Here is a 1,153,433-nt window from a genome sequence, read left to right as displayed (position 1 = left end):
ATTTCTGGATTATTTTCATTCTATAATTAAACAGCACCACCTTCAACGAGGACAAAGACAATTGTCACAGTGTCCCAGCGGTCTCCTTCTCTGGCTGTACAATTGCACACTCACTCTTTCACAGAACTGCAAATTCACCCACAGACCAGGCTGACTGTGTGACATGGACCAACATTGCTGCTGTCACTGCCAATCTCTATGGGATTCTTCTGCCCTGCCCTCCCCAACCCCTGCTCTGAATGGCCCACATAGTTCTCTCAGTTACCAAGAAAAACCTGGAAGAATTTACCTGGGAAACTAGTATATATTTATGTATGGCTGCTTTCTTCATCTTTTAAATGGAAATTTGTCTTATTCGATTTTTTTTTTTTTTTTTTTTGAGACAGAGTCTCGCTTTTTTTGTCGTTGCCCAGGCTGAAGTGCAGTGGCACGATCTCGGCTCACTGCAACCTCCACTTCCTGGGTTCAAGCGATTTTCCTGCCTCAGCCTCCTGGGTAGCTGGGATTACAGGCATAAGCCACCACGCCCAGGCAATTTTTGTATTTTTAGTAGAAGCAGGGTTTCGCCATGTTGGCCAGGCTGGTCTTGAACTCCTGACCTCAGGTGATCCGCCCACCTTGGCCTCCCAATTGCTGGGATTACAGGCATGAGCCACTGTGCCCAGCCAATTTTTTTTTTCCAAAGTTAACGAGTCTATGTAACACATTTTCCTTGAAAGTTATTTATTTTATCAAAGTTACAAATTTATCTATGTAGAGTTGACCAAGCTAGTCTCACGGTTCTGTAAAGTTTCTCTGTATCTGCAGTTTTCTCATTAAAAATTTTTTATGTGTACGTGTGCTTAATATTCTTGACTAGTTAGCTACAATTTTGGAAAATTATTTTTTTAAAAAAAACAGCTCTCAGATTTATTTCTACCACTTTCTGTCTCCCAAATCATTTATTTCTGCTCTTAGCCTTAAAATGATAACATCAACATTATTTAAATTGTTAAAAGATCATGGAAAAAAGAAGCAGAGCTTTCACATTCTTTTATGAAGTCAGTATAACATTGATTTAAAATCTAACAAAAATAAAACACCCCAACTATGCAGAAAAATCTCACCCATAAATATCAATGCAAAAACCCTAAGTCAAATGTTAGCCAATAGAACTTAGTAGCAATTTTTTAAAATACACCATGTCGGCTGGGCATGGTGGCTCATGCCTGTAATCTCAGCACTTTGGGAGGCCAAGGCTGGTGGATCACGAGGACAGGAGTTCAAGACCAGCCTGGCTAAAATGATGAAACTCTGTCTCTACTAAAACTACAAAAAAAAAAAAAAAAATTAGCCAGGCATGCTGGTGGGCGCCTGTAATCCCAGCTACTCGGGAGGCTGAGGCAGAGAATTGCTTGAACCCAGGAAGTGGAGATTGCAGTGAGCCGAGATCGTGCCACTGCACTCCAGCCTGGGTGACAGAGCAAGACTCCATCTCAAAAAAACAACAAAAAAAATACACTATGTCTAAGTTTTCGTATAAATTTTACAAAGATGGTACGTTCACTGGATATGTATTAAAACATTTATTATTATTACATAAGAAAAAAATCACAGACATCTCTTTAAATGCTAAGGGCTTTGATATAATATTCAACATCAATTTTATAATTTTTTAAGTAAAAAAGAAATTGATGGTTACTTCTTAGATGTGGTCTTATATTGTTGTGGTCTGAATGTCTTCCCAAAATTCACATGTTGGAACCTAATACCCAATGTGACAGTATTAAGAGATAAGGCCTTTGGGCAGTGATGAAGTCAGTGGGCTCCATTCTCCAGAATGGCCTTAGCGCCCTCCTAAAAGAGGCTCCAGGGAGTTCCCTTCCCGTCTCTGCCATGTGCTGGCCCAGGAACAAGGTGCCATCTATGAGTCCCACACCAGACACTAATCTGCCAGCACCTTGACGGTGAACTTCCTAGCCTCCAGTACTGTCAGCAACAAATAAATTTCTGTCTATTTTTTAAAAAGAAAGAAAAGAAACTCCGGAGGCCAAAAGAGAATCCATAGAGATTGCTCTTGCACAAACAGTTCATCGCCCAATTCTTTCAAGCTTGAAGTAAATTTTCAAGTTATCCGTCAATGCATTTCGTATGAAAATTATCTAATTAGCCAGATCCAGATAACATACTTCTCCCTGTGTAGTAGATCCAGAGCTCCGTCTGTGGTGTTTCTGGTTGATAGAAGTAGAGGATGCTAATTATACAAGTTTGGGCAGTGGCCAAATCTCTATCAAAGGCTGGAAAATAATCAGCTCTGTTATTTGCAAGGAAAGCAGGGTTTTGTCACAGCCTCCAGAGGTCAAAGGCTTCCGATTTTACTGGCTGTATCACAGGAATGTCACTGTTTGGACAAGGAGCTGCCAAGAACTCGATTCCCTTGCTTCACAGAAGTGCCCGAAACAGCTGTTTTAAAGAGCTCCTCTGGAACGGCAGGTGCCGGTGAACTATCCACCTGCCTCGCGGCTGCTGGGAGCCTCCAGGCACCCTGGAATTGAGAAAGCTGTAAAAATGAGTACATATGTACGTAGTTATTCCCTTGGACATCTGGTTTTCTGTTTGTGTATCTGTGTTTTGTTTTGTTTCAAGGTCCAGACAAAATAAAAGTTATTTGGTAATATGTATTTATTGTGGGAGAATTCTGATATGTTATGCGTAGACTGCCCATTTTCCCCCTGGTTCAACCACCCAGAACGACACATGCTTCTCTGGGAGTGGAGGACAGGGCTCCTGAGCACAGGGAGTGGCTGTTTCCTTGCCTGCTGTGCTTCAATTTCTCTCAGACGGGTTCTCGCTCTGTCACCCAGACTCATTGCAGTCTTGAACTCCTGACTTCAAGTGATCCTCCCGCCTCAGCCTCCCAAAGCGCTGGGGTTAAAGGTGTTCACCACAGTGCAGACCCTTCTCTGCTGTTTCTCCTCATCTCCTGCTGTGCCCCCACCGCTTGCCTCTGGCTGCAGCCCTGCACCCCACCTTGTGATCCCCAGAGACCTTGCTCTCTATTCTTCATCCTTCTAACGGCTTCCCCTTGATATCGCCTCTGGTATTTGCTCTCTCTTAACCACATCTCAAAAATACATAGAAAACCATTAAGAAAAAATTCTCATAGGGAAAATAAGAAATTTGATATATTTCTATCTAGTTACATAGTACTATTATCAGCAGAAAAAAACAGTAAATAAATATAAATATTTATAATATCAGTAAATATATTCATCTCTGGATTCAAGGGGATGATTTCCTAGAGGACCAGAGGACATGGTCCTGACAGTGGTTCAGAGGAGCCATGTCTCCCTGCAGGCACAGGGCCAGCGGCTGTTCTTCCCTGGTGGCTGTTCTGTCCTGGTCTGTGCAGGGGAGGCTGAGAGGCAGGAAGGGGGGAAGCACACTTGCTTTGCTCTAACAGGCTGATCAGAAAGAACTCGTACCAGGTTCATAGCCCATGACACCTCAAAAGCTCTTTATCGCCCAGAGTTACTCACAGATGCCAACGGGAACCTGCTTCCCAAGCTATTTGGGAATGATTTCTGTTGAAGGCCCATGAACAGCTCATTAACTCCCAACCCTCCCTAATCATAAAAGACATGGAAAGAAGTATTGGGGGCTGGTGTTGGAAGTCATGTTTGATAGTTTTTTTTCCTGCCAGAAAATTTTCAGGGCAGGGGAAAGAATATGGGTGATCATAGTTCTACCCAGTTGGCCATTTGGCTAGACTTGTAGTCCTAGTTATGTCAACAGCCAGGTGGAGAGGGATGCAATTCCACACTTTGCATCTATTTCTCCACTAAATTGTCACATTCCCCCAATTGATACATGAGGAATCGGAGGCTGAGAATGACCATGTAACTTGGTAGCTATGAGTAAATGTCAGAGCTAGGATTTTTAACCTAGGATTTATTGCTCCCAAAGGCCATGCTCTTCCCAGAAACTGTCTGAGGCCCAACATGTCAAGAATCCAAGTCCTTGACCCCAGGCCACAATGCGTGAGAGCTGGGCTGCCCTAAGGGTTTCAGGTCAGTCCAGTAGAAGGGTTTGCAGGAGCCTGTCCTGACAGTGACTCAGAGGAGCCATCTCACACCTGGCAGACAGAAATGAAAGAGCTGGGGTGACCGTCCTCTACTCGCCAACAGTGCAGACATGGGGGACCACAGGGAAGCCCCAGCCTCACGCTGGGGAGCAGTGGCCAGGCAGCAGTGAAGGCCCAGGCCAGCCAGACCTCATCATTTGGTTTTAAGTATCCAGAATGTTTGATAAGAGCTGCTGAAACTGACAATAAAACCTTGCAGATTTTTAAATAGTAGCTCATTGTCACAACTGGTCTTCTCAGCAGTTGAGAAGTTTTGGTGTTATTGTTGTTGAAATAATGCATTTAACTCAAATAAAAAATCCAGTGAGGAGTTCTGCTACTTCCTATAACCTCACTCCCCACCCAATACTCAGGTATCTTGAATGAACCCAGTTACACTGGAGGATATAGGGAATCTTCAGGTCCCTGTTCCCGCTAGACTTAACATGGTCCTCAGAGGGGAGCTTGGTGTGGTCTCTGGAACAGTGCTTGATTTTAGTGCTGTAGTGCCAGGATGAGGGTCTTCTTGTTAAGCAGAGGTTTCTGAGTTTTGAATGGGTCATCCTGGAATCTTGAGAAGGGCCAGGAACAAAAGAAGCACAACATTAGGTTGTCCCTGGATCTGCTTTACAAAGTGGGTGTCCCAGCTATGGATAGGCTAAGACTGAATAGTCATACAGTGCAGTAGGCACATTGAGGACATCATTATCATTCCCTTTTATCCATTTATTGATTAGATACTTAAAACTTTCAATGTTATCTTGAAGTTATCCAGTGATTCAGTGATATTTTATGTTGGAGGAAGGAAAATGTCAGAGGGTTTCTAATTTATTTTTGATTTTATTTTGTTATTATTATTATTTTTTAAATTTAGAGACAGAGTCTCACTCTGTCACTCAGGATGGAATGTGGTGGCATGATCATAGCTCACTGTAACTTCTAACTCCTGGGCTCAAGCAATCCTCCTGCCTCAGCCTCCCAAGTAGCTTGGACTAAAGGTGTGTGCCACCACACCCAGGTAATTTTTAAGTTTTTTGTAGAGACGGGGTCTCACCAGATTGCCCAAGCTGGTCTCGAACTTCTGGGGTCAAGCAATCCTCCCACCTCTGCCTACCAAAGTGCTGGGATTACTGGCATGAGCAACCGCACCTGGCCTAAGGTTTCTAATTTTGTTTTGCTTTGTTTTTGAAATGGAGTCTTGCCCTGTCACCCAGGCTGGAGTGCAATGGTGCAATCTCGGCTCACTGCAACCTCTGTCTCCCGGATTCAAGTGATTCTCCTGCCTCAGCCTCCCGAGTAGCTGGGAATACAGGCATGTGCCACCATGCCTGGCTAATTTTTTATATCTTTAGTAGAGACGGGGTTTCACCATGTTGGCCAGGCTGGTCTCGAACTCCTGACCTCATGATCTACCCGCCTCAGCCTCCCAAAGTGCTGGGACTACAGGCATGAGCCATGGTACCCAGCCTTTTTTTTTGAGATGGAGTCTAGCTCTGTTGCCCAGGCTAGAGTGCAGTGGTGTAATCTTGGCTTGCTGCAACCTCTGCCTCTGGGTTCAAGAGATTCTCCTGTCTCAGCCTCCCAAGTAGCTGGGACTACAGGCATGTGCCACCATGCCCTGCTATTTTTTTTTATAGTTTTAGTAGAGATGGGGTTTCACCATTTTGGCCAGGCTGGTCTCGAACTCCTGACCTCCAGTGATCCGCCCACCTTGGCCTCCCAAAGTGCTGTGATTACAAGCATGAGCCACTGCGCCTGGCCTAAGATTTCTAATTTAAAAGGTCACCTGGCTAGCAGCTCCTGATTCAGTCTCCCTCAATGCCCATTTATAAGAAAAGAATATATTCGGAACTCTCAAAACTAGGACTGACAGCCAATCTCTTACCAGAGTTTGGGAAGACCTTCCACAAGCTGTAGAGCTAATGTCACTCAGTGGACAATGCAGGTCTGGCCTCAGGAATGGGTCAACTGGCTTCCGTCCCTCTCCATGCTCCACACCGGGTCAGAGCCTCATCAACTGTAAAACCAGAACATGTCATGCCTCGACTCTCTAGGTGCTACTTTTTGACACAGTCAGATTCGTCCTCCCCAGATAGCTACTTCTGCTGTTAGATTGAGCTAGATAATTCTGGAGCCTCTGGAGGAGGCTCGTTCTGGGGAGTGTAGTGGCCCAAATAAAGCACTATGAATGGGGACAGAGTCCGGAAGAGCCTTGGCGTCTAGGCAGCTGCAAGGCTGTTATTTCTGAGATCCTCAAATTTTACAAAGGGTCAGAAGGTCAGACAGCAAAGACAGGAAAAGCTCCCTTCATAGATTAGCAAAGACATTCCAGCAGCAGGCTTCCTAGTGACAGAAAAGTTGTGTGTGTCCCCCAGCTCTTCCTGGGACAGCCACTTGGGAAGGGTGGGGGTGGGGACACACAGTGTGCTTGTTCTCTTGTGCTGGGTAGAGTTCTGCCTTCTTGGACAAGGAAACAAGAAAAAGGAGAAGTCTGAAAAAATCGTATGGGCCTGATAAAGTCAGCCTCGTGCTAAAATTCCACTGGAAACAATGTTTTTCTAAAAAAAAAAAAAACCTAAAACATTTTGGGAAACAATGATCATCCTTAGATAAAAAATCAAATTGCCTTTTTGAAATGGAACAAAATGACAAAGGGAGAATAGACTGATATGGAAGCAGCCCAGATAAAGAAAATCGAGATAAGTAAAATAAGAAAGTATTAAAGGAAAAGAGAAATTCAATGCTGAATTAATCCATGTGGGGATGGTAAATCAGAAATGACACCTTGGAAAATCTGATCCTTAGTGAGGGAGACAAACCTGAGACTCTCTCTGAGAATGGAGAGGAAAGGAAATCACGTGGAAATGGTGGGATGGGCAGAAAAAAAGAAAATACAGCATTGGGGTGAAAGGGCATGAGATTCGGTGTCTCACGCAAACTTGAAGCTCAACCCCAGCACTTACAACATGTGCGGACCTGGGCAAGGCTTCCATCTGCAGTACTGGGATAACAATATCTCCTCAGAGTACCACAGTTGGGACAGCAACAAATATATATGGGAATTCAGCATGACATATGGCATCTGGTGAACAGTGAACACGCATAAAAGGAGGAACAGAGACAGAAAGAAGTTAGGGCTGTTCCCCAGGAAGAAAGTCAAGTAGAACAGATGGATGGAATGGTCACCAAAGACATCATGGTGGGAGGGTGAGGGTGAGGTGGATATGGGGGTGGTTGGGCCTTTCCTGAGCCTAGGCTGAAAAAACGACCTGAGTGCAATTAGAAGGAGGTTACCAGGATGAGACATCAATGACACGAGAAGTGGTTATATTTTTGAATTCTGAGGATCAAGAAAACAAGACCCAGGCCAGGCGCGGTGGCTCACGCCTGTAATCCCAGCCCTTTGGGAGGCCAAGGCAGGCGGATCACGAGGTCAGGAGATCGAGACCATCCTGGCTAACATGGTGAAACCCCGTATCTACTAAAAATACAAAAAATTAGCCGGGCTTAGTGGTGGGCGCCTGTAGTCCCAGCTACTCGGGAGGCTGAGGCAGGAGAATGGCTTGAACCCAAGAGGCGGAACTTGCAGTGAGCTGAGATCGCGCCACTGCACTCCAGCCTGGGGGACAGAGAGAGACTCCGTCTCAAAAAAAAAAAAAAAAAGAAAAGAAAAGAAAACCCAAAACCCAACAAGCATTCAGGCAGCAAAAATAGGTTACCTACAGAAGTTCAGAAATTAGGACGGCCTCAGGGAATCATTAAATACCAGAATCTGATGAAGGAACATTTGCTGTTTTGAAGGAAAATAGTTGCAAGCCCAAAATATATGCCCAGTTGAGTTATTTTTCACGTGAAGGCTACAGAAAGATATTTTTGAATATGCAAGGTTCAAGAAATAGGCACGAATGTGCTATTCTGGTAAAAATTGTTTTAGATGACCTAGAGCCAACTAAGCAATTAACCACTGTTAACAAATGGATAATTTTTATGTAAAAGGACTAATAGTGAATAATGAAATCTACTAAATATATCATAAAACCTATTCTGTTATAAATTTAGTTTTAAAATGTACTGACAATCTCAAATTCAATATAGAATTATATTTAATAGAAAAATGGTAATTTAGTAAGAACAAACTGGTCTCAAACTCCAGATTTTATTAATAAAGTCTGGGATATGGGAGGTGATGTTGAATTAAAGCAATGCTAACCCCATCTTATGTGGGGTGCACAGTGGTTACCATGTCATGATTTTATTCTGGTACTTAGAGAAACATATGTCTGGTAGTGTTCTTATAGCTTAGAAGTAACTTAATGGCCAGGCAAGGTGGTTCATGCCTGTAATCCCAGCACTTTGGGAAGCCGATGGGGGCAGATCATGAGGTCAGGAGATCAAGACCATCCTGGCCAACATGGTGAAACACTGTCTCTACTAAAAATACAAAAATTAGCTGGGCATGGCCCCGTGCACCTGTGGTCCCAGTTACTCGGGCGGCTGAGGCGGGAGAATTGCTTGAACCCGGGAGCTGGAGGCTGCAGTGAGCCAAGATTGCGCCACTGCACTCCAGCCTGGACAACGAGTGGGACTCTGTCTTAAAAAAAAAAAAAAAAAAGTAACTTATTGGCCCTGCGAGGTGGCTCACGCCTGTATTCCCAGCACTTTGGGAGGCAGAGGGGGGCGGATCACCTGAGGAGTTCAAGGCCAGCCTGGCCAACATGACAAAACTCCATCTCTACTAAAAATACAAAAATTAGCCGGGCATGGTAGTGCATGCCTCTAATCCCAGCTACTAGGGAGGCTGAGACAGGAGAATCACTTGAACCCGGGAGGCGGAGTTTGCAGTGAGCTGAGATTGTGCCACTGCACTCCAGCCTGGGCAACAGAGCGAGACTCCATCTCAAATAAAAAAAAGTAACTTATTGTTAGACTTAAAATAGGACATGACTTCCAAATCTTTGGAAAATATTTAAGCAGGTAAAATCTAGTGTGTTAACAGAAAACTGAAAACACGGACTTAGGGAAGAGCCATAAAAGCTGTACATTTTAAGGACAAGGGGAAATGTGCATAACTTAACCCATATGCACAGCACGGTTCTGATGTTAATACGTGCGCATGTGCACGCATGTGTGCATGGATGCTAGGAAAAAGAATGAAAGGAAGTGGGCCAAAATATGCTGTTTTTTATAAGAACGTATGTTATTATATGTAGAGAAAACAGACAACATAACGACCACAGAAGATGGCGGAAGCGCCAGATGTGCAGACAGATAATGCAGGATATCGCCGAGGCAAGTCCCAGGTACCACTGTGGGAAGGGGAGGGGTCTGCAGTGTCTCCCCAAAGAGCTGGATCAGCAGGACCCTCCCCAAGATCAGCCTGTGTTCCCCAGCATCCCTGCCTTCATCAGAGAACACAGACACGGATGTCTGCTCTTGTCAATTTAAATGGCATATAAAATACTAACCTAAGGTCAATTCTTCTAATGCTATTTTACCTTAATGGGCATATGATTTGAATGCGTAACTTTCTAGCAGTTGAAATTGAGAAAGTGGAGAGCATACACGTGTGTCGGGCACACTGCCTAGCCCCAGGCATCGGGGCCGACAGCAGGCACAGGGCCCAGGTCCCACAATACTTTTAAGTGCCCATGAAAATGTTTAAATTATAATTTATTTTAATATCAGAAGAGAAATGAATAGGATAATAATGAATATATAAGAGTGAATCTAGCTTGTTTTTTGTTAATCTTTATACCAACACAGTTGTACAATATCATTTTTAATACTTGCTATGGAGAAAGTCACACAAAGGCAAAAATACCTAGGGTTCATACAAGCTATAATGTGGCCCTCACATGAGCTCATAACACCTTGAACTCATTGTGCCCCTGAACTCATAGTATCCCTAAGTTCATAACATCACGGAGCTCGTAGTTGTCCAAAATCATAGCACCCCTAGACTCATAGCACCCTTCAGCTGGTACTTCTAAACTCATTGTACCCCTAAACTCATAGCACTCCTGAATTCATAGCACCCCTGAGCTCAAGATACCCCTAAATTCAGCATTTCTGATCTCTTTGTACTGCTGATGTCATAGCACCTCTGCACTCATAACACTTCTGAGTTCACAGCACCCTTGAACTCATAGTGATCTACTCTGCCCTGTCCTGCCTGAATTACCAATTAAAGAAGGCCTCAGTCATGAATTATTTAAATATCTAATCAATGGCAGAAAATGTCATTTTTACGAGTAAGCCGATGTTAATGGTCTATACAAACAACAGTGTTCTATTTTTTTGTGAGAAAAGACTTCAACACTTTTTATTGTTATTGTTTTATATAATAAAAAGTGTCCATGTGGATGATCATATTCATAGAAAAGCTTAGATATGGGACTCAGAAAAGTTTGACCCAGGATCTAACATTGATTCAAGGTTAAATTTTAGGTGTATTACTAAGCTGGTCTAAGTCTCCATTTTCTTATCTGCAAAATGCAGATATTATTTATTTTTAGAGTTTTTATGCAGTTAAAATTGAACATATGCAAAGTGCTGGCCCTTGCCTGGCTTACAGTATTCACTCGGTAAATGGTTGCACAGTAGATCACTTACCATAAATGTCCGGGACCTGACCTGTTTCAAATTAATGATATTTCTGCAGTTTATATATCTTAATGTGAAATGACTGCAATGACTACAAAGGAAAAGATGGTTGCCCAAGGGATGTGTTTAATAATGTGAGACACATAATTTGGTAGGAAATGAATGAATTAGGAAGATATATACGGCTTACAAAATGTTTCATTTTTATAAATGTGTTATGCATAACAATTAAAGTACCTACTAAATTTTAATAATTGTTTTGCATAAATCAGAAACATCTGGGTTTATACGAAATAAAAAAGTTACCCAGTATAAAAAAACTAAAATATGTATTGACATAGATTTGTTCAATCATCATTCCGGCATCAACGAATAATTATTGAACACTTACCTTATTTCCCATCACTGAGGACTCAGCACAAAATGACACAAAATCTCTTCTCTCATGGACCTTGTGTTCTCCCAGGAGAGAAAGAAAACCAATAAGGAAGAAATGCGTAATAGTGGTGTGTTACATTATTTTGCTTTATAAACAATCATATATTACTTCAGATCGTATTTACTGCTATGGGGAGAAATAAATCAGGGTGAATGGTATAGTTAGTAATATGGGATGGAGAGATTGCAGAAGGAGGCAGTTTTTGACAATGTACCCAGAGGAGGAAAGACCACATCTTAGCCACTCTTTCTCCCCCATGTTGCTGATGAGGAGCACAAAGTCAGGTACCGTAGGCTCTCCATATAATTTTGCTAAGTCAAAATGTTATCATTGTTACAAAAATATCTATTATGACTGACATGCTTTGATTTTCTTAAATATTTTTTGAGATTTTACCTTAAGATATATTTCTCTTGCCCAGAAAGCCTTCAATTATTATTGAAGTGAAAATGTTATATCCACAAAGGAACTAATTTGATTTGATTTGCCCCCTCTTGCAATGAGCTGTAAGCACACTTGAAGAGGAATGCTGGTCAATTGATATCCTTGCTGACAGTGAGTCACCAAATGTCACATTTGGCAATGTGGATGTTCAATTTTCGAATATTAGAACACAAGAAAATAGACTTGACACTAAAATTTCACTGAATGTAATCCAATCATTGATGATTCAGAAGCACCTTAAGCTCCTGTGGTGTCTTGCTGTGAATATCACTTGATTCTGCTTATGTGTCAATCAATAGAGACTCATGAATTTTATGGTAGATAGAGAGAGATGGCATGAGTACATGTGGGCTATATGTATATATATATATATTTAATTGGTGGTATATATATATATATATATTTTTAATTGGTGGTAGGACAGCAGGTAAATCACATACCTACCACAAAGTTGTTGCATTCATCCATTTTGTGTTGCTATAAAGGAATACCCAAGGATGGGTAATTTATAAAGAAAAGAGGTTTATTTGGCTCACAGTTCTTTCTGCAGACTGTACAAGAAATGTGGTACCAGCTTCTGCTTCTGGTGAGGCCTCAGGAAGCTTTTACTCATGGCAGAAGATGGGAGTGGGCGTGTCACATAGTGAGAGAGGGAGCAAGACAGAGAGAGGGGAGGGAGGTTCCAGTATCCCTTTAACAACTAGCTGTCACGCGAGCTAATAGAGTGAGAACTCACTCATCACCACGGGGATGGCAACCAGCCATTCACTGGGGATCTGCCCCCCATGAGCCAAACACCTCCAACAAGACCCACCTCCAACATTAGAGATAACATTTCAACATGAGATCTGGAGAAGAAAAATGTCCAAACAATGTCAATACTGAATAAGTTCCACATGAAATAAATATAAAGCAGTAAAAAGTTGAAAAGAAAACTTAACAGACAATGATCCTATACTTTGGAGACCATGGTATTATGTTATCCTGGAGAGTCTATGTATTATTGGTTTGTAAGCAAGACTGTGGCTTTCACAGACCCCTCCTCACACTCTCCCAGGCCAGGCAGCAGAAGAGCTGAGTTGGCAGGAAAGCGAAGTCATGTTCCAGCGTCCCACGGCATGTATCTGAGATCAGCCATGGTGATCACGTCATGGCCAGGAGGACTCTGTCAAGCGCCGCTCCAGCCTTTTGTGTTTCCTTTGGCCTTTGGAATAAATCCCCACCCCCGATTCCTTTTCAGGTTTTCATCTCTAGCTCACCCAGGCCAGACAGTCCTCACACACATGCACCACTTCAAAACTTGTTTCAGGAAGTCATTTAATTGCAAACCCTTTGCTCTTTGGAGTTACACAAATGAGTCTATGTTTTTTTCTGTTCTGTGGCATATTTGCATTTTAGTCCTCATTTAATTTTGTCTAGAAATACTACATTTTTTATTGGGGGTTTCGGAAACTGACTGGGAAATGTGTCTCACCTCCCCTCAGGGAGGGGGCTAACAAGCACTATTTATTATCGCCATCATCATCATCCTCATCATCACCAGTAGTTTCAAAGCTCTTACATGGGACCATCCTTTCCAATACCCTAAAATGGCAACTACAAACTGTCAACCACTGCCCTCATTCATAAGATTCATGGTCACTATCCACAATATCAAAGACATGGAATCAAGCCAGATGGTCATTCACAATGGATAGGATTTAAAAAAATGTGGAATGTGTACATATACACTGTGGAATACTATATAGCCATAAAGAGAACAAAATCATGTCCTTTGTAGCAACATGGATGCAGCTGGAGGCCATTATCCTAAGCAAATTAATGCAGAAACAGGGAAGCAAATACCACATGTTCTCACTTATAAGTGGGAGCCAAGGCCAGGCGCGGTGGCTCACGCCTGCAATCCCAGCATTTTGGGAGGCTGAGGCAGGTGGATCACTTGAGGTCAGGAGTTCGAGATCAGCCTGGCCAACACAGTGAAACCCCATCTCTACTAAAAATACATACATTAACTGGGTGTGGTGGTGGGCGCCTGTAGTCCCAGCTACTCAGGAGGTTGAGGCAGGATAATCGCTTAAAATCGGGAGGTAGAGGTTGCAGTGAGCTATGGGTCCATTGCACTCCAGCTTGGGTGACAGAGTGACACTCAGTCTCAAAAAAAAAAAATAATAATAAGTGGGAGCCAAACATTGAGTACTCACGGACATAAAGAAGGGAACAGTCAACACTGGGGACTGCAAGAGTGGGGAGGGACAGAAGGGGGTAATGACTGAGAAACTACCTAATGGGCACTGTGCTCAGTCCCTGGGTAATGGGATCATTCATACTCCAAACCTCAGCATCACACAATATACCCAGGTAACAAACCTGCACTTGTACCCCTTGCGTATAAAATAAAGGTTGAAATTATTTTGAAAAATAAGGCTCACTATGGCTTTCTCACAAAGAATATTCGAAGGCTTCCTTCTGGCTCTACCACACTATGGTTCCCTGGCACAGGTTCTTTAATCTACTTATTGTATCTAATCCAAAGCCATAATCACTTATTTCCACACATGAACTGTGCCGTTTCAGTTTCATCTGCCAAGAGTTTTGTCAGAAAGCAGGGATACTCCAGATGTTCCACGGAGGCACTTTTTTTTTCTTTTTTTTCCGGAGTCTTGCTCTGTTGCCCTGGCTGGAGTGCAGTGGTGCGATCTCGGCTCACTGCAGCCTCTGCCTCCTGGGTTCCAGCGATTCTCCTGCCTCAGCCTCCTGGGTAGCTGGGATTACAGGCGCCTGCCACGACGCCGGCTAATTTTTTGTATTTTTAGTAGAGACGGGGTTTCACCATTTTAGACAGGATGGTCTCGATCTCCTGACCTCGTGATCCACACGTCTCGGCCTCCCAAAGTGCTGGGATTATAGGCGTGAGCCATCGTGCCTGGCCTTTTTTTTTTTTCTTTCAGAGTCTTGCTCTGTCGCCCTGGCTGGAGTGCAGTGGTGCGATCTTGGCTCACTGCAGCCTCTGCCTCCTGGATTCCAGTGATTCTCCTGCCTCAGCCTCCTGGGTAGCTGGGATTACAGGCGCACCCCACGATGCCGGCTAATTTTTGTATTTTTAGTAGAGTCAGTGTTTCACCATGTTGGCCAGGCTGGTCTCCCACTCCTGATCTCAGGTGATCCGCCCGCCTGGGCCTCCCAAAGTGCTGGGATTACAGGCGTGAGCCACCGGGCCCGGCCTCACAGAGGCACTTTTACAGAGGAGTGCCTGGTGCTGGACAGGTAACAAGTCCACATACTCTGGGCAGGGCCAAACACCCTGTGGAAACTACATGGCCACGGCAGTCACGCCTAGAATCCTTTGTGAGGTGTTCACATAGAATGCTTTGGGCCCCATTGTGCCACTCAGGGCACCTGCCTTGAAATACCCGCGATGTTCGGGTCGGAGTCTGACGATGGTCAGCAGGTGGCACTCTCGTTTTAGGATTCCAGCTCCTAAGTAAGTAACAAGGGAAAATTTCAGGCCCATATAAAAATTTATTTATATATTTTTTTCTCTGCCAAGCCAGAAATGTACTCCATTTTCTTTAATCAGGTTCATTTACTTCCTACTGTGGGACTTCAATTGGGTAATAGTCAACCAGACTTCTCCCCCGGCTACTTTCTTTCCTAGAGCAGGGTATTTACGTTTGAGATTTGCCGGAGTTTGGGAGCTGTATGTGAAGGCCTGGCAGAAACAACAGAAACGCTGTGTTTTACACGCAGAGCTCGACTGGCCCTCCCCGTTAGCTCCAAGTGGCCTCGTGCAGACACAAGGGCGCATCTGGCCGGGGCTATGTTTACCCTGGGGTGCCCAGACTGTGTCTGCTGCCCTGTCTGAGACCAGCAGAGCCCACAGGAGGGAGCCCCAAAGCTGGATGAAAGTCGCGGCAACAAGGCGAGGGAGGCTGAGTCTGAGGCTGAGGGCTCTAAGCTGCGCCTTGGTTTCCTCCTGCGAGGTGCAAAGGGCATGGACAGCTACAGACAGCAGTGGGAGCACTGGCTCACTCACTCCTTCACTCACTCATTCATTCAGCAAATACTCATGCAAAGCCTCCACTATTCCAAAAACTCCATTTTGTTTATGGTATCAGCCAGCGTTCAGCCAGGGAACAGAAGCCACACCAGTTATCTGAAGAGAGACAATGTAATAATAAAGAATTGTAAACCATGCATTCGGTTGAAGCTGGGGAACTAAAAAAACAAAAGGATAATGGTGGATGCCAGGGAGGAGGTAACAGCAGGGAGCGGCTGCCACCCCTGAGGCTGGAGACACCAGGACCTAAAAGCTCAGGGGCCCGCAGAGCTGCTCAGCTGCTGCTGGTCTCCGGGTGTGTGTGATGAGGTTGGTTCTGTGAGTGTTAGGAACACTGCAAACTGGATTCAGCTGCTGCTATGGTGAGGGACTGACACGGCTGGGAGGGAGTGTGAACACTCAAGAATGGGGAATGGACAGGAAAATCAAGTCCCTCCTTGCTCCCCTCCTTACCAGTTCCTTCTAGCACCTTCCACTGGCACAGCCTGACAGGAAGCTGGAGGCACAGCAAGGATGTGGCTCACAGTTCAACCCCACCCTCAGAGGGCAGAGCGCGGACGGGATTTGGAGCCCTGAGACAATAGTTGAGTCCCTGGCACACTCACAGAACCGCATTCTCACCCCCCTGGGCTGCGACCCAGCCTAGCAGTGGCGGGAGAGGGAGCGAGTGGGACTGGAGTATTGGTCCTCAGCACATGGCTCCCAGCCTAGACGGGAGAAGGGAGTCGGTTGACTCATTTCCTTTTATTGCTCAAATGTGACATAAAATTTCACTAAAGGTCACACCATAGCACAGCTTATTTCCTCTCTTTTGCCAGAAGTTCCTTATAAAATTTCCTCACTCTATCTAGTCACAGCCCCCGCACCCATGACATCCTCATGGTCTCTTAGTATGGTTTTACTTTTCATACAAATTGGATCCAAGGGGAGGGAAGCATGTCAGAATGCCACTGTGGGTCTTTTGTTGCATGAAAATGTACATGTTGCGTTGAATTAATGCACTTTTAAACTAGACCTAGCTACTATGCTTTTCAACAGCTTTCATCATGATGGTAACATCTTCCTTGTTAAATCTAATCAATTTCATAGGTATTGGCATTTCCATTCTTTGATAGGATGTTTACTTATGCATTTTTTTCTTTTCTTTTTCTTTCTTTCTTTTTTTTGAGACAGTCTTTCTCTGTCACCTAGGCTGGAGTGCAGTGGCATAATCTTGGCTCACTGCAGCCTCCGCCTCCTGGGTGCCTCAGCCTCCCAAGTAGCTGGGATTACAGGCCTGTGCCACCATCCCCAACTAATTTTTGTATTTTTAGTAGAGACGGAGTTTCGCCATGTTTGCCAGGCTGGTCTTGAACTCCTGACCTCAGGTGATCCACCCACCTCAGCCTCCCAAAGTGCTGGGATTACAGGCGTGAGCCACCGAGGCTGGCCTGCATTTTTTCTTTATTTTTTTGAGATGGAATCTCACTCTGTTGCCCAGGGTGGAGTGCAATGGCACAATCTCGGCTCACTGCAACCTCCGCCTCCTGGGTTCAAGCGATTCCCCTGCCTCAGCCTGGGATTACAGGTGCCCACCACCACGCCCAGCTAATTTTTGTATTTTTAGTAGAGACAGGGTTTCCTAGCTAATTTTTGTATATTTAGTTGAGACAGGGTTTCACCATGTTGGCCAGGCTGGTCTCGAACTCCTGACCTCAGGTGATCCAACCGCCTTGACCTCCCAAGTTGCTAGGATTACAAGCGTAAGCCACCACACCTGGCCTGCATTTTTTCTAAATTTGGGGAAAGTAGAGGTAGAAGGGATTGGGAAGGTTGAGGTCCAAAGGAGAGAAAACGGAAGTGAATGGGAAATTATTCTGAAGACTACGTGGCCACTGCCTTTTATCTAGGAAACGCATTGGACAACAAGCAACAATGGGCAAGACCAACCTGAAGCCTACAGTGGCTGAGAGAGACAGGAAGGTGGGTGGTTGGTGAAGGAAAGATACCAGACCAGAATTTTTTTTTTTTGAGACAGAGTCTCCCTCTGTCTTCCAGGCTGGAGTGCAGTGGCACCATCTTGGCTCACTGCAAGCTCCGCCTTCCAGGTTCACACCACTCTCCTGCCTCAGCCTCCCAAGTAGCTGGGACTACAGGTGCCCGCCACCACGCCCAGCTAATTTTTTGTATTTTTAGTAGAGACAGAGTTTCACCATGGTGTCGATCTCCTGACCTCGTGATCCTCCCACCTCGGCCTCCCAAAGTGCTGAGATTACAGGCGTGAGCCACCGCGCCTGGCCACCAGACCAGAAATATTTAAGACGAAGGTTATGTCTGGTTTATCTTTGGCAATATATTGCCTTCTGCTTTTTCTTATGCTTCACAGCCCAGAAGCTTGAAAACGACATTTCCCCTTCTCCCTTGCTACAGGTGCTTTGCATACATCTTTAATCCTATCAATGAGATAAACTCACTTGATATTTGGAAAGTGGAAGCGTGACAGAAGCCTTGTTTTGTCTCTTTCTCTGGAAGTTATGGTCATGCTCTCGCCAGACGAGTTATTCAGCAGCCTCAGCCTCGACATCTTGTTTATGTCATGTCTACAGAGGGTCTGTGAACTCTGTAGCAATTGTCTCTAGTTTCATCCACTCTAGGCAACATCAACTCTTAACTCTAACAGCAAACCTGAATGTCATCGTGGCCCCTAGATTGTTGCTCCTTTAGACTTCCAATAGTGTGATAAGCACCCAGGCCCCTCCATGAAATCCCTTCCTGCTTGACCTAACTAGAATGGTCTTTGTTTTCCTGAGCAAACCCATATTCATTCTGAGGATGGGAGGAAATATAGACAAAAAGGCATACCCCACCATAAAGTCACTTTATTCAACAGGGTTAGTCTTATTTTACCACATTTACTAGGTAGACAAGTTTTAAGAAGCTCAGGAGACCATATTCTATACATTTCTTGATGACCAAAGTTAGATTTAGATAAATATTGAGAGATGAGAGATGCAGAGACCTCTTTGCCCTGCCAGAGTTTAAAATATCCTTATAGTGTCTTTAGTATACAAGGGACAGCTGAGGTGAAAATGAGGAGAAAATGGCTTTTTTTTTTTTTGCCAATATGATCCAGGCAATGCAAATAAGAAACAAGTGGAGGGTCCCCTCTTTCATTGCAGATGACAATAACTGAGAGTCACTTTTCATGTAGTAGATCTGGCTCAAGACTTTTATGAAATGTGAAATTTAATATTCATTCCTGAAATGAGGATTCATCTCTTTAAAAGCTGTTCACTATTTCACTCCAGATGTAAGTACCCACATGGGATGGATTGAGGTGGCCACATCAATTCTGTCTTCCCAGGGGTTCCTGATAATGTAGGGAAAGAATTTAGTCCCTGAGACTTTAAATTGTTTTGAAGAGTGCTTGCCACAGATATGCTTTTTCTCTCTGCTCTATTTCCCCCTCTTTATCTTTTTAAAAAAGTTTTAATCTGTTTTTAAGATGCATTATCTTGTGAGTTTGTAAATATAAAAGTTTTATACATTGGAGAGAGTTAAGCAAATGCTTTATTATAGTGTCTCATTTATGATTTCTTGCATAAGTTCTTTCAGAGTAAATACTGAAAAGTCAAAGGACCTGTCAGGATCATCGGCCATGACAGTGGCTGGATGGAGGCCACCTCATCCATCTGGTCCTGGCATTTCTGAGAAAGGGCCATGCTGAACCATGCAGAGCAAATTTGCAAGGTTATAATTCTTTGATTTGGGTAAAGTGTCTGGTGTTGGAGCTGAGAGGCATCAATGGATAATACTTTTTATGCTATTTGCTCTTCTTTAGTGCTCTCTCATGGACTGCCTCATTGGTTGTCACAATAATACTGTGAGGTAGGTAGAACAAGTATCAGCATCCCCCGTTTGACCTCATGGGAAGCACACACAATTTTTTTTTTTTTTTTATGATGGAGTCTCACTCTGTCACCCAGGCTGGAGTGCAGTGGCACAATCTCGGCTCACTGCAACCTCCATATCCCTGGTTCAAGCAATTCCCCTGCCTCAGCCCCCTGAGTAGCTGGGATTACAGGCACCTGCCACCACACCTGGCTACCTTTTTTGCATTTTTTGTAGAGACGGGGTTTCACCATGTTGGTCAGGCTGGTCTTGAACTCCTGACCTCGTGATCCACCCACCTTGGCCTCCCAAAGTGCTGGGATTACAGGCGTGAGCCACTGCTCCCGGCCGCAGACACACTTTTCTCTACAGTGTGAGACAGAGGTGCCCTGTTTGGCCAAAACCAGGAGTAGCACAGAGTCTGCCCTGCACTTTTGGTGTCACCCTAGTAATCCTTGGGAAAATTACAGAGTAAGACAAAAAGAAGAACCTTCAAGAAAAGTAGGAATCAAACACTGCGAGCTATTCTAATTCTAAAGGGTCAAGAGAATAATAGCTTTATCTTGTCACCTAAACAGTTGGGATTCCATTTGAGAACCAACTCTAGTCAGCCTTCAGGCTGGTCCATGATCAAGGACCTACAAGACGAAGTGACAGTCCAGTGACTCTACAAGTTCACCTGTCCCTCATCTCCACAGCCCTGCAGCATCAATGGGCATGCTGCAAATGCTGGAGGACTGACCAGCATGCCCCGATTGTTCTCTATTACTTGGAGTGTTAAGTCTTATCTCCTTGGCTAGATTGAAAGAATCGGGAATAGAAGCTATATGCTAGAAAGCCATGCACAGCCAGCCACTGTGGCTGTCCTACCTGGTAGCCCAGCTCACATGAGACTGACCCAGGACACCACGGGACCACTCCAGACCCCTGTTAACCTTTCCTGGCACATCCAAGCAAAGGGCTGATACTCACTGCAAGGCAGTGCCCCACCTTTCCACAGCCCATCACCACCACCACCCTCTTCTCCAGAATCTAGCTCTTTAGGCTAATATGGAAATGACGAAAAGAGGATTTGTCCACGCATGTGACTGAGGAGATAGTTGGAGAGATGGTCTTAGGGAAAGGTGGGTGCGGTGATGCAAATAATGTCACCGTTCTCTCTCTCTCTCTCTCTCCCAGTCTATCTTTGCTTATCTTCGTAAATTGGCTTCTTTCCCCCACCCTAATCCAAACAGATTAGATCTATTTGTCATGGGGTACTGCTAAAACCAGGCTTATGTCCTGTCAAGAGTAGCAACCCCAGAGGAAAGAGCCCCTCACTCCTGCTTCAGTATAGAGAATTCCCAGGGCCAATTCTCATTGGCCCAGCTTGGGTGACATTTCCCTACTTTGACCTGTCATCAGGTGTGAGGCTGGTGTTAGGATTTTGCAGGGCGGTTAGTCGGGTGTTCAGGAATATGATTGGAATCCCCACCACAAACCCAGAATCAACAGGAGCTGGGGCAAATCAACAGGAGCTGGGGCAAATCAGCAGGAACTGGGGCAAGGCAGTCTTCCAAAGGAAGGGACTATTGTTGATGCAGGCACCAACTGTCTACCATGATGGTTTGTTCTGAAGAGTAACATATGATTTGTGCAGCAGAATTCCTCATAATAATAAAGAAAACAATGAGAGATCATGAATGTTTGACCCCATATATACACACACGTCTGCACAACTACCTACTGGCAAATTCTCCTGGGGTGAGCAGTGGAATTCAGTTCAGAAGTGATCTTCTTTGGCAGAAACAAGCCAGGAGGAATTCTACGTGACCACCATCGGCCCTTGGTGTTATGCCTGGCTCAAGCCAGCATTATCTGTCATTCAGTTTCAGGAGCATCTGACACACCTTTTCATGCTGAGAGCTAATTGCCCTATTTTCAAACCTGGACCTGTCCCTCCAGTGATATTTTTCCAATTGCAGTGATATATTTGTGTAGCCAGCAAGCACTGCCAAAGCTATAGCTATTCTGGAGTGTCGTTGGGGTAGGGAGCAGGGGAATTATGCAGCAATACAGTAAACAAAAGTAAAGCCTCTCTGAATAAAAAGTTACAAAGCAATGGTATGCTTTCCTTAATAACTCATATAATAAAAATAGTTTGCTATCCATTTTTCTAATCTTCATGATATGAGTACACTCTGTCATGGAAGTTATACAGGAACTGCTTACTTCAAATAATGCAATGACTATATTACAAAAGTAATTAAGTGAGAACCCAAGCAGAGAAGAGCAGTATTTTAACACTTCTTCACAACCAATACAAACCAAAACAATCCATAGGTAAGATATAGGAGATAGATAAATAAAAAACCAAGACAATAGGTAGATAAAAATAAATAAGAACCATTGTAGAATATAGAGCTGGATCCCACATTTCAATATCTTCCAAAATATCATTTGTGTTGTCTTGGAAGGAGGGAATAATAGATACTCATTTTAACCTGTACTTTGGTTTTATTAATTTGTTACCAATAGTTACGGATCCCTTGCAATGTATAAAACATTCTAGCAAGAAGTAGAGAGAATACAAAAAGAAAAAAAGTATAAAATATTCATTTCTGTCCTCCAGGTGATTACAGTCTAGTTGATGAATTATTCCCAGAGTGTTCATAACAATAAAATTAGGCAAAGTGGATTATATGCCCTGTGAGTGAAATACATATTATTGTCCTCTGTAATTTAGAAGAAAAATAAATTGTGGCAAGGCTTTTTGGAGGTGTCATTTGGTCCTGGCCTTGAAATGTGGACAGAATTCCATCAATGGGGATGCGGAGGGGTGGCGGGGACGGGAAGTGCACAGAAGAAGCAGAGATGAATATGAAAGAAGCAGAAAGTTGCCGGGCGCGGCGGCTCACGCCTGTAATCCCAGCACTTTGGGAGGCCGAGGCGGGCGGATCACGAGGTCAGGAGATCGAGACCATCCTGGCTAATACAGTGAAACCCCGTCTCTACTAAAAATACAAAAAATTAGCTGGGTGTGGTGGTGGGTGCCTGTAGTCACAGCTACTCGGGAGGCTGAGGCAGGAGAATGGTGTAAACCCAGGAGGCGGAGCTTGCAGTGAGCTGAGATCGCACCACTGCACTCCAGCCTGGGCGACAGAGTGAGACTCCGTCTCAAAAAATAAAAAAAAGATAAAATAAAATAAAGAAGCAGAAAGTTCAGGTAGGATGTTAAAGAATCTGATTCTGGAAAGGACAATGGTAGCAAAATTGTGGGCACCTTAAATGTCAGGATGAAGCACTTCAAACTTATGCAGGTAAGAAGGGTGCCATTGGAACTTTTTGAGAAGGGGAATCACATGGTTAACATGGCAACTTGGGAAAATTATTCTTGTCCTTGGTCATGCAGAAGGACATTGTCATTGGAAGGGAAGGAACTGGGAGCATAACAAATGGCTAGTCAGCTAATTAGGTGTACTAGAGGGCTAGGGCTGCCCTAACAAAGTACCACAGACTGAGTGGCTTAAATGACAGAAATTTACTATTGCACAGTTTTAGAGGCTGGAAGTCTGAGGTCAAGGCGTTGGCAGGATTGGCGTCTTCTGAGGCCTCTCTCCTTGGCTTGTAGACGGCCGCCTTCTTACTGTTTCCTCACATGGTCTTCTCTCTGTGCATGTCTGTGTCCTAATCTCCTCTTTTTATAAGGACATCAGTTATACCAGTTGGGGGCTGGCCTGTATGACCTCATTTTACCTTAATTATCTCTTTAAAGACCTGTCTCCAAATATAGTCACATTCTGAAATACTGGGGTTAGGATTTCAACATATGAATTTGGGGGAGACACAACTTAGCCCATAACAGAGGTAATAAAGGCTTGTATTAGGATGGTTTTCTGGGGCATGAAGGAGAAATCAATCTAAAGGAACAAAAGTGGGCTGACAACTCTTGGGGAGAGACTGGATATATGGGGAAGGGAGAAGGATGCTTGGTGAGGCTGCAGGTAGAGACTGCTTTTTTCTAAACAGCAAGGAAAGAAAAGGAAGGAAGCAAAAGGGTAAGGCTAGTGGCCACAGATAAAAGCTTTGTTTGTTAGTATAGGGCAGAGGTCAACACATTGTAGACAAAGAGGAAGGAGGCAGGAGACAAGACAAAAAGATGACCTAAGGAAGGATACAGGAGGGATTAACATGGGCAAACTTATTAGCTTTAGGTGGGAGTTGGGGGTGATCTTTCCATTCAGTTAAGATGAGAGAAAAAGGAAAGAGTGCAGATGATTGTGAGGATACATCAAAATGTAGAAGATGGAAAATAAGGGAACTCAACATGGTGGTCCCAATTTTTTTTGGTAAAGCACAAGGCAAGATATGGTGGAGGCATCTGGATTCATTCATAAGATTGAGTTTTAAGTTTGTGAGTCAGGAAAGCCCGTTAGATCCCTTTTCTGCTGTGAGACCCTTAGTACTACATGTGAGCTTCCATGACCTGCTTGCTGCTCTCTGGAACAGGGACCTACTTATCCTGAGCACAAATGAGATAATGCATGTAAAAGCACTTTACAAACTGTAAAGAACCCTAAAACCATTGGCTATTATTATTATTTTATTGCTTTATCATGTGAGTGTGAAGATTACCCACAGCTAAAGCAGACCCTTCAGATCATTCTGGATCCAAATGGATCTCAACCTTCAGAGGTTCTAGGGCCCCTTCCTTGGACAAGATTGGACTGAAAAAGACCTAATCTCTATATATGTCAAGACCAGGCTGTGCAGATCTCTTCCCAAGACCTGGGCCAGCGCTTGCTTCCTGCTGTTGGAGCCTGAACCTGGTACTTTCATAACACAATGCAGTAAAGCTTCTCACCAAAGCCTCCAAAGTAATTTTAAGCCCACGCAGTGAGAGGGGATGTGAAGCTAGCTGCCAGCACTTCATAAATTACTTCAGTTTCTTGCATTTTTAAATCAGAGTGTCACATTCCCTTCAATTCTAATATATCACTTCAGGACACAATGTCATTTTAAATTTTTGAAATATTGTAAAAAATATTCTTCACTTCTTTGGTACATATCAATGACTCTTATTACTCAAAAATTACCACTGTTACTCTCCAATTGATGAACAGGTTGGTTTCCAAAAGTTTATTTGAAGTCAACTGTTTTTCCCAAGAGGAAAATGTTCTACTGTAAAAATGATATACATGGCCGGGCGCGGTGGCTCACGCCTGTAATCCCAGCACTTTGGGAGGCCGAGGGCGGGCGGATCATGAAGTCAGGAGATCAAGACCATCCTGGCTACTACGGTGAAACTCAGTCTCTACTAAAAATACAAAAAATTACCCAGGTATGGTGACAGGTGCCTGTAATCCCAGCTACTCAGGAAGCTGAGGCAGGGGAATCGCTTGAACCCAGGAGGCAGAGGTTGCATTGAGTCAAGATCATGCCACTGCACCACTGCACTCCAGCCTGTGTGACAGAGCAAGACTCAAAAAAAAAAAATAGATATACACGTTGGTTAGGCTTCCAGATCAACCTGCAAAATTTCATGTCACCTAAAATAGGATGGGACATCACAGCCTTACCCTATGCTGTCCAAAGCTAATTTTCCTTCCACTGGGTTTCTCAGAAGCAGAGAGGAGATTCTTTCTCAGACATACCAATCTCATTGTCCCCACATTGGGTCATATGTCCATTTTTAAACACTTTCTCTAGGATGGGATGTGCTCATTGACTTAAGCCAATCAGGAAATGGGGAAGGTATACACTCTCCCTGAAGCTCCTGGACTGTATAGGAAATGGTCAATGCCTGAATGAAAAAGAAAAAGCAAGAGAGGATAAATGCTGGACAGCCAATGCAGCAATCTCATTTGCCACACCTGTGCTAGAGAAAGAAGCAAGAGGGAGATGTGTTTTCTCTCCTTTTTCTTGCTTAAGGCCAGCTTGAAAACCTCCAATTTCCCCACCCTTCCTCTTTGCAGCACATCTATGCTTTTACTGAGGCCAAAGTTGTCCACATCAAAACTCCTATTTTGAAGACTTAGTCCCAAATAACCCATCCAATTCCCCAGAGTATTTCATGCCATCTGTTCCTCTCTTCCACTCTCCCTGTCTTAGTCCATTTTGCATTGCTATAAAAGAATACCTGAGACTGGGTAATTTATAACAGAAAGAGGTTTATTTAGCTCTTGGTTCTGCAGGCTGAAAAATTCAAGGGTACAGCCCTGGCTTTTTGCGAGAACTTTTATGCTGTGTCACAACATGGCGGAGAAGATAGACACATGCAAATATGGGAAAAACTGAGGGGCATCCAGGCTTTATAACAACCCATTCTCACAGGAAATAATCTGTTTCTCTGAGAACTAATCCAGTCTCCCAAGGGCAAGAACTCATTACCGTGAGGACAGCATCAAGCCATTCATAAGGGATTCACACCCAACACCTCCCACGAGGCCCCACCTCCTAACACCACCACAATGGGGATCAAATTTAGTCAAACAAGCTAGATCCCAAACCATAGTACTACCCCATTGATGTTGTTGATTTCAGTTGATGTAAGAAGAACAGAGTAAGACACATTAAGGTTGAGAAATCACTAACTCTGATATTTGTGTTTTTAAAGAAGATCATTATTTCAATCCCAAAGTTTCAATACATCACAGGTTGGTGAAATTTCAGGCAGTATAAACACAAATAAATAATAAAGGGAGGTTAAAATGGAAGTAGAAATGACAAGCAAACCAGCTATGCCTGGATTCAACTGTGCCTGGACATCTCCCCCTGAATGCCTTCCTCACTGTTCCTTCCATTTATGCGGTTTCTCTTTCCCCACTTTTGAGTCCACTGATGTCCTACAACCTCTCAGGGGACACCTAAGAACATGCATGGCAGTAGCACCAGGAGGAAGGAAGGGCATAAAGGACTCTCCCTTTTTTTTTTTTTTTTTTTGAGACGAAGTTTCGCTCTTGTTGCCCAGGCTGGAGTGCAATGGTGTGATCTTGGCTCACCACAACCTCCACCTCCCAGGTTCAAGCGATTCTCCTGCCTCAGCCTCCCAAGTAGCTGGGATTACAGGCATGAGCTACCAAGCCTGGCTACTTTTGTATTTTTAGTAGAAATGGTGTTTCTCCATGTTGATCGGGCCGGTCTCGAACTCCCAACCTCAGGTGATCCGCCCACCTCAGCCTCCCAAAGTGCTGGGATTACAGGCATGGGCTACCGCGCCTGGCCAGGACTGTCCCATTTTAATGAAAGTTATGGACACCTTCCACATTCATTCATCATGCAAAGGCCACTGCATAGATTAATTTCTAGATAAGCATATGATAAATGATAGATGTAAACACACCATATTTCATCAGCTTTAAGTCACCATTGATTGTAAGATACACCATTATTTTATATAACATTAAGATGGGGAAACCGTGCTGCCAGTTATAAGGGCCATCAGTCGAAAATGCATCCCAATTTTAGGGTTAAAAATGAAAGAAAAAAACCATGTATTTTGAATTGATGGACTTTCTATCCAAAAAATAGATCATTTTCTAACTAATTTACTGATGTTTGAGACAAATAGGTGGGAGTGATAATGTGCCAGGAAGATTTCGAAGGAAGCCCTCACTGCAATTCAGGACTAGCCTTGCTGATGAAGATTTGAGCCGTTGGTTTTCCTTTTTTTTAAACGAAAAATCCAAGCAGATTCTTTCAATCCCAGGCTTTTTAGACTCTTCATTTAAAAATCCATTAATGGTATATGAGCACATGTTATATTCAAGGCACTGTGCTAAACTCTGTGTAAGGAACAGAGAAATATAAACTATGGTAGCAACACTTAAGGTGTTTATAAGTTAGTTGAGAAGAGGAATCATATTGGATGAAAATAAGCACTTAAGAAACAGCATGAGCAGTCACATCATGGTCTGAATGGTGCTGGAAGGATCGCTATGGCCTGGCACATAGGGGAGGTTTTGGAATTGAACTGGATCTTGAAGAATGAGGAGGATTTGGATACTAGTGATGGATGCTCTATGCTTTGCACTTTGGGGGTCTCATTTTAGAGCATACCTAGCAGGAGGAAGAGCAAAGTATGCTGGTAACAACTCATCAGACACCTCCATGGAGCCAGCCAATTGTTTAACGCCTTCTATCTCATCTTTGTAGAGAATTCAGCTAGACAGTCCAAGGGACAGTGAGTAGTAGATGGGATTAGTTTCCTCTGTGTAAACCAAATTACTTCTCTTTGGCTGGCGAATTTAAGTGAGATTCCTCTAATTCAATTTTTTAGCCATGCATCCTGGTTGATTCAATTCTCTTCCCACCTCCCTCCCACAATCTATTTCTTCATGGGACCTGTTGGTAGAGCTGTTAGATAATGAGATAGAAAGTACCAGGAAGTATTTTGAGAGAGTTTGATAAAGGAGTCAGGAGTGTCCATACTAAACCCTTGATCACAGCCCCCTCCTGTGTCTCTGAGGGACAGTAATGAGCAAAATCAAAGGCTAAGGATTGTTTGAATTGCCTATGGCTTTATCCCAAATCTCAAAGCAGAACTCCACTATGCGGGGCTGGAGCTGGTTCTGGCAAACACTCATTTGTCCAGGCCTGGGATCTAAGTAGCTGCTTTTCTCTCCCTGCAAGAAACTAAATTTCAGATTATTCTGCTCCACCAAGAAAGACCAAATATATATATTCCAGAATACATAAGAACTAGACCAGAGAGTTCTTATTTCCTAGGAAAAACGTATGTGTAGCTCCAAGCTCAACCCACGTGAAAATGTGGCTTTTTCTGGTGCTCCAGCATGTGGGCCAATGTGGGCAGTGATGGTGGAGTCAAGGGGACAGAGACAACTCCTCTTTCCTAGGGAGTCACAGGAGTGACTCTCATTTCTGACCCCAAAATTAGAATACACCGACTGTCAAGGAATACAATCTGCCAATCTAAAAGAAAGAAATTGAGGCAAAAGTAATATAAGTAGAGAGTTTATATGGGCCAGACTTGAGAATCACAACCCTGGAGCCTAGATTCAAGTTGCCCTGAATATACACTCTTATTAGTGGTAGTTACAAGTGGATTTTCAAAGGAGAAGAGGAGGAAATTATTTAGTTGTTTTCCAGAAATTTCACTAAAATAGCATAAGCTATTGATTGGCAATACATTGTTCTTTGTATCACAAATTCCAGGAACACGAAGATAATGGGCTAGGCAGTTAGTTGGGAACAAAATGACTTTAAACAATTGCCCCTGGACATGGGCATGACTGAAGCCACATACTCATTTCTCTCTGGGCCTGCAAATGTCACAGAGCTCAGACTGCCCAGAGCTGTTTTTCTTTTCTCAAACTTAAATCACATATGATTCTCTTTCTAATGAATATCATTATTGAAAAGAATAAAGTATGTGAAAATCTACACCACAGAGCCAAGGAAAGTGTGTTAGTGTTCTCCAAAAAACAGAACCAGTAGGATAGATGGATGGACGGATAGATAGATAGATAGATAGATAGATAGATAGATAGATAGATAGATGATAGATAGACAGACAGACAGACAGACAGATAAAAGAAGATTTATTGTGGAAATTTGCTCACATGATTATGAAGGCTGAGAAGTCCCAATATGAGAATATGAGAAGTAACAATATGTCATCTGCAAGCTGGTATGCCAGGAAGGCTGATGATGTGATTCAGTCAGGCCAAAGGCCCAAGAACAGGGATTGGAGTCAGGCACTGTTGTAAGTCCCTGAGTCTGAAGGCCCTGAGAATCAGGAGCCCCAATGTCTGAGGACAGGAAAAGAGGGCTGACTCTGCTCAAGAGGAGAGAGCACAAATCGCCCTTCATCTTTTTATTTGATCTGGGTCCTGCATAGATTGGATGAGGCCCATTCACACTGGTGAGGGCGGATCTGCTTTACTCAGTCCACTGATTCAAATCCTCATCTCTTCCAGAAACACCCTCACAGACACACCCTGAAGCAATGTGTTACCAGCTATCTGAGCATCCCTTAACCCAGCCAAGTTGACACAAAAAATTAACCATTACAGAAAGAGATGAAATATTCTGTGAATTTTTATAATCAAGTTTCAGACTAAAACAAAAGAAAAAATATTCTCTTCAAAGACAAGCTGGGGAGGAGAACAATGAAGATCTCCTGAAATATCAGAGTTGCTGCGACAGCTCTGTACTTGCTTCATTCTTTGGGCTATGCAGACATGAACAACTGGGTCGGCTCCTAGCTCGAAATTTCTGCTGTCTTCCCTTCCTACCCTTGCTTTCGCTTACAGCCGTCAGGGAGCACCGTCATGACCCGGCAACTCTGGCTTCATCTAAAATGTTAAATAGTCAAAGGTCCTAGCCGGTTCTTTACTTACCCATTGTTTTAAATCTATCAGCCAATTGTAGAACATAAGGCTGCAAGTCACGTCATTCCATTGGGGCAAAAAATTATGGATCCTTAGTCTTAAAAAAAGATTCTAGTCAAAGATTCACCTTCCCGTTACATTAAAAAATAATGTGGCCAGTGAGAGACTCCCGTTTCTCAGCACGAGCTTGTGTAGAGCTCCAAGCTCCATCCTCTGGAAAATGAGACCAGCTCTCCCACCTAGAATGTGATTACCCGGTCGGCACCCTGACTTCTTGAGGGTGAGAGAAGGTAGGGGCATGGCTTCTTTTCCTGAAAGGCAGAAGTCACGCCATCTGGGAAACTTCTAGATTCCCAACACTGTTCATCCCCTGCCTCCTCCAGACCCTTAAGCCTGATCCTGATGGTTCTTGCCTCAGCTGGTGGCTCCCTAGAATACTTATGTCCACCACGGTCAGGTCACAGGAGTCATGAAAAAATTACATATGATTACACACACCTAAATGCGTATACATGCACACACACACATACACATGGACACATACACTTTTGCACACCCAAGTGCACACACATGTGCATGCACATGCACATAATGAACACACCCCCCACAAATGCTCCCATGCACACACACATATGTGCACACACGTACATGCTTGCACATACATATACACACATACCATTAAAAATGCATTAGAATGCTTCCTTTCAGAAGCAAAATCCTGGCTCTTCCTCCTAGCATTTCCTGTGTGAGTTTGCAGTTACAGACGGTGTTGCAGTCAGTCCAATGCTGTAAATAATACTCTCCAACCAAATGACACCTGCTAGAAAGTTACTTCTTTATGGGTTTCAGAATACAGGGTTGGAGTAGGGGGAAGAATGAGAGATAGATTTGAGCTCTTCAAACATCACTCTATTGATTTATGTAGGAAAAAGTCTGGAATCTGTCAAAGCACACAGCACTATGTTAAATGTAAAATGTAATACCAGCTGTGGTAGCCCCTGCTGCCAATACATATATTTCAGGAACTCAATTTACTTTTAAATGGAATTTTAACTTCAGTGAAAGGAGTCACAGTGAATCCCTTATTTATATGAAAACTGTCTTCAGCAGAGAACAATGCATGTGCTCTCCCAGTCTCTAGAAATAGGAAATTAGACAAACTTCAGGAGAAAATGTGTTTTCTCAATTATTTATTTACACCCCAGGATGGGGTCAGGGAGAGGTGGGGAGGTTGGATTACGTGGGGTGGGGCTGTCAGCTTTCCAATTTCTGGTTCCATCCTGGGTGCTTTGTGCTGGAGCTTCTTTCTTCAGTGGAATGTGAGAAGCACCCTCCTCAGGACTTGGGGCTGCCTGTAGGTGACCTGGATGGGGAGAGACCCATTGCTGGTTCTCAGACACTTCTCGCATCTACGTAAGCAGGAGCCTCAGAGGTCCTGAGCCGGTGCGTACTAACGACTCTGGTGAATTGGTGACATCTGCATGCTCAATTAGCTGAGACACTGGTTTGTTTTGGCATAAGGGTATTTGGTCTAACACCTTGAAAAAAAGTGTACCATAGCCACCCTGTCACTGGGATGAAGATGACCTAAGTCAACAGCAATTCTGATCACTGCACATTTTTAGCACCGAGAAAGGATCCTCTCTTTTGGCAGAAACAGCAAGTCCTGACTCTCCCCTACCTGTGCACAAAGTAACCTCTTCAAGAAAATAAATTCCTGGGATGACGGGGTGGTAAGGGGACTCAGGGACATCTGTTCAGCCACCATCGGAAGCCTGAGTCCTTTCCCTAGAATCCTGTGATCTTTGGTGACTTTTGGTGAGGGTTCCCATGCTGTGTGCATCAGCCGCAGACCTGTCCTCGGGCCCCAGAGACTGGGAACTCCCAGGGGAAAGTCATTCAATCCAATCACCCACTTAGGTTCTCTGTCCAGAAATGACACAGGAAAAAGAGTTTTATTAATATTATAATGTACTGGCTGGGCGCGGTGGCTGAAGCCTGTAATCCCAGCACTATGGGAGGCGAAGGCAGGTGGATCACCTGAGGTCAGGATTTCGAGACCAGCTTGCCCAACATGGTGAAACCCCCTCTCTACTAAAAACACAAAAATGAGTCGGGCATGGTGGCACATGTCTGTAATCCCAGCTACTCCGGTGGCTGAGGCAGGAGAATTGCTTGAACCCAGGAGACAGAGGTTGCAGTGAGCTGAGATTGCACCATTGCACTCCAGCCTGAGCGACAAGAGCGAAACTCCGTCTAAAAAAAAAAATTATAATGTACAAGATAATCCGTGTGAGTTAACAAGAATCCACAGGGCTCAGATTGGCTCTAATTAGAATCTGAAAATAAATTCTCCACTGTGAAATCTGTATCATTTAATCATCAAATTACATATCCCATTCACATTAGTCTTCATATTGTGAGGCTTTTAATATAAATGTAAGTATAGAATGGATTACATGCTTTTAGTTTGATAACATGAACACTGATACATGCTTTTGAAAAGATTATAAAGAAATCACTTAGGCACCACAGATCTGCCCCAGCCCCTGACACAATGTCCATGGTAGCTTTGGGGAAATGCACACAAGAGCACGGAGAAGCTGCCACCCCCCAACCCACAACAACCCAAAACAGCTTTGAACAGGCCTAGTTTCTCCCAGCAAAACACACACCCAAAGCATTCCTTTTCAAAAATACACATCTATCAGAATCATGAGAGATTTAAGGTCTGATTTATCCCTGGATTTGTTTCCTTTCTTTTAGGCTGCAGGTGCCTCAGTATATATTATATTATAAGCTGATTAATTTTCTCCATTTTGGCTACAAAAGACATTTGATTCTACTTGTTTTAGATTTCAAAGCTCAGTCTTTCTGGATGGGCAAGCACTTTGAGTGTTCAAAACAGACTTACAGGCTATTATTCTCTGTCCTTAATCTCAGTGAAACAATACCTGGATTTGCTGCCCTTCCCTCTTCAGCCTGTCTCGTCTAGACTCCTCCCAAATCCAGAGCTTGCAGCTGGCAAGTACAAGACAGAGACTTAAAAATCTAATCGAGCAAGGACCCAGAGATATGCCTGGTGCTGCCATTGTTTCAAGTGCATCTTCCTCCTGTTACTCTTAAGCCAGGGTGAAGGAGAGCTGCCAAGACCTCTTGGTTGCAGGCCCCCAGCAGAGTCTTCTCTCTGAGTAGCACTTGGTCTGTATATCCCAGCTCTGCACCTACTAGTTGAGAGAACCAGGGTAACTAACTTCCACTTCCCCAGCTTCAGTTTTCTCATCTCCAATGGTGACATAATTGTACCTGTCCTATGGGTTGTTTTGGGAATTAAATGAGGAATCCTTGAATTGTGCCTAACACCATACCAGGCACATGGTGAGCATCCTTATGTCATCCTTTAGGGAATTGCAATCATGCTCATATCTGCATCTCTTGCCTCTATTGATTCCCATCCATTGCCCTGTGGCCTCCAGGGGCCAACAAAATGCTATTTCCTTTCCTCTCTACGCATATTATTACAGGTGTAGGGGGCCATTTCTTAAAGACACCTCTCACCCTTCTCACACATGAGGGCTCTGGCTGTCCTTAAGACACCCATAATTCAGCCAGCTCAGAACCTGTGACTGTTTCTCCCCTGTCCCCAGGAACCCAGTGGATATTTTAGACCCCCCAGCTGGCACTCAGCTGCTCAGGAAGTCTCTGCAAGTTTTGCTTCCTGCCCTCTGCTCAAACCCTCCGCTCTGGTCTGGGATCTCCATCCCACACTCTAGTGCTTGTCTGGGCACTGCTCACCCTGCTCCTTCCATTAGCCCAGACCCCAAATCCCTACCCAAGCCCATGGCCCCAGAACCCCGAGTTTGCTGTGGAGGTAGGGAGGAGCTAGACAACCAGAATGGGCATTATTGTCAGACTTCCTTCACAGAGAAACCCACTTCTGCTCACAGAGGCTGCGAGGGCTTCCTGAGTTCTCCCAGATGGTGACCACACTGGTCAACTCATTCCAAAAACAATCTGAGCATTAAGTAGTCCAAAGAATCATTGTTTCTAAGTTTGTGAGAAAGGATGTTGATAGTTTGATAGGAACAATGGTGAATCTGTAGATTGCTTTGGGCAGTATGGTCATTTTCACAATATTGATTCTTATAATCCTTGAGCATGGGATGTATTTCCTTTGTCTGTGTCAGCTGTGATTTCTTTCAGCAGTGTTTGTTAATTCTCCTTGTAGAGATCTTCCACCTCCTTGGTTAGATGTATTCCTAGGTATTTTATTTTAATTTTTATTATTTTATTATTATTATTTTTTGAGACAGAGTCTTGCTCCGTCGCCCAGGCTGGAGTGCAGTGGCGCGATCTTGGCTCACTGCAAGCTCCACCTCCCAGGTTCACACCATTCTCCTGCCTCAGCCTCCTGAGTAGGTGGGCTTACAGGCGCCCACCACCACGCCTGGCTAGTTTTTTGTATTTTTAGTAGAGATGGGGTTTCACCGTGTTAGCCAGGATGGTCTCGATCTCCTGACCTCGAGATCTGCCTGCCTCAGCCTCCCAAAGTGCTGGGATTACAGGCTTGAGCCACCACACTCTGCCAGTAATTTATTTTTTTATTATTTTATTATTTTTTATTTATTTATTTTTTTGAGACAGAGTCTCCCTCTGTCTCCCAGGCTGGAATGCAGTGGCGCAATCTTGGCTCACTGCAAGCTCCACCTCCCAGGTTCATGCCATTCTCCTGCCTCAGCCTCCCCAGTAGCTGGGACTTCAGGCACCCTCCACCATGCCTGGCTGATTTCTTTTTGTATGTTTAGTAGAGACGGGGTTTCACTGTGTTAGCCAGGATGGTCTCGATCTCCTGACCTGTGATCCACCTGCCTTGGCCTCCCAAAGTGCTAGGATTACAGGCGTGAGCCAGCACGCCCAGCCAGTATTTTATTTTTTTTATGGCTATTGTAAATGGGACTGCATTCTTGATTTGGCACTTTGCTTGAACATTATTGGTAGAAATGCTACTGATTTTTGTACATCGATTTTGTATCCTGAAACTTTACTGATGTTATTTATTATTTCCAAGAGTCTTTTGGTGGTTTCTTCAGGGTTTTCTAGGTATAGAATCATATGGTCAGTAAAAAGATAGTTTGACTTATTTTCCTATTTAAATGCCTTTTATTTCTTTCTCTTGCCTAATTGCTCTGGCTAGGACTTCTAGTACTATGTTAAATAGGACTGGTGAGAGTGGGCAACCTTGTCTTGTTCCAGTTCTTAAAGGGAATGGCTCCAGTTTTTGCCCATTTAGTATAATGTTGACTATGTGTTTGTCAAGGATGGCTCTTATTATTTTGAGGTATGTTCCTTTGATGCCTAGTTTCTTGAGGGTTTTTATCATGAAGGGATGTTGAATTTTACCAAAACTTTTCCATGTCTATTAAGATAATCATACAGTTTTTGTTTGTAATTCTGTTTATGTGGTGAATCACATTTATTGATTCATATACATTGAACCAATCTTGGATCCCAGGAATGAAGCCTACTTGATCATGGTGAATTAATTGTTTGATGTGCCACTGGATTTGGTTTGCCAATATTTCATTGAGGATTTTTGCGTCTATATTCATCAGGGATATTGTCCTATAGTTTTATTTTTTTGTGACGTCTTTGCCAGGTTTTGTTAGCAGGCTGAGCAAAAAACAACCCCATTAAAAATGGCCAAAAGACATAAATAAACACTTAAAAGAAAACATAGAAGTGGCCAAAAAACATGAAGAAATACTCCACATCACTAATCATCAGAGAAATGCAAATCAAAACCATAATGAGATACCATCCCACACCAGTCAGAATACTTATTGTTAAAAAATCAAAAAACAAGTGATGTTGGTGAGGTGACACAAAAAAAAGAAACACTTATACACTATTGGTGGGAATGTAAATTAGTTCAGCCACTTGGAAAGCTCCAAGTGGAAAGCAGCTTGGAGATTTCTCAAAGAAATTAGAACAGAACTACCATTCAACCCAGCAATCTCTTTACTGGGTTTATATTCAAAAGAAAATAAAATGTTCTACCAAGAAGACACATGCATTCATATGTTCATTGCAGCACTATTCATAATAGCAAAGATATGGAATCAATCTAGGTGCCCATCAATGGTGGGTTGGATAAAGAAAATGTGGTACATATACACCATAGAATACTACACAGCCATAAAAATGAATGAAATCACATCTCTTGCAGCAACATAGATGCAGGTGGAGGCCACTATCCCAAGCAAATTAACTCAGGAACAGAAAACCCAATACTGCATGTTCTCACTTATATGTGGAAACTAAACACTGGGTACTCATGGTCATAAATATAGGAATGATAAACACCAGGGACTACTGTGAGGGCAGGCAAGGGAGAAAAGCTAACTATTGGATACTATGCTGAGTACCTGGGTGACAGGATCAATCATACCTCAAATCTCAGCATCACACAATATGCCTATGTAACAAATTTGTACCTGTGCCCCCTGAATCTAAAATAAAAGTGTTTTTAATAATAAAAAATAAATAATATAAAAGCCATTCATGTCTTCCAAAATTACTATTCACTGTGCTATGCTAGTCACTGTATAAGGGGCTGGTGACTCAGAAATAAAGGTAGAGAAGTGGCTTAACAATTACAATCCATTAGAACAAGTGAGATGGAGAAGCACATTATGCTAGGGGCGGGAATTGTGTGTTAAGCCTGGGGAAAGTGAAAAAGAGAATTAGAAGATGAGCCTTGCACTGGATATCCTATTTTTTTAAAGTATATATAATAGGCTTATTGTGCTGTAATTTACATATCAAAAATCAGCTTATTTTTTTTTTTGAGACAGAGTGTCACTCTGTCGCCCAGGCTGGAGTGCAATGGCGTATTCTCAGCTCACTGCAACTTCCACCCCCTGGGTTCTAGTGATTCTCCTGCCTCAGCCTCCCGAGTAGCTGGGATTACAGGCACCTGCCACCACGCCCGACTCATTTTTGTATTTTTAGTAGAGATAGGGTTTCACCATGTTGGCCAGGCTGGTCTTGAACTTCTGACCCCAGGTGATCTGCCTGCCTCGTCCTCCCAAAGTACTGGGATTACAGGCGTGAGCCACCGCACCTGGCCAAAATCAACAATTTTTAAGTGTCTGACTCAGTAATTTTAGCATAATCATTACCACTATCTAGTCCCAAAACAATTTTATCACCCCCTCCTAAAATGCGTAGGCACTAGCTGTCACTCCTCATTCTGCACACCCCATACCACTCACTAATCTGTGTCTGTTTCTATGTCTTTACCTATTGTGGACATTTCATACTTGCTATACTCTATCTTTTTTTATTCTAGCAATTCTAGTGGGTCTGAAATGGTATCTCACTGTGTTTTTGATTTGCATTTCCCTAATGATTCATGGTATTGAGCATCTTTTCTTTTCCTGTGCTTGTTGGCCATTTTATATCTTCTTTGGAGAAATGTCTATTCAAATCCTTTGCCTATTTTTAATTCGATTATCTATACATATATATTTTTTTGAGATGAAGTCTCGCTCTGTCACCCAGGCTGGAGTGCAGGGGCGCGATCTCTGCTCAATGCAAGCTCCGCCTCCCAGGTTCACGCCATTCTCCTGCCTCAGCCTCCTGAGTAGCTGGGACTACAGGTGCCCGCCACCATGCCCGGCTAATTTTTCATATTTTTAGTAGAGATGGGGTTTCACCGTGTTAGCTAGGGTGGTCTTGACCTCCTGACCTCGTGATCCGCCTGCCTCGGCCTCCCAAAGTGCTGGGATTACAGGCGTGAGCCACCGCGCCCGGCCGATTATCTGTTATTTTCATGTTTGAGTGTGAGAGTTTTTTTATATACACAAGTCCCTTATTAGATACATGATTTGCAGATATTTTGTCACATTCTTTGGGTTGTCTTTTCATTTTCTTGATGGTGTCATTTGAAGCCAAAAATTTTTATTTTAATGATGTTCCATTGATCTATTTTTTTTTCTTCTATTGGGTATGCTTTTGGTGTGATAGCTAAGAACCTATTGACTAGTCCATGTTTACAAAGATTTATGCCTATGTTTACTTTTAAGGGTTTTACAGTTTTAGGCCTTACATTTAGGTCTATTATGCATTTCAGGTTAATTTTTGTGTATGGTGGGAGATGCAGATAGTGGTACAACTTAATTCTTTTGTATTTTTTGAGCTTTCTTGAAAATCAATTTACCCTAAATATGTGGGTTTATTTCTGGACTCTCAATTGTGTTGCAATTATCTATATGTCTATCTATCTTTGTGCCAATATCTCATATCTCGATTGCTGTAACTTTACAGTAAGTTTGAAATTGAGAAGTATGAGTCCTCTAATTTTGTCGTTCTTTTTTGAGATTGTTTTGGTTATTCTGGGTTCTGTGGATTTCCACATGAATTTTAGGACCATCTTGTCTATTTCTTCAAGAAGGCAATTGGAATTTTGTTTGGGATTGCATTAAATTTGTAGGTCATTTGGGAGATTATTGACATCAATATTAAGCCTACCAATTCATAAACATGTGATTTCTTTCCATTTATTTCAGTATTGTTAAATGTCTTCAGATTATGTCTTATAGTTTTCAGTATTCAAGTCTTGCACTTTGTTAGTTAAATGTATTCCTTTTGATGCTATGGTAAATGGAATTGATTTCTTAATTTCACTTTTGATTTGCTTTTTGCTAGTATATAGAAATACAGTTAAATTTTGTGTATTGAGTTTGTATCCTGCAGCCTTGCTGAATATATTCTATTGGTTCTAATAGATTTTCTCATGGATTCTTTAGGATTTCCAATATACAAGTTCACATCATCTGTGAATAGAGATAGTTTTCCAATCTTGAGGCTTATTTCTCTTTCTCATCTTCTCTCCCTGGCTGGAACTTAAGTACAACTTTGAATAGAAGGGGTGAGAGTGGACATTCCTATCTTGTTCCTAATCTGGGGATGGGGGACAGCATTCAGTCTTTCATAATTATGATGTTAGCTGTGCGTTTTATCAAGTTGAGTAAGTTTACTTTTATTCTCAATTGGTTAATGCTTTTAATGTGAAAGGCTGTTGGATTTTTAAAAGTGCTTTTACATCCATTGAGATGATCATGTGTTTTTTGTCTTTTATTCTATTAATATGATGCATTACACTGATTAATTTTGTATTTTGAACCAACCTGTATTACTAGAATAAATCCCACTTGGTGATGTTGCATAATCCTTTTTATATATTGCTATATTAAACTTGCTAGTATTTTGTTAAGGATTTCTGCATCTATTTCATAAGCTATATTGTCTACAGTTTCCTTTATTATGTATGTGTCTGAATATCAGGGTTAAAACTGGGATCCCGTCATGAATTGGGAAGTTTCACTCCTATTTTTTGGGAAAGTTTGTTAAGGATTGGTGTTTTAAACATTTGATAAAATTCTTCTTTAAACATTTGATAAAATTCAACAATGAAGACATCTGGCCTGGCATTTTCTTTATGGACGATTTTTCATTACTAATTTAATCTTTTTTCTTGTTATAGGTATATTCAGATGTGTTTCTTCTTGGGTCAGTTTCGGTAGATTTTGTGTTTAGAGGAATTTTTCCATTTCATGTTGGTTGTTTAATTTACTGGCATACTCTTGCTCATAGTATTCCCTTATAGCCATGTTTTTTTTTTTTTTTTGAGACAGAGTCTCGCTCCCTCTCCCAGGCTGGAGTGCAGTGGCGTGATCTCGGCTCACTGCAAGCTCCACCTCCTGGGTTCACACCATTCTCCTGCCTCAGCCTCCCAAGTAGCTGGGACTACAAACGCCCGCCACCATGCCCGGCTAATTTTTTGTATTTTTAGTAGAGACGGGGTTTCACCTTGTTAGCCAGGATGGTCTCGATCTCCTGACCTCGTGATCCGCCCGCCTCGGCCTCCCAAAGTGCTGGGATTACAGGCGTGAGCCACTGCGCCTGGCCTATAGCCGTTTTTTATTTCTGTAAGGTTGGTAGTAACATTCCCTTTCACTCCTGCTTTTAGTAATTTGAGTCTTCTCTCTCATTTTCTGTTACTCTAGCTAAAAGTTTGTCAATTTTGTTAAGTTTTCCAAAGAATCAACTTTTGGCTTCATTTTATTGTTTTTCTAGTCTCAATTTCATTCATCTCCACTCTAATCTTTATGTTTCCCTCCTTTCCGCTTGCTTTGGGTTTAGTTTTCTCTTCTTTTTCTCGTTTTTAAGGTAGAAGTTTCACTTAAAGATTTGAAATCTCTCCTCTTTTTTAATATAGTCCTTTACAGCTATAAATCTACCTCTTAGCACTGTTTTCACTGCATTCCATAAACGTTGGTATGCTGTTTTCATTTTCATCCATCTCAAAGTATTTTCTCATTTCCCTTATGATTTCTTCTTTGACCTATTATTATTAGAATTTTGTTATTTAATTTCCACATATTAGTAAATTTTCTAAATTTCCTTCTATTAAATGACCTAATTTCATTCCACTGCAATTAGAAAACATACTTTATTATTTCAATATTTTAAATTTATTGAGACTGGTTGAACAGCCTACCATATTGTCTACCCTTGAGAATGTTTCACTTGACAAAAATGTGAATTTTGCTATAGTTGGGTGGAGTGTTCCACAAATGTCTGCATAGGCTAGTTGGTTTATACTGTTTTCAAGTCTTCTATTTCCTTGTTCATCTTATCCCTAATCATTCTATCAAGTATTGAAAATGAAATATTAGAGTTTTGGAGTATTAATGTTGAATCATCTATTTCTCCCTTCAATTCTGTCAGTTTTTGCTTCATCTGTTTTGGGGGCTCCCTTGTTAGGTGTGTGCATGTTTATAAATGTTACATATTCCTGATGAATTGACTCATTATTTTAAAACCTCCTCCTTTTTCTCTAGTAAAACTTGTCTTAAAGTATGTTTTGTCTGATATTAGCTCCACTCTGGCTCTCTCTTTAGTACTGTTTTATGGAATATATTTTCTAGCCTTTTACTTCCAACCTGTTTGTGATTTTATTCTAAAGCATATCTCTTGTAGACAGCATATAGTTGTATCAGGTGTTTTTTATTTCCATTTTGCCAACCTCTGTCTTTTGATTGGAATACTTATTTCATTTACATTTAATGTAATTATTATAAAATAGGATTTATGCCTGCCATTGGGCTATTTGCTTTCTGTATATCTTATGTCTTTTTGTTCTTCTACTACAGACTTCTTTAAATTAAATAGATATTTTCTAGTATAGCATCTTTATTCCCTTATTGCTTCTTTTCCTACATGCTTTTGAATTATTTTCTTAGTGGTTGCTCTGGGGATTACAGTTAATGTTATAACTTGCTACTATCTAGCTCAGATTAATACCAATTTAATTTCAATAGTATCCAAAATTTGCTCCAATATAGCTCCACTATCTTTCTCCTTATTTCTCATTATGATTTCAAACAAATTATATCCTTGTACCTTATAAGCACATTCACACAGTTTTAAAATTATTGCTTTATACAGTTATCTTTTAAATTAGATAGGAGTAAAAAGAGTTACAAAAACTATATTTATACCACCTTTTACAGTTACCTATGTGTTTATCTTTACCAGTGCTTTTTATTTCTTTATGTAGACTTCAGTCTCTCTCTAGTGCCCTTCAATTCCAATCAAAAGAATTCCTTTTAAGTATTCTGTGTAGAACACACCTACTAGTGAACAAATTCTCTCATTTTTGTTTTTTTGGGCATGTCTTAATTTCTCATTTTTGTTTAAAATATAGTCTTGCTGAATATGGAATTTTTAGTTGACAGTTTTTTCCAGTACTTATATATATTATCCCATTGCTTTTTGGTTTCTATGGTTTCTTATAAGAAGTCACTTATAAACTTTCATGTTGTGAATAACTTCTCTCTGGCTACATTTAAGATTCATTCTTTGTCTTTGTTTTTGTTTCTGGTAAAATATACATAACATAAAATTTATCATTTAACCATTTTAAGTGTACAATTCTGTGGCATTCACATTAAGCACACATGTATTTCAAATTAAGTAAATTCACATGGCTGTTCAGTCATCACTACCATCTGATGTGATTTGCATATTCATCCTCTCCAAATCTCATGTTGAAATGATGTAATTTCCCTTGTTGGAGGTAGGGTCTGGTGGGAGGTATTTGGGTTGTGGGGGTGGATCCTTCATGAATGGCTTGGTGCCCTCCACATAGTAATAAGTGAGTTCTGTAGTTCATGCAAGAGATAATCGTTTAAAGGAGACTGGCACCTCTCTTCCTCTCTCTGGCTCCCTTTCTTGCCATGTGACATACCAGCTCCCCTTCCCTTCTGCTATGAGTAAAAGTTTCCTGAGGCCTCACTAGGAGCTGAGCAGATGCAGGTTCCATACTTGTACAGCCTACAGACCTGTGAGACAAATACACCTCTTTTCTTTATAAATTACCCAGTCTCAGGTATTCCTTTACAGTAATGCAAAATGGACTAACACACAATCCATCCCCAGAAATTTTTCATCCTCCCAAACTAAAATTCAGCACCTATTAAACAATTACTCCCAAATCTCCCATCTTCCCAATGCCTGGAAACCTGAATTCTACTCTTTGTCTCTATACATTTGGCTGTTTTAGGTGCCTCATATAAGTGGAATTATACAACATCTGTCTTTTTGTGCCTGGCTTATTTCATTAAGGAAAATATCTTCAAGATTCATTACGCTATAGTATGTGTGAGAATTTTCATCCTTTCATAGCTAAATAATATTCCATGGTATGGATATACCACATTTTATTTGTCTATTCATCTGCCAATGGACATTTGAGAAATTTACACCTTGTGGCTATTGTGAAGAATGCTGATATATGAGCATTGGTGTCCTATTTATGGCTTCTGAGAGCTTGATTATGATGTGTCTACATGTAGATCTCTTTGGATTTATTCTATTGGGAATTCTTTAAGATTCTTTTTTTTTTTTTTTTTTTTTTTTTGAGATGGACTCTTGCTCTGTCACCCAGGCTGGAGTGCAATGATACGATTTTGGCTCACTGCAACCCGTCTCCCAGGTTCAAGCAATTCTCCTGCTTCAGCCTCCCAAGTAGCTGGAATTACAAGCACCCACCACCACACCCAACTAATTTTTTTATTTTTAGTAGAGATGGAGTTTCACCATGTTGGCCAGGCTGGTCTTGAACTCTTGACCTCAGATGATCCTCCCGCCTTGGCCTCCCAAAGTGCTAGGATTACAGGCGTGAGCCACTGTGCCCAGCTGGAATTCATTAAGATTCTTGAATGTGTAGATTGATTTTTTAAATCAAATTTGTGTAGTTTTCAGTTTATTTCTTTAAATATTCTTTCTTCTCCTTTTGTCTCTCCTCTCCTTCTGTGACTTCCATTTTACCTGTATTGGTACACTTGATGATGTCCTATAGGTATACGAGACTGTTTATTTTCCTTCATTCTTTTTTCCTTTTATTTTTCAAACTAGGTAATCTCAAATGACCTGTCTTAAAGTTCACTGATTCTTTCTTTTATGAGCTCAAATCTACTTTGAATATGATGATAATTTTTCATATTTTGATTATTTTCATTTTCAACTCCAGGATTTCTACTTGGTTCTTTTTAAATAATTTTCTTCTCTTTATTGATATTGTCTATTTGGTGAAACCATTCTCATACATATCTTTAATTATTTGAATGTAGTTTCTTTTAGTTTTTGAGCCTATTTATAGCACCTAATTTAAAGTCTTTGTCTAGTAAGTCTGTTGTCTATGCTTCCTCAGGGAAAGTTTGTATTTACTGTGTTCCCCCAGTGTGTCCAAGGCATGAACCAGGCATGGGCACAGACAAAAGGCCAAGCTGAAATAAACAAGGGGTTGCTTTGTCCCTGGCTGATATGAGATGAATGTCACAGCCAGATGCCACTCTACCCAGGTCAGAGGCATTGACTGCTTTTCTACCTGTGTATGAGTCATACATTCCAATTTTTGTCTGTTTCATTTTGTTGTTGTTGAAAACTGGGCATTTAAAATAATAGAATGTGGCAACTATGGATATCAGATTACCCACCCTTCCCCAGGTTTTCTTGTTGCAGGTATTGTTGTTTGTTTGCCTAGTTACTTTCTTTTTTCATTTTTCTTAGATGGAGTCTCACTCTGTTTGTCCAGGCTGGAGGGCAGTGATGCAATCTTGGCTCACTGCAACCTCCACCTCCTGGATTGAAACGATTCTCCTGCCTCAGCTTCCTGAGTAGCTGGGATTATAGGCATGCACTATGCACTACCATGCCCAGCTAACTTTTGTTTTTGTTTTTTCTTTTCTGTTCTTTTTTTTTGAGACAGAGTCTCGTTCTGTCGCCCAGGCTGGAGTGCAGTGGTATGATCTTGGCTCACTGCAAGCTCCGCCTCCCAGGTTCACGCCATTCTCCTGCCTCAGCCTCCTGAGTAGCTGGGACTACAGGCGCCTGCCACCATGTCTGGCTAATTTTTTGTATTTTTAGTGGAGACAGGGTTTCAGCGTGTTAGCCAGGTTGGTCTCCATCTCCTGACCTTATGATCCACCTGCCTTGGCCTCCCAAAGTGCTGGGATTTACCGGCATGAGCCACTGCGCCAGGCCAAACTTTTTATTTTTTGTATCTCTAAAAATGTGGCCAGGCGTGGTGGCTCACGCCTGTAATCCCAGCACTTTGGGGGGCCGAGGTGGGCAGATCACGAGGTCAGGAGATTGAGACCATCCTGGCTGACATGGCGAAACCCCATCTCCACTAAAAATACAAAAAAATTAGCCGGGCTTGGTGGCGGGTGCCTGTAGTCCCAGCTACTCAGGAGGCTGAGGCAGGAGAATGGTGTGAACCCGGGAGGCGGAGCTTGCAGTGAGCCTAGATGGCATCACTGCACTCCAGCCTGGGCAACAGAAGGAGACTCCATCTCAAAAATAAATAAATAAATAAAAAATTGTGGGCTTAGATGTATTTTTTAATTAAATTTTATTATTTTTTATTTATTATTATTATTTTTTTTGAGACAGAGTCTCACTCTGTCGCCCAGGCTGGAGTGCAGTGGCGCAATCTCAGCTCGCTGCAAGCTCTGCCTCTCGGGTTCACGCCATTCACCTGCCTCAGATTCCCGAGTAGCTGGGACAACAGGCATCCGCCACCACACCCAGCTAATTTTTTTTTTTAATTTTTATTTTTAGTAGAGATGGGGTTTCACTGTGTTTGCCAGATGGTCTTGATCTCCTGACCTCATGATCTGCCTGCCTCGGCCTCCCAAAGTGTGGGGATTACAGGCATGAGCCACCACTCCTAGCCTAAATTTTATTTTTAATAGAAAAATAATTATACATATTCATGGGGGTACATAGTGATGTTTTGATATGTATATAACGTGATAATGTGTAGTAATCAGATCAGGATAATTATCCTTTTAAGCTTTTTGTCAGCATCTTGTTAGTCCTAACTGCTAACATTGCCACAGGAATCTCCAATATTAAACAATTGTTGCTGATTGTTTTCTGCAAATTACCTAGAGGTAGAACTGTTCACAGAGATGGAACTCGGAGTCAGGTGAAATAAAGGCAAGTCTTGAAAAACTGAGTTTTTCAGTGACTTTCCAGACAGGTCAAATAGTGACAGTTCTCTAAGGATGGGGCTTTAGGGGAACTCCAGCCCTGAGCTGTCTCCTCTAGTGGCTGCTGGTTTTCAAGAGGGGCATGGGATTAGGGCAAGTAAAGATGCCACAAACCTGTTCTGACGAGATTCTGCTGTTTTTCTTGAATAAACCCTCCTCAGATTGTTGCAAGCCTTTAGTTAATTTCCAGAATTCCAACAAAATTGATTTTGGCAGTTCTTGGTAGTGTTTTTATTTCTTTTATAGGAGAGTAGATATACAAAAGGCTTTGCTGTTCTGGAAAACTGAATCTTGCAATGCAAGTAAAAGTCAAGCATGCAGAGAAGGCAATAAAGAGCATCCCAGGAAGTGGGGCTAGCAGAGTAGAGGTAGAAGCCTCAGAGAGGGTGGCTCATGAAGTGTGGCTCAGTGTGGCTGAGACGGAGGGTTCCCTTGGGAATGCACACAGAAGATAAAGATGGGGATTTAAGCAGTGACAAAACCCAAGGGGCCTTTATTCCAGGTTATTTTTCTCTGGCTTTTAACATTTAAGATTTTAGATCATAATAGGGAAAATCTGTGGTTCCAGGATAGTTCTTTCATTTGTCACCTATTTGCCTCCAGTTGCATCACACCACCTAGCTCCTAGGCTCTGTAGAACACAATCTGCCACCTATCCTCTCTTCTCCTCTCCAGGAATGAGAAAACACCAGCAGAACTGGGCCCACTGCCTCATGCTGACTGCTGGGAAGAATCTGGCACTTAGCCCTTGCCTCAGAATGTCCTTTCCTCCCTAAAGCCCATAGAATCAGAATGCGCTTTCTCGGGGTGAATGTACAGATGATTTGTTAGGTAAATTGGCAGAAACCTTAAGATTACAAGCAGAAAGATAGAGGGTCATCAGACTGTGCTTGCAGAGCTGGAAGAAGCTGTCTTCCACATTACAGGTTTTCCCCTCCTATTTTCCCTTACGCTAACCCTGAAAACCTTCTTAATTTGGTAGCATGCCCAACCCACAATCTGCCTTTCACCCTTACAGATTTATGGCAAGCTGTATTTCACCTAAGAAATGTAAGCTGTGAAGAGATTATTGTGTGGGGATCCGATCTGGTCCAAATCCTTCTGATCCACCACTATGGACAAGTTGCTCCTAACCTTCCTCACTGTTATCTCGTCTCCTCTTCTGTCAGATGACAATGATAATCCCCACCCCTTGCTGACCTAATACAGTCTAATACAGACTTTAGGAAAGTGACTTGAAATCAGAAAACTATAAGCTCCTTGACCAAAAGTTCCCACTTAAAGACAGGCTTTCTCCTTATCCTTACAAGGATGATTTCCGGCTTAACACGGATTTACAAATACCATGAGTTCCAGTTCTGAACTGTGTAGCTCTGCCCCTGAACATCCACAGGGGAAGCAATGCTTATTATTGTCGGGATTTCAGTCCAGATGAGAGAGTGCTAACTGCAGCAAGTGAGAAGGGCGGCGAGTGGGGAGGAGACCACGGGCCTGCTCCCAGCTGCACCCCTCACTCATCCCAAACAGACCAGGCATTGTGTTCCAAACCAGATTCTGCCCATTAGATCCATGTGGGAGAAGGGAGCTCTGCTTTTTTTTTTTTTTCGTTTAAACATAAGTAGTTTCACAAATAAAGTTCTTGCTTAAACTTTATTTAGCTATCATCCAAGTAAGCTTTCTGGGAAAAACACCCATGAGCCCTGCTGCTGCAAGCCCCTCGTGCCTCTGTGTGGGGTGAGTGAGCAGGTCTGAATTTTTTTGTTTGCTTGTTTGTTTTTGAGACAGAGTCTCACTCTGTCACCCAGGCTGAAGTGCAGTGGCATGATCTCGGCTCACTGCAACCTCTGCATCCCAGGTTCAAGCGATTCTCCTGCCTCAGCCTCCTAAGTAGCTGGGATTACAGGCACCCACCACCATATCCAGCTAATTTTTTTATTTTTAGTAGAGACAGGGTTTCACCATGTTAGCCAGGATGGTCTCGATCTCCTGACCTCATGATCCACCCACCTCGGCTTCCCAAAGTGCTGGGATTACAGGCGTGAGCCACCACGCCCGGCCAGGTCTGAGTTTTACATTGTGCCCAGGTAGTGATGTGGAGGAGCTTTGAGGGGAGCAGGCCCCACACCAGGGAGTTCACACGGGATGCTGCTAGATCCACCTGGCTGGGAGTATAGGAACAGAGGGAAGGAACAAACTCCAAAATCTTTAGGAGATTCAGTCAACCAATTTCATGACTTCTGGGTTGGGACAGAGTGGGAGAGGAAAGAGCTGGGATAGGCCTCGGGTTCTGGTTTGAATCCCATCCACCAAAACAGTGAATGAGCCAGAGAAGGAAGAGGACCTTGGTTTAGAACGTGTCAAAGCTGGGTGTTTCTGGGATGGTCAAGCGACTGGATTCCATAGGCAGATAGACATAGAAAGGGTTAAAGGCTGTTTTTGTTGTTTTGCTTTATTTTTTAGAATAATCATCATTGTAACACCAATCCTTATTAATTCAGGTCATCTTCACAACAAGATACAGATTCTATTATCCTGCTGATAGGCTGTGGGAAAACTGCTGGTAGAGAGGAAGAAGCTGGCAATGGGCGTGCCAGCTGATGATGAGTGGAACAAAGTCCACGAGGAGTGGGAGGTGGAAGCTCGGACGGAGCAGGTGGCAAGGAGAACTCATCCACTGAGACATTAGGAAAGAAGACGTTAGTGTGTTCACATGCGGGGCCTAGCCTGGTGGTTGGATGTTCTTGTCAAAAGAGAAATAATGAAGTGGATGGACTTGGGCAGGGGCCTTGAGGGCAACAGTGAGGTGTGGGACAGCCTCTGAAGGCAGTGATTGAGGGGCCAGGCAGGAGCCCGTGCATTTGCTGTGGCTGTTCTATGCTGCAGACTGGGAGGGAGGAGAGCAGAGATGGCTGGCCGCCTAGCCCAGCTCCACCCACCCTCTTTCTTTCCTTCTGTTTGGAGAGGCGATGCGACCAGCCCAAACTTCTACATGTCTCAGCCTCTCTTGCATCCAGGGATGGCCTGTGTCAGAGTTCTGGCCAATGGGGTGGACACAGAAGTCCTTAGCTTGTCTTTCCAGAAAAGATTTTCTTTTAAATTGGTTTGTGTTTTGTTTGTGGGAATGCTCAGCTGGCACATGCCCTTTGCCCTTTACCCTTCCTTCCCCTTTCCTGCCTGGAATGCAGATGCAGTGCTGGAGGTGAAGCAGCCACATGGTGACCAGGAGGCAACAAGCATGAAGACAAAAGCCACATGCTAACAAAGACTGAATGAAGAGAAAGAGCCTGTTGGGAGCATTCTATGTGTACTTATTAGCCCTGTAGATTTCTTTTATGGGGGAATAAAATAAAACCTCCATTTAATGAAGCCACTGATGTCAGCTTTTATTACACACAGCCAATTGTAGGGTCAACTGATATGGAAGGGAAAACAGATTGTGGTGATGCTCTAGGACTAGGGGTCTGCAAGACAGGGCAAAAGGGGGTGGAGTGTCTTGGTGAAATAGAGGATTTATAATCAACTGTGGGGCCTAGACAGATTAGGGAAGAACAAGAGGCCTACAGAAAGCTAGGAAGCTGGAGGCATGGGGGTAAACTGCACATAGAAGTCTGTAAGCTTATTGTGGGAAGATCTGGGTGCTATGAGAGGGCAGGAACTTGGAACTTGGAACTTGGAACTTGGAACTGGCTGTTGATTCTGGTGTGGCCTATGACAGGTGTGACAAGACCTAGGATGGATGCAAGAGACATGCAGGTCACTGTGAAGCCATGGAAGCCAGAACTTACTCCAAGTAGGGCTCACAATGGGCAACCTTCTTGCGGATGCCTGAGACAGCTCAGTCAATGTCAAAGCCAATTGCCCCTCCTTTCAAACCATGGCGGGCTTGTCGTAACTTCCTCAGTCCCACTGGGCGTCCTTTGGCTCTGTTCTTAGCCTGGCTTACCCTTCTCTTCTCTCCCCATCAAAGATAATTCCCACGGCAAGAGCATTAGCGGATGTTTTTCAGAAACTGGCAAGGCTCTGTCAGTAATGTTTCCCTAGGACTGCAAATTTAAGCCAGTCTCCAAAACTCAGTAACCTGGTAGTAAATCATTATACTCTATTTTCCAAAGAAAATGTCACTTCTAGGATGGATATCCACTTTTGGCTCTTCATAAAATGACCAATGACCCCATAATAAGACAACCACTATAGAAACCAAGCCAAATCTGGATGAGTAACAGAGGGAGATATTAGTGGAGTGTGTACATTAAGGGCCTGGCTGTGCCCACTCTTGCCCACAGCCCCTAATCAGCCAGTTGGCCCCTGAGAGCACCTAGGCCCTGCGCTGGTTTGATGGAAGCACTCCTTCTCTCTCGTCCTCTGTGCCATTAGTCCTCTCCTTGTTTCTAACTTGTAACCAAAACAGTAATGTCCTCACAGCAGCTCCCTGTGTTCCTGCCAGCAAGGGCTCTACAGCAGTCTCGAGAATCTTCTGAAATCTCTCTTCAGACCCATTAGCTGGAGAGTGATAAAGCTCCAAGCTGTAAGACTGGGTGATTTGTTACCCGAGAAACATTTCATTTTAATTCTTTAAGAAATTGCTCAGAGTGATTCTTGGGGAAAAAGAAAAAAACAAAAAAATCCCATAGTTGAATCTTTTCATAGTCAAAACCACTTGCTGTTAAAATCATTGACTACATTTTTTCTGGAATGCTTGACTGATTACACTCGCCCTTCTCCAGAAATATTGACGGTTTCTCAGGCTATGTTGGTTCCCCAAGCACACATAACACAATCCTTGGCAAAATCACTAAAGGAATCATTTATATGGGCTAGAAGACTGCAGCTCTGCCTGGAGAATTGCATTATTTCTTATCTCAACTATAGTGCTGTCACCCTCCAAGGGGGCCTGCTGCACGGCTCCCTGGAGACCCCCACCGCAGGGCCAGAAGCTGCTGGCTGCAGCTGCCTCCTGCCAAGGGCTGTGTATTAGGCATGAGACAGGGGAGTAGAGGTCCTGGTCACTCCTTTCGCTCCAGAGGGTGGGTCCACGCTGTCCCAGGGGACACTGGAGGCTGCATGGGCTTCGATAGGATACTGAGTGACAAAGAAATGGTTCACAGTGCCGGTTCAGGACCGGGACATGCCTGGCCTTGCCTAGTTAGCCAGCATCTGCCTAACCCTCACTTCCTCATCTAGAATATTGTTCCCCACCTCATTTGATTCTTTAGGGGACTGCTATGGACTGAATGTTGGTGTCTCTCCCAGACTCACATGTGGAAATCCTAATCCCTCATGTGATAGTATTAGCAAGTGCAGCCTGCAGAAAGTAATAAGGGCACGAGGCTGGAGCCCTCATGAATGGGATTAGTGCCTTTGTCAAAGGGGTCCCAGAGAGCTCTCTGGCACTCTTTCCACCAGGTGAGGACGCAATGAAAAGACAGCAGTCTGCAGCCCGAAAGAAAAAACCTGACCATGGGGGCACCTGATCTTGGACTTCCAGGCTCCAGAACTGTGGGAAATAGATTTCCGTTCTAAGCCACCCTGTCCATGGCACTTTGTTACAGCAGCCCGAACTGACTAAGGATGAAATCAGATTAGGGCCTGGCACAGTGGCTCACGCCTATAGTCCCAGCACTTTGGGAAGCCAAGGCAGGCAGATCACAAGGCCAGGAGTTCAAGACCAGCCTGACCAACATGGTGAAACCCCATCTCTACTAAAAATACAAAAATTAGCTGGGCATGGTGGCACACACCTGTAATCCCAGCTACTCAGGAGGCTGAGGCAGGAGAATCATTTGAACCCGGGAGGCGGAGTTTGCAGTGAGCCGAGATTGCGCCACTGCACTGCAGGCTGGGTGACAGAGCCGGACTCCACCTCAAAAAAAAAAAAAGAAATCAGATAAAACAGTTAAAGAGCTACACACAGTGCCACTGCCTGGCGTTCTGTAAGCTGTCCATAAAGGGTCACTGACATTCTTGCACTCGATGGCAATGTTCTCTGGGAGGCTAAGGCAATTTTGATCCTGAACCAAACTGGAAAATAACATTACTCCTAAAATGCACGCAAACATATGCTTGCTTGAAAATTAGTGGTTCTTAACCCAATTATGTATCTGGAGCATGGAAGGGAAAGAGAGTGCTGGGGACGTCTATTAGATTTATAATGCAAACAACCCAAAGTAAACATCGAAGAAAACTTCTTGGCTCCTGGTTGAATGTGCAGGAGACACAGTGGTTCCTAGGAAGGGCCCAAACCCGTGGGGGATGCCAGACATTTCCTAAAGATGGGCTGTGCTGGCAGATTTCTATAGTAATTAAAGGAAGCCTGGGTTTGAAGTTTGAGAAACACTAACTAATACATATGTTGAAATATTTTATAGCGCATTGCTCTATATTTTTATTGTTTTCAGTAAATATTCATGAAACATCCAATTAGCCTCTGAATGCCCTTCAGAATAGGGAAGAAATACCCCAAGCTTCCTGTATTCTCTCATGCCCTGGTCCACAGGAAGCACCAGGCAGAATCCTCTATCCACCAAGGAATGTTTATTTAGGAAAAAACCCAACAAATATTTATTGAGCACCTACTACATGCTAGTCACTGTTTCAGTGTGGGGGATAGAGTGTCGCCTGTTCAGTGGTGAACAGGAGAAAGTGTCTACCCTTATGGAGTTTACATCTAGTCAGGTAGATAAACACTGAATAAACAACAAATAATATAATTTAACATGATGATAGGCGCTGTGCTAGTCGGGGTTCTCCAGAGAGACAGAAACAGTAGTGTGGATGGATAAGTAGGTAGGTAGATAGAGAGATAGATTTATAGGTAGATGAGAGGGAATTTATTAGGGGAATTGGTTCACACAACTATGGAGGCTGGGAAATCTTACGACAGGTTATCTTCTGCAAGTTGGAGACCCTAGGATGCCAGTAGTGTGGCTCAGTCTAACTCCAAAGCCTCAGAATCAGGGATGCTGATTCTGCAATCACAGAGTTACAAGGACATAACTCTCAGTGAGAGGCTGAAGGCCTATGAACCTGGGGGCCACTGATATAAATGCTGGAATCCCAAAGCCAGAGAGCCTGGAGTTCTGATGTCCAAGGGTAGGAGGTGGGGCATGTTTCAGCTTCAGGAGAGAGAAGGAGAACATCCTTTTCTCTCCGTTTTTTGTTTTATCTGGGTCCCCAGCTGGTTGGATGGTGCTGTTCATGCTGAGGCAGATCTTCCCCACTCAGTTTACTGACCAGTCTCCTCTGGAAACACCCTCATGGACGCACCCAAGGTAATGCTTTAGCAGTTCTCTAGGTATTCCTTAATCCAGTCCAGTTGACACCTAAAATTAACCATCACAGGCACTAAGAAAGACATAAAAAGAAGTCCCAGGGCAATTTGTATCAGGGGCAGGGGCTGCTGTTTTAAATAAGACAGAGATAGCCTAACTGAAAAGGGGAATTCTGAATCATGATAATAAGTGGATCATGGGAAGGCAGAGAGAAAAGCAGCAAACACTTTAGATGCTTTTGGTTATAAGCAAAAATCTCTACTGAAGAAAAATAATGCCTTTAACAATAAGGACATTTATCATCTCAAATAACAGGAAGTTCAGAAATATGACCACCATCAGGGTTGGTTGATTTAGCAGCTTAGCAATATGATGTGGTCTGTCTTTCTACTTGGCCGTTTTCATCATGGATACCCACTCTTGGTATCCAGCAGGATGGGGCACCTCTATGAGACCCTCTCCCCACCCCTTAGCAGTGAGGAAGCTCTTCCTAGATGCTCCCCTGCTGAATTCACCTTCCTTCTCGCCAGCCCAGCTCGGTTTAGGCTTGTCCACTTCTGAGCCAATGACTGACCAGGGAAGTGGAATTATACTTGACCCTTGAACAACTTGGGGGCTAGGGACGCCGACATCCTGCACAGCCAAAAATTCAATAACTTTTTACTCCTCCCAAACTTCACTACTAATAGTCTACTCTTGACAGGAAGCCTAAATAGTCAATTGATACGTTTCGTATTTTATGTGTATTATATACTGTATTCTTACAATAAAGTTAGCTAGAGAAAGAGTGTTATTAAGAAAATCATAAGGAAGAGAAAATATATTTATTATTCATCAAGTGGAAACGGACCATTATAAAGGTCTTCATCCTCATCGTCTTCATGTTAAGTAGGCTGAGGAGGAGGAAGAGGAGAGGTTGGTCTTGCTGTCTCAGGGATGGCAGAGTTGGAGCACTTAGAAGAGATGGAAGGTGAGGCAGGAAAGGCAGGCACACTCGGCATAACTTTATGGAAATAACATTGTCATTTCTATCTTTTTTGCTTTTTTATTTATCTAAAAATGTTTCAGTATGATACCAATCCTTATTCCATTGTTTGCTTTAGTTTCAGTGCCCATATCATGGAAGGATCTGTGTTGTAAGATAAGTCAAAAGGAGTCTTGAATAATCAAAACCCTTCTGCCAGATTGTCTCATGTCAATTTTTTTCTGGCACCATTTCTCCTAAACCATCTTCCTCATAGCTTAGCGCTGGTTTGGAGGCACTCATCTCCGTTAAGTTGCCTTGTGTTCATTCCTCTGGTGTTGTATCTATTAGCACTTGAATTTCTCCAAGATCCACATGGGGAAACCCTTTCTCTGCTACTTTTTTTCGCCATACCCACAATCTCTTTCATGATTTCCTTGATTGACTTTCTCAAAAATCCTATGAAAGCATGCACAACATCTGGAAACAGTTTTCTCCAACAGGAATTAATTGTTTTGGGCTTGATGGCGTTCATGCTTTTTCTACAACAACGACACCTTCAGTGGTGTAATCCTTCCAGACTTGCATTTTCCTCCATAGCGTTGACATCCTTTCCATGAAGTGCCATGTGTAATAAGTTTTAAAGGTCCTCGTGGCTCCCTGATTTAGAGTCTGGCATGAGATGTTGCATTTGGGGGCAAGTAGACCACTTCAATGCCTTCAGGGTTGAACTTATGGGGTTCTGGGTGGCCAGGGGCATTGTCCAATATAAAAAAAAACTTTAAAAGGCAATCTCTTACTAGCAAAATACTTTCTGACTTCAGAGACAAAGTATTCATGAAACCAATCCAGATTCTTGTTGTCCAGGCCTTCTTTTTGTACAGCCAAAGACTAGCAGGTGGTGTTTATCTTTTCCCTTCAAGGCTCTGCGGTTAGCTTCCTTATAGATAAGGTCAGTCCTGATCATAAAACCAACTGCATTTGCAAAGAGCAGTAGAGTTAGCCTATCCCTTCCTGCCTGAATCCTGGTGCGGGATTATCTTCCTTACTAATAAATGTCCTTTGTTGCATTTTTGTCCCCAGAATAGGGCATTTTTGTCTGCATTAAAAACCTGTTCAAGCAGGTATCTTTTCTCCTCAATGATAATTGCATCCGGGAACTCATCTGCTGCCTCTTGGTCAGCAAAAACTGCTTCTCCTGTTATCCTGACATTTTTAAAAAGCCAAATCTCTTTCTAAAATTATCAAACCATCCTTTGCTGGCATTCAATCCTCCAGCTTTAGATCCTTCACCTTCCTTTTTCTTTAAGTTATCATATAATGACTTCTCTTTTTCTCAAATCATATTAGAATCTATGGGAATGCCTTTCTTACAGCAATCCTGTACCCATATAAAAGCTGCATTTTCAATACAAGATAAAAAGGTATTTCACCAAAAGTGCAAAGTTTTCATGCCTGCTGGCAGAGCTGCAACAGTAGCTTCAGGAATTTCCTTTTCTTTTTTTTACAGCGGTCCTTATTCTGGATTCATTTATCTTGAAATGGCGGGCAACTGCAGCTGCAGACCTCAATCTACAGTGCATATCAAGCAATTCAATTTTTTCTGACAATGTTATGACTTTTCTCTGCTTCATGGGGCACTTCCAGCATCACTACTGGCACTTTATTTGGGTCCCATGGTGTTACACAAGGTTTTTGGTATTGCACTAAACATGATGAAAAATACACAAGAGCTGCAAGAGGTCTTTTTACTACAATAAGCAATTTACTGGATGGATGAACTGTTCACATGGAGATGGTTACTGTCACACAGCATTTTAAGCGGGTACCCACAGCACTTGAGCTCACCGGAACAGCAACAAGACATGACTACTGATTTATCACAGCCATACAGTGTGTACTACATTGAGTTTTATGCAATTATGATTGAATACTGCATCTTTACATTTGTGTACATTTCTCTTGACTGTGAATGGTTCCATGTACAGTTTGTGTTTGTGTGTGTAAGTTTTGATAAATTTTAACTTTTTATAATAGATGTACATTTTATGATAGTAAATGCTAAACTAGTATCTACATATATTATATGAACTCATGACATACCCAGTTTTTCCTTTTTTTTTTTGTTATTTCTAGGCCATGCAGTTTATCTACCTGTGAGTTTTTTTCAAATTGTCACAAATCTCCAAAATTTTTTCAATATATTTATTGAAAAAAATCCGAGTATAAGTAAGTAGACCCATGTAATTCCAACCCATGTTGTTGAAGGGTCAACTTTACTTGGAATGGCCTGGAATAATCACCTGCACTATGTATGTAAGACAATCCACACGATCTCTGCTCTAGGCAAGTGCAGGCTTGGCAAGTTCAAGTTCAAGAAAGCCTCCTGTGGCCAGAATAAAATGAGCACAGGGCAAGAGAGGTGAATTTAGCATAGCAGCTTGTGTGTCTTGATAAGGAATAGGGGAAGCCATGCCAGGGAATGATTCAATCTGATTTGCATTTTTAAAAGAGGACATTTAACACTCCTCAGATTGGGATAGAACCGGAGCAGCCTGGGGGTGGGAATGGGGGACAGGATCAGAGGTCACATGGTATTTCTCTATTAGGTGTTGTAAAAGATGGGGCTAACATTCACGTCAGCCAGCCCGGTGGCTCACACCTGTAATCCCAGCATTTTGGGAGGCCGAGGCAGGAAGATCCCTTAAGCTCAGGAGTTCAAAACCAGCCAGGGCAACATAGTGAGACCTCATTGCTACAAAAATAAAATAAAAAATTAGCCAGGCATGGGCCAGGCACGGTGGCTCACCCCTGTAATCCCAGCACTTTGGGAGGCCGAGGTGGGCGGATCACCTGAGGTCTGGAATTCGAGACCAGCCTGACCAATATGGAGAAACCCCATCTCTACTAAAAATACAAAAAAAAAAAAAAAAAAAAATAGCTAGGAGTGGTGGTGCATGCCTGTAATCCCAGCTACTCGGGAGGCTGAGGCAGGAGAATTGCTTGAACCTGGGAGGCGGAGGTTGCAGGGAGCCGAGATCACGCCATTGCACTCCAGCCTGCACAACAAGAGCAAAAATCCATCTCAAAAAAAAAAAAAAAATTAGCCAGGCATGATAGTCCACACCTGTAGTTTCAGCTACTTGAGAGGCTGTGCAGGAGGAAGGCTTGAGCCAAATAAGTTGAGGCTGAAGTGACCTGTGATCACGCCACTGCATTCCAGCCTGGGTGAAAAAGCAAGACCCTGTCTTCAGAAAGAAACACACACCTTAAATATGAGAGAACCTCCCAGCTTCTCCAAGGAGAGTGGAACTATTGAGGTAAAGGATGACAACATAATTCCTAAATTATGCAACCTTTAGCCATAAGCCATAATGCAGAGTAACTCAACCTCTAGTTTATGCCAAAGTAGTGTGGCTACAATTATTCTTGGTGGACAACTAGCCCATGATATTGTTCTAGAAAAAGACAACAGTTAAATCAAAGAATGGGCCAGGCACGTTGGCTCAAGCCTGTAATCCCAGCACTTTGGGAGGCCGAGATGGGTAGATCACGAGGTCAGGAGATCGAGACCATCCTGGCTAACACGGTGAAACCCCATCTCTACTAAAAATACAAAAAATTAGCTGGGTGTGGTGGTGGGCACCTGTATTCCCAGCTACTGGGGAGGCTGAAGCAAGAGAATGGCCTGAACCCAGGAGGCAGAGCTTGCAGAGAGCTGAGATGGCGCCACTGCACTCCAGCCTGGGTGACTGAGCGAGACTCCGTCTCAAAAAAAGAAACAAACAAACACACAAACAAAAAAAAAACCTCAAAGAATGTTGGTGTGTGATGTGAAGTTGATGAGAGCCTGTACCAAAACGCCCTCAGTTTAGACTGGAAAAAGCCATAAAATCCATCTGAAAGGACAACCAGTGCCCTCCTCCAAGCCAGTGAGAACTTGGGTGCTCTTTCCATTATTCCATGTCTACATAGTCCTTCTATGTCCTACGTGGGCTTCATTATGTTGGTTCACACACCTGACTGAGCATCAGAAACTCCTGGGGCAATTGATCAAAATCCAGCTTCCTAGGCTGGACCCAGACCTGGAAAATCCAGATCTTCACAGGTAGGCTCATGAATCTTTAATAAGATCCCGAAGTGCCTCTGCTGGTCAGTCAGGGGTGGGAGCCCCTGCACCATAAGGGAATATTCCAGACCAAGAAGAGGTCTGGACGGGAAGATCATCAGGGCTGGAAAGAGCTGAGTGCTGCCCTGTGCTATCCTTCAACTCCTCTGCGCCTGTTTCTCACTGTGAATAGGAGACTGATGAAATAATCTCCAATATTCCTTCTAGCTTGAAATCCTATGACTGTGTAATTCATCTTTACATTACTATATCCATGATGGACGACCAGTAAGTGCTTCATGTTAGAATAAAAAAGTGGTCGGGCACGGTGGCTCACGCCTGTAATCCCAGCACTTTGGGAGGCTGAGGCGGGCAGACTACTTGAGGTCAGGAGTTCAAGACCAGCCTGGCTAACACAGTGAAACCCTGTCTGTACGAAAAATACAAAAATTAGCCGGCTGTAGTGGCACATGCCTGCAATCCCAGCTACTCGGGAGGCTGAGGCAGGAGAATGGCTTGAACCCAGGAGGTAGCGGTTGCGGTGAGCTGAGATTGCGCCACTGCACTCCAGCCTGGGTAATAGCACAAGACTCCATCAAAAATAAAGAAAGAAAGAACAAGAAAGCACCAAGGAGTTTTGTGCCTGTGGTCAAAAAAGGAGAGAAGAAAGTTAGAGAGGCTGGTTTCAGGCACTATATCCATGGTCAAAATGTTACATGAAAGCTCTTGTGTATTGAGCCCACAGAGGAAGGTTTCCCTTGCATTTTTGAAGCCATACAAATGTTCAACATGGATTTACTTGCCAAGTCACTTCCCTTTAAACCTAATAGTAATAGCTAGAGTATAGGGAACATCTACCAGCACTGTCCTGGGAGCTTTGCGTGTGTTATCTAAATCCTTATCATAATCCTATGAGGTAGGATTATCCCCATTTCACAGAGAAGAAAGCTGAGGCCCCTAAAGGTTAGCTTTGGCCCAAAGTCACACAGCTGAGGGGGATTCAAACAGTTGGCTCTATCCTTTAACCCCTGACCCCACAGGGCCCAGGGCTACGGGGTGAAGGGAGAGCAGTCTACTGAACTAGCTGCATATCTAGGGATTCGATTCTGGTGGCATTGGGACATCCCTCTGACCCTGGGGACTGTCGGGAGAGACTCCCATGCATTCCCTGGAGTACTCCCCCTGGATGTGGTGTTGGCTATTTTCCCTTTGCTCTTAGGATGCCCTTTCCACCTTCCCCATCCTGCTCTGAGCTCTGGGAGCCACCAGCATGGGCCATCTCAACCTCTCAACCAGTTGCTTTTTCCTCTGGGGCCAGCTGGGTTGGACCAATGGATGGCAGCGGCAAGAGCTCAGAGGGTGGGAGAGTGAGGTCAGGGGGATTTCTTCCTTGCTTCTGCCAAAGCCCCAGCTCCTGTGGGTCAGCCCTCTCCCACAGCCAGCAGTCCCTCCTGCGCCCCCACAGACCTGAGGATGGCATCCTGCTCTGCTATGACTTAGCCCTGTGTGCTCCAGCTTGTCTTCCTGGCTTTCCTACATTGGGCCCCTGCTGTTGTAAGCAGTCCTGTTATAAAAGGCCCCTCAGTCACCCATTAAGGTGTGTCTCTTTCCTAGCAAAATCTCAACAAATACCTATCTTCTGGGATGCCCTCCGGGGGATGCTCCCCACTCCCAGAGGACCCCTTCCCTGCCTCAGCAACGCAGTGCAGTCTGGTGTGGAGGGGCTGGGTTTGAGCATGTGTGTGCAAGTGTGTGTGCAAGCAGGTACATGAGTGTGTGCATGTGTGTGCATGTGTATGAGCATGCACAAGTTTATGTACAAGCACGTGTGAGTGTGTAAGGGCCTGTGTCTGTGTGTGAGTGCAAGTAACAGTGTTAGTGTGAAAGTGAGTGTATGTGGGTGAGCATGTACAAGTGTCCACAGACTCCCACAGCAGTCCATGGGCCCAGGTGCAGCTTCATCAGCTGCCCGAGACCACATCCAGGTAACACCCTCCAGCTCCTCTCCAGCGACAAACACCGACCCCCAGCTCCCAGGAGATCCCCAGCAGCAGCATCCCTAGGCCGGCCCCTGCCCCTTGAATAAGCTACCAGTCCTGGAGTGACTCCTCTGCACTGGGCAATACGCCTGGGTTCTTTCTGTACACGTGTATTCTACTCGGACCATGATGCGGTGAGGTGACACGGTGACTCAAGTCTTTGCTGACTCACCACACCTCCCCCACATCCTTCCATGGGAGAATTTGGGCCCATTAAATTATGCCACAGCCCTGTCCAGTGCTTGATTCAGGGATGGGATTGGGGCCGCAGCCAACCCAATCAGAGCCCCGCTGTGGGCACTTTCTGGCTGGCCCTGGAGGGAACACGCCCCTTCTGTCTCCTAGGCCCACAGTTGCCTGGATGTGAGTTCCCTGTGGCCTTGGCCTCAGTGATGTGCATGACACAGTCAGAGAGAATGAGGCAACATGATGAGGAGGAAGACAGGACAGATTCACACCCGAGGTGCGTGTGCCCTAAGCTCCACCCCTGCCCTTGTAGTATAGGAGCCAATGCCCCATTTCTGGTTAAGCAATTTTGAGTAGATTCTCTGTCTCTTGTAACAAAAAAAGGCCTGAGTACCAGCAAGATATTATTATTTTCCTCATTTGACACATGAAGACACTTAGGTTCAGAGAGGCTAAATGACATGCCCAGGGTCCTACATGGATATAGGTCAGAGCTGCGACTGGATCCATGTCTTTGTTCATAGTCCCTGCTTTCAACACTATAGCCCTATGGTCAGACTCTCTGGGGACAACTTCCAGTGCTTCCTCTGTCCCATCAAATCCCATTTGTTCTGCAGGAAAATGACACCACCCTGGAAAATGGTGAATAAAAGGAACAGAGGTCCACAGGGGATGGGGAGTGGGGATGATTGTGGGAAAAACAACCTGCTAGGACTGAGGATGTCAGATGACATGGATGGCCTGGCTCTTTAAAAGTTCCTGCAAAGCCTTTCTCTAAGCAGGGCTGCACTGGAGCTTCTGTGTCTCTGCAGAAGCAGGCTTGAGAAAGGCGGGCCCAGGTCTTGGCCTTTTAGGAGCACACTAGGCACTGTCACCCACCCAAGATCCAAAGGTAGGGCTCAGCTATCTGCTATGTTCACGTGTGTGTCACACCCTAGAAGCACAAAGCGAACTCGTACAACAAAAAGAAGCTGGGTTTCAGACCTATGAGCCCATGAAAAGGAAACAAAAAGATTTAGGTTGTTTTTATTTTCTCAAAAATAAAAAAAAGTCACCCCTGCTGTTTAAACTGCATGCAAAGGTGTTTCCAAATCAATCCCTCAGCAGCTGTAAAAATCCACGTTGATCCACTCCAGCAACACTGAAGGAGGATCAAACCTCCTGAGAGAAGGACTGATTGGCTCGCTCTCTAAATAGACTATTTGCTCTGTCATTCAACACCCGCAAATGTTTCTACTGCTGAACATTGCTAAGGTCAAATTGGATAAAACATATTAAGATATGATCAGATTTTGTTTTGTATTCAAAACGCCTTACAGGAGCAACACGGCCCGATGTCCTGTGGCTGCAGACTTCTAGGGAAATGCAGTGGGCACAGATTTGTGGCTTTACTTTGCATGCATGCTGCGTAGAGGGGAACTGGCTGCGGGTTTATGTTGTCCTGACTTTCTGGCGATGTGCAAACATCCAGGAGAATCTGCACAAAGACTGCTTAAGCAAACAGTCAGGCAGAAAAGGACTCTTGCTCTCTCTTGTTTCTAACCACTCCCCTCCCAGCATCGTCTATTTCCCCATCATCACAGTGACCCAGCAGCCTGTAGCTTCCCCATCTCTTTCCTTTGGCTTTTCTTAACGGATGTTGCTTGACTGCATCAATCCCAGATAGGAGCTAATGTGATGGGCAGGGTTTGGGAGCTGGGGTAGAAGGGTGCTGTGCTATTAGTGTCCAACTTACTCATCCTCTTTGTGCCTTGGTTTCTCCATCTATAAAGTAATGAAAATGAAAATGTCCAATTCCCAAGCCTTCTGTGAAGATAATTGAGATTACCGAGACAGAGCAATGGGCATTGTGCTCTGGGTATGGTGAACGCCCAGTGGAGGTAGGTGACAAGATTATTTTCATTATTGCCCACGTTTGCTTCAAAAACTTACCCTGGTCACTTATCTTCGGTTTAGTATTCCAAGCTCCATCGCTGTCTGTAGGTCTCCCCAACCTAATTTTTCACTTCTGCCCTAAAAGCTGACTTACATCCAGAACTACTCATGTCCAGTTGCCTTCATCCAACATTGGTAGAAATCCTATTAGGTCCCAGGCGCTGTGCTGGGTGAGGGCAAATAAAATGGGGGGGCACTCCTCTTATCTCCGTGGGAGGAAACAAAGCTCTCCTGCACTCCCTCACTTTACCATAAGTCGCTGGTGGTCTCCGTTACTCAAGTTTTTTTTTTTTTTTTTTGAGATGGAGTCTCGCTCTGTCACCCAGACTGGAGTGCCATGGCACGATCTTGGCTCACTGCAACCTCCGCCTCCTGGGATCAAGTGATTCTCAGCTTCCCGAGTAGCTGGGATTACAGGCACCGTCTGCCACCACACCCAGCTAATTTTTGTATTTTTAGTAGAGACGGGGTTTTTGGCCATGCTGGCCAGACTTGTCTCAAACTCCTGACCTCGGATGATCTCCCCACCTCGGCCTCCCAAAGTGCTGGGATTACAGGCAAGAGCCACCGCGCCTGGCCCATTCCTCATTTTTTTAATTGATATAATGGTTTAGGGATGCCACTACCCACTGTGGAGAGAGGTGGGCTGTTGAAAACAACATTGATAATGGTGGAAAAGTACGTGAATTGATAGAAGAACTATAGGAACGTAGTTGAATGGCTAGTTTATTCTGTATGTATATGCTTGTTTCTCCTCTCAAAATGGCCAAGGAATGCAACATAGGAGTTCTGGTACAGAAGTCTAATTTGTGATTTAACTGGGGTTTACAAAGAAGCAACAGTTCTTAGAGGCAGCTCGATGGCAAGTCTAGGCGGTGGCCTGAGTCTTACCATCAATCTGCTGAAGGATAGGCATGGACAACCTACAGTGCCTTCGTCTGTGCTCCCAAACAGCCCTCAGCACACTGCCGTAACCATCTGTTTGTGTGTTCATCTCCCTGATAAACCTCCAAGCTCCATGAATGCTGAGGCATTGTCCTATTGCCTATAATGTGTCCAGTTCCTGTTAAACTGAACTTATGAGGACAAAGAGGTTGATCACCCCATACATTTCAAGAAAACACTCTCTGCTCACATGAAAGGACAAGGGAAATATCACTTTCCAACAAAGAGTCCAGGAGAAAATAGAAGTATTTATTTCCTAGAACTCCTCAAGTGTAGAATATGTGATTTGCTACTCATGCAAGCAGGCAGCAAAAAGTAACATCAAACTCAGGGCCTCTAGGGTGAAATGTGTACCTCCAAGATACACAATATGATCATTAGGGTGAGGGCAGAAAATATTAGGACTTTCCATTTATTTTAAAGTCATCCTTCAAACATTTGTGATTTATGTATGCTTTATGATTTGTATAACATATTAGCATTTATATACGTATACATCTAAATATGTAGAATTTTTTTTTTTGATGGAATCCCGCTCTGTCGCCCAGGCTGGAGCACAGTGGTGCGATCTCAGCTCACTGCAAGCTCCGCTTCCCTGGTTCACACCATTCTCCTGCCTCAGCCTCCCGAGTAGCTGGGACTACAGGCACCGGCCACCATGCCTAGCTAATTTTTTTGTATTTGTTTTTAGTAGAGACGGGGTTTCACCATGTTAGTCAGGATGGTCTCAATCTCCTGACCTCGTGATCCCCTCACCTCAGTCTCCCAAAGTGCTGGGATTACAGGCGTGAGCCACCGCTCCTGGCCGAATGTATTTTTATATATCGAGGATGCTTAACATTTTTTATTGATTACGCATACAATACAAATGTTTGGAACATTGATTCCATTGAACATCTTGATCTGAATATTTATTATATAACATCTGAACTGTATATAACTCCTTATGAGTTTTAATAAATATTTAAATATGTATGTGATGTCAGTTGTGATTTACCAAATGTCTTCCTTGTCTCAGGGCAATTTCCACTTCCTAAGATGGGTAAAAATGAGTTTCACAGGTGAACAGGTAGATGAATAAATGGGAGAATGGGTGGGTGGGTGGATGGATGGATGGATGGGTGGATGGGTAGATGGATGGCTGGATGGATGGATGGAAGAATTGAGTGGATGGGATAATGGATAGGAGGATGGGTAGATGGATGGATGGATGGACAGTTGGATGAATGGATGGGTGGGAGGATGGAGAGATGGATGGATGGATGGATAGTTGGATGAATGGATGGGTGGGAGGATAGATAGGAGGTTGGATGGGGCATGGATGGATGGATGGATGGATGGATAGATGGATGGATAGATGGTCAGATGAACAGTACTCACTTATATTTATTTTAACCTGGGGTTCAGACAAAGGTGTCAGGGATTCTGAGAACTCCCTGAAATTGCACACAACATATCCCAAGGAGGATCATGCCATTGCAGGGCAATTGGAACAGAAAAGTCCCCTGCTGCAGATTTTTATATGGGAAAGAAGGGAAAGGTTGTGACAGTAGAAGCAATATGAACATGATTCTGGAATTGAGTTTTCTCCTTGTCATAGATTCAATTAAATCCTGAAGCAGGGGTTGTAATTTTTAATACCAATGAGCAATACTGATAAACATGCTATTTAGCTTTGAAAACCGTATCAGAAGATGAGGGCTTTCAATTTATTTATGCATTTGGTGTAACAAATAAAGTCTAGGTCCTAGCAGAGTTCCTCACTCAAAATAGGTTATTGAAAAATATTTGTCCCATTGAATTCTTTCGCCTTCCCCAAACTTAAGGAGCACTTGAAGATGGAACACTTACAGCACGAGAGTGATTTTCATTCTTTGACACAAGTGTGGGTCGAGGGACCAGGAATCTTCCACTCTGTCCAGAATGTCTTGTCTTCCTCCCTGTTAAAATTTCAGCAGCAAAAAAAACCCAAACCAAAACATAACACACACCATGATAAAGCCATCATGATGATGAACAGTGGCCTTAATTGGTATTAAAGGATATTTATGTCTGTATGACTAAGTTAAAACCCCTAATTGATTGGAGACACTTGAGTAATAGAATCCATGGAGTCCCATTAGTATTGCATTGACATATTAGCATATCTTCTCCTTGATGGCAAACGGATACGGTTGGGAGCTTCACACTGTAGCACATCCAGGGTAAGATTTCTGACCTTAGATCCTTAGATTTATGTTATCTAAAGCAACAAACCCAGCTGCCTACTTCGTGGTCTGAATTACAGATTTTCCATTTAGCCGGACACCATGAATCTGCTGCTACAATTATGTCTACAATTACAACCCCCTTGAGTGCATATGGCATTCTAATGCAGTTGTTTACTTTATACTCTGGCCTTTCCTTTGAGTAAAAGTGCATCGGCAGCCCCAGCTCCCTCTGCCCTGGAAGGTGCTGCACGTTGTTACTTGGTAGAGCTGTCAACTAGACAGATGCCGGCAGTATTCTCAGGAGCTGACTTCCTCCTGCTGTTCTGTTCATTGCTGCCTTTCTCTCTTCAAAGGAGATCTCCTTTTCATCAGAGCTTTCCAGTCTAGGAAATAATGAACTCAATTCTCCCCTCTGTTCAGGGAATGCACATTCCCAGGGCAGAGTAGTGGGGAGCTTTTTAAATTTAGTAAGTATTAGCTGAGTCCAGCACTGCACTGGGCACTAAAACCCCCTCCCCAGCAGTGTGTTCTGGGTAAACAGAAATGTGACAGGTCCAAGGTTTTCTCCCAGAATGCCCCCAGCTGATGTGCTCTGGTCCACATCCTATGTCCAGGATCCAACTCCGATGCTCTTCTTTTTCCTTGCTTTTTTAAAAAACAAAAATGTGATGATATTATACATGGCATTTTCTGACCTGCTTTTAGAAAATGTCAAACATTTTAACTGCAATAGTGACTCACTCTTATTTGGAAAATTTACACATTACCTAAGTATATAAAGTTAAGTCTTTGCAGGAAGAGCTACTATTTCCAGATCTCTTTCAGTGCATATACAAACACAAGCATATACATAAAAATATGCACCTAAAATCGAAATGAGATTTTAATATAAATCTTTTCCTAAATATTACTATTTATTTGTGGCTAGCACATTTGGATAGTCTCAGCATCAACAAATTACATTTATATTATTACAGCCACCTAAATGCATGGATCAGATGCAGGCTTTTTTATTTAATTTATCCCTTATTGTTAGATATTTTGAATACTTCCTGTATTTCATGATTATAAACAACCAGAGGATGAGCATTTTTTTAGCTGCATCTCCTTTCCCTTTTTCTTTTTATTATGAAAAATTCTGAACATCCACAAAATAAAGAGAATAGTGTAATGAATCCTCACAGCTCCATTATCTAGATTCAAAGTCATCAACATTTTGTCAATCTTGTTTCATCTAAGTCCCTTCCCCAGCACACACACACACACACACACACTTTTTTTTTCCCCTGGAGTATTTGAAAGGAAATCTGACATAAGACACAGGAAGAGAAGTATAAGAAAAGGCCAGCAGATAAGGCCTACTCCCTTCCTCTCCTTGTCTAACATGACTCCCTCCTAGGGATGCTGTGTGGGGGTGAGTTAAGCCCTCTCTTCCTGCTTTTCCTATGAACTTGGAGTGCCAGACACATTAAACCTACTTTAAGAGGTGCCAGTAGCAGGAAGTTTAGAATCAGAAAGATGTATGTTGTGCCCTTGGTTTTCTCACTAGCTTCCAAATTTTATCTAGTTACTTAAACATTCCAAGCTTGAGTTGGAATCGTCATCACCAGCTCATGGCTGCACTGAGGAGTGCGTGAGTTCTTGCAGTGGTCACAGCTCTAAGCAGCTCGAGCAGAGGCGTTTTGCACCTGAGCTCAGCAGCCAAGGCCTTGACCCTGAGGAAACTGGCTTGGCTCACAGCAGCACTGCACGTGTGTCCTGATTTGTCACCAAGCCACAAAATACATGCCCTATTGCATGTCTCTGTAGCCAAACCATACCAGACAGCGTGAATTATGGCATCATGAATCCAAGCAAACATGAAGAAATTAACTATGAATGAATCCAAAGGCAGATTGTCTAACCAAGCTACTGTTGGTTAAATTGAGTCACCCATGACCAATATCCTTGCATTTCCTTGGAGCGCTGGATTAGGAAGCCCCACGGGGTTCTCACTCCTGCTGTGGATCCTGTGACTCTAGGCAAGTCAGTTACATCTCTGGGTCACTGTCCTCACCTGTAGAATGAAGACAGTATATTCCACCATCGCCAGGGGCATTCCAAAGAGGGGTGCACCTTTAGACCTTGAAAACACCTGACCTCCGAGTCAGCCTGAACTCAATCATGCAATTGAATGTGCACATGTGCCTGCATTTTTGGCTGTGTGGTTGAAAGAGCCCAGACTTTGCAGCCAGCAGACCCGCCTCCAGGACTCAGCTGTATTATCCACTAGCTCTGTGACTCAGGGAAAGTCGTGCCCTCCCTAAGTTTCTACTTCCTCAGCTAGAATGTAGACATTCATTTGCTCATTCATGCTTCTAATTTTATTCAGCGCCTACTATGTACTGTACCATTCTAGTGCCCACAGTCTAGTGGGGATGTGATTGGAGGTGGAGGAGAAGTAAACAAAAATAAATTGTAAAATGAGCAGTAAGTTAGATGGAGATTGATGCTAAGGCAAAAATAAAGTAGGTGGGGGAGTTGGGGAGCATCAAAGGAGCTGTGGGGGAGGGGCAGTGTTGCAGTACTAGAGAGACATCCAGCTAAACCTCACTGAACAGGTGACGTCTGAGTAAAATCCTGAAATGAGATGAGGGAGCCAGCCAAGAAGATACCAAAGGGAAAGTGTACTAGGCTGAGGGAACAGAAGGTGCAAGGATCCTGAGGCAGGAGCATGCCCAGAATGTCCGAGGGCCCACAGGGTGGCCACTGTGCCAGGGACAGAGGAAGGGAGGGCACTGGCCATGCGGGTTCTTGAAGCCCACTGTCAGGACACTGGCTGTTATTCATCCTATGTCTGGAAGCCTTTGCAGGGTTTTGAGTGGAAGTGTGATGTGCTCTACCCCAGCATTGTTCAAAGCATGATCGGGTGACTCCTGGAGCCCCCGACACTTTTTCAGAGATCCCCATGAGGTCAAAATTATTTTCATAGTAATATAAGACATGATTTTCCCTTTTTGTTCTCATTCTCTCTTAACTACACAGTTGAGTTTTCTAGAGGCTACACGACATATACTGCAACAGATTCAAAGTAGAAAATGGAGAATTCATCTATTAATCCAGACATTAAAGAGACTTACAAAATGTACTCTCCAAAAATATATACTGCTACTTTTCTCAGTTTTTTTTTGTTTGTTTTGGAAAATAGTGTTTTTTTGTTTTTGTTTTTTGTTTTTTGTTTTTCTTTTTGAGACAGAGTCTCACTCTGTCGCCCAGGCTGGAGTGCAGTGGCACGATCTTGGCTCACTGTAAGCTCCGCCTCCTGGGTTCAAGCGATTCTCCAGCCTCAGCCTCCTGAGAGGTGCCTGCCACCATGCCTGGCTAATTTTTTGTATTTTTAGTAGAGACGGGGTTTCACCGTGTTAGCCAGGGTGGTCTCGAATTCCTGACCTTGTGATCCACCCGCCTTGGCCTGCCAAAGTGCTGGGATTACAAGCGTGAGCCACCACTCCCAGCTGAGTTATTTTTTATAAATTTGTTTTACTTATGTTAACATGCAATAGGTTTATTATTATTATTTAAAATGAATTATTTTTTAAACTTCATCTTTAATTTCTTACACTTGATCTTAGCCAAAAGGCCAAGAAGCGATTAGCTTTAATTTCTAATACAGCAATATCAATAAATATAATCCACATAGGCAAGAGCTTTTAGGGGTCTCCAATCACTCACTTCTAAGGGAAGAAAGTATTCTGAGACCAAATGTGTGAGGACCACAGGTCTAAAGCGAGTTTGAACCCCCTTTCAAACCCACCTCTTGCGTTGAGATGGGAGGGGGCAATGTCAATGGCGGGATGGTGGGCTCACCAGGATGGTGGCAGTGCAGAAAGTGAGAAGTGTTCAGATTTTGGATAAAATTTGAAGATAAAACTGATAGAAATTGCCAATGGATCTCATGTATTAATAGATTACGGGAGAGAGTCAAGAATTGCTCATTGGTGTTTGGCTTGATCAATCAGCAGGATAGAATTGCAATTCACTCAGGTGACAAAGTAGAGAGGCGGGTTTGAAGTGGTGGGGTAGGTGGGCGGGGGAGAGCAGGAGCTCTGCTTGAGACATTTTCTTTTCTTTTTTTTTCTCTCTCTCTTTTTTTTTTTTTTGTTTTTGGAGACGAGTCTCGCTCAGTCGCCCAGGCTGGAGTGCAGTGGCAGGATCTCGGCTCACTGCAAGCCCCGCCTCCTGGGTTCACGCCATTCCCCTGCCTCAGCCTCCCCGAGTAGCTGGGACTACAGGCGCCCGCCGCCACACCTGGCTAATTTTTTTGTATTTTTAGTAGAGACGGGGGTTTCACCGTGTTAGTCAGGATGGTCTCGATCTCCTGACCTTGTGATCCGGCCGTCTCGGCCTCCAAAAGTGTTGGGATTACAGGCGTAAGCCACCGCACCCGGCGAAGCATTTTCATTTCAGATGTCTGTAGGCATCCAGATGGAGATTCCAAGCAGGTAGATGTGTACTGAAGTCTGAAGTCCAGGCTGGAGACATAAATTTGGGGTGTTACCAGTAAGTAGGAGCATTTGAAGTCAAAAAACTAGCTGAGCTCTCCAAGAGACAGCAAGAGCACATCCAAAGACTCTGCCATATGCAGAGGTGGGAGAAAAAGGGAAATGGCCAGGAGACCGAGGCAGAATGGGAGGAAGAGAAGAGACTGTGGGATTCTGGATTCCAAGTGGAGAGAGAGTGTCAGGAAGAAGGGAGTGATGTTCGAGACTGGGCAGTGGGTGCTGACTCTGGGGCTTAGCAACTGTGGATTCCTGGTGCCTTTGCTCACAAAGCTGACCAGGCAAGTTGATGAAAGAACAGAGAAGGCAATACTAAGCAACCCTGCTGAGGGGTTTCTCCCTCCCTGAGGAGGGAGAGAAAGCAAGTGGTAGTGGAGGGAAGACAAAGTCCATAGAGGGTTTTTTCCCCCTTTGATATGGAAGAAAATAAATCTTATTTACTCTTCTGATGTGGAAAAAACAATAAAAAGACTGACAAGACAGGAAAGAGTGAATTTACTTCCAGGAGAATTAATTGCATGAAAGAATTCTTTTTTTTTTTTTTTTTTTTGAGATGGAGTCTCGCTCTGTCACCCGGGTTGGAGTGCAGTGGCACGATCTCGGCTCACTGCAAGCTCCGCCTCCCAGGTTCAAGTGATTCTCCTGCCTCAGTCTCCTAAGTAGCTGGGCACTCACCACCACACCTGGCTAATTTTTGTATTTTTGGTAGAGACGACGTTTCACCATGTTGGCCAGGCTGGTCTTGAACTCCTGATCTCAAGTGATCCACCCGCCTCGGCCTCCCAAAGTGCTGGGATTACAGGCGTTAACCACCACCACGCCCATCCATTTGCATGAAGGAATTCTTAAGGAGGAGAAGAGATGGGTCTGATGAGGATGGGTCTAGTCTTGCTGGGAACCTGGGCAGTTCCTCCAGATACCAGGAGAGAGACAAGGAACACAGGCACAGGCAGATGGAGCTTGTGTGAGCTCTGTTCTCACCGCTTCTATTTTCCCAGTGAAATTGGAAGCAAGCTCATCACTGTGAGGAAGGATAGGGTAGGAGGTGTGGAGGGTTAAAGAAAGATAGTTATCTTGGTAATTATAAGACCACGTGAGGTAGGCTGCTCAGTGCTGGATAAATGCTCGATGCTGTTTATTCTTAAATATAGGTGTGGGAAGGCAGTGCTATTTTTCACTGTCTTACTGTGTCCCCAGTATAAACGGAATGATTGTTCTCTATAGGTCAAATACATACATTTAGTAACATTCGGCTTCATATTGACACACCTTCCCAGATTTCTCATTGTAATCCACAGGTCTGTAGAGATGCGGAAGAGATGCTGCTTTATAATATGTATTTCAATGTAGTTTTGATGACTGATGATGAGAAATGGATTTTTTAAGTTCCATACCTATGATCTGTATTTATCCATCCAAAAGCCCGGTGGAATGAGATCCATGAAGGGCCCCTGTGCAGTGTCATGTGGCTTATGGAGCCCTGCCTGGAAACTGCTGCTTTGTATGTATCACCAGAGCAGTGGTACCTGCAGACAGAGGAGTGCCAAGCGAGGAGGGCAGGAGGATATTAAGCCATGTGTTCTCTTTCCAGTCAATTTCTCCACTGGGCCCCAGGGCCTTCCTCCAGCCAGGCAGCTAGCAATGATTCATCACTGTCTTAGGGGGAAGTTATCCTCGCAGAACCAGAGAACAAAGACAGTAGATTCTTGGCTTTTAAGCTCAAGATCCTTTCCTTTCCCCCTCCCTCCTCCAAGCTTGCAAAGATGGAAGGTAAGGAGGCGAAGATGAAACAAGAGAAGTAGACACTGGCTGCCTCCCCTCTAGCTATATGGGAGGTGGTGACAAGAAGCCCAGCTCCCTCCTGACTGATGTCACAACACTGTGCAAATGGCCCAGGACTCAAGGAGAAACCCTGAAATGAATTGGTCAAATCCAATCCTGAAGATGACCAAGTCTATCCATTATATGGATTGTATTTCTGCCATCAGGAAGCTTAAAGTAGAGATTCATTGGGCTGCAGAAAAATCAAGAAATTGACATTTCTGCGGGCCTGCGTGGCTTCTTCTTAGTTCCACTTGCAAAAGGGAAAGATTCATTGAAGAAATAACATATTAAGTCGCTACACCTTCGTATTAATGAGCTTATCACAGTGGTTTTCAAATGGGAGATTTTGCTCCCAGGGACAACGGGCAATGTCCGGAGACATTTTTTATTGTCGCAGCTGTGGAAGGAGGGTTGCTACTGGCACCTGGTGGGTGGAGGCCAGGGAGGCTGCTGAACATCTTATGATGTTCAAATAAAAGAAAAAGAATGTTTCGGCCCCGAGTGTCCATAGTTCCTAGGTTGAGAAATCCTCGATTTCTGTCCTGAATCAAAAGATAGGTTCAGCATAAAAGGATCAAGCTCCTCAAGGAGCAAGGAGGAAGAATATAAAATGAACTGAAAGAGAAAAATCATTTCTAACCTATTCTACATTTTGGAATACCAGTAGTTCCAGCAGAGTAACTTATTACTTCTAACAAGAGAAAAGAGGAACTTTACAGCTATTGCATTTCCTAGAGTCTGCAAAACAAGTACTCAAAACAGTAGCAGGCACACAGTGTAATAAAAACACTCAGGTTTTAACTCATCACCACCTGGAAGGCACAACAAACACCTCCTACGCAGGTTTGGTGAGAGTCTTAGCTTTTCTCCTGCCGGGTTCTCATGACACTGTTACTTTGTTTTCTCCACCTCCAGCTGAACCTTCCCTCTGGGTCTCCTGACCTCCTCTTCTTCTGCTGTTTCCATGTTTGTTTCCGTTCCTATCATTTGCTTCACTCTCCAGCCTGCCATGACAACTCAGAACTCAGCCCCTCGGCCTTGGCCACCTCTTTTTGGCCGGTAGGCCCCCAGTCCTCATCTCTGAATCCTTGCCCCAGGGCAAGGCCGGAGTTTTCAGCTGTTTCCTGACCACATGACACTCTCTGCACAGTCTCATCACCTATCCAAGGAGGATAGCAGTACCATTTCATAAGGTGACAGCGAAGAGTGAAGGAGTCAGTACTGTGCTTGGCACAGAGTAAGCACTCAAACGATGGCCATTTGTATTATTGTCACCTTTTTCCATCAGAAGCCCAAACAGGACCTCAAAATTAATATAGCCACAACCAGACTGTTTTTCCTCCAAAATCTGTTTCTTTTTCACTGCTGCTCCCTTGCGCTTAGCCAACTCAGTGTCACCTTTAACTAGAGTTAAAGAGAGCATTATTAATCATAAGACCAGAGCAACAGGCACAAGCCGGGGCAACTCCTGGCAACCTGGAGAGACGTGTGGTCCTGCTGCTTTAACCCTTTTCTCTCTCCTCGCTAATGGAACCATAGTCCAACCACCATCCTGTCTCATTTGGATGAGTGCAGTATTCTCTCCACAGAGCCCCTTCTCTCTGCCTTCCCCCCTCTTCTATTCCTACATGTCTTTTCCTGCTGCAAAACACCCTGTCTCCTAATGACTTAGGAATAGGGCATGCATTATTTGTTCTAGAGTTCAAAGCTTTCTTTTTTTTTTTTTTTTTTTTTGAGATGGAGTCTCGCTCTGTCACCCAGGCTGGAGTGCAGTGGCACAATCTCGGCTCACTGCAAGCTCCGCCTCCCGGGTTCACGACATTCTCCTGCCTCAACCTCCCAAGTAGCTGGGACTACAGGCACCCACCACCACGACCGGCTAATTTTTGTATTTTTAGTAGAGACGGGGTTTCACTGTGTTAGCCAGGATGGTCTCCATCTCCTGACCTCTTGGTCTGCCCACCTCGGCCTCCCAAAGTGCTGGGATTACAGGCGTGAGCCACCATGTCTGGCCGAGTTCAAGGCTTTCTAAGATCTCAGCCAGCATTTTTAACCTCGTTGCTCAGGACCAGGCCCTTCTTTTTTGTTTGTTTGTTTGTTTTTGAGATGGAGTTTCACTCTTGTCGCCCAGGCTGGAGTGCAATGGTGTAATCTCGGCTCACTGCAACCTCTGCCTCCTGGGTTCAAGTGATTCTCCTGCCTCAGCCTCCTGAGTAGCTGGGATTACAGGTACCCACCACCATGCCTGGCTAATTTTTGTATTTTTTAGTAGAGACGGGGTTTCACCATGTTCGTCAGGCTGGTCTCGAACTCCTGACCTCAGGTGATCCACCCACCTCAGCCTCCCAAAGTGCTGGGATTACAGGCATGAGCCACCATGCCCGGCCAGGACCAGGCCCTTCTAATGGCACCATCCACTGCCATGGGTATCCCCTGGACTTCCTTTTCTCCCACCATGCCTCTCCTCTGGAATGACCCCCTCCCCTTCCTCCACACCCCACCCTTACCTTCATAGATCCACATCCTACCTTCCCTCAGAGCTCATCCCTCACGCCCCCTTCTCCACAAAGCCATCCCTACCACGAGGATTTATGGTGTCAGGGTGGCCTGATCCCTGGCTACAAGTAACTTCCTCTCCTTTGAGCTCTTATGGTTTTTGTTTTTTTGTTTGTTTGTTTGTTTTTGAGACGGAGTCTTGCTCTGTCACCCAGCCTGGAGTGCAGTGGTGTGATCTCGGCTCACTGCAAGCTCCACCTCCTGGGTTCATGCCATTCTCCCACCTCAGCCTCCCGAGTAGCTGGGACTACAGGTGCCCGCCACCATGCCCGGCTAATTTTGTTTCTGTATTTTTAGTAGAGACGGGTTTCACCATGTTAGCCAGGATGGTCTCGATCTCCTGACCTCGTGATCCACCCATCTCGGCCTCCCAAAGTGCTGGGATTACAGGCGTGAGCCACAGCGCCCGGCTGCTCTTATGGTATTTAATTTGTATCTCTTTTGTGGCACTTACCCCCTCTAACCTTGAACGAGAGTGACTTGGATTGGTGCTTTTATCTCCACATAATACACTGTACATTCCTCCAGAAGGAACCTATTAATTCAATTTATCCAAGGGACCTTAGCACATGGTAGAGGCCCAGCAGACATTTGTTGACTCTATGATGCTTCCACAGGCTTTTATGAATATTTTTTTATTGGCTGAATTTAAATGTATATTGACTGAGTCATCCTATCCTGGTTTTGTCATCAGATAGTCTCAGCCTACACACAGCACCAGAGACTAGTTAAAACTCTCATTTTTCCCTTTTTTTCTTGGGGGAGATGGGGACATGGTGTGAGGGATACTTAGCAAGAGCTGGAAAGAGAGTGTCAAGCTCACTAATATTCATACTAGGTAAATTGTCACAAGGCGGTGACATCTCAGTGTCCAGATGCGCAAACTGAGGCCTGGGAAATAGAATTTCATTTGACACCACTGTCCTGACCAATGCCAGGGAGAATTAGAGTGGGGGCTGTCCTGAAAGATCGTGTCCTGCACCCCTCTCCTTTTACCTCCAGAGAAAATCATGAATCAGAGCAGAGAGAGGTGACTTCCCCAGGTCACAGAGAGGGTGTGGCAGGGGGAACCCCTTCCTTCTGGCCTGCAAGGTTGGTGTCTTAAAAGACTTGTATTCATGTCAAAGAAATACGTCCCTGATTTGAATCTGCATGAAGCAGAAAGCAAACATTTAGAAACTGTATAATCTCAGTAAATGCATAACCACTTCCCATGTGTGTAAAATGTGTGCCGTGGAGAATGCTACAGTCCCTACCAGAAGCCAGGGACAGCCTGGGACTGGAAGGGCCGGAGGGCAGAGCAGGGCTGCCTGGGCTTCTGTGAAGGTGGATAAAGCTCAGGATGGTGACCTGACTATGCTGGCCATTTCCTGTGTGGTCATAGGCCTGGTGACACACCGCAATCCTCCACCGTGATCCCCTGCATGGCCCTTGAGTCTGAGGGAGTCCAGGCTGGAGAGGAGCTGCAGAAGCCGGGGGAGTGGCATTCTGGGCTTTCATGTGGTGCCACTGCAAGGTTGATGGCAGGGGCTCCCTGGTGCTTTTTCCTGAGTCTCTCTCAGTCTCGCCAGGGCCCCTCCATGTCTCAAGTGCCTGGCTTCGTCCTGGGCAGGGGAGCAAGTGGGGGAGACCCCACTTGGTGAGAAGAGGGGAGAAAGGGTGATTTTGGTTCCTATGTTTATTTTTTCTCATATCAAACCCCAAACACTTTCTTTCTGATTTGCCCAACAGCCTGGAGGCTGGGAGGGCTTTAAGGGAAGACTGTCAGGGAACTGCTTACCACATGCCAGGTGCAGAGCGGGGCGTGAGGCCGGGGTCCTCTCATCCTCACACACCTTCCAAACTCAGGCAGCTGCAGGGCAGGGAGCTGGGATTAGAACCCAGGGAGGTACCTGTGATAACCATTATGCCACATGTGGTACAAAGGTAAAGAGGAGAGGGCAGAGGGGCAGGGACCACACATACACCTAGGCCCCTACAGGAGCAGAGCGTAGCTGGGTAACGTGGCCGCATAGTTCCCGCTGAGGTGCACTGACGCACGGCACGCTTCTTCCGGAAGCCTCTTCCCTTTCCTCACAATATGTCACCTGTCTGCACACATATGAAGACAAGAGATGCCAGCAAGATGTAAAACTGTAACACCCCCGACATCATTTCTATCCCCTCTCTTCTTTCAATAACATCTCGTTCTGACCCACGCCAGGTGACCATTGTTCTCCTGCATTGTAAAGTCTCTGGTGTCACACAATTCGCAATTGGAAAAATGTGGAATCAACCCAAATGCCCATCAATTAACAAGTGGATAAAGAAACTGTGATATATATATATGTTTATATATACACACACACACACATACACATACATAAACACACACACATATATACACACACACATATATACACACACACATACACACACACACACACGGAATACTACTCAGCCATAAAAAGGAGTGAATTAATGGCATTTACAGCAACCTGGATGGGACTGGAGACCACTGTTCTAAGTGAAGTAACTCAGGAATGGAAAACCAAACACTGTATGTTCTCACTCATAATTGAGAGCTAAGCTATGAGGATGCAAAGGCATAAGAATGACACAGTGGACTTTGGGGACTTAGGGGGAAAGGGTGGGAGGGGGCGAGGGATAAAAGAAGACAAATTGGGTTCAGTGTTTACTGCTTGAGTGATGGGTGCACCACAATCTCACAAATCGCCACTAAAGAACCTACTCATGTAACCAAACACCACAAACACCACCTGTTCCCCAAAAACCTATGGAAATAAAAAAATTTTAAAAAAGAGAAAAGTCTCTAGTGTCACAGCTCTTAAGATCTCATATCATTTTATGCTGTTTGCCTGAAATATACTCACATTTTGTGTACCCTTTCCTGGGTATTGGCGTATTTGAGCTTTCTTACTGTCCTAGCAGGATGAGTGGTGTGGCTACCCTGAAATGAGTTTTAGGCAGCATCCAGGCCTTAGGAGAGATATTTGAGAGACCATGGAGCCTTCTAGTTGTCCCTAAAATTATTCTTTTCCCAAGGATTGCCCTGAAGGTAAACCTGCTTTCCTTGTTGCCTCATGCCTGAGGCCAGGGCTGGGGCCTGAGGAATGTGGCCACCTCCCTGCACCCTTAAAGCTGAGCAGCCACAGATTCCTCAGCAGAGGGGAAAATCCAGGGCAAAGGCCAGGTGTCTGCACTTGCACCTCTACGTTGCTTTTGTCTATTATTATTACACAATAGTAGCAATAATAGTAATAGACCAATGACTTCATTTATCAAGAACCTGCTATATGTCAGGCACTATGCTAAGTCCTTTATATACTTTATCTCTAAAGCTGTCATGGTTGAGTGTTTGAATCTGGGTTCCAGGTTACCACACTATTTAACTTTGAAGGTTTGCTATGAGCGGAAGTGAAAAAAAAAACTATGTAAATATTTAGCACAGGGACTAGTATATTAGAAGTATTCTAGAAATGTTAGCCATTAATTAACCTTTAAGGATAGGTATCATTATATCCACTTTACAGATTTGGAAAACAAGGCTCAGAGAAGTCAAATAAAGTATTCAAGATTCTATTGCTAGAAAGTGGTGACGTTAGGATCTGAACCCAGATCTTTCTGATTTTCTCCACTACTGATATTCTGCATTGCTATTTGAGTGATTTCAAAAGCACCAGGGACATTAAATTGAGTGGCTTACTTGGTTTTTGGAAATATAACACTCCTGATTCAGTATGTTAGGTTTGCCTCCATTCATTTAACTAAACAGATCTGTGTACAATCTCAAGTGAGTGATTTCTATTCTGTTATGACAAGGCAATATGGTAGCTGTTTTGCAATAAGCAACTTTTATTTTTGGAATACAAGTTTTACTTTTTAAAATCATGAGATCATATTTCAAAGACCACTTACACACAAAAGTGGAGTCATGGACCTTTTCACTCCCAAATCAAGGCTCCTGCATATGGTAGGAGTTCAAGGAATGAGAGGTGATGGATGGATTTGTGGGTAGTTGTCCCATATGGTTTTCAATGTCCCATGTGATGTCCAGTCTTTTGGCTTCATTAGGCCACACTGGGAGAGGAATTGTCCCGGGCCACATGTAAAATACATAAACACTAACAATAGCTGATGAACTAAAAAAAAAAAAATCTCATAATATTTTAAAATTTACAAATTTGTGTTGGGCCGCGTTCAAAGTCGTCCTGGGCTCCATGTGGCCTGCAGGCTGTGGGTTAGACAAGCTTGGTCTATATGTTTATGCACAATAATCTATAAATTGTTGAGGCCGGGCACGGTGGCTCACGCCTGTAATCCCAGCGCTTTGGGAGGCTGCGGCGGGTGGATCACAAGGTCAGGAGATGGAGACCATCCTGGCTAACATGGTGAAACCCCGTCTCTACTAAAAATACAAAAAAAAAATTAGCTGGGCATGGTGGCGGGCGCCTGTAGTCCCAGCTACTCGGGAGGCTGAGGCAGGAGAATGGTATGAACCTGGGAGGTGGAGCTTGCAGTGAGCCAAGATTGTGCCACTGCACTCCAGCCTGGGCGACAGAGCGAGACTCAAACAAACAAACAAATCTATAAATTGTCAAGACAAGCCTACCTTAAATCCCATCCAAAGGGCTATAAAAGTGATTACAGCTCCTACAGCCTGAAATGTCTTGTGCAGACTTGCTGGAAGGCATTCTCATTACCCCAAACCAAGGACAAAGTAAAGTCAGCCCCCCGCAAGTGTCTATTCCACTTCAGGTGAAAGCAACAGCTGTACTCTCTCCATTTTTATTAGTAAAGTGCTGGAAATGGCTAACTACTTCTGTTCTAACTCGTTTATCAACATCCCACAATCCCAAATAATGACTCTTAGGTTTCTTTTCTGTTGTTTTCTCACCAAAAAGCCCAAAGTGAAGGTCCTAGGTCTGGGGCACTCTTGTTATCTGAGCCAGGAAATTAATTCACTGTGATTTACTCTAATGCACCCAAATGTGCAACTGTGGCTGGTGATTGTAGAATAATGTGACTTTTCACAGTTAACTCGTGACCCTCTCAGTAGGCACATGTTCAAAATGAGTATAAGTGCAGCTATGTTATTTACAGCTTACATGGCTTTGATAACGCTTTGTTCATCTTATTCTGTAGATCGCATTTAACTCTGCAACGCATAGTAGCACCTCCAGAGGAAAATGCGAGGGATCTTAAATCTCCTTTTCTAACACAGTTGCAAAGGCATATTAGAGCTCATGTTATCTCCCCTAGAACATATTCAGCTCAAGATAGTATTTTGTAAGGTTTGAGCAGAAAGATTTCTGGAATGATCCAAAGCAGTGCTTCGAGAAATATCTGTGGGAAAGACGAATTGTTTTTGTTTTGCTTTGCTTTTTTACAATCTATAATCCATTGCACATTGAAACTTAAACATAATAAAAATGAGTTATGAGAGAAATTTAATGAAAGAGGGCATAAAAATATAAGCCCCAAATTTTAAATATTAGATACAGCAGACATCATAAAATTACTCTGTCAAGTTGCCATCAGAGTTTCTAAATGCTTACTGTCAATTTCTGGACTCATTCCCTCAAAGACCAGAACTAAATTACAGATAGACACCTTCCTCAGATCACAGTTTAAGTATACTGTTATAGGTTGAGCTTCCCTAATCTGAAAATCCAAAATTCAAAATGCTCCAAAATCTGAAACTTTCTGAATGTCCACACCTCACCTCATGTACACAAACTTTGCTTCATGCACAAAATTATTAAAAATATTCTACACAGGGCCGGGCGTGGTGGCTCACACCTGTAATCCCAGCGCTTTGGGAGGCTGAGGCGGGAGGATCACGAGGTCAGCAGATGGAGACCATCCTGGCTAACACGGTGAAACCCCTGTCTACTAAAAATACAAAAAAAAATTAGCCAGGCGTGGTGTCGGGCACCTGTAGTTCCAGCTACTTGGGAGGCTGAAGCAGGAGAATGGCATGAACCCGGGAGGCGGAGCTTGCAGTGAGCCAAGATTGCGCCACTGCACTCCTGCCTGGGCGACAGAGCGAGACTGTGTCTCAAAAAAAAAAAAAAAAGGTAATATTGTACACAATGGAAATGCAAAACTTTTTTTTAATATTCTGTATAATTATCTTCAGGCTATGTGTATAAGGTGTAGATGAACAATAAGTGAATTTCATGTTTAGGGTTGGATCTCTTCCCCAAGATATCTCATTATGTATATGCAAAGATTCCAAAATCCCCCAAAAAATCAAAAATCCAAAATTACTCTAGTCCCAAGCATTTTGAGTAAGAGATATTCAACCTGTATGTGTTGAGAACAGACAAGGACAGACTCTAAGGATCACCCAGCTCTGATATGCAATAGCTCTGTGTCTATCTTAAGACCTGGTCAGGGCCGGGCACAGTGGCTCATGCCTGTAATCCCAGCACTTTGGGAGGCTGAGGCGGGTGGATCACCTGAGGTTGGGAGTTCGAGACCAGCCTGACCAACATGGAGAAACCCCGTCTCTACTAAATATACAAAAATTAGCCGGGTGTGGTGGTGCATGCCTGTAATCCCAGCTACTTGGGAGGCTGAGGCAAGAGAATTGCTTGAACCTGGGAGGCGGAGGTTGTGGTGAGCTGAGATCTGGCCATTGCACTCCAGTCTGGGCGACAAGAGCGAAACTCCATCTCAAAAAAAAAGAAAAAAAAAAACCTGGTCAGAGCATGATTTTTATGAATTGAATGTTTGTGTCCCCATAAAATGTATATGTTGAAGCCTTAGCCCCTAGTGTGATAATATTTGGAGATGGGGTCTTTGGGAGATGTACAGGCTTAGATGAGGTCATAGGTGGGTGGGAAATGATAGGACTATCGACCTTATAATAAGAGAAAGAGAGACCAGAGCTCTCTCTCTCTCTCTGCCTTGTGAGGATATAGCAAGAAGGAGGCCATCTGTAATCCAGGAAGAGAGCCCTCACTAGGAACCAAATCTGCTGACACCTTGATACTGAACTTTCCAGCCTTCAGAACTATGAGCAATAAATGTCTGTCATGTAAGCCAGGCATTTTGTTGTTATGGCAGCCCAAGCTGACTAATACAATAGTGTAACACTGCCTCATGTTGAACAGAGCTGCCAAGGCCGAGAGTTCCTTTTGTGGGCTGAACATCCTTCGACCCTTAAATTATGACCCCAATTGTATCAGTATCTGGTTCAAGAGCACAGCTGACTGTATCTACTCTGTTGATGAGCACACAAATCACAGCTTTCCTATCTGGTCCCTGAAGAATGGATGCCTTGCTGCTCTGATTAATTATGCATCAGTTAATTAATTTGTTGGCTTTAGTGAATTGAATCAATTACTTTAAATGGCTTTTAATTGTTAATATATGCATTATAACAGAAGACAAAAGCTGTTAATAGAATTCAACATGAAAACCTCCCAGGACAGAGGATGGCCTTGTAAAATAAATTATTTAAAGTTTCCCAAAGAGTCCTTGTGACTTCCAAAAAGCCAATAGTATTTAAGGCAATATGGAATTCTGTTTGAGAGTTCTTTTTGGAGTAATTCTAAACAAATACAGATGGATAAGGTGTGAGGATTTATTGAGAGGCGATTGTCACCCACATAATCAGTCTCTAAGCTCCTGCATGTAGATATCCTGGGAAAGCTAGAAGGCCCCATGAGAGCAGGATTACTGCTGATGGAAGTGTAAACCTCATCTAGAACCCTGATTTATAGGTGAGGAAGCACTAAATGATTGTCAACAACTCTGATGAGTGGCGTAGAGGGTTCTCTGTGTGTTGCTGCTAGATTCTCTTTCATTTCAGGGAGGAAGCCAACTAAGCAGTGGGGTCTGGGAAACAGTGGGCTGGGGCGGGGGCAGGGGGACCCTCCAAGTCTTACTATCTCTTCTCACCCAGTCTGGAAACCCAGAACCCAGAACCCAGTGGCAGAAAATGACATCCACACAGCTCTGCATCTGCATGGGCAGCTCTGGTTGGGGTGGGGGTGACACACATTCCCTCCCACTTCTGCTCTGGGATTTACTCCATGCGCTGTGAGAGGAAGAGGGCAGAGAGCAAATTAGACGCTGGTGTCAGAACAGTGAGCAAATTCCTCCCCTAGGTACCTTAATCAGCAGCCACAGAGAAGATCTTCAATCATGAGCCAAAGTAGCTCCTTGGCTAAACTTGGTAGATGGTAATATTTTTACGCGAAGATCAGACCTAGTCTGTAAGCAAACCTCAGTTTCAAGACTGATTCCTGTGGTGGTTAATTGGTGCAAAAAATAGAAAGAATGAATAAGACCCACTATTTGATAGCACACTTGGATGATGGTAGTCAATAATAATTCAAGTGAATATTTTAAAATAACTTAAAGAATGTAATTGAATTGTGTGTAACTCAAAGGATAAATGCTTGAGGGGATCAATACCCTGTTCTTCATGATGTGATTATTTTACATTGCATGCCTGTATCAAAACATCTCATGTACCCCATAAATATATACAACTACTATTTACCCACAAAATTTCTTATAAATAATGAAAAACATTTTAAAAAAAGACTGATTTCTGCTTCTAAAAACCCTGTTGCTGATGTCCAAAAGAGGGTTGTTGGCAATCCGGAGAATAAAATTGGGAGAATATCATTTTTTTTTTTTTTGAGACAGAGTCTCTCTCTGTTGCCCAGGCTGGAGTGCAGTGGCATGATCTCAGCTCACTGCAACCTCCGCCTCTCAGGTTCAAGCGATTCTCCTGCCTCAGCCTCCAGAGTAGCTTGGATTACAGGTGCCCACCACTATACCCGGCTAATTTTTATATTTTTAATTGAGACGGGGTTTCACCATATTGGCCAGGCTGGTCTCAAACTCCTGACCTTGTGAACCACCTGCCTTGGCCTTCCAAAGAGCTGGGATTACAGGCGTGAGCCACCGATGGGAGAATATATTTTTAAGCAATTGTTTGACTAACTCATTTACTGTCCAAACATTTGAGAGCCCCCTACACACCAGGCCATGTGTTAGGTGCTGTGTCTGTAACTCTCAACAAGATGAATCTCTGGAAATAGACATTTGGAGCATCATGTAATAAATGCTACAAAAAAGACATATACCGGGGGCTATAATAACACATTGGGATGACACTTAACCTAGGGTAGCAGAATCATGGAGGTTTCATAAAGGAGATGAGTCTGGAAAGACAAGGTAAGAGGAGTTAGCTAAGCAAAAAGTCAGGTCCAAGGGGGAAGGTATCCGACGGATAAATAAACAGATGGCATGTGAAAGCCTAGCACCAACTCCACATAGTTCTTCAGGGCCAGAGTTCAGCTAGGATGGAGGTCCAGATTGTGAATCCCACAAGTGATGAGATGCTCTTGAATGGTTTTGAGGAGAAGAATGGCATGATTATATCTAGATTTACAAAGATTATCACAACAGTAGTGTGGAAAATGGATTAAAGAATGCTGGAGACAGTAAGCAGAGAGACAAGCTAGGACCCTGTTGCAGCAATTCAGGAAAGAAGTAAGGGGAACTGCAAATAACTGGTGAGGCTGGGATGGAGACTTGAGGATGGTCATGATGTGCACACCACAACATGCCATTCAGATGCCTATCAGTGAAGGACTTGTTGCCCCAGTTACTGAGAAGGCTATGAGCAGGCAGTCTTCAGCTGCCAGTCCCATCAGGGATTGCTCGAGTTGCACACAGCTGCTTGCCTGAGGTCACTTCCCATCCCAAAGCCCAATGACAGTGATGTGAGGGCATGAAGGCTTGGTCAACTTGGTCCAATTCAGGGCCACTCTGAAGGACCATCTAACTCCAGTCCTCCCTGTGAAACCCCACAAGGCTGCCATTGTGTCCACATGAGCCCCACTTCTCCCTCTGTCTAATCCTGCCTCAATTCCCTCCCTTACACAGGGCTGATCCTAGAAGCACATCCTAATAAGCCTGCTGCACACTAACTCCATCTGTGTCAGCTTCTTGGGAATTCCAAGCTGCAAGAGTAACCAACTTGATTAATAGGTAAGAAGGAGAAAAATAATCAAGAATAATTCCAATATTTCTAGCTTAGTTTATTAAGATAGGAAATAAAGGAAGAACAACTTTGGGAGGGGAGTGATGTATCCAGGTCCGAGCACTGTTACTTTTTTGATGACACCACAACTTTTAGGTCTCCTTAGCTGGAAACCCTACAATCATCTTGACCCTTCCTTCCCTTCAAGCCCAACTCGCAATAAGTCCTATCAATTATTTTCTTCATATGGTTGTGGGATTCATCTTTCATTTTATTCCCACTTCTTACTTCTATGTATTCCAAATCTTACCATTTTATGCCTGAATTGCCACAATAGTCTCAGCTTTGGATTGGACCTTCTTGGCCTCTGTCCCTAACTTGTGGTTCTGGTCAGTGTTTTAAAATCATCATTACCTATATTGTGCCACTACCACCTTAGCATATCTCAACATTTAGTGCTACGTGATAGATATTAGTCAATTTACTGTTCTACACTATTTAATTCGATTCCACTCAAGAAACCACATTTAAGCTACTACTGTCATTTGGGCATGATATGAGAAGCTTGGAGGACCCAATATGAATGAGATATTTTCTGCTTTCCAGAAATTCTCAATTTATAGAGGAGACTAGCACTTAAATAATAGTGAAACAATGTGAAGAGAGCTCAACTGGGACACAGGTGTTTATAGAAAACAGAGAGTAGAATGGAATTATTTCTGTCCCAACTCTTTCTGAGGGCTCTCAACTCTTTCTTGTGCACTGTTTCCTGGCTTCATGCTGTCTGCCCAATCTAATTCTCACTCTCTGAGTTGGTGTATTTACTATGTGTGTGTGGTGACCAGCCTCCAGTGATTCTTGTTTTCAGATATTTATTTATTTGGGTAATATCTCCTCAGTAATATCTCCTCTCCAATCAGTAGAATATGGTAGAAATAACAAAATGTGGCTGGGCACAGTGGCTCAAGCCTGTCATTCCAGCACTTTGGGAGGCCGAGGCAGGTGGATCATGAGGTCAGGAGATCAAGACCATCCTGGCTAACATGGTAAAATCCCATCTCTACTAAAAATACAAAAAAATTAGCTGGGAGTGGTGGTTGGTGCCTGTAGTCCCAGCTACTCGGGAGGTTGAGGTGGGAGAATGGCATGAACCCGGGAAGCAGAGCTTGCAGTGAGCAGAGATTGCACCACTGCACTCCAGCCTGGGCGACAGAGCGAGATTCCATCTCAAAAAAAAAAAAAGAAAGAAAAAGAAAGAAAGATATAACAAAGGTGACATCCGAGGCTAGGTCATAAAAGACATACTTTCTGTGAATAAAGTATATAACATACTGTTTTTCAAGACACCGGACATCAGTCATGAAGGACAGTGTTTGCTTGGAGATAGGAAGCAAATGATGTGAGCCCTTTAACTACTTGAGTTTACTGCCTGATCACAGCTCCCAGGCCATAGCACAGGAAGAGGGATACCAGCAGGAGCAGACTCTGGATTGAGAAGACAGGGTTGAAAGTCCAGGGAGAAGAAGGTGGCTGGACTTTGCAGGCCAGAATATTAGAGGGGAAAGAGAGACACTATGAGAGAGATCCCAGTGATCTGCAGAAAGTTCTTCAGTGTTCAGCTGGGTACCGATCAGTGCATGTCTGGGCAGAATAAAACAAAAGATGGGGAAACATCCTTACTTATCTTAAAGGATAAGAAGGAATAGTACCCAATGCTCACAGGGCCAAGAATAGTACCTGTTCCCACGAGCCAGGCACCGAGCACTGGGTAAAGCATTCATAACGGTCTTGTCTCAGTAATGGATGAAAATTAGCCCTTCTCTTGTCCTACCTAACAAATCTTAAGTGAAAGATTCAACGGATCAAACTATTTACAAGTAACTTAATTATGTCCCAGAACAACGTTCAAGAATACTTATAGCAATTCAAAACCATCCAGTAGCCGAAAAGGCAATATCTCGCATCCAGTAAAAAATTAGCAGAAGAGGCAGGAATGTGACTCATAATAAAGAGAAAAATCATTCAGTTGAAACTGACCCAGAACTAACACAGATGTTAGAATTAACAAACAATGGCATTAAAACATTATTATTATAAATTTATTCCATGTGTTCAAAAAGTTAAGTGAGACCTAGAAGTACAAAATGACCAAATGCAACTTCTGGAGATAAAAACTAAAATGTCCACAATGAAAATTGAATGGGATTAATGAGAGGTTGGACATTGCAGAAGAAAAGATCAGTGACCCTGAAGACACAGCAATAGAAACTATCCACACTAAAACATAAATAAGGATTTTTAAAACTAAAAACATGGGCAGTGAGCTATGAGACAATTTTGAGCACCTTAACGTGACACTGAAGTCTCCAAAAGAGAGCAGGGAAGAAAAAAATATTGAAAGAAATAATGGCCAACAATTTTCCAAAATTGATGAAGACAATAAACTCAGTGTCACAAGTAGTTCAATGAGCTCCAAGGCATAAAACTACACAAAGGCAAACCAAACTGAAGTTGCTCAAACTAGTGATAAAGAAAATTTAAAAATCAGCCAGAGAAAAAAGACATACATAAGAGGCACATAGTTAAGAATGACAGCTGGTTTCTTGACAAAGGCAATAAAAATGAAAAGACAAGAGAAATAGTTTTAAAAGAAAAAAGTCATTCAGAATTCTATACCCAATAAAAATATCTTTCAAAAGTGAAGGCAAAATGTAGATATTTTTAGACACACAAAAGCTATAAGAATTCATTATTCCAGCATAACCATACTATTAAAACATCTTAAAGGAAGTCCTTCAGACAGAAGGAAAATGATGCCAGATGGAAATTTGGATCTATACAAAGAAATCGGCCGGGAGGGGTGGCTCAGGCCTGTAATCCCAGCACTTAGGGACGCTGAGACGGGCGGATCACGAGGTCACGAGATCAAGACCATCTTGGCTAACACAGTGAAACCCCGTCTCTACAAAAATACAAATAATTAGCCAATTGTGGTGGTGGGCACCTGTGGTCCCAGCTACTCGGGAGGCTGAGGCAGGAGAATGGCATGAACCCGGGAGGCAGAGCTTGCAGTGAGCCAAGATCAGGCCACCGCACTCCAGCCTGGGTGACAGAGCGAGACTCCATCTAAAAAAAATAAAAAATAAAAATAAATAAAAATAAGTGGCCGGGCGTGGTGGCTCACACCTGTAATCCCAGCACTTTGGGAGGCCGAGGCAGGCGGATCATGAGGTCAGGAGATCGAGACCATCCTGGCTAACACGGTGAAACCCCGTCTCTACTAACAATACAAAAAAATTAGCTGGGCGCGGTGGCAGGTGCCTGTAGTCCCAGCTACTCCGGAGGCTGAGGCAGGAGAATGGCCTGAACCTGGGAGGCGGAGCTTGCAGTGAGCCGAGATGGCACCACTGCACTCCAGCCTGGGTGACAGAGGGAGACTCCGTCTCAAAAAAGTAAATAAATAAATAAACAAAAATAAAAATAAATAAAAAAAAGAAATCAGGAGTGCCAGAAATAATAACTAATGATTACATAGATGATTGCTTTTTCTTATTAAATAAGTTTAAAAGATAATTGACTATTTAAACAAACATAACAATTATGTATTGTGGAGTCTCTAACATGTGGAAAGGTAAAATATATGACAGCAGTAGCACAAAGGCTGGCAGAGGGAAATGGGATATACTATTTTATATTCATTTGTAATATATATGAAGTGGTGTCATATCACCTGAAAGTTAACCAGAACAAGTTAGTGATGCATTGTAAAAATCCTAAGAGAATCACCCAAGTACAAAACAAGGAGTTAAAGCTCATAATTCAACTAAGGCAATAAAATGAAATAGTAAAATGTATTTAGTTAATCCAAGAGAAAGCAGAATAAGAAGAAAAAGAAAACAAAGGGAGAAATAGAAAATAAATAGGAAGAGAGTACATTTAAACCTAAGCATATCCATGCTCACAGTAAATGTTAATAGACTAAAAATTCCAACCAGAAGTTTGAAATTGTCATATTGGACCAAAAGGCAAGACTACGCTGCCTATAAAAATACAATTTTTTAAAAATTTTTCCTTAGGTTATTGGGGTACAGGTAGTGTTTGGTTACATGAGTAAGGTCTTTAGTGGTGCTTTGTGAGATTTTGGTTCACACATCACCCAAACGGTATACACTGCACCCTATTTATAGTCTTTTATCCCTCGCCCCCTCCCACTCTTCCCCCCAAATCCCCAGAGTCCATTGTATCATTCTTATGCCTTTGTGTCCTCATAGCTTAGCTCCCACATATCAGTGAGAACATACGATGTTTGGTTTTCCATTCCTGAGTTACTTCACTTAGAATCATAGTCTCCAATCTTATCCTGGTCACTACAAGTGCAGTTAATTTATTCTTTTTTATGGCTGAGTAGTATTCCATCATATATATATATATGTATATGTATATGTGTGTGTGTATATATATGTGTGTGTATATACATATATATATATGTATATACACACACACACACACCAAGTTTCTTTATCCACTCGTTGATTGATGGGCATTTGGGTTGGTTCCATGATTTTGCAATTGTGAACGGTGCTGCTATAAACATGCAAAAAACACAGTTTAAATATAAAGACACAGATTAAAAATATATTCCACACTAACATGAATCAAAGAAAGTTGTAGTGGGTAGGCCGGGCGCAGTGGCTCACGCCTGTAATCCCAACACTTTGGGAGGCTGAGGCGGGCAGATCACTTGGTCAGGAAATCAAGATCATCCTGGCTAACACGGTGAAACCCCGTCTCTACTAAAAATACGGAAACAAAATTAGCTGGGCGTGGTGGCGGGCTCCTGTAGTCCTAGCTCCTCGGGAGGCTGAGGTGGGAGAATGGCGTGAACCCATGAGGCAGAGCTTGCAGTGAGCCGAGATCGCGCCACTGCACTCCAGCCTGGGCTACAGAGCGAGACTCCGTCTCAAAAAAAGAGAAAGTTGCAGTGGTTATATCAATCTCAAGCAAGGTAGATTTCAGAGCAAAGAATATTACCAAGAATAAAGAAGGTCAGTTCTTAATGATAAAGAGGTAAATTCATCAGCAAGATATAACAATCCTCAATATGCATCTAATAATAGAGCTTCAAAAGTACATGAAGCAACAACTGATAGAAGCGCAGGGGAAGATAAACAAATCCATAAATATAGTCCAAGATTTCAAGAACCCGCCCTCAATAATTGACAGCACAATTAGACAGAAAATCAGTAGGGTATAAAAGACCTGAATACAACTATGAACCAAATTGGCCCAATTGATATTAATTCAAAAGAGATCATATGTCTAAATGTAAAACCTAAAGCTATACAACTTCTCAAAGAAAAGATAGGAGAAAAACTGTAAACTTAGGTTAGGCAAAGATTTCTTAAATATGACACCAAAAGCATGCGCCATAACAGAACAAATTGGCTAATTAGACTTCATTAAACTTTGAAATCTGCTCTTTACACTGTTTAGAGAATAAAAAGTCAAGCCATAGACTGAGAGAAAATGTTTGCAAAGCATATGTCTGATAAAGTATTTGCATCCAGAAAAAAACCCAAACATAATAATAAGAAAACCAGCAACCCATAAAAAGTCAGCTAAAGATTTGAACAAACATTTCATCAATAGCCATTAGACAAATGCAAATTAAAACCACAATGATACACCACTACACACCTATTAAAATGACTAAAATTAGAAAAGACTGAACATATGGATGAGGATGTGAAAGAACTAGAAATCTCTTGCGCTTGTGGTAGGAATACAAAATGATATAGCTGCTTCAGAAAACAGTTTGCAGTTTCTTGAAAAGGTGTACATACGGCCGGGTGCAGTGGCTCACGCCTGTAATCCCAGCACTTTGGGAGGCCAAGGCGGACGGATCACGAGATCAGGAGATTGAGACTATCCTGGCTAACAGGGTGAAACCCTGTCTCTACTAAAAAATACAAAAAATTAGCTGGGCGTGGTGGTGGGCGCCTGTAGTCCCAGCTACTCGGGAGGCTGAGGCAGGAGAATGGTGTGAATCCAGGAGGTGGAGCTTGCAGTGAGCTGCAATAGCTCCACTGCACTCCAGCCTGGGCAACAGAGCAAGACTCTTTCTCAAAAAAAAAAAAAAAAAAAGATGTACGTATACCCACCATTCGATCCAATCATTCCATTCCTAGGTGTTCACCCAAGAGAAAAGAAAGCAGAGATCCATGCAAAGACCTGTACACAAATGTTCATAACCACTTTATTTGCAAAAGCCCAGAAAGGACACAATCCATGTGTCTATCAACAGGTGACTGCATAAGAAAAGTGCAGCATATTTATATAGTGGAATACCACTTAGCAACAAAAAGAGAGGAAGCTTGAATACACAGCAGCAACCTGGGTGAATCTCAAAATAATGTAAAAAGCCAGCTAACTGATAGTGACAGAAAGCAGATCGGTGGTTGCCTGCAGGTGCGGAGGAAGGACAGGAAAAAGGGATCACTAAGGGACAGGAGGAGAATTTGGGGGATGATGGCTATGTTTACTGCCTTGTGGTGTAACACATCAAATTTTACCATTGAAATATGTCTATTTTACTGTATATCAATTATACCTGAAGAAGTGGTTTTACAAAAGAGAGAAACTATGAAGCTCATTACTGACATTGTAATTGCAAAGAAATCTGGCCTAGCTATGAAAGCAGCTTCCCTGCAGAGCATAAGTGACGATTCCAGTTCTCTGCTAGAGAGCGTGGCCAGGTAGATGGGTCGGCATCAGCACTTTTCCCGTTAGACTACACAACATGCCCCGGCCATAATTTCACCAGCAGAGCTGGACTTTGCTTGCAACCTTTTAACCTCAAGCCCAGCGTGAATGTTTTGCTCAGACAGAGCCATCTTTCTCTGGATGTTGCAGGTCAGTGCTGGGTGACCGCAGAACTTCTCTAGTAAACCCACATCATCCCAAGAGTGGCCTCCTGTCCAGAGAGGTGCTCATCTGCCTGCTCTGCAGACGGACAATCGCTCTGTTTTGTTTCAATGCTCAACCTGACCAGCCTCCAGCCACCACTCTATCTATCTTTCTAATGATGCCAAGCGCCATGTTGGACCATTTCCAGATACTCTAAGCTCCTCAAGGAAGCATTACAATCTGTTTGCCATCCATCTTGTGCTCCCAGCACCAAACGCAGTTCCTGACTGGGAGTTGCCAGTGAATACATGTTTATTTTATGAACGAATGAATGAACAGATGAATGTTTAATGTAAAGAAGAGAAGGTTCAAGTTAATCCTGATACCTAAAAGTGCCCACATTATGACCAGATTGTGATCTAAATCTTAATTCACAAGGAAGTTATTTAGAAATAGCAGCTTATTGTGTTATATAATACGGGTCGCTAAAATTACTTGAGCGCTTACTATGCTAGGCACTATTCCAAGCATGTAACATGCATTGTCTCATGGGATCTTCAAAGGTACCAGCAGTAGTCTGCTAGGAACGCCATAGCAAAGCACCACAACAGTGCATTTTCTCACAATTTTAAAGGCTGGAAGTCTCTGATCAAGGTGTTGGTTTCTCCTGAAGCCTTTCTCCTTGTGGGTGGCCTCTTCTCCTTGTGTCCTCACATGGTCTTCCTTCTGTATGTGTCCGAGTCCTAATCTCCTCTTCTTATAAGGACACTAGGCATATTGAATGAGGGCGCACCCTAATGGCCAGAGGTAATTTTAACTCAATTGCCTCCGTCATTAAAGGCCCTATTTCCAAATATAGACACATTCTGAGGTAGTGGGGATGAAGACTTCAACATATGAATTTTGAGGGGACACATTCAGCCCATAATAGTACCAATAAAGTTGGTTGTAACTATTGTTCTCATTTTACAGGGGAGGAAACTGAGGCAAAGAGCAGCCACATTGTCCAAGGTCATGCCCTTAATACATGTCAGAATCTGGACACCAAGAATGGTAGTCTGCCTGTTCCAGAACCCCATTCTTAATTATCATTCTATACTGACTTGCAATTGATCCACATATTCTCAGTGGAGGTCAGATTCTCAGGCTAGCCCCAAAAGCCTAATTCATCATAACACAGTTGGGATGCTACTAAGGGTATTCCAAAACCTGGGTTCTTGAAGACTTAGGGATAAAGAGAAGAAGTTGAACTTAAAAACTAACAGTGGGGGCTCCATGAGCAATGGCTCTGGGGCGCTGGCGGAGTGAGAGGCAGCCGGGACCCTTGGTACTGGTCACTCCTGTAGCGTGATAAGGGGACAGGGGTCAGTGGCCATTTCTACACAAGGGCCACCTATTAGTCAAGTGGCATAATTCTGAGACTGTTTCTATTTACAAAAACAAAAAGATGATAAATAGAGTAGAAGGCATGATTAATACGCCACAGGGATCTTTAAAAATTATGTAAATTATTTTAAGGCTTTTAATTTACTTTACCTTTTTAATGTGCTGTAATATACTATATAGATACATGCAATATAATTTTAAATCCCCAGAGGCCTTCTTTTTGGATAGTAAGTAATTTCATAGCACAGCAATATTTCTTAGACTGAATATCTCAGGCAGAATTCAGTACTGATTCCTTTCTTCTTCCACTTCAAAAGCACACAGGAACCCATCTATTTCTCTAAATATTTTTTTTCTGGCCAATCTGTGTCTTAAGCAATGTCCAGGTTTGTCAACCCCATCATTTTTATCTGTGTTATGAAGGAATGCATGTTTAAAAATGCATTTCGAAAAGAAATAAAAGCGGTCATGTCAATGGATACCTCCCTGTCCATGGGATTTCATTCTAATATTTAGGCACTATTCTAGGTGTTGGAAATGTAGCTGCATAAAAAAGCCCTTCCTGTGGTGGAGATCAAATTTTCTTCCTTTTTGGCAGGTGAAGGCTCAGGCACTTGTGAGGACAGGCCTCTGACCTAATTCATCTGCATGCTGTACTCTTGCCCACTCGGGGAATGTTGTCCCAGTTGAGGAAATGCCTGTACACAAAGAAGCCTGAGGGAAGAGTCTAGAATATGTGAAATCGTGGGGTGCTGCAGAGCTCTCTGGTTATAGTTGTCTTAGCACCTGGCCCTCTAAGCCCAATGGTCCTGGGATGGCAGCTTTCAGCCTTTGTGGATGTGCAGCCCAAAACCCGGAAGCAGAAAGAATGCAGGCTTATTTCTCCTCCACCAAAGAGAGAGGAATAACATTTCATATGTGTCACCCAAATGAAGCTGAACTTTCAAGTTCTCCGAACAGCATCACATTCAAAAGAAACATCATTAAGATATCAAATGAAGCGATTAAAAGCAATTTTAAAATATTAATGAAATTTCAAAAAGGACCAAGAAGGAATTTCATTCATAAAACTGAGCTAAGTTGTTAAAATTCTTCTTACCATGTTTCTTCTCAAAGCTCCACTCATTATAGCTCAGCAGCTGCCCCAGTTGGTTCTCAGGTTCTAACAGAGATGGGGACAGAGAGTTGCACTTGAATGTCTTTTTTTTTTTTTTGAGACGGAGTCTCGCTCTGTCTCCCAGGCTCGAGTGCAGTGTCTCGATCTCGGCTCACTGTAAGCTCCGCCTCCCGGGTTCACGCCATTCTCCTGCCTCAGCCTCCCGCGTACCTGGGACTACAGGCGCCCGCTACCACGCCCGGCTAATTTTTTTGTATTGTTAGTAGAGACGGGGTTTCGCCGCGTTACCCAGGACGGTCTCGATCTCCTGACCTCGTGATCTGCCCACCTCGGCCTCCCAAAGTGCTGGGATTTCAGGCGTGAGCCACCGCGCCCGGCCAGAGTTGCACTTTAACCTCTTACCAGTGCTGAGGTTTGAACGGACATGTTCTTCCAACATTCTTAGGTTGGAACTTAAACCCGAAGGTGATGGTGTTAAGAGATGGGACCTTCAGGAGGTGATGAGGTGGTGAGGGCTCTGCCCTCATGAAGGGATTAGTGCCTTTATGAAATGGCTCCAGGGAACTAGCTAGTCCCTTTCTGCCCTTCTAATATGTGAGGACACAGCAACAAGGGGCCATCCTGGTAACAGACAGAACCCTCACCAGAGACTGAATCTGCTGGTACCTTGATCTTGGATTTCCCAGCCTCCAGGATGGTAAGAAATAAATTTCCATTCTTTATAAATAAGCCAGTCTCAGTTTATTTTGTTATAGCAGCACAAATGGACAAAGACACCAAATTTAGGGGGTGCCCTCTGATGCAGGCTGGCTTGATACAAAACAAGAGCCTTATGACTTCTATGCCCTCTTCCTGCTCTGGAGAATCTCTGTCTGGTGTCCAACCTGAGCCCTGCAGAGGTGCTGGCCCTGCCCTGTGCTCCAGGCCATCCTTGCTACGGACCTGTAATGCACTGCTGTTCTCTCCCAGCAGAGTTCTTGTCAAGGGGATGATCGCCTGGTACGTGGCCAGAAATGCTTTGGTTCATATTTCCCATGTGTCCCCTGCCCCCATCCCATACACACCCCCAGGAGGTACACTCAATAGGTAAACCCAAAGGTAAGCCTCAACTCCCTTTGGCTCACATATCCATCTTTTCAGGGGGCTCTCACTTCTCCACTTTGGGAAATATAGGGGCAGGCAGGTGAACCTCCCACTCCCTTCTTTCCTTCCTCTATTCCTCCTTCTTCCATTAGGTTCATCTCTTCCTTCCTCCCTTCATTCCTTAGAGAATAATAAGTTTTGCTTAATTGGAAGTTGACTTTTCCTTTCAATTACCTGTTTCTAATGTCTAATACAATCCCAGTAGGCCATGATGCATGCTGAGTTTTTCCCTGGGATATTGGCATTCCAATGTTAGAGTTGGGCTTCTGTTGCACTATTTATAGTGACGTCTGAGTGCATCTCATGGCTTCCTTGTGGATTTATTTGTCTTTTTGGTGCTCAACATCCTTTGTCTCTGTGGTTTTGAAGTTATTTTGCTCTCACTCTTGGATGACAATTTGGCTGTATGTGGAATTCAGGGTTGACAGTGTTTTCCATCAGCATATGGATGATGATACTCCATTCTCCTCTGGTCCCTGTTGTTCCAGATGAAAGTTGTGCTCTCAATCTAACTGTTATCCCTTTGTGGATAATCTGGGTTTCTTTTGAGCACCTTTTTCTTTTTTCTTGGTGACCTACAGTTACTTTGAACATGTGTTACCTTGTGTAGAACTTGATGTACGCTTTCAGTCTCAGGACTTGCATCCTTTATTCTGAAAATTCTCAGCCATTCTCTCTTTAAATGCCTGACCACCATTTCTTCTCCCCTCTACTGCTGAAAATACTCACAGATGGATGTATGATAGAATCTGTCTTTCTTCCATGTCTCTCAATATTTTCCATTTTTGTTTCTTCTCTTGACCTCTGAGTGTTATATTCTGGATGAATTCTTCACTATTTCATTCACTTTACTACATCTTCTGTTTGATTGTGTCTTGTATAGATTTGACAGCATTGGTGGAGTTACTCTTTTTTATTCCAATAACTATATTTTTTACTTCCAGGCTCTTAACTGGTACTTTTTCATAGCTACACATTACTAATTAATGTCTGCCAATTTTGTAATTTTTTAAAAAAAGTTTTTCCTTTATTTACCCTTTCGAAAAATATTACCATACTTATTGTAAATCCTTTCAGATTGTTCCATTATTTTCATTTCTTCAGGAATGAATTCTCACCTGTTGAATTTTTTTGGCTATCTTTTACGACACTAACCTTTCTATGTGTTTTGAAATTTTGAGTGTGAGTTGTCTCCCACCCCCTCTTCTTATGTACAACTTTTCTGTCTGATCTTTTGAGGTTGTCACCTCCCAGCACTGCAGAGTCCCTAGTTATAATCAAGCTTTATGCTGACAGCTTAAACCCTTACATGCAAACCCAGTCCCTGTGCCAGTACATAGTTAGGCCTGGTTTCAGGCTACCAAGAAATCTCTGTTCTTTTCTTCCACCCAAGCAAGAAGCTGACTTTCTACCCCAGCTTTTGTTAGTAGTTGTAGCTAATTTTAGTCTACGTTCTTTTGCAGGGAGCCCAGAGCATCCCCATCTGGATGTATATGGGGAACTTTCCATCCCCTTTCTCTCTGAGTAGAACTCCTGTCCACCACTCCCTCTCTTTGACCCCAGTTTTCAGCAGGCCTAGTCCCTGCTTCCTGTTTTGTGTTCTCAGTTTATCTCTTGTCCATGTGGATGATTCTGTTGAAAACTGAGGATTTTATTGTCTATAAATTTTTGAACAAATGTATATATTAAAAATATTCTTGACTGGGCACAGTGGCTCATTCCTGTAATTCCAACACTTCAGGAGGCTGAGGCAGGAGGATCATTTGAGACCGGGAGTTCGAGACCAGCATGGGTCAAAAAGTGAGACCTCTGTTAACATTAAATTCGCTGTGTGTGGTCATGCACAACTGTAGTCCTAGCTATTTGGGAGGTTAAGGCAGGAGAATTGCTTGTGCTCAGAAGTTCAAGGTTACATTGAGCTATAATTGCACCACTGCACTCCAGCCTGGGAAATAAAGCAAGACTCTATATCTAAAAAAGTTTTTAAATTTTTAATTCTCATAGCCTTGTGTTTGAAGTGGGATGTGGGTATTTCTGCAGGACCTTGCCTCACATTGTTGACCACCTTCCCCACCGCTCCACACCCTTCCATCTGTTCTCCAAAAAGACTCTTACAATGCATGGATTATAATTTGACTCAGTGTCATCCTCACAAAGTGTATATCTTTTCATTTACATTCATGTCTACTCCTCTTAACCTTACTTGTGGAATGGAGGGCTTTGCCCAAAGCTAAGGCAAATCTGGCCCATGGGGATATGACATGGAGCAGCGTGGGTGTCAGGGCTTTGGCTTGCCCTGATGCCACATGACATCTACACCCAGCCTTGGATGCCACTGTCTTGCAGGCTTCCTAGGGTACCCTCCAGTGCTGAGCCAGTGGGAGCAGGAGGATGTTGCTGAAGGTCTATCTGCTCCTCCCATTCTCACCCCATCCCCTGCAGCTTTCCTGCCACGGATTCATTATTTTGGAGGATTCAGACTTTCTTCTCCCTGTGTTCTTTCTCTTCCAAGCCACCAATCCCTATTTAGATCTTCCTAGCACCCCTAAATCTACAATCCATAACTTGGTAAGCAAAGATGGCTTTTGAGTAGAAGGTAATCCTCCCCCCACCCTCCTCGGGACACACAGGGAACTAGCCAGGCTGGGAAGTTTCCTTGAAAACCTTAGTTTCTTAGCAAGTAGAAGTGATATTATGCATACGAAGAACAAATATTCTATGATTCATTGTATTAGGAAAAAAATGTTCACTTGATGCGGATTATAGATATTTGAAATGAACAAGCTAAGAAAAGAAGAAACTACAGTTTGGGTTTGTTTTGTTTGGGGCTTCTCAGCACTTACGCCCAAGGACTGCATAGCACAGTAATCACCATATATCTCATTGACTATGCCAAATTAACTTTGTTATAAAGTTTCATTTCATTACAAAAGAAAATAAAGCAGTATATAACAGAGAGAGCTCTAAGTCAATACATTTCTACAATATTGAAGTACATGTCTACACTCCATGTACATATATTTGTTGTAATCTGTTCTAAATGCATTTTGGGTCTCTGCTATTGCTTTTGTATCTTCTCAAAACTATTAAAGATGACAAGAACAGGAGTTTTTTAATGGCTACTCAATAGTTAATCTGATAAACTAATTAAGCAATGGCTGTGATAGTTAATAATGTCTCAGAGCTTACCACACCCAGAGAATATGCTGCATTTTAACAAATTCCTTGAACATTTTATCCAAAGATAGAGAAGAGGAAGAAATTTAATTACTTATATAGTATTAGGTTAATTTGGAGATATTTTGAATAGATTTTTTGGTACTTTATAATAAATCATACATTTAGAAGGTAGATGTATTTCCCTCTCTAGATGAAACTGGTTCTTGTCCTAAGGAAAACAATTTATTATATAATAGCATCCACAGAAACTTGTGATAAACAGGTGTGCTCTTAATTTTTTTTAATCTTTTGCGATTTGATGGATGAAAAATGAAAATAGGACCTTAATCCTTTTGTCTTGCATATCTTTGAGGATTAATAGAATTGAATTTAAGATATCTTTGGTTATCTATTTTGTTTTGTAAATTGTCCTCTTTCCTTTTAGTGTTTTTACCTTCTCTTGGATTTATATAAGCTCTCTTTATAGTGAAAGCTATTATAATATTATAATCAATAAAATGTCCAAAGAAATAAATGAAAGGGGCTTATTTTTCTTACTTTTTAATAACTCAAGTTTCTAATTTTGTAAATTTGCAAGAATAGGGACTAGCTACAGTCGAATGCAATACCTCTCTCTGTTCATCCAGCATTCTGGCCTCTGTTGTTGAATTAGCTGTCTCCCCTAAAGGACTGCACATGGCATTTTTCTTTCTCTTTTTTGACATTTAAAATATTTCTAATTTGGCCAAGTTAAAAAGGCTAGAAAAGAAAACATATCAGTTTCCTATAATGAATCACAAGAGATTTTTCTACTGTGTGACTGGCATATTTGCCAAAAGTGAGAGGTTAAGACATATGAAGGTTTGATTCATCAGCAGAAACAGTTGCTAAATGTCACATTTAAGCTGTCATTACTGTTAGTCAAATATGCAAGACAGTGGGACCCCACACTGGACAATCCTTTCTAAGGGAATCTTAGAATCCCTTTACATTCATTTTCCAGACTGTTTCCTCTTTATTGCCTACCTCTCTCTTATTTGTTAGGAAGTATTTCAGACATCAAAACATGTAGAGAATAATCTAGCAAATACCAATTTGCCCCTACCCAGCTTAATCACAAAAGCAGTGGAAACTTCCTGAATTATTCTCCATCCCAAACATCCTGTTCCCTCCCCATCTAGAGGTAAACACAATCCTAGATTTAGTTGCATTGATCCCATGCATGATGTTATCCTTGTGTTGCATGTAAATGTACCTCTTAGCAATATATAGGACTGACTGGTTTGCATGTTTTTTTTTAAGTTTCTGTAAATGATATAGCATGTGACTTTTGCTTGACATTGTATTTTACAGATTTATCCATGTGGCTACTTGAAGCTGTAGTTCATTTATTTTTCATTGCTATATAATATTCCATTGTATGACTTCCCACTTAACTTGTTCTTCTTGAAATTCATCTCCCTTGGCCTGGCTCAGTGGCTCACACCTGTAATCCCAGCACTTTGGGAGGCCGAGACAGGCGGGTCACGAGGTCAGGAGTTTGAGACCAGCCTGGCCAACATAGTGAAACCCCGTCTCTACTAAAAATACAAAAAATTAGCTGGGCGCAGGGGCGGGCGCCTATAATCCCAGCTACTCGGTAGGCTGAGGCAGGAGAATCGCTTGAAGCCAGGAGGTGCAGGTTGCTGTGAGCCGAGATCGTGCCACTGCACTCCAGCCCCGGCAACAATGTGAGACTCCATCTCAAAAAAAAATAAAAAGAAATCTCCCACATTTCTTTTCCTGGATGAGGTACTTTCTTAAATGTTAATCTCTCAAAATATTATTCAGTGTGTGTTGCTTTTGTTGCTGTGTGTGTGTGTGTGTGTGTATATATATATATATATATTTTTTTTTTTTTGAAATGGAGTCGCACCCTGTCGCCCAGGCTGGAGTGCAGTGGCACAATCTCGGCTCACTGAAACCTCCACCTCCTGGGTTCAAGCAATTCTCCTGCCTCAGCCTCCCGAGTAGCTGGGACTACAGGTGCATGCCACCATGCCTGGCTAATTTTTTGTATTTTTAGTAGAGATGGGGTTTCACCATGTTAGCCAGGAAGGTCTCCATCTCCTGTCCTCGTGATCCACCCCCCTCAGCCTCCCAAAGTGCTGGGATTATAGGCGTGAGGCCACCGTGCCCAGCCATATTATCTTTTTTTAATCTGCTATTTCTTCTTCTCATTCTGTGCCACTCTATACATAGATATAGAATGAAATGGAAATGGTTTGCTCTGGAAGGTCTGACTCATTATTGTTTGCTGATTTGCATTCAGTTCAGGGTTTACCTGCTAGCAGGGCTGCTAAGGTCCCAGGCTGGTTAATGCTTTATTCCCACACCATCATAATACCTGCACTGACCTTCTGACTTATTACTACCTGCCACAAACTTATGAAATGAGTGAAGTGTGTCACCAGAAACACAGGCTTTCCTGATTTTTGAACTCTCACACAAAATCTAATGGAGCTTTAGGATGGGCTCAGTGGCTCACATCTGTAATCCCAGCACTTTGGGAGGCTGAGGTGAGAGGATCACTTGAGCCCAGGAGTTCGAGACCAGCCTGGGCAATGCAGTGAGACCCCATCTGTACCAAGAAAAAAAAAAAAGCTGAGCATGGTGGCACAGGCCTATAGTCTCAGCTAATTTGGAAGCTGACGCAGGAGGATTGCTTAAGCTCAGGAGTTTGAAGCTCCAGTGAGCTGTAATCAGGCTACTGCATTCCAGGCTGGGTGACAGAGTGAGACCCCATCTTAGAAATAAAGAAAGAAATTGGGCCGGGCATGGTGGCTCACGCCTGTAATCCCAGCGCTTTGGGAGGCTGAGGTGGGTGGATCACTTAAGGTCAGGAGTTCAAGACCAGCCTGACCAACATGGTGAAATCCCATCTCTACTAAAAATACAAAAATTAGCCAGGTGAGGTGGCGTGTGCCTGTAATCCCAGCTACTCGGGAGGCTGAGGCAGGAGAATCACTTGAACCCTGGAAGTGGAGGTTGCAGTGAGCTGAGATCGTGCCACTGCACTCCAGTCGGAGCAACACACAGTGGGACTCTGTCTCAAAAAATAAATAAATAAAAAATAAAGAAATAAAGGAGTTTTGCTTTTTAACACGAACAAAAGCCTTTCGTGTTTAAGTTTCTATCATAGAACTTTAGACATCTGCAAATGGGAGTGGGGACCAGAAGGGGTGTCTTTGGCCTGGCAACATTGTACAGTGAAAAGTGCAGGAATGTGGGAATCAGACTAAGCCAGCCCCTGACCCAGCTCTGCTGCATGCTGGTGATAAGACAGTGGCCAGTTACCCCTTCTCCACCTAAATCTCCTCGTTTATGAAGTAAACTGCCTTCCAGGATCTTACAGATCCTGCATATTACATATGCAGAGAGCAGACCCCTAGGACAGAGTAGATACTAAATGCGTGTTAGTTTCCTTGTTTCCTTTCTTCCCCTGATTGCTCTTCGTGGGAGTCTGGTTCCCACACAGATAAGACTGATTGCTTCCCCACCCCAGCATCTGGGAGGGGCTGAGAGGAGTGCTTGATAGCATCCTAACAACTATCTTCAGAAAGGACATCCTGGGTTTTAAACAATTGACTACAAAAATCAGAATAAAAAGTAAATTAAGATTAATGCACTGCATAGATTTAGTTTCATAGGCTAGAAATCTCCCACATTATACCTTCTGCCTGGCAGGACATAGAAAATAATCATTCCAATGCCAAGCTCCTTGAGTCACCTATAACTGCTCAAATTTGAGACTTCCATGGGCATCCCCTCAGCCACCTCTCCCTAAATGTCTGCAGAGTCCCTAGAGAGCCACAGTGTCCAGTCTTCCAGCTCCTAATCCTACCGTAGCTGCTGGCAAACATCCAGCCCGAGTCTATTTCCAGCCATCTCGAGTGGCTCCAGCTTCTCTCCTGTTCACAGCAGCACACCTGCTTGGTCCTTCTCTAGATGCCAAAGCTGCATTTCTCCAGGAGGATTTTATAGATAGGAGTTCATCAGATTTTTTTTTTATTTGCAAGTGAAGGAAACTTGATTCAAACCAGCTCCGGGATAAACCAGTAGGAGGTTTACTGGGTCTGGTAGCTCTGAGGGCCAAGGTTGGGCTGGATCAGATATGGTTGGATCCAGACTCCCAACCTCTGCCTCCTCCACCGCCCAGTGTGTGTGCACATGCATCTGTCTGTCTTAGCTCTGCCTCCCTTTGCCCATTGTCCTTTATTGTCTCCCACCATGTACAGGCTAACTCCATGGAGAGAGAAAGTGACCCTTGTCAGCTCAAACCCCTCTCCTTTCTGTTCATAACTTTTTTTTTCTTTTTTGATGGAGTCTCACTCTGTCGCCCAGGCTGGAGTGCAGTGGTGTGATCTTGACTCACTGCAACCTCCGCCTTCTGGGTTCAAGCAATTCTCCTGCCTCAGCCTCCTGAGTAGCTGGGATTACAGACGCCCGCCCCCACGCCCATCTAATTTTTGTATTTTTAGTAGAGATGGGGTTTTACCATGTTGGCCAGGCTGGTCTTGAACTCCTGATCTCAGGTGATCCACCCACCTCGACCTCCCAAAGTGCTGGGATTACAGGCGTGAGCCACCGCACCCAGCCCTCTGTTCATAATCTTATAGAAACTGCCACCTGCCCTCCCTTAGAAGCCAAAGGGGCTTTGCATTTTACATAAATGCCAATACATAGATAGTTCTATCAGTATTATAGGAAGTGAGAGCAAGTCGGGGAGTCTGGAACAAAAAGAAGAGTTCTGGGTGGATGAAGAATATCAGATATCCTAGTGAGAGGTAACAACGTGCTGGCAGCCCTGGGTCACTCTCAGCACCTCCTCGGCCTGGGCTTCTGCTCTGGCCATGCTTGAGGAGCCCTTCAGGCTGCCGCTGCACTGTGGGAGACCCTCTCTCGGCTGGCAGAGGCTGGAGTTGGCTCCCTTTGCTTGCGGGGAGGTGTGGAGGGAGAATCGGGGGCGGGAACCGGGGCTGAGCATGGAGTTCCGGGTGGGTGTGGACTCAGCAGGCCCCATGCTCGGAGCGGCACCGGCCCCAGCAGTGAGGGGCTTAGCATCTGGGCCAGCAGCTGCAGAGGGTGCGCCGGGTCCCCCAACACTGCCTGCCTGCCCGTGCAGCGCTCGAATTCTCATCGGGCCTCAGCCTCCTCCCCGAGGGGCAGGGCTCGGGACCTGCAGCCTACCATGCCCGAACCCCCCTGCGGTGGGCTCCCGCACGGCTGGAGCCTCCCCAACGGGCACCACCCCCTGCTTCTCAGCACGGGGTCCCATCGACTGCCCAAGGGCTGGGGGATTGCAGGCACGCAGCACGGGACTGGCAGGCAGCACCACCCAAGACCCCAGGGTGGGATCTACTAGCTGAAGCCAGCTGGGCTCCTGAGTTGGGTGGGGACTTAGAGGACTTTTATGTTTAGCTTGGGGATTTTATATACACCAATCAGCACTCTGTGTCTAGCTTGGGGTTTGTGGATGCACCAATCAGCACTTTGTATCTAGCTAATCTGGTGGGGACTTGGAGAACTTTTAAGTCTAGCTGGAGGATTGTGAATGCACCAATCAGCACTCTGTGTGTAGCTCAAGGTTTGTGAACGCACCAATCAGCACTCTGTGTCTAGCTCAAGGTTTGTAAACGCACCAGTCAGTGTTCTGTGTCTAGCTAATCTAGTGGGTGACTTGGAGAACTTTTATGTCCAGCTAAAGGATTGTAAATACACCAATCAGCATTCTGTGTCTAGCTCAAAGTTTGTAAATGCACCAATCAGCACTCTGTATCTAGCTAATCTGGTGACGACTTGGAGAATTTTACGTCTAGCTAAAGGTTTGTAAATACACCAGTCATCACTCTGTGTCCAGCTCAAGGTTTGTAAACACACCAATCAGCACCCTGTGTCTAGCTCAAGGTTTGTAAATGCACCAATCAGCACCCTGTGTCTAGCTCAAGGTTTGTAAACACACCAATCAGCACCCTGTGTCTAGCTCAAGGTTTGTAAATGCACCAATCAGCACCCTGTGTCTAGCTCAAGGTTTGTAAACACACCAATCAGCACTCTGTATCTAGCTAATCTGGTGAGGACTTGGAGAACTTTTATGTCTAGCTAGAGGATTGTAAATGCACCAATCAGCACTCTGTGTCTAGCTCAGGGATTGTAAATGCACCAATTAGCACCCCGTCAAAACAGACGAATCAGTTCTCTGTAAAACGGACCAATCAGCTCTCTGTAAAATGGACCAATCAGCTCTCTGTAAAATGGACCAATCAGCAGGATGTGGGTGGGGCCAGATAAGGGAATGAAAGCAGGCTGCCCAAGCTGGCAGCAGCAATTCTCTCGGGTCCGGTTTTACACAGTGGAAGCTTTGTTCTTTTGCTGTTTGCAATAAATCTTGCTGTTGTTCACTCTTTGGGACAGCACTGCCTTTATGAGCTGTAACATTCATCGTGAAGGTCTGCAGTTTCACTCCTGAGGCCAGCGAGACCACGAACCTACCAGGAGGAATGAACAACTCTGGACAGGAGGAAGGAGCAACTCCAGCGACACCTTAAGAGCTGTAGCACTCACCGCAAAGGTCTGCAGCTTAACTTCTGAAGCCAGCGAGACCACAAACCCAGCAGAAGGAAGAAACTCCTAACACGTCTGAACATCAGAAGGAACGAACTCAGGACGCACCATCTTTAAGAACTGTAACACTCACTGCAACACTCACCGCGAGGGTCCGCAGCTTCATTCTTGAAATCAGTGAGACCAAGAACCACCAATTCCAGACACACTAGGGCCCAAAGGACTTTCAAGGTCCTGTATTCTGGAGAAAAAAAAAAAAAAAAGTAATAGAAATAAAAAAAACACTGTAGGTGACTGGCTGAGATTGAGCCTGACCTGCATTCACAGGCCTCATTTTTCAGTCACTGCAGAGGTAGGAGTCCTTGACTCCTATCTAATGAGATGTTAATGCTCACCAAGGTTTCTCCTGCCCTTCCTGGGTGTCTGGAAGATCACGTTTGCTGCCTGTTGAATGAGCTGTGTTCAAGTGGCTTCCTTTGAGCAATGATGTATGAGCAGAAGTAATGTGGGTCACGTCAGGGTGGAGGCTTTTGAGGGTCATTGTGCAACTCTGCACGCTCTTCTCCCCAAGCCAAGCCACAACCGTGAAGTTTTTTTTTTTTTTTTTTTTTAAGACGAAGTCTCACCCTGTTGCCAGGCTGGAGGGCAATGACGCGATCTCGGCTCACTGCAACCTCTGCCTCCCAGATTCTAGCAATTCTCCTGCATCCACCTCCTGAGTAGCTGGGATTACAGGTACGCACCACCCTGCCCAGCTAATTTTTGTGTTTTTAGTAGAGACGGGGTTTCACCAGGTTGACCCAGATGGTCTTGATTTTTTGACCAAAGAGATTCTTATGATGAGAAATTCTTATGGTGGAGCTAAACAAAGCAGCATGCAATGAGGAGCCAGCTCATGGTAGGATTTGAAATGAGGAATTAACATTTGCATCTTAAGCCACTGTGATTTGGAGGTTGTTGCTGTAGCATTAATTCCCTAGCTGGTCCTGATTGATACAATTGGGCATTGGAAAAACTATATAGTTCTACTTTGTCAATAAAGTCTGTGAAATTGAACATGTGCTTTAATTTCTCTGAGCATAAATTTGCCTTTGCATGTTGCTTGGTATTATTGCAGAGAAGAGCATTAGGTAACCATTAGCAGAAGAGAATTTTTTTTTTTTTTTTAATACGAATGGTGTCAGAGACTGGCCAGATGCTCACCAGTACCAGTACTCACTGGTCCTGCACTTAAGAAAACTACATTTCCCAGCCTGCCTTACAGTTGAGTTGGGACCATGTGACTGACTGCTGGCTGGATGTGGGCAGAATCATATCCTCGCCTTCTGGGCCAGTTGTGAAACACTCCATGTGCGAGCTTTCTTGTTTCCTCTTTTTGTGATTTGTGAAGTTAAAAGCAAAGAACTCAGTGATGATGGGCATACAATAACAGGAGCCCAATCCTTGAATTAGCATTGTAGGATAAACCTGGAGGATTCCTGTCCCTGAAAATCATACACAGCATAGCCTCATCTACTCTAAATAGTATTCTACGTAAGAAATGTGTCAAGACAGTGGTCCCAGAGTTCAGAGAAGGTAGGATGGGTGGTTCTGTGATTTAATGAGGAGCATGGAGCCACCACCATAGCCTAAGGGCCTGACACCTATAACCAATATTCCAAGCTTCTGGCTGTTACTTAAATTGATGATGACTAAACTCAACTGAGTGGGTACCAAGTTTGAGCAAGCCACTCCAAGATGGAGAATCTTCACAAACCACTTCCAAGTTCATTTCTGTGTGCCTGCTGTGTCTTGTGTTTGAGGAGCATCTCTGCTTCTCTGGTCTGCGCCCTGAGGGCTGTGAGACACTGTGCTCCTGGAGAGGGGTTTTTCCATCATCAACACCAAGCTGAAACAGCAGGGGGTCTGGGGCCCTCCCTCCTGGCCACCGTACAGCCCCCATCCTACATATGCAATCCCCTTTTGCTTCTCCGTGTTGTGTCTGGACACAGTGGTTAACAATAATAATGAACGGTATTGAAATAATAGTATTAAAATATAAAATAAAAATAATAGTATTAACATTTTTTTTTTGAGATGGAATTTTGCTCTTGTCACCCAAGCTGGAGTGCAATGGCATGCTCTCGGTTCACTGCAATCTCTGCCTCCCCGGTTCAAGCGATTCTCCTGCCTCAGCCTCCCTAGTAGATGGGATTACAGGCACCCACCACCACGGTTATATTTTTAGTTAGAGACGGGGTTTCACCATGTTGGCCAGGTTGGTCTCACACTCCTGACATTACGTGATCCGCCCACCTTGGCCTCCCAAAGTGCTGGGATTGCAGGTTTGAGCCACTGTGCCACCCATATTAAACAATATTTTTAAAGGCCATCGTCTTTCATAATGTTCTAGATTTATCCTTAAATATCCTTGGGTTGGGGGTGATGCCTGTTATGAAGTAAATTTTAAATACTTTAATTTGGGTTTTGAAATTCAAACTCAAGATGTGTCTGGAATTGGTTCCTTCCGGTGGGTTCTTGGTTTTGCTGACTTCAAGAATGAAGCCGTGGACCCTCGCCATGAGTGTTATAGCTCTTAGAGATAGTGTGTCTGGAGTTTGTTCCTTCAGATGTTCAAATGTGTCCGGAGTTTCTTCCTTCTAATGAGTTTGTGGTCTTGCTGATTTCAGGAGTGAAGCTGCAGACCTTCGCAGTGAGTGTTACAGCTCTTAAAGGTGGCGTGTCCAGAGTTGTTTGTTCCTCCCAGTGGGTTTGTGATCTCGCTGACTTTAGAAATGAAGCCGCACACACTCCTGGTGAGTGTTACAGCTCATAATGGTAGTGGGGACCCAAAGAGTGAGCAGCAGCAAGACTTATTGTGAAGAGGGAAAGAACAAAGCTTCCACCTGGCATGGAAGGGAAACCCAGTGGGTTGCCACTGCTGGCTCGCATGGCCAGCTTTTATTCCCTTATTTGGCCCCACCCATGTCCTGCTGATTAGTCCATTTTACAGAGCGCTGATTGGTCCATTTTACAGAGTGCTGATTGGTCTGTTTTACAGAGTGCTGATTGGTTTGTTTACAAACCTTTAGCTAGACACAGAGCACTGATTGGTGCGTTTTTACAGAGTGCTGATTGGTGCGTTTACAATCCTTTAGCTAGACACAGAGCACTGATTGGTGCATTTACAATCCTCTAGCTAGACAGAAAAGTTCTCCGTGTCCCCACTCAACCCAGGAAGTCCAGCTGGCTTCACCTCTCAAAGACATGCTGGATATGTTCTGTCTGAGATTTCAATCACATGTGTCTAAATTCAAAGCCTTTTTTAGTTCCAATATTCCATGCTTTAGTTGGAAGAGGACTCTCCTTTTAGCTTAATAGGTGCCGGACATTGTGGTAGGAGCTTTATACAGTGAAATAGATATTGCTAACCCCAAAAAAACTCCTTTCCAAGAGGCATAGTCAATCTTTGAACGTTAGCCTGAATTCGGAGTTTGATTTTAACTATTTTGTACTACTATCTGCTTTTCTATCGTCCTGATTTTACACTCTTTAGAGGGTTGATGTAAACTACCCAGACTGGGGGGGTTACCTCCTTCTACAAACTGACCCCTGTCTCCACAGGACAGGAGGTGTCAGCATCCAAGATAAAGCAAGATGCTGAGAGGGAGGGAAGGAATGAAAGGATGAATGAAATAGACAAGCAACCCAGAAGTGCTTGAATCCACATTTATTATACTTTTGCTAGAGTAGAACTTAAGAATAATGAAGCATCTCATCAGGTTTATTGTAGAATAAGTAATTTAGTAAACACAAAATAAAGCTGCTGAAAGATGACTTTAAAGCCGTTTGTTTCATGGAGCATAAAGGGTGATTTCGGTGCAAGCATTAAAACAGTTATTCTGAAGCAATTATAGATGTAAGTGACCTCAGAGAGACTCTAAGTTGGCAATGGACCTTGCCCCAGAAGCTTGAGGTGGGGAAGGGGCACAGGCTATTCTTTATTTCAACAATGCCTCTTTTGCCCGTTACATAGTAGAGGAGAAAGAAATGCTTCCAGGGCTACTTCTCACAACTGTGGCTCTATTTACATGCTTGCAATTGTGGGTGCTATTAAAGCAGACAATAGAGTGATACTACACAGTTGCAGTGTGTGGGAAAGAGCTCCATGTTGACTTCCTTTGCAGGAAGGATACTGAGTGAAAGATCTAATAATTCTAACCTCTACCAAGTATTGCCTCCATCTCCCCACCAGCCCTGGACAGAGTGCTTCCCAGGCTTCATTTCATGCAAGGCTCACAACCACCCTCTACAGTGGTTTCATTTTCCTAAGTGCTTTCATTTTCCCTATCCTACAAGTGAGACACGGTAAGGAGCTCACCTAAAGGCTCATAGTTAATAAGTGGCAGAGCCAGGATTTGAACCAACACCATTTGGCTCCTGAGCCTGCACACAGAACCACAGCACTGCCCACCTGGAACTGTGCACCGACAGCCTGAGCTGCACAGACTCTAAGCTGCCGCCCCCTCTGGCTTATCCCAGCAGCCTGTCTGCCGCCAAGCTTAGCCTCCATGTGTCATTTGTATCCCCATGGGAAGATCAGGGTAGCCACCAACAGGGTAGTTCCTGGCAGCAACTCAAGAAAGGTGCAGGAGCTAACAGGCTGTGGCGACCAGCAGGCCCCATCCCATGCCCCTCGGCCCCTGTTCCAGCTGCTGCTGTGGATGGCACGACTTGCCATGCTGCCAGTGGTGCCACTCCAAGTGCCCTCTGCATCTTTTACTCCTTTTAGCCCCAGGTCTTTCTTCAACGCCCCCAGAGCTCACTCAGCCAAACAAGACAACCCTGAAGTGGGGAGAGAGAAGGAGAGGGAGCCATCCACCAGAAAGGGTTGGGAGTCAGTGACTAGACGGAAATAGAAGGAAACCCAGAGGCGTATCTATAATTTCCTTAGCGGGACCCCAATGGAGACTGAGCCCCAGTTAGCCAAGGGTCAGGCAGTTCAGCAACACCTGGCCACCATGTGAAGTTCGCCATCCCCCCTTTCTCTCCCGACTTCTTTCTCTTGCTTCCTGGAGTTACCTAACAAATAAACTACCCGTGCACAAGCTCTTGTTTCCTGTGGAGGAAACCAAACTCAGGTCTGCAGTCACTCCCAGGCAATAGCAGTACTGGAAGAAATAACCAAGTCACTAGAATGGGCTCCGAGCGGCTCCCTGAGTGCCTGCATCCACTCAGACACCTCGATGTCCCTGCTTGCCCCTCTGCTAGATGGTGGTTGGGTTCTCTGAAAGTAGAAGCTACTTTGGAGTTTGGAGGACAGGATGGGCTTTACAGATGGGCACCTGTTTTCAAAAGGAGAGGACAAAGCAGGATTGGGTAGAAAAAGTCCAAATGCAACTCAGGCCCTACCAAGCCAGCAGGGGGGGTCTGGAGCACAAATCACCCTCAGTGTTATCCTGGGTGGGGCCAAAATGGCCAAATAGCTGGGCCTTTATACCCTCTCCTTGCTGGGTAACTGACTGCAAGTTGCCCAGGAAGGGTGAGACCCTGGTAAGATGGCTCTCTGCAAGCTCTTCCCTGAGGGGACCTGGGAGGTGCACTGTGTCTGGTGCACTGTAAGACAATGCTGTTTGCTGGTGGACACGTCTGTGCCCTGCTCTCCCGCTGAGGGCGGAGACCTGATGTTTTGTCTTCAACAACTGGAACATCCCCTAGCATGAGTGGACAGCCAATAGGGGTCAAATGATTTAATAGCTAGTATTAACTATGGAAAAGCCCAGCCAGGCGCGGTGGCTCACGCCTGTAATCCCAGCACTTTGGGAGGCTGAGGCGGGTAGATCATGAGGTCAGGAGTTCAAGATCAGCCTGACCAAGATAGTGAAACCATGTCTCTAGTAAAAATAGAAAAAATTAGCCGGGCATGATGGTGGGCACCTGTAATCCCAGCTACTCGGGAGGCTGAGGCAGAGAATTGCTTGAACCCAGGAGGCGGAGGTTGCAGTGAGCCGGGATTGCGCCACTGCACTCCAGCCTGGGTGACAGTCTCAAAAAAAAAGAATAATAATAATAATGGAAAAGCTCCCAAAACAAGCTTCATTTTACAGGAAGAAAATATTGGAGCCCAGAGGGATTAAGGAACCCGCCTGAGGTCACACAGCTAGGAAGGGCAATGCAGCATCTAAAGCACTTCTTTGACCCCCAAGTCCTTAATCCTTCCTCTGCTCTTAGAAACCTGAACCAACAGTATTAAACATTTTCTCATTTTGATTCTCTGCTGGATACCTGCAGCCTGCCAGATTTCCAGCCATATTAAAAATAATAATGAAAAAAAATATCCAGACCCATTAATCAGCTCTGTTCCCCAGGGCTTGGAAGGACACAGTTTCAATGCTCTGCACCCAGTCAGGAGGGAGGAGGCTGAGCTGTCACCATGCAACTTTCAAGAACTGTGGTAACTGGAGGGAGCCAATCACCATAGTTCTTGAAAGTTGATCCCAAGCTCTGGTTTTAAAAAAGACTGTTTAGACCAAGTTCACATGCTTATGCCTCTGGGTTGATGAAATGATCAGCCCATACCATTTCTAAGCAACTCTCCCAACTCTGGGGAGTCACATTCAAAGGCAGGAAGGTCCTTTGGAACAAAACTATAGTAGAGCTGGGGACACCCAAGGAACAAAAAGGGTTACATATTTATCTACCTGCAGTGCTCCATTGTGGGTTCCAAGAGGTCTGCTCTTTTTCTTGCCAAGACCAGAGGGATGTGCCATGTTACCTTGACCATTTAGAGATGGAAACCACACTGCGATTAGAGACCTGGTCTCTCACAGATTCTATCCAGCCCCAACCCCAAACACTGACAGATCAAGCCACCAGCTGCCATTCCAGGGGAATCAGATGACGAGTTCCTAAGTTTGGCCATCTGCAGGATGTAAGAAGAATAGAAGGAAGCTGGGCTTTGGCAGCCTGTGTTTATAATTAGCAGTGTAATGGTTTTCAGTGTGCTCGCTGAACGGAGCGTGCGTATTCCTGCTGCACCGCTGTATTGTGATCAGGGCGCCTGATTATTACAGATGTGTGTACGGAGCCAAGCACCCATTCCTATGAGGAAAGCTAAATAGGTGCCCTATTTAGGTCATGGCTATCAGGCTTAGTGGAGTTACCATGATGGGCAGGCGGAAAAGCCCGTAAGTCCAAGGCATGCAGGGGCCTGGGTGCATTTACAGCACTCACATCGTAGGTCTCTTATTATTAATATTTACTCTGTGCCACTGTTTGGACCCCATTTCCCTGAAATATTTCTAAATCAATGAAAAAAAAAAGTTAGAGCACAGCTGGGTTCTTTGACCTCCCTGGAAAGCAACTCCCAGAAAAGACTTCACCCTCTCCCATTCCAGTGTGCAGGAGCCATTCCAGTGGACAGGACCCTACACACAGGTGCTGAGGAAGATGCGACTATAAACAAGGCTGCTACCCTCAAAGTGAGGAGGGTCCCCCACTGCAGCAAGCCATGGCCCCTTATCTGCCTGGCTGATCCTGTGCTCCTTCTCACGTGTGTGGTTTCTCAGATGGATTTTGCAGACAGTGTGGGGTATGGGTTCCACCGGAGGAGCACAGTGGCTACTGAGAACACCTTTTCAGGAAGCATCCATCTAGGTGTGGGGACAGAGGGCATGAGGGCCGCAGGCAAACACGGGCTTGCACACAAATGCAGGTTGCCTTCTTCTTTTATCTGCAAGACACAAGGAAATGATCAGGAAGGTCAGAGGGCTCTGGGGGCTCAGGATACTGAGGATGGGCAAGAAACAAAAGGACGATGCTGAAAGGAACTCACTATTTAAGACCCATCCACTTTCCCTCCCCGGCCAGGTGTCTGACTCGCTCCAGACTCACAACCTGAGGACCTGGCCCCAGTCCACACTCTGCCCTGAGCTGCTCTCCTCCCTCTCCTCTTCCCCTGTCACAGCTTCCCCCACCATCCCTCCCTCCCTGGCCTTATTAATGACATGTAAATATCACTCTGATGACTTTGCTGGTGTAATCGGTTACCAGCATATTCTGCAAAGGATTCAATTAAAATGGAACCAGAGATCAGAGAGGCCTGGGAAGATGGGGGGCTATTGCCAAATTCTTCTGACTGGGGGAAAGCAGCACTCCCCACCTGTGCCACCCAGAAATGGTGGCCGGCCTGGTGACAGCAGCCAGGGCAGCTTAAGCAGGACACAGCAACCACCCTCAGAAACCCCCCGGGGCTGAAACCCCCCGGGGCTGCTGCTGGTGGGAGAGTGTCCTGAGAAGAGCAGGAAAGTCATCTGCTTTCAGGAGAAGACGTCATTTTTTCCCAGCTGCTGATGGGAGGGGGCGGGGTAGGGACTCATAAAGGCAGGCACAGCCAGATATGGCCAGCGTTTTGAACAAACATCTTATGCCTTGTTTAAATCAGAGACAGTGCAGATAAAGATGTGTTTCGTCCAACTCTTTGCTCAGGCTTTAGCCCTAATTCTATCGCAAACAATGTTCATTGTTTAATGTCTTTATATTCAGAAGTTGTTCCCATGCATATCTGCAAGGGAAGAAGCAGAATGCTGATAGCATTTGTGAGCCGTGCTGGCCCGGCAGGTTTCGGGAAGAAGAATGAGATCAACGCTGGAGTGGGAGGGCCCCACTCAGGGACCGGATTCTGTGCAGAGGCCAGACCTCAAATGACATGGACAGCTCCACGCTGCCTGCTCCAAGGTCCCACAGAGCAGAGACGGAGCAGCTAGGACCACAGAGGCCTTTTCCGGAGCCAAGTCCTGGCAAGGAGGCCAGGTGGAGGAAGAGGAAGGGGCGCGGCTTCCTGTCTGTGTATGACTCCTCCAAAGTAGGGCCCTGGCCTGGGCAGGAAAAAGATGGCCTTCTCTGATACGAATGCTATTTAATTGTTGGAAACAATAGATCAGGGTCTTGGTAAAGGCATTATTTGAACTCAAATGTTTTGCCGAGTTATGAAAAAGGTTATTATGTGATCTTGATCTGATTAGGGTGGAACGGAGCTAAATGATGGATGAAGCAATTGCTTTTTTGAAATACCAAAATTACAACAAGGTTGGGCTTAATCTTTGCAGCTATTCACTGAGATTTCTGAAACAGTTCAGGGTAGAGTGCAAATAGTATATTAAGAAGAAAAGAATAAAATATATTTGCAGTGGAACCTTATTGCTACCTATCCCAGACGGGGTGCGCTTAGGAGGCCCTTGGGCAGCTGGCCCGGGTGTGAGAGAGAGAAGCATGGCCCGTGGGTGAAGCGCAGAGTAGAGCAATGGAGGCGAATGTGGGAGACAGAATGTGACACTGGATGTGGCCCAGGAATCAGGCCTCTCCTTAAGTCTCCAGACGAGGAAACAGAGGTAAAGCATCTTGCTGCAAGGCCGTCGATATATTGATGGCACCACCAGTCGCAGGCCCAGTTCTTCTAACTCCTAGTACAGGGATCACAGAGAATTGGGCAGAGCACCGGGGGCTCCTGGAGGGGGCTCCATTCCCAGGGTGGTGCCAGGTGGGTGAGGCCTAGCTTGGAGAGAGAGAGAGAAAGACAGAAACTGAATTGGTGATGAAATTCAAAAGGTTAGATTGGTGATAAAAGAAGATAGAATGCAAGAATGCAGGGAGGAAGGAAGGAAGATAGGTGAGGTCAGAGAGAGTGCAGGGCTAGAAGACACGTGCTGGCAGCATGAGGGTTCAGGATGGGTCCCTAGGGTGACAGTCACAGGTCCTAGATGCTCTCCCACCAGGGTATGGCCACAGTGATGCCACTGTACCCCTTAGAAATTTGAAAGTAAGGCCGGGTGCGGAGGTTCATGCCTGTAATCCCAGCACTTTGGGAGGCTGAGGCGGGTAGATCACCTGAGGTCAGGAGTTTGAGACCAGCCTGGACAACATGGTGAAACCCCATCTGTACTAAGAATACAAAAATTAGCCAGGCATGGTGGTGCATTCCTATATTCCCAGCTACTAGGGAGGCTGAGGCAGGAGAATCGCTTGAACCTGGGAGGTGGAGGTTGCAGTGAGCCAAGATCGTGCCACTGCACTCCAGCCTGGGTGACAGAATGTGAGACTCTGTATCAGAAAAAAAAAAGAAAAATTCTAAAGTGGAACACCCTCACTTAACTTCCTTTAAAAGTCTTTTAGGAACATGAAGGAAATCCAGTTATTAAAGTAGAAAAAACTGAATTAACATGCCTTAGTATACATTGCACACCTCTTTGCAGGGCACCTGCAGGGCTCGGGAACTCATCTGCATATCTCTGAGGTGGAGAAAGGTTAGGGAGGGCTGGAGAGGGCTCCTCTTTCCCCAGGAAAAAAGGTTTGGCCAACAGAAACCAGCTGAATGTGTGTGTGCACTACGAACACTCCTGATGGGTAAGTGCTGGTTGAGATAGGTGTGTGACATCAATCTCTAGCAATTACAGAACTCTAAGGTAGGAGGTCCCAGACTCACAACCTGTGGGTCCAGGCCAGAAAGTAATAAGTACAATAAAGGACTATTGCATAATGGAGTCTGTTTGGATTATCAATTGCTGCATGACAAACTATGCCCATTCTTAAAGACTGCAAACAGCAGTTTATTATGATGGCTCGTGTTTCATGGGTTGACTGGACTCAAATGGGACCTCACCCTAGAAGTTCCAGAGTGTTACTTTCACAACTCATTGATCAAGCAAGTCACTAATGTCAGCACAGATTCAAATGTCTTTGTTTTCTACTCTACATTCTTGTACCTGGTCTTCTTACTTTTATCTGCCCTATTGAATTCAAACACCAATTCAGTTTCTCTTTCTTTCTCTCTCTCTTTCCTCCTCCACAAACTTCCCTTACCCACCAGGCACCACCCTAGGAATGGCATCAGCTTCCAGGACCCCCTATTGCTCAGCCTACTGTCTTGTGAGCACTGTGCTGGGAATAAGAGGACTTGGGCCTGTACCTGGCGGCCTCTGAGCAAGACACCTTGCCTCTCTTTCCTACCTGTGAGCCCACTTTGCCTCTGTTTCCTGCCTGTCACTGAGGGGCAGTTGGTCACATCACCGCAGAGCATGTGGAGTGAGAGGCATCTTTGGAAAGACAGTCTACCATGGTGCCTTAAATTGTATTCTTTCCAAATGAATTTACTTTGCTTTGCATATTAATTGCATAGATACAGCCTTTAAAAATCATAACTATACTGTCTCCATTTCATTTCAAAATATGCAATTTTTCCAGGTCTATTTTTTATTTTCCTGTTTTTGATAGAGACATAGTACAATAAATATCCCACTTCCCTTTTTACACATCTATGAGAAAAGTGACAAAGCAAACATGATGACAAATGGCAGCTGATGTACAGGGAGGTTCCGGGACACGCAAGGGACTGCCGTGCAACGGAGTGTGTGCACCCGTCTAACGGAGGCGGCTGCCTCTCACTGCAACTGATTATTGTCACGTGAGAAAGACTGTTGATTATATGGCCTACAATTTACTTTAAAACACTTCAGCATATTCAGTGTGATACATATGTGGATATAATTTAATTTTAATCTACTCCCTAGATGCAGTTAACATTTGAAGTACTATTCAAATTAGAAATCCATACTCCAGGGATGGTTAGTCATCATTTGAAAGACCCTAATCAGAAGGCTGCATTCCAGATGCAAACACTTCAAACATTGCTATCTGAATCTGCTATAAATGGTTCATCAATAATCCTAAGAAGGGAGGCTATACTCCTGGTGCCTCTGGTTAACACCTGCCATGCACAGTAGGTGTACCCACCTTGTCTTCAGGTGAGTGCTACCACTTAATCACTGCAACTACAGCTTCCCATCAGCCCCATTGTAATCAGGAGACCATTGGGATAGCCAAATCTTCTACAGTCATACCTGGCCTACCACAGAGAGAAACCACAGAGTTTCTACGAATTCAGGTTGTATTAGTCCATTTTCACACTGCTGATAAAGACATACCCAAGACTGGGTAATTTACAAAGAAAAAGAGGTTAAATGAACTCATAGTTCCACGTGGCTGGGGAAGCTTCACAATCATGGTGGAAGGTGAAAGGCACGTCTTACATGGCAGCAGACAAGAGAGACATGAGAACCAAGCAAAAGGGGTTTCCCCTATAAAACTATCAGACCTCGTGAGACTTAGTCACTACCACAAGAACAGTATGGGGGAAACCGCCCCCATGATTCAATTAACTCCCACTGGGTCCCTCCCACAACACATGGGAATTATGGAAGCTACAATTCTAGATGAGATTTGGGTGGAGACACAGCCAAACCATAGTACAGGTGTTCCCCTCATTAATGTATTTCTCAATGCCTTAGTAAAGAAAGGGTCTACAGGGCTCGGCATAGTGGCTCACACCTGTAATTCCAGCACTTTGGGAGGCTGAGGTGGGTGGATCACCTGAAGTCAGGAGTTCAAGACCAGCCTGGCAAACGTGGTGAAACCCCATTTCTACTAAAAATACAAAAATTAGCCAGGTGTGGTGGTATACCTAGAATCACAGCTACTTGGGAGGCCGAGGCAGGAGAATTGCTTGAACCCTGGAGGCGGAGATTGCAGTGAGCCACGATTGCACCCCTGCACTCCTGCACTCCAGCCTGGGTGACAGAGTGAGACTCTGTCTCAAAACAACAACAACAACAAAAAGGGTCTACAGGACCTTCTTGTGGTAGTTGTGGGGTGAGGAGTGTGCAGGTCGCACATTAAAAATCCAGTTCCAAAGTCCTGTCTCCTTAAATCCTTGGATTCTCTTCTCTACATTGTGCCAGGGAAACTCAGGCATCTCAGCATCATTAAATGTAGGCCACTGTGGAGTCCCAGTTTTAGTCAAGCAAACAAGTAAACTGTTAGAGCCACCTCCAATGGCACAAGCTCACATACAAAATCCAGAATCTTTAGTAAATGCTGATCCATTAATTTGGCCCATCTACTGCTTTCTCCCTCCATCCCCAGGTTGGCATCCCTAGAAACTGCTCCCACAAATGCTTCTCAGGTTTCTAAGTATATACATTAGCAAAGGCTTGTAATCCTTTTAGTGTGCAACTTATTTCTTTCTGGGCCATAAGGTATACCTGTACCCCTGAGATTGAGCCTAGTTATGAGGCTAGGAGGAGCATGGGGTGGTTATGGAGGGTCGTGAAGATAATAGTCACCTGTTTTCAAAGTATCTGCCCCAGGTGAGGTTATCAGAGAGTTTTCAAGCAAACAAGCCTAGGTTCCTGAGACACTGGAGGGCAAGCCAATTCTACTAGTAATTGAGACTCGGATGTTAGTTTCATCTGACAATCCATCCAACCAGATGTTCCCATTCTGTTTCAGGAGCCTATTTCCCCCCAATCGATGCCCTGGCTTCTACATAAGAAACTTGGAAAGATTGTGAGTTCAACTGTTGTAATTGAGCAACCAACACAAATTAAATTTTGTGTTTAATTTTCAGCAATGTGAGCACTATGGCAAAAAGAAATATAAGATTCTTCTAGGGCTGGCAGGGAGGCTTTCCAGTTTTTAGCCCGTGGCTTGGGCTAAAGGTTAAATGACCTGGGCTTGTCATTTTCTTTCTGTATGTGCTAAAATGCATTCAAAAGAATCCATCTCACACCACAGGTCTTATAGTAATTATTATTACCAGAATGGACAAGTGAAGCAGACCCTTGGGCTCCCAAAGCACATGCCTAAATTGATGCTTCATCTAAATTTCCCACAGGTAATGGCTAGATTAATTGTGATACACACCATGGCTTACTAGTGTCCTATTTTCTGTTCTTGGCATTGGGCTCAAACCAAAGCGCACCACCAAACCAATTCCCAGGTCCCATCTTTGCAAGTCTATGTCCTGGGGCCGCTCCAGGTACCAACTGTGTATCAGTCAGGGTCCAATCAGACCACAGAGAATACACAGTAAATTGTATAGGCAAAGTTTAATATAAAGAATTAGTCATAGAAGACTGCGCGTGGTGGCTCACACCTGTAATCCTAGCACCTTGGGAGGCCGAGGCAGGCGGATCACAAGTACAGGAGATTGAGACCATCATGGCTAACATGGTGAAACCCCATCTCTACTAAAAATATAAAAAATTAGCCTGGCGTGGTGGTGGGCACCTGTAGTCCCAGCTACTCGAGAGGCTGAGGCAGGAGAATCGCTTGAACCCGGGAGGCAGAGCTTGCAGTGAGCCGAGATCACACCATTGCACTCCAGCCTGGGCAACAGAGCAAGACTCCATCCCCGCCCCATCAAAAAAAAAAGGCCAGGCACAGTGGCTCACGCCAGTAATCCCAGCACTTTGGGAGGCTGAGGAAGGCAGATCACAAGGTCAGGCTATCGAGTCCATCCTGGCTAACACGGTGAAACTCCGTCTCTACTAACAATACAAAAAATTAGCCTGGCGTGGTTGCAGGCACCTGTAGTCCCAGCTACTCAGGAGGCTGAGGAAGGAGAATGGCGTGAACATGGGAGGCAGAGCTTGCAGTGAACTGAGATTGTGCCACTGCACACCAGCCTGGGTGAAAGAGCAAGACTCTGTCTCAAAAAAACAAAAGAGAATTAATCATAGGAGATGAAAATAATGGGGAAATTGGTGAGCGTTAAAGAGAATTCTAAAGAATTACAGAATTGCAGATATAAGGAGCAGCCCTGGTCCCTAAGGCTGAAATAGCCCAGGGACAAGACTGAATCAGGCTTAAATTCTAGGCCTTTTGGAGAGGGCTCAGCTGTGGCTCACCAGATGGCACAGAAATCCTTTGTTGTAGTGCTGTGCGGGTGGAGGAAGCTGTCCACAAGGCGGTACTGAGCCTCAGAACTTTGCTGTAAAGCCACAAGTGGGCATCCAGGAAAAGCCATTCACAGAAAGGTGTCCCCTTGGTGCTCTCAGTGGCAAAGCTGCTCAAGGGGGTCCTGGGAGAAGCTGCTGGCTTCTGGGCATTGCCAGCCCTCATGTACGTTCAGAAGCAAGTGCCAGAGAAACCACATGCTGACAAAGCCTGGAGAGGAGCACAGAATTAGGAAGAGAAACTCCTTCCTCCTCCCATGTCCCTCCAACATCCTCTCCTGAAAAAGCATCACCACATTCCAGCTGGCAAAGGAGGAAGACTCACAGGGCTCATCTGTATTGTAGCAGAGCAGGCAATGAAGGGTACATTTGAAGATGAGATGCAATAAACTGGGAAGTTGAACACCTACTTTTACACTTACAAGTGTCCTAGTTTAGACAGTGAACTATATAGTTTCCCTGATCATAAGAGTTCTTAAAAATAATTTATTAGTATAATGAGTAAGTGTTACTCATGTACTTTCACTCTTGCATGAATGGCATTTGGGAATCTTGCAAGCCCAGTAGGCCAACATCTTGGGAGTAGCACCTTTGGTCTGAAGCCTTGTTTGCTTTTTTTGTCTCACCATTTATTGGATTATAATATTGCCTAATTCCACCAAAAGAGGAGTTGACTCTGCTATTAAAACGCTGCCTCATTTTCATCTCAGAGTGAATCTTTCATATACATTGTTTTTCAGAGTGCCTGTAGAGACAAGAGTGAGGACCTCACAGGTTGTATGACTTTTTATGCATGCTTGTCAATAAATGTTTATATTTTACAGCTTAGTTCTGCTTGGCACAGAGCCCAGTGTCAGACCTTCCAGTTTTTAAAGAAACAACACAAATGTGGATTTTCATACACAGTCTTACAATTTGTAAATGTTGGCAAATAAATTTGGCCGATGTTGAAGGCGAAATACAAACCACATCTCTGTAACCTTGGGCAGGTTCCTGAACCTCTCTGTGCTTCCACTTCCTTATCCATCAAAGAGAAATCATGATAGTAATAGTACTTCATAGGGTTGTTATGGGCTAAACTGAATATATAGAGACTGGACACAGAAGTACTGTGTGTACTGATCATTTAAAAATAAATAAGTAAATTTCTGCCAGCCATCTGCCCACGGGCTGCCTACTTTTGACATCTGCCTGCCAGGATTCATGTTGCCCATTTGCATGTGCTATTAGCCTCCCTGGCTCATCTATGGAGGGGGAAGAAGTAATACTTACAATAAAAGTACACCAAAGGAAGCAGCTTCGCCTATAAGCTGTAAAAGTGGCCATACTGGAAGAAATCTTCCAGACACATGTCTCAACAAGAGTGCCTTCTCTTCCCTTCTGTTGTGCTGCTGTCACTAGGCTAGAGGCAAACATATGTATCCCTGCTGCCAAACACTCACAGTTGATTCAGTCGAGTTCTGGGCACAGGGTAGGTGCTCAGTAAAGTTGTTGACTTATCTGGACATAGTAAACACATATGCTCGTGTGTGCTTAGATGCCAGATGCCTCATTTGGAAGCCATCTTTCCCTGGTAGAAATATTGGCCCCACACTTTGGCATTTAAAGCTCCAGAAATCAGTCCAGTGGTTTCTGTTTAAGTCAGGCCCACTGACTAAAATTTTGAAATTCCAATCAAGACTTTTAATCTTTCCTCCAGAGCAGTCAGAGTTGTTACCTTGGGAGTTGGGAGGTCTGAACCTTGAGCACAGACAGAATGTTGTATGTTGTGGCTTCGTGGGTTCTTTTTTTTTTTTTTTTTTTTTTGGAGACAGATTCTTACTCTGTTGCCTTGCCCAGGCTGGAGTGCAATGGCACCATCTTAGCTCACTGCAACCTCCGTCTCTCAGGTTCAAGTGATTCTTGTGCCTCAGCCTCCTGAGTAGCTGGGATTACAGGTGTGCACCACCACGCCCAGCTAATTTTTGAATTTTTAGTAGAGACACATTTTTGCCATATTGGCCAGGCTGGTCTCGAACTCCTGACCTCAGGTGATCCTCCTGCCTCAGCCTCCCAAAATGCTGGGATTGGATTGCAGGTGTGAGCCACCACACTCAGCCTGGTTGTGGCTTCTTTAGGAAGCCTGCTTGCTTTCCTCACACCTCATGTCTCTGAGCACCAAAGAAATGAAGAGGGAGGAAGAAAGAAAAGTAGCTTGGTATCGGCGAAGGAAGGGATTGTTAGAGAAGGCAGGATATCTCCACACCAGGCTTTCAGCTCACAGGCAGATGGCCAGGCAGCAGGACTCCCCAGCAATCCCCAGGTGGAAGCCACGTGGGGAGTGCTCCCACTTGGGAGTGACCTGCTCAGCTCCTCTGTACCCTCACACGAGTGTGGCTGTGATGTGGGCTGTGGTAGCCAGAGGACTGGACTCACTGTGACGCCTTCTCCATCCTCCCATGCAGTCACCCACCCCTGGTACCCCTGGTCTCTGAGTGTTTCAGGCAGTTTTTCTTGCGGTACTGTCTCACACCGCAACTTATGCTTAACATGTTGAGCTAATGCCTTTCTCTCCCACGTTTGGTGGTAAGCAGATAAATTCTCACTTCTATCTTCATACCCAATAAACTATACTTAGAATACTTACACAGTACTCCTGGACTAGGGATAAAGCCCATTGGAAGGGTTGCGGCTAGAAAGAGTGAGAGCCCTGTACAAATGAAGACTTTCCACTCTGGCGGACACCCACCCTGGATGCGCCTGAGAAGTCTTTGTTTATGGGAGGCACCTGGCTCTCCAGTTCTTGAGTCCTTGGAGGAAAGTGAAAATTTCCCTAAGAGGGAGAAATCCCTGAAACCCAGTGCGTCCTATATGTTGTTAATAACACAGGTCCAGTGGGACTATTTGATTGTCACTAGAAAAATTTCCCAGGAGGAAACATTCACAACATCATATTTCAGCTCAATTTCAACTCAGCAAAACAGAGCTTATTGATTAAAAGTCTGATTCTAAAGTCAGTCTGCCTGGGCTTGCATCCTAACTCTACCACTTCCTAATTATTGAACAAACTTCACTCAACTATACCTTGGTTAACCTTATCTTTGAAATCAGGGCATTAATAGAACCTCCTCCATAGGATTCTGGTGATAATTAAGTGAACCAACACATGTAAGCTTAGGACACTGGACGGCATACAGCAAGTGCTCAACAAATATTGACTATCACTGTTGTTAATACTACTGCGCCAACTGCATTAGCAACTTACTTTCTTGTTGAGTAAGGTGAATCACAGTTTTGTGCAGGGTACAAAACTGGGGGTCTATGCAGATGCATTGACTTGAACAGCAAAATACTGTGTTTAGAATAACACAGGAGAAATAGAGGAAGGGAAACAATACTGTTGAAAACCATTGAACTGGGTGTAAAAATACTCATGTATGTTTTTATAAAACAAGCAAGGGAATACTGACTAGTTGCTTGAAATTTTATGTTGAGAATAAAATAACAGTGTCTACTACTCTCAAGAAGGTCATCATCCTGGCTGGGAGACCCACAAGTCAATAGGCAGTCCCAGCACAGCACAGCACAGCACAGCACAGCACAGCACAGCACAGCACAACACAACACAGCACAGCACAGCTGTGTGGGGTAAAGCATGAGGTGTCATGGGAGTGTAATGGAGGGGCATTTTGCTCAATCTTTGGGAAAAATTAACTTCCTGAAGGAGGTAGCACCTAAGCCAAGAAGTGAATGCTGAATTAGAATTAAGGATAGAGAGAGGGAAGTTATTCTGAATAGAAAGAGAAACATACACAATGGCTCATAAGAGAGAGTGGTCTGGGAACTGCAAGTAATTCAAAATGGCACATGGCTGGTGCACTGGTGCTTACAGGAGAAAGCAGCAGGAAACAGACCACAAAGTTCCTTCTAGATCATGCAATCCAGTCTGACCCTTGTTTGAAGATGATGGGGAGCAAATGAAGGCGGTATTATGCCTAAGTGCCATTATTTATTGCACAAGGTAAATGGATAGGGGGTCCAGGTTAGAGACAAGCATACCCTCTAGAGGGCTTTTGTAGTAATCCAGGTTAGGAGAAAATCATAGCCTGAGATGGGATGATGGCAACTGGAACAGAGAACAGCAGAAGGATTTGAGAGGAGATTTGTAAGTCAGAATCCAAATGCCTTGGTGATTTAATGGATGTGAGCTGAAGAAAAGGGGAGAAGAGGATGTGAGACAAACATCAATATTTCTGGTTTGGACAAGTGAGCATATCGTTTTCTGAAAAAAGGGAAAGGAAGAACAGATTTGAAGGAAAACAACATGGAATGGGTTTTGAGGTTGTTGTGCTGCTGGTGCCTATGGACGCTCCAGTAGGGAGGAGGGGTAGGCCGTTGGATACATGGCAGAAAAGAGCTCTGGCTGAGAAATCTCACACACAGGCAAACACACGTGCACACATATGCACTCACATGTGCACACATGCATGTGCACACACCTACACATGTCCACACCTGCACAGGCAGGTGCACACACCCATACACACATGCACGCATGCACACAAGTTCATATACATACACATGCGGACACCGGCGCACACACATGCACAGGCACACTTGTCTTGGCCCTATCCCCGTGATTCTATGAAATATCATTATTAAGAATATTGGGAGTAATCAGTCAGGATTTTGATTACTCAGTGAGTACCTCATCCTTCCAAAACTGCCCCTTCAAATGACTGACATAGTACTAAGGATCAAATCAACTTCACTCAGGAATCCAGTCTTTGATCCCCACACCTTGCCTGACACTACTCTGACCAAGAGCCCAATGAAGCCCTCGCACCACAGCTGGTCACCACTCTACACAGAGACCTGCCTCCCTGGGACAGGAAGAGGATGTGTCTATCGCTCAGCAGGTGATGGGCGCTGACAGTGGCTTTGTGGGGTGTTGGTGTGTGCACCCCACTGCCCATGCACTGGGCCCCTGTTGGCTTTGGGGTTTGTCTTTGCAGCCCCGTCATTGTTCTTGGAGAATAGATGCGCAGAAACAGCCTGCAGAAAACGGCACAGAAACCCCGTGCAGCAGGGCTCCCCTTCCGCCCCCTATAAGGCACAGGCAGGGATGATTACCTTCCTCAGCCAACATCAAAGCATGTTAAATGTTGGAGAGAATGCTCTCTTTGGTGCTTAAAAGTCACTCCCCCCAAACACTCAACAGGGCATCCAGGGGAAAAATAAGCCCCTTGCCATCTACCAGATGTGTTTATTGTGGGGAAAAAAAAGCCTAAGCAAATCTCCCCAATAGGTCAGAATCTTAACAAGGATAGTAACTCCCTTAACATTCAGATGCAGCATTAACCACATTCATAAACTAAATCTACAAACAGCAGAAATAATAATAAAAAAGATATTTATGGAGGCAATGTACTAGAGGTAATAGTAAAGAGACTCCCTTCCCGTCGTTGTCAGCCCCTGAGCTCTATGATTCTGAATAGCTGACAGCCTTCCAACCTCATAAATTCCAAGAACTGCAGCCACTGGGAGCAGCACAGCCTCCGGCCCCTCTGTCCCTTGGGTTTCTTACAGAAAGGTAAAATGACCAGCATGCATACATTGTAATGGGACATAAGGTGAAGGAGGTTTTCTGCTTTCATTCTAAAGCAGAAAGTGTCCCAGTATTTATGGGAAATCACGATTTCTGTGTGTGTTTTCAAGTTTTCATGTATTAATGAGCGAAATTATCAGTGCAGCTAACTGGGCTGTCTCCATACTATATGGACAGTCTCCTTCTCAGACACTGGAAGCCGGAGGCTGAGCCATGTGGGTGTTGTCAGACAGCAGCAACAGTTTCCGAAGGAAAACCTGGAGAAGACTCTATAGCAGAGAACAATAGAGTACTGGCAGAAGTAGATGCAAAATACTAACAATGCTTTATGTTCAAATTATCCCTTTTGTTCTTGATTTCAAAGCCCTGAACACAGAAATTCAATCTCAAATATTTATCTGTGGTCAGCATCCTTGCCCCATTTCACAGATTGGGAGACAGGTCCAGAGAGTGAAAAGAGCAGCCCACACCAGCAGCAGGGTTATGAAGAGAACCTTTTTGCTCCCACCCAGGCTGTGGCCCATCCTTCTGAGTTGGAGTCACAGCAAAGCCTCCGACTGGAACAGAAACAAAATCAACTCAGCCTTTCCTCTTTCAGAGGGAGTCAGGGCTAATCTCCAGCTGCTGGAAGTGAGAGGCCTTTGGAGGAAGAACTCTGAGAAGCAAGGCTCCCATCTGCTCTTTGTGGACATTTAATATCTCAGGGCGATTTCTGCAGAGCAAAGTTTATCCCAGGCTCTGGGCTGGATGTTTCCTCCCTCACAGGCATGCAGGGGCTGTGAGCTATTGGTGTCCCTGGCCATTACGCTTCCACCCCTGAAGAGACTCGAATCAGAAGCAGATCAAGTGGTTTCTGTATGATTATGGCTTAGACATGATGAGCGGCGGTAGAAACATGAGATAGGATCATCATCTTTAATCCTGCACCAGCGCCAGCAAGTTGGTCATTTGCTTGTATGGAACGTCAGTTTCAGAGGGGGCGATTGCATTTAAGAAGGATGTGGTGTTTTCCCATCAGGCAGATGAAATTGACTTCCGTTGATGATAGGATGCCTGCATATTTGAAAACAGGAAAGCATTTGCTTTGCCCCAGTTCACTTTTTGGTTAAATAATATTCAAAGAGGTAGGGTGATAAAACTCCTTTGTCACTTGTCAGCCCTGAGGGAAAAAGCGGGGGGTGGGGTAGCAAAATATAGAAAAGAAAGCAATTATAAAATAGAACTCAAATAAATGCTAATCTTGACTACCTCTTTTTTTTTTTTTTTTTTTTTGAGATGGAGTCTTACTCCATTGCTTAGGCTGGAGTGCAGTGGTGCAATCTCGGCTTACTGCAACCTCCACCTCCCGGGTTCACGTGATTCTCCTGCCTCAGCCTCCTGAGAAGCTGGAATTACAGGTGCCCACGAACAAGCCCGGGTATTTTTTGTGTTTTTAGTAGAGACATGGTTTCACCATTTTGGCCAGGCTGGTCTCGAACTCCTGACCTCAGGTGATTCACCCACCTTGGCATCCCAATGTGCTGGGATTACAGGCACGGGCTACTGTGCCCGGCCAGCTACCTCTCATTTTCTAAGGAAACTTCAAGCAGCCACTTAATAAACCCAGAGTTGAAACAGTCTCTAACTTTGACATTATCAACGTGTGTGAAATGTGATAAGAAACAAAAGCCATCATGCAGCTATGAGGGCAGTAATTATTATAAAACTTGAAATGCGATAAGAAACAAAAGCCATCGTGCAGCTATGAGGGCAGTAATTATTGTAACACTTGAAATGCCCTGGGGATGAAGCATGAGACTCCACACAGAGTCTTGGACTGCCATCCATTCTGCTTTGGGGGAAATTTGAATGTCCATACTTTTTCCTCTTTCCCTTTTGTTTTCCAAACACAGAGGCCAAATACAGAAGAGCAAAGCAGACAGAAAACTAGTTTGGTTGTGGTTTGTTTTGGGTTTTTTGGTCCTATCTCCTGCTCGTCTCTCTCCTCCTCCTTCGTCGACTTTCCTCCAACCCTCTGCAAACTTTGCCTCCCGCTAACCCTTCAATCATTTCTGTCTTCAGATGCCTGCCTTCTTCCTTTATTTAACTGATGTTAACACAGTACACCTCAGTTTTTCTCTAGACTGACACCATTCTGGTTAAAAAATATATCAATGTGTCCTGGAATATTTCAATGTCGCTCCTTAAACCCAGCAGAATTTTTCCCCATCACAGAAGATGTGTAGACATGTAGGGAGAGATGTGTCCTCAGACCACTGGCATCTCCGGGAAGGTAACCTCAAGACTGATCTCATCTGTGGGCAAATCACAAAACAATGACACTCTTAATGATTTTGCCTCCCAAGCTATTATAACCTGAAGACCAAGGGCATTAAAAACAAACCCACTGAAAACCTTCATAATCAGACCACCCTGGACTCTAAAAACAGTTTATCAAGAATCAAATTCAGAATCTCAGCACCTTGGGGGGCCGAAGCAGGCAGATCACTTGAGGTCAGGAGTTTGAGACCAGCCTGGCCAACATGGTGAAACCCCGTCTCTACTAAAAATACAAAAATTAGCTGGGCACGGTGGCAGGTGCCTGTAATCCCAGCTACTTGGGAGGCTAAGGCAGGAGAATCGCTTAAACCCGGGAAGCAGAGGTTGCAGTGAGCCGAGATTGTGCCACTGCACTTAAAGGATGAAATGAGTTAATAGACACAGGAAAGCCAAGTTTTGGTGGGAGTCACTGAGAATGAAAGCTTCGAAAAGGCAAATCTACATCTGCTTAGGGTTCTTGGTCTTTGTTTAAAGTAAGACACGATGCTTTCTGCAAGAATGACAAGGTCTTTCATGGAACAGAACTGCCTGTGATGCCCACGTGCATGAATAGGGCTGATGCAAACAGCACAAAACCCCATCAAGCTGCTAGAATACGAATAGTCAGACTGTGCCCCAAGTCTTAGTTTGGGTGCTCCAGAAAGAATCCCCAGGACTAGGATTTAAGTGCAATTAGTTTATTTGATATGAGATCCAGAGAGCACTTGTAGCACAGTAAGCAAGACAGAAACAGAATGACAGACAAGAAAGGGTTCCTTGTCAAGTGAGTTACAACTATGGGTACCCGCAGCTCTAACCTGCTGTGGAAATCCAGGAGCCAGCATAGCAGATGCACTTCCGAGGGTCCCGCCATCTGTAATTGGCTGAGTCGTCCCAGGAGTCATGGATCCCATGGCAGCCAGAGAGCACTTATGGGAGAAGAAATGTACATGCTGGCAGCTGGAAATCCAGGGCTCCAAAGTGGGGAGGGGAGAAAGATATGGATGGGGCACTGACAGCCCCAGCACAGGCTCCCAGGATCCCTTGCAGCCTCTTATTTCCATATTACAACAGCATATTAAACAACACTCAGAAGCATGTAGCTCTTTGGTTAGTGATGATTGTAAAGGGTGGCCCTGAGTTGTGTCAATTGGGAGTACTAATGGTTTAGATAAATTAGTAGCTGAGTGCCCTATGGAGGTGTGAGCCCTGCCTGAGAGTAGTTTGGAGCAAAAGTATTTCTAGGCAGTATTCCTATAAATCCTACAGCAAAAAAATTGCATATACCCATTGCACGTTTATTCTTCCACAGGCAGAGAAGCAGGAGATGGCAGCTCCTTAACCCACCAGCTGGAGAATCCTCTACAGCAGTGTTCTCTGCAGCAGTGTTCTTGGGCATCCCTGTACCCTCAACATACCTTGACCCAGCATGTGACGCATAGTAAATGTGCCCAATAAATGTGTGACCAATGAATCAGTGGATGGATGAATGGATGATGAGTGCTATGGTTTGGATACAGTTTGGCCCTACCAAGTCTCATGTTGAAATGCAATCCCCTGTGGTGGAGATGGGGCCTGGTGGAGGGGTTTTCATCATGGGGCAAATCCCACATGAACATCTTGGTGCTGTCCTCCCAGTAGTGAGTGAGTTCTCACTCTAATAGTTCCTATGAAAATTGATTGTTTTAAAAAAGCCTGGTACCTCCTCCCTTTTGTCTCTTCCTTCTTCTCTTGCCTTGTGATGCCTGATCTCCTTCCCCTTCTGTTCATGGAAGCTTCTGAAGCCCTCACCAGAAGTAGATGCTGGTGCCATGCTTCTTGTATAGTTTGTAAAACTGTGTATCAAATAAACCTCTTTTCCTTACAAATTGTCCAGCTGCAGGTAATCCTTACAAATTGTCCAGCTGCAGGTAATCCCTTATAGCAACACAAAAACGGACTAAGACAATGAGTCACATTTGTAATGAAAAGTGTAGTCTTTGAAAATTTGGCGTGACTTACCTGGAGGTTTGTAATAATTTGATCTACACAGGGTGACACAGGACAGCAACCATCTGTATAGCATTGGGCTATTATATCCATCAGACTTGAGGATAATCTTCTGAGGGCAGGGACAGTGTCCATTTCCTGCCATTGAGTTTCCAGTGCTCACAACAAAGATGCGTCGATGGGTCGGGCGTGGTGGCTCACGCCTGTAATCCCAGCACTTTGGGAGGCTGAGGTGGGCGGATCACGAGGTCAGCAGTTTGAGACCAGCCTGGCCAACATGGTGAAACCCCATCTCTTCTAAAAATACAAAAAAAAAAAAAAAAAAATTAGGCGTGGTGGCACGTGACTGTAGTCCCAGCTACTTGGGAGGCTGAGGCAGAAGAATCTCTTGAACCTGGGAAGCAGAAGTTGCAGTGAGCCGAGATCACACCATTGCACTACAGCCTGGGTGACAGAGCAAGACTCGGTCTCCAAAAAAAAAAAAAGATTCGTTGGATGAATGAATGAATAAACAACCAATGTAAAAGCAGAGGATGGTATAGTTGTTAAGAGCATCACTTGGGAGCTATGTTTCTTAGGTTCAGATGCAAGCTCCACAACCTTGAGCAAGTTATTTAAACCCTCTGTGCCTCAGTTTCCTCATCTATAAAATGAGGATCATGATAGTGTCTATCTCATAGCTCTGTTGTGAGGATTACATGAGAACTCATTTAAAAAACTTAGAACAGTCCCTACAGAATAGTAAGCCATATAGAAACGTTTGCTCTTATTATGGAATCTCAGAGTATCCTCAATATAACAGAAATTATTTTTCCAAAAAAACGGAAATACAGCCACTGTGAGAGGTGAGGCCAGCTGGACTTCTTGGGTCCAGTGGGAACTTGGGCAACTTTTCTGTCTTACAAGAGGATTGTAAAACGCACCAGTCAGCGCTCTGTAAAATGCACTAATCAGTGCTCTGTAAAACGCACCAATCAGCAGGATTCTAAAAGTAGCCAATCATGGGGAGGACTGAAAAAAGGCTCTCTGATAGGACAGAAATAGAACATGGGAGGGGACAGCAGGGGAATAAAAGCTGGCCACTCCAGCCAGCAGAGGCAACCCTCTCAGGTCCCCATCCGCAGTGGAAACTTTGTCCTTTAGCTCTTCACAACAAACCTTGCTACTGCTCAGTCTCTGGGTCCGTGCCATCTTTAAGAGCTGTAGTAATCACCACGAAGGTCCGTGGCTTCTTTCTTGAAGACAGCGAGACCATGACCCACCAGCAGGAACCAACTCTGGACACAATTGGACCAAAATGGCCTTTTAAGTAAGTTCTGAGTCCCACGTTCATTATCTGCAGAACTTTGGGATTTCAGGACATAATTCCAGGCAAATGAGTTTCTACAGCCTCAGTATATTTGGGGGAAAAAAAGTTCAGTCAATGAAAATCTAGACCAGGGATCAAGAAATTTGGGTTCCTGTCCTGATTCTGGCTAATGCATGTCTTAGCTTGACTTACTTAAAAGGTAAAGAGAAGTAACATTAGAGAAGCATTTAGAGCATTTTTAAAAGGGAGGTATTGTTAATAAAGAAAGACCATTGGCATAATTGCATTGTTGAAACACTGTACTATGGAAACACACCTTTTTCCCTGAAAAATCTTACGCAAAAACAGATGACAGAAAAGCAATCCAGTCAGCTCAGATTAACACTCTAATAGAAGAAAGAGGGCAAATCTGAAAAAATGCAGTCATTTACTTAAAAGCAATTTCTAAAGCAAAAAAAATTAATAATAACTAAATCTGTGATACAGACTTCATTTGCTATTAGGAATGAATTTGGCTGGGTCTTGGAGCCTTACACCATGCATCAAAACTAATTTGAGCTTGGATGATTTTCTTTTTCATATGGTATATTTAACTCTTATCAGATGGATATACGGACAAATAAGTAATGACATGTGCACAGTAAATTAAGCTAAAGCCATTTTTCTCCTTTAGGGACTTAACATGGGGAAAGCATTATTCAGGGATGATTTCTTCAGACACCCGCCCCTGTAAGAGCCTGTCATGGACCTGAGTTATTAACGTAGTATAAAAGAAGAAATTTGGTGCTGTTGCCCACGTGTTCTTCCTGAGCCCTGCTAAACTGGACTCCACTGTGCCCTGCACGATGGGCTTGTTGCTAGGTAACAGTCACAGGAACCCCGGAAAGCCTTTCCTCAGGGCTGCAGATATTTTCTAGTAAAGCCCTGGCTTCTGCAGTCTGGAAACTGTGTTTCCATTGCTCATTGTCTCTGTTGCTCTTCCTCCCATTTGTTTTTGTTTACAGATCCCAATTTAACAAATGAGTTCATCCATCTCATGCGGTTAAACAGCTGTGTAAAATAGAGACCCCACTTTAATGGTATTGATTTACTGCAACAGGTAATTTAATGGAGAGCATTCGACCACTGGTGTTTGTCTCTACTTTGTACAAAGAGAAGCGTTAGGAAAAGCATGCAACCATATTAAGATGCTTCACAACAGGATGCTCTTTAAAATATAGGTTTAACTGAGACGAAATCTGTTTCAAACCACAACAGTTTTAGAGACAAGTGGAGGTATTTGAAAATGAACTAGATACTAAATGACATTAAGAAATATGTTAAAATGTCAGATGTGGAAATCGCATGGTGGTTATGGAAGAGAATGTACTCATTCTTTGAAATAATGCTAAGGGTACAGTGTCATAATATCTGAAATTACTTTAAAAGGTTTCAGCTAAAAATATGACAAAATATTAATATTACTAGATCTGGATGGTGTGCTCTGTGAGTATTCATTGTTCTACTCATATTTTTATATGTTGAAATTTTTCATAATAAAAAGTAATTCATAATTTAAAAACACTAAAAAACCAACTACCATCTTCAGAGGAAGATCTTGTAACATGGAAGGCCCATTTATTCTGCTCCTAAAAAGAATGAGAATTTTAAAGGGGGGTGGAGTAGCAATCGAGAAAGGAGATTGGGGAGGCAGAGAGAGAAAAAGTGTGTAGGGTTGAGGACCCTGTAGAGGGAAGTGGCCATTTAGAAACCCCCCAGTGGTAAGTGGATGCAGAATAATGACTTGTAGTGCTCAATTTGAAATCATTGCGTCTCTGCAGTATAAAGTCCTTCTCTATGAAACAAAAGTATTCAGTAAGTTGTGCTATACTTAAAAGGGTTCGTGAGAGTGAAAAATGAATCAGGTGTCAACTTCAATGTTGTAGAAAGAGTCAAAAGGCACACGATGGTAAAACCATCCACAGACTTAGCCATTTCCATGGAAGCTGCAGTTGATGGTGACCATGAGACTCAGGTCCTTGGGAATTCGTGGAAAGCTTTGGAACGGGGTTGAACGTCTAAGCAAGAATGAAATTAGACTTGAAACAATCTCATCTTGATCTCAAGGGCTCAGGTTACATCGGGATAATAAATTTTAGTCTTTCTTCAAGTCTAATAAGATTGAAATAAAGTATATATCTTATTTGTAACAAAGTAGGGCATGCATTTATCAATTAATCAGATCACAAAATAGATACATTTACTATGAAAGTCGTCCGATAAATGTTTATTCAGCATGTACAGTGTTCCAGGTACATTTTTATGAGCTGAAGACTGACATAGCAACAGTGGGTTATATTTTGGCATGGCATTGTAAAAGAAGGATGGGTCCTAGACATCACTTGAAGGCAGAGCAAAAAAAAAAAAAAAAAAAAATTGCCGATGGCTTCGAGGTACAGGAGAACGAGTAAATGAGGACATCCTTATTTTTTACTGAGCAACAGGAAAAATTGAGTTTTCATTAAGCGACATGGGAAAGACTGCAGGAAGAGCAGGTTTGGCGGGAACAGTGGAAGATCAGGGACTGGATATGTTAAGTTTGAGATACTACTTGACATCTAGTGGAGATGTTCTGCAGGCAGATGGATATATGCATCAGGAGTGTACTGAAGTCTGGGACAGAAACATAAGTTTAAAGTGTGTATTATGTGTGTATTGTTTTAAGGTTACCTGGGATTTGTTTTAATCAGTCATGGTAAGACACACAGACGTGCATAGGACTGCCATGAAGGAAGAAGTGTATTATATTCACAGATCCCTAGAAACAGGTGGCATGGCAGGCCAAGCAGGGCCACACGGGGAAGCACCAAAGTGAAATGGGAGGGCAGAGCAGAGAGAGAGGGAAATTGTAGGCAAGAGCCTTCACTGTGGTTTCCCTGATAAAGAATGGGTGAGGCAGTGTGGGCATTTCAGATTGGCTAGTTAGTATAATTTCAGTGGGCTCTGGGTGTGGGTGCTGTCCCTTGTTGTCTGGTATCTGGTCCTGGGGTGGTTAAAGCAGATGGACGGTGGCCTAGGGTGTGAAAGTTCAGATGAGGAAATGGTGGAGAATAAGGGCTCTGGCTTGGTTTGGTTTGCATTTGAGAGAGTTGTTTACTACTTCTAGGAATTGGCTAACCCTGGGAGAAGCAGTCCCTCCAGGGTCAGCCAGGCCCCAGATGTCAAAGCATCAGCATTTAGAAAATAAAAAACACCACAGTTAATACAATAATATTCAAAATTATGACCATGGATGAGATCATCAGGGGTTGGAGCTATGGGCACGCCAAGCAAGAGGTCAGCAAGATGAGATGGATACAGCAAATAAAACAGATTAAAGGGGGGAAAGCAGCAGAGAAAACCAGGAGAATGTGGTACCCCCAAAGTCAAGCGAATAGTTTCCCAGAGGCAGGGGTGAGAAACTGCCAAATGCTACCCATAGGTCAAGTAAACAACATGGGGGTCATTGGTGACATTTGCAAGAGTAATTCCGGTGAAGTTTTGGGATCAAAAGCTCACATGAATCATATTTAACAGAACAGAAGGCAGGATTTGGGAAGACTACTAACTCCTCTTTTGAAATGTTTTGCAATAAAGGGAGCACAGAAATGAAGTAAAACCCAGAGTGGGGTCAATCTAATTTTTTTTTAAGATGGAAGGAAAAACTGAGCAAAGGAATGGCACAAGGAGGAGCCTGGAGAGGTGCCCGTGAGTAGCCAAGCAGGACCCAAGAGGAGGGTCCAGCCTTGCATAGGGGTATGGACACTTCAGCCATAGCGTCATGGTCTGAATGTTGGTTCAAATTCAAATGTTGAAATCTAATCCCCAGGATGATACTATCAGAAAGTGGGGGCTGGCCAGGTGCAGTGGCTCGTGCCTATAATCCCAGCACTTCGGGAGGCCGAGGCGGGAAGATCACAAGGTCAGCAGTTGAAGACCAGCCTGGCCAACATGGTGAAACCCCATCTCTACTAACAATACAAAAAAAATTAGCCGGGCGTGGTGGTGGGCATCTGTAATCCCAGCTACTCCAGAGGCTGAGGCAGGAGAATTGCTTGAACCCGGGAGCCGGAGCTTGCAGTGAGCCGAGACTGTGCCATTGCACTCCAGCCTGGGCGCAGAGCGAGATTCCATCTCAAAAATAAATAAATAAATAAAAGAAAGTGGAGATTTGGGAGGTGATTAGGCCATAAATGGGATTCAGGCCCTTATAAAAGAGATGCCAGAGAGCTAGGTATTCCCTTCCACCACGTGAAGACACAGCAAAAATGTACCATCAATGAACCAGAAAGCAAACCCTCACTAGACATGGAATCTGCTGGTGCCTTGATATTGGACTTCCCAGCCTGTAGAACTGTAAGAAATAAATAGCTGCTGTTTGTAAGCTACCCTGTCTGTTTTTTTTGTTACAGCAGCCCAAACAGGCTAAGACATAGTGATGGGCGGGGAACAGGCACAGGTGCTGGTCTTCATGAGGATAGGGTGGTGAGTGTAGTGGAAGTGCATTCATGGCTTTGGTTTTCTCGGTGCAGTGCTGTTTTTAGCTTGAAGCCTGTTCTTTTATCTGATGCTGACTTTGATGGTATTGACTGGATAGGATACAACAATCTGATTCATGTGAAGTGAAAGAGACTCCCCCATCTCCTTTTTTATTTTGGCGTGGCATTGTAAAAGAAGGAAATTGAAAGAAAGAATGCTCATCTAAAAATACAGTCACATAAACAGGAGGTGTATGATCCTGATTAAACTGCTCACACCATCTTGGGAACAAGTGGATGTGGGAAGAGAAAGAACTGAATGTGATAACAGTAAATATTTTGATGCCACTTCCAAGAAGCAAAAAGTTAGTTCCTTCCCAGAGTATCCCAAAGGTAAGAGAAGAAGAAAAATAAAACCTCACCTACACAAAATGTGAATTCAGCATTTGACTGCATCAGGAAAGGCTTGATAGCCTCTGAGGGAGTCCCTAAGAAAATGGTTTAGGAGAGAGATGCGCAGGCACACACACCCCGCTATACACTTAACACTCTTAACCTCTCAAATCCCTGACAGATCGCAGCCCTGGGAGTTATGCTCCTGGGACTGGGACGCCTGCATTCAAGCAGCTTATTCTTTTGACCTTGCGGTTGTTATGTGCCAGTTGCAATGACATGTCCCCTGCTCTCCTCTTATAAATAAAGGCAATTTACTCATCACTGTCAAACAGTGCCCTAAAGACACATTTTTTTTTTCATGTTCGTAACAATCCTCTAGGTGGGTGGGGTAGCCTTCGTGGAAGTGATGGGGCTCTGAGCCTGATGAGAAATCGTAAAGTGCTCCCACTGCACAGAAAAGGTCATCTCTGACATTCAGTCGGGCTGGACTTTGAGCTGCCAGTCCAGTCCTAAAACAGGCTTGTCCTCTCCACAGAGCTGGCCCTGCCTCCCCTGTAGGTGTGGCCGGCAGTGTGTCCTGGGCACCAGGGTCCACAGCATTGCCAGCTGAGTCTCCCAGACACCTTCCCAGGGGCTGGGCCCCCTCTGTGTAGCAATGCAACTCACCCAACCGAGGGCATAAAGGCACAGCCAGGAGCAATGGGTTTCCGGCCTCCCTGAATGAGTTCCTCCTACCCCGTCCAAGGAGCTGTATGCTTTCTCGGATGCCCTGCGAGCCTTTATTCACTTCCCTTGGGTGTGCATTTGGTGTGTTTAGATTCTAGCTGACTCACTCTGGGCCTTAAAAACCATTTTACCTTTAATTCACCCATCTGCTGTCCAGGAGGGAATCATTTTCAAGCCAAAGTTTCTCACCTGGGTCATGCCTATCTCTTGCAGAGATAAATCACAGTTCGCCCTCTCACTAGAAAAGATCCAGCAGACAGAAGGTTTTCATTTGTACCAAGGCCCCCGTGTTATCTTTTATGCTAGTCACAATTCCTTTCCCAGCCTTTCTTCTCCATCATGAAAATGTATCACAGTTAAGGAAAAGAAAGCTCCCGCATCTAGGGTCCTCTGAGGTCCTAACTGATTTAAACCACAGGCTGATTTTCTGTTTGCCCTTTCTTCCCATGGAAACAGAATTCACACTGCACGGCCTGTGTTCAGGGAAGGGAATGACTGGCATTTGCCGTAGGGATAGCCAGTGCTGCTTCCCAATTCTCATTTTCCTGGGTATGGGTTACAAAGTCATCTTTATTCAGGCTCAGAAACTCTTGATTTATGTCACTAATAAGTATGTGCTTTGTGTTCCAGCCAGTGTGAACTGCTCAGAATACGTGACGTGCTGGTTATAAATTGATAACCATCTATTGTAGATCACAGGGAGCTCAGAAGGAGACAGTCATGTGCATCAATTCACAGTATATGGGCCTGGCCCCAGTGTGCACATCCCAGCCTGCGTGACCAGAGCATCTTAGCCTAACCCAAACTACCCTGCACGGCATCTACAGCCATTTCTCAATTTCACTAAGAACACGGAGATCCTCTTTCAACTCGGTCATGTGTCTGGGTTATGAATCTAACTCTCCACTAAGAAGCCTGATCTCCCAAGTGAATATCTGCTCTGTTAACTGTCTGCCTTATGAGGAAATGAAGGTCCCACAGCAGTGAGAGGTAAATTTCAAACACAACAGGAATAAACTTGGACTCTGTGCAGAAGGGTGCAACTCCCAGGATTTTCACAGAAAAGCGAATCATTTCCACCTAAGAAGCAACAAGGATAACAGAAGTTTAGTAAAACCCAGCCACGCAGACACTGTCCTTCTCACCCAGTCTCCTCTCCTACCTCCCTTGCTTTCACCAATAAAGACTTAAAAGAAATATGTGAAGTTCAAGCTTCAGTTTTGTTAATTGCTTAACCAAATTGCTTTTCGGAAAGCATCTGTAATAGTCCTTGAAACTGATCCCAATGAATAGGAATTCACAAAAAACATTAGTAAGGTTGAGATGCTTTTGTATTCATTTTGGGATGCTCAGGCCCCCTGGAACTGCATTTAGTCCAGGCGGGAAGGTAACTGAACTTTGCACAAGTAATGGTATAAGATGGGCACTTCTGGGCTCTGACAAGGGATGCTGTAAAAAGGAAAATCCTTGGATTGGTTATACCCTAAAAAATATGTAGGATTGTAAAGTGCTGTAATCCCAGCACTTTAGGAGGCCAAGGCGGGTGGATCACCTGAGGTCAGGAGTTAGAGACCAGCCTGGCCAACATGTTGAAACACCATCTCTACTAAAAATAAGAAAATTAGCTGGGTGTGGTGGCCTGCACCTGTAGTCTTAGCTACTCAGGAGGCTGAGGCAGGAGAATCACTTGAACCCGGGAGGCGGAGGTTGAAATGAGCCAAGTCGCACCACTGCACTCCAGCCTGTGCAACAGAGTGACACTCCATCTCAAAAAAAAAAAAAAATGTGCATGATTGTTAGAGTCCTCTGGGAGCAATTTTTAAAGTTTGTATCCATAATTGTTTTCTCTAGAAAAATTAGGACATTGAAAACCTAGTTATCTTTTTACATTGCACACCATGTAGAGACGATGATACTTTCTCTAAGTTCTGAATCATGACATTAAATAGGACAAGAAAATAAAAGCATGGCACTCCACCAGGACTGTCAGCTGAGATAGAAAACCTGATTAACAGCAAATTTGGCACCTGAGACTTCTGCAAATGGAATGAATTGCCAAAGGCGTGTCTCACTGAGAGAACATTGCCTTTCCTTTCAGTTTTAGTGGAAAGTGTGTGTTATTCAATATGGTGCATTAATTGTTTTCTTAGGAAGCTGCGATCTAAATACAATTTTTAATACGTGCATTTGTAAGAAGTGTTTTATGTAGCTGGATCTATATATCATAGTTGACTATTTTATTAAGTGCTTTAACTTTTAAAAAAATTGTGCCATATTTACAAATTATCTATACTAGCAAAAAACCTTATAGGGCAAGCTTAGGTTAATTACAGCCAGAATGATTTTGGAGGTCTTGACATGTTTTCAATTTTGGTAAGAAAAACTCAGCATTGCTAAGAGTGTTATGCCAATAACTAATTCCTATAGATGAAAATATATTGCTGTATAAAACTCAGCTGTCAAGATAGAAGCTATAATGACACAGCTTAGGAAAGTGGGAATTTTAATTGAAAAGTTCCAGAAGAAACAGAAAAGGTCAGCTCATTCATTCTCCTGCCTCTGTTAATCACCACAGCAACTGCGTTTCAAACATTTATGTTTCTCATTTCCAATTAAGCCAAGGTGATTACCACATCTGGTGAAGGGTAAGGATGGAGTTTAGGACAATTAAACGTTTAGCATTGAATATATTTGATAGAGCATTTTTGTTACGGTTTTTTCAAATAGATATGATTTTCAAAGCGCATGCCCAGAGCCTCGGTCTGCTAGAGATGCGACAAGGACCATTATAGGGAAACACTGGGGCAAACAGATCATCACCCGCTTTCTGCTCTCCACTCTATAAGCAGCTCCTCCTTTCTCTCTCTCATAATACCAGGGCTTAAGAAAGAGGTGTTCTGTTACTTAAAGAAGTTGAAATAGCATTGTTTTAATCTATCTAATACCCATAAGACATGAAAGCTTATTGTAGAATATTTAAACAGGGAAACCTGCTCATGACCTGTTACTAAATTTTAAATGTGGTAACAAAGAAGTATGAACATTATAAGCCCTTTTTGTAAATATACTCAGACACAAGAAGAAAAAGATGAATGAATGTTTAACAAATAATATTGAGAGCTGAATACTAGGGAGTACAGATAATTTTTATTTTATTATTTTTGCTTCTCAGCATATTTTGGTTTTGTTTTAAAATGATTCTAGATTAACAGAAAATTGTAAAAATAGTGTGAAGAGGTCCTACTTTCCTTTCACCCAATTCCTCCAATGGTAACATCAATAGTAACACAATCATAGCACAATATCCAAAGCAAAAAATTAGCATTCGTACAAATCACAGATTTTATTCAGTCCTCCCATTTCACATGCTCTTATGTGTGTGTTTATGTGTGTGTGCATGCATGTGCACATAGTTCTATGCAATGTTATCATATGTTGATTGTGCAACCACCACCACAATTCCATCACCACAAAGATCCCCTACGCTAGTATCTTTTTTTTTTGGTGGGGGGGGACGGAGCCTCGCTCTATCGCCAGATTGGAGTGCAGTGGCACGATCTGGGCTCACTGCATCCTCCACCTCCCAGGTTCAAGCGATTTTCCTGCCTCAGCCTCCTGAGTAGCTGGGACTACAGGCGTGCACCACCATGCCCAGCTAATTTTTGTATTTTTTTTAGTAGAGACAGAGTTTCACCATGTTGGCCAGGATGGTCTCAATTCTTGACCTCTTGATCCACCTGCCTTGGTCTCCCAATGTGCTGGGATTACAGGCATGAGCTACTGCGCCCAGCCTACGTTGGTATCTTTATGAATTGCTCCCTTTTATTGCTGGTGGGTGTTCCATGGTGTGGCCATAGCACAGTTCATTTGGCCATTTACTCAATGTAGAACATTTGGATTATTTCCAAATTTTGACTATTACAAATAAAGCTGCTATGAACTTTCATGCACACATTTTTGTGTGGATGTAAGTTTTCATTTCTCTGGGATAAATGCTCAGGAGTGTGATTGCTGGTACATATGGTAAGTGTGGTTCGTTTTTTAAAAAGTTTGCCAAACTGTTTTCTAGAGTGGCTGTGCCATTTCACATTCCTGCCAGCAATGAGTGAGAGATCCAGTTTCTCTGCACCCTCCTCAGCATTTGGGATTGTTGCTATTTTCATTTTAGCTGTTCTAGTAGGTACTGTATATAGTGATGTCTCATCATGGTTTTAATTTGCATTTCCCTAGTGGTTAATGATGTTGAACATAACTCCACGTGCATATTTGCCATATGGATATTCTCTACGGTGAAGTCTCTGATCATATATATTGCCCATTTTCTAACTGGACTGTGATTTTTTTTTACTGTTAAGTTTTGGGGTCAGGGACCCACTTGACCCCGAGCAGTCTAACTGGGAGGCACCCCCCAGCAGGGGCACACTGACACCTCACACGGCAGGGTACTCCAACAGACCTGCAGCTGAGGGTCCTGTCTGTTAAAAGGAAAACTAACAAACAGAAAGGACATCCACACCAAAACCCCATCTGTACATCACCATCATCAAAGACCAAAAGTAGATAAAACCACGAAGATGGGGAAAAAACGGAACAGAAAAACTGGAAACTCTAAAAAGCAGAGTGCCTCTCCTCCTCCAAAGGAACGCAGTTCCTCACCAGCAACGGAACAAAGCTGGACGGAGAACGACTTTGACGAGTTGAGAGAAGAAGGCTTCAGACAATCAAATTACTCTGAGCTACGGGAGGACATTCAAACCAAAGGCAAAGAAGTTGAAAACTTTGAAAAAAATTTAGAAGAATGTATAACTAGAATAACCAATACAGAGAAGTGCTTAAAGGAGCTGATGGAGCTGAAAACCAAGGCTCGAGAACTACGTGAAGAATGCAGAAGCCTCAGGAGCCGATGCGATCAACTGGAAGAAAGGGTGTCAGCAATGGAAGATGAAATGAATGAAATGAAGCGAGAAGGGAAGTTTAGAGAAAAAAGAATAGAAAGAAATGAGCAAAGCCTCCAAGAAATGTGGGACTATGTGAAAAGACCAAATCTACGTCTGATTGGTGTACCTGAAAGTGACGGGGAGAATGGAACCAAGTTGGAAAACACTCTGCAGGATATTATCCATGAGAACTTCCCCAATCTAACAAGGCAGGCCAACATTCAGATTCAGGAAATACAGAGAACGCCACAAAGATACTGCTCGAGAAGAGCAACTCCAAGACACACAATTGTCAGATTCACCAAAGTTGAAATGAAGGAAAAAATGTTAAGGGCAGCCAGAGAGAAAGGTCGGGTTACCCTCAAAGGGAAGCCCATCAGACTAACAGCGGATCTTTCGGCAGAAACCCTACAAGCCAGAAGAGAGTGGGGGCCAATATTCAACATTCTTAAAGAAAAGAATTTTCAACCCAGAATTTCATATCCAGCCAAACTAAGCTTCATAAGTGAAGGAGAAATAAAATCCTTTACAGACAAGCAAATGCTGAGAGATTTTGTCACCACCAGGCCTGCCCTAAAAGAGCTCCTGAAGGAAGCACTAAACATGGAAAGGAACAACCGGTACCAGCCACTGCAAAATCATGCCAAAATGTAAAGACCATTGACACTAGGAAGAAACTGCATCAACTAACGAGCAAAATAACCAGCTAACATCATAATGACAGGATCAAATTCACACATAACAATATTAACTTTAAATGTAAATGGACTAAATGCTCCAATTAAAAGACACAGACTGGTAAATTGGATAAAGAGTCAAGACCCATCAGTGTGCTGTATTCAGGAAACCCATCTCACGTGCAGAGACACACATAGGCTCAAAATAAAAGGATGGAGGAAGATCTACCAAGCAAATGGAAAACAAAAAAAGGCAGGGGTTGCAATCCTAGTCTCTGATAAAACAGACTTTAAACCAGCAAAGATCAAAAGAGACAAAGAAGGCCATTACATAATGGTAAAGGGATCAATTCAACAAGAAGAGCTAACTATCCGAAATATATATGCACCCAATACAGGAGCACCCAGATTCATAAAGCAAGTCCTTAGAGACCTACAAAGAGACTTAGACTCCCACACATTAATAATGGGAGACTTTAACACCCCACTGTCAACATTAGACAGATCAACGAGACAGAAAGTCAACAAGGATACCCAGGAATTGAACTCAGCTCTGCACCAAGCGGACCTAATAGACATCTACAGAACTCTCCACCCCAAATCAACAAAATATACATTTTTTCAGCACCACACCACACCTATTCCAAAATTGACCACATACTTGGAAGTAAAGCTCTCCTCAGCAAATGTAAAAGAACGCAAATTATAACAAACTATCTCTCAGACCACAGTGCAATCAAACTAGAACTCAGGATTAAGAATCTCACTCAAAACTGCTCAACTACATGGAAACTGAACAACCTGCTCCTGAATGACTACTGGGTACATAACGAAATGAAGGCAGAAATAAAGATGTTCTTTGAAACCAACGAGAACAAAGACACAACATACCAGAATCTCTGGGACACATTCAAAGCAGTGTGTAGAGGGAAATTTATAGCACTAAATGCCCACAAGAGAAAGCAGGAAAGATCCAAAATTGACACCCTAACATCACAATTAAAAGAACTAGAAAAGCAAGAGCAAACACATTCAAAAGCTAGCAGAAGGCAAGAAATAACTAAAATCAGAGCAGAACTGAAGGAAATAGAGGCACAAAAAACCCTTCAAAAAATTAATGAATCCAGGAGCTGGTTTTTTGAAAGGATCAACAAAATTGATAGACCACTAGCAAGACTAATAAAGAAAAAAAGAGAGAAGAATCAAATAGATGCAATAAAAAATGATAAAGGGGATATCACCACTGATCCCACAGAAATACAAACTAAGATCAGAGAATACTACAAACACCTCTACGCAAATAAACTAGAAAATCTAGAAGAAATGGATAAATTCCTCGACACATACACTCTCCCAAGACTAAACCAGGAGGAAGTTGAATCTCTGAATAGAACAATAACAGGATCTGAAATTGTGGCAATAATCAATAGCTTACCAACCAAAAAGAGTCCAGGACCAGATGGATTCACAGCCAAATTCTACCAGAGGTACAAGGAGGAACTGGTACCATTCCTTCTGAAACTATTCCAATCAATAGAAAAAGAGGGAATCCTCCCTAACTCATTTTATGAGGCCAGCATCATTCTGATACCAAAGCCAGGCAGAGACACAACCAAAAAAGAGAATTTTAGACCAATATCCTTGATGAACATTGATGCAAAAATCCTCAATAAAATACTGGCAAAACGAATCCAGCAGCACATCAAAAAGCTTATCCACCATGATCAAGTGGGCTTCATCCCTGGGATGCAAGGCTGGTTCAATATACGCAAATCAATAAATGTAATCCAGCATATAAACAGAACCAAAGACAAAAACCACATGATTATCTCAATAGATGCAGAAAAAGCCTTTGACAAAATTCAACAACCCTTCATGCTAAAAACTCTCAATAAATTAGGTATTGATGGGACATATTTCAAAATAATAAGAGCTATCTATGACAAACCCACAGCCAATATCATACTGAATGGGCAAAAACTAGAAGCATTCCCTTTGAAAACTGGCAGAAGACAGGGATGCCCTCTCTCACCACTCCTATTCAACATAGTGTTGGAAGTTCTGGCCAGGGCAATTAGGCAGGAGAAAGAAATAAAGGGTATTCAATTAGGAAAAGAGGAAGTCAAATTGTCCCTGTTTGCAGACGACATGATTGTATATCTAGAAAACCCCATTGTCTCAGCCCAAAATCTCCTTAAGCTGATAAGCAACTTCAGCAAAGTCTCAGGATACAAAATCAATGTACAAAAATCACAAGCATTCTTATACACCAACAACAGACAAACAGAGAGCCAAATCATGAGTGAACTCCCATTCACAATTGCTTCAAAGAGAATAAAATACCTAGGAATCCAACTTACAAGGGATGTGAAGGACCTCTTCAAGGAGAACTGCAAACCACTGCTCAAGGAAATAAAAGAGGATACAAACAAATGGAAGAACATTCCATGCTCATGGGTAGGAAGAATCAATATCGTGAAAATGGCCATACTGCCCAAGGTAATTTACAGATTCAATGCCATCCCCATCAAGCTACCAATGCCTTTCTTCACAGAATTGGAACAAACTATTTCAAAGTTCATACGGAACCAAAAAAGAGCCCGCATCACCAAGTCAATCCTAAGCCAAAAGAACAAAGCTGGAGGCATCACACTACCTGACTTCAAACTATACTACAAGACTACAGTAAACAAAACAGCATGGTACTGGTACCAAAACAGAGATATAGATCAATGGAACAGAACAGAGCCCTCAGAAATAATGCCGCATATCTACAACTATCTGATCTTTGACAAACCTGAGAAAAACAAGCAATGGGGAAAGAATTCCCTATTTAATAAATGGTGCTGGGAAAACTGGCTAGCCATATGTAGAAAGCTGAAACTGGATCCCTTCCTTACACCTTATACAAAAATCAATTCAAGATGGATTAAAGACTTAAACGTTAGACCTAAAACCATAAAAACCCTAGAAGAAAACCTAGGCAATACCATTCAGGACATAGGCATGGGCAAGGACTTCATGTCTAAAACACCAAAAGCAATGGCAACAAAAGACAAAATTGACAAATGGGATCTAATTAAACTAAAGAGCTTCTGTACAGCAAAAGAAACTACCATCAGAGTGAACAGGCAACCTACAAAATGGGAGAAAATTTTCGCAACCTACTCATCTGACAAAGGGCTAATATCAAGAATCTACAATGAACTCAAACAAATTTACAAGAAAAAAACAAACAACCCCATCAAAAAGTGGGCAAAGGACATGAACAGACACTTCTCAAAAGAAGACATTTATGCAGCCAAAAAACACATGAAAAAATGCTCATCATCACTGGCCATCAGAGAAATGCAAATCAAAACCACAATGAGATACCATCTCACACCAGTTAGAATGGCAATCATTAAAAAGTCAGGAAACAACAGGTGCTGGAGAGGATGTGGAGAAATAGGAAGACTTTGACACTGTTGGTGGGACTGTAAACTAGTTCAACCATTGTGGAAGTCAGTGTGGCGATTCCTCAGGGATCTAGAACTAGAAATGCCATTTGACCCAGCCATCCCATTACTGGGTATATACCCAAAGGACTATAAATCATGCTGCTATAAAGACACATGCACATGTATGTTTATTGTGGCATTATTCACAATAGCAAAGACTTGGAACCAACCCAGATGTCCAACAATGATAGACTGGATTAAGAAAATGTGGCACATATACACCATGGAATACTATGCAGCCATAAAAAATGATGAGTTCATGTCCTTTGTAGGGACGTGGATGAAATTGGAAATCATCATTCTCAGTAAACTATCGCAAGAACAAAAAACCAAACACCGCATATTCTCACTCATAGTTGGGAATTGAACAATGAGATCACATGGACACAGGAAGGGGAACATCACACTCTGGGGACTGTGGTGGGGTGGGGCAGGGGGAGGGATAGCATTGGGAAATATACCTAATGCTAGATGACGATTTAGTGGGTGCAGCGCACCAGCATGGCACATGTATACATATGTAACTAACCTGCACAATGTGCACATGTACCCTAAAACTTAAAAGTACAATAATAAAAGAAAAAAAGAAAAAATAAAATAAAATAAAATAAAGTTAAATTAAATTAAAAAAAAGTTTTGAGCGTTCTTTATATATTCTATGTACATGTCCTTTGTCAGATTATGGTTTCCAAATGTTTTCTCCAGGTCTGTAGCTTATTCTTTTATCCACTTAGCAAAGTTTTTCACTGAGCAAGTTTTTATTTTGGTGAAATCCGATTGATCATTTCTTAAAAACAGATCATGCTTGGCCAGGCGCGGTGGCTCACGCCTGTAATCCCAGCACTTTGGGAGGCCGAGGTGGGTGGATCACAAGGTCAGGAGTTCAAGACCAGCCTGGCCCAAATGGTGAAACCCTGTCTCTACTAAATATACAAAAATTAGCCGGGTGTGATGGCAGGCGCATGTAATCCCAGCTACTCGGGAGGCTGAGGCAGGAGAATCGCTTGAACCCGGGAGGTGGAGGTTGTGGTGAGCTGATATCATGCCACTGCACTCCTGCCTGGGTGACAGAATAAGACTCCATTTCAAAAAAAAAAAAAAATCAGATCATGGTTTTGGCGTCATGTCTAAGAAGTCTACCAAACCTTAAGCCCCAGAGATTTTCTATGTTATCTTCTAAAAGTGCTCTGGTTTTACATTTTATACTTACATCTATGATCCATGTTGAGTTAAATTTTGTGTAAGGCTTAGGTCAAGGTGATGATGATGATAATGATGATGATGATGATGATGACTGCCTTTGGGTGTCCAACTGCTCCAGCACCATTTGTTGAAAAAACAGTCCTTCCTCCATTGAATTGCTCTTGTGCCTTTGCCAAAATCAGCTGGCAGTACTTGTGAGTCTATTTCTGGGTTCTCTATTCTACTCCAGTGACCTACATATATCTGTCCCTTCACCAATACCACACGGTATTGATTACTGTGACTATATATTAATGGTAAGTTATATAATCAAATAGAGTGATTCCTACCACTTCATTCTTCTTTTTCAAAATTGTTTTTGGTATTTTAATTCCATTGATTTTCTATATATACTTTAGAATAAGTTGAACTATACTGCAAAAAACATTGCTGTGATTTTGATATGAATTGCATTAAACCTATAGATTAATTAGAGAGAAATGTTAACTCCATTTTACTGAATATTCCAACCCTTTATAAACATGGTGCATGTCTTTATTTATGTAGATCTTTGGTTTCTTTTATCAGTATTTTGTAGGTTTTTTTTTTTTTTTTTTTTTTTTGATGTGGAGTCCCACTCTGTCGCCCAGGCTAGAGTGCAGTGGCACTATCTCGGCTCACTGCAACCTTCGCCTCCGGGGTTCAAGCAATTCTCCTGCCTCAACTTCCTAAGTAGCTGGGACTACAGGTGCCCACCACCGAGCCCAGCTAATTTTTGCATTATTTAGTAGAGATGGGGTTTCACCATATTGGCCAGGCTGGTCTCAAACTCCTGACCTCGTGATCTGCCCGCCTCGGCCTCCCAAAGTGCTGGGATTACAGGTGTAAGCCACCACACACAGCCTATTTTGTAGTTTTCTACATAAAATTTCTGTACATGTTTTCTTAGATTCATACCTGCTGCTTTCTTCTCTTTTTCTTTCTCCTTTATTTTTATTATTTATTTAATTATTTCTTTATTTATGAGGTGGAATCTCACTCTGTCGCGCAGGCTGGAGTGCAGTGGTACAATCTCGGCTCACCACAACCTTTGCCTCTCATGTTCTAGCAATTCTATTGCATCAGCCTCCCAAGTAGCTGGGATTATAGGTGCCTACCATCATGCCTGGCTCATTTTTTTTTATTTTTTTTTATTTTTAGTAGAAATGGGGTTTCGCCATTTTGGCCAGGTTGGTCTCGAACTCCTAACCTTAGGTGATCTGCCTGCATCGGCCTCCCAAAGTGCTGAGATTACAGGTGTGAGTCACCATGCCCAGTCTCTTTTTCTTTTAGCTACTGTAAATGGTATTGCTTTGTATTGTTTTCCATGTGTTCACTGCTTGTATATGGAAATGCACTTGATTTTTGTATATTGATCCTGTCTCCTGTGACCTTACTAAACTCGTTCATTACTTCCAGATTTTTGTTTTGTTTGTATTTTTAATTCTTTGGGATTTTCTATGTAGATTATCCTGTCATCTGCAAATAGGAAAAGTTTTCTCTTTTCTGTTTTAATCTGTATGTCTTTTATTTCATTTTCTTACTATATTGTGCTGGCTTGGGCTTCTAGTATTACATTGAATGAGAGCGGTGAGAGCAGCCATTGTTACCTTGTTCCCAATTTTAGGAAGAAAGCATTTGGTCTTTTACCATTAGGTACTGTGCTAGTGGTACGTTTTTTGTTGATGATCTTTATCGTGTTGAGGAAATTCTCATCTACTCTTAGTTTGCTGAGAGCCTTTATCGTAAACAGGTGTTGAATTTTGTCAAATTATTTTTTGTCTCAACTGATATTTTCTTTTTTCTTTTTTCTTTTTTTTTTTTGAGATGGAGTTTCACTCTTGTTGCCCAGGCTGGAGTGCAGTGGTGCGATCTCAGCTCACTGCAACCTCTGCCTCCCGAGTTCAAGTGATTCTCCTGCCTCAGCCTCCCAAGTAGCTGGGATTACAGGCATGCACCACCACACCTGGCTAATTTTTGTATTTTTAGTAGAGATGGGGTTCTACCATGTTGATCAGGCTGGTCTTGAACTCCTGACCTCAGCTGATCTACCTGCCTCAGCCTCCCGAAGTGCTGGGATTACAGGGGTGAACCACCGCGCCAGGCCTTCAATTGATATTTTCATGTGATCTTTTCTCTTTGGCCTGTTAATATGGTGGATTACACTCATTAATTTTCAAATATTGCAATAGACTTGCAGCCCTGAAATAAATCCCACTCGGTCATGGTATATGATTCTTCCTATGTACTGTTAAATTCTACTTGCTAATATATTGCTGGGGATTTTTTACCTATATTGATGTAAGGTACTGATTTGTAGTTTTCCTTTTTTATATTGTTTATGTCAGGTTTGGGTATAAGAATGACACCTCCTTCATAAGATGAGTGGAAATGTGTTCTCTTTTCTGAAAGAGATTGTGTAGAATTGGTGACATTTCTTCCGTTTTTGTTTTCGTTTTTGTTTTTGAGACAGAGTCTCACTCTGTCACCCAGGCTGGAGTGCAGTGGCACTATCTCAGCTCACTGCAACTGCCATCTCCCAGGTTCATGTGATTCTCCTGCCTCAGCCTCCTGAGTAGCTGGGATTACAGGCGCACACCACCACGCCCAGCTAATTTTTGTATTTTTAGTAAAGATGGGTTTTCGCCGTGTTGGTCAGGCTGGTCTCGAACTCCTGACCTCATTATCTGCCCGCCTCGGCCTCCCAAAGTGCTGGAATTACAGGCATGAGCCACTGCACCCGGCCGGTGACATTTCTTCTTAATCATTGGTAAAATTCTCCAGTGAAGCCATCTTTTCTTGAGTTTTTCAAGAAAATTGAACTTTTTAAATAGTTAAAAGGATATGTAAAGTATCTATTTCATATTGTATGAATTTTGGTAGCTTGTGCTTTGAAGGAATGGTCCACTTTATCTCAGTTGTTCAATGTATTTGTGTAGAATGTTTTTAGCTTTCCCTTACCATTCTTCTGTTCGTGGAGACTATAATAATATTACCCATTTTTATTCGTGATATTATTAGTAGTTTGTGTCTTTTCTCTTATTTATTTTTAATTGACAAAAATTGTGTATATTTATCATGTACAACATGATGTTTTGAAATATGTATACATTGCAGAACAGATAAATCAAGCTAATTAACGTATGAATTCCCTCACATACTTATTTTTTGTGGGGACAACACTTAAAATCTATTATTGGTGATTTTTTTTTATTATACTTTAAGTTTTAGGGTACATATGCACAATGTGCAGGTTTGTTACATATATATATACATGTGCCATGTTGGTGTGCTGCACCCATTAACTCATCATTTAACATTAGGTATATCTCTTAATGCTATCCCTCCCCCCTCCCCCCACCCCACAACAGGCCCCAGTGTGTGATGTTCCCCTTCCTGTGTCCATGTGTTCTCATTGTTCAATTCCTACCTATGAGTAAGAACATGCAGTGTTTGGTTTCTTGTCCTTGCGATAGTTTGCTGAGAATGATGGTTTCCAGCTTCATCCATGTCCCTACAAAGGACATGAACTCATCATTTTTTATGGCTGCATAGTATTCCATGGTGTATATGTGCCACATTTTCTTAATCCAGTCTATCATTGTTGGACATCTGGGTTGGTTCCAAGTCTTTGATATTGTGAATAGTGCCGCAATAAACATACATGTGCATGTGTCTTTATAGCAGCATGATTTATAGTCCTTTGGGTATATACCCAGTAATGGGATGGCTAGCTCAAATGGTATTTCTAGTTCTAGATCCCTGAGGAATCGCCACACTGACTTCCACAATGGTTGAACTAGTTTACAGTCCCACCAACAGTGTAAAAGTGTTCCTATTTCTCCACATCCTCTCCAGCACCTGTTGTTTCCTGACTTTTTAATGATTGCCATTCTAACTGGTGTGAGATGGTTTTGAGACGGAGTCTTGCTCTGTCTACCAGGCTGGAGTGCAGTGGCGTGATCTTGGCTCACTGCAAGCTCTGCCTCCCAGGTTCACGCCATTCTCCTGCCTCAGCCTCCCCAGTAGCTGGGACTACAGGCACCCGCCACCGCGCCCAGCTAATTTTTTGTATTTTCAGTAGAGATGGGGTTTCACCGTGGTCTCGATCTCCTGACCTCGTGATCCGCCCACCTCGGCCTCCCAAAGTGCTGGGATTACAGGCGTGAGCCACCACACCCAGCTATTCTTGGTGATTTTCAAGAATACAATACATTTTAATTAACTATTCAGTCACCATGTTGTATAATGGATTTCTTGAACTTATTCCTCCTGTTGAACTGAAATTTTGTATCCTTTGATCAACATGTCCAATTCCTGCAGCCCGCCTCCAACCCCTACATCCAGCCTCTGGTAACCACCGTTCTACTCTGTTTCTATGAGTTCAGCTTTTTCAGATTCCACATATAAGTGAGAAGTTACATTATTTGTCTTTCTGTGCCCAGTTTATTTCACTTAGTATAGTGTCCTCTGGGTTCATCCATATTATCGCAAGTGACAGATTTTCTTCTTTTTAAAAGCTGAATACTACTCCATTGTGGATCATACTACATTTTTAAAGATCCATTCATTCCCTGGTGGACACGTAAGTTGATTCCACATCTTGGCTTTTGTGAATGATGCGGTTGTGAACATGGGAGTGCAGATATCTCTTTGACATGCTGATTGGAGCTGCTGGATCATATGGAAGTTCTATTTTTAATATTTTGAGGGACATCCCTACTATGTTCCATAAGAGCTGTACTAATTTACAGTCCTACTAACAGTATATAAGGGTTCCATTTTCTCCACATCCTGGCCAACACTTGCTATCCTTTGTCTTTTTGGTAACAGCAATTCTAACAGGTGTGAGGTGATAGCTCATTAGTTTTTTTTGTTTTTTTTTTTTTTGAGACAGAGTCTCGCTTTGTCGCCCAGGCTGGAGTGCAGTGGCGCAATCTTGGCTCACTGCAAGCTCCGCCTCCTGGGTTCACACCATTCTCCTGCCTCAGCCTCCCGAGTAGCTGGGACTACAGGCGCCTGCCACCATGCCCGCCTATTTTTTTTGTATATTTAGTAGAGAAGGGTTTTCACCATGTTGGTCAGGCTGGTCTCGAACTCCTGACCTCAGGTAATCTGCCCACTTCGGCCTCCCAAAGTGCTGGGATTACAGGCCTGAGCCACTGTGCCCAGCCAGCTCATTAGTTTTGATTTGCATTTCCCTGATCATTAGTGACACTGAGCATTTTTTCATTTTCCTGTTGGCCATTTGTATGCCTTATTCTGAAAAATGTCTGTTCAGGTCCTTTGCCTATTTTTAAAATTGGGTTATTTGTTTTCCTGCAATTGCATTTGTTTGAATTCCTTATATTTTTTGGACATTAATGATTTATCAGATATCAATTTTGCGAGTATTTTCTCCTATTGTGTAAATTGTCTCTTTATTCTGTTTGTTTTTTCTCTGCTGGGCAGAAGTTTTTTAAGTGTGATGTAATTCCCATTTGTCTATTTTGGGTTTTATGGTCATCTTTTTTTCTTTGTCAATATAACTACAGAATTTTCAATTTTATTAATCTTTTCAAATAAATAGCTTTTGTTTCATTGATTTTCTCTATTGCTTTTCTGTTTTCAATTTCATTGATTTCCGTTCTTACCTTTATAATTTCCTTCCTCCTGCTTGGTTTGGGTTTAAGTTGCTCTACTTTTTTCTAGTTTCTTTAGGTAGAAACGAAATGATTGATTTAGAATCTTTCCTCTTTTCTAATGTAAGCAATTAGTGCTATAAATGTCCCTCTTGGCAGCATTTTAGCTGCATCCCACAAATTTCAGTAAGTTGCTTTTTAAATTTTCATTTGGTTCAATTTTTTTTTTTTTTTTTTTTTTTTTTTTTAAGAGACGGAGTCGGCCAGGTGTGGTGGCTCACGCCTGTAATCCCAGCACTTTGGGAGGCCGAAGCGGGCAGATTACCTGAGGTCAGAAGTTCGAGACCAGCCTGGCCAACATGGTGAAACCTTGTCTCTATTAAAAATACAAAAATTAGCCAGGCGTGGTGACACACGCCTGTAATCCGAGCTACTCAGGAGGCTGAGGCAGGAGAATTGCTTGAGCCTGGGAGGCGGAGGTTGCAGTGAGCTGAGATCATGCCACTGCACTCCAGCCTGGCTGACAGAGTGAGACTCTGTCTCAAAAAAAAAAAAAAAAAAAGACAGAGTCTCACTCTGTCACTCATGCTGGAGTGCAGCAGCATGATTATAGCTCACTGCAGCCTCGAACTCTTAGACTTAAGGGGTCCTCCCACATCAGTGTCCCCAGTAACTGGGACTGTAGGCAGCACCACCACACCTGGCTAATTTTTTGTAGAGATAAGGTCTTCCTTTGTTGCCCAGGCTAGTCTCTAACTCCTGGGGTCAAGTGATCCTCCTCCCTTGACCTCCCAAAACAGTGGGAGCTTAAGCTACTGTGTACAGCCTCAATCAGCTCAATGTATTTTTTTTTTTTTTTTTTTTTTTTGAGACGGAGTCTTGCTCTGTCCCCCAGGCTGGAGTACAGTGGCGCAATCTTGGCTCACTGGAAGCTCCGCCTCCCGGGTTCACGCCATTCTCCTGCCTCAACCTCCCGAGTAGCTGGGACTACAGGCACCCACCACCACGCCCAGCTAATTTTTTGTATTTTTAGTAGAGACGGGGTTTCACCGTGTTAGCCAGGATGGTCTCGATCTCCTGACCTCGTGATCCGCCCACCTCAGCCTCCCGAAGTGCTGGGATTACAGGCGTGAGCCCCCGTGCCTGGTCAGCTCAGTGTATTTTTTAAAATTTGCCTTAAGGCATCTTCTTTGATACACGGATTATTGAGAATTATGCTAATTTCCAAGTGTTTAGAGATTTTCTTGTTGTCTGTTTTTGATTTCTAGTTTGATTCATTTGTACTCAGAGAACACATTTTTGTTTAATTTCAATTATTTATAATTTGTTGGAGTTTACTTTATGACCCAGGATATGGTCTATCTAAATGAATATTCCTTGACTGAAAATAATATATATGCTGTTGTTGATGCAGTGTTCTATAAAGGCCAATTAGATCCTGTTGGGTGTGGTTAAATTCCTCTATATCCTTGCTGTACATCTGTCTAGTAGTTCTATCAATTGTTGATAAAAGGGTGTTTAAGTCTCCAACTAGAATTGCGGATTTGTCTCTTTCTGTCACTTCTTGTTGTTTTTGTTTGTTTGTTTTTTTGAGACAGAGTTGCGCTCTGTCACCCAGGCTGAAGTGCAGTGGCACGATCTCGGCTCACTGCAACCTCTGCCTCCTGGGTTCAAGCGATTCTCCTGCCTCAGCCTCCTGAGTAGCTGAGATTACAGCCACTCACCACCATACCCGGCTAATTTTTGTGTTTTTAGTAGAAACAGGGTTTCACCATGTGGTCAGGCTGGTCTCAAACACCTGACGTTGTGATCCACCCACTTCAGCCTCCCAAAGTGCTGGGATTGCAGGTGTGAGCCACCGTACCTGGCCTCTTTCTGTCACTTCTAACAGTTTTTTTTTTTTTTTTTTTTTAAGACGGAGTCTCGCTCTGTTGCCCAGGCTGGAGTGCAGTGGCACGATCTTGGCTCACTGCAAGCTCACCTCCCGAGTTCTTGCCATTCTCCTGCCTCAGCCTCCCCAGTAGCTGGGACTACAGGCGCCCGCCACCACACACGGCTAATTTTTTGTATTTTTAGTAGAGATGGGGTTTCACCGTGTTAGCCAGGGTGGTCTCAATCTCTTGACCTCGTGATCCGCCTGCCTCAGCCTCCCGAAGTGCTAGGATTACAGGCGTAAGCCACTGCGCCCAGCCTTTTTTTTTTTTTGAGACGGAGTTTCGCTCTTGTTGCCCAGACTGGAGTGCAATGGCGCATTCTCGGCTCACTGCAACCTCCTCCTCCTGGGGTTCAAGCGATTCTCCTGCCTCAGCCTCCTGAGTAGCTGGGATTACAGGCATCCACCACCACACCCAGCTAATTTTGTATTTTCAGTAGAGATGGGTTTCTCCATGTTGTTCAGGCTTGTCTCAAACTCCTGACCTCAGGTAATCTGCCTGCGTCGGCCTCCTAAAGTGCTGGAATTACAGGCGTGAGCCACCGCGCCCGGCCTTTTCTAACAATTTTTGCTCTTTGTGTTTTGAAGACCTGTTGTTGGATGCACAGACATTTCAGATTACCATGGTTTCTTGGTTTGTTATTTCTTTTATTATTACGTAATGTCTTTCTTAGTCCCATGTAATTTTCTTTGCTCTATAGTCTGTTTTATTTTATGATGCTAATATAGTGGTTTCTAATTTCTTTTGATTCATGTTACATAATATGTAATTTTTCATATCTTTAATTTCAACCTACCTATACTTGAATATATCAGATATGTTATAATGAATATATTATATTTGGTGAGTTTATTTTAGTCAATGTGTAGTTGGACCAATTTTTTTTTTTTTTTTTTTTTTTTTTTTTTGAGATGGAGTTTCGCTCTTTTTGACCAGGCTGGAGTGCAGTGGCACGATCTTGGCTCACTGCAACCCCCGCCTCCCAGGTTCAAGTGATTCTCCTGCCTCAGCCTCCCAAGTAGCTGGGATTAGAAGCACCCACCACCACGCCCAGCTAATTTTTTTTTTTTTTTTTTTTGTATTTTTAGTAGAGACAGTGTTTCACCATGTTGGCCAGGCTGGTCTCAAACTCCAGACCTCATGATCCGCCTGCCTCGGCATCCCAAAGTGCTGGGATTACAGGTGTGAGCCACTGCACCTGGCCATATCTGTTTTTTAATTGGTGTATTTAGAGCAATTAAATTTACATTTAATGTATTAATATGTTAAGGCTTAATTCTGCCATTTTACTATCTGTCTTTCGTTTGTCCTCATTTTCTGTTCCTTTGTTTCACTTTTCCTGCCTTTCTGAGGTTACCTGAACATTTTTTAGAATTTCATTCTGATGTATGTAAATTTCTGAGGATATATTTTTGTGTAGATATTTCTGTGGTTGCTCTAGGTCTTACACTTTACGTATATAAATTTTCACTGCCCATTAGTGTCAACATTTTATGTCTGAGTAAAGTATAGAATCCTTTCCTCCATTTAAGTTACATTTTCCCTCCCCTACTTTATAGTATAATTAGCTTAAATATTTTCTGTACATATACTGAGAACCAGATCAGACAATGTTATACTTTTTGTTTCAATCATCTAACATAATTTAGAGCATTCAAGAGGATAGTCTATTATATTTATCTTTTTTTTTTTGAGACAGAGTCTCACTCTGTCTCCCAGGCTGAGTGCAATGGTGTGATCTCGGCTCACTGCAAACTCTGCCTCCTGGGTTCACGCCATTCTCCTGCCTCAGCCTCCTGAGTAGCTGGGACTACAGGCGCCCGTCATCATGCCCGGCTAATTTTTTTTTGTATTTTTAGTACAGACTGGGTTTCACCATGTTAGCCAGGATGGTCTCGATCTCCTGACCTCGTGATCCACCTGCCTCGGCCTCCCAAAGTGCTGGGATTACAGGCGTCAGCCACCGCGCCTGGCCTATTTATCCTTATTTTTTTATTGTTCTTTCTTCATTTCTAATACTCCATATTTCCTTCTTTTATTATTTCCTTTGTGTTTGTTTGTCTCCAAGAGGCATTCAGTACATTTCTGGACGTACAACAGGGCTACGCCTGGATAAACCCATTGAAGTTTGAAAATACTGGAAGTTGAAAATGTACTTTTTGACTTACAATATTTTCAACTGACTATATACAATATATAGTCATACTGTATACACTATATGTATAGTTTTATAGATACATAGTTTTATAGACATGCATATAATCTACACTGAATTGCAAATTATAATGATTTTTATTTTGTGGATTTTATTTTTTAAGAATTTTATTTATTATCCAAATGTATTATTATTTTTTAACTTGACAAGTAAAAATTGTATATACTTATGGTGTATGACACACTGTCTTGGTATATGTATACACTGTGGAATCGCTAAATCTGGCTATTTAACATATGCATTACCTCACGTACCGTTTTTGTGGTGAGAACACTTCAAATCTGCTGTCCTAACAGTAGTCAAGTGTACAATATGTTGTTATTCGCTGTAGTCATCCTGATGTACGTTGAATGTCTTGAACTTACTCCTCCTGTCTAACTGAAATTGTGTGTCCTTTGACCAACGTCTCCCCAGTCCACTCCCTGCCCCAGCCATTCTACTCTCCTCCGGTGAGTCCAGTTTTTTTTTGGTTCCACATATAGTGAGATCATGCAGTGTTTGTCTTGCTGTGCCTGTCTTATTTCTCTCAGCATAATATCCCAAAACACTCTTGATGCCTATTTTGTACCCAGCACTGGGATGAATGCTAGAGCTACTGCCATACTTGCTAGTCAGAGGAGGTCCTGGAGCTGCATTCAGGTTCATCCTTTGCAGTAAGAAGACAGCATAACAGGGCACAGTGATCTGAGCAAAACAAACTGGTGACCTGGCAGAGCACAGGGAGGAGGGGGCTGCTCTAGACTGAGGGATCCAGGCAGGCCTCACTGAACTCTAAGGAGGTGACTGTTAGCCAGGACCTAGCAGATGACAGGAAGTTGGTCTTATGATGAGAATTCCAAGCAAAGGGAACAGCATGTGCCAAGGTTCTGAATTGCAAAAGAACAGAGAGAAGCCAGAGAAGCGGGTGGGAGAAGCAGGCACAAGCCAGAGTCTCACAGCCTTCCAGGCCACCGGCAGACAATCCAGATTCACAGCAACACTCTCAACAAATGAACTCCAGGGGCAGAATAAAACTGTACATTACTGCAAAATTGGTAGTGTATGAATTTAAAATGGCCCTGCTTTTTGCTGCCACTGGTAAGGTGCTTCAACCTAGAGAATGTGCAGAGAAAGACAAGAAGGAAAGAAAAGAGAATAACAAAGACAAGAAGGAAAGGAAAGAGAATAACAAAGAAAAGGAGGAGGACAGAAGATGGCCAGAGAAGTGGGAAGTGAAAAAGAAATGGAAGCCCCCACATGCTGGAGCCTGCTCTCTTGAGCCACAACTTCAGGACCCCAGACAATTGTCTGCTTTCCGTGGGGAAGTACCTGCTGGCATCCTGGAGCTGCTACTTAAGCTAGGGTTACCCAAGGGCCCCCAAGGGGATGGGGGAAACCTCAAAAGTATTCTAGTGTTTCCTGGCCTAAACCAGATCAAGACCAAACAAAGGACTTCCTCTTCAGGGGCGGTGTCAGTATTAAAGCCAAAGATAACCCTCTCTGCAAAAAGGACAGCTCAGAAACAGGCCAGATGCTTCACCCAGGAGGCAGCCAAGTGGTGGGAGGGGGATGGAACTTTATTAGGATAAGAAGATCCAAGTTCAGCTCCCTTTCTGAAGCAATGAGTGATCTTGTGTAAGTTACTTTATCTCTTTGAGTCTGAGTCTGCATCTTTCCTTTTTTTTTTTTTTTTTTTTTAAGAAACTGGATCTCACTCTATTGTCCAGGCTGGAGGGCAGTGGTGTGATCTCAGCTCACTGTACCCTCGAACTCCAGGGCTCAATTGAACCTCTCACCTGAGCTTTGCAAGTAGCTGGGACTATAGGCATGCACCATCATGCCGGGCTAATTTTTGTATTCTTTGTAGAGATGGGATTTCAGCCTTGTTGCCCAGCCTGGCCCCAAATTCCTGGGCTCAAGCGATCTACCTGCCTCCCACAGTGCTGGAATTACAGGCCTGAGCCACTATGCCTGGCCTGCATCTTCCCATCATTAAAATGGAAACAATAGTACCTGTTTACAGGCTTGCTGTGAGCTCAGCCTGGTCAATACTCCCGGGGCCTAATTTCTGTATCTGTAAAATTGAGTTAATAATGCCCACCTTTCCTAACTCACAGGCCTCTTGTGAGCCCGAAACACTTTGGACTTTAGAACAAACGCTTGACAAAGGAGGAATGGCATTATGATCTTCACTTTCCATGCTAACTCAAAGGTCAAGGGAGTCAGAGTCCTGAAATTATCATTGTCCAGATCAGGTTCAGCAGACTATTCCTGTAAGGGACCAGAGGATAAATATTTTAGCCTTTGAGAGCCATACAAACTCTGTCACAATTATGCAGCTCTGCCGTGGCATGAAAGCAGCCACAGACAATGAATAAATAAACGAATGTGGCTGAATTCCAATAGAACTTAATATGCTCACTGAAATTTGAATTTCATACAATTTTCACATCAAAAATGTTATTTTTTCCTGGCTAACACAGTGAAACCCCATCTCTACTAAAAATACAAAAAATTAGCCAGGCGTGGTGGCGGGCGCCTGTTGTCCCAGCTACTTGGGAGGCTGAGGCAGGAGAATGGCATGAACCCTGGAGGCAGAGTTTGCAATGAGCCGAGATTGTGCCACTGCCCTCCAGCCTGGGCGACAGAGCAAGACTCTGTCTCAAAACAAAACAAAACAACAACAAAAAAAGTTATTTTTTTTCCGAACATTTAAAACTGCAAAAAGAAAAACATTTCAACTGGTGGACCATAGAAAAACAAGCAGCAAAGTAGAGTAACCCATGGGCCGTAATTTGCCAAATACCTGTTGTAGAAGAATTCCACCATTACTGGCCATTACTGGCCACATCTCTAGTACAGCAAAAACTCCCTGGAGATTCATTTAGTGATACAGACGTGAAAATCGAGAATTCAATCATTTCATGGGAAGAACAGTTTTAGAATTTGTCCAATAGGGTCACCTTCAGTGAGCGGGTATGCAGGCTACCATTAATTCAACATTTGAAGATATCGACCTATCAGCACACCTAGATCCAAGCGTAATGATGAGGGAAGAATGTTCACTGAAAATCCCATCTGTCTGAAAATAGAGACTTGAGACCTCACCAGTTGCTTTAAGGGAAAAAGTATCTGTGGGCAGGAACCTCAAGTAAGTCACTAGGAGCATGGTTGTATGCATTGTTAAGACACACTGCTATCAAATTGGTTCATAGCCACCTTGATTATTTTGGTTAAGAACACTAACCACCGGCCAGAATCTCTTCTATGCCTGCACCTTTGATAAGTGTTTTCTTGATTTACAGCCACTGCTGAACTTACTCTGCTACAGTTCTCAACAAAATCCTTGGACTTGGGGGCTCCTATTAAAGAGACTTTGTTAAGAAAAAAACAGCGGGAGGCTAAAGCGGGCAGATCATGAGGTCAAGAGATCAAGACCATCCTGGCCAACGTGGTGAAACCGTGTCTCTACTAAAAATACAAAACTTAGCTGGGCGTGGTGGCTCATGCTTGTAGTCCCAGCTACTCAGGAGGCTGAGGCAGGAGAATCGCTTAAACCTGGGAGGCAGAGGTTGCAGTGAGCTGAGATCGTTCCACTGCACTCCAGCCTGGCGACAGAGTGAGACTCTTTAAAAAAAAAAAAAAAAAGCATCTTATACAAAAAAATCTGTAGTTGTATCTCCCCAGATTTTAATCATTAATTTATTTTTTATTTATTTTTGTCAAAAGGTAGTCGCAATATAGACCATATCTGTTAGTAAATTACCTGAAGACTCTCTGTCTCTGCTCTGGACTTGTTTTTGTCAGTGGTCCATCTTTTTGATATACATCTTTGTGAGGTGACATTTACAAAGCTTGCCAAGGTCCCCGATGACCTCCACACTAATAAATCCAGGGATGTTTAGAGTCCTCAGTTCACTTGGCCTGTCACCTGCATTTTCCAATCTGGACCGTTCCATCTCCCCTTTGGCCCTCATGATACCACACTTTTTTCTGGGTCTCCTTGCACGCTTGCCTTCCTCCACCCAAGTGTTCACGCAGGAGTTTCTTGGGCTAAGCTCCTCCTCGTGTCACTTTATCTCCTGAACAATCTCTCCCATACTTTGGGCTCCAGTCTAGGGCAAGAGGAGTGGTCTGGCCTGGGGATACACGACTGTGACTCACTTCAGCAACTGTGCACCAGTGACTCACAATTGTGTATCCCCAGGCCAGACCACTCCTCTTGCCCTAGACGTAGGTATCTCATCTTTTAGTCTGTGTCTCTTTTTGGAGGCCTCAAAAGCACCTGAAATTCAATGTGTCCAAAACTGCTATCCCCAAGTTTATCTTCTTGCAATTGCCTCTGCCAGTAAATAACACGGCCCCCCCATCCACTTATGAGGAGACCAGAAACTTAGGAGTCATCTTTGACATCTCCTTTTCTCCTGTTTCCCCATAGCTAATCTAATGTGGACTAATACTAACTTTACATTTGAAATATCACTCAAACCCCTCATCTCCTCTCCATTTCCACTATGATCAACCCAGACCAAACCACCGGGACCCTTATCACGGACCTCAGACTGGCCTCTCACCCCCACACTTGCTCTTCCCTAATTCCTTCCCCTATGCAGCAGTAAGAGTGATCTTTAAAAATACAGACCTGATCCAATCAACCCCCCGTCCCCAAATAAAACCCTTTGGTAGTTTCTTGTCGCTCTTAGCATTGCACCAAAATCCTTAATGTGGCCTCAGAATCCTGCATGACCTGCCTGCTGCCTGCCTTCCCAGGTTCTTTTCAGCAGCCATGGCCCTCACCTCCTCTCGCCTCCTCTTGCCCGAGTCCTTCTCACTTGCTGGGGTCTCGGCCTACGGGGCTCTTCCCCGCTGCTTTTTTTTGTTTTTTGTTTTTTCTTTTTCTTTTTGTTTTTGTTTTTGAGACGGAGTCTTGCTCTGTCGCCCAGGCTAGAGTGCAGTGGTGAAATCTCAGCTCACTGCAGCCTCCGCCTCCTGGGTTCAAGCAGTTCTTCTGCCTCAGCCTCCCGAGTAGCTGGGATTACAGGCACCCGCCACCACGCCCAGCTAATTTTTGTATTTTTAGTAAAGAAGGGATTTCACCATCTTGACCAGGGTGGTCTTGAACTTCTGACCTCGTGATCCACCTGCCTCGGCCTCCCAAAGTGCTGGGATTACAGGCGTGAGCCACTGCACCCAACCCCCTACTGCTTTCTTTACCTACATGATTCCTCCTCGTTTTTTTTTTTTTTTTTTTTTTTTTTTTTTTTTTGAGATGGAGTCTCACTCTATCGCCCAGGCTGGAGTGCAGTGACGTGATCTCAGCTCTCTGCAAGCTCCGCCTCCCGGGTTCACGCCATTCTCCTGCCTCAGCCTCCCGAGTAGCTGGGACTACAGGCGCCCGCCACCACGCCCGGCTAATTTTTTGTATTTTTAGTAGAGACGGGGTTTCACCACATTAGCCAGGATTGTCTCGATCTCCTGACCTCGTGATCTGCCCGCCTCGGCCTCCCAAAGTGCTGGGATTACAGGCGCGCACCACCGCACCCAGCCGATTCCTCCCCATTTTTATGGTCTTACTTCAAACAGCAGCATCGCAGGAAAACCTCCGCAGATTCCCCAGTTTGGGTCTTCTACAGCTCTCTGTATCTCTTCTTTCAGCAGTTGTCATGTTTGTGGTTACATTTTAATTTGTGTGATCATTTGGTTAATTTATGTTCCTTCGTTAGACTGGAAGCTCCATTACACCCTAGCACAGGGCAGGGCCAGCAGGAGGCACTTCGTAAATACCTGCTGAAGAGAAGGAGGGACAAAAGGAGAAAGGGAGAGTGGTGGCAGGGCATGGGTGGGGGCAAAGGAACTGAGGGAAAAAAGGAGAAAAAGATAGAACAGAGCAGAATAAAGAGGGAAGAAGCATCTATCCCTAGAAATGGTACCTGGGAAATTACAAAATCACCCACACCCAATATGAAGTATCTTCTTTATATTACAAAAACGGGTTTCAACACACGCCCACATGCCTGCTATGAAAACACTCCCCATCTGAAGCCAAGGGCCTGGAGAGGTTTGTCTCTTTCATCGTGTAATGCCCTCAGAGATCCAACTACTAGAATCGTGCTCATGGCATTTCTGAGCTCTTTTCATTGTGTCACTTTTGGTTGAGACAGAAAGTGCAAGCTACACACCCCTTTACAGAAAACCTGGTGTTCCTGAGACTCTGGAAACACGGAAGATGAATAGACATGTCATGGGGTCCCACCACGAGAGTCATCCGGAGGCCTAAGGGAAGTTCTCATTAGAAAATGTCAGACAGCAGAGAGAAGGAGTGATTTACAGTACAGGAAAAATGCTGAGGAAATCCTCAGACAAGAGGCTTCACAAAGATTACTTAGAATTGGAAGGTAGAAAATACATATTTTCTGGTGTGGAGGAGATCATTTTATCGTGCCTAGTAAACAAAGTTTGCTGTTGTGCTTGGATGGTATGATAGGTAGCCCACTTTCCTTGAAGGTTTGCTGTAAACTGTAGACCCGCATATATGCATGAAGCCAGGGACCTTGCGGGGCTGAGCACAGCCTTCCCTTTTTGTCTTGATCAGTTTTTCAGATTCAGAGTTGAAAAATTGAATTCATTTTCTGGCCTCATGCATATTGCGATGCTGTTTTTAAATAGAACCTGAGACCTCCTTCATCCTCACCCTTCCATTGGCTTTATGCATTTTCTACATTCAGCTACTGCCCCTGTTTTCTTCCATAAAGACTAGGAAGGACATCCAAACAGGGGTACAAAAGTTTACCAATGAAGAGCTTCTAGGAAAAAAAGAAATGAGCTTAAAGGTTAGATTATCTCCGGCTGAGCATGGTGGCTCACACCTGTAATCCCACCACTTTGGGAGGCCAAGGCGGGCAGATCACCTGAGGTCAGGAGTTCGAGACCAGTCTGGCCAACATGTTGAAGCTCTGTCTCTATTAAAAAAAAAAAGACAAAAATTACAGGCATGGTGGTGCATCCCTGTAATCCCAGCTACTCGAGAGGCTGAGGATGAGGCAGGAGAATCACTTGAACTTGAGAGGCGGAGGTTGCAGTGAGCTGAGATCGTACCACTGCACTCCAGCCTAGGCAACAGAGCAAGACTGTCTCAAAAACAAAACAAAACCAAAACAAAACCAAAAGGTTAGATGATCTCACAAGAGTAGTATAAAAACCTGAGTGTGCAGCTTTGAGACACTTAGGGAGAAACAGGGGCCAAAAGAAGCTGAGAGGGAGGCTGAAATTGCCAGAATGAAGGGATAGCTGAAATAGCCGCTGCTTAGGAGACCACCAAGCCAGACAGGACAGGCATGGCAGGGGAGGCAGCTGGAGAGGGACTCTTCACCAGCCTTGCTTAGGTTTGTTACCTTTTCAAATCAAAACTGGAGCCTCATAATAGATATCACAGAATAACTGGTCCACTAATTAATTAATAATGAATTTAACTTAGTTTTCCTTCTACAGAAATATATCTCTAAGATAATTCTTTCTTTTTGTGATGGTGAAACATAAAGCAATATGACCCTAAACAACTCACTATTTTGCTACCTGAATTTTCCAATAAAACATCTGTATTTGGAAAAGCGAGGCATACCAAGTGGCCTTTTTCATTTAGGATGAACATGTCTTTGCTCTTACCGTCTTACTCGAAACTCTATAATTGCCAACAACTGCATCTAAATCCCCAAGTGGATTTCATCTCATTTCTTAATCTATGTTGTAAAGCTGCAATATTCAGCTTTTGCTGCCAACCATGTTTTATGTCTTCAGAATTGCCTGAAATGTAAAATTAAACTTAGTCCATGCTATTCTGAACCTCCTTCCATGGAATTTGGTCTGTGGTTAGTTTGCTTTAATAGTTAATTTAATAGGCCGGGCACTGTGGCTCACGCCTGTAATCCCAGCACTTTAGGAGGCCGAGGCGGGCGGATCACGAGGTCAGGAGATCAAGACCATCTTGGCTGACACGGTGAAACCCCGTCTCTACTAAAAATACAAAAAAAATTAGCCAGGTGAAGTGGCGGGTGCCTGTAGTCCCAGCTACTCGGGAGACTGAGGCAGGAGAATGGCGTGAACCCAGGAGGTGGAGCTTGCAGTGAGCTGAGATTGCGCCACTGCACTCCAGACTGGGCAACAGAGCGAGACTCCGTCTTAATAATAATAATAATAAATTTAATAAACCAGAGCCACTGGAAGCAAGACTGAATTGCACCTGTTGTGCTGATTTGGTGACTGTTATTCATAGGATTAAACAAAGATATTAATTTCCTTTTAAAACTCATAATTAGTCAAATGAACTTCATTCCTGAAGTCCTGAAATGCAAACATGTTCAATATAATAAAACTATTAATACAATTTCCCATGTTATTTAGTAAAAAATGAATAATGATTATTTTAATACATGACAAAAAACCATCTTCTAAATTCTTTATCATTTGTGAAAAATTATTGTTTTGTTTTGTTTTTTTAGAGACAGGGTCTTGCTCTGTTGCCCAGACTGGAGTGCAGTGGCACCAACACAGCTCACTGCAGCCTTGAACTCCTGGGCTCAAGCAGTCCTCCCACCTGAGCCTCCCAAGTAGTTGGGACCACAGGCACATACCACCACACTTGGTTACATTTTTATATTTTTGTAGACACAGGGTCTCACTATGTTGCCCAAGCTAGTCTTGAACTCCTGGCCTCAAGCGATCTTCCTGCCTCAGCCTCTAAAGCACTGGGACTACAGGTGTGAGCCACTGCACCCAGCCTCTTTTCTGAAAAACTATTGTTATATAATATAATTTAGAAACAGCAAGTGAAATGGTAAAAACAAGACAAAACCAAAAGGCTTTGAATTAATGTTACAGTCAGTTTAAGTTTCATTTAGCATGACTTAACATTAATGTGGACATGCTGATATAGAATTAACAAAAAAAAAGAAATAAGAGGTTTCAATACCGAAATGAATGAAACAAAGTTATTATTATTTTCTGATGGCATGATTTTACTTATTGAAAACCCAGGAATAACAAATAAATGAACAAAAATCAGGAACAATAAGAAAGCTTATAAGGTGGCCAATTATAAAATAAATATTGAAAAAGAAGATATTGAGAGAAAAAATATCATTTTTCCCTAAATTAACTTGTAAATTCAATGATTTCTGTATAATTCCCAACCAAATGACCTTACTGAACAAAATGATTCCATATTTTATCTGAAAGAACAGACATTAGAATAACCATAAAATTTCTGAAAATAAAAGACAATGTTAGGGACACACTATTTGGTATTAAAATATGTTATAAAACTATAATAATTAAAACAATGTGGTGATGAATTGGGAATAAATAGAATGAAAGGCTTAAATGTAAACCCAGGATATAACAAATGTATATACAAATGTCAAGTTGACATTTCTACCAGCTGAAGAAAACTTGATTATACAATAGAGAACAATGAATATCCAATAAATATGTTTTAAAAGTTCAAACTCAATACTAATTGAAGAAATACAAATAAAAACAGTTGGTGAGAGTGTAAATTGATAATGTTTCTTTTTTTTTTTTTTTTTTTTGAGATGGAGTCACCCTCTGTCACCCATGCTGGGAGTACAGTGGCATGATCTCAGCTCACCACAACCTCCGCCTCCCAGGTTCAAGGGATTCTCCTGCCTCAGCCTCCCGAGTAGCTGGGATTACAGGCATGCACTACCGCTCCCGGCTAATTTTGTATTTTTAGTAGAGACGGGGTTTCTCCATGTTGGTCAAACTGGTCTCGAACTCCTGACCTCAGGTGATCCACCCGCCTTGGCCTCCCAAAGTGCTGGGATTACAAGCATAAGCCACCGTGCCTGGCCAATTGATGTTTCTAAAGGACTCTTCAACAACATAACCTAAATTATTTTTTGTTATCTCAATAGCTTTTGGGGTACAAGTGGTTTTTGGTGACATGGAAGTATTACATCGTAGTGAATTCTGAGATTTTTAGCGCACCCATCACTTGCACATTGTAACTAATATATAGTTTTTTATCCCCGTAAGTAACCTGAAGATTTTAAGGGACCATACTTTAACTGGACCATACTTTTTAGAAGCTACATCCATGAGAAGTACACTGTCACATCAGCCTGGCATAGTCCCTGACTCCTCACTGTCTCTCTTGCCACATATTATTTCATCACCCAGGTATTAAGCCCAGTACCCAGTAGCTATCTTTTCTTTTCTTCTCCCTTCTCCCACCCTCTCCCGTCAAGTAGACCCAGTGTCTGTTGCTTCCTTCTTTGTGTTCATAAGTTCTTATCATTTAGCTCCCACTTATAAGGCAGAACATGTGGTATTTGGTCTTCTGCTCCTGCATTAGTCTGCTAAGGATAATATCCTCCCGCTTCATCCATGTTCCCGGACAAGACGTGATCTCATTCTTTTTTATGGCTGCATAGTATTCCATGGTGTATATGTACCACATTTTCTTTATCCAATCTGTCATTGATGGACATTTAGGTTGATTCCATGGCTTTTCTATTGTGAATACTGTTGCAATGAACATTTGTGTGCATGTGTCTTTATGGTAGAACGATTTACATTTCTCTGGGTATATACCCATTAATGGGGGTGCTGGGTGGAATGGTAGTTCTGCTTTTAGCTCTTTGAGGAATCACCATACTATTTTCCACAATGGTTGAACTAATTTACAGTCCCACCAACAGTGTATAAGCATTCCCTTTCTTCTGCAACCTTGACAGCAGCTGTTATTTTTTGACTTTTTAATAATACCCATTTTGACTAGTGTGAGATGGTATCTCGTTGTGATGTTGATTTGCATTTCTCTAGTTATCAGTGATACTGAGCTTTTCTTGATATGCTTGTTCACTGCATCTATGTCTTCTTTTGAGAAGTGTCTGTTCATGTCCTTTGCCCACTTTAAAAAACAAAAAAACAAAAAAATTGTTTGTTTTTTTCTTGTAAATTTGTTTAAGTTCCTTATAGATGCTGGGTATTAGACCTTTGTCAGATGCATAGTTTGCAAATATTTTCTCCCATTCTGTTTACCCTGTTGATAGTTTATTTTTCTGTGCAGCTCTCTTAAGTTTAATTAAATCCCACTTGCCAATGTTTGCTTTTGTTGTGATTACTTTTGGTGTCTTTGTTGTGAAATCTTTGCCCATTTTTATGTCTGGGATGGTATTGCCTAGGTTGTCTTCCTGAGTTTTTATGGTTTTGGGTTTTACATTTAAGTCTTTAATCCATCTTGAGTTGGTTTTTGTGTATGGTGTAAGGAAGGGGTTCAGCTTCAGTCTTCTGCATATGGCCAGCCAATTATCCCAGCACCATTTATTGAATAGGGAATCTTTTCCCCCTTGGTTGTTTTTGCCAGCTTTGTGGAAGATCAGATAGTTGTAGATGTGTGGCCCTATTCCTGGACTCTCTATTCTGTTCCATTGGTCTATGTGCCTGTTTTTGTACCAGTACCATGTTGTTTTGGTTACTGTAGCCTTGTAGTATAGTTAGAATTCAGGTAACATGATGCCTCCAGCTTAGTTATTTTTGCTTAGGATTGCCTTGGCTATTTGGGCTCTTTTTTGGTTCCATATGAATTTTAAAATAGCTTTTTTTCTGGTTCTGTGAAGAATGTCATTGGTAGTTTGATAGGAATAGCATTGAATCTGTAAATTGCTTTGGGCAGTATAGCCACTTTAATGATATTGATTCTTCCTATCCATAAGCATGGGATGTTTTTCCATTTGTTTGTGCCATCTCTGATTTCTCTGAGCAGTATTTTGCAATCTCCTTATAGAGATCTTTCACCTCTCTGGTTAGCCATATCCCTAGATATTTTATCTTTATGTGGCTATTGTGAATGGGATTGCCTTTCTGATTTGGCTCTCGGCTTGGCTATTGCTGGTGTATAGGACTCAGGAGGCTGAGGCAGGAGAACCGCTTGAATCCAGGAGGCCGGGGTTGCAGTGAGCTGAGATCATGCCGCAGCACTCCAGCCTGGGCGACAGAGCGAGAGTCTGTCAAAAAATAAATAAATAAAAGGAATACTGGTGATTTTTATACATTGATTTTGTATCCTGCAACTTTGCTGAAGTTGTTTATCAACTGGAGGAGCTTTTTGGCTGAGACTATGGGTTTTTCTAGATATAGAATCATGTTGTCTGCAAACAGAGATAGCTGACTTCCTCTCTTCCTATTTGGATGCTCTTATTTCTCTTGCCTGATTGCTGCGGCTAGGACATGGCAGAGATTTTTTTCTGTTTCATCCATATATGGCTGGGGCCTAGCATGCAGGCAGCCACCAGTAATGTATATTGAATGAATTTCTGAGCAATATTTGCCATACACTTTCCTGCCTGATAATATTTAAGTAAAGCATCAGAATGATAAAATGGAACTCAAAGAGGCATGGTGCTACCTGCCATGAGACTCTTTGAAAAGCTAGGAAAGGCACTAAGAAAATTATTGGTGTTTTTATATTCAGTCCTAATGGTGGTCTGCTACTTCTTCCAGAAAAGTCACTAGCTGATAATAGACTTACACCAAACTCCTAAGCACAATAATAATAATTGAGGCAATAATAACTGTAATAATGAAAGTAGTCCCTTACATTTGTATACAATTTCACAATACATAAGTACTTACCTATTAATTATCTTATTGAATCCTCGTGAAGATCCCATAAGTTTGGGAGACAGGTAGCTATCACCTATTTGATGGATTCAAAACACTACTTTTTGCTGTGGGAGGCTACTTCTTAAAAAAGGATTTTCGTTTAGATTTTCTGAACTTCCCTCAGCATGGAAAGTTAAAGTTAAAAGATCAATTTAGTTATTTTTCTTTCTGAGTCTAATGTGTTAGTAAAATAATCTCAAGAGCTGTTAGTTTATGATTACGGCCATGGGATAGCAAAAACAGGTGTCTCAAAATGGATCATGTTCTGTGTGCTCACAACTTTTAAACTTATTTTCACAACCTTCGTAAGATTACTTCCATAAGTAATCATTATCACCATGATAAACAACTTCTACATTTTATTTTAGTCCTTTCATTTTAGCCATCTAAACATTGGAGCCTAATTGGTGCATTGGTTTTTCTGGGTCACCACATAGCCTGCTTTCACCCTAGACAGGAACAGTGTGCGTCATGGCTGCACATCATCTGTACATTGCGATCTAACATATTTTGATGGCAATGGGCAAGTGGTAAGTAGAAGCGACTTTGTTTGTTTGTTTGTTTGAGACAGAGTCTCGCTCTGTCGCCCAGGCTGGAGTGCAATGGCGCGATCTGGGCTCACTGCAAGCTCCGCCTCCCGGGTTCACGCTATTCTCCTGCCTCAGCCTCCCAGTAGCTGGGACTACAGGCGCCCGCCACCACACCCTGCTAATTTTTTTTTGTATTTTTAGTAGAGACGGGGTTTCACCATGTTAGCCAGGATGGTCCCGATCTCCTGACCTCGTGATGCGCCCGCCTCGGCTTCCCAAAGTGCTGGGATTACAGGCGTCAGCTGACGCACCGGAAATGAGCTATGATTTTAAGAAACATTTGAAGTGACAAACTTGGGAGGAAATTATCCTCTTTAGGGTCTAATATGTAAAATGCCAATGTTGCACTTGTGTGTGTGTGTACATGTCTGTGTATGTGTGTGTGTCTCTGTGATTGTGAGTTTGAGGGTCTTATCTAGGCAAATGTGGCTACTAAGTCTTTTACTTGACTAACCTTCAGAATCAGCTGATTAATCACAAATGATCTGTTGGGAACCTCTGAGCAAAATATTTGCTATTAATTATACATACTTAACATTTACTAAAACTCTCAAGCTAACTGCATTTAATTTTAGAGAAACAAATGTAGCTAAATTCCTACCAATGAATTGAATAATGGTTGTGTGTGTGTCTCTGTGGCCCACCCCAACGTGGAGCCGGCTGGGGACATGGCCACACCATGCCCTGACCATTTTCAGCTTAGAATGCAGTTCACTCACAGAGTGTTCACAGGTTCACAAAACACAGTGCCAGAGGCCCTCCAAGCATCCAGAATGTTGACCTAGCAGAAAAATGAGACTTTGCATAAAACAAGAACATAGAGGGTCCCTGCTGGAGAGGGACAGGCAGCGTTGAAGGACACAGATGAGGGTAGTAAGGAAAGCAAGCAATCAACATTTTGCAGTGCATATTCACGAAGCCAGATCTTCAGGAAGCCAGACACGGAGCCGAGGGAGATAGGGAAACGTATAAGCTTACACAAAGCATGAGGGCACTAAGACAAGGAAGGGGCCACTTCCAAGGTAGAGTTTCGTGGAGCCGAGGTGCCTTGGGCACACAGAAGCATGGGGGAACTTAGGTGGGACCACAGAAGTGACCCCGAAGTCCCAGAAACCTTACAACCCCTCCCTGAGATGTCTCCACAGAAGCAGGACTCCAAGGAACTCAGTTTGAAATCCTCTCTGAAAGTTCCTTCTGGCTGTCTGCACACCCGTGAAAATTTAAATATTACTCTCTAACTGTTCGATATAGTTATTAAGTATCTTAAAAGGAACAACATCTAAATGAATGAATAGTATGGCCCTTTCTACCTCTCATGCCTTTCCATAAAATATAAAAACCTAGGCTTGATTGACTCACCTGGTTGTCTGCCTAATGGCTATCAAAACACAAGCCAGATGATAAAAACCAAATACTGTTTAGACTTTGCATCTTGGAGGCAGTAAAACAAAAATATTTTGTGTGCTCACAGCTTTTAAACTTATTTTCATAGCCTTCGTAGTATTACTTCCATACGTAATCGTTATCACCATGGTAAACAACTCCTACATTTGGTGTCTCCCTTAATCCTCCAGTGGCTGTCTGAGGAAGGTCACGGCACGTTTCCCATGTCACAGATGCTGAGTGTGAGGCACTGGAGAGTGGAGTCACTTGCTCCAGGGCTGCAGCTGGAAGGGGCTGGAGTTGAACACTGAGGTCCTCTGACCCTGCTGCCTGGGACCATCTTGCTGCCCCATACCACTCCTTGGGTCACAGTCTTATTTCTCAAGTTCAAAAGTGTTTCCCGAGTCCAGAAATCTTTAACCTAGACAAGCAAACATTGTTTACAACAAATCTCTTGTTGAGCTGACTTCCGCCCAAAATCATGAGAGCTTTAAGATAAGAAGAGGCCATTTCCAAGATAGTTTGTTATGGGGCCTGAGGTGTTTGGGGCACGCAGAAGGATGGGGAAAGAGATGGAAACACAGCAGTGACACTGAAGTCCCAGAGACCCAACAGCCCTCCCTGAGACGTCTCCACATGACCAGGACTCAAAGGAACCCAGTTTGAAATGCCCCCGCTTAGATTCTCTCTGACAGTTGTTTCTGGCTGTTACTGTATTTTATAAGTAGTATTATCTGATTATTAAACATAGTTCTCAAATACGTTAAAATGTAAAAAGAAACAGCATCTAAGTGAATGACATGGCCCTTTCCACCTCTAATGTTTTCCTGTAAAGCGTGTAGATTAAGCTTGACTGACTCACTTGGTTATTTGCCTAATGGTGATCAAAATTCAAGCCAGAAGATTAAAAACCAACTATTCATTAGTGTTTTGCATCTTGGAAGCAGTAAAACCAAAAGATTCTATGGGGTCACAGATTTCTCCTAGAGTCGTATTTTTCAACAAATGAGAACCATAACCTTCCAATGTTTGGGGCCCTCTGGATAAATAAATGATGGATCTTCAAGAACATTTACACGATGCCTACCACGTACCACATGCTGTTTTAGAGTCTGGGTCTACAAGGATGATTTACTTCCGCCCTTGAAGAATTTAGCTGAGGAGACGGTGGCTGAACAGGCCAGGTGATGTCAGCACGACATAGCAGGTGCTATGGTAAGGTGCTCTGGGCTCATAAAAAGAAATGCCAAGCCCACATGATGAGAGGACGAGAGGGGGAAACTAGTGGAAGGTTTTCTGAGGAGGTGACACTTGTCTGGAGTATAGGCAGGAATAGGTCAGATACAGAAGGAAACACTAGAATGCGGCAGTGTGGGTGAGTCGAGGAGGTTCTAGACCAAGGGAACGCAGTGAACAAAAGGACCCAGGCAGGAAACACCGTGCCCTTTTCCAGGAATTATGAATACATGGATGTTGCTGGAGGTTAAAGGTTTTTCAAATGTCATCTCAAATGTTACTTTTTCAGAGGAGCCTTTCCAGACCACCAGGCAGGCTAAATTAGGTTCTCCTCCTATTTGATCTCAGCACTCTGGTGTTTGGCTTCATAGCAGTTACCACTGTTGATGATGATGTGCATATTGCTGTGTGCTGTGTGTTGGTGTAGCTCCCTCCCACTGGACTGAAAAACTCTGATGGCAGAGACAAGGTCCTTTTTGTGCGCCACTGGAGGCCCGTGCCTGCCTGCCCTGACACCTGCAAACAGCAGGCATTTGCTAAGGACTGAGCAGTACCATGGCTGGAAATGCATTTGAAGAGGTTGGCAGGCAGAAAATGCTTTCAGTCTGTGGGGTTAGCATGAACAAAGGCACAGAGATTGATGCAATGGGAGTTTGAGGGAGAAAAGCAACCTAATCAGGGTGACTTGAACATGGGGTATGACCCAGTGGGGATAGACTGGCAGCTCTATTGCTGTCTGATTATAGAGTCCTCAAACACTGAGCTGGGGAGGTTGGTCTTCCCTGAGATGATGGAATGTCTTTGTCTGCTCAGCCATTTTTAAAGTAGCACTAGCTGAGGTCAAAGTACAGGTGCAGTCTTGAGTTTGGCAGAGTGCCCCTGCAACCACTGCCCTTGAAGAGCTTGTGACCCCCGAGAACAAATCAAAATAATGTGCCAACATAGCACCAATGCATTGGATGTCAAAGTCCCAAACAAGAATCTCTCCATCTTGAGCTTAATGTTAGCAAAATGAGTATCTTTGTGGAAAGCAAATCTGGAACACATGTAACTGTTCAAAAATGAATTAAAACATTTAATTTGGGCCAGGCATGGTGGCTTACACCTGTAATCCCAGCACTTTGGGAGTTCCAGGTGAGAGGATCATGTGAGACCAAGAGTTCAAGACCAGCCTGGGCAACATAGTGAAACCTTGTCTCTACAAAAAATAATTAGTCAGACATAGGGGTGCATGCCTGTAGTCCCAGCCACTTGGGATGCTGAGGTGGGAGGATTGCTGGAGCACAGAGGTTCAAGGCTGCAGTGAGCTATGATTGCACCACTGCATTACAGCCTGGGCAACAAAGTGAGACTGTGTCTCAAAAAAACTTAATTTGAAGGAAGAACTTATAAAATCTGCCAAGTGAGTGGTGGAGCACATAGAGGAATCCTCTTATCTGGAGTGAGAAACTCTGAAGTCCTCGTTCCTCATACCCTCTGTGTGACACTGGGCAAATTCTGTCACCTGCTAGCCTCATTTTCTCATCTGTGAATCAAGAAATAAGTTCACCTGAACTTTCAGGCCCTTTCTAGGTGTAATAAAGACCGTGCACTGATGCCAGATTTTCTAGCATTGTGCTTTTGAGCTTACAGTCTTTTCATTAAACATCATAATCTGAGATCACATCATTTGGTAATATTATGTGAAATTTATAGTTGCAATTCTGCTGAAATACAGCATGTGCACAGAAGCAACACTCTTGTGTTAGAGCTAGTTTGTCTTTTATTAAACACTAAATTCTACATCTTTACACTCTTAGCCATCTCATAGAATCATTGGTAAAATGCAGTTAAAACTCAGAAATACAAGTCTGAGCTTATAAAATAACCCATAAAATATGGTCCTGAAATAATTCCAAAAGGAAATACAAAATTGCCACCTAATGACTCAGAAAAGTAAGGCCCCCAATCCTAACCTATTGAAATATCGCATTTTTCAATTACATGTTTCTCTCCATCCACATCTGTAAGGCCCACCATACACGACAGGAAGATGGAAACTTTCCTCTGTGACCTTGAACCGGTTCCTTCCTGATTCTGTTGGAAGCATCCCACCCTCTCTCCCTGATGTATCTTCTTCTCTGTCTGCCTAACCATTTCTTTAACTCAATCTGTAAGTATCTCCAACACTCATTTTCTGAATGTGCTGTATTTCATCAATTCTAAGACACATATTTTTCATATTTAGCATCTCTGAAACCAGCATTTTTTTTTACAACGAAGGCCCCTTACCATTCTATTGCAAGGGTTTTTTCTCTAGGTACATAACAGTAGTGTGCCTTACAGCTCATGGAATATTAGTTTTGGCACAATGCAATGCAAAGTCCTCTTTGTCCCCTCATACCATCTGCCTTGAGTTAAGCTCTTTGAGAGGGTTGGAAAAGGAGGATACCTTTTATATATTTAGTTAATAATCTAATACATAATATGAGACTTCACAGACAGACAGGAAATGCTCTCAGCAGCTCTCAGGCAGGCCAAGGAGAACTGGAAGGTGGCAGCTCCTTGGTGACTAGCTGGAGCTCTGATGATCCAACCCAGCTCTGATGACCCGAGAGCAAGTCTGGTGCCAGCTCAGGCTCAGCTGCCCATCTCTCCTTCTGCAAAGTCAGCCTCACACTCAAGATCCCCCAAAGGAAAGATCAAGTTTGTTTGGCTGGTCACCCCCGTGCCATCAGCAAGACCCTCCTGCCAGGCACTGACTGCTTCTGTAGACTAGACTCCAGCCCATTCAAGATCAAATTAGCTGTGGCCAGAGCTGGGATAAACATGGCCACGTGCTGGTAAAGGCCCACTAGGAAGAGGCTGTGGTGTAGCAGGTCTTCATAACAGAATAGATTTTTCTTTACATGTCCCTCTAGCAGACACCTTATTTTTTTAGCTTCCCCTTTCCATCCAAGTTTGCTGGAAGAGTGGTCTAAACTTGCTGTCTGCACCTGTATTATTCAACCTAACTCCATGACCCTTCCATCCTTCCACCTTGGCAGACACTGCTCTGACGGTACTCGCCTCGGCATGACTGCAGATGTGATGGCTCCGATGACCACTTTCCAGTCCCTATCTTAGCAGTCTTAGCAGCAAATGTCATTATCACACTGTGATGCCACAGGAAACCCCTTTATCAGATGGTACCCCATCCTCCAGGTGTTTCCCGAATGGGCTGCCGAGGACCCTTCTCCAGAGAATTGCCTCAGCTGATGGGAACTCTCTCAGTGGAACACTGGAGGGTGGATCTGCTCACCCTGGAGCTGCTGCAGGCAAGGCTTAGATGGTGAGGGTGCCATCAGACCTGACACCCCTTCTTGTGTGTGTGGAGACTCAATAAATGTTCACTGCATGTGTTTATTATTAGTCTCTCAGAACCACTTGTATTTCTTTTATAACTTTAATTTTGAATCATTTTAGATTTGAAGAAAAATTGCAAAAACAGTACAAAGAATTCCCTTATATTCTTCATACCATTTTTCCTAATGTTAGCATATTTCATAATCTCAGTATAATTATCAAGGTTAGCAAATTAATAGTGGTACAATATTATTAACTCAACTATAGACTTTCTTCAATTGTTACACCAGTTTTTCTCCCAGTATCTTCTCTGTCCCAGAACCTCACATTGCTTTCAGAAGTTATTTCTCCTTAGTCTCCACTAACCTGAAACATTTCAGTCTTGCCTTATCTTTCATGACAGCAAGTATTTCATAATGCTCCCTTTACTACACTGAAGTGAAATCCATAGATAATATTAGTGCCTTCTACGAGGCTCATTTGCTGAAACTGTAGATATACACGTACGCATATGTAAATGTCAAATAAAATTTGAACGTAAACTATAATTTCATCAGTTCATTATTATGGTTCAGAAAATACTTTTAAATTTGAAAATGGAAAAGCGAATTAGGAAGAAAGAATAATATAGTAGTGAAGAAGGTAAGCTCTGGAATCATACTGCTAGGGTTACAATAGCTGTGTGACCTTGTGTAGGTTACCTAAGCTCTCTGTGCTTCAATTTCCTCATTGGCCGACTTGATAATGCTGTCATAAGGATTAAATTTTTTAAAGAATTCATGTATGAGCTCAGTGTCTGGCATGTAGTGAGTTTTAACTTATGTTTTTAAGACAATACATCATATTTTCTTTTGTTCTGACATGGGCTGACAAACTTTTCCTTCAGAGGGGCCAGATAGTAATTATTTTAGGCTTTTCAGCCATATACAGTCTCTGTCATATATTCTTCTTCTTTCTATTTATTTATTTATTTAATCCTTTAAAAACATAAAAACTGTTTTTGGCTTGTGAGCCTTAGTTTGCCAGCCCAGTTTTAGCTTGAGACCATAGGCAGGTTAATATGTAGCGTTAAGAAAAGGTTCACATTTCCCCCTTTTTGGTCTTTTTAAAAACTAAAACATATAAACACACAAAAAAAGTACAGAGTGTGCCATAATACCCATGTACCATTCATCCAGCTTCAAAAAATTTTACATTTTGCATATTTCCTTTAGCTTTCCTTTTTTCCCCCAGACTACACGTGGCAACTATCCAGAAGTTCATGTGCATCCTCTTTGTGCATCCCCTCAAAACCCTGTGAGTTCACCAAGATCAGTGACCTTTCTTCTTGAGCAGGAGGTTAAAAAACAGTTCCCAGTCTTCCATGCAGTCAGGTGGGGCTGCGTCACTGCATGCTGGCCACGGGAACCTGGATGGGGGTGATAACGTCCTTCTCTGGACAAGTAGTGATGAAGAAGACATGCTTGTCCCTTGTCCTTCTCCCCAGTTGCCCCTGGGGAGCAAAAGACCCCACGAGGGAATTAGCCAGAGTTCATGGGTTTCCACGTGGAGCCAGAAACATCCATTAGGCTGTGATACAAATGAGAATAAATAAGCATTTTTGTGTTAAAGCTATTAAAATTTCAGGGCTTATCTGGTAGAGCAGCTGGTGTTATATAAATTTCAACATCCTCCATGGTTTTATAATTTTACTAAATGTGTATTTATCCATATATAATATATAGTACCACTTTATATTTCAGACATTTGAACAAATGGCAAAAAAATGGTACATGGCATCCCACGACTTGCTTTTTTTTTTTTTTTTCTCAACAGTATGTTTTTGCGATCCAGCTACATTGGTAAATATTCACACTTTTTTTTGTTTTTTTTTTTTGAGACGGAGTCTCGTTCTGTCGCCCAGGCTGGAGTGCAGTGGCTCGATCTCGGGTCACTGCAAGCTCCGCCTCCCGGGTTCACGCCATTCTCCTGCCTCAGCCTCCCGAGTAGCTGGGACTACAGGCGCCCACCACCACGCCTGGCTTATTTTTGTATTTTTAGTAGAGACGGGGTTTCACCGTGGTCTCGATCTCCTGACCTCGTGATCCGCCCACCTCGGCCTCCCAAAGTGCTGGGATTACAGGCGTGAGCCACCATGCCCGGCCAACTGTTCACACTTTAGCAGTGTTAGTTACTTGTTTCATTAGGCCCATAAAATATACTAAATATGTATATATACTTAATATATACATATATTTTTGAGAGGGAGTCTTGCTCTGTTGTCCAGGCTGGAGTGCAGTGGCACGATCTTGGCTCACTGCAACCTCTGCCTTCCAGGATCAAGTAATTCTCCTGCCTCAGCCTCCTGAGTAGCTGGGATTACAGGTGCCCATCAACACGCCCAACTAATTTTTGTATTTTCAGTAGAGACGGAGTTTCACCATGTTGGCCAGGCTAGTCTTGAACTCCTGACCTCAGGTGATCTGCTCGCCTCAGCCTCCCAAAGTGCTGGGATTACAGGCATGAGCCACCGCACCCAGCAATTATTTTAATTAATATTTAAATATGATAATATTGTCCAATCTCCAAAAGGTTTAAAATTGTTTTTGGTTGGCTGGGCACAGTGGCTCATGCCTGTAATCCCAGCACTTTGGGAGGCCGAAGCGGGTGGATCACGCGGTCAGGAGATCATGACCATCCTGGCTAACAGGGTGAAACCCCATCTCTACTGAAAATACAAAAAATTAGCTGGGCATGGTGGCGGGCGCCTGTAGTCCCAGCTACTTGGAGACTGAGGTAGGAGAATGGTGTGAACCTGGGAGGCAGAGCTTGCAGTGAGCCGAGATCGCGCCACTGCACTCCAGCCTTGGCGACAGAGCGAGACTCCGTCTCAAAAAAAAAAAAAAATTGTTTTCTGTTAGCACATAATTAGCATTTAGTCAGCTCAATGATACATATTGGTAAGGTAGCTTATGTTTTACATTACATTTTCACTTATCTCCTTCTATTTGACCCTCACCGAAAACCCTGTGAGTTAGAAAGGACTGGCATTATCATCTCTGGTTTGGCAATGAGCTCAAATCCCAAACACTTTCTAGTTGTGTGATTTCGGGGGAATTATTGGCCACTCTGTCACTCAAACATATTCCCTTCTAAAATGGGAATAAAACTTGAACTCATATCTTGAGTTCTCATGAGGATTAAATGAGCTTTTGCTTTGTCCAGTGCAGATCACACAGTAAGCAATCAATAACTGTTAACTAACAGCAGAAAGACATGACTGTATGATATGTGGTTAATCTAAAACTGCAGCCCTTAGTGCCACAGGCTCCTGGAAGGAAACCATGCTCCTTCTCCTGCGTGGCTGTTTCCTGAGTCCACCACATGTGTCTCTCCCTTGTTCATTGTTCTGTGATCACTGGGACTGTTCGCAACCACAAAGTGTTGTTGGGTTTAGTTTTTCTATTGTGAAGCAAAATTTTAAACTTCCAAACTTTCAGCCAATTTGCTAATTTTTTTTCTAGTGAATAAGAAAAAAGTCTCTCATTAGTCAATTTCACCAGTTGTGCCACTGGGCCCAGCTCCACAGGCCTCCCCCTTGTCCTGCTCAACCACACACCTTTCTGCCCTCTGACGAATCCTTGTCAACTTACCCCAATTTTTTATTACAAATGCCTCACACACCGTCACTTTTCTTTATCAATGATGAACATTTTTCTACTTCTTTTTTTCTCCTCTCCTTAAATCTCTGATGTTCTCCCATGACATTTTCATCCCTCTTTACACTTTCAGATGGGAGCTTCTGATTCTAATTTGTTGTCGGGTGGGATGTCAAAGAATAATAAACAGCTGTGCTTGTTTGGTTCAGCATTAGTGGTTCCTTAAAACCTGTACATCAAAATTCTGGCTTTTTACCTAGAGGGTTTGGAACACTTTGTTTTTTTTTTTTTTTTTTTTTTGAGACAGAGTCTGGTTCTATCGCCCAGGCTGGAATGCAGCGGCATGATCTCTGCTCATTGTAACCTGTGCCTCCTGGGTTCAAGTGATTCTTATGCCTCAGCCTCCAAAGTAGCTGGGATTACAGGCGCCCACCCCCACAATTGGCTAATTTTTGTATTTTTTTAGTAGAGATGGGGTTTGGCCATGTTGTCCAGGCTGGTCTTGAACTTCTGGCCTCAAGTGATCTGCCCACCTCAGCCTCCTAAAGTGCTGGGATTACAGGTGTGAGCCACTGCACCCAGGCAGGAACACATAATGTTATTCATTTTAATTTTATTCATTTAGTTTTCTTGAGAGTAAAGTATCACTCTGTCACTCAGGCTGGAGTAGAGTTGTGCAATCATAGCTCACTGCAACCTCTAACTCCTGGGTTCAAGTGATCCTCCCACCTCAGCCTCCAAGTAGCTGGGACTTTAGGCATGTGCCGCCCCCCACACAGCTAATTTTCTTATTTTTTTCTAAAGATGGGGTCTTGAACTGGATTTAAGTGATCTTCCTGCCTTAGCAATTTTATTATTAAAATCAAAACAAAACAAAGCTAAGCCTTTTCTTTTCTAGGTCACATTGCTAATATGGTGAGGTGTTTGTTTTGTTTTGTTTTGTTTTGTTTTGTTTGCCATAACCAGGTCTTTTGACTCCAAATCTGGGCTGTTTCCTCCAGGTTGCAACGCCTCCCTTAAATAATAATTTGCATGTCCCACAAGGGGCATTCGCTCCTGTCCACAGAATGATATAGTGATTCCCTCAATAAAAGGAGAAACTCTTTTTCAAACTAGCATATTCATGGAATTTGAAAGTGGAAAGTGACTGCAGAAGTTGTGTTCTGAAATGTCAACCCAGTTAGTTTCCTGTTAATTATATTCTTACTTCATTGTGTATTGACTATGAGCTTTACATGCCTTATATTTTGCAAGGGAGGTATCATTCCTCCCTACAGATGAGGAGAAAGTTTTAGTAAAGTCACCGCGTATGCCCAAGGTCACTCAGTTCAATTCACATCCCTGCAAGTCTGACTTCAGTGTCCACATGCTTCTCTCAGCATAATTCTGCCTCTCTTAAACACTAGCATCAAAAAAGAAAGCTGGGTGATGACGTTTGCCATGATTTGTACGTTTGCCCAGTTTCTGATCTCCATTCCACCCTCAGGCACATCCCTACTTACTTTCGTTCTTTACGCACGGAGATGAAATATGTATCTTTAGGGAAAAAAACTGCAGAAAACATTGCCTTATTTTATAGAAATATACCAGATCAAAGAGAGAAAATTACACAAAGAATCAATGATAACCCTAGAAGAAGGGCTTCAGAGAGAGAGAAATCTAGCTTATTTTCCTAATTTCTGGTCATTAAATTACTGACCGTCCTGAATTCTCCTGAGTTATACTGGTAAACAGCAGAGCTTCTAACGGAGAAGAAAAGAGGCCAGCAAGGAGAGGAGGAAAGAAGGCTCAGACCAGCAGATAAGCTGAGGAAGCCAGGGCCAGGGTACCGGAACTCAGGCGGCAGTGCCAGGGAGCGAGGCCGTCTTCCCTGCTCTTCTGGAGCCGTGACTTCGCACAGACAGTATCTTCTGCAGAGGGCATTCTGCTCCGTTATTTAAAGACCCAACAGCATTGGCAAAGTACGTAATAGATTTTACTTACTATTTGCTATGCAATATTCGCCCCATTTAACGTATTAAGCCTGTGATGCTTTCATTTTCTATCACAGGAGCAGAGAAACACCATACACCAAGAGAGAGGCCCTCTTTCCATTGGATTACATGAGAAGTATTTAGGCCTTTTCCACTGCCTTCCACATTAAGCCCAACCCCAAGATCCAAGAGATAGTATCAGGTTTAAGAGCATTAGGTTGCATGAAAATAGGCCACTGCATTTAGACATCCTCCCTAGAGACTCAGGGAGAGGCCGTTTGAAATGGTATGCTTAAAGATAGAAGCTAACTGGTGGACTTAAGATAGTTGACCAGAGCTGTAGATTAATGATCTGCTGTCCTGGAGATAGGGAGGCTACTGCATGGCTCTATATTTTTAGATATCAAGTCAAATGGAAAATAAGCAGAGGAAAGTAGTAAACTTTTACAAAAGCATTTCTTTGTCACCTGTGGACTGAGGTAGGCACTCCGGTCAGCAAAGAGTTAAAAAGATAGGGCCTCTTGCCTCTCACATCCAGGAAGATCAGTTTCCAGTCCTTTCCTGAGTAGGAGAGGGAAGTCTTGAGTTAAATTCACCTTTTTCTTACACAGTCTTATATTTAAAAATGTACCTGATGGCCAGGCATGGTGGCTCACGCCTGTAATCCCAGTGCTTTGGGAGGCCGAGGCAGGCAGATCACAAGGTTAGGAGATCGAGACCTTCCTGGCTAACACGGTGAAACCCCGTCTCTACTAAAAATACAAAAAATTAGCCGGGCGTGGTGGCCGGCACCTGTAGTCCCAGCTACTTGGGAGGCTGAGACAGGAGAATGGCATGAACCCAGGAGGGGGAGCTTGCAGTGAGCCGAGATCACGCCACTGCACTCCAGCCTGGGCGACAGAGCGAGACTCTGTCTCAAAAAAAAAAAAAAAAAAAACTACCTGACACTCAGAAACTTTTCACTACCAATATCACATAGGTAGGTGATTTTGCTTTCTTAAAAGTACCATAGGATACTATTATTAAAACCATAAAATATTAATAAAACAGTCTATTTTATTCATAACAAGAGAAATAATAATTGAGAAGCTTTTATCATTAGATTCCCATTGTGTCAATTCCCGATAGTTTTCTTTTTGATCTCTCAGGCTCAATTGATCCTCCCACCTCAGCCTCCTGAGTAGCTGGGACCACAGGTGCCCACCACCATGCCTGGCTTATTTATTTATTTACTTATTTATTTTGTAGAGATGGGGGTCTCGCCATGTTGCCCAGACTGGTCTTGAACTCCCAGACTCAAGCAATCCTCCCGCCTCGGCCTCCCAAAGTGTTAAGATTACAGGCGTGAGCCACCACTCCCAGTCGAGTTTTCTTAAAACTCAATTTTACTGGGAAATTACTTACGTTCAAAAACTGAATCCATTTAAAGTGTGCAATTCCATGAGTTCTGACGATTATAGCTGCCTGAGAAAGCACCACCACCCGAAGATGCAGCACATTCCTGTCACCCCAGAAAGACCCCTGCCCTCTGCAGTTCAGCCCACCTTCCACCGCTGCCAGAGACAGCCCCTCACCTGTTGCCCCTTGAGGTTTGTTTTGTTGTTGTTGTCGTCTTTTTGTTTTTTGGTTTGGGGTTTGTTTTGTTTTGTTTTGTTTTGTTTTTTTGCCAGAAATGTGTTTGTTTCCACTTCTGGCGAGTAGTAAAAGATGGCTACCAGAGTGTAAAGAACTCTTAGGGTTACATTGAAAGACCCTCCAGTCCCTATGTCATTCACAATTTTATAGTAATTTACCAAAGCTTCGGGGAGAGCTCCAGGTGCTTTGCCTCTTTCATACTCCCACCGCCAGGTAGGGTCAGGGAGGGCTGAAGGCCGGTGGGTAGCTCTGAGCATTTGAGAAAAAGCATGTGTAGGGGAGGCGAGGCACACACTCCCTCTTCTCTGACACATTGGACAAAACTCATTGCCCATGTTCAAGTTAATGCAAATGTGATACCTAAACATGTATGTGGTGGCATGTACAGCAGGGTGTGTGTTGGGGGCGGGGAGAACACTGGGCTAAGTCAGGAGGCTTCTACTTGTACAATTTCAAGTAAAGATTCCGCTTCCCCAGGCTCTCTCTCTTCACTGTAAAGGGAGATAGAGATAGGACCGAATCTTCTCTAAAGCCCTTTGCAGTCTATAAATCCATGTTCAACTGTCAAGATCTATAAAACACCAGTGACTATGGTTATTATAAGTCAGAAGGCAAATTGGAATGAAAACAGAGAACTGAAAATTTTTCAGAGAAATACTTCATGACTCTCAATCTCTCGCAGAAATGACCCATTCACCTGGGTTGACTGGTTCAAGCATCAGTTCAATTGTTTTTCTTGGCTCTTCCTAACCTTTATGTTAATGGCTCTGTCACTGTGATCTTACTTTGAAAATTAAGACAAATACGTAAAAAGTAAACAACATTAATGTCTCCATTTCTTGCTGAAAAATACTGTTTTCCTTGAGGACATATTGTGTTTACTTTAAAAAAAAAGACTGCAATATTTTAACTTAGCTGCTGAGTCACTTTTACTTAAAGAGGCTTTTGAAACCAACTAATGCAAAAAAATTAAAATTTTATCAGACTTATTTCAGCAACTAGAAAAAAAACAAAATGATTTGAGCCCTTTCAGGATATCCTATTCCAAACAGATTACCCATACAGGCAATTGTAACACCGTCTCAAGTTGGGTTATAACTAAGGTATGCCTGAGGTTATAACACGTTCTTTCTTTCAATTAAAAAAATATTCAGGGGAGGGAAAGTCAAACCTCAGAAGCACTTTTCTGCCTTTTCAGAGCTAGTTCTATGTGTTCTAATTTTCACACAGCTTCTAACTTAGGAGACATGGATCTTGCAAACAGCCAACTCTCAGCTATTCGGGGGCTTCTAATCTGGTCTGTGGATTATATCACTTTTTTTTCTCTGTCTTTATGATTACCTTCAGGTATCTCAAGTAAAAACTCAAATGAGTCTACTTTATTACTTATTATTAGCCTGGTAAAATGTCTGATGGGAGAAAACTTAAATCCGTTAATTATAATGAAATGTGTGTATTTTGGAAACAACTTTAATGGAAACAAAGTAAGTCACATTAGTTTTTCAGAGCCCCAGTCTAAACTAAATGATGTAATTTTAAACCTTAATCCATTCAATAGTCCAAGGACTTTTTGAATATACACACTTGTTAAGAGAATATATTTTAGCTGCAAACAAATGGAAATATTTTCTAACACCAATTTGGAAGATAAAAATAATTTCTGAACCTGTACCAAACTGATAAATTATTTGATTTACATTTCAACTCTATCGATCTATAGATTTTATATATTCATTATCTCATTTAAAAGTCATCACAATACATCATCCTCAAAAGCTAACCATATACCTTTTTTTTTTTTTAAGATACAGATGAGGTCGCTATGTTGCCCAAGCTGGTCTTGAACTTGTAGCTTCAAGTGATCCTCCCACCTCAGCTTTCCAAAGTGCTAGGATTACAGGTGTGAGCCACCACACCCAGCCTAGATTTTTATTTTTAAAGGTGGTTCATGTTAATATAGATTGTGCTTATGGAGCAAAACTGTATATCATTTCAGTAACTCACACAGCTATGTATATATATTTATATGTATATATGGATATTACATATTATACTATATATAATACCCATATATAATATATTATATCATGTATAATATCCATATATAACATATATGTATTTTATAATTATGTAATGTTGCCACCTTAAAGGTAGCTTAAAAACTGTCTCCCATACAAAGGTATTTTAACCAGAACACAATTTTTTTTACCAGTTCTTTTGGGTAGGCACAACTATTCCTCCAAAGGCTGTGGAATGTATTCTATATTTTTAGTTAAGTTCTTACTTGTCCTTTCATTCATTTTATCATTTCAGATCAGTTCAATTGCCTTCAAATCCTGAGCTTATAAGCCTCTGCTAATTGGCATAGCTGGGCATGCAACCTTAAGTGTGGAAAAGATTAACAGGAGTGAATTGAAACATACCGGAAGAGGGATCAGCCACTTAGGTTGGTCCATTACCCATGGGACAAGGGAGGGCACTATCTCAGGTGTCAGATCCCTTTAACTAACACCCCTAACCTCTGCGATTGTTGGAGACAGACACTGGGGTGAGCCAGCATCAGCCAGGCTGCAGCGAATCAGACAAGCACAAGCACCAACAAAGCCTTCATTCACTGCTTCCGGACACTAAGTAGGGGCGAGGGCACACGAAAGGGCAAAAGGGACTGTGGCTATCAAGACAGCCGGGCTCCAGTGTCACACTGAAGCCAAAAAACTTGTACCTGGCACAACTGTAAGGACCAGGGAGGATTACCCACTGGGCAGATGCTGGCTGGGCATCTGTCCCCCACAGAGAGGCCACTGTGCTGAGAGGCACCCCTGAAGGGCCTTGGGGGCTATTAGGTTCCATGCATGATCTCTGCTTACTATGGCTGCTCAGTTCGGGTCTCCAGTTCCTTGGCCACTGGTGATGCCATATTTTAAGAAATATTTTAAATGTCAAGGAGGAAGAAAAGAGGCTCATTAGAAAGTCAGGGAAGTTGTCCTGAGGTGGTCACATTCTCTGAGCAACGTGCCCGGGTAGACAGGATCTAGTCTTCCTGAAATGCATGCTCCCTTCATGATGAAAAAATCCATCAGATTTTTCTCAGCACTAATAATCACTCACATTTCTCCATTAGTGTTTGTGACTTTTTTGTATATGACTTTTGACTCTTTAAGGGTCCATCACTGTACCCTAAATACCACAAGCAGCACCTGGCCCATAGTTTGCACTCAATCAATACTTGTTGATGAATGATTGTTTCAAGCGTTGCCATAGGCTCTAATACTTTACAGATGTTACTTCACTCAAATCTCAACAACTCGAATAACACAAATACTGTGCACACCCTAGTTTACAGATGAGAAAACTAACCAGAGAGAAGTTAAATAATACGCCCTGGATCACACATCCAGAGATGGAAGACTCAGAATTCCAACCTGAGTCATCTGTTTACACTGTATGGATTCCTGATCAATTGTACACTGACTCTCATTATCTTAGAGGGTCAATAGTTTACATTTACTGTACACCAAAACATAACCAACCTTATTTTGTTCCAAATATTTTGTGACCAGACTGATTTCCCTGCTTCTAGATTGTTCACTGTAAATGTCCTGAAACATTGAAAAGATTACCTTTAAGATTTGCAGTTCTCTGGCCACCCTTTCAGCTGTCTGTGTCTAAGTCCACCAGCAAAGTTTGAGTTGACCCATCTGAAAAAGTTAGCCGGCAAAATGCAGCTAGTGACACATCTCAGGATATGGCTATGTTTTCCGTGCTGTGGGGAGTCCTTACTTTCATCTGGATGACCGGCTTGCACTCATAGAGGATGTGTTGTTTCTCTTTCAGTGTCTTTGAATGAGTTTGGCTCTGAAGACAGATGTTCTATCACTACCTCCAGAGAAATAAGTCTCTTCTGTTTGTGCTTACAAGTGGGCCATGTAGCTAGGGCCTCATGGCTTACCTTCTACACTATGTCACAGCTAATAAGCCAAAACCTGACCCTGAAGTACTCACTCAAAGAAAGGGAGAATAGGCCGGCTGCTGTGAGTGCTCCCTCCTGAGCCGATGATGGCTGACAATAGCTCTTGTAACACGGGCACTTGAATTAGGGGCTGGACTGAGACGGTACACGCAGCGGAGTGGCTGTAAAACAATGTGATTACTTTCGGCGATGATAGAATTGGACCACATGAGCTGTAGGTTATAAACTCTGTAACCCATTAGTGCTTCCCGGCTTTATCCATTTTCCTTATGAGGGTTGGGTTAGCTTGTTCATTTTTTTCCTAACGGATTACCTTCACCTTAAGGTTGTCTGTTTTAAGGTTTTATAACTATCTCATTTGCAGTAAACTTCATTTATGTTCCAGGAAGGAGGCTTGGACTTCGAGCAAAATAATCCAGAATAATATTAAAAATAAGGATTATAATCTACCTCCAGGTCTTTCTTACTTGTCAGATACAGACAAAGAGGAACAGGTTATTTTCACCCACAGAATTCATGCACCTCTGAAAACAATATGAACTGAGTATTAACACCAGCAATAACTATTTGTATTTTGGACATGTTCAATGCATAGAAATTAGAGAAGAGAAATGTATTACAATGAAACAGTCTATAGCCATTAAAATAAAGCATTCTGTCTAAAAGTTGGCCCGAACTATTCTCCTCTAGTCTTTTTGCAGCAACTGCCAAAACATCTAGGAGGATAATTTAGAAAGTGAAGCCAGAGATGGGCTAGAGTTGATTCAAGACCTTATGAAATAAACTTCACAGAATAGAGAGAAAGAAACACTTGCACGCTCTAATCAAGATGTAGTTATTTGTATATCACAGAGAATGTGAACTCTCGCCATCTTAAAAAGAAAAATATATGATAGACTGGATTAAGAAAATGTGGCACATATACACCATGGAATACTATGCAACCATAAAAAATGATGAGTTCATGTCCTTTGTAGGGACATGGATGAAATTGGAAAACATCATTCTCAGTAAACTATCGCAAGAACAAAAAACCAAACACCGCATATTCTCACTCATAGGTGGGAATTGAACAATGAGATCACATGGACACAGGAAGGGGAATATCACACTCTGGGGACTGTTGTGGGGTGGGGGGAGGGGGGAGGGATAGCACTGGGAGATATACCTAATGCTAGATGACGAGTTAGTGGGTGCAGTGCACCAGCATGGCACATGTATACATACGTAACTAACCAGCACAATGTGCACAGGTACCCTAAAACTTAAAGTATAATAAAAAAAAAAAGAAAGAAAAATATTAGGTGTGTTTGGGGCACAGGAACAGTTCTCTGAGGAGGGCTTTATAACTTCATCAGATTTACGTAGATGGTTATAATGTGAAGAGTTTATATATAAATAATTGCTGTAGCAGAGGATTGAATCTTTCGCACATTGACATCTGCCTGCTATTCCTTTAGCCAGGATGCCTGAATGGAATGTTTAGATTCCAGCAGGGCTTCCGACTTCTGGTGAACCAGGAAGACCTGGATCTGAGGTGAATAAGCTACATACCCTGTAGGAGAAACATAACCTCAAATGAGACAACATAAATAAACTTCTCAGGGTATTGTCAAGTACACAGAAGAAATATATTTAATCGTAGCCTACTGTTGCCCTAAAAAATTTATTTCCCTCACCTGGCAAGTAGGTCACTGTCAGCGATACTCCCAAGCCTCATTCTGAATTATTCTTTTTTTTTTTTTTTTTTTTTTTTGAGATGGAGTCTCGCTCTGTCACCCGGGCTGGAGTGCAGTGGCACGATCTCAGCTCACTGCAACCTCCGCCTTCCAGGTTCAAGCAATTCTCCTGCCTCAGCCTCCGGAGTAGCTGGTACTACAGGCGCACACCACTATGCCCGGCTAATTTTTTTTTTTTTTTTTTTTTGAGACAGAGTTTTGCTCTGTTGCCCAGGCTGGAGTGCAGTGGCGTGATCTCAGCTCACTGCAACCTCTGCCTCCCAGGTTCAAGCAATTCTCTGCCTCAGCCTCCCGAGTAGCTGGGATTACAGTTGCCCACTACCACGCCCGGCTAATTTTTTGTATTTTTAGTAGAGATGGGGTTTCACCATCTTGACCAGGCTTGTCTTGAACTTCTGACCTTGTGATCCACCCGCCTCGGCCTCCCAAAGTGCAGGGATTACAGGTGTGAGCCACCACACCTGGCCAATTCTGAATTATTCTGGCTGTCTCTGGACAAGGTACACCAGAATTGGGAGTGGAAATCATTTTTGTCTCCCAGTGCTACCTTGGCTCTGCCTGGTGGCCCATCATCTGCTAGATTCTTCCAGTGCATCTTCCTTTATTATGCTCATTACTTAGTGAAGGGCAATACATCATATTTTATTTATATGATATGTCATTCCTCCTCCTCCAAAGGATTTGAAGATGCAAACCTTTGTGTAAGCAGTGGTTTCACTGGGCTTAAAGACAGAGCTAGAGCAAGGATCATAGCTATTTTGAAACTACAAATATCTATGAGAATCAATTGATGGTCATGAACCCTTGCTGCAGAACAATGCACACTTGCCTCAAGTAGACTGTGTAATTACTGAAGGTGGGTTTCTAGATTTTCATGGCCCATCGATGTGTTCATTGACCTCATGTTCTGAATCCCTGCTCTAGACGAGAGATTCTCAACCTTGGTACTATGGGCATTTGGGGTTGGAAAACTTTGTTATGGGGCTATCCTATCCATTCTAGTACATTGAGCTGCATCCCTGGCCTCTACCTAGCAGATGCCTGTTGCAACCTCCCACCTCATTTGTGATAACCCAAAGCCTCTTCAGACATTGAGACATTTCCTTTCCCCAGTTGAGAACAACTGAGCTTCAGACACCACAGTGGAACTTTATGAAATCACTTCCGAAGTAGAAGGAGGTTCTCATATGCCCCCAGTGTGACCAGGCTGTCTAGATTGGAAAGCAGAACAGAAGTCCATATTTGGGTGACATTTTCATATTCATGTCCTCACTGTAGCTTCACAACAACCCAGTAAAATAAGTGACCACAAATGCAGTGAGTAGTGTCTTAGTCTGTTTGTGCTGCTATAATAAAATACCTGAGACTAGGTGGCTTACAAAGAACAGAAACTTATTGCTCACAGTTCTGGAGTCTGGGAAGTCCAAGATCAAGGGGCCAGCAGGCTCTGTATCTGGCTGAGGGCCTTCTTGCTACATTCTCACACATTAGAGGGATGAATGCTGTGCCCTCACATGGTAGAAGGCAGAAGGGCAGAAAGGGCTTAAGCTAGCTCCCTCCAGCCCTTTTAACAGCCACTAATCCATTCATGAAGGCAGAGCCTTCATGACTTAATCTCTTCTCCCAAAAGGGCCCCACCTCTTAATACCACTGCAATGGGGTTTAAGTTTCAACATGAATTTTGGAGGGGACACACATTCAAGACATAACAAGTAGCAAATCCAGGTTTACAGGCAAATCTGATTCCAAATCCAATGTGCTTTCTAGGAAGTATGATAAGGTGATTGGACTATAACTGGAAGAGCTCAAGTTTTAGTTAGGGTTCTGGCCCTTAAGCAGTCACACAAGCACTTAAACTGTCTATGACTCAGCTCTGTGTTGCTCAGCAGGAGCAATGTCTCTGTATGGCAGGAAAAATGCCTCTGCCCGTTTCACAGGAACCTTACAGGAACAGATGAGAGACTGATGAGTGACAGCACTTTAAAGACTACCAAAGCCATTTCAAATGTAAGGTGTTACTACATTGAAAAGTATCCATTAGCCTATAAAAATTACATGGACATCAGCACTCTAAAATTGTCTTTATGAATAGAATCTTGAGAAAGTATGACACTTGTGGAATATTAAAAACTGAAATGGCTCAGGGATTAGCTGTCACACTTAACATTAATTTCCTCTGAATAGTCCGGTAGAGCAAGCCTATCCAAGATCAGTGATAAGTGTTCCAAAAAGAAGTCACTCTAAGAAGAAATAAAGTAAGTTAACAATAGCTGACTCTTCCCTTTTGGCAAGCCCCAAGCCCTTCGTTGGATTTTGAGTACAACGATGATGCTGTTCAAATAGAATAAAAATACCCTGACATGGATCAATAAAGAAATATGGATGAGTTACATCTTGCTTGTGCTTAAAAACGAAAAGCCCACATGACTGTGTAAAATGGGTTTACACCCAGGTGAACCAGTAGTAGTAGTGAGTTTTGCCTCCTAAGATGGCTGGTTACTGAGCATGCCAATGACAGTCACATCATTGTAAAGGTAATTGGTTATTTCTACAAAACCTTTGGGTGGGAGTCAGATGCTATCACATCTATTGTGAGCTTCCAGGGGTGAAGTGGCATGAAGGCCATCATCAGCCATCCAGGCATCAGATGTCATCTTCTGCTCCCTCTTCCTAAGGCTGTGGTCTCTCCAGAACGATAATTGGTATCATTTTTCTTCAATTGCTATTTGGAGCCCACGAGGACAGGAAGATTATGCTGTGCCCCAGAGGTCACTTGCTTGGCTAATTTTTCGCTAATTATGTCTTAATTGTATTGTGTTAGGATAGAGGAAAAAAACATTCTCTTCCAGAGTTTTATGAGGAAGGTCATGGGACTTCACAAAAGTGCAGGGTTGCCAGGACTGAGGCTCTTGACAGTGGTCAGCATGGGTGCGTCCTACTGGAATCAGTCAAGTAGCAGCACAGCTAAAATCTAATTTTGCAAAAGATGAAACCTTTTAGTGAGGAGGAAGAACAGCAGATAAGGAGATGCTAAATGAATGAGAATAGGTGTGTCACAGCGTGATGGACGTGCATCACGTTTTCTGACATGTATAGAAGACAGTACTATGGCACCAGCTTTGGGGAAAAGAAAAAGCTTTATTGCAAGTCAACTGGCAAGCATGCAAACGTGTAACTGTGAGGGAGACAGGAAGATGCAAGGAGGCATGATTTGATGAGATCATGCAAAGAGGCGGTGACGGGTGCTTGGCTAAGTCCGCACTGCAACGAAAACAGGGCTTCTCTGCTTCTTAATTCCATCCCTGCTCCTTGATCCAAGTTCTTAGGCTTCAACTGTGGTTGACCTTTTGTTTCCAGCCAGCACTGAGGTCACAGATTGGGCATACTTGGTTCATCTGGGCAGGCGCAGGTTATCTGACTTGCAACCTGGGATCCCTTACACAGAAAAACAACTCATTATTTTATTACATTTTGTTACTGACAAAGTCGAACCAGATTGAACTGGTTCTACAGTAACAGGTGGACTTGACCCACAGATGGCTACAAAAGTTACAGAAATAATAACAAAACAACCCTGGGTGAGACAAGATTATGAGGCTTATTGAAATGCCACTGGATAGAGACTAAAAAGGAACCAGTCTGAGCATTGTACAGCCAAGGTTGGCTGGGCTGTTACTTAAGACTTAATGACCCCGACTTTGACGCCTGTCCTTCTATCAGAGTAGTTTGAATGTATTGTCAGAGCCATGGAGTCAGAACAAAGGCTGGGGGAGTGAGGTAGCACAGGAGGGTGTAGAGTTTCCACTGAAAGGAACCAATGGTCTCACCATCATTTGTCCTGAAAAAGGGCTCTGTACTGGGGCAGAAAATGAGGATTGGGAAAGGAGGACACATTAGGAGGGGAAATGGAGCCTGGAGTTAGTTTGATTTTCTGGTGAGGCATGAGGATGCTGGGGTGGTGGTACGGTACTAGAGTCAATGGCTCAGGATAACTTGGGGTTGGATGGAAGTTATTCTCTCCATTGTTATTCTTCACTGCTATTTTTGAAGCTTCAGTAAAATCTGATCAAATATGTGGCAAGTTAAAATTCTGAGAAAATAAGAACTTTCCCCCCGCCACATTATCTTTTGTTGTATTTACCCTCTACCCATTAAAGCAATGATCCCCACTGCTTCAGGGAAGGGCAGACACGCCAAGAATAAAGATGTCAATTGAATGTGTGAGTGTCATTTTTTAAACTGATAACTGAGATGCCGAAAGCTGAAGATGTGTCTTCTGAGACAGAGGTTTTTTGAGGCATAGGATGGTTTGTGAGCACCAAAGACTGGGACAACTCATGGCCTAGGTAGACCATTAGGTGTGAGGAATGCAGGATGACATCTCAGCTATGTTCCTGCCCAGAAGAAGAAAAAGTTCAAGCAGCCGATGCAAAGAAAAATTCTAGGGGGCAGGCGCGGTGGCTCACGCTTCTAATCCTAGCACTTTGGGAGGCCGAGGAGGGCAGATCACCTGAGGTCAGGAGTTCGAGATCAGTCTGGCCAACATGGTGAAAACCCATCTCTACTAAAATACAAAAAGTAGCTGGGTGTGGTGGCGGGCGCCCGTAATCCCAGCTGCTCAGGAGGCTGAGGCAGGAGAATCACTTGAACCCAGGAGGCGGAGGTTGCAGTAAGCCGAGATATGCCACTGCATTCCAGACAGAGCAAGACTCCATCTCAAAAAAAAAAAAAGAAAAGAAAAAGAAAAGAAAAGAAAAATTCTAGGGGGAACATGAGCAGGGCACATACACTAGTGAGTGTCTAAGAAAGGACCCTGCCTTCTGACACCCCTGGATGATGCGCCAGGGAAGAGAGAATAGCTAACGCCTGGAACTGGGGGGGATCACGGAGGTAAAACCTGAGAAGGCAGCTCATCTTGAAATAAAGGGCATCCCCCAGCCAACCTGCTAACCAAGTGTGGCCTGTAGAAACAACAGCATGGTGTTTTTAGAAGAAAGGAACTGAATGTCTACCTCCTCTGTGCTCTGAGTCGCTCCCAACTCCTGAATGGTAAGAGTATGGCCGAGTGTATTATTTGCTCAAAATGTTTCCTTCCTATGGAAGCTGTTCCTTTTCCCTAGATCCCGGTGATAAGAGCTTCGAGCACACCCACAGCTGATGTGTGGCTGAAGGATAAACCTTTATTATTGTAAGCCATTGAGGTTTTAGCAGGGAGGTTTATGTTGCCTTAGAATAACCTAGAAAAAAAAAGGTAATATGCTAAGCCCTCCAAAAGCTTGCCAAGCCCCCATGAAGGACAGCAAGGGACGGAGGGCTTGAGGACACATTCTGGTTATGGACAGAGAGGGCTAAGTGGAAACAGAGTGACCTGGGTAGACCTGAAAACCAAAATGCAGCAGGAACACAGAACTTTCACTAGGTGAAGCACCGTGGCATTCAGTGAAAAAAACTCACAAGTGGATGTTACGTCAGCAAAGGCTGCAATTCCTAACTGAGCTACATAATGGATAAATAGATGCTCCTTCCGCCGAATGCCTAGTTGATTCTTAGATTACCCATGGGGAGAGGTCATGAGCAGGGAAAGGAAAACATCCTGAACTTTTTACCCAGAGTAGAGTGAGAAATACTTAGTAACATCGTTTATACTCAATTGGCAGTAACAAGTTTTCTGCCATCAGCAGAAATGGGGGCTCAAGAACTAAGTGCAGTTATAAAGTTTCATTTTTACACACTTGATTTTGTGACTATAAAATTCACATCCTCTGGCAGGTGCTGTGCTGTGGGGGATGAAAAGGCGGGGCCTGCCCATGGCTAACAGAAAGAAACTGAGAGAAGGGGGCCTCCCTCCCTCCTTCCCCCCTCCCCTTAGGCCAGCCAGGGGTTGAAGCAGGGATTCTGTGGGAGGAGGGATGCTCGGCTCACCGCAACATGGGGAGCACGAGTTGCGGAAGCAACAGCACCAGGTGGAGCCTACGGCAAGTCCCCAGGGATCCCTCATCCCTGCAGAACACTTTGAGAGACCAATTCCTAGCAATCAAGCTGATAGAGCTGGGGCCACAGTCATTCGGTTTACATGGTAATGCTCGCGGTAATTCATCCAGGGTCTAGCAAGTACTGCGCACTTTGAATATGTAGAAGGTTTGACTTTTCTTGCCATTTACTCGAGTCTTTTAAGACATTATAGCACATTTTATTTTTCTAGAACTCAACGTGCATTTCAAGCCCCATACTACTTGATGGCAGAAAATGTAGTCTTAGGCAATTATGGTTTTCTCCATCATTTCAGGCCTGAAATAACATTTCCTCTGGGCCCACTTTCCCTTTGGGGTGTCACATGGCCACAGACATCCCTCCAGGTTGAACCCTCTCTGATAATCCCACCAGGCCCTCCACCACAGGATTTCAGCAAGCCCAATGCCCTCTCTTGGCCTATCCCTCTCTGGGGCAGGAGAAGTGTTCCAATGATCCACCTTTCTTAAGGCACAGAAGACTCAGGGCTGTCCCTGTTCCCTGCAACCAGAGCTGCCCGGCCACAATCTGAACTCTACAGCTCCCCCGGTGGCGCCCATGCAGAAGTGCAGAGAGAGCTAGAGCCGGGACCACTTCCTCCCCCCTCCTCCACACAGGGTGCCCAAGGATTCCCAAATAGTACATTCTATTATTGCCACCCCCATCCGCGTTGGCTCAGTGGGCCACCAGCGCATCACCAAGTCCCTTGTTTCTTTCCCGATGCTTCCCCCACCGCTTCAGAGGAGTTTTATTTGGTGGTGAGAGGATGCACAGTAATGTTCTTCTAGAAACTTTCTGTCTTCACCCCACAATACTTGTTTTTAACTTAAAGGCCAAGAATTGGATGTTGTTGTTCTCTAGTTCCACTCCTTCCAGCAAATGGCACTAGAGGCTTTATATCAGGAGCCCGAATGAATGAAATGGGTGAGGGTTATTGTTTAATAGGGACTATATGTTTTGGGCAAAACATCAATGAATACTTCAAACCATCACAAATGTTCTTCCTAGTGAATATTCCTCACCCTAAAGAGGAACAAAGGATCGCGTTTCTCTCTTTCACCCCCCCCCCAGCCCTGCAGGAGATCTGGAGACTGGGTGATGCTTCTCTTCCCTGCACTGGGAGTGGATACCATGCTGGCTCTCGTCTCCTTTCCCCACCCCAGGTGGTTAAACGGCACAGGAGCAGGCAGTCTCCACCAGCGAACTCTAATAGGCCTGGCAAAGTCTCCATCAGAGGCTCTCAACCCTGACTGCACAGCAGGATCAACTAGAGAGCTTTAAAAACGTATGCGTCCCACCTTAGAAAAATTCATCAGAATTGCAGAGGACCCAGCCCGTACATTTTAGTAAAGCTCCTCCGCATACATGATTCTGACATACAACTAAGGTTGAGAATCACTGACCAGGAGCAGAGTTCTTTATGTTGGCACTATTACAATTTTGAATCTGGTGATTCCTTGTTGGAGGGGAGGGGCCTGTCCTGTGCATGGCAGGATATTGGGCAGTGTCCCTGGCCTCTACCCAGCTGATGCCATAAGAGCCCCCTAGTCATGACAATCAAAAATGTCTCCCGATATTGCCAAATGCTCCCTTGAGTGTTTCCTGCCCTCCAACTAGGCAGGAAGCCCTAGTTGAGAAAGCGAAAAGCTGGCATTGGCTAAAGAAGTAAATGATACTCTCTCAGATGTCACTTGGCCTGTGGGCTTCAAGAGGAGAGATATTTGTTCCCTGAGCCTAAGTTCCTACTGGACCAATGCACCCTCTTGGTTCCTATGTGCCCCTAAGCCTGCCCTACTTCTGTAGTGCAGTGTACAGGGCAGGTTCAGGCCAGAGCTGGGAGGTATCCCATATTCTAGCTCTGATCTCTCCATTCAAAGCAGTCTTTTTACAAATCCTTGATAGTTCTGAAATCCACCCTGACTTCTGGCCAAATCCACTTTCTTTTTGCACACACAGTTTCTCTCAGAGGGTCTAGACCTTACCCCTCGATCACCAGACTCTAATTCCAATTCTAGGACTTTGAACTGGTCTACAGGGCAGACATGCACTGCAGAATGATTCTTTAAAACCCCAGTAGAGCTCCCGCATGTTCTCACCCTCGGCACTATTGATGTTTTGGACCAGATAATTCCTTCATGTGCAGTTTGCATAAAGAGTTGTGGGCTGTTTAGCAGTTTCCCTGGCCTCTATCCACAAGAAGCCAGGAGCAATTCACACTCTTCTCCCTACAGGTCGTGAAAACCAAAACTATCTCCGGACATTGCCAAATGTCCCTTGGAGGGCAAAAGTCCCTCCTGACAGAGGACAACTGATGTAGCGTATACACATGTTCAAGGCATAGGCTCAGGTATTCAGAAAAATGTCATTTTTCCTTCTCTATATTTCAACCTAAGCTTCCTTTGAAGCCACCATTCTATGTGATAGCTGAAAACAGTCATTTTTAGGCCTTTTCAGTTATGTCAGGTAAAGTCAGGAAATTCAATGCTTCCCCCTTCCCAGTTCACATCTTAATAGTTTCTTCTAGGGCCTGGGGTCTGGAGGGAGGGGCGAGGCTGAGGGGCAGCCTTCCCTCTGTGATGGCAAACCCTGGGCTGCATCTCTCCTGTTCACACCTTATCACAGGGCCCATGGGCTCTGCAGCACCTCCTCAATGTGGCCACAGCATGTCCCCATCCCGTCCCCAAGCTCTCTGTTGGTCCTCCTCCGAAAGTTTCCCAACAGAGCCTGGGAACTTTGGGTTGTCCTTGCTGCCCAAGGCCACAGACACTCAGCTGACTGTAACTGGCCTTTCCAACCTGGATTCTCCCTGACGCCATCTGCTCACTGCTACCTCCACCTCGGCTGGTACAGGTAAAGATGTCTGGGACCCTGGTTGCCTTCCCAGAAGCAAACACAGAGCCCCTCTGTCCTGAAATCATGGGGCCTCTCTGGCTATTCTTTCAGGGCTCTCCCTTCAAGACACCCCATGGGCTAATCTCAGGAGGGAGGGCAAGACACCATGGGGTTGCAGTGGACGTGTCAGGGGGCTTTTTGCTTTTGTGTGTCACCCAGAGTCCAAGCCTCCTTCCTATGTGACAACGCTGGCCATTTGGGGAGCTGGTGGAAAGCAGGCCCCCCACCTACCTTGGAATCCTGAGAGGTTAGACGCCTGGGAGTCGCCAGCTGGTGGGCCATGACCCTCAGGACCTTCCTTCTGCAGCCAGAGTCACAAAATGTCAGTTCCTCCTGCAGCACCTTTCAGTGACATCCCCCGTCCACCTCCGGTAGCGGGGATACCAGGGGCAAGTTCCTGCAGCCTTGGCGGCCTCGTTCTAACCAGGTGACTCTGGGAGGGCACCTTGGCGGGGCTCTCACTACCAGAGTCTCTTGACTGCTCTCCATCTTCCAAATCTGTTTCCAGCCTTCCTAATATCCCTCTAATACATGCATTTTCTCTTTAGGTTAGCCAGACTTCGTGTTTGTTATTTGCAGTCGGGCCCTGATCATGGCAAGCCCCTGTGTCCCACCTTCTCCCTTCCTCTCAGGCGGGGGTCTCTTCAGCAACTCGTGCCAGGGGGGTCTCTGCAGCCATCTGGGAGGGGCTGTGGGAGAGCCACGCAGCTCTGACGAAACAGATGTGCTTCCCAAGTGTTCCCGTCTTACCCCTCCGTGAGGGTTATTTGTTTTGCTTTTCATTTAAAGCCGAGAATTTTATGTATTTCTTTTTGTCTGATTCAACTTTCATTTACTAAGATGGACCTGCTAAAAGACCTAAATATTAGTAAATCATATAAAGCATGGATGAGATAACAGGGTGTGGGTGTGTGTATGGGGGTGTGCAAGTGTGTGCGTGAGTGTGTGTGTGAATTTAGGGGTACATCAATTAATACCTCTCAAAATAAGCTTTCCATATATCATTTAATCCTCACCAAAAGCCCCAAAAGAAAACATTATTACCCTAATAATACAGAAGGTAAACTGAGGCTCCAAGATACTAAATAACATGCCACAGATCACAAAGGTGGTAGACACGGTATCCAGGGCCCAGGCTCTGACAGTCAGATTCCAGAGCCTGTGGATTTTCTGCCACAGCACATTCCACTGGCTCGCCAGACCCGGACCTTTTCCCTCCAGAAACACCGTCCAGGGAGTGTGTTGGCATCTCTACTGTCTCTTCCCATCACCATCTGCATCACCAGCCTATAGATCTCACATTCATCCAAGCACTCACTACTGACACCACAGGAATGGCCAACCCTTGACATCCAGGGAGCAGCTTGGACCACACGGGTGAAGCAGTGGGGTCGGGCTCCACAGGGATCCGATGGTCTTCTCTGCTTAGTACCTACAGCCAATTCTATAGACGTAGCTTTCAAGGCCCATGCATCAGTTTGCAGGATCACGCGCCCATTTTGTAGCTGGAATAATGTCCTAGCTCCCGTCAGCAACTGATGGCACACACAGAGAGGTATGACTAAACCCGGCAGCCATTCGTTGTTTAGTCTACCCATTTGGCAACATTTTCTCCTGCAAGAGCAAAAAGACCATCTTAGGTGTGTGTTCAAGTCACTGACACTGAGAAAAATCGTCCCTGTGAAAGCTCTGGGGCGCCCTGAGATTCCACCCATCTGGAGCAAAAGCACCGCATTTGCAGATGCCTGTGGTTTGCCTAATTACATTTTCACAAACCCTTGGAAAGCAATGAGTGCTTCAGCTGCACCATGCGTGTGGCTTAATGAGGTTTCGGAACCCTATATTATGAAATTGTCACAGGTTATTTGTCAGAAGGCAGCTGCCTTGGAATATAGCAGACTTAAAATTTGGGGTCCCCACATTTTCATAACAATTCTTTGTTAATTACAAAAATACTACATAATTCCAATTACATGCAACAAGTATTTTCAGAGCATTCATTTCAAACACACCTGAGTTTTCAGATTTTTGTGGAAATCTGAGCATTTGTTGTTCCTCTGAGCATCCTTGAGGGGTTGAAAAGTGACAAAAAGAAATAATGGTTTCCTAATAAACGAGAGACCTTGAAATGAATTAATCTATATTGATTTCTTTTCCTTGTAGCTGTATTAACTACTCTATACTCTAATGCTTACCCTTCTCACAAATTGTTTTTATCCTACTCTTTGCATTGATTATTTTTAAAGTGTATTTAATGTAAGCACTATCATCACTTGGTTATTATGGGATTGATAATGTCATGAGTGGATTATTCTTGCCCTTTCCTGGTAGGTTATTTCCCCTCCCTTATTTCTCTTTCTGGCTCCTTGCTTTATAATCCCGCTGTTGCTAATTATGAATTCTCTACACCAACTGGAGCATAACCACAGCCCCTGCAGTCCCCACTTAGGCCTAATAACACCCCTCTTGCCGAGTGGGCCTCCAGTCACCTGGAGCCACCAGGTCTCATTTAGAGCCTGGGCTCAGCCTCTCCAGGTGTCAGGAACTCTCACCCGTAGCAAGTGAGGCCCAGAAAGCAACTTCTATCATGCTGTGTCCAAAGGCCAAATGGCCCGGGGGTTAGCGAATGCTCATTATTTAGAGAGCTTCTCGATCTTTGGGGGAGGGGTATGTGAGTTTTCCAAATTCCTTCTTTGTCCTGCCCTAGGGAGAACACAGCCTGCACGCTAGAAAACAATGAAATTAATTTATTATTCATGTGCACTGTACAGAATTTGGAAAATGCAGAAAAATAAACACATACACAAAATATTTGTAACGACATGAACGAGAGATAACCCCAGGCTTTAACCTCTGTGTATATGTCTATGTATACTTAATGAAAAAGGATTATATCATTATACTGTTTTGTTGGCTGATTTTTAAAGTTAACAACATATTATTAATATTTTCACATGCCATGGAACATTATGCCAGATGACTGCTAAATAGTACACTGTATAACTATATCATTATATGTAATACTTAACCAATCTAACATGGCCTCTTTAGGATGATTTTTTTTTACTGCAAATTATGTGTAATATAAAAACATTTCCAAGGATACTTGTGCATATTTAGTTATTTCCTTATTTATCATATAAATATTTTATAGATCATATTTATACGATAATTTTCCAGAATTGGAATTGCTGCATCAGAAAGTAAGTTTTAAAGTGAGGGCTCTCTTCTTGACCTGGTTCTACCAGTTCTGCTCCTGGTGGCTAGGTTCTCCTAGTGCTATTTTCTGCTACTCACACCACGTTGAGCAGAGTTGTATGGAGGTGCCTTTAGAAACGCAGGTTCTGGGCCGCTCACCCCCATTTCTGGAGCTGCAGCCAAAAGGTCTGCATAGTTATCTCCACGGCAATGCTTAGGAGCAGGGAAGTTCATGAACCACCCAAGCTTTCATGGTCCATAACCCTGTTGAGTTAAATATGTACCTGGGGTTTGTTTTAGTGTCAGGTATGGTAAGACGGCAGACGCAGAAATGACGGCTGTGAGGAAGTTTGCACTCACAGATCCCCACAGGCACGGGGCATTTTAAGCCCCACCATGCCAGAAAGACCAGGGATGGTCAGGAAACAAGAGGATGTGGGCACCGTGTGGCTGGGACCTTTACTGGGATTTACGAGGGAAGGAATGAGCCAGGCAGGGTAAGTAAGCTGAGTAGACTTAGTATTGGATACTTTAAATTATTCGAGCGGCCCAGTGCTATAAAGGTGGTCTCTAGTTGGCAGGTCCCTGGCCCTGGGGTGACATAGGGCAGGGGGAGTATTGGTTTGGTGAGTGAGAGTTTGATGAAAGGGTTGGTTGAGGGTGTGAGCTCTAGACTGGTTGGTTTATCAAAAGCATGCTCACAGGGGAATTGTTTGCTATTTCTAGGAATTAGGTAGCCCTGGAAGGGACAGTCTCTCCAGCATCAAAGCCCCAAATGCCAGAGTATCAATAATACAGAAAATAAGAAAATAGAGTTTAACCCTCTATCTACACTGAGCCTCTGCTCAGAACTCCCAAGGCCACTGCACCATTTCCTCTTTTGATGACAGCTTCCTTTGGAAATAGGTATTCCCTAGAATTGAATTAGAATTTTGCCAGCCTCTCCTGCCTGATTACAGCTCCTCACTCCCAGAACTCCTAGCAGCTGGCACTAGACTCAGCTGCCTGTAACTCGCCCCTGAAGCCTCCTGACACCCAGAATGAGTTCCTATCAGAGTCAGCCTACAGCTTACACAGAAGAATAGCTATGACTGCTGAATTTGCTTCTGTGTTGGTTCACCTAACACTAGGCACAAAAAAGCTAAAACACCCAAGATCAAAACAGGTTTCCTTACTTGCAGCACCCTCTATGTACAGGTCACCTGGGGGAGAGGCTGAAATTCTTGGCAAGATCCTATTTATGAATTAGCTGTGGATCTCAAATGCCCCTGCATCCATATAACTTCATTAGTATGGAATCAAAAATTGCTTCTAATTATGGAATGAATGTTTTTTAAACGAGAGAAGAAAATGAGTTTTTATCACAATCCTTGTTTTTTCTCTTTTGTAGGGAAAATCTAAAATTGGATCAAAAAGAAACAGAACTGTGAGCTTCCGACAGTTCTTCTTGTGATTGGATTACTAAATATTATTATTTCTATTCATAGTTTACATTGCTGCTGATAGAGCTGTTATTACCGGAAAACAAAAACACAACAAAAACCCTTTGAAATCTTCTTCGGCAAATTCTCTCAATAGGTAGGCGTCTTCCTATCTACTCTCAATTCTTTTCTGAGAGGTCGGCTAATTTTACCTTTTAAAATCATTGATATTTAAATCCACTGTTTTTTTTTTTAATGTTTATCTACTTGCCAAGAATTGTCCCATCTTTTCTTGAGCACATCAGTAAAAATGGTCTTCTCTATTGTTGAGGCAGCAACTGTTCTCTGTAGTTGGAAATTACCCCACTGGGGAGATAGGGGCACCCTCCCCTTCATGGGCAGCCCCTGCGTTTTATCTTTCTGTTTGTGAGCTGTGTTTGTTCCCGCATCACCTGACTCCCCTCCCATCTGTGTGCTGGAGCTCAAAGTTCCCTGTGTAATCAGCCTTCCCAAGTGACCCCGTGCCCTTCCCAAGCACGGCAGCCCCCGACCTGGGGGAGACGTCAGTACCATGGCTCCAGGGAGCGTGCTGCTCATCAACCCTCTCGGAGCTGGCAACTCAACCACTTGCCCCTTTGTGAACAGGCAACAGGTGACCAGGCCCCAGCAGCCCGTGGGGCCTTGATAGAGCTCTTCTCACTGTTCACTGATGTCTCACTGCGTGCCAGGCTGTCCTGGAGTTTCGTTGACGTATACCACATAGGCACCGTTTGTCTTTCCAAGGCCCTAGAAATCTGCTTGTTCTGTTCCAGCCCTGCGGGCCAGGCGCTGGGCTGGAGCCATCTCTGTGGCTCCCTTCCCACCACTGCATATAAATCAGGGCATCCAAGGAGCAACAGAGACCGTTTTAAGCAGTCTCTGGAAGCTGGGTTTTGATGTAGTAATGTCCTCGTCAGAGATCAGCTTCTCTTGTCCTTTTGTACACAGGTGAAAAATTCTAAGAACAGTAGCCCCAAGAAAGCTTTTCTTTCTCCCTGCCCCTGCCAATATTCTCCCTGGATCGCTGGTGTTTCTTCTGAGCCCGACGCCGCACACTGGGGCCGCCCCTGCCGGCTTGCTCTATTCCTTTGATGGCCACATGAATGCAGATTCCTGTCTATTTCAGCTGAGCTCTCTCTACAGACTTTTCTAAAATGTTAAATGCTGAACTCTAGCCAGCATGATGCCGTTTCATTTTGCTTCAGCCCAGACCCAAAATACTAAAGCTCCTACAAAGACATTCAGACTGTGTTTCAGAAAGGAGAAAAATAAATACAAGTTTTAGAACACTTTGCAGAAGTGAAAGTTAGATCTTTGCAAAGTCAGTATTGACCTGTGTTTAGAATGGGTTGAAAGATAATACAAACTGGATTCAACTACTGAAAATGTTACAAAAAGTCTCAGACATGCCATTATTCAGAGTTTCTAAAACGGCACGGATAGGGCTTTTATTAGGATTTCTCCCCACTTAACAAAACGTGTGTGGTCATGCCAGAAGGAAAAACGTGAGAGCAGGATCACATCTTCTATCCGATGCGACCGTCTCTTTCTTTACAATTATCTTCATATTTGGCTCTGTGAACACCGACAGCAATCATGTCAGCTGCTTGTTCTGCAGTGAAAAATGTTCTGCATGGGTTTCAGTTGTAAACAGGTCATCCATCTCCCACGTGGTCAGAAGGGGGTGTTCTCCCAAATTTGTACAAGGCTTGTTTCTCTGTTTCCTCTGAAAGAATTTACATGCTCAGAGAAATCTCTCTGGCTCATCTGCTGCATGTATGGAAATGCGTGCACATGGAAACAGAACATATATTATCCAAGCAGATTGTGCTAAAACTAAGTGATATTCGGGGACCTGTGCCCAGGCAGGAAGGGAGTAGAACGCCCTTCATGGGGTTGAGGGTTTGTTGTAACATTTTGTTTCCTATTCTATGGTTTGGGAAAAAGAATGGGCAAAAACGGATTACAGGACGAAGCCTGCTTTTCTGGAGCTCACTTGTTTGTTGCCTTGCAATGCAGAATAACTTTCGTTTGTTTGGGGAAGTGGGAACCAAAGGCTGGAAACCTGGATTTTGCAGGCCCCTTTTGAAACGTGGAAGGGCTCTTCAACTTCTGAAGGTTTAGGAGGGGGCATTCTTGTCTTTACCACCCAACCAGGCTGGCCTGTAGGTGTTTTTTGATCTGACATCCTTATTTCTTTATATTTTGTTTGGACTCTGGGCTCAGTAGTGCTCTGCTGAGGACATTCGTATCCATGTATCCAGGAAGTAGAGCAGTTGCATTTTGAACAAAGGGCTTGAATACAAAACAAAACACCTATTTTTGGACAGGTAAGGTGGCTCACACCTGTAATCTCAGCACTTTGAGAGACAGAGGCAGGAGGATCCCTTCACCCCAAGAGTTTGAGACTAGCCTGGGCAAAAAATTTTAAAACATTAGCCAGTTGTGATGGCGCATGCCTTGTAGTACCAGCTACTTGGGAGGCTGAGGTGGGAGGATTGGTTTAGGAGGATTGGGAGGTTGAGGCTGCAGTCCCAGCTACTTGGGAGGCTGAGGTGGGAGGATTGGTTTAGGAGGATTGGGAGGTTGAGGCTGCAGTGAGCTGCGATTGCACCACTGCACTCCAGCCAGGGTGACAGAACGAGACTCTGTTTCAAACACCCCAAAACCACGTATTTTCTAAAACTATGGCTGTGATAACCTATCTTATTATAGCATATTCCATTTTTTCTTTTTTCTATATATTATACCAATAAGAAATGTGTTGAATAATGATGTTTTTTTTATGATTTGTTTAAAAATTTTCAAATTCAACAAATCATTAATATTTAAATAATACACTAAAATTGATGAGATATACTTCATCAGATGCTTCACATGTGACTACATAAATTTTGTTTTCTCTAGGCATTGAGTGAAGTGCATCATTGCTACTTGGGGAATCACAGTGATTAGTGATTCACACTCTGTGGGAATACCCTTGAGTAGAGGTCCCTCTCTGGCCAGGACATATACAGTGTGCCCCGTTAGGGCCATGGCTCACACGCTGAGCTTGGAAATGACCACTCGCTGGGGAGAATGGCAGCTTTGCCTGGCTGAGTACTGAGACCCCGTCAGGAAGCCGAAGGCAGCCGAAGGAAGGCAGGGGCTCACGTGTGACTGATGCACAATTTTTAAAGAAGGGTTAAAGAGTTTCAAAATGTTCAGTAACAGATAGGATAGACTATTTCTTTTACAAACTTCCTCATATCCCCCCATCTCCTTTTCATGTTTCCTGATTCGGTCTAAATTTGGAATGGTATAAAGACAAAAGAGGGAAAGCAAGTATGTCTAATACTTGGATTGTATTTTGACAGATACCTGGGCTGTCTGTCTGGCTGATACTTGGCTTCACTTCACAATATCCTCTGAAGAGTGACTCACCAAGACCATCATTTTAAAAGATAAAATAGAATGTCTTCTTACATCGGAAGAAGGAAATGTGTGTCTCTCAAAGTTGCTTTCTATACGGGCAAAGTAGCTACATCTAGTGTTTGAAGTATCAGACAGGATTAGGAAATTAATAACTTTTTATCCATACAAGAGAGAATGTGATTGTGAACAGCTTCACGATGCTTGATTTTCAGCAGTTTAAATGGAATCTAAATTACATGCAATAAATCAGTGACATCTTTGATTCATTATAGATAATCAAGAGGAACCTCTTCTGTTTATTGGTGCCAACAGATTCAGATCAAACACCATAATCTATCAAAAGAAGGGAATGGCCGCTAGTTGAGGAGGAGACAGCTTTAGGTAATGGGTCATTGCCACCATATGCCGGGTGCTACTGGGTGCCAGGAACTTCATTACTTGTTTCACAAGACCCCCATGTGATGGATAATACAGTCCTCCAAAACGCAGACACGAGGCAGAACAACTAGGTTTGAGGCATGTGACATGGGAAGTAATTTACCTTCTCTGTGCTTTGGTTCCCCATCTGTAAAACGAAGATGATAGTAATACATCCATGCTAGGCTTTAATAGGACCTATCTCATTTAGAATAGGACCTGGCACATAGTTCTCACAATAAGTTACCTGTCGCCACTGCAGAAAAACAAACTGAGGTTCAGAGAGATTAAATAACTTGCCAAGAACTACTGAGGCAGCAGGTAGCAGAGTTCAGATCCGAAGCCCAGCATCATGAACTGTGTGACCCATGCTTGCTCCCTAAGGGCTCTGGCGCCTTTCCCATTCTCCCTTGTGAAAGCATGCAATGGGAACCCATGGACACAGAGTCCAGGGATTTTACTTTGGGGGTTTGGGGGAGTTTATTGGTTGGGGGTTGGCTTTTTTTTTTTTCCAAAAGATGTTCTAAATTATTATGAGTGGCATTGGACTGTCTTTTCTGCATAGAAATCTTGGTTTGGTTTGGTTTGGTTTGTTTTGACCAATGCCGGGCATTGACTAAAGAGTGAGCCATCATCTTGTCCAGGTCTTGGTGTTTGATGAGAGCAGATGGTGCCCTGTATTGGAAAGGCTGTGGAGAAAGTCATTCAGGTTGGCATTCTCTGGGAGTGGGACTGGAACCTGGGAACAGCCCCACCTTTTCCACTAGTCTACCAAAACCTGCCCTTTACTCTTCCTGCCCTTGACTATAAGCACCACTGGTTCTGACCACAGAGAAGCAAGGTCTCCAAGGCAACCATTACAATGCCCATGACATTAACAGAGGTGTTTCCATTCCTTCCCTTTGCAGGTCAGTCTCATTAATTTATTTATTCAGCAAATATTTACTGGGCACTTCAGTGGCCAGCCAGATGCTACGTTCTGTGAAGAAAGATACAAGAAAGGTGCAAAGAAAATATCAATTCAGTTCAACACACTCATACTGAACACCTGCTCTGCTCAGAGCAATAAGCAGAAGACAGGGGCATCAGAGTGAGTGAGCTCTGGAGGAACTCACATTAATGTGCCAGAGGAGCTATATCTGGAAGCAGGGCTAAGTCCTGTAAGAAATATTTTTCCAAAATGTTGCATGACTTTATAAGAGGGAGAGATCATTTCTTATTGGAGAGATAATAGGGAGCAGGAACTGGAAATATAGTAGGTTCCTGGAGGAAGTAAAATGTGAGCTGGACCCCATGGACCCAACCAGCTAACTGTGATATTGTGGGTATTTGACAGCCAACATAGGCCCCAGGCAACAGTGCAGAACAAACACTGGCCAAAAACCAGCAGTGCATATATCTGTCCTGCACTTCATCAGTCAACCAATTTTTTGGCCACCTGCAATGTGCCAACATTCTTAGTTACTCAGGAGACAGCACTAAACAATATGCATTCCTTGACCTCATAAAGTTTCTTGAAACATAATCAGAGTTAACATTGCCTGAGTGCTTAAGAGTCAAGCACTGCCTAACCATTGCTGTCCAATAGAAATACAGTGTAAGCCACATGTATAATTTTCAGTTTTCTTTCTTTCTTTTTTTTTTTTTGTGACAGAGTCTTGCTCTGTCATCCAGGCTGGAGGGCAATGGCACGATCTCAGCTCACTGCAAGCTCTGCCTCCTGGGTTCACACCATTCTCCTGCCTCAGCCTCCCGAGTAGCTGGGACTGCAGGCGCCTGCCACCATGCCCGGCTAATTTTTTGTATTTTTAGTAGAGACGGGGTTTCACCGTGTTAGCCAGGATGGTCTCGATCTCCTGACCTCGTGATCTGCCCGCCTCGGCCTCCCAAAGTGCTGGGATTACAGGCGTGAGCCAACATGCCCGGCCATATAATTTTCAGTTTTCTAATAGGCGCATTAAGTAACAGGTGAAATTAATTTTAATCATATTTTTATTTAACTCTATTTATCTAAAATATTATCACTTCAGCATAAATCTTTGCAATCTGGTCCAAGCAACTGTGCACCCAAGTTCCACAGACACACATGGAGTTCTCTAGAGCAGTGATCCCAGACTTTTTGGGACCAGGGATTGGTTTGGTGGAATATATTTTTTCCACAGATGGGGGGAGGGTTGTGGGAGGGGATGGTTTTGGGGATGAAACTGTTCATCAGGCATTAGTTAGATTCTCATGAGGAGCACGCAACCTAGATCCCTTGCATGCGCAGTTCACAATAGTGTTCGAGCTGCTATGAGAATCTGATGCAACGGCTGATCTGACAGGAGGCAGAGCTCAGAGGGTAATGCTCATTGGCTCACTGTTCACCTCCTGCTGTGCAGCCTGGTTCTTAACAGGCCCCAGACTGGTACTGGTCTACTTACTCTTCAGAGCCCTTCTCAGGTGTTATTTCTTCCATAAACCTTCTTTGACCCCCATGGAGTCAGGGATGCCCGTGACCTTTCTACTGTTAAAATAGACAGATGATCCTGGAATCATGTGTTTACTTGTTTGCCTCATCCATTAGAGACTAGAGTGTCTGATTTACTCTGAATTATTGGCATCCAGCATGGGATTTTGTACAGAGTAGATTCTTAACCAAAATGTATTGAATTGTTGTTTCCTGTTTGGGGAAATGTCTCCTTAAGAAACTTACAATGTGTTTGGAGTTTATTCCCTTTAGCAGTTACCACCTCGCCCCTTGAGTGAGAGAAGACCAGGTAAGTAAATTTCAGATGAAAGCTTGGGCAACAGCTGCAGGAGGAACCACGAGAGCTGAGCATCTGGGACCAGACAGGCAGGCAGACAGACTTGAGCAGAGAAGACCACCAAGATACGAGTGGGTGAAGGAGCACTTGAGGGTGCCTTCCTGGGAAGAAAGCTCAAAGGAAGCATGTGTTCTAACCATTTACCTGTAACTCCACTCGCGACCTTGGAAAAAGTGACAAATCCTTCCGTCTCCCTTTGGCAGCAGGATGCTTGCTTGCACAAGTCCTTAGCGGGGGCAGAAATCACAGGGCAGGCGCAGTCCTATCTAGAAATCAGGAAACTGAGCTCTCATCCTGCTCTGCTACTGTTTTAAGTTAATGTTTAAAATTAGCGCAGGACTACAGAAAAAAAACTAGGGCATTTAGAAATTCAAGGCCATGGTCTAGGATAAAAAAGAGGTTTTTGGGAAACATAATTCCAGTATAACCAGGTCTGTTCAATACAAACAGCACTCCTAATGCAGCCTTTGACCACCCTGGGCCATATCCTTTTCTGAAGCTTTGTCTTCTAGATTTGGATTTATAAACAACATGTAACCTGTTTTTTTCTTCTTTTTGTCTAGCGGAAATTGAATACATTCACAGTGATTATGACTATATATTTAGAGGCGTTGCTACCATTTTATTTTGTGCATTCTGTTTGTCTCAATTTTCTAATTGCTAATTCAAAAAAATGCCTTTTTTTTTTTCTTTCTGGCCTTTTGCATTGTTTGAGAGTATTCTCCCTCCCCCACATTTTATTTTTGTCTCTCTATTACTTTGGTAATTACACATCCTAATTTCTATTCAGCTTTATCAGTCCTGAGAAAGCCTCAGTCATTAATTTTTCATGTATTGCCTCTCCCCCATTTCTCCCTTATCTGCTTCTGGAACTCCATTGAGACAGTAGTTAGACTTGGTACTCACCCCTCGTGTCTCTTGACTGGGACCTAGAGCCCCCACGTGCTAAATACTAGTCATTACTCTCCCCGGGTAACGGCTTTCTCTCCATGTCTTTAGACTCCTGCTCTCCCCATACAAGCATGAGTGCAAACGAATTTAACTTTACAGAAGGAAGCTCATCAGGATTCTAGATGCCGTGGCAAGCCACTGAGGGAAGACAGGCCACCCCTGAGTTAGTGATACTGCTGCCATATGAGATGACTTCCCCTCACCTGTAGCGCTCTGCCTGTAGGTGGGGGACAGAAGCTGAGGGGTCTTTCCCACTGCTCCCTGCTACACTTTGAATGTGTCTCTCAAAGCTCATGTGTTGGAAACTTAATCCCCAGTGCAGCAGCATAGGCAGCTGGGACCTTTAAGAGGTGGTTAGGTCACGAGGGTTCTGTCCTCGTGAATAGATTAATGCCATTTTGGGAGTGGGCTCCTGACAAAAGGTTGAGTTTGGATGTTCCCTCCTTCTCCCTCCTCTGCTCCTCCCTCCGCATCCCCATTCTCTCTCCCCCTTCTGCCATTAGATGATGCGGGTCTCACCAAATGTGGGCCTTGAACTTTTGGGACTCCCCTCCAGAACTGGGAGAAATAAATCTCCGTTCTTTATAAATTACCCAGTCTCAGGTATTCTGTTAGAGCAGCACAACACGAACTAAGACACTCCCCCTCAGTAACGCTGAGTCCTAGGAAGCCAGTGCTCCTGGCCTGACTCCGTTACTATCATCATCCACTCACTCAGGTTTATTCAAACACTGGAAAGTTCATCTCTACGGCTCCTCCTTTATCAGAGCGGGGCCAGTTTGTGGTCATCCTCCTGTCACGTGGGCATCAGTGAGTCACGTGGGCATCACTGAGGTTGGATGTACATGGAGGCTCAAATTACAAAGTCTGCATCTGCCTTCCAGCAAGGATCCCAGTCTCTCCTGGGGTAGGGAGTCACTTCACCTACACATTTCCAAGGTTCTCAAAGGTGCGGCCTCATACCTCTGTCCAGGAGGCACCGCTCTAAGCTTAACATGAAGATTCCACCCCTCCTCTTCCTACTCCCAACCCCAGGGACCCTGACACGCCTCTTGCCATCTCACTGACAGCAGCAGAGCTGGGAGCAGCAGCTGCAAGATGCCCACCTGCCTGGGCATGTGGCGATCTCCTGCCCTGCCAGCCCTCACGCAGGATGGTGGAGAGAAACCCATGGCACTGCCATGCGCTCCTTCAGATCAACGTGTCCCCAGCCCAGCGTTATAGCCCTTTGTTTCCACACACACTTATCAGGTACCCCAGACCCTGTGCCAACCCTCCGGCCTTCTTGGGGTGTGTCCTGAGACTCTTGCATCCCCCTCTGGGTTCTTTCCCAGGGCGCCTGTGAACTTTTCCTGAAATATGACTTTTCCTGAAATGTGGCTTTTCCTGAAATGTGACTTTTCCTGAGATTTTTATTTTATCTTTAAAAGTTCAGTGCTGTGCTAAAGTTCCAGTCCATTTTTTCCCAGGAGGTTTCACAGAATAGTACAATTTTTCATCAATTCCAAAATATATTTTCATTTCCTATTTTCACTTGCTCGTGTCTCTGAAACCAGCATGCCTTAGTGTTGACAGTTTTTTACAATTGGAATTGACAGGAACTTTTAAAATTACCAGTACATACAATAATGGCACCTTCTAGAATTGGTGGCATCTTGGAGTTAATAAAATACAGCAACTTTGTAGATGGACAGAAGTGCCTGGGCTAACCGCAGCACCCGGTATCACCAGTTCACAGAATCCGGACCCCAAAGGCACCCCAGCAAACATCCCCCTGCTCTGTCTGCCAGTGCCTGCCCCACTCACCGAGGACACTTGGGACTCCTAACCACCACCAGTGTTTCCTCTTATTGCCGGAGGAAGTGTGAGTACATGAGAGAAAGGACGACCACAGTCATCATCACATCTAGGGGAAGGCTGCTTTCTAGATGATTACTATAGACTGTATTACTGGTTTTTGGTTTTTTTGTTTTTGAGACAGTCTGCTCTGTCGCCCAGGCTGGAGTGCAGTGGTGCGATCTCAGCTGACTGCAACCTCTGCCTCCCAGATTCAAGCGATTCTCCTGTCTCAGCCTCCCGAATAGCTGGGATTATAGGTGCCCACCACCACGCTCGGCTAATTTTTGTATTTTTAGTAGAGACAGGATTTCACCATGTTGGCCAGGCTGGTCTCAAACTCCTGACCTCGGGTTTACTATAGACTGTGTTACTGTTATTATTAAAGGCATTGAAGTGCCTGGATTATAGAAAGGAGCAAAGGGACTCATATATGCCCAAAGCCCTGTCCCCATAAAGTCCCCAGCCAATGCCTCCCTGCTCTGTATGGCATCTCTTCCAGCCTTTGAGGAGTGCTGGTAAAAGAAGCTGTTCATCTAACCTATAGACAGTATTTCTGTAGTTAGTCCAATCCACAGACAGTATTTCTTTAGTAAGCCCTTTTTAGTAGGCTCTCAAGTTTATTTTTCTCTAAGGTCAATTAAGATCTTGAACTACCGGCAGGGTGTGGTGGCTCAGGCCTGTAATCCCAGCACTTTGGAAGACTGAGGTGAGAAGATTGCTTGAGGCCAGGGGTTCCAGACCAGCCTGGGCAACATGGTGAGATGCTGTCTATACAATAAAAATTTTAAAATTAGCCAGGTGTGGCGGCGAATGTCTGTAGCCCCTGCTACTCAGTAGGTGTAGGCAGGAGGATTGCTTAAGCCAAGAGGTCGAGCTGGGATCATACCACTGCACTCCAGCCTAGACAACAGAATGAGATCCTGTAAAAAACAAAAACAAAAACAAAAAACCCTTCAACTGTCTATGCAAGCCAGCATGGCAGGCTGACACCCACAAAGAACTTGCCAAGGTTCTAGTACATTTGTGCAATGGTCAACGAATCTTACATAGTTTCCCCTTTTATATTTTAACAAGCATAACATATGGTTCACACTCAGATCTGCACTGAACAAAGAACAATAATTGAAAAACAACCATAAGATTGTGGCAGTGCATATAAACACTGCACACTGTTTTAAAAATAATTTGGCCTCTAAAATGTTCTATTTAGCCACCTTTAATCATACTTACCAACAGATTTGCTCTTCTTACTCACATCCATTTCCTTTTACTGCTTCCCTGAACTTGAAAAAATACCTCCCTTCACGGGCAGGATTGAGGATTGGATTTGGTCTGGGAGACCTCAGAACGGAGTTGTTCTCCATATAGCACTTGACTCATTCCAGCCATGATATCCCCACCCCAGTGGCAGCTGCAACCTGCTGTGTCCCACGTGCAGCTAAGGCCATCCTCATCTTCCCTGGACCACAGCCAATCTAAAAAGCTATGTAAGTCCATCTTAGGGGGCTGCACACTAATAATACTCCTGCCATGGTGCTCTGGTTCTAATAGTTGGCACTCCATTTTACTCTCCTACCCCCATTTCCAGGGCTTGAGGCTTTGTTTCCTGAGCCCCAGCTCAGTGGCTGGGACTGCACCGTCACCACAGACCTGCCTAGTGCCACTGGCTTTCCTGTTTTGCCTTCTTGAGTATTCCTCACTGTGTATTACACTGCTGCTATTCTTCTCCTGGCTCATGGGACTCCTTTCCTGGGTCACTTACATCATCTAAATCTGCACTGCCCACACCTGGGCACCATGTGCTTTGATTGCCACTGAATGTGCAGCTCCTTCTTGGATGCATGCTAGCCTGCTACAGCAGTGCTTTTTTTGGTAGCAGCTGGAACTGGGTTTGTCCCTTTGGTACCTGTTCCTGGCCTTCTCTTTTGGCTTTACAAGTAACTTACCATGCCCTGTTCATTCCAGAGGAATGTCCCTGTTCCTAATGGTATTTCTTTGGCCTGGAATGCCCTCTCATCGCTCCTACACTTCTCCATCCCTCAAGCTCAGCTCAAAATTTATTTCTTCTGTGAGTATTTCTTGCTCATTTCAGTCTTCACAACTTTCAGTAGGAATTAAACAAATATTTGTTGAACAGATAGAGGTACAGTATGGGATAGACAAAGGGCAGCCAGGATACACTAAAGGCAAAAGGAGGGGCCAGGTGCTATGGCTCATGCCTGTTATCCCAGCACCTTGGGAGGCCGAGGTGGGCAGATCACCTGAAGTCAGGAGTTCAAGACCACCCTGGCTAACACGGTGAAACCCTGTCTCTACTAAAGATACAAAAACTCAGCCGGGTGTGGTGGTGGGCGCCTGTAATTCCAGCTACTCGGGAGGCTGAGGCAGGAGAATCACTTGAACCTGGGAGGCGGAAGTTGCAGTGAGCTGAGATTGTGCCACTGCACTCCAGTCTAGGCAACAGAGTGAGACTCCATCTCAAAAAAAAAAAAAAAAGAGGAAGCCAAGCAGGTGGGTAAGTGCTATCTGGAGTAGGTGACAGGAGGTCTGGGTGGATGGTCAGGCAAAGTAGGACTGGAGTACTGAGGGCACCCAGTATCTCAAGTAGAGGGTTGGAGTGACCATAAAATCAGGAGAACTAATTACTGGAAAGAAGGGCACAGGGTTCTGATCATTTACTCAGAATCTTAGCAAGAAATCAGGCATACAAACCAAGATATCAGGTCAAAAACGGACCAACAGCTCAACTAAGTTAACTCTCAACCTCATGAGTTCTTGGGCAAGGCCTTCTTACACTATGTTATCAGAATGAGGCAGTATTTGTCCTAAGAACTTAGAAAGTGTATATTTGAAATATTGTGCATGGTTTTGCTCCTATAGTGCTATAAACTAGCGTTCTCACATTTTACTCTAAAGAATAGTAGCTTCCTAAGATGACCCATATCATCTTAGGAAGCTACTGTTTAATGATTAATTAATCAATTAATTTATCCTAAATTAATTGAGTTCCATGATTGAAAGACGTTTGAGAAATCTCACATGCTTAACAAATGGTTGGTGTTTGGGTGGACAGCCTGACTGATTCTGATATTATCTGGTGGTTAAACAAAATGGCATTTAAGGTGCCTCTCAAAGATGAGGGTGCTTAGAGTCTGTAATTTAATGGTTTCTAGAATCTGGAATTTGGTTCCCATTCATGTCTTATGAGTTTTCAATGTCAGATATCAATTTGTGATCCAAAATGTTAGAAAAACTTAAAAGTTTTATTACTTTGCTTGATTTTCAACTTCATGTGGTTCTTACTCTGTTTTTGAGAGTGCAAATTGATACAACCTCTCGGGAAAGCAATTTGGCAGTATCCAATAAAGCTGAAAATTCCCATAGCATGTTGCTATGGACTGAATTGTGCCCCTGCCACACACTCACACACACTCTCTCACACACACACACTCTCTGTCACACACACACACACACACACACACACACACACACACACAGTCATATGTTGAAGCCCTAAGCCCCTATGTGACTATATTTGGAGATGGGAACTTTAGGAGGTAATTAAGGTTAAATGAACTCATAAGGGTGGAACTCTAATCTGATAGACTGTGACCTTATAAGAAAAAAAGAAGACCAAGTGCTGGGCTCACAACTGTGATTCTAGCACTTTAGGAGGCCAAGGCAGGAGGATTTCTTGAGCCCAGGAGTTCCAGACAACCCTGAGCAACACATCTCTACACCCCATCTCTACAGAAAATTTAAAAATTAGCTGGGTGTGGTGGCGCATGCCTATGGTCCTAGCTACTCAGGAGGCTGAGGTGGGAGGATCACTTGAGCCCAGGAGGTCAAGGCTGCAGTGAGTAATGATCGCACCACCACACTCCAGCCTGGGTGACAGAGTGAGACCCTATCTCAGAATAAATAAATAAATGGAAAAGAGATCTCTCTCTCTGTCTCTCTCTGTATTTCCCTCTTTCCCCCTACTATGTGAGGACGCAGCCAGAAGGCAGCAGTCTGCAAGCCAGGCGTAGGACCTCCATCAGCCATGCTGACACTCTTACCTCAGAATTCCAGCCTCTAGAATTGTGAAAAAATAAATTTCTGTTGTTTAAGCTATTATAGCTGTCTATGGTATTTTTAAATGGCAGCTCCAGATGTTTAAGACACCTATAAGCTAAGATATCGGAAGATCAACTTTGGCCGGGTGCAGTGGCTCACGCCTGTAATCCCAAGACTTTGGGAAGCAGAGGAGGATGGATCACAAGGTCAGGAGTTCAAGACCAGCCTGGTCAACATGGTGAAACCCTTTCTCTACTGAAAATACAAAAATTAGCTGGGCATGGTGGCGCGTGTCTCTCATCTCAGCTACTTGGGAGGCTGAGGCAGGAGAATCGCTTGAACCAGGGAGTCGGAGGTTGCGGTGAGCCAAGATCACGTCGCTGCACTCCAGCCTGGAGACAGAACGAGTCTCCATGTCAAAAAAAAAAAAAAAAAAACTTCAACTTTTAGGTATTTGAACAAAAGAAACTCTGAACATAAGTCTAAGGAGCTATGTACAACAAAAGTTGAAACTCACCTAAATATTCATAAATAGGAGAATAAAGAAATAAATTGTCCTACACTGATACAGTGAATACTATAAAACAGTTAAAAACAAATGACTCATCTACTAATCTGCAGCTGCCAATATCTCAAAATTTTAATATGGGGTGGAAAAGGCCAAGTTGCATGTTGATGTGTCAAATATGACAGCATTTGTATAAACTTGCAAACACAAAGCATTTGAATTCTGTAAATATGCATGTGACGTAAAAGTATTAAAATGTGTTGGAAAGAATATTCACCACCTCCAAAATAGTGGTTGACTCTGGATGGGAGGGAAAAAAGAAGAGTGGGGGTATAAAAAGGACCCTCAATTGTATTTTGTTTGCTACCTGTAGGTGAGTTAGTCCATCTCCATTTTTCCTGTCATTCACTCTGAGCTCAGTGCAGTCTGTATTTTGCCCCAACAACAACACCAAAGCATATCTTGCCAAGACACCAACAACTTCCACAGTGACACTACACTGTCCATATTTTACTTGACTTCAGCAGGATTAGCCCTTCCTTTCTTCTCGATATTATCCCCTTACTTGTCTTCTGAAGACACCTGGCTCCTTTTCAGGTTTCTGTGTTACCTCCTTCTAGGTCAATAACAGAATGAATGCCCAGTGATTATTCCTGGGCATCCTACATTCTGGCATCTCTCTCCTGGTATTATCATCCCATCTAGATATTAATAACTCCCAAATTCAAATCTCTAGCACCGATTCCTTTCCTTGAGCTCTTGGCTCATATCTAAATGTCAACTTGACATTTGGACTTGGATGTCTACTAATTATCGCAGACATAATATGTTCCAAACTGAACTTCATGATCTCTTCCCATCCCTAAACATTCTTATGTGCTAGTCTTCATTATAAGTGGCTCTACATTCATTCAATTTCTCAAGTCCACATTCTAGGAGTCATACCTAATTCCTCTCTTTAACTCCCTCTGCATCAATTATCACCAAGTCCTGTTGGTGCTACCCTGAAGTTACCCCATCTCCACAATTTCTTGCCTGTATTGATGTATTTGCCAATCCTCCATTTGCTATCTCTGCTTTCACTCTCTCTTGCCATTTTCCACAAGTAGCTTAAAGGATCTTTTTTCTTTGTATCTGTTTTTTGTATCTGAAGGTTTCATAATAATATGTTGTATGTAAAAATAACAACCAAAAAAAAATCCCAGTCTATACCCATATACCCACTATATGCAACTTAATTAAAACAACATTGCAAACATTGGTGAAAGCTCGCAATATGTCTCCCTAGTTAGGTCCCCTTTCTTCCCCATGAAAGGTAAGCATTAATCTGTATTTTGGTTTGTCATTTTCACGCATTTCTATACATTTTTATCCTTGTTCTTGATTTCTAAGCAATACATACAATGCTTGGGAGTTTTAAATTATGTTTATGGGTATCATACTAGGTGTTTTTTCTACAACTTTCTTTCATTCCACAGTATGCTTGTGAAATTGATCTACTTTGATACCTCTGACTCTTATTCATCAATTTCTCACTGCTGTATAGTATCCTAAATATAGAAAATAATTTATTTTCCCATTGATACTTTGTTTCTTTTTTGTTATTACAAACAATGCTATTATGAACATATTTGAGGTGTTTCCTTGCATACGTATACAGTACTTTATTTAAGATATGTATTCAGTGGTAGGATTTCTGGGTGAAAAGAATAAGCATCTTCAACTTTTCTTGGTATTTTATACCACTCTCCACAATATCGTTTACCACTCTAACCCCCACCAGCAGTGTGTAAGTACCGATTTCTCTACATCTTTTCCAGCATGTTATACAGTAGGTCTATTGACTTTTACCAATCTGATGGGAATGAAAGAGTATCTTTTGGCTTTTAAAATCTGCATGTCCCTGAACAACAGTCCCCTTGAGCATCTTTTTCATGTGAATTGACTTCCATTTTCCTATTGATATATTTAACCCACTTTTCTATTGAATTTTTTCCTTCTTCTTGATTTGTAGGAATTTTTAAATATATTCTAGATACTAACCATTGGTTGGTTTTATGATTGCTTGTCTCTTCCCTTTTTAAATCTTATTTTTTGGTAGAAGTTTTTAACAATAAAAAGTATGATTTATGAATCTTCTCCTTTGCAGTTTGCTTTCTATGTCTTGTTTAAGAAATCTTGCCCTACTCTGACCTTCCAGCAATGTAAATCAGACAACATCCGTGTTCTGCTTAAAATCCTCCAATGACTACCTTTGCCTGAAAATAAAATCCAATTTCCTTCCTTGCCTGCGTCTCTGACCTCACGGTGACACTGCCTCCCTCGCTTGCTATGTGCCCACCTTCTCTTCATTCCTCAAACACACCAAGCTCATTCCCAGTGCTCAGGGTCTCCCTGTTTCCTGCTGCCTCGATTGATCTCTGCAGATTAGGCGCATGGCTGGTGTCGTCTTGTCACTTTGGTCTCAGCTCGAAGATCACCTCAGAGCGACCTCCTTTGACCTAAGTATCCCAAGCTCCTCCCTCCATCATTTTCTAGAACGTCACCCCCACTTTCTATTCTCTGCAACCCCATGGCTGTATGGGATTCTCGTGTGTGTTCATCTGCTCTCACTCTATCATCGCTACTGATGTGCAAGCGTCTTCGAAGCAAGGGCCCTCACCTTCCTGCTCCCTCTGTACCTTCAGCTGTGGAGCAGTCATTAATGCACAAAAATGCACACAATCGCTATCTGTTGAATGAATAAATAGAGAGCACGTATGGGGACCTCGTCCCAAGATGATGAGAAGGCAGCTGTCTGCCAAAGTCTGTAAAGATCACAGAGGTGAGATACTGAGCAAGAGACCCAAGACATGTGTCCTTCTTGTTTCTAAAGAGAATACCAGAATAAAATGGAACCAAAACAATCAAAAATATAATAGATTTTTAAAGAAAAAGTGTTTCTGAAGGAAAGCTGAGTCTTCCCTCAACCTAATCTATTCTTAACACAGCTATCAGAATGTTCCTTTCACAGCACAAGTCAGATCAGGTTTCTTGTCTGCTCAAAACCTTGCAGTGGCTCCCAGGTCACTCAGAAAGAAAGCTGAAGCCTCCATCATGGTCAAAGGGCTCTACTGGACCCAGCCCCCTGCACTCCCTGACCTCCCCCTGCTCTCCCCTCTCGTCTCCTCTGCAGTTCGCTTCTCGCTGCTTCCCTCAGCTGTGGCTCCCTCTACATGAACCTCCCATCCTTCAGGATGTGCACTTGGCTTCAACCCTCACCTCCTTCATCTTGGGCTCAAATGTCACCTTCCAAGAGAGAGCTACCCAAAACCACCCTACTGAAAATTGCATCCCACCTCTATCCAGCAGGTCCCTATCCCTTTCCAAACACTATGTAATTTACTCTTTTTTTCTTCTTTTTTAGACAGAGTCTGGCTCTGTTGCCCAGCCTGCAGTGCAGTGGCACAATCTCAGCTCACTGCAGCCTCCACCTCCCAGGTTCCAGCGATTCTCCTGCCCTGCCCTCCCGAGTAGCTAGGACTACAGGCGCATGCCACCACGCCAGACTAAATTTTTGTATTTTTAGTAGAGACAGGGTTTCACCATGTTGACCAGGCTGGTCTCGAACTCCTAACCTCCAGTGATCCACCTGCCTCAGCTTCCCAAAGTGCTGGGATTACAGGCATGAGCCAGCGCACCTGGCCTGTAATTTACTCTTTATGTTGTGTTTCCTAACCATCTCTCTCCATGAAAATAAAATCTGTGTGCTGGTGTTGATACAGAATCAACACCAAGTCACATTTGGGTAAATTTACAGAACCTCCATTTCAAAGGAATCCAGGCAGAGGAAGAGAATACCTCATGGGGTCAGGGAGGAGGGCGGAACCAGGCTAGCAATGATTTTTCCTTGACTGTTTGTGCCAGAACACAGTAGGGCAATGCCTGCGGCATTCTGAAGGAGAAAGCACATAACACAGAACTGCATAAGAGGCCTGGTTGTCCTCCATGTGTACATGTCTTTCATGTATAAAGGCAATAGATATTCTCAGCCATGCAAGAACCCAAGGAAATTAGAACTGCCCAACTACCACTTTCTGAACCAGTTTGTTGGGAATTGCATGAAGTAAGGTGAGGCCACGGTGTTTGCTGTGTGCTGTTTCTGTTCCCCGGGAGTGGTAATGACATAATTTCAGCTGTGGACCACAGGGCTGTCATTTGTTGAGTGACTAAGTACCACTGACCAGGGCTTTTCACCTCTCACGTATGAAAACCACGCAACTTCATTTATGAGACAAATACTTTTAGCCCATTTTACAGGAGCTGCAAAGCAGAGCAAAGGTAAACAACTTCCTAGAGTATTCAGTTGCAGAACCAGGGTTCAAATCCAGGTTTGCCTAGCAACAAGGCTTGTACTACATCGATTATAAAGATTAACCTGGCACCTGCCAAACAATCATGTGAACAGTCCCTACAGGCCATGTCACAAAGTTGAGATTTTCATTGTATAAAAATATTTTCCAAATCTGGATTTCTATGTTCCAATTGTTCAAGAATATGTCAGGGAGCAAAATCCCCACCCAGAAATGATACAGAAAGGACTGAGACTTTCCATCTAGAAAAGGAAATAGGAATAAAGAACTTCATGAATATAGTCTTTAATACCGTGAGTTTCATGAATACAGTTGATGCACTTTGAAGCTTGAGAACAAATAAGAAATAAGAGGAAGGCCCTTAACAGTCTGTAAGCAACCTGTGTAACCTACCCCAAAATGTGAGAGTGGCAGGAAATGTAACTAGATTCAAACCGCTTGGACACTTGGAAATCTGGTACCCTAAGAATCTATTTCCCATGTGAGAGTGTGGCCATCAGAAGGGAGACATGGTATCAGGAAGATCTGAGCCTGAATCTTATTCCTCCACTTATTAAACAAGCTATTTCAACACTGTGCAGCTCAGCTTCTTTAGCTATAAAAAGTGTCTAACTCACTGAATTGGTTTAAACAATTAGTGATAGAACATAAGTAAAATATTTAGTGTATCATCTGGTTCATTATAAGGTCTCAGTATGTGTTTACGATTATCAACGATAATGACAGTAGTTATAACACCCTCATGAAGCCTTTGGGAGCTTGATGCTAGCATGTTAGCAACAGGACTCCATGCAATATTGCAAGTTTTTTGTTGTTGTTTTTTGTTTTGTTTTGTGGATGGAATCTCACTCTGTTACCCAGACTTGAGTGCAGTGGCATGATCTCACCTCACTACAACCTCCGCCTCCCCAGTTCAAGTGATTCTCCTGCCTCAGCCTCCTGAGTAGCTGGGACTACAGGCGTGTGCCATCATGCCTGGCTAATTTTTGTATTTTTAGTAGAGATGGGGTTTTGCCATGTTGGCCAGGCTGGTCTCGAACTCCTGACCTCAGGTGATCCACCGGTTTCAGCCTCCCAAAGTGCTGGGATTACTATTGCAGTTTCTTTACATTTGTTCCTATTGACTCTCCTCTGTCATCTATTTTGACCTTTCCTTTTTGACCTTGGCTTCTCTTTGTCAGAGGGGAGATAAAAATGGTCCTATCAACATCCACATTAGCTTCCACCGAGGCCTAAGGAATCATCATGTAACTTTCCCTTACCTATCCCCTTCCTCATTCTCATGGGCTAAAATATGAGCCTTTTGCTTCTGACCTTTGAAGGCTGAATATGCCACATTAATGTGGTGTGCAAATGTGTGCCAAGCATCCAAGAGTAAAGTACACTTAATATTCAAGGGATATTTAATACATCTTTTTACTTATCCCATAGACTTGCTGTTAGAAGAAAGCAATAACTTGTTTCACCCAACTCTTATGACTGGCTTCATTTAATTTTTAAGGAATTATTTATTTACATCATTTCTGTTGCTACTTGATAAAGAAATATTGCATTTTTAGAGATAATGGCTGGAAGCTCAGAAAACAAAACAATAAAGTGAGGAGAAAAATAGCAGAAGTGAAATAGGAGTAATTAGACTTGAATCTGACATCACTTTCTATAGCTAATGCAATATATTAGTGCAAGAGAGAGTAATTGTTTTCCATTTACCCTAGTATTTATGATCATTATGAAAAATCACAATCATATTTAGGGAAGTTCTTGGTGTAAGCCAGTGTATAGAAGCTTTTTACTTGAACTGCATTACACTGACCCATTTCCGAGCAAGTGATTTTTTTCTGCACACACACAAAAAATTTTTCAAAAAAAATAAAATGTTGCCAGCATCATTCTTTTTATATCAAATTTACATATGTTCAAATAACGAATGCAATATCTGCTATTGTTCCAAAACATTCCCTTATTATTTCTGTATCACCAAAGTGTATCCTTTTGGGGGTTAAAATTTCAGCAATTACTGGAACACGCTGGAACATCTTGTCTTATTACCCTTTAAAAACATTTTGCTGTTGAGTAAGACACCGTGGAATCTGGTTTATATTTACTTTCCTTAACTGGACCTGTGTTGTGAAATGAGGTTTGCTTCTTATTATTGTATTCTTTTTTAAAAACTTTTTTCTACTTTAAACTTATGAATTGCAGTCTAAGCAATGTGACAAAAATGAATTCATGACATTGTTGCTCATCGGCAATGTGGGTCCCCGGCTGGGGGCCCTCTACACCCTGGGGTTCTCATGCCTGAGAACAGCAAAAGGAGATAAACACACCACTGAGCCTGAACTTGTCACCAGAGCCGCCACTGTAAACCCCGGCCTGAGCTGCACATCACCCGTCCCCAGATGTGGCCATCAAGATGAATACAGAGACTTCTGACTGCTGTCAATGACCCTGTGACTGCTGTAGGCTTTGGGCCCAGTTTGGGCATCTCACTCATGTGCCCAGCCTTTGTCCTGCTCCATCATCCCTGACTGAGGCCATTACCAGTTCATGCTCTCAGAACTACCATCCAGACAGATGCAATGTCTAGCTCTTCTCCTCTACACCAGGCCTGGCCAAGAGAAGCCCCCAGCAGCACAGGAGGCCCAGAGTGAGAGCAGGGGTACATTGAATTGTCTACTTCATGGTGCTCAGGAGCCTCCTGTTTGATAAGGTAGCCACTAGCCACATGTGGATTTTCAAATTTCTTTTTTTGTTTGTTTTTGTTTTTGTTTTTTGAGACGGAGTCTTGCTCTGTTGCCCAGGCTGGAGTGCAGTGGCATGACCTCGGCTAACTGCAAGCTCCGCCTCCTGGGATCAAGCGATTATCCTGCCTCAGCCGCCCGAGTAGCTGCAATTACAGGTGCCCATAACTGTACCCGGCTAATTTTTGTATTTTTAGTAGAGATGGGGTTTCGCCATGTTGGCCAGACTGGTCTCAAACTCCTGACCTTAGGTGATCCACCCTCCTCCGCCTCCCAAAGTGCTAGGATTACCGGCTTGAGCCATCGTGCCTGGCCTCAAATTTCAGTTCATTAAGTGCAAAGAAAACTTGAGCTCAGTTTCTCAGCCTCAATATTTCATATGCTGAACAGTCACAAGTGTCTAGTAGCTATGGAAGTGGACAGCAAAGAGTATGGAAGGTTCCCGTCACTGCAGAACATTCCCATGGACAACACTGCCCTGGAAGGTATCACACGTCCTGCAGCTGACGATTGTTAGCCCAGGAGTTCCGCTAGCTCAGTCTGAATGGAAAGGAGCCCTGTCTTTTTCTGACTATGTCACCTGTTGCGGATTGGGGTAAGTCAGCTCTTTTTAGGGTTTTATGTCTCTTCCTGAGAGGGCTCCCTGGAATTAGATTTCAGTCCATGGTGGAAGGAGGGCAGGACTCACATGGTCATGGGTCCTAGGTTACTTGCCTGTGCTTTGACCTTTCGTAGAATGGCTTTTATTGAATTGTGGTTTTGCACTGTCTTCTACTTATGGGAGGACAGTCATAGATAATTCAGTATTACAAATTTAGTGTAGGGATCTTTTGAACTTTAGAAAAATTATATTACATAGTTTTCTTTTTATAAGACCCAAGGGAAGAAATTTTTCTCAGATCCTGGGGCCAGGACAAAATGTCCTCCTCATAAGCAATTCATGGGTATTTAGATTTTAAAACAAGGTCAATATTGTAACTAATTTCATTTTCCTCTTTGTTTGCACTATGAGGAGGCTCAGAGCAACAACATTTGAAGCAGTTGGGCTGAATCTTGTGGTTGTCATTTTTCTTTCTTGGTTGTATCTCTAATAAAAGCTTTTTGAAAGCCACCAAAATATTTTTGAAAGAAAACTGGAATTGGAATAAATTACTTTATCAATAGAAGGAAATATATCTGCAGAACCTCCAAATGCATATATCATGAAAATACTTAATCTAAAATCCAGGCTAAGAAAATCCATCTGTTGAGAAGATATTCTTACAAAGGTGCGTTCTCAAGAGACTTGACCCTCCATTGAGAAATCTGGTAAACAGGTATTTGTGGAGTACAACAAAAGACTAAAAGAACTTAATGTGCCTGAAGTTATAAACACAAATGCAAATGTTCTAAGGATTAAATTTTTTTTTTTAATTTATCACTTTGTTTTTAAGCAAAGGGTTTTTGTTGCTGTTGTTAAAAAAAAAGTTGAAAGTTTCTAAAACTGTCACATTGACAGAGTTCTCACCATTCCCACACTAAGCATGATCTCTATCATTGAAAACTATCTCTTGACTGAGGAATAAATTAGTAAAAGTAAAAGCATCTCACTCCTCAAAACACTTACTTTAGCATTGTCAAAATGTAGTTTGTTTTGTTAAAGGGTACTTTAAATTTTAAAAAAATTTCCTAGAAAGCTATAAATAAGGCAACTTCCCACTGAGAATTATATTGTCATGGTATCATACTCAACAAAGAAAGAAAAATAAATGTTTTGGAATTAAAATTTGAAGATTCTGACTAGAGTAGACCCAGATATAGTACATGAGAGCTGTCTGGAAAGTACTGAATTGTTGCTTAGTTGAAGTAACAGAACCCAAAAACATCTCCTACACAAAGGCAGCCATAGAGTTTCAGCCCAAACATGTGCTCTATAGTGATCATCTGACATGCTGCTTTCAGGAAGAAGATACTACTCATCCCTGTGTTGAGTCATATAAAACAGTGCAGAGCATTCTTTTTGTTAAATATCTTAGTCTCTTTCATATTTGTAACACAAACACATGATCAACAATATAATTATGTCTTCTCAATCATTTGGTCAAATAAAGGGCAAGAAAAGAGAAAATTATTTAAATAATAATAAATTATGGTGTTTGAGAATTTATTGAGTGCTTTGCACGCTGGCCAGTGTTCTAGATGGATTCTCTTATTAATGATTTAACAAACTATGGGGTAGGTACTGCTCCTAATTTCATTATATAAAAGAGGGAACTTGGGGCCTAATTTTTCCAAGGTCCACAGCCCCTCCTCAGTGATAGATGGGACTGTAATCCAAGACTGAGTGCTTGACCACCGCTCTGTAAACCCTGTAAAGAGGATAAACGTCCTGACTGCAAGTCAGTGGTAGAGCTGAGAAAAAAAAAGGAAGAGGAACCCAGATCTCACCAACCCCACACTGCAAGAGCCCTCCTAAGCTCCGTCTCCACTGCTTAGAATGAATGGGAGCAAGCCATGCCATTAGAACGAGTAGGCACACACAAAGACTGGATGGATGGCTCTCCAAATAACTGGGAGAAAACAATTCTGCCTTGGCTCTTATTATCTGATGTCAAACTGTTTCATTCTGCATCTCTGTGAAGAGAGAACAAATGTGTTTTCACTTTTACAAAATTAATTTGCCTATAGTGTATTTAAAGTAATAATCATTCTAATTATCCATCTATTCTGACACCAGATAGTTGTGACCCTGAGTAAGCTTGGCTCTCCTATCTCCCTGCTCCCAATTCCATTAAACAAGGATGGATAAAGGGCTTTCTTATCAAAATACCTTAGTATTTGATGATGAGTGCAACAAACAAATGCTGAGCTGCCTTTGTATCTAGCCTGAAAGACCAGGCATTTTCCAGTGCAGCTTCTATCCACATTTAAAGGCCTAATCCAAATACAGTTTCTATTTGAAATAATAAAGAAATCATTTGGGCCAACATTTTAACATGCAAAAAATAATTTAATACTAACAGCTGGCTGGGCATCTGTCTACACATTGTGGCCCACTTCATCTTCCAAATACCTAGGCTATCCCTAGAATGAACCTGCATTGGCCCTATGCCCCTTTCCAGATTGAGTAGAAGTGTTCAGGGAAGCGGGAGAGAGGGTCAACCCTTCCCATTACTTCAGTCTTTGGGAACTGGTATGTCTCAGCTTGAAGGCTTGTGGCTGGTGGCCCTGCATATCCACCTCAAGGGTGTGGCCGAGAGGGCCGTGTGGCCTCCTTGAGAAGGGGATGGCATCTGAGCTCTTCCAGCCCCTGGGTGCTGCCAGCTTCCTCCTAAAATAGGAAGCCTCTTACCAGCCCGCAGGACGGCTGGGTAAGCAGACCTGAAGGAGCAATAATTCAAGCATTTTTATGATATATTTCAGCCGTCTTGGGATTCTCCCCCACTGCATCTAAACTTTGGCATTTATAACTCATTCCATGTGAAAGTAAGGGACTTCCTGGATCTGGGTCTAAGACTGCAGTTGCTGTTTATAAGTTTTATTAATCCAGCATCGTCTGTTTTTATAAAATAGCTTATTTAGATATATTTGATTAGCATTTGTTGGGCTCCTTTATACCTGTTTGTTCTCTCCTGAAGGTGAAGGAAAATACCATTCCTTACCAATCTTTCTTCTTTCCCTTGCTCTGGTCCAAAGGGGAAATTAACTTGGCTCTAGCTGACCAGCTACTGGCCACCTCCCATCTTCACCCTTACGTGAGGCCTGGGAACTTGGCAGGGGGTGCAGGGATGTAAGTCCTGATGTCCATATGCGGGAGAAGACAGATGCCCCAGCTCAAACAGAGAGGATAAATTCACCTTTCCTCTACCTTTTTTGTTCTATTCGGGCCCTCAAGGGATTGGATAGTGCCTATCTGCAATGGTGAGGGCAATCTTCTTTATTCAGCCCCCAGCTCAAATGCTAATCTCTTCTGGAAACACTCTCACAGACACACCCAGAAGTAATGTTTACCACTATCTGGGCATCCTTTAGCCCAGTCAAGTTGACACATAAAATTAACATCACAGCTGATGTGGGTCCTGAGTGGGCCTCCTCGGAGGGTTTGCTGTAGAAGGGCCCTCTGCAGATTTGAATAGCTCTTTCCAAGCAAACAGGCAGATCAAAAGTGAAATGATCAAAGAGAGTCTAACAAAGACATCGCGCCTGAGTGAGGTGAAGCGTGAATTGTGGAAGCTCTGTTTATGTTCCGATTCCTTGGGGAGCTGGGTACAAAGGCAAATTTTATTGCAGTAATGAAAAAAATCCATTGATTTACATGGTTCTGAAAATGCATCTAGCCAGATGAAAGAACACAAACAAAACAAGAATTAACATGATTCTCCTCCTGTCTCCTCCCTCCTCCTCCCTTCATGAATGTGGGTTTTGGGAGAAAATATGACTTGTGGATGAGGCAGAAAGCAGGGGCAAACTTCAGATGCTGCCTGGTTCCACCACGTGGACTTGTCTCGCCAGCCATCCAGATGGGCAGAGTGACAGGAGGAAGGCTTCCTGCCAGCTCCTAGCTGTCCCCATCCTGAGTTCCTATTTGACATGTTAAACAATTACTCAGATAAAGACATAAAAGGCATGGAGAGTATCAATTCTCCCCCCGACCTCTCTCATCTGAACCTTCTTCTTGTGTTTGGAGAATTGCTTACATAATAAGCCCTGATGGGAAGCAGAGCTTACCTCCAAAAATAGATTCTGAAAGTGTCAGACACTGGTTGGGTGCGGTGGCTCACGCCTGTAATCCCAACACTTTGGGAGGCCAAGGGGGGCAGATCACAAGGTCAGGAGATTGTGACGTTGATGAAACCCCGTCTCTACTAAAAATACAAAAATTAGCTGGGCATGGTGGTGCGTGCCTGTAATCCCAGATACTCGGGAGGCTGAGGCAGGAGAATCGCTTGAACCAGGGAGTCGGAGGTTGCAATGAGCTGAGATCGTGCCACTGCACTCCAGCCTGGCAACAGAGTGACATTCCATCTCAAAAAAAAAAAAAGTGCCAGATATTTGGGTCCCAGGCCTCCGTGCAGCTGGAGTGTGGATAGGTGACCCCAGCACAGCCACTCAGACTCACCGCCCTCCACCCACTTTGAACAGAGGATAGGAACTCAGAATAGTGACTGAGACAAATTCCTTCTGGTGGCAGAAGCTCTGGGTTTCCAGGTCAGCACTGGCACCACTGTAGCATCTATGTCCATGGTCCAGGGCCAGACACTGAGCAGGCAATGCCATCCAGGCGCCAGGAGCAGCAACATCCTCTGCAGCTGGGCTCTGTCGAGTGGTTTGTGATGCCATCCCTTCTGCTGCTCAGGCTACCTTCTCCCTGTTCCACCCAAAGTTCTGTGACCTTTCCAGTGCACCAATGAACTACTCAAAATATTTGCAATCAATTTCTTCTCTGCTTATAGCAGCGAGAGTTGGCTTTGTTGCTTCCGACTAAGAACCGTTGACTGGCAGCATGCTTTTCAAACTTTACCAAAGCCATGAGGCTGGAAGGAAAGCAATCTACTGGATGGCGTAACAGGATACAAAAGACTATCAGTAGTTGGAACCTAAGAAGAGGATGTCAAACAGAAAAATGGGTGTGCCCAAAGTGAGCCCAAAATCCAGCACCATGAGACCAGGCTTGAGCAATACTTCTCCAACCTGAGCTGGAAAATTCAGACACTTTTACAAAACAAAGGGACACTCTCAGCATTGATTTTAAATATTATTTTTATCACATTGCTACTCAAATAAAAGAAATGTAAAATTAAGTATAAGCACCTTATGATCATGGCTCATTTACAGTTATAAAACCAAAACAAATTTACAAATTAATTACCAGCAGAACTACAAAAGCAATAACATCCAAATTAATGTCATTAATTTAATGTGAGAGATGATAATGTTTTGCTGAAACGGGATCATTGCTCGCCACATGACTCTGGCAGCGACTGCTAAGGCACGCGGGGTTTCTGAGAGGGGCTGGCCTGTCTACACCCCCCAAGCTAGGAATCCACTGAGCCCTGTAAACCCTCCCATCCATCACATTTCAGCTTCCCCCTAATTTTTTTTGTTGCTGTTGTTGTTGTTCCTTTCATCCTTTCCTCCCTGCTCCTCTTAATTTTTATCAGAGTCTTGTCTCCAGCTAGCTGGGCTTTTGTCTTGGTGCCCTGACTTGCATCAGATTTTCTTCTTTCTGTAAATCAGTCCTTCCTAACTGAGTCCTAACACCCTGGGATTGAAGTCATTGGCCCAGTTGAAGCCCGGGGTGACCTCTGGTCAAACTAACTGAGGCCAGAAGGCAAGATCAAGTGGTGCTCATATGATGGCTCCCACAGCACCTTGGCATTAATGAAGATGCGGAGGGACAGTTCACAGCACAGTGATGTGGGACAGCCACCTCAGAGTAGTACAACATGGCTAAGTCATGTGTGACGCAGCTCCTCCACCCTGGTGCAAATGTCATGAAAGGTCTTAGGCATGTCCATCAGGGGACATATGTGAAGATGTTCATGGAAGCATTGTTTGTGGTGGCAAGGGGTGACCTGGTTTCCATCACTGGGAAAGTAATCCATGGCAGATAGATGCCGTGGCATACCATGCAGCAATGCAGCAATTAGAACCCATGGCAGTTCACATACCAACACGTGGTAGGAACTAGAATGAGACTTAAAATCCTATTGCAAAAGTAAAGATACCCACAAAAAAACTACGCATTTTGCAAAAAGCCATGCAAATATAAAGTGCATATCAAATTTAAATGTTTGCATGTAATAGTGAGCAGGAAGGGTAATGAAATGTGTTGATAAAAGACTAATATAAAAACAAACTCACTAACAAACAAGAGAAGAGCTTTATGTGAATGAATGAAAATAGTTTCTATGAATGTTAATGTTTAATGAATGCTTAAGTCGACCCTCTATGCCCAAAGCAAAAGAGAGAAAGAGAAGAGGAGAAAGAAGGGGAGGGAGAGAGGAAGAAATGAAGTGTTGAATACTACAGGTATCTGTCACACATGCAAATTACCAAGATTTTTTTTAAATCTTACATGATAAGAAAAAGTATTTTGAAAGTTGCAATTAGAAAATCACACTTCAAAAGGCAATAGGAAAATTAGCCGGGCCTGGGGGCATGCGCCTGTAGTGCCAGCTACTCAGGAGGCTGAGGTGGGAGAATTGCTTGAACCCAGAAAGTGGAGGTTACAGTGAGCCGCGATTGTGCCACTGCACTCCAGCCTGGGCAACAGAGCCATTACCCTGACTTTGATTTATCCAAATGCAAGTCTACCAAGCATGGTTGGAACATAATGAACATGAAGCTATTCTCTATTGCATAATAAGTTTGCACACAGCTTTATCTTTACAAGCTAGAATAATCTGTGCTATTTCAGTTACATTTGAGTGAAATACCCTAGTCAGGATTCACGAAAACATTTTATTAACTGATTATAGATCTTGTCGCTTTGGCAGGGAGACTAAGAAGTGCACTTCTGACCTAAAAATCCTTCGGCAGAGATTGAATGACATACCAAGTGTTACAATTCCCCATTCAATTGCCAGTAAGAGATGCTAGGAAAATGACATTTCTTTCTAACATGCATCAGCCATATATTAAATAAGATGATGATTTTCATAGTTATCTTGGAATATGTGAAAATCTTTTAAGACTTTGCAGATAAGTTTTAAAAATAGTTGCTTTGTGTACACAAGAATCAACACCAGTTGATTCTTAACTCCAAGGCATAAAATGAAGCTTGTTATGGTTTGGCATTGAATTGAACTTTCACCTTAAATTAAATCACAGTAAGAAGACATACAAACAAATTATATGACATCTCTCAGCTGCAGGAAACATCATACAGCTTAAAATGTATTTACTTTCCAGTCCATTCTAGGTAACTACCAGTTTGTGTAAATATCTGAGTTATTCATGATGTAAATATTTTGCTTGATAGCCATGCGCCCTCCCATTCCTCAGCTCCATTACAGATAGGTGGAACCATGTGAATGGGGATGGGAATCATGAATGTCACATGATGGGAATCATGAGTGTCATATCTGATTTGAGGTTTTAAAACCCGAAGTCAGCGCTCCACCCTCCCACCTTCCCACCTGCCGTGACCACAGAGTGCCCATATGAGGTGCTATAGCACCTCTCAGCCTGGGTCTTTGAGAGACTGTGAGATACAAGCTCCCTGCCTATTTGCACTGGGTAAGTGGCACAAATGAGAAAGAAACCTTTGTTCTATTTAAGCCACTGAGATCTGGGGGTTGTTTGGTTACTACAGCATAAACTAGTCTATTGTGACTAATATTCATATTGAATGACTTGGTTAACAAATAACCCAATTGATTACCACAGGGAAGGAACAAAACCAGATTAAAAGATAATTGGCACCGGAAATAAAGGGCATCGAAATTGGAAAGGAGGAAGTCAGATTTTCCCTGTTTGCTAATGACATGATCGTGTATATAGAAAACCCTATACAGATTCCACCAGAAAACAGTTAGTATTAATAAACAAATCCAGTAAAGTGGCAGGATACAAAATCAACACTGAAAAAAATCAGTAGTGCTGCTACATGCCAACAGTCTACCAAAAAAAGTGATCTATAGATTCAATGCAATTCCTATTAGAAATACCAATTACATTTTTTCACAGAAATAGAAAAAGCAGTCCCAAAATTTGTGAAGAATCCCAAAAGATCAAGATTTCTTTGGCTACATGTGATCTTTTGTGACCTCAAATAGCCAAAGCAATCTTGAGCAAAAAGAATAAAGCTGGAGGCATCACACTACCTGACTTCAAAATATACTAGAAAGGAATAGTAACCAAAACATCCTGGTACAGACACACAGACCAATGGAACAAAATAGAGAATCCAGAAATAAATTCATGTACTTACAGCCAACTGATTTTCAACAAAGGCACCAAGAACACACATTAAGAAAAAGACATAATTAGCTGGGTGTGGTGGTGGGTGCCTGTAATCCCAGCTACTTGAGAGGCTGAGACAGGAGAATTGCTTGAACCTGGGAGGCGTAGGTTGCAGTGAGCCAAGACTGCGCCACTGCACTCCAGCCTGGGCAACAGAGTGAGACTCCATCTCAAAAAAAAAAAAAAAAAAAAAGAAAGAAAAGAAATGAAAAGAAAAAGAAAAAGACAGTTTTTTCAATAAGTGGTGCTGGGGAAACTGGATATCCACATGCAGGACAATGAAACTAGACCTCATTTCTTACCATTTCAAAAATTAAAATGAATTAAAGACATAAATGCAAGACCCAAAACTCAAAAACTGCAAGAAGAAAACATAGAAGAGACACTTCATGAAATTGGTCTGAGCAAGGATTTTTTGGATAAGACCTCAAAAGCAAAGCCAATAAAAACAAATTAGACAAATGGGATTATATCAAGCTAAAAACCTTCTGCACAGCAAAGGAAAAAAGGAACAAAGAGATAACTAACAGAATGAGAGAAAATATTTGCAAACTAGGCATCTGACCAAAGGTTAATATCCAGAGTATATAAAAAACTCAAACAACTCAATAGCAAAAAAGGAAAAAAATATATATAACTCGATTTAAAAATAAACAAAAGATCTGAATAAACATTTCTCAAAAGAAGACATGCAAATGGCCAACAGATATATTTTAAAAATGCCCAACATCACTAATCATCACAGAATGCAAATCAAAATAACCACGAGACACCATCTCACCCCACGCTGGTGAGGATATGGAAAAAGGGGAATTCATACTCTGTTGGTGGGAATGTAAATTAATACAGTCATTATGGACAACAATTTGTGGAGGTTCCTCGAAAAATTAAAGATAGAACTACCATATGATCCAACAATCCCACCACTGCATAGGATTGAAATCAATATGTTGAAAAGATATTTGCACTCCCTTATTTATTGCAGCACTGTTTATAATAGCCAAGATATGGAGTCAACCTAAGTCAATGGATCAATGGATTTTTAAAATGTGGTATATATACACAATAGAATACTATAAACAACATGTATGAACCTAGAGGACATTATGTTAAGTGAAATAAGCCAAGAACAGAAGGATAAATACTGCATGAGCTCACTCATATGTGGAATCTTAAAAGCTGATCTCGTAGAAGTAAAGAGTAGAACAGTGGTTTGCAGAGGCTGGGGAGGAGGGGAGGATGGGGAGAGGTTGGTGAATGGGTACGAAGTTACAGTTAGATGGGAGGAATAAGTTATTGTGTTCTATTTCACAGTAGGGTGACTGTAGTTAACAATAATGTATTATATATTTCAAAATAGCTGAAAGAGAAGATTTTAAAAGTTCTCATTACAAAGAAATGAGAAGTCTTTGAGGTGATGGATGTGCTAATTACCCTCATTTGATCATTGTGCAATGTATACATTGGAAAAGTCAAGCAACGATATTTGAAAATATAGAACAGTTCCTTCTGGCTGTGTCATCTGATTAGGTAAAAAGTAAGTGATACAGATAGGAAGGGCTTCCATTTCAGAGGGCTATCAGTGAGCTGCAGGGCTGTAGTAAGGACTAACAAAAGAAGGTGGACTTTGAGCTAAGCTTTATAATTTAGGCCCAATTTGGAGAGGCTATGGCAAGAATATGAGTAAGGATCTGTAATGAAGAATGGGCCTGGAACAGTCCAAAGACAGTGGAAAGAGAGGTTCATTTAAGAGAAAAATGGGAAATAAAGCTTGAAATATTTTAACACCATAACATGAAGTCTATTCAATATCAAATAAAGGAGTTTGTACTTATATTAAAGTCAAAAGGGGATGGGTATGTTGTCTCACACCTGTAAGCCCAGCACTTTGGGAAGCCAAGGTGGGTGGATCACTTGAGCCTAGGAGTTCAAGACCAGCCTGATAATCATGGGAAAACCCTGTATCTACAAAAAAAAAAAAAAAAAAAAAAATAGCTAGGTGTTGTGCCATGTACCTGCAGTCCCAGCTACTTGGGAAGCTGAGGCAAGAGGATCACCTGAGCCTGGAGGTCAAGGGTGCGGTGAGCTGTGATCACACCACTGCATTCCAGCCTGGGCCACAGAATGAGACCCTGTCTAAAAAAAAAAAAAAAGAGTCAATAGGGAGTAACTGGGCTTTTCAAATATTAGATTTCACTATAGAGAGTGCAATCAGCTTTAGGTGAAAGTGGTTTTAGGACTATTAACAATATCAGTGTTCAGGGTCCATTTGAGAGATAGACTGAGTAGAAACCAAAGACTGGAGATCCCTCTCCAGGTGGGAGGTTCACTACTCCAGGTGGGAGGTCCACTAAGGTTGTGGTCATGAAAATGAAAGGAAGAGAGAGATATGAATGGCCTTTTGAAGAATCTACAGATACTTGTCACTGAATAGATGCACAAAGCACAGGGGGATAACTACCAAGTCCCTCACTCATTCCTTCATTCTTTCATTCAGCAAATACATCTTAAGCACCCACCACCTACCAGACACTATTCTACATTCCTGGAATACAGCTGTCCCTGCTTTACTGGAACTTAAATGCTAGTGGAGGGGAGACAAACAATAAGCAAATACGACACCATAAATTATATCAGGTGAAGAAAAGAGAACTAGATAAGGGGATAAAGAGGAACAGAGACTGGGGGAATAGTCATTACTATTTCAGTTACACTGAGCAGAAGGCCACATTGGTAAGGTAACAGTCAAGCAAAATCTGAATAAAATGAAGAAGCAAACCATGTGAACATCTAGGGAAGAGCATTTAGGAAGCAGAACAGTAACTGCAAACACAAGAGGTAGGAGTGTGCCAGAAGTGTCCTTTCCAGCAAGGGATTCATTGGGGCTGGAGTTGAATGAGCAAGGGTCGGCATACAGAGGATGAAGTGGTAGAGGTACCAAGGGGACAAGCCATATTGGTCCTCCTGTACCATGTAAATATGGGAACTTAATTATGGGTGAGGTGACGAAGTTGTGGGTGCATTCTATGTCTAGAAGTGTCATTTAAAAGTATTTATTCTAGCTCTTATGTGAGGCATAGACTAGGGAAGGAAGAATGAAAGCTGAGAGACCAGAGAAGTTTGTTTCAGGAAGCCAAGAAAGAATGATAGTAGCAGAGATATGGCCATATTTGAAGTGTGTTTTGGAGGTCAAGCTGGCAAAATTTACTAATAAATTTTATTTTAGCTGTGAGGGGGAAGATGGGTATCCAAAAATGATCACAAGTTTTCTGAGCAACTTGAAAAAATGAGTTGTGGATTACTCTGGAAGAAGCAGGTTTTGGGGGAAGTACACTAAGGGTTCTTTCTGGGACATGTAAAGTTGAAGATGCCTGTTAAACATCCAAGTGGAGATGTCAGGTAGGAAGTTGGATATAGCATCTAGAGTTCAGGGAGATGGTATAGGTTGAAGATATAAATGGGGGAGTCGTCAGTTGCTACGATCTCCCCAAAATTTATATGTTGGAACTTACTCTCCAATATGATAGTATTGACAGGTGGGGCCTTTAGGAGGCGATTAAGTCATGAGGGCTCCACCTTCATGAATGGGATTAGTGCCCTTATAAAAGGGCCCAAGGGGGCTTGTTTGCCTTTTCCGCTATATGAGGATTCAGTGAGAGGACACCATCTATGAGCCAGAATGAACCTTCACCAGGAGCAGCATCTGCTGGTGGTATGATCTTGGACTTCCCAGTCTCCAGAACAGTGAGTAATAAATTTCTATTATTTATAAGTTACTCAGCCTAAAGTATTTTGTTATAGCAACCTGGATGTATTCTGACACCCACCTATAGTATTTAAAGCCACGGAAGTGAACAAGACCACTCAGGGAGTGAATCTATGAAGAAAGGGGTCTGACTTCAAATGGAGCCCCAGGGCAGTCTACCACTTAGAGGTCAAGAAGATGAGGAGGAATGCCAAGTAAAGAAACTTGAGAAGAAGTGGTGGGAGAAGACCCAAGAATGTGGTTTCCTGGAGGCCAAGTGAAGAATATGATTCAAGCAGGATGGAGTGATCACTGTGTCATGTTTCCAAAAGGTCAAACAAATGAGGACTGAGAACAGATCATTGGGCTTCGCACTGGGAGGACATTGGTGACCCTTATCAGAATGGTCCCCAAGGAGCAGGGAGACCTGTTGAGACCAGGTTGAAGAGAGAAGTCTATCAAGGTGTTTTGCTGTAAAGAAAAGAAGAGAAAAGGGTCATTTCCCGGAAAAGAAGGGGGCAGGGTTCAAGGTGCTTTTTGTAGTGGGAGAAATTGTAGCATGCTTTTATGCTGACGAGAATGATCTAAAACAGAAGGAAAACCAACAATGGAAGAGAGAGAATAATTACCATTACAGGAAAAGACTCCCTGAATAGGCAGGAGGAAGTAGAATCCAGAGAATCATGGGAGGGTGTGTTAAGTAAATCAATTATGTCTTATAATTTGACAGATTATTTAGGTTTTGCTTCTTTTCATGTTTCAAGTTAACAGTGGAGTCTCTGGATGTTATCTATACCTTATCCCTATTTTTAACTAAATCGGATTTGTATCTAATGCTTCTTGTTGCAAATTATGGTGAAAAAAATTCATACTTTACGTACTTTAAAATGCCTGTTTGAGGGTAAGGGGTAGGGGGTTATGTGGGAGAGTGGAGAAGACTAATACATTGCAGGGGTGTAAATGTGGTTTAATTGGTTTTATAAGGGAATTGGATGGCTTATCTAGAGGTCTAATGGGATGGTTTTGAGGGCCCTAAATCATTGCTTTACACATACCACACCACCTTCAAAAGCCTTCCATAACTCTTACTGTGTAGTGAGGTTGTTTTAATCATGGACTTGATATTGTAGTCCTCAGTCTATCTCTGGAATCCTCCTGTACAACCTTGGACATATTCCAATTTCCTCATTTGTAAAATGGGGATGGTAATGCCTACTTGTCATGTTTGTTGTCATGATTAAATAATACAATGTGTGTAAACTGTTAAGCTAACATTGGGCCAACAGGATGTGCTCAGTAAACTTTAGCGAATACTATAACAGCTATTACTGACTTAGAGGACATTGTGGCAGCCTCTCCAGCATTTACCAAAACCCCCGTGGTTTTGGTGGTACTGATTCTACTTCTAATTCCTGGGATAAACCCTGAAAGAATATCTTCACTATTTGGTTCAAGTAAGAAAAGTCTCTTTTTTCATGACTAATAGAAGGGCCCCCTACTCCTTGGGGAGATATATTATATTAATATAATTAATAGAAAGGCCCCCCACTCCAGCAGAGATATATATTGTCCTGTAAGCATCTGGAAGCTATATTGCAACATGATTGGTGTCCACTCTAAGATGAAGTTGACATTTTGAAAGGCAGAGAAGAAATGGAAAGAAGCCAGCTCCATGATGAGTTTGAGTTACTAGTTTAAGCCAACATTTAAGTCAGTTATATGAGTTAACTAATGGTCCTAATATTTAAGCCAGCGTGTGTTGAGTTTTCTATCACCTATTGTTGTAGTCCATTTTGTGCTGCTATACCACAATACCTGAGGCTGGGTAATTTATAATCAACATACATTTATTGGCTCATAGTTCTGGAGGCTGGGAAGTACAACATCAAGGTGCTGGCATCTTGTGTGGGGCAACTTGCTGTTGGAAGGTTGGAAGGGCAAGAGCACAAGAGAGCAAACCCACTCTGGCCATCCTTTTTAATAATGCCATTAATCTATTCATAAGGGCTGAGCCCTCAAAACCAAAACACCTTCCATTACGCCTCACCTCCCAACATTGTCACAATGGGGATTAAGTTTCCAACACATGAACTCCAGGAAGCACATTTAAAGCATAACACCTATGTGTTGGAAAAAAAAAAAAAAAAAAAAAGAACACAGACTTAAAGTTTAAGGTAAGATCCAGCTATTTACTAACAGCTAAATACTGGAGGGAAGGGGGAGCATTCACCATTCAGAAGCAAGGAGACTATTTAACTCCATTTCTTTGACTGGCTGCTAGGTTCAAAGTTTAGATCCACAAAATGGGAATGTGGGGAAGGGAAGAGAGTAGTGATAAAGGCAATGGATTTTAAAAAAATATTTTTAACTTTTATTTTAGATTCGGGGGTACATATGTAGGTTTGCTACATGGATGTATTGCAGGATACTGAGGTTTGGGGTTCAACTGATCCCGTCACTCTAGTGTTAAACATAGTACCCAACAGTTAGTTTTTCAACACTTGCCTCCCTTCTTCCCTCCCCCTACTAGTAGTTCCCAGTGTCTATTGTTGCCATCTTTACATCCATGAGTAACCAATGTTTAGCTCCCACTTAACAGTAAGAACATGAGGTATTTGGTTTTCCATTCCCGCATTAATTCACTTAGAATAGTGGCCTCCAGCTACATTCATGTTGCGCAAAGGGCATGATTTTGTTATTTTTTATGGCTGCATAGTGTTCCATGGAGCATATGTACCACATTTTCTTTATCCAATCCACTGTTGATGGGCACCTAGGTTGATTCCATATCTTGCTATTGTGCCTAGTGCTGCGATAAGCATACAAGTGCATGTGTCTTTTTTGTAGAATGATTTATTTTCTTTTGAATATATACCCAGTAATAGGATTGCTGGGTCAAATGGTGGTTCTGTTTTAAGTTCTTCAAGAAATCTCCAAATGGCTTTCCACAGTGGCTGAACTAACTTACATTCCCACCAATGGTATATAAGTGTTTGCTTTTCAATGCAGCCTTGCCAGCATCAGTTGTTTTTCTGATGATGATGATTATTATTATTTTTGAGATGCAGTCTCACTCTGCTGCCCAGGCTGGAGTGCAGTGGCATGATCTCCACTCACTACAGCCTCTACCTCCTGAGTTCAAGTGATTCTCCTGCCTCAGCCTCCCTAGTAGTGGGGACTACAGGCGTGCACCACTATGCCTGGCTAATTTTTGTACTTTTAGTAGAGATGGGGTCTCACCATGTTGGTCAGGCTGGTCTCGAACTCCTGACCTCAAATGATCCTCCCACCTTGGCCTCCCAGCGTGCTGGGATTACAGACATGAGCAACTATGCCCGGCCTCTTTTTCTGATTTTTAAGTAGTAGCCATTCTGACTGATGTGAGACAGTTTCTCGCTGTGGTTCTGATTTGCATTTCTGTGATGATTAGTGATGTGGAAAGTTTTATTTGTGTTTGTCATCCACTTGTATCTCTTCTTTTGAGAGATGTCTATTCATGTTCCTTGCCCACTTTTTAATGGGGTTAGTTGTTTTCTGCTAGTTGAATTAAGTTCCTTGTAGATTCTATCCAGAATCTATAAGAATCTATAAGCATATTAGACCTTTGTCAGATGCATAGTTTGCACATATTTTCTTCCATTCTGCAGGTTGTCTGTTTACTCTGTTTATAGTTGCTTTTGCTGTGCAGAAGCGCTTTAGTTTAATTAGGTCTCGCTTGCCAATTTTTGATTTTGTTGCAATTGCTTTTGGGGACTTAGTCATAAATTATTTGCCAAGGCTGATGTCCAAAATGGTGGCCTCCAGGTTTTCTTCTAGGATTCTTATAGCATGAAGACTTATATTAAAATTTTTAATTCATCTTGAGTTGACTTTTGTACATTGTGAAAGATAGGGGTCCAATTCCAATCTTCTGCATATGGCTATCCAGTTATCCTTGCATCATTTATTGAATAGGGAGTTCTTTCCCCATTGCTTATTTTTGTTAACTTTGTTGAAGACTAGGTGTGCACTGGTGTAGGTGTGCAGCTTTATTTCTGGGTTCTCTATTCTGTTGGCAATGGATTTTTTTTTTTTTTGAGACAGGGTTTCACCCTGTCACCCAGGCTGGAGTTCAGGGTGTGTTCATGGCTCACTACAGCCTTGACTCCCCTGGCTAAGGTGACCCTACCACCTCAGCCTCCTGAGTAGCTGGGACCACAGGCACATGCCACCACACCTGGCTAATTTTTTTTTTTTTAATAAACGATATTTCACCATATTGTTCAGGCTGGTCTTGAACTCCTGGGCTCAAGTAATCCACTGGCCTCGGCCTCCCAAAGTGCTGTGATTACAGGTGTGAGCCACTGCACCCAGCCTGCAATGGATTTTTTTAATCATAGTAACTCCTAAGAATATCTCGTCATAGCAAGGGGTTACAATACTGCAAAGCATTCTGTGGTGTTGAATATAGTTGTCAACTTAGAAAGCTAGTTTCAAGAGTGCTGAGAAACCCACTTGTCAACAAAGCCATAGTATTTGTCCAAGGAGAGTCAAACTCAAGGTTTCTAATGGGCTCAGACTCTAGCCTTTTCTCAAACTATGTGACATGTAACTGTCTATTATGGGGATGACTTCTTCTGCACCTGCAACCAAAAGAGCCTTCATGGATACAGAGGATAAAGTTGAAACTCTCATCCATCTGTCTAGACCTGTCGTAGCCCCTGGGACAGGTGCAGGAATAAGATGACCAACAAAATCACAATGCTCTGCCCTCATGGAGCTCATGATCTACTGGAAAAGATGGATATTTCAATTCTAGGTCTCACAAATCAAGGGATCATACACACAAGTGAAAATGTTAAACCAGTGATAAGTGCCATGGGAGAAAGTCATGTGTTGCAATAGGAGCACATAAAGGAGTCCTGGTCTCTTGTGTATGAGTGTGTTAGTGGAGTGTCACCAACCTTTTGTCCCTCATCCTTCTCCATCTAGCTGGGTAACTTGCTACTGAAGATTTCATTAGCTATTAACATCATTACTGAGTTGTCAGTAGAAACCTTGAGGCAAATCATTAGTAAGTCAATTTCACTACTTGTGAGCAGCTCTGTTGGTTTGTTTGTTTACATCTAGTTGGGAAGGCTAATGTCTAATAGAACTTGATGTATATTGGTTTATTCAGTGGTTCAAATATAAAAGTATTGCGAAAAGTGTGGGGAAACTGGCATACTTATGCAAATTTGGGGAAGAGAGAATCTTACACAATTAATTTGGAAGATTATTTGGCAATAACAAAACCGTGTGTGTGTCTGTGTGTGTGTATATAGGCAGGTACTTAGTTTCTCCCATTTTCTATTTGTAAAGTGGAGGTGCTGCTCACCGTGCCCACCTGGTAGGGATAAATAAATCTACATGTGTAAAGGAAGTGCTCACAACAGTCCTCTTATAACTTTATCTTAGCTGGTTTTCTTACATCATTATTCTGAAAAAAAATTTTTGTCTCATGTTGTAATTTTCCTTAGGAAATTATTTTTTTGAATAGGTATTACATGAACATGGCAGAAAAGTCAAAAGTTACAATAGAGTATACAGTGGAAAGTAAATCTTCCTCCCTCCCCAGCAACCACCCAGTTCCCCCTCCTCGAGGCAACCAATATACATGGATAAATGGACAAATGGATAGATGAACAGATGGATGGAAGGATAAATACACACATATATAATTTTTTGCTTATATTATTTTTCCAATAGAATTAAAAAAATATTCTCATCTCCTCATGAAGAACAAGAAGGGAGGAAGAGGAGAAGGAGAATAGGAGGAGGAAGAAGAGGAGAAAGGAGGAGGAGAAGGAAGAGGAGGAGGAAGAGGAGAAAGGAGGAAGAGGAGGAGGAGGAGAAAGAAGAGGAGGAAGAGGAGAAGGAGGAAGAGGAGGAGGAGGAAGAGGAGGAGGAGGAGAAAGAAGAGGAGGAAGAGGAAGAGGAGAAGGAGGAAGAGGAGGAGGAGAAAGAAGAGGAGGAAGAGGAGAAGAAGGAAGAGAGGGAGGAGGAAGAGGAAGAAGAACAGGAGGAAGAGGAAGAGGAGAAGAAGGAAGAGGAGAAGAAGGAAGGGGGAGGAGGAAGAGGAGGAGAGGGAGGAAGAGGAGGAAGAGGGGGAGGAAGAGGAGGAGAAGGGGATGATGGTGGTAATACCTGGCCAGATCTTTCCTTTTCCCGGCTCATGGAGTCTCTGAGAAATGGAGGAGTGATCTCTGGCTTTCCAAGGCATACCCTATAAAGGTTGGGGGCTCACTCTTGTGTAGAGCCTTCCCATCCTGTCTAGTTACCTCATGACTTGGGGAAGATGGTTATACAGAATCCTCAAAATCTCTCTCAAGACAGGATTTCAGTGTGGCACAGCTAGTGAGTTCCCCTGTCCTGGAAAGGTTCAAGGTTCTGAATCAATATTTTTAAATCCATAACATGAAGTTTCTTTCTTATTACAAAAATAATAGGTGCACATTACCTTTTTTAAAAGTCAGAAAACATATAAAAGTATAAAAGAAAAAAATTTATCCATAATCCTATGATTTATATAGTTTAATCCTTAAATATTACTATGGCTACTGAACTAATAATTTAAAATAAACTAAAGCAAATTAAACAGGAAAGTTAATATCACATCTAAAAATCACAATACAAAAAAAGGATTGGAAAATGTCTCAAATGAATACAGGCATTATTCTAAATAGTTTCTAGGCCAGGCGCGGTGGCTCACACCTGTAATCCCAGCACTTTGGGAAGCCAAGGCAGGAAGGTCACGAGGTCAGGAGATCAAGACCATCCTGGCTAACATGGTGAAACCCGTCTCTACTAAAAATACAAAAAAATTAGCTGGGCATGGTGGCTGATGCCTGTAGTCCCAGCTACTCGGGAGGCTGAGGGAGGAGAATGGTGTGAACCCAAGAGGTGGAGCTTGCAGTGAGCCAAGATCACGCCACTGCACTCCAGCCTGGGCGACAGAGCGAGACTCCATCTCAAAAAATAAATAAATAAATAAATAAATAAAATAATAATTTCTAACATTTTTAAAGGTGGGATTTCAATATGATATTTGGATTAACTTAAGTTTCCTTTATCCTGTAGCTTTTCTTGACCTGGACATAAACATTTGGAAAGTGATAACTATATTCCTTGAGGGATGAATTTTAAAGCAAATCACCTATGCCAAATAATTTATCGTGTGTGAAAACTAGTCTCAGTATTTAATTGCTGGCATTTTGGTTTGTTGCTCTCGTTGCATAAGTTATGCACAGTGTTTGCTCCGGTTCCTTTGTCTCTGCCTCTTTTAATTCGACAGTCAGAAACTAAGATTGTCACTTCACAGGGAAAAAGAAGACAAGGAAGTAAAACCACAGTAGTACAGAGTCCATTATTTGAAAAATGTGATTAAGTGTAGACAGGGGTTGATTTTCTTCAACAAGTCAGTTTTCTTTTACTGTTAGTATGAATTAAAAGCTTAATCAACATAAAATGCTTAAAATATTTATAAAAGCAAGCTTGCCTTACATATTTTTGGAGTCATATAACTTGTTTGTTCATTAAAAAACAACCATTTTTTAATCCTAGTTGTGCTATGCATAATATTTACCTTCAGATATTAAAATCATTTAAAATAAAATCCTTTGTTTTTTTCTCTGAACTAGTCCAAAATAGTAAGATGTTACTGTATTAAGCTTTCCAGGATATTATTGACTGGAAATACTTCTTTTTTTTCTTTATAGCTTTCGTATCTACCTTTTTTCTTTTAATCACACAAAAATATGTGTCTTTGGGTGTGGAGGCACAGATGTGTAGTCCCAACTACTCAGGAGGCCGAGGCAGGGGGATCACTTGAGCCCAGGAGTTCAAGTCCAGCCTGAGCAACATAGTGAGACCCCACCATCTCAAAAAAAAGCGTCCACTATTTTTAAAGTTAAAATTATAACTAAGTTTTAAAACATTTAAAAGATGTGAAGATCTGAACTTGAACCATAGGTGTGTGACAAAGTAGAGATATTTATAAGGAATATCCCTTTTAAATTTCAATTTATTTTCCAGGATTTAGGCAGTTAAAACACACAGATTTATCTCCAAATTTATTTTATTTTAAAATGATTGCACGTTGACTGTGACTACCAAAGTCGCTATTAGTTTTCCTCTCTGTAACCAAATAGAAATAACTAATTCAACCCGCAAGCTGAACTATTCCTAATTAGTCAGAAACAAGTGCTTTTTAATTCCATTTGTAAAATGTCCAAGGGAAAAGAGTCCCAGTTTGCCTGAATAATCTGTTACTAAATTTCCTCCCTGCTCTTAATAGCTCTACCATAAAGAAGCCCTTCATTACAGTTCATTCAAATCTCTTAAGCCATAACTTAACCCCGTTTCTTCTCCCGGGATTGGTTGTGTTGAATTTATTGCCTTTGATTTTCACTTCTATCAAGACATGTGGATTGATTTATAGGTTGCTTTAGCTTCTTCCTGTATGATAGCAATCATCAACCCGTGCTTATTTGTTCGGTAGGGACAATTATTTGAGCTCCATACATGCCATACACATTCACAAATTCCACTTTTAAACTCAGTTTCTAAAATGGTTACGACCAGTAGGCCTACTTTTCTGGTAAAAATTCATAAACCCTTGTAAAAATTATACAAGAAATGCTCAAATACATTCTTACTGTAAAAGATTCAAAAATATAAAGTGTGTAGAATAAAACACTAGAGCATCCTTTCCTCTCCCCCACCACATTTCATTTCCAATCCTTTCACTACGTACATTTTCTGTCCAATTCCTAGACATTCTGTCAGCGTGTTTTGAATTTTTTCCTCCCCAGACTTGATTAGGCCTTATTTTCTCTGTGTAGCACTGGAAGAAATGCAGATTCATAGACTCAAACAGACAGTTAAGCATCCGTCAAAAAATACTCTTACATCTTCCTATGGAGGCTGGGCACTCGGGTCTAGCAGCTGCTTTTTTTTTTTTTTTTTTTTGTGGATGCAGAGTCTCGCTCTGTAACCCAGGCTGTAGTGCAGTGGCGCGATCTCAGCTCACTGCAGTCTCTGCCTCCCTGGTTCAAGCGATTCTCCTGCCTCAGCCTCCCCAGTAGGTGGGATTACAGAGGCCTGCCACCACGACCGGCTGATTTCTGTATTTTTAGTAGAGAAGCAGTTTTGCCATGTTGGCCAGGCTGGTCTCGAACTCCTGACCTCAGGTGATCCACCCGCCTAGGCCTCCCAAATTACTGGGATTACAGGCGTGAGCTACTGTGCCCAGCCAAGTAGCTGCTATTTGATCCAGACTTTGTGTCATACCTAAAAATAACATAAAAACATAAGAAACAACATCTCGAGTCATATCGCTGCTTCATTGCATTCGGTGTCCAGCCTGTGGTAACTGGACTAGGACTCACTCATACAGAAAGGCATGATAGCCGTCCTCAGGGAAGCCCCACCGCCCTCCCCAAAAGATCCTTGCTCAGCTTCCATTATCCTTGACATACTTGTTCCACTGAAATGCTCTTTGGTATCGTTGAGTGACCTTGGGAACTTCACATAACCTCAGGGGCCTCATTTTTATCAGGTATAAATCAGATTTCCTAAATCTCCTCCATGCTTCTACATGTTCTTATAATCCTTATGTTCCTCAAGTGAAAGGTTAAAATATGACAATGATATTATTAATAGTAAGAATATTCAAAAACACACATTCAAAAACACAGTATTTTCCCCTGGGAAATTTTTTGCCTTGTTTTCGTATTTAAAATATTAATCAAGAGACCTCGACACCAATGGCTATCTGACATTTGAAATCCACAGCCTAGAATTGAATTCCTATTCTGGGGCTGGAGAGAACCGAGGAGTCTGCGCTAGGCTGTAAAGCCTCAGCCAGGGACTGCAACAACCAAGGGGAGAGGCTGGATCCTAGCGGAGGAGGAAAGCAAAAGGTCAAAGTTAAGAAAAAATAATCAACCGACCAGGCGCAGTGGCTCACGCCTGTAATCCCAGCACTTTGGAAGGCCGAGGTGGGCGGATTGCCTGAGCTCAGGAGTTCGCGACCAGCCTGAGCAACACGGTGAACCCCCATCTCTACTAAAATACAAAAATTAGCCGGGCGTGGCGGCGTGGGCCTGTAGTCCCAGCTACTCGGGAGGCTGAGACAGGAGAATTGCTTGAACCTGGGAGGCGGAGGTTGCAGTGAGGGGAGATCACACCACTGCACTCCAGCTTAGGCGACAGAGCCAGACTCCGTCTCAAAAAAAAAAAAAAAAAGAAAAGAAAATCAGCTAAGTCCCACAGCTGAGGCAGGGTCTTAAAAGAGAAAGAAAATCACACCTCAAAAAAGACCAGAAACAAACTGGGCATGGTGGCTCATGCCTGTAATCTCAGAGCTTTGGGAGGCCAAGGCAGGAGGATGGCTTCAGACCAGCAGTTTGAGACCAGGCTGGTCAAGATGTTGAGACACCCATCTCAATAGCAAAATTCTTAAAATTTGCCAGCTGTTGTGGCATGCATCTGTCGTTCAAGCTGTGTGGGAGGCTAAGGCAGGAGGATTGCTTGAGCCCGCCCAGGAGTTCAAGGCTGCAGTGAGCCTCAAAAAACCAAAAAAAAAAAAAAAAAAAAAAAAATTAGATACAGACTGGGGATATCAGACCAAGGAAGAAAGATAGTGCCCCAGTAAACAATACCAGACTGGCTGAGGTCTGTGTTGGTTATCTATTGCTGTATAACAAATTACTGCAAAATTAGCTGCTTAAAGGAGCAAATATTTATTTTCTTATATGCTGTCTGCGGGTTGGGAATCTGCGATGACCCGGCTGGATGGTCTGGGCCAGGGTTTCTCAGGCTGTTGGCTGGGGCCATACTCTCTGAATTCTTGACATCAGGCTGGAGGATCTACTTGCAAGCTCACTTGCAAGGGGTTGGCAGGAGGCTTCCTCTCCACACGGCCCCCTCTGTTGGTTTGCTCACAACATGGTTTCCCCAAGCAGAGACATCTGAGCACGAGACTGCTAGACGGAGACCAAAATGAAAGCAACAGTGTCTTTATAATGGAATCTCAGGAATGACAATCACTCTCTCTAAATTCTTCTGGTCACAAACACCAACCTTAACACACTGGGGCCATCTTAAGGGCTGGCTACCACGAGTCCCGGGTTGCAGCCTATCTGTTTGGGAACAGCTTTATTGACATTAAGAAAAGGAAAACTCAGTGTGGACTTACAATATGAACAAAAGCTCCACAGAGTGTGAGGAGCTGAGCTCAGGCTTAAAGGTAACTGGTGCTGGGGGCGGCAAACATGAGGAAGCAGATGGGATTATCTGCCTGAAAAAAATCAACAGAACAGAGCAGGAGTTGTCAAACTTCTTCTGTAAAGGACTAGATCATATGCTTAAGGCTTTTTGAGCCGTATGGTCCCTGTTGCAATTGCCCAACTCGGCATTGCAGTATGTAAGCAGCCATAGACAAAATATAAATGGATATGCTGGCTGTGTTCCATTACAACTTTCATTTGGCTGGGTGCGGTGGCTCATGCCTGTCATCCCAGCACTTTGGGAGGCCGAGGTGGGTGGATCACAAAGTCAGGAGTTCGAGACCAGCCTGGCCAATATGGTGAAACCCCGTCTCTACTAAAAATACAAAAATTAGCTGGGCATGGTGGCAGGCACCTTTAGTCCCAGCTATTTGGGAGGCTGAGGCAGAAGAATCACTTGAACCTGGGAGGCGGAGGCTGCAGTGAGCCGAGATTGTGCCACTGCACTCCAGCCTGGGCAACAGAGCGAGATTCCATTTCAAAAAAAAAAAACAAAAAACAAAAAAAAATTTTTTATTTATGGACACCGAAATGTGAATTTTATATAATTGTCATATATCACAAAATAGTATTTACTGGATTCTTTTATACCATTTAAAAATGTGAAAGTTATTCTTAGCTTACATGCCATACAAAAATAGACTGTGGCCAGATATGGCCTGTGGGCTGTAGTCTATGGATTCTGGAAGCAGAATGAATGTGGATGGCCAAAGCTAAAAAAGACCTGATTGAAACAGGAGCCGTATAGCAAAGTGCTGTTTTTCAAGATAAGTTATAATCATAACAATATGGAGAATATTTGATGCTGTTCATCAAGTAATCAATCAAAATATGTAAAGTCTCCTAAAATCGTTTATAAGCAACTTTAGGGGTGTTTCAGGAAATGGAACCAGACCAGATATGAGGTTTAATCAAAAATTGTATCATCTTCTAAAAACAAAAATCCAGAGGTTTTTTTTAATGAAAATGCTATTGAATATTTCATTTGATCATATTTACTTGTTGAAGAGTTTTTATTTTTTAAAAAAATAATTAAAAACTAAATCGACATATAGAGTAGTGCCCTCTTATCTGTGATTTTGCTTTCTGTAGCTTCAGTTACCTGAGGTCAACCACGGTTGGAAAATCTTAAGATACTTTGAGAGAGAGAAAGGGAGAAAGAGAGAAAAACCACACTCACATAACTTTTATTACAGTATATTGTTATAATTGTTATATTTTATTATTATCGTTGTCAATCTCTCATTATGCCTAATTTATAAGTTAAATTTTATCATAGGTATGCATGTATAGGAAAAAAACAGTATATATAGGGTACCATACTATCCAAGGTTTCAGGCATCCACAGGGAAGGGTCTTGGAACATATGTATCCCTGAGGATAAGGGGGAATGGGATTACTGTCATTAGGAGAATGTATGTAATTTGGCTAAAACAAAGAAAGCCACAGGATTTGAGATTAAGGATAAATATTTAAAAGGCTGAAGTTTTGAGACCAGTGTGATTCCCCAACAATAAAGACTTTGAATTCCTGCATCAACCTTAGTAGAATTCTAAGTAACAAAATGGCAAAAGGATTCACTGATACAAGTTGTTGTGATGGCTTGGGCAGAAAGTTAGTGATATCTGAACTCCTGCTCTTATGAATTTTGTTTTATCCGTTAAAAAGATGAGAAATACAATAGAGAAAACATGCATATTATTTGTATTTCCCAAATTGGAAAAAAAGTAAATCAGTTTCTTTTAATGATGTCCTATAATTCATTTCCAGAGCATATTGAATGTAAGTCTTTTCAATATCATCTCAGGGCAGTAACCAAACTCCTGTGTAGTATTGAAATGGGAGAGTTCCCTGACCTCCCTCACAGGACATGCGATGGGTGTGGCTTTCTTTGGCCACTGTGCACTCAACCCCTTATGAGAGGGGGAGCACGCAGACGGGCAGGTGCAAGAGCCGAGGGGAGCACTTTTGGGCTCTGGCCCCACTGTAGCATCTAGGGGTGGATGCCTGCAACTCCCAAAGCCCCAGTGGATGTATTACAGTGCTCTTTTAGCTCTGCCATCCACAGATGGCTTAAGTATTAACCAACTCAGTGCCCTCTTGGTATCCAGGTCCTTGTCTGGCATCCAAGAAGAATTAGGTCACACAGACAAATTGAAGGAGGGCAAATGTGGGGGATTTTAATGCCAGATGGAGGTGGCTCTAAGCAGGATGGATGGGGAGCTGGAAAGGGGATGGAGTGGGAAGATGATCTGCCCCTGGAGTTTGGTTGCCCCATGGACAATCTCCTCTCCAACCGTCCCCAGCCAAATTACTCTCAGCTTTCAGATGCTCCTTCTCTTCTCTCCTTCTCTGCTGTGCTGCTCTTCTGCTCCTCCGCTCTTCTGCTCATGGAGCCTGGGGTTTGGGGTTTATATGGGTGCAGGATAGGGCAGGTCAAAAGGCAGCATATGGATGCACAAACAGGAATGCCTGCTCCCATTTAGGGCTGAGGGTTTCCAGTGTGGGGGGTGGGGCCTTTCCCAGGGAACCACCCTCTTCTACCCAGTATTTCCTTGCCTCCTGTCCATAGCAGTATCTTCCTTAACTGCTGATGGTCTCAAAGTACAAAGTTCTCCAAGTCATTCTCAGAGTAGACTGAGAAGTATTCCTAACTGGCGAAGTCACCACACACTGATGCCACCCCATTTCTCAGTCTGGATCCATCCTGATTGATTAATTTATCCATTCAAACATCTACTATTGAGTTTTTGTTATTTTCCCAGCCCTGGGCTCAGCAGATACGATTTTGTAAGAGCTTAGACATTTGAACAAGGAAAAAAAAGAAAATTTGAACAAGGAAATGAGACATAAATGCATAAACTGTTAAATAATACAAAATAGCAAATGATTAAGTGCTAGAACAGATACTAGGGACAACAATTGTTTAAATGTTCAGAGAAAGAGAATACTGAATGAAGTTATCTGGATATGGTTTAGGGGAAGATGAGACTTGCACCGGGCTCTAAAATATGAGTAAGGCAAATTCTGTGATTTAATTTGCTGTGACAGAGAGGTGAGAGCCTTCTATGCTGGAGGAAGATGCTTCTCTCATCTTCCTCTCTCTTCTTCTGGGGTGAGAGCATCTATCCAGGGCAAATAGGATCTCATCTCAGCAAGGCTAATCTCAGCAAGAGCCCCTCATCCCACGTAAGGTTTTCCTCAGTTGTACAGCCTGAGAAACTCAATTCATCAGTGTGCTTTGACATTAACACAAATAAAATACAGTGTATTTTTTCATTGCCTTAATCTTTGTGGTTTTTAAATGTAACTAACAGCCAAAGCCAAGAAAAGCCCAATAGCACATCCTTCTACTGATTAATAAATGAACCCCATGTTTGTTTTATAGATATGTCTGCTAAGTAATAAATCTGTGTCATTAAATTAGGGGGAAAACAGAATTTGGAAAAGTACTTTTAATGGTTGTTGTTTAATTACCCCAATCAGGGTGTTGCATTATAAGGAAAATACATTTCTCATAGCTGTGCAACATTCTTAATTCAGATAATCTGTGCTCACAGGTGGACAAAAGGACTGTTTAGATGTGAAGCCTGGTGTTGTTCTCCCTTTTGACATCCAGCAACCTGCCATGATATCTCAAAGACGTGAGATGAAGAGCTGAGCCAGAGCAGAGGACTCTGATCAGAAAACTGCATGATCCTTGTCAGTTATCAGAAGCTGTTTTAGTTGGAGAGGCTATTGGAATACCCTGGGGAAAATCCTCTGATTCTTTATTAATTTCATTTCGATCAGAGGACACCCTGCTCTATAAACCAGTTTCCTTCTTATGATGGAGCACAATTAGGAAGAAAATAAATGTACTCTTTGAAAGGAAGATCATGAGAAGGGACACTCCCTTGCGTGAACTGCTAACAAATCCATTAGAGAGCTGATAAAAGCTGGCACTTTTTTATGATATCTGAGCTGGGATGAAGTATGGCAAGATGGGCACTTCTATGTCATCATGGTATACGACGCTCTCAATTTTCCCACTCCAGCCTGTGAAGCCATTAGCCAAATATCCTCCATCTCATTCCTCTTTCTGCCATGTTTTGACCTCTGGGAAATTAGGTCTGTTAAGACTTTCAGACATTTGTCAAAATGATAGTTCTGAACTGATTTAGATCAGGAAAGATGCATATAATTTTAAAGGATTTCTTTTCATGTGTGATGAATTTACCCATAATCTAACTCAATGGACAGAAGGAGCACTCATCCTCAAATAAAGAAAGAAACAATTTCACCTGTGGCATAAAATTTCTCTCTCTCTCTCTCTCTCTCTCTCTCTATATATATATATAATGCATCTAACTGCATAGCAAAGAAGCTTATACAAACTTAGTTCCTCTTTTAGGAGATGCCCATTCTGAGTGGAAACCATATAAATGAAACAGGAACTTTAGCATAAAAGTAATAAAACAATACATGAATATGCGCTGCCTTATTTGCATCAAATTCAAGTTAAAAATGATTTAAAGATAGCGATATCTTTATCTTTAAATCACTTTTGACTTGACCATATGGGGTAGGACTAGGAAAGTTGGGGGGTGCAATTTCAATTCTAGTCGGGAAGAAGTCTTACATTTTTTCTAATCGATGCAGATTTTCACTGAACTGCATACCTAAAACAACAAGTTATCATTTGAAATGACCCTTTGTGGATAGGGCATTTCTTAGAAATAAAGAAGACATTGGGATTTAGAAGGAGTCAGAGCCCTGGGCTCTGTTGTCCATGGAAGCCCTAGGCTTGCCCCAGGGACTCCTGGGAGCTGTGCTGCAGACTCGTTAGACTTCAGGACTTCCTCTGTCAGTGAAGGTCCACACAGCACAGGCCAGGGGAGACTAGCGCCTAAGCTGGATTTGGGTGGTGATCCCGAGAGGCAGAAGTTAAGGAGGGAAAGTTTGAGGAACGGAAGGAATAAAAGCCAAAGCCAATGCAATGTATGTTATTGAGTTGTTTGCTGCTCTGGGCACCTGAGGCTCATGTCCCACTAGAAAACCCTTGAGGACCCATGCAGAAAAGTATCCCACCAAAACATAGAAGCCTGGACATTCTCTATCATTCCCATCACCTCTTGCTCTCGGGTTGCTTCTGAAGACATTAAATCCCTTTACTTTCCCAACCACATGTCCTCAGCTGAGTGAGCCAGTGCAACCTCAGAGAAAGTTCTGAGGCAGAAGGCACTGGAGGTCACATACTGCCACATACACAAGAACTGTCTGCCATACCTGCCGCTGAAATCAGGGTGGGTGGCAGGGCATGATGTGGGGCACCACCCATGTCTGCTGGCCAATCTCTTGCAGATCTCAGGTCTACTTATGTCCACATTGGGTCGACTTTTTCACAGATTCACCCATCCTGGAGCACTTATGAGATGCCCCCATGAATTCCCTGGGTTCCAGATATGGTCCTCCAGGTTGCATAGTAGCAGGAACAATAAGTAGCTGTTCATGATAATAGAATTGATTTCCCATGTTCATATAGAAACTTCTTTTGCCTGCTGTTATCTCCTCTTGAAGAGACCAAATTGTCCAGGCTTCAGACTTGCTTTAGTTTCCATGGACATCTTACTGTGCCCAGGTTGAAGCAATGTTCTGCTGAGAACAAGAATTTTCTATCCATTGGAGCTTAGACTTGCAAGATTGGTGAGTCACTGTGAGTGATGTTGAAAGGGCCAATCCTTCTTTTACCCCTTAATTCTTGGACCCATGAAGTCTGACTGTCAGAGACACAACACTCCATATCAGCCAGTAGCTCAGTGCATAGACTCCATCCTGAAAGACAGCATCCCCAAGCTCACACCCTTTTGGAACCTTTACTATGTCATTCCAACATTCTTACTGCTTCCAGGTAATGGGAAGTATAAGGAGAACCACTGTATCTCCTACTTCCTTTGCCATAAATGGGTCCTCTGAGGCAATACCGTGGAATCTGGGATCTGATGCCTATAAATGAAGCACTCAGCACTCAAGCAGTAACGCTTGCAGATGTGCTGCAGGTGTGGAATGCAAACCCAAATCTGGTATAGATGGCAGTTCCATTAAAGATGAATCACTCCTCCTTCCAGGGTTGAGTGTACGTAGCATAACTTATCTGCCATCAAATGGCTGGCAGCTCAAATGTATCCAAAACAGGGCCCCTGATATTCTCCCTCAATCTTCCCCACCTCAGATAATGGCAACTCCATCCTTCCAGTTGTTCAGCACAAAAATCTGAGATAAACCTTGACTCCTCATTTTTCCTCATGTTCTACATCCAACCTGTAACAAATCACGTTGGCCCGGCTTTCAAAATATATTCAGAACATGGCTTCTCCTTCTCCATGGCCACCACCCCAAACTTACCCTCATCCACTTTCACCTGGATAGCATCTTAGTTGATCCTGTGCTTTTGTCCTCAGCCTGTGGGAGTCTATTTCCATTTGTTTCCTGTTAAAACAAATCACAGCATGTAATTCCTTGGTTCAAAGTCTTCCAATGGCTCCCAGTCTCAGAGAAAAAGCCAAAGTCCTTACAAGGGCATATATCCCTAGGTGATGAGTCCTTGTGGAAGACAGACTGTAAGGTGGCCTCATGATCCTCTCTCCTGGTGTTCATGCTGCTGTGTGATCCCCTTCCTTGAGTGTGGGTGGAATCCATGGCTGCCTTCTAACCAATAGAATACAGCAAAATGATGGTGGTTACTCTTTTGATTACATTATCTACCATTACCTCTTGCTAGCAGACTCTCTCCCTCTCTTGCTGGCCTTAAGAAAGCAAGCTGCCATGTTTTGATCTGCCTATGGAGTGGGCCATGTGGCAGGAAATTCTGTGCAGCCTCTAGAAGCTGAAGGTGGCCTCTGGCTGACACCCAGTAAAACAATCTTAAAGCTCTCAATTCTATAGCTGCAAGCAAGTGAATTCTGCCAACAACATGAATGAACTTAGAAGACAACCTTCCCTGGTTGAATCTCCAGTGAGACTGCAGCCCACTCTACATCTTGATTGCAGCCTTGTGAGACCTGAGCCAAGGGCCCTGTGATGAATCCCTGACCCATGGAAACTAAGACCATAATCAATGGGTATTGTTTTGAGCCTCCCAGTTTGTGGTAACTGATTATGCAGTGATAAATAACTACTGCAGTCCTACTACTTCTCTGATCACATCTCCTTCCACTCTACCCTTTCATCCACTCTGCTTGAGCCCAGAGGTCTCTTTGCTGTGTCTCAAAAGAGCCAGGCACATGCCCATCACAAGGCCTTTACATTCTTGTGTTCTCTCAGCTTGGAATGCTCTTCCCTCAGATGTACACATGGTTTTGTACTCACTGATTTCTTGTTTTCGCCCAAAAGCTATCTTATCAGCAAGCCTTCCCTGGCCACCTTATCTAAAATTTCCCATCTCCCTCTCTTTTCATTACTTTCTTCCCTCCTTTATTTTTTTGCCTTTAGCATTTATCGTCCTCTAACTTAATATATATTTTAATGATTTCTCTTGCTTATCGTCTATTTTTCTCTCACTAGAATGATAGCTCCACCAGAATGGGGATTTCAGTCTGTTATGCTCCCTGTTGTATTTTGTGCCCAGTGAGTCCAGTCAGTGTGGTTGTGTGAGTCTTTGCTGCCACACTGAATTGCTCTGCAGCAGGTACAGATTTAGAGGATATCTAGGCTTAGCCAGGGTCAGAATATGATAAGGAGATTGAAAAGGCAAGAGGGCGCTGCATGTTTTCCAGGGAGTGGTTATGGTGCTGGATCATCAAGCCCAGGAGAGAAATGAGGATGTGAAGGAAGCAGGGCATGACAGAGAGGTAGGGGCCAGTGGCTCGGAGGTCTCATTAAATTCAGGGAACTCGTAAGGTAGGCTGACTGGATGTGCTGAAGGATAGGAGGTAATTGCTGGAAATAAGATGTTTGCACTCATAATATCGGGAATGTGCTTGGTGATAACAAGGTCTAGGGCATGCTTTGTGAGTGGGTGGTTGAGGTGAGATGGAATAAGAGATTATTGGCTCTAAAAGATAAGGAACTGAATGACCAGGGTGTTAGATGGAACATTTATTAAATTCTGAAATCTCCAAGAATGATGGTAGAGTTGAAAACGAAGTGATTCAAGTGTTCAATTCAGCAAAAAATGAGAGGAGATAACAAAGAGATTGGTAATGGATAGCTCAGATCTAGGAAGTTTCTAAGGGGGAAAAACAACCTTCACCTGAACATTGTGGGAAGCACAATCCTTGGGGTGTAGACAGGTTTCCCTCAGAACAGGCATCAAGAAACCAACACTCCTGGGCCAAGTGTGGCCCACCCCCAGGTTTTGTAAATAACATTTTATTGTAACACAGGCACACTCATTTGTTCACATATTTTCCATGGCTGCTTTTGTGCTAGAATAACAAAATTAACTAATTGTGTCGGGGCATTAGAACCAGAATGACTCAATCTTGAATTAGACCTCGGTAAAATAAGGCTGAGACCTACTGGGCTGCGTTCGCAGGAGGTTAGGCATTCTTGGTCACAGGATGAGATAGGAGGTCGGCATAAGATACAGGTCACACAAGATACGGGTCACACAGACCCTGCCAATAAAACAGGAGGCAGTAAAGAAGCTGGCCAAAACCCACCAAATCCAAGATGGTGACAAGAGTGCTCATTATACACTAATTATAATACATTCACATGCTAAAAGACACTCCCATCAGCACCATGACAGTTTACAGATGCCATGGCAACACCCGGAAATTATTCTATATGGTCTGAAAAGGGGAGGAACCCTCAGTTCCTGGGAAAATCCCACCTCTTTCCCAGAAAACTCATGAATAATCCACCCCTTGTTTAGCATATGATCAAGAAATAACCATAAAAATAACCAACCAGCAGCCCTAGGGGCTGCTCTGCCTATAGAGTAGCCATTCTTTTGTGTTCTTTACTTTTCCAATAAACTTGCTTTCACTTTACAGACTCACCCTGAATTCCTTCCTGCACAAGATACAAGCATCCTCTCTTGGTGTCTGGATTGGGACCCCTTTCAAGTAACAATGACAATGGAGATGATGTGGCCTGCAAAGCCTAAAATATTTACTATCTGGCCCATTACAAAAAATGTTTTCCAACTCCCGAGTTAGAGCAAGAAGCGGAATGGAATATTTAGGTGAGAGGTTGAAGATACACTGGGACTTTATTGATGATGAACTATGAATTGCAAAGGGACATTTTGGAATAATTTGGGAGGATGGAGATGGGTGGGAATGAGGTTAGATTAGAGAATATTCAGAACAATCCAGCCAGTGGTGGTGATATTCAGACATGGACTCTGATGGTGACTGAGGCAGCTGGGTAGGTGGAAGGCTTGATGGGCTGAACTCCAAGGTGGGAGGACTTTGCTTTGAGGGAGGTGCTAAGGCAGCCAAGGAGCCTGCACAACTCAAAGCCTTAGAGAGGTTGACTTGCCCTCAGCTGATGCCCGGGATCATGCAGCTGGGAACATCTCTGGGGTCCTGCGGCTCCTGGGAACGCTGGCAGGGTTCCTAGATGATAGAGGAAGAGAAGGAAAGAGAGAGAGAGAAGCAGGCAAGCAAACAGGCAAGCAATATAAATAAAAGCAAAAATGACAACGCTGTGTTCATATACATTAGTTCAAGAAATTCATAAACCATATAAAATATTAGCATGCCTTTCATATTTAAAAGCCTCTTTATGACCTTTGATGATCAAAGAAATAAATATTATCAGTGCTAAGGCCTATTCTGGGTCCTAAAAATCTGTGGTTCGGTGACAGCCAGATACATGGCTGTCTTATTCCCTTTCAATGTATTGTCACTGTAATTAACTACCCACATCCTAAACAGGGCTTAGAGTGCTTCTTTCAAACTTGCCGGAGCTGGCATCAAAACTCTTGCAGAGTAAATGAGTAACACATGGCCGCTGGCTAACCCTGGCAGGCAGAACTGCTCTCCCTGTTTCTGCCACAGGCAGCTTTTCCCCATCTTCCATCAGAATGATGCCGGGAAGGCATTTCTTTTCCTTCTTTCCACTCTGCTAAGATCCGTGCTCCACTGCTCTAAGTCCTCCTCTCTTCTTGCTTCCCATGAGGATGTACAATTTTGTTATACCCCCAGAGAAACTTAACCCAAAATCTCAGTAGGTAACTGCCAATTCTAGAATACTCCACTAGTTAATGACTGCATTTTAATGCATTTCCTTTTTTTAAGGGTAGAACAAACCCCCTCCCTTCTCTTTCAGTTGGGGAGCTGCCTGCTGAATTTGCATACTGTTAAATATTTCTCATAGCTGCTGCCTTTAGCAAAGGTTTTTGCCTTATTCATTTCTTTACACCAAATGGCCACCCCAACCAGGAAAAATAAAAACAACATTCTGAAAAGGAAATTTAATAACAATTTTGAGCACAGTTGATATGGTTTCATCATAGAACCCCTGACATTCCACAGGGAAGAAACCTAATTTAAGATTTAAGTAACTCTGATAGCCAAAAGTTCTGAGAGCCAAAAATGACATCTAAAAATAATATTTGTAAATGTACCCAGAGGCTATTGCATGATGGGCACCCATACGGGAGCAGGGCTCTAGGCATCTGCCTGTGCCTCAGGCTGCTTATGTTGATTGGGCGAAAATAGCAATGGCATTCTTTCACCTAAGGCTTCTACCATCATTCCCCCCAGCTACAAATATAACTCCCAACCTAAGGATCAGACTGACTCTCTCACAAAGGATGTCTTCCATCCCCTTTGTGGGTAAGCCCACCCTTTGCTGCAGTGCACTGTCCCTTCTTTTTGGGGCCATTGAATTTCTGCCATCATTCTTCTAGCTGCTGTCTCTTGTGTTATTAAATGTATTTTTCTTTATTTCCTCATTTCTGTGGGTTTTCTCTACCTTTCCTGCCTCCATTACTTTGGGCTTTGGAACCCCAGAGGAAGAGCAGTTAATTCTAGTGTGGGAGCTCTTGGGAAAACTTACATCCAGGGAAAGTCAACAGTGAAGTCAAAGTCACAGAGAGAGTGCACTTGGCATGTTCTGAGACCTATAAGCAGTTTATTGGGACTAAAGCAAAGGATATATATCACGGATCAGGTCAGCCTTTACCCTAGAGGCAGTGGTCAACTGTGAAAGAGTTTATGTCAGTGATACAGCTAAATTTATGCTGTGGAAAAAATTATCTTTCTATTATGGAGATCTGTAATTGTTATCTATGGCTGCATAACAAATTATCCCAATATTTAGAGACTTGAAACAACAAAAATTTACTATCTTAAGTTTCTGTGGGTTAGAAATCCAGCACAGGTAAGCTGGATGTCTCTCTTCAAAGTCTCTCCCAAGGCTGCAATTAAAGTTTCAGCCAGGATCAGAGTTCTCTCAAGGCTTGATGAGGGGAAGATCCAGTTCAACATAACTCAAATGGTGGTTGGTAGGATTCAGTTCTTACAAGGCTTGGACTGATGGCCTTAGTTCCTCACTGGCTGTAGCCGGGAGGCTACCTGGGTTCCTTGACACTATGGGTTTCTCCGTATAGAAGCTCACAATATGGCACCTAGCTCTACCAAGAGTGTGCAGGTAAGAAAGCAAGAGACGGCAAGTAAGACAGAAGCCAGTCTTTTTGCTACCTGCTCTTCACGAGGGACAGTCTATTGTTTTTGGTGTATTCTGTCCATTTGAAGCAAGTCACTACCAGCCCACACTCAAGGGGAAGGGATTACACAAGGACATGAATACCAGGAAGTAGAAATCATTGGAAGTTGTTAAAAAATAATAGGAGGAGAACCAAGAGAGAATGATGTCTACAGGCCAAGGAAGAAGAGGATTTCAAGGAGTGGAAAGTTGTATATGGCACAGAGGTGGCAGTGCCCTCCAGCCAAAGGCTACCAGGAAGACACTTAGAGTTGAACAAGTTGGGCTTATCTCTTGTTGCAGGCAGGGAAGACATACACCAGCGTAATTATGGCGTGTCTCAGTAAGATGTGTGACAACCTATTATAAGATCTGGGCTTTGGTTGGGTGATTTAGGAGGTGTCGAAGGAAGCAGGGGCATACCCTGAATTGGGTACTTTCAGGAGTACAACAATTCTGTGATTGGGTATCTCAATAAATCTTATGTGTAGAGAGGGACAATTAGAAAGAGGATAAGGCCGGGCGCGGTGGCTCACGCCTGTAATCCCAGCACTTTGGGAGGCCGAGGCGGGCGGATCACGAGGTCAGGAGATCGAGACCATCCTGGCTAACACGGTGAAACCCCGTCTTTACTAAAAATACAAAAATTAGCCGGGCGTGGTAGCGGGCGCCTGTAGTCCCAGCTACTCGGGAGGCTGAGGCAGGAGAATGGTGTGAACCCGGGAGGCGGAGCTTGCAGTGAGCCGAGATCGCGCCACTGCACTCCAGCCTGGGCGACAGAGCGAGACTCCGTCTCAAAAAAAAAAAAAAAAAAAAAAAAAGAAAGAGGATAAAATTGTAATTGGTAAAGTAGCAGTCACTCGTTTTGGCTGGGAGAGGGGGTGTTTGGTATTTTGTGGGTGACACAGCGACCTTGCTTTTATCTCTTCTTAGACAAAATGACAAACTGGCCTTGCTTTGACTCATTTTACCACAGTCTCAGGGTAGGCTTGTTTGAGGTTGGTATTCTGTGACGTTGTTTATGTCTAATAGGAAATTAACACATCCTAGCTGTGGGATATGATGAGGTTTCTCTTCAAATAGCCTGACCAATCCTTTATTCTTTAATTCATAGTAATCCCCCCCCCCACCCCTTTTCCTTTTTTTCTCTTTTCTGCCTTTGTTACATGCCGGGACACGCCACAGTACCAGGCTTATCAGTACCAGCTCACATTCCTTTCCTTATTTGGAAAGAAAACTAGCTCTCTAGCTCATTGCAGACACCCCTTCCTCTTCTTCTTTTCCCTCTCTCCCTTACGTGCCCACCTGATCTAAAAAAAGTTCAAATGTCTAGCCAACCGTGATTAGTTCAGATTGTGTGACCCGACCCCGGCCAATGGGGAAAGCATACAGGGGCAGGACTTGTGTCAGGAGTAAAGGCTCTCATGCCCCTTTGTTCAGGTGTGCTCTCATGGAGACTGGCCAAGGGGAAGCACCCCTCTGCGTAGAAGTAAAATTGCTTTGCTAAGAATCCTTTGTTTGAGTGTTCAGTCTCCCTAGGATTTTGAGTGTTATTCCCAACAGTAGCTATGAGTGCCAGGCCAGCTTCGGAATGTCAGGGGTTGCTCTTTTTTTTTCCATTCTCAGTGGTCAAATAAAAAGAGGCCATTGATAGGGCAATTAAGACAAGTAGTGGTTAAGAACATGACTCTGGAGCCAGCGTTGAGATTACAATAGTATCTATCTTATTGTCTGTTAAGAGGATTCATGAGTTAAAATATATGTAAAGTATTTAGAACAAAGTTGGCACATAAGTACTGTAGAAATGCTGATGATCAGTATCATATATGATCCTTGAAGGAGCAATTTCATTAGAGTGGGAGAACGGAGAAGGCAGACCGCACTGATCAGAGATAAATAGAGGTTGATGAAGTAAGGTCGGCATGTGCCCAAGACCCCTTCAAGAGGAATCTTGACAGGGAAATCTGGAAACCAAGCAGAAGAGGAAGGGAAATGGTTTATCAAGGTCAGCATAGAGCAATGCTTCCCAATGTGTGTTAGAAATGCAAAATCTCAAGCCTCACCCCAAATTTGCATAATCAGAAACACTAAGTTATAAAAAGCCTTAGAGGTGATTCCTTTTTTTTCCCCGAACAGCTTTGTTGTAGTATACTTGACATAAATTGCACCTATTTAAAACACACGATTTGGAAGTTTTACCACATGCACACACCATAAACCATCACCACAGTCAAGATAATGAACATATTTTTCACCCCTTGGTAGCCCCTCAGTCCTGTCTGCCTAGCCCCACCCTCCCCACATGATTCTGATACTAGTATGTGAGGATCAAAATTAATTGTCATTAAGAAGTCCTAGAGTCACAGCTCAAAAACCAGTAATAAAGATGAAATCCTAACAGCGAGGAAAGGAAGGAAATAGGAGATAAGCAGCAAGATCAGTGTCTGCAAAAGGCAGCCTGGCCTTACAGAGCGGGTGCTCCCATTCTTTCTCCAGGTGGCCCGTTCAGGAAGTAGTGGGGGCCACCACTCACACACTTCTGCCAGGAAAGTGTTTCAACTCCATGTCTCTGATTATGATATTTTCTGTCTCAAAAAACCTTTCATGGTTTCCCTTTGCTATAACATGTAGTAAAAAACAAAAATGGAGACAAACAGCAACAAAACTTTCTTAGCCTGGCTTTTTGACGTCATGCAATCTGGCTTCATTTGCCCTTCCAATGTAACCTCTCATCCTTTCCACTCCAGATTGTTTGCTCTGATCCTGTACCATGGGTTTGCCCCGGTTCTGCATAATGAATTGCCTCTCCGGTTTCTCTTTCCTAGCTGTGCCTTACCTTAACCCTCTTCTCAGTGCTCCCCACTCCTCGATGTGATTCATACCTGTCTATTTAAATGCTGCTATTTCTTGGTGCTCCCTGATCGCACATCTGGGAATCATCTGGCTTTGCTCTGAATGTTCATATCAGATATGATGTCATTCTTGATGAAAGTGGCAGATTCTTAAAGGCACGGATTGTGAGTATCTCATCTTTGCATCTTAGTACCTAACACACTGGAAAATAGGGGAAATTCACTAAATGTTTGCGAATGAGTGAATGGATGATCATGCGAATTTGACTGGAACTATTTGTCTTTCATTTACACGACCGTATTAGGAGACCAGGGTTTCTCAACCTTGGCACTTTTGACATTTTAGGCTGGATCAACCTTTCTTTTGAAAGCTGTCCCCTGCATTATTGGATATTGAGCAGCTTCTCTGCCATCTGCACACCAGATGCCAGTAGCACTGCCTTCCCAGTATGACAAGCAAAAATGTTTCAGGCATTGTCAAATTTACCCTGTTGTGTGTCTGTGTCTGTGTGATCAATTGGGGACAGGGGAGGAGTGTGCAGGGAATGGCCCTGGCCCTGGTTGAGAATTTTTTTTGTTTTTTTGAGACGGAGTTTCACTCTGTCTCCCAGGCTGGAGTGCAGTAGTGCGATCTTGGCTCACTGAAACCTCTGCCTCTGGGATTCAAGCAATTATCTGCCTTAGTCTCCCGAGTAGCTGGGATTACAGGTGCCCATACCACGCCCAGCTAATTTTTTAAAGATTTTTAGTAGAGATGGAGTTTCGCCATCTTGGCCAGACTGGTCTCAAACTCCTGACCTCATGATCCACCCGCCTCGGCCTCCCAAAGTGCTGGGATTACAGGTGTGAACCACCACGCCTGGCCGAGAATCTTGAACATAACGGTTTTCCTATAGAATATTAAGAGAAGGAAAGTGACAACAATCTATTCAGGTTAAGGAAAGAAGGAAAATATTTAACACCTGGAACCCTTCCTCAGCCCTAGGAAACTCTATACTTTTCTAAGTGGATTCCTCCCATTTTCCCTTCTCCCTCCCCTTCCCTGCTGCATAGTACTTTATTCTAATAGACTGTCAATCAATCCCTGCTAACATCAAAGGAAAACACATCACAAACTAGAGTAGCAAAGCTTTAAGAATGGAATGACTTTAGGTAAGTGGGTATTTTGAAATAAGGTATCCTGTAATATTCCTCAAACTGAGCTATGCAAGGTACCGCTTACTTTATCTCCTGATAATGCCTGCTGTGTATGATATATGACCATCTGTCCTCAGCAACTGAAGATGGTAAATCACTTCCCCGCATTTGTTATGAGATAAGACGTTTACCATCTTGACTTCATGTGGACAAGTTCTGAAAGTGACAAAGTCAGAAAACACTGATTCATGCTCCATTTTTCTGAACGATCTAGATCTTCACAATCTTAAGTATTTCCTCTTTCATCTTGTGGATCCAGTCTTCATTTAAATACATTCATTTTCTTCCTCATTACAATATGATATATGGTGTTCATTTGGCAAGTCTAATTCAATGAACGATTTATTCGATGGACTATTAAAATAAAATAACGGCCTGTTACCCTCAGCCTCTCTTAGACCACTCGATGTCCTCAGCGTACCACCCTCTGACCCCACGTTCCACCCTCCTCTACTATAGATAGGGTGCTCCTCTCGCCTTTATAGCCTCTTCTGCCCACTTCTCTCTTTTCATTTTCAATCTATTTTTCACTGACATTTTCCTTTGATCCCTTTATGCTTTACAGACCCTTTGTCTCCGTTGTCATACCTAGCTTCTCTCTGTTATGTGCTTCAATTTCAAATCACTGGGAACACAAGCTGTATATCACTGTTTCCCTCCTTAAGTCACAAAAGCAAAGGGAAAAGAAAAAGGAAATTGTCATTCAGCCTGAGTGAAACGTTATTCATGCAGTTAGTCAGTGGGTTCGTTGTTTAAAACCAGCTGGAGTGAACACTGGACATGATCATGTCAATGAGAGAACTTCTGATGCAAATGAAAAGCATATGCTTGGGGGAAATGCCTGGAAAAATATGGTAAGATGCCCATCAGTAGGAAAACAAAACTGGTACTCTCATTGTTTTGAAATCATAACAATACTTAGCTTTCCACAGAATAGTAGAGTGTTTCCTTCACATAATGACTTTGGATTTATGTATTAATTCTGAATGTGTCTCAAACATCTGGGAAGTATCTTTGATTTTGGTCATTAATGAGTGATAAGGGATTCAGCTAGCTGAAGTCAGAGTGCCTCTAGAAAGTCGGACCCCATGTGAAGGATTCTGCCATTTCATGTGGTCACTTGTGTCTTTATCCATCTGTTTCTTTCTCTCCTCATTAGGAGGAGTATCTATCACTGGAAATGGCACAAACCCTATGATATGCAGAAATGGACATATAACCAGAAATGTGGATTTGAATGTATACATGATAACAGTCTAGCAAATGTTACAAACCAGTTCTGGGAGCAGTGATCCACTATTCATCCCTAAAAAAGCATGAAGCTCTCTCCCAGTGGCCCTCTATTCTTTGAACTCTCTTATTGCCTTGTCACCTTCCCTGATTACATATGCAGCCTGCAGAACCTAGAAGGAAAGAGATTCCAGGTTCTTACTCCTGACCAGAAAGTCTTTTCATGACAAAACAAAAAAACACTTATTTATCTCTTCTAACCCCAGGGAAGCTGAGAGCTTGACAGACGAGCAAGTTTAGAAAGGCAAATATGCTTTGCCTAAGACTGAAAGGTGATGGCAACTTTTGCAAATATGGAATGAATTGCACACTAGAGCTGATCAGAGAACCAGAGGGAAAATAGGGAGACTTTATGAATTTCTCCTGAGTAGATCTTCACAAGGGCCTCAGCATCTCACTCACTATGAATTCCCTGAATAGCAAATACACACAAATTCATCCTGCAGTCCAAAATTCATTTTCCAAAACCAAATAGGAATAATTTTGAATATCTATAACTCTATCATCTACCAATAAAAGTGAAGATATTTTTGGACATTTTTTAAACTAGGCTGATTTCTTAAAATTTATAATTTCATAATATAATATAGAAAGGGGCATATATCTATAAAAAATAACCTCATCTTTATTATGACATTGACATTTCTCTTCATGAAGAGGAGGAAGATAATGCGAATAGTATTTTAGCCTTTCTCCCTTATGAACTCTGAATTCATAAAGATAAATGTCATAAACAGAGATCAGCAATCATGGGGCATATATTACAAGGGATTTCATTTTGATCTGGCAGGAAGTATTGCTTTGTGATATTTTAGAAATTATTATAAAATTTTGGAGATTTTTTGCTTTTAATGTTAACTTTTCAGCAGATGTAGTATTTTCTTTCTCTATTCTCACATGATCCTTGTTCCTCTCCTTTTTCTTTCTTTGAATCAGATTTGTTTTGTGAGGCCATATTTCTATCAGGTGCTTATAAATATTCTATTTTCTACCTCTTTCCTCATTTTCAGTCATAATGGATCCGTGAATTGCAACCCTGTGGGAAGCAAGATTCCTGGTCCATAATCTCTGGTAGTCTTTCTGATATTCTGAGGTAAAAATTATTACCTCAGAATTATTAGATTATTATTAAATTAAATAATTATTAAATTAATTAAATTATTAAATTAATTAAATTATTAAGCTATTATTAAATTATTAAAATTATTACCTGGTGAATTATTAGATCTGGAAGTAAGACAGGTAATGCAGCTACCTGGTTTGAGCTCTTGTAGACTTTGAAGTCCTTTTTTGGAACCCAGAGAAGCCCTGAACACAGCATGGGTAATTTGGCACGTGCTGCTCTATTGTTTAGAGTCATGGCTGATCAATCCAGTGGTTATGCAGAGAGCAGAGATGAGGACAGGTGTGTGACCAGGACTTAAAACCACTAAATCAGAGTGCAGGGAAATTGTATCAGCAACTCGAATGCACAAAAGTGTAACTTTGAGACGTTGGTATAATGTCAACAAACCGCTGAACGGTGAGGAAGGAGTTGTGCTAATTGTACTGTTGTAAAGGAAACTGACAGTAGTGGAGTAGGCAAAAGATGCTTACAGAAAGCTGTTATGGTTCATAAAGATTCTTCAGAATTTGCCATTCTGAATAAATAACCAAATGTCATGGCTCCTGAGAAAGCCCAGGAGCACTGAGTCATTATTTATTTGGAAATACACTGAGGAGCTGGGTGAAACAGAAAGACTTAGAGGGCTGTGAAGGTTCTGAACTGTGGGAAAGAGAAGGTATTAAACCTACTTCCTCACCATCTGTTGTAGTGTTCTGTGACTCTACCTGCTATACAGAAAAAAAGCTGATCCGTAAGTCCATCAAAACAAAAAATAGGGTATGATCAAAGAAGTCTTTCTAGGGCAGTGAATGATTATGAAACACTAAAATAACAATTGTTAGCTAGAAGTGACTTTAGAGATCCTTTCAGCCTTTTGTGAGGAAACAAAGGTGCAGGGAAGTTAACTAACATTTATCAAATGCATGCCATTAAAAGACAACCATTTAAAGCCTCTGAAAAAGTTCTGAAGAAAAAGAGCAAGTAGAGGAAGAAAAAGAGCAAGTAGAGAAACATCTATTTAAGAGAAATCTATGAAAATTTGGTAAGAAAGGTGAGTCTGTGGTATGTGTGCCAAGGCCGTTCTCTCTTCCCTCCTCCCTGCTCAGTAATGTGGAAACTCCACTCCACATCGCTGCAGCCAAGAACACAGGGTTCTCTTTCCCTCCAGCTCCCCGTAGGTGGATTTTCTTCCCAGAAAGAGGACATCAGCTTGTCTCATCTTCCCCCTAGCTGCTTGCTGATGAGGCTTGGTCCTGGGCAAGTGTCCTCAAGAGGTGGGGGCTCCCCTCTTCTACCCAGCCCTGACTCCCAGATGAGGCTTCACCTCAGACACAGCTCGCTGAAAAAACTAGGGCCCTGAAAACCCTTGCTCCACCTCTTGAGGCAGTGGTCCTGTACTAAGGGAGTAAGCTGAGAAAATCTCAGCTGCTTCCCCGGTTCCTCCCCTACCCCCAGTCCAGCAAGCACTCAGCTCCTAGAGCAGGGGGACTAGAGGTTGCATTATTCCCACCCCAGTTCCAGAGCCCTGACTTAGAGATTTTCCTTGGAAGAAGAAGCATGTTATAAAAAGGATAGCTCTTAATCTCTTCCCAATTTGCAGCAGAGCATGAAGAAGTTTAAACCTAAGTGTGCTTTCAAGAACAGTAGAGGCTATGTTGAGGCAACTGAGAGGAGATTCAAGATACAGACTAACTTCTTATGCCCCCGGGGGATTGTTGAAAACAATAGAGCAGGCCGGCATGGCGGCTCACGCCTGTAATCCCAGCACTTTGGGAGGCTGAGGCGGGTGGATCACGAGGTCAGGAGATAGAGACCATCCTGGCTAACACGTGAAACCCCGTCTCTACTAAAAATACAAAAAATTAGCCGGGCGTGGTGGCGGGCACCTGTAGTCCCAGCTACTTGGGAGGCTGAGGCAGGAGAATGGCGTGAACCCGGGAGGCGGAGCTTGCAGTGAGCCGAGATCGTGCCACTGCACTCCAGCCTGGAAGACACAACAAGACTCCGTCTCAAAAAAAAAAAAAAAAAAAAAAAAAGAAAGAAAGAAAAGAAAAGAAAAAGAAAAAAAGAAATAAGGAAACTGGGCCAGGGGCGGTGGCTTACGGCTGTAATCCCAGCATTTTGCGGGGTCGAGGTGGGAAGGTCACTTGAAGTCAGGAGTTCGACACAAGCCTGCCCAACATGGTGAAACCCCATTTCTACTAAAAATACAAAAAAATTTGCCAGGCTGGGTGGTGCTTGCCTGTAGTCCCACCTACAAGTCCTACAAGGGGGGCTGAGGCATCAGAATTGCTTGAACCTGGGAGGTGGAGGTTGCAGTGGGCCGAGATCGTGCCACTGCACTCCAGCCTGGGTGACTGAGCGAGACCCTGTCTCAAAAAAAAAAAAAAAAAAAAAAAAAAGAAATAAGGAAACTGATATTCACAGAAACTATGTAAACTAGCAAAGTTTTGCTGTTCTTTTTACTGAGAGTGTGGTGCTATTCCAGCTTCCCATAGATAAAGGTCACATACCTCAACAATGGTTAACAGAAAGTAGCCCAGACCCAAGTACATAGATTCCTTTAGTGTAATATTCATATTAAATGGAAACTTTTAACGATATGCAAAAGAAGGAATACCTTCAAGTCTAGGGAAAAAATACATCTTCAAGTGAAACAATGTTCTCAATGTATTACTTCAATTTATTTATGATTCTTGGTCCCAGCTTAGTAGACTACAGAAAGGCAAAGAACACCCTTCTAAAAGCTGAAATTTTCAAAGCACTAATTTAATTCCTGTGAAGAGTAATGTGTTTTGAGCCTGCCCTTCTTCACTACTTATTTATTTAGCTGAATTGCAGATCAGCTTAAAAAGTCCATTAATGGTGAAATAACCTCTTTCAGAAGGGCAATTGTAAAAAATGTGTCAGAACTTTTATAAAGAATAAAATGCCTAGCAAGAAGATTTGCCTTGGAGATTTCTGAAATTCAGGCTGATAGCAGCAACATGCATCTGCTGGTGGGATCCAACAGGTCAGCTCCCTCACAGCTTTCTATGGTTTTCTTAAGAATGACTCAAAGGGCAATAGGCAGGCCCTAAGGCAAGGGCAATAGGCAGGCCCTAAGGCAAGGGGCATAAGGGAGCTGAGGGAAGTGGAACACTGCTTTTTTGGATGGAATGAGGGTCACCCAGAGGGGCCTTCCCTATCTGATTGTGCTGTCTCCTCCCTCCCCATCCTGGGAAATGAACAAAGAGTCACACAGAGCATCATTGTCAGGGAAGAGAACAGAGCCTGCACCTAAGAGCAGAGAAGCTGTGAATTCGACTTGGTTCTTCCTAAAGTAGGTCTTGGGCAGGAACTCTTATTGTCCCAGGCTAGTGTTCAAGGTGTAAAGCACTGGTTTCTGTTTAAAGACAAAATATCATGTTTTAAGACAAAATATCATGTATCATAAGTATAAGAACTATATTTAAGGGCCACCTGTCAGAAGTATCTTTTTGTGAAACCATGGGTGGCCTGCAAGAGTGGATTTCATGGGAGCAGCTCTCCCTGTAGGCAAAATACTTTTTTACATCACAGCTTGAACAACATGGCTATTCTTTTTAAGATTCTTGGAATGCTGAATGTCATGCAGTCCTGCAAAAACGGAAGCAAAACCTGGGGAGACCTGATGAAATACCTATGGGAGTATTTGTCTGAGAGATTCAGGCATTTGGCATTTTCCCAGGAAAGTCTGTCCTCCAACTGCTGCTTGGTCAGGTTTCCAACCTAACACTATCCCTGAATTCTAACTTATGCAAGTATAAAAAATCTTTAAGAAGGTGTTCAGAAAAAAAATTCACAGCCATTTAAAGTTAACCAAAACCCAAATGCCTGCATTATTTGCCGTTCTCAGTGTGTTGGTAATAGAAGCAGGATGTTTAATAAAATAGAGACAATGCTTCTTGTGGTGAAAACGCCTCATTGATGTTCTCTGCTTCACAGGATCACACCAAGTGCCCTTTACTAGTACATCTTTTGTTGGCTTCAGCTTCAGCCAAAATTTTGAACACCTTTGAGAGAAAATAAGGGCTAGGAAGCATTTTGGGTGTCTATTACTCTGAGACAAAACAGGAACCATTCTTGTTAGGAAAGAAATGCCTGCAAGTTCTAATAGTGAAAGAGAAAGCTACTTGGCTCATCCCCTCTCCCTCCCCCAGCTCTGTCTCAGATTTTTGGAAATGTCTGAACATCGTTTATCTAGAGAGCAGCTGACACAGGCCAATGATTCACTTTGGGTTGGCAAAGTGATTTCTTGGGGATAATAGTCTCTTTAGCCTGTGATTGTAGAATTTTTACCCACTCTTTCCGTAATACCAAAAAAAATCAACTTAGAAACAAACATATATGAAAGTTGTCTGTAATAAACTTGTAAGGCAGTTTCTTTTATTTTTCATTTTAGGTGGATAAACTTGACGCTACAGTGATATAACTTCCAGCTAATTGCCATCGTCCTCCTGAATTGTCATAGCTTTGGATTTCCTGTTTTGGGGTTGGACAGTGATTAGTGTGAGAGGAAGATTAAATTTCTGGGCTGTTTTTCCACATTTTCTGAAATTCTTTGACCTTATGATCCCATGAAGGGCTTTCCATCAAAGGAAGACTCCTGGCCTCTCTCATTTCCACCCCATTTCCTCCTTCCTGTAAAGAGTTGTCACATCCTCCTGGAGATGGGGCAGGTCTTTCTGGGCACCTCCTCAAGGTCTGCCTGCTCAGAGAGGGGTCTGACTCCACCCAAGCTTCCAGCAGCCTGGGTGGGAGAGGCAGATGGGATGGGAGGAATCTGTGGTTGGCAAGTAGTCGAGTGAACTTAATTCTGAAGAGTTATTTAGAGCTAAGAAGCTTATTGTGTCCACACATCTAAGCTTTGTCCTCCAGTCCAGCATTTATTTGTGATAATGCTGATTTTTAAAAATCTCCTTCTCTCATAGTTAAATTCTTAAAGACAGAAAGTAGGATGGTGGTTGCCAGGGAGTAGGGGCAGGGAGAAATAGGAAGTTATTATCAAATGAGTATATAGTTTCAGATGTGCAGTATGAAAAGAGCTCTGGAGATGAATGGTGGTGATGGTTGCACAACAAAATAAATGTACTTAACAGCACTGAGCTATATATATATATATATTTTTGAGACGGGGTCTTGCTCTGTCGCCCAGGCTGGAGGGCAGTGGCAGGATCTCAGCTCACTGCAAGCTCTACCTCCCGGGTTCACGCCATTCTCCTGCCTCAGCCTCCCGAGTAGCTGGGACTACAGGCACCCACCACCACACCCGGCTAATTTTTTGTATTTTTAGTAGAGATGGGGTTTCATCGTGTTAGCCAGGATGATCTCGATCTCCTGACCTCGTGGTTCGTCCACCTCGGCCTCCCAAAGTGCTGGGATTACAGGCATGAGCCACCGCGCCTGGCCTGAACTATATAGTTAAGAATGGTGGCCGGGTGCAGTGCCTCACTCTTGTAATCCCAGCACTTTGGGAGTCCAAGGCGGGTGGATCACTTGAGGCCAGGAGTTCGAGACCAGCCTGGCCAACATGGTGAAACCCTGTCTCTAATAAAAATACAAAAAGTTAGCTGGGTGTGGTGGTGCATGCCAGTAATTCCAGCTACTTGGGAGGCTGAGGCAGGAGAATCATTTGAACCCTAGAGGCAAAGGTTGCAGTGAGTGGAGATCATGCCACCACACTCCAGCCTGAATGACAGGCTCTGTCTCAAAAAAAGAAAGAATGGTTAAGATGGTGGTGAATTTTATGGTACATATATTTATATTTTACCACAATTTAAAAAATGGAGAAAAAACTTCTCTGTTTAATTCTTTTCCTGTATTCCCCAATGTTGAGCAGTTTCTGTTTGATTATATATTCAACTACTCGTTTCCATGATTTAAAAGAGCCAAAATCTGGGAATGTTATAAAGGAGGATTCATCCTATGCTCTCTTGTTCCATGAGGGGGCTTCCCCTCAGAATAATTTTTCCAGCCACTCTCCACCTTCTCACTAACTCCTCCCCTTGAGAGGAAGAAACGTGGCTGCCTGCTAGGGGAGCTCTTGCTTGTTCTCTCCACACCACAGATGAGGTCTGGGGCTGTCCACGTCTGCCAGGAGGGGATGGATGAGTTTAATTCTGGAGTAAATTATTAGGAAGTCAATTAGATTTTACAGTAAGCTGTGTTCTTCAATCCAGTTTTTTTTTTTTTAGATGGAATTTCACTCTGGCGCGATCTTGGCTCACTGCAACCTCTGCGTCCCAGATTCAAACAATTCTCCTGCCTCAGCCTCCTGAGTAGCTGGGATTACAGGTGCCTGCCACCACACGTGGCTAAGTTTTTGTATTTTTAGTAGAGATGGGGTTTCACCACATTGGCCAGGCTGGTCTTGAACTCTTGACCGCAAATGATCCACCCGCCTCGGCCTACCAAAGTGCTGGGATTACAGGTGTGAGCCACCGCGCGCCCAGCCCAATCCAACTTTTACTCATTCGTTCATCCACCAAATATTTATTAAGTACCTATTATGTTCCAGGCACTGTTCTAAGCACTTGGGACAGAGTAATAAAGCTTTTTCTTTTCATCTCCATTTGCCCAGTGTCTGGGTTTTAATTCTTCACTGGTGAAGACAAAAACTAGGAAAGGAAAGAAAAAAGTATTATGCATTGACCCCCTCAAGTCTCTACAGTTCATATATTTTTATTCTAATTAGCTCAATATGGAATACATATCAAATTCTCAGTATATCCCAAATGGGATTCAACGCTACCCCATCACCTTCCTTTTAAATTCTAGAAGATGCCAGAAAGATGAAAATTTAGAAAGGAAGGCTAAGGAATAGCAACAACAAAAATGTATAAGCTAAAATCAGGACAATCCGATATTGCCATGCTTAGGGGTTAGCGCTAACAGAAATCAACATAAAATGGGTAAGATTAGCCATCTGCAGAAATCATCCCAGGAAATAAGCCACCCAAGAGATGATTCACAAGCATATTGCTAGCAATTTGAGGGTGCTTTCTAAGTCTCACCAAGGGGTCTAGTATGCTTCCTTAAAAGGGAAGTCGTCAATTTAAAATGTAACTAGTCGAAGATTAGCAGTAATTTAAGAAATTGCAAACTGTCATAAGGAAATGACAGAGGTTTGGGATGACAGATAAAGAATATAGAAAATGAATGGTACAGTAGAATTTGTCAGTATGTACTCACACTCTAGCAGAGGAAATGCTCTGATTCTAAAGACTTTTACGTATCTTAGAAATATTCTTAGGACCAAGAACAGCAAATTCATCTTATTCTATAGTTGGACAGCCCCTAATTACAGCCAATCATCTGTCTGCTCTTATTCTATATTCACTGATGAACCACCTCATTTAACCATTGGCCAAGCACCAGCTCCCATCTGGGTGGCCCAGTGGTCACCACTAATAGTCATCCTGTTAGTTACAATCCCCAGGGTACACTAATGAATGGATATGCTCATTTCCAAACCATTCTTAGTGAGCTGGATCAGGGGAATTGCTCCTCCAGAGCCTGCTTTTCTTAAATCCCTAATAAAATTAATGTGCATTCCATAGTGTTGTATTGCTCAGTGTGCTGCTGTCACCCAGGTTCAGTAGTGCACCTAGTTTGTCACTCTCTCATTCTTGTTTTATCCCTCAATGTCATTCATTTCCCATTCACTCAGGCTCAAAATCTTGAAAACGTTCTTCAAATTCTCTATCTCTATCTTACTTTTAATATTCCATTCAAGTCCAATGGATTTTTCCTTCTTATTTTTTTGTCTCCCTAGTCTAGGCCCTGAGGACATCATTATTATGTGGCAAAAAAGTATTTCAAAATACCCATGCCTGCTCCTATGCTGACCTAAATCGTTCATTTTTTTTCCTAAGACCCTTCCCCCAATTAGAGAGGGAGACCGGAGACACCCATGGTCCCCGCAGAAGCCACAAAAGGCAGCAAAGGCAACCGATGCCTGATCCTTAAATTCAAAACTCTCTGGTCTTGGGGTAATACTGAAAGATTTGGATCCACAGGAAAGACTCTCTTAGCTAGACTAGAAAAAGAAGAATCTCTAAGCTGGAAAAGAGGAAAATGAGGGGAGGGTTTAGCAAGGAAAAAGAGAGAGAGTTAAATGTGTGTGTGGGGAGCATGTGCCCTGCCTTCTGCTTCCTCAGGATGAGCCCTAAGAGGGGACAGAATAGATCCCCTTAGTTAAGTTTGGAGACCCATGGAAAGAAAGTTCTTCTGATGCAGTGGGACTGGAAGACAGCAGACAGTGAAACGTGCAGAGAAACCTGCACCGGCCGCCCTGCAGTCATGGAGAAGCAGCTGCGGGAAAAAATGGCAGTGTGGCTCTCACTTGTGTGTCAGCTGGAGACAATTTGCCTAGTGCCCATGGGCTGGAGTGGTGCTGACGGAGTGTAAAAGTTCCCGTGGCCCTCCGAGAGGGAACCCAGGTTATTTAAGAGAGGGACCTACAAAGTGTCTTCCAGCCATCGTGAGGGAACCTCTCCTAAGGAGGATTCTGTGTAGGCTGCCTTTGCTCCCATGACCTCCAGCCTGGGTCTGAGGGGCCTCTCATGTGTCCTACACAAAGGACAAACAAGATGGGGACTCTGGAAACAGGCTCCACCATAGTGTTAGGGCTGAAACAAATGTCTCTCACTCCTACCTTCCTACCCTCTCCACACCCTCTTGAATTGATGGAGTTCAAAACCCTGAGAAAATGCAGAATTGGACTCATTTTACCTGGAAGTGACTAAATTTTCTGCAGCAATTCGAATGGAAACAGCGCTGGAGAAATGAATTATAGGACAGTTATGGGTTTTATTTATGTTGTTGTTGGATACTTGAGTAGGGCCTTTAAATTTTGTACCTGCTATCCTCATATTACCAAAATATCTTTTTAATAAGCTCCCTGCATCCATTTTACATATTGCTGCCAAATTAATTTCCCTAAATGCCCACTTTAACAATGCATTCCGATGGCCCCCTGTTGTTTTCAGGATGAAGTCCAAACTCTTCATCCCTGAGGCATTGGGAAAGGTCCTACACCATCTGCTCCTCAACTCCTTTTTAACATTTTACTTTCTGCCATTTTCAATAGGAACCCTCTTTTTCCATAAAGCCAGCCTCTGACTTCCAGCCTCTCTGCCTTTGTTCATCATCTCTAATCGTCTTCACCATGTCTAAAATGTTCTCTCTGCTTCTTTCTTTTATATAAATCTAAACTTACCTCAGTCATTCAACAACTGGTTTTCTCAAAGTCCATCCTTGCAGTTTCCTAAACACACCTATCCAGTTTCATGTTTCTGTGTCATAAGAAAAGTAGCAATGAATGGCTATGGGAAATGAGAGAAAGAACAGATTACCTAAGGATGGGCAGCCAGGGAAGCCTTCCTAGAAAGTGTGTGCATGTGCTGGGCCATAGAAGTTGAAAAGATTTAAACATACAGAGACAGAAAAGATGAGAGAAGAGGCGTTTACAGAGAAGAAATACAGTTATAAGCAAGAAAACCACCCATGTGTTTGGGGATTATTGAATGGTTGAATTAAGGACAAACTGAGTTCCCCATTTTATTAACTCCTGAAATATTTATTACCTATACCACTAACTCTTATTTGTAATTGATATTTATATCCATACCATATCATCTCACCATATATGCAATTTTACATAAATTATCTAACAACCTGAGTAGTAAAACAGTTCATGGAAAATGAACTGTAGAAAAATGTTACATGGATGTGGGTGGTGTGTCTTAAAGATCACAGATAATTTCTAACTGAGTAGCATTACCTTTATTAATAACAACACATGAAAAGTTAAGGAAACTTCAGTTCTGGATCTGAGCACTGACTTCTCTGTGAAGCTAAGTGCCATTTATCTCTCAATTAGAGCTTTTAGGAGAATAAATATCTAAGATGACAGATGGAAAGATTTAACAATAATAATTAGAAAATCTGGATATAGTAAAAGCAACTGGAGAGAAGGCGGTAGACATGGAAGAGAGAACAAGATGACCCAACATAAGGATAACAGGCATTCCTGATACAGAGAACTAAAAACAAGACAAAAAGGTGGTCAAACATATGATTTTTAAAAATACAGGACTGTCTCCTCCATGTTTCAGTTGTCTCTGATCCTTAATGTCACCGCTAAAGGACTAGTTCTTGGCAGGACGTTGCGGCTCTAACACTACAAGTTGGAAAACTGAATTTATTTTGCCATAGAAAATACGTGTTTAAATATAGTTAAATTCCTTTATTATCAGTTCAAGTAAATTTTGAGTTAAATGGGCTTTTGTGGGCTGGTTTATTTACAGAGTCAATGTTTTTAGTATGGCCTGTATGTGAAAACATGTTCTAAGTGAGAAACTTCTAACTTGGAGATAAACCTTCTGGAACATAAACCAGTTTTTAATTTGGGACATATCTGCATTTCTTTTGTAATAGCTCCTTCAGAACCTAGCAGAAAACTACACTCAGAGCAGTTTAGTAAATGTCTGTTGGGAAAAAATTTAATGTATGCAGGTGATTATTTCTGAATTCACCGGTTAAGAACAGTAATAGTTTGTGTGCCGGATGTGAAGTGTTCACATTCTTCAAATGATAATCATGGGAAATCAAAGCACAAAACAGTCACTGAACACTATAATAAATATTCTCACAGCAGGAGAGATGGTGGCTACCTCATGTTATCGTCTCCTTCAGAAGCTGTAGATGGAACAAAACTGACATGAATCAGCAAAGTGAAACAATATATTCTAAGGACCTTCAGGATTAACTGTACTTATGATTCCACTGGGTCTTTTGGGAAGGAATATAATAATTTCCACTCTGAAATCACCTTTAATTCATTTGTTCATGCATTTACTTAATTTATAATTTATCATTTATTTATTCAGTAAATGTAAGAATTTCCTACCACTGTGGCAACTGATACAACAAATTTAGAAGCCTAAACAACACAAATGTATTGCCTCAGTTATATAGGTCAGAAGTACAGGTGGAAATCAAGGTATCAGCTGGCTGGTCTCTTATCTGGAGGCTCTGGAAAGAATCCACTTGGAAGCCATTCAAGCTGTTGGCAAAATCCAGTTCCTTACGGTTGTAGGACTGAAGTCCTCATATCCTTTCTGGCTGCCAGCTGGCGGCTTCACTGAGTTCCTAGGTGTCTCTCTGGTCCTTGCATGTGGGCATCCACATACAAGAGCCAACAACAGGGCATTAACCATTCTCACTCTCAGACCTCTCTGATCTCCCCTCATCTGGATAATTCAGAATAGGGCCCACCCTCTTTTAAGGTCTCTAGCCTTAATTTTATCCACAAAATGTCTTTTGCCATTTAATATAGCATGCTCACAGGATCCAGAACTCTGAGTGTGAACTTCTTTGGGGGGCCATTCTGCACACCACAGTCAACAATTATTATTATTACAGACTTAAAAAAATTCTGCACTCAATGAATAGCAGAAAAAAAAAGCGGGTCATTAACCTGTTGAAGCTCTGCCAAGAAGTGATCTCTTAGTCACATGTTTCATGAATAATCTTATTTTTTAGCTTTAAAAGAATCATTTCAACCCTTAGCTATATGAGTGGTTCTCCAGTGATTACAAATTATCAAAACATATTTTTTATTTTGGAGTCATGAACAGCATATGGACATTGTGTGCAAATATATAGCAACACTATGCCCTGTGTAACTAATTTATTGCCAAATCTATGGTGTGGGGATGTAAGAATTCTTATCCATTGTTGCTGAGAGGTAATTTGTTACATTTCTGGAGGGTGATTTGGCAAAATATAGAAAAGACTAAAAACATGCATATTCTTTGACACATAAATTGCCCTTCTAGGAATTTCTGTTAATAATGGATATGGATAAACCTTTCATTACAAAGATATTCAAGACCACATAATATATGATGATAAAGGATTAATGTAATCTAAATATACAAGAGAATGGTTAAATAAATTATACTTCTTTCATACAATAAAATAATTATGATAATACTCCTAGACTGGTTTAGAGATCTGACATCATAAGGGACTTGTGTCCCCAAACCTGTGTCCAGTCAGAACCAAAGCTGGAAGAACGGAAAGGTCTCAGATTTTCTCCATGCCCAATAAATGCAGAAGTAGAAGAGACATCTGGATGGGGAATCCAGGCCACATTCCTGATGGTCCAGCAGCAGTAGAGAGCACGATTTCCCCATCCCCAAGAATAGCACAGTTGTGGTGAAAGAATGTAGACTCTAAGAGTTTTCCATAACTCCAGAGCAACACGATCAACATGTCCAAGGTTCCTGAGAGATAATCAGACCTGGAGAGACCATGTGGTCAGGATTCCTGCATAGATCAGAAGCTGAGAAGCAGGCGGGTAGGAATGTAAAGCCATGCAAGCTCCTTGGAAGTTTTAGATGCAAGCCTAGGCCTGGGGGGAAACCATGAATTGGCTGAGATTTGTTTTTGCTACCCGTAGACTAAGAGTTAGAATAAAAATTAAGCTGAATGCTGGAAAATAAAATTATATCTGATATTTCTACATACAACATATAAGTAGGGAGAGAAGTAGATACTTTATAATAATAATAATGGCTATCTCTCTAGATGTTATTATGAGTGATCTTAATTTTATTATCTGAGATTTCCTATATTTTCACATGTTAAAATAATGAAGTAGGTATGAGTCTCAAATGTAGGAGGAATATTGTAATTCTTTATTTTCTGCTGTTACTCAGCCTAATATAGCCTCTAAGCACCAGCCCTGTCCAGCAGGTAATTCTACCTAAATTACTGTGTCAAGGTGTGTAAGTGTGTGTGGATAAGAGGAGGATCCCTCTTGTCAGTAATTATCTGTTCATACTGGTTCCCACTGGGTCATCTATTGTCAGCCACCCCATGGTTCCTTTGGCATACAGTTCTTCATTAGTATTTCCTTAAAATCCTTTTTTATTTCTATAAGAAGAGTAGTGATGCCCCCTATTTCACTACTGGTTTTAGCACTTTGAGTCTTCTCTCTCTGTTGCTCCCTATTTCTCTCTGTCTCTGTCTCTCTCTCTGTCTCTCTCTCTCTTTCTCTCAGTCTGCCTTTTAAAAATCCTGGTCAGTCTAGCTAAAGATTTGCCAATTTTGTTGATCTTTTCAAAGAGCCAGCTTTTGGTTTTGTTGATGTCTCTATTGTTTTTCTATTCCCTATTTCATTCATTTGTGCTTTAATCTTTATTATTTTCTTTCTTCTACTTGCATTGGGTTTAGTTTTCTCTTTTCCTGTTTTCTTAAGGTGAATATTAAAGTTATTGACTAGAGATCTTTCTTTTGTTTTAAATTTACGTGTTTATAGCTATAAATTTCCCTTTATGCATTGCACTGTCTTAACTGCATGCTATGTAAGTTTTGGATGTTGTGTTTAATTTTCATTCAAATAATTTTTGAATTGAATGAAAAATTTAATTTCTTCCATGTGAAAATTAATTTCCCAGTGATTTCTTCTTCGACCCATTGATTATTTAAAAATGTATTATTAGGCCAGTGGTGGTGGCTCACACCTGTAATCTCAGCACTTTGGGAGGCCAAGACAGAAGGATCACTTGAATCCAATAGTTCAAGACCAGCCTGGGCAACATAGCAAGACCCTATCTCTACAAAAAATAAAAAAATTAGCCAGGCGTGATGGCACACATCAGTAGTCCCAGCTATTTAGGAGGCTGAGGTAGGAAGATCACTTGAGTCTGGGAGTTGGAGGTTGCAATGAGCCATGATCATGCCACAGCATTTAGCCTGGGTAACAGAGCAAGACCCTGTCTCAAAGAAAAGGAGGGTATTTAATTTTCACACATTTGTGAATTTCTCAGATTTCCTTCTGTTATTGATTTTGGATATAACTCTATTATCATTGGAAAATATTTTATGTATGATTTCAATCCTTTACATTTATTGAGGCTTCTTTTATGGCCTAACACATAGTCTATCTTGGAGAATCCTATAATTACACTTGAAAAGAATGTGTACCCCTCTGTAGTTGGGTGGAATATCCTATCAATGGCTTTTTTTCTTTTCTTTTCTTTCTTTTTTTTTTTTTGAGACAGAATCTCGCTCTGTTGTCCAGTATGGAGGGCAGTGGCGTGATCTCGGCTCACTGCAACTCCGCCTCTTGGTTCAAGCGATTCCCCTGCCTCAGCCTCTCAAGTAGCTGGGACTACAGGCATGTGCCACCACGCCCGGCTAATTTTTTGTATTTTAGTAGAGATGGGGCTTCACCATGTTGGTCAGAATGGCCTCGATCTCCTGACCTCATGATCTGCCTGCCTGGGCCTCCCAAAGTGCTGAGATTATAGGTGTGAGCCACCGCGCCTGGCCCCTACCAATGTCTTTTAAGTCTAGTTGGCTTACAATATTGCTCGAGTCTTTGATTTCCTTTTAATCTTCTGCCAAATTGTTCTATCCATTATCAAAAATGGGATATTGAAGTCTCCAATTATGCCAGATTTTGCTTCTCCTAGAAGCAGAAGGCATGGCACCCCACATAGGGCCACGGTGGGAAGCAGAATGTTGGTCAGGAGACAGAGGAAGTGAGGACAGAACATGGGCAAGAGCATTTATTATTTATTGTTATTTCTGTGGGAAGGAACAAGCAAGGCAGGGTAAGCACGTCAAGAATTTTCTAGTTTGAACAATTTCAGGGCTCTGGGGCACAAAGTTTGCCACCAGTTGTCTTGTACCTGGCCTTGGGGTGATTAGGAAAGGGGAATAGTGAGCCAGAGTATAAGATTCCAGAAAGGAGGTGCCTAGGGGGTATAGACTCCAGATTGGATGGTTGGTGTACTAGTCACGGTTCTTTAAAGGGACAGAACTAACAGGACAGATGTATATATGAAGGGAAGTTTATTAGGAGAATTGACTCACACGATCATGAGATGAACTCCCACAGTAGGCCCTCTGCAAGACAAGGAGCCAGGAAGCCAGTTCAAGTCCCAAAACCTCAAAAGTAGGGAAGCTGATAGTGCAGCCTTCGGTCTGTGGCCAAAGGCCTGAGAGGCCCTGGTAAATCACTGGTGTAAGTCTGAGAGTCCAAAAGCTGAAGAACTTGGAGTCTTCAGCTTTTGCTCGAGGGTACAATGTTCGAGGGTATGATGCATCCAACACAGGAGAAAGATGGAGGCCAGAAGACTTAGCTAGTCTAGTCCTTCCACATTCCTCTGCCTGCTTTTATCCTAGCCATGCTGGCAGCTGATTAGATGGTGCCCGCCTAGATTGTGGGTGGATCTGCCTTTCCTAGTCCACTAGCTCAAATGTTAATCTTCTTCAGCAACACCCTGGCAGACACACCCAGGAACAATACTTTGCTTCTTCAATCCAGTCAAGTTGACACTTAGTATTAACCATCACAAGTCCACCCCTTGTCAACTTGAACTCATACATATTTTCTGAAATCATACATAATCTTCAAATAAAGGCAATAATAAGGTCATAATTATGCCTAACATAATACAGCTATCCTTTGCACAACTGGAAATGCACCAATCCCCAACCCAAGTGCTACTACATAAAGTTAACAATACTTAAATGCTGATATGAAGTCAATAAATATCTATGTCACATGATAAAGGAAAAAGAAAGGAAATAAAATGAAGATGTTTTCTTAGTACAAGTGTATACATGCACAAACATGTTCTTAAAATAAGGAGGAAACAGTCATGACAATTACAGTCCTTGTTTCTGCAACTGGTCATATGGTCGTAGCTGGTATTGATGACCACCTTCTTCTACCACCCATTCTGTATTCCCTTTGCCTTCAGCAAGCACCTTGGCAGGTCATGGTTTTTTACCTGGTGAAGTGACCCAAACCTTCATTCCTGAAGGGTCTGGGCCAATTGTAGTCTTCCTGGATTGAGCTGTTGTACCTTCCCATTGACCTTAATCACAGGGCATGGTAATACTAAGAAGTGCTCTTAGGGTGTCCTATATTCCACGCCTATTCTTCCTTACTTCCAGAGTGGAGTAGTAGACTGATTTCATCTTGATATTCTGGGTCAATCACCCCAGCCAACACTGTAACTCCCTTTTTAGCCCACTGACTTAGAGATAGGAGGAGCTCAAAGTGGCTAGGTGGCAATCTTAACTGCCGGTTTAATGGAATCATTGTTATGTCTCCTGGTGGCAGCATCCCTCCCTCTGAAACTAAGACCTCTAGGCCAGCAGAATGTAATGTCACAGGAACGGGAAGCAAAAATTTTGCTAGTGGGTCACTAGGGGTGATGGTAAGTGGTGCCACTTCCACTTCCACCCCTTGATTCCTGGACCCATGAATCCTGGCTATGGGAGAAACAGTACCGCATATGGGACACTGATACACAGCATACACAGCCTTCTGGAGAAATTTGCTCCCAGCCCTGTAAAGTACTGTCACCTAGTTGGTGGTGTAACTGTGACCCATTCTACCATTTTGTCAACCCAGCTGCTTCAGGATGATAGGGAACAGTTGGCATATGAAAGATATGCTTGCAGGTGAGTCATTTACTATCTTTAGGAATTGGCTAGCCCTGGGAGAGTCAGTCCCTGCAGGGTCAGTTTATTAGTCTGTTTTCACACTGCTATAAAGAACTTCCCTGAGACTGGGTAATTTATAAAGGAAGGGGTTTAATTGACTTACAGTTCTGCATGGCTGGAGAGGCCTCAGGAAACTTACAATAATGGTGGAAGGGGAAGCAGGCACCTTCTTCACAAGGCAGCAGGAGAGAGAAGAACGAAGGAGGAACTTCTAAACACTTATAAAACCATCAGATCAGCCAGTTGTGGTGGCTCACACCTGTAATGCCAGCACTTTGGGAGGCCAAGGCAGTTGGATCACCTGAGGTCAGGAGTTTGAGACCAGCCTAGTCAACACGGTGAAACCCCATCTCTACTAAAAATACAAAAAATTAGCCAGGCATGGTGGTGGACGCCTATAATCCCAGCTACTCAGGAGGCTGAGGCAGGAGAATTGCTTGAACCTGGGAGGCGGAGGTTGCAGTCAGCAGAGATTACACCATTGCACTCCAGCCTGGGCAACAAAAGTGAAACTCTGTCTCAAAAAAACAAAAAAACAAAAAAACAAAAAACAAAAAACAACCCATCAGATCTCATGAGAACTCACTCACTATTATGAGAACAGCATAAAGGAAACCGCCCCCATGATCCAATCACCTCCCTCCCTCAACATGTGGGAATTACACGTGAGATGAGATTTGGGTGGGGACACAGAGCCAAACCATATCATTCTGTCCCTGGCCCCTCCCAAATCTCAAGTCTTTTCACATTTCAAAACTTATCATGCCTTCCCAACAGTCCCCCGAAGTCTTAACTCATTTTAGCATTAACCCAAAGTCCACAGTCCAAAGTCTCATTTGAGACAACGCAGTTTCCTTTTGCCTATCTGCCTGTAAAATCAAAAGAAAGTTAGTTACTTCCAAGACGCAATGGAGTACAGGCATTGGATAAATGCTTTCATTCCAAATGGGAGAAATTGGCCAAAACAAAGGGAATGCATGCCCTATGCAAGTCTGAAACCCAGCTGTCATTAAATCTTAAAGCTGCAAAATGATCTCCTTTGACTCCATGTCTCACATCTGGGGCATGCTGAAGCAAGGGGTGGCTCCCACAGCCTTGAGCAGCTCCTTCATGGGTTGGCATTGAGTGCCTGCCACTTTTTCAGGCACATGGTGCAAGCTGTTGAGGGATCTACAATTCTGGGGTCTGGAGGATGGTAGCCCTCTCCTCACAGCTCCACTAGGCAGTGGCCCAGTGGGGACTCCGTGTGGGGGCTCCAACCCTACATTTCCCTTCTGCACTGACCTGGCACAGGTTCTCCATAAGGACTCCACCTGTGCAGCACACTTCTGCCTGGAAATCCAGATGTTCCCAGTCAGCAAGGCCTCAAGATGTCAAATAATTAAAAATATAGATTTAAAAGACATGGTTAATACACACTGTATAATCTACCACATAGAAGATATACCATATAGCTTCTCTGGAATTCTGTCACCTCCCCAGGGAGTCCCAGGGCATAGGAAGAAGGTCCTCTTTGCCCTGGAAACCCTGAGCGTGTGTGCCCTCCCAGTTAGGGAGTGCCCAATCCCTCTTTAGAGCACGGGCTTTTCGCTCTAATCCAATCCTGCCTGGTGAGCTTTCACAGCATATCTGGTGGCTCACTGTCTGAAGAGCCTGAATCATTGGCAATCCCTGAAACTAGTGACCCTTTCCTCGAGATCAGGGAGGGTTTAATCTGCCATGAGAGGAGGAAAATTTTTTCGTTTCATTCCTCTAGTGCAGCAAAATAGGGAAGATAAAAACAGAACAGTTAAGATTTTACATTTGAACAGTTCAGATTTTACATTTAAAATCTGACTATATTCCGTCACACATATACACATATATGTTGTATATATGTAATGTTGACATCAGAGAATACAAAGATAAATAGTAATGTAAATATCCCTAACCATTCTTTAAGGCCTACCTCAATTGCCACGCTTTGGCTTTCTCATTTATTCTGTCCTCCTTCCAGTAATGTTAACTTCTTCCTCTTTTTGTTCAATAGTGCTTGGTCATGCCTCTTTTAGATCACTTTTCATTCTGAATTACTGTTATTTCTATGTATATATGTGTCTTCTGCTACAATGGTCATCTTTATGTGAAAACCCAATATTTAGACAGAGAGTAGGAACTTTTAAAAAGAAAGGATGAAATGGATGTGATTTCCTCCAAAAAGTAATAACATTAAATAATAAAAGAGAAATCCTCTGATTTTGCCTTTCATTTGATGATTTCAAAGTTTTAATGAAAATAAAGTTCTGTCTCCCTGAAGAAATTAAACGATTAAAAAAGAGTGGCCTGGCCTGGTGGCTCACACCTGTAATCCCAGCACTTTGGGAGGCTGAGGTGGGTGGATCACCTGAGGTCAGGAGTTTGAGACCAGCCTGGCCAACATGGCAAAACCCCGTCTCTACTAAAAATACAGAAATTACCTGGGCATGAGGGTGTGCCCCTGTAATCCCAGCTACTTGGGAGGCTGAGGAGGGAGAATTGCTTGAACCCTGGAGGCAGAGGTTGCAATGAGCCAAGATCGTGCCACTGCACTCCAGCCTGGGTGACAGAGTGAGGTTCTGTCTTTAAAAAAATAAATAAATAAATAAAATTAAATTAAATTAAGTAAAAATAAAAAATAGTCATCACTTACTTAGGGGAGAGTCAGTCACAAGCACTCCCAGCAACGAAGACTAATTCTAGCTATGCCTGTGAGGTAAAAACTGATTCAGAGCCACGTGGATGAGGAGAGAAAAGAGAAGGTAAGGGACTGTGGACAACAGACTAGAGAAAAACTGAAGTGTGAGGAAGCAGATGTACTCAGTGGTAGATTTGTGAGCTTCTCTGTTACTCATCCCTGAAACAGGCCTTGAAGATGTTTCTGTCCATCTGTAGCTGGAAGCCCCTATATGAGTTCCAGACTCTGTCCCTAGGAAGAAATAAAGATCCTCCCTAGGACCAGTTCTGTAATTCTGGACCTATTTCAGTAATAAAGAATATGACCTAAAGTCATAAAAGATAAGTTAATATGGAAGTGTGTCTTCTTTTTTTTGTGGGGGGGAAGAGTCTCACTCTGTCACCCAGGTTGGAGTGCAGTGGCACTATATGGGCTCACTGCAAACTCCGCCTCCGGGGTTCAAGTGATTCTCCCACCTCAGCCTCCTGAGAACCTGGGATTACAGGCGCTTATCACCACACCTGGCTAACTTTTGTATTTTGAGTAGAGACAGGGTTTCGCCAGGTTGGTCTTGAACTCCTGACCTCAAGTGATCTGTCTTGGCCTCCCAAAGTGCTGGGATTACAGCCATGAACCACTGTGCCTGGCCTGGAAATGCGGATTTTATAGATGTGGTAGATGGGGAAGCCAAGTTTAATATCCTTTAATATTTAAACTAAATAGAAGCTTCTCTTTGGAACTATGGCCAAATGGAGATTTTTCTTCATGTTACTATGAACTTTTATGTCACATCCAATGTCTTCTGGCTTGCAGCTCTGATGAAGTAGCATAGATTCTGAGTTGGTAGAAAGGTTGTAAGAACAATGTAAAGAGTAGCCAGAGTGGGTTAAAAATTCTGTGCCATTCTCTCTAAGCCTGAGTCTTTTAGTTTTGATTAAAAAGAGCACAGTGAATGAATTACTTAGATCCCTTCCTAAGGGGCTTGCTGGCTTAGAGACCACACTGATAAAACAAGAAAGATTAACTACACTCCATTTCTGATATGTGGCCCAGACTCTCTTTGGGTGAATGACGAGGCCTAGTTTTGGTTACACAGACGACTGAGTAGATTTTTCAGGTGAGAACAAGTGGAAAAGGCAAGAATACAGTATATGATGTATCTAATTGTAATTTTTATGTATATTATCTAAAAATAATGGCATAAATGGGCATGCCTATCTTTAGTTTCTTGGTATAAAAATGGGATAAAATAAGGGTCTGAGTGCGGTGGCTCATGCCTATAATCCCAGCACTTTGGGAGGCCAAGGCAGGTGGATCATGAGGTCAGGAGATCGAGACCATCCTGGCTAACACAGCGAAACCCTGTCTCTACTAAAAAATACAAAAAATTAGCCAGGCTTGGTGGCGGGCACCTGTAGTCCCAGCTACTTGGGAGGCTGAGGCAGGAGAATGGCGTGAACCCGGGAGGTGGAGCTTGCAGTGAGCCAAGATTGAGCCACTGCAATCCAGCCTGAGCGACAGAGCAAGATTCTGTCTCAAAAAAACAAAAAACAAAAAAAACCACAAAGGGATAAAATATCAGAAACATTAAAAAATATCTATACTAAAGCAAAGTAAAATTTATAAACATTAAACTTTGACTGTCATCAGTACTTTTAATATAACTTTAATTTTTACATTGGGGCTAAGTAGAAAATAAATATTCCATTAAGTATTGGTTCCATTTATGCTCTGTAACTTTTCAATTCTGCTCACTCATTATTTGTAGTGTTTGAAGACTTAAGGAGATAGGGTATAAACATTTGTCACTTTGGTCTATTCTGCCTTCAAGTAGCAAAGCCTACATTATCTGCAAACTTTAATCACCGTGGCTAGGTCTTTATCTGTGCCTTGCAACTGGCTGATTCTGTCCCTCTAGTCATGGTCCTGGATTCCTACCACATTGGATAACTTCTTTCCTAGAGCAGGGCATTCCTCTACCCAGCCACCAGGACAACAACCTGAGGAGAACCCTCGGTGGAGGCAGAGCTCTCCTTTTCATCAGGTTGATCACTTGGTGATCGCCATGAGGTGACCACATGAGTGCGTCACTCATTCATGAGAAATGGACTTAACCTTCGGAACTGCTTTGGTAAATCTTTTTTTTTTTTTTTTTTTTTTTTGAGACGGAGTCTTGCTCTGTCGCCCAGGCTGGAATGCAGTGGCACGATCTCTGCTCACTGCAAGCTCCGCCTCTTGGGTTCACGCCATTCTCCTGCCTCAGCCTCCGGAGTAGCTGGGACTACAGGCGCCTGCCACCACGCCTGGCTAATTTTTTGTATTTTTAGTGGAGACGGGGTTTCACCGTGTTAGCCAGGATGGTCTCGATCTCCTGACCTTGTGATCTGCCCGCCTCGGCCTCCCAAAGTGCTGGGATTACAGGCGTGAGCCACCGCCGGTCATCTTGAGTTCCCACATTTTACAATCATTCACAGTGCTTGATACAATCACTTTTTGTCCTGAAGGAGTTTTGCCTGCTCTTTTATTAGAACCATATTTTTATTATCCAACCTCAGAGATAAAATACTTGCAGAAATTCTACCCTATCATGTTCACATCAATTTGCGAATTCCAGATACTTCTGGATATATACAATATTAATTCCACACCATTTAAAGGACCCTTTCATCTAAGTCTCAAGTTGGCTGTTTGTAGTAATGTCAGACTTTCAGAAGAGGCCCCTGATAATGTAAATTGGTGTTCTTTTAATTAACATCATTCTTGCTTCTCATAATGTGAGCCTTCCATCTGGGTTCTAGATGGAAAGTACTAGTTTTTGGTGAAGATTGGAATTGAATCAAATGGATTGTTTGTTGACCAAACGATGAAAAAACAAGATAATCAGAAAAATTTGTGTAAATTTTTAAAGTGTGTTTCCTCCCTCCCCCCAAAGTGAATGCAAATACTTATTAAGTAAGGGATCATTGCATTCTACTCATACCCATGTATGAGACTTTAATTAAACAATTTTCTGCTATTAGATATGTTTCCAGCTTTAACCTATAAAGACTAACATTATGCTGCATATTCATGATTGCTGTTTCTGTTTAAAGTTAATTTTTTTAAAGCATTAATCAAAATACTTAATGTTATGCTATTTCTGTTTTAAAGTTCTTATTTTTTTAAAGCATTAATCAAAATATTTCATGTTATGAACATAACATTTATTAAATGTAGAATTTTAAGGAAATGTGCCTAGGAAAAAAGAAGAAATGAAAAGTTGTTCATAATACCACTACTTCTAATGCTTTCGGGTTTTAGTATACCTATTTCCAGAATGCAAAGTATTCCTGTAGGATGAGTGAGATCTTGTGATACGCAACAAGCTATAAATTATATATGCAAAGTGGATAAAATTCCTCATTAAATAGTAAGCTTCCATTATTTAAATTTTAGCAAACATTTAAATTATATCTATAAAAGTCATCTCTCTATATTTCATCGCTATTTCTCCCCAAGCCCCTGAAGCCCAGTAAAATTTATTTTAGATGTGGTTTATAATGTTTGGAATGACAGCTACCCTGAAATATAAGCAGATATTCATTAAAGAACAAAGGCTAGCAATCAAACGATTTTGAGAGCCCTGCAACTGAATTCTAAAATTTCCTGGGCAAAGATGAAGTAATACAAACCCCCCAAACCTGTCCAACCTGGCCAGAGATTTCCCAAATGTCCCTCGGAACTCAGAGCTGTTGCTGCGTTGCCGACTAGTCCAGAGGCAGATCACTGGCTCACAGGAACAAGAGACAAGGCTGATGTGTCCCCATCTGGGCATTGCTCTTCCGTATGCATCAAGGGATGCTCGCTTCCCCCTCCAGCAAAATGTCCAAAAGGGAGATTATGCCTGACTTATCTACTACAGCTTTTTAGAGTAAATAATGAAAAAGCTGAGAAATAACTGATAGATCCTATTAATTTGAATCTTCAAAATAAAGTCTGACAGTTTCACAACAAAGGCAAATGAGCTATTTCAGGTTGGGGAGGTGGGCTGTGATACCTGGTCATATTAAAGAAATCTTATTAGCATCTAAAACAGTTTTGGAATAAATAAGCAGGTTTAGTCCTGCATGACTCAGAACTGACACTGATCTTATTTTACATTTTACAAAGGTTTGAAAAGGGAGAGAACATGCTAAGACATCCAGCGCACACCTGACATCAGGCTCCTCTGTGCACCAACATGCTGAGCCAAGTGGAAGCTACAAGCAGATCTTTTAAAGCAGAAATGAGCCATTGAAAGAGCTTCAGTGTTGGTAAGCATAAGCAGACAAATGTAGGGAATAATGAGGTAAACTGTGCTTATTGGATTATGGATTCACAATAGAGTATTTCTAGCATCTTACTTTGTGCTGGGCACCCTGTTAGATGCTGTCACACATCTATTTTTTTAAACATAATCCTCAAAACAAATGCTGCAAAGTCATTTATACTCATTTTACATATAAAGAATCTGACATTGGAAAGTGTAAGTTACCCAAGGCCAAAGCCCGCACAAGAGGAAGAGCCATCCTGGAGCACAGCCTTCATGGGCCACAGAGTTAGAATCCAAGGAGAGGTGTGGAAAGGGCTATAGACTTCACTCCATAAACTCTGGCATAGCTTTTACTGTAGCAAACACTGTTAATACATTATTTTAGACATAATTATGAAAAATGTTAGAAAATAAATACAAATTATCACCCTAGCCTAATAACACAGTACTTTTTTTATATTTAGAATTATATGTGTGATCTTAACATACAACTTTTCCAAAAAGAGATGTGTCAGACTTGGAGAAGTTCCAGTGATCAGCAATAAAAACAAATCTGCTCTTAGCAAGTGGTCCCTGATTAACTCAGTGCATCCTGATAATATGCTGCTCGACAATATCATCACAGCTACACAAAAGCTCAAGTTCCATAACACTATAATATTCTTGCATATAAATGTTAACTTTGAACTTTTCTGTTTTCTCTGAAACAGGAAATGAATATCTGCTGGTTTTTTTTTTTTTTTTTTTTGTCCCCTCGTCCTACCTGCGTCTATTTCCAGTTATGCCTTCCTTTTGGGGAACCTCTCCGCCTGCTGTAACCCAGTCCCACCTTGTCAGTATGCAGCGATTGGCTCAGAAGTAGCCCTGTGACTCAGGTTTGTCAAATCAGCACCATTCACATTACCTGGTGTATTAATTTCCTGTGGCTGCTGCAACAAATTACCACAAACTTGGTGGCATAAAGTAACTGAAATTATTCCCTTGCATTTCTGGAGGCCAGGAGTCTGGAATCTGTTTTAAGGAGACAAAATCAAGTTGTCAGAGGGCCACGCTCCCTCCAGGGGCTCTAGGGGAGAGTCTGTTCCTTGCTAATTCTGTTGGCTGCAGGCATTCCTTTACTTGTGGCCCCATCACTCCTATCTCTGCCTCAATAGTCACACTGCCTCCTCCTGTTCTGTGTGTGGGGTCTCCCTCTGCCTCTCTCTTATAAAGACATTTGTGATTGCATTTGGGGGACATCTGCAATATTCAGATTAAATCTCCCATGTCAAGAATCTTAAAGTAATCACATCTTTGAAGACTGCTTTTTCCTCATACGGTAGCATTTGCTTGTTCCAGGATTAGAACTTGATATCTTTGGGCGACTGTTATTCAACTAATTATACTTAGGCAGAATTAATGAGAGGAAATATTGTTTCTTTTATTCTGGATGTGGGCTCTGACTGCGTGAGTCTGCAGATATATTGCTATTAACAGGAGAGTACCTACCAGCAAATAGGATCAGCAGAGGGAGAAAGTAGATAAGCAAGACAGAGAGAAACAGGGGCCTGATGACATCATTGTAGGATTCAAGCCGACCGAAGTGAGGCCAATGTCTGGACTACAAATTACGTAAGCCAGTAAATTCCCTTTCTTGCTTAAGACGTTTTTTGTTTTTCTTTCTGCCAACAGAAAGCCTAATATAAGTTACATCTTCACTATTAGACTAAAACTTCTGGAAAAGTACTCACATTAGGTCCATTCATAATCTTAGGGATTCTGGAAATTTTGTATTTAAACCCAATGCTCTGGAATACCCACATGTGCATTTTATGAACAGTTACTTTGAGTCGAAGATAGAGTCAAGGTCTTCCTGAGAATTCTTGTGAGGTTTATTTTTCCTTTTTCCATTGTCCAAAGATGTTCCTTATTCCTGGCCTTTCATGTTGTTTTTCTTTTAGCATCGCCTGACTCCCACTCCATTTCTCTTTTTTTCTCACCTCAAAGGTCTCCTAATTGAAATGTGCTGAAGCAATTGAAATGTGGTACCTTGGCAAATTACTGTCAGACACTGTGGCCTTTGGACCAGCTAGAAGCTTGTCACGAAAGGTGACAGTGTATGTTGGTGGAAATTTAGAAAAAAGAATCTCATAAGAAATTTTACTTTGGTAAAGCTGTTTCTATGAAAAGAAAATTTTAAGAAGAGATAGGTTGTGAAATGGGGAAATGCATCTATTGACAGCTAAATTTTTCACATGAAATATTCTGAGCATATAAAATAAAATATACCTTGCAGATACAGAGATTTGGGGTAATGTAAAATAACGTAGGTTTCAAGATTTAATTTCAAGGAAGGCAGCTTTACAAGCCTTTCTTATGGAGTTTCTATTAACAAGATGGGGAAGCCTGGGCTGAATGGTTAGACATGTGGCAGGTGTGTGGCCAGGTGAAAACTCGATTGAAGAGGGCAACAACTATTGTTCATGCAGAAAGGGGTCTTTAGGGATGTGCCTACACCTCTCTTTCCTTTAATGTGTTTCTTAATAACTTCAGTAAGGCCAGAAGTGGCTTGTTTACAAATCCAAGCATGACACTAGCTGGGGGAGACACAGATTAATATATTAAAAGATTAAATCCAAAATGAACCTGAAAACCTGGATCCTGAACTAAATCTAATAAGACCAACCTTAAGTGGCCTCTGCCCTAGGTTAACATTCAAATTCACAAACAAAAGATGGGGAAACTATGGCTTAACAATACTTTCAAAACAAACAAACAAAACCCAACATTTTTGGTTAACTGCTTGCTAGATCAATATCAGCCAAAAATGTAAAAACATTGCCAACTACTTAACTGGATCTTGGTGCTCTGGTAGACCACAGTCCAGAATCTGGGGAAAGATGCCACCTCTCAACTCCACACCTGCCTCTGTGCTTTCAGTGAGAAACAGGCAGACAGATTTGTTCAAAGGACAGTGATCAGATGATCAATGGCAGGAAGCCACACCATCCAAGGAAGCACTGAAAGAACAAGGACTCTTGGGAAGAAAAATTAGTATTCCCACATGAGTCATGGTATGTGTTTTCAAAATTTTAAACCATACGGAGTCCTAGGGCCCCTCTCTGAAATTTAGATTCAGTAGTTAGGGAGGAGATTTTCGTAAATGATCCTTCCACAAATCTCCCCAGATGATTATGATGATCAAACAGATTATTTTTTTAAAAACCTAGATTATATGACTTCTAGAGTGGCTTCCAACTCTTCTGTGCTCCTAAAAATTTTCATTTTCCAAATAACTGTGTGTGTGTGCACACACACGCGCGTCATGTGTGTGTGTTTTATATGTATCTCACATTGGGTCTATTAACAATCTTAGGGACTTTTAATATTTTTTATTTAAACTCAATGCTCTGGAATACCCATATGTGCATTTTATTACTATGAATATTTACTTTTAGTCAAAGGTAGAGTCAAGTTGTTCCTGAGAATTTTCAGGAATATATATGTCTATATTATATATAATATACATATTTATGTATATATAATGTATAATGTATATATAAAAATATATTTTATAATCCTTAAAATTGTTTTGTCCTCAAATACGTATTATATGCTTACTTTTTGCTGAATACTGAGTTAAATATTACAGGGTAGTGCTACTGCTTCTCAAACCCTGCTCACACCCCAGCCCCCAATCTCATGAAGGTCTTTAGGAAATGCACTGCCAACTCCCAGCCTCAGAGACTCTGTAAACATAGGGCAGGGCCTGGGAATCCATCATTTCTAAAAAGCTTCAGTGATAAAAGGCTTTCCAAGTTTGAAATCACTCTGATGCAGGGAACAAACTAGGGAAAGAAAATGGGATCAGTTCCTATCCTGGCACCGGAAAAGCTTTTCTCGTGTCTAAGTGTGAGGCTTTTCATTTACTAAAGAATTTTGTCTCTTATAAATTGACAAGTTTGATTTCAGGGGCTTCAAGGGAGGAAATGATGCCGGTAGAAGCAACGGTTAGAAAGACTGACTGACATCAGTGGGTTAGTCAGTTACGGTTCTGCCTCACCAGGTGTGGTGGGTGTCAACATGTGACACAGGAGGCTCGGGGACCAGATCTGTCATTTGTGCTCCTTAATTGTTTCTCGGGGTTTCATATGCGTCACGGCCATTACCGCTAATGGAAGTTGTGTGCACTCAGCGAGGGACGGGACCCCTGATAATTGTAGGATTCTGTGTTTGAAAAGTAAAGGCACATTTAATGTTTTACACTTTCGATAAGTCTTCCTGTCAGCCTTATTAATTTGCTCTTATTTTGGTAGTCACTGTTCTTTCATATGAGTAGTTATTTTAAAATGAGAAAGGAATCTAAATTAGCATTATACATTTTAAGATGTACATTTGCATCCATCATAAACTTTAATTTATACTTTGGACAAATAATTGTAACAGTTGCTATAAAATCAGTTATTTAATAATAGTTTTTACCACTATATTGAATGCAGCAGGAGACAGGCTTAATGGCCTCGTGTCCACAACAAATTTCCAGCTATTATTGGAACATCCATGCCTTTGAAAACTCCACAGGCCAGCCAAATTCCTACTGATTGCATTATTCGAATCTTGCTAAAGACTAGTTCATCACGTGCACACAGTAGTTTTTTATTGAATACATCTGTTTCTCCAACCTCAATTTATTTCGCTTTCTCAGATTTATATCACTATAAAAACTACTGTTATTTTCAATAGAATAATTTTCCATAATCATATTTGTGCCCCTTCATGGGACATCTGCAATTCAGTTTTAAATTCAGTTCAATTCGGTGGGTAAATGAAATACACTTAATATTTGCATTTGTAGTAGTTAACATAAGATTTCAAGGGGGGAAAAAAAAGCAAATTTTAGACATATGCCAAGATAGTTAAGTAAGAAAATTTCAATTGGACTATGTGAGAGAAAATGTAAAATAAAAAATACCAAAGTATGGCTGGGAGCCGGGGCTCACGCCTGTAATCCCAGCACTTTAGGAGGCTGAGGTGGGTGGATCACAAGGTCAGGAGTTTGAGACCAGCCTGGCCAGCATGGTGAAACCCCGTCTCTACTAAAAATACAAAACTTGGCCAGGCGTGGTGGTGGGTGCCTGTAGTCCCAGCTACTCAGGAGGCTAAGGCAGGAGAATCGCTTGAATCCAGGAGGCAGAGGTTGCAGTGAGCCAAGAGAGCACCACTGCAATCTAGCCTGGGGGACAGAGCGAGACTCCGTCTCAAAAACAAAACAAAACAAAACAAAGTACAACTTGATCTCTCGTTTTGGCAACTTGCTTTTTAAAATTATGTTCCATTTTCTTAAAAGTATGAATATAGCTTCGAGTTCCTAAACGTAAGATAACTTTGATTATCTGAATTTAAGAAACTCTGAAATTATTAAATCCAATTAAGTGAAATACTCAAATCATCTAATTTATTTTTGTATTTTCTGTAATACCCAGTGTAGCACTTTGCACATGGAAATAGAAGGCAACATGTGAGTGGATAAATGTAAGGATTTTTTTCAGGAAATTATTAAATCTTCTTGAACTTGAATCATTGGTTTAGTGGCATCAATTTTTGACAAATCAAATGGTTCTCAATCTTTAAAAATTTGCAATACCTAAAAATAGTATGCAGAAGTAAATGAAGACCAACCAAATGAGAACAAGCAAAAGATATTTATACAGAGCCTGTTATAGGAAGGGAGTCGGCCACCATCACTTGTATTTTGCCAAGACTCAAAGGCAGGGAGAGGAGTGGGAAGACTTTATAGTGGAGAAAAGGCAGGCTCCAGGTGTGCTCTGATTGGAGGCCACTGGCCAGGGAAATTGGAGGCTGCTCACTGGGAGCAGAGCATCCTATGTGATTGGTTTGGGTTGTATATTTGGCTTTCTCTGATTGACCCTAAGTTGGAAGGAGGGACAAAAATTAGGAAAGCTGTCAGTTATTAATCAAGTTCTGGACTTTTGGGGCTGAATGCTACAGACGTTATTTTTTAATTTCCTGTACCGGTTGCTAGAGAGAGTAGTCCGATTTCCTATAGGTCAGAGTTACAGCAGGCTGCTTTCACGGACTGGTTAACATAGAAAACTATTTGGCTTCCCCAGCTGGTTGCAGGAGATTGTGCATCAAAGTTATATTTTTATATATATTCTGGCCACTGTTCATTTGTAGATTCAGTACCTTGAGTGCTTAGAAATGGGGCAAGTTGTATAATCCAATGAACAAAGAAAAAATTCAAGGTGAGAACTTATAATTTTGTCCCTTGTGCCAAAAATGTAGTTTGGCAATTTAGTTGACTTTTTAGGAAATTTAGTTTATAGTTGTATTAAAGTTACATATGTACAAAATCTCTAGTAATGAATGCAGTATCCACAACCCAAACACACACATATGCATTTCCCCTTCTGAGAGATAGTCACCTTCAACTTTGTTGGCCATTTACGTTGGTATTGACCTTCATATCTCTAACTGTCATGTTTATACTGTTAATTTAGGACTTTGCCATTGACTCCCACCTTGGGAGATGAGAATTCAGCTCTTTATTTTTCTACCACCCCTCACCACAACCACTCCCATACTGCAGAAACACCACACTTCTGTCCTCTCAATAGAGTTGTATGATACTTTTGGTCAGAGAAATATTCATTGTTAACATTATTATGACAACTAATGCTGTTCACAGCTGAGATACTATTGTATAAGGCGATAACATTTCCTTTCCTTCCTAACATTTTAGGTTAATAATAGACTTGTTTTTTGCTGGCTTAAGTTGCTAAGCATCTAATTTCTACCACCAATTCATTCTGAATTCTACCCACAAATATTTATATCTCCTCATAGTATGTCTAGTGTATTAAGTATTCTGTCAATTTCATCTTCGTGATGACGTCTCTCGTGGATCCTCTGATCCTATCCAGTTTTCACTAACTTTTCTGCACAGCTCTCACCCGTATATTATAATACCTGAGAACTTTTTTTGCCTCTATTATGTTGAATCTCTTGTATCCCAAATTCTATACTTTTTTTGAGACAGGGTCTCTCTCTGTCACCAAGGCTGGAGTGCTGTGATACAATCACGATTCACTGCAACCTAGACCTCCTTGGCTCAGATCATCCCACCTCAGCCTCCTGAGTAGCTAAGACCACAGGCATATGCCATCGCCGCTGGCCAATTAAAAAAAAATCTTTTTTAGAGATGGAGGTCTCACTGTGTAGGCCAGCCTGCTCTCAAACTCGTGGGCTCAAGTGATCCTTCTGCCTCGGGCTCCCAAAGTGCTGGGATTACAGATGTGAGCCACTGCACCTGGCCATATTTATTTTTTATTAGGGATTTTCCTCAGTTTTCTTGTGGGGGCAGGGTCTCTGGTTTTCTACTCATATTTAAAAGTGGGCATTATTTTATTTTATTTTTTTCATCAAATTTTATTTTAAGTTCTGGGGTACCTGTGCAGGATGTGCAGGTTTGTTACATAAGTAAACATGTGCCATGGTGACTTGCTGCACAGATCAACCCATCACCTAGGTATTAAGCCCAGGATCCATTAGCTATTCTTTCTGATCCTCTCTCTCCCCGCAACCCCCTGACAGGCCCCAGGGTGTGTTGTGCCCTACCATGTGTCCATGTGCTCTCATCATTCGGCTCCCACTTATAAGTGACACCATGTGGTATTTGGTTTTCAGTTCCTGCATTAGTTTGCTGAGGGTAACGGCTTCCAGCTCCATCCATGTCCCTGCAAATAATATGATGTCATTTCTTTCTTTCTTTTTTTTTTTTTTGAGACAGAGTCTCGCTCTGTCGCCCAAGCTGGAGTGCAGTGGTGTGATCTTGGCTCACTGCAACTTCTGCCTCCCAGTTTCAAGAGATTCTCCTGCCTCAGCCTCCCGAGTAGCTAGGATTATATGTGCGGTACCACCACGCATGGCTAATTTTTTGTATTTTTAGTAGAGACAGGGTTTCACCATGTTAGCCAGGATGGTCTCGATCTCCTGACCTCGTGATCTGCTCACCTCGGCCTCCCAAAGTGCTGGGATTACAGGCGTGAGCCACTGCGCCTGGCTGATGTTGTTTCTTTTTATTGCTGCATAGTATTCCGTGGGGTATACGTAGCACATTTTCTTTATGCAGTCTGTCATTGATAGGCATTTGGGTTGATTCTATGTCTTTGCTATCGTGAATAGTGCTGCAATGAACACATATGTGTTCATTCTTTATAATAGAATGATTTATATTCCTTTGGTTATATACCCACTAATGGGATTGCTGGGTCAAATGGTATTTCTGCTTCTTGATTTTTGATGTATGTGGAGGGGAAAAGGCTGACTGTCAGCATTCTTTTCTTTTTTTATTATTATTATACTTTAAGTTCTAGGGTATATGTGCACAACGTGCAGGTTTGTTGCATATGTATACATGTGCCATGATGGTGTGCTGCCCCCATTAACTCATCATTTACGTTAGGTATATCTCCTAATGCTATCCCTCCCCATTCCCCGCACCCCATGACAGGCCCTGGTGTGTGATGTTCCCCTTCCTGTGTGCAAGTATTCTCATTGTTCAGTTCCCACCTATGAGTGAGAACATGCAGTGTTTGGTTTTCTGTCCTTGTGATAGTTTGCTGAGAATGATGGTTTCCAGCTTCATCCATGTCCCTACAAAGGACATGAACTCATCCTTTTTTATGGATGCATAGTATTCCATGGTGTATCTGTGCCACATTTTCTTAATCCAGTCTATAATTGATGGGCATTTGGGTTGGTTCGAAGTCTTTGCTATTGTGAATAGTGCCGCAATAAACATACATGTGCATGTGTCTTTATAGCAGCATGATTTATACTCCTTTGGGTATGTACTCAGTAATGGGATGGCTGGGTCAAATGGTATTTCTAGTTCTAGATCCTTGAGGAATCACCACACTGTCTTCCACAATGGTTGAACTAGTTTACGGTCCCACCAACAGTGTAAAAGTGTTCCTATTTCTCCACATCCTCTCTAGCACCTGTTGTTTCCTGACTTTATAATGACTGCCATTCTAACTGGTGTGAGATGATATTTCACTGTGGTTTTGATTTGCATTTCTCTGATGGCCAGTGATGATGAGCATTTTTTCATGTGTCTGTTGGCTGCATAAATGTCTTCTTTTGAGAAGTGTCTGTTCATATCCTTTGCCCACTTTTTGATGGGGTTGTTTTTTTCTTGTAAATTTGTTTAAGTTCTTTGTAGATTCTGGGTATTAGCCCTTTGTCAGATGGGTAGATTGCAAAAATTTTCTCCCATTCTGTAGGTTGCCTGTTCACTCTGATGGTAGTTTCTTTTGCTGTGCAGAAGCTCTTTAGTTTAATTAGATCCCATTTGTCAATTTTGGCCTTTGTTGCCATTGCTTTTGGTGTTTTAGACATGAAGTCCTTGCCCATGCCTATGTCCTGAATGGTATTGCCTAGGTTTTCTTCTAGGGTTTTTATGGTTTTAGGTCCAACATTTAAGTCTTTAATCCATCTTGAATTAATTTTTGTATAAGGTGTAAGGAAGGGGTCCAGTTTCAGCTTTCTACACGTGGCTAGCCAGTTTTCCCAGCACCATTTATTAAATAGGGAATCCTTTCTCCATTTCTTGTTTTTGTCAGGTTTGTCAAAGATCAGCTGGTTGTAGATGTGTGGTATTATTTCTGAGGGCTCTGTTCTGTTCCACTGGTCTATATCTCTGTTTTGGTACCAGTACCATGCTGTTTTGGTTACTGTAGCCTCATAGTATAGTTTGAAGTCAGGTAGCATGATGCCTCCAGCTTTGTTCTTTTGGCTTAGGATTGTCTTGGCTATGTGGGCTCTTTTTTAGTTCCATATGAACTTTAAAGTAGTTTTTTCCAATTCCGTGAAGCAAGTCATTGGTAGCTTGATGGAGATGGCATTGAATCTATAAATTACCTTCACCAAAGTTGAAATGAAGGAAAAAATGTTAAGGCAGCCAGAGAGAAAGGTCGGGTTATCCACAAAGGGAAGCCCCACAGACTAACAGCTGATCTCTCAGCAGAAACTCTACAAGCCAGAAGAGAGTGGGGGCCAATATTCAACATTCTTAAAGAAAAGAATTTTCAACCCAAAATTTCATATCCAGCCAAACTAAGCTTCATAAGTGAAGGAGAAATAAAATCCTTTACAGACAAGCAAATGCTGAGAGATTTTTTGTCACCACCAGGCCTGCCTTACAAGAGATCCTGAAGGAAGCACTAAACATGGAAAGGAACAACCAGTACCAGCCACTGTAAAAACATGCCAAATTGTAAAGACCATCGAGGCTAGGAAGAAACTGCATCAACTAATGAGGAAAATAACTAGCTAACATCATAATGACAGGATCAAATTCACACATAACAATATTAACCTTAAATGTGAATGGGCTAAATGCTCCAATTAAAAGACACAGACTGGCAAATTGGATAAAGAGTCAAGACCCATCAGTGTGCTGTATTCAGGAGACCCATCTCACGTTCAGAGACACACATAGGCTCAAAATAAAGGGATGGAGGAAGATCTACCAAGCAAATGGAAAACAAAAAAAGGCAGGGGTTGCAATCCTAGTCTCTGATAAAACAGACTTTACACCAACAAAGATCAAAAGAGACAAAGAAGGCCATTACATAATGGTAAAGGGATCAATTCAACAAGAAGAGCTAACTATCCTAAATATATATGCACCCAATACAGGAGCACCCAGATTCATAAAGCAAGTCCTTAGAGACCTGCAAAGAGACTTAGACTCCCACACAATAATAATGGGCGACTTTAACACCCCACTGTCAACATTAGACAGATCAATGAGACAGAAAGTTAACAAGGATATCCAGGAATTGAACTTAGCTCTGCAACAAGTGGACCTAATAGACATCTACAGAACTCTCCACCCCAAATCAACAGAATATACATTCTTCTCAGCACCACATCACACTTATTCCAAAATTGACCACATAGTTGGAAGTAAGGCTGACTGTCAGCGTTCTGAGAGGTGAGTGAAAGGAAGGGTTGAGATATTTCAATATCCATCACTTGCGCTGTCACATAAACTTATTTTCAACAGGGCATGCCCAACCTCAGTTGTGGCAGAGTCTCCACAAGTGGGAACACCTTCTGTTAAAACTTTGTCAGAGAATTAACCTCTCATCTTCAGTCAGAGTGGATAAGAGGCCTCAACTCGCCTCAGCTAAGTGGACAAAGGATGATTTGGGGGAAGGGCAGTTCACTACATTAAAAAAAAATTAACCAGTCCTCCTGGTTGCAGCCTACTTTAAGCTCCAATTCCTGAGGCCGCTGGCACTTCTTGTGTACAGATCAGAGCACTTCTTGGGTCTCCCAAATGCTGGCTGGCTATGGATCTGTTTTTCCTTGCTCTGTTGAGTCAGTTGCCACTCTTTTTTTTCCTGCTTTTCGACTCTCAAAAGTTTGTTGCTCTTGCCTTCTCTTGCATTCTTTGCCTTCATGGCTTAATTACATTTCCCCTTATCCTTCTATTGTTATTATTTTAAGCTTTCAGGAGGAGGCAAAGGTAAAAGTGTGAGTTCAGTCTGCCATCTTTAACCCAAAGCCCTGATAAATTATTTGACTTTTCTGCTCTCAGTATCTTTTCCTATAAAAAGGGCCCAAAACAGAGGCTAATGGTAATAATCATAAGACATAATTTTCATCCACATAGCACCTAACAGCATACTAAGTGTTTCACATACATCTCATTTCATCCTTCTGATTCTTTCACAAGTCAGCAAGCACAGGTATTGTTAGTCCCTTTAACCTGAGTGGAAACTGCATCAGAGAGGTTCCTGTGTGTCCCACGGTCACACTGATAGCAAGGGGTGGAATCAGGACTGTGAATTCCCAAAAGAAGCATCTATGAGTCACGTGGCCTAATGGAGCTATCTGAACATACAGAGGACAATTAGAACAAGAGGGCACTAGGGCTGATTCTGGTTGCCGATTGAATACTGTGAAATTTGACAAAAATGACACTATTATGCAGGAATACGACATCTACATTTCTACCAAGCAAATATTTTTGTTTAAAAAATCCAAGTAAATCTTTTGGTAGGGAAACAAAATGAAACCTAAATGTTCAATCAAGATTTCAAGACACCAGCTTAGTTCCCTGGTAAGGATGTGTATGATACAAGTCATGATTTAAGCATGAAACCCTATTGCTTAGGGTTAAATACTGATTTTTTAAATCTCAGAAGTTCCCTGGGAATCTTATTACCTTCAAGGCTATTCTTCTATCCTAAAGTAGCACTGAAACACAGAAGTGAGCAGGCAGTATTTGCCTGTAACATCTGCTGGTATCTCTCTTTTTCTGCTGAGCTCTAAGTCTCACTCTGAAGAAAAATGCAGGCAACCTTGGGACTTATACTCCTTCGCTTCTTCCTGATTCTGTTATTTTAATGTTCATCCTCATTTTCAATCAATTAACACACACCCATGAAGTGCCTCAGTGAGAGGCCCCAAAGGGGATGCAAAGAAGAAAAAGACTGTCTCCGCCTTAAAGTGGTCATCATCTTTCCAGGGAAGCAAAACATCACATTGTAGCTATATTGTAGTGAGGCCAAGATCCCAGTTCCCATCAAAATAGTCACATCCCATCAAAATGATCTTTCAGAATAATTCATTCATTCATTCATTCAACATCTAGCTACTGCCCTGTACAGCTATGGAATTACTATGCCTGACCTAGTTAAAATAGTGCCATGTTGAACTTGGGATTTCTTTGAGCACTCTGCCATCTTCTCAGACTATTCTGTAGAGGTGGGCCATGAATCCTGATATTCTTGGACAGATCTGCATTGATGCCTGACCCCTTAGCTCTAATTTCATTTCCTTTTTTTTTGAGATGGCATCTCGTTCTGTTGCCAGGCTGGAGTACAGTGGCAAGATCTCAGCTCACTGCAACCTCTGACTCCCTGGTTCAAGTGATTCTCCTGCCTCAGCCTCCTGAGTAGGTGGGCCTAACAGGTGTGTGCCACCACGCCCAGCTAATTTTTGTATTTTTAGTAGAAACGGTTTCATCATGTTGGCCAGGATGGTCTCAATCTCTTGACCTCGTGATCTGCCCAGCTTGGCCCACCTTGGCCTCCCAAAGTGCTGGGATTACAGGCGTGAGCCACCGCGCCCAGCTCATTTCCTTTATTCTTTCAGTTATCTACTGCAGTAGGAAGGGGATGGTTTTCCACGTCCTCTCTGATGTGAGCTTCCACAGCATATCCTCCTTCCTGAGGTGACAGTACCCTGCCCTCTTACTAGGGCCATAGTTGTATACCTTGGGCAGGGAGAAAGCCCTGCTTATCAGAAATACAGCAGATATTCTCTCTCTCACTCTGAAAATTGAATTAAGCATTATAAAGGAAATAAACAGAGTGCTAATTAAGAGAGTAAGAGGAGGGATATATATTCAATGGGTGGCTAGAGAATCCCTTTCAGAGGAGAAGACATTAACTGGAATCTGAAGGTTGAGAAGAAACCAACTATGCAAAAGTATTGTTCCTAGGCAGAAAGAACCAAAAATTAGTGCCAAAGAATATGGCATAGGTAATGTTGATAATTGGGAAAGACAAGTAGGTGGGGTTTGAGCTGGGCCTGCTGGGCGGTACTGAAGGTCAGTTCACTCAACCCCCATTCCCAGTCCCATTCTCCCCTGCCTTCCTCCACTGGAGAGGAAAATGAAGGACTAAACTTCCCCCCTCCACTGAAGCAAGCATGACCATAGGACATCATTGTGGCTAATGAGCTGTAGGAGAAACCCTTTGGGAGGCCTTCCCTTCTGGAATAAAAGCCAAAGGCCACTGGAATAAGTCATTTTTGTTCCTTGCCTTTCCTCTTTCTTCTGTCTGGAATGCCAAAGGAGGTACTTACATTTTACATCCCAGAGAATGAAACTGACATGCAGGAAATGTCCAAGCAGGGAGACAGAAGGAGCCTAGTTCCTTCCTGGCTTTGTGATGTGGCTGCACCACCTGGACTGCCTACCTCTGATTTTTTTTTTAATGTGAGAAACTAAATCCGTTTATTGGTTTAAATAATGACAACAGCAAATATTTCTAGCACTTTCTAGGTAGTTTACATGAATTCATATTTAATCCTCATATGAACCTTAAACAGTGACTACCATTGTTATCCCAATCCTTAGATAAGGAAGCTGAGGCATGGAAAGGTTGAATAATTTACCCAAGTAACTCAGCAAGTCGACAGGCTGGACTTTGAGAACAGGCAGTGTGCCCTTAACCAATGTTCTACCCCAGTGTTGGCCGGGTTTTCTGTTATGCACAGATTATCAGTCCTAACTTATACATCTTTGATGGATGAATACAATTTAGATGGGAGCTTTTAGATCATTATCTAACTAGATCAGTGTAGCATGTGGCCAGTGGATGGCAAGTTAGACAACAATTTGATGGTGAGTTTACAGTAGGAAAAGTGACAAAGATGGAGATGGAAAATACAGCAGAATGGGTAAGAAAGGGAGCTCTGGAAATTAGAATATTTGCCTATAAATCACAGCTCTACCAGTTACTACTAGCTCAGTGACCGTGGCCTAATTATGCTGCCTTATCTTTATAACATTTAAGTCTCTAGCTTTAAGCCTCAGTCTCCTCATCTCTAAAATGGGCATCAAAACTGTACATGACTTTCAGAGGTTTAATGCCCTAGCAAAATGCTTCGTTCACAGTAAGAGCTCAGTAAATGTTAGCTTAAAAAACATACTGAGATAAGTTTGAATGTTTTCCTCTACAGCTTGTCTCATCTTGACAGTAATGACTGTCTAGAAATTGTCAATTCCAACCACAACATTTGGAAACTTTAAAATATCAAAGACGAAGAGAGACTAAAGATGATGTTTTCTTTGATGTTAGTATTGAAATGTTTTTATTTTTTTCATATTCTGTTGGAAACCCAGCCTTATTACAGATCACAGGACCTAGGACACCATTGTTGCAATAATTTAATCTGAGGTAGGAAAGACATTGTTAGCGTAACGTTTCTTAATAGTATTAGTCAAGCTGAGTTTTAAGAAACATACCTATCAACTTCAAAGGATTTGTTTTAAAGAAAGTAAAATAAAAAGGAACTACAAATCCATGGGAACATGATAAAGTACTATAATTTCCACCCTGAGTTTTAGAAAATCTGACGAACCTCCAAAATGTGTTCTGAGGAAAACAGTTGTCTCAAAGGCACAAGAACTAATATGAAATGTTAGTTCAAAGGCTCTGGGCAAAAAGAGGGACACACAGACAGACGCTCTCTCCTTTAATGAACCCTCACGTGGAAAGTAGCTGCTACTTGGTGAGCTGCCGCCTGTGCCTTTGAACATACTATGATTCAAACAGTGAAGTGTTATTTCACACTCTCTGAGTTAGCCAGCAGATCTCTAAAACTTCCCAGCTCAAAAAAGTTTGCAGAAACCATTTTCTTCTAGTACTTCTTGGAGACTTAAACAAAAGTAGAGAGACTGTACAGTGACCTCCAGAGGGCTCTGATAAAATCTTCATAAATTGGCTTTTTGCTTTTTCTATAGATGATTAACCAGCCTGAAAACCATTGCCAATATGTGTGTGGGCAAGTGTTTACTATGTCTATACAGTGGCTGCAGCCGCTGGTCTTGTAGATGGAACCCTGCTTCCGGACAGGAAAAAGCCTGATCCGGGCTCTCCTGTCCCCAAGGGACAGGGCAGTTGGACTATTCTGGTCAGAAGACTGCTTTTGTGTAGGGAGTTGTTTCCCCTAGTTCAGGATGCAGGAGTGGAAGGAGAGGGTACAGCGTGACCTGTTGCCCCAGGTGGCCTCGGTGTCAGGCAGCCCTGGTGTTCTGCCCGCACTTGGATCAAGGAAGTCACCAGGAGACCTGGGCTGTCCCCAGCAGAGTATACAAAGCAACTCTCAGAGGGGATCTGACTGGTGCCAGGGACCTTCCAGCAGGTCATTTCCTGGGTCTCCTGGTTCCTAGGAACACAGGCTCAGACATGGCTGTAATACTCATATTTTCTGGTACTGTATATTGAGATTGCCTTGTAAGATCTGCCCTGCTACTGATCCCATGACTAAAAGGAGAATTTTTAGAGATTATCAACCTACCTAGTCATTTTACCTAAAATAGCAAATAGGTAAAAGTTCCAATCAGAAAAAGATTTTTATAAAAATATGACCTATGTGTAAATTGTGAACTTTCAGTCCTATTTGATAAAATTAATTAAAAGAGCTTCATGAGAAACTCTGTCATAGATCTTAGATCATCCTTACTCATCAATCAAAGTCTAGTAATTGAGGGCCCAGTATACTACCTTCCATGTGCATAGGCTTTCCCTGTTTCTAAAGAACTTTCATGCACACTGTCATTGGCTCTTCTACAACAGAGTGAAGGTAGACAGCACAGGAGTCATTCCCATTTTGTAGATGGAGAAACACTAAGGGCCTGCCATGATAAACCAGGCAGTTTTACTGGTCTGGTGCTGAGTCTGGCAGCTGATATTAACTCATTATGCCCAGAAAGAAGAGTGTGATGAGAAAGGACAGGAACATCTATTGGAAAGTCTTCCCATCTAAATGGTAACTGGGCCCAGTTAGATATTTCCAACCCATCTGCACACATATAGAACCCCAGCATGGAGTTTGTGCATGGTCGGTTCTCTCTAGTATTTAATTTAAAAATCAATGGTTAACATCATCAACAACAACAACTTTTACATCACTAATGATGTGCTAGGAACTGATGTTTTTTTTGAGACAAGGTATTGCTCTGTCGCCCAGGCTGAAGTGCAGTGGTGCAATCATGGCTCACTGTAGCTGTGACTCCAGGGCTCAAGTGATCCTTCCACCTCAGCCTTCAAAGTAGCTGGAACCACAGGTGTGTGCCACCATGCCCCGCTAATTATTTATTTATTTTGTATAGAGACAGGGTCTCACTATGTTGCCCAGGCTGGTCACAAACTCCTGGGCTCAAGTGACCCTCTTGCCTTGGCCTCTCAAAGTGCTGCGATTATAGACATGAGCCACTGCACCCAGCCAGGAACTACTGTTTTATTACAATACTTATCACATTATTATTTAATCCTCACAACAACTTCGTGAAGTGTGGACAATGATTATCTTTGTTTTACACATAAGGAAACTGAAACACAGAGAGGTTAAGTGAATTTCCCAGTGTCACACAGTGTGAGAGGCTGATAACATCTTCATAACATAAAAAAGAATATGCAATACACTGCCTCAGTACCAACAATGCAGAGATTAATTTATATTCTGAGGGTAATGTGAGCAAAGCAAAGAACTAAAACCTATTACCTCTCTGCTTTTAATCAGGCCACGAGAAGGAATTCCTGGGGCATCTAAAAAATTCATCCTAGTAGTTTAAGCCTTTATACAAAAGTGGCTTTGAACTATGCTTGGATGAGCTTTGCCTTTTGTCAGTGACAGGTTCTGACCTTAGGTAGGATACGAACAGCCACAAAAAAGGGCACCTGCTCCCTTTTTGTCATTTGTTCAGGTGAAACAGGGCTTCGCTGGTGACAGTTGAAATGACCTGGTTTCTTCTGACCCCTGTGAAAAACTAATGATGTGTTTTTCATTTTCATTCCATTTTCCCTGGTTTCATGTATACACATTCAAAAGGTGAGGGAAGCTGTGAAGTGAAGTCAGTCCTGGGTGAAAAGTTCTATTTGCTCCTCTCATGCCTGAAGCTAAGTAAAGTCGACACAAATCGTGCGTGTGCACAAGGACAGGGATCTGCATATCACGTGGCCGAGGCCCCACTGCTGTGCATGCCTGCACTGTCCTCTGAGGGAAAGAATAATGGGGGCGAGATGGGTGGGGAGTGGGATGAGGCACTACTCACTCCCAGCTTTGCTTAATCAGAGATCAACATAATAAATAATCAAGTTTGCTCAGCGCCTCAGAGTTGACACAGAGCTTTCACATGTAATTCCATTTCTACAAGTCAGGAAGTGGAAATGAACTCATTTAACTCACACAGTTGGGATTCAAATGAAGTTGGACTCTAGATAGTGCTAGCTCTCTCTTTTATCCCTTCTTTCCTTCTTCCCTTCCCTCCTTCCCTCCCTTCTTCCCTTCCTTTCATCCTCCTACCTTCTCTTCCTACAACTTGCCATCCTTGAATATGTCATTTTGGAAATCTATACAAGAATGCTTATTTACATTTCCCATTTCTCTCAAACCACACTTTCATAATCCCAACATGCATCTAAAAGTGGGAAGTAATCATTTCAGCAAGGCCTAGATAAGAAAACATGAGCAATGGAAACAATGACAATCTTTTCTTTTCCTTTTCCATCGGTTACAATTGAGTGACCTTGGGAGGTATCTAAATGATCATTTTGTCCATGCTTCTTGGCAAATACTTCAGCTAGCTTAGGAACTTGCCGCATGGGGTTAACCTCCTAATTCGACATAACGTTTTGGATAGGTAGGGATGGGTTATGGTCAGATCAGTTTTCATTGTTATATTTACATTTTGACTTTAATGGGGTTTGGACAAATCTCAAGAGCAGAGTTACTATTGCCAGGCCCCAGCACTGCACAAGTACAGCCAGCAATTCGGCCCACTGACTGGCAGGATGGGCTCCTGCCCTGGGCATCACACACCTATAAAAATAAATTTATTAAGGAACATACAGCCACTTCTGTCAGTAGGGGTCTGGTGCTCAGTGTTAAAGACTGCATAAAACATTACCCTAAACTTTTGCTTTCAAAACCAACACCATTCGGGCCCCAGAGAAACACTTCTCCCCTATAGTCCCTTGTCCTTGAAACAAAGGTGAGTGCATCCCACAACCTGAAGATTTGCAGGGTGTGCTGCTGCTGACATGGAAGATGGACACTCCTAAACGTGTGGATGATGTATAGTGGAGGCGCTTGATTAAAAGAAAAGTCAAATGAATTAAACTGTCAAAACCTTCCTTTTAGATAGCAAGCATATCATACAGTCTTAAATAATGAGGGTTTCCTAGCAATGCCAAACATTCATTTTCTTGCTTCTCTTTTTGTTCCAATTCATGGTTCTGGCAGAAGTCATACAGCAGTATAGCATTTGCATGCGGTTGAACATGGTGATTGGCCAATATTTTGCAAAATTAACTAATTAATGTTACTGTTAAAATGGTAGATATGAAGTTATAACACATGAAACATAATACTGATTATTTATGTTAGCAACCAGGTGGACAATGAATGCTAGAATTGCTAAGAAGTTTATGTTTTATTTACACATTAATAAGGTGTAATTAAATTTCCAAATATTAAATAAAATGTTTATGCTTAAAAAAAATAACTTTTATTTCAGTGTTTATATTCATTGTCATAATTTGTATTTTGCATTTTAATTCTAATAGATAACTTTAAATCATTTGAAAGAAAACTTTTAACAACTATAGAAAAGTAATTCTAATTTTCTGAAATAAAAAAAAGGAATTTACATTTGTGGTGTAAGTACAAACGTTTTGTATGATTTGACTACATTGATCCTTTATTTATTTATTTTTTAGAATTGGGATTTCATTCTTTACCCAGATGGAGTGTAGCGTGCACAGCTCATTGCAACCTCAAACTCCTAGGGTCAAATGATCCTCCAGCCTCAGCCTCCTGAGTAGGTAGGACTACAGGGATAAACCACCATGTTTGACTATTTAAAAAATTGTTTTGTAGTGACAGGATCTTGCCATGTTGTCCAAGCTGGTCTAGAAATCCTGGCCTCAAGTGATCCTCTGGCCTCTGCCTCTTGAGTCTCTGGGATTACAGGTGTGAGCCACCACATGGGGCCTGAATAGATGAATCTTTTAGATCAACATTGTTCAATAGTGCTTTCTATGATGATGGACTTGTTTTCTCTCCATGTTGTACAATACAGTAGCTCTAGCCACATGAAGCTACTGAGCATTTGAAATGTAGCTAGTGTCACTGAGGAACAGAACACCTGAAATGCTGTTAGGTGCTACCATACAGAACAGCAAAGCTGTCAATCACTGCTGTCCATGGAACACAAATTAAGTGAAAATCTCGATTATAACAACACAGTGATTTTACTAAAGAGAAATATCAATTTTATAGAATATATATGAGTCATGTATCTTTATGACTTATCCATATAGCCTATCAAAGAAAATCTAGATATGTATAATGTCTAGCAGATATGCATAATTCAGTTGCTGATATTTTGCTTTTTGTCATATAAAATCTGTAGGTTTTATCTTTCAATTTTATTGTTATATGTGTCAAGGTAGGAATATACATAGTAGTTTGCTAGCTTAATTAATAACTTTGAAATATTAGGCATATGGTAAGTGGCTATGCATTTGTACTCTTGCCCAAGCCTACCAGTGTCAGGGGCTGGCCTGACAGCACCCCTAACTCTGAGCAGCCATTCTGCAAATGTCACTATTGTCCTCAGGGAGTCAGGAGTGAAATGTGGTTAAAACTAAATCTCTACTGCTGAAAAAACAAGTCAAAGCAAATGTCCCACTGGGAGGATTCCTACAGCATCCCTTCCTTAGAGGAAGCCCAATCCATCCATTTCAGCAGAGGACTTCCATTTAGGCTCAAAGGCTGCTCTGACCAGTTACCTGTAAGAGGGAGTAAACTAACAGTAGTTGTCATGAATTGAGAGGGCAGAAGCTGCTGGCAAAAATCCCACCACCCTTTGAAATGTGGATGGAAGGCTGCAAAGGGTAGAGTCAACTTAACATTGTAAAGATAGAGAACAGGGGTAATAGAAATTTACAGACCCTCCCACTAAGCTTTAAGTAACAGGCGGAAGGGACAGGGTTTGTAGAGGTTCCCAAGAGGAGTCCTGTGGCAGCAGCAGTTGGAGTACTGGCAGGGATTTCTGTCTAATGCCTCAGTGGCAGGTCCGTAGAGTGGCCCTTTCCTCTTCCATCCCACTCCTCATCGTCCCCCCACCGGGGGATTGAGTTTCCCTTGCCCATAGTGGTAACCTGCTCATTGACACATCTCGTATCGATGTCTGCTTTTTTTTTTCTTCTCTGTCTTGCTGTCTCACCTTGCTTATGGTGCTTTCTGGGATCACTTCCCCAATTCAAAACCACTTATAGTTAAATCCTAACCTCCAGGTCTGTTTCTGAGGGAGCCCAGCCTAAGACAACCTCCAGTACTTAGCACAGTGCCTGACATATGGTATTGACTCAGTAGATATTTGCTGAAAGAATAAAATACTTTGCAAATGAAATCCTACCCTAATATTAACTTCACCTAATTTAAAGAAGTTACTCTGAAGCAAAGTGATTAGATCAACTTTTATCTCCCTAGCTTCCACCTCTGTCCTCCCACTAGCAGAAAAACTCCATTAGAAAGCCTATTACTATTTTTTTTTAAAAGCAAATTTGAACTGCAGTATAGAACACAAGTACATCAAAATGGAAAGCCCAGGTTGCAGATTTGACCATCCTCACTAGCTGATCTTGAAGACATTGCTTCCTTTCTGAGATTTCAATGTTCATTTCACAATTAAAGATAAGGTTCCATAAGCACATAGTTGGGAGAAGTGGCAGGACAATGTAAGCTCATATTAACAAGTAAATGATTAATATAGAGACTTCTAAAGAGCAGGTCTGGTAAGTATGTAGTAAGTGCACTTCCTGAAGTAAGAGGAGTGTTGGTTGCTACACTAAAGGCAAGTCTTCTAGTCCCCAAATTTGCCTTGGGAGGATGACAGCTGTATCTTTCTTGGTTCTGGTGTACAGTGGAGAACAGGGTCAAGATGAGTGTGGAATCCATTAATTTTTTACGTGTTTATAAGCACTAGAAAGCAGTGAGCACTAAGCAGAGGACCCCTCTTGTGGAAAAAATGCAGGAGAGCTCCTGGGTGCCTCTGTATCACCGGTTTGCCTTCTAGCCAGAATCATTGCTAGAACCCTGTCACTCAGTTATTTTGGTTCCTAATTTAACCTCTTCCCAAGCCTTCTATTGCGTTCAGTTAGCTAGGCCAGGAGCTTACAGCTGTCTGGTTGGTGCTGGCTCAATGTGCTTATTCCCTGGAAGATAGAAGGATCACTTACAAAAAAATTTACAATTAAAATAAAAAAATTATTTTTTGCTGAAGCATTGTAAGGTTTAATTCACTCAGACCCAAAATCGTAAAACTAAAATATTTCAAGACATTACTCGATTCCCCACTTCTCTTTCTCCCCTGTTTCTCGGCACTTTGCACCAGATACAGAAACCACGGGTTATGTCCAAACCCTGGTTTTGGTGTGACCACCGCCTTCCGTGTACTGCCTGCGGCTCGCTTCGGGCCCACACGGGACACCGAGGCATGATGAGGAGGCAGAACAGCAGAAGCGCGCCCTGCTTCCCGGGCGCCAGTGCTCGGGGCCAGCGGCGTGTACCCGGCGGGCCCGGCCGGGAGCGGGCTGGCGATCGCGGGGCTCGGCGCTCCCGGCTCCTGCGCCATCTCCCGGCGCCCGCCAACTTCGCTCCGCCCGCGGCGTAGAGAAGCTCGCAGCCCTCCGGAGCCTCAGCGATCTCCTGGCTCGCTTTTCCCGCAGCCGCCGAGCAGCGCAGGCCCGGCGACTCCGGGTGCAGCTGGCCCTGTGCGGTGACATCGCCGTCCGGCGCCAGGCTCGAAGCCGCCTGGCCGCGCCCGCGGGGTCGCAGGCCGCTGGTCCCGCCCGGCCGCGCTCACAAACTACTCGCGGCTCGTGACCCGGGACAAACTTCTGGCGGCGGCGCAGCCTCTTCCACAGTCACCCTCCCCAGAGCCAGCTACCAAAATAGAAGACGCGGCCGGGGCGAGGAGGTGGGCGGGGGGAGCCCGGTGGCCGCTCCTCCCCGCGCGGCTGACGCCCGCTTCGGCGGCGGTAGTGGCGGTGGCCGCGGGGCCGCCCCCAGCCGAGCTCCCGGAGGCGCTCGGGCGCGGGCCGGCGGGGCGCGGGCGCTCACGCCCTCTAGCGGGCCGCGGCGGCGGCCGTGACGTGAGCGCTCCCTTCAGCCGGCCTGCGGGGCACCGCCAGTCAGTCGGGGAGCAAGAGCCCCGCGCGCAGCCGGCGCGGGCTCGGTCATCGGCGCGCCGCCGCCCGGGGCTGGGCTTGGGGCTGCCTGTGGAGAGGCGGCGGGCGGGACGCGCGCGGCCACGGCCACGGCCACCGCCACGGCCACGGCCGGCAGCTCGGGTCCCGGGTCCCGGGCAGGGGAAGGCGAGAGGCGGCGAGCTCAGCCACCGGAACCGAGGGAAGATTTTGGCTCCGCGGGCTCGCCCTCCGCTCCCTCTGACAGCGGCGCCAGACGCCGAGTGGGGCCAGGGACGGGGGAGGAGGACCCAGGACCCTGTGCCCGCGCCCCTGGAGCCGCTGGAGTTCGGACTTCTGCAACTGTTGGCACTTTGGGGGCTTGGCTTAGCGCTCTGCTGTTTACTCGTCTCTCCTCGCTGCCTCGGAACCAAACCTCCCGGCCCCCTCCGCCCTCGCGCGCCCACCCACCGCCGCCGGGGAGCGGCCCGGCGCGCACTCAGCACCATGAGGAGACTTGGGACTTGCCTGGCGACTTTGGCCGGACTTTTGCTAACTGCGGCGGGCGAGACGTTCTCAGGTAAGCGGGACCGCCTCTGCCGCCCCCGAGGCGCGCGGGCCGGCGCGGGACGCCCGGGACGCCGACAGCTCCCTGGTGGTAGAGCCCTAAGGCTGGCGTCGGGGCCGGGCGGGGGGCGCGGCGGGCCGGACACCGCTTCTGCCTGTGAGCCGGGCGCTGGGCGAGGGGCCGTGGGGCTGGCAGGCACCCAGTCCTCGGGCGGGCGGAGCGGACGGACCCCGAGGGCGAGCTCCCCAGCCGGGACTGCCAGCTCGGCCGCCGTCCCTCCGCGGCCTGGGCTAGTGCTCAAGGTTGGGCGGCTTGCACTCTTGAGTCCCTGGCCGGCTGCAAAAGGAACAGCAGAAAACTTTGCTTGAAGTTCCCAGTTGCAGCCGCCGGGCCGCCTGGCGTAGGCGCTGCGCGGTCCCCGCCGACCCCGAGCAGCGGCCGGGCCCAGGCCGCCGGTGTTCGGCTGCGCCCGCAGCGATCGCCGGGACCTGGCGGCCGCTCCGGCGGCGGCGATCTCCCGGTGCCCTGCCCTCCCTGTCGCCCCCTGCCCGGCGCGGCTGGCGACCCTGGTAGGTCCCCGCGGTCGTGCAGCGTCTGCGGAGAGGCCGGGGGGAGTTCCTCGCCGGTCCCAGCGGTAGGGCTTGGCGGCCGCGGAGGGAAGCGGGCAGGTCCCCAGGCCCTGGCCACGGCCCTGCGCCCCGCTGGGCTCCCCCTCCCCACCCTCGGCCCCCTAGCGGAGCGCCGCGGCCAGCTGCAACTTGTTCATCCAGCCCGGCTGCCCGGGGGTCCCAGGTGGGAAGGAGAGGCACTGGCGGTGTGCGAGCAAGCGTGTGAGTGTGTGCGCGTGTGTGCCTGCACGCGCGCGCGGGGGCGTTCTAAGCCCAGAGGAACCCCTCACGGAGAGCATCTGTGGATCGGAGTCGGGGGTCCGGCGTGGGGCCGAACCCGGCACGCTGTCACAGGGGTTTACAACCAGGATCACCTTTATTACCTGGGTGACACAGGTGGATAGACGGCAAATGCTGGCCCATTTGCACACCTTTCTAGTGTTTATTAGATTAGTTTCATTAAGGTCCACATGCAGTGGGGGCGGTGGGCTTTCTTTTTCTTTAAGAAAAAAGCCTGCTCTTTGGTCTTAAACTTGGTTTTTGCAAAATAGGTCTCTGCGTTTGGGAACAAGTGAGTTGAATGAGTAAGTTGGGCTTTTTAAGAATTTAATGAAGGGGACTTTCATAAACAGTAAAGAGCATATTTTAAGCAGTAAAAACCTTTGGTCCTCCGGTGCGTGGAAACCTTTTTATTTTCTTGGGGTCCAGGACCAGTGGCTGCTGGAGCTCTGGACTCACAGGCACATTAGTTGTGTCTTGTGTGTTGCTGATCTGCAGGACCCTTGATCACAGTTGGCTTCAGAGAAGGAGTGGAACGTGTAGGTTTTGAAACCCAAAGCATCAACTTCAATACAGAAATATCCTTTCTCCAAGTTTTGTGTTTCCCTAACTGCCTGGTAATTGTACGTGCTCCAGAGGATTTAACACAATGATGCACTGTCGTCTGATTATAAAACTGATGCAGAATTTGGTCTGTGTTCTTATTAGTGAATAATAGAGTAGAATTTGAGAGCCTTGTAACTCATTAGTATTAGAAGCCAAGTATGAGAGCCCTAGTGATGGTTTTCTCTTTATTAAGATCCATGACTCCCTTCTTGGGATTTGTTTAAAGTTAAGCTGTGTCAATATCATTTGGATGGATTTTTAAATTGTGTGCAAGGGAGTGGAAACAAATATTTATATTGCTTATTTAAACCATGGGTTCCTCATCACCAAAAAGGATTTCAGCCTCAGGTGTACTGACCCATGTCCTTGTTAAGGCTGATGTAAATGATCAGTCAAGCCAAAATAGACTTCTACTAAAATTTAGCCTGATTTTTCGTTTGGAAGAAATATATCTATTTGTTTGAGTTAATCATACCATTAAGTGAAATGTGTTTTCTTTTCTATCTAGAAAGCCAGAGTTATCCTGGCATGCTAGTGGGTAAAGGGCAGCATCCAAGCCATGCCTCAGAAACGCTGAACTTTAAAAAATGTGAAATTGGATTAGCTGGGTGTGGTGGCATGTGTCTGTAGTCCCAGCTGCTCTAGAGGCAGAGGCAGGAGGATCGCTTGAGCCCAGGAGTTCGAGGTTGCAGTGAGCTATGATTGCACCACTGCACCCCAGCCTGGGTGACAGAGTGAGAATCCGTCTCAAAAAAAAAAGTGAAAAGTGAAGTTGGCAAATTTCATTTGTGCAAGGATCAGATATGTTTCACTTCATTATTTATTTTTCTCTCCATATTGCGTTTAGGTAGTACAGGTGTGAATCAGGGTTTTGTTTTTTGTTTTCGTATGTTGAGGAAGTTAATTCTGAATGCTAGGAGTGGCATTGACACATTTCTTTTTTATGTTTCTTCCAGAAATTGTAGTAATTGGCTGCTTTTCACTTGACATGGGAATAAATTTTAGACCTAGAAGAGCTAGATTGTAAGCTCCCTGAGGGCAAAGCCAATTTTCGTTTTCTTCTGACTTTCTCACAAAACATTTCTCATAGATCCTTAGATGTCACAGGCATTACTATTTGTTGAATAAATCACTAATGAGAATCTTGATCATTTGCACATATTCAAATTGTGTGTGAATGGACCAATATATAATAAAATGGAGGGAGGGAAGTGATTGTTAAAAGTTAGACTTGGCTTGCCTTTTCCACACTGGGTTCTCTTTAGGCCAATGGACTAATCATGACGGTTTATAAATATAATCAGTCAAGGGTTTTTGTATAACTCAGACATTATCTACACAAGGCACTCTGCCCTTTGCTTTCTGCAGTGCTCTCCTGTCCTCTTTTGGAATGGGTTTGGAATTGTTAAGATTGTTAATTAACCATTTCTGGAGGTGGACTACATGTGATTTGGTTACCAGACATCAGAAATAGAATGCTAAACTTACTGGAAAAGTATTAGGATTTGGGCCTGTGATGACATTGCTTACTTACAATGATGCATTTCATTACAAAATTGTGGGTTTTTTTTTTTTTTTTTTTTTTTGAGATGGAGTCTTGCTCTGTCGCCAGGCTGGAGTACAGTGGCACGATCTTGGCTCACTGCAACCTCCGCCTCCCGGGTTCGAGCGATTCTCCTGCCTCAGCCTCCCGAGTAGCTGGAACTACAGGTGCGCACCACCACCACTGCCAGCTAATTTTTGTATTTTTAGTAGAGACGGGTTTTCACCATGTTGGCCAGGATGGTCTCAATCTCTTGACCTTGTGATCTGCCTGCCTTGGCCTCCCAAAGTGCTGGGATTACAGGCATGAGCCATCGTGCCCGGGCTGAAAAATTGTTTTTTATCATTACCGTTTCTAATTTGGAGGTTCACTTTATATCTTCTAGGCCTTTAGTGTTCACTAAAAATAACTGGTAAGATGGTATATAAGTAAGACATGAGAAAGAAAGTTAAATTATTTTACTTTTGTTGGAAATTCCCTTTTGCATGGTGAGAAGCCAACGAGTTGGCAAGTTATTCCTCTTTGACCCAATTTCTTAAAAGCCAAGTTGCAACATATATTATATAATACAATGAAGTGTTTAGTTCTACCTTATAATGGTTTTGATGTGTTAAGTTCTGCTAAGCAAGCTTTGGTTTGCAGAAATAGAAATACAGACTTAGCTCTTTGTTTCAGCTACAGTGGTATTTGAAATATATTAAATGTTAACATAACCTTGTGAATTTGGGACTCATGGAGAAATTAATTTTTAAAAATATTTTAAGGATGTTTGTGGGAAAACTGCTGAAATCTGAATAAAGCCTGTAATTTAGTTAGTAGTGTGGTACCAATGTTAATTTCTTAGCTTTGGTAATTCTGCTCTGTGTATGTAAGATGTTAACATTAGGGGGAAGCTGGGTGAAGGGTGTACTTGCACAGTTTGTATTGTTTTTGCAAGCCTTCTATAAATCTGAAATTTTTTCAAAATACAGAATTTTAAAGCACCCTTTGCAAAGAGTGGTAATATGTTTGTTTAGCAGTTAAGTTTATTTTTTCTTTTTCAGATAACTATAGTCATAGCATTTTACATTTTCAAGGTGCTTTCGCTAGATTGAAAATTGATAATGAAGAAAATACTTCAAATTTAAATCAGTGGGCATGAAAGAAATATGCTAAGAAATTACTATAACATTCTTAGTGTTCTGTATATGTAAAGAAGAATTGCTTGAGCATAATAAATTGTTCCGATCTAGAAAATTATAGGTTTTAGTCTCTCATGTTTTCAAAGGGTTATTTTTACAGATTTTAAGAAAAGAATCTATTGACATACAGTGATATATGGATAAGTGTGTATATAATTTTGGTAATTCAAAATGAATTTTCTTTAATGAACAAGTAATTTGAATTATGTCTTCAGATTATATAAATTCTTTATAAATGAAGCATAGCCTAGCCTTTAGATTTGGTAAAAGTTGGTTTCAGAATTTAAGCAATTCTGTGACAATTCTAGAAAAGTCAATACCTTTATTTAAATTTTTCATAATTCTCTAAGGATTGTAATATATTCTAGGAATTGTGAGGCTGTATACAGTAGAGGAACTATGTATTAGATTAAATATTGTTTTCTTTCAATTTTTGTTTTAGATTTCATTAAGTTTTCTAGAATGAGCATGTATTATCTAAATATCCCAAGGCTTAGTTTTCATTTAGGGAATCAGGCATTTTAATGAGTTTTATGCTTTTCAACAGTGAAACATTTTTCTTAGGGGTTACGTCCACCATGCATTTTACTTTAATTCTGAGATTCTTCTCTTTGAAAACCAACTTTCCTATAGTTTCACTTTTTAGTGTGCTTACTATCTTTATGAATATAACATGCATGTTAATAGGCTTATTTTATAAGTGAGGGAAGGTTTAATTATTAATGTCTTTCCAACTCACAAACATTCTAAAGAGGTACAAAATAATGTAAATCTTGCATTATAAGAGGATGTTGCTTTTTTGCTTCCTAAAATACCGCGGTGGTTTTCAGTTTAGTCATCAGAAAGCCTGAGTTGACACTGTAGCTCTGAAAAACCCAGCAGAGAAAAATAAGTTGGGCTGCCTTGGGTGGAGAGGAGGAAAGATTTAGTCACCAAGCTTCCTAGTCTGTAGTGCCCCCATCATTGGTGAGGAGGCTGGCAAGGCCAGGGCATAATTAAGGGTCTGGGAGTATGTGAGAGAAAAAGACAAAAACAGGATGAGAAGAGAAGTGTTGTGTACTCAGGTGTGGGATGTGACAAGCTCTAGAGATCTTAGCAAGGGAGGGTCACTCCCCTTGTGCCCTCTTAGCTATGAAGGAGAAACACATGGAAAGTTGAAGGAGGGCCATGAAGAGTGGCAGTTGTGCAGGTAGATCACAGTGACATCCTGCCTCAGTGACGTTAGGTGGCTCTGGGGAGGGCCTGGGAAACTGCACCAGTGTTGATGGTGAGCTAGGTTTTAATCTGTGCTTCTCAAAACCTGCTGTCCACGGGGAGCATCTGGAGGCCTCCTTTTAAAGGCTGCTTCCTGGGGCCCAGCTGTGGTGATTCTGATGTCCACGACAGAGGTCCCCCAGCATCTCTGGGTGGTCAGGGTTTGTAGCCACAGTTGAAGAAACGCTGTCCTGAAAGAGGAGGTTTTTTTTGTTTGTTTGTTTGTTTGTTTTTTTTTTGAGACAAAGTCTCACTCTTGTCCCCCAGGCTAGAGTGCAACTGAGCGATACTGGCTCACTACAACCTCTGCCTCCCGGGTTCAAGCGATTCTCCTGCCTCAGCCTCCCGAGTGGCTGGAATTACAGGTGCCTGCCACCACGCCTGGCTAATTTTTGTATTTTTAGTAGAGATGGGGTTTCACCATGTTGGCCATGGCTGGTCTTGAACTCCTGACCTCAGGTGATCCTCCTGCTTCCGCCTCCCAAAGTGCTGGGATTACAGGCATGAGCCACCACGCCTGGCCCTGAAAGAGGAGTTTTTAAAGTGTTGTCCTTGAGCCAGCAGCATCAGCATTACATTGAAAGTTGTTAGACTTGCAACCCTCTGATCCTGAATCCGCAACCCTGGGGATGAGGCCCGGCAATCTGTGTTAGAACAAGCCCCCCATGGGATTCTGATGTGACCTGAGATTGGAGAACCCTTGTTCTAAAAGAACTGAGATCTTCTGCCTGCCCTATCAGCCTCCCTTGACAAGAGCTGAAAGAGAACTGGGGGTAAAAATATCACGTCCATTCATTCACTGCTTAGCCTCTTGATTAATACGGCTGGTATTACCAACATGGTGATGTGATCGTGTTGTCTCTGGCCAGACACTGGGGAAGAGACTAAATCCAGCCAGTTGTAAAACTCAAATGAATAAAAAAGTTTCCTATGTTTTTACTTACCACGATGTAACAATTAAATTTTGTTGTAATGGTTAGCCATTGGAAATTTCCCTGGGTTGATATTTTGTATAGGAGATATTTGTTGGCTTGTTATAATAAGCATGTAGCCCAGTGTGCTTATTAGAATATTTAATAGTGCTTATTAATAATTCTTATTGAAATATTTAATTCAAATAAATATTTATTGAGCACTTACATTTGTACGGCCCCTTTGTGGATGGTAATGGGCAAGGATAAAGCAGGTATAGTTACCACACTTTGAGAAGTTATTCATTTATTAAAATTTCAAAATCTACTAAAATGGAAAGAAACAGGGACTTTCTCAGGAGAGAACTGGAAGTTAGTAGATGTAAGATTTGGAATTGTAATGTGGAAATGTGAAACTTTGCCTTTGGCAATAAACTCAAATTCCAAATAGAAAGAAAATAAAGGTTTTTCGGCCAGGCGCGGTGGCTGACGCCTGTAATCCCAATACTTTGGGAGGCCGAGGCAGGTGGATCACGAGGTCAGGAGACCGAGACCATCCTGGCTAACATGGTGAAACCCCGTTTCTACTAAAAATACAAAGAAATTAGCCGGGCGTGGTGGCGGGCGCCTGTAGTCCCAGCTACTCCGGAGGCTGAGGCAGGAGAATGGCGTGAACCCGGGAGGCCAAGCTTGCAGTGAGCCGAGATCGCGCCACTGCACTCCAGTCTGGGCGACAGAGCGAGACTCCGTCTCAAAAAACAGAAAAAAATAATAAAGATTTTTCTTGGACATTTATTTAAAGTACTGACAATGTGTATCCTAAAATTAAGCCTAATTTTTCTCTGAACCCTCAAAGACAACCATTGCATCTCTGTCATTTAACACTCCAGGTAAATAAAAATAATCATGATGTCTTTTAACAGATTGATCCTGAGCACTTTGTAGCCGGCCTTTCTGAGAAACAGCTGAAGAGTGCTTCCCTGCTGCCGGTTGCTCCTGCTGCGATCCGCAGCTGATCACTAGGTGTAGCTGCGTCCCTTAACCCACCTGCCTGAGCCAAGCAAGGTCCAGCCCCATCCATAGATGGCTTCCTGGACAGCTAAAGAAAGGCACGAGAGCGAACTTTCATCCGCTTACGTGTGCATCTCTAAGTCTTTATTGTAAAATTGAGTTCTTTAGTGGGAGTTGTAGTTCCACTGCTACTTGTAGTGTAGTTTGTTGAAATTCAGCACTGATCCAGAGACAACTTTAGATTCACCTGCTACAGTCTTACTCAATTTTTTCTTTTCTTTTTCTGCTGTGTCATATGTTGCTGCTAATCTACATGTAGTGGTGAAACTGGAAGAAGTAGTATATATTTGCCAACTAAGTAAAGCATTCATGTTAACCTTTGGGGCCTTCTTGTAGTAGACCAGAAAAAGCAGTGGTGTGGATGGCTCTGTGTAGGTGTGTAACATCTTTAGGACATGGCTTGTCTGTACTTTTCTTACGTCTGCAAGGAGTGACTTCTACAGCACTGAGGGTTTAGGTATGTAATTCAAGAAGTCCTGAAAATCTGCCTGGAAATCTGATTCAGCCATTTTTCCTGCTTAAAACTCAGAAGACTAATGAGTCATCAAAAACTTTATATGAAATGCAAGTGTTGGGCTTTGGGTTAGAAGTCAGGGCAGGGTGGAGAATCTGATTGAAGATGGCTGTGTGGCTTCCTTTCGAAACTGGGGCTAGCAGGGGTTGGAAATGACCTTTCAAGCTAAAAGAGCAAGGATTGCAGGACATACAGGAGAGATGAATGAGAGGAGAGGAGTCAGAGACTTGTCAAAACTGATAAGGTTTTAGCATCTCCCTCTGAAGAAAAGGCCACTGTTTAACAGAATGATTTATTTCAACATGCACCAGCCAAAGCAGAAGCAAAGCATTTACTTTTTATGGGCTGCAAAGCATAAAAGCTTATAGAGCATCAGTTTTTCAGATGGGTGAATATTCATTTTAATCTCTCTTTCTATTCAATATGCAGAAAGCAGATTTATTGCATACAATGAGAAGAGTGCATATTAGTGTGGGTTACTCTGGGAGTCTGAGGCCCCATTACTTCTCCCTGGCTTCTAGCTATGGAATCAAAATGGGCTCACAGGTAACAGGTAGGCTTTGACAGAGGGTGAGAAGGAATTGGACCACACCCTTTGTATGGTCTGTGTTTTTTTTATTTTTTTTTCTCAAGGAGTCTTGCTCTGTCATCCAGGCTGGAGTGCAGTGGCAGGATCACTGATCATGGCTCAATGCAGCTTTGACTTCCTGGGCTCAAGCAGTCCTCCCACCTCCTCCTGAGCAGCTGGGTCCATAGGCACAAGCCACCATGCACGGCTAATTAAAGAAAAAAATTGATAGAGATGGGGTTTTGGTACATTGCCCAGGCTGGTCTTAAACTTCTGGGCTCAAGTAGTCTTCAGCCTCCCAAAGTGCTGGGTTTACAGATGTCAGCCACTGTGCCTGGCCCAGCCTGTTTTTGATGGATACTATTTGTTCTCTCTTCTCTGTTTGAGTAGCTTGAGGTACTTTACATCATGTAATAAGCACATGCTTAAAATGAACTTAAAATGGACTCAGTGTAATGTTCCATCTAGATATACAATTATAAGGTGGTTTAAAGAATTCCTTTTAACATACTCATAATGTGTAAAACCAGATTACTTAACAATTTTAGCATGTAGTAGTCACTCAATAAATATTTGTTGAATGAATGAAGAAACAATTTAAAGAAGCTCCCTTGGAGAAGAAAAAAATCAAATAACTTATGCTTAAGGCTGTTTTTTTTTTTTTTTCCTACTTCCTATCAAGTTTGACTTAGGTATCTCCAATAACCTTAACAATAGAACCAGGCTGTGTGTTTAGTGCCTGGTGCCATTAGCAATTTATAGGTGTATAGAGACACAGTTGCTAAATTTAAAGGAAAAAGTATTACCTTTTGTTAATTAAATATATAAAAGTAAGACTGTAGTTTTATTGTGTGTAATAAAAATGTATAAATCAGTTATTGCTATAAAGTAGCATTTTGATATAATACTGATCACTAAAAAATGAAATTTACTATGCAGTAGATTTATCATGACTGTACTCTAGGGGGATTTGATTTAGTCACTGGTATATTAAAGGAACCATGGTATCACCAGAAAGAAGATTCCATGACAGGGAATAATATATATTATCTCTGCTGCCTTTTATTTCTGATATAGAATGAAATGAATTATACCTACACAGAGCTCAGACTGCATCATGATAACATCAGGCTCATCTTCATTACAGCAGGCATGTTCTCGTTCCTTTTTCATTCAGTGTATCATACTCTCAAGTGATAAAACTTAATAAAAAGAGGCTACTTTGACAACAACCTCATAAACTGTGTTTTCCACTTCCTCGACTTCTGAAGTGTTGAACACCAAATGTGGTGTAAAATTTCCACAATGGGTTCAGGTCATTGGCTCTCATTGGCATTGTGTTCTGTGTGTGTGTGTGAGGGAGGTTCTCCCTCGTCTCTCTGTCTGTCATCATTTTCATCCCATATGTGTGACTTTTTAAAGAGCCTCTGCTTTTCTTTCTAATCTTGCTCAGTAGGCAGGGGGCCCCTGTGAGAAAGCTGGTTGAGAACCCTTGGTATGTTTGGAGTGCAGCATGCTTTGTCAGAGAGGGACGGGACACAGTGGGGGTCTGAGGCTGTGACATCAGCCATGGGGGTCCCTGAGCTGTTGAAAGAAGGGCAGTAGTAGCCTCTGGTTGGATCAGGTCTTCCTGGCATTGAGTTCTCCTTCTACCTCTAAGTAGCCATGAGACCTTGGGTGTGTTATTTCATTTTAAAATACCCTGCAGGATGATGATGATGATGATGATGATGATGATGATGATGATGATAATGATGATTTTTAGACAGGGTCTCACTCTTGTCACCCAGGCTGTAGTGCAAGTGGCATGATCATAGCTCACCGCAGCCTTGAACTCCTGGGCTCAAGCCATCCTCCCACCTCAGCCTCCTGAGTAGTTGGGAGCATAGGTGCATCACCATGCCTGGCTAATTAATTTTTTTTTTTTTTTTTTTGAGACGGAGTCTTGCTCTGTCGCCCAGGCTGGAGTACAATGGCGTGATCTTGGCTCACTGCAAGCTCCACCTCCCAGGTTCATGCCATTCTCCTGCCTCAGCCTCCCGAGTAGCTGGGGCTATAGGCGCCCGCCACCATGCCCGGCTAATTTTTTGTATTTTTAGTAGAGATGGGGTTTCACTGTGTTAGCCAGGATGGTCTTGATCTCCTGACCTCGTGATCCGCCCACCTTGGCCTCCCAAAGTGCTGGGATTACAGGCGTGAGCCACAGCGCCTGGCCAATTTTTTTTTTTTTTTTAAGAGACAGAGGTCTTGCTTTGTTGCCTTGGCTGGTCTCAAAACACCTGGGTTCAAGTGATCCTCCCACCTCAGCCTCCCAAAGTGCTGCGATTACAGGCGTGAGCTGCTAATGCCCAGCCTCCTTGCAGAATTATTGCAAAGACTAAATCAGAGAACCAATGCTGTGATGTCAGGGGCCCCTGGGGTGATAGGGCTTCATGTGTAATTAGTGGTCAGGATAAGACGGGTCCATCAGTCTGTTCCCCCATCCTCATGCAGATTACAGATTTAAGCATAGGAACCCTGTGCTTTCATAAGTGAAAAAGTGTTGAATATTGGCAATTTCACATGATTCAGACTAACACATCCCCTTTCTGGGTCCAAGGCTTTGATAGTTGTGGTGCTGGGAGGTTGTATAAGTGACATAGAAGTATGTGTATGTGGTTATGTATGTCTAGATTTTATAAACAGGGCCAACATTATGTTTGAAAAGAAAAAAGCCCCCTGAAATTAGCAAAATAATCACCTTAAAATTGGCATCATGAAAAGCCAGCACTGCTCAGTGCCATGGAAGGCCCTGCATCCTGGAGACCTGCATTACAGTCACCTGAAGCACTTGTTAAAAATGCAGATTCCTGGCCCCACCAGACCTACAGAGTCAGAAACTGGAAAGAAATACCTCATATGATTTTCATCTTCTTTAAAGTTGAAGAGCTACTGGAAGGAAAGTAACAGTGACTCAGAGACCCTGCCTTTGTATTGAATTTATCACATCTACTATGAGGAGTGTTAAGAAAGCATCTGAGGATTACTATTAATACATGAATTTTTACATAGCAAACTATAATTGGCCAGAGAGCATTTCTTTTATAAAGCAGGGGCTTTTCAGCATTAGAAGAGAAAATGAGTTATGAAACAATTACATTATAGAAACTTATCTGCTTCGTATATATCTTGCAACTTGGTGACCTCTAGTAAATGTGGCATCACTCTGGAATGTTTAGAATATAGTGAAAGAATAAAGACATTTTGGGGTAATCAGAACACAGATGATTTTAGATCTCTAAATTTGCCAATTTGAGCTGCATTTTGAGATGACTCATTCAGGGAAGATCATGAGACAAGATGATCTGCAAAGTATTTTGGGAAGATTATTTTCCAGCACTTAGTCCTTTACTTCATGTTCATTGAAACATGTGAACGTTGTGGAATGATTTGTCTTAGGTGCCCCATAAGGATGGACCAAAAGCTTGGTGCTTTGATTGCAGTAGTTTTAAAAAGTCTCACAAACCTCAAAATGAGCATATTGGTCTGTTAAAGCACTTGAAATTTCCACTAGCTCATCATTTTGGCCAAGGAAGAAAGGTCTTTGTCAAAATGTAGTCTCTAGGAGAGGTGGCTCATTAAGTTATCTTAAATATGACATCTCTAACTAGCTGTCACCTTGATAAGTTGACATCTTTAGATTCTCCCTTGTAAAATGACATTTGATTCAAGGATCTCTCCAATATCTTAAAGAGTATGAGGATTGTCATCAGCTTATATCTTAGTTCAGATTAGTTTGTCAGATGGCACAGCATAAGAGAATGAGACTTGGATCATTGGGTCATTTTTGATAGGTGAGCATAGGAGACATGTCTAGAGCACTGGGTCCCATCTGAGAGAGTGCCTGATACAGCATGAGGTTGCTTGCTAACAAGAAGTGGGTGTTGAAGGGCTGTCTGCAAGATTTTAGATGCTTTGAACATTTGCCATAGGCTTCATCTGCTAAGCTATGCACTTAGCATAAGCGAAGTTCACTCTTTCTCTCTGTACTTGAGAATGTAGCTACCATTCACAGGTGACACCAAAGGCTCTTCAGCAACTAGACTGTTAAGGCCTGTGGCTTTCTTCTTAAATATTGACAATATAGGTAAGCCTTATTTCAGGGGCTTAGCATTGATAGTCATAAGTGATAACCATATATTGAGCACTAAGTATGTGCTAAATAGTGTGCTGAGAGGGTATGATATTCTCAAACTTATTGCCCCCCATTTACAAATAAAAGCTTGGCTGAGAGAATCAATGGAGACTTTGGGAGGTAAAGTCGTCTCCACTCCCAACCCAACCATGTCATCCGAACATGGGGTACATGTACCATATTATGTCTCCCTCCCCATACATACACAGAGTAGTGTTTTCCTGATTTATGTTTACTTTGATGCCATCCTCCTGTATTGAAGTGTGCTCTAAGAAAAAGCGTTTCAAATGTAGTGTTGTGGCTGCTAGGAAGATATTAAGTGATGTTGTATTATGTCATATAAAATCCGTATGATGACCTTCTGGAGAGATTTCTTTCCGGTTCAGGGAAAGGTGTGATTTTCCTGTGCAGTCAGATTCTTATCGTGGACACAGTGAGCAATATAACCCATCAACTTTCTTTTTTCTGTTGGCTGTTAGAAAGCCAGATTCAAATGCATGTTTTGTAGTAGTTGGAACTTTTATATTGAACTGAAAACCTCAGTCAAAGCTGGCCTGCATCAAACAGGGAATTTGTTGGCTCTTGTAACATGTAACAGAGAAGGCCAAAGGTGGGCACGGGATTCCAAGTCTTCCTTGCTAAGCATCTTTTCTCTCTATGTGATGTTTCTAAGGAGTTACAGGCTAAATCCCTCTGGCTCCAAGCCTAGTGAAAAGAGAAATTCTCTTCCCTCATGGTACAACTCACTCCTGTGATTGGGCTCCAAGAAAAAAATAAAAATAAATAGGTTCTGTTACCAGTTGAAGAGTAGATAGTACCTGGACGAAAAGCAGCAAACTGCCAGAGCATTCATCTATGGAGTCGATGCTTGTTTCTGGGTCTTTTTGCTGGCCTGATTCTTAGTCACTTCTCACATCATTTTAATTTATTTTGCTGTATTTTATGTATCATTATAAATGCATTAAACCTTTTTGGGTGGTGGCAGAAAGTAAATTAGTTTCAAATCTCATCATTTGCGTCAGTGCTCCAAATGTACCTTTTGTGTGTGCATGTTTCATTTACTTTTTTTTTTTTTTTTTTTTTTGAGACAAGGTCTTGCTCTGTCACCCCAGCTAGAGTGCAGTGGTACGATTATAGTTCATTGCAGCCTTGACATCTCAGGCTCAAGTGATCCACCTCAGCCTCCAGAGTAGCTGGGACTCCCAAGCAGCATGCGGCACTATTCCTGGCTACTTCACAAAATTTTTTTTGAAGAGATGACTTCTCATTATGTTGCCCAGACTAGTCTCAAGCTCCTCGCCTCAAGCCATCCTCCTGCCTCAGCCTCCCAAAGTGTTGGGGTTACAGGCATGGGATACCCCACCTGGCATAAAATTTATTTTTTTAAAGCATCAAAATCTTTTGGCTAAGCAAATTTTACATAGGTAGAAATGTGTACAAATCTTTTGGTTAAATAAAGTTTTATGTGAACATATTTTTAAAAAGGCTATCCAAATTGGCAAACAAGGTATATTGGTTAGCTATTGCTGTGTAACAAAGCACCTCAAGACTTAGTGACCTAAAACAACCACTATTTACTAAAACTTAGTGACCTAAAACAACCACCATTTACTATTCTTCATGTTCTATGGGTGCCTCTGCTGACCTAAGTTGGGCTCGGTATACTTTGTGTATATGTGTCTCTCCTCGGTGATCTTGGCTGAGCTTTCTTGAAATTTTGCTGCTGTCCTTCTGTAGGCTGGTCTAGGATGTCCTCAGCTGGGACAGTTGGACTCTCCTACATGTGATCTCTCATTCCAAAGAGAGAGCAGAAGTGAACCAAGACTTCTGGGCTAATACTTGGGAAGAGTACATTGTCACTTCCACCTCTTCTCCTGGCCAAAGCCAGTTACAAGGCCAGCCTAGAATCAAGGGTGGGGAAATAGTCCTCACTCCTTGGTATGTGAGGCTGCAGGGTCACATGGTAAAGAATACGGATACAAAAAGAGGTGGGAAATTGGGACTTACAGAGGGGTCTGCTAGGACCCAGCACATATGACCTAAATGCCTCAGCTTCTCAGAACAGTTGGGAAATCATGGGCAGCATGGAAAAAAGAAAAGTTTAGGGTTGAAAGAACTGCATTCAAGGGCCAACACTGCTGCTTACTGTCATCTGAAGGGTGAAGTTGTTAACTTCAGTGAACTCACTTCCTTATCTGCAAATAGGGTCAATCGGTGGCATTCTCATTCATGGGTTTACTTCAGAGATCAAATAATATGAATTTTTTTCAATCCCTGTGTCCCTAGGTGAGTTCTGAAGGTTATAATAGCCTCATTAAACTTGAGTTCTCAAGGTGGCTGTGCTATTTCCTCACTGTGAGAATCACATAGCTTCTCTAGTCCTTCATCTGTGAAAAGGGTATGAATTCTACTTCCTTGGTCATCCTGTGTAAAACACAGTGCCCAGTCCAGAATAGCTGCTGTTATTCTTGGAGCCCTATGACTACAGAATAGCCTTGAGCAATAACCTTGCCTTGTATTTTTCCTTTATGTCTACAAACCCCAAAGGGTATGGTTTTCCTCAGCCCCAGTTTTTCTTCCATTTGTGATCTTGATTCATAAATTTGCTACCATTTCTCCTGGTTTCCTAGAAATAAGGAAAAAGGAAATGTGACAATTGCATGCCACCTAGGTGCTAGGTCCTTTACATATCATTTATATACTTGTCCAATGTGATCCTATTAGGTGAAGATGACAGCAATGGTATTTTAGGGTTTATGGAACTGAGGCCTCAACACATTTCAGGATGTCCAATGGACAGTGGCTACAGCTGGTTTTAGATCCAAAAGTGCTCATTTCCCTCTGGCTCTTGGGCCCAAAGCCTGTTTTCTTGTCCCTGCCTGTTGGGTCCAAAGCACATGTTATAATTTTCAAGTATGGCTTAAGAATTTGGTACAGTTTCTCATTTTGATGTTAAAACAATTGTAAGATTGGCACAGCCCAGAAGTGCAGTGTACTTACTGCTATTTTACAGCCCTCTGAAATAGTAAATTAAAAGGAAAAATACTTAGCTTCTTAGTAACTTGACTGAAATTAATTGGTTAGAGAATTACTTATATTTTTCATGAGCAGAGGAGGGCAGAATGTTGTCTTTTCTCTGGTTACAAATCCCGTAGATAGAACTGTGTTTTTGTAATTTCTTGTGTTTTCCATCCGAATATCTGTTTAACGTGAAAGGTGCAGAATCCTTTGTAAATCTCTAGTCTGTATGCCTGAGTGGTCTTAGGGAGAAAATGCCACTAAGGTAAGCAATAATTTAAGACCTTTGACTTCAAGTGGAGGTGGCAGGCCCTAGGAGACTGATGTTAATCACCTTCTTTGGAACAAATTTCATTGCCTTTTGAGGCTTGACAAAGTAAAGAAAACATGTAGATCTGTATTTGAAGGATTTAAAATAATCTAGTGAGTAAAGTCTTACTTTATCCGCCATGGGAAAGAACTGTTTGGTATATAGTACTCTACAGTGGTTATCTACTTTGCTTATTTAAATAACATTCTTGCAGTGTCATTAGGGAGAATTACATCAAAATAAACTGCATTAACAAAAGTAGAATAAGTGAGTATCGAGAATATTAGCATTTTTCAGAGTGACTTTAAAAAATTATGCAATTATGAATTCAGACATTTTATCAAAATGATTTATGAAGTAATGGTCATTGTCAACAGATGCAAGTTTATAAGTAAGTACTGATTTTGGAAAGATTCCTGGGCAGATAGAGATAAAATGAGGTGTTTGTCGTCGATTGTTAGGGATGAGAAAGACCTCAGGACTGGGCTTTAGGAGATCTGAGCTCTGATGTCTGGTTCTGCTGCCATGTAGCATGTGATTTGGGTCAAAATCTCTTCATGGTAACTCAAGGCCCAGAAAAGTAAAATTGATACTCTAATAATACTTTTTGGCTACCTAAAATAAAGACGAAGATCAGTGAGAAATTGTGATTGTGTTGGCATTTTTTTTTCTCTTGGGATGCTTTCTGAATACATATTGTTTATTAGATTCTGGGTACCCCCACCCCAAGATTATTCTCTCACGCCTCAGTTTTATAAATGGAAACTAAACACAGTGGTGAGAAGTCCTCCATGGCTGGAAGAATATTCAAGAGTTGTTTGCAAGGCATATTCTTTTCCAAATACAATGCTTACCTAGCACTGAGAGTGAAATGAGGTAGAATAATATCCCCCTGCTGGACGAGGTATCTGTGCCTTCTGTGGGTGAGTACCCATTTATAAGTCCTGTGCTGAGGCCCTGGGAGCCAGGCCTGTGCTGAGCCTTGAAGATATAAAGGTTTCCAAGATGAGGGTTTGCCGTTAAGGAGCTCATAGAAAAACTGAAGGGATATCCAAGCAAGTCGAGCCCTCTATTTCTCAACTGACATAGACAGCGTGGAAATTAGGGAGGGAGAGAGGAGGTTGCTCCTTCCCCAGGCTGGCCTTGGCAAGGGAGCTTGAGGCCAAGTGTGCAGGAGGAAAGATCCATGGGAAAACTGCAGGGAAAGCTCTCCTGTGGTCAGCTAGGTAACTAGGAGGTTTGCAGTTAGACAATAGACACGGGAGCTGCCCATGAGGCCTTTAGGCACTATTCAGGTTGATGCAGAGGGAAGGGAGAGAATAAACTTTTACATAGTCCTTTGAAATGGTTTTTAAATTTTTTTTCTCTTAAAACGGGATGTCTTCTAAGCAAGTGAGTTTTCGAAGGCTATGGTTATCTTAGAGTAGATGCAGAAAGGAGAACATCTGGGAAATTGCAGAGAGGATTGGAAATTGCAGAGAGGAACAAAGTTTGAATAGTTTTTGTTTTTGAACTTGGTGGCTTGGCAGTCTTCCCTTCTGTCCCATGCAGATCATATTTGGTGCTGTATTTAAGGGATGGATTTGTGCGGGATTGGAATTTGGCCAGAGGTTGGAAAAGTGTTGAGTATTGGGGAAGATTCATGACTCAAAATATTGGCTACTGTTCTATTCCCATGCCTGATATCAAGGTCCAAGGCTTTCTCTCTTTTTTTTCCTCTTCTTCTTTTCCCTCATCTATCTCCCTCTCATGTGATAGATGGGTTTTGAAAGGAAGTGGTAAACCAAACAGGTATCTGTATCCCACTTAACCATGGCCACTCCTCTTGTAGTGGCATTATCAGTGGCCAGGCCGCTTGTCATCGTATTTCTCCTCTGCAGATGTGGACAGGACAGAGTGTTCATTCACATAGAGTGAATTGGTAAGTGAAAGCATAACCAGTACCATGCCTGGTGAGGCACTGGGTGGTGCCTTATCTACTTTATATCTAATCAGCACTGAAGTTCTTGTGTGTAAATGTGTAATAATACCACAAAAGAACAGCTGATACTCATAGAATACTTAAAATTTCTAGGCATTGTCTTAAGCGCTTTTTAATTATGTATTATCTGGTTTAATACTCATAACAACCTAAATTACCCTCAGTTTACAGGCCTGGAAATCAACTGAAGCAAAGTGGCCAAGATCAGGCAAATTGTAAGGGTAGAGCTGAGATTTGAACATTATCAGCTTGATCCTTTCAGCCACTAACCTACAGTTAGTAGTTCTTTGTCTACATCAGACAGGCTTACAATCACGCTGCATACATCGTGGGCTTAACCTGCTTCTGTTTCAATATCCGGGATCTTTTTGTATGCTTCTCTGTTGGTTGGTCAGTCAGGAGTCCACTACGGGTGGATGAATGGTTCAGGTATTGTAAGTGCACTGGCAATGAGGTGGCAGGACTAAGGACCTGGGGGAAAGAACATCAGTCCTTAGGCACTTAATCAGGTTGATATCTTTAGTTTGGAGGGTGACTTTTAGAACAAAGTCAACAGATAGGTTTGCTTATTTTGGAGATTATATTATAATATAAACCAGCCAAACTGTTAGGGTTGGGAGCAAAACCAGGGCTAGATACTGCGTGATGAAACCTTGCCAGTGAAATGGCTTTCTGAGCAGGGAGCTGATACTGCTCAGTTCCAAGGTCTGTGGGGCATTGGCATCTGACTTAAAAGCCTTTATATTCAATAAAAGAATGTTTAATAAAACAGCAACTCAAAGCACTATAAAAATTTTAAAACAGAATTTTTAAATACTGGGCATTCCTTGCACATTGATAAGTTCACATCTGAAATTTGCATGACATAAACATACAGTTGAGAAGGAGAGAATGTATGCCCTATGGTAAATATTGACATTTTAAAATACAACTTGTACAAACATCTTTTAAAGGTATCCATTGTAAAGACCCAAGTACCAAAGGGATTCGATACCCTCCATTGTCCATTTAAAAATATATGAACAAACTTTTATTTAATTGAGAGAAACTTTACCTCTTTAATTTTTCTCCTTAAACTGGTACTCCCATTTTCTTTCCCTATAGAATCATATCCTATTATAACACATTTGTGCTTGAAAGTCTGTGATTACTTATCAGGCTTCTCTGTAACAAAAATATGTAAAAAGTTGAAATTTTAATTCTATATTTAATTTTATAGGAGTATAAACCTTTAAGTGTTAGATTTTTATCTAGTTGAATTATCACTAGTATGTAATCGAATCATTGTTAAAATTTATTGGAAAAATTGTTTCAGAAATCAACTGGGCTTTCGATGAAATAGTTCATTTATCTGTGGGTAGATATTACTTACTGGTAGAGTTAAACTGGGTTAAACATCAATTCTATTTCCATTTTTCATTTTTATAAATAGGTACTGAGAATCTTTGTTCATATAAATAGATGGATAGGATTAGCCACTTCTTTGAATTTCTTTTTCAAGTTTCATGCCAAGATTCACATCATTATCTAGTATCAGTAATTATTTTTAATGACCTGTTAGCTGACAGTTTGATTAAGCTTATTCTCAAAATTGTTGAAAGCAAAAATTGGGAAACCAAGTAGTCTCAAAAGGATTTGTTGCCCAGTTATGCACCCTCTCATTTGCTGGGAAGTAGACCAAGAGGCTTTGCAAAGATTCCTCAATGACTGTTAATTTCACCTGTTGTTTTTTAACTTAAAGGCATCTTGTTTAACCCAGAAATATGAAGAAGTCATTGGGAAAACAAAAATAATATTAGTTTCAATATACTTTAGCCAATACATGCTTCAAATATATTTATATAAATAAATACACACCCAAACCCACATATGTATAGTTAAACCTTAGAGGTGAAGATTTAGGCTAATCAATAAGTGAACAATATATGATTCCGTCGCAAAGCAGTTCTCATCAAGCTGTCGGTAAAATCAGACGTGCTTTCTATCAGATAAAGTCTAACATAGTTTTTAATTTCAAATAAGTTTTAATTTGCATTTTGAGGAAAAAATTTTTAAATGGTAAAAAGAAATGATATGACAGATTACTAAAAGCAGTTTAGTCAATTTTGAAGCACTGTAGATTTAATAGAATTAATCATATTTTGTAATAAGTTATAAAACCATAATGAATCTACTTTGTTTCTTATTAGTCTATAGGAATGCCATATAATGGACACCTAAAATTATGAGCTATTATAAAGTGAGGATTCTGATTAAAAACATGCTGTTTTTCTGGTAAATGTGTATGACTGTTTATACTGAACTCTGGCATTTGACTTCTGAGAATAATTAAACAGTAATTATATATATACTTTCAGAAATAACTACATTAATTTCCAAAGACTTCAGGGTCCAACTTTGTATTTAATTCTTACATATTTAATCAAATGGAGGTATATGCTACTAAAAATAAATTGTTATAGCAGCTAGCATATTTTTGTTAAGAGGTAGAAAATACTAACTTATGAGGATTGACTGTCATTGGAAAAATCACTACATAAATATCTGATAAAATAGATTTTAATGATCTTACTTTATAATGCACACCGAATCTAACTAAATCTCATTTTTGTGAGTTTTTATTGTATAATTAGAAAAATTTGGAAAGCATTGCAATTATACTTAAAAGAATCAGTGTCAGGAATCTTCACACTTTTGGTTGTTTGAAGATTCTTTTCTTGACAGCTAATGTGATGTTTGAGTGTGATCATAAATGCTCACAAAAACAAATTGTTAATGATTATATTTGGAAACACCAGAAGTAATTTTTTGTGTTTAATATTTACCAGTGTCATCTTTGCCTTAATGTCACCAGTTCCTCTGCTCTGAAATGTATCCTTTAACCGTGGTCACTTGAAGGAAGATGTGTGGTTGTTAAATTGTATATCTAATTTTATAACACCTCACAGGGAGGAAAACCCTCAATCTCTAGTACATTGTTTTACTTTTGCTCTGTTGCCTAGGCTGGAGTGCAATGGTGGGATCAGGACTCACTGCAACCTCAACCTACTGGTCTCCAGTGATCCTCCTGCCTCAGCCTCTTGAGTAGGTGGGACCACAGGTGCATACCACCATGCTTGACTGATTTTTAAATTTTGGAGAGATGGTGTTTCACTGTGTTCTCCAGGCTGGTCTTGAGCTCCTGGACTCCAGTGATCTTCCAGACTCAGCCTCCCAAAGTATGGGGATTACAGGTGTGAGCTGCTCCATCCATCCCATTGTTTTACTCTTAAATGAAATATGGATTTGACAGTGAAAGACAAGAAGCCCTCCAGCGAATGTCTGTTGTTTGAAAGCTTCCTTGAAAGCAGCAGGTCACGTGGTTCCTTTGGTGGCTGCATGGGAGTGTTTACAGGTGAGGGGTATGGCTTTCTTTTGGCAGCTATGAGGTCTGTTGAGAAACAGCAAATGGGAAAGGAGAATCTACTTGATCCTAGCACAGAAACGGGTGCCCTTTGGCCTGTCGGTGTTCTGTACCCCTGAGTTTCCATAGCCACGGAGTGTGGCTCTGCTGGGACTCTCATACTCATGGTAGGAATGCTGGAGCTGGGCCCTGTGGCCCAACTTTAATCTTTCTAGATAGAGACCTGAACACTTGAAAGTGTGACATCCTCCCCTGCAACCCCCCCCAAGAGGCAGAAATCAAGCTGGTGAATTCTGGTTTACAATATAGTAACTCAATTCTGGTCTTATGTGACTTTGGCAAATACTGTATGTCTCTCTGCTCCTGAAATCAAAACAAGTAATTCTGACATAATATAATGTAGATATTAAGACTTTATTAGTCATTAATAATTAAATGAACACTAAACAAAGGCATATACTCCTCATTTAACCTGAAATAATCTTGCAAAACCATTAGTTTCCCATGCTATAACTAAATGTTTTGGACAGTGGGTAGTTTCCAGCTGAATTCGCACCTTATTCCAGGAAGCAGAACTTTGAGAGAACAAGAAGCAGATAGAGCTGTAGAGATGCTTAACACGTGCTGCATGTCATCAAGCCACTTATTACGTGACATTCACCTTTACACTTGGGTGATCTTTCCAACTTGTCTCTAATGGGAAGCAGGTGGGTGTTGTTATCTTATTACATGGATCTGGAAACAATGGTTAAATTGTTGGTTCAGGCCCTAGCGGAAGCGAGAGCATGGGTTTCCCCTGAGTGAGTTCTACAGAGTGGTGGCAAAGCTTTTGTAACGCACCACCGAGGAAAATGACGAAGCACAGGGAATGGATGCTTATCCCTTTTACTAATATTAAGTCAAGTTTCTCCTTAATTTTTCTTCAGGAAATATAACACTGGCATCTTAATCTTTGTATATAAGGATATTTATAATGTGCTTTGAACGGGACTGAAGAAGATAGTAAGGTGTGGGGGATTATCTGAGGTCAATTCATTGATCAGTGGCTGTTCCCAGGGTGATGGGTCATCCAAAACAGAGGTCTCCAGAGTGTGCACACCTGGAGGGTGGAAAGATGGTCCCTTGGATACCTAAAGAAAATAGTGGAACTTTTTCCAAATATGATAAATGTCTCCTGAGGAAATAAGAGTGGATATATACAAAGAATCCCTGAAGGCGTATTCATTAAGGCATTATTTGGAGAAGTAAAAAAATTGGGAACAACCTAAATATCCGACAATAGAGAGTGGATTAAATCCTGGTATATTCATGTAATAGAATGCCATATAGCCACTAAGAATGATGACAAGAATATTTAAGGGTGTGAGATAATCACAAGATAGTGATGTGGGACAAAAACTAGTGACAAAATCATTGGTATAGGATTATGCTGGTACTACTTAATTATTTAACATGTTTATTGAAAAATCTATGGAAATGTATGGAATACAAGCTAAAATATTAATCACAGTTATTTATAGATAGTGGATTTATTGGTATTTTACTTTCAATTTTTCTGGATCTACCAGGCTTTCTTGAACATGTTTATATATCCATCTTATGATGAGAGAAAGTTACTTAAAATAGCTATTATGTGAATTTTGAATCCATGAGTGTTTAACTCAGCAAAGAAGGAACTGTGATGATTTTGTGAGTATGTATGAACTGGCTGGCAAAGAGTGACGCTCATTTCCTGCTTCTAGAAACCAAAAAGTGAAAGAGGAAGATTTCCAGATGACAAAACTTATCTCCATTTTTCTTTGCTTTCTATGTGTAAAACACAAAACATACAAAATGTAGGTGTGAAAATGCATCCCCGTGTGTTTTTTAAAACAGATTGTATCCTTAGCCAGTTGTCTTCTAATCCTCATTTGGCTGTCTTTTCCTCTGGAATTGTTTCTTTGCTGAAGTGTTAATGGATTGGTTAATTTGTGAGCAACACTCCTAATTGTATTAAATCTCTACAACCTTATTAAGCATTTGTGCAGAATTAGATCAGAGAGCTTGGAGAAGCAGCTTGCCAGTGGTCAGAGGAAGGGAGTGGGGAGAGCCAGGCTAACAAGTGAGTCTGGGCCACTAATTGATATCCCTAAGTCCCCCACTCCCCAAAATAAAACAACAAACTGGAAACCCCACCACTACAAGTTCAGAAGTATTCTAAAGCACATACAACAGCTTCTGTGCTGTATGTTTAAATGCCATTAAAGAGAGAGAATATGCAAGCCAACTTATTCTTTTTACTTTTATTTGAGGGAAAATAAATGATAATTAACATAAAGAACTAACGAAAATCTCCAGAGTGCTAGGTTTTTAATTCTAGTTGCTTGTGTTTATATTTAGACACCAGGCTACAGGTATTCTGTGCTTAAAGAGAGGGAAACAATTTCAGGAAATATAATTGAACCGTGTTTATTTTGAAAACGAAAGATAATAAATAGTCTGAAATATACTGACTTTTATGAACCGTGATTGACAGCTGCCTTCTGCATGTAAGGGAGGTGAATTCAGCACCTGAAGATGCTGGCTGTGCAATTGAGAAGTGGGGAAGGGGAGAATGCATGATGAGAGATTAATACCAACCTCAGGGGGCTCTCCCTATGTGTCCCGTTGCTTATACCTGCCTGCTGATAATTCTGTTCCCAAAAAACTTTGAAGTTTATTTCCCAGCATTATCACAACAGTAATGGAACTCCCAGTAAAAATTTTAGTGACCCGTTGTTTGATTTAAATTATTTATTGTATTACATATTTTAGCATTTTTGAAGTAAGAGATACTGTAGTTCTGTTAAGGATGAAAACCAATTCAAACCCATAAGCAGTCAGACTTGTTTTAAATTGGATGGTACCAGAGGTTTTTAAGAGCCACCTGAAAAAATAGAAAAATAAAGACACGAAATGGTTTTTGAGGTTTTACATAATCCATGTTTCTACAGGCGACATGGGAGCTAGGAGAGTAAAAATAGGGCAAATAGAACAAAATGTAAAGAGAAGAGTAGGCAATTTTGCCTTTTCAGTGCTTTGGGAGCTGTAACTCATCATATATTCCACTCAACAGGTCAGGAGAGCCATGGGGATGCCCCAAGGGTGTCATCAAATGCTTTCTTGCCCTCTGCCACTCTCTCAGGACTTGCCTGGTCCTAAGCAGAGCTGTCAGGCCTCTGCCCACCTGCAGGGGGAAAATCACTCCTGTCTCCTGACGCTACCCCCAGTTATGTGGTACAGAGCTCCCTGGTGCTATCTCAGAAACATAAGAGGAAGAGGCTCCTCAGTTAACTCTTCCCTTGCCCAGGGGCTATTATGGGGTCCATGTAATCTTTATAGTCAGCAGGGTCCTAGAATTGGGAGGGTAAAAATTGGAGTGTGTGCTATAAAAAAGGGGTGATGTTGATAAAGTTGTCAAGAAAGAGCAACATTCCCAGGGTTTGATTGATAAATACAAAGGCAGGTGTGTGTGTGCACATTCAAGTGTGTTAGCTGGGGAAATGTTGCTGAACCGAGACAGAACATAGCCCTTTGCCTTGGAGGTCTTCCACAGTGGGCTGAAGGGAGACTCGGAGGTTCTGTCCATATCTATGAGAGGTGAAAAGGAAAATGGCTTCTATTACAACCTGGATTAGAAAAATTCCTAGACATGGTGGCAGGTTTCTTCTGTTCCTTTCAGATTTTCTGAGTCCTTGTAACAATTGAAACACATTTCAGTCAGTTAAATATATAGGATATTTTCTGCAATAAAATCGGTGGCAAGGAAAGTGTGCAAACTGCTTAGTTAATAATTGCTGGTGTGGAGCATCTCTTACTTTGCTTTTTCCCCCTTAATTGGTTGAGTATTAATAAACTCATGGTTTGTTTCAAGGGCACTGCTAGTTTTTAATGGTCTTACCGAAATTTCAGGAAGAAAGCTAAAGAATTAACATAATAAATAATTATTGCTTCCAGGGTTTTTTGTCGTTAAGATAATAAAATGTTAAAAAGCAAGCCACTTCAGCGGAAAGTAATTGCCCTGATAAGCACCACACAGGCAGCATTCACAATAAAGCAGCCCTTCCCTCAATGTCAGCCAGATTTGCATCCCACATAAATGCTTCCTCACATTATGGAAATGTACTTTTTCTATCAACAGAGTAGAATGAAACTCCAGGCTTCTAATTAATCTTGGCTGACGTTTGATTTCATACCCAAGTTAAAGGCAAGAGGCGGTGGAGCTTCCCCCATGTACATGGCCACAGGCAAATCTCTCCATTAATGTCAAATTGCATCTGTGCATCTTATTGTCACTGCCACATGTCAGTCATTAATGCATTAGCAATCACTTACGTCCACTTTCTACCTGCTGGTTCCCTGCTTGAGGAAATGGGCATTGCAGGAATTTTACTTTGCAAGCCTTTAACCTTGAACCTCCGGATTAATGACATAAAGAGCTTACTCAGATATAATGCTTTACAGATTTCAGCTTGCCTTTGCCTACCCTGCACATTGTAAATCTCAACAGCTTGGTGAAGAAGACCAGACACCCACAGTTTACAAATGTGGAGACCAAGACTTAGAAAACCTACATGGCTTATCTGAGGTTTCATGGAAGGTAAATGGTAGAGCTGGGATTTGAACCCAGAACTTCTTAGGTCCGATGTAATATTATTTTCTCTAAATGGATTAGAGAGCTCCTTGAGGGTAGAATTAAGTAGCTTTGTCACTCTATACGACCCTCTCCGTTCTTCCCCAGTCAAGTTTCTGTTGATGTTAAGGAAGCAGTACACATTTTTTATTGGAAAAAGTAACAAATTCAAATTTATAGACAAAATAGTAAAGTCAGTTCCATTTAAATTATTTGAAGTGGGTCATAAAAAGAGAAGAAAATTGTCCAGGCGTGGTGGCTCATGCCTGTACTCCTAGCACTTTGGGAGACCAAGGTGGGTGGATCACCTGAAGTCAGGAGTTCAAGACCAGCCTGGCCAACATGGTGAAACCCTGTCTCTACAAAAATATAAAAATTAGCTGGGCATGATGGCAGGTGCCTGTAATCCTAGCTACTGGGGAGGCTGAGGTGGGAGAATCGCTTGAGCCCTGGAGGCAGAGGTTGCATTGAGCCGAGATTGTGCCATTGCACTCTAGCCCAGGTGACAGAGCGAGACTCTGTCTCAAAAACGAAAAAAAAAAAAAAAAAACAACAAAAAAAAAGAAGGATAAGAAAATTACTCACATCAGGGTGAAAAAGTAAGGTGTGTATATCGCTCATTAGATGTTGGTTTTAAGCTCCCCTGCTGTCCTGCAGAAGGAAATGCAGAAAGCCTTTGTCTCAGAGAGAAACCATTTTCCTTGTTGCTACTCTGAGGTTTCCACACAGGGTTTTATGTCAGAAAGTTGGACAACAGAATGGGTGATGCTCTTCTCATTAACAATTTTCTTGTCAATATGGCAGAATAATGCGTGCTTTTTAAAAATCTGGTCTCCAAATTAAAGGAATAACTTGAAAACAATTGAGTGAAGGTAGTTCTATGGGAAGCAAAGATGATGTATAACTGATTTGATTTAGAAACAAATCAGCCTACCTCACAGGGTAAAAAATAGCTTCTTTTAAATGATCATCCTCAAAGCCCACTTCTCGGGACTGAGTTTTGACAGTGGGGACAACAGTAGTATTCTTGAAGTGTCTTGGAGTTCTGGGGTCTTTCTGGCTAAGGGTGTTGTAGAATCACCTTGGCAGCCAATGTGCCACTCGTTGAATAGCTCCTTCAGTGACTTGCTAGGCCTGATGTTGACAGAAGACAAGCCATTCTCTTAAGGCCCAGAAAGGGCTTGGTTGTGATCCTAGAGCTGCTGCTGTTGATGAAGGCAGGGATGGCTTTTGCTGGACTATTTTAATTTCCATTTACCTTGAAGCCAGCATGAGAAGCATGCCTGGAGTATTTTGGAACAGGTATTGTGTGGGGAGCCATTATGACTATAGGAGAACTTTAGGAAGGTGCCCATGAAGTATCAGAATCTAAGCAACATTGATGCTTTCCTGATGTGCCTCTGAGGAGGAATTGGCTGCAAAATGCACCTCTAGGTAATGAGGCAGATTGACCTGAGGATGGAATGGCTTTTTTATTAGCTATGTAAGTGTTGGGGAATGTCTGTCAAACAGTGATTTTGTTCTGGCATAGTTAATGTTGAGCCTTTTAGGGGGACAATAATGAGATGAAGGTTGTTTGGTAACATTGCTCTATGATAATGTCATCCTAGGAGACTTAGCATTGTAAGGGAGGCCCAGCATGTCAAATGCATTTTAGTCTACAGTGAAGTCTCAGGTGGCTACATTAAAAGCAGAAAGTCGTGGCACAGACTTCAATAGTAATGTTACTCTATCTGCATTTTAACATGTTTACTATCAGCAATAGATGATGATCTTCATATTGATATTATTAAGACTATTTCTTGTGTAATTTTTGCATCTTTGCCCCACTCTGCTGTTCATCTGAGAATATTTGAATTTGTGCACAGCTGAAGCCATTTGAGGCTTGCCTGTCTGATTATTTACGTAGAACAAATCACCCTAGATATATTAGCGGATCTCTGCCAAACTGCCTTCCAGGAAAATTGTACCCATTTATATTCACACCCCTGAAAGATGCACCTGAATCATTTGAATCTTTTCCCACTTGTTTGACAAAATATGGTTTTCTTGGAAAAACATTGAAAAAGTATTGGTAAGGTGTTTTAGGCATTTGTGTATAGTAGTACCCCCTTATCTGCAGTTGTGCTTTCTGAGGTTTCAGTTACCCACAATCAACCCCAGTCTGAAGCTACTACATCTCCACCCTTGTGCTTTGGGGCCCTTATGAAGTGAAATATATGAGTGACTTGAGCACAGGCACTGTCATACAGTGACAGTTGACCAGAGAACGGAGTCAGCTACTAAGTGACCACTGGGCAGGGAGTGTAGACAGTGTGGATCCTCTGGACATAGGGAGGAGTCATGTCCTGGGTGGGACTGAGTGAGATTTCATCACGCTACTCAGAACAGTGAGCACTTTACCACTTATGAATCGTTTACTTCTGGAATTTTCCATTTACGTCACAATGCCTTGTATTTCACCTGACTTCATCTTATCCCATGGGCATTTCATCATCTCACATCATCACAAGATGCAGGGTGAGTACAGTACAGTAAGGTATTTGGAGAGAGAGAGACCACATCCACATACTTTTATTACAGTATATTGTTGTAATTGTTCTATTTTATTATTAGTTGTTAATCTTTTACTGCGCCTAATTTATAAACTTCATCATAGGTATGTGCATATAGGAAAAAACATGGTATATATAGGGTTTGGTACTGTCTGCAGTGTCAGGGATCCACCAAATAGGTCTTGGAACCTATTTTTGGGGTACAAGGGGGGACTGCTGTATGTTTATTGCCTTTTCCTTTGCTTTTTTCCTACTGGAGTCATTATCTGATTTGTTTGTTAAAACTCTTTGTAGAAATGCCACTCACTCCTTTCCTTCTCTTCAAAGTATTTTCCCTTACTTTCTTCATTTATCTTTTTTTTTTTTCCTTTATTTTCTTTTTTTTTAGGCAGTTTCTCTGTCACCCAGGCTGGAGTGCATTGGCACAATTTCGGCTCACTGCAACCTCCGCCTCCCAGGCTCAAGCGATTCTCGTGCTTCAGCCTCCCCGGTAGCTAGAATTACAGGCACATGCTACCCTACCCGAAAAATGTTTGTATTTTTTAGTAGAGACTAGGTTTTGCCACGTTGGCTAGGCTGGAATCGAACTCCTGACCTCAAGTGATCCACCCTCCTTGTCCTTCTAAAGTGCTGGGATTGTTGAGCCACTGTGCCAGCCTTCGTTTATCTTTTAATTCATAGCGTTTTTGTACCATAGAGAAACTTAACTGTGTGCACATGTGTGGTAAAGGGGGAATGATTGACTACTTTTATGAGCAGCAGTAGAGGCCTTGGTTCATGGAAGACCTCCAGAGGCCTTGAGGTGTGAAGTGGGGCTGGTGAGAGAATGCTGTTCTCTCTGTGTTCTCTTCTGGTCCCTTTGCTGGGTCTCAGACTTGGATGCTAATCGTTTCTTTACCTTTCGGATCAATATTGTCATGGGAGGTAATTTTCCCCCAAGTGGACAGATTCTTGACTTACTAGAGTCAGTTTTGTTACTCTCTTTGGCATGGGAATTTAATTACGTATTTTAGTGGGAAGGTGTGAGCAGGATGAAATTAGACACAGATAGGTAGTCACTGCCACAACCTGAGGTCAGCTGCAGTTTTCTTAAAAAGTCACTTTTTGCTAATAAAGTTTCCGTCCCTCCTTCTCCATTCATGTATTCCACTCATCTACACTAAGCTGGGTAGGCAGGAATCATGAAGTGGATTATGGTATGTCCAGTGGGTCTGGATACATAGCTCGCATATCCATTAATAGCCTGCATTACAGATTTTATGTAAAGTGTTAGTTTTAATTATGTAAACATTAGATTTCCTGTAAAGATTTCAGAAACCACACTATTTGAAAGAGAGTATAAATTTGCAAAGAGAATACACATATAGTGGATAGGTGAAAAGCTTACTCCCTAAAACTATCCAGATATGGACAATTCAGGGTCATCTGTCAGGCCATTTATAAATAACTCATATTAGCATTAATCAATAGTGCAGCATTCCAGGCCTGAAACAATGCATTTAAAAAATGGGATATTTTGCCTTTAAAAAAAATTGTTAATATAGACAGTCCTCTTGAAATTAGTGGGGTTTAGGTATAAATTTAGATCATATTTGTGAATGAAACCAAGGCCAATTTAAAAAGCTATGTATTTAAAACTACAACAAAGTAAAATTCTTTTTATCTTAATCCAAATATATATTGGTCAGTATTTCTTATTCCAGAGCTCAGAATTACCCAGGAAATCTTTGGTTTCCTAAAACTCAAAATGTTTATTGCCAATAGCTAAGTAATATCTTCTCATAAACAGTGTGGCTCAAAATTATGATCCTATGTTTATGAAACTGAAATCTGACTTAAGTGCTTGTGATTGTGTTTCTAGTTATACAAACTTTCATAGGAATGAAAGCAAAGCATAATTCTGAGGTTAAGACAAACATGTTTGGTATTCATTAAACTCTACTGAGCACGTCTACGTGTGTTTATTGATCATCTACTGCAGGCTTAGTTCTATGCTCAGTTCTTTGGGATGCAGGGACAGAAATTAGGTACTCAGAAATTTCTAGAACCAAGTAACATTATTTTTAAAATAGTGCAAGTCTGGGTATCCTTTTATAACAGGGTTTCTAACCATAGTTCAGCTTTGCTGTATTAATAGTATTGTTGATGTCAGCACTTTCTTGGAAGAAATGTTTTTTGCTTATTCAACTTTTGCCTCATGTTAGATTTTTTTTTCTGCTAAACATTGCTGTTATCTTAGTGTTTGTTTTTTGTTGACTGGCTGTTTGGCCTGAGAATTTAGTTCTGAATTCCTTTTTTTTTTTTTTTTTTAAGGCAACAGAATAAACAAGCAACTGTGTGTCCCTTGGCGCGGTAGCCAATTTAAGGTGATTCATACCCAGTTACTTAATAGTAAAGTCTCATTCCTAAAGGATATAAACTCTATATTTCTTGCAAGGATGCTTAAAGAGCTGAGCAAATCTTAAAGCATTATTATCACATTTTAGACTAAATAAAGATATTTTCATTCATTCTAATTTTTGTCATTCCCAAACACACTGTGGCCTTTTGTGGCATGAGTAGTTTAATCAAGTGTTTAGAATTTCTTGGCCTCAACCAGATTAGAGGAATTTAACTCAGCTGTTGTTGAGAAGAAGTAATTCTTCAGTCACTACTGAGGTTTTGTAAGTGTTATTGTTAAAAAAAAGAAAAGGAACTTTGAAGTCTTTATTAGAAAATAAGGTGAACTCATTGTGTTTTATGTATGTTCTGAGATAGAGTTAAAATATTTCAAAATTACTACGGGGCAATTTTCAAGCTTAAAATAAAAAATGGCTCACTACCCCTGGACAGGTTGAATTTGTAATTCATAGCTGAACCGCTAAAGTTAGCATGCAGATTACACTATGAGAGTTCATGCAGGTCTAAATAGTCTCAAATAATTCTTTAATTTGTCTCTACAAGTGTAAGTTTACTAAAAGTACTATATGGAAATTCCACTATCCCAGCTTTTGCTGGGACCCTTGCTATAACCCCTGACTCAGTTCCTTGCTTTCAGTGAGAGCTCCCAACAGCTCTCATCATTTCTTTCTGTGGCTTAAGTCTGTGCATGCTCCCAGTTGCCACAGCAGAGTTTCTGCAACCTGGGGTTCACAGGATCATCTGGGGGTGCTTATTCAAATGCAGCACCCTGCTACATTTTTCATTCCAGAGGCTGACACAGGGCCCAGGAGAATCTGCCATTTAAAAAAGCCTCCCATGTGATAGAAAGCCCTCTTGAGGGAAAGCAAAGGCCTGTTTGTGATGAGAGCTGTTCTTGGCCTCCCTTCTTGTGGCACCCTCCCGAGCTGGGGACTGTGCACTGTGCATTTGCTACTCTTGAAGCACACTTGACCTTCACCTTTCACCCTAGTTCTTTTGCTTAGGTGCTGGGTGGGATCCATCCACCTTGCTCCTGGGATCTTCTACATGCCTTTTACCATCTATCTACATGTCACTGCCATTGCACCCTTCTCCTGTAATGCACCCTGCTTTGGTGTAAAGTCAGTTGCTCTCTTAGCTGTTCTCATAATGCTTGACCCTGCTTTCTTTTCACACTTACTGCAGAGGTTAGGAGCAGGACTCTGGGGCCCACCAATCTGGATTTGAAACCTAGCTCCTCCTGGTCTAGCTGTTTGCTGAAGGGTAAGTTATTTTATCTTTCTGAGCCTGAGATGCCTCATGTGTAGAGCGGGGAGAATAGTGACTACCTCACAGTCTGTTGCGAGGACCAAATGAGGTAATAAACATCCGGGGCTGAGAACAGTGACTGTCAAGTAGTTAGCATGCCTCGAAGGCCAGCCATTGCCATCATTGTGATTTCTAACATCGGCTTTTTCATACTCATCCTGCAGAGCTCTGCGCAGCCAGAAATCTGGAGGCAGCAATCTTGTCTCCCCTTTCAAATCCAGCACATAACACACCACTTGCTCCCCACACCAACCCACAAGTGTTGACTGAATTGCACTGACTTTACTTGCAAATGCATTTCCTGACTTCAGTGTCACCAGACCTCATCAGTCTGTGGCTATCAAATACATTCTGTTGACTTCAGTAACTCAAAAGTCCATGTCCTTGTGACCACCACCTTGTGCGTTGTCTCTACCCGTTCCCCTCCCTGAAGGACTTGGTTCCCTTGCTCATTCAGCAGTCTCTCCACTCCAGGCCCTGCCCTTCCCCTGCTTCCTCACTAGCTGCAGGAGGGAGTAACCTGCTGCTGCTGGCTGTGCCACTGTGTGCTCTTGCTGCCTGCACCGGTAAGCTTGCTTGATGCACACCAGGCTGTGGCCCAAGAGGTGCCTAGAGGAAGACGCTGCGCCCCTCAGTTCCCCTCTGCTGCACTTGTGTCTACCTGGGCCTCTAGGTGCTGTCAGGGTTTCAGAGGAAACTGCTCCTGCATCTGCAGGGAGCTCTGCTGGACTGAGAACAGGCTCACCTCCTGAGAAACACAGAACCTGAATTCATGCTTGGAGAAGACAACAATTCTCCAAAGGCTGCGAGCCTGTGAAGACCTCCCCTGTGTGACCGAGCCCCGGAGCCCCTCTGTTGGTTCAAGATCCTGCGTTGGGGCTGCAGAAGCGGCTGGCCCAGTGGCGTGGCTTTCCTAGGACAGAAGGATTGCTCCACCCTACAGGGGAACAAATGTCCACCTTTTAGGAGACAGAAAACTGGCTGTTGTATCCAAATTACCGTTTTTCTAGCCCGCGGTTTCTGAACAGTTTCGTGGATCTTAAGTCTGAGTTTCAGTTAGGCTTTCCTCCCCACTGGCATATCTGCAGGAAGGACAGTCCTAGCTCTGGATATTTCTCTGCCCCCTTTTATTTCTTGCTGTATGAGTCACTACTCTCCCCCGGTGCATTAGTTTCCTGGGGCTGCTATAACAAATGACCACAAACTTGCCAGCTTACAACCACAGAAATTTCTTCTCTCACAGTTCTGGAGGCCAGGTCTGGAGTCAAGGTGTGAGCGGCTACGCTCCTTCCTAAGGCTCTGGAGACACCCCGTTCCGGGCCTCTCTCCTGGTTCCTGGTGGCTGTTGCGAGCCTTGGCTCATAGCTGCATCACTCCAATCTCTGCCTCCGTCTTCACATCACCTTCTCCTCTGGGTTTATTCTCTTCTGTGTGTCTCTTTTAAGGATCTTTGTCATTGGATTTGGGGTCTACCTGAATAATCCAGGATTATCTCCACATTGTAGGATCATTGATCATATTTTGAAAGACCGCTTTATCAAGTAAGGTAGCATTTTACAAGTTTCAGGAGTTAAGACTTGATGACTTGGGGTGTTCATTATTCAACCTGCTACACCCGGGTAACAGTAATCTACATTCTCATACATCAGTTGCATTGTACCCATTTCATAAATTAATCTTGTGCCATTTAATTTGGTAATCTGGTTAGTGCTAGGAATTTTTCATATTTAGGGGAGAGAGAATAATAATAACTACAGAAACAGTATATAGTTCCTTGAGCCCCTAGGCATGCTAGGCACTGTGACACACAAATGCTTACACTGGCCTGGGAGAAAGGTGCCACCATTATTTGCATTTTACTGATGAGGGGACTTAAACCTGGAGCACTTAAGTAACTTGCTACGGTCTGCTTAGCAAGTCGGTGACAGAATCAGCAATGAATTGGCCGTCTCCTTCAAAGTCTGTGCTCTTTAAAGTGGTCAGGACTGCAGGAGGTGACCTCAAGTCAGAGCTGGGTGGGGACCTTGGTGTAGTAGTTTCTACCACTAAGTTGGTGGTAAGATCTTGGGCAAGTTATCCACTTCTATGAACTTGACTCCATCTAGCACAGTAAAAGGACTGTGAAGGAGGAATTAATAGGGAGGCACAAATTAAAAGAAGACCAGTGAGAAGCTTTGGGTTTGGTTGGATTCAGTTGAATTTAACATTAGATATTTGGGTTATCTGGGAAGTTTGATTGTGGCAATTTTTTTTTTTTTTTTTTGAGACAGGGTCTTGCTCTGTAGCCCATGTTGGAGTGCAGTGGTGTCTTCATAGCTCACTGTAACCTTGAACTCCTGGGCTAAAGGGATCCTCCCACCTCAGCCTCCCTAGTTGCTGCAACTATAGGCACATGCCGTCTTGCCTGGCTAATATTTTATTTTTTGTAGGCTTGGGGTCTTCCCATGTTTTCAAGACTGTGGCAATGCTTTTTTTTTTAAAGCATAGTATTTACTATAGAGCTTTATAGAAATGTTAAATAGGACTATTGTTTAGTTAGTCCCATTTCTCCTTGCACTGTGAACGTGGAGCCTTAAAAATAAAAGTGTTGGCATTTAAAAAAGGCTTGACAATGCTTCAGTGAATTTAAATATATATAATATATATATTTCAATGCTTGACATTAAAAATATTAAGAGAAAATATGAGTTATTATGAAAATATCTAAGAACGATGTATTTGGAATTATTATTATTATTATTATTATTATTTGAGGCGGAGTCTCACTCTCTCGCCCAGGCTGGAGTACAGTGTTGTGATCTCGGCTCGCTACAAGCTCCACCTCCTGGGTTCACGCCATTCTCCTGCCTCAGTCTCCTGAGTAGCTGGGACTACAGGTGCCCGCCACCACGCCTGGCTAATTTTTTTGTATTTTTAGTAGAGATGGGGTTTCACCATGTTAGCTGGGATGGTCTCGATCTCCTGACCTCGTGATCTGCGTGCCTTGGCCTCCCAAAGTGCTGGGATTACAGGTGTGAGCCACCGTGCCCGGCCTGGAATTATTTTAATAATCTTTGGTCATGCTGTCAGTTAACTTTATGGTAAATAAGTAATTGGAGTTTTAACTGTAGAATTTGTTTTGTTGAGATTCATTGCAAAACTGTGAGACTACTTTGCAACTCCGTCTTGGGAGATTGGTGTTGAATCTTTCTGGTAAATGTTTGATTTGGATGTTAAGCTAACGTTTGCAGGGCCCCTGCCTGTTAACAGCTACCTGGGCTTTGCCTGTTTGGCCTTGACTCTTCTTCCTAACCTGGGGTGAGGTCTGCAGGATCCATGTGAGGCCAGATGTGCTCCATGGGGACAGTCTGGTGGGCAGATCCTGAGTGATGGACTTCCCATTTCTCTCTCCTTCTCTGCTTTGCTGTCAGGAGTATCTGTTTGTCTGAAGCCTGCTGATTCTTTCTGTTCCTCCAACTTCCTTTCTGTAATGCCAGTTGGTAGCTTTGGCTTTAAAATGGGCAAACCTCCTGCTCTCCTGGTTCAGAATTAGTGATTTTTATCATTGCAGGGATTGTGCTGTGGAACACACAGCAGCCTGTGGAGTCTGCTAAGCCCGATTCACAATGGAGCATTGATCCCTGCTGCTGCGTGGCACCCTGGCCTCTGCAGCATACACATGCTTGGGCCAGGATGAATTTTCAGTGGGTTTTAGGTCTGACACACTGGCTTTAGTTTATAGTAACATCGGGGGCTTGTGTCTCCCTAACCCCATCCTTTATAAAGTGGGGATCAATGCCTTACAGATTTTGATGCCAACATAATTATTTATAAAATCATCACATTACATAAGATGTGCTGTTTTTCTTTTTTCACACAAGAAATGATTTTCATTTGATGTATTGATCAGTGTAGTTACTGGGAATTGAGCCCAATACATTTATTCTTTTATTTGAGATCTGCTAAAATTGTCTCTTCCTTCGGAAGACTGAAAAATGATCCAGGTTGTGAATGAGTTGTTCCAATTCTTTTCATGCCGAGCAGGGCTTTACACTAAATTTGGGACCTGAGGGGCCAGATTTAGGATCTGGAGGGTTAAGAGTGAGACACAGCGGCTGCCCGGCCACATGCCAGATGCAGGAGGTAAGGCTGGAGGTTCGTGACCAGTTTGGACATAGCTGCTGCTCTGGTAAAACACAAACATCAACAACGAAAACTTGATTCCTGTGGAATATGTGCTATAATCTAGGAAACAGAGATTCTCTGGTATGGGAAATCCTTGAAGTCTTGGCATTAGTGACAGCACCTGGAAATACTCATTCCAATTCAAATGAGTCTGAAGTGGGCCCTGGAGGGGCTGCATGGGGAAATTTGCAAGTGGTGTTTGTGCCGGGAATGTTAAGTATTGATGGTGATGCTGAATTTATGAATATGGAAAGAATGCGTGTACTCAGAAGGAGGATGCAAACAGATTTTAAATTTTATTTTGACATTACCTTCCAGTGCAGTGCATGGTTAGCAGTAACTGTATACAGAAAGGGCCACAGAGGCTTTGGTTCCTGAAAGATGTCTGGGAGCTGCCCTGTTCACCTGGTGCCATACTTCCTCAGAAATACAGAAAGAGCACGCAGCAGCCAGCAAAGGTGTACTTCAGCTGGTGTCCCTATTTCTTCTAATTTAGTGTTGGATGGAATGATAAAATAGTTCTAATATGCTCATATTTGTCTGTGGTAGTACACAGTAATTTTCAGTTTATTTGATATAGCTGCTATATATAGGTCCTCAAAATAGAGTTTTGGATTTTCTTTCTTGGTGCTGACAAATTGATACCATTTGGAATACAGAGAAAAAGTTTCAGTGCAACACAGGTGAATTTTTTAATAGGATATACTAAGTAAGTTTAATCTCTGGCAGGGATGTCCGATCTTTTGGCATCCCTGGGCCGTGTTGGAAGAAGAGTTGTCTTGGGCCACACATAAAATACACTAACACTAATGATAACTGATGAGCTTTAAAAAATCGCCAAAAAAACTCATGTTTTAAGAAAGTTAACAAATTTGTTTTGGGCCACATTCAAAGCCTTCCTGGGCTGCATGTGTCCTGTGGGCCATGGGTTGGACAAGCTTGCTGGAGTATTAATAAATATTGTGAAGCAGAAAGGCTGTGCTTATATAAAATTTTGATGATAAATTCTTAGAAATTAGCTGTATTTATCACACTCATTTTCTTTTAAGAAATCAGCAAAAATTTCCCCCCCCCCCCCGCTTCCGTTCTAGTACCATACTTTGTAGCAAAGAGTTTTTGGAAAGAAAAGAGATTCTTGTTCATAGCACATCAACATTCTTTTCTCCTATAGATGTATAAGGGAGGCAAGGTGAAAATGAGCTCATCTTTTTAAGCTCTTGTCGTGAATCGAACCAAATCTCTTTGGTTATTTTAAGGATTATTTCCTTGGTTATTTTGCAGAGTTCCAGTTGTGTGGGATGAGTTAATGTTAACCATACACTACTTATTTGCAATGTTACCTGTTGTGGACAGCTCTGGTTTTGCTTAAGCGTGTGAGGTTCAGGCCCTCATTCTGCAGTCTGAGGCTGTGGTAGTGATTTGGGAGAGGTCTGCCGTGTTGTCAGCCCAGCCCTCCCAGTCCAGCTCTACCAGGCAAGTCCTCCTCTCCTACTTAAGCACAGACCAAGAGCTGACATGGGATTAGGTGGTATGTGGGGCCTGGTTCCTGCCATTGCAGAGCATGACAGACAGGGAGAGGGTGTGGCTTGAAACCTGGGAACCTTGTTTCTGGGGATGAGCAGGATGTAGGAAGTCAGGAAGGCAGGGAGCTTTTCTGGAGTCCCTCTCAAAGCAGCCACTCCCTTTACTGGTCTGCAGGACCAGGCAGAGTGGGAAGTGGGAGGTGGCTGCTCAGCACTTTGCTACCTGTTGTCTTTCTGAACTGAAGACTCAGACCATCTTTGAAAGTCCTGCGGATCTAGTGGCCTGCACTGGGTGTTTGGAGGAAGACTCCTCTCGTGAATAGTTTAAAGCTAGAGAATCAAGTGGTTGCCACTCCTTGTTCCCTGGGACTGGTAATTTAGGGGACCCTTAGGATCTGCACAGGTCCAGAAAGAAGAGGCATCTTACTGTGGTTGCTTCTGTGGAAGAAGAGGCATCTTACCGTAGTGGCTTCCATGGCTGTGATCTTGGATGGGCGGGGCCAGATGGGGAGGAGACAGCAGGGATTTGGCTTCTTTTTCTCCCCTTCCCAGACCTGTGCGGTTGGAGAGCTTCTTATCCCAGTTAGCAGAGAAGGTAAAATCTGAAGTTAGCAGAGAAGGTAAAATCTGAAGTTAGCAGAGAAGGTAAAAATCATTTTTGATTTTTTTTTCATGTCTGACTTTGAATTGTTGAATTCATCCAAAGATAAATATTCCTCTGTATACCACACTAGCCGTAAGCACACAGTCACATATACTGCACATTAGATAGAGCATGGTGGTGACTTACAGGTCCTGCTTAATGGAGGTGAGCGAGGTGGTTTTATGTTATTTGGCTAATCTGTATTTGTTTAAAGGATAACTAGGCTGTTTCCCTTGCCCTTCATTATCTTTCTAGTTCGTAACCTTTTTCTCCAGGCACAGACCTTGGCTTTGGTTGAGTGGGGAGGGAGGATGTCTTGTTTTCTTTAGTCTGCCTTACAGATGCTGGAGGAAGCTCCGTTGTTACTTTCAGGTCCCTGAATTCCCCAAAAAGCAGATTTTAAAAATCTTGGCCATGGATTTTCTACCTTGTTTTGGTGGAAACTACTCTATTGGAAGTTGCCTGACTCCACCCAGCTCATCTGGGGGCTCCCAGAATTTTACTTGTAACCCATCAGATTTGCTCTTCTGCTTGTGGACACTCAGGTGCCTAACCTGGGAGGTTTTCATGGGAACTTCGCAAATGCCTTCAGAAAGGTGGAGAAGGAATTGCCGTTTATTTAGTACTCAGTGTGTGCCAGGCCCTGGGTGCAAAGTTGCCAGTGTTACTGCATCAAACATTCTCACCAGCTCCTTAAGGGAGCTTAAATTAACACAATTTTAATGATGCAGAAACTGAGATCTGGAGCTGCGAGGAATAGAGATAGCTTAAGCATGTTTATTACAGAAATTCTCACTGCAACCAGTTGCTGGTTCTTTTCTTCACTCATTGGCATGTGGAAAAAGCCTGTTGATAAATTGTGATAAGAACGACTGATGTGCTGAGGTGTGCCGAGTTGTCCCTTCTGCACATCTCTCTCCTAGTGAGGGAGGCAGCTAGCCTAGCCTAGGATTAGGCTGGAGCTTGCACTCGGGAGCCATATTTCTGGGTTCAGATCTTGACACCATAGGCCTTCTTGTGTGACCTCAGATAAATTACTTAACCTCTTTGTGCTTCACAATTAGTGATGTTTGTTAAATAAATTAAGCAGTTGAGTACAGTTCTAGTGATCTCTTACCACTGAAGGGGTAAAGATTTCTCCTGCATGTGCCAGCTTGATCTGGCAGAGGACAGGGTTGTGAGGCCCTCTCTATGATATGTGCTAGGCTGCTGAGTGCTAAGATGTCACTTTCCTAAAATAAGTGTCCTGGATGCCGTAGGTAAGCCGCTCATTCCTCGCTCTGCCTTCCTCGGAGCACTGCTCATCCTCTCTTCGTATATCAAAGCCCCCCACACTGAACACGATTTCCTTTTGCCCCGCTGTCTGATATTTAATCCCGAATGGTGTGGGGGGGGTGAAGAGAATGGAGTGAGGCAGTAGCCAGCTTATTACAGCTCCAGCCTTACCAGCTGCCTGTGTGGTGGCCTTTTAGGGCCATTGGGCCCTCCTGCTCTACAGGATCTCTCTCCCACCTGTTGCAGTAATGAGTGAAACCCTAAAGCCTTTCATTCCCCGGTCAGACAAGATGCTGGGAAGGCAGCGTTCCTGGGAGAGGCATCAGGCTGACTGATATTCACATCAAAGGAACGAACAACTCCTTTCTTTCTGAGTAGGCTGTTTTAGAGACGACAGGATAGACATACCTTGAGAGTACTGAGATGACTTGGGAAAAAGAGGCATGGATAGTCTGGAGATACAAAGAATACTTTTTTCTGATTCAGGTTTTATTTGGGGCCAGCATGCTTCTGCACACTCCTGACTTCACACAGATTCAAATACAGCTTGTCCAGAACAAAGACGGTTTCTACTAATTTTTTACATTCCATTTTTATGAAACATTCTCAGAGTTCCAAGGAAAAGAGAATCCTGTTGTTCTGTGAGATTACATTAAGAACCACTATATTGGTTATCTGATTTTCTTTTTCTTTCCTTTGAAGCTCTACATTGATCTCTGGAATTAATGTCAGTGAGCTTTTGAGGTCTCTAAAATGAGAATGGGAAGCACCTGGCTCCCTTTCAACCCTGAGAAGTTGAATGAAATTGGTGTGGGGATATCTGTGGAGTCAGATTTCCTTTGGATTTTTCATTTAACCCCTTGAGCCTTGAGCTAAAGGCACTGATTTTGTTCATGAGGGGCCTGCTCCCATTCTTGGGTCCCATTCTTGGGTCCCATTCTTGAGCCATGCTGACTGGAGATGACCGGTGACAACCACATCCAACTGCCCACAACTGTCTTTGGGAAGCTGGAGAATTAGAATAGTATTGTCTGCTCTGAAACAGCCTGGAGAATTTTAGAGCTCTCTGGGAGCAGGGTGGGGTATGGGATAAGGGAAGATGTGATGAAAGAGCAGCCTTTCCCAGTTAGAACAGATGTAGGAAGCAAGCAACCCCAGAAACATCTGGAAAACTCTTAAAGTGCAGGCTAGTCCCTGTGCACCCCGTAAGGTCGACTGATTAGAGGCATTGGAGGCAGATGTCAGGGTCAGCTATCTGGGATGCCCTTCATAATTCCTGTTTTCTTCCCCAGGGTATGTTTGTGCTATTATTAAATGATTACACATGCTTGTTCATTCCTTCCTAGTGTATACTTTCTAGCTAATGTCATTTGAAGCTAAAAATAAGTCTGGTCCTTAGTTAGAGTTCCTGAGATTTTTCTGCCCAGCCGTCTGTCTTTCTCCTGAGATTTGGGTCTTCTCACATCATAGTGAAGTTTATCCTCCTAGTCTGTCTTTGCATAGCTGTAAATGATGGGAGATTCTGGATGATGAGACAAAGTTCCCAGCTCACTACCCAGCTATGACCTGCATAGGGGGACAGCAGCATAGGTAGTCCTGTGGCGAAGCGTTGGCCTGGAGGACAGGCCTAGGTGCTCACTGCCTGGTGCTTTTGGGCGCCATTTCCCCTTTCGGAGAACCAGAGTCCTCTTGCATAGAATGAGATCATGAAATAGCAGTGCATTCTAGAAACTGCCCGTCTCCCTTTTTTTTTTTTTTTTTTTTTTTTTTTTTAAAGGCAAGCCCTGTCTTCAAACAATTTTGTATGGAATCTCAGTTTAAGAAGATATTTACTGTCCGTGGAACTGACAACCATTGCACCCCCTCTTCTCTTCATTTGCTGGTGTGGTTCCCAGGCATGCCTGCAGTTGAGGGCAAGACAGTTTCCGATCTACTGCCATTGGAGGATCTCCCAAACCCTGTGAGCTCTTGAGTGTCTGATTACTGCCCAGGGATGACCATTAGCCTTGAGTTAGGGAGAGTCTTTCCACAGAGGTGAGAAGGTAGTTCCCATGGATTCCTAAAGGTTTAGGAGGAACTGGCCTCACCAGATGGTGAGAATTTTACTAATGATGGCTGCTAATGAGGGACACTTCCCATGTTCCTGGTAATAAGAGTTGTGGCAATTTTGTTTCCTTGGGAACGTCCTAAACAAATGACTTACACTATTCTGTTAGTAGTGGGAATTGGAAGGCATTTTCATGACAGTGATAATTATATTACAAACATCAACAGGGAGACCCATCAGATAAAGTGGGATAGGAAAGAACAAGACAACACCTATTGGGCATTTTGAAAAGCTGATAAGATAAATGGTCATTTTAAGAAAGGTCTCAAAGACTCCTTCAACTAGAAAACTTCTTATGCTGACCTTGAAATTAGGGCAAACTGACAAGAGCAACTTATTTGATAGGAATTGCTGGGTTTTGCACAGTCGTTCTAAGTGAGGTTCTCAGACTTGGGTCCCTGTGATTATTCTCAGCCAACATGAATTTCATGTAATTTTTAAACTTTAAAATCTGGGTGTCTTAAAGTGTTTTCTATCATTTATGAAAGTCCGTTTTATAATTTTTTTTTCTAGTATTAAGTCAGTGTTTCTCCAACCAGTGTCCTCCAGAACCCTTTAAGAAGACATTGTTTGGGTCCTTGAAAATTATTTTTCTTCAAAAATTTTCTGAACTTTATTCAAGTTTGAGAAATACAGACTAGGAGACAGGCTGGGGTATAATCATGTGCCACATAGCATTGTTTTGGTCAACAGTGGACCACATGTATGAGGACACATATAATCCCATACAATTATAATGGAGCTGAAAACTTCCTATTGCCCAATGACATCATAGTCTTCAGAAGATTGTAGCACAACGCATTATTTGTGTTTGTGGTGATGCTGGTGTAAACAAACCTACTGTGTTGTCAGTCATATAAAAGTATTACACAATTCTGTTCAGCACATGATTCTTGATAATAAATGACTATGTTATAGGGTTATGTGTACCTCTAAATTATTATTTTAGAGTGTACTGCTTCTTCTAATTAAATAAAAAGTAACCTGTAAAAGCAGCCTCAGGCAGGTCCTTCAGGAGGTATCTAGAAGAAGGCGTTGTTATCCTGGGAGATGACAGCTCCATGTGTGTTATTATTGCCCCTGAAGACCTTCCAGTGGGACAGGATGTAGAGGTGGAAGACAGTGATGTGGATGGTCCTGACCCTGTGTAGGCCTAGGCTAATGTGTGTGCCTGTGTCTTAGTTTTTAACAAACAAAGAAAGAAAAACATATATAAAAGAGCTTAGAAAATAAGGATATAAAGAAAGAAAATATTTTTGTAAGCTGTACAATGTGTTTGTATTTTAAGCTAAGTATTATTACAAAAGTCAAAAAGTTAAAAAAAATTAAAAGTTTATAAAGCAAAAATGCCACAGTAAGCTAAGGTTAACTTATTAAAGAAATAAAAATATGCTTAAAAAAGTAAATTTAGTGTAGCCTAAGTGCACAGTGTTTATAAAGTCTATCGCAGTGTGCAGTAATGTCGTAGGCCTTCCCATTCACTTACCACTCACTGACCCATCCAGAGCAACTTGCAGTCCTGCGAGCTCCATTCATGGTAACTGCCCTATACAGGTGTACAATTTTTATCTTCTGTACCATATTTTTCTATGTTTAGATAGACAAATATTTGCCATTGTCTTACAGTTACCTACAGTATTCAGTGTAGTCACATGCTGTACAGGTGTATAGTCTAGGAGCAATAGGCCATACCAGCCTAGGGGTATAGTAGGCTTGATATGGTTAGGCTGTGTCCCCACCCAAATCTCATCTTGAATTCCCACGTGTTGTGGGAGGAACCTGGTGGGAGGTAATTGAATCATGGGGGCAGGTCTTTCCCATGCTGTTCTCATGATAGTGAATAAGTCTCATGAGACCTAATGGTCTTATGAGGGAGAGTTTCCTTGCACAAGCTCTCTTTGCCTGCTGCCATCCACATAAGATGAGACTTGCTCCTCCTTGCCTTCTGCCATGATTGTGAGACCTCCCCAACTGTGTGGAACTATAAGTCCATTAAACCCTCTTTCTTTTGTAAATTGCCCAGTCTTGGGTATGTCTTTATCAGCAGCTTGAAAGCAGACTGATACAAGGCTCTACCATCTAGGTTTGTGTAAGTGTACTTTGTGATGTTCACACAATGACAAAATTGTCTAACTATACGTTTCTCAGAACGTGTCCCTGTCATTGACACATGACTGTAACTAAGACCACAGGTTACATGAATTCCTTTCATATGTGTTTGGAATAACATGTTTTTTTGCTTTGTCTCATTTTTCAGAAGGGAGAGAAAGTAAAGTGAACTAATTTGCATTGTGTATGTGCTCTCTCTGTGTGTGTGTGTGTGTGTGTGTGTGGTGTGTGCATGTATGACAGGCAATCTACTGTTATGCTACAGTTTACTTTTGCTCTCTTTTCTGAATAAATGTGCAAAATGTATATGGAACCTGTTGTGAAGGTGCTGGCCACATTTTCTGATGCTTTAAGGACAAGTGATCCTTATTCTGCTTGAGAAATCTTCACGGCCTCATTTTTCACTGCATCAGATAATTTAAGTCTACGTTCTGGGCCTTCCTCATGCCGATTTCTTCTTACAGATTTATCGCACTTTCTATGATTCCCAACATCTCTTGACCAGGCTGGTCAGACCTGTCTCTCAATTGTTCCACGATTCACTTTGATTTTATCAGCCTCGGACCCTTGCTTCATATTAGACCTCTTATTTAAAATGTCTTACCTTCCATTTATCTAAATCCCAACTTAATGTTTGGACTAAGTCATAGCTCTTCAGTGAATGGGAGTGAAGCTGTACGAAATCATTGCATTCTATCCAGGTCCTCCAAAATTGGATATGTGAGAAAGAGAAGCTGAAATGCCCTTCTCTGTAAGGTTCTCACTCATTTCTGTTGTTTCTTTCATTTTGGCTTCAGGGAAGGTGTAATTTCTTTTAGCATTGTGTAGGTGAGGCCAGTCACTGCAAGAAGGCTTTGTAAAATAACATGTAACTAATTGGGCTTACAAAGTGGAATGTACCTAGCTCCCATCGAGTAGAAGGGAGGGTTGCCTTCATGTGTTTCTGCCACTCATGCTCCCAGCTCCTATTCTGCTTCCATCTCTCTCCATGAACAGTTTATAGGCAGGACGGCAGGACCTGGAGGGTAACAGAAATCGCCCTCTTACCTGGCTCAGGAAACCAGCGTCCCATCTGTGATTCAGTTGCCACTGTAGTGTTTATCCACTTGAGGGCAGATATCACCCCGTGTGCCTGGGAAGATGGGTTTGCTTATGACCTCAAAGGACAATTGGAGGGCTCTCAAACTTGGGTACCTGTGGTAATTCAGATACAACACCAAGCATCCAACAATCCTGTAAGGATGTTGCATGGAGATTTTGAAGACTGTTCATTTAAAAACTCCCCCAGTCATTCTCTTCTCTCAGCTACTCCATACAATTTAATCCTTAATTATATTTTGTCATGTTCCCCTTTTTCATACAGTAGACGCTCAATAATGATTTTAGTCATATTGTTTCTTGAAATAAATTGAAAATACCGGCCAGGCACGGCGGCTCACGCCTGTAATCCCAGCAGTTTGGGAGGCCTAGGCGGATGGATCATGAGGTCAGGAGATCGAGACCATCCTGGCCAAAATGGTGAAACCTGATCTCTACTAAAAATACAAAAATTAGCCAGGCATGGTGGCATGTACCTGTAGTCTGAGCTACTCAGGAGACTGAGGCAGGAGAATCAGTTGAATCCAGGAGGCGGAGGTTGCAGTGAGCCAAGATTATGCCACTGCACTCCAGCCTGGGTGACAGAGCGAGACTCCGTCTCAAAAAAAAAAAAATACCCTGAGAGCTGGGACCATGTTGCCTATGCAGTTATCCATCAGTAAATAAACACTTGGTTGATTTCAGTGCAAGGAAAAGGTTGACCCAGTTTGATTAACCTTCTGGGGTCAGCAGATTACTTTTGTCCCTTCCAATTGGTTTAATTCATAATGATTTTTATTTGTATCAGGTAGATAAATTATAATGTTGCATAGATGGAAAATGCTCTGTTGAATGGAAATCTGAATTTTCCTTATAAGGCTTAACATTTATAGTCTTACTGGGCTGCTAGATAGTTATTGGAAAAAAGAGAATGACACGTTCATGACTTAGTGGGGGGATTGCTGATTTGACTCATTTAACAATGGGGTCTGCCGATGGTGCATACATCACAGATAGGAAAAATATTTTTCTTCCACCCTCTCCAGAATAGTTTAGGGTAAGGAGAACCAGAGAACATGGTGTTAAATGAATCCAAATCAAACCAACTAGTTATACAAATGATTTAAGCGTTATTGTGGAAATTTACATAAAACTCAGACTCAGCATAAAACAGTACAAACACCAAGGCCAAATGAGTTACCATAGTAATAAAGTACACACAGGGCAACGTGCCTGTGATATAGGGACGGCTGTCTTTAAAGTACTTCTGGAATGTCAGTTTCAGAAACTGAAAAAGATGCTAGAAGTTTGATTTTGTGTGATCAAACATCATTTAGAAGCTAAGGAACAGAAGGAATATTAAGGTACCCAAAGAATATTAAGGAACCTAGGAATGTTTGTGTTTGGGGTGATTAGAGCTTCTTGCAAGCTTAGAAGTAGGAAGCTAATGATAAGGGATCATAAAAAGAACAAAATAGATTGTTTTAACTCTGAAGGATTGTCTTTTTCTTTAGAGAAAATTGGATCACTTATAGGCAGCCGATCTGTTTAATAATCTGACTTTTATCATCCCCAACCAAAACATCCAGATGCATTTTGTTGCCTTCCCCTGTCTAATGTGAAATAGTGGTTCAGTATACTGTTCATTTTTCATTAAGAAATTGTCAGCTGCTGTTGACAAACAGGTAATGAGTTTGACACAGAATCGATGTGCTGTCAGTCTTGAGCACAGGCATGTGTTTATCTTGTAATGTGGCTTCTTGCATGGGCTTAAAGAGTTGTTTTTGACTCCAGGGAACCTATAAATAAACTTCATTCTAATAACGATTTTACAAGTTTTGTCAAGTTTTTAAGAGAGATGATCAGTTTTTTGAACCGTTTTACTTTTTAGAGGGAGTTTGGAGTTGAGAATTAAACTTTGATACTTCCTGTTGTCCATCCCCTAGCCAACACACACATTATTATAATAACATTTACCAAGTGGCTTTTTTCTGTATGTTAACATTTACATTGATGTTCCCATAGATTACAATTGAGAATTTTTAGGAAGGTTCTTCAAAATCGTTTGTTGCTTAACTCTGATAATTTTTCAGTTTGGGCAGCTGGTTTGATTTTGCCTAAAACAAAAACCTCATCATTTAAATACAGTTACTTTAAACAATTAATGTAACAATAAACAAAATTCGGGAACTGTAACAGGAAAAAAAATCACCCATGATCTTATTATCAGTAAAGCACTGTCATCATTTCTATATTTTTCATTCTCTTTTTTTCAAGGATCATGCTTAGTTTCGCATACACACATGGAAGGGCAGGCTGTAGCAGGAAGAGAGACGGGATCACTCGCCCCTTTCTCTTTGGTGGTTGAGGCTCTCTAGCTGAGTGTAGCTGGCTCTCCGAAAGGCCCTGTGTCATGCTACAGAGACTAGGTCCATTCCCCAGTACCTCTCCAGCCTAGTCTCTGAGGAGCCATTCCTGTCATCTGGGAGGCCTCTGCCTTCCTTCTCTGGTACATGGAAGCAGCAGAAGGAACAGGTGCCCTTCTGTCTTCTCTTGAGAAGTCCTCCCCTCCCTTCCTGTAAAGTGGCAGGCCTCAACATTTTTGGCACCGGAGACTAGTTTCATGGAAGACAATTTTTCCACAGATGGGGTGGGGTGGGGATGGTTTGCAGGATGATTCAAGTGCATTACATTTATTGTGCCCTTTATTCCTATTATTACATTGTAATATATAATGAAACAAATATATAACTCACCATAATGCAGAATCAGTGGGAGCCCTGAGCTGGTTTTCCTGCAACTAGACGGTCCCATCTTGGGGTGATAGGAGACAGTGACAGATCATCAGGGATTAGATTCTCATTAGGAGCATGCAACCTAGATCCCCTGCATACACAGTTCACAATAGGGTGTGCACTCCTATGAGAATCTGACACTGCTGCTGATCTGACAGGAGGTGGAGCTCAGGCAGTAATGCTCGCTAGCCGCCACTCATTTCCTGCTGTGCCGCTAGGTTCCTGACAGGCCGTGACTGGTAGCAGTCCATGGCCTGTGGGTTGTGGACCCCTGATTTAAGGGACATCAGGAAAGTCCAGCTGGGTTCCTGTTAGGATGCTGGTTTTTTAGACAGGGTCTCACTCTGTTGCCAAGGCTGGAGTGTGGTGGTGCCATCACTGCTCACTGCGGCCTTGACCTCTTGGTCAAGGCTGTGATCTTCCTGCCTCAGCCTCCTGAGTACATGGGACTACAGGCATAGTGCCACCACATCCTGCTAATTTTTAAAATTTTTGTTGAGTTGGGGGTCTCACAGTGTTGCCCTTGGGGTCTTGAACTTCTGGGCCCAAGGGATGCTCCTGCCTCAGCCTCCCAGAGTGCACCCAAACGTGGTGTTTCAGACATGCCACAATGCTCCACTGCAGATCTCACTCCACACCTGACCGGGGGAGCAGCCCAAGGTCTTGGGATCACTCACCCCTTTCTCTTTGGTGGTTGTGGCTCTCTAGCTGAGTGTAGCTGGTTCTCAGAAAGGCCCAGTGTTGTGCGGCAGAGACTGGGTCCATTCCCCACTACCAGCCCGGGCACCCCTCACTCGTGGGCCCGCCTCTTTCCTCTTTGTCTCCCATCCCTGGCTTGGTTTCCTGGAGGAATGCCTTGAGAGAAGCTGCAGCCAGTTTGTGCTGGTGAGGAAAGCATAGTTTTCAGAAGCTTGTCCTCTGGTCCCCATCCTGCCTGTCTTCCCACTTGGGGTGGGAGGCCTGGGGAGATCTGCCTGTTCTCACTCGCATGGCCAAGCTGATCCTGGTGTCTGTTGTTTGTCTGGCCTGCTCTCCTGGCCAGCGCCCAGGATGTGCTTCCTTAGTGCTTCCACATGTGAGTGGCTGGGCTGGGGTGGGTTAGTCGAGGTTGTTCTCACTGTCAGCACCTCTCTGATCAAACAGAAGTACAGAGAGGGAGGTTCTGCATTCACAAAAAATCAGAAGGGTATTAAACATAATATGTTTGAGTAGATGCCTTAGAAATAGAATTCACAGCAGAATGCCCTCTTTCCAGTAGAGAATAATTCAGGACCCCATACTGTAGCATGGTGGAGCATGTTTGGAAGTCACCCATCCCCATTATCAGTGGAAGTGCCGAGATCATTATTCTGAGCACAGGATCTTTTTCTAAGAGGATTTTATGGTTTTAAAGGGAGTTTGGAAAACGGACATTTGGGAAGCTTGAAGTGATGGGACAGAAATATCGATTTGTAGGTTGAATAATTAGACTCCTCCTCGATGTTCAGGTCTTGCTTCAGTGTCCCCTGCTTGATGATTTTCTAGTGGCTGCAATATATGACCATTATACATTGCAGAAGTTATAGTTATTTGTTTAAACACCTTTCTCCTCTGTTAATCTGTAAGCTCTTTAAAGGCATAACCTCCCCTTTTTCTTTTATTTCCCTGGAGCAACTATTATACATACAATAAAGATTTATTGAAATGAGTCAGATAGTGTCTTCTTATTTTTGGGAAAAAACATAGTTTTCCAGAGTAAATTTAGAAGTTATTTGCTTAATTGAAAAAATATAATCCTTAATCAAAAAACTTAATTTTAAAGAGGGTTTGCACCAAGCTTAAACACTGGTGTGTGTGTGTAAATATACATTTTTAAATGTAATATACGTGTTTCTTTCTCCTTTCCGCTGGTATAAGCATTTCGTGAGAAGAGGATAATCATCAACCGCATGAGTTAATCTGGGGGAATGTCTGGGAAGTGGGAGGTTGAGGAATGCCGCATTGTTGAATACATTGAGAGCATTTCTGGTTTCAATTTGGTTTACCTACTCTTGGTCTGGGAGATCTGGAATGCTGCCCTGGACTTTCGGTTTTGTGTGAATTGGCTCTGAGGAAAAGGATTGCTAGAATTAGCTGTTGGAATGAGGAGCGGCAGAGACTGGGCTCTTGAGAAGCGAGTGGACTGGAATCTGTTCTCTGAGATGTTGCCTTGAATCTGACTTGGTGATGACAGACCCATATTGGAAATATTATTCCACTGTTAATAAGAACATTTTATTTTCACATGCAACTTGTTAAATATGTAGCCAAAAATCCTGAAACAAAACAAACCCCCTCTCCACTCAGAAAACTTTTCTGGAAGTGGTTACTTAATAGTGCACATTTCAATAGACAGTTGAATGAAACACTAAGATAAAGAAAATGTTCCCTGAGGGAAGAGTCCTGGGTTAACGGCTTAGAAAGGTGTTGTAATCAACTAAGTTTTCATGCCTCTTTCTTCTTCTCATTACTGCCATTTCCCTTATTCTGATTTACTGATTATTTTCTTGAATAATACATTTTAAAAGAGTATTTGTTTCTCTCACTTTAACTCAGATTTATCACAGTTTGAAACTTCTATTTAGTATATTAATAAAATTAGTTTTAGTAGGAGTAGTAAATCGAGGATGTGACAAGCGAATAAATTACTGAAGGCTCAAAACAAAAAGCAATACAAAAAACCTGAAAGGAAAAAAACGCAAAAATAAATCCCCAAACCTGTTTGCCCACATCTACTATCTTTCAGAACCAAATAAGAATCTCAGTTCTGCAGCACCTTTCCTCGTTCTTCTTTTCATAGTTTGTACCCTTTGATTTGTGATGCCTTTTACTTCACCCCAAACCCCCGTGACATTTAAGATGCATGCTATACAAAATACGGTTCCTGGCTAACCAGCTCCATAACCCTTGTTAAGCTTTTTCTATTCTGCAGAGGCAATAGCTCTGAAATATAGAAGTGATTGCATTAAATCCTTGGCTGGCAATTTTGTGTGGGATTGGGTATTGAAATGCAGCAAAGCAAATAATGAAGGCATATGTTTACCTATAATTCTTTTTACCTTGGGAGAAGGATTAAATAGGAACAGTTTGGTTGTTGTCAAATTCTTAACAGTTGCTTTCAAGCATGAAACAGTCCCCGGGCTCTCGGAGGATTTACTTAGCAGTTTGAATAGAGAGGTCTTTACTGCTAATGGAACTGAGATGGCAGGCTTAAGCAATGGGGTGCTTTATAGCCTCTTTAGCCACTTGAGAAGATGCAACATCAAATAGCTGAAACCATCCTGATCTCCATTGGTGTTTAGGAAGTTGTGCAAAGATTGGTGAATAAATAATTCAGGGTTGTATGAATGTCTGGATGCCAGGAGTGTTGAGAGTATCTAAAAGCTTGATTCACAGAGGATTTAGTTCTGGGAGAAACTCTGGAGCCCCTCCTTGAGCTTGGCACCAGGGAACATTTACAGATGATGACATTTTCTAAGAAAGAAAGAACTTTCACTTGGGATTGACTGGGCTTTGTAAAGCAACATTTCACTGGGGACTCCAGTCCCGGAAAAGTCTTATTCATAAAATAAAGAATATTTTCAGTACAGATGGTTGGCAGTTGCTGCTGTGTGTGTGTGAATGTGTGTGTGTTTAAAATACAGGATGGTGATGATTATTTAGGGTTTTAAATAACCATTTAAGTTCTGTACTATTTAATGGTTAAGCTTTAAGAAATCACTTGTTGAAGACACAGGGGAGAAGTAGTCACAGTTTGTCTGTTGAAGCTTCTGCTTCACGCTCTCGTCATCTGTTTCAGACCTTAGTAAAGACGTCCCGAATGTGTTGTCCAATGAACAGGTGGGCAGCAGGTGTTGGGGACCCACTGGATATATGAATATTCACAAATATTCGGACTCTCCTCCTGCGCATAGAGTAGATAGCAGTTCCCTGTTCATTTGGACATAGGCGTGACCATATGACTTGCTTTGGCCAATTAAATGTCACTTCTGAGCAGAAGCAGGAAAGCTCGTGCTTGTTTCACCACATCCTGTGCCATGGAAACTTGCAATTGATTCTTCAGCCCCAGGGTGAGGATGACTTGGAAAAGAGCTCCCAGCTGATGGCCAGTGGGCATGGAGGGTGCACAAGAAGTGATATGTTCCTTGATATTTTGTGATTGTTACTGCAGCATGACTTAGCCTGCCCCGATGCATACAACCTATAAAGTACTAGATTTTTCTCTAGGAGAAAACCACTCAGGCGGTCCGTGGGTGTTTCCCTACCTTAGGCTGAATAGAGAACTTCCCATGGTGATGTGGTGGACAGGAGTTAGGGCAGAGAAACCGCTGGCTGCTACACAGGAACCACTGTACCAGGCATTGGCCTTTCTCCTTCGTTTCTTGTTGTCTGTTTCCCATAGGTTGCTACAACATTCTTTCTCTTCCTGCTTCTACCCGCTAAGTCTGTTTCTATCCTTTGCATGGTATCTTGGTGGGAATTCTCAATTTTATGCTAACCAAACATGGAAAGCAACTTCTGTTCTTCCATTACATGACTCGGAATGCCTGGACCCCCGACCCCTCTTCTCTGCCACAGATGAGGACAACTCTGTGTCCTAGAGTGGGTGAAAGTGCTTGTAATTGCCAAGTGAGGGAGATTCACATGCTTTCATCAAGCCAGAGCTGGGCGGCTGGGGAATCGGATTCTAGACCTATTATCCTTAGGTGCATTGCAGTGCTTGAGAGAATCTGCTTTTCACAAATGTTTTCCACTCTTCACAAAACTCTTGGGAATTGGAAATATAATGCACACTTTATAGCTGGGAAGTTGAGGCTCACAGAAGGTAAGTACTATGCTCAGATCATCACATGGACATGATATCACTGAAGCAGCTCCAAGGAGTCTCTCATTCCAAGATGTACACTCTTTCTACTGCTGTATTATACACTTCTGAGTGTGATTAAATAGGCATAGTTGAAAGAGGCAGAAATATTTGAACCTATCAAAAGCCAGTTCAAATAGATCATAACAGTAATACAGCAACAATAAAATAATAATAGGCTGGGTGCAGTGGCTCACACCTATAACCCCAGTGATTTGGGAGGCTCAGGAGGATTGCTTGAGGCCAGGAGTTTGAGACCAGTCGGCAACCTAGTGAGACCCCGTGTCTACTAAATAAATAAATAAATAAGTAAACAAAACTTTATAAAATAATAGCAGCTAAAACTTACACAGTGCTTATTGTATGCTGCAATATTCTAAGGCCTTTAAATTTATTAATGCATTTAATCCTCATAACACTGTGAGTAGATATTCATATGAGGCAGTAGAGGCACAGAGAGGTTAAGAAACTTGCCCAAGGTCACATAGCTAATAATTGGTAAACTGGGATTTGAACCCAGACTCTAGAATCCTTGATCTAAAGAACAAATGTTTGAAACTCTGTTAAATTAAGACTAAAAGAGTATTTTTTAAAGAAGAGCAGTTTTATGTTCACAGCAGATTTGAGAAGGTGCTAGAGTTCCCATATAGCCCTGCCCCCACACATGCATAGCCCCCCATTATCAACAGCTCCCACAGAGTGGTGCATTGTTAAAGCTGATGAACCCACATTGACATGCCGTTATCACCCAGAGCCACAGTTTACATTAGTGGGCCACATTTGATGTTGAACATTCTGTGGGTTTGGACAAATATGTAATGACATATATCTGCCATTATAGTATCCTACAGGGTATTTTTACTGCCCTAAAAATCCTCTGTGCTCCATCTATACATCCATCACCTGATTCCAACCCCTGACAACGACTGATCTTTTTGCTTTCTCCATAGTTTTGCCCTTTCCAGAATGTCGTATAGTTGGAATCCCAAAATATGTAGCTTTTTCAGATTGTCTTCTTTCACTTAATAATATGCATTTAAATTCCCTCCATGTCTTTTTGTGGCTTGATAGCTCATTTCTATTTAGTGCTGAATAATACTCTTATCATCTGTATGTACCACAATTTATCCATTCACCTACTGAAGGATATCTTGGTTGCTTCCAATTTGGCAAATTCTGTATAAAGCTGCCATAAATATCCATGTACAGGTTTTTGTGTGGACATAAGTTTTCAACTCCATTGGATAACTATCAAGAACTGTGATTGCTGGATCATATGGTAAGAATGTGGTTAATTTTGTAAAAAACTGCCCAACTGTCTTCTAAGTGGCTAGACCATTTCTCATTCTAGTGATGAATGAGGGTTCCTGCTGCTCCATATCCTAGCCAGAATTTGGTGGTGTCAGTGTTCTAGATTTTGACCATTCTAATAGATGTGTGAGAAGAATATTCTAAAAATTGAATTTTTATAAATAATAACATGGCTTGCAATTTCTGAAATATGTAGTGTATTTGTTCTTTGTTTTTTTTTGGTTTAAGAATCCTAAAATATGTACGGTGTATATGCATTATTCCTTTATCGATCAAGCTTCTAGCTACTTCCTCTACCCTCTCACACCCTCCTTACCATAGCAGCCATGGTTCATGGTCAGGCCTCTCATATGCTGCTATGAGAGGAATTGATACTGGGCTCCCAGGGGTCTATACTGGGTTTTCTGTGGTCTGTGCTGGACTCCCTTATTTACCTGTTTTGTCCTTTCAAAAAGGCTACTAACAGGGCTCTTGTCTGTAGGATGTAAACAATTAGAAGGAAGGACACCCTAGATAAATACCTTGGGATGGTGCTGAAATTTGTTAGTCATCAAGAGATGCTGTCCTGTGGAACCCTAGGGAGTCAGGGTGGTTACAGAATGGCAAGCCCCAAGTCAGGCCTGCTGCCCTCCTGCAGGGCTGGAGAGGACAGTGAGACGGGCACAGGAGAAAATGACGTCCCTGCTCAAGTCAGTTTCAGCATCAGGCAGCAGGTACATGGTGCTGCTAGGGGAGTAGGGGAAGGTAGATTCTTGTATTTTTCTTTTAATCTGAGAGTTGAGAGTGAAATACTTCACTAGGCCCAGCTTTGTATATGTGTCTGTTGAGGAGAGAGAAAGAGAATAAAAATTGGGCTTGTTGAAACAAGCCAAAGTTCAGCCAAGTTCTCATCTGAACCTCTAATCCCTCCAAGATTTTTTTTCCAGGCATAAGAAGAAAAATCATTTTCTAAAACTTTCCATTTCTGATTTTTCTGTGATTCTGGGCAGTCAAACTTGTGTAAAATTTTTATGATACCTTTTTATTTTATAAATTCCAGCATGTTAAACTTGCTTATTTTAGTTTGAATTTTTGGAAATTATAATTTTTCTATTACTCTTCTTGGCATAAGGTAATTTCTTGTTGGGGTGATATTTTACAATTTAGTTACTTAAAAGGATTTTGCTTTTAGTGTAAATCTTACCTTTTTTTGGAAAAATATGTTTTGGGTGTCAGAATCACTTTGTTTTTAACCCTTTTTCTGATTATGAGTCTAATATTGTTATTGTAGGAAAAACTAGGAAACACCAGAAAGTATTAAAAGGGAGATAAAACATACTACCTACTCAAAGTAGCACTACTAACAATTTGTTGTATTTTTCCAGATTTCCATGCACGTATATATGTATTATACATGTGTACTTACTGTTGTGTATAATAGTGAATACAGCTATATAGGCAGTTTTTACAGCCTGCCTGTTTCAGTGGTCGAGATCATCATGATTTTTCCATGCTTGGAAATAGTCTTAGAAAATATGATTTTTAATAGCTGCATATGACTTTAATACTATTCCATAATTTATATATTCTTATTTTTTGGGTTGTTGGTATTTAGGCTCCTAACAGTTTTTCATTATTAATAATGTTACCTTGAGTGTCTTTGCTTGCATTTTTTATGAGGCTTAACAGTTCAGGTAAGAGGCCTAGAATATTAAAAATAACTCTTATTCACAAGCTCCTCCCATGTGACAGGTGTTTGACACTTTACTTACCCCCAGAACAAGCATGTGAGGTAGGTGGCATTGTTCCTCCTAAAAAAACAAACTGGTGGCTGCAAGCTGGTCAGCCATGGAGGTGGACACAGGACTTTCTGGACCAACCCCAGCTCTTTCTTGCTGCACTGTTCTGCCTTGGGCACACTTGGAGTGAACTGTGAGACCAAATTATGAGAGAAGGACTATAGAAAATCATGCAGGGGGTGGGGGTAACTATTATGATGAAACATACTGGCCAGTACTGGTGGATCTGAAACTGGATCAGGCAGGTGTATACTGGAAACTATTATACAGATCCTCTTTCCCCTGCCTCTGGGATTTTACATTTTAAAAATAAGGTCTCCTGAAGCAAAGTGATTTGCCTGAGGCCATACAACTAACTATTTATAGCAGTGAATGGGACCTTAACTCCCAGCAACTGCTTTTCCCAGCAACTGCTCTTCCATGTTCTTTCCACTGTGCTTGACTCTACAGGCTTCCCAAAGGATGAAGGCTAGAGGTCTGAACTCTGTATTCATAATAAGGTCAGAGTACATCCTTAAAGGGACATCTCCCCTAGTTATCTAGTTTGAAATCAGTTAGCCTCTACTGAACTATGAGGATGGCAGTACTGTAGACTGACTGACTGGATTTTGATCCTAGTTCTACCTTTTTCTTGTCGTGTATCCTGGGCAAGTTTCTTAACCTCTTTGTGCCTCAGATTCTGCTTTTTTTTTTGGGACAGGGTATCACTCTGTTGTCCAGGCTGGAGTGCAGTGGCGTCATCATGGCTTACTGCAGCCTTGACTTCCTGGGTTCAAGTGATCCTCCTCCCAAGTAGCTGGGACTGTAGGTGCGTGCTGCCACATTCAGCTAATTTTTGTATTTCTGGGTAGAGATGGGGTTTTGCTACGTTGCTCAGGCTGATCTTGAATTCCTGAGCTCAAGCAAGCAGCCCGCCTTGGCCTACCAAAGTGCTGGGATTACAGGCGTGAGCTACCGCACTCGCCATCAGATTCTGCTTTTATTAAATAGAGACAGCAGTAGTATCTACTGCATGAGATTGTTGCGAAGGCTGCATGAATGCACTGTGCCCAGCTCCTAGAACAGTGCTGGGTGTGTAGCGAGCCTGGTGTAGGTGTAGTGAGCCTGGTGTGTGTGTAGCGAGCCTAATGTGTGTATCAGCTGCTACTGCTGAGTAACCAGGCACATTCCCTCTGCTGTTCCTCCATTAGCTACCATTTTGAAGGAACTCAAAATGATCACTTTTTGCCTCTAACAGAATTTACAGAAACTCTACAAGGGCTTGAAATGCACCTATAGTGGTCAGGGAGCGTATATATTTAGGGAGAGTAATAAGATAAAATCTTTCATGAAAAAAGCTTTTAGAAGACTAAGAAAACATAAAGGTCTTTTTAAGCAGGCATCAGAATGTCATCTCGAATCTGTTTCCTTTGTTTCTTTATAGGAAAGTAGTTAAAACAACTTAATAGCTTATCAATAAATCAGAAGTTTCCAGATTTCCTGATTTGCTTTTGCTTGCTAGTAATTTTCCCGACTCTTATCAAATTGGATACAAATAGATGTTTTTAAAAGTCAAGTTGCCCACACTATTTGATTCTGTTTGCTATTTTTGGCTTAAAAATGAAGAAGAAATATGGCCTAATTCTTGCCCTGTGGTGAAATTATATTGCAAGGTAAGAGAATAGAAAATAAAGCTTTTCATTATCACCTCTCCATGACCTCTTGAATGAAAAGGTTGGGAGTTTGAGAGGTTCTTTTTTTTTGAGACAGAGTCTCGCTCTGTCACCCAGACTGGAGTGCAGTGGCGTGATCTCGGCTCACTGCAACCTCCGCCTCACGGGTCCAAGCGATTCTCCTGCCTCAGCCTCCTGAGTAGCTGGGATTACAGGCATCTGCCATGATGCCCGGTTAATTTTTGTATTTTTAATAAAGACTGGGTTTTGCCAAGTTGGCCAGGCTGGTCTTGAACTCCTGACGTCAGATGATCCGCCCGCCTCGGCCTCCCAAAGTGCTGGGATTACAGGCGTGAGCCACAGCACCTGGCCAAGGGGGTTTGTTCATCAAGATAGACTTCCTCTGTCTCTATCAGTAACTGGCAAAGTTGCAGTGAGACCAGTTACTAGTGGTCAGTGTGTGACATTGGGGCCCATGAGCCTGGGTTTGAAACCCAGGTCCTCGGCATCCAGCTGAAACAGCCGTTTCAGCCTCTCAGCTTCATTTTCCTGTAATATAGAGAAAATACTTCCTACTGTGAGGCTAAAATGCCTTAACATTCATAAAAGCATCTAATGCTAGGCTCTTGTAATTTTAGCACCTTTTCCTCTGATGACATTCACTGGGAAAAGGAAAGGCTCTGTAGCCCCGTCTTCAGAACTAAATTCTCCAAAGCAGGACTTCATTCTAGGCTTGCTTTTAAACAAGATTATTTCCATATGCCATCCAATCAGGTAATATGACATAGGAAATGCCCTTTCCCTCTGTGAGACATGCACTCGCGTTTGGCAAAGACTGTGGTCACCACCTTCATTTAAAAGTGTTTAATGATCTTTGGACTTTAGCAGACTCCATAGAGTACAGCCCTGATGGACAGAGTTTAGGCAGAGAGAATATTTTCCATTTCATAATCTCATACACAGGGACCTAAATTCCACTATCAGGGACTTCTTTAATGACTCCAACAGTCAGCCTGGACATGAGTGACCTGAAGAACCTGTATGGAGAGTGGAAGGGGCATACAGATGACTTCTGCTGGTATGACCCTCTCCCCTCTCCCAGCCACACAGCTGGTGGCTTCACAAAGAGCTAGGTTAGCAGTGAGGTTGTCCTGTGTACAATTTCAGTGCCCCTTGCTCGGGGTCTAAGCCTGACCCATGTTGCTGCAGATTGTACACTGGGGTTATCTGGGTTATTTATTTATTTTTAGAGACAGGATCTCACTCTGTCGTCCAGGCTGGAGTGCAGTGGTGCAATAGCTCACTGTAACCTTGAACTCCAGGGCTCAAATAATCCCCCCAATTTGGCCTCCTGACTAGCTGGGACTGCTCCTGAGTATCTGGAACTCCTGTGTAAACATTTTAAAAATTTAAAATTTTTGTAGACACAAGGTCTCGCTCTGTTGCTGGGGCTGGAGTCGGGAGATTTTTGACACAATTCCATGGTTTATCCAATCCATGCCTGCACCCGGGAGTGCATCACACTCAGCTCACTCTCCCCTCGGCACTATCCCCCTCTGCAGGTGGCTTAGTGTCCTTCCTCCAAGCAGAGGGACTTCCCTGGTCTCCTTCCTCTTCTCGAGGTTCTGGGATGACTCACACTGAAATATTGGTGGAATGAGGATCCCCTGTGGAAGTTGTTGTTTCCATCCCTGCCATTTCTACTCACCTCCTGACCTCACTGACTTGCACAACCAGCCGCCCTGTCATTACTTTGGGTGGGACAATTTCCCTTTTCAATTTTTGGTTATCAGATGTTACCATCCTTTTGGGCCTCCGGATATGGGCCTTTTCCTTTGCAGGGTTATAGCTGTCTCCCTCAAAGGCTTGGTTTAGTCCAGCAGCCAGGCGGGGAAGCATTTTATTCCTCTCTGTCCTGAGGCATATGTCCTGAAACCATTCTGTTCTTGGCCTCCTCTGCCCTTGTATGAGATCCTGTCTTCCCAGAGAACTGGCCCTTCCCAGTGACCACCCATCTTTGGGGTAAAGGTCTTTATCCTCATGTTTCAGGACCTGACTCTGGGCCTTAGGGTACATGGAAGGAGGGAGATTTGGGGACACAGAATGCCCAGTAACCTGCGGTGAGGCTCGGTTCATTCTAGGAAGTATTTAGGAAGTATTTTGCAGGCCTTGTGCTAAGGGAATGTGGAGATGAGAAAATTCGGTGGGCACCAGAGGCATGGGAGTTGAGTACTTGGCCTTGCCAATGTTAAATGCCTCCTTCAACATTTCAGACAGGGAATTTTTGTAGTGGAGAGTAGAGCTGAACTTTAACTCGGTGATTTTTCCTGACAGAATGTCCTCTCTAAGGACAGCAAGGAAATCAACAGTAGCAGTTAGTTAGGAAATGGGGTGTTGTGCGGTGCTACAGTGACTAGAGTCAGAAGGAGTTCCATTGATTCCAAATAAGAGGCCCTGCACAAATGGAGATTCTGATGTATGCAGCTCTCTACCTGTATCTATTTGAAAACAAAAAGCCACCTTATTTTGTCTAAAATAATTTGAAGAATTTTTAGATGGCCACGTGAAAAAGATACCATTTCAATAAGTAATATAAAAAATATATGGTGTGAACCTGGGAGGTGGAGCTTGCAGTGAGCCGAGATTGCACCACTGAACTCCAACCTGGGTGACAGAGTGAGACTCCATCACACACACACACAAACACACACACACGCATGCACACACACACAAAACAGGATATGTATTCTGTGAACCACTATTCATTTCTGTATACCAGACTGAATTTTTAAAAGCATTTGAAGCATTCACTATTTTTCACATTAATATCAAAGCAGTAAAATAATCCAGAAACAAAAAAAGATAAGTAGCTTAATGATTCTACTTAAAATTAATGCAACTAATGTATTTCTGTTATTCCCTAGTGTATTGTTGTTGCAAAGTAGTTACTGTCTTTCAAATGAAAGTTTAAAACGATAACTTTCTGAAAATTGCAGCTATCATACAAAAACGTGATTGTAAATCGTTTGTCTTATGCCATTTTTCTTAAAAGAATTAGATATTTAAAAGATCATATAATCTGTTAAAACCATTAGTTGGCATTTTAAGAGTCACTTCAAGAATGTGCTTTAATTTAAAGGAAAACTAAGCTTGAATTCATTTTCATCTTTTTTTTACTATATTGAAAATTTTAACATTTCAATTCTAGTTTTGTCCATGACTGTTAATAATTCAGTCGTTCAGCAGATAATTGAGGGCCCACCCTGTCAGGCACTGTTCTAAATGCTGCTGCTGCCCAACAAAATAGACACAAAATGCTGGCTTCATGGAGCTCACATTCCATTTGTGTACATTTCTATGGAACAGGCACTGTGTACTTTCCGTGCATGCTTGAGCAATTTTAATTCTTCTATCAGCCCAAAGAAGGCACTATTACTATCCCAGTTTAACAATGAGGAAGCTGAGGTTGGCGAGGTTCGCAGTTTCCAGCTCATCTCCATCTACGTGATGCTGGTTTCATGACCAGTGTGCAGTCACTTGCTTTAGAGTGGTTTGAACCATTGAGTTAGCTTCACTGAGAAGTATCATGGAACCACTTACACTGATATTACGAAGTATGCTTCAAAATGATGGTACACTCATGGAAGCAGCCTCAGAGGAAAGCCATTAAGATGGCGGGGGTGCCAATCATGTCATATGAGGGCAATTGTAAGATATTATTGAACTAAGATCAATGGGTACAGGGTTTGGGAGGAAGGATTCAGGTCAATGTAAGGAAGAACCATCTAACCTGTCCACAGAAGGGATGGATTGCCTAATTAAATGCTGAGATTAGAGAATTTAGCCTCGTGGATGTGGTCAAGAGGATTCAAGCATTAGGTTGATGATCATTTAGATCAGCTTCCCACACCTGCTCATCAGAATGATCCAGCCACTTGTTGAAAGGATGTGTTCTGGTTACCCTGAGATGTTTTCATTCATTAGATTTAGGGTGGGGCCTGAACATCTGAATTTTTAATCAACACAATAGGGGACCTGTTGCTGGGTAGAGGGTGGTGGGGTATAACAGAGGTCACAAATGTACAAAAGCCCTTTTTGGAGGAGCATGTATGAAATGTTTTAGGAACTGAAAGGTCAGCTTTGTGGTTGTACTCAAGAGAGTGAAGGGCAAGTTGTATTAGAAAAAAGTAGACATATAGGTGTGAGCCAGAAATTGGAGGTTTTGCAGAACCACATTAAAGATTTTAAGCACAACTGAAACCATTTTAGCCTAGAGTAACATAGGGTAACCAGATTTTGTGTGTGTGTAGTGTGTGTGTGTGAATGTGCAGACCCACACACTCAAAATACACATCATATTTTTAAATATCTCTCAGACTGTGAAGAGAATGGACTTAAAAATGTTCATGGAGGAGGTAGAGTGGGTGGCAGTGGACTGGTTAATAGATGATTGAAGTATTCCAGGTGAATGACAAGGGGACATGAGGAGGTTTTTTTGGGAGCTAAAATCAGCTGGCCTGGATGGTAGACCAGATCATGGGGATAAGGGCAAGAGGGTATTCAGGGTGGAGAGGGATGCCATTTACTCACCCAGGGAATAGGTTTGTGGGAATTTTTTGAACGAATGGAAATTGAGGTGCCTGAGATGGCCACTCTGACATGTCTAATGGGTGGTTGGGTATGTGGGGTTAGAGCTCAGAAGGAGAGGTCAGATGGTTGAAGCCAAAGGGGTGGATGAAATTGTCGAGGGAGCAGGAAGAGTGTTAGAAGAGGGCTCCAGACATCTAATGTCTGGTGGTGGAGAGGAGGAAAACCAGGATTCGGCCGTCACCAGGGAAGCCCCTGAAGAGGGAGGAGGGTGTTTCCCAAAGGTGATATAGTCAAGAGAGGAGGAGAGATGAGACCCGAGAAGAACAGCCTTGGATTCCTTGGCCTGGATGTCCCTGTGCCTTCAGCAAGAGCCATTTAGGTGCCACACTGGAGGCTGCAGGGAGTTGGAGTGAGGACCAGAGAGAGTGATTATGGAGACTTGTCTCCTGAGAGATGTGGTTATGAGGAGGAGCAGAGACCTAGGACAGTCACTTACGCGCAACGTGGAAGGGAGGTTTTTAAACATTTTTAAAAGATGGAGTAGCCTTTTGGGCTATTTTGCTGGTTTATTTTAGAATTAAAAGTGGGGGAATTAAAGAAAAAAGTTTGGAGTAATGCTTTTAAAGTTTCATCTTTGTTATTTTAAAATGTTTTCTATCATGAACTCTGAAGAAATCTTTGAGAGGATGATGGATTTACATTGTCAGTCTCTTATACAAGTGAGCCCTTGTGAAGTAATTTTTTCAAAACTAAAGCTTTGTTTTTCTCTCCTTGAGATAAGATAAACACAGACACCATTAATAGCACATTTTGCCTTGTTATCTATGAAGGGGGATGGTTGCAGGCATATAGTGTAGTGTCACGTGAGCCAGTGGTAATTTACATGGGGACCCTTAGGTTGGGTTGGCTTATGTGCCATGTGAAAGTGAGAGCATGTGCCCGGGATCTGATTTCCTCTTTAATTGAGTATCAAATTAAATTCAGAGACCCCGGGGACTACCGGCCAGAAACATTTTCCCTCATCCTGATTTGCTTTTCTGTTCTACACTTCTGTGTCCTGTTTTATTTAAAACAAATGTAAGACTTTAATTAAGAAGGTTTTAAAATCATGAGATTACAAAGTAATCTTGAATCCAATCCTCTGTAATTTTAACCAAATCACTCAGTATCTTTAAGCTCAAAATGTCCTGTCAGCTTTAAATTGAAACTGAATCCCACTGAGAAAATATTACGCAGTCTCATCAAAACCTGTGCTAATTTCTTTTTTGTTTTTACCCATCCTTTCTTAAAGAATCAGTAAGCTTGCTTTTCTATAATAGTGATTCTCAATGTTGATAACTGTGATAAGATATATTTCTTTCCATTAACTTTGCTGTAATAACACATTTACGTTCAGAACTACAAGGCTGTTTTTTTTTTTTTTTTTTGTAATTTCACGATATGCCGGGGGATTAATTGGTGGGTGCTGTGCTCTTGAGGATTAAAGAGTCCAATTTGGGAGATAGATAATTGTCTAGAGCAAGGTTGTCCAGCCCGCGGCCCAGGATGGCTTTGAATGTGGCCCAACACAAATTTGTAAAATTTCTTAAAACATTATGATTTTTTTTGCAATTTTTAAGAAGTTCATCAGCTATTGTTAGTGTTGGTATGTTTTATGTGTGGCCCAAGACAATTATTCTTCTTCCAGTGTGGCCCAGGAAAGCCAAAAGACCGGGCACCCCTGGTCTAGAGATACAGACTATTTCCCAGATAGATGGGTAGGTTCCCTGTTACTGCCCTCTCTCTTGAATCTGGGGTATTTTTTGCAATTATTCTAGCACTACAGATCTGTCAAGGATAATAATGCATAGTTATTAACACTAAGTATGAATGTTATGAAATTTGATTGTCAATATATCTTGTGCTGATTGTACTCATTCAAGTTAAAATCACAGGGTGCAGATATATAAAAATCTCAAATGCTAGTTTATCACTTTACAGATAGAACTGTGATATAGTGTTCTATGCTAGGCACATTGTGCTCAGAACTAAATAGCCTAAGTAGGAAGCCAAGTTAGAAGGTTGGTCCAGTATGGAATCAGCACAAGGGGAGTTGATCGGATGATGTCAGAGGCCAATTGTCATGAAGCTGTTTGCCTAGCATATCCATTTCACTGTAGTGACATACCTATGATGAGAACCAGACCATGGTGTTTTTCTGGATCAATGGCTGTGCTGTGTTTCTAGCAGTGCTCTACTCTAGACATTTTATATGTAAAGAAATGATGTTATATGCTCATTTTAGAGAAGAGGAAAGTGAGGCTCAGAGATGTTGCGTAATTGGCCTAAAAGTTGCACAGATAGTAAGGGTAGAATTAGAATTGGAACTTGCGTTTAATTCCAAAGTCTGTGTTTCTACTCTTTGTTTCATTGCTAAGATTTGGGCAATCCATAGGTCTTCAGTGATGCAAATCACCTCCAAGAAACCCCAGTGCCTTAGCACTTGGTGTCGTTTCCATGAACAGAGCTTTTGGTTTCCTTTGCTCAGACACTGTCCAAGTTGGGGCGGCTGAAAAAGGCTCCCTGAGCTGGCCACATCTGTTTTAATTAGGGATGTGTAAAATTCCAGCCATCAACTGTGCCAGAAGTCTGGATAGGCTGCATGTTACAGCTGATAAATGATCTAGGGCAAATTATCTGGATTTAGGGATGGTATTTGGGATGAAATAATGGAGAGTTAGAATGGTCTCTCAGCAAAGCTACGTGCTGTTTACTGTAGGAATTAGCATGCCTGATTAGTACAGCTCTGAGAAGGGATGAAAATGTCTAAAAAAATTCAGCAATTGCCTCAGTGCCCTAAATAGTCTTATGTCAGCAATTAGCAGTAACAGTCTTTCATTAATCCATCAGATTTCTGATGCTGCACATCCTAATGCAGGAGATAATAGAGAATCCTCAGGATTAGCCACTGATGCATCACACCACGGTATGTCATTACAGCAGCAGTGTTGAGACAGCATATTGAAGCAGAAAAACGGTAGAGCAACAATTCTCTGAAAGCAGGAAAGTGCTCCTTTTCTTCATTCATTTCAGAGCGCCATGTACAATGAGCCATGACCAGGCAGCAGTCTGTATCACCAACTCTTTGGAGGTGTGTAAGTCGGCTTTTTAGTCGTATTAATGAGATGTTGCAAAAATAAGAGAGTCCAAGGAAAGAAACATATTGCTGGTAAATTCAAAGGGGTTCAGATTTTGCAACCATTCCTTGATGAAATGGACTCTCTTTCATGTATTCTGTGGTCATGTTACCTAATCTTAGGAGGAGTCACCATGTTTTTGCTCTTCCCCAAATTCATCTTTAGATGGCTGTGTCTCAGAATCATTCAGCAAATATTTCACATCCTTTCTGGTTTCTTCAAGTCTCCAAATGCCTTCCCTTCCCCTCATTCCTGGCAGGGAGTCTTGCCTTGTACTTGACTTCCATCTTCTTAGCATCATGTGAACTCTCCCACCTTCCCTTCACTCCTCTTGGAATCCCCATGTTGTCACCTGTGTGTGTAGTGTGTGGTTGCCACACTTTGACAGATCTAATTTCAAATCTGACCTGCTCTCTGTATCTGGCAGGGTGACCAGGCACTACTCACTTGGAACCTTTGATCCCCTCCTTTCTTTCCAAATGCTCTTCCTGCATCCTCCGCATTGCAGGAAAGGACAGCATCTTTTGTCTGGTTCTTAAGCTGAGAAACTTGGAGTCATCCTGATTCCTGTTTCTCTCATGCCTACATTCAACCAGTCAGCAGATCCTGTTGATTCTACCTTCACAGTATTTCCAACCACCATCCCGGCCCTCCTGCAGGTCTTTGCTGGCGTGATTCTTCCCTAGGACTTTCCCCTTTTCAGCATTGCCCCATGATGGTCTAGTCTGACCATTCCAAAATATGAATCTGATCACAGAGCCTCCAAAGTCTTCCATTTTCACCTGGGAAAACACAGAATCTTTTCCAAGGCCCGCTGGGTATGGTGTGATTTGCTTCTAGCACTTCTCTTTGTTCATCTCCTACAGCTTCATCCCATCTCCTGCCATGGGCCCTGATGCTCCTCAAACACTCAAGCATATGTCCTCCTTGTAGCTCCTTTCTGTTTTTTCTTGTTGCTGTTTTTGTTTTAGTTGGCTGTATCCTCCATGAGAATGTTCATTCCGTAAAGAACAGGATTTTTTTTTCCATTTTGTTCACTGCCATCTCCAGCCTCTCGATTCCCATTGTACTGTTGCCTCTGTTCAATTTGAGAAATGCAGACCTATAGAATGAAGTTCAGGCTCTTTATCATAGTATTTGGTCTTCTCCACAATGCCCAGTTCCCTGTCTTTGGGCCATTACTGTTTGTATACTCACAGGAACCCTAGCTACACCCAGTTATACCATGGCTATGTCTTTGTCCCCATGGCTGTGAAGGTAGGACATGCTGAAAAGCTCTTTCCTCATTTTTACTTGTTAAAGGTCTATTCTTTATCTTTAATGCCCAAATGGATTGAACAATATTTTAGATTTCTCCCAATAAACATTTATCCTCCTTTCCTCTGAAATTTGCTGCCACTTGTATAGCATTTATCACATTTCGCCTTTGTAAGTAATTTGTGAACATCTTTCTCTTTTGTTATTCTTGTAAAATCCTTGATGATGGATTTCTTTTCATTTCAGCTCTATTATTGCATCCCTAGTTATCACCTTTTACACAGTGTTTAGCCAACTTATTTACAAATAGAAACAGCCTTAAGTTCATATTTCAAATGATCTCAATTAGTGTAGAAAGCTTTTATTATTTCCTCTTGTGTGAATTATTTACATGAACAAGAAATAACATGCATATGACAACAAATTAGGATATGTTATTTTCATATGAAATGTCCCTAAGATAATAAGCAATGAATTATTAATGTATCACACAGGCATATCTTTTATTTTGTTTTTTGTTTTTTCAAATGTAAAAACAAAACTAAATTTGTCCTACCAGAAGCTCATAGGGTATGTTTAGGCTTTCAGGGAAAATAATTATTTTTACTTAGAGATCAGTAGCTAAATATAAAAAAGAACTTAAAATTTGCATTGTGCCCCCCAAAATTATGCCATGTATTTGGAATGTTTATTTCATGTATGTTGGAGTTTAAAATATTTTTCCAGCAGTATAGAAAAACAGAAGAAAATGGACTTACATTTATTGTTAAAGCAACGTGTATTTTATATTTTTATATTTAAAATGCTTTTGATTATAATAGCTAAGGCAATTTTATAATGCAGGGCCCAAGTCTCATTTCCTTTCTGTTCTTCCACCAGGTAAGTAGTACTTCTTGATTTAATGCACTGATATTTTCTATAAAGTGCTTAGCATAGTACTATGTGCTTAATAGGTAGTTAGCACCCAATAAATATTAGCTTCTATTATTCCTAAAGAAGTGACCTTCTCTTTTCAGAGTCCTTCTTGGCCTGTCATTTATCATATTATTGCCTTGTATTATTTTTATGTCTTTTCCAGCTAAGTGTCCTTTAATATTGTAGATAATTTTGTACATTGTAAAGGATTAATAAATTATTTATTCACTGAATAAATAATGAACTTGTGAACATTCTTTTAAAATTTAAGTAGCTCTGAAGTTTGCTAATACTGAGCCCAAACATGGCGGAAACTTCTGAGCATAGACAAGTTAATGCCATAAATAATCCCAGAAAAGCCACTGGACACAGAACGAGTCTCTGGGGATGAACCAGAAGTCACATTTGCCTGCCTACATTTTCCTTGCGGAGGCAGTTCTACTAAATTAACAGGGGATATATTAGCATGTTCAGAGACCTCTAAGGTACAGTAAAATCCATAGAATGCCCATTTCCACTACATTTGATAGAGTTACCCATTGGGTTAAGATTAGTTACTCAGTTTATTTATGTTGTAAATGACTTATTTGGCCATTTGTTTGGGAAAGGTAGGAAGAGCAGTGGAGAGAATGAGAGACTGCAGGGCAGACAAACGCTTCTGTTTTCTGACTGTGCACTCACATGAGAGAAAGAGAGCCTTTCAAAAAGCATTTGCTTGGGTGCTTCACATGGAAGATGTGAGCTGCTGAACTCTGGGAGCTGGCAGCCAGCCTGAATATGTCCTTTAAAGTGTACCTGTTAACCACTGCAGTGCTTGGAATCTAGTAGGTATTCAAGGAAACTTGGATGTATAGATGACAAACTGGAAGTGACAATGTTCCAGGTAGAGGAGATAGCTTGCTTTTTATGGATGGCTCAGTTGCAGGCCTCCATTGGGTTCTCCCAAGGCTCAGTGTTTTGCCTGGAAGTTAAGCCATTTTCAGATCTATGAGTGCATAGGTAATGTAACCATTACATTATTATTGTTCTATTTCATTTACTTCCAAGTAAACCCCAGTCTTCCTTGTCATGATTATATTGATTGTATTCATTCCCACAATGATTCAAAAATACTGTGTGTCTCAGAATTGCATGGCCCTCCATTGGACAAGTGGGGCTAAAATGTAAGCAAGGTGGGCTTCCTAGAGAAGCCTACAGCCTAAGGGGGAGATGAGACCTGCTTACACGGCTGTCAGTACAGGACAGAGGAGGCGCGTGCTACACAGTAAAGGACTTCAGAGGAGGGAAATAGTCTGTACAGTCTGGAGGATGCCAAAGCACTTCAGAGAAGAAGTTGCATTTTAAGCAAGACTTTGAAGGAGATGTTGGATTTAAACAAAGGGACTGGGTTGGAGGTTTAGAGTGAGGACATTGAAGAGAAAGCAACAGGCATAGTAATTGGTAACTTTACAGTCATATCAATTAATTTATGTTAATTAAAAGTGTAATTCAGGCTGGGTGTGATGGCTCACTCCTGTAATCCCAGAACTTTGGGAGGCCTAGGCTGGCAGATGACATGAGGCCAGGAGTTTGAGACCAGCTTGGCCAACATGGTGAAACCCCATCTCTACTAAAAATGCAAAAATTAACCAGGCAAGGTGGTGCATGTCTGTAATCCCAGCTACTTGGGAGGCTGAGGCACAAGAATCACTTGAACCCAGGAGGTGGAGGTTGCAGTGAGCTGAGACTGCACCACTGCACTTTAGCCTGGGTGACAGAGCAAGACCCTGACTCAAAAAAAAAAAAAAAAACAGTGTAATTCATTTGCACATGTGTATTTGGCTAAGTAAAATGTTGTATATTGTCAAGTTTAAGATAAATTTTATTTCCCTTTATATCCTGTAGGACATCACAATAAAATTTTGTTTGGTCAGGCTTTTCTTATACTGTTTTATTTCTTTTAAGCATTGGGATTCTTCATACTCAAGATAAAAAAGGAAGTCATAATTGCATGTTGTGATATTCTTTGAAGTTATGTTGGACAGCGTCCACAGTAGAAAAGGTTAAGTTCATTTCTTAATGTGTACACACTGCCTCTTACCCACTAGCATTGGGGCCACCTCATTCGTTTCCTCATTCAACAAATATTTATTAGGCATCTACTGTGTGCCAGGCAGTGTCTAGTGTCTTTCAATTGTGTTTGCATTCCTCATGGTATGTTTTATATTCTTTTTCTTTCTCCTATTCTATGAACATTTCTTTGGGGGATATAGTAGGTTCTTAATAATCATTGAATTAATGCACATTGAAAAATCTCACAAAGGAATTCAGGCATGAATAAGCAAGATGGACTTGTTGAAAGTTCCACTGCAGTTTTGGACTTGAGTACAAATATTGAATACTATGTTTCATAGGGTTTCATTAGAACAGAATGCGTTTACAACTTTTGAAAATTTTCTGGTGCTTTTCCTTAATTTAACAAATAATCCCACACATGAATCACATCACTGTTCAAAAATGTAACTTTGTATTTTGACTAACCTTACCTAATGGGGTTTTGGTATTAATTTAAGCATGAAGAACTATTCTTGGCTTTTGCCAGGAAACAGGTAGTTAAAGTTCTCTATACTTTTATTAATCATAACATTTCTTTAGGCCATTTCAGCTCTTATATGACTTGAGGGTGAATGAAAAACCATTCAGTTAACCAAACAGAGAAAACTGAAGACTGATTAGTTGAAGTCTCACAGAGTATATGCCCCTTCTACTCTACCCTAAACACTGAGATAGTCACATTTCCTAGAAAGACCCAGCGAAACCAGATTAGTAGAAAGAGGTCCAGAATAAAGTATCTGAGAAAGCATGATATCTGTAAGAGGAGAGTGTTTTACAGAAGATGAAGACTAATAATTTCAACTTCATGTGATAAATCCAGTTTGTTTTATTTTTAAATTTATGCTTCCTAATAAAGTAATTTATTCTAGGGCTCAAGGTTTTATAAATGGAGAAAGACAGTGCATATGATTAAGATTTCAAACTCTGTCATAAAAAGAATTATCCATGTTTCTGCCTGCCCCATGTTGTATAAATTTCTCTGTGACTTATAATTTCTTAGACATATTTATCTAATGACGTGTGTTTGAAAGCATCCACATTTTGTGTCTGCCCTAGTTTTTAAAATGATTTTAAGTTCATTTTTAATGGTTGAAACTGTTATGTAGACCATCTTCTGAGGCAAAATCATGAAGTACTACATCACAATATTAAGTTCTTCAAATTAGAATTACAGTTTTAGTGCATTTGTTATTTAAGTATTATTAGGTTAGTTCTTATGCTAATTTTAGATTTATTAACAGATAGGCTGGAGCCTGCCAATTAATACTTTTTACTCTTGATTCAGCAATAATTTGGGTAGTCAGAAATGCAGATGCATTTCTTATGGTCTTTTAGAAAATTATTTTCTTTTGATTTAATTACTTGGTGCAGGACATATTTCATTACAACACTTCTAAATCCAATTAAATATTTTTCTACAGGCAATAATTATTCTAAACTCTTTTCCTCACAGTGGAAAAGTTGATCATCTTGAATAATCTTAACCATGTTTATTTCTCCAAAACTGTAGTGTTTTACCTTGTAAATTTTCTTGATTTCCAGGTGAATTTAAACTAGATATCTCATTTCCATTTTTCAGCATTTTCTCCAATTTGATTGACTTGTACTAATTGCTCTGTTGCCCAGGCTGGAGTGCAGTGGGGCGATCTCTGCTCACTGCAAGCTCCACCTCCAGGGTTCACGCCATTCTCCTGCCTCAGCCTCTCGAGTAGCTGGGGCTAAAGATGCCTGCCACCACACCTGGCTAACTTTATTTTTAGTAGAGATGGGGTTTCACCGTGTTAGCCAGGATCGTCTCGATCTCCTGACCTCGTGATCCGCCTGCCTTGGCCTCCCAAAGTGCTGGGATTACAGGCGTGAGCCACCGCACCCAGCCTGACTTGTACTATTCTATATGCGCTTTTTTTTTTTTTTTTTTTTTTTTTGAGATGAAGTCTCGCTCTTGTCCCCCAGGCTGGAGTGCAATGGCATGATCTTGGCTCACTGTAACCTCTGCCTCTTGAGTTTAAGTGATTCTCCTGCCTAAGCCTCCTGAATAGCTGGGATTACAGGCATCTGCCACCACGCCCGGCTGATTTTTGTATTTTTAGTAGAGATGGGGTTTCACCGTGTTAGCTGGGCTGGTCTGGTCTCGAACTCCTGACCTCAGGTGACCCACCCGCCTTGGCCTCCCAAAGTGCTGGGATTACAGGCGTGAGCCACCGCTCTCGGCCTCTATATGCTTTTATATTCATATTCCACATGCTGTTTACATTTATATGGTGAGCAAGCAGATATCATCCTGATATTGTAGAGCACATGATTTCTTGCTGTATTTTCACTGGCTTTTTTCCAGTGAGCAAATAGAATGTTTTTTACATTAGTTTTCACTTCTAGTTAGAATATATCTGTACTTGAAAATTTACCCAAAGAGTATTGCCACATCTTAACAAGTAGATTACTAAAGAAGGAAATAGCCTTGTTATCATGTTTTATTTTACTTGTAACAAATTCCAGTTTCTAAATCATTCAAAGGAAGTGCATAACTAGTGTTTTCCAGATAACTTGTTTGGTAGGGGTTTTAGGGGTGGAGATGGTCTATAATCAAAAATAAATGGCAGCATGGATGGATGATTGGCAGTGACAGATACTGAGCATTGAGGGGGAAATCATACTTAAAATGAATTTCCTATATCTTAGAATGTTAATAAAATATTATATAATTTATTATGCTGATGATTAGCCTGTGGGGTTTCTCTCCTGTTTCAGTACAGGTAGGCAGAACTTGCTACAGAAAGAAACTTCCAGTGTCCAGTTGAATGAATTAATTATATATATGTCATTCCAAATTATCTGATAGTTATATAATTTGAAACAAATAATTATATGAAAGGAGCTTTAGAGATCATCTTACTGCAATTTTGTGATAATGAGGAAAGTGAGGTCCGAGGAATTTTACTTTTCACAGGTCATTGTGTATTAGGATGCTTTTGGTTGCAAGTGTCAGAGTCCCCAGTTGAAACTAGTTTAAGTAAACTAAAATATATATATATGACTGGGAAATCTAGGAGTAGATTTGGAGTCAGAAGTGCAGCAGCCAGTTGGTGTGGTTAGGAGTTGGGTATTATAACTTTAGGTCATGTCCTTATTCCTAAGGATGTGGTAGGGAGACAGGTGATTGGCAGCTCCACTAGAAACATGGGGAAAGGGAGGAGCCAGTCTCTGAAAAAGGAAATAAACTCACCTAGTTTAGTGGAAGAATTGCTGCTGGAATCTGGCCTTTAGATTCCCAAGTTAATGCCATCTACATCAAAACCTTAATACGTAGTAGGATAGTTGGATTAATTAAGAGGGTGCTTAACTCTTAGTTGAGTAGATTGTCTACTTAGTTTTCATTTTAGAGCACCCTGAAGTTGGGGTTCTAAAGCCTTGTTTTAAAGCCAATAGAGCCTTTGGCTACAGTCTTTTGGAAGTTAGGGTTTTTATAAAACAAATGCATTGTTGGTGACATGATAAATGCAGATGAGAATAGAGCACAAATCTGCTAAAAATTTAGAATGTTTAAAAACGATAATGGAAATAACTCCCAAGAACATATAAACTATGATCTGTTCAACATGCAGGTCTTCTCAGCTTTTCTTTCTCTTTGTCCCGGAGCTAAAGCTTGATTCAGGACCTGGCTGTGTGTCCTACTTGGAGCTGCTGAAAGGTCCCCACACATTCCAATCAACCTATATCTTCCTTCTCCAGGGACCTTGTCATCTCAGCCAGTAGATTTAATTTGTCTTTAATATTAAATATGTTCAGTAAGTATGTGTGTATGTACGTGTGTGTGTTTAAATTTTACATTTGATTTTTCCTAATTATCCTTAGTGAATTCTTAGAAATGTGATCAGAAATACCCATAATATTAAGAAAAGGAGAAAGAGAGACAGGAAAGGACTTAGTTAATTCAAAAACTGCATAATATATCAAGATATGATTGCTATCACATACTAACAGAATATTTAAGTTCTCTCACTCATGAAAAAAAAACACATCTTCCAGATAAAAAGGTAACACAAATGTGTGTACCTTAATCATACCCATATGTAAAACTAGAGCAGTGGCATGAATCGCAGGAAGTGGGCGGTTGCCCACAGCTGTACTTCTGTCTCAGATGGATAACTGCAATCACTAACCTTTTTTGAAGAATTTGATATGATACTGAGAAAATAGTGATTAATCAAAGCCCCTTTTAAAATGGAAGACTTTCATTTATAGGCATTAACTTTTTATGATCAGAGAAAAAAGCAGTAAAGAATAGGTGAAACATTTATTGTATACTTACTTTCGGTCCAGCATTATGCTTTACATACTTAAATTTCTAATTCATCTTATCTGTGAAGTGAGTACTATTGCAAATATGAATTCACTTTACAGATGAGGAAACTGAGGCCTGGAGAGGTTAAGTAAATGATCTAAGGCGAATCCAGGTCAGAATGTGTGCTCTTGAGGGCTATGAGGGATGTGGAGGATTAGTATAGGAGCACTGTCTGGTTGTAAATGGCAGGGCAGAAACCTGACCTTTGAACCACTCTGTGTTCTACCTGCTTCCATGGCAGACCTTGTCCCAAATATTTCAGGATTGATCAAGCAAGTAACAATACTAGGTTATTGACTCACGGTTCTGTGAAGGAAAGAAAATTGAATATTTCTGAGAAAAATTGTACCAAAATAGAGAGTGCCCTTAAATTGTATCAACTTGTGAGAAGTGTTTTAGGCAAGAAGTTTCCAGTTTTTTTCCTGGGAAATGCTGTACAGCAGTGGGCCCTGGGAGGAACGGCATATACATTAACCTCCTTCCAGAGAACTATTTGTTCTCTTTTAGGGACAAGATTTGTTCTTAAAAGTTGGGCAGACTTCACATCCAATTCTTCTACTGTCGTTACAATTTCCTACACTAATCCTAAACTCCGTGGAGGTTTTATTACATTGGTTGGTGGCATTAGCCTGTCAACAGCTGGATGAGACAGAAGTTAGAAAATGGACTTTTTGAGGTCAGGAAGCTAAGCAACCAGAAGAACCAATTTGTCAACTTAAATCATCTGGGGAATGGAAAAAATTATTCCACAATGTGGGAAATAAAAGACTGCCTGGAGCTACTGGTTTTTGTTTTTATTTTCTTTTTGTTATTCCTCTTTGCACTTCCTTTTTCCGAGCAGCATTATGTGTGGGTTATAGAAAGCTTACATGTTGACTTTGTTATGTGGTCATTTGATGTGGTCGCGCTAACGTTTATTGTAAATACTGTGAGTATTTTTCACCCTTCTGGCTTAATTACCTGTGGCCACATCAACCTGAATGTATTTGAGAGGTAAAGGGGCCCAAGACTTCAGTAAGAGCCTTTACTTAAAAAAAAAAAAAAAAAAGAAATAATTTTCATCTTTGTGTTGTTTATCTTTTAATAATGGGGCATTCATGCATTTTCCATATTTGGGGTGATAGTATTTGGGAAGGTGAACTTCATTTGCAGGTTTTATAAAACTTATTTCTTCACAATACTTAGGAATATATTTAGTATAATATTTTATAAAATTTAAATACTGTCTTATTCCCTTAAAAAGGATATTCCTTATGCTCTGGTACAAGAAAAAAGACATAAGATTCTTTTGTGAAACCATGAGATGATGATGTTCATGACTGAAAACACATGTCCTCCCATGGGTATTGGCTGGGTGCTCTCTTTCAATTACTTTTGCTTAGTTTTTCCCTAGTATAATGCTTTATAAAATAAAAGTTTATGTACTGACATGGCCCAAAATAAAACCCATTATTGGAAAAACCTATGTTTCTTAGGGCCAAAAGGTACATTCCTTTATTTTTTATTTTTATTTTTATTTATTTATTTTGAGACGGAGTCTCGCTCTGTTGCCCAGGCTGGAGTGCAGTGGTGTGATCTTGGCTTACTGCAAGCTCCCCCGCCCAGGTTCATGCCATTCTTCTGTCTCAGCATCCCGAGTAGCTGGGACTACAGGTGCCAGCCACCATGCCTGGCTAATTTTTTTGTATTTTTATTAGAGACGGGATTTCACCATGACCTTGTGATCTGCCCGCTTTGGCCTCCCAAAGTGCTGGGATTACAGGCATGAGCCACTGTGCCCGGCCTTCATTCCTTTATTTTTTGTGTGAATTTCTTCTCTGTTTTTTAGGGTGATTTCAATGGACCATGAAATCCAAGTTACTGTTTCTTTAAATAGTGAAGCAAATACACAATTTAAAATAATCTGAGCTTTTTTCTTAGCAGCCCGAAGAAAAGTGGTTAATTTTTACTCAGATTGTCTCTTTTTCTTTTGACCATTGTGCTTTTACATATGAGCACAATTCATGAATGGATAATCTTAGTCATTAATTTCAAAACATTCTATTATGAAAACAATTTAATGTTGATGAAATCAAGTTTTAAAAAAAGGTTAAAAGGGGAGAAAACTTGTAATAACCAGACAGCACATATTTAAATATAATAGTGTAATGGGAATGTTTTCTCTTTTCAAATGAATTTCCTTGTCTGCTAGTATTACTTATTAAAATAAGAGTATTTTTCTCTTAAAAGGTCCAATGAATTGAATTGAAATGAGTTTAAATGCCATAAATAGAATATTTTATAATACTTTGGAGGTTTCTACTTACAAAAGGTGCTCTGAGATTCTTTTGCAAAATGAGAAATGAGTTTTCAAAATAAACACCCTGTTATTTGTGTTTATAATAGATTGTTAGATACTATATTACCTTTACTTAAAGAGAAAGATGCTCGTATTTATGTTATTTTCAAATTAGAAAATCTTTCTATACTGTGGAAACATTTTTAACTAATACACTTGACTAATAATTCTCTATTACCTCCGTAGAACATGTAAACTGATGCCCACCCATGCTAAACACAGTAGAATTGTACGTCAGTTCTACTATGTAGAAGAGTCAGTTTTATGTCAATTCATCTATGTAGAAGGGTCAGTTGTATATATCTCAACTGTCTTTATGCCAAATCTATTTGTAATTTAATTAATTTACAAGATTACTCTATCAAGAAAATTGAAGAAATATGAGTAGGGGAATAGAAACAGAGTTATTCCATAAAAACTCAGATGAGTCCTTTGGAAAGACTAAAAGTGAGCTATTAAAAAAATGCTATTGCACTAGGGTAAGCAAGCCAGCTGAAAAAAAATTGGAAAATAAGTAGAGGAAATCTAAGTAGGAAATCAGACAAAGTATAAATGGTTGAGGTTTATGCAAGACAAATGAGTGGGTATTCTAATTAGCACACCTATGCTCTGAAAAGACTATGGCCATACAGTAGAAGATGATATATGCTTATATCAGTTAAGTTCAAAATGAATTATTTATTTTGCAATTTTCATTTTGAAACGATGATCTTTCCAATTACCTAAACAATCATTTCTAAAGGTTGAACAAAAGACCTTCTGTGCTAATGCTTACTATTAAGTATTCAATATATGTTTGCTTCATAGATTTCATTTCAGTTAATATGTCTACATAAAACTTCTGTCATCTATTTGAAACAGTTATGCATTTTCTGTCATATTAAAGTAGTTAACTAGAAAAATAAAGTGTTTTTCCCTAAAACTGTACAAAATTTGTATGATTAGACTTTGGAGTAGTTTTCTGGTTTTTAAAGTGAAACCCAGCAAATAATTAAATATTAAATAATTAATGTAAAAGCCGCCTTTTAATTTATATGAAAGCTAATTTTAAGTAACAAATCTCATTTGGCACTATTTATTAGGGGAGTAGTTCAGAATCGGGCACATTTTCATGCCTGTGGTTTAATCATCTTTCCATTTTACTTATGTAACCATTTCAACAATTCCAGGAAAATCCTTAGTGTTTAGAAATGAATTTGATTCATGACCCACCTATTTTGTCGAAATGGTAAAGCTTTAGTTTTTTTTGTTTGGGTGACTTCCTAATCATTAAAAAATAAAGACATTTTGAGAAGGCTTATAAAAATAAAAAAAGTCATTTCAGTTGTAGGCTGCTGAAATGGGCCTTGGTTGTTGCAAAGTATTAAAAGCACAAATGCTAATATAAACTGTGTAGCCTCAGAAGCAATATATGTGTGAGCTGTCTTTTCTGCCACTGTGGAATGCTACTCATTTTGGCTGTGAGACCAATAATAATTCAATATATAACACAGATAAAGACCAGCGATGGTGCCATTCTCTTCTGAATTTATAACACCTGGGAAATTAGAAGTCCATCCAGGGAGTGACATTGTAGAAGAATAGACCATGTAGCAACCCTGATAATCTCCTCAGAGGGTGCCATCTCCTCAGGAGTTTGCAAGGATCTTAGAATCCAGAGTCTGTCCCTTGCTCTTTTGAGAGACAGTAGCCAGGGTTTTGTCAGTCTGCCAGGATTGGGTCTCTGCCAAAACAGGTCATGTTGGTATTTTATTAATTTATAATGAGAAAATAAGACAAGCCTGGGGAAACTGTGTACCCACAACCTTTAGCCAGCCAGGACTATTCTTTCTGGCAAGCTCTGTGGGGAATGACTATTCTTTCTGGCAAGCTCTGTGGGGAACCCATTAAAATCCGGTTTTTCTTGGTGAGCCTGGAAGCAGGGATTGGAATCCATTGGAAGACATCAGGTTTCTTTTGTAAACATATGCCCAGGATTTGAAGTGAGCTGTGTCAATACTCACAAAAACCCCTTCTCCTCCCTTGCCTGTGTCCTGCCTATACAGATAAGGGGTGCAGGTCGGATTACTGTCTCCAGAGTTTGCACCTGGGATCTTTGTTAGCATGGCCTTAGGCAGTCATTGCAGAGTCACACACACCTGTGTCCCCCAGGTCCAGCCCTTGGGCAGGGGCATCCTCATTGCCTCTGGGCTTTGATGGACATTGCTGGTGGTGGTAGACCACCATTGATGACAAGATGATAACGGTGGATAAACATGGCTTTTACTTTGATGTGTCTTTTGTAAATGTTACTTGCATACCTTTGTTGTGATTATAGTCCATTCCAGGCTCTTCCCATCTTGTTCCAGCTGTGTTTCTGACTTATCTCCCATATACTGGAGGACTCGCTCTTCCCACAGGAAGCTGGGAACCTCAGTATTTGTGTGATTTTTATTACCTGGCTTTGCATTTCATTATACCCATTTCTCTGCTCCAGAGCCTTCCTCTGCTCTCCTGTGCTGAAATCCGAGCTTTCCATTAAGGCCTAGCACCTGTCTTACCTGAGCAGGGACTGCTTGCACATCCTGTGGTGTGCTCAGAGCGCTTTGTTAGTGATTCTAGGTGGTACTGGCCGCTCTTCTATACTGTGACAGTTATTTGAGTAACCTATGCAAGATTGAGAGCCCTTCTTGAGTGAGTGGCTTGTGTTCACATCATCCTTGTTTCCTCCAAGTTGGAATTGTCTAGGGAGTTCTCTGTATTTTTAGGGGGAGGTGGGGGATGGTTGGAGGGGAGAATGGCACGGACAAGGAGAAACGGGTTTCTGCTCTAGCATTTTGCATGCTTTACTATTTTTTGCCATGTGTCTTAGCACATTCGGAGGCCACCACAGGCCCTGTTTATCTTAAACAACATGTTCCTGAGACACGTAACAGTGATACCGGGGTGGGTGAAATGAATTCAGGGTACCATTTTCTTATGTATTTAGCTATTGAATGAGCAATAATTTTAAGATGCGCACTGAGGGTAAACTCTTACTCATAAAGCAGCCAGGCAAAACTCTGATGAAATGTGAATCAATAGTCTCCTGTCAAGTGCAAGAATTCCATTGAAAAACTGAATCTCACAAGGGCAAATTCAGATTATTTCTGTGATGTATTGAAATAAAATCTGGTATAAAAATCTTGAGTTAGATTTTTTGACATTATCTCTCACTAATATATTTCTGGGCTTCTCCCTTAATTCTTACAAAGGTTAGAGTGAGAAAGTTATTAGGTAAGTTATTATGACCCAGGCAGCCATCCAGATAAAGGTTCATTCTAGACAAGGTATGTGTTTCATGGGCAGTGAGAGGGAATATATGAAGATACAGTTTCCTACAAGATGGTGAAATTTTGGTTCTACTTTAATTGCAGCATAATAAAGAAATATGATATAGTCAGAACTGCTCTACATTTGTAAGGTTACGCTGGTGTGTCCTGGTCATGCCCATAGCCAGCTCTCTTTGAGCCTGTCTCTGAACAGATTGGAATCTGGCAAGTGGTGATTAACAACACTTGCTCCCTTGACTTCAGGGGTTGTTGACTTGGTCATGTAGGTCAGTGATTCACAGCCCTTACAGTGCATCAGAATCACCTGCCAGGAGGACTTGTGAAAACACAGATTGCTGGGCCCCAGCTCCAAAGTTGGGGTCGGGCCTAATAATTTGCATTTTTAACGTATTCTCAGGTGATGCACATGCTGCTGGTCTTTGGACCACCCTTGGAAAACTGTTGGTATACAGGCTTACCTCGTTTTATTGTGCTTTGCTTTATTGCGTTTCATAGATATTATACTTTTTTACAAATTGAAGGTTTGTGGCAATCTTTCATCTAGCAAATCTATTGGCACTTTTTTTCCAACAGCATATTTGGAAAATAGGCCCACTTTGTATTTCTTTTTCAGATTCTGATAATTCTCACAGTATTTTAAACTTTTTCATTAGTATTGTATCTGTTACGGTGATCTGTGGTTAGTGATCATTGATGTTACTATTGTAATTGTTTTGGGATGCCATGAACCGTGCCCATATAAGACTGTCAACTTAATTGATAAATGTGTGCTTTTCACTCCTCTGCTGCTGGGCTGGCTATTACCCCATCTCTCTGCCTTTCCTTGGGCCTCCCTATTTCCTGAGACTCAACAATATTAAAATTAGGACAATTAATAACCCCGCAGTGGCCTCTAAGTGTTTAAGAGAAAGGAAGAGTCACATCTCTCACTTTAAATCAAAAGCTAGAAATGATTTTGCTTAGTGAGGAAAGCATGTTGAAAGCTGAGATAGGCAGAAAGCTAGGTCTCTTGTGCCAGTTAACCCAACTGTGATTGCAGAGGAAAAGTTCTTGAAGGAGATTGAAAGTGCCACTACAGTGAACGAATGATAAGAAAGTGAAACAGCTTTATTGCTGATATGGAGAATGTTTGAGTGGTCTGAATAGAAGATTAAATCAGGACAAAGCCTAATCCGGACCAAGGCCCTAACTCTCTTCAATTCTGTGAAGGTTGAGAGAGGTGAGGAAGCTGCAGAATAAAAGCTGGAAGCTAGCAGAGTTTGGTTCATAAGGTTTAAGGAAAGAGGCTGTTTCCAGAACATAAAAGTGCAAGGTGAAGCAGCAAGTGCAGATGCAGAATCTGCAGCCTGTTATGCAGAAGATCTGGCTGAGATAATTGATGAAGGTGGCTACACTAAACAACAGATTTTCGGTGAAGATAAATTAGCCTTCTATTAGAAGAAGATGCCATCTAAGTCTTTCATAAGTTGAGAGGAGAAGTCAATGCCTGGCTTCAAGGAGAGGCCAACTCTCTTGTTAGGGACTAATGCAGCTGGTGACTTTAAGTTGAAGCCAATGCTTATTGACCATTTTGAAAAATCCTAGGGCCCTTAAGAATGAGGCTAAGACTACTCTGCCTGTGCTCTGTAAAGGGAACAACAAAGCCTGGATGACAGCACATCTGTTTACAGTATGGCTTACTGAATATTTTAAGCCTGCTGTTGAGACCTACTGCTCAGACAAAAAGATTCCTTTCAAAATATTACTGCTCATTGACAATGCACCTGGTCACACAAGAGCTCTGCTGGAGATGTACAAGGAGATTAATGTTGCTTTCATGCCTGCTAACACAGCATCCATTTTGTAGCCTACGGATCAAGGAATAATTTGTACTTCCAAGTCTTATTGTTTAATAAATATATTTTGTAAGGTTATAGCTATCATAGATAGTTATTTCTCTGATTGATCTGGGCAAAGTAAATGGAAAACCTCCTGGAAAGTGTTCACTGTTCTAGATGTCATTAAAAACATTTGTGATTCATGGGAGGAGGTGAACATATCAGCAGGAGTGTAATATTAACAGGAGTTTGGAAGAAGTTGATTCCAACCCTCGTGAATGACTTTGATGAGTTCAAGACTTCAGTGGAGAAAGTAACTACAGATGGTGTAGTTACCCGGGAGGCGGACGTTGCAGTGAGCTCAGATGGCACCACTGCATTCCAGCCTGGGCAACAGAGTGAGACTCCATCTTAAAATAATACTAATAATAAAGAAAAAGAAAAAGAAAAAAAATGAAATTGCCACAGCCACTCCAACCTTCAGCAGCCATTAACCTCATCAGCCAGCAGCCATCCACATCAAGGCAAGACCTTCCACCACAAAAAAAATTATGACTAGCCATAGGCTCAGATAATGATTAGCATTTTTTTAGCAATAACATATTTTTAAATTAAGGTATGTACATTTTTTAAAGACATAATGCTATTACATACTTAATAAAATACAGTATAGTGTAAACATAACTTTTATATGCACTGGGAAACAAAACAAAATTATGTGACTCAGTTTATTGCTATATTTGCCTTGTTGAGGTTGTCAGACCCACAGTATCTGTGCGGATTACTGGTACAGTATTCAGGGGATGCAGAGCTCTTAGATGTGGAGGGCTGACTTTTTGTATTAATGGGTTCTGCAGGGTGTACTACAGGACTTCGGCATTCATAGGTTTTCATATCTTCAAGGGGCCCTGGAACCAATCCTTGCAGATACTAAGGGCCAACTGCATTCTTGGGATAAAAGATAGATTTTAACCAGCCCTATATTTGTTTAAGGAAAGGATAAAAAGTCTTTAAAACAAATAATTTACTGTGTCTGAAGCCAATGATCATTTTGCTTGATTCTGAAATTCTTAATGAGAAAACTCATTTGTATATTATATCCCTCTTGGAAACAATATACAACTTTCAAATCCCCCCCCACCATAATTTATTGTGGTTTTTGGCAAAAAGACTTAAAAATAATAAAACTCTGATATCTTAGTTTACAAATATTTAAATTTTCACATTAAAGAGCCTTAAAAGTTTATTTGAAGCATGTAACAGTATTTTTCTTTACCCTGATCTGTGACCAACCCTATACATTCTTATTCCTAGAAGGAAGACTCCTATAGGCACTATCACAGTGATATAGAGATTCATGATGCAGACTGTACCGAACCACCTTACAGTATGCCGTTTGTTTATTAGACACTTGTCAGCAGAAATGGTTGAAGAAGCATTATAAAACACACATGGGTCCTTTCAACAAATGATGTCAGTTCAACATCTACATGAAAAAAAAAATGAATCTAGACACTGACCTTACACCTTCTACAAAAACCAACTCTAAATGGATCATAAACTCAATGTAAAATGCAAAGTTATAAAATTAGACAATAAGATAAGAGAAATATCTTTTTTTTTTTTTGAGACAGTGTCTTGCACTGTTGCCCAGGCTGGAGTGCAGTGGTGTGATCTTGGCTCACTGCAAACTCTGCCTCTCAGGTTCAAGTGATTTTCCTGCCTCAGCCTCCCGAGTAGCTGGCATTACAGGCTCCTGACATGACAGCTGGCTAATTTTTGTATTTTTAGTAGAGATGGAGTTTCACCAGGCTGGTCTCAAACTCCTGACCTCAGGTGATTCGCCTGCCTCAGCCTCCCAAAATGCTAGAATTACAGGTGTTAGCCACCGCGCCTGACCAAGATGAGAGGAAGCCCATGTGACCGGGCTTCACAATACATTTTTAGATACAACAAAAGCTTGACTGATGAAAGAAAACATTGCTAAACTGGACTTCATTAAAATTAAAAACTGCTCTTCAAAAGACACCCTTAAGAGAATAAAAAGCCACAGACTAGGGGAAAGTGTTCATAAAACATAAAAAGGGTTCATACCCACCAAAAAAGAGCCCGCATCGCCAAGTCAATCCTAAGCCAAAAGAACAAAGCTGGAGGCATCATGCTACCTGACTTCAAACTATACTGCAAGGCTACAGTAACCAAAACAGCATGGTACTGGTACCAAAACAGAGATATAGATCAATGGAACAGAACAGAGCCCTCAGAAATAATGCTGCATATCTACAACTATCTGATCTTTGACAAACCTGAGAAAAACAAGCAATGGGGAAAGGATTCCCTATTTAATAAATGGTGCTGGGAAAACTGGCTAGCCATATGTAGAAAGCTGAAACTGGATCCCTTCCTTACACCTTATACAAAAATCAATTCAAGATAGATTAAAGACTTAAACGTTAGACCTAAAACCATAAAAACCCTAGAAGAAAACCTAGGCATTACCATTCAGGACATAGGCATGGGCAAGGACTTCATGTCTAAAACACCAAAAGCAATGGCAACAAAAGCCAAAATTGACAAATGGGATCTAATTAAACTAAAGAGCTTCTGCACAGCAAAAGAAACTACCATCAGAGTGAACAGGCAACCCACAAAATGGGAGAAAATTTTCGCAACCTACTCTTCTGACAAAGGGCTAATATCCAGAATCTACAATGAACTCAAACAAATTTACAAGGAAAAAACAAACAACCCCATCTAAAAGTGGGTGAAGGACATGAACAGACACTTCTCAAAAGAAGACATTTATGCAGCTAAAAAACACATGAAAAAATGCTCACCATCATTGGCCATCAGAGAAATGCAAATCAAAACCACAATGAGATATCATCTCACACCAGTTAGAATGGCAGTCATTAAAAAGTCAGGAAACAACAGGTGCTGGAGAGGATGTGGAGAAATAGGAACACTTTTACACTGTTGGTGGGACTGTAAACTAGTTCAACCATTGTGGAAGTCAGTGTGGCGATTCCTCAGGGATCTAGAACTAGAAATACCATTTGACCCAGCCATCCCATTACTGGGTATACACCCAAAGGACTATAAATCATGCTGCTATAAAGACACATGCACATCTATGTTTATTGCGGCACTATTCACAATAGCAAAGACTTGGAACCAACCCAAATGTCCAACAATGATAGACTGGATTAAGAAAATGTGGCACATATACACCATGGAATACTATGCAGCCATAAAAAATGATGAGTTCATGTCCTTTGTAGGGACATGGATGAAGTTGGAAATCATCATTCTCAGTAAACTATCACAAGAACAAAAAACCAAACACCGCATGTTCTCACTCATAGGTGGGAATTGAACAATGAGAACACATGGACACAGGAAGGGGAACATCACACTCTGGGGACTGTTGTGGGGTGGGGGGAGCGGGGAGGGATAGCATTGGGAGATATACCTAATGTTAAATGACGAGTTAATGGGTGCAGCACACCAGCATGGCACATGTATACATATGTAACTAACCTGCACATTGTGCACATGTACCCTAAAACTTAAAGTATACTACTACTACTACTACTAATAATAAAGGGTTCATGCCCCAAATATACGATTCTTAAAATTCAACAATAAGAAAACAAATAACCCAGTTAAAAAATAGGCAAAAGATCTGAACAGATACCTCATCAAAGAAAATGGCAAATAAGCTTATGAAAAAAATGTCTGAGCAATACATGTCATTAGGGAATTGGAAATTAAAACAGAGATGCCACTATGTACTTTATTATTATTATTATTATCATTATTGTTTTAAGACAGGGTCTCACTCTGTTGCCCAGGCGGGAGTGCAGTGGCATGAACATGGCTCACTGCTTTCTCGACCTCCTGAGCTCATGTGATCCTCTGAGGTCAGCCTCCCAAGTAGCTGGGACCACAGGCATGTACCACCACACCTGGCTAATTTTGTTTTAAAATTTAACTTTTAAGTTCTAGGGTACATGTATAGCTTTGTTATATAGGTAAACTATGTCATGAAGGTTTGTTGTACAGATTGTTTCATCACCCATGTATTAAGCTTAGTACCCATTAGTTTTCCTGATCCTCTCCCTCCTCCCACCCTCTGCCCTCTTTCCCATAGACCACAGTGTGTGTTGTTCCCCTCTTTGTGTCCATGAGTTCCCATCATTTAGCTCCCCCTATCAGTGAGAACATGTTTTACTTGGTTTTCTGTTCCTGTGTTGTTTGCTAAGGATAATGGTGTCCAGCTCCATCCACATTCCTGCAAAGGACAATCTTGTTCTTTTTATGGCTGCATGGTATTCTATGGTGTATATATACTACATTTTCTTTATCCTATCTGTCATTGATGGGCATTTATGTTGATTCCATGTCCTTGCTGTTGCGAATAGTGCTGCAGTGAACATACACATGCATGTGTCTTTATGGTAGAATGATTTATATTCCTCTGGGTATATACCCAGTAATGGGGTTGCTGGGTTGAATGGGATTTCTGTTTTTAGGTCTTTGAGGGATCATCACAGTGCTTTCCACAATGGCTGAACTGATTTACACTCCCACCACCAGTGTATAAGTGTTCTCTTTTCTCTGCAACCTCACAGGCAGTTGTTATTTTTTGACTTTTTAATAATAGTCATTCCAACTGGTGTGAGATGATATCTCACTGTGGTTTTGATTTGCATTTCTCTAATGATCGGTGATGTTGAACTTTTTTTCATATGCTTGTTGGCCATGTGTATGTCTTCTTTTGAAAATTATCTCTGTTCTTGTCTTTTGCCCACTTTTTAAGGCAGTTGTTCATTTTTTTATTGTAAATTTAAGTTCCTTAGAGATGCTGGATATTAGACTTTTGTCAGATAATATAGCTTGCAAAATTTTTCTCCCATTTGGTAGGTTGTTCATTCTTTTGTTAGTTTCTTGCTGTACAGAAGATCTTCAGTTTAACCCACTTGTGCTGGAGGTTACAAATTTTTTTGTGTGAAAAATTAGACTTTGGCGATGACCTTGAGTAGCAGGATATAAAAAACTCCCACAAGCTTAGTGTTCCAATAATGGAACACTAGGCATAAATAGGTTAATTAGATCCCGTTTGTCAATTTTTGCTTCTGTTGCAGTTGCTTTGCTTTTGGCATCTTTGTCATGAAATCTTTGCCTTTTCCTATGTCCAGAATAGTATTGCCTAAGTTGTCTTCCAGGGTTTTTATGGTTTTGAGTTTTACATTTAAAGTCTTTAATCCATCTTAATTTTAGTATAGTATGTAAAGAAGGGGTCAAGTTTCAATCTTCTGCATATGGCTAGCCAGTTACACCAGTGCCTTTTATTGAATAGGGAGTCCTTTCCCCATTGCTTGCTTTTGTTAGCTTTGTCAAAGATCAGATAGTTGTAGGTGTGTGGCCTTATTTCTGGTTTGTCTGTTCTGTTCCATTGGTATATGTGTCTGGTTTTGTACCAGTACCATGCTGTCTTGTTTACTGTAGCCCTGTAGTATAGTTTGAAGTCAGGTAGCATGATGCCTCTAGATTTTGTTCTTTTTGCTTAGGATTGCATTGGCTATTCAGGCTCTTTTTTTGTTCCATATGAATTTTAAATAGATTTTTCTAGTTCTGTGAAGAATGTCAGTGGTAGTTTACTAAGAATAGCATTGAATCTATATAAATTGCTCTGAGCAGTATGGCCATTTTAATGATATTGATTCTTCATATTCAGGAGCATGGAATTTTTTCCAGTTGTTCATGTCTCTGATTTCTTTGAGCAGTGTTTTGTAGTTCTTGAATAGGTCCTTTACTTACCTTGTTTGTTAGCTATATTCCTAGTTTTTTTTTCTTTCTTTCTTTCTTTTTTTTTTTTTTCACACCGGCTAATTTAAAACATTCTAGAGATGGGATCTCACCATGTTGCCCAGGCTGGTCTCAAACTCCTGGGCTTAAGTGATGGTCCTCCTGCCTCAGCCTCCCAAAGTGCTATGATTACAGGCATGAGCCACCACGCCCCACCTACACACATATTAGAATGGCTAAAATCTAAAACACTTACAATGCCAAATGCTGGCAAGGATATGGAACAAGAAGGACCTTCATTCATTGCTGGTGGGAATGCAAAATAGAACAGCTGCTTCAGAAAGCAGTCTGGCAGTTTCTTACAAAGGTAATCATAGTCTTAGATATGATCCAGCAATTCTGCTCCTAAGTTTTAGTCAAAAACATATGTTCACATAAAAATCTGCACACATGGTTATAGCAGCTTTATTCATTTTTGCCAAAAGTTGGAATCAACCAAGGTGTCTTTTACCAGGTGACTGGATAAACTGGTACATTGAGACAATGGAATATTACTCAATGCTAAGAAGAAATGAGTTTTCAAGCCCCCAAAAGACATTGAGGAATCTTAAATACATATTATTAAGTGAAAGAAGTCAGTTTGAATAAGTCTGTATGTTTTATGGTTCCAGTTATCTCACATTTTCGAAAAGGCAAAACTATGTACATAGGAAAAAGATAAGTATTATCTCACATCCATTAGGAGCAAAAGAACAAGGAAAAGAAATGAAAAAGGAAACTAATGACTATTAGTGAGGATGCAGAGAAAGCAGAACCCTTATGCACAGTTGATAGGACTGTAAATGGTTCAACCACTGTGGAAAACAGTATGGCAGTTCCTCAAAAAACTAAAAAGAGAATGATCCAACATTGGATGCAACATTCCACTTCAGTATATATACCCAAAATAATTAAAATCAAAGTCTCTAAAAGAAATTTGCACACACATGTTCATTGCAGCATTATACACGATAACTAAAAGGTAGAAGAAACCCCAGCTGTTCATCAGTGAATGAATGGGATAAACAAAATGAAGTATATTCCTTTGATGTAATATTATTCAGCTTTAAAAGGGACACATGCTACAACACAAATGAACCTTGAGGACGTTGTGCTGAGTGAAATAAGCTGATCACAGAAGACAAATTCTAAATAATTTCACTTTTATGAGGCATCAAGAGTAGTCAGATTTGGAAACAGAAAGTAGAATTGTGGTTCCCCGGGGTGAGGGGAGGGCAGTTGAGATAGGAGAGAAGGGAATGGGGAGTTATGTAATGGGGATGGTGTTTCCGTTTTGCAGGGATGAAAAGAGTTCTGGTGGCGATGGTTGCTTAACAATGTAAATGCACTTAAGACTGTGAATTTTATGTTATTTGTATTTTCCTATAATTTAAAGAAGAAAAGATCAATGGTTGCCAGAAAAGTTCAGTGGTTGGGGATGGTGGAGAGGGATATAAGGTAGAACAGAAGGGGTTTTTAGGGTAGTGAAACCCTTCTGTATGATGTTGTAATGGTGAATGTGTGATGTGCATTTGACAAAACCCATATGGTGGAACTATGGAACTAGGAAAAGTTTTCATTGTTTTCCCTATTCATGGTGGGAATTCATTCATGCTAATTGTTTTATCTTCTCTCCATCCTCAAAATTTGTCCTCCTCCTCCTGAGAACAGGTAGCCAGCTTGCAGTAGTAGCAGCTTTATCTTGTGCAGTCATCTGGTTGTCTTATTTTCATCTTCCTTCCCCAGTTCTTTCCCCCTTTCACTGCTGTAAGGCCAAGGTGGATGTGTAGGAAGCAGAGGTATCTCCATTTTCCTTTGGAAACTTTCTGCTTCTTACCAGCTCTACACTTTCCGACATACAATGACCCTTTTTGCTAAAATTTGGATTCTCAGTTGAACAAAAGATTGAGAGAAAATAGTTGTGTCCCTGTCTCTTGACTCTTCCTTTAAAAGATGTTTCCAATCACCATACTTACCCTCTGAGTTTAGATTTTGCCAAATTGTTGGCAGGGTTTGAAGGCCAGGACGTTTTGTGCGCTGCTATTTCTGGATCTGCCATTGACAGCAACCAGATTACAGTGAAGCCCGTGAACTGACAGTCCAGGGCAAGTGTGCTGTTGCCGTGGGCAGTCCACGATGGGGGCCTCTCCATCCTTCCGAGTTAGGACAGTCATTCCTCCCGAGGTGGCTTGTCCTTTCTGATGATAGATTGAGGGAGACAAGCAGCACATGAGTAGACACACACCTTGCCCGAGCAGTTGGTGCCATTTAACAGTTTCTTCCCACTCTTGACATTTTCATTTTCCTCCTTCACCTCGCTCATCACTAGTTGTTTGCATCTTATTTTCTATACACAGCCGTAATGCAGAATGACAGAACACACACACAAGCTCCATTACTCATTTTCTATGCTGTATTCTACTCAAATTACACAGTGATTTTGCATGAGCTGAGCCATGAAAGGGGCATACGATTTTAATTGTACACTGGCCTTGTGCAGGGCATCATTCAAGATGGACTGAAATTTTCATGAAGCATCGCTGCTTAAAAAAGCAGCAGTGAAATGAAAAGGTGTTGCATTTTTGTTTCGCTCATGCTGGCTTGCACTTGCCTTGTTTATCAAGAAGTCTCTTTCCCAGGGAACAATGAGGATTTTAAAATCACATTTCTGGGGGAAGAACATTGTGTTGTCACCCTTTCATTCTCCCTCCCCTCCGCCAGTTTTACTGAGGTATAACTAGCAAATAAAAATTGTGTATATTTAAGGTGTATATCATGATGTTTTGATACATATATACATTGTGAAATGATTACCACCCCTCACCTCACATAGTTACCTTTTATTATTTGTGGTAAGGAAAGTTAAGATTTACTCTCTCAGCAGATTGCAAGGATACAATACAGTATTATCAGCTGTAGTCACCATGCTGTACATTACATCCCCAGAATTTGTTTATCTTGCACAACTGAAGCTTCATGCCCTTTGACCAACCTCTCTTGGTCCGTTCATTCTTAAATGCTGTTCTGGGCTCTGGGGTGACTCAATTGTAGAAGCTATACAGCATTTGTCTCTTTTTCTCCAGCATGATCCCTAGAAAGCCTGAGAATCTATTAAAAACATTGTGGTTTCCTAAAATTAAAGTAAATATATATATATATATACACACACACACACACACTATAAAAATGAACAACTTTAGTACAAGAGGTAGCAGAATGGTCGGTCACTGATGCAGATGTTTCTCAAGGATTTTAGCTTCAGACTTACATGGAATCAACCAGCCTCTCTACTTCCTTATTTCCATTATACTTAAGTCACCAGCTGTGTTAGGGGTTGCATGTCTGATGCCTTTGATTTTGAGTGCTGCGTTCCCCTCCTTGTAAAGATGTTTTATTCAAGGATGGAAGGTTGGCTCTGAAGCCTAACATAACTTACAGAACAAGTGCCACACACAGTGTCTTAACTCAGATAGGTCCTGGGTTTAATGTTTGACGTAGTAAACAGCTGAGGACTTGAGAACATGCTGGGACATGAGAATGGGCTGTTTTTCTCACATGAAGTTTTCCTAGTGAATGGACTGAATGGTGAATGTTAGGAGAAACCACTTCTTTTGGCCGCTTGTTTTGGTTTCTGGCAGTGCTTTTGTGCTGGTCACTGCTCTTACCTCATTCATTCCCCAGTTCTTGTTATCTTTGCTTTAGTCACATTGATGAGATGTCCAACCTTTTAGCTCACCAACCTTGCTTCTGCCTCAGGGCCTTTGCCCTTTCTGTCCATCTGCCTGAAGCTCTCCCCAGTTCTGCAGACAGCTACCATTTCCATATCCAGGTCTTCAGTCAAATTGTCCTTGGTTGCTAATGCGTTCTTATTTGATGACCATATTTAAAATTGCAGGTATACACATGCACATGTATGCACACACACACACACACACACACACACACAAACACAATCTCCCTTCTCTGCTTTATTTTTTTCACAGACTGTTCTCCATCTTACATACTAAATATTTTCCTATTTTCGTTTGTCTCCTGCTACTAGTATGTGAGTCCATGAATTCAGGAATCCCTCTGCTCTGTATTCTCTGAATTCATTTCTGTGTTCCCAGTCTCCGGAACAATGTCTGGCACTTAGGATATCAATAACTATCTATTGAATAAGTGAATGAATGGTGGCCAGCCTGCCCACACTGTCTACGGCATCACCACAATTCATTTTCCACCTAGGCACTTACCTGCAGTCTAAAGTTATCTTGTTTATTAATGTGTTTCCTTAATTATCACCTGTGTCTCCTTTCCTGAAGTGAAAGGAAGCTTCAAGTGAGGACAGGCCTGGCTTACCTTGCTTAACTGACATTCCAGCACCTACTACAGTGCTTGACAGATAGTAAATGCTCAGTAAACAGCAGTTGGATCAGTGAAGGGCTTGTTCTTCCTGCTTCCCGTCTTCCTAATACAGCAGTTTTATGTCATTCTTCATAGCACTAGCTCCACTGAATATATCTTTTTTATATTCGTGACACATGTTTTCTTTGACCTTTGGGATGCCCCTGGCAATGAAGACTCAAGTGTCAATGGGTTGATGGGAATCCTGGTGCCAAAAGAAATGGCCCAGTCTGTAGACTTGCTTAATCTAGTGCAGAAGCCTTAGGTCTTTCCTAGAAAGTCAGTGATTTTGACTTTCTTGCCTCATTTCAAAGTCATCTGTCATGTGTTCCCACTCTGTTGGGTTCAGAGGGCTCTGTGGACAGTTTGGCTTGAAGATTTCCTCTCCATCCAGCCTTCTGGAGGGTGAAAGTGGACGTGCTACACTTGCTTACAAAAAGGAAAGATGACCATAATGTAGCATTTTCTGGCTGGGTGCAGTGGCTCACACCTGTAATCCCAGCACTTTGGGAGGCTGAGATAGGTAGATCACTTGAGGTCAGTAGTTCAAGACCAGCCTGGCCAACATGACGAAAGCCCATCTCTACTAAAAATAAAAAAATCAGCTGGCATGGTGGTGCATGCCTGTAGTCCCAGCTACTTGGGAGGCCAAGACAGCAGAATCGCTTCAACCTTGGAGGCTGAGGTTACAGTGAGTCGAGATCATGCCACTGCATTCCAGCCTGGGTGAGAAAGAGAGACAATTTCTCAAAAAAAAAAAAAAAATAAAATAAGTAAAGCAAGCAGTAGAAGTGGGTTTGGTCGATTTATGCTTCAAGAGGTTTTTGTATGGTGGCCCAGGCTGAGAAGCTGAGTGTGATTAAAAATTTTCTTTTGGGGACCCCTTCCCAAAGTAGGGAAGACAGAGATCTGGAATGTTCCTGTTACCCCTATGGATCTATTCTAGATTCTTTCCTCAGCCTCCAGGAGTCTGCTGGATTGGGGCCAGTGGGCCATACTCCTAGTTGAGATCAGAAGGTATGTCCTGCTCATGTTTTCCCTGAGTTTCTTCTCTTGGGCCTTAGCAGTGTCCACACAAAACCTCTAGAATGGGCTCTCTTGAGACCATCACAGCCTCCAGAGCTACAGTGTGCTGGTTTAGCATGGCCTTGGCTGCAGTCAGATGTGGAATTTCTGTTTTGCCTTTTACACACCTACACATGATGAAACCTTGTCTCTACCAAAAAATACAAAAATTAACTGGGCACGGTGGCGTGTGCCTGTAGTCCCAGCTACTCAGGAGGCTGATGCAGGAGAATCGCTTGAACCTGGGAGATGGAGGTTGCAGTGATACGAGATCACGCCATTGCACTCCAGCCTAGGTGACAGAGCAAGACTCCATCTCAAAAAAGAAAGAAAGGAAAAAAAAAGCAAAGAAAAGAAAGAACATAGCATTTTCTAACATGACAATGTCAGCTTAGTGACAGGATGAATCACTTGAGGCTACAGCAGAAATATGTTTTGAAGAATAGGACTATCTTTGCACAGGGCAAAATGATGAAGAGGCAAAGCAAAAGATCTGTTCAAGTTACAGATTTTTTTTAAAGCTGTTTTTCTTTTCATAAGGAATGATCTTTAGGATCTTCATTGGTCTTTCTAACACTCAGAATATTCATATTACCAGCTAATGTGGCACTGATGTGGCTTTTAGAAGCTCCCCTTACAGATGTGGTTAAATTTCTGAATTCCATTAAGAAGACCTGAGATCTCCCATTGGTTTTGTTTCTTGTGTCAGCTGCGTCTGCAGAGCATATAAACTGCTCATGTGGGATTCTTGCCAGTGCAGTTTGCTGTTGTAAAGACTTTAGCCCTGACTGAATTCTCCATAGGAAATGGTTGGGATGAGTCCTTGGGAAGGCAGTGACAATGGATGTGCCAAGAAGAGGGAGACAACTGTCTCTTGCCAATTTCCAGGCTAGTAAATGGAAATATAATCTGCACCAAGTCAGAAAAATGTCTTTCACCCAATCATTCATAAAAATGAAGTCATGGATAAAAACCATCCAGGGGGATCAAGAAGACCCAGTAATCCTGTGGAGAGGTGAGCATGTTTCTGCTACAAACATGCAACTCCTGCCACATGCAAAATCATTTGCACTGCCAGAATATAATACTTCTAATAGACTCCTGGTATATACCTTCTTTGTCCTGAGTGGGTAAGTATTGAATGGCATCTGATGGTGAGGAGCAATGTGGGATCATGGGGTGAAGACTGGAGTAAGCCTGAATAATAATTGTTATTGCCATTCTGATCTTATTTTTAATGGCAATATAGTTTGGCAGGTGTGCTCATGTATATGATTTTTTTTTGAGACAGGATCTTGCTCTGTTGCCCAGACTGGAATGCAGTGGTACAATCACAGCTCACTGCAGCCTTGAGTTCCTGGAGTCAGGTGATCCTCTCATCTCAGTCTTCTGAATAGTGGGGACCACAGGCGGGTGCCATCGGTGGGTGCCACCATGCCTGGCTAATTTTTTTTTTGTATTTTTTGTAGAGATGAGGTTTCTTCATGTTGCCCAGGCTGGTCTCAAACTCCTGGGCTCAAGCAATCTGTTCACCTTGGCCTTCCAAAATGCTAGGGTTACAGGCATGAGCCACTATATCCAGACCGTATATATGATCTTGATAGAAGATTATGCTGAGATGCAGCACTATTCACAATAGCCAAGATTGGGAAGCAATCTAAGTGCCTATCAAGAGATGAATGGATAAAGAAAATATGGTATGTATACCCAGTGGAGTATTGTTCAGCCATAAAAAAGAATGAGATCATGTCATTTGCAACAATATGGATGGAACTGGAGGTCATTATGGTAAGTGAAATAAGCCAGGCACAAAAAGACAAACTTAACATGCTCTCACTTATTTGTAGGAGCTAAAAATTAAAACAGTTGAATTCATGGAAATAGAGAGTAGGATGATGGTTACCAGAGCCTGGGAATGGTAGTGGTAGTGGGGAAAGAGGGAGGGTTAAAGAGTACCAAAAAAAATAGAAAGAATGAATAAGATCTAGTATTTGATAACACAACAGTGTGACTATAATCAATAATAATTTAATTGTACATTTAAAAATAACAAGTAAAATTGAATTGTTTGTAACACAAAGGATAAATACTTCACGTGATGGATACCCCGTTTACCCTGATGTGATTATTACACATTGTATGCCTGCATCAGAATATCTCATGTATCCCGTAAATATATACACCTATCATTATGGATACCTATTATAATGTATCCACAAAAAAATTAAGAATTAAAAAAGAGATATACATTTTAATAACAGATTATGCTGAGGACCATGTCTTCATCATGTTTGCACCTCCTTCACTTGCCTGGAATACTTGCTTAGGACAGAATAAGTGTTCTGAACTTGTTTTTGAAATAGATGTATCATCCCCTCTGCTCTTCTTGGCAGGCCTGTGTGGCAGCACATTGGTCATGGGCCAGGATGTGGACTCTGAGGGCTAAGTGACTGCTCAGGAGCAAGGAAGGCAAGTCCTGCTTGCACAGTCCTAACTTGGTGCCCTCTCCCCAGAACCCCCAGGCCATGGACATAAGGAAAGGTCACGCACTCACTAAGCACACTGGCAGTCAGCAGCATCATTGCACACTTTCCAACTGTTTACTGCCAGTATTTTAAACTAGTTAAAAACTTAACTCTACTGGTGACCACCTAAAGATCAAGTTTCAGCAAAGTGGGACTTCATTCCTTTATTGGGCAACTGAGAGGGGTGGGGCAGTGTTCTAGGCACTGGGAATACAGCAGTGAACAAAACACCCTCAAAATCACTGCCTTCATGGAGCTTCAGTCAAACTTGAACAGGGGTTGGAAAAGAAACTGCAAAGTAAGTGTTCTTGATATTTTGTTGCACAATCAGCCACCCCAGACTCAGTGACTTAAAGGAATATAGCAGCCATTTCTGTTGCTTACAGATCTGCAGTCTGGGCAGGGTTCCGTGAGGAAGGCTTGTCTCAGCTTCACAGGGTGTCAGCTGAATGCTGGAGCAGGGCTCATGTACCATGAAGAGGACAAGGGCCTTTTGTTTGAAAAGCAGGGTAAAAGTGCCATTAAACATACTGAAATAGAAAACATTTTTCCTTTCTCTTGTGGTCTCTTTCTGGACATGTCGTGGTGTTTTTATTTGCCTCATATTGATGGGTTCCCTCAGGGCTGAGGATAATTGCTGGGCAGTGCAGACCGTCATAGGCACCTGGGGGTCCTGCCTCAGTGCCCCCACAGGACTAGCTGCCAGGTCCCTCTGCCCCCCTCCAGCCCCAGGACAGATGACACATGCCTCAGCTCTGAGTGGGGATGTCAAGCCAGACTTTTCACTTTCGCTTGGGCCCGCCACCTCAACCCACAGTGGACTGGTGACCCTTGAGGGATTGCAGCCTCCGTGCTGGATGTGCTTGGTAGCTAGATTGGGAAAGGGTAAGGGCTCACTCATACAGAGTCACCTGTCATACATGTCAGGGTTCTGCTAGCCCAGGATGGGACAGCCGCAACATCCCACACTCTGAAACATCATAGGCATGTGTACCCAGCCCTCTTTGTGTCTCTCTGCCGGGGGCAGATGAGGCAGCCCTCACTGTGTGGAGGAGCCAGGGTGGGGCCAGGGTGCCAAGAGAGTGGGTAGTGAGTGGCTGAGGACCTGTCCTGGGGATGTGGGATTACGCAGGAGCTAAGGATCCAGGTCCACAGCTCATGCGCCATTGTTCCACCTAAAGAACACACATTCACAGATAAAATAAGACTGTGACCACAGAGCATTAAACATTGAGCATAAGCCCTTGTGAGCACAGGGCCCTGGAGCCTGCGCTGTTCTCATATCCACGGCCCTAAGCTGGAGGAGATGCTTCCAGGTGACTGTCTCCCAAGGCCAGTGGGCTGGTGCTGGCTGTTTTCTAGGAGCGCATCCCAGGCCTTGGGAGGATAGAGTTTTCTCCATATGGGCCTCTTCATGCTACTCTTCATGTGGCTGGGCTTTCCTTGCAGCGTGGTGGCTGGGTTCCAGGAACCAGTCCTGGGAGAGCCAGGCAGAGCTGCATTGCATTTTTAGGGTCTAGCTATGGGAACCACAGAGTCACTTCTGACATAACTCTTTTGTTGAGGGAATCACAAGGACCCAGCCAGGTTCAAGGGGAGAAGATACAGATGTCTGGATATATTATTGGGGCTGTATTTTTAGAAAATACTATCTGCCACCGTAAGATGGTATGTGAGATGGGGATGAGATAGGATGTGAGATGTCATTAACTGTGATGTAGAAGTTTGTGGGGGAAAACAGGTTTGGGGTGTGATGGGGAAAATCAGAAGTTTGGCTTGGACATTTTAAATTTGAGATGTCACTACCTTAGTGGAGACGAGAAGTATGTATTGGACCTGTGGGCTGGTGTCCATGGAAGAGAAGTCTGGGTTGGAGGTGAAAATGTAGGAGTTGTCATAAAATTACTAAGTGTGAATGTATTTCCTGGTAGGGGACCCCTCAGGGATTGCAATTAATTTGCTATTGAAGGTGACCTATTCATTTTATGTTTAGACTGATGATTTAGAAGGTTTTATTGTCAAATCTTTTCAACTTATGTATTTCGATAGAAATGACAGTCAGCCAAGCAATTTTCCTTATGAGGGCTCTGTGTGTGTGTGTGCATGTGTGTTTACCTGCACATATGTGTAAGTACTGCATTCTAGAAATCTCAGCCTTGAACTTTTCTTTATGATGTTGTACGGTCTATGGTTTTTAGTTTATCTGTATTTTGAGATATTCAAATTTTCATTTACATAGATATATGCATTTTATTTATTACCTCGTAAATTTTTCCAGGCATACTATGTAAGATCAGGTTCTAGTTTAAATAGTGCTTCAAAGATTGGGAGGCAAAATTATTCTTTCTTCTGTCTTCTGGTGATTTTGTTTTGCTTGAAGTTATAATTTAGAAGAGCAGTTAAATTAGGATATTTGGAATTATTCTTTGGACCTTACCTATACTTGAATCAGGGTTTAATAGAATATATTGGACAGGCGCAGTGGCTCACACCTGTAATCCCAGCACTTTTGGAGGCCGAGGGTGGGGGGGGGGGGTGGATCATGAGGTCAGGAGATCGAGACCATCCTGGCCAATGTGGTGAAACCCCATCTCCACTAAAAATACAAAAATCAGCTGGGTGTGGTGGTGCATGCCTATAGTCTCAGATGCTCAGGAGGCTGAGGCAGGAGAATCGCTTGAACCTGGGAGGCGGAGATTGCAGTGAGTTGGGATCGCGCCACTGCACTCCAGCCTGGTGACAGAGCAAGACTCTGTCTCAAAAAAAATAGAATATATTTAACTTTTATTAATATTCTATGAATCATAAGTAGCAAATTTCCTCTCAAACAGTGAGATAAATTGACTGATGGCAAATGATGGGATGTGTTTTGATCTTAGGAGAAAGACATGCCATCATAAAATATTTTAAAGACATATCGTTAGAATACATTTCATTTAATAAAGAATGTTTCCATAAAAGACTTAAGAGGCAAAGCTATTGAAGTTTTGTTTAAAAAGCATTTTATTCCTCCTTCCATGAACATTTTCCCCTTTAATCTTCTGTGCTTTCCTTTCTTTCCCTCTTTTTCTGTTCCCTTTATTTTCTCTTCTCTTTCTGTTCCCTTCCTTTGTCTTCTCTTCCCAGAACAAAGACCTGGATTCTTGCTTGCAAGGGAGAGATTGAAATGCAAATGGAAAGGAAAACATGAATGATATCACTAATAACACTCCTGTCCATGTTACTCCCGCCTTTCACTGTAACTGAACCTGAAGAGGGAGCAGGTATCAGGGTGCTTTTGCTAGCATAAACACTGGGGCACCCTTATGTCTTAGCTAACTGTTCTCTTTGAGTTATTTAATAGAAAGACACCAGCGTCTGACGAGTCTTCACAGTACTTTGTCCCAACACTAGGGGCAATTATATAGATTTAATTCCACCTCCCACAGTTCTAGGCTGTCTTCTGGAAACCCAACACATTGTCCTATCCTGATCTTTCCAGTTCTTAGTATATCAGGAATACAATCTTCAGACTAAGGCCCTGCTGTTTTTGTCTAAGCATTTTTGTTTTTATTTATCCCCTTCAAGCAACATTTTTCCCACTATATCCAACGTAAACAATTTGCATAGCAGTTTACAAAAGGGTTGTAAACCTTATTTTACTTGGAGGTTCCAAGAAAATCAGCAGACTTCTTGAGAGAACTAGGGATTTGGCAGGGGGTAGGTGGGAGGTATTAAGAGGAAGTCAAAAGCAGGGACTGATGATCTTATTTTAGGGCTGGCCTGGGAGGATGCTGGGAGTGTGCCACTCCAGGCCATGTTTCAGGTGCACAGTAATTGTTTTGTATTGCAGCAGATTTTCAGTAAACAATACTAGGGACCAACTCTGCCCAGCTGAGAGGAAATTAAGCACAGTTACTTGACTGATAATGATGCCAAACAGTTTCAGGTGTTAGGATTTCATTACGACTGTGTGTTGTCTCTGGCTGTACATTTACATTTTGTGTCAGGTATTTCAAATTAATCATGTGCATAATTAATAGTTGTAGTAATTAGATTACCATTTTATGATGATATCATGTAACAGAATATGAAGCAGCAGGAAAAATGCAGAGGACCACTCAGGTCTAGATAGAATCAGTGTTCTGTGAGACTTATCAAAACAGGTCAGCTCTAAGAATTAATGTATTGATGCTTCATTACACAGCAGCTTCTTATTACAACAGGTGCAAATGAAGACAATTTTAATATGAAATGGAACCCCCTAGGGCCTATAGGTCCCAAAGCACTAACACAGAATTATTTTATGAGGATAATATTTTAACAGGCATTCTAGTTGAATTATAGGTTATTTGATAACTGTGAAGAAGCCAGAAAGCAATGTATGGTTTTACATTTCTTAAAAGCTAAATTGAGTTAAGGATCAGTGTGCGTAATAAGCTAAGAAAAAAGGGAGTTTGGCTTTTTAGAACTTTAATGAATTATCGAACATATTTCAGAAAGAGGATCTTTAAACAGCTTTTCGAATAGCTCTTGTTAACCTAAAGAGACACTTAGTAAACTATCCATAGGCTGATAGAAAAAGGACATTTGCATGGAAGTCACTTTTTTTTTTCCGCCATGGTTTGCCTCGGAAAGATTTCAAATGATTGTATAATGAGGGCAGAAAGTTGCAAGGCTACATATAAACTGCATGCTACTTAATAAATTATTCATGTTAGCCCAAAGGTATAATTATTCAGTGAAATGAGAACTCAGAAAATTAGTTCTGTATTAATGTTTATTTATACTGATCATTTTTTTTCTTTACATGCTCACATTTTCCTGCTCAGAGAGGTAATCGAAGGGCAGTCCACCTACGTGCCACAAGTTCTGAGTAAATGTGGAATCAGGTTGGAAGTCCCAGGGTTCATAGTGTCCCCCGTTTTTTATTTTTATGGTGGTGGTTGTAATGTATTTGCTTTTAGAGAAATGGTTTCTTTCGTATGAAAGGGAAAGTCAAGCTCTTATTATTTAGCAGTCCTTCTTCAAAGGGTGTGCATGGTGAGGAGCTGCACCACAGTGGTGCCCGCAGACGCTGCTTCGTGTCCCCCATGACAGCTCTGGTGTGAATAGTCACAGTGCCACCATTTTGGGTCCTGGTAATGGTGGTTTTCCCCACTTCTGTCACTTACCACCCACAGCCTTTTCTCTCTCAGCCCAGATCAGACACCATTATTCTTATCTTTGTCTTGTTTGTTATTATGTAGCTCTCAGCTGCAACGGTATTTAACACGTTTTACACATTTTTGTTGGATATTCCCTGCTTGGCCCCTTGACTCCTGGAGAAGAATCCTCAGAACATTAGGCAGGTGCTCCTTTCGAGACAGACACAAGGCAGAGTGAATCATTCCTCTGCCATTCCAGAGGCTGCAGTCCTCACAGTGGCCTCTGAGTCCTGCATGGCCTGGCCCCATCACCTCTGTGACCTTCTGTCTCTCTGCCCCTCATGCAGCTGCCTCCTGCCAGTGGGGCCTCTGCTGCCTCAGCTCCCTCCCTGGAGGCTGGAATGGCTGCTTTCTCACCTTCTTAGGTCCTAGTGTCAACTTCTCAGCAAGGCTCACCCTGGCCACTGCCACAGAACTGCCATTCCTGCACCCAGAGGCCTAGAACTTCCTTACCCTGAGCTGTTTTTATTTCTGCTTAGTACTCACCACCTTCTAGAATACTATATAATTTGTCTTTTTATTATCTTTGTTGTTTATTGCCTGCCTCTCTGCTTGAACAGGGGATCTTTGTCTCTTTTCCTCAATGACGTGTGTCAGATGCCTTAGACCAGTGCCTGGCACATAGTAGGAGCTCTATAAACATTTGTTGAATGAGTGAATGACTGAGTTTCCTGAAATTCTTCCTGGAAACACTAAATCTGCTGCCCGAGGGTCTGTTAGAGAGTGCTGGACTGCCATGCTATGAATGCTCAATGACCAATGTGGGTTTCCAGTTATCCTTGAAACCTAGGAAAGAAAGGGCAGGAAGATGTGAAACCACTGAAGCAGTGGGGAGCTTTCGGAGGCTCAGGGGAGGATTCAGCAGGGGGATCCTGCTGGTCACAACACCGAATCCATTCCTCCGTTGCTTCTTGGTTACCAGTCCTTTGGAAAGTACACCTCTGCCTGGTAGGAGTGACAATACTACGAGAGCCACACATGTGGCTTGGGTGTTGAGCAGGGATGGCCACATGTGTGTTGAAGCCCTGCTTGTGTTTAACTGAGAGGGTTTTGTGAACTCCTACAGGTGTCTGTCCATTTGCATGCCTATTGGGCACCCAGTTTCTAGAGCAGCATTGATTGCCATAGCTCAGCTGATTTATAAAGCATGTGCTTGCCTGGGAGATTGGGGTCACGGTTTGCTTGGAAACTTTTTGCAGCAGGAAGCAGTGGAGCAGAAGAAATTTTTGGAAGAGTTAAATGTCAGGGATAAGGCTAAAGGCAATGAGCTGAATCTTTTGTTTCAGTAAACTTCCTGATGGATAGCTTTGCCGTTCCCTCCCCATGCAAGGCACATGTGGTGAGAGGGTTAGGGAGAGAATGCATGCTATCTTTTACTTTATTTTTTTTTCTTATACTGTCACTTCATTATAATGAGTGGTTGAACTGCCTCATAAGACTGTTTCAAAATTAGTCTATAAAACCACACTGTCCAATAGAAGTAAAATGTGAGACACAATTTTTTTTTTTTGACTCGGAGTTTTGCTCTTGTTGCCCAGGCTGGAGTGCAGTGGCGCGATCTTGGTTTACTGCAACCTCCACCTCCTGGGTTCAAGAGATTCTCCTGCCTTAGCTTCGTGAATAGCTGGGATTACAAGCACCTTCCACCAAGCCCGGCTAATTTTTCTTTTTCTTTTTTTCTTTTTTGTATTTTTAGTAGAGAAAGGGTTTCACAATATTGGCCAGGCTGGTCTTGAACTCCTGACCTCAGATGATCCGCCTGCCTCGGACTCCCAAAGTGCTGGGATTACAGGTGTGAGCCACCATGCCTGGCCAGCCACAATTTTAAGTTAACATTTTCTAGTAGCCACATTTAAAAAAGTAAAGTTTAAATATATTTTATTTAACTTAATATGTTTGTTATTATTTTAATCTGTCATTAATATAAAATTTACTAATGAAATATTTTACCTTTTTTTCCACGAAGCTTTCAAAATTTGCAGTGCATTTTATGCTTACACCTCAATTTGGACTAGCCACGTTTCAAGTATTCAGTAGCCACATGTGGCTGATAAATTGGACAGTGAAGCTATAGAGAGTTCCTTGATAACATAAAAAGCTTATCTCTTTGTTATACTTTTTACTTATATAGATTCTATCTTTCTTTTCAAAAAAGTTTGATTTAAAGTATGTTTTCAGCCTATAAATTATGTTGTAGCATGCTTGATGTTATGAAGTCAGACTGTGGAACACAGAAAGAAAATGTGTATTACTCTATAGATGATCCTGAATATGTTTAATAGATGAAACCATTATATTTCTCCCCATTTAATAATTGATGAGTCAAGAAATCTTAAAGATATATCCAGTAGAAGCAGAGAACATAGGAACTGAGAGATATATAAATATCTGATACATGATTTTATTTTGCTTAAGTGACACTTTATAGAGGTCTGGTGTAAGAATTCATATACTGTCGCTCTTTTGTATGTTGCAAAATTATTATCATTTCAAAACTGGGCTGGAACTTATATATAGGAGTTATATCTTAGACTTTCTCCAGTGAATTTTGGCTACCAAACACCTCAAATGAATTCTGCAGATAGTATTTCAAGGATGCTTATGGTATGGTAAGTGTAACTTGATTAACTACAGAAGATGATTAGAAGTTGTAATAGACACTGAGAATCCTGTAGTGGTCTTTGATACCCATGATAGATAAGATGATGAAGGTAACTCTTAAAATTAGGAATAAATATTATAACATTACATTTTTGTCTTTAAATTTCTGAGCAAAACAAAGTTGATGACCTTTAGATTTAAAACAAGAAATTGTTGTTTAAAGATGTTAAAGATAAACATTTTTATCGTTGAATGAGTCCCTGAGTTTCAGCTCTCTTTCACATCAGGTCTTTAGTTTATTGCTTTCTTTAAACATCATGCACCTCCTTGTGCTGTTTTTCATTCCCCACCCCCGATTCAGAGAGACAGGTAATTATATACACACCAGCTAAATGTCTGGTAAAATCTCCAGGCAAAACTGAGTTGACTTGTGTGGAACTGAATTTAAAAATGCTTGACGGAATATTGCTCCAGTCTCTGAATACTTGTCAGGTTGCATTTACTGCAATTGCCTCCATTACCAGGATGTGTGCTTTGGTCCTGAGAGAGACACTTTTCCCTGCCTCTCCCCCTTTTCTTCCTTTTCACTATATAGCTCTGGCTTCTGAGGGGTCACAGTCCAGCAGTTATTCATTTTGTCCCTCTGAATTAGAAAAGAAGTATAATAATTTAACTGAAATCAGGTTTGTTTTAAACCTAGGCAACTGTCTTTTTATGAAGAAAACATTTACAGTATAAAATAGGAGAATGTCACATGAGCTGTATAAATGGAATATATAATAGTGTGGACGTATAATGATTATCATTTGTAAGGCATTCTTTCAAAAGTAAGTAACTGGATTTAGAGAAAATTAACCTTTCATTTGTAAGCGAATTAAATAAAGAATTGGATATTGCCAGGTGGGGGCAGAGAAAGCCAGAGTTTTTAAATTAAAAAAATAAGCAAATAAAATCTTTAAACATAAATGGAGATAAGATTTGAATTGTATCATATATGGTAACCTCTTTTTTGGCTGGTGTACCGAAGTCTAAAAATGTACAAGTGGTAGAGTTTATAAAAACTCATTCCTACTTGGCAAGGGTAAGAAAGGAAGGTGGTCATCTAGAATCAACATTTATTAACTTTTAAACGTCGTTTCATAGGGAAGAATCTCCCTCCTCAAAGCATTCAGCCTGAGTTTATTTAGGATTCAGTTAATTGAAAGATAATCTGTGGCATCGATAGGAATCATCATTTTCCAAACATCTTATTTTTAGAAATGGGCTTCACAAGCTCTTTACAAACATTGGAATCCATAGTCATTGAAATGGGTGGCGTGTTTTTTCATGGGGATTGTGAATCAGTCTAAAGCAAAATATGTGTTTATGATTTGCATGTAAGGTAACTGAAATTTAGCAAAAACAATAATTTGTCATTTAGAAATGATCCCAGTCTTTGGAAATATTTAGAATAATAAATTTCAGGTTAAGTTTTTTTTTTCACGGTTTAATCAAGTTAAGATTTTTGGGATACTTAGTATTTGGTTGGCTTTACTAAAAGAAAAATATTTATTGGCATTACATTAAACTGCTTAAAAATTAAATGAAGACCTAGTTAAAAGATGCTGGCATTAAGACATGGTTTTACTCAATTTTTATACCTGGAACCCCAAAAGGAACAAAAAGAATGAGAAACAAAGAAGAAGATGCTATGCTCTGTTAAATAGCTACAACTTCAAACCACACTTTAAAGAATACCTGCCAAATAGAGTGACATTTGGACCAAAGGAGAGAGGATGCTGTGAGCTTACATAGTCCTCTAATTTGAGGCAGGGTATAGTTTTCTCAAGGAGTCAGGCCTGTAGAAATTAAATGGCTTCACTAAAATAATAAGAGAATAGAGGGGCGACTCTCTCTGTGCAACTTAGTTGTGCACCACAGAAAACTGGAGGACTTGGAGGTGAGGGAGGAAAAGAGCTTCTGTGTAGAGTTGGGCAGGTTGTGACTTAAACAGCTCTAGGGATCCCAGGAACATAAAAGTCTAGTGAGTGGAGGCCCCTGACGTTGGAGCCCAATCTGCACGCACACCTGCGTGCACACCTAGGCCACCATCGTGACTGAGTGCCATCTTAATGTCTAGGGCAGCTTCCTGAGAGTGGGAGACTTCTCAAAGTGAGACTGAAAGAAGGCTCAGGAAGGTGGTGTTCAGGAGCCTGTGACATGAGGGGCTTCTTTCTAACCTATATCAATGCTGCTAAAGTTTTACACTTGAGTGTAAAATACTCCCAGGGTACAGGACTTGACCATAGTGGAGAGAACTGGAGATTAATGCTGGACTTGAAGCTGGCTGCTCTTCCTATGAACTGACAGGTTGTCTCCATTGCAGCATGAATGCCTTCTAGTTCTGCCTGCCACACCTTGGCATAAGCAGGCAAGTTTATAGAATAATGGAACACAGACAAAGCTAGATGTGGAATATACATCAGAAGACAAATTATCTCACCAACAAAAGAAGAATTCAGAATCTTAGTATTTCGTGGCCTTAAAGGAATAATGAAAACTGGGTTTTCTCAAAGTTTAAAGGAAAGATATGTGGTTAAAGAAAATAAGAAATATAGGAGATAGAAAGTGAGCTGATTAATCTGCGTGAAGGAGAAAAACCATTAGGAAGAGGGAAGTCACATTGGAAGCCACCAAATATAACAAACACAAATGAAAACACAGGAATCAACAGACTTGAGAAACTTCTACAAAACAAAGTGAAAAAGATGAGAGAAAAAGGATTTCTCTGAAGATGATACATAGGAGAGACAAAGGCTTATTCATCACATATTACTTGTTTTTCCAAAGGAAGAGAATAAAAATGGAAACAAAAACATTCAAAGGTATAATAGGATAAAGCCTTGCTTATAAAAAAAGAAAGATGTATATGTGTTTGCAGGTCAGAAGGCCACACTATTTACTAGGAAAGAAACTAGAAACAAATCCCAAGAAATGTGCTGCTGAGCGGTCAAGGACATTGGGAACAACAGGACTGAGGGACACTGGGGTGAGCCACATGGCCTTTGGTAGCCTGGTGAAAGCAGTGCCAGGAGACAGCACAGCAAGTTGCAAGGCACTGGGTGGAGCAGAGTGGAGGTGAGGAAGGGGAGAAGAGTACACGCAGCTCTTCTGAGAAGTTTCATCATGAAGAAGCTGAGGGAGATGTGGATGGACCTGAAGGGGGAGATGGGACTAAGGGAGCCTGTGCTTTTTAAGATGGGAAAGACCTGCACATATTTAAATACCCCTAGTGAATGTGAAGAAAGAGAAGGGGGTTCTTAACCTTGCCTGCACATTGGAGCCACTTGGAGTGTTTAAAAAAAACACTGACGGTGGGTCCCACTCAGAAGGATTCCTATGTCATCGGTGTTGGGGATGGCTGGCGTTGAGATTTTTAAAACTGCCCAGGTGATTCTAAAAGGGAGCTGAATTTGAAAACCATCCTTGTAAAAGATGAAACAAAGCTTCAAGAGTTGGGTTTCCTCTTCCACTGTAGCTAGAGGAAGCGAAGGAAGTACTTTGAGATAGGTAGGTTTGTGAGAGGGGAGCTGAAGGAGTTTTACTGCTTATGGCTTCTGCGTTCTCTTGAAGGGCTGGTGGTGTGAGGGGGAAGCATGTTGGGAGGAAGATGGGCAGGCACTGAGAGGAGAGGAGTGAATTTGCAGCACTCTTTCATGGAGAAGGAGGGAGAACACCAAAGAGGTGTTGAACCAAAGGGTGGGCAGGCAGTGCTGAGAGGGCTGAAGTTTGAGATGATAATTTTATGGAGGCAGCTCTTTCTTCATCCTAGGTAGAGATTGGGCAGCCCATAATGTGTGGAGAAGTAAGTTTTCTAGTGAAGACTAGAGAAGTTAGTTACTTGGGAGATTTTCTTATTTTGCCCATAACATAGAGAATCAGACACTGGTAGAAATAAAATCAATTAGTTAATACACATAGTGCATTCTGTTAAATCCTGTCTAGCTCTGCCTTGGTAGGCTCTTAATCGTATTTCTGTAGATACATAGAAATGAAGCTGAACACTATGATTTTGCTTATAGGGAAAAACATGACTTTCAGTCCCAGTGTTTCAAACGCATCAGTAGGAAGGGCTAATTTAGGCGCCGACTCTTTCCTTAAAGTGAAGCTTTTGTCATATTAATAGATCTAGCCTGTGATTCTTGTAAAGAGTGTTGTAAGTTGACATGGTAATAACTAAGATTTGAAACAATGTGCTTACCCAAGCTGTATCTTGAAATACAGTTTGAATCAACTTGGAAGAAAACCTAAACTAAATTGAGTTTTAGTAAAATAATCCTGCTTCGTAAATATTACAAAGAAAATGTTATCAGTCTTTTCGGGTATTGTTGGCGGAGTCCTTAGATCAGAGATTTTTGTTTTCGTTAGGGCCTTCCTTCTTTAATGTTTTAAAAACATTATTTCAGCTGTGCAGGTAGTTTGCATTTTAAATCATCTCACACAACTTGCTGGAAACTGAAATGGATGCTGAGGACATGGTGACTTTTTAAGGGAAAGATGAATAACATCCGCTGTGCGAGAGCCCTTGTTCCAGAGCACACCACATGAACACCAGGGCTTAAACTCACCAGGAGCCCACTGAGAGCCCATGTATTTAGATGGAAACAAAAATGGACATAAAAATTAAGTCTGAAACAGGTAGTCTAAAACATCACCGGGAGTTCACTAATGTCAGGACAGAATAAACATTGACTACTCAGGACAAGTTTTCAGAAGTTCCCCAAGCCCCTTCTCACTTGGTTGGGTTCTGCTGACGCTGGTTTACTCTGCATCTCACCCCTTTGCACACAGTAACCTTTGGAGATATTCGGCATCGTAGTAAACTTGGTGGTGGTTGGGGAAATTTTTGTTTGCTTTTTCATTCAGCATTTTTTTGTTTTTGAGACAGAGTCCCACTCTGTTGCCCAGGCTAGAGTGCAATGGCATGGTCTCGGCTCACTGCAACCTCTGCCTCCCGGGTTCAAGCAATCCTCCTGCCTCAGCCTCCTAAGTTGCTGAGATAACAGGTGCCTGCCACCACACTTAGCTAATCTTTTTGTATTTTTAGTAGAGACGAAGTTTCACTGTGTTGGCCAGGTTGGTCTTGAACTCCTGACCTCAGGTGATCTGCCCGCCTCAGTCTCCCAAAGTGCTCGGATTACAGGTGTGAGCCACTGTGCCCGGCCTTTCAGCATTTTTTTAACATTGTGAAATGGATGTATGGGTGGTACTGTGCTAGGCACCAAGGCATGAAGACATAATTCAGACTTGGCTCTTATTCTCAAGAAGTGGACTCTAGACTTTTAGAAGCCCAGGGAAGCAAAGACATTTTTCTTGGCTTACTCTTTTAAGTGTTTCCACAGTATTCTTAGCTATTAGAAAATAAAAATTATTTATTGTTGCAATTGTTAGAAAAAGTCATTCGTCTCCTGTCTCTTGGCCACTGTGGAGCCCTGGCATTAAGAAAAAAAAGTTTGGTGGCTGGCGATCAGCTATAATTGTGGGTGTAACTGTCTCTTCTTCTAGGGTGTTGGTGAGCTTTAGCCTCCTGTCCGTCTTGTCCTTTGGCCTGACTTATACTGTGTTCAGCTTGCAAAGGACAGCTGTAAAGGAGTAGCATGAAGCCAAAATCAATAATAGTGATGTTTTTAGCTCAGCTGTCATCTCCCTACCCCCAAACCTCACCAAAATTTTATGTCTCAGACAGTTTGTCGAGGACAAATGGTTGGTCCATGTCCCACCAGGGCAGGTTTTCTGTCAGCCAGGAGATTCTAGCTCTGTGTGTGTGTGTGTGTGTGTGTGTGTGTGCGTGTGTGCACGCGTGCGTGGATTAGGTGTTAGGACACCCAAGTCTAAAGATTTAATTGTACAAATCTTACTGACAAATGTTTTACTGATTTGAATGTGCCAGATTATTTAAAAACTGGAACAATATAACAGATGTTTTTTAAGTTCTGTGAATATGAAAATATTTTAAAAAGGTAAGTATGTTTTTAGTTCTTTGACAGGGGCTTATATGTCTCTGAACTGATATTAATTGTCTATGCTTTGCTGTTTTGCCAGTGAAGTCACTGATAAGCCAAGACTAGGTCCAGCGATAAAAATTATTTGGGAATTTAGTTCAGGATTTAAAGAGTGGCATTTCCTCTGACCTTTTTTTAGAGCTGACACTTTGTGGCAGGCCAAGTGTAATATTCTATTCCTTCTAAATACCCTTCTCTTTTTCTCATCTTAAAATCTTTCTCTTTCAAAGCTGATGCAACAGTGGTGTAAAACCACGTTATTTCTAGAATTGCTCTGGGCCACCTGATGGTATACATATTTCTTACAGTTTTCGAAGTCCTACCAGATTCTTCTCTGAATATGACCATGGGGAATTGTTTGGACATTAACAAGTGCATTGTGTAAGGGAAGTATTTTACTTTTCAGCAGTAATATTAGATGTTTGTGACCAAAGCTGACGAGTGATTACTGGTTTAACGGCCTTATGTTTAAACAGATACAGCATAACTATAATGTTTAAATATCTGCAGTGATGGCCACCAGAACTGAAGTTTCTTTCTCCTCTTACCTTGAACAAGAGAAGCAGAAGGGCCACTGTTTACAGGGAGTTGATGAGACCACCTTCCTTAGAAGGCCCTTATTTCTCTGGTTGATGAATGTCATACTGATTGCACCCAAGACTGAGTTCTTGGTACACGTGGCTGGGCAAGTTCTTGGAACAGGTGGCTGGGCTCATTTCCCTGAGTGGCATGGAGAGCCTTCTTCCATGATCAGGCCTGCAACTTCCCTCCTACTCACTTCTGGGCATCACGCTCCCCCTCTGGAGCCCGTTCCTGCTATTTCTCCTGCCTGAAATGCTCTGTGCCCCTTTCCTTCCATCTCTGTCTAAATGCTGCCTTATCAGAGAAGCCCACACGCCATGTAAAGAGCAGTACCCACTCCCTTGTCCTGTTCCCTATGTCCCCTACCCTGCCCTGGGTTGCTGTGTGGGACTTATCACCTATCCTATTAGATATCTGTTTATTTATTTATCATCTCTGCCCCAGGTGGAATGTTAGGTCCACAGAGACAGGATCTCTGTACTCCTCACTGTCGTACTCTGGGCACCTGAGTGTATGGCAGGCACTTGGTTATTGAATGAAGGACTGAATGAAGGAGTCATAGGGGCTCTGTGTGTATTTGTGGAATGAAAGAGGGGGGAAGGAAGGACTTGACACTTAGAGCACCTAAGTATGGAAGGACTTAGGACATTGTCCCTTGGAAAGTGGGTGGTGATTGTCCCGGATAAAGGAAAACACCCCTCCCCACAAAGGGGTTGCCTTGAGGAAGTGGGTAGTTAGGAAGTCCTGGCTTCACGCTCAGGGGTAGAGTGGCTGTATGTCTCCTTTTCCATGGGATAGGGCTCCTGTTGACACCTGTTTCTCCAGCTAATGTTTCAAAGCACCCTCTTCCATTCTTAAAAGTTTCCCAATCTGGGTGATAAATACATGGTCACCCACTTAAGGGATTTGATTGCATCAGGGGTGGAGTTCTGTATATGAGAACTACATGCAGGGAGCACTGAGAGGAGCGACTCTGGGAGCGCAGGCATTTTGTACCCTTGCCTGGACGGGGCCCTGAGGGAACGGGAGGCCGGCCTTCAGAGGACCACTGGGTGTGTGCAGTTAACGGTTTGGTTTGTGTTTTTCTCCATGTTTCTCTGTATACAGAGGTATATAAATTTAAATATGTGCATACATATGAAGTCCACCCCTGTTTTATTTTTACAGAAATGGTATTATGTCATACCCAGTACTTACCAAAGTCTTTTTTATTTCGTATTTCAGAATATCTTTGCTGGTATGTACCTATTGATCTCCTTCGTTACCATTACTTTTAATTGCAGCATAATATTCTATAGATGGATATATCTGACTTATGCAGTCGTGCCCTTGTTGATGTGCTTTCAGACTATTTTCATATTCTACTGTTAAAAATACTTTTTTTTTAACAAAAGATATCTGTATGCATCTATCCTTATGCTGAGAGTGGGACTGCTGAGTCAAAGTGAATGTGCGTTTTTAAACAGTCATCACCAGATGCTTTCCCCAAAGGAAGTACAGTTCTTCCTGCCTGCAGCAATGTTAGGCGTGCCCTTTCCTCACATCTTGCCCAGCAGTGGATGCTCAGATCTTTTAATGTTTTTCTAATCTATCAGGTAAAAAATGAGATTATCTTTTCCTTTGGCTGTACATTTTTGAGCCTTTATCATAGAGTCAAGTGTTGTAATGCATTCTGTAACTCCAAGACATGTAGCATTTACTAACTGCAGTCATTCATTAAGTAAAACTTAGACCATTAGGAAGATATACTGTTTAAGTATTTAAATAACTGAACACATCTTCCTGTGTTTTATCACTTTTTTTCATAACTGGGGCATTTCACATGTTTCCAGGTTTGGTTCCTAGGTATGGCTATTAAAGAACTTTCAGATCAAGGTTGATAATTGGGCATACTGGGCTGGGCGCAGTGGCTTACACCTGTAATCCCAGCACTTTGGGAGGCCAAGGCAAGTGGATCACTTGAGGTCATGAGTTCGAGACTAGCCTTGCCTACATGGTAAAACCCCGACTTTACTAAAGATAAAGAAATTAGCTGGGTATGGTGGCATGTGCCTGTAATCCCAGCTCTTCCGGAGGCCAAGGCACGAGAATCACTTGAACCCGGGAGGCAGAGGTTACAGTGAGCTGAGATCGCGCCACTGCAGTCCAGCCTCGGCGACAGAGTGAGACTCTGTCTCAAAAACAAATAAATAATAAATAAATACATAATTGGGCATACTGTAATATTCTCAGAGATTTATATGTAAAATTTGTATAGTCATAGTTTTATGGTGGGTTATAATTGTCTCTAGTAGATTCTGTGAGTCTAAAACAATATGGAAGACTGTGCTCCATTAGCTTGTCATGCAATTTTTAACTTTGACAATAGGCTTTTTTTGAAAAAAAAAATTTTATTTTTTGCGACAAGATCTCACCTGGTCACTCAGGCTGGAGTGCAGTGGCATGATCACAGCTCACCACAGCCTCAAACTCCTGGAGTCAGGTCATTCTCCCACCTCAGTCTCCCAAGTAGCTGTGACCACAGGTAAGTGCCACCACACCTGGCTGTTGTTTTTGGATTTTGTAGAGACAGGGTTTCACCATGTTGCCCAGGCTGGTCTTGAACTCCTGGACTCAAGCAATATACCTACCTCAGCCTCCCAAAGTGCTGAGACTACAGGCATGAGCCACTACGCCTGGCTGACAATAGGCTTTATTTACTCATTTATTGAGATACAATTGACGGAAGCTATAAATGCTAAATATTTCAAATGTGAAGGGATGAAATGTGATGGAGGGGCAGGCAAAGGAGCAGTGGCGCCAGGTGTGGATTCTGTGTAGTGTGTGAATGGCGTCTTTGTCCCTTAAGCCCAAGGCAACAATGTGAATAGCCACTTGCGTACAGCAGCCTGCCATATTCAACTTGGCAGGTTTCCATCCCCAAGGGCCTTAGTGCGTTGTAAAAACTTTATTGATTGATGTTCAATACACTGCAGCACAATATAAGAATATATTGTCATCATATAGTGATGAGGGGAATTGTGTTGTGGTGCCTCATGTTTGTAAGGGATGACATTTCGGGTAGACCTAGGAAAACCGTTTCACATGCTACAATTGTTGTATATTTCCTCTGTCCAATTGCACATGGGCCAGAGACTTATGTGTATGGGAAATGTTTCTTTGCTGCTTTACCAGGATGTCGGTCATTTTGCTCGGATAGGGAAAACTGGAAAAAGAAAAAGAAAAAGATGTGCCCAGATACTTACTGGTTTTCGGCTTCCTGGTGAAAGTACTTTATGAACATAATGAAATGTGTCATTCTTTCTAATCCTTAAATCTGCACAGGCCATGCCCATAAGGGGCTATCTAAGTGTGGGCTATGGGGTGGGAGTGTTGCTCTTCCTTCCCCCACCCTTGTTCACGCCTGTCTTAGCATGTGACTCTTGATAGTGAACTTGCCCAGATGCTTCAAGGTCACCATTTCCCATATTCTCTGGCAGCTGAAGAGCTGTTTGGATCTTGGAATATGGAGTGGGATGTTTGATATTGTCAAGAGAAATGTGGGTGAACAGTGCGTAGGTCATCCTTGAGCCCCTGGGAAAGGCTTGACACCGCAATTTAGAAACCGTTAACTTTCTTAAGGTTAACATCTGAAGAAAAGAAGTAATTTGTTCTGAGGATTTTTTTTCGCTTTTGTGATGTAGTTCATATTTTAATATGAATCTCGGAACTGCCTGAATAATAATAATAATAATGGATAAACTTAATGAGCCCATTTTATCAACTGTTATGCATTATCTCATTTAATCCTTTGGTAACTTTGAGAAGGTACTGATGTTATCCTTTTTGTTGTTGAAGAAATTAAATAGCTTGCCAAGATCAAGCATGACTAGAGAGTAGCCCACACTTTATAGGACTTGGCTGAAAGCACTTTTTCTTAATGAGCAAATGTGTAATTGTTGGTTTACAGGCAAGTGGAGCCTGATTAATGTCGGGGCTGTTACACGGACCATCAAGTTCTCTCCTCATGATGATGTTTTTAGCATCAATTTGTTGATGTGTATCTCTGCTCAGTGCTCTTTCACTTCCTGTGTTTTGGAATTAAAGAGGTGTTAAATTCCTTAAAAAAAAAAACCCTTATTTTTGTTTGGAAATGGTTCCCAAATGCACTGCTGGTGTAATTACCAAATGCTGACTTCTAGATAGATAGCTATAGTCACTGCATAAGCCACATTGCTCGCTCAATTCTCAATTGCATTTCTTTTAATAATAACTCCGAAGTTCTAACATTAATTTTTTTCATTTCTGTATCAAAAATGTGGTCCTCTCATACCTATGGCTGGAGATAAGTATGTTTGTGGTTTAATTGAGTGGATATAAGGAGAGGGGCCCCTGGAAGTCCCCAGAGGTCTCTCCTGGATGCTTCTCATGCACTGACAGTGCTGTCATGAGAGTTTGTGAGTATAACAGAGCCAAACACTCATGAGGGCTGATAATTATAACTAAGTCTGGCACATAGGAGCACTATATCAGTGCTAGGTGTATGTTTATTCATTTTACCTCTACAACCCTGTGGGGTAGGTATGATTATGATTTTCATTTTCCAGAAGAAGCAGCTGAGATTATATGTTGGTCTCAAGACTGCACAGCTAGTAAGTTGCAGAGCTGGGATTCCATTCAGTTGGTCAGATTCTTTAACCAGTTCTTAACCTGCAGGCTTGATTTTAGCCTTATCCTGGTTCACATGTATTTAAATATTCTGGCTGGAGGATACCCCACTAAGTATAAAATAGCTTTGAAATAAAGCTATTTCAAGGGAATGTCTAAGAAGTTATCTGAAGCATCTAAATGAAGAAACTAGCATTAGAAAACGTACTAACTGGCAATTTTATTTAGAATCATGTGGCTGTGCATTCCATTTCTTAAAGATAGTAAATTTTCTTAAGAAAAAGAATAAAGAAGAAAGCCTCTAGCATCTTAAGTTTCACTCATTTCTGCTCCCTGACTTTTATTAGGTTACACCTGATTTATTTTAGCTTTCTCAGGGTATGGGACAATTGTTTATAGGATTGGTATGGTGTCTACTTAGTCTGCATTTGACAGGAGAAAGTATTTAAACTGCTCTTTTTGTTAGAGATGACAAAGAAAAAGACCCATTGTGTTGTAACCATAGGGTTGATGAAATTTATGACCTCTTTGAGTTAGTTTTAAAATGTAGCTTAAAAATTAGACATTATTTATTTGTAAGAAATCACAAACATTTGAGGTTCACAAATAATTTGCTGAAGTGGCTTGGAGGAAGTCGTTTATGATTTTTTATTTTAAATGGGACTCTGATGCTGCCTCTTTCCTCTCTGTCTTGGGCATTAGGGGGGTGCAAGTTATGCTGGCCAGAGGGCCCTGAGACTGAAGCCTACTCTGGATACTTTTTTAGTGTTCATGTGGCTTAGCATCCTGCAGTGGTTTTGGGGTGAGTGCAAATTTAAGAGTAAAAAGCCAGTTTATAAGAGAGAAGCTTGTTCCTTGTTTGCTTTTCACCTGCTGCTGTGTAATGTTTAGCCTCTATTTGAGGTCATGTCCATGAGGCTTAGTGTCTCTGAGTAATCAATGAGGAAGAACAGTCTCATGTCAGGCTTGCCATGCACATTTAATGAAGACTGCCCATGAAATCCCTGGCACTGGATTGGCTTGCGATTTTTTTTTTTTTTTTTTTTTTTGAGATGGGGTCTTGCTCTGTCGCCTAGACTAGAGTACAGTGGTGCAATCATGCCTTACTGCAGCCTCGAACTCCTGGGCTCAAGCCATCCATCCTCCCACCTCAGCCTCTCGAGTAGCTAGGACTACCAGTGTGTGCCACCGTGCCTGGCTAATTAAAAAAAATGTTTTTATAGAGACAGGGCCTTGCTTTGTTGTCCAGGCTGGTATCAAACTCCTGGCTGGAAGGGATCCTCCCACCTCAGCCTCCGAAAGCCCTGGGATTATAGGCGTGAGCCACTGTGCCCAGCTTGAATCACCACTCTTAACTGTAACCATCCTTTCCTTTCTTTCTTCATCTTCAGTGACAAGTAAAGTATCTTATTGGATGTGGGAGATTGGCATAGGAAGTTAGAGAATGACTTCCCAAAGTCACTCTTTTCTGTGGGAAGAGACCTAGAAATCCTGGTGTGAGAAGTAATTTGAGTGGATCAAGAACTTCTTGATTAAAGGATGGATTTGTTTTCTTTTGTTGCATAATAAATTGCTACAAATTTAGAAAATTAAAACAACACTCATTTATTAGCTCTCAGTTCTGCAAGGCTGAAGTGAGCTGGCTTGCTATGCTCAGGGTATCAGGAAGCCCAGATCAAGGTGTCTCCTGACTCAGCCTTTACCTGGAGGCTCTGGGGAAGAATGCACCCCCAGGCTCATTCAGGTTGTTGGGGGAATCCAGTTGCTTGTAGTTGTCAGTGTGAGGTTCCTGTTTTCTCCCTGATATCAGCAGGGGATTGCTCGCAGCTTTTCAAGGCTATCTGCCTGCCTTTTCCTGTGGCTCCCTCCCTCTTCAGGCCTGCAGTGGTTTATCCAGTGGAAGCTCTCTGACTTTTCCCTGGACACCAGTCTAAGAAAGCGCTCCACTGAGAACAGCCCCAGTGATTAGGTCAGACTCAGAAATTAGAATCTCCTATTCTGTTTTTTCAATTATGGTAGCCTGGTGTGGTGGTACATGCCTGTAGTCCTAGCTATTCGGGAGACTGAGGCAGGAGGATTCCTTGAGCCCAGGGGTTAAAGGTTGCAGGGAGCTATACACCACTGCACTCTAGCCTGGGTGACAGAGGGAGACCTCATCTAAAAAAAATAAATAAATAAAATAAATGAATGAATAAAATAAATAACGTGGTAAGAACACGTAACATGGGATCATAAGATCTACTCTTTGAGCATATTTTTGAGTGTACCATATGTTATTGTTGATTATGGTACAATATAGTACAGCAGATCTCTAGAACTTATCTTGGAGAACTGAAACTTTATACCTGCTGATTAGGAACTCCCCATTTCCCTCTCCCCGAGCCCTGGCAACCGTAATTCTATTCTACGCCTCCATGAGTTTGAATGTTTTAGATGCTTTGTATAAATAGAATCATACGCTATTTGTCCTTTCGTGTTGGCTTATTTCACTTAACGAAATGTCCCCAAGGTTCATCCATGTTATCGCACATTGCAGAATTTCCTTCTCTTTAAAGGTGAATAATAATACATTGTATGTATATGACACAGTTTCTTTATCCATTAATCTGTCCATGGACATTTTGGTCTTTTTTACATCCTGGTTGTTGTTAATAGTCCTGAAATAAATTTGTGAGTACTAATAGCTCTTCAGGATCCTGATTTCAATTTCTTTTTTGGATAAATACACCTAAGTGGGATTGCTGGATCATATGATGTTTCTGTTTTTAATTTTTTTGAGGAAACTCTATACTGTTTTCCATAATAGCAAAACCAATTTACATTCCCAACAACTGTGTACAAGGGTTTCAGTGAGACTCTCCCACTCTTAAGGCCAACTGTACCATCTAACAACATGGCAAAATCATGTTATGATCATTATTATGCTTATGATGATAGGCACACGATTATAAACGTAATCACAGTAGTGGCACATCATCATAGTCATGAGTTCTACAGGATGTGGGATCTGGGGTGGGTAAGTGCATTTTTAAAATTCCACCCACGACCAGGGTCATCTCTGAATGCCTCCAAGTCCCCCTGCCCCTGTCTGAACCCTGCTGGAACAAGCCCAAGCTTGTAACGTTATTTGCTGGCCTGACGAACATCCTATTTCAGTAGTGATGGCTAATTTCATTTCATATTAAGGGATTTGTGGGCAGAAATTTTAACTAAAGTATGATCATTGTATCTTGATGCCATGAAGGGTGTGAGAGATTCTTAAAGATGATAGTAAATGTATTAGAAAAGGAGCAATTACTGTTCTAGCTTTGTAGAACTATTTATATCCAGACTCTTAATGTGTATTACAGGTGAGACAAAGATATAATATGGATTAGTTCATTGCTTATTTTATTGTGAGAAGAAGTCTATGGAACTGGGTCACTGGAATTTTTACAAATATAATTGAGATTATGGGTCATAAGTTAGAAGGTTGATTGTATGAATGGGCAAATGTAGCATTACCATGTTGATAGTTACCAAGTCCTAGGGCTACACAGCAAAAGCAAAACCATTAGAAGTAGTTTTCCTAAGGCTATTTTTGTTTGTTTGTTTGTTTGTTTTTAGTTTACCTCCTAAGGACTCCTCAGAGCCACTAGGCAAGGTCAGGCTGTAATTCATCTCTAGAAAGAGCACCTGATGGTTAAAATGGAGTCAATATCCATTACTTTATCATAGAGATGATCTCACAAAAGGGCACCTGCATCATTTAGGGTGCTTTGAGTGACTGCAGTTCACTTAAAGCAGAAAAGGAATTTATTATAAGGACATGAGGAAGCTCACAGACTCTAGTGGCAGGCCAGAAAACTGGGCTCAGAATAAAGATTGAGAGAGGTAGAGGGTAGTTTTAGGGAGCAGGATCTACTATCTAACTACTGCCCTGTCTTTTCAGGGCATGTTGTAAAAAATGAAATAGAATCATGTCTCTGTCCTTGCACCATCCCAGTCAAGACCCAGAGTCCTTTGGAGAAAGGTCCATGGGACAAGGATCCCCCAGGTCTGCTCCTGATGGAGGGATAAATCCCTCAAAATGACTCAGGATGCTATTACTAACCAAAGAGAGAATGAATAGATGCTGGGGGGAAAACTCTAAAGCAAAAACCTGATGTTTACTGTAGAATCTCTTGTTACTTAAAATGCTTTCTCAAAAAGTACTCAAAAAATGCATTGAGTGGTAATTTAAAAAACACTTTTGCCTTAAACAATAGTCTTTTATTACTACACAACCACTGTCTTAAATCATAGAAACCCCAAAGCACTCCTCCCAGTTAAGTTAGAATATTTCAGGCATATTCTTATTTGCATAATATCAATGAAATCCTTTGACTAGTGTATAAGAAGGGTCCATTTAGCATATCATGATGAAAACGGATTGCCAAAAAAAAAAAAAAAAACTGCAAGCAAATACAGAGGAGCCAAAAATCATTGTCTGTTATCCCGGAGTCATGTTCACTGATTATTTATTTGTAAGGTGAATATAAACTACAAAAATAATCCTCATTCTATTTGTTGCATGATAATGGCTTTTAAAATGAACATTTGTGTCTAACATGAAAAAAACCTCTGTATCTAACAGTTTATGGGTAAGTGATCATGTTCTAATAGCATTGTATCAAAAGCTGCTTTTCTTTATAAATCCTTATATTTAATCCCTCCAACCAGCCAACAAGCCACAAGCTTCCCAGGGAATTAATTTAAGATTGAAGATAAAAAAGAGGCCAAAGTTAATGACATCAAAGAGAAAGCTCCTGAAAGAAGTAATAGTTTCAAAAAGATTTTGACTGTTTTATAAGACAAATATAAGCTGTCGTAGAAAGAATTGTTATAAAATAAGGTTATTGCTTCTGGCTTATTCAAAATGATTTTTTTCTAGTTTATAACCTCAACTAATCTTGTAATAACATTTTAAAGTAAAATTTTAATGTTTACCTTGGGAATGACACTGACCAGTTTTACTATTAGATTGCAAAAAATGTTTTAAATATTGATAATGTAATTTTGTCAAGAGCAGATCATCACTTTTGATAGCACAGAATTCTATACCTAAAATATGAGATTTCTAAATTCACAGCAAAAAGGATTTTGTTGTGAATGAGATAAAATTTAAGATTTAATTGTGGTCTGGCAAGGAAATAATAGCATAAAACCACCAGGGAAATTCAAATATGATAATTTTGGTGAATGTTCTCAATTTTAAATAAAAATTTTTTAATGTAATGACTTTACCTATGGTGGGATTGAAGCAATACATTATTTACACATTTAATCTTATTTTGATTTACTCTAATTTATTTGATATCAGCAGCCTGTTAGATGATAATTTAAAAATCTGCTGCTACCATAGTTGCTTTAGGAAACCTTCCTGATGATAATTTTATTCACTAGAATAATTTAAGTTTCCATTTAAAATGCGTATTTAAACATTATAATGTGTTGGCAACAGAAGATGTTTATATCATGTAGAATGATGATTTCCTTAATGGACAGCAATACTGTACCTCATATTTTATGGTAAAGGAGATGGATTAAAATTACTTTTTACTACATGTACCTTCTATGTTTGCATGGAGCATAAACAAGGAGCTATAAGATTTTTTTTTTTTTTTAAGACGGAGTCTCACTGTGTCACCAGACTGGAGTGCAGTGGTGCAATCTCGGCTCACTGCAACCTCCGCCTCCCGGGTTCAAGTGATTCTCCTGCTTCAGCCTCCCGAAGAGCCAGGACTGCAGGCACGTGCCACCACGCCCAGCTAATTTTTGTATTTTTAGTAGAGACAGGGTTTCACCATGTTGGCCAGGATGGTCTCGATCTCTTGACTTTGTGATCCGCCCGCCTCGGCTTCCCAAAGTGCTGGATTACAGGCGTGAGCCACCGTGCCTGGTCAAGATTTTTTTAAAAATTAAAAACATTCTCTAGTCGTGCCTTCATGGAGGCATACTGAGCATATGGCGTCATATTTTGTCACACTCTCACGTATCTGCTAGTGTAAGCTACTTCCCAGCCTGGTAGCACTTTTGAAAGACTTACATTGGGCTTTTTGTGGCGGAAATGGGGAGCAGGATTTGTTCTTTGTCTTTCTGAACCTGTTTTAGTGCCGCACACTGTCTCCTGATAGTGCCTGTGGCTTCTCTAAGGGAGCTTTATTCCTCAGAGAAGAAACCTCTGCTAGAAGAAAGGAAAGAGAATAATGGAGAAGGAAAGATTCTGTGGGGGAAATACACAAGATGGTCCTTCCAGAAAAGCTGCTCAAACATCTGAAGCTTTTGTCTATGAGTATTGTTGGCCAATTGTTGGAGGACTGAGGCTTCTACCTTTTTTCCTGCGAAGGTCGAGGACAGGTTAGGTGTTGGGTAAAACTAAACCCCAGATGATGGCCTTCAGGAGTATTCCAAGGTCAGCATGTGATGGAGAGAGAAGAGTTGTGGAAGAAGACTTTATGCCCAAGACTTTGGGAAGAGAGTAGTCCAGGCCCTTTCCAGGGATTTGCTGTAAGGTGACACCTGTTCCCCCTCTGGCATCTCTCATCCCGTGCGTTTGACTTTTGTTGGAACATCCAGCACGGTTGGTTGTGGCCAACTTGTCAGGAATAAATTTATTCCTGGTATTTGATTTTGTCAGCCAGGGAAGATTTATGAGATAGAGCTGCTGTCTGGATATCCCTTAGAAGGGGACAGTGCTCCTGGTGGCCTGGGTGGCTTCTTGCCTCTCTAGTGCTGGAAGAAACCCTCAGCTCTGGTGACTGTGAGGGAGGTTTCAGCAACTAAATGCAAAATAGCATACTGATCTAGCTTTAAGAATTTCAGGAGTTATTCATTTAGTTTTTATTTTGTGCCTGTAGTCCAAACAGGATCTCAGCTAGGAATATGGCATGTCCTGTTCTTAAGGATCTGATTATAATATGGAAGGAAATAGGATAGGTATGTAGGTAATTCAAGTATAAATGCCACATAAATGAGATATACGGTAACTGGGATTCATGGAAGAAAGAACTACATCCTGGTTGACGAGATTTGAAAAAAGTTTGTATCAATCAATCAAAAACTTTGTGTCAATGCAGAGAAGATAAGTTAAAGAAGAAGGAGCAGCTGTAGAAGTCCCTGAGTTCTAGGCAGTGTCATCTCAGACTGTTCAGGATTGGACTCAAAGGGCTGGAAAGGTCTCATGCACATCAGGTGCACGGACCCTTGGAGCCACAGTAGCAATGCCCTCCCTTGGCCCACCCCATGTCTCTTTGAGGTGGCTTTTGGATTTTCTCCTCACCAAGGAAAGATGTTGATCTCCTCATACTTAGGAAATACTCCACAAATGCTTTTAAAATTCCAATGACATCTACGCTAGGGTTACAGTTAAGCCCTATGGCCTCCTGCTCATTTTTTAATCAACTTGATCTCAGGCCTGAAAGTAACCAGAATGTTCATGTGTACTGTTCTTCCATGAGGTAATTAATTGAATGAGCAGGATGAATGGGAACTTGAAATTAACAATGAGCTATTGAAAAAATAAGCAACAAGTAATAATTGCTCCATTAATGGACTTTCCTTGTCTGTTGACATGACTGCCTTTATTCTTATTTATTGCACTCGTTAAGATGGTAATAAGTATTATCTTTTAATTTTTTAAAAATAATATTCTTAATTCATATTGGTGGTTTACACTCAGTGTTTTTACTGAATAATGTGCCTTCCTACAAAGAGCTTAACATGAAGGTGATAAATCATTATCCTTTATCACTCATTGCTCTATTTACATTATCTTTTACATTCAGGTGCCTTAGGCATTTATACTGTATAAAGAAACTACTGTATGGACACTTTGTTTTTTTAAAAAGTATCATCAGAAATCAAAGGAGGGATCCATTTGCCAAATGGGCACCATCAAGACCTTTTAATAACAGCTACAGAAATCAATCTCATTCAGCAGCAAATCCTGAATTGTGATAGATGATCTGTATATCATCGAAGCTACAGAAAGCTAGACTTCTCTGTTACCATTCCTGTCTAGAAGAGCACATGTAAATACACATAGATTCACAATGGCCCTCTTGCTAGTCACAGGTGGTCACCAGTGTGCAGTGGAAGCTGCATTTCTGTAAGGTAATTTGTTAGTTGCTTGGAATGGTTTTCTTAAAAGAAATTATGTTTTAAACTGTAGTTAGGTTCTGAGGTCAGCTCTCAAGGTACATATTTAACCATTGTGTATTCTTCCATTGTTCTACTTTATATGTTATTTACATTATTATACATATCACATTATTTTATACTTTCTTTTATTTGTTGGAATGGCTTACTGGGCTGAGAGTACCTTATAAACAGGGACAGTGTGTCTTAAAAAGTGCTCAGGCCTATTCTTGGCAAATATGATTTGTTAGGTATTTTTTAAGTGAATGAAAGTTGACATTTAATAGGTTCTAGAGAACTATATGTCTGATAAGTGTTTTCAAGAGAGAAGTTTATTCAGAATTTCAAGTCTGAAAGCCAGGAAATATTCCTGGCATATATAAATTGAAGAATGTCTGCAAGTGATATAGTTCAGTACTTTAAAATTATGGTTGTTACCTAAAGTTCATTAACTCTTATTGCCTTGATAAAGCTCTTCAGGGAAAGCCTAACATTTCTTCAGCTACATAGTTATCAGAAATAAAGAGTTAGTACCGAGCTTCAGGGCAGGCCTTCTTCAAGTGTATACTTCTTTTCTGATTCAAAGAGAAATTAAATTATGATTATATGTATGTTGAGTTCTTTGGGTTTTTTTGGAATTTTAATGGAATGTGAAACATGCCATTACAATAGATTTCAAAAGCTTAGTTCTATAACACAGAAAAATATTTACCTTTTTTTCACTATGGAGGTGAGTGTATTTCTGAGATGCCACATCTCGACTAAGTAATTTTTAAAAGAGAATTATTCAGTAAATGTTTTGATTTTACTTTTTTGTATTTTTAAGATCTTGCATTATTCTAACCAACTTCTTTATAGGGAAATATATGTAAATCAGAGTGCTTTTGCGTTTGGAAATATTGGAAGCAAAAATTCCAAAATGTTTTATGTTGAACATATGGGAACAGCATGGAAATTTGTGAGCAGTGCTTTAAATAAAAACCTGAATCATATTATATGTCTATATTTTGAGATTTAAATCTCTGTTAAACTAGCCCCATTCTGACTACCAGGCATTTGAGGAGACATCATGTCTTAATTTTCTCTTATCTCAAGTGACACTCACAGAGCCTGGTACATAATAGAGCTACCGATGTTCGTGGGAGGAGTGGAGTATGAAAACTGACTTTGGCATGTTGAAAACCAAATTCGGTATTTCAGTGCCTTTTCTTTCTGGGATATTGTATCTCATATATTCCTAACTGCATATTAAAATCGGTGATGGTACCTTTGATCAAGCCTGAGGATATTAAATAGCTTTAAGAAGTCAGAGCGTGAGGCTAGGCACCATAGTTCACACCTGTAATCCCAGCACTTTGGTACTTTGGGAGGTTGAGGCAGGAGGTTCTCTTGAGTCCAGGAGTTCGAGACTGGCCTGGGCAACATAGTGAGACCCTGTTTCTGAAACAGAAAAAACAAAAAACAACAAAAACAAAAAAACAATTGGTCATGGTGGCGCATGCTTATAGTCCAAGCTACTCAGGTGGCTGAGGTGGGAGGATGGCTAGATCCCAGGAGGTTAAGGCTATAGTGAGCCAAGTCACAGCACTGCTCTCCAGCCTGGGTGACAGTATGAAACCTTTCTTAAAAAACTGGGTATTAGAGTGTGGATAGCAGAACATTTTAATGGGATTAAAAAATGTATTCCTTTAATGGTATTATTAAGGGGCCACCAACATTTTTATTTTGAATGATTATGTGAAACAGTTGGATAATTAGAAATTTTTCAGTGATTTGTGAAGCCAACCATGCTTATTCTTGAGTTCCTTGGATGACTGCTACTATAGTCACAAAGTCCTATCTTCCTCTGTTTTCACTGGTTTAAATCAAATCATTGTTTTTCTAATGATAACAGCAACATGCCATACCTCGTGTCCACCACAATGTATGGATTACCTGATGATTGGAGAGAAATACAGTGACTCTGGAAATGGCATTATTGTGATGTATGTATGCATGAGAGATTTGGGTGAGAGATGGTACATTTATCCTTCCTTAATTAACTTGCCAATGAGAAAGAGAGAGTTCAAGAACAAAACCTTGGAAGTTATGGAAGAATCTGAAAATGATGTCCTGGAATTAGTTTGCTTATATTTTGGGAGTAATTTTTCAGGGGTACTGAATTTCACATGAGCATCTTACCAAATGCTTACGTGTTGTGTAGCACTAATGTAAACACTGTAAATGGTCACTCTCTGAAGATCAATTATGATGACTGTGGCTAGCAGGCCGAGTTGGACTGCAGACCAGCCTGCCTTGACATTGCTTATTTTATTCTTAAGTGAGGGAGACTGATCTACATGAATGTGTTTTTATACAAAGATTAACAGGTGACATTGGAGGGGTACTACTTGATGAACACTCCACATGCAGGATCTTATTCTTCTTACCATCCTTATGAAGGTAAGAGCTGTTCTCATCCACTGTTACATAGGGCTCATTTGATGTAACTTGTCCACAGTCTCACAGTCAGTATGTGGCAGAATAGGATTGGAAACCAGACCATTCGATCCCAAAGACCTACCTTCCTACCGTTTAATAATGCCCTCCTGTTCCAGAAATATGCAAAAGCCGATGACAAGACATAAACAGGAACATATGGTAAATTGGTAACCAGTAACATATGCCTAATATTTGAAAACTTTTAAGGTAATTCACTCCTTCTGCCAAAAAGATGTATTGACTACCTACCATGTGAAATGCTGTGTGGAGTGTATACAAGTCCCACTTAGGTTCTTGGTTCAGGGACTGAGTTGGGTGTAATAGAAGCAATCTGTAATATCAATGAAGAACTCTCCTACAAAGTGGGAGATTGCTGCTATTAAAGGACTGAAGAAGAGAGTAAATACACTTAAGGAAAATCTGGGAAGACATCATGGAGGAAGCTGGATTTGCACTGGGCTTGGGAAGGCCAGGAAGTTACCTGAGATGCAGACACAGGGTGGGGTTGGGGCACTGGGGTGAAGGAAGGTGGGACAGCTATGAACAGGAGTAGGGAAAGGAAGAGATAGGACTGGCGTTTTCAAAAATGGGAACAGTAGTGTGAATGAATCGTAATGGAGCAATTCTGTGGTGCCGTATCTGAGCAAGCCTTGATACCTGACTACTACTCAGTAGGCCGTGGGGTGTCACAGAAATCCTTGGAGTCATGTTGCTTTCTGCCATGCCAGTGAAGTGATCAAGTGTGACACAAGCAATCACAGAAGCCTGGTCATCTGCATTCTGGCAGTGTGGTTTTCTCCAGGCCTAATGACATCTCTGTTTCTGTTACGTTTCCCTTGTATTGTCAACTTCTCTTAAACTTGAGGACTCACCAGCCCTAGAATGGAGGAGGGGAGTGTGTTAGTCTTAATGAATTCCATGTGTCTCATGTTTCTAAGTCACTTTCCATTTCATGAAACATTGTGAGAAATTACTGGTGTATAATGATGACTCCACCTCGTACAGAGAATGCTTTTGAACATACGGCCTTTGAATTTGATTAGGTGTAGACAGTCAATAGTAGGAAACGTAGGAAACTCCCTTCTTCCTTCCTTCCTTTTGTTTTTTTTTTTTCGACAGAGTCTCGCTCTGTTGCCCAGGCTGGACTGCGGTAGTGCGGTCTTGGCTCACTGCAACCTCTGCCACCCGGGTTCAAGTGATTCTTCTGCCTCAGCCTCCCAAGTAGTTGGGATTACAGGTACCCACCACCACGCCTGGCTAATTTTTGTATTTTTAGTAGAGACAGAGTTTCACCAGGTTGTCCAGGCTGGTCTTGAACCCCTGACCTTAGGCGATCCACACACCTCGGCCTCCCAAAGTTCTGGGATTACAGGCATGAGCCGCCGTGCCGCTGGAAACCCCTTTCCACAGCTGTATAAAATATCTATAGAAGGACCAAGATATAAGAATGGGTGAATGTATTCATGAAACATTTATAGCTCTTTTAGAGAATGTGAGGTCAGGATCAATATATTTAAAACAATATTTTTAAAATTGAAGTTAAAAAAAAGTAAAAAGAAAGAAACAGAAACAAAGCTTTATTGAAGGCTTACTGATGACTTACTACAGGCTTCCTTAGCTCCTGTGCTAAGTCTTTCCTAAGCGCTTTTCCATTTAATCCTGACAGTCGCCATGAGAAGGAGGGCTTGTTGTTATCCCCATTTTGCAGATGAGGAAACAGAGGTTTAGAGTGTGATTGACTGATACTGTGTAACTGCTCAGTGGCAAAGTCAGGGTTGGAACACAGCTTGGCCTCACTCCCCATGCTGCTGTTTTCTAACGTCTCCTGTAAGTGGTGCTTTGGCTCGTAAGGCCAGTAAAATCACTTATCAAGCAAACCTACAAACCGGAAAGGAGTCCCAGGTCGTTTATATTCTTTCTGACAGAAAAATGTATGCTTTAGATGTAAGACTGGTTTTGATAATACTTTGCTCCTTTTGGTTTTGTCTACATGAACACAATGCAGCGTATGGTTTGGGTTTCTTCGAGTCACTAGAGATGGGCTGCCTCACAATCATTTGTGTTATTGCATCTCATGCTGATCAATGGACCACTTATTGCTTACATGGGTTTGCTGGGGATGTTGGGTTCCACCGTCTTGCAGTTATTTCTGAAAGTTTTAAGTGCATTCAGCCACACATGCTATTCAGTAAGTTTACAACAATTTGCTCAATCTTTCTGTGCATCATTTTAAATTTTAGAGCTTTAAAAAATGCTCTTGTCTGTTTTTGACATAGAGTTGTTTATTTTCTATTTACATGGTATTCTTGTTTAGCTTTCATCTACCTCAGAAGGCTTTCATATAGAATTATCTGCTCTGTTGGCTTCTGCAGAGTTAGCAGGAAGAGTGGCACTTAGTGCCAGGCTGCATATTAAGGTAGTTCGAGTGGTATGGCCCACAACTGATGGCCACCCTCCTGTCAAAGTGTGGTCTCCACTTTGTATCATCCACAAAGCAGTTGGATTCTGATTGGAATACTGACATTGTTCTCATAATCATTTAAAGATAAATGGGCTAAAAATGTTGCATAAATTCTGTGTTGTAAAATTTATTCTTTCGAAAGTTCGTTTCTCGGTGCCATAGATGACACTGACAGCATTATTAATACTTTCAATATTCTAGTGTCAGAAATCATTTGATGTCAGTTTAATCCTTTTAATGGTTAATGTCAGCATTTTAGCATGAACGTTTAAGTGTCCCCAAAGATTGGGTTGATTATTCTTCATCAAGTAGGCTCATTTTAAAGTCAAGAAAATGGCTCACTTGTACTATCAGCTATGCCTTTTCAGGGTTTTTTCTTCTTTAAATCAAATCATTACAACTTACTATGCTGACACTGAGTTATAGATCTATTTTGACTTACTTTATTTCTTAATAAGATCATAGGAAATCTTTTTGCAAATTAGGCCTTTGGAAAATGAAAACAATCTCGTGTTTCTGTGATTCTAACAATGTGTTTAAATCTTAGTGCATGACATCTAAATTTGAATTTTCGTAGAAACAGGTTTCCAGAGTGTATTTTCATGTTTTCATGTATGATACTCTGTTGTATTTATATCACAGATAATTATTTGAATCAGATTTATCACTTTTCTGGCATATTTTGAAATAGTCATACATAGAAATGTGGAAATACTTCATTAGCTGTAGAGGTGCAAATGTACCATATAAGAATTATTTGAAAACTTATGTGCATTCTGAGTATCAGTACAGGACTTGGGAACACAGGCCACATGTGGAGTTTGGTGGTAGACTGCTATTGTTTCAAGGGGCGAGGATGAGATTTTGTTGTGGACAACTTCAGTTCATCCAACAGGTACACTGAACCACTCATGTCTTCCACGGTGTCCCGTCTGTTCATGCATGTTCCTCTGCCATACAACTCACGAACTATTTGTGCACATTTTTTTGTTAACACATCAAACTTGACTACAACAGAACCAAATGACATAGTATTCTGTGTTTTCATAGCTTCCAGTTCATGCTGATCATCCTATTGCTGGGTTTTTGTTTATGCACGTTTTTATGCAGGGCCTGTTGATGGGGGTGTCTTTACTGTGCGGGCTTTATGTTTGCAGATGATCCATAGAAACACAAACAAGAAATTGTAGCAGCAGTATTTCATTCCTAAAGCTGAATGATGTCAGGCATAATTACTGAAACTAACATCTGGAGTGGTTTATTAAAGGGAAACCTGCCAAGATTGTTAGCATATACCAAACAGCATTATCCATATGTGCCATTTTATCACTATTGAATGTCAGGGTGTGTTAGTATGAAGGGAAATAAATAAAATCCAGCAAAGGATCACTACTAACACATTATCTTCCCAGAACTGATTTTAGTTTAGCTCGATGAAGCAGTTTGCTGGAGATTTTCAAAATTGTGCCCATCACCCATCTGGAGGGTTTCTGCATACCTCGGTACCTGGTTATTTGGTCTTGTTAGAATTAAAATATACCCCTTCAGGAAAGTTCTCTTGAATTTTTTTTTTATGTTCATGAATCCTAGACTATAAACAAACAAGCAAACAAACAAACAAACAAGATATCAGATATTAATTGAGGACCCACTGTTCAGTCTTGTTGAAAACTTGGCACACATGCTTGAGGAGTTTAATAGGGATCTTGTCCAGTAGGGCGATGAAAGAACACTATTGTGTGATTGTCAGATTTCTTGAAGTAGTACTGAATTACTACTGTTCACTCTTTTCCTTAGAAGACATCTCAATGGCTGAATAGAGAGTCTTAAGACAGCGAGGTGATCCTTGTCAAACTATGAGAGTTTCAATCCTTATAAGTAATATAGCTCTAATAATCTTGCCATTCAGCTTATTTACAGAGTAATCTAGAGAGGCTACACCAACCTGGCATGGTAAATGTTGTCTTCCTTAGGCACAGATAGAGGATGTCATGCCAGTCTACATTCTGTATATGGAGATGGAGGTGGAATTCATAGATCTTCAAAAATCATACTAGGACACTTTTTGATACAATGGAAAAGAAAGTGTTCTCCAGAAAATGCTCCTAAGTTCTCCTTTGTGCCAATTATTGCCAAGTGGTAAAAACTGAAAGGCAAATGACATTGCTGTCATTTTGTTCTGTTGTAGTCGAGTTTGATGTGTTAACAAAAAAATGTGTACAAATAGTTCGTGAGTTGTATGGCAGAGGAACATGCAAGAACAGAGGGGACACTGTGGAAGACATGAGTGGTTCAGTGTGTTTACTGGATGAACTGAAGTTGTCTACAACAAAATCTCATCCTCACCCCTTAAAACAATAGCAGACTACCACCAAACCCCACAAGTGGCCTGTTGTTCCCTAGCCCTGTACTGATACTCCATTTCTAAATTCTGCACCAATACAGTGGCTCCACAGTTGCTACTGAATATCTAGCAATAGACACCCTGCTCTTAAATGGCTCTGGAGGTGAAGCTTCCATTACTTGTTTTTTTCCTGTAACAGCTTTTCAGAGAAATACCATTTGGCTCAATTTACTCATCATCCTAATCTTAGAATTTCCATGTTTTACATAGTTCAATTTAGTAAACCTCTCAATTTATATCATTACTTTATCAATCCAGCATCATGATAAAAGGAAGATGTATCACATGAATAAAATTTTCTTGGATGATGGAAACTTACCTCATTAAGTACAAAATATTTCATTTTATGGGATAATTGTCTAAAATATGTTACTGTATCAGGCTTCTAAGATCTTAGTGCCATCATTATTTTCTGAGTATATATCTAGAAGTGGAATTCATACGTGTTAGAATATGCATTTGTTTAACTTCAGTAACACAAGCAGTTTTCCAATGTGATGGTAAAAATTTTACTCCCTCAACAGTGTAAGAGTGTTTTGGTTTTTGCACATACTACTAACACTTGGTCTGTCATTTTCGTTTTCTCCATTCTGGTGGATATATGGTATTGTCACATTATGGGGCTGGTTAGCAATTCCCTGATGACTAGTGAAGCACCTTTCTTATATTATTGGCCATTTGGATATCTTTGAAGGATCTATTCAAGTATTTTTTGCATATTTTCATTGAATAGCCTATCCTTTAAATCAGGGGTCCCCAACCCCTGGGCTGGGGACCAGTACCAGTCCTTGGCCTGTTAGGAACCAGGCTGCACATCAGGACGTGAGTGGCAGGCCAGGGAGCATTACTGTCTGAGCTCCGCCTCCTGTCAGATCAGCGGCAGCATTAGATTCTCATAGGAGCACGAACTCTTTTGTGAACTGCGCATATGAGGGATCTAAGTTGTGCACTTCTTATGAGACTCTAACCAATGCCTGGTGATCTGAGGTGGAACAGTTTCATCCCATGGAAAAATTGTCTTCCACAAAACCAGTCCCTCATGCTGAAAAGGTTGGGGACTGCTGCTTTAAATACTCATTAGGGTAGTTTCTTTATGTTCTGGAAATAAGTCCTTTGTCAGATATACTTATTGAAAATATATTTTTCTACTTGCTAGGTTGCATTTTCACTCTGTTAATGATGTTGTTTGATAAATAAAAGCTATTAATTTATTTTTATTTATTTATTTTTTGAGATGGAGTCTTACTCTGTTGCCCAGGCTGAAGTAGAGTGGCGCGATCTCAGCTTACTGCAACGTCTGCCTCCCAGGTTCAAGTGATTCTCCTGCCTCAGCCTCCTGAGTAGTTGGGACTACAGCCACGTGCCACCACACCTGGCTAATTTTTGTGTTTTTTAGTAGAGACGGGGCTTCACTATGTTGGCCAGGCTGGTCTCAAACTCCTGACTGCAGGTGATCTGCCTGCTGGGATTACAGGTGTGAGCCACTGCACCTGGCCAAAAGCTATTAATTTTAATAGAGTCTAACTTACAAGTTTTTTTTTTTAATAGTTAACATTTTCTGTGGCCTGTTTAAGATTTTTTAGCCTATGCCAGGGTCACCAATATACTCTGTGATTTTCTGTGACCACTTTATTTTTCACATTTACATTTGCAATCCATCTGGAATTGGTTTTTGTGAATTGTATGAGGTAGGGTCAAGCTGCCTTTCTTCCACATTCAATTGATCCAGCACCATTAATTGAAAAGAGCATCCTTTCCCTCATTGCACTACAGGGTCACTGTTGCCATACATCACTCTATTATGCTGCCTTTGTAATGGAAAACTATAATGAGGACTTCTAGAAGTTTGTATGTGTCACAAGTTTTGTTTCTTAAAAATGTATGTGTTAGAATATACAATCAGAGTCAGTTAACGTGGAACTCCCTGTCTTGCAATGCCAACATGAAAATAATAGATAAAATATTTTATAGAGATAAATATGTATCTGAGATTGAAAATAAGGAAGAAAAAATCTTTAGCTGCCAAGAATGAAGTTAAGACTCTCAGTGCTGAGAGAGACTGAATCCACCTAGGTGATAAGGTGACTGGACCCAGTAAACCCTTTGTGTGCTGGGAGGTTTTATGCCTTGTAGAACCCAGTGTGAGCAAGATTTGGGTACCCTACATACATTCAGTAGCCAGGAAAGGGTGATTGGATTGCCAGACTCTGCCTGCTGGCAAAAGGATGAGCTGTAGAAGCTGAAGTCCTAGGCAGTAGATATAAAGAAGACAAATTAGGTGGCACCTTCTAGACTGTGCAATGCATGGATTTGGAATTGAATTTTTCCTCTAATTATTCTAGGGAAACCCTGGGCTAAGAAACCAATGTAAAACCTGATGAGGTAGTCTGTAGTCACACTGGGTAGAGGTAGAGGCAACCAGAAAATTATTCTTAAGAATGCCTCCCAGGCGCCTGGAAGATGAAACTTTCTGGTGAATATGAGCTCATGGTAAAAATTTAGGTCGGATGCAGTGGCTCATGCCTGTAATCTCAGCACTTTGGGAGGCTGAGGGAGGAGGATTGCTTTAGCTCAGGAATTCAAGACTAGCCTAGGCAATATGGCGAAACCCATCTCTACAAAAAATACAAAAATTATCTGGACATGGTGGTGTATACCTGTACTCCCAGCTAGGTGTGAGAATTGCTTGAGCCCAGGAGACGGAGGTTGCAGTGAGCTGAGATCGCACCATTGCCCTCCAGCCTGGCAACAGAGCCAGAGCCTATCTCAAAAAAAAAAAAAAAAAAAAGAAAAAAAGAAAGAAAAAGAAAAAAAGAAAAAAAGAAAAAAAAGCCATGTGCGGTGGCTCACATCTGTAATCCTAGCACTTTGGGAGGCCTAGGCAGGCGGATCATGAGGTCAAGAGTTCAAGACCACCCTGGACAACATGGTGAAACCCCGTTTCTACTAAAAATACAAAATTTAGCTGGGCATGGTGGCATGTGCCTGTAGTCCCAGCTACTCGGGAGGCTGAGGCAGGAGAATTGCTTGAATCCAGAAGGTGGAGGTAGCAGTGAGCTGAGATCACACCACTGCACTCCAACCTGGGAGACAGAGCCAGACCGTATCTCAAAAAAAAAAAAAAGAAAAAAAAATAGGCTGGATGCGGTGGCTCACACCTGTAATCCCAGCACTTTGGGAGGCTGAGGTGGGTGGATCACAAAGTCAAGAGTTTGAGACCATCTTGGCCAACGTGGTGAAACCCCATCTCTACTAAAAATAAAAAAAAGTAGCTGGGCGTGGTGGCGCGTGCGTGTAGTCCCAGCTACTCCAGAGGCTGAGGCAGGAGAATCACTTGAACCTGGGAGGTGGAGGTTGCAGTGAGCTGAGATTGCGCCACTGCACTCCAGCCTGGTGACAGAGGGAGACTTGTCTCAAAAAATATATATATAATAATAAAGCATATTGAGGAGAGAAGGAGACTATTATGAGCTTTCAAAGATAATAAGCAGGTAAGTATCAAAAAATGATGGACTTCCTGCAGACTATTTTTTATTATTATTATTATACTTTAAGTTCTAGGATAGATGTGCAGAACATGCAGGTTTGTTACATAGGTATACACGTGCCATGGTGGTTTGCTGCACCCATCAACCCGTCATCTACATTAGGTATTACTCCTAATTTTCCCCTAGTCCCCCACCCCCTGACAGACCCTGGTGTGTGATGTCCCCCTCCCTGTGTCCATGTGTTCTCATTGTTCAACTCCCGTTTATGAGAACATGTGGTGTTTGGTTTTCTGTTCTTGTGTTAGTTTGCTGAGAATGATGGTTTCCAGCTTCATCCATGTCCCTGCAAAGGACATGAACTCATCCTTTTTTATGGCTACATACTGTTCTATGGTGTATATGTGCCACATTTTCTTTATCCTGTCTATCATTGATGGGCATTTGGGTTGGTTCCAAGTCTTTGCTATTGTGAACAGTAAACATATGTGTGCATGTGTCTTTATAGTAGAATGATTTATAATTCTTTGGGTATATACTCAATAACAGGATTGTTGGGTCAAATGGTATTTCTGCCTCTAAATCCTTGAGGAATCGCCACACTGTCTTCCACAATGATTGAACTAATTTACACTCCCACCAACAGTGTAAAAGCATTCCTATTTCTCCACATCCTCTCCGGCATCTGTTGCTTCTTGACTTTTTAATGATAGCCATTCTAACTGGCGTGAGATGGTATCTCATTGTGGTTTTGATTTGCATTTCTCTAATGACCAGTGATGATGAGGGTTTTTTTCATGTTTGTTGGCCTCATAAATGTCTTCTTTTGATAAGTGTCTGTTCATATCCTTGACCCACTTTTTGATGGAGTTGTTAGTGTTTTTCTTGTAAATTTGTTTAAGTACTTTGTTTAAGATTCTGGATATTAGCCCTTTGTCAGATGGATAGATTGCAAAAATTTTCTCCCATTCTGGAGGTTGCCTGTTCACTCTGATGATAGTTTCTTTTGTTGTGCAGAAGCTCTTTAGTTTAATTAGATCCCATTTGTCGATTTTGGCATTTGTTGCCATTGCTTTTGTTGTTTTAGTCATGAAGTCTTTGGCCATGCCTATGTCCTGAATGGTATTGCCTAGGTTTGCTTCTAGGGTTTTTATGGTTTTAGGCCTCACATTTATGTCTTTAATCCACCTTGAGTTAATTTTTTAATAAGGTGTAAGGAAGGGGTCCAGTTTTAGTTTTCTGAATATGCGTAGCCATTTACTAAATAGGGAATCCTTTCCCCATTGCTGTTTTTGTCAGGTTTGTCAAAGACCAGATTGTTGTAGTTGTGTGGTATTATTTCTGAGGCCTCTGTTCTGTTCCATTGGTCTATATATCTGTTTTGGTACCAGTACCATGCTGTTTTGGTTACTGTAGCCTTGTAGTATAGTTTGAAGTCAGGTAGTGTGATGCCTCCAGCTTTGTTCTTTTTGCTCAGGATCATCTTGGCTCTTTTTTGGTTCCATATGAAATTTGAAGTATTTTTTTTCTAATTTTGTGAAGAAAGTCAGTGGTAGCTTGATGCGGATAGCATTGAATCTGTAAATTACTTTGGGCAGTATGGCCATTTTCATGATATTGATTCTTCCCATCCATGAGCATGGAATGTTTTTCCATTTTTTGTGTCCTCTCTCATTTCCTTGAGCAGTGGTTTGTAGTTCTCCCTGAAGAGGTCCTTCACATCCCTTGTAAGTTGGATTCTTAGGTATTTAATTCTCTTTGTAGCAATTGTGAATGTGAGTTCACTCATGGTTTGCCTCTCTGTTGGTCTATTATTGGTGTATAGAAATGCTTGTGATTTTTGCACATTGATTTTGTATCCTGAGACTTTGCTGAAGTTGCTTATCAGCTTAAGGAGATTTCGGGTTGAGATGATGGGGTTTTCTAAATATACAATCATGTCCTTTGCAAAGAGAGACAATTTGACTTCCTCTGTTCCTATTTGAATACCCTTTATTTCTTTCTCTTGCCTGATTGCCCTGGCCAGAACTTCCAATGATGTGTTGAATAGGAGTGGTGAGAGAGGGCATCCTTGTCTTGTGCCAGTTTTCAAAGGGAATGCTTCCAGCTTTTGCCTATTCAGTATGATATTGGCTGTGGGTTTGTCATAAATAACTGTTACTGTTTTGAGATACTTTCCATCAATACCTAGTTTATTAAGAGTTTTTAGCATGAAGGGGTGTTGAATTTTATTAAAGGCTTTTTCTGCATCTATTGACATAATCATGTGGTTGTTGTCATTGGCTCTGTATATGTGATGGATTACGTTTATGGATTTACGTATGTTGAACCAGCCTTGCATCCTAGGGATGAAGTCGACTTTATCGTGGTGGATAAGGTTTTTGATGTGATGCTGGATTTGCTTTGTCAGTATTTTATTGAGGATTTTCTCATCGATGTTCATCAGGCATATTGGCCTGATATTTTCCTTTTTGCTGTGTCTCTGCCAGGTTTTGGTATCAGGATGATGCCGGCCTTAAAAAATGAGTTAGGGAGGATTTCCTCTTTTTCTTTTATTTGGAATAGTTTCAGAAGGAATGGTACCAGCTCCTCTTTGTACTTTTGGTAGAATTCAACTGTGAATCCTTCTGGTCCTGGGCTATTTTTGGTTGGTAGGCTATTAATTACTGCCTCAATTTCAGAACTTGTTATTGGTCTATTCAGGGATTCAACTTTTTCCTGGTTTAGTCTTGGGAGGGTGTATGTGTCTAGGAATTTATCCATTTATTCTAGATTTTCTAGTTTATTTGCGTAGAGGTGTTTATAATATTCTCTGATGGTAGTTTGTATTTCTGTGGGATCTGGGGTGATATTCGCTTTATCATTTTTTATTGTGTCTATTTGATTCTTCTCTCTTCTTTATTAGTCTGGCTAGTGGTCTCTCTAACATTAGATGACAGTAGACATCGAAATTTGAAGTGCAGAGAGAAAATAAGTGTTAACCTAGAACTTTGTATCAAGCTGAATTGTCACTGGGGATTAAGGATGAGTATATTTTAAAACATGAACGGAAATATGGTATCTTTATATCAATAGGCAATGAACATAATTCTAATTTAGAGATAAAAATTTAAATAATAATTGTTTACTTATTTAAATCTGTGAAACTGAGAAAGATTGAAAAACATAGTAGACAATCTTGTTGACAAGAATCTTGGGACATAGAACAACTTCACACTTAGCTGGGAGGTTTACATTATTCAATTTTTAGAGAAAAAGTGACAAAGGCCTTAAAATTATGTGAGGCCTTTGAACCTGTAGTTTCACTATGTGATATATTCTGAGGAAATAATATTTAAGCATTTAGCTACCAAGTGAGTTTAAGAGCTTGAATTTGAAAATAAAGTAAATGTGAAACATAGGGTGATGGGTGAAATAAATTGTTAAATCCATTTAATAGAATTACTGTACAGTCACTAGAAACAAATTTTTGTAACGTCATTTGATAAGAAAGAACATGTTCGATGAAATAAATATATCAAACGAAAAATAAATACAAATTGTGAATAGCATGACCTGCTTTTACAATAGCAAATAAGTATTTATATCTAAAATACTTGAAAATATCTATTTTTCTATCTAACTATCTATCTTTCTATCTAGCTAGCTAGCTAGCTTTCTGTCTCTCTCTCTGTATCTCCCTATCTGCCTCTCTCTTTCTTTCTTTTTCAAAGTTTTAATGGTGGTTGTACTTAGGTGTTAATATTGTATAGTTTTAAAATATTCTTCTTCATTGTCTATGTCTTATTATTTTTCTAAAGTTGGATTATAATGTTATATAAGAAGAGAAGAAACCTCATGTTGGAGAAACTCAAACCAGTGTAATTGTTATTATGTAGTATTGAATATACACATTGACTTTACAGTATTGTTGATAGACAGAACCCTGTCTGCTGTGTTGGTTCATAGTTTTTTTGTTGATTTTAAGGATTAAGATGAATTTCTTTCTTTCTCTCTCTCTCTTTCTTTCATTCTTTCTTCTTTACTTTCTTTCTTTTTCTCTTTTCTTTTGAGATGAGGTCTTGATATGTTTCTCAAGCTGGCCTCAAACTCTTGGACTCAAGTAGTTCTCCTGCCTCAGCCTCTTGAATAGCTGGAACTACAAATGCTTTCTCTAAGATGAAGCTATTTCTGTGTTTTCAAGTCCACCAGATAGTTTTCATGTTTTTCTTACAGTTTCTTTAATAACCCAAATGATACAAGAGCACTATAGTGATTTATATATATATATATAAAAGGTAACATACCATATATATAAATTTATATATTTATATATAATATATATACTATAAAAGAAAACATTCTATATATGTGTGTGTATATATATATAGAGAGAGAGAGAGTATGATTTTTGTTACCTTTTAAAATAGTTCTTTTTGATTCTCTATTCTTAAAAGCCTTTTTATATTTTTTTCCAGTATTGCTTTGGGTCCAGACCATTTGAGAATGACATATAGAAGTCATTTGTTACAGGCATGAGAGTGTTAGAAGTGACAAGAAAGAGGCAATAAAGAGGGTTTTCTGGATGGGGTCAGTTTTTAATTCCTTATTGAGATTTTACAGTAGCTCAAAAGAGATGCCTGTTACAGGCCAGGTATGATGGTTCACATCTGTAGTCTTAGAACTTTGGGAGCCAAGATGGGAGGATCACTTGAGCCTGAGAGTTTGACACCAGCCTGGACAGCATAGGGAGACCCTACTTCTACAAAAAAATAAAAAAAAATTTAGTCAAGAGTGGTGGTGGTGCACATCTGTAATCACAGCTAATTGGGAGGCTAAGGTAGAAGGATTGCTTGGGCCTGGGAGGTCAAAGCTTCAGTGAGCTGTGATCGTGCCACTGCACTCCAGCCTGGATGACAGAACAAGACCTTGTCTCAAAAAAAAAAAAAAAAAAGTGCCTGTTTCCATTAGAAGATAATTTATAAGGGATTGGAAACCAAGATTCTGGTATGGAGGGATGGACTATCCCAGCGGAACGCAATGAAAAGTATACCTTGTTCTTGCCAATAAGAAAGAAAGTTGCTTCTACCTGTGTTATGAGATTACACTTAAATATACTATAAATATTGAGAATTTTGAGAGTATTAGCTGTGAGTTAGGATTTTTAAAAAACTATGGAAAGAAAGTATCAATTATTAATCCTTTGACATTTTAACCTTCCTAGGAGAGAAATTTTTTCTTTTGAGGGTAGCCTTGTAAACATACTTCCAGATTGGGGGATAGGGGTGAGTTGGGGTGTGGACATGAAACAAATACAAACATTGACATTTAAGGCAGTCATTTTTAGAATATTGTTATTTAGTAACTCTTGATGTCTGGATTTCTTATAGAGATAATGATGGAGGTAGTTTTTAAAACCTGCCTCATGTATAAGAGAATGTTTAGGAATCTCTTTATAGGAAAATATAAAGCATTATTAATTACTTGAGCTTTTAACCTTTTAACTTTGTATTATAGAAGTCAAAATCATGAAGGGAGAAAAGTGTTTCACTAATCACTACAGGATATTTTTCAAAATGAGTTAATGGAAGTTTACTCTGGGTCTTTAAACAAAACATAAATTGACATACCGTGCCAGGTATCTAAAAATACTCTGTTTAGGGTCAGAAGCATGATGGCTCATACTTATAATAACAGCACTTTGGGAGGCTGAGGCAGGGGGATCACTTAAGGCTGGAAGTTTGTGAGCAACTTGTGCAACATAGTGAGAACCCTTCTCTAAAATAATAATAATAATAATAAAATTAGCTGCGTGTAGTGGTGCATGCCTGTCATTCCAGCTACTCAGGAGGTTGAGGTGGGGGGATTGCTTGAGCCCAGGAATTCGAGGCTACGGTGGGCTATGATCATGCAACTGTACTCTAGGCTGGGTTACAGAGTGAGGCCCTATCTCTAAATAATAAATAATGAATAAATAAAAATCTACTGTCTCATACTTCATAAGATATGTTCATATTCTTTGTGTTAACTGGAGTTTAGGGAGAGAAGCAGATAGAGTGGGATTAATACTTGATTGGGAAGCCCCAAACTAGTTCTGGCTCTAACAGTAACTTGGTATGTGGCTTAGAAAAACACTCAGCCTCCTTGAGTTCAGTTTTTTCTCAATTTTTGAGAGAGGGTTGAATTTATTAGTGGGTGATCTTCAAAGTCCCTGCTACTACAATATTTCATTTCTGTGTGCAGACACAGTGATCCCAAAAGCTGACATTCTGTCTATTGACTGTTTCTAATATTCTGTATCCAGAATTACTTTAGCACTAGAATATTGCAGAATATGTTACTCAAAAGTGTTTTTGATTATTTTTACCTGGCTGCTTTATTAGGCTCTTGGATTGGCTTTTAGAAAGCATTCAGTAAGGTTTTTAAATGAAGTGAATATGTAGATTTTAGAAATATAAGTTAAACAGAGGTTCAAGTATATATATTTTTGGTACCATGTCCAACTTTTACAATATCATATTGAGAGCCTTAATTGTAACCAAATAACGTTTTCCAGTCTGTGTTTAACTATACATCAACCCAGTGGATGGTTCATAAAGAGTATAATTGACAGCTAGTAAACTCCTAGCAAAAATGAATCAGCTTTTAACTTCATATTAAATTATCCTTTTCTAAAAAGACTGAAAACTATAATCAAGCTCTTTCTGTGTAATTTGCTATAGATTACTACTTTAAGAGAATAACATCCTATGTTAAAAAGGCTTTTTATACTACTGGCTTGTGGTGTCCCCTCCTCCCACTGAATTAAAGCCTTCAACCTGCTGTTGTATTCCATGAGCTTTTCACCTGAACATTTTTACAATGAGAGCATAATGAGTGTTGAAACTGGTATAGATTATTTAAAATAGGCTTAGATTAGCTCTCTATTGCTGTTCTTGACCTCCAGGGAGAGGAAAAAAAACATGCTTCTTAGTACAGAAGTGGAATTTTTATCAAATACTTTAAAGCTTAAACTATACTGGTAGAGGCTAGACTCCACAGTTCATTTTTAAAAATTTCTTTAGTCCACTTATCAGATGAGCAAATATGAATACTGTGACAGTTATGATGTACCTACAATAGAAACAGTAGAAAACAGCATAATAATCAATATTTTACGTAGAATAATTAGGAGCTTAAAATTGCTTATTTAATGATTTATCAAAAATAGTACTAAACTATTATAGAGTGTTGAAAAATGTGTTCAGGTTTGCTCACTTCATGGAATTTATGGAATTATGGTTCAGATGTTTATTATAATTCTTTTTATAGATGCTGAAAAGTTCAACACCAATTCCTCACTTTAAAAAACACACTCCTGCTGCTGCTTCTACGTTTATATTTCACACTACTCCCTAAATCTATTCTGGCTCTAGGTAGGTTTAAAGCCTTTTCATCAGCACGTGGAACATTCTCTAAGATACGCCATATGATAGACCACAAAACAAGTCTCAATACATTTAAGAAAATTGAAATCATATCAAGTATCTTCTCAGACCACAGTGGAATAAAACTGGAAATTAACTTCAAAAGGAACCCTCAAAACTATACAAATAAATGGAGATTAAATAATAACTGAATGATCTTTGGGTTAATAATGAACTCAAGGTGGAAATTAAAAAATTATTTGAATTCAACAATAATAGTGACACAACTTATCAAAACCTCTGGGATACAGCAAAAGCGGTGCTAAGAGGAAAGTTCATAGCATTAAATGTCTACATCAAAAAGTCTGAAAGAGCACAAATAGATAACCTAATGTCACACCTCAAGGAACTAGAGAAACAAGAACAAACTAAACCCAAACCCAACAGAAGGAAAGAAACAGCAAAGACCAGAGCAGAACTAAATAAAATTGAAACCAAAAAAATACAAAAGATAAATGAAACAAAAAGCTGGTTATTTGAAAAGATAACCAAAATTGATATATCATTAGCGAGATTAACCAAGAAAAGAAGAAGATGCAAATAAGCTCAACTAGAAAGGAAACAGGAAATATGACAACCGATATCACAGAAATGCAAAAGATCGTTCAAGGCTACTATGAATACCTTTATGTGCACAAACTAGAAAATCTAGAGGAGATGGATAAATTCCTGGAAATATACAACCCTCCTAGAATAAACCAGGAAGAAATAGGAACTCTGAATAGGCCAATAACAAGCAGTGAGAGTAAATCAGTAATAAAAAAATTACCAAGAAAAAAATGTCTAAGACCATGTGGATTCACAGCTGAATTCTATCAGACATTCAAAGAAAAATTGGTATCAATCCTACTGAAACTATTCCAAAGATAAAGAGGGAATCCTCCCTAAGTCATTCTATGAAACCAGTATCACCCTAATACCAAAATCAGGAAAGAACATCACAAAAAAAGAAACCTACAGACCAATATCCCTGATGAACACAGATGCAAAAATTCTCAACAAAATAACAGCTATCCAAATCCAACAGCGTTATCAAAAAGATAATACATCATGATCAAGTGGGTTTCATACCAGGGATGCAGGGATGGCTTAACATATACAAGTCAATAAATGTGATACATCACATAAACAGAATTAAAAACAAAAATCATATGATCATCTTGATAGATGTAGAAAAAGCATTTGACAAAATCTGGCATCTCTTTATGATAAAACCCTGCATAAAACTGGTATAGAAGGGACGTAACTCAAAGTAATAAAAGCCATCTATGTAAAACCCACAGCCAACATCATATTGAATGGGGGAAAAGTTGAAAGCATTCTCCCTGAGAACTGGCACAAGACAGGATGCCCACTTTCGCCACTCCTATTCAACACAGTAATGGAAGTCCTAGCCAGAGCAGTTAAAGAGAAAAAAATAAAAAGCATCCAAATTGGAAAAGAGGAAGCCAAACTGCCGCTGTTTGCTGATGAAATGATTGTATACCTAGAAAACCCTAAAGATTCATCCAAAAACTCCTTGATTTGATAAACAAATTCAGTAAAATTTCTGGATACAAAAATCAGTGTACACAAATCAATGGCACTGCTATATAGCAACAATGATCAAGCTGAGAATAACATCAAGAACTCAATCCCTTTTACAGCAGCTGCCAATAAAGTAAAATAAAATAAAATACATAGGACTATACTTAACAAAGGAGATGAAATATCTCTACAAGGAAAACTGCAAAACACTGCTGGAAGAAATTATAAGTGACACAAACAAATGGAAACACCCATGCTCATGGATGGGTACAACCAATATTGTGAAAATGACCATACTGCCAAAAGCAAGCTACAGAGTCAACTCAGTTCTCATCAAAATACTGATGTGGGTGGGGGGAATCTCTCAAGATGGCCAAATAGTAACAGCTCCAGTCTGCAGCTCCCAGTGAGATCAATGCAGAAGGCGGGTGATTTCTGCATTTCCAACTGAGGTACCTGGCTCATCTCATTGGGACTGGTTAGACAGTGGATGCAGCCCCTGGAGGGCAAGCAGAAGCAGGGTGGGGCATTGCCTCACCCGGGAAGCTCAAGGGGTCGGGGAACTCCCTCCCCTAGCCAAGGGAAGCCATGAGGGACTGTGCCATGAGGGATGGTGCACTCTGGCCCAGATACTACGCTTTTCTCATCGTCTTCACAACCCACAGACCAGGATATTCCCTTGGGTGCCTACACCACCAGAGCCCTGGGTTTCAAGCACAAAACTGGGCAGCCATTTGGGCAGACACCGAGCTAGCTGCAGGAATTTTTTTTCATGCCACAGTGGTGCTTGGAATGCCAGAGAGACAGAACCATTCACTCCCCTGGAAAAGAGGCTGAAGCCAGGGAGCCAAGTGGTCTAGTTCAGTGGATCCCACCCCCACAGAGCCCAGCAAGCTAAGATCCACTGGCTTGAAATTCTTGCTGCCAGGAGAGCAGTCTGAAGTTGACCTGGGACACTGGACTTGGTGGGGGGAGCAGCGTCTGCCATTACTGAGGTTTGAGTAAGCGGTTTTCCCCTCACAGTGTGTAACAAAGCCTGGGGGAAGTTCTAATGGGGCGGAGGCCTCCACAGCTCTGCAAAGCCACTGTAGCCAGATTGCCTCCCTAAATTCCTCCTCTCTGGGCAGGGCATCTCTGAAAAAAAGGCAGCAGCCCCAGTCAGGGGCTTATAGGTAAAACCCCCATCTCCCTGGGACTCAGCACCAGGGGGAAGGGGTGGCTGTGGGCATAGCTTTAGGAGACTTAAACGTTCCTTCCTGATGGAACTGAAGAGAGCAGCAAATCTCCTAGCACAGCATTCAAGCTCCGCTAAGGGTCAGACTGCCTCCATAAGTGTAAGGGAGCTCCGCTAAGGGTCAGACTGCCTCCTGACCCCTGTATCTCCTGACTGGGAGACATCTCCCAGCAGGGGCCAACAGACACCTCATACAGGAGAGCTCTGGCTGGCACCTGACAGGTGCCCCTCTGGGACAAAGCTTCCAGAGGAAGAAACGGGCGCTATCTTTGCTGTTCTGTAGCCTCTGCTGGTACCCAGGCAAAACAGGGTCTGGAGCAGACCTCCAGCAAACTCCAGCAGACCTGCAGCAGAGGGGCCTGATTGTTAGAAAGAAAACTAACAAAAAGAAAGGAAAAGCATCAACACCAAGGAAAAGGACGTCCACTCAGAAACCCCATCTGAAGGTCACCAACATGAAAGAACAAAGGTAGATAAATCCATGAAGATGGGGGAGAAACCAGAGCAAAAAGGCTAAAAATTGCAAAAACTGGAATGCCGAATGCTTCTTCTTATTCAAAGGATCACAACTCCTTACTGGCAAGGGAGCAAAACTGGATGGAGAATGAGTTTGATGAATTCACAGAAGTAGGCTTCAAAAGGTGGGTAATAACAATCTCCTGCGAACTAAAGGATCATGTTCTAACCCAATGCAAGGAAGCTAAGAATCTTGAAAAAAGGTTAGAGGAATTCCTAAGTAGAATAACCAGTTTAGAGAAGAACATAAATGACCTGATGGAGCTGAAAAACACAGCACGAGAACTTCGTGAAGCATACACAAGTATCAATAGCCAAATCAATCAAGTGGAAGAACGGGTATCAGAGATTGAAGATCAACTTAATGAAATAAAGCATGAAGAGAAGATTAGAGAAAAAAGAATGAAAAGGAACAAACCAAGCTTCCAAGAAATATGGGACTGTGTGAAAAGACCAAACCTATGTTTGATTGGTGTACCTGAAAGTGACAAGGAGAATGGAACCAAGTTGGAAAACACACTTAAGGATATTATCCAGGAGAAATTCCCCAACCTAGCAAGACAGGCCAACATTCAAATTCAGGAAACACAGAGAACACCACAAAGATACACCTTGAGAAGAGCAACCCCAAGACACATAATTTTCAGATTCACCAAGATTGAAATGAAGGTTAAAATGTTAAGGGAAGCCAGAGAGAACGGTCGCATTACCCACAAAGGGAAGCCCATCAGACTAACAGTGGATCTCTCTGCAGAAACCCTACAATCCAGAAGAGGGTGGGGGCCAATATTCAACATTCTTAAGGAAAGAATTTTCAACCTAGAATTTCATATCTAGCCAAACTAAGCTTCATAATTCAAGGATAAATAAAATCCTTTACAGACAAGCAAATGCTGAGAGATTTTTGTTACCACGAGACCTGCCTTACGAGAGTTCCTGAACGAAGTACTAAACATGGAAAGGAAAAACCAGCACCAGCCACTGCAAATCATACCAAATTGTAAAGACCATCAACACTATGAAGAAACTGCATCAACTAACAGGCAAAATAACACAGCTAGCATCATAATGACAGGATCAAATTCACACATAACAATATTAACCTTAAATGTAAACAGGTTAAATGCCCCAATTAAAAGACACAGGCTGACAAATTGGATAAAGAGTCAAGACCCATCAGTGTTCTGTATTCAGGAGACACATCTTATGTGCAAAAACACGCATAGGCTCAAAATAAAGGGATAGAGGAATATTTTCCAAGCAAATGGAAAGCAAAAAAAAAAAAAAAAAAAAAAAAAAAAGGGGGGGGGTCGCAATCCTAGTCTCTGATAAAAGAGACTTTAAACCAACAAAGATCAAAAGACACGAAGGGCATTACATAATGGTAAAGGTATCAATGCAACAAGAAGAGCTAACTATCCTAAATGTATATGCACCCAATACAGGAGCACCCAGATTCATAAAGGAAGTTCTTGGAGACCTTCAAAGAGACTTAGACTCCCACATAGTAATAGTGGGAGACTTTAACACCCCACTGTCAATATTAGATTGGTGAGATGGAAAATTAGCAAGGATATTCAGGACTTGAACTCAGCTCTGCACCAAGTGGACCTAATAGACATCTACAGAACTGTCCCCCCAAATCAACAGAATACACATTCTTCTCAGCACCACGTTGCACTTACTCTAAAATTGACCACATAATTGGAAGTAAAACACTCCTCAGCAAATGCAAAAGAATGGAAATCATAACAGTCTCTCAGACCACAGTGCAATAAAATTAGAACTCAGGATTAAGAAACTCACTGAAAGTCGCACAACTACATGGAAACTGAACAATCTCCTCCTGAGTGACTACTGGGTACATAATGAAATTAAGGCAGAAATAAATAAGTTCATTGAAACCCAGGAGAACAAAGACACAATGTACCAGAATATCTGGGACACAGCTAAAGCAGTGTTTAGAGGGAAATTTATAGCACTAAATGCCCACAAGAGAAAGCAGGAAAGATCTAAAATTGGCATCCTAACATCACAATTAAAAGAACTAGAGAAGCAACAGCAAATAAATTCAAAAGCTAGCAGAAGACAAGAAATAACTATGATCAGAGCAGAACTGAAGGAGACAGAGACACGAAAAAACCCTCGAAAAACCCTCGAAAAAAATAAATGAATCCAGGATATGGTTTTTTGGACAGATCAACAAAATACATAGACCACTAGCCAGAGTAACAAAGCAGAAAAGAGAGAAGAATCAAATAGACACAATAAAAATGATAAAGGGGGTATCACCACTGATCCCACAGAAATACAAACTACCATCAGAGAATACTGTAAACACCTCTACGCAAATAAACTAGAAAATCTAGAAGAAATGGATAAATTCCTGGACACACACATCCTCTGAAGACTAAACCAGGAAGAAGTCAAATCCCTGAATAGACCAATAACAAGTTCTGAAATTGAGGCAGTAATTAATTGCCTACCAACCAAAAAAAGCCTAGGACCAGACGGACTCACAGCCGAATTCTACGAGAGGTACAAAGACCATTCCTTCTGAAACTATTCCAAACAATAGAAAAAGAGGGAATCCTCCCTAACTCATTTTATGAGGCCAACATCATCCTGATACCAAAACCTGGCAGAGACACAACAAAAAAAGAAAATTTCAGGCCAGTATGCCTGATGAACATCGATGCGAAAATCCTCAATAAAATAATGACAAACCAAATCCAGCAACACATCAAAAAGCTTAACCACCATAATCAAGTCAGCTTCATCCATGGGATGCAAGGCTGGTTCAACATACACGAATCAATAAACGTAATCCATTACATAAACAAAACCAATGACAAAACCACATGATTATGTCAATAGATCCAGAAAAGGCTTTTGACAAAATTCAACACCCCTTCATGCTAAAAACTCTTAATAAACTAGGTATTGATGGAAAGTATCTCAAAATAATAAGAGCTATTTAAAAAAAACCCACAGCCAATATCATACTGAATGGGCAAAAGCTGGAAGCATTCCCTTTGAAAACTGGCACAGGACAAGAATGCCCTCTCTCACCATTCCTATTCAACATAGTATTGGAAGTGCTGGCCAGGGCAATCAGGCAAGAGAAAGAAATAAAGGGTATTCAAATAGGAAGAGAAGAAGTCAAATTGTCTCTGTTTGCATATGACATGATTGTGTATTTAGAAAACCCCATCATCTCAACCCGAAATCTCCTTAAGCTGATAAGCAACTTCAGCAAAGTCTCAGGATACAAAATCAATGTGCAAAAATCACAAGCATTTCTATACACCAATAATAGACCAACAGAGAGGCAAACCATGAGTGAACTCACATTCACAATTGCTACAAAGAAAATAAAATACCTACGACTCTAACTTACCAGGGATGTGAAGGACCTCTTCAAGCAGAACTACAAACCACTGCTCAAGGAAATGAGAGAAGACAAACAAATGGAAAAACATTCCATGTTCATGGATAAGAAGAAGAACCAATATCATGAAAATGGCCATACTGCCCAAAGTAATTTATAGATTCACTGCTATCCCCATCAAGCTACTATTGACTTTCTTCAGAGAATTAGAAAAAACTACTTTACATTTCACATGGAACCAAAAATAGTCCGTATAGTCAAGACAATCTTAAGCAAAAAGAACAAAGCTGGAGTGATCACGCTACCTGACTTCAAACTATACTACAAGTCTACAGCAACCAAAACAGCATGGTACCAAAACACATATATAGACCAATGGAACAGAACAGAGGCCTCAGAAATCACTCCACACATCTGCAACCATCTGGACTTTGACAAACCCAAGAAAAAGAAGCAATGGGGAAAAGATTCCCTATTTAATAAATGGTGTTGGGAAAACTGGCTAGCCATATGTAGAAAACCTTTTACAAAAATTAACTCAAGATGGATTAAAGACTTAAACCTAAGACCTAAAACCATAAAAACCCTAGAGGAAAACCTAGGCAGTACCATTCAGGACAGAGTCATGGGCAGAGACTTCATGAGTAAAACACCAAAAGCAATGGCAACAAAAGCCAACATTGACAAATGGGATCTAATTAAACTAAAGAGCTTCTGCACAACAAAAGAAACTATCAGAGTGAACATGCAACCTCCAGAATGGGAGAAGATTTTTGCAATCTATCCATCTGACAAAGGGCTAATATCTAGAATCTGCAAAGTACTTAAACAAATTTATAAGAACAAAACAGCCCCATCAAAAAGTGGGAAAAAGATTTGAACAGACACTTCTCAATAGAAGATATTGATGCAACCAATAAACATGAAAAAAGCTCATCATCAGTGGTCATTAGAGAAATGCAAATCAAAACCACAATGAGATACCATCTCATACCAGTTAGAATGGCAATCATTAAAAAGTCAGGAAATAACAGATGCTGGAGAGAATGTGGAGAAATAGGAATGCTTTTACACTGTTGGTGGAGTGTAAATTAGTTCAACCATTGTGGAAGACAGTGTGGCAATTCCTAGAAACTAGAAAACCATTTGACCCAGCAATCCCATTACTGGGTATATACCCAAAGGATTATAAATCATTCTACTATAAAGACACATGCACACATATGTTTATTGCAGCACTGTTCACAATAGCAAAGACTTGGAACCAACCCAAATGCCCATCAGTGATAGACTGGATAGGGATGGGAGCAAAGAAATTCTAGGCAGAAAAGGGATGGGGTTTCTGGTGAAACCCCACTCTCAAATTGAAAAGCCTGAAACTGTGAGGACTTACATCCCTATTTTCCTGCTTGAATGTTGCCTTTTCCTAAAACACCCATGGCCCCACCCCACCCCATCCTCTGCCCGTAAAAACCCCAGACTCAGCTGGTAGATGGGACTATGGCTGGATGTTGGAGAGAAGCAGCTTGACTTCAGAGGGACAGCTTGATGGTGTAACTTCGAAGAAGAATCAGATCAGAGACGGCTGGACTTCAGGGAAAGATTACCTACCTGCCCCATCCCCTTTTTGTCTCCCCTTCCTGTGGAGAGCCACTTTCATCAGCAGTAAAATCCCCCACAGTTACCATGCTTCAGTTCATTCATGTGATCTCATTTTTCTTGGACACTGGACAAAAGCTCAGGATCCATTAGTGTAGATACAAAAGGCTGTCACACTAGTTCATTGCCTTCACTGGCAGAGGGCAGCTGCCTCACGCGAAAAGGCAAAGGGCCCACTGAGCTGTTAACACTTAAGCCATCTGTGGACAGCAGCGTTAAAAGAGCACTGAAGCCTCTGGGGCTTCAGGAGTTGCAGGCAATCCTGCCTGGATGCTGCTGTGGGGCTTCATGGAGTTTGCCCCTGCCTGTGCTAAAGCGTCTAGCTGGTTCCAGCACCCACTCACCTGTGTGCTCCCTCCTGCAAGAAGTGGAACACAGCAAGTCTTGAGTGAGTGGAGTTTGATCCCGCTGTCACTGAAGTGGCTAGCCCTTTCCAGTGCTTGTTGACTCCAGTTCCCGCACCTGTTTGCTTGTGCTCCCTCCCTTGAGGAGTTGAGAGTGGTGGGCTAAGTAAACAAGGCACCCCTGTTGAGAATCTCGTGAAGGGGTCAGGGAAATATCCTGCTTCAATACCATCATCATTCTTCACAGAAGTTAGAAAAAAAAATTTAAATTCATATGGAACCAAAAAAAAGCCTGCATAGCCCAAGCAATACTAAGCAAAAAGAACAAATCTGGAGGCATCACATTACCATGCTTCAAATTATACTACAAGTCTCTAGTTACCAAAATGGCATGGTACTGGTATAAAAATAGACACATAGAACAATGAAACATAATAGAGAACTCAGAAATAAAGCCAAATACAGCCAACTGAGCTTTGACAAAGCATATAAATACATAAAGTGGGGGAAGGACACCCTATTCAATAAATGGTGCTGGGATAACTAGTAAGCCACATGTAGAAGAATGAAAGTGGATCCTCATCTTTCACCTTATTTAAAAATCAACTCAACATGTATCAAAGACTTAAATCTAAGACCTGAAACGATAAGCATTCTGGAAAATAACAATAGAAAAACTCTTCTAGACATTGGCTTCAGCCAAGAATTTGTGACTAACAACTCAAAAGCAAATGCAACAAAAACAAAAATAAACAAATGGGACCTAATTAAACTAAAAAGCTTCGGCACAGCAAGAGAAATAATCAGCAGAGTAAACAGACAACCCACAGAATGGGAGAAAATATTTGCAAACTGTGCATCTGACAAAGGACTAATATCCAGAATCTACAAGGAACTCCAACAAATCAGCCAGAAAGAAATAATTCCATGAAAAACTGGGCAAATGACAAGAATAGATGATTCTTAAAAGAAGATATACAAACAATGAACAAACATATGAAAAAATGCTCAACCTTACTACTTATCAGAGAAATGCAAATTAAAACCATAATGAGGTATAAGAATGGCCATAATTTAAAAAATTAAAAAATAATAGATGTTGGTATGGTTGTGATGAAAAGGGAATTCTTTTATGTTGCTTGTGGGAATGTAAACTAGTACAACCACTATGGAAAATAGTATGGAGATTCTCTAAAGAACTAAAAGTAGAACTACCATTTGATCCGGCAATCCCACTACTGGGTATTTACCTAATGGAAAAGAAGTCATTATATGAAAAGACACTTGCACATGCATGTTTATAGCAGCATAATTTGCGACTGTAAAAATAGAGAACCAATATAAATGCCCATCAACCAATGAGTGGATAAAGAAAATGTGCTATGTATACACTGGGAATACAACTCAGCCATAAAATGGAATGAAATAATGGCCTTTGCAGCAATTTGGAGTTGGCAGCCATTATTCTAAGTGAAGTAACTCAGGAATGGAAAATCAAATACTGTATGTTCTAACTTGTAAGTAGGAGCTATCAGGATGCAAAGGCATGAGAGTGATATAATGGACTTTGGGGACGTGGAGGGATGGGTGGGAGGGTGTGGGGGATAAAAGATGACATATTGGGTACAGTGTACACTGCTCAGGTGACAAGTGCACCAAAATCTCAGAAATCACCACTGAAGAACTTACTCATGTAACTAAACACCACCTGTTCCCAAAAAGCTATTAAATTTAGAATACAAAAAAAATAAAAATTAAAAACACACTTAATAAAATAGTAATTGTTAAACAATTCATTAGGTGTAGATAAAACATTTAGACTACAGATAAGGTCAGCATAATACTTAGTGGTTAAATAAGAGAGGCATTCCTATTAAGTTTCCAAACAAGGCAAGGATCCCACTGTGTTCATTGCTGTTTAATATTACATTGGAGATAATAGCCAATGAAATCAAACAAGGAAAAATAGAGGCTTAAGAATTACACATAAGAAGGTGAAACTACCTCTTTACAGATGATACTAGAAAATCCAAACAATCAATGAGAAAACAAACACAGTAAAATAATTCAAATAAGGTAGCAGAATATAAAATTAACATACAAAAGTCAAAAGCCAGGTGTAGTGGTGTGTATCTGTAGTCCCAAACTACTCGTTAGACTGAGGTAGGAGGATCTCTTGATCTCAAGAGTTTGAGTCTACCTGGGTGAGATAGCAAGACTCCGTCTCTTAAAAAATTAAGGAAACCCTTAAACTTCTCCTGGAGGGCCCACAAGTAGACTTGAACAAATGGATAGTTATAATTTGTTCTTTGATAGGACAACTCATCATCATAAAGATATCAGCTATCTTCAAATTAATAAATTTAATTCAATACTAATAAAAGTGACAAAGTTTTACTTTGAGCTTGATTATTTGATTCTAATATCCACATATAAAATAAACGTACAAAAATAGGAAGACCTGACAGTAGAAGAGTAATAGGGAATTTGCTTTTTCCAATATCCACACTCTAGAGCCTCTGTAATGAAATAGTGGGTGCTGGCATACGAATTGGTCATCAGAGAAAAAAAATCAGGACATAGACCCAAGAACACATGGAAATTCACTGTAATAAAAGTGGCTTCTCAAATCAGTGGGAAATGATAGACTTAAAATTAATAGACTATGTTTGATTGTGGTAAAATCCATACTACATAAAATTTGCCATCTGAACTATTTTTTAAGGTATACAGTTCACTAGTGTTTTGTCATTGTTGTGCAACCATTCTCCAGAACTCTTTTCACCTTGCTAACCTGATTCTGTACCCATTAACTAACTCACAGCACCTCCCCATCCCCCAGCCACTGGAAACTATAATTCTACTTTGTGCCTCTCATTTTGACTACTCTAGGTATCCCATATAAGGAGAATCATACAATATTTATCTTTTTGTGACTGGCTTATTTCACTTAGGGTAATGTCCTTAAGGTTCATGCATGTGGCATGTCAGAATTTCCTTCCTTTGTAAGGATGAATAATGTTCCATTGTATGTGTATGTACCACATTTTGTCTGTCCATTTATTTATCAGTAGACTCTTGGGTTGCTTCTACTTTTTGGCTGTGATGAATGATTCTGCAATGAACATGGGTATACAGATTTCTCAGGACCATGCTTTGAATTCTTTTTGATATATACTCAAATGGAATGCAGGATCATAGGGTAATTCTATTTTAAACTTTTTGAGGGACTTCCATACTCTTTACCACAGAGACTATAATATTTTACATTCTCACCAATAGTGTGAAAGGGTTCCGGTTTCTCCACATCATCATCAACACTTATTATTTTCTTTTTTTTTTGATATTAGCTATTCCAGTGGGCATGAGGTGATATCTGATTGGGTTTTGATTTGCGTTTCCCTAATGATTAATGATGTTTGGCATCTTTTTATATCCTTTTTGGCCATTTGTATACCTTCTTTGGAGGAATGTCTATTCAAGTCCTTTGGCTATTTTATAATTGGATTTTTTGTTATTGTTGATTTTTAGGACTTCTTCATATGTTCTGTATATTAACTCTTTATTAGATACATGATTTGTAAGTATTTTCTCTCATTCTATGGGTTGCCTTTTCACTTTGTTGATTGTGACCTTTGATACAAAGAAGTTTTATATTTTGATGTAATCCATTTTATCTATTTTTATTGTTGTTACCAGTGATTTTAGTGTCATAGCCAAGAAATCAATGCCAAATCTAATGTCATGATGAGTGATACAGTTTCACCTCTTTCATTTGGGTCTTTGATACATTTTGAGTTAATTTTTGATTATGATATAAGGCAAGAGTGAAAATTCATTATTTTTGCACGTGGATATCCAGTTTATTCAGTACCGTTTGTTGAAAAGACTGTTCTTTTACCACTGAATGTTTTTGACACACTTGTCAGAAATTACTCAATCATATATGCCAGGGTTTACTTCTGGGCTCTCTATTCTGTTTCATTACTCTGTCTGTGTTTATGCCAGTACTACATTGTTTTAGTTTGATTTTATTTTTTAAGAAGTTTCAAGTTTACAGAAATAATTGAATGAAGTGTATAGAGTTCCTATATATTCCTTCTCCCCACCAGTTTTCCTTTGTTCTTAAAATCTTGAATTTGTGTAGTGTATTTGTTGTAATTGCATAGGCAATATTGAGAGATTACTGTTCATGAAGGTCCATAGTTTACATTAGGATTCACTGTTTGTATTGTATATGCTATGGGGTTTGCCAAGTATGTAAGGACATGTGTCTAGCATTACAGTATCATACATAAAACAAGTTTTACTGCTCTAAAAATCTTCTGTGCTCTGCTTATTCACCCTTTTGTCCCACTAATCCCTGGCAACCACTAATCTGCTTTCTGTCTCCATAGTTTTGGCTTTTCCAGAATGTCATATTGTTGGAATCATACAGTGTATAGTCTTTTCAGATTGGCTTCTTTCACTGAGCAATAAGCATTTAAGGTTCCTCTGTGTTTTTTGGTGGCTTGATGGCCCATTTCTTTTTATTTGAAAAGATAGACTTTCAAATAAGTTGTGTTGGAACACCTAGATAATCATTTGGTAAATATGAAGTAGGACACATACTGTACACCGTACACCATCATAAACTCCAGATGGGTCAGACATCTAATTGTAGAAAAAAAGAAAAGAAAAATCAAGAAAAAAAGTGAAGCCAGATAAATACTAATAAATACTAAAATAAAATGTGGGTAAATTCACTTATAAATTGGATATAAAGAAAGCCTTTCTGTAACTCAAAACCAAGATGAAATAAAAGAAAAGATTGACAGGTTTGCCAGTGGCAACATAAAAACTTTAAAGAAAAAGTTGCATGAAGAAAACTACCATAAGCAAAACCAAAAGACAAATCATAAACTGGGAATAAATGTTTACAACCCATCATATATAAAGGGATAATCTACCTAATATTAAAGGATTCTTAAAAATCACAGAACACAGGAGAAACTTAAGAGACAAAGGGATAAAACAGGGACAGAGAGTTCATGTAAATCGGTATGCAGATGGCTTTTAGACCTATGAGAAGGTGTTCAAGTTCACTTATAATAGGAGAAATGCAAATTAGAATGGCACTATGTAACTAAACTCAGGTCTGAGCCACTTGAAAACCAAAAACTCAAGAGACAAGTTTTGGTGAATGGAAAGTTAGTTTTTTTTTTTTCCAAGAAGCCAGCAACTCCAGGAAGTCAGTGAACTAGCATTTGAAGACCGCCTTTGTAAGTTGTGAATCTAGATCAGGAGTTTTTAAGGGAAATAGGGGAAATGATGATCAAAGCATTCTTGTGAACATGCATAGTATCAGGTGGCTGTTAATCATTGCTTTTTCTTGGTGAAAGTCTTGTGGCCTCCTACAGGCTATTCTTATCAGGCTGGTCAGCCCATTCCCAGAGCTGCTGGTATTTTCTTTTATCTTTCTTGAACATCCTGTTTTCCTGAGGCTGTATTAGATGAATAATCTACAAACTCATGCAAAATAATAATTACATTCAAGCAAGCAAGCTTTTTCTAACATGGAGTCAGTAGATACCATTAACCTAATAGATCAGAAAACATTTAAAATCTTGATGAATTCTCTTGGTAAAGACAAGGGCAAAAAGAGCCCTTAAGTACCTGGCTGGTGTGAGTGCCTGAGGGTCCCACTCCATGGAGAGAGATTTGGCAGTGTCTAAGAATGAGACCTCCACTGACTGTCAGTGCCCACCCCTGCCCTCTGTGCTCTGCATCTTTCCATGTTCCAGGGTGAATTTTCATGCTAGAACCGTGTAAGTTTCCTCTGCCCACCAGCTCGTAGGCTGGAATTCACATTCTCTGGGAGAAGCTCTCAACCAGTGGCTCTCCTGTTGCTGTTATTCCTCAGGAGGCATGATTTTGAGGCATGTTCCTTGTGCCACTTCCAGCATTTCCCTTCGGGATTCTGAGACCCTGTCCCCTAGGGGCGCGGGCTAGGAGAGCACCCTTTTTGTCTGCCTTTTCCTCCTGTGTTACCTCCTCGCCTTCCTATACTCCCTGCATTTCCCTAATAAGCAACTTGCACTCTTTTCCTTGTTACAAGTTCTGCTTCTGAAGCTTCCTTACAAATATCTTTCAGTGATTGAAATTGAAATTAGTGTTCTGTGCCTCCAGGCCCTGCTCCCAACACCCTCTAAAAGTGACCTGCTCTGAATTCCTAATGATTTACCATTTCTGGAAACTTAACTCACATATCTTCTATGTACTTTCTAGTAATTTCCTTTTTTTTTTTAATGTGAGGTGTAAACTCCTGGAGGAGAAAAAGTGTGATTCTCAAGGGTCAGGTGTTGTGTCTTGCATATAGTTGTCACTTAGTACATTTGTTGAATGGAAAGTAGTAACACTTTTCTAATTTTTTCTCAAAATTCTTGTATACACTGATGTGATATTTATAAAGCTTCTTTCTTCTTATATGTTTTCTTTTTCATCTGTTACACAAAGACAATCATGATCGTTTCTGTTGTTGAAAAAGTGTGACTTTAACCATTTTTTCCTCACTTCTCATTTAAAAATAAAAAATTTACAGCAACATGGACCTAGTAAAACCTGATTTAACCTAGACCAAACCTACAAGAAAATCTGGCTCTTGACAAGTAGTAACTGTCTCAAAAAGAAGGTGGATTCATTTAAACCATTAGCACACCTGTAGGTTGCTGGTACCCGGCATTATCCCTACAACATTGGTTTTCTGTAAGATCGATTACTTGACCTTGCCTGAAAAGATTTTTTCAGAATCTAGCTGTGAACCTGTTATTATTGTTTTAACCCCAATATGGGTACATAAGATGGATACAATTCCCAGTGGTCAGAGGACATACACTGGAATACATTTAGCAGGAAGGCTGTAGCAGAGCGATTAGCAGAGATTAAGAAAGTAGTATTAAAGATTTGGTGGCTGTTCCTCATATATTCATATATTCAAAATAAACTTTAAAATGTGTAGGGCAGTGGGACTCTGACTCATAATTTTAGTTTTAAACTAATTACTCTTACAGTAGTGCTGTTCCCTTTATTGAAAAATAAGTGTTGTATTACAATGTTCAGGCTCTTTGTCTTTATACATATACCAGTTACATAGACGGGTAGTATTTTCTAATTGTATTTGACCCTAGGACTCAACAGATGCAAATGGTTTATTTGCATTCCATCTATGGCAGCTAGTTCAGAAACTTATTCAACTTCCTCCTGAACTGGCAGAGACAAAGGGTCTTCAGTAGTGACACAGTTCATTCTGGTTATTCACCACATCTAAATGATGGACATCTAAATGATGGACTGTCATATTTATCCTGTCCCTAAATCTCATTTTCTCATTCTTCTAAGCGTTGATGTTTGGGTCTCCCTACTGAAATTGTACAGAGTATCATTTTTGGGGGGTCCTTTTGTAAGGCAACTTTTTTGAGATATAATCCACACATTGTACAGTTCACTGACTTAACAGATGAGCATTCCCAGTTCTCCATATTTTTGCCAGTGCTTGTTATTGTCCATATTTTTTGTTCTAGCCACCCCAATGGGTATGAGGTGGTGATAGGGACAGGAGGCAGGGAAATTCTGGGCAGAAAAGGACGGGTCCCTGGTGAAGTCCCTATCCTCAAGCCAAAGAGCCTGGAACTGCAGCCCAAAGTGAGAACTTACGCTCCTGTTTTCTGCTCCAATGTTGCCTTTTCCAAAACCACCCATGGCCCTGCCCCCAACCCCCATCCCGTGCCTATAAAAACCCCAGAGCTCTGCCAGCAGAGGGGAGAAGCAGCTGGACATCGGAGACTATGGTTGGATATCGGAAAGAAGCAGCTTAACCTCGGAGGGACAGTTTGATGATGTTGCTTTGGAGAGGATTCTGGCCAGGACGGCTGGACTCCAAGGGAACATTACCTTCCTGCCCTGTCCCTTTTTCATCTCCCGTTCGCGCTGAGAGCCACTTTCACCAGGAATAAAATCCCTCGCATTTACCGTCTTCAGTTCGTTCGTGTGACCTCATTCCTTCTGGACGCCAGAGAAGAACTTGGGTGCCACAAGTGTGGGTGCAAACGGTTGTCACACTGACCGTCCACTGAGCTGTTAACACTTAAGCCATCCACAGACAGCAAAGCTAAAAGGGCACTGTTGCACTTCGTCTGGGGCTTCGGATCACGGGCACTGTACCCTAAACCCTGCTGCAGGGCCGGTACAGAGTTCGCTCTTGCTCCTCCCCAAAAGCGCTCGCCCCAGCTCCTGCACCTGTTCACATGCACTCCCTGTCCTGTGAGGGTTGGAGCAGTCAGTGAGTAGAATTCGCCCCAGCCAGCACCAGCACGAGTGCACTCCATTTCCCGCCTGTGAAGGGGTCAGGGAAATAATCTGCTTCTGTGGTACTTGTGGATTTGAGTTACATTTCTCTAACGACTAATGATGAGCATCTTTTTTTGTTCATGGTGGTCATTTACATATCTTCTTTCAAAAACGTTTTCAGATCTTTTCAGATCCTTTGCTCATTTTTAATTGGGTCATTTCTTGTTGAGTTTTAAGATTTCTTTATAGATTCTGGTTAAAAGTCGCTTATCAGATAATATGATTTACAAATACATTCTCCTATCCTGTGCGTTGTTAATAATATCATTTTATATTTAATTTTTTAAGCTCTCATAGAAGGATTACTAATCTTTTACTTGCACACTTCTGGTACCCAGAAGGTCTTCAGTAGAGGTTTATGAATAAATGAGTGGTGTATCTTTACCTCCCTTCTCAACTACTAACCAAACTAAATATGCTTAGTTCCTCAGTTGAGTCTCATATTTTGCCGTCTCTCAATCTCTCAAGAGTGAGAATGACCATTCTTTGGAAGTCTGTTGATGTACCATTGTGCCTTATTGCAGAATGGTGTTCCAAATTGGACTCTAATGAGACTTCCCTATTTTGGGTACATTGAGGGTATCAGTTCCTTTGAACTTGATACTGCTTTTCTATTTATTCAACTTAAGATTTCATGACTTTTTAATGCAACTCTGTTATTATTTTGCAAATCAGTGAACTATTGTTATATTCCATGGAATAATAGATCAAAGTCAGAGAAAGTGCGTAAGTGAAAAATAGAGGATATCAGCCTTGACAGCAGTTCATAGAAAAAGACCTGGGCTTTTTAGTTAACTAATTTTATATAATTCAGTGGTAAGACAAACTTCGATAGTTTTGTTGTTCTTTGAAGTTTCTTGGTGGTTTTATTTTTAATGAAGTTCTTCCTGTCAATTAGAGCTGTGAAATAATGGAATGGGTGACTTGAAAAGTAATGACTTCCCTGTCACCAACATTATTTAAGTAGAGGCTGGGTGACTAACAGGGATATTGTAAGAAGGGGCTCTTGAATGGGGGGTCCACGACTGAGTAACCCATGAGACCAGCTTCTTTCACCTCTAATTTTGTGATCTAAGGATCACCTCTGCCAAGATCCTTAGGAGAAAAGGTCAGTTTTTTGTGTACAGATGCATTATATTTTCAGTTTATTTTCTCATCAAGCAGATGCCTTTAACCTTGAAAGGCTGCTTTATTTCTTCATTGAATTATTTTGGCTTACAAGGAAAATATGTCTGTAGTACTAATCATTAATGATTTTAAGTGTATATACTCAGATAAATTTTTGCTTAGTTGTGCATTCCCACTTTTTTTTGTCATTAAGTTTCACAGCTGTATTTAGTAAAATCTTTTGAGAGACAGCCAAGTAACTGATTTTTTTGTGGCAAGCCAATGGCATGTCAAATTTGGATTTATGTTGGAAAGCTGTTTTGCAGACATAAAAGTTGAAATAAACAGCCAAATTATCATTTCTCCCAAATTTGGATGTGGGAAAGTGAATATGTGTTTGGCTTTTATTTCTGGAATAACTTGAGAATGGATAAATAGGTTTTCCTGTGTGCTGTATTAAACGTGTGCAATTTTGCAGCAAGTCCAAATGTGAGAAATTTAATCCCAAAGAATTATGTTAAGTGTTTGAAAAACATCTATTACTTGGGATCATCTCCTGTGTGCCAGGCACTAGGCCAGGTGCTTTACAAATGTTATCTCATGTAATCCCCAAAATAGAACTGTGGTTTTATAATCATTTCTGTTACAGGCACTAAAATCAAGGGCATCACAGTTTAAGGTAATTTGCTCAAGGTCACAGAATCAGTAAGTATGAATTACAAATTTGGGATTGGGACCCAAATCTTCTTGTCTCTGGTCTCTGGCCTATTCTTTGAAGGCTTCCCCAAGTTCTTCAAGTTTTACTTATTTTTGTGCTGTAATAGGAAATTACAAGTAAGGTTCAGATATTTGTTATTTAATAATGTGACTTCTGATTCATACTTAACAGTATTTCAGTATATTTAATTCTGGTTTTGTATAATGATTTAAAATCCAAAATAGCAGTGATGCGGGATTTTGACTCCTTAGTTCAGCTAAATCTGGGTTCTTATCTCATGACCAGGAAGAATTAAGCACATGGACACATTGAAGGGTGAGGAGGGTGGAATTTATTAACCTCTAAAGGAAAGCTCTCAGCAAAGAAAAGGGTCCTGCAAGAAGGTTTCCACCTCACAAATTGAATACCAGGGCCACCATACAGGAGCTGAAGAGGCTACGCTCCTCCCCTGCATAAGGCGCAAATTCCTGGTGGCTCCGCCCAGTTCCCTCAGGGCACATGTGGGCATGCCCAGGCAAGCCATAGGTGGTATTGGAAAAGACAACATTCCATTGGTTAAAAGGCATTATTCAGAAAGAATCAATTAGGAAAGGGCAGGCAAACTGGGGCAGATGTTCTCCCTTTGGGTCTTGGGTTTCATCTGAGACCAGCAGTCCGGTCTTCAGCCTTCAGGCTGTTTTAGGCTTGAAGGTGAGGTTTCACCAGGGACCCTTCCCTATCTGCCTAGGCATTTGTCTGCCTCCTGCCTCTATCAACAGCATTTCTCTATTATAATTGATAGGAACAGAAATAATTAATCTGTGTCCTAGACTATTTGTAAACTCTACTTCAATGTAAATGTAGTTTTATAATTAAAATGAAGGATCATCAAGATTCTAGCTATTACTTTTTTTTGAAAATTAATTTTCCTCCAACCTTTTTTTTTTTTTTTGAGATGCAGTTTCTCTCTATTGTCAAGGCTAGAGTACAGGCCCACTGCAGTCTTGAATTCCTGGCCTCAAGCAATCCTCCTGCCTCAGCCTCCTGAGTAGCTGGGTCCACAGTTGTGCACCACCACACTGGGCTAATTTTTAAATTTTTTGTAGAGACAGGATCTAGCTTTGTTACCCAGGCTGGTCTCAAACTCGTGGGCTCAAATGTCCTCCTGCCTCAGCCTCTCAAAATGCTGGGATTATAGATGTGAGCCCACACTGGCCCCCTCCAACTTTTTATGGGAGGTGTTCCTGAATGGAATGGCTTGGCCTTTGTTGTACATCAAGGTAATAAATGTCCTCACTTATGGCTTAACTTTATTTTCCCCAAGGATTTGGCACAGGTGTTGTGTGACCCTGATTCAGGGCTTGTGGAATCCCCTCTGGGTAGTGAAATAGATGATCTTCTCAAGATAGATTATACAATCATGCCTTAGGCTGGTCTTTGAGTGTTATATTATCTCTTCCTGGCTCTTTTAATTTTCTGCTACAGACAGAACTTCCATTGTATTTAAAATAGCATTTATTTTATAGTAAGGCTGAAAAAAAAACAGTACAAAAGACTTAGAAGAATATAGTCAAGGTAGAGTTGATGTCAAATGGAAATGGTAACATTCATTTAAGTAAAGCAATTAAAAATGGCCTTGGGGCTCTTAGTTTTACTTGCCATATTGTCAGTTCTGGAGCCACTGGTAGGTATTTTGTCCTTATCATTTCAAAGCACACAGTTGAATTTATTACTTCAGTTATTATCCTCAGTTACTTCTATTTTTTAGGATACTTTTAACTTGAAGGATTAAAAAAACTAATCATATAGAACCATCTAAAGCCAACATAAATTTAAATCTTGGTCTCATTTTTATCTTAATGATAAAATAATGAATTAAAGCTTTTATACATTCCGTGTTGTTGAAGTTGTCTCTAGTGTATTCATGATTGAATAATATACTCTACATGTACTTTCAGGCTTATATGAAATACCTTTCAAGTATCAAATATTTATGGAAAAAAAATCTGCCTTGGCTCTGAATCTGTTACACCTAGAGCCTCACTGTAACACTGTCCTTGGGTTCTGTAATGATTAACATTTGGCACTTAAGTAATAAAACCAGTTTTACCAGGGCCAAAATGGACCCTTGTAAATGAAAGTGGCCTCTAAACATACTAAAATGCATGATAACATTAACAAATCTTTAATTCTAGATTCTTTAGAGGGTGTCACCATAGGATGATTGATGCTGAAAATGAGCTATGTCATGTTCACTTTTTCTCTGTTACGTACTGGATGCTTATTTATTTAGAAATTTGGTGCATAAATTGTTGTCTGACACTGTTTGAATATTTAATGGCCAGTCATTTCTATGTTACCCCTAAGGATGTCTTCCTTTACTTTTAGAGTTCCTATGGTTCCTCCTCAAGTTATGAATTAGTGTTTTCATGAGGCAACAGAGAAGTGTCCATATTACCTTAAAGCACACATAATTAGAAACATAAATGCACTGAATACACTCAGCACTCAACAAACACCTGTATTGTTACCTAAAGGCCAAATGATTATTCTTGGATTATCCACAGTGTAGCTGTTCTGTATCACTCTTCATTCAAATTTAGAATAGGTAATTAAAAGTCATTTATCTGTGATTGTATTGCTCAGAAACATGAAGTATGAAATTTCTATACCGGTGCCTCATAGTAAATTCTTTCCCTAAAGGCAAGTAATTATGGATCCAGAAACATTTTTCCTTCACTGAGGAGAGGGGTGATTAAAAAGCTCACTTCGAAGTCCAAAATACTGCAGATTTGTTGAGACAGTTTTGTTTCCCTGACATGTTGATTGCACTTCACATCACACACAATACCGAGGGACTTATTCTGTAAGGTTTCTGGCCTTCCCCTTTATCATAATTGCAGAGTGTCACATTGATCTGATGGAGATGGATTTAGAACAGTTGTTGATTGGAAGCTCTTGATAAAGACAGGGAGTTCAAACACAGACTCTGCCTGGAAATTCAGCGTGAACATCCCTCATCTATCATAATTTAACCGATGAGAAAGATCAAGTTAACCTGCCATCCATCATATCTATTTAACTGTACTCCAGAGTGAATTAAATTGTATTTAACAACTTTTATCTTACAGGGTTTGCACACTGAAAGAGAACAGCACTTCTTCATCAAGTTGTTGCTCTCTGTTTATCAATTTAAGATTTTGAAACTTGTTCTAAAACATTCAGTATCCAGTAAATTTCTTTCAAAGACTTTATGGTCCTTAATTTTCCCCCAAGTTTTGTTCTTACTGGTAATAATCAATATCAGTTTAGTACTATAGCAATGGAGAAGTATTCTTAGGATGCAATGGTATAAAATAGTATCTTATCCTTGAAAATAGACGTGCTCAATTGAAATAAGCTTGGTTGGTATTGCAAGTATTAATTTGGAGTACTTTCAGACATTTTAAGAGGTATTGTTTTAGGGCCATAGAATAGTAGAGTTAGGAGGGCACCTGAAGATCTAATTTAATCCTTTAGTTTGCAGCTAAGGAAACTGGGCTCTAAGAGGTACATGACTGTCATAACAAGGCCATCTAAGTTATCTGCAATAGTGCTGGGATAAACATGCAGGATTTCTGACTCCTGGAATAGCTTTTCTTTGATCCTACCATGTATCTTTATGTACAGATTCTATGTGGATTCTCTGAAACTCATGTCTTATCAGTATCTTTTAGGATTAAGGGAGAGGGGAAAGATAACCATGGCACGAAATAATATAACAGACCCTTAAAACTTGATACCATCAATTCTGAGTTACAAGAGGAAATAAATGGGGAAAGTAAGGGAAAGGAGATCACTCTCTGTTCTTGCTTTTCTCCAACCTACTAACATTAGAGAACTGATAAAAAATTTATTCATAGACTTTGCTGATCAAATTGTTATGTGTTGCCATCTTGAATAATTTGTACATCTGCAGAAGCAAGAAAAAATTAAGTTTTCTTTTTGGAGAGCAAGAAAATTCAATAAGAAAACATTTTCTAACGTCTTGATAGAAATTATTGGTATAAAAACTTAGGTCTTTAGTTAGGATTTGATCCAGCCCAAGATGGAAAACACAAAATAAGAATGGTGTAAGCAAGTAGAATTTATTTTTCCTTTAAAGGGAAAGGAGTACACAGGTTCCTTCTTTGCCTTCTCTGTCTTCCTAATGTGTCAACGAAGGTTCAACATACCTTCCCCAGCCCTGGCCATCACATCCTCAGCTAGCCTGAAGGGGTGAGTGATGAACAGTAGGGCGAGGGGAAGGGCCAGTATGAGCTGGCTTCGAAGGTGGTGTCTTAAGCAGCCACATGATACTTCTACTTCCATTTCATTTTCATTGGTCAGAACTTAGTTATGAGAATACCTATTGCTTCAAGGAAGACTGGAATATTCAGTCTGTATTCTGGGTAGCCAGGAGTCCAGCTAAAATCAGGATTGTGTTACTTTATTTGATCTTAATAAATTATAATATTTGATATTTTATTTTTAAAAATATTACTTTTTTTAGAGACAGGGTCTTGCTCTGTTGTTGCTCAGGCTGGAGTGCAATGACATGATCATAGCTCACTGCAGCCTTTGCCTTCTGGTCTCAAGTGATCCTCCCACCTTGGTCTCATGAGTAGCTGGAACTACAGGTATGCACCCCCATGCCTGGCTAATTTTTGAAATTGTTGTAGGAACGGAGTCTCACTATTGCCCAGGCTGGTCTTGAACTCCTGGTCTCAAGTGGTCCTCCCACCTTGGCTTCCAAAAACGCTGAGATTTCAGGTGTGAGCCACTGTGCCTGGCCTCACAATATGGACTCTTGAACCCCATAACTGAACCGCAGAATAAGAATCCCTGTGTTTATTTGGAGCTTCTTTTCCAGCAAGCTTTTCCAGGGCTCCCTATGCAGCCAGCTTCACATGTTTAGGAATCATTGCACTACAATATAGGCTAGACATACTGATGCAGGATTTTTGCTCCTTAGTTCAGCTAAATCTGGGTTTTTGTCTCATGACCAGGAAAAATTAGGCATGTAGACACATTGAAGGGTGAGGAGGGTACAATTTATTTATTTTACTTATTTTGTATTTTAAGTTCCGGGATACATGTACCGAATGTGCAGGTTTGTTACATAGGTGTACATGCGCCATGGTGGTTTGCTGCACCTATCAACCCATCATCTAGGTTTTAAGCCCCGCATGCATTAGGTATTTGTCCTAATGCTCTCTTTTCCCTTGCCCCCCACCCTCCAACAGGCCCTGGTGTGTGTTGTTCTCCTCCTTGGTTTCCATGTGTTCTCATTGTTCAGCTCCCACTTATAAGTGAGAACATGTGGTGTTTGGTTTTCTGATCCTGTTAGTTTGCTGAGAATGATGGCTTCCAGCTTCATCCATGTCCCTGCAAAGGACATGATCTCATTCTTTTTTATGGCTGCATAGTATTCCATGGTGTATATGTGCCACATTTTCTTTATTCAGTCTATCATTGATAGGCATTTGGGCTGGCTCCAAGTCTTTGCTATTGTAAATAGTGCTGCAGTAAACATACGTGTGCATGTGTCTTTATAGTAGAATGATTTATAATCCTTTGAGAATATGCCCAGTAATGTGATTGCTGGGTCAAATGGTATTTCTGGTTCTAGATCCTTGAGGAATCAGAGCACAGAATGTATTAAGCAAAAGGAATGCTCTCAGCAAACAGAGGGTCCCTGTAAGCAGGTTTCCACCTCACCAACTGAATACCAGAGCCACCATGCAGGAGTTGAAGAGGCCAGGCTCCTCCCCTGCATAAGGCGCAAATTCCTGGTGGCTCCACCCCATTCCCCCAGTGCATGTGGGCCTCCAGTCCACTGTGGGCATGCCTAGGCAAACCCCCTGGGCAGGTTCCCTTTTCTGCACAAAACATCTGGTGTAAACACTTGTGGGGCAGGTTGGAGATTCTCCGGGTACCCTTCCCTAATCCTAGGGGATTTGGCTGTCTGCTGCCTCTATCACTACCTTACCTACCATAGAGATGAAAGTTCCTCACACTAAACATTTCACACTTATGAAGGGGTCAGAACTCTCAGTATATTCCAAACCTACATCCAAAAGTAAAGCTGGCACACATCAGCTTTGCATTAAATATCTTGAAGCCATTTCTGAGCTCACTAGGACAATGGGCCCAGAGGACAAATGAGTAATCTTCATTTCGAGTACCACAAAGGACGACAGAGATCAAGCACCCCAAATCTGTGTGTGTCAGGGGCAGTGGAGTGTGGAGGAGGATCTACGGGAAAAGAAGGAACATGATGGTACATTATTTCTGTTGAAAGCAAATGAGGGCACAGTGCAAATGCCAGGCAGGCACCTGTAATCTGTGACATTTCAGCTTCTAAATTCGATTTTGGCTTATCTAATAAATATGGGATCTGTTTATATTATTGCGATTTCATGTCTACTTAAGAGTTTAATGTTATAATTAAGTCCTTACTAGTTCTGTGAGTACTAAATCGAAGAATTGCTATCATGTAATTCTTTGAACAGATAAACATTTTTGGGAGAGGGAAGGCAAATCTGGATTCTGGTAGGGTTGATATTTAATATTTATCAGTTATAGTTTCAGAAGAAGTGAAACTGACTACAGATCCATTACCTATGTTAATTAAAAGAAGGGAGCAAATGGCATGGAATTTTACTACTCCTTGAAAAAGTTCTACTAGCATTAATGTTCTAGGGGGTATTGCTAAATTCAGTTAAAATTAGTCCATGGTAGCCTCATTGGCATAATAGGGAAAAAGTGAATTCTCCAAAGAATGAAGCTTTCAAATTCATTAGGACAAAAAATTACCTGTCTTCCTCTGGGTATTTATTTTTGCTGCAGCTTGAGCTCCTCTCTTAGTTTCAGTGCCACTTGATAGTATGGACAGATAAAACTCCATGGTGGGGGTCACACACACACACATTAACCAAAAATAAAATTCTAAGCCCTGCAACCAACTGAATGGATCCCCCTTATGGCCGAGGGGATTCCAAAGAAACCTGAAAAACTAGTTCAGGTCATGAAAGGAGGTGGGGACCAGGCATGCCTCATTGTACCTTCTCTCTTTTGGAGTTTAGATACAACTGACCAGCATTAACATTAAAACAGAGATCTGGCTGGGCATGATGGCTCTTGCCTGTAATCTCAACACTTTGAGAGGCTGAGGCAGGCAGATCACTTGAGGTCAGGAGTTTGACACTGGCCTGGCCAACATAGTGACACCCCATCTATACTGAAAATACAAAAATTAGTTGAGCATGGTGGCGGGCAGCGCCTGTAATCCCAGCTACTCGGGAGACTGAGGCAGGAGAATAGCTTGAACCTGGAAGGTAGAAGAAGTTGCAGTGAGCCGAGATTGTGCCACTGCATTCCAGCCTGGCCAACAGAGGGAGACTCTGTCTCAAAAGCAAGCAAGCAAACAAACAAACATTAAAACAGAGATCTTAAGACTGATAGAACATAGTCTTTGTACCAAATTCCAACCTGACTCTAGTATAACATCACATGACAGATAAAGAAGGAAATAGAAATATTTTACCCTAAAATATGTCTCTAAATATACCTAAAAAAATACCTAAAAAATTTGCCATATTTTGAAATGGCTCTTTTCATCTATAAAGAATGTCTATTAACATAACTAGATCTTTCCCCTTGCAGTCCTTCCCAGTCCTATAGAGATTAACTAATAGTCTGGCACCTTTCAAGGTCTTAAAAGAGGCATTTACCATCTATTCTTTCTGAAGCCTGCTACTGGGAGGCCTCATCTAATCTACCTAACAAGAACCTTGGCTTCCACAACTTCCCTTATCTTAAAGTCAAGCATTTTTTTTTTTTTTCCTGTTGACTTCAACTTCAGGTAAAGCTGAACTCTTTTAACCAATTGCCAATCAGGAAATCTTTGAATCCTTCTTTGACCTGAAAGCACCGCCTCCCCCCACCCCACCCTGGCCAAAATATGTAGTATTGATTGATGCCCTTTGTCTCCATAAAATATGTAAAACCAAGCTATAACCTAACTACCTCGGGCATATGTTCTCAGGACCTCCGAAGGCTGTGTCACAGGTCATGGTACTCACATTTGATTCAGAATAAATCTCTCTGAATATTTTATAGAGTTTGGCTTTTTTTTGTCAACACTCACATGACTTCAGGGCTGAGAGACAAGTGACCTTAGTCACTAAGTGGCTGGGCATAAGAAGGGTCACAACTGCTTAGCTCCAGGTAGGAATATAGGTCTAGTTTTGGCAGATCTTCTGAGTTTTCATAAATGCCAAACTCTGGAATTTATTTTATTTATTTTTATTTTTATTTTTTTTGAGATGGAGTCTTGCTCTGTCACCCAGGCTGGAGTGCAGTGGCATGATCTCAGCTCACTGCAACCTCCGCCTTCTGGGCTCAAGCAATTCTCCTGCCTCAGCCTCCCAAGCAGCTGGGATTGTAGCAGGACTAGCTGCAGACAAAACCTCTCAGACACCGAGTTGTAGAAGGAAGGGCTTTATTCAGCTGGGAGCATCGGGAAGCTACTGCCTTAAAATCCGAGCTCCCCGAATGTGTAATTTCTGTCCCTTTTAAGGGCTCACAACACTAAAGATTTCACATGAAAGGGTCGTGATTGATTTGAGCAAGCAAGGGGTACGTGACAGGGGCTGCATGCTCTGGTGGTCAGAGAAAAACAGAACAGGGCAGGGAGTTTCACAATGTTCTTCTATACAATGTCTGGAATCTATGAATAACATCACTTTCTAAATTATGAGTTGATTTTTAACTACTGGGTTTAGGCCAGGCAGGGCCAGGCCTGGTTTCAGGCCTGGCGCTGGGCTGCCTGTCTTTGGTCTTATTTCCTTGTTGTTTTTTCTTAAAACAGGTACTGAGTATAAAACCATATAAAATAATATGAGAGGTCTTTCTCTTCCTTCAGGATTACAGGCTTGTGCCACCGTGCCCAGCTAATTTTTATATTTTTAGTAGAGATGGGGTTTTACATGTTTGCCAGGCTGGTCTCGAACTCCTGATCTTGGGTGATCCACCTGCCTTGGCCTCCCAAAGTGCTGGGATTATAGGCGTGAGCCACCACGCCCAGCCCCAACTCTGGAATTTTATTTTATTTTATTTTTTATTTTTTTGGAGACAGAGTCACACTCTGTCATCCAGGCTGGAGTGCAGTGGCACAGTCTTGGCCCACTGCAACCTCCGCCTCCCAAGTAGCTGGTATTACAGGTGCCCGCCACCACGCCCATTTAATTTTTTGTGTTTTTAGTGGTGACGGGGTTTCACCATGTTGGCTGGGCTGGTCTTGAACTCCTGACCCCGTGATCCACCTGCCTCGGCCTCCCAAAGTGCTGGGATTACAGGCATGAGCCACAATGCCCGGCCAACTCTGGAATTTTTAAACGGAAACTTTTTTTATCTTTAAATGTTGCCAGTGAATTTGAAACCCGTATGTAATCTTCCGTCTACCTGTTTGTTTTTCCTCTGCTCCATGTAATAAGGTGTAGTTTGTTCCCATAGATTAGACAGACTCCAGGGCTTGTATTCAACCAGTGTGCATCTGGCTACTAAAGTGTTAAAATACCTGTGGACTGACTGGTAAGTAGCCACTGCCTAGTGCTAGTGGTCCTGGGGAATGTTGTGTGTTCAGTGCTGGGGCCTGTGCCAGCCCCTGGTCTCCTGGCCTGTCTATGGCAGTTTCCTGTACTAGCCCTGTCTTCTGTACCTTTGGACCAATGTGGGCCCAAGTCACGATGAGGATCTGGCATTCTCAGCATAGGGGCAATGAGACACACTGAAAACCAAAACCTGGATTCTGATAGGCTCTGCTCCTTCTCCCCAGGCTGTGGCTGTTGGCTGTTCATTGGCATATCCCAGTGTTGTCTTTGTGTGGCCAGTTCAGGGTACTGTAGCTTTCCCTTTGATTAATGAATATAACATTCATTAAATATTTTGGATTTCACTCTGCCATCTTTAATGCACGCTTCTCAAAGATGCTTTATCAATATGTTTTGCCCTTAGAGTGATCTTTTTCCATAGACATAGAGTTTTATTATTCATTCCTTTGTATTGATAAGGCTGCCTTTCTTTTGATTATATTAGGTTGGTGCAAAAGTGATTGCAGTTTTGGACCATGATTTTTAAATTATTATAACTAGGCTCAAATACATCTTTATTAATCAAAATAGGAACCATTGCAATCAACACATTTTTGCCAACGAGAAATAAGTTTGTTTATTCCTGTAGCATAAAAATCCATGCTTCGGGATTCAGCGAACTCTTGGAAAGCCTTTTCTGTATTCTGCTGGTTGTGGAAGCGTTTTCCCTGCAGAAAGTTGTTTAGATACTTGAAGAAGTGGAGGCCAGTTGGCGAGAGGTCAGGTGAATATGTTGGATGAGACAAAATTTCATAGCCCAGTTCATTCAACTTTTTTTTTTTTTTGAGATGGAGTCTCGCTCTGTTGCCCAGGCTGGAGTGCAGTGATGCGATCTTGGCTTACTGCAAGCTCCCCTGCCCAGGTTCATGCCATTCTCCTGCCTCAGCCTCCCGAGTAGGTGGGAATATAGGCGCCCGCCACCACACCCAGCTATTTTTTTTTTTTTTTTGTATTTTTAGTAGAGACGGGGTTTCACCGTGTTAGCCAGGATGGTCTCGATCTCCTGACCTCGAGATCCACCCGCCTCGGCCTCCCAAAGTGCTGGGATTACAGGCGTGAGCCACTGCACCCGGCCAGTTCATTCAACTTTTGAAGCATTGGTTGTGTGACATGCAGTCAGGTGTTATTGTGGATAAGAATTGGGCCCTTTCTGTTGGCCAATGCCGGCTGCAGGTGTTGCAGTTTTCGGTGTAGCTCATTGATTTGCTGAGCATACTCAGATGTAATGGTTTTGCCAGTATTCAGAAAGCTGTAATGGATCAGACTGGCAGCACACCGCCAGACAGTGACCATGATTTTTTTTTGGTGCAAGTTTGGCTTTGGGAAGTGCTTTGGAGCTTCTTCTTGGTCTAGCCACTGAGCTGGTCATTGCTGATTGTCATGTAAAAATCCACTTTTCTCGTCGCACATCACAATCTGATCGAGAAGTGGTTCGTTGTTGTTGCATAGAATAAGAGAAGATGGCACTCAAAAATGACAGTTTTTTCTTTTTTCTAATTTTCGCTCACCTCATGAGGCATCCATTTACTGAGCTTTTTCACCTTTCCAATTTGTTTCAAATGCCAAACCACAGTAAAGTGGTCGACGTTGAGTTCTTTGACAACTTCTCATGTAGTTGTAAGAGGATCAGCTTTGATGATTGCTTTCAGTTGGTTGTTGTCAACTTCTGATGGCCAGCCACTATGCTCCTCATCTTCAAGGCTCTCGTCTCTCTTACAAAACTTCTTGAACCACCACTACACTGTACGTTCATTAGCAGTTCCTGGGACAAATGCGTTGTTGATGTTGTGAGTTGTCTCTGCTGCTTAACGACCCATTTTGAACTTGAATAAGAAAATTGCTCAAATTTGCTTTCTGTCTAACATCATTTCCATAATAAACAGCAAGTAGTAAGTCATTAGCATGACAACATAAAGCGAGAAATGTGCATTAAAATGATGTATAACATAACCACATTTGTTTAAAAATGTATTCCAATATCAAACAGAAAATTTCAGCAATGCAAAAACTGCGATTACTTTTGCACCAACCATTTTCCTTTTGCTTTCCCATTCTTCAACTTTAGGATAAATGGGGAGTGGATACAGCAGGCACCTTGGGAGTCATTGGATTTTCCTAGTTTGTCTAGTTTGTCTCTTATCCATTGTATTGCCATGTTCTGCTCATTACCGTCTTATGGGCCTGCTCCTTGGGGCTTACAGTCTCCTTGCCTTTGCTTCTGCGGCTCTTGCTGCTTGGAAAACACTTCTGGTTCTATCACCTATGCTGGTGGGGTTGCATCATCTTTGATTTTCTACAGCTATAGGTAATGTCTTTTCCTTGAACATTTAAGGAAAGTGGCTCCATCTGTGTGTCTCTTAGAGTATTTACCACTTTGTATTTCCTGTCCTGTATTGACGTGAAAAAATGTCTTTTGTCTCTACTTAAACTCCAAGGCTGCAATGTCCATTACAGTCTCTGTTAGCCACATTGTGCTGTTTAAATTTAAACTCATAAAAATTAAGTAAAAAATATAGTTCCTCAGTGGCATTAGCTGCATGTGGCTGGTGGGGACTGTATGGAACAGTACTGAACATTTCTATCCTCAGAGGAAGTTCTGCTGAACTGGGCTGCTCCCATGGCTTGAGGGCATTGGTTGGTCCTGCCAACCCCACCCTACCCCTCAGCTCCAAGCTTGAAGCAGGCCTGTGACCCTCCTGAATTGTAGTAGGTTCTATTGCAGAAGAATCAGTATAGAGTAGTGGGATTGACCTAAAAGGAGGAAACTGAAGCAAAATTAACATAAGTAAAGAGTTTATTGGGGCCAAGTTTGAGGATTGCAACCTGGGGGCATAAATGCAAGTTGCCCCAAATATACACTCTGTATAGCAGCAGTTACAAGTGGATTTATTTCATTTTATTTTATTTTTAGAGATGGGATCTCGCTCTGTCACAGGCTGGATTGCAGCGGTCTGATTATAGGTCACTGCAGCCTGAAACTCCTAGGCTGAAATGATCCTCCTGCTTCAGCCTCTCCAGTAGCTGGGACTCCAAGCATCTGCAGCCACTCCTGGCTAATTTTTAAAAATTTATGTAGAGATAGAATCTTGCTATATTGCCCAGGCCAGTCTCAAACTCCTGGCCTCAAGTGATCCTCCTGTCTTGGCCTCCCAAAATGTTGGAATTACAGTTGTGAGCTGTGGAGCCAGGCCACAGTGGATTTTTAAAGGCAGAAAAAGGAGACAGTGGGCAGATGCAAAGTTGTTTGTCAGGAATTCTCATTGGTTTACAGAAATAACATTGATTAGTGATATGGCTATACATAGTTAAGCTATACGGTATGGGTTATAGTGTCCAGTGTGGCATTATTAGATTAATTTATAGCTACTTGTGGCAACAGGAAGCTGCTTTGAGAGACGAATACATAGCTGAAGCAGGGAGTAGGGCATGATTGAGGTCTCATTTTAATGCTTCTCTGGGCCTCACAGTTTGTAAGGGCTCACATTCCTCAGATGAAAGTGCTTTCTTTCCCCCGTGGTGTGTGTGTAGTGTAAATTCTTGGAGCTTAGCTGCTTGGCTCTGTGTACTGGAGCAAGTACTAAGTTTTCTGAGCCTACATTTTTATAATGGGTAAACAGTCATAATGTGTATAACTCTTTATTCTGAGTTCAAAATGAGAAACCTTCTGAAAAATTTTTAGCATAGTGGTGGCCATACAGTAGGTGTTCCGTGAACATGTTCTTTCATGTATTGTGCACAGGTGGGCATTGCTCCTGAGAATGCAAGGTGGTAGGCGGCCACCTGTGTCTGTAGCCGGAAGGTGGCTTGCGGTTTCATTGAGGCCGGAGGAGAGTGGCCTTCTACTCTGAAACATTTGTCTTTTCCGCTGAGCAATGGCCCAAATGACTTGCAGATTAATCCACAGACAGGATCATTTTTAAAACATGGGCATCAAGGAATTTATCTTCCCAAGCCTGGTTTTTCTTGATGATTTCTAATGAAACTTTGTATTTGTTTGTCACTGATATTTTCAGTTAACGAAAACACATTGGTATTGGACTTTGTTTTTTTTTTATGGCTTCTGTGAAGCACTGAAGGCTGTCATTTTTGACAAAACTGTTGTAACTCTTAATAAGTTGTCTAAGCTTTAAGGCTGGGCAAATAAATCTTAAGGAGTTTTCATCTTGGTAAGGTGCCTGTCCCTCTGATGAGATTAGCTTCATATTTCAGGGTGTTCTGTTCTGGAGGAAACCAAGAATTTCTTCAGTATAAGTGAAACCTTAGCACTGGCTTCACCTCAGCAGATGCAGGGGAAATCAGCCTCTTTGTCCTGTAATTGCTTTCATCAAATTGAAGATCCCATGGGAGGAAGTTTTCCTGCAGGGAAATTCCTGTTTATGGGAATGGCTGTGCATCCATTTGTCAAGAGCTATTGTTATTCTGATGTGCCACCTTCCATTCCTCCCAGTCCTGTAAAAAATATGACATCTATTAGAACCTAATTACTTATGCCATTAACATGTTGTTCCCCACTGAAATTTCCTGGAGTTTGAAGGAAGACAAGATGTGGGTGTATGATAGATATATTTAGATATTTAAACATTGGAATTACGTGGGAAAAGGTGGTATATGGTAGCACAGTGTAAGAAATTCTATGTAGAATTTTTATCTTCCTATTTTTAAGGCATTATATACAGTTAAAGTCAAATTATTTTAAGTTACAGTGACTAAAAAATATGTTGACAGTTTCTAATAACTTTAAAAAGTAGTCCAACACAGAATTTTGGATGAATGGATGCCAAAAAATGGGCTTTCAGTTCATTTTCTTTTATGGTGACTAGGCTCCTGGGATTTTCTTCGATCTGATTGTGCAAAATAGTTGATGCACTGGATTTTTCCTATCCATTCACAAGTATCCTCCCACCCATTCCTCCAGTCATTCAGCCAGCCATCTGGTAATCATTTTTATTTATAGTGCCAGGAAATTGGGTGGATAAAAAGATGTATATTTCAGAAGTGCAGTTTTATCTTTTTAAGGAACTCCTATCTGGGCACAGTGGTTCACGCTTGTAATCCCAGCGCTTTGGCAGGCTGAGGTGGGAGGATCACTTGAGCTCAGGAATTCGAGACCAGCTTGGACAACATGGGAGAGACCCCAGTCTCTACAAAAAGTGAAAAATAAATAAGTATATAACTCCTTTGGTTTGAAGGAGATTCTGTAATTCTGCGTAGCAGATCAGAGTTCTGGCTCTGAACAGACTCCAGAGCGTACTTGAATCCTACCAGCCAGAAGTATGAGAAATAGCCAAAGACAGATTGTGGTAAGCCTCAATTTAGAAAATTGTCAATCATTTCTCTTGAAAGTAAAAATTTAATTTAAAAATTGGAAATTAAATTGGATTGATTTGCATAGATTATTTACCCATTAGTTAGGCGCTACATGTGCTTTATCTGATTTAATTTTCATAACAATGCTGTGAAAGAAGCAATCATATTCCTGTCTGACAGATGAGAAAGAGGGGCCAAACATGCATGGCTGCCACCTAACCATTAAAGGAGTCTGGTCTTGGGCTGAATCCATTAAAGTCCCATGCTTAAGCTTTAAGTTGTTCTCAATAGAAAGGAAAAGGTCCAGTCATCCAGTTCTACCACTTGCTACTGCCTGTATGGCCGCTGATTGTCACTTAGCTTTTCTTTGCCTAATTTTTATCAGCTACCACAATGGGAATTAATGCCTTTCTTATCAAATTTAATACACTGTTGTGAGGATGTCGTGGAATAATGTGTGTGAAAATGCTTGCTACAATGTATCATGTTACATAAATGAAAGTTAATATTCTTATACTTATTCCACTGCATTTTTAAATGGAGTCTTTCACAACAGTCTGAGAAATTCTTCTATTCTAGCTAATGTCAGTGAGTTGTCAATTTGTTCCTAAGTGTTTATTGGGCAATTATTGTGAAATACTGAAGTGGTGGAGGTAGAGACAATTACATGACAAATTTTGAATAATATGATATTAAAATAAAAAGAGAAAGAGCTGCTAAAACCTGGTATTTTAATAAATTAGACATATGGAACTCCTGCTTTATTTAAGAAGTAGACATAGGGCTTTATTAGTGCAGGATTAAGCGTGTAATTGGCTAATGTCAGTGAATTTTTCTTGAATATTCGGGACATAAAACAGAAAAGGAGTTTATATGTAGTGTAATTATTTCTTACATATGTTTTGGTCAGTAAGCCGGTTTATAGAGAAACCTATGCTTGTTCCTTAAACTGTAGATTAAGAATATAGGAGTTATTAAAATTAATAATACTTTTGTTTACATAAAAGTAGGACTGCATTATTTAGTAGCTGTTATTCAGAGCTTAGTGTGCTCTTTTCTAAGAGGCTTCATGAGTATCCCGAAATAACTGCAAAATTCATCAAACAAATGGAAATGATTACCATGAAATCAGGCTTCTGACTTAGATTTTTCCGCAATTAGTGGGAAAGCATCACACGTGGATTTATGTTATTTGGACAGACTGGGGAAAGCCTAAACCAGACTATACATTTTCAAGAATTACTCAGTAGAGCTTCTTAGAGAGGTCTAGTGAAAACTAAGTAAAATCAGGTTTGAAAAAAATTAGACCACATATCTCTACAGATTTGAGGCTCAAAAAGGCCACAGTGTGAAGAAAACTGGATTCTGTTACAAAAGAATGATTAGTGTGTTTGTTTTCCTGCAAGTCATAAAGGCAAGCTAGTTTCTCAGAATGAATATTGAGTGCTGAGGTTTTTGTCCTAGGGCCTTGAAAGGTGGTGGAATCTAGGAAACTGAAATGGCAGGTGGAAAAAAAGGTTCAATTATTCTGTAAAGAGGCATGTCTTCATGAAGGATAGAGTGGGAGTAAGGTAGAGTAATTATCAACTATATTTGAGAAGGTCTTATATGAAAGTAAAATACTGCAACCTACCCAGCATTCTCAGTGCATTTTATGAGGTTCTGTTTTTCCTCTCATAGAATTTAAGATCTATATGATTGGCTTATTATGTTTATTGTTTAGGTTGTCTCACTTATTAAAATATATTCCTAGTGCCTAGACTAGTACCTGGCACATGGTAGGTAATAAATACATATGTATTGAGTGAATAAATGAACCAGAGGCTAGGTTCTTTGTGGCCCTTGGTCTATTTGTCTGAAAAATGAGAACTGTATTGGACACCCCCAATATTTTTCCCAGAGCTACTATGAGGATAATTGTGTTCATAGACTTTTATCTTATTTTTGACTGAGCTGGGGCTGTATTGTTTGCAGTTCAAATATATTTTCTCATAAGAAAAAAACAAAAGCTAAGTGTATTTAAATTCTTAACTCTAGTTGAGAGACCATCCAGGGAATCAGAGTCTGAAGTCAGAATACTAGCCCTGAACCCCAGCATGCCATTTTCTGAGTCTTTCTATCACTTATGTTATATAAAGGATGAAATCAAAGGAATAATAATAGTGGTCAAGAAAATCACCTCTAACTTTTATTGAACTGGGTTCAAATCCTTAGCCTTTTGTTAGCTTATGACCTTGGGTAAGTTACCCAAATTCTCTAAACATTCCATCTTCTCTGCTATATAATTTTAATAAGTGGTACTTCTTAGAGTTGTTGCAAGGGTTAAATAAGATAATGGAAATAAGAGTGTATCAGTTCATCAGTCAATGGCAATACGTCTAACCCTTTAAGCCAACCCTTTTGCTAAGAACAATCAGAAAACAGGACCATATATCTGGCCAGCTATTTGAAGTCATGAGAGGACTTCTAAAGAGGAGTTCCATGATCCAGAAGGTCCAGTGCAGTGATTCCTGCATTTGGGGCCACTTTTTTCCTCAAGACTGAGTGTCTCAGCCTCTCAGCCTGAACTTCGGTGTAACTTGACAGTAGACATCAAAGAGCAGAGCTCTCAGAAGACTCACAGGCTCTGGGAGAGGCAACTAAATTGAAGTTTAGGGCCTGCCAAGGAAGAGGTAAATACCTCAGGCTTTTGGATCCCAAAGGCCACATCTTAGGTGTTAGGGTGAATAGGAAGTAGACCAGCTTGACTCATCACAATTACTGATTAGATCAATGTGGGATGGATTGCCAGTGCCCCTAGCATATGTACTTGGCAGAAGACAATCACCATTAGCCAGGCATAGAAGAGATGGTAAATCAGTGACCAGAAACCAAGAGAAAATACAGATAATAGAAACAGATATAAGAGCATCTAGAAAAAGGAATTGAGAGACATTTGCTTTAAAGTAACCATGATTAATATGGTAAAGGAATTGAAGACAAGGCTGAGAATTTTGATATCAGTTACTGGAAATTATAAGATTGTAAAATAGCTAAAATTTTCAAATGATTTAAACCGAGGATTAGGCACATATGAAAAGTAGTGAAAATACAGAATAAAATATCCAAACTGAGTCAAAGAGAGACAAAGATGGAAAATACAGAAACAAACCTATGAGACAAATGGACATGGTGAATATAACCTAATATGGAAATGGGGTCCCAGAAAAAGAGGAGAGAATAGGGGGATAAAGGCAATGTCTGAAGAGATGATCCTTGAAAATTTCCAAAATTGATAAAAGTCATTAAGCAGAAATTTGGGAAAATTACAAATGTTTACAAGACAAACACAAAGAACACTATATTTAGGCACATCATCATCAAATAGCTGAAAACCAAAGACAAAGAGAAAATGCTAGAACAGCCAGAAAAAAAAAGACATGTAATCTTCAAAGAAGCAACAATAAGATTTTCAGTTGATTTCTCAACAGAAACAATGGAATCCAGAAGACAATGACATGATCTTTTTGAAGTCCTGGGAGAATTCTGCCGATGTAGAATTCTATATCTAATGACGATATCCTTCAAAAACATGAATATAATTCAGATATTTTCAGATATGTAAATTTTTGTCAACCTAGTAAATTCTTTTTTTTTTCTTTTTTTCTTGAGAAGAAGTCTCGCTCTGTCGCCTAAGCCGGAGTGTAGTGGTGCGATCTTGGCTCACTGCAACCTCTGCCTCCCAGGTTCAAACAATTCTCCTGCCTCAGCCTCCCAAGTAGCTGGGACTACAAGCGTGCACCACCATGCCTGGCTAATTTTTGTATTTTTAGTAGAGATAGGGTTTCACTATGTTGGCCAGGCTGGTCTTGAACTCCTAGTCTCATGTGATCTTCCTGCCTTGACCTCCTAAAGTGCTGGGATTACAGGTGTGAGCCACTGCACCTGGCCCCATCATAGTCTTGACAGTAGGACAGTAAGACGCTTCCTTTCCACATTTCTTTTTACCAGCCACGTGGTGGCTGGATGGCGATTGGTTCTGTGGCCAGCTTGCTCTCTGAAGGGCGGATGGAGGAAGGTGACCCAGCTTCAAGTGTACGTGTACCTTCCAGGGAGAGGGCAGAGGTAAAGCAGGTCTCTGCTACTCCAGGGTTTCTCCCAGTGTGAACTCCCAGGGCCGTTTCTCACTCTCAGTGAAAGCTTTTTCCTCTTTACTTTTCCCAGGGTGTTTCCCTTCTGCTTTCTGTTGTTTGTGGCCATGATTTTTGGTCATCTTTGGAATCTCAGTCTCATAACTTTTCTCTGGCTTTTTTGATCCTAGAACAAGCATAGGATCTTTTTAAAGTTTCACTTTTGTTTTTTAAATGTAACACTTTTGTTTTTTAAATGGGACATGTAAGGAGTCAGAACACCACTCCCAGACATATGCATTACTGCAAAGCATGGCAGTGTCCAGGATACTGAAGTAGGAATCAGGTGCACTCTAGAGATGCACCACATGGCTTGTTTGTCTGTCCACACTGGAACAGAGAGCTTAAGAGGCAGAAAAGGAGAGGGAGCCTCCATGAGCTCCTGTTTCATATGCCAGCCATCCTAGGTGGTGGTGTATCAGTGTGCTAGGGTGGCCGGAAGACTGGGCGGGTTCCACAGCAGAAATTGATTGTCTCACAGTTCGGGAGACTAGAAGTCCAAGATTAAGGTATTGGCAGACTTGGTTCCTTTGGAGGGCTGTGAGGGAGAATCTGTTTCATGCCTCTGTCCTGGCTCCTGGTGGTTTTCTGGCTCTCTTTGCTATTCCTTGGCTTTGTAGGTGCATCACTCCTGCCTCTGCCTTTTTACTCATATGGCATTCTTGTTCTCCCTGTGTGTGAATCTTTGTGTCTAAACTCCACCTTGTATTAGAATACAAATTACTTTGGATTAAGGGTCCACCCTACTTGATTATGTCCTCATCTCAACGAATTATGTCTGCAATGACCCTATTTTTAAATAAGACCTGATTCTGAGGTCCCGAGGGGTTAGGAGTACAACATAAGAATCTGGGGGGATGAAATGAGGACAGAATTTGACCCATAACATTTGGCATTTCAAGGGGACCATTTTTATGTAAGGAATGTATGAAAAGTTTAAAAGCCTGTATTTGAGGATTATCTCTGTGGAGGTCTCACGTTTGAGATTTCAGGAAAATGTTTGAGAGGCTGCACTACCCTCTTCCCCAACATACTGCCTTCTTCTACAGGAAGGGATTGTATGATTTTATTTGGGTACGTGGCCCCCCACCACAAGGACTATATTTCCTAGTCCCTCTTGCAGTAGGTGTGGCCAGGTGTGGGCTGTAGACCAGAACTGTCCAGGAGAACTTTCTGTGATGATGGAATTGTCTGGTACAGTAGCCACTAGTCATACAAGGCTACTGAACACTTGAAATGTGGCTAGAGTCTTTAAGGAAAGAATGTTTAATTTTAGTTAGCTTTAGTCACTTTGAGTTTAAAGAGTTACATGTGGCTAGTAGCCCTGTGTTGAACGGTACAGCTGTAGACAGTGGGGTAAATGTGGAAGTGCTTGCACAGCACCCGCCAAGCTCCTTGTGAGGAGGGAGTGCTCCCTTCTTCCTCCCCTTCCTCTGTGCTTCTGCGTGGGATGTGGATGTGCTGGCTGGAGCCCCCTCCTGACAGTGACGATGAGGACTGTACCACAGGTACTGTGGAACTGTGGCTGGAAGGGTTGGGGTTCTTTAAGGACACTGTGGAGCAGAGCTGCCAAATCAGCTCCGGGCTACTTACACACATGAAATATATTTCGGTGAGAAATATTCTGATACCTTATTTAACCCACTGACATTTGAGTTTTCCTGCCCTCTTTGTCTAATTGGATCATAGTTAATATAGGAGGCAAAAGCCAAGTATAAATCCCAGCATCATTAGTGATGATGATAGAAATCTTTTATCTCCCCCCAAATCCTCCTTGCCACTTTTAAACAATCTGAAAAACAGGAAGCAGAGTTGTTGACTTAGGAACCCACAGCCTTCCATTCCCATTATTGGAGGAAGCCCTTAAGGAACTCCCCCACCCCAGTGGGATTAACCACCAATGTTGACTACATGTCCTGAAAATTTTTCTTCTGTAAAAAGTTTAGACCAATTTATCCATGTTAAACTCTAGTATAATTTCAGAATTCCTCCATTGATATTTCTTGATTACAATTTAAATGGTCTGTTTCTCATGATGAGACAACTGCATTTGAGGAGCAGTTTCACTTACCTGTGACATGTTCTTAAGTCTTCAAGCTGCTCTCATGCTTGCCTTTGGAGTTACTTGCCCAGAAAAACACCCTGAATAGTCTCATGAAGAACCAAGGGGCACTGCAGGAACAGGCCTGGGAGGTAGCCCACTCAGTCACTGCTGAAAGGGAATGGAGGAGGGGACAGAGTTGTTCTTCTCACCCAACTGCATTTCGGCACCCTTTTAGCTGGCAGAATTACCACCCACTATTTTTGCTGGCAGCACTACTGCAAGTTGTGAGTTAAAAAAAAAAAAACCAAAAAAACCCACATTTTTTTTTGGTCAAGCTGTTTTGACAGGGATTTTGTGTTTAAATAGTAATCACTCATTAATTGCCTTTCTCCCTGCAATCCAGAACCTTCCTGGTTTCCTTGTATACTTTGGAATAGGCAGAGATGTGAGCCACTAACGTTTTTATTTTAAGTGAGATTATGGGTGTGTTTTTAAAAGTATTCCTTGGGGCCCTGTGGGAAGTGCATGTCCTGACCTCGGTAGGACTGGGGCCCTCTGGAAGGGTAATTAGAGTCTGGCCGCATTTGCTCCTGTCTGAGCCGATCAGTGTAAGGAGGTGGTGTATGGTTTGTGCTTATCAGGTCACAGGCATAAAGATGGGGCTTGCTGCTAGACTCAATCCAGTGATGGATGGATCTACTGCTTTGTGGTTTATAAAGTATAGATATATAGTCTCAATTCCATGTTAGGGATCTTGAAAAACCAAAAATCTTTGCAGAAATGTCTGGAGTTAAGCAATTGTGTTTTTAAGTGGAGTTATTTGCCTCCCAAGGCCAGACCTGTCTTTGCTTTGACAAGCATTTAAAAAATTCAGTTAAGCAAGTCGGATAAAAGCCTGTGTTTGCAAATGGCATAAGAGGCCTGCTGTCTACCATTATAATGACACATAACGTTGGTTAGCTTGGTTTTTTGACTCCCTAAGCAAAGGTCTTATTCATTTTTGGTTTTAAGATCTGGTATTCTACTTGATAAGGGTTTCCATATAAATCCACAAATACATAATATCTAGGTTTTGCTAGGAAAATAGGAATTACAGGATAGTGTTGTGACTAAAGGATATTTTTCTCTGTTATCGCTTTAATAACTATAAAAGGAAATACCATGGTTTAAGTTTAGTTTTGATAAGCTAAATTTAAGTTTATATCCTCTTTTCGCTTTTACATTCTGTTGTTTCATTTGTTTTAAAAAAAGAACACTCAAGTGATTTCTAAGCCTCTTAGTAAAACAAGCTCGTTAAAGACTGTTTTATAACATCTTTCACATTCCTCTGAAGTACTTTGTAGAATTAACCCTTTACCCTAACTTTGGAAACCACCTGTGTGCTCACTGGCTGTGCCTGGTCTAGTTTTCTTTTTGTTCTGGTGAATATTGTGCAGCTGCGGATAGAATAACATTCCTCGTATCAGTCTTTACTCAGCTGTTCAGAATGACTCTTTACTGGCTATTAGAGCCAACAGAAGTTTTCTGTTTTATATTTAAGACCCTCCAACGCTCCAAAATCTGACATTCTTACCTCTCTCATGCCATGCCCCTACCTTATCCTCCCCACCTGTTGGTCACTTTCAGCACAGGTTCTTTTCCCCACAAATTTGGAAAAAATACGTGCTATCTCATGACCACAGGTTACTTCATTTGGCTTCTTTGCTTTCGTATGAGTACACACTCACCTAGAATTGCCTCCTTCACAGCCTCTGTCTCCAACAAAACTGAACTCCCAATGCAGCTATGCCTTTCAACATCCAGAGTTGAGCATCAAAGGCCAAAAATGATCAAATGGAAGCAAGTCCCCCTTGGGGTAGGAACAAGGATGCTGCCTGTGGCAGAAAAGAGCTCTCTATGCACCAAATGGCTCCAAGTGAACCCACCCCTCCATTCCACGTAGCCCCCCTCCCCCCAGAAGGACAGACACTGTGCTTTTCACTTACCCCAGTGAGATGCACAGATATTTGCTTTCTGTATGTGCCATGGTAATGAGGAAGGCTGGGAAGCACTGACTGGGAAGCATCAGCCTTGAAGATAAGCCCTTGCCTAATGTTCAAGGTCAATATCACTTTGTTCCCAGCTTACCTTTCTGCCCTGATCTGCTGACCCCAGGAATGCCTGTGCTTCTTGGCTCAGACTACTTCTGCCACAACTTTGAGGTGAAACTGACATTTCTGCCTGTCTGCCAGATGTGTCTCCAGTCGCTTTCCACTGGACCCTCCCCTGACTCACTGTGCTGTTGTAAATAGCCTAAAATGTTAGAATCTCATTCAACGTTTTTGTATCCCTCCACCCACATATTTAACTTGCTTGGATCTTCAATTCCCATTGATACTCCTCTTAATACATTGCCACTGCCATAATCTGCCTTTATTGACCATGCCATTCCAGGTAAGTGATTTCATGTCCTGGGGTCTTGAGTCTCTCATCTGAAAACAAAGGGAGTCAGGAGTCATGTTCTTTACGTATTATTTGGAATTAGACCTGTGTCTGGAAAGTCAAGTTTTTCATGTCCAAGTTGTGTGATTTGGGGTAGAAAACATATTCCCTCCAAACCCCAGTTTCTTCATGTGTACAGTATAAACAGTTCTTTACTGATGGTGTTGCTACATCCTGATAGAGAATTAAATGAGACCCATCTTTTCGATGTGACCTGCACACTACCAGGCACCTAATATACATCTGGTATACACTAACTACTGCAAAAGCCTTCAACCTAGTCAGTTCACTCTCTAGGGCATGATTCTTCCTCTGTGAAAATTTTCAACATACCTTCCTCTCTAGCTAATAGAAAATGCTTTCTCAATTTTTGTCCTTTCTTTTACAGTTAGTAAATAATGACAAGTGTGTTGAGTGCTACCAATGTGAAGTGCAAGTTTGACAGGACATAGGGAGACCTTATTTGGTTAGGATGGGCTGGGCTGCCACCCCAACCAAATTAGGTTGCCCATGCAGAGTTGTTGGCTGAATGACTTTTCTGCTGTCTGGCATTTACCAAGCCTAATGACACCTTTTTGATTTTTCTTTTTCCTCCTGTTTCCCCTCCAACTCACACATACAGAATTAATTAAATGTTTTTTGGTTTCAACTCTTTATCTCATCTTGTATGGATTAGCCAAATTTCCTGCCTAAGTTATTAAACCAAGTTGAATTCTGCTATATGTGTGTTTGTGTCTTCGGGATCTGATCATCTTTGAGGTATGATTCTGAATGTCATTTGAGCTTATTCTTTATGACATTCTAGAAAAGTATGTATGCTAGGCCTCGAATATATTCTTTTTTAAAAAAAATTTGTATAATTTCAAAAGGTAGGAAACATGACAGTAATGGTTAGTTTTAGATTTTATTTATTTTTATTTTTTAAGATGGAGTCTCTTGCTCTTGTCGCTCAGGCTGGAGTGCAATGGCATGATCTCGGCTCACTGCAACCTCTGCTTTCCGGGTTCAAGTGATTCTCCTTCTTCAGCCTCCCGAGTAGCTGGGATTACAGGTGTGCACCACCATGCCTGGCTAATTTTTTTAATTTTTTAATTTTTTGTATTTTTTAGTAGAGATGGGGTTTCACCATGTTGTCCAGGCTGGTCTTGAACTCCTGACCTCAGGTGATCCGCCTACCTCGGCCTCCTAAGTGCTGGGATTACAGGCATGAGTCACTGTGCCTGGCCAATTTTAGGTTTTATTAATGTTAGACATAGACTCGTGTGTCATAGAAAACAATACTCAGAGAAAACTACGTATTTAGATGTTTTTTGGCCTTTTAGTTAGGCACTTGGCAATGAATGTGTTTTCTAAGTTTATTAGTTACTTTGATAGATATTCCTGGTCTAAAATCTATTTCTTTTTATTTTTTGTAAGTATTCTTTCTGTCTAACCCCTCTTTAAAATAAAAAGTTATTTAGGGGTTTAATGATTTGGGGGGAGGGGCAGATTCTGGTAATGTGATGAACGAGATGGGGAGGAGCAGTCTTGCAAACCTTTGGTTTAGTAGAGAACCAAAACCAGTTTGGAAGGGGATACAGGTCTCTTTCTAGCCATATGTATTTGACTGAACATGTTTGTTTGGAAAAACTAGTAGTTTTGTAAATCATCCATTGAGAGCCAGCAAGTTATCTCTACATTTGTGAAAGAAAAAAATTGAGGTGGATATGGGTTTCCTTTTTCTATGTGTGTCCGTATTGTTTTGATTGTATAGAGGTAGATATTTTTCTTCATTTTGACTGAAAGTAAAGTCAGAATTATATGTATATCTATACATATATATGTATAGATATATTTATTTTCTACATTTTAAGAGGAAGCAGAATGTTTTAAGAGTGAAAGAAAATAAGCTTTGAAAGCAGACACATCTTGATTTGAGTGCTAGTTACTATCATTAGCTTGCTTATATAATCTTGAGAAATCTTTTCTTTCTCGAAGCCTTAGTTTGCCCATCAGCTAAATGAGCACAGTACATCCTATATGGTAGGGTTGTTGAGTATGAGTGTTAAGTGAGGTAAGTTAAGTCAACGCAACATAGTAAGAGATCAGTAAGTATCAAATTCCATTCTCACTCACTATATGTAATATAAATAGGTTTAAATCAACAGAGTGAGTTTATCTGTAACTGCAGACTTTCTTTGCCATAACACCTTTAAAAAGTTTTAAATGCTTAAATTTACTGTTCTTTCAACTGCCAGTTTAGTGTTACTTCATATCATTTTGTTTTGGCCATATTTGCTAATGTTATTGGTGGAGTCATACCATTCTCTGTTGGCTTCATTTATAATTCTATTTTTTTTTTGGCTGTCTACACATTATTTCATTTTGGGACCTGCTACACTGTTGGATTTTTGGCTTTACTCACCTTTTCCCCCCTTCTCCACTTTTGACCCATCTCCTCCTCCTATTTCATTTTGGCACCAGTAAAGTAATGGTTCATGTGTATGCTGGAAGCCTACCCCATACATCTCTATGGGTGCAGTATTCCTTTTTATTGTGTTTTATTTTTCAAAATGACAAGCTTATATTTCCAGTATGTGAAAATGCTTTAGAACTTCTTGTTGAATATAGATTAGTTGACATTTTAAGTCTTAGCCCATGTTGTATGGTTGTGTTTTGGTTTTCTATTTCTTCTTTACTCTTTTCATCATATACCTCATAGTTTTTGTCATCAGTGAATGATTTTTGAGAATCCTAATGTGCACAGCATTCTGCTGGATCTCGTACTAAGCAGTTTAAAGAGACCCTGTGCAATTACCCAACATTTCCTGTGTGCTTGTTATAGGCAGAATTTCATAGAATACAAATTATCCTCTTCTAGGTACTTGAATCTAAAACAAATATGGACACATAGAGCAAGAAAATAGCTGAACAGTGAGTATGTGAAGAGTAAACCAACAGACACCAGGATTATTCACCATAGGCCAGCCTTCTAGCTCCCAAGATGTTCCCTCCCTGCCAGTCTTCATTGTCTCTCAGTATTGAGATGTCAGCCTCCTTTCCATATTACCTGGAATAATTGCCAAGCAGTCATGCCACTTGAAAATGACGTAACAAGTCCTTTGATTGAACTGGCAGTCCCACTCCCTGTCATAGCATCCTTGCATCAGTGTTGTTTATTCATTTCACGGTCTGTTCTCTCAAGAAATAAGCATCAGGAGTGGACAGTGATGTTTGGGGGGATCCCAAGGCACATGGGAGGCAGATCTTACCTCTTTCTGAGGAGGCCACAGAGAGATGGATAGTCCCTCTGTCTGCTCCCTGGTAGCTGGAATGTGGATCTGTGACTCCATGCAGCCAACTGGAAGCTTAATGCAGGGAATGTGAACTTTGAACTAGTTAGAGATTATTCACTGTGAGGCTTTTGCAAAGGGCAGAGGCTGGATGAGTGGCCGTGAGCGTCCGTGTTCCTGAGCAGACTGTGCTGTGGCCCAATCCTGTGCGTGTCTCCTCTTCAGGCTCCTGCTGGAGCATGCTTCTCTAATCTTACAATTTATCAGTGACCCTTCGGTGAAACTCTCTTCTGTTTAAATTTACCAGGGTACACTTTGTAATACTTGGGGCCAAGAATTTGAAGATAGTAATCAGACAAATCAAACAACTAGTAGTAGTGGAGGGACACGTAGCCCTACAGGAAGGGGTAGAATTATCATTAAAAACACAGACAAACCAGAGATTGCCTGAAAAAAAAAAAAAAAAGATGAACTGGAAAGATTCAAAGTAGGCTCTATTGGAGGTGAGTATGGAAAACAAGCTTAGCTTTTTATTTTGAAGTTTCCTTCCAGGAGTTGGATACTGTGATCTCTTCATTCAGCATGTTTATATAGTGAGGAGGAAGACCAGAAATGAGAAGAAGAATAAGAAAATGGCAGCACAGCCTTTTGGGGTATGGATAAGGGTGGTCTTCCTGCTACAGCAGAGGAGAGGGGCATGTGTGGCCCATGTCGAAGAGCAACTGAGTTGGTGGCTGACTGAATTTGGGTCCGAAGCAAAAATAGGACATGAGGACAGGTATAAGAATTTTATTTTGTGCTATGTGTGTCATTTGGCTTTTAAACTGTCTAGAAATAAAATGAGATGAAAACAATCTGCCCTCATTTCTTGGTTGCTTTTCTTAAATATCATTGGCCCAAAGCATAGCCAAACCTTTTATTTAGAAAATCCTACCTTCAAAAAGTGATAGGTTACACTAATTATATTTGTGCTGTTCTACAGATTTTCTATTTTGCACTGGTCCTTTACCTGCTGCTCGCTGTGCGGGCAGCTAAGGTGAGAGTTTGAAGACTATGGACTTTTAAGCTGAGAGGCTGCTGTGGTCATACAGTTTTCAACACAAAACTTGTTCTCCCTCTAGTGTTCCACTTGCACAGGGGTAAGTTGCACAACTTTGTTCCATTTTGAATTCTTTGCAAGATTTGTCTTCATTTCCTCTGTTCTATCAGATTCCTATATTTCCTTGTACTGTTTGGCCAAACTCCATTGTTTTCATCTTACTGAGTGGAACAGTAGATGCTGTTCCAGCTTTGATATTAATTTCCTCTCTAGTACAGCAATTCCGAGTCTGGAGTACATTAGCATTTCAATTTTGAAGAGAGATTTTGATCTCTGAGCACCCTTGCCTTGTGTCTGTTTTCTTGATGGTTCCTTGTGGTTGCTTTCAGTGTTAGGTTAGGTTTCTCCAGTTAGGTTTCTGATGCAGATTGAAAAGCAAACAAGCAGTTAATTCTGTGCATCCCTCATTCTTCTGTAAACATGCCTAGTGCAGTGTATTGCCTCTCCAAGTGCTCTTGCTTAATTAACATGCTTTAGTTTGTAAAGGATTGATTTGTTTGGCAGAATTATCCATAGTTGATTCTGGGAGCAACTTTTCTCGGATATCAATTTGAGGAAATAAATCTCACTTCTCCATGCCTTTTGTTAATTAATTTTTTTCTGTTACCATCAAATCTTTACTTAATAAGTCTGTAAAGGATCTCCAGTGGTGTTGAGATGTCAGTGCTGTTTGGCTATAAAATTCAAGGATGACATCTAATGTGTGCCTTTTAGTAGAGATGCAATTTACTTATGTAGTAGATTTGTGAGGAGCATCCATGGAATAGTCATCCCACTATGATTGTATATAACAATTGTATGTACAATATACAATATATATATACAATAAGAAAAATGTGCCTCTTAGGGGTTGGGAAACCAGTGGTCAAATTCCACCTCTGCCATCATCTGCTCTGGGACTGCAGGCAGCCACATCATTCGGATGGCTTCCCTTGTGTTGTAAAGGGGGGACAACGTTTTTGCTCTCCTTTTTTGCCAGGCTGCTGTGCATGGCCCTGTGGAATCATCAATGTGGCAGTGTAATAGTCTCCTTCCTGCCCAGTGTGGACCCCAGCTTGGCCTGTGCTGCTCCCATCCACCTTTGTAGCCTGATCTTCAGCCATGTTTTAAATATTCTTTGCGCTGCAGCAAACTTTTATTCCACACACACACCATGGCCTTCTCATAACGGGCCACCTGTCCTCTGTTAAGGCTCTTTTGGAATGCTCTGTATGTGCCTCTCAGAACTTCTCCCAGCTTCCCAGCTACACCTTAAATGCCTTCTCCCCTGTGAATTCTTCCTTGTTCTTCCTAATCTGAAGTAGGCCTTTTAGTAATCTCTGATACCATGTCATCTTCTGGTCACAATGTTGAATTATAGTAGGTCACACATGTGTTCTGTATTCCTGACTAAATTAAACTCAAGGGTCAGGATTCTGTGTTGGGCATCTCTTACTGTGCTAAGAGTGCCCTCGGATGAATCAGGAGTTTTTGGATGTTGACTGGATTGCTTTTGATGAATCAGCCTTAGTTTTTCATATTTGCACAATACTTTTGGGTGTTCTCTAAGGTCAGCTTCACCTATGGAGAATGACATAATTCTGTGTTCCACTGTAGAAATGTAAGTTGGGTATCCTTCAGTCTTGCTACCATAGTCAAGGAGTGACCCCTGGGCAGCCAGCAGCAGGTGGGCGTTTCTGCAGTAAGCCTCTGGGGCTCATCTGTTCTTGGGAAGCCAAGTAAAAACACACACACCATGTGGGGTGATAAGGGGCACGATCTCATACGTAGGAGAATTGTGGGGATGAAGTGAAAAATGAATAACCCAGGAATAGAGAAGGGTGCTAGTACATTCTGTGGCAGTGGGTCTTAATGGATGAGTGAGCAGGAGCTTATTGGGATGGTGGGTGAGAAGTGTCTCCAGGTAATGTCCAGAAGGGGGTCTGAGCTTAATGTGCATGGTTGCAGGCGAGTGGGTATGGGGTATCCCAAGCCCAGCGTGAAGAGTGGGTGGGATGCAGGGGATGCTGGTGGTGATGCCCTTTAGTCATGGGGAGATAAAAGAGCTTGGGCTTCTCAGGGAAAATTAAGTGCATGCCATAGCAAAATGGCCATAACAGAGGAGCTTACCTGCCCATCAACCAGTGGCATAATCACGGGGGACGCATCCTAAAATTCAGAGCCCCAACCTCACTCCCAACAATTCTGATTCCGTAAATCTAGAACGGGACTCAATATTCATGTGTTAGTAATTTATCCCAGTGATTCTGATGCAGGTGGCCAGTGAAGCACACTTTGAGTAAGTGTTGAATTACCTCTAAGAAAGGAATTATAAAATTTGCACAGATACGCATTTGTCCTAGGGAGGAGGATCCTGGGTAGCTCTGTTCAGATACTCAAAGGGATCCATAAGCTCTTCAAAGTTTCAGAACCACTGAGCTAAGACAAAAGCTTGTAATCCAGAATGAGAATAGCAGCACCATTGCAGGAATATTGGAGATCAGTAACCTTTAAAGAAACATTTTGTGTGATAGAAATTGTTGGTGTTTTCAGGAGCCCTACTGGAAACACATTAGGGAAGCGAAGGCTTACCACCCAATTTGTAAATCAGGATTTAGGTTTGTGTTAATATCTCAGTGTTTAAAGGACATACAGTGTTTAGTGGCTCTAGCAATTAACAATTTGTCTGTAATAGGATTTTTTTGGAAACACTTCAAGTCCACATCTTTCTCTGACCTAATTAAACCTTCTGGTTTCCCCTTGGGTTTTACTTTTTAATTCTGAAGTTAGAAATATATTAAAGTTCAGTAGAATGAAGGTCTTTATTACTAATTATCAGTAAAGATACCACATTTTGCTCTCCTGTGGTTAAGGTCTTATCTATATTTCTGTGATAAACATCTCTCTGAAGTTTATAGAGCATATGGAGAAAAATGAGATTGATACAACTTGGTTTTTACTCACTCCCAACCCAAGAATTTTTGAATCAGTGAAGTGTACTGCTGAAAAGTGATGTACACGCCCTCATTTCTCCCCTGAACCCAGGGTAAAATGAACATATTGTTTATACTGGCAAATTCAGTACAGCAAATGGGATGAAGTAACTCTGTCGGAGGGAGTCTGTGATCAGGGATGTGTTTCCTGGTGATGGCCGAGACAGAGCTATCAGCTGGTAACTGTAGCTTGTCCTTCAGCAAGGGGTTGCAGCTACTAAGCACACATCTGATCATTGGTTTAAACCTTACAGAAATTGAGCTGGTCTGCGAAGCCTCCTCTAGGCAAATTTCTAGCTCCATGAAGGGTTACTATTTCTTAAGCCCAGTCAATATTCCATCGATGCACAAGTGTTTATTCTCTATTCACAACACACACAGTACTAGGTATTGTTAAAGGTAAGTGTCCAATATGGCCAAGGGCCAACAATAAGGGTACTTAAAGAATATCTCAAAGAGAGATCCAAGCCACAGATAATCAAATATAAAATTACCCACTCAGACTATTAAAACCAAATATATGGTGACACTTTGGTTAACTTATCCCAGCAACCACAAGTTCTTACAAGTCAGCCATATGAAAAATAAAAAAGCTTCCTGAGAAACAGAACTCCCTACTCTCTTGGTATATTAAACATATCCCAATGAATAGTTTCTGGACGCAGATAAGGCTCATCCCAGGCATGTTATGAAGTCATTGAATTTGATACTGTCTTCTTTTTTTAAACTTATTTTCCACCCACTTTTCATATGTCTAATATTCTTATGTAATCTGCATCAAAATAAGAAATATCTAATATCTAGTTATCCTTACTTGTGGATTGTTTATGTGGCCCTGTGCACAATAGGTCTAAATAAATATTTTTTTGGAGTAGCTGTGGTTAGAGGACTGGCTATGTGAAGCCATTTTCATATTATGTTCTTTTGAGTTTTAAATGTCAAGCCTCTTTGTTACAGATGGAAAAATGTAGACTTACTCAAATAATTGTAGACATTAGTAAGCAGAGGCTGAGAAGAGGTTTGGGTTAAGGAGAGTTGTACGGAAACTATAATATTAGGTGTTCTTCAGTGATCTGATCAGCAAATATGATGTCATTTTGGATTGACTGGGATAGGAACAGTCACCTAAAATGGGTCCCAGCCTGTGTAGGATTGACAATCCTAGATGCCTTGTCCTTGTCCTGTAACCTCAAGTTTCTTACTTTTTCACAATAGATAGGGAGTCTGCCCAGCTCTAGCACTGATCTTCATATCAGTAGGGTTTCTTCTGCCTTCTCTTCTGCTGCTGCTTCTCTTTTTGCTTTAGCATTGAGCTTAGCCATCCTTCTTGCTTGTATATTTAACATTATTTTATTTAGTTTTTCTATTATAGCCACTTTCCCCAACAGTCCACCTGATCTAACCTTAATTATGTTGCTGATAAAGAATTATTGTCTTTAGGGGAAGCAAAGAAAAAAATAATAGCATGTGCAATCTTAGAGTGGGAATATTACCTTAGAGATAATCTAGGCCTGGAAGAGTCTAGTATTGTTAAATATTAATTTTTTTTTGTGGCCTAGTCTTTCTGTTGCCCACAGTACGCCAACTTTTAAGTAAATGAAAGTTGAATATATCTGGTTGAAGCAGGGTTTTAGAAGGGCCTGCGCTGGGTTTGCCCTCGTGGGCTGAGAGAGCCTGAGGATTCTGAGGATCACAGGGTGAAAAACTCAGTGATCCGAGTCGTCATGCTTTTTTACAGACAGGACTGAGACCCAGAAAGGAAAGGAAACCCACAGTTAACTATTTACTAGGTAGCTAGATAGGTAAGTGCGTCCCAGGTAGCTAGATAGGTAAGTAGGTCAATAGATACATAGCATAATGTATGTGTTTATAGAAACACACACATATATACAGAATCACTTAATTCTTATAACATTCTAGAAGGTAGATGGTTTTATAGATGAATAGATGAGGAAGGCTTGTAAGTTGATAGGGTTGGACTCACCTATGCTCCTTCTGGTGGCAAATCTACATTCTTTCCACCCTAGCTCCATTCTGCTGCTTGGTTGCCTTGTCCAAAGCCACACACAGGCAAGGACAGGACTGAAACCCAGACCATCTGCCTCTTGGTCCAGGGTTGTTCTCTCAGCAGACCTGTTCTCTTCAATCAGTGGTAAAATAATACATGCTAAAAAGTAAATGGAATATTGAGTAAACACTCAATTAGAAAAAGAGGGAAAGACGTCCCAGCTGTGTTGACCTTGAGAAGGGTTAATGTTTTTAGTTCCCTATATTTTAGCAACTAATTGGTCATGGAAAAGGATGGGAAGGAAAGCTGATTCATCACAGTTTTTTGTGCTAAGTATTGCTCAGAGCTTGGAGTATTGCATGGAATCTATCTTCCTTATTTAAAAAATTAATAAGGAAAAATTTTTCATTAAAGCATGCTTTCTTTATGGCCTGAGTATTGAAACTTGAGATTGAATATGTATTAACTACTTGTATGTTTCATAAATTTGAAATACACATAATATGTAATTATTGACATTCTTCTCATGTTTGAAACAAAAGCGGCAGACACACTGACTGAGGCACTGAACCAGAGTTCCAGTATGATGCACATAAAGTCCGTGTGCTTTTTGTTGACTTATGCTGAGGTCTGCCAGATAACAGCCTTATTACGCACATTCTTAGAATAACAGGCCATTGATATCTTAGTAGATTCTTACATTTAGGTACTGACTCTCTGGTTTTCTTTTTTTTATCTGGCTCATGTAGGAAAAGGAGACCTTCAGGATGAGTTTTTGTTCTTCCTGTTGGCTCTTACAGCATTTTTCATATTTATCCTTTTAACTCCTCTGTGTTCCAAAAGTTGTCTTCCTTGAGGACAAGGACTTCTTTTTCATCCTGTCCGTTCTCTTATCCCCTCCCCTTTTCCTCCCTAGTGCCTGACATCATGCCTGGCACACAAGTCCTTAGGAGGAGTGATGGTGACAGGGAAGGAGAAAGATGCCGTGAGTCAGATAAAAAAGGCAAAACTCTAGAATCAGGAGTTTCTTCTTCTTTTGATGTAGCCAGAGTGTTCAGTGAATGGAGTCCATTAGATGTTTTTTCTTCAGTGCTCCTTTCTAATAAAGATAGAGCAGTAAATGGTTTTTATTCTTACCTTTGTTACAAAAAACTTTACAACATTCTGTTAAATCTAGCAAGTATTTAATGAGTGGCAAACACCTTTCCAGGACTGGGGATACAGAGATGAACAGAACATTGTCCTTGTTCAAGGACCGCCCAGTGCAATAGAGAAGACAAGCATGTCCAAAGTTACATTGCCCTGCAGTATGATAAGGACATCAAGAAAACCTGTATATTTGGCAGTGATGGTTACCACATGGGAAGGAGTGATTGATTTTATCTGTGAAAAGCCTTCAGCAACAGGTACCTGGGAGAGGTGTTGTCCGAGCTGGGATTTGAAAAGTGTGCAAGAGTTTCCCAGGCAGATGCTGGGGGAGGGGTGGGACAAGTGCTGAACAGGTGCAGGGACCGCATGAGCATAGGGGTAGCATATGGGCAGGAGGATCATTGGGGGTGAATCTACAGATAGTCGGGAATTACTACAGTGTAAAACTAAAGGGAAGTGGTGGCAAGGAATGAAGATAAAGAGGTAGAAGGGGGTTGAATCAGAAAAACAACAGATGTCACATGGTTAAAATTTGAGTACTATCCGATGGACAATAAAGGGCTGATGAATAGTTTTAAGCAGGGAGAGAGCATTTTCAGCTGTGTATTTTATAAAAATTCAGCTTGTTGGGAGTGTGTGGGATATACTGGAGAGAGCAGAATCCAGGTTTGAGGGAATGGGTCAAATCAAACGGGAACATGAGCTGAAACTCAAATTGTGGCATGGTAGGAATAGGAGACTGAAAGAAAAATTTAAGCAGTTGTTTAGGAGATAAGGTGTCAGGCAGAGAGGCAGTCACTCAGCCAATATAGGCAAGATAAAGAAACGTCTGTGACTTTGTTATCCTGTTTCAGATAGCATGTGCCAAACATAGTTGTGACTTTCTTTGATGTTCATCACCTTGTAACAGTGACTACACTTTCACATACACCTCTAAGTTCAATCTTCCCTATTTCCCTGGGAGTTAGGTGATAGATATTACAAAGGACTCATACATTCTATAGGGCCCACATTCTCAGGGACTTGCTCATGTTCAAAATTGCACCCCAAAATCCTTAAGGAACCTTCTGGGTGGGAGACCAGCATAACGTTTCTCAGTAAGTCCAATAAAGTCATCCCCTGCACCCCCTTGTCATTGGATTGCTGTTTATGCATTTGAGCATAGGATTAGGTTGGTGATTTGGATTTTGGACACACTTTAATTAAAATGCTGATCTTTAAGCATGAAAATTATTTGGACCCCAGTGAAATGTCACACTAAGCAAAGCCTGGAGATGGAAGGAGCAGAGGCTAACTAGGTGGAGGTGGAGGAGCACCAGTTCATATTTCTAATTTCTTAGTTTCAGCTTGTTTGGAGCATAAGATTGTTAGGCTTCTGGACTAAATGTATGATTTCTCTATCATATGCCCCTTCCTTTTCAATGTTGAAATCATGTAAGTTGAGCATACCTTTGATATGAAGACTGCATATCTCCTTTTGATGCAAAGAGCAAGACACATGCAACTGATCCATGACTCTGTGTATCTCAGTTCTATGATCCCAATTAAATACACTCATCTGTACGAGTTCCCCATGGTTGTATTAGAAGAAGTTCTCCTCATGATAGGAAATTGGAATGCATATTTTACCGACAGGATATGTGAAACTATATTTACTTTTTCCTTATAATTTGATTCTACCCAATGAATATAATGTGTAGAAAAAATGTTCATTGAGGGAAGTACATTTAGTTGAGTTTAGGTTAATCAATGTCCAGTGAAAATAAATAGTTGGCTGGCTGTTTTAAGCTGAATAAATAGCATGGTTTGGCTGTACTGCATATTGGTGAGTTCAGGAGTTTATCAGCTGTCCCAGATAATGATTTTATGCTAATAAAATCAAGAGGTGGATTTGTAAATCACACTAAACTGGCAGCAGTGCTACTGGGCATAAAATGCAATTTTTTTTTTTAATTAATTTCCTGGGTATCTCTAACCAGTAACCAGGATTGTTTTCTACCTAAGATATCTCTTCTTGTTTTGAGTAACTCTACTTAGGAGAAAAATTATAGATCAGGGTTTTCTTAGCATGAAATTTAAGCAAAAAATTCAACACTTTGATCCAGCCATGCTATTCTGTTGTCCTTTTTCATCTGAGAGGTGTTTATGACTGAAAAGCATTATTTAGAGCAATAATCTCTGAATCACTTTCTTCACAACCTTTTTGAGGAATACAGTACAACTCATTGATGTATGGAAGAAAAGATTTGAACTTCAGCTTACATGTATTTTCTAGTAATACTTAAAAAGGTCAGTATATGCATGCTTGTAATAATCTGCATATGTAGAGCACTACATGATTATAATTTATACATAAACACATAGGATGGTTATTCCTTTTTAAGAAAGGATGTCTTCTGAAAAATGTTTGAGACTACTGATCTCTGGAGCACTCTTTCTGGGTCAATGATTAGATTATTCTGGGACCTTTTTTTAAAACCACGGATTCATGGGACTGCTCCCAGAATATTCTAGTTAAATAGGCTGATCCAGAACAGTGATTACCAAACATTAGAGTGCATTGGAGCCACCTGGAGAGTTGTTGAAGCTCTGGCTGCCGGGCCCAACCCCCAGAGGTTCTGCCTCAGTAGGTCTGGGATGAAGCCTGAGAATTTGCATTTCTGAGTTCCTAGGTGATGGTGGCTTGTCCAGGGACCCACTTGGAAAATCACTGCTCTAGTTTGGGACTCAGGACAACAGTGATTTCAGAGATCAGGTCATAAATACTGATTTAGTTTGACGATCTTCTCCCTGAGACATTTCTGGCAGCTGTTTCATCATTTTGTTTTCATTTGTTACTCCTGCTTCTACGATAGAGGCAGACAACTATTTTTTACACTCTCTCTCATTTTCACTATTGTGGTATAGAGGATAAGAGCACCAGTATTATATTCAGATAGATTCACATTTATGCAGGGAATTCATGCAAGTGGTTTAATTCAATCCAATAGTAGCTCTATGAGGTGTTTATTTGTATGTGGAAAAATTGAGATAGTCAAGTTCCTAATAATTTGGTTGCATCTGTACAATATTTAGGAATAGAATAATACTACTGCACATTAAAGAAAATTTTACTATCAATAAGAAAAATACATCTTTGTTTGTCGCAACTCAACCTTTTAAAAAATTAGGAATCCATAGATTGATATGAAATGAAGATGGGGTAACTGTAATAAATCATAGAAACTTCAAGAACAAGACAACTTATTTCCTTTGTATCATATAAAATATATCCATCGGCAAATAGCACTTCTTATAATAGAGCATAGCATTAGCCATTTAAATGCCTGTGCAATGTGTAAAAACTGCTTGCTAAATTAAATTATGTAGAAGAGCCTTTCTATAATGCTTAGTGTCTGATTCACTAAACATCACTGGGGCACTCAAAGTTTAGGAGGCATTATATGCTTTTATTGTTTGTCAGGCAATTAAATGTAGAAGTCACTGTGATTTAAAAGAAGAAAGCAGGGCCTCTGCTATGTTGGTATAGTTTTTTTTTTTAATACTCCTAAAATAATTATGTCTATTAAATCTCACTTTCTGTTTATCCTTTGCATTGTGTAGTTTATAGCCATTTATTCTACACAGTTTTAAATTTGAGATAAATAGGATCCTCTGAGATTTCATGTAATTTAGGAAAATAGAACATATAACATTAATTATTTTGGGGGGTACTGTAGCACTATTTTTTGATCTGCCTTCTCTATTGAGAGACCCATTTAATACTTTATGCATTTGATGAAGGCTGACTTAAATGGGGTCATTCTGTATTTGGAACAATGAGAAAAATTTTCCAGAAAACTCATCAAGGAGTATTACAGTCTTTTTACAAAATAACTTTAAATGGACTATAATTATAACAGGAAGAATGATTGCTAGTGTATGTAAGTCAATTTAACCTGTTAAAGGCAGAACAATTCAAAATATGTGTGTATCTTACAAGTTTATGAAATTAACATTTGATTGTCCTCCACTGGCTTCTTAGAAACAGCACTTTCGAGAGCTTATTTACAATGCAAATCACTGAACAGTTCGTATATAAGCACTGTAAATTGTTGTTTACTTACTTTCTAGAGCTTGGTGAAAATGTGTGAGTACAGACCCTGTTTGAATTGCTAGTCCTGCACTGAAGCTCCTGTGTCTTTGGGTGAGATTATTTGACCCTTCTAAACTGCCATTTGTAAAAATAAGAATGTACCGATCAGGATCCAATCAGGAGAGAGAAGCAACATAGTAATTTAATTAGGGAACATTTATAACTGTAACGGGTATTAGAATACAAGAGATGGGTTAGTACAAGCTAAGGAGAGCGTTGAAGAATAAAGGAATAGTGGATGTATGGAGCTGACGTTAGCCCAGGGGCAGAGGCAGAGCTCCAGGGAGGAGACTCTTTCATTGCTGAGATCCAGGGGAAGGCTGTGGCTCAGTGGATGGCAGAGGAGTTACTATGGGGCTGCACCTGCAGGACTCAGAGGTAATGTGCCCTCTGATTGGCCGTGAAAGTTATTCATAGGGAATGTTCTGCTGGAGGCACTTGCTACAGAACCACTGGGGCACTGTGCAGGGGCAAGCTGCTGCTACTGGAGGAGCCAGGCAGGGGGGCGACCCTGCGTTGTGCCCTGAGGGACCTGCCAGGGAGCTCAGGGAGGCCACTCCTTCCTCCTGCAGGATCTCTCCTGTACCCTCTACTGATAAAGCTTATACCTTCTTGCCCACTAGTACAGAAAACGTAGTTAAAGCATCTGGATACATTTTTGAAATGAAAAAGATTTAGAGCTAAGAGGTGTAATACCTTGATAACTAGTACAGGGAATATTGATGCTTGCCTTTAGAATTTTTTTTTAAATTAAAATTAGGTAATACGTGTTTATATTTGCATGGCTTTTGTTCTGTAACATGTTAATTGAATCAGACATGTTGAGATAAAAGTCTTACTGGTTGTGAGGAGTCAATGACATCATAACTATATTTTGCCTTAGGCAGAATCCGACTGGCACATGGTCTGTGTTCGCAAAATGGTAGCTGTTGATACCAGAGAACTTTGTAGCTTACAGGTTCCCCTTAGACTGTGTGGCAGTGCTCTCACACAGTAGTGTTGGTTGATAACTTCAAGCTAAATAAACAGTCTTAGGTGATGGCTCTCACCCCAAAACCTTAAGAATACAAGTAGCAATCTTGAAGGATCTTGAAATCAATTTAGTGGATCTAGAACCTCCTTTTAGAACAGAATGATAAATATTTGTATATCTCAGTAGAGATAAATTTGGTTTTTAAAGTGTACAGATGATTTACGTGTACTGGGTCAAGATGTCATGACTATGAGTCACAATAAAAAAAACATTTTTTAATATACTGCTTTAAATGGTAGACTCTAATTCTTGTCAATTTGTTTTCCGTTGTTTTGTCTCCAGGCCTGAAGCTTCAGTAGGATGTAGAATGGTCACATAAGGTTTCCTTTGGGGTGAAAATGGGCCATTTTCTTTATAGCTTATGACTTAATGATTTCATACTACTCTTGGATCAACTGAATCATCCTCAGCTGTTCCAAAGAAATAAAAAAGATAAATATCCTCCATTATGCAAGTGACAATATTTTATTTTCATAAATCAAGAATGACCTTTATCAACAACTAGCCTTGCTGTCTAGTAATTGCCAGGAAAAAAAAAGAAAGAGAATTCAACTTTTGTAAGTCAAAAGCCATAATTTGTGGAGACTTCATTAACATTTAACTTGCTTATAGTTTCCAACCATACTAGAAAAATGAACAAGTTCGTTGATTTTGTCACATTTTGCAGTTGGTTCTTCCTGGGATACACCAGGACAGGGCTGGATGGTTTGTGGAGGAAGGTTAAGATTGTTTTCGTTGTTCAGATGTTTATTATATTATGCTTCTTTTGGAAATTTCCAGGCAAAATAATTGCAGCCAGATTTTGCATAGAACTTTGGGGGATTCATTACCTATCCTTTTAAAAAGGCTTTATTGGGTGTTTATCATGCATCCTGCTCTAAGGAGTACCAAGGTGACTAAGACACAGTTATAATCAGTATTGCTTTGGAGCAGATTTTCTACTCTGCCTATGGGCTTTTCTGTTCTGAAACTCTGTGATTTTCAGGAGAGAATATTGGGCCCAACTCCATTTTCTTTGATTTCTAAAACATGTAGGATCTGCGCATGGTGGCTCATGCCTTAATCCTAGTACTTTGGGAGGGTGAGGTGAGAGGATCACTTGAACTCAGGAGTTCAGAATCAGCAACATAGGGAGATCTCGTGTCTATCAAAGGAAAAAAAAAATTAGCTAGGCAAGATGGCATGTGCCTGTGGTCCCAGGTACTCTGGAGGCTGAGGTGGGAGGACTGCTTGAGCCTGGGAGATCAAGGCTATAGTGAGCTAGGACTGTGCCACTGCACTCAAGCCTGAGCAGCAGAATGAGATCTTGTCTTGAAAAACACAAAGAATAAAAAGCATGTGGGTTTGCACTTGAATAACATTAGCACACACTACCTGCAGTTTTTAGTTGGAGTAAATGTGCAAACTTATAGTAGCCCACGAAGGCATTGTTGAGAGCAAGAGTATCCATAAAGATATAAATATATATATATATATATTTTTTTTTTTTTTTGGGTTGGAGTTTCGCTCTTGTTGCCCAGGCTGGAGGGCAATGGCACGATCTTGGCTCACTGCAACCTCCACCTCCCAGGTTCAAGTGATTCTCCTGCCTCAGCCTCCCGAGTAGCTGGGATTACAGGCATGTGCCACCACACCTGGCTAATTTTGTATTTTTAGTAGAGATGGGGTTTCTCCATGTTGGTCAGGCTAGTCTTGAATTCCCAATCTCAGGTGATCTGCCCGCCCCAGCCTCCCAGAGTGCTGGGATTACAGGTGTGAGCCACAGTGCCTGGCCCATAAAGATAATTTTAAAGCATATTTCAGTTTTAATCTAGAATGCACTGGGTTCCCACCAAATCAAGCTTGTTGACTTGGAGGGTGGTCACATACTGTCATAAGATGTTATTGAATGGGCCCTAAACCTCATTGCTCTGTTCTGAGGGATGCTGTTGAGAGCTCTGTTCATTAACTTCCAACAATTGTTTCTTCCCAGGGTTCTGGGAAGGAAGATAGTTCTCTCTGAATTTAGGGTTAGGGTAGTTGTGTATCTTCTTGGTCTCCAGTTTGGGAGATACTATCCTGTAGTGTTAAGAATATGGACCCCTTATGACTGGATGCCTGAATTCAAGTATCTGCTTCACGACTCTCCAGCTTTGAGACCTTGGACAGGCTGTGTAACTTTGTATGCCTTGGTTTCTGTATCTGTAAAATGAGGATCATAGTATCTACCTCATAGAGTTGGTGTGAGGATTAAACAAGTCCTGGGTAAATGTTAGTCTCTATTATCAGATTTATATATTATTTTATAGATACTGTAAATTTATGATCAATCATATTTTCTTCTTTGCACTGGCTACCCCAAAACTCAAAGTGAAATCTGTGGATAAATTCCGGTACATGAACTTAGTGACTTTTTAAAAAATTTTTTGGTGGTGGGTGGGTGGAATCCTAGCCACTTTTCTAGTGTCCTTTTCTTTGCTCTACTTTCCTTGCCTTTTAACTTATACTTTTAACAGTTTTATCGATTTAATTTTTATGTTATTGTGTTGAATTGCATGTCTTGGAACAGTATAGGAATCATCATTGTCATCAATTACCTGGGTATTTGCCATCCATTGACACTTCTTTTTGCATAGTAACTCATTTTTATCTAGAACCTGTGTGTTGTATTCAAAGTTGCTAAGGAAAAGCCTTTCCCAAGGTATGATGGAGACATGCAGGTACACGTGTGTGTGTGAGAGACAGCGAGAGAGAAAAAGAGAGAGAGAATGAGTGATGCCAACACCACCCCACCCAGCTTGTATCAACTTTCCTCCATCTTGTATATGACTTGGGTTTAGTCGTGATTTAGTCGTGATTCCCCCCTGTGAAACATGAATAATTTACTTTGATTTAACAGAGAAATATAGTACAACCATGGACTTCTGGGAGCCAGTCCAGGTGTGACAGTTCTGGAGAAAAGTTAGGGAGTCTGTTGCTGACCATACTGCTGTAGATGATGGCAAAATTTGTCTGTATTATTCAGAAAATCAAGAAGACTGTATTTTTAGAAATGCGTCCTTTTACTGTGTTTCAGGGGACTTTGCCTCCTTAACATATATTTTTCATTGTCCCCCATAGCATTTATTTGAAGAACCTCACTAACTGCCTGTTCTTGGCACTTCCATGTTTAATAGAGGCACCTACAGGATGTTACCTATGTGAATGCTCACAACTCTTCATCTTCTCATGAAGTGCAAGTTTTCAATTATATATTCCAACTAGTTGCAATGAAATGCACTCCTGAGAGTGCTTTGTTCTATGAGGTATATCTGGAAAGAAAGATTTAAGAACTGATAATAATTGATGCTGGCTGAACATGCCTGACTCTTGTTACACTGACTTTATATTTGCTGTCTTATTTAACTGTCAGAAATACCATGTGAGGTACATGTTATCTCTGTTTTATACATAAAGAATCTAGACTTGGGAGACTAAGTGATTTGTCTAAAATCACCAAGCTAACAGTGGAAGAATTGGGGATATGCGTGTGTTTGACTCAGAACCTATACATTTTGCTATTACCTAAAGCTGTCCTGAAAACTGAAAGCTTAGTTGTTCTTTCTTTACTTGGTTATTTTAATTCTGATGTCATTTACTTTAACTCATCTTATTTTAGCTCAATAAACCATCTTTGTTATTTTGGGGGGTCCCACATCTGTTGAATGAAGGCTAGGGGTGGATCTGAAAGTTGGTGTGCAGGGAAATGTATCTTCACTGGGAAATATGAAATTCATAGTTGATCCCATTTTCCAGTAGTTCAATAATCATTCATGAGTCTGGAAAGAACCATATCATACTTTATTTGTTTCATTTCAAGTGTTAAGAACAGCTTTGTGTAATGGGAAAATTATAACCTGGCACCACTGTTGTATTAGTCTTCTGGGTTTGCTCTCAGCCACACGTGCATGCTTTTGCTTTATATGTGGTTCCATTTTAGTGCAATAGTGGTTTTGTAAACCGGGTCTGTAGCCAGCCTTAAGTTGTTTTGTGGATGCTTATCACTCTTTCTCACTGTTTAAGATCGCACTGTAGGACTTTCATCTGAGTGCTATCTGTTTCCACTGGGGGACCTTCTCTGTCAAAATTGAGGATTTCATTCTTTTTGAATATTATTAGTGCTGTTGCTATTTGAGCTTATTGCTAGAATACTGAAGCTGTTTTCTACATCAAAATTAGGGTTTGCAACCAAGAGACAATATTTCTCATAAATGTTTGCAGTCTTCTAACATTTCATACCCCAAATTGGAAAGTTGTTAGTATTACGCATTTGAAACAAATCCATTTTGTTTCTGGAGTTGTTAAAACTCAGTAAGAGGGCAATATAAATGACCCGTTGTTGTCAAGTGAAATATTGAATTAAGTCTGTATCTTTTGAGTTGTTTTGTTCTCAATGGAGTGTTTAGTTGAAACAAGTAATTGTTAAAAGTGTTAGAGAAGACAGTGTCCAGGGACACTAATTTCACCATCAGATCTGGAGCTAACAACTAAGACAAAGCTAGAAAGCTGGGACAGACAGTCTGAGGTTCCTTGATGCTATCCTGTTTAACATTGTTTATCAGAGCCTTGGAGGCAGATGTAGAAAGCATGCTCATCAGATTTGCAGACAACACAAAACTAGGTAAGATGGCTATTACCACAATTGAATGACAATGTCAGAGTTGTAGAATGGAGTGATGCACAAAAGCACGAGATGGGATTTAGTAAGGATAAATGAAGAGTCCTGGATTTAATTCAGAAAACCATCTACTTTCTTACAAAGTGGAGAGATGACTCAACGGCAGTGGTGTACAAAAGCCGTATGGGATTTCAGGCTCGCAGAAGCTGAGAATGGACCAGCACCCTGTCTGCACTGTTGAGAAGAGAATGTGGTTAAGGGCAGTAGCCGGTTGAATTCTAAACAGCTGCCAGGATGGTTGAAGCGCCTGTAAACCTTTTAGTAGCAGGAATTGCAGGGAGCAAAGCATGCTTTGCCTGTTGCCTGGAGAAGTGAAGACTTAGAACATGACAGCTCTTTTCAAATAATCAGCTTTCCTGTGCAAAAGCTAAGATCTTTTTTCTTTTCTTTTCTTTTTTCTTCTCTTTTCTTTCTCTCCTTCCTTCCTTCCTTCTCTCTCTCTCCTTTCTTTCTTTCTCTTTCTTTCTTTCTTTCTTTCTTTCTTTCTTTCTTTCTTTCTTTCTTTCTTTCTTTCTTTCTTTCTTTTTCTTTCTCCCTTCCCCTTCCCCTTCCCCTTCCTTCCTTCCTTCCTTCTTTTTTTTTCTATTTTTTCACAGGATAGAGCAAAGATAAATGGGTATACATTTCAAGAAGCAGAGTTTGGCCCTTTTTAAGGGGGGATGTTCTACATAGTCAGGATGCTTTACAAAATTCTGAGTGCCTCATCTGTTCAGAGGCTGGCTGGCTGGGAAGTTGTACAGTTGACCTAAGCATTTGGATAGAAGTTGGACCAGGTGACCTCTAACATCTGTTTTTGCTCTGAGGTTGGACAATGGCTGTTTTACATATCTTCTTGCCAACAGGACACACATTGTGGACATAATGTAAAAATATTCTTAAATTCATGTTTTCTTGAATGAGAACACTTAATTGTCATCAGTGGCAAACAATTATAATTTTTTGAATTAATATGATTAATAGCATTATATGGATAATAGAATTTATAAATCTAATAATCATAATAATTAATAATTATTAATTAATCATAATAATTAATAAGATCAATTTAATTAATCACTTTCCCATGTGAAACATGGAGAAAAGATCTTATACTATAAAAAGTAACAGGAGGCATTCAAGAGGATATGAGATGGGACAAAATCATCAACGTGCTGAATGCTATTGATGCTGAAACAGCTGAATTACTATGTATATGCTGCATTTTCTATTATTCTTTGTTTTTTTTTTAAGTAGTTTCATTTCTAGTACCAGAATTCAGCAGATGTTTACCACATGCTTAGTCTTGAATTTATTTTTCCCTTTAAAACTTGTGTGGACTGTAAGTGAATTTATCATCTCTTTTGATTTTGAGACCTCAAATCTCCAAAGTATTAAAGTAAAACCTGTTTCTTTGTTAGATTTAGAATAATTCTTTGGAAAATATTTTGCAAGCTGTACCATGGTTTGTACTGCATTTTGTCCTCTATTATTGTGCCAGGATTGCGGTGAAAGCATTTCTTTTTTTATTTTTTGGACAAATTATAAATGTTTTTTCTTTATTGAAAACATGTTGAACATTTAAGTCAGTTCTCTTAAAATTTTGAATGCAAGAGCAATTTTTCAAATTCCTATACATCTGGAAACTACGAATTTTAAATTTGCTTAGGTCTTACTTTCTTTTTTTTCTTTTCTTTGTTTTTGTTTGTTTGTTTGTTTGTTTGTTTTTTGAGACAGAGTTTCGCCCTGTTGCCCAGGCTGGAGTGCAATGGCATGATCTCGGCTCACTGCAACCTCCGCCTCTCGGGTTCAAGCGATTCTCCCACCTCAGCCTCCTGAGTAGCTGGGATTACAGGCGCCTGCCATCATGCCCAGCTAATTTTTGTATTTTTGTAGAGATAGGGTTTCACCATGTTGGCCAGGCTGGCCTCGAACTCCTGACCTCAGGGAATCTGGCTGCCTCAGCCTCCCAAAGTGCTGGTATTACAGGCATGAGCCGCCATGCCCGGCCAGGTCTTACCTTCAGTTGGCTTCTACCAACATTAGATTGGTTTTGGAGAGCTGCGTAATACAACGATGTGGGTGAAGCATGGTTAATATTCAGCAGCACTCAGCAAGGGATCACTAAGTGTTGGATGCACAGCTCCTGAGTGGAAAGACCTAATCAGATTTAGTTTGGCATCAAACTTGGCATCAAGTCTAAGGCTTCCTGCAATCATCATAGCTTATTCTAGAGGTCTGGTTGGTATTTACATTACTTTTTATTCTTTTACATTTTAGGTGGCTGCCTCTTTGATGAGCCGTATAGCACATGTGGATATAGTCAATCTGAAGGTGATGACTTCAATTGGGAGCAAGTGAACACCTTGACTAAACCGACTTCTGATCCATGGATGCCATCAGGTTTGCTTTTAGTTTTAAGTTTTGTTTTAAAGAGGAACACAAGAGTCTCAATCATACTATGTGTTCACTGGATATTGGTTAAATGAGTGAAGGTATTGGTCTTTGGATGTGGCAGTCAAAGTTGGATTAGCTAGTGAGAGTGGTGCAATTAACAAGATAGGTTATAAAAGTTTTATCTCTCTCCCCTTAAAGTCTAAATTATACTTCTTTTATTTGCAAGTACATCTTAGCTAGATTAGTGGGCATTACCCAGTTGATCTTTTCCCAAGCAGCAAATATGAGAAAAAGATTGAGATCTCTTCTGGCAAATGTGTCTAAGTGTTAGAACTCCAGTTGGGGAATCCAAATAACAGTCTCCATAGGAGGCCTTGGTGGGGGACTTTTCTCAGCCTCAGGGGCTCACTTGGCACCTGGGAGATCTAGGAGAATGCCCAGTGATCTTGAAAGTTTTCTGAAGATAAAATGGCAATGCAAAAATGTGGGTATTTTTTCCACTGAAGAAATGTTTAGTGAATTTCTGATGAGTGAAAGATGTATTCCACTGAACACCAAAAAGAATTCTACTTCTTATTGGGAGGGAAAAGTAGGAAGATGGTGACTAGTGAGCTCTAATCAGCTTGGAGCTTGATGATTGCAATGGACCCTTTTTCAGGCTATGACATTGGACATCCCTTTAGGACTTTAGGTCTGCAGATTTGGTGATGAGTTTGCTCCACTCAGGATTCAAACTGTGAAACATGTTGTTCTGATTTGGATTTCAGATACAACACAATTTTTACACTTTTTAATGAATGCAGAGTTTTTCATTAATGCTCCAAAGCGTAGGAATAATTACACTTAGTAAGTAATCTTGTAAAGGTAGCTTTTAAACGTGAAGTAGAGTTTAATGTTGTCACTAAGGTTTGACACTATGATGCTCACTGTGTTCCTGCCCTCTCCTTCCTACATTTAACTACTTATAACTTCAAAGAAGGGAGCATTGAGCTCTTTATCACTATGGCTTCACTGGACCTCAAAACCTTTTTAGCTGTTGGTTATTTCCTTGCAGCTGCAGCTCACACCCTCCTTTTCTGTGTCTCTTGTTTTCTTTGTATGTGTGTGTGCTGTTGAATATGACTGTTTAAATCAGCTTTAGTTGCTTTTCCAAATTCCAGTTCCTGCTTCTGTTCTTGTCAGCGATAAAGAGAGGGGAAGAGGAGAACACAGCTGTGCTCCTCCTCTGGGGCCGTCGTTTCCCAAACAGGTGTCTTCCCCTGATGGCCTTTTGGTCTTTCCTGCCCTCTCAAGAGGATCCAGCCTGTGTCCAGAGAGGCTGGGCTGGCTGAGGCTGTGAGAGTGGGGAGGGTCCTTAGATTTAGTCCTGGTAGATTGCCCCAGAAGAGTGCACTTACTCTTGCTTTGTCTATTAACTCCTCATTTGATAAAAAATTTGAAATATTTCACATTAGGTAGTTGACTTCATTATTTTTGTTCTTAAATCGAAACTTGACTTGAAAAAATCAGCTTTTAAAAATAAGCCCAAGTATTTCAGAATCTTTTCTAGCCTCTCCTGACTCTGTTTCTGGCACAAGATAACTCACCTCCCTTGATAAATGAGGCCAAATAAATAATTTCTTGTCACCATCTTGTCCTTTTCTTTTTTTCAATGGCCCACCTTAGACTAAGTTGTCAACTTTAAAATATTAAAATCATAGGTTTCTAGCACAGGCCGTTAAAAAAATGGTAGTAAAGATCAAAGCCCAGGTGTATCCTGGCACAGCCAGTTAGGTAATTGAAAGAACAAAGGTGAATGAAGAGGAAGTGACGCTGCACATATATGGCCTTTGAAGGCTCTTCTGACTTGAGAAGAATGACATGGAGGCATTTATATGTTTTCTTATGATTTATTCTTCTATTGATTAATAGAATACTTGATAATTAATATTAGGCCTTTGTAGCATAAGATCTGTGAGTGTTACATCTTGTAACACTTTTGTCAAGTCTGACTTATTTCTGATAGTTACAGAAGGTGTGTTTTGGACCCTCACCCCCAAACAGATTGCAACTCATTGTTTGGACCTGAGAGTGGTTTAGGTGTCAGCATTTGAGTGAGGAAAGGGAAGGACTGGCAGTTCCCCCACCTCTCTGGCTGTGCTTATGTGCATGGGTGCAGCTCAGATTTCTGAAAACTATTGTTGCTCCATCAGATTAAATATTTTTGCTGTAATATAGAACTGAAAATACAGTTTTTCTTTTTCTTTCTTTTTTTTTTTTTACTACTCATTAAACAAACTTTAGTCATTAGAAATTGTTTTTGAGCCCCAATGTGTGCTAAACATGATGGTAATTATTGTAGGAGAGGAAGGATTATAAGAAATGACTTTTTCTCTTTAGGAACTTATCTACTTGGGGAAAAAAAGTTACAAAAATACAATTAGGGAACAATCTAAAATGATATGTAATTAAGTGTGCTATAGACTGGAAGTGTTCTAAAAGCAGTTTCTCAGTATCAACCCAATATTTTATGAAAGAATGTGGAGCTGTGCCCATCTGACCCATCGACCAAAGTGAGGAGTTACATTCTCAAAGCACCGTTGTTAGAAGTGAGGAAACAGCATCTTGTAAACATGCATGTACTATCCTAAAGTCTAGATTTTTAAACTGAGTTTCCAATATGTATATACAGCCATACGTTTTAAATGCTTCTTAGTTTCCAGGGTTTTCACCTTCTTTTTCTTCTTCTCCTCTTCCATTAATGTGTGCAATATGATTTATTCCTTTCAAAAACTGATTCCAAGGCTGGTTTTCCCATGCTAAAACAGAAATGACTCTTATGAATTTCTCAGGGCAAATGGGTGGGAAAATCAGATAGAACCATAGCTTTTTGAGGGCAAATTTTCTAAACCTTTATGTAAAATACTATTGGATTTATTCTTTCATGGGTATGTGTATTTGTCTTATGTATATAGGTTGGTTCCGTAACACTTTAGAGACCAAGAGTTGGCAAACTGCCCTGCTGGTCAAATCCAGCTCGCTGCTAGTTTTTGTGTGGCTTGTGAGCTAAAAGTGGTTGTTACATGTTTTAATAGTTAAAAAAAAGCAAAAAGAATAATAAAATTTTGTGATGTGAAATTCAAAATGCAACGTTTACAAGTTTTACTGACACACAGCCATGCCCATTTGTTTAAATGGTGTCAGTGGTTGGTTTCAAGCTACAGTGACAGAGTTTAGTAGTGGCAACAGAGACTGGTCCACAAAGCATAAGATATTTATACCCTGGCCCTTTATGGAAAAATGTTGCTGATGCCCGTCTTAGACCATTTTGGCATCAGCATGTAATTGTTATTTTGGACCCATGGTTTATATTGTTGTTGTTTTCTATATTCATATAATTATTAATATACAAACATTTCACATTTTCTCTCACTTTCAGAAGATGTGTTTTCTAAACATTGGGCTATCAAAATCAGTAAGAAAAAAAAACATGATTAGAGATTTCCTCTATCATTGCCTTAAATTTGCTATCTCTTGAAAAGCATCGTGATGTGATTTTCTTTATTTTTTAGTACCTAAATCTTTGTCACAGTCCTGTAATTCTAATAAGTGAATAATTCATCAAGGGCTGGGTGCGGTGGCTCATGCCTATCATGCTAGCACTTTGGGAGGCTGAGGTGAGAGGATTGCTTGAGTTCAGCAGTTCGAGACCACCCTGGACAACGTGGGAAGACCCCATCTTTATAAATGAAGAATAATAATTCATCAAGATGAATTTAAAAGTTATGACAGTGACAGACTAACATTTCATTCTAATTTTTAGCTTTTTACTTTTTCTGTGTCTTTTTAAAAGTTAGTGCTCCAGTGTATAGATTTGTTTCCCCATATCCTTATGTATGAGGTTATTTTTAACCACATTTAAAAAAATTAAAATGCAGTTTGGAGTTTTATGCAAGCTGGCTTGATAAGTACTCTGGAGCAGTGACGTTGGCTCTGGAAATACATATTTAGGGGGAATAAATACTAAATGCTGTTTAAATTTTTGTATTTCAAGTGAACATCCATGTCATAGTAGATTAAACTTTTGCTGCTAGCTCCGATCACGGTTTTCTTGGTGGTGAAACCATGCCAAACCTAATTTCTCTGTTATCAGTGAGTGAGTGATTCGTTTCATATCAGTTGATCTTCTCTAGTAGCAATGGGGAAATTTCTTTCTTTTTTCTTTTTATTTTTTTGAGGCAGAGTTTCTCTCTTTCACCCAGGCTGGAGTGAAGTGGCATGATTTCAGATCACTGCAACCTCTGCAGCCTCCCACTACCTTCCCGCCCTGGTTCAGGCGATTCTCCTGCCTCAGCCTCCCGAGTAGCTGGGACTACAGGCACCCACCACCACACCCAGCTAGTTTTTGTATTTTTAGTAGAGACGGGGTTTCACGGTGTTGGCCAGGCTGGTCTTGACCTCTTGACCTCAGGTGATCCACGTGCCTCAGCCTACCAAAGTGTTAGGATTACAGGCATGAGCCACTGCACCCAGCCCACAGTGGGGAAATTTCTTGAACTTTATCATAAGGATTACTATTTGAACACAAAAATCTTGATATAGTAACCTGGTATTTTTTGTTAGTACTGTTATATCCTATCACTTTATATACTGCAGCACATTCTATAATTATCACATAGATTAAGAAGCATTAAGAAGGGTTTTATGATATAAAAACACCTACCTGGTTTGATAATGTGGTATTTTGTGTACTTGTACCTCAGTGTTCCAGTTCTATATAATTGATACTTAGTAGATTCTATGTGCTTAAAAATATAACCCTGTCTTATAAAAAAATTATCAAATTCATCTACAATATTAAAAATGTGAAGGTAACTTATAATCATAGCTATAACCATAGCTATTTGATACTGATGACATGTATTTATAGTCTATGTTGTCCCCTTAAGTTTTCTTACCTCTAAAAAGGCTGTAATTAAGTGAAAGTGGATATCAGTGTTGGGAAAACGTAATTCTCTTAGTATTTTTCCAGGTAGTATAGCATGGGACTACATAAAGCTCATTTAGCTTTCCATGTCTTAGTTATATCTGTGGGGAATTGGGAATGATGCTGCTGCTAATTTTCATGGAAATGTGACTAAGAATTGAATCACATCTGTGGGTGCCCGTATGAAAGACAGAGAGGAAAGTGTCAGGATGGGGCAGCATGTGCACTCTGTGTGATGACCCAGAAAATAGAAAAATGACTACATATATTTGTTTAGAGTCAATTTCACATTTGGGAAGGAAGATGGATTGACAGACAAAGTAATTGAAGTTTTCTCTTTGGATGCACTTATCAGGCACATTTTCCTTGTGCTAAGGAAGACTTCCCTATTTATTCACACTTCAGGACTTATTCAGGTCTTAGAGAGTAACAAAGAGAAGATGACGGTGGGCTTGAAGACTTTTCCCCTCTTGAATTTCAGCATGTCTCCAGTGAGAAATGTTTTTGGCACAGAATATTCAGACAGTTCTCTAATTATCCTATTCATTCTTTCAAATCAGCCAACATTCAACAAATGTTTATTAAACACCTGCTATGTGCTATGCATTGTTTTAGATGCCTGAGATTTTTCACCGAGTGAAACAAATAAAGATCCTCTTCTCAGCCTACCTTAAATTCTTAGTCTGATAAGATCGTTCCTGGATGGGCTTACGATTATATGCTAGGAAACCACATTTTCCCACATTTATTAATGACTTTCTAGTGGTGAGTATTTAAGAGGTAATCCAAAATATAGTTCATCAGACCCAGCACATTAAAGCATCAAATCTAGCTTTCCATATAGCTTTCTTCTTTAAAAAAAAAGTAAGATAAAAAGTCTAAATCTTAGGCAAGTGGCAGCACAGTATTTTCAGATCAGTCTGCCTTAGAAAACAAAGTAATCTTATACATATAAATGACACTAAGGAGTCAAGAACATTTGCTTTTTTGTTCTGTATCATTTGGTTCTCGTGATGGGCCTGGAAGATTGGGTGGCATTATCCTCATTTTACAACATAGGAAACTGAAGTTCAGAAAAGGAATACTTTACCCAGGCATCCATGGGAGAACGACAGCCTTCACTTTTGTTCTTTGGAGTACCCTTATATATTCTCTTCACGTGAGAACATGCATCTGGGGAAGAGGCTAGTCTTTCATTTCAGATGCATGCATTTGGATCTTCTTGAAATGAATGTGAAGGCTGTTGACCATGGGTCTACATGCCCTGCCCAGGTCAGCTGCTGGCTCTATCAATGTGCAGCTGTTGACCTTGGTCAAGTTCTGAAGCTCCCTGTTTTAGTCCTATTATCTGTAAAATATTAGTAATAGCTGTTCGCGGAACGACTACTATGGGCCTGGCTATAGGTGCTAGAGCTGTAGCAATGGAGTTTCTAGCCTCTTGATGATTAAATCCCATGGAGGAGGCAGGCAGTCCACAGGTAAGGGTAGAAAATAGACTGTCATGGTGGGAAGTGCCAAGAGTGCTGAAGAGGAATCAGGATAAGGGCTTAGAGAGCAATGGGGGTTGCAGACAGGGACAGCTTTTCTGAGGATGCATCTTTCAGTAAAGACCTAAATCCTGTCAAGACCAAGAGGCCATGGAGGCTGAGTGATCCAGCGTAGGGAAGAGCAGGAGTGTGCTCTGCTGGAGCTAGGGGTGGGAGTCAGACCACATAGGACCCTGAAAGCCATGGGAAGACGTTTAAAACCTACCTCAAAGAGTTATTGACCAGGTGAGACCCAATAACACACACCAGGAGCTTAGCCTCTACCCCGGCCCAGTGCAATGTTCAACAGATTTATTTCCTTTATTAGTATTATTAAATAATTTAGAGGCAATTTGGTATGAATTCATCTCTTAGCTTAATTTTGACTCAGCTAAATGGGCAGCTTTTGCTAAATTCTTATTTTCTCTTCTGAATGATGCCAGGTAAGAAATAGAAGATATAAATCTCCATCTAATTTTTGATTGGATTAAAAAGCCCCAAGCTGAAATAAGTCTATTAAAATACAATAATTAAAAAAGTCTTTAATCAGTATATTTGTTTCAAAACCCTATTAATAACTCAAATGAAATTTTCAGATATTTAGATGCAGCAGTGCCTATTTTTTTGAGTCAAGATTTTTTAAGTTGTAAAAAATTAATGTTGAATCTGCATACAATCAAATACACTGATTTTTTTTCTCCTTCTTTTATTTTAGGTTCAGGGGGTACATGTGTAGATTTGTTAAATGGGTAAATTGCGTGTTGCTGAGGCTTGGTATACAAATGATCCCATCACCCAGGTAGTGAGCATAGTCCCCATAGGTGGCCTTCCAGCCCATACCCCTGTCCCACCATTCCCCCCAAGCAGTCCCCATTGTCTATCATTCGTTCCCATGTTTGTGTCCATCTAACAGTGTTTTTTATCTGGATGGTAGGATTTGAGGTTATGGCCCCAGCATTTCCATCTGACACATTTCCTTTATAACCAAGTCTAACTTTATCATAAAAATTAACACTTAAATGTTTGGGAGGTGGGCATTGAATTTGACATTTTTTTTTAGTTGAATCTGAATAATTCCAGTCACTGAACGCAAGAAATGAAAATTGAGTTACTCTCCTTCCTTGAATATCTCATTCAGTTGTCCACACTGAGGCTCCCACCTGAGGTCTAGCTGTAATATAATCACTAGTGAGCATTCGTCCTCCCTAGGTCTTACTCAGACCACCTTGATGAGGCTTAGAATGAGTTTACAGTCAGCTTTTCTATGGTGAATGATGAGACAAAGCAAAATAAATTGGACTGGAGTTGTAGTCTCTCAGCAGTTTCGAAATTACAAAATTTAGAAAAATAACTTTAGATGATTATGAAGAAACAAACCATTTCATGTCAGTGACCTGTGGGGAGCACTTAGTGAAACACCACAGGCTCTGTGTAGCCTCTTTTCCATGTGCGTGGACACCATGTGCCCCTTCAGTGGCCCTTACTGGTTGTGTGGGTAATGGGTGTGTGAGGGAGGGTTCTTCCCATGAGGGAGATGCTGGGTGATGGAGCCAAAGGCAGGGATTACGTTTCATGTTAATTAGGAAGGAAGGAAGGAAAGAAGGAAGGAAGGATGGATTTTAGTTCTTGAATTACACATCTGATTTGGTGTTTTCCTCCTTTTAAAAAATGTAGTAGAATATACATAGCATCAAATTTACTATGTAAACCATTTTTAAGTGTACAGTTCAGTGCATTATAAATGCATTCACATTGTACAACCATCACCATCGTCCTTCTCCAGAACTTCTGTGTCTTCCCCCAACTGAAACTCTGTACCTATTAAACTCTAACTCCTCCTTCCTCCTCCCCCAGCCCTGGCAACCACTGTTCCACTTTCTGTCTCTATGACTTTGGCCACTCTAGGTAGCTTATGTAAGTGGAGTCATACAGTGCTGTCCTTTTGTGTCTGGCTTATTTCATGCAGCATAATGTTTTCAGTGATTCAGTTTTTCTATACAAAAACTTTCAGAGATTAAAGCAGTCATTCTTTAAAAAATATTTTGATTTTTAATATCACACTGTTTCAAGAGGGCCAATGTCAGCCACTATATTATGTATGACCACTTATTTCAGTAGTTTATATTTAACATTCAACAAATGTTTTCCTTTAAATTTGTTCCAAATTCCTGTCTTGGCAGATTGGAAGCTTACAAAAAGTAAGAATAGTGGCTAGCTGTGTTTTAAATATTTGCTAAAAAGTATACAAATTAGCCTGTGTTTATAAATAATGTGTTTTAATAGTTTTATTTCCTGCTTAAATTTCCCGTAAAATTGTACAAGATGACATCATAAGAGTTATGTGGAGCCAAGTAATGGAATAAACAGGCTGATCATGACAGATGTTGTACATCTTTTAGTTAGCATCTGGTAGTGGAGTGGGTGAGAGGTGGGAGAGGTGAGGACTAAGGGTGATCAGCAAGGGATGGTTATGCTGCCTTTCCTGAAAATATCCACCGAGGATTCACTCAGCTCTCACAGCCTGTGTGTTCCACCTGTTGGGCTCCATAGTGTGAGGGACTCATGCTGGGCAGGGCCAATTTATTGGGACAGAGAAACCCACCTTGGCAATATGAGTCAAGAAAGGGACAATGGGTTTTGAGGTGACACTCATGGACATTCCCTTAGTCCCAGAGTCAGAGGGGTTAGTGGGTAGAGATGGAGCTGATTTTTGAAAACATTTTCTCTAAAGACCAGAAAGTCCAAGGCCTGAGGAAGACTTCCCACTTGGATTCAGGGCAGCAGAACAGTGCCCTCTCTTTTTATTATTATTTTATTTATTTATTTGTTTTTAGAGATGGGGTCTTGCTTTGTTGCCTGTGTTGGAGTGCAGTGGCGTGATCATAGCTCACTGCAGCATCAAACTCGTGGGCTCAAGGGATCCTCCTGCTTGGGCCTCTGGAGTATCTTGGACTATAGGTGCATGCCACCATGCCTGGCTAATTTTTAATTTTGTGTGTGTGTGTGTGTGTGTGTATGTGTGTGTGTGTGTGTGTGTGTGTAGAGACAGGGCCTTGCTATCTTGCCCAGGCTGGTCTTGAACTCCTGGACTCAAGCAATCCTTCTGCCTTGGCCTCCCAAAGCACTGGAATTACAGGTGGAAGCCACTGTGCCCAGCCCAGTGGCCTCTCTTTACTGGGGTGGATCCATGGAGTCACAGGGGTTTGGAGTGGGCCATCACTGTGCTAGCCGGCACAGCCCACTGGCCAGTGGATGGTGACGTTAGAAGATCCCTCACATTGACACCAAGATGGGGAAGGCCTTGAAAGTTCTGTGTGGCCTAGGGCACTGCTTCACTGTATTCTCCTTCTGCCTGTGGGGGATCATTACAGGGTCCCCCATAAAAAAGTAGCTGTCCAGACTTTCCATAGTCCAAGAAGTCAAAGAGCCGAATACATTTAAATAAATAATTGTTAGGCCTAGATTATCCTTTTCACTTTAAGACCAGGAACAAATAGAAGTTCCTTCCCACTGTGAAAGGTGATCCCAGGAATTGGGTCATTCTTGTCATACCTAACTAAAACAGAGTCAAGAGGCCGGAGGGGAAAAGCACCCTGGACACACACCATTGCTCCAAGTATGTCATTCTCTGCCAGCCCAGCTGCTGAAGCTGCCTGCTGTAACCTGAAACCAGTTTTATCTAATAGTTCCTGGAATACCTGCTGTGACTCCTAAAACTCCTTTTATCCCACCACCTTACCCACCATCGTCACTCAACAATCAGAGCTTGCCCAGCTTCTCCAAACTTTTCTAGTGCCAATGAACTATGGCACTAGAAACTATGTTTCAGCTTTTTATAAAACCTCCAACCTTCTATATTCTTCAGATCTACCAAGACCACCCAGTCTGCATGTGTGCCCAAATTGCAGCTCTTTTCTCCTGAATAAAACAGTAAATTCAGAGATTAGTCTCTACATTTTTATTTTGACATTGACACTGCTTTTTGAGCACTGCTGTGTGCAAGGTGCTGTTCCAGTCACCAGGGATGCAGGGAGACATCAGCCTGCAGTCTTCCAGGCCATGTAGAAGTGGTGTTGCAAGTGAATGCTCTGGGGGAAGCTCCATTTGTCTGCTCTGAGCCCAAGGAGGCTGCCACTCAGATGGAGGCCATGGGGTGAGGGCAAGGGGAAGGCTTCCAGGAGGTGGGAGCACCCAAGAGGGGCAAGAGAAGGTGAGTAGTGATGCTGGAACAGGTAGAAACGCCAGACAGAAGGACATCCTGTGTAAAGGCAGTGAGGGGTGGGAAGGGAGCACAGGTGTTCACAAGGCTGCCTGGGAAACTGCATGTAGTTCTAGGGACTGCCAAGTACATGGAATGGGAAGAGGAAGAGGTCCAGACATAGGCGATGAGCCGGTGAAGGATCTGAAGGAAGAGGGTGATTTGAGTGTTGATTTCTGGCAAAGTGAGAAGAAAAGAAAATATTTAACTGACTATGTGTAGAGGAAAATTCAAAATTTCTGATAAGAGTGTTTCCAGAAAAGATGTAATAAGGAAATTTGGTTAGTAAATGAGTACCAAAAAGCATATGAATATGTTGGAGAATACCCTCGTTCTTAGGAGATTCATGCTGAAGTGTTAAAAGATATAAGTGTTAGGATATCTTTGCAGAAAAAAGTGTGTGTGTATGTTGAGAGAGAGCGCGCATGTGTGCAGATATGGTAAGATGTTAACAAATGTTGAGTCTAAGGGAAGTGTGCATTTATTAATTTTTCTGTACTTTTGAAGCTAAGCAAAATTTCCAGTATAAATGTGGGGCAACAAGAGACATTAATTGAGGTACACCGACTTCATATCATGCCAACACAATTTTTCTCCACTGGTACATTTTAGGCAAAATGCTATTCCATCAAATTGCATTGAAAGTGTTTATTTACAAAACCCAGGTTGAGCCACGTCTTCACTTTCTGAGCATATCGTGATGATCATCGGTCATTACTGGAGAGGTTTAGTAGAGCTGATGGACTTATGTAATACCGATTTGGAGCCACTAACTTAAAGCGTGTAATTTTAGGACTTTCTTAAATAGGACAAATGCTTCACATGGTTTTATGCCTCAGTGGGTGTCTCAAATATAAAGATTCTTATCCTATTGGTAGATATTTTGGTGGTTAACTTTGTTGGAAAATGCATAAGGAATTATTACATTTTATTTTTGGATACATGCTTGCATTCGTTTGTATCCTATCCATAATATGGGACTGAATACAGAAAAAATCATACAGAATTTCTTGGCAGACTCCACTAGATGATTGTGCAGATCATTATTTTAAATAAGTGGACTTTAATGCATAGTTAACTGATACTTTATTCTAGGAGATTGTGATGAATTATATCTTAAAGCAATATGTAAAAGCTTAAGTGGTCGAAAGAGAAATAAATATAGCTATTTAATTAATTGTCTGCCGGACAATTGTAATGCCTCTGTCTGGTGGGTGGACAAATTGAAACAACTGATTATGCAGCATTAGTAAGTGTCTAATTGGATATGTGGGGTAGCATATTAATATAGTGGCACTTTTAGAGAGGGTGTCACTGGAAATTTGTTTTTCAAATGACCAGTCCTTATTTGTATGCTTTGGGTCCTCTAATATGCGGTTGTTTCTTAATTGTATATTTCCTTGCTTTGTATCTTTCCTTGAAAGAGGTATCTTTTATATTTATTCTGTTACCCATAGAAAATGCATAAAAAATTGAAATCCTTGGCATAAAACTTGAAAGTGCAGACTAGGTTTGATCCAGTGCTTTTCAAAGTAAGTATAAATAAATGAGGTTTCTGGTAGTCATCTTGGGAAATTATGAAAACCATCATATGCCTTCTCATGGCACATCTTTTTTCTCTGTTGAAGACGCATCCTATTACACACCTTGTGAAAATGGTGTCACCTCCCTAATTGTACTCTGTAAACAAAACATCCCTTAGTTCCTGATTGTCCTGGCTTACTGTGGAGTGACAGGCTGCAATTTGCCAGTAGGTCAACCACTGAACTGATGACAAGTGACCTTTCTAACACTGCAATCAATGCTTGTTATTTGGAAAACAGAATGATACAGTTTGTATTTTTTAGCAGATGGGTCATTGGGTCAACCCACCACTGACATGTGAATTTGTTACTTGGGCTGGATGAGTCAGTTCAGACAGAAATGTTAATTTATTTGAATTGATCTGAGTCTTGCTCTTATAAAAAGGTGTTGGACATTTGTTGATGGCACAAATTATTACAAATAATTGGTTTTATACATCAGTCAAACAAAGACTTTTAGAGGGCCCACTTGATACAATAGCATTATATACTAGCTTTGGGAAGCATTCACCATAATGTATTTTCTCCACACTTGATATTTCTCAATGGTTTTGAGAAAACCCAATTTACATAAGTGATCTTGCATGTGTCATATTTAAATAGTATCTCTCCCCATGTTGCCTGAAATGTGTTTGGTGTTAGACCCCATGAAGAGTCAGGAGGATGATTAAGTTCTGGAAAAAATGCTGGGAAGAGATGAACTGTCATAAGAGATAGCCCCTGTGGTTGTCAATGTTGTTGAATGACTGCTTCCAGCTTTCACCTGCTAGAAACATGGGAAGATTGGGCATCTCTGTTGCATTTGACTTAGATGTTACTCCACATGCTTTGGCTGGTGAGTGTGAGTGAAAGTGACATGTGCTATTTTCAGGCAGAAGCTGCTAGAACCAGGATGAGAGTCAAGGTGTTCTCTCCCCTTCTTCCTGTCACGGTGACTGTGGCAGCATTGAGACGCTTTTAGCCCAGATGCCTGAGTGAGGAAGATGTAGAAATGCCTTCCCTTGCCTCTCACACATTCACACACACTCAGATGACTGCAGTGGGTGTGTGCCTGAATGAGAAATAAGCTGTGTTGTATATGCCACTGAGATTTTGGAGTTGTTGAATGGTTCTCTAACTCTTTGGTCTTAGGACCCCTTTATACTCTGTAAATGTTTTGAAAAATCCGCAGAGCTTTTGTTCAAGTGGGTAATATCTACTTCTATTTTCTGAATTAGAAATTAAAACTGAGAAAGTTTGAAAACACAAGAGTCCATAAACATCTCTTCCATTGGGCATGAGAGCAGTGGTGTACACCTGTGAGAGTTGAGCGTGAACTGAGAATAATAAAGTCAAATAATGTCTTCTTATGATCATGAAAATAGTTTTGACCTTGTGACCTCCCTGAAAGGGTCTCAGGGATTTCAGGGGTCTCTGGCAGATACTTTGAAAACGACTGACCTAGGCCATGCTAGGTGATGAGCATACCTCGATAAGTTACAGTTACAGGCTCAGAGAAGTTGAGAAGGAAAAGAAAGAAGGGAAAAAGATTTTGGAAGCATTGCAAAAGAATATCCCTGAGTGTTAGGGTTTTCTTCTTCTTTTTGAATAAAGTCAATATAAATAATTCATTCCTGTTTTTGAGAAGTAGTCCCTCTTTATACTAATAAATGCCTATTTTACTAGGCTATCAAATGAAATAATGCACATAAAATTACATTGTATGAAGCCACATAACTGTAAATATTAATTCTATGAAGGTTGAGATTATGAAATATTTTGCTTTGGAAAAATATGAAAGTATGAGTAGTATTCATATACTTAGGTGTAGGCTTTCTGGATGGTAGAGGGTTGGAGAAAGTGAAATATTAAAACATATTTATATATGACTGAGCTTATCTAAGTTCCATCAGTAGTGCTGCTTCTGGGAGTTTTAACGGTGAAATTGTCATATATATTGTAATGATGAAATAATTCCAACCCCTTTTATGAAGTGTATAGTGACAAAATGATATAAAGGTGGCTAAACATGTTTCGAAAGACTTGAAAATTGTGCTTAATGGAAATTTCATGTGCATGGATAGCAAATCCCATAGGTGAATAGTCACATGCCTATCAATAGCCCAATTCTGTAAGGCAACATATTTATTTCCTAAGATATGAGTTCTAACAGAATTTGCTAATATTTGAAAGGCATCATAGACAAACATTTTCTGAGCTTTTTGTTAATATAGCCATGGGAAAGGTTACCAAGGGAATCTGATGATCTTTGTAGATTTGTCCAGCTGTTATAGATAGTTAATATTTAAGCTTCAGGAAGGAGACCTAAGTGGGTGACCTCCCTAGCTTTTTGGTTCTCCTTTTTTTTCAGTAAATACTTATGAAGTATGTACTGTGGAATAGCTGTTATTGTATCCTACCAGATAAAGAATATCTTGGGCTGGGCACAGTGGCTCACACCTGTAATCCCAGCATTTTGGAAAGCCAAGGCAGGAGGATTGCTTGAGCCCAGAAGTTCAGTACCTGTCTGGGCAACATAGCAAGACCTGTCTCTACAAAAATAAAAATACAAAATTAGTCAGGCATGTTGGCACATGTCTGTAGTTCCAGCTGCTTGGGAGGCTGAGGCAGGAGGATTGCTTGAGCCAAGGAGGTCGAGGCTGCAGCGAGCCGTGATTGTGCCACTGCACTCCAGCCTGGGTGATGGAGTGAGACCCTGTCTTTAAATGATGATGATGATTATTATTATTAATATTGTCTTGGAGGATCTATGTACAAGGTTTCTGAGGTCACAGATTTCTGAGGTTAGCAAAGTTGATCAATGCTTTACTTGACAGAAAAATCAAGTATTAGAATAATGCACTGAATGGAAGAAAAGAAAATTAAATTCATGAAGTGGCATAGACTTGCTGAAGATTAATTTCCTCTACTAATTGGCTACCCATTATGGTGGTTTTTGAAGCCTGGGACTCACTTAAGAAAGGGCCTGTTATCTGGAGTCCCTAGCAGGCTGAAAACGCTAAGATTTGATAGGTGTAATCAAGACAGCCAGAAGTCGCTATCTGCCCATTTGCTCTGGCTGGCATCTTTAGGAAGCTGAATACATATCATTCTCCTTTCTCAAGTATAATTGTGCTTGTGCAGGGAAGGGTTGCCTTCGCTGAGAGACCGCTTATCTTCATAAAATGCCTATATTTTGTTCATATACGGTTACCCTGGCACTGAAAAGAGAAATGGTTGTGTGTTGTTTCATTGCAACCTTTAAGTAATAAAAGTCTGTAGTTGTGATTAGTATGAGCATTCACATTTTCTTACCCCTGAAATGAGGCAGTAGCTTCTTTTCTCATTTAATTTATCTTTAATAAGATTGTTGATAAGCTTTAAGCCATGCCACACTTTAAAATTTCAGTAATTCCTTAAATCCCCCAGCAGATGGAGACGTGGAATTCTTTGCTCCTTCACTGGGGCCTCTGCTGTTGCCCCAGGTGACTTTGCTTGACTTCTAGTTAAGATGCAGTGTCAGGTTTTGCAAATGAGCTAATGAATATGCTCTTTTGCATTTCTTTTCCTCCTCTTGTTGGCCTGCTTAAGAGTTCTTACTTACTTTTGCGTCTCATAAGGTCATTATCATTACTGACCTTCCCCAGTAGATAAGAACAATATTTTCTTTAGAGACATATTCTCAGCAAAGCACAGAAGAGAGAATCCTCTGAGCTCCAGGGGAGCACGTTTAAATCCCATGTGAGCCTTTCACAGGCAGCATCCTGCCCATGTTTTGATTCAGAGTAAATCCCAGAGGTCAGATGCTTTTTCAGCCAGCAGGGTAAAGTTTGGTCACGGTTTTCTGGGATCAGCATAGCGGCTAGAGAGCCTCTCCTCTGTGGCTTGTGGCTCTGCATACCCACTGACACAAAGAGGAAGGGATTATTAACAGTCTTATTTTGAAAGGGTCTTCTGATTCAAGTGATTATTTTTCTTTCCTCCCTGATTCACTTATATCTAGTTTACGAGTATTAAAGAGGAGATCTCTCTAAGACTTATCTTTGACAAATGCAATAAAACCTTTCAAAAGTATTAATTGGTGTGAAGCCCTTTAGAAAGTCATGCCATTTGTTGCATTTCCTGCCTTTATTGCTATTTCTACTAATCACCTGGGAAAAATTACTGGTTTTTAAATTCTTAAGTCCAGTTCTTTCTAAGCTGATAAATTTTCTCCCAGTAAATTAAAAAGAAAAGGAAGGTAACCTTCCAAGGTAGCTCATGGGAGTGGTTGCTAACTCTTAATAATTGAAAATGAAAGTTGGTTTAAAAAAAAAAAACACATATGCAAAATAACTCACCAAACATGAATCAATAAAAAACAAATTGTGATAAAAGGCATGCTCTTTAAAGGAGCTGGTAGTTTGTCATGTTTATTTATTTTTTATTATAAGGCTTTCTTCATTATTTGAAGACTCCTCTTACAAATGTGTTCTTTTCCAAGCTAAATAATGAATTACATTCATGTAAGACATTTTTACTTACCTTTTATGCCATTATAAGAGCAAATGACATGGTTATTTCATATATGTCTATCGACTTACTGAGTTCTGAGAATAGGACACATCTGAATTCAGTAGGCCCTGTGGTCTAGATCCCTTTTTTTTTCAGATTAAAGAACTTTCCAAAGAAAAGGAAACTCTTTGTTTTTTGCTAAGAATTTACATAATAGAAAAAACGTACGTCTTGGTGTAACACTAGATGCTGTGACAAATAAATCTCACAATGTCAGTAACACTGTGGACCTTTATTTCCCATTCACATTATAGTCTATTGTGGTCCCAGCTTGGAGGTGGTTGGGTTGGGAGCTTGTTACACATAGACATCCCGGTTGAAAAGGACTCTGCATCTTCAACATGTATTTTCCAAGATTCTGGATGTCAAGTGGACATCCAGATGGCACAGGAAAAGTCCCTGGAGGATCTGTGTGGAGGTTTCTGTGGGCTAAGTCTGGAAGTGGAGAGAAAGGCAGCTGGGAGTATGGTTTAGTTGGATGCACAGAAGAAGAAGAAAAGGACATTTGATGAGTAGCTGGCAACTTCTGCCCCACTTGGCCTTAGAGGTTATTACTTAATAAAATGGTCCTGGTAAATTATTACAGGAGAACATTATTTAAATTGAATATAATGATTACTTTTTTGTTCTATAAAGGAGTGCTATCTTTAAAAATCCAATTAATTGACTAAAATAATGTTTTGAGAATTAACTTTATGATGTTTTGATATAAAAGTCAAGAATTAATCCATAACAACTAGATCTTACACAAGTAGATTTTTTCCTAAGCTTTATATTATTAAACCATACCCTAATATTTTCATAAAATATTCTCTTCCCTTAACTCTGATAATTTCCCAGATAGAGCAAAGATATATGAGCATATATTGCTACTTAATTCAGTAAAGCAAATATCATTGAATAAATGTCAGCTTTTCCAGGGAAATCACTGCATATAACCTCTCTGGATAATATATTTATCAAAAAATCAATACTAAAAGTAAACGGATTTTTAATACATCTGAAGGAGCTTCTTAATAAACCAAAATGCTAACCCATAATTTAAAGCTGTTGGTACCAGTAGGTACTTAGAGATGACATCATAATTTTTGTAGATTATTCTTCATAGTGGTCTGTGTGCTACATTTAATTCAGTTTTTACTTTGTGCTGGGGAGATGTGATTTATTTTAGAGGCATGTAAAGACTATTCTGGCTTCTCTTTCCACAGAGGAAAACCCCAGAAGGTGCATGAAGAGCCTGTGGCTCTTCTGGTCTCTTCCCTTATGTTTTGCTCTATTCAGTGCCGGGTGGTTTTGCCTGTCTTCTCCTGTCTGTCATCCCTCTGAAAACATCTGCTTAACTTCCCCGGGCTCATACCCCTTGTTATTTGGGCCTGCATTTCTCAAACTCTTGCTATCCATTGATTATATGACTGACACATAATACATTTTTTAAAAGGTCAATCACAAATTTTAAAATAATTTTTGAAAAATCGTATTTTAAATTAACAAAAGTGTTTTTTTGTTTGTTTGTTTTTGCTTTTTATTTTGAGATAGGGTCTCATTCTGTCGCCAGCTGGAGTGCAGTGGCGCGATCACGGCTTACTGCAGCCTTCACCTCCCCAGGCTTTGGGGATCCTACCACCTCAGCCTCCCAAGCAGCTGGGACTACACAACACAACACCACACCTGGCTAATTTTTTTGTTTTTTGTAGAGATGGGGTCTTTCTATGTTGCCCATGTTGTTCTCAAACTCTTGGGCTCAAGTAATTCAACCACCTTGGCCTCCCAAATATTAATAAAAGTAGCCTTTTACTAGTGAAATAATTTTTTTAAATTTTATTACCAAGTTATCTACATAGATGGCCCTTGAGATTTCTTTCTGCAGACTCTGCAAGGACCAAATCAAGGAATGTCCCACAATTAAAAGCTGGACATTTGGATATTTCAACTTGGAGATAATAATAAATATATTCCCATAACACAGTTTGATGGCATTTGGCTTGTACATTTTATTGAAGTGTTAGGGTGTGGTTTCTAGTTATGTTCTGTCATATGCCCAATAGGAAGGCAGCTGTTAGCGTAGTTGTTAAGAGCACCCTGACTTCACCTCCTCACTACGTGACCTCATTCAGAGCACCCTGACTTCACCTCCTCACTACGTGACCTCATTCAGGTTACTGACTTCTCTGAGCCTCAGTTTATTCGTCTGTAAAATGGGGAAGTTTATGACTCACACCGTGATGTTGTTATAAGAAGTAAATGAGAGAATGTGTACAGAGCTTAGGACAATGTCTGATGCAGAATCCAATTAATCATTTTCTTTTCTTATGGGTAATACTTTTAATATTGTGTCTCACAATGAGGAGCACTTTCTCTTATGTTTTCTCTTAAATTTTTTTCACTTACCTTCCTTCTAAATGACAGTGTTCCACTGTAGCAAAGCAGTTCTCCTCCTCCATGCACAGTGTGCTTGAAATGTGGTTATTTGGAAATTTGGCTAAAAGTTGGTTATTTTCCCCATTCTTCCTTATTCAACAGTGGCTCAAGATGGGGAGGATTATTGATATGGAAGGGAAGTGGTGGGAAGGGAAGGATGTGGTCACTGGAGAGAGCTTCATGCCCGGCCTGTGCTCAGGGACCTAGGTGAGGACAGGCACTCCTGCCTTTGTGCCCAAATGTTGCATTTCCTAAGACCACCCTGGCCCACCACACCCCCATCTTGTCCCTATGAAAACCCCAAGACCTTTGCAGGCAGACACACAAGCAGCTGGACATCGAGGGGAAAACATTAGTGGAGGAAGACATAAGGGGCTGGAGGTCAAGAGGACATCGAGGGGAACATAGCGGCAGAAGAGCACACCACCAGACACTCGCACGCCGTCGGCCTACAGAATGATGCGGAGGTTGGCCTGGGACAGTTGGAGGAGAGCCTGGGCCACTAAGCGGTCCGACTCCAGGGGAAAATCATCTCCCTTCTGGCTTCCCCATCTGCTGAGAGCTACTTCCACTCAATAAAACCTCGTACTCATTCTCCAATCTCACGTGTGATCTGATTCTTCCGGTACACTAAGGCAAGAACTCTGGGATACAGAAATCCCTCTGTCCTTGTGATAGGGCAGGGGGTCTAATTGGGCTGACTTAACACAAGCCGCCTATGGATGGCTAAACTAAAAGAGCACCTGTAACACATGCCCACTGGGGCTTCAGCTGTAAACATTCACCCCTAGACACTGCTCTGGGGTCGGAGCCCCTCACACTGCCTGTCTGTATGCTCCCCTAGAGGTTGGAGCAGTGGGGCACTGAAGAAGTGAGCTACTCCCCCTGTCATATACCCTGGGAGGGGGACAGGGGAACCGTTCCCATTTCATTATGATGTTGAGTTCCACCTGGGTATGTCGTGGTGTGAGGGTGAGGACAAAAGGACCATAGGGCCCAAGTCTCATCGTTAGACTTTCCACATTATCTTCCAAAAAGGATATACTATAAGAGCTAGAGACTTGTGAGTAAGATTAAAAGTAGAATATGTTCATCATATTGCCAAACCTGCTCAATCACACTGCTGACAGTGTACCAAGAATTAGTATTTTTAGTGTACTTTTTAGATTGTGAGTAGCGTAACTATATTACATTATAATTGTTATTGTTTGAAGTGTTAATATGTTAAACATTTAAAGTAATACCACTTAAAAATTAAATCTTGGCATCTATTTAATATGCCAGGGACCTCACAATAGAATTGAAATGGACTCTTGGACCTCAAGTTGCCCTGTACCAACTGTTCCCTGGGGATAAATCAGGTATGGAGTGGTAGTTGTGGCTGTCAGCTCCCTCCACAGATACCTGGCCAGTGCTCCAGTAGCACCAACCTCAGAGGACTGTTCCCAGTCTACATCATGGCTTACAAAAGCGAAGCTCACATGTATTTAAAACATGCTCTTCTCTCGTCAGAAGATCAAAGTTGTAGAGCACTTTTTCCTTGTGATCACCAGATGTACTAAGAGCTGATTCACGGGCTTCACTCAGGTGTTTGGCTGCTGGCAGGTATTGTGGATCGTCGTCGTTCTCCATCGAGTGCCTCTGATTTTCTGTTGCCATTGTATTTTGGCATTAGACTGGTGGCCAGTGGTGTCATTTGATGTAGGAATTCTGTCAGTAAGCTCTTCTACCTTCTCTCTGACCATAGCCTGGTTCATCAGCCTTTCAGCTGTTTTTAGGAGCATCTCAAAGTGGGATCTGTTTTTTAAAACTCTGAGGAGATTTTTAAACCTCTAAGGAGAACAATTTTGAATGGTGCCTGTGTAACTCAGGGTTCTTCTCTTTCTTTCCTGACAACATTCTTAGGTTTATAGAAGAAATTAATTGTGCTTGTTCTGGGAAAAAAAAAAAAAGCTATATTGGAGTACCCAGAGAAGCCACTTTGAGACTTTCATAAACTCTTTGTCATGTCATTGTTTGTGAGAGTGTTATGACGGTCAGTTTACAGAGGAGTTGAGGTAGATGCATTGCAGGTCAAGTTACATCTGACCTTTAGCTATTCATCTTCTGCCTTCCTATTGGTACTTTCTCTATTTTGGCAAGATCTATGAAACCATCCCTCTTTGAGATATTTTTGAATGAACACATACTAATTTACATTGTATATTTGTATCACACAAAGTTTTGTTCACCAAGATATTACCACTATTTTTATCGCTCGCTCGCTCGCTCGCTTGCTTGCTTGCTTGCTTGCTTGCTTGCTTTCTTTCTTTCTTTCTTTCTTTCTTTTTTTTTTAGAGAGACAGGGTCTTGTTCTGTCAACCAGGCTGAAATTCAGTGGCAAGATTATAGCTCACTGAACCTTGAATTCCTGGCCTCAAGCAATCCTCCTGTTTCAGCCTCCCAAGTAGCTAGGACTACAGGCATGCACCACTACAGCTAATTTTTTAATTTTTTGTAGAGACAGAGTTTCACTGTTTTGCCCAGGTTGGTCTCGAACTCTTGGGCTCAAGTGATCCTCCTGCCTTGGCCTCCCAAAATGCTAGGAATAAACCACTTTTGAAACAGGATTTGTTTTTTTGAATTTGGACTCAAACACCACACAGCAATAACAAAGATGGTAGATTTAACAGATGTGATTAGTAACAAGCAGATGATGTAAATACACATTAACGGATGTTCACTGGTGATTGGCTGAACCTGCAGAGAGACCAGTGCCTGTGGATGGCAGGTGCCCCTTATGCTCACACAAGTCACAGGCCAGGCTGCAGATCACAGTACAGATCCCCTAACTTTGAATTTTGAGGAAAAGAAACACACACATGCATAACCTATAAGAGTAAACAAAAATCACTTGCATTACTATGCAAACTTAGACCACATGGCTCAAAAAGTGTGGGCAGGAGGGCATGGGTACACTTTTTACCCTGCCTTTGCTGGAGCCAATTCATTCTGGGAGAGCAGCGTGAGAGCTCACCTCACTCCACAGCAGGTCTGAGCAGGGTACAGCAGTGTCACCCAAGGGGGTGTCCCTGATACCGTGGGCCATTCCCAGCGGTAGGGGAGCAGGCCAAATGCCACAGTCCTCTGAGGCTCAATGGCTCTTCAAGTCCACCAGACTTAGAGCAGTGGAGTCCAAGCAGCTCTGGATGCTGTTGTCAACCTCCAGTCACATCACTGGGTTCAGATTCACCCCCACACCTGTATTGCCATAACACAATGCTTTACAATCTGAGGCCTAATTTAGCCAGTCATCTGGTGACCATCTCAAGGGACCTTTGTCCAGTGGTGCACTGAGCCTGAGCATGCCAGCCTAAAGGGGAATTTTCTTGTCATTTCCCTCTGGATGCGTGTATATAGCACACATGTAACTTTTAGGGACCAAACAATTATTACCAAGGTGACTGTGAACATCATGACTTTTCTTATATTTCACATCTGTGACACGTATGCAGTGGCTGCATCACCAATGGGGGTCACCAGATAGAGGTCAGTGCTTCATGATGCCACGTGTCCATGACAGACTCAGCTCCACTCATGTACCTGTCCTTTTTCACCCTGAGCACTGGTTTCTAGGTTCTCTAAAATGAAGATGAAACACCTACTTGAGTCGAGTGTCTAGGGCTGGGCTTTAATCAGTGCACATGGCCTCATCTCTTGTGACCCTGCTCTACTGTCCTGAAGCACATGCAGGTGCCTGGCCTTGCCTGCCTCCCTGCTGTCACTGCTCATGACACTGGTCTGTGAAGCCTCCTGTCCTGTCCTGAAGTCCACCAGACATTTGCTGTTTGTCCTTTGTGCTCCTGTTGCTTTGTGTGGAGATTAACAAGGTGCTGCCTTTATTTCTCTATTGCATTCGATGTGCCCATATCCAATGCCAGCCTCTCTTCTCCTTAAGATTAGGGTGTTCCTCCACTCAGAGTAGCCTCATCTTTGACCCTTCAGTTTGTTTGTGTAACGTTGCAGTGATCTTCAACATTGCAGTTGAAGATGACAAAGTTGAAAAGAGATAATTTTGCAGATCATCTAGATGGCTTACCAGCTAGTTAGATGCATGTGAACTCATGTGGGCTTTTAGGCTGTTGTCTGAAAGTACTCAATTGAGCATAATCCTCACTTCTTCTGGCCTTCAAATCTGGGAAAGCAGCACCCAGGAGAATGTGCTGTGATGACAGCAGCAGCAGAATCCCTGGAACATCGAGTTCCTAGAAGCTTGTCTTTTTCATAGCAAGGGCCTGGATGACACCTGCAGTGTTCCAGGCAATCTAGTGTGTTCTTTAGCCACAGTCTTGAGAGCTGCTAATCTTAAATTTAGGGTCTGCAGCTGCTGCTGCCAGCACTGGTGGACACTCCTTCCAGCTGCAGAATCCCCTGTAGCCACTGGGATTTAATTTTTAACCTTGATATCTGCCTTGACTTCAGATGTCCCTGTGCTATTTTCATTGAAGCAGGGGAGGACTCTTCCATTCAAGTTAGGACTCTCTAATTAGATTAATTAATTAGGTCTTGTGGTCTGCTGGTGATAGGTACCCTAGGGTTAGAGGTCTCCCACTTGAGTGACAGAGATGAGTGAGCTTGTGATATGCTATCTGTGCAAGAAAGAGTAAATAAAATACCCACGAGGGTTGGTAGTTCAAAAATCTCATGGAGATTGGTAGCACAACAATGTGAACATACTTAACATAATTGAACTGTACCCTTAAAAATGGTTAAGATGGGCCAGGCATGGTGGCTCACTCCTGTAATCCCAGCACTTTGGGAGGCCGGGGCGCGCAGATCACAGGGTCAGGAGTTCGAGACCAACCTTGCCAACATGGTGAAACCCTGTCTCTACTAAAAATGCAAAAATTAGCTGGGCATGGCGGCAGGCGCCTGTAATTCCAGCTACTCAGGAGGCTGAGACAGGAGAATCGTTTGAACCTGGGAGGAGGAGGTTGCAGTGAGTAGAGATCATGCCATTGCACTCTAGCCTGGGCGACAGGGCAAGAATCCATCTCAAAAAAAAAAAGGTTAAGATGGTAAATTTTGTGTGTATTTTATCACAATTACAAACAAAACTTCTTAAAAAATTACCTCAACACCTCTCAATCTCTTTCAGTTCAGCTCTGATTTTTGTTTTTTCTTTAGACCATATTTTTATGCATGATGTGAAATAAGGGCCAAATTCATTTTCCCTCTTCCTTTCTCCTTCTCTATCCTTATGTCTTCTTAACACTCTTTTTGCTTCCTGCTCACTTCCAATATGGAAACTCACATTCCCCAACACCGTAATTTAAAAGACGATTATTCTCTGTTCTGTACCTTTGTTAAATAAATGTAAATACATAAACATATACATATATTTATTTATGTATCTGGGCTCCTCATTCTGTTCCATTGCTTAATTTGTCCATTTTTGCACCGGTAATTACACAGACTTGACAACTATGGTTGTATGCTGTGTTTTGATATCTGCTAGACCAAGTCCCACCTTGTCCCTTTTCATGTTAAGAGTATCTTAGATACTGTTTTAGTCTGTGTTGCTATAACAAAATACCCAAGACTGAGTAATTTATAAATAATAGAAATTTATTTCCCACAGTTCTGGAGGCTGGGATATCCAAGACCAAGGTACTGATGGATTTTGTGTCTGGTGAAGGCTCACTGCTTCCAAGATAGTGCCTTGCTGCTGCATCCTCACATGGCAGAAGGAGGAAGGGCAAAAGGGCAGATGGAGCTCTCTGAAGCTTCTTTTATAAGGACATGAATCCTCTCCATGAGGACAGAGCTTTCAGGGCCCAATCATCTCCCAAGTGCCCCCCTTCTTCATACTATCAACTTAGAAGTTCTAATATATGAATTTTGGAGAGACATACACATTCAAGTCATAGCCAATACTACTGGCATTTCCATGTGAACCTTAAAGGGAACTTGTCAAGTAAGGCTTTGGTAATATTAAATCTATAGATCAGTTTGGGAGAGGTTAATGTCTGCAATATATCATGTCTTTTAATCAGTGGTTTTGATATCCCCATTTATTTAGATCTTCTTTTTTCTTGCTAATTGAGGCATGAATATATATACCTTTTAAAGAATATATATAATCTACTTACCTGATAATTCCTTGAACACCTTTGGTTAGATTTATTCTTGTTAGTTGATATTTTTTGATGCAATTATAAATGTTGTCTTTTTAAAAAAAATGTTGCTGATACATAGAAATGTATTCTACATTTTTATGTTGAACATGTATCTTCCTGCCTTGTTAACTTCAGTTACAAATTCTTTAAGGTTTTCTGTAGATTATTCTGTAATTTTTATATGCATGTATAACATCCTTATTTTGTTCCTGATCTTAAAAGGAAATATTTCCATGAAACATCATTAATCATTAAATAATGGTATTTACTAAGATCCCTTTATGCTGTCCTTACCTTTAACTGGGGTACAAGGCATGGCAGTATCTGTGAAAGTGACAGGATACTACCCTGCCCTAAATCTAGTAAGTATTGTGGGATATTTGGATTTGGGCATCTTACAAATATGAATCTAGGTGTATCCTAAGCAATAAAGTTGTCCCAGCTACTGTAAGCCCACATTAATTGTACCTATTACTAGTATGAACATTGGAAACATTAAATCCCCCCCCTTCAGTTGATAGCACTTACGTTAAATAGCCAGGTGAGCACCAAAGCATACACTAAATCTATTACAGCGCTGCCCAATGTCATTTTTGGTCATGGTGGAAATGTTAACAGCCATGCATTGCTTAACCACAGGGATATGTTCTGAGAAATGACTGAAAATATGTTTATCAATCTTTTGTTTATAAATTCATGTTTTTCCTCCAATGCAATGGAACCTTGTGCATGATACTGGGGCAATGGTAAGCTCTTACTACTCTAAAGGGAGTGGCTGAGGGCAAGGTCAGATGCATCAGAGAATATAGTAAATAAGTTTCAAAGTTTATTTGTAGCCATCACATGCAATACAAAATAACAGAAAGCAAGTTTTCTTATTAATTTAAGGCAACCAGTTTGACAGGTTGGAGTATCATGTAATGGACAAATCAAATAATTGAATAAGAATTTTCAAAGAAGTAATCCAAATCTTAGTTATCCAATTTAAAGGTTACAGTTGGTCATATAGTCATGTGTCTTTTAATAACAGGGATACATTCTGAGAAATGCATTGTTCAGGCAGTTCTGTCCTTGTGCAAAGATCATAAAGTGTACTTACACAAACCTAGATAGTAGAGCCTATAAGACATGTTGGCTGTATGGTATACCCTATTGCTCCTGGGTTACAAACCTGTACAGCATGTTACTGTACTGAATACTGTAGGTAATTGTAACACAATGATAAGTATTAACGTATCTAAACATATGATGGCATAGAAGACTTAGAAAATATGGCATGCAAGATAAAAACGGCACAGCTGTATAGGGCACTTACAATGAATGGAGCTTGCGGGACTGGAAGTTGCTCTGGATGGGTCAGTGAGTGAGTGAGTGGTGAGTGAATGGGAAGGCCTAGGACATTACTTGACACTACTGTGGACTTTATAAACACTGTGCACTTAGGCTGCATTAAATTTATTTAAAAATATTTTCTTCAATAATAAATTAACCTTAGCCTACTGTACTGTTATTTTATAAATTTATAATTTTTAAAAAAAACTTTGACTTTTGCAATAACACTTAGCTTAAAACACAAACATACAGCTGTACAAAAATATTTTCTTTATATACTTATTCTATAAGCCTTTTTCAATTTTTAAAAATTTATTGATTTTTTTCTTTACTTTTTAAACATTTTTGTTAAAAAGTAAGAACAAACATCTTACCCTAGGCCTAGAATTGCTCACTGACATATCACCGTCTTCAACCTCCACATCTTGTCCCACTCACTGGAAAGTCTTCAGAGGCAGTAACATGCATAGAGCTGTCATCTCCTAGGATAACAGTGCCTTCTTCTGGACACCTCCCGATGGACCTACCTGAGGCTGTTTCACTTTTTTTTTCATATGTAGAAGGAGTACACTCTAAAATAACAACAAAAGTATAGTATAACAAATTCATAAACCAGTAACATAGTCATTTATTACCTTTATCAAGTATTATGTACTGTACATGATGTATGTGCTGTATTTTTACATGACTCGCAGCACGGAAGGCTTTTTACACTAGCAGCACCACTAACACATGAGCACTGCGTTGCACTATGATAGGATGACTGTAGTGTCACTAGGCGATAGGAATTTTTCAGCTCCCTTAAAGTCTTATGGGACCATCCTTGTATATGTAGTCCATCATTGGCTGAAATGCTGTTGTGTGGTGCATGATTGTATATTTGTGCTGTCCAGTATGGTAGCCACTAGGTGCATATGACCATTGAACATGAAACCTGGCTAACATCACTGAGGAACTGAAGTTTTAATTAATAAATTTTAAATTTAGATAGGCAGATGTAGCTAGTGCTTACTGTATTGGAGAGTATAGTGGAGAAAGTACATTTAGAAATATCCTATGTCCTTCCTTCTCTTAGGGATAGCAGCCTTTGGGCAGAAGGACTTTCTCCTTCTCCCCTCTCCCTTCTCTGAGGTTCTCACCGACCTTTTCCAGTTTGCCGCAGCTGCTAAGCTTCACTTGCCACTTGTTTCCTGAGGATCATCACCTTGGGCAGTCCACTCAGCCTGTTTCACCTTCTGACTCTGTTTGCTCAGGGTCCTGCTGCTGCCTCCTGTGTCCCTAAAGAAAGGAGTAAATGTGCTCTCTCTTTCCAAGTGGCCACCACTGGGTCAGGGAATTGTTTTATTTATTTCACCCAGTAAATGATTTCAGAGCTTTCAAAGTTAAGGGCAGAGGACGGTAAAGATGATGCCACATCACCTAGGCAAGGTTGTTGGAACTCCAGAGGGTTGGATGGGGTTTGTTTGTGGAGGATTAACACTGAGACATGGGGACAGAGGGGAGCCCTGGTGACAGAGGACACAAGACACTCATTGGCATCAGCATTTAAGGGAAATGTAGTTTATTTCTGCCCTGTTTTCTGATACTTTAATATGACAGCCCACTGCCGTTATTACAAATGTGTAGTATTTAACGCTGTATTGCAATTTGGAAAGACTCCTAGATAAATCTGAACAAGTGATTATGTCACTTTGGAATCCGATTTCCTAGTAAATTGATTTTTTTCCTGTAATAAGAAAGCTAGTGTATTTCATTTCTACAGAAAGTATGACATCTTTTTATTGATTCTTTGATTCAGTCATTGATAACATCATTCATTCACTCAACAAATGATTATTGAAAAACTGTTATGTTTCATGCACTCTGCTGTGTAGAATATACTCAAATGTAAAAAAAACTCAGGGAAGTTACAGTTTACTGGGGATATAGACAAATAATTCTAATTGTATAATGGCAGTTAGAATTATGGGATGTCAATGCTGGGTAATACAGAGTGTTACGGAAGCACGGAAGAGGGGAACCTAACATGGGTGGTCGTACAATGCTTCAGAAAGGGGGTGGTATCCAATCTGAGACCACCAGGACTGTAAGCATTTATGGTGGGAGGATGGGGAAAGGAAGAATGTTCTAGATAAATATATTGGCAGGTTATTGCTGTTGTAACAAGTTACCACACACTTTGTAGCTTATATTAAGAAAAAACTTCTTATCTTACTGTTCTAGAGACTAGAAACCCCCAAATGCATCTCACTGGGCTAAACTCAGGATGTTGGCAGGGCTGCATTGCTTCTGGAGGCTCTCAGGGAGAGTCGGTTTCCTTACTTTTTCCAGCTTACAAAGGCTGCTTGCTGTCCTTGGGTTGTGCTTCTTTATCTTCAAAGCCAGGAGCTGGACATCTTTAAATCCCTAACCCTAGCCTCTTGCCTTGGTCTTCCACTTGTAAGGACTCTTGTGATTATGTGGAGCCCACCTGGATAATCTCCCCATCTCCAGGTCAGCTGCTGAGCAACTTTAATTCCCTCTTTCCAGGTAATTTAACATCCTCATGCATTCTGGGGATTAAGACATGGACATCATTGGGGCTGCTATTATTCTGCATACTACAGCAGACAAAAGAACAAAGTATGTATGTAGAGCTGAAATAAATTTAGCATGGCTGAAGGTTAGCCCATGGGGAAGGAGATGAGAAGAGAAGGGGCTGAAGAAGGAAGCCAGGTAAAAATGTGATTGAATTTCATTCTAAGGAAAATGAGGGGCTGTTAAAGAATGATATTAATATAATTAGATTTGAGTTATTGAAAACTTCCTCTACCTGCATTTGGAGGCTCTTCACGGACAACACATGCCTACTTCACTGACTATAAATTGAAGCTAATTAACTTAGAATTATCAGAGCTTAACCCGAAATCTGAGATAGTAAAGAAAAAAAAGAATGTTTGTATGTGTAGGCAGAAGATCAAAAAAGCAATTCTGAAAAGAATTTGATTACAGGCTGTTCAAGATATTGATCAATATTTGGATGAAGACTTTTTCATCTGGTGAATACCCAGGTGAGCCTAAACTTACACAAGAGGATTTACTGGTTTATGTAAGTGAAAATTCCAAAGGTACTCCCTTAGGTATAGCAGAGTCCAGAGGCTCAAATGATGCCATTGCTGCTCTCCTCTGCATTGACTTCATCATCGGTTGGGGTGGACTCTTCCCTTGTGGAGCTAAGATGTCAGCAACAGCTGTGGGCTGTTACCCTCCTGGATCACACACCCCAACACTGAGGGGGGTGGGCTGGCAGTAGTTCAAGTAGAAGTCCTGGAGTTGAGTCTCACTAGACCACCTTGAGTTGTGTGTTCATTTCTGAGCCAGTCACTGTGGCCAGGGAGATGTGATCTTGGGCAGGCCGGAGTTAATAGTTGACTACCCTGCTATTCAGGCAACTCCGAAAGCTCGCTTCTGTAAATAGCAGTATGTTTTGAGAGCCGGGCTCTGAGCTTTGTAACCAAAATTCAATTAAAACTGTTTAAATGGGGCCACTGTGTAAATTTCTTTGTCATATGTTATTAGTATGGATCTAAAAACCTATCATATTATTGCTGTTCTCTGATTGTTCTCTACAGATGGTCCTGGATTTGAAATCTTAAGATGTACATGTCTATGTTCTGTCAAATTTTCATTTAAAATCAGCACAAAGGCTTTTGGTAATTGACATCATTTGCCTGACTTCGAAAATGGAAATACTTAATTAAACTTTATATAATAATGAAAGAAAATCATGCTTTTATTTTAGATCACTTTCTTCCCTTGAGCAACTGACTGTCTCTTTCAGTCTTTGTCAGCAGATTTAATCTCACTTCCAGTAAATGCTTTTCCATCACATTATCTTCATTAAAATACAGATGTTCATTAGAATCATCCCATGTTCTTTAGACATTGAGTACGTAATGACATTCTGCTCCCAGCATTTCTGTCATTTGTGCCCTAATGTTTGTAAATGGGGCATCTCTTTTCTTTTAAGGGTACAATTTCAGATTGAGCCAATGGAAAATATATTCGAGTGTGGTTATTTCCCTGATTGGCTTTATTTATGTTAAAAGTGACAGAAGCACTTGAAGTCACTCTTCGTCTTTATCCTCTTCTTCTCAGAGGTGCTGCCGTTCACTACTCAGCCTTCACCAACACATCTCTGCAGATGACTTGAAGCACATCTCCAAACCTGACACCTTTTTCTACTTCCATTTCCAGCTTTGTTTTTCACATAACAGTTTTGTGAACTTAACATCTCTTAAACCGCCCTCATTATCTCTGATGTCTCTGCTGTGCTGACATCCCACGTTCACACTCTCACCACAGCTCATCATTTCTTCCCTAGCAGTTTCTACCCATTTCTTTCCAGAATGATTGCTACCAACTATTTAGTGCCTTATAAGATTTCTGAACCTCTTCAATAACCTGCTGTGCTTCTGTTTATGAGCTCTTTCACTTCCATCTTGGTACAACTGAGATAAAAAAACTTTCTAAAACACTATTAAAGCTTGAAGTGTTTTGAGAGTTGAGCTTTATATTCCCACTCCTTCTTTTGATAGTAGGTTGAGAAGCAATTTTTCTCAAGTATTAACCCTTGGTGATTGTATTATTTACTCAATACTTACTTGTTCCATGTGCAGCTGTCTTATCTTTTAGTCTGGACTGTAACTTCTTGGAGGGCAGAAGACATGGTTTATACTTTCCTGTATGAAGTGTATACAGAACTGAGTACTAATCTTTATAAAAGGTAAATGCTTAGTAAATTTACTATGAAGATGATAAAAGGGAGTTTTGAGGTTGAGGAGGCTGTCTTTTTTTCAGAATGGCACAATCAGTTAAAATGGATAGCACCCTTCAATCCTAAATCAAAGACTAGAAAAACATACCATATTTGTAATGTAAAAGTATTTTAAGAATGTGTACTCAAGCTTAAAATCAAGAAAGGGAATTCTTCAGGTGTCAGAAATGAAGAGGGAGGCCACAGCATTGAATGGCAAGGGGAATAACTTGAGAAGATCTGTGTAGTGGGGTCTACAGTTTTAAGCAGAGGCTGCAGGCTGCCAGCCTAGTGGCATACCAGAAGTGGGCTGAGACTTGGGCAGGGCACTCCCACTGGACATACTCTGAACTGAACCCACAGTGGAAACTGGGCCCTAGCTTTCCCTTTTCTGTTTGATGAGCCAAATTTTCATTGTGTGGAAGAACCAAGCTCAGAAACTAATGTCAAATTTGGTCTGCAAATTCAGACACCCCATATGACCTCATCAGGGATGTCTCCACAACCCAGGTTACTCAAGGGACTTCCACGAGGATAAAGGATTCTGAATTATTATGAGCTCACAGACAAATATTGCAAGCATATTAGAAAATCCACTGGGTGATAGCTAGTCAGCAGACACAGAAACAAGATTAATCAATTACAGATAATAAACACTAAAGGACCACAACCTGCAAGGAACAATAAGGGCATTAAAATTAATCACAGACTAATTTGGGGGAAGGGGAGTCTACAAATTAAAATATAGCAAAGAAAAATTTTAAAAAATCAATTGATTGATTTATGAGCAAAAAGGGCATCATTGTCTTGGAAAGATGGAGCCACAACCACATTCTGTATTATTTTGTGCAGTGCAGTGCTGGGCTGTGGCCAGAGACTCTGGCTGCTCTGTAGAGCGCAGGCACTGCTGGTGGTAAGGACATTCTTCATTTATTTTCCCCCTTTCTCTTTAAATTTAGATGACCTTATTTTAGTTGCCTTTGTAATGTGGAGGTGAATTTATAATCTTTGTTTACAAAGAACAGGGTAATACACCAGCTGGTAAGATGATGCAAAAGCCTAAAATTGTGCTAGTGATGGAAGGGAGAACCTATGGGAAGAAGGTTGCTTTTTGGAAGACAAAACTTTGTTTTCTTTTTCTTTTTCCCATTCTCCCTGACTGCATTGTGTTCTGTGCCAGAGGTTTGTGGCCCTCTGCCTTTCCCATCTCCCTTTGGGGTAGCTACAGGTAGTATCTCCTTCATCTGTGGCACCTGGGCAGTGCTTTTTTTGAGAGTCTTGCTTTGGGCAGTGGTGCTTATCATGAAATAAGCAATTTTCATTTTGTATCCTAGATTTTTCTCCTATGCTAGACCTGGGTCTGCTTCCAAGTGTTCACGCTTCTTCACGGATTTCAGTTTTCAAAGTTGGAAGTGTTGAATGTGTTTTCTTGTAGTGCTGATATAGAGTAGATTTGTGATGAGATGTTTACTACCATGTCTCTTCCAGGAAAGACTCTTCTTACACTGCCATGGAACATGGTCAGCAAATACAGAAGGCAGAAACAGTAAACTTCCTGTAAGCTTACTTGACTAAAGTTTATTAAAATGCAGGATATTCAGCTGTTCTTTGACACTTTAGTGGTTGCTTTAAATTTAAAACAGCTGATACGCATAGGTTTTTAAGAAGCTTGTTCATGCCCCATCCACAAGTTCTTCTATTTATCCAACCCCCACCACCTCCCGCCCATATTGTGTGTCCCACAGTAAGGGATTTCTGGATGTCTAATTAAAGTTACTTAAATATCAAAAAGGCAGCTAGAAAAGAAGGTGTGTCTGTGCCACTCATGTGATTGCCTGCATTTCTTTTTGTTGTTGTTGTCATCTAAGTTATTTTTGGAAGCCCCCAAGTGAAAAAACAAGTGCACCACTCTGTTGAGAAATGAAAGATAAACATAGCATAATTGGCTAAGACTAGGATCATGACGTGATGTGTGCCTGTGTCGTATTGCTGACGTTTATGTGGTTGAAGAATTACATCTAAGTAATATTTGAATATATGCGATTTTTGACTTCATAATAATTGACGCAGTGTGGGTAGAGTCTATGTAATGTTACCGTTGGTTAAATGGGTGTAGGTTTTGCCCCCCATAATTTACCCTGCAGGTACAAACATAACCTTTTAATTTTTACTCCTCGGATTCATAGCTCTTTTTTTCTCACTCCAGAGATAAAGTAGCATATCTTTCCTGCTGTCCAAGGAAGACGAGTGTTCCTGTGTCCCTGCATCTTATGCATATTCATAACACACTGAACCCTGGTGGTTGTGAGCGATGGATGGAGCTTCAGGGATTGTATTATAGGCAGTCTCCAAACTGTGTGTTTGCCAATATTTCTTTCTTCATCTCTATTTCATCAAATCTGTGAACTAGAAACAAGATTGACAGCATGGAATTCAATTTTCCCTTTCCGTGTTTTCTGGCACTCCCTTGGATAATTAGAGCCATGTGATGAAGTGGTGCAGACAGAGGTGGAGGTGGCTGAGGGCACAGAGGAGAAGCAGGGCGGGGGTGCTGGTCTAGGAGGCCCCCCTCCATCCATGTAGAGGCGAGTTAGATTTGGTCTTAACAGTGGGGAAAATATAACTTATTTACTGTGAGATTCCACCCAGTAATTTCTGAGATGAAATCTGTGTCTTCTTAATTTAAATGGATGAACCTCACTGCATGTGGAAAACGTAGCCTGCCTTTCTTACAGAAACTCTGCCTTTGTGAGGATTAAAGCAAAGAGTTGTCCTAATTTTTAATTCTTCACTGGATTCAAGTCATAGGAAATGAGCCTGAATTTGGTGACATACTTCAGATTTTTTTCTGTTGTGCTCAATCTTATTGTTTGACAAAGGACTGAGGTTGAATTGTTGAAGTTACATATGCAAAATCAAAAGATCTCAGCTAATCTTGAGGAAAGTTTTTGATGAGTTGGATAGGAAGTTAAACTCTAAATATAAGAAATGAGAAATGTGTTAGAATAGAGAACATTTTATTAGCTTATTGGTATTATAACTGTCTCCTGAGTTTCCTTCAATGTGTGACTCTAATATTCTATAATATTCAACGTGAATTTGCAGTGAATATAAGATGTTCACATCTGATTTGTAACACATTCCTCATTGGAAGAAACATAAGCAATACAGACTTCCAGATTTTAACAACAACAGTAATAACAGCTGCTGATTATGGAGTACCTGCTGTAAGTCAGACGCCCTGGGAGGTTTTCCCCATGAATTTAATTCTCAGCAGTCATTACCCACATGTGACAGTTAAGGACCCTGAGACTTGAGGAGGCTAAGGATTCAATCTCAGTCCCTGGAGCTGGTGAGTGTTCCCATGAGGCTTCTAGCCTGGCTTTCTCTGTCATCAGCCCCCTTCATCACCTGGTGTTTTCCAGGATGCCGGTAGGAGGCGGCAGGCAAGAGAGTGAAGCTCTCTCTCCAGGGCTTGGCCAAATTGCTCTGCTTCTCTGTGCTCTATTTTCCATCTGCAAATAATAGCACCTAGCTCATGAGTAGGGCTCCATGAGTTAGTTCAGGAAGCGAGATTTAAAGGGTCACCAGGCACAAAGGAAGCCCTCAGCAACTTCACGGTCATGTAGGTTTCCCTTTCCTACCCCTTCCATGGTCAGCTGCTGGGACTGCTCTTCTCCCCTAGACCACCGCACTCACACCCCTTCTTCTCCAGCCCAGGTGCACTGTCATGTGTTGGCCTTTCCAAGACAGGGTGCAGGGAAGGGGATAACTCTGCCTCTGTAGCTCCTCGGTCCTCCACGTGGCCACTGCCCCTCCTGTGTTACCATGACCTCTCCTCCTGGCCTCAGCTCCTGGCCTGAGGGCCCAGCACCTCCTTTCTCTGCATTTCCTACCATAAGCTCATCCTCTGCCCCAACACCCACCCTGTTGTGATTAAATGCTCTGGATACCTGAGCCCCTTTTGGTGTTACAGTGATGTTTTACTAGATCCCTTCCTGTGATGTTTATCTTCCCTTAGAGTTTAAGATGATAAGGGGAGGGTGATGGTAGACTAGGGAGGAAAGAATGAGAGGATTAAAAAGGGTTGGGAACAGAAGACACAAGTGCCTTAAGGGATAGGAACTATAAAATTCTGAAGAAAACCTCTAGATGTGTTCCTGTTTCAGGGAATATCTGCAATATTACGTTCTTTGACAACAGATTGTCCAGAGACAGTGATTATTCCTGAGCTTCTGTGGGACTTGGTGAGTTTGGAATCATAGGAGGCAGGTGGAACCTGAAGGTGGGGTTGGGGGAGAGGCAATGAGAGAACCAGCTGGAATCGGAAATACCCAGCTTAGGGATCTGCAGTAGCCAAACACCCCTCGCACCTTCCCGCTGCCTTTCTCACCGCTCCCACCACCTTTCCTGAGCTCTAGTCCTTGTTCCTCTAGGCCCTGGGAACTGCCCTTCGGCATGTTGAGGTTGAGATATGAATGAAGATAGGACCTCAAGATGCAAGACAAACTGAATTTTCCCCTGGTAGCGTTTTAATCTGGTAGTTGGTTTCTGTTGTGCATGTGTTACTGTGCTAACTGTGAGGATACAGTGTGTTATGTTGTTCATTATGAATAGCCTGGGGATGGAAATTACTTGAAGTACATAGTTTCCCTTAAGAACATTTATTATGATTTCTATATAGTCTGCTTACAAATGAATTTCTTGAGCAAAGCCTGTTTGTAAGCAGTGGATGTATGCATTTGTGCTTGATTCATAAAGCATTAGAGTTGCAATGGAAATAACCTGAGCCTTAATTTCCTGAGAGACACCTACTTAGTAGCTTGTGTGTGTTGGGGAAAGAGAGACTCGGGTCGGGGGAGGAGGGACAAGGATTTAAATAGAGATTTGAATTGCACTGTCTGTGAAGTTTGCAGGGGGGCATTAAATCTATGGATTAATTCAAACAAAATGTCTCATGTGTGTAACCTTTATAAACTGTGTTGTATTTATGAAGCCTATTTTATATAAATTCAGCTTCAACTAGAGGGTTATTCTCCATAGCATTATTTTTTCTATTGAAACATACAGATTTTACCAAAACCCCTTTTCATTACCTTTAATTCTTTCTGCTAGGTCATAGGCAGGATTTTGAATGACGCTATTAATTTAACTTCATTTTAAATGAATAAAATCAGCACATCCACAGTTTGGATATTTTTCTGAACAATTGAATACTTGTTTTATTTTATCTTTTGCCCAGTAATTTTTTTTCAACCAATATTGGGCCAGTGGCCACCAGTCATATTGCAGCATAGGCAAGCAGTGTGCCTCATGAAATAATCCTATAGGAAATAAAATATGCAAAAATCAATAAGGTTTCATGGAACAGTTTCTGCAAGGAGCAGAAAGGCAAGCGTGGCTCAGTAAAGTGGCAACAGCCTGTGACAACAAGCCTGGAACTGGTTTCCATCAGAGACACCCTTTTACTGAGCACAGTGAATATTTCTGTGATATCCTGTCCCCATGTAGCAGGAGCATTTTGCCCTGGTTGCACATTCTCAGCAAAGGGCTTTGCATAGGCTTTGCACAGGATGCTTGGGAGACTCAAACTCTCTCCCCACCCCGAGATGGAGTCTTCCTCTGCTGCTTAGCATGGAGCTCAGTGGTGCAATCATAGCTCACTGCAGCCTTGATCTCTGGGGCTCAAGTGGTCCTCCCATCTCAGCCTCTCAAGTATCTGGGAATACTGGCATGTACCACCAAGCCGAGTTCATTTTTTATTTTTTTATTTTTAGTAGAGATAAAGTCTTGCTATGTTGCCTAAGCTGGTCCAAACTCCCAAGCTCAAGCATTTCTCCCATCTCAGCCTCCTAACATGTTGGGATTACAGGTGTGAGCTACTGTGCCCAGCTGAAGACTTGAAGTCTTGATGCCAAAGGGAGGGAGGATTTGTTGTCTGCTCTTTGGTATTCCTGAGAGTGACACATGGGGCTGGGTTCTCTGTGGCACTGTTATATAAGTCAAGCAGATCCCTTGGAACTTTATGTGGGAAGTGTTGTTGGGCAATTATAATCTATATTCTGAACACTTGAAAGGGTTAATATAACCAGTGTTTGGGCATTTGGGTGGTGTTTGCACATATATGGCAGCCTCTTCCTGAGAGACTGGATAGATTAATATCCAGAATTACTTTATGTAAAGTTTTCCAGGGTATGTTATTGGAGTGAATTTGAACTCTGGTTCTGAAACCTTTTATATAATAGTTATGTCCATCAAGGCTCTTGTGCACTGATTCTTAATCAAGAAAAAATGAATTAAATCCCCTTAAATGAATTAAACACATTTTCAATTTGATGCGTTATTACCAACTTTATCTCTGTGATAACAATATTGGATGAATGAGGCATTACTGAGTGACTGACACTTCTCAAATTCCCAGTTCTCTGCCCATCATTCACTTCCTTTAAGTATTACTTTTTTCCTTATTTCAGCTTTTCAAGTGACTTCTGACATTTTAAAAAAACGGTTTTGATGAGGCCATAGATTCTCTTAGGTGCATTGTACACTGCTGTTGCTCTTCCTTTTATCTCTCTCCTTCCATAAGCAGGAGCATATTTTATAAGCTGCTTTTCTCTTTCTAGTCGAGGTACCTGGAGGCAGCCCCATTCACATTTGTGGGACTGATGGTGAATGGTATTTTGCAGTGGAAAGTGAGCCTCTTAGGTCTTAAGCTCCATGGGTTTAAGCACAGGAGGGGCATGAGCTGCTCCAGGAATCTCCTGCAGCTATTTATAAAAAGATGGACTCTTTCTCTTCCCTAGGGGACAGAGTATGATGGATTGTCATGGCAGTGTGTGAAAATAAAACTCTACAAAGCAGCACAGGAGAGCTGTGTAATCAGTCTGGAATTTAAAATATCCAGTTGCCAACTTCACCAGTGAATGTTGAAAACTGAGACTTGGAAAGTTTTTTTTTTTTTTTCTTTGACAGCAATACTTGTTCAAAGTGCACTGGCTTATGATGGAGAAATTGGGTCTGGATGATCTAGCTCTTTGAAGAGTGAACACTAAGTGCCACTGCACAGTGCATGAATGAGGCATGAAATGATGCCATCAGAGCAGCAGGGGCGCAGAGGTGCTGGGTGGATCTTGTCAGTCTGAGGTTGAACTGAAGCACAGAAGCACAGAACAGGGTATGTCTAAAACCTGACATGGCTTCTTTGTGCTATTCATGTGCACCTAGCAGTGCCTTAGCCACCTAGCTCTATGAGACATCATGCTGACGAATTACCCCTGTGACTTACCTGTGTGCAGGTTATGCCCACTTTGGTGATGTTTCCTTTCTAGAGGGTCTCTTTCTCTTGTTCTGTAAGAGACAAACATATGCCAGTGCCATGTTCTTCCATAGAAATGAAAGTACGAGGGATAAATGAGTGAGGGGAATGGCAGAGGGAAAGAAAATGTGAATGTAAGGGTACAGTAGATGCACATTAGTGTGTTGTGATCTCAGTGCAGTAGATTAACGTTAGTGTGTTAGGACCTCAAGGAGAAATTTAATAGCTGAATCATTGCTGAGATTGACAAATATCAAATGCTTGGAACCGGTAGCCAGTAAGACTATTTCTCAAAGACAGAGTGCATCATTTATTTCTGGGCTCTCCGTCCATGCTGCAGTTCAGTTATTGAATATCCTTTAATGCAACATTCTTGGTAACCACGTAAGAAATACTCAAATATTGAAGACAGAGGACCTGGCTCCAGGGCACTTATCATCCAGATGTGGACCCCCTTCCTATTCATCCTGCTTGGAACTTCGTGGGCCTTCTGGACTGAGAGGATATGTGCCTTCAACTCTGGGTACTTTTCTTCTCTTATCTCTTTAGTTTTGTCTGTTACTTTCTCTATATTCTTTTAAGTATTTCTTCTTAATTTTTTTTTCATATTAGGCATATGTTAAAACTTCTAAGTTCTTGCTTGTCTTAACTTTTTTTTCACATTTTTTCATCTTTTTTTTCCCCCTATGGGAGATGAGTTGTCTTGTGGGATAATTCTTTGGCTCTGTCTTCTAGATTACTAATTTATTCTTCAGCTGTATCCTTTCTCCTGTTTAGACCAAATGTTGTTTTTCCTCATTTAAAAATTGGCTAAAAATTTCAGATCACCTTTAAAAAATTATTATTAACATGGTAGTCTATCTATTTTCAGACCCCTTTTAAAATCTCCTCTTCACTTTAATACTTATTTACTAAAGCATTCCTTATACTATTGGTTATATTTGCTGCTTCTCTTTCTTGGTCTTCATTTTCTTCAAATATTTAACGCTTTGTGGTTGTGTACACATCTCCATGCTTGACATCTGATGGTATACAACTTGTGAGGTTATACTTGTTTTCAGCTACTTTTCTATAGGGATTGTGGGAGATGGGTGCTGAGAGGGGTGTTTGCCTGTGCTGTGGGGATCCCTGTTCTTCCAGGGTCTCGGCAGCCTCCTGCAACAAACTTGCTGGGGCCTGCTGTGTGTACACACTGTATCAGGCTGGGTGTACCTCCTTAAGCACATGGGTGGTAAAATAAGTACCACGGTAAAATTATGGCTTAGGGCTCAGGGTAAAATTATAAAAAGGGAACAGATTACATCCCACTGTGGGCAATAAGAAACACTTTCTGCAGGATTCTGAGATGGGCCTGGAAGAATGGACGATATTTCAACAGGGGGTAATGAGGAAATGCAGTTTCAGTGTGGGCACCTGAACGGACAAAAGGACAGGTGTCATGGAAAACAGGTTCTGGGAAACCTGCATCACCTAATTCACTGGAGAGGGATAATAGTGATGCTATAAATAGCAAATGAAGTCAGTTGGGCTCTTATATGTGTTGAGCACCACCATCCATCTGAATAGTTGCTTAAGCCAGAAATTGGGGAGTGGCCCCAGCTGCTTCTTCCTTCCCTTCATCCAGAAAGTTAGCAGTTCCTGGATTTTCCTCCTCTAGAATGTCCCTGAAACCTGTCCTCTTTTGTCTTTTCTCATGTCTGCCACACTTGTCTTAGTCATTAGCGAAATATCCACATTTTATACTTCTCTTTTGAAACTGACGGAATTGTCCCAGAAAACTGATGTTTATGGTTTCTTTTAAATAAGTACAGAAATTTACCCTCCCAGTCTTAAATCTTGAGAAAGTTACATTTATCTTATCTGAGTTCCTTTTTCAGGAAACCAACCATCAGTCCTCCCAGATAGTATCAAGGAACTGAAACTTTCCAGATCACAGCATCAGGACAGTGAGACACCACACCCCTCACCCAACATGATTGCCTAGCCCACCACCTACTGCCTGTTGGCTAACTCCTCTTCCTTACCCTTTCCTGGTCTTGTTTTCCCACACGTCATTACATTTCTTTCCTGCTGTGTAAATCCTTAATTTTAGTTGGCTTAGGAGATGGATTTGAGACTGATCTCCCATTCTCCTCTGCCGCAGTACCCGAATAAAGCCTGGCAATACTCTTTGTCCTAGTAATTGGCCTCCTGTGCGGCAGCAGTGACACCTATCTGTACCATACCTTTGACGCTTTGGGGGCAGTTCTGTGACGGCAGGAAAATTGATTGTGGAATAAAGTGATACATTTGGTTTGGGGCATGTTTCTATCTTATTGATAGTATATTTTTCCTTATAGAGATGTCTACTGCACAGTTAGAAATAAAGGCCTAAGCTGGGCATCATTGCCCTTGCCTGCGATCCCAGCTACTAGGTAGGTTGAGGTGGAAAGATCGCTCGAGGCCAGGATTTTGAGACTGTAGTGTGCAATGAGCATGCCTGTGAATAGCCACTGCGCTCTAGCCGGGCAATAATAATATTAATATATAGATGCCCTGTCTTTAAAAAAATATAGAAAAGAAAAGAAATAGAGGCCTAGTATTTGAGGGAAAGGTTATTGATAAAGCAGCACATTTTGAAGAGATTGTAGTTTAAAGTATGGGAATAGATTTAATATATGGACAGCAAATCAATAAAGAAAGGCAAAATGAGGTTCTACTACAAAATCAGTGGAACTCCTAAACATAAGGAAACGGCTGCCCTCATGTAGTGAACACAAGATCCACATTGTTTGAAGGACATCAACGTATGTTCTGTCCTCTCCCTTTGAAGAGAGTCTAATTTAACAGGTGTGATAAGACATCAGTAACGGTGACTAGTGTATCACTGAGTGTCAAGTGAGTGATATGTGCCTTAGGTCCCAGTTTATATTCTGGAAGGTCTAATAGCTTTACCAAAGCCAAAGAATTCTGTGATAAAATAAGCTTGACAGTTCCTTTACTCCAGGACTTGATAAAGTTAACACATCTGATTATATACAATATTTTCCCCACCAAGTACTGGAAAGTTGTGTTCTGCTGGTTAAGGACTATTTCTCTGTTGTGGTAATCCCTAGAAGCTAGAGTCTCAGAGTTCGTATGGCATAGACAGTTGGCATAGAGATCTTCCAATTAGTTTCTTCCAACTTTTCTCTTGCATATAACCTAGAAGAATTTTTAAACAATAATGTAAATAATTTACTTCCCTCATATACTTGTAAATTGACATGCAAAGCTTTTAAGAATTGTAAGTTGCAAAATAGGAATAAAGGATGTCATTTCTAATAAATTACAAATATTGGCACTTAAAAATTAAGTGGTATAATTATTCTTCTAAAGATGTCATCTAGAATCTACATTTCTTAGTATTGTGAGGTCAATTTTTTTCATTTTAAATCATGAACAAGTTCTTCTTTAACATTTAGAAATTTTACATCATTCCTTTTTCTTGGAGTCATTTCATTCTACATCCTCCATTGAATTTACTTCTAATATCATGTGTTTGCTTCCTTAACACTTTTATAGCTCACCCTTTCATGTTTCTCTACATCTAAAATAAACATATAAATTAAAGGAACACTTTACAAAAGTCTCATTACCATAAAGTTCTGTTGTAAAAGCAAATTCTTCTGGATTGAGTCATCATTGCAGTGATCAGTAACACACAGTTGATCTGAACAACATAGATATACTCAGGGCTGATAAATAATAATTAAGCATAATAACTGAAATTTCATTTGAAATGCATCTCTTTGAGAAGAAAACGTCTTTTATTTTTTCTAGTTAGTTAATTAATTATTATTATTTTTTTTTGAGATGAGGTCTCACTCTGGCGCCCAGGCTGGAGGGCAGGGGCGTGATCTCGGCTCACTGCAACCTCTGCCTCGTGGGTTCAAGTGATTCTCTTGCCTCAGCCTCCCGAGTAGCTGGGATTACAGACATGTGCCACTATGCCTGGCTAATTTTTGTATTTTTACTAGAGACGGGGTTTTGCCACGTTGGCCAGGCTGGTCTTGAACTCCTGACCTCAGGTGATCTGCCCGCCTTGGCATCCCAAAGTGCTGGGATTAAAGACATGAGCCGCTGCCCCCAGCCTTTTTCTAGTTAGTTTATTTACCTATGAGTGATAATGATATATTGCTATAACAGGTATCAGTAGATCGTATTGATAATCCAGTGTAAACCTGACATTAAGGAAAAATACAGTGGTACCTCATAAAATATTTATGTATTATGTGTAATAAGTTGATAGAAATGTAATATTAGATACCATTTGGGGTTATTATTGTACTACTCCTGCTCTTTTCTAGTAATTAACAGTTGGCCACTACAAACTTGCACTTGGATAAAATATAAAATGTGTTTTTTATAATTACAAAAGGGTTCCTAGCTTTATGAAAGATTTTAAATGATTCAATATGTGAAGTGATTTCTATGCTCTTTTTCTATCATATTATTCCATGAAATAAGGCATACTTGTACAGGGATGAACTTTGGCTGTTCTGTTTCGCTGTAACTGTATGATGGATAGCATTATCTCTGGTAGGATAATTGGGGTCAGATTGTAAAACTGGAGTTGCGTTTGCACCATGTGATTCTCAGAAGTCTTGGGATGTGCAGATCCAAGGCAGCCTGTCGTGTTCCTGTGTGCTGTCTTAGTCTGACTGCTGGTCTCCGCTTGGAGTAAGACTCCCAGAAGCTGGAAGGGAATGAGGCTACAGACCTCTCTATTTGAGCTTTGAAAGAAGAAAAAATGTTTCAGTCCAGAAAAGAAAGCTCTGCAAGGCAGATGGTACACAGGGAAGGTGGTGTCTGTCCTTAACCTCACACTCCCTGGGTCAGGGAAGCCTAGGGATTTTGCAAGTTATTCACCTCCCTCCTCCAGGGCAAAATTATTTCCCTTTTATCTTAGCCAACACCCTCTTTGGAGGAAGCTCTTCATTAAAGTTGTGTGGGAAAAATGTCACTTAATTTCTAGGGAATATGATTTTATACAACAGCAGTCTCTCTTCTATACTAATTTAGTTTTTTTTTTTCGACGAGTCTTGTATTGGAAAGTAGCTTAATAGTTAAGAAACTAGTATTAATTTCCTTGGTTAGGTCTAGGTATTATGGCCTCTCCATGAGAGCTTTAAAATGTATCTAACCATTCAGTTCCTTTACTTCGTTCAGTCATTCACAAACAGTTTTGACTCCATCCTAGGGTAAGATTAATTCCTTCCTTCTTTGTGCCTCTTCCTACCAGGTACAGACTAACATCCTAGCTCCTGCAACACTCAATTGCTCCCTGCGTGCCTGGTGTCCTCCTACTGGACTCTGAGGTTGTATTCATCTATGTATCTACTCTAGAAGGTGGGATACACAGTGAATTCTGAGAGAGGATAAAGAAAGAACTGCCCTAAGCACTTGGACAGTATTTAATCCTCTCTTTCTTTTAGTAGCTATGATATCTTGGGGCAGCTTTTGCTCCCCCAAAATGGAAATAACAATAAGCCCTGCTCACAGAGTTGTGGTTGAAATTAAACATCAGTAAAACACTCTCTCTGCAGGTGTGAAATGCTTAATTCATATGAAGTGCCACTCTTAGTGTTACTGGTGGAGCAAATGCACAAATGAATGAGAGAGGATTTATTGATTCTGTGAGGCTTGTGAACACAGCTCCTGCCCATGGAGGATTCACGTTCCAGTAGAGCTGTATACATACAATGTGTCATGAGAGTACAGAAGGGTGGAGAGGATTATAGACAGAGCCCTAGAAACCTCAGGTGTGAAAAGTGTAATTCTTTTTAAGGTTAGGCTTGAGGAAGCTTCCTGGGAGAGGTAAGGCCTGAGCAGTGATTTGAGGAAAGGGTGTTATTCTTGTCTAGATGGTCAGTATGGTAAAGTACAGACAGTGGGCCTGAGAAATTTCCAGTGGTTTCTTACTTCTATGGTGTTATTGATATGGAAGAGGGGCAGGGGAGTGCTGGGAGGAGAAGGTGGGCCCCTAGCTTGGACTTCACCCCCAGGCCTGTGCCTATGGACATAGGTGAGGACAGGCACTCCTGCTTTTGTACCCAAATGTTGCATTTCCCAAGACCACCCTGGCCTGCCATGCCCCCTTCCTGTGCCTATAAAAACTATGAGACCCTAGCAGGCAGATACACAAGCTGCTGGATGTCGAGAGGAACACATTGGCGGAAGAAGATAGAAGCGGCTGGATGTTGAGAGGATGTTGAGGGGAGCACACTGGCAGAAGAGCACACCGACAAAAGAGTACACCGACAAAAGAGCACACCGACAGATGTCATCAACCAGTGGAATGACGCAGAATTTGGCCAGGGCAGAGGAGAGCCCAGGCCACTGAGTGGCTCAACTCTAGGGGAAAAGCATCTCCCTTCTGGCTCCCCCATCTGCTGAGAGCTACTTCCACTCAATAAAACCTTGCCCTCATTCTCCAAGCCCACATGTGATCTGATTCTTCTAGTACACCAAGGCAAGAACCCTGGGATACAGAAAGCCCTCTGTCCTTGCAGTAAGGCAGGGCTCTAATGGAGCTGACTAACACAAGCTGCCTATGGACAGGGGCTTCAGCTGTAAACATTCATGCCTAGACACTGCTGTGGAGTCAGAACCCCACAGCCTGTCTGTCTGTATGCTCCCCTACAGGTTTGAGCTGTGGGGCGCTGAAGAAGCAAGCCACACCACCATCGCATGTCCTGAGAGGGGGACAAGGGAACTCTTCTTGTTTCATTTTGAAGGGGAAGGGGCCTGGAGCGGGAAGCAGACCCCTCCATGAAGGACTTTTCCCCAAGAGGCAGCCAGGAGCCATTGAAGTGATATATAAAGTGGATGGTCTCATGTTAATTTGTGAAGTCACCAACCCCTGTTTGTGAAGTGCGTTGCTAATAAATACTTTTGCTTTATCTTAAGCTTGGGTGAAACTGTGCAGGATCTTCTGGGAAAGACATGGAGGGGTCTCTTACAAGACCTCTTGTTGTGCCTGCCTGTATCCAGCTTCCATATTAGCTATATCCACTCTTAGCCAGATGCCATACTCAATGGCAGTGGGAAGCTTTGTCCTTGGAGCTGCCTGCCACAGGTACATCTACAGAGGTACATTAGTTCCTTGGCTGTGAGCTGCAAGGAGGGCCTGGCCGGGGATTGGTGAGGGCCTGCTCTGCTCAGAGGGTCAATTAAATAACTAGGTTCAAGCTGCCCTAGCTCATTCCAGTCAACAGGCACCTCCAACTGAATAAAAGGTCATTATCCTAGAATGTGGCCTCTGCAAGTCTTCAGACAATAACCCCCAAATCCATTCACTTTACACAAACTTGCTTTACTTTTATTTTTTGTGTGATTCTTGAGGAGAGAACACTTAGAATCTGTTGGCAAGACACTGATTTTGACTGTAGAGGTAATTATGACAGACACCCTAGCAGCTTTATTGCTGGAAACTGGCCCCTTCGAGGCACCCCCAGTCAGAGTGTGTTCCCTGAAGAGCCTCGCCTCTTCAGTTCAGAAATGTTTCCCTGGAAGGTTCCAGGCCTCTTATGTTGCCAGGCTGATGATCCTCTGGGCACAGCCACCTCCCGTGGGTGACTTCCCCGGAAAGCATCACGGTGGCCTCGCCTCTCTTTGGCTTCTCTCATGGCAGCTGGGCCCTTTCCGTTGATTCTTCACAGCACAGAGAACAAACTGCCATTTGCAGCCTGCCTTTGCCAGAGGCTCAGCTGCTGTGGAGGGAAGTGCAGCATGGAAATAGAGCAGCAGGTCAAGGTCTACACATGAGCTCTTCTGCTGGCTCCCACCTGCCTCCCCGAGCCCTGGTCAGCTGCCCCCCAAGGACTGGGAGAGTTCCACAAGTCAGCCTGCCTTGTGGAGCTACTGATTAGAGAAAGAGGAGGAAATTCTTCTGTAACCCGAATTCAAATCCCACCTCCTCATTTCCTCCTAGGAATGGTCTCAGTGTTAGTGGTGGAGAGAAAACCCATCTGGTAGAACTCACTCTCAGCCCCAGGACGTTGTTCTGGCTCTACGGCTTAGCAAGGCAATCCCATAATAGTCTACCATGGACACTCTCCATAGTCTGGGTTCCTTTGAGTTAAACAACACCTTACTGGGTAGTATGTGAACAGTCTCATCCAAGGTGGGCTGTGCCATGCAGGGACAGTTGCTTTTCAGTCCCTCTCCAGTTAGAATCTAGAGAAATATCACTGTGAAACAAGGAAAAGACATTCTTGTTGCCGAATGTGATAATGTGTTCTAGATGCCTATGTAAAGTAGCCCTTTTTTTACTCATAAGACAAATACTTAGAATTATGATGGAATATGGTAGTTTCCTCTTATCCACAAGGGATATGTTCCAAGTCCCCTAGTGGATGCCTGAAACCACCGAGGCAAGTACCGAATCCTATATATACTATGTTTTTTTCCTATGCATACATACCTATGATGATGTTTAATTTATAAATTGGGCACAGAAAGAGTTGATCAACAATAATAATAAAATAGAACAATTATAATAATTTGCCAGTATCACTAGTCTTGTGCTTTGGGGTCATTATGAAGTAAAATAAGAGTTCCTTGAACACAAACACTGCAATACCCCAACAGTGGCCTCATAACTGAGCTGGCTACCAAGTGATTTGTGGGCAGGGCAGGTAGGATCTACAGCATCGATCTACTGGTCAAAGGGATGGTTCATATCCTGGGCAGGACAGAGTAACATAGAATGAGATTTCATCACACTGCTTAGAACAATGCACAGCTTGAAACTTAGGAATTGTTTATTTCTGAAATTTGCCCCATGATATTTTTGGACCATATTTAATCATGGGTAACTGACACCATGGAAAACAAAGCAGCAGATGAGGGAGGACTACTATATTGCCACATTATAAATATAGCTGCTTAAGATGTAACTCCAAATATAGTTCTACTTCCTTCCTTCGTCAAATATTATTTTACATTTATATTTATTGACATCACCTTGCCCCTGATGTGTACTTTTAAACTATGCTTTACCTCTCTCTGAGGCTCAATACTTCTTGTCCCCCATCAAGTTTCACAGGAGGTGTGTGTATATCCAGAACTATTGAAGCAAACTCTAAACTATCTCATCCACTTCAGAATGCCTGGCCTGGGCTATAATGTGGAAATATGCTTACCTCCCATTGTGATTTATTTGAGTCAAAACAATTTCTAGCTATAACATTTCCATTTATAGTGACTGAGAAAAAGGGGCAGCATTAGTGATAGAACTCATTCATTTGCATTTGACTTGAGAGTTTCTGTTCTGATTGGTACTTTCTATACTATGAACTTATGGACTGATATTTACAATTTCGCCAATAGATAGAGTCACCAGAGAATCTTACATATAAAATGGGCACAGAATATTTGTAGGTTTAGTTTCATTGCTCAGGCTCTTTGATGTGTTCTGTGAGTGGGAGAGGAGTATTATCTCCAGCTTGTTCTGCATTGTCATTTTTTAAGGCGAGCCAAGCATTCTCAAGTTGCTTTTGCTTTCATTACAACCCTTAGTATGAATTCTCTCAAGGCCTCTGCGGACCTTGAACTAAACCCACCTAAATAAATGGCCAAATTCTACTCTGCCTTCTTAGTTTTTGTCCCTGTCACCTGAAATGCTTAGCCTCTCATGGCTTCCCTGGTGTCACACACTCATGAGCCTATTCTTGGCCATCCTCTCTTGTTTTCACACTGCCTTTTGCACTTCCTTTCCTGCCGCAGCTGTGTGCTGTGGGCCAGGCTTGCTCTCCGGGGAACATTTGTTGTATAGTCTCTGTGACATCCTGTGCAGTGTAGGATGTTCAGCAGCATTCCTGGCCTCTGCCCACTAGATGTACACCCCTCTTGACACTCAGAAATGTGTCTAGACATTGCCACCTGTCCTCTGGGAGACAAGAGTCTCCCCTGGTTGAGAACCACTGTCCTAATGTTTCTCACATTTGTAGTATCCATTCTACTCTTGTTGCCCTATTCAGGATTTAATATTCCATAGCCCCAGGATGCTTACAAAGCTTCCCCATGCAGAAACTCTCTTCCCTCCGCTCCCTGCAGAGACACAGAATAGAGCAAGCTGACACTGTGGTGTTTCCCTGGGTGAAAGGTTATTTGGAGACTTCACAAGTACAGACTAAGAAAACAGAACGATGGTATTGTGGGGACATGGGAAAGGGGAATGCCTGCATTTCACACGTTTAGTTCCACAAACAGAAGGATGCCCATGGACAGGGGTGCCCAGCAGGCAGATATAAATTCAGCCTTGGTGTGATCATTAAGTGTCAACTTGATTGGATCGAAGGATGCAAAGTATTGTTCCTGGTGTGTCTGTGAGGGTGCTGCCAAAGGAGATTAACATTTGAGTCAGTGGACTGGGAAAGGCAGACCCACCCTCAGTCTGGGTGGGCACCATCTAATCAGCTGCCAGCGCTGCTTGAATAAAGCAGGCAAAAGAAGTTGGAAGGAGCAGACTTGCTGAGTCTTCCAGTCTTCATCTTTCTCCCGTGCTGGAAGCTTCCTGTCCTCGAACATCGAACTCCAAGTTCTTTGGCTTTTGCACTCTTGAACTTAGACCAATGATTTGCCAGGGGCCCTTGGGTTGGCTTCCCTGCTTTTGAGGTTTTGGGACTTGGACTGGCTTCCTTGCTCCTCAGCTTGCAGATGGCCTATTGTGGGACTTCACCTTGTGATCGTGTGAGTCAGTACTTCTTAATAAACTCCCCTTCATCTGTACATCTATCCTACTAGTTCTGTCCCTCTAGAGAACCCTGACTAATATACTTGGACGAAAGGGGCCCCAAGCCCCAACCTGCTCACTGGATGGATCTGTCTTTATTGGCCCCTTGCACTGGCTGTACAAGAGCCAAAGGAGTGAGTGCCCCCTTGTCCTTCCCTCTCTAACGTGCATATCTTCCATCCCCATTCCTAGGCCACTTTCACTGTCATCTCACAGACAAATCCCTGGTCTTCATCCGGGCCTCATTGTGGTCTCCCTTTCTAGTACCCCGGAGGTCAGAGCACCATTGTTCTTGCCTGAGCATTACCTGGACTCTGTTATGAGTTAGTCCCACTTTCCTGTGCTGCATTTGGGACATCACTGTTCAGAGAAAGCCTCTAGAGGAAGTAGGGTCTCCCACTGTTCTGCGGGTGACATCAGTCAGGAGAGTGTGCACCGGTCATGGTGGGGACACATGAAACAACTCCGTGGGGTCTCAGGTGCACCAGGCAGCCCAAGAGCAGGTGGACGTGCTGATGTGGTTGGATTTTCCTGTGTGTGTGTGTGTGTTTTTTTCCCTCGGTAGCATTTTCTTTATTTGTAAGAAGAGATCTTTTAGCATTTTATAAAATTACTTTTATTGCTCGTTTTTTCCCCTTGTAACTTTAAGGGTTTCCTTCTCTCTTCTTTTTCTATTTACTTATTTTTCCTATTAGTAACTACTAGACTATTTCTATCAGCAAGGTACATTTTTAATATAGTTGTATTTTCTATTTTCCTGTCCAGTTACTAAGATTAAAAGCTTTGCTTTGCCCTTAGTAATGGAACAAAACACCATCCAAACTGTGGTTAAAACATGGTTTTCTTCTGAGATGTGGTAAAACGAGAAAGCCCTCATCATCCCAGCATGCTTTGCCTAAGCTGACTTACAACAGAATTGTGCCCTGGATGTCAGTGCATGAACTCTGGCCCCAGGAAGGCTCTCTGGGCAGGCAGCGCTACTCAACATGGTGTCAGCTGCTTGCTGGGGCTCCCAGGATGCATGGAACCTCTATTGTATTTTCCAGACTTAAGCTTCTCTTCATGGATTTACACCAAATGCTTAAACATGTCTGTCTGTTTTAAGATTTGGAGATATTGGTTTTCTCTTAGTTCAACTAGCATCAAGGCTTGCTGCATTTCATGTGCAGGGCCATCAGTGCTACTGGGACCAGCATTTCTGTCCAGCAATTAAAGGAGGAAATTCCCTAGGAAGAAGTGGCCGGGAGCCAGGAGGCTGAACTAAATAGCATTCCAAATTAGTTGCAATTGTCCGAAAGAGGAAATTGCTAAGGCCCTGGTTCCCAAACTGTGGGCCAAGGCTCCCTGGAGTACTGGAACAACTGCACCATGTTGTAAGTATTCACGTTTTCAAGGGAAACACAGCTAGGTACCATGCAGAGGACTACTATGGGATTGCTTAGACTTCGCTATTTAATAAATGGAATGGATAGGTTGATTTTGCATAGGAGTACCATGAAAAAAATCACTGAAAGGTAAGAGCACTATGAACTGAGAAAGCTTGGCAACTTCTGCTCTAACGGGATAATGAAGGTTTTTGAAAAGCTGAGGATATAGCCAGGTGTTTGTGAGGAATGGAGGATAGGTATATAAAAGGATGTGAGGGAGGAGAAGACACAGGTTTGGAAGGTGGATAATTGGGCCAAAATGACTCTTAATTTACAAGGAATAGAGGTTGGCTGATCCCTGTGGTGCCATGGGCTGGCAGCTCATTATGTTATCCCTGACATACAAGCCCCGAGGCTCCCATCCCCTAGAAGTAAGCACCACCCTAAGCCCCTCAGACCAAGCGTTTGCCTCTGTTTTTACCTTGGCATTTATTCATTCACCAAATATATTTTCAGTATCACCTGCATGCTAGGAGCTAGGGAGATGGTAGTAAGCAGAACAGATGGAAATTCCTGACGTCTTGAAGCTTATGTTTTTCTAGAATAATATCGAATGGGACATAGTTGGTGTTTCCTGTGTGCCTGGCATTGTTCTAGAAGCTTTCCATATATTAACTCATTTAATCCTCACCATACTTATTCCATAAGGATAGATAGGATTGCCATTTACATGTGTCTGGTGTTAACAGTGGCTCTCAGAGCACCTTGTTGCTTGTCCTCATTGGATGGCATCCCCGTCAACCTGATATTGGTCGAGAGCTCAGGTACAATAGCAGCATTCAGAACCTCTCTGTGTCACTGAGTGAGGCTCTGTTAGGTGGTGTGAGCCTGCTCTGTGTTACCTCGCAGAAAGCTACACGCTGCATATTGACTAAGAAAACTTCTGTCCTAGCACATCTTCATCTCCATATGTGAGATTTATATTTCATAAAACTTATATATGATGAAGTATTTAAATTCAACAGAAGCTACATTCACAAAATGGTAAGTCTTGCTTTGGGAATATCCCCTATTAACATGCCTTTCTAGGGCTTGCTCTTCCCGTACAGCAAGATGAGTAGTACTGGCACTGCCACTCAAACAAGTTTCTGATCATAATGAAGAATGGCTGACTTATTAGTTGTGCTATCCTGGGATGTCAAGCATTGTTAAATTTGAAAATGTGAACTGGACATAGAAAAATGGTTTATTTCATTTATTGTGTAGCTCAGTTGTTTCCTTGAAAAGCAGAAAGAAATTAAAGATGTTGAATATTTCATGGTTATAACAAATGAAACTCCCATGAAATAAAAGAGTTCACATTGTTACTTTATTTTCCAATAATGAAAGTACCATTTGTTCATCATGGAAAATACCGAAAATTATCAAACAAAATAAAAGTAACTCCCATCATATTATCCAAAGAAAACAACTTTTTGTTGTGTTTCCTTTTACCCTTTTTCTGGGCATAGATAAGCTTCCATTTTTTTACATTAAAAACTTACTGTGGGCTAGATGCAGCAGCTCATGCCTGTAATCCCAGCACTTTGGGAGGCCCAGACAGGCAGATTGGTTGAGGCCAGGAGTTAGAGACTAGCCTGGACAACATGGTTATATCCCGTCTCTACAGAAATTTAATAAAAAAATAAAAAAAATAAGCCAGCTGTGGTGATATTCACCTATAATCCCAGGTACTTGGGAGGCTGAGGTGGGAGGATAGCTTGGGTCCAGGAGGTCGAGGCTGCAGTGAGCTGTGATCATGCCATTGTACCCCAGCCTGGGTGACAGCAAGGCCCTGTCAAAAACAAAAACAAAAACAAAACATCTTATTGTGTATGGACTGTGTTCAGGGCACTAAGGTTTGCTTTGGAGCAAAGTAAAATAAACATATGTTCCCTGTTAATACAGGTATAAAGAAAGGCAAATTACTGTGTCCCTCATCTTAAAAACAAACACAGTACTTTCCTTCAATCATACATCACTCTCGACTCTCCTGTCTGCCCCTTATTTTTCTTCTCATAGCTGTCGAATCGATTTCATTAAAGATAGCTGAAGCCTTGTAGCCCTTCTGGATTTTCTATTAAAATTCACCTAATGGTAGAGGTAAAATAAAATGTGCATCTTCACCCCTTCACTGTAGCACTCCCCACAGCTGTACTCTGGTTTACAAGACTCTCCCATTCTCTTGAGAGCAAATTACTTGAGGTTAAGGACTTAGGGCTTATCTGTCTTTTTACCTTTGGAAAATAGTGAATGTTTAATAATGTTTGCATCTTCCTGTGAGAGCCTTCACTCCAGTACATCAATGATCTTGGGCACCAAGCACCAAGAGTCACCTAGATTTGTACATCAGAAGCCAAAATGGAATCAAACCATACACTGAATGTTCAGGGAATCTGTCTTATCTTTATCAAGGCTACTCGGCATGGTCGAACTGGTAGTGTTCTGATTTCCCATGTGAGCACGTGTGCCCATGTCAATACATTTATATATCCATAGTGGACGTGTGGTCCATGATTGTCAGGAGGCATGGTTTTCTCACAACTGTGGGCGTGATTAATTACTTGCTAGAAAGTCCACCCACATATTCCACTTGTATTGTTACAGGGCTATTTACCAGACACTTCAGGGGCTTTAGAGAGGCACTGGATAATGCCCATGACCACAGGCAGTTCATCATCTGGAGCAGTGTGAGAGTGGCTGACATGATGATCTGAATCAGCAATGGCTGATAATCCGAATCATTTGGGAAGTTTAAAAAAAATTGTGCTTGTGTAGGTGTATAAATATGTGCATGTGTATTTAATGTTTATATGTGGTCCTATCTCATAATTAGTAAAGTCAAATGAGGCAGGATTGTAGAATTTCAAAGCTTTCAGGATGGTTCAGATGAGTAACTAGTTTTGGGAACTAATGAGTTAGAATTCTTTTGTTTTCTTTTTTTATTTTTCTTTTTTAATTTTATTATTATTATACTTTAAGTTTTAGGGTACATGTGCACAATGTGCAGGTTTGTTACATATGTATACATGTGCCATGTTGGTGTGCTGCACCCATTAACTCGTCATTTAACATTAGGTATATCTCCTAATGCTATCCCTCCCCCCTCCCCCCACCCCACAACAGTCCCCAGAGTGTGATGTTCCCCAGAATTCTTAATGCCAAAAAAAGTTTGTCAGAGGGCAAACTGAAACCTGGCAGTGACAAGAGGGCCACGTCTCATGCTCCCTCATGGATGCCGCGTTGCCATATGTCCTGCCACTGCTGAACCCATACAGGGAGGCGCTTCATTTATGAGTGAGGTGAAACTGCGTTGAGAGTGGCGGAAGTGTGCTGTGCAGTACATCTGTGTGAAAGGATTCTGTATTTTTCTAGGCTGAGATGAAAAGTAGGAAAGAACTACAGTGAAAGAGATTAGTCAAATGCAGAAGCAGTGTACTAGAAGCTGTCTAAGGTAAGCTGGATTTTAGAACTAGCCCTACTGGTCCTACAGCTGATATAGTACCTGTGCTGCATATATTTAGTGTTCTTGTAAAGGTAAATGAGGGAATAAGTATGAGCAAAAAAATTTTAAAGATAAAAACGTTTACACAAATGAATGATGGCATTATATAAGTATTGCAATAAAGAGCTCCTTTTCTTCTCTCTCTCTTTTTTGTTTTTTGGTCTGGCCTCTAGTTAGAGTTCCAATAGTTTACATTCAGTGCTGTTAATTCCCACAATTTCAAAGATCTGCATTTCCTGTAAATACCTAATTGTATTTTGAAATTGAAATGATTTTTGGATAATCTGCCATTTGGACTATCTGCATCATTTTTATCTTAAATGATGGAAACCTGAATATAAATGATGATAACAGTGATATATTTGTGACATATTTATATGGTTCAAAGCACTTCTGTTGAGAGGAATAAACAAAACAACATACATAAATGTTAGAGACATTTTTGTGCACAATATTTTCAGGAAACTTGTATCTATGTACATAATAATTACATATTTGCTTTCCTTAGAATTCAAGGTGACACTCTTCACATTCAAGATAATAATAGATGCACATTTGATATCCAGGAAAATACTGTTACATTCTATCCTAGCTAATCAACGTATTTGTATTTCAGAGATGGGTGGCCAAAACTAGATTACTAACTTAAAGTGACATTTTTACATCTTGGGTTTGTAGATAGGTGAGATATCCTTTCAAAAATTATATATGTAAACAAACAAAACATAAGTTTGTGTTATATTATTGAAATATTAAAAGCATGGCTGTGAGATTTCTCTTAAAGATATCTCAAGTCAAGGTGACCTATAAATCTCACAATATTATAAAGGATCTGCAAGACCATTTGCAAGGCTTGTTAGTATATGTGAGGCTTATGAAATGGAATTCTTTCATTTGGCCATATAAAAACTTTCATGTGGTACTTCCAAAACATTTCTATTTTAGCAGAAATGAGATTGCTCTTTCTTAGAAACGGATTTCCTAACCAGAGTCCTCCTGTGTTGGGAATTGGAATCTCCCTCCCTCTCTCCCTCCCTCCTTTGTTTACTTAAGTATCTATTTACTTTCCCCCCTTTTTTGTGTGTGTCAGACATTTCAGTGTTTGAGTATTGATTATCCTCATTTTTTTAATGTTCAAGTGGTAATTACATTATTTAACAAATATTGTCCTGTAGTTTTTGGAAAGGATGTTCTAATTAACTTAGAGCCAAATGGCATACCTCCTTTCTCACAACTCTTATGAGTTAAAATCTCATTAACCTAATTCAATATACTTCATTGTTTTGGTAAATTTAATATAACAGAATGTAGTAATGTAGTATATTTATTCTCCATATCCATTCCCTTTCTTTCACTTCCCAAACCCACATTTCCTGTGGGCCCTTCCCCTCTTACTGGGCATGTGTTTCAAGTGGAGCCCCATCTCTGGCTGGAGGAGTGGGACACTCCTCAGGGCTGGCCAATCAGAGCCTCAGTTTCCCCCAGCCATGTGACTGGTTCAGAGGTAAGAATGTGACTTAGATACCGCAAGTCCATGTAATTCCATCTCCCTGTGTACACATTTACAGACATGCACCACTTAACAAGGGGGATATGTTCTGAGAAATGCATTGTTAGTCAATTCCTTTGTGCAAACACCACAAAATGTACTTGCACAAACCTAAATGGTATAGCCTACTACACACCTAGGCCATTTGGTATAGCCTATTGCTCCAACCACCATCATATATATGGTCTGTCACATGCAGTCTGCTGTTGACAGGAAAGTCGTTAGGCAGTACATGACTTACCTATGTAGAGATTGAGTTCATCCAATCAGAGTGAATAATGAGACATATGTCATAGTTGCTAGGAGGAGATATGTTCTATTTCCCAAGGGCCTTGAAATAGGTCGCATAAGGCCCACTGAAGCTGCCAATCATCCTGTCTAAAGAGACAGCAGCCAGTGGAGGGCAAAGCTAAAGGATAGAGAGGTAAGTCTGTGTCCTTCCTCCAACACACACCCGAAAGCATTTTTACCTCTGCACTTGTTGTTTACCTGGTCCAGTATATTTCCCTTTTGGATTAACGTAGTTTGATTTTTCTGTAGTCACTGAACAGAAGAGACTCTGCATTTTGGTTGTTTTTGGTGTAGGATATGGAGTTTGTCTTGAATTGCTTATCTCACTACTTAAAAATGTTGAGGGCAGTGAGAAGATTTGTAAAAGAAGGGGTTAAATATATTTTGTGATGTTCCAGAATTGTGTTCAGGCAGAGTTATGGTATAGGATGGAGATGATTTAAGGTTTTTGAAAGTTTTGGGCAATCACAGTCTTACTGCACTTATTTTTTGAGGAAAATATACACTATTTTTATTTTCAGTAAGGGCTAGATTGCAGTTCTTAACTAGGAGCAATGGTCTTAAATATTGCCAAAGATTATTTATATTTTACTTTGAAATAAATCTCTTGGGGAGCAACTCTGCCTTTCTTATCATGTCAGTCTTACATCAATAAAAAATATATTTATTTTCTGAACATTACAGATAGGCTCACTGACTGGTAGGGAAAGCCTTCCTGAGTTATTTTTTTAATGCAGACATAGAACATTTATCACCTTTTATTCTAGCAAATCTTCTGAAGAAAATCATTTTTGTTGTTCATAACCATTTTATTTTTTCCAAATCTCTTTTAATTTTTTAAAAATTGTTATGGTACATAGTAGGTATGTATATTTAAGGAGTGCATGAGGTGTTTTGACAGAGATGAAGTGCATAACAACCACATCATGAAAAGGGGTATATATCCCCTCAAGCATTTGTCCCTTGTATTACAAACCAATTATACTCTTTTAGTTATCTTTAAATGTACAATTAAGTTACTATTGACTGTAGTCACACTATTGTGCTATCAAATACTAGGTCTTATTCACTCTGTTTTTTTGGTATCCATTAACCATCTCCACCTTCATCTCCACTTCCCTCCTAACCCCGCATTACCCTTCCCAGCCTCTAGTAACTATCATTCTACCCTCTGTCTCCATGAGTTCAACTGTTTTGATTTTTAGATTCCACAAATAAGTGAGAACATGTAAGGTTTTTCTTTCTGTGCCTGACTTATTTCACTTAGCATAATGTCCTCCAGTTCCATCCATGTTGTTGCAGGTGACAGGATCTCATTCTTTTTATGGCTGAATAGTACTCCATTGTGTATAAGTACCACGTTTTCCTTATCCATCCTTCTGTTGATGGACACTTATGTTGCTTCCAAATTTTGGCTGTTGTCAGGAGTGCTGCAACAAACATGGGAGTGCAGCTATCTCTTCCATATGCTGATTTCTTTGCTTTTGGATATATATGTGCAGTGGGATTGCTGGATCCTATGGTAGCTGTAATTTTAGTTTTTCGAGGAACCTTCAAACTGTTCTCCGAAGTGCTAGTACTAATTTTCATTTCCACCAACTGTATATGAAGGTTCCCTTTTCTCCATATCCTTGCCAGCATTTGTTATTGCCTGTCTTTTGGATATAAGCCGTTTTAACTGGGGCGAGATGATATCTCATTGTAGTTTTGATTTGCATATCTCTGATGACCAGTGATATTGAACACGTTTTCATATGCCTGTTTGCCACTTGTATGTCTTCTTTTGAGACGTGTCTATTAAAATATTTTGCATTTTACTTATTAGATATTTTTCCTATAGAGTTGTTTGCTCTTCTTATATATTCTGGTTATTAGCCCCTTGTGAGATGGGTAGTTTGCAAATATTTCCGATTCTGCAGGTTGTCTCTTCATATGGTTGATTATTTCCTTTGCTGTGCAGAAGCTTTTTAACTTGATGTAGTCCCATGTGTCCATTTTGGCTTTTGGTTGCTGGTATTTGTGAGGTATTACTCGAGAAATATTTGCCCAGACCAATGTCCTGGCGAGCTCTTCTGATGTTTTATTGTAGTAGTTCTATTGTTTGCAGTCTTAGATTGAAGTCTTTAATCCATTTTGATTTGATTTTTGTATGTGGTGAGAGTTAGGGGTCTAGTTACATTCTTCTACATATGAATATCCACTTTTCCCAACACCATTTATTGAAGAGATTGTCTTTTACCCATTATATGTTCTTGGCACCTTTGTCAAAAATGAGTATACTGTAGGTGTGTGGATTTGTTTCTGGGTTCTCTATTCTGTTCCATTCATCTCTGTGTCTTTTTTTATGCCAGTACCATGTTCTTTTGGTTACTATAGCTCTGTAGTATAATTTGAAGTCAGGTAATGTGCTTCCTCCAGTTTTGTTCTTTTTGCTTAGGATAGCTTTGACTATTCTGGGTCTTTTGGGGTTCCATATACATTTTAGGATTTTTTTTTTTGTTTCTGTGAACAATGTCATTGGTGTTTTGATAAGGTTTGCATTGAATCTGTAGATTACTTGGGTAGTGTGGACATTTTAACAATATTGATTCTTCTAATCCATGAACATGGAATATTTTTTAATTTTTTGGTGTCCTCTTCAATTTCTTCAACAGGGTTTTATAGTTTTCATTGTAGAGATCTTTCACTTTTTGGTTAGGTTAATTCCTAGGTATTTAATTTCATTTTTGGCTATTGTAAATGGGGTTACTTTTTTATTTCTTTTACAGATTATTCACTCTTGGTGTATAGAAATGCATATTGATTTTTGGCCAGGTGCAGTGGCCCATGCCTGTAATCCCAGCACTTTGTGAGGCCAACGTGGGCAGATCACCTGAGGTCAGGAGTTTGAGACCAGCATGGCCAATATGGTGAAACTCTGTCTCTACTAAAAATACAAAAATTAGCTGGGCATGGTGGCAGGTGCCTATAATCCCAGCTACTCGGGAGGCTGAGGTAGGAGAATCACTTGAACCCAGGAGGTGGAGGTTACAGTGAGCCGAGATCTCACCATGCCACTCCAGCCTGGTCCACAAGCGCGAGACTCTGTCTCAAAAAGAAAAACAACAACAACAACAACAACAAAAGCAATGCATATTGATTTTTGTAGGTTGATTTTGTGTCCTGCAACTTTACTGAATTTATGAGTTCTAATAGGTTTTGGATAGCATCTTTAGGTTTTTCTAAATATATCTATCATCTGCAGAAGGATAATTTGACTTCTTCCTTTCCAATTTGGATGTGCTTTATTTCAGTTCTCTTGCCTGATTGTTCTAGCTAGGACTTCCAGTACTATCATCAATAACAGTGGGGAAAGAGGGAGTTCTTGTCATGTTCTAGATCTTTAATATGATACTAGCTGTGGGTCTGTTATATATGGCTTCTACTATGTTAAGGTATGTTCCTTCTGTACTCAGATTTTTCTATGATTTTTATCATGAAGGGCTGTTAATTTTACCAAATACTTTTTAGCATCAATTGAAATGATCGTATGGTTTTTGTCTTTCATTTTGTTGATATGATGTATCACATCGATTTTCATATGCTGAACCATCCTTGCATCCCATGGATAAATCCCACTTGGTCATGATGAATGATCTTTTTAATGTGTTGTTGAATTCAGTTTGCTAGTATTTTGTTGAGGATTGTTGCTTCAATATTCATCAGAAATATTGGCCTGTATTTTATATATACATATGTATATATAAATATAATATATGTATATGTAAATATAAGTATGTATATATAAAATACAGGCCAATATACAAGTATACACACACACACACACACACACACACACACACACACACACACACTTCCAAACTCATTCTTTCAGGTCAGTATGACCCTGTTACCAAAACCAGTTCAAAGGTGTTTGGTTTTGATATCACAGTCATACTGACCTGAAAGAATGAGTTTGGAAGTACTCCATCCTCCTCTGTTTTTCAGAGTAGTTTGAGTAGGATTGGTATTAGTTCATATTTAAATGTTCGTTAGAATTCAGCAGGGAAGCCATCATCAGGTCCTGGCATTTTCTTTACTATGAGGCTTTTTATTACAACTTCAATCCCATTACTCGTTATTGGTCTGTTCAAGTTTTGAATTTCTTCGTGGTTCAATCTTGGTAGCTTTTATGTGTTTAGGGATTTGTTCGTTTCTTCTAGATTTTCCAATTTATTGGCATATAGTTGCTCATAATAGCCACTAATGGTTTTTTGAATTTCTGTAGTATCAGTTGTAATGTCTCCTTTTTCATGTTTGATGTTATTTATTTGGATCTTTTTTTTTTTTTTTTTTTTTTAGTCTGGCTAAATGTTTGTCTGTTTAACTTTTCAAAAAAACAACTTTTTGGTTCAGTGATCTTTGATATTCTTTATTTCAATGTCATTTATTTCTTCTCTGATTTTTGTTATTTATTCTACTAAACTTGGGTTTGGTTTGTTCTTGCTTTTAAATTATTCATTTGACATTTTTCTTTTCTTTTTGATGTAGGCACTTATAGCTCTAAACTTTCCTCTTAATAGTGCTTTTGCTGTATCCCAAAGGTTTTAAATGTTGTGTTTTCATTGTCATTTGTTTCAATAAATTTTTTAATTTCCTTCTTAATTTCTTCATTGACCCACTGGTCATTCAGAAACATTTTGTTTAATTTCCATGTATTTGTATAGCTTCCAAAATTCCTCGTTATTGATTTCTTTTTTATCCCATTGTGGTCAGGGAAGATGCTTGGTATTATTTATATTTGTTTGAATGTTTTAGGACTTTTGTGACCTAACATATGGTCTCTCCTTGAGAATGATCCATGTGCTGAGGAAAAGAATGTGTATTCTGTAGCCTTTGGATGAAATGTTCTGTAAATATCTACCAGGTTCATTTGGTCTATGGTGCAGAATAAGTTCAATGTTTCTTTGTTGATTTTCTGTCAACAAATACTGAAAGTGGGATGTTGATATCTCCAGCTATTCTTGTATTGGGGTCTCTATCTCTCTTTAGCGCTAATAATATTTTCTTTATATATCTGGGTGCTTCAATGTTGGGCCCATATATATTTACAATCATTATATCCTCTTGCTAAATTGACCCGTTTATCATTATATAGTGACCTTCTTTGTCTCTTAAAGTTTTTTTTGTTTTGTTTTGTTTTGTTTTTTTATCTTGAAAGCTATTGTGTCTCCATAGAGTTCCTCCTGCTCTCTTTCAGTTTCTATGTGCCTGGAATATCTTTTTCCATCCCTTTATTTTTAGTTTACCTGTGTCTTTATGCCTGAAGTATGTTTCTTGTAGGCAACAGATTATTGAGTCTTGTTATTTAAATTAATGTCGTCACTCTTTGTCTTTTGATTGGAGAGTTTAGTCCTTTACATTCAATGTTATTGATAAGTAAGGACTTACTCCTGCCATTTTGTTATTTGTTTTCTGGTTGTTTTGTGATCTTCTCTTATTTCTTTCCTTCCTGTCTTTCTTTTAGTGAAGTTGATTTTCTGTGGTGATACCATTTAGTGTCTGGCTTTTTTGTGTGTGTGTAAACATTGTATGTTTTTTGATTTAAAGTTTCCATCAGGGTTGCAAATACTATTGTATAACTCATTATTTTAAGCTGATAACAACACTGCATAAACAAACAAACCAGCAAAAAGAAAACGAATAATGCTGTATGCCTCTTTAATATTTTGTAGTTTCTGTTTATATCTTCTTGCACTATGTCTTGAAAAGTTGTTATAGTTTTTTTATTGGTTCATTGTTAATTCTTTCTAATTAACATAAGTTCATTGTTTATTCTTTCTACTAAATATAAGAGTAGTTTACACACCACAGTTACAGTGTTATATTCTGTGATTTTCTGTGTACTTACTATTACAAGTGAGCTTCAGATGATATATTGCTCATTAACATCCTTTTCTTTCTAATCGAGGTACTCCCTTTAACATTTCTTGTAGGACAGGTCTGCTGTTGATGAAATCCCTCAATTTTTGTTTGTCTATGACAGTCTTTATTCCCCTTCATGTTTGAAGAATATTTTTTTCCAGACATATTGTTCTAGGATAAAAGTTTTTTTTTCCTTCAGCACTTTAAATATGTCATGCTACTTGCTGCTGGCCTGTGAGGTTTCCACTGAAAAGTTTGCTGCCAGATGTATTGGAACTCCATTGTATGTTGTTTGTTTCTTTTTTCTTGCTGCTTTTAGGATCCTTTATCCTCGACCTTTGGGAGTTTGATTATTAAATGCCTTGAGGTAGTCTTTGGGTTAAATCTGCTTTTTGTTCTATAGCCTTCTTGTTCTTGGATAGTGATATCTTTCTCTAAGTTTGGGAAGTTCTCTGTTATTTTCCCTTTGAATAAACTTTCTACCCCGGTCTCTTTCTCTACCTCTTCTTTAAAGGCCAGCAACTCCTTTTTAAGTCCAATAACTCTTAGATTTGCCTTTTTGAGGCTATTTTCTAGTTCCTATAGGTGTGCTTCATTTTTTAAAATTCCTTTTTCTTTTGTTTCCTCTGTGTATTTTCAAATAGCCGGTCTTCAAACTCATTGGTTGTTTCTTCTGCCTGACCTATTCTACTATCAAATGACTCATGCATTCTTCAGTATGCTAATTGCGTTTTTCAGCCCTAGAAATACTGATTGATACTTTTTAATTATTTCAATCTTTTTGTTAAATTTGTCTGATAGAATTCTGAATTCCTTCTCTGTGTTATCTTTAATTTCTTTGAGTTTCTTCAAACTCAAAACACATTTTTTTTTTTGAGTCAGAGTCTCACTCTGTTGCCCATGCTGGAGTGCAGTGGTGTGATCTCAGCTCACTGCAGCCTCCACCTCTGAGGTTCAAGTGATTCTCTTGCCTCAGCCTCCTGAGTACCTGGGACTACAGGCGCATGCCACCACACCTGGCTAATTTTTGTATTTTTAGTAGAGACAGGGTTTCACCATTTAGGTGAACTCCTGACCTCAGGTGATCCACCCTCCTCAGCCTCCCAAAGTGCTAGGATTACAGGCATGAGCCACTGCACCTGGCCAACACAGCTATTTTTAATTCTCTGAAAGGTCACATATTTCAGAATTGGTCCCTGGTGACTTATTTAGTTCATTTGGTGAGGTCATATTTTCCTGGATGGTCTTGATACTTGTAGACGCTCATCTGTATCCAGGCATGGAAGAGTTAGGTTTTTACTGTAGTCTTCTCAGTCTGGGCTTGTTTGTACACTGGCAAGGTTTTCCAGATATTCTAAAGGACTTGGGTGTTATGGTCTAAGCTGTATCTGCATTAGGGGGCACGCTGATCCCAGTAACTCTGTGGTTCCTGAAGAGAAGACTCATGGAGTGTATTAGTCTCTTCTCAGGCTGCTGTGAAGAACTGCCCGAGACTGGGTAATTTATAAAGAGGTTTCATTGACTCACAGGTACACATGGCTGGGGAGGCCTCAGGAAACTTACAGTTATGGTGGAAGGGGAAGCAAACACATCCTTCTTCACATGGCAGCAGGAGAGAGAAGTGCTGAGCAAAGGGGGAAAAGTCCTTTATGAAACCATCAGATTTTGGGAGAACTCACTCACTATCATGAGAAAAGCAGGATGGGGTAACTGTCCTGTTTTAATTACCTCCCCCCAGGACCCTCCCACGACATGTGGGCATTATGGGAACTACGATTCAAGATGAGATTTGGGTGAGGACACAGCCAAATGATATCATAGAGGTACCACTTTAGTGGTCTTGGACAAGATCTGGAAGAATTCTCTGGATTACCATGTAGAGAGACTCTTGTTCTCTTCCCTTAATTTATCTCCCAAAAAACAGAGTCTCTGTCTTTGTTCTAAGCCACCTGGAGCTGAGGGTGGAGACACAAGCACCCCTGTGCCCACTATCTCTAGAATTGCTCTGGGTCAAACCTGAAGCCTGTACAGCACTGGGTCTTTCCCAGGGCCTGTTGTAAGAACTCCCTGGCTATCACCTAATTTCACTCAAGGCCTTGGGGCTCTACAGTCAGCAGATGGCAAAGCCAGTCAGGCCTGCCTCCTTCCCTGCAGGGTGGAGAGCTACCCTAGGCCCAGGTAGGGCCAAAGGTGCTGTCCCAGGTGCATGGAATTTGAGTCAAAAACCTTAGAAGTTTACCTGGTGTTCTGTTGTCCTGTGGCTGAGCTGGCACTCAAACCACAAGTCGTGGTCATTCCCACTCTTCCCTCCCCTTTCCAAAGGCAGAGGTGCCTCATCCCATTGCCACAGCCACCATGGGCCCACAGGGAGTACTGCCAGACTACCACCAGAGCTCCCTTCAGGCCCAAAGGGCTCCTAAGTCAGCCTGTGGTGAATGCTGCCTTGACTCTTGGATAGCATTTCTGGACTCACCCTTCATAGCAGTATGCTCCCCTCTGGCACAGGACATGTCCAGAAATGCCATCCAAGAGTCAAGTCCTGGAACCAGGGACCCCCAAATGCCCACTTGGTGCTCTACCCCACTGTGCCCGAGGTGGTACCTAGGGTGCAAGACAAAGCCCTCTTCACTTTTTCCCTCTGCTTTTCTCAGGTGGAAGGAGTCTTGCCTCGTATAGCAACCACAGCTGGGAATGTGCTGAGTCGCACCTGAAGCCAGCAAGTCTCAGAGGCTCACCAAGGCCCTTGACATAGCACCTCAGCATCCCTGCTGGCTATTCAGAACCCTTGGACTCTCAGTCAGCAGGTGATGAATTCTGCCAGGACTAGGTCCTTCACTTCAAGGCAGTAGGTTCCCTTCTGGCCCAGGGTGTGTCTAGCAATGTCATCTGGGAGCTAGAAGCTGGAAAGGGGGCCTCATGATTCTGAGCATTGCCCTATCCTGCTGTGGCTGAGCTGGTATTATAGATGTAAGATAAAGTCCTCCCCAGACTTCCCCCACCTCTGCCCAAGCAGAGGGATGGGGTCTCTGTTGGAGCCACAAGCTGTGGAGCTTGGGCTTAGGGTAGGAATGATGCCAGTACTTCTTTAGCTGCCCTTGGGGATGTCTCAGTAGGTTACATGCCACCAAGTCTACTGGCTCTGGGCCCAGTTCAGCACTAGGCCTCACCTACGAGTTCCAGTCCTTGTGGCCTAGACTGCCTTTCAAGTTTGGGTTCCAGAGTACTTTAACTTGCTTGAGAGGCATGTGGGAGTTCAAGTTCGGACTGTTGGGACTGGTGATTCCCCTCTTTCTAGGGCTGGTTTAAATGCTCCCTTCGTGGGTGGGCATCAGTTGAGTTTGCTCTGGTTTTGTTTTCTGCTGTAACAAGGCAGCACTGAGTTTAGTGCCCCATGGCTGCTGTGCTCCCCTCTCCCCAGCACACAGAAATACTCTCTGCACCATGTTGCTGATATGTGTGTATGGGGTGGGGTGGGGGGGGTGGAGGTGGGGGGGAGGGCAGGGTGATGGGGGAGGGGTGGTATCCTTGGCAATTCAAGACTGTTTTTCCCACCTCTTCAGTGCCTCTTTCAGAGATAAGTTAAAACCAGTTACTGTGTGTGCTCACCTGATTTTTGGTTCGTAAGAAGGTGCTTTTTTAGTGTAGATAGGTGTTAATTGGTGTCCTTGCAGGAAAGACCATCCTTCTCTGCCCCCGTCTGAGTTTTAAATTTTATTCTAGATATTTTTTCAAGAAAAACGGTATATGTGTGATTAGTTGAGAACTAAATTACTTATTGGAGGACACATATAGACATAAGGTGATTAGGCAAATTCTTCCTCTGAAGGTATCGTATTTTGAAGCACTTGTTTGCTATCATACCTGGGTGCTATGAGAATCACTTGATAGATCTGCCTCCAAAAACTGGCAGTGTAACTTTCCTGATCTGGATTTCTTAGCATTCTGGCAGGGTCTGTGCTATAAAAGCCATTGGCAGTGTGTCTGTTATTTTCAGGCAAGATTCAACTTCCTGTTCAGACTCCAGAACTTGCTGTAGCAGGAAATTGACAAATGATCAGAAATGTGCCTTCAGTGACTAGCCTCTGTGATGTTGTGTTTTGTTCAAAGGATGAATTGGCTTTATGTAGAATAAAAGCCATTGGAAACATATGGTACAACAGTTGGCTGTAGAATTTGTTTTGTTATAACTTCAGAAGCTGCTACTATTTTGCTTTGACATGCCCTTGAAAATCCAAGATGCTTTGGTCAATGTGTTTGTTATATTAAAACTAACATAAATTTTAGTGGAAGTTTGGTAGTGTAAGACAGGCTTCACTTATTTTTTGTGTGTGTTCCAAATTGACCTGAGATGAAAGGACAAGATGTAATTTGTAAAGTACCACAATAGAATTAACTGGAGAAGCTATGTGCAAAAATCAGGCTCATTATTTTATAGTCACATAGCATCGCTTTAAGTTCCTTGAACTGAAAAGCAGATCTCATACAAGGAATTTCTAGCCATGTTGAGCCCATGGTGAATTGTAAGTGATCATAATATAGCCAAAAATGTGTAATTCAGAAAAGATACAGGGGCTGTTCTGGAGCTTTGCTTTTGCATATTGCTTCCTTATAGGAATAGAATAGTTGTATTTCTAACTTCAGGTCAGACAGGTTTGGACATTTTTGGCTCAAATCATTTCTTTTTTTTTTTTTTTTTTTTTTTTTTTTGAGACGGAGTCTCGCTCGGTCACCCAGGCTAGAGTGCAGTGGCCTGATCTCAGCTTACTGCAAGCTCCGCCTCCTGGGTTCACGCCATTCTCCTGCCTCAGCCTCCTGAGTAGCTGGGACTACAGGCACCTGCCACCACGCCAGGCTAGTTTTTTTGTATTTTTTTAGTAGAGACGGGTTTTCACCGTGTTTGCCAGGATGGTCTTGATCTCCTGACTTCGTGATCCACCCGCCTCAGCCTCCCAAAGTGCTGGGATTACAGGCGTGAGCCACCACGCCTGGCCCAAATCATTTCTTAATGTGAAAAATGATTAGCACTTGATTATTCAGAGAGTATGTACAGGTTATCTGGCACCACGGTTGCTTAAATACTCTGACATTAGGATAATCGTGAAACTAGCCAGTTAACTAGAAAATGAAATGCCTTACACTATTGAAGCTATGAATGGCACCTTGTAGGTGATTTGAGCATTCTGTACAATGCCATTACGATCTGTAGGTTCAGAAATTTTATAGGATGAAACTTGGCTTGGAAGTGGGGTGTGGAAAAGTGCTAGAACAAAACAACCTACTTATATTTTGAAATTTTTATTCTTCATAGATATAAATATGACAATTTATTATTTTTTTTTCTTTGCTGCTCTCTTTCTTGTTGACTTTGGCTTTTTCAGAGGCTTACTTAGTGTGAAGGAGTGTGACTGTAGGTCCAGTTCCTTGAGCAGGTGAGGGCACCTGGAGCTGAAGAAGTTGATGACTTAGATCCATGTTCCCAGAAACACCAAGCATGTCTGCTTACTTTTTCTTTTAGACCCACTTTCACATAAAGGTAGGAAAAATATGAGGCTAAGTGAACCTCTGGTTTATAAGGTTAGTTTGTAAGTAATAATGAAGGGACACGAGGGTGATATGAACAGTTATGTGAGAACAATAGGTATAAGCCAGGGCTGTTCTGGGCAAAATGGTTGTCACCCCGATAATAACTAACATGCTTTGATCATTTTTTCATTGCCTGGCATTATGCTAAGCATCTATGGGCATTAACTCAAGCCACCCAACTAACCAATGAAGTGTAGGTACTATTTTCTTATCCTTACGATGGTTAATTTGTGTCCACTTGGCCAGGTAGTGGTGCCTAGTTGTTTGGTCAAACAGAAGTCCAGACGTTGCCGTGAAGATATTTTTAGATGAGATTAACCATTTAAATCAGTGGGCTTGAGTTGAGATTAACATTTAGATAAGTAGACTTTGAGTAAAGCAAATTACCCACCATAATATGGGTGAGCCTCATTCAATCAATTGAAAGCTTTTAGAAAAGAGACAGAGCTTTCCTAAGGAAGAAGGAATTTTCAAGATTGTAACATAGAAACCCTGCCTGAGTTTCCAGCCTGCTTAATTTGGACTTGCCAGCCCCAACACTTACATGAGACAGTTTCTTAAAATCTCAATCAATCTCTCTCTCTGGCTTTCTGTACATATGTTTATGTGTGTGTGTGTGTGTGTTTGTGTGTGTATATATATATATGTTTATCATGTGTATATATATATGTTTCTCATATGTGTGTGTGTGTATATATATATATATATAGAGAGAGAGAGAGAGAGAGATTATATGAGCCAGGTTCCTCTGGAGATTCATGTAGTGCCTTTATGTTTCTCATATATCTACTATTGATTCTGTTCCTCTGGAGAAACCTGGCTTATACAATCTCCATTTTACAGATAAAAGCACAGAGAGGTCAGTTAACTCAGCTAAAGTCACACAGCTTATAACTGGCAAACATGAGATTTGCAACTAGATTTTTGGACTCCAGGGCTCACATGTTTTACTGTTAAGCTTTATTGCCTCTTAAAAACAGAAACAAAACAACACCAAGAGAAAGCTTTTATGATTTTTCATTCAACTGGCCCTGTCTCTCCTGAGAGTCTCCATTGTTAAGCAGCTGGCTGTTTTCTTTAACTTAGGACCCTGAAGCAAAGCATTTGTGATTATTTTGTATCACTATTACAGGGGACCACAGGCATTTCTGGTCAAGATTCTGCATTCTTTAATTGCCCTTATAGTTAGTTTATTCAGGGCATGTGAAGGAATATTTCTGTGCAGTTTTAGAATTTCTGATAGGTGTTTTAGGGGAAGACCTACTCCCAGACTACTAATATATTATCATTGTCATCATGAGTTAGTGCTAATTCAGATGTGATACTCTAGGCTAGCGTTTCCCAAACCTGCTTGAATGGGCTGTTGCATGAACAACATTACAACTTTCATTTTCATGTTACACTGGAATATGGAATTTTTGTATAACATTAGTATTTTGAGGCACTATATAACATATGTATTTGTCATCTATTGCTGCATGGCTCAAAACAACAATCATTGTTATGCCTCTCAGTTTCTGTTGTCTGACATTCAGATAGGACACAATGGGAATGGATTATCTCTGTTCCATCATGTGTGGGGCTTCAGCTAGAGGTCTCAAGTACCAGGGCCTGGAATCATCTGAAGGCTTGTTCACTCACAAGTCTAGAAATTAATGTTGACTGTCAGGTGTGGACCACCTGGGGCTGCTGCTGGGATAACATACATATGGCCTCTTCATGTGGTCTGGGATTCCTCACAACATGATGACTTGATTCCAATGGCAAGCACCCTGAGGGGGCAGGTGGTCACTGCTGCACTGCCATTCATGACCCAGCCTTGGATATCATGCAGCAGCACTTAGCCCAAAGTTGTAAAGACCCCACCAAGTTCATGTGAAGGGAATGTAGACCCCACCACTCAGTAGAGGAGTGTCTGTAACTTTTTAAGAAGAGCATGTGTAACAGGATATAAGTGTGGCCATGATTGCGAAATACAATGTCAGTATCCTCTTACCATAAGAATTCACATCATATGCTTCCTACATGTAAAATACACTCACTTCTTCCCCTTAAGATCTATAAATCTTATCCTCATTGGGATGTCAGATCAAAGTCTAGGATCTCAGCCCTTAAATCAGGTTCAAATATGGAAGAGATATTTTCATTGTGGATTTGCACAGCTTCTCAAATATAGATCTTAGTCTGAAGACCTGTGAACTAAAGAGACAAGTTATCTCCCTCCCACCCCCCCAACATGCAATGGTAGGACAGGCAGAGGAGAACTTTCATGTAGAGCCTCCTGTTCAGGAAGGGTGGAAACAGAAGCCATGCAAGAGTCACTGGTTCATAGAAACTCTGAAAAACCACCTGGAATGTGATGTAATTACTTGACAAGGTCTCAGTCCTACTGCCTAGGAATGATTCTCCATAATTCTTGACTTCTGTCTGAGTCACTCCTCCTCTTCCCTAAGAAGTGGCCAGTTTCATTGGGTAGCTTTCCAAGTCTGATTTCTGCCTGTAGTACTTTTATTTTAGCCTCTTGGTAGTCCAAAGGTCTATTTTCATTGTAAGTGTCTCTGTCCATTTTGGTCTGAACTGGTAGTGTTTCTAATGGCAGTGTCAGACTAATTCTCTTAAAAATCCTATGGATCTCCTGTGAATCTTACTGAGGTTCATTTTGTTAGACAAAATTCACATTCATCAATCTCTTTGATGAATGAGATTCTTTGATGAATGAGAATCCCTTGAGATTCTGCTGAGGGATTACCCTGTTAAGGTTTTTATAGACAGTACTGTTAATAGACAGGATCTATAAGGTATGTCCGTAAGATTCTTAGCCTTTTATCTGAATGAACAGTTCTCTGAGGCACTGACTTAACACGTTTCTGAGATTTTATTAAGGGCTTTTATAGTGTACCCTCAGCTTTTAAGAGTTGTTTTCTGGGAGGAATTCATGATCTATCATAGGCGAGTATTAAACTAGAAAAAGTATGCATTCCAAAATTACTTTTTTTCTGAACAAGAATGAGAATATGGCTTTAATTGTGTTCAAAATTGTTGCATTTCATGAGCTTGCATTTGCTAAGATGGATTAATGTATGATATCTTTGAGAAGTTCATGAAAATCTGACAAATGTCCACATCAACTTATGCTTTATATAAGTTAGCTTGTGTGTTCAGTCACTTTTTTTGTGAAGCAGTGTAACCATACTAGTATTAATTTATGTGAAAAGCATCTCACTCTTTCATGACTGCAAAGGTCCTGCAGGATTTTCTTATGATCAAATATTTTACATTGTAAAAATTTTTTGATACACTGAAACCTAAATATCCTATAGGACAAATAAAACAGTCTGATTAGAAATGTTTTTCTGTTGCTGTTGATTTCTCCTTTTCACATTTATGGACAACATTCCCTATTATTCTAAGTTTGACAGTGTCTTTTTATTTTTGCCCTTCGTATTTCAATGGAGGAAATTTAGAAATAAGACTTCCTTATCTTTCTTTCCAGAGTCTCTGTGGTGGTCCTCCGTGTCCATACATAATAGTGCAGTTTTGCAGGTGGGATTCCCTGGGTAGCCAACTCCAAGGTGCAGATTAGCATACAGGATGACTCTTAAGGGTTGCTCTTGGGGTCAGTGTCTAGTGGAGGGAAGGGAAGGAAGCAGCCTTACTTCCCCATCTGCCCAATCCTGTAATACAGGCTCAGCAAAGGCCTCTGCTGACCCTATTTGAAACAGCTGAAGGTTGGCTGTTCTTTCAGAGTTGTCCTGAGTCAGGGCAAGGAGGTTGAGTCTTTAGACTCCAGTGTTCATCAGTCATTAGATGTGGATTACCTCGGGCAAAAACACTCTCTTCATTCAAGGCAATTCTAGAGGATGACAGCTGATGGCCAGTAGTGTTTGCTGCAGCTGGGACCATAAACTTTTTAGTCTTAAAGCAGAGGAGGGATGTACATCAGAGTGTCCACTCACACGCCTGAAATAGAATGAGGTGGAAGAAGGCAAGACAAATTATTTGTATGTGATGGTGCTAGATCCCCCATTACATACAGCAGTGGTGTTTTTGGTTGATTTGTTTTTGTTTCTAAATAAAGGAAAATGTTTATATTACTGTACAGTGAATAAAACAATGAATTCTGTTCCAAAAGAATCATAGGTAACTTCAAACTCTTTTGACTGTTTTCCTGTATTTGCTATAACGAGTAAGAACTGTTTTTCTCTAGGATGTTAGGGTGTTGCTGTGGCAACTGGTGTCCTATGCTGTACTTGTTATTGCCTCATCCTTCGTCTGGGCCTGGTGGCCCTCTCCCGTGCTTCTGTAGCCAGGAATTATGCACAGCATGGTTGTTATCCTTACAGGATTGTTATTGGTTTGTGTTCCTGGGTTCCCCAATGAATTGGAGGGCTAGGCCATGTTTTATTAATTTCACCTGATTTGCCTAGGGAAGCGCACAGCCCTGGAGGGCACTCACTAAATGCTTAGTGAACTGACTCTTGCCTGCTTTCCTGTCCTAAGGCACTGTTTTGCCTACCTGCTTGTCTTCGGAGCTCTGCTCAGCTATTCTGAGTAGTTACTGCTGGCTACTAATTCTGATACCTAATCAGACCAGGGTTTCTGATGTCTCTTCCTCTTCAGTGTTCTTGCCCACCTTCTTATTCTACTGTATTTTATCTTATCTCTGAGACTTCTTGGATGATCTACCCTTTATTTGATTTCTCTCCCTATTTCAGACTATCACTGTATTTTGAAGGATATAGCAACTTATATTCAAGGAAGTAGTTTAAACTAGGAATCTTTGCAAGGTCCCTTAGAATTTCATCTGCAGTTAGTTATCTAGTAGTTGCCTCTTCACTGACAAAGAGCAGAGTGTAGTGTTGGATTTAGAGGGGTATTCTAGTCTAGCTGCTTGGTTGTAGTTTCTGAAATACAAATCTGACTTTTTTTTTTTTTTTTTTTTTGACAGAGTATCACTTTGACACCCAGCCTGGAGTGCTGTGGTGCAGTCACAGCACACTGTATCCTCAGCCACCCAAGCTCAATTGATTCTCCCACCTCAGCCTCCTGCGTAGCCGTGACTACAGGCATGTGCCACCACACCTGGCTAATTTTTGTATTTTTGGTAGAGACAGGTTTTAATCATGTTGCCCAGGCTGGTCTCAAACTCCTGGGCTTAAGTGATCCACCCGCCTCAGCCTCCTAAAGTATTGGGATTACAGGTATGAGCCCCCATGCCTGTCCACAAATCTAGCTTAATCATAAATGGGGATTTATTGGCTTGTATAGTTGGGAGTGGAGGAATAGTGTTGGTTTCAGGCATAGCTGGATCCAGCAGCTCAATGACAACCAGGCTCTGTCTCCCTTTCCAGAGCTCAGCTCACTTCTCATTGTGCTGTGGCTTCATTCTGAGGCAGAGTTTCTCCTATAACATAAGAGATGACAGGCTCAAGCTTATCCCCCTACAACTAAAGATTAAAAAGGAAGGACCTTCCCACTCTCTCTCAGCATCTATATTACACATCTTATAGAGAGGGTCACCCATCCAAACCCAAATGATGTATTAACTGTTACCAAGGGTGGAGAATTCTCCTTTGCCAGCTGGTGGCATCTGCTTGTCTTGATTGATGAGCTGACCCAGGCGCTATGCCATCAGATAGGCCCCCTCAAGGGAGTGGACACTAAGCACACAGCCGGTATTTTCTGTCACAGAAGAGGAAGAATGAGTACTACTGTGTAGAGAGCTGTTTCAGGGGAGAAATGGGCAAAGCAAAACTAGAGGAAATCTTCCTGTCAAACTTAATGAGTCTGAATTCGCACCCAAATGTATTTACATTTCAAAATACGTGGACATAGACCTGCCCATAGTCACATTGCATTTACCTCCTTTTATCTGGGTTGGTCTCCCCCTTCACTGTCCTCCCCACCAGACTGTGTATCCTTGCTGCCTATGGGAGGTATTGCCTAATAGTCTGCTGGACTGAAATCATAATGTTAAGGCTTTTATTTGTATACTTACTTAAATAAGTTGAACATTTTGGAGTTGAGATTGGCCAGGCAGCTGTAAGAGATTTTGTCTTTCTGTAGTCAAATGAAACAGTATGAAAATTGCTTGCTCAGCCATGCTGGTTGTCATGTTGCTAATAAAACTTATGCAAGAATAGGCCAACCTCAATATTTCATGAAAAAAATGTGCTTTGCTGTCATTTAGTGTCTTCATTTTCATTAAGTTCTGAATTACAAGGAATTACTTAAAAATAAATTTTGTGGCTGAGGCTGGTGGCGCAAGCCTGTAATCCCAACTTTGGGAGGCTGAGGCAGGAGGACCACTTGAGCCCAGGAGTTTGAGACCAGACTGTGCAACACGGTGAAACCCTGTCTCTACTTAAAAAAAAAAAAAAGTAGCCAGGAATGCCTGTAGTCCCAGCTACTCAGGAAGCTGGGACAGGAGGATTGCTTGAGTCCAAGATTTTGAGGCTGTAGTAAGCTAGTGTCACACCACTGTACTCCAGCCTGTGTGACAGATCAAAATACTGCCTTGAAAGACAAAAATTTTAAAAATAAAATAAAATTTGCTTTGGGAAATTTCTACTTTACACAGTGAGAGTAAGCCACTGTTTCTAAAATGAAGTTTTTTTTTAATTTTCATTTAAAATGTTGGTAATTTAATGTATAAAGTTGGACATTAACTTTGGAAAGTTAAATAGCTTTCACTGAAAATGTGGTAAATTTTCATATAAACAAAATACTAGATATCTCTGAGCTTTGATTCTGATTTAGGAATTTGAAAGTTCTTGGTTCTTTTCCTCTCCCCTGCCACAGGGGAACGCATAGCAAATTTGGCTTGATCTGAGATGGCATCTGCCTCGTTAATTTTTTTTGGTAGAATATATTGCACCCAGAATGATTTTGGCTTTCCCCTCACCTATCAAATGGATTTTCATGCAGCGGCCAAACTGTGATGTTTTGCTCATTTCACTTTGGGTTAAATTCCTATGTCTATGACTGCAGGTAAAATGTCTCAAGTTTCATTGGGGATTCAGAATGTTTCAGGTTATCAAGAAAGTGTTTTTCTCCTGGAGAAGGCTGGTGTGTGGCTTAATGACTTCTCCACATGGCTCCTTCCTATACCCTGTGCTCATTCCCTGCCCTGGCAATCTTTAGCAAAGAGAATGAATCCTAGATGAGTCTCTTTTAGAGTTGTAGAGATAAAGTATAGCTGGAAAATTCAGATGAAAGTGGATCTCTAAAAAATAGATGTTAACTCTAGCTCCAATTCTTAAGTGGGGAATGAGGAGTAAATGTCTTTTTCTGGGGATGCCAGTACTAACAGTGAGGCACTTTTTAAACATGTGTCTTTCAGTTTAAATGAAATGATTGGAATTGGGCTGTCTGTTAATATGTTTCTTTGCAGCTATGATATGTATACTTTTTGGAAATACTTTAAAATAATGAGGAGCTGTTGAAAACTATGCAGAAATAACTTAAAAGAATGGACCAGTTGTGCTGCAGAAATTAGCAGTGAGATGTGTCTTTACTTAGCAAAGGTTGAGAACAACATATGAGAAGGGGAGGCAGTCACCAGAAGTGAGCAACTCCAGAAAAACCACGAGTATAAGACACATAACTATCTTCCAAACAGCATGGTATGTAAAATGCTACTTACGTTGACATTTATTTTAATACTAGTAATCATAATAGTTTGCTAACATGTATTTGTAACATGTTAACTTTCCTAAACACATTCATGTGTTTTATTTATTTCCTCAAAGACACCTATGGCATTGGTAGTAAAACTATCCCTGTTTTACAATCATTGAAATGGATGCACAGATTGAGTAACTTGTCCAGAGTCTAACAGCCAAGATTTGAACTTAAGTGATCTTCAGATGTGGGTGATTCATGTACCAATATGTCAGTCTTGAATAAGAACTTATATTGTATAAGCATGTTTACAACAATTTTGTCCCAAGGTGTATTTGAAGATGTATGTTATTTGGGAGAAAATGAAATAGTGCCTTAAGATTCTGGGCTTTGTTCTTGAGCTTTTAAATAACAGTCTAGTAATTCTGTTTTCAGTAATGGTTAATGTGCTTGTTTCAGACCATTCTCCATTTAGAACAAATAGAAAATCTGGAAGTGGGGAGGGATATCAATTTGAAAGTATTGAGATCTACAAGATAGCAAGAATTTGTGGGGCTGGTATTCCAGGGAGAAGGTAACCCAGAAAAGGAGCAACTTTTCCCATTCAGGCATTTGCTGAATTAAAAGTCTCATCTGGGAAGCTGAAAAGCTGAGTGGAGTTTTTGGAAAACTCAAAGAGCTGTGAAATTCATATTTTGCTAAGGAGGAGGAGCTCTGGAAAATAGCTCAAGCTTTTATTGGGACCTCAAAGGGTTTCACTGTAGGAATAAGAGTGAATCTGAGAAGTGATTTCTCACAGTGACTGAAGCCAAGCTTCTGATCATGCAAGCACTAGAAAGAAGTAATCTGTTCCTAGCCTGTGCCTCTGCTAGCTGCAAAAGTGAATCCACTCTGGATGAAAGTAACATTAACTGTAGCCTCAGATTTTCTCTACAGGTTTTTATTTCCAGTGTTATTCAATTAAAAATAACCAGGTACCCCAAAACATAGCACTTAACTGAAAATCAGTAGCACAAAAAGTAGACAAATAGGAACTCTTAGGAGATCCAGATACTGGAGTTATTTAACTTCAATATAACATGGGTTGAAGGAGTTTAATATAACAATGATTAAAATATTTAGAGAACTGAGTGACAAATGGAATAATTTCATAGAGAACTAATTCTGTTAAAAAGTGAAAAGAGATTCTAGAATGAAAATCTATGTTAAAACCTAGTGAGTTGGTTTAAGAGAAGATTTTACACAGCTGAGAGCTAATAAATTAACCAAAATTTCTACAGAAAAAAATATTTAACTGGAAATACAGAGAAGAACAAAAGAACGGAAAACACTGGAAAGAATGTACAAGCCGTATGACATGGCAGGTCTAGCATACATAATTGGAGTATCTTCAGGAAAGTCAAAAGGCAGAGGAATTGAAGCAATATTTTAGTAGATAGTCACTGGAGGTTTTCCAAAACTGACATCAAGCCACAGATGTAAAGAAGAGTTATGGACCCAAATGTGATAAACACAAAGAAAACTTATATATGCTGTCATCAAACTGCTGGGAACCAAAGACAAGAGAAAGTCTTAAAAGCAGCCAGAGAAGAAAGACATTCCACCTTCAAAGGAGCAATATAAGACTGAAAGCAGCCTCTCAGCAGAAATAATGGAAGCTACAAGACAGCGGATTGACATCTGCAAGGTACGGAAAGGAAATATCCACCAACCCAGAATTCTACTTCTAATGAAGGAGAAATAAAATTATTTTTATACCAACAACAAACAAAAAACAAAAAAAAAAAACTGAGGAAATTAATTACCAGCAGAATTGCACCAAAGGAAACACTAAAAGGAGTTCTTTTGGCAAAAGTAAATAATCCTAGATAAAGCATGATCGTGCAGGGAATAAGGAGCGGTGGCAAGGAGTATTACTGGAGGTAAATCTGAATAAAAATTGACTGTAAAAATTCTAAGTAATAATGGTTTTTTGGGTCTCACATAGAGATTTAAAATATGTGACAGCAATAGCTTGTTAACTCAAGAAAAAGAGAATGGGGTTAGTGTTTTAAGTTTCTTGAGATTTTCAGGATATGGCATATGTACAAACTGATATTGAACTTCAGTAATTTAGGGAGCCATATTGTAATCTCTACAGCAATCACAAAAAGAATAGAGAAGGGATATGTAAAGAACAAGCTACTGGCATGGAAATTATAATAATAAAAACACCAATCTAGAAGAGGGCAGTAAAGGGGAGATAAACAAAGAACACAGCTCAATAGAGAGCTCAAACCCAAATATATGAATTATAGTAAATATGCATAAAATTATTTCAAAGGCAAAGATTGTTAGATCAGATAAAAAAGGATAGGAAAATGTCTGTTTGCTGCTTGCAAGAGACATAAATATGAAGATATAGAAAGGATGCAATAAAAGGTTATATCAGCTGGGCATGGTAGCTCATACTTGTAATTCCAGTGTTTTAGGAGGCCGAGGTGGGAGGATCGCTAGAGGCCAGGAGTTCAAGACCATCCTGGGCAACAAAGCTGGATCCTGTCTCTACAAAAAAATTTTTTTTAGAAAAGAAACAACTTTGGGAGGCCGAGACTGGCAGATCATGAGGTCAGAAGATCGAGACCATCCTGGCTAACACGGTGAAACCACATCTCTACTAAAAATACAAAAAAATTAGCTGGGCATGGTGGCGGGTGCCTGTAGTTCTAGCTGCTTGGAAGGCTGAGGCAGGAGAATGTGAACCTGGGAGACGGAGCTTGCAGTGAGCCAAGATCGTGCCACTGCACTCCAGCCTGGGCGACAGAGCGAGACTCCCTCTCAAAAAAAAAAAAAAAAGAAGAAACAACTGTGGATGGTGGCATGCACTTGTATTTTCAGCTACTCAGAATGCAGAGGTGGGAGGATTGCTTGAGCCCATAAGCCTGGGAGTTCGAGGCTGCACTGAACTATGATCACACCACTGTACTCCAGCCAGAGAGAGACCCTGTCAATCAACCAACCAATCAAAAAATAAAAAATAAATAATACATAGTTACATAGCCTAAACAAAAGAAAAGCTGACATAGCTGAACTAAACTGTTAAAAAGTTGACTTTAGGCAAGAAACTTAATATCCAAAAATAGGAAACTTTACACTGATAAGAGGTTCAATATAAACGGAAAATACCACCCTTTTAAATGTTTTCTACCTTACAGCATAATCTCAAATATGTAAAAGACATCATGTTGCCTAATATTTTAGTGGTTTGACTTCAAAGAATAGAATGTTCTAAAGTCAGAAAGAACAGATAATGTTCTGTATGGACATTGGAAAAATATTGATACTGATTCCTTCTTTTTGCAGATTTCAAATTCAGACCATGTCATTTCTTTCCACAATCCCTTTCAAAGGAGGTTGGTGTTTTCTGTTATCCTTATGTGAGTTACTTAGTTGAGGAAGTGTAAATGTAGGGCTCAGCTTGAAGTAGGAGAGAAGAGACTTGGTCTCCCTTTTGCAGGTGGAGTTGGTGCTAGGTGTCCTCCCTTGGGAGCTTCAGGTAAAGTCTGGAATGGGTAGTAAGGCTGTTTGTTTCTCTGCTGTTAGCAGAAGTCTTACCCCAGAGTACAGTGGCTTCAGAAGTACCTGGAAAAACGAAAGCATACCAGGAGAGTAAGAATCCCACCTTGCCTTGTTCTTTGGTATTTCACTCATGCATCAAAAATGTGAGCATCAGGAAAATTGCACTGGATTTCTGAATCTTCTCTTCTTCTCAAACAGTTATTTGTTGGCTATTAAGAGCATCTCCATTGATTAGAAGTGGTAGAGACATACTTGTGCCTTTGGAAAGGGGGAATAGAATGTGAACACAACCTATTCTTGAAAGAGCTTGAAATAATATTCTATACCAAGCTGATTCTCTTTGGAACTGCTGTTGTCCACCAAGATAAACAGCTTCAATCAGGGAGCAGTTTTTTCTAATCAGGTTTACAGCTTTGAACTTCAATGAAAACTGATTTTCTAAATTGTTAGTCAGTGGAATTATATTTTCAGTCTGGTTGTCTTTTCATTCAAAGAAGCTGAGCTAATGAGAGCAGGTGTTGGAGAGAAAATGAGCCATAAAATTCTCTGTATCTGTTGGACCTAGACTGCTGAATTGAGAGTTGCAGAATTGGCCATTTGTTAGAATGCATTTCAGGATTTCCCCCTGAAGTTTCACAAAACAGAAAATTTAAACAGCAATATTAGTTTTTATGTACCATAAGAGAATGAAGGAAAATAATTCCTTCAGCTAAAGGAAATGATGGACATGGTTGCTTTTGAAGAAGTGGTTGTCTACCATTTTCCAGTAATTGTCTTTCTTCTATCACGTTACCTCTGATTCTTATTGCTGAAATGTAGAAGAAATAAGAGCCTACAAGGGAAAGAGTTCTCTGAACTTGGAATTCTGATCTCATACTTCTTACCTCTCTTAGCTAAAGCAGAAATAATGAGGATCTAGTATATTACCCCTTTACACTTCTGCAAAGGTTCTTAACTTATGTAAGAATCAAGTCAATTTTCTATGTAAAATCTTGACAGGGATTGTCAGAAAAATTTAGTGTGGAATGAAATGGAGCCTAATTTCATTTTACTTGAAACTCCATTACAGATGGAAAGTTTGTAGTATAAGATACTGGCAGGTACTTGAAAATGCAGGTAGCAGAACAGAAATTCTTTGGCTTGCTCCCTAACCTTAAAATACTATTTAAAGATGGATCTCGTATCTGAAAGTGCACACACAAGATTGTTAGCAGTTGATCACCTCTGAGGCATGAAATTAAAGGGTTGAGAGAGTGGAAGACTTAATTTTTACTTTTTAAACTTTTGAAATGTTAGGAGTTTTTTTTTTTTTTTTTTTTACAACTGACATGTTTTTAAAAATGGATTTTTAATGACCTAGAAGTTTTCTGTGTAAATGCATTGTTATATAAAGGGTATGGAAGAGAAGCTTCACTGCTTATTGCTTCATCCAGCCGACCTAGACTTTTGATCTTTGACAGATTTGTTTCCAAGCAAATAATTATAAATAAGTTATCATTTTACTGCATATCCTTGAAGGTTAGGTAGCATCTCCTACCCTCAGGAATGAGAATGCCAAGCAACCGCCCCAGGCAGATAAACATTTTATATTTAAAGGTTTCCAGGGGAGAATTTACCGCTCTATTTACTATGAGGATATTCTTGAATATATCTATTTTGAGTGACTCATGCTATAATGTAAGTGTTTTCTTCTCCTTCTCCCCTGGTGGAGGAGAACAGCTGCTTGCTAACCTTCTGTGTACCTACACTCTTACATTATTATTATTAGAATGCTGTGCAGTGGGGTATCCACTTAAAGTTGGGTGTGACTGAGCAGTGTTCCAGACATTATGTGACATACTGGCATATAGTGATTAAGGAGACATGGTCTCACATAAAGACACCAGCATGGGCCTGTGGCTCAGAGGGCCTTGTGGCTTGGGAAATGCCTCATTCCCATCTCCACTTAGCACTCCTCTATCTGATGGGATTGTTCCCCACCACAAAGCTGCTTTTGGCTCCTTCTCTTTGTGACTTCCATGGAACATGCCACCTACACAAAGAAGGAAGAAGAAAGAAGGCTATGGTACCATCCTATTTGCAAAGACTCAGAAACTGACCTTCCTTTGAATTCCATTTCCACCCTCTACTAAATCTTAATTCTTCATTTGTTAAATGGAACTAATAGCACTGAACTCACCTTGCAGTTTGTGAGAACTAAGTAAGCTTTTTGTCAGTACAAGGAGTGTGGATGAGCTTCTTGGTAACTAAGCTCCCAAAAGACTTAGATGAAATGAAATTCCAGTTTATTATTTGGCAATGGAAAAATAGAGCCCTCCATCTGAGAAGACACTGTTTCCTCTGGCTAGCACATGAACTCCATGGAGAGACATTTGTGTATCTTTGTGAACACAGATTCAGAGTAAGGAGGATTAATGGCATAATTCAGATGTTTGACGTTGTCAGGAATGTGGCTGAAAATAGTATCCCACAGCAAGTAGGTCACAGTAGAAAAAGCAGAAGGTGCCTGGGAGTCAAACAGTCATCTGGGACAAGTTGCTTTTTCTCAGCTTCTGGAAAATGGGTATGATAACACTTGCTCATCAGCTTGGTTTAATTATGAGATAATTCAATGTGAAAAAGGCCCAACAAGGACTAGACTTTTTCATCTCCTTCCTATAAAACATTGAGCCATATCTGACTTGTAATTAGTGAAGTTAATGATCCAGTATTCTAGATTCCCTTCTATTTTCCATGGCAATGGAAGAGGCTTCTGAAGCCTGTTTTGTTCTTATCTTTGCTTGCTTATATCATGCTGTCCTTGAAAACCATAGTTACCTGTCTTGATTGCAAAGATTTATAAACAAGGCATAGTCACACTTTATACATACATATTCATAGACATGGAATGCAACTACGATAGCAATTTGAACAGAGGAAATTAAAAAATGTTTTGAGTAATGCCCATGTCTGCATAAATTTTACCTAGTCACTCGTCTCTACTTTTGTTTATTGATACCCACATTAGACCAGTTGAAAAGGACAGCAGGCCGGGTGCCATGGCTCATGCCTATAATCCCAGCACGGAGGGCTGAGACAGGAGGATTGCTTGAGCCCAGGAGTTCAAGACCAATGTTGGCAACATAGTGAGACCCTGTCTTTGCAGAAAAAAAAAAAAAAAACTACCTGGATGTGGTGGCACATGTCTATGGTCCCACCTACTCCGGAGGCTGAGGCAAGAGTATCACTTGAGCCCAGGAGGTGTAGGCTGTGGTGAGCCATGATCATGCCACTGCACTCCAGCCTGGGCAACAGAGCAAGACCCTGTCTCAAAAAAAAAAAAAGTCATCAAGAGTGTGCCTGCTTTGAATGACACTACTGTTATCTCCATATCTAAGCTGTAGACAGATGGTGTATATGCAGACAATAAGAGGCAGTATCAGTATTCCCTGTGCTGATGCAGAGGCAGTACTCATCTCAAAAACATCTGACTTATAAATGACTCACAGATAAGAGCAAAATGGGAGCATTATCTCCTGGCTGATGTCTCTTGCCCTCGCTCCTGAAACTAGTTTTCAGAGGACCTGTGGCTTCAGAATGCTTTCCTGCTCCCTCTCCTTGTATTTCCCTGTCATTGCTCAATCTCACATGCCATCTCTTCTGGGAAACACTTCTTGAATCCTGCAGAATGAGTTTCTGGCTTTTCTCTGCTGTGGGAAATCAGTAGATGGTCTCTGAGCTGAGAAGTGGTGCAGAGGGGCACATGACAGGCAGGTTGACAGATGGTCACATTCAGTAGGTAGGCTGAGCTCAGTTCGAAGGGTCCTGTGTGGCATGCTGAGGATGTTGAGCTTTATCTGATAAGCAACTTGGAAACTAGATTGTTAAACCTTGAAATAGAGTAACAGATTAAAATTCTAAAACTTGTTTTAAAATATGTAGCCTGCAGGCTGATTGCCCTGTAATCTAATAAAGTGCCAACAGGTAACCTTTTGATACAACTGGGATGCTGGCTTCAGGGATTCTGCATGAAAGAAATCTTCATGCAAAGGCTCAAAATTATAGGAGAAATATTATTGCAACAAATGCATGATGATTTGCTGAAAGACGTTTGAGAATACACCTGTGTTTACATTTCACTTTGAGATTTCTGTGGCTCATGGGCCTGTGACAGGACAGTTCTGTCTTCTTCTCCATTTGCCCTTCCTGCAAATGGAGCATGGTACAGGTATCCTCACTCCTCAGGGCCATTCATCCATCCTGCATCCAGGGACTCAGTCAGTTTCTTTCAGCCATTACCTTTCCAGTAGTAGGTGTGTTATTTGGCTTGTTTGTGGCTGTTTGTACGGCCAACTTTTTCGACATCAATAGAGGACTAGAACAAAGCCCTTGAATACAGAAATTTGAGGTGTGGGTGGAAATCAAGCTAAGATTACATCATAATGTTCATTTCTTAGAGCTGTTGACAAAGATAAAGAAGCAAATGATGGAACCCTTAAAAAGTAAAGCAAAGTAGAGAAAGAGCTTACTTACTTTAATGGCTTTCTTCTTAAGTGCTATTAGAAGAGAGAGAGGGCAGATCTTTCATTTGAATCTTTCTAATTTCTTGGGTTATAAGGCTCTTGCTTGGCCCTAAGTATTTCCAGCAATTAAATCAAAGCCCATTAAGCTTAGGTTCATCATAGATCTTATTAAGGATTTAAATCTTTATGCAGATTTTATTTTTCTTATTGAATAGGATAAATAAAGGTGACGTACAAGGAAGTTCACATTTTGAAAGAGTACAGGATTACTTCACCAATGCTCCCTTGAAATGTGGCACTGAGAAACTGCAAAGTTATGTTTTTGTTTATTAAAAAGTAAGTTCTGGGCTGGGTAAGGTGGCTCATGCCTGTAATTCCAGCACTTTGGGAGGCCGAGGTGGGAGGATCACTTGAGGCTGGGAGTTCAAGACCAGCCTGGGCAACATGGCAAGACTCCGTCTCTTATTAAAAAAAAAATTAAATAAGCCAGGCATCATGGCTTGCCTTCAGTCCTAGCTATTCTGGAGGCTGAGGTGGGAAGATTGATCGCTTGCGCCCAGGAGTTGACATTACAATGAGCTGTGATTGTGCCACTGCACTCTACCCTGGGCGAGTGAGACCCTGTCTTTTAGAAAACAAAAAATTAGTAAGTTCGGAGGGAAACTTCTAGTTTTATTGTTGTGATGAGAATTACCAATATAATTTAATATATTTTAATACAAGTGTTAATATATGTAAAATACTTAACACAGTGCCTGGAAATGTTTTGGAGAGAAGTCTTGAAATAATAAGAGCTAGAGCTATCATAATGGAGACTCACACTATCCTTGTAGGCTATATCCTTGTTCCATCTACTAAATAATGTGCCTTTATTTACAGAGCACCTATTAAGTGCCAGTTAGTATGTTGATACCAAGGATATCTATAAACAAGTCCTCCCAGAGCTGATATCCCAGTGGACGATTAGCTAGTCTTCAATAAAGAGAACAATTCATGATTTGATTTACTTGTTACTGTAATTATATGAGTGTCTAAAAAATAGTGCATCCTTGAATTTTAGAACAGAGTTCCTGAGGCAGTCAGTGCATTCTGGGGTTTTGCCCCAAAGTGCAGGAAATATGAAATCCAAATTTATATAAATGAGATTTGAGCAGCTTCACTTATAACCTAATTTCTACTGATATTCCCGGTTTTGTGTAAACGTCTACAAAATGAGTTCCATCTAAAGCTGACGCCAACTGTTTAATATGTGTGTTAGATATACATATATGTATAGATATATATGATAAATATGTATTATGTATATTAATGTATATGTTGTGCTGGACCCAGTTTATTCATCTCCCAGGATCTTCTTGGCCATCCTTTTCTGCTGTGCTTCCCTGATCCCCCTCTAGGGAAATTCCCTGATGCCCACTGCATTCTTTAGACACAGAGCTCAGATTTCTACCCTGATCCTTGCTGGTGGCAGCCAGGTAGTCAGGACACCTCTGCTGGGCCAGCCAGGCCCATTATTACTCCCGTCTCCCAACTCTGATGTCACTTGTGATCAAGAACTGGCGTTACTGCCTGGCACCTGGGGCTTCCATGAGCCTTCTGAACTTCAGTGCTCCTATTCTGACCCCCAGGCACCTCTGGCCCAAGTATGCCCACTGGAGTTCCCATAATCCTGGCCTGCATAGCAGATGTCACTCCTGTTGGGGAACTCAGGCTTCCAGGATGGCTGCCAGAGGGACCAGGGAACCAGTCAGAAATGGGGGTTGAGGAGTCTGTACCCTGTGGTGCAAACATTGATGGTTGAAGACCAGAGCTAGTAGAAATTCTGCTCCCATGGTGGACTGTGTGCAGATTCAGGGGTTTTTACAGATACTCTGATCTGCTGTGCCTGTGAAAACCGTGTCCAGGTCAGTAACCAACCTGCCCCATATACCTCCCTCGCCTGCCTCAAAGCCCTGCCTCCCTCACTCCTGCCTCCCTCACAACCATTTACATGGAAGCCAGGAAGTGTTTTCCCAGGCTCCATTTTCCAGAGAACCCAGGCAAAAGTACAAGTGGAGGGCTAGTAGATTGGAGGTTTATATTTGAGAAAATTTATGGAGAATTTTCTGATCCTTTTTGAATTGTATTTCTGCCAGTTTTATTTTTTAAATTATTTTATTTTATTTTTTTTTTTTTTGAGACAGAGTCTCGCTCTGTCTCCCAGGCTGGAGTGCAGTGGTGCAGTCTCGGCTCACTGCAACTTCGGCCTCCCAGGTTCAGGCGATTCTCCTGTCTCAGCCTCCCAAGTAGTTGGGATTACAGTTGTGTGCCACCAAACACAGCTAATTTTTGTATTTTTAGTAGAGACGGGGTTTCACCATGTTGGCTAGGCTGGCCTTGAACTTCTGACCTTAAGTGATCTGCCGACCTTGGCCTCCCAAAGAGCTGGGATTACAGGTATGAGCCACTGTGCCCATTCTGCCAGTTTTTTAAGTTTTTCTTCTTTTAGTTTGGGAGAGATAAAATGGATTCAGATAAACAGATGGATCTATGTGCTCAGTGAGGGAAGAGTGCAGGGGGCGGGGGTCTGTCTTGTTCAATCTCAGATCCCAGGCAAAGCACCTGCTGGTATATGCAACTTGGGAAACCCACCTGCTGAAGTCACAGAACTAATTAGCCTTTCCAAGCTCAGGAGTCATCTGGCCTCTTTCACCACCTTTTCCTCTCGTTCATCTTGTTCCTCTGGATTATTTGCATTTAACAGAAATGCTGAATACTTCTATTTAGCAGAAACATTAAAAACAAGGTTTGTCCAGTATGCAGGGAAATAATCTTAGATGTATGTTACAGGAGAACTTAACAGGTAAAGATCCATGATTTGCACCATATTTGCATGGGGATTGTGATGCTCTTGAGCAAGGTAGAGGCCCACTCCCTACTCTGTCTCAGCTTTCCTATCTTTGTAGACCATCCCTTGCTTTCTGGTTTCTTCTCCTGCCATTTCAAATGAATTATGCTGACTAGTGCTGTCAAGTACTTTCCTTCTGGATCCTTATCCCAATTATTTTCTGGCACAGATAGCAAATGCATTCTTAAAAGTTCTTCCACTGAGAAAGAAGCCATTTCTGATCTGACTTCCTACTCTGTTCCTCCTAGGTCCCTCCCTTTTTACACTGTATGTCCCTCTGTTGGATGAGCCCATGATCTCCCTGAAGCCCTAGTCCATGTCCTCTTCATTTTTGCATCCTGTATCCTAGGCTCTTTGCTCTGTTTCTAGACCTTTAATAAATGAGTTCTACATGGCTGAATGTATGATGTTTCAACCTTTCTTGCCTTCCCTACAATTTTTTTTTAAGTGGAGGTTTGCAGCTCTGTAAATCCCCTAAAAAAATTATGGTTTGTGCTTTTAAGTTTCTGCTTATAAAGTAAACAGAATAATGATTAAAATAAACACACTCAGTATTTATAGTAATATGAAAACTAAGTGAGACTAACAATTACTCACTGAGGATTTTCATGTCTTTAATATTTGAATGCAATCTGGCTTATTGCAGCAGGACTTTGCAGGTGACAGCATAATATTTAAAAATATTTATACTTGTACATAATCAGCATTTTCTACAACTTATTTTGGGTAAATTGAAATGACCCTAAAAGTTCTATAAAATATACCTAAAACAAGTCTAAAAACAATCAGACTTTGAAAGCTTCTGTTAGGAGGTTTCTATTGCTTGTCTTTCTGAGGATCTGGTTCGTTTTGGTGGGGTCAAGACATAACTCGGCACACAGGTCTTCCATCTTTTACTCAAAATCTTGTGCACCTTTCTTGGGATAGGTAGTGGAATGAAGACTGTTTGATATTGGGGTGTGTGTGTGTGTGTGTGTGTGAGAGAGAGAGAGAGAGAGAGAGAGAATCTGCACATAAACAGGAAGCCAAAATCCTAATATAGACAAGCAGTAAACCTACTCTCTTACCCCCACCCTGCAAAGTAGACATGGATATGCAGGCTGTATATTTGATTGAATATTGGGGAAAAACCCTCTCCTTAAGATTTCTGTCTTACCTAGGTGCCTGAAATTCTGTGCTTTTTGAAAACCACTTTATAATGCACATGATCATAAGGGAAGAGGAATCACAGAAAGACACGAGCATTTAGAACATGAATTCTTGATTGTTTTCATGCCGTGTACACCTTTGGCAGCCTAGTGGAATCTATAGACCTCTTTTCAAAATGATATGCATAAATGCATAACATAAAATTTATAAGATTATAGTGAAATCAGTTAAGTTCAAAATAAAGGTATCCAAATATTAAAACAAAATTTGCCATATAATAGTAGGTGTCTTTATTTATCAGTGCCCTAATAATGATATCTAGCAATAAGTCTATTCACTCAGGTAATTTTAAAGTAGTGAATGTAACATGTTGATGTGAAGTGAATATCTTCTCATTTTTTAGTGATGACAAAGTCACAAATACTGCTAATAAAATTGTGCTTTGTCAACTACATCATATTTGAAGGAAGTGCCACATTCAAATATGAATACCACATTCAGGTGTTTTCAATACTTTCAGTTAGAAGGTATTGAAAATTAAGATGTAATTTTGTTATCATTGACGTTTCTGGACCCTTTGAATTTTATCCATGGACACCTCCCAGGGATTTCTCTGATTCCATTGAAGAAAGTTTTAAGCAAGTGAATGGAGGCACAAGGAGATGGAGGGTAAGAAAAGTAAAATGGGAAAGAGGAAGGTGGAAAACGAACTTGATAACTTTGCTGTGGCTAGTTCTGCTAAGACTGAATGGTGCTCCTATGATATTGAATAGGCTAAATGCAGTTGCTCAATAAATGTAACAAACTCGCAGAATCATTTTACCTTCATTTGAATCTAAAGAGGACATGATTCTTCTCTGATTAATACAGAATTCTGATATCCCCATCAACAGGTCTCGGTATGCAGCCTGCCTGGGCAAGTTACCTGGGGATGTCTACAACTCTCTAAGTTGCTTAGGTTATCAGAAGTCACAGCAGAGTCTTTGGTCAGAAAAAATGAAATACGGACAAACTTGTAAAGGGAGATTTCTTGGGAAACTCTGTATTGCTTCCGATAGTCATACTTAGCTTTCTTCTATTAGGTTTGGGGTAGAGAAAAGCTGGGAATAAGATTCGTTCTCACAATTTCACCATCAGTTTGCTAAAAGGCTTGTCTTTTTTTTTTAAGTATAGAAATGGACTGTAAACTATGGGTTTGACTTAATTGGTCTGAGATTTGGCAGTTTCATGTGGGTAGGTGAATGGTGAGGCTTTTACATTAAAAAATTTTTTTTATTATACTTTAAGTTCTGAGATACATGTGCAGAATATGCAGGTTTGTTACATAACTATACACATGCCATGGTGGTTTGCTGCCCATCAAGCCATCATCTACATTAGATATTTCTCCTAATGCTATCCCTCCCCCAGCCCCTCACCCCCGACAGGCCCTGGAGTGTGATGTTCCCCTCCCTGTGTCCATGTGTTCTCATCGTTCGACTCCCTCTTATGTGGGAGAACATGCAGTGTTTGGTTTTCTGTTCTTGTGTTAGTTTGCTGAGAATGATGGTTTCCAGCTTCATCCATGTCCCTGCAAATGACATGAACTCATCCTTTTTTATGGCTGCATAGTATTTCATGGTGCATATGTGTCACATTTTCTTTATCCTGTCTATCACTGATGGGCATTTGGGTTGGTTCCAAGTCTTTGCTATTGTGAATAGTGCCTCAATAAACATACGTGTGCATGTGTCTTTATAGTAGAATGATTTATAATCCTTTGAGTATATACCCAGTAATGTGATTGCTGGGTCAAATGGTATTTCTGGTTCTAGATCCTTGAGGAATCGCCACACTGTCTTTCACAATGGTTGAACTAATTTATGCTCCCACCAACAGTGTAAAAGCATTCCTATTTCTCCACATCCTCTCCAGCATCTATTGTTTCCTGAGTTTTTAATGGTCACCATTGTAACTGGCCTGAGATGGTATCTCATTGTGGTTTTGATTTGCATTTCTCTAATGACCAGTGATGATGAGCCTTTTTTCATTTGTCTGTTGGCTGCATAAATGTCTTCTTTTGAGAAGTGTCTGTTCAAATCATTTGCCCACTTTTTGATGGGGTTGTTTTTTTCTTGTAAATTTGTTTAAATTCTTTGTGTATTCTGGATATTAGCCCTTTGTGAGATGGACAGATTACAAATATTTTCTTCCATTCTGTAGGTTGCCTGTTCACTCTGATGGTAGTTTATTTTGCTGCGGAGAAGCTCTTTAGTTTAATTAGATCCCATTTGTCAATTTTGGCTGTTGTCGCAATTGCTTTTGGTGTTTTAGATGAAGTCTTTGCCCATGCATATGTCCTGAATGGTATTGACTAGGTTTTCTTCTAGGATTTTTATGGTTTTAGGTCTTACGTTTAAGTTTTTAATCCATTTTGAGTTAATTTTTGTATAAGGTGTAAGGAAGGTGTCCAGTTTCAGTTTTCTGCATATGGCTGGCCAGTTTCCCCAACACCATTTATTAAATAGGGAATCCTTTCCCCATTGCTTGTTTTTCTTGGGTTTGTCAAAGATCAGATGGTTGTACATGTGTGGTGTTATTTCTGAGACCTCTATTCTGTTCCATTAGTCTATATATCTGTTTTGGTACCAGTACCATGCTGTTTTGGTTACTGTAGCCTTGTAGTATAGTTTGAAGTCAGGTAGCGTGATGTCTCCAGCTTTGTTCTTTTTGCTTAGGATTGGCTTGGATATGCAGGCTCTTTTTTGGTTCCATATGAAATTTAAAGTAGTTTTTTCTAATTCTATGAAGAAAGTCAATGGTAGATTGATGGGGATAGCATTGAATCTATAAATTCCTTTGGGCAGTATGGCCATTTTCATGATATTGATTCTTCTTATCCATGAGTATGGAATGTTTGTTCATTTGGCTGTGTCCTCACCTATTTCCTTCAGCAGTGGTTTGTAGTTCTCTTGGAAGAGGTCCTTCACATCCCTTGTAAGTTGTATTCCTAGGTATTTTATTCTCTTTGTAGCAATTGTGAATGGGAGTTCACTCATGATTTGGCTCTCTGTTTGTCTATTATTGGTGCATAGGAATGCTTGTGATTTTTGCACATTGATTTTGTATCCTGAGACTTTGCTGAAGTTGCTTGTCAGCTTATGGAGATTTTGGGCTGAGAGGATGGGTTTTTCTAAATATACAATCATGTCATCTGCAAACAGAGACAATTTGACTTCCTCTTTTCCTAGTTGAATACCCTTTATTTCTTTCTCTTGCCTGATTGCCCTGGCCAGAACTTCCAATACTGTGTTGAATAGGAGTGGTGAGAGAGGGCATCTTTGTCTTGTGCCAGAATGCTTCCAGTTTTTGCCCTTCAGTATGATATTGGCTGTGGGTTTGTCATAAATAGCTCTTAGTATTTTGAGATACGTTCCATTGATACCTAGTTTATTGAGAGTTTTTAGCATGAAGGGTGTTGAATTTTGTCGAAGGCCTTTACTGCATCTATTGAAATAATCATGTGCTTTTTGTCATTCGTTCTGTTTATGTTATGGATTATGTTTATTGATTTGTGTATGTTGAACCAGCCTTGCATCCCAGGGATGAAGCCGACTTGATCATGGTGGATAAGCTTTTTGATATGCTGCTGGATTCACTTTGCCAGTATTTAATTGAGGATTTTCACATCAATGTTCATCAGGGATATTGGCCTGAAATTTTCTTTTTTTGTTGTGTCTCTGCGAGGTTTTGGTATCAGGATGATGCCGGCCTCATAAAATGAGTTACAGAGGATTCCTTCTTTTTCTCTTGTTTGGAATTATTTTCAGAAAGAATGATACCAGCTCCTCTTGGTACTTCTGATAGAATTCGGCTGTGAATCCGTCTGGTCCTGGAGTTTTTTTGGTTGGTAGGCTATTAATTACTGCCTCAGTTTCAGGACTTGTTGTTGGTCTATTCAGGGATTTGACTTCTTCATGGTTTAGACTTGGGAGGGTGTATGAGTCCAGTAATTTATCCATTTCTTCTAGATTTTCTAGTTTATTTTTGTAGAGGTGTTTATAGTATTCTCTGATGGTAGTTTGTATTTCTGTGGGATCAGTTGTGATATCCCCTTTATTATTTTTTATTGCTTCCATTTGATTCTTCTCTCTTTTCTCCTTTATTAATCTGGCTAAGGGTCTATCTGTTTTGATGATCTTTTCAAAAAACCACCTCCTGGATTCATTGATTTTTTTGAAGGTTTTTTCTTGTCTCTTGTCTTTTTCAGTTCTGCTCTGATTGTAGTTATTTCTTGACTTCTGCTAGCTTTTGATTTTGTTTGTTCTTGCTTCTCTAGTTCTTTTAATTGTGACGTTAGAGTGTCCATTTTGGATCTTTCCTGCTTTCTCTTGTGGGCATTTAGTGCTATAAATTTCCCTCTAAACACTGCTTTATCTGTGTCCCAGAGATTCTGGTATGTTGTGTCTGTGTTCTCATTGGTTTCAAAGAAGTTACTTATTTCTGCTTTAATTTTGTTATTTACCCAGTAGCCATTCAGGAGCAGGTTGTTCAGTTTACATGTAGTTGTGTGATTTTGAGTGAGTTTCTTAATCCTAAGTTCTAATTTGTCTGCACTGTGGTCTGAGAGACTGTTATGATTTCCATTCTTTTGCATTTGCTGAGGAGTGTTTTACTTCCAATTATGTGGTCAATTTTAGAGTAAGTATGATGTGTTGCTGAGAAAAATTCATATTCTGTTGATTTGGGGTGGAGAGTTCTGTAAATGTCTATTAGGTCCACTTGGTCCCTGTCTGAGTTCAAGTCCTGAATATCCTTGTTAATTTTCTTTCTAGTTGATCTGTCTAATATTGACAGTGGGGTGTTAAAGTCTCCCACTATTACTGTGTAGGAGTCTAAGTCTCTTTATAGGTCTCTGTGAACTTGCTTTATGAATCTGGATGCTTCTGTATTGGGTGCATATATTTTTAGGATAGTTAGCTCTTCTTGTTGCATTGATCCCTTTATCATTATGTAATGCCCTTCTTTGTCTCTTTTGATCTTTGTTGGTTTGAAGTCTGCTTTATCAGAGACTAGGATTGCAACCCCTGCTTTTTGTTTTTGTTTTTTGCTTTCCTTTTACTTGGAAAATATTCCTCCATCCCTTTATTTTGAGCCTATGTGTGTCTTTGCATGTGAGATGCGTCTCCTGAATACAGCACACTGATGGGTCTTGACTCTTTATCCAGTTTATCAGTCTGTGCCTTTTAATTGGGGCATTCAGCCCATTTACATTTCAGGTTAATATTGTTATGTGTGAATTTGATCCTGTCATTATGATGCTAGCTGGTTATTTTGCCTGTTAGTTAATGCAATTTCTTCATAGTGTCGATGTTCTTTACAATTTGCCATGTTTTTGCAGTGGCTGGTACTGGTTGTTCCTTTCCATGTTTAGTGCTTCCTTGAGGAGCTCTTGTATTGCAGGCCTGGTGGTAACAAAATCTCTCAGCATTTGCTTGTCTGTAATGTATTTTATTTCTCCTTCACTTATGAAGCTTAATTTGGGTGGATATGAAATTCTGGGTTGAAAATTCTTTTCTTTAAAAATGTTGAATATTGGCTCCCACTCTCTTCTGGCTTATAGGGTTTCTGCTGAGAGATCCGCTGTTAGTCTAATGGGCTTCCCTTTGTGGGTAACCTGACCTTTCTCTCTGGCTTCCCTTAACATTTTATCCTTCATTTCAACCTTGTTGAATCTGATGATTATGTGTCTTAGGGTTGCTCTTCCCGAGGACTATCTTTGTGGTGTTCTCTGTATTTCCTGAATTTCAATGTTGGCCTGTCTTGCTAGGTTGGGGAAGTTCTGGATAATATCCTGAAGAGTGTTTTCCAAGTTGGTTCCATTCTCCCTGTCACTTTCAGGTACACCAATCAAGCATAGGTTTCTTCTTTTCACATAGTCCCATATTTCTTGGAGGCTTTGTTTGTTCCTTTTCATTGTTTTTTCTCTAATTTTGTCTTCATGCTTTATTTCATTAAGTTGATCTTCAATGCCTGATATCCTTTCTTCTGCTTGATTGATTTGGCTATTGATACTTGTGTATGCTTCACAAAGTTCTCGTGCTGTGTTTTTCAGCTCCATCAGGTCATTTATGTTCTTCTCTAAACTGGTTATTCTAGTTAGCAATTCGTCTAACCTTTTTTCAAAGTTCTTAGCTTCCTTGACTTGCATTAGGACATGCTCCTTTAGCTCGGAGGAGTTTGTTATTACCCACCTTCTGAAGCCTACTGTCAATTTGTCAAACTCATTGTCTGTCGAAGTTTTGTTCCCTGCTGGCGAGGAGTTGTGATCCTTTGGAGGAGAAAAGTCATTCTGGTTTTTGCAATTTCAGCCTCTTTGCTCTGGTTTCTCCCCATCTTCGTTGGTTTATCTACCTTTGGTCTTTGATGTTGGTTGGCCTTTGTATGGGTTTTTGGTGTGGATGTCCTTTTTGTTGATGTTTATACTATTCCTTTCTGTTTGTTAGTTTTCCTTCTAACATTCGGACCCCTCTGCTGCAGGTCTGCTGGAGTTTACTGGAGGTCCACTTTGGACTCTGTTTGCCTGGGTATCACCAGTGGAGGCTGCAGAACAGCAAAGATTGCTGCCTCTTCCTTCCTCTGGAAGCTTCATCCCAGAGGGGCACCTACCAGATACCAGCTGGAGCTCTCCTATGTGAGGTGTCTGTCAACCCCTGCTGGGAGGTGTCTCCCTGTCATGAGGCACAGGGGTCAGGGACCCACTTGAAGAGGTAGTCTCTCCCTTAGCAGAGCTTGAGCTCTGTGCTGGGAGATCCACTGCTCTCTTCAGAGCTGACAGGCAGAAACGTTTAAGTCTGCTGAAGCTGCGCCCACAGCTGCCCCTTCCTCCAGGTGCTCTGTCCCAGGGAGATTGGAGTTTCACCTATAAGCCCCTGCCTGGGACTGCTGCCTTTCTTTCAGAGATGTCCTGCCCAGAGAGGAGGAAGCTAGAGAGGCAGTCTGGCTACAGCAGCTTTGCAGAGCTGTGGTGGGCTTCACCCCGTTCGAACTTCCCAGTGTCTTTGTTTATGTTGTGAGGGGAAAACTGCCTACTCAAGTCTCAGTAATGGCAGACACCCCTTGCCCAGCAAGCTGGAGCATCCCAGGTTGACTTCAGACTGCTGTGCTGGCAGCGAGAATTTGAAGCCAGTGGATCTTAGCTTGCTGGGCTCCGTGGAGGTGGGATCTGCTGAGCTAGACTACTTGGCTCCCTGGCTTCAGCCCCCTTTCCAGGGGAGTGAACAGTTCTATCTTGCTGTCTTTCCAGGTGCCACTGGGGTATGAAACAAAACTCCTGCAGCTAGCTCAGTGTCTGCCCAAACAGCTGCCCAATTTTGTGCTTGAAACCCAGGGCCCTGGTGGCACAGGCACCAGAGGGAATCTCCTAGTCTGTGGGTTGCGAAGACCATGGGAAAAGCGTAATATCTGAGCTGGAGTGCACCATTCCTTATGGCACAGTGCCTCATGGCTTCCCTTGGCCAGGGGAGAGAAGTTCCTTGACCCCTTGTGCTTCCCGGGAGGCAATGCCCCACCCTGCTTCTGCTCTCCCTCCATGGGCTGCACCCACTGTCTAACCAGTCCCAATGTGATGAGCTGGGTACCTCAGTTGGAAATGCAGAAATCACCCGCCTTCTGTGTTGATCTCGCTGGAAGCTGCAGACTAGAGTTGTTCCTGTTCGGCCATCTTGCCAGCCATCGATCAGTTTTTTAGATTTTTAAGCTTCCCAAGGAAAGCAATGATCTTTTCTTCCTGAAGTGGCCAGTAAGTGGCCATTATTTAACTGATGGCTTTTTGAGGAGTGCTGATTTTTCTGAGGATATTCTAATGCAAGTAATTATTGGATGCTTTCTGTGGGGCGTGGATATCAGCTCACTTGATGTCTGACCACATGATGTTGCTCTTCTGTAGCTCCTAACTGGCATATGCATCAGGAGTATCCTCAAGGCTAAGAGCCCCAGTGTCTTCCCTTAGGCTAGAGATTGGGCCATAGGCAAGTTAATCTTTGTAATCTTATGAAAGCTCATGGTTCTGAAATGAAAAGTAAAACTGAACTTGAAATTGCACAGTGGCATGGTGGCCTTTGTCTTCAGGAGATGAAGTCAGTTTAGAGAGCTGAATTTTCAAGACGGCTGACAACTGGCTGCACTATGGTATCAGGAAATTTTACTGCTTTTAGGTGAATATCACTCTAAGCTTTATCAGGCACCTTTTTGCCTTACTCAACATAAATTAACATGTTTGTGGTAAGTTAAGGCCATGTTGAAAAACATAAATGCTTTTCTGCAGATTTGCTAAAGAGTAGTGGCTTACTTATGCTCCTAACTACCCCGGCTGCTGTGCTGCAACTTGGCATGACTGTATTTTATATTTTATTGTGTCTTCCCTTTTGGCAACTCAGTTTTCTCATTGTTGCTTGGGTGTCTGCTTTAGCAGTCTTTCTTTCCTGTGAATTTCTGAAGGTGTAGATACCAGATAACATAATTTTTGTGCATATGGTTGAGTACAGGCTGTGAGTCAACTGAATAAATGCATGGATTTGATGACATCTGTTTTGGCTGCTCAGAGGTTTTGTTTTGGTATATGTACTCTCTAGGACTTAATTTTCTGTGTAACTGAAAGATACCTTAACTCTAAATTGATGGTACCCCATCCCCTCCTCTCTTCATTACACTGCCTACCAATCAATAAAAAATCTGATAGACAATTTTAAATATTAAATCACCTGAATATTTTTTATTTGAAATATAAAATCACTGAAGATTTTTTTTCCTCAACGATTTAAAAATATTCTTTGCCTTTAGTTCAGCTTTCTCCTCTGGGCCTGGCTGTAGACTCTATGGAAGTAATTCTGCCTAATAAAAAGGTTTAGAGATGTTCCCTAAAACACTTTACAAAAGAACCGTCTCTCTGGCAGTTAACTCTCATCGGGATAAAGTAGCTTTCAAACTCCAACAATAATGGTTAGTTTTGACGTATCTGACCTGTTTGTGTGCAAAGTGGGAGTTCGCCTCCCTGGAATGCCACTTAAGGCAGCAATGCAGCTCTTGAAAGAAGTTTTATAAAAGCAAAACACCAAGCTGTAAAGGACAAGGCATTTTAATGTGAACTGCTATTACTTTTGCAAGAGCCCAGTTGCTTTCCTAGAAAGCCATAATGTGATTCCCAACAATAACTGTGGACATGCTGTTCCTCCTGTGGTTAAATCACATCTTGATTTCAGCTGTGGAGCACTGATTAATCCTTCTAAAGTTTGGACAATGAATGAAGTGAATGAAGTTTGGACAGTGAATAAAGTATCTTCCTCTACCCTCCAAGATATTGATGGTCACTATTTGCATTTGTGTGTGCTCTACAGTTTCTCAGTGACAGTCCAGTTCAGTTCTTAATTTACCCTGATGATGATCCTAAACTTGCGTTAGCCATTGTTTTCTGCGGTGCCATTCTGTCACTTTGGCATTTGAATATGTCTGACATAGCAATTACAACTTCGTGTTTTAATTACTTAATTACACAGTTGCTTACTTTGTTAGACTGGAAGCTTCTGAGGGGCCGTGGACATGTCTTTTTCATGCCCAATGTCAGTGTCTGTTCACTGTAACAGGCTCACAAATGTTTGTGGAATGAACAAATGTTGAATCCCCAGCCTGTTCTCCATCTGTGGCCTGTCTTAACGCCTCATCCTGGAGGACTCAGCTCAGAGTTCCCTTTCTCTAAAGAGCCGTCACTAGCACCCCACCTCCCTGAGCTAGCTTCAGTGCCACTTTTGTGTGTGCCCTCAGTGAATGTTGAACGAGGGAGGTGTTCACACCATTGCAACATCACTGTCTTCCTGCCACACCTGACTTAAGAATGGGGCTTGAGTTATTATACTCAACTTTGAATCAGTGGTGCTTACGACAGTGCCTGGGCAGTGATTACTCAATACATATACACAGTACATTTTAAAGTTTGCTGTTTCTTTTTAGAATAATTGTGTAAATGATAAAGAAGAAAAAATTAAAGCAAAAGTGTTTCTGCCAATGAGATACATAAAAGGATTTAAAATGCCTCTGTTGTTATTTTTTGTTCATAGTGCATTGTGGTAGTTAATTCAACTAATTGAGTGCCAGGCATATCTCAGATTATCCGTCATTGGTGATAGAGATGTATCAAATTACTGTTTCTGCTTTTTTGTCAGATAAAATTCAGTTGTCAGCATAAACTGGAATCATGTAAGTGGTGTAAAAGAACCACCGTTCTTTCACATATTTTAGGCTAAGAATCATTTTGGACATCATCAGCTCCCCAGCCTCTCAGTATCCATTCAGACAAACAATCCTTTGATTGTAACTCAAGATATCCCATTTATCCTTCCCACTTCCTCATATCACTGCCTTAGATTACCATTGGTCTACTATTCCCACCTAATATTTTCTCTTCATGTTATTATAAAATTATATTATTGTGCATTTATTATTCATATTATTTTGCTATTCTACCCAGTGTGTTTATGGGTACCTGGTTTGTTTTTTTTACCCAGATTGAAAACGATTACTTGAAAGAGTTAGTTACAAAAATACTGGTTAAATGAAAGAAAAATTAGCCTTGAATAAAAATACCCAAGATAATCAGTGGTATTAACTCTTGTACATTTCTTCCCATTTCATTGTCGGCAACAATAAAAGTGCCATTTATACAGGAGTGAATGTTGGAAGTGATTCACGTGGCATCTCTTGACAGACCTGTGGAGGGCACTCTGTGGAGGCAGAAGATGAAGAGCACTTAGTATCGAGTGCCTCTGTGAGTCATCACAGATATGCTTCTGACCTTCAGACCATTTTGGCACTTAATAGATAATGTTTGTCTTCTCTTGGGTTGTGTAAGCTCAGAGAATTGGACATCTGTTTTGAATAATTTGATCTTAAATAACATTTTTAAGTAAAGCCACATGAGTGTTATTATATCATTTTATTGCATTAGGAAGCAACAAGAATAAAAATATCCTCTGGGCTTCTGAAGAGATCCAGGGGTTTATTTAATTGTTTATATTATATTAAATGGCTTACTTAAAATTCATTTTTTTCAATGAATGTTGGTAGTTTTTAAATGATAGATTTTATTTTCATCTCCTTATCTTGCATTCTGTCACTAATTCTTTTGTTTCCTTGAGAAGAAATAATAGAATTAGTTTTGGTTCCATACTGTCATCATAAGCATAGTGAGTTTTAACTTTTATTTTTAAATAAGAGAATAGCTCATGTAATTTGAGAATCGATTAATTTTACTTTTTAAGACTTATAATTCAAAGCTGAAGATGACCCTAATAGCTTCTAATGCACTTTTTTTTGTTCTCTTTTTAATTTTCTCCAGAGAGCATATGCCACCAATATTTGGTTATCTGACTCTGAGATGTGCTATGAAACCTTGATTATATGTTAGACTAAATCATCAGCTCCAGAATCTGACTGACTGGATTACAATCTGCTTTTCTGTGTGACCTTAGGGAAGTTTTTTAAAACCCTCCTGGTTATAAAATGACAATACTTCTCTCAATGGTTACTGAAGGGACCAAATGACATAAAGTGCTTAGCAGAGTGGCTGGCACATAGCTAGCACTCAGTACAGGTTCGGTAACAACAAGTGCAACAATAACAACACCACCACCAAAAGGAGGGAGTAGAGGAAGTCAAGATGATTGCTTGTGCTTAGAACAGAGGATGCCAAGAGACTTCTTTTCTTTTGGGCTGGAAGCTGCTTTCACATTAGCCAGTCTTCTTTTCTTTGAAGTAACAGGGCCACTTTATATAAACCACTGACCATGATCATTAATAAATTAAAAAATACTATTTTCATGTCTGGAGCAGTTGCTTAGTATTTATATTCAATAAATCAAAACCCTGGAAGATTAAAAATACATATACCTTTTGGCTAGAAATCTGACTTGTAGGACTCTCTTCTGTAGAAATGAAGACCATTCACATGGCTCTTTATTGGATGTTCTTTGTCGTAGCAGGTGTCGAAAGTGTAAATTTGGGTCTCTGTGTCCTTATTGGCCTGAAGAGTTGTCAACATTATATTATTGGTAAAGGATCAGAACAAGCTGCAGAGGAATGTGTCAGCTTATTATTCTTTGAATAAAGTAGGAAAAGTTTTCAAAACAAAATCCCTTCGTATATGTGTCTGTATGTTTATTTGTATATAAAGAAGTATCCTGAGGGAAACATACTATTGTCTAAATGGGATAAGTTTGTGGTCAGTTAAGTGAAAGTTAGGAAGAAATGGTTAATTTTTCCTTTGAAATCTTTTTTTTTGACATTTTATAAAGGCATATGCAATTTTTGTTAATGTTTTTAATGAAAAGTTAAAATGGGGAAAGAATGAACTGGGTCTCTATGTAAACAAAACAGTTTGCAAGGATATCTAGAATTTAGCTATCTTGTTTTTATATTCTGAGAGCTGATATAAAGAATTTTCCCTAATATACAGTTATTTCCCTGGAAAGCTGATCGATCATTCATCATCAAGTGAGGACATTTCAAATGAAGCTTTTAAAAAATGAAATTTTTAAAGTGGTTATGCTAGAGACAAAAAAAAAAAAAAGAGAGAGAGAGAGAAACACCTCTTTAGACCTCTATGAAAAACGAGTTTTAAAACCTAAGGTTTTAATAGAAATGTAATAAGTTATACTGGGTTCTGAATTAACAACAACAACAAAACCTGAAAATGAAATAGTGTACTCAGTAAAAATAACTTTCCACCCAGCCAAGCTTAGAGATACAGTGATAGAAATATATGTGTATAAATCTGTTTCTAGACCACCTACCTAAGGGAATAAATCAAGATGCACTGAGTTCAGTTATTTTAATTATCCTATAGCTCCCACAGAAAGGAGCTGAGGAGCTGAAAACACTAGGAGAAACAGAAAACCAACAGCTTCCTTCAGAAATTCTTCACAAATGGCCTGGCGCAGTGGCTCATGCCTGTAATCCCAGCACTTTGGGAGTCCGCGGCGGGCGGATCACTTGAGGCCAGGAGTTCGAGATCAGCCTGGCCAACATGGTGAAACCCCGTCTCTACTAAAAATAAAAAATAAGTTAGCTGGGCTTGGTGGCAGGTGCCTGTAATCCCAGCTATTGGAGAGGCTGAAGCAGGAGAATCACCTGAACCCAGGAGGCAGAGGTTGCAGTGAACTGAGATCGTGCCACTGCACTCCAGCCTGGGTGACAGAACGGGTTTGTCTCAAGAAAAAGAAAAAAAAAGAAATTCTTTACAAATGATAAGTGACATATCCCACAGTGGGTAAATTGTTCGCTGTATTATGGTGTATCCTAGGATACTATGCGTATCAGTGAAACATTCTTGGTAACGTGCACCATTTTTTTTTTTTTTGAGAAGGAGTCTCCCTCTATTGCCCAGGCTGGAGTGCAGTGGCACAGTCTCAGCTCACTGCAACCTCTGTCTCCTGGGTTCAAGCGATTCTCCTGCCTCAGCCTCCCGAGTAGCTGGAACTACAGGCGTGCACCACCATGCCTGGCTAGTTTTTTTGTATTTTTAGCAGAGACGGGGTTTCACCATATTGGCCAGGCTGGTCTCAAACTCCTGACCTCGTGATCTGCCTGCCTCGACCTCCCAAAGTGCTGGGATTACCGGCGTGAGCCTCTGTGCCCGGCCAACATGCACCATTCTTGCCAAAGACCTGAACTTTACCATCTTTACTCTTTTTTCAGCAAATTTGTTTGTAAAAACCATTTCCTCCCTGCCTCTTCCTTTCTCTCTATCCTGGTCACTCTCCCTGTATATTTGCATGTGTGTATATACCTGTAATAAAGTCATGCATTGCTTGATGACAAGGCTGCATTCTGAGAAATGTATCGTCAGGCGATTTTTTTTCATTATGCGAACATGATAGAGTGCACTTACACAAATCGAGATGGTAGAGCCTACTGCACACCTAGGCTATGTGGTATGGCCTATTGCTCCTAGACTACAAACTGTATAGCATGTGACTGTATTGAATAACTGTAGGCAACTGGAATACTATGGTAAGTATTTGTGTATCTAAACATGGCAAAGGTGCAGTAAAATTAGAGTATTACAATCTTATGGGACTGCAATTGTGTATATGGTCCATCTTTCGCCAAAATGTCCTTAAGTGATGCATGACTGTGTGTGTGTGTGTGCATGTGTGTGTGTGAGAAATTCAAAATGTCTGTATTGATATAAACTCATTAGGTGATTTAAAAAAATTGGTTTAGTCAAATAAAATTTTCAAATTGGTTATCCTTTTTTAAATCACATGTCCAATCAAGTACCCAAGAAAGACATATTAATTTTCTGTAATGCATTCTCAATGATATAACATGATCCAAAATTCAGGTCATTTAGATATTGTTTGCTCTTTTAAAAACTTTAAAAAAAAACATTTAAAACTTTTATTATAAAAATGCTCAAAATACACATGAGTAAGAATCCACCCTCAAGCTTGTCTTAAAACAACACTCATAGCTGATAATTCTATGGGTCAGCAGTTGGGGCTGGGCTCAGCGGAATGGTTCAGCTGATCTGAGCCATGCATGGCTGATCTTGGCTGGGTTCACTTTTGCATCTGCAGTCAGCTGTCAGGTCAGCTGGTCCTAACTGGGAAGGCTGAATCCTGCTCCACATTGTCTCCTGTCCTCCAGCAGTCTAGCCTGGACCTGCCCCCGTGGTAGTGAGCATGTTCACATGTTGTTCCTTTCTCTGCTATCTTAGGTTTATTTAGCTCTGCTATCTTAGGTTTATGAATAAAATTAGATATTATTTATATATATACTTACAAGGATATAATGTTCCTCCTGAAGTTATCTAACGAATGTGCTGCCCCTTAAACTGAGAGGCAGCTTAGTATCATGCTTAAGAGCACAAAGTCCAGAGCACATTTCCCTGAGGTTCATATTCTGTCTCCACCACTTGCAACCTACATGATCTTGAGCAAGCTACTTAACCCCTCTATGCCTGAGCTTTGTCCTTGTCTGTAATGAGTAAAAGAGTTAATATATGTAAAACATTTGGAAGAATGCTCAGCACGTATTAAATATCATGTAAGTGTTAGCTATTATCAATTCCCATATTAATTGTTAATATAGGTATGTATTTAATGGTTTGAAAGTTTTTAATAATTGGTTTTATAAGTATAATTAGCAGCTTTCATAATCACCATTAATTATTGTATCCTTTTGCTCTTATAATTAAATATATATATTTATAATTTAACAGACTTGGTAGCATCTAAGCATTTAAATCACACTAGGAGATTTTTCACTCCACGTTGCACCTAGAATGATTATTTATATTTGAAAATTCATGTTTAGATATTGAAGATAAATTCAAGTGCCATGCCTAGTTTGTATTACTGACCTTGTTATGCTGATTTAAAGATGGATGTTGGTAACCTGTGTAATCACATGATCATTGATACACATAAGTTTTATGGGTGTAAGAAATTTCCTTGAAGTAAGAACTCTGTTATCTTGTCTTCTAGGCTAAGTTCAAATACATTTGGATAAAAACTAGGACCAAGGTTGAATTTTGACATATATCTATTCTATGCCAGTCACCCTTTTAAGAAGTATTTTACGTTATTTACCTTATTTAATTTATTCAACCACCTCTTTGATTAGGAAACTTGCAAAAAAGAGTTAGTTCACTTACTCAAGGACATACAAGGTGTGACTGAGTCAAGATCCTAATTCAGGTTGTTTGGCTACAGAGCTTAGCTTTTCCTACCAAGCTCAGGGAGCCCTCCTCAGGTCCTGCCCAGCACAGTCCAGAGTACTTTGCTTGCTTTAGTCCAATTCTTTCACAGTAGGCACTGTTTGTTTTTGAGTTTATGGACGAACTGACTCAGATTGAGAGTGATTTTCATAAGGTCACAGAACTAGCAAGTTTTGTAAGGTGAGATTTATCTACCAGCCTGCTCTTAGCAAGGAGTGTGACTCTCTCTGTGGCCTCTGCTGTTGGGATGCTGTGTGTGATAAAATCCCCTGCTTCTTTCTTTCCTGAACCCTTGCAGGAGCTTCACCAGAACCTCACAAGCATATAGTGTTGAAATGTTTATGTAATTAAGAAATTTATCCATGTTAAAATTATACCCAGCATTTGCTTTAATTTAAATTTCTTGGTTTAGTGGTAAGATAACTATTTTCCCAGACATCTCCATTCTAATTGTATTTCTGCTAATGCAGATTGCTTTTTCATATTATTTGCTAATTATTTATTGGTATTTTGATGCTTTTTCTGGTTAATTAATCCAACAGATTACTTAAGTTCCAGACTTTTGATAATTTATAAACTTGATACTGTGTTGTTAGTTTAATGTGGACACCGTTTCATTTTCTCCGCTGACTCACCTTGTTAAGTTTTGACCATTCCTTCTTTCTGCCTTCTGATCAAGCAGTGAAAATTCCTGCATGACTCTGGTTTCTGACCCTAGTTGGGCTAATGAAACATCCTTTCGCTTCTTCTTCAGGAATGTGGGGAGCTGTCAATCAGGGATGTCAACAGAACCCTTGGAGTCTTTTGAACTGTTTTTTAGGACAAAGGATGATTTAGCAAGTTTCTTCTGAGTACCACTAGCAAGTGTTTGAATGTGTCAAAGACAGACCTTTAAAATATTTAAGTTTGGCCTGCATTTTATGTAAAAGCTAACTGCACAATTTCTTCTTAAGGCAAGTCATAGTTTAGCTGGTAGACTATCACCAGATGGCTCTGATCTGCAGACCATACTGAGTAGCATAGGCTTTTTTTTCACATGTGGAAAAAAAAGGTTTCTGAATCAACACTAATTTAGGGGAAAAATAAATGGAAGCTTATATTGTGATGGCTTATGTCATTCTGAGATTTACAACAGAAACTAACCCGTTTCTAAAGATGTCAATCAATGAAAAACTTGACGTATGGGAAATTAAACAGTCTCTTTAGAACGTTCTAAATAGTCAACCTGTCACTACTCAATTGTTGTATGTGTGGCTCATTTCCTGAGAGACAGTCATTAGCGTCATCAGATAGTTAAAAGGTTGTGTTTGCTTTACTCAGTGTTTGTTTTTTACTTATAAATTACAAAGCTCACACCTAGTATTTTCTACCTAAGTCACCGAAGCAGTTTGTCTAAATGACACACTGTAATACAATTTAGTTCTCATTAAAGCTTCCCTGTTCTTATAAAAGGAGAGCACATTGCTTGTTACTACGGAACCCGCCGGGTTTCCTCTCTGCAGTGAGCCTCTTCCAATACTGCTTTGTCTCTTATGATAACTGTGTTTCACAAGTCCCTTTTAAGATTGATGGTCCTAAATCCATAAAGTTTACAGCCACTTCTGGTTGTTACTTATGTAACTGTTGGTGAACTTAATGATCTGATTTGCTAATTCTGTGAATCTCTTTTTATTCTTTCTGTGCTCAATGAAAACAACTTAAAATATGATATACAACTAAACTGTGAAGTTCTTGCTGGAGGAATAGGTCCAAGTTTGTCTCGTTTGTAGTTCTCAAAGTGCCCCAATACATAATGGGTGCTCAGATGAATCCTGCCGTGGCTAAAAGTGACTAGTTAAGGTGAAATAATATATTTTTCTTCAGCTCAATATTTTTATGAATAATAAAAATAGCCATTCAGTTGTGCTGTGAATCACTAAATTGACAATTGAATATCTTTTTGGTATTTAATATAAATGTCTTAAAGCAAAGGTTATAAGCACATCTGAGGTATATGAGCTGTGCTTATTAATTTTGTAGCACCTAGATTGATGTGGAATTCTCTCAAGTAGAACAGAGTACCGTGAACTAAATGGCATGATTTGTAGAATGATCCATGCCAGGATGATCCCATCAGCTGCTGTCCCTGGTGAGGGAGTGTATTAGTCCATTCTCACACTGCTATGAAGAAACACCTGAGGCTCGGTATTTAAAGGAAAGAGGTTTAATTGACTCACTGTTCCGCGTGACTGGGAAGGACTCAGGAAACTTAGAATCCTGGCAGAAGGTGGAGCAAACACATCCTTCTTCACATGGTGGCAGGAGAGAGAAGTGCCAAGCAGAGGGGGGAAAGCCCCTTATAAAACCATCAGATTTCATGAGAACTCACTCACTATCATGAGGACAACATGAGGGTAACCACCCCCATGATTCAATTAACTCCCACTGGGACCCTCCCACGACATGTGGGGATTATAGGAACTACAATTCAAGATGTAATTTGGGTGGGGACACAGCCAAGCCATATCAGAGAGTAAAGGGATGTGCAGTTGGTTAGAGAGTTTTACTTCAGCTTCCCTGTGATACAGTATTACTTCTTTTTGCTATCTTACTGTGTTTTCACCAGCATGTTATGAATGGGGCAAAAATTAATACAACTAACAAATGGTCTTTTTCAGTAGTTGTTGGGAATCCACAAGGAAGGCAAGAAGAGACAGGGCAAACGGAAAGAAAATGTGTCATTTGGGAGAAGAGAGAATTTTTGTTATTCATGTCTTATTCCCTAGTGGCTGAGAAATAAGTATTTTATGTTTGTAGGAAGGGCATAGAAGAGGCAGTAGCTTAGGAGGGGTATATGATATCTGGTCTGCAGAATGTGAATGCAGCTTGGAGAATGTGGTTTCATCAGACTGAAATGGGTGCTAATAAACATTTTTAGGGCGATGGTGGCACCTCCCTGCAGAGGCTTTGTTCCCTTTGAGCTTTGCTCCCGTAGTTCATTTACTTCTCCACAGGCCTTCCTCTTCCCTATTTCAGGAAATTTCTGGAGACATATTCTTTAGGAGCTGTGTCAGTACTGACTGAGGGAGTTGGAGGAGGGGTGTAACCTGGTATTATGATAATCAGGGGATGAGATCAAAGTGTAAAGGACAAATTAAAAATGAAAAGCTTTCTTAGGAAGCAGAGCACAGTGGTTTTGATTATTGGGAGGAGTTGCATTATGGTCTTAAAGCATTTGTGGGCTCTGATGTCAGTTGTAGGTTGCAGCCAGAATTGATTTGATTTTGCAAAATGCAATTGAGTTAGAATAGAAAATGTACATGCAGTACATATATACACATGGTTAGAAGCGTAGTGATACACTTTTTTTTAATGAAAGCCTGGGTATGTGTGTGTGTAGGTAAATGTATATAGAGACATGTCGCTTTACACATGTATGCTGAAATGTAAAGAACAATATATTGGCGTGGCGCAGTGGCTCACATCTGTAATCACAGCACTTGGGAGGCTGAGGCAAGTGGATCACCTGAGGTCAGGAGTTTGAGACCAGCCTGGCCAACATGGTGAAACCCCGTCTCTACTAAAAATACAAAAATTAGCTGGACACTGTGGTGCGTGCTTGTAATCCCAGCTACTCAGGAGGCTGAGGCATGAGAATCACTTGAACCCAGGAGGCAGAGGTTGCAGTGAGCCGAGATTGTGCCATTGCATTCCCACCTGGGCAACAAGAGCAAAACTCCGTCTTGGAGTAGGGCAGCGGGGGAAGTACAACCTATTATTTTGTACTGAGTTAGTCAAAATGTTTGAAAAATATTAGTCTTAGGAGCACTGCCTTTGCAGTTTGAAGGTAAAACTTTGCATTCCCCTTGGCCCTATCCGATGCTTTCACTTGTCCTCTAGTGGGTTCACCCTGCTCTCTCTTTCTTCAGAGCTTCATTGTTGTGAGGATTTAATTAGATCAAGTTCATGGAGCACCTGGCTTAGGCACTGGTGGCCCATTTTGTTCCCATACCCTCTTCCCTTCTCCTTAAGACATGCAGATGTACGTGGTGATTCCATGTGCCGTGGCCTATTGGCACCCTTTATTTTCTCCTTTCCTTGAAGCCGGGTCTTTTCTATATTCAGAGCCTGGGTGCGGCCTTTCCATTCACCATGACCATGTGTGTCCACTTGCTTCCCACTTTCCCTCTTCATTTTCTTCTGCAACGTTCTTTCATAGTCAAAGGGGTTGGCTTTTATAACTTACCTTTGGGTTAAGAAAGCAGATTTTTCTTTTTTCATTCTTTTCTTTCTATTTTCCTCATCTACTGTTGAGGAAAAATGTATATTTGGGTACCAAGGATGCTATATTGTTTACTCTTTGCTATAAATTTAAGCCTATGCTACTCAGTATGGTCGGCAGATCAGAGCTGGCCCACTCATTGTTTCTGGTCCCTGACCAGTACAGAAACTGAGAGCAAGTCTTTAGAAAATTTTTATAGGAATTGGACAGAATATTTTTATTTCATCGAATAATAACAAATCTGGGGCTACCATGTTGTGTGACTAAACAATTTCATTTTTCTAGCAATTCATGTTTATTGTATTTTATATAAATTGGTCTGAGATGCACTGGACTTTTTTTTAAAAAAAAAAAACAACAACAACTGGTTTTTCATTACAGGTTGTTTGAGAAGTGCTGCTCTAGTGAACTGAATTGTTCTAACTGGTTGTATCTGCATAGGTCAGATGAAGCACAAATAACCCCATAAACTAGAGTCAGGAGATATGCCTGCAGTGATGGAACTTGTTAACATTTTGTTTGCCTCTCGTATTCTAAATCCACAAATTTAAAGGCATGGTCATACAAGAAAAAGGCAAAACAGCCAAAGGGAGGCAAAGACCAATAATCTGTGGCTTTTGCTAAAATTAAGAAGTTTAAAAAGTGAATTTTATAATAGCTTTAAAGTTCACAAAATGCTGCTTCTCTGTAAGCCAAGGTATTGAAGAAGCCATGTAACTCTTTCTTCCTGCTGGATAATGGAAAATATTCTTTTGTTGTTGTTGTTTGCAAAGTTTCTCAAATACACTTGGAAGAGAATTCATGTAGTTTTCTCAGCCTTGACAAATCTAGAGCTCCAAACACACCAATGCAAATTTTAATGATGGGTTAGAAAGGAATAATTCTGTGCAGTTATTACTGCTGTCACAAACAATGATGGAAGATAGTTTAATCAAAAGCCTTTGCCAATGGATATGATTAGCTAAATTTAATTCACCCAGAGATTTGAGAATGTGAACATTGCATGTTCTTATCAAACAGTTTTCCTTTTTGGGGAAACCAAAATAATTATTCTTAAGAAGCTTCTAAGTCTGCATCTAAAGGCTGTCCCTTTTTGAAGCTGACTCCATCATGCAGAGCTCATTTCATTTGCCTGCAATGGTATATTTTCTACTTATATACTAGTGACTTAAGGGTGTTTTGTTATCTGAACACAAACGGAATTTCTATGCTAATTTGAATTATGATTTTTTAAAAATTTACCGAGCTGGAATGCTTTTTGTAGGAGGAAAGAATTGTAAGGAAGTAACTACAGAGGGAGACCCAATTACTCTTTGAAAATGCATTACCTCGCAGTCAAAACATTTAAGTAGAAGGTGAAAATTAAACATTCAGCCATATAGGGATAGTTTAAAAAACAGACTTAATAGTCTAAAATTGAATATAAATGCTTTGAATTCTGTAATTCTCTAAACATTGGCTGGTGAGTTGACTTTATACCTTCATAGCAGATAGGTGATAAAAACGAACTAAGAAGCAACACTTCTCTCCCTCCTGCCAACTGTAACTTTACTGCAGGTTGCTAGACTTTCATATTTGCTTCTGTAAACTCATTGGCACATAATAGTACACCACTGTCAGGAAACACGAGTGTGGATAGAAACGTCACCTTTTGTACTTTAAAGCTGTGAGTTAAGTCCTGATGGCCACACACTGAAATAAAGATACCCTTTCCCCAAAAACGTAAGGGGAAGATTAATTGAGTTGAAGGTTTTGTGTTATCTCAGTACTAATGTTCTTCTCTCGTAAAGAAAGGAAACTTAAAAATTACCACTTAGGTGAATTATAGTAGGACCAGGAGAGTTGTGAGGTGAACAGGGGGAAATAGAGATAAATGGTAAAGAATTCCAGCTGGGCACAGTGGCTTACACCTGTAATCCTAACATTTGGGAGGGTGAGGCAGGAAGATTGCTTTAATCTCGGAGTTAGAGACCAGCCTGGGCAACATAGTAAGACCCTCTCTCTACAAAATAAAAAATAAAAAAAATTAGCAGGGTGTGGTGATGCACACCTATGATCCCAGCTACTCGGGAGGCTGAAATGGGAGGATCACTTGAGCCCAGGAGGTCGAGGCTGCTATGAGCCGTGACCCTGCCACTGCACTCCAGCCTGGGGGACAGAGTGAGACCCTGTCTCTAAAAAAGAGCCACATAATTTTAAAAAGCCATACATTTAGGAGGGTTGAGGAGCTAAAGTCATCATAATGAAAGTCAGGAGCATTTGCTGGGCTTGTGTTTTGTGGCAGGCTTTGTCCCGCTTGCCTTGTATGCATTCTTGGTTAATTACGAGGCTGCATAGATACACCAATTGGGAGACTGTAGAGGAAGGGAAAAAGGGAATCTCACAGAGGAGTGTACCGCAGGGGAAGGTGCTCGGCAGAGACTTTTCCTCTAAAAGATCATGAGTGTTGAAATCTGAGTGCTGCTTAATTGATTTCCAGATCAGTTGGGAGAGACTAGCTGTGCTAGTGACCATGGGGGCAGTCCAGACAGAATTGCCTCCCAAGGACCTGAACCCCTGCCATAGGAAGACTGTGCATAGAGTCTGCACTTCCACCAAAGCCCTGCCCCTGCACTTGAGAAGCCTCTCATGAATTTCACAAAATCATATGCTGAAAATAGCAGATCTTAGGCCAGGCGCGGTGGCTCTTGCCTGTAATCCCAGCACTTTGGGAGGCCGAGGTGGGTGGATTACCTGAGGTCAGGAGTTCAAGACCAGCCTGACCAACATGGTGAAAACTTGTCTCTACTAAAAATACAAAAAATTAGCCAGGGATGGTGGCAGGCACCTGTAATCGCAGCTACTCAGGAGGCTGAGGCAGGAGAATCGCTTGAACCCAGGAGGCAGAGGTTGCAGTGAGCTGAGATCACGCCATTCCACTCCAGCCTGGGCAACAAGAGCAAAGCTCCATCTCAAAAAAAAAAAAAAAAAGGAGAGAGAAAAATAGCAGATCTTGTGAGAAGAACAGGGTTGGGGCTGACCCTTCCAAATCTATGCAGCTTTGTAGCTGGCAAGTGAACAAAAACATTGACAAAACTAATAGAAATGCTGGCTCTCTGAACTCCACTCTGGCACAGACCCCATGAGACCATCCTCGGCCCTGAACCCCAGACCCTGAACCCAAGGCCTCCACTTCTTCCCACTCTCCATAGAAGTCCTCGAAGTCATTCTCTTCTAATAGAGACTACTTGCTGTGAACGTAAAAATATGATCTGAGGTTTGTCTTCTTCATCAGTCCTTTTCTTTTTTTGTCCTTTTTAAACACAGAGGAAGGGGGCAGAGGCTTCACAGTTCTTCACCCGTTCTTACAGTTTCAGAGACAGCTTAGGAGTGGAAAGAGGAATGAAACCACCAAACCCCCTTCTTGCCACTCCTTGCATTGAGGAAAGATCCACTTCTGTAGGATCTTCAGCTTTGTTTAAAAGACATCATGCACTGATAAAGCTTTCCCTTTATTTGAGAGGACAGTTGCCCCTCATCACTTCACAACATGAATGTCCTGCAAAAAATTGCACATAAACCAAGAGGACTTGTGTGTAATAGGGATGTCACTCCCCTGTCTAGTAATCCTCTATGAGCTAATCTGCACTACAGAAGCATGCCTCAAAGCAAAATAGACTATTCTTAGTCAAACAGGGAAAAAAGGAGGAGAAAGGACTATAAAAGCTAGGATCACTTGAGTAACTTAGATTATACCTGAATTTCACCTGGATCTCAACATAAAAATTCTTGTGTACTTTAGACACAAGAGTGTAAGAGCATTTCATGCTGGAATGGAGCAGAGTGGATTTAGCATTGGAGGCAGGCTGTGTAGCTAGTAAAATAACAGTTTTGGAAAACTGGGTGATTTCCTCAACAGTAATGGTAGAAAGGTACCCAGTTTATATAAATATGTGAAAGGAGGCCCCTCTGAGTGCTTCACAGGATGTGGGCAACACTTATTTTGCCATCCTGTGTATATTGCCGTGCTTTCCACCCATGCTTGCCCAAGCTTAAGTGATGGGAACAATGAGAGAAACAATATTCTTGGCAATATGGCCATACTCAAGGTTTTGTTCATTCAGATGTGACCTCAAGAACATGTCATGCCTCAGCTCCACCAGTAAGAATATATGTGGTAACTGTTGTAGATAACAGAGCCCCCAGTGATAGAATCTGGCGTAAATCAGCTTCTATTTCACTAAGAGCAGGAAACACAATCTGTAACTCATACACAGGAACGTCCTACTCTGGATTTGTGATGGGGTTCATCAACCCTGCATGTTTTGAAGATTTTTTACATTTGTAAACAATAACTAACCTGAATTATTTCAATGATACTCTCGTCACTTGTTCTTTCTCTGCCCCTAACTCTTTCTTAAATGACAGTTAAAGTTCTTCCTTAATGCTGAAATATATTTCATAGGTAAGTTATATTTCATAGATAGGTTCGCTTGTGACTTGGCTTTTGTATCTCTAGGTACATAACATTCATTGCTTGAAAAATTGCTCTGTTTTAAAATAGCTACTATAATTTCCCTTCACTGCTGTGAAAGGGTATTTTTTTCATATGTGTTCAAAAAGCACATGAAGAAACATGGGGTTACTGGAGTGTGGCATAATGAGTAATGGGCTGGAAACTCAGAAGCTCAAAGTTCTGGTTTTGCCACTAACTCATCCTAAAACCTAGATAAGCTGCTTCTAATCTCTCTGTGACCCCATTCCTGTTTATCATAAATGGTGTTAAACCTGGCTCACCTCATAGCTGTAAAGGTAGCAACCATAAGAAAGCATATGATAATATAGATCCTTTAACAACAACCTCTTAATCGGTGAAGGATATCTACATCTGTGTTTTCCATTTGATACTTACAGTCATTCTTTGGGAATTACTATAAAAAAGTGGTCTTCTTGTTTTGCTGTTTAGGCAATCACAGCATGTAAACAAGACAGAAATTCCATACATTTTCTAGTACCATGTATGTGTGTGTTTACTGATAATGTGTGGGTAGACAATAAACACATATTAACATATATACACACCTTGAACATTGTGATTCACAGTGAGGGTACCCATCTGTGTAGTATTTTTATTTTTTTCATTTTTATACTCCAAGTTCAGGTGTACTTCCTCCTTAGAATTTCAACGCATTTTTTCTCTGTGCTAAAGCCGACCTATGATAGCCTATTTTCCCTTGTATCTTAGAACATTTTGCTTTTATCTTTTACTGTGTGAAATATAAAATTCATATGGGGAAGGCTCAAGTGCTTGGTATCTGGAAAGCTTGAATCCATCTGGAAGCTCCTCAACACTCATGGGTAGGTTAGGGCCATTGGGGTCAAGATCCAAAGAGCTTGGGAGACTTCTTAGAATGATCATCCTTCAGTTGGGACAATGATTGCCTAAGTCATCACCTTGTTGTGAGAACACCTCCACTGTCAAGGAGAAGTCAGTTGTTCCAGTGATGGAGGTGGGGTACTGGTGCTGAAGTGCAAGAGGATCGTATTACATTGACAGCAGGGAACAGATAGGGCCAATATCATGACCCTAAGATGCACAGCCCACCCAATCTTTTGTCTTTCTGTAGGTTATACAGAGTGATTACTGAGTATTGCTAACATGATGGGACAGTGCTGTTCAGTAGAACTTTCTGCTGGATGGAGATGCTCTGTATCTGTGCTGCCCAGTGTGGTAGCTACTTGTCACACGTGGCTATTGAGCACTTGAAACACAGTTGGTGTGAATGAGGACACGCATTTTAAATATGGAATTTTAATTTTTATTTTAAATAATCACCTGTGACTCCTGACTGCTAGACCTAAGGCGAGTCTACAAACATTATGCTACATTTCTGTTATTTAGAAGTCAAATTACAGTAACATCCAGGGAATTTTCCATTAATACTATGTGCACTCTTGAGAACATATAGGGGGATGATAGGAGGAGGAGGAGGTGATATATGAAATAGGAATGAAAGAAATGGCAGTTTAAGCCTAAGTAAGACATGGAATTGCAGTGCCAACCCATGTAAATGGTGGTGGGTTTTCAGAGATAACCAGAAAGTAGTGTTTCAGGGTATGACTCTCCTTGATTTTGTTTTTGCAGGTTCTTTCATGCTGGTGAATGCCTCTGGGAGACCTGAGGGGCAGAGAGCCCATCTGCTCTTACCCCAACTTAAAGAAAATGACACCCACTGCATCGATTTTCACTATTTTGTGTCCAGCAAGAGTAATTCTCCTCCGGGGTTACTCAATGTCTATGTGAAGGTCAATAACGGGCCACTGGGGAATCCTATCTGGAATATATCTGGAGACCCAACACGTACATGGAACAGGGCAGAACTGGCCATTAGTACTTTCTGGCCTAACTTTTATCAGGTATGTGCTTTCTTTTTATTACATATTTTGAAGCATCCTCTAATTTCTAAAAATATAAATTATTGTTATATCATTATAATCAGAAAAGGTTGTTGTATTTTTGTTGGCAAGGTTGTGGAGAAAGGGGAACTCTCATCCTATACTGTTGGTGGAATTGTAAATTAGTTCAGCCCCTTTGTAAAGCAGCTTGGATACTTCTCAAAGAACTGAACAGAGACTTACTGTTCAACCCAGCAATCCCGTTACTGGGTATATAACCAAAGGAAAATCAATTACATGAGTTCAGGTGTTTTTTTGGTAGAATGTTTATCACATCACAATTCATAATAGCAAAGACATGGAATCCACCTAGGTGTCCATCAGTGGTGGACTGGATTAAAAAAAACATGGTACATACACACCATGGAATAGTGTGCAGCCATACAAAAGAATGAAATCATGTCTTTAGCAGCAACTGGAAGCCATTATCCCAAGCGAATTAATGCAAAAACAGAAAACCAAATGCTGCATGTTTTTACTTATAAGTAGGAGCTAAGCATTGGGTGCACATGGACATAAAGATGGGAATAGTAGACACTAGAGAATACAAAAAGGAGGGGAGCAAGGGTGGAAAAACTAACTTTTGGGTGCTGTGCTCACTACCTGGGTGACGGGATTAATCATACCTCCAAACCTCAGAATCATGCAATTTACCCAGGTAACAAACCTGCACCTGTTGCTCCTGAATCCGCAATTTAAATAAATAAATAAATAAATAAATAAATTTTTATAACAGTGCAAGAAAAACCTATGCTATTTGATAAGGAGTGTCTTAAGGCTTTGTCAAATTAGTAAAAAATACAATTCAAAATTTGTTTATGCCTGGCATGTATTGTTTTAAGAAAATAAAAGCAGTCACTTGTAGGAGGGCAAGAAATGCTATCTACGAGGTTTGCAAATATATTTTCTTTTCTTTCTTTTTTTTTTTTTTTTTTTTTTTTTGAGACTGGGACTCGTTCCATCACCCGGGCTGGAGTACAGTGTTGTGATCACAATTCACTCCAGCCTCAAACTCCTGGGCTCAAGTGATTCTCCCACCTCAGCTTCCCAAGTAGCTGGAACTATAGACATATGCCACCTGTCGGGCTAATTTTTTATATTTTTTTTGTAGAGACAGGGCCTTGCTATGTTGCCCAGGCTGGTCTCAAACTTCTGGTCGCAAGTGATCCTGCCACCCTAGCCTCCCAGAGTGCTAGAATTACAGGCATGAGCCATTGTGCCCAGCTGGATATTTTAGTTTCTATATTAAGTTGGCCATATGTGACGCAGAAAGGCATAGCACCTGAGTCTAAAAGAAGACACCCTCTGCAAATGGGTCTCAGGAGTAAATTAGTCATAAGAGATGAGCCCTGTGGAGACGAGCCAGTGAGGGGCAGGTCCCTGCTTCTACCCATGTAAGCAACAGGAAGAAAGTACCAGATGTAGATGGAGTCCTTGTCACAGAGGCACTGCCACAAGGCCTGTCCTGTTATTTTGGGGGCTCTGTAGAGACCTGCAGTAACTGCTTTGAGTTCCTGTTTAAAGTAACTGAAGGGCGGAGGCCCATGGACATTCAGAAGTGGTACCAAAGCAGTTCTGACGTCACGTCCTGTCTGCCCTTCTGTGGGGGATGCCTGTGACACAAGAGCATCCTAACTTAGGATCAAAGTGGGAAATTAGTGACAATGGGCATTTGGAGAGCTTTTTCTTTTTTGTCCACAGCATCTTTTAAAAATAACAGTATTGAGAATACTCAATTAATGGCCAACTACGAGGAGGAATAAAGAGGATTGCAATATTTTGCTTTTCTCTTTCTTTAATTCCTTTGGCTCAGACAGGAGCCAGCTGGAACATGCATCTAAGATCATTTTTCGTGTTTAATTGAGGTGCTTGGCTAGACATAGGGAAGGGAAAGCTAGGGCTTTCCAGGGCTGCTTGTCTTCAAAATGGGCGTGAACAGCATCCAGTAATCCATTCTGCAGCTTTGGTGTTTATGAGTTAAGATCCATCAACCCCAATTTCTCTCTCCCTAGACTGATGAATAAATGGGCTGTAAATTTCTTGCTTAATTTATCTTTGTAGGCATATACCTACAACAATTTCTTGGATTTAATGAGTGACAAGTAAATGTGTTGTTTTTTTTTAATGGAAATGAAGACATAGGGAAAGCTCTGTGAGTACACGTGTAAATTGTTAAGATCTTTTTAGAGTATGTACTTTGGCAGTAAGTTTTAAAATTGTTAAAAAATCTAGATATGCTTAAATCTAGCAGTCCACTATTAGGAATTTATCCTAAAGAAGTAATGAAGAGTGATTGCAAATAATTAACTACTGGGATATTCATAGCAGCTTATTTGTAGTAAAGAAAAATCAGAAACAGTATTTTTCCAACAATAGAGGATTTGTTAATTTATGCTACCTCAATACAAAAATTTATTTTGCAGCCATTAAGAATAATGTTATGGAAGAAAATTTAATGATACATTTAAGGTTATGTTGTTAAATGGATTAAACAGGTATAAAGCAATACATTAAATTCTATTTTTAAGTTTAAAAAATCTAATAAAGACTGAAATATATCCTGAAATAAATAAGAAAGTGGTATCTTGGCAGGGCACAGCGGCTCAAGCCTGTAATCCCAGCACTTTGGGAGTCCGAGGTGGGAGGATCACCTGGGTCCAGGAGTTTAAGACCAGCCTGGGCAACATGGCGAAATCCAGTGTCTCCAAAAAAAAAAACAAACAAAACAAAATTAGCAGGACATGGTGGCGTGCGCCTGTAGTTGCAGCTACTCAGGAGGCGGAGGCTGGAAGATCGCTTGAGCCTGGGAGGTTGAGGCTTCAGTGAGCCGTGGTCATGCCACTGCACTCCAGCCTGGGTGACAGAGTGAGACCTTGCCTCAAGAAAAAAAAATAAAAATAAGGAAAAAAGAAAGCAAAATCTCTCTAGCTAGTGGGATAACAGGTAAATTTTTTTTTTTTGGCCATCTGTTATATTCTCAGTTTTCCCCAACGTACATGTACTGTTTTTATTTATAAAACAAAAAGTAAAAATTTGTTTTTCCTCCAGAAGGAAAATATCCTATTTAATAAACACATGCTTTTTATATAAATGTACTGGTGACCAATCAGTAGTTTAAAGCATATGGCCTCTGGGACAAAACTTAGGAAATGCGTTTCATAGGGTTAAAAAGCAAGTGGGTGGCCGGGCGCAATGGCTCATGCCTTTAGTCCTAGCACTTTGGGAGGCTGAGGCAGGTAGGCAGGTGGATTGCTTGAGGTCAGGAGTTCAGGACCAGCCTGGTCAACATGGTGAAACCCCATCTTTACTAAAAATACAAAAATTAGCTGGGCATGGTGGTGCGTGCCTGTAGTCCCAGCCACTTGGGAGGCTGAGGCACAAGAATCCCTTGAACGAGGGAGGCGGAGGTTGCAGTGAGCTGACATTGTGCCACTGCACTCCAGCCTGGGAGACAGAACGAGACCCTGTCTCAAAAAAGGAAAAAAAAAGAAAGGCAATCAGTAGAACTGGGTTTGGCCAAGCTAGGCCTCCAGAGGTTTTTGTATGGTGGCCTAGGCTGAGAAGCTGAATGTGATTAAAAACCTTCTTTTGGAGGAGCCTTTCCCAAAGTAGGGAAGACAGGGATCTGGAATGTTCCCACTGCCCCTCTGGGACCTATTCTAGGTTCTTCCTCAGTCTCCAGTTGTCTGCTGGATTGAGGCCAGTGGACAGCACTCCTAGTTGAGATCAGAAGGTATGTCCTGCTCATGTTTTCCCTGAGTTTCTTCTCTTGGGCCTTAGCAGTGTCCACACAAAACCTCTAGAATGGGCTCTCTTGAGACCATCACAGCCTCCAGAGCCACAGTGTGCTGGTTTAGTGTGGCCTTGGCTGCAGTCAGACGTGGAATTTCTGTTTTGCCTTTTATATCCCTACCTCAGTCAGCTGCATTAAAGGAATGATGCGGTTTATGAACAGTCTTGGAAGACCAGACTTTAAAAAGGAACTGTTAAACTACATTGAGAGTAAGATGGTCCCATATATTTCAGGCCATTGTCATTTTCAGTGAATTCTTAGTTATCTTGAGCACCTTTGGATAACATATTTCACCTTCCCAATTGTGAACTTTTCTGCTCCTAACCTTTAAGCCCTCTCACTTTTCACTGTCATCTCTCACACTTTACTGAGCAGTAAATGATTTGCCAAATTAAGTTAGAAGTTTTTTCTCATAGCTTTTTGGTTCATTTTTGAATGTATTGCTTCATTGATATCTTAGTCTGCTGTGCTGCAGTAACAAAATACCACAGGACTGTACGGCTTAAACAACAGACAATATTTCTCACATTTCTAGTTTGAGAAGTCCAGGATCAGGGTGCCAGCATCGTCAGATTCTGGTGAAAGTTCTCTTCCTGGTTTGCAGATGGTCATCTTCTTTCTGTGTCCTCACACAGTTAGGGGGAGATCAGGGAAGCAAGAGCTCTCAACGCCTCTTCTTATGAAGGTCTACTCCCATCATGAGGGCTGCCCCCTCGTGACCCCATCGCCTCCCCAAGGCCCACCTCCTAATACCACCATTTTTGGGATTAGGGTTTCAGCGTGAACTTGGGGAGTACACAAACATTCAGTTCATAGCACTGATAGATTCATTAGGAATAGCTTCATACTTTGAATTTAAAGATGGATTTGTAGAGATTCTTTAATACAGTGTTGCTAAGTTTTTATTTTTTTGTTGTTGTTGGGAAAATTTTTATTTTAAAATGGAAATGGAAATATACAGGAAAAGCTTGTGCTTTCCTTTTTTTTCTTTGCATAAACAATAATAATGCAATCCAGGTCAAAGCACAAGGCAGAAACTTGAGAAAAGAACAGTTATTACAAGTACATGGTCTTCTTTTCAAATATCCATGAAAACGTTTAACGACTGGATGGCTAGGTACCTACAGAAAGCTCCAAAGCAGTAATCTGGCCTTTTAGTTTCAACAGGACTATTTTGAATCTTAGATTTATCAGTCACTCCTTTCCCATTCTACTTGTTCTAAGAATTAAGTATATAATGAAAATAAAAAGACCACATCCTGACTTTAAATCTCCACTCTCCTAAAAACCTGTTTGAGGAAACAAAAATGGGGAAGAAGAAGATCAGAGCAAAAATATTGTTAACACTGGCCGCCCTCATGCAGGTGGGCTACTACCAACTCCTGATGAACATCTGTAAAGGGTATAGATCTACTGAAAACCCACTTGTTTGTTTAATTCCTGAGCACTTCCAGCAAGCATCAGCCTTGGAACTTTTAAAGACAGAGTTAAGGTAGCACTTCCTTATTATTTCCCCTTTATCTGCTGGGCAGTAAACAAATTGAAATCATTGCCCTAATAGCAATATAAACTATTAGGTAAATGGCACATTGTAGATGCGGCAAGAGAGATGTCAGCAGGAAACTTCCCAGACACTGAACTGCAGGCCTTAAAATCGCTATGTAAGACCTGAATGAGGTTTCCCAGTTGGGATAAGAAGGACAGGCCGTATTCACAGATACAAAGTAAAAGGAAGACACCTACCAAATCCAATTTTCACCCCTGGCCTGAGGTGTCAGCATAATTAGAGATGGTCAGAAGAAAAGCCTGGACAAAAAACAAAACAAACAAACAAACAAAAAAACAATAAGCTATGAAGTTGAGCCAGGGGAGGGGCTTCCTTGGGCTGCAGATCCAGTCCCTAGTCCATGGGGCCAGCACACGTGTACCGAGGAGATGCCTGTTGTAGTCTGATGCTCTCAGAAATACAAGTCATGCAAGAGCCCGTCTGCTTTTGATATAATTTCCCATATAGATTTCTTTATAAGGAGTTCTGTACTGGCCTGAAAATGTGACTCTGGTTTTTGACTATTATATTTCTGATTCCAAAATATAAGAAATATATTTTCCAAGCCAGGCATGGTGGCTCACGCCTGTAATCCCAGCACTTTGGGAGGCTGAGGCAGGCGGATCATGAGGTCAGGAGATCGAGACCAGCCTGGCTAACACGGTGAAACCCCGTCTCTACTAAAAAACACAAAAAATTAGCCGGGCGTGGTGGCGGGCACCTGTAGTCCCAGCTACTCGGAAGGCTGAGGCAGGAGAATGGCGTGAACCTGGCAGGCAGAGCTTGCAGTGAGCCGAGATTGCGCCACTGCACTCCAGCCTGGGGGGCAGAGCAAGACTCCGTCTCAGAAAAAAAAATATATATATATAATTTTTTTAAATATTTTTTTCCAGTATTATGTGTGCATGGATGCATGTGTGTAACATTTTCTTATGTGAACATGGTGCATAAAACTCAATATCCAAGTGATGCATTCTCAGGCTGTTTCTAGGCCTGAAAGCTGAAGACAAGATAATAGGGTATGGGCATCTAAAGGAGGTGACACCTTTGAGAAGCCCTCTCTCAAGGTACAGGAAGTCAGCTTCCTCTAGACACCACCTCTACAATTATTACGTAGGCTGCAGGATATATTCTAGAATTCTAAAATATTAATATAAGTTTCATGTATACTTGAAATATTTATGTGTTAAAATACTTCATGCAGTACTTTATTTCTATAAGCAAATTTCACACTAGTAAGTAGTTTTGATATGAGTGAAAATTGATTAATGAATTCTTTTAAAAGAATTTCATATTATAAATTGTTTGCACATGGGCAGCATCAGAGGACAGTAAAAGAACATACACTTTGTGTTACAAAGAATGGGATTTGAATATCAGCCCTGCTTACTTAGAAGCTTGGGCAACTGATTTAAACTTTATGAGCCTCACTTTCCTAATTACAGCGGGGTGGGGGGTAGTGATTAGGGGTAATTAGGGGTTGAAGATGAAAGGAAAAGCACATTGGGGATATGCTAGCCTCTTAAGAAGTGGTGGCAGTTTGTTGAGCCACTGTTAAGATTTGTGGAAGATGGTAAAAAGGGAACCAGTTAATAGTTGATGCTTTCTCCCTGCTAAGGCGCTTCCTAAATGTGTTTAGTGGAATGTCAAAAGGTGTTAAATGAAAAAGGGTTGCAGGAACAAATCCTTTTGTGGAACACTGCATGAGACAAAGTGAACCAAGTTCCCTTCTGTCAGAACATTCCAGAACTGCTCTCATACAGCACTGCAAGGTGAGGTTCTGTGAGGGTCCGTGCAGTTCTCCCTTCCCTGGACTTGTTTGACTGCATCTCAAGGACCAGGTGCCCTTGGGTTGTGTTCAGGGACCGCTGTGTTGGGCTCTTCAGTTGGCTATTTCCCATGACCTTCGGGGCCTTCTTCCAGAACGTCCATTTCTCACTTCGCTTTGGCTGCAAAATACTGAGTTAATTTTCATCTTGATCAGCATCTGAACTCTGCAATTGTTGGACTAGGCAAAGTTTTCAGTCAATCTAGACACAAGTGTCCTGTGTAATTTTGATAACCATAATAGGTCTTTTGGGGCATCTCTTACTTTCACAGTTTTTTCCTCTAGCTTTAATATTGACATTGTTAGACATTTATAGAATTTTGAAAAGTTTCTTAGCAGAGTAAAGTGTTCTTGCCACAGTAGTCATTTTGTGTAGTTTTTACTATTTATGGTAGAATAGTATGCTACAGGTGCACATCACAATGGTAACCTGCATGGAATACAGCTAATTGCAGGTTAATTACTGTTCCTTAAAACATAAATTGCCAAGTATTTAGTGATTAACACATATTTAATTCCTTAATTAATGTTTTTCCTAATTGCTTCTGTGTCGACCTGCCCTCCTATGGTTGGGAAGCGGTGGGGAAGGGCAGGTATCTGCCATCCTCAGGGCACCTGCGTCCTTTGATTTAGACATTGATTTTTTGCCATTTGAAGAATAATATTTTCCTCATGCACTCGCCCTGTTGCTTTATTGTGCTGATAAAAAAAAAAAGAACTCTGCTTTGATTCTGCCCCTCCCCCCGCCTCCTGTTTCCCACCCCTACACCCTGAGGCAAAGGAGCCAGCCACAGATTTCTTCATATTCTAATCATGCATGCACCCCAGAAGCCTCAGCTCCCACCCAGAATTTCAGCCTTCCTCTCTGCTTTCAGAAGACAGTGATTTTGAGCCCAGTCAGAGGCCAGGGAGGCAGTGATCTTTGATATAAATGGTTGCTTTAAAAAGAGAAACAATGCATAGGTAGCTGAAAATCTCCTTCCCCCATGGGTCTCCATAAAGAAGTGGAGCTGGGGAGGGTGGGCAGGGACTATAGGGAATGGGAGGATAAAGTTATCAAATATGAGAGCCTTGTGGGTTCACGAGAGCCTCCCTGTTAAAACAAATGCCTTAGATATACTGAAGGGTCCTGGGAGAAGATTAGGTGTGGATTCAGCTTGCGCCCTGCTCGGAGTTCTTTATGCAGCAAGGACTCAAAGGAACTTGTACTGGGGAGAGGGGCACTAAACCAAGATTCACCCTTATCAGTCTGACATCTTTCCTGGTAAATGAGGATTTGAGGGAATAGGGATGACTTGATCTTACCTATCTTTTCACATTTTGCTGCAAACTTTATTCCCCTGCACAGCTAGCTCGGTGCCTGTTTCTTTGCTGTATTTGCCTTCAGCCCACTGATTTTACTACAAAGCCATGTAAAGCCACAGCTAAGTGACAGCAGGCCCGCATACATTTGCTGCCTAGAGACAGTGTTTTAGAGTTGAATTGGTGAGTCTTTTCTAGATTGTGTTCCACAAATCCAGGGAATGTTAGGAGGCATTAATTGACCAAATGGAAAGAAGCACTGGGTTAAACAAAGTAGAACTGCTTTGTTCTGCAGGCCATTTCCGAGGCTAGGAGTGTTTTTGAATCTCCGGGAAGGACACATGGTGAGTGTGGGTGCCCAGCTGGAGCCAGAATTTGGGCTTTGCTGAGTATTTCTTGAGTCTAGTGTTCCCTGAAGTACACTTGGGAAATACTGATATGTGCCAGTTGAAAAATAGAACATACTTTGACTCCATAAATTCCTTGGCTATGGCCCTTATTCCAAGTGCAAGACAATTGAATTGCTTCATGCCTCTAGAGGATGTGGGGAATTTGCTGTGGCAGTGAAATATCACTCTCTCTCAAGCAGGAAAGCTAGTCTAGTAGGTGCCCCAATACTCTGCATTTTGTGCTTAAAAAAGACAGTATGTTTCAAGAAACCACTGGGGACACAGTAGGTTGTCAGTTTAATATTGACTTAGAACTGTATTTAGGAAGTAGAACAATTTGTGTGATTTTTTTCATCCTCAAAGATCTTATTTTTGATTATTTTTTAAAACTTGCCACATCTCTAAATTTCATTCTTAACTTGTACTTCTTATGTGATGATAAAGGATAAGTACTTCTATTGTTTACCATCTTAATCTCTGCATGGTCTGCTGCTATATGCATATCAACCCTGTTCTTTATGACTTCTAAGCCATGTTTTTGTCCTCTACCTTAATTTCTGTGCACGGCCTCTTGAATGAGTATATGACCTACGATTATATCATACTTTTCTCTAAAGGGAAGGAGGAAACAAAGAGAAAAGTGAGGAAGGTTGTGTTATTGGTAGGAAAAACAGGTGAAGACATTTAAAAATAACATTGCAAGCACTAATAATTAGCTCCATTGCAAATTTTGCTGTCTTTTGAGTGCCTTTAGCGTTCTCAAAGTAGATTTTTATTTTATTTTCTGATAACATGTCAATACAAATACAAATGCTTGAATATTTTCTTCTGATTCTTAATGTGACATGTTTTGTGGTTTTTGCCTGGACTCTTTAATATTACAGAAACTTTACTGTATATGTTTTATTTTTATGTAACTCATTTGACACAAACAAGATAAAGTTTTTGTAAATGGGTGTGACCCACCTTTGCATTTTATTTAAATCAAAACCAGAAGGATAGACTAGGTAATGTGTGGGAGAACCAACGTTTAATCCCCTTTGTTCTAGGGAACTGACTAATGACTTCCACCAGCACATTTTCCTTGGTGAGTATCTGTGTTGGTAAGCAAATCCCTTTCTTTACTTACACATAGCAAGGAAAAGTGGCAGCACGGAAAGCTAATTTTGCTCTTCACTGAAGCAGGGAGGATCAGGGAGGCTGTGGTGTTAAACTGCTTCTGCATTTCTCCTGTTTGGCAGACATCTGAAGGATAGCCTGATGTCAAACCTCTCAGAGCCCAGCATCCAGGATGGATTTTCATGAGCAAATGAGAGCAATAGTCAGTTTAAACAACTGGTTTAACCAGTTGTTTCCTCTCTAAAAGCAAATGGCTTTTCCCACAGTCTCCAAAGGCTATAGGGATACAACATCTTGTCTCCTGAAATGTTATTAGTTGAGACTGAATGAATATTGATTCTCTCTATTCTACATTTTCTTACATCCCAGGGCTGCAAATATCTGGGCGTTATCAGCAAAACAGTGAAATGGAGACTCAGAGTGAACCACATCACATGAATAGAGTTGATTCTCGATTATTTGCAGCAGTTATGTTCTGTAAAATTACAGAGAACACTGAATTAGTGAATACTGAACTACTTCTGTAGGAAATATGGGGTTAGGTTCCTGTGAGCCTTTGGTCACAATGTTTTTGTAATGTTTTTGTCTACTGATCAATACCGGATGCCGTATGTAATTTATGTTGTTGATTCATTAACTTTGAACCTATGGCAAAGGCCAGTAGCACTGTAACTCATGCTGACTGGAGCGCTTCTAACATGTGTATTTTTTCCTTAAGGCTCATCTTAGCGTCCTTGCACTCTCAGGAGCACTAGACAGCCCTGAAGCAGTATATTTGGGTTCATTTTTAAAAGCAACGTTACCAAAAAGAAGCACAAAAATGGAAAAGCATGGCACTAACTAGACCACGATAAGGATACTCTTTTATAGTATCAGAGCTGAAACAAGGCGACAGAACATTGCCCTGCCTGACTTCAGCTAGGAACATGTGTGTTGAGCAACTCACATTTTTTTGCTGCTCTGTGCATGTCCGCAGATACCATGAAAGCTTTGCAAGTATTGATTTTTGGGGGTTACAAATAAATTTTAGGGAGTAGCAAATTCACAAATATGAGCCTTGAATAATGAGGATTGACTGTATTTTCTGTCAAGCCAAGTCCAAAAAAACTAAGTTCTGTGTTGTGACAAAATTATTTCATAATAAGATAAGGTGACTCTGTGATTCTTTCAGACCCACAACTTTTAAAATAATCACAATTTAGATTGGGCTAAAGGGCAAAAACATTTTTCCTAAAAATGTTTGTTTCAGTAAAAACAACAAACAAAAACCATTTAGTCCAAATTTAGCTAACACCAAAGAAGATGGTATAAAATGAGATCTTAGGGTAGGTTTTAATATTAAAGTGTTACTAATTCTCAGTAGTTCAGTGTCTTTATAGAAGATTTTTGACTTCTAAATGAGTTAGGTTTTATTTTATTTTATTTTTAATTTTTCTGATATTTTGAGGCCTATGAAGTAATTAATTTTTCTGGCTTTGTTTTGGTATATTGCAAATATGTATTTTAAAAATTTGATAATGATATTACAAACTTAAGTGGGTATTTAGAAAACCACACATGTAATATAATTGAAAACAAGTCAAGCCAGGGACAGGGTCTTCTTCTCATTGCTGGAATGTGAGGCTCCCCCATGGAGCGCAAGGCATATTGTATTTGGCTGTGATGAAGTATTGCTTTTGACATGTGCTTTCTTGTTAATCAGAGTATTGATGGTGCATTGGTGAGCCAAGCAGGAAAGTTTTCTCTAAAAACAGGAGGCTAGATAGTAAATATTTCAGGCTTTACAGTCCAAACGCTGTCTGTGGCAGCTACTCAACTCTGCTGCTGTTGTATGAAAGCAGCCATAGCCAAGATGTAAATGAATAAACGTGGCTTTGTTCCAATAAAACTTTATTCATGGACATTGAAATCTGAATTTCATATAATTCTCTTGTATCACAAAATATTCTTCTTTCTGTTTTCTCCCACTAGTGAAAACTATAAAAACCATCTTTAGCTTGTGAGCGATATAAAAACAGGTGGTGGGACAGATTTGGCCATGGGTTGTAGTTTGCCAACTCTTGTATTAAACTTGATGCTGTCAAAACTATGCCGTATCAGTCTTCCCAATTGCTATATTTCTTATAAATCTGGATGTAAAATTTTAGAACCTGTGTATCTATACATTAAAAGGTGTGTTTGTGTGTGTATATATATATATGTATGTAAAGGTATTCTATATACATATAGTGTTTCATACTTGCTAGTTAGGCAGTTTGGCAACATGAAAAGAGTCCAGACTTGGAAGCAAAATAGATCTAGGATTAGACCCAAATCTGTAACTACTTGTGTGAACTCAGAAAAATTACTTAACCTTTCTAAGTCATCTTATCCCTGAAAGGGAGCTAATATGACCTACCTCACATAATTGATGGGGGAAAATTAGATAATATATGCAAAGTATACCTGGGACATGGAAGTATACAAATAAATAGTTTTTTTTGAATTACTAAATTATTCTTTTTGAAGAAAAACTTGGTACATGGCTCCATAAGAAATTCAAACCTTCTAATATAGAATATTTTCAATATATTTTGTTCCATTTCATAAAAATGAACATGGCACATCCCCAAATCAATTTCTTACACGTTTCTTTTTTCCTTTTCCAATGGTACTGTTGGTATTCTCATGTTACTCTTTCCTCTGACCTCAATCTTTTTCGACCCGGATGCTGGCATTTTCAAACATTCCTATGATTCCCACTGGGTTCTGCACACACTTGGTATACTTCACTAGAGCAATACCTGTACTTTTCATTAGAGTAGTTCCTTATTTGACAAAAAGAGAAAAAAGATTATTTTTGCTTTTGAAGCCTTATAAGGGCACTGGCTAGAGAGGTATACATAATGGAAAATTTGCCAGATAGCCAGAGTTCACAACAGTGGAACCTTGAACAGAATTCCAAAATCTGTTTATAAGAAACTTGTTTAAGATGACCCTCATCCTTTGAGCTGCATGGTTTTTTTTTTTCTTTTTTGATACAGAGTCTTACTCTGTCGCCAGGATGCAGTGCAGTGGCACAATCTTGGCTCACTGCAACCTCTGCCTCCCGAGTTCAAGTGATTCTCTTGCCTCAGGCTCCCGAGTAGCTGGGACTACAGGCGCCCGCCAACACACCCGGCTAATTTTTGTATTTTTGGTAGAGACGGGTTTCACCATGTTGGCCAGGATGGGCTCGATCCCTTGACCTTGTGATCCACTCACCTTGGCCTCCCAAAGTGCTAGGATTACAGGCATGAACCACTGCGCCTGGCCTGAGCTGCATGTTTTAATCCTCTTGTTTGTTAGAAAAAAAACAAAGGGAAATCTCTCAATGGTTGGGTGTTTAAAATAGGTAATCTCAGACTACTGTATGGCATCTAAATTCAGATAACTTCATTTAGTCGTATTTATTTCACAATAGGAAACTCTCCAGTACAGCTCATACCTACTTTATAATTGTGGTATGTATTGAAACAGTTGCATACTAAGTTGTAAACTTGATGAAGCAGCTAATAAAACTTGTACTCAAGTCCCTTAACAAGTTTCTAAGAAAGAACTAGAAAATGGTTTTAATAAACATAGAAGTTATTGCTTCAAACTTGTGACACAAATGTATGACATAAGAAACTTTTGTTTATATATTATGTATTAATTTTGTATGTATATATGGGTAGGCATGCACACATAAACGTATCAACAAAGATTGCTTTTCTCTTCTTGACTCTGCAATTAGCTTTAAGTCAGTGTTGGAACCTGCCAAGTTTGAGAAGTTTACTTTTTAAAGTTTCTAATTAAACTCAGAGGGGGCAGGAAACATATTTGTAATCAGCTGCTGTCCTTCTTTGCCTCTTGATATTCTAGTTGGAAGACTGAGGGGAGCAAATAAAATTGCAGTTAGAAGCTTGTCTTTAATTCTTTTTTGTGGCCTTGCTGACAAGTCATCTTGCTGGGAAATATGGGGCGAATTGGCTTGTTTCTGAGACTCTCTTTGCCTCCAGTCGACAGGGATGAAGGCAGATAGTTGCTGGGAAATCCATGAGTTGATACTAGCAGGCTGAAGCTCTGCGCTGGGGGTTGTGTGGCTGTGGCACAGGTTTCCTGGCTTGTTTGGAGGGGAGGAGTCATGGTTCTGCGTCAGGAAAGGATCCCATTGCTATGAGCTGTGTTTATTGAATCTGTCATTTGGCCATTGCTATCTTGTTCTATTCTTTCATCATTCATGTTTCTTGTTTTTTCCCTAACTAAAGCTTACATTTTATAAAACTGTCTGCATTGCTTAGATCTTCCAAAGCATGCGGTAGATATTTTACAAATATTTGGACTAAAAGGCTCAGAATTTCTTAGCGTAAAACTTCTGAGTCATCCATTCTTTGACGCGATGGATGAAAAAACAGATCTAGAGAAGTCTACATGGCTCTTCCAGGTCTCACATCTTCTCTGCCTTTTTTTTTTTTTTTTTTTGGTACTCTCCTTTGCTTTGGTAGGGGTATGACCCTGTATAGCTTTAAACAAAACATTATGGATTAAATTTACACATACAGATCAACTTAAAAGTAGATTCACACGAGCACGTCTCACATGTACACTATGTTCTAAAAGGTAATGCATTCTCTTCAAAGAATAAGGATAATTCCATTTTTAGTAGAAGCTTCAGACATTGTAGTTGATAAAGCAAAATAAAATTTCAATATGAAAGATAGTTTTGATGAGGAAAGATTTCTTCAGCTGTTCTATCCATGATATATTCCAAGTGCTTATCACAGTGCCTGGCAGAGAGGTGGCACTCAGTAGAGCCTTGAGTTCATTGAATGAATGAATGCATGGATGAATAAGAGAGAAGAAGGAAGAGAGGATGGCAGGTGGGATGAAGGAAGGTCTGATGAACATTTCTGCGTTTGGTTTTCAAAATACATTTTTCTAACCACAGCACCCATGCTCTTGGGTAGCTGGTAGTGGTAGCATCAGCAGCCACCCCTCAGCTGTCCCTGCAGTAGCCATTGTATCAGAGCAGCTTGCAGGTTCCTGCAGTGCCAACTGTAGCTGTTTCCTGGGAGGCAGGATGTGACTGTTATTCAGGGGACCTGTTTTGAGGGCCTCAGGAATGCTTTTTCCTTTACTTGCTCTCAATATTCATTTTCCTTTTGTACTCTCAGTTGTCTTCTTATAGACTTTAGTAGTAGACAGATAAATTAGCAGGGTCCCATTGCAGGAATATCCGTGCATATCTTCCTTTCTCTTGTATTGTCAGTGGAAACTATTTATTAAACTTACGAACAGGATGAAGTTTTATTTCATTTCTGGTTTTCTGTTGTGCCTTTCCTCTCCCCTGTGTTATATGTTATTGTAATAGTGTTGTGGCACAGTGTCATCTAGTCTAGCAAGAGTTTCTGGGATGTCTTCTGTCCCTGTACTCTTGAGCTTTTCCACTCTGGGCTCTGCTGATTGCTTTCTCCAGTTTCACATCCATCCCATACACAAAATAATGCAGGCCTAGGATCAAAGTTTTTGTTTGAGCAATGTGTAGAAGTGAAAACATCATATTTGGAATCAGAAAAATTGAGTTTAAAGATTGCATCTACGATAGACTCGTTGCATTTATGGACAATTACTTTGTATCTAAAGATTTCATTTTTTTTGAAACATGAAATTCTTGATTTTTTGTATGAACTAATGAGATAATGGAATGATATCTTCCTAGTGTGTGTAACATATCTGCTTACTAAATGTTAACTTATAATTACTTTTATAAATTGAAATTTTTATGGAAATCATTGTAGAGTCACATGCAGTAGTAAGAAAAAAGATATTCTTGAGTACATGTTATGCCATTTCCCAGAATGCTAACATTTTACAACACTGTAGTACAATTGCGTTCTGTACAATTGTACAAATATGTACAATTTGTTGTGTACAACTTTGTTACCTGAATAGGCTTGTGTATCTCCCACCACAGTGAAGATGCTAAACAATTCCACCAACACAAGGAGTGGTGGTGATGTCCTTTTGTAAGCAAACCCATCTCCCTCCTGTCTCATCTTCCTCCATTCCTGCCCCTGGCAACCACTAATTTGTCCTCCATTTCTAGAATCTTAACATTACAAAATGTTACATAAATGGAATCATAGAGTACATGATCTTCGGGGAGTGGTGTTTTTCACTCACCATAGCTATCGGGAAGTTCACCCAAGTTGTTAGGTACATCATTAATTTGCTCCTTTTTATTGCTGAGTAGTATTTAATACAGCGGATGGACCACAGTGTATTATTTACCAGTTGAAGGACATCTGGGCTGTTTCTTTTGTTTGGCTATTATGTATAAAGCTTCTGTAAATATGATGTGCACAGATTTTTATATGAATGAAAGTTTACATTTCTGTGGGATGAATCTCCAAGAGTGCAATGGTTAGGTTGTATTTTAAGACTTACTATCATGAGTCATGGTTCCCCGGTGAGATAGTTTCATTCTGTGTGTAAATGGAGGTCAAAATAACATTCATGTGGATCTTTTAAATGATAGCCTGACAACTGACACCTTTAGTCAATTAATCAGATTAAGAAAATTGATACCCCTTTTACTGGTTCTTTCTTTCTTTCCTTTTTTTTTAATTTTTTTTTTATTTTGTTGAGACTGAGTTTTGCTCTTGTTGCCCAGGCTGGAGTGCAATGGCACAATCTCGGCTCACTGCAACCTCCGCCTCCCAGATTCAAGCGATTCTCCTGTGTCAGCCTCCTGAGTAGCTGGGATTACAGGCGTATGCCACCACGTCCACCTAATTTTTGTATTTTTAGTAGAGTTGGGGTTTCACCATATTGGCCAGGCTAGTCTCAAACTCCTGACCTCAGGTGATCTGCCTGCCTCGGCCTCCCAAAGTGCTGGGATTATAGGCCTGAGCCACCGCGCCCAGCCCTGGTTCTTTCTTTTTTGCCTTAATTTCTCTGAAGTGGCTCCACCATCTTAAAAAACTCCGCCATTCTTAGAACCTCCAGGCATGTAGGCCTTTTCCTCTTCTCTTGCTTCTCCAATTATCAAGGAAGAGCTAACGCCCTCTTGATTTTGCCACTGTGGACATTTTTATATTATTTTCCTCTTGATTCATAGCTTTATTGTCTGATTTTCAGTTAGCATAGTCTCTTCACTGCATTATTAATAGGCTATCTTTCCTGGTGTCTCTGTCCTAAAGTGGAGTCTTCTGCAGCCTGGCCACAGCTGACCTTTGTGGCGGTAGGTCCCAATTCTCCCCTTGAAGGCCATGGTCATGACCACCTCAGGGCCTTCACATGTGCCCAGGACTGAGCCTGGTCCTCTTCACACTGTTAGCTCCTTCTCATCCTGTAGCTATAGGCACAGATTTCACCTCCTCATGGGAGGTCCTCCATGTGTATATTCTTATAGTACACTGCACTTACTGTATTTTTTTTCACTTGTGTAAATCTTACTACCCCACATGGTCCAGCGTGGTCAGAGAGTTACTTTCAGAACCTTCAGAAAAGGTTTAGATCGCCTAAAGCAATCTGAATCTTAACGTTGTCTCTTGAGGGAAAACAACCACAATCCAAATGTGTGTATGGCAGTGGGTTTAACATACAGTGCAACCTTAAAAGTCTTCTTTAGACTTTGTTTCATGTTCAGGATCTCTCACAAGCTCAACTCTGGCTTTGGGTGGGGAATCCTTTCTATCTGCTGAAACTGTTGGAGAGGTAACCCCAAAGCCTCTTCTATCTTGGTGTCCCCATCTTCCACCCAAGCAGCTTACCCACCAACAAGTTGCCGTCTGTGCCAACTCACTATCCTGTGAGCTTCCTTGCTTTTCCTACAGTGTATGTGTCATCCCCCGCAACCCCATGAAGTATCCTTTCACTATGGGTTTTCTAAGTTGGGGTTCTGTCTAACGCATTCACTACCTATTGACCTCCCTGAAGACTGGGGTGGGGTCTTGCCTATCTTTGTAGTCTAGAACCTGGAACATTGACTAGCAGATGTTACGTACATGAATTAATGAATTGGTGAAAGAATAAACGAAATTATGTGTCTTATATATAGGAGATACTTGGTAAAAGTAAGACAAAATGAATAAATAATGTAAATCTTTCTTAATTTTCCAGGTGATTTTTGAAGTGATAACTTCTGGACATCAAGGCTATCTTGCTATCGATGAGGTGAAGGTGTTAGGACATCCATGTAGTAAGTTGTCTTTATTTGTAAATATTCGGGTACATCATTGGGGGCATGTTTACATTATGAATGACGAGAAGGGATGAAAACCTGTGAAGAGGTCATCTTGCCAAGACAGTTCCCTGACAGGCCTGTATTGTTGGTTTGCCAGCCCAGAAATCCAAAAGCATGTACTTAGTGTAAATGCCATGGTTTGTATAAGTCTTTTAAAATTTGGTTCAGGAATGGGGAATCAAGGAATTCTTTGGCATGCTCAGACATCTTTGCAAAGAACCTGTTTATTTGTTGCCGTGGTCTTTAGAATTCGCTTTTCAGTAGTAGCACAAAGTTAAATATTGAGAATCTGTGCATTTTGTTTATAAGTCCAGTATGTTTTTGGCACAGTTCCTTAGTATTTATCACATGGTTTCAGGTGATATAGCTGCAAACAGGCCTGGGATCTGTCAAATAAAAGACACCTACCTAAACCACCTGGGGACCCCAGAAATGGCCTGCTCTTCATCTTTTAAAAATTAATACTTTAAAAAAGTACAATAGGTGATAAACATACAATTTTTAAAATATCTACTATGAACAACTAACAGTTTGTCATATTTGTATGTGAACCTTTTTCCTTAAATAAAATAGTACAAATTGCTAGATCTGTTTCTCCCCAAACCCTGCCCCCCAGGGGCCACCACAGTGGTGAGCTGGTTGTTGCACCTGTTATGGTTTCTAGTCTGCACACAGCAACAGACTGTAGCTGCTTGAAGCAGAAAAGGCATCCTGTTGATAGAGAATTGGAGGGCAGTGGTATTCCTGAGAACACTAGTGGTCTAGACTCAGATGATGAGCAGGCCCCCAAAGTGAGGCTACGCAAGCAGCCACAGCAACCACTATGGCAGGGGAGCCAGCTGCGAGGACAAGGGGAGCTGGTGCTGTGTCTCTGTGCACCTTACCCTTGGAAGATGACCCTTGCCTAGACATTCTGCGCTGATTTGGGCCTTGGCATCTTTGGCCTTAGGTGCAAAGCCCTGAGGGGGATAGTCAGGGTGAGCGAGCTAGATCATGCACTCATTCATGCCTGGCAATTGGTGTGACTAAGAAAGTGAGTTGTTGGCTTTTCCCACTCTGTCAAGGGAGCTGGGCCTCAACTTTTACTGAGAAACATATAGTGCTGAGCAACTGAACACTGCAAATGTGTGTGTGTGTGTGTGTGTGTATGCGCGTGTGTGTGCTCTTTCCCATAATCCCCAAGGGTTTATAAAAGCAAAAAAGTAAGGATTGCCTTTTATAAATGCTAATGAATGGTTTCCAGCCATACAAATTTCTCTGTATTCTTTTTTTTTTTTTTTAACTTAAGTGTTAGATATTTTAGGTCAATCCATGGTATTCTATCATATGGATTTACTACATTCTATTTTTCTAGTATTTTATGAACATTTAGTGTTTCCCACAGTTTTTCTCTATTAAATATTGCTGCAGTGAGCATTATGGATGTGCCTACTGGTGCAGTGTTGAGAGCCTCAGTGGAGTGTGTTCTTAGAGGCTGAATTGCTGGGATGTAGTGCAGAGACGTTCTTAGTTTTATTGGATGCTGCCAGAATGCTATGAAGTGTCTGAACCAGTTTATATTCCCACCAGCAGTGCATGGTAGCTTTATTTTCCCTGTATCTTTGTTCAAAATTGATATCACCAGACTTCAAATTTTTGGCCATCTGAGGGATGATAACCTGCTTTATTTTTAGGATCTCTGGCATTAAAGAGAAACTGGCTAGTTCATATATTTCATGGGTCTTTCCTGATGACCCTATGCAAAATTATGAAAGAATGGTTATATCTACAATAATAAAAATGGAAATATTTGCAGGAGTGGCTCAGCTTTTTATTGCATGGATTTGAATAGACCACCAGGACCCTCTTTGTTAAGCTTTATAGAGGAGACCTGTGTGGTTGTTACCTGATGAATGTATCATGACACAGGTGTTTTAATTCCATCTAAAGGGGTTTTGCTCTCTCTGATATCTTTATTTGGTGCTTTGAAGCTTGCCAAACATTGAAGTTAACATAAAGCAATCATTTGTTCATTACAAAGGCAGATGTTACTTTTGTGTCATGTTACATTTGTCTTTTCTTCTGTTGTCAGCAAAACTGGGGAGTTCAAGAAGATTCCCTGTCCCCTCCCATTTCATGAAAAGACAGGAAAACCATCAAGGCTGTACCTAATTGAAACAGCAGGGTAAATTTAGGAAGCAGAATGCAATTACCTGAGCTGGAACTCAGCCAAATCCTCAGAGTAATAGCCTCCAGCTAGAAAAGTGCCATGAGATCTTCTAATATGCACAAAGTTCATGGACTCTGATTCACTTCTTACCTAGGAGGTTAAAAACATAAGAGCTGTAATTGCATGCCTACTAAGTGCTGAGCACTCTAATGACATAGTCTGCCTCCCTGTTTCTTAGAGCAGAGCTCACGGCAAGGCAGATGTACTGGGTGCAGGTGTGGTGGCTGCAGTCAAGGTTGCACATGGCTTTCTATTACATATCCTGGGCTCCATCTTCCACATCTGGCCACTAGCCAGCATAATAGCTCCTGAAGTGTAGCGCCTTCTATTTTACTGGATTTTAGTCATTGTGTGCAGCAAAGACCTAAAGACTTCATGCTTATCAGTGCCTTCCTAAAACATGTCTCAAGCAATTTTGTTCTTCCCATAGGAGATAGCTTTCTGTAGCCATAGAAATGGTGTTTATCTTCTCTCCTTTGGAGAATACCTGTGCTAATACCTAATTGGCTTTGGGAACTGCTGTGAGGGCACAGAATTGCAAAACAGGCTCTGTACCAAGGTGATGTATGGTACAACAGCGTTGTGAACTGGAAGCCTTAAATGGTTTTGATGATAGCTCTTCCTTAGCTTATTTTTTCCTGAATCTCTAAGTTAATGGGGGAAGCATGCAAATAAAGATTTTAAAGAAGGCAATAGTTTGTTCTTAAAATGAAAGCTTTACAGGTAATATTTTATGAGCTTTCTTATCAGGATTTCATTATAATGAATTATTTTGAAATTTTGATGTTCATTAAATTTAAATCCTAAAGGAGCATTAATATTTTATATCTAAAACTATGCTTTCCAAATGGCTGCAAAATTGCTGAATCTCATTTGCTCCACTGTAAAGGCTCTTGTTTGGATTCATATAGGTTTATGAGTAAGCATTACAACATTTTTTAATATTAGATATTCTGATACAAGTATATAGTTGCTCATAAAATTGACTTTAGTGACAATAAGATGCAAGATCAGCCTGAAATATGGAGATGACTGTGCAAAATCAGCAGCTCTCTAGCATATGACCACTTCTAATAAACAGATAATTTTTGCATTTGGTATGCACACTAAAAATATATTTGGAATTTGGTTCAATAATCCTGGTAAGAAAAGAAGAATTTTATTACAATAGCTTCCTAATGTTGTCTCCTGTTCTTAAATACATTATGAGCTGTGCATATATGGGTATTTCTCTTATTACCTTCTGGTGCTGATAATGTATTTTTATGTCTTAAAAGCCGTATGTAATTTTAATAGATTTATTGACATATCACTGACATAATTTATCCATGTTTAAAGTGTACAATTCAGTAATTTTTAGTTTATTCACAGAGTATGTACCCACGACCATAGTCAAATTTAAAATATCTTCAACATCCCCCAAAAGACCCACTACCCATTAATAGTCATTCTTTATTTTCTCTTGTTACTGGTGGAGGGTGTCCAGGTTCTTGGTGTCTTGAACAAAGAATTGGACAAAACGCACAAACAAAGCAAGGAAAGAATGAAGCAACAAAAGCAGAGATTTATTGAAAATGAAAAATACACTCCACAGGGTGGGAGCTGCCCGAGCAAGTGGCTCAAGATCCCCATGACTGAATTTTCTGGGGTTTAAAATACCCTCTAGAGGTTTCCCATTGGTTACTTGGTGTACACCCTGTGTAAGTGAAGTAGTGGCCGATGGTCAGTCTGATTGGTCGTGGGAGGGGACCGGTCAGAGGCTGAAGTGAAGATACAAAGTTACACCCTCTGCAAACATCTGATTGGTTGCAGAAAGTGACCAATCAGAGACTGAAGTGAAGTTACAAAGTTATACTCCTATAAAATGAAAACTTAGCCCAAGACCAGCCTGACTGGTTGCAGGAGGGGACCAATCAGAGGTACTTTCAATTTTTCATCTGCCACCCAGAAAAAGTTGGGGGAGGCAGTGTGCAAAGGAAGTAGTCTCTGGTCCTTTTGTCACTTGGGTGTGGAAGGTTGGGATTTTCCTTTTGATTTAGTTCTAGGAAGTCAGCATGATTCAGCCTTAGGTTCCTTGCCTCTAGACCCTATTCTCCCGACTTACTCTGGCCACCACTCCTAGCCCTAGGCAACCATTAATTTACTTGTTGTTCCTGTAGATTTGCTTGTTCTCCATATTCATTTAAATGCAGTCGCGCTATATGTGGCCCTTTGTGTCTGGCTTCCTTCACTTAGCATGTTTCAAAGTTCATCCATGTTGTAGTGTATGTCAATATTTCACTCCTTCTTAAAACCAAATAGTATTTTATTGCATGGATATACCACATTTTATGTAAGCATGCATCAGTTGATGGACATTCAGGTTGTTTCACCTTTGGACTATTGGGAATAATGCTGCTGTGAACATTTATTATCAGTTCTCTTGGGTATCATGCTCTCAGACACATACTTAGGAGTAGAATTGCTGGGTCACATTGTAACTGTTTTTAGCATTTGAAGAACTGTGAAATTGTTTTTTAAATTGGCTGCACCATTTTCCATTTCAAACAGCAGTGTATGATTTCAATTTCTTCATATTCTTGCGAATATTTATGTCTTTAAAAAAAATCATAGCCATCCTTGTGGGTTTCAGGTGGCACCTGTTTGTAGTTTGGATTACCTAATGACTAATGATGTTGAGCATCTTTCCATGTGCCATTTATATGTATGTTTGGGAGAAATGTCTATTCAGATCCTTTCCCCATTTTTAATTGAGTTGTTTATCTTTTTATTCAGTTATAAGAGGTTTTATATATCTACATACAAATTCCTTATCAGACATATGATTCAAAAACATTTCCCCCCAATCTGTGAGTTGTTTTTTCATTTTCTTGATGGCATCCTTAACAGCACAAAGGTTTAAATTTTGATAAAGTCCAATTTTCTGTTTTTTCTTTCATCACTTAGATACAACTATTTGGACTTGTAGCTAATAATTCTTCTAAGATCACAAAGCTTTTCTATGTTTTTTCCAAAGAGTTTTATGGTTTCAATTTTTTTTTTTTTTTTTTTTTTTTTGAGATGGAGTCTCTCTTTCTCACCCAGGCTGTAGTGCAGTGGTGTGATCTTGGCTCACTGCAACCTCCGCCTCCCACGTTTAAGTGATTCTCCTGCCTCAGCCTCCTGAGTAGCTGCGATTACAGGTGTCTGCCACCAAGCCCAGCTAATTTTGTATTTTTAGTAGAGACGGGGTTTCACCAATTTGGCCAGGCTGGTCTCCAACTCTTGACCTCAGGTGTTCTGCCTGCCTCAGCCTCCCAAAGTGCTGGGATTACAGGCATGAGCCACTGTGCCCGGCCTATAGTTTCAATTCTTACTTACAGGTCTATGAGCTATTTGAGTTAATATTTGTGTATGCTGTAAGAAAGTGGTGAAAATTCATTCTTTTGCATATGGATATGCAGTTATTCCAGCACCATTTGTTGACACACTGTTCTTTCCCCATTAAATTGCCTTGGTACCCTTGTTGAAAATTAATTAATAAATATAAAGACATTTCTGGACCCTCAGTTCTATTCAGTTGATCTACATGACTATTCTGCTATAAGTATGATACTATTTTGATTACTGTAACTTTTTAGTAAATTTTGAAATTTGGATCAGTGGGTCTTCCAAGTTTGTTCTTTTCTCATTATTGTTTTGGCTATTCTGAATCCTTTGTACTTTTTTTTTTTTTTTTTTTTTGAGACGGAGTCTCGCTCTGTCACCCAGGCTGGAGTGCAGTGGCGCTATCTTGGCTCACTGCAAGCTCCGCCTACCGGGTTCATGCCATTCTCCTGCCTCAGCCTGTAGTTGGGACTACAGGCGCCTGCCACCACACCCGGCTAATTTTTTTTTTCTTTTGTATTTTTAGTAGAGGTGGGGTTTCACAGTGTTAGCCAGGATGGTCTCGATCTCCTGACCTCGTGATCCGTCCGCCTCAGCCTCCCAAAGTGCTGGGATTACAGGCATGAGCCACTGCGCCCAGCCAATCCCTTGTACTTTCAAATGAATTTGAGAATCAGCTTATCAATTTCAGCCAAAAAAATTCAGCTGGAATATTGATAGGGATTGTGTTGAATCTGTAGACTGGTTTGGGTGCGGGGTTATTGCTATCTTAACATTATCAGGCTTTGTGATCTGTGAATGTGGGATGTCTTTCCTTTTATTGAAGTCTTTTAAAATTTCCTTTAATAGTGTTTGTGGTTTTCAGAGTACAAGTTCTATTCTTCATTTGTTAAATTTATTCCTAAGTATTTTATTTTGAAGTTGTTTTAAGTAGAATTGTTTTCTTAATTTTATTTTTGGATTGTTCATTTCTCGCTTGTAGAAATGCAGTTGATTTTGTGTATTGATCTTGTATCTCGAGATCTTGATGAACTTGCTTATTAGCTCTAATTGGTTTTTTGGTGGATCCATAGGATTTTCTGTATGCAAAATTGTGTCATCTTCAAGTAGGTTTTCCAGATTCCTATTTTTCCAACCCAGGTGAATTTTATTATTTTTCTTGCTAGTTTGCCATGGCTAAAACCTCCAGTACAATGTTGAATAGAAGCAAAAAGAACGGAAGTGCTTGTCTTGTTCCTCATCTTAGGAGGACAGCTTTCAGTCTTTTAGCATGATGTTGGCTGTGGTGTTTTGTAAATGCTTGTTTTTAGGAAGAAAGTTCCTTTTTCTTCCTAGTTTGTTGGATGTTTTTATCAAGAAATGCTGTTGGGTTTTAGCAAATCCTTTTTCTCTATCAGATTATTATGTGGTTTCCATCCTATATTCTGGCATATTATATTGATTGATTTTGGGATGTTAAAACAACCTAGCAGTCCTGGAACACATCTCACTTAGGCATGGTGTATAATCTTTTTTAATATGTTGGCATGTAGTAATGAAACATTATACGAAGTTACTGGGATATATGATGCCTTCAATTCTGAAATCTTACAATTATACAGAATCATGCCCCATTATTTTGATGCCAATTTAAAAACAAAATAATACAGTAAAAAAGAGATAAAGCCCTTCTAAACCCATGTGCTGTATATTGGATAAATTGAATACAAAATCCAAGACTGTCCTGTATTATTACTTGGGCAATAGAAAATAAGTCAGCAATTTCTTTAAATATTAAAGTTTATAATATGGCCTCCTAAATTCAAAATTATTCTTATTTTTTAAAATAGTATTTTCCTTATTAATTTGTGTAGTCACACATTGCTTACCACTCCCAAATTTAGATTTTTTAATGAAGATTTATTAAATAGTGTGATTGAAATAAGAATAACAGCGACAAAGCACAAATTAGAATTGTTTTTGGAATTATGTTCTGCTGAATAAAGACAGATTCATGTGCTTTGGTTGAGAGATGTGTGGGACTCAGAATTGACCTTTCATTTTAAACATGTGGGAACACAATTTGGACTTTTCTCTAAAGGAATATCATTCTTCTTAAGATATAGTCGATTTCTAGAAGTTATTTATATGTAGTGGCTACCTTAGTTTTCTCTGATAAGAATGTTGAATCTCTTTTTCCACTTGAAAAATTATTCCATTAAAGCCTATTCTTACCTTTCAAGGAAAACAAAACTGACTTTGACCTGAAACATGTTAAGAGAAATTTTCTGCTTCTATCACAGGAATTACTTGGCTTTTTTTGGACCTATAATCTCATTTGTATAAGAAGAAAACAATAATGTTTTTCTCACTGAGTAAATATAGGGATTACATTAGTTAATGTACATATAGAATTTATCACAATGCTTACCACATTCTAAGAATTTAATTAATGTTAGCTATTATTATTATTATTATTAGGCACTACATTGTGATAGACTTGCTAGAATTAGTTAGCTGCTAATGGTAAACCTCTAAATAGCTAAAATGATTGATATCCTAGATGGGGAAGTTTAGTTGTATGTCCATCGTTAAATTCCAAAAATGTTTGCAAAATATATTGGTTCTCAGTGTTAGAGTAAGCAGTACCAGGCTGTTCTTTTTGGCAGCAATTTGCTTCCTTGTTTGTGATGATATGTTACACAAATAGAGAGAAATATTAACTATTTTTATTCTGGTGGTTGGGCATGCATCCCGTACATTTCAACCTATGCCATTACATTAAAATGTAAGTTAAAGCAAAAGGGGGTTAGGACATAGTCCTCTTGTTCCACTTCAGTTTGCACTTTGATCTCACAAATTACTCTTCTCTGATTTTGTTGCTAGTATTTGTATGCAGACTTTGAAGAATCAATAATAATGAAACATCTACAAAACGATTTGTATCTTGGTCAATGATAATTCTTGGCTTTGGGATCAAAGGCTTATTTGAGATCAATTAATACATGAAAACCTCTATTCTTTCTTAGTAAGAAGCAACAGAATATGGAAGCGATGAGAGGATAGGAGGGTTGTACTAAGAACCTGTTTGTTATTCTTGGAAGATATTTAGTTTTTAAATCTCCTACAGGTTTTAGAAGAAAGCTGGCATAGCATTTTGAAAGGGTATCCAGGAGACAAGTGGGCCTATAAATTTGGAGAGAGAGAGAGAATGTTTCTTTTTGAATATGAGATAGATTGAAATTTCTATTCTAAAGGTGGTATACACCTGATGTTACAATTAAAGTAGTATGGCAAGATTCAGAGCATACAGCTCAGCATGGGATCTACACTTTTCTGGCTGTAGAGCTCTTTTTCTTGGGCTCTTTTCCAGGTTCCAGTGATAGATCAGTTATTTTAAATAGTAAGGAACATTTTTGTGGGCTAAGTATGAGGCACAGAGAACACCTTGGCTTCATCAACTTGTTTATTCTTTATATCAACACTGCGAAATAGGTACTTTTAAAAAATCTCTATTTTACAAATAAAAAAATTTTTTGAAGATTTAGGTTTAAGAATTTTTGCATATATTCAGAGATAGTAAAGGACTGAAGGAAGTATTGATGCTTGAACACAAATGTGCTGAAATCCAAATCTTAAAATAGTATCAGCCTTAAGCTGCTTGCCACCTGAAAATGGTTGTAGGATTTATAGCACTAAACAAGGGGAATCTAGGCATCTTAAAAGCTTGGAAGATTATATAAGCCTTTAATATTTACTGAAAAAATTTACACCATTAGCAGAAAGTTGACTTTCATGTTCTTGGAGAAATCTGATCTCACAGTCATTTTGTTAAGTGAAATAATTTAGAAACAGAAAAACAAAAACTACACGTTTTCACTTACAAGTGGGAGCTAAACAATGTGTATATATGGACATAAAAGAATAATAGACATTGGAGACCCTGAAAGGTGGGACGGGGAAAGAGGTGCGTGATGAGAAATTACCTATGGTGAATAATGTACACAGTTCAGGTGATGGGTACACTAAAAATCCAGACTTCATTGCTATGCAGTATATCCAAGGAACAAAACTGCACTTGGATCCCTTAAATCCATTAAGATACAAAACTTTAAAAGAAAGTGATATTCCAAAACTGGGCGTACCGTAGATGAACACACCTTTAGCAGAACCAGCGACAATTCTCATATTCACATTATTTTTTAACTCCTACGTTTGCTGATAGAGTGTATGCATTTTATAACTTTCTCAAGAAAGATTATAGAAGTTAGTACTTATTGTATTTTTTAAAATAAACAGCAGACATATACTTCTTACAGTTCTGGAGCCTGAAAGTCTGAGATCAGGGTGCCAACACGGTCAGGTTATGGTGAGGACCGTCTTCTGGGTTGCAGACTTCCATCTTTTTTGTTGTGTCCTCACGTGGCAGACAGAGGGGGAAAGAGCTGAGTCCTTTTCTTTTTTTAAAAAAATGTTATTTTATTTTAAATAATAACAAAATAAATCGACACATAATTGTACATATATATGAGGTATAGAATGATTTTTGAAACATGTATACGATGTATAATGATCAAGTCAGGGTTAATTAGCTTATCACCTCAAACATTTATCATTTTTTTGTGCTGGGAACATTCCATATCCTCTCTTCTATTAATAGGTATTTGCAAATATACCAGAAATTATTGTTAATTATAGTCACCCTACTGTACTGTAAAACACTGTAACTTTATTAATACTTATATCTAACTGTAATTTTGTTTTCATTAGCCAGCATCTCCTTGTCCCTCTACGCCCTACCTTTCCTATCCCTTAGTAACCACTCTTGACTTCTGAGATCAACTTTATGATCTCTCTTACATGAGTGAGAATGTGGTATTTGTCCTTCTGTGCCTGGCTTTTATCACTTAACATCATGTATGTACTCTAGGCACATCCATGCTGCAGCAAATGACAAGGTACTTTTGAAAAGGTGGTGAAAAAGCTCTTTCATACCCTGATGGTAAAAATGTGAATTGTTATAAGCTTTTATGGAAAGCAGTTTGACAATTTATGTCAAATGTCTTTTAAAATGTGTGTTTTAAAAATTATCTTTGGCCAGGCGCGGTGGCTCACGCCTGTAATCCCAGCACTTTGGGAGGCCAAGGCAGGCAGATCACGAGGTCAGGAGATCGCGACCATCCTGGCTAACACAGTGAAACCCCATATCTACTAAAAATACAAAAAACAATTAGCCAGGTGTGGTGGCAGGCGCCTGTGGTCCCAGCTACTCAGGAGGCTGAGGCAGGAGAATGGCGCAAACCCGGGAGGCGGAGGTTGCAGTGAGCCCAGCTCGCGCCACTGCACTCCAGCCTGGGCGACAGAATGAGACTCTGTCTAAAAAAAATATACTTTTTTATTGATACATAATATAAGTGCATATTTGGGGGTACATGTGATAATTTAATACATGTATACAATTTGTAAAAATGGAAGCAGTGTAACTGGGATATCCATCACCTTAACTATTGTCTTTATGCTAGAAAAATTTGAATTGTTACTGTCTTCTAGATATTTTGAAATATACAGTAGATTTTGCAAACTGTGGTCACCGTGTTGATCTTAAAGCACTAAGTTTTATTTCTAATAAGTGTATATTTGTACCCATTAATCAACTGCTCTTAATTCTGCACCCGCACTCCCCCTATCCATCCCAGCCTTTGGTAACCATTAATCTACTCTCTATCTTCATGAGATCCACTATTTTAGCTCCAACATAAGAGTGAGAATATGTTCTATTTGTTTTTCTGTGCTTGGCTTATTTCACTTAACATAAGGCCTTCCAGTAGCATCCTTGTTGCTGCAAATGACAGGATTTCATGCTTTTTTGTGGCTGAATAATATTCCATAATGTAATATGAGATATTGTGTTCTTGTGTGTTTGTGTTTGTGTGTGTGTGTATTACATTTTCTTTATTTACTTATTTATTGATGGACACTTAGGATGACTCCATATTTTGGCAATTATGAATAGTGCTGCAATAAACATAGGAGTGCAGATATCTTTTTGATATATTGATTTCCTTTCTTTTGGATATATACCAAGTAGTGGAATTGCTGGATCTTATGGTAGTTCTATGTTTAGTTTTTTTGAGAAACCTCAATGCAGTTTTTCATAGGGGCTGTACTAATTTATATTCCCACCAACTCTGTACAAGGGTTCCCCTTTCTCCACATGCTCACCAGTATCCGTTACTCCCTGTCATTTTGATAAAAGCCATCGTAAGTGGAGTAATGTGATAGCTCATTTTTGTTTTGACTTGCATTTCTCTGATGATTAGTGAGGCTGAACTTTTTTTTTCCTGTACCTGTTGGCAATTTTCATGTCTTATGAGAAAATTAATTAGAGGCTCTTACTTAACAACAGAATGGGTCAAGCAGAGGAAAGAATCAGTGAATCTGAAGACAGCTACTTGAATGTCCAGTTTTAAATTGGACTATTTGTATTTTTGCTTGAGTTATTTGAGCTTCTTGTATATTCTGATGATTAGTCCTCTGTCAAATGGATAGTTTGCAAATATTTTCTCCCATTCCATGGGCTCCCTTCACTTTGTTGATTGTTTCCTTTGCTGTGTAGAAGCTTTTTAGCTTAATGTAGTCCCATTTGTCTGTTTTTGTTTTGGTTGCTCTTGAGGTCTTACACAAAAATTCTTTGCCCAGACCAATGTTCTGGAATGTTTCACCAGTGTTTTCTTTTAGTAGTTTCATAGCTTCAGGTCCTAGATTTAAATCTTTGGGTCTATTTTGATTTGACTTCTGTAGATGTCGAAACAGAGGAGGCTAGTTTCCTTTTTCTGCATATTGTTCTCCTGTTTTCCCAGCAGCAGTTATTGAAGAGACTGTCCTTTCTTCATTGTATACTCTTAGCACCTTTGTCAAAGACAAGTTGGCTACAAATGCATAGATTTATTACTGGGTTCTCTGTTCTGTTGCATTGATCTATGTGTCTGTTTTTATGCTGGTACCATGCTATTTTGGTTACTAAAGCTTTATACTACATTTTGAAATCAGGTAGTATGATGCCTCCAGCTTTTTTCTTTTTGCTCAGGCTTGCTTTGGCTATTTGGAATATTTTCTGGTTCCATATAAATTTTAGCATTATATTTTCTATTTCTGTTAAGAATGGCATTGATATTTTGATAGGGATTCCATTGAATTTGTAATTTTTGAGTAGTATTGTCATTTTAAAAATTATTGAAACAAATCATAACAGAAACACAACATACCTAAACCTATGGGATTTTCCTCTTAATTTCTTCGATTGGTTGTTCACTAGCATGTTTTTAAATTTCCACGTGTTTGCGTATTTACTGAGGTTCCTTTTGTTACTGATTTCTAGTTTTATTCCATTGAGGTCAGAAAAGATACTTCATATTATTTCTACTTTTTAAAATTTGTTGAGACCTGTTTTCTGGCCTAAGATCTGTTCTGGATAATTTTGTATGTACTAATGAAAAGAAAGTGTATTCCATAGCATTTGGGTGAAATGTTCTATAGACGTCAGTTATGACTATTTGGTGTAGCGTGTAGTTTAACTTTAATGTTTCTTTGTTGACTTTCTGTCTGAATGATTGGTCTGTTGATGTTCCCGCTATGACTGTATTACAGTTTATCTCTCTCTTTAGATCTATGTTTGCTTTATATACTTGGGAGCTCTGGTGTTGGGTGTATAATATTTATAATTGTTTTATCCTCTTAACCAATCCCTTTATCATTATATAATTACCATTTTTGTTTTTACAGTCTTTGATTTGCACCCTATTTTATCTGAAATAAACATAGATACTCCTCCTCTTTTTTGTTTTCTAGTTAGATGGAGTATCTTTTTCTACCCACTTCATTTTTTCTTACCTATGTGAGTGCCTTTATAGTTGAGGTGGATTTCTTGTAGGAAGAATTTAATTGTGTCTTGGTTTTTTATATGTTCAGCCTCTCTATGCCTTTTAATTGGATAATTTGCTCCATTTACATTCAATGTCATTATTAAGTAAAGACTTACTACTGCCATTTTGTTGCTTAATTTCTGGTTGTTTTGTAGCTCTTTCTAACTTTCTTACTACTTTGTAGTTAAATGATTTTCTCTGGTCACGTGTTTTAATTTGTTGTTTTTTATATGTGATGAATCTATTATAGGTTTTTGCATTGTTGTTACAATTAGGCTTATAAAACATATCTTATAGATATAAGTTATCTTAAAGAGATGACAACTTATCTTTGATGACAAATAAAAGGACAGAAAAATGAAAAAAATGCTTTTATGCTTTAACTCCATCCCTCTCACATTTTGAATTTATGTTGTTTCAATTTGCATATTTTTATATTGCCTATCTCTTAACAGGTTGCCATACCTATTACTGTTTTTGATAGATTTGTCTTTTGGGCTTCATAATAGTTATGAATAGATTGCACACCACAGCTACAGTGTTAGAATATTCTGGATTTGTCTGTATATTAATATTATCAGTGGGTTTTATATACTTTTACATGTTTTCTTGTTGCACATTAGTGTTTTTTTCCTTTCAGATTGAAGAATTCCCTTTAGCCTTTCATGTAAGATAGATCTAATAGTGATGAATTTTCTCAACTTTTGTTTGTCTGGGAAAGACTTTATCTGACCTTTATTTTTCTGTGGATAGCTTTAGTGGCTGCAGTATTCTTGGATGGCAATTTTAAAAAAATTTCCACACTTTGAAAATGTCTTCTTATACACTCCTGTTTTCATTGAGTTCTGTTGCCATATGAACCCTGATTCCTTTATATGTTATTTGCTTCTTTTCTCTTGCTACTTTTAGGATACTCTCTTTGTCTTTGACCTTTGAGAGTCTAATCATTATATCTTTTGGGGTAGCCTTATTTGAGTTGAATCTGTTCGGTGTTCTCTGAACTTTCTGTCCCTGGATATTTATCTCTTTCATGTTTTGGAAAGTTTTCTGTAATAGGTAAGCTTTTTGCCCCTTGCTGTTGCTCAACTACCTCTTGAGCACCAATAATTCTTAATTTGATATTTTGAGGTATTTTTCAGTATTTTGTAGATAATCTTTTTCCTTTTCATTTTTTTCTTTTTGCCTCTCTGGCTGTAAATTTTCAAATAGCTGTCTTCAAATTCACTGATTGTTTCCTCTGCTTGACCCATTCTGTTGTTAAGAGCCTCTAATGAATTTTTTTTTTTTTTTTTTTGAGACAGAGTCTTGCTCTGTCGCCCAGGCTGGAGTGCAGTGGCGCAATCTTGGCTCACTGCAAGCTTTGCCTCCCGGGTACATGCCATTCTCCTGCCTCAGCCTCCTGAGTAGCTGGGACTACAGGTGGCTGCCACCACGCCCATCTAATTTTTTGTATTTTTAATAGAGACAGGGTTTCACTGTGTTAGCCAGGATGGTCTCTAACTCCTGGCCTCATGATCTGCCCTCCTCGGCCTCTCAAAGTGCTGGGATTACAGGCGTGCATCACCGCACCCAGCCTCTAATGAATTTTTTAATTCAGCAAATGTATTTCTTAGTTTCAAGATTTCTGTTTTTTTTTTTGTTTGTTTGTTTCTCTGATAAGTTTCTGAATTGCTTTTCTGTGGCTTCTTAGAGATCAGTGAATTTCCTTAAAATGGCTATTTTGAGTTTTTGGTTATAAAGTTTACATATCACCATCTTGTTCAAGTCAGTCACTGGTTCCTTGCTTTGTCCATTTGTAGAAGCTGTGGTTCCTCATTTGTTTTTGTTTCTTGTGGATGTATGTCTATGTCTTTGCATTGAAGGGTTGGTTATTTATTCCAGTCTTCCCAGTCTGGCTTGTTTTGTTTTTTATTGGACATTTTTGCTTAGAGCTTCTTTGTAATTTACCTGTTGATTTCCCTTTTTTTCCTCTGCTAGGTTACTGCCTAATTTTTGGCACTAGATGACACCTTAAGCCAAAGTTTGCCTCAGTTATGGTAAACAATGAGAGTGCTACTTTCCCTGAATTTGGGAGGTCCCAAAAGGGATATACCAGTAGTGTGGGAAGGCTGGCTAAGGGTTTGTGCAGAAAGGATGAACAATTCTCCTACAGTGAGGTGCTGCTTAACAGCCACTCTGATTTGGTATCCCTTTGGCCAAGTTACAGAGAAAGTTTCTAATGCTGGGGTGGCAGTCCTGCTGCCCCATACCTTTTTCTCTGTCCTTAGGGATATTTCTCCCTTCAGGCACTTTCGATGCTTCCATTGGGTTGGGGAAGGGACAGATTTCCTGCCAGGCAATCCACAATAGTGGGGAAATTGTTTACCCACTTTGACCTCATTTTTTCCAATGTAGAAATTATGAGTCAGAGGAAATTTTCCGGATGCTTTCTGCTGGGCAGATTGGGGGTTGGGGTTTCACAGATATTGAAGTCTGGTTTTCTTCCATCTGCTCAGAAATTTTTCATGTCTCTGGCTCCTGGAATAGTCTCATCCTCATATTTGAGTTCTTGGGTATTGCTGGTGATAATCTCTGTGCTGTATATTTATTTATTTTTTGTGGAAGTGAGTGAAGCCAACTTGCTTCTATGCCACCATTTCAGAACTGGCAAAAATGCATGTATTTTTTAATTAGTAATTTCTAATAGTTTAACTTATGAAAAAAAGGTTTTAATTATGAAAACTTTTATCTTAGCATTATATGTAGTGGAAACAAACCTCAGTGTTCAATAATGGGGGATGTTTCAGTAAACTTGTTTATGTATGATATGTATTAGGGTTTCTTAACCTTGGTGCTATTGAGATTTTGGCACCCGCTAATTTTTTGTTGTGGGGGCTATCCTGCACATTTTAGCAGTGTCTCTAGCCTCTGCTTTCTAGGTGCCAATAGCACTGCCTTTTAGTAGCATAATTCTGCTGCGATACACCAGGAGTCATTACTGAAAATATTTAACAACCCTTCAGCACAGGCTCAGAACTGACCAGCTTAACTGAGCGGGGTAAAATTTAGAATAGTGGCCACAAGTGCAATACCCCTTTAACCCAAGTTATCCTGAGAAATGGCTACATACCCAGACACCTTGTGTTAGAGACCTAGCTTGCTGTAGTAACCTGTAGCTGGGGGAGAGCAGGATTAGGTGTCTGGGAAATCCACTGGAGAGACCAGCACCAGGGAGAGAAGCTGTTGTTCTGAGTGTGCCAGATAACTTCAGCCTTTAACACTCCACAGGGAGATGGAAGGCGGGGGTTGGTCAACATGTGGAATGAGGCTTCAAGGCATTGTCCTGAGATATTATTGGAAGGAAAACTTTTCCTTTTCTGATTTGGGTCCAGTGGTTGGGGACCTGCAGATTAACTGACAAGAGACAGATTAATTGAAGAAAAGACAAAGTTTATTTTCACAGGCCAGAGTTCCCAGCAATGGAAAACTCACTAAATAACCAGAGATAAAGGTTTATATTCTAAATTTAACAACAGATTGGGGAGTGGTTTTAGGGCTTCAGTGGGAAAATGTAGAAAGTTCTATCAGGCTTTTTGATGGTAATGGCAACAGGCAGTTTGTCTACCTGGGAGCTGAATTAGACAACTCCCTTACAGGGGAGTTAATGGCAACTATTTTTTCTGGGAAAGCTCTGTTTTAGTCAACTACTTGAAGTTCAGATAAGATTTCTTTCTGCATCTTCTTTTGCTCAAATGTTTTCGCTTTAAAATAATCTGTATACCAACTCTGGGGATCTGAATGGGTCCCCATATTTTCCCTATGTAGAAGTTCCTTCAAAAAAAGAAAGTGGGTTGATTGCTGCACAGAGACATTTGTGTTATAAATTGCAAGGTAGGAGATCTATAAAAGAGAGCGAATTTAGATTAGAACAAGGAAACAAAAAGAAACCAAAGAATAATGGTTGGAGCAAACTATAAACTCAGATTCTGAGTCCAGAAGGCAGCCAGTTGTGATTTCCGGGTGTTGGATTTGAAGCGTCTTCAGTGATGATAGTAGTGTCACAGCCACGGTTACTCCCTGGAGCAGAATGTGGAAGAGGCAGGTATTCCAGTGGGCTTTCTGAGTGGCCCACACAGTGGTGGTGATTAATCTTTTGAAGTTTTATCAAGTCATCCAGCTTCAGCTTGCACAGCTTTGGGAGTATGCTTAGAATTATTTCATTGGGGATTTTTTTTTTAATGTTTCCAGTTAATGACACATGTACTAAAATAGATTTATTAGAAGAAATTTGTTTAAATTTCCTTGACAAGAAAACAGCTTTTGGCTTCTAATATATTCCTATTAATTGAGTTAAATCTTAAAATTCTTAGTGAACTCTATTCATGTTGGGGACTTGTGGTGTAGGTAAACCTAAAATTATAATGATTATAAAGTTTTTTATATGGTAACATTTCATTAGTATCAGATGAGAGTGAGAGAGTAGAATTCTACAGAAATTGAAATCTAAAATGAACAGTCTTTAAGGATAGGTGTGTGGTTTTAATAATTTTAAGTAATATGAATTTAATGATGATAATGAGTATCTGGTGTGTGTGAGGCAATAACATCAAGTTCTGTTGCATCAAGCGCTGTGGCCGTTGTGATATGAGAAGGCCTAACCACAAGGTGAGCGAATCTACAGAAGCTTCATGGAAGGAACAGCATTTGAGAAATGCCTTGAAAATTCCCGCAGGCAGACCCAGGGGAGCCACTGCAAGTGGGATGAAGAGATAAGGAAAGGCACAGATGGTGGGAAGACTGGGGAGAGGCACTGTGGCTTCGTAAACCGAGCCTGGTGTTTGGAACTGGATATACTGGAGTTTGTTCTTTTTCTTACACTTACTAGCCGAGTACCCATAAGTGTTCCCCATCTTGGAAATGGAGAAAATATCTCCCTCACAGAACATTTGTGAGTACTCAATGGAAAAGTTTCTGGCACATAAGTACCCAATAAAGGTTACCTTGTTCCATTTTCTAAAAACAATGGGTCTTTGACTTTTTCAGGAACAAAGACTAAAAGAGAAATTCATTTAGGGACTTTTTACAGAGATCTTTTAAAAACACATAATTATGTTATTCTTGAGCAAGGGGTAATTTGATTAAGTCAGTGAAAAGCAGAGATCATAGAGTTGTATGTTAATATATTAGTATTAAGAAACAATGGTCCATGGTTATATTGCTTTGTTGGAAGTTATTTAGAACATTTTGCATGCTGAGCATCATGAATACTTTGTCTGAATTATTAGTGGCCTCCAAATTAATAATGGGGCTTTCCTGTGTGTTTTTGACATTAAATTAAGTTTTTCTTTGTTCTTTGTTCTGAAGTAGTAACTCAACTTCCATTCCTAATTACGTTCTGCCCAGGCTAATATGAGCACTAGTTTGTAATCTTTTGCTACCCAGTAGTGGGGCACCCTTTTTTGAAGCTGCCTAGACATGGCTAAAGACACATTTGCAGTGGGGAAAAGCTGGCAAGACATGACAGATGTATTCTAGTTATTATCCAGATTTATCTGTCTCTCCCAGAAAGTATGATCATCCTCTTTGCTTCCCACCTCTTCTGTGGGAAGCACTCTGCTGTGCCCGCCCTTCCCGCTTTGTTACTCTTTCACTCTATCATTGTTATAATAAGGGAATGTTTTCCTAAAAGTAGAATTTTCATAAAATTTAAGTCCTGACTTACCATCCTAGTTCCTGGACACCTGTTTTCAGTGTGATGCAGAAATTGGCCTGTGCTTCTCATACCAAATAGAATAATCCTTTATTTAAACAGCTGTCCCATATGGACAATGTACATTACGAGACAATGGTGTTCACCATTTGGAATCCTTCTTTGTTCTTGAATTGGAAATAAGAATCAGCAAACATTGCCATGCTATGGCAGTCTCAGCATCATTTCACAGAGTGTGTCTAAAGGAGTAGTATTTTTGGTAGCTGAAAAATATTACATAAGTAATGCTGCATACCAGTTAGTTGTATTAAAATATATGTTATGTACAGCTGTGTACTTGGCTTGAAAAGCTTCCTTGACAACATCATTTAACTTCTTACTGTTCTTTTCATGTTGCTGGTATAAATATCTAATATGTTTTTGTTCAAAACATCAATTAGGTTTCAGTATAATCTTTATTAATACAGATCTGTTATTACAAGAAGACTGCTGAGCTATGATAATTTGCACAGCAGGAACAATAAAATATCTCCTTTCTGTTTCATTCTATTCCAGAATGCTTGGCTTTTTGTTATTCTTTTACACAACATACCAAAACCTTTTATGATTTTTTAAAAATTATAGTTAAATCTTTAAAGCTCATATAAGCAAAAGCATTATTTTTTTCCCAAGGTGAACAAAATTGAAAGGCCAAAAATTTCAGATAGATTGAAGAAGACATATATTAGTTACAAATCTCCACTTTTAATATCTTTCATTCTTTTTCTTTATGTAGCCAGGACTCCTCACTTCCTGCGGATTCAGAATGTGGAAGTTAATGCTGGCCAGTTTGCTACCTTCCAGTGCAATGCCATCGGCAGGACCGTGGCAGGAGACAGGCTCTGGTTACAGGTACAGTAACTCATTTTCATCAGTTGATGAGAGTCCAGCGGGAAGAATACACTCCCCCTGGAGGAGGAACCCAGAGAAACAGACTCAGGTCCTAGTGTAAGAGTTTCCTTCTTTGTTAATAAGTAGCCAGATTACTTAGTAATCTATAAAAGCTAATTATTTTTGTTTAAACACCTTTTGTGAATTTCTTTTTTTTTTCCTTTGCTTATGCTTAGTCATCTTGCTTGGAAGATCTGATTGTCAAATTACTTATATGGCAGTTTATTAAATTACAAAATATAGCACTCTTCTCCTAAGTCTTCCTCTTGAGAAAAATCTAAAGAGTCTCTTTCTCTCTCTCTCTCTCTTACACACATACACACTACAGAACACTTCATAGGCCTTTTTGTCATTTGAATTTCCAAGCTGTAAGCTTAAACTTAGAAATTAATAATACATATTTTACTTTTGAGCTTTTAAATTATATTTTTTTGGTGTAGTGATCAATTGTGTGACTTGTTTTGTAATTATTCAAATTCCACCATATGTGTTTTGCATGGCAGAGGGTTGCGTGGATACATCCATGCTCTCAGGAATCCTGACAGAATGAGTGGGAGTAAATTGCCTGTCCCTTCTAACCAGAATGCCACCCACTTCTTTAAGCTCTAGGTTTGGGGTTTCCCCTGCCTTGGTATTCTCCAGTTGCATTCTTGTTTCTTCCTTTTAAGCATTAATCTGGAGGCTGCTCATTTTTCATCTTGAGTGGTGTTGATTTTTTGTCCTTATCTTTCCGTGTTTTGTGTGGGTTTTTTTTTAAAGTATTATCTATTTTTAGTTTGCTACTGAGTTGAACTGTCCTTCAGGTTTTAACCCTTCTGTGTAAGCGGTTGTGCTCCACACTGGCTTCCGCTCCATCATGTGTGCTGGCCTTGTCTCTGCACGTGCCATCTCTCCACCTCCTGTCATGCCTCACAGTGTAATTATGATTGTGATGGGAGACTTCGTGTGACACTCTGTAATTTTTAAATCCTTCATTCCTTTTAATCACTGCAATGTAAATCAGTAGTCATTTGTTTTGTTTTGTGTTTGTCTTAGAGACAGGGTTTCTCTCTGTTGCCCAGGATGCGATAGAGTGGTACCATCTCACTCAACCTCCTGGGATCAAGTGATCCTCCTGCCTCAGCCTCCCAAGTAGCTGGTACAACAGGCACATGCCACCATGCTTGAGTAATTATTTTGTCATTTTTATAGGGATGGATTCTCCCTTGTTGCCCAGTCTGGTCTCAAACTCCTAGCCTCAAGTGATCCTCCTGCCTTGGCCTCCTAAAGTGCTGGGATTACAGGTGTGAGCCACTGCACCCAGCCCCATAGTATTTTTATTCTTCTCTTTCTGGGGAAAATGGGAGACATTTGAGTGTGTGTCCCAAGATTAATCAGCAATGCATTGTCAGATGGGAAATGCATTCTGGAGAGGCTTCTTGTTGTTTTCTCTGCCAGGATGTTCCACCCCTCTGCCCAGTGTCACTCTATTTTTTCATACCCTACTGTCCCTTTTAGAGACTTTGCTGGCCAGGAAGTGTATGCAGAGGATTATATTGTATATTCCAAGTTCATCTTTACTTTCTTCTTTGTCTGTAAAAGTTTTGTAACTGCTAACTTAAGAGTTTTTTGCTGCTTGTGAAAACTGTCCTCAGTATTCAAAATTTTTTTCTCTTTTTAACCTACATCCCAATTGTTTTAAACTCTTGATGTTAAAATTCAGAATTGTTTTCTCAGATAATGGCTATTTGGTATTAAACACAATCAAGATTGGCCATCTGTGGTAATTAATGATGAGACAAACATCTTCTATTGACATTTTCCACTGAGTATTAAGCACCTTTTAAAAATGAAACTATTTGTTCCTTTGATTTATCTCTAGAAATCTTAATTATTTGTGGAAAAATACATTTTGCTCCTAATATTTATGATATTACTTGAGAGAATACAATATAAATACTATATTAAGTCTAGAGAATACAATATAAATACTATATTAAGTCTAAGCTCTCGCCTTAACAGAGTCATCGTAGATATTCCCAAGAATTTAAGGTTTGTTGAGGACATGATTTGCTCTTTTTATTTTTGCAAATGTCCTGGACTTGGTGTGCTCCTGCTTAAACTTGAGCACTTATTTGGGTTGGGAATCTTTCACTACTTCCTACACTTCCAGGAACTTTGTTTTAGAGATAATTTGTCATGTGGTATGGAGAAAGCTACTTACAATTTTGGGGTTTGAGAAACAAAGGGTCTAAATGCAAAGTTCTCAGCCCTGACTCTACTATAGAACAACTTGGAAGGGTTTTGTTTTGTTTTGGTTTGTTTTTTTTCACAAATGTCTTGTCTATTTCCAGATTCTCATTTAGTTGGTCTAGGGTGGGGCCCAGCGTGCAATGTTTTATTAAAGACTCTCCAAGTGATTCCAGTGTGCACCCAGGGTTGGAAATTACTAGTGTGAAGCAAAATACAACACACATTCCAAATCAGGAAAGAAAGAAGGCAGACATAACGTATAACTGGTACCTGTATTCAGTTGCCTCAGTTTGACCCCAACGTTTAATTTTCCATGTACTGATCTTTGAATTTTTTATCATTAGATTTGAATGATAGTGTTGGTAGTTGTTTTCACAGTCGGTCCCTTAATGCCTTTCTTTTTCTCTTGCTGAGTCTTTTCTGATCCCTCTTGTCTTCAGTGACCATTTATTGCCCTGCAGCTTTCTACACTGCACTGTCAAGAAGGAGATGACACAGATAGAACTGTTGTGACTTTGAGCTTTTTACTGAAACTTACTTTATCCTGGAATCAGGACACTATTTGGTTAGTGAATCTTTGTGATGTTAGAATAATTTTACTGTTAAATAGTTTATTTTCCCTGGTTGGGTAGGCATTTTGTGGGGAAATATTTATTTTATTAATAGCTTATGAAATAAGACCCGTGTCCTTCACCTGCAAGGGTGGTTTTTATTAATCTATATGTGTACAAAGCAGTTTCCAGTAGTGATGAAGGTTTTCAGCAGATGCTGGTTTTGCACAGCCCTTCCTGCCCTCTTGCCCAGGACCCCTCACTCCCCCTTGAACATTTTCTCAGGCCATTCTTTAGAGGTTGTGAAGACATGTAAACCTTTCGTCATGGACCAGGTCTTTCTAATCTAGAGTTGTAATACACTAACACCTGTCTGCGTGTAAACTCATTTGGGTCCTCAAAATAATCCTGAGATCCAGGCAGAAAATTGAAGAAAAGAACTTATTTTTAGTTTTTTCTGTGATTCGAATCTCTCTCAAGAGTGAGTCAATATTTAGAAATTAATAATACATCTTTGTTTGGGGGTACATTGGTGTTTTTGAATATAATCATTTACAATATTTTTTTGAGACAGGGTCTCACTCTGTCACCTAGGCTGGAGTGCAGTGGCATGATCTCGGCTCACTGCAGCCTCGACCACCTGGGCTTAGATGATCCTCCCACCTCAGCCTCCTGGGTAGCTGGGACTACAGGTGTGCACCACCACGCCTGGCTAATTTTTTGTATTTTTTGTAGAAACAAGTTTTCACCATGTTGCCTAGGCTGGTCTCAAACTCATGGGCTCAAGCAATCCACCTGCCTCAGCCTCCCAAAGTGCTAGGATTACAGACGTGAGCCACCATGCCCGACCTATTTACAATAATTTTTACTACTTGTGTTGCAGTCTTTTGAGGCCCACAATAGGTATTCTGCACAAAGTTTCATGGTTGTATCCCATGGTAGTTTATCTGTTTTGTAGGAGAGGAGTTGGAAGTTTAGGATTGTCCTGGGTCACAAAGAAAAATGACATAGCTGGCAATAATACAACTCTGTTTATTTACTTTTATTTCACCTTTAAGTAATTCCACTCTACTATACCGTCTTGTTGAATTTGGAAGGTAGATGAATAGGCATTATGCACTTACGCTTTGATAGAAGAATTTGGGTGTGACCAATATTACATCGTTAATATCAAGATGCCATCCTGACCGTGGAGAATAATGCTTATATGTATTACATGTCATATTGATCCATACCTGTGAAAATGGCCAAGGTTTTGATTTTTTTAAATATAGATTAAATATAACCCTTGTCAGAGTCTTTCACAATAACGTAACATAAATAAATCTGATGATGACACTAATGAAGAAATGTTTATGATTAACAGATGTGTCCCATCTGTTTATATTTTCTTAGTCTCATCTGTGGACCACACAGGTTATGTTGCCAAGTGGGATTGTTTTCTCTAGAACACTGAACAATAGAATAAGACCCAGTGTGTGAGCGCATCCATTGTTACAGCTACAAAATACTTTAAAAAATTTTCCAGACAGTAGGAAGACAACATCTGTAGAACTCTTTTCTTGTATCGAAAAACCTATATGCAATGCAGTTCTTGAAGATACTTGTGATATGTTATCGGATATGGCAATCTATTCATATAAACATGGACTGCAACAGTGTGAGATACTAAAATTAAGTGTATTTATGGAAATCATTCAAGCACCCAAAATATTACTGTAATTTTTGCTATCAACTTTCCGATCACTTTTTGAGCCCACATTTTGAAAATATCTCAGAGTCTGTATACATATACTGTGTGTATGTGTGTGTATATATATATAACACTGAAAAGAGAAAATGGAATTTGAGATTTTCTTTTTATACTTTCTGTACACTTTTATACTTTTGAAAGTACTTTCCTGGCTGGGTGCAGTGGCTCACGCCTGTAATCCCAGCACTTTGAGAGGGCGAGGCGGGTGGATCATGAGATCAGATCGAGACCATCCTGGCCAACACTGTGAAACCCTGTCTCTACTGAAAATACAAAATTTAGCTGGGTGTGGTGGCACGTGCCTGTAGTTCCAGCTACTCAGGAGGCTGAGGCAGGAGAATCACTTGAACCCAGAAGACGGAGGTTGCAGTGAGCCGAGGTCGTGCCACTGCACTCCATCTCAAAAAAAATAAATAAAAATAAATAAATAATTTTTGTTTGCTGATGGGAAACTTCTGATGTTGTATATTTTTTATGTAGTCACTGACCTTTAAGCTATGTATGGTTGTATTAAAACCTTTATTGTTCTTTCTTCAGTATTCCAAATATTATTTGCCTACATTTGCTTGTTTCTCTCAGGACTTTCTATTTATAATACTTTCCAGTAAATGAAGGTGACAACCAAAGCTAGCTAGTGTTTATGTACCTATAGATGACTCATGCACGTGCAGTTACAAGACCTGTGGCATGGGGGCCACTGCCTTCCTCTTCCCCTGCCTGGGGTCCCATTTTGGTGTTTTTGTAACTTCTGCTCTTTAATTCATTTCTTGTAATCGTTGTAGAGGTTCCTGCATTCCTTACTCTTGTTAGCAACCACATCACATTCAGAGTGGGTGGGAAATACAAAGGTTCTGCCTCCAGGACAAAGAGCAGAAGACGGAGGTGGGGAGGAGCGATGTCTTTTCAACAAAGGATGAACAGATCTTTGATCGGGCTAGGGGTTGAGGTGTGCATGTTGAGTGAATAGCAGTTGGCAGTGGAAACCTGGAAAATAACCCCTTTCTCTTCACAGACATTAGAGGTCCATACCATTTTTAAATATCTTACTTTTTAAAATTACACAATTATGTAACCTCTGAATTTGGAGCAATCTTCAAATTAAATTCCTAATTTTATTGATGAGAAAACAGAAGCCCAGAAAATGTAGGAAACTTTAGTGCAGTTGTATGTCCTGTTTTTATGTTTATTATAGGTAACTCCATTTTATTATTGAAAGTCAGTTTTCTATGTCTAATATTTTTATGCTGTATATATATGTACATGTTTATACTTACGTATAAGTATTGTTATTTATTTACAAATGCATGAATTTTTTCTCTTGGACATTTTTCTTCACTGAGTGATCTTGCATCTCAAATATTAGCCTTTTAACCTGATAGTCTCAGATTTACTGTGATTTACCTGTGTTAAATTTAGAACCTTAAAATCCATCACAGCACAATATAATTGAGAGTTTTACTGTTTTGCAAGCAGAGTTTGGCATTTATTATAAGTAATGCACCAGAATAGCCTTTTAAAATGATTCCATAATATGCATTAGTTTATACAAATAGAAAAGGAAATCAGATGATGTTCCTGTAAAGTACAGTAGTCCCCTCTTATCCGAGATTTTCACATTCCATGGTTTCTGTTACCTGTGGTCGATGAAAATGTGGTCCGAATATGTCGAATGGAAAATTCCAGGGATAAACAATTCGTAAGTTTTAAATTGCGCACCATTCTGAGGAGCACAGTGAAAAGTTACTGTGACCCACCCTGTCCCACTGAGGACACGAATCATCCCTTTGTCCACCAAATCCCACTACCCACCCAGTAGTTACTAAGGAGGTGTCTTGGTTATCAGATAGGCTGTCTCAGGATCACAGTGCTTATGTCTAAGTCACCCTTCCTTTACTTAACCATTGCCCCAAAGCACAGGAGTAGTGATGATGGCAATTTGGATTTGGCCAAAGAGAAGGCATAAAGGGTGCTTCCTTCAAGTGAAAAGGTGAAAGTGCTCAACCTAATAAGGAAAGAAAAAAATTGTATGCACTGCTTGCTAAGATCTGCAGTAAGAAAGAATCTTCTATACTTCAAATTGTGAAGAAGGAAAAAGAAATTCATTCTAGTTTTGCTGTTGTACCCCACACTGCAAAAGTTTACAGCCACAGTGCATGGTAAATGCTTAGTTAAGATATACAAGGAGGCATTAAGTTTGTGTGTGCAAGACATGACAGAAGCTATCCATGGTTTCAGGCATCCACTAGGTGTCTTGAAATGTATCTCCCATGGAACAGGGGGGACTGCTATACTGTTAAAAACACTGGCACAACCGAGCACCTAGACTAGTGCTTGTCACATAGCAAAATGCTCAGTGAATACCTACTAATGCACGGGGCTTACTGGCTACCCAAACAAATCGTGTAGCTCCTTCAGGTGAGCATCAAAAGTAGATTTGTAGTTATAGCAGGAAAACAAGCACAGAGGAAATCGTTTCTCTCTGGGATGATTGCTTTAGGCCTACAGTTCCTGTTCAGAGGATGGTCTTTGATGAGAGGAACAATTCATAGAATGTAGTGGTGCCTCTGCTGCTTCAGGCTATATAGCAAATATCATGCAGAGTTACAAAAACTGATTAATAAAAACAGGCATATGTTGGAGTAATTTTAGAAGCAAATATGGTCAATATATCATCTTTCCTAAATCTTCATTTCTTGTACCCTTTGCCTAGGTTTTCTTATTCTGTCATAAAACTTCTGTCCTAATTCTTCCTGTAAAAACTTTCTTGCCATGGCATCCACATTAAACGTTATAGACATACACCTTTATTTTTTTCCATGATCCCCATGAACATAAGAAATATACCTTTAATAAGGATATTCCATTTGAGTTTGCACAATGGCAACACCTGTGTCATAGTAATAGATGAATTAAACCTACGCCATCCACCTTTTGTAAAGAATGTAATTGCATTTGAGCTCTTCCTTTGAGGAGTTTAATTTTCTTAAAAAAACTTACTTAGAATTAACAGTTTTTTAGCTGTTGGCCTAGAGATTGATATATTTTTTTTTCTTTTGAGAGTTTGACATATAATTCCACCAAGCTGGGTATGAGCTACGCAATCGTGAAAAAAGTATGTTTCTCCAGTCTAATAAATTGCTCACATTTTGTTTTTGAGCTCAGATAATTTTAAAACTTTTTCTGAGAGAAAAGAGGGAAACCTTGAGATTTTTATAACCTACAACGATTTTAATGGGAACAGTTTCACTGATCTACCATAGAATTTGGCTTTTGAATGAATAAATTAAAAATTATATGAATAGTGTTTATATTACTGACTTCAGCAGGTGTGTTTGAAATAAAGTAATTGCAACTACATTTACTGAACACTGCTATGTGCTAGTTACTCTGGTAGGTGATGTTCAGGCATTTTTTTCATTGATCCCTACAAGAATTTTATTATATGTCCATTTATAGAAGAAGCGGCTGAGGCTTCTTCTTTAATGACTTTTCCAATGGTGCATTGCTAATCACAAGAGCTCGGATTTGAACCCAGGCCGTCTATGTTGTATCGTAACCATAATGCATGTTTGGTACTGCAGAAAAAGACATAGATAGTTCCTCATGAATTCATAAGTATCATGTAATTTAAATGATAGCATTGATCAGAATGTACAATTAAAGTTGTTTTTGTATGTATGCGATGTTGCCTTGGCTTTCGTGTTATGGATATATGCTTTTGGTCAACCTTTCTAGGTGGCTTTTAGTTTCATTTGTTGATTATAAGGAAAAAAATCACAACTGTATTTCAGAACAATTTTGTTATTATGTATAAAAGCCACAAAATGATATGAAAAGAAGTAAAATTATGGTTCCCTTCACAAGCTTAACTTGGGTATTTTATGCCATATATATTAAAGCAGAAATTTAACATCACTTAGCATTCCAGAAAATACTAGAAATGCATAAAGGAGAACTGTCTTTAGTTGCTATGGGAACCATTTGCTCTAAAAAATTTTGAGTAGTTAAAATCACATCCATTATTGTTTTAGTCAGTTAAATATCTATATCTATATTTATATAATATACTGAACAATCAGACTGAAGCTACTGAAAACCTTTAGGCGTATACCTTATGTTTTAACTTAATATGATTTTGGATTACCTTTATTTAAAAATAAACATTTCTTTTATATTGATGAAACAGTATAACATGTCTAGGGATACTCTAGAAGAAATTAATTAATAATTTTTCCTTTGTGATATTACCTAACTCAGCCAAAAAAAGATGTAAGCAACAGGTGCTGTAGGATGTGGCAGGAACAGGTAGGGCAGTAGAGAGCCCCTTCCTCCATAGCAACCTTGAGGTCTCCTGGCCTCGACTTGAAATTGGACTTTTTATTTTTATTTTTTTCTTTCCAGCTTTTACTTTAGGTCAGAGGGTACACATGCAGGTTTGTTACATGGGTAGATTTTGTGTTGCTGGGGTTTGGTGTACAAGTGGTTTTGTCACCCAGGTGGCGAACATAATACCTGTTAGGTAGTTTTTTGACCCTCACCTTCCTCCCACCCTCCACCCTAAAGTAGACCCTGTGTCTGAAATTGGACTTTTAAAACTACTGGTCAGGTTATGTCAGTCTGGAGGGCAGAAGAGAAGGAAGGGCATCACCACTAATCTTAAGGTCTGCTTCCTTTGGCCCTACAAACCATACATTCTGGGAAAGCCTTCTTTCTTCTTTTATTATATTCAGCGGAAGGTTCACTTGCTCTTCTTGCTTCCAAGTATCTGAGGCTATCCCATGAGAAAGGAAGACAGAGATGGCCATGGTTGGGGCTGCCTGCTTCATGGGGCCGGCGGGAACTGGGAACAGGTAGAAGCCCCACCCACTGCTGAGCTGGCAGGGCAGGAACCTCATGCTCCCTGAGCACAGCTACGGCTGCCCAGCCATGGCTGCAGACCCAGCATCCCTGTGCTCTTAGAGGCTGGGAGCAGGCAGGAGCCCTGCCCTCCCAGGTGCAGCTGCAGCTACCCAGCCACGGCTGTGGACCTGGGCATCTTTGCACTCTCAGGGACCCAGGAAGACACCCCTGCACCTGCAGGCTTCAAAGTACCTGCTTCCACTGCCTGGCCTCTCCCTGTTCCCAGTGCCCGCTTCAATCTTGGACCAAAGTTGAGGCCAAACCCAGGTGCTGTCGCAACCCAGCCAGGTGTGTGTGCACCCAGGGCAGCACTGACATGCCAGCCCCCTGCTGCCTCAGCCCCTTCCTGACTTTAGGCACTGACAAGCATGGGAGGAAGGCTGAGGGGGTGTTGAGGGCAGTTTGGCACTGGCCTGCAGGTGCCCCTCAGCATGAACAGCCTGAGTACCATGAACAGGAGGCAGACAGGCTCCAGGGCAGATGGGGGAGTTCCCCGGTGAAGTCCCACCTTCAAGCCAGGGAAGGCCTGAAGCCTGGGAGCTGTCAGTCCTGCAGTTCGGGAGTGGGAAATTATCGTGCTTTTTTGATGCCCACCCATGGCCACCCATGAACCTGTCAGCACACACTTCCTCCCCTCTGAAGCCCATGAAATCCATGGACTCAGCCAGACTCGAGCACTCAGGCCAACCTGCCTGGAGAGAGAAGCTGCCCACTCCAGGGTCTCCTCTCTGCTGAGAGCTGAGCACTTGACTGGATGACCTGCCTGCGTAGAGGAGCTACCCACTCAAGGGTCTCCTCTCTGCTGAGTGCTAAACACTTGTTGGGACACCCTCACTGTGGAGCAAAGCTGACCACTATGGGTTTCCTTTGCGCTATTCTGTCATTCAGTAAAGCTCCTGTTCACCTTACTCACCCTCCACTTGTCTGCATACCTCATTCTTCCTAGACACAGGACAAGAACTCGGGACCCACCAAATGACAGGGCTGCAAGGGCTATAACACAAGCAGGGCTGAAACATGCTCCTTGCTCACCACGTTGTGGGTGACAAGAAAGAGAGAAGGAGAGAAGACCTACAGCCCTTCAGGGATCCCAGACCTAGAAGCTCCCTGAGCCAGGGCTGTGACACCCTCTTCGTGGCTCTGCAGTTCCTGGTGTCTGAAGTTTCTGGGTGCCACCACGTTCCCCATTGCCAGCCTTGGAAGCTTCTTGCAGGGAGCTGGTGCCCATGCTGGCACCTGGAGCTGCCCATCCCACCACAGCCAGTGTGCCTGGCTGTGCTCAGTGGCCAGATCCCATGCTCGCTCACTCCCACACCCCTCACCTCTCCCCACTTGCCCTTGGCAGGCATGGAATCCAGGCCGGTAGTGTCAGCCGAGTGCAGCCTGCCAGGCCAAGTGGGCCCACTGGGCCCGAGCAAAACTCAGGTAAAGGTGCCACTGGCCACAGAGGTTTCTGGCTGGCGAAGCAACACCCCAAGGATCCCATAACATTATCAGCCATTGATGATCATTGCCTTGGTTCATTAATTCATTAGGAGTTGCAGAATGGTCTAGGTCTATCAGTCACTTACTGTCATCACCTAAAAGTGACCAAGGTAGTTATAATTATTGTCATCATCAGCATTGTCGTCATCAGCTTGTGTGTTTGAACACATTTGATGTGTTTCAGTCCATTGCGCTTAATATCTTTATTGCTGCTCATGTCTTCCCCAGCCTTCCAGTGGGGCTTACTCCGCATGGGTGACTCCTGTCCTGGTCCATTTCAGGGAGCTTCTTTGCTTTCTGGTGTGATGACATATTCTAGGTGTATATTTTCCATTTTCTACTTCAGACCTAGAATTGGCCATTTTTCCAGGGAATCCTGGTTGTTTTTCTGTGGGAAATGGCCATTAGAAATTACAATCTGAACATAGAGATGCTCATTACTACTTTATTTATTTTATTGTTTATTGTTTTTGGATCTTCTCATTGGAGAGAGCTAAGATATCTTGGTATGCACACATACACACATTTAAAGACAAACTGTGCCCTGAGTGCATACTGACAATTCCTATGCAAATTCAAAACTGTAGGGATTTTAACCTCCTTTATCTTACATCTTTATCCTCTTTCAACTATGTTTTCAGAAGAGTTGTATATTTTAAGGCATATTGACTAAGGAAAAGTGACGTTATTAACCAGCCGTGTGAATGACTAGCCTGGCCTTTTAGATCATGTTTGAGAGGTAGCACAAGCACTGCCACTCTCCCCATACTAGAGTGCTATAAATACAGTTTAAAAGTGAACTGGCTTGAGACCTAGTTTTGCAAAGGTTTGAACCTTTAAATATATGAAAAAATGTTCGTCATTGTTGGGCTCCTTAGTTTGATTTGGCCAAGTTAACCCAGTTAACAGTTGGGATATTTGATTTTAAGACCACAGAACTTCTAATTTTGCTGGCATTTCTAGTTACTGCATTTATTAGGTATATTCTATATTATTTGGATTAACTTCTAGATAAAATTTAAATACAGGCTTATTAAATGATGTTATTCAGCTATTATGAATATATCACAAAATGAACTATGTCTAAATAACAAAATGAAGCTCTAAATTTCCATAATCAAATTCTTCTTGAATATACCAATAATAATAGGATATAACTTTGGATATCTGTATATTATTTTGGCTATCTGTATATTCATTAGCCAACTTAACGTGTGCTTGTCAATATATATTGCTAGCATATGATGATACAAGTCAGAATTTTTAGTTTTAGTACAGTACTCCAAATTGATAAATATTTGGGTTAACTTGGTTGTGGTCTAGAAATCAAAGGTCAACACTATGTTAATTATTAAAATCAAACTTATGGGCTGTATAAAGGTAGATTCTTCTTTGAGATGTTCGATTAATACAGGATTTAGCTTGCATAAGATATTTCAAACAAAATTACTCCAGGCCCTGCTGATGTTATTAGTGATGTCAGTGGTAAGAATTTCAATCAATATCTTACAAATGGGCATATTTGAAAGTTGGATAATACAGACTATTTTCACTATTGAAGAAATGAAAGTGCCATTTAATCCCCACCTGTATGAGGAAGGGGGACTGGCTCAGAGCTCCCTGACGCCTGTGTACTCAGAGCAGCTCCAAAATGCCTGAGATTGATTAATTTGCTGCAAGTGCTGCTAACTTCCCAGACCTCAATTTCTTTCAATCATTGCTCTGATTATTGCAAAACTATTTCTGAAAGACTTAATATGTATCTTTTGCTGGTAAATTACTGCTCATTTAGAAGTCCTAGAGTTAGTCCATTGCGTAGAGAAGGTTGTAAGTCTAATTTAAATAACTATCAGTACTTTATTCTAGCCTGCTCAAATTGAAATACATGCACATTTGAAGATACTCTTGCTTTTATAAAGAGCTGTATTTAACCCGGTCAGATATCTCCTCTCAGGCATCATCATTATGGTTATTTCACTAAGTGGACAAAAGATGGGTCAGTGATTTATTTAACAACCCAGGACATTCGGTCGCTGTGCTTTGCATGGTGTCTGAGGTTTTTGTTCCCAACAACTGTGTCCTAGGCTGTCTCTCCCAGTGAACTCTCATATGATAAAGAACAGTGCGATGCCCATCCTTCATCATTTTTTATGGTCCTTCTGTCACGCTATTAAGAATGTAGAGTGCCCGTGCTTGACGGGGCTGCCTGTTTCTTATTCTGAAAATGGGGCAAAATGTGGCTGACAATTTTGCTGTGTCTACCTGATGTATATTTTCACAATTTTGTTTTGCTGTGGGTTTCTAGATGCTCAGTGGTACCTGAGGTTCTGAACACACTGACCTCTTCAGGTGTCACTGTCATGGGGAAAGGACAGTAGGGGCAGACTCTCATGCCTGTCTGCACCTGACTTGCAGCAAAGGGATTGGGGCTGGCCATCACTCCCCACACTTCACAGTTTAATTCCAGCCTAGGGAATGGAATCTGGGGACCAAAAGACATCTTAAAATCAATTAATTTAGTCACTTGTTCAATGCCTGAATCACTTTTAATATCACCACCAGTCCTCCCTAGGATGTACAAGGCATGGTTTATATGTTAAAGTTAGAGCAATAAAAATCAGGCAAGGATCCCTGCCTTCATGGGACTTGTATTCTAGTAGGGGAGATAGAGAGCAACTATGATAAGTAAGAGAATTATGCAGCATGTTAGGAAGGGGTCAGTGGCACTCATAAAGGAACAGCTAGGTGGTGCCAAGTAGGAGCATGTTTCAGTTTGGAATTTAGGCGTCAGGTTAGGCCTCAGTGAAGTATTTGAGCAGTCCCTGGAAGGAGATGGAGTTGGCTCTGGGGGATGGGTGGGAAGCATTCTAGGAGGAGGAAGAGGTCTCAAGGAAGGAGGAAGCCTGGTCTGGAAAGAACAGCCAGGAGTCCACATGGTGGGGCTGAGTCAGCCGGCACAGTGGTGCGGCCATGGCACAGTGGGACTGGGAGTGCCTGAGGATGGGAGGACTGGGTGTGTGCCTTCTCGGTGGTCATTCTTAGTACCTTAGCCTGTACTCCAAAATCTATAATCAGAAAGTTTCCATATCTAATTTGGTAGCAAAACCTCCCCATTTTTGTAATTCATTTGGTGACCAAACCTGACCTGAATGGATGTGAAGCTATTTAGGGTTTCTGTTTTTTCCTCCTTAAAGTCAATATTCCTAGGTTTGGATGCAGAAATGTCAAAACCTAGGAATTATGGGGTGCTGTCTCAGACTTTCCTTGGGGTGTCAAAGAATATGCAGTGCAGATGCCTTTATGAAATAAAATAAAAAATCTGAATTCTGAACCACATTTTACTGCGAGGATTTCAAATAAGTAAGTACTGGTGACTTTTACTAGTATCCTGTGGCCCAGACATTCACGTCCCATTCCTGTTTTATGTGCCTGTCCTTTTCATGCTGGAAGATGGTTGTCCTCTCCCCCTCGTTCTCAGCCAGCTGTGTTAATGACTAGCCTGGTCTCCGGCTCCTCCCCTTCTTCAGTTCCCTAACTGTGGGCCAGGGGATTTATTCACTGTCTAGCCCACAGTCCTCTGAACAAGTCTGCTTCTCTTATGCTCTGCCGAAAGCCTGAGGCTCCAAATGGAATGCTGTGTGCTGGGACAGGGACAAGAGGGACCATCTCTCCAGATACTTCATTAATACAACTGAAAATCGAATTAGGATTTTAGACAAAAACCTGCTCCACAATTGTTATGTATGTTTTAATGATGAAGATGATGCTAAATCAGAACTCTATCCACTTAACAAAGTCTGATTTTACAGGGAAGCATCAGATGCACATTTATTTTTATTGATGTTTATCTTGTTTTAATTTATTGTTTGGCTTTGTAGATATCTTTTTCCATCCCTTTTTGTTAATTTATGTGCTCATATATTGTCACCTGTTCATTTGAGAAGCACATCTATGACTATCAAAGAAAGGAATAAACTTGTTGGGAGAAGTCAGGGATGAGGAAATAGCCTTGTGCCAAGGCACCAGAAACAGACGTCAGCGTTGGTGCCAACGAGCAGCTGCGACTCTGGTCGCTTGCATGTTTCTAGTCCACCTGATCTTCCTGGCAGTTAGCCCATCTTGTTCTCCTTGTGTCCACAGAGCTATCATAGGAGACATTGCCTGGTGCTTTGCCAGTGACTCTAAACACTGTGCTTCCTCATTTCCTCATGCTCCAAGAAATATGGTTCGACACTGGAGGAAGAAAAGTAATACCTTTCCTCACCCATCACAAGGTTTATGGCTGAAATCCCTATAACAAAAGACAGATTAACAAGATAAACACATAAAAAATTATTTAATATGGCTGGGTGCGATGGCTCACACCTGTAATCCCAGCACTTTGGGAGGCCAAAGTGGGCAATTACAAGTTCAGGATTTCGAGACCAGGCTGGCCAATATGTTGAAACCCTGTGTCTACTATAAATACAAAAATTAGCTGGTTGTGGTGGCAGGCACCTGTAGTCCCAGCTAACTGGGAGGCTGAGGCAGGAAAATTGCTTGAACCTGGGAGGCGGAGGTTGAAGTGAGCCAAGATTGAGCTGCTGCATTCCAGCCTGGGTGACAGAGCAAGACTCCGTCTCAAAAAAAAAAAAAAATTATTTAATACAAGTTTTACATGGCACAGGAGCCTTCAGAAAATGAAGACCCGAATACTCAGGGAAAACTGTGTTTTTATGGACAGTCGTGTAGAAGTGTGATTGAGGGACAACAGGGCAGGATCTGATGGTAATAAGCGGGGTGCACTGAACAAGGCCTGTTTGTTCAGATTCTCTGTGGCCTGTGTGACATTCCTGCCCTCCAGATACAGGGCAGGATACCTGCCACATGAAGGCCTTTAGGGGAGGATGGAGGGAGAAGTCAGAGAGTGACCTCTGAGTTTCCTATCCCATCTCAGGGCAGAAAGGGGCAAGTGGAATTTCAGTTTCTGTGTCCTGCTTGGTGGGGGGGCGGGGAGGGAATGGTCTGCATGATCTTTCTGATGTTGTGGTTTTCTCAGCTTCTTTCAGCTTAAATACTTAGTATGCCAAGGTGCCATATTTTGGGGTACCATTTCCTGCACTGCATCAACACTAACAAAGTGGAGGGTGAGGTCTCTCTCTCCCTTCTCCTCCTCACCCAGTACTTTGAGGACATACCCTCATTTCTCCTCCATTAGTCCCAACGTGCATTTGCTGCCTTACGCATGTCTTCTCAGAATGGGGCTGATAGAGAGCCTGATGTTGCTCTTGCACCTGACACATTTTTTTGCTTTAAGAACCAAGGAGGGGTCTCTGAATGTGTACATGTCAGGGTTTCAAAGGAAACTAATAACGTCATTGAAGGCTTGTATCTTTTTCCCTCGTGGATCACATCTTTCTGCGTGTTGGGTCATTTGGCCTTTCGTTTCTGTGCCTCTCCCCATCCTTGCCCTGCCTGGTCCTTTCTTCCCCATGCTTCCTCTCCCGTTGCCTCACCCAGCTTTCCCCACTCCTTTCTGATTTTCTGTGTTCACACTGTCATTCCCCCGCTCTTCTCCAGTGTAGACGGCATGTTTTCCTGTTTCTTTCTTCTGTTTTGTTATCCCATTGCCCCTGTGGCTCTTCTGTCTCTTCATGCCTTCCTGGTCTGGCCTCTGCTCATTTCATTCATCTTATGGGGTGCCTCCATGGTTGCTGTCTTCGGGCTGCTATTCTAGCTCATGATTCCAAAGTGGGGTACTCTGCTTCGGTGACCCAACATGACCTTAAAGACTTGCTTATGCACCTCTGACAAATCAAGATGCACGACCCCTGGACACCTTCAAAAAGCCACAGGGCTTTTAGTTTCTCACATGATCACCACATTGGCATGCTATTGCTGCTGTAACAAATTCAAACCTTGTGGCTTCATCATCTTACTGTTTTGCAGGTCAGAAGCCCTAAAATAAGGTGATGGCAGGGTTGGTTCCTCCCAAAAGCTCTGGGAAGAATCTGGTCCTTGCCTTTTCCAGATTCTAGAAACCTCCCTCATATTTTGTCTCGTGATCCCCTCCTCACGCTTCAGAGCCCGTCGGCACAACCTCTGCTTCTGTTATCTTTCCTTCACATTGACCCTTCTGCCTTCCTCATAAATAGAACCTTGTGATTACGTTTGGCCAACCCAGATAATCCAGTCTATCTTTCCATCTCTAGACCCTTATTTTAATTATAACTGCAAACTCCTTTTTGCCATGTAAGGTAACATAGTCCCAGATTCTGGGGACTGGGATGTAGACATCTTTGGAGGCCCTTATTCTGCCTACCACAGTCATGATGAGTTGGGGCAATGTTGCTGACTGACGACACACAGAACCTCTAAAACATTCTTTTACTTTCCCTGTTCGTCTCCATTGTAAATAGGGATTCTTTGTCTAAGGTTTGGGGTTTAAGCCTGTTAATTTAGTAGAACCTCATTTTTCTCTTCTACCCCTGGAAGATTTTTTTCCACTGAGGCTGTGATTCCTAGAGTCAGCCAGTATTTCTTGAGTTCTATTTATTGTGCACCTGGGTACACAAAATGAGTAAGATACGACCCTGGACCTTATGGACCGCTAGAGGAGAAAGATGTTACTGCAGTAAAGTACATGTTGTGTTGATTTCATTTTCTAGATATCTTTAGGTTCCGTCCCTTTGTCTCTGTCTTCTCTCATTGTGACATTTGTTACTATGATTTCTGAAAACAATTTACCCAGTTTCCCTTGACATCAGTTGGACTCACACCGTATCTCCTCCAGTCCATTACTGTACGCTCAGAGGTGTTTGTGTTACCTCTTTGCCTAAGGTCCTTCCATTCCCAGCATCAGAATACACTGAAATCTTTAACATGTCATACTTCTTGTTGCAGTCTGTATTGTGCTTTTCCTTCCAGCCTTTTTACCTGCCATACCAAGAAGCACTTCTGTTCTTGCCATATGGGATAAGTTATACTTCCCTTAGAGTTCCCCTAGAGTTCTCCTATACTTTCCCTATAGTTTTTTATAGTTCTCCTAAAGTTCCCCCATAGTTACCCTATATTTCCCCTATAGTTCTGTGCTCTCTCGGCTCCTGACTCTGAAGAGCTTCTCTTATTCACTAGACTTTTCGTCTTTATTCCCTGCCTAAGAAACTTCTGTGCATCCTGAAGCCTGAGCTTAAGCAGTGCTTCCTAGAAACCTTGCACTGACAACATCTCCAGGACTATAGTTTGAATATTTGTCCCCTCCAAAACTCATGTTGAAATATTAATCACCAGTATTAAATCAGTATTTAATCTCCAGTGTCATTATTGAGAGGTGGGGCCTTTAAGAGGTGATTGGGTCATCATAGGAGAGCCCTCATGAATGGATTAATACATGTGTGGATTAGTGGATTAATGGGTTATCATGGGAGAGGGACCAGTGGCTTTATGAGAAGAGGAGAGACTTGAACTAGCACACTCAGCCCCCTCACCATGTGATGCCCTATGCTGCCTCAGGAATCTGCAGAGTCCCGGCTGGGCGTGGTGGCTCACGCCTGTAATCCCAGCACTTTGGGAGGCTGAGGCGGGCAGATCATGAGGTCAGGAGATTGAGACCATCCTGGTGAACACGGTGAAACCCCATCTCTACTAAAATACAAAAAAAAAAAAAAAATTAGCCAGGCATGGTGGCGGGCACGTGTGGTCCCAGCTATTTGGGAGGCAGAGGCAGGGAGAATGGCGTGAACTCGGGAGGCGGAGCTTGCAGTGAGCAGAGATCGCGCCACTGCACTCCAGCCTGGGCAACCGAGTGAGACTCCATCTCAAAAAAAAAAAAAGAATATGCAGAGTCCCCACCAGCAAAAAGGCCCTCACCAGATGAGGCCATTTGACCTGGGCTTCTTAGCCTCCATTACTGAAAGAAATAAATTTCTTTATAAATTTTAGTTTCAGATATTCTGTTACAAGCAACAGAAAACAAACTAAGACATCCAGTCAGGTCTTCTCCTCTGTGCTATGGGAGGCAGTTCATTGCTCTGTGTTGTAATTATTGCCTTGTCTGTTTTTCTTCTAGCCAGACAATAAACTCAATTAGGTAAATGATGGTTCTTTTAATTTTATGCTCTCTTATATGATATAGTGTGTGCCCCATAAAAGACTGTCACTGAATATTGGTTGAACGAATGCCTGAATCCATGCACATATGAATGGTTTAATACAAAATGGCCTGCAGATTTGAGTAAGATGTGTGATTTGCTATTCCTGTGTAGATTCTAAGCTAAAATGATTGCTGCTTAGCACTTGGTTTCTCCTCCCTATGTACTATTTCTCTTGAAGCTGAATCTGACTTTTCATGTGATTAAGTACAGGAGTTAAAAATTTATTAAAGGCTCATTCCTGAGCGTTCATATGACTCACTAGAGTCACGCAGGGCTCCTAGTCTGAGGCTGTTTATTTTATAGGGCCCATCTGTGGCATGAAGACAGTGCTACTGTGAGTCATACTCCTCTCAGCATATGCATAAATCCAAAAAGGAGGGTTTCTTTTATTTGAGTGCCCTCAGTACAGCCTTGAATAGTTGTGAGGGGTCAGTAAGTGCAAACTTGAAATTGTTTTTGAATAAACATTCTTTTGATAGATGCTTCTATTTGGAAAAATATTAGGAGATTATTACAAAAGGATATTATTACAGGATTCATGCAGCAAGTAAATAGATAAATAAATGGATAGATAGCCCTAAGGCCTCTTTGTTGTTGTTAACAAACAAATACTTACAGATATGCAATCTGCCTTTATGGCTTAATTTCTTTTCGCTTCAAAAACCAGAGATGTGGTTCTTTTTCAGTTTGGAAACAAGACTAGGGAGTAGTATGTCTAAGATTATCCTTAGGGCTAGAATTTGCTTATTTCCTGGGGTGGGGTGAGAATCAGAGACTGAATATCTATGGAAAACAGAGAGGAACCCTTCTCCTGTTGTATTATTAATGCTAAATTTCGTTTTGTTTCATTTTTTAACTTCTTGATGCTGTCTATGAGAACAAATTTAGGGCATTTAGTGAAAAAAACACACGCAGACATATGTGGGACTTTATTTTCTGACTTACGGCATTGTGTGGTATAAACAAGACTGTTTTACAGATAATACTAAAGATAATGTTGATGGAACTGTTCTTCCCCACTCATGATGTTTCCTTCCAAGTGGCAGGAACTGTACTATTGCAGCACTCCTGTCTGCTTTCTCACTGCCCAAGCTGAAGCTGCCTGGGAGGAAGGGCTGAGCATGCCTAGCCCAGCCCCTTCTTTGGGGAGCTGACTGCCTATGGGAACCCTGTCCCTCCATCCTGTGAGTTTTACAGCAGCACTCAACATATGGGAGGCCTTGTGGTTTTCTAGGTTGGCCTGGGACTGGGTTAGTGAGTCTGTTTATTCTGTGCTTCAGGATTAGCAAGCCCATTGTTCCTGCACTCTTAAGTCATATTCCTCAGTCTCAGGTTTATCAGTAATAAAGGTGGTACTTTGATAGCTGCTCTGCCTTTCTCCTTGAATTCATCACTCAGGTGTTCCAGTGCTTGGGCGGGGCTGCATGGTGGAATTGTTATGGCTGTGTCCTTGCGTATGCCTGTGGGTTCTCCCAGCAGCCCTGACAGTGGGTGGTATCATCTCCTCTTTACAGATTAGGAAGTGAGGCTCTATGAAGGTTAACCACTCTGGATGATCACTATAGGTTTGGCATACTGGTCAGGCTAACTCCCAAACTTGTGTCCCTTAGGTGATTCGGCCAATGAAAATATCACAGATAAAAGCTTTTAAAGGACTTTGCATAGTATAAATCACTGGGTAATACAGATGAGTTTGATTCCTTTGTAGGCTAGCATTTTCATAGCTCTGAATGTAAACATTTTAATATAGCCTGCAAGTCCCTGAGCACACAGGTGCTTGCCCACCTCCCTAGCTCCACTGGCTGCCTTAACTTCATCCAAAGCCTTCATCTCTTTCTCACCATCTTGATCTTCCTGTAGCGTTTCCTATAACTAGAATGCTCTTCCCCTCCCACCCTTCCCCTTTGCCTGGTTAGCTTCTGTTTACCCTTCAGATCTCAACTCACATGTCACTTCCTCAGACTAGCCTCCCACAGCCACTATATCTGCAGTTTGTCTGCAATGGGGTTTCTGCTAGCCAGCTCATCTTTCCTAAACCACCCTGGCCATCGTTTTTGATGATGTATTCACTCTAAACCTATACACCCCAAACAACTGCAGGCCCATAAGCCCAGCCACCACTTTTCTTTTGTGTACCATTGTGATCATGCTGTCTTGACATAGTGATAGCACCTGGTTGGGATGCCAAGAGTGGTTGCTGAGTGAATAACGGACATAGTGCTTGGGCATTACACTTGGCATAATAATCATGTATTAGCCTTGAGGTCTTTGTCCATTGTTTTTTACTAATACTTATAAATAACATGTTAAAGATAGCCTCTTTCCTGATTATAAAATACACACACACGTTTCCGCTTTCAGGGCTAGATATTTGTTGATATTCGTATTTGTCTATGGGGGACTGTTGGTGTGAGAAACTTTATATATATGTGTGTGTATATATATATATAGAGAGAGAGAGAGAGAGAGAGAAGAGAGAGAGCGCAAGAGCAAGGGCGCATACAAGAGAGAGAACTAAAATCTCTAACCTGCTTTTGAGACTTTAAATCTCTAACCTGCTTTTGAAGCCACGAGGTTTGAGGCTTTAAACTATTGGAAGCATAGAATGGATTTCCAAGTGTGCATAACTAAAAGGGTTACTTAGTATACGGGGATAATAAAAGACCAAACTGCCCCAGCTGTGGAACTTTGTTTATATGGTCCTGGGGATATGGGATGTAGAGAGGAACCTCTCTTGTTATGTATGAATGTCATTTAATAGTTACTAGGCACCTAATTCTGTAAGAACGTCAAAAGGGTTGAACTATTCTTTTAGTCCTGTTCAATAGGGAGTACTCTAAAACCTAACTTATAGTTGAATGTTACTCTTAATACAGTGTTTATTACTTCATTTATAAAATGAGGTCAGTAATAGGGTAGTGGGTGAGCTACTTTTATTTCCTAGTCAAGCATACAAATAAGAGAAAGTGCTATAAGACCAAATGTGGATAGTTTGAAAACAAGGTAACAAGTTTTGTGTATTTTTACTCCCCTGTTGCACTAATTAACATAATATTTTGAAGAGGCAAAAACAAAAAATGTCTTCACACTTAATTTTGCATCGCTCAGTCTTTAAGGTGTTGATCATGGCAGAATTTTAGTTTCCTGCTCAGCTATTCTCCTGGTACAACTGCCCATGGGTAATAAGCAACTGCACCAAGGTCTGCATGAAAATAGCATGGATAATATGCCATTGAGTGTCTGACTGTTTTGCTCTGACAGCTTATATTGCTTCTTTTTGTCCTCCCCACCCCACTTGATACAGGGCATTGATGTACGAGATGCTCCTCTGAAGGAAATCAAGGTGACCAGCTCCCGACGCTTCATTGCTTCATTTAGTGTTGTGAATACCACCAAACGAGATGCTGGAAAGTACCGCTGCATGATTCGCACTGAAGGAGGTGTTGGAATATCAAACTATGCAGAGTTGGTAGTTAAAGGTATTTAATGTGTTTTTATACCAGAATATTCTTCTAAAGTAGATATGTTAGGTGTTGTTAGTTCATTATCCCTTTAAAGCTCAAACTTACCCTTGTCTGTTTCTGAGCAGTGGTTTGATGACAGGCTATTTTGATGGATTGCATTTTAAGTACAAATTTTGCACGTGAACAATATTTTTGAAAAATGTGTTTTATCTATGTTGATTTAGTTGCACAAAAAACAATGAATGTGCTCTTGGCAAAGTCTTCTGCCAACTCTATATACAGAGATTACAACTTATAAATTTTTTTTTAAGGAATAAAATTTTTTACTGATAGAAAATCACTTAAAATGCAAATATTCATCAGCCAGCGTGTTTATGATAGCAGAGTGGTTAATAAAATGAAGCAGTGTCAGTATAAACATGCTCAGTCATATCACACAAGCCATATTGATTATACTGTGTTAACATTCATAATGTTCCAGTTAGGTTCTATTAGTATATTTTGCATGACTGAAAAATTGAGTCATTATATTTAAGAAGGTGGGGGATGAGGGAAAATAGAAAGGGGAAATAAGTTTCCTTTAGCCAGTTTAATGGGTTTTTTGTAGGCTGAGGAATTTATAGCATTAAGCCACCAAGACAATTTTTGGTCCCAGACAGGATAATTTGGACTTTGAGGTGTACCATGAGGCATTTTTAGACAACCTGTGGCAAGCCATTGCTGTTTTTCCTAGGAGAACAGAATGAGGACTGCTTTAAGAAAAGTTTTCCCTGCATTTGTTAAATATGGCACATAAAATTGATCTCTCTACATATATAATCCCAGCACTTTGAGAAGCTGAGGCCAGAAGTTCCAGACCAGCCTGGGCAACATATTGAGACCCCACCTCTACAAAAATTTGTAAAAATAAAAAAAGTTAGCCAGGTGTGGTGCCACTGCCTATAGTCCCAGCTAGTCAGGAGGCTGAGGTGAGAGGATTACCTGAGTCCAGGAGTTCTAGGCTGCAGTGAGCTGTGATTGTGCCCCTGCACTCCAGCCAACCTGGACAGAGTGAGACCCTGTCTCTTAGACAAAAATTGTCTGTTTTTTATGTGGTGTTGCTTTTATCTGCACATTTCTCAAGATAGGCAGCTTTAAAGATTGCTGGATTCAAATCCCAGAACTAGGTATGTGGCTGTGGGCCAGTGGTTTGCCCTGTGTGTGCTGCTGTTTCCTTGTGTGTAAGGTAGATATCAGATAATAATGTTATCTACCTTACAGGGCCATGAGGAAGATCAAATGCAAAGTGTATATTATATATAGGACACTTAGAACAGTGTACATAGTGAGCAGCGGGTGCTTGAAAGGCCCTTGGTGGGAAGGGAGAGGAGGACAGGGATAAACTTCTCTCTGGTCCAGTCTGTCAGTGGTCTTCACTGGGGAATGGATGTCAGAACTACCTTTCTGACTTTTTAAAAATAGAAATACCTGCCCACCTATTGTCTCCTCCCTGTCTTGCCACACCCATATTGAGTCAGAATATCCAGGGACACAGCCTCTGTTATAAAACCTCCAATGAGTCAGCCATATGCTCTGTTGTGAGATCACCACTGCCAGTGTTAGTTAGTCACACGTAGCTTATGGGGGACAGTGCACCCCAGTGAGGCCACCTCGAGAATCGTCTGCAGCAGTGACTGATGTTCGGCGTAAGGAAGTGCACATTAAGATACCTACTCGGATAATGTATTTGTCACAGCAGATTCTTAACATGTTTTTATTTGTAATGAGACTTGAACCAGCCTAATATTTAGGTTTAAAGTCTAACAAAACTAAGATTCTTCCCTGCTGTACACACCCTACCCTGTTGAAAGTGCTCTGGCAAGTGAGACATCATGATGTACAGAAAGGACACTAGTTTGCCTACAAACTGTTTCGTCATTTTAGAGTTCATCATTATCATCATCATTATTACTACCATTATTTAATTTTCATCTTGGTTCATTTGTTTTTGATTATTTTTCCTTTTCTTTCAGTTGCTATATTGCTTCACTGTGACCTGCCACTACCCATGTTATTGATTAGTGGGATGCAAATCTAGTAGTATCTCTAAAAATTCCCTTGTGGAAAAGTTAATTTGTTGGAAGTTATAAGTAAATTATAAATTTCTAGTCTACCTGAACAAACATAAATAGAAAGAATGAATGTATTCGTATTCATATTTGTGCACCACATTTTCCTGTCTTATGGCAGTGTAGTAGTATCTTGGCTCACTGTGATAAAAATTTCCAGGGACTTATTTCCATTTCTGCACACTGCCACAGCTCATGACAATTTGCATGCAGTTAGGACTCAAATATGAAATTTAACTTTTTCTCCAATTATAATTTTATGGCCATATTTTGTATACAGATATATTTTTAAATGAGATAACATGCTAGATACTACTAGTTTTATAAAGTTATTACCTTGAGGCAATTACTTTAAAATATACACTAACATTTTTAGGCCACTTGTCTATAATTTAACACTTTTTTATATACCATATCATATTTGGAGTGCTAAATTTTACAAATGGGAGAAACTAAAGTCCATAGAGTTTTTAACTTTTTAAGGTCACACACTGATTTGTGGCCAGCCTCCCAAATAAAGACCAAGTCCTTTAATTGACTAACCATCACTCTCATCTTTATTCATGTCTAGCCACTTTTGATAACCAAGGACATAAAAATATTTCATATAATCTCTACAATGCATGTATATATGCATATATATATCAATACCCTATTTAGTTACATTTCTATATTTCATATGTAAACATATTTCATACAGTTAAATATGATACTGACATATTTATTGATGTATTAGGCATTTACATGTGCGTATCCATTAGATATATGTCTGTGTGTGTATAAATACTGTCATTACTGGCTTGATTTAGAATTAGTTTTATGGTGTCCTTTCACTTGAATTAAGAAATATTTTGAATTGCTTTTTATCACTTTGTACAGATTAAGATTCTTGCCTTCTCCTTCCTTCCTTCTTTACCTCTTTCATCCTTTCCCTTTGGGAAAATTTGTTGAAAATGCAAATGTGGCCGGGCGCAGTGGCTCACGCCTGTAATCCCAGCACTTTGGGAGGCTGAGGCGGATGGATCACGAGGTCAGGAGATCGAGACCATCCTGGCTAACACGGTGAAACCCTGTCTCTACTAAAAATACAAAAAATTAGCCGGGCATGGTGGCGGGCGCCTGTAGTCCCAGGTACTCGGGAGGCTGAGGCAGGAGAATGGTGTGAACCTGGGAGACAGAGCTTGCAGTGAGCCAAGATGGCAACACTGCACTGGGCGACAGAGCAAGACCCCATCTCAAAAAAAAAAGAAAAGAAAAGAAAATGTAAATGATGGCCGGGCGTGGTGGCTCATGCCTATAATCCCAGCACTTTGGGAGGCCGAGGCTGGCAGATCACTTGAGGTCAGGAGTTCGAGACCAGCCCGGCCAACATGGTGAAACTCCATTTCTAGTAGAAATACAAAAACTAACCAGCTGTGGTGGCACACACCTGTAATCCCAGCTACTCAGGAGGCTGAGGCTGGAGAATCACTTGAACCTGGGAGGCGGAGGCTGCAGTGAGCCACGATGGTGCCACTGCACTGCAGCCTCGGCGACAGAGCAAGATTCTGTCTAAAAACGAAAATTTAAATGTTGCCTTATTCTTGTGCTGATTCTTCTGTAAACCAAAAGTCCTTTTGAATGTCTGTCCCAATTATTTCCAGGTTCTAGTTGAATCCTTCATTTGATTTAGCATATCTGGTACTTTTCTTAATGGAGAATTAATACAGAAAATATTCTCAGGAAACAAATGCATTAAAGTCCCATCTATTTTAGGATACTAGTAACAATGTCTTAAATGAGTGAGTGTACTCATGACCCTTTGTGACTTTGCCCCTGAGTTTCATTTTGAATGGCAATTCAACAACCCTTGCTAGCATTTGCAACTCGAAAGCAATTAACTGCTCTTTCAGTCTGGCTACATAAATGCCTTAGGATGTACCATAAAAGGCCCATTTCATGTCTCGGTTCAAGGAATCGCCTAATGATATGAATTGATGTTAAATCATTGTGAGTTAAAGCAGAGCTGTTTAAAGAAATGAAAAACCAGCACAAAGTTTCAGTTTATAAACAACAGGAACAATATTTTAGTAAATTTACATTATGTTTGTAGTCTCTGAAGTAAAATTCATTCACAGTTTTGTGTCTTATTTTGACTTAGTCGAATGAGATTTCCCCAGCAATTTTAAAAAGTCAATATGACTTATCCCACCTTGAATATAAAAAAGAACTAAGACAACCAACTCAACAAAGGGAACCAATGTTGCTGGTTTTTAGCTGGTCTAGGAGTTAACCCGGTATCATCTCAGGTGCAAACCTCATGTGGTGCTAGCTTCTCTGAGGTCCTCTGCAGCAGGAAACATGGCTGTGATCGATTAGCTATGTCTGCCATGCAAGAGGATGCAAGAGGGTAGCAGAAATTTCAGCAAGGAAGCCAGCATATTCCAGTAATAGGATATAGCGGATTTTATTTTTCCATGCATTTGTATGAGCAAAATGAGGAGTTAAAAACAGAACATGCCAAAAAGGCACAAACTACCCGTAGATACAGTCTTGAAAAAAATCACTAGATTTATATTTTTCTGAGAGAGAGATTTATTCTGGTAGAAATATGTTGTTTTGTACAATGATCTCATTTATCATGTGGGGTATCACCCACAGTGGCATCGGCATGTGGAATACCTTCATTTAGTGCCTAGAGAGCCTTTCAACGGGCATCTAACTAATATACTGGGAGTACTATTTATGATAAGATTGACAATGATATAGAAAAGAGTCAGTCTCAGATTTTAAACAAAGAGAGGGACTTTCTTGGGTTGTAAAGTGTGTTTGCTAGTGATTTCTTAGTTTTATCAAGCTGGGTATGGTATGTTTTTTGCTTCAGAGCTTTCCTTTCTATTCACTGCTTTAGTAAGACTACTACTGGAAGTTCCCTGAATGGCAGCAGTGGTGGACTTCATTATCCAGAATGCTCGATTCTCCTGTAGCAAAATGAATCCATTGTGATAGTTATTTTGGGAAATGAGTCATCCTGGAAATGTATTTTTGATGAGATAAACTGTAATTTCAGGCATGTTTTTAAAGTGGTGATACCTTTGGAATATAAATATAAGGAAACAATTTAATGATATAAGAACTAATACCTTTGATGATTTTGAAGACATTCTCAATAAGGAGATTAACAATGAATGCTTCCTAGAGCTTAAATACTACTACTTGAGAGAACTTTTACCAGTTAACTTTAGTGGAAAAAAAAAATCCTTTGATATCTGTGTAACTGACTCACTGTAATGAGTGGGCTTACTCATTCAAGATATTGTAATTAGTATCCTAAAACAGGCATCACTTTAATGCATTTTTGTCTTGAGAATATTTTCTGTATTCACCATTACAAAAAGTATCAGATATGCTAATTTGTATATGCTATGCACAGTGGTTGGTGTCCTAAAACAAATTAGGGTTATACCTACTTGAATAAGCTTATGTGTTTAAAGATGGTTTATTTCACAACTTTGAATGCTGTGAAAATCTTTATCAACATACTTTTTCTTATTAACCCAAACAAAATTTTTCTCATCAGTTTATTCCTGAAATTTTGTTATCTTCTACATTTTAATAATTGATGCATGTTTAGCTCTTTTAAGACTGAAGACAAATCATCTGAAAGACAGCTTTCTGGTTTGTCTTTCAGAACCACCTGTTCCTATTGCCCCACCTCAGCTCGCCTCTGTAGGAGCCACCTACCTGTGGATACAGCTCAACGCCAACTCCATCAATGGGGATGGGCCCATTGTGGCCCGAGAGGTGGAGTACTGCACGGCCAGTGGGAGCTGGAATGACCGGCAGCCAGTCGATTCCACGAGCTATAAAATTGGACACCTTGACCCAGATACAGAATATGAGATTAGTGTGCTCCTGACCAGGCCAGGGGAGGGTGGCACTGGCTCTCCTGGTCCAGCTCTCAGGACAAGAACAAAGTGTGCTGGTGAGTATAAGGAACCCTGCAACTAATTGTCATTGTCTTTCCTGCTGTTGACTGGCAGCCCTGGGGTTGATCAGATGACTAGCACGCTTCCCCTAGCTCTATCAAAACCTGCGTATGAACAGAAAATGCCCTTAGCCTGTGAATAGTCAGCTAACAGCTTGTGAACTTGGGGACCAGTAACCTCCAGGCTTGGTATTTCTCAGCCTGCCCCCACCCTTTTTCCTATTGTTAATTTACTTCTTACTCTGAGTACCACATTGTTCATATAGGAATTGTCCGTGAAGTTTACAGAAACTGTCTACTCTAATGATGTCCTCTAATAGGTCAGACTCTCTTACTTGGGCCCCTTTGTTTTATGTTCATAGTTAATGTGCTAGCAGCCTGGAGGGGCTCTGGAATAACAGATTCCATCTTAGAGATAGCCTTAAAGATGTGTTTTCATTGATGGGTGTTTAATGGAGGGTCTGCTGGCGAATGACTTGGGCCTGTTTGGATCATAAGCAAGAGTGATTTGTGTGCTGGGTGCAGTCTTTAGTTTTTTAGATTATAAATTTCTAATTGTGCTAAACCCATTCCGCAACTTAAGTAAAAGTAGGGTTAATGGAGAGAGAAGTGTAAAATCTTCCAAAAATCAAAACCTGAATGAAGCTCCCCAATTAGAGGTTGTAGTGTTGTTTCCGTATGGCTACTCTGTGGTAGGAAGCAGAGAGAAACAGTATATTGGGATATTTAAGTGCTCTTTTATCTTGTAAATGAGGAATTTCTGTGTTGAATTGTGTGCTGAGATGAGGAGATTCCATAAATTGTTATGGTGTTAGTTAATTATTCAGATAGCATTAGATAAGAATACATTTATCAATGTTTCATTTCTTTCTTAAGTTTTAAAAATGCTTAGCATAGTCAGACTCTATCTGGTAGGAGTAAGAGAAATTATTAAACCTTAACCATTGTAGCTGGTTTTTAAATTTTTTCTTCATAATTTGTATTATACTGTTTCCACAAGTTCAATACTCATGGAAAATTCTGTATTTTAAAAAAGACTTTTGTTAGAAAAGGGAACAGGTACTTTTTTCTTCTGGGGATACATGCTATTGAGTACAGGGACTGGCCTGGGTTAGTAGACTGTGTACTTTGCTGTTTTGTACATCTTTCATCTGTTTCTCAGACCCCACATCTGTATCCTCATGGCACCTTTGTGCAGGCAGTCTGGTCCCTGGAATAAGACCTGCTGTTTTGATTTGGTGATTCCCACAGCCCTGAGTGGTGGCTCTAAGGAGAAAGGAGAATTTCCCAATCCTTTCTCTTCCTGTCTTCTTTAAACCTCATCATCTCCTCTATTTAGTTGAATAAATTCCATCATTGTTGTAAAAGTTTTATCTTATCATTTGTTGCAGTGCAAACAATAGCTATGGATAATACTGCCTATATCATTTGACAAGATAGGCATTGCTTTCAAATCTGTTATTTTACCACTGGCTTATGAATTCTCCAGGGCAGGTTCTTTGATCCCCATAATACAGATGGTGAAAGTGAAGCCCGTGTGAGCTCCTTTCTACTTCTAAGCTCACTCTGTAAGAAGTAAGTTTAGTGTTATTTCACTTTAGTGTTAAGAATTCCTGTTTTGGGCATGGCAATATATGGTTTCTGTCTCTCTCCAAAAGCAGGTTAGAATTTCATTGTTTAGACTGGAGAGAGACTGTGATCTGTTTCAATTCTAGTCACTAGCAGCCCCACCTACATAGTGTTTCCAGTCCTGTTCTTTGTTTTTTTTTTACACATTTTTGCCTTTTCTTTTGGTTTTGTGTCTGTACATCTCAGCTATTGACACATTGTTGTATATATATCCACTGATTATAATGCATGTGTCTGTGTTTTCAGGAAGCCTTTTGGTGTTGCTGCATAATGTGTAAATGGATAATGCTCAAAGAGACAAAGTACCTTTTAATAATAGATTGACAGTTATTTTTAAGAAATGAAAACCAATTTTGAATTGATATTTGTAGGCCCACACTGTGCCTCAATGTATGAAACCTCACCTAAACCAGAAAGCCTAATGACGATGCGCCCTTTCCTCTTAACTGTTTGCAGCCTGCAGTTGGCGCTGTTCGTGATGCATGGTCTGGTTGTGCCCTGTGCTGGCATGGAGTCACCCTTAGAAAATAGAGAGAGATATGTTAGGTGAAAGGGTCAAAGTTAGAAAGAAGAGGGGGAGGCATGTTAGGTGGGTGAGGAAAGTGAAAGGTGAGGAAAGTGAAGTCAAATGAGACTTTTTGCTATAGGAAGAAATATGGTTCACCCTTTCTTGACCTGGGGTTTTGAGAAAATCTGCAGGTAATATCAGTAATCACTGATTATGATCAGTGTGGAATTTTGGGAAGCAGGAGCAAGTTAAAGGGATAAACGTGTGCTATAAATTATAGACTGAAAATTTGGTATCAGTCCCAAAGTATTATTCAGATGGTTTGTGAGCATTTAGAGTACCTAAAGAGCAAGTCATGGATTTCATAAACATGGGAGAGACTAGAAGCATTCTGCAGCAATAAGTGGAAAACATCCTTGGCCAGGGGCAAATGGTTGATGAATCTAATAGGGTGATAAGTAATAGGAATAAATCTAAATCCTTCCTGTATGGTTCAAAAAAGCCAAGAGTACTGGCTTGGAATTAGAGTAATACAATTTAGCAGCAATATGTATGAAGAAGAGATTGAGGATTTGGCTTCAATGCAAATGAATCTACAATATCATCCATCTTGTATAAATTATCCCTGTGATGTTAGTGCCTCACCATCCCCTGCAAAAAAAAAAAAAAAAAAAAAAAAAAAAAAAAAAAATCCTAAAATAATCTTAGGTTGCATCAGGAAAGCAAAACGCCCATATTGAAGGAGGTGATAGCCTTACTCTACCAGTGCTGTTTAGGCTTCTCAAAATTCTCACATTTATTTCTAGTTCCTGCTTTTTAAGAGAGACAGCACAAAATAGATTTTGCCCATGGGGAGGGCAATCAGGATAGGAAAGGATGTGGAACCTTTCTTAACTAATGAGGAATGGTGGAAAGAACTGAGAAGGGGATGGGGAGGAAAGGGCACCTGTGTAAACTTGACAAGAGCTGAGTGAGTTTCTTGTGGCTGATTTGTTCAAGCATAACCTGACATGGTAGAAATTGATTTCTATATTCAGAAGAGGATTGAGCTGGTTGACCTTGAAGATCTCTTCAGTATGAAATTCTATGATTCATTTCTTGTTTGCTTTCTGATGAGATGATCCACCAGATATTTCCACCCTGAAAGTCTTTCAGTTTCATTTTTATTTCATCCTTGTCTAAATACTCCATAATCATGCTTATCAAGTACTATTCTTTGGACAGTGAAGGTCTGCTATTACATTTCCAAAAATCTGAGCAAAGGGGGAGAACGTATAAGTCTTTATTACAGTGAAGTAAAATAAATTTGAAGGACTGACTCACTCTGAGATTTCCTGCCTGGGTTTTGTGCTAAAATATCATTTCAATTCTTGAAATAATAGTGCTTTTGGGTGCTAGAGCCAGAGTCAGCAGTTGAGAACACAGGCTCTGGGAGCAGCTACCTGAGTTTTAGTGTTGGCTCTGCCTGACACTAGACACAGGACTAGAGAAAAACTGCTAACCCTCTCTGGGCCTGAGTTGCCTTATCTATAAAACAGAGGTGATGATAATAATAATATGTGTTTCATTGTTTTGTTGTGAGCCTTAATAAGCTACTGAATATCAGTTGCCTAGAACAAACACTCACATATAGCATGTGGTCAATCAGAGTTAACTACCATTTAATAAATTTTTGTCTTTTAATGTTTTCATTCAGAAGAATTAGACACTGGCTACCTCATTACCCAATGTTTTAGAAATATTGCTTATCTGGGAAATCTAAAATCTGAGAACCATGATTTCTATTGTGGGCTCATAGAATTCTTTGCAGTTGTGCATTATGTTCTCATCTGTTAAATCTGTTTATTTTGGCCAAGCTCTATGTTTTCGTTTCTGTGCTGCATCAGTGACACCTGTCCTATCATTTTTTGGTGACACCCGTGAAACTGTATTTAGCTTCTTGTATTAAAATGGCAAGATCACTATTTATTACCCATCATTCCTGTGTGGCTTGTAGACACAGTCTCATTACCTGGTTGGATTTCTGCAAGGATTGTATTGTAACACACTTCCAAAACTCTTGCTTCTTATGCTTCTGAAAATTATTTCCAAATATATGCACAAGCTCTCCATGCAAGACCTTGATCCAATCACATAGCTTCCCTGATTCCACATCTTCATCTCTAATTTGGGGCAGCAACACCTGCCCTGACTGTATCAGTGGTGTTTTTGAAGATCAGGTTAGATTTTATCTGTAAAGACATTTTTCAAAGTGATAAAATGCTCTGTCAATATGGGTTATTGTAAAAAGTGATTATAGTCAAGCTACCTTCAAGCTTTATATACATATCCAATTGTTTTCCAACTTTGCAGTTCAGCTATAGTTGGGTAACTTCAGAGAGTTAAAATTACTTCAGCATCCAGTTAAACAAAATGCAATTTAGTTTGTGATTTCTAATGTATCCTATATTCTCAAATTATGTGCAGCCTGTATATCATAAGCCATTGAATAGTAGCTACTTGAAACAGAGAAATGGGTGATGTTGTTAGATTAATTTTCACAGTGGGCTTTTTATGTGTTTTATTTGGAGATACTTCTTTTTATGTATTCTGGTTATTGGTTATTAACTGTGGTTAAGTGACTTGCCAATAACTGGCCCCAGGAGCTAACGAAGGATTATTATAAACTAATGACTAAACAATTAAGATTGGTAAGAGTGAAACAAAGCTTAATTAAAATGTGTCCTTTAGCATTAATATACCTAAAAATATTTGAAACAATAATGATTGCACCTTAAAAAATTATCCATAAGATGCATATTGAGCATCCGTATTTGCCGGGCACTATTCCAAGCCCTGCCAGTAGAGTGACAAGATTTCTGTCTTCAGAACTTATATATTTTGGGGTACTGGAGGAAGGGAGTATATAGGCAACATAGATATATATATATATACGTGTGGCCAAGGCAGGAGGACTGCTTGATACTAGGAGTTTGAGGACAGCCAGGGAAACATAGCAAGACTCCATTGCTACAAAAAATTAAATGAAGAATAATTAGCTGGGCACCGTGGCATACATCTGTAGTCCCAGCTACTCGGAAGGCTGAGATAGGAGGATAACTTGAGCCCAGGAGTTGGAGATTGCAGTGAGCTGTAATCATACCACTGCACTCCAGCGTCGACAGAGTAAAACCCTGTGTCTAATATATATATATTACACACTTACCTACACACAACACATGTGTATACAATACAGTGTCAGATAAATGATAAATGTTATGGAGAAAAATAGAAGAAGGGATAGAGAAGAGAGAGGTAGGAGATGATATTTTTTATTATTTTACTATGTTTAAATACACATAACAAAACTTACCATCTTAACGAGTTTTAAGTGTACAGTTAAATCATGTTAAGTACATTCAGCCAATCTCCAGAACCTGTTGCTCGTATGTGGGTACATAGTAGGTGTATATATTTATGAGGTACATGAAATATTTTGATACAGGCATGCAATGTGTAATAATCACATCAGGGTAAATGGGGTATCCATCACCTGAAGCATTTATCCTTTGTGTTACAAACAATCCAGTTACACTCTTTGTTATTTTTAAATGTACAATTATTATTGACTCTTGTCACCCTATTGTGCTATCAAATACTAGTTTTATTGAGAATCTTTACATCTTCCCAAACTGAAACACTGCATCCACTAAACACTAACTCTCCACTCCCCTTCCCCATAACCCTGGCAACCACCAGTCTCCTTTTTGTCTCTATGGATTTAACTATTTAGATGTCTCCTATAAGTGGAATCATGCAGTATTTGTCTTTCTGTGACTGGCTTATTCCACGTAGCATAATGTTCTCCAGGTTTATCCATGTCATCACGTGTGCGATTGCACCTTTTTAATTATGCTGATAATTGAATTGTATATATTTGTTTCATATAATTCTTTGTGAACTACTTAGAGACTATAAGCACTGACTTTGGCATTCAGTTTAAAAATCCACCTTCTTTATGACTTAGGGAAATGTTTACTAGTAAAGCATGTACTGCTGGGTTCCTGAGGAGTCCAAGTATGATCAGTTATCCTAGAAACGTTCTGTCCTAATGGCAGAGCCATCCCATCCACAGCTAGCCTGCTGCTTGCTGGGAATAGGAGTGATGTATTAGAAGTCTTTAATAAATGTGATGTGTAAGAAGTATACACATTTTTATAAATGTGATTTTTTATAAAAGCGATAGTGTTTTTATAACTTCCATTTTTTTAAATGATTGAGTTTTAATATCTGCCTGCGTAGAGCTATATATTTGTCTGCCTAGTATCTGCCTAGTTAGAGCTTTTTACATAACTATAATAAAAACTTGGAATATGTATTACATTAAAATGTATTTTGTTGTACTTAGATGCTTTGATAGCATGCAGTAATAGCTATCATATCTGCAGTATTTTCAGTGGCAGAAGATACTGGACATACCTTGCCACTATTTGGAGTCATTTCACCTTTCAATCTTTGTTCTGTGAAAGGTTCAGTGTCTGCTTATCCCATTTGTGATATGCAGTTTTGTGAATCTCCTATTTTTTTGTGATGACAGTCGTACTGTTGCACTTGAACAGATGTATTTGTGTAGCTTTCTTGTATGCCTGCCTTGTTCTTCTATGAACAAATAACATACATAAACAAACATATATTTGGGGGTATTGGAGGGAGGGAATATATAGGCAACATATATATACATATGGAGGATAAACAAAGGATTAGTGTTCCTTCACAGTAAGGACCCAACATTCCCGACTGTGGGAATTTTGTACTAAATACAAATTTACGGTGTTGTGTTTTCTTTTATCTTATACCCTGAGAATATCTCTCAGTGTGCCTTATGTAGTAGCACACCCTGTCTGTCATACCCGGTCCAGTCTAAATGTCACTAGATTTAGGTTCATATTGGTTTTGAAATATTAATTCGCTGTGTTTGCCTAGTGGTAACACTGGAGTGATTCGTTTTAAATATATCTGAATGAGATTCTCATGTTGGAAATGAGTAGTGACAGGTTCCTTGGCAAGGGGGCATTACATGAAGCCCAAACTGCACCATGCCTGCATTCAACCGAAGGCTGACCTCGCTGCTATTTATTTATTATTTTTAGTTTCTTTCTGTGGGAAAAAAGGAAATAATTCTGGTTGAAATGGGAATAATCTGAAATTAAACCCTGCCAAAACCTGATGTATTTTCTCTTAAATCAAAGATAGTAGTATTTGTGTTTTCTGTACAGAATTATCACTGGCATTGCAATAAGTATCTGGACTTACAGGGCTGACCCTCAGGTACCTGGGGCCATGTGGGAGCTAATCTAACAATGGCTGTTATTCGGAAGGCATAAAGGCCAAAGACCTAATTGAGTGGAGCATAATTTATTTTTGATTTAAGTTTATTTACCAGGGAAGAAATTAAAAGTGTTCTAATTCTAAAACAGTTCTGCCACAGGGCAACATGTTTTAATGAATTTTCAATACATGAAGCCATTAAAAACCTTTTTAAATTATGAACATTAAAAGGGCATGAGGAGTACCTTCCCTATTATGCTGCAGATGTCAGATACTTTGGGTCACGTCACCGTGTACATAGGACAGGGACATATCAGCAATGCAGTGTCTTTTTTATTATAATATATTCAGTCCCTTCCTTACAGGTGTTTAGGCCCCAGAGATTCTGTAATTAATACCTAAACCTCAAGTTCTGCTGCCCTTAAACACGGATTCAGCACTTTCCCTGTGCTTGAACCCTAAGGCAGCAGCAGAGGGGGATAGAATAGAACTGCTGGAGCAATTCTGCATGAGAGGTTCAGAAGCTCCTCTAAAAAGTGTGGACAGATGGAGGTGGTTGTTCATAGAGTTATCCAGTGACTCTTAAGGTGTTGTGACTCTCTGGAAGGTGTCAGGCAGGCCCTTTGGCTGTGAAAAATGAGCGTGCTAACAGTGCTCCTCAACTTCCTCTAGGCTTGTTTTTGAAATCTTTGCAGGTGGCTTCTTGTGTAGCTTTGAATACACTGAGGAGGCCAGGAAAATCAAGGGAAAGAGCTGGAGATTGCAGTCGGGGGCCTGTGGCCTAGTCCTGCTGTCCCTCTAATGAGCCATCTAACATGGGGAAGAATCACAGAACCGTTTCAGGCTGTATTTTGTCTGTCTATCTGTGAGGGGCTTGACCAGCTTCCTTGTTCTAGGGATCTGACAGGTCATCAGTCGCTGTCAGAGGGGGTTTGCTATGGGAAAAACATGATTGTTACTAGTATGAGGCCTTGTCTGAGCACCAGCTACAGCTGTGAGCGTGGTCCTGCAGCCCCTGGCATGTTTGAGGATGCCTCTGCATCCTGCTGCAATATCTCCTAGGAAAGGAAGACATCTACTAAATCTCCTTTGAACAATTCTTAAAGAGACCCCAGGCCATCTTAATTTCCCCCAAATCTCTTATATATTTAGTAAGAAAAAAAATTATTGATGATGACATGATTAATTTTTTATTAGAGCAGATGCCTTAATTCTTTATCACATTTATAATGTGGAGAGGTTATATTTTATGATCTTTATGTTAGCATTTATACTACACTGGGGTCCTATGCATAATCTGTATGTACTGCATACGTATGTGTTTTGAAAGGACTTGGAGCATAATTGACTGCTTTAAATTATCATAGAGGCTTATACTTTTGTGACTGCCTTTGTGAGCATTCAGAGGAAACAGTGTTCCCCTGGGAAACTTCTTTCACTTTATAGTCTGACTGACTTGGGTGGGTGAATGTTGGTTCTGGCACAAATAGCTAAAAACTCTCAACAAATGAGTTAACCTTGCTATTCCTAGTTTCTTAATCCTTCTGGTCAGTGTTTTTTTGTTGTTGTTGTTTGTTTGTTTGTTTTAAACAGTACCAGCATTGTCTTCATAATGCTGCTGGGAAAATTACATATGCTAATGCAGGAAAACTTGTTAGCAGAGTACTTTGGTCACCTGGTGGCTCCCGAATGAATCCTAAGTAGGTTTACTATTAAATGCTGATACAAAATTATGTTTTGTTACCACAAGGGAAACACACTCCTATGGTGAAATCTTTCAATAGGACTTTTAAGCTGAATGGATTGGGTTGCATTTGACACATATACAAGTTGCAGTTTAAGCAAAACAAAAAATATGTATGTATCTTCAAGGTAGTGCCAAGAAAAAGAAATGATCACATGTTCACTGGAACCTGGGAAAACTTTTTGTTTTGCCTCCTTAAGGTGTGGTCGGGATAGAAAATAGCATAGTGACCCAGGGTCCCTGTTCTGCAGGGTGGCAAAAAAATAGAATAACTGCAAATACTTCATTTACATATGAGACATTGTTATGCTGTGGTTGTGGATGTGTTGCAATTATTAGTGACATGATAAGTGTTTTTGACACTTTTAACTTTTTGGAGGGTTCTGCCCCCACTCTAACACTTTTTTTTTTTTTTTTGAGACGGAGTTTCGCTCTTGTTACCCAGGCTGGAGTGCAATGGCATGATCTCGGCTTACTGCAACCTCCGCCTCCCAGTTACAAGCGATTCTTCTGTGTCAGCCCCCCAAGTAGCTCGGATTACAGGCATGCGCCACCACGCCCAGCTAATATTTTTGTATTTAGCAGAGATGGGGTTTCACCATGTTAATCAGGCTGGTAGTGAACTCCTGACCTCAGGTGATCTACCCGCCTTGGCCTCCCAAAGTACTAGGATTACAGGCATGTGCCACCTCACCCAGCCCACTCTAACACTTGTAAGTTTATCCAGAGGACTCAAAGCTTGATGGCAGTTTGCTTAGAGCTAGAAGGCTGAGGTGCGCTGGGAGACACGTTTCTCTTTTGCTCATTTGCACACATACCCCAGGAAGGTATGTGAACCCTTATTGAGTGAGATTGGATGACTGGGGTCTTGGTGGTGTGGATGTAAGGAATTAAAGCACACAGGTAAAATTGTTGACCATAGGGCTGCTTGTGAGCCAGGCTTACCTTGTATCCAGTGTCCCTGGCCTGAGAGCGGGCAAAGCCAGTCTTAGCCTTTGTCTTCTGAACATTTTAGGAAAAGTTCAGTCACTCTTGACTTACCAGGTATATTATGTGTTATGTCTGGAACCACTGTCATGCTTTGGGAAACAGGTGGATTTTATCTTGACCTCATATGTCCTGTGTACTTCCTTCTATCCATGCTCCTGTCAGCACATCCAGATGCATTCTCTTCTTATTCGCCCAGCTCTCAGTTTATTCGTCCTCATTAACACGAAATGTGGGCTCACTGGGACATACTCAGTGGCATCTGGCCTCCAGTTAGGACTTGCCAACTTCATCTGTAAGGATAATGCTGCTTGTGCTTTTAAAAACTAAATAAGAAGTAAGATAAATGAGACCTAAACCTTGTATAGTCATAACAACAGATTATGAAAGATTGATAATATGTCAAAATTTTAGTTTATGAGGGTTAGCCATGTTCCTTTGTGTAACACTTTTATAAATTAATTTTAAGAATATAAATAACTGGTAATTACCTATTAGAATAAACTGCAAGTGAATAGAATGCTTTAAAAATGAATAATGCATATAAATGGAATTTAAATTATAAATACAAGAAATTGTATTAGGAAGTATGGCTATACCTGTTATTAAAATAGAAAAGATAATAGAGCTGTTTGATACCAAAATTGCTGATCCTCCATCCATGTTATTACCATTGTAGAGTGAGTAATATAAGTAATGTAACTATTCAGGTAAAATATTCCCATTGACCAAATAGCAATATTTCCTTCTTATCCATCTGGACAAGTGACTGTAAACACATATTTATAGTCAGCATTGAAACCCTTTCTAAAGGGCTTTTTAGAAATACATTAACATTTGAAAAAATATACATATTAAAATATATTTCTGCTAAATATTATGTATTGCTATTTTGCTGTTCTTTAGCTCAGCTATAATGCTCCTAATTTGAGTAATGAATTCATGATAAATAACATTTTACTTGCTAATGTTTATATCTTGTTAATGGCCTTTGAAAATCACTGAAGTCATAGATGTGATATAAGAAGGCAAAAAATATAGAAGTATATGATGAAGAAGGTAACAGATTCCCTCCTCTTTCAGTCCCTTTGCCAGAAATCATCATCGTTAATCCTTTTGTGTTTATCCTTCAACATCTCTATGTAAGCTCATTTAGGTGTGTAAATATCAATATATGTCCTCAGTCCCTCCCTTACTAATTCTAACAAATAGGATTATATTGTACATGTTATTCATCAGCTTGATTTCACATCTGCCAGTATTTTCTGAACAGCTCTCTAGTTGTTAGAGTCTAGTACAATACATGTTATATAAACATATATAACCCACATATAATATATATAACCCACTCTTATTAGCAGCCATTTATTCTTTTGTAATATGGATGACCTAATTTATTTAGCCCCTCCTCTCTTGATGGATGGTCAGGTTTTGTTCATTAATAAAGGGAATATTTCAGTAAATATCTATATATATTGTATACAATTATTTCGATTTCTATAAGTTAAGTTTACAGTTTTAAGGTAGAATTGCAGGGCCAAAGATATATGCATTTAAGACTTTAGTAGGTGCTGTCAGATTACTTTCTACAAGGCTCTATCAAGTTATGCTCTACCAGCAAGGTGTCACAATGTCAGGGTCCTCAAATACTTTCGAGCATTGAATATTAATGATCTTTTAAAACTTAAAAAATCAATTTATTGGTTTTTAAATTATATGTTCTTGTTTTAATTCGCATTTCATGTTTTCCATGCATGTATTCAGTATATTTCTTCCTCAGCAAATTGTCCATTTCTGTCCTTAGGATGCTTTCTAATCTTTTCCTTTTTAAATTGTAGGGATACTTTCTATAGTAGGGTTATTTACCATTTGTCATATGTTTTCAAAATATTTTTCTTATTCTACCATTTGCTGTTGACTTTATTTGTGGTTTATTATAGAGAAATCTTCACATTTTATGTAGTTAAATTTATCAATTGTATCTTTTAGGGCTACCCATACTCATTAATACACACAATAAAGGTATCATTGGAATATAAATCAGTCCAAATATATATTAATTTAATCTTGGTAGATGTCTACATATGCAATTATGTTTGCTAAATGACCCATTGTTTCTTCCTAATGGCTTCTTACTTTCTAGTCTTGTTTTAGAAGATATTTTTCTACATTTTTGTTGAATTTTTTTAGAACTTATTTTTATACTTAGAGTATTTAGTCAGTGAGATTCTGGTAAAAAAAAAAAAAAGACTTGAGGGGAAGACTCCAGGGCTGAGGAGCCTTCTGGGGACAGTTCCTTTGCACTTCAATGATGTGTGAGGAGAATGGTCCATTCTCACCTTTGCATTTTGCTTGACGTGGAGCCTGAGAATGTGGCAGGCAGCATGTGACCACAGGGAAACCAGCTAAAAAGGCAGCTGCTATGAAAGCCGAGTAGGCACAACTGAGTCACAGCTCATTTTGGTTTGCCCCATTTGTTTATTCATTTATTGATTTAGTCTAATATTTTTGAGCATCTGCTGTATCCTAGGCTTTGAGGATACAGTTAGTAGGCAAAACTAACAAGTCTCCTGCCCTCCTGGACACAGCTTTCTAGTTTCTGAAGTTCTCCATTGGTGTGCAGTGTGTGCACACATTTACATGAAGCAAAGCTTACAGAGATTCCCAGAGCAGTTGTAGAGAAGAGGTTCTGAAAGTCAACATAAATATTAGGTCAGACAGGAGCATCACAAATAAATGGTTTTAATCAGGACGTTTTGGGCTGCAAGTAATATAAATGCCCCTATAGGCTAACAATGAGGAAATTTATTAACTCGCATTAATGGGAAATCCATAGGTAAGGCACCCTTTACAGTTTGTTGTTCAGTGACTCAGTAATCTTCCCAGGGACATGGGCTCTTTCCAAATCTCTGATCTATTGGCCTCAACCCCAGGCTGGCTCTCTTTGTGGTGATAAGGTGACATTTAAAAGCAACTGGGGAAACATGCTGTGTTCACATCTAACGGGCAGAGAAGAATATTTCCCCAGTCATAGAATGTAACTTTTTTCTTTCAATCTTTTACGTCAATTAAGGACCAATAATAACTAGCAGATTTTCATGGATTGATTGCCTTAGTGCACTTATTCTTAAACTTTAACGTACTTCAGTAATGACAGTGTATATCAGAATCACCTGGAGGACTTGTGAAAAGATCCTGACTGGCTTCTATCCCATGTTTATGATTCAGTTGGTTTAGGGTTGGATCAGGAATCTGCATTTTTAACAAATTCCCCAGTGATGCCGATATTGAAAACCACTGATTTGCAGTGATGAAGATGCATCCTCGCACCACATACCTATTAGAATGGCCAAAATTCAGAACACTGCCACACATCAAATGCTGGGAGGATGTGGAGCAACAGGAACTCTCATTTGTTGCTGGTGAAAATGTAAAAATAGGTGCAGCCTGTTTGGAAAACAGGTGGGCAGTTTCTTGCAAGAGCAAACCTACTCTTACTGTACAATCCAGCAGTTGTGTCCTTTGACATTCACCCAAAGGAACTTCAGACTTATGTCAACACAAAAACTTGCACACCAGTGTTTATAGCAGCTTTTTATTCATAATTTCTAAAACTTACAAGCAACCTAGAGGTCAGTAGATGACTGGATAAACTATGGTACATTGAGACAATTGAATATTTTTCAGAAATGAGCTATTAAGCCATGAAGAGACACAGAGGAAACTTAAGTGTATATTAAGAAGTGAAAGATGCCAATATGGTAATGCTACATACTGTATGATTTCAACTACAGTAAGGTTCCACATAACAATCTTTCAGTCTATGAGGGTCTGCATATAAGATGGTAGTCCTTTAAGATTATAACGGAGCTGAAAATCACCTAGTAACATTGTAGCCACTGTAATTTCATAGCTAATGCATTACCTTTTCTATGTTTAAATATACAAATACTCTCATTGTGTTACAGTTGCCTACAGTATTCAGTACAGTAACATGGTGTATATGTCTGTGGCCAAGGAGCAGTGGACTACAACATATAGTCTCTGTGTATAGTAAGCTATCCCATCTAGATTTGTCTAAGAGCACTCTATGATGTTCACACAATGATGAAATCACCTAAAGATGTTTTTCTTAGAATGTATCTCTGTTGGCTGGGCTCAGTGGCTCACACTTGTAATCCCAGCACTTTGGGAGCCCGAGGCAGGTGGATCACGAGGTCAGGTGTTCAAGACCAGCCTGACCAACATGGTGAAACCCTGTCTCTACTAAAAATACAAAAATTAGCCAGGCATGGTGGCATGTGCCTTTAATCCCAGCTACTCAGGAGGCTGAGGCAGGAAAATATCTTGAACCTGGGAGGCAGAGAATGCAGTGAGCCAAGATCGCGCCATTGCATTCCAGCCGGGAGACAGAGGGAGACTCCGTCTCAAAAAAATAAAAAATAAAAAATGAAAAAAAGAACGTTTCTCTGTCATTAGGCAACCCATGACTATATATGACATTCTGGAAAAGGCCAAACTATGGATACAGTAAAAAATATCAGTGTTTGACAGAAGCTGGGAGAGGCAGGGATAAATAGGTAGATCATAGAGGACTTTTTCAGGTAGTGAAATTATTCTGTATGATATTATAGTAGTGGATATATGCCATTATATAGTTTCCAAAATCCATAGAATATACCACACCGAGAGTGAATCCTGATATCAATTCTGGACTTTGTGTGGTGCTGATTGTTCGTTGGTACGATGTGTTGATAATGTGGGAGGCTATGCATAGGCTTGAGGGCAAGGGATTGTGGGGAATCTTCATATGCTCCGTGCCATGCAATTTTGCTGTTAACGTAAAACTATTCTACAAGATAAAGTTTTATTTATGAAAAAAAAAGAGCCTCACCCTTGAGTCTAGGGATGGAATGAGCCATCCCTGAGCCACGAACTGTGGAAGACTAAATCACTGAACAAAATCAAGGGTTTGGGGAACTACTGGAAAGGAAGAGAGGAAAATGAATGCAGAGTAAGCAACTGACAGTGGCCAGTATAAAGGTTGATATGAGTTGAATATAATAATTGTAGTCAAATGACTACTGAGAAATTGGGTAAGATTTATTTCTTTTCTTGAGTAAATGTATTCGTTTGTTAAGTACTATCAGTCAGAATTGAGATCTGCAAAGAAACTTGCTGGTTTTTTTTTTTTAAAGCTTGATTTTAACAATAAAAAAGCTTGATTGTGACATGGATATTAGAAGATTTAACTATGGGGATCAATTGGAAATCCATTCCTCATATTTAGCATGGATCTCACCTTAGCTCCAGTTATAATGAAATAAATTAATAATACCTGAATTGTTTTTGTTTTGTTTTGTTTTGATACAGAGTTTTGCCCTTTTTGCCCAGGCTGGAGTGCAATGGTGTGATCTTGGCTCACTGCAACCTCCACCTCCTGGGATCAAGCAATTCTCCTGCCTCAGCCTCCTGAGTAGCTGGTATTACAGGCACCTGCCACCACGCCCAGCTAATTTTTGTATTTTTGTAGAGACAGAGTTTTGCCATGTTGGCCAGGCTGGTCTAGAACTCCTGACCTCAGGTGATCTGCCTTCCTCGGCCTCCCAAAATGCTGGGATTACAGGCGTGAGTGACCGCACCCAGCTTCCTGAGTTGTTTAGAGGATGTTGGCATGCACTTCACCGTGGGTCCCTCACACGTGCACACCTTGCAAGCAGAGGCACCGATGGCCTTTGTTCTGGTCCAGGGAACAGCCTTGGAATATAGAGATAGTGTCTCTCTCTGGAGCACTGGATGAGCTTTCTAGTTGTCCAACATAAGAAAGATAATGTCTCTCTTGAGAGCAAAGGGTAGGCAGGTTTGCTTACTGCCCATAATAAAAGATTTGGTTTTCCTAACTCAGGGCTCTTTAGCTGTGATACAAACCGACTTCATGTGTAGCATCAACTTGGATTCCTCTGTATTCTCCCTTGAGACTTTGGGGGCAAGGGGAACCAACAAGAACCCAAAGCTCATGTATTTGCTTTGTTGTTCATAATGCAGTTCTATGTCTCTGGCCCAGGAGTCTCCTGTCTTTTGCCAGCATCCATGAAACAGTGGCAGGCAAACTCGTAGGTTTGAAACTTGATTAAGTTTCAGACTCCTCACAGTTCTGGACAGAATATACTTGAAAGAAAAAAACTGACTTCTTCATAATTTCCTCTAACTCAAATCTTGTTGACTGGGAAACTGAGGCTGGGAGTAAGGAAACGACTTGTGCAGTTTTGCAGTGCGTCTGTTTACAGAAGTGCCTGGCAAGGCCACTGTTACCAACACCCTCTGATAACTGGTGCCTGCCCCTCTCAGCGCACTTTGCTTTTAGCCTCACTACAAAGCCAGCCTCTGTGAGTCTGCTCAATAGCTCTGGCTTAGGGTTGATTTAAGGATGGGATTGGACAGTAAGAATCTTTCACTTCAAGACAGAGCCAGATAAAACTGACGTGAACCAAGTGGGGTGACTAGTCGTATAGAACATACAGATATAAGCTGACAGGGTTATTCAACACCGAGAGATATTTATCTGCCAGGGTCATTTAGCTGTAACTCTACTAAGAACTAGAATGGAAAACCAGCTGACCATCTCCATTGTTTTTCTATTTTGTTTGCATGTTGCTGTAAACAGTTTATTTTAAATTATAAAACGGGACTCTATTTGACCACTAAATGGACTCAATTTGACCATTAAATATGCCTCGTGGCCCAAAGGATATCTAGACTTAGTGAAGTGGTCATTTTAATTGTTTTGTCTGCAAGTAAGCTCTTGGTGAGCCTGCCATGCTAACTTACGAGGCGAATGTTGGTAACACTTTCTCTGTTTGACACGTTAGCTTGGCATATATCTTTTTCTTTTATAAAGAATTTCTTTGTAGTACTGTGAAATCATAACTCTTATTCTATACTTTATCAATATTATACGTGGATCTTACTACATAATGATCAGTCTCAGCTTTAATTCTTAAAAAGGTTTATATCATATTATTAAGGTTAGGATATGAAACATTATGAAGGGTCTGTGAGCACATGACAGAGTATTCTTTCATATAAATTCCAATAATGTTATATGATTTTTTTTTGAAAACTCAGACATTTCTTTCCACCCTCAGAATTGCGTGTAGCGACCTTTAAAAAACAGTGCTTCACCATGGAGCTGACAGAACTTAGCTCTGGGCTCCCCACCTGTATTTCCACTGAGCCATAGGCCCATGGCAAAGAAAATTGAATGTTGCCTGGGTGACCTTATCTATAAGCTGGGTCTTTAATTTCATTCCTGGCTATATTGAAGCTATAGCTGTTGCCAAAGTGTCTGAAAACAAAAGGGAGGGCAGAGAGATGATTTCTGCAGATGATCTATGTCCAGCCAACTGAGGAAATCACTGACCCGCCACTGTAGAGTCCTTTGTTCTGGCCACCTTTGTCTGACCCTGTCTAAGTATATAAAAAACACAGAAGCATTCCCTTCTAGGATAGAATCCTGGAGTTTCTAAGATTGACTTCCAAAGACATCAACAATATGGGTTTCTATGTACATAAAACTATTTGGGATTTGGGAGGCAGAAATTACAATAGTTGGCAATTTGTAATTACCGATAGGTTCATTGGTTGGATACCTTTGGAAACATTTTTTGAAATGCAGATCTAAGCTAAACATCTCTTTTGGGCAGATTATGTATCTAAGGTGTTTCATTTGAGACAAATGGTTAACGTGTTACATGACATATTTATTAGTCCAAATGAAAAATACCTGTTGAAATTAAACCTTCTTTTCCCAAAGATCGTGCAGAGCTCATAATATGTATTTGCATTACATATTTTTTTCCAGGAATTTATTCTCAGGAAACGACATCGTTTTTAATATAATAGAAGAAATGAAATACAAAGTCGAAAAATGAGACTGCAAAAGCCCAGGCACTGGCATTTTGTGTTGTGCTAAGTGTTCCCTCGTCACCTTGCAGTCCGCTGGCGGAAGTGTGGAGCGGACACAGGAGAAGGCTGGGATGGTGCTTGGAGGCTGGGGAACAGGCTGCACTGGCATTTCCAGTGAAGTGACTTGGGACACACTTCCTCTTTCTGCCTGAAAAGGACTGAGGGTGAGGGGCCACCTTGTCCCGCCCTGGGTTGATCCCTCCCAGATGCCCACATCTCCAGGGCTGTGTCCTCAGCCCAGCTCTCGCTCCTGCCTCTGGGCATGCTGGCTCCTGGACACCCCACATGGATTCCCTGGACATCTCCAACTCCTCTGCTCTATAATGCAGCTGAGCGTCTTACTCCTCCCCCTTGGCCGTGCCTGTCTTCGCAGCCCCACAAAATATTTTTTTCTACCAGTGTCTCTTACCTGAATCAGTACTTCAAACTGCCCACTCATTTCGGCCAGAAACCTGAATTGCCCTTGAGTCTTTCTACTACCTCACCTCTGCACCACATCAATCATAAATCTCATGTACTCTCTTTCCTAGGTGTCTTGGTGTTTCGGAGGTTTCTCTGCAATGCCGCTTGCCTAGCCTCAGCCACTACTATGGCTCCTTATTGCACCCATGTTCGCTCTGCTGCCCCCTAGAGTTGCTCTACCCTACAGCCAGATATCTTTTTATTTTATTTTTATTATTTTTAGAGACAGGGTCTTGCTCTGTCACCCAGGCTGGAGTGCAGTGGTGATCACAGCTCACTGCGCCTCAACCTCCTGGGCTCAAGTGATCCTCCCGCCTCAGCCTCCCAGGTAGCTAGGACTACAGGCACATGCCACCACGCCTGGCTAATTTTTAAAATTTTTGTAGGGACTGGGCCTCACTATGTTGCCCAGGCTGGTCTTGAACTCCTGGGCTCAAACAGTCCTCCCACCTCTGCCTCTGAAAGCACTGGGATCACAGGTTTGAGCCACTGTGTCCAGCCATCAGAGGTCTTTTATAAATGCACATTCAGTCCTACCATTTCTAAGCAAAAATGGACAGTGAGAGACTCCTTAACACACAGCTCCCCTATCCTCCTCCCCGTTGCCTGCTTCCCATTTCTCCATAATTCTTCTCACAGCCAGGCATGCTACATGCTGAGATTTCATGTGTTGATCTGTCTCCCTCCACTGGAGCATGAGCTGGCCTGGCAGGGCTTTTGTCTGGCTTGCTTACTGTGCCTGAGTTGAGCCATCGAAGGCACTCTGGGAATGGAAATGAGTGGTTGGCGCACATTCCCCTATCATCTGGCTTTGGCCCCCTCTCCATCAGTTCCCCTCATTTTTCCCCACTGCTTTCTTAGCTTCAGCCTTAGCACTTTCATTTTCTTGAGATCAAGGTGCTCTTCCTGCTTATGAAGCACCATGAAGGTAGAATCACACCTCCTCTCCCGCTGGTTTTCTACTACTCCTACCTCTCTGCCCCCCGCCCACCAACCCCACCTTCACTCTCTACTTAAATATCCCCTCCTCAGGGAGGCTTTCCCTAAGCAATCTCTGGACAATGGAGTCGTGCATTCCCTTATTATTTTTTAAACGTCTAATATCCCTGCTACACTGGAAGCCTGAAATCTTCAGGAACCATATCTGCCTGTCTATGAATGCACACACAGCACCTAGCCTAGTGTGGGCTTTCAACAGATATTTTGGAGACTGAGTCCATGTGATTCAGTCTGCATTAGTGCCTAATCAACAATGAATGATCATTATCTTTTCCTCCATGGAGCCACTTACATCAATTAAAGTGTGAGGCAGTCTCCCCTCCACCCCAACCCCTATACTTTTCCCACCTGATCTTCCAACTGAAGCTCTCTGGCTCCCATACTTGCCCCGGAGGAATGACTGTGATGTGACAGGACAAAGTACTGAAATATATATGAGTATGAAGTATATGCAGTCATGCATCCTTAAGCAATGGGGCTGTATTCTGAGAAATGCATCTGTAGGTGATTTGGTCATTTTGTGAACATCATAGAGTGTACTTACCCAATCAGAGGTAGCAGGGCCAGCTACACACCCAGGCTATATGGTATAGCCAAGGCTCCTAGGCTGCAAAATTGTAGAGCATGTTACTGTATTGAATGCTGTAGACTCTTGGAACACAATGGTATGTGTGTAGCTAAACATTGAAACATAGAAAAGGTACAGTAAAAATATGGTATTGAAGATAAAAATGGCACACCTGTACAGGACATCCACCATGAATGGAGCTTGCAGGACTAGAAGTTGCTCTGGGTGTCAGGGACCTAGTGGTGAGTGAATATGAAGGCCTAGGACATTACTGTACACCACTGTAGACTTTACAAACACTGTACACTTAGGTGAGTGAATATGAAGGCCTAGGACGTTACTGTACACCACTGTAGACTTTACAAACACTGTACACTTAGGTTACATTAAATTTATTTTTTTAAATTTGTGTCTTTAATAATAAATTAACCCTAGCTTCCTTAAACTTTTGTACCTTAGAAACGTTTCAATGCATTTTTCATTGTTTGACTCTTTTGTAATAACACTTAGCTTAAAACACTAACACATTGTACAACTGTACAAAATATTTTCTTTTTTATATTCTTATTCTATAAGCTGTTTTCTGTTTTTAAGTTTTTACTTTTTTTTTTTTTTACTTTTAAAACTTTTTTGATACCTAAAACACAAACACACATTAGCCTAGGCCTACTCTGGGTCAGGATCACTGATAGCACTGGCCCCACCTCCACATCCTCTGCCACTGGAAGGTCTTCAGGAGGCAGTAATACTCATGGAGCTGTCATCTCCCAGAATAACAAGGCCTTCTGCTGTCTACCTCCTGAAGGTCCTGCCTGAGGCTGCTTCACAGTTAACTTTTTTTTTTTTAGTATAAGTAGAACGCTGTAAAATAAGTGTTAAAAAAGTATATTATAGTAAATCCATAAACCAGTAACATAGTTGTCTATTATCATTAGCAAGTATTAGGTACTGTACATGATTGTATGTGCTTGACTTTTATATGACTGGCAGCGCAGTAGATTTCTTTACAGCACCATCACCACAAACACCTCAGTAGTGTGTTGTGCTATGACGTTAGGACAGCTAGGACGTCACTAGGCGGCGGGAAGTTTTCAGCTCCAGCATACTCCTATGGGATGACAGTGATATATGTGGTTTGTTGTTGATGGAAATGTTGTTATGTGGCGTGTGATGGTGTATCTTTCTCTGAGGTTTATTGAAAGTCAGGAAGCTTCTACAAGGATTGTGAGGCCTCACATTCATGACTCAGGGCCCTGACCAGGCCCTCCTGATAGCTCCTATTTGGCACTATCTGCATTCGCCACGATTCTGGCATTCTCTTCCCTATTTCCATGTCTTTTCAGTGCTGTTCACTTTCTCAGAAATGCCTTTTCCTCCTCTTTTCTGCTTGTCAAACACATATACTTTCATATAAAGTAGGGATCCCCAACCCCCTGACTGCCAACCAGGTACACCTGGCTGCACAGCAGGAAGTGAGCCAGAGGCGGGCGAGCATCACCACCTGAGTTCCGCCTCCTGTCAGATCAGCAGCGGCCATTAGATTTTCGTGGGAGTGCAAACCCTATTATGAACTGTGCATGCGAGGGATCTAGGTTGCAAGCTCCTTATGAGAATCTAGTGCCTGATGATCTGAGGGGGAACAGTTTCATCCCGAAGCTATCCCCCCAACCTGGTTAGTGGGAAAATTGTCTTCTACAACACTGGTCCCTGGTGCCAAAAAGTTTGGGGCCTGTCGGTATAAAGGAACAGGAATGCCTGTTTTACTCACCAGACAGAGTCTTTGCCCTGCCCCTGTCCTGCCATGGCACTTTCAATATAGGCATTTGTCTCATAGGCTAGAACTATGCTTTTTTTCTCTTGCTTTCTCATCATTCTGTGTAAGACCTAAATCTTACCTTTTTTTCTCTTGTGCGCTATTGCCTGGCACACTGTAGAAGCCCAGGAAAGATTTTAAACATTTAAGTAACTGCTCCTAGTTCTGTCTCAATCAGAACTAGGAGCAGTCCTACTTTCTACTTGCAACATATTTGCCTGTCTTCTTTGCCACTAACCTTCGTTGAGAAAATAATCTGTGAAAGGTCATTATCAAGTTATCTCAGCACTTATTTAATGTGTGTTTAGCTGCTTTACTGTCACATAAAAACATGCCGTAGTAAAATAAAGTAATAAAGCTGTCAATAAAAACCCCACTTCCACTCAATATTTAATGCTAAAGAGCCAGAGACATTTGAGATTTTCATCCATAATGCTAAATTGATGTTATCAAGGTCGGTAGCTGATCAATTTGCCTTGAAATACTGTTCACTTGATGAATGAAACTGTAACTTGTTAGAATATGGTGTGTTCTGGAAAACAATGTGTTTTAGTATTCTTTACGTAATAGTCTCCAAATAAGGTCAAGATAAGAAGCAGCCTCATGCTATGAAGCACCTGGTGTTTCTAACAAAGCAAGGGCAGTGATGACTGCTGATCAGCCACCATAGTCACCAAAGAGTCAAGAAAAATGCAACCACCTTCTTGAGGGCATTAGAGTTTATAAGGTACCACCACATCCGTTTTCTTACCTAATCCTCATAATGATTGCAAGAGAGATAACGCTATCCTCATTTTCCAACTCAGGAAGCTTGGGTTCAAAGAGGTTAAATGGTATTCAGAGGTCACACAAAGCTCAATACAATCCCAAGTGTTTCCTGACTCCCAACTGGGTTCTTTCTGCTATGATGTAGCTACTTCATTGCTACGGGACTAAAAATTTCAAATCTGTACAGCTGTATTAAATATTTAGAAAATCTACCTTCGTGATTAATATTTTTTAATTTTTTTAATTTTTAATTTTTGTGGGTAGTATATATATATGCTCCATATATATATGCCCCATATATATATATATATATATACACACACCCACACACACACACACCCCATATATGTATATATGGGGTAAATATATATATACACATACATAATTATATATACATATATAAAAGTATATACATATATGGGATAAATATAAATATATACATATATAATTATATATACATATATAATTATATATACATATATAAATATATACATATATAAATATATATACATATATAAATATATACATATATAAATATGTACATATATAATTATATACATATATAATTGTATATACATATATAAATATATACATATAATTGTATATACATATATAAATATATACATATATAATTATATATACATATATAAAGATATACATATAATTATATATACATATATAAAGATATACATATAATTATATATACATATATAAAGATATACATATAATTATATATAAATATATACATATATAATTATATACATATATAAATATATACATATACAAACATATACATATATAATTATATATACATATGTAAACATATACATATATAAACATATACATATATAAACATATACATATAAACATATACATATATAAACATATACATATATAAACATATACATATATAAATATATACATATAAACATACATATATAAATATATACATATAAATATATATACATATATAAATATATACATATAAATATATATACATATATAAATATATACATATAAATATATATACATATAAATATATACATATAAATATATATACATATAAATATATATACATATATAAATATATACATATATGGGGTAAATATATATATGGGGTAAATATATATCTATGTATATATGTATATATGGGGTAAATGAGATGTTTTGATACAGGCATGCAATGCAGAATAACCACATCTCAGAGAATGGAGTTTCCATCCCCTCAAGCATTTATCCATTTTAAAATGTACAATTCAGTTATTATTGATGATAGTCACCCTGTTGTGCTATCAAATAGTAGGTCTTATTCATTCTTTCATGATTAGTATTTAAAGAGTAAACTTCAAGTAGTGTCCAGGGGATAGGTGGACTCTAGAATAGTTGTAGAGTTTGAATGTACACAAACCCTAATGCAAATGAGTTATTTCTGAGTTGGGATACATTTCAAAAAACTCCAACTGATTGTCCCTGACAGTATAAAACTTTCAGAATTCCGCAGAAAAGTAAACCTTTGTTTCAAAGTTATGCTTTGAAGTTTGAAGATAAAAGGAGAGCTGTCTAAGGCCCAATGCTCAAATAGATGGACTAAAAGCATTTTAGAAAAATTCTGGAGAGGTTATCAGAATTTGAAATGAATATGATAACAGATCCCCTATAGTTCAAGTCCTCAGTAGTGCGTAACAGGATTTAAAGCAGCTTAGCTCAGACTGACGCATACAAGAATTAAAGCCTTTTACAGGGTTTTGAAATGTGTTTCATTTTCTCAGGAAAGAGAAAAGCAGATTCCTTACTTTTATGTACCTGGTCACTTAGGAATATTTTGTACTGTATGGTTCTGGTCCATTCTTAGAGCAATACAGAGAAACACAGTAGAACTTATTCAAATCTGTGATTGCCAGCTGTTGCCTGGGCAGTGTTTCCCATGGCCTTTTGGTGCCAGAATGAGCTAGCATTGTTTTGGTGAGGATTGGAAGCCTGTGCCCTGACATGGAGAAGAGTACATGCACATCCCCAGCCAAGGCCGGTGAATGAAGATGTCGTGGTCTGTGAGAGGTTCAGCCATAGCACCTGGTGCTAGAGTAACTCAACATCCATATGCAAGTTCAGGGCAAAATTGTGAACTAAAATGGCCTAAATTTAGCAAATGTTTTAAAAATTGGAAAATATCTTTATAGACACTAATTTATAATGGAGGTCTGAGTTGGTGTTTTGGACTGAATTTGTGTTCCTCCCTGATTCATATGCTGAAGTCCTAACCCCAGTATTATAGATTGTGACTATATTTGGATAGGGTCTTTAAGAGGATAATTAACTTAAAATGTGATAATCCATTATGAATGGTGTCTTTGTAAGAAGAGGAGATTAGGATACAGGCATTGTACAGAGAGAAGACCATGGGAGGACACAGGGAGAACACATCAGCAAGCCAAGGAGACAGATCCCAGTAGAAAGTAACCCTGCCAATGTCTTGATCTTGGGCTTCCAGCCTCCATAACTGTAGAAAATGTGCTTATTGTTTAAGCCACTCAGTCTAAGGTACTTGTTTATGGCAGCCCTGGAAAATTTATTCAGCTGGTAACCCCAACATGGGGACTGTCAGTTAGACACAGCGCTTTTGAGCTGTAACTGTCCTCCAAAAATCTGTCTTTAATTCTCTACTGCCCACAGTAGATCTCTTGAGAAACAAGTGTAAAAGTTTATGTAAACCCTTGGTCAGTTGTGTTTAAATATTGTTTTAGAAGAATTATTCTTACAGTCAGAGGAAAGTTGACTTGGTTATGATGATGTTAGTGGGTTGAAGCTGGCTAAGCCACCAGTAAGGGAGCAAGTGGAGAAACATTTATTATATATAATTGTTTTTAAATTATTAATAACATAAGCTCTTGCTTCAGAATACTTAACGTATAACAGACATGAGAATCAGTGACTGGGGGAAGATTAGTCATGAATGTTTCTTGGCAGGCTCCCTGTCATTCCACTAGGTCCATGATCTGCAGTGAGTGGAGACAAACTTACAGCAAACCGATCTCTGTTATTCTCACAGGGATAAAGGATGGGGAATGGGGACCCCTAGACTCTCCAGGGCACAACTGGGGCTGATGGTGAAATTAACCTGGGAGGTGCTTTCATTTCTATTTTATCTGGTTTAGAAAACTCATAAAAAGTAAGTAGATTTAATACCCATTAAATCACATCTAATTTTAAAAACCTACTAAAGATTAAAACCATTTTTTCAGAGTCAGCATTATGATTCACTTTTGTTCACAGTCCTCATGGATTTATTTTGAAATTTTAAGTAAACAGAAACTTTTCATTCTTTCTTGATATCTTCACAAACAAATATGTATTTGAAAATGTAAATGATAGCAGGCACAGTGGCTCATGCCTGTAATCCCAGCACTTTGAGAGGGGAGGCAGGGGATCACTTGAGTCCAGGAGTTCAGGAACAGCCTGGACAACATAGTGAGACCCTGTGTCTACAAAAAAAAAAAAAAATAACCAGGCTTGGTGGCACGTGCCTGTCCTCCCAGTTACTTAGGATGCTAAGGCAGGAGGATCGCTTGAGCCTGGGAGGTTCAGGCTGCAGTGAGCTGTGATCATGCTACTGCACTCCAGCTTGGGTGACAGAGCTAGGGGATCTGTTATCATGTTCATTTCAAATTCTGAGCTAGACCTTATCTCAAAAAAAAAAAAACCAAACAAACAAAAAAGAAAATGCAAATGATTTAGAGATACTTTCAATGATCTGAAGTTTTTGGTAAAATTAACATAATCCTTTCATTAGTTTATGGTTTTAAAATTAGGCCCTTTCTAATTTTGATTAAAATAAATGAAAAGGGCTTTAAAATTTTTTATTTTTTATTGTAATAAAGTATACATAAAAATATTTATCAGTTTAACCATTGTAAATGTACAATTCAGTGCCATTAAATGCATTCATAATATTGTGTAACTGTCACCACGATCTATATCCTAAACATTGGTATCATCCCTTACTGAAGCCCTGTACTTAAAACGACAACCTCCACTCCTCCCCTCTACCTAGTCCCAGACAACTTTTATTCTATTTTCTTTCTCTGTGAATATGCATATTCTGGGTATCTCATACAAGTGGAATCATACCATGGTTTTCCACGTGTCTGACTTATTTCAACAAGCATGATATTTTCAAGATCTATTCATGTTGGTAGCATATATTAAAATTTCCTTACTTTTAGTGGCTGAGTCATATTCCATTGGATGGATATACCACATTTTGTTTATTCTTTCACCTGTTGATGGGCATTTTGGTTGCTTCCACCTTTTGATTATTTTGAATAATGCTACTATGAACATTAATGTACAATATCTGTTTGATTTCTAAGGGCTTTTGATACAAGTTAGATTTAGGCCCCAGAAAATGTCAGATTGGAGATCAAGTTCAACGTAAGAATGGGGAAAATCATCTATAGAGCAAATAACTATTGCTAAGGTTAGAGAATATAGTACCTTTATTTAAGTACATATTGCTTATTATTATTAATACATATTCAATTAATACTTGTTGGTCTTAGATAAGTTGTAAATTCACTCTATATTTGTTTTTGTGGCTATTACATTTATCCTAATTACCACTGACACAAACCTGAGAGAGCAGCAATGTGATGGGTGTGGCTAATTTTTTTTTTTTAATTTCCTAGTTACAGGCAAAGTAACAGGAAAAATTAAATGACTTCTAGTAACTGGCATTACTGTACCAAACCATGGGCAGTATATCGGAGGCTTGCAGGTTCCACTGAAATTTATGCTCACCTTTCTTCCATATTGCTATTATTAGCCCCAAACCACCATCTTGGTTCATCTTAACATAGTGCTTTATTTACAGTGCATGTTAATGTTTATTTCTTAACACTAATTAAAATTTAGCCATGACTCCTTGAGCAGGACATGTAAGCATAGTAAGAAGCACTTCTGTATGTTCTTACTTCCATACAAGAAGCTGCAGGATTCCTGTCCACCCACTATGCATATGGGATTTATTCACTTCATCCTGCTAGATAACCTCCTGTCCACTTGTTGACTTCAGTTTTTCTAGCATAGCCAATTCTTCTTGGTTAACATTTTTCTTAAAACTTCTGGTTAACATTTTTAATGTTGAATTGATTTACTTCCTCACACTTTCTATAAGTTTCCGGAGTAGGAAAACCATTCATATATTATTCACTGGCCACCATCTGCTCTCATACTCCTCACTTCACCTCTCACGGGCCTCACCTTTGCTCGCTTCTTTTGTGAAGCTCTTCAAAGCTCTCTCTTTTCTCAGGATGATGTTTTCGCCTGACATGTTCTTCCTTCTTCTTCTTCTTTTTATTCTTTTGAGACAGTCTTGCTCTGTTGCCCAGGCTGGAGTGCAATGGCACGATCTCGGCTCACTGTAACCTTCGGCTCACTGTAACCTCCGCCTCCCGGGTTCAAGTGAGTCTCATGCCTCAGCCTTCCAAGTAGCTGGAATTACAGGCATGCACCACCACGCCTGGCTAATTTTTGTATTTTTAGTTGAGATAGAGTTTCACCATGTTGGCCATGCTGGTCTTGAACTCCTGGCCTCGTGTGATTCACTGGCCTCAGCCTCCCAAAGTGCTGGGATTACAGGCATGAGCCACTGCACCCTGACCACTCCTGATATTTTCTGAACATTTACTCTTTCCATCTATCCTAACACTAACTGTCATGCAAAATGCACCAATGCCTTTGTATTTTTGCAGTGTGAAGAATCGTGTGTGTTTGTGTGTGTGCGCTAAGTGTGTTCTGTGGTTTGATTCTCCTGTTCCTTCACTGTAGCTAGTTTATTTTAGGTTATATTCTCTTAATAAGAAGAGACTATGTTGACTTACTTTGGATAATGTCACAAATAGGTTGCTGTGTACTAAATGGTTTCAATGATAGTATTTTTGAGTGATAACTACTTACAAATATTAAAAATATGAATATAAAAATTATTCAATATTCAGCCAAAATCTTTTAGGGTAAAAAGCCTCAACCGGGTTATTTTTATGATTCAGGAGTTCTTCCCAAAAGGATGGCAATGCTGATTGGCATTGATTCATGGAGATGAAGCTCTTAGCCTTCTGTCCTTCAGGCTTAAACAGAGGAGGTATACATGTAGACAGTCTACACTGATCACTGAGACAGAGAAGTGCCTTCTCCATTCATGCTGCCTTTTTAAAAGTTGTTTTTTTCTTCAAGGATAGACTCTGTGTTAATGTCAGCCCAGTTCTCTGTGTGTACATGATGGTGGGGCCTGGGGGACGGGGGATGGGTGGATTGCAGGAAGCTTGTCTCAGTGTGCCAGGTTTTGTAGGTGACAGGGTGTAGTAATGGTTTCTTACATGAATGATTGCTATAGCTAATGGAGGCCTTGTGAAAATGATTCAGATTAAGCTTCTGGTTTGCTTTAAGCTTACTGACCCAGTATAATTGAGTGTAATTCAGTGGAATCAGTGAATTTGTATTCTTACAGTTAATAGCAATATATTCTTGAGAATGAAGAAACCATGAATGAGGTTCTTAATTTGCTTTTCTGCATCTTCCATGACCTTAAGAAGGATTTCATGAGAGCATTGGGGAAACTTTAAAAAAATTCTCTTTACAAACACTTTACACCTCACTCACTGTTAAACATGATTTATGTTGATAACTGTGCTAAAGTGAGAAATAATGCAAAATAGGGGATGTCGTGGTTGTTTTATTTAAGGGACACCATGCCTTTAACCACCTGAGGATTGTAGTGACCTTACCAGTAATGTCAATGGAATTATTATTATTTGTGACTAGAAAATGGCTTATGACTATAAAGAAAAGAAAGGAGAGAGAGAAGGAAAGCTAAAAGAAGGGAGGAATGGAGGGAGATGAGGTGGCAAAGAACAGAGGCAAATCTAAGGCAATCTTCAGAAGTAGTAAAGTAAAACGGAAATATTGGTTTGCAAGGCAGTAGCACATAATAGAATCGCAGGGTCTAATTTCATTAACATCCTTGCAGCAAATAATTTTCCTGAATGAAAGGAACCAGCTGCACCAAGCAGATTTATATTTTCAGTAGCAACCCAATCTAGCAACTTTGTGAGCATCTTAGGTTTGGTTTAGTTTTAAACTAATAAAATCTTAGCTGCCTGACCCGGGAGAGCTTGTTCTCATTAGTAACTGACACAAAGGATTTTGCTGATTGTCCACATGGTTTCTGATTCCCAGAAAAAAATGAGCAGTGAATGTTATAAAGGCCCATAAGTTATGGGATGTGAGTAGGAAGCCAAAAACTTAACAGGAAAACCATAGGAAAGAACCCATCATGAGATACATGGATGATGTTTCAGATTCTCAGGAGATTAACAAAGTATCTAGAGGTATTTATCCAATATGATGTTTCTTGGGCATAGGAAAAGCTTTTTAAACCATCGACCAGCCTCCAGAAAAAGATATATGATAAGGTAAAGAAAGTTAGTCAAAAAGAAAAAGAATCTGTGACTCCATTAAGGAACAAGAGCTACTTTGTGTAAAACTGATGTGTATTTTCCTCAGTACCGTGCCCTGAGTGGGTAGGAGAGGGAGTTATTATAACCTCATTCCTGCTTCCACCAGAGCACCTGCACTAAAAACTGTTTTATCTTTTGGGGTTCTGGGTATGATGCTGTTTAACAAGATATTTTGACTACAAAAGTGTAATTTTTTTTGAACTATCTGCCTGTATCATTCACTTCTTTGAGCATGGAGTCAATGGAAAATCTTACTACAATCAAATAATTGCTTCATTAGAGAAGATTTATCCACAGAAATTGATGAGATTAAGTGTCAAAGCATTGTTGTTTCACTCAGTGCTTCTTTGAGGTTCAGAAGTACTTCCTTTGTACACTTAAATGGCAGAAGTGAGAAGCCAAACTTCACATTTGCTGATACCTCTAAATAGCTTTCTTGTCATCATCATCAGTAAACACACACAGGTGGGTAGACAGTAGATCCAGGGACCAGGGGCAACAAAGAGTTGTGCATGAATTTGTAGTTTATTTGAGAAACAAAACGTTAACACACAGAAAACTGGTAGTATGGTACAGGAAGTCCTAACTTATTGTCATTGATAGGTTCTGGGAAACTATGACTTTAAGGAAAACATTGTATATCAAAACCAATTTTACCATAGGCTAATTAATATAAATGAGTTAAGTTACTATGTGATATTTCTGGTCAAGAAAACATCACCAACCTTCAAAATAAAGACCCAAAAACCTTCTAATGTTAAATATTGAAACAAATGTGAACTATGTGTAAATGTAAGAAAGATTAATAAAAACAAGTAAGACAATTATTTATTCAATTTTTGGTGAATCAGTGAATGATGGCAGTAGTAGTAGTAGTATTGGTGGGTTAAATCAAAGAATACATATTTACAAACAAAGTTATTATGAGCATCTGTTACCATCCTACCACCACACAATTAAAAAAACATTAATGACATATCATAAAAAAGGATTCCTGGCACTGAAAAATTTAATGAATGAAATAACAATACAGTTGACACCTTCAACAGTGGATTAGGTCAAGCAGAAGAAAGAATGACCAAACTTAAAGATAGGTCTTTTGAAATAACCCAGTCAGACATAAATGAATGAAAAAATAATTTTAAAAAGAAAGCCTAAATGGCATATTGGTCACCATCAAGTGAACAAGCATTCAACTATTGTGAATGCCAGAGGAGAAGAGATAGAAAAAAGCATTGAAAAACCTATGAAACCTGAAATAATAAAAATTTCTTAAATCTTAAAAGAGATATAGACATCCAAATACAGGAGGCTTAAAGACTTCTGAATATACTTAACACATAAGTCTCCTCTTTGAGGCACATTATAGTTAAACTGTCAAAAGTTAAAGAGAGAATTCTAAACAATAGAAAGAGAAAAGCATCAAGTCACATGTAAGAGAATTCCCATCAGATTAACAGCAGATTTCTCAGCAGAAACCATATAGGTCAGGAGAAAATTGAGTGATATATTCAAAGTACTGAAAGCAAGAAAAAGACTCCTGGTGAAGAATACTATATTCACCAAATGTGTCCTTCACAACGTAAGGAGATACAAAGTGTTTCCTAGACAAACAAAAACTGATGGGATTTGTCACCACTAGACTAACTATATGAGAAATGCTTAAGAGAGACCTACATCTGGAAGTGAAAGGATGTTCTCCATCACCGTGAAAACACACTAAAATATATAACTTATTGAAAGAGCAGATACGTATATGAGAAACCGAAAGGAATGAAATGTTATTACTACAGAAAGCTACCAAATCTCAAAGATAAACATCAGAGAGGAAGAAATGAATAAAGGATTTACAAAACAAACAAAAAGCAATGAAGAAAATGACAGGAATAAGTTCTCACCTATTAATAACCTTGCATATAAACAGTTTAAATCTCCCAATTAAAAGATATGGACTCACTGAATGGATAAAAATATATAATATAGCAAGACCCAACCATATTCTGCCCACAAGAAACTGACCTCACCTATAAAGACATATAGATTGAAAGTGAAGAGATGGGAAAAAATAATTTATGCAAAAAGAAACCAAAAGTCTTCAGTAGTTACTATACTTAGACAAACTAGAACTTTAAGTCAAAAAACATAAAAAGAGACAAGATCAGTACATAATTATAAAGGGATCAATTCAGCAAGAGGATATAAATAACACACACCCCCCCCCAACACTGGTGCACAAGATATATAAAGCAAATATCATTAGCGCTAATGGAAGAGATAGACTCCGTTACAATAATAGATGGGGACTTCAACACCAAACTTGCTTGCAGCATTAGATAGATAACCTAGACAGAAAATCAACAGAGAAATATTGGACTTAAACTACCCTACAGACCACATGGACCTAGCAGACATTACAGAACCTTTCATCCGACAACTGCAGAATACACCTTCTTCTCGTCAGCACGTGGAATTTTCTCCAGGTTACACTATATGTTATGCAACAAAACATACTTCCATAAATATAAAAAAGTCAAAATCACTTCAAGTATTTTATCAGAACACAATGGAATAAACTACAAATCAGTAGCAAGAGAAATGTTGGAACCTGGAAAAAATATGGAAATTAAATAATACGGTCCTGAATGATAATTGAGTTAATGAAGAGTGAAGAAGGAAATAAAAAAATTGAAACAAATGAAAATGGAAAGACAACATACCAAAACCTATAGGATTTCACAAAAGCAGTTCTAAGAGGGAAGTTTATAGTAATAAATACCTACATCAAAAAGTAGAAAGATTTCAAATAATCTAATGATGTACCTCAAGAAACCAAGAAAAGCAAGAACAAACCAAATAAAAAATTAGTAGAGGGGAGGAAATAATAAATATCAGAGCAGAACTAAATGAAATGGAGACAAAAATAGAGACTAAAAGAGATTAACAAAATGAAAACGTTGGTTTTCTGGAAAGATAAAATAGATAAACCTTTAGCTAGACCAAGAGAAAAACAGAAAAGACCCAAAAAAATTAGAACAAAAAGGAGACATTACAATTGATACCACAGAAATAGAATCATTAGAGACTATTAGGAGCAACTAACAACAACAGATTCCTGGACACATATAATCAACCAAGATAGAATGAGGAAGAAATAGAAAACCTGTGCAGACCAATAATTAGCAATGAGATTGAATCAGTAATAAAAAGCCTCCCAACAAAGAAAAGCCCAGGATCAGATGGCTTCACCACTGAATTCTACCAAATTTATAAATTAGAATTGAGACGGATTCTTCTACAATTATTCCAAAAATTAGAAAAGGAGAGAATTCTTCCTAACTCATTGTAATAGGCAAGCATAACCCTGATACCAAAACCAGACAAGGATGTAACAAATAAGACAACTACAGGCATCATCATCATGAACATAAGTGCAAAAATCCTCAACAAAATATTAACATAGTAAATCCAACAGCACATTAAAAAGTTACAAAGACTATACTTTCAGGGATCATTTCTATAGTTCATTACTAGAGAAGTTTCTCTGAATGGGTAGAGCACTGGAAACCATGAGGAGGAGGCACAGTGTTCTCTCCTGAGCATGAAGCTGACTCTTGGTGTTGCTTCACTGCACCTGCCATGTGCCATTGATAATTGTTCTTGTCTTCCTCTGGGAGAGTAAGACGGAGAGCATGCAGTCTGAGTGCTTCCCATTTTATTGTTGTGTACTAAGAACAGTGTTTTTGTTGTACATGAGGGTGATAGCTTTAACATTTAGCAGGCAAATTGTTTTGAGAACATGTCAAGTGAGAGCTTTTTTCCTTTGTTCTTTGCTTGCTGAAGGGATCCTTGTGGGGTGGGCTGCTTGGTCTGTCACATGGCTCTCAAAAATAGTCTTTCTAATTCCAGTATTCCTTGGTTTTTCTGGGCTTCTGAAGGTTTTTACTATGTAGTGATTTCAGAAAGTTCATTATTGCTTAGTCTGCTGTGTTTAGTTCTCTTCAAGGTCTTGTAAAAGAGACAAAAGCTTTTATTTCTTGATAGGTAAAGCATGTTGAAGTTATCCATTTACTCTTTTTTTTCCTTTTTTTCTTTCTCTTTCTTTCTTAAAAAAAAAATACACCATGATCAAGTGAGATTTATCCCAGGGGAAAAAGGATGGTTCAACATACGCAAATCAATGAATGTGATACACTACATCAATAGTATAAAAGACAAAAGTCATATGATCATCTCTATAGGTGCAGAAAAAGCTTTTGATAAAATTTAATATCTCCTCATGATAAAGTCTTTCAACGAACTTGGACATACCTCAGAATTTTAAAGGCAATATATGACATACAGCTAACATCATACCAAGCAGAATAATTTGAAGCTTTTCCTCTAAAATCTGGAACAAGACAAGGATGCCCATTTTCATCACTTTCATTCAACATAGTAATGGAAGTCATGGCCAGAGAAATCAAGCTAGAGAAAAAAAATAAAAGTCTCCAAATTGGAAAGGAAGAAGTCAGATTGTCCTTGTTTGCAGATGACATGATCTTATATTTAGAAATACCTTAAAAACTATTAAAAAGCTATTAGAACGTGTAATCAATTTCAATAATGATGCAGGGTATAATATCAACATAACAAAAGTCGGTAGCATTTCTATACATAAACAGCAAACAATCTGAAAATGAAATCGAGAAAGCTATCGTATTTACAGTAGTTACCAAAAAAATAAAATACCTAGGGATAAATTTAAATAAATGAAAGTTTTCTACAGTGAAACCTCTAAAACACTAATGAAAGGAATTGAAAACACCAAAAATGAAAAGATATTACATGTGTATGGATTAGAAGAATTATTAAATAATATTCTTAAAATACCTGTATTACCTAAAGCAATCCATAGATTCATTGCAATCCCTAACAAAATACAAATGACATTGTTCACAGAAATAGAAAAACAATCCTGATATTCATATGAAACCACAGAAAATCCTGAATAACCAGAGCAATCTTAGCAAAAAGAACAAGGCTAAAGGCATCCCACTACCTGATTTGACAATATGCTACAAAGCTATAATAAGCAAAACAGCATGGTGCTGCATAAAAACAGACACATAGACCAACGGAACAGAAGAGAACCTGTTAATAAATCTACATATTTATAGTCAACTCATTTTTGATAAAGGCTTCAAGAGCATATGATAGGGAGATGACAGTCTCTTCAATAAATAGTGTTAAGAAAACTGGATCTCTGCATGCAGAATAATAAAACTAGACCCCCATCACCAAATATAAAACTCAAATCAAAATGATGTAAAGACTTAAATCTAAGACTGAAACTATGAAACTGCTTAAAGAAAATGTAGGAGAATTGCTTTGGTACCTCATTGGTCTGGGCAAATATTTTTTGTTAAAATATTGAAAACACGTGGGAACCAAAGCAAAAAATAGACAATTCAGATTTTTTAAAAAGCTGCACAGCAAAGGAGACAATCAAGAAAGTGAAGAGACAACCTACAGAATGGGAGAAATTATTTGCAATCTATCCATTGGATAAGTAGGGATTAATAGCTAGAATATATGAGGAACTCAAACAACCCAACAACAATAACAAAAATCTGATTTAAAAATGAGCCAGTGACCTAAGTGAACATTTCTCAAAAGCAGACATTCAAATGGCCTGCAGCTGTACGAAAAAAATGCTCAACATCACCAATCATTAGAGAAGTGCAGATCAAAACCACAATGAGATAACTTTTCATCACAGTTAATGTGGCTATTATCCAAAGAAAAATATAACAGATACTGGCAAGGATGCAGAGAAAGGAGAATTCTCATGTCAATGTTGGTGGGAATGTAAATTAGTGTAGCCGTTATGGAAGGCAATATAGAGGTTCCTCTAAAACTAAAAATAGAACTACTGTATAATCCAGCAATCCCACTGCTGGGTATTTGGATATGTTGCAAAAGAGAGGAAATAAGTATATTGAAGAGAGATTTGCACTCTCATATTTATTGCAGTTCTATTTACAATAGTGAAGATACAGAGTCAACCCAGTGTCCATCAATGGATGAATGGATAAGTAAAATATAGTGTATATACACAAAAGAATATTATTCTGCCATTAAAAAATGAAGTTTTGTCATTTGAAGCAACATGGGTGAGCCTGGAAGACATTATGTTAAATTAAACAAGGCGGGCACAGAATCACAAATGTTACAGGTTCTACTCATATGTTGGAGCTAAAAAAGTTGATCTCATGGAGTTAGAGAGTAGAATGGTGGTTACCAGAGACTGAGAAGGGTAAGGGGTTGGAAGCCCCAATTACCCTGATTTGATTATCACACATTGTATACATGCATCAAAATATTACATGTACTCCACAATTATGTGAAATTTTTATGTATCAATTTTTTAGAATTAAAACATGACACTATTAAAAGCACTGCCTTTATTCCTCATGAAGATATTTGTGGACTAATAGGAAAAAAGCATTAAATATTTTAAATATAGAAAGAATATTCGTATAGTGAAAAAAATTACAAATATGGCAGGCTCCCCAAGTACTTTTATACAGCTTTTTTTTTTTTATGTTTTTTTGAGACAATCTTGCTGTGTTGCCCAGGCTGGAGTGCAGTGGCACGATCTCAGCTCACTGCAACCTCCACCTCCCGGGTTTAAGTGATTCTCATGCCTCAGCCTCCTGTGTAGCTGGAATTACAGGCATGTGCCACCACGCCTGGCTAATTTCTGTATTTTTAATAGAGACAGGATTTTGCCATGCTGCTAAGGCTGATCTCAAACTTCTGGCCTCAAGTGATCTGCCCGCCTTGGCCTCCCAAACTGCTGGGATTACAGATGTGAGCCACTCTCCCTGGCCTGTATAGCATTATTTATTGTGCATTTGGATGATTATTGTATACTTTATGAATTTTTATAATTTGTATTCATTCCTTTTCCAATCTGCTTATTCCTGCTTAGCATCACAAGTAGTCAGAGCCTATATTGGCAGCTCAGGACACAGGTGGGAACCGCCCTGGACAGGACGCCTTTCCACTGCAGAGTGCACTCACATAGCCCCACACTCACTTACAATGGAACAGTTGAGAGAATCCCATTAACCTGTCATGCACATCTTTGGGATGTGTTAGGGAACCAAGGTACCTGGAGAAAACCCTCACAGACATGGGGAGAATGTGCAAACTCCACACAGACAGTGGCACTGGCTAGAAATTGACATATTTTTCTCATCGGTGTTATAACCAGATGACATGGAGTGAGACAGTGTTATTGAGAACCTGGTATATAACCAGTATTTACCATAAGAGTCAAGTCAATGATACAGATGATAGTATCAATATAGGCTAGGTGATTGGGGTGAGTCCTTTGAGAAAGCAAGCCTTGAGCTGGGCTTTCCGGAAAGAAGGTACAATCCTTCTCTGAGCAGAGGCAAGTGGGATGGGATGCTAGGCACAGAAGACAGTACTGATGACAGTTTGCAGGAGGGACTTTCAGTTGTTTAGGAGATAGTGGTAAGGTATTAGGTTGGTGCAAAATTGACAATGGCAAAATACACAATTTTGCACCAACCTAATATAATGTGTTGATGCTAATTGAGCATTTGTTTTGAAAGAGTAGTAACAGAGAAGGTTCCAAGATAGACAGATGCTCAAATGTGGGAAACTTATTGTACTAGGGTTCTCCAGAGAAACAGAACCAATATGATATGTGTGTGCACACACACAAAGATTTATTATAAGGAATTGGCCCACATGTATGGAGGCTGGCAAGTCCCAAGATCTGCAGTTGGCAAAGTGGAGACCAGAAGAGCCTGTGCTGGTGTGGTTCCAGTTGTAAAGGCAGCAGGCTCAAGACCCAGGAAGAGCTGATATTTCAGTTCATGTCTGAAGGCCAGGAAAACAAAAAGAAAAACAAAAAACAATGTCCCAGTTCAGAAGCGGTCAGGCAAGGGGAATTACCAGTCTCTTTGTTGTATTCAGCCTTCATTCTATTGGACAAGGCCCACCTGCATTAGGGAGGGCAATCTGCTTTGCTCAGTAACCTGATGCAGGTGTTAAACTCACCCAGAAACACCCTCACCAGAAACATTCTTCACCAGATGTCTAGGCTGCCTCTCACCTTGTCAACCTGACACATAAAATCAACCATCAGAATCATGAATGCCAGGAATTTACATTTAAATTGTAGATAGTTGAATATGATGCTTTATTTAGGCAAAAGTCCACAGTTAGATAAACTGTCAGCAGATACATTTATTAAGGTGGCATGTGTCTGTTATTAATCATATCAATTTGTTTATTCCCCTCTTTTGATGTATAATGGTCTTCCTGTGTGCCAATAAGTGAATATATAAAATAATATGTTTGGATTTCTACAGGTGTATTTGAATAACAGAATTCTCACTTGGGGGCCCAGCTTCAATTCATATTTACATGCCAAGATAATTGTTGATGTTGTAGAGAGGTGCTTAGTTAAGCAAAGAGATGAACACATCTAAAATCAAGCTGGGAATAGGACCCTTAGGAATAAATATTTATGTTCATGGACATTAGTCTAAAGTGGCATCTTTAAACCTACTTTTTTTGTGTGTGATAGAAACATAGAGTTACACCTTATGGTGACCGCCTCATCCATTTCACACCATATATCATGAAGTCACAAGAAAAGAAGAAAATCAGTTCTGGATGGCAGTGCAGACTAAATGTTCTTTCATAGGAAGTCAAGAAAGTAGCTTTTACAATTGCCAACGTTTATGTGCTTTTCCAAAGACTTGTTCACATTCTTCTCCAGCAGTGGCAGGCACTTGAATAAACTACTCAGTTTGGAACATATCAAATGACTTCCTGGCCTATGAAGAATGGTGGTGGCGATAAAGGGTGGAACATTGCAGGCACCTAGGAAAGAGAGCACCATTTCTAAAATGTTTAGTGAAAATAGCATTTTCAAGCAAACTGGAAATGTCTGATTGGGGGCAGAAGAGTGAGCAACTGCAGCTTTGAAGGAGAGCAGGGTAACATGCTCCATTCAGCATGTGCCTGAAGTCATGGGTCCAGCAGCTGTACCACCTCTTGCTGTCTCTGACAGCATTGGCGAGGGGTCTGAATTCGTTGCAAGTCTCTGCTGAGAAGGGCTGGCACGTTTCTTTCCTGTGTCCTCTGTTAGGGGATAGTGATAGACTCCTCATAAACTCCAGGATGGAGCCTAGTTAGGCCTGTAAGTGCTAGTGTCTTTGCTGACAGAATTGCTGAGATAATTACTGCCACCTCCTCAGTTTTGTGTGTCACAGGCCATTGTCCAGTTATGGTTTCTCTGAAGTGAAATTTGGTGCATGTGAATGGGTGTGTGTGTATCTGGCTCGAAAGGTGGAGCTGCTGAGAGATTGGACTGCCACTCAGGCTAAAGGTTTTCTGGTGCTAGACAACTGGATGAAAGGTTTTTTTTTTTTTTTTATTTGCCCCTCCACCAGCCTAGATACACACTGGCTTTTGTGACTTTATAGAGTTATTCTCAGGTATGTATTCCAAAACTAGCAATAATTGTGAAGTGATTCCAAGAATCCAGTAGTTAAGTCTGTATGGCTCCCAAACCCATGTCCCCTTCTCTGCCTAATCTTTCTTAATAAAAAGCCAGTTGATAGTTTTTCTTTGCTGAGCTCTAGCAGCCAGTTGGCCTGGTGAGATTGAATAACATCAGGTAGCCATGTCAGGCGTTTGGAAAGCCTGCAGGCAGAAGGCAGTAAGAATGGTCTTACTGAACACATCATATTCTACCAATGTTAAGACATAGATTTATGGCCTCTAGCACAACATTCACTGTCAGCACCTGCTGTGTGTCGTAATTGATGTTTCCTTTGGTTTCCTTGAACAGTTCTGCCTCAGCTAATGCCATTAAGTTTCAGAACTTAAAAAGAGTTATTGTTAAATGTGGAAAACTGCTCCTGATTATTTTGGCCATTAGAGGACCACGTGACATGAGATCATAGAAAAATTGCAGGTAATCCATCCACTGACATTCACACTCTATCTAGATTTATGAAGCACTCCCCCAAGGCAGAAAATGCATCTGGAAAGAGTGCCTAATAGACATTTAGGTGTCTGGATGCTGAATAGATGCATATATGCATAGTTTCTCCATTTTGTTATTTCACTTCTGTTTCTAAAAACCTTGATAACATTTAGAAGCAAATGTTCAGAAGGGAATGAAGGTCCTGCCATCAGGACAAGACATTTGGGTAGTAGAGCACATAATTCCTTACCAGGTATGATTTGACCTGAATGCATGCTAGCTCTTGAGTAGGTTAGAAGTAAGCAAGACTTGAAACAAAGCAAAAGTCAGAACCACAGGCAGAAAAGACATAATGTCACATCCTTGGATGCCTGGTATGAGAATGCAGAATGTTGGCAAGAAAGATCCATGACTCTGGGAGAAGATGGGGACCCTGTTTTCTCCACCATTGTGAGAACCAGCTGTGCGTATTCTCCTGTGTCCGTGATTGTCACAGGGTGGTCTCCAAACCAGCAAGCATCAGCATCCTGGAGAATGCAGACGCCCAGGCTCCAACTCAGATGTATTGAATCAGAAACTCTTGAGTGGCAAGACCCAGCAATCTTGTTTTAACAAGTCTTGCTGGTGATTCTGATGCATTTTAAAGTTTGAGAACCAATAAAGTATCATCCCCAACAGAGGTGGAGTAAAGTGGATTTCACAGAACATTTCTCCATGATTGCAATTCTCAGGCTGAGATGGACAAGAAATGCTGATACATCTCTGCCCACTGATTTGACAACTTGAGAGACTAATGGGTTTTAGGAGTTCTTATTTTTTTTAATTCCAAATGTTTCGTTTTGATTAAAAACTGAAATATCAAAGAATTCTCTAAAAATTCTCTATTAGGACCAAAAAGATGAAATATACAAAACAGTCTGGCATTTGCTTTTGTGCTGTTACCCAGAGTGTTTCTCATTTTGCCATGGCTGAGAAAAAGTGTTGGTGATATAGTTTGGCAGTGTCCCCACCCAAATCTCACCTTGACTTGTAATAATCCCCACATGTCAAGGGCGGGGCCAGGTGGAGATAATTGAATCGTGGTGGTTTCCCCCATACTGTTCTTGTGGTAGTGAATAAGTCTCATGAGAGCTGATGATTTTGTAAATGGAGGTTCCCCTGCACAAGCTCCCTCTTGCCTACGGCAACATAAGACAAGAAGTGCCTTTGCTTCCCACCATGATTGTGAGGCCTCCCCAGCCATGTGGAACTGTCAGTGCATTAAACCTCTTTCTTTTATAAATTACCCAGTCTTGGGTATGTGTTTATTAGCAGCATGAGAACAGACTAATACAGTTGGCAAATTTGGGCATCCCATTTCCAGTATAGACAACAGAATTATTCTCCAGATTTAGAAAGAGAGAGGAAGGTGCCTCAGCCAGGGCATCTGATGACTACACTTGCAGAAGATGGTCTGAGCACCGTATCACATCTGCTGAATAAAGTACGGATCAGTTCCGGTCCTCATGTTATCTTCAAGATTACTAGGCAAAAATAAAGTCATAGCTGTGGCTTAAAGCCTTAAACTAAATTCTGGGAGTTAATTACATTATGGACACGAATGCTTTTAAGAGATTGTGTATTTCTTTGCATCTGTATAATTGCATCATTAGTTCAACAGCTTCATTTAATGCACATTTGAGGGCCTATTACATACAAGCTGGCATTCCTTAACTGCTCTCCTAGTGTTGCCTCTTGGCCTTCTGTCTGTGACCATTCTACTTAAAGAAACTTAGGGAAGAAGGAAGATAAATATTCGCTTTCCTTTTCTTGGCCATAGAAGCACCAAGTTCAGTCACTCATTTCAATGGGAGCTGAGTGCATTCTTCCAGCCCTCAAAAGCACTTAGTTTAACTTTTCTGATGGCCCAGTGTTGACTATGTGGAAATTCCACGTCTCTGAAAGGAAATGGAAATGTTTCCTTTGTGGACTGACCTCTTCAGGAATTTCATAGGGCCTAAGAGAACATGACAGAGGGGGAATCTCAGCTGTGCACTGAATTTCTCTACTCCAAGTCACTTTCTCTGATTGAGAGTGAGCTGAAAATTGTTTTGAAAACCAAATTGAAAGCAACCACTTACTTACAGTAAGGGTTGAGAGGGGCATGTTGGATAAGTCCCTTATGAAAGGGATCCATAGAATCACTGTAATTTTGCAATTCGTGCATCTAGCCTATGTTTTTATGTAAAGTGTGTGTGTGCGCCATGTGAGTAATGTCTGCCTTATAGGGAATTGCGTAGAAAAATTACTCAGGCAATTCAAATGGATAACATTTGGCATGAGTTCTCATATTTTGACTGGCTGTTTGCCTGCCTATCTAGTGAACTTTAAAAAAAAAAAAGAAAATGTTCTAACAGGCTTGGAACTGAGTTTGCAAAGATAGGATGGGCCCAAGTTAGTATTGCTTGCAGCCCCCAGTAATTCAGTTCAGAAGATGACTGACCTCTGGCATGAGGGATGAAAGACATAATGAGGGAAAGCCGATGGCATCAGGAAAGGGAGCAATGTTTCAACAGCTATTAGGCTGGTGCAAAAGTAATTGGTAATGGCAAAAAACACAATTACTTTTGCACCAACCTAGTAATTGCTATAGATTGCACGAAGCCAGAAGGAGCCAGGAGGAGAGCTTATGGGGGGCCCTGTGGCTCGTGCCACAAGTTGGAATAAACACAGAATCAGATCAAGGCAATCGCCGTTTACCCTACTTTTACTGAAAATTTGATTTCTTTTTTTATTTACTTAAGGATTGAATTTGTTGCTAACTCTTTTCCCTCAAATGGTTCCCCCTCACCCATGCATTTCAGTGAAGAATATGTTTTCAGTGCATATAAGTGATGACAAAATTTGCATTTCTGTAGACTCCAGCTGTCTGGTTATGTAAATGATGAGCATACACTATATTGTATTTTCCAAAAGCACATGTGCAGCTTGTATAGCTAAGTGTTAAATTTATTTCAGAACTTATTTAAAGAATGGTCCTTTGGGCATGGCTGGTGAATGGTTGCATGGAAAAATATACTCAAAGGCAGGGCAACAAAACTGTAGAAAATGTCTGTCTCAATTAAGGAATGCCCTTTGATATTCAAGTCAACTGTGTTACAAATAAATCAAAAAAAATCATAAACCCTCTCAAGTAGAGCCATCTGATTTTTATACGTATATAACTAAAATATCTTCACATATTACCTCTTGTCTTTATCCTATTAAAAAACAAACAGGCTCTCTTCAAAGTCACATCTCTGGGAAGTTCTTATTTTCTAGTTCTAGCTTTCTAATGCAGAAATATTGCCTCACTTTGATACACACCTTTATCTTTTTCAAACTACTTTTACATAAGTAATCCCATCTAATTCCCAGACCAGTGGTTGAGGTTGACATATGCCCATTTTACAGATGGGTAAACTGTGATTCAGAAAATTGAAAACTCCTTAAATTGTACAGCGAGTGAATAGCAGGGCCCAGATTCATATCCAAGACTCTTGGCCCCACCTCCAGCAGTATTTTTCTTTGTGCAGTGGTGCCTTTTTTATCACCTCAGGGGTGACCTCCCCTGTCCCAGGAGCCTAATGTCCCTCAGGGCTGCTCACTCTCTTCCCCTCCTCTGATTACAGTTCTCAAAGGTCATTTTATTACTATTATTATACAGCTGACACTCATTTTATACTTAAATATTGCCTCGATCTGTCTTTTGTATTTTATGCCTTTTAATTTCTAATTGTGGAATAAGTAGTCTTTTTTCCTGATTAAAAATAATTTTAAGTACTATATTAGATGTGGGGACATCCTTCAGAAAATCCCCTGAATCCCAGAGGCTCTGTGGAGCTCCACGTGTTAAGCGGGAACCTAATTTATTTGGCGTTACAGTGACTTAGCAGAGCAAGAGGTGAAAGAAGGATTCATGGGTTGCCTGATGCTGCTGGAGCCCTTGTGAGGGTTTGTCGGAGCAAATGAACTTGAGACCTTCCAACTCGCTGCTGTTAAGCCTGCTGCCTGCCAGCTCAGGTTGATCTGTGTTGTGGTTAGTAATTAAGATAAATCTATTTTTGCATAGCTAATAGCTACTGCTCTGTGATTACTAGCTCATATCTTCTGTCCCAAGTAAACATTTATAAATACTTTGAAGACATCTCAGTGAAATTTAAATTTCCTTATAAAACTTCATTTTAAGAATAATGGGCCTGTATGCTATGCATAGCCATGATCAGTGTTTCCGTGAATGAGAGCAACATGAGTTACAGTGGCCCTGTTCGCATAATAAATGTTTAGCAGGAAGCATTTGCATATTACATTATGAGGCTTCCTTTCTGGCCTTCCTGTGTAATTTATCACAAACTTTGTGAGAAAAATACTTGCACCAAAGACATCCTTGCACAAAACAGCACAGGTAAAGGAGGCTTCCTCCCCCCGCTTCTCTCATCTTTTGGCTTTTCCCGGGAGTGGAATTGGCATATTTCTTGCCCTTTTTCCAAAGGGCAAGAACTGGGAGGTAGAACTGGGTAGAACTGGGAGGATCTTATATTCCCAAAACCATGGCAACCCCAGACAGATTCAGGATTTTAGAACTGCTGTGGTGTGCTGGGTCCCTGACACTGAAGCACCAGTCACACCAAACACAGCCACAGTTCTTTGTCTTCCCTGGTGTCACCCAGAACACTCGTGTGGGTTCGCAAAAGATGCACAGGCGAAGTGGCCGCTTTTTGCATCTAAGTGTGGGTTTTAATGTGGATTTTCTCCAGCAAGTCATTTGACTCCATTCGAGATTCTCCGAAGTCTTATTTTAGGAAATTACCTCAGTTAGATAACAAATACATATTATTTTGTTCTCAATATTCCTAAGAGTTTAATTTCCATTTCACTTCTCTGTAGGATACTTGTCAAGTCTGTCCAAAAGGAAAGACTAGATCTGTGCTCCTCCCTCCCAGTGTTAAACCGCATCATTCCCTCTAGATAATTATCCTTTGCATAGCTTATCTAAACCAACCTCTCATTTGCTGATTCTGAATCTCAGGGGTAGGACCTAGGAATCTGCAGTTTCACAAGTGCCAGTGGTTTTTATGATCAGACAAGCTGGATAATGGACCTGTTTCTTGAACAAATATTTGTTAGATAAATACCACCTACTAACATACGCTTAGTTTTCCCTACTAACATACGCTTCTCAAAACACTTGGTACCTGCATTCTATCTCTAATATTGGAACATTCTTTATTATTATTATTATTATTTTCCTTTTTGCAGGCAGGTAAGAGAATCACGTGGATCAGATTGTGTCCCTTCCAAAAATCCAGAAAGCAATCCAGAGGAGCCTCACTTACTTGCTAAAGCCCTTTACAAATTACAAAGTGTTGCAAGTTATTTTTGATTAGGGAACATTCTGGAATCAGTCACAGTAAATAGTTTATCTCTTGTTCAAATGAAATTAAAGCAAAATCAAATGACTTGTCTAACAGTGCCCAGCAAGCCATCAGTTTGTAACAGATCTAAAAGGAGATGTCTGACCACTGTTCATCCCGATCTAACAAGCAGTAAGATACTGGAATTGATCAAACGTCTGAGACACCGTGGTTGAGACCCACTGTTGTAAAGCATGGAGATAGCTAACAGGATGAATCAGTGGTGGGGGCCTCTAGGTTAGAGAGTCAGTACTAAATCCACTCTTGGCCACTGAGGGTCTCATTCCAAACATGGGAATGATAACATTGGGTAGAAAACTATATGTTAAATTATTTTATACATTGCAATTGTTTCTGGTGGTAGGATTCTTATCTAATAGTTAGAAGATGTTAGGAGAGGAATCGATCTTTTTTATTCATTGAGTTCCCCTTGGTAACTGCCTTCCTGCCTGGGCTGGAAAGTGCCTTCCCGCTTGTGTTGCTGTCTTTATTTTTAAAGTGACAGCACATATTTGCCTATTTTTTAGGGTACATTGAAGACCTGGGAAATATTTCTGTGGAAATTATTCCTGAAATCCCTTTGAAGTATTTGCACTTTGGCTATTGTGTGAAGAATGGAAAATCGACTGAAGTGGCATTGGGTTGGAGTTAGTGCCTGTGTAATCAGATGCTAATGTAGCTGCCCTGCTACCAGCCCCATATCACATCCTCCTCCTACCACTTACCCTAAAATTGCAGAGAATCAGCTGTGTACAGTAGGAGGTCGGCAGTTCAGTTCTGCCCAATGCAGAATAAATCACTGAGAAATCAATAAACAGCAGCTGACAAGACTAACTATAGGAAAATTAAAGGCTGACGAAGAAGGTCGGGGAAAAGTTTGATCTTTCAGCTTAAAAATCTTAACAGAAAAATCCACTTTTTTGTTTTATATTTTAAAATAAAAGGTCTTTACTTATTGTTTTTATGAATAGATAATTAAAGAATGAAAAGAAAAAAGTGATCCCCATCCTAGCTCTTGAATGCCTTAGTTCAAAACTTAAATAACTAGTGATGTTATTTATTTGTACTTTGGGTGATGTAGGGTTTAATAATGTGGTTGGTTGACAGAGAAAAAATAATGAATTGTTCTCTTTGACTTCCTGTAGCCTTGGATGTGAATGTTATTTTTCCTTTTCTCTAAACTTTTTGGAGGCTTGCTTGAAGAGAAGTGTTGTTGCTGGAAGCCCTGACTCCCTGGTGCTTAACTCCATGGAAACACGCATGTGCTTAGAGATCCACCCTGACCTTGCTCCCTCCAGATGCCATCATTTTGGTGCAGACATTATTCAGCAGACACTAGGAATATGAAAAGATACAAGAGCTGAGTCTTGACCTTTCAGAGTTCAGAGTCTAGAAAGAGAAATCCTGAGTAAATATTAAGTGCTTAATAACACTGTAAGGAGGCTTAAAATCTGGTGGCTGAAGGTCCTGTCTTGAAGACAGTTTAATGCTCAAGCCCCTCAAAGAAGATGCTGTAGTTATCGGTGGCCACAGGAGAAGGCATCACAGAGGGTTGGAAACTTAAGCTGAGTTTTGAAGGGCAGGCAATTCTTAAGTAAGCGAGGAGGAGAGAGCAAGGACATTTCAAACGAAGGAGCTTCTCCGATATAGCTTCATCTTGTGTGCTGGGTGAGAATTGACAGTGCTGTATGTAAGGTGTGGAGTACGATGCCTGGTTCGTGAGGTGCTCAGTTGATGTTAGCTGTCATTCTGAAGGATGTGGCTAAAAGATGAAGCTTCTGGAGACAGTGAATAAGGCAGTTACACCTTCCTGGGTTCCATAATTTTTTTTTTAATCCTGAAAGCCTGAAAGAGCCTATTACTTACTTAACTTGGGGTCCTGGTTTTTCCAGCAACTAGCTAAGAAACTAAATAAATCACTTTTTGGCCGAGCACGGTGGCCCACACCTGTAATCCCAGCACTTTGGGAGGCCAAGGCGGACAGATCACGAGGTCAGGAGTTCAAGGCCAGCCTGACCAATGTGATGAAACCCTGTCTCTACTAAAAATACACAAATTAGCCAGGCATGGTGGCACATGCCTGTAGCCCCAACTACTTGGGAGGCTGAGGCAGGAGAATCACTTGAATCCAGGAGGCGGAGGTTGCAGTGAGCCAAGATCGCACCACTGCACTCCAGCCTGGGGGACAGAGCAAGACTCTATCTCAAAAAAATAAATTAATTAAAAATTAAAAAATCACTTTTTGCTTTACACCTCCTTTTTCTTCCATGTAAAATGTGTCAGTTGGACTAAATAATATCTAGTGTACCTTCCATTTGGAAATATAGTAAATTTACTTTGCTATAATGAATGAAAGAAACTAGAACTCGAGATAATAAACTATTTCCCTCTTTTTTTCCTGAGTTTCTTTTTTAATGTGAACTGTAATACCTACTTGAATATAAACTTACTTTACATTCCTACTAATAGTAAGGCACAAAATTATTTGGGAATTAAAATTTAAGAACAGACATTTAGGTTAGAATCAGATGGGTATTTCTTATATGTAAGTATCTGTTCCATCCTGAAATAAAGTAGAAAATCTTAGAATATCTATTTTTAGAAGTGTTTTGTAGTATTTGTGATTTCTGTAATGGGATGTTATACAGAGACATGAGTACATCCTAGACTAGGTGACTTTTTAGGGTTGCTTTGTGATTTATAAGACAACTCCTTGTTGTCTTCCTTTTTCCTAATATCATTACCAAATTAATTTTCCTAAAATCTCTTTGGTCAAGGCATTTCCCTTTTCAAAAGCCTTCGGTGACTTTTTGTCTCCCAGGGTAAATACAAAAGTATCTTCTTTGTCCAGGTTTCCCCTCTTTTCATCATTATCTCATGCTATTTCCATTTATGAAATTTCTTTACCCATCAGTATGGTTGACTGCCAGACCTCAGAAATGTCCTGTTCCCCAAACCACTGGGTTTTGTTTTCATGGTCTCACAGCCTGCCCAAACCTTGTCCATTCTGAAAGACCCAGTTCAAGAAAGAGGATTCACCATGTTGAAAACAGCAAGAATTGAGAAGCAAATGTTAAAATGTTCATATTGTGACTGCCCAGGCTGGGTGGCAGCACAGGAATGGGGGCAGGTGGTTAAGGAGGATGGAAGAGCCCACGGACTTGGTGAGATGGAGGGAGAGACAGCCTTGCACATGGGAGGCTGAGGTCAGGGAGGATAAGATCTGAATTCAAGGAGGTGGCATACTTTGAGGCTGAAGGTGTCTTTGAAAACCACAGGTCAGAAGAAGAGGCAGGGAAAGGATGTAAAATTCTTTGAGCCAGATTCACCTTTAAAGTGGCTTATAGAGATACAAAGATTATAGACTGTAGGAGATGAAAGACAGGAGAAGGAGGTGAGCTTCAGGGTAGATTCATTGGGAATATGTTTGGATGTCATGAAGATAATTTGACAACAGAATCTCCTTGAATGTGGTGTAAAAACAAAAATAAAGCAAAACATATAAGAGGCATTGATGAACCCAACCCAAGATCCTTTCCTGTAATTCAGGATATTTAGGATGAAGAAAGTATTTTGATTTAAGAAAATCTAGATTGGAATAAATGGAGTGTCTATTCCGGACAGAACAGGCTTTCCCAAAAGAGGGACTGTTAGGGCCTGAAGAGCTGCAAAGGATTTGATTTGGGTTGAAATTATACAAAGACAGATAGAAGAGAGTAGATAAGGTATACTCAGGTTAGAGGGTAGATTGGAGACAAATGTTGGCAGTGGAAAACTGCAGCTGAAATATCAGTGTCCCAAATCTCTGAAACAGGACCTGATTGCTGGGAGGGTGCAGGCAAGCAGGGACTCTCTCCTGGAGAGGGAGGACTGATGGGCACTCTTTCTGATGATCATTCTTCACAGCCATTAGTCTCTAGCCCTCTGTGCCAGTCACAAACTCTTCATGGTTTCACTACATTCCCCTTTTTCTTTTAACCCATATTTAGGCTCATTTAAATATTTGATCATTTTTACTTCTGATATTTATTCATTGCTCTGAGTCACCCTTTGCCCAAAGCAAACTGTTGTAGCCTGGAGGAGACTTTTGCAGAAATATGAGACTTGTTACAATGATTCCCTACTCTTGTCTTTCCAGCCTAGCTTTCCAATGCAAAGGCAGACTTTAGAGTTTCACCCTTGCAGCTATTAGGAAATAACTGCCCAAGAAAATTATCACAGGTGACATGCAGAATGCATGGTGGCTAATTAGTTCAACTAGAATATCAAGAATGAATCTCAAGGTATCATGTTTATAACACAGCTAAGGACAATTTGATGTTACCTGTGCCTTTTAGAAGGGATCCCTCCTTCACCTTGAAAAGGAAAAATACGCATTTATTAGTACTTACCTTAAAATCATTTCTAGTAACATGACCAAATTATACGTATAGAAATAGGTATAAGTTGAAATGTTTCCTTGCACATTTTTTCCTTCTCATAGTTCCTCCTTTTTGTAGAGAAGAAAACCAGGATTTGTTGCCACCGTGGTTTCCCTTTCTGTGTTTCTGGTTACTCTCTAGTGGATCCATCTGTGTGGTCACAGTTGTGCAAGTTGGAGAGACGCCACTGGGGGGCATTGACCTGTGCTACTTGAACACTATAGTGAATTCTCACCTTTTTCAAAGTAGTAATTAGACCTCTGGTAGTTTGTATTTTTAGATACATAATTTCCTTTATTGATTCCATATAACTTTGGGAAACAGTACATCTGCTTTTATTTTAAACTGAAGAGTTACTTTAGAAATGCCATTTTTTGTTTCCAGAGGCTCTAAAGGATTTTCCTTTCTGTGACAGATTGACAGGTCTTGAAGATTTTCTCCAGAATGGTAACTTGGCATCTGCCAGGACCTTCCTCTGGCTTTCTTCAGCCTTCTAATTACAATCATGCCTCGATGAAGGACAGGGTACCTTGTGAGAAATGTGTTGCTAGGCGATTTCATCATTGCATGAACACCATAGAGTGCACATACACACACCTACATGGTAGAGCCTACTACGCACCCAGGCTATGTGGTGTTGCCTATGGTTCCTGGGCTACCAAGTCAATAACATGTGACCGTACTGAATACTGAAGGCATTTGGAACGCAATGGTAAGTATCTGTGTATCCAAACATATTTAAACCTAGAACAGGCGCAATAAAAACAAGGTGTACCATCTCATTTGAGACCACCGTCATATGTGCGGTTCATTATTATACAGCACATGTCTGTATATTATCTTTGTCCTTTTGTGAAAACCTGTCACTTTGAAATGCTGTCTCTTAGCAAAAGGGATCATAATTCATTGAATTTTTTATTTTTCAAATGAAGTGTATTTTTTTTTCATCCAGAATGTAGACTAGTGGGAAACACATGAAAGAGCTGGACTACTCAAGGGTGATTGGCAGTGGCCTCGTGCTGCCTCTTGCACTGGGGAGGGTGGAGGAGGAAGAGTGGTAGCAAAAGGCCATTTGCTAGCCCAACCCTGTCCTGCAGGGCTCCTGTCAAGAAGGGAGGGGAAGATGGAGGAGGACTTCAGTTAAGTAAGTCCCCTATCTTGGTATAAACACTATTCTTAGGGACTTCATGTTTATAAGGACAGGTTCAGTTTCACCAGCATAAAAACCTTCAAAAAGCAGTGTGAAAACAGTATTAAATAATAAAAATTTTCAATTTGTTTGAAAATAAAAATTTTCAAATTGGTTCAGAAAATATTATGAACCAATCTGTTTTAGTTCAGGAAATACAGTTAACCCTTGAACAGTGTAGGGGCTGGGGAACCGCAGTTGAAAATTCACGTCTAACTTGTGGCTCCCCAAAAACTTCTAATGGGCTACTGTTGACCAGAAGCCTTACTGATAACATAAACCGTCGATTAACACATATTTTGTATGTTATGTGTTTCACATGCTATATTCTTATGACAAAGTAAGCTAGAGAAGATAAAATGTTACTGAGAAAGTCTTAAGGCAGAGAAAATATATTTACTGTTCATCAAGTGGAGGTGGATCTTCATCCTGGTTGTCTTCAGGTTGAGTGGGCCCAGGAGTGAGTGGGAGGTTGGTCTGGCTCTCTCAGGTGCCAGAGATGGAGGAAAATCCACATAGAAGTGGACCCGTACAGTTCAAATCTGTGTTGTTCAAGGGTCAGCTGCACAGCCTCCTGGGGTACATACCATCCCCTCTGTTGGCCACTGTGAAGGAGGAATGCCGTTAGTTCAAGGATAACAGGGTCAGTTTGAAATGACCATGTACTCATTTTGGGGAGAAAAATCTATTTGAGCTTGTCAAAGTTTTTCTGTAGCTTCAAAAATATCAAACTGTAGGAGTTATAAAACTCCACTTTTAGATAATATACTTCTTAGCATTAAGAATTTAGACCTTTTAAGAAAAAAGTATGAATACATGTTTTAGGTACAGAGCTCTTTTACATCCATTAGTGAAAATTATATCTAAACATATCATCCTGAAACTCAAGATTTCATCATAAACAACAAATTCAAGTTAAAATGAATAAACCTAAGGTTTTTAGTATGAATTCCAGTTTTTTCTCTCTTTTTTTAAACAGAGGCAGTATAAGAATAATGAGGTCTTATTTTGGTTTGCTTCATTTAATTAGGATTTCAGGAAATTAGGTACCTTTTTTCATGACCTTTAGAATACAAAAAATTAATATTAGGTCAATTTTTTGAAAAAAATTTATCACCAGGAATTTAGGCAATTAAACTTTAAAAAATAACATGCAAAAGTTAAAGCAATTTAGAAAGCCCTTTTTAAGCAAATGATTTGGTTTTTCATGATAAGTAATCTTTTGACTGAAAATCTTATTTTTCCTGTTTTGTTATTTCAAAGGTTTTCTTGTTTGTTTTTGAAGAAGTGACATTTTCCTGGATTAGTGAATTGTTAAAAAGTACATCCTTTCTGTCTACATTTTTTCCCTTTCTTAAATAAAGCAAACATTTGTATACTCACACACTGAAGGAAAAAAGTGCAAGTGTTATAAGATAATTAGAACGGTTAGGATAATTGCCTTTTATGGATACATAATGCTTCAGTTGTTTACTGCTAAATGAAATGTAAAAGTGTATATTAGACTAAGGAATAATGTACAAAATAGATCTAAATACAAAGGAAATTGTGTTCTGTCTGAAAATTTGTAGATGGGTCTAAATTAACCAGAATAAATTAAGAAGGATATATACACACTCATTTATACCCTTGTGTGTATCTCACATATGTGAACACACACACCAAATACACTGAAATGTCCATATTTAGTGCCAAAAATTGTGGTGAAAAACCAGTGGGATTATCCTTTGTAATAGCTCATTCTTTAAGTTGCATTTCAATAAGGCGTTGCTGTGAATCCAGAGGAGACTGTCAATTACAGAATTTTTTTCATGATATAGTATTTGCTTGGTGCCTCAGAGAAAATGGTTGCTCATCTCTGCCCCTCACTGTTCATGTTTGGAAATATTGTTTGGCTGCGCCAGTAGAACTTATCCTGATAAGCTCACCAAATTTCAGGAGTAGCCTCCTTTCAATAACTCCACACTTGTGCATGTGGCTTAGTGAACTTACTGGTGACTCAGTCATAGCAAGAAAGGGCATCTCATGTCTATGTGACTACAAATATCAGGGAACAGATTCTCCATCACCAACCCCAACCTCTACCCTAACACAAAGGTGTATGACAAAATGAGACAAAATGAAACAAAATTGCTCCACATGCTACAGTGGCCTACTGTTGACTAGAAGCCTTACTGATAACAGAAACAGTCGATTGACACATATTTTTAAATAAATATAATATTTCTCTAGTTAGGTTTTCTATTTCATTTTATTTTAAAGATGACAAAAACTAAATATGCTTCTCAAACCTCTACCTTTTTCAAATTAAGTGAAGTCTTCTTCTCATTGAAAGCTGTTTATACTCAATTTGAAATATGAAACATAGCTTCAAATCCAACAAAGAGAATGTTGCTAACTCTGGATAACACTTGGGGACTTGAGTCCCTGAAAGGCTGATTGACAACCAGATTGACAACTCTGATTGACAACCTTGCTTACTTTGATAGGGCTTACTATACTTAGTATGATAGTTTTTAAATTAATTTAGAGCAGAACCTTTCCAAGGGATCTGTGACAAGAATGGTTAAATACTTAAGTGTTGAAGAAGGAAATAATTTATCCTGAACTTTGAAAGTGTATTATTACTAATGAATTTAAAGATAAGTGTAGAATTGATCATTTATCATTTTTAAACCTTTTAAATTAGAATTGTAATGAAAAATGCACTCCCCATCCCACCCCCGCCCCCCCACCACACACACAAACCCCAACAACTCTTTAGGTGCCTACAGGTAGGAAAAATTGCATTTATCTGAATTAATCTTGGAGTGAATACTAAAGTTAGTTGGAAAAGCTCCTGAAATGTATGAGACCTCGAAATATCAATTAACAAAAAATAGTACCTAAAATGTCTTCTAAGAAGTGTAGTCTTTTAACTAGGATCCTTCTTCCTGTGTAAACACCAAAATGAAATTTTGGAATGAACTTAAGGTGGTCCTGAAGTGCTGTGTTACTAGAAAAAGATATAATTGGTGGAAAGGGTGGATGGATACACAGGAAGAAGCAAGAACCTGAACTCCTGCTGGCTGATGGAAGAAAATGGGCGATCAAGATTTTGCTTCTGAATATTTGATATAAACATTGTAATTAACCTCACCTAAAGAAAACTTAAGAGGCCAGGAGTAGTGGCTCACACCTGTAATTCCAGCACTTTGTGAGGCTGAGGCGAGTGGATCACTTGAGGTCAGGAGTTCGAGACCAGCCTGGCCAACATGGTGAAACCTCATCTCTACTGAAAATAAAAAAGTTAGCCAGGTTTGGTGGTGCATGCCTGTAATCCCAGCTACTCGGGAGACCGAGGCATGAGAGTCACTTGAACCTCTCATGGCGGAGGCGGAGGCGGAGGTTGCAGTGAGCCAAGATTGCATCACTGCACTCCAGCTTGGGTGACAGAGCAAGAGTCTGTCAAAAAAAAAAAAAAAAAAGAAAAAAAAGAAAACACAAGAAAAATATTTGAGAGTCCTCAATGCTTTGTATAAACACATTCTTTCTGGTACATTCAAAAGGAACTGATTTCAGATTGGTGTAGGGCAAAGCAGAAAGTAAGTGTGTGGTCACAGAAATGAAAGGACAAGAGAGTTGACAAGAGTTACAAAAGACAGACAACAGATCGTTAACATTGCTGTTGATTTAATTTGGTCACTAGAAATGCGGCATTCATTTTTAAAAGAACGACTATCTATCCATACCAATAATCTGGAGATGATCACACTTTCCAAGCAGAGACCTGAAGTGAAGGCTTGAGGGGATGCCTCTGCCTCTCTTCATTTTCTTTCATCTATATGGCTGACCAATATTCACGCATTGATAGATTTTGGTTTCTCTCTGGTTCCGATATTTACATAATACAGTAATAGTTATAGGAAAGAGTTTGCATGTTCATTATATAAACCTATACTGATTTTTTTTCTACATTCATCTATAAATTACATACGAGTGGGGTAGCTTTATTTCTTGCTAATTCCTGAGAGTATTTATTTTAAGCATGTCTTTAATTCAAAGGGCTCAAATATGTTATAAGGACCACGTATTTATTATTTCAAGTGTTTTACACAGTATATCACATTTTATCCTAAAATACATGCACATATAGGTATGACACTTTATACTTGTATAGTATAAAAATATTAGGCCAGGCGTGGTGGCTCATGCCTGTAGTCCTAGCACTTTGGGAGACCGAGGCAGGCGGATCACAAGGTCAGGAGTTTGGGACCAGCCTGACCAACATGGTGAAATATACAAAAATACAAAATTATACAAAAAAATATGCAAAAAATTACAAAAATTTTGTCCTAAAAATACAAAAATTAGTTGGGTGCGGTGACATGCACCTGTAATCCCACCTACTCAGGAAGCTGAGGCAAGAGAATTGCTTGGACCCGGGAGGCAGAGGTTGCAGTGAGCCGAGATCGTGCAACTGCACTCCAGCCTGGGCAACAGAGTAAGACTCCTTCTCAAAAAAAAAAAAAAAAAAAAAAAAATTACAGCGTCTTCAGTGCTTTATATAAACACACTTTTTACTAAAAAAATTTACAAAGCATATTTCCAGTTTTGCTCTGGAGTGAGGAAAACAAGTTCCCAGGAGTGGGTATCATGAGTCCACTTTACAAGTGAAATAGCTGAGGTAGGTGATATCACAAAGGCCACTGTTGCTTTGACTAGACCCAAGAACTTTGTAGCTCAAAGGTCTCTGCACTACATCCACCAAGCATTCATGGAAAACCTGGGACGTAAATAGGGAACTGTGCTTGGGAAGTACAGAGATAAAACAATTCTGGCCCCACCTCGCAAGGAGCTTACAGCCTTAAAAAGAATGATCATAGAAACTCTTAGGTACAAATGGAAACTGCTTGCTAAATACAAGAACTACTAAAATATTACATGACCCAAGAGAATGGGCCAATGCTGAAGCCCATGTCAGCTAAGGCTGAGATGAGGAAGTGGTCTTTTTGCCAAGCCTTGAAGGACAGCTAAGACTGTACTTGATAAAAGAAGGAAAGTAGGAGAGAATTCCAGGCTGAAGTAACGGCATTTATGGAGACTCAGGAGGCTGAGGCGGGAAGGGAAGATTGCTGGAGCCCAGGAGTTCAAGGCTGGAGTGTGCCATGATTGTGCCTGTGAATAGCCACAGCACTCCAGCCTGGGCAACATAGAGTTCATATCTAAACAATAATATTAGGTATTTGGGGGAAACCTTAGGAACCTTTTTAAATGCAGCTGTATTTGCTGTGCATTTGTAAAACGAAGAAGCAGCATGGTGAACCCAGTTTGAGCAGAGCTGCAAGTTGCTTGTTACGCACCCCTCATTGTCACAGAGCATTCGATTTATCCTCTGGGCAGAAGGAGCTTCTGCTGCTGATGGACAGGAAATGAAACATTTATCACATTGCTGTTATTATTTTTAAGAATTCTTTAAGGAAAGGAAAAATAATCAATCCACAATAATAGAGAATCAACTCCTTAAAGAGAGGAAAAGTATCTGAGTATAAATTGATGGGCAAATTAATATCCCTTTTTTATGTAAAATTGTTGTGACATGTTAATAATTTATGTAATTTTAGAAAGTAAATTGGATTTTCTTTCAACCTTTATATAGGAATATGTGGTCTGGGGATTGACTATATACTGAATATTATACTAGAAACTGAATGATGATTCAGAATAGTATAGGTGACATTCAGTTTCATTAAAGATTAATAGTAGCATGACCTTGTGTGTTTTGCCGTATCACAAAAAGCAAGATTTAGTGACTAGGGCCCTGGATTATGTATTAGGTGGCAAGACTTCCAGTCCAAGCTGCCACACACTTGCTGACATTTGTGCTCAGGTTAATTTTCCCATCCGTAATAACGACAGTAGTAACATCCAAAACCAGTATACCCAGATAAATGGTAAAGATTAATAAGGTAATATCTGTGACAGGCTTTGGGCTTCTTAGAAAAGCACTGAATAAAAAGAGCAGCAGCAAAACCTTCTAGATAGATAGTGTCATCAGTTCGCTGCACTCTGCACAGAAGGACCACGTTGAGATTCTGTTGTGCAGTGTCAGTCTCGTAGGTCACTGAAGGAGGAAGGGGTGACTTTGGGAGTGACTTTGTCACTCATTATTTGAATGACTTTGGGCAAGTTACCTAATGTGACGAATTTGTTTTATCTGTAAGTACTGATAACATACATTACTTGGACTCGTAACAATTAAATGAGGTAAGTTAATTAATTCACAATCAGAAAATTCTACCTAAATTTCTCTTTTTGTTTTGGCCCTTGTGGGAACATACGTAAAAAGCAGTGTTCTTCTACACAATTGACAAAATGGCGTGATAGACCTTAGGATTTGTTGGTCATATTTCTGATTTGGTCATTATTTCTTATAATTTCACCATCTCTCTAGTCTTTGTTCAGTATTTTTTAAAACTGCAGCAGTGGAAAAGAAAACATTTTTTATTTTCCTCCTACTTCTTTTCTTTCTTTTCTGTTTTTTTTTTTTTTTTTTGTAATGTAAACCCTTCAATTATATCCACCTCTTATTTCTTATCCTTTGTTTACTATCTGGAATTAAACAAGGAGGATTAGGGGTGGTGCTTCACCTTTGTAAAATGCACTTGAAGTTCATTATAAACATAAGTATATAATTTATAAACATTTTTATAATCATTTTAATTATAAACTAATAATTTATAATGTAATATAAATAATATTTATTTATAATATACTTGTTTAAATATATAAATTTAACTTATTTAATTTATAAATTTAACCCAACGCTCTTGGGTTCTCATGCATTAAATCCCTACCAACCCAGAGTAACTTAGGAAAAGATCCTCCTGAGAAAGTTCATCATTAAATTTTAAAAAGGGGACCTTTTTACTTCTTTTTGATAATCTTAGGATAGCAAGAATTGACACTTACAAAGTCTTATTGCCAAGGAGAAGGCTTGATGATGCCTGTTAGTATATATGAATCAGTCATTTATCATTAACTGTTTGCATTAATGCGCCTTAGCTATTTTTATCGAATTAGTTGTGACAAAAAGTATCTGAAGTTTTTGTGCTTATTACTTTTTACTTAAATAAAACTGCACTCTCACTCCCATCTTTTTTTCGTGCGTGTGGCAGAGGTCATCCGCAGTGCTCTGTCCAAATAACCATTCATTTACTTTGAATTATGGCAGTGGGATGCTCAGTGTGGACTCGCAGGTCAGTATGGGTAAAGAAGGAGAGAGAGTCCAGGCACAGCCTTTTCAGTATTTCTCTACGCTGTGTCTGAAGGATAATGCATGTGGTCAAGAATTTTCCTAGTCCTGTGACTGTTTAAAATTTGAGAGGGGAAAAAAAGTCTAAGACTTCTGTAATGCTCCAAATTGTTTTTCAAATGAGGTTTTAGCAAGGTGAAAATACCTTTCAAAGGATTTATAGACCCATGAGAATTTTTAAAAATCTCTTTAAACATAAAATATTCTCCTAGCTACTGGAATGTTTTGGGTGTCTGCTTAATCAGCTGCCTCACTTCCTGGTCTCTCAGTACTGGCTTGGTGCCTTTACAGCCCAATCATGGTTTATTGATATTGTGCTGCACACTATTCTTTCCGATTTTTTTCTCCCACAATTGTTTGACAATTTTGTTCATTGGTGATAATGAAAGAGAAAAAAAAAGTGCCAGCCACCCAACACAGTCAACACCCATTTTTGCATGTCGTTTCTGTGCAGCAGAGGCAAGCACAGAACCTGAAGGTGCTCAGTGAGGTACTGTTTAGTGTCGTTCTGTGTGGGACTCGGATTTGTAAAGCCCCTGCACTTGTAATTCACCAAAGTTTCCCAGACACAGTTCCAGTGGCACATTCCAAGCCTTTTGTTTCCAGTGCAGTATTGGGACTTGGTTGTAACTACAAAAACTCTGATGATAAATGCCTGGGATTCTGGTTGGAAACACCTGTCAGAAGGACTTCAAGAAAGGTTTTAGAGCCTAGGGTCTTCTGAGTAGCAGTACCTGTTGACTGACCTGCTGTGTGCTCTGTTAGAAAATTATGTTGGAAAATACTCTGTGTACTTGGCGACAAGCCTTTCTGAGCCAGGCATGTGTTGATATGACATGGCGGCTTCAAACGGTCCTACAGGTGCTGTGGTATATTACTTAAGCTTTTTAGATTCCAAGTAACAAAAACCAAGTGATTTGTGCTTAAGCATAAAAGACACACACACACACATATATATATATATATATAAATTTTACTTTAAGTTCCAGGATACATGTGCAGAGTGTGAAAGTTTGTTACCTACATATACATGTGCCATGGTGGTTTGCTGCACCTATCAACCCGTCATCTAGATTTTAAGCCCCGCATGCATTTGGTATTTGTCCTAATGCTCTCCCTCCTCTTGCTCCCCACTCCTCGAAAGGCCCTGGTGTGTGTTGTTTCCCTCCCTGTGTCCATGTGTTGTCATTGTTCAACTCCCACTTATGAGTTTGAACATGCTGTGTTTGATTTTCTGTTCCTGTGTGTGTTTGCTGAGGTTGCTGGCTTCCATCTTCACACTGCAAAGGACATGATCTCATTCTTTTTTATGGCTGCAGAGTATTCCATGGTGTATTTGTACCACGTTTTCTTTATCCCGTCTATTTTGGTGGAGATGGGATCTCACTGTGTTGCCTAGGCTGGTCTTGAACTCCTAGGCTCAAGCAATCCTCCTGTCTCAGCCTCTCAAAATGCTGGGATTACAGGCATGAGCCACCATGCCTGGCCTAATTTTGTTCTAACATCTCAGTAAATTTAGACTAATCAGTAGATATTTTCAGATAAAATATAAATTCTATCAATTTTATGAGCACATACATTTATAGATTTGTGGAATAAAATTTGTGTTTTGTGGTGTTATGTTTGAAAATAAAAATAAAATTCAATAATAAAAAAAAGAAAATAAGAATACAGGCCTGCCTCATAGGGAGAACTGGTCTAGGACTTGGAAGCCTATCTTAAGCCAGTTCTCTCTGCCCCTCACCCCCATGTCTCTGCCTCCCTTCATTTTTTCTTCTCTCTGAGGGCTGTCCCAGGGTCAGGGACACTTTAAATAAAGTAATCTCTGGGATTTACTTCTGTAGAAGAGAGGACCACTTCAAAAGACTCACTGTGAATTTACCAAAAACACTTGAAGCCATCATATGGCGCTTGTGTTGCTCCTGATACTTCTTTCTTTTACCTGCTACACCCCACATGAGTAAGAGCGCAAGACTGAGCTGTTTAGGGTGCTCCAGGCAGAGAAGGCATGGAAGCTTGGAAAGCGTTTTCTAAGTCTTTTCTGCTACACTTAATTTTTGCTCATTACTGTTTGTATATAATCCTTATCATTTCATAGCTCCTGGCACAGTTGTAAATCTGAATCTTGAAGGGATCTCTGAAGATCACTCAGACACAGTCACCTAGACAGAAACCATAACAGGTCTCCACCCACCGTTATTAAATCATGCATATGGTTAGGAAGTGCTTGCCTTGTAAAGTTAGTGATGGCTGGGCAGCTCCTAACTGCGCTCCTATTGATCTAGGTCCGTCTGTAACTTCCTCCAAGGTGCACATGTTCCCTTTGCAGCAATACAGAATAAGGCCTGTCCTTATCAATGACTTCAAATTCCTGAATATGTAAGAAGTCACTCTGTCATTCACTTAAAGATATTTAAATGCCTAACGTTTACTGGGCAGTGATTAAGTGCTATGGATGTCAGATTTTAAAATGTTTGGCAAACATTTAGAATAGCAACTGGACAAGCTTCTGAGGAAGTGGGAGAGGGCAGAAGAGAAGTGGAAGCTTTCCAAGGACACCTCAGCCCCAGGAAGACTGGGTATCATCAATCTGATGTAGAAACGTCCTCTTTATTCAGTCACCCGGTGGTTTACAAAGTCTTTGACATGGGAGCCAGAAGTCACAATGTAAGGTTAGCCCTCTAATATAGGAATGTGGGTTCCATGTTGCGGAGGTGATGGAAGGACAAGAGCCAGGGCATTGTAAGTGACAGGGAGGATTGTGGATGGGATAAGCCAGGCTACCCCAGCTAGGAAGCAAAAGAGGGAAAAGTCAGGAAGGAAAAGGGCTGATGGCTGGGAAGAGATGGACAAACTAATGAAAGAGACTAAAAGTTCAGTCAGATGAATTTAGAGAGGACATTAATCCTTGGTAATATAATAATAAAGTACTTGTATAAAGTTCTTGTATGTTCTCAGGAGTAGGGGTTGCTGATACCATGTACCAATGTGGAGGAGAGATATATAGGCTCATTGGTTTCAAAAAAAGACCATATTGGTCATCTTATATGTATTTAACTTAGGATAATACTGGATATAGTTTTCATTTTAAGTAGTGTAAGTTTGCATTCATAACTTGGCATAAAGTGTTTTATCTCAAGAACTTACTAAACTTGCTCTTTAAAGTTCATTGCAGCCAATTGGTACACAGATAGTTTTAGAGTGTTCTATTGTTCTTCCTGAGAATTAGACTAAGTAATGTGAGAGGAGTCTTAAAATGTTAAATGAAAAAGCTCAGTTTTAGGCAATTTTCGAGAGCTCATCATTTTCAAGCACAGGAAAACTTTTTAAAAAACATTATAGAAGCCAACAGGAATTGAACATTTTAAAAATTGCTATGGATAATGTACAATGTAAATAATAATTCATTGCCAATTTAAGTGGTAAATTATCAGAAGACACACACACACACACACACACACACACACACACACACACACACACACACACACACACACCCCTCCTATGAATGAACCATTTTCTGGCTTTGGATTTATTCTGTCTTTAATGAGTCATTTTGAAATATGTGTTTTAATCAACAGAAGGAGTGCTAATTACTCACGTAACTGCTTCAAATTATTATGTACTTATTTTTTATGGGCTACATGTATGCCTTTAGGTTGGTGTCATAGGTCCATAGGGGCAGAAAACACGGAAGGTGCTATACTTTCTCTTAGGAAATCTCACATTGGTCTGTGTATTATGAGGACAGAAATGATTTTTAATATCTGGTATGAGTTGAGCTCTGTTTTTGTTTTATTTCTTTAATTTCTGCTTCTTTTAGTATCAGTAGTCTTATTTATTGTTTTAAGCATTGTTAGTTGATTTTTTTTTCCTTTATTTCAAGTAACTGAAAATTTAGATGTCACATTTCTGACAGCCATATCATTTGGTTGATCTCCATCATTAGTTTCTCTTGGGGCCTGATCGATTGTTCACAGTTTTGGCTGTCATTCTTACTGCCCCATGGCTGTGGGTGTTTCTGTCAAAGAGAACTGTGAATTGAGAATATAGTGGCAGTTTCATGGCTTGTTGGCAAGGTGACCACGTAATTTGTCATCTGAACAAAAGTGCTTTTGGCTAATAACAGTGATGCCAGGACAACATGCTTAACCCATTTCAAACCAGGACATATGGGCACTCAACTTAGAGGTGACCATTTTGCAGTTCAGAGCCTTAAATTGTCCATGTTTCTGCAAATCTGTCTCTTACATAAGACTGTACTTTTCACACCAAATTCCAAAGATTTGGAAACCCAAATCTTTTTTTTTTTTTTTGTTACTGAGGCAGGGTCTTGCTTTGTCACCCAGGCTGGAGTACAATGGCATGATCTTGGCTCGGTGCAGCCTTGACTTCTGAGACTTAAGCGATCCTTCCACCTCAGCCCCCCAAGTAGCTCGTACTACAGATGCATGCCACCACTTCTGGCTAATTTGTGTTGTTTTAGGAGAGACAGTGTTTCACCATGTTGTCCAGGCTTGTCTGGAACTCCTGGACTCAACCCATCCTCCTGCTTTGGCCTCAAGTGATCCTCCTGCCTTGGCCTCCCAAAGTGCTGGGATTACAAGCATGAGTGACCGCACCTGGCCCAAATCTTACTTTATATGCAGAACTATGTGGTAGAAGTGGTGCCTTCCTAGAATAGCAGTTTTAATCAGGACTAAATAATGTGCAGTACTCTTTTTATATTAGACGTATTTTAATGGAACATGACCCAAAATGTGCATTTTTTTAGATGAAAGTTTGGATCTTCAGAGAAATACCACGTTTGCAGCAAGTTGCTTAATAGAGCATCCCCAGGCCTCTCTGGTTTCTCTCCACTCAGATCAAAGTGGTACTTTGGTCTACATGTTTGAAAAGAGCTGACTTAAGTGACCATACATTTTGAAGATGAGAAAAACTGATTAACTCTGGTCTGAAAACATTTGGACATTCCTGCTGCTCTTCTTTTGTCAAATAGAGACATAAAGGTTATGACTCGGGGGATGGAGAAGACCACTGAGGCCTCACATCTCTCTTAAAAATCTGCCTGATTAGGTGCCAGGAGAAGTTTCTTCTTTGTGTTACTCAATGTCTTGTCTTTAAACCTTCTGGTAAAAGGTGAATATACTCAAGGAAGGTGTTTGTTGATTCATTTAACAATTATGTTTGGTGTGTTTATTTTTTATATCTGTATTTTATATAACATGAAGTATTTATAGTAGCAGAAACATAAGATGAATTATTTCAACAGCTGGTACAATATTAGGCAGAGAACTTTGTTTAGAAAAATATCTTGACCTAAAACCTGAGGTCAAAGATTTTCAAGGGAACAAAAGTAATTAAACCATTCTGGATAAAAACAAGGATTTGAAGATGGGAGGAGTGAGAGGAGATAGGACTGAGCTTTAAGGTAAAAACTCCAAGGATTTCTTTTTAATATTTAGCTGTCTGTCATGAAGCCCTTTCTGTCTACTCCCTGAGAACTTCAGTTATGTGTGCTGCACAGGTAAACGCCTGTGTCAGAGATTTTCCAGGGAGAGCAGAAGGAGAAGGGTGCTTTTTCAGTGAATGTGTGTGAAGCCCCAGTGTACTTGAGCATTCACAAGATTCATCAAGACAAAGATTTGAGCAAGAGCTCAAAGCCCAAAGCGTAAATGTTTTCCCACCTACTCAAAACTCCTTAGACAAATTGCTAGGCTCAAATGCAAGCCACCTTTAGATCAAAGTGCAGGGTTGAAGATAATTGCTTTTGTATTCAGAGGTGGGATTTCTCAGCTTACCTCTGGGTTGAGTTCATAAGACTTTTATGCCTCCATGGAAAGTCTGAGAACATCCTGGTAATCAGGGATAAATTTAGAGAAGTGGAAGCAGGTGGTATCAAACACCAGCTTCTTTTCCATTTGCATAGACATATCCAAGGCCATGAATCCTTTGACATGGGCCAGAAGTTCTAAGTTGAATGGTATGAAGGAATTAAAATGACACCTGTAGCAACAGAAGAATATGTTAACTACAAGAAATTGGGATACAAAATCACAGTATTAAGAGTCTCAAGAGAAGTGTGTTGAACAATAATAGCAATTTTGTTTACTTCATGCTGAATCCTAGTATGTAGTATATTATTTCAACAGTATTTCAGTTATTATCATATTTTCAAACATTAATATGCTTAAGCCGGGCACAGTGGCTCACGCTTGTAATTCCAACACTTTCGGAGGCCAAAGTGGGTGGATCACTTGAGGTCAGGAGTTCAAGACCAGCCTGGCCAACATGGTGAAACCCCATCTCTACTAAAAATACAAAAAATTAGCCAGGTGTGGTGGCGGATGCCTGTAGTCCCAGCTACTCGGGAGGCTGAGGCAGGAGAATCACTTTAACCCAGTAGGTGGAGGTTGCAGTGAGCCAAGATCGTGCCACGGCACTCCAGCCTGGGCAACAGAGTGAAACTCCATCTCAAAAAAAAAAAAAATGCTTAAAATAGAACAAAGCTTGTCATTTTTTAAAAACATATGACTCATTTGGTGTGGTCTTGTACAATAAGGCATTGATTTCTGGAGCTAGTGATATATTCATAAACAAACCATTTCCTCTGTCAAAGAATCTTTTTAAAATATAGATATTGGATACCCAAGTTATTAATATTTATTAGGACACAAATAGATATCCATTTTTACTGGCTTATATTCTTCTGTGTGTATGAAATAAAGAGCATTTCCCCAAGTTTGAAAATACTCATTCCTTCATCATAAAACAAAATTCACTTCTAACAAAGAACTATAAAATACTGTAAAAGTTAATTAAGTCTTGATTTATGCACTTAAGGATTAGCCTTTCAGCATTTCAGTGATATATAATTCAATCTTTTTATTATCTTAATATAAATAAGCTTGACAATTATTTCGTGATCCTAGTTGCATTCAATTTTTACTTAGTGAGATGGCCTGATATTTAATTCTTATTCCAGAATGAGAAACATATCCCTTAAAATAATAGAAGTCTTTGCTGCTTTAGCATATGAGAGTGATTAGGATTTTACATTCCTTCTAGAATATATTTTATATGGAAATGTGTACACTTGTAGGGTAATAACCTTGATAAGTCATTTGAGATTTCTACTTAATCAGATTCTGCCCATTTCTGCTAACATATTGCATAGCCAAATACATATGTGTATAAAAGTACTTGTTTATCAGTCAGATGTTAAAGAGACTTCCCACGTGGCAAAATAACAAACCAACATAGAACAGGAAGACCCTTAGCCTTTAAAAGTTGATTTTAAGAGAAGAGCATAATTTCTGAATTAGTATCAAAGATTAGATAAAGAAGATCCAAGTGAAAAACTATCAATTTACTGCAGTTTTAGAAAAACGATTGACTAGATACAAAGACAAGTCTTATATTTTAAAAAAATTGCAAATAAAGAAGTAGAATTTATCACTGGGTCACTTTTTATCTGTTAGCGATTTCTTCCATCTCTAGCCCCAGCCCCTGTCTTCTGTCTCTTCTCCACGCCTCTGTCTACCCCATCCCTTCTCTGTTATCTCCTATCACTGTCCCCTGGTTAGTTGTCTTTATGCACATGGCCGTTCATTGTTTCTTTCTTTTTTTTGTTTTTTGAGACAGGGTCTCACCCTGTCACCCAGGCTAGAGTGCAGTGATAACAATCTGGGTTCACAACAACCTCCGCCTCCCGAGCTCAAGCCATTCTCCTGCTTCAGCTTCCCAAGTAGCTGGGATTACTGGCACGTGCCACCACACCAGGCTAATTTTTTACTTTTAGTAGAGATGGGGTTTCGCCATGTTGGCCAGACTGGTCTTGAACTCCTGGCCACAAGTGATCCTCTCACCTTGGTCTCCCAAAGTGCTGGGAATACAGGTGTGCACCAGCGTGCCCAACCTACTGTTGCTTTCTAAACACCTTCCAGTCTGATTATCCATCCTAATGATCATTCTTAGGTATGTAGATCCCTAATCTGATAACCTGATTTTTCTTCCTGGAGAGGATCAAGTGGATACTAGCATAATGCTTGGGCCCTTAGTCTCACTCCCGGAAAATTTATTAAATAAATGTAGATACAATATGTGTGTTTTTGTATTTAGAGATAGCACCTTCAGCATGTTTTTAATTCATGGGCATTTTCAATATGAACTGTTGTCCAGAACTTGCCCATTAAAACCATATGTGTAAACCATATGTGTAATACTTTCTATGCTGCCTCCCAGAGCCCGACTTAGCAGTGGCCTTAATCAATAAATTATTCATTATTTAAGCTAATATTTATTAAATACTTACTATATCAGACACTGGAGTTAGGGGGTCATTGTACTAGTCTGGGTAAAAGAAGAGCGCATTTCTGCCTTGCTAGTACCTCAGCTGGCTGAATAACAATAGCATTTACCAAGAGAGCACGACGAGGAAGATGAAGTGCAAAAAAGATCATGAATGCAGTCATGACAGTGTCTCCTTCACCACTGTGCCCTTTAATATTGGCAATAACATCTCAAATGCTGGCAAAGTCAATGACTTTTAATTTATACTCTTTGGTTTTTACTTGTAGAGCATTCTAATCCCACTGAATCCCTCAGGAAATGAATGTGTAGGTCTTTCATTCTCTTTCTCACCAACACCAGGGCTGGGCCTTCCCTATGCAATGGCTTACTGCCTGTATATCCTACATGGAGGCTGTGGTAACTTCCTGTCTGGTTCATTCATATGGGTTCTCTCACCTCAAGGTCAGTTTGACCACCCTGACATACCTGCCTGCCTGGAGTTCCCTCCCTCATACCTGTCCTGCCTGGAGTGCCTCTCCTCCACCTGTCCTGCCTGGAGTGCCCCTCCCCAACCTGTCCTGCCTGGAGTGCCTCCCCCACACCTGTCCTGTCTGGAGTGCCTCCCCTACACCTGTCCTGTTTGGAGTGCCCCTCCTCCACCTGTCCTGCCTGGAGTACCCCTCCCCCACACCTGTCCTGCCATCAGTGCCCCTCCCTAACACCTGTCCTGCCTGGAGTGCCCCTCCCCCACCTGTCCTACCTGGAGTGTCTCCCCCACACCTGTCCTGTCTGGAGTGCCTCCCCTACACCTGTCCTGTTTGGAGTGCCCCTCCTCCACCTGTCCTGCCTGGAGTACCCCTCCCCCACACCTGTCCTGCCATCAGTGCCCCTCCCTAACACCTGTCCTGCCTGGAGTGCCCCTCCCCCACCTGTCCTACCTGGAGTGTCTCCCCCACACCTGTCCTGCCTGGAGTGCCCTCTCCTCATGCTTGCTTGGCCACTTTCTGTCTACTCTTCTAGTCTTAGCTGGAGTGTCACCTCTTTTGGGAAACCATCCTGCACTGGCTCCCTGCCACCATCCTCCCACATCCCCACTAAGAATTCCTTCCTTCCCTCTGTGTACTCTTTTGTATCTTGTATACGCCTCTATCACTGTCCTGATAAACATCTGTCATTCTCAGCAGTTTACATGTCAGTCTTCCCCACCAATGTGAGCTCCTCGAGAGTAGAGATTGTGTCTTATATACTTATTCAGTTTAGTATCTCCTGCATCAGTATAGTGCCTGGCACACAGTGAGCCTGCAGGAAATACTGGCTAAATTGAGTGTTTTCCTCCTGATGTCTTCCCAATGTCCACAGGGTGAGATTGAAACTTTCCTGCCCCCTGTGTGGTCTGACCATCCGTGTGGCTGAGGTGGCCTGTCTGCATGCCTCGGCCCTGTGATCCAGTTGCATTCCGTGCACCGCAGCCTTTTGCTAGTGATGTTATCCTTGCCCAGATGTGTTCCTTCTTTTTCCCTGCGAAGTAAACAGCGCAGACCAATCCATTCCTTTAAGCAAGAGCACAGGTGCCACCATCTTTAAAAAGCGCACACAAGTCGATGCCAATCTGTGTTATGTCTCTCTTCTCAGAACCTTCAAGGAAGATACTGCATATGCTTTGTACAATACAGTGTGGACATCATATGCCATCTTTATTCACATAGTCCATGTAGATTACATTCATGCCTACCATAAAAGAAGACACTTTTTGAGCATAAAAGTTGTACCTTATACGTCTTTAATTTTCCCAGCAGCACTGAACATAGTTTGAGGCCTTAAGCTGGGTAACAAGTAATTGTTGCTGTAGGCAGAAAGGAGTGGAAAGTGATTTGAAAGCCTAGGCCCTGAAACTGGTTTCTTAACATGACTTCAAGGGAGTGTCCAATAGTTCTTCCCTCATCATGGTCCATCAGTGTGAGAATTTGCTCAAAACCACGCATAAGGAATACTATGTCAAAGTGACTGTGTTAGTGGCATTTCTTAGTGCGTGTTCCGATAGTAGTAGCCTGTGGACCTTGGGCATATTTTGAAGTTCATCTGTCTATTTTAGTATAATAAATTTTGAAATATTAAGTTCTTTCAATTCCATTATTGAAAACGTTTTGTCTGTTCTGTGTAGAGCACAGATGGGATCCCCCACATGAGGTGTCTTCTCTCAAAATGTATGTGAAGTAGCATCAACTTTACAGATAATCCAAAGACAACATGAGGTGATTCAACTGAGATTCTTAATACGGTGACAGGTACACAGTAGGTCCTCAATATGTTGATTGATGAATGAGATAGTTATTAAACTTTGGAAAGATTCTTTATATGAGTTTTATATAAAAAATCACAAATTCTGTGTCATAAAATCTCACAAAAGATGAATTTCTACGATTAATGGTAGAATAAAATGCCTGTGTACTACCCAAAATTTTCCTAAATTTCAACGTTGAATACTTGTGTTTTCTTTATACTTTGGATCTTTTTCTCCATTTTTGGAAGAGTGTGCGCTTGTTTGTATTTTACTCCCTCCTTGGAAAACGGTTGCCCATTCATTTGATCTTTGAGAAATTTAAGCAATTACTTAATATTTATTTTTGTCTTTGCAATTTTGGTGTAAGTTTCGTGTTGTATAGGCTATTCGGTAGTAAACACTTTAGTTAGCACATGCTAATCACACTCTTAAATCTTCACCCACTTGAAGGTTTAACCTACTGGAAATTAAGGCTGTAAATTTTCAGGTAGAGATTTCAGTGTTGCTGCAATCAATACTTTGCAGATAGTGCTAACAGCTTTTTCTATGAAATATGTTGGCTAGTGGGTGGAAAATCGATGTCTGGGAATGAAAAACAGGTGTCAAGTTTGATAGGGACATCATGTGTTTGATATTTGGAGGCCAGAGGGGCCTGTCAACAAACACGGCAATAATTCCGTCAGATGCAGTATGTGTGGAATTAATAAAAATGCCAGAAACAAAGCAGTCTGGACAGAAAGCTAGTTCTGCAAAAAAACTCAGGGCAAAAATGTATCTTACTCGTGCACCTTAAGTGAATGAATTACAGAAAGACATTGAGGTAGAGTTAAAATGAAGGCACGTTTGCAGCACTATAGAGTCCGACAGGAGAAAACAGTAGAGAGAAGTAAGAGGTAGCCACACCACCCCACTCAAAGGGACTCTGCCAAGTGTCCAGCAGATGTGTGGAGATATGACGGTTGCTGTAATAGAGTGCTGTGATTTAATTTGGAAGTCGCTGAACCCAAGCAAATCAGCAGTCTTTTCTAGGCCAGTCAAGCTTGGCCTCATTCAGGAGTTGGTGAAAATGATGAAGGCCTGAGTTAGCCAAGAAGAGAGAAGGAGCAAGGGATAAACAACTGAAGACACATTGATCACATGCAAAACACTTGCCAAATATAGTGACCATCAGTGTCTTACAATAGAAAGGATGCACAGTTATTCAGTATTAGGGAACTATTTGTCTGTTCAATAAATTAGGGGAAAAATAATGTTGAAAAAAGGGGACAAAATTATTAGTCATTGTTGCTCATAGTATTCTCTTCCTGGAAAATGTGGAAGAATCCACTGAAAATCAATTAAAACTGTTACAAGAGTCCAGCAAATACATAGTTACAAAGTAACATATTTAAAAGCCAGTAACTCTGGAGCCACATTGCTTGGATTCTAATTCTGGCCCTACTATCAGTTATGCAAACTTGGGCAAGTCTCTTTATATTTGTGCCTCAGGTTCCTCATGTGTAAAAATGGGGATTGTTATGCATATGAAATAAATTATTATATATAAAACTTCATAATACTCCCTGTTACACAGTCCAACATAACGTTTCCTCTTATTGTTGTTTCCACTGCTATTCCTAGCTTTCCTATAATCTTCATAGAAAATGTAATTAAGATTTCATTTACAGCATCAATAAAGAGTATACAATACCTAGGATAAAATCTAACTAGAAATACTACAATAAATGGAGGAAGCCTTTATATTTTAGAGATGTCAGTTCTCCCAAGAGTAATCTACAAATTTAATATAATTTCAATTAAAATCCCAACAAGAATTATGAAGACTTGCCAAATATTTTTAAAGTTTATTTGGAGAATTATGGGCATGTGAAACTAATAAAAAATAAATTGAAACAGAAGCATTCAGGAGAGGATGATTTGCCCCCATCATGTATTTAAATATGTTATAGCTCAGTAGGATAAAAATAGAAAATACAAGCATATTAAATTTAGAAAAGCGGCATTTCATACATAGGTAACCAGAAATGAGTTATTTACTAACTGGTTTGGGGCAGCAGAGTTATCATTTGGAAAAAAAATACAGTTAGATTAACCCCCTATAGGTTAAGGTTTAACCCCATAGAGATTAAGGTTTAACCTCATAGAGATTAAGGTTTAACTGAAACAGATGAAGCCTTGGAGGCACTAAAAAAAAGGACAGGCAAATATTTTTTGTAGTTTTGAGCATTGAAAAGCCTGAGATTCTTCTCAGTATGATCTCAAAATTCAAAACCATTAAATAAAAGATTGATGAATTTGACTACATAGTTTTACATCTATTCATACAAAATATATTTTTACAAGAGAAGGACAAATGACAACTTAGAGAAAAAATATAAAATTTGAAGTAAAAATAACTTCAGTCTATTATAGGCTCTTAAAAAATCAATTAAAAAATGAATACTATAATATAAAACTGGGCAAAGGATTATAACAGGCAATTTGTGAAAACAGAGATAAAAATACTTATTAAACATATTTTAAAAGTCAGTACCAGCTCTAAGCACAGATGTAACTACTATAAATACACTGTATGTATAGTGACTATACACTATATGTATAGACACTATACAGTCATGTGTCACTCAACAATAAGGATATACTCTGAGAATGTGTCTTTCACCATTTCACGGTTGTGCAAACATCGTAAAGTGCACAGACACAAACCTAGATGGTAGAGCCAACTACACACCCAGGGTATATGGCGTGGCCCATTGCTCCTAGGCTACAAACCTGCACAGCATGTGACTATACTGAATACTGAAGGCAACTGTAACACAATGGTATCTATTTGTGTAGAAAAGGTACAGTAAAAATGCGGTATTGTAATCTTATGGGACCACTGTCTTATACACAGTTTGTCATTGACCAAAACACCATTCTATGGGGCATCACTGTATAGATTTGTTAACGTCTATCAAACCGAAAAGTTTGTTTTTAAATGATAGTACCTGAATTATGGACTGATAACCTTTTACTAGTTATTGTAACAAATTTCTAACTTCCTAACATGAACTTTATAACTTAAGGCAACAGAAATTTATTCTCACACAGCCTGCAGAAGTCTGAAATCAAGGTGTTGGCAGGGCCATTCTCCTTTCAGAAGCTTTAGGGGAGATTCCATTCCTTGCTTCTTCTAGCTTCTGGTGGTTCTTGCCATGTGCTGGTTCATGGTTTCATCACTCCAGTCTCTGCCTCCATCTTCATGTGGCCTTCACTTCATTTGGTTTTCAAATCTCCCTTGTGTATCTCCAGAAAGGTACAGATTATTGGATTTAAGGTCAACCTATGTAATCTAGGATGATCTCTTCATCTCTAGATCTTTACATTAATTACCTGTGTAAAGTTTTTTTTTTTTTTTCCGAACTAGGTCACATTCACAGGTTTTGAGACACAGACTTATCTTTTGGGGAACCACTACTCAGCCGACCCTCTGACCCCAAAACATGGTCCTCCAGCCCATGTGTAAAATACATTCACCCTATCCCAACATCTAAAAGTCTCAACCCACTATAGTGTCAAATCTAAGTCCAAAATCCCATTTAAATATCTTCAGCTCAAAAGTACCAAGTTTCATCATCTAAATCATCTGAATCAGATATGTCTGAGCCTCTGGGTGTGATCCATCTGTGGGCAAAATCTCCATTCATCTGTAGACCTGTGAAACTAAAAAAAAAGTTATCTGCTTCTAAAATACAGTGATGGGACAAGCATAGGATAGACATTCTCATTCCACAAAAGAGAAACTGGAAGGAATAAAGGGGCCACAAGACCCAAGCTAGTTTGAAATCCAGCAGATCAAACTCCATTATATTTCAGAGCCTAAGAATAATACTCTGTGGCCCAGTGCTCCACTCTGGGCTCACAGTTCTGCCGGCTTCTGCTTCTGGGCTCAAGGCTCTCCCCTAGGGATTGTTTTCCTTTTCCTTGAACAATAGTATATATTTTCAGCCAAGTGGCTCTATCAGCCTGTTTTCTTCCTGTAGAATTCCAGAAGTCTAACAGCCTTCCTTCATCTCATCCTGTCTCTGTCCTCATTCTGTCCAAGCTGGTAGTGTTTGTGCTGATACAACATTTTCATAAGCCTAGTGGGTCTCCTGTGTATGTTAGAGGATCCAGGTCATTAGACAAGAGAGGCCTCCATGGAATTTTCAAGGATAACCCCATTCTTATTCCTGGCTTCTGCTGACATGGCTGATTGGATCCATGAGTCACACACATAATCCCCTTAGCAAAGGGCTGTCCAGCCATTCCCTTGACCCTCTCTCCAGAGCACCTTTCCCCACAGTGGACAGCCTAATTTTAATATCCTTTGCAATCTGGATAGCCGAGAATCTTCCAAACTATCAAGTGCTGATGTCTTTGGCTTAATAGTTTCTTTCTCAATTCGTCTCTTTTCCACTTCCATTTTATTATAAGCAGCAATGAGAAACCAGGCTGCACCTTCAAAATTTGGCTTGGAAATTTCAGCTAAATTGAATAAAAAGTTTAATTCTTAGATTTATTCTATCTGTGAAGAAAAATAACCTGCAAATCATGCAGAAAAAGTATAATCATCCCTCAGTATCCATGGGGGATTAGTTCCAAGACTGCCCCCCTCCTCCCCACCAGGACACCAAAATCTGCAGCTACTCAAGTCCCTGATATAAAGTGGTGTGCCATGTGCACACCCTCCCATAGCCTTTAAGCCATCTCTAGATTGTATATATTACCCAATACAATGTAAATGCTATGTAAATAGTTCTTATATTATTTTTTATTTGTATTATTTTTATTGTTTTTTTCCCCCAATATTTTTGGACCAAGGTTGGTTGAATCCGCAGATGCAGAAATTGCAGATACGGAGGGCCGACTGTACCTATAAAAAGAAGGCAGATCCCATGTTACGTGTTCTCTCCACAAAAGAAATAAACACAAACTGGAGGGGTACAAGGAAACTTTTGGAGATGGCAGACATGTTTATTACCTTGATTGTGGTACAGGAGCACATGGATATATGCAAATTCATCACATTGTATACATTAAATATGCACAGTATTTTGTATCTCGATTATTTTTTAACAACCCTGTTTTTTAAAAATTGAGGTTCAAGGTGAATAAGGAAATAAGCTACTTGAAATGATTTTATAATACTGACATATTTATTATGCCTCAGTGTATATCTTACTGAGTATCTTAGAGCACCTATGCCTCAGTAAGAATGAGGTGTCAAAATGGAGTACACACTCCAAATATTATTGAAATACAACAAAGAAGGATAGTTTCAGGCGGAGTAGCCACATCATGCTGGAGGTTGCATCAACTGGTGGTGGTTACTGTGAGAAAGGAAGACTTGGGGGATCATGATAGCTCCTCACATGGCGTCGAGGTAACCCCGGGGAACAGAAGGATAAAAATTATTGTGTTTGGTTTCAAAGTAAAAATGAATTGGTTCAAGGAGGCTGTTCTGGCACAATAGAAAATGTTCTGCACTCTGATTTGTCCCAAACAGCATCTACTGCCCCAAGGCAATGCATGCTGAGACAGAAGGCAAAGTAACCTTTTAGAGATTTTTATAGAGGTGCTTATGCGTTGGGTAAGTAGTTGTACTAAATTGTCCTTCATTCCTTTTTAACACTAAAACAGTGGGAACCCAGGCTGTAGGTAGAAGACCTCTTTTTCTACTCAGTTTCTCTAGCTATATAAGTTCCTCAAGGGAGGAGGATTGGCTAAGGTGCAAAAATGGTAAATTGATAGTACTTTGTTCCCAAGTGACTATTATTTTGACTGCAGCACACAATGAATTTTTGTGGACAGAATGTAATGTGTGGGCACTCAGCTATACACAGATTAAAAGTTATGCTTTCTCAGAGATGTTGTTAACCATGGTTAGATTTAAGACCAGTTTGCAGAACCAGGCAAATCTGTTAGGCACTCTCTGACTTCTGCACCATTTCCTCCCCTGTTACCTGAGCTCCTGCAACATTGAAGACTTAATTTGGGCGCTTCGCTTGAGTGCACATGTAATGTGGGTATATCCAAATTGGATATGTGTTGTTGTGGCTCAAAGATGGCCATATTTACAACTGATTATGTAAATACAGTTTTTCTCATGTCCACAGTGGCATAAATTTTAAATGCAGGAAAGTTACTGTTTACTGGGTGTTTATCGGTCCTAAGGTTTATGCTTAATGAACTTCCTCTGCTTCTGAACTGGGATCATGGGCTCCTTGTTTTATGAAAGAAATCATTCCCTAAGCAAATGAGTCTCTCAGCCAGAAATGAATGATCTGGACAGAATGATCTGGTGTTGTTTATAAGTAATATATGAAGTTGAATAAAACATCTAAGATAAGGAGAAAAGTCTATTTTTAGGGCTGTCTTCTCAGACTAAAGGTTTCTTCAAAGTCCCTGTGCTTTTTCTTATAGTAGCTTTGTGGCCTCTCCTCATACTTAATACCTTCATTAGTTACAATTATCACATCTTTTTCTCATCCACTTTACAGGAAATAAATTTCTTATATCTTTACTAATTTCCAGGCTCTCAGAAATGTGTTTGTGAGGAAAAATATTTTCTGCTTCAGATAATGGCTTCTTTAGATGTTTGAAAAGTCTCCCTTTCCTTTTTAAACGTGATTTTACTATTTAATTAATGAGACAGTATACTGTCCTCCTTCTGTTGCTGATTCAACATCTTAAGTGTGAGAAGCCTATATTGAGTTAACTGCAGTTATTGAAAATACCCATTTCTCTTGAGGTACTAAATTGCTCATTTTGAGAAATGAGTCAAATGTATATATGAATAAAACAGTCTGAATTCCTGTAAATATACTTTCTCTAATATCCTAGCTTCACAAATCTTTTAGTTTCCAATCCTCTGATTATTTTTTTTTCTCAGTCCAATTCTGATTTGTAAAATCTTAAGTGAGTTAATTTCCTTAATTCTGGGGTGCTCTCTAAAGGCTGAGTGTGGATTGGGTGGTAGAACTCTGCTAATCTGCAGAAGACAAGGTCTGAGATCGTGATGGACTAGTAAGAAATCCACACACCCAAAAAGCATATGGAAGGGTTCAGAGGTGGGAGCCGTAGTGTTGTATGTTAGCTCCTGATCAGTGACGTTTATCTAATAATTTTGGTGTTTTCCTTCTCTTTATGTGTCACTGTTTGACCTTTAACATGGTTCTACTTTTGGAGTTCTTATGGTATATTAAAATTATTTATGTTTGACTGCTGTAATAGACTCTGAGCTTCTTGTCTTTTCATGTTTATATCACCTCTTAACTTATGGTGCATATTCAATTATTATTTATTGAATGAATGAAGATGTCTCCCCAAATACGACTTGTGAATCTTTTAGAATAGAGACACGTGGCTATCTCTGTCTTCCACTGGACTGTGCTCTAACCCTGGTATCTTCAGATTTACCCCTGAAATGGACTTGATCTCTGGAATTTAGAACAGAATTAATTGTCGTATTAATCATATTTTCATTGGTTTTAGTGAGAAACAGTTGAGAGGGTAGGAGGAAGACAGGAACCTGTGCAGTTTTAAAAACCCAGCTTTCTGGGTTTTGTTTTTATTTTTTCCTCAATTAGCTTTTAGATTTTTTTTTTTTTTTTTTTTTTTTTTTTTTTTTTTGGTGTTATTTGAGACAGAGTCTCACTCTGTCGCCCAAACTGGAGTGCAGTGGTGCAATCTCAGCTCAATGCAACCTCCACTTCCTGGGTTCAAGTGATTCTTGTGCCTCAGCCTCCCAAGTAGCTGGAATTACAAGCGTGTACCGCCATGCCTGGCTAATTTTTGTATTTTTAGTAGAGACGGAGTTTCAACTTGTTGGCCAGGCTCGTCTCCAACTCCTAGCCTGAAGTGATTCACCCACCTTGGACTTTCAAAGTGCTGGGATTACAGGCGTGAGCCACTGTGCCTTGCCAGCTTTTTAGGTTTTTAGCACATAGCCGTATTTCCAATCATCTTATAGTCACAGTGTTCATAGTATTTCCAGCAGCCCTTTAGTCAGCCTCTTGATTGTTATTATGCAAGTCTCTGTCTTACCCCTACCCCAGTTTTAATTCTGGAAACTGCAACATGATTGAAGTATGCACATAGCCAGAATTGGGATATTTGTTAGAGTTAGTTCTAGGAGCATAATCCATAGTAAAGCGTTTGGAACATCTTGAATTGGTCTGAATATTAGTAAATAACTGGAACTATTTTCAGGGTTTTTTTTTTGCCAGAATTATATTAGAGAAAACCTGATACATTTTATGATTTTATGCAACTCAGAAGTAATTACCAAATTCATAATTCTGTAAGAGATTTTTAATACTTGCATTATTAGAATATACCAGATTTATTATCTAGAAACCAGCCTTTGAAAGTTAATAAAATGCAGTTGTCAGAATTGCAAATACCTGTTAAATCTTATATATTATTTTATATGCATATAAACCATGCATAAGAAAATGAAGCTTCATAAAAAGTTGTAGGAACCTTTACAGATTACTGTATTTCTCTCCTCAACAATATAATACTTGTTCAGATTTGTTTTTTAATAAAAATTAAAGGAGATCCATCTTAATCTTAATATTTCCACAAAGTTTAAATGTTGTTTTAGAATCATTGCTTTTATACTTGTTTTTCTTAAAAATACTGAAGTATACCAGTTTAGAATACTGTTTGATTCTATAATAAGTATTCAAAAAATGGTAGGGATTATCTTTATTATTTAAAATGTGGTATTTGATACCTGCTAAGTTCCGTATTTTTCGTTTTAAACATTTTTAAATTGACAAAAATTACATATATATGGTATAAAACATGCTTTGAAATGTGTGTACTTTGTGGAATGGCTACGTTAAGCAAAATGATATACATCACCTCTCATACATCATTTTTTTTTTTGTAGTGAGAATACTTAAAATCTACTCTCCCAGCGATTTTCAAGTATAGAATACATTGTCATTAACTACATTCATCATGTTGTACAGTAGATCTCTTGCAGTTATTTCCCATGTCTAACTAAAATTATAGATCCGTATTTATTATTTTCCAGGATAGAAGATTTTTAGAGGTGACAGGCTGTGTAGATAAGGCTGGAAAAGTTCTTGAACCTTTAAAATTATGAGAAGGACCTTTTCATATGCATGGATACCTGGGCCCTGCTCAGAAATAATTGAAAACCCCAATTAAGAAAACAAAAACCTTTTCAGATATATTGCAAACAGCATATTGTAAACCAATAGAACAAGTTACGGTTAGACATTTCAAATATTTTTTATTCTTGGCTTTACCAAAGAAGTAGTCATTTTATGAGATGGAAGAAATGAAGCCTTTCAGGGTTGATTTCCCCAGAAGTAGATGATTGGATGCATCCCATGTGAAGACTTCTGGGTGTGTTGTGTTTCAGCATGTGGAGGGTAAAGAAGTTCTGGCTGGCATGCTTTCTTAGAGTGTCTACCACATATCTATGCTTGTTATGTGCAGCCAAGCATGAAGCCTGTTGTTCTCACTCTCATCCTAGTCATCTTCCCATTGAGAATTATTTTTCTATTTGGGTGATTACCCAGGTCCAGGGGCACTAATCCTGCTTCCTGTAGGATGGTTGGATATGACAAAGTGTAAGGTTGCATTGGGCTCATGGTATGGGTGCAATTATTAAAGTTATGTGTCAAATCGAAGCTGATTTGAAGTTAAAGGAATAAGGTATAGTTCAAGGTCATTGAAAGCGGTAAGATTTAAAGAACAGAATCACAGATTTGTTTGTAAACAGTGATATGTATTTTTATGTGAGGAACTAGAAAAAGAAGGTTCAGTAAAAAACTACAAGTGAGTTTCTTGTCGTTTGTTACCTTTTAACCTCAAGTTTTAAAATTTTCACATCTGTGTTCTATTGTGCCTTGTTGTCAGATATTTAAAACAGTAAACATATAATTGTTCGATGAGAGAGCTATTTCTGTTCATTCTGGACCTGGATGCACTGAGCAGTTCAAAGTTTATTTCACCAGTTGATCTGGAGAATGTTGTTCATTTATCAGTTTCTGCATTTGAGAGTTAACTTGCTAAAATTGATTTCATCCTATATTCCTTGGCTCAAGTTGATTACACCAATCAGAATCTCTCCATTTTTAAAAAATTAGCTCTGCTATTTAGCCATGCAGCATTAATTGATAACATTTCTTTAGCATATATTTATGTGACCATGCAGTCTTGTCACTTGGGTTCAGTAAAGTCTTGTCTCGCATTCTCCATTTAGCCAACATTGTTGGTGGTAATGACTTGGAATTAATGCAGTTTGTCAGCAGCTATAGAATGCAGTGATAGCAGGAACGTCCTTCTACATCTTCTTCAGACTGATGTATGAAATAGCATATCCCATTTGTTTCTGTACCACATTATAAACAACATCTGTGCCTGGCTTTGCTCAAGGATGGAGCTACTAACATCTGTGAAGGTTGATACCATGGTGTATCATTTTACCAGGTGAAATTCGTGGCAACCTTAAAAGCCTAAGCCAAGAGCTTAAAGTATTGCTCAGGTGTGGATCATGGATTGGATTAAATAGTGCCGTGAAAGCGATTTTACTCTTTCAGCTCCTTGGTGGTATATAGACACACACTTGACATTTTGTGGGGCTTTGAAGTTAATTAAGGCATCATTAAAAGCATGACTTTGAGTTAGTCTGCACTGAGATGCACCATGTGTGACCAAAAGAAAAAAAAAAAAGGCCAAGCATATTTGTCATTTCTACTACAGTGTGGTTATATCTTCTTTCTTATAAGATGTGTAAGCAATGTCCTGCAGTGTGTTTGTGCAGCATTTATACCCAGAACTTCTTATGAGAAGCTGGCCATACTATGATTAAGTCCACTTGTGGTTGGGATTCAGAGTCCCCACAGTAGAGCTTGAGTTGGCTTAAGCAGATGAACAATCGTGAGACTTAGTTACTCTTTGTTGACTTACATCTGTACTGTGGCACCTAGGGTGCAATGGGGCAAACTGTCACTGCCACAAGGGTGAAGTGAAAAGTATATGTCTATACTCTTTTATCTTTCATTTATCAGCTAGACACATGTTTCCTTCATGCAAAGGAAAGAAAATCACAAGGGCCCATGCTTGTCTCTCTTTAGAACTCTCTAGAATTAGCTTGTCATGAAATGTAAAACTAATGTGCAGTTGTAAAAACTGCTGCCAGCTTTTTCCTCACTGCAGGCTGATGGCTAAGTAGATTTGGAAATGAAAGGGGTTATTATAAAGTGATTACTGAATAGCTAGGTATGTCATCTTAAACAAGCAGCTAAAATCTCTGTGTTAGACATTCAGGCTGTAGTCTTGTTTTGTATCATTCATATTTAAGATGATTTTGATTGTGGAGGAGTAATCAAGCACTAGGGGTAATTTAAGAAAAAATATATACTGAGTGATTTTTTTCATTGCTTATTAAAATACATTAGAATTTAAATGAGGCATTCTCTAAAATGTGTAACTATTAAGTATGTACCAAATATAAAAATCTGAATAGCAGTTGGCTTTAGTTCAGAGTTTAAAATTCTTCACTTACTAAAAACGTATTTATCTTCTTTTAAAATTTAAGTAAAACGTATTGTAAAATAATATATTGAAAATGGCATATATCAAAGAATGAATGGTTTAAAAATTATAACTCTTAATATCTTATTACTGTCAGTTTCATATGAGAGGGCAGATGCCTTGAAGAATCTTAAAAGAAAAACAAAATTAAAATAAACTGCACTTTATTACAGCAAATGTGGTCATTTTCAATATCCTTCTATTCTTTTTAAATGCTTTTCTTGGAATCGCCATCTATGTTGCTGGCTTGAACAATCACATAACCTCTGACTCCTTCTCCCCTACCCTTGAGCTTCAGATCTAGTGTAAGTGACATGCTGGGTGTCCTTTGAGGATATCTCAAGCAGCAAGCAGTGGGAGGCATCTCAGCCTAGGCTCTTGTCCCTTTGTCCCCTGTCCTGGCAATACTGCCTTCAGTTTGAGCTAGCTTTTTGGGTGTCTTTTTCCTGTCCCTTTTCCCACCTTCCTGCTGTACACCTGCCCACCTAATTGATCACAGCCCATGGATTGTTTCTCATGTTGCCATTTTCTTGGTCCAGGCCTCATGTACTCATCGCCAAGACAGTTCCCCCTGTAGACCCTCCAACTCCCCCTTTTCTGCAGGCTTCCCCTCTTCACTCCGTCTCAACCACCTACAGCTGCTTATTGTGTCTGCTTCCCAGGTCCTCAGCCCTCTGTTCCCCACAGCTGGGCACACTGGGCTCAGTAGGCATAATCCTGTACTGTCTTCAGGCCCTTTGCTGACCTCATGCAAGGGAGATGTGAAGAGAACATACAGCTCAGCACCTAGTTCCCTTGCTTCTGGTTCCTGTATAGCCTGTTTTATCTTGGTGATACATGAGGAGATCAGATCCTAACTTATTAGCCCTACCAAGCAACAAGGTGCCTGTCTATGGTGGTACCTGGCCCTCTTTCTTAGTAATATGCCTAGTATGTGCCACAGATTCTAGTCCCTGCCTGGGAGCTTCTTAGTCACTGGTAGAATTTCTTAATGTTAACCTGAAGCCGCAGTTTTAGTCTGCTGCCCAGACAGGCTGTGTGATCACCTGACATTATATCTTCATCAATATGGTCCACTCTGCCTGGATTGTTTCTGCCCTCTTTCAATTATTTGGTCCTATGGTAGTATCTTTATTATATGCTTGCTATTCTAAGTTTACATTAGAAATGAGACTTGAGTGTACTGATGCTGTTTTTTTGAGGTATGCTAGTTAGGTATTTTTTTTTTTCACTTCTTTTTCACATTGTTCTCCATGTTGGGAGGAGTGTTTATCCTACAATCCTGATGCTTCCATGGAGAAGTCAGGGCTACCTCCCCAACCCTCTTCCCTCTCCTGCTTCCTATCAAACATAAACAAAGCTGGACACTAGTTAAAGTGATAATTATTGAAGTGGGGAAAAGAGTCCAGCATGATCTAAGGTCACCCTTGATCTGTGCAGAGAGGACTGGGCATTTATAAATGAGAATGAGGGAGTAGGAAGGGGAGGGGGCGAGCTGGGTCTCAGGAGAGTCAGGGAAGTGAAAAATTATAAAAAGCAGAAAGGGAGGGTTAATCCATGTGAAACCATCTGGGTTTGTTAGCTAGTGCTTATAGAAGTTAAGTTTCTACTCTTTGGCAGAGACCGGGCTCCTGCACCCTCTAAGACTGGGAGTCAGGGAGCCCTATCTTCAAGTGATTGCCACGGAACAAACAACAAATTCTCTGTCTGGAGTTTTCTCAGGCAGGCACTCTCAGAGGGGCTAGGATCATCCTACAGATGAAGCCTCGAGCTTTTAGAAACTGTGTTAGTGTTTGTTCAAGTCTTTATAGGCCAGGGTTGAGGCCTAGTCAACAAGAGAGCTCATTGGGGCCTGACAAGAGTTTGTTCAAGGGGAGAATCTTGGTAAGCTCTCACTTCATCCTATGAGAACAATGATTCATTGAATAGATGACATTTGAAAAGGGAACTGAAGATATTCAGTCCGTTTCTTCTGGGCATTGTCCACGGGACACAAATGCTCTTTTCTGCAACTAGAGGTAAATTAACCATCCCTAGGTGGGAGTGCAGAGTGCTTGGATCATCCAGTGAATGGAGGATGTGTAAATATGACTCAAGAGTGGATTCACTACACTGTTGCAGTAATCAAGACATGCGGGCACAATGATAAACATGTTGTGCCTGTAATCACTTTGGGAGGCCAAAGCGGGCGGATCACCTGAGGTCAGGAGTTCCACACCAACCTGGCTAACATGGTGAAACCCCATCTCTACTAAAAATACAAAAGTTAGCTGGGCATGATGGTAGGTGCCTGTAATCCCAGCTAATCGGGAGGCTGAGGCAGGAGAATCGCTTGAACCCAGGAGGCAGAGGTTGCAGTGAGCCAAGATTATGCCACTGTACTCCAGCCTGGGTAACAGAGCAAGACTCTGTCTCGAAAAAAAAAAGAAAAAACAGAAAATAAAAACAAAAACCGTGAGATACAACTTTATACCCACTAGGATTTCTATTAAAAAAATATGGAAAATAATAAGTGTTGGCCAGGATGTGGAAAAATTGAATCCCTCGTATATTGCTGGTGGGAATGTAAAATAATACACCCACTTCAGAAAACAGTCTAACAGTTCCTCAGATGGTTAGACAGAATACCATCTGACCCAGTAATTCTACTTCTAGCTAGGTACCCAAGAATATACCTAGCACATGTGAAAACATGTGTCCACACAAAACTTGTATGTAAGCAGGGCATGGTGGCTCACGCCTGTCATACCAACACTTTGGGAGGCCAAGGCAGGCTGATTACTTGAGCTGAGGAATTTAAGACCAGCCTGGGCCACATGGTGAAATTCCATCTCTAATAAAAAATACAAAAATTAGCTGGACGCGATGGCATGTACGTCTGGTCCCAGCTACTCAAAAGGCCAAGGTGGGAGGATCACTTGAGCCTGGGAGGCGGAGGTTGCAGTCAGCTGTGATTGCACCACTGTACTCCAGCCTGGGTGACAATGTGAGACTGTCTCAAAACAAAACTTATACACGAATGTTCACAGCAACATTTGTCATAATGGCCAAAAAGTGGAAACAACATATAGTTCTCATCAACTGATGAATGGCTTAACAAAACGTGGTAAAAAAACGTGGTATGTCTACCCGGTGGAATATTACCTGGCAATAAAGAGGAGTGAAGTCTGCTACATGCTACAACATGGATGAACTTTGGGAACATTGTGCTGAGTAAAAGGAATCCAGTTACAACAGACCACATTTTGTATGATTCCGGTTATATGAATTACCCAGAGTAGGAAAACCTGTAGAGGTGGGAGGTAGATTAGTTATTGCAAGGGCACAGGGTGGTGATGGTTGTGGGAAATGGGAGTGACTGCTAATGGATGTGGAATCTCTTTTTGGAAATGTTCCAAACATAGATTGTGGTGATGGTCACACAGGTCTGTGAATGTACTAAAAACCATTGAATTGTACACTTTACATGGGTGGATTTTATGACATATTAACTATAGCTCAAAAAGATGTTGAAAAAAGGGACTTAAGTGAGGAAAACTAAGAATGATTGTAATAGCAGACTTCCACAAATCAAGTCTTTTTTCTTCAGTCACCTATGTCAGTAATTGATATGGTTTGGCCGTGTCTCCACCCAAAATCTCATCTTGAATTGTAATCCTTATGTGTCAAGGGTAGTGTCATGGGGAGGTAATCGGATCATGGGGGCGGTTTCCTCCATGCTGTTCTCATGATAGTGAGTGAGTTTCACGAGATCTGATGGTTTTATAAGTGCTTGTCATTTCCCTTCTGGCACTTATTCTCTCTGCTGCCACCCTGTGAAGAGGTACCTTCTGCCATGACTGTAAGTTTCCTGAGATCTCCCCAACCATCCAACCATGCAGAATTATGAGTCAATGAAACCTCTTTTCTTTATAAATTAGCCAGTCTCAGGTATTTCCTCATAGCAGCATGAGAACAGACTAATACAGTAAAAAAGTCTGATATTAGTGAAATCCTCACTTGTCTAAAATCAGTAGGTATATGTATCTCTCAGTTGAGAACCTGAAAGAGAAGATGGTTATTTATTGACCTTCTAAAACCTCCACATATTAATGCATAGCTGAGTGTACCACTTACCCTCTGTGTATCTTGCATCTATTTTCTATCTTGTATCCATTCTGTGTCAGCACTGTTGTGTTGATGTTTTTAAATCAGTTCCCAACTTGCAGCAGGGGAGGGAGGGAGCAGTCAGGGAAGAAGTATGATTCCCTATCCCAGCCCCTCCCCAGGGCCCCAGTCCGTGTGTCTCTGGGTCCTCCTTGATGTGGTTTCCGTGTTTGAATCTATTACATTTTTTTCCATGACATCATTTATTCTCCCTGCCTTCCCCTTCCCCACAAGAAGATCTAGTTTCAGGAGCCAGCATTCCCCAGTATTCCCAGTGTGGTCAGATTGACTTTGTGCAGTTGCATCATTCATGGCATAAATGAGATATTAATAATACTATATGGCTGTCCTCCAGACCCATACTCCTAGACCTCCAACTCAAAGCTAAGCATCACCACCTCCCCACACTTGCTCAGGGAGTGTTCCCCGCCACATCTGCCCACCATGTACTCTTGCAACAAGGTATTAATAAGCGAGAAGGTGTCTAGAACTTCAAGTGACCACTAGACCAAATAAAGGTTTTTTCTTAATTTGAAAGATTTGATTCTTCCCTGAGAATTCAACTTCAGAAAGAATGAATGAAACTAAGACTTTTTAAGTTATTTATCATATCTATAACCCATTAGAATTAATAGCTGTGGATCATCATGAAAATTTTTAGTTAATTTTCAACACGGTAAGAATCGTGAGCATTTTAAATTAAATGGAACACTAGATGGCAAATGAATGCTTTACCTTATTAAGATGATTCAATGTGTTCCATAGTTTTTAAGCCACTTCTAAGCAGCATTTCAAGGAAACATACTTGGTAGTAATAAAAAAAATTTTTGTGGCAAATAATTAAAAACGAAAGATATGCACATCAAACTGTGATTCATTTTTATAAGTTTAATGAAGAATTAGCTATATGATAATTCTTATTTTGTGACAGTTACATTGTTATTGTATTCAAGAAAGTAATACCTACAAAAATAGCAAATTTTGAAAAAGAGGATAGCACCAAAGAACAAAAATGTGCTGTTTTATATCAGTCACACAATGCACTTTCTCTAGGTGTTAAATTAGTAATACAGTATATGTGCGTACATGTTTCCCATTCAGGGATTTGTGACCAGATGGAATGAGGGTGGTCTCTGAGTCACCTGGAGAGCTTTATAAAACTCCACCTTACCCTCATCCCCAACAGTGCTCCCCAGCCTCCCACCAAGATAGCTGAATGTCAGAACCTAGAGGGAAGAGGGTAAGATGGGTGTGGTACGTGGATGAATTGGCCAGGGACTCCTGGGGCTGTGCAACCCACACTCTCCTCATGTTGGTGGACTGTGAAGATCAAGGATGTCTGGAACTTTTTCCAGTTGAGTGCTATGGAATTGAGACCAAAGTTAATTTGGAAAGGAAGTTTGGGGTAGCCATTCATAAATACATGTAATAGACCCCTCTTGAAGGACTACGGAACAGATGATAGGCCTCCAAGAGTGTTAGAGTAAGTGAGTATGAATCCGTCCATTTTCAGTAAATAAATGATTGATTCCCTGGCTTCCAGGAAAACAATGAAAAACATCTACATTGCCTTTGTATTTTTTAAATCAGCAAATTGAGCTTACTCAGATTACCTTAGGCTTGAGAGAGATAGAAAAGTATTGCAAAGTAGTCTGACATTGGTGGGAAAATGGAGTTGATCCCACACAAAAACTATGTTTAGGGAAAAATTGACATTAAAATGGAACAAATTTGGTAGCAAAATAAGGAGATAATTCAGCAGAGAGGTAAACTGCTCTTTATTAAGGAGCAAGCTTTTTTTTTTCTTAAGTTGTTTTATTTGTAACAGAAATAATTTCAAGTTAGAACCTGTATTTTCCTTCTTTCTATCTTTTTAAAATAAAAGTGGCAGGTTCATTTTTTCCATAGCATACCTCCTCCTGCCCTGCCATTCCAGTTTTCAGTGGGGTGCTGAGAACACACTGTTCTATTGAAACTGAGTTTTCTGTCATCTCATTCCCCAAGCTTCCCTGGAAGATTAGCAGGATGGAAAACCTAGGTTTAAAATAAGGACTAACTTATCAATCATAGGCTCTTTTAAATTGAGGAAGTCTTTTTTAAAAAAAAAAGTTGGTAGTGAAAACACAGAAGAATAATTACAGTATAGCCATCAATCTAGCAGAGTTGAGTGTGGTCTTTTGTGAAACCATTTGCGTAGACTTGTAAACAACTTCAAATAGAAAACTATCTAATCATAAGAAGATTGTAAATACCAAAATAGGAGACTCTAAACAGGTAAAAATATTTTAAGTAACACTTATCTGCTTAGTATTAACTAGAGGTAATAGTTACATTTGGGTAAAACTGAAATTGTATTTGATTCAGTTTTTTCATCACTAATTACATTACTTCTGTAGCAAAGAGTGAATGGTTTGGGTTCTCTTTTGCCCTGGGTAAAATATCAGTTCCAAACTTCCAAGGCTTTTTGTGGATATCATAGCTTTATGAGGGTTACAAAAGGTCAAAACCCATTCCAAACCAATTTTTGACAGTTCTGAAAAACTCTGTGAAAATCATTTTGCCTCCTCCTGTTTTATATAGTCTGAAATAAATATCAAGGAAGTCTTTCACTGCAGACTCATATTTGTTTCATACAACAGTTTCCTTGTAAAGTTCATCTATAGGATGAATTGCAGCCTGTTTGTTCCACTGTATAGAAACAATTCAAGATTCTAATTTTGAGTGTAGCAGTGGTGCTCCTTCTATAGTGATGAACTTTACACTTTGGAAATGTCACCAAGGAGCTCAAGCAAAAACCGAGCAGTTCCAGTGGTGAGTGAAACCCTTGTTTATAGTGCCTGTGTGACTTCCTTAAAACAGAAAAGCACAACAGAGATGTGAGTCACAACACAGAAACTTGGAAAGGCTTTTCACAGAAAATAGGTAAATACTGCAGAAAAGGAGATATTTCTAGAGTTGATTTATGAGACAAAGAGTTGATTTATGATCTAAATGTTCGCTATATATTATATTGTGCTAGTATCCTTTTACCAAACATGTTGATTAACAAATGTAGGCATTTTCCAGGATAAAGATTCATGTTAATGGGATGAGATATGTAACTTGATGGTTACAGAATGCAGTAAGACATACAGAAACATAATAAACATATATATATATATATATATATATATATATATATATATATATATATATATATATATATATATACTGGGATCTTGACCATGTGAGTCCATGAAAGTCTGTGAGGTTGTTTTTTTTTTTTCTTTTTTGAGATGAAATCTTGCACTGTCGCCTGGCCTGGAGTGCAGTGGCGCAATCTCAGCTCACTGCAACCCCCGCCTCTCAGGTTCATGTGATTCTCCTGCCTCAGCCTCCCGAGTAGCTGAGACTATAGGCACACACCGCCACACCCAGCTATTTTTTTGTATTTTTAGTAGATACAGGGTTTCACTATGTTGGCCAGACTGGTCTCGAACTCCTGACCTTGTGATCCACCCACCTCGGCCTCCCAAAGTGCTGGGATTACAGGCATGAGCCACCGCGCCCAGCGAAGTCTGTGAGTTTTTATTGCAACTAAGAAGGAATAGTCATAAAGGGATTTGATTTTGAACCAAGACTGAAAGGAACTGAAGGCTACTTTTTGGCAGATTAAAAGGTGGCTGCCACTGTATGCATATTGGATCAGTCTGAAAGAGATATTAATTTTGGAGGGAGAACCTTATTTGAAGTACAGCAGATAGATTTGCTTGACTGGTATGGAAAGCAAGAAGGGTTCTGTGATCTCTTTGATAGTTGTGACTTAATAATGGGAAGACTTTATTTCGGTCAGATGATAAGAGCATGAATTAGAAGTCCTTTGATTGTTGCAGATGAACCGTCACATCAGGAAGGCATTCTGGCAGTGGCTGGAGGGACAGATAAGTTAGCGGGGAGTAACTAGACTATGAACCTTGGAGAAAATGTAGTTTAAGTATGAATATGAATATGAATATTGAACTCTGATAAATGAATAAATGGTATTAGTTTCCTAAAAAAAAAAAACCCTCCATACACTCATACACTCCTGTCAACATGCATACCTCATAGTACATTCACTTTCGTAGGCTTGATTCATCATAAGTTCTGAAATTGTTAATTATAAATATATTCTCTAAGGACTTTCAGTGTGCACAGCATACACGTATATCAGGTAGAAAGTGTATCTTTTTATCATGAAACTTACATAAACATAAACCTCGTAGATTTGTGTATTTTTGTGGCAGTTTTCCAACAGATGAAAATAAGTGTCTTGAGGAAGGAAGGGGTAGGCTCTCTTTTCTAATTGCACAGAGGTACAATGTGGGTTAGCTGTGGCCTTGGATGGTAACCTGCCTGACTGCTCTCTTCCTCCTGATGTGACAGCCCTGAGTTCCATTTCAGATATAGCGCTAAGTTTCCAAGAATGAGATTCAGAAGTTTGGGTGAGGGGAGGGGGAGCAACAACTGTACGCAAGTGTCAGAGCCAGGCTGCACTCAGGCCTGAGGCTCAGCTTTTAGGAACCGAGGTCTAGTTTCAGGGATAAGAATATTACTGGTAGGAAGCCTATTACTGTGTGTTTCGAAAGAGGGGGCTTTGTAATTCTTTTCAAGTCAGAGGATTCCATCCCGTGGGGGTATCTGTGGAACTGCTGAATCTTTAATGACTTATGATCTTGCTTCCTTTAAGTTAAGTTTGCCTGGTAGTAACCATTGTACCTCTCTCAGAAGAACCAAGATATACTGTTCTCCAGGATAGAAATCTCAAAGAGCCAACAATCTTTCTAGGATATTCATGCCTTTCCTATAATAATGTTTTCTGAAGTTATGTAATATTTGATACAAACAAAAGGACATACGTAACCTACATAAATTGTGCAGCATAACAATAATCAACTTCCCATCTTAAAAACAGAATACTTCTAGAACCTTTTCCCCTAACTGTAGTCTTCTGCTCATTTTATCCCTGTGTCTCCAGGACAGAGGTAGCCAATATCTTCATTTTTATGTAAATTTTTCCTTTGCTCTTCTCTTACATTGTTATTAAAATAGTTTTATCACATACGTATGTATTCTTAAACCATTTCCTTTTGCATGTTTTTCAGTTTTATAAGATTGCATCATAGTAGTCCTGTGGGACTTGTTTTTTTTATTCAATATTATGTGTTTCTGAAACACAATATAGCTCATAGCCATAGCTAATTCTGTAGTCTAACTTTCCATTGTAGGGATATTTATCTGCTTTTGGCTCAGTAAATATTTGGATTGTTTCCTTGCTTTTCTTTTTTATTCTTTTGACAATAATGCTGGTAAAGACATTTCTGCACATGTCTCCTGGAGCCCAGTGGGAAGAATTTCTCTAGGAATGCATTTTTCAAACCCTTTAGATGCAGCGTGAAATGTATTTTCATTGTTACATGGTTATTACATGATACAATCCATATCTTTTAAAATCCATTTTCATGTTTCTTTTCTATTCTCTTTCGTTAAAACAAATGCCACTGTGATATGACCTAGGGATACAGCCTGCACTCTGAAAAAACACTCCTCCAAGACAGAACTTCTCCAACTTCAGTGTGCAGGTGAAGATTCAGCTTCAGGAGGTCAGAAGTAGGGCCTGAGTATCTGCATTCCTGGTAAGCTTCCAGGGGATGCTGCTGTGCTGGTGTGAGAACCAACACTATTTTGAATAGCAGGGCTGTAGGCTGTTTCTCAAATTTCTCTGATGACAAGAATCACCCAGGCTGCTTCTTATGATACAAATTCTGGGGCTTCATCACAGGCCCAACAAATCTAAGTCTCTGGGGATGAGGCCTAGAGAGTTTTATAGGGTCATGTGTTGCATAATGACATTTTGGTCAACCGCAGACCACATATACCACTGTGGTCCCATATGATTATAATACCATGTTTTCACTGTACCGTTTCTATGTTTAGATACAAAAATAGTTACCACTGTGTTTCTGTTGCCTACAACATTCAATACAGAAACATGCTGTTCAGGTTTGTAACCTAGGGGCAGTAGGTGGCACCCTATAGCCTGGGTGTGGAGTAGGCTCTACTGTGTAGGTTTGGGTAAGTGCACTCTATGATGTTCACACAATGAAATCACCTAACAGTCCATTTCTCAGAATGTATCTCTGTTTTTGGGAGATGCATGACTGCATTTTTGAAAATATGCCAGGTTATTCTTCTAAGTGAAGAAATACTATTCTAGGATATATGCCTAAGAATATAACAGCTGGATTGTATTCCAAGGTTAGCTTTACAAGATGATGCCAACTTGTGTTCCATAGTGGCTGTACCAATCCCACTCTCATTAATGATGTATAACACATTGCATTGATCTACATTCTGCCAACAATCAGTATTACCAGACTTTCTAATTTTTGTGAATCTGATGGGTATAGAATGGAATTTACTTTGACTCTAATGTGCATTTCTCAGATTAGTATTAAGCTTGAGCATATTTTCACGTTTGTGGTCTATAATTTTCCTCTTCTTCAAAAGTCCTGTTCTTTTACCAACTTTTCTTTTGAGTTGTCAGCTTTTTCTTGTGATTGGTGGAAGTTCTGTATATAATCAATATCTCTCGTTTGTTTAGTGGTTGCCAATGTCTTCTATTCTGTGCTTTGCCTTTGACTTTTCTACTAAATACCTCTTTATATCATTTGTCTTTATTGTGTTTGGTTGTTTTCCCTTCTTTACAAGAATAAGGTTTTAGCTTAGGTTTTCACTTTCCTTATGATACATTTTGATAAATATGTTCTTAATTTTAGTGTAGCATAAATTATCGAGCTTTTCATTGATAGTTGGTGCTTAAGAACTATTTCTTTGCCCTGTAATCAGAAAAAAATAATCCCCTACATTCTTTAATTTAAAAAATTAAATTTGGGTTTTTGTGCTTCTAATTGAGTCAGAATTGATTTTTGTATATGATACAAAGTAAGAATCCACTTCTCCTAGCACCACTTGTGTTTCTCCCAGGAATCAGAAACACCACCTCTATCATATAGAACATCAGGATTTCTGTTGTGCTCCATGTCTGTTCTTTCAGCAACACCACACTGTGTAGTTACTGTAGCTTTTAAATAACTCTTGGCATCTGATAGAACAAAATTTCCTACCTCATTCTTCCTACGGAGTGTTCTATTTGGGGACCTTTGCACGTCTTTATTTACTTTAGAATCAATTTATCAAGTTCCTTAAAACTCTAATTGGTTTTAATTGAAATTGTAGTGATTCTATAGATTAGCTTGGAGAGAACTGACACCTTTACCATATTGAGTCTGCCCATTCATAAACATGGTATAACTCCAATTATTTTGGTCCTCACTAATGTCTTTCAATGAGGTTTTGGATTTTTATCTATTATTGGTGTCTTGTAAGATTTATTCCTGGGCTCCTTATATCATTTGATCTTGTTGTAAATGAAAAAAATTCAGTAATGTTTCAGTTTGATAATATACAAAAAATGCAGAGGAGTTCAAAATTAATCCCATATTTGGTCACCTTGCTGACATTTGCTATTTTTGTATAACTTGTAGGTCCTGCATGTTTGCCAAGCCTGTCACATTGTCTGTGTATAATTAAAGTGCTGTTTTTTCTTGTTTCATTCTTACACTTTTCATTTCTTACTGTACTGAATAGAACCTCCAGGAAAATGTTATAGTGAAACAGCTTAGATTTATTTTTTGTAAACAGATTATGGCGCGATGTTGATTTTACCTTTAATTCTCTGGGCATTTTAATAGACAATATTTTATTTACATGTATTGTCATTACTAGTATATACTAGTAGTAATATATACTAGTAGTAGTAATATATATATATATATATATTACTACTAGTGGTAGACTTCTGTGTACCACTTTTCTGCTTGCTTTCTGGTTTTTCCTGTTTTTCTACATTTCCCCTCACCCCTTGCCTTTTTTCTTTTCTTTTGTTTTTTTCCCATAATTGACTGAAATAACTTTTTTTCTTTAGATGAGTTACTTGTTGCTGAAGGTATTATCCTATGGCTATCTGTATAGTGATTACCCTAGAGAGTTTACCTTGCATACTTAAAGTTTATAGTTGATATCTTAAACTTCCCTTCCCAGTGATAGAAAGATCTTACAACACTGTAACTCTGAGCATTGCCCTACCTGTGTGTATGCTCTTGTTGTCGGCAGTCTAATTCTGTATATATAAAAAGCTCTAAAATTAGACAGTGTTGTTATTTTACAAACATAAGTTTTTATGTTTTTTTGCTCACCATTTCTTCTAGCATCTCAGACCTTCTTTCAAAACTCATTTTTCTTTTTGAAGGTGATCCTTTATTGCAGGTTCATTGGTAGTAAGTTCACTCAGGTACAATTCTTTGAAATTAGCTTTATTTTGTCTTGATCCTTGAATGATAGTTTTGCTACGTATATAGTTCTAAGTTGACATATTCATATTTTCTCTTTGTACTTTGAATATTTTGTTCCCTTGTTTTTTGCCTTCCACTGTTGTTGTTTAGAACTCTTTGGTCAATCTGCCATTACTTTGTAGGTGATGTGCTTTTTCTCTCTAGATGCTTTTGAGATCATCTCTTTGATTATTTTGGTGTTGGTGGTTTAACTACATTATGTTGAAATGTGGAATTTAATTTTTCTATCTTTTGTATATGTTATACTTTCTGTATCTTTTGACTGATATCTCTTGTCAATTCTGGAAATTTCTCAGACATTATGTCTTCAGTTAGTGCCTCTCCTCTGTTCCCTGTGTTCTACTTCTGGAATGCCAATTAGACATAGATACACCCTCTAATTTTGCCCTCCATCTTCCTTTCTTATTTTCTATTATGTTCCTATTTCTATTTTTCTGTGCTACATTCTAGATAATTTCCTCTGATCCATGCACTACTTCACTAATTCTGTCTTAAGCTGTGTCCAATCTTGCTGTCTAGTTTTATACAGTACATAATTAATGTCCTATCCATTGAGGTTTTTGTTTTATTTCAACAATGTTATTATTTCTAAAAGTTATGTTAGGTGTTTTTAAAATTGGTCATTTTCAGTGACGTATTACATGTTCATTTTTATAATTACATTTTTAATTTTAGAAGTGGCACGTAAATTTTATATTCTGAATCTGGTAATTTGAGTGATGTGAATCTGTTGTTTCTTATCTCTTTTGACTCTGTCAGGGCATCTTGTTTTCTGTTATTTTTGTTAATCTTTACTAGTGAGCTTATATTTGGGTGGGCTTTATTTGTGAAAGTAGGAGGCCTATATTTATGTATCAGTGTGTTTATAGAAGATATGTATTTGTGTTTGCTGGAATCAGGAGATGGTACTGACTGCAGATACTTTACACACTGTTATTCGTATGAGATTACCTTGAGAACATCATATGTGGCTTCCCTGCCCCTGGCCCATGGCTTAATCTTTGGATGCCGGTGCTGACATAGACAACTAGAGTTCCACCTTACCCTTTGTTTTGGATAAGGGACATGGTGTAAGGTGTTGCTGGAGACACACTACATCCTACGCAATTAAAAAAATTGTCTTATACTGGATCTGGTTGTTTTCAAATGGGAGAGTCCTTGAGAGTAAATGATATGCCATTCTGTTATAATCAGAAATTGTAATAATTACTTTATGGATGTATTCTTAATTTATTAATTTATCTAATTATTTGATGAGTTTGAATATTTTGTTTTCATACAAACACAATAATAATATGATATAATGAGTGGTTGTTGAGAGAAATTCTTAACATAAACCTTTGTCAAATACAGTTGCTATAGCCAAAGAAAGAAATAGTTCTATGTATTGTAAATCTCTATTTGAAATACTATGCCAAATAAATGATGCAACTCATAATCGCACATTAGGGCTGGTTGCAGTGGCTCATGCCTATAATCTCATCACTTTGGGAGGCCGAGGCAGGTGGATCACGAGGCCAGGAGTTCGAGACCAGCCTAGTCAACATGGTGAAACTCCAACTCTAAAATACAAAATTAGCCAGGCATTGTGGCAAACACCTGTTTTCCCTGCTACTTGGGAGGCTGAGGCAGGAGAATTGCTTGAAACCAGAAGGTGGAGGTTGTGGTTAGCTGAGATTGTGCCACCACACTCCAGCCTGGGCAAAAGAGTGAAACTCCATCTCAGAAGAACAAAAAAAAAAAATAAATGCACATTAGACTTTGCTTATTTACATTTAACTGGAACCATTACTTTAAGATCTGTCCTTTGGAGCCAGTATAGGCCCATAGCCTTGAAATGCAGCCTTTTTAAGCAAATAAAATGGAACATCTGAACATTGTTTTTCTTTTGGAGAGAAGTTTGACATTGTCTGGTGTACTTAGAGATGTATAATGTCTACAAGTCAGCAGTCTTACTTTTAACATGCACTAAGGGAAACTGGCCAGGAGGGCGTATAGACAAAGATGCTGCTCGTAGCACTGCTTGTAATAGAGAAAAGGTAAACTCAGCTATCTTTTCTGCAGTAAGGGAATGGATAAGTAAACTGTATTTTATTTATTTAATGTAATTCTAGACACGAGTTAAACTAACATAGCTTCAACTCTGCTATATTGAATGAAATCTCATGTTGCAAAAAATAGTAGCATTTTTGAAAATTTTTAAGCATCCTAGATATATATAATAAAAGTACAAAACCATGTTTGGGAATGATAGATAATAACCTTTGAATAGGAAGTAGGAAGGTGGCAAAATTTTATATCAGTAATATTTTATTTCTTTAATAAAAAGTGATCTGAAACAAAACATAAAATGTTAACATTTGATATTAGTGGATACACAGAATATTGTTTTATTTTGTACTTTTCAATGTGTTTTAAAGGTTTTATTACTTAAAACTTCAAAAACCCTAAACACCAACAAAAAATTATTCTGTTTAAAATGAAAACATATTTCAACCATTGTGACACTTCTAACCTTATTTTTGTACAGTTCATCATTCAGGGAGAATAAAATATGACATGTTATCATTGTTAAGTGCCTTACCAATACCCACATTTCTTTATTTTGGAAGGTATCAACAGTAAATTTCTACCCCTCTTTTTCCAACCTCTCTATTCAATAACATTTTTATTTTTTATGGATTTAGGGGTACAAGTACAGTCATGCAATATGGATATATGGCGTAGTGGTGAAGTCTGAACTTTCAGCATTCAGCAAGCTTTTTACTTAAAAATTTAAACTTAAAAAAATTCTCAAAATATTTATCCTGAAAGACTTGGTGAAATTATTCTGAAACCAGGTACCTTGAATGACTAGCCCAGGGTCCAGTATGTATTCTTTTACTTTATTTTTTAAATGTACTAGCCAAACCAAGAACTAAGCAAAGCATTTGGACATACTGCATTACCTAACATTCAACATTACCTAACACCGCTAGGGAGTGCTCCCTCTAGGCTGTCAGCTGTGGCCTATGTTTAGAGTGTTATTTTCCCTTACCTGAGATCTGTGTTCTTACCATAAGTGTATATCCTAGTCATTTTATTATATAAGATAATCCTGAATGTTTGCCATAACATGTAAATAAGAATTCCAGCTTTCAAATATGATGGAAGTTTAAATGATTAGTTTTTTAAATTTTAAATTTAATAATTTAAATTAAATTATTTAGCTGCTATGTAGATAATCTATTTCCCAGCGAGATGGGGCAGTAGTTTACTTACCTTTACAATTTAAGCGGAGTTCAAACCAGCATTTGGAATACAAGAAAGACATGGTGAGACTATGTCCATCTTAAACCAAGAAATAAAGTAGAATGATTTTGTGTAGACTTTGGCATTGTTACACTTTCCTTCATTTATTCTGTAAGACTATTTTTTTTTTTTTTTGCTTCTCTTAAACGAATACTGTTTTTGAAATTTGGCCTATTTGTTAGGAAGATACTATTCTCCCTTATATAGATAGGATTGTATGATTTTTTTTTAAGAAAATTAGATTGTTTCCAAGGGCATTTTTTGATTCTTGTTATGATAAAATGTGAAAACTATTAATGTGATATCTATGAAAAGTATTCTGGAGGAAAAATATATTCAAATTTATATAATTTTTAGGATAAGTTTGAATTCATTCCATTACATCACCAATACATAGATGCCTGTAGGGCAGTGTAAATTAAAGATTGTTGTATCCCAGCAATTTCAGCTTGACTGACAAGGTACTTTTTAAACTCTGGAAAGCACTGACCAATTGAAAGCCTTTAACTACTTCACCTAAAAACAAGGCCGTGTACCCAGAATCGTTGCTGCTTAGGAATACTGAATTTTGGGGTAGGCCACTATAATATTAGTTACTCGGACCTTTGCTCTGATTTCACTAAATAGTAAAGTAAAGGGAGCTATTGCTTTATTATTCTGTCACCCTCTAGTGTGACTGGTGAGGCAGGAGTACAATAGCTGGAGGTCCTGAAGGGGCCCACCATGCCATTCTGGTTGTTATTCCCTTTATTGTAATACACCTCCATAGAGTTCATTGAGAGGTAGAAAAGAGAAACCTGTTAGTGGAAGCATTGGTTGTAATCTATGTTTTTGATTATCAATGACAGAATCCTAAAATTATACCCAAATATCTCTCACAGGTTCTGAAATTGAGTTTCTGAAAAAGCACTGTAGTAGTAATAAAAGGTAAAGTGCAGAGTTCCAAAGAAATGAGCTGTGAATTGAACCTGCAATGGAAATTGATCCTTTCTGTCAGTTTTTGCCCTTGTTCATAGAAAAATAGGACTGAATGTAGAAGGAGCCAGGATCACTGATTAAATAGGATGCTGAAGTGCTGGAGGCTAGAAGTGGGCTTGCTCGTCCCTTAGGTCAGACTTCTCTGCTGGAAACCTGGCTCAAGCTGGCAGAAAAAGAACAGAATGAAAAATGCTGCAGGCATCAGTGGGAGAGTCGGTAAGAGCTCACTGACTGAGCTTCCTGCGCGACAGCCAGTGCACTTCTCCATACGGAGGCCATTCTCATCTCTTACCATGAGTCAGTGGGCCCACAGTGGACCCGCTGGCCTCATGATTCATGCCAACGGGGCCTGTCATGATACCCTTTCAGGGAAGCAGGGAGGCATCAGTGTGGCCAGAGGGTGTGAGTGTGAAGAAAAATGGCTTTGGTATCAATTCCATTCTCAGTAGCATCTTCAGGATTGTGAGGAAAGAGGAGAAATTTCCTACAACTAGTGGTCCTATGAATACTATATATTACCCTGTTATCTAACTGTAAGAGATCTATATTGTGCACATAGAATGCTTGTAATGCTATGCCACGTTTTGGGGGTACAGTGTTTGTATTCTACTCCCAGAAATGCAGTGTGAGTTGCAATTAGCCTACCAAAATTACACATTTCTGGTTATGAAGTTGCCATTTGTTTCCTACAGTGTGATATATTTCTACAGTGATGCCCTTCAGAGTGTTCAGTGATCATCAGTATAACTCACTAGAGTAAATGTCCTTGTGGAATGCCTCATTCACAGTTAGCAGCACACTAATGGAAATCGCTCTGCAGAAACACTGAAAACAAAGGTATTATAAAACACTAACTTGAGATGTAATTATTATAAATCCATTTCTGGATCAGAATTTAATTTTGCAAAATGGCAGAAAAAAAGTAAAAACAAAGAAGCATTGAAATCAGGCAATTTGCTTAGTATGAGTTAAAAGAATTGTCAGATTTCCTTAGTCATTGGTCATAGCCTATCAACACTATCATTAAAGGAGGCTGCTGTCATAGGTACATGGTAGCACATGGCATTTCCTTTATGTTATTGTATGTATCTGCTTTTCCAGCCATTTCCCCATCCCTCTTAACTTTGCCTTTGGACCCTGGTAAGAGAAAATAACAGTACTCCATCTGAAGTGGACCATGTCCCTGTGTCATGGTATTGATTTAACTTATCCTGTAAGCTTTTGACAAATGAGAATCAGAGTCAAAGAGGCCTTCATCCCTATCCTATGTTGATGTGACCCTTCCTACCCCCATTGATATTGACCCTGCCACGTTGATAGCATCACATTAGTAGGCACAGCAGAACTACAGACCATAGTCAAAGGCTCACAGAGGGCACAAAGGAAAATACTCTGCAAAAGCTTCCGTAAGATAGTTTTGCTTTGGTTAACTGTAGTTATGCTTCAACGTAAAGATGCAAAAAAGTGAGTGCCACCCTCTTTTCATCTAAGATTTAGACCTCATACAGCCTCTGTCTCCTGTCTGATTACCACTCATGACAATAGGCAATTTAGAGCCTTTGTCATAGAAATGATTGTTTTGTGTTAGGCTTAGCTATAGTACTTGGCAAATGTATGGGAAATGTGAGACATAATTTTACCATGATGGAATTCTAAAAGGTGCTCACAGAGAAAGGGAGCATGCATTTCAAGAATACTTGACCGGTACACAGACAGAAGCCTTTGTTTTCAGTCCTGAATTTTAATTTAAGTATATATTTTCTTGGATAAGGAATACTGAATGATGCAGACTTATTTATGCAGTGGAAAATAGTTTTCCATTGAAATTAAGTTAGAACTGTACTTCTTGTTTAAACTAATATCTGAAGCCTTTAGTCATTTTATTAGTCAGTAAAATTGATGAAAACCTTAGGAAAATACATTAGAACAGTCCTGTGATGAATAGGAGGCCTGGGATTAATAAGGAAAAGGGCAAAGGGACACATGTTGATCTGTGTATGTATAGGGATCTGAAGCTTATTAGAAGTTTTTATGAACATTCAACTAATGAAGCATTATATAAAATTAGACATTTCCGTTAAGTTGTAAAAGTTACTAGTCTAGGAAAAAAAACCTTCAATGTTATTTCTAAATAATTTATTTATGACATTTTCCCAACAGTAGTAATTTAAATTTGAAAAATTAATTTTGTAATAGGGAACATTCCATGAGAATGCCACTCACGATTTCTTGGAGGAGTTTTCATCTTTGGTTCTTAGATTTATTACAGGACAGAGTAGCTTGAATGATCTTTATTAATCCCATTTTATGATTGCAGCAGATATCTGGTAAATGCTACGTTGCATATTTAACATTATTCCATTTTAAACATTTTCATTTGTCAGAGGTTGCAGGTAAAAAGGGGGGATTTTAAGTTCTCTCTGTGGCATAATTGATGGAGAAAACAGACACAAAGAATGTATGTGCAAATAGGAATCAAGAAGGGAACTTCAACAATAGTCTAGACAAGTTTGCAGCACCCTGAAATGCAGGCCAGGCTCTCTGGTACAGCTGAACTGGGGAATATGGCCTTGACCCTCTCGTCTATAGAGTTAGCAGGAAAAGGGGGAAGAATTCCTCTCAGCACTTTTGTCTCAAGTTTAAATACATTGGATCTTTATTATATTGTACATTCTTTGGTCATGTTTTAGGTGAAGTCTTAGTATCATTAATATCCTGATTTCTTCTTATTTGATTCTCTTTAGTTTGGTAGAGAAAACAGTGGAGTGGGGACAGCATGATTTGTAGTTGTCAGATCTAAATTTGAGTGCCACAGCAAACCCTGACCCTGATCAAGTTATTGAGCCTACCTTGGTCACAATTTTTATGTCTATATATTAGAAATGAAAATATTTACAGGATTATTTTGAGGAATAGGAAATTTATAGAAAGCAACTCACACATAGTAAGTGTGCAATAAACTGTAGCTTTTATATCTCAAGTTTATTGTCCCTTCTCAACTGTAGATCTCTTTACATTCATATTTGGTGAGCACACTTCAGACAAACAAAAATCAAAATTATGAATCAAATGACCTATGGGTGTATAACACAGAACATTTTAGGTTAGGCTTTTCCTAAAACCCTGAATGCTAAATTTTTTGTAGTAGTGCATGGTGCATTATAAGTGCTTGGTAAATGTTATTTATGTAGTAGTATTTATTTTCATCATTATTTCATAAACAAATTTAAGCTTTCTCTGCATATATTTTGTTTTAAATTATGCAAAAATGCTTATATTCTCTCCATGTCATTTAGATTTCTAAGCTTGAAACTGTACCTGGAGCTTGGGCTAAAATAAGATTACTAAAAAATTGTCATGAACAGGCAAGAATTACTTTAGCATTGATTGTGTGGAATTCTATTCAGATTGAAATCCAAAAATACCTGTTCTGCTCAGAAGTTTATGTTCTCTTACTATATTATTTCATGTATAATTCTCAAGCTTTTACTCTTGTTTTCCAATTACATGATTATAAATTAATGTTTAAAGATAAAACACATGTATCAGTATTAAGATTGGTTTATTTTGGCCGGGTGTGGTGGCACACGCCTGTAGTCCCAGCACTTTGGGAGGCCGAGGCAGGCGGATCACGAGGTCAAGAGATCGAGACCATCCTGGCTAACATGGTGAAACCCTGTCTCGACTAGAAATACACACACACACACAAAAATTAGCCAGAGGTGGTGACAGGTGCCTGTAGTCCCAGCTACTTGGGAGGCTGAGGCAGGAGAATGGCATGAACCCAGGAGGTGGAGCTTGCAGTGAGCCAAGATCACACCACTGCACTCCAGCCTGGGTGACAGTGTGAGACTCCGTCTCAAAAAAAAAAAAAAAAAAAAAAAAAAAGCAGATTGGTTTATTTTATCAGAGACCCAGAGAAAAAGAGGCTTAAATAAGATAGCATTTAATTTTTCCTAATGACAAGTTTGGAAGTAGGAAGGTCAGGGCTGGTATGGTAGTTCAGTGATATCAGAGACCCTGGCTCCTCCTTCATCATTTCTTTGAATTCTTAACATTTAAGTGTCTCATGGTTCACCATGGCTGCCTGAGCTCCAAACATCATATCCTCCATCCAGCTAATAGGAAATAAGAAGGACCAAAGATGGTGAGCCCCTGCCTTTTAAGAACACCTCTCAGAAACTATTTTGGACATTTCATCATATATGCCATTCATCAGAACTTAGGCACATGGCCACATCCATCTGCAGAAAATAATGGAAACTTTCATCTTTATTCTGGGTAGCCAAATGCCTAGCCAAGATTTAGGGATTTATTATCCAGGAAGAAGAGGAGACCAGGTGTTGGGGACAACTGGGAATATCTGTGACCTTTGGGATTGACCTGAGCCTTTATCTTTCTTCTCTCTCATGTTTTCTTTTGTCTTCTTTTCTAAATAGATCCCATGCGAGGCCCAAGAAAACTAGAAGTAGTGGAGGTCAAATCTCGGCAAATCACTATCCGCTGGGAGCCATTTGGATATAATGTAACTCGTTGCCACAGTTATAATCTCACTGTCCACTACTGTTACCAAGTTGGAGGACAAGAACAAGTGCGAGAAGAAGTAAGCTGGGATACAGAAAACTCACACCCTCAACACACGATCACTAACCTGTCACCATACACCAATGTCAGTGTGAAACTGATCCTCATGAACCCAGAGGGCCGGAAGGAAAGCCAAGAACTCATAGTGCAGACAGATGAAGACCGTGAGTACCTTTGAATGATATGTTTGTGTAAAACATGTTCTTTCAAAAAACAACTTTTGTTTCGAGATCTTTGCTGTGCAGATGGAAGAAAGAACTACTTATTTTGTTGAACAACGCAACTGTGTATCTGTACTCTGTATTCTTAAGCGCTGATTGAAAGAGGGAAGAGGGAGTAGAGATATAGAAATGTCATTCTTTATTACTCATACAGTTACTTTTCTATATATAATCATTCCATATTGCTCTCAATAGTTCTTCAAGTTTTATTTCATTGGGCTGAAAAATTGTTGTTTTGGGTATTAGATTATTTATATAAAATCATTGGACTGAAAAATTGTTGTTTTGGGTATTAGATTATTTATATAAAATGTTTACCTAAATATATTTAAATGGCATTCTGAAACATTTTTCATAGTTCAGATAAAATTTCAGCACTAAATAGGGGCTGCCCTTGCTTTTCAACACAGTCTTGAGAAACTGTAAGTTGGTGGTCATGAAACAGGCCATTTTTCTCCACAGGAACAATGTTGAAACCGGATGTTACTTTAATAAACAACTACTTAACAAATAAACCATGCATGTCACCAGTAACGCATCAAAAAAGCAAATATACAGGAAACCTCCATAATAATTTAAAACAGTAAAATTATGCCTTGAATCTCAATGCGTGGATATAAATGTTTCTTTACACAGATGACACAGGGAACCCTTGTGTGTAATGACATATTCATATAGTACATAAAATACAATGGTAGTATATCATAAATTTGACCTAAAAATCATTTTTCCGGCATCAAAATGATTGACAAAGAATGTAGGAAGCCCATTAAACGAATGAACTGACTATTCCTAAGAAAAATAGTTGTTTAGCTTTTTGTTTCTTCATGTAACTGATAATGTAATTTTGACCTTTGATTAAATCGTGAGTTGAATGTTTAGACTACTTTATCGTTTCATTTAAAGAGCTAAAAAAGTATTTTTGAGTGTTTCTACCTACCCAGCACCTGCGTATTTTTGTAGAAGAAAAACATAGAAATAGCTGGAGTAGATGAGGAACTCACTGCACATCCTCTCTTTCCTCTTTTATTGTCCCTCAAGTCCTGCTTGTGTTGGTTCCTCTCAAGCAGTTGTTTGAGAGGGAGTCTAAGTTTGATGGAAGCCACTCAGGCAAGGCTGAGACCAGAAGCTCTATTTCTGTTTCTTCCAACTCTCTCTCATCTCCCAGAAGAGGAGAAGATGGTGTCCACATTGTCATCAAGTTATGGCTGGCTCCTTCCTGCCTTACATTTCTCTATTGACTCTGGTCCTAACATCTGTTGTTTCTACTTCCAAAGTTTTAGATTGTTCTTTTCTGTCAATTGCCATTGGCTGTATTCAAATCCTTATTATTTTATGCTGAAATTTCTATAATTGTTTCTACCTTTTCTTTGTGGTTCCAGTCTTTTTCTATTCTAATGTCCCCCTACTCACTCACTAACTAATCTTAAAAATGTATTTTCATCTTGGCTCTCTCTCTACAAAAGTCTTGAGTGGCTCTTCACTTAATCTTCATTCCAGTGCCTTGGCTGTCAAGGTCTTCTATATTCTTGGCTCATATTCTAGGAGTAATAACTTCTCCTTCACATCAGCTTGTTCTGCAAAGCCATCCCTGAGTGCTGGTCCCTGTGCCTGCTCTGTGCATCCTGGGCTTCCCATCGTTGCCTGATTGTTCTCCTTGGCCAGTCGGGGGCTCTCCTGGCTGCTTCTCAAGCTTGCCTACTCTGCTACCTGCTGAAGCTCTCCTCAATTTCAGGTCCTTCACATAGCTGTCTCCAGCTCTTCAGTCTATGTTATTCACATCCCTCTGACCTTAATTGTACTTCATAAGATCCTTAAATCTCTGACCCTCAATTTCCTGATCTGAGAAGTGAGAATAATAACAATTCTTAGATACATTAGGGATAGAAGAAATTTACGTGGAGAGCTGGTTGTAGCTGTCAGTAAGGGGCCTTTCTTAGTATTGTAATGATTCATAGCCACTCATGATTCTTCTTTACTCCCTCATTATGTTATTTGTATGTATTTTTTTCCTTTTATTGTAAACTACTTGACAAGAAGTACTGTCTGTTTTTCTTCTATAGCAATAGGCGTGATATTGAATAAGTAATAAACACCCCAAAATACCTTAGGTCTTTAAATGAAATAATAAAGTATTGTTGATAAGCATTTAATTCATGTTTTAATAAACAATAATGGTTACATCAATGAGAGAAATAAAATGCAGTCACTTCCAGATATATATTGCTAAAGCATGAACCTATTGAACACTATGGGTTTCAAATTGAGAACTGTCATGAGCTAGGAATTCTGTTAAATTCCATGAAAACATGAGGACAGAATTACTTTGTTTGTTTAAATTATCTTGGTAGTCCCTGAAGCTGGAGCATGCATTACTTCCAAATAAAAATCTATTGTTTTCCTAGCACACTAGCATTTCATTAATTAGAAAAAATTTTAATTTCAAATTATATTTTGTAACCCCTCCAAAAAAAATACCTCAGAAAAGGCAAAGAGAAGAAAGAAATAGAATAATTGTCAAACAGTATCCAGTTTGAAGAGAAAAGAATTGGGGAGTCACTTTGTTTATCCATCAACAAAAGTTATAATTCATTGAACATTGTGAGTTTTATTATAGTATAATACTTTTATTGAAATACAGTTTTTTTCATCAGAAATTGTGTGGGAAAAAGTTTACCTTTCATTAATGTTAGTAGAATCCTATACAGCCCAGGGATAAGTTGTACAAACTTAGGTATTATGGCTTTATATCCCAGATCCTGAATTCCCAGAGCTTCTAAAAATAGGTACTAGACCTAAGTTACTATGAGGTACTATCTTCCGTAACTTAATTAGTAGTATATTAATTATTTATTCATATTGTTTTAATTTACATTGTCTTTCTCTGACCTTAAAGTGATTATCTGAATCCCCATTAGGGTTTCCTGTCAACTATTCTACTGCCATTTACCACAGGGTCACCACCAGTACATTCTAATAAGTCCATCCTTCTGAGATATCCTCTTCCTAACATGATTTTGAATACCTCCTATGTCATATTACTGTTAGTATTTTCTTTTATATGAATTGAATGAAACAAATATTTGTTTTGTCTAACTCTTCACCTTCTTTACATCTGCACATGGATTAACACATACTTTCAAATAAGAAATATCATTGGCTGCTCCGCCTATGGAGTAGCCATTCTTTTATTCCTTTGCTTTCTTAATAATCTTGCTTTCACTTAAAAAGAAAAAGAAATATTATCACAAAATAGAGTCACTCATCTTAGTTATCTTGATGGTGTGAGAAAACTGATGATGTCATCATCATAAACACTTTCCAGGTTAAGAGGAAGAGACTTAGTCGAGTTTTCTCAGGCATGGCCTGTTTTAGTTCAACTTCTAATTATGATGAACATTTTAGTCTCAGAGCTTGGAATTCCAGTGTTCTTAGAACTCACCAGTGTTGTCATTTCTAATGTTTTTTGTTGCTTCAATGTAGTCGTATATAAATTTCTTCAACATAGGACTAACAATTATTTTCATATTTATGTGCTATTTAGGGTTTCCATGTTAAAATTAACTTGGCTGGGTATAGTAACTCATGCCTATAATCCCAGTACTTTGGGAGGCCAACACAGGAGGGGACCACTTGAGCCCAGGAGATTGAGACCAGCCTGGGAAACATAGTGAGACCCTATCACTACAAAAATTAAAAATAAATTAGCCGGCATGCTGGTGCATACCTATGGTCCCAGCTACTCAGAAGGTTGAGGTGAGAGATCACTTAAACCTGGGAGGTTGACGCTGCAGTGTGCAATGCTAGCCCCACTGCACTCCAGCCCGGATGACAGAGCAAGACCCTATTTCCAAAAAACAAAAAATCAACTTAATCCAACTTCATTTTAGGAATGAGGCAAATGTGACCTAAAGAGGTTCAATGATTTGTCCAAATTGCACAATTTAATCATCTGTTAGTCTTAAGTCAGAACCCAGGCCTCCCATATGAATCAGCATGTTTTTTCTGCCAAACAACACTTGACTTTAATTGGAATAACTGTAAATGTTCTACATTTATATATAAGTAGCCTCTAATCTCAAAAAAATAGGCATACTATCTATGAGTCCTTTTGAAATCCTAGGCAGGCTTTCCAATCTGTGATAGTCTTAGCAATCATTAAAAAACTGCTCACATCCTCTCACAATCTAAAACATTTTTTCCAACCCCTTTTAAAAAAGTTTATTGAGATATGTTTGTCCATTCACCATTTGATAAATATTTGGGTTGTTTTCACTTTTTGGCTATTATGAATAATGCTGCTATGTATATTCATGAACAAGTTTTTTAATTAACATTTTTTTCACTTTTCCTGAGTACATACCTAGGAGTGAAATTGTTGGGTTATGTTGTAAATCTACCGGTGTTTAACCAATTGAGGCACTGCCAGAGTGTTTTCAAAGTAGCAGCATGACTTTACCTTCCCTCCAGCAGGGTATGGGGTTTCCGATTACTCTTCCTTCTTGCCAGCACTTGTTATCATGTCTTTTCGTTATAGTAATGCTAGTGGGTATGAGGTGATATCTCATTATGGTTTTGATTTACAGTGCTTGCTAGCTAATGATACTGAGTATCTTTTCCTGTGCTTATTGACTATTTGTTTGTCTTTTTTTGGAGAACTGTTTATTCAGGTCCTTTGCCCATTTCTAATTGTACTATTTGTTATCTTATTATTGGGTTTTAATATTGTTACTTTTATAGTCTAGATACAAATCTCTTATATATGTGATATGCAGAAGCCTTCTCCCATTCCGTGTCTTGTCTTAATAGTGTCCTTTGATGCCCAAAAGGTTTTCATTGTGATAATGTACATTTTATCTAGATTTTCTTTCATTGCTTTTGCTTTTGGTGTCATGCCTAAGCAATTGTTGCCTGATCCAAGGTCATGAAGATTTATTTATGTGTATGCTTTCTTTAAGAGTTCTATAGTTTTGGTTCTTACAGTTAAGTCTTTAAACTATTCAGATTTAATTGTTATATATGGTGTGAGATAGAAATCCAACTTCATTCTTGTGCATGTGGATATCCAGTTGTGCCAGTAGCATTGGTTGAAAAGATTAATCTATCCTCATTAAATGTTCCCAGTACTCTTACTGAAAATCAATGTACTGCAACTGTAAGGGTTTCTTGAGTACTGGGATTCTCAGTTTGATTCCATATCTATATCTATCTATCTATCTATCTATCTATCTATCTATCTATCTATATATCTTTATCTATGTAAAGATATATATGTCTCCTATGCCAACACCACACTGTCTTGATTACTGTAGCTTTGCAGTCAGTTTTGAAATCAGGACGGGTGAGTTCTCTCCGACTGCTTATTGGTCATTCACTTCATCACCAAAAAATGTGATCATGTGCCCCAAAGTATATGCATATTTATAAACAGGATAGCTATTTTGTAAATAAGATAGGCATACTAGTACACTAAATTGTATATAACATGAAGCATACTAAAAAACTACATTTAAAATGATGATGGGATAAATAATATTTTATAATGATATTGAATATTATTTTATAGAAAATTGGCAAATAACATCTTCACTTTTGTTAGTTTTTTTGCAAACTTATAAGAAGGTGTTATGTATTTTAAGTTTTGAAAAATGGCATCAAACTTCCCCCAAATCACATATAGTATTAACAAATAAAATAATGTTTAAAGACTATATTGTTATTTCATCTATATCAACTTCTACTTTGTATGTATTTTAATAGATATATTAGTACAGTAGTTCATATATATTTTTAGCGTGGTTTTATCATTCAGCGTTATGGTTATAACTTGAATCCCTGTGATATATAACTGTTATTTACTTTCAATCTTTTCAGTACTTTATTTTATAACATAACTTACTAAACCATTTGACTTGTTTCTCATTTATTATTATTACAAAAATCACTGCTTTGTGAACATTTTTGTATATGTCTCCTGGTGCATATATGCGAGAATTTTACTAGGGAATATACCTGCATGTGGGACCATTGGGTCATATGTTCTGTGCATCTTCAGCTTTACTAAATACTATTAATAATTTTCCAAGGTGGCTCTACCAGTTTACACTTCCGCAAGGAGTATGTGAGAATTCTCATCACTTGAAATCCTTCCTCATTTCTTTTGGAAGAGTAAAAACGTTTATTTAATAGATGGGACTGAGCTCTGTCTAATTGATTAAAACTTTTAAGAAAAAAATGATAAAGTTATTCTTTTAATCAAGACAGTGTAGCTAAAATGGTTTAAGATTCCAGATTTTTAAAGAAAAATTGAGTGTATGTGTGGACTATTAAAATCTTTTCTCTCAATAGAAGGTTAAAACCAAGTCTAGAAAAATCTACTTTTTAATTGTTTATTACTTAAACATTTATTTCCTCCCACCCTCCTTTAGTCCCAGGTGCTGTTCCCACTGAATCCATACAAGGAAGTACCTTTGAAGAGAAGATATTTCTTCAGTGGAGAGAACCAACTCAAACATATGGTGTAATCACTTTATATGAGGTAATATATATGTTTGTTAGTAATTTTTAATTAGAAATACTCATGATAATGTAGGCTATCTAGTATTTAAAAATGCATACTTACATAATATATTTTAGAAGTTTAATGCTTTCAGTAGTTATAATGGTTGTTATATAGAAGAAAATTGTAAAAATAAGTTTTTGAATTATATATAATTTGAGGATTTAGCTTTACAATGAGTTGGACCTTTCCAGATTATATGTTATTATATGTTAAGACACAGCATTACATTTAAAAATCACCTTTATTAAAAACAATAAGTATTTTGAAACATGCATTGATTATAAGACAAACACAGAATTCTATTCTTCCTTAGCTATTAAATATTTTACTACTGAATTATAGAAGGACACTGATTATCCAGTTAGCAAAGTCAATAAATATTGTCTCAGGGCTAACAATAGAATAATATCTTTTGGTTTCTTAGTATTACCAAAACATCCTTTCGACTTCTGTGACATAGTTTTGTCTACTGAGGCATATCAAATGGTTGAATGATAGATAGCAGAGAAGAATTTGATGAATTGTTCAAGGAAAAAAGTAACAGCAATAACAGGGTGACATTCATCATCACATCTGTGCAAGCATCATTTCACTATGCCTATTGTCATAGAAACAAGCAGGTGTGTTTTTTTAAGCTAGCATTTATTTGAATGCAAATTCCACAAAATTATATGTTGTAAAGTTTCTAAAAATCGTGGCAAATTCTCATATGGAACCTCTGCTTGAATACCTTTCAGAACTACTGACAAAAGCCTGTAAAGATGAGCTGTCAGACAGTGATCACCAGTAAACCCCTTCCCTGACCCAACTAGCCTCACATTTATGTTTCCTTATAATTTTTGAAAATTGGTATTGAAACACACACAAAAATTAATTCAAAGCTAAGCGAAGAAAGATAAAAGAAAAAAGTTGATTTTTGTACTGTTATTGATGCTATTCATTGGCTGCTTCATTGTAAAAGAATTGAATATTATGAAAATTCATGGCTCAGCTTTTATAGAGCTAAGTGTTATAAACAAATCAAACAAGTTCATAGTATTTTTTCTCAGTGATGAGAATCTTTTAGTTTTTATTTTTGGCCCCATTGCCATTTTTAGGTCTCAGTTTTGGGGATTTTTACCTAGTAACAGGATTTTAAACTAGGAAACATGCAGTCTTTGAAATCAACTTTAATTTCCAAGCCATAAGTTCACCTGTCCTAAAAGCCACATGTTGCTATCTAGACAGACAGAAAATATTTAACAGAGTCTTTCTTTTTAATCCTACAAGAGATGTATCTCTGTGTGGTAAGTCACTTTAACATGAAAACAATGGGAATAATAATTCAAAGGAAAAACCCATTAGTCTCTGATTCTGCAGCCAGGACTACCCAGTTGAACACTGATCTAAATACTACTACAATGGGGATGCATGAATGTGTCATAAATCAGGGTTTTAAAAATCAGATATGTGTAAGTAGAACAGATTGGTTCAGTTTTGTAGGGACCAAAGGGGAAATATGTGATCCAGGCCAAAGTGATTAAATACAAGCTTTCTGGCCAACAAGTCTTTCTCCCTTTCCCATGTTTTCTACAAGTAGGAAGGAAGGGAGTCCCCAGCTCCCTCAAGGTAGGTCTTAGGTGGAGTCTCAAGAGGAGCTCTTCTTGAGCTGAAATGCACCTGTGAGCTACGATTCACCCAGCCTATGCCAGAGTTTACAACAGGCACATACAGCTTCCTCCCGGAGCTGAAGATACATGTTGAACCAGATTCAGTCCCTCTCTGGAGAATCACAGACTTCTGAGACAAAATCATGCTAAGGAAATCAAACACTTGCCCCAAAAGAAGCAGGGACCATGGCAACATTGTTTTCTGTCATGGAGTCACATTTGAATACTGGTAAAAATCAGAGGGTGAGATAAATTGCCATGGTTGGAAAAAAGTTTAGTAACCAATGACACAGGTGTTTCTTTAAGGAAGGCAGCACACAGGATAATTTTTGAAGGAAAGAAGAAAGCACAGATGGAATATTGTTGATGTTTGTATTAGGCCGTTCTTGTTTGGCTGTAAAGAAATGCCAGAGGCTTGGTAACTTATAAAGAAAAGAGGTTTAACTGGCTCATGCTTCTGCAGACCGTACAAGCATGGCACTTGCATCTCCTCCAGGCGAGGGTCTCAGGAACCTTATGAATGTGGCAGAGGGTGAAGGGCAGCAGGCATGTCACATGGCGAGAGCAGGAGCAAGAGAGAGCAAAGTAGGGGGTGCCACACTCTCCTGTGAACTCAGAGCAAGAATTCACTCATCACCAAGGGGGTGGCCCAAAGCCATTCACGAAAGTTCTGCCCCCATGACCCAAACACCTCCAACATTGGGAATCTCATTTCAACATGAAATTTGAAGGGGACAAACATCCAAACCATATCAGTGCTGGAAATGAATATGCTGTAGCTTTAGGTTATTCTCAGTTCTCTGTTTGCTTATTATGAAAGATACACAAAAGCATTAATGATCAAAAACGGCTGACAGCATTGTTTTTTCCAGGAGTTATGGCAGTTCACAGCCTTACATCATTCTTCTGGTTTTCTTCCTTGCTTTCTCCTTTTCACTCCTCTGACTCCATTCTCAGCCTTCCAGCACTAGCCTTGCCTCTCTGACCTTCTTGTCTTCGTTCTGGCTCAAGTCCTTCTCATACGTTACCCTCCACCTCAGTCATTTAATTTTGTCAATCATCTTCCTACAACCTGGGTCTGATCGTTACACCTTTACTCAGTAGCTATCAAAATCTCTTATTTTGTCGAGTTGTCAATTTAATACTGCCCTCTGAAAGAATACTTGTAAGTGCAGAAGTATTCAAAATAAAATATCCTTGCTTCCGAATTTTACTTTTCAAATGTAATTACTATTAACAGCTAGATACACGTCCTTCTAAAATTTTACAAGGTAGAAACTGTAGTGCAAATTCATTAATGAATATAAAATGGATGCAGTTTAATAAATATTATCAAACCCAGCATTTTATACCATATGAGAATAAAATACCATATGAGACTCCCACCTCACATCATACAAAAATAAACACCAGATTCATGATCTAAACACAAAAGTTTAGAAGAACCTTCTAAGAAAAAGTAGGAAGACATTTTTGTTATATATTTTTCTAAGCTTGATATAAAACTCAGCAGTCATTAAAAATAAAGATTGACAGATTTGGTTATATAAAATTGTAAACTTCTGAATGATGAAAGATACCATGAAGGAGGTCTGAGTACAAACAGAAGACTTGGAGAGATTATTTTCAGCACTTACAGCAGTCAACAGGCTGGTGGCTATAATATATAGAGACCTGCTACGTAGTAATAAGAAAAAAACAAAACACTCTATTAGGAAATAAAATGGACAAAGACACTTCAAAAAAAAATTCACCCAGCATGTAAGTATATGGTAAAGTACCTACCCAGCCTTACTAATGATTGAGAAATGGAGTATTACAAGTGATACAGAAGTTTAAATTTCTATAATATCAAGTGTTAATCAGTGATGTGGAGAAATGTGTACATGCATAGTCTGTTGATGGGAACACACATTTTGCAGTCTTTTTTTGTAGGCAATTAGGGAGAATCTATCAAAATTTAAACATAGCTTGCCAAACCTATTTCTAGAAGTTTATTAGTAATACTCCCCAATGTACAAGGATATTTGCCCAAGTATTTTCATTGTACCCTACTAACTTTACATATCTCTAGTGAGTAAATACCAGACTCCTGGTCATGAGACTAACACATGGATTGTTTTAAAAGCTTTAGTATGTCTGAGATATTGGAAAAAGACAAAAGTAGAAAAGGTACTGTTCCTTTTCTGTTGAAGTAACTGCCCCATCAGCAACCAACTATAGAAAGAATGAAATGAGTTCCAAACTTAGGGACTCAATACATGAGTGTGTGACTAGAGTATCAAGTGCAGTTTTGGTTGGGCACTTTAATCAAGTAGAATGGTCTAGATTTGCCAGCTGATTGGGACATTCAAGAGTCTAGAGTTGAAGACACCTTAATATCCTTAGCCTGGATAACTGGGCTGTTAGTCACCATCAGCTGAGATAGGTGGTTATGTAGAGGGAATGAGAATTTAGGGGCCGTGTTAAGAAGTTTGTTTTCAATACTCAAGGGCTTCTGTGATCCAACCCAAATCTATATTTATAACGCCATCTCCTACTATTTTTCTTCTGGAACTCAATGAGCCATGTATATGAAATTGTCTCTTCGCCAAGAGCCTTCTGAGCCATCGCACACCCTGCTTTTGCTTAGATTCATTCTGCCTGTGCCATCCCATCGCTCTCCTCCTATAGCAGCTCTGCCTATCTTTCAGTATTTTATTCAAGTACTTTACTTTTCCTTGAAATATCCTAGGTCCTTTCCTCCCCTAAAATCAGATTTAATTATTCATTCCTTTGTTTTCTCAGAATAATTGCTTAAACCTCAATTAGAGGATGATGTTTTATGCTGGCTGGAATTACCATCAACTCACACTCTAGAAGATTTTGATTCCCCTCTTCTATAACATGCAAGTCAAAGATTGCATGTTATTCTATCTTGGTTTCCCATGAATCTCTCAGTTTAGAATTTGAGGCTTTAAGTAGAGAAAGGGAAGACAATTTTGGAAGATTTCAGGCACTTACCTGCAAATCAGAAATCATCCAATAGAAGCAACAGTTTACTCCATCTCACCCAAATCTAACCCTCACACATGATGTTGAGATCTCAGTTTGCTTTTGACATGGCACATCCCATAAAATTACTTACATCCAACACTGCAGCAGCAACGTTTTTTACGGAGGCTTCATTACAGTTTCCTGGACCTTCAGCCAGGGACAGAGTACAAGTACAGAAGCTTCCAGACTTCCTTCTTGTAGTTTCCTGCTGTACTGAAGTACTTAACAGGCACTTAATAAGCATGTATTGAATGAACAAGTGGAAAAGTAAATGCTGAAACCATATGGACATTTGAGTTTGAGCATGGGGGTGTATTTTGGTGCCCTTTAGAGCAGCTGCTGAGGTTGGTGAATGTCTACCATCAGCTCTGTGGCAGGCAGTGGGGTTGTAGAGTTAGAGTGTCCCTGCTGCCGAGAAGCTTTTCTCATTCTGATATTCAGACTCCAGGGCTCTGTGGATGGGTCTGAGATGGGGAAACCCATCACCTTTGTGACATTTGGTGGACATATACATGCCCAACATATTTGTTTGTTAGGGGTGAGGGAGAGGATCTGTAATTTTTAGGAGTGCATGAATTAGTGTATACATGTGTTTTTTAGAAGTAGGAAAGAGAAGGTGTCTAATTTTTACCAAATTGTCAAAGGGCTATGACTGGAAGCCAGCTAAGAACCCCAGTGTTATTTTGCAGCCACAAGGCTTTCAGCAAGTCCAAGCCCATCAGCCCTGCTGGAACAACAAGTCCCTTAGTAAAGCGTTTGCTTGATAGTCTCTGTGGGTGGAGCAAAGATCCCACTTGTCTTGAGTGTTTACATGAGCGCATGCACACACCCGCTCTCCCCAGGAGTAGTTTTAGGAAAATAGATACTGAGTGCCAAATATTTACTGATCACAATGGGATCAGGAAAAGAATAAGACATCAGCCACTCCTCAGAAAGAAGATACAATTACATGAAATGTTCCAATTCCTCTGGTATATTTAAATCATGATTTAAGATCAAAGAAGAGATTTCACAGTACTCCAAGATTCATTGCCCAGTGAATTGTATGAACAGTCACAACACAGGCATTCAGTGGATCTAGTGATTGTTAGGCCAGGTTTAGGAAGGCTTTACAGATACACAGAATGGGAACTCTGGATTGGGACATGGATGGGTACTTTTTTTGTCCCAGTCTCATCTTTGGAAACCAACCCTCCCTCCCTCCTTTTCTCCCTCCTTCTCTCCCTCCCTCCCTCTCACCCTCCCTCCCTCTCTCCCCTTCTCTCTCTGCTTTTTTTTCATTTGGTTTCTGTGACAGCTTTCTCTCCTTTGGCTCTCTTCTTGCATTTCTGGCTCTTCTGTTGGCTTCTCCTCCTCTATCCTGTATTAAATACCTACATTCATTAGGGAGTGGTACCAGGCTCCTTTCTTTTTTTTCTAAACTTCCTTCCCTAGTGACCCCCTCCATTCCAGAATTGAATATCATCTCAATCAATGTTCATCACCCCCAGTCTTCACTTCCAGCCCAGTCCTCTCGAATCACAGCTTCATGTCATACATGTGTGTCCACCTGACTGCCGTGGGCATTTCCAACTTAGTATGTCCACCTGTGTCTGTAAATTTCTCCTCATATGTTCCATTCTTTTCGATACATGGGACCGTCTTCTGATCAAGCCCAAAATGGAACCTATCCTTTATTCCATCCTCTTTTTTTTATATCCAGTCCTTCACTGAGTTCTGTCCATTTTATCTCTAAAAGATGCCAATTCTTTTCATCTCTTGCTGTCTGTACCAGCCCCACCTTATTCCAAGCCCCTGTATTTTCTCCCTTGTGCTATAGCTCTAGGCCCTGGACTCTGCTGTACTTCCTAGTGCCCTCCCCACTACCTCAATTGCCCCACCAATCAAATCAACCTTCCACCTGCAGTCAGGGTGAACTCTTTATAAGGGAAATTAGATCATTTTATTTTCATGCTTAAAAGCGTTCAAGGGCTCCCTGTTGTATGTATCCAAACTTTTTATCTTGGGGTGCAAAGCACTGTACAGTATGGTCCTACCCACTTCTCAAGCCCCCAAGGAACAACACCGACCTCCTTTCTGTTCATATACTGTGCCGCTTCACTGCCTTAGTTGCTACTGTTCTTCCCCAAACTCTCAGCATGACTAACTCCTTGGGAAAGTTCAAATCTCTTCAGCTTAACTGACATCTCAGTGGGCCCTTCCCCAGCCACTCTTAAGTGGCTGTGTAATAACCTCTCTCCCCTGACAGTTCTCCTTATTTTAGCACCCTATTCGTTTCTTCCATGGAACTTGGTGTTTTGAAAGTATTCATTTACTTACTGTATGCCTCCCCAGCTCCATCCCACCCTGTCCAGATTCTCAGTTATCTGAAACAGGGCGTGTATTTACCTGCTGGCCATGGTGCTTGCAGAGTGTCAGTGTTCAATCAATGTTTGAATAAAGTAAATGAATCTGAATAGGTAGAAAACATGGAAACAGAGCTAACTGTCTCATGTTCCAGGCAGGTGAAAGTTTACGAGCAAAAGCAGTGTCAGAAAAGCCACATTAGTGTTTGTAGGGCAGTTAGTCTTTATCCGCTGACCAGAACAGAAGGGAATATAATGGTATAGTATCACAGATTCAGAAGTAAGTTTGGAGAAGGTGAGAGCAAAACTAAGGAGTTTGGGCTTTCTCTCGTATGCATTTATGTTTCATTAAGGTTTCTAGACAGGCAATAAAATGAATGAGAACACTAAGCTAGCCACGGTGGGCAGCGTCAGTCCTCATTTTAATTATACTTTGTCATAGTTGTTGGATCACTTCTCCCCTTCCCCTACCAGACTGATACCTCCTTCAGGGAAGGTACGATTCCTAAAGCACCATGCAAGACCCCAGCTCAGAACACAGTGCTTGGCACATGAGAGGGGCTCAATGAATATGTTTCAAATGTATGGGTGAATTAGTGAGTAAACATTGGGAAGCAATTATGCATTCATAATAGAGGTTTAGATCCGTCTCCTCCAAACTGCCTTGTTCCCTGGAGGTATCCGAATGGAGGACCAAGTAATCACACAGCGGTTACATCGCTGACGTCCTTCGCTCAGCCACTGGGGGGTAGATTGGCTTTGTCTCTTCTTGACTTCCTTAACCTTGCATAGGAAGTCTGTTAGAGGGTTAACAATAGATACTCTGCATGACTCCAATAGTGTCATGCACTGCAGTGATTAATATATATAGCAAACAGTTTTCTTGCTAAAGCTTAGTTGATTCAGTCTAAATATTCTTTCAGAGAGGTCTTCTTAATTGTAATGACATGGTATAAATATAAGAAGAAAGAATGTCAATTATCACTTCATATAATAACAGTGTTAGTGTTCATGCACGTAAATTACAAGTAAGTTTACCTATTTAAAAGCAAGAAAAGTGCTCAGTTTTGCAATTTAAAACTTTCGAATATGCCACATTTTAAAATTATGTCATTACAACCAGTAGAAGTTAGTAATCACCACTAAAGTGCATGTTCTTGAATAGTTGATGAACTACTCATAGTGAAATTCTTTAAAATATCATTTGAAAGGGTAGGATTTAAAGGCACCTATGTTATATTTATTTTCAAACACTTCAGACTCATCCAACATGCTTTGAATATCTGTTATGTAGCTAGTATCATGAAAACTTCTAGAACTGCACTGTCTCATATGGCAGCTACTAATCACACATGGCAATTTAAGTTCAAATTTTCAGTTACTCAGTCTCACTAACCACATTTCAAATGCTCAGTAGCCAGATGTGGCTAGTGGCTACATTCCCATCATTTCAGAAAGTTCTATTGGAAGACATTGCTCTAAAGAAAAGAAATTAATATGACCCATAATGATCACTCTATTTGTAGCATCAGGAATGACTGGAATCTGTCTAGGATTCCAGTCATTGGAGCAGATATCCTCGCCCACATTGATGAAAACACTTCAGTGCCCTCGTTCCCAATAGGTAATAATCCTAAATCAAATTATGGCCACTAGATTAAAGATGAGGGCTTATCCTTGTCAGTATCTTATCTGTTTGAGCTAGTTGTATATTTTCTTATTTTGTTCTAAACCCATTGTAATGTAGTTTTACAAAATGACATTTTGAAAGCAAACAACTTCAAAGTATTAGCTTAACCCCGAACTCATCCTGTATATTCTAATCTACTGGCTTAAGTTCCCCTGTCTATAAAAGTAATAACTCAACAGCTTTGGCGGAGTTCCTTCATCCCTTCACTGGATTCAGGATTTCAAGAGTCTGAGTAGGAGCTTATCATAAAGTGTCTGACAGTGCATACATCAGAAGGGTTTATTGGATAAAGATGCAATCTGAGTCCATCTGCTCCAGATATTTTATCACTTTCTCATTCTTTTGCAGATCACCTACAAAGCAGTCAGTTCCTTTGACCCAGAAATAGATTTATCCAATCAGAGTGGAAGAGTTTCAAAGCTGGGAAATGAAACCCATTTTCTGTTTTTTGGACTGTATCCGGGGACCACATACTCCTTTACCATCCGAGCTAGCACAGCTAAGGGTTTTGGGCCTCCAGCAACAAACCAGTTCACCACCAAAATATCAGGTACTCTACATTCGTGAGTTGTGTCTTTTATCAGAAGTAACATTTTTGTCCATTTTCATTCCCATTGTCAAGTATGCCAAGCTCGCCCACACTAACATTGTATCCAAAGGAATACCCCTGGATGCCTGAAGCTCAGACTCACAGCTTTAAATGAAGTATTACAAATATTTCTCATTTGGGAGCTTAAGATCCTCACATGTTAGGAAGTGGCTATTGTTTTAGCAGGGCGTCTTGGAGGACTTGGGCATGAGGCAGAAGGTTCTGTTGGGACACTCTCATCCCCTTGTCAATCCCAAGTTGCCAGAGCAGTACTGTTGGAAAAATCTCTGTAATGAACCATGAACCATCGGGAGCTCCGCAGAAAGACAGTCATATAGAGTCTGCTTCCTGAAGGATCAGCCTCCTTGGGATCTCTACCATAAGAAACTTCTGTCCTGAAGAGAGGACATCATGTATTTACATGATGGTACCAGGCACTGAGGGCCTCCAGCTTTTTGCTTTTAGAGACTTAATTATGCCATCTAACAAAAGATGTAATTTGAGAAATATTTCTAGTCATGTTCAACTGTGCAGAAAATGTCTTTGTACTTCAGACTAGAGGAAATTAAGCTGCCATCTGGTATGGGATATACAACAGCAATAAAAAAATTGCATGAATATTTTTTTCCCATTTTTTCCCCTTTGGATATGAGTGTGGAAGTGTTGAGTTTTGGCTTTAACTATTTTGTTTGGGGTGGAGCAGGTGGGGTGGAAGTAGGGAAAGGAGCTAACTCTTGTTATCAGCCATGGTTAGGTCAATAATATTTAGCCTGACCTTTATATCTTTTATCTCTCATTCCTTGTTTTGTATTAATAAAAGTTATCATTTGGAGTTGAAGGAAAGGAATATTCACAACTAGAGTATTGTAAGTGTTTGGCTAGGTTTTGAGGGAGGGTTTAGAATTTTCTTTTTAAGCAATTATAACAAGGGATAATTTTTTATTGTGTAATATTTTATGAGCACAAACGACTTGAAATTTAATACACTTGATATTCTGTGTATAGAATTAGGTTATAGAAACAGTATGGAGAGTTGAGAAAGAGAAAATAAGTCTTTGGGAAGTTAGAATAATTAGAGATTAGAAAACTGACACAGATTGAAGAAAATGGGTTGGTAGAAGAAAGACCACTGGACTTGGAATCAAAAAATCTAGGTTCTAGTTATGATTTTGCCAGGCACTTCCTCTCTGATTTTGATCAAATAAATTTACTCCTACATACAAATTAAGATAATATTATCTAGTGCATGAATTTATCATGGGGATTTAAAGATGAAATAAGTGCCAATATATATACCTCGAAGCATGTTTTAAGAAATTTTTCCCATGTAAGTTACACTACAAAGATTATTGTCATAATGAGTGTATTTTTTGAATAAAATAATTCATTTTTGCTATTTTTATTAGATAAGAATTCTGACCAACATGGCTGTATTAGTCCGTTCTCACACTGCTAATAAAGACATACCTGAGACTGGGTAACTTATAAAGAAAAGAGGTTTAATTTACTCACAGTTCAGCATGGCTGAGGAGACCTCAGGAAACACAATCATGGTAGATTGTAATCAATGGTTTTGACCACTTTCAGCATGCCAAGTTCAAATAATTTTATTGAAAATCAAGCAACCTGACATTTTCATTAGCCTATATGGCTCATCAAGAATAAGTATTTGATTTTTATAGTCTTAAAACAGTTACAGTTTACAGGTCCTGTTTTCAATTTTCATGGACCTAAGAGAGGGAACCACTCTTGTTAATTCTATGTTATGAATTGGAGTTAATTTTTAAGAGAATTGAAATAAATTTTAATGCTGAGATGATTCAATAAATGGAACTCAGAAGTAACCCATATCTGTTATAAACAAATCTTTTTGTATATGTAAGACAATTTTAAAAACTGAATTTGCAAGAAAATGACCTCTAGCTTTCTCATCAAGGGGCTTCTACCAGTGGGCTGTGAAAATATGGTATGCCCTCCCACATCACAGCTCCGTGTAATGATTTGTCTTGTCCGTAATTACTGAAGACCTCTGTTGCTATCATAATAAGACTTAACAGTCTAGAGAAGGAAGATGCTGGAAACTGGCCTTAGAAATAGGATTTACATTGGGAGGAGAACTAACATTTGTAGAATTATATTTGCCTGTCTCTCTGTTCTCTCTTTGAATTACGATAATAAACGTAGAGGGTAGTTCCCCCCATTTTGAGATGTATAGAAGCTCTTATGCTAATTAAAACAAAACAGCAAAAAGTCAAACCCAAGCCTTTCTTATTTCAATTCCTATGTGTTTTCCACTGTCATGCTTTTCTGAGAGCCCACAGATTGTCACTAATTAATTCCAACAAATCTCTCTGACTCCCACTGTCCTCTTTAAATCCCCAATGAGTCTCTGGTACATGAAAAACCTTGATTTAGATGGAATAACTATAAAGTCCAATGATTATTTCTTAAATATGCCTTTAGCATAAACAGTTTATTTGAGAATTCATGTGTACAGAAAAGTGTACCAATTGTAAGTGTACAGCTCGGTGATTTTTCACAAGCTATGCTCATTTAGCCAGAATCCAAATCAAGAAACAGAATATTACTCACACCTTAGAAGCCCCCTCATACCATCTCCCAACTTCAACTCAAGATCACAGAGGACAGTATGGGCTGCTTTTAGCAGCTGTCGCTGTGATTCTGTGTAGGGAATATATGTGAAGCTTGCTCGTGGTTGTTGATAGCTGCAATGTAAAGTAAATGCACTGTGTTCTTAATGCTCTTTGTAAAAGAAAGTGGAAACTAAACTGAGAAGATAAACCAGAAATAATGAGTCTCCCATTCTACGCCTTTTTCCCCAGCACCTTCTATGCCAGCTTATGAACTTGAGACACCTTTGAATCAAACTGACAATACCGTGACAGTCATGCTGAAACCTGCCCACAGCAGAGGAGCACCTGTCAGGTATGGAACAGAGGGTTGGGCCGGCTCTAGATAGAAGAAAACTAAATCAAGTTGATTAATTCCTCCAATGTGTTTTCTAGGGATTTGCTGCAAATCTCAGCCAGCATGTAAATCCATATCTTTATTAGCTCTAATTAAAAGTAATGACTGAGGAAAATGAAAGGACTTTGATGTAAGGTGATCAAGTATTGTTTAAAGGGTTTTATTCTGATGCAAGTGAGTTGTTCTTTTGAAGATAAGGAACAAAGCACTAGTCTGTTGAGGAGGTAGTTTTAAATTAAAAGGTGACTGCTTGATGCAATTTGGTTACCCAAGGGCAGATGACATTTTTGTTCTCAGCTCTGTTCTTTGAATGGATGTTTGGATTTTTTCATTTGTGTATTTACTTTGGGTTTTATGTCATTTAATTTTTAGTAAATTGGCTAATTTCTCAATAAAATATGAGATGTATAGTTTTTTGAAAAAATAACAGATTATTGGAAAGAACATTGTGAAGTCTTTATCTGAACAGATTAGAGTTAATTACCAACATCTAGGCCCGCATCTTATTCCATGATGATTTATATAGCTAAGCAATTATAAAGTATAACTTTTATAGTGACTGAATAAAATAAACTGATTATTTCCACGACAGAGCAAAGGATGCCTGAATAGCTCTGGAGTATCAACTTGTCATAAACTCATTAATCTACATAAGTGAAATTTCTACTTGATTCAGAGGGATTTAAATGTTTTACCTTTGTATTATTGGAATAGTTTCCCTTCAGAGTCATCTATTACTTTGAATAGAGTACTTAGAAGAAAGATTTACCTGGACAATTAAGGCATTATAGGGTTTCTTTTCATGTTTCTTTTGTAGAATTTGATTTCATTAATCTTTTGACACCTGGCTATATTTGATCATGTTTTCACTGCAGTATCATAAGGCAATCAGTTAGATTTCTTTCTATTCAGTAAAATATATATGGAGGTTTCGGTTCATAAAGTCATAAGTAAAACCAGAATAGTATTAGTTTTTAGTGAAGTCAGATTAGGGAAGAGTCACAGAAATTTTTATTTGAAAAATCTCCAAAATGTTTAAAGCAATTTTTAGTTTATACTGTAGGATAATGCAACACAGTAGCTCATATGAGGTTTCATGCTTGCTGTTCATAGATGCAGTTTGTGAGAATACTATGAAATATATAAAATCTCTATTCCAAATTGGAGATAGTGTTACTGCTACCTTTCGAGTGATGTGCTTGACACTCCCCAGGCCCTCTGGGTTGATTCCTGTGGGTGGCACTGAGAGGTTGCACTAATCCAATGGACCCAAGGCACGCATTAGATGCTATCCAAGACTCAAGTGTACCCATGACCATGGCTCAGTCTTTTTTGACTTTAAAAGCTGAAATTTATTAAATGAAAATGTATGCTCTGAACATGGCCTTGGGAGTGTCATTTGTTTCTGACCCACTTAACAGTTGCTCAGACTCAGCAATAAAGGGTCATTGGGACAGGACTCAATATTTTACTGCAAAGCATCATGATCATGTGAATAGTTAGAGTTCACTCAGATTCAATGCCTCCAAACTGAAGGAAGCTGAAAGCTTAATCATTTTTCAAAAACAGCCAGTTATCCCATGGTACTTTGTTTTTATATGGATACCTTTTGCACATTTTCTATACTTGTATCTTACTTTCAAACCCTTTCAGTTGGATTTTCATTCGCATCTTTGTATAGATCTTTCCAAGACCAAGTTTTGTTGGTTTGTTTGTTTTTGAGATGGAGTCTCACTCTGGTCGCCCAGGCTGGAATGCAGTGGCCTTATCTCAGCTCACTGCAGCCTCTGCCTCCCAGGTTCAAGCGATTTCTTCTGTCTCAGCCTCCCAAGTAGCTGGGATTACAGACGTGCTACCGCACCCAGCTAATTTTTGTATTTTTAGTAGAGACAGGGTTTCATCATGTTGACCAGGCTGGTCTTGAACTCCTGACCTCAGGTAATCTGCCCATCTTGGCCTCCCAAAGTGCAGGGATTACAGGCGTGAGCCACCATGCCTGGCCAAGACTAAATTTTAAAATAATTGCTCTTTGCACAATATACCTGCACCCCTTTCCCAGTCCTCTTCCCTAGTCTTTACAAGGTGCCAGGCACACTCCAAACTACTGTTCCTATTTCTAGCATATGCCTCACTAAGACATTATTTTGTTGTTGCTTACTTTTACACATGTCTAGTTGTTTTTCGGAGACTTTGGGACCTTACTAGTAGTTCTTGGTGTCCCTCAGGCTTCCTATTCTTACGTCTATAAAAATACAGATCCAAATGCTTGTCAGAGTCCAAAATACATAACTTTCACTGCAGACCTTACATCATTTCATCACTTTGTATTGCCTCACCCTCTTTTACAGTTGTCATAACATCCCGGTTTCCAAGTTCAACACTGCTGTGCTTTTAGGAAGGGTCATGTCAGTATTGGTGAATAAGCTCCTTGAATTTGCCAGGGGCACTTTGCATCCAGTCTCTAATACCTTCTTCCCCTGTTAGCATCTTGAAATTAATAAATATATCCATGTTCATTATTCAAATCTGTAATTTTAGAATCATGATCAATCCTTAAGGGGCATCATTCAGTAAGCATTATGGGGAAACCTGCTATAGACATCATCTTTATTGGAAGGATGCCTATCTTAAATGGGTAAATCGTGTTGGCACAAATTTGAGAGAGGAAATTATTTCAACCTCACCTGTCGAAAAGATTTTTTTTTTTTTTTTTTTTTTTTTGCAGAAAAGTGAATATTGTCTTCAAGGGGTTCATTATATAGGACAACATAATTGGACTGATTATCTGTAGAATAGATGGAAGACCAATATAGCCAGAAAGACTAGGTTGGGGAAAAAAATGTGTATAGTACCCTCTAACTAAATAGGGCATATTAAAATTCTCAATTTCATGTAATGTTTAGACAAATAAGAACTCTGATTATGGAATCGTATGGACCTAAATATAAAGCAATAATGTAAATTAAAACATTTGAACACATCTGGAAATCTGCAAAATGCACATGTAATCAAACTGCAGTACAAGAAAGCTTTTCCCAAATGATAAGATAAATACTAGAAGGAGGAGGGAAATGGAAGCGAACATCTGTTTGCTTTCCTGGATTTTGCACAGTAGTGTGTGTTCAAAAATACTGTCATTGTGTGATTTCCAAAACCCATTTTTTTCAATTGATTTGATTTTTTTCTTTAATCCATATTCATTGATGTTGAAAATTCAGTCGAATTTCGTTTACGCACTTCACTAAGTAAGGTGGTCATGTATTGATTTCCCTACAAACACTCAGCTTGGTTCATGTAGATTCTTGAAATTGCACTAAACTCTCAATGTAAATGATTGTTGTCTTTTTATTGATCAACACATCAGCTCTGTCACATAAAATTATTTAAATCCTGAGATGGCCAAGAAGAACACAATTCCATCATTCCAGCCAGTAAACTAGCATGTAGGAGAGAATTTTAATGTCTGTTCATGGATTCAAAGTTTTTTCATTAATAAGATATGGAAAAGTGTAACTTTCTTTCATTTATTTATGTATTTATTCTTTTTTTGAGACAGGTTCTCACTCTATTGCCCAGGCTAGAGTATAGTGGTGCAATTGTAGCTCACTGCAGTCTTGACCTTCTGAGGCTGAAGCGATCCCCCTGCCTCAGCCTCCAGAGTAGGTATTAGAGACAGGATGCACAGTGCCCCTGGCAAATTCAAGGAGCATATTCACCAATACTGACATGACCCTTCCTAAAAGCACAGCAGTGTTCAATTTGGAAAGCAGGGCACCTCAAATGTGGAACTGAAGCCAGAGAGAGATTATTGTTGCTAATGAAAGTCTGTCCCAGCACTTTGGGAGGCAAAGGTGGGAGGATCACTTGAGGCCAGGAGTTTGAGACCACCCTGGGCAATGTAGCAAGACCCTGTCTCTACAAAAAAGAAAATTAAAAAACAAAAACAAACAAACAAAAAACATAGCTGAGCATGGGTATGTGCCTGCAGTCCCAACCTAGGCATGGTTGTGTGTGCCTGTACTCAGGAGGCTGAGGCTGGAGGATTGCTTGAACACAGGAGTTCAAGATCAGCCTGGACAACATAGGCCCAACATAGACCCTCTACCAAAAAAATTTTTTTTAAGAAAGACAGGAGATAATCATGCATTTTTGTTTTAAAACGTTTCTCAGAAATTATGGCTGTTGGCATACAAATGGTTGTGGTTTAGTAGTTCAAGGTTATGAAGCATAAAGCATGTTTTTTTTTTCTCAAGCAGCAGCAACCCATTTGTTTATCTCACTGTCTGTAAGTCCAAGGAAAGAGATGTTCAGTCCATTAACACTACCTTCCTAGATATCCCATTCTCTTCTCCACGCAAGGAGCCTTTGAGCATGCCAACCTCATGGGGTTCTTGTGAAGACTAAATGAGGTGATATTATTTAACACTTCAAACCATGCTTTGCACCTACTCAGCACCATGTAAGTGTTTACTCTTGCCTTAGCAGTAGTTCGCATTACACGTTTCTATTCATAAGACCAGCCCTGGTCCTCCAGCATTTCCTTTGTTCATCTCATTTTATTCAAATCTGATATCATGAAAAATCTAATTTTACATGAAAAATATAATTATTTCCTCTATCAACAGAATCATAAATAGAATTCATATAAATTCAGATTTCTCTGATGAATCTTAAATTTGATTGCATGGAGCTACCAGTTTATTTGTGCATTTGCAAGTTTTCAGGAATTGATCTTATAAATAATTAGCAAACTCCCCTGACCCCAAATCTATATAATAACTCAGAAAAAAAAATGGATGTGTTTCCCTATTGATCCCTGAATCACTATGTGATTGTGGTTATTATCAGCTTAACTGAATAAACTTAGCCATAAAACAAGCAAAACGGTCTTCTGTTTATAACCACTCTAAAAGGAGATAAACACTTGGCAACATAGTAAATTTCACAATGTGCCATGGGTATGAAGAACCAGTGAGATGTATTACTTACGTAACTTAACAAAGTCTAATGTTCTAGTCACCCTTTAAGTATATGAATCTCTTTCCACTTTATTAAAAAAAGATATTTGTGATTTACGTGCCATTTTATAATAATTCAGTCCTTATAATTATGTTAGAATTCACTCCCCAGATTCCAGAATTTGTTCTTTTAATCAGAATAGGTTTGTTCAAGAGTTTGATCCTGGCTTAGAGGAGCCAGCTAAATTCTATTATTTATTCAAAAAAGTTTATCCCTTCATAGTATTTTCCTGCTGGAATGACAATATTATTTTGAGAAACAAATAACTTATAGTGTAAAACCTTGCAATGCAAAGTTTACCTTAAGATATAAATATTCTGGCCAGGTGCAGTGGCCCATGACTGTAATCCTAACACTTCGGGAGGCCAAGGTGGGAGGATTGTTTGAGCTCAGGAAGTCAAGGCAGCAGTGAGCTGTGATTATGCACTCCAACTTGGGCAGCTGAGCCAGACCCTGTCTCAAAAAAAAAAAGATATAAATGTTTTGTAATATAAATTTTAAAGTGGCTTTATTTTAACTTAGCCTATTATAAATCAATATAGGGGCTAGACATGGTGGTTCATACCTGTAATCCCAGCACTTTGGGAGGCCAAGGTTGGAGGATTCCTTGAGCCTGGGAGTGCAAGACCAGCCTGGGCAACAAATTGAGACCCTATCTCAATTATAATTAAATTTTAAAAATTTAAAACAAAATAAAAATGAAATAAATCAATATATGGTTTCCAGATCTAAATAATGCTTACTCTAAATTAATTAGAAACTACTGAATCCATTAATAATTAATACAACTATTGCCCCTAAGATACAAGATCATATCAAGTGTCGCACATAGCCTTTAAGACAGAATTTTTCATTCTTCCTTTGGCAAATGTTAAGGAGGAAACTTCTAATATTCAAATAATCACTCACTTTATATATCACATAAATTATGGGCCTAATTGTTAAAACGAGTGCATGACATAGAGGAGGACACATTTTGAAACTAGATAAGCATAGTTTCAAATCCAGGCTCTCTCCACTTGTAGTTATGCCACTGTTAAAAATTCCATCTTAAGGTCTCTGAGCCTGGGCTTGCCTGTCTTTCCACAGCAAGGATAATACCCCTTATATCTTACAGCTGTGCTAGGATTGGATTTGTTAAATACTCATGAGGTTCAAGCACAAGGTGGTGCTACGCATTGGGGATATGGAGGAGGCTGCTATGGGCTCTCTTCTCCAGGGGCTGGCAATGTAGATTGGAAAGAGAGCAACATGGAATCTAGTGTCCTGTAGTAAGTAGGGATGAGGATGGGAACCAGTGGCCTGACCAGGGAGTGGTCAGTACAGGGAAGAGTCAGCTAAGACTTCAGAGAGGAGGCAACCCTGGGGCCAAGTAGCTGAATCTTGACAGACGGCTATTGTTCAGAGCATCTGTGTGATGTGGCGTATGTTGCCGGGGAGGTTAGATATGTGGCAAGGAATAAAAAAATGAGAGAGACAGGTTGGCTCCATGAAGACAGGGAGGACTGAGTTTGGCCTGATCTGAGAGTGAGAAGTGTGTTATAATCAGAGAGGGGTGGGATGGGAGAAGAAGCAAGGGAGATAGAGGATGAATTGGACAACCTTGTACTCCATACCAATAAGTAGCCATTCAAGGGATTCAGGTCAGGGAAAAAATGTAAGGAAGAGCTGCAGCAGCAATGGAGGATGGGTTAGAGGGTGTGGGGCCTCAGAACAAACTAATAGGAGTGGCATAAAGGCTGGAGGATGTGCTGGGCCCAGTTAAGATAGAGCTAACCCTGGCGGCATGGAGGAAGGGGGTTTCATAAATGCCAGATGCTGATTTTCATTAGAAATAGGATTTAGAGAAATCAAAAACACTTAGTCCTTTTTAGAAGGAAGAAAAGAGAATATATTGATGTTAAAAATACTGTCCGGGGTATTGTTAAAGTGAATACTAGAACGCTTGAAATTGAAAAACTAGCCTAGCAATGACTTTCCAATAATTCATTGGAAATCACTAATTATATAAATATTTTTAAACCCCAATTTTCATAAGCAGTAAAAAATTGTTCTTAGTATCTCTTGTTTGGAAGAACCTTCTGGATCTTTCTGTTGTTGCTTCTCCTACCTTCCTTACATTGCACCTTAACCCCTTTGCTGTGGGCCTGTGTCCATCAATTTTGTGACAATGACTGTACGTGTTGAGGTGTGACCATGATGCCTACTCAGTGGATGTGCGTGGCACCTCTGGTTACTAAAAGCTAGAGTGTGAAATGCTTCTCTCGGCTTCAGAAGGCATGCCAGCAGCACACTTAGTGGGTGATTGTGGCTCATTCTTGGCTAGGGCCAGCGAAGACCTAAGTTTTTTATCATACTGCTTTGCTATCCCCAAAAGAACCCATGCCTGTCCCTGAAAAGGCAAATATTTGAGTTGGAACTGCAGACTCCATGAAAGCTCTCGAATGTCCTCCACAGCGGAGGCCACACCTTGCACATTCGTGGAGGCGAGGGCCAGGTTGTGTTATGCGTTCCCCTCTTATTGACCAGCTGCACAGAAGCCATTCGGCAGGAAGGAGGGAGACATTAAAGTCTACTTCATTTTCCATTGACCGTAGAGAAAGTTACATGCTGTTTCTTTTCCCTCATCTAGATAGACCATCTTTAAATGTTAATAGTGGAATAAATTAGAAATAGTTTCAATTATAAACTCAGAGCACTAAAAGATTGCAAATGCCTGCACTGAACAATATATTACTTTACGAATTGTAAAGCTGCTCTGCCATTTGCTCTCGGGAACCCTTGGGTCTTCTTAATCACAGTTATTGATTTAGGGAGTTTAAGGGATGAATTTCTAGAGGTGTTCCAAGCTAGGGCTGATAGCCTTTCTTGGAGAGGATCTTGGACATTTTGAGAAAGATTAACTGATTTGACTATAGATGCCTCACTTTCATATATGTGAAATGTGAGGAAAGGTTGCAAATTCCAAGAGACTGATAAAGTCATGTGTGATCACTAAGCCAGTATGCTTCTTAGAGCCCTAGACTTTTAGAACTGAGGACCAACTCAGAGGTCCTGACCACATTCCTCATGTTACATTTCTGCTTCATCCTATTTTGGTGGTGGGCAGAGGAATGAGGGCACAGATACAGAAGGAATTATGTTTTACATCATTCTCTTCAGCAGAGCATTTTATCAACCAGCACTTATAAGTATACTCAATGTAACTATTTATTATAAGAACACCAGTGTACACAAAAGTGCTAATATGCCTTCTATTTCCTTAATAACTATTTTTTGTTAAGTATATTATATTATGCTTGTGAGGCTTACCTGTATTTCATTGCAACTTAATTAAATTAATATTCAGCTCTTCAATCAGATAGTAGAAAGATTAGGGAGTGGTTTTGGTGTTTTTTCCCATATAATTATGTCCCTTTTGACATGTATGTATGGCCCAGTTCCATCTCGTCTCTACTTCTACCTGCTAAGTGTTTTCCTGTCCTGTATCAATGTATTTTCCACTCAATGAGAAGTAGTAAGAGCTCTGTCCAGTTATTAGTACCTGGTTAAAATCCTGGCCCTTCATAGCATTGAAAAGTGTTGTAGGAAATGTTAGGATTGACACTTGGCTACTGTTCAGTTATTCTTCGTTCATTCACCAGATATCTACTGAACACTTATTATCTTCATGTCATTGTGCTAGGGTTGTGGTAAAAGCTGTCTAGAAAAGTACAGGGTACTCTAAGAGTATGTGACAGAAGGATGAAATCTCAACAGGAGAATCAGGAGTGTCTTACTGAGAATGTGTTACTTAAACTGAAACCTGAGGAGGAGGTAGGTAGATAGGTTCACCAAGTAGGAGAGCAATCGGTAGAAAAGCCTAAGATAAGAGAAGTTAAAGAGTGGTCATCCTAGTCAACAAAATTAAAAACACACAAGGTTTGACCATCACTCAGGAGCATTAATTAGATTTACATGCAGTTGTGCAGAGCATAAGGACATTTCATTCAACAGACTGCGTATACAGCAGTGGTCCTGAAATATTATAATACTGTCTTTTCATTGCGCCTTTTCTACATTTAGCTTTAGGTTTACAGATACTCCCCACTGTTTTACAGTTGCCTACAGTATTCAGTAGAGTCACATACTATATAGCTCTGTAGCCTAGCAGCAATAGGCCCTACCATACAGCCTAGGGATGTAGTAGGCTGTACCATCTAGGGTTTTGTAAGTGCACCCTATGATGTTTGCACAAAGATGGAATGGCCTAATGAGGCACTTCTCAGAATATATCCCCATCATTAAGTGACTCATGACCATATTTAATGTTGAGAGTGAGCATTTCCCTAGGCTAAACATTACGTAAAACATATAAAAATATAATCAGAAATGCAAAATCATTTGATCACAAAATGATTTTAATAATTTAGTTTTTGAATATCATGCAATACCTCTAACCTAATTAAGAGTGCAATAAATGTTTATTGAATGAACCTCATCTTTTTCTTGCCAGCAGGAATAATTATCACCTGAAACATTTATTACAGATAAGAAGACCCTAGACCTTCATTTAACTAGTGGGACATATCAGGAACAAGTGGAGTTTTAAATTATATTTTCATCCCTAAATAAAAGTTAAATATCATGAACCTTCCATAGAATGCAGAGCTATAAAAGAACACCCTGCCTTTACTTTTGAAGCAATCTTTTTTTTTTTAATAAGAAGAGTAATTGAGAAAGATTGCTTCAAATAAGCCATTGCTATAAATTCAGATCCAATCAGGAAGGTCACTCCAATTTGCAGGCTTATACTGACTCCTGCAAAAACTTGTCTTCTCACCTCTTGGGGACAGTGATGACACCCCCTCCCCTCCTTTTCGCTTTACCTTCCATCCCCCACAATCACTGTCTTAGTTCATATTTGTCTTTCTCAGATCTCCAATCCCCATTCACCCTGTGGCTGCAGGGTCTTTCCTCCCAGCTTAATAACCCATCAGTGTCTCCCTATTGCCTTCAGCATAAATCCAGACTTCCTCTAATGGGGAAGCCTCTGGCTTCTACTCACTTCCGGGGGCAGCCTCCCTTCCACCTGTAAATATTTGCCTGAGAATATCCTGGGTGGTTCCATGCCATTTTGTGGGTTTGTTTTGCAGCTGATGTTTCTTTCATGGAATCTTCTCTCTTTTATCTTCCCTCTGTCCTGCCTGCACACACACACACAGTCTCTCCACAGTCTCTTTCTCTCTCTCTCTCTCTCTCTCTTTCTCTCTCTCTTTCTCTCACTTATTTCCACTCCCCCCCTAGCTATGGCCCAGATGTCACCTCCTTGGAGAGCCCACCCTGGCCCCCTGCCCATCTGTGTCCTGCAGCTCTCCCAGAGAGCTCAGCCCTAGATTCACTGCACTGGCTGGTGACCACTTGTCCTGGCCACCTACTAGCTCCTTCGGGGCCAGGCCTGTCCTCTGATTTTACCTCTGTATTTCCAATCCTGGTTCTATGCCAGGCACAGGCTTCCATGAGTATTTGTTTATTTGTTTTGTTTTTATTATTTGTTTCTCATTTTTTTAAACTGTAGAAGAATTTTTACTGAGGCAAAAACTATGACTGGGTTTGCATATTAGATCAACCACTGGGGCCGGGACATTGGGGAAGTAAACGGGCCAATGTGTCTTCGGGATGGAAAGTTAACAGATTACCGTGGATGGATGCATCAAAACTGTCTTTTGCCAAACACAAAGATTTTGATTGGAGCAGGCTGTGCTCAGGGGTTCCACCTCCCAGTTCCCACCAAATGACTGAAGTTTCATTTGGTAGTATAAGTGACATCTAATCTCTCTGATGTAAACAATTCATACAAGTTAATAGTTTAGAAAGGTAGTATCACAAATTAAGAGAACACATGGCACAGACACAAGAAGACTTGGGGTTGAATCTCGGCTGAGACATTTACTAATTGTGTGACCTGAAGTCACCTTGTGTGTGAGGCTCTTCTTGCATTGCTATAAAGATACCCGAGACTCGGTAATTTATGAAGAAAAGAGGTTTAATTGGCTCAGCATTCTGCAGGCTTTACAGGAAGCATGGTGTTGGCATCTGCTTGGCTGCTGGGGAGGCCTCAGAAGCCTCCAATATTCCACTTAAGACCATGGAGGAAGACAAAGAGGAAGAAGGCATGTCACATGGTGAAAGCAAGAGCAAGGCAGAGAGTGAGGAGGGAGATGCCACACACTTGTGTGTGTGTGTGTGTGTGTATGTGTGGAAATGGAATCTTACTCTGTCACCCAGGCTGGAGGGCAGTGGCGTGATCTCGGCTCACTGCAACCTCTGCCTCCCCAGTTCAAGCAGTTCTTCTTCTGCCTCAGCCTCCTGAGTATCTTGGATTATAGGCACCTACCACCATGCCTGGCTAATTTTGTATTTTTAGTAGAGACGGGTTTTGCTATGTTGACCAAGCTGGTTGCGAACTCCTGACCTCAAGTGATCTACCCACCTTGGCGTCCCAAAGTGCTGAGATTACAGGTGTGAGCCGCCACTCCCAGCCAGATGCCACACGTTTTTAAGAGACCAAATCTCGTGCAAACTCAGAGTGAGATATCACTTATGCCCAAGGAGATGGCCCAAGCCACTCATGAAGGATCTGCTCCCATGACCAAACATCTCTCACCTGGCCCCACCTCCAGTTCCCAATTGGGAATTACATTCAGTATGAGATTTGGGCAGGGACAAATATCCAAACTATGTCACCCTGTAAATTCTCTAAGTCTGTTCCTTCATTTCTAAAATTCGCATCAAGTATGCTACTTGCCTGTCTCACAGCCTGGTCAGAAGGATTATGATCAGTGAAAATTATTTGCAAACCGAATTGCTCAAAGAGAATAAAGCTATAATATCATGATTTGCTTAAAAAAAAAGTTGACTAGATTTTTTTACTACTACTGAAAAGTAGACTATTCAGTCTTTATGCCCATTATACTCCGCTTTTAGTAATACACTTAAAATTTCCTATCATTACTGCCTTTTATCTTTTATGCTGATATTCTGTGGTTATCACCTACATAGGAACTATGTTTTAACAGTCACCGATATTTGACAATACTTCTATAGAAGTTGTAAGAAATGTGTGTTTGGTATTAATATTGTGCATTCATTTGGTAAAATCATCAATGTTTTAGATCTCTTGTTCCATCAAAACATCCCAGCAATAAGAGAAGGCATTGTTGGTAGGACTGTTTATAGATAACAGCTCATTCCAGGGAGTAAAAGTGAAATGTTGTTAAGAAGCATAAAAAATGCAACCACAGCATGGAGCTTGATGCTTCTGGGTTTAAATTCTTATTTGCCAAGATTTATGTCCACCTCAAAGGTAATAATAATATCTACCTCAAAGGACAGCTGGGAGAATTAGTGACCTGTAAGCAAAGCAGTCAGGACAGCATCAAACACAGATGTTATCTGTTCAGTACAGGAAGCCTTTTCTTATTGTTGATTTCTATAGTGATAGAAACAACTTATAGATAACATGGTAGCCCCTTTTATTCTGCCCATGTCTTGGGAAATTTTCTGGGTCCTAGCATTGTATTCCTGAGCCTCAGCTATGTTCTTCTGAGCAGCTTGTGATAGATAAATAATAATTACAGCAATAGAAAATGAATAATCATTGTTACTTGGATTGAGGAGCTGTGATATGCCAAGCCCATGCTTGGTCCCAAATGAAATAATTTCTCATGATTCAGAGCAGGCTTCCTCACTAGATGCCAGCATTTCCCTATTACAGTTGAAAGCACTGAGGTTCAGGGAGGTTAACAGACTTGTCTACTCTAACCCCAAAGCCATGAGCTTTCCGTGTAACACTTAATCTTGTGCTCAGAGCCACAGGGCATGTGAGCTGTCAGGACCTTGCCTCCTCCTGGGAGCTGTGCTCATTCTCTTGTCCCCTACTTTGCTTGATCAGAAGACATCTTTCCTCCTGACCCTTCAGAACCAAGATGGTTACACCTCCCTTTGCAGACGTGGACTATTCTGCAAATTAATATCCTTTATTTATTGTCTTTTCTATTACAGGCATATCTTGGAGTTATTGCAGGCTCAGTTCCAGATCACTGCAATAAAGTGAATATCACAATAAAGCAAGTCACACACATTTTTTGTTTCCTAGTGCATAGAAAAGTTATGTTTATATTATACTGTAGTCTGTTAAGTGAGCAATAGCATTATGTCTTAAAAAATGTATCTACCTTAATTAAAAAATACATTATTGCTAAAAGTACTGATGATCATCTGAGCCTTCAATGAGGCATAATCTTTTTGCTAGTGGAGGGTCTTTCCTCAATGTGGATGGTTGCTGACTAATCAGGGTGGTAGTTTCTGAAGGTTTGGGTGACTGTGGCAATTTCCTAAAATAAGACAATGAAATTTGCCACATCGGTTGACTTTGCTTTTCGCAAAAGATTTCTCTATAGCATGGGATGCTGTTCAATAGCATTTTACCCGTAGTAGAACTTCTTTCAAAATTGGAGTCAGTCCTCTCAAACCTTGTCAGTGCGTTATCAACTGTGTTAATATAATATTCTAAATCATTTGTTGTCATTTCAACAGTGGTCACAGCATCTTCATCACAAGTAGATTTCATCTCAAGAAACCACTTTCTTTGCTTACCCATAGGAAGCAACTGCTCATCCGTTCAAGTGTGATCATGAGATTGCAGGAATTCAGTCATGTCCTCAGGCTCCACTTCTAATTCTAGTTGTTCTTTCCACCACATCTGAGGTGACTTCTTCCATTGAAGTGTTGAACCCCTCAAAGTCACCCTTGAGGTTTAGAAACAACTTCTTCCAAGCTCCTGTTAATATTAATACTTTCACTTCCATGAATCACAAATGTTCTTAATGGCATCTAGAATAGTGACCCCTTTCCATTGACTTTGACCAGACCCATTAGAGGAATAATTATATATGGCAGCTATAGCATCACAAAATCTATTCCGTGTATAATGAGACATGAAAGTTAAAATGACTCCTTGACCCATGGGCTGCAAAATGTATGTCATGTTAGAAGATATGAAAACAGCATTATCCCATGTACGTCTCCATCAGAGCTCATGGGTGATCAAGTGCATTGTCAAATGAGCAGTAATGTTTAGAAAGGAATCCTTTTTTCTGAGAAGTAGGTCTCAACAGTGGGCTTAAAATATTCAGTAAACCATACTGTAAATAGATGTGGTATCATCCAGGCTTTGTTGTTCCATTTGTAGAGCACAGGCAGAGTAGGTTTAGCATGATTCTTAAGGGCCCTAGGATGGTAAATGAGCATTGGCTTTAACTTAAACTTGCTAGCAGCATGAGCCCGTAACACAAGAGTCAGCCTGTCCTTTGACACCAGACATTGACTTCTCCTCTTCAGCTATGAAAGTCCTAGATGGCATCTGCTTCCAATAGAAGGCCGCTTCATCTACATTGAAAATCTGTGGTTTAGTGTAGTCACCCTCATCAATGACTTTAGCTAGATCTTCTGGATAATGTGCTACAGCTTCTACATCAGCACTTGCTGCTTCGCTTTGTACTTTTATGTTATGAAGATGGCTACTTTTCTTAAACCTCATGAACCAACCTCTGCTAGCTTCAGACTTTTCTTCTGCAGCTTCCTCACCTCCCTCAGCCTTCATAGAATTGAAGAAAGTTAGGGTCTTGCTCTGCACTAGGCTTGGTTTAAGGGAATATCACGGCTGGTTTGATCTTCTATCCAGACCACTCAAGTTAGTTTGATATTCTATCCAGACCACTAACACTTTCTCCATATCAGCAATAAAGCCGTTTCACTTTCGTATCATTCATGTGTTCACTGCAGTAGCACTTTTAATTTCCTTCAATAACTTTTCCTTTGCATTTACAACTTGGCTGTTTGGTATAAGAGGCCTAGCTTTCGAACTGTCTTGGCTTTTGACATGCCTTCCTCACTGTGCTTAACAATTTCCGGCTTTTAATTTAAGGTGAGAGACTTGCAACTCTTCCTTTCACTTGAACACTTAAAGGCCATTGTATGGTTATCATTTGTTCTAATTTCAATATTGTGTGTCTTAGGGAGTAGGGAGGCCCAGTGCCAGGGAGAGAGATGGCTGTCTTATATGGACACAGTTCATAGCACCCCAAAACAATTACAAGAGTAACATCAAAGATCACTCATCACAGATCACCATAACAGTTGTAATAATAATGAAAAAGTTTGAAATGTTGCAGGAGTTACCAAAATGGCACAGAGACATGAAGTAAGTGCATGCTGTAAGATAAACGGCACTGACAGACATGCTGAAGGGAGGGTTGCCACAAACCTTCAATTTGTAAAACTTTAGTTCAGTATCTGTGAAGCCCAATAATGTGAAGTGCCTTATTAAGCTGGGTACGCCTTTATTAAGAAAATACATTACACCTTTGTTTCTATATTATGATCATTGGAATCTCTGGGGTTTATCCCTACTGCTTGCTTAATTCTTAAATGCAATACTTTTGTTTTCTTCATTATTTCCTTGTTATTATTTTTAAGCTGAAACATTTTGGGGTTTTGTTTGTTCGTTTTGTTATGTTTTAGTGGTGGAATCTTGCTCCATTGTCCAGGCTGGAGTGCAGTAGCATGATCATAGCTCACTGCAGCCTCAAATTTGTTGGCTCAAGCGATCCTCCCACCTCAGTTTCCTGAGTAGCTGGGACTTAGAGGTGGTGTGCCACCACCCGCAGCTGATTTTTTTTTTTATTTTCTATAGAGCAGGGTCTCACTATCTTGCACAAGTTGGTCTCAAACTCCTGGGCCCAAGCAGTCCTCCCACCTTGGCTTCCCAAAGTGCTAGAACTACAGGCATGAGGCACCACACCCAGCCCTTGTTAATTGTTTAGCCATATAATTTTGAGAACTTGAAGAACTTAAACGAACTTGTTTTAGAATATTGGATTATTTTAATCAAATTAATAAGTGTTTTTCTGCTGGTATGTATGTTCTTTTTCCTTTCACCATTTTTATTAGTCTCCAAAGAATCAATAAATTAAGCATCAGTGCTTTTGAGATGCTTATAAGTGGCTTTTTAATTGTTCCCTTTTTATTTATTGGAGAAATGCAGACTGCAGGAGCATCTTAAACCTTCAGGGCTAAATGCACTTTTGTCACAGTTTTCAAACCTTTTGAAAAGGCTCTATCTGTGGCTAAAATTGTTCAGGGAAAGCAACTGACTTCTAACCTAATAATTTTCCTTTATTCATTGAGGTACACATAGGATCAAAATGTCATTCAGTGGTAAAACTTCAGCCTGCTTTTTATAGAATTTGTTTTTATTGTTACTTACTGTTGCTGAATCGCTACAGTGAGTGTTAGCAAAAGGTGCCAGATCCCTTACTATCACCACCACCACTACCCCCACCCCACCTGCTTTTAAGTGAGTTTTATTGTATTAAAAAATAATACTCTGGATTCCTTTACTGCCAGAAAACAAAGATCATTTTTATTAATGTTGCTTCTAGGATGACAATGTCAGTCATCTCTTTGAAAATTCATTTTGGAAACTAAGTTTGTTCTTTAAGAACCTTTGAAAAGAAGCTTTAAAAATGGCAGAGGAAGATAATAATAATAGAGTAGATGTATTTGAGCTTTTATACACTGAAACTTAATTTAACTTTCCCTCAAACTCCATTTCAGACTTGCTTTTGTGCATGAAAATATGCTGCCTAGCCTTCCCTCCCCTACTTTTCACATTTTCTTTTCTTCAAAGTAATCTCTTCTGAAGGATTCTCTGCTTTGGATCAGACCTCCATTCTCATTCCCAGACCCCCCATGCTGAGGGCAGCAGGCCCAGGGCGCCTGTGGGAGGGTGTACAGGGAGGCTGCTGTAGACAGGGAAGGTCAGGAATGGCTCTCAGAGCCAAATTCCACTGCCAGTCACCCCCCAGAAAAACCAACAAAATACTTACGTAATATTTTGATATAACTTTAAGGATTAAAATGGATATCCAGTGAAGTACTGAAAACAAAAAATTATGGCCTTTGTAGCCTAAGGAGTGATTATAGACTCGACAGAGAGTAGTTCCAAGTTTGCCTGACAGTGATTTGGAAACAGAGAGGAGAACAAAGACCAAGACCATGCATGCCTTCAAGCTTCTTTCCCGGCCCACCTTCAGGTACTTCCTTATTCATCCTCACCTCAGGCCATGTGGGCGCCTAGAGGAGTCAAGACTGGGAAGCCTGGTTTTCATGCTCTGCAGGACAGGAGTTGAGTGAGGAAGACCCTGCCATTCTTGCATAGCTCTTGGGGCCACTCTGGGGACTCCTGGGGGCATACCTGCTGGGACCTGGGCAGTATGTGAGGTAGGACCCAGCTCATTGTCTTCCATCTTCTGTGCTGATGAAGGGTACTCACAAGCAATTGGAGTGAATGGAGACTGTATTGGGATCTGTTAATAAACATGTTGGCTTTTTTGTTTTTGTTGCTGTTGTGTTATCTTTAATTCAGGGAGAGTATTGGTGACTGTAGCATTGCAGGAGCAGTTTTAGGGTGAGAACATTTGGGCACTAGGTTCAGGTCAGATGCCCTCAATGTAGTAGATGCTAGAAGAGATTTTAACGCAGAGATTGACACATCCCTGGGTCCTGTTACTTTGTCCTTTGTACAAACCCTTATCAGATCCTTGGCATGGTAGTTCTTCATTGGTGTCATGTATTTCTGACACTCTTAGCCTGTGCTTTTCAAGGACGGGGCAGTCTGTGCCTAATTCCTCTTTTTATTCTTCCCCTGTGCCTGGAACAAGGCCTGATACGTGGTGAATATTGTGGAAAGAAAGGATGGAGGAAACATGAATGAAATAATTTTCTTCTCATTTGCTGATGTCACAACTTGCCTGATCTTGTGCTGAGAGTCATAAAATATTAGAGCCTGAAGGACTTTAGTGGTCAGTCGGTGATTCAGGAGCAAAGCAGGAGCCAGTCACCTGTGGATGGTGATTCCCAAGTCAGTGCTGTCTCATCAGCACCCCCTTGGGCACAACTGCCTTTCTCTGATAGTTGCATTTGTATTCCAGCTCATCTGGCCTGAAGCACTGGAACTTTTCGGGACTGAAAGATTTTGAATTGGATATAATACAAACTATAAAATATCATTCAGACAAACATACAGGAACAAAGCTATTTGGTGTGGCTTTGATAGTATTCTCTTTCTATTTTTATTCAAATCATTAGGACTATTTAAGAGAACATACTTTTCATAATAGTAACTAATTTTGGGTTATACTTTCATAATCATGTGTTTATGAAATTGAGATGATTAAATTGTGTTAAATTTATATGAAATAGGAAATGCAAAGGAAATTGTCTTCACTTGTTAAAAGCAGGAGACATCACCCTTAAAGATGTTCCATCTAGGACTAATTTACTCGAAATGTGGTGCCTGTTGGGAAGATTAATGATAGGTGGCCTTTTACAGAGCTTCTCAGCCTGAGCCTAATGTTCTAGTTGTTCTTTTTTATTATCCCAAACCTCCATAACTAAAGAATTTTTTTCACCCTGCCCTTTGTTCATAATATGGGATGGTAATTGAGTTCATATTTCTCACTCAACCTTTCATCTGTAATTAATATTTTATTATATCAGATTTTATCACTAACTAGCAGAGCAGCAGGGTATTGAACCAAGTATGGGAGCATGTGCACAGACACACACGCACAGAGCAATAGTAACTTACTGATGCCAGGCAAGCTCCTTGTTATGAGTTATGGCTGAGAGAACATAAAAAATGCTTGTGGTGCCCCACAAATATTCCACAGCAATTTCTGGCCAGTCTTGTCTATATCAGAGCAGGACAAAGAGAAATTAAAGTTGCTAATATAGAATATTCCGCCCCACAGGTCTATTTATCCTGTGTGATGTGTTATCCATTGCCAATTGTCTGTATAAAACTAATTACCATTTATCATTGATAATTTAATCAACAGGAGTGTGTCCAGTCAGTTACTCTCAGTGTTACCTGCAGGACTCTAAGGAATCTGAGCAGTAATAACAAACACTGAATTCTGATTTTTTTCCAGTAATTGTAATTTGGTGACATACTTTTTAAAACTGAGTTTAGTTTTATCAGGTTGTTTAGAGTATTAGGGTGTCATTTCAGTAAATGCTGACAGATTTAGGAAAAGACAATGTCGGAGCAAAGAACAAGAGGTAAATAAATTCAGTGTGGCTGCATGGCATTAACCCTTAGTTACACATTTATTTTTCATGCTTTGCATGTAATTAATATTTTCATTTTCTTTCATCTCCCCCCATATTAATCTTCAGGAAGCTATCAATACTAATATCTATTCTTTTTATACATATATAATGGATGGTTTTTACCAAAAATTACAAATCAAGCCAAAAGTCACTACTAGATATGATAAAATGAACAATATTCTAAGTCCCTGAAATGATCAGAAGTGCCTGTTTTAGAGGATTAGCAAAAACAACAATGAAAGCGTTACAACTTTTCTCCTTCTCTGCTCTCTTCCTTACCTCCCTACCTTCTATTATCCAATTGGTAACCATGTGATATCTTATGGTGAAAAGAAATACGATAAATGGATAACAAAAATGGATTTACAACTCATCTTGAAATGAATTAGGACAAAACATTTTAAGTTAATTTCACATATGTATGAGGCTTCCTCTCCAGGAACTCGAAAGTTAGGAAAAAACTAAAAACATTTTATCACATTTGAACTTTCAAGTCTAAAAAAGTAGATGAAAGATGTTCAGATGTTCTTTTCTAGATTATACTTCATGTGCTATTCCATATAAATGCAGATTTTTCATTCTCCTTGTAAAGGCCTTAGAATTTTGTTGTAGAAATGCCTAGCATAAATTAAACTTTAAATTAAATTTCCTTCCATAGGAAAGTTCTGATATAATGATGTCACAGTGTTGGCAGATTCATCCTCACTGTGGACTGTGCTTTTAATATCGCACATGCAGTAGGAAGATTTGATGTGACTTTAAATTCCAGAATAATGGTAGGACAGGGCTAGGGTGGTGCAACTTTAATAAACAAAGGCAGCATGGGCAACCCATTAAAAGGATAATAGAATTTAAATTCAGCTCACTAAGCTAGAAATTTCTGATCAGTTTTCTATTCTCAGAAATTTGCTGTTTAAAACTCTTTCTAGAAACACCATTCCAACAGTGAGATTTTCAAAGCTACTTTTGAGATTATGATTGTGGATGGAAAAATTTTACGAAACTCATTAGTGAAGTGATGTTACTTGTACAGATGAAAAACACATCAGCTATAAAGTTCTGTCAAGGTACTATTGACCTAGGTGCTAATAATGTGTTAATTTCCATCAGGGAAACAGCAAATTATGGCAATTGGGCAGCAGATAGGATTTAGCTATTTTTCATTAGCACTTGGGCTTTGATAAAGGGGACTAGAAAAGAGCTGCTTGACCTTTCAGTGCTTAAATTATTAAAGAGCAAATAGATTTGAGGTCTGGATGCTTGCAAATCTAATTTGTCTTGTGGAGCAAGGATGAAAAGACATTTTGGGTTTGAAATTGCTCCAGTCAACTTAGTTCTTTCTTTAATATATCTGAAGATGAGTGGATAGTAGCCATTTAAAAAGCAGTATGTCTGGAGTAGAGTGTATAATAGAACCCATGCCAACTGGCTAACATGGAGGCCTGTCCAATGATTGTTTAATTCTTAAATTTTCACCTAATCCTCATTAAACTGCTGCTTGAAACAAATGATTTTTTTCATGTTTGCTTAGATGATATTTATATTACAAAACAAAATTTTGTATCATTAGAGAATGTCAAACATTGTGTTGTTTAAGGCAAACTAGAGCAGTGCCTGACACCTATTAGGCACTCAAAAAATTTGTTGAAATAATAAATCAGTGTACACACTCACCCATCACACCTACGAGCCAGGTTAGGAGAGAGGAATGGGAAGTGAGAGATGGAGGTGTGGGGGGCACATAGAGACACAGTGTTTGATTCCCTTAGGTTCATTATTTAATTGTGGGTTATCCAGGATAAACTAAAACATAACTAGCATCCTCTTACCATAAAACCTTTTCCTTGGTCATTGCTTTCTCTTTGGCTCTTGAGTATTTGGGTAATGAATACAAAATAAACTTCACATTAAATTTTAATAAGGCAAAGCATCGTTGTGACTATCGGTGTGCTTCCTCCCTCCTGGTACATAGAATGTGTAATATACCCCCAAACCAAATAGAAGCAACTTCAGGATTATAGCATGCTTTCAGAAATATGTACTTCACAGCCAAAGTGTCACGAGACACAACAGTGACTAAACCTTTGCCCTTCTTCTTCAGAAGCTTATAGGACTTTTGAAAATAGTGATAAAAGGACACAAAATGACTATGTGCTCACAGAAAACATGTTTTTGTGCATTTGGAGCAGAGCAAGAGAACACGAAAATGAGGGAACAGACTATAAGCCCTTGAGAGAGACTCATTGAGGGTCTGTGTTTTAGGACACAGGGCATCTGAGAGTGACCTAGAGTCCATTGCCTTGAGGAGAACTACATTTAAGTGGCAAACTTGAGTCCAGGCCAGGGCGAAGGAAAAGAGGCAAAGATGTTTGCAGTAGGAGAATCTAGGATCTTGGGACATGGAAAGTCTAGGAGCAGCTGTGCTGCTTTTTTGTCTAGCTGGGTTGTAACAGGAGGGAGCTCCTTGCAGGTTGAGAGAGGTGGGAAGATCACAGTGCTCCGAGGACACCAGCCCGGTGCTAAAGTCACTGTGGAGCCCAGGAGAATGTCCTCCCTGTAAGTAATTAATGATTCAGATATAGAATTGAGGAATGATTCTGTACATACCTTGATTCCTCATTCCAGTGAATGATTCCTCAATCATTCATTGAGGAATGATTCAGATACAGAAGGAATTGAGGTCAAAGCCAACATTATCATCTATAACTCCCTTGATGTGATAAGTGTGAATCTTTACAATACTCAAAAGAAGTTGACTGTGGAAAGTCAGTGGAGACTAGCTTATGTGTTGGTTGTGTCTACAGGAGCAAGTGAAAATTCCCTTCAGGCCAGATGGTTCCCATCAGTGCCTTCACTGGACCTGTGAATGAGGAATGCCAGCACAGCCTGGTCTGATGATTAGGAGAACTGGCTCTGCTGTCAGACCACCTCTGCCACTTCAGTAGAATACCCTGGTAGAATGGCACTTCACCTCTACACCTCAGTTTTCACATTAGGAAAATGGGAAAGATAAAATCTGTGTGTGTTGGGCACCTGGCCTAGCACTTCCAGTATGGAATATCTGCAACATTTTTTTCTTCACACATATCCTTATTTTCCTGCTTTGTCTAGTATATGGATTTCCCAGAAGTTGTTTTTAAGTTGAAGTTTTGAAAATCATGTCATACAGCAAATGAACTGGAAAAACAATTTGAAGGAAGTGATGTTAAAAATTATTATATTGGCCAGGCGCAGTGGCTCATGCCTGTAATCTCAGAACTTTGGGAGGCCGAGGCGGGCGGATCACGATGTCAGGAGATTGAGATCCTGGCTAACACGGTGAAACCCCGTCTCTACTAAAAATACAAAAACAAAATTAGCCGGGTGTGGTGGCGGGCGCCTGTAGTCCCAGCTACTTGGGAGGCTGGGGTGGGAGAATGGCGTGAACCCAGGAGGCGGAGCTTGCAGTGAGCCAAGATCGTGCCACTGCACTCCAGCCTGGGTGACAGAGGGAGACTCCATCTCAAAAAATAAATAAATAAATAAATATTTTATTAAATGGAGAATCGCTTTGCAAAGAAAGTAATTATTCTTACGGTTTCTCCATTTTGTGAGATCAGTCCTTGTAAGTTCAATAAAAATTCTAGATATATGAACTCCATGTTAGAGATTCACTTAATTCTCTCATTTCGTAGGAGAAAAAGAAAACTCAAATAAATTAATTGAAATGCATTTAAAACCCAAGCTTTTAGCAGAATTAGAATTAGAGCTCAGACCAGTGCATTGTCTTTACCCCTCCAAAAGCGATTTCAAGAGAATGGTCACGCTTCCTTAGGCCTGTTTGTTTTTAATGGTATTCCAGGTGAGACTTCTTTCACCGCTGTCAACTGTGGCTGTGCTACAGAACAGGTAGTATTTAGTCTTCCACTTTGACCTTGACCCTTTACCTTTACTACTGTATGAATGATCCACTAATGTGGAGCATTTTACGTGACTCAATCCGATAGAAAGTATCTGCTGTTTAGGAAATAAGAGTTGTACTCCCTTTTTTTAAGTTTACATCACTGGTAAAATTCAATTTATCATTGCCTTATAAACCTGCTGGTTACCTGTCTACTGAGAAATCAGTCTGACATTCTAAAACAATTGATTTTTATTTAGACAGAATTACCAATGAAATGGCAGCACACGTTTTGTTTCTGTAATAGAAGGTACTAAGTGGTTGTGCCCACAGAGATAGGTGGTTCTATGAGTGCAGATTCAGAGGTCACATAGACGAGAGTGTAGAGACAAACCTTTCTAGGCATTCCCCCCATGGGTGGGGATGGCAGGCAGCCCTCTTCTGTGCTTTTTCCTTGGCATTAATGGGTTCTTGTACTGGGCAGCTCTTGGTTCCTGGGAATTCTGGTGCCTTTCTGATACTGTAAGAAAAAGATCCCTCTTCCTGCCAGAGGACTTACAATCTAATCTGGACTCAGTTCAGGGAAGCTGTTGTCAGGCTTTAGTTTTTCTCAGCATGAGAAAGGTTTTTTTCCAACAAAACTGCAAACAACATTCATCACTCTGGCCAATGTATTAAATAAATACCTTAATTTTCTAAAAATCTATCAGTTCAAGGTTTCTGCCATTCTCCTAAGGTTACTTCAGAATTCAAAGACATTGGAAGAGGATGAGCGGGTACCAGAGACCTACTCCTTAGTGGGGCTGTCATCCTTGCAGGCATCTTCAAAGATACCCACACCCAGCCCATTCTTATATGAGATTCGTGGGGCCTTGTTCATTAGTTAGTCTTACTAATCACTTGGAACTCCAAGGCTTTGGCCTTTGAAACTATAATCCCTTATCTCTGCTTTTCTTATGCATTTCTTTCCACTGACTGAATATGGTGAGTGCAAAGGACCATAAGAAAACATAGGAAGATAAACCTTAGTTAACATGAATCACTACACATTGTGTTTTGTGATTTGTTAAAACTTTACTTGTGTTGTCATTAAAGAAAATAATGCATTGCTTTTTAAAATAAACGTACAGTTGGTATAATTTAATTGTATTTATCAGGTAAACTGAGTTAATTATCTGTAAAATCATCGTCAGTTACATGTGAGAAAAACATTACTTCTGCTCACATAAACAGTAGAGATTATCATATTAAAAATTTAAAATGATGGTGAATTTTGTTTCTCTCACTAAATAGTGTTGTTTTGGGTGAGAGAGTTCTGAAGAAGAACTGAAGAACCCTCCCTGTCTTTCACTGAGCAAGTGCTGCATGAGAGTCTGTTATATATCAAGCACTTAGTATGGACTGCGTCCAGTGTGTTCTTTATTTTGCGTGTCCTGTGGGTCCATGCAGTTGAAGGCAGAGGGGATCAGTTCAGTTATCATAAAATATCATTGATGGTACTCTTGTTTTTCTAGTGTCTATCAAATAGTTGTTGAGGAAGAACGTCCTCGAAGAACTAAAAAGACGACAGAAATCTTAAAGTGCTACCCAGTGCCAATTCACTTCCAGAATGCTTCTCTGCTGAACTCACAGTACTACTTTGCTGCAGAATTTCCTGCAGACAGCCTCCAAGCTGCGCAGCCTTTTACAATTGGTGATAATAAGACGTACAACGGATACTGGAACACTCCCCTTCTCCCCTATAAAAGCTACAGAATTTATTTCCAAGCTGCTAGTAGAGCCAATGGGGTAAGTTGTACAGATAACTGTTTACTTAGGCTATTTGGGGTTGTTAATGTGAACATAGATTAAGTAAAATAGTAGTAAAATGGAAGTCATGCTTTTCTGCATTTCTACTTGTAAACAAATGTGATTTTCTTCTCTTAAAATTATTTTTGTCTAGAGAAATTTATGGAAAGAAACGAATATACTCATCTTTTTTTTTTTTGATTGGGGGAGTTTATCATCAACATGATAGGTTTTATTTTCAGTTTTCCTGTTACCAAAAGTTGGCTGGCAATTCTGCTTAGCTTACTGTTTTACAGGAAGACAGTATAGCTCCAACACATACATTCAGCTCATTTAAAATTTTGTGGGATTCACAGCATCTGTCTTTTCAGCATAGTCTGTCCCATTAAAGAAATGGGAATTGAAGAAGTTCCACAAGAGTTTCTACTTCCTATACTTTGACTAAATTTGGTATCTTTTTTTTTTTTTCCCAAGAGAAAATAGAAAAATGAGACGGAAACAAAATAAAAAGTGTCATTTCTGAATTTGTTTCCCCTTCCTGCTCAGACCAACCCAGAACTCTGATAAGATTGTAAACTCTCCTTAGACAGAAGGAAATGTTTCGCAGATACCACAGTGGGTCCCTCCTTCACAGCATAGGTCTAGGTATCGTTGTCAACTTGACTTTTGCCGGTGTAAAGGGGGGAAATCTGAGATGCATCTTGCTTCTCCAGTACTGTTTGCTCAGGGGCAAAGTACAGGTCTGGTCCTTTACTTTACCTCCTTACTAAAGGAGGTCCCGGGCCACCAGGCAGAGACATTTTATGTGTAGCTCCTTGCTCATCACCTGGTCTAGAAATGCCCGGCACTGCCTGCCACTGGAGCCAGAAAACGTATCTGAGTATGGTTCAAAGAATAATTGCTGTGTGATGAAAGACATGCTCAGAACAGTGAGATCCTTCCTTATCAGTGTTATTTAAATAGAATTACAGATATTTCTATTTGTCTTAAAGAAAACATGAATAATGATTTTTCCCTCTCTTTATTTGACACAGGAAACCAAAATAGACTGTGTCCAAGTGGCCACAAAAGGTAGGTTGAAATTGTGGGATATTCTCCTAATTAATGTTCCTTAAAAGTTTATTTTAACCTATGTTTCAAAACTTTTTGAACTGGAACTTAATTGAAAATAAAATGTGTGTATTATATATTCATATATATATGCATGAATGCATGTATGTATTAGGATCTGATGGTAATTAACATTGACTGACTGGAACTCATATACATACTTTTTAAAATAAGCTATACTTCTGTGTTCCAAGCAGTTTTCAATAGTTACCTTTTTCAAATTTTTTCAAATGACTTTAATTTTTATATGATCTCAGTACACGTTTTTTAATCCATAGTGTCATGCCTGGTAGTACCACATCTAGTGAATCTTCATATGCAAAGGAATAAAATATCACCCACTATTTTTAAGTAATTCTCTAGTTATCATAGCAGTAGAAAGTGGAGTCTACGCGGGCTTTTTTCACTGGTGGTGCGTGTCTCTCTGAACCTAGTAACCAGGTTATGTTGCTGTGGAGCATCTATTTCCCAAACCTGGTTAAAACTCTCTGAGAGAATGTGATAGAGGATGAGCTGCAAAAGTGGGTAGGGTGAGTTACCCTGAGCTCCCCCAGCATCTCCTGCAGAAGCAAGTGCAGACGTGTGTTTGTGAACATGAGCTGTCATCTGGTCAACTTGACAGTGTTGTTTTAACCATCACATACAGAAATGTATAAGAAATGCTTTGAGAAATTTAAAATGTCGTCTTAAAATGAGGCAATATAAATTAACACTCAAAGTCAAATACAATCATTCAGATCATTGGAGTAACCATGAATACAGTGGGAAGTTTTCTGTATGATTTAATTTAGAGACGATGGTAAAAACACATCATTAGGTCTGTAGCAGAAGATTTAATCAGGTCATACTTGATGAGTTGTGTTGGATAAAATAACTTTTTGTTGTTGTTTAACTCTCAGGTGAACATAGTTTGAATATACCATGATGTACATGTGCATTTTCAAAATTCTCACTGAATTCTTATTTTGTGAACTTACATGACTCTTTTAGCCAGTGTTAGCTCAACAAATATTTCTTGGTTGCATGTTTTGTGCCAGGCATTGTGTGAGGTACTCACCTCATTTGTATCTTGTTTGTCCTCATAGGCTTGTAGTTCTCTATCCAAAAATCTATTTATACTAATTTTAAAACACTCAATTTTTATATCATATTATACCTAAGTGACTTTATGTATATAAATAAATTGATATTTACTGAAATTATAGCTGCTTATGTGTTTCATAAACTGCCGTATGCTATCAGCTATTAATTATTACAGGACGATGAAGCCCTTGAACCAGGTATCCATTGATGCTCTTAGATCTCAAGATTATGGTCCATACTCAACAACAGGAATTTCAAAATACTGCTGTATTACATTTCACTTACACTTAAGGTCTGAAAAAGTAAATCCTGTTCCAGGGCCCCTAGTTTATAATGCTTAATGTTTAACGTCACAGCTGAAAGTTTTGAAATATCTTTCATGCGTGTGTTCTCATTTATTTCTTCATTACTATGAAAAGGGAAACAGGTACTGCTATTCTTATTTTTAAGATGAGGAAAAGGTGTATTTTTGGAGACGAATTGACTCACCAAGGTGACTCAGCTGATAATCTGGGGGTCAAGGCCTGCACTCCTAGCCCCAGTGTTTCTTTCACCATTGCTCATGGCTCGTCACCCAGCAGCACCTCTGTCTGGCCAGTGACAGTATTGTGTAGTGTAAGCATCAGACCTCCTCTTGGTGAGGATTGAGTCACTGCCCAATTTACTGTGAAAACAACAAAATATCTGTCATCGTGCTCATTTACATAGTTAAATAATTATATAAATAACACACTAGTAAATGTGGAAACCTGACAAGTTTGCTGTTTTCACAATAGATTGAATTAGATAGTGATTTGGATCATTTTCTTCCATCAGCTAGATTTCATCAATATTGTAATTTGTTTTTCAATTCACCAAAGGATGATTAAGCAATCAGATGACCTGATTGACTAAATATTCCCCACTCCTATTTTCTGAGTCATTTGCAAACATTTACACAGCAACAAACTCTATCCAAAGAACCTCTTTTGGGGAAAGAGGGACACATTTTAATATTTCCTGCATAACATTGTCATTCTGTTTCATAAAATCACAGCACAAGAGGAAACCTTGGAAGATATTCTCCCTCCAGGCAAAACTACACTGTTTTGTGCTATTTTATTAAGTTCTACATGGACGGATTCAGCAACCCTCCTTTCAGCACAGTGTAATGTTTCACCACCTTTTAGTCAGAAAATGTGTCCCTATTGATACTAGAAATTCTCTTGCAACATGGGAAGCCATTCCATCTTGACTACATAGTCAAAACAGAGAAATAGGAAGATCTAATAACTGTTGATACCACAGAGTAAAGATGTTTAAAATGTAAAAGAGTTCAAACATCCTGAGTGTGTGTTGCCACATACTGCTCACAGTGCGATGGCTTAATTGAGTTTTCAGATACAGAATTGCTTTCCTAAGCAACATTTTGAATGTACAAAGATTTCAATGTTCTCCTGAAACAACTGTTGACAAGTATCTTTATAGAGAAAGTATGGAGGTGGATTTGTTTTCACTAAGAGCTGGCTTATAATTTAAAGTAAGGGTATGTCTCTTAAAAATATATTTCATACTATTTATAAATTTAATGCAGTGATTATTTTAATCATATTCCAAAGACATATTTTGACACTCATCATCTTAAATATAAACTTCATAAAAGTTAGACAGGAAAAAACCTAAGCTGTATTATTATATATCTCCATACGTGTGGGGGATTGCCTATATTTTTATGCATCCTCTTCATTTATGCACCTAGATGAATTTCCTATAGGTACAAGTTAACTATAGTCAAACTCATCACAGAATATTCTCTCTTGAGTTAAAAGATAAAGACACCATAAACCAGGGTATACGTGATGTTTATGTGTTACCTGCCCAATTCAAGGGATTGTTTTTAATTGTATAGTGGAGTGAATAGAGTAGCTTTTAAATATTTCTTAAAATCTATGAAATTGTATTTTTCATTAACATTCACATTTTTATAGTTGGATTTTTTATGACCATTTGGTCCAACTGTGTTTTAGTGATTAGTGTATGTGTTTTCTTTAGCTTTTATATTCACCATGGTGGTCTCATGGTAACTAGTAGGGTGGAAACTCTTTGCAGCTAGTTTTAGAAGGCTTCATTGATGATCAATTCTAAACTTGTAGGGTACACTAAAAAATCCAAATGTGTTATTAGTAAGTTAATTTCTTATATTGAATGAGGTCTATTCATTCTAATTGATGTAACAATCAGTTTAAAGTATGCACATTATATTAATCTTCCATAAAATAAGATTTTTTCATAATATGTTAGCACCGCATGTTTGTCCTTGGCAGTATAGCCATTTGGGAGCTTTCCTGTTGTTCATTTAAAAATTATTTGAGTGCCTCCTTGATTTATAAAAGTGCTTTGGGGTTTTTTTGGGTTTTGATATATGGGGAGCGGTCATATATGTTAATTTGATCCTCTCCTTGCTGTTATTTGACTATTGTCTAGCTCAAGCTTGTACAACCCATGGCCCTTGGGCCACATGCAGCCCAGGATGGCTTTGAATGCTTCCCAGCACGAATTTTTAAGCTTTCTTAAATCATTATGAGATTTGGCTGGGCATGGTGGCTCACGCCTGTAATCCCAGCACTTTGGGAGGCTGAAACAAGAGGACCACCTGAGGTCAGGAGTTCAAGACCAGCCTGGCCAACATGGCGAAACCCCGTCTCTACTAAAATTACAAAAATTAGCCGGGCGCAGTGGTGGGTGCCTTTAATCCCAGCTACTTTCAAGGCTGAGGCAGGAGAATCACTTGACCCCGGGAGGCAGAGGTTGCAGTGAGCTGAGATTGCACCATTGCATTCCAGACCAGAAGACAGAGTGACATTCCGTCTCAAAAAAAAAAAAAAAATATATATATATATATATATATATATATGAGATTTATACATGGGCTTTTTTTTTTTTAAGCTCATCAGCTGTTGTTAGTGTATTTTACATGTGGCCCAAGACACTTCTTCTTCTTCCAATGTGGCCCAGGGAAGTCAAAAGATTGGACACCCCTGGTCTAGCTAGAAGTCAAAGCAAAAACTTCACGTAAACACATGCTAAATTATTTTCCAAAACTATTAGAAAAATCAGACTGCAAGCCTTAAACAAAAAGAAAACAAAGCATTTTTCAATGTTATATTTTAAGGGACTTTTTCATGAAAAAGTTATTCATTTCACTGTTTTTGTAAGTAACATTTTATTTAAGTTAAATTTGTAATGGAATGTGAATATGGCTTATTGGAAGACCTTGAGGAAACTTTGAAGGACTTCCATTGTCCTGATATAATTTCTAGATTCAGAAATTTGAATGTTCCTTTTTTTAATCACTAAGCTTTTTGAGAAGTTTCTACAGACTGTTTTTCTGTTCACTGTTTTGTTCAATGAAATACCATCCTTTGTAGGCCATAATGGTACAGAATGAAAGAGCGCTGATAAAAGAACTGAAAAGAATGTCTGTTGAGATGTAAAGCTAATTAAGATTCCGTTTAATTTCTCATATTCTCTACATGAGAAAACCAATTATATAGCAAGACCACTCATATATGCTAATCTGCTGTTATTTAGGCTTTGGATTTTGAAATAGGAACATTAACATTCATCATTCAGCATTTTATAGAGAAAATGTACTTTTTTAATGTCTGAAATAGTCTTTATAATGTACATCATGAGTATATTAAGGCCCCCTGAGAAGTTCCTAAAGAAAAGAATCCGGAAAAACCCTATGCTTTCCAAATTTACTTGATCCAAATTCATTTTTTAAGGAACACTCGAGTCATGCAAAATGCAGTTAGGCAAATGCTGGCTCAACAAGTTCCAGGAGATCCCGCTGCATGTAACTGAAATGACCATTTAGAAGTCTGATCCACAGGGACCTTACATTTATCAGCACCAGATATTGTCTTCAAAGTGTAGGATTGGAATTTCTGTCTTTATTCCAATTTTATACTTTGAGGACAATATCTGGAGCTGATAAATCCTTTATCTTTTTTCATTATAAAAGAGAATATCACCAAACTTAGTGATAATTCTCTTTTATAATGCATCTTTATTGATATTTTAAGTTAGAGGTCAGCAAACTTTTTATGTTAAGGGCCAGATAATAAATATTTGAGGCCTTGTGGGCCATATGGTCTCTTTCACAACTACGCAGGTCTGCTCTTGCTGGGCAAGAGCAGCCATAGGCAATACATTAACAATTAAGCATGTGTTCCAATAAAACTTTATTTGCAAAAGCAGGTGGTAGGCCTGCTGGCCTATTTGAAGATAAAGTATAGCATAATCAAATTTTTTCCTCATAACTAAAAATAATAGTTACAAATAAACACTTTACAAAGCAGAACATAGAGATCATATAAAAATCCTTCCTGATATTTATAATATACTTTTTACATGGTAGACTTAGCTTCTGATTATAGTTTGAGTTCCTTTTTATTTGTGAATACCTGGCTGACTGACATAGCTATTTTCGAGTAACTTTTTGTTCATATTGTTTACCTTTTTGGATATTAGGTGCTCTGTTTCTCTTTTTCTTTTTCTTTCTTTCTTTTTTTTTTTTTTCTTGAGACAGTGTCTTCCTCTGTTGCTCAGGCTGGAGTGCAGTGGCGCGATCTCTGCTCACTATTGCAACCTCTGCCTCCTGTGTTCAAGCAATCCTCCTGCCTCAGCCTCCCAAGTAGCTGGGACTACAGGCGCAAGCTACCACGCCAGACTAATTTTTGTAATTTTTTTAGAGATGGGGTTTCACCATGTTATTTATTTGATCTTAAACTCCTGAGCTCAAGCGATCCACCCACCTCAGCCTCCCAAAGTGCTGGGATTACTGGTGTAAACCATGGCACCTGGCCTGCTCTGTTTTTTTATAAAACAATTTCATTTTTCTCAAAAGGAGAACAGGTCAGACTCTCCTACAGATAATGTGGAACTGCATAGGAGTATTGGTTGGAGCAACAGTAGTCTATGACCAAACAAAAATGTTATGTGTATAAAACTTGGAATTGGTACCAACTTTGTAACAATCTTAGAAATAACATTTTACTGTGTACAGCTTATTATAACAGTATTCAAAATTGCATAATACGTCATATTAAGAAAATTATCTTTGTAATGCGTTAATGCACTGGGAGCTGCCTATTCTCTGACCAAACTGTTAGTTTGTTAATCTCACTTAACAAAACTAGAATATGTTCATTAATAATGTGTGAAAGACTGTTAGACCATATTTAACTCAGTTGCTGCAGTTGTCTAGTTGTAAGCAGCACTGCTTGCATGGTGCAGAGGGATATTTCAAAATATTATGCAGCAGCAGTTTTGGGTTTAATTGTCTGCAGATGGTAGATGATCTATTTTCCTTACTCGCTGCCACATTTCTAATAGTACCCAGGCTGTTCCATGTAAATTAGTAATCTTTCATGTAAGCCTGTCCTTAATTTTCCAATATTTTTTTGCATCATTTTCCAGCTGTATCATGTTAGAACTGATGTTTTAATTTTCTATTTTTTTTAAATATCTGTGTGTCATTAATGTTAACCACTTAAACACAACTGCTGAGCTGTGCAGGCAAACTAAGAAGCCAGCCTGGTCTGCTTCAAGACTCTTAATCATTTCTTTGTTCACATGTTAACCATGATACCTATAGCAAAGGCAATTCGTAGTTTCTATTCTTTTCCAACCAATACTTGGAGATGCATTTTTTATTCTCTTAAAGTGAAAAAATAAAGTTCCTGAATGGAAAGCTGCATGAAATTTAGATATCAGAGAAATTTTTCTACATGAAAACGTTTTTAGTGAAAGAGTGTAATATTCTTCTTTACAAAGGGGATTTAGTCAGAAGAGAAAAAATTGTGATTTCAACAATAGAATGTTAAAAAACCTAATACGTTCTAAAAGCCTAAAGTTTGGATCACCAGAATTAACAATGAATCTTTCAGCACCACACTCAATTTCAATTGGAAACACTGCTCAGTCTTCACCTTTATTTAGGATGAATGTTTTTGGTTTTGTTTTCCTTTTTTTCTTCTTCAGTTGATCTATCCAAGATCTCAGCCAAAGCTTGCAACTGTGTCATAGTTAGAAATCCAACTGCCTGACTAGAGCTTGTTTAAGGGAAAAGAATTCAGAATATTCAGCACCTTGCTATGTTTTTTTTTTCTTTTTTTCCTTTTCTTTTTGTTGTTGTTAGAACAAAGTTGAGACAATTTGATATACTGATGGGGATTCTTCTTGCTAGCCTAGCTTCAGTCTGGCTTTTTTTTCCCTCATGCATGCTGACCTGGAAATCCTCCTTTGCCTTAGCTGCGATAATCGTGACTCAGCTTACAACACCTTACATTCGCATCGCCCCCGCTGCAGGCGACGGCCAACTAACAGGTCAGATGTTCAAGTATAGATGAGTCATCTTGCCCATTTCCCACTCATTTTTCTCAGCTCTGTTTCCCCTCTACATTTCCTCCTTTGCTTAAGGCCTGTTTACAATGTTTCAGACCCTTGGTACAGACCTTTGCTCGTATTAAATTAAGTGACATGCTTGGCCTCTTCTGTGTGCACATTTATATCCATGCATTAAGTACAACTCCACTGCATGTTTTCATTGTGTGTTTGGTCTGTTGGTATGTTTCTTTCCAGACTAATGTTATATAGAAATGAAATTTGCTGGACTTGAAATAGCAATAACATCCAACAGGGTTTCCAACAAAATACATAAAGATATATTCCTAGTTTTCCAAATTAGTCTAAAATGGTATTGAGATTTGAGGGTGCAAGAGATTTATTTTTTACCTTGCCTGGTCTAGTTTGCACATACATTTAGCTATACACAATCTTGGCTGCCAGTAGTATTAAACGAAGCCCCCCAAAGGTGTTTAGGGTGGCAGTGTTCTAACAGCTTTGTGTGTACATACAATAGTTGCAGAGCTGATTGCATTCCTTATAGATCCTTGTTTCAAAGCATAGTGTTTATATAAATCATGCAGTGGCATATCTGCAAGTCAAATGCTTTGAATAATTTAGGAAAGTTTAGAAAAATTGAATGGCTTAGAGTCATGGAGTTGAACTGTGCTTCCTTATACCAAGAGAAGTGAGCTTGTTCACTCTTCCCTCTAAAGCCTTATAGACATCTCTATACATTCATATAGGAAAAGAGTCCAGTAAATTACTTCAGATTGAAGGTGAGTAGTTAGTGAACTCCAAAAGACAAACTTTTTTGCTTCAGCAAAGGCAAGTCATTGTCAACATTTCTAACATAATTACCTGGGCAGGACTCAAAATTCTGGTTTCAGAAGCACCTGCTTACAGTCTAGGCCTGATGAAAGCCAAGTAAGAAGCAGAAACTACTTTCTATATGATTTTCACTCCAGCAATTGTTTTTTGTGTGTGAAACTAGGCAATGTCCCCTAACATTTAAGAAAATGGTAAAGCTTAACTCATGGTAATAAATTACAAATGTTTAAGTTGTTCTGTGAACTTATTATTTTGGACAGTAAAGAAAACTAAGCCTCAGGAAAATTGTAGACTGATGTTATAAGGTAAAGACATGTAAAATAATTCTATTTCCTTCTCCACTGGAATTCTGTACATATTTTCAGTTTTAAAGCTATCAATTTATTGACAGTTCTGTTGCCCTTGCCTGCAAGTTTCTTTTAAGAGTATTTCTTTTCCTGATTGAAGTTCTACTTGTTACAGACTCTTCCTTCTCCTGAACTTCTGAAGTGTTCTTCCCACAAGTAAAAGTATTTGAGGGACAGTGCCTTTCTTAATAAGTCCTCCCCTCTAAAACCTTGACCTTTCAGGACTGGCCTGTGGCACTCTGTGTAGGGTTAGGAGTCCCTCTTGAAGGTTATTGGGATCCTTCAGCAACTCTGACCACCCATTGTGTCTGAGCTGGCCCCGGACTCATCAGTACATTGTTAAAAATGGGTTGTTCCCACCTTCATAAAACAAGTACTTATGAAATATAATTCAATAGTCCTTTTGCCAAGCTTTACCTATAATCCACTAACTTCAGATGAAGCATGCTGTTTACTGGGAATGAAGTAAGCGAGGCTTCTGAATATAGTTTTCACTCTAAAACTCGCCTGATTCAGAAGATACTTCATAAAGCAGCCCCCGTCGTAAGGCATTTAGACACAGCGAGTGTCATTATTTTGGAGCTAGTCTAAAGGACACACACACTACTGCAGTGCATGGCTGCTATTCCTCCTAAGGGCTACAGGTGATCTACCTCATTTACTTTGGTTTATTAGGGATTAAAATGATGGTGTATCGGAATAAGCCTCAAAAACCAGTAAAAAAACTACTCTTGTTCTTTCTTCAGTATTTACTGCTGGTTTTAATGATGGTTAGTCTTACCCAGATAAATTCACACTCAAATAATATTTCTTTTGCATTTTCCATTTGCATCACCCATCAACTTCGATAGCAGTGACACTGTCTTTTTTAAGGGATTTATTCATGAGTCATACTGCAAGCCTGAGACTTAATTCATTCAGTCATTTATTTGACATTTATTGAGCACCTTATGTGTGCCAGGTATGAATCGACCAACTCTTTTCAGGAGTTTTACTTTGTATGGTTGCCTAGACACCTTGGCATCAAGTACATTTGCATTAGTAACCCCAAAACCTACATAAGTGCATACTCAGATGAGTGAAAAATTGGTATCATACTTATCATTTAGCAAAGCTAAGAAAAGACAGCAGTTTTATAACTGATGGGAACCAAAGGACCTGTATTTCAAACCATTTCTCACTGTGGTAAACAGCCTAGGAAGTGGTCAGTGTGACAGCTCTGAACATTTTCCATCTGTGACCCATTCAACCGTTGTGTTTAATAGATCAATCCTGTCCCTTCCAGAAGCCAATAGAAGATATAGGAGGTATACATTCTGAAGTCTTCAGCTCTTTTTTGTTCATTTTGTTCTAACTGTGCTGACATCTTGCCCCTAAAAATCCTATTTGATGCTATACTTGCACTGGGAAGCTTTTGTGAGATGATGAGTCCTTTGCCTTGCTGTCCCTGTTGTACTGGTATGTGGTGCTTGCTGGTTAGGTTTCCCTTGGTGTAGGTGGGCCCTCCCCCACTTGTCTACCACCAATGAAAACAAGAACCTTGGTGATCTGACCCCAGCACCTCGGACTGTGCCAGGCATGATAGCCACTCAGGAGGCTGAGGCAGGAGAATTGCTTGAACCCGGGAGGCAGAGGTTACAGTGAGCTGAGATCAAGCTACTGCACTCCAGCCTGGGTGACAGAGTGAGACTCTGTCTCAAAAAAAAAAAAAAGTGCTGAGTTCATTGAACGGCCCAGTTGTCAGGAGGGTTCCAGAGAAGGAATTTGTGGAATGCTAGGACATTTCATGAGCAGTCCTGTCATTGCACTAGGGAGTGTTGCTTAAACTTCTTGACCCCAATCAATGATAAGAAATACATAACTATCCAGTACTGTATATACACATATACATACATGTACATTTAACTGTAATGAAAACTTTTAGAACCGTACTTCCAACACTACTCACTGCAAACATAAGATATACCCTGATTTTTGTATTCTGTTCTACATTATTCTTTTTCATTTTTTAAAAAAAAATTCTGGTTGCTGCCTTCTAAATTGATTTCATTTCCCGTTAATGAGTTGTCATCCACAATTTTTAAAAAAATGCTTTGCTAAGTTACTAACTAGATTTAGGAGATAGTAAAGGGGAGTGGAATGTCTGATTGGAATGAAGGTTCTGTCTACCTCAGAAATCCTACTCTAAAGAGTACACACAGAGTAAGTTCTAGAAATTGGAAATGCCCCTAGTCTCTTTCTTCCTTTTATCTCGCGATTCACTGTTCATAATACAGAAATGATTTGGGAAGAAAGTAGAAAGCTATACAGGCTAGGAATTTCTCTTTAAAAACTTTTTATTTTTCACATATATCTAGGCTTTTTAAATTAAGATATCTTTGTTTATGATTTAATAACCCAGCCAACCCTGACATGCTGTGGAGAATGCTATATATATATATATATATATATATATATATATATTTTTTAAATCAGTAGACCTTTCCATTGCAAATAAAACAAATCCTAGGTGTTTCAACTCACAAAAGCATGAAACAGCATTGTCTGTCTGTCTTGTTCCCAGTGTAGCCCGCAGGCACCCAGGAAGTGTTTCAAATTGTTTGCTGAATAACTGAATGAATAACAGTTGATGACCTGTCTTACTAAATTTATTCCTAGGTATTGTATAGCTTTCATTTATTATTGTGAGTAAATTTTGATTGAGGGAAGGAATATTTTGGAATTGGTTTGTCTTCTTTTGACTGATTTTATGTTACTTTATGCAAGATTGCAAAATATGTCTCTTTTTAATATGTATATATATATAAATTTGATAAGCTTTTCCATTGCAAATAAAACAAACCAATGGTTTTTCAACCCACTTACAAAAGCATAATTTCGATCACCCATTTCTTTTGGCAGGAGCCATAAAAAAGGTTGAATGTTAATTGATTTTCTAAGAGAATGACCCAGCCACTCCCACCAACATTATCTGTTTTCCTCCTACTCTGCTGACTGTCTGTCCATTTCTCTACTTCCCACCAGTCAGATCCCATCTCACATCCTAAGTCCTCTTTATCTTCAGTAAACCATGGCAGAGCTAAGATGTAGGTAGATAATGTCTGTCCTTCTGGGGACCCAAGGTTCTCTATTTGTAAGATGAAGATATAACTGATTGGATCTTAGCCACACTGAGTAGCAAGGAGGACAGTATATGGCTTGAAGATGGTGGGATTGTTTACTGAACATTAGCTTAGTTAGTAGCAGTAACAGCAGGTACAAAGGTCCGGTGGTGTGATGAAGCATGGTCAGATATGAAGAATTGCAGAAAGGTCATCATGGCTGGAGAGCAGAGAGCGAAAAGGATGTGTGGGGTGAGCAGTAAGGTGATACAGGCAGAGCAAGGCCAACTGTGACCGTGTACCTTACATTAAGGACTTTGGTCTTGATCCCAGGAGGAGTGGGAAGCAATTGGAGTGTTTTAGGAGAGACAGAAAGGATCAGTTTTGCACTGTATACTCCAAGCCACACTAGAAACATTGGAGAAGAGATGAAAAAGGCCAAAAGACCAAAAGTAAAACTATAAGAAATGGAAGACTGTCCAACACACTGGAAAAAAAAGAACAGAGTAAGTAGATGTGAATAGAAGAGGTAAAAGCCAGGAATTAATACAGTAAGTACTGGTCATGGGGAATGGATCAGCTGCAGCCAGCATGGAGGAGCACATGCTAGGGAACTTAAGGGACAGGGTCAGCCATATCAAAGGAATGCTTAGAATCCCTTCCAGGGGCCGTATTTTATATATCTTTAAACTTTCCTCAGCCTGCCACTCAGTGCTTGGCACATGAACGGCACTCAGAGTCCAGCTGTATTGTTTTGTTTTTTTTTTTGATGGGATGAAGTTATTTGTAAAAGATAAAATTCCCTTGAAGGGTGAACTAATTTTCACACTGCTTTTTAAAAAAAATAACATCCTTGCCACAGTGGCATTTCCACCTGTGACTGCAGTCAGGGTGAATGTGGTTTCAGGAGGGGCAACTGGACCAAGAGCTACACAGACCCCCTCCAGTTAGCCTTCCTTCAGATAGTGCATACAGTTTAGCTCTGACAGAAACCAAAGTTGCAGCTTTCTGTCCCTGAAATATGTAGCTTTAGGGAGCTGTCCTGTGAGCACTATCCTCTACTACTAGAGAAGCTATCATTCATTCATTCATTCATTCACTCATTCATTGTTTCCATCGATGCGCTTTCACCCCTTAGGAGAGCTGGCCCTACCATGAGCTCTACATAAGAGAGGAGGAACATTCATGGAAGTGTAGGGTATGCTCTTTGCTCTGCAGGAACTTATATTTAGTGCCTTTGTTAAGACCAACATAAACAGCTCAATAAATGCTCCACTTCCATAAGCTTACCAACACCTTGAACTATTTGTAATAGTGGTAAGTGGGTAATGAACTAAGTTAACATATACTCAGTTGCACTCGAAAACGTACTATCTCTATGATACCAGAGTCATTTTCAGTGTCAGAAGCTTCAATTTAACCTTTTGAGAGAATTTTGGATAAAAATTAAGGGAAGAAAATGCCTCCTTTAGATTTCTTTGTAAATAAAAGATGGCTAAACTCTTCATTTAAGCAGATAACCAACTGATTGAAAGTAGTGGCTAACTTAAAACTACCATTTTCCAACTAACTAGGTATCTTACTTTTTGTCAAATGTAGTATTCTGTAAATATAGGTGATTAACAATTCACACACACTGTTGTGGGCATTTCATATTAAATGGCAGAGGGGGATATCAGTGCTATGTGTTTCAGCTACGGAAGTTAATATAGAGGGTTGGTGTGAGAAGAATTTGAGATTTTTGAAATTTTCAGCATCTCTTTCAAGGGCTGCTTGAGGATTCTGAAATTTCCTTTCTGGCTAGAAAGAATGTAAAATGAGGGTAAAATTTTATTCTTTCTGCAATACCAGCTGACTGCATTTTAATGGGCTATAGTGTCACTGTTGATTTATTGCCCTTTTTGTTCTTTTATGTGTTATATTTGTCATTTTGCTGTGGCAGTTTAATCTATAAAACAGTATAGTTACAAGAAAATGGTGAGAGGATACAGGCATGCCATGGGGGATGCTGTTGCTTTTTTCTTGTCATTTTTTGGAATGGAATACTGAGTCAAATGTCAAGTATTTGATTTCAGAAACAATATATTTTAAAATCTCTATATTGCACTGAAATAGTATTATTTTCCATTTGTATTATGTAAACTTAAGAATTTCTATGTAAAAGATTTTCAATGTATAAAAACAATTTAATTTTTTGATACCATTTTGTGGTTTTCTTTTCTATCAGCAGTGTGATAAAGAAAACCAAAACAATATTTTATACTGTCTTTTGTTTGCTTAAGGCATAGAGCTTTCTGGCTTGAATGGCATATATTGAAATTTCATATTTTAGGAAACCTAACTTTTAATTTTGACGTTAATTTGGTGTATTATGCATATCCAAAAAGAATACTGAAAAGAAAGTTTTGAGCTCAAAATTAGCCAAGAGTTTGGTAAAAGATACGAAATACTGTGAAAAAGAAAGTACTTTCAGTTTAAAAAACACTTAAAGATTTTTGCATGAAAGATTTTATATTGATAGTGAAATTGTTCTTGCCTTTTTGATAAGGAAATATATTATTTCAATTTTTAAGTAAAATTAAACCAGTTCATTCTTGATGTTAATAAAAATGAGAAAGGCTGAATGTTTTTTAAGTATTTATCAAAGCTGAATGACAATATCTGTGTCACTAGTTCTTTCTCTTTACTCTGGTGACTAGCATGGAACTAGACACATAGTTGCTGTTCCCTGGCTGTACTGTTGATAGATACCAATTGTGATATTTTGATTTTCATCCATTTATTTATTTTAGGAAATTATTACTACAATTTAAAGTATAAGGAATCAATATTCAGTCTAACAGTTTTCAGTCTAAAGATCCCAGTGATGTCCCTTAGCATCTGTAGGCAAATGGCTGTGTTGTACTGCTGTGTGATTAATGTTGTGGTTGACTTTGGATTTAGGCTCTCTTGTACATAAACACTTTTAGATTACTATTATTATAAAATACCTAGTATTTGTGAGAGTTCTTTGAAAATATTTATGGTTGTGTTCCAATATATTAGATCCATTCAGAATGGAAAGGAAGTCAGAATTTCCTTCATTATCATAAGACAGCAGGATGTAGAGGAGGCAACAGATCAAGAAAATATCAAGAATTAATTTAGAATAAATGATACCCCTTTTTGAAGAAAGGATTCTTGTTTTAAATACTTTCACCAACCTTGTCAAAAAATCAAGGGAGAAGTCAGGCTGGCGAATGAAAAGAGAAAAAGCACAGTCCTTAGAGGAGATGGGTCTCATTTGCCCTTTCAGCAATATCAGTGTGAAACGTGTTCTTCCATGTCTCCAATGGGCTGAGAGTGAAGCCCAAAGTCTTTTAAAAGTTGTCTTCTAAGATTCTATCATGTTAAAAATATCACCTGCCTCCCCATTCTGCAACATGCACATACTACTTTTCTACTTTTAGAATTGCTGCTGTTGTTTTTAATGTGAAAGGATCTTGGATTTGGCGTTCATTTCTGATTATTTCTCAAGTCATGGCTTTTCCAGCTTAGCTACCCTATATTCTTGAAATAACCTCTCTCTGTCTGGGGAGGTTGTCCTTAGGAAAAGGGGAGGAGAGGTCGCTCTCCATGGTGGAACTGTTGAGTGAGAGCCGTTGTCCAGCTGCTGTCCCATCTCAAATGCTTGTTGGCTGGAAAGCCTGGGCTCCATGAAACCGCAAGGCCAAGCATGGTGCATCTTCTGGGAGCATCACTTTCCTTGATGATAAATAATGCAAAAACTTTTTTGTCAAAAATTGATGTATTGCGGAATGAAATGCAACATTTGCATGCTTTATTAGAAAGATCAAAAGTCTTAAAAGAAAGATCGACAGTCTTAATAAAAATGTCAAGCTTGCAGTGGGCCACCTAAGATAAAGCTGAGCTTCCTGCTGGAATTTGTTCTCTCTCCTTCCCTTAATGGTACAGATGATAGGAAAGTGTACCTCAGGGGTAGATTCCAGATCCTTTTCAAACCCACATGGCCCACTTCATTGGCAGTTTTCTAACATGTTAGATAGGAATCTGGACTTAACAGTTCCCTAACTGTGATTTTAAAAGGGAAATTCACACAGGAACTCTGGAACCCAATGCACACAGTTTAGAAAGCACGTACACAGCAAGTAGTGGGTTCAAGTCCAGGCTTCTTGGGGAAATCTCTTGATCTCTCAACATCTCAGCTTCCATATCTGTAAAACAGGGAGAATACTATTTCTTTACCTCATAGTTAGTGGTGAGACATCGAGTGCAAAAATGCACGTAGAGTAGAGCACAAACCTGGCTCCAAGGGAAGGCAGTGGAAATAGCAGTTGCTGCTGCTTCTCATGTGGCTTTGTTGTTGTTACTCTAATATAGGATTGTTTTATGGCCCATGAGGCTTTCAAGATGACTCAGTAATTAATCCAGGCCACTGCCAGTCCCAAGTTGACACTGCAGCTCTTCAGAGACATTCAAAATTGAACTTCTGGGAAAATGAATGGATTTCTTGATAGTATGTAGGGTATTATTTGCTTGAACACCATGTGGATGCTGTGGTCTCCAGGAGCACCGAAGCAAGAAAAGGACATTATTATTCTATCACATGTGAAGACCTGTGATGAGTCTCCCACTGATGATATTTTCCATTTACCTGTCTTTGGGATAAAAGCAGCATCAGCATGACCCAGGCTGTTACCTTGCTGTTGGCAATGATAAGCAATGCTGGTGTTGGTGATGCTGATGAATAAAGTTACTGCATTTTCAAATATGGCTATTTTATTTCAAGCAGTAATAGCCCAAAACAGAGCATAACCTATTTTATACTTCCCTGCCACCCAGCACACTGAATAGAACACCAGGCTCCCTTTCTTGGCCATTTGAGGTTCCTTTGTCCCTCAGCGTCCTTAGTTTAGATGAGGATGCCTTTCTTTGTGTTTATATTTCAACAGCATCAGTTCTCAAGAGAGCATGAGGGGATGCACTTTAATAGAACTCTATTATATAGATTATAGATATCTTATGTAATAACCTTTTCAGACACTAGGTATGAAAGTAGACAAATATAAAGCTATTTGTAAGGGAATGAGAAGTCTTACTTAGAAGCAGGTCTTAGCCACGAATTTTCTTCAACATGCTGTTTTTCTGTTTAGAGGAATAAATAACTGTCTCTGAGAAACGATGTTTGAAAATAAACTTGGCACCTGCCTAGAAGTTAATAAATGGCATCTGCTTAGTATATCGATCAGTATCTCTGATGAGCTTTTCCATTTACTCTAGTAAATATCCAAGCAATGCATCACTTTAGCAGTGTAATTGATGTTCAGTTTAATATGTGTAATTTACTTATTGGTGTTGCTAATGATGCAGTTATTAATTATGGCTTATTATTAATTATAACATAGTTTATTCAAGTTGGAGCTCTTAGTCAAAATACATACTGGCATACCAACTTTTGTCTGAGATTTTGTGTAGGTGTTGTCCTTACAGTGATTTAATTTGGTATTTTTTACTCAGGATTTTATGTAATACCTTTTCACAGTAAACATGATAAACAAAAGTCTTTGTGATTGTAGTACCAATTCAGTGGGTTCTCCTTATATGTCTTTGAATAATTTCTTTAGATATTGGTATATGTTTATGTACAAATGCACACACGTGCACATAGGTAAAGACAGCATCAAAGTGAGTTGCATGTGTCTTTTAGCCAGTTTAGGGACTTAATAAAGGGAATTATTTATATTTCTGCCTTACTTCTATGAGTAACAAAGTCCGAAAATGCTCCCATGGTAGGATCATAGGACTACAATAGCCATTTTGTTAAATAAAATTACTTTTAATAGTTTGAATCCTACTAATTATCTTATTAGACATTTCTCTGTTTTTTACTTTCTGAAGAGCCCCAGACCATTGTAATTAATATACAGCAGAAATTTTGGCTAGTTTAAAGACTTCTAAAACAAACTCCATATACAATCATGACAAATTACCTATATCTATTTAATCATTGCAAGTATTGAGTTTATAACACTTTATTCTTGACAGATACTCACTTTGTGTCTCTCTGATATGTACCTAGTTAACGTTCTAGTCATTGATGGATATATATTTCACAGCATTGCGTGCTGAAGATATAACGTTTTGCCACTAGTATTTATTTCCATGCTCTTACTTCCTGTTAGTCTCTTTTTATCATTGATGAAAGTTTGGCCAGCAAATTTTCTGGTAAGGATTTTGTCTTAGTCTGTTTTCTGCAGCTGTAACAGAATACCACAAATCAAGTCATTTATAAACAATAAAAGTTTATTTGACTCATGGTTCTGGAGGCTGGGCAATCCAAGAGCATTGTGCTGGTATCTGGTAGGGTCATCTCATGACAGAAGGCAGAAGCAAGCAAGAGAGACAGAGAGGAGAAATCGGACCAAACTCATCCTTTTATCAGAAACCCACTTCCACAATAATGACATTAATCCATTCATGAGAACTCTGACCTCATGACTTAATCATCTCTTAAGGGCTCCACCTCTTAATACTGCCTCTTACAATGGCAACTAAATTTGCAACATGAATTTTGCAGAGGACATTCAAACCACAGTAGACTTTCATCTGTCATCACCATACTAAGAAAAACCCTTCTTTTCTTCCTGGCCATCTCTTGGCATCCTCAGTGGAGCTCATGTTCAAACATCTTCCTTCTTTCTTAGCATGTGAGGGCCACAAAGATGAGTAAGACTACTTTTGTCTCAAGGAATTTATGTTTAGTGTATGACATAAAGATTTACCAAAATAACTGAACTTGAGTTTGAAAATAGTTAAGTTCTGTGCAAGAGGGGACAAGCAAGGTGCTCTAGGAGTTCAGCAGGAGAGAGAATACTTTTCTGCAAAGCAATTAGGAGCAGTAGTTGGAATGTGTGGCCTTTGAAGATGGATAGGATTTGAACCTACACAAATTGAGTAGGGAAAGCTCCTATGCAGCAGGAGCAAAGGCCTTGGGAAGGGAAATATTGAGGGTTTGGGGAAATTGGGCATTTCCGTTTGGTGTATTTCAGAAAGGAGGGTGGCATAATATTAGGAAACGGGGTTGGAGTTAGCTCATGGAAGGCCTTTTGAAATAATCATTTAGAAGCTCTTGGATTGGATTTTGTTTTTTTAAATGAAAGAGTGACTTGATTGGAGCTATTATTTAGGAAGATCCATATGGCTGCACTATGTCAAAGACGCTGGCTAAGGTATCTACTTGGGAGTCAGGCATAAAAATCCAGAAGAGAAATAGATGGCAGTGAGAATAAAGAAAAAAATATGTAGCATTTTTAGACTCGTTAGAGATTGGGAAGGACAGTAATAACTGACCTCTCTAGTGTCAGATGACTATTCTTTAACCCAAGGGTGGAATAAACCTCCTTTGTAATTTATTCCAGTTTCATGGACTGAATACAACCAAAATTCATTTACTTGCTCTTTTACTGAATACTGACTACATTGTGCATAGACAGGGGAAAGCCTCTCTCAGCCTTTCTCTGTACAAACTTGAACTCCTGCTTTTACACTTATATGTTCAAAAATATTTTTCTCCATCTATACACAGACCACTCATGGTTATTGTTCTCTTTACAAATGCTTCTTGTGTCTTTTACAATATCCGTTCAGTAAAGACTTGTCAAATGCCCACCGTGTTAAAGAGACTGTTAATCACTAGACAGCAAAGGTGGTAAGAAATGATCTTTACTCTTGGGAAGCTCCGATGGCAGGTCACCTGCTTGCCTTCTCCTGCATTAGATAAATGACCCTAGTTCCTTTTCTCCTTCTTCGTAGTCCTTCTTTTTTACCTCGTCGATCATTTGTGTTTCTTTTCTTTGATTCCTTTTCCTCATCCACATAATGACTAGTATATCATGCTCCAGGATTATGTGCATGCCATTACTCTCATACATTTCAGAATTGTATTGATCATATTACCAGATCTTTCTTTTCTGCTCTTTGGCCAGGAAGTCCTTTCTCCTCTTGTTTTTCTTTCGGAATTATTAGTTCCTTATTGAATTGTTCATTCATTCCTTTTTCATTCTTTTGTTAGGCCCTCCTCTTTACAACTGACCAAGATCACTTTTAACTTGAGTCTTGTATTCCATAGCATGAGCAATAACCACTCAAGTTTTCTGTATTAGATTGGGGATGCTGTAGTGCAATGAAATAGGAGTCGGCTTCACAGTCAGACACCCTGGGTTTAGAGTATAGCACCATTCCTTCTCTTGCACTGACTTAGGACAAGCTGTTTATCTTGATGGCTTCTGTTGCTTCAGTTTCCTCATTTGTAAACTGGTATTAATTATACTTCATGGTATAATATTAAATAAAAATTATATAAGTTACCCAGCATATAAAGTAGGTCTTCAAAAAGATTAGTTTTCTTCCTTCCTATCTTATTTAGTGGCACCCAGGCAGTTGATCAATATACTTTAAATTCCTTTACAATTCAGAGTGTCTTCCAATCTCTACATACTGGGACTAGTCATAAATGAGGATTTGATTCCACCACGTTTGCCTCTTCATTGTATAAAAGGATCTTTTCAAATAGTGCAATCAATGATGGAAATTGGATTGCTGAGAAAGTAAGATATTATTATATTAGGAGATGTTTTAAGGATAACAACACAATTACATTTTTTTTCTCATTTTGCCATAGTCTGAAAAACTTCCCCACTCATACTTTGGAGCCATGGTTCTAGAGTTGGGTTTTTCTCCATGTTGTGTAGGGAATCCCCAAAGGTGTTACATAGATTCCTGGGTCCTACCTCAGACCTTTGATCCAGAATCCACAGGGAACCCAGCCATCTGCATGTTTCAAAGCTCTCCAAATGATTCTTCACCCAGCCTGAGTTTTAAACTTCCTATAATTGGAGACCCTCTGTTTTAGAATATATTAAACAGAACACCACAATAAATATAAGCCATATTTATTAAAGCCATTTATTGTTTGAGGAACTATTGTGTGTTTACTAAATGAGAGTCTGGAGAGTACATGACTTCCACTCTCTCCTAAGACCCTGTGAGTCCTCATCACAATTCTAAAAGGCCATCTTTTGTGTGTGTAGTTCTTAGGCCCTGTGAAAGTCATGTCACACATCTCATGCAATTTGCTAGGCTTTACATTTTTTGAGCCTCAGAAATACTGATACTTCTAGCAAGCATACAGAATAGACTAGGTATACTTACTTTTTGATGACATGGTGAATGACAAATTTCAGACAGCAGGAAAAGCTCTAAGGGGTTTTTGCAAACAACAACTACTTTGTGTAGGAAGCTGTGGTGATCCTTTCTCCCACAGGAAAAAATGTTAAGAGGTAAACACGAGGTCTAGACCATGACCTAAAATACAAATCTGGAAGAAATTTTGAGAGACAGTAGGTTTCCATTTTAATGCCTTCAAAGTTTAGTTTCAAGCAAATGGTTGGAAACTTCCATTCTGAACTACATGATCTTCAAGAATCATCTGTTTTGGAAGCAGCCACCCCCACTTCCTTTCTTGATTATTCACTTATGTGAAAGTTGCACACAGTTGATAACTTATTATTGACAATTTGTTTCCCTATTTTATTACTTGATAATGATTTGAGAAATTCAAATGGAAAAAATAAAACTATTTCATCAAAAAAGTAAGAGCAGTAATAATTCTCTTGGACTTTTAGTGTCCAGATGATAAGTGATAAGGCTTTGATAGATCATCTTCTCCACAGGGCGTCAGCCACATCAATAAATGAGGCAGTAACTGTCATGAAATTAGAACAAAAATAAAAAAAAGATTGATTTTTTTAGAGAAGATATATATCAAACAATCCATTATCTCAGTCTTATATGAAAAATTATGTTTCTGATTATTACTTGTACATTGTATATGCTCTGTTTGCCCTACACTGGAAATTAGGGACAGAAGAAGAGTTATAAATTCAAAAGCATAATCAGGTTACAAAGAATACACAAAATGTGACTGTAGATTATTCCAGGAATAGTGATTGACTTCGCATTCCCAGGAAGAAAAACAATGATATGTAATTTAAATGAAAAATCTAGGAGGTGTTTTGTGATTATGTATAGTGTGAAGAAGGAACAGCTGAAAAAAAACTAAACACGACTGCAAAGGATTTTAATTCTCTGGGCAACAAGACCTGAATGAACTGTCTCACAATGATCTTTAAAACAAGGATGTTGCTGTTTTTAAGAAAAAGTATAGAAATTTACCTCTGCATATGTTCACACACACACAAAAGGAAAATTAATTAAAATAGAGTATTCCATGAAAGTCATTAAAATGCTAGCACAAAGTGATGGAGTACTGAATTTAAATTTTAGATTATCTTTTGGGACCAGTGCTCTTTGAAACGCACTTGAAGGAACAATATTTTTACATATTTCCACTGCTTCCATTTTATTTTCTACTTTTAGCTCTTCTCCCTGTCGCATCTCTTAAGGTTTTTCAGCCTCCTCAGCTTTTCTTTTCAGCAGTTCCCATTGTTACTATCCTTAGCCCCTTTTTTCTTCCTTTCTCCCCAAAATACCAAGAGTGGCTTTGTGGTATTTGGTTTGCCACTGAAACCTTTTGCATGTGGTGTGAATGGGGTAGTTTGTTGCTCAGGTTCAATTCAGACATTGAACCCAACACACAGCCCCAGCTGGCCATGTAGTCCCAGAGCCATTGTGGGTGTTGTCACCTGTACACAGCTGACTGTGCCTCTGTGAGTCTCTTGTGTCCTGCTCGTTCCAGCCACCCTTGCAATTCAGGCAGGGGAGGCTCCAGGCCTGGGTGGGGCAGTAGCCTTCCCATGGCTCCCCAACTTTCTTCCCTTCCCTTCTTCAGTGAGCCTGCGTATTGCTGCCCAGTTGTTCTCAAGGTACTGCTCTGTTATTTTCTGTGGTTCCTTATTTATTAAATTTAATCTGGGCTGTCCTACCCAGTGAGCAACACCCATCCCACCATAAAGCCTCAGTTCCAAATCCTCTTCCCAATCACCCCCAGCCCCTGCTCCAGACCCTGCCCTTGAAGCTAGTATGTGACTCCAGAGGCCCCTTTGTTCTGGCTTATGAGGCACTCTTCCCACCCAGCGTTGAAACCTTCCCGGTCCTTCCAGCCCATTCATTATTGCAGCCTCTGACAAGCAGCCCTCCCTCATCCCCTCCACTCTTCCCCAGCTGGACTCTGTAGCTTACCTGTGACACTTAAGGCTTCTTGCCTTATTTACTGTGGTCAACTCCCTGAAGGAAGAGGCACATACTCAACTGTAATTCCCCTGCAGAGCCTTGTTCCAGTACCTTGAGCACAAAACGTACTAAATAAGGGACTGCTAATTCGGAGGCTGTGGAAGCCAACATTAGCTACACATATGAACAGGACAGTGCTAGCCCACGTTCACAGCTGCATCCCTTATATTTAGAGGGAACATCTGAGTGTCACAGGGATGCTTCTGTATCTCTGATCTGAACACTGGTCACACCCCTCCCCAATGTAAGTCTGAGTAGGGATCACCCCCTACCTTTTTTTTTTTCCTCCTCTTCCCCTTCTTCATCCTAACTAGGAGGAGTGAAGAGACGGCCCAGGGCTCTGCATGCTCTTGGATACAGCCACAGCCCCACTTCCCACCCTCACTGTTGGCTCGTGGCCATCAGGATTGCTCTCACTGGCCCACCTTCCCCTTCTCTCTCACGCCTTAGCCCCCTTCCAACCCTGTCTTCTGTGTCCTTGGAACTCCTGGTTGGCTACCAGCAGATCCCACCCATGCCCAGCCTGGGACATCCCTCCCTTCCCTCTTCTAGACAACTTCAAAACTTTTTGGCCTGAGATTTCTCACACCTCCGTTCTGGTCCTCAGTCTCCCCTCATCTTCTTGGTTCCTTTTTCCCTGAGAAAATGAAGCCATCAAAAGAGACCTTTCAAATGCTCTGCTCCGAGACCAGCACATCTGCTCTGCCAAGAGCCTGTGCATTGCTGCGTGTGTGGCTTTCTGCCATTCCTCTGGGTGAAACATCAGCCCTCCTGGTTCTGCGTGCTGGTCCCACCTCCTGCCTCTGCAAGGGCTTCCCTCCAGCAGGCAGCTCCTTTCCCTCCCGCATCATCAACTTGCCCTCTCTGTGGTATCATTAGCATTCACATTCAGAGATGCTGTCATTTCTCCCATCTTAAGAAAAAAAAAAAAAAGACTGTTTCGTGATCCCTTTCTTCCTCTCTGGCTGCTCCGTGCGGATGCTCCCTGTGTCTGTATTCGCCTGGACATCCGCCTCCATGTGGCTGAGTTCCATCCTCCTTGACTCGCCATTGTTTCCCTTGTTCACCTCCTAAGTGTCCCCCGGCCGACTCATGACTGTAATCACCATCTTTTTTATGACAACCTCAAATTTATATTCTACACCCAGGTCTCTCCCCTGTATATCCATCCAACTGCCTACTTGCTATCTCTTTTGTATGTCAAATATCTCAAACCTCATTGGTCCAAAACTAAACTCTTGGTCTGCCCACCCACCCCTCCAAACCTGCTCCTCCTGCAGTTCTCGCCCTGTCAGTTAGTAGCAGCTGTGTCTGTCCAGTGACTCCTGCCAGAAATCTGGTTGTTATCCTAACACACTCGACATCCAGTTCATCAGCAAAACTGATGGCTGGACCATCACAGCGTGTCTCAAGTTTGATGGCATCTTGCCACCTGCACTGCTACCTTCTCACTCCGAGCCATGAGTGTCTTCCCTGCATCTTCGTAACAGCCTCATAACTGAGGTCCCTGCCTCCACCGTGGCCCTCTACAGCCTGCAGTACACACAGCTGCCGGGATAGTGTTGTTGAATATAAGCCAGATCAAGTTCCTCCTCTGCTCAGAATCCTCCCAAGGCTTCTCAAGCAGAGAGAGTCCTTCCAGCTATCTAAGGAGGTGTTCCCCACCCTAAAATTATGCTTCACCTTCTCCGCAGTTCACCACACTCCAGTCACAGTATTTCAGTCTCATTTGCACCTTTTCCCTTTTTCTCCTCCCTGGATGTCACTCTCCCACTCCCTTTCCTCTTTCAGGTCTCTGCTCGAATGTTATTTTCTCAGTAATTCCTTCTCCAATCCCCCATCCTAACAGCTGCCTTGCCTTCACCCCCCAGCCCACTCCTCTTGATTTTTCTCTACAGCTAGCCTGGCCAGACACTGCCTACAATATTGGTTTACCTTGGTGTCTGCCTTCCCCACAAGAATTTAAGTTCCATGAGGTCAGAAGTTTTTGTTTTGTCCATCTGCTCACCACTGTATTCCTTAAACAGTGCTTGGCAAGCAGTTAGCTACTCAATAAATGCTTGTTGAATAAATGAAGAATATTGCTGGATTTTTTTTCCTCCACATTCAAGGTCAACCTCGTACTAGTCACCACCGTACAAAGTTCTGCAGCTGAGCTGTCCCTGCGGCTCTTCCTAACTCTGCCACTCCCCTCCCTTTGTGAAGGCTTCCCGTTCACTCGGGGTGAAAGCAGCCCGTGCTGTGGGCAGCATGGTCAGTAGCTCTGGGCATCACTGACAGCCTTCATGGCCTTCTGGGCTTGTACCCTTGGATCTTCTGGGAAAATTTGTGCAGCCAGTTCAGTAGTCAAAATTGGGCCCAGACCTCAAGCCAGTAGCTGAGTACATCGTGTTCTCAGCCTGGCTTGCTGCTGTTATTTAATTTAATGTTGAACACTGGGCCAAAGTGGAATTGTTTTCTGCCAAGTTGAAAACCAGCTAAATACTGCATTGGTTAATCATTCTATTTGTTTTGAGTTTTTTTGTTTGTTTGTTTGTTTGTTTTACATACTAGATGTTATAACTGAAATCTTAATGCAATTTGACTGGAATACCACTCTTTTTTATTTTCTTGGCCATTATAAAAATAATAACCAGCGTTATCACTAGGTGTCAGTAGACTGGGCATCTGTGAGGATTAGGCTCTATGATTTTAGCAGTCTCTTAATCTCCCTGTAATATTTAGCTTATTCACCAGTGCAATGAATACGATACAGTAGCAGGCCTAGATAATATCCACTGATAAATGGACACATGCAAGTTTATTCTCTTCAAAAGGAACTAAATGCACACTGCTGTCCTAACAGAATACACACAAGAAGAGAAAATGCCTTTTAATAAGCAATTAAAATTTATACGAAAAAAAGGAAAAGTTTATACCATGAGAAACCTGGCAAGAAAATAACAAGACCGAGGGGGAAATAGAATGAAAACAACTCTTTTGCCAAGCAGTTTAGAAATTATACTGTTAAATTCATAGATTTGGGTGAGGAAAAATAAACAACCATCAGTTGCAACCATGTTGTGTCAAAAATATCCCCTGTCCAAGGCCCGCTGACAGGTCATAACCAGAACCACATGTTCCCAAAGCAATAAAAGAGGAGCGAGGAGCATCCTATTTAAGGAGAGCCTAAAGATGTTCATTTCAGGCAGGGATAGAGGGACAGGGCACAGGCAGGAAAGCAGGAACTTCCTGGGCAAGGGTCCTGGAGTCAGTGACACCCACCCATCAGGTTATCCGAGGGCTGTTTGTGTTTACACTGATGCTTCTGCAGAGTCCTAAACCCAAACACCCGACTCAACCGGATGGCCACTCCCAGGCAGCCCTCCCACCTTTTCTGAGTCACTGTCCCATTTAGCGTGGTTGCTACTGTCATCACGTTGCAACTGTGTCAGGCCAAGATAGAACATTTCATTCCCTTGACCTGCAATGTGAAATGAGTTAAAAGTCAGTGCTAAGAAATGATAATACTGAGCTTCCACAGGCTGCATAGCAATGTGCATGCTGCTTCCTAAAGGGGATGAAAGGCTGCAGGTAACCACCCCTCCTTGGCCCAAAGCAGAATAGTCATTCATCAGTTCCTCCAGAGCCAGACCCTCCTCTACTGAGTGTTCACAATGTATGCATTACATGTGTGCTATTTTTATATTAAAATGTCTTAAGGTAAATAAGTTTTTCTAAACATTTTTTCCCAAGTGTTGCATTTAGTGACATAACTTAGTTACAAAACATACCTTAACTCATCTATTTAGGAAATATACATGGAGAGCCAGCTATCTATAACTAGTGAGATAAATGGAATGGCTTCCAGTATGTCAACATTTGGAAGAATAAAACCAATTTGATTTTATTTTAAAAATTTGTTTTAATTGGACACAAAATCAAAATGGAAAAACAGACTTTTTTCAGTTTCGTGAATTTCAAATGTTACTTCTTTTTGTATAGATTGCTTATTTAACTTAAAAAAATTTTGTTTATCCACATACACATTTTATCTTTAGGTTTTTCTTAGCAATTTGTTTAATGTGACAATTTCCTCCCAGTCAACCACCTGGTGATATGTTCCAATAGAATATTGGAGTGGTGTATTTCAGATGTAATTACCATAAAGGATAATTAACATTAATACCTTAAAGATTTAACTGAACAACTAGTTTGAGGGATATTCATTGAATCAAAATAGCAGGACTTATTCTCGACATTGTCAGAAATAAAATTGACCTGTAGAGGCTTCTTCAGAAGGGTTTTTATTTCATAAGGTGTGTTTTTTGCATCATGGCTGCTGCTGTTGCGGCTCTCAAATGATTGGAATATGCTTTGTCATGGAAACACTGATGAGCTTCCAACTTGCTTCTTCCCTGACCTTGACTCACTTCCTGGGGTCAGTCTAATGACTACAGCCATGTTCAGAATGCAGGTCCTCATGTATAAAATCTCACCAGGAATAACTTTGGAAAGAAACATCATTTACGTGTTCCCAAAGGACACAAAAAAACAGATGGAAGGTGATATCTGGCACTCCCTCTTTCTCAGTGATGACTCATTTTAGAGTTTGTCCTCCTGGTCTTGGTCTGCCCTGCCCAAGGGCTCAGACACAGTGACAGCTAAGGTTTTCGTGAGTCAGGTGATGTAGGAGTGGAAAACCTCATGACAGAGTGGAAAGAGCTGGTTTACAAACACTCCAATTTAATTACATTTTTACCAACACAAAAAGAAAATTCTAAGGAGGAAAATTTGGACATAAAATTCCTCCATTCGGAATGACCTGTCACCTAGTAAGGGTGGTGTGACTCAGAGCATCATCACATTCTGATTTTAAAAGTACAAGCCCTTTTAAAAAGGAGTCTTTTTAGGGAATTGAACATTGCATTCCTAATATTTTTCATCCTGAATGCACTTAGCAGAGGAAATGTATATTTCATCAGACATGGATTTGACATTCCATTACATTATAGTAAACAGGACAAACATGTCTCATGTTTTAGACATGAGAAAGGGGAGCTAAGACAGCCACCACCACTGTAAGACCCTGGTTATCTCATTTAAACAGATTTTAAATGTGGGTGCCAGTGGTGTGATCATCAGCCGCTTCCACTTTGTGAATAAATTGCTTAGAAGGAGTCTTTTGCCTACCAGATGTGACCTAGATTTAGATTTCCAAAGGCAGGGGAAAAAACTCTATTGTGTTAAAAAACAATTGCTGGTAAAAATGCATGGTAAATGAGCTTATCTCAGTTTTCCAGGTGTTTGGACTAATATGTTATGGAATTACTGCTTCGTTTATGAAAAATAATTGATGAAAATGTTCCAGCAAATCAAATTTGGATAAAGGCTTAGGGATAGCTATTGTGCTGTTAGTAAGTTTTTAAATGGCAGAAAGAGCAGGAGCCAATAGAGATAATAAAATAATATTTTTCTAAAAAAAAAATGTTTGAGAAGAGTCTCTTAGAAAAGGGTCAGGCATGGGTGTGCTATCCAGCTTGTGTATGGTTTAGTAAAATATTGAAGAACAATATGAACAATTACGCTGCTTTCAGTGCATATGAAAGCTGTTTAAAAAATCAAAGCTTGTCTGTCTGCTGGCTCTGATAAGTCTTATTACTCTGTTAAATGCAGCGAAATTTTTAAAAATGTGACATCTTTATTCTCTCTTACCTACTGTCTCTCCTTTTTCATTTCCTTTCATCTTCAGGAGCTGCCACTCCAAAACCAGTCCCAGAACCCGAGAAACAGACAGACCATACAGTTAAAATTGCTGGAGTCATTGCAGGCATCTTGCTGTTCGTGATTATATTTCTTGGAGTTGTGTTGGTAATGAAGAAAAGGTGAGCTCCTAGCTGTTGCCAAAGATACAGTTATATCCCATTGTTTGCTGGAATGTTTTGTGTGTGTGAAAATTCTCAGCTACTGAACTGGCTTTGATAACCCAGACACATCTGTGACTCTGTGATTGTTAACATTTTTCATCATGTGGCATGGAAGGTTATGGGACAAAAATTTAGAGTAAATGGCTATGATTCTGTGTGAATACGCAAAGCATATCATATCAGAATAACTAAGCATCCTGTGTCTTCCCACACAGTGGCAGATAAAGCTCTGCAAAATCTTAGAAGCCACTTATTCACCAGGAAATGTTTAGTACTGATTTCCAACATACTAAGACATTTGGTAATCACAAAGATATGAGAAGACTTTACTTTTTATTATAGTGAGGATGATGACGATGACAGATTTTATGGGGCCTGTGTTATATGTAGGCACCGTGCTAGGGAAGGTAATCAGCACAACATCCATGAGAAAGAGAACCCGCAAAAACAGCCCGACAGAAAAATGCAGCGCAGGAGCAGCTCGTGTTAGAACAAATCACAGAGCAAGTGGTGTGGCTGGGCACCGTGGCTCATGCCTGTAATCCCCGCACTTTGGGAGGTGGAGGCAGGTGAATCATTTGATCACTTTAGCCCAGGAGTTCGAGACCAGCCTGGGCAACATGACAAAACCCTGTCTCTACAATAAATACAAAAATTTGTTGGGCGTGGTGGCACACACCTGTAGTCTCAGCTACTGGTGAGGCTGAGATGGGAGGATCACTTTGAGCTATGATCACTACATGGCACTCCAGCCTGGGCAAGAGGGCAAAACCCTGTCTCCAAAAACAAACAAACAAACAAACAAACAAAGTTGTGTGTTACAAGAGCCAAGGGATCGTCTGGGGGAGAGAAAAACAGATATGGCCATAATAAGTGATCCTCACCTCCCACACTTGAAAACTATGCAGTGTCTTGTTTTGTGGAAACAAGCAAAAACTTGCTTAATAATAAAATCTTCAATTTATGTAAAAATCAATACAAAAATATAGATACTAAGAATTGATGGCATAAAGTTTCCCAAATTGAGGGAATATGTGGATCTTGTTCTTTTCTCTATTGTTTCAAAACAGTTGTAGTCATGCAGTGAGAGTGAGTTCATGGATGGGAGAAGGTAAAGGTGGAGAGGTTGGCAGAGTGAAGACTAGAAACTCTGATCTGGTCATGGAAGGAGGTTGACCTTGGGCCTGAGACTGTTGATGGCCTTTGAGTAGGTGGTAACATGATCTAATTTTTAGGAATATAACTCTAACGTTAGGATTGGACACAGTGAGGAGGGGAGAGAGCTCAAATCAGGAAGACCAGTAGAATGAAGAGAAAGAGCAACTTTAGAAACACTTAAGAGTTAAATTTTAGTAGCCATTTGGAGAGAGAAGGGACAATATAGAAAGACTTAGAATAGTTCCTGGTTTGGGCAAGTTAGTGGAGATATTTCTGTTCACCAAAATGTGGAACATAGGAACTACAAAATGGGGTGGGGGCACTAAAAATGGAGAGTTCAGCTTTGCACATTTTTTTTCTTTTTCTTTATTATACTTTAAGTTCTGAGGTACATGTGCAGAATGAGCAGTTTTGTTACATAGGTATACACGTGCCATGGTGGTTTGCTGTACCCATCATCCCATCACTTATATTAGGTATTTCTCCTAATGCTATCCCTCCCTTACCGCCCTACCCTCCGACAGGCCCCAGGGTGTGATGTTCCCCTCCCTGTGTCCATGCATTGTCATTGTTCAACTCCCACATATGAATGAGAACATGCAGTGTTTGCTTTGCTTTTCTGTTCTTGTGATAGTTTGCTGAGAATGATGGTTTCCAGCTTCATCCATGTCCCTGCAGAGGACATGAACTCAACCTTTTTTATGGCTGCATAGTATTCCATGGTGCGTATGTGCCACATTTTCTTTATCCAATCTATTTTCTTTATCAACTGATGGACATTTAGGTTGGTTCCAAGTCTTTGCTATTGTGAATAGTGCCACGATAAACATACCTATACATGTATCTTTATGGTAGAACAATTTATAATCCTTTGGGTATATTCCCAGTAATGGGATTGTTGGATCAAATGGTATTTGTAGTTCTCGGTCCTTGAGGAATCGCCACACCGTCTTCCACAATGGTTGAACTAATTTACTGTCCCACCAACAGTGTAAAAGTGTTCCTGTTTCTCTGCATATTCTCAAGCATCTGTTGTTTCCCGACTTTTTATTTATTTCTTTTTTTTTTTTTTTTTTGAGATGGAATTGTTTGCTTTTTTTGCCCAGGCTGGCATGCAATGGCATGATCTCAGCTCGCTGCAACCTCCGCCTCCCAGGTTCAAGCAATTATCCTGCCTTAGCCTCCTCAGTAGCTGGAATTACAGGTGCATGCCACCATGCTAATTTTTGTATTTTTAGTAGAGACAGGGTTTCTCCATGTTGGTCAAGCTAGTCTCAAACTCCCAATCTTGTGATCCGCCTGCTTGGCCTCCCAAAGTGCTGGGATTACAGGCGTGAGCCACCATGCCCAGCCTTCCTGACTTTTAATGATCGCTATTCTGACTGGCATAATATGGTATCTCATTGTGGTTTTCATTTGCATTTCTCTAATGACCGGTGATGATAAGCATTTTTTTATATGTTGGTTGGCTGCATAAATGTCTTCTTTTGAGAAGTGTCTGTTCATATCCTTTGCCCACTTTTTGATGGGATTGTTTTTTTTTTCTTGTAAATTTGTTTAAGTTCTTTGTAGGTTCTGGATATTAGCCCTTTGTCAGATGGATAGATTGCAAAAATTTTCTCCCATTCTTAGGCTGTCTGTTCACTCTGATGATAGTTTCTTTTGCTGTGCAGAAGCTCTTTAGTTGAATTAGATCTCATTTGTCAATTTTGGCGTTTGTTGCCATTGCTTTTGGTGTTTTAGACATGAAATCTTTGTCCATGCCTATGCTCTGAATGGTATTGCCTAGGTTTTCTTCTAGGATTTTTGTGGTTTTAGGTCTTATGTTTAAGTCTTTAATCCATCTTGAGTTGATTTTTGTATAAGGTGTAAGGAAGGGGTCCAGTTTCAGTTTTCTGCATATGGCTAGCTATTTCCAACACCATTTATTAAATAGGGAATCCTTTCCCCATTGCTTGTTTTTGTCAGGTTTGGCAAAGATCAGATGGTTCTAGATGTGTGGTGTTATTTCTGAGGCCTATGTTCTGTTCCATTGGTCTATATATCTGTTTTGATACCAGTACCATGCTGTTTTGGTTACTGTAGCCTTGTAGTATAGTTTGAAGTCAGGTAGCATGATGCCTCCAGTTTTGTTCTTTTTACTTAGATTGTCTTGGCTATGTGGGCTCTTTTTTGGTTCTATATGAAGTTAAAGTAGTTTTTTCCAATTCTGTGAAGAACGTCAATGGTAGCTTGATGGAGATAGCACTGAATTTATAAATTACTTTGGGCAGTCTGGCCATTTTCACAGCCTTAATTCTTCCTATCCATGAGCATAGAATGTTTTTCCAGTTGTTTGTGTCCTCTCTTATTTCCTTGAGCAGTGGTTTGTAGTTATCCTTGAAGAGGTCCTTCACATCCCTTGTAAATTGTATTCCTAGGTATTTTATTCTCTCTACAGCAATAGCGAATGGGAGTTCACTCATGATTTGGCTCTCTGTTTGTCTGTTATTGGTGTATAGGAATGCTTGTTATTTTTGCGTTGATTTTGTATCCTGAGACTTTGCTGAAGTTACTTATCAGCTTAAGGATATTAGGGGCTGAGATGATGGGGTTTTCTAAATACACAATCATGTCTTCTGCAAAGAGATAATTTGACTTCCTCTCTTCCTGTTTGAATACCCTTTATTTCTTTCTCTTGCCTGATTGCTCTGGCCAGAACTTCCAATACTATGTTAAATAGGAGTGAGCGAGAGAGGACATCCTTGTCTTGTGCCAGTTTTTAAAGGGAGTGCTTCCAACTTTTGCCCATTCACTATGATATTGGCTGTGGGTTTGTCATAAATAGCTCTTATTATTTTGGGGTATGTTCCACCAATACCTAGCTTATTCAGAGTTTTTAGCATGGAGGGCTGTTGAATTTTGTCAAAGACCTTTTCTGCATCTATTGAGATAATCATGTGGTTTTTGTCATTGGTTCTGTTTATGTGATGGATTACGTTTATTGATTTGTGTATGTTGAACCAGCCTTGCATCCCAGGGATGAAACTGACTTCATTGTGGTGGATAAGCTTTTTAATGTGTTGCTGGATTCGGTTTGCCAGTATTTTATTGAGGATTTTCGCATCGAAGTTCATCAGGGATATTGGCCTGAAATTTTCTTTTTTTTTGTTTTGTCTCTGCCAGGTTTTGGTATCAGGATGATGTTGGCCTCATAAAATGAGTTAGGGAGGATTCTCTCTTTTTCTATTGTTTGGAATAGTTTGAGAAGGAGTGGTACCAGCTCCTCTTTGTACCTCTGGTAAAATTCAGCTGTGAATCCATCTGGTCCTGGACCTTTTTTCGTTGGTAGGCTATTAATTACTGCCTCAATTTCAGAACTTGTTATCAGTCTGTTCAGGGATTTGACTTCTTCCTGGTTTAGACTTGGGAGGGTGTATGTGTCCAGGAATTTATTCACTTCTTCTAGATTTTCTAGTTTATTTGCATAGAGGTGTTTATAGTATTCTCTGATGGTAATTTGTATTTCTGTGGGATCAGTGGTGATATCCCCTATATCTTTTTTTATTACACATCTATTTGATCTTCTTTCTTTTCTTCGTTATTAGTCTGGCTCTTGGTCTAGCTATTTTGTTGATCTTTTCCGAAAACCAGTTCCTGGGTTTATTGATTTTTTTGAAGGGTTTTTCGTGTCTGTATGTCCTTCAGTTCTGCTCTGATCTTAGTTATCTCTTGTCTTCTGCTAGCTTTTGAATTTGTTTGTTGTTGCTTCTCTAGTTCTTTTCATTTTGATTTTAGGGTATCAACTTTCGATCTTTCCTGCTTTCTCTTGTGGGCCTTTAGTGCTATAAATTTTCCACTACACGTTGCTTTAAATGTGTCCCAGAGATTCTGGTACGTTGTGTCTTCATTCTCATTGGTTTCAAAGAACATCTTTATTTCTGCCTTCATTTCATTATTTACCCAGTAGTCATTCAGGAGCAGGTTGTTCAGTTTCCATGTAGTTGTGCTGATTTGATTGAATTTCTTAATCCTAAGTTCTAATATGATTGCACTGTGGTCTGAGAGACTGTTTGTTATGATTTCCTTTCTTTTGAATTTGCTGAGGAGAGTTTTACTTCAAATTTTGTGGTCAATTTTAAAATAAGTGTGATGAGGTGAAAAGAAGAATGTATATTCTGTTGATTTGGGGTGGAGAGTTCCGTGGATGTCTCTTAGGTCCACTTTTTCCAGAGCTGAGTTCAAGTCCTGAATATCCTTGCTAATTTTCTGTCTAATTGATCTGTCTAATATTGACAGTGGGGTGTTAAAGTCTCCCACAATTATTATGTGGGAATCTAAGTCTCTTTGTAAGTCTCTAAGAACTTGCTTTATGAATCTGGGTGCTCCTGTGTTGGGGGCATATATATTTAGGATAGTTAGCTCTTCTTGTTGCATTGATCCCTTTACCATTATGTAATGGCCTTCTTTGTCTCTTTTGATCTTTGTTGGTTTAAAGTCTGTTTTATCAGAGACTAGGATTGTAACTCCTGATTTTTTTTGCTTTCCATTTGCTTGGTAAATATTCTCCATCCATTTATTTTGAGCCGTGTGCATCTTTGCACATGAGATGGGTCTCCTGAATACAGCACACTGATGGGTCTTGACTCTATCCAATTTGCCAGTCTGTGTCTTTTAATTGGAGCATTTAGCCCATTAACATGTAAGGTTAATATTGTTATATGTGAATTTGATCCTGTCATTATGATGATAGCTGGTTATTTTGCCCGTTAGTTGATATAATTTCTTCACAGTGTTGATGGTCTTTACAATTTGGCATGTTTTTGCAGTGGCTGGTACCGGTTGTTCCTTTACATGTTTAGTGCTTCCTTCAGGAGCTCTTGTAAGGCAGGCCTGGTGGTGACAAAATCTCTCAGCATTTGCTTGTCTGTAATGGATTTTATTTCTCCTTCACTATGAAGCTTAGTTTGGCGGGATATGAAATTCCAGGTTGAAAATTCTTTTCTTTAAGAATGTTGAATATTGGGCCCCACTCTCTTCTGACTTGTAGGGTTTCTGCAGAGATATTTACTGTTAGTCTGAGGGGCTTCCCTTGTGAGTAATCTGACCTTTCTCTCTGGCTGCCCTTAAGATTTTTTCCTTCATTTCAACCTTGGTGAGTCTGACGATTATGTCTTGGGGTTGCTGTTCTCGAGCAGTATCTTTGTGGTGTTCTCTGTATTTCCTGAAATTGAATGTTAGCCTGTCTTGCTAGATTGGGGAAGTTCTCCTGGTTAATATCCTCAAGAGTGTTTTCCAACTTGGTTCCATTCTCCTCGTCACTTTCAGGTACACCAATCAGACATAGATTTGGTCTTTTCGCATAGTCCCATATTTCTTGGAGGCTTTGTTAGTTCCTTTTTATTCTTTTTTTCTCTAATCTTGTCTTCTCACTTTATTTCATTAAGTTGATCTTCAGTCTCTTGACATCCTTTTTTCTGCTTGATTGATTCGGCTATTGATACTTGTGTATGCTTCACAAAGTTCTCGTGCTGTGTCTTTCAGCTCTATGAGGTCATTTATGTTCTTCTCTAAACTGATTATTCTAGTTAGCAATTTGTCTAACCTTTTCTCAAGGTTCTTAGCTTCCTTGCATTGGGTTAGAACATGCTCCTTTAGCTTGGAGGAGTTTGTTATTACCGACCTTGTGAAGCCTACTTCTGTCACTTCGTCAACTCATTCTCCAATCAATTTTGTTCCCTTGCTGGTGAGGAATTATGATCCTTTGGAGGAGAAGAGGCGTTCTGGTTTTGGAATTTTCAGGCTTTTTGCGCTGGTTTCTCCCCATCTTTATGGATTTATCTACCTTTGGTCTTTGATGTTGGTGACCTTCAGATGGGGTCTTTGAGTGGATGTGCTATTCCTTTCTGTTTGTTAGTTTTCCTTCTAACAGTCTGGCCCCTCTACTGCAGGTCTGCTGTAGTTTTCTGGAGATCCGCTCCAGACCTTGTTTGCCTGGGTATCACCAGCGGAGACAGCAGACCAGCAAAGATTGCTGCCTGTTCCTTCCTCTGGAAGCTTCATACCAGAGGGGCAACCACGAGATGCCGCTCAGAGCTCTCCTGTATGAGGTGTCTGTCGGCCCCTACTGGGAGGTGTCTCCTAGTCAGGATATACGGGGGTCAGAGACCCACTTGAGGAGGCACTCTGTCCCTTATCAGAGCTTCAACACTGTGCTGTTAGATCTGCTGTTCTCTTCAGAGCTGCCAGGTAGGGACGTTTAAGTCTGCTGAAGCTGCGCCCACAGCTGCCCTTTCCCCCAGGTGCTTCGTCCCAGGGAGGTGGGGATTTTATCTACAAGTCTCTGACTGGGGCTGCTGCCTTTTTTTCAGAGATGCCCTGCTCAGGAAGGAGAAATCTGGCAGTCTGACCACAGTGGCCTTGCTGAGCTGCAGTGGACTCCACTCAGTTCGAACTTCTTGGTGGCTTTGTTTATACTATGAGGGGAAAACTGCCTACTCAAGCCTCAGCAATGGCAGGCACCCCACCGCCCCCCCCCCCACCAAGCTGGGGCATCTCAGGCCAATCTCAGACTACTGCTGTGCTGGCTGCAAGAATTTCAAGCCAATGGATCTAAGTTTGCTGGGCTCCATGAGGGTGGGACCCACTGAGCCAGACCACTTGGTTCCCTGGTTTCAGCACCCCTTTCCAGAGGAGTGAATGATTCTGTCTCACTTGCGTTCCAGGAGCCACTGGGGTATGGAAAAAAAAAAAAAAAAAAAACTTCCTGAGCTAGTTTGGTGTCTGCCCAAACAGCCATCTTGTTTTGTGCTTGAAACCCAGGGCCCTGGTGGGGTTAGGCGCCAGAAGGGATCTCCTGGTCTGTGGGTTGTGAAGACCATGGGAAAAGCGCAGTATCTGAGCTGGAGTGCAGGGTTCCTCAGGCTCAGTCCCTCATGGCTTCCCTTGGGTAGGGGAAGAAATTCCCCGACCCCTTGCACTTCCCGGGTGAGATGACACCCCACCCTGCTTTGGCTCGCCCTCCATGGGCTGCACCCACTGTCCAACCAGTCCCAATTTGATGAACCATATACCTCAGTTGGAAATGCAGAAATCACCCACCTTCTGCGTTGATCTCGCTGGGAGCTGCAGACCGGAGCTGTTCCTATTCAGCCATCTTGCCAGCAATCCCAGCTTTGCACATTTTAAGTTCAATACTCCTTTAAAATTAAGTGGAGATGTTCACTGCGAGGTTGAATATGCTACTGTGGACTAGAAATAATAATTTCCATAGTCTGAAAGTCATCAACATTTCTGGAGCTAAAGCCATAGGTTTGGAAGAGGCTCCTCAGAGTTTTTGTAGAGTGAGAAGAAGGAATATCAAGGAGGAAGGTAAAACCATTGGCAACAGCAATATTTCAGGGCGAGTTAATATTCCAGTATAGATACATGCATCTACTCCTTTTCTGAGTCTCCCTCCATTTATGGTTCTGTTCTAGTCAAGCCCCAGGACAAACCGTTGCTCTGTCACAGCTGTGCACATCCCTGGTCTTTGGTCCCCATCATTACAACTGTTTTTCCCCACTTGTCATGTGCCGTTTATCTCTTTTTCTACCCATCGTGTGATTCCTATCTTTATTTTTCATTCATTATTTATTTTCATTCCATTCCTCTCTACCCCTCTTTTCTTTACCCTTCTTTACCTATTTATCTCTTTATTTCCTTTTTCCTCCATATTTCCCATATTTCCTTTTTTCTTTCTCTTTTTCTTATGCCTCACCTCTTTTCTTTCTTTTTTTTTTTTTTTTTTTTTTGAGATAGGGTCTCATTCTGTTGCCAGGCTGAAGTGCAATGGCACGATCTGAGCTCACTGCAACCTCCGCCTCCTGGGTTCAAGCAATTCTTCTGCCTCAGCCTCCCAAGTAGCTGGGAATATAGGCTCACACCACCATACCCAGCTAATTTTTGTATTTTTAGTAGAGACGGGGTTTCACCATGTTAGCCAAGGATGGTCTTGATCTCCTGACCTCATGATCCTCCTGCCTCAGCCTCCCGAAGTGCTAGGATTACAGGCATGAGCCACTGCGCCTGGCCTTTCCTGGATGTTCTTCGTCCATTCCCCACCTCATTGTTTATGTAGATAGCTTATTTTTGGCACCAGTAGTTTGTACTTTTTAAAAACATATGACCCAGTGTAAGTCCTAAGGAACAATAGGCCCTTCCATGCCTGGACATCCAAACTAAACATTTTGAAGAGGTTTATTTTAAATTCCGGGAATACGGTGGATATATTTTGTCATCTGGCAAGTTCTCTGTGAGGAATAGCCTGCAACTATTAATCCAGTTGCCCTTGTGACCCTAGCTAAATGTCAACTAATCCTCCAAGGGTCTATTTCTGCAATATTAATTCATGATTCTACCTGGGTCTCTCTGGTAGTCACTGAGGTTATGTTATAAATTATGCATTGAAGAGATGCCTTTGGTAACACGTGGCCTTAATGCAACTTTAGACTAAATGCCAATAAGTCATGTCAGATTTACATGATTATTTACTAGATAATAATCTTGAAAGGGTTGTCTTCACAGCATGTGCCACTTTGGGATTTGCTTTTTCTGAAAAATAGAGTATATTCTCTGTCAGATGAATTAGCCAGTATACCATGCTCAGAAATACAAAACTTGCTATTATCTTTAGACTTGAGCAGTCTTGTACAAACTATCATATTCCTTAGAAATTCTTAAAACGTCTAATTGTCCAGGACTTTTTACCAAATTTCAAGTCTAAATTTGAAAGGTAGTGTTTTTAAGCAGAAAACTTAAAGCATAACATTAATCACAGAAAAATTGTTGGGGTGTTATTGATAGGTAATCACCACATTGTTTGGTTAGAAGAACACTGAATTTAGATGTGGAATTCCTAGATCTGTATTTTAACTGACTTTGTGATTCTGAACTTCTCTGGCCCTAGTTTCCTCTTTTGTAAGTTGAGAAAACTCAACTAGATGATCTCTGAAGACCTTCTCAATTCCAAAATGTCAGGTTTCCTGGTAGGTAGTAGCCACTGGTGACACTATTATGCATTTGCTATTCTAGAAGTACCGCATGTGTTTTATTACTGTGTTTCCCTACTTAAACCTCTGCAGCAGCTCTTCCCCAGGCTCTCTCAGTTCAGTTCAAGCCCAGAGGTGATGGCTGATGAGTGGTTTATCTTCCAGCCACATGTTTTCGACCTTCACACAGGACGCCCTCAATTAAAAGGGAAGCCGTAGGGAAATGGAAAAAGGAATGAGAGAGAGGGAAGGAAAGGAACTGCCTCAGGTGTGGATTTCAATATATTATTAGTTGTTACTGTCAGTTAGAAGCAAATGCTGTGAAACTTTGCACTCATTCCTGTGTGGACTGGTTAGCCTATGTTTCCTCTACCGCAGCATTCTGAGTCGTCCACCTCAAATATGTGCTGTTGGTCATAAAGACAGACTGGGCCCAAGAGACAGTGTGGGTGAAGCAAATTCATTCATTCCTTCTAGAAATAAAATGGGAAGTCTGTCCTACAGAGGATGAGCCAGCCGCCATCGTCTGTACTTGTCACATGCCAGGCCAGCTTGCCTGCTAGCTTGGGAGCAGGAGGACAGCAAATTCAAACACTGGATAATTGCTTGACATTTTATTGGGAGGCATTGTCAATTATTAGCTAAGATTGTTTTGTCTTCTGAAGAATTGGCCCTCTATAAAAAAATAGTTGTGGAAGGTGGGCTTTTAACAGAAAATGTAAAGTCTGTTCAGTTCATACTAATTAGTACATGGAATTATTTAACGTATAGGCAATAATGGCTAAAAACTGACATGACCATCAGCTTTATTTTAGGATGTTTTACAAACCTATCACAAAGCAACAACTAATTTTTTGTTCATGTATATTAATTCATTTGGCCTTTACCTGGACTAATATCATCTGAAACCTTCTTTTCTTTAAAACATTTTATGAAATGTATACACTTATTTTTACTTTATTATGTAAGCAAAGCAATTTTTTATTTTCCTTCCCACAAATTATGTGTTCCTTTAAAGATTTGACATTTTGATGCAGCAAATGTTAAGAAAAGGTGTGAGATAAATGTCTACAAAATAAATGTTTTATACAGAACCACGGGGCAATGTACTCTCAAAATTAATATAAAATAACTTGAATAGGACATATTTTTTTTACCAGGTTTCATCCATGTATAATTAGATATATTTGTATAAATGAAAATACCTGTATTTTTAACATTTTTCATAAGGAATAATTTATCTCAATAACATGTTTGACAGAACTTAGTATGTAAGCACTATCAATTTTACCATGATTAATTATATTTACGATTGTGTCTAAAATAGCTATAGATCTTTCAGGAATTTGAGAACATTTGTATTAATTATAGTAATATTCCTGTCTCAGCCACTGTGGTACATAGAAATCACAGAAGTTGCAGCTATTGAAAATAATTAAAGAGTTAGGCATTCTGGGGCAAAATAGCAAGTGGTAGCTATTATATTACATAAATACCTGTTATAGGTAAATATAACTATTTTAATTCTGAAACACTATACCTCCATCTCCTTTCCATAACACATTTAAACAGATGTACATTTTGCAAATGCAGCATATTATCAAATATTTGGCACCCATTCTATTATATTTAAACAATGCTAGCACTACCAAGAAAAATCACAATAAAAATGGGAAGTTTTTCTGAAGACAACATGAAACAAAAAAGATAAGAGGGAAAATTTGATGAAAGCCCCATTTTCAAAGAGATGCCTGCAGCATGCAGCCGGAGGCAAGTTGACATTAACTATAGTTCCCCCGGCCTATCCGTTTACATGTGAGGTAGTTTCTTTCCACTGTAAGTAAGTGTGACTTCTGTGTGGAAAATAGCTTAGGTCTGGATGCATTATTCAAAGTTTTATTTCAAAATCACCTTTCCTGAGACTACACTGAGAAAGTCACACATAGATGTTTCTTTGTGACAATTATTTAAAATATGTGGCTTTAATATGCAGTCCTATAAGTATGAACCAGATGCTGAGATCTTGCCTAGCACATACTTTGGCATGCTTGGAACAGGCCATATGTGCACACAAACATGTATGGATGTTTTATCTCAGTCTATCAATTAGCTGCCGTCCTTCAGGTTTCCAGATAATTGAATAGGGTTGAGGTACAAGGGTAAGTTGAACAAATTGACTTTTGTAAAGGCCTCTTCTGAGCTGGACTTTATATGATTACTGTAACAGTTCCTAAAGTAACCCCTATTTCTTGACTCAACCTAATGGGAACTCTTTTTGAAGAAGATTTTATTTTAAAAAAAGAGTGTGGGGAACATAGCTACCAATTTTTCATCTTATAGGAGGAAAGTATCAGAGAATGATAAGAGGCATGGCTTTAGAATCTGACGAACCTGATTTTACACCACAACTCTTTACTTTGTGGCACTGTAAATTTAAATGAGTTACTTAACACCTCTGAACTCTTTTGCACATGTGAGATGTGACGATGATGATAATGTGTACTGCATAGGGGATGCGGTAAAAATTAGATGGTATATGTACATAGTTGGTCTTTGATAGATAATAGCTTAAGAACCCAGCAGTTGGAGAACTTGTCCCAGGGCACATAGGTAGTCCGTGGGAGGGCCTAGTCTAAGTCAATGCATCTGACTGTTAACTGCCCTGCTACCCTGGCTCAGGCAAGTAAAACTCAAACATGCACCTTGCTCTGTAAAGCTCAGGTACTCTTTATAATTAGCTGACAACACCGTGCAGTCATCAGCTTGTTGCAGTTTACCATTGCTTTAAGTCTATAAATATTTGAAATTCTGCCAGCATGTCTTATTCTTTTCTTTGAGCCATCATTGCAGAATAGCTAAATAAATGCTTTTTTCGTATCCTCCTTTGCAGAAGCATTTTTAGAATTCTTTTGAATAGCTGTATTTTGTGTCATTTGTTGATTCCTGAGTTTACTTCTGATAACTCTCAATGGTGAGGATGCTGTATCCTCTTGTCTGGTTTCCTGAACAAGAGAAACTTGTTAAGTTTTAGAGGAAGCCATAAAGCAGGGGAGCATTAGCTGCACCTTTCCTCCTCAGAGACAAATGCTAGGGTCTTCCGTGGTGAAAGTGGAGACCCTGGGGACAGCTTCCTTATGCTCACACCTTGGTTCCGTGGCTTACTGGCTGTGTGACCTTAGACAAGCAACCTAGCTTGGTGTCCCTCAGTTTCCCCAGCTATTCCAAGGGCATAATAATAGTTCTTACATCATAAAATGTTATGACAAGAAAACAAGTTAATACCTTTAAAGTGCTGGCCCCAGTAAATATTAACTCTATTGATAATATGCATTATACACCAGTATACAAGCTGTAGCTGCCTCTCTGGTTTCAACGCTCATGGCTTGCGTGCCTCAAAGTCTTTGTGTCTGGACATGGGAGAAGACCAAGGAACGGAGCTGTCTCCCCTTGAGAGGGGGTCCTCTCTCCTTTTCCCATGGAGAGCATCATTTCTTTGTACCCAAGGAAACACACGGGATGGGTCTTTAATTATGAAGCTAGCTAGGAACACAGCTAGCTGGAATGAGACAGCTCATTTTCTCCTTACCTTAAGGCCATGCCTTGGTGAAGGTGTCAAAGCTGATAGCACAAAGTAAAATCATTCTTCAGCCATGCTCAGCCACTAGTATTCCTTATGCCTAGGCTCCTACTCAGTCAAGTGGAGAGCCGGATTATAGGAAAAATTGTTCTCTGCAGATAAGTAAACCAAAGGTCCTGGGGCATCAATACTACCATGCTTGGGGAACGTCCTCTAAACCCCAAATGCTTCTGAGTGGGCATGGCATTGGCATTAAATGCAAATACTTTGGGTATTAAAACCTTCCAGACCCAGACCCAGCAAGGTGCCAAGTGGTCTGCCACCTGGGGTGGGAACAGAAGGACAGCATCACTGTCTTCGGTGTGCATAAAGGCCTTGTCATGTATCTGTGTGGACTCCCTGAGCCTCTCTTCAGTGCTGCTTGTTCACCTTCCACAGTTGCAGGAGGTCGAAGGCCCTGTGGCCAGGCACCAGCCCTGAACTTGCACCACATTCAGCAGGGCTGAATTTTCACCAGCCATCTCAGGGCACAATTTTCCTACTGATTCCTCATTTGAATGCCTGGTAACTCCACTCATTTTTAACCTCTATCTATTAGCATAGCTTATTAAAACTGGTTCTATCTGTTTCTCTTAATTCCTAAACTCAAGCCCTAGAGTTCATAAAAGGGTATTGAGAGAGGGCTGCATAATTACTACTAAAATTGATTATTCTTCACAGTTGATGTCTCAAGATGGAGTGTGTTGACATTCCCAGTCCCACCCAAGTGCTTCATGATCTTTACTGGGTGTGTGTTTTGATTCATGTTGATGTGACTTCACTTTCTAGTTCATAAGAGTGTTAAAAACTGAGCATATTTTTCTTGGGATGATCGTTTAAACTTGTATCTTGGTTATCGAATCCAGGAATTCAAACCTAATAATACCACTTTTCCAACTCTTTCCAGTTTTGTTTTATATTAATAAGTAAAACAATGAAGAGTATGAGGAAAGAAATATATGCATTAAGAAAAAAATAGTCCAATTTCTAACCTGACTTATTTGGGCAATGTATTAGTCCATTTTTGTGTTACTATAAACGAATACCTGAGAGTGGGTAATTTATAAAGAAAAGAGGTTTAATTGGCTTATGGTTCTGCAGGCTTTACAAGCATGGTGCCAGCATCTGTTCAGCTTCTGGTGAGGCCTCAGGAAGCTTCCAATCATGGAGGAAGGCAAAGCACAAGCAGGCATGTCCCATGGCAAGAGCAGGAGCACGAGAGCGAGCGGGAGGGTGTCTCAGACTTTGAAACAACCAAATTTCACGTGAACTGAGTAGGAACTCACTTACCACCAAAGGGATGGTGCTAAACCATTCAAAAGGGATCCATCCCTATCATTCAGACACCTCCCACCCAGCCCCACCTCCACTGTTGGAAATCACATTTCAACATGAGATTTGGGGGACAAAGATCCTGCAAACCATGTCAAGCAAGATTCATGACACCTCTTCTTCTAACATAAATCTAAATTTCTTTTTAACAGGGAAATGGTTTACCTCTGGAATCTTTAATTTAGATTCATTTATAGAAAATTACATAAAATTAATTTTTGAGAAGGATACAGAGGCGCCACTGTGTTGATTGAGAAAGGAATATTTTGGATGGATCTTAGCATTATAAGATGTAGTATTATATTAAGTACTATATTTTCTTGAATAGTAATATAAATTTTGCCTGGTATCCTTACAGAGTGTGCTTTTTAAAGTAAATAAAGCTTCACTGGATCCCCTGGAAGATGTTCTTATCATTGTTATATTCATATGTGCCGTTTGCTTATGGCACTGCTGTGGTGGAACTAAAGTGAAACTATTTTTATGAGTTTTACTGCAAGTAAAAATGGATTCATTTATTAAATCCCAACATACTATTTCTTTGTAAAAACAAAACAAAATTTGACAAAACTGTAGTCCATGTTATCGTGTCTGAAGATGGACCAGTGTTCATTCCGGTGTTTATTATGTTTCTGTGATGACTTAGGCAGCACCTGCCTGAGTACCAGAATTCCAGTTTTGACACCTGGGATTTAGTGCTTTGCTTACTGTGTCCCTCCTGACAGTGCCGACAGTACGCTCTCCTGCATTCACAGTCCTGAATGATCTGGGTACCATATGTCTTTTCTATTAGATCCTTTTTAATCATCTTCAACATCCTATTCTTACATCTAGTCTAGTGTTTTCCATAGAAGACATGGAGTATACCGTCAGTAAAGAAAAATACTCTTCTTTCATGCAAGCCCTTTAGTGCAGCACTGGACTTTGAACAGCTTTGCTTTTTAAAAAAAAATTTCAGGGATGTAAGTTTCATAATATTATAAGATATTTTAATTTTTCTGTAGTGTAGATATTATAATGGACAGACTCCCTATGTGTAGTAGTATGAATTTGTTAAAGTTTGAATAATAATTATTTGAATTAAAAATTTAATATATTAAAATAGTTGAAATGGATAGGAGTACCTTTAAATTCAGATACAGCTTAATTCAAAAGAAAAATGGGCTCATCACTATCATTTATTTAAACGATCATTTATTTTTAAGCCACCTTTGAAATATTTTTTATAAATCGTGTATTCCATTGCATTTTTATAACCAACATCAATTGAGATTAACAAGTCCTTTGTTCAAAAAAACGAATAAACCTCCTTAAGATGAAATTTTTTTAAGGGAAGTCAGGGAGAACTTTATTCTTTTTATGTATTTTCTATTTATTTATTTATTGGAGATAGGGACTTGCTCTGTTAACCAGGCTGGAGCACAGTGACACAAGCTCGCTGCAGCCTCAAACTCCTGGGCTCAAGTGATCCCCCGTCTCAGCCTCCCAAGTAGCTAGGACTGCAGACATGCGCCACCTCGCCCAGATAATTTTGGGGTTTTGTTGTTGTTGTTGTTGTAGAGACAGGGTCTTGCCATGCTGCCCAGACTGATCTTGAACTCAGGGCCTCAAGTGATCCTCCTGCGTAAGCCTCCCAAAGTTCTGGGATTACAGGCACTGAACCACTATGCCTAGCCAGGATGAATTCTTCTTATACTGTGGGCATCTTAAGTTAAAATATCTAGTTTTTCAAGTCTTCTATTCAGTGGTTTTATAACAGAAATATCTAGACTTCTGTCTTCAGTGGCTAGGCTGCAGCCTAGTAATTTATTCAGGACTTAGCATTTCCAGGCAGCTCTTCTCGCTGTTAGCTGTCTCACTGCATCATTGTATGGTATTATTCCTCCAAGGGTGTTTGATAAGCATCTGTGATAAACATTGATTCATTGTTCCCATTGCCAGAAAGCAAGCATTAATTAATAAGAACAAATTCAGGAAAAGGCCGCTTAGTGTAAGTGCCTAGTTATTGGGAGCTATCAAAATGTTCTTTGTTCTTTATCCTTTTACCTGATTTCTATAAAAGCCTGAGTTGTGGTTTTGGAGTCAGTGGTCAGAATTTGAAGAAATTGGCCACTCTCTAAAGATATGTTCAGCTATCAATGACTAATTCTTAGGTTTAACTTTTATTAAAAAGGAAAGGAAGAAAATCTCAGAAATATATTAAGATCTTCAAAATGAAGAGGTGACATAGCATTCACTGAAAATATTAACTTGGAAGCTGTCATGCAGGAGTGGTGTTGGCTCCTTAGGGGACACTTGGGGATGCCTGAGGGTGTCTTTGCTGAGAATTACCTAATTGTAATTGCATCTGTTGGTTGCAGTTTTGTAGTCACAATTGTCAAGATTTTTCTTTAATAATTTGTCAGGCTAAGGTTGACTCTGAGTTCAGATCCTAAAGGTCATAGAAGGGTTAAAATCATAACTGCCTAGGGGGGCCAGTAGAGTTGACCTGTGTATGGATGAGCTCCTGGTGCAGAGAGTGTGGTGAGAAGGCACCCACTGTCCAGCTTCAGGCAAGTATATTACAGTGTCACAAATCTTCCCATCTCCCCCAAGGGAAGGGAGAAATCTTGATTTCTTTACTAAGTGTTCTAACTTTTTGGTTGGCAATGAATCACTTTTTAAAGTATGTGTTGGCCAAATAAAATAGATATCCAGTCACCCGCATGTGATTCTTAATTGTATTTTTAAGATAAACCAAGCAGGAGACATTTAAAAATCTTCTGTCACTTACATGTCTCTGGCTACACATGTTGTCTTATACCAACCAGGAAAGGACAACGGATCATTTCCTGGTCGTGCCACCCCTTTACCCACGTGCTCATTCATACCCTGTGATGCATTCAAATGGCACCACTGGCCTGCATCCTACTTCGTGATAGCTGGTTCTTGCTCAGAAATCCAAGAGAACTTAGGCATCAGTTATCTTGTAGGTGATATGGCCAGATGGTTTGGAATAAGTGTGCCTCCCATTTCTAATTAGAGCTCATCCCTGTGTTCTGCACTGGGATTGCTGTTGACTCCTGTTATTTCTTGCTAATCCAAGCTGGAATTCCTCTGGACTCTTGATGAGCCTCAGATAGCAATATCTATTAGAATACTTTTTCTCATAAGACTACAGTTAAATTTTGTGGGGTTTTTTCTTTTTTTTTTTTTTTTTCTACGGAGTTTCACTCTTATTGCCCAAGCTGGAGTGCAATGGCGCCATTTCGGCTCACTACAACCTCTGCCTCCTGGGTTCAAGCAATTCTCCTGCCTCAGCCTCCTGAGTATCTAGGATTACAGGCACATGCCACCACGCCCAGCTAATTTTTTACATTTTTAGTACAAACAGGGTTTCACCATGTTAGCCAGGCTGGCCTTGAACTCCTGACCTCAGGTGATCCGCCCACCTTGGCTTCCCAAAGTGCTGGGATTATGGGCATGAGCTACCGCGCCTGGCCTAAATTAAATTTTGTAAATTCTGTTTACATGAATGGTCTTTCTGGACTTTGAAAACAACTCCGCCAGTGTAGGAAAGAGGAATGGGTGGCCCTGGCTGTGCCCACTTCTGCAGATGGTTCCCAGGAGGGAAACCAGCCCACCCCAGCATGGCTCCTCACCCTGAGCACTGAGTGCTGGGGACCACCCGCTACCTCCTCAGCACAGGTGACCAAGGCCGGAGACCCAGAGATCATCCAAGAACAGGGCTGTTGCTAACACGTGGCTGATGATTTCTTTATGTACCCTTTTATGCTGGGTTTGAGGAGTAAGATTTATCTGAGAATAAGTACATAGCCTATTTCCCTATGTATCCATTCCTCTCTCCACCCCATACACACATCTTTACATGTGTTTCAGGAGGTGGGGAGGGAATACAAATTTAAACAGTCTCCAGGGCCCTGAAGTTCCTAAATTGCTAAGTGTCCAATCCACAGCCTGGCGAGCTGATGCGGTCTTGGCATCAGGCTGCAGTTGTAAAAATGCTCTGCTGCTTCTCCAAACAAATACTGGAGCCCTCAGGGCACATCTAACAGAGCCAGCCGTCAGCCACACACCTGCCCTCAGCCAGCTCTAGCGCCTTCCTGCAACCAGTGTCCACACGCCCCACGACAGCTGGCTCCCAAGGGCTGAGCCAATCCACTTTTACTCCTTGGCAGGCAATTGCTCAAGTGCCTGAGCTGAACAGGCTTAGCTTTAGGATCAGTTTAATTTTTTGCTGTCCTAATTGCTGTGCTGGTGCCTGGACTTAAACAACCTATACATTTGAATCTCCAAACAACTTCTAACTCATGTTCCAAAACTTCTTCCTAACTTCTAAAATTGTGATTTTTTTTTTTAACCTGGAACTTTCAGGATGCTAGCCTGATTTTCTAAATTTTGCCTGACTCTAGATTAAGTCTAGCTTGTCGAATGTTCTTCAAGAAACACACTCGCCATTCCTCAGCTTGCCAGTGGTGAGGTCCAGTCTCTTTCACCGTGTAATTAGCTGGAAGTGTCCCCTGCCCTCCTTAGCCAATACCCAGGCTGTTAGCCATGTCTCTCAAGGGAAGTCTGCCAAGCACAGAAGACAATATTTTACCAAAGGAACACAGCATAAATAAATGTTCTTATCCTGTGTACCTTTTTCACTTTTATGATCAACACTGATATAAAGAACAACAATAGCATTAAAATTAACTGAAGTTATGAGTACCTAAGTAGAATGATAATTCATTATGTGAAGAGGGTGGTTGATTAATAAGCACCATTAACAAGTTCATAGTTTCAGTGGTCAAAATTACAGATCTGATTATGTGCAGTGTAACATGCTCCATTGATTTTCAAGTACTTTTTCCTAACACCAACAATTATTTAAATACCATGTGTTCTATGACTTACACAATTTTGAGTTCTCAAAAACATCTTTAATTACTATCCTGACCACTGTGTTAGCTTTAGCACTTTTTAGTTAAATCGAGGACACTAGCAATCATTTCTCTTTCAGATGTTATACTGCTAATTTTAGTGATAATACGTGAAGAACTTGCAACCATTAAACCAGAGCTGTGTGCAAGTAACAATCTAGTTAAGCCAAGGTAAATGAAATAGCCATTATGAAAGATCCATAAGTTAAGAGAGCAACTAAGAAGAATATAAGAAAAGAAATCGAGTTTTAGATTCTAAAATGTTGTTTAGTATCATAAGTTGACCTCACTGGATGAGACTGTGTTAGCCAAGAAGTCTCTTGCTTAGTTAATTTTGTGATTTGGCAAATACAGTCTGTAAAACATTTTTCTTTAACAGCATGCAGTCCCTTTTTAAGTGTGCATTCAGTGAAAAAGTTTCTATGCTGGGACCTAAAAATGCAGCCCTACCGCCATTATTTACAAAAATATATTTCTAGGTATATGTCCAAAAGAAATGAAAGCAGGGACTCAAACAAATATTTGTATACCTCTGTTCATGCAGGATTATTCATGATAGCTGAAAGTTAGAAGCAACCAAGTGTCCTTTGACAGAAGAGTGGATAAACAAAAATGTGGTCTATCCATACAATGGAGTACTATTCAGTCTTAAAAAGGAAGGAAATCCTGACACATGCTACGACATGGATCAGCCTTGAGGACATCATGCTACATGAAATAAGCCAGTCTCAGGAAGACAAATACTGTATCATTCCACTTATATGAAGTACCTAGAGTAGTCAAATTCGTAGAGACAGAAAGTAGTATGGTAGCTGCCAGGGGCTTGGGGAAGGAGGCAGTGAGGAATTGATGTTTAATGGCTAGAGAGTTTCAGTTTGAGATGAAAAATTAGCGAGACAGACAGTGGTGATAGTTGCACAACTATGTGCATGACTCAATGCCACTGAATTATACACTTAAAAATAGTTAAAATGGTAAATTTTAAGTTATATATTTTATTACAATAAATATCTTCTAAGGCCAGGCGCAGTGGCACATGCCTGTAATCCCAGCACTTTGGGAGGCCAAGGTGGGCAGATCACTAGGTCAAAAGACCGAGACCATCCTGGCCATCCTGGTTGAGTGGAAACCCCGTCTCCACTAAAAATACAAAAATTAGCTGAGTATGGTGGCACACACCTGTAATCCCAGCTACTCGGGAGGCTGAGGCAGGAGAATTGCTTGAACCCAGGAGGCAGAGGTTGCAGTAAGCGGAGATCACGCCACTGCACTCCTGCGTGGCGACAGAGCAAGACTCCATCTCAAAAAAAAAAAAAAAAGAAAGAAAGAAATGTTCTAATACTGGTAGAGTGATTTAGACAGGTTTTGAATTCTTGGCACCGCTCATCATTCTAATCAATGGTCAGCCTCTGAGCATTGGAGCACTCAGTGGTACTTGTACACTTGGCTTGTCATCAAGTGTTTCCCTTTTAGACTGTTAGGCCAAGGATGGCTAAGAAAGTTACTGTCCAGCCGATAGCAAGAGAATATTTATGTTGTTGGTATATGTCTACCAGAGACCACAGAAATGCACAAGGCTACATTTGAAGCATGTCACTGGCAGTATTCCAGCATTATTACTGACAGTGGTGACAGTGAGAAAACCAAACTGCCTTGAAAAAACACCTCCTGAATTGTTACCACAATACCCCAGAGTTAGGCAGCAAGTCCAGCAGCGTGTACCAGCCAAAACACTGGTGATGCCCAGATTCTTGCAGTCTCAAGTGAAGAAAGCAATATGTTCTGCTGCATTATTTTTAGGCATCAGAGTGAAATATGGGTAGTGTCAGGCCAGTCGCTTCCATGGCTATCAATTTTTGATCTTCTTTGCTAGTAATAGTGAGGGTGGCACAAATTATCCGTGGACAGAATAGGAATGTGCCCAGCATTCTGGAAGCTTATAGTGCTTCAAATCAAATCCACACAGCTCCCCACGTGCAGAATTGTGCAGTTCCCCCCTTATGGGCTTGATTTTTTTAAATGTAAGAAAAGATATTCAGCATTTGCTACCTAACACTTAGAGCTCGGGTCCCTCTCAGTTGAATGAAGCTCTAATTATGCATCTTGACTTATTCTGTAGTTTCTAAGTAGCCTTTCCATTCAGAGTATTCTTGTGGCTGTCTGTGAACTAGAAACTCACAGAGGGCAGGAGCCATGGCTTGATCATGTTTGTCTCTCCCATTCCTAAAGCAGACTAAGCACATGATAAATGTTTATTGATCCACTGCAGAAATGAGTGAATAAACGCAGATCCTATCTATGGGAGTGCCTTGGTGCCCTGCCTACTGTGTGGTTTCTCCTCCCAGCTCCGAGAAGTGGCTTGGCGGACTCCAACCTATGCGCTTTACATCATTACCGAGGCAAGAAACAAGTCATACTCTTGCTTCCCACTTCTCCCTGCAACCCGCTTTCCCTGGCCTGCAGCCTCTTTTCTGTAATTGAAGTCACCTTGAAGAAGACCATGCCCAGAGCATAGAATTTTGCCTCTCTCCCCATGTGAGGACCATATATGTTTATATTTATTACGTGTGACATCTGTAAGGAACCTATTACAGAGCACTTCCTTCCTTCAAACAAGTTTATTAACCAGAAGAGATAATAATGACCAAATGAAAAATAAAAGCCAGATTTACCTTGAATAATCTAAATTAATAATAACACATCCATGAACGAATGTCTTGCCACTTGTATTATTTATTACTTATTTGGTGATGATGATGACAGCTAATATATATTAAGCGTTAAGCATCTGCCTCTTACTAAGCCCTGCTGTAAGTTTTTTACGAGTATTATCACTGTTTGGCTTTGTAATGACTCTGTAGCACATATTCTGTTGTCCTGTTTTACACTCAAGGAAACCAAGACTGAGCAAACTAAGTTGCTTAAAGTTGCATGGTCAGTAAGCAACTGAACCAAGGGGTAAAGCCAGGCTGCTGGTCTCCAGAGCTTCCACTCTGAGCCATTATGATACTTTGGTTGAAATAAAATAGATCTAGGCAAAGATAGACACAAGATCTACCTGTTGAGCTGGAAAGAAAGCAGCTGAAAATTCTGTGACTTGAATTATTATGATACTCATATCTCTCCCTTCACCCAGTTAATAAAAGAAGCACCCTGCAAAGCCAAGTGTGCAGGCTCTAAGCTACTCTTGGACACAGGCTCTGCTCACTTAAGGTCAGGAAGCAGAGAGGAGACCTGGGTGCCTCTGGCTCCTTTGGAAGCTCCTTTAGCATATGAAGCATCTAAGTAGGCTTGAAATATGCCACAAATGAATGGTCATCTTCATGCACCGATAGTTTTCAAGCCCCCATGGTATGTGTGCATGTTGTAAAATCCACATTGGTGCAGCAGCCTGTCTTACCCACATGCGGTGACTCTTTCCCTCCTCCTATCCGGTACCACATGGCATTAGGCCAGAGACTCCCACAAACAAAGCCTGTTGTTGCTTTGTGTACACTTCATTGTCACAGGGGACCAGGCTCCACACTTCTCAGCATCACTCTTATTGGTTTGGCTCACCTTGGTGACTCAGGAGTCACAGTTGACATCATTTCCAACCCACAGCAAAGACTGGGACTTGAAATTTCTTCTGTGTTCTTATTACTTCTTCCATTGTCACTTGTTAGATTCTGAGAGAAGCAAATAAGGCTGCCCGTCTGTGGATGGAGCAGACTCCAGCCCCCTTTTCATTGTAGTTGTACCTCTGAGGACTAATGAGGAGTCACTTGCTTGTGTTCTTGGAAGCATCTGTGGTCCAAAGGCAAGAATTCTCAACTCTGGACTGAAAAGATGCCATGCAGCAGGAGGAATTGCACTTTAGCAAGTGAAATATAGGCTCTCATTGTGGGCTTGTGAACCCTTCCTTCAGAAACAGACAGGGTTAGTATGTGGCTCTGATATGGGAGCAGTTGGGTAAGATGAATGTGATACAGCAGTTCCTGTTCTTTGCCCCTGATGATGCAGTGTGGCACCTGATGCTGAGATAAGTATTATCTTCCAGCGATGTCGCGAAGTGGCATGTTAAGCCTTTATGGTGATTTGTTGCACCTTGCCATTTTGGCTGGCATTAGAGCTCTAAACTCATTTTCTTCCCAGCTTTCTGCCCTTGCTTGTGTATTCCCAGTGGTATTTCTCATTAGCATTATCTTCTGTTAAGCAGGAAACGGTCTCTGCTTCTCAACCCTGGACAATGCTGAGTATGTTTCTAGCGCTCAGTTAAAAATATTTACTGGCATTAGTATGCCTTTTTTCATGTATTTCAACATTATTTTACTTTATGACAGTATTAGTATTAGTCTGAAAAGTAGTTCCTGAAAGTTGTTAAGTATTTTTACGTAAATTTGACAAGGACATATTTTCATTTTTAATCACAGCTAATCTTAGTTTTATACCAAACCATTTGGTTTTCACATTAAACCTTGCAGCTCCAGACCACTTTATAGCCAAACCAAGTAATAGGAAACTGGCAAGGCCTTATAACATCATTTGTAATTGTTACAAAATATGCTTTGAAATATCATCATAAATATGTAAAATTAAAGTTAACAAAAATAAACGTATAGACTACATTTGGAGCCTGTGATACCCCTGATTTTAATTTTTTTCTCTCTCTCACTAGCAAATTTGCTAAATTTGTTAATTTGTAGACTGTTTCCTCTTAATTTGTGAGAAAAATAAGTTAGTTCCATATTCATTTTTCTTAAAATAACTGTTTTCTAAAGTTCTGTTTATAAGTGGAATCAACACTAAATTATTTGTGTTACTAGAGGATAAAAGAGATCCAACTAAAACAATAGATAATCACAAATTGTTTAGATAGTAAAAAAGTGCTGAATTTTGTGGAACAAAGCTGATTTATGGACCATCTACTCCTTTCTTACTATAAATTGTATGGAGCAGGATTTAACCATCTCAAACCTACATAGTGACAAGCATCGTTGCAATGGAATGCCCCTCACTGGGCCTTATCATGGTGTGTTCACACCTTTACTTATAGCACAGACTCCATGCCATGGTAGATAGTTTATGAAGACGAGTTTTTGCTCACCCATAATCCAGATTCACTATAATATTATGCATGTAAGTTCTGCCTAGACTCAATGGAAGAAGTTAAATTAAATATATTGCCTTCCTGTTTGACTTTGGAATTAAATTTCTCTATAAATATCTCGCTCCTAGGAGGTAGTTTCCTTAGATAAAGAAATCTTGTGAGTGAATGGAAGGAAAATGAAGGTGGAAAAGGATAAATGTCATCGATATAGCACAATGAGAAACACCACACCTAGCAAGAAGAGACCCGAGTCCTATTTTCTCCAACCATTGTATATTCATTTTCTTTCTCTTCCACTCGAAAAGTGAATTTAAAAGGTCCTATAGCAGTATATCACAGACACATGTTAACAAATGGCTGCCCAAAAAGTTACATCTTCAAAAATACCATGTTGATTTGGGCAAAAAAAAAAAAAATGCTTATCAAATTAGTAAGACAAAACCTTTTGCTTTTTGTGGCAGCAGTTGTGGGGGTGAAGGAAAATAAAAATAATAAGTCTAAAAGTAATAGGTCTACTTCCCCTATTGCCGAATACACTCTCTGAACACTTCATAAAGTGTACCTCCATGTAGCCTTTTCAGATAGCAGTGATTTAGACATAGAAACAACACTATCAATAACAAGGAAGAAAAAAACCTTAATTGTCTAATTGATGGCTATTATGAGATTCCATATAATTCATGGAATTGGTAAGAATTTCACCCACGGCAAGAATTTAGCATGGTGTATGCGTGTACTTTTATTTAGTCTTCAGGAATCACATGGATTGATTGCTGATGAGACTATTTTTTAACTACCAAGCATATATATTCATATATGCTCAATGGATACAAATTTTCCAAGATGTTATTTTTTTCTTAATGTTGGGTCCATTTTTTCTTCTGTAAGTACTCATTTCTGAAACAACAGTGTAAGTAATTTGGAAACATGATTTAGTATGCAAGTATTCACTTTACACTCCTGTCTTTTGGAATGCATTTGATGCACATATTTGTTCAAACTAAATAAGGCAAAGAATTTAAAGAGCTAGAAAGAGTCTTGGAGTTCATCTCTTACTAACCTCTCATTTTATAGATGAAAAAACAGAAACCCAGATAGGTTCGATGCTTCTGTTGGGTGAGGGGAAAACCCACAGCTGTGAATCCTAATTTACAGTTTCTGCACACATTTCTTTAATGTGACTTTTTTGATGACTGCTTAACAGAGTGATGTCAGCTATGCTAAAGTCCTGACATGTCAGTGACAATACAAGGACCACACGATGAACTTGAGGATATCTGTATTTTTCTGGTACAGCTAGGTGAGCTCTTTTAAGACAGAAGTCTTAATCTGTGAGAGCCTCCCGAAATCTAGAGAAAGTTCTCAGCCAAGAAAAGGTCCCGGTGTGATTGATGGCTGTGCTGGCCGCACAGTTATAGTCAGTTACAGTCCTTGCTCCTTCAAACTATCAAGCAGTAAATTTGTAAATGAGCTGAGCGTTTGTTGTTATTAAAGCTTCATTTTACCATTCTCTCTGTGCAACAAGCACTTAACATTGTACTTGCTCAAGGGTTAAAAAAAAAAAAAAAGCATCCCTAAATTATATATAGGTAGTCTTGGGCCTATAGGTAATCTCTTTGGGGCTTTTAAAAGAAATATACAAAGATTTTCCTACCTTTCTGTGTATTCTTACAAATAAATGTTAAGACTCATGGCCTGGGGAAGGAGGAGAAACTCATTAAGGGAGCAAATTGCAGGGAGATTCCTGAAGAATCAGTCTCTGAGCCAGTCCAGGCACTTTAATTTTGTCTGGCCCTGGCATTATTATTGTAACTGAGTAGAAGGCCATGAGATCATAGCCTCTCCATAGCTCCCGATAGCCATCAAAGGTGACTGGCTTCTATTACTTTTGAAGTGACAACCACATTTGAAGATGGTATAGACTGACCACTGATTGTCAAAACTAGTCCAAAATAAAACCATTCATCCATACTTACTTCTGCCACATAACTTGCAGATGCCCTGCAGCAAAAATAAATTAGCTCTAAATTTTCTGTTGAGCACTGTCTTCCGATGGGGCCTCTGTGTGAATGTTCTTCAGTCATTTTGCTGAGGGCTAAGAGACGAGGGTAAGACCCTTGGGCTATAGGAGTAGCTAAAAACTGAAATATTCCCAAGGAAAGATTCTACATTAGATTCATGGATAATTAAGGCAAAACACAAATCTCATTCATTCTGGACCTAAATAACCTTTTCCTGCTAGAGAACTTTTTTTAAAAAGTTGCAGTGTTTACTGTCTGAGGAAGGCTTATAAAGGTTATGCTTCTTGCATCCAGAATGTGCAGAAATTCTACAGCTATAAATGTCTCAGCAGCAAATGGGCTGTGTGGCATGCTACAGCCACAGCCTGCTAGGTAATTTATGTTGCTCAGGGACTGTAGTTTTTCAATAGATTGAACTGTTAGTTTTCAGGAGGATTTAATGAAATATTGAACCAGATGCCACTGGTCTGCCATAGATGTGGGACTATGAGAAATGAGGAAATGTCACTCTGTAAACAGCTTGGACCTCTGTGAGTAGGGGAAAAAATTGTGTCCTTAGTGAAAGAGAATCACAACCAAGAGAAAACATGGCAGTTTGGGGGTAAATGTGTTTGTTTCTATGTCCATGTCCTGTGTTCATTTAAAATGGGAGGCTGGGTCTAGGACGGAGATCCAGAAAAATTGTCTGAATCTGGAGAAAGCTAAATAGAGGCTGAGATTTTTCCAAGTCTTTCTTGTTGTCCAGTGGTAATCCTCTGAATGGCCCTATACAGATGCTCCTGGACTTTTGATAGGATTATGGTCCAGTCAACCCATCGTAAGTAAGAAATGCAGTTATTGCACCTACCCTACCCAACTTCATAGGTTAGCCTAGCCTCCCTTAAATGTGCTCAGAACACTTAGGTTAGCCTAAGTGTTGGGGAAAATCATCTAACACAAAACCTATTTTATAATAAAGTGTGGAATATCTCATTTAACTTGTTGAATACTGTGCCGAAAGTGAAAAACAGAATGGTTGTATGGATACTCGAAGTACAGTTTCTACTGAATGCGGATAGCTTTAGCACCATTGTAAAGTCGGAAAATCATAAGTCAGGGACCATCTACAATTGCTTTTGCTGTATTCTCATTTTCAGCAATATAAAGACATATCCGATACTGAGCAGTTTACAAAAGAAAGAGGTTTAATGGACTCACAGTTCCACATGGCTGGGGAGGCCTCACAATTATGGCAGAAGGTGAGAAACGTGGCAAAGATACAAATAAAGCACTGTTCCTGAATAACATTTCAAGTCTTGACCTTTTTTTTTTTGTAACTTTACCGACTTACCTATTCCCTGCAACTCATTCAGGGTATAGATGATCCCAGCCTTGTTTTATGGTCTTGCTGCAATTCATAGCCTGTTAGTAGCTGTGTCTTCAATGTACTGGGAAATTTATCTTTGTGAAGGAAGGCACTGTTTCAAGACCCAGAGCTGTGTTCCTCAATAGTCCAAGGAACCTGTCTCAGAATCATCCGGGTACTTACAACAGTGCATACTTCTTTGTCATACCCCAGGCATATTGAATCAGAATGCAGGATGGAGGAATTTATACAAGTTCCCCCAGTGATAGGGATCCTCACTGATGTTTAACAACCACTGCTCCAGAGGGGTGGGCCAGCTGCCGACATTTCTTGTGTCCTAATTGTGAGGAAGGTTCTTAACCATAGAATGTTAATGTAAACACAAGAAAAAAAAAAAAGAAAAAAAAAACTTCTGCTTAACCTCAGCCCATTTGAAGCAGAAAGAAAATTGCAGGGAAACCCAAATCTGTGGTCCTGATTCTGCTGTTGCTTTAGGACCATCTCACCAGCAAACACCATGGTTTGGTCTCGAAAGGGTCCCAGATGAACTAACTCACCTGGCACTGTAATTAATTGTACCAGAGTATGATGATGCATGAAACAATGTTCACTGTGTGTATGTATGTATGTCTACTTACATATACACACAAACACATATGTTTTTCTTGTGCTTAGTTAAGTTTTCATCTTTCTTAATAAGGAACTGTACTCAGTTCAGGGATTAGGAGTGGTAGAGAGACACATTGATTCATTCAAAGAATACTTGAGATGACTACTTACTCAAAGCCCTAAGCTAGGTGCCGAGTATTATAGTCTAAGTGGAACCATTAACCATGTACCTAGACAATTTTAGATTGAAAATGATAAAACACCATAGGATGTATGGGTAAAGGCTTCACAAGCTCAGAGGGAAAACTGGCTTTCAGTTAGAAGAATTTGGCAAGAAGGTGGTGGCAATTATGTTGAAATTTTCAGATATAATGGTAATGATATATATGCTGTTGGAATAAGTATTAGCATATGAATGATGATTATTTTCACAATATTTCTTAACACTTGGTAAAACCAGCAGAGCATCTATTTTGCTGTGTTAGAATTGGGCCAGGGCAGAGAAGCACTGCTTTCAGACAAAGAATGAGTCAATTTATAAAACAAATAAAAGATTAAATATGACTTTGGAAGTAAACTCGTAACTGCCCAGTGGGTTCTTGCTGCCTGCTGCACAGATAAAACCAATTCACTGAGACTGTGGCATTGCAATAAAGAAAGAGCACAATTGACACGAGGTCGGCTATGCCATGTAGGAGACAGAGTTATTATTCAAATCAATCTCTCCAAACATTTAGAGGCTGGGGTGTTTCAAGAATAGCTTGGCAGGCCAGAGAGTCTGCTTCTGGGTAGGGCCACAGGATCTGTTGGTGGGTCTGTGTGGGGCATGGGTTGCCAGCAATGCAAAAACTTCAAAAGACATCTCAAAAGGCCAATCTTAGGATGGATGTGGTGGCTCACCCCTGTAATCCCAGCACTCTGGGAGGCTGAGGTGGGTGGATCACTTGAGGTCAGGAGTTCAAGACCAGCCTGGCCAACATGGCAAAACCCCATCTCTATTAAAAATACAAAAGTTAGCCTGTGTGGTGGTGTCGCCGATAATCCCAGCTACTCTGGAAGCTGAGGCAGGAGAATCTCTTGACCTGGGAAGCAGAGGTTGCAGTGAGCTGAGATCACGCCACTGCACTCCAGCCTGGGCAACAGAGCGAGACTCTGTCTCAAAAAAAAAAAAAAAAGGCCAATCTTAGATTTTACAATAGTGGTGTTATCCACAGGAGTAAAGGGAAGTTGCAAATCTTGTCACCTCCAGAATAATGGCTGGTAACCATTTTCCTTTAGACTTCAGCAGAATTCTGGCTCTTCATCCCCCTAACCTGGTGGTCTTTCATTAGCTTTACAAAGGTGGTTTAGTTTTGGGGAAGGGTTATTATCATTTAAACTATAGAGGAAATGTCTCCCAAAGTTAGCTTGGCCTAAGTCTAGGAATAATTAAGGACAGTTTACAGCTTAAAGGCAATATGGGGGTTGGTTAGCTAAGATCTCTTTCACTGTCATAGTTTCCTCACTGTTATAATTTTTGCAAAGGCAGTTTAAAACCAAAAGATCAGAGCAAAGACATATGGGTTTGAGGTTTTACAACGTAAGAATTGTAATGTATTATAGTTGATTTGATGAAAGAATTATCAACCAAGCAGTATAAGCACAATACTGACCAAGTGTGGAGGATTATTGAGCTCAGAAATAGTCATGCAGTAAGAGGCGAAGGAAATCTATAGGGAAAGTGCAATTTGCTGTCTCTTGTTAAAATAAAAATATGCCTTGCTACCTGAGTAAGAATGCACATACTTTTTTTAAAAAAAATCTTTGTCATATGACTGCCTATTACTGTTTGAATCATAACCTCCATTGCTGCTTTCATTCAAAAGAAGCCATTAAATTCACAGACTTCCTGCATGTGCCCAGTGTGTGAAAGCTTTAATTAAATCTACAAGTAGAGCCTTAAAAGAACAAGAATCAAATTAATTGCAACATGGTCCACGCATTTGTCTCTCTGACAGTCCCTGTGCTTTGGAGAAAAGGCAATCTGTGCACTCTTATCTGAATTAGTAAACTCAATATCACTTTCCTTTAGCATGGCCGGTTGCTGCCATGTGTCTTCTGGCTGACACTGTTTACATGCTAATGCCCTCACAAATAGAGTCTGTTCCAACTGGTTTGCTATAGGTGATTCTGGAGCACTAAATCCAGGAGGTGGAATATGCTGTCTTCTGCTTTCTGCATCACTGGCTTTTGTGAGTTCTCTAGATTGAGCTTCGTAATTAGACTGCAGACTAATTAAGGAAAATTCACCACATGCAAATAGAGCAAAAGGATTTGCTGCTAATTATGGTTCTTATGCCATAGTCAAGACAAATTAATTTGTAATATTATTATTCAACTTTTTGGTGGCCTGCAATAGTGTAAAATAAGGAAGTGATGTTTGTGCTTAAGGAAGACTTCTACAACTGGAGTGAATAAATATTCACCCCATGAGGAAATTAGAGGTAAAATCTGTATATTTGAGGTTTTAGACAAAAAAGACTCCACAATTCCTATATAAGCTTCAGTGTATAATTACTTTGTTTTTATTTTTGTTTTATATCCAGAAGGTACTGTTTCTTAATATGTCAATGCTATAATATAATCACACCGGCAATCTAGAAATACCTGCTTCCCAACTTTCAGCATTTAAATGGGAGTTTAATTCAACAGTGTATGATTTTCTTGTCTTTAAAGGCTTCACCTATGAATCCCTTAGGCCAAATGTTTAAAGCTAATGAACTGTAGCTGGTTATATTCTGCTTATATGAGGGAAATAGCCTGAAGCAGGGTGGCCTGGCTTAGTGTGCTGAGTCCAGTAGGCATCTTGAAGGTAATTTCGTTGGTTGCACATAGTTTAGAATTATAACAAGGATTTCTGCCTTGAAACATTACGTATTTTAGCATGAGAATTGTCTCACTGGCAGAGAATTAGGTTTTCTTGCTGAAAATGTAAAGCAGATTTATTTATGAACTGTCTGCCCCATGCTGCTGTTTTCTGACTTGCTTCTCATTCCTTAGACGCTGAAGCCTAAAGAACAAGCATGTGCTCTTCTTATGACTAAAAAGTGGTCAGAAAGCAGCATTTTAAGAGTTAAAGGCTTTGCATTGCTAACTGAGAGAAGCAATATTCACAAAGTATTAAAAATTAAAGATTTAGACCATCTAATGTCAAATTGGGAAATTTAAAAATTTATGAGCTTATATTGTTAATAGTTTCCTGAGGAAAAATTCGTCCAGTATTTGGAGCGATTAATGAATTGCTTGTTGTATGGCAGTATAATAGAGAGAGAGAGAGAGAGAGAGTACAGTTAGACATAATATCGAAGTTATTTTTGGAAACAAGCTAACAAGGAAGGCTGTGTAATCTCTATCTACTGCAATCTCAAAAAATAGGCCGAATAGCCATCTATTGCCAGTGATTTCAGAGGGATGTGCCTGAAGGCAGGGAGTTGGATCTGGTGACTTCTTAAGTCCTTTCCACATCTCTCATTCCCTTAATTATTCATCAAATATAAACACAGACAATGTGATTTTCTTTATTCACAATGTCCCTGTGTGAAAAAATATATGTATACATATGTAGGATTCAGTACTCCTATTATAGAACATTGCTGTCAACTATTAAGCTTAACCCAAAAGAAAGTTCTCTGTTAATAAGAGAACCAAAGTGCACATCATCCCCAACAGGATGGCAATTTATGATGTATTTTGATCATCCACATGGCTTGCAGGAGAGTCTGGAAGAAAGGTCATGGGAAGATTAACTGCAGGCGCACCCGGTTGGTACTGATGCAGGATTTTGCTCTGATTAGCAAAGCACAGAAGGCCAGTCAGGGAAAAAGATCAAGGTCAGTGACCTTCCAGAAGGGAAGTCAACCTCAGCAATAATAAAGGCTGCCACTCTGTCAGGACTCCAGTCTCATGCAGAGTTGGTGACTAATATCCTTCACTCTAGCTTGAAAGCCCTGTTGACAGTTTAGTTCTAATTATTTGTGGATCAGATTGAGCAGAAATACATCTGCTTCTTTTCTGTCTTGTCTTTTGACCCTCCTTTTTTCTGCCCTTTTAAAAAATGTGCACTGATTTCTCAATTATGTTTTTACTTTTTTCATATTTTTTCTATCAACCCCATTTTCTCCTGCCTTTCTGAGGGGATGTGTTTTCTTATTACTTGTTCAAATACTGATGCCTTTTGGAAAAAGCTAAATGACTTAAGTATTTTTTAACCTTTATAAAAGTATGAGAAGCATATTCTTAGAATCACAGTGTACACTTTCTCAACCAACCATTCAACCAATAAAGTAAGTAGTTTCTTTAGTAATTCTTTGCAGTTTCCATACCTCTTTGTTTATTCATTCAACACATTTTTGAGAACCTACTGTTAAAATAAAAACTTTAGACAAATTAAATTTAGCAGAGTTTAATTGAGCAAAGAATGATTCACAAGCCCTCAGAACCAGAAGAGGTTCACAGAGTTCCCCTTCACAATGCGAGACAGAAGGCAGGTACAGAAAGGCTGGGCTGGTTACAGCAGTGTTTCCCTTATTTGAAAGTGATCTGATTAGTTGGTTCCTGTGATTGACGGAAGCTCAGCTGCTGTGATTGGCTAAGGCTTGTTATACTTGTTACAAAAGTATACTCCTCTTAGCAGCAGCAAATCAGTAAGGGTTGGGAGCAACCTCAATTCTTGCCTCCTCAGAAGAAAGAATTCAACCCAGGGGCATAAGGCTGAGTGAGAGAATGAGGCAAGTTTTAGAGCAGGAATGAAAGTTTATTGAAAAGCTTTGGAGCAGGGAGGAAAGTAAATAGAGTACATTTGGAAAAGGGCCAAGTAGGCAACTTGAGAGGGTCAAGTGCACGGTTTGACCTTAGATCTGGGGTTGTACATATTGGCATGCTTCCAGGGTCTTGTGTCTCTTCTCCCCTGATTCTTCCCTTGGGATGAGCTGTTGGTATGCACAGTGGCCTACCAGCACTGGGGAGGGGCTGTATTCACAGTGTGTTTACTGGAGTTGTGCACATGCTCACTTAAGACATTTTTCCCTTAGCAGTTGAACAATTCTAGAAGGTCATATACCAGTTAAACTCTGCCACTTTGCCTCTTAGTGTGCATGCTTGAGCCCACTTGCCCCACTCCTGAGATCTTATTGGGAAGCTGCTGATCACCAGTTTCAGATGTTGGGTGCATGGAGTTGCTAGCCGATTCTAGTATGTGCCTAGAATTAGAATATTAATCCAAATTTTTACATTACCCACCCTCTCGTTTCTTCTGAGCTATAGCCAGAGATCATTGGTTTGTTCACAGGAATAAGCAAGGTTAGTCTAAATTGCAGACAAAAACTCAAAAAGAACTGATGAGACTAGAATCTTTTAACAGGTTTGCCATCATTCTTGAAACACAATTTTTCTCCCTCCAATCTCCATTTTCATTAAAAACAAATCATGATAGGACTGATTTGTTTGCAAAATAAGCTTTAGTCTTGTTATACTTGGCCTGATTATTTGCGTAAATCACAGCAAGAATAATTATTTGCCATATAGGCTCCTTTTAAAATTGGCTTTGATGGGCTGGGCACGGTGGCTCATGCCTGTAGTCTCAGCACTTTGGGAGGCCGAGGCAGGTGGATGAACTGAGGTCAGGAGTTTGAGACCAGCCTGGCCAACATGGTGAAACCTCGTCTCTACTAAAAATACAAAAAAAACTAGCTGGGCATGGTGGTATGTGCCTGTAATCCCAGCTACTCGGGAAGCTAAGACAGGAGAATCACTTGAACCTGGGAGGTGGAGGTTGCAGTGAGCCAAGATCGCATCACTGCACTCCAGCCTGGGCAACAGATCAAGACTCTGTCTCAAAAATAATAATAATAATAAAATAAAAAATAAATTTGGCTTTGATGGAACTTTGTTCCATTAGGATCTCAGATAAAATGTTTTAAAGCCATAAGCCTAGCTGTGGGTTTGTACCATCAAATACCTGTATGAGTTGGGTACATTCCTCACCTCTTAAGGTCCCAAGATAACTTGGTGCTCCTAGGCCTGTGAGAAAGTGATATTCTTTACTTACCACAGGTCAGAAACACTGTACAGGGACTGCATACAGAAGGTATGAGGCCAGCTTTCCCAAGGGACTTTTATTATCTCTATAAGTCAGATTTGATTCCTTAAAGGAAAGCATGCCATTCCATTCAAAGCCTTGGTAAAACAACCAGTTTCTCCAATTGTGTCCTGTTGCGAAAGAAGTCAGATTATTACTGCACTTATGCAAATAATGTAAGTTAACTTTTTCTTGCCACAAGTTAAGAATACACAAAAATAGTTTCCAAATTCTGGAGAAATCAGGTACAGAGAAACAAATATGCTCCAAATTTTGTTTGTAGGAGTATACTTTACTCAATTGTTAAAAGCTCTAAATGGAAGGATTATTTCAGTCTTCTATTAGTTCAGTCCATACATTTAACTCCTGTTCTACTTGATATTCATGACACACCATTCTTGGACTTTCTGACTTGTCCTAAATATCCCTCTTTTTTTTTTTTTCTTTTCTTTTTTTTTTTTTAGATGGCGCCTTGCTCTGTCGCCAGACTGGAGTGTAGTGGTGCAATCTCAGCTCACTGCAACCTCCGCCTCCCAGGTTCAAGCGATTCTCCTGCCTCAGTCTCCCAGGTAGCTGGGACTACAGGCATGCGCCACCACCCCCAGCTAATTTTTGTAATTTTAGTAGAGAACGGGTTTCACCGTGTTGGCCAGGATGGTCTTGATCTCTTGACCTCATGATCTTCCCGCCTCAGCTTCCTAAAGTGCTGGGATTACAGGCATGAGCCACTGTGCCCGGCCTAAATATCCCTCTTTTTAAACAACCAGTCATTTTACTTTAGGACAACAATTTACCATACAAGATCCTTTCTCATATAAAATCTATTTTCTTTATAACCTTCCTTACCAAAAATACCTCTTTACCTTTATAACCTTTGAATTAGACAACAGTCATTTTCCTTCTATTAGGAAGTGATGGTTTGTACTACATGTTCTTGTGTGAGTCCTGTGTAGGGAAAGCAAATGTGGAGGTTATCTACATACTGTGACTGCTAATGTGAGCCACCCGTTGGGGTGACCTGAAAAATCAGCTTGGAGGAGCAGAACCACAGTGGCCAAGAGGAATTGTTCTAGGGGTTGGTTAGTAAGCAGGAGAGTGAAAGGGAGGGGAAAAAAAACATGTATGGAGGTTGAACACCTGCAGCCAAAGAAGGCAAGGTGTAGAGGTGTCTTACCACTGGGGAATGTATCAGAGTCATGTGGCATCAAAGTATATTACCACTAGAGAATGTATCCAAGTCATGCAGCACCAAAGTTTGTTAGAAGTAGCAAATCTGTAAGGATCTGCAGCAACCTCAGTTCTTGCCTCCTCAGAAGAAAGAATTTGACCAAGGAGCATAAGACAGAGGTAGTGACTGTGGCAACTTTTAGAGCACCAGTGAAAGTTTATTAAAAAGCTTTAGAGCAGAAACAAAAGAAAATAGAGTACACTTGGAAAAGGGTCAAGCGGGCAACTTGAGAGAGTCAAGTGCATGTTTTGACCTTTGACTTGGGGTTTTATACATTGGCATGCTTCCAGGTCTTGCATTACTTCTCCCTGATTCTTCCCTTGGGGTGGGCTGTTCGAATGCGCAGTGGCCTGCCGGCACTTGGGAGGGGCTGCATGTACACTGTGTTTATGGGAGTTGTATGCATGCTCACCTGAGCTTTCTTCCCTTACCAGTTCATTATTCCTAGAGGAAGGTCATATACCAGTTAAACTCCGCCATTTTGCCTCTTAGTGCACATGCTTGAGCCCACTTGCCCAAATCCTGAGATCTTATTAGGAAGCTGCTGATCACCAGTTTCAGGTTTTTTCTGTCTACTGGGAGACTGCCATTCCCATGTGCCACCTATGACCAATTATTATTTTAGTGAGACATTTAACTACTTCCTGACCATCACCTGATGGTCAACTGATGTTCTTAGTTTGGTGGCGGGTGGGGGGGCCCTCTCCTGCCCTACTTGTGTCTGACTAGCTACCTACTGTGACACTCCTGAGTTAGGCTTTCAGTTAATTTACTGCTAAGTTCAGTTGCAGTTGGTTAGGAAAGGACTCAAGTATGGAGGCATACTCAAGCCAAATTTAGTTTAGTTAACTACATGTCCGACACTGTTCTATACATTGCAGATATAGCCATGAACAAAACAAACAGAAATCTTTGCCCTTCTGGAGATTTGAAAGCTATGTCAGATGTTTTACTCTGAGCGATCATCAAGGAGGAAAAAGTGAGAATTGAGAGTGATTCCATCTTTCTCCAAGTGTACCCCGTCTTTTTTATTTTGGGTAATGTTGGTTAAATTAACACAGTCTGCTAAAACCAGGCCATAGAAAACGTGGCAATTGCTGGAGGCAACTTCTGAGGAGCCCACTTTGGTGGGCAGAGTGGCTTCTGTTGAGCCTATCACAGAAGGCAGCGACCTCTGCGGATCACGCACGTCAGAGCCTCACTGGAAGCCTGTGTTCCTCTGGAAGTAGACGAGCTATCCATCCTGAGACTGAGGGGCGAAAAAGGAAATGAGCCTGAACCAGACTCCACGGACCAAACAAATGACCAAGTGCCAGAAAGCCTTCTGTCTTGGGCAACTGTACTTCTGCCGGAGTTAATAGCATTTTCTGCTGCTTGTGCATCTTAGAAGAGTAAAATCGTTTTGTGAACTATTTCCACCCATGACTTCTCATGACACTCAGTTGAATCAGACAAGCTGAGGGTCTCTGAGGGAAGATGAATCTGCATCAGGCTTTCCCCAGCTTAACAGTTCAGAACCCACTTTTCCTTCATCAGTGCTGGCAGTGTTGCAAAGATAATTCTCAGCTCTTGAGCCCTTTAAAATATTTAGCTTTTTAATATGTGAAAAAAAGAAAATACCTTAAAAAAGAAAAAGTGGAACTCAAAGGAAACCCCTTCTTTTAAATATAATGGTTCAATTTTAAGATGAAGATGAGTAGCATTTGTTGGGGGTCTTTAATTACGCTGGTCTGTGGCTTACCTTAGGAGCTAGCTGCCTTTGATGTTTTCAGTTCTTATTCTAATTTAACTATTTTTTTCCTATGCCATTATTGTACCATGAAAGGAAACTCCCTCATAAACCCATCATATTGTCCACTGTAGAGAAGCAGGGTGTGAATATGTTTATAGTTGCTGAATATATTCAAAAATGTCTTTTTTATATGATTATGGTCCTGAATGTTTATTTTTATTTATTTTATTTTATTTTTTACTTTAGCTTCAGAGGGTACGTGTGCAGGTTTGTTACTTGGGTATATTGCATGATGCTGAGGTTTGGGCTTCTAGTAATCCCATCATCCAAGTGGCAAACACAGTATCCAATAGGTAGTTTTTCAGCCCTTGCTCCCCACCCTCCCTCCTCAAGAATCTCGTATATCTCATGTATTTTGAAATAATGGAGACATTACTCAAGCTAAACTTGAGTTCATTTTAAATATTTTAAGCTAAAGTGACCTGTCATGAATGTCACACTAGTGATAGTACCCTTTTCTCTTGCACTTATTTGTTGCTAAGCTGACTTCCAAATCGGGATTACCTAAAGGACTTTTCAGATATATAGATGTCTAGCCCACACTTTGAATTGCCCAAATAGAGAATAACCAGGAATCTTTATTTTTAGAAAGCATCATAGTTCCTACTTGGGGACCACTATTGTACTCTACTCAAAAATACATACTGCAGCTGTAAAATCACTATGATTAAATTATAACTTTGATCGCTTTCTTGTCTTTGGAAAACTAATACATGTTTATTATAAAATCTTGAATCATAGCAGAAAAGTGCCAAGAAAAAAGTAAAATAATCTATCATCTTTCCCTGCCCCCAAGTCCTGTGACTGCTCTGATGACCGTCTTTTCGTATAGCACTGTGAGTGTGCACGGGTATGCATCTGTCAGTCTGTCTCCCTGTTGGAGGGAGAACAGTGCTCTATGTGCGTTTCATAGCCCATTGTTTTTCGCGCAGTGTGTCACAAATCTTGCCACACCAAGAGTTGTATTTAACAATGTACTGTTAATAATCCCCCCAGACTCAGCTACAGTTAAGGTTGTAGTCACACAGCACTTATAATTAGATAAGTTTACTTTTGTTTCAAAACTTTCATTGTTTTCATTGTAAGTCATGGACTTCCTCGTTTCCAAAACCTAAACAAAATAAACCATAGCTTCTAAATGGATTTAGACATTAAAAGCCTTCTCAAGTATGTCATTTTTTTTCTTGATTAAAAATATTTAACTCTTACAAGTTATTTAAATATGGCTAAATTCTGTTATGGCTAAAATCCTAATTTTTTATTTTATTTCCAAAGATGTGATGCTGTGACTTTCTTATCAGAATCACCATTGTTGCTCATAATATAATCAATCGGGAGAGACAAAAAAGAGGCAGGAAAGCGGTGAACTTGTGATGCGATGACATAAAGGAAGAGAAGCTAATGCTGTGTTGTTTGTCCTGCAATATCTGCTTCATTTTGCTTTCAGCAGAGGTTTCCTGGCTGATTTTTCCTCCTTTCTTTGCCCTTCTCCTCCTTCGTTCATTCTCCAGGAGCCTCGTACGGAATCTCATTCATCCTCAGCAGGAATATATGTATTGAGTCACATTCCAGGCACCGTGTTAACCACTGGGAGGAATAAAATAGTTAACCAATGGGAGGAATAAAATAAAGTAGGAGGAATAAAATGGAATAATCAATGGGAGGAATGAAATAGTCAAAGTTGCCACCCTCATGAAGCTGTCAGTTTTGGGGAGACTAAAAATAAACAGGTAGACAAAGGGTATTATGTGGTGTTTACATCCTCAACCTCAGAGGTGATTTGTCCCAAGTCTAGGTGGAACCGGCCTGCCACTTGGGCCCCAGGCTGTCTCCAGCTCAGGAAATCTGACATGGGGCACAGGTGGCCAATTCTGGCCCATAAGTAGAAGTCCACTCTGGGTCTGTGAAGGATGACTTAGACTTCTGTGTTCTATCCCTGTCTTTATGCTGATCTCCCAAGATGCTGGAATGACCAGGCAACCACTTTGAACTTGAATTTCCCTGTACTGCATCCTCTTCCTCATCCCAAAGTTCCTGCCCAGGTCCACACCCACACTGCCACCCTAACCAGAAGATCTTCTGTCCCACCTGCTCCCTCCGTTTCTTTGCACAGACACAGTATTCAAGCAGGCAAGTTCATGGCCTGCCCTGCTGAAGTGGACAATCTTTGGTCTTGAGCTCCAGCATTTTGCCATTCTGGAGCACGAATAAATCTGTTTCAAGTTTATTTCATCTTCTCTGTTTCACTGATTGGTTTGATGTGTTTTATCCTGCTGCAACTATGTAAAAGGAAAGGGATGTGCTGTTTTTGAAAGTCAGAGGGTAAAGTCCCACTGACTTTAATGATAAGTCCATTAAAAAGATCTGTCCTGAGAGTCTTGGATACCCTGTCCTCTGTGCCTTCAGAGGAGACGAGTGAGATGAGTGAGGTTGCACAGACCCCACTGGACTGTTGGGTGGAGAAGAGAAGGGGAGCCTCGGCCCAAGCCCATATCATAGGCTGAAACATAGATGTAATGCTAAGAACAAGTGACGAAGGTTTAATGACTTATTTTACTTTAATATATACCAAGAAGCTAAGGAAGACAATTTGTCCTAATCTATAACACTGGCCTAAAGCTGAACAAATGCCTATGCTGAACAAATATCATTTTTAGGAAAAAGTTATATGAGGATTTGCCCTATGTATTTAGGATTTATTTTTGATGTTTAACCTTTTTTAGATTTTTTTCAGTTCTTAAATTTTTAAAAGTTGTCACCTACCACATGAGTGTTAGTAAAGAGTGCTGAGTGAGAGCGTCCCTTTGTCCTAGTTCTCTGATCCTAGGTCCAGGCTAGCCTCACAGATAGCAGTTGCCCAGGTAAGACACCTGAAAGGGTCTTGCCACGGGCCTTGAATTCTAATGCAGACTTTCGAAGGATACCACTTTCTTTCACCAAGTATAATCTAACTATCTTGTTGGTTTTCTTTTTTTAAGAGTAATAAGTTAGATGCTGTAGTTTTGAGATATATTAACAGCAAATGTACTTTGCCAATGAGTAGACAATGGTATATTTTACATGCAAAGATAGAATTAAACCCACTAATTTCATCTGATTACTAATTGTTAAAAAAAATTTTAAAAAAGATAGTTTCTATCCTTCTATCCATGCCAAATACTTTCAAAATTTGTACATGACCATCCAGACATCCATCTCTCCTGTAGGGCTCAGCTCTCTGTCCTCTAGGGTAAGGCTGGCTGGGTATTCTTGCACCCTGTGCTGTGCAGGCCACACTTCACCAGGCCCCCCAGGAGCCCCACCAGGAGGTACCGCATGATCTCCATATTCTACACGCGTAAACTGAGACACACAAGCTGATCACCTTGCTCGGGGTCCTGTGACTAGTAGGAGTGGGGCTGGGGTCGCGAGCCAGGCAGTGTGGTGTTTGGGCCTCTGCCCTGACCAGCCTGCCTCCTGGTAGTTGTCTCCCTATTCAGGTTTGTCACTAGACGTTACCATCTGGCACAGGGCCTGGCAGGTCAGTGGCCTCAGGTGGCTCTGGGTCTGTGGCCACCGTACAGAGCGATTTGAACTGTTCCATCTCTATGACCCGTCTATGTGTGTCTTGTTAATAGATGTTTCCCAGGGAGTATATGAGTTGCATAAAAACATATGTTCCTTTTGTGAAAAGTTTCTCTAGGCAGGCATATGGAATAGAGTGTGAAAATCATGTGACCACTGGAGGCCTAGTGCCTTCACCTGAAGAGACAAAATTCCTGGGTAACAAGAATCTACAGAGGAAAAACAAAATAAAATACATAGGTACTATGTTAACGTATAAATGAAATGTGTCTCCCCATGTTGCCCCTTACCTCCTCCATACACAGTCCTGTTCCCCAGGGGGAAATCTGGTTTCTAAATCTGGAAAAGGAAGTATATTTACTTCTATTTGTTACTTGTTGGATATTTTGTGAAGAGATAGGAAAGAAATATTATGCAGAATATCTCATTTGTAAAAAGAGAGATACGCAGAAGGTTTTTAAGAATAAAAAGTATTGGAGGCTGAGGCAGGCAGATCATGAGGTCAAGAGATCAAGACCATCCTGGCCAACATGGTGAAACCCCGTCTCTACTAAAAATACAAAAACTAGCCGGGCGTGGTGGTGGGCACCTGTAGTCCCAGCTACTAGGGAGCCTGAGGCAGGAGAATCACTAGAACCTGGAAGGCGAAGGTTGCAGTGAGCGGAGATCGTGCCACTGCACTCCAGCCTGGGCAACAGAGCGATACTCCATCTCAAAAAAAAAAAAAGAATAAAAAGTATTTTGTTTCTTTGTAAGCTGAATCACCCCATCTTGATAGTCTGTGACTTTTTATTTAGCTTAATATGTTTGAGGGCTCTTTCCATGTTAACCAGGATATATTGATCTACCTCAACTTTAGCTGTGGCTTCGTATTTTAACATTCCTTTTTTGACAGAAATGTGGGCAACTGCCAGGATTTTCTTCTGCTTTGTTTCTGCTTTCAGAGCAACAGTTGCCCTGCACTCTTGTGCATGGCCCTCAAAGCTGTTCTTTCTTGCCAGCTCTCACCTCATTTTCCACATAGCACTAAGATTTGAACCAAGGCTGAGAGACTCCACCATGTCTGTCCAGCCACTGTGTTGCACTCATGTGTCAGGCACAGCGCAAGGTGACATGGGGGAAACTGAGACAGAGGCATTCCTGCCCTTCTAGGCCTTACATTTGAGTTACAAAGACAGATACTAATAAAATAATCACAAATGTAAATGTACAAATGCACTGTGACACAGGTAACAGAGGAGTGATGTGCATGGTTCTGTCTGCAAGCTCATAATAGAGAGATTGACTTAGAGTGGGCAAGGAGGGCCTCCCTTGGGAAGATTTTTTTTTTTTGAGACAGAGTCTCGCTCTGTTGTGCAGGCTGGAGTGCAGTGGCTTGATCTTGGCTCACTGCAACCTCCACCTCCCAGATACAGCAATTCTTGTCTGTCAGCCTCCCGAGTAGTTGGGATTACAGGCACATGCTACCACGCTGGGCAAATTTTTGTATTTTTAGCAGAGAAGGGTTTTCACCATGTTGGCCAGGCAGGTCTCAAACTCCTGGCTGCAAGTGACCCACCCTCCTCGGCCTTTCAAAGTCCTAGGATTACAGGTGTGAGCCACCATGCCCAACCAAAGGATTTGCGTGATAGCTACAAGTGAAAAGGAGTTAATGAGATGAACTGGGAGGTGGAGCATTCTGTGCTGTGGAAGCAACATCTGTCTTGGGTCTGTGGTGGGAGGGAATATGGTGCATCTAGGGGCTGGAGAAAGGCCAGCAAGAGAGCAGCCACTGGTAGAGTGGGCAAAGCCTGGTGGGCAAGGCGGTGGCAGTCATGGGCTGGGCCTGGACCTCCTGGTGCCTTTAGGTCAGGTGGAAGAGTTTCCATGCCATCTTAAGTAGCGTAGAAACCTCTATTGTGTTTTAAGTAAGGGCATGATGTGATCAAATTTGTGTTCAAAGTGCTCTCAGGTAACAGTGTGGACAGCACGGAGGCCAGTATGGCTTCAAAGAGATCAGCAGAAAAACGTTAGCAAGAGTAGGTGAGAGCCTAGACCAAGTTGGCAACAGAAGAGATGGAGATTTAAGAGGTGAAGTTAACGGGACTTGGATAGAGCCAGCTGTACAGGAGGAATAGCAGTGACGGCAACCATGGGGTCTGGAACCTTGGCCCACCATAGAGTGTACAGGCTTTGAGTTGGTTTCATGAGATTACCACATGTTTTTTAGAAGTTGCTTTAACCTTGAAGAGCAGTTCCACTGGGCACATCAAATAATACATATTGCTCATTCCATTCGCCTTTTGGAGATTGGTATGCAGATGGCAACTGCAAATGCGTATATTAAACATCGTATTTTTTTCTGTTTCTTTCCAGTCATTCTTAAAAGCATACAAGCTTCTCATTCCATGAGCTAAAAACATATTTCATTCCATAAACAGAAGAAACTATGTCAGAAATTGTAGGCTCCTAAATCTCACAAATGAGGTAAACATACATTAATTGTTTCTCAGATATTTATGGAGAGGCAGAAAGGAAATGTTCAGTAGTATCTCATTTTTAAAAGGTAAAACAAAACAAAAATCCAGAAGCACATAGTTCAGCGTAAAGCTAATCACAGTTGTGCATAAAATTTGAATACCATGTAGTCAGAGGAAAGGCTCCTCCCATACTGTGGACAAAGGATATACACAGCTGAAACCTTTAGTCCTTCCCTGTGGCAGCAGCCAACATTTTGCTACATTCTGCAGTACTGAACCAACTCATAATTTTGAAGCAAGCTCCCTGGGAAATATGTAAGTGAATAATGCTGCTCTGTGATGAATCACGGACTGAACACTTCCTGTATGTAACAGGTGGTGCGTTACCATGATGTCCGAGAAAATGTCCAGCTGAAATACTAGCCCCACACCGTGACGAAACGCACATAGAGCTCAGGCTCAGACCTATTGCCTGTGCCCAGCCCTGGAAAGACAGTGACCAAGTAATGCCCTGGTCATTTAAATTTGCTAAGCAGCAAATGACTTATTGGTGAAGACCATCAAGTTGATGGTTTTATTGTAAAATTTTTGTTAGTTTCACTGTAACTAGATTAAAGAGCAAAATATAATTTTCTTAAAATGAGGGGCTGTGCTTCAGAAGAACCTAAAGAGGCTTTTGTGTGTGTGTTGGGGGTGGGGGAGTTATGTTTAATACAGAGATCCAGACTCCACCCCAGACCTAAGACCTACCTGGCATCACCAGAGATGATGTAAAAGCATGTTATTTGAAATTTTATGGCATAAATGTAAGTCATAAGCCACTGGATTATTAAGATAACAGTGGCCACATTCAACCAGTTTTTCAGAAAATACTTTTCCAAAGATGGCTGAGTATAAATTATTTTTGTATGTTTTTCATTCATAGATCTCAGGGTTGAGGCTGGGCATGGTGGCTCACACCTGTAATCCTAGCACTTTGGGAGGCCGTGGCAGGAGGATCACCTGAGCCCAGAATTCATAGCCTGGGCAATATGACAAGACCCCATCTCTACAAAAAATAGATTAGCCAGGCATGGTGGTGTGCACCTGTGGTCCCAGCTACTCAGGAGGCTGAGGCAGGATCACTTAAGTCTGAGGCTGAGGCTTCAGTGAGCCATGCTGGCACCACTGTACTCCAATCTGGGTGAGAGCAAGACTCGTCTCAAAAAAAAAAAAAAAAAAAAAAAAGGTCTCAGGGTTGAAAGGTAAATGAAGAAAACATCCCCTGTTTTTGGAGAGATCAGCTCACAGGGGGTTCTGCTACTTCTGAGTGGTAAGGGGAAGGGCATACTGATGTCCTTCTCTGTCCACTCTGCATCTCCATGGACAGGTGCTTTGTCACCCTGTTCCACCTTATAAAAGCAAAAATGTTTCCACTGAGAATTAAGCCTATTTTGTTTTATCCTCAGCCCAAAGCGAAATAATGCCATAGAAAGTTTTTGGGATGATTTATCAATGCCTGAATTGGCATCCTTCAGAGCTGATATGTGGGCTCTTTATTCGTTTATTCCCTGGGGGTGGAGTATAGGGGAAGGTGGCTTACCTGAGTGAGGAGCCTGGGTTTGGCACTGCCCCCAGGTCTCCCTCCTCAGCTGGCCTGGCATATCCAGGGAAGACTTCCATCTGGAATACCTGAGTGACTGCTGGGTTACCCATCACTGGAGACTTTAAAGAGCCCTCTTTTAAAATCCAACAAGATAGTGTTCGTCAGTTTATTTTATTGACGTATAATTTGTTTGCATTTAAAATTCTTAGAAATACATCAGTCTTTCTCTGCAGTCACTTTTTTACTTTACTTACTTAAAAATTAAAATAATGCTATATGTTAAACATATATTCAATACCAACTCTCTAAGACCGAGTTATCTTTTTTACTTGTAGAGTACTTTTTAAATTGTTTAAATGACTTATAACAACTATATATATTTATGGTGTACAACATAATGTTTTGATATATGTATGCATTGTGAAACTGCTAAATTAAGCTAATTATGCTTATTTTTTGTGGTGAGAACACTTAAAATCTACCCTCAGCAATTTTCAAATGTACAATGTAGTGTTATTAACTAAAGTCACCATGATGTACAGTAAATCTCTTGAAATTATTCTTCTTGTCTAACTGAAATTTTGTGTCCTTTGACCAACATCATTCCAGCCTCCCTCCCCACACAGCCTCTGGTAACCACCTATCTTCTCCCTGCTTCTATGAGCTTGAGTTTTTACACATTCCACATATATGTGAGGTCATGAGGCATTTGTCTTTCTGTGCCTATCTTCACTTAGCGTGATGTCCTCTAAGTTCACCCATATTGTCACAAATGACAGAATTTCCTTTAATTTATCCCATTTTTGTAAATGATAGCACAGTTATAGCTGCTCACATCACTTTTTGAGTAGTTGTTCTAGTCTTCATTCCCTTTCAGAAAGACAGAGATAATACAATCTGTTCAAGAATCAGTGACTAAATTAATTTTATTTAAATATTTTATGTTTTATTTCACCCTGTTTGGAAATAATAAATCTATGTTCTGTTTATCTGATTTCATATAAAATACAGTTAATTTAATAGATAAGTTAGATTTCAAATACATAGATAAATTAGATTTCAAAGACATAAATGTTAAAAGTAATATACAAGATGATGGTTTTATTGAGTGAAGATAGTTGTAATTCAGAGAATATATGTGGGGAAATACAAAAAACAACATTGTCATGGCCAATTTTTTTCCTGATATTATTACTAGAATGACTTTCCTCTTAATAAAAAAAATTGTGTGTTGGGGAGGAGTGAATGTTGGTGGGATAGGTCATACCTTAGCAGTTACAGACTTGCATAGGAAAGATTAATTAATATCTTATCAGCTGGAAGCCTGCTGCCTGCTAAGGACACAGCTGGGAAATTGGGTGAGCCTCTGGAGAAGTCTGTCTAAAAAGGAGTTACCAGGAAGAAGGGGTTGGAGGAATGGGGACGGGCACAGAGTAGGAAAGGGAACCTTAAGTTGGCAGGGTTGGTGAGAAAAGCTGCAGTCACACAGAGCCTGTTTTATGGGCTTGCCCAGCCAGCCGAGGATACTCACCCTGAGCCACCTGTGGCCTCAGCCTTGGTAATGTGCCCTGCAAACTCTTAATATGGGCCATATCATTTGATACTTAGTTTAAGGCAGAGATTGGCGGAACACAGACACGTCTGAGGGGCCTAGGGAGCACATACTTGAGTACTGCACGGCTACAGAGGAGGTGGGAAAGGACTTCTCTGAACAGGAGTGGGGTGATTTCCAGAGATGGTGACATGCAGGAGAAGCATCTCTTCTTCATAGAAAGATGCCAGCTAATAAATGTGGAAGAGGCAAGGGAATAGGAAGCCACCATGCTGAAAAGGCCTGAGAAATACAAGGTGCAAATGACTGTACGTGGAGCCAAGCCTTCTGTGTAACGAAAAAGGGGGTATGAGTAAGTGTATGTGTATGTCTGTCACCTGTGTCACACAAATGCATGTGCACACACATCCCCCCAACACACACACACCCAAGAAGGATAAACCCAAAGCAATGGAAAATGGCTGCCTATGGGGATGAGTGAGCAGGGGAATGGGGAGGAGGGAATAAAGGCGAGAGCTGCACAGGAGACTCCTCTGACTACATTTTTTAATACAGTTTTGACTTTAGAACCAAATGTTTTTCATATCCCAGAAATAAATTAAATAGAATATATGAAACAAGCTCACCCTGAGATTGTATATAGATGGAAGCAGATGAATCTGACTATGTAGCAAATTGACAGTATTACCAACCTACAGGGAAAAAAAGATTTCAAGTAACTTCTGAACACATATCATTTTCTATATATTCTTGTAGGATGTAGTCTAAGGACAAAAAACTGAAATGAAATCTTAAGCTTTATTTAGATTTGTTTTATTATTAATAATATTGATATTATTATTCTAAACTTATTTTAGGTATAGTAGGACTAAGTAAATAAGCCAATATATTAATGTAATTAAGAATCTAAGTTATCCCTGTAAGAAAGATGCAGATACTTTGTTTAAAAGTAAGGAAAATCTCTGTAATATTAAATTTGAATTGGAAATAGTACAAAATCATATCAATATTAAGTCATTATTTAAATATATGTATATTCACACACATATTCTAGGCTTTATTCATGGGAATGAGCTAGAAGCTATGAAACTTCAGTAGCAGTGAGCATGTATTACAACTAGATCTTGCTTTCTAAATACCACTCCCCAATAAAAGAAACCAGGACTTCCTGGAGAAATTGCTAATGAATTTTAGATCTCGGTCAGGGATAAACCAGTTGAACCTATAGCATTTTATGCCAAAATCAAGGTTGTACTCAAAGACTAATGAGATTATGTCAAAAGGACACAAGAGCCTGCGTGACAGGGCTCCCACAGGCCAAATTTGGGACAATTTGATCACCCAAAGAATATTGACAGGAATTGATTATAACACAGTGAATTTTTTAATAAATATATGCATCTATGGTAAACTTAAAAAAATGAAAAATACTAAAAATAAATAGAAAGGATGGGGGATGTTTTTCCTTACAGCATACTGTAATGCCAGGAAATAAATGTAGAAATGATAAGATTAGAGAATGACTGTTTTGCAAAGCCCAATATAAGATCTAATGATAAGAATTGTCAGTGTTTGCCAAAATGACCAGGTAAGAGATATTCTGGGAGTCACAATATTCACATGACCTTCAAGTGTCACCTATAGATTACTTAATTTCTTATTTATGATGGAAAACTGAGCCTTAACAACAAATAGAAGAATCTAGTAGTCAACACCTTGCTCAAATTTAGCAAAGCCAGTAGTGATACAGCTTCACATTATGTCCTTGAACTTGGATGTAGGAAAGAAAAAGCAGCTACAGAAAGCATGTGGGGGACAGTTGGATATATTGAATGTAGGCTTCCCATTAAGTGATATTGTAAAATCATTTTTCCTAGTTGTGATAACATTATTGTGATTATATAGGAGATCCATGCTGAAGTAATATTTAGGGATAGAAATAATATCTAAAACTAAGTTGCAAGTGGTTAGGGGAAATTCTATATAAGATATAGATAGATATCGAGAAACAGCAAGAGAAAGCCAATGTTAACAACTGCTGGAACCAGGCAAAGGGTATTCAGGTGTGTATTGTACTGCTCCTTTGACTTTACTATGGAGGGGAGGATGTTCAAAATGAGAAGCTGTGGTGAAGAAAGCTATCAAGGAGCAGTAATACAGCTGCATTTTCTCTTCCAGGTGCTTACAAATTGATTATGTGTAATTTTAATTCTTCTTTCCAATTTTATACTTTCCAGTATAAAAGTCAACAAAATGTCTGTAACTCCCAAAGCCCTTTAAAAAATATGATTAAATGACAGCATAAGGATTTTCTTCCCCAGTGAGCTATGGTCAGCTGTGATGAGCATCAACTGTCCTGTAGCCTGTGGCCAGATGCCCTCCCCACAGGGGCCTCTCGTGCAGACTCAGGGAGCTTTGGTCACCTGGGCCCAACATGTGTGGAGCAGAGAGCAGAACACAGTAGTGAGTGCACAGCTGGCAGCCTTCTGCTTTGATTAAGATGCAGAAAGTGTTGAGAGACCCAGGGCTTCCTGAGTTAGAGAGACTGTGGGCCACAGGCCAAGGCTTAAAGAGAAAGAGCTGCCCCTGTCTCTACTCCAGGCACAGTGGCTGTAGGGACAGCACCCAGACCACTCTGCTATGTGTCGCTGAACCTTGGCCTGTCTTCTTAAAGTACTGTGTGTTTTCCAAATTGTTTCAGACACACTGGGTCTTCAATTTCCAGTTCTCATGGATGCTGTATTAAGAAACGCACCAGACCATATTAATCTGACATGGCTGATTTGGGTTGACATTGACTGTTTTATCTTCGTGACACTCTGTAATGTCACACTCCTACAAAGATCCTCCTTGTCAGACAGGGGACCTTGAGAGGCCATTGTGAAACCAAATTTTCTTTCCAGACATCTGTCCTTTAATCTTTTCCCCCTTATTTTATGTGTCTAAACACCACAGTTCAAAATATGTTTAGAATCTTTAATTTGGTTCTAAAACTTTAATGCCATCTCCTCTTCTTATCATTTCTGTCTTCATCCCCTTCATCTCCCTTGGTAACTTGACTATTTCAAAAGCTGGTTGTATCCATAATGGTTTTGTAGTAAATGTGGTCGCTTACGGTAGCTGAGAACACTGGTTATTTTAGCCAATTGAGTTTTGAGTTGGTGGGAAAGAAATCATGGGCGAGGTGTTCAAAACCAAGAGCTGATATGTGGAAAACAAGCATTAAAACAGTGTCACTAGAAAGTGACAGCGGTGGAAAGTTGTCCATAGAGTAACTCTGCTTTCAGGGCTCCGTGTGAGGACTGAGGGGGCACCCTGAAATCCACACTGGAAACAGGCAGGCCCCTTTATGAATAGGAGCTCCAGCTCCATCCATGGTAGCTGTGGGTGCCCATTCATTAGGCCTTACTGATTTGTTGTGAGTGCAGTATCAGCATGTCAGCATGATTTATGGCATAGACAGTCTGGAAATAACATGAGCAGCACATAGCACAGCCGTGGCTGTATTCATCCAACATATCCTGTCTGTTCAAAGGAAATGTAGAAATCTACTTCTTAATGACATTTTGTGCTGCTTTTTAATTTTTCTTGCTTTTGAAATACTGCATTGTTCAGTACTCCTGTTTGGGAGTCACTTAGAGTGACGTAGTGTCAGTCAGCCCAAGACTTGGTGGTTATCTCTGTTTTGTCAGATCTGAGCTGCACTCACCTCTTTTACTATTGTAAGGATTGGGCATACAAATCTTTCTTCTCAGGAATCAAAGAAGGCTCTCATGAGAAACTGCCTCCCCAGCACCTGAGGGCCCCACCATCCCAAGGCAGGACTCTACATGCAAACAGCATCCACCCTGAGGACAACATTCTGCACAGAAACCTCTCAAAACTACAGAATTGTCATCCACACTTTGGCCAGGAGTACTGGGAAGTAGCTAGAATGGAGTTGAGTCAATTCTCAGCTCTTAGAAGTTCTTTTTTTTTTTTTTTTAATAATGTTCTGGGAAAGCTAGTTACAGAGGCCTTTCACAAGGACTTCATTGGCTACCTGTACCTCTGGCCTAAGTATGTATTTGCTTCGTGGTTCCATCTCACATGAAATTAGTATAAGGTGAACCCAGTGATGGCTGCCTTTAACAAGGGTTAGCAACTGTTAGGATGGATGTGTGGATTGACTCAGCCAGCACCACCATTTTGAATGGGTTAGTGAACAGTAAAAAAGAAATATAAAATCCTATTACTAGTTATCTACCCAAAGGAAAAGAAAGCGCTATTCACAATAGCAAAGATGTGGAATCAACCTTGTATGCCTCAATGGATGATTGTATAAAGAAAGTATGGTATCTGTACACTATGGGATACTATTTAGCCATTAAAGACTGAAAGAAGTCATGTCTTTGCAGCAGCATGAAGGAACTAGAGGCCATTATTTTAAGTGAAACACCTTAGACACAAAAAGTCAAATACCAGCTGTTCTCACTTACAAGTGGGAGCTAAATAATGTGTACATTTGGGCATAGAGGGTGGAATAATAGACATTGGAGACTCCAGTTAGTGGAAGAGTGAGCGTCGGGTGAAGAAGAAATTCCTTAGTGGGTACAGTGTACACTGTTCAGGTGATGGTTACACTGAAAGCCCAGACTCCACCGCTATGCAGTATACCCATGTAACAAAAATGCACTTGTACCATTAAATGTTATACAAATAAAAAATAAAGACAAAAAAATCAATCCTCACATCATATGAGAAAAAATAAAAAGAACACAGTTGACTCCTTATCAAAACTTAGGTAAAATTATTGTTACTAGTTAGTTGGTATTCCTTTCCACTCAAGCACTCTGACCAGCTGGCTAGAGGTAACAATCTTTCAGAAAGGTCTTAAAGAACTAAAATGACTGAGCACCTGCTTCTATCCAATGAGCCATCCCCTAGAGTGTGAACCGTAATTTGGCTTGGATATAGCTGGCAGTGAGGAAGTTTTGTAGGATTATCTTGCCTCAGCATCTCTTAAGAACTCAGGGAGGTGGGGCCTGTCACCTTAATCCCTTTCAGAAGTTCCAAGGTAAGCCTGCCTTAGGCTGCCTTAGATCAGGAAAAGGTCATCACTACAGATGTAACAAGAGCTGTCAGATGCTTGCTTTTATTTTCAGGTGAAGTCCTATACCTCTGTTCCTTAGTGCTATTACTGTTAGAGAGATGGGAACAGGAGAGAGTGGAATGAGCAGTGTTTACCTCCTTGAAGGAAAGTGCTATGCCAATACAAGGAGGTGCTGTGCAGGTCAGCAGTGCGCCAGCATACTGGTTTTGTACAACTCAGAAAGTATCCTGTTTGCACATAGCATTTGCCTAAAATATTCAGCTGTCTAGGACTAGTGCCCAGTAGAGGGATTGGCAGAAAAACACTCATTTTAGCTGGCTTTCAAATTATTTTTCAAATTCAACACCAAGTCAGTTAAGGAAGACCATTAGATTATGTCAAAAAGCAGTTTGGAAAACATTTATCATTTGTAGGGAGCCCAGCACTGACGTTTCTAAATTGTGTGTGACGTTGACATGTTCCCATATGTCACGATATGGTCCTTACTTCCCTTGTTATGAGCTTGGGTTAGAAGTCACTGTTCTTTTGAACCTTGATGTCACCTCAGGGCAGTTTGCAAGCACTCAGAAATTCAAAATTGCCTAAAGTGCGTGGTGGGATGTCTATCTGTATCATACCGTGGGCAAACGTCTGACTTGAAGGCATCAAACAGGCAAACAGGAGAACCATGAAGGATGCTAAGTTTTGACTGTGTCTGGGTAGCCAATTGGGAGTGTATTATGTAGAAAGCCAAAAAAATGCTTATTTCGAGCACTTCAAGGTAAAGGACAATATTTAACTCTGGTTTGTTTTGAGAGATTAGAGTAGTTTATGCCCATAAGAAATATTCAGAAATAGTTGTTGAGTATGTGAGTGAACAGCAGGGCATTAAATAACATTATAGTCATGGTCTTTATGAGCGTTAGGCCAATGTTCTATGTAATGAGGTAAATTATTTAAGGTTCTTATAATGTATTGTTTTAGGTAAGGATGTTGCTATTTACTCCGTGTTTTTTCACGGAAGATAGTGTGCTCTACAGATTCCGTGTCACTAAGCTAAGCATCTCTGAAGCATTATTGATAATCACTCAGTTGACTATTACATACAAATTTCAATGTGGTCATCAACGCTTAAATTTCTTTATAGTTAAAGGATAGGAAAACGGACAAAAAATGTTACTTTTTATCACTTAGTAGAATTTCATGAGTCACTAGTTTAGAACTTTCATTTCCGTTCACAGGACAAGGTTAAAAGAAACAGAATTAAGAAGTTGCTTAGGAGTAGGCTTTTCTGTTTATTGGGAGTCGGTATTGGACATTCATAAATTTGTAATCTGCATTATGTTTCAGCGATATGTTAATGCTGAGTTCATAGGATTAATCAGGCCACATGCTGTCCTGTGGCTCCACTAATATACTCCTCAGTCACATCAGCACTTTCTCTTTCACACCACACACAAAAAGCCTTACGGAGCAGTGGGTAAGCAGTCCTAACAGGCAAATGTTCACACATAGTGAAAGAGAAGTTTAGTTTTTCTGTCATGGTTGCTGAACAAGATAATATTCTCTAATTCTTTGATAGGAAAATAGAGCCAAGGCATTTGACTGCCGACACACTCTCATTGGAACTCCATGCAGGACTTCACCAGTCATTAGAAGCTCATTCCAGGAATCCCAGCCTCGAAGGGATCATGGAGAAGGTGGGATGGAGTGATCTGAGTCTGATGGGTAGAAACAGGCCACCCTTGCTCTCTCCCACCTTCTTCTGTGTGGACACTCTGCCTCTGGAATTTTTAGTAACTGGGTACCTGTTGGAAGATTAGTTCCTTTTGCTAGGCTATGAACTAGAGGGAGGGTGTGCATTCATTTCACTAAAGTAAAATTTTGCCTTTTCTTTGTTGTTAGACAGGGTCTTACTCCTGTCATCCTGGCTGGAGTGTTGTGGCACAAACATGGCTCACTGCAGCCTCGACTTCCCAGGCCCAGGTGATCCTCCCACCTCAGCCTCCCAAGTAGCTGGGACCTACAGACGTGTACCACTATACCTGGCTAACTTTTGTGTTTTTTATAGAGACAGGGTTTTGCCATGTTGCCCAGGCTGGTCTCAAACTCCTAGGCTAAAGCAATCTGCCTACCTTGGCCTCCCAAAGTGCTGTGATTACAGGCGTGAACCATGACACCCGGCCAAAATTTTGCCGCTGATTTTTAGAAATTGAATTATTATTTTAGACTGAAGTTGTATCTTTTTAAAATGAAAGCCATACCTCCGTATTTCTAAGAAATCAGATGGGATCATCATCCCATCAGGTATTCACTGAGCTCCTGCTTGTGCTCCACTGTCTGCTCAGTGCTGGTTCTGTATTGCGGAGAGGATCTAAACAGAAAGTAATCCAAAGGGCTACATCTGTCTTTCTTAATGATGAACTGACGGCTTTCCACCTTACCCTTTTGGCTACAACCAGTGGGATTGACTGCTGCCTTATTGGCTCTGTTTATCTAGATATGGTGGACATATTGCCCAGTTAGATGGGCTAAGATACCGATAGCCCCCCAAAATGCCAGATTCTAGAATAAATGAAATCACTCAGTCATTAAGGTGACATATTTAACTGGGCTGGCTGGGCTAATTTGTCCATGTTACCAATTATTATTGAGCAGACAAAGTCAGGTAGTGATGGCAGCAAAAGCCCATCTGGGGCCTGAGCCTAGAGGAGGAGGAGGCTGGCCAGACCCTCCTCAGATGCGCAGAGGACAACTTCAGGATAAGGAGAGATCAGATCATGCCTGCTCCATCTCGGCGAGCTCATCTTCTCTCGCCCCCATCTGCATGGTCCTCTTGATTTTCTTCATAATAATAACACTGAAATACTTTGAGTGCTAACATTACTGTAAGTGTCAGCTGTTTATGCTGTTATATGCCTTAAGTTATTTTAGCCTTACCACATGCAGTGAAGGCGACACTAATATTATCCTTATGTTGCAGCTGAGGAAACTGAAGTGTGGAGTTTAAGTAACTGGCCCAAGGTAACAGATGCGGTGATCAGAGGAGCAGGGACCCACAGCCAGGCAGTGTGACACAGAGCCTGCGCTCCTCACTCATATCCTGCTTCTTGCTTCACAGGTCTTGGGAAGAAAAAGAGAACGTTTACACCCTGAATAACATTGCAAAAGGATAGTGCGCTGTGTCTGCCGGTCAGCAGAGCTCTTTGATGATATAAGTAGGAGACACCTAAGCAAAGTAAAGTTGAGGTCAATGTAGCTCTATAACAAAAGATAGGGAATGCTCTAGGTCTCCTCAAGAAAAATCTACACCACGGTTTTCTGTTTTCACCTACAGCTTAGTTGCCCAGGAAGATTCATTTATTATTTATTTAAGTAATACATCACAGGGACAAGATTCATTGAAGTGAAGGTATTTCATTTCCAATTGTCCTACAGGGAAACAATGAGCCTAAATAAATCCTACAAATTCTCCCTGGAGAGGGAGCAGTGATTGATTCATTTTTGCATCTGTCAAATGCCTCTATAGTCCAAAGAGTGCGTTTTGTTCCCTCCCTTAACAAGATTCTCTTACCTTTGTTTCATTCAGGCTTTATTGGCGCTGTGTGTATAAATAAGATTACAATGAATAGAAATTAACACTGTATCCCAGTTTTCTGAGTCAAAGCCCCAATTCCAAACAGAAGAAAAAAAAATCTTGTTGTTAAATAATATATGGGTATTATTTGTCACATATGATAAATATTGCTACTCATGCCCAAAAAGAGACTTTACAACTGTCCATGTGCTAGACGAATGACTGGTCTACAGGCTGCAGACTATTCACAGAGCTTTGGGGAGGCCCTGAAACTCTCCTGATAGCAGTGTCCTTGGGACTGAATATAAACTTCTACAGTTACAAGGCCTTAAGAGGTTACAAAGTAGAGCAAGTTTGGGGACTTCAAAAGCAGTGCCTGGGATGGCAGACATCATTGCCGTGGTGCAGGGGCCTCTCTATGATCCCATCGCTGTGCCCCCACCGAGACCCAGGTGGACAGTTTGGAGGTGGGGAGGGAGCTGGGATGTGACTCAGCAGTCATGTGGGGCAAAACCAGGGTGGGGGCACGACCATGCTAGATTAGCCTGAAGGTGGGGCAAATGACTGGCACCTTGTCACAAGACATTGTTGTTTTTACGCATTTGACTTGATTTCAGCCTTCAGGCTCAGGGCTGGCCCTGTGAGGCCTTTCCACTCCATTCAGTTGTTCTTTCTTGAATGTTAGAGGGAGGAAGTTGGAGTCTCTGTTCTGGGCAACTGAACACACTGCAGCCCATCTGGCCTGTGCCATGACCCATGCAGCACAAATCACTAGTTCCAGCAGCGACAACACTAACATTTATACATCATGCAAATTGTAGTCTTTTATTTTAACTTAAACTTTTTATTTTCAAATAATTTCAAACTCACAAAAAGTTATAAAAATAGTACAAAAAATTGCCATATACCTTTTACCCAGATTCCCCAATTATTAAAATTTCACATTTGTGTGTTTCTGTATATGTGTGAGAAAGTAAAAAACACGAAGCCTTTTTACTCCTAAATACCTGGGAGTAATTCCTAAAAGATAAAACATATATTCCTTTATATAACTTCAATACATAAATTATAATGTTCAGTAATTTAATAAAGTATATTTGTGTTACTCTAAATGGTAAAATAATTTTTTTCTCCTATTAATTAATATGATTAATAATACTATGACATGGAGATTAGAAAAATTAAAATTTAAGGCCAGGCACGGTGGCTCCCGCCTGTAATCCCAGCACTTTGGGAAGCTGAGGCAGGCAGATCACCTGAGATCAGGAGTTCAAGACCAGACTGGCCAACATAGCAAAACCCTGTCTCTACTAAAAATACAAAAATTAGCCGGGCATGGTGGTGTGCATCTGTAGCCCCAGCTACTCGGGAAGCTGAGGCGGGAGAATTGCTTAAACCTGGGAGGCGGAGGTTGCAGTGAGCCAACATCGTGCCACTGCACCCCAGCCTGGGCAACAGAGCAAGACTCCGTCTCCAAAAACAAAAAAGAAAATATTTAAAAACTAAAATATAATCTTCGGTTTTACGTATATATTAATGATTGTTTCTTTTTCAAGTGATAGTTTTTTAAAATATGTGAATGGCTCATTAGTACTTGTGTCCTTTTAAAAACATTTATGAATACCACAGCAAAATTAGGTTGTGGTGCTATTACTATATCTATTTATTAGTCTGCTCAGGCTTCCATAACAAAATACGATAGACTGGGTGGCTTAAACAATGCACATGAATTTTTCACATTTGTGGAGGCCAGAAGTCTAAGATCACGGTGCTGACCAATTCATTTCCTGCTGAGGGCTCTCTTCCTGGTGTGTGGATGACCACCTTCTTGTTGTGCCCTCTCGTAGAAGAGAGTTCTCTTCGTCTTCTAATAAGGACACCAATCCTATCAGATTAGGACCCACCCTAAAGACCTCATTTAATTCTAATTACCTCCTAGATACCCCATCTCTAACTATAATCACATTGAGGATAGGGATTCAACATATGAATTTTGGAGGGGCACAATTCAGTCCATAGTGCACAGTCTGTCATTTCATTTCAACATCATTGGAGAACACCTTCAAGCACATGATACCTCCTTTGATGTGTTTTGCTGCTTAAAGGCGTGGTGAACCCTTGACAGAAACATTATCATGGATTCTTCTCCACATGTTTACTGACTTCATTGTGCTTTTCAAGTTTTCTTCCTCCTTAAACAACATAAAACATTTTGGAAAAAGTACTGGAATATTAAATGTGTTGTTCAAATTTGATGCTGATGCTTGAATTTCAAGGCAAGGCACATCATGGGCTTGACCTTCATGTCTTCAGACTCACAGAGCTTCCAGTTTCTCAGACTGGATTATTATAAGATCTCATACGAGTTATTTTGAGGGAAGGGAATGGAAAATAAAGATTAACCAGAAATCAAATTCCATTTTCCCAGCCCTCCCTTGGCAATGCCTAGTGGTCACATTTCAAAATATTATACAAACCTATTTTACAGTAAATAGACATATTTTGAAGTGGTGCTAGAAAGAAGAGGGGCGTCTCTGCCCTATTCTAGTTATCATATTTCTGTTCATTCTCTGCTCAGTGTGGGCCCAGAGGACTGAAAAACGGTCAGTAAGCACCTCTACTTTTTGCCTATGGCATGCAGAAATTTCTCCATATGCAAAGAAGTGGGGAGAGGGGAGAAAGATTAAGATGTTTCTGTCTGGTTTCAGTCACATTTTTCATTCTTTCCCACTTTCATTTGTTCTCTGATTTTTTTTTTTAATGGTAAGAAATTGGCAGGTTTCTCACGGAACTGCCTGTGTTTACCATACTACTGATAATTCTTGTAAACTGTCTACCATCTCAGTTCCTTACCTCATCGCAGCTTTTTATTTCTTTATAGATCAAGACCATCATCCTTTTAAGCATTTTTCTCCTTGACTCTGTCTCGATTGTCCTGTTCTCTCTCACCTCCTAGGCAATTACCTTATCTTAATAAAATATAATTGGGCCGGTAGACATTTCTTTCTATTTGAAAAGCCTCTCAGCCTAGCTTGTGGACTGATCTCCCTGCCAGCCAGTGTATAGGTCTCCACAGGCCTCCTCTTCTTCCGCGAAGGGCCTGCTAAACTCAGCTCAGGCAGCATAGGGCTATGATTGCTTTCCCATTCATCACCCCGAAAAATGAGTTTGCACTTTAATTTATAAATATAAAATATATTTTCTTGGTTACGGCGAATCAAACTGAATTATATTTGTGCAATTACTGAGTTACATGACCGAATGTATATCTACGTAGTTGAGATTATTCTTGGGAAATGCAAGGAGGGACTCCCATCTGATTCAGTTATATGGAACAGCTCTAGGGTAGCACCATTCTGGGCTTTGAGGGTAACACGATGTAACTGGTATTGTATACATTAACATTAGTAGAGTTCCTTGGCTGTTTAAAATAGCTAGAAATCAGAGAAGTATGATACAAACTACTACGGAGTGAATTTCTGGGTATGTGTTGTATTAAAAGAAAACAACACAAATTTCGGAAGTTTTTGTAGAACAACTGGCTTTCATTCTTTAAAAAGGTCAGTGTCATTAAAGGAAGAAGTGCTGGGGATTGTTTTAGGTTAAAGAAACATGATGACTTAATGTGGTGCTTGATCCTTGATTCTTGAGCAAAATGAAAACTTTAAAAGACATTGGGAAAATTTGGAAGATGTAGATATGCATATATATTAGATAATATTTTTGTATCAATGTTATATTTCTTGAGAGTAGTAATACTGCAGTTATATGGAAGAATTCCTTGTTCTTAGGTGATACATGCTAAAGTATTGGGGGAAATTGTCATAATGTCTTCAACTTTCAAACGGTTTGGCAAAAAAAGTGTATATATGTATGTATGTCTATAGTGTGTGTGTGAGAAAGTAAACACACACACACACACATGCATAGTGAGAAATAGAAGTTGCAAAGATTCATTTTTGTCATTCCTTATTTCTTCTAATCGAGTAAAAGACAGGTTTCTAAATTAGCTTTCCTACTAATAAATAAAATATTTTTCTTATGCTCGGTCAGGAAAGCTAAATGGGAGAGGCAAGCCCACCTAAGTCCTTCCCTGTCAAGGAGGGGGTAGAAAATACATCGTAACAGTACACCCAGCGACCTCCAGAGTCACTGGTTCCATATGTGCAGGATTCACCTAAGCCACATGCCAACTGCAAGATGGTTTTCTCTGAGACTTCTTGGAAAAATAAACCCAAGAAATTCAAATCACTTGATGTCAAAGGATCTAAACAGAGATTGCAGACTTTAGCTGTGTAGCTCTCTGGTTTGTGAGCAGAATGAGATTGGGGGTGGGGAATTGCACTCATTATTGAACACCTCTTCTGCTTGCAGTTTCAGCAGCAGCAGCCTAGCTTCCCCCTAAATGTGACACTTCTTACTTGTCATCACTTACCATACTTTGGGAGGTATTTTATCCTCTTCTTTATGTGTGTGTGTTCAGTTGTGTGGTGAAGTGAATTGAGTCTTAACATTTTGAAGTAAAATAGGCTTGCTTTCTTTTTAAATCCCTCTAGTCATTTAGTGAAATACTCTGATAAGGTTTTATTATTGAAATATAAATAGAAGGAAGATTCATTTTGAAAGCACAGTGCCATCTTAGAAAACACCAAAAGAAAGGAAAGAAAAAAAAAATGAAGACTGTCCCTTGATGTCAGAGCTTTGGGGGAGAAACTGATTCCAACTTGAAGGGAGATGACCCAAGCTTGACAGCTGCCTCCACAAGGAGTCCCATTAGCAAAAGAAGGGGAGCCATGTGCTAGGAGGGCCATTTTCTCCGTTCTTCGCATCACTTAGGAGTGTTCAGCAATCACACTTGGACTTGATACAGAAAATGACTGCATTGAGAGCCCTTCTTCATAAGTAAGCCATATATGGTAACTGAAAAAACAAAAACCCTAACACTTCCCATCACAAAACCAATTTTTTGGAGGATTACCAGGCTCGTGTTTTCTCTCTAGTGTGTCAGGGTTTGTGATACTTCTGGTCAGAGTGTGGAAAGAGTTTGGGCTATCAGCACATGCCATATTCTGTTTGCTTCATATGCATTTGGAGACATAAAATGATATTTTACTGGTTAAGTTTCCGCTAAGTGCTTAGATTTTCTTTATTGCATTTCTCTTACACTGTTAAACAAAATATTGTGTGGCTAAATGATTTCAGCCTATCTAATTTGCTTGACAATTAGACAGTCGTTCTAGCCTTAGGAACAAAATATGTTCATCATAAAAAAATTAAGAATGTGATCTAAAGTTCAAAGCTGAAATATTAAAACATTTAGTAAATAGAAAGCTTTAAGAATTATTCACTCAATATGCAAAGAAACAGTCATTTCTCACTGCTCTAAATTCTATTCCTGCACATAAAAGGAAAATATATCAAGTTTAACAATTCAATACAAAAAAAAACCCTGCTATGTGAGTTCTCCAAACAAACATCCCTATTATCCCTACATACATGTATAGCCAGCCTTAGGTTATATTTTTATGATTTCATTTTTGAGATATATACAAAACATGCATATGGTTTTCATCACTAGAAATAAACTACACTGAGTCCTTTGGGTTTGCTTTCTTTATTTCTTTATTATATGTTTAATTGATCACGTACTTTATAACTTTCAGTATTTTGACATTTTAGAGTACAGCAATGTGCTGTATTGCTGTAATCCACATATAGTTATATTTGGAATGATACGTTATGCTTGAGTTAGAAAAATAATTTGACACATCCACTACCCATAACCCATGTTCAGTGGATATCATACCTGCCACAAATATTTCCATTTACACACTGCTAGCTCTCATACATAATTACTTACTTGTTCATCTCAGGACATAGTGTCAGCTTGTACTATGTAATATAAAATAACCTTATCTAGTTGCATAATGAATTTTATTATCTGAGAGTTGTTTATATTTGATGGCATTTTCCCTCTTAGAGAAAATGAATTTTAGTGAGAGGAAAATTGCGAACGTTTTTAAAGTCAGCACTCACATTTTGGCATTACAGCATATTTGGAGTGCCCGGTGATTAGGATCACTGTTCTTTGGTGGCAGCGTGTGAGGTCTGTGAAATGTGGGAAATGGTCTGTAACCTAATGGATCTCATAAGAACTATACATATTGAAAAGTGATTAATTTAAAATAAGGGATGAGTTGAGGATAATGATTGCTTTGGAGTTGAGCGAAAAGAGAGGTTACTATGAACCAAAAGAGAAGATGCATGAAGATGAACAAAATATGAAGATGCACCAAGAAATGGCTATTGTAGTAGTAGAAGTAGAGAGAAATGCAGAGTGAGATGAGGGGGAGAGAGAAGACTGGAGGCACAAAAAGACTTTATCAAGGCTGAATTTTTATTTTATTTTATTTTATTTTGAGACGGAGTCTTGCACTGTCGCCCAGGCTGGAGTGCAGTGGCGCCATCTCGGCTCACTGCAAGCTCTGCCTCCTGGGTTCACACCATTCTCCTGCCTCAGCCTCCTGAGTAGCTACAGGCGCCCACCACAACATCCAGCTAATTTTTTGTACTTTTAGTAGAGACGGGGTTTCACCATGTTAGCCAGAATGGTCTCGATCTCCTGACTCGTCATCTGCCCGCCTCAGCCTCCCAAAGTGCTGAGATTACAGGCGTGAACCACCGCACCTGGCCCTGAATGTTTTAATAAGCAACAAAAGACTGATGTTCCTAAAGTAATCCATTCAAATTCACATACTTTAATAGAAAAATAGGCAAAGGACATGAACCATCAGTTTATAAAAGAGGAGATACAGATGATCAATATATGTATTAAAGGCTGCACAACTTCATTAATAAGCAACAAAATGGAAATTTTCAAAGTAAAATGCTAGGTATCACATCATATTGACAACTTTTGAAATCCAATTAGGGTACAGTGAAAAGGGTATCCTTGTGTGTGGTGACAGAGAGAGACTCTGCTTCAAAAAAAAGGGGTTGGGGGGGCGGAAATTTAGACACAGGGAGAGAATGTGAAGAGACACGGGGAGAAGGCTGCGGGAGGACAGAGGCAGAGATTGGAGGGGTCCTGCCACAACCCAAGGAACATCTGGGCCACCAGAAGCTGAAAGAACAAGGAAGGGTCCTTCCTCTACAGGTTTCAGAGGGGGCATGGCTCTACCAGCATCTGGATTTGGGATTTCTGGGCTCTGGAACTGTGAGACAATAAATTTATCTTGTTCTGATCCGCCCAATTTAGGGTACTTTTTACAGCAGCCCTAGGAAATTAGCACAGACTCCAAGTGGGAAAGCCGAGGTCATGGGTGGATATGAAACTGTAGAGTTCAAAGGAGAGATCTGGACTAGAGAAATAAAATTTGGAGTTTTCACCAGATGATATTTCACCAGAATAGAAATTGGTACAGTTTTGTGGGGAAGCAATTTATAGCTTGCACCACTACTCAAACATGAGTCTCAGGTAAATTAATATACTTAGAATTTCTTCTGAGGGAATTTTCCAATGCAGTGATTTATAGATAGGATTGATGGTCACGGGATTATATATGACAGTGAAATATTTGGGCACTACCTACATTTCCAATAATGGTGACATGAATAAATGATGGTGCACATTTCATTAAGTGCGGTTAGTCATTAAAACCTGTGTTTTCAGAAAAAGAATTCATGACATAGAGAAATGATGAAATAAGTGGTACAGTAAAATCCAAATGTCATTTAAAATAAAAATGTATAGAAAAGACTGGATAGGAATACTCTGAAGTGTTAGCAATTCTGAATAGTGAAATAATGATTTGTATTTTCTTAGATCTTCTCTATATGTTTTAGATTTTATGCAATGAAAATGAATTATTTTTAGAGAAATTATATTACATGTTCTTGTATTTTAACAATTTATTGAGACAGGAAAAATAAAATAGGTAGAGTGGAGTCCCAAAGAGAGGGACTGATTTTATGAATCAGTAAATGCCAGTGTTATCCCTGGACCAGCAATGAGGTTGCTGAATAAAAAAGTGTATGTTTGTGTGTGTTGGTGTGTTGTAAAGCTAGGAAAAATGTTTGGCAGTTTGAAAGAAATATATCTGCCAACAAATATTCAGAAATTACGTGCCATATTTTTTAAAAAAAGAAAACTTTAAGCATTCTTTATAGTAGGAGAAACAGGGAGTACCGAGGTCAGAGGAAATGAGCAGAGTCTAGAACCTCAGGGAGCAACAAAGGATGGGCATGGTCAGCAACCATAACCATAAGCTGAGCTCTTTCAGACTCCTGCAGGCCTTGGCCTGATGCGTGCCCTCCTGTGCAGCCACGCCACTTGTACACAGTTCATTTTAGTGCAAGCGAGTTATCTAAATCCCACAGTAAACACCCTCAGTATGACTAGTGCACAGGTACATGCTGAATATGTGTCTCTTCATTCATTTAACAAATTCCACATGAGCAGCTGTGATAAGCCAGGCAAGGTTCTAAGCTTTGGAGAACAAAATTAACAAAATCTCTCCTCTTGTGGGGCTTGCTTTCTGATGGGAGGAGATAGAATGTAATGAAAATAAGTAGCTTATTTGTACTATGGAGAAAAATAAAGCTGGGAAGGTAGATAAGGAGTGGGGTAAGTGAGACTTGTAAGTAGAGTGCCCAGGCAAGGCCTATTTTTTTTTTTTTTTTTTAAACAGGGTCTCACTCTGTCACCTAGGCTTAAGTGCAGTGGCACCATCATAGTTCACTGCAGTCTTGAACTCCTGGGCTCAAGTGATCCTCCCATCTCAGCCTCCTGAGTTGGGACCACAGGTGTGAGCCACCACCCTCAGCTAATTTTTTAAAAAAATTTTGTAGAGACAGAATCTCACTATGTTGCCCAGGCTGGTCTAGAACTCCTGGCCGCAGGCAATCCTCCCTTGGCCCCCCAAAGTGCTGGGATTACAGGTGTGAATCACTGCATCCTGCCAAGGCCTTACTTTTGAGCACATGATTCATAAAGAGGAAGGAAGCCATGAAGACATCAGGGGAAAGAAATTCGAGGCAGAGGGAGCAGACAGCAGTGCATGCAGGAGAGCATAAGCATGCATGCTCTGGGAGGGGACAGCAAGGAGTCCTTGTGGCTGGAGCAGGATAAGCAGAGGAAGGAGTGTTGGCAGTTTAGGTCTGTGCTGGTGGGGAAGCCAGTGAAGTCAGATAGGGCATAGGGGCTGCTGTAAAAGGCTTTAGCTTTTATTCTGAATGCAATGGAGTCCCGTTGGAAGGTTTTGAAAAAAGGCGTGACATTGTCTGCTTTCTACTGTAGAACAGAAGAGTTTTCTGTGCTTGTCTCCAGTTCCTTTTGGAGGACTAAGTGTGGCTGCTGTGTTAAGCATAGACCAAGAGATGGCAAGGGAGGAGGCAAGGACACAAGCGAAAAGACTGCACCAACAGCACAGGCCAGAGGCAGTGATGGCTGGTCCCGAGTGGTAGCAGGAGAGAGATGGGTGGGTTTCAGATGTATTTTCAAGGTAGAACCAACAGGGTTTGCTGATAGATTGAAGTGTCAAGAAAAAAATCAAGGATGTCTCTGAGGTTTTCAGCTTGAGCAACTACAAAGATGGATTTGCCATTTTCTGAGAAGGAAACTAAAGGAAAATGAGGTCCGGGTGGGAGATGGGGAGAAATTAAGAAGTCGGGATTTGTTTGGGGACTGAGAAATTTGAAATGTCTCTGACATCTGTGATGGATTTAATTGTGTCCCCCCAAAAAGATGTTGAAGTCCTAACCCCCAGTACTTCCGAAGGTGACCTTATTTGGAAACAGAGTCTTTAGGGAGATAATCCATTTAAAATGAGGCAATTAGGGTAGACCCTAATCCAATATTTTGTAAGGACAAGAACAGAAAACCAGACACTGCAGGTTCTCACTCATAAGTGAGAGTCGAACAATGAGAACACATGGACACAGGGAGGTGAACAACACACACCAGGGCCTGTCAGGGTGAGGGGTAAGGGGAGGGAGAGCATTAGGACAAATAACTAATACATGTGGGGCTTAAAACCTAGATGATGGGTTGATAGGTGCAGCAAACCACCATGGCACAGGTATACCTATGTAACAAACCTACACTTTCTGCACATGTACCCCAGAACTTGAAGTAAAATTAAAAAAAAAAAAAAAGGGTGCTCGGGCAAGGTGGCTCATGCCTATAATCCCAACACTTTGGGAGGCTGAGGTGGCAGATCGCTTGAGGCTAGGAGTTCAAGACCAGTCTGGCCAACATGGCGAAATCCTGTCTCCACTAAAAATGTGAAAATTAGCTGGGCGTGGTGGCAAGGGCCTGTAATCCCAGCTTCTCAGGAGGCTGAGGCACGAGAATCTATTGAACCCGGGAGGCGGAGTTTGCCATGAGCAGAGATTGCACCACTGCATTCCAGCCAAGGTGACAGAGAGAGACTCTGCCTCAAAAAAAGGGGTTGGGGGCGGGGTGGAAATTGAGATACAGGGAGAGAATGTGAAGAGACACAGGGAGAAGGCTGCGGGAGGACAGAGGCAGAGATTGGAGGGGTCCTGCCACAACCCAAGGAACATCTGGGCCACCAGAAGCTGAAAGAACAAGGAATTGTCCTTCCCCTACAGGTTTCAGAGAGGGCATGGCTCTACCTGCATCTGGATTTTGGATTTCTGGGCTCTAGAACTGTGAGATAAATTTCTCTTGTTCTGATCCGCCCAGTTTAGGGTACTTTTTACAGCAGCCCTAGGAAATTAGCACAGAATCCAAGTGGGAAAGCCGAGGTCATGGGTGGATATGAAACTGTGGAGTTCAAAGGAGAGATCTGGACTAGAGAAATAAAATTTGGAGTTTTCACCAGATGATATTTAAAACAACGAGACTGTATGACGTTCTGAAGGTGTATAGACAGTGAGCCCTGGGGGAACTGTTGCTTTAAAAGGTTTGGGAGTTGAGGAGGAACTAGCAAAGCAAACTGAAGGCATTGCCAGTGCTGTGGAGGCAAACCAGGAAGGATAGTTCCCAAGTAAATAAAGTGTTCTAAGGAGAAAGGAACATTCATCTTGACCAAATGCTACTGGCAGGAAGGAATGTTCATCTTGACTAAATGCTACTGGCACATTATGTAAGGTGAGGACTAAAAAGTGACCATTGGATTTAGCAACATGGAGGTCACAAGAAATCCACACTCATCGATTCAGATAGGATCAAAATCCTCACTGGAACGAGTTCCAGAGAAACTTGGAGAGGAATTAGAGATGGAGAATAAGTAGCTCTTTAGAAGACTTGGGCTATCGAAAGCATCAGAGCAATGGGATACCAACTGGAGGAATAACTGGAGGAGAGTTGCACAGGCGGGAATAGAGAGAATTGCTAGGGCAGCCTCCTGCACAACAGGAAGGAGTGAAATGTGGGGCATGGGGGAGAGCCCGTCTCAGTGGCACAGTCATCTCAGCATCAGAACAGGGTGGAAGGTGGAGAACCTTGGGGAATTGGGGAAGCTTGTGTAGGTCTCTTCTTCTTTTTTTTTTTTTTTTTTTTTTGTTTGTTTGTTTCTAAGACAGAGTCTCGCCCTGTCGCCCAGGCTGGAGTGTGTGGAGTGCAGTGGTGTGATCTCGGCTCACTGCAACCTCCACCTTCCGGTTTCAAGTGATTCTCCTACCTCAGCCTCCCGAGTAGCTGGGATTACAGGCACCCGCCACCACCCCTGGCTATTTTTTTGTATCTTTAGTAGAGACAGGGTTTCACCATGTTAGCCAGGCTGGTCTTAAACTCCTGACCTCGTGATCTGCCTGCCTCACCCTCCCAAAGTGCTGGGATTACAGGCGTGAGCCACCGTGCCCAGCCAGGTCTCTTCTGATTGACTCATTTTCCTCAATGAAACAGGAAGCAAGGTCATCAGCTGAGAGTGAAGATGTGGAGTGGGAGATCTGAAGACAGAGGGGGAGGCATGAAATTGTTCTGTTGTGGAAACGAAGGGTGAATGGACTGGGAAGGGCAGCACAACTCCCAGGCAGCATGGAGGGCTTGCTAGAGGCTGTGGCCATGCACTCGTCAGCATGGCTATGCCAGCCAGAGGGGAGTGGACTCCGTGCAGGGCTGTGACCAGGTGTCAGGGGTAAGCTGGGGAGTTGAGGGTTTTGTGAGGGAATGATGGGCATGACTGGCTGTAGGGTGAGCTGGGTGAGAAGAGAGACCAGGACAGAAGATGTCAAGACCTTTGTTGAATGAATGGGCAAAGATAAAAAAAAAGAAACTGTCATCTCAAACAGTTCAAGTCAGGACTGCAAAAGAGGACCAGGTGCCTGTGCCTGGTAGGAAGGAGGACCAAGATGGCTTCCAAGAGGAAAAGTCTTAAAGCATGAACGGAAATTTGGACAGACAGATGAGCAGGTGAGGAATGGGCAGGTCCAAGGAGAGAATGTTGTGTGCCAGTGCCACCCCAGAGGTGGCAATACAGGTGTGGCCTGCAGGTAATGCACTTACCAACAGGCCTAGAAACTGCCTTCTTCATTACTGAGGATTAGTAATAGTAATTATTATTTCTTAATTATAAATTTAATGCTTCTTTGTCACTCCCCAGTGTGTGTGTATACACACACACACACAAGAATTATGTATGTAACAATGACATATTTACATGTGTAAGAAATTATAAAATTATCTATGGCTGGACACAGTTGTTCATGCCTGTAATCTCAGTGCTTTGTGGGGGGCCAAGGCAGGAGGATAGCTTGAAGCCAAAAGTCAGAGACCAACCTGGGTGCCATAGCGAGACCCTGTCTCTGCAAAAAAATTTTTTTAATTAGCTGAGTGTGATGGTGCATGCCTGTAGTCCCAGCTACTCAGGAGCCTGAGGCAGAAGGATCACTTGAGCCTAGGATTTCAAGGCTTCAGTGAGCTATGACTGACCTCTGCGCTGTAGCCTGGGTGACAGAGTGAGACCTGGTTTCTAAAAATTTAACTAATGTGTACATTGTATAAATATAAAACAAAAGCATATTGTCTGTCTCCTCCCCCTACCCACCACCCATCTCCATTCCAATTTCCTTCTTCAGATCTTATGAATATTCTTCCTAGCCACCTTTAGGCCAACTCCTCATCTGCTGGGTTTCATGCAGTATTCCAGAAGACCAGCCTGAAAATAGAGAACTCAAGCTCTTGTATGTTTAGTCTGGGTTCCTGCCAAATAACGTGCAGCACTGTCGAGAATGATGTGACGGACAGAGCTTGATGCACAGCATGATGGGGCACCCTGTCCACTTGCCTGTGAGTCATGAACATTTCATCATAGGGTTTACAGTTTTTTGTTCTAGATGTTTAATCACAAAAATAACAGAGGCCACTTATGCTAAGTATATTCTGTGAGGATCATTCTTGCACACGAAGGGTAACAGCATGACCTTGATATGGTAAGGCCTTGGCATTGCAGAGGAGAACAGGCTGCAGAAGGTAATGTGCGATCTCATAAACTGGACTCCTTGTCAGCATTCTTTTGATATTTCACAAATGACAAAAGTCATCAAGAGAAGATTCCAATGGTTCAGATATTTAACGGTCACCCGTGTGTATACTACTTTTGAATGGGTGAAACTTTAGGATGGGGATTAGTTAAATCATGCTATAAATTCAGGCCCAGAAAATAATGGAGAAAGAATTCCCAAAGCTACTAGAATTCTCCCAGAATTGAGATGTCAGTTCACACCCACAGAGGGCTTCTGGTGGTGACAGTTGGTGGAATGAGAGCCAGGATCCTACAGCAACAGCCCTTCATGAAGGGCACATGAAAGCTCTGAAGAGTGCAGAAAGTCTCACTGTGGTCACTGGATGAAATTATGACCTCCAGTTTCTCAGAAAACTAAAAGTGGATCTACCATTCGATCCAGCAGTCCCACTACTGGGTATGTAACCAAAGGAAAATAAATCATTATATCAAAAAGACACCTGCATGCATACGCTTGTCGCTGCACTGTTCACAATTGCAAAGATATGGAATCAGCCCAAATGCCCATCATCCGATGAGTGGATAAATAATATTTATAGAAATATTTATATACCATGGACTACTACTCAGTCATAGAAAAGAATGAAATAATGTCTTTTGCTTTAACTTGGATGGAGCTGGAAGCCATTATTCTAAATGAAGTAACTCAGGAATGGAAAACCAAATACCACATGTTCTCACTTATAAGTGGGAGCTAAGCTATGGGTACGCAAAAGCAGACAGAATGGTGTAATGGACATTGGAGACTCGGAGGGGGGCAGGTAGGGGAGTGAGACATGAAAAACTACCTATTGGGGTACAGTGTACACTGTTTTGGTGGCAGGTGCACTAATATCCCAGACTTCATTGCTATCCATGTAACCAAAAACCACTTGTTCCCCTAAAGCTATTATAAAAACTTGTTTTGCAAGAAATCGAAACTTAAATTTTAGAAAACTTTTAAAAAATTATGACTCTGGATTCCTATAAATGTCTGCTTCTGTTTGGTGTTGTATCTATAGCAACATAGTGACAATATTAGGTAGCAATTTCTGAACCACAGCTTTGAAAATTTGAGCAATGGTGTTTCCAATTCCATTTATTAAATTCTTTTAAAAAGTTTAGTTATTACCGATGATGGCAAAGAACATTTAGGTTTCATTAAGTGATAGTTTTTTATGTTATAGTATTCTTTGTTTTCTTTATCTATTAATGGGTTTTTCTTCTTATCTGCAGTGACCCTGTCTCTTTGAAGTTTTAAATCCAGCCTAAGTTTTCAATAGTTGGTTTGTATTTCTAATACGAAATTCAGAACATCCTTGATCATGATTTTATTTATTTATTTTGAGATGGAGCCTCTCTCTGTCACCCAGGCTGGAGTGCAATGGCGCAATCTCGATCCACTGCAACCTCAGCCTCCCGGGTTCAAGCGATTCTCCTACCTCAGCTTCCTGAGTAGCTGGGATTACAGGCACCCGCCACCGTGCCTGGCTAATCTTTGTATTTTTAGTAGAGATGGGGTTTCACCATGTTGGCCAGGCTGGTCTCAAACTCCTGACCTCAAGTGATCTGCCCCCTTGGCCTCCCAAATTACAGGCGTGAGCCACTGCGCCTGGCCATCCTTGATAATGATTTAAATCTACTTTTCCATAGGACTAAGCTTGACTATCTTTGACACCATTTTGACCACATTATTAACTCTAGCAAATAGGATAAAATATAACAGTCATACTTTTAAAAAATACCTTCCCTACATCCAGAACTGGGTTTCTGAAAAATAATAAATAGGAAAATTCATGGTTGAGGGACAACATTGGGAAGCAATAGCAATAGGTGACCTGTGAGAACCCGAAAATAGTTATTTCTTCATTCCACATAATACAATAAAGGTGAAGCACCACATACACAGTCCGCCAATTGTATAAACATATTTTAAAATAGTAATAACAAATATTATTCAGTAGTTCTTATTTACCATCTCCTGCTTGGCAGAAACTTTTCAAGAATCTGCCATTTCCAAAATTTCATGAAGATACTTATAAAAGCATCTCCCTTATTTCTGGAAATATGCCTATTTTCCCATGTGTCTGTTGTGATAGACAATTGTTCAGAGTCATTCTGGTTTTAAGACTCAGTTATTCTTTCTCTCCTTGCCTTAATTCTTTCCTTAAGTCCTACCTAGTGCTTTTTTTTCTTTCTTTCTTTTCTTTTTTTTTTTTTTTTTTTTTTTTTTGAGACAAGATCTGTCGCCCAGGCCGGAGTGCAGTGGTATGATCTCAGCTCACTGCAGCCCATACCCCCCGGGCTCAAGTGATCCTCTCATCTCAGTCTCCTGAGTAGCTGAGACTACAGGCTCATGCCACTAGGCTCAGCTACTTTTTTGCGTTCATTTTTTGTAGAGACCAGGTCTCGCTATTTTTCCCAGGCTGGTCTTGAACTCCTGGGCTCAAGGGATCCTCCTGCCTTGACCTCCAAAAGTGCTGCAATTACAGGATCACCACACCAGGCAGCTATTGCTTCTTATCTGGTTCCTTGAGATGCAGAGTAACTGGGCTGCTTTGAATGAAAAAAGGCTTGGAATAACCATCATTTAACCTATTTCACTTAACCCAGCCCCCTGTCTGTCAATAACCAGGTTTCCCTAGCCTAAGCTCTATCTGTGATTCCTTCCTGCTAAAGCACAGGCCTAAGGGCCTCTCACAGGAGAGTGCAGTTCTCTTTCTGTCTTCCTCCTTTCCCTTCATATTAATTGGTTTTGTTGCAAAAACCCGTATTTCTTTAATTTTTTTTATTTTTTCCCTTCTTTTCATGGAAGTCATAAAAACCTGGTCATTCTATTTCTAACCCCGGTTCTCTCTCTCTCTTTTTTCTTTTTCTTTAACTTTTTTCCAACAGGATTATCTGTTTATGCATATCCTCTGTATCTGGAATTGTCCCAATGACTTCAAATATGTGGGGGTATACATTTTTGTGCACTAAAATTTTGAATAACAAGAATTTTTATTTGAAAGGGATCATGGCATCCTATTTTAATTAATCTCAATAACAAATAACTTGTTCAATTCTAGAACCACAGTCTGTCATATCTACATATAACAGTAATAGCAGTTCAGATATGTAAAACTTGTTATTGCTCATCCTGTAAGGCGAAGAAAACACATTCTGCTGATGTCTTTGTTTTCAATACTTTTTCTCTCATTCATTTTGATCAGGGTGGTAATATACCTGTTTTAATTTATTTTTGATCATTTTTCCTATTTTGTTTTGTTTTTCTGAAAGACCAAAACTTTCATTTGGTTACCCCTTTCAAAAATTTTGTTTTTTGTTTTTCTTTCAACTGTTGACATACTCTCTCTGAGACATATGGTAACATATTATTTCCATGGGGCATGCCTAGGCATTTTGTGGGAAATTACATGTATTTCACAGAAGTAGATGCTCTTTTTGACCAATATTTTTATTTTAAATGCTATTAACCAATATGCTGTTAATATTCAGCAAGAGTAATCAAGTAACTCGTCCAGTGAAGCTGATGGGATTCTTGAGAGAGTGCAAGGTTTCCCTCTCTGGAGAATCTGTTGAAGGAGGGTTTTTGCATATATGCTGGTTTAAAGGAAATGGAGGTGTTGAACTTTAGAACCATGTTGCTTATGGAAATAGCTTCGTGTAGAGTAACTCTTAGTCCATTTTGAAACCCTCTTCCCTAGAAATTTCTATCTCTTTCATTTAATACTGTGGCAAGGTTAATAATATTTACACATACTTTCTTCTGTGTTGTGAGATGTTAGTTTAAGTGGGAACATGCTGGCTTGTCATTTTCTAAAGTGAATCAGTTTATCTTTGGTTTAGCCTGAAATTGCAGCAGAGAGTACGCATCCTCCTGGGATCTGAATGTAAAATAACTGAAACAGATTGAAGTTGGCAGTGACTAATGAAGTCTTGCGCACAAGTCGGCAAGTCAGTAGGTTTCTGCGTATCAAGAAGGAAGAGCAGAGGAACCTGAGCCCCTGGGGTCTAGGCATTTCTTCCTTCTTCCCCCTGTGCCCAGCTCTGATGGAGGAGGGGAATTTAACCACAGATATTCCACCTACATTCTTTCTAAAGACATCAAATTCCTAGTATACAAATTCGTTACATTACTGGTAATTCCCAGCTAGCTTCCTTGTTTAACGAGCCGTTTTAGCTGCCTAAAGGTATTCTACATAGCAATTTTAATCAGTCATATAAAATTGATGAAGCTGAGATACCAGGGAAAATTAGAATGGTTATATTGTTTCTTTGATAACTCCTTCCACAGGCTGGCTACACTGTTCCACCTTTAGTGCCCTGGAAATGACTCCATGTCACCAATTTACATAGTAAAGACCACTTTGCTCATAGCTGAGTCTCAGTATGCCCAGTGAGGCTTTGTGTTGTTTTGTTTTGTTTGTGGTCAGCATTCATATATTTCCATACATCACTACACATATACACCTTTACTTCAGAAAATGCCAGATTAATTTCTTTGTTTCTTTCTTGAAATGTTTTCTTTTTGCACTTTTTTTTAACCATTAACATGGTATCAGGGATCCATAGTATCGCGTTGTATTTACAAGATTACAGAAATACAACCTGCTTGGCACATTTAGAAATATGTTTTGAAAGAAATTGGTGCGCTGTTACCCTTCGGTTCAGTTCTCCCAGCCCGTTCCCACATAGAGAGCAACAAGATTTGTGTTTTCCAGCTCATTAAACTGACAGCAGAAATTAGTTTGTGGTATTAAAAACTAAAAAGTTAAATTACAGCTACACGTGTCCTTTATGCAGTGGGGCGTGTGGAAGATGTTTGATTTTAATGTTTGCTATAATGGAGAATTTAAATTACAATGTTTGTCAAATCTCTAATCTTTGTTACAGAGTGGAATATTAATTACGCTTTTAACTATGAGAGGTAAATAAAATGAGCATCCACTGCACGCCCAGGGGTAAATTGCAGATTACCAACAACGTGACATAATGCACTAAATGTCAGTTTTGTCAAACAAATTTAGAAGAACGGTTAAACTATTAGCTTCCTGTTGTTCTAGGGCCTTTCTTGCAGCAAGCAACTATTGGGAGCAGCAGTGACACTGTGCCTTGTGGAAGACTAAGGGAGTTAAATTGAATAAGCAAGATGAATGGGGAGACAGCACCACAGAGGCACTCAATTAGTTTATAACTGTCTATTAACTTCTGTAGGTGGTTTTGAATAAACAGCAGATTATCTGTTGCACTCTTGGGGGACAAGGGGAGCCATGGGAGAGGGTCAGTGTAGCGCTCAAAGGAAAGAGATTTTTTGATTCTCAATTGCCCTCTGTCTTCTCCTTTCCTACTTTTGTGCATGAAGCATGGGTAATGGTTGTCAAAACCTTCTACGTGTTTAAAACTTATACGCATACAAAGGAGCAGTGCCCGCCTTGACATTTCTCTTGGCAGTTCTTGCATGGAACACTGGGGTGATGCCCCCAAAGAATAAGTTGAATTTAGGTTCTTTGGCTACTTTTTCAGAACATGTTCTTGGGAAAAGAGTAGTAACTCTTGGTTCTTAGAACTCAGGAAGATAAAACCTCTCCATGAATGATCATAGCCAGGATTTCTTTCCAGAGAGGGCTGAGAGTGTGGAGGGAAACTGATGGAGCTCTCCGCCTCATGCAGTACATCCTGGAGACTTGCAGGGCGTGGGAAGTCCCCTTGCTTCCAGTGAAGGCATTGTTTCTAGCTTCAGTGTTTATGCAAGTTCTAATCTCCTGATGCTTACCTTAGAGTGCATTTAGGAACCAGTGCTCTGTTAATGGAAAAACTAAATTCTAAAAGATTTTTAAGAGGCTTATTCTGGCCAAGCCCGGTGGCTTACGCCTGTAATCCCAGCACTTTGGGAGGCCGAGACGGGTGGATCATGAGGTCAGGCGATCGAGACCATTCTGGCTAACATGGTGAAACCCCGTCTCTACTTAAAATACAAAAAATTAGCTGGGCGTGGTGGAGGACGCCTGTAGTCCCAGCTACTCGGGAGGCTGAGGCAGGAGAATGGCGTGAACCCAGGAGGCAGAGGTTGCAGTGAGCCGAGATCAGGCCACTGCACTCCAGCCTGGGTGACAGAGCAAGAGTCCATCTCAAAAAAAAAAAAACTTATTCTGAGTCAATATGAGTAACCGTGGCCCAAGGAAAAACAGTCTTAAGAGATCCTGACAAAGTCAAGAGAGTCAGATTACAGTTTTCTACATTTTGGAGAGGAAGGAGTTACAGGCAAAGACATAAATCAATACATGGAAGATATTGATTAGTTTAGCCCATAAAGGTGGGATATCTTGAAGTGGAGGCTTACAAGTCAATAGATGGATTCAGAGATTCTTTAATTTTGCAATTGGTTAAAGGAACAAAACTTGGTCTAAAAACTTGGAGTTAGCAGAAAGGAATGTTTTAAGTTAAGATAAGCATGCTATGTCAGAGTCAGCCACAATATGACCTGTTTAACAAAAGCAGTGGCTTGCAGCATGACTTAACCCTTGCATTAGGTATTGTTTATAATTTGATGTATCATTACCACAAAAAGAGTAGGTTTAGTCAATCTTATGATCTGTATTTTAACATTAATGCTGATCAATTATTGTGCCTAAACTCCAAAAGGGGGCGCTATAACGAGGTGTGTCTGACCTCCCTTCCCATCACATCCAGGAACTCAGGAAAATTTTTAAGATTTTTCTGAGTTCCTCTTGGCTACAAGTCAGTGGGGAGCTTAGGATTTTCTTTTACAGCATGGTACAATCACTAGATCATTATAAAGAATTGCAAATTTTAATGAAATTGCTGAAGAAACATGGTGAGAATTAAAGGGGAAGGAGATAAAAGATTAGAGACGAAGGAAAAAACAAGACCAAGAAGATGTGGAAACTATGAGTGATGACTTCCGAACTTTAAAGTATTTTTAGTGCTTCTGAATTTATGTCCTTCAAACTGTGTACCAACTTGCTGTTTTGAGCATGCAGACATTACATAATGCAAGCCATTTATCAGAGTTCTTTTACATAGCACAGAACAGTCATAAGATACTCTTACTTTTCAACACACATACACACACATATATCCCACAAAGGGATTCATTTTTCTTTTGCTATTTTGAAAAGGCTGAGAAATGTATGCCTCCACCAGCAGGATTGGGACATTCTTTATGTGAACCTGTCCCACTTAAAACCAGTTGTCAAGGAGAGAATCAAGATAAAACACAGTGTGTAGTGGGTGGATCCACTAAATGAGGAAAGCTTATTAGGAAAGAGTTAGGAAAGCTGTAGTTCCTCCTGAATAAGACTCCTTTGAGAAAAAGAGCCAAGACTTAATCTAACTCTTGGGTATCTGTTTTGACACCTGTGTCTGTAATTGCTGGTTTGCTTTGTAATAGGGGTGTTTTCTTTGGTCATCCATTGAATTACCTTTAATTCAATTACCATTGAATTACATTGAATCGATGCTCTTAATACCTAAGTTTTCTTTGAACTAAATGTAAGCATTTATGTGCTGATGGATGTTATTAAACCCTACATCTCCTTTATAATCATTCATGAGATCCATTAGCATGAGGGCAGTTTCTTCATCAACAGACTGTACAAAACCCTTATGAGGTAAGATCTCAGTGAACAAAATGAGAATAATCAGATGAAATAATAGTCAAGTGATTGCCCTTGAAAAATAGAGGCACTTGATACAACTTAGACTTGAAGTCTCTTTTTTTTCTGTTTTTCCTCCCACTAAACTATTGCAGATTTGACAGGGTGTTTATTTTGCAAATATGATTGGAGGGATTTGTCAAGGAAGACTAGGATAGCAATGGTCATGAAGAAAAGCATTATCCAAATTATAACCCAAAGTTTACTCACCCATTTCCCTGTGGTCCCTGGCACTTTGTGGAGCCTGTATTGTTGTCGCTGTGGTGGTTGGTTTCACATGCCGTCTATCCCAGTATCTGTGAGTTTCTCAGAGGCCAGGGCTGTCATTGTCACCCTGCATCCCAAGTACCTAGCCCAGTGCTGAGCTCACAGGGGATGCTTATGCAGTGTTGAATGGATTGTTAAAAGGAAAAAGTTAGACAAATTAAATTTAACAGAGTTTAATTGAGCAAGGAAAAATGATTAGTGAATCAGGCAGCCCTCAGAATAAGAGCAGATTCAGAGAGAGCCAATGCTGCCATGAGGTTGGAGAAAATTTATAGATAGAAAAAGGAAAGTGACACACAGAAGACAAAAGTGAGGTACAACAGCTCCATTGGTTACAGCCTGGCATTTGCCTTGTTTGAACAGTTGTTTGCCTGTGAGTGGATAAAGTCTGGTGCTGAGTTTGTCTGGGGCTCGGCTATTGTTACAGAAGCACACTCCTAGCTCAGGTTTTCAGTCCGCTGATACTAAATCAAGTTTAGCCTAAACCTTCCTCCTTACATATTTTAATTTTGGCCTACAGATTTCCCTGTGCATAGTGAACTGTAACCTAAACAGACTGTAACCTACCAATGATTGTGATTGTGCCAATCACCAAGTCTTGGCCAAAGGTGGCCAACTGCTCAAACTGGGTTCAAGCAAGGCAAACACCACACTGTACCCAGTTCATTGTTTCTGTACCTCACTTCAGTTTTCTGTATGTACCTCACTTTTCTTTTTCTGTCCATAAATTGTCTCCTACCACGTGGCTGCACTGGAGTCTCTGAGCCTACTTTGGCTTGGGAGGCTGCCCAATTCAAGAATCATTCTTTGCTCAATTAAGCTCCATTAAATTTAATTTGGCTAAAGATTTTCTTTTAACACTGACCTGCTAAGATAAGTTGTGGTTTGTCCATAAGAACTCAAGTATGCAAATATGGAGGTTTTTTCAGGCCAGATTTTGGTTGATTTAACAGAATGAATACTGGAAAAGACACCTTTCATGGGTATCCAGATATCCAAGAAGAAATCACAGTGCTGTTTAAAACAAAATTAAGCCATTAGGGAAAGTTTTTGTCTCATTTTTCCCCCCTATCTGTTGAGTCCTTACCAGGTATAGGAACTGTGCTTTACATGTATTCTCATTTCATCTTCATCAACCCCCTACAAAGTAGATGACATGCTTTCTCTGTCAAGCATATGAGGAAACCAAGATTTTAGAAAGTTTCCATCTCTTTCATAAGGAAAGCCGGAACTGACAGAGTATGGGGGCTGGGGACGGGATCTCTTCCGATTGCCATTTACTCATTGAAATAAGTTTTCATCTGAGCGGGGACAGAGAGTGGTTAATGGAGGTAGAAGGAGGTAAGAGAAAAGGGAAAATCAGTTTTCCTAAAATGTAATGTCTATCATATTATTCTCCTGCTCAGCAGGACTTTCCTTGTCTAAGAATTATGTACCCACTTCTCAGCTTTGCCTCCAAGGCATTCCACAGAATGACACCAGGGTTTCACTATAGGCAGCTTATGCCTTATTTGGTTTTCTAAGCATTTTTTGAACTGGGCATGGTGGTTTGCACCTTTAATCCCAGCTGATCAGAAGGCTGAGGCAGAAGGATTGCAAGCCCAGGAGTTCGAGACCAGCTTGGGCAATATAGTGAGACCCCCCCATCTCAAAAATAGATAAATAATAGGCTAGTGCAGTGGCTCACACCTATAATCCTAACTCTGTGGGAGGCTGAGACAGGCAGATCACCCTTAGGTCAGGAGTTCGAGACCAGCCTGGTCAACGTGGCGAAACCCCGTCTCTACTAAGAGTACAAAAATTAGCCGGGCGTGGTGGCACATGCCTGTAGTCCCAGCTACTCGAGAGGCTTAGGCAGGATAATTGCTTGAACCTGGGAGGTGGAGATTACAGTGAGCCGCGATCGCACCACTGCACTCCAGCCTGGGAGACAGAGCGGGACTCTGTCTCAAAAATAAATAAATAAGTAATAAATAAAAACTGGTTGACTAATTATAAATAAACTGAAATGCATAGCCATATGGTAGTAATTCTAAGAGTCAAGAGTTAATTCTTGTGTCTTATCAGAATGAAATGTTAAGGAAGCATCAGGTCAGTGGCCTAAAGTTGGATAGATTAACAAAAGGCTTTTCTATTTTCTGTTCATCTAAGTCAACCTCAAATATTACAGATATTTTTTAAAGAACTACTTATTTTTAAAGGACTAAGAATTATTTTCAAAGAAGTATGTCTTCAAGCATCATGAGCAGAATGAAAGGCTGAATGCTCTCCTTGTGACAAAGTGAGTGGACAGACCCATCCACAGTGCAGCATGCCTATCACCAGCCACCAGCGCAGTCCAAAGTTACATGATTGAAAAAGAAGTTTGCATCTGATTGAAGATGCTTTGGGCTCAGTTTTGCTGTCCTCTCCCCACAGAAGTCTAATCTGTTCAGACTGCTCAAGATAACACTTCACACAGTTTAGGAATTGTGGTTTATGTCGAATGCCAATCTATATCAGTTTTCATAACATTTAATATGGTGGGGGGAGTGATAGGTGTTTGAGAAATTAAGCAAAACCATAAAATGTTCTCTTGGTATGTATAGTATATACAAGGAGAGCTTTCAAGTACCTTCTTCCTAGTGTTCTCTCTTAACTCTTGATGTGAGTGAAAAGCTTCATCCATTGCATGACACAGACTAGGTCATTGTGTTTGAATTCCTTGGGTTGGGGAGAAGTATGGTAGAGTCTTTCTCCTCACTTCAGAAATCAAAAGAAAGTACAGTACCTGCTTGGTAGGTATTCCTTGAAAGTTGCCAGCACTTTTGGCTAGACAGCTCCCAGATAAGCAGATGGCTTCTTTAATGATGAAACCCCACTTTTCTACAATGCTAATTAGTTCGAGAAAGATAATTTGAAAGTCTGCTGTACATTGCAGGAAATGTCTTTTGTGTCTGTGTCATTTGCTTCTAAGAATCATGCAACTGCCACCTGAGTAGGCTCCAGTTTTCTCTTTTTATTTAAATCTTCTGACTCTTCAATCACAAGAAAAGGGGAAAGACAGTCAATGAGGAAAAGGAGAACCCTCTTTCAGGATGAAACACTCAATTACAAGTGAAGCTATATTTCTGTTTTCAAAAATCAGCCTTATTGTTATGTTTTGAACTATACATTTGGAACAGTCTCTTCAGTGGCTTCATATGGCGTGTGCATCTCAATTCATTTCTCTACAGATTGCCACTGAGACTTGGAAAAACCAGATTGCCCATTTGAAAGCTGGTTCTGACTCAGCTTGTCAAGCCGGCCATCCTGGTCAGAATGTACTGGGGAAAAAAATGAATAAAAGTAACAGAGACCTGGATTTTTATTCTGATCCCACACTTGATTCATTTGTGACCCAGGGCAAGTCACATAACCTTTTATATATGATTCCTTATTTGTTATGTGGCATAATATGGTTCATCCCTACCTTACTTATTTGTTGAATAAACCCTTCATCCTGTAGAATTCCCCCACATTCCAAACTCACCGATGCATTCTTATGGTGTCATTTAACGCGTCCCTCGGTTATCTGGACTTGCTGTGAACTGGGGCTAGCACTAGAGGATTAATTGATTCAACTTTCTTATTTTGGTAAGAATTTTTCATAAGTAGTGTTCTGTCCTTCCTCTTGCATTACATTAGGAAGCATATAAGGCTGAACTTGATTAGTGAGTTGCAGTTTTGCCAACCTCATCCATCCATTTTAAAGTTCCACATCAGCCCTTCACTTAATGGTTTTTTAAGCTACTGGTGATGATTGCGTGATACATTATTTTATTAGGGATTTCAAAATGGTGACATCTTAATTCTGTCATTCCTTCTGTATTTATTAAGTGTCATTCTCTACTCACCTGCTAGGTTACTGTGAAATGCGGTTCATATAGGAAACTCAAGATAAATGTCTGAAGTTTATTCTTCTTCTTTACCAATTTCAGAATGAGTTGGTGCCTTAGGATTTTGTAAGATGACCAGTAGTGTCATTATCAGTGATTTTAACATACGTGATATGTTTGAATATTTTAGAGTAATTACTGTTTGGATGTTCAGAGTATCTCAAGAATGAGTTGGTGCCTTAGGATTTTGTAAGATGACCAGTAGTGTCATTATCAGTGATTTTAACATACGTGATATGTTTGAATATTTTAGAGTAATTACTGTTTGGATGTTCAGAGTATCTCACCTTTGGCCAATAGGAGTTCATTCAAGTTGTCTCTTGTGTGTTTTTTTTTTAACATAACCCCAAAACTTTGGAGAGCTTCTGGTGCAACAGGATATTCTTAGCTCATCTTCTGTATCGTCTGCCCCATGGCTGGAATCAGTCATTTCTCTAATAAACCCTGGTTTCTTTTACTGGAAAATGGCATTTAGAGACCACAATCTGACCACAAGGAGAGCTCATTGAAGTGGGTCAGCCATTGCTTCTAGGCTCACATCAGCCACTTTCACCATCGGTAGCCCTGCTGTCTGCTTACGTGACATGCCAGCAGCTAACTCATCCCCTTTGTCTGTGTTCACTAAGCAGAGAAAGGCCATTGGTAAATAGTGAAATATAAGAGAATATCTTTATGAACTCAGGGTAGGGAACGTCCTAAAATCATAATAGACTTAATTGATACATTTGAGTATATCAAAATTATAAATTTCTGTATACCAAAAGATAACCATAAACAAAATTTCAAACAAGCTATAGATTAGGAGAAAACATTTCTAATACTTATATGTCAAAGTATCAGTAGCCTAAATATAATGAATTTGTAGACATCAACAAACACTAACAACCCAATAGAAAAAGGGATATAATATATAAACAGACAACTACAGAATAGGAATATAGGCTGAATAACATTTGAAAAGATGTGAAACCTCACATATAATCAAGTATCAATAAATTATAAGATGCCATCTTTTCACCCATCATATTGAGGAACGTTTCTGTAACAGATAGCAAATGTTGGCAAATGTGTGGTAAAAAAAAAAAAATGCATCACTCTGTTAACATAACACAACTTTGGTGATACTTTTGAGACTTCATTTTAATTTTTGAAAAAGCAATCCCTTCTGTTCCCCATCATTCCCACCTAGCCCCCAATATCCCCCCCACACACATACATACAAACACAAATAAATAGCAGGTAAAGGCCAAATCGTTTGCTTTATACATTCTTATTAACAAGTAAGAACCTTTCACTACCAGTATACTCAAGTTCTGCAACATAGCTAGTTCATCTTGAGATCTATATCTGTGAAACAAGAAATTCAGAATCAGAGCTAAAGATTTTTAAAGTGTGATTTTTATATTTTTCCTAGGAGAAAAAGGCATTTTTTACAATAAAGTGACAGTTGTTTAGGATAAGTTAATAAGAAAATGTAGGCCCTTGTTGGGAAGAATTGTTGATAGATGGGTGTTCTAGAAAAGCCAAATGGTTAGTCAAATGACCACAGAAATGCCTGTAGGAAATAAAATATTAAAATTCTGAACACTGTTTGATTATATGCCTTGTATTAGTTTCCTGTTCCTGCTGTAAATAAATTCCTACAAACCTAGTGGCTTAAAGCAAAATAATTATCTTATAGTTGAGTAGGTTAGAAGTCTGACACAAGTTTTGCTTGGCTAAAGTCAAGGTGTCGGCAGGGCTGTGTTCCTTTCTGGGACTCTAAGAGAGAATTCATTTCCTGGCCTTTTTTCCACTTCTGGAGACTACCCGCATTCCTTGGCTTGTGGCCCCTTCCTCATCTCCAAAAGCAGGAAGGGTGGGTTGAGTGCTTCTCACACCCATCACTCTGACCTGCTGTTTTGCCTCTTAAGGTGTCATGTGATAACACTGGCCCACTTGGATAATTTAGGATAATCTTCCTTTTTTAAAGTTAGCTTATTAGCAACCTCAATTCCAACCACAACCTTAATTTCATTTTGCCAAGTAATGTACCAGATTGGTGCAAAAGTACTTGCGACTTTTGTCGTTACTTTTAATGGCAAAACCACAATTACTTATGCACCAACCTAATAAAATATATTCACAGGTTTCGAGATTAGTAGGTGGATGCCTTCAGGAGACCATTCTGCCCAGTGAATGGGATCTGGGTCCTCCAAAAAGAGACATCCTTTTCTGGGTTATCATTCATGCACCTGAAGCAACCTCTTTTAGTTACTGCTTTCCATGCCAGTTACCAGGGCTCCTGAACAAATAGGAAGTATTTACTCACACATAAATTAATCAGCATCTATGTTTTTAACTTGGAATAGAAAGGTTTTTTAAAAAAAATTTTCATCCTTTGTGTTTATGAGATGCTTGGATACTTAATTCTGCACATCCAAGGGATCACTTGGATTTTACAAAGTCAGTGCTTAAAGTGGGATCCAGAATATGCAATTTTATCAGGCCCCCATTGTCCTATGTGCAGACATCAGTAGCTTGCCTTGTTTTTATTACATAGAGACATTCTAGAATTTTTTAGCGAGTTTAACAAACATCATCAAGAGGAAAGTGGAGGTAGTGTTCCAATATGACATGCATTAAAAATTCTTCTCTTTCTCACTTATATTTATAGTCTGATAGAGGATCAACAGTATACCAATTTAATCTTGCTGCAGAGTGACATTTTTGAAACCATTAAATTTCCAGATAATGTGCACATGTGGAATTCAGCAGCATAAGCCAGCTGTGAGTGGGGACCCACTATCACTAATGTCATTTGATTCCCATCTTGCTTGACTATGGATTGTACCAGTTTCATATTTCTTGCACTGTCACCGGTTCCAGCCCCTCTGGATTCATATTGCTGTGATGTGAGAAATAAAACTAAACAAAATATTACTAAGGATGACAGATACTACATCTATTATTTTTATGGCTGACTTATTTCAGTGTTTGAAAATCTTCGGTTGGTTTGGGGAATGGCGTTAGGCACTCATGTGAGCTGTGGGTTACTCCCAAGTGGAGGGTGTTGTTTCAGGAGGGATCTATTTGCAGGTGGATCTTGGAGGGCAGAATGCCTCTTATGTGCAGGTCTTGCCACACTGTGTGTTCAGAGGAGCCCAGCTGAAAACACGGTGGAACTGATCCGTATGGGGCACTCCTGCTCCAGGCTCAGGGACTGATAGAAAATGAGAGGGAAAGGAGGAAACAGAGCTCACAAGTTTTTCCTTGGTGGGAACGATATCCAAGGGACTTAGGGAAGGTGCCCCAGCCAGATATATAATGAGAGACAGTGATGATTAAGTGCATTTCAAGATGGACCCAAAGGCTTTTTTCCAGGGCTGTTATATTGTTATATGAATAACATTAAATTCAAGTTATAAATGAAGTTGTTTTAAAATATGTGTATATGTGTGTGTATATGTATTTATATTCCTCTTTATCATTTAGAAAAAATCAGAAATAGGCTGGGTGCGGTGGCTCACACCTGTAATCCCAGCACTTTGGGAGGCGAGGCAGGTGGATCACGAGGTCAGGAGATCGAGACCATCCTGGCCAACATGGTGAAACCCCAACTCTACTAAAAAAAAAAAAAATACAAAAATTAGCCGGGTGTGGTGGCATACGCCTGTAGTCCCAGCTACTTGCTACTTGGGAGGCTGAGGCAGGAGAATCGCTTGAACCTGGGAGGTGGAGGTTGCAGTGAGCCGAGATCGCACCACCGCACTCCAGCCTGGCGACACAGCAAGACTCCGTCTCAAAAAAAAAGAAAAAGAAAAAGAAAAATTCAGAAATTAAAATATATATACCTATGAAGTGGTTAGGTGTTTTCAACTTCCAAGGTCTTTTTCTTTCAACAACTTGAAAAGTGGTAGACCATAGGATCAAGCCATGAAATGTGAGAGTTGTCACCAAGCCCTGAGCTGGAACCTTCAGGATCATTAGACATGCATCAGTCAGTGTCCGTCTGTCTGTCTGTCATGCCTCTCTCTTATGCACAATTATGTTTATCATATATTTTTTATGATCAGGAAGTAAGGTATTAAGATTAATCAGACAAGCAGAATAAGAACAAACAAATGTTTGGTGAGCGCCTACCACATGCCAGGCACTTTCTAACAGGAGATGTTAGAACAGAAGAGGCATAAAGCCCTGTCCTCACCCAGCTGGCACGTGATGTTTGCCCAGGAGCATAGTAAAATACCTGTTGGCTAAGAACAAAAACAATGGCTTCCAAGCACGTAAGGATAATGCTTACTAACCAGAGATTCTTTTGAAATTAAAGAGTAGGAAAATGTTTCCTTTTGATCCATTGAACACTCTACAGTTAGAAAACTTTAGGTACTCGTGCCCTCTCCAGAAAGCAGCAGGCTCTTTTCTTAATTTTTTAGTTCTGAAAATAAAAATTATTTAACATATAAGGATATTGGGTGTATTTTTTATCTCACATGTTGGTTTAGCATATGATTCCTTGAATTTTGTTGCCATAAATAACATCATCATGATTCTTTTGTTTATTGTAATTTAATTATCATCTCAGAGTCATGCAAGACATTTGTGTCACGGTTTTGAGGTGATCATAGATACATATAATTTCAACTTGTTTTAAAAGAAAGCCAATCTTTTCCAAATATTTGATTTTCAACTTGTAAGTTTGAGAAAGACTAATTTTTATTATATTTGTATAATATGACTATTATTTGAACCTCTTCAACATGAAGTACACACGGTTATATATATATGCGTGTATACACACATGTACCAAGAGATCCTGACAGTTACTTGCTGAAGAGATCCACACACCTCTTTGCTTCTTTTGCTGTGGTGCAAGTTCATTTGCAGACACCTTTCCTCACCAGTGACTCATCGTGTGGTGTTGTTACCACTAGGTCATCTGAAATAAAGTTGTAGCCTAAAGCGATATGCGAATAAAACCCATACCCGTTTCTCAGTTGGTGAGGTAGGAAGATACATATCCAAGTCCTTCTGTCTGGTTTCTTTTTAGCCTATCAGCCTTTCTAAGAGTCCTTCAGTCTGTCATTTGATATAACCCCATGGTGTAAAGAGGTGAACTCTACAACAGAGGCCCAACAAAGATAAAAACCCTGACTTGTCTTAAAAAAAACTGTTTTTTTGTGATAAATGTATGTCTGTTAACTAGTGAATGAAGAACAGAGAGTGGCTGGGTAGGTAGTGTGTGCCATAGTTTGTTGTCTCTAGAGTGGGCTTCTTAAGTGATGATACAGTTAGCGATGTTAGAAGAACACTTTCACCTCAGTCAACAGCTATAAAGTCCAAGCTGGGAACTTTATGGACAGTGTCCAGACATAAGCAACCATAAGTGTAGCTAGTGATGCCAATAGATTCCAGATTCCCAGGATCATTTTATCTCAACATGGGAAAATAATGCCAGATGTCTAAAGTTCTCTAGCCATGTGGCCATGGACAGCTTAGCACCACTGTGCCTCAGTTTCCTTCTCTGGAAGATAGGGATAATAATGGCAGTTTCCTCATTGGGCTTTTGTAACAGTTAAACGAATTAATGAACATAAAGTGCCTGGCATGGCTAATCTGAAGCCCTACATAAATTTTTGTAATTATTATTTTCATGTTGTATTTCTGTCAACTGTTGCAGTGCTGGTTCTTTTGAATTGGAATAATTAAATATAAGACCACTATGTTTCTTTCTTAAAATTTTACCTTTAAATGCAACATGATCTGCTAATTCTTACAGATCCATCTTTAATGTGACAACCTCTTATTCATTCTGGTTTATTTAATTGGATCTTGTAATTTGGTATAATATATGCATTGTTTGACTAAACCAATAATGATTTCATCCCTTCTTTAATAAAAAATAAACACTTATTCTTGTTACCAGCTCCTACTGCAGCCCTTAATTAAGTCTAAGCACACACGTAATTGTAGATGCCAGGACCAAAGAGCCATTTACCCTTTCATTCTTAGTTTATATGTGATTTACCTTTCCATGAGTTTTGCTATCCCTGTAGTATTTGAAAAACACCTTTTCTGTGGCCAACAGTGATATTTGGCTCAGTGCTAATAAGCATTTCCCCAGCGACAATCTGTTGACATAACCTAGCATGGCAGGGTCTGTCACAGAGGGTGGGGGTAATCAGGCTCTGGGGAACCATGGCCTGTGACCTTGAATGGCAATAGACCAGGACTGGGAGGAGCATCCATATTGAATCCACTGATACCCATGGCAAACAGGCCCATCCATCCTGCTCCTCTCCCAATTGCCACTCAGTCCAGTTTCAGAGCGGGAAACTGGAGGAGGTGTGATTTCTTCTTCCTTCCAGCCAGGTGGCAATTTGTTCTCCTAGTTGGCAGCAATTTGTCCTGCAGCTCTCCCATAGGACACATTACTGAAGAGTTCATTCTTCACCATGGTTTCTTTATCGGTTGCGATTCATACCCATCATAAACATAATAACTTGCCAAGAGGTTTTTCTTCCATTTCCCTTATTTCCATTTCATACTTTTAAACATTTTTACTGTAGAAAAGAAATACTCAGGAAATAGTAGAGTATAATAACCATTCCTTTAATTTGAATTCAGCGCACATTTCTCTCCTGTCCTACCTTTATTCTACTTTACAGTTTCTGAGCTATGACAATTTTTCTCCCTCCAATTATTTTTCTAAACAGTATTGCAATGTTTAATAAACTATTTTTAGAGCAGTTTTTGTTTCACCACATAAGTGAGCAGAAAATACGGAGTTCCCATATAGTTCTAACACCCCCCTGCCAACACACACACACAGTATCCTCATTTATCATAATCTGTGAGGCTCTATTGCCACATCATTATCACCAAAGGCTGTAGTTCACATCAGGGTTCATTCTTCATAATGCACCTACTATGGGTTTGACAACTCTATAATGACAGGCATCCTTCATTATAGTATCATATAAGTAAGATCACAGCCTAGAACCTCCTCTGTGCTCTGCCTGTTTATCCCTCCCTTTCCGTTAACCTTTGACAATCACTAATCCTTTTACTGTCTCCATAGTCTTGCCTCTTCCAGAGTGTTATGTAGTTGGAATAATAAAATATTAGGTCAGTGCAAAAGCAATTGCATTTTTTGCCATTATGTAGCCTTTCAGATTGACATCTTTCACTTAGTGACACACGTTTAAGTTTCCTCCATGCCTGTTCATGGCTTCATAGCTTATTCCTTTGTAACACTGAACAATATTCCATTGTCTAAATGTACCACAGTTTAGCCATTCACCTATTGAAGGACACCTTGGTTTCTTCCAAATTGTCAGTTATGGATAAAGCTATATGAACATCTCTATGGAGGTTTTGTGTGAGCATAAGTTTTCAAATCCTTTGGGTAAATAGCAAGGAGCATAACTGCTGGATCATATGGGAAGAGTATGTTAATGTTGTAGGAAACTGACAAACTGTTTTTCTTTTTTTTGAGATGGAGTCTCACTCTGTCACCCAGTGACAGTGCAGTGGTACGATCTTGGCTCACTGCAATGTCCGCCTCCCAGGCTCAAGCCATTCCCCTGCCTCAGCCTCCTAAGTAGCAAGTACCAGAGATGGGGTTTCACCATGTTGGCAAGGCTGGTCTCAAACTCCTGACCTCAAATGATCCACCCACTTTTGTGAAGCTCCCCACGACCCTATATTGGACTGAACAAAAGAGGACAAACGTGGGAATAGAAGACAAAGACAAAAGAGTATATTTGGAAGAAGGGGTCAGGGGGCACCTTGCTTCTAGTGAACAAGGGCCCTGAGCTTTACACAGCCTTCCATATTTATTAGGCAAAAGAGATAGCAAGGAGGCGGGTGGTGGTTGTCAGGTAATTGTCAGTCGGCCATTTGGTTCACAGCAGGCTTGTGAGACTGCATTCCTCGAACAATGGGTACTAGATGTCTCAGGAGATAACTTCAAGGAGTCCCGCACCAGGAAGTGATGGTCCTCAGCAAACCTTTTGGCGACAGGAGCAGTTTGAGTTTGCCCACATCCTGCATTCATGATAAACAGTTTGCTGTTTGATCATATAGCCTCCAGTGGAATGCTGAGCTAGTCACAATCCCTTTGCCGGCACACTACACACCTTGGCCTCCCAGAGTGCTGGGATTACAGGCGTAAGCCACTGTGCCTGGCCCAAACTGTTTTTCAAAGTGGCTATGTCCTTTTGCATTCCTATCAACAATGAATGAGGAGTCTTTTTGCTCTATATTCTTACCAGCAGTTGGTGATGTCAGTGTTTTTTAGATTTTGGCCTTATAACAGATGTGTGGTGGTATCTTGTTGTTCTGATTTGCATTTTCCTTATAACATATGGTGCAGAGCATCTTTTTATATGCTCGTTTTCTATCTGTACATCTTTGGTGAGGCATCAAGGTCTCTGGCCCATTTTTTAATCCCATTGTTTGTGTTCTTATTGTTCAGTTTTAAGAGTTATTTGAACATTATGGATACCAGTCCATTACCAGGTATGTCTTTTACAAATATTTTCTCCAAGTTTATGGCTTCTTTCTTGACAGTGTCTTTCACAGAGCAGGAATTTTTATTGGAAAGATGTCTATCTTATCATTTTTTTTCATGGATTATCCCTTTAATATTTTAACTGAAAAGTCATTGCCATATCCAAGGTCATCTAGATTTTCTCCTATGTTATCTTCTAGGAGTTTCATAGTTTTGCATTTTACATTTAGGTCTATAATCCATTTTGAGTTAATTTTTGTAAAGGGTGTAAGGCCTGTGTCTAGATTCGTTTTTCTGCATGTGGATGTCTAGTTGTTCCACCACCATTTGTTGTCCATTGTAGTACCCTTGCTTCTTTGCCAGTTGATCGTATTTATGTAGGTTTCTTTCTGTTCTCTCTCTTCTGTCCTAGTGATCTGTTTGTCTCTTATTTCACCAATACCACACTGTCTTGATTACTGTAGCTTTATAGTAAGTCTGGAAGTCAGGTAGTATCAATCTTCCAACTTTTTTCTAATCAGTATTGTGTTGGCTATTCTGGGTCTTTTGCCTCTCCATATAGAATCAGTTTGTTATTAACCCTAAATAAGTTTCTAGGATTTTGATTAGGATTGCACTGAATCTATAGATCAATTTGGGAAGAATTGACATGTGGACAATATTAAATCTTTCATTTATTTAGTTCTTTGATTTCTTTCATCAGAATTTTACAGTTTTCCTCATATAGTTTTTGTATGTATTGGTTAGATTTATGCCTAATTATTTCCCTTTTGGAGATGCTAATGTAAATGGTATTACGTCTTTAATGTCAAATTACAGTTGCTCATTGCTGGTATATAGGAAAGTATTGACTTTTGTATATTAACCTTGTATCCTGCAACCTTGCTACATTTGCTTATTAGTACTAGGAGCTAATTTTGTTGGTTCTTTCAGATTTTTTTACACAGACAGTCATGTCATCTGTGAACAAAGAGCGTTTCATTCATTCCTTCTTAACCTGTTGATATTTTCATTTTCTTGTCTTATGGCATTAGCTAAGTGAGACTTCCAAGAGGATATTGAAAAGTATTGGTGAGAGAGGACATTCTGGCCTTGATCCTGGTATTTGTGGGAAAGCTTTTATTTTTGCAACATTAGGTATAATATTAGCTATAGCATTTTAGTAGATCTTTTTTTTATCAAGTTGAGGGGTGTTCCCCTCTATTCCTACTTTGCTGAAAACATTTATCAAGACTGGGTATTGGATTTTGTCAACTCTTTTTCTGCATCTATTAATATGACCATCTGACTTTTCTTCCATAGCCTGTCAATGTGATGGATTGCATTTTTTGAGTTTCAAATGTTGAACCAGCCTCCCATACCTGAAATATATTCTACTTGGCCATGGTGTATAATTATTTTTATAAATTGTTGGATTCAATTTGCTATACTCTGTTGAAGATTTTTGCATCTGTTTTCATGAGAAATTATTGTTTGCAGTTTTCTGTTTCTGTAATGTCTTCAGTTTTGGTATTAGGGAAATGCTGGCCTTTTAGAATGAGCTAGGAAGTATTCTCTATTTGTGTTCTGGGAGACATGGTAGAGAATTGGTATGATTGCCTTAAATATTTGGTAGAATTTAACAGTGAAACCATCTGAGCCTGGTACTTCATGTTTTGAAAGGTTATTAATTATTGACTCAATTTTTTAATAGCTATAGGCCTAGTGAGATTGTGTGTTTCTTCTTCTGTGAGTTTTGGCAGATTACACCTTTCAAGGCACTGGTCTATTTCAACCAGGTCATCAAATTTGTAGGTATAGAGTTGTTCGTAATATTCTTTATTATCCTTTTAATGTCCATGGGATCTGTAATAATGTCCCCTCTTTCATTTCTAATATGAGTAATCTGTGTCTTCTTTTTTTTTTTTTTTTTAACCTGGCTAGAGGTGTATCAATTTTACTAATCTTTTCAACCAGTTTTTAGTTTTGTTAATTTTTTTCTATTGACTTCTTGTTTCTGTTTCATTGATTTCTGCACTAATTTTTTTTTATTTTCTTCTACCTTCTTTAGATTTAATTTTATCTTCTTATTTTAGATTCCGTAGGTGGGAGCTTAGATTATTGGTTTTAGATGTTTCTTTTTGTCTAATATACGCATCCAGTGCTACAGATTTCACTCTAAGCACCTCTTTTGCTACATACCACAAATTTTGATAAGTTGTATTTTAATTTTCATTTGGTTCAAAATATTTTTTAAATTTCTCTTGAGATTTCTTTTTTGACCTGTGTTTTACTTAACATGCATCTTTTATCTTCCAAGTATTAGGGATTTTTCCAGCCATTTTCATGTTACTGATTTCTAATTTAATTCCATTGTGGTCTAACAGCAGACACCGTATGATTTCTATTCTTTTTAATTTGTTAAGCTGTGTTTAATGGCTCATGATGCAGTCTATCTGGTGAATGTACCCTGTGAGCTTGAATATAATGTGTATTCTGCTGCTGGTGGATGAAGGATTCTTAAGATGTCAGTAATATCCAGTTGATTGATGGTGCTCTTGAATTCAACCATGTCCTTACTGATTTTCTGCCTGCTGAGCTGTCCATTACTGACAGAGGGGTTGAAATCTCCAACTATAGTAGTGGATTCATCTATTTCTCCTTGCAATTCTATCACCTTTTGCCTCATATATTTTGACACTATGGTATAGGTGCATACACGTTAAAAAATTTTATGTCTTCTTGGAGAACTGACCCTTTTATCCTTATGTAATGCTTTTCTTTATCCCTGTTAATTGTTTTTGCTCTAAAGTCTGCTCTGTCTGAATTTAATACAGCTTATTCCAGTTTTCCTTTGATTAGTGTTAGCATGGTACATTTTTCTCCATCTCTTTACTTTTAATCTATGTGTCTTTATATTTAAATAAGTTTCTTGTAGATCATATGTAGTTGAGTTGTGTGTTTTAATCTGATAATCTGCCTTTTAATTGGTTTATTTTTTATTTATTTTTTTGAGATGGGGTCTTGCTATGTTGCCCAGGCTGGAGTGAATTGGTGCAATCTTGGTTCGCTGCAACCTCTGCCTCCTGAGTTCAAGCAATCCTCCCAGCTCAGCCTCCCGAGTATTTGTGACTATGGGTGTGTGCCACTATGTCTGGTTAATTTTTGTATTTTTGGTAGAGACAGGGTTTCACCATGTTGCCCAGGGTGGTCTTGAACCCCTGAGCTCAAGCAGTCCACCTGCCTCTGCTTCCCAAAGTGCTGAGATTATAGGTGTGAGCCACCTAGTGCATAGCCTAACGGGTATATTTAGACTACTGACATTTACATGATTATTGATAACATTGGATATCTTTTTTTATTACTATTTTCTATTTGTTGCTCTTATTCTTTCTTTGTTCCTGTTCTTTTACTGCCTTTTTTGGTTTTAATGGAGCATTTTATATTATCCCATTTTGTCTTCTTTATTAGTTTAATGTTTTGTTACTTTTTTCAGTGGTTGCCCTAGAGTTCACATACGTTTACAGCTAGTCCAAGTCTACTTTCAAATAACACTGTACCACTTCACAGGTAGTGAAAGTTCTTATAATAGCAAAGTATTCCATTTTCCTCTCCTGTCCCTTATCTTATTGCTGTTACTCATTTCACTTGTCTATAGCTATAATCATCAAATACTTTGTTGCTGTTATTATTTTGAACAAACTTCTTTCTGCTATATCAATTAAGAATTTTAAAAAATGTTTTATTTTACTTTTACTAATTCCTTCTCTCATGTTCTTCCTTTCTCTTTGTAGCTCCAAGTTTCTGATCTATCATTTTTCTTCTCTCTGAAGAACTTTTTAATATTTTGTATAAGGCAGATCTGCTGGCAACTGATTCCCTCAATTTTTTTTTTTTTTTTTTTTTCTCTGAGTCAGAGTTTCGCTCTTGTTGCCCAGGCTGCAGTGCAATGGCATGATCTCAGCTCACTGCAACCTCAACCTCCCAGGTTCAAGCGATTCTCCTGCCTCAGCCTTCTGAGTAGCTGAGATTACAAGCATGCGCCACCATGCCCGGCTAATTGTATTTTTAGTAGAGATGGGGTTTCACCATGTTGGTTAGGCTGGTCTCACACTCCTGACTTCAAGCTATCTGCCCACCTCGGCCTCCCAAAGTGCTGGGATTACAGGTGTGAGCCACCGCACCCGGCCCAGATTCCCTCAATTTGTATTTGAGAAAGTCTTCGTTTTTCCTTCACTTTTGAGGGATAAATTCACAGGACACAGAATTCTAGGTTGGTGGCTTTTTCCTTCAACATAATGAATATTTCACTTCACTTTGTTCTTGTTTGAATGGTTTCTGAGGAGAAGTGCAATGTAATTCTTATCCTCGCTCCTCTGTAAGTAAAGTGTTTTTCCCCCCTTGGATTTTTTTTAAGACTTTATCTTTGATTGTCTGCAATTTGAATATGATATTACTAGGTGTAGATTTTTTGGCATTTATCCTGCTTGGTGTTCTTTGAGCTTCCTGGATCTGTGGTTTCGTAAAATTAGAAATCAGTAATAGAAAAATAACTGGAAAAATCCAAAATGTTTGGAAGATAAATGACATGCTTTAAACATTAGTTTTAGGAAATAGTTATTATTGCTTCAAATATTTCTTCTGTTCCTTTCTCCTCCTTCTTGTATTCCCATTACATGTAAGTTACACCTTTTGTAGTTGCCCCATGGTTTTGGGATATTCTGACATTTTGTGTGTTTTTGTTTTTGTTTTTGTCTTTTTTCTCTTTTCAGTTTTGGAGGTTTTTACTGAGATAATCTTCAAGCTCAGAGATTCTTTTCTCAACCATTTCCAGTCTGCTAATGAACTATCACAGGCGTTTTCATTCTGTTACAATGTTTTTTGTCTCTAGCGTTTCTTTTTTGTCTTTCTTAGAATTTCCATCTCTCTGCTTACATTACCTATCTGTTCTTGCATGCTATCTACTTTATCAATTAGACATTAGAGCTCGTAGCATACTAATCATGGTTGTTTTAAATTCCCACTCTGTTAATTCCAACGCCTCTGCCATATCAGAGTCTGGTTTTGTTGTTTGCTCTGTCTCTTCACACTGTTTTGTGTTTTTTTTGTTTGTTTGTTTTGCGAAGCTACACATGGTGTATTGAGTAACAGGAACTGTGGTAAATAGGCCTTTAGTAACATGGTGTAAGGTGTGGGGGGAGGGGAGGCACTCTATAGTCATATGATTAGGTCTTAGTCTATAGTGAACCTGTGCCTCTGGACTGTGGACTTCACAAATACTTCTCATTATTCCTCTCCCCCACCGTTAGTTGGGATAGGATGGCTAACGTGGGCTGGAGTTGTATTTCTTCCCCCAGGTCAGTTAGGCTCTGACAAAAGTCTGGCAGGTTAGGTGCTGGTAAACATAGCTTCTCTTTTTTTTATTTTATTTTATTTTATTATTATTATACTTTAAGTTTTAGGGTACATGTGCACAATGTGCAGGTTAGTTACATACGTATACATGTGCCATGCTGGTGTGCTGCACCCATTAACTCGTCATTTAGCATTAGGTATATCTCCTAATGCTATCCCTCCCCCCTCCCCCCACCCCACAAGAATCCCCAGAGTGTGATGTTCCCCTTCCTGTGTCCATGTGATCTCATTGTTCATTTCCCACCTATGAGTGAGAATATGCGGTGTTTGGTTTTTTGTTCTTGCGATAGTTTACTGAGAATGATGATTTCCAATTTCATCCATGTCACATAGCTTCTCTTAAGAGCAGGCTTTGTTAAGAACAGAACAAACCTGCTGACTGCTGATGTATTTCAGAGTGGCTACTTACCAGTGCTTCTTGCTGGAGGCCTGAGGGGATTTGTCTCAAATCTTCTCTGTGAAAACCTGGTAGGGTTCCTGGAGGTAAAACTCACAAAACTGTGTGAGCCCCCTTAAAACTAATTCCCCCTGGAGTTTTTACCTCTAAGATATGTCCACACTGAGCTCCAGCAGTTTGTCAGCTACAGTTTAGGTTTTCCTGGCTAGGTTCTGGCTCTCACAGAGGTTTCTGTTCATGAAGTTCAGCTCCAGTAAGTTGTGATTCTCTGTATTTACCTTTTGGTCTCTCCAATTTGGGGGGCAGTGGTTTGCCCTGTAGCCTCAGTTCTCCAACAAATCTAAGAAAAGTTATTAATTTTCAGTTTTTTCAGCTTTGACTTACTGTTAGGAAAAAGTTATGACTTCCAAACTCCTTTCATGCCAGGCTAGAAACCACCAAGTCCTTTCTTTAAATTTTAATGACCTATTTATAGATATTCGTAAGAACCTTTAATTTAATTACTAAGGGCCTTTGAGATTCATGCAGTGCAAGTTTGGAGATTGGAGATTAAAATATTTTCGGCAAACCATTTGTTGTAAATCAAAATGGAAAATAAATTTACTTGTGTCTTTACATAAGATTGCAAAGAAAATTGTTTCAACTTTAGTTTTCCTACACAAAAGACTTTGTTTCATTAAATTCACAAAGCTTTTCTGATAGTGTTCCAAGTTTTCACTTGAAAAAAGTAAGGTCTGAAACGGGAGGCTCAAAAGAGGGAGAAAGAAAAAGAGAGAAACAAACTATTACTTATCGACAATCCTAACAGAGTCTCTTTCTTGATGTAACCCTTTTCAGCCATCTGTAGTTATGGACAAAAGCATTTGACCTGTGCAGGCATACATTGATTTACTGTGCTTCACTTTATGGCTCTTTTGGGTATATTGTATTTTTAATCAATTGAAAGGCTACTGGGGAGGCTGAGGTAGGAGAATGGCGTGAACTCAGGAGGCAGAGCTTATAGTGAGCTGAGATCGCACCACTGCACTCCAGCCTGGGTGACAGAGCAAGACTCTGTCTCAAAAATAAAGAGAGAGAGAGAGAGAGGGAGGGGAGGAGAGAGAGAGAGAGGAAGGAAGGAAGGAAGGAAGGAAGGAAGGAAGGAAGGAAGGAAGGAAGGAAGGAAGGAAGGAAAGAAAGAAATTGAAAGTTTGTGGCAACCTGCATGGAGAGAGAGAGAGAGGGAGGGAGGGGAGGAGAGAGAGAGAGAGGAAGGAAGGAAGGAAGGAAGGAAGGAAGGAAGGAAGGAAGGAAGGAAGGAAGGAAGGAAAGAAATTGAAAGTTTGTGGCAACCTGCATGGAGAGAGAGAGAGAGGGAGGGAGGGAGGGAGAGAGAGAGAGAGAAAGAAAGAAAGAAAAAGAAAGAGAGAAAGAAAGAAGGAAAGAAGAGAAAGAAAGAAATTGAAAGTTTGTGGCAACCCGCGAGGGAGGGAGGGAGAGAGAGAGAGAGGGAGAGAGAGAGAGAGAGAGAGAGAGAGAAAGAAAGAAATTGAAAGTTTGTGGCAACCCTCATGGAGCAGGTCTGTCAGCACCGTTTTTCCTACAGCATGTGCTCACTTTCTGTCCCTGTGTCAACAGCTTTGTGTAAAGCATTGGCTAGGCACTAGTAAACTTTTTCAAAGCATATTGAACTTGGGGGTGATAGATGATGTATATTTGAAAGCAATTTGGTGGCCAGGCGCAGTGGCTCATGCCTGTAATCCCAGTACTTTGGGAGGCCGAGGCGAGCGGATCACCTGAGGTCAGGAGTTTGAGACGAGCCTGGCCAACATGGCGAAACCCCACCTCTACTAAAAATACAAAAATACAAAACAATTAGCTGGGTGTGGTGGCTCACACCTGTAGTCTCAACTACTTGTTAGGCTGAGGCACGAGAATCACTTGAACCTGGGTGGCGGAGGTTGCAGTGAGTCAAGATTGTGCCACTGCACTCCAGCCTGGGATGACAAAATGAGACTCTGTCTCAACAAAAAATAAAAAATTAAAATTAAAAATTAAAGAAAATGAAAGCAATTTGTGATAATTATATTATAATTTCCTTCAGTTCCAATACAATGACATTTCCAAAGTGCTGTTATTAATGAAAAACAAAAGTGCCCACAAACATGCTTTATTTGGTCTGTGTAGTGATTTATTTTTAAATTTGAATTATTTGACAACACGTAAAAATTAAGAGTTGATATAAAGTCGGGTCTAGTTTCTCCTGAAACTTGAAATGACTTGAACCTCCATGGGGCATCAGTGTGCAGGAGCTGAGTTACTGTTCCCCTCCAGCTCTCCACAACCCTTTATTGTCTTACACTGTCTTCCTCCACTTATATTACTTGCCTGGTCCCAGGGAGACATTCATGTTTATGACATCTGCTGAAAGTAAAAAGGTGTCTAATGTGTAGGGTTAATGCATGAAGGCTTGCAGAAGACACTGAGAACTGGTTTTAGAAGGTGGTTCACAGACATACAGTATGTCCTGTGGGTATGAGCTTAATGTTGTGGTGTCTGCCTGGACCTCTGTTTGATTTGAGCATGCTCTCACAGTCTTTACAGGGCTTCTTTTGTGCTTAAAGATCAGCAATTAAGTGATGAATGTGACATCACTGAAATTAGTTTATGCACGTGGAGGATTAGAAGGGAGAAATAATTTTTCCAGTACAAGCATAGCTTTTATTGGCACATATATCCCTCCCAGCCAACCACACAAGAAGCACAGTACCTGTCATTTCCTAACCTTTAGGATTAGAGGAATTCAAGCAAGAAAAGGCAAAGAGGAAAGCCTAGTAAAGTTCACAATGCTTCTCTTTATAGGCAGAACAAAAAAGAATATTGAGGCAATTACTGGCATAAATCAGTCCAAAGCAAATCAAAGAAATTCAAGCAAAAAGAAGGCATTTTGCCTGAATTATGGAGCTAATGATCTCAGTCCTCCACTTCAGTGTTCCTGAGGAGACCTGGCCTGAAAATGTTTTTCCAGTGATCTGGCAGATTCAGAAGTGAAGAGAAAATGTATTATTGTAAGTGCAGCTATGGAGATGGAGTCCAGTGCTGCCTCTGTCCAGAACATGTGCTGAGAACACCCAGGCTCAACTAGCATGGCTAGCTGGGAGGAGAGAGGCTCTAGAAGGGATGATCATGATCCCCACGGGGCAAGAGAGGGGTGGTGTCAGTGCCCAGAGGAGTCATGCTGGCTCATCTTTCAAAATCTTTGTAGCTTTAACACTGTCAGAGATGTTATAAGTAATTTTCATTTTTCTGTTTAAAAATGTGTCTCTTTTCTAACAACTTTTAGCAATAAAAAGGCAACTTATTAATTAATGAAACCCTTCTGCCTTCAAAGTATGAAATTAAAATATTATTGTAACTACAGGCAAGAAAGCATTTGGATTATGTGTCATTTAGAAATGGTAATAAAGATTATCCATATGGTCTTATGTTGTCAGTGCCTTACATTGCATTAGCAATCACCTAATATGAGTGTGATTTTGATTATGTGGTTCATTTTAAATTCTGTGTCCTAGGTCAATCAGTGTCAAGATGATTTACTAGAAGGAGGTGCGGTTTTCTTTCATAGATGCTGTTAAGTGCTTGGGCACAATTAGAATATTTTAGGGCATAGTATATTTGGTATTATCGTGCTGTGGGTGTTCTTAAACCTTCTCACTGTATACCTTCTCCTTAGGCATCTCTAATTCTCATCTTGTCTGTCTTGGGTACACAAAACAATCTCTGGTAGCAAGATCTATAAAAATTTGTGCTACCTGTTTATGTTAGTTTCCCTTTAGGTCTTCTGGCTTTTGTACAGGTGTCAGTCATTTTAGATGTTGAGTTTTTGATGGTCAGTGAGCAGGATGCAGAGGCCAGGATTAACCTATGTCTCCAAAAGAATTAGAAATCTCTCTGCTTTTTTTTCATTCTCTTCCACTGAAAGAGGGAACAAAGAAGTCTTACTCCTGCTGAACTTTGCAGGGAACCCAGCGACATGACATTTTTTAACCTTCTGCTCTGTGGGGGTTGACAAAACTTGATGGGAACTAATCTGGGTTCATTTGGGATTTGGGACAGGATCATAGCCTTTTGAGAATTCAGTACCTTCCCCTTGATCCTCCTACAGCCTGAGCTCTCTGAGCTTTGTAGGTTCTGTGTCAGGTTCTGCTCCCTGTGTGAACATACTCCAATTATACGTTCTTGACTCCTCACCTAGTTCTGTTCTTTAGTTTTAACAATGTGCCTTTTAGATTCATCTGTTATTTCATTTTTGCTTGGAAAATATTTACTCAGGGGAGTCTTCTCTTTGACACTGTATATGGTGATGTTGACAATAATTTCGTAAAAACTTAGTAACTCTAGGAGTGTAACAATTAGATTATGATTGTGTTGTACTAGAATCATTGGTCATTTTAATCTAGCTTATAATAGGGGAAACAGTGTTTTAGGCTGTGGTGTTTTATCTTTCTGGTTGTTTGGGGTTTTTTATTTTGTTTTGTTTTTTGAGGATAGACAGTACCTGTTTTTCATCTCTGTGTCTGCAGCCTGGCAGAGTGCTTGCCACAAATAAGGCACTATACATCCATCTCTGAATGAATAGGATTAATTCAGTAGATGTTATTCCTGAACATCTGTCAATATACATGCCAAAGCTCTGTATCCCGTTCAAATGCATGCCTACATAATTGAATTCTTTATCCTAAGGAAACTGGCCAAGAAGCGGAAAGAGACCATGAGCAGCACCCGACAGGAGATGACTGTGATGGTGAACTCAATGGACAAGAGCTATGCTGAGCAGGGCACAAACTGCGACGAGGCTTTCTCATTCATGGACACGCACAATCTGAATGGGAGATGTAAGTGCATATGTTTCTTGGCTTCTAACACATCTCCTTGGTTTTGCAAGATTCCAGGTGGTACTAGGGGATTTCAAAAAAAAAAAAAAAGCTTCCTGAAGAAATTTTTATGCCATGTTGGTTTCTTCAATCATTTTCAGTGATCCTTTGTGCCACAGGTTGCTTAGCAGAGATGTTCTAAAGGTGATAGGACCAGATCAGAGAGTCCAGAAAACCACAGTGCAGTTTCTGTAAAGATTTAGAGAGCAGTGACACGAGGCTTTCCTTCTTTTGAGGAAGAAGGCACCTGCTTCTCATCATCCTTCTTGTTGTTTAGATCCCATTTGTAAACTATCCAGGTGTGGAATTACACACGGGAAGCCTGTTATAAAAACAGTTCACTAAATGGCAGTAACAAGTTAATTGTTTATTTGTTTAGCTGACAGGTTCTGCCTTTATTATAGGGCTGTCAGTGTCAATTAATAAATTAAACTCTATTTCAGCTTCACAAGTCTTATGCTTCATACCAGGTGTGTAAGCCAACCTCAGCTACTGCCTTCCCATACTACTACCTGTGATCCAGGTAGAAGGCATTATTTTAGGAAACTAACAATTAGATTGATTATATCAAGCACAAAAGGAGTAGTTGCTTTGTCCCTGGTAATCTCGGAGACCAGAGGGAGGTACCTCACTCTGTGGTTTAGGGCACACTTTGGTGAGTTCAAGGTCAGGGGTTTCTTTACTGTGTGAAATCTGTGCCTCAGGCCTGAGCTGCATAACCAGGATTCTGGTCAGCATGGGGATGGAATTAAAGTGCAGCTATTCCTGTTACAAAAAAATAATCGTAGTATTATAAAGGCCGGTGGGCCTTGTGGCTGTGAGGAGCACAGAAATGGCATCTGGCGTGGGGCGACTGGGAGCAGTTTGGACAGTGTGGGCTCATGTCCTAATACCCACTGTGGTCAGTGTGGTACTGCAGCTCCCCTCCACTCCTCCTCTTCCAGATCACAGTGTGGTCAATGCACGTGCCTGTCCCTGAGCTTTGCGTTTCTCGTACACGCGGCTAAGCTCCGAATTCAGTCTTACATTTTTCTGCTTGTAGTGGCTGCAGTTGTCCCACTTCATCCTCCTCCATCAGTTTGTACTACACGCACACATAGCCCAGTGGAGCATGCACAGGTGCTGCTTTGGCACCAATGGGCAGGGCAGCACTGTTGCTTTCATCCTTGATCTTCTTTCTTTACCCTTTCCTGTCATTTTCAGTGCAGGAAATAGAAGCTATGGGGTCTCAGTGTACCCAGGCTCCTTCCCATTTTTTCATAGAATTCTCTCTGCTTTTTTTGTAGCAGATATAATGTTTTTCATTTAAAAATACGTATGTATAATTTATTTAACTGCCATAAGAAAGCAACCTATGATGCATTCGTTATGGGCTGGAATTGGAGAAGCCCTTTTGACCACACACAGGATTAGAATTTTTGTAGTAGCAGGTATTCCTTGAAGGGAACCACACAGATACATCTTCATTTTGCAGTATAACCCATTAACGTTCCAAATCTTCTATTTCATGGTGAAATTCCTCAAGAATCAATTTACTTAGAATCACTCATCCCAAAAGCAAGAATCTTCTTTAGTAGTTCTAGGTGTTTGAAGTTTGAACAACAAGAATATTCACTTCTGGACAGGAAGTTTAATTTGGCAGTTACTTTTTTGAAAGTGAATGTATCTGTGGAAATCCAAAAATGTTCGTGTACAAAGGGCAGCTGCAGAGGCCAATGGAGCTTCCACAACTGATCGGCTATTAGACGCTATTTTTTGCCTTCCTTCAATAAAGCCAACAGAAGGAACACAGCAGTAGACTTTCCATTTTCCTCCCACTCTGAGCAATGAGTTCTCATCAGATCTCATCTGATAGGAGTGACCCTAGAGGTAGATATCATAATACTGTCTTGATGTCTTTGAAATAAGACAGCAGTTTCTGGGGAGGAAACCTTCAGGAAAGATGTTCCTTAGACCACAAGGCTGCCGGCACCACACCTATGACAAGTGTGGGTATGCATGAGCTCTTTCAGGGTTGGGAGAAAGTGCTGGAAGTTGTGAAGTGAGCAGTTTTTAGAAATGAGACGGGGAAAAACGAAATAGGAGAACTTAAAAATAAGCATGACCACAGTTATGAGAATGGGGATTAATCTCTCCAGCAAAGCAAGTATGAGTTGCACTATCTGCTTTAATATGCTATAAAAAGGGGAGAATAGATACAGGAATGGGTTTAGTTTTTATGCTAGAAGACGAAAATATTTTTAAAATATTTTGACAGGAAGGTGAAGATAAACACAGTTATTTTATATCTGCTGTGCACATCTTTACCAACCACATAAAAATGTCTGCAGCTAATAAAAAGGCTTTATTCTCACTGACCCTGGCATATTTTATTGGTACTCATTAATTTCATTCTTATTTTCATCCATTGTGCTCTTTTTCCAGGCTTCTTACCATAAACATGCATTGTAAGTGTGATACATTTCTATTTTGTAAAAATACCTGTAAATGACAGGCAGCCTGAGTTCTGGTCTTTGTTCTGTCACGTACTGATTCTACACTTTAAAAATATAAACACAGGTAAATGCACTCTCCTAAACGGACTGCTCCTGGAGAGTTAAAATATATTAATATGTCTTCAGAATAATTACCCAGTATGCACAGGGATTTGGTCATGCTTCCCATAAATATAATGGTATAATTGTGTCTTAGTGTCCTGATCAGGAACTTAGCATCAAACAGATCATGTAACTACATCAGAGGAGTTACGATTTAGACTTAAGTTTAACCACCTTGAGCAACTTTCAAGTCTTTATACTTTAATGAAATTAAACTGTTTTAAAAACACTAATCAATTAATACATTTGAAGAGGTTTTTTTTACTTAAAAAAATTATTCTATCAAGGCTCTGTCATCCATGAAGAGAGTTTTAAAATATCTCTTAAAATTAGGAAATACCCATTTTTAATGAAATCAGATAAATTGGATGGGATTGACTATCCTGCTTGATAAAAGGGAGGAAGAGAAGGTGCAATAATTCAGTCTTGAGTGTTTCAGAGGAATATTTTAAAGAAAAGCATTTTTGTAAGGATTTAAAATACTAAGGAACACGCATGGAGCACCACCTTTGTTTTTCATAAAGCATTGTGGAGTGTTCTCTGCATATCCACATATGAGCAAGGAGAGGATTTAGCAAACTACGGGAACATTGACATTGGGAATCGTCTCCAAAAGCCATGTGTAGACACCTTCTTCTACTTTTACTTGTAAAATTCAGCTTGGCCTGAAAGCAGATTTCTATAAGCAAAGGGCAGAAGTCAAAATAGAAGTCTGATGAATTTCTCTATCCAAAATGGTGGCTGTGGTTGTGGGCTTTCTCTTTATTTGTGGGGTAAGAAAAGTCTTTAAGTGACGAAAGGTTGCTTGTCTTCTAAAGGATAAGTAAGTACTCAGAAACAACTGGGAATGATGATATTTCCCACATAGACATCAGTGAGTCCCGGAGTCACCGTGGGTAGCATGGAGTCACCATGGGTGGTCTCAGAGCATTGTGTGTTCAGAGTGTATTACCTCTCTGCTGCCCCTGACCAGCCTCTCTTTTATTTACAGCTGTGTCTTCACCATCGTCCTTCACAATGAAAACAAATACACTGAGCACATCGGTGCCTAATTCCTATTACCCAGGTAACAGATTTTTCCATTGTCTCCTCTCTGCTCTCTCCTCAGCAGTCAGAATCACTCCGCCCTCTCTCTGCTATCCCTGGTGCTTGAGGGGCTTACTGTGTTTGAGATGTTGTAACCCAATGCTTTTCTACAGCTTTCTATGCAGAAAATAGGGGTGGGCATTCATCAATCATTTACTGTTCTTTCTCTTTTTACTTTCTCTGCATTGACCTGCTTACGGTGTATGACAGACCCATTTGTGCCAACTGCAATTTTAGGTGAGAACATTTCCCTTTACCACAGTTTATTGCAGGAGTAATTTAGAAAGTCAGTGACCACTCTGTAGGAGATTGGAGTTTTAATTCTGTATAATGCAGTGCTTATAAGCACGACATGTGGGAGGTGGGTGGCCTGGGTCATGGGGTTAAAGGAAAAAGAGACTTTTCTCTAAACAGTCGCCATTAATAAGAGGGGTTTGCTGCATGTATCTTGGGGATGATACCAACAGGTTCAAATGAACAATCTCAGCCCCAATATTCTCCCTTTCTGCGTTCAGAATTTAAAGTTAGGTCTGATCCCAGGGGAAAAAAACAAGGTGTCATCACTCAGCTGTGTACTTTCCAAGAGCTGAGTTCTGTCTAGTGTGATAGTCATAAAAGTGAAAATAGCTTCTCATTATTTTCACTTATTGCTAAGCACTAAAAACTTCAATTTTAAAAGTAGCATTTTTCTAATTATGCCAAATGTCATGCAGAAAGATGATCACAATGGAGTTTTGGCCCTCTACCCATCCTCGGTGCCACTCAGGGCACCCCACCCCCCCACCAACATTCCAAAGTGTCTGTCACACAGTGGAATTTCAAAGGAGCTGATGATCTGAACAGCAAAATGACAAGATGGCACTTATAATCATATGGTTTATTATGTGTCAGATGTCACTAGAAATGAACTAAGGTGTTAGCCCGGTGGGGCAGAATGCATTTAAAGTATGAAATATTCCCAGCAGGGGGTTACAGAAAAAGTCCCGTTTGTCCAATATAAGAAGGGTGAGGAGAAAAATGGCATTACCTGGCTGTGATAACCAAACAAGCATGAGCTGCTGTTGGCATTTGAGACGCATAAATAACCTGAGTGTATCACGGCTGTGTTCTCTTTCTACTACTAACCTTTCCGAAAAGGAGCACAACAAAAACGACTTCAAGGTATATAACAATTCATTGTAGCAAGAGTTCCACCCTCAGTTGTTCGACTTCTCCTTCCTAATTCACTTGACAAGGGTTTATATCTTTCCAACATAATTTTTCCCCCCTCTGCTTCTCTTTTCTCTAAGTTGTTACGATTTTTGTATAGAAGGTAATTTTTATTTTCCTAATGGTGTTCTGTGGGCTTAAGCAAGTTTGTTGCCTAAGGAAAAAATGAATTAAGATAGAAGTTTAAGAATGGATATAAAACAGAGTTTTTAAATTTTGCATCATTCTGAGGGCTAACAAAGCCCACTAAACCCTCCCTGCCCACACACTTTTAATACCAATTAAAAGGGGAAGAAAATTGCATTTTATTCTATTCATAAGTGAGGGGCACAGGCTAATCTTAGGCACCAGAACAATGTAATCTACATACAAATGACATTTGCAGAATCTTTTGATAGGCAAAGATTTGCGATTTCTTCATGTGCTGTGGCATTCATTCTGAGGTTCCTCTAGTAGATTTTCTGACCTTGGGGGAGCCGTGAGTGGGGAGGGCTAAAACGTGCCTTGTCAGAAGGAAGAAAATGTTCAGATTTCACAGCAGGGTTAAGACAAGCTTATTAAACAAATATCATTCTTTAAAGTCGCTGCTTTGTTATTATGAACATTAATGACATCTTTTAAAGTTGATTAGTTTTCTTTACTGAAAGGGAATCACTTGGACAGACAATTCAAGTAGCAAAAATGATGCACATTGTAAAAAATAAGTCACCCAGATAGACCAAAAACTGTTATCATGTATGGCTTATATAGGTACCAAATGGTAGTACTTGGGAACTGCGTTCCTTACACGTTACTTGGTGCAAATGTGAATCTATGTATTGAGTAATAAGGATTGGTGAGGTTAGCACTTGAAACCATGGAAGAATTTAAGATATATATCTACTCTGGCAGTTTTGGGGGATAGTAGCAGTTATAATTTACACAAAGACAACAAGAAATGTCTTGCTGTGAGTCAGAGCTCAGCACAATTAAATTCTCTGGCACCTTCAGCTCCACCTCTCTCATGCTAAGGTGCCCAGCCCTAATGTATAGAGCTGGAGTATATCTTTACTTCATTTGCTTGGAAAAATGTAGATGATTAAATGGATGGTTGGATAGCTGGATGGACGGATGGATGGATGGATGGATCGATAGATAGATAGATAGAACCTACCCTACCTCAAATATATTGCATCCATTTCAACTTAAGGTTTTTCAGCTAGTTTGTTAAAAATTCAAGATAATTCATAAAGAATATAGGTAGAATTAATTTTCAGTTCTTAGAAAACCATCAAAACTATTAGTGAGAAGCTTTGTTTCTTTATTTCTAATGTGCTCTTCTGCATTATTTTTAATTTAAAAAAATGTTGAGGCCAGGCACTATAGTGCAAGCATGTAATCCCAGCACTTTGGGAGGCCAAGGCGGGAAGATCGCTTGAGGCCAGGAGTTCAAGACCAGCCTCTGCAACATAGGGAGACCCCCATCTCTTCAAAAAATAATAATAATAAAAAATTAGCCAGGCATGGTGGAACACACCTGTATTCCCAGCTACTCAAGAGGCTGAGGCAGGAGGATTGCTGGAGCCCAGGAGTTTGGGGCTGCAGTGAGCTATGATAGAGCCACTGCCCTCCAGCCTGGATGATGGAGAAAGACCCTGTCTCTAAAAAAAAAAAAAAGAAAAAGAAAAAAAAATTGTTGATGGATAATTTTTAAACACATAAAGGAAATTAATGACAAGTAATATATTTTATCAATAATAATTCTTTTTTAAGTTAGAGAAAATTAATCACTAATTTTAGTGGAATCAAGAATGTCTAGTAGTATAAGTGACCCAATTTCATAGCAGCACACAAGAAGCCTTCTATTCCCTCTTCCCTATGCATGTACTAGATAATAGGGCTCTTCTTTCATGGACTTGGTGGTGTTTAAATGCTTGAAGACGTGTTCCACACTAGTAATGAGGCCAAGATGGCATAATGCAGCACAGGATGATTACATACAACAGTGACAGTTGATGTAGCTTTATGGATTTAAAACTTCCAAGAATATCTAGCCCTGGGATCAGAGCATTGCTAGGTTGCTGGTGTATCCACGTGAAGGACCCAGATCACTTCTGGGAAGTTTAGAAGGTCAGCCCACCATGGAGGGCATGTTAATTATGTTCATCCCATAAGATACAAAACTGAGAGAATGAGAGAGGCACAGAGGGGAAACTAATTAATGTTCCATTTATTTTAGTATAAAGAACAGAACTTCCTGCTGGAGTGGCTCAAAGCTCAAGGGATTCGGTACTTCAGCAGGGTTCCTGTATCCCAGTTTATAAAGCTTGGCAGTTGCCAGCAAGCAAATCTGATGTGAAAATTTCCAGGTTTATTTGTGACTGTTAAAATGGGAACATGTGAATTGCTAAATTTCAAAGCAAATCCAAATGAAACAAAAATCATAAGATCAACTTACCACCCTTTTTTATTTTGTCTTTGTGTCTTTAGCCACGTTGTAGTGATCCAGGTGCCATTTCAGCAACAGCAACATAGCTACACACTTGTGTACCACCTTTCATACCATGCATCCCCAGGTGCTTTGCGATGCAGATAGAAGTGAGGTTCCCAAACCAGGCCCTGCTCATCAAGCACCCTTGGACTAAATTTTCTTCAGAGCTGAACTTCTCCGTAAAAAATAAATAACTTATGAATAACTATAGCTGAATTCCCTATTGATATACAATCTGGTAATTTTTAAAACTTGAATATATCTTTTATATGTTTTATATAACATTCTCATTTTAAGTGACTTTAGCATTATATTTTGACAACACCCATCCTCAATCATAAAACTGCTAAAGGGATTCAGCATTATAATGAGTTAACCTGTAGAATGTGGAATTCTTAATCTAATAGCATTTCCCTGCATAAGACATTTTTAATAGGTACCATTTCTGCAGTTCATTAACCTAATTTTCTAGTAGGCCTCCATTAAAATAGAGCCTCTTTAGGCTTCTTTGACCAAATTTTGACATTAATTTTATAGTACAATTTGGTTGACTTGTTCAAGAAATTTAAATGAGAAAATGTGTTGAATACAAATAAGACTTATTTAGACATGACTTGGTTCATGGGGGATGAAAAGCAATGATGATGCTAATTTTAACCTCCTTTTTGTTATCGAGTACTTAAATTCAATGCCTCCATCCTAACGTGATGGAAGAATTGAGGCTTCGCCCTCTGACCACCTCTGAATAGAAAACTTAACTGGAAAGTTAAAGCATAAAATAAAAACTACCTGTAATTATGCACGCAGTACTATTGCTTATGCCCTGTTTCCTTTTTCTCCTCCTTTTTTCTCCTGATATGTATCTTCTTAAAAGTGCCAATAAATGGTAAGTTCCCCGATTCGCCCCATGGAAGAGTTGTGGAGGGAGTGGGAGTGTGTGTCTTACTGGTAGATTCTGACAAAGCCAGCTGGTGCTGCTCTGTGCTGGCCTGCATGTTTGCCTTTGTAGAACATTCCATGTGTGATGTGTTGGTCCACAACATTTTGTCAAGCTTTCTGATACCAGAGCATGCAAAGTGATTCATCAAAATGTTATCCCCAAACCAGGTTCCCTTTTATTTTTCCATTCTTCTTTGATTTCATGTATTAAGTCCCCATTTCCATTGCTAGCTTTATAAGCCACACCATTTTGTGCACTTTTATTTTGCTCACAGAACATTTGTGCAGAGTTTATTTATGTCATCATACGAACTACTGAACTAACGTTTCAAAGAATACAAGACTGGTTTTGCACCAGGTCTTGATGAAGTTTCAGGTTGAAACTTTCACAAACTTTAGCACTGGAAGGCTAAAGGGCTCTTCTCAATTAGCTTTGTGAAAGCAATATATCGTTTGGACTGCTTTGTAAAAGAAAGATTTCTGCGCATTCTTATCAGTATTGCCAACCCCATTTAAATTTCTAAACATTTAACTTTTCTTTTTTGCTGAGCCATCGTAGGGAATTTTGCACCCCTAGGTGAGGGGATGCCAGGAGCCAGCTTCTTAGCATTCTCAGTGATGCCGACCTAGCTCCCTGGCTCTCCCTCATTTTCTCCCTGGCCTTCTTTTCCTAGATGAAACCCACACAATGGCCAGCGATACCAGCAGCCTGGTGCAGTCCCATACTTACAAGAAGCGAGAGCCGGCCGACGTGCCCTATCAGACTGGGCAGCTCCACCCCGCCATCCGGGTGGCAGACCTCCTTCAGCACATCACACAGATGAAGTGTGCGGAGGGCTACGGCTTCAAGGAGGAATACGAGGTGAGCACAAGCTCTGTGCCAGGGCTTTCCCATTCCTTCTTGGATTCCATGCCAGGTACTGTGCTCCCAACTCAATCAGAAAGCCAGAGAAAACCCCCTGCCCCGAGAGATGCCAGAAAGAGATGAAGTACAGTTGTCCCTCAGTATTCTGGGGGATTGTTTCCAGGACCCCAGTATATGTCCAAGTCCCGGTGTGAGCCCTGTGAAACCTGAGAATCCAAAAATCCAGTCCTCCAGATCCATGGGTTTTGCATCCCAAAGATATTATATATATTCTTTTCAATCCGCATTTGATTGAATCTGCAGATGCAGAACGCTAGGATATCAAGGCCGACTGTATTTTATCCGTGGATCCACTTTCATCTGATAGTAAAACTTGTTACCAAGAAGTTCACATGCGTTACATGGAAAAAGGAAGAATGCTTTGCCTTTTACCTTATTCTGCACAAATACACAATGAAAACAAATTTACCAGGGTCTCTTCCCCTCCCCATCCTGTTTTTTTTCCCTTTTTTTCTTCTTCCCTCTGGCAGAATTAAGTTTTAGTTCATGTCTCCCTCCCCATTCTTGATCACCTTTCTTGGCTTTTCCTGTAATTATGATATTAAATCCTAATGATTTTGTAGTCATTATCTCAGGAAGAAACTGTCCACTTAAAGCAATTATAGACCAACCAGCAATGTCATGTGGTGGAGATCAGACAGCAGTACAGGGACTGGCTATTGTCATGGCAGTGACAGCTGTTACTGTCCAGCCAGCCCAGAGAGCATGCCACTGTCTTGGGCTCTTGTGTGGGCAGCTGTCAGGGACATTTCTGGGAATAATGATATTCTCCGAATACATAAAATACAGGGCTTACCCCTTTCACACCCTGTGCCATTAGTTAATTCTGTCAGAAGGTCATTCAAGAATTGAAGAGAATTAATTGATTGAAGAAATCTAATTCAAAGAAGCATGCCATCCCTTGAGTGGGTGGTGTGGGGCACAGGGAGCAGGACAGGAAAGTTGGATTGCTTTTTTATGTTATTAAAATCAGTCCGCAGTCATTGATGAAGTTAAAGTAGCATGCTTACTCAGAGTAAAAATAGGATTATGTAGACATGTGGTTTTTTTAAACCTTAGAATGTGGTTCTGGTGTCATATTCACCTAACTAGCTCAGAGTTGGGAAACATCTTGTCTGGAATTAGAGTGTTTTTGAAATCTGTTTCTACCACCTGGATAGTCTGTGAGTTTCCAACTCTGTTTCTTCTCTTCTTGTGGGCACACTCACAACACTTCATTTTATGCCCCAGACACTGCATTGTCTTGGGTTTAGCTCTTTTTCCAAGCTTGATCATCAAAGATTCATTACAGCAGTCAAAGCAACACATGGTACCACTGTTGGCGGAGCCTGTGCTACACTTCTTTTAGGAATAAGGCTTTGGTCCAAAGCAGACATAGACACACTTTGCTCTGCTAGCATGTGCATCCTGGTGTATTGCCAGTGACCTCAGTTCAGAAGACTGTGAAGCCAAACAATCCCATCCAGACCGTGCTCCAGGGTTTGATTGAAGTCCAGAAAATATTTTCAGTTGAAGTTCTGCATTTTAGCAACCCTGAAATTCTTAGATTTATCTTTAGCAATTCAATGTGTAAATTCAGTGAAATTGACTGCCTTTGCATATTTCCTCATGCACTTTTAAAGTCTAGCTTAGGAATTAATAGGATTAAGAGTAAGACTTCCAAAAGCTTAATATCGTATGAAAGACAAAATTAGGTTATTGAGAAAATATAAGCCTAATGAATAGGGATGATGTCTAGGTTCTATCCAATATTCTGAATGCAGATATTACTGAAATGTTTATTAAAGATGTTAATGTCAAAGAGATTAGTTTTAGGCTCAAATAACAATTCATGAAATAACCTGAGCCCAATTTTCCATGGACTATTTAAAAATACCTACTTCCTATAACATGCTACAGACAATGCATATTTGAAAGATGTAGAAAATATTTCCCATTCAGATCTTTTGAATAAATATGATTTATAAGTGTAAACTGAAATATTATATACTAATTTGAACCATATTATGACTGACAACTAATTTAGTTCTCAAAATAAAGTGTTGTATTCATTAACTAGATTGCAGAAAACTTTTTCTCATTTTAGCTATTCCGTGATCAGAGAGGACTGCCAAAAAGTGAATACTTTTAAACCCTAAAGCCATTGTTCATTTAAAAAAAAAGAAGGAAAGGAAATAATGAACAAAACACATATACTACAGATGATATCAGGAACAAATAGGAAGGAGATATTGGGAGAAGTATGAAATGGGCAGTTCTGTTAGGAATAATCCCGTCACTGAGTACCATGCCCCTTGTGCTGCCCTCCTGGAGGGATGCTGATGTTGTCGTCTAGTGGGGAAGATGACAGGGAAGTGAGGAGTGGTGATGGTGGGCGGGCATGCCTGTGCCATGGCTGCAGGGAGAAGGGGACGCCCCCTAAGAAGCGTGTGTCATGGAATGACATGCTCTGGTCTTGATGGAGGCACAGCCAGGCTTCTGGGAACTGGTGGTGGAGTGAAAGGTCCCAGACTGCAGGTACTCATATGTCCCACTTTCTCTAACCCCAGGGAGGTGTTATTCTCATGAGAATCTGGCAAATCCTTAAACAGTTATTTTTTTGAAGTTTATGTAGTTTTTAGACCTCTAATAAAACAGACCTGTTTCCATCATGCTGTAAAGTCTGCATCCTTTTCATTAACACACACCCAGAGTCAAGAGTGTTGAGTGCTAACTGGTGTAGTGGGAGTCTCTGTGCTATTCAGTGAGGCCATCCCACCCAACAGATACTGAGAGGCTGTGGTTTGGAACACAGGCTCTGGCACCAGACTGCCTGTATTCAAACTCAGCTCTGCTTCTTAGCTGTGTGACCTTCGGCAAGTTATCTAACCTCTCTGGGCCTCAGTTTCCAAATCTATAAATAGAATAATTATAGTCTCAACCTCAAAAGGTTGTTGTGAGGAGTAAATCATTTTAATGTAGGTGCTAGAATTATATCTGGCATATAGTAAGTGTTCATTTGAAGTGTTAGGTAGTAAAAGAAAAAAATACTAATGTATAATAAGACCAAGAGCAGAAGTTGACACCATGTCGTTTATAGGGAAACTTTGTTATACTGAGGTTTCAGTAAAACTCTCATCTCTTGCGCATAGCAGTCTGAGGATAGAGTGAGCCACATGTTATGGAAAGGGGTTATACTTTTGCTTCATCTCCAGGGCTGGATAATTTTCTTACCATGTACCATATATCATCAAAAATTCCCATTAACAAGTAACTTACACATAAATAGGCAGACTTGATTCTATGGATTAAGAGTTTAAGAACTGAGAAAATAAATTTTAAGAAATATATGCTGTCATGTTTTATTGCTGTAATAGTATTTCCATATCTAGGTTGGAGAGTCCTAAGGAATACTATAACTCTAGACTGCATAATCCTCCTAAAAAATTATTGGTTGCTGCATTGGTGTCTTTGGCAAAGTAGGATTTGGGGAAGAGTTTAATTTTACCAATCATACACTGTACATGGCGCCAGGGATACAGAGAGGAGAACTGCTTCTCCGCTGTCCCCTGGGGAAGCTGACAGGGCAGGAGAAGGCAGCCAGGTAATGACTGTAGTTTGTCCAGTCAAACCCCACACCCTCTAAGAGAGATGCACAGGCATACTCTGAAGGCCAATGGGGTCACCTGAGCCAGCCAAGAGCAAGGATGACTTCTCTCTTGGAAGACGAGTGGGAGTTGACCAAGAGAAGGTGAAAGAGGGTAGCCATCCAGGTAGACCCAAAAGCAGGAGAATGGGGTTCTCTGGGGAAATAGCAGGAGTTCTATATGCCTGAGTCCCAGGACGGGCTGGTCTGTGGGATGAGGGTGGTCAGGGCTCCAGTCACCAAAAGCACCTCCTGTGTCACACTGAGAGGTTTGGACATCATTATAGAAGTAGTAAAAGAGAAGAAAGACTCAAATAGCCTGAGTCTCATTCCTGTACTTGGATGGAGAGCTATTTAGTCTGAACAGCTCAATTTTAAAATATTATTTGTATGAGGCACACAGGCAATGCTTAAAAGGTAATACCCCAAAAAAGTAAAGGAGAAAGGGAATGTGTATTTACTTTAAAAGTTCTTGTTGTTCTATCTCTATTCAAAAATGCCGTGGAATGCTTGGCTTCAAGACTTGTTGAAGCAGTGAATTACTTCAGTACTGAAGCATCTTTGGGGATAAAATCTAAAGAATGGCTCTGGTTGTTGCTGTGACTCTGTGTAATCATCCCATCGGCATTTCTGGTCTTCTTCAATCTGTATATATCAGGAAAAGCCAGTCATTTATGTTGTAAAATTTTTTTGAAGTAGTGATGTTCTCTCTGCTGAACAGGTTTCAACCAATTCTTCTTTATCGTTTTCAAGACAGCAGTGTCTCAAAATTGGCCTAAACACCAGAAGGATTCGTTACTGATCAAGTAGCCGACAGAAGTATGTCCAAACAAGAGCATACCATGTGGTGGGGATGAGATGGAGCAGAGCTCAGTGCAGGTTTTTTATTTGATTTTGTTCTAACAAGGTAGTCATATGGCACCTCTCACCAGGGAGATGCAATAATTTGATTCAAAAGAAACTCAGACATGAATCACAATAAAGAAGTAAACATCTGAATTGAACAGAAAATGGCATGTTGTCAACAGAGAGTGGTGCAGGGACCTCTCCAGGAGAGGAGAAAGAGCAGAAAGGGCAAGTTTGTTTATGTTGCTGTGAGAGAATTGCTGCCTGGTTCCTCTGACAAGCAAAGGGCAGTCTGTGCTAAGCCTCTGGGGGAAACCTTTGGGCTTCCCAGAAAAGTAGAAGAGAGAGCGCTTCACTCACGAGGGACAGACAGGTCAGACTCAGCCACCCTGCCCCACGCAGACTTCTGGGCCTTTCTCAGCTAGAGTTGAACAGGGACATTTGCCATGACTGCAGCTCTGCCCTGAACCCTCACACCCAGCCCTAGACAAGGGTGTGTTGCACCCCTTGTAAGTGGCTTGATACCATGTCAGGTCCAACATTGTGGTGATCCTGTGCGAGTGGAGAGTGAGTTCCTCCCCTTTTGCAGTCCCCAAAGGACCTTGTTGATGGCTCGATTATTTTTTTTATGCCTCAATTTTTGAACTGATTCTAAGTCCCTTTGGGGATCCAAGCAGAAAGACAACCTTAAGTAGGAAAACAGCCAAATTATTCTGAAAGAATATGTTTTGCTATAACTGTAAAATTAAGATAAAGAAAGGATGTCAATTGAAGGCTACTTCCAGAGAGGATGTCCTGAAAAACACAGATGGTACTATTTTATTAGCTAATAGTGTCACTCTGGGGTGCAAAAAAATGATTTCCAATTACTAGAGCTGAAACGTATCAAAGACTGAAGTAACTCTTTGCATCCTATTCTTCAAAAAAAAAAAAGTGTGTGTGTACATGTATGTATCTAAATATATTAAGAAAAGCATTATCTTTATTCCACGTACTTTTTTTGTTTTTGTTTGTTTTGTTTTTGAGACAGTGTCTTGCTCTGTCACCCAGGCTGGAGTGCAGTTGCACAGTCTCAGCTCACTGCAACCTCTACCTCTGGATTAAAGCGATACTCAAGCCTCAGCCTCCTGAAAGCTGGAACTACAGGCTTGCACGACCATGCCCGGCTCATTTTTGTATTTTTAGTAGAGATGGATTTTCGCCATGTTAGCCAGGCTGGTCTCAAACTCCTGACCTCAAGTAATCTGCCTGCCTCAGCCTCCCAAAATGCTAGGATTATAGGCATGAGCTGCTGTGCTCGGCCCCACCTACTTTTCTTATATTATGCCTCTCTCCTGGGCACAAACACTGGTAATTAATTTTATAGTTGAATGTGAAGATTGTTTTTTAGCTCAGTTTAAACTGGGGAATGGAAAACATTATGCCAGAATCTTCAGAATTAGGTACAGCCTACAAAGTTTTCTGAGGAACCTGGATTTTCTTTAAACACGTCTGTCTCCTTGTAGCTCCTTTTAGGTCTTTTTTAAACATATGAGTTGTATATCCCCCCACCTCTTATCCTTCCCCCGTTTTCTAAGTAAAACAGCTGACTTTGTTAAATCCAAGCTCAGTGTTTTATTTGCTGCCTTTGTCTATATTTGACAAAGCTGTGGCAACTTAAGAAAAAATTATTATTAAAATGTCTCACCTGCACTCTAAAATCTTGCTTTCTTTGTGTGTGTGTGACTTATTCTCACTCTGTGGCCCACCCAGGCTGGAGTGCAGTGGTGCCATCTCAGTTCACTGCAACCTTCGCCTCCTGGGTTCAAGTGATTTTCCCAACCCAGCCTCCCAAGTAGCTGGAGCTACAGGCACACGCCACCACTCCTGGCTAATGTTGTATTTTTAGTAGAGTTTTTCACCATGTTGGCCAGGCTAGTCTCGAACTCCTGACCTCAGGTATCTGCCCATCTTGGCCTCCCAAAGTGTTGGGATTACAGGCGTGAGCCACCCTGTCTGACCCCAGATCTCCCTCTTATTTACTTGCCTCCTACCTCAGTGAAGCCAGCTGTTCTTGTCTGTTTAATGTGGCTACAACAGAATACCTGGGGCTCGGTCATTTGTAAAGAAAAAAGGTTCTGCAAGCTGGGAAGGAGAGAAGCATGGCACTGCCTTCTGGTGAGGGCCATGTGCTAAGTCAAAGGGGAAGTGGACACGTGCAGTGAGAGAGGACCAAACAGAAGGAGAATTGCTTTTTTCATTTTTTTTAAGAGACACTCTGTTGCCCAGGCTGGAGTGTAGTGGTGTAATCATAGCTTACTACAGCCTTGACCTCCTCAGCTCAAGAAATCATCCCACTCAGCCTCCTGAGTAGCTGGGACTACAGGCACGCACCACCAAGCCCAGCTAACTTTTTTAATTTTTTGTAGAGACAGAGTCTCACTATGTTGCTGAGGCTCATCTTGAACTCCTGGACTCAAGTGATCCTCCCACATCAGCCCCCCAAAGTACTGGAGCTACAGGCATGAACCACCTCCTGGAATTGCTCTGTAACAACCTGCTCTTGTGGTAACTAAGCCAGTTTTGCCAGAGCATGACTCACTCATTACCATGAGGATGGCACCAACCCATTCGTGAGGGATCTACTCCCCTGATCCGAACACCTCCCACTAGGCCCCATCTCCCAACACTGCCACACCAGGGACCAGATTTCAACATGAGTTTTGATGGGGACAAGCAACCCATATTCAAACCATAGCACCAGCATATCCTACAAAAAGCACTCCCAGAAAGCCACCTGCTCTCTGCAGAGATCGCAGTTCTGACTCCCTCCCTTCAGATGCCCTTCCATGGGAAAGGCCTTGAGCTGGGGAGGACAGGCCCTGGAATTTTGAGACCAGCCCAGCAGCAGGGCGCGGGAGGAAGGCGCCCTGGGCACCTGGGCTCCCCCTTGTTGGGAGTTGGTCAGCAGAGGGAGAATTGCACACACTTCTAGACGACTTTTCAGAATGGTGCACAGCAGCCCCTTCGCTGGCTTTTGCACAAAGAAGCAGGGGCAGGTGGAATCAAAGGCGCTTTGTGTTACTCAGCTGACAGAACATTGCCTGTGCACAGCTGGTTCATAGATTCTGTGTGCAGTCCAGAGGGGGAGGCGCCCCTTCCCTCACCTCCAGCCCACACACTTTTCAGATGTGCTTTTCAGTTCCTGCTTCATATTTCGAGGGACCAGCTGAGTCAATCAATTGGCACAATCAGTGCAGGTTGTTTTCTGTCCCATAGGATACAAAACAAACAAAACAAAACAAAACCATTGAAGGCTAAGGATGGGGAGCTGGGGGTGGGGAGGCACTGGCAGGCACTGTAAATGCATTAAGAATCACACAGCTGTGTCTCCAATGGCTGAAGCAGCCAAGTGATTTTTGACGTTCTTTTTTCCTTTAATTATTATGGTGCTGGTGAGCCAGGTCCATAAGAAAACGATAAACACTTCTCTCTGAAATTTTGAGATGGCTTCAAGCTATTTGGGCAAGTAAGGTGTATGTGTTTATGGGTACTTTCTTAGTGGGTGAAAGTTTCTGCATATTTTTAAATAATGCAATAGAGAGTTGGTTTTGACATGAATATTTGGTTTATTTTTTTTCTAAAGTACCAATAGAAAAGTGTGTTTTATGTGTTGCCTGCTTCACTCAGTCTGCCTGCTTTCGGGGCCTCTTTCACATCAGCTAATTTTTTATACAGTTTTCTTTTGCCCTTGCCTCTGATGACATCATATACAAGCTCAGACTTCAGAAAATTAGATTAAAAATTGTTATTTCCTACAACTCTCCATGCTCCCGCTGATGATAATTCATGGCAGTTGATATTTTCCTATTTGTGTGAAGCACTTCTAGGCAACTGTCTGGTTTCCATTTTGAAGCTGGTTATTACAATTTTCTTTATCTAACCTGAAAGAAGTTAAGCAATTTTCCCACTTGTTAACATGCTTTTAGTGTCAGATGCCATTAGCCACAAGTGCCTTCTTGGAGGACCTGGCCCAGAAAGGATAGTGAACGTGCCCGTGTGCCAGCATCTGCAGACCTTATGTGTGTCTGGTACTGGTCCTGCTTTTGATTAGTTTGATGCTGTCACCCCCCACTAACATGGTCAAACTAGATATTTCACGGTTGCCATTGCCCCTGCCGCTCCCTCATTTCCACACCAGCAGGCTCAAGTCCCAACTGCTCTCTCTCCTCCCCATTTTCAGTGGCTGCCCTCTTTTCCCTCCCCTAGGGCCTGCCCTGATCACTTGTCTGTGCCATCGGAAGAGTCCCCTGACTTGTCTTCCTACCTAGTCTTTCCCCTTCAAATCTGTTCCAGACTCTGCAACCAGTTTTCTTTGTAAGACATGGATGTTATCATGTTTGACTGATGCTGAAAACTATGCCACGGATTCTTTCCAAAAATAAGAACCTCAGCATAGCACATTCAGCCCTCTGTGTCAAGACCTCACTCTGTGTTTCAGACTTTCGTTGTAATGCAGATGCTTCCCACCATGCAGGCTGTGCTCTGCTTCTGCTCATGTACTCGCCACCTTGCCATCCTCCAGGCCTCCAGGGCTCATGCTGCAGATTGTGGCCTCTGCCTGGCCGTGACTTTAGCTCCTCCTTCACTTGCCAAATCCCTTTAGACACAGCTCAGATGTGACTGCCCCCCAAGCTGTCCCTGATCCCAACCAGAAACAACCATTCCCCCTACAGTCTCACAGCTCTGTGTTTGAATAATATAGTAGGCAATATATTAACTGATAATACAGTAGGCAATATATTAACTGATAATATAGTAGGCAATATATTAATTGATTTATTCAGTACGTATTTGACAAACAATACTGAATATGTGCTGAATTGATTTCTATGTAGTTACACCTTGTAATTCATATTTGATGAATTGATTTCTGCATATTTAAACACATACACCTGTTCCTGGGGAAATGATAGAGATGGATATAGAACTATTAAAAAATACAAGCTCAGAATGTTACAAATCATCATATAGGATCGGGTGGGCTAAGGGTATCCAGTCAGAAAAACTGTATGGACCAACTTGAACCTGATCAATACTGATCACCTAAAAATGGAAAGCATAGATATGTTCCATTTGGTCATTTTACTTATTGAAAGCCAACCTGTTTAAAAATTTGAGGATAGACTTTTTTTTTTCAAGGTGGAGTCTCACTCTGCTGCCCAGGCTGGAATGCAGTGGTACAGTCTGGGTTCACTGCAACCTCCATCTGCCGGGTTCAAGAGATTCTCCCACCTCAGCCTCCCGAGTAGCTGGGACTAGAGGCATGCACCACCACACCCGGCTAATTTTTGTATTTTTAGTAGAGACAGGATTTCACCATGTTGGCCAGGCTGGTCTCGAACTCCTGACCTCAAGTGATCCACCTGCCTAGGGCTCCCAAAGTGCTAGGATAACAGGTGTGAGCCACCACTCCCAGCTGAGGATGGACATTTTTAATAAATGTTTGCTTTACATTTCTTATTTAACCTTGTGGCAGGAATGAAATATATTTGGTCTTTGTCCCTGGTTCCTGACACTGAGCTCTTAAAACCCTTGGGATTTTATGAGTGATAAGAGCATCTTTTACTAAAATCTAACTTGATGCTAGTGTTGACTTAGAGTGGAGGAGCCCTTAGCTAGCCTCAGGATGGGGTGGGTCTCCAGAAAAACCTAATGATTAGAGAGTTGGAACTTTTTCAGCCCCACACACCAACCTCCAGTGAAGAGGGGTAGAGGCAGCTAGAGATCACACTCTCTAAAAACTCGAACAAGCTGTGATGAGCTTCTGGGCTGCTGAATATATACATGGAGGTGCTGGGTGGTGGCACATCCACAGAGGGCATGGAAGCTTGGCGTCCTGGCCCCATACCCAGTCCTACACACCTGTTCGTGTGGTTGCTTGCCTGTATCCTTTATAATAAACCAGTAAATGTGTGTTCCCTGAGTTCTGTGAGCTGCTCTAGCGAATAAATTAAACCTAAGGAGGATGTCATGGGAACCTTGATTGATAGTATAGATGACAACCTACTACTGGGGACTGGCATCTGAAGCAGGGGGTTGCCATCTTGTGGGACTGAGGCCTCAGCCTATGGGATCTGACTCCAGGTAGAAGGTGTCAGAGTGGAAGCGAATGAGAGGAAACGGAGTTGATGTCCACTGGAGAGTTGTTTGGTGTGGAAAAAATCCTGCACGTCTGATGACAGCAGTGTTCTGTGCTGGGCTGAATGTGTGAGAGGAGAAAAAGCACTTTGGCTTTTCCTATCTCTTACCAACCGCTGATAGAAGCAATGTAGAATTATTTACATGAGACTCTAGTGCATTTCATAACATGACTATTCCAACAAAGAAACTCTATATCATCATAGACAGTTTCACAGCTCATAAAGGCATTTCAGAGGCAAGTGAGGCTTTGAGGGGTGGACTTTCCATAAGTCTTGCTTGGCTGCTAGAACTTTCATGATGTTGAGGGTACCTGCCCTTGTCTAACACCTACTATATCGGCACTGTACAAAGAACACACCAGGCTGGGCGTGGTGGCTCACTCCTGTAATCCCAGCACTTTGGGAGGCCGAGGCAGGCAGATCACGAGGTCAGGAGATCGAGACCATCCTGGCCAACACGGCGAAACGCTGTCTCTACTAAAATACAAAAAATTAGCTGGGCATGGTGGTGTGCACCTGTAGTCCCAGCTACTCGGGAGGCTGAGGCAGGGGAATCACTTGAACCCAGGAGGTGGAGGTTGCAGTGAGCAGAGATCTGAGATCGCACCACTGCACTCCTGCATGGCGACAGAGCAAGACTCCATCTCAAAAAAAAAAAAAAAAAAAAGAGTACACATCTACACACACAGCACACACAGAGATGTTTATTTCTAACCACAATGCTATTACATTACTATCAAACCCATTTTCCAGATGAGAAAATGAGTCAGAATTTAAGTAACTCGCCCCAGGCTGTCCTGTCTAGAGTTGCAGGCAGGCTGGAGCAACACAAAGCCTGTGTTCTTTCTACTGAAGCACATGACTTCTGTATGAAACTCCATGAAGACACAGACCTATGGAAATAACCTTGTGTTTTATTGATGTGACTTGTGATTTCAAGGCAGGAATGTTAGTTTTCCTCTCCGCTGTTGTGTTTGCTTTGAGCAGCGATTTGTTCTTTGGCAGAGGACCTATCCAGCCTGGGGCCCCGTTGACAGCGCCAATTCTGGTGTGTTTCAGCAGCTCAGCAGCAGCAGATGCTGTCCATTAATCTCACTCAGGGTCTCAGCTCTGTGACATGAGGTCCCTGCAACATTGCTCCTCCCTGCGCTAGTTTCTCATTGTCTGAGGAATGCAGGAAAATCATTCTGAAGATATCCGCCATCCTGGCTCATCTGACATGACCAGTTCTAGGCTAAAACCAAGCTACAGGTCTTGAGAGCCATGGATTCCATGTGCTGCTCTCCTGGATTATTGCTTGGCTGCCAACCAACCCTGCAGCAGGAAGAAGGGAGAAGAGAAGAAGAAGACAAATTTGTAAACCTGAGTTGGGCATGAAAGCCCAAGGTTTTCTGAAAAATCTTCTCTGGAAGTTGATGATCTTTTTTCAGTGGAATGATACAAAATAACTGACAATCTTATTAACCTCATGGCAGAGCCAAGATAACACCTTATGCTTTGATTAAATGATACAAAAAATAACCAGTTGAAAAGTCAATTTTTTTTCAAAGAACAGTGCTGTGTTATAGAAAGGACAGTGGATTAGGAATCAGAAGGCAAATGTGGGTCATGGTTCCTCTCTGCGAACTCTCTAACACTGGAACATTGAGGAAATCACGGAACTTCCATGAAGCAACTTCCATCAGTTGTGACAGCAACTACTCACAAAATGTCTCTGATATTAGCAGTCATACGGTCTCCTTAGAGATGCTGGATTTCCAATTTGATGGGCGTATTCTCATGGATGGAATGTTTTTCAGTGGGCGACACTAACTGGCTGTTGGAGATCTGTGTGGGGACATGGCCATCACGTATGATCCACAGGCACTTCTCTGGTTCTCTGTGGCTGGTTCTGATTTTATTCCAAGTTTCTGAATGAGGTGGTTTCTATCCCGATGTGCCCTTCCTATCTTTTCTTCCTCTTGTCTCCCCTCATTTCAGCCTCTTCCGAATCTCACTTCTAACCCACACCCCATCTCCAAAACACTGGGAAGTCTGCATTGAGATGATAAGGTCATAGTATTAGCACACTTTTGTATCAAGTTCTCACAGTGTCTGAAATGTGGTTATGATTCCATGATGTCTCTAATCCCTACTCACCCAGTTCTTAAGAATCATGGGCAACCCCGCTTGGGTCCCCTTCCACGCTGTGGAAGCTTTGTTCTTTCGCTCTTCACTATAAACCTTGCTACCACTCAAAAAAAAAAAAAAAAGAATCGTGAATGATAAGGAAATAATGTGGACTAAATGTTTTGAATTACTTAATGTTTGACATTTTACAATGTATAAATTCGTATTATTGTCACATGTATCATTCAGAACACAGTAATATTGAATTAGAGCCCATGTTTTTGACCAGTCATGTCACAGAAAAGAAAGGGAATATGCTGACTTTTCCAATTTATATTGTCTCTTCTGAAATAAAGTACTTTTATGTCCATGATTGAAATATAATCAAATTGGCTGGGTGCCGCGGCTCATGCCTATAATCTCAGCACTTTGGGAGGCTGAGGTGGGCAGATCACAAGGTGAGGAGTTTGAGACTAGCCTGGCCAATATGGTGAAACCCCACCTCTACTAAAAATAGCAAAATAAGCCAGGTGTGGTGGCAGGTACCTGTAGTCCCAGCTACTTGGGAGGCTGAGGCAGGAGAATTGCTTGAACCCAGGAGGCGGAGGTTGCAGTGAGCCGAGATCATACCACTGCACTCCAGCCTGGGCAACAGAGTGAAACTCTGTCTCAAAAACAAAAACAAACAAAAAAAAAGAATTCACCCATATTATTCATTATGCTATAGATTTTAAAAACTTCTTCACTCCCTTTATCTTCTATTATCGCCCTTTAGGGAGACATGGAAAACCTTTTATCTGTTTACTTCAGGGAAACTATATGAGATACTGAATAATTGTAATGTATTCAGTGTTAATTATAAATACGCAGCATATGTTTTTATATGTATTGTATTTATGTGCTTTAGGTAATTATGCATGTGAGTTCCTTGCCAATTTTATGGCCAAAATATTTTACTTGGCTGATTACTAAGTGTATTTTAAGCTTACTTCTTGAAACATGAAGAGAATATACTATAAATCCAATTAACATAATTTATATGCCTAAAGAGAATGGTTGCTTTTATTTTTTTTCTCCATTTTAATGATGAAAAATAGTTGTAAGAGTATGGAGTATTTAATTTGTTTTTAAAGCTTTCCAGGCCCAATTTTGTTGTTTTCTTTTAAGAGAAAAATATAATTTTTAAAAGAAATTTGGAAATTTTAAAGAAAGCATTAAAAAAATCACCTATAACTCACTATCAGTTTTCAATAATTTTCTGCCTAATATTTTAAGGCATTACAATCTTAACACAAAGAGTTTCATATCTTATTTTTACACTCAATATTATATCCCAAATGTTTCCTTTATCTTTGCTATGAACACTGCTATAAATAACTCTTAAGATTTACCTCCATTGCTTTCTAAAGATGTATTTCAAGAGGTGAAATTACTAGTTCGAAGTATATAAAATGCTTAAGATTCATTACATACTCCTGTTTTGACAACCTGTTTTCATGAAGGTTGCATCAGCTCACATTCGCATCAGCACTCTGTAAGAATGGTTACTTCAATTCCTCACTAAAATGGCTATTAAACTTTTAAAAGATCTTTGCCAATTTGATGAGTGAAAAAAGATTATTTCCTTATTGTTCCATTTGAAGCTATACATGTCTTCATATGTTTACTGACCATGTGAAAATTTTCTTTTGTGAATTGTTCGTATCCTTTGCATCTTTATCCACTAGAGTATTTTTATTTGTCTCCTACTAATGTGTCTAAGCTCTTTTATTGCCTACCTTTCCTTTCTTCTGTAGAAACATGTTGTTAATTCTCAGTATTTGTGTTTCCATAATTTTAGAATCACCAAGGCCATGGGAAACATGGACAATTCAGTCAGCGTTAGGAAAAACTCTGTATAGTTTTGTTTGAAATTGCATGGGATGCATTTATAAATCTTGGGAGAATTGTCTTCTTGGCAGTATTGGCTGTTCCTATCCATTAATATGGTTTATGCCTCCATTTGTTTGGATCTTCTTTAATGTTTTTCAATAAAGCTTCAAAATCTTCTTTATAAATCCTATACATCTTTTGGTTTGATAAGATTAAAGTATGCCAACTAATTGGATAACCTAGAAGAACTGGGTAAATTCCTAGAAACGTACAACTTATTCATGAAGAAATAGAAAATTCAAATATAGCAATAACAAGGAGATTCAATCACTAATCAAAAATCTCCCACAAAGAAAAGTTCATGTCCAGATGGCTTTACTGGTGAATTCTACCAAACATTTAAAGAAGAATTAAGGCTAGTATTTCTCAAATGCTTCCAAAAAAGTTGAAGATGAGAAAACAGTTCCAAACTCATTTTACAAGGCCGATATTACCCTGATCCAAAGCCAGATAAGGACCCTATGAGAAAAAGGATTAACCAATATCCCCAGTGAATGTAGATCCAAAAATTACCCACAAAACACTAGCAAGCCAAATTCAACAGCACATTAAGAGGATCATACACCATAATCAAATGGGATTTATCCCTGGGGTCAAGGATGGTTCAACATATGCAAATCAATAAATATGATACCCCACATTAAGAGAATGAAGCATATAAATTATATGATCACCTCAATATATGTAGAAAAGGCATTTCTCAAAATTCAAAGTCCTTTCATGATAAAAACTCTCAACAAATTGTGTATAGAAGGAATATACCTCAGCGTATATGAAAGGCCGTATATAAAGTTTCCAGCTAACATACTCAACAAAGAAAAGCTGAAAGCTTTTCTTCTAACAAGACAAAGGTGCCCACTCTCACCAGTTCTGTTCAACATAGTACTAGAAATCCAAGCCAGAGCAATTAGGCAAGAACAAGACATTAAAGGCATCCAAATTGGAAAGGAAGAAGCAAAATTGTCTCTGTTTATATGTAACATGATGTTATATATAGAAATACCTCAGAGACTCCACCAGAAACTGTTATAACTAATAAATTAATCAGTAAAACAAAATAAACATACAAAAATCAGTTTTACTTCTATACACAAACTATTTGAAAATGAAGAGGAAAAATCATATTTATAATAGCATCAAAAAGAATAAAAATACTTAGAATAAATTTAACCATGGATGTGAAAGATCTATACACTGGAAACTAGAAAACATTTATAAAAGAAATTGAAGATACAAATAAGTGGAAAGATATCCCATGTTCATGGATTGGAAGGCTTAATATTGTTTAAATGCCCATATTACCCAAACTGACCAATAAATTCAGTGCAATCTCCATTGAAATTCCAATGGCATTTTTTAACAAATAGGAAAAAAAATTCTAAAATTTGTATGGAACTACAAAGGACCCCAAATAGCCAAAGCAATCTTAAGAAAGAATAAAACTATAGGCATTAGACTCCCTGATTTCAAACTTTATTGCAAGCTACAGTAATCAAATTAGTATGATCCTAGCATAAAAACAGACACAGAGACCAATGGAACAGAATTAGGAGCCCAGAAATAAACTCATGCATATATGATCAACTAATATTTTACAAGAGTGCCAAGAATACACGATGGGGAAAGGATAATCTCTTCAATAAATGGTGTTGGGGAAACTAGATATGCACATGCAAAAGAATGAAATTGGATTGCTCTCTTATACTCACAAAACTTAACTTGAAATTCTTCAAAGACTTAAACATGAGACCCGAAACAGTAAAACTCTTAGAAGAAAACCTAGGGAAATACCCCCTGACATTGGTCTTGGCAATGTTTTTTTCTTTGTTTGTTTGTTTTCTTAGGACCCACTACAAAGCAGTCAATGACATTTTTGATATGAAACAAAGACACAAGCAACAAAACCAAAAGTAGCAAGTAGGTTTATATCAAAGTACAAAACTTCTGCACAGCAAAGGAAACAATCAACAAAGAGAAAAAGCAACCTACAGAATGAGAGCATATATTTGAAGACCGTATATCTGATAAGAGGGTTAATATCCAAGATATATAAGAAATTCATACAACTCAATAGCAAAAAAAAAAAAAAAATCCTTAAGAATGAGCAAATAACCTGATACATTTTTCCAAGGAAGATATACAAATGGTCAATAGGTATAATAAAAGGTGATTAACATCACTAATCATCAAGGAAATGCAAATCAAAACCACAATGAGATATCACCTCACACCTTTCAGAATGACAAATCAACCTAAGTGTTGGCAAGGATGTGGAGGAAAAGAAACTCTTCTGCATTGTTGGTGAGAATGTAATTTTTTACCACCATTATTCAAAACAGTGTGGAGATTCCACAAAAGGTTAAAAATAGAAGCACCTTAAAGAGACATCTGGACTCCAATGCTCATTACAGCATTATTCACAATAACCAAGACATGGAAACAACCTAAATGTTTATCAATAGATGAATGGATGAAGAAATTGTGGTGCATATATGCAATGGAATATTATTCAGCCACAAAAAAAGAAGTCTACCCTGCCATTTGCAACAACATGAATGAACCTTGAGGACGTTATGCAAAATGAAATACGTCAGAGAAAGATAAACACTGTATGGTTTTACTTACATGTGGAATCTAAAAAAGTCATAGAAACAGAGTAGAACGATGATTGCCAGGGGGTGGGGGTTAGAGGAAATGGAGATGTTGGTCAAAAGGTACAAACTTTAGTTATTAGATGAAGAAGTTCCGGGAAACTAATGTACAGCATGGTACAGCATGGTGACTATAGTTAATTATACTGTATTACATACTTGAAATTTGCTGAGACTTAAGTAGATCTTAAATGTTCTCACCACACACACAAAAGTAACTAAATTAGGTTATAAGATGTGTTAACTAACTTGACTGTGGTAATCATTTCACAATATATATGTTACATGAAATGTTTTAAAAACTTAGGTTGACAAGTACCCTTAATAGATTGTCAGTTATGATTAGGTTAAGGAAATTCCCTTTAATTCCTGGTTTATTTATATTATTTACCATGGATAGATACTGGATTTGATAGGATACTTTTTAGCATTTTTTGAGATACAAAATAATTATTTGATTTCTCTTCTTTGGTATGTTAACATAGAAAGTTAATATAACATATATGTGATTTATATAATTAATATTATTATTATATACCAAAAAGCCAACCCTTCATCCTTGGGATAAACCTAACTTGGTCATGATATATATTAAACATTGCTGAGTGCTGTTAACTGATCATTTTTCATTCACGTTCATAGGCGAGTCTAATCTGTTAATTATCCTTATTATATTTTCATATTGTGATTTTAGAATTAAAATAATATCTGCTTTTTAAAATGAGTGGAATCACATTCTGTATTTTTTTATTCTCTTAAAATTATTTTTCCCTTAAGTGTTTAAAAGTCACCTGTAAAACTGGCTAGATCTGGCAATTTCCCCATGCTAAAATTTTAGATTACTAATTTTTTTCAGTAGTTAATAGGACTGTTACAGATTTCTCATTTTTCTTGAGTTAATTTTGATAGTTAATATTTTCATATGAATTTCTACATTTTATCTTTTTTATTTAGAGGCATGTATTTCTTAATATATTCTTATCTTTTTAATTTGTTTCTACTCATGTTTCTTTATCCCTTTTTCATAATTATATAGTTTATTTATGCCTTCTTTTTTCCTTTAGCATTCCTGCCAGACGTTTGTCAGTTTTATTAATCTTTTCAAAGAAATAACTTTTGTCGGCTGAGCGCAGTGGCTCACGCCTGTAATCCCAGCACTCTGGGAGGCCGAGGCAGGCGGATCACCTGAGGTTAGGAGATTGAGACCATCCTGGTTAACATGGTGAAACCCCATCTCTACTAAAAATACAAAAAATTAGCTGGGCGTGGTGGTGGGGCACCTGTAATCCCAGCTACTCAGGAGAGGAGAATCGCTTGAACCTGGGAGGTGGAGGTTGCAGTGAGCCAAGATTGTGCCACTGCACTCCAAGCCTGGGTGACAGAGCAAGACTCTGCCTCAATAAAAAAAAAAAAAAAAAAAAAGAAAGAAAGAAAGAAAAAAGAAAAAGAAATAACTTTTGTCTTTGTTGATCTTTAATATTACATTTTTTAAATTTCTTTTAATACTGTTCTTTATTAATTTCCTTCTACTTTCTTTGAGTTTATTCTTTTCTTATTTTTAAATGAGGTGCTAAACACATTAACTTGCCCTCTTTTTTTCAAATATAAACATTGATTTGAGAGTATTGATTTTTCCTCTAAGTATTGATTTTCCTCTAAGTAACACTTGCCCTGCATCCAGTAAGTTTGACAGTATTTCTATTATCATTGACTATTAAATATTTTTAGTTTTTAATATGAATTATTTGACCCATGAATTATTTAGAAGCATGTGAGTTTATGGGTGTATATTTTAGTTCTCAGTGCTTGGAAGATTTTTATCTTTTTATTAATGATTTCCAAGTTGATTGCATTATATACAATCAGAACATTCACTGCAATTTGTGAACATTAGTTAGAGCCTTATACATAATGTTTTCTTAAATATTTTATGTATTCTTAAAAACAATGTTGAGCACAGTGTTTTATATATTTTTTAGATCAAGCTTTTGTTCACATTTTCTGTATACTTAATTTTTGTCTGTTTAATCTATCAGTTACTGAAAGAAGTGTGTTGAAAGAGGTAATATATTTTGGAGCTAAGTTATAAGGAAAATACAAGTTTAGAATTGCTATCTTTTAAAGTGAATTTAACATTTTATCATTAAGCACTGATAGAATTATCTTTAGTAATGTTTTTCTTTACAGTTTATTTTGTCTAATTTCAATATAACTTTGCCAGTTTCCTTCTAATTAGTATTTTTTCTAGAATATATTTTCAACCCCTCTATTTTAGTGGTGTCTCATAAATAACATATAGCTAGATTTTAGTATTTCAATCAAGTCTCACAGCTTTTACGTTTAAATTCTACCATGTTACCACTTAGTACATTTTTAGTTTATTGTGGTTCATGATAGATTTGAATGCATTTCTATCACCTTATTTTGTAAGAGATGTTTCTTCCATTTGTTCTTAGGCTTCTCCCCCACCCTACCTTTTCTTCCCTATATAGGAAGTTCATGTAAAATGGAGTGAATATCTATAATTTACTTTGATTCTATAGATCTCTCTAGTCTTGATCTTTATGTGAGCCCCTGACTGCTGGCTCATTTTCCCTCTGTGAATTGCAGTGGTTCTGAAAGATGGGATTATATGTTCCATACCCTCTGCTCAGTTACCTCTCCTTTGCTACTGCCCTAGGCTCATCATTCATCTTCTCTTTTGTCACTGACCCAAAGCCTAGACTTCAGCCAGGTCCATGCATCTTCCTCCACAGCTCCTGTTCCTTCTTGTTTTCATTGCATTGCTGAACCTTCAGAACTTTGTCTAAAAGCTCTAATTTTTAAACAAGATCCTCCCAGTAAAAACATATTCTCAGGCATCAGAGGTTGTGGGGGTTCAGCAGTACGGTAGGAATCATTGGTATATATGGGTCTTTTATAAGTTATATTTGCAATTCAAGACTGACAGCATTTAGAAACAATACGACTTGTCCTGTAAGTCTGATGAGCAGAAAGGAGGAGAAAATGGAGCTCGCCAAACAATTCAGAACTGATGGAAAAGCAGTTTGCTCAGAAGCCCCATATGGTTTGCCCATTTTCCTCTGCCCTTTGGAAATTCCTCTAAACATTAGTTCTGACTGTCAGCATGCGGTCCAGTAACTTTTTTTTTCAATCCCCCAGCTCCTCTGCAATGGGGAGGCAACTGACCTACTCCAGTGTGCTTGAAACCATTGTCACTGTACTCAGGAGCACCAGGTAGCACTAGTACTTCTCCCAATAGATGGAGCATTAAGCTCACCAGTGTTGCTCACTGTCATGCTGTTTCGTGCTTTGTTGGTGGGGACTAAATCTTGCATGGAGTTTTCAGCGGTTTATGCTTTGTTTAGGGTCTTGATATCCAGTTTCCATGTTGGGCTTCTTGTTTATAGTTTGGCACAGAGCTCATTAATGTTGACCCCTTAACCATTTTAAAGAACCTCAGATACGCTGCAGAACGTGGAATTTGATCTATTTTTCACTAAATAACAATTTTAAATTTATGTGTTTGAGTACTAGCTATGACTACTGCATTGGTCAGATAATTTTAATGCTTTTTTAAAAATCTGCCAATATTTGACATCAGTGTTCCCATAAAATAAATAAATGATTCTTCATAATTGCTTTTCCAATGCTTTTCCCATGTGACTCTTTTCAATAGTTTTCACTCCAAAATTGTGTGAGTAGTGGCTGTCATGATTCTTCTGAACTGGCAATTATGTCAGAACCATTTAATCAGTGCCTGAGCTGTGCTGGCATTGCTCTTGGAAGGCCATTTTTCAGAATGACATCCACCTAAGCATTTGTTAAATTATTAGACCTATAAACTCTTCCCATGAGAACTCTCAGAAATACTGTTAGATATGCAGAGCCTTAGGGACACAGCCCTTTGCACCACCGTAAGTACCAGAACTCTGTTAAGCAAAGTTCAAAACTTTGAGCCAGAGTGGATAAGAGTCACAGCTCTCTGTCCTCAGGAAACATCTCTCCAATGTCCTTGTCAAGAGCTTGCATACATAGTTAATCAAGGAAGAACTCACTGGGATTTTGAGTGACATCAGACACCATTCCAGCATTGCATGTTGAAGGATTACTAGCAGGGTTTCCCCTTAATTTACGAGACATATATGATTATCCTTCAGCCTGCAGTCACTGTAGGAAACATGTTTCTTCTGCAACCTGCAACTGGTAGATGCCGTAAGAAAATGCATAAAAAATTAGTGCTAGATTTTGAAATCGTTATTAAAAGGATCATAAAAATCAAAGCATCCCTGTCTCAGTTCTGTCCATTTGATTTATAAGGAGGCTAAAAATGGAAATGTAGGTTTCAATGGGACCAGGTGTGGTAGCTCATACCTGTAATCTTAGCAGTTTGGGAGGCCAAGGCCGGGGAATCACTTGGGCCCAAGAGTTTGAGACTAACCTGGGCAACATAGTGAGACCCCCGTCTCCAAAAAACAGAAAAATTAAAAAATTAGCTGGGCATGGTAGTGTGCACCTGTGGTTCCAGCTACTCGGAGGCTGAGGTGGGAGGATCACTGGAGCCCAGTAGGTTGAGGCTTCAGTAAGCTATGATTGCACCATTACCCTCCAGCCTGGGCAATAGAGTAAGATTCTGTAAAAAAAGAAAAGAAAAGACTTCAATGGTTCCAGGAAACTCTGTTGTGTTTAGAGCTTTATAGGTAGGTAAAGAGATTTTTCTGCTGTTTGAGGCATGAATGCGGTCAGAAAGTCTTAAAATCTCAAGCCTTTTCCTGGCAATTTTCTTGTGCTGCCTGACATAGGGCACACGCTGCTATAGGAAACTGTGGTTTGCTTTTCCCTTCTGCTGAACCTCTCAAAACCTCTAACTCCTCGAGAAAAGGGATTCGTGTTTATTTCATAGAACTGTTGTGAGAATGACATTTTGTCTATGCGTCAAGATATCAATAGATATTTTCACTGTGTTCTAGAACTGGGTCCCTTCATTCTTGGATCACTGCCAGTGTCTCTGATCGATTCAGTCATTATACCACCAGACTTTGCTTTCCTGAGTCACATTGAAACATTATTCACTTCCCTGTGCTTAGAAACTCACAGTACTTAAAGCCCTGAGTGTTTATGACCCCTCATTAGTGAGCTCCATCCTACCTCTCTTGTATCTCCTTGTTCTGTGGTAAAGACCTCTCGCTTGGGTCATGTCCACATTTTCCCTCAATTCCACGCCACTGTCTTTGTTGCGGGCATCACTTGCCTCTGCTTGGAGCCCATTTCTGTTCTCTACCTTTCCAAGTCCTTTAGGTTGGTTCCACTAGGACCAGCTCAACTCCTGCCTCCTCCTTGAAGTCTTCCCACCCAACCCATCCATCCCTCACTGTTTTCTCCTTTCTCTAAACTTTCACAGCATGTTGGAGTCCCTGCAGTTTAATTTAGACTCTATTTACTACCTCTCTATCCTGTTTACTGCCTATTTCATGAGTGTTACAACTGGACTGCATCTTCTCTAAGTAGGAGGCCTTCAGTTCTTTGATGTGGTCTCCACGCTGCCCATTTTGGACAAGCTGCTCTTTACAGGATTGTCATATGATAGATCAACGCAGACCAGTAATGCTTAAGTTTAACAACTGATCATAATTTCTTGGTTTTGAAAATGTTTAGTACCAGGTAGTGGACTTCCTCGTGGTGGTGGGAAGAGAAATCAATATTTTTATCCTAACAGCAGTTGATGTTATTGACCATCAACTGTGGGCTGGGCACTGAGCTAACCATTTCCATGTGTGATCTCATTTAAGCATCAGCACAGCCCTCCTCCCAGCAGACATGAGGAAACTAATGCTTAGAGAGCTCCATCTCATATCCGTGTCACCACGCTCATGAGAGGTACTGCAATCTGAACCACAGGACAGCTGACTCTGGGGCTCATGCCATTTTACAACAAAAAAATACAATCTCCATCCTCATCTTCCCTATGCTTTGGGTCTGTGAGACCTGTGAGACTTTGGGTCTGTGAGACCTGAAGGGTTGGAGGACAGGTTGGAGCAGGTCTTCTATGTACATCAGATACCAGAATGCAACCTGATAACTTTCTCCTAATTGTGAATGACAGAAAAAAAGGATGATTTGTAGAGATTTGCCAAAACTGTAATTTTTTTTTTTTTTTTTTTTGAGACAGTCTCACTCTGTTGCCCAGGCTGGAGTTCAGTGATGCAGAGTTTCACTGCAACCTCCTCTGCCTGGGTTCAATTGATTCTCCTGCCTCAGCCCCCTGAGTAGCTGGGACTACAGGCACCTACCACCATGCCTGGCTAATTTTTCTATTTTTAGTAGAGATGGGGTTTTACCATGTTGGCAAGGCTGGTCTCGAACTCCTGGCCTCAAGTGAGCCACCCATCTTGGCCTCCCAAAGTGCTCCTAAACTGTAATCTTTTTTATTTTTATTTTTTCCCAATATAGAAACAGTAGAAATGTTGGAAATTGAGGTTATTGATGGTGCAACTATATGATGTTGATGTTAGGATTTTCATCATGTAAAGTGGCTTAGTTTTATTTGTGTTGTTTGTATAACTTTGACTAGTTGAAGTCAGACTTACCTAGTGTTGAAAGTGAGACTTGAGCACAAATTTGCTTGAGTTAGCACTGGAGAGGCACTGCAGGAGGCAGCCAAAGGACAGCAAAGTGTATTTTTCTTTTGCGTGTAAATGTTGTAATACTGTTTTGCAATAAGTGAAATATGTGTGATCACATAAAGGAGCAGTGGAGAAGAGATACTGAAATTCTTTGTCAATGGTTGATATATAGAAATAGACATACTTCCAAAAGTTAATATTACAGTTATATAAACTTCTATAATCTAACTGATTAGAAATCTTACAGAGTAGAAATGAAGCTTGAAAATGAGCAAGATTTTTCTAAAGCTTGTTTTCTGTGCCTGTGTGTTTCTGTGTGTTTCACATTCTCATGGCATGGTCAACTGGAAGGTATTCCATTGGTTATCATAGCTATGCTACTAGGAGAGCTATACTTTAAAAATATTTTCTGTTAACTAACGCAGTGAGGTGCCTTTGAAGACTTGAGATAGCCATGATTTAAATGGAAAAGCCAATATGTTGTGCATATCTGTAAGTACACATGAGTAGGGAGAGAAGTGGGCTAGAAGAAAAAAATTAACTATGGAAAAACATAAGCATATCCACAAAGTAGGATTTTGGTTTCTCAATCTATAATATTATTTCATTTCCAGATTGTGAACAGGTGGCACACACTGTTTCTTTAGCTCTTTTGTGGCCAACCACACATAGCTATTTCTCCATACCTACTCATATATCACCTAAGAAACTACCTAAATTGATCTCAGATGGATCTAATGAGAAAGACATGCCTGGCATCTTTGTGAAAATAATATCTATACAGCAGGCAAAGTTGCTTTAAAGTGTTTATTTGGGGAGCAATGCAAAGTATTAAAGCATCTGTTGTCTCTGCAGCTGAACTTTTCTAATATTTTTACAACAGCTAATTTAACCTGAGTGCACAATTCCAAAGAAGGAAGTCGTAGGATAAAAAGGTAGAGCTGAAATGTACATAAATCTTTAGTGTCCTTGTAGATCTGATACACTGCCATACTTTCCTAAGCTTATGCAAAACAGAAAGTGAAGAGGCATTTTGCAGAAAACTAAATTATACATGAAGTCATTAAACCTCACCCTTCACTTCTGATTGAGGGATTGCTGCAGTCGTCAGTGAAAGCAGAGGCAAAATGAAAAAATAAATAAATGAAAGACCTGATCACATTATACATTTCAGTGGAAATGTAATTGCTTAGAAGTTCGTTTGAAGTTATTGGGTATGTGCAAAATTGCATGTAGCTGCTGAAAATAAGAAACGGGTCATGGCACAGAGCATCCTTGTGAACCCAGAATCTCTCTGTCACATGTGTGGGGTACAGAGGGCAAGAGGGAGGGTCGCCTTGGATGCTGTGCTACAAGTCTGCGTATCCCAATCAGCCCCAAACTCTCCTGTTCATTGAAATGTTTACTTGTTGTCTTGACTTGTTTTTCCACCCAGAGATGTATTTATGCACATAACACACACTGTTTACTTCTTTTTCCAAAGGAGTTTTGTAACTGCCTCTTTGAAAGCATGTCTCAAGAGGGGGAGGGATAGCATTAGGAGATATACCTAATGTAAATGACGGGTTAATGGGTGCAGCACACCAACATGGCACATGTATACATATGTAACAAAGCTGCACGTTGCGCACATGTACCCTAGAACTTAAAGTATAATACAAATATATATATATATAAACAAAACAAAAAAAAACTCTTTAGGAAGGTTGTGAGATCCCCTTTTTTGAAGATCATATATCCTCAAAAATGTTCTCATCCATCAAGGATGGTCTAAATATGAGCATTGTGAAAGAATAATGATGTAATAATGACCTCTATCAAGGTCATCTTCCATGGTGAGGAACGTGAAATGGAAAAGGCATGAAACGGCATCTGTGCAAGACTTCATAGCCCTCAAGCCTGATGTAGCAGGGCTGGAGAAAGAAGGAAAGGCCTTTTCAGACCCTTAATTAAAGGGACTTTTGCTGGCTCTTTGCAGATTGCTGCTGGCGCCCCATATAGTTCTTAATTAATTCCACCTGTGTCATTACAAAGTAAGCCCTACTGAAGAGTGGGTTAACAGCCGGAGTAAGCTCCCTGGACTGCATTTTCTTTCATTTGACACTGTGTCTTGAAGGCTCCAGCAGTGGGGTGGAGCTGCCTCTAGGAGCAGGCCTGTTTTAATCAGCATATCACAGGTCCGTAGTCGTGAGACAGAACGTCTCCCTGCTCACATGAAACGTGGCTTGACTAAGAACTCAGTGATAACAACACCTCTAAAAAGAAATAAAACATTGAATGTTCACTATGGAGAGGATGCTCAGAGAAGCAGAGATTGTCTGTGTGTATCCAGCACTGACTCTCAGCCTGCCGAGGGAGAGCCATGCCTGCAGAGTTTGCAGTCTCCAGGCCCTAAGATGACATCCCCAGAAAGCTTTCTGCTTCGTTTACTCCAACCCAGTGCTCACCACACAGCCTCAGCTCAGGGGTCTGGCTTTCTAGATAGTGCCACTGGCTAGGGCACAGCAGGCACAACAGACACTTGGAAAGAAAATCTCCCCATTTTAAATTCATATGTTGGCATTCAGGGTTACACATCAGAGTCACTTCCATTTAATGTGTGTGCAGCCATGACTGGAAATGATGCATCTCTAAGAGTGGGAAGTGTACGCATCTGCTAGGGCTGCTAGACTGGGTGGCTCACACAACAGAAGGTTACTTTCTCACAGTCTGGAGGCTGGAAATTCAAGATCAAGGTGCCGGCATGGTTGGCGTCCTCTCCTCACATGTTGGCTTGCAGGTGGTCAGCTCTGCACGCATGCCCCAGGGTCTCTGTGTGCCCTACTCACCTTTTCTAAAAAGGACACCAGTCATATTGGATTAGGATCCACCCATATGACCTTAGTTTAACTTAATTACTTCTTTGAAGGCCCCATCTCCAAATACAGTCACATTCTGAGGTACGGGAGCTTAGGACTTCAACATATTGATATGAATTTGTTGTCGGGGGTGGGGGGGGTCACAATTCAGCCTGTGACACTAAGAAATCATATTCTTTGTTCAGGAATGCTGAGAGGTCCTGCAATTTGAGACCCGACCAAGGTTGGGCTGGGCAAGGCATCAGCCTCATTGGTGGGTCCCCTGTGAATCACCACCTGAGCTGCCCAAAATGGTTGCTCCAAGGCACATGTGGCTATTTAAATGTAAATAATTTACATTAAATGTTAAAATTCAGTTCCTTGGTCATCCCAGCCTCGTTGCAAGTGCTCAATAGCCACAAGTAGCCCTAACAGCCATCATATCAGGCAGTGCAGACTAGAATGTTTCTGCCAACGTAGAACTGCCCTTACGTTCTTGTTCTGGAGGGACCACGCACAATGGCTGTGCAGTGATTAAAAGAATCCCGCAACCAGCACCCTGCACCTGCCTGCTTTGTGCCCAGCTCTGTGCCTGTGGAAGTTAAAAATGGGGATGCAGGCCCCCTCTTCAGGCAACACGGTCTAATTGTGCCAGTAAAAATAACATTAAATCTCACATATTAGAGATGTGAAGAAAACTTAAATGGCACATATTAATACCCATGATAGACTTTTGAAGGATAAAAGACCAATCAAAACTAAAGTAGAAAATACATGGAAAAGATAGATTTGAGCTGAGTTATAATGGTTACACCAGCTTTGCAAAGGAAGTGAAGGAAGCTCCCCCTGCTCAATGAACATCATATCCCACAGCAACTGGAACGCAGCGGGCGTAGAAGCCAGATGTCGTCATGCTCTTCATCTGAGACACACAATGACACCATGCTGCATTCTCTCCTTTTCACGTTTTAGTGTCTCTTGCTCCTTCTCAGCCTTTCCTGTGCATTTATCGCTACATCCTTGGGTTCTTGGACATCCTGGCAGATCCACTGGGATCTCCTTCACTGTACTCTCTTCCTCTAGAAGTGTTTTGTTCCTGGTCTCTCCTCCTCCACCTACAGCAGGATGCTTGTTGCAGGGATTATCTTAGGGACTCCAAAATCACTTGAGCATGGCCCTTCTACAGCAACAAAAATCTGTGCCGTGCAGTAGGATGGCCACTGCTGCTTGTAGTTCTGAGCTCTCTCTAAGTGGCTGTGATGACGGAGGAATAGGGCAGGAGTGCTTGACTGCACCGTAAACTAAGAACCCACAGCTTCTTTTGCCTCAACTCTTTCAGCAACCCTGACCTTTCTCTAGTGGATGCAGGAAAGTTTCAATAACCCTAAGAAATGAGTGCCACCTCCCTGTTCATTCAGTTAGAGGTAGAAGTGGATTGAGGTCCACAGACGCATTTGAAGAAGGCGTCTCCTAACATATCCAGTATTGATAACAACTCTGAGATCACAGATTCAATGTTGATTATTCAGTATTAGCTATTATTTAGTTTAGTAATTTAATTATCAGACATTACAGGTATTTGCAATATTTCATATCAAGTTTAAGTTATTTTTTCAGGACCCAAGGCTTGGTGGAGAATTCTTAGCCATTACACCAAAAGCATTCTCCATTAAAGAAGAAAATCAAGAAATTAGACTTCATTAAAATTTAAAACTCTTGCTGTGTAAGAGGATGAAAAGACAAGCTGAAGACTGGGGGAAAATATTTACAAACTACATATCAAAGGATTCATATCTAAAAAATATAAAGAATTCTAAAAATTTAGTTTAAAAAATCCAATTAGAAAATGGGCAAAGACATGAAAGACACTTCACCAAAGAGAATGTACAGATGACAAATAAACACATGAAAAGAAGTCAACACGACCAGATGATAGGAACATGAAAATTATGACCATGATGAGGTACATCATATTAGAGCAGCCAAAATAAAAAGCAGAGACAATACCAAATGTTGGTGAGAATGGAGAGAAACTGTATTTCTTGTAAACTGCTGCTGGAGTGTGAACTGGTACAGCCACTCTGGAAAATCTTTAAGCAGTTCTTGAAAAACTAAAACAGACGCCAGGCGTAGTGGCTTACACCTGTAATTCCAGCACTTTGGAAGGCTGAGGTGGGTGGATCACCTGAGGCCAGAAGTTCGAGACCAGCCTGGCCAACATGGTGAAACCCTGTCTCTACTAAAAATACAAAAATTAGCTGGGTGTGGTGGTGGCTGCCTGTAATCCCAGCTACTAGGGAGGCTGAGGCGGGAGAAACGCTTGAACCCTAGAGGTGGAGGTTGCAGTGAGCCAAGATCGCACCATTGCACTCCAGCCTGGGCGACAAGAGCTAAACCCTGTCGCAAAAAACAACAGCAGCAATAACAACAACAACAGATTTACTACATGACCCAGCAATAGCACTGCTGGGCATTTATCACAGAGAAGCAAAAATTTATATCCCCACAAAACCCTGTAAATAAATATCCATAACAGCTTTATTTGTGATCACCAAAAACTGGAAACAGTCAAATTGCTCTTCCCTAAGGGAATGACTAGACAAACTCTAGTATATCCATATACCATGGAATATTACTGAGCTGCAAAAAGGAATGAACTAATGATATAGACAACAACTTGGATGGATCTCAAGGGCATTGTGCTCAGGAAAAAGAAGCCAGTACTTGATGATTCCATTTGTAGAATCTTCTTGAAATGTTACCGAAATTATAGAGATGAACAGTAGACTAGTGGATTCCAGGAATCAGGGGATATTCAGTGCCTATTCAGAGATTCCACAAGGAAGTTTTTTTTGTGGTGACAGGATATTTCTTTATTTGATTGGAGATCTACACTTAAGACGAAATGGCATGGAACTATACACACACACTGTACCAGCTTCAGTTTCCTGAGGTACAGTTATGTGAGGTGTAATCATTGGGGAAAACTGAGGAATAAATGAAAGCTCTCCATACCATCCTTGCAACTTCCTGTGAATCTAGAATTATTTCAAAATAAAAAGCTTTTTAAAATCTATTTATTAGTATAATTTAAAATTTATGTCAAAGTTATTGGTTACCAACATAATGATTCTTTAATTAACTCACTGGTGATTATCCTAATAATAAGGTTAACCTTCAGTTTGAAAGATGCTGGGGTCTCTTTTCATGAGCATAATTTACAACTGTAATGACAAAATGAGGCAAGGATTTATGTCAATTAACAGGCTTACATCTATGAGACATTTTGGGTAAAAATTTTAGCATGGTACTTGGAACACAGAGAGCTGCATTTGTTATCTTGTGTTATTGTTCATATTATGTTATTTATTTATGTTTTTTGAGACAGAGTCTTGCTCTGTTGCCCAGGCTGGAGGGCGTAACTCACTGTAGCCTCAACCTGAAGAGATCGTCTTGCCTCAGCCTCCTGAGCCTGAGTAGCTGGGACTATGGGCATGTGCCACTATACCTAGCTAATTTTTTTTTTTATTTTTAGTCGAGGTGGGGTCTCGCTATGTTGCCCAGGCTGTTGTTTCTCCTGGCCTCAAGCAAGCCTTCTGCCTTGTCTTCCCAAAGTGCTGGGATTACAGGTGTGAGCTACCACACCTGGCCACCATTGTTCTTATTAATACTACTGAATTGGTTATTTATTGTGATTTTACTAAAGGAATTTTTTTGTCATCAAAATCGTTTGAGCCTGCATTTTTTTCTTATGACATTTCTTGGCAAAAACTCAGATTCCCTTCAGGAATTTTCTTTGCTGAAACAACAGTCTCTAGCTACTGTGTGAAAGTCCATTCTGGTAATGTGGGTCCTCCAAGGGCATTAGCTCTCGGCTGTTTGCATTTCAAAATTGACCCTCAAGTTTACTTTCATTTACTTTCAACTCTGTTGCCTTCTTGAAAATGTTTTAAGGCAGTACATCTAATAAGCACGAAGCATCTTACTTTTAGTTTAATCCCAAACCTTGTAGTTCTAAATAAAAAAATTGAACCACGTGCCCCTAAGGTTTTAATCTAATATCTGGTTTCTTGAACTGGGGCCAGCTCTTCATTTTTTAAAGCATCAGCAGATTCTAAATACAACTTTTGGCAACCTCCTTTTAGCATCTGACCTTGGTTCACTTAAACTAATTGTTATCCTTCAGCAGACTGTGATTCTGAAGGGGGAAGAAACACTATACTATAAAACATTAGAGGAGTTTTTAACATTTGGGGTATAATGCCCTCCATGTAAAATGTCTATTTTCAGTATTGCTCTCTCCCTGCCTCTACTAAAAATTAAAAAAAAAATTAGCTGGGTATAGTGGCACATGCCCATAGTCCCAGCTACTCAGGATCAGGAGGCTGAGGCAAGAGGATCTCTTCAGGTTGAGGCTACAGTGAGTTACGATTGCACCACTGCCCTCCAGCCTGGGCAACAGAGCAAGACTCTGACTCAAAAAACATAAATAAATAACATAATACTAACAATAACACAGGATAACAAGTGCAGCTCTCTGTGTTCCAAACATGATGGTAATTTATTTAAAACTAGATATAAGTATATACTTAGAAAACATATTCAAGAACCAAGCCTCAAAAATATTAAATTTGAATGCACTCAGGATGCATGAATCTTCTGAATTATAATTATCATGTATTTTTCCTCATACAGAGCTCCTCCTATGTTCCAGGTAGATGCTGGGTGCTGAGAATGTGGAAGACTCAGCCCCTTCCCTTGTGGAGTTTATAGTCTGGGGAGGACAGAGATGTTTGTGACTCTAATGATATGTGCATTTCCATCAACATTCTACAAGTTCTACACATTCTACTAATAACATGCCAATTCAGTGGCACTTCATATGTGCAAGCCAACATGGTTTTTTCCACTGACTTTCACAGGTTTTAATACAGAAAGCAATCCTGTTAAACAATTTAATTATAAAAATTCTACTGTAAACATTAAAAAGCAAATTCAGTAACCTACCTGTGGTCACACAGTTAGGAATCAGTCAGAGCTGGGATTTAAGCCCAAATCTTCTGGTCCTACATCTCATTCTTTTGCCTCAGCACCACTTAAGCCAAGATGAGACAGTGAATTCAGTTTTCCCCAAGTGTGAGATGCAAACAACTGATGATGTACAAGGTGATTTTTAGGAGGCCCACTCATGGGGAATAAGCTGTGCTGAATTGCAGGTGAGAAAATGATTGGCTTTCCCGTTAGTTGTCTTTCAATACTTTTGATTCGCCAGGGAACCTTGGTTTGAGGCAAGCGTTCTCTCTCAGCCAAAGAAGGGCCTGGCCTCAGGCTCCGAAGTAGTCAAGCAGCACTGCCTGGCTGGATTGGATGCTATTCCTTCGTTTTTGTTGTCTCGACTTTTTCTATTATCTTTACCTGAGGAAAGAGTTCTTGGCTTGGCTGGGCGTGGTGGCTCACGACTGTAATCCCAACACTTTGAGAGGCTGAGGTGGGCAGATCCCTTGAGCCCAGGGGTTCGAGACCAGCCTGGGCAACATGATGAAAACCCGTGTCTATAAAAAATACAAAAATTAGCTGGGCATGGTTGTGTGTACCTGTAGTCCTAGCTACTCAGGAGGCTGAGGCAGGAGGATCACTTGAGCTCGGGGTCAAGGGCTGCAGTGAGCTGAGATCACACCACTGCACTCCAGCCTGGGCAACAGAGTGAGACTTTGTCTCAAAAATGATGCGAAATTTCATTTGCAAGTACTGTAAATGTATTTGCATATACACGAGTTAAATTTACATCATTCAATAACAGAGGGAAGTGGTGAGGGGATGAGGGAAGTGGTGAAGGTGTACATGAGTGACTAAAATTTGGAAAGACCTCGTGAGTTGCTGCTGAGTCCTCCTGACTGCCTTTGTCACTTGCCTCTAGGGATTCTCATTTGCTCCTTCCCATCTGCTAGTTGCAACTTCCCAATTTCAAATCACATTAGTGAAATGAGTAACGTTTCAAGGGAGTACATTCAGATGACTACGACATTCACCCAAGACCTACTGTAAGATGATGATCTCTCTGTTTTGAGAGGTGAATTTGTTCTTCCAGGATTCCCAAGGGTGGCTGTAACCACCTCTGACTCTACAGATGAGTGATCAGCACCACGTGGAAACTTCCGCCATGCTGGGATTTCTGCTCCATACCAGTGCAGGCTCATTGTTTTCACTTATTTAGAATCTCATATTTACTCTTGTAGACTAAGGCTGACTGCCAAGGCTTCCCTTACAAGAAGTAATCCATGTGATCTAAAGTGAGAGTATTCACATTCTTCAGTAAGATATGACATTTGGCTAAAAGTCAGTCTTTAAATAAAAGGAGAGCCTCTATGACTCTACAGATAACTTTGGGTTATAAAGTTCCATACAAGTGTTTGCTTTTAAGAGTAGGCATTGAACTTTCTGGCAGAGTAAATTGAGATGTAATCATTTTTCGCTAAACTGTTTTAAAAGATATTTCTAACCTTATTTTCTAAATTTCTAAAATAATTATCCGTTCTAAATTTTGATCTTTAGTTACCATGACTTAAGTATTGCAGGAAGAGCCTGGGAATTGTGCTGATGGGTTTTATAAATTAATAGGTGTCAAAAAAAGAGTCACAAATATCACATTAAAATTCCTTTTTCTGCTATACTTATTCATTTCCAAGCCTGTCATCTCTTTAAAAAAAAAAAGTATCCTTAGATTTTCAGTCACATTTGATGGAGTTTATGTGCTCTGATTTCTGAGGTGAGGACATTTAAAACTTCACAGCTCTCCAAGAAATACCAGGAAGGGATGTTTGCTTTAAAAAAAAAAGAGAAAAGAGGGACAAGAATAAAACCCCCACCCAACTTCCAAATACTATATAGAGTCAGTGAAGGAAAAATACAGACATGGGAGGAAAAATTGGAAAAAATTTTCTTGGAGACAACAGCAAAAACTGGCAGTCAAGTCAGTAAGGATGTACTGTCATCAAGGTCTCAGGTTTTCATATTAGAATGAGAATAGTAACAGGTGGCCTGATGGAGCACTGGCTGCATGCTGGGTGTGTCACACATGTTGAGTCTCACCGCCCTTCATGTGGCCATGGTGTCAGGAGGGAGACTTGCTCAGTTTTCAAATAGGAAAGTGACAGGTGCCCTGGTATGTTTATAACAGCTTACTCTGGGACAAGTTTATAAACTGGAGGGTGGCAAAGAGACCAGTCAGGAAGCTACTGCAATAATGCAGGCAAGAGATGGGTTGGAGGCTGCTCTCCAAAGGAAGGGAGCAGCTGAATTTCCACAAAAACATCCATCTGCTCTCTAGATGTTTTCAAGATGCCTTTTCCAAGGAGGTATTCTTATTGCTCTCTAAGGATCTGGGCACATTTGCACAGGCTCACTGTCAAAGTCAGGTGCAGAGGTGGAGGAAATTACAGCTCTTGAGTAGTGTGAACATCCCAAACTCTGGCAATATCTGCATCAGAGGCAAAATGAAAATTACTGTCTCTCTGAAATTTGGGGTGACAATCCTGGAGACAGGACCTAAGCCCAGCATGACTTATAGAAACACAGATACTTTCAGCTGCCTCTAAAACAGAGCAGTCCTCTTTGGGGGACCTGTGACAGATTGCTCACTGACATCACTATTTTGACACCCCATTAAATTACCATGGCCTCTTTGGGTTTGCAAGGGCACTGCAGTGAGAACAGGGGCAGATCCAAGTTCCAGAATCTTCAAAGATTGATCTCATTGATATACATGGGAATCAAGAGATAGGCAACTCAAAAAAGTCAGCTTTGACCAAGTTTTATGTAATAAATCTAAACACATAGAAACCCTTTGGTCCAGCTTCTCCAGGACACCATCCTCATTCCATAAGAAGCAGCAGAGACTCTTGCAGGAAGAAGTAATCTGGAAATGCAGGCTTTGACTTCCAAACTGATGAAATATTCTTGTGATGAGCCCTTGAGAGCCCCTGAAGGGGGGTGCCAAAGAAACAAGGACTCCCTGAAATGCAGCTGAGAGCTTCATCATTGGCAACATGACAGAGGCACCCAGCCTCGAGAAGACATTCCAGATAAGGGGGAGCCCCAGGCATGGCTGAGGATGTAGGTCTCTGTTATTAAACTGTTTTCTAGGGAACAAAAGAAAAGAGCAGTGCCGGCCAAGAAAGGGTTGAATATCCCCTAACACCCACCGTCTGCTTCTTACAATTAATGCCCTACTGACACTCACCCCAATTATATCAAAATCATCTCCTTTTTGGAGCCACCTTATTCTGCGTCAGTCTCTATAATCCCACAGAACATTGGCCTTGTCCAAGGAATGTTCAGCAGCCGTGAACACTCTGCAGTTACTGTTTTCATGACTATTTCCCCTTGTCACTCACTTGAAGGATATGTTTTTTTGCTCTTGCCACTTGATCAATGGTTCTCAACTTATTTCTGCTCCAATGCTCTTGAGGGCTGTGTCACTTCATTAGCGGGAGCTGACTACCACAGTGCTTCTGAAGGTGGGAAGAAAGGGGACTTTTGAAATTGAGCAAATTTGAAGAGAAAGAAAGGCAACTTGATTGAGGGTCCCTCCAGGGTGTTCATACTCACATCACCAGGAAGCATCGCTGTGCAGGTGGTGATAGGACTGTGCCACTGAACTGGCTCATTCCATAAAACGTGGTAACCAGAAATCCTTGGTGGCTTAAGACCCATGGCCAGGGTGACTTCAGAGTGCCACATGCACAGTGCAATGCATCAGGCACAAAGCCACAGGTTCTGAGCCAGTTTTGAGGCCAAATGGAGGCGCACTAAGTTCAGAGTGGAATGGCCTTGGCTTGGGTCCCAGCTCTTCTGTTTACCAGTTGTGTGATTTCAGGGGAGCCACTCAATGTCTTTCATACTAAATTTCCTTATCTATACAACAGGATTAAAATGCTCACCCCCCAATAGAGCTTCACAAACCTCATAAGCATGTATGGATCAACAGGAAATATATGACATTGCTGTGGAAAAGGCACTTGTAAAATCCCTCATACAGAGTAATATTCAATAGAATAAGAAACATATTCTAAAGCTCAGTCAGACATCATGGGGACTGTTTATAGGCATGAAAACCTTGTGTGTGTGTGTGTGTGTGTGCATATATATATATATATATATGCGGCAAACCTCAATCCCATTATCAAAAGAGAAAGAGCTATTAGGTAAAGGAAGATAATTGTACGATAACAATTGCCGAGATCATGATGGCTGCTCTGAATCCTGCAAAACAGAAAAATTCTGCACAATTTCACATTGGATTAAGTTGCAATAAAAAGTGGCCAGAGATTAGCAGCTTCTTTAAAAGATCAATGAATGTTCACATTTAGATTTCGGTTTGTTTAGAAACCTAGTTCGTGTGTCTAGATTCTTGTTTTCACCCAACCCTCACCTCTCTTACCCGTGAAGCATCACATGCTCCTTTTGCCTGCCTTTGTTCAGGACACTGGAGAATGACAGTGACCAGTGACCATTGCCATCACTGTGCCTGAACTTCTGGGGCACTCTGCTTTGTGGCCCACCAGGCAAAGTTAGGTGTCTTCAGTTGCTTTAGTGCTATAGCAATAAATAGTTTATATGGGATCTAATAAAATGCGATGCTTCGAAGCACCAGAAGAGAAGTCTGAGCAGAAAACAAAGAAATTTCACAGACTTTGCATGCCCCAGTGAGTTCATCTTTCCTCTTTCAGGGTGATGATTTTAGTCATTTTACATGCACAATTTTATTCATATGAGAAAGGGAGGAAAAATTTTATTTCAGAAGCATCTAAAAAACTTGACCCTGCACTGCCTGAAAACATACTGCACATTATGTACGGCCTTGACCTGCATCCCTTTCTTTCTGGCAGCTTTTCTGTTGAATAGGATTTTTTTTCTCCTTTTTTAATATCTAGGAGTTGTGGCATTTTTAACAGACTGCATCGTTTTGGAGTAATGTTCTCTTGAGGTGGGCAACTGAGATGTATAATTATATCCTGTGGAAAATGGTGGCGGTATGAGGGGTGGGGAAGGAGGTTATTAAATCACAAAAACATGTTTCCTCTTCAGAAAAAAATGACAGTATGCAGGATGTTCAATTTCCTTCTGCTCTGTGCCCATGGAGAGTACAGCATCTTCAAGTGGGGAAGTCATTGGTATTCACTGGAGCTTGCCTGGTTTCATTTTTATTGTTTTGGAGACTTATTACTCTTTCAGAGTGGTTCCCAGGTCTGCTGCCTCTTCGCAGTATATATGAGCTAAGGTAGTCAGAGGAAACACTTTAATTACATTTTAAGTAGAATAAAAGCATAAGTATATTTATGAAAATTCTAACAGAAGGTGCAGTGAGACCATTAACTTAAATCCCAAAAATACATCTAGTGTTTTTTCCATAATAGGAAGTTCATAGTTGGTGTGTTGAATTATACCTGCATATTTAAAATCTGCCCTAAACACTAAATATTGCCTAAATGTGCATATTATATTCAAAATCCCACCTATAAAACTTGTGCTGGGAGCAGGGGCCATCCTTGCCTGCCTCGCACACCTGTCCTTAAGTTGCTGCTCTGCAGATGGGATGGCCTCAGGGGCTAAATGATGCTTTTAGCCTTGGCTCCCTCAGCCATCCCTCCTGCTCTCTCTCATTGGGCCTCTTGTTCAAAATTATGCCTGAGCTTTGGTCGAATTTGATTTTAGCAAGCCTGAACATAATTCTGTCAAGGGAAGACTCTGAGGTGAGAGTTAGAGGAGGAGTTGGAGGTTGTGCTTAAACTTGAATGTAAGGATTTGTCTCAGGCGTAGAAAGATGCAAGGTGAAGATAAGCAAAATTTCCTCCCAGAGACCAGAAGCCAGTCGTTGGCATATGCTTCGAAAATCCTTACTCCGAAGAACAAAATTCTTTGCTTTCTATTGCACTGGGAGGATTCAAAACCTGATTGTCTTTACTTTCAACAAGTTTGAGAGGAACCTTCTTTTCTACAATATAAATTATTTGGTGATTACTTCCCAAGAATATTGGTTCAGAGTAGAATTCTTCTTAAAGCATTCAATATTCAATTTCTGTAATTTTAAAAGAACATGTGTAACTTTTGACCTCTTAAAGATAAAAAAGATAGCTAAAGAACCTTTTATTCTTGCCCAAAGAAAAATGCACAGGCGAACATCTTATAAAATGTGCATTGACTTTGCTTAATTTATTAAAAGATATTTAAAAGTAAAAAAGTATGTGAAAAGGAACATAATAGAATAATTGCATAGTAAAGTTACACATAACCCAATGTTATTTGATTTTCCCCAGGCACATTTTACTGTTGTGTTTATTAGTGATTATGCCCATCTCATGGTCTTCCAAAAAAAAAAAAAAAGGAAGGAGGGTGGACTCACAGGGTCGTTAAGAGAATCCTCAGTCTCTCTAGGGAAGGAAGAATAAAGGAAGTATATCTGCCACCTCTGCAGCTGCACATCTGTGGCAGTCCCGGCTGCAAACTAGACATGAAGCAGTATTCTAAGGTACTGACGGCAGTGTTCCTATCCCAGTTACTGTACTTGCCCTGAGAATTGTTAGCCAGGAAAGCAACCAGGGGCACACAGTCTGAGAGATCGTACCGTATCATGGCTTCTCTGAATATTCAGTGGCTCCAGAGCTACAGATGAAGTTTTATTTTCTAACTAAAAATTTAAACAATTGGTTTTTGTCTCACTTTAGGCATAAGAGGGAGTCTAAAGTAAATATTTTCTCAGATATCCTGAACGTATATGCTAGAAAAAAGCCATAACATTCAAAACTGGATCCATCTTAGGAAAAAAACATTTTTAGTCTCCATAACAAAAGGAAATAAAAGCCAAGGCAACCAATCTAGAAAGCCTTTCCCTTTTCTCTCTGGGCTCCCATAGGTTTATTACTTATTTTCTAAGCCAGGGATAAGGACACGTGGTCTTAATAATCCAAATGTATCCATGGGGAAATTGGCTATATAATTGAAGGAACACTTACGGAGAATGCAAGACACCATCACCCTATCTGTATGGAGTCAGGAGACAGTGACATTTATCTATGGAGGCACTAGTTATCTGACCTTTTCCTCAGAGCATTTCTAATTTTGTTTTGGTTTTTAAAAAACACATTTTGCCATTTATAGTGATTCATGTAATTCCTGGATAAGAAGTTGGGAGGCTCATTGCAAGAAGTTGAACTTTTCCTGCAGTGGCTTCCATGCAATGAACACATATCATGTATGAGAAGAAAAATTTCTGTTTTATAAAAGTAATCAATAGTTAAAATTTAGATGACATTTTTTATATTCTTTTGTTGTAAACATTCTTTCAGAGACAAGCAGAGATAATCTTGGCATGGAAAACAATTGTTGGCCATGTGTATTTAAGTTGACTTAATAGTGTTTTCTTCTCAAGGTCATTGGGGTAAGAGTGGTAGAGAAAAAGCAGTGGATAAAGAGTCAGAAAACACTGACTTCGGATCTATGTTGTGTTAGAAGATGTTGAGGTGTCTGTCTTCATCTCATGTCCCTCAGCTGTAAGGGACAGCTCATGTCCTCTCCTCCAGTGAGGATCAGGTGAGAGGATGGACTCATTCATCTGCACATACTTTTGATGCTCTCATAATAAGTGCTCAGAGATGGATAAAACTTGGGCCCCATCTGTAGGAAAACATTCTGGGAACTGTAGTGCTCAAATGTAGTACAATTGGTTATTATTTCATTTGTTGATTTGTGTCTGTTTCTTGGTCACCAATTAAATGAAAATAATACAACTAAAATAACTATTTTTAAATACAAGGGCTATTGGCAGTCCTGTGATAACCACAAATGCTGAAGAAACACAGCTGTGATGTGAGCATCATTCCCCACAAGGGAGCCTCTGTGTGTCCAGAGAGGGCAGGGACCCTCATGTGGCTCGGGTCCCCACGTGAAGGCTCAGGGAATCTAGGGGCATTTTCTGTATGAGTTGAGGCTGTGGATTTACTGGAAGACTTCAAGGTCTCAAAGTCAGTTTTCTTCTTCCATCTTCCTACAAAAAACAAAATCTGAGAACTTTTTAGATGGGTGGAAAAGGCAGAGGGAAGTGAAATTGGTAATTAATCATGACAAACTCAAAGTGGAATTAAATTTTTGGAAGTCAAATAGTAGTTATTACTCAACTATAAAATTATTGTCATTCATAGAGTAACAAAGACAGTATTCAGAAAAAGAGTATCTGACTTTAAAATCCCTGAAGCTATTTTTAAATGCATGTTATGTAGCAGAATAGAAGCTACATGTTTGAATAAATCCCCTGATTATATAAAGGTCTTGTTCTAGATGGAATCAACTAGCGATTTTTAATGATAGTATTTGTATTGAGTTAATTTATTAATAACCTGAAAATGTTTGTATTTGCCCTGTATCATACAGGGTTTTACTTTTTGTATTAGTCCATTCTCATGCTGCTGTGAAGAAATACCCAAGGCTAGGCACAGTGGCTCACTCCTGTAATCCCAGCAGGTGAATCCCAAGGCGGGTGAATCGCTTGAGGTAAGGAGTTCGAGACCAGCCTGGCCAACATGGTGAAACCCCATCTGTACTAAAAATACAAAAATCAGCTGGGCGTGGTGGTGCATGCCTGTAATTCCAGCTACTCGGGAGGCTGAGGCACAAGAATCATTTGAACCCAGGAAGCAGAGGTAGCAGTGAGCTGAGATCGTGCCACTGCACTCTAGCCTGGGTGACAGGGTGAGACTCTGTCTCAAATTAAAAAAGAAAAAAGAAATACCCAAAACCAGGTAGTCTATAAAGGAAAGAGGTTTAATTGATGCACAGTTCCACAGGGCTGGGGAAGCCTCAGGAAACTTACAATCACAGCAGAAGGGGAAGCAAACACGTCCTTCTTCACCTCGTGACAGCAAGGAAGAGTGCCGAGTGAAGGGTGGGAAAAGCCGCTTATAAAACGATCACATCTCATGAGAACTCACTATCAGGAGAACGGCATGGAGGTAACCACCCCCATGATTCAATTACCTCCCACCAGGTCCCTCCCACAACACATGGGGATTATGGGAACTACAATTGAAGATGAGATTTGGGTGGGGACACAGCCAAACCATATCACTCTTCAACTAGCGATGCATAGTATGAGTCTGTTAATACATCTGTTCATATATAGCACATCTGATCCTACCATGTTTTTGAAATGATAAATATAAGGTAAAAACTATTATGATAATAAAGTGTTGCCTATGATCACGACTAAGGGACCTTAAGATGAGCAGATTAAACCTCTTAACTCTTAGGTTTGTAGTGTTATTTTTTTCAATCTTCTGTGTTGTGTTTTAAAATGGTGTTGCTCAACTGTTTTATTGGGTGGATGTACAGAGGACAAGATCTGAAGCCTGAGGGCAGGACAGACCTGGGGCTAGGGTCTTCTCCAGCCAGTCTCTGATGCAAGCTCGGTTGTATGGTAACAGCAGTGTCCATATCCACCAGGCCACAGAAAAGGCATGGACTTGACAAACTATGTAACTAATTACTGGATTCCAAACATAAATGATGAACACATAGCTCCCACTCTCAGGGAGTCCACAGCCTGGTGGCAGAGACAGACACAGAAACAACAGAGGATGCCAGGCACTGTCCACTTAGTGGTCAGAATACTATGCAGCACACAGGCAGGCAGAGTGGGGCACAGACACCCCGTGGTGTCTGCGAGCAGTGTGTCCTACTGCAGCAGTGCTAAGCAACAGTTTACCTCATGGGGGAGAGTTGGACCCATAAAAAGGAATAAATATATTCTACCTAGCGACAGACTAATCTGAAAATATTGTAAATGGTGGAAATGGCCAAGACGGCTGAACACCACAGGTGAGATGGAGACCGGGGAGGAAGGAAGAGCTTCTGTTTGGGAGAGAACTTGAAAGCCACCCTGGAGCACATCTGAGGACATGAGTCCCTAATGCCATGTTCTCTGGCCCCAAAGCGTTCCCAAATGGTGCTCTCATTCATCTGCTCACCCTTCATCTCTTCCTCTTTCCCTCTGTCTTCCTTCCCAGTGGGTGCCAGGAAGTATGTGAGTACCATGGCAAAAACGAGAAATAGCTTTACTGAATCCTGTTCACTTCCATCCTTTTCCCATAACCTCCTCACATAGTTGACCACATAAAGGTAAAATGTAGTGTGAACTAAAGTGGAAATAAAGACACACATTTGTTTTTTTACTTGTCCACTGAGTAGGGGACATTTTCATTACAACTTGAACAAAAAAAATTGAATAACCTGAAGATTAAAGACTCCAGGCATCATAGTGCCAAATCCCTAAATAAATGGACATCTAAACTCCATTTAAAATGAAGAGAAAACTTTGGCAGAGTTTATTACAGGATTTTAGCCTGGAAGTCATGAAGTCTCAGCTTACTTACTCTCATGTTTTAACCAAAAATAACCTTTCTTCAATTAGCAATTAGGGAGAAAAAGACATCACTGTATCTCTTACAAGAATATTGAAAAATGACAATATAATTAAGAAATTGAGTGAAACATTAATTTTTCTGTATTAAATATTCAGGTGAGATGGGGATGAACATGTGACCATTTTTACTCGGTTATACAGAGAAATTGTGGGTTCACTCTTCAGCCTCCATCCCTGTATTTGTAAGGTACTAACTAAAGGAAAACAAAGTTTAGAAAAAGCTAAATGAAATATTTAAAATATAAATGTAGTGTAATAATCCCTTGTCTCATTTCTGTCGGCATTCTTTCCTTCTTGACCCTTGTTCTACGTTTTTTAAGAGCATCCTCCATCGTTAAGATCCCTCTGTTTACTGCGCCAAATTGTAATTCTCAGTCTCACTTTCCTTCTAGAGCTTCTTTGAAGGGCAGTCTGCACCATGGGACTCGGCTAAGAAAGATGAGAACAGAATGAAGAACAGATACGGGAATATCATTGCATGTAAGTGTCAACAGTGTCATTGTGCTGTTGTAGAACTTCCTTTTCTCATCTAGTAAGATTGACCACCAGGCTCATACAGAGGAAATTTACAGTGCAATTACCTCCTTCATCCTTCTAGAACAGCTGGTGTTAACGCTCGTACTAAAGAAAGGAATAACTGTCTACCCCCACTTCATCATTGTACTGTTGTCGTGGGCCCTGTTTTCCTTTTAGATTTAAGGTTTGGGTAACACAGGTAACGTTAAGATGCTGAGAAGGAAAATGCATTTTGGATGGAGTAAACATTATAGTCCTAATGTTTCCCAGCTGCTACGTGAGAATGAATGGAAATAATGATGCACAGCTTGCCTTAATGCAAAGAGCTCAGAGTTCTTGGCAAACATTAACTCATTAATCCTGTGGACACTGGGTTAGGTAGGTCAGTAATAGCCCCATTTTAAGGACAGGAAACTGAAACTCAGAAGTTAAATGATACTCCCCATATCACAACACTCATTAGCAAAAGAGCTAGGATTATAGCTTAGACATTCCCAGTGCCTGTGAAACTGAATGTTACCAACCCGTAATGCCTTGGATGGTTTTTAAGTCGAGCCCAGCCTCATTAATGTTCTGTAGCAATGCTGAGACACGCGCTAGATTGATGAAACCCCTTCTCCCAGGGCCCGCACTATCCATCCCCCACACTAAACTGCTCTCCGTCATCCATGACTGCATCAAGGCACTGACAGGCCCGCTGTAGTCGCCTAACGTAATTAATACTATTTATAAAGATACATAAATTTTAAAAAACAACACAACAATGCAGATTAGGCCAAGAGAACATCTCGCTCCTCGTGTCTCATTTCTTACGAGAGAACAAACTTGGGAGGTTTGGTTATTCCAGAGGAGCAATCTATTAGCTTTATTGATTGTGAAAGTGCTGTTAAACTGTCTTTGCCTGAGTTCACATTTCTTAGTGTGACAGTACAGATTGTCTACCAGTGCTGCCCACAGAATTTCCTGTGACTGCAGAAATGTTTCGTGTCTATGCTGTCCCAGACGGTAGCCATGAGCCACATAGGAGCAGCTGCACTGTGTACTTGGAATATGGCCGTACGACTGAGAAACTGAATTTTACTTTATTTCTTGTTTTTGCTGTTCAAGAGTTTGACAACATAAATTTTAAATTGTATTTAATTTTAACTATTTTTAATTTAAACAGCCCATGAGGCTAGTGGCTACTACATAGGGCAGCACAGATTTCCGTGTGTTGTAGAAAAAGAAACTGGGGGGGTAGAGTGGAGCTTACATATGACACAAAACGTCCCAGCTGAGCACATGCTGCTTTCCCTCCGGCCATCAAGAAAGCCAGATCGCCAGTGTTGCCAGGTATAAATGCTAGCTTCATGTGTTTTGTAGGTTGGTTTTAGAGCGTGCTGTATTTAGTAGCATTGGAGTGGTCATGTCACAGTCCTTTGTAGGTAGGAGATGCTGTCCTGAGGTCTAGGGTTGATTACTCCTCAGTGGATCCCATCAACACTTGTGGGATGCATTCTTGATACTGGACACTGAGGACGCAAAGGCCATGGAAGGCCATGGAGATGAGATGGTGCCCCTGTCCCCAGGACAAACCCAACCGGGCAGTCAGATCGCTGTGGCAGTAGTCCAGCGCCGTGACACAGGGTTTTGTTGCAGCCTGGTACACAGTGTTCTAGAGGCTCAAAGAAGGAAAACATGGTTTCTTGGTCTATCTAGACCCTTCCAAGTTCCTTCATTTTCTCTGGGAGCCCACTGAAGCTTTGCGCTGTTAGAAGAATTCAGATTTCTCCTGATGGCTATGAGATCCTTTCCAGGAGTCCCTTCAGCTCTGCAACAAACTCACAGAGAGTCTTGGAAGTGAAGTGGGGAATCCCCTTCCCATACCAAGTGGAAGGGACATTGCTGAGCCTATAACCTCATCATTGTGGCATCACTGATGTGGCCTCGTGCTGAGCATACAGAATGCAATGAATGTCAAGGGATGTAGCCTTGGGTATGCTGAGAGATCCAGCTAGCCTTTCTCCAATACAACATTGAGTCTGCTTCTTCCCAATGTATAGTTTAGTACCTCCTCATGGAGACACTGAGATATATTTTTGAATCATGAGTGAAAAAAGCTAGCATTTGCTGAGCACTTACATATGCCAGACACTACTCTAAGCACTTTGCACATAGAAACTTGCTCACTAACAACACCACGAAATAGGTAATATTTTTGTATCTATTTTACAGGTGAGGAAATTGAGGGATAAAGAGAGTTAAAGAGTTTCACAGTTAATAAGGTATGGAGGCAGGATTCCAACCCAGGAGCAGCTTTTATAACCACTGCTGGATGGGTGCTGGGATGACTGGTCCCACTGGCTTGGTTTTCACCAGGTGTGGTGGCTCATACTTGTAATCTTAGCACTTTGGGAGGCTGAGGTGGGAGGATTGCTTGAGGCCAGGAGTTGGAGACCAGCCTTGGCAACAAAGCAAGACTCTGTCTCTATAAAAAAATTTTAAAAATTAGTTGGGCGTGATGGTGCGTGCCTGCAGTCCCAGCTACTCAGGAGGCGGAGGCAGGCAAACATGAGGATGGCCCTGTATTGATTGTTTCCTTTCTATAAAACGTCTGCAGGCTCCCCACCACATTCCAAGCAGATTTTCTCCTTTAAACCTCCAGAGATCCTGCCCATTTGTCTCCACTTGGCCCGTGTGGGTATTTGGTGTACAGCTGCTTGTCACAGGAACACTGAATTCTGTTCATGCACCCATTGCTCGTCACAGCTGGACAGAGAGTATGTACTTAAAAGGGTCCAATAATCCATCTCTTCATTCAGTAAATATTTATTCATCACTTTCTTTTTGCCAGACTCTGTGGGAGGCACTGCTATAAAAAGATAATGAAGGCTGAGGCGGGCGGATTACATGAGGTCAGGAGCTTGAGACCAACCTGGCAAACATGGTGAAACCCTGCCTCTACTAAAAAGACAAAAATTAGCTGGGCGTGGTGGCATGTGCCTGTAATCCCAGCTACTCGGGAGGCTGAGGCAAGAGAATTGCTTGAACCTGGAGGTGGAGGTTGCAGTGAGCCAATCATGCCACTGCACTCCAGCCTGGGCAACAGAGCAAGACTCCAGAGGTCTCAAAAAAAAAAGGAAGATAATAAAACACAAGATACTGCCCTCCTAGTAGTTACAGTCTAGTGCAGGGGGTTGGCAAACTTTTTTCTGTAAAGGGTCCAGTAGTAAATGTGTTAGCCTTTAAAGGCCAATCTCAGTCTCAGTTCAGCTTCTTGGCTCTGCTGTTTTCATGCAAAAGCAGCCACAGACAATACAGAAACAGATGGGTCTGACTATGTTCCAGGGAAACTTTTTTTCAAAGCCAGACAGTGGGCTACTTTTGGCCCATAAACAGTAGTTTTCTGACTCCTGGTTTAGTGAAGAACAGATTCCACAAGGGGAACTTTTTCTTACCCCCCAGGGCACATTTCTACCACCAGGATAGTTTTCAACTCTCAGGACCCTGAACTTGGGATCAATTTTTTCAGCACCCCAAACAGAGGTATCAGATGTGATTTGTGTGTCTGGCACAATGTTGTCAGAGGCGGGATGGGTTTAAATCTACCTCCTACCACCATGAATTTGCAGTCTGTGGCCAGATCAGGATAAGACATGCATGAAATAATAGATCTCAGGTCCATAAATAAATGGAGAATGTGTTGTGAGGACACCACTGGGGACTTGCAGGAGAAGGGTGAGTGGATGAGCGGCAGACTAATCAGGAAAAGACCTCTCAGGCAAAAGAGAAGGTCATAGGGTTTGGAGATAGGAGGAACAGTTTGGAGTCCTTGTCCTACCACATACTGGCTCAATGACCTTGGGTGAGTCGTGAGCCTTCTCAATGTCAGAATTTCCTGTCAAGATCACGTGTTGTGGAAATGAACAGAAATGCCACATTAAAAGAACATTGATCGTTGTTACCTGAAAAAAAATCTCACTTCTTCATTACTTCTGTGTTACTCCTCTTGAGTTTAGCAGATTCATTACTTCATTAAAAAAAAAAAATCAGCATGTTGAAGTCTCAGATCCAAGTGATGAGCTGGTAGGTAATTCAGGGACCATCCTGCTCCTTACTGGTGAGCACGTCTATGTGCAGTGGCCCACTTCTGCCCAGGCGGGACTCTGGCTTCTGTTTCCGGGCATTGCGGTGGGCTGTCATTTACCCATGACCTCTGGGGCTACGTTTTCTAGCCCCCACTGCCCTCTATCCCATCCCTTCCAGTGCTCTTTTAGTGTTTCTTTACTGGGTTGTGTTATTTTTGTATCTTTCTAGGGACAGTGTCAAAAAGAGACTTCTCTGCCCAGCCTCCTAATCTTCCTCTCACCTTCCATGGCGTCCTGAAGCCCTTCCCTGGGTATCCATGTTACCCCTTCCTCTAGTTTGCTGTTGCTTCCTGTACCCACACACACATAATGACCCACACATACATCATGACTCACACGTACATAGTGGCTGTTTCTTTATGGGCATAGTGAATAGTATTACCATCCCCTGCCTAAAAATTATGTAACTGTAGAAAAGTCAGTTCCACTGCCTGTAAAGTCTGCTTCCTAGAGCCTCGGACTTGGGATAACACCACTAACTAGGATAAGGAATTGGGAATTCAGTCAGCATATCTTAGAGATTCTTGTTAGTGCTTTTCAAAGAACACAGAAGTGGTGTAATGATCACATTCATTGTTTTTGCAGCAGTGTTTGCATATAAAATAGTTTTAATGGTCCTTAAAACTGTTTATTGGCTTTTGCTCTTAAGTAAGTTAACTTTTCCCTTATTTACACTATAAATTTGCTGAGCTAGCCCCTTCCAAATATAAACCAACACCCTACCCACCATTACCGCCCCTCCACACACAAGCATAGCCCTCCTAATACTCTCAACAGTTCCTAATTATAATTAACTCTAAGCTTAAGGCACACACCAAATCTCCCTGCTAACGAGGCAGCCCCCTTGCAGCCGGCTCCTCTTTCTAGGGACTGGCAATTGGAGATAATGAGCCAGAATCTGCAGAAGCTTCCCAGGCTCCCTTCCTCCTCTCTTCTGATCTTTATTCAACAAGTATATATTGATCTGCCATGTGCCAGGCACTGTGCCAAACCACAGTCATTCTTTCAACAGATATTTGCTGAGTGCCTGTTATACACCAGGCACTATTCTAGGTGTCAGCGACAGAGCAGGGAACAAAGCAGACAGGATGCCATGCTGGTGTCGTGCTGCACCTTCTTGTGGGGAAGACAGGAGCAATTGCTGAGTGCAGGGTGTAACACCCATGTTAGGAGGTGAGCACCCAGCAAGGAAAATGAAGCAAGGAATGGAGATTGGTCAGGGTGAGTGATGTTTTTAGATTGCGGTCAAGAAAAGCCTCCCTGAGGGGATGAGATGCCAACCAGGACTTGAAACAGGTGAGAAGACAGAGGAGTGTGGCCGCCCAGGTGGCCGGTACAGCAGGGAAGGCTGTGCTGCCAGAGCAGCGGGAGTGGGGTAGGGGCAGAGGTGGGAGATGCAGGGACTCTGGGGTGACCACAGGAGCAAGAGCTGACAGGGCATCTGCCCTCCTGAAGCTGATGGTCCTGGAAGATTTCATGGGGGAGAAGGGGGTGATGTAAATGATTACAAAATAAAATTCAAGTTAAGGGCACAGAAGGAGTTATCATGGTACCGTGAGAACTCACAACGTGGGGACTGAGTGAGGAGGTATGGGAAGGCCTCCCTGAGGATGGGACATGGAAAACAACTGAACAAGAGGGGATGGAGCAGGGAGGATGCTGCAGAATTGGGAGGGGTTCATGTGAACAGACCCTGTCATGCTGGGGAGCCCCTTGGGTCTGAAGAACTAAAGGAAGGCTGGGTGGCTGGAGCTGGAAGGACAGGGGTTGGGCAAGAGAAGGAGGGAGGTGGAAGCCAGACCTACAGAGCCTTCTGGGGCAGGTTGAGGACTTTTGTCTTTATTATAAGAATAAGGGAAACTTCATTAAAGGGGTTGGGGGGGGGGTGTTAATAAAATTTCATTGGAAAATTTAGATCTGACTGCAGAGAAAGTAGGTTCGAAAGGGACAGCTGTTGAGGAATTTCCAGTAGCCCGAGTGTGACACGATGATGATGTTGGCTAGAAAGAAAATAAGTAGATGAATTCAGAAGAAGTAATGGACCCAACCAAAAGATGGATGGGAGACAGGGTGAGGAAGACAGAAGAGCCAGAGATGACTCCTGCGTTTCCGACTTACTGGAGGATGAATGGTTAGATGGATGATGGGCAGTTGAACAGGTAGACACATGGAAGGATGGATGGGCCATTCCCTTCCAGTATTATCCAGGATGGATAATACTGGAAGGGAACCAGCTGTGGAGAGGAGCTCAGGTTGGCGTGAGATCAACAGCAGCTTATGAGTTTGATTTGGGGACATATTGAGATGCTTTTGAAACATGCAAATGAGATGCCAAGCAGACAGTTCTGTAGACTGCTGTGAAATCTGAAAGAGAGGGGTCTGGGCTGGATTATAAATCAGTGACCCATTTCATGGGTCATATGGGTGGTGGTAGAAGCCATTGGCAGGAGGAGGTGATCTGTGGAGGGAGCAAGGAGGGCATAGAGAGTCCAAGACCCAGCTAAAGGGGCTTTAATAATGGGCGGTCCTGAGACAGAACTGCTCAGCGGTGCAGGGAGCACTGTCTCATGGAGAGAAGGGGTGCTGCTAGTGTCCTGTTGGTAGATCTAGTACAGCAGAGACTCTGATGTAGTGCTCAGAAGGGACACGAGGTCCCTTCTGAGGTGGGTTACCATGCCCTCCTACTCCATTTCCTAACAACGAGGTGTGACTAATCAGTGACTGGAGCTTTGGACCTACCCCAGATTCTTCTAACCAGCGAGCCAATCTTGGTTGCTCACATTGAAGGCTTCACTTTTCTAACATTTTGTTTTATAGCAGTGTGCTTCTCTCTGCTAATTGAGTGACTCCAACAGTGTCTCTGAACAGAGGGAACCAGAGTTTATAGTTAGGTAAGAATGGACTGGCAGAGCAAGCTTTTGGCATTAAATTCAGGTGGGCACGAGCAAGAGAGAAGCAGATGGACACAATATGTTTAGGAAGGCATAGGGTAAAATAAATAAATCCCTGCCAGGATTCTGAAGAATAAAGAGAGAGCTCTGACACAGGGATTAGTCAGTCAGAAAAAGAGTTAGAAAACAAGGCAAGACCCACATGAAACCAACAGGAAGAGGAAAGTTCATATGGAGCCACCGTCATCGAACTCAAACTTCCTGCTCAGAACCTGCATGGCAGAGCTGGGAACCAGGTGGAAACAAGCAGGGAGACTGCACTGGAGGTGGCATCTCCACTGGGTAAGGTGCCAAGCACTTCCTGAGTTGCAGGCACACTGGGTCTCCTGTAGATCCTACCTTGAAACAAGCACAACAGCAATCCTCAGCCCAAATGCAGCCACGGGAGGAGCAAATCCATTATTTGCAGAAATCAATTGTAATTAAAATTAATTTCCAGCCTTCTCTCAGAGGCTAAATATTACCTTGATAATTGTGATTCCAATTTACCTTATATATGTCACCAGTATGTAGCAGAGAGAAAGAATTGGTTAGAGGTGAAAGATTATCAGTGATACACTCGATTTCTGCCGCTGTGGGAATATCTAATCACACACAAGTTAAAATTGCATGACTATTGTCAATATCCGTCATGTTTAATATGGAAGTGTTAAAATATATGAAGTTACTTAGAGATATTTTTAAACGTAGTGTTACCTGATGGAAAGGGCAGAAATACCATGTTTTACAGACGTAGGGTGGGGCATAGACCTGCCCTAAATCTCGCATCACCCCATTCCAATGCATGCCTATGTACACAGGGGGAAAACCTCAGCGGATTATAATTCTTCAACGCTAAGCAGTGGTTTGTTGTGACAAGGTCTTTATGTGCCTGTTTCTTACCCAAAAATATCTGCTTTTCTCTGTTTCATCTAGTAAAGGCTTTTTTTGAGAGATATGAGACGAATAGCAAGTCGTTTTTATGCAGATGGAGTTTCTCAAAGTGGCAGAGTTTGTTACATTTCTTGATGGGGTAACATTGAGTTGTGATTATGATATAAACACAAGTTTAATTTTGATCATATTCAAGTCATGCATGGCAAATAGATTTCTTTTTCTCCAATTCATACACATTAAAGAAACTTTGTACACTATGGAAAACTTGGGGAACATATCCCAGAATCTCACCATCCAGATTCAAACCCTGCTAACATTTTTTTTATGTTTCATTCCAGTCTTCTTATTTTTCTATCTCTTGAAGCTGTTGCCTTTTTTTTTGCTCTTTGTTTTTCAATGAGAATAGATGTGTTATTCTGTTTCTAATTACAAAGATAATATAAACCTTGTAGACCATTAAAGTAGTACATAAAATCATAAATATGATAATAAAAATCACTCCAGATTTATAAACCCTGCAGAAACCTCATTCTTCAAGTTGTCCCACTGTGCATACCTACACGTACACCAATGCATTTGATTATTTCATGTAAATAGACTCTTATTAGACATGCTGCTTTGTAGCCTGCTCTTCTTCACTCTGTAATATGTCCCAGAGATCTTTCCAGGTAAATAAATTAAAGGCCTGGTAATCCTTTTGAATGATTTTATCAGATTTTTTGCTTGTTTGCCCACCATTCTTCAGTCTCCTGTTTATATCATTGAATGGTTACCAAGGTGGTGTTAGGAAAAAAAGTCTGTTTTAGAAAAGCAGTCCTTGGCATGGATTCACTAGTGAGGGAAGCAACTAGAGGCAAAAATGAAATAGTGCAGATGAAAATGATCAGGTCTTGAATTAAGTCATTGGCACTAATAAGACAAGTGATAGCTAACTTTCACTTACTTCTTATTGTATACCAGCTACTTACTAATGATTACTTATATTAATTCACTTAATCCTCACAAAACTCTATAATATAGGCAGTATTGTTATTCCAGTTTTACAGTTGGGGAAACTGAGGCACAGAGAGGTCAAATAACTTCTCCAAGGCCACACAACTAGAAAGCAGCATAACTGAGATTCATACAGGGACTCTGGCTCGGGAGCCCGGGATCCTAACCTCCGTGCTCCACTACACAGAAATAGGGATAGGTTGTTGAGCAGATACCAGGAGATTAAACTGTAGAAGTTATTGAAGAGCATTCAGCATGTCTTCAAACGTTTCTCCTGTTGCCTTTTTAAAAGTATCTCCAGCTCCTCTTCCCTGAAAGATTGGCTGCTTCCAGTTTTCAGTTCGGCCCTGCTCTGCTGTTCCCCAATAAGCATACTGGCTCTTTGTGCTTTGAAGATTTTATTGGTAAACTTCAACAAGGATGTTGCTTTTATTCACAGAAAAGGGGTAATTTTTTTTTTTTTTTTTTTGGACGGAGTTTCACCCTTGTTGCCCAGGCTGGAGTGCAATGGTGCGATCTCGGCTCACTGCAGCCTCTGCCTCCTGGGTTCAAGTGATTCTTCTGCCTCCTGGGTTCAAGTGATTCTCCTGCCTCAGCCTCCCGAGTAGCTGGGATTACAGGCGCGCATCACCACGCCTGGCTAATTTTGTATTTTTGGTAGAGACGGGGTTTCTTCATGTTGGTCAGGCTGGTCTCGAACTCCCGACCTGAGGTGATCCGCCCGCCTCGGCCTCCCAAAGTGCTGGGATTACAGGCGTGAGCCACTGCGCCTGGCAGCGTAATTTTTTTTAAGGGGAACTAACTGTACTGTGTTCCAGGCACCTGATAATACTATGCATTATCTTATTTGGTCCTCCCAAAACTCCTAGGAAAGTAGCCCCTTGTCACCCCTTTTTACAGGTGAAGCTCAGCAGGACTCCAAATTTGTGCAGATGCATGTGAGTTGTAGAGCCAGCATCAAATCATGGTCTCGGACACCAAAGCCCCTGTTAGTTTCATTTCCTGCAAAATGTGAATGTGAAATGGCTTTGGAATAATCAAGGAAAAGCACCCATGCTGGCAGAGAAATACAGATGGTAATTAAAAACTACAGCTCAGGTCTTCTCAAACTTAGCAGGCTGTGTGCCCCAGAAATACCAAGTCCTCATAGTCTTGACCCCGTGGTTTTCATGGTTAGTAATTGACCTGTTGTTAACCACAAAACTGATTGAATTCTACAGATCTTATGCCTAGGCAGTTGAGTTTTCCAAACTTTTTCCTCCCTTCAACCCCAATGGCTAGACTCTGGCCCTGAGAGAGGGCCCCTCCCAGCTGGTAAGCCTTCAAAACAAACCTGCAGAACAGGGCTTATCAGTGGACAATTGGCATTTCTTTGGATTCTTTGTCTGAGTGACTCCCACATTTGCCAGATGCCAGAAATGTCTGTGAGGCATTTCCTCATAAAAATTTGATATGATTTAGCCTCAGGAGTACCCCAAGGAATAACTGAGTTTTCCTGAAAGAGTGGTTGACACATATTTGTCTTTGTAATTGGCATCTGATTCAAGGTGAATGATATTTCAAGAACATATGATGAGGGGCATCCATATACTGATTTATTTGCCCCAACAATCTATATCTGTTGTTTTCATAGTCATCTGAGAGCTTTGTTTGAGAGAGGACGCATAAGAATCTGCAGTTTCTGTGCCAAGTCATTCTTAGACGTCCAAGCAGCAGAGCATGGGGGAGCTGGAAGAGCCAATCATTTCACTTCTTTAGCTTTTACATTCACTGACTTAATGTGAGTGATGGTGATACTTAACTATTTCTTGTATTCTGGAAGACATAGGGATTAACTTGAGAAGTGCTGACCTGCTTCAGCCAGGAAGTGCAATCATGTGATGATCAGCCTGTTGCTCTCCATGGCAGAACACATGTCCTGCATTCTCCACCCCAACTGGACCCTTTCTTGAGACTTACCCCACGCTCACTGCTAACACAGGTATCTCCTGGGCTTGAGGTGGATTCACTTATCAGTGTTCACCTTATTTTATCACTAAAACAAAAATACTTCATAAACTACATAATGTATGACTGTTATCCTCTATTAGAAAGCTATAGAGGCCAGGTGCGGTGGCTTACACCTGTAATCTTAGCACTTTGGGAGGCCAAGGCAGGCAGATCACCTGAGGAAAGGAGTTTCAGACCAGCCTGGCCAACATGGTGAAACCCCGTCTCTACTGAAAATACAGAAATTAGCTGGGCATGGTGGCAGCTGCCTGTAATCCCAGCTACTCAAAAGGCTGAGAGAGGAGAATTGCTTGAACCCAGGAGGCAGAGCTTTCAGGGAGCCAAGATCGCACCATTGCACTCCAGCCTGGGCAACAAGAGTGAAACTCTGTCTCAAAAAAATAAATAAAAATAAAAAAAAAGAAAGCTATAGAGTCACCGTCACTCCTGCCTTGATTTCATCAGGGAAAGGGAACTCACCATCTCAGGAAAATGTGCCTAGCAAAAGAATTCACAGGGCTCTAGGCTGCAAGTCCATGAATGCCCTTTCCTAGGATATCAGGGACCAGAGTGGAACATGAGCTATTATTACAAGGGAGGGATGGAAAAATTAGACTTTTTTTATTTTTGGAAAAATACACATAAAATTTACCATCTTAACCATTTTTAAGGTCAGTGCCATTAAGTACTGTTAAAAGAAAAACTTTAGACAAATTAAATTTAGCCAGGTTTATTTGAGCAAAGACCAATTCATGAGTCAGGCAGCCCTCAGAAACAGAAGAGGTTCAGAGAGCTACACCTACAAGTGTGAGTGGCAGGCTTTTGTAGGCCAAACAGAGAAGCAAAGTAGAGAAATCACCTAATTGGCTACAGCTAGGCATCTGCCTTATTTGAGCATGGTGTGATGAGTTTGGAGTTGGCTGCCTGATTGGTTGAAACCCATCCTGTTTTATGTATTCCCTAGCACATGGTCCAATAGAAAGAAACTATGAAATATAAATGCAAGCCACATGTATATTAAATTGTCCTTAAATCTAATAGCCACACTAAGTAACAGAAAAAGAAATAAATTACTTAAGTTTAGTAAGATATTTTATTAAATCTAATATGTCCTAAATGTCAACTTTTCAACATGCAGTCAGTATAAAAAATATAAATGAGGTATTTTACATTCTTTTTATCGTGCTAAATATTCCAAATTTGATGTGTATTTTACACTTACAGCACAATTAGGATTAGCCTTATGTGGCTAACAGATACCCTATTAGACAGTACAGATCTAGACAATATAGTTACATTTTGCCTGGCTTTTAACTTTACATAAGTAAAAGTATGTAACATATATCTCTGTTATCCAGTATTGTAGCTACTAACTACACGTAATTGTTTAAGTTCATTAAAATTAAATTAAAATTTCAGTTCCTTTGTTACTCCAGCCACATTTCATGTGCTCAGTAACTAGTGTGGCCTTTGTACTGGTGAGCACAGATATAGAATGTTTCCATCAGCACAGAAAGTTCTACTGGACAGCATTGGTATATACTCTTCTGTGTATTGCTTTTTTTGTTGTTCAACTATGTTTGTATGATTTGTTCAAGTTGTATGTAAATGTAGCTTGTTCATTTTCATTACTAAATAGCATTCCACTTTATTAATACAGTACAATTTATGTCTCCCTTCTGTTGATGGACATTTGGATTGTTTATAGTTTTGTCAGTTGTAAACAGTATTGCTTCAGTACGTTTCAAGATGCACACAGTATCCATTTCCTCATGGCTGGGTCATAGGTCGTGGATGTCTTCAGCTTTACTAACTAGCAAATTGTTTCCCAAAGTGATTGTACTAATTTTCATTTCCACCAGCAGAATCTGTGAGTTTATATTATTCCACATCCTCACCTGAACTTGGTGTTCAGACTTAAATGTTTTGCCTTTCTAGTGGGTATGTGATGGTATCTCATTGTAAGCTGGGCTTTTTTTCACTTACTGATAAAAATAAATGTTTATTGATTATATATTTATCAATATATATTTATTTATACTATTATTTTCATAGAAGTGTGCACACAGGAGGTGAAGATGAATATAAGACACAGCTCCTCTTAAATAGTTTTTGTTTTTATAGAGACAGGGTCTTGCTCTGTTGCCCAGGCAAGTGCAGTGGTGTAATCATAGTTCACTGCAGCCCCAAACCACTATGCTCAAGGGACCCTCCTGCCTCAGCCTCCCTAGGACTACAGGTGTGCTCCACCATGCTAGGCTAATTCTTTTTTCAATTTTTATTTTTTATAGAGACAAGGTCTCTAAAAATAATAATTAAAATGTCATGTTGCCCAGGCTGGTCTTGAACTCCTGAGCTCAAGCTATCCTCCTGCCTCGGCCTCCCAAGTAGCTTGGTCTGCAGGCATATGCCATCATATCCAGCTAAGGTATTTTTGATCTGTAGGAGAAATAATTCATGTCTATAGATAACCATATATAAGAGCACCAAAAAGTGAAATCAAAGGACTATTGACATTTAAGGAAGGAGAATTTATACCCAACCACCTACTCCATATCTCTATTCAGATGGTAAACACCTCAGATTAAATATATCCAACACTGCGTGCCTCATTTCCATCACCCACCCCAAGCTGGCTTTTCTCCATGGTTCACATCTTAGTCAATGGCACCATCTTCTGCCCTTTTTCTCAGATCAGAGTCCTAGAAGTCAACATGATACCTCTTCTCATCCACAATAAGTGAACTGATCATTGTGGTCAGTCCTACCACCTAAATACCCCTCAGATTCAGCCCTGTCCACTATCCCTCTCTATGCTAAACTGCCATTGATCCCCTAGGACTGTTGCAGTAGCCTCCCCATTGTCTCCCCACTCCCACAGCCCTTCCAGTTCGTCCTCAACAATAGCGGGCATCTGATGAAATGAAGCACGCCCCTGCCTGTGGCTTCCCACGGTGCTCAGGATGAAGGTCCTAATGACCTGGCCTTCCCTCCTCTCTGTTCTCATTTCCCACCACTCTCCTCCCTGGCTTCTGACAGCACATTCACCACACCAACCTTCTTTGGTTTCCTGAACATACTAGATCCTTCCTACCTCCTGGCCTGAATACACACTATCTCCTGGACTTGGAATTTAGGAGTTCTGCCCTCTCCACTTTCCATCTTCATGGTTTGAGCTTCAACGTCCCTTTATTAGGGAATTGTTTGCTAGCTCTTCAGAGTAGGTCAGGACCCATGCCATTAACTCTCATATCTCTCTGTCCTTTCCAACTTAGCACTTATCAAAATTGTATTTAAGTCATTATTTAAGCAATGACTGTTTAATGTGTTTTCCATTGCCTGAAGTCCCATGAACTCAAGCACCATAAATCTAATTTGTTTAACACTACATATCCCCAACACTTAGCATAGTGTTTGGCATATAGCAGATACTCAAAAAGTCACTGAATAAATGAGAAGACCTTACTGAGGAGGGGACATCTGAGTTGAATACTGAAAAATTGGCAGAATTTGGACAGTTAGAGATGGTTAGGAATGATTAGGTAAGAGATTTCTAGAAGATGAAATAGCTCAGTATTTTGACAATATTAGACAAGCCTGTATTAAAACTGAAATTTAGGCTGGGCGTGGTGGCTCACGCCTGTAATCCCAGCACTTTGGGAAGCTGAGGCAGGTGGATCACCTGAGGTCAGTGGTTCGAGACCAGCCTGGTCAACATGGTGAAATCCCATCTCTACTTAAAATATAAAAATTAGCCAGGCATGGAGGTGTGTGCCTGTAATCCCAGCTAATCAGGAGGCTGAGGCAGGAGAATCACTTGAATCCAGCAGGCAGAGGTTGCAATGAGCCGAGATCGCGCCATTGCACTTTAGCCTGAGCAAAAAGAACAAAACTCCGTCTCAAAAAAAAAAAAACCTGAAATTTAAAAAGGCACTGTGGACCCATTCAAGGTATCTTGGATGATCCTGGACCACCACCCATTCATTAGCATGGGGAAGAGTTCAATCCTTGTTGCTCACTTGCTGTGTATTAGGCAGGGCCCCACACATGGGACTGCAGCCTGTGCCTCTGTGCTGTGAATGGAGTCTTTTGGAGTTAGGCATGTGGCCTTGGGGAAAGGTACTCTTAGGGATGTTCAGATTATATGTGACACTGTCTCTGACCACAAGACATTATAATCTAGTAGAATCAATAAAAGAAAAAAGATACTACCATGTATATAAAGGCAAAACCCATCTCATTCTGTTAGGAAGTCAACTGTACATGTGTCTTACAGGTTTCTCCATCCTGAAGGGAGTAAGGGCAATTGAATCTGGAGAAGTAGCAGCCAAGTTAAATTTTGGGGTGTGGATAAACTGAACTGTAGGAGATGGTGGTAAAACTCTACTTTAGAGGCTCTGTTGATAGGAAATAGGAATTCAGTCCTGGTGGAGATTGACGTCCCTAAAGAGAACCTTCCAGAATAGCCTGAGCAGCCCATGGGTGGTAAATCACAGGGAATGAGCAGCACTCATCCTGAGGAGCTCAGAGAATTCAAGCACAAAATAGACAGGAATCTGACGAGGGGGGGTACAACAGATCTTCGAGACAGGCCTGCTTAGATTGCAAGGTTCTAATGCGGTCAGTTGCCTGCCTTTTGAAAACCTGCCCAGGGAAAGCCTGAGTATCCAGGAAGGTGAACCTGACCTCCCTTCAGAGGAGCTGACGAAAGCCCAGTGTGTGTGGAGTAGCCGTGATTCAGTTCTAGGGTGCATCTTTCATTCTTGAAGTTCAAATGGCATTGCCAGTGCTTGTGGCACCCTTCTGTGCAGTAGTTGCATGTAGGCACTGGCTCTCCTAAGATACACAAAAGCCATAACAATCTACACATGTCCAGTGCACCAGCTCACCTCCCCCAAACCCCCAACAGTGGAAAACATATACAGGGAGCCACTGGTTTTAAGCAGCAAAATGTGTCCTAGGAAATTGGTTCTTAAAGCAGATCACCATGAGGAAACATTCTGACTGCCAGTGAGTCTGTTCCTGGGGTTGCTGTTATCTGCTTGGACATCATCTGTAAAAACAGCAAGAAGAAAAATGTGGGTGTCCATTACATAGCCCATGACAATAATAACTGACATCTATCCATCGCTTCCTATATACTAGGCTTTTTTATGATCTCTTTATGTGTATTATTTTGATGCTCACAGTAATCCCACAAGGTAGGCACTCTTCATCTCCATTTTACAGCGAAGGAAGCACAGAAAGATTAAGTAACTGGCCCAAAACCACACGTGAAGGATTCTAACCCACCAGCAGCGATTCTCACCCACACACTCGACCCCAGAACTTGCTCATCCCATAGTCTCCTGTGAGCAGAGCAGGAAGACACGACCTCCTCTCAGCTTTTCTCCTTCTCTGGCCCAGCTTGTCACCACATTCCAGATAAACTTATTGCACCCCAACTAATGGTAAGGCACTGACATGAAATAATGTGACTACCTGTCATGAAGTGGAAAGCCCTGTCAAGGAAGGAAAGTTAGAAAATTGACACCGATTTCCTTCTGCCTGTGCTGTTGACAACAAACAAAACATTTACTCGACAGGAGGTTAAACTCCAGAAACCAATATGAAATTTTGACTTTCACCCATTAGCATTTCAAGGAATGGGTCCAGGTCAATACTTGCTCCAGTGACTGAGGATAAAAGGGTCCATCATCTGCAGCTCCCCTGGCTTTTATCTCAAAAGCTGTGGGCTTCATTTCTCACCCACTAACCCAAAAGAAATGTTGAGTAAAGTTAGCATCAGAAAAAGGCAGTAGCAGTTTAGAAGCAGGGTTTCCCACTGCTCCAGCAACATTGGAAGTGAAGTTTTGCAAAATGTTCTTATCAGGCCCCCCTGTGCTTTCCTTTCAGGGCAGCTGGCTTTTATCTGTTCTGAATACTGAGTTTTAGCATACACTTTAATTGGAAGGAAGGGTCCCTCTGCTTTAGAACAGTTATTTAGGTAAATACTTTTTAAAGGACATATATTTTCAAAAAACAAAAATGCACTTTTTATTTCTTCAAAAGTTATTTTGGGGGTAAATCTGCTATGTTCCAGGCTCTAATCTAAAGGCCAGGGACACAGCAGTGATCAGTGCAGGAAAATTCTGCCCTTAGGGTGCTGTTAGCACATCCTTTCTTTTTTGTTTTTAATTTTTAGTTTTTTATTTCAATAGGTTTTGGGGAAACAAGTGGTGTGTTTGGCTACATGAATGAGTTCTTTAGTGGTGATTTCTGAGATTTCGGTGCACCCATCACCCAGGCAGTGTACACGGTACCCAATGTGTAGTCTTTCCTCCCTTACCCCCTTCTCCCCCTTTCCCCTAAGTCTTCAAAGTCCATTGTATTATTCTTATGCCTTTGTGCCCTCTTAGCTTAGCTCCCATTTATGAGTGACAATATACGAAGCACATCCCTTTTTAAAATATGGATGTGGGGCCAGGTGCTGTGGCTGACACCTATAATCCTAGCATTTGGGAGGTTGAGGCAGGAGAACTGCTTGAAGCCAGGAATTTGAAACCAGCATGGGTATAGCCAGACCCCATTTCTGAAAAAAATTAAGGTAACAAATAAAATACAATATATATTTTCAAGGAAATAATTGAGATACATCAATAGTATTTGCAGATAATTTTTTTTACTCTGGAAATACTTAAATATAGCTAATTAATACCATAAATATGAGCCCTCTATAGTACTTATGTGTCAATTTGTGTTTTCATTGAATCCTGGACACAGCCCACTTTGAGGCAGGTAGTGTCATCCCCTTCTCCAGATGAGGAGGCTGAGGCTTGGTGCCCTTATTTCCTGGCCTGTGGTCACATGATGGATGGTGACAGCTTTGCTCTTGCTGGCTGATGCCCTCAGATACAGATAGGACTTAGGGAACTCACCAGTGACTAAGGCTAGGATCACATCTGCACATCCCAGAAGCCCGCACTGTGAGTTTGTAATCATCATTTGTCAAGGTGGGTGTCACAGCCTTCAACGTCTCAGGGTTTGTATGTGATTTAGTGAAGTTGCTCAAACTTCCAATCCAAGATCTACTTATGTTTGTGGTTCACAGGATTGTATGTAAAAGTGTCAAACCTTTGTCAATGCTTTAGGCCCGTCAATGATCAAAGAATAAGTTAATGAGATTTACTGTAAAATGTTAAAAATTACAAATCCTTCCCAATTTTAATAGCAAAATGGGAAGTAGAGGGTGTGTACTATTTAATTCTTTATCTTTAAAGCAGAGTGTCTGTGGGTGATCGCTATGTAATATGCTTACATTCTGGGGCTCAGAGCCACCTACCAGATTGCTTTTGTTAATCGTTATTTTCTGTCCCTTTTCCTTTGCAGACGATCATTCCCGAGTGAGGCTGCAGACAATAGAAGGAGACACAAACTCAGATTATATCAATGGCAATTATATCGATGTATGTATTTTACTATTTTTTAATTGATATATAATTGTTGTACATATTTGGGTGCTATGTATGATATTTTGATACATGTATACAATGCATAATGATTAAATCAGAGTATAAAACTCAGTAAACCCAACCATTCTGACATGTACCAGATTGTGTGTCTGCTGTACGATTGTTGGACATACATTGGGCTCAATCTAAAAGCAAACACATGAATATTACCCTGCACACCACAGAACTTAACAGTGAAGACACGGTCACTCCTTTTCTCCAGGTAGCCCATTCATTTGTTGGTGAATTTCTCTGTAACATTCTATGCCTTCTTTGCCATCTCATGCTTATGTGGACTAAGAAAATGTTATTTCCATTTTTTTGTCAACAACTCGTATTATTCGACACTTAAAAAATTTGTTTGCATATTAATGGGACAAAACTCTCTAATTCCTAATACGGTGATTTGCAATCCCTTGTCATCACTGCACTTTTAAGTTGTCTTCAAAGTAGTCTGCATCTGTTCACCAGGACTTCTAATGCAAGCAAGACATGTCATTAAATATGTAGGCTGTTTAATTATTGAAGACTGCCTCTTTGTTCATTCTGCATCATGTTAACTTAATGTTTTACATTAGAATAAATTCTTTAGGAGACAGCATGTTTTCAGTTGAAAGAATGAATGAAATCAAAAGTAGACTGAAAAATCAAGGGAAAGTTGCTGTTACCTCCAAGGCCCGAGTTTATATTAAACAGATTTCTGCTCCCTTGTGGTTCCGAAGGCATACTCTGTGCTTGGCCTTCACACTATTGCTTAGTCTATCAGTACTTCCATAGACAGGATTGATCCATATATATGGATTGTTTTGCTTCTTGATTGAATATTACTGAGATGCTACTTAGAGCATCACAATCTCTAAGAAAGTTATCTAAAAATAACTATGAGAATGTTATGTTTAGTGCTAATTAGACAGATTTGACATTTTCAGTTATAGATTTTTGGGTAGGGACTGGGGTATGATTATTTCAAGAATAGTTCATCTCTCATTCATCAAACGAAGACCCCTGCACTATTTTGATAACAACCAAAACCATACCCACTCCAGGTTCCATTTATTTTTTATTAAAGCAAGCTTTCTTCATAAGGTGCATTGCACTTACTCTTTTAATCAGCACATGTTTAGTGAGTACCTCATGGGAGTACTCAGATGTTCCAGACCAGTTATCTCCTCCTCACATTCTCCCAACTCAGAAGCTGAGAAGCTGAAATATGAGTGTCTTATCCAGTCCACTTACCTCCAGGCCAACTGTAGCACACCTTCCCTTGAGAGGCTCCAGGGGACACCGCTCACACTCCAGTCCCAGCTACTGCAGTCTCTACTGGGTCCTTGAGTACAGGGACAGTGTCCTAGGCATCTTACTTCCCCTGCACCTGGCACATGCCTGAATATAGAGAGCCCTTAGTAAGTGTTTCATGAAACACCCACTGAAGGAGTCATTGTGATCAGATTAGGCATCATAGAGGATGTAATTTGAATAAGCTTTAACCAGTGAGTAAGTGGAAATGCAGGAGAGAAGATATTCCAGCTCAAGGAAGTCACATACATGAGCAAGGCTATGAAGTAATGAAAAGACTGGATTACTGAGTCTGAATTGTATTTTAAGAGAGAAGAGCCAATACTGAGGGCCTCTTTATTCTCTTAGTCAGTAGATCTTATTGAGTACTTATGCGTTATTTACCTTTCTAGGTGCTAGCAGAAAAACCGTGAACAGTTCAAACCAAAACCAAAAAAAACCTCTGACCCAGTGGAGCTGCTGTTCTAATTAGGAGAAATGGGCAATAAATTAAAAAGTTAATTCTATATGGTCAATTAGAAAGTTGTATGTACTGCAGAGAAAACTAAAGCCGTAAAGGGGGAACTCGAAGCGCCAGACCTGGAGGCCCTGATGGCAATTTTGAATCGAGTGGCTCTAGTCAGTCCCACTGAGAAGGTAGCAAGTGAGCAAAGAAGACAAGGGGTTGAGCTATATAGATATCTGGAAGAAGAGCACTCTGGGCTGAGAAACGGCCCAAGCAAAGGCCTTGTTGTGGAATTTGTGCCTGGCGATTTTGAAGAAAAGCAAGCAGGCAATCATTGGCATGGTGTATAGGGGCCTGCAGAGTTCCATGATATGGGGAGAGGTCATGGGCCAGGTCAGGTCCACAGTTGTAAGGACTTTGGCTTTTACTGTGAGTGAGATGGGCAGTCGTTAGAGGTATCTGAGTAAAGCCGTGATCTAGCTGCTGGGAGGGAAGTGAACTGCACGTGGCCAGGAGAGGAAGCAGAGAAGCCTGCTATGTGGCTGTGGGAATCATCAGAGAGGTGGCAGTGGAGGTGAGAAATGGCGAGACCCTTGAGCTGCACTGAAGGTAGAGCCAGTAGGATTTGCTGGCAGATTGGCTACGGGGTTCAGGAGGGAGAGAGGGGTCAAGGATGCTGAGGAGAAGATGGTGTGTGGAACAGATTCAGGTAGGGGTTAGGGAGGAAATGAGGAGTTCAGTCTTAGGTGTGTGAAGCTTTAAATATATATTAGACCTCCCAGTGGAGGTGTTGAGCAGGCAGTGGGTATGCATCAACATTCCCAGGAAAAGGTCTAGGCTGGAAACAAGAATATAGGATTCATCAGTGTATAGACGAGCTTGAAGGCCATGGGGCTGGAGGAGCTCACTCAGAGAGTGAGAGCAGATGGAGGAAAATGTCCAAGAACCAGGCCTTCCACATCAAGTTGAAAAGGGAGAACCAGCCAATGAAATTGAGAACAAGCAGCCAGGGAGGTAGGTAGGAAGAAAACCAGGAGAGTCACATCATGGAACCAGGGAAGAAAGCATTTTAAGGGGATTGATTATACTCATGCTGCCGATGGCCAAGTAGATAAGGACTGAGAAATGATGGTGATGTTCAGCAATACAGGCCACTGTGGACTCTCTGGGTGACTTCACCATCAGATGAGTCCCTCCTAACTACTGGGCACCTTGTTAGGCCCTCGGACATATAGTATGGATAAGTCAAGCAAGGTTGTTGCCCTTGTGGGACTTAGCAGCCAGTGAGAAATGAGTGATGGTCTAAAGAGTTCTATTTAATATTGGTCATGGTTCTATAATTTGAGACCTACAGCAAGTCAACTGTATAAAAGAATGTGTTTGCTTTTGTTGTTCATTGTTTTCCACTTGTTTTTAAGGGCAAAATGATCTAACATGTGCATTTAAGTTATCTGAGAAATCTGAGTTTTCTCTTCAAGTTTCTTTTTTCTGTTTTCCAACCAGTTTTGGGTATGGTATTTTGGGCAATCTTGGGGGACAGAAATAGAAAATATTAAGATCCATGGTGATATGTTAGCTGGCTGTAATTTTCTCTGAGTTGATATTTTCTTTCCCAGATACTTATCCTACAATTTTTTTGTTTCCTTCTTTTTTTTTTTTTTTTTTTTTTGAGACAGGGTCTCACTTTGTCACCCAGGCTAAAGTACGGTGGTGCAATCTTGGCTCACTGCAGCCTGGAACCCCTGGGCTTATGCAATCCTCCTGCCTCAGTCCCCAAAGTAGGTGGGACTACAGGTGCATGCCACCACACCTGGCTAATTTTTGTATTTTTTGTAGAGATGGCTTTTTGCCATGTTGTGCAGGCTGGTCTCAAACTCCTAAGCTCGAGCAGTCTGCCTTCCTCAGCCTCCCCAAAGTGCTGGGATCACAGGCATCAACCACCACAACTGGCCCTTTTTCTTTGGCCTCAATTTTTATCTGTCTTGTTTCTTATAGGGTCATGATAAAAGGAAGGAATCTTTCAGAACTTCTGCCTCTTTAAATTCCTGGCCCTTGCTACAGTAGCATGTCATGGTATTAGCAGTGTTTAAGAATGGTTTTGAGGATCACTATTGATATAACTGTCTATACCAGTATAACAGAATGTGTGTTAAACCCTTGGCATATTGCCAATGACATCCCAAACACAAATGAAATTCTGTTGCAAATTCTCAGCTTGTTTGCACTTTGTAAGAGTAATGCTCATGTTATTTCAGAGAATCCATAAGTTGTTAGTGTTTCTTGCTCATCCATCATCTCATAGCCAGTTATGATTAAGTTACCCACACCTTTGGTGCAAGCATCAGAACTGTTGTATTTGATGCACCTTCACTAATTAAGAGAAACTCAGTGGTGCTGGGTTGGCCATTTAACTTTCAGGTGATGCAGCTATTGGCGTTTGTGTGCACATTCCTTTCAGCAAAGTTAGCATGCGACTTACCTGCTGTTTATCGATTTTATGTTTATCAAATATTCTCTTTTATTTATTTTTAGGGTTATCATCGACCCAATCATTACATTGCTACCCAAGGTAAGTTTATTTCTACTTTGTTGTCTTTCTTTGTTTCTTTTGCCCACTTCCTATCATTTTGTACCCACTTCACCCTCCTTCAGGAAGATAGCCTGAAGATACCTCCTTCTAGCCATCGGCAGGTACACTCTTGCCTTCCCATCAGACATTCTGGTCATGTAAATCATTTAGTTAGAACTTCATGTTGAGATCATTAGGAGAAATGTGTCCATCAATTCTTTATTGAATTCAATATGTCTACCTTAGGAGTAAGTTGGACATTTGCAAAAGTAGATATATAGATAGCCGTTCCATCAATATACACCAGCTGCTCTCTACACAGGGAACTGTGCTGGTTGCTGCTGGAGAGCTAGGCTGAATCCAGCAAGCACCCCCTTCTCACAGTGGTTGTGTTGTTGTGTTTAGTGGGGAAGATGTGCAGTCACCTGTATGTACTTTAGTAGGTACAGTGGCAGGTGACATCTGTGAGAGGAACAGATACAGATAAAACATTAGGGATATTTGGAGCAGGAAGGGGTTGCTTTCCGGTGGGATGACTCAAAAACTGTTTTGTGGCAGAGGTGAGATTGGGAAGAGCCCTTGTGAATGGAGAAACATCATGAGCAAAGATGTGGAAGCAGAAAGTTAGTTCTCCCAGGTGGAAAGCAGCTGGTGGGTCACCTTGGCTAAAGGAAACAGAAGAGCTAGAGGACATGTTGAGGAAGCTCATGGCAATGGTTTTTGGGTGATTTTCCCAGCGTATGAGGTGGGTCATCTGCAGAGGGTGGGGGTCATGAGGGAGCGAGGTTTTAGAGAATGAGGCATCCTAAAGGATGAGTCAGTGAGTCAATATGGGATGAACTGAAGAAGGAGTAAGAAGCAGAGAAGACCCAGCTAAGGCTGAACAGCACATGTTCTCCCCATTTTATTATTTTATCATTGTTTTCGGCAATAGGCTACATCCCAGGAACAGTAGCAGGGAAGTGAAAAGGATGTGATCTGCCAAAGGTTAGGCATGGGGGCAGGGTGTACACAGACAGTCAGTGACAAGGGAATCAACGATGCCAAGATAATTGGGGTTGGAAAGTCCAGGCTTGGACGAAGGGCAGTCAGAGGTGTCCACTGGACCGTGAGGAGAGGGAAGGAGTTAACGGATTGAGGCTGGGTCCCATTGATGAGTCATAGCTTAGGAAAAGAGGCAGTTGTAGCCAGAGAGCAGAATTCCAACACTTGGATCTGCCCGTGCAGTAGAACTTTCTGCAGTGGTGGGAATGCTCTCTATCTGCACTGTCCGATATCATAGCTACAAATCACATGTGGCTCCTGCATACTTGAAATACAGCTACTACAAATGAGGAACTGAATTTTAAATTTTAATATTGATAGAAATAGCTACATTTGGTTATTCCCTGTGGTAGCATTGGACAGCAAAGCTTTGGGGTGGAAAAGCTCCAGCTATGGCTGAAATGGAGCCACTGTGGAAACTGATCCTGCCCCATGCCCACAGCCACCCCAAGAACCTGGGTGACAGCACACAGAGTCCACAGTCTCACATCACCACTAGAGTACTCTGCACTCAGGTCTAGATGACCTGCTGGAGCTCCCACTGTCTTTCATCATCTATGACTTGAAGTTGGTAATGGCTCCTTCCAAGGTCACTTTGCTAGCTAGATGCGAAGTTGTCTGTAGAGTTTCCAGTATGAACCTGGCACAAAGCAGGCCCTGCTACTTAGAGGTTGCTGAGGTCTTCAGGAAGCAAGGCTCAGCTTGAGCTCTTACATATGGGATAGAACAAGGATGCATGTCAGAGTCTGGTCCTAGACATCTCCTAACCCTGCTGCTTCCAAACGGAATTCATCAATGCCGTTAGAGGAACCTGTTGTTAGGGGTTTGAAATTCATTCTGATGGCTTTCAGAAGGTTCTAAATTAAGCATCACAACATCAGATTTAATACATTTTATGATAATTTGAAATTAACAGTTTTTGTAAATTCGTGTGAAAATTTGATTGTAAAATACCCAAAATACTCCCGAGCTTCGTTCCTCTCCAATAACTTGATTAGCAAGCTATGTTTTCATAGATAACAAGAACATTAAGTTGCTCTTATTTGTATTTTCAATATTGAGGCCCTCTAGATTAAGGTGACTAAACGAACAGCTAAAGTAGAGACTGAAACTGCCAAGGTCTAGACATGGCCCTTTACCAGGCTTCCTTCCCTTTGTCCATTCTCTCTGCCCCTCTCTCCCTGTAGATTATTCTTTAAAGAGAAATGCCACTAGAGAAGTCACTTTCTGCAGAATTCATGTGAGTGATACTTAATAGCTCAGTAACCCTCTCTGGCAGCATTCTAGTGTTAATGAGCAAATGTATTTGTAAGCAGATAAGAAATAGCAAATGTCATCAGTTTGCAGTAGACAACCAGTCTGCCCTTAATGGAGAAGAGCATTGACTAATGCCCTGTGTACCAGGTCGTGGCAGCCTTTCCCTGGTACAAGGTGGGCTGCAGATTGGACTTCTCAAACTGGCAGTACTAACATCACTGCTGGTGGTGGTGCAGGGAGAGGAGGGAAAATGAATGAATATTTTTAATCTAACATGCAGTCAAGACTATACATATCATATTAAGGATAATACATTCAGACCATGATGTTCAGATGAGAAAGCTAGAATCTTCTATTATATACCACAAGATAATGGACTAATAGCCTTAGATCACCAGTAATCAAGATCACTGATGATAATCTGCACTAATTGGCATGGACAGGTAGAATATGTTCGTAGATCACCTTTGTTGAAAAACAAACAAACAAAAAAAAACATTAATACCTCCAAGAGGCCAACAAAATGGGCAATGAAGACCAGCAGGCAGATGCAGTCTTTAAATGTCTTCTTGCTCTATTTGTCCTGTGTTTTGCACTAACATAATTCTTTAAAATATATTCACAGCAGGAACCTATGAAACTATACAAATGGTCCAGTTTGCTGACAACCAGTTTTACTTCCAAGAGTTAGTAATGCACAGATGTTCATCAAGTTCCTTCAATACAGAGGACATATTATAAATTTATGTATTGGGTCTCCTCCTCCCATCCACCCTCAATTTTATTGATTTTTCTAGCTGTAACTGACTTTGACCTTTGATAATAATGGGTGACGTTTCTGCAAATTGAAAGCATCCCATTCAAGCCAGATCTGTTGCTTTTTTAGTATTAATATGTTCTTCCTATCTCCCTTTGGTTTAATTGTCTTCTGTCTGGCCACTAATATATGATGACCCAATATTAACTTCATCATGTCTGACTGACCAGACATTAGTGCAACAGTAACTTTCAAGATTTATGATTTAGCAAACCAGGGGCTCAAAGGAGAGGAAGTCGTGTCCGCTACTGCATGTCTGTATGTAGAGGCAGGGCAGAGTGGAGATTTCAAAAGCAGGCTCAAGTGATGGGCAGAAGAGCATGCAAGTGGGTAGGATTGCCCAGAAGTGATCGTATTTCACAATCAAAATGCAACCTTGGAGACTATATGGCCTGCAAGCTGGATGAAGACACACACGTAAGAACCGACTGGATAGAACACCTGCTGGCCTCATGGTGGCAGCCATGGGGACCCTGGATAAGTGTTCTTTTGATTTTTGTTTGGTTTTGTTTAGAGACATGATTTCACTCTGTCACCTAGACTGGAGTGCAGTAGTGGGATCATAGCTTACTGAAGCATCGAACTCCTGGGCTCATGTAATTCTCCCACCTCAGCCTCCAAAGCATCTAGGACCACAGTTGCACACCATGCCTGACTAATATATTTTATTTTATTTTTTGTAGATTTAGGATCTCCCTAAATCTGTGTTGTCCAGGCTGGTCTCAGACTCCTGGGCTCATAGGAGCCTCCCATCATGGCCTCCCAAAGCGCTGGGATTACAGGCATGAGTCATTGCACTCGGCTTTGTTTAGTTTTAATTTTAAAACTTACCTCAAGAGTCAGATAACTCAGGGAAAGACCATGCAAGGCTGTTACTGAAGAAACTGCTGTGAGTCTGTTCTAGACATGGCTTGCACAGTCCTGAGCATCCTTCCTCACTTCTAAGTGAGCATTTTCCAGAGTCATTTGTGCACTGGGATCCCCCAAGAAAGAGGCTCAGGCCTGGTGTGGTCTTTCCTGTGTACTGCCTGCTCACCCCCCAAAACCATATGGTTAATCCAGATCCAGCCCCTGCTTTCTAAGTTATGATGCTTCTCATGACAACACAATAAAAAGCAAATGTTCGATGATACAGTCATGTCTGAAAATACATGTTAATTATTATTGTCTTCAATGTTGTAACCTGAGCTATAGATTGTTGAGATGCACACATTACTTTTTTGAGTTTAGGTGCCTCAATGCCCACTTCATCATTTCTTTCTTTCTGAACTGTGCTAATTTGACAGGGTTGACTACCTGATTGGGGTTCCGAACTTAGCCTTCATCTTGCCATATATAGTTTCTTTTTGTCTCCATCAGCGTTAGCTCTGTACAGCACCCTGTAGAGTCCAGGACTAGAGAGAGGATCTCCAAACAGAAGCCCCCATGCCCACGTGAGAACAGGGAGACCCTTGTGCCCCCAACCGTGTTTTCCATAGGACCGCCCAGCCTTGTGCACTCCGGCCCAAATGTCCCTCACCTTTGGAAGACACAGAACTTCCTTCAAAATTAATGAAATATCAAGATCATTTCCCCAGAAAGAAAATTTCATTTAAGGTGGTTCATGGACTACCCCCACCCCCCAATTTTATTCATGAATTATGTAATTCTATGGACCTCAGGTTATGAACTTTACTTTGGTCAGAAACATTAAAAGCTATTTGGGGATAAGACAGAAACCATAGACTTAATTAATCTACTTTTTAAAATTATACTTTAAGTTCTGAGGTACATGTGCAGAACATGCAGTCCTGCTTTTTAAAAAACCATACTTAGGGGTTAACAAAATGTCATAGATTGTTTATAACTGTGAAATACATTCCTGAAAGCATCAAAATTTTTACTAACTTTAACAAACTATTACTAAAATGTTTACTAGCCTAACCCTGTAGTAAAATGCCCTAGAGTATTGTTATAATCGTTAGTATTTTGAACCATGGTCAGTTTGGGTTTTACGGTTCATCTCAGGCTGGGTTTTCTGCCTATCTGTTATTTTGCATTCGTGCTGAAAAGTTTATGCCTTTGCTCACCTTTCAACAATTTTAGCAATTATAATATATTAGAAAATGCTCTCTCTGAATGACAGAGACTAGAGTAGCAGGTCCCATAGCGGATGTTTATTTTGTAAAAGCAGGATGTAGTAGAAATAACACATGTACCACAGCCAGAAGGCTGGGATCCAAATTCTTGTGCTGTCACAGAAAAGGTATTTGAACTTCCTAAACTTATTTCAGGTAGAGTCCTGGTGTTTGGTAAATAGTAATAATAGTCAGGACCTTACCATGTGCCAGGCAGCATTCCCAGCACTCACACATACAGAGCTCATTTCATCTTTACCACAAATATGGGAAATATATGGGATTGTCCCCAATTTATAAATGAGAGGAAGGGAGACAAAGAGACTTGAAATAACATGCTCCAAGTCACAGACCTAAAAGTGCAAAGGCCAGATTCAAGTGTAGCCACTGAACTCCAGCATCAAAGCTCCTCCCCACCTCACTATACTGCCTCCCATAGGTGACCTTGGGGATTACATTAACTCATGTATGTATCAATGCTTAGAGCAATTCCTGGCATGGAGCAAATGCCATGTATGCGTGACCTGTTACTGTTTTTGAGAAACAGCACAGAATAGCTTAATCATTAGGAACACAGACTCTGGAACTACATTGTCTGAACTCAACCCCCAACCCTGGTTCCTCCATTGGTAACTTGTGTGACCTTGGACAAGTTACTTAACATCTCTGTGCTCATCATAAATGAAGATGAAAATAGTCTACCTTGTAGGGAGCTATTTATTTATTTTTTAACTTTTAGGTTCAGGGGTACGTGTGCAGGTTTGTTATATAGGTAAACTGCATGTCATGAGGGTTTGGTGTACAGATTATTTTGTCACCCAGATAATAAGCATAATACCCGATACGTAGTTTTTTAATCCTCTCCTTCCTCCCACCCTCTACCCTCAGGTAGGCCCCAGTGTCTGTTGCTGCCTTCTTTGTGCCCATGTGTTCTTAGTGTTTAACTCTCACTAATAAGTGAGAACATACAGTGTTTGATTTTTCTGTTCCTGCGATTGGTCACTTAGGATAATGGCCTCCAGCTTTATCCATGTTGCTGCAAAGGACATAATCTCATTCTTTTTTATGGCTGCATAGTATTCCATGGTATATTTGTACTACATTTTCTTTATCCAGTCTACTGTTCATGGGCATTTTGGTTGATTCCATGTCTTTGCCAGTGTGAATACTGCTGTGATGAACACATGTATGTATGTATCTGAATCACGCATGAATCATATAGAATGATTTATTTTTCTTTGGATGTACAGCCAATAATGGGATTGCTGGGTCAAGTGGTACTTCTGTTGTAAGTTCTTTGAGAAATTTCCCACACTGCTTTCCACAATGGCTGAACTAATTTACATTCTCACCAGCACGCTATAAGCATTCCATCTTCTCCACAACCTCTCCAGCATCTGTTATTTTTTTCTTTTTAATAATAGCCATTCTAATTGGTGTGAGATGGTATCTCATTGTGGTTTTAATATGCATTTATCTAACAATTGGTGATGTTGAGCATTTTTTCATATACTTGCTGGCTGCATGGTACCTTTTCAAGTGTATCTGTTCCTGTTTTTTGCCAAATTTTTAATGGCATTATTTGGCTTTTGCTTGTTAATTTGTTTAAGTTCCTTATAGACTCTGGATATTAGACCTTTGTTGGATGCATAGTTTGAAAATATTTTCTCCCGTTTTGTAGGTTTGTCTGTTTATTCTCTGGATAGTTTTTCTTGTTGTGCAGAAGCTCTTTAATTAGGTCTGATTGGTCAATTTTTGTATTTGTTTTCATTGCTTTTGACATCTGAGGAGGTGTAAGATCTCTACAACGAGAACTACAAAACACTGCCCAAAGAAATCAGGGATGATACAAACAGTGAAAAAATATTCCATGTTCATGGATAGGAAGAAGCAATATTGTTTAAATGGCCCTACTGCTCAAAGCAATTTACAGATTCAATGCTATTCCTATCAAACTACCGATGACATTCTTCACAGAATTAGAAAAAACTATTTTAAAATTCGTACAGTACCATAGAAGAGCCCAAATAGCCAAGGCAATGCTAAGCAAAAAGAACAAAGCTGGAGGCATCACTTTATGTGACTTGAAACTATACTACATGGCTACAGTAACCAAAACAGCATGGTACTGGTACAAAAGCACACACATAGACCAACAGAACAGAATAGAGAGCCCAGAAATAGTGCCATACACCTACAACCATCTGACCTTTGACAAAGTTGACAAAAACAAGCCATGGGGAAAGGACTCCCCATTATTATTATTATTATTATTATTATTATTGAATAATAAATGTTGCTGGGATAACTAGCTAGCCATATGCAGAAGATTGAAACTGGACCCCTTCCTTATACCATATACAAAAATCAACTCAAGATGAATTAAAGAATTAAATGTGAAACCTCAAACTATAAAAATCCTGGAATATAACCTAAGAAATAGCATTTTGGACATAGGCCCCAGCAAAGGGGCCTTTTCTTTTTAATACCTAGTAAGTTGCCCATTTACAAAATAATGTCCTTTTTTGCTGACCTTGAAAATATACTCAGGCAAAGCAGAGTAGGTCTTACTAATTGCATATGTTCACATTTCAAAATGTAAGTAGTCTTATGTAAACCCCTAAATAGCTAGTGACATGAACTTTTCATTTCTCACATGTGAACAAACTTAAACTGTGCATAGTTAAGAAGCCTTGGAACAATTCATAGAGATTGTGATCTGTGGAGAACTGGCCATCCAGATAGGCCCCACCACATGCCATTGACCTTATCACCGCCATCACTGTCTTCCTTTTATGCTCAGAGGATCCAGATGCCCAGTGTCATCTTTGAGGATGCCAGGTCACATTGGCAAAGACCACAGGAACTGATATGGAGAACCAGATGCCAGATAGTCATTTACAATGAAAACTGTAACCACCCATCAGACAGAACTGCCAAGGTCAGGCAGGGGCATTCTGTGTGAAGAGGAAGATGCCTTGGCAGAAGATCACTTCATCATGACCAGGGCATCTGAAGAAGGGGTCGCAGAGTTTATTCATGATTCAATAAGTATGCACCACCTGTCTTGTAGTGAGTTGGCATAAAACATAAGCTCAGTAAGAACACAAGAATGAATGAGTGAATGAGTAAATGAATGGATTGGGACTTACCGTGTGCCACGCACCACTCAGACAGTAGAATATCTCAGCCAGGTAGAAAGGATGGCTCATGTTGGCCCGGCAAAGCCAAAATCCTGGGGCAGATTTTGGTGGCATTATCTCCAACATCTCTGACTATTTCTGTTTCAAGTTAAAGGCTGGCCAGCTTGTATTCTTAGAAACACTTTCTTTACATATGTCAGTAAATCAAATCCTGTATTTAGAGACAGTGCATCTTGTTAAACTAACTTTGCTTGGCTCTACCCTGTCCCTGTTTGTGTAACCCCTGTCCCCATACATATAATCAGTTTTGTCTGTAGTTATAATTTGTCCATAATTTGAAAAAGAGGAGCCTAAAAAGTTCTCTCCAGATACTTTCAGCTAGGAACAAACTTTTATGTGAAAATAATAAAAATGTGGGGAGTGAAGGTTTATAGTGGAAATATTTACAGAGCCTCAAACACTGCACAACAGTTGAAACTTTGTTGTAGTGACTTCATTCTTTTTGCTGTCAGTTTGTTTTTCTTCTACCTTTATTCCACATACTTCTGGTATAGTTTTAATAAGGATTTTTCAAAAAGATAAATATGGTTTATATTTTCCCAGCTCAAAATTCCCCTTCAGGCCTCTGAAGCAATAAATAATAGTGCTTTGAATGCTGCACTCACTTTCCTGGGCAAGCCATTCCGGTAGTGGAGGGTTCTCAGAGCGTCAGTGTAACTTCTGCACACTCTGTGAAGCAGCTTTTTTCTCCTGCATTCTGGCCTCCAGATGGAGATGAACACTTGAAATTATTTCTCAGTAGAATTGAAAGAACTTTTTTTTAAATCAAAAGCTCAGCCTTCAGTAAACAACTTTTGTTTTTATTCTTCCAAGAACCAGTGCAGCTTGCACTTCAAGTGCAAATTCTGTGTTAGCTAGCACTGTGCTTCCTGGCAAAGTTGTTCCTGCATTGTCAGTGAGTTGTAGGTTATGTTTTGGATTCATTTGTTATGTCCTATTTGAGACTAATTTAAAAGTATTACCTAGTGAAGTGGAGTATTCTCTGGTTTCCAAATTTAAATTGGGACGCTTTGAGAAAATGTGATTTATATACAGGCAAACAGTGACTCCATAATAGTCACTGTCATAAGTATTCCAGCTACCCAGGGCCAAGTTTATACAGACCCTGCCTGCATTTTACCAACCATCTGTGGTTTTACAAGAGAGAATGAACAATTGCAATTAGCAGCTTATCCAGAAACTTCCTTTGAAACAATAATTTCTCTTCACTAGATTAATTTCAAAAGATAGTGGCCAATTAGCCAAATGGTCACTTTCATAGACATTTCTCATCCCTGTGCTCTAAATAAACTTGCTCATTAGCAATGAGAACATTTAAAGAAAGAGTTAAAATTAAAAGATGAAGTAAAAAATAGAGCACGTTAGGTAACATCCACCTATGTTGTTATAGATGCCATAAGGAAAATGTGGCCCTCTAATAAGAGAACCAAAATTAATACAGAATAATTTGAAAATAAATGATGTCCTGTTGTTAAGCAAGCACTCAGATTTAAGGTGTCTTAAAACAAATGCTTTTTAAACCTTCAAGAGTATTTAGAGGGGTTCCTCATTTGAAGTAGAAAATTTGTAGAATCTTTTAGAGGTGATAGAAACTTTAAGAAGCTCACAGTCCAGTTTCCTTGTTTTGTTATTATAACAGTTGGCACTTAAAGCAGAACTATATTTAAGTGACCTTCATCCACATAAGTTCAAGTGAGTCATATATGCAAAAGTATTTGCAAACTGCATGGACTAACGTTCATATTTTAATAGAGTGTGTGCAAAGTTCAACCTAGGAGAAACCTCATATGTTAAGACAGACCTGTTCCCCCATAGGGCCTTTTATTCAACAGGAAGAAAAACTGTGAGGTTACATCTTTCTCTCAGGTTCAGCCCTTTAAAAGGAGAGAGCTGAAACTAATACCCATGTACTTTCCAAAGTGCTGGCTTCCCCGTGCCTCCGGCAACATGAGTCCTTGCAAAGCAAAGCTACTCCTTTACAGCCTGGTTCATTCAAGATTGAACAAAGGTTTCTGTGCACCTGTCACTTGCCAGGATCAGCACACGATCCGGAATATACCAGTGACTTCAGAATTACCCAGTGTGGAGGTATAAATAAATGATACCCAACTCTTACTAATTTGTGATTTTAATGCACCCACAGATTTGGGGACTTCATTTTGATTTTTAATTATTTAGATTTTTTTCAAGAGACATGGTCTCACTCTGTCACCCAGGCAGGAGTGTAGTAGCATAATCATAGCTCGCTGTAGCCTCCAACTCCTGGGCTCAAGGGATCCTCCTGCCTCAGCCTCCTGAGTAGCTAGAACTACAGGGATAAGCAACCACACCTGGCTAATTTTTTATTTTATTTTTTATAGAGACAGGGTTTTGCTATGTTGCTCAGGCTGGTCTCAAACTCCTGGCCTCAAGCAATCCTCCTACCTCAGCCTCCCAAATTGCTGGGATTACAGGCATGAGACACTGCACCCAGCCTAGGAACTTCTTTAAGCCATTTCTCTTCTCCACCCCTACCCCATTTTACAGAAGAAAAAATAAGACCAAGTGTAGCGCTAGAACCACTTTTCCAGAAATCTGGGTACCAGGTTTCTTTTTCACCCATGGGCACAGTTTAGGACCAGTTTTTCAAGGCAGCAAACAGTTTAGGAAGTTTCTAGCTATAACCAGTGACTTTTTTTCTTGCCTTCTCACTCAAAAGGAAGCTGCTGGAAATTTCCTCATGCAACACCCTTCACTGCCATGGAAAATTTGAGACTGTCTGCACTGAGCTATGTCTAGGGAGCCAATTTATCTGTATTTCATTCATTTATTAGATTTATTCTCTTTTTTCTTAAATAAAAGAGGATTCCACTTGTGTACTGAGAAGAGCTTAATTAAGGAAGATAGAGACTAATGAAAGCTTTTATTTCTCTGGCAGTAGCCCCTGAAGCATATGAATATAGGCTGTTCCCTTCACTTTACTTCCTTGACAGAAGGCAGCCAGATCCTTTGGGTCACCAAACCTCTCCATTCTGAAGGCTGCCATTTGTTTGTTTTTTTTTTTTTTTTTTGTCCTTGATTGCCTTCTCTCTGTTCCCCTCTTTACAGCATGTGCAAGTACCCAAGCTCAGTTTCTGAGCGTTCTCTTTGGAGACCGACACTGATGAATGCTCTGTACCTCCGCCAGCAGGATGCTTCTGTGCTGTGGACATCTGTCATGCTCCTTCCTTCCGAGGCCACAGCACTTTCTCCTGCGCCTCTTTTCAGCTCCCCATGCATGCCGCCATTCGGTCTGTCCCAGGGATCAGGGACTGAAGGTCCCTCTGGAAGCAGTGTCTCTATCTCTGCATTGTATAGCATATTGTTGCCACACACTACCTACCCCCATTTTATTCTTTTCTATATTAGAGATCCTCTTTGGTGCCCTAATCCATATCCCATCACTCAAATCTGATGGGTCTGCCTTTCTCGACCTGCTTTCTGTGTCAAGAATAATAGAAACCTTTGCATTCCTTTTCACAGTGGTACCACTGCAACCTGAAATAGTTTACGTAACTGCTAGGGAGGTCCGATTCTAGAAGAGGACTGAATATCGCCCAAAAAGAATGAAATGCAAATAATGGTTTCTTTCGGTAGATGGAGTTTCTAGAAATGCTTTGGAACATTTCAATTCTAACAGCAAGTCATGCTAGGCTACAAACCACCCCATTATTGGTTTTACCCATAGATATCTCTTTGCTTTATGCAACATAGTCACAATCAGATCTCTTCAACTTGGTCTTAAAATTTCTTCCATATACAACCATGTTTTATGTCAGTAACTAGGCCAGGACTGTCCGCTCCCCACTAAAAGAAGATAGGCGGAATGGTTAATGAAAGCCTACACTCTAGAGTTGCACAGCCTAGGCTCAGATAGCAGCTCTGCAAGTAACCTCTCAATAGATATTAGCTACTTATTGTTATTATCATTTTGTATGTTCCAAAAGACATATCTCTCAATAGCAGAGAAGCAGTTCAGGTTTTAACCCTAGTATAACGTATACTCGTATAGTTTTCATGAAAGCTGATACATCCTACACCTGTTAATGCTTCCTTCCAGAAGGATGTATCAAAGGGAGCCACTTAAGTGTGCACCAACATCCTGTACTCCCTCCAGAGTACAAAGAGTGCCATCATTGTTCACTGTTAAACTGTAGACAAACATAGGTTGGAAAGACAACAGCTGCATCCTAAGCTGGAAAAGCATATTTTCCTTCTGTTTTTGAAGTCTTGCTGAAATTGAGCAGCCTTGATAGCAGCGCCAGCTCCACGTCTTGGTGTTCTGAAGGCTTCCCTGGTGCACACTTAAAGTCAGATGACATGTGAGTGAAAACAGCTTAATTCCAAAGACCAGACAAGTTCCTTCCTAACAGGCTTCATTGAAAGCAGTTCCTGAGATAAGAATTACACAGGGGTGTTTTAGAGAGGGGCTTTAACATGGTAGGTTCCTTATATTTCTTAGGAAGAAAATGGCTATTGATTAAATTTATCTTTATTATAAAGACATACTAAATAATATCTACTATGTAATTATTTGTCCTTTTTGTTTTTAAACATTTCATAATCATTTTAATTGAATGAATGATTAAAAGAAAAGATTATTAACCAGAAAAGAGAAAAGAGATGATGGTTGAAGGGTTGTATAGCATATTATAGACAGAGGTTTCCCAGGCTATTTTAGTGTTTATTTAAAACCTGTCCGTTAATGTTTGGTTTATGCCAATTTTCTCTTAATGAAATTTGACATAGCCTTTTGGTGTCCAATCAGGATTTCGTATGTTTTAGAAATACACCCGGAAACAAACATTCCATGAAACTAATTATGTAGAGAAAGCCACAAATAGTCACATGGTTTATATTGTCACACTTTCTTACTTCAGTCTGAAATGAGAATTTTGGGGAATGGAATGAGTGAAATGTAAGCATCAACATGTGGGTTGTGTGCTCTGGAGAAAAGGCTAATCGTGGATACAGCAGAAAGTATATGCCTGATTTTAGGTATAAGAAGAGTACACACCTGCAAGGCAATTTAGAAGAAATTGGGCAAACAGCAAGTACCCACCAACCAGAGAGGGCCAGGTGAGGGGAAAAGACTCTTGTCACAGGAAACCCTACTCCAGTTGAGAAGAAGAGATGTGTCATTGTGTGGCATCACTGTAATTTATTAACAAAACATTCTTTAACATTTATTACTTAAGTCATCACTTTCAACACTACTTCTAAAAAGGTATATTTTATTATAGCTTTTGTCTTCTTTTACTGTCACCAAATTGAAATTCCAGTGGACCAGTGAACACTTCTAACCCTGTAATTCTAGGCATAAAGAGTTTTTCATGTGAGAGTTGTCCTTAGAAAATGCGATTTTAACAGGCCAGTTATATTTTTGATTTTAGGTTAAAGTATTGCCGAGTTTTCCCCATCGTAGAACAATTCTCAGTGTGTTTGCTTGTAATTCATTAGTTGATTTCTATTGTTTCCTTTAAATGGTAATTTTCTTGGGATATTCTTAGCAATTCGGGATAATGAGCAAATCATGTCCCTTGTACCCACCCATCTCAACTTTGCTTTTCCTTTTCTGCAGCTGAAACAAAAAATTATTCATGAAAATTGCATGATTTTAACATAAGTAACCTCAAAGGAGAACAAATGCAACTATCAAATAAGTGATGTTAAGGATTATTAATGCTGAAGCCAAGTATATTCTGTGTCACTGTTACCACTTCTGTGACACATGAGGCAGATTCAGTTTGTAAAGCATGGTGGCATATTTTACCATTTACATCTCACTACTGTAAAAATGAAAAGCTACTCAATGTAAAATTATAGACTTAAGTGTTATGGAAGCATCATATTGAAAAATCACATAAAGCTTTATAATAAAAACTTAGAAAACCACTGAAGGGACAACTAGTTCTCTAAATGTTGAGTAACTGACTTCGTAACCCTTATTATAGATTATCACCAACAGCAACAGGAGCAATCATGGATCAAAAATTTAGGACCACTTTTATTCCTGTAGCAAGAGCTTTAAAATGAATGCCTCTCAGGCTCATCGTCTTCTGTGGTTAAGTCCCACCTTCAGCCATCTTCATTGCTGATGGAGGGAACTGGCTGCCAGTGCCCAAAAGAGAGAGCCCAGGTTTCCTGCAGCTGCTTTGCCTTAACATCCCTCCCCTTTCCCTTCGCACTTCTGCCATTCAGTGTGTACCCCCACCCACCACACACTCACTCCTTCAGGTCCCAGAACCACGCTAGAAACAAACATTCTGGTGATGCGCTCAAACGGGCCCTGGTCTCGGGCAGTTCAGTTCATTCTGCAGTCAGAATAGTGTTGCTGGGCTGACCTGAATTGGAATTCCAGCTTTGCCACATACTGGCAGTGCTGCTGTAACAAAGGCACTTCATCTCCTAAGCCTGTTTCTTGGGCTGGAGTAGGTGCCTCACACCGCTGTGTTGGGGAATGAATGAGATCGTGCATATAAAGAGCAGCATCCAGCACCTGCCTGGCAGGGAGCCATCTAGTTGTACCTATTTATTTGTCCAACACCCTTGTCCTGGGTTCCCCTTATTCCAGCCTAGAAGCCTTGGTTCTCTTATTGCTGACAGAGCTTTAGGGATGGCAAGAGTCCCCATTGGTTTTAACACTGTCTTCCTAGTACAGCCCCAGTCCTCCCTGGTCTGAATCAAGAGGTCAGCCTATCCACCAATCCCCTGGTTCCTGAGCCCACCTGAGCCTCATTGCCACACTGGGGAGCTTTGGAGCCCACGCTGGCCCTGCCAGCCACACGAGGCCGGCTTAGGGCCTGCCCCCTGCCCTATAGGCTCTGACCTTCCTGCTCCCAGGCTCTCCCTGTGCTGAGCCATCACCAGCAGCCACATTGCTGCTGTCTGTTGGATTCCCGACCCATCACCACCTGGACATTTCTGCTGCAGATCTCCACCAGCCATTTGGATGCCCAGGGAGCTGTTCTTGCCATAATAATTGTAAAATTATAAAATATGTTTAAACTTTGCCTCTCATTAATCAATACGGACCACCTTTTTGTTCACTGTTCTTTACTGTTCACATTCAACATATTCCTGTTTCTTAGGAGTTGTTTTGTTCAATGGAAAGAGTAGACCCTTCTGCTCTGGACACTGGCATCTGTCCAGAACATGCAGGAGAGCTCAGTGGGAGCCTTTGGACTTGGCTTTGGATAGCTGGGCTCAGTTTACCATTTCTCTCAGCCCACCGTACCTTGCTCCTCCTGTTCCCACTTCATCCTCAGCTGCTGATGGCTGGTCACACCTAAGGCTGAGCCCATACCTGATCAAACCTCCTTGCAGTACAGGTGCCCCCCGTAGAGTCCGTTCCAACAACCAAACACTTCTTCCTCTGTTTTCTTTCTCTGATTTTTCCCGAGCTTTGATTCTAAAACCGGAACTTTCCTTAGTCATGTTTTTTAGTATCTGTCATGGTTGTCTTCCACTCCTAAAATCTGAACTTGCAAATCTAATCAGAATTTTACATTTCCTACAAGAGGGCCCCATGGGAGTCTCCTTCCCTCCCAAGTGGCAACAAGTGGCTCCTGCTGGAGGACCTGCTATCCCCACCCTCCCTCCCCTCTCCCCTCCTTCAGAGTCACACCCTGTCCTTTGAGACCTATGGCAGGTACCTGACTTCAACAATGCTAGTCCTGCTACTGCGTCGCCAGTCAGACCTAAGCTCTTCCTGCCTTTGACTGCCACAGGCATCCTCATACATCAGTTACCGACCCTGGCCTTCAGACTTTTCTTCTTGTGTATCCCCAAAAGAAGTTTGAAGAAATTATGCACCTGCTCTAAACATTTGAGTTTGATATCGAAAACTTTCATCACATGTTTATGTAAGTGTATTTGTTAATAAGAGATAGACAATATGAAATACTTTCTAAGATAAAATGAGGATTGGTGTAATTAAGATAAATATTTTATGATATGTGGTGTTTTTTAACTGCCTTACAGATTCAAGCATACCAAACCTGAAAGAAAACTCATGAAACTTTCACTTACGGGTTTCATCCAAGAAAATTTGGCTCTCCTCGAAAGCATTCTGGTTCCATTTAAAAGAGTAAATATGGCCAGGTGTGGCAGCTCACGCCTGTAATCCCAGCACTTTGGGAAGCTGAGGCGGGCAGATCATTTCAGGTCAGGAGTTGGAGACCAGCCTGGCCAACACAGCAAAACCCCATCTCTACTATAAACACAAAAGCTAGCTGGGCGTGGTAGCGCACGCCTGTAGTCTCAGCTACTCTGGAGGCTGAGCCAGGAGAATCACTTGAACCCAGAAGCCAGAGATTACAGTGACCCATGATCGCGCCACCGCACTCCAGCCTGGGTGACAGAGAGAGACTCTGTCTCATAAAAAATAAATAAATAAATAGTAATAAATATTACCAACCTCTACTGCTTCAAGAGTTCTGAGTTCAGAACATCTTAACATAAGCCAAAATGCTAAGTTTTACTCCTCACAGAATTGTTTCAGACAGGGAAGTGAGTTTCTGGAGCCAGTATTCCAGCCCAAACCTGTAGGTTTTTACACCTGGGCAGTGCCCCATGGTCATATTTGAGATAGGTGGTTTTTCAAGTGTATGAAAGACTATTGTGAGGCTGGACACAGTGGCTCATCCCTGCAATCCCAGCACTTTGAGACGATGAGGCAGGCAGATTGCTTGAATCTAGGAGTTACAAACCAGCCCGGGCAACATAGTGAGACCCTATCTCTACCAAAAGTACAAAAATTAGCTGGGCATAGTGCCTGTGGTCCAAGCTACTCAGGAGGCTGAGGTGGGAGGATCGCTTGAATCAAGGAGGTCAAGGCTACAGTGAGCCGTGATCATACCACTGCACTCCAGCCTGGGCGACAGAGCTAGACTCTGTCTCAAAAAAAAGAAAGAAAGAGAGACAGACAGAGACAGACAGAGAGAGAGAAAAGAAGAGAGGAGGAGGAGGAGGGGGAGGGAGAGGAGGAGGAGGAAAAGGAGGAGGAGGAAAAAGGAGAAGAAGAAGGAGGAGGAGGAGAGAAGGAGGAAGAGAGGGGAAGGGAAGGGAAAGGGAAAGGTAGGGTCACACCTGTAATTTCAGCACTTTGGGAGGCTGAGGCGGGCAGATCATGAGGTCAGGAGATCGAGACGTTGGTGAAACCCCATCTCTGCTAAAAATACAAAAATTATACAAAAATTAGCTGGGCGTGGTGGTGCGTGCCTGTAGTCTCAGCTACTCAGAAGGCTGAGCCAGGAGAATTGCTTGAACCCAGGAGATGGAGGTTGCAGTGAGCCAAGATCACGCCACTGCACTCCAGCCTGGCAACAGAGCAATCATCAAAAAAATGTATATAATAATACATTTTAAAAAGGAAGAAAAGAAAAGAGAAAAGAAGTGGAAAGAAAAGAAAGACTATTGCATATGGAGGCTGGAGACTCCTGCCTAGGGAATAAGTTTTGGCAGAGTCCTTATAGATATTAAGTATCTGGAAATTAATACTTGAAAAACTACTCATATATGCCTTAGATCGTCTTTATGTATCTCCAAGGGTATGCATAGCTCAGTTTGAGGAGGTTTTTTTACATTTTTTGAGACAGGTATGTTGCACAGACTGGTCTCAAACTCCTGGGCTCAAGCAATCCTCCCGTCTCTGCCTCTGAGTAGCTGGAATTACATCAGTTGAGGTTTAAGTGTCTCAGGATGTTTGCCTTACTGTACTTTACATGAGAGTGTGGGCTGTTCTTATCTTATCTCTACCTTAGAAAATTTCAAGCTTCTGGATGGTGGAGACCATGTATGTATTACTCACTTTTACATCTCTACTATACCTCACAGAATGCCTGGCATTTAACACTAGGCTGAGTGCTTAACTGCTGCACGCAGGGGTGGCCACTCATACCCACTGGGGCCGGGACAGTGGTATAAACGAACAAAGCAAGTTAGGCATGAGGCCACGTTAGGAAAATGTGCATGGAAAACACACTGGCAGCACAACTCACTTTAAACATCATGAAGAAACAGGGAGCCTCCACTTGGGTCTTGGAAAAGTGGCCTGAGGAAGTGACATTTGGACTGCTCAGCTGAAACCAGCAAGGAGATGTGCAGGCTTTAAGTGACGCATCAGCAGAGGGGGGTCTTGCGGGAGGACGCTGGGAAGGAGTGTGAGGGAGATAGATGGTCAGGGAGGGGCAGGTGCCCTGACACAGTCCAGGCACAGGCTGTGTGGGACCGCATTTGCCTTATTAAAGAATTTAGGGCTTACTCTGAGAGCAGCGGAAAGCCGTGGGAGGATTTATGCAGGAAAATGACATGTGGGGTTTACAGTCTTCATAGATGAGCCCTGGCTGAGGGGTAGGGAACGGATTCAGGGGAGGCCCCATGTGGGTTTGGGGTGTTGTATTCATCCACTTGGTAAATAGGTGAGTTGTCATGGTGGCTGGGGTTTGGAGGGGGACAGAAATGGAGTGGAGGAAACAGGGTGTGCTGTGCTCTTGAAGTAGTCCTACCGGGTAAGCACAGACGCTTGGGGGCTGGCTGTGCTTGTGAAGCTGAATTTGATTCTGTATCAGTGGGAGGCCCTTGGAGTAGTTAAAGGAGGGAAGTGACCTGAGATCATGTACCCTAGAACTTAAAGTATAATTAAAAATATATATATATATGGAAAAAAGTAAAAAAAAATGAAAACCTAGAAAGATACAAAGTTCTATGTCATTACATTAAAATTGTAATGCTTAAAAAAAAAAAAAAAAACACCTTTAAAGAGGTGGTTTTTCAGTGTGGTTAATATGGGTTCTCTCCTGTTTTCTTCTTGCCGGGATTGTGAGGACTGTGTGGTACACACCTGTCTGGTAGAGCCCTTCTGAGTTGCTTCCGATGTTCAAATGAGGCGGCATGATGTAATGCAGTCAGACTTCTGGTTCAAAACTCAGCCCTATAGCTCACTAGCTGTGTGACCTTAGACAGCTTGTTTGACTTCCCAGTGCCTCAGTCTCCATCAGTAAAATGGGGGTGAGCAATAGGACCTATTTCATAGGATGGTGTTTTCTAAATTTAATGCAATAGTCATGTAAACTACTTCAAACAGGACCTGGGAAATAGTAAGTGTTTAAGGGATATTAGGCATTATTCTGTTTATGACGGAATGCCAATTTGTACTTATATTATCTTTCTTTACTTCAAAAAACTCGAAAATGCCACTGTGAGCTTAAGGGACCTTGACTTCTCAGCAGCTCTAGTTAATGTAGAAAACATAGTGTATAGAAATTCAAATGTGAAAAGCAGGGGTACAAGTCATCAAGGTTTGAAAATGATCATTTTTATAGATGTAGGGGTACAAGTGCAGTGGTGTTACCTGGATATATTGCTTAGTGGTGAAGTGTGGGCTTCTAGGGCACCCATCACCTGAATATTATACATTGTTGAAATGATGATTTTTGATATCTCTCACTTCCCATGAACTAGAGAACTCATCTTATACAATAAGGCCCATCCTTGAATGTCTTTCATTAATGCTTTTCATTGCTTGTTAATGGTTAATGTTTTTTATTGAAAAAAAAACACTTTCCACCCCCTTTTTTTTCCCTTTGGGGCTTGGTGGTGGCAGGAATGGCCCCCTGCACCTTTCCTTCTCAGTAGAGGTCTCTGTGTGCCTGCCAGCTGGAGGAGACGGAATGTATTACTGGCCTGATATTATAGAAATTTCTAGATGTTACCTTTCAAATTTCCCACAGGGGGACAACTGCTGAGATTAACCATGTTGCCTATTGTGCAAACATCTGTAAACGCACCACCACAGCAATTGCAGTGGCTCCCCCGCAGCCAGAAACTGCGGAAATCAAATGCCCTGTCTTGCAAACACATCTGTTCACACCTTGAGAGAGGGAGGCTTTTCAGAGCTCCTTGCTCTGAAAAATCTTGGGAGTTTGTTTGTCCACTCTGTGAGCAATCCACAGTGACCTTGGGAGTCAGAGGTCAAAGGCAAAGGCTTACTGACCTCCCATGCTGTTCCCCCTGTCTTCAGGTCCTTCAAGGGCATGGGTGCTAAGAGGAGCCTCCCTGTGTACCAGGCTCACATCTTTGGACTTGTGATGTTGGCTCATGATGGTCGTGGTCACTCAGACCCCGCCAGGAGCTGCTGAATCCAAATGGAGTAGCTCTTGGTGACAGTAAAGTCCACCCCTCCCCTGGCCTGGAGGGTACGTTCTGATTTTGCCAGGAGACAGGTAGCTGAGTAATACTTGAGATCTTGGGAAATGATTTGAAATATGTGGAAGAGACAAGAAAAACAGGATTGATACATTCTGCATTAAAAACCTTATTTGGGCACCTTCCCTATTTTCTACCCTCAAAAAAAAAAAAAAAAACCCACAAAAAAACAGGATTTGAATGAACATTTGGAAAAATGCCTGGAATCATCAGCCACGAATCACCAGTGCCCACCCCTGAGCAATTTTACTGTTGAGCCACCACAGTGACCAGGCCAGGGAGGGAGCCACGCGTGTGGCAGAAGGAACGGCCGCCAAGTGTTGGCTGCACAGCGCCCCGTGCCTGCAGGAGAGCGGAGACAGGAGAAAGCGAGGCCAGCTGCACTGCAGGGAGATGTCTCTGCCTGCACTTTTTTTTTCTTTCTGGGATCTATTTAGAATAATCTTTGTGTTCAATTTCATTTTTAGATTTTAACACCGAATTCTTTTTGTTCTTCTGGATCCACATATCTAATTTTAGCAATGAAAAGAATTTCACCTAGTTTATTTTTGTATCCTAATCTTTTTTTAGCGTAGGTCAATGGATAAGAAAATCACAAAAACTAAGTGTATATTATCAGCCAAGTGAGCTGCTAGTGCTTATAAACACCCTTTATTTTAAAGACAATGCGAATTTCATTATGTAAACATGTAAAAACCCAGGCCATCTTAACTGATGCCCAGCCGCAGAGGTGAGGTGGCATGGTCATGTTCCTAGATGACATGTTATGAATGGAGTTCCTTCTACATCCGAGCAAAACAGGATTCCATGATTCACAGAGCTTGCAGGCAAGGTTAGACTAGTCAGGAGATTCAGAACAAACAAATCTTTGGTGTTTCACAGTTACAACTCCATAGGAGAGCACCTGATGGTTATACTGGAAGACGAAGCCGATGTCCTTGATGCTATAGATCAGGAGAGATCTGAAAACACACCCAGACCCAACCTCCACCCCAACCCAGTTCAGTCAGAGTCTCTTGGGTTGGGACCTGAGAATTTTTAAAAATCTCCACAGTAATTTTAATAAGCAGCTAGAGTTGAGAACCATTGCCTCCCGTAGAGAACAGTCACTGGGAAGCTAGGATTGTACTGTGGTTACCTAGGGTGATGGACTGAGCTAAGCTGGAAGCAGAGCCTTGGGTGGGGAAACTGAGAGGAGTGATCTCTATAGTGCTTGGGAGCAGTGGTTTAATTCCAGAGCTCCAAGGCTGTGCTGTGAGGACAGTGATAATTATGCTCCTTCTGAAGAAATCCTTGCAGAAGATGTCACCTTTCCATGAATTGAAAAGGAGGAAAGGTGCTGTGTTTTCAAGCTTCTCCAGATAATCTTAGAAATGTAAGTTGAGAAAGGGAATCATAGAAACATCATGTCTTAATTTGACTTAGTACCTAGTATGGGTTTAACATAACACTGTCATAATAATATGGTTTACACACATGCATACAGACTTACCATCCATTCATTGATTCACTGGGTTCCTGCTGTGTGCCAGGCATTTCCTAGGGCACTAAGAAAACAGCAGCAAACGAAGAAGGCTGAGTTCCCCTCCGGGAGGGGTCTTATACCGAGCAATCCCAGAATGTCGGCTGGCAAGAAGGGGTGAGTGAGGAATATGCTGGAGGCAGAATGGGGCCCCTAGCCTAGAGTGCCTGTGAGAAGACCCCTGTTGGGCCCTGACAAGGGAAGTGGCTTTGCTCTTCCTGCAGGCACAAGCTGTCCATGATGCTGCGACCTCTGATTTCATCCACTAGAGCCATTGTCATCAGAACTATTTCTGGAAGTTTCTGAGTAGGTGGCACAGCCCTGTGTACCTAGTGAAGCCCCCCCCCCCTTTGATTCAGGGGTCACATTGGGCTGTTTGCGCAAAGAAGGACTCACTGCTTCTTTTTCCCCTTGTGAATAAGTAACAAGCTGTTAAGTACACAATGAATGTACCTCTCTGCAAGCCAGAACTGTAGTGATTGATGGAATCCGATGTTTACTTGTCCCCTCTGTAACCTTAGATTAAAGTCACTGAAATCTTCAGCCTCTACATCAGGAGAATGGCACGCACATGCCAAGGGACGTGGCCAAAATGGCTGGTGGAGCTTTGTGGGAGGCAGAGTGCATGGTCCCTTCCCCAAAGGAATTAGATGCAGAGACATCAGGAGAGCAAGTCAGCTTTTACGGGGAGGGTAACAGTGTAGTCAGAAGCAGCAAGGGAGAAATGATAGGAATTTGTGTTGTGGAGAGAAAGGAAGGAGGCCTGGACAGGGAGGAAGGAGAAGAAACATTACACAAGAACCGATTGCTAATTGGTCAAGAGGGATGGGGAGTGACTGAAGGGCCCCTTGGGTGTGTCACTATTGTTCAGTGTCCAGGCTGCTGCAAAAGGACAGCTATTAATAAACATCGTTAAATGCATCTTGTTTTCTTTCTATTGCTTTGTTGTTTTTAAAATGCCTGAATATACATTAATTCCAAGAATCCTCAAAATAACTTTGAGAGGTGTTACTGTGATCAGTATATAAAGAAAGAAGACATTGAAACTCATAGAGGCTAAGTAACTTGCCCCTAATCACACAGCCAGTTAAAAGGCAGAAGCAAATCTCAAATTCAAATATTTGAGCTCCAGCTCCGGCAATCTGAAATGTCAAGATACCTAGTACAATTGGGTTCTGGTCCTGGATGTGCCTGAACATTTTTATGATTTCACATATATCATGTGACTCTCCAAGCCTTTGAAGTTGCATTTCTCTCATTTCCTTGCCTTTCTACATGTCTTATAAAGATTTCTACGCTTACATTTATACCCTCAAGTATGCATGGACACAAAGTCGAGTTTGGGTTTTTTTAAAATCTGGATTAAAAGAAATTTTAAATTCCAACTTTCTTTACCTGATTCTCTCTGTAGCACTGGCCTTTTGTAATATATATTTTTCCAGCCATAGGAAAGAGCTTTTTAATGCTCAGATCCCAAGAGCTAAGGAAGTAGATGGCTATTCATGTTCTGCCAGGAATCTTTATGTTCAGTGAGAGGAAGTGCAACTGCTTAAAACTCTTAACTTCTCTCTCTTACTTTAGAAAGTCAAAAGCAGAAAAAAAAATGGATTAATTTGACAGATAGCACAGAATAAGAAAAATATTAGAAACAAGAAGAGGCCATTTTTCCTATAGAGGCTCATTTCATTCTATATACCACTTCCCTGGGATATCTGCTAATTGTTAGCAGAAAGAGTAATGTTATCTATTTTTTAAAATTTCACTCTTGAGTACTATGGAGATAAATAGCTAAATGATGGAGAAATAACTTTCTTTCACGGTAGTAGTTTAAGAAGGGTAAAAAGAGCTCAAATGCAGATGTTTGATGACATGAGAAAATTCAGCGACAAATGACAAATTTGATATTTCTATAGGTGCAGTTTTAGAAAGGGTATCTTTTTGCATTGACACTAGAGACCTGTGTCCATCTGTACAAGTGAGGGAACTGCATGTGGGTATTAATAGATGTATTTGTAAGCCCCGGAAATTTTCCAGTTGAAACTTACAACAAAAACAAAAAGTTTCTGTTGTGTTTTGCTGCAGGGCCAATGCAGGAAACCATCTATGACTTCTGGAGGATGGTGTGGCACGAAAACACTGCAAGTATCATCATGGTGACCAATCTTGTGGAAGTGGGAAGGGTGAGTGGACCATCTGCTGCAAATGGCCATTTTGTTCCTTGCTTAGTTGGTAACAGAAAGTAAGGCATGAGGCAAGCTTTTGAACTATTATGTGTACTCCCCAAAACATTAACTACTCCAGCTCCTCCTATTGCTTGCTGCACTTGCTTATAAATTATCAGTAAACATAGCCTGAATTGCTTTCATTTGTTGCGATAGCAACAGACAGGAAAGGCACTCAAGATTTAAAAGCAGTTGTTATCGGGCTATACTGAGAGCACAAAAATACCTCTAAGCATGAATGCTGATTGTTGAGTGTCAAAACTCAATGGGTGCTGCATTAGACATGACTACATTCCCAAACTCAAGAAAATTGGCTCTAAAAACAGTGTGCAGCTCTAGATTCAATCCTTAGATTAGAATTCCAGCATCTTCTCTTGCTTAAATTGGCCTTTCCTGTGTCTCAGTTTCCAAACCTGTGGAATGGAAAGCATCATCTTTCTGAAGGTCTTGTACTACCTTCTCCATAGTAACTGTTTATGAGCAGTGCTTTTATTTAACCAGGAAACTTTTACATAGTTGTAATCTCAGTAGTAGTATGCTATAGGATTATTTCCAAAGTGAAATTTTAAAATGAGCCAACACACAGCGTGCAGTTGCCTTATTTACAGTAGGTTGAATTCCATGGTTGTGCTAACTGAAGAGAAGTTGGCATCATGAGATTTGCCCTCAGCAAAGGCAGCCTAGAGGTTATCCTAGAATTGAAACAGTGAGACAGGAGCCATAAAGGGGTTGTCTCTTAAGATTCTCAGGTTTCAGGAGGCACAAACCAGGAAGAAGAAAGACATCACAATTCTCTCATAATGAGAATATTCAGTAAGTAGGATATATATATATACATACACACAATATAAGTAGGAGATATATATATATGTGTGTATATATATATCTAGCAAAAATGGCACATTAACCTGAAAATCCCCTTACAGACATCTAGAAATTCTAGATAAAAATATAAATATGTATTTTAATATGTTTATATGTATATCACATGCATATGCAAATATATATATTTTAAATTTTTAGCTTACCCCTTAATAAAGACAGCTACTACAGACCAGAAATAAAGTGAGAACTAGAGATCCTAGGGAGTGTAGCGCTTGCATGCACCCTTAGGAGGCTGGGCAGGGGGTTCTGTGTGAGTGTTGGGGGAGGGTGGGCAGCACCAGTCTTTGTGATCTTGGATCCCGGGTTTTAAAGCTCACTGAGGGCAGGAAACAATGTGGACACATACAATGCTAAGAATTTAGATGTTGACTGCCACACAGAACCAAAACCCACAAAGAGTAGACCCTCAGAGAAAGGGCAAACTGGGGAAGTGGAGGTAGGGAGAGGGAGGAGGGAGAAGGGAGAGGAGCACCAGCCAGCCCAGGGAATTGGCAAGGAAGTTACACCATTTTCACTTAGGTAGGATCTGTGGGGGTAAAGCACTTCGGCCAACTCCAGGGTCAAAGTAAACACCTAATAAAATCAGAAAATAATTAGAACTGTGAATCATAAAGTATCATGATAGTGTTAAAGTTGTCAGATGCAAATAACATGGTACCAGAGAAGGAAATACATGTTTTTAAATGTTGTTATTAGAAAAGAAGAAATACCAACTAAGCATCTAATTCAAGAAGACAGATGAAGAACAGAGCAAAAGCAAAGAAAGAAAAAAGGAAATAATAAACATGAATAGAAATTTATTAACTAAACAGCACAGAAGCAATAATAAAGTTCAACAAAATAAAAAGCTGGTTTTGTGAAAAGGTTAATAACATGGACCTCTGGCAACAGATCAGAAATAAATAGAGAAAAACCACATATAGCCAATAGCAGATTTTTTTTGTACTGCAATAGAATAATATGAATAACAATATATTTGATGAATTAGGTAATTTTCTAGAAAAATATGACTTTCCAAAACTGACTCAAAAAGAAACAGAAATTCTGAGTAGATAATAATTATCTTAAACTCGAATTCTGGTTAAAAATTGACGCATGGAAATGTACCAGTGTATTTATAGGTACTAAATATTCAAGGAACAGATAATTCAAATGTTGTAAATGTTAAAAATATATAACATTTTATAAATATATAAAAATACATAAATTATATACATTTTATAAAAATTATTCTAAGAGAACAGAAAAGAAAACTTGTTCCCCCATTTCATTTTAAGAGGTTAGTATAACCTCAATATCAAAACCAGACAAGACTACAGTAAAAGGTAAAATGATAGGTGCCACACATAGATAGAAAGAGATGAATAGACCAGTAGGTCCAAGCAGGCCAGATGTAAGACACCAAAAGCCCAACATATTAAGGAATAGGATAGGAAAATGTATGATAGTAAGATTTACGTAAAATTATCTGTATTACAAAGGATATAATAACTGACCAGACAAGGGGGGAGGTACTATGGGGCTATTATGCAAAGTTTAAACACTTCTAGAGCAATATTTTATGTACTAAAAGTATAGAAACCATTTCTTTCTTTCAATGATGTCTCTGCCGGGAGCCAGCATGGGAGTGCAGGTGAGCTGGCGAGGAGGCTACTGAGGCAGGGAGGACCACCAGCCCGGCCTAGAAGAGGGTGCTGGGCCTCTCCTTCCACAGACCTTTCTCTGGAAAGAGGAAACTAGCAGTACTGTGTGTCCACCGGGTTGGGCTGCCATAACCAAATGCCACAAGCCGGGAGGCTTACACAACAGACATGTACTATCTTCCTGTTCTGGAGGCTGGAAAGTCCCAATCCGGGTCTGGCAGGATTCCGCTTCTGGTGCGGGCCCTCCTCCTGGCTTTCATGTGGCCACCTTCTTGCGGCAACCTCACGTGTCAGAGAGAGCACACGCTCTGTGGTGTCTCTTCTTACAAGGACACGAATCCTATTGGGTGAGGGCCCCACCTTAATGACCTCATTTAACCATCATTATCTCCTTGGAGGCCTATCTCCAAATACAGTCACACTTGGGGGTTAGGGCTTCACCATTTGAGTTTTGGGGGTACACAAATATTCAGTCCATAACAGCCTGCTTAATGGGGTTCTCGTAAAGATTCAGTGAGTTTCCACATGTCAGGAGGTTAGAGAAGTTCCTGCCCATTCCGAGGACTCAATAATACAGCTATTAGTGTAACCGTAGGTTTCCACCAACAAACCTAAGACTGAAGAAAAAGACCCTTTTTGTTACGCACACCAAATCTACCTACTTTTACTATGAAAACATTAATGACTATTGAAAAAAAAAAGGCCAATTCCACTGGAAAGCAAGTTCCTTGAAGGGAAGAGATGGCCTTGCTCAGCAGCCTCTCCCTCCAGGCCCAGGGCCCTGAGCAAATGCCCAGCAAGGTGAATAAAGAGAGTACCTCGCCATAGTGTCACGGAGCACACCAGAGCCACCTCATGTAGCCTAAACATTTCATCTGCTTTCGTGTGCTTGTGTTTCTTCCCCTGAGAGGTATAGTCCCATCTGACTCCTGCATTTACTTCACACATCCTTGCTGACCACCCACATGTGATGGGGAGAAAGAGGTACCTGGAGCCCACTCTCGGGTGCCTTCCTTTCACAATCCCAGCACTCCCAGAAAGTTGTGCACCCATGCACACGTTCAATATTTGCACTGGAGCTCGCTTACAGGAAGAGTCCTCAGTAAATTATTTTGAAAAGTAGATAATTGCTAAATAACAACTATTACTGGATTTTTAAAAATAAAGGCACATGTATTTCTTGCTTAATTGGAATTCCAAAGGACACCACTGTGTCTGGACTCAGTGGCTTAAAAGGTTAAGCTGATTTTGTATGATACAGCCTTTTACTTTAAGGAAAGATGAGGACAGCATAGTCTTTGGTTGAAAAGTCAAAAGAAAATTGTGCTGTAAAATTACTGCAGCAAAAAATAATAATTACACACTAAAGCCCACTGTGTCTGAGACACGGCACTATTTGCAGGGAGCCAGGTTTCATTCAGAGCGACCTGGGTTTAGAAAAGGAATGAAAATGCTGTGCAGTGGTGGTCGCTGTTCCTTCCATCAGGCACCTGGACCCGTCACATCCAGGGTAGTCACTGGTGATTTTTATGACAGCAACTATTCCTTCTGACAAATAACCATGGAAATTTTGTTTCCAATAAGGTGTGGCTGAAGTGGGTGGTGGTAACTAGGTTTCTGGTTTACCCATAAATCTAAGTCCGTAGATTTAAAGTAACTCAACCATTTTAGGTCTGGTAAGGTTATTAAAAAAAAAAAATTTCTTCCAAATCCTTACCAGGTTTGTGGGGACACGGGTAGGCTCTGAAGAGGCCCCACCTCGTTGCCATCAGCCCCTTGGATGGGCCTGACTTTAGTAATGAAATTATGGCATCTGTCCTTGAAATGTCTGGCATGATTTGGGGGTTTTGACAAGAGGTCATGTTCCCTCATGGGAAAAGCACTCTCCTTGTTCCAGGCTGTTTCCCGTTGTTAATCCTGCACATTTGTTTACAGATAGCTCCTCCATTTTTAGCTTAAAAACAACAACAACAAACCACCCAAGAAATCAAAATGACATGGTTTTTAAGGGCAATAGCTACCTACTTAACATGTGTACCGCACATAGTGCGTCCTTCATGCATTAAGCATGAGCTAGGCGGATGCGTGTTTGTTTACACAGACTTGCTGCCCATTCATTAAGGCAGAGCTGGGGACCTGTTTCCCCCCATTTTGCCCTGAAGCGCTCTGCATTAGGCGGCCCTAATTGCTGGTGTTGGAGCCGCCAGGAGACCTTTCCTGTCGCAGCACCTGGTGCAGAAGACACAGATGCTGCACTTCCCTCCAGCGGGGTCCCCGGTACATCTGCCAGGACCTGTCATTATCTAAGACTTCCTTGTCACCACCATGCCTCCCCTTTTAGCCCACGTGTTCTGGGAAGAGACCCTTGTCGGTTTTCCTGGCACCTGCCACCGGCTGCACACCTGGCATTGAAATGGCGCTGGAACGTGTTGTGATTATTTTCCCTCTTTAATGAACCCACCTGAGGGACATTTAGTTTCTTAATCCAGTCGCCTGTTTCCCAGGCATTCCCATTTACACCGTTTGTGTGGAGATTCAAAAACTCTGTTGTGGTATTGAGCTGTTCCATCTGCCAGAAGTCTTATAACCAAATCTGCAGGACTCCCAAAGGAGACTTTTTGCACCGGTAATTTAAGCTAATTATTTCTAAACATATTTAGTCAGTTTTATGAAGACCTCATTAGAATGTGACTGTTTATTAAAAATCCAAATGAGGTCTCACAGTCATTTAGGAAAATTATTGTTGAGTCACTCTGAATAGTTCTGATAACAGAAGATAAAATGTTTTGGAGCTGAGAGAAGTGGGGACCAGAGCTGTGGACCTCTATCACAGTAGGGGATGGGAAGAAACCACCTACATGGATTCTTGGATATTTTCCACCCAAGGAGCCCGCCCTAAAATTCCTCTCACAGTACTTGTCACTAAAAGAGTGATGAAAGGAAAAGTTTATGATGAGCACTAGACGTCAGAACTAACAACTTTCTAATTCACATACAAGGAAGGTATATTAAGATTCCAGGTGCCCCTCTCACAGCCAAGAAAAAAACATCTTCTTTTCTGCAACAGCCACCAGACCCAGGATCAATGAGGAAGCAAGAGAGAGGCAAGGTTGCCCTTTTATAAAAAGTGTGGAAATACTGGTTAATTATAAGAATAAAAATATTAGTAATTGTTTTTACTACAAAATCTCTTGAGTTGTTCCAAGACATCAAACTCATAAGAAAGGGAAGAGGGAAATTGTTTTTATAGACATTGCTGACAGTTTTCCGTCTTGAGCGCTCACTGTTACTTTCATAGGTCCTTTTTCATAAACTGATATTTAAGATTGATCTTTTGTGACCTGTGTAATTACAGTCTTAGCCTTTGAATAATTTATGCTCATTCAGCAAACACTCCTCATCTCGATCTACTGTCATCCTTTCACCTATCATAGGATGAAGCTGACATAAGCCTTACCTCCCTCCTGCATGTTACCCCTGGACATTTAACTGCTCATTGGCCATCTCTACCTCTGTGTCCCACAACTGGCACAAACCAAGCACCTTAGAAACTAAGCTTGTCCATTCATCTTCAGACTCCTGGTCCCCAGTACCTCTTCTTATCATTCAGGCTTGAAAACAACTTCATTTTGTACTCAGCCCAATCCAATGTCAAGCCATAAAAACACCATGTGAACAGCACACCTGCCTCCTGTTTTCAAGGTGCCTCCAGTGCAGCTTGGGAATTCACAGTCTTTCATATAAGTCCCAGTAGCAGCGTCCCCACTGGTCACCCTGGTGTTCACACTGGTCACCCCAGCATCCACAGTGGTCACCTTGTGCTGTTGTGGTCTCAGAGGCCAAAATGGATGCCCCATTATCAACTAAGACAGAAAGGTGAAGGAAACAGAGTTACCTACAGGTTGAAGGTTCAGGGCCTGTCGGGGCAAATCCTCTAAGTTCCTATGGCCAAACTCCCTACCAATAGGAGCTATAGCTCTGAGTCACAACCCAGACCACTGCAACTCTGATTGGACAGAGGACCAGCCTTGAAAACACTCTTTCCTGATAAGCAGCTGTAGACCTTGAGCCCATTTCGGCAGCTCATAGAGGCTGCATACAGACTGTCTTTGTGTCCCATAGCTGACCTTTTGATGTAAAGAGCCAAATGCCATTTTCTTTTCATGGTAAAAACCCCACCCCAAAGTGAACATGGGATGTATGGTACATGTATGTTTACCTATTGCACATGTGCTCAGCTCACCTTATAAATATGTATAGCTTTCCCCCCAAACCTGCTGATATGTATGACTCTGTTGTGTGATACAGACCTGGTGAGGCATAAAAGCCAACCTGTCCTTCTTTCTGAAGAGAGAGCACCTTCAGTCCATGCTGGAGACTCTTCCCAGCTTGCAAACCGATAACCCCCATAAAGCTCTCCTTTCTACTGTCCAGCCATCCTGGTGGTCTTTTAGACAACACCATCTTCTATCCATTCCATGTGTCAGTGCTGCATTAATTTTTATAAACATTGGCTCCTGACACACCACTCATCTGTTCAGAATCCTTCAGTGATTCCTCTCGAATCCAGAACAAAGCCCAAACCTCAAGATCCCTCTATTCTGTGCCTTCACAGTGTGGCTCTAGTCTACGGCAAGCTTATTTCCCAGCATTCTCTTACAAGTGTTTGAAGTGCCAGGCAGACAAAGTATTTGCCATTTGCCACACACGCCCAGCACTGCATTCCTTGTGCTTTTGGTGCTGTCTGGCCCATGCACAGTGGAGCTCTCCAGGAAAACCCCTGCCAGTTTGGAATGCTCTAGGTCTACACAGTCCCTGCAGAGCCTCTAGTCGCAGGGGTCTACTGAGTATTTTCAGTGTGGTTATTGTGACTGAGAGATTGACTTCTGAGGTTTATTTCATTTGTATTAATTTAAATTGAAATGGCCACACGTGACTAATGGCTTTTGTCTGGGACATTGCAGGGACAACACCTCCTTGCCTTCCTCCTTATGCCTGCTTAACCAGGGCCCTTCTTTTAATACTAACTGAAAATTCCACCCTTTCTAAGAAGGAAACCCGACCTGATTATTCAACTGGCTATTTTATCTCCCTCATCAGCATCCTCTCTGTATGTCACTTGCCATATTCTGTCCTTTAGTATAAGTTTTAGCCCTTCCTCATTTATAGTAAGTCAGACAGAGAATCAGAAGGCCTTGGCTCTTGCCATGCCCATTGCAACATCTCTGAGCCCCAGATTCCTCATCTGTTAAGCATAGGGAATGATGCACTAATACCCTCCTGTGTCACGGGATTACTGTAAGGATTACAGAATAAATTGAGCATCTGTTGTGCCTGTTTCCACTTCTGCAAACTCACCTTCTCAGCCATTCCTGTGCACAACCACCAGTCTGTGGGTCCTTCCAGGTAGGCCCAGTAGAAGCAATTGGTCAAGAACCCTTTCCCTAAATCTGGCCACAGGGACGGCCTCTCTGTTGTCAGAGATGGTGGAGTTTGCACCTTGCCTTGAATTCCTTCAATTCTGTAGGTCATGAATTATCTGTTTCTGCTGGAAATAGCAGCAATTCCTAAACTAGAATTGCTGTAACTTTAACACAAAACTAGAAGTCAAAGAGGAGATTGGCAGTGTGGCCTGTGATGATTCCCATCCAGGCACTGCCAGGCTTCACGCCACTACCCCCAGCACATCAGCCAAGAAAGGAGGCACTAACGAATACTGAGCTATCAGCAGCAGGAGAAAGGCCTTCTACAGACTCCTCCACACCAGCTCCTCCAGGAAAGATGGTTCCTTGGCTGCCCTGGTGAACCTGGAGGTTTTCTCTGCCTGAAAACCTCAGTTCCCCTCTGTAAAAAGTTCAACCAAAGAGCCCGATTTGTCATGTTCACAAATTAGCCCAAAGATAGGCTTTTTAATCCCTTCTCAGCACAATTTAACCCAACATTTAGTGCTGTACTTACTGTATCTATGACACTAATAATCCAAAGATAGTTATAATTCACTTGTCCTCAAAGAATATCACCTGTGGTCATTGAGAACCGTATATCAACAATGAACTGTGATACATGTTCAGAATGTGATAGTACCAACGAAGGGACTCATTCTGTCTGTGGCAGTCTAGGTCTTCTCGGAGCGCGTGGTAAAGAGCTGGACCTTAGTAGGAGGAAGGATTTTATTTTGTTTTTATTTTAGATTTAGGGGGCACATGGGCAGGTTTGTTAAATGGGTATATTTAGTGGTGCTGAGGTTAGGGCTTCTAATGATCCCATCAGCCAAACAGTGAACATAGTCCCCAGTAGGTAGTTTTTAAACCCTTGCCCTCCTTCCTCTCTCCTCCCTTTTATATTCCCCAGTGTTTATTCCCATCTTTGTGCCGTGTATACACAACGTTTATCTCCCACTTACAAGTGAGAACATAGGATATTTGGTTTTGTTTCTGAGTTAATTCACTTAGGATAATGGCCTCCAGCTGTACCCATGTTGTACCAAAGGACATGATTTCATTCTTTTCTTTTCTTTTCTTTTCTTTTTTTTTTTTTTGGTTTGGTTTTTTTTTGTTTGTTTGTTTGTTTGTTTTGTTTTTTGAGATGGAGTCTCACTCTGTCACCCAGGCTGGAGTGCAGTGGCACGATCTTGGCTCACTGCAACCTCCGCCTCCTGGGTTCAAGCAATTCTCTGCCTCAGCCTCCCAAGTAGCTGGGATTACAGGCACCCACCACTACGCCTAGCTAACTTTTTGTATTTTTAATAGAGATGGGGTTTCACCATCTTGGCCAGGCTGGTCTTGAACTCCTGACCTTGTGATCCACCTGCCTTGGCCTCCCAAAGTGCTGGGATTACAGGTGTGAGCCACCGCACCCGGCCCGATTTCGTTTTTTATGGCTATGTAGAAAATGTGTATATACCACATTTTCTTTATCCAGCCTACCATTGATGGACACCTGGGTTGATTCCATGTCTTTGCTGAGGAAGCATTTTAAATGGCAGGAGTGAGACAGTAACCACTTCAGCAGCATAAGGAAGGGAAAGCACAGGAAGGGGAGGAAATGGCAAGATGGAGAAAGAGCTAGTGGCCTGCCTGATGCAGCTGATGAGGGAAGAACTCTGAGGCCGGGAAGCTAACTGCAGGCTTGTTGATGAGAATTTGAAATGTGTTTCTAGGAAGGAAGGAGAGGTAGCAAGTGGGCAGTGTGTGTGTTTGTTTGTTCACTTTAATGGAAGGCATTGAGGTAGTGAATCATGTGTTCTAATTGGTATTGAGAAACAATCTTGGTGACCATTAAGAAAGGGCTGAGAAAGGCTATGGAAGAGTATGGAGACACGTTTAGGAGGTTAGAGCAAGGCTCTAGGTGAAAGATGATGTGGACTTGAGTTTGGGCAGAGGTGTTGGGAGCTTATGAGGAGTATACAGTTTGGGTGTTATGGTGGGTAGGTGGTGCTGATAAGGAAGGAGGAGAACTTGAGAATGAACCAGGGTTTCTACCACTGTGACTTGGGTTCCTATAAAGGGTATTAACCAAGAATGGGTATCTCTTTCCAGCCCACCCCCACACCCCCAAATAAAAGTAGGTGTAAGGAGAGGCAATGTGTTTCATCTTGGACATGCTGAGTTTAAGAAGCTGAATGAGCAATAATGTGGTGCTTTCCAGGAAGCTCAAGAGAGAGATGTGAGCTGAAGACACAGAAACAAACTGAAATATTAGCGTCCCCCTTTATTCATAAGCATCTACTGTGTGTTAGGCTTTGGCTGCACTGGGGATATCAAGATGAAAAGACATGGCACAAACTATGGGACAAAAAGGCAAACAAAAAAGAGTATAATGCGGCTGGGCGCAGTGGCTCACGCCTGTAATCCCAGCACTTTGGGAGGCCGAGGCAGGTGGACTGCCTGAGGTCAGGAGTTTGAGTCCAGCCTGGCCAACATGGTGAAACCCCATCTCTACTAAAACCACAAAAAATTAGCTGGGCGTGGTGGCGGGTGCCTTTAATCCCAGCTACTTGGGAGGCTGAGGCAGGAGAATCGCTTGAACCCAGGAGGCGGAGGTTGCAGTGAGCCTAGATCGCACCATTGCACTCCAGCCTGGGTGACAGAGTGAGATTCTGTCTAAAAAAAAAAAAAAAAAGTATAATGCAAAGTGATAACCACTGTAACAGAACAGAGTTCTTGGGAGAAAGTGGAAAGAGAAAAGAGGAGGACTCACAACAGAACACTGGAGAATATCTGTTTCTGGGGGCAGTCGGGAGGAACAGCTGGGATGGAGTCTGGAAAAGGAAAGCAAGAGGAATAGGGCGAGAACAAAGAGACCCAGATCATGAGAACGAAGAGAAGACAGCATTTCAACAGGAAGGGGATAGCGACCAGGTCACGAGCTACAGAAAGGCCAGGTAAACAGGAATCAGAGAGCAAGGTAGAGAGAAAGAATGTACTGAGTCAGGCATCCTGCTAAATGTTTCACAAGCCCTATTGCTCTTATCACAGCTACCCTCTGAGTACATTTAAAGATTCCTATTTTTAAACTAAGTAAGTAAGGCTTGGTGTGGTTAAATAATTTGGCCAAGGGCATAGAGCTAGAATTGAAACTTTGGTCTGTCCAGTTCCAAAGCCCATGCTCTCTCCCCATTCCACAGTGCCCCCCGTTAGCACTGGAGATGTCTTTGGTACGTACCAAGTTCCCATGGGATGATAGAACCAGGAATCCAGCAGCAGTAGAACAGTGGCTAAGTGTGCAGCAAAGATGCAAATGTAGCTTGTTCTTGGAGCAGCGAGTCACAGGAGAGAGATGAAGCAGCACCTAGAAGGGAACAGGGTCTAGACAGTGATTATAATGGTTGGGAATGTGTTTTTAATGATAGAGTAGACATAAGAGTAACTGGGAGTCTGAAAAGAAGATGTAATTGCCTTCTCAAACTAAAGGTACAAGAAAAGGGGAAAAGTGACAGAGGAAAATCACAGACAAGACAGAAGGGGATGCCTTCAGTTCGTAAGTATATGCTGCATTCACACCACTCAATGTGCAGTCAAAGAAAGCCAGGGATGCTAAGACAAATTAAGTGTGTCCCTGTACACAGGGAGGGGGCATCAAGCAAAGGGATGAAATTCCGTGATAAAGGTTTCACAGCATGCTGTGGAAGTTCATGAAAGAGGCACCTCATCTAGCTGTGGAGTTGAGTGGAGGTTGAAGGGATTTGTCAATAAATGCATCTCAGAACAAGGGGTGCCTGGTGCTGAGTACAGGAGGTGGGAGAGCAAATGAAAATTAATTGGCAAAGGAGGGAGGGAAGGTGTTCCAGGCAGAGGCAACCACAGGACCCTGGAGGGAAGCTGCAGGGATTCAGTATGAACCAGGGGAGATAGGGAATGGGGATTATAGGGAGAACTGAGGCCTTGTCATGGATATACCACGTCAGGAATTGGGCTTCAGCTCATGAATGACAGAGAGCCCCAAAGGATTTGGGTGTGGAAGTGACAAGGGGAAAGGGCCACACTGGAGATACTGCAGAGACAGAGTGGATCATCCAAAGGCAGAACAATCACTATCTGACTTAACAAGGAAAAGGTTACTGGCAACCTTTTGCCTCAGTGTTTTCAGAGTGATGGCCTATCTGAGTTCTTTGATTACATGCAACAGAAATCAACTCTGGCTAATTTCAGGAAAAGGGAAAAGAATATTATAAGCTCAAAATGTTGATGTGAAGAGTAAGGCTTACAAAAGATAGGAAAGAAGGTAACAGCTCCAGAGGGCTAGTGAGCCAAATGGGTCTCACAGCCAGACAGTCTAGTCAAGGCGCTGATGCTAAGACAGTGAGCTCTCTGGTCTCTTTGTCACTGTGCTCAGGATTCTAATAACAAGGATAGAACCTCCGACTCCCAAAGGTTGGTTCATGTGCTCATCCCTCGCTGTCCAGGGCCTCTAATTGACAAGCCACCCAATAGGGAAGAAGTAATTCCCCAAAAGGAAGTCAAGGATCCATTAGGAAGGGTGAATGGATGAAATGGATGTTGACAGACCAAATGATGCATTCAGTACAAATGGCAAGCACTGAAGCCAGCCTGCAGCGTTGAGGCAGGAGTAGCAAATGAGGATGCATAGACTGAGTGTAGACTTGACAGAAGCTTAGCTCTGCAGGGAAAAGAGAGGAGTGCAGCTGTAAACAGAGGAGCATTTCTGATCAAAGGATATTTATAAGGTGAAAGACCCTTGACAGTAGTTATGTGTTAAGGAAAAGAATCAGAAGAGAGGGAGAGACTGGACATCTTGGGAAGTGGACGGAGTCTTTGCCAGGGAGCCAGGAGGGAAGGGACCCTGAGCGCAGGTCCTCCATTCAGCCTTACAAGAGATGACATCTTTTCCTCTGAGCCTGCAGAGCAGAGACAGGCGTGGACACACTTAAATAAATTGAACCAAACAGAAACACACTCAGGATGGCACCCTCCCCTGGTAACAGTGGTTTTCCCAGTGTAGTAAGGAACAAGGCCATGGGCTGAGAAGCTGGACGAAAAGGGAAGTAGCTATTTTAGGTATGCATCAAGGACATAGGTAAAGGTGTTCGCCTGGAATGGGAGTGACCTCTTCTCTGGGGAGAAGGTAAGGATGGGCAGATTAAGTGAGACTCCAGTTGGCGGCTACAGGATGCAGGTAGGTGGAATCCCAGGACAGCCAATAGCCCAAATCCTCCAGGTACTAGTGGCAGGGGAATGTGACTCCAAGGAGAACAGGGTGTTGGGAGCGTTTCTAGGTGAACTGAAAACCAACCCATTCTTACCCCACACCTTACTTTTTGCAACCTTGGAATGAAGGGAATTATCCATATGAACTCTAAAATTCCATGTTTATATGAGGGATATTTTCCTGTTTGCTGTTTACATTTTGGTGACGGGATCCATTTGAATAACAAAAGCATCTGCACTCCAGATCCAGTTTAATCCACATGCTTCCAGAGTCCTTGATGCTTCCTGTACACTCTGAATACCACCAACGGCAGAAAACGATTGAGTGTGGATTGTTAAAGGGGAAAGATTCAGGACAAAAACATGAGGACTGTCACTCCCTTGGGAGAGAGCCCTCCGCTCCCATGTCCTCTGCACTGTTTTCACATGAATTGTGTAGAGGATCTGGAATGGAATGTTGCCATGTGATTAGGTACCAGTGAGACAAATTCTGTCAGTGATCCTTCTGTATTTTAATTTATGCAGACCATAAAAGATATTCAGTCTGTTCTCTAATTTATAGACCTTCTTTTGAAAATAATCTAATCTGACTACAGTAAACTAAGATTTTTGAAGAAATATATCCTTTTCAGAAGTTCTCAAAATTACTTATAGCGATCCCCCCAATTTATCAACTGCCACAATCAGTCGCACCCGGTGAGCCCATTTCCGTGTCTTTACCCAGTGATCAGCAGGGCCGCAGCGGGTTCCTGCCTGCAGTGGGGAGGGGGTCCTTGGAGAGAATGTGGTTTCTTTGGAGGACTCTCACGATCGTTTAATGAAGATATCTATGCACGCCCCGTTGTGTTCTGTATAATTGCAAGTGTGACTGTTACCTCTGGAAGATCTCCTTAGGCAACGAAATGGCTATTTTACTCAAAGTGTTTAATCAATAGAGAATCATCGTTTCACATCCGTCAATTCAATTTGGACAGCAAATCCATTTAATTAAAGGTAAACTGTGGTATAAAGGAGATGCAAAAACATATACAATTATAAAACAACTTCATTTAACCAGGAAACACTTAATTGACTACAAACTAGGTAATGATTTTGAAAAATATGACACTAAAAGAAAACACATACTCGCAGACTAAAGCAAGGAGAAAACCATATAACTTTTTTCTCCAATCTTATTGAAGGCTTATTCAGTATTTTAAATACTAAGTTCTGCATTTTATAACTTAGAGTAATGAGGTTTCTTATATAAAACTTCATATCATATGCCAACCCCAACCTCTGTAAACTTTATTCTGATAGTATTCCTGCAAATACATACATACACAACATATTTACACATGCACATTTTTGTTTAAGGCTAGCTATTCCCCCCCAACACACAGATTTGCCTGCGTGAGTAACCAGACTAGATCTCTTTTACAATTTTCACATTCCCCATATCTGATCAGAGGTTCTTCCCAAATGTATGCACATGACACGCACACACACACACACACACACACACATGCATACACTTGGACATGCACACACACACATCCCTATCTCCATTTCAGAAATGTTCTTTGCTTTGTTGGGAGCAGCAAGCCACTGTTTGTTCTGAGTGCAGACCATGGTCTCTCTTGTTCTGAATTCTGGTGAGTTGTCACCATGAATGAATGAATTTCCTGTGGGGAAGACAGGATCATCTTCCTATCTGTTTCTCACGCCTCCTGTGTCTCTGCTGTTGCCGGTGTTAGAAACCTTAACCCCTTGGAGTCTGTTCTTCTCTCTTGCTGGTTCTGCTCCCTGGTATGCGTGCAGCTAGTGACTGTGCAGGCATCAGGCGACCTCTCAGCCTACTTTAGGCAAAAGCCAGAGAATAAAAGAGAGGATCCTTCAAGACATGTACAACCCAATTATAGAGGTATTACATAAGGTTGTACACGAGAAGGAACAAAACACCTTCAGCTGCCATGTTGCCTTCCCTGCCAGATCATAGGCTTCTGTGAGCAGAACCCCGAAAGGCTGGACACAGAGAAAGTAGGAGTGACTGTTTCGGGAGAGGTGGAAGAATAATTACAGAGGAACATGTAAGCTGCTGCAAAATAACTGAGTGCATACGAGGGGAATTTCTGTGTACTGCCCTCCTTCTGTTGATTTCTTCTACATTGGAAGAAGAGACTTGAATCTGAAGCCATACAAATATGTATAATATATTCACTAAGGATGTGAGTGAAGGTCACTACACCTGTTTGAAATGACAGAAATGTGTCTACATTTAGCCTACCCAATTAATCCTTTTGTATTAAATACTTGGTAATTCAGCCTAATCCATTATGTCCCTTTAAAAAAACAAAAAAAGCAAAAGTCGTTTTCACTCAAATATCGATGAAATACAAATCAGGCTTCAGAGACAATTCTTTATGTGCTATAAGTCATCTGACACTTTTGTGTCAGCCATCTCTCATGCTGCCACAGTGGCAGGATATTACAGGATCAAAGCAAATTTGCAGGTCTGAATAACAAGTGCTGCTCTGAGCACGCTCTCCTGGCTCCTCCAGGTAACTGCGAGCTGGGTGCAGATCAGCTCTTTCACATTGTCTAGCTGAGCCTATGGAGACACCTGTGCCTGGGCACCTGCCTCCATGGTCACCCCTGCGGAGCCCTGTCGCTAGCCTTCAATGGACACTCTTGCTGCTTTGCCATAATTGGCCGACCCTGGAAAATCCTCACTTACATCTGTGCCTGGACTTCTTGTCTCTTTGCCATTTTACTGGCCTGGGCTTGGGGCCTCTGTTGTGTCACTCTGTCACCTCTAACTTTGTCTGCCACAGTCTTTGGGGTACATACAGGTGGTCACCTGCCTTTGTATCTAAAAAGTGCTTCAGAGGGCAGGGAGCCTGCATGTGTAGCAGATGGACAAGTGCACCTGGGACCGATGCATCACAGCCTGAGCGGTTTTACAGTGTGGTTCCAGCACATTCCTACCTGCTCGGGTGTGCACAGCTGGAGTTTCCCGGCACCATCATTGGACGCAATATGGAACAGTCTCAGAGCTGCAATAGCCTGCCTTCCTTGTTCTGCTCACGAGCCCTTGAAAGTCAGTTTTTCTCCCGTTTTGCGCACAGCAGGTATATCCTATTCTTGAACAATTTGCTGAAAAGCAGTAAATGAGGTCCTTTCTTGAAGGCAGGATTCTTTTCTCCTTTCTCTACTTTCCAAATCTACTCCCTGAGCCCTTCCTCTGCCTTAGAAGGCTTAGGGTTGTCTGGCCACATAAATACATGAGTAACCACTGGGGCCTCTCCCAGGAGGATAGGACCAAAGAAACAGAAAAATCCATTAACTGGTTTTAGATAGAGCCTTTACACAACTGCGTTCAGACTAACAAAGTGGCAAAGACATCAGTATCTCTACTTTAGTTTCATGAACTAAGGAAATAAATAAGGAGAAATGTAATTCAGTAGGCTACAGACAACCAGAATTCACTGCCTCAGAATTTTTTCACTGAAAGTGCCTGCCACATGTCTAAGACCAGAGAAAGACAGCAACTTATGCATAAGCTACCACTCCCTGTCTGTAGGACCAGGTTTCTAGCAGTGAGAAGGTGGAACAGGTCTGGACACACCTCTGCCGTGAAATCTATGCAAAAAAAACCCTTCATACCTGACAAGAAGATAGTGTGTCAGTTGCTTCCCTATGCCTGAATTACAGGTTTGTAGAGCTCAGGACAAGGAACGTGCATTTGGGTAACATTATTTGAAAATTGTGGGGGTGCTGCTGAGTTCCAAAAGTGGACTGGTCACCTTGGCCAATACTAGCTGAGGAAGCAGAGGTGAGTTAGCCCCCTGGTATTGCACTGGATTACTTGCTAGGACTTTGTATAAAGAAGCACAGTCTGAAACAGACGCACTGCAGGAGACCAGGGATGAACAGTGGGGAACACTGCCTGCAGAAGGGGATGTGAAAGGAAGCTGGGAGTAGATGTTTCAACACCCGACACTGTTTGGATTTACATCTTTTAGCTTTAGATTGTCTACTGTAAAATAGAAGCAGAACTCTTATCACTTAAAATTGTAAGTAAACAGATGTCTTTATTCTAGAGTAACATAGCACATTTGTTATCTCACCAAAAATAGATTCTTTTCTGATGTTGTAGAGTAGAGAATCTGAAACCAACAGTGTACGTGTAGGAGCTTCAATCCATTCAACTGGTGGCATCGTATACTTCACATCCTTAGGACTGCTTATGTGATGTGCAGTCAAGGATTGGGCAGGTCATATATCATGTCACTCCATCCTTCAATGCCTTTTGATCTGCTTAGCAGCTCCTTGTGACAACCTAAGGAAGAGGGTGAGGGTGGTGAGACTCAGATTGACCCGTGTCTTTTGTAAATTCTTCTTCCTTTCTTCCTTCCTTCACACCTAGAGCCCTTTATTTCCTCAAAGAGATGAACTGGGACAGGTACGCACTTCAGACTGTCTCAGAGGCATTTAGCCCTGATTAATGCCTCTGAAATTAAAGCTTGTTATCTTCCTAATACTGATACAGACCATAAAGCATTGTGTGTTACAATAAATGGAGCACCTGGAGCTCTACACTGAGTGCTGTTCCCTTCTCGATAGCAGAAGTGCTGGGGTAATGGTGACCACCACTAATAGTTACTGGACATTTCTTGTGGGTAAGTCAATGTGGTGAGTCTTTAGCTCATCAGAGTGATTAAGAAATAGACATGATTGTTATTCTATTCTCCAGATAATAAACAAACTTAAAAGACATTAATAAATTGGTCCAACTTCATACAGCTAGTTAATGTGGGACCCAGGATTTGAACTCTGGAACCCATGCTCCTGACTCCTAAGGCTTCCAAAGAACCACATTCTAGAATCACATAATCAGATAACTGTAGGACTCAGAATACCTTTAACAATCATATGGTCTTGTATCCTCTTTTGCCAGTAAGGAAACTGAGTACTAGAATGGTTCAGTGACTTGCACAAGATCACAGAGCTAGATTGGAACACAGCTAGGATTAGCCCCAAGCCCTCCTGCCTGCCTGCCAGGCTTCTTTCTGTTACAGCACACTGTGTCATCATTAAATGTTCATTTTTAAGATAGGCTATAAAAACTTTATCCGAGGTTCTTAAAAATAAAATGTTATCCTTCTATCTAGAAGAAAAGAATATCGTGTGTGTGTTTCAAGAACTTTCCCAGGTCTTGACTAAGTCAGAGAGGTCACATCTTGGCAACTTGGGAGACACGGGAGACCCAGTGCCTGAGCTCACCAGCTCTAGGAACCCTGATATGTGCCTGTTATCCTGCCACCCCAGTCCTGAAGCTGCTGCCCTCTTCTCAAGCAGTGTGAAGGATCCAAGCAAGCCGCTGGTGATGGGGTTGCCTGACACCTAGTCCTGGGTGATCCCCGGCCCCAACTGCTCCCAGCTGTGCCACATCCGACCTACTCACACATCCCTTGTCGCAATTAGTTCGCACCTTGCACTTAGCACCCCATCCCAGCAGGGCAGCTGCCTCAGCTGCAGAGAGCCCCATGGTGGTGGCAGTGATTACATACACCTACACAAAGGAACTAGGTACCCTCTAAAAACACTGCTCCTACAGAAAACCCATTCCTGTGTCTTCCTGCTCCTGTTGAATACAAACTTTCCTTCCCAATACAATTCCCTTTATTTCAAAGTGTAGCATCAAAGTGCAGCAAGAAGGGCCTCAGAAGCAGCTGACGGTCACAAAATAGTGACTGCTTCCTGCTGCTGTCGGAGGATCGCACCCTCCCAGCCCCCACCTGCCAGAGCCTCAAGACCACTCCAGCTGCCCTCTGCCAACTCCCCAAGTCTAGAATATCCCTCTCTTCCATATCCACCCATAGAAACAGCACTCCATATTTCTGTCTTATTTGTAAGGTAGTTTCCCTTATGAAGCTTTGCATACCTTTCTTTGGAATTAGCATACTTCTGACTGCCAACAGCAGTTTTCATTTTTAAAATTTTAATGAACATTTACTTGTGCTGAGCATGTTCTAGGTGCTTTACAAGGAAAAGAATTGAGTTAATATTCATAACAACTCTCTTATCCCATTTTACAGATGGGAAAATGGAGCCAAGGTCACACAGCTAATAAATGGGACCTGGCTTTGAACCCAGACAGTGTGGCTCTAGGGAATGTGCTCTTGACCAGTCAACTTGCCCCTTATTCTGCCTTGAGTTGAGTTTGTTGTTTACACATCTGTCTCTTAGTGACTATTAGAACTATGTCTCCTTGCTCTCTGCATCCCCAGCAATGCCCAGTCCGGGCTCTGCTTGTCATGCGCTTTCAGGGCTGTCTGAATGACTGGCAGGACAGCCTGGACACCACAGCCCGGAGCTAAGCACAGGATTTCCCTCATTGCAGCCACAGTGTTGGTCCCTTAGGTCTCCTATCTCTTAATCTCTCCCAGCTTTACGTTATGTGTTTGTAAAATAAGGATAATAGTACTTACCCCACAAAGTTAATGGGAGCGGGCGTATAATCAGATAGCGTTAGGAGTTGGAATCGTTTTCACCAGCATGTGATCTAGTCTTTGGCACATAAGGAAACTGAGGGCCAGAACAGTTCTGTGACTGGCACAAAGTCGTAGATCTATACTGTGACCCTGACACATGTGAAGACTGACAATGACAGAAAATACGGATTTCTTTTCTCAACAGATATATCATGTACCACTCTAAGAAACGTCCTCTCTGATGTACCTGGCAGCATATATATGTATTCTAATAATGTCATTGCTCAAAAGATTTCTGAAGTTCTTATTTCAGAATAATCTGTAGAGTAGTATGTGACACTCTGTTTATTGCCCTTGCTGGTGGCAAATCTCCCTCCCCTGGCAGGAGGACTTACATTTGGGGAATAGCTAAAAGTCAAGCTGAACCTCTTGAATAAGATGGGGAACAAGCAGTGGAAATAACATGTCTCCTGAAAGTCTGGTTGTAGTTTGAGTGATGCTGCTTTCTGATTAAGTTTTCATCAAGATGAGGTAAGAGAGAAAAGTAACAAGACAGATTTCTCGTGTGGTTTGTAGGATAACACTTAAAATTCCACAAGGGGACCAGGCTGCATGTTTCTTTACAGCTGATGAAAACCAGCGTTGTGGGTACAGATGTGGCCTTGTGCTTATATGTATTGTATGCCCATTAAATAACAACATTAACGAATAGATGCAATTGGAAAACAGACGCTTTGTGAGGGTACTTTAAGGCAGGACCATAAAGGCATGAAAGAGGGATTTACTTATGATATGAAGTTATTTCCCAAACTGAAACTATCCAGACTTCCAGAAGCTCTTGATGTAGTGCCAGTTTTGAAATAATCTTCAAGGATGTTTCCCAAGGAAGGTCCCCCTTCCAAATAAAGCCAGTATGAAAGGAAGAATCTAGGAAAGCTATGATAAGCCAGGTACTTAATCAGCAACTTTATATATACTTTAAAAAATCTCATCTAATCTTCACACCCTCCCTAAGAAGTTAATAATAGGATCTCATATTATGCATGAGAAAACAGGCTCGGGCTGGAAGTCACTTGCCGCATGAGAAGACTGAGGCTCAGGGGGTGTAAGTCACTTGCTGCAACATCACAAGGTAGATGGAAAAAAAATCCATGTGCATCTTACTCCATCACACTGAGACCAGAGCAATCTGTGTTCTCAGGATATTTAAATGAGTGATATTTTATTCCTGTGAGACCTCTAAACCAAAAGGTTTGGGGATACAATAAATCTGTTATCTTGGAAACAAAGCTGGCAGCTGCTCTTGGCTGGGCTCTATGTGGTAGCTGTGCTTCATGGCAGTGTTTTTGCTCTCACTATCCAATATCCATCCACCCTCTTCTCAGCGGGCCCAAACACAACTATTAATAGAAGTATGGATACTCGGTTTGGATATCTCTTTCAAAACAAAGAATAGTCTCTTAAAAACTCTTGAGAAATCAAAACTTGTAACTGCCTTATTCTTTTTCATCCCTTCTTCCCCTTTAAAGTTGTATTTATTGGATCACATTATGGTGCCCCCAACTTAAGAGCTAACAATTACATTTCTTAGTCCTTCTTCATCATGGGTTTCTTAGCAAAATGAGTACTCATGCACATGCACATAAACACACCTTCAGTTCTGCCCAGACTCCTTCCTGTGGATGGGGAGAGTTGCTGACACAGGAGGCAGAGTAGAAACGCAGCAGCTTGTGCTAATGGAAAAAGGAGGATGATGGTTTCAGAGCGTGCATTCTGCTCTCCTGCCCACCCCTCCACCCGTCTCCAGTTCTGCCCCTAAAAAGGCAGCTGAAGTCATTTCAAGGCTTCCTACTTTGTTTCTGTTCCAGAGGCCAAGCCTCCTGGTAAGACTGAGGAAAGCATAAAGCACCTTGAGTTCCATCCTCCCAAAGGGCCCTGTAGCTGGAGTCAGAGCCTGCGTTTCAGCCTCTCCTTCACCACCATCTAATTTATTGCCTTGAGCAAGCCACTTGCACTCCCTAGCCCTGCCTGTTGCTTCTTCCTTCCAGAGCACGAGGAAATACGAGGAATGAAAAGGATCGAGACCAGCCTGGCCCTTGCTAGGTCTCTTCTGGGCAAATCACATGCTCTTCCATCCACTAAGTGAGGCCACAGATGTCAGAATGCAGCCATCCAGTGTGTCCGGTTCAAAGTAGGAACTGCTCGGTGGATGGGAGTTGCAATGATCTTGAAAATGAGTGTTTGGAAATTGACTGTCTCTGAGATTCCTCGCAGCTATATTTGATTTGAATCCCCTTCCCCAAAACCACCTATTGTGTTGGGAGTTAATCAAACCACACTGATAGGCAAATGGACATGCCAGTCTCTCTCTCCCTCTCTCTCCTCTTGTCAGATAAGGTTTGAGGGAGAGAGGAATCAGCAGGGGGTTCCCCCTAGCTGTCCCTCCACCATCATAAGCCATGCACAATTGTCAGTACTCACCTCTGCCCTCCTCCTTCTCCGGGACACCCTGCCTCCTCTCTCCAGGCCTCCATGGGCTCCTTGGCCTCTGAATTCCTGTAGACATCTAGGGTCCAGATCACAAAACGATCACTTAATAGTCGGAATTTTCATTTGTTCAATTTCCATTTTTGGATAAACTGGGCACATGGCTAAATGTTTTCATCACATTGTATCAATTAATCCAGTGGTTCCCAAATGTATCTACACTTCAGAATGGCCTGGGGAGAGGGGGGCTTCAATAAACTACTGATACCTCTGTCCCACCCCAGAAATTATGATTTAATTAGAGTATGGCCTGGGCTGTAGAATTTGTTAAGACCTCCCTCCCCCCAGCTAAGTGATTCTAATGTGCAGGCAAATTTGGGAACTGCTGACTTCTTAGAACTCTCTGCCATAGGACTTATAATCATGTCCTATTTACAGATGAAGCTCCTGCAGTTGAGCAAACTCCAGTGAGCCCCTCAAGCTCACGTCCACACTGCGTGAGAGCCGGCACTCCAGCCTGGCAAGACTGCAGCTGTGCTGTCTCAATCCTTGCTACCCACAGTGTGGTCCAGAGACCACAGCATCACCTGGGAGCTTGTTCAAAGCGCACATTTTCAGGCCCCACAAAGTCAGACCTACCGAATTTATTCAGAATCCCTCCAAGGGAGTATCATGCCTGCTTCACTTTGATAACGGCTGCTGTAGTCATGTCAAATGCCCTGAAAGTTACAGTCATGTGCTGGCAGCCTCGGGAGCCACAGCTCTGGCCCCTAGCCATCCTCTGACTTTAATTTACCTGGGTATTATCTGGGCTGCTGGTTTAAAATGACCCACCTCAAAGATCTTTTTTCAGGAAGTTAGAAATCCTGGAGTTATAGCACTTTCTGTGCAGTTTCGTGTTTGTGAGTTTTAAAGCCAACAAGGATCACCCCTTTGGAGCAGGGACCACACATCTATTCCTGCCGCCCTCTGGCAGTAATGAGCAGGTGGCAGGGCTCGGGACTGTTAGCCTGATTGACGGCCTGGTGGAACCACCACCAGGGCACTAAGGTAATTAGACGATCTGTTTCTGGACCTTGCTTTCTGGGCTGGAGGCTGCCGCCTTACGTGATTAGGATGCGTGGGAGGCGCAGCCTCTCCTAGAAGCTGTGCAGGTAGCGCTGGGCTGCAGGAGGCAGCCAAGCCAGGCGCACGATCAGAGCAGGGGCGCCTCCCGTTCCTTGGTTCCTGGGCTCCAACGGGCACCTCCAAACCAATAGTTCCAGCATCTCTGTATGCAGACCTTAGAGGACAGGAAGCGACTGCGAGCCCCCACACTCTCCAGACACGGAAACTGTAAATGCAGCGAGAACGAAGCATATTTTGTCTTCCTTTTCCTTTTTTTTTTAAGCAAAATAATAACTTGACACAAGTCCAAGTAGTTAAAAAGATACTAAAAGAAATCCAATTTAGAAGGGCTTTTAGTAGGCTGAAAACAGATGTGGCAAACCATTTCGGGGTATTCTGGGAGATGAGATGGGGAGGACCGGATTCGAAATGCCTGGGCCGCCTGTTCTGGGCCCGCCCCGCCAGGTGCCTGTGCTCGGGAGGGGCCTTGCCCAGCACGCATTCTAGAAGGAAGCGGCCCCGCGCCTCCTCCCTCGCAATTACCGCCCGGTCGGAGGCATCCGGGCGGTGCGAAGTCAGCACCGTGCCGAGCAGTTGAGAGCAGACGGTGTTTTCTTTTCATTGTTCCCTCGCTTCGCTGGGAGAGCGGCGGCACCTGTTCCGCGGAAGCGCGGCCAAAGTTGGAAGCCCTGGCGGCTGCTCCCTGCAGCCGACGCGCGGGGGCGCCCGGCTTTATCCGGCCGCGGGGGACCAGGAGCCTGAGAGCCTGGAACTGGGTGCCGGGGACAGCCAGCCCGGGAGGGCCCAGGGTCGGATTTCGGATGGAACCAGAGCTCGCTCCAGGTTGTTGAAGGAGTTGGGAGCGCATCTCCCAATAATCCCAAAGAAACCGAGCTTTCAGTGCACGCAAGGGGCATTTGATTTCCCTCATTTCTGAGCACTGAAGCACTCCACTGTCATATTTTTGAAATTCGAGAACAAGGAGGTTAAAGAGTCTAAATGGAAGACTAGGTGACCATCCAAAATATCATACATCAATTGCATCTTGTAATTAGTAAAATCATTTTTATTAAGATAAATCTTGATAAGGTGTTTTTAGTAGGTAAGATAAACCTGGTATAACATACGTTGCGGGTGTGTGTGTTTTGTTCAGTTGTCATTTTCAGAGAAATAAATGAATTTTTAAAGTGTATATTTATTCATCAATAATTATTTTTAAAGTGTGCCTGTATACTATATATGTACTTTTATATCTATCCCACTACCTTCTGCTTGCATAACTGAAGTCACAAAAAGGTAAAAACTAATCCCCCAATATACAGAAGAAGCTAGTATGTCCCATATAAGCATCTTTGCTAACTGGCATCGTGAAAGTATGGTGCTGGACACTCTTGAAATGAAATCATTGTTACTGTCAAATTAGACATCTCCACAAATATACATGATCTGCTCAAACTGACTTTACATCTGGGAAAGGAGAAATTGTAGGTCTCTCTTACTCTGGGATATTTTTGATGGAGCAAAGGTATCCATGATGTAAATTTCTGAGATATTATAGATAAGCCCTTTATAAAGTCACAAATAATATTCCCATAATGAGGGTGGAAAAGATTCCAAAGAAGGCTGAACACTTACTGAGGGCAGGGACCATCATTGTCTCCTGCTTTACAGTATCTGCAACTCCTGGCATATCTGGTTTACGTCTTGCCAACTAAAGGTAATGAGGCTTCCCTGGAAGGGCACTGAATCCATGGCCAGAAAGTTTCACAAGGAGGCAGCTGAAATAACCAGCCACATAGCTCGTGGGGGAACATCAGTGCACCTCAGGGGGTTGCCATTCTGGGAGAGGTCCTCTCAGCTCAGATTTCTTTTGTAAACTTTCCCAGTCTGGGACTTTCCTTCCTACACTGATCCTATGACTCTCTGCATAAAATTCAGTTTTATATGTATACATTGCATATTTAGTGCACACAGGACACAGCGATCAGGTGTTGCAGGGTTTGCAGAAATAAGCAAAACAACACCCTTTATGTGCTGGCCAGGAATAAGTTTACAGTCAAACAGTGCAAGAAGGGCATCATACCAGGGTCAGAACAAGCATGTTTCATCAGGGCAGCAAAAAGAGCTCACATCTATGGAGGAGTCTTTGAAGGAGTGCAACATGTGAGATGTACTTTAAAGAATGCAAAAAATCTTCAACTGGGAAGAAATGGATGGGAGGAGAATATTCTGAACAGAAGGAATGGTGCGAGTAGGAGTTTGGATCATGGGGTATGTTTGGGGAACAGGGCAAACACTTGTCCTTGAACATAAAATATATGTGCATAGAAAAGAGAGCTATAAAAGATAAGGCTGGAAATGCTGGTTGGGGCCATATTTAAAAACTGGTTCTTACCTGCCTGGCCAAATAATTCGTATTTAGTTTCAGAAAGTAGTTAGAAATAGGAGATTGTTGAGCAGAACAAGTAAAGAGCACTGGGATTACACATTGAGAGAGTTTTTGTGGTATTGGGACACATAGAATGCCCATGCAGGAAGACAGTAGAGCCTGAATTTAGGATTGTGGCAGAGGGATTAAGAAGTTGGAAAATACACTTTGAGAGCTGCTTCAAAGATACTCCTAGCCTTGGCAAATGGTTGGGTTTGGGAGAAGGAATGGGTTGATTAAGGGAATCATAACAGTCACATAGGAAGTCAGGAAGAGAGCAATGACTGTGGGGCAAAGAATTCTCTTTTAGACTTATGGTCTTTGAGGTGCTGGCAGGACCTCCAAGGGAAGATGCTCACAAAAGAAGTTAGAAATCAAATTCAGAAGGTTGGGCACAGCGGCCCATGCCTGTAATCTCAACACTTTTCGAGGCCAAGGCAGGAGGATCGCTTGAGGCCAGGAGTTCAAGACCTGGCAGCATAGCAAGACCCCATTGCTATAAAAAATAAAGGATTAGCTGGGCACGGTGACATGTGCTTGTAGTCCTAGTTACTTGGGAGGCTGAGGAGGGAAGATCGCTTGAACCCAAGGATTCAAGATTATAGTGGGCTGCAATCACGCCACTGCACTCCAGCCTAGATGGCAGAGCAAGACCCTGTCTCTAAAAAAGAAAACAAAACAAAAACAAACAAAAAACATTAAATTCAGCACATGGAGAAACAGGGCTAGAGTTACAGAATAGAAATTCATCCATGGAGGAGCAGGGACAGGAATAGATGAAAATGCCAGGAATCCTGGGGAGGCAGAAGAGGCCAAGGACAGAGCCTTGAGGTGGTCACGTGTTCCTGCCCAGCCTCTGGTCCTGCTCTCCCCTCGTTGATGTCTAGAAAAACATTCTTACCAAAAAAAAAAAAAAAAAAATACAATTTGCTAGGAGAATTTCAAAAATATGACAGTGGAGTGCTTCAGTGCTCAGAAATGAGGGAAATCAAATGCTCCTTGCATGCAAAATTCTTCCACCTGAGATTAGTTAGAGGCTTCAGACAATATGGAAAGACAATTTCATGTTTTAGGAAGTTTTGTTTATTGAATTTATTTATACTAAAATGAATCTGTAGTTCTAATTTGGGAAAATGACTTAGCTACTTCCTTCAGAAAAAATATAATTCTAATCTTTAGTGTTCAATCTGATTTTCTGCCCACTCCTCCTAAAAAGTTTTCAATCACTTTCTGAAACTAGAAAGAATTCAAAAGAAGAGCTAAAATATTGCAAACTTCCTTCACAGTTTATTTTTGCAGGCCGTTCTCTGAGTAGAGATGCACAGGAAATGAATGGTTACAGTAACTGGGATGTTTGTGGTAAAAATACAATTTTTTAAACTTAGACCATTTTTCCAGGTTTTACTTCTCCCATAACTCAAATATTGTTTTCTTCTGAGAAGAATAAAAACACAGGTGATCTACAAAAAATAGACCTTCCTCTTGAGTATACAATTAACTTTTGTGTGCAAATTTTATCCTATAAATCATAGTGTGACCCATCATGGGAGGAACTCCAAAAAAACCAAACTGTAAACCCATAATTTCTTTTATGTTTTCTAAAGGTCAAATGCTGCAAATACTGGCCAGATGACACAGAGATATATAAAGACATTAAAGTTACCCTAATAGAAACAGAACTACTGGCAGAATATGTGATAAGAACATTTGCTGTTGAAAAGGTAAGTTTTCATACTGCTTTTAAAAGCTATGGTCAGACACTAGTGGTACCATACTAGCCTCATTAACTTACCTAGGATACTTTACACATGCTCATATCTCAATGCAGGAAGGCTCTATCTGATGGTTTCTCAAGATTGCATCTTGCCCTCTGATTCTATAACAGCTCAGTTCCATCTTTAAAACAAATCATTCTCATTTCATAAGAATCTATAATTTGCAAGTAAACCAAAAGTTAATGTCTATTTGTTTATTTTCTTTCCCTGGTTGATATTGTTCTGCCCATCTCTCTTTCTTTGTTCACAGAACAAAGTTTGCTAAATTTTGATAAATGTCCTTCCAGTTTGGTAAATTTCCTTCATGGTGTATGTCCATATGCATTTCCCAGTAGGGAGTTAGTATCAGTGTTGAGACACAGGTCCTAACTCCTCCTGGAATCTCTCACTTCCTTGTGGCTTTCCAAACCTCTGGTTTAATGTGGACTGATGGATTTTCCAGGTGGAAGTGACCTACCTGGAAACCTAAGTGACTGATCTCCATCAGACATGGGACACTCTTGCATGAACCAGTGCATTCATTCATGCTCACTCCCATACTGGTTTTCCCCTTTTGTAGTTGCTGGTGTTGGGTCGGTGAATGTTCTGCTTTGGTTCTGCCCTGCCTCATCCCATGTGCATGGATGGGGCTTCTTCTCTGGGAAGCACTGTAGGGCATAACAGGGAATTTCCTTATTCCCCCTCTTTCTGCTGACATAGGGAGGGGCCGGAGGTGAAGCAAACTGCAGTCCATCCAGAGAAGTGTCACAGGTAGGCTCTGGGGAAAGTGGAGGTGATGTGGCTGAGGAACACTCTGCCTTCCAAAGATCCACAGACTTTTCTATCCAGAGTTGATTCTCCATAACTGAGCCCTGCACAGCTGCCCTGGACTTAGGGATCTTGGTGTGAATTTGTTAGCTTCTACTCATATAATAGTAGCAGGTCTTCTTGGAAGACCTGGGTTATAGGCAGATTGCTAGGGAATTGGATTTTGGCCTTCCTCTCCACTCTATATTCTCACTGCATCTAAATGCGCTTTTTAGATGAACAAGACCAGTTTTAGGAAATCAAGGAAATTGCAACATCTGCTTATTGGCTAATTTAGTCTGATGTTTTGAACTACCTTTCCTGGTTTGCAGATCCAAATTTGTCATAGAATCACAAAGCTGGAAAGACTTTATTTTAATCTGTTTCTCATACTATTTAGCATTTTTTTTCTTAGCCTGTCTTTTTTAATAAGCAGGCAGAAAGCTTGGAGACTTCAAAGAATGAGGAGTTCTGGTTGACTCAGTTCTTCAAGTTCTGAACCTCACACTTTGATGTCAATTTTTTCCTTCTTAGGCAGAATTGGAAAAAAAAAAAAACACATGGAGGATTTTTGTATGGCTGTTGGCAAGAGCACTCATGAATAACCGCATTAAAACAGCGATAAAAGACCCTCAATATTTTTTTCTTTAAAAAAATAATCCAAAAGCCATCATTTAAACATGGAGTTTTTTTGAACAATAGTCAGCTCTCTAATAAGCTGAAAATGCATCTCTGTAGTTAAAGGAAGGGTTTGTTTGTTTCTTTCCTCTTTTTTTTTTAACCTCTTATTGTACTCCCCTGAATTCCCAGCTGCACAGAAATGTGTCTGAAATATCCAGTCATTTTAGTCACTAGACAACGAGTGAAGAGGTGGTGGAGGGAAGAGAAGGAAGAAGGAGCTTGTTAATGCATTTGGGGAAATCAAAATGACACATTAGTGATTTTCTAACTGGGCAATTGGAATCTTTAAGGAAAACAAATCATTAGTACTTGTAGAGCATTTCTTGTAGGTTTTTAACTTTCTCATTAGAAAGGAAAGAAGAGAACAGGTAAGCATGTACTTTGAGATGCCTGCAATTCTGAGTCTATTTTGAGAGCATGTTGCATCAAGGGACCAAAAGGTGAAAATGGATTTGGGCTCTGCTCTGCAAAACAAGCAGATGCAATGCACTTTGGAACTCATGAATTCCTGCTTTGCATCTGATTGTTGTCTTTTATTTCCCACATAGCTGATGATTCCAAGCTAAACAGATTTTAAATAATACACAGTACCCAGAGTGTCAGAAGGAAGACACCCCTGAAGTCTCCATGCATTTAGGCTGTCTGGTGAATCTATCCCTGACTATTCTGGGAGAAACAAAGTTGACAAGGTCACTGAATTCTCGCTACCCAGGAGCTGCCTAGGATTCAGAGAGGGCATGAGAAGATGATCCTCCTGTCTCCAAGACAGAACATGTATTATACAAGAGAGAACATGACTATTCGTTTCACAAGTATTTCTTAAGCACCCACTTTGGGCCAGGGACTATTGTATGACTTGGGTCAAAATTAAGTGACTAACTGGGTGTGGTGGCTCATGCCTGTTAATCTCAGCACTTTGGGAGGCTGAGGCTAAAGGATCGCTTGAGCCCGAGAGATCAAGACTGCAGTGAACCATGATTGCGCTGTTGCACTGCAGCCTGGGCAACAGAATGAGACCCTGTCTCGGAAAAAAAAAAAAAAATTAAGTGACTCTCACATTTTTGTATATAACATTAATGCTTGTTATGATGAAAAACCAGGAAGTAATAGTATCACATTAGGAGGTATTTGGGCTGTGATCACTGATGACATCTATGATGTTCTTCCCCAAATGTATTACATTCCAAAACAGAAAAAAGGAGACACTGCTATGTCAATGAACAAGAATGAAAACTGGATCAGAAGCCATTTCCTTTGCCACTCTTGTCAATAGCAAACATATTCAAGGGTGGAGGTTTAATTTTGAGAAATGTTTTCTACATTCCAGAAACTGATATTTACCTTGCTCAGAAAAAGAGTCTTAGATCAGTTAAGAGCTGTAGTTCTGCACTTGAGGATGCTGGAACTGAAATCTAACAAAGCTAGAGAGAGAAGCACACCCCATGCTCCCACTCCCCAAAAACCCCACACCCCAAAAACCCACCAGGACATGGAGAAAGATATGTCCCTCTTTTCCCCTTTGGAATAAAGTATTTACCATCAATAAGCTTTCCCAGTTCATATATGGGAATGCATACCACCAAAATGGGATCACTCCTACGTGGGTCACCATGCAGAAAGCTGGGGGAGCTTTCTAGGGGTTTTGAGGGTGACACAGCCTCAGCTGTATGTTTTCTAAGGGAGACCATGGCACTGGCAAACATTCCCTTGGTTTTAGGGATAAGGAATTTGGGCTCCTAACCACCTAATCATACTACTCTGGGATCACAGAGCCTATTTAGCAGACGACAATATTGATTTGCATTTATGAATCCCTGACTGCTTAATTCCTTATAGCTTAAACTCTAGTAAAGAATGGCATTTTCACAGAGAAGTAAAGCTTCAGCATTTGTGGGTTATTAAAGGAAGACATATTAACACATGGGTGCCAAGCAAGTCTTATCTCGAAATCTGCAGTTGTTTGCTTTTCTGGTCTTTCAAAGCACATAAAAATTCTGAATTTCTTCTTTGCTCACTAAGCATGTGTGAACAATGATCGATGGTGAAAGTGATAAGGTTAATGAGTGTTTACTTTTAAGATACAATAAAACCAAATGCAGAAATGGTTCAGAAAATGATCATGGAATGAGAGAAGGAAGAAAGTCTAATTTGATCCTAGATATACATGCAGCGTTGATTCCAGTTTTGTTTTCAAAACAGTCTTTTGCTTTAAAACACAGTCTTAATATATAGGCTTATACTTAGAAAACAAAATTGACAGGTATAAATTACCTTAATTATTCTCAAAACAAAAGTAAATTAAAACCAAGAGCAAACCGTAAAGTCTCTTTCTGCCTTTACTACAGTTGAGTGGCAGGCAGCTCCCCTTTGATTTACTGACCTAGCATAGAATTCCAGCAAAAATATCTTTCGATTCCCATAGTATATATTGGCTTACATGCCTGTTTGCCACAAGCAGACTGTGACAGCCACTCAAAAACATATTTCTGTAGCCCTAGCACCTCCCATAATGCCTGGGGCAGTGTAGTGACTCAGATTGCTAGCAATTGGATGAATGGGTAAAATATTTACCCACATTAAAAAGAGAAACCTAACAAACAGAGCTGTAAATGCAAATGAGTTCTCTGACCTGTCTAGTTGGAAAGGTGTCCTCATTCATTCCTACTGCAAGCATCATCTGAGCATGCTCAGTGAGTGTGCACCACTCCAGTCCCTGCTGTGAGAGGTACCAGGATGCCAGAAAGCCCCAACACGGAGTTGGTATTGATCACACAGACATCCTTTAATTTCTTCAGGCCCCTCTTCTGTGCCTCTTTCTCTACAGACTCTCACCTCACCAGCCACCTTGTGATCTAAGTGAGACAAACCTTTAACATAGTCTACTTTTTAGAAAGGAATTTCAAACAACCCAACCAATTCATCCATTTGCTGGAATTACACCTAAAAATTAGCATTTTCCCCAAACGTCATCTCCCTTTCATACCCAGACATCTTCCTAAGGGCACAATGCCTTCCACATTTGTGTGTGAGATCTAAGGATGGCCTCTTTCCCCAGCAGTCCACTGTTTCCTGGCCCTAGACTTGCTACCTGGGGACTGTTTCCACTCCCCCAGCTATCCCTGCTTATTTGCGGTTTGTTTTCCCTTGTTCTCTTCCTTGTTCTGGCTAACCAACTACTGCAGAGAGGTGTGCATGAAATCCGAGAGATCAGACAGTTTCACTTCACTGGCTGGCCGGATCATGGGGTCCCCTACCATGCCACCGGCCTGCTGGGATTCGTGCGGCAAGTCAAGTCCAAGAGCCCACCCAGTGCAGGCCCACTGGTGGTGCACTGCAGGTAAGCAGAGCTCCAGAGCCTCTTGAAGGAACCGCAGTGGGTGATGGGTGCAGGGCCACCTTTGGGGATGATGAGTATGTTTTAGAACTTCAGAGGGGTGATGGTTGCACAACATTTTGGGAGCGCTAAATGCCACTGGAGTGTACCTTTTAAGAGGTTTAATTTTATATTATGTAAATTTCACCTCGATAAAAAATTTAAAAAGCAGCAGCAGCAGTGTGGTCCTTCTTCCTCCACTGACAGACCCCCCTTTTCATTCAGTGCTGGTGCAGGGAGGACTGGCTGTTTCATCGTCATTGATATCATGTTGGACATGGCCGAAAGGGAAGGGGTCGTAGACATCTACAACTGCGTCAGGGAGCTGCGGTCACGGAGGGTGAACATGGTGCAAACAGAGGTACTCCCGCTCATCACCTAGCCTGGGGCCTTGGTCCCTGGGCTCCCTCCTGCATCTCCCCATTTCAGGGCCAAGGGCACAAGGAATCCAGGCAATTATCTGTTAAAGTGATCTACCTGGCATTCCCTGTTCCTTCCTTCCCTCCCTCCCTTCCTCCTTTTTGTTTTTCCTCTCATAAACAAACCAAACAAACCCAGGAGTTTTCCAGGTAACAGAATCAAGAACCCAAATTTGCACACTTTTCTGTATTAAGGGACCCAAAAAAGTCTCTGTTAAGTGCTCAGACTTTCAATACCATTTCCTTTTATTATCTCTTTTAAACTAGCTGGTAACCAGAGCAAGACCGCTCCTGAGAATAGTGGCTGAAGGGTTATCTCTGTGCACTTTGTTCTTCTCCCAGGGTCCTGGGAAGAACAGAAGCCTCCTGACCCTAAAAATTCTGCCCAGTGTCTGGCGTCCTGGGGATTTGCCCATTTTGTGAAGTACTGTATACTAATTAGTAACTCTGTAAGTGGAAATTCAAGGTATATCGGGAATTTCCATTTTTTCAGAAGCAATATTACATCCTGCTCTTAGGACATTCGTATTTTTACTCATATTTGATTGTTTTAAGTAGGCGTCACACCGACCACCTGGAAAATGATTCATGAAGTGAAGTGAAGAAGAAGTAAGAATCCCTTACATTTAGATGGTGCATTTAAGTTTATGAAAGCCTCTGAGAAACCTAATCCCATTTTTTTAGCTAACATAAAAATAACAGAAACTTTAAATGCTGCTTTCATGGGTTCTTTTCCTTAGAAAGGGGATACTGTGTTTGAAAGATAATAATCATAATAATTTATCTTTTAATGTACTTTATAGTCAATCAAATGTTGCCCTCGCATTTCTCACTTGGATCTTCCATTTTCACGTGTTGTTTACTGGTAGTGTGCTGTTTTTGGGAATCAATCTGTTGGACAAGAGGTTGTTGAAAAAAATAATTAAAGGTCATATTTACATATAGAAAAAAACCGAATTAACTGTAATAAGAGGCTTTTTAAACTTCCCATATAACTAAAGATTAATAACAAATATAAGACTCTACCAATGAATTTTAAGAAAAGTCAGTGCCAAATCAGAATTAGAGGCCCCATGTTTACGCTGTGAACTCATTGAAGATATATATGAGAACAGCTCTCTGTACTTCTAAGAGGTTTCATAATCATATTAACTTTTATGTTCTGAAATAAGAACTTCTAAGTACTTTTACATTTTGAATTAAGAACTTCCAGACTTCTTGTCTTCACAGTAATGCCAAGTTTTTCTGGACCTTCTTTGCACTATTATTTTGACCAGCAAATCCTACCATAGATAAAATTCTGCTCATTCCTCATGTGAAATACTGAGTTCCAAGTGAGTAGGATCAGAGTGACAGAGGTCTTCAGCCACAGTTTTCATGGTGCTGCAGTGCGTGTGGTGGTTTGTATTGGGTCCGATTGGTTTTAATCAATCTGTATAATATTTGGCATTGCACCCCAGTCTCCTAGCACTTGAGCCCTTGGACCGTGTTTCTCTCTGGAGGAACTGTCTCCACTCTCTTGATGATGTGAGGCTAAAATTGATACCGTCTTTCCTCCTTCTCTGGTTCTCTAAAGTTAGTAACTCGTTCCATCTCCTTCTCCAGGAGCAGTATGTGTTTATCCACGATGCGATCCTGGAAGCCTGTCTTTGTGGGGACACCTCTGTGCCTGCTTCCCAAGTTAGGTCTCTGTATTATGACATGAACAAACTGGATCCACAGACAAACTCAAGCCAGATTAAAGAGGAATTCCGGGTAAGTGATGCCTAAGGGAGGGGCACTGCATGGTGACTTGCTCCTCAAGAAGGATTTCAAGGTCAGCACCTGAGTGAGCCCTTGAATCACAAGGTTCCTTGGCCTCCATAGCACTGTTGGTATTCAGGGCTGGGTAACCCAGAGCTCTACCCAGAAGACGTCTATGGTATCACCACCACACAAAAATGTGTGTAGACATTGCCAGGTGTCCCCCTGGGGGACAGAAATACCTGGTTGAGAACCACTGGTCTAACAACCATTTCCACTCCTTCCCTCTGAAGGCAGACACGGACTAGTCCCCAACACCGTGGCTCCTTGTCCACAGCATAACCATGGCACAGTTACACCATGGAAGTGTGTGTTCAGACTTTCCAACCAAGAGCTCTCCATTGTATTCCTCACATATGCATTTTGTCCAGATGTACCTGAGTCAAGGCCAGACTCTTCCCCCACCTCTGACCTCCCAAATCCCCAGGTGCCTCACTCCACTGGAACTTGAGGGCTCTTAATTCTAGGGACCCACAGTGGCCCTTATGCCCCTGCCTCTGGCCCCTGTGTCTGATGGGCACTGTCAGTGGACGAAATCCAAGGAGCAAAAGAAAGAAAACTCGAACTGTGGAGGGGTGGGGAGGGGAGGGGAAGGAACCATCTTGCAGTCAGCCACAGGAAGTTTGCATCTTTCCAAAACTGCACGAGAGAGGAGTCCGCTGCCAAGCCTTCTTGTCCTCATGTTCCTTTCTTTTCTCACGCAGACCCTAAACATGGTGACACCAACGCTGCGAGTAGAGGACTGCAGCATCGCACTGTTGCCCCGGAACCATGAGAAAAACCGGTGCATGGACATCCTGCCCCCAGACCGCTGCCTGCCCTTCCTCATCACCATCGACGGGGAGAGCAGCAACTACATCAATGCTGCCCTCATGGACGTGAGTGCCCCGCTTCCCGCACGGGTCTGAGGCTGGGGTGTCTGGGGAGACTGCAGAGCAGGCGTGGGTCTTCCCCCTTCTGCTCACCAGCCCTTTTGTTTTTTAAGACACAAACTTTTTTTTCCAACAAAAAATAGATTTCAGATTCCACGTATGTTTTTGTGTCAGGGCTGATATCCTTCGTTTCTCAGAGACCACCAGGCCAGGAGTATCCGTAAATGCAACATGGCACAGTTGCCCTCTGAGAGCTGAGACTTTTAACCTGCTGGCTGGGGAACAGGGGACACCATGGCAGGAAAATGGGTTAATAGGTTTGCAGCATTATTTTAGTTCATTTTCCTGTAATTTAGCCTGCAGTTAACATAGGGGAAAGTTCAACTCATTACTTCCTGCCAGTCTGTTTTCTTGTTGCTATTTGGTTGATGCAAAGAGTGAATGGGTATGTTCTGTGCTGACACGGAAATTTTAATTCTGTTGGTGTCATATCATAAAAGGTACCTGAACTTTTTTGAAGCTCTTCAGAGCTGTAAAAAAAAGTACATGTGTTCTTTATGGCAGAAATAAGAACACTGTCACACATACAAATTGCTAGCAAACAAGTTTTAGAAAAAGCAGAACTTTTAATTATGTGTAATTTTAAAAGGAAAGTTAAATTTTCTCCATCAAGATAATTATGTATAGATTCGATATTGCCTCTCTACCAGAAATATTTTAAAAATTGATAAGAGATACTAATTAAGTTTTCTTGGTATCAAAGTAAGACTTTTATCACTATTATTCTGCAGAGAAGTTTATATTTAGTCTATGTTGGTGCTGACAATGGTGACAGAATTCAACAGCTGTTAAACATGTTCGGTGTTTTGTGCCACAAGCTTCCTTCTGCATGAAATAACTTAGCTTCTTCTCTTCCCATTTTCCTGAGTATATTTGGAGCATTCTTGTTTGTGTTTGCAGAGCTATAAACAGCCTTCAGCTTTTATAGTCACCCAGCATCCTTTGCCAAACACAGTGAAAGACTTTTGGAGACTGGTCCTGGATTATCACTGCACATCCGTAGTTATGCTAAATGATGTGGATCCTGCCCAGGTGAGACCCGAACTTCTTATAGTCAGAACTAGTGCCAGGGGGTCAAGTTTGTTTTTACACTGAGTTTGTTTGCACCTGAGAAGTGCAGGCCCTAGTGCCAGATCTCAAGTGGCACTTGAAGTTGAAGTTGAAGTTGAGAACTGGGGATGCTGAACACAACGGTTAAAAATCAGGCGGAATTAGGGGTTAGAAAGTCAGTTGAAACCAGAAATACAGGCTGAAATCATAGATGGTTGAGGTGACAGGGCAAGACACGGCCAGAAGTTGAGCTGTTCTAAAAGATGGAAATACTCACTGGAGGTTGACAAGGTCGCAGACCGAGTTGGAGCTCAGCAGGAACCTGCACATCGCAGAGCCAAAGCAGAATGAGCAAACCAGAGGACAGTGGAGAAGGGAAGATAGCGTTTGACCCAGCCCAGATCCCATTCCTGGAGTGACTGTGTGCTTCCTGGCACAGCTCACCGGGAGCCTACAGGTAGAGATCGTCATGCAGGGCAGGTAGAGATTGTCATGCAGGGTGACAGTGTCGGGGTGACAGCAGAGACAGGCAAGCAATTTTAAGGCACAGCAATTAGTTTTCTCAATGCTTTAGTAAAGATATTAAAAAGAAATAATACTGGGACTTGGAGATAAGAGAAGTTTGGAATGATAAATGGGGCTTTTGTATAGTTACTCTTAAACATTAAAGAGAAAGAATTGGACAGTGATGACTCAATGTTAGTAATGGAGTTAGACACATTTTCTTGAAGCAGGTTGTCAGGCAAGCATTAGCGCAGTGGCCCTTTAGGAGATGAATTTATTGCTTTGGGATGTGCCTATACCAATCATAGACAACCACCATGACAGTAGACATTATGGGAAGTTTGACCTTAGCGTGTTTTAAGAAAAAACTTGTTCTGGAACTGAATTAATTTCCTGTCCAGTAGACACAAATTCTTTTTCTTAAAAAAAGAAAAAAAAAAAGTCTGAAGCATTTCGGCATCCCAACTGGACATGATGGCAAGATTTTTCCTTCCTACAATCTGTTTTCTTGCCATCATCCAGCCATAAATGGCATGGACATTCAATTCAATTCTATAAGGTTTTTAATTACGTCTGAGGCACTGCATTATATTGTCAAAGCTCTTGCCTGAAAGCTGGTTAATGAAATAGTAATGATAATCTTTGTTCTTATCCAGTCCTTTTGGCTTAAGAAGCTTAAATATTTTAAAACTCTTCCCCATTGATGCTCTGAGAAGGTTAGCTTACAGTCATTTATAAAGACAAGCAGACACCATGGCATGGGAAGCTTCAAAGACCCAACTCAAAATAGAACCAAGGATCCTGATTTTCTAACTTACAGTGGCACGGCCAAAATTTCACTAATTCTAGAGTCTTAAGTCGCAGACACTTATAGAATAAGGGACTTCTTCCTTATTTAGAATCATTATGGTTTTTTTCTTAATGTGAATCCTGAAATGTGGAGATATTTTTGTTCATATTAGTGAACAAGACATCAGTGATTCTAGTGCATTCTTTTTGAAAAACTGCATTGGAATTCTAAAGCCGCATTCTAAACCCGAACTATCTGGACTCAAACCAAGCCTTGGCTGGCTCATGGGTAGGAGAGACAAAAAGACTCCAGTTCTATTCAGCAGACAGAGCTGATTTTCAGAGTGAGAGAAAAGAGGCTCCTGGGATTCAGTCTTTTAGCGAACACCAAACTGAGCATTTGAATGTAAAGGCTTTGCAATTCTACAAGAATAGCACTCAACTATTTTAAGTATTTATAGGTCCGGTTCACGGACATGTTATGCACCATTTAAGCCATTTTCTACATGGTTTACTTGGGCAGAGCATAGAATGCAATGTGCCAAGAGGCAAGCGCAACCCACGTCACTCATATTTCTTTGGTGTAAGTGGCAAGCTTTTGGTCAGGAGCTTGAACTGAGAAAGCAAGCAGAAAGCAAAGTAAGCTCAGGCAGTAGAAAAATGGGCAGAACGGTTCAGATGTACATGTTACAGCTTTTATTAACATCTCGGCTTCCCATCATAATGCCTATTAATTTCAACAGTGGGTACCCTTTGGGCATCAAAAAGAACATAAACATCACATGCTATTATTTGACAAGGCAGTTTTATAACTTGTCACCAGGAAGTGCTGGTGAGGAAGGAAATATTTCATGGAAGCATTATTTAAAAATAAATAAATGTAATTTTTAAAATACTGTCAGCGTAGCTAGCATAAAAGGCACCCTTGGTTACCCTACTTTCATTCTTACTTATAAAATCCCAACCTTAACTGTTCTGTGATGGAGAGAGAGATACTGCTGTTTTGGTTGGCCCACTGCTAACTGAAAACTATCCTGCAATCTTGGGTATAAATCAACCTTAGCAACCTTTGACAACGAGATTTTAGATCCTTTGGAAAACAGAAGTTGTCTAGAAATTCAGCCAGTGGATCCTCCTTTCCTGACACATCATTCTGCATAAAATTAGGTGATTGTCTTCCTCTGCTCTTGGCCCAGGATAGAAACAGGTTGTATAATAAAGTAGTTCTCCCCTTGCCTTTCCATAGGCCACCTGTCCCTCAGCTAAATCAGAAAGATAAAAGTTAGATGCGGCCAGGCGCAGTGGCTCACACCGGTAATCCCAGCACTTTGGGAGGCCGAGGCGGGTGGATCATGAGGTCAAGAGATCGAGACCATCCTGGCCAACATGGTGAAACCCCCTCTCCACTAAAAATACAAAAATTAGCCGGGCGTGGTGGCGCATGCCTGTAGTCCCAACTACTCAGGAGGCCGAGGCAAAAGAATCGCTTGAACCCGGGGGGCGGAGGTTGTGGGGAGCCGAGATCACACCACTGCACTCCAACCTGGCGACAGAACGAGCTTCTGCCTCAAAAAAAAAAAAAAAAAAAAAGGTAGATGCTACTCAAAAAAAAGTTATAGGAATAAGAAGTCCCAAAGGAAGTGTAATTTCAAACTTTAAATGCCTGTTAAGGTTTCGGGGCTTTGAGAAGGGTTTTTGAAGAAAAAAAGCTTAGCAGTTCTTCCTTCCTGACTGTTTCCAAGGGTAGGAATTTTGTGGGGTGCTGGCTAATAAGCACCTTCATAAGCCACCATGCCCAGCACCACTCCTACTGCCCTGAGTTGTGCATTTACATTCATGCAAATGTTTTAGTTACTCAGTATCAACAATACCTAGAGTTTGAGGCTCTAGGAAATTGCTTTTTTAATTAGGCCACTTCCAGGCAGAACAGCAAAGCATTTATTCTTATTACAGCAGATTTGCTAGATCTGAGCTGCAAGGGTTTGGACTGGAACATAAAAATGCAACCCAACAATGTTATCAGTTCCAAACCTTGTCACAAAATAGCCTTATTCCCAATAGTGGTTATAAATCCACATGCAATCCCAGCCAGCAGAGCGTGGAGATCTGGGCATTAAGAGTTGTATAGCCATCTTGAGTACCTTACATCCTGGGGTGGCACCTAGTGCCTCTCCCCGGGGCCTGTTGAGAGTTCCCTTCACCATGCAAAAGGGGACATGGCAACTGCCATCCACATGACCTCGTTGGAAAGCAGAATTACTCATGGCTAAAAGGTGCTTTCTGAGAAAATGAAGGAAAAAGTCCCAGGAAAAGGACAGGTGGAATTGAGGAATCAACCAGCAAGGAAGTCCAAAAGCCTACATTGCTGGGAGGAAAAGAGAAAGAAAAGAAAACAAAGGGAGTCAGTGAAATCTTCAGAATTCCTGAATGATGTCTCCAAACACAGCATCCCACATCCGTAATCCCAGCAATTTGGGAGGCCGAGGCAGGAGGATCACTGGAGAAGAGGGCTTCAAGACCAGCCTGGGCAACATAGCGAGATCCCTGTGTCTCCAAAAATACAAAAATTAGCCAGGCATGGTAGCACACACCTGTGGCCCCAGCTGCTTGAGAGGTTTAGGTGCAAGGGTTGCTTGAGCCCAGGAGCTCAAGGCTGCAGTGAGCCATGATCGCACCACTGCACTCTAGCTGGGGAGACAGAGCAAGACCCTATCTCTTAAAAAAAAAGGATTACTGAATGTCAATACTAACCTTATCCAAACTGTTAGGAGTAAATTTCCTCTTATAACTAACCTTATGTTTATATGTTTTGAATTCAGTTGTGTCCACAGTACTGGCCAGAAAACGGAGTACACAGACACGGCCCCATCCAGGTGGAATTTGTCTCTGCTGACCTGGAAGAGGACATCATCAGCAGGATATTCCGCATTTACAATGCCGCCAGAGTAAGAGACGGGCCTGTCATGCCTGTGATTATGGTTTCGTTTATTTTCTCACTCACTGAATACTTGGAGCACTCACTCTATGTCAGTCACTGTTCCAGGAGTTTGGAGTATGTCAGTGAACCAAAAAAACATAGATTCCTGACCTTATGGAGCTTACATTCTAATAGGAGCAGTGTTTAGAAAGTAATGATACTTATTAAAGCACGGCAAGGCAGATTTTATTCAAGACCATCACGATAGGTACAGGGACCCCTGTCACAGGACCTTGCAGTGGGTGAGAGAGAGTGGGCTCAACTCCGAGTGTGGCATGGGCAGGCAGGAATTTATAGCCAGCAGGCAGGGTGGGGGTCAGTGGATGGAAAATTACTAAGGGGAGGCATGAAGAGTAAGGGGGGTTCTGGCTAAACTGACTTAACAGGATTCTGGCTGAAGGCAGGCCAGGTGACCAGACATCCGAGGAACCTGATCAGATATCAAACATGGTCAGGTATTAAGGGTGGGTGGTTCTTGCCCACGGTGACTTAACAGAAATTGCTAAAACTGGATTTTACAAGGAAGTTCATGGATAGGCCTAGGAGAATGTTCAGGAGCCTGACGAAAGTTTGGTCAAGCAAAGAATTATTGTCAGAAATCAGACAATAAATAACAGATACAATAATAGATGTAGTAAGTTAGGAAGTGACAAATTCTACAGGAAAAGAAGTAGGGGGGTTAGAAGGTGCTAGGGCCTTGCAGTGGGGAGCAAGCTCTGTTGTAAGCATGTGTGCCCTGTGAGCCAAGACGGAGGAGTCCAGGGAGCACCGAGGCTCTCTGGGGAGGCAGCTTTCCAGGCAGAAGGAAGGGTCAGTGCAGAGGCCCCAAGGCAGGGCCTTGCATGTGAGTGCCAGGACAGCAAGGAGGCGGCATGGCCCAGGCTCAGTGAGCAGAGGCAAGAGTAGCTGATGGGGAGTGAGCAGTTCACCTGGAAGGACAGTGGCTTGGGGGCCCCAGCTGGAAGGGCCTGGCAGTCACTGTCAGCATTTGGACTTTTGCTTTGAAGGAAATAAGGAGCCATTACAGAGTTTTGAGTGCAAAAATCCAATGGTGTAATTTACATTTTAAAAGGAGCACTCTGGCACCTGTGTTGAGAATAGACTGGAGGAGAGAGGCATCAGGAGGCTGTTGGGATAATCCCCTTGAGAAATGACAGTGATAGGAGAGGAGATCATGGTGAGACGGGAGAGAGCAGGAGTGGAGGTCATGAGAAGGGGGAGGTTCTGATATTTTCTGAAGGAAGAGCCAGCACAATCCTGGGGAATGGAGTGGGCTCTCACGGTTCCTGTCCTGAGAGCTAGGATGATGGAATGGACACTGACTGAGTTGTTGTCCAGGCTGCCCGTGTAACCGGATTGTTTAGGGGTGGGGGGCATTGTGGAGAGAGGATCAGAAGCTCAATTGTAGACATACTAGGTTTGGGATGACTTTTAGGCCCCTAAGTGCGAATATCAGGTGGGCCTTTGAAAATATAAGGGTGAAATTCAAGAGAGAGGGCTGAACCAGATATATGAGTTTATGACTTATTGGGATATTGGTAATATCTGAAGCCATGAGCCTGAATGAAATCAAATGAGAAGCAGAGGAAGAGGAAGGGCCCCAGGGATTGAGCCTGGGGGCTTCTGTCAGCAAGAGGTCTGGGAGAAGGGGAGACTGAGGCAGAGAGAGAGGGAGGGACTGCTGTGGGAGAAGGACCAGCCAGTGAGGAAAGCGTGTTGACAAGAAGAGAGTGTCACCTGTGTCAGATGCTGCTGAAGGCCACAGAAGATACAGTCCAAGTGATTTAGCCATGGCCAGATTAAAGCTGTTTTCATGTTTCTACCATAAGCTAAGTAACACTTTTTTGAATTCTGCAATTCTATTTCACTATGACTAAGGATTAATTAACTATTGCTATCTTAGCAAGATTCAACATCAATAAGCAAAACCATATTATGCTCACAGGAAGCAGTGTTCTCTATCTTCACACTGAGCTCAGAGACATCTCCAGGTTATAAATTATTCATTACCTGTAATTTACCTGTAATTGAAGTTATTTTACCACTTAACATGACAATGTGGTCAGTGCTTATGCTGTGTTATTTTTCTCTTGGCTTTTGCAGAATGGGAAGCATTCTGCCTCACTGGCCTGTCATTTGTCTGGCCTGTCATTTAAAACCCCTGGTTGTTTTTAACTGCTCAAGATTTAAAACCATAACTCTTCAGGCCAGCAGAAGCCACGTTGGTAATTTGTAGGCAGGACTCGCCTTTAATAATGGGAAGATCAAGTAAGTGGAATCAGCCCACTGGAATTCAGTAAATAATGCCTGTTTTCTTTCCACTCCCCGATTGTTGCCTGGTTCTTTGTAGCCCCAAGATGGATATCGGATGGTGCAGCAATTCCAGTTCCTGGGCTGGCCGATGTACAGGGACACACCAGTGTCTAAGCGCTCCTTCTTGAAGCTCATTCGCCAGGTGGACAAGTGGCAAGAGGAATACAATGGTGGGGAAGGCCGCACCGTTGTGCACTGCTTGTAAGTGCTTGACAGAGCTCTTCATTTCAGAACAGCGAGGCCCCACACTCACTCTCACCTCCTAGTTCTCTGTCTTTTGTTTCACTAGAAATGGAGAAGAAATAAGTAGGTCTAGGTGAAGGGGTGATCATGACACTCAGTGAGGGATTGGTTGGCTTTTCAGGAAACAGGATATGCACATTCTGCATTTGGATGGTGTGCTGCTGCTGTACAAACAAGCACTGACCTTTTGATTAGGACCCCTGCCCCCACCGCCCACTGCCAAGAGAAAAAAAAAAAAAAAACACTGGCTCTTGAGAGCCAATTGTTAAGTTTTCAGGAATTTTCTGAGCTGGGTCTTCAACTGTTGGTAACTTGAATTCATCCATGGTAGAAGGATTTACATCATGGAAATCAACAAATGCTACAACTCAGGGCTCCGTCCCACCAGCCAAAGGCCAGTTTACCATCACATTACTTGATTATTCAATTGGAAATCATGTCAGAGGTCTCAAAGGACCTGGAGTGTGTGTGTGTGTGTGTGCGCGTGTGTCTGTGTGTGCGTGCGCGTGCATGCTTTTTGGGAGAATGTGTATATTGGGAGGATTTGGTTACAGCCAGTGTCCCCAAAATGAGGCTTCCAGGCCAGCAAGTTTTGCAGGTGCTAAATGTGGGCACCCCTGCTACACATAGCCCCCAGCCTTACCTGCACATTGAGAATTATCTGGGGAGCTTTACATGAAAAAAAAAAAAAAAGCCCACACCTAGGCCACACCCCGACCAATTAAATCAAAATCTCTAGGAGTGGGGCCCAGACATGGGTGTTTTTTTAAAATGCCTAGGTGATTTCAATGTGTTGAGATAATAAGGTTGAGAGCCACTGAATGGAGAATGCCATGTTTCTCAAAGCACTTTCACCTGCATTTTCTCATTGGCAATGATATGTAGCTAATCAACCAGCTGGAATCGGCTTAATAGAACAGGCAATTAGAAAGTCATGGCAGATAAGGAAGATGTTTAGAGAATTTGGGGAAATTTAAAGGATAAGCGAATGTCACTTTTCAGTGAAGTATCATTAGAAGTACACAATGAGATCTCTCTTAAATTGAAGGCAAAATAAAGTTTCACTCCGTGTAGATCAAGCCTAGTTAAAGTTGCAGACCTGGCTCAGGGCGTGGGTTACTCTCCAGTCAGTGCCCTTGTCTGATGCAATGCCACCTCCTACCCCGGGCCTGCAAAGTCTCCCTGGAAGCCCAGGACTCTGCCTGCCTCTCAACGATCAAAACACGATAGTGTCTCATCCTGCAGGAAACTGATATTCCTTTGGAAAGAGCCTTAAGAACCTACCCACAGTTGTCTTCAACCAGAAGTTCCAATCTTTTGTCCTCTAAAAAGCAGTTTATTAACCTCACCTTTCTCTAGTTGCTGTCATCCCCCCTTTCTTCTCATGGACCCAGTGCATTAAAAAATCTCTGTTGGCCAGGCGCAGTGGCTCACGCCTGTAATCCCAGCACTTTGGGAGACCAAGGCAGGTGGATCATGAGGTCAGGAGATGAAGACCCTCCTGGCTAACACGTTGAAACCCCGTCTCTACTAAAAATACAAAAAATTAGCCAGGCATGGTGGTGGGCACCTGTAGTCCCAGCTACTCGGGAGGCTGAGGCAGGAGAATGGCGTGAACCCGGGAGGCGGAGCTTGCAGTGAGCCGAGATGGCGCCACTGCACTCCAGCCTGGGGGACAGAGCGAGACTCCATCTCAAAAAAAAGAAAAAAAAAACTCTATCAAGAAAATGACAAAAAGAATTCATTAGCAGTCCACATCCCTATTTTTATTTCTCTTCAATCCAGATCCAACCTTTGATCAGAACAAGAGGCTCACGCTGAGATGATACAATCCCAGCAAAGAATATTAACATTGTAGTTCGTTTGTATTAGATATATCAGATTTTTCTAAAATACTAAAAATAGGTTGCAGTTACCCCTGCCTGCATCTGGAGACCCCCAGCATCTGGAGCTAGATGTATAATGCATCGCTCCCCCCAGGATGAGCAGCTTTCTAAAAAGGGTCAGTGCTTTAACCCACAGGACTAAGTTACTAGTGACTCGAAGAAGTTGAGGCACCAGGACAGGCCTAACAAGAAGACATAAAGACTTCTTAAATCACTGCACCTTGTCAACAACACACTTCCCAGCGGCAGCTGTGACCACAGAACTAACCAGTGACATTGCTATTCCATGTAAAACCTAGAGCAATCAGCCGTTCTTCACAGTGGACGGTGGGAGGCATCCGTTGTTTCTTCTCTCCTGCCTGTGCAGCATCTCTTCCCATTTTCACTGAGAGAACCTTGATTATTCTTTGGAATACTCCCCCCTCCCTAAAGCCCCGCCTCTGTTCATGTGGGGCTGTCTCTTGCTCTCTTAGCATCAAGGTGGGCATGAGACCTAGGCCTGGTGAGAATGTTTATTTTTGTTTACATTTATATATCTAAATCTAAGGCTTTTTTTAGCTATAAGAAACAAAGTTAGTTTACATTGGCATCCCCCAGTACTGGCCAGGAAAGAATCAAACCACTCCAGTCTTCCTCTTGGAGGTAAGAGCATGGCATTCAGCATAGTGTAGCGCCACCTAACGGCTGTGGGTGGAGAGTTCCCGGCTGAGACAAGACCTGCAGGTGCTTTGAAGTGAATGGTTCCTTGAGCCACAGATATTCAAGGTAGGCAAATAGAGAGTGTTTTTCTTTATATGTGTCTCCCAGCTAATAAAGCTAGATTAAATGGATAGAATTAAGATTTCACCACTTTGCAACTCTTGATGAAAATAATAGATTAGACAGTGGTCTTCAACAGCTGTCGAAAGTATTAGGTGCAAAGCTGATAGGAAAAGCGGTGTAATGTTAAGGCAAGGATAGAAAACAGCTAATCTTCTAATTAGCAGAAGAGACAGTCCAGGGACAGATCCGTACCTCAGCGTCATCTGACTTACAACAAAGATGCCATTGCAACGCAGCACTGCAGTGGGTGGGGAAGACTGCCTGGACACGTTGGTCTCCCTCACTCCATGTACAGAATCCCTTCCAGATAGATGGTAGACCAAAAGGGGAAAGTAAAATAACAAAGCTTCTAGAAGAAAACATAGGAGAATATCTTCACGACCGCAGGTAGATTTGTTAAACAGGACACAGAACAATAGCCTTAAAAGAAATATTGACAACGTGGACTTTCATTAAAATTGAGCCCTTCTCTTCATCAAAAGATGTCAATAAGAGGGTAAAGAAGCAAGGCAGTGGGAGGAGACTTTTATAATACATGTGTCTGACAAAGGACTCGGCCACAATGTCGAAGAACTGCTGTACTGCAAGCCAGTAGGAAAATGATAGACAACTCAATTTATTAAATGGGCAAAAAACTTGACAGGTACTTCACTGAAGACAAAAGATGTCCCAGCCCAGCGCAGTGGCTCACGCCTGTAATCCCAGCGCTTTGGGAGGCTGAGGCGGGTGGATCACGAGATCAGGAGATCGAGACCATCCTGGCTAACACGGTGAAACCCCGTCTCTACTAAAAATACAAAAAATTAGCCGGGTGCAGTGGCAGGTGCCTGTAGTCCCAGCTACTCGGGAGGCTGAGGCAGGAGAATGACGTGAACCCGGGAGGCGGAGCTTGCAGTGAGCCAAGATCGTGCCACTGCACTCTAGCCTGGGCGACAGAGCAAGACTCCGTCTCAAAAAGAAAATAATAATAATAATAATAATAATAAAGATGTCCCGAATAGCCAATGAGCATAGAAAAGTTACTCAATATTATTCATTTTTAGGCAAATCCACATTCAAACCAGGATCACATGCCACTGTGTACTCACCAGAATGGCTGAAATTTTAAAGACAGACAAATAAATGATAATCCCAAGTGTTAGTGAAGCCGTGGAGTAACTGGAACTCTTATACACTGTAGGAAGGAAGTAACTACTGTACAACCATTTGGAAACTGACAGCATTTACCAAAGCTAAACATATACGCAGTCTGAGGCTGAGCTCTTCTGTTCTTAGAGAAATGACTGCAGAAATGAATCATCTACCAAAAGATAAGCTTATCACAGGTTTACTCATAATATTTAAAAACTGGAAACAGCCCAAACATTCATCAGCTGTTGGATAAATTGTACAGTGGGTATTCATTCAGTGGAATTCTTCTTAGCAATATAAAACAATAAACTACCAATATAACACCGTGGGTGATTCTCACACAGACAACACAGAGTGAAATAAGCCAGTCTCAGAAGAAGACATAGTATATGGTTCATTTACACAAAGCTGAAAAACAGGCAAAAGCAATTGATGATGCTAGGCTTAAGAATGGATTCTCTTTGGTGATACTGATGGTATTGTTGAGGAAGGAATGTGAGGGAGCCTCTTGGGGACTGAAAGTGGTTTGTATCTTGATCTGAATGGTGGTTACGTGGTGTATGCATTGGTAAAAATTGAGCTGTCTACTTACGGTCTTTATTGTAGGTATATTATACTTTAGTTAAAAAACTGATTCGGAATTTCATAATGGGCTGATCAAGCTGATATCCGAACACGATGATCTCTCTTAAAACCATAAAACAAGGGACAACCAGATATTTTTGGCTTGCTTCCTAATGAAAGTATACTTTAAGTATCCTTGTATAAATAAATAAATCTTGAATTCTTATCAAGCCCTGGAACTACCTACCAATTTACAGGAAATACAGAGTTAGAAAGCAGCATATTAAATAATATCACAGAGATGTGATGAATGAGAAAAATCTAGGATGTGGGACTCTCTACAGGACAGAGATGAACTTGTTTCCTCAACAAATAAATTCTCAAGAAAAAAGAGAGAGCAAAGAGGAACTCACAGAGTAAAATAAATTTGCAAGACATACCAACCAAATCCAATCTGTGGACTTTGCCTAGATGTGGATTTTTTAAAAAGCATCTGTAAGAAACAATCTGGGAGTGGATTTTTTTAAAAAGCAGCTGTAAGAAACAATCTGGGAAACTGGAACACTGACTAGAAATTTGATAATTTTAAAACAGTAATGTTATTATTTTAGGTATGATAGTTATACTATGTACTGTGTTTAAAAATAAAAAGGTCCCATGGCCGGGCGCGGTGGCTCACACCTGTAATCCCAGCACTTTGGGAGGCCGGGGCGGGCAGATCACTAGGTCAGGAGATTGAGACTATCCTGGCTAACACGGTGAAACCCCATCTCTACTAAAAAAATACAAAAAAATTAGCCGGGCATGGTGGCAGGTGCCTGTAGTCCCAGCTACTCGGGAGGCTGAGGCAGGAGAATGGCGTGAACCCAGGAGGCAGAGCTTGCAGTGAGCCAAGATCGCGCCACTGCACTCCAGCCTGGGTGACAGAGTGAGACTCCATCTCAAAAAAAAAAAAAAAGGGTCCCTTATCTCCTTGAGGAGAGAGTGACTGCAGAGTTGATGCAGGGATAGTGCGGGATGAGCCTGGACCATTATGTGGTTGCAGAGAGTAAAGAAATAAAAAAGGCTGGGGGCTTGTCAGAAAAGAACAAAAGAGCCAGCCTGATGGAGCTCTCACTGGCCAAAGCTGGAACAATGTGAACAAAATCAATATTAGTACCCTTGGATTTTAGCTGACAGAATAAAATTATTATGTATAAGCTCACACTGAAATAAACAAATCATAAAATAAATAAACAAATAAATAATAGGGAAGAAGAGACAGCTCTTTCTTAGTGTAGAATGTTGAAAGAGAGGGAAACAGGAAATCACCATTAGGCAAACACCACAGTGATAATTAATTGTTGCAGACAAGATCCACCAACGGATGCTCAAATCAGTGGGCGAGAAACAAAATATTTGCGTAGTCCCAAAATATCTTCCTCCCAGATATTTATTGACTGCAAAGAGAAAGATGATAACTTTATGGTGAGAAAATCTGGCAGACACCATCTTAACAAGTGAGCAAGTTAACATCACCAGTAATAAGACAGATGGACATCCTGAACCCCTGGGAGGAGGGAACATCCCCTCTCTGGTTTTCTTACCGAAATGCACGGCCTTGTTTCCAGTCATGAGAAGACATCAGACAAACCCAAATGAAGGGATGGTCTACATGTTATAGTTTGTGATGACTTCTCAGATTGCGGCTGGGGACGACAGCTACTTTCTACTTCTGTGTTCTACATTCTTTATATTCTACAAATCACTGATCAATGCTCTTCAAAAGTGTCAAGGTCAGGAAATACAAGGAAAGACTGAAGGAAATTAAGGAGACAGGACAACTACATGCACGGTTGGATCCTGGACCAGAAAAAGGACATTCGTGGAGGAACTAGTGAGATGTGACTACAGTCTGTGGTTTAGTTAATAGTATTGTCCCAGCATCACGTTCTTGGTTTGCATAATGTGCTGTGGGCAAGTAAGGTGTTCGTATCAGGGAAGTTGGATATGCATTCTCTATGCTATTTTTACATTTCTGCACATCTAATATGGGTTCAGAGTAAAAAGTTTTCTTTAAAAAGAGCCTCTATGTTTTATAGATAAATAATGAAATGCCAATGGATTTGTTGTTGTTGTTGTTGTTGTTTGAGAGGGAGTCTCGCTCTGTTGCCCAGGCTGGAGTGCAGTAGCACAATCTTGGCTCACTGCAAGCTCCACTTCCCAGGTTCACGCCATTCTCCTGCCTCAGCCTCCCGAGTAGCTGGGACTACAAGCACCCGCCACCACGCCCGGCTAATTTTTTTTGTATTTTTTTAGTAGAGATGGGGTTTCACCGTGTTTAGCCAGGAAGGTCTCGATCTCCTGACCTCGTGATCCACCCACCTTGGCCTCCCAAAGTGCTGGGATTACAGGCGTGAGTCACTGCGCCCAGCTGCTAATGGATGTTTTTAAAGGCCAGATACATCTTTGAACGTAACCCATACTTGTCACACCAATTTTCCTGGCAGACCCTAAATAAGGTTCATTGAAAATTTTCTACCATGGGCCCTTATCGATGAATTGCTGTATCAGAGAATGTGACCAGGGCTGAGGTGAGCTGGGAAAGGCTCTGCAGTCAGGTGACCTGTGGCCAAACACTGCGGATGGCTTGCTCTGTTTGCTTTAATTAAAAGAATCTACCCAGGTAAGAGGTCCCCCAACCTCAGAGCCCTTTGTTGTTACTGTTCCCCAGGGTTTAGACAGCTTGTTTCCACAGGTGTTTGCAAGATGCAGTGTAAAGACAAACCGAGTGCAGTCATCTGATCTTTTTCACGACAGGAACGGGGGAGGCCGCAGTGGGACGTTCTGCGCCATCAGCATCGTATGTGAGATGCTCCGGCACCAGAGAACCGTGGATGTCTTTCACGCTGTGAAGACACTGAGGAACAACAAGCCCAACATGGTCGACCTCCTGGTAGGACACCCCCTCTGAGCTGTTCCATGAGACACCCCATTAGCATTAGAATCCACTCCAGCTCCCAGATCTGCAGGGAAACTGATGCATAGAGGAAGAGACTCATTTTCAAAATCACAATGTAATCACTTTGCTTGTAGGCTTTTTTCTTCTTTCTTGTTCTCCCTCTTCCTCTCTTTGTTCTTCACAAGGAGACTTTGTCTCCAGCTCGTTCAAAATGCGGAAATAGCTGAAACTCACAAGTGAACATCCTTATTAACTTCCCTTCCTGGCAGTGCCTTCCATGTGGCTAAGCACTTAGTCTTCACAGAGAAGAAATAATCATAGTACGTGAAATGCCAGATTTTCAAATTATATATTTTATAAATAGCTTAATCGCCTAATATTTATCAAAGCTGTGAATTTTAGTTTGACATCCAGAATATTGCATTTAATTATGGTGGCCATATCTGAGAAAAGGATTAAAGGAGATGAGAAACAAAGGACAATGTACAATTATTTTCTTAAGAGTATTTTATGAAATCTCTTTTTATGTGGAGCTGTTGAAATGCCAACCACCGTGACTCTAGAATAGTTTAAAGGAGGAAGCTTTTAGATTAGGTTTTTGCACTTCTCTGTGAGTGGAGGAAGGATCTGTAGGAAACAGCAGGACTAATCCAAGGTTGGAAAATGGCTTGGGGGCAGGAGAGGGAGGAAGAGATGGCCGATGGGACAAGCGCCAAAGCCAATGTTCCCAGGTCCACAGCATCACAACACTGGGGTTAATGTTAAAAATTAAAATAAAGGGACTTAAGAGGGAGTTGAGAGTCAAGCTGAATTTGAGGAAGTAGCCATGGTCCTCATGCAGTTTAAGAAGTCATAATAGCAGTGCTCCAGGCTGGCTAATAGTAGTGACCAATGACAACGAGCTCCCAAACGTGTCCCACTCATCACGAACCACTCTCCAGGGCATCCACTTTGCCCAGATACATGTCTCGTGCCTGATGAGCTGCTCCATTTCCAAGAAGCATGGTTGTTGGTCAGAAAATTTGTCACACCCACTTGGTTAGGCACACTCTCACCCATCAGCTGTTAGCATGTTGGCTTCTAGAAGGGGCAGAAAGGACTGTGCTCCCCAGACTCCTGCGCCCCTCCTCCCCACCCTACGGGGAGCCCATGGAAACCCAAATTCTAGTCTCAACTCTACTACTAATTCTAGTTAGGTGACCCCAAACACATTAGTTTTGTCATTTAAGTGTCCTTAAGCATGTCACTTAACTCCCTTAGGTTTTAGTTTTGTAAACTAGGGATACCATGAGCTCACTGAGGTACCCAGTGTGCAGAGAGATGTGAAAGTGTTTTGGAAATTGCAAAGGGGACAGGTGGATGTAGAGAGTGTAGGAGTCTGCCAGGCGTGATGCCGTCAGTGGCCTGGCAGAAGGGCTCTAAGTGCCCTGGATGTAGTAACGGATTTCCTGTGGGTTGTTGAAAGGCTGGTGTGTGGCTTCACTAGGACCGTCTCCCTCCCTGCAATCCCGCCTGAATGCTAAAGAGTTCTACCGCCATGGAATTCCCAGTGTTCCAGGATGGAGGCAGTTGAGCAAAGAGTGGCCATGCTGTCGGCAGAGGCCTGAGTTTGGGCCGGCAGAGGACAGAAACAAATGCACAAATGAAATATTCTGCCTGTGGCTTCGTGAGGTAGTTAACCTCACTAATTCAGGGACAGGTATGCAGCCTCGAGACTCTGGTTGGTACTTGGGCACAGCTGACCTTGATCAAAAAAATGTCACTTCCCTCTCACTGCAGCCTGAATTAAGCACATCATTAGAAACAGACCCTTCCAGGCCTTTCCTCTAATGGCTCCAGCTGCAGCTTTCATCACTCACCAGGTTTTATGGGCAGGAGTGATGGGGCTTTTTCCAAATCAGTGGTGCACGCTGAAGGACAGGGGGGATTTTTCGTGAAATAAATGGAGGCTTAGATGGCTGAACCAGAAGGGAGCTTGCGGTCCCAGCCCATGATTCTATAGTAACTTAGGACTTTGTGTATTATGTGTGATCCTGAGGGAGCAGATGGGATTTCTGGGTGCCCAGACCTCCAAAGTCAGCAGCAGGTGGAGGATAAGGTCAGGGTCTGAGAAATGTAGGAAAGTTTTGCAATGTCTGGAGAAAACTATGTGACATATCTGTCATGGTGGCTGTTAGCAGGGTATTAGATAATATCTGGTGACAAAGAAAAAAGTCACCATCCTCTTTTCAGTGGGTCTGAAGCTTCCCGAACTGAATAGGACCTGTTGTCATTTGGTTTTGCCTGTAAATACGACTTCTGTTTAGTTTGGTGTTGATACCTCTGTATGTTGTCTGAGAGAATTAATTAGCTTAGGCCAGGGTGATAAAGTCTGGTACAGTTTTATTGGGCATCGCAGGCCATCTGAGGCCTGAGTGTGTCCTAAGCACAGAATGTGCCAGCAGCTGAAAAGAGCAGTGTACTGAATCTACTTAGCCGCGTCTTCAGAGGATGACGAGCATGTGCCAGACAGCCCTGGGGGCACTTCCGAGTGTCTGGAGAGGTAGGCTAGGGTGCAATAGAGGGGCCCTCGCCCCGGCCCCACCAGATCTTACACATCACATGTGTGGCTGCATTCCCTCATGGTCCCTTCCGTTCAGAACAGGCAAATGCTACCGCTCTACCCTCCCTGCCAGGGCGGGTGAGCGCACAGAGGGACGCTGTGTCTCTCACCATCTCCCTTTGCAGCTCTGATTTTTCTAAATTGCTTGTGAGTGGGAAGATTCGTCGGTTCGTGTTGAAGCATGACACTCTCCAGGGAGATCCAGAAAGCCCTCAAGATGTACTTCTGCAAATTTTTAGCTTTGGGAGCTCTGGAGAAAAGCCAGTGGATTGCCAGGAGGCAAAATAGCTTCTAATACAAGACTAGATTTTTTTGTATCCAGCAGGGACAGCTGCGTTTTTCCTGACCCCTTTTTCAGCCCGCTTCTAAGTTATCCATCTCTTCAACCAGCCTCAAGTCCCCATCAAAGAACTAGGTCCCCAGAGGATGGACAAGGACAGCACAGCCTGAGATTCCCCACGACTCGCCTAGTTATATTCAGAAGGAGTGCTGGCACCTGAGCTCCTTTGAAGAGACTCCGGCTGCAGGAAAGCGGCTGCTTCACGCTGGCAGCTCCCCTCTCACTTTTGCCTTCCTTAATGGCTTTTGAAGTTCCCAGGGCTCTGTTTTAACATAGAAATGGTCTTCAAGGGCAGATCTTGCCTAGAGAAACATAGTGTCCCCTGTGAGGTGGTGGGAACTTTGGAAGACTCCCCTCCATAGCCTAGTGCACTGCCCAGGAAGTGAACAACTGGCCCCATCATTTACCCAAATGCCTTGGGCAGGGCTGACAAAGCTGCCTCTGCAGGTAATTACACACTTTAATATGGAGTGCAGTGGCGTGATCATAGCTCACTGCAGCCTCAAACCCCTGGGCTCAAGCCATCCTCCCACCTCAGCCTCTCAAGTAGCTGGAACTAAAGGGGCATGCAACCATGCCTGGCTGGTTTTTTATTTTTATTTTTATTTTTTTAGAGATGGGAGTCTTGCAGTTTTGCCCAGGCTGGTTTCAAACTCCTGGCCTCAAGAAGTCCTCCTGCCTCAGCCTCTCAAAATGCTGGGATTATAGGCATGAGCCACAGTGCCTGGCCTGGCATCTTATCTTAGTTTCATGCCATTCTGCACGTATTTCTCAGCCTCTGTTCTATGTGCAGCATCACTGGGCATTGATGCAAGAAAAGTAGAAGATACGGTCTCTCCCACATGGAGCTTAGAACTCACTGGAGATGCAAAAGTCCTACCTGAACCTCAGTTTTCTCATCTGTAAAGTGGGAATAAGAATATTAAGCCTGGCCAAACGCGGTGGCTCACGCCTGTAATCCCAGCACTTAGGGAGGCCGAGGTGGGCAGATCACCTGAGGTCAGGAGTTTGAGACCAGCCTGGCCAACCAACATGGTGAAACCCCGTCTTTACTAAAAATATAAAAATTAGCCGGGTGTGGTGGCAGGCACCTGTAATCCCAGCTACTTGGGAGGCTGAGGCAGGAAAATCACTTGAACTCAGGAGGCAGAGGTTGCAGTGAGCTGAGATCGCACCACTGCACTCTAGCCTAGGTGACAGAGCAAGACTCCTTCTCAAAAAAAAAAAAAAAAACTATTAATTCAGTCACAAAAAGCCACATATTCTATGATTCCTTGTCTGTGAAATGTTCAAAACAGACAAATCCATGAGACAGAAAGTAGAGTAGTGGCTGCTGAGGGCTGGGGGAGGGAGATGGGGGTGACTGCTGTTAGGCACAGGGTTTCTTTCTGAGGTGGTGGGAATGTTTTAAACTTAGATTGTATATAAGTCTGTAAATATACTGAAAACCACTGAACTGTGTTAAAGTACAAAATTACAACACATTTAATTTGAAGGTCTAATTGGCTTGTATTAGTGACCCTAGAATCAGGCAACATGTCATTCTGTAAAATAGAACGAGTGCTCCAAGGAGCTGAGCAGAGGAGGCTGCTTTATAGGCAGAAAAAAGCTTGAGAAGGCAGAGACAGGGAACACAACGCAGATTGGTTGTTTCAAACTTCCTTCCATCATATGGTTAAAACAGAAGGGACTTCTTTATCATGGCAGCTCAGGAAAACCGGGTCGCTTCTGACTGGTTGCTGCACTTCTCCTGATGTTTGGAAAGCTGCCCTATTTCAAAGTTCAGTTGGATGGCGACGTAGCACCTAGCACGAGGGACTCCATTCTGGTTTGGTCTAGTCTGTCAGGGCCTCATCCAAACAGTGGCCTCTCATGAATTTTATGTAACAACTGTATCCTTTAAACAGGCCAATTTTATGGTATGTGAATTATATCTCAACAAAGCTGTTGTTTTTTACAAAGTAACATCAAAAACAACAAAAAAGAATACTGTTCATAGAAGACTACGGGGCTTTTCTGTTTACGGAACACGTCCCAAGAGTTATCTTGTTATACTCAGTCACCTTCACCAAAGCCAGAGGAGGTGCTGCCGCTGCACCCCCTTTACAGAGAAGTCTAGCGTTTCGTCATTCGTGCAAGCCAAATCCAGATCCGGATCCCTCCTCCCAGCTCCAAGCCTGCTGATGTTCAACCACCCTACAAGGAGCCCCCCAAGCTTTCTCCCAGCCTTAGAGGCTGGACACCAGCGGGGCTCTCAGGGTTCATGATGTGTGGAAAAGGTAAGGGAAAAAAATCAACAACTAAAAGCCATTAGACGAAAATTCCAAATAGAATGTAGCCGGATAAGCAGTCCCAACCCACCTGGGAGTCTGAAAGGGAGGGCCCTGTAGGAAGGTGATGGTCATAACCCTTCGCTGGGTTGATTTGTTACTGAGTTGCTGGGAGAAATCCAGGATAAAGGGTGGTAAAGCAGTGCATGCTCTTGCACCGGGAGAAAAAGGGCACAGGTTAGTGTAGGGGACCTGGGAACAGGGCAGAGCTCAATCACTGTGTGTGTGAGCTTCATCTCAGACCAGGTGTAACGGGAACACCCCCGTCCACCATCACGTGCCTTCAGAAAAGAGCGTCTCCTCAGTGGTTCTCAAGCCTGGTTGCCCACTGAAGTCATCTGGGAGCTTTAGAACAATTCTGATCCCTGGGCCCACCTGGAGACTGATTCGATTGGTCAGGGGCCTGGCTGCAGCAGCCGAGTGTTAAAAGCCCCTGGTGAGTCTCATGTGCAGCCTAGCTTAAGAACCATGTCTGCTCTAGACGCACTCTCAGCCCAGGCTGCACTTGAGAATCCGCCCACCCCCAACTCCCAGGGGAGCTTTCAGAAATACCAGTGCACAGGCCTGCCCCAGCCCACTTCAGCCAGAGGCTCTGGGATGGAGCCCCCGCCAGGTAGGATAGACGTGCCACAGGGCTGAGAAAGTTGGTGTAGGAGGATCAGCGGGCCTCTCCCTTCCCTGCAGTGCCATGCGGCGGTGTTCACAGCTCACCGCCCCCTCCCCTGCCGTCCCACTTACTCCAGAGCCAGGCCCCATCCTGATCTGCGGATCTGCCACACAGGTTCAGGTTGCCCCCTCTGTAACTTAGAGCCGACCCTCCAGATTCAGCCTCACCTCCCCTTTAGTAAGCCAACAATGGACTCACATACAAAATGCAATGTGGTGTGGGGCCTACAGCTCTCCCCCTTGTGCCACCAACTGGTGTGTATAGGCTGTCCCTCAATAGCTCTCGCTGTGAAATTTGCAGCCTATTTAACAGGCTGTGCACGTGTGTGTGCATGTGTTGGGGTGGTGAGTGCAGGAGTTGGGTGGGAATCAGAGGTGAGCTAGGGTCCCCAATCCACACTCCAGGCACCTTGAATCTACCCATGGTCAGTCTTCCTGCACTGTTGAGGAAGGTTTGTAATAATTTTTGCTAATACCCCATCCCCTCTCCCCACCCCCAGATTCCACTTGCCCATCCTGCCCCTACACTCAGCACCAGCCAAGTGCCTGGCTCCCAGGAGTTTCCCAGTAAGCATTTTCTGAGTGACTGAACCATTCTTCTCTGCAGCCAGACCTGAGTCCAACCTGAGCCACCCTTTGCTGCCCTCTCCAACCTAGGGGAGGTTGTGGCTGTGCTCAGCAGGGCCTCAATAAGGAACTGGGCATGGATTTTGCAGGGGGCTTTGGTGAAGAAAGTTCTACCTATATGTATTAAAGATAGAGATTAAGGGAATGAGCCACTCATCATTCCAGGGACATGCTGCTGTCTCGCTGAGCAGGGATGAGAATTTATTGGTCTCCTTGGCACAGAGTGGCTGGCCACAACCTGGCTGGGAACACTGAACTGAGGGATCCCACCACGGTAGTAGGGCCCACCCTGCCCTTCTGGCAGGGCATCACTCAGAAGAATTTTTCCAGCCCGAAGGATCTGTCAGTTCAGGGTCTAGCCAAAATCATAGAGCTTGCCTTAGTTTCAAAAGCAACCAGGTCAGAGGTGGAGGCTATTCTCTTTGAATCTTTGGAGGCCGTTGATGTGGTGTTTGAAGTGCCCACGCTGGCCGCCAGCCTGAGTTCCTTAGACGCAGGCAGCCTGCGCAGACGACAGGGCTCGGGCCCCTGACGGAGGCCCCCAACACCGCCCGCTGGTATGCTGGCCTCGTGACGCCCTCACCAAGCGAGCAGTGGCTTTTAACAGCCAACCTCATTTCCAGTTCCCTTGCACATTTTGCTTTCTCCAACTCATAGGTACAGGAAGTCTGATCGGGAGCGGGGCCAGCATCAGGGACCTTGGCGAGGAATAGCAGCAGGTCGCCCTGGTTACAGTCTGACCCAAGGATGTGAGGAGGACCGGGCCAGGCTCCCACCTGAGCCCCTACTCAGGGCACCTCCTCATGCCTGAAGCCAGCTAATGTCACCCAAATTGGAGCACTCGGGACCAAGGCCTAAACATTCCTTTTTCCCCTGGAGCACAGGGATGGCTCATGTGGCTTAATTATACTGTTCAAAAGGGAGTGAGCTGAGAGAGGAAACTGCAGCAGACAGACCTGTACCTGGTGATCAAATGTAATCAGTTTCCAATGTAGGAAGATTTCAGGCATTTACCCAGGTGCTTGGGGGAGGGGACACAACAATTTGTGGTCTTCCTTTTCCTTCCCCTTATTTTTCTGATTCAGAAACCAGTCATCACAGAATCTATGGGGACTGGCTGCTTGCTCAGGAAGGATAAGGTGGGAGAGGGAGAATTCATTTTGAAAATTATAGTCATGCCTGAGACAGGGCAGCTTCGGTGACTTCCAAGCAGCAGCTCCTTAGCAGCGAAGCCCAAAATCCCTCCTGAGTTTCCGGCCTGTGTTGTGGCCTGAGGGCAGCAGCCACATCTCTCCACTAGGTGCATTTTAACATGTTAAAAGGAAATATGTTAAAAGGATGGCTCTGAGTAGCCACTGAAATTAATTGCACAATGAGGCTTGTGTAAAATCCTTTTCATGCAGTAAGGGATTGGACCGTGTAGATTTCCATTACAAAAGAATTGTCCCTGTGATTCGCAAAAGCACAGACATGATGGGAGCACTTCACAGCCAAGATGTCGGCCTGGTGATCTGACAACGTGGCCTTTTGGAATTTTGAAATTCCAATTATCTCTTTTAAATATTCTGAAAATAAAAGTATCAAATCCTGAAATAATAAATACTAGAATATGAATCAGAAATCTAATTTTGCCCAGGGCAAGAAATAATTTTTTCCAGTTAAAAAGTTAAAAAAAATACTTCTACCTTTATTGGCATTGTGTATGGAAAAAGTGGTCTATTTAAGGGAAATGACAGGCTAGTAAAATATTTGTTATTTGCACTGGGAGATAGTTTAAGGAACACCTTCTCAAATGTCATCAGACTTACTTGAAAGGCAAACCAAGTCCAAAAGTTCTAAATTGAGAAAGCTGGAAGGGAAACTTAAATATGATCCAACCCCCTGTTTTATGACCAGAGGGGAATGGATTGGCCAAGATCTCGGGGATGGTTAATAGGACCTCAGGCTCCTGGTCAGTGTGGGGCACTCAGACCCATGACTCTAGAAAGCAAAGAACAACTGGATTCATGTTTCCTATGTCAGAGTCCACCCAGTTGCAGTTCCACCTGAGTCCTTCATAGACATTAAAGGTAGGATTCACATCATGGAATAAGCATTTTTCTACTAGCGATTTTTTTAATAAAGCTTTATTGGAATATAATTTGCATGCCATAACATTTCCCCTTTTAGATGGAAATAATAGACACTGGGAACTCCAAAAGAGCAGGGAGGAGAGGGAGGGTTGAAAAATTACCTGTTGGGTATAACATTCGATTGTAATCAGTTTCCAGTGTTTTGCATTCCTACCAGCCGTGTAATGCACTATGAACATTCATTTGGGGGATGAATACCCTAGGAGCCCAATCCCCACCATTACATGTGTAATACCCATGTAATAAACAAGCACATGTACCCCAAATAAAAAAAAAATCCCCTTTTAAAGTGTGTCATTCACTGGTTTTCAGTGTATTCACAGAGTTATGCAACCATCACCACAAACCAAATGTTTAACATTTCCATCACCCACTTAGCCCCCTCAAAGAAATCCTAGACCTACTAGCAGCCACTCCCCATTACCCACTTCCAGGCTCTGGCAACCACCCTTCGGCTTCCAGTCTTTATAGATTTGCATGTGCTGGGTGTTTCATAGAAAAGGAGTGTGTGCCCTTTTGAATCTGATTTCTTTCACTCAGCAGATTCATCCATGCTTCAGTTCATCCACGTTGTAACATGTATTAGTACTTCATTCCTTTTCATAGCCAAGTAATATTCCACTTTATGGCTATACTACATTTTATTGATGTACATTTGAGTTGTTTACCCTTTTTGGCTGTTAGGGATAATGCTCTGTGAACATTTGTTTACAGAGTTTTTGTGTATACGTATGTTTTCAGTTTCCTTAGGTGTACACCCAGTGGTAGAATTGCTAGGTCATATGGGAATTCTGTGTTTAACCTTTTGAGGAGCTGCCAGATGGTTTTCCAAAGTGGCTGCACCGTTTGACATTCCCTCCAGCTGTGTATGAGGGTTCGCTTTCTCCACGTCCTCGCTAACACCTGCGATTTTCTTATGTGAGCCTTCTCGTGAATGTTATTCCACTGACATTAATCTCGTGGCACCGTCAGTGATTGAAATGATCTTCTTGTTCTGTGTCTTCGCCTCTGGATCATGACCTTCCCGAGGATTGAGTGTGTCATAAAATCCCCAGTCTCTAGCAGTACATGTGTATTGAGTTGGATCACATTCTGCTGAACCCATGGCTTGTCATCATGTGTACATGTAGCCGACTTTGACTGTCAACTGTGTCAGTTCTGGGCTAGAGACTGTTACATTATACAAAGAGGGATAAACTGTGGCCCTTGTCCTCAAATAAACAGGTTGGACTACTAGGGTATTTACAAAACAGAGTGTAGGTGAAGAAAAGGAAATTTCAGTGACAAATTAGGAGGCACTTAAGAAATACTGGACGTTTTCAATTAATTTGGCAAAATGAAAAGTAATAGATACATTTCCTTGGTTGTGGCTGTGATGGGTAGAGACAGTGATGCTGAACCTCGCTCGCACATGTGAAAGCTTGTCTGCTCCATAAGTAGAAGAGAGCCTTCCAGTTGCTAAGGCCCTGTCCAGGGCCGGGCTCCTGCCAGGTGGCAGGCAGAGGCTTCCTCAAGCCCTGTGTCCCTCTTCTGGTTTCAGAGACCACTCCCAGGCTTGGTTCTATCAGCACACTCCATGCATACAGATGCAGAATGCTCTCCCCGGCCACCCGAGACCACACCTCAGCCAGGACCTTGTGCAGGGCTTGCTTGGACCAAGGTACACGATCCAGGAAAGCTGAGCTCAAGAAAAATGAATCCAATGCTGGATGTGGTGACTCGTGCCTATAATCCCAGCTAATCAGGAGGCTGAGGTGGGAGGATTGCCTGAGCCCAAGAGTTCGAGGCTGTGTTGAGCCATGATTGCACCACCGCACTCCAGCTTGGGTGACAAAGGGCCATGTTTCTTAAAAAGAAAAAAAAAAAAAAAAAGAAAGATAGGAGGGAGAAATTAATTCCCTGCCTGATGAAGAATTGGTCTATGGGTCCCAGAGGATCTCAAACATTTCCCCTTCTGTACCTTTCCTCGTCCTGTTGCCTCCGCCTGGAATGCCTGTTTTAATTAACCGGTGAGGATGGCCATATACTTTATCCAAACTAGGGCACTTTGAGAGTGAAAGACGGTTATGCCAGGACAACAGGCAGAAGCCAGGACCGTCCAGGGCAAACCAAGGCTGCCTCCACTCCACGCATCAGTTCCGTCCTCTGGGGAAGGCGCTGTCCACTTCCCACTGCCATCTTCCCTAAGAAGACCTGCCGTCCCCTGAGCATAGGGACCATTCCACCTCATGTGTTGTCATTGGGTTACCTGTCTCATCCTCCTCACTGGATCACGGACTTCTCAAAATCAGGGACCAGGTCAAGGGGCTTGGTATTCAGGAGGTGCTTATGAAATTCTCATGAGATTGAGGAATTCCTACAGACTGAAAGTCAAAGGTAAAGCTGGATCATGCATGAGGCCTCATCTAGGTACCAAGGGCCTTGTGAGAGATGTCACGAAGGCATTTCCTGAAGCACTCGTTACTTTTTCTTCTACCCCTGACCCTCCTGCACAAAGCTCAGCATGTTGATATCCTGGAAAATACATGTGTGGACAAACATATTTAGAGTTCCAAGTGTCCAGAACCTTCCGGGAATTCTAGCCAGCACAGGTAGCAAAATCCCTTCCACCCAGCATTGTGGGGAGCATCTCCAAACAGTGAATGTATCTGGAGTTCAGAACCGTGACTTTCTGATTCATTTCTAATTCAAATCCTCCCAGATTGATGTCTTCCCATTAAGACCCTACTCTACGGTAATTGCTTTACTAGGAACAGCGTTGAGATATTCTTGAGCTGACACTTTCCCCTCCTGTTTTCCAGGATCAGTACAAGTTCTGCTACGAGGTGGCCCTGGAATACTTGAATTCTGGCTGATGATGTAAACAGCTCTGCAAACAATCCCTTTCGTACCACAAAGCCAAGACGTTCCATGGTATTTGTGCAAAAGAGATGAAGACTTCTCAATATGCTTATTTTGCTTTGCATAATTGGCTCTTTTTAAGAGCTCAAGAAAGTGTTTCTAAAATTGCTTGCACTGCCCAATCCCAGTAATGCTGCTGCCTGACAGAAACACACACACAGCCACAGTCGCCAAATCCTGTACTCCTTGCCACCGGCTTCCTAGAGCAGCGTAGACAGCTGGTAAACTGAAGAGCACAACTATATTCTTACGAAGGAATTTGTACCTTTGGGGTATTATTTTGTGGCCCGTGACCCTCGTTATTGTTACAGCTGAGTGTATGTTTTTGTTCTGTGGAGAATGCTATCTGGCATTATGGTAATATATTATTTTAGGTAATATTTGTACTTTAACATGTTGCATAATATATGCTTATGTAGCTTTCCAGGACTAACAGATAAATGTGTAATGAACAAAGATATGTTGTATGAGTCGTCGTTTCTATCAGATTTGTATTGTTTCCAAGGGAAAAGCTTGGGGGAGGACTCAGTTCACAAAATGCAAAACTCGACGATCAGATTCACGGACCCAGAGCTTTTCCATGTGTTTATATTGTAAATATTTTTGATTTCATCAAATTATTTATTCATTAAAAGAAATTTTTGTGAAGCACAGTGAGTGACAATCATTTTTCTTAAGGCCTGGAAACGATTTTCTGTATGATGTTACTTTATGTGAATTCTCATCTCAATAAATGATGACCCGTGAGCAGCCGTGGCATGTTCCTGGTGTCCCAGTGCACAGGCGGTGGAGGCCGCACCCGACACGCCAGCGCACAGGGGGAGAGAGTGCGGCCGGGGCCTGTTTGCCGGAGCAAGTAGAGTAGAGTTTTTTTGAGAGAGAGTGTTCATCAGTGAGAGCACTGAGCCCTTCACGGTGGCCTGCCCTGGTGCCGGGGAGGCTCAGCCATGAGCCTGCACCATGGGGCGTGAGCCCTGACCTTGTGGGGCAGCCAGGCCAGGGGCCATGGCAGAGACTTGCTAACTGGAGCATCGTCTTCCTTTCTCTGTTTCCCCTCAGTCTGCGGGGGATAATATCTCTCTTCTCTATGCCTCAGGCCAACCTAAGACTTGCTGAGAGAACAGTTTTTAAAGGGTTAGAGAATCAGAGTGCATGGAAGGACACTGAGCTGAACAAGTTCCCACCAGAGCACCTGCTCCGCGCCACCCTGGGCTCTGGCCGCTGACACAGAAGGCAGGTGCACGGTGGCCTTGCAGCTTGCATTTAGCTTGGGTTTTAGGCTGTGTTAACGATTGCCAAGAGCTGACAGAGGCAAAGCTCTGTCGAACACCTCTTGTGAACCAGATACCATGCAGAGCATCTTCCTGTGTGGTAGCACGTGCTCCCAAAACATGAGCCAGGTACAACTGCGAAACCCACCTGACAGATGAAGAAACTCAAGCTAGAAAAGATTAAATAACCCGTCCAAAGTCACACTGGCTAGCAAGTGCCAGAAGCCTCCAGAGCCCATGGGAGGTGGAAGGGCAGCACCCTCACCATGGCAGAGGAGCAGAGTCTGCTAGTGCCGAGACAGAGACTGGCCCGCCACCCACTGTGGGAAGTGGAGAGGCTTGAGGGCACTGTTCCTGCCTGCTCTGGGGATCTTGGTGACCAAAGACTTCAAGGGCAGAGGTTGCCCTCCAAGAGGACTGACCTGGACATCTGCGTGTTAGACCTTTACTGCTTCGCTGTACCCTGAGCAATCTATATGCCCCGATTGGTGTAAGTTTCTCTAGACCCCTCCTTAAACTGGGTGGGTGGGACCCTGTCCTCCCCCAGGAAGAGCTGGCTGCAGCGGAGCTTCGAGTCTGTACTCAATGCCTCACATTCAGACTCCTCCTGGAGGATGGCCCCTCGCCATCCCACCCAGTTCTCTTTGCTAAGTTCCTAAAAGACTAGCAGGCTGCTATTTTTTGTCTGTCCCTCTTCCAAATGATTTCTCCAGGATATAGGAATAGGGATGAAGACATATGGACCACTGCACCTTTTGTGGGTGAGTTGGGCCCTGACCAGGGGAGTGTGGTGAAGCCCTTGGCCCTCCGTGATCATGGGGGCATGGCTCTGGGCTCCAGTCCGTCAGCATGGGTGAAAACACAGCTCATCTGAGCATGGCGAGGAAGTGACCTCAGATGTGCGAGTCTAGTGACAGCCACTTCCCAGTCATTCCCTGCATCGTCATACCCCGGTCTCACTTGGGAGCCAGTTGTTTTCAATCTCTTGGATTTTTATCTTTCATTCACTTATTTCACCTTTTAGCGGAAACAGTGATAGAAAAAAAAGGCACAGGCATTTTGTGGCTTTTTCAGATTTCCCACGAGGCCTCACAGCATGGTTGAGACCTGTTATTTCCAGTACACAGAGAAAGTCTCTGCCCCTCGCAAGCAAGAGAAGCCACCCTCTTGGCTGAGAGTCCTTCTCTGTCTTCTCGCAGTGCTCTGGGTTCCCCTCTGTTGTGGCATCCGGAACCCCCCAGACACTTCAAAGCCTGTGACTGCTCTGGAAGCTGATGGTCCTGCCCCCGACTCCCTGGCACGGTCCCCCTCTAAGTCAGCTTCACAGCAGCACCTCATGATGCTTTTGTAACATGTCAGCACAGCAAGACTGAGGTACGTTTCCAGAATTCCATTCTCTGTATATTTCCAGATGGGGTGCGCTGCAGGGGTCATTTGGTGTAAGACGTAGAGGCAGAAGGGAAACAGCAGCCGCATTGTTTTTACACTCAGAAAGTGGAGCAGCTGTGGGCCCTGCAGGTGAATAACAATGGTGTGAGCTCCTCTACCTCTCTCCTAAGGGCCCTCCTAGCCTCTGCTCACTGGGTCAAAACTCATGCCTGCATTTTTAGGTTTTGTTAAGGTATCCTAGTGCCAGGACTAAAATGTGCATTAGTTACCTTCTGCTGAATAACAAATTGTCCCCAAAGTTGGAAACTTACCAATGAACATTTATGATCTCATACCATTTCTGTGGGTCAGAAGTTCAGAAATGATTTAGTTGGATGATTCTGGCTCAAAGATCGCTCATGAGGTGGCCACCAAAATGGGTCAGGGCCGCAGTCATCTGAGAGCTTGACTGGAGCTGGAAATAAACTTCTAAGGTAGCTCAGTCACAGGCCTGGCAAAGTGCAACTGGCTGTTGATGGGAGGCCCCAGTTTCCCCCCATGTGGGCCTTTCCACAGCTGCTTAACTGTCCCCACAGCATGACACTGGCTTCTTCCAGGGATTCAGAAAGGAACAAGGCAGAAGCCACAATTTCTTGTACGATCTAGCCTTGGAAATCATATACTGTCATTGCCACAATATCCTATAGTTTCAAAAGTCAGTCCTATTCACTATGTGAGGGGACTGCACAAATACCAGGGCATGGGGATCATTGGAGCCATCTGGGAGGTTGGCCACCACCTGCTGGCCAGCTGCAGACCTCCCACATCAGCCAGCACCTCAGCATCTGCAGGCTGGTTGGCTGGAGCTTAGCAAATGTCATCCCTGGAACATCTGGCTTGCCAGTCAAGGCTCCTCTCATATACCATCCCCTCTGTCCTGCTATGCGTTTTCATCCTAACACCTTCTACTGCGACAGTGCTCCAAGTCGTTTGTAGTATGCCCTAAGGAAACTTTATTCCATTGTAAATAAACTTGATTAACACAGGCTTGATTAATGAGGCTGTCTTTCCCCGAACTCCACAGAAATGCCCCCTCTGAAACTTTCTCAAATAGAGGTAAGTCATTCTTTCATGTCTCAAAGATTTAATCAATTTCAACAACCACCCTCATACTCCACTTGAGCTGATGGTCACACCCTGCAGCCTGTCACCTTGAACTGCCTGACCTCTGAAATCTTGAATAAACATGCCACATTCTGACTCCAGCCTCTTCAACTGCTAGCTTTCTCTTTGCCTTATTCTTTTATTCTTGTTCTTTGTATTTATGAAAACCATCATCCCAATCCTGAGTGCTGCACCCTTTCTTACCCTTTCCACAGAACAACCCAAGCCCCATGATGTATCGCTTCAACCAGTTTTGCGAACACCCTCTCAATGCCCTTGACACTTCATACTTCCATCATATCCACTCTACAAATGGTTAATTTTAGAGAAACTCTTCCAGGACTTTTGATCTCAGACAAACTAGGGTAACAAAAACCAATCTACCCTCCTAAGTGTAAGAAATAACTGGGAAATATATATTTTTTAAAAAATGATGTGCAGGATACTGGACATCAGGCAATGAAGGATAACAATCTCCAAGAAACAGGAAACAAATTAGGTGACCCCTAGGATTGCCCCAGCTTATGGCCTGAGAGAACTTCTAGAACATGGGTGCAGGGAGGGGGGATCCAGGTGGAGCCACATGGTTTCTCTTATTTGAGGAGATAAGGCTGAAAGTCAAAAAGGCCAAAGTGGCAAAGATCTGCAGGGCAGAGTATGAGACATAGAGCTACGTAGAGAAAGAGTTCTGAAGATCTCAGAGTGTCCCCCTCAAGTCTTTAGCTAAGTACTGATCACAACAAGCTTGTAAGGACATTACAAATAAAAAAAAAAAACCTGAAAAGATTAGAAGGAACAATACTCAGAGTTCACACAGGCCAGAATAGTTCCTGTTTCCACTGAATAGAGCACCCATGTTTTTGACTCTGTAGTGGGGCAAAACTATCTCTGCGCTAAGCACAGCTGTGGGCCTGCCTAACAAAGCAATAACTGAGGCATCCAACTGTTTCCAAGTAACTTAATTGCACCTCAGAACAAAACTCAAGAACATTTACAGGAATACAAAAATATCCAGCACCCAAGAAAGTAAAATTCACAATGTCTGGCATCCAATCCAAACTTACTAGGCACACAAAGAATCAGGAAAACATGACATATGATGAGAAAATCAACCAATGAAACTGACTCAGAAATAATACAAATGAATTAGTAGACAAGCACATTAAAGCAGTTGTTTCATAACTGTACTCCAGATTCTCAAAAAGAGGAAAGATTTAGCATGTATGGCAAAGACATGGAAAATATTTTTTAACGACCCAAATTGAACTTCAAGAGATGAAAACTACAAAGCCTGAGACAAAAAAATATATATACTAAATGTGGTAAACAGCAGATTAGGTGCCAAAGAAGAAAAAATGAGCAAACTTGAAGACATCAGTAAAAACAATCTAAAAACACAGAAAGACAATATTGGCAAAAATAAAACAATGAAGAGAGCATGAATGAACCATTGGAGTCGCAGTAAAGTTAGGGAGAAGGGGCAGAAAAAAAAATTGGTGAAATAATGGCCCAAGTTTTCAAAACTGGGTGGAAATTATAAACCCACATATCCAATAAGCTCAGAAAACCCTCAAGAACAAGAAACATGAAGAAAACTATACTAAGGTACATCATAATCAAATTGCTTATAACCAATGACAAGGAGAAAATCTTATAAGCAGCCAGAGAGGACTCACTGTGTGCAGAGAAAGGTAAGAATGACAGCAGACTTCCTTTCAAACACATTGAAAGTCAGAAGATAGTAGAACAGCAATTTAAAGTTCTGAATGAATTTTTTTAATATCAACCAAAAATTCTATACCCAGAAAAAATATTTTCCAAAGTAAAAGTAAAATAAAGAAAATTTCCAACAAAGAAAAGTTGAAAGAATTCATCCCCAAAAGGCCCATGATACAAGAAATAAAGGGAATGATCTCAAATAGAAATCTGCATCTATGCAAAGGAATGAAGAGCACTGGAAAGAGTAATTAAATGGAGAAATATAAAATACTTTTTTCTTCCCACCTCCCAGCACAGCAGGCATTCTCAGGATACACTAAGGCTGAGGAAAAGGGAGGTGGCAAAGGGTCAAGGTCATGGTCCCTCTCATCCAAGTGCCCGGCCAGATGGGAGGGAGTCATAATGTCTGGTAGCCACCATGCCGGGTCAGACTCCACTGGGACGAGCCCCTGCTCCTCAGCCTCTTTGGTGACTTTTGCCTCCTTGTCCTTATCATCTTCCCCATTGCCGCCACTGTGGCAGCTTCGGCAGTGGTGCTGCTGTCCAGTGGGGTGGCCCAGGCCACCAGCTTGGATAGCCTTGGGGCCCAGTGTGGCCTGTGTTGGTGGTGCCCACTGTGTCAGGCAGTGGCAAGGTGCTGTCCATAGTCCTGTCCCAGCTCAGCTGCAGGCCCAGGCCCCAGTGCTGGTATAGGAGGCAGCAGCTGTAGCCTAGGCAGCAGCAGGAAGCAACCTCTGCTTGCCCCTCCCCTCTCCAACAGGCTCGTCAACTCATATAAGGACAACAGCAATGATTTCATATGCCCCATCTGCTTTGATATGATTGAAGAGGCATACACGACAAAATAAGGCCACAGCTTTTGCTATAAGTAGATTCACTAGAGTTCGGAGGATAATAATATATGTACCAAGTATAACTATGTTGTGGACAATACTAACCATCTGTTTCCTAATTTGTTGGTGAATTAGCTCATTCTCAAACAGAAGCAAAGATTTGAGGAAAAGAGGTTCAAATTGGACCACTCAGTGAGTAGCACCAATGGCCACAGGTGGCGAATATTTCAAGATTTGTTGGGAACTGACCAAGATAACCTTGATTTGGCCAATATCAACCTCATGTTGGAGTTACTAGTTCAGAAGAAGAAACAACTGGAAGCAGAATCACATGCAGCCCAACTACAGAATCTTATACAATTCCTCAAGGTTGCAAGAAGAAATAGGAGAGAGCAACTGGGACAGTTCCAGAAGGAGCTAAGTGTTTTGGAAGAGGATATTAAAAGAGTGGAAGAAATGAGTGGCTTACACTCTCCTGTCAGTGAGGATAGCACAGTGCCTCAACTTGAAGCTCCTCCTGCATCACACAGTAGCATTATGGATTCCACAGAATATAGCCAACATCCAGGTTTCAGTGGCAGTTCTTAGACAAAGAAACAGCCTTGATATAACAGCACATTAACATCAAAATTAAAATGGCCCACTGCTCATTTTGAAGACCTGGAGCACTGTTACTTTTCTACAAGGTTGTCTCATATCTCAGATGACAGTTGAACTGCAAGCCAATTGGATGAACTTCAGAAATGCTTGTCCAAGGTTACTCAATATAAATCAATATGAACTTTAGCCACATTATCATGCCCTAGTGATCTCTATAATGATTCCAGGATAGTCTCTGGTATTGAATTTGACCAGGATTGTGACTATTTTGCAATTACTGAGGTTACAATGAAGATTAACGTCTATGAATATGGCACAGTCATCCAGGATGGAGTGGATATTCATTACCGTGTGAATGAAATGACCTCAATTCCAAAATCAGCTGTATCAGTTGGAGTAGTTACCATAAGAACCTGTTAGCTAGCAGTGATTATGAAGGCATTGTTATCCTATGGGATGGATTCACAGGACAGAGGTCAAAGGTCTAACAGGAGCATGAGAAGAGGTGTTGAAGTGTTTCATTTGATGGATCCTAAACTCCTGGATTTGGGTTCTGATGATGTAAAAGTGAAGCTGTGATCTACCGGTCTAGACAACTCAGTGGCAAGCATTGAGGCAAAGGCTGATGTGTGCTGTGTTAAATTCAGCCCCTCTTCCAGATGCCATTTGGCTTTTGGCTGTGCGGATCATTGTGTCCATTACTATGATCTTCGTAGCACTAAACAGCCAATCATGGTATTCAAAGGACACCAAAAAGTAGTCTCTTATGCAAAGTTTGTGGGTGGTGAGGAAATTGTCTCTGCCTCAACAGACAGCCAGCTAACACTGTGGAATGTAGGGAAACTGTACTGCCTACATTCCTTCAAGGGTCATATCAATGAAAAGAACTTTGTAGGCCTTGCTTCCCGTGGAGAGTATATAGCTTGTGGAAGTGAGAACAACTCTCTCAACCTGTGCTATAAAGCACTTTCTAAGACTTTGCTAACTTTTAAGTTTGATACAGTCAAAAGTGTTCTGGACAAAGAAGGAAAAGAAGATGATACAAATGAATTTGTTGGTGCTGCGTGCTGGAGGGCACAACCAGATGGAGAGTTCAATGTGCTGATTGCTGCTAACAGTGAGGGTACAATTAAGGTGCTAGAATTGGTACGAAGGGTTTACTCAACCCTAATTGTACTTGATCCTGCTGAAATACCTCTGCAGCTGACAATGATAGAAGAAACAGAAAATGTCATGTGATGTCTCTCCCCAAACTCATCATGGGTTTTGGATTTGTTTTTGAGTATTTTTCTTTTTCTCTTTTTCCTCCTTTGTGACCTTTGGGACATTGGGAATACCCAGTGAACTCTCCACCATCAGTGCGACTCCACGGACATTGCTACTGTTGGTGGTGTGGTTGTGGTTATCTAATTTTTGTGATAGGGAAACACATTCTTTTAAATAAAAATAAATAACAAAAAAGGTTATTGAGCCATGAATAAATAAATATGTATATATTACTTTTTTCTTATTTAAATATTTTTAAAAGATAATTTTTACATAAAAATTATGTAGGTTATAACATGCAGAAGTAAAAGGCATAACAACAATAGCTGGGAGGGGAAAAATTGAAGTATTCTGCTATAAGATTCTTCTACTATGCATGAAGTATAATATCACTAGAAGGCAGACAGTGATAAGTTTAAGATGTACACATACACCCTAGAGCAACCACTATAATAACACAGCAAAGAGTTATGGTTACTAAGCCAACAAAAAAGATAAAATGGAATCTAAAAGAGACTCAATTAATCCAAAAGAAGGCAGAAAAAGAGGGAAAATGGAATAAAGAACAGATGGGATGAACAGAAAACAAAGAGCAAGCTGGTAGATTTAAACTTAACTATATCAATAATCACATTAAAATGTAAATGGGCTAAACACCCCAATTAAAAGTCAGAGACTATCAGATTGAATAAAAAGAAAGATCCAACTATATGCTGCCTACCAGAAACCCACTTTGAACATTAAAAACAACAACAACAACAAATAAAGAAACCCATCCAGCTGCTTTCTTCGATACTCCAAACTGTTGAGAGCTGCTAGGAAAAAAATTACCCAAATGAGTATCTTATTGCTGCTATAAATTCATGGTATCCATCTTTCTTTTTACACTCCTCATGGCCAATAATCTAAGGTTTCTCCACACTAAAGCTACCTATGCTATAGCAATGGCGTTCTTCCCCACTCCACAAGAAAAATAAGCTGTTCACCCTCATACCTGTTATGTTTCCACACCCATCCTCACCCCATTTTTGCCTAATTCAGAGAAACATTATTCATTTCCCTCCTTCAAAAGAAAACTCTTAAGAGCAGGAGTGGTCTCTGAGGCCCCCCAGGCACGGAAGGTGCGGGTTGCTTCCTCTCCCCTGGGAGGTCCTTCTCACTGCCTCTGTATTTCACACCCCATTTCCCCAGGTGCTTGATCAGAGAACCTAAGCATTCTCAGACAACCTCCTAAATATCTCATAGACCCATTCTGATCTCTCTAATTCCACTAGCGGGGTGCTTCCAAGCCTCATTTATCCGGTCTCTACCTGACCGGCAAACTCTTCTCCTAGTATTTGATCCTGTTCCTCCAATCCACCCTCCAGTCTGCACCCAGACTGATCCTTCGGAAAGCCAAATATGAGGCTGTCACTCATCCCTGCTTCCCACTCCCTGCCTTCCCAGTGGCTTTGAGACAAAGGTCTGGCTCTTCAGCCAGTCTCATGTGGCCAGTCACCTCATTCCACTCCACTCCCTGCTCCTAGGGGCTACAGTCCTCCTTCAGGTCCTCTGCATCTCAGCTCTTTCTTATCTCAAAACACTGGCATATGCTCTGCCCTCAGCCTTGAAAGCAACTCCACCCTCTCTCCATCTCCTCCCCATATCCATCCTCCAGCTTTAGTGGCGTGACTTATCCCACAAACACAGGGCATGCAAGTTTCACTGTCAGAACCTTCTTCCAGTCAACTTACATCTGACTCCAGCCCTATCACGCCAGGCTGGAGGAAAATTAGATCTCCATCTTTCCTGAGGCTTTCACTCTACCCTACCCTCCAAATTTTACAGAATCCTGGGGTCTTATGCTGGGAAGCCCCCAGTGTCCAGTCAGCGTTCATCAGTCTGCCTCTGCCTGTGATTGCCTGGAAACCCCTGTCCAGTCCGTGTGGTCATGGGACCTGCAGGCTCCACTGTTTCCTGGAGCTGCCTGGACCACAGGACACTGGGGAAGGCGGGGCAGCTGGGTGGCCAGAGCCCTGCCCTCTGTGTGCACCACCCAGACAGCCTCTCTGGGGTCCTGCCACCTCCTGGGGTTTCAAGGACAGATGGCTGCATAGTTCGCTCACTCTCTCTCCACAGTCCTGAGACATTGTTTCTCTATTGTGCAACATCTCCCAGTCACTCTCTCTCCCCGTTGGGGACACCTGTAACAACTATTTCCGTGTGCTCTCCTCCCACTAACAAAGGTCCTGGAAGCTAAGACTCAGAAAGCCTCACTTCCTGCTTCCAGGGGGAAAGGGAAATGATAACAGAAAGGAAACACCAACTCAGAAAGGTATCCTGCCTCATTCCAGAGAGCCTTCCCTGGCCCCGCAGGCTACGCTCACTGATCTGTCTCTTAGGACTCTTCTCCTTCCTTTCTAAAGCTCAGTGTCCCCGTATCCACATGTTCAACGTCTGAGTCACCCACCAGACTGGAAGCCCTGTAGGGCCTGGAGCCTCACACAGTGCCTGCCACTTTGTGTTTATTAGTACTGGTAGAATAAGTGGACGAAGGCAGGAATCAACAGACAGTATACTTGCTAGCCCTTTTGTCTGCACAGGCAAAACCTATATACTTGGAAAATCTGTTCTGGGTTTTGACAAACTCTGAAACACCCAGAAAAAAAAAAAATGCTTGCTCTTTCTTGAGAAACTGCTGTAAAGCCCAGGCTAGAAAGGATAAAGGAATTCATTATTGGTCTTGGTCCTGATAGAAAAAATTGTGGAAAGCCAAAGGAAAGGTACCTGTTTTAAAGGAAGGGAGCTTAAAATGCAGGCAAACAGCAGACAACATGTCATCGTCACTTGTTTTTATTCTAGCTAATGGCGTTTAAATGGCTGCGGTGATACAGTGTCTCAGCCCTGGATGACACACACTCTGTAAAGGGAAGTCTGAAGTGTGGGGGCAACCACTGCGCATTCTATTGTGTCCCACATCAGAATAACAACTCTTACCTCCTCTCCAGCACTCATGCTTAGGGGAGCGGTGGTGGTTTCAAAATAGGTCCACAAATTCTCTGCTGAACCTCCCTGCAAGAGGTGGAGCCTAATTCCCATCTTCTTGAATATGGGCTGGACTGAGTGACTCAATTGTAACAAGAAGGACAAAGTGGAATGAAGGTGTACAATTCCAGGATGAGGTCATGAGAAGGCACAGGGGTGAATGCCACTTTGGAGAAGCCCCACAGATGAGGAACCGAGGCCTCCAACCAACTGCCAGCGAGGACCCAGCAGTCATAGACTGAGTGGGAAATGGATCCTCCAGCCCCAGGCAATCCAATGACCTGAGCCCCAGCCTACACCTTGACTGCAAGCCCATGAGAGACACTGCACCAGAGCCTCCCACCCAAACCATACTGACTCCCGGCTCTCCAAAACTGTGTAAGGTCACTAATACTTGTTATTTTAAGCTGTGAAATTTGGGGGGTAATTCTGTACCTCTGACTTGGGCTCTAATTCTGGCATCCAGTTCTGGAGGTTCCAGAGAGAGGTACTTCTAGCCTAGAAACTTAAAGGTGTAGGTCAAAGTTCCTTATAGTCCAGGTTCTGGAAACTTCTACCCATGGGGTATTTCCCCAAGTATGGTACAAAAGATGATTGTAGATGGTGTAAAGATGAGCATTTATTTTCATAACACTTCTGAATTTAGTTTACTATGTATTGGAAAGTGCTGGTTTTCCACTTTGGAAAAGTGATGGATTTCTTAGTGTCTAAGGGGAATTTGCGCAGGAAAAGGAATGCACACTGGTAACTGCAATTTAGGCAATGTACCAATTATTAATCTTTGGAATTTATTAGATAATTAGCATTCTTTGAGATATTAAATAATCAACACCATCCTAAATATATATACTTACTTACAACTAATAAATAAAAAATTATGGATTTAACAAAACAAATTTTCCCAATCAATAAAAACCTAGATTGCAAACTTAACCCAGCACTTTCAGGCATTTAATTAAAATCTCAATTCTAACATATTAACTTCCTTCGATGTTCTAAGACCCTTCAAATGCAAACTGGTCTCACACATGAAAAATAGATTACTAAATTGATTAATACCCTTACTCCAAAAGCAGTTACGACGATGTGGATACCAAGACTTTAATCAGTGTCCTTTTTTGATCCTCTTCTCCTTGTATATTTTCACTGTTACATTCTTTACATTGTCCTAAGATTTCAGTAACTACGAGTTCAGTAACTCCTATTTTTCACCTTTCTGGAATTTCACAAATTTTACCAGACTCCAAAGTAAGAGAATATTTTCTTGATCCCGCTGGGACTTGGCAGGTCTCGTTTGGGTGACCTGTTGATTTTTGGTCAGGACATGGTTATGTAGACCAAGCAGATTCAAACCTGAGCTTGGCCATCAGGATGTTTCTTTTTATTACAAAGAAGCTGCACTGGTTATACCCTGGGACTTCTATGTTCCTGTCTTCCTTAATGATGGTAACTTTGGAGACTTGGTGTCTTTCCCGGGAATGAAATGGTCTTTAAGTTTTGTATTTGACCTCTCCTTATTGTCCAATAATTATGATTTATTATTCTGGTCTATTAGCATAATTGGAAGTTTATGGGCACATGTCTTATTAGTATCTCTTTATAATTAGTAGAGTTATTCGGAGGTTTCCCCCTTTGAGAAAAGATGGAGTAAGTCTGGAGCTGGCTCATTCTTCTTTTAAGGACATTTGACATCTTCGTTCTGCAGGAACGCATATTTGACTCCTCTTTAATTGGTTAGTGTGTGAGAGCAGCAAGGCTGACCAACAGGTGGGTTACTTCCCATCTGCCATCCACACGTTCCTCGTCATGACACCATTCCTTTTTATGCTGCCATGATTTTAACTGACTCACCAATTTCAGGTCACTCTTTCCTGCTCATGCTGGTCCATCAAGGTATCTGCTAAATAGACATGTGTTTACCAAAGACACAGGACACCCATAGACAGCAGCAATTTTCCACTATTGAAAATAATAAGGATGAGGCGTATTCTATTAAACTCACTCTTTCTTTAAATCACTCCATTTTTAATACTTAATATTACCTGTCCTGAAATTCTTTTCTTGCCCCCAAATATACCTGCAGGCTGTACAGGAAACATAGCAGCTTCTGCTTCTGGGGAGGCCTCAGGAAGCTTCCAATCATGGCGGAAGGCAAAGAGGGGAGGAGGCATCTCACACGGCCGGCGCAGGAGGAAGAGAGGTGGGGGGAGGTGCTACACTGTTAAACAACCAGGTCTCATGAGAACTCACGAACTGTCACGAGACAGCACCAAGGGCACAGTGCTAAACCATTCATGAAGGATCCACCCCCATGATCCAATCACCTCCCGCCAGGCCCCACCTCCAACATTGGGGATTACAGTTCCACACGAGGTTTGGTGGGGATACAGAACCAAATCCTATCAACCTTCAATGGAGTCTTTTTTTCTTTTAGTTGGAGAATGATGTTAGAGACCAAAATCTGGGTCCCAGGCATGTGTGTGAGCTGTGGTGTTGGAAAAATGCTGTTTCTGATGTTGCTATTGGAACATTTTTTCTAAGAGTTGTCATTTCTTTTAAAATTGTATCTTCACATTGACTTAATCTGAACTGGTGTATGATTATATTAGCAGATCTTTCTAATAGCATGAGTCCACCAACCACCAAGACATTCTCTCTAGGATTGATGTGCTATAGAGATATAGTTTCCTTTTGAAACACATTATTTAACATCAAAAAGTGAAACGGTTAAAAAATACATTGCAAATATTAGTAAAGGCAGTACTGGAATATGACAAGCAACTTGAGTGTGAACTGTGAACGAGCAAAGCTAAGCAACAACCGCAGAGCAAGCTCTGAACTTGCTCACTGGTCTGACCACCTGGGAGGCCCTCTCATGCAACATGTTGGATTGAGTTCCAGGGTTGCCACAGCAAAACATCATAGGCTCGGGCTGGAAACAGCAGAAACGTATTGTCTCAGCTCTGAAGGCTGAAGTCCACAGTTAGGGTACAAGCAGCGCCTTGCTCCCTTGAAACCTGTTGGGGAGACTTTTCCTTGCCTCCTCCGAGCTTCCGGTGTGGCTGGCCATCCTAGGAGTCCTTGGTTTGCAGTTGCGGTGCTTCAGTCACTGCCTCTGTCTTCACATAGCCGTCTCCCCTGCATGTCTGTGTGTTTCTGTGTCTCTTCTCCTTTTATAGGACGCCAGTCATATTGGATTAAGGGCCCATCCTATTTCATCTTAACTAATTACATCTACACTTATTTCCAAATAAGGTCGCATTTACAGGCACTGGGGTGACGACTTCAGCATACCTTTTTTAGGAGCATAATTCAATCCATAACAACAGGACTGTCAGGAAGCAGAGCTCAGCCTTGGCCCGATGCACATTCTAGGTCTGCCCTTCACTCAAGGTCTGCAAGTGCAGAGGCTGCAGGTGTTGAGGTTAGAGACGCTCATCCCGGCTCTGTGTGGGCCTCAGGTTCATGCCACAGGCCTCAAGCCCATCTTCAGCCTCTGGGCTGGACCACCGGGGCCACAGCTTTCTCCTTTTGGTCATCAGGGCAGGATCTCAACCGGAGGGTGGTTGGCTGATCAGAATTCAACCTGAGAGTGGAGAGGTAGTTTGGAAGAATAAACTTATTTCTACCTTAGAGTTTCCTCAACTATAAAATGAAGGTTTTAGGCTAATTCAGAGGTTTTCCAACTTCACTCTGAGGAGTGACCTCAAGGTCACGTGCAGAAAGAGTGGAGGCTGAGTTCCACGAGAGCGATACTTTCTGTTCTTTCTCCATTTGTGCAACTGTCTGCTCTATACCAAAATCAAGGCTAGGTTCTTTGTGCATATTTACTCTCCTTAACTTTTCTTTTTCTTTTTTTTTTTTTTTTTAAGACGGAGTCTCACTCTGTCACCCAGGCTGGAATGCAGTGGTGCGATCTCGGCTCACTGCAACCTCCACCTCCCGGGTTCAAGTGATTCTCCTGCCTCTGCCTCCCAAGTAGCTGGGATTACAGGCGCCTGCCACCATGCCTGGCTATTTTTTGTATTTTTAGTAGAGATGGCGTTTCAACATGTTGGTCAGGCTGGTCTTGAACTCCGACCTCAGGTGATCCACCCGCCTCAGCCTCCCAAAGTGCTGGGATTACAGGCGTGAGCCACCATGCCCAGCCTACTCTCCTTAACTTTTAAATAAGCCCATGATATATATGCTCTCCCCACTTTTTAGAGCGAAACAGACTCAGAATAATTTTTCGAGGTCACTTGAATGTTGCCTGAGATTCATTCAATCGGTGTGTGTTTTGTATTTTATTTGGCAGCAATGAGCAAAGTGGTCTCAGTTCCCACCCCCGGGGAATGAACAATGTAGTCAAGGAAGAAATTTTAAAACCACAAAAGTAAATAAATTACAGGTCGCAGAGAACACTGTACAGATGGGGCACATGGAGGACATAAGCCAAGTTCAGATGATGGGTCTGATGACGGCCTCTGTGAGGTTGTCAGGGGAAAGCAGCCCAGGCTGGGCGCCTGGAGAAGTGCAGGAATTGGAACCCTCTGCGCCGCTGGTGGGAAGGCGAGTGGTCCCTCCGCTGTGGGAAACAGTGCCCTGTTTCCTCAGAAACGCTAAATAGAGAAGCATCGCATGATCCAGCAATTGCACTTCTGGGTATTTGCCCAGAAAAACGGAAAGTAGGGAGTTGAAGAGATATTGGTTGGTAGAGTTTGGATGTTTGTCCCCACCCAAATCTCATGTTGAGATATGATCCCCAGGGCTGGAGGTGGGGCCTGGTGGGAGGTGTTTGGGTCATGGGGACAGATCCCTCATGGCTTGGTGCTGGCCTAAAGATAGCGGGTAAGTTCTCATGAGATCTGGTTGTTTAAAAAGTGTGCGACAC

General features: G+C 40.8%; 2 protein-coding genes, 1 long non-coding RNA gene, 2 other non-coding genes and 1 pseudogene across 23 annotated transcripts in view; 4 read left to right on the top strand and 2 right to left on the bottom strand.

Annotated features, from left to right (window-relative positions):
• Nucleotides 1–43,653: 43,653 nt before the first annotated feature.
• On the bottom strand, nt 43,654–43,787 carry LOC112437807 (small nucleolar RNA SNORA48). Its single transcript, XR_003026320.1, has one exon. It is a non-coding gene; the product is annotated as a small nucleolar RNA SNORA48 (small nucleolar RNA).
• Nucleotides 43,788–311,401: 267,614 nt separating this feature from the next.
• Nucleotides 311,402–1,137,963, top strand: PTPRM (protein tyrosine phosphatase receptor type M). 19 transcript variants are annotated; one of them, XM_034943542.3, is made up of 35 exons: nt 311,402–312,047; nt 517,998–518,120; nt 631,851–632,122; nt 650,263–650,341; nt 670,327–670,442; nt 692,838–693,012; nt 698,776–699,069; nt 801,151–801,459; nt 807,945–808,054; nt 817,147–817,348; nt 820,231–820,333; nt 845,006–845,279; nt 846,314–846,350; nt 853,770–853,844; nt 875,123–875,255; nt 975,683–975,834; nt 979,462–979,536; nt 979,767–979,793; nt 984,110–984,121; nt 984,849–985,036; nt 1,027,769–1,027,856; nt 1,046,197–1,046,273; nt 1,050,592–1,050,628; nt 1,074,896–1,074,993; nt 1,102,333–1,102,449; nt 1,103,203–1,103,253; nt 1,107,153–1,107,307; nt 1,107,569–1,107,704; nt 1,109,368–1,109,517; nt 1,110,270–1,110,443; nt 1,111,398–1,111,529; nt 1,115,660–1,115,785; nt 1,118,168–1,118,331; nt 1,125,576–1,125,711; nt 1,137,216–1,137,963. In XM_034943542.3, exons 1-35 carry the CDS (start codon nt 311,975–311,977, stop codon nt 1,137,267–1,137,269), a joined length of 4,524 nt encoding a protein of 1,507 aa, XP_034799433.2. In that variant the 5' UTR covers nt 311,402–311,974; the 3' UTR covers nt 1,137,270–1,137,963. The 19 variants fall into 19 exon arrangements, with proteins under 19 accessions (XP_034799433.2, XP_034799437.2, XP_034799434.2 ...); XM_034943546.4 differs by lacking the exon at nt 853,770–853,844; XM_034943543.3 differs by lacking the exon at nt 984,110–984,121.
• LOC112437829 (small nucleolar RNA U3) lies at nt 732,823–733,038 on the top strand. Its single transcript, XR_003026334.1, has one exon. It is a non-coding gene; the product is annotated as a small nucleolar RNA U3 (small nucleolar RNA).
• On the bottom strand, nt 1,092,280–1,098,552 carry LOC130540987 (uncharacterized). Its single transcript, XM_057300452.2, has 4 exons — nt 1,098,301–1,098,552; nt 1,097,188–1,097,272; nt 1,096,359–1,096,439; nt 1,092,280–1,092,551 (listed from the first exon to the last, which is right to left on the bottom strand). The coding sequence occupies exons 1-4, from the start codon at nt 1,098,550–1,098,552 to the stop codon at nt 1,092,472–1,092,474; spliced, it is 498 nt and encodes a 165-aa protein (XP_057156435.1). The 3' UTR covers nt 1,092,280–1,092,471.
• A 5,792-nt stretch (nt 1,137,964–1,143,755) lies between the features above and the next one.
• Nucleotides 1,143,756–1,145,509, top strand: LOC100970094 (E3 ubiquitin-protein ligase COP1-like; annotated as a pseudogene).
• Nucleotides 1,145,510–1,146,798: 1,289 nt separating this feature from the next.
• Nucleotides 1,146,799–1,153,433, top strand: part of LOC134729214 (uncharacterized) — a 16,566-nt gene continuing 9,931 nt past the window's right edge. Inside the window, exon 1 of the long non-coding RNA XR_010110100.1 lies at nt 1,146,799–1,148,938. This is a non-coding gene — a long non-coding RNA (uncharacterized LOC134729214). The remainder of the gene's footprint in view (nt 1,148,939–1,153,433) is intronic.

This window comes from Pan paniscus, chromosome 17 (genome assembly GCF_029289425.2).
Source record: "Pan paniscus chromosome 17, NHGRI_mPanPan1-v2.0_pri, whole genome shotgun sequence".
In the NCBI taxonomy this organism is placed as follows: Eukaryota; Metazoa; Chordata; class Mammalia; order Primates; family Hominidae; genus Pan; species Pan paniscus.
This window is presented reverse-complemented; position numbering and strand designations above follow the sequence as displayed.

Excerpts from the sequence above, each read along its gene's own strand:
- PTPRM (XM_034943542.3), top strand. The coding sequence starts at position 311,975 with ATGAGGAGACTTGGGACTTGCCTGGCGACTTTGGCCGGACTTTTGCTA. Across the intron at positions 853,845-875,122 it reads AGGCGACGGCCAACTAACAG|GAGCTGCCACTCCAAAACCA; the intron begins GTCAGATGTTCA and ends TTTCATCTTCAG. Across the intron at positions 1,110,444-1,111,397 it reads TCAATGCTGCCCTCATGGAC|AGCTATAAACAGCCTTCAGC; the intron begins GTGAGTGCCCCG and ends TTGTGTTTGCAG.
- LOC130540987 (XM_057300452.2), bottom strand. The coding sequence starts at position 1,098,552 with ATGCTTCGTTCTCGCTGCATTTACAGTTTCCGTGTCTGGAGAGTGTGG. Across the intron at positions 1,096,440-1,097,187 it reads GGAGAAGGAGGAGGGCAGAG|CACAAGCTGCTGCGTTTCTA; the intron begins GTGAGTACTGAC and ends TTTTTCCATTAG. Across the intron at positions 1,092,552-1,096,358 it reads GAGTCTGGGCAGAACTGAAG|GTTGTCACAAGGAGCTGCTA; the intron begins GTGTGTTTATGT and ends CCTCTTCCTTAG.